The 1153433-nt window shown below is 46.7% G+C and overlaps 2 protein-coding genes and 1 pseudogene across 3 annotated transcripts in view; all 3 read left to right on the top strand.

The window, feature by feature from the left end:
* PODXL2 (podocalyxin like 2) overlaps positions 1-34913 on the top strand; it is a 586345-nt gene extending 551432 nt beyond the window's left edge. The window contains exon 8 of the mRNA XM_069643373.1: positions 33105-34913. Within this exon, the coding sequence (XP_069499474.1) occupies positions 33105-33311 (207 nt within the window). The 3' untranslated portion in view covers positions 33312-34913. The remainder of the gene's footprint in view (positions 1-33104) is intronic.
* Positions 34914-262497: 227584 nt separating this feature from the next.
* On the top strand, positions 262498-267094 carry LOC138566278 (nck-associated protein 1 pseudogene; annotated as a pseudogene).
* Positions 267095-267188: 94 nt separating this feature from the next.
* On the top strand, positions 267189-1137948 carry ABTB1 (ankyrin repeat and BTB domain containing 1). Of its 2 annotated transcripts, XM_069643370.1 has the most exons (12): positions 267189-267552; positions 300663-300725; positions 302355-302410; positions 386886-387030; positions 466769-466928; positions 524374-524419; positions 591868-591984; positions 644488-644603; positions 685817-685915; positions 836039-836206; positions 1019267-1019467; positions 1137285-1137948. In XM_069643370.1, exons 1-12 carry the CDS (start codon positions 267497-267499, stop codon positions 1137489-1137491), a joined length of 1434 nt encoding a protein of 477 aa, XP_069499471.1. In that variant the 5' UTR covers positions 267189-267496; the 3' UTR covers positions 1137492-1137948. The 2 variants fall into 2 exon arrangements, with proteins under 2 accessions (XP_069499471.1, XP_069499472.1); XM_069643371.1 differs by lacking the exon at positions 685817-685915 and having other exon boundaries at positions 267201-267552.
* Positions 1137949-1153433: the final 15485 nt, after the last annotated feature.

Raw genomic sequence — 1153433 nt, 5'->3', positions numbered from 1 at the left:
GGAGAAGGTGCTCAATGTCCTGCATTTCTTGGCCACTGGGTCATTTCAGCAGACTACTGCCATAGTGGGGGGGTCTCACAGGCCACGCAGTCATGCTGCCTACACCAGGTACTGGCAATCATGACAGCGCCCCTCAGTCCGCAGGCACATATACATGCCCAGAACACCCGCAGAAAGGCAGGCCGTTGTCCTGGATTTTTTCAGGGTTCAGGGTGGCACACTTCCCCAAAGTGCTCGGTGCCATAGATTGCACCCATATGGCCCTACGTCCACCTAGGGCCACTGAGCACATCTACCGAAACCGCAAGCACTGGCATTCCATCAATGTACAGGTGGTATGCGATGTAAAGGGAATCATCACCTCTGTCTGTGCAAACTACCCTGGCTCCACCCATGACAGTTTCATATACAGAATGTCCGCCCTGAGCCGGGCCCTGGAAGCTGGGCAGCATGGCGACACCTGGCTCCTAGGTGAGTAAAAATGCCCTTGCACATGCATGCATGTCACACACACACACACAAATACACAAACCCCAATAATCACAACCATTTACACCTCCCCAGGGGACAGTGCCTACCCTCTGAGCAACCACATGATGACGCCAATCCGGAACCCCACCACACCACCCCAGTAAGATACAACGCCACCCATATTGCAACCAGGGCCATAGTGGAGCACACATTCGGAGTGCTCAAGTCACGTTTCCGCTCCCTTGACCGCTCTGGCGGGCAGCTACTCTATGCACCCCCAGTAGTGTGCAGGATCATTGTGGCAGCATGTGTCCTGCATAATGTTGCAACAGGGCAGGGCGTACCGGTGGACATGGTGGTGCCCCCACATCCCCAACCACAGGCACAGGCGCTGCCCATGGGAGGGGACAGGGCACGTGGCGAGGAAGCCCGGACCCAGCTTGTGGCCACATTTTTCACCTAAACTCCCACCCCTGCGGAGTGCACACAGGCCTGGCACATACCAGGTGACAATCGATGATGACAAAGAGACAGTCAACTGTCACAACCCTACCACCCTGAGATAGTTGCCATGGAAGTGCCACATTGTCTGCATCCCTAGCTACTTAAACAAAAGCTATCCTGGGTGACCAAAAGGCACACATATGACATGACATGATATGGCATTTGTAACGTGCCAATACACAAGTGTTTCAAGGTGCGACGAGGCAGGAAGGGGGGAACAAGGGAAGACAAACAATGATACTACTAGGCCAGGTGTCATTTAGATTGCGCAAGTGCAGGGGTAGGGGGAAGGGGAGGGGGGGAGTGCAGTACAGGGTAAGTAGAATAAAAAACAAATAAATAGGCCAGCTGGTGGCAACTGCAAAGGTAAGTGCAGACAAGTGCTGGGAAGGGGGGACTGTAGGGATAGAGAGACAGTCCCGCAGTGCAGGGGTTGCCAGGGAGGCAGTGCAAGTGGAGAGTGGCTGGGCCATGGACCGAGGTCGTGAGAGTGGCCCAGTTGCAGATCCAGTGCAGTTCCAGTGAAGAAATTAGCAAGGGAGAGGGAGAGAGAAAGCAGAAGCAAAGAGGAAGGTCTTGAGGTGCTTTCGGAACCGGAGATGGTTCTCCTCAAGTTCCAGTGAGGCAGGAAGGCTGTTTCAGAGGGAGGCCCCTGCCGCGGAGAGAGATCTACCCCCAGCTAATTGCTTTGAGAAGCGGATGACCCTGACATGCAAGGTGTGAATCACACACACCTGCAAAACAGGCCATGACCATCACTGTTATGTCACTCAAACCCTCCCAAACCACAACATGACATGGCAAGCAATAGCCATACACCAACACAGTACCAATAAGGTACACATTGCCATGTCAAAAATGTACAGTGGCATCAGACAATGATGCCTGACATGGAATCAGATGAAATGACTGACCAACAACCTCCCACCCAAAATAAGTAATTCCCAAATGCATTACAAAAGTTGTAGACGTAACATAACAATGAATGTCTGTCTACATGCACATTGTGCATTGCAAAATCAACACTGCAGCTTCTGTGTGCTGTGTCCAACTCCTGCAACACACTGCTCAGCGCACAGCACAGTGAACAGCTATTGTGTGTGATGCACACCCTGAGCATCACATCTAAGCGACAAACCACATCAAAAAGCAAATTAGGCATGTACAGAATCCATAATTGGTCACAGAACATGTGCTGCAGGGACACAGTGGGCACCAGAAGGCAAACAGAGTGTACACATGGATATCCAAGGGTGGTTGTACATGTAGTGCATCATAGTGCAAGTGTGTGGGTCAGTAAGGACATGCACTCAACATATGCATGTGCAATCAAGTGACCATCAGTGTCCTCTACACATCACATTCACCATGTGTACACCCCAGCATGTCAAACCACAACTATCCCCTCACACCTGAAATGTAAACACAACACATGAACAGGCATTGATCAGCAGAACACAACATGTACATAGGATACCACAATTACAATGTCAGGGTTCCCATCACACTGCAGGGCAAGGCAACTATCAACAACAAAACAACCCCCCTCCCTCACAAATGACCATGACCCACTGAACAACTGCACCTGGGTCATGGAGCCTTCAACGCTCAATTTCACCTGGCCACAGGATCACCCTTCCCCTTTGTCACCATCTCCCACCTTGTGTGTAAAAAGGTGCTTGCACCCTCAGAGTCCACCCTTATTTGCAAAATCACAAAATCTAAGCCAGAAAAACGAACCAGAACACCCTCCAGTAGATGACTTGACGTAGCAGTACCTCACAAAGGCCAAGTACTACCACAATGATGTAACAACCAAGGTAGCACAGTAAAACAATGTCACAACAGGATGTGAACCATGTGTGGTACATAACATAGAATGATGCACCATGAACAGATGTGTACTGTCACAGGTCCCGTGTACAGGCGCAGGAGTGGCACGAAACAACCACCCCCACCGTGGCCCGGGTGCCTGCAAGGTCAAACTCACACAGGCCTCTGAGACCCTGGTGGGGAAGGAGGGAGAGGGATATGCAGTCGGGACAGGTGTTGGCACACTGGATAACTGGAATGAGTGGCAGGAGAGGGGAGGAGGAATGACACATGAAAGTAGGGAACGCACGAAAATGTACTACCTGCATGAACACATACACAATCCGAACAAACTTGGACATCATTGTCATGGCCTTCTGTAGTCCAGGCTTAGGAGTGGCATGAACCAACCACCCCCTCTAGGGTTTTGGCGCCTGCAAGTTTGGGGCTTACACAGGCATCCGCAACCCCAGCGGGGAAAGAGGGTTAGGGAACATTGCTTGGATAGGTACGGGAAGCAGAAACACTGGGTAGAGGGTACAGGGTTTAAAATTGGATAGGACTCCGGGTGATTATGGGAAAACAAACATACCAAATTGAATTACACATTCATCCATGCATTAGTGCACCCCCCAGCAAGCCTATGCAGAGCAGTGTGAAAGAAAAACAACAAGACACTTAGCTCTGGTTTTGAGTGCTGGCCTCCTGCCTGCGCACTCTCAGGTCCGGTTACAGGAGCACTTCAATGCTGCAAAGAGAGCCACAATTAATAATCTGTCCATGCCCATAACACAAAAACACACCACCAAATATGCCACATAGCAACAAACTACTCTACAGACAGACAATCTGGTGTAGATGCTTTGTACCCATATGTAACATTACGCCTGTGATGGGTCATACACAGTCAATGCAGTAAGTCAGCCGCCGGTGGGTGCGTGGCAAATGGAACTCCAATGTGTCACAATTCACACAACATGCAATGTTCCCTGGGTAAGCAGACAGACCCATATAGCAAGGCATGACTTCAGAACAAGTCGTGTTCCACCATGACCGAAACAAAGTAGGCAGTGCATGTTTCAAAATGTACATGGAAATGAAATGCACTGCACCCAAGTATGTCCCTTGCTGTATGTCCCTGTGAGCTGCCCCTTTCCATGTCTCGGAAGGCTACATGGTTGATACAAGTGCCTCGATGGACCTTGGTGTACCTGAGGGTATGTGCCACTGCCCCTGCAGGTGCCCCAGACAACCTTACAATCAACAGCCATCAGTCCACCAACACACCTGAGCTGTATTGTGTGCTTCAACACCAATATTCGTACAAGCTCACCCTCAGTGCTGTTACTAAGCCTGCATGTGCAACTCGCCTGGTGCAAGCTTTGCGGTGTTGTGGCCTCCTTGTGCTGCTCACATTGCCTGGAGTTCCTTGGAACACGTCAGCAGTTCTAGGATGTAGGTCTGCAATCCCTGTGCCTCTGCTTGTGCACACATGTGCATGTGGGCACCAACAAACGTGTCCAGAATTCAGACGTCCAATGGGCCATGTCTGCTGGCAAAGGTGTTCTGGAGGCTCATCCCCCTGCAGAAAGGGCATGAAACACATGATTAATGCTTTAAAGTCATCTGTGTGTGTCTCTTCAGGCATCTCATTACTGGACCATGTCAGAGACTTACATCAGAAATCACACCATCAGTCCGTCTTTCACATCCAAAGTGTGGAACACACTATCTACGGCATGAATTGCAACAAGCACGTGTACAGTAAAGATAAGAAACATACTACACAATGCATAGCAATGAATGTACACATTAATCATGAAACACCCCATCTAGCAAAAGCTGAACAGTGGACAATAACACCGCAATCATCCCCACTAGGGGTTTCAACACAAGTTACACAGCACCAGACATGCCACAGATATGACAGTCCAAAGCCCTTGTGTAATAGGCTGTCACACTGAACCATCCTTGCGAGCCCATGGATAAGGGAGACAGGAGTGGCATATGTGAGTCAAGGACCCCAAGCAGCAAACACATACACAAGACAAGCCTGAAGTGCCCAACTGGACAGACAGTGGATACCTTCAAAAGCCACAAAGCACTGCACCATCACATGAAAGCACAATAGACAAGCAATTTTAAACTATATTAACTAATTACACTAACTATGAAAAACCTACATTACCTAATTAAACTAACTATCAAACAGAAACTTAACTAACTAAACTAAAAGAAAAATCAAAAATGGCCACATATGACCCGGGGGGGAGGGGAGGCACCCAGGAGGGTGGAGGTACAGGGTGCTGCTCAACACCCACATGCGATGATGCTGAGCCAAAAAAAAAACCTCCATGGGCTCAACGCCTGCACAGCCCGACCTATGTGGGAGATAGATGGTCGTCCGAGTCTGGCTCATCCTGGAAAGGAGGACGTGGCACAGTAGCCTGGCCACGCCTAGCCGCAGCTTGCCCCTCGTCGACAGCAAGTCTGCCGGACGGGTGAGCCTGGTTCTGTGTGGCGATGTGACGTAGGTCTGCATGCAGAACCTCACGTGATACACGTGCTTCCTCTTGCAAGGTAGCACGTGTAACACGGAGTTCCTCCTGCAAGGCCTGGCTGGACAACCACTGCACCTCCCGGCAAGCCTGTAGCTCAGCCGAGATGGTACGCTCAAGCTGTGCAAACCTCTCCTCTGCCCGCTGCCTCTGGGACATCATAAGGACACCCAGAGTGGATTTGAGGGAAGCATACTCCTCCCTCAGGGCATCCATGTGCGCCTCTGCGTGAGCAGGAATTGCTTGATGCAGAGACGACATTTCAGCCTGGCGTGCCCTGTCTGAGGCCGCCATGCCCAGCCTGAGCGAGCGGGCCGTGGACCGTGCCGCCTGCTGCTGGAGAAGCACCTGCCTAGCAGGGGGGAGCACAGATCGGGCCACACGCTCCATGCTCTCAGCGATGTTCTCCATTGCTGCCCCCTGCCGTTCTGAATAGGCAGTCATGTCTTGCTCCCACTCAGTATACTGCGGTTGCGCGTGGCGACCGCGTTGCTGGGCTTGACCCCTGCGGGACCCAAGGACCGGGTGTCCTCGCTGTGTTGGCACAGCCTGCGGCTGCACGACTACATGCCCCCGTCGACGTGATGTCCCAGGCACATCAGTGACTGGTGTGGAGGGTGACCCTGCGTCCCGATCCACCACAGGCGCAGGAACCAAGACTGTCTGATCCCTCAGTGCAGGTGTCGTGGACAGAGGAGTGTTCACATCAGAATCACTCACCCCTGACACATGGACTTGATGCTCATCCAACTCGACATGGACGTCAGAGTCGTCATCAAGGCTGGACTCATAGGCAGCCAGAGACAAGATGGACTGTAGCACTTGGGGGTTTTCGTGGCCTACCACCCCACGACCCCCACTTGTGCCGGGTTGATGTAGTGGTAACAACCCTGTGTCTGGCATGACAACACCATCCTCTGCCTCCATTGCGTCATCACCTGAAAAATAGAGAGAAAAAAGGTCACTACACATGTCAGAAGCACACAACACACACACACACCGACAACAAACGCATCAGGCAGACATGTGACACACAACATATAACCTGGCATGCATGCTGGGTCAACTTTGAATTGCTTCTGTGATCAGACCTGTTGAAAGGTGGCAGTTTCCATGGAAGTGGGTCTATGCAGTGCAGAAAATGTGTACGCCACTCACTACCTACATGTACAAGGACTCCGAGGTGTGTGTCAGGAAATGTGAAGGCACTGCAAGGACAAATTCAGGCATCACGCGCATTGTGCATTCAATGTGTACCATATCTAGAAGCCAAGCACCCCTCCACCCAAGTACAAAAGCAGGGATGCCTACCATGGTATCAAAAGGCTGACCATAGACCTGTGTATTGACAGGCAGTGTTGACTGGCATCAACAGCTTAATGTGATTCAAGTGACAACACTGCAAATGATGACGGGACAGTAAGCAGGACACATGATGAAAACTCTGGAGGCCGCCCACATGTGAAGAAGACACTACAACAGTTGGACAGAGTCATTGGCCATTAAACAGGCTGAGGCCTGTGAGCCACACAGATTGTTAGACCCTAAACATGTGTGCAACGCAGTACTGACCCACAGTTGACATGGGAAAGCTGATGAGATGCCATGCAATGTATGTCACCCAGGACTTGTATTACAGTGATCATCCAGTCAAGGACACATAGGGGCATGCGTGCAATGCACATGGAGCATGAATGGGCACTCATGTCCCTGCGGGACATCTGACCTATGCACAGTACAAGTGAGATACCCTGCATCAAGTACTAAGGCTGTACCACACGGCATATGCCTGGCAGATTGTACGCTGGAAGTTAACATCTACACAGGACGCATGAACAGGAAAGTACACATTGGCAAGATTGAAGCAGACCAGTGCAAAGGTGGAACTGGGGTGCAGAGTGGCAGAGGAGGGGCAAGGGAGCATGCCTACATGGAGTCCCCGCATGCAGGCAGAGGAGACATGCACGTCAGTCATGCAATGACATTGTGCCTGGGCTGAGAAGAAGGTCACCCCACGCCACATGCAGAAGGGCCAGTGAGCGGGAACATGGACCGGAGGGGCATACTTGTAACCAGCATGCCACGCACCCACCGGCGGCTGACTTACTGCATTGACTGTGTATGACCCATCACAGGCTGATGGGTCATACACAGTCAATGTATGTATGGTTATGGTTACAGTATGGGTACAAAGCATCTACACCAGATTGTCTCTACACCAGCATGTCAGTAGGGTGCAATAGTGGTGATGCGGACAGTCCCCGTATGCTCCACATGTCCACCATCCAGCAGAGCAGACATGCATCACGGAAGCATTGCATTACTTACACATCAGAACCATGTACACGTCACATGTAGTGGCAATCATGCACAACACATCCCACAAGTGAAACACACACGTCCTCAACAAACACGCATCAACACTCACTGGACTGGGCATCAAAGTCCAGAATCTCTCCCACTCCTTCGACCAATTCAGGTGGTATGAACTCCGCAACGAGTGCCTCATGCAGAGTGAGCTCTTCCTCCTCTGGTGCAGGCCCACCGCCAGTCACCAGAGTCCAGTTGTAATTAGAGGCACGCTTAGCCTTAGTGCTGCGTTTGATGTCATTCCAACGCTTTTTGCACTCTTGCGCCGTGCGCACCTCATGGCCGAATGAACTGACTTGTTCCGCAACATGCTTCCAGTGGGTGTCAAGTTGGGCAGCCGTAGTCTGACTATTGGCACCCACTAGCATGTCAGGGCTGTGGCCCCGCACGTAGCCCACGAGGAAGTCCAGTTCCTGCTTGCAGAAAGGCTTCTTCCTCGACGTGCAGGAGGTCGTGGCTGTGTGTGGGGTCCCAGCCTGTGCTGCAGGTGCAACCTTCCTCCTCTTGGACTGTGGCGCAGACCCTGGCTGACTAATGCCGCCCTGACCAGTATGGCCAGTGGGTTCGGTGGATTGAGCCAAGGGAGTGGCAGGTGGAGGGACGACCAAAGGCCTGACTTGTGTCAGTGGCATCTGGGTGCCCTCTAATGGACCCTGCGCAGCAACATCAGCTGTGGCAGGGTCATTGACCGCAACGATCCTGGTTGGCAGACTCACAACCGGGGTGTTGTTGGGTGCATCTGCCCCTGCACTTGCCAACACCCGGCTGTTCGAGGCAGCAGATGACATAACTGCCACAGGGACACGTGTCTTGGTCTGAGCAGCCCTGCTTGCCCTTATGGTTTCCCTCCTGGCCTGTTGGAAATCTACCAAGGGCTCCTCAAGTGCCAACGCAGCCTGCGCTGGCAGGCCTTGAGCCTGGGTGGCGGTGTCCACAACTGCACCTGCAGCTACCACTACCCTTGGGCCTGTGGCAGTCGATGGAACGGACTGCCGGGTCACACGGGCGCCAGTGCCAGATGCAGAAGCTGCATCCCCCAGAACCACAGGGGGTGGTGGCATGACTGCACCGACACAGGGCACAACATTGTGCTCAAGTGGCGCACCCCTGCCTCTTCCCCCTCTGTGGCCGCCCTGGACATCCTGGAGTCCCCCTACTCCCTGGTCACCACGGCCACGTCTCCGACTACGCCCACCACGAGGAGTACGCCCAGCTGAGGCGCCCCTCACCTTTGGTGTCCTCCCAACCATGGCACAGATGTAGTAGTGCCGGCACAGATGGAGTAGTGCCAATGGGAGGTGTACACCACAATTGACCTGGGCAATTGGGGTGAAGGGGGTGGGAAGCAAGATCTTAACAGCCCCCCTGCACCTGCAAGGCTGTATGTGACCCCGGTGATGTAGTGACGGGTCACGCAACGCTCAGGCACCCCAAAACTGCAGTAAAACCGTGCACGCAACCCTGCAGCCTACATGCGTGGAATCAACCTCCCGCAGTACGCGGTGGCACCCAGTAACACGAATAACGCGTACGTGTGGGACACGCAGGCTACTATGACATCGAAAATGGGTGCAATACACAGGGGCACCCGCAGTGGGAAAAATAGCGTGTGCGACTCACCGCCTGACTAGCGCGATGCAGAAAAACGCGCGTAGCCAATACCCCCGCCAAAAGAAGTGATATGTCCTTAATAGCTGTGAAGTTGTGACGGCGCGCGAAACAACATGAAGCAGCAACACATGTCGGTCTCCACGAAAGGCACGTACAGCGAACTGCTGCCCCCGCTCACCTTTAACCCGTGCTGTGGGAAACGCCTGTGCGCGTCACATCACTTACGCGCATGGGCCCTTTCCTCGGATTACACGCATTCCCACGCGGACGTGCAGTTTTTCACTTGCGCTGAAACGCCCATGCACGCCTGCGCGTGTCACGTAATAGAGGCGCTTGCGCTTGAAGGACCTTCTGTCCAATGAAATTGCGTATGCGTGCAGACGCGCTTACGCGCTAAGGGCCTTTCCTCGAATTACACGCTGACGTGCAGAATTTTCATGTGCCAAATCACTCCGTATCAAGCTGGCCACGCGTAAGCACACGGAAGACCACGCTCCTGCCCAAAAGGCCGAATTACTGCCCCCCAGAGCCCCGAGCAGCCTCCCACGAGCCATCTGCTGCTGCCTGCCTGCCTGCTGCCACGTGCCCTGCCATTTGGTGCCTGCACATCAGCCATCTGCAGGGGTCCAGTTGCTGTGTCCACCCCTTCTGGAACAGAAGACTCCCGACTGGGATACCATCGCTCCACAGCCCAGCTCCAGGACCCAGTTGCCCACCCACGCCTGCCTCGGGGGTCGCCATGTCGGGGCAAAAACCATCCAAGACCACTGGCGACCCCCAGCCAGAGGGGCAGAGGGCCACCAGCTTCAGTCAGAATGAAGTTGGTGTCCTGGTGGAGCATGTCCTGGGGCATTATGATACCCTTTTTGGATCATCACGCGCCGACAAGGATGGACGGGACAGGATCTGGACGGACATTTTGACTGCCATCAACGCGGAGGGGGTGGCAGTCCGCGACTTCCAACATGTCAAGAAGCGCTGGGAGGACTTCAGGTCCGGGACCCTCAACAAGGCCCGGCGCCTCTTGAAGGCAGCGGAGGCTAAGGGGCGCCGGGGCCACTTGTCGGAAGATCAGATGAGAGTCCTGGAACGCATATCCCCAGCGCTCCACGTCCAGGTCCTTGAGAGGCAGACCCGTCTGGAGTCGAGCGGTAAGTGGCCAGGCATTGCTGTGTGAGACAGGGCTTGTTGTAGTGTGCTGGTTGTCTGATACTTGCCTGTATGTGTGACATAGGCCATGTACGCATTTGTGTTTGCAGGGACATCATGGTCATGCATGTGAGACCAGTAATGTGTGAAGCACACGGTTGGTGTATGTGTTTAAATGCTACATGGGGAGCCCTATGCAGAATGGACACATGAGAGCATGCCAGTCTCTGTTCCTGGACATGGGTGGGGGTGAGAGATGGGCGATGATGCCATGTACATGTATGGTTTCCATGTCTGTGTGTCTGACCTGCGTGTCTGTGACTTGTGAATGCCATGGATGCATGACACATGTCTGTGTCAATGTTCAGATCCACTGATGCAGCCTAGCGATCCTTGCATCCACTGTGTCTGGGGTGTACGAGTCCAGATGGATGAAAGCACGGTGAAGTGTGTGAATGTGATAGGCATGACCCATGATGCATGTGAGTTCAAAAACAACATTGTATGTTTCAAGAGTCCCTTGGACATGTTTGCTTATGTCCATAGCATGCGCCATGCCTGTTACTGCATGTGTTTTGCCTGCACTGACCCATGTGTTGTGGAGGGACATGATGGAAGTGATCTTTGACAGTGCCACTCATCTGCTATTGCTTCCTGTCTAGGGGACCATTGTACAGTACCCTGATGCTTGTGTTCTATGTCTCCCTCTACACAGCGCAAAGTGAAGAAGAGGGCGGAGACGGCGCTGTGGAGCAAAGCGGCGGGGATGCCCCCACGGCTGCACCGGAAGGGGTGGGTGAGCCCCCACAGGGGCTTGCAATGGTGGAAGACGGTGTGGAGCCATCCAGGTTGGTGGTTTCCACAGAGAAGGAGGAGGCCGCTACTGAGCCGCACATGGGGCCTGGTGGGGGCATCCCTGCTGGTGCAAGTGCTGCAGTCCAGGGGCAGGGGCAGGAGGCAGCACAAGTCGCCGTGGAGGTGCCTGTGCATGTCACTGTCCCTGACACCGTGACTGCACCACCATGCACCAGCAGGAATGCCCCATCCCAGGCCCGCCCGTAGGTAGGGGGATGTCCATGTCATCTGACTCCCCTCCACCTGCGGACGAGGGGACCCCTGGCCGTATGGAGAAGGTCCTGATTGGTGTCGCGTTGTGCACCCCGGGGGGAGCACGCACGTCATCACGAAGAGCACCGTGCCAACGTGGCCCAGTTGGGAGCGGTCGTGGTCGGGGGTCTCATACATGTGTCGGGCACTTTAGCGACCCTCTCCTCCTCTGTGGAGGCTATGCGCCAGTCGTTCTCCATGCCGTCTTCCGGCCCAGATGCCACCAGGGCCCCCTGTGGACCTGCCCCGACCAATGCAGCCAACTCGGTGGGGATCCCATCCCTGCCACAGTCGGGAGTCGGAGGTCCAGCAGGGGTGGACACACCAGCAACTGGACCCCAGCAGATGGAGGATGTGACGGCATCATCGGACAGGGCACGTGCACGATGGCGTCAGTGGATTCCATCACCCTGGATGCCGTCGTGCTGGCACAGGCAGTTGCGTCGGAGGCAGCAGCAGGCTCGACGTGGGAGGCATCATGGCTCGGGGCCATCAACATCAGGGGTGCAGGCATCGGCTGGAGGGCAGGAGAACCCTGGAATGGGAGTGGCTTCCGTGTGGGAGCGGTTGGGCCAGCAGATAGGTGCGGAGCGGCAGCAGGCAGAGGAGGAACGGCTCACAATGGTCAGGGCGGAGAACTCCATGCAGAGGGCGCTGAGGCGGGCTGAGTGCCTCGAAGGTCTTCGCAGGGAGTTGGAGCTGGACACTGCTTTATCCCTGCGAGACCTCGGGGCCAGGGAACATGCCCGCCTCCAAGCCATTGAACAGGAGTTCGATGATGCCCTGGCCCATGACAACATCCAGTGAACCGTTGGACTAGCCCGCTGCCCTTGTAAATAGTTATGTAGTTAGTGTTAGGTTTCCTTTGCTTTTTTCTTGATTTTGGACCTTTTGGACAATGGCCAACATTTTTGTATATAGTTTTTTTATTACGTAGTATTTTTAGATGGGTTTCATTTCTTCAGTTGGGATCATGGACCCTGGATTGTTTATCTGTATATAGTTGACTGTTGGATTATATATTTTTTTTTTGATTTACCCATGGAGCAATGGTTTTTGGTTTTGTTTTTCCCTTGGATGTACTTTTTTGAACTGTGACTTTGGACACCTTTCCTTTGGATTATGATTTGTGGTTTTCCATTATTTTACGGACATGCTGCTTTTTTTATTTTAATTCCCATTGTCATTTGTTTATTTTTAATCCCATTTATGTTGCTTTTAATACATTTTTTTTATCAAACTTCAATGTGTAGTATCATATCATTGGTTTCATGCATGTCATGATATGGGTTTTGACATTCAATTACACCCATTGTGTGTATGTGAGGGACATGTGTTCATTTACATACTTGCCATTGGGGTTGTATCATGTAATTGGCAATTCTGAGTGGGTGGATGCAATACTTGGGTGGGTGTTTGGCACGTGGAGGCTGCCCATAAGGGCCAGGGATCTAGATTGTGATGACATGTTGGCTGGGGGACATGTGTCAGGGCCTGCTGGCAGGTGCCTCGCAATGCTGGGGGGTGGGGGTGCAGGGGGACATGAGTGGGACATGAGTGGGGGCCTGCTGGCAGGTGCCTCGCAATTCTGGGGGGTGGGGGTGCAGGGGGACATGATTGGGACATGAGTGGGGGCCTGCTGGCAGGTGCCTCACAATGCTGGGGGGTGGAGGTGCAGGGAGACAGGAGTGGGGTCCTGGTGGAGGGTGCCCTGCACTGCTGGGGGGTGGGGGTGCTGGGAGACATGTGTGGGGGTCTGGTGGAGGGTGCCCCTGACTGGTGGGGGGTGGGGGTGCTGGGAGACATGTGTGGGGGCCTGGTGGAGGGTGCCCCACAGTGCTGGGGGGTGGGGGTGCAGGGGGACATGTGTGGGGGCCTGGTGGAGGGTGCCCCACAGTGCTGGGGGGTGGGGTGCAGGGGGACATGTGTGTGGGCCTGGTGGAGGGTGCACCTGACTGGAGGGGGGTGGGGGTGCAGGGAGACAGGAGTGGGGGCCTAGTGGAGGGTGCCCCACAGTGCTGGGGGTGGGGGTGCAGGGAGACATGTGTGGGGGCCTGGTGGAGGGTGCCCTGCACTGCTGAGGGGTGGGGGTGCTGGGAGACATGTGTGGGGGCCTGGTGGAGGGTGCCCCTGACTGGAACTTTCCGCGCACCCCTGAAATACACGTACCCTGATGGAATCGTGTGTGGAACTTCCCGCGCACCCCTGAAATACACGTACCCTGCTGAATTTGCACGTGTAACTTCCCGCGCACCCCGAAATACACGTACACAGGACATTCGCGTGTGTAACTTCCCGCGCACCCCGAAATACACGTACACAGGACATTCGCGTGTGGAACTTCCCGCGCACCCCTGAAATACACGTACCCAGCTGAAATTGCGTGTGAAACTTCCCGCGCACCCCAGTAATACACGTACCCCGCTCGCACGGGGCCAATCGCGTGTGGAACTTCCCGCGCACCCCTGAAATACACGTACCCTGATGGAATCGCGTGTGAAACTTCCCACGCACCCCAGTAATACACGTACCCCGTTCGCACGGGGCCAATCGCGTGTGGAACTTCCCGCGCACCCCTGAAATACACGTACCCTGATGGAATCGCGTGTGAAACTTCCCGCGCACCCCTGAAATACACGTACCCTGCTGAATTTGCGTGTGAAACTTCCCGCACACCCCTGAAATACACGTACCCTGCTGAATTCGCATGTGAAACTTCCCGCGCACCCCAGTAATACACGTACCCCGTTCGCACAGGGCCAATCGTATGTGAAACTTCCTGCGCACCCCAGTAATACACGTACCCAGCTGAAATCACGTGAGAAACTTCCCGCGCACCCCAGTGATACACGTACCCTGCTGAATTTGCGTGTGAAACTTCCCGCGCACCTCTGAAATACACGTACCCTGCTGAATTTGCGTGTGAAAATTCCTGTGCATCCCAGTAATACACGTACCCCACTCGCACAGGGCCATTCGCGTGTGAAACTTCCCGCGCACCCCAGTAATACACCTACCCAGCTGAAATCACGTGAGAAACTTCCCGCGCACCCCAGTGATACATGTACCCCGCTTGCCGTGCTGGTACAGGGTTAGCGCAGCCCTTTGCGCTGGATTGGGGATTTTGATGGATTTTCCCTGCGCAAGGGGCGTTCTTGGGGGCGTAACTGGCGCTGCTGCAGGGTCGCTGCGCCACTATGCGCCACAGCTAGTTTTGGTGGCGGGAATCCATGAATACGCTGTGCGCGGAAATGTATTTTATGTGCGCCACTTGTGCGCTGAATTCTATGAATTACCCCCATAGTTACATAGTCATTAGCAGTATATATACAGGTTACAATATAGTTATATTACATTTGTGTTATTTTACAATATACATGGCAGAAGTGGAGGACGCAGTCCTCCACTTGCTAGTTGAGGAGAGTGGCCTTGAGGTTGTTGCGGAAGACAGAGGTGGAAGTTTCAGCTCTAACAGTAGTAGTGGGAGTGAGTTCCAGAGTTTTGGTGCAATATAGGAGAAGCCTAGACCTCCCGCTGTGGCTCTCTTTATGCGTGGTATGTGTCGCTGGTTGGTGTACTGAGCTCTGGTGGGGCGAGTGGATGTGGTCCTTGATATTATTTCAGATAGGTATGCTGGAGCGGTTTTGTTGATGCATCTGTGAGTGATGGTGAGGATTTTCAGAGTAATACGGTCTTTGACCTGGAGCCACTGGGCTTCACGTCTGGCGTGGGATATATGGTCTCATCTACGGATGCTCATGGCGGCTCTGAGGACATTCTTTTGTGTGGTTTTCAGTCTGTGAATGTTTGTGGCTGAGGTGCCAGCTAGGAGGGCGTTGCAATAATCGAGTTGAGCTCCTATAGTTGCTCTAGCTATGGCCAAGCGATGATAACGATTCTACCGATTTCGCAAAGTACTTAGTTCTCATTTCCGTTAGACCCGGGCAAAGCGTGAAAAGGTGCTGCAAAGACTCCACTGAGGTTGAGGGTTCACAGAATCTACATATGGGTGAAATAGCTCTTTCCTTAGATCTCGTTGCTACGAGTTCCATAGTTGGCACCAGATTGAGCCTAATTCGCGTCAGGTTGGATCTGTAAACGGGGTCCGGGAATTTTAGTGTGTAGGATGGTGTTTGGCCATAGGCTCTTTTTTCGTTGGTCAGTTATTTGAACAGTTTATAGTTATTAGCCGTGTCACAGGTAGCAATCCAATCTCTCGCCCAGAGTTTTCTTTTTATTTTGTCCGGGTTTGTCATAAAGCACTTCGGAAGACACTCCCAGCTCTTCAAGCAGGTTTTTGCATAAGCAGTCCCATGCTTGACCTGCTACGTTATCTCCGGTGGTTATCTTTCTTTGATTGATTTGTAACTTGGTACTGCTTCTGGGTTCTCTTATTTCCTAAAGAGTGATAGAGCCTTCAATTCAACTCTGGCTTTAAGTAATACTAGGCCCAGTTCTCTTCTTATTATATGGATCTGTGTTGATTTCAGCAGACCGAGAACTCTTTTCCAGAATTTCCCTTCTTACGATAGGCACTACTTTTCGCTCGATAGAAATCCATCACTGGTAGAAGCGTGAAGTTGCCGAACCTTCTTTTTAACATTAGTGCCTGGTTAGACAGAATTTTGATTTTTCCTTTCAAGGCGAGACTATATTCCTTGCCCGTCTCATTTGATGAGATGTTAATCCCCAGGAATTTTATAGATGGAATGTAGTCCAGTTTCCTTGTGCCAATAGTCCAACAAAATATCCCTTTTTTTGTATTTTGCTTCTTGAATTGAATAATCTTAGTTTTCTCTATATTAATCGGTAAACTGTTCTGTTTGGTGTACTCTTCTAGTCTTTTTCATTGTCTTTAGGGACCAATTTGCATTTTATCAATTAGGACTAAGTCATCCGCGTATAGGAGATGTGTAATTTCAATCTTACCAATTTTTGGGTGGACACTCCTGCACGATTTCATAAATACAGGCAAGTCAGAGATATAGAGATTGAAGATGTATGGTGCAAGGGGACAACCTTGTTTTACCCCACGCTCAGTTTTAATTTTTTCAATGAGCAGGCCCGCTGCATTTAACCGTACTCTGAAAAAGGTGACCCAGTGCATTTTCCTTATCTGGACAATTCCAACTCACCAGTTTTTCCCACAGCTTGCATCTGCTAATGTTGTGAAAAGCCTTTGAGAAATCTACAAAAGCCATGTGGACAATTTGGGACCACCTTAACATCTTGCTTTTCAGTAGCGACAGTAGAAATAGAGGCATTGCAGTCCGTAGGCCTTTAGTGAGCCCGAACTGGAGATGGTCTAACAGGCCTTGTTATTTAATCCATTATTTCACTCTTTGCAAAAGCAATGTCGCATAGAGTTTTCCTAGCACCTCGAGTACAGCTGTCAGGCGATAATTGCTGGGGTTGTCTCTATCGCCCGTCTTAAAGATCGGGGCTACGATTGCTCCCTTCCAAGACACTGGAATGGTCCTGGTCGCCATACTCACTATGAGGATTGAGTCTAGTACACCCGCCCATTCCTCTGGATTGTCTTTCAGCATTTCATTTGAGAGGCCATCGGTCCCGGGGCTCGAGATGGTTTAGCCCTTTGGATTAAAGCAATCAGGTCGTTAAGAATATAGGTCAAGAGCCACGGGTGATGAAGTTCTTGTCGGGTTCCGGTTGTTTAGCGTCAGCGTATAAAGCTGCAAAAAAGGCAGTCCATTTCTCCTCCGTTACTCCATTAATCAATGATAGTTTCTGGGTACCTGTGGACGAGTTGATAATTGACCACATTTCTCTGGTGTTGTTTTTTTTTCTTCAAGATGTTCAACATTGTTGGGGCATCTCTCATAAACATTTCTTTGCCCAGTTTTTATATTTTCTTTTTAGGACAGCAATAGTCTCTGAGGTTGTATCTGCGCCCAATCTTTTCAGTAATTTCACTTCCCTTTTCAGCTATGTCTTTTTTTTGGCTACCTGGATGTCATAACAGTGTGTGTGTGATGGTTTTCAGTGTCATAGGTTCCTCGCCTAGGTTTTAAGGGCATCGCCAACAGTGTGGTATAGCTAATCAGGGATGCTGGCGTAGTTGTATCCAGGTTCTTTAGTTGGGCCTGCATAGTTAGTGCCAGTTTGGCCACGTCGTGTTTTTGTAGTCTGAGTCTGGATCCATTGTTTACAGACTCCACAGCTTCCGAATGGACCTGTTTCAGAGCAGTTTCTTCTGTAAACTATTTGATGTTCAACAGTTGTGGTCACTTTGGCTGTGTAACAGACCTCTAAAGATTCTATGGCTCCATGCAGATTTCTGGATGCAAAGATGAAATCTGTAACTGAGGTTTGTTGTCCTCTCTGCCATGTGGGGTTACATTTCTTTCCCATTTCAAAGACCCCGTTTAAGAGATGCAGGTCACGCGATTTCATCTGTCGGAACCAGTGAAGACCTCTGTGTTGCTTCGATGATGAAGAAGATCTGTTCTCTGCCTTGTCGTTATTTTCCCCATCGTTTGAAAACAGGTTTAGGTCCTGCACAAGAATTGAAGCGTTGTCCAAACGGTATGCCTCATCTATGGCCTTCATAGTGTTGGTTGTCATGGCTCCAACACCCTTTTTTTTCGGGTTCCACTATATATTGATCACTACTAAATGTGTCTTCACTGCGAAGGTTGCCGGTAGCTTTTTCGGTTGTCGATTCAGTACCGTAAGCTGAATGAAGGGACCATAGTTAGTTGAGATCAAAGGTTCAAAGTTCCTGCCCATCTTTATCAGTGTCAACAGGCCAGATGTCAGTCGCCTCCCACTGATGTGATTGCGGTGTTAAGAAAGGGCATAAAGCCCTCCTAGGCCGGTTTTCTGAATAGCCATGTCTCTTGTAAGCCGATAAAGTCTCAGAGAGCTGTGTGAAGTGGTCTTGGGTTGCTTTACCGATTGATTTCTTTGTGTTGTTGTTTTCGGTAATAGATCTGTTTTCTTTAATTGGCTTCTCCCCACACGTCCCCTTCTACTTTGCCACGTTAAGCAGTGTCAAGTTTTCACCCAAGGTTGCTATTCGCCCCTGCCCCAGACTCCGGGGTAAACCACTGTGGATCATTGTCAGTGGTGGCGTTCCTCTTTCGCCTTCGGTCCAGCCTTACATCTTCGTCCGCTGAGTGTTTCTCAAGGCCTTCTTTTTCTGAGTGCTAGGTTTGGGGTGAACGGATTTCATTGGCAAGTGTGTTAGGCAGATTGTTCCTAAGAATACAACTGTTGCCTTCATTGATCTTGTTCTGCATGTGAAGCGGAGACCAGCCTCGGCTTATGGGGTTTGCTTTCTCTGTTTGATAAGGGGAGGGCAGCGAGGAGCTTCCACGCGGTCTCTTACAGGTCGGGGCTCTTGTCACTTGATCTTGTGTTAGGTCTCGAGAACCTTCGCTGACCTTTATGAGCATATCGAAGACTGCTAGAACCTCCAGTATCTTTCCATCCGAGGGCTCCTTCTATCCAAAGTGGCGACCATTATGTAAGATTTTCTTTACCGTCTCCTCTGGATCCCCCGTCCCATTTTGAGGAAGGGGGCCAGCCCATTTCCATTTTTTGTCTAGAGTATTATTTGCTGGGTTGGTTCTCAGTTGGGCCCCTTTAGCAAGGAGATCATTATGATGGATATTTGGTTTCCAGGTTGGGGTCGCAATGAGGTCCAAGAAGGATGCTACTTCCAATGGATGACATAGACCATTCCCCCAAACTACGCCTAAATTAAAAGGTTCTTTAAGGCGAGAGCTTTCCTTCAGTTGGAATTTTGAAGCAGAAGAAGGCACTTGACTCTTTTGGCTACGCGTTTTGTCTTCATAGCCTCTTTCCTGTGGTTCTTGAATTTGATCACCTGCAGTCCCTACCTGCAACAAAGCTGGTTCAGTTAGTAAAAGTAATGGGGGAGAGGGCGTCAGAGGCATCGGAGACACAGTAGCTGTATCTGTGGTGTTTGTGGTCGAGTGGCAGTCCTACACTGCGCTATTCGCCTCTTCCATCCCCTCTAATACCTCAGCCAGCGTCTTTGTTGATTTATCGTTCTTAGTCTCAGTTAGTTTACCCATGTATCATTGTAAGGTGCCGTGCCCATGAGTGAGGCACCTCGCGTTCCGTCTGTGCCCCCAAGTAGTTGGAGGTTTTGTGTAGTTTCAGTTATCATGTCCCTGTCAGCTGACAACGATTTAGGCAGGTCTGCTCGATCTGTCTCAGTGTTGTCAAAGCCTGACGGCGCTAATTCTGTATCTTCCACCGCAGAAGGAAAAGCAAACGTTTGTGGGGATGAGTGCAATTGGGAAGCCGGAAAGATGTATTGAGGAAGGTTTTACTGGCTTCACAATGAGGGGCCTCGGAAGGTCTATGGAGATGGTGTAGGATCGGGAGGGGCGGGGCCATAGTCTGTGGTGTAGCACTTCTGAGCGACTTTGCCTGTTCAGTTTGCTCCATCCTCTTGCGCTGTTCTCTGTATCCTCCTTCACTGACATCCCATTCACGTAATCTGGCGGTAATACCGCTGGACCAAGTGGTGGTAACGGTTTTACAGTTGGGTGCTATCTCAACAGTTTTACCACTGAGAAACCACCAAACTCCTAATGAGCCCCAATGAAAGAGACAAAAGGTGTAATTTGGTAAAAAATGCAAATTTCATGCAGGGAACCACATGTGTTAGCACTTAAGTGCTGTTGGGACGCCTGCATGTAATTTTCAATTTTTACAATACAGAGTGGAAAAAAAGAGTAAAACTGGTAATCATCGTTGTTCCATAATTTTACTCTCCATTTTGTTAAATGTCGGCATCTACATAGGATTCCTATGGAATCTGCTGTATCTACCGGGTGCTAAAAGTAGCCAGATTCCATAGGAATCCATTCACTTTGTGTTTGCATTATAATCTCATGCAGGTGCACAACCAGGAGGCATTTCAAAGGGGAGCCGGAGAAATGAAGAGCAGAAATACTAAATCGGTTTAGTGCCCTTACTCCTCTTCAAATGTACTGAAAATCCCCTCAAGTGTAATAGTAAGGCATACAGACTTTACGCCTTATTTTTGCACTCCATCCTTTACAAAATGGTGTCTTAACTCAGCAAAGATCGATGGCGGTATTGTCGGGCTAAAGGCATCGCAATAGAATTGAACGGGAAAAGCAAGTGGGATCAGAGGTAGTATTCTAGCCCTGCTTAAGAACAACTACTCCATTCCAAGCTAATAAACATAGCTTTGGAATCGTTACAATTCATTGTGGAATAGCTCATTCAGTCTCATAAAATTGCCGCGTCTCATTGTTTCTCCATGTAAGCAGCATAACCCAGTTAACTTACATGCTAGCAAGGTATCAAAGTTGGTGTAGTGACAGCTTAAATGCAAAAGCAGGTCCACAGTCTTTGTTCAGAACATTGGAGCATACCAAGGTTCCTTTACACAGATGTGTCTTCCAAAGTTAATCAGAGATCTGCAGTGCATACAGAGCCGATGAAGCGGTTCTATTATCCTTAGTCAGTGACTTGCGGGCAGTGGTTCTATTATCCTGAGTCAGTGACCTGCGGGCAGTGGTCCTATTATCCTGAGTCAGTGACTTGCGGGCAGTGAAAAAGGCCACCAGAAACGCTCCCAATGTCTGCAATGTCAGCCAGCATTCCAGTGAGAAGAACCCTCTGATGGGAGTCCCCTTAAGAGCAGACTCATCCTTCTTATCTGATGCCTGCAAACTCCTTCTGATCATTCGAGGTGCCCCTGGACGTTTGACTGACTAGCAAGACCCATCAACTCCAGCAGCCTGACTCCGAGGGCCATGTGACCTAGTCACCACTGAACCACTGACCATGTTACCTGGGTTTCAACAAATGGAACAGCATTGAGCCTACTGTGCGGGCCCATAGTTTTATAACCACATTGCTAATGTGATGAACCAAAGGTCTTCATCCCTTCTCCCATAGTGGGAGCAACTCCCTTGGAGGCTAGGGAGGTGAACCCGCTCCGCAAGAACCTGTATAGGGGTCTGGACAAGTGTGACCTCACTAGGAGTGACTCCCCCTTAGGGTACAAGGACTCCTGTTACCCTGAGGAACTCCGTAGACCAAGCACCATATTAGCATATATGGGACTACCTGCTATAAAGAATTTCCTCCTTACATTTGGCTGCAGGCAATGCTGAAGCAAACCAGTCATCGAAAGGAAAAGATGTCTCTTTAAGAAGAGACATGGATTTAACGGGGACGAGTGGATTACGAAGAGAGAAAGAGTGCCTGGTGCGCAGGAGAAGCCCCCTGCCATAAGTGCGGTTAGATGAGGCAGGCAGAAGCAAGCCGTGGAGCCCACAACTTTTAGAAAGGTGAAGAATGCCAACGTGAGACGCTGGAGGGTCAGCGAGTCCAACAACGGGGAAGCCGCTGGCAGAAGGAGAAGAGGAATCCTGTTCATGGTGGTGGCGTTGCCACAACCGTATCATGGTGTGTGAGATGCCTGGCTATACATTCCGAGACCATCGAATAGGGAGCGTTAGCAGCTCCTACCGCTAGCATCTGTAGATGGCAGCAGCCTGCAGGGAAGTCGAGAATGAACGCCGGCGAAACCAAAGACAGAGAAGCCAGACAACGATTATCCAATTAATGATTTATGCCAATAATCAAGCGAGTGCCGAGCCCTGAAAGGTTCCCCTACATTCACAAAGGTACCAGTGAGAACGGGAGAAGAGGGAGGCCGTCGGGGCAATGGTATATGAATTGAGAATCGCGTTCCAGTCATAAGTACAATATATGAACACTACACCAACCTAACTGGATTCTGAGATGCTGATAAAGATGATAACGAATAACCCTGTATGGGAATTAAAGAGAGACTGGAAACAAGTACCCTGGGAAGAAGGGGAAAGGTCCCATGAATGCAGGGTGAAAGAGTGCAAAGGAATTGCCACAGAAATGCATAATACGTGTTGTGAGATAAGACTGTCAAGTGAACAGGATAAGAGAAGTAATACTCCAATACAGAGAACGCAGGAGAGGGGAGACTAAAATTGTATGAACTTATATAAAACCTAGTAGAGGGTGAATATAAAGACCTGGACTCCGGACCCTTTTACTCCTGGGTACGGAGCGCTATATAAATAAAATAAACAAACAAAACTGTGAGAGATATACGACGAAAGACAAGAATGTGAGAGTGTATCTCAAGAAAAGCGGTCATTTGCTTACCACTAAAGAGAGTACAGGAATGTTTTGGAAGAGCTACAAGAGCTCATGAAGGAGATATCAAGAGAATATCCAAGAAGATTGTCTAAAGAAACATATGTTTGAAAGAAAGACATTTCTATAAAGACAATACGAAGAGATGAGAAAAGACCAGGACATTCTTTTGGCCGACTTTAATTTCTTCATTCTAGTCGTAGGGTCAGGTATAGGTAGGTTTGGACCGAGGACATTTGTTTTGGGCTTCCTGATGACAGACGAGCACCTTTAGTTATTTAGATAGATTGGGTAATCCCTTTAGCGATAGGGAAAGTTAGACATGTTTCTTATAGTTTAAATAAAAGAACTGTGCTTAAAGTGTCTGAATCCTTCTTCCGACCTGCCAGCCGCCACACTACTGAAGGAAAACAGACAGCAGCAAATTGGGATTGACCACCATCCAACAACTAGGTACATACGAAGTGAGAAGCAATTCACCAGATCACATGACCTGCCCATGACACATGACCCACCAACAAGGCTGATCAAAACCAGCAACTCTAGCAACACAGGCTGTTCTGATGGACTGTCTGACTTATTCACCATAGATCATGTGACTAGGGATGCAGCCCACAGCACTGCATCAAACTGCCCACCTGGATCCCCACATCTGCAGTTTTCACCCCTCACATGCCTCCTTAACAGTGACCACCAGTAAAATCATTCCCATAGTGTTCAGCCAGCACCAATTAGGCAGTGACTCTGTTCACAGCTTTGTACACAGCAAGGACCCAACTCACTCGCCTCCGTTGCTGGCCTGAGATCCCTCAGATCACATGACTTGCCTCTGGTTATGTGACCCACCAGCCTACCCACGTGGATCATGTGGTATATTCCCCACTGAAAATGTAACTTGATGCGCTCTTTATCAAGGAAGCTTTGTCCACCTCCAAACACATCCACTACATTTACCCCTGCTTTTACCACATCTAGGACACCATGGCGGCTCATCTTCTATGCACCCTCCTGCACCATCCACTCAAGTCACAGAACTACTGTCCTGCCTTTTAATCATATCGTTCACACAATTAGCCACCGTCCATCAGAACTACCAACCAAACCAGACTTTCTAATAAAAAATCCCTAACCTGATGTTACTTTTCTATCAATCATCCTGTGAATATGTTCCTCTCTGAGCTGCCGAGCACTCAAGCAACCAAGAAAGGCAAAGACGCAGAACAGTCTCAAACTCGCCTTGACCACCTTTGCCAATACACACACAACACTTTGGGCCTCATTCCGAGTACGGCGCTAACCAATGGCGCTATTAACGCCTTGGTTGACGCCGTACCCGGACCGGCAGCGCCTTGGTGGATGGCGGAATTACCGCCCCATTCCAAGGTTGGCGGGGCGGTAATTCCCCAATCCCCATTTACCCTTCCCCATTCCCATTCTTGCCCCATAGGGCATAATGGGAGTGGGGAAGGCGTCAATTACGCCACCGTAAATTACGGTGGTGTAATTTACATCAAGGTCCCTTAGCGCCATGGTTTTTAACACCTGCTAAAAGCAGGTGTTAAAACCACCATGGCGCAAAGGGAACTCGGAGTATGGCGGTAAGGGATTACCGCCACCGCTCTCGTTAGCGGTGGCCGCTATCCCTTACCGCCATGCTCGGAATGAGGCCCTTTGTCTTAACTCAACAGACAAACCGTCTGCACTTTGGTACACTCAAGAACTCTCTGAAAGCAGATTTGCCATCCACAGACACTAACAATTCTGGAGGGAGCACCAGTGATATGATACCCTCATCAACAATATCATCACCTGTAAAACTCTCTTCACAACTCGCAGACAACTCTTCAACAAAGGAAAAGCCAACCACAGCAAAAGCTGCCAACTAGAGATGAGGCCTACCAATGATGTCTACAATACCTCAATCTGTGGGAAAATTCACTGTCATAAAAGATTCTTCATAAAATAGATAAGATTAGTGACCACATGGCAAATATCCCCCCAATCACCCTGTGAATAACACCTAGCTGATCGAAGTTAAAGTCTATAATATTACAAGACCTGACCTGCATTCTTGTGGCCTTCTATTCCACCACCAATGAATTACATGCTTCTTCCCTCCATCACAGGGCTGGACAGGGACCCAAAAGTGGGCCTGGAAATGTTTTTCAAAGTGGTCCTACGTTACCATACACAGGAAGCTTTGTAACACATTCTTTACTCCTTCCCACTCAAAAGAGTTCATGGTGCAGGGGCCAACTGCGTAATCTCTAGAACTCCCTGTAGGCCAGTCCACCACTACTCCATCATCAGGACCTTCAGGTTAGAAGCACTACTACTGCAGATCATGTATGTCTTTGCTACTAAGGGCAGCTTCTGACCCGATACTTCACGTATAAACCACATCTTGTTCAAATGGGCCCCAACAGATTTGAGTGTCGCAACATTGCCTGTGTAGAACCACACTCACCCTCAGGCTCTACAAAGAACAAATGGGGAACTTTCTAGGTAAACTCAACATCCGAATCAATCAATACCCAAAGAGTACCGAACTCTACCTCATAACTACCATCATCTATGGCATACACCAAATGAAAGTAGCCCTTTGCTAATCCTAGCTTGAGTGTTATCCACCTACCACAAATGATGACATCATGTTTTTATGTAGTGCTTCATGCCAGATTCATCCTGCTGTTAAGTGCTGTAAGAATAACTATACTTGTTAGCTGTTACTATAATCAAATGAACAGTACTCAATTTATCAAACTCGGAAGGGTGGCGGCTCTGCTGCGATTCAAACTTGTGACATGCAGACTAGACACATGAAAGATGCGTACACTTAATGCATGAATTCATCTTACTGGGTACCCCCTTCAAACATGGTCATGTCTCAACTTTGATGGATATTAACTTAGATGGTTTTACATCTTGATTCAACCCTCACACTTGATCCGTCAGATTGAGGATGTCATAGAAGACTCACATTAATAAGAATGTCTGGATAGACGGGTCCAAGCTTGTGCTACTCCGCAAAGTCAAGGCATTCATCCCTGCTGCAGATGTCAGAACACTGGTTATTTCATGGTCCTCCTTGCAGGTCTTCCTAACCCTCACTATCCAACACAGCACAGCCTCGAAGAACCACATCCTACATCTCCTTCAAGGCAGCCTTCATCAAGTACAAATCCATGAGCCTCACCACCCTGTTCTACATAGCAGAAATGCTCACCATATCCTTGGGCCAACACAGCACCAGGAGTGAAGCCCACATCACCAGATGGCAAACCAAGAACTTCAAAAAGTAAACAAGCACCCTTCTGCTGTGCCCACTGACAAAGGAACATCATACACACTCATACTAGACACAGCCTTTCCCTGTTGCTGATTGTGCACTGACCGTGCAAGACCATGTTCCGTTACTGTTCCTTCTCCCCACTGTGTTATCACTATATACTTTACTAACTTATTGTACGGAGCTTGATTTGCGCTATATAAATTCATATAATGTTCAACAATACACCATATTAGGTGTCAATGAAGGTGCAATGCAACCTGTGCACATACCTGTGCAGAGAAGGCCAAATTGGCTAACAAAGAGGCAATCTTCTTTTGAATTGGCTACTGTGAAGGGGCAGAAATGTGAGGCGGACAAGTTTGTAAAAAGTGTTCAACTTTAGCCATTTCATGAAATAAAAAGATTGGATGAATTCCTCACTATCCCCACCCTGACAAGGATTTCTCTGCCTAAAATAAACTAAAGGTAACACTCTAACAAAAGGATATCTGTCCCCCACACTTGTAAAACCAATAAAGTAATAAGAAAATATATGGCACTTCAATTCAACAATGGAATGTAACATATGAGTTGGTATTTATATAGCGCTTACACCTAAGCTATGTACATAGAACATATTTACAGACAATCACCCCAACCGAAGTAGATTAGATTCACAATACGATCAATGTCTCTTTATAACCTGGGTGACTTACCCTTCTACAGGTCTGAACCAGGGTTTTCTCCACAGTTCAAAAGTAACGAGGAAATCCGGTTTGACACAAAGTTCCAATACAGTTCAAACGTAATAGTTAGTTCCAACTCCTCCTGGAGTAAGAACTGTCTCACATTTGTCTTCTCCAATTAAACAATAGAAATAGTCTTGGCCAGGATAATTTGTCACAACTTTTGGTCTTAGAAAGAAATAGTCTATTCCAACTCCTCTTGTAGTAAGAACAGTGTTCACCTTGGTATTTGTTTAGATGAGCAACAACTGCCTTTGTCAGGATGGTTTAGCACAACTTTGGTTTCTGAAAGAATTGTAACCTTTCCTCAACAAGCTTTCACAAATCTTGTTTGAATGTTACAAATTAACATGAGATGTTTCCGTTAGAACCACAGTTAAGCCCTTGCATCAACTACTACCTGGTTTATTCCTTTGCTATGTTATTTTAGGCGACAACATCTTGCCATATGAGTATACTCGTCTGCCTGTCTACTTCTTCACCAAAAAGAAGAGAAAAGTGCTTCAGTTGTAACTTCCAACTTAGAATAACAACAGCTGCATCAGACTTCTTAAGCATCAAACCAAGTTACGGGGAAGCTAGAAACCACATTAGTGCTCTTCAAGACTCCCAGGCAAGAATCTATGTGATCACTGCGCCGCCCGTAACTGCACTGACGAAAATGTTGATGCCAATTATGGCGCAGCGCAGTGATCAAATAGATCAGTTTACCCACCTCCCCCACGCCACATACCCCTACCTGACCCCCTCAACCCACTTACCTTCACAGCAGCACACTTATGTGTGCACCGCTGACTCCCCGTTATCCCTGCAGTGTCGGTTCCTCCCACTTGCGTGGGTCGGTGCTGACGCCGCAGGTGCTTTTATTTATTTTATTTATTTTTTTACTTTGTTGTCCCCCACTTACCACAATGGTAAGCAGGGGTCACCGGAGCAACCCCTGACTCCCGTTACTGCCCCCAAGGAGAGCAGGGGACACCCCCGCAAACCCCACTCTGCTTGGGGACAGTAATGGGAGTCAGTATTTTGTGCGCCCCCAAAGTCGCAGTGACTGCAGGGGTGCACAAATGAGGGTGATATTTGGTATATTTTGGTATCTTTTTATTTATTTAACTATGCTCCTTTCCCTCTGAATAACCTTCTCCAGAAGGGAAGCCTGTTTGCCACCTTTCTTTACCCTCTGCACCATCAACCACTAGTTGCCAAAAGACAGTCACTTTTTTTCTGTATTGGCTTTGGCAATATAGGTTTCTATCACCTGATAATCTCTGTCTCACAGCACATAAGCAGTAAGTGTTACAACCATTAAGCCTCGCAGTATTCCCTCTCTTGCCTTGAGCACTGTTTGTTGTACTGGTATTTCTGGTTGTCAACACTCTCTTGGCTTGGGTATTGCTTGTAAGCTTTTGAACTGTTTTCAGTTTACCCACAGGGTTTTGGGCTTTCCACAATCTCATGCGCTTATTTACACCGTCAGTTTGCTTCAACAGTTATGATTTTTGGTGGTTTTGTATATTTCGGTATTCACAAATACAGTTACTGCTGCTTTCACTCACACGCAAGTGAAGCGGCCAGCTGTGATCATGCGAATAGTGTTGTAGCAGTCCGGAGTCCCTTGAAAGCTGTGAACTCACCATGTAAGTTACTCGATTATGCTCCCTCTGTGTTCGCAGGTCTTCAGTGCGGGTGGCTCCAGGGACGTCATTTAGGGGTCGCCAGAGGTCACAACTACGACCTCTGAGGTCTCCCTTGCGACTTTTTTTTTTGTAATGCAAGCTCCTGGGCTGTGGCCAAATACCAAATTATGTGTCTTTCTGCAATTCTATACAATACTTGCTTCGCTCATTAAAGGTTTCTTTCAGGCACACTGCACTGATTTAGTCTGTTCTTAAATGCCTCAACTCAGCCTTTCATCCTTCTGAGTCCGATAAATGAGTACCAACACAGGTTGGGTGATATTGGGTGTATATTTTTTCTATATAAAGCGCTTAAGCCTAAGTGCTATATAATAACACATCATTATCATTTGGTAATGGACGTCTGCTTGCATTCACAGTAATTTGGTAATATGGCCTATACACACTGATCTTAACGATACATATGGCGATTCATTCTTGTATGAAATGTACATCACTTTATAGTGATATTGTAACCATATTTTTCGCAGTGTACAATGCTATGTGGTGGCACTTCCTGTTTTGTCAACGGGTGAAAAGTTGTGTTCCATCACTACCCGCGATATCACTTCGGGGTGGGGTCAGATGACATCACTTCCTGTGATGTCATCAGGGGTAAAGGGTTGTGTGATGTCACTTCCTCTACCCCTGGCATTTTGGTAAAATTACATCTCTGGGTGGCTCCTCGCGGTTGGGTAGACAGCCTCCTCTTGTCCTCCTCCACTCACACCACTGAGAAATGGAGCCTCTTCTGCTCCGGAGAGGGCCAGGTGCAACCCTGCCACCTGGAACCTCCAAAGAGGGCACACCTCCCTCACTACTGCTGCTTCCCATTGTGCGAACTCTGCACAACAAATGTGTATCGGGCCAGCGTCTCTTTTTTACACTTCCCGCTGCGCAACCTCTGCAACAGGAAGAGTTCAAGGCAAAGACTCTCTCTCAGGACCCGCCACCACTTCAGGCGTTTCCGTGATCGCTGCGTCTCCTCTAACCTTATGCTTCCCTCTCAGCTGCAACCACGGCCAGTCTTGCTTCTTCCTCTTCTGCCTCTCTACTCGTCCTGCTTCCCCTTCTCCTTTTCTTGATTCCTGCACCTAAGGTGGCTTTTTAAGCCTCTCAGTCCCCTTCAGGTGTAGGTCATCTCCATTAATTAGGAGACCACTCCCACAGTAGTGTTCCTCTGCATCCCTCTTTCTCGTCCCAGTACTAAGGGAATTATGAGACCTGAAGTCCTTGGCAACAAAGTTAGTTATTCTAACTTTTTCTGTTTTACTGATTTGCCTTCTATTTTCTACAACCTTCATTAAAGGAATATCATACAAACCAATTACCAGTTTGTTTTGAAAAGAGGAATAAGGTTTTCTAGGTTTTCATGTTTTATTCTTTTTTCTTTAATCTTTTTATTATTAAGATGTTGAGCAGCATGCAAAAGAACCCAGCATAATACATTCAACATTGCAAATCATATCCTCAATGTGTCAGCCGACACTCTAGTATTTCTATCCTGTGGGCTCAACAGTAGCCATACCATGATCATCCTCAGCATCAACAACAACCCCCTCCCTCAATTCTCACCACCCACCACTTGTGTACCCATCGTGTACCGCCTGATCAGGGGTGATACATACATACATAGGGGTTGTCTAGGTTTTTGATGATTATTATTCACAGACCTCTTTCCATTTCCCCTTTTCGAGTTAGGGAAGCATTTAGCTCTATGGGCTTGAGACTATTTTGTCTTGGGAGGATAGCTCGGGGACAACGCGCTCGCCTTGGAAGCAAGACAACATGGAGCAACACAGGTTCGATCCCCAGGTCTGCTCTTAGAAACCTCTGGGTATTAAGCACGTTATAAATAACCAATCATAATCATTCACTTTTTTACCACCATATTGACTGATTTTACGCACATATAGGTGTTCAACGTGTGGAACAGTTACATTAGAGTGGCAACAAGCGATTATGTATTCTGGTAGTTGTAACATCCCTTCCTTAGAGGAAGGTAAAGACTGTGCCTCACCCCACAGATTCCTCTCACCTCCCTGAGCCTTTTCTCCTCCCAGGAGACCCTCCCGTAGAGCACCACCCCCAAGATCAGGATCATAAAGCATCTGCCTTTCCCTGACCACCTGGCAGGAGACTTTAGGCAGGGATTTGGTGAGTGGTCCATAGGATTCAACGCACTACTTGCAGGTGGTTATGCCCTACCATAGATCGGGTTGTAGGACATAACTACCTGAATGTTCCAAGACTACTAAGACCATGTTCTCCCCCACCCTTCCTCTTCACACCTGATGCCTTATGAATCACCAATAAACATATAACCGTATGCTGCCCCTGATTGTTGGAGTAAATGAGTGCAATGTTTCCTAAATATTTAAAATAGGGTTAACATGGGTCTGAGGGTAAAAGTGAGGGGTCAGGTAATCCAAGCACATAAAACAATGAGTTGGGCACAGCCAACAGAAACCAACTATTGCATCAGAATGAAATCTCTGGCCCACCCCCACCAATTAAATACATCTTCTGGGGAAAGTGCTGTCCATCCTGGGACCAAAGTATCAAACATTTGTATTTAATACTGCTTCTGAGACACAATGAAAGCCACACACAATTCTGAAAAACCTGCAAAAGTAGATGTTTAAAAAGCCTAACTGGGGGATTGCATGACTTGGGTTTTTAACAAATGTCTAAAATAGCACTTATGCAAATATGAAACTCATGGGAAATAATAACTGTATGTTTAAAGACCCTGGAATGCGACGAATTTATATCCATTGTAACGTGACTCTGAACTCCGCTCCTACCTCTGAAATGCTTAATAGCTTCATAAAATGTTGATGTGGTCAGAATATGTTTGGTACCGTCCATGTTTTCTGAGACTTGCCCAGGTTTATGGGCGCTGTTTTTCATATGGTGCAAACCTAGCTGTAGACCAACAGAGCCCTATACAAAAGGGATAAAGTAGAGTAGCAACACAGAGATACAGTTAGAAGACGCAAATCTTGCAAGGACACCTGGGAGGACACAGAGATTCTGAGGGCTCCTGGCAGGGCACCCAGGTTAGGAACTGAGGTGTGTGCCCAGTCTTAATTAATGTGTTGCTGGATCTGTAGCTGCGCTCCCACTGAAGCTACATTCTTGTGAGTTTTACACGATCTGACCTTCCTAACTGCGCTCTTGAGGCCCTGGGTCTGTATCCGCGATTCCCTCCCTCGTCTTATGTTATGTTACGTTAACATATATTTATACTGCGCCAGTCACCACCGTAGTGGTCTAATAACGCCGAGGCTTGTCCAGACAGTGGCATATTATGCCCCACTGGGCTATCTAGACATTGGGCCTCATTACACGGACGGCGGTAAGGGTTAACGGTCACCGTTAATGGCAACGGTGACCGTTAACCCTTACCGCCGTACTACGAGGTCCCTTTGCGGGTTGGAGGATTTAACGCCTGCTTCTTGCAGGCGTTAAAATCCAACCCGCTAAGGGACCTCGGAGCTAATTACGGCACCACAAAATTGCGGTGGCGTAATTAGCGCCTTCCCCATTTCCATAGAGCCCTATGGGGCAGAAATGGGAATGGGGAAGGGCAATGGCGGAAAGGGGATTTACCCCCCCTCCAACCTTGGAATGGGGCGGTAAATCCCCTTTCCGCCAAGGCGGTGCCGGTATTTTACCGGCATGAGCCATGGCGCTACTCACCGCCTACCGTGTAATGAGGCCCATTGGCCAGCGAGAGAATAGAATAACGCGGCAGGGAAGGAGAAAGGGCAAAGGGGGGGATTTAAATGCACATGAAACATTTGTGCAGGTAAGGAAAAGAGTGGAGTGTAGGGATGGAGTTTTTGTTAGTTTGGAGTCACTAGGCACGGGTAGCATAGCTTAGTGGCAACATGCTCGTCTTGAAAGCAAGAAGATGCAGAGCAACACAGGTTCGAAACCTGGGTCTGCCCTTAGAAACCTCTTTAGTATTAAGCACGTTATAAATAATCAATTATAGAATGACTAAAGCATAGTGCTGAAAAGGGCGAATGCACAATGTTCATACGAGCATGCATGGGCCAGTTTGTGAAGTTTCTGTACTTACAGGGAAGTACAGAAATAAATCAGTGGGCCTGATCAAGATCAATATTTGCATTAACCCTCACCCATTCGGCGGTATTACCATAAGATCACGGGTTGTGCGGTAAATGTAATTACCCGTTGGGTCCATCCATTTATTATTTTATTTAAACATGTATGCATTGCTGGCTTTGCCCACAGGGTCTTGAAACACCTTACAAAGTGCAAACGGGAGGAGGTGAAAAAAGAAGTTCCAGTGTTTTCAGGATAGGAAGATTAGGATAGACAAAGGACAGGAGGGGGTGGCTGGCTCGTTTAGGTGCATGGAAAGAGGTATGTTTAGATGCACTCCTGTGTTTGGGTATCCACTGCATAAATAAATAGGCGCCAGTTGTTATGCAAAAATGCTCCATGCCTTGACAGGACCAGACTTCCCTGAAGCCACCTGTGGCATGAGACTGGCAGCTGTCGAATGGACGTCAAATGATTATATGATTTCATGTGTCTTGTGGAAAAGAAGCAGTTCCTTGGTGTAAACATCCTCTTTTCTGTCTCCCTCTCCCATCTTTTGTCTGGCATCCACACGCAGTCGCGGGGCGAAGAGCTACATTTTGTCGAGAATGGCTGCCATGACAACCCAACGCTCGACGTGACGATGGACAGCCAATCAGAGATGCAGGAGAAGAAACCGAGCCTGAACGGAGGCACCCTGGACGGGGCCGACAGCTGGAACGTTCTGATAGACAAGAAGAACAAGGAAGAGGGGGACGTGGCCGAGGAGGACACGCACCTCTAGAGACCGGGCCTAAGGGGGCATGCAAAGAGGCTCTTTTGAGGAAGGCATCAAGCTGGACCCACCCCTTGTTGGTCAGAGAAACAGTATGAGTTCTTGATGCCCAAACGATGTTGGCGGAAGTAAGAGTCTCGGCCCGTCAGCGTGTGCGTCTTATTGTCAGTGCACTTTCATTTTAGGAAAGATTTTTGGTTCCTGATGGCGTTGCCAGTCGGCCTACTGTTTCTGTAACACACAGAGCTACGCGTTCTGCTTAAAATACCTTGTACTATAAAATGCACATATTGCAGTGTCAATCTGGGTTCGGGGTATGGCTGGAGGGTGGCTGGGGTCGGAAATGCTTTTTGCACGCTAGCTCTCTTTGGGTAGAGAAAGTAAGGCAAAGAAAGATACTGAAAGTGCTGGAAAAATTAAACGGTAAGAATTCCAGAAAGACCTGTGCCTCTAAAACAGGAGTCTGGAACCTGCAGCTCACTAGATGCTTTGGACTACGACTCCCATGATCCCTCACATTGACTACAATGGCTGGGGCTGTTTGGCACTCTAGTCCAAGGTTTGCAGAGCCAAAGGTTGCAGGCCCTTGCTGTAGAGAGCCATCTGCCTGTCTGAACGTCTTTTGATCTCTGTGTGGCAGTGATAATGTCAGAGCTTTAGGTCCACTGTGATTGGTGGAGGGGCATGTGTCGCATTCGAAGTAAAGGCTTTCCTGCTGAAATGTAAGGCTAGTCTAGGCCCCTTGCAGCATCATGTGTAGCTGAGGACGTAGGTTTGATCAGGTGGAGAGAGAGAACAACCCAGCAGGATAAAGGAAGCACTCATTGGTCCTCATCACAAGTTTGGTGGTATTTTAGCGGTAAATCTGCCAAGATACCACCGAAACGGATTTACCGTTACCACCACTTGGTCAGGCGGAATTACCACTAGATTATGAGTGGCGGGAGGTGGTGTTAGTACCCATTTATTGAGGACTCCAGGGGGATTTCGGCAGAATTACCACCAGCGGCAATTGTGCTAGAAGGTAATTCCCCCGATTTTGGCCTTTTTTTTCTGTAAAGCAGAGGAATTACCTCCAGCTGGAGATTTTTCCTCCGCCTTGCACCCAAACCCGTAGTTTGGTGGTGTGGTAATGCAGAGGTAATGCAGTGATAACTATGTTACCACTTCATTACCACTATTTTTGGCCATACTCATAATGAGGCCCATTGCCTTTTGAATGACGAAATACATGCTAATATGCCCCATTCCATTTGGGAGATGGTAGTCCGGTTCTGTTTTTTTCTTTGAATTCAGAGATGCCCCTATCATTCCCTTTCATAAATCCTGGACTGCAAGTCCCAGAATGCAAACCAAAAAAAAAAAACAGGGCACCATTACAAACTACCAAATGTAATGGGTCAAATGGGAGAGATCTTTGGTTTTCCATGTACCATTCAACGTTATACTTACCACATGAAGTTATGACGTCAAGAGCTCAACTTGAAAAAAGCCACTGCTTCGCAAAATGTTTTTCATCAAACATACTGCCTCACCGATGACCACGCAATCATCTCAGATGCATCGAATATTATGAAGCTGAAAAATAAACACGGATGTCATCTTTGCACAGCCTTACGTTTTGTTTCCTGGCTCAGAAGAGTGCTTACAATATGTTAAAGTACCCTAAGATTGCTACTTACAGAAGTGCTTGACTTCAGCATGTACAGGGCTTTAGATGGGCGGGGGCTAGACGGGACTGAGCCCTAGCAGTCTCCAAAACATGTCCCTGAGTCAGGGCTCTGTCAGTCCACCACAAAGAAGCATGCACGATTTTTCTGTCAATTAACACACTGTGCATAGAAGCCATCTGCTTGCCAAACATGACGGCGAACACCTGTCTCCCCAAAGCTCTCTAGAAATGAAGATATATGGCATGTACTTTGTCATCACTTTACTGATAGGGTGTTGTCATTAAGGAAATAAGGAGACAGACCAGCATGCATTATGTGCTCAGAAGGATTGCAGAAATGTTATGACAGGATCTCAGGAATTACGCTCAAAGGATACGCTGTCAATCTGCCATATTGATCAGGTTACTTTATTCAGATATTTCAGTCCATAAGGTCTTATCAGGTACATTAGGAGATTAGGAAGTGCAGACAGGAACCCACCGGCTCCCACCACCCAGGCTCACATCTTTCTACTGCCTTGGGTGGAACTCCATTCACACACCAGCATTCCAATTCCTCAGCTAACATTCCACACATGACATCACCCCTTGCATACACCTCAAGCAAGCAGGGTACAGGGCAAAGGAAGGAAAGTCTATCACAACACACCCTTCCGTTACCACAACAAGCACACCACACAGACAAAATACATCTCAGCACACATCCCCATCAAAGCCACCTCAACACCTCCTTCTGTTACCACAACAAGCACACCACACAAACAAAATACATCTTAGCACACATCGCCATCAAAGCCACCTCAACACCTCCTTCCGTTACCACAACAAGCACACCACACAGACAAAATACATCTCAGCACACATCGCCATCAAAGCCACCTCAACACCTCCTTCCATTACTGCAAAACATACACGCCTCACAATGACAGCACAACACTCAACGGCACAACTATGAAACCTCTTGCACCAAGAACAAGCAAGGGAATGGCTGACCAAACGGGCGTAACTAACTTCCCTGTAATGAAGCCACACCAACATTGCTACCGAACACTACCATCACAACATATGCTCAAATGCCTTCCACCCACCACTGCCACTTGCGGGTCACCAGCCTGCCACACTAGAGCACAACCCTGCCCCTCTGGGCTCCCAAAATACAAAACCTAAACCATCCTGGGAAACCAAACACCTCCCGTTCCCTACTGCCACAGCGAACCTCAGGATTGCCACACCTGAGCACAAACGGCCACCTATATGGGCTAGCACGTGGCCCGCTACAACACCTACAAGAAAACATTTCTAATCTACTAAGGCAGACCATGAAACCAAGGCTAAAATATCACGCGCATACTTCCATAACACCTCAAACATACATTCTCACAAAGCAACACCTGACCCATTCCCAACACACACCAGCAACCAACTTGCGCTGCGAGGATTACACACCGGTCAACCAACACACAACATACACAGCCTCAAATTGTTGGTCAGACCAGAGCCCTCAAAATGAAGCACTAAACTAGACCTGCTGGACACTACCACGTGGATGTTGTGGTTGCCCAGACTCCCAGAACCACCCAAAAACTGATCTGAGATGGTGCCAGAAGGAACACTAAAATTGAAACAATAACACAATAAAACCATAGGTGGGGTGCAGACAACCTCTGCACCAGAGTCACTCGACCAGCCAACACTGGTCACTTCACACTACAACTCCGCAGAGTCTCCTGGCCAGCCCACCACTGGTCCTTACACAACATGCACCTGTATACACCCCATGCATCACCACCGACTCTACACAGAACATTCATCACCAACAAATTCTGCACCAGGTCTCTTGACCAACCACAACTGGTCACTACACACACACACACAACTCCCATGGCTGCATGCACACCCTGCACACCACTGACTGCACCAGAGTCTCTCACCATTCAACCAGGCGTTACAGTAGCTTTAAATGGTCAACACATAAAACAAATACTTCACGGTGTGAGCAGGGCCCTACTCACAACTCAACCAAACATGTTCATGCTTAATCACCAACCAACAATATTTAAATGTTCTATTAGGTGTAACTCTCAACATAGCTGTAAATCTCAAAGCCTAAGAGCCATGTTGCTATTTCCAGGATGCAACCCTCAATCCTGCAAATCCTCAAATTCGTTAAAAACGAACATATTAGACAGCATTTTTGATAAACACTTTAAACATCATAACGTCAGTTATCACCACTCAGCCAATGCACCAACATGTATCAAACAACCAATTTAAATGCACAGAAAGTCCAGGCCTAAAAATCCTCAAAGAGTTAATATGATATGCAGTATTAAATGTCATCCCTGCATACATCCCTGCAAGCGTCAAACATCCACAAATGTCACTAAAAGCTCTCATCCGAAAACTCACTGCCTGTTGGACCAAACACAGCCGACACATCACAAAAAATATTACGTTTCTCAGACAGATGGTTCGCCTGCATAACCTCGCACAATTCATCATTAAAGATGCGATAAAATCATTACACACTGCCACAGTATAATAAAACATATTATCTTGCAAACTCGCAATGAGGAGTATTCTATGCTCAGATTACCTCACAGCCATCATTATCTGAAGAACACAGCAGTTTGCTGCTGACCTCAAACCAGCATGTTCGCACAGAGTACCTTCAAACTGTTTTTGCTTTTTTCCAATGTAAAACAGTGCAGCTATACCTAACTGCACCTTACACAATCGCCGAGAAGAATGCATGCCTCGTACATCCTGCGGTGTCCTGATGAACGACACTGCAGTTAACTGAATAACCTGTCTGCAATTAATAAATAGCTTCCCTCCGTACATGCCCCGCTCTGCACATGCGCCGCTCTGGACAACTCCGACACCGTACCTCAATAAATATGCGCAACATGTGTGAGCCCCATTATGCTCAGTACATGCCAACACTCCTGATTTAGGCGGGAGACTCCCGATTTTTTAGTAAATACTGCTATTTTTCACGTTCTCCCGCCTAAAATAATTATTTCCCCAAAGCATTCCTATGGGGAAATTGTTGTCTCCCGATTTCTCTGTAGAAATCTCCCTCCCAGGCATGTCAGACAGCTGAATATTGTCTCTCTTCCTTCTTCCGGGTTCCGAGTCCAATCTGGAGTCGTGCATGTCATCGCGCCATGAGAAGCGTAAGGGGTGCTTTTCTCTGAAGACAAACCTACATAATCATGATGTCAACGGTTCTCTGACCGTGCTGTCCCTCACAGATATCACTGATCCGGGGTGGTTCCAGAAGGAACTCTAAAATTGAAACAATAACACAATAAAACCATAGGTGGGGTGCAGACAAACTCCAGGGCAGCCTCCTTTAATCTTCCCTGGATGGTGGGACTCATCATGGGGGGCAGTGGGTTCCCTCTCCTTTAACCCAGTCTCTCAACATCCTCCTGCTCTGCACCCCCTGCAGCAGTCTCCTCTCCTCTCCCTGGGGCACAAACACAGCACAGGTACCTGTCCTTTCCAGGTTCCTTCTCCAAGGTCCTCATCAAGACCAGGCCTGGTCGCCAAAATGTTATTACAGGATCTCAGGAATTACGTTCAAAGGATACGCTGTCAATCTGCCATATAGATCAGGTTACTTTATTCAGGTATTTCAGTCCATTAGTTCTTATCAGTTACATTAGGAGATTAGGAAGTGCAGACAGGAACCCACCAGCTCCCACCACCCAGGCTCACATCTTTCTACTGCCTTGAGTGGAACTCTATTCACACACAAACATTCCAATTCCTCAGCTACATTCCACAAATGACATCACACCTTGCATACACCTCAAGCAAGCAGGGTACAGGGCAAAGGAAGGAAAGTCAATCACAACAAGGCCTGATTCACTGTCACAGATAAGTCAAATAGAAAAAAATTGTGTTTGTTCGCTTGTTCCCAAAATGCTGTTTGATTTTATGCAAAGCACCAAGTAGCTTACATTTATGATATTTGCCCTCCTCCCCTTTCTCACAGGTGCCTTCATTCGTGATTTGAAGGCAGCTTAAGGTGCATAGGGGCCCCTACGGCTCTCCTTCCTCATTCCTCTGGAGCACTTAGGGGGTAATTCATAGAAATTTGCGCACAAGTGGCGCACGCGGCTGGCGCACAGTGTGCGCGAGCGAATCTCTGCGCCAGCCGCGTGCGCTAAAATCCATTTCCGCGCATAGCGTATTCATGGATTTTAGCTACCAAAACCAGCCGTGGCACACAGTGGCTCAGCGACCCTGCAGCAGCGCCAGTTACGCCCCCAAGAACGCCCTTCACGCAGGGGAAAGCCATAAAAATCCCCAATCCAGCGCAAAGGGCTGTGCTAACCCTGTACCAGCATGGCAAGCGGGGAACGTGTATTACTGGGGTTCGCGGGAAGCTTCACACGCGATAGGCCCTGTGCGAGTGGGGTACGTGTATTACTGGGGTTCGCGGGAAGTTTCACACGTAATTGGAGCAGGGTACGTGTATTTCGGGGGTGCGCGGGAAGTTTCACACGCGATTGGCCCTGTGCAAGTGGGGTACGTGCATTACTGGGGTTCACGGGAAGTTTCACACACGATTGGAGCAGGGTACGTGTATTTCAGGGGTGTGCGGGAAGTCTCACACGCGATTGGCCCTGTGCGAGCGGGGTACGTGTATTACTGGGGTTCACGGGAAGTTTCACACGCGATTGGAGCAGGGTACGTGTATTTCGGGGGTGCGCGGGAAGTTTCACACGCGGTTGGCCCTGTGCGAGTGGGGTACGTGGATTGCTTGGGTTCGCGGGAAGTTTCACACGCGATTGGAGCAGTGTACATGTATTTCGGGGGTGCGCAGGAAGTTTCACGCGATTGGCCCTGTGCAAGTGGGGTACATGTATTACTGGGGTTCGTGGGAAGTTTCACACGCGATTGGAGCAGGGTACGTGTATTTCGGGGGTGCGCGGGAAGTTTCACACATGATTGGCCCTGTGCGAGTGGGGTACGTGTATTAGTGGGGTTCGTGGGAAGTTTCACACACGAAAGGGCCTGTGCGAGTGGGGTACGTGTATTTCGGGGGTTCGCGGGAAGTCTCACACGCGATTGGAGCCGGGTACGTGTATTCCTGGGGTGCGCGGGAAGTTTCACACGCGATTTTGCTGTCAGAGCGGGGTACGTGTATTTTGGGGGTGCGCAGGAAGTTTCACACGTGATTGGCCCTGTGCGAGTGTGGTACGTGTATAACTGGGGTTCGCGGGAAGTCTCACATGCGATTGGAGCCGGGTACGTGTATTCCTGGGGTGCGTGGGAAGATTCACACGTGATTTTGCTGTCAGAGCGGGGTACGTGAATTTCGGGGGTGCGCGGGGAGTCCTACACGTGAATTGGCAGTGTGGGTCCTCCCAGGTGTTCCCTCTATACCCTCCACAGCCCCTGCAGGCAGCCCACACCACAGGGGACTACCCTGCACCCCTGGTCATGTCCCGCAGGCAGCCCATCCACCATGGGCATGCCCCCCAGCCAAGCCACATGTCACCTTGCACTAGTGATCCCCAACTCATGTCCCCTTGCACCCCCACCCCCCAGCACTGAGGGGCACCTGCCAGGAGTCCCCCCCTCAAGTCCCACTCATGTCCCCCTGCACCCCCACCCCCCAGCACTGAGGGGCACCTGCCAGCAGGCCCCACTCATGTCCCACTCATATCCCCCTGCACCCCCACCCTCCAGCACTGAGGGGCACCTGCCAGCAGGCCCCCACTCATGTCCCACTCATGTCCCCCTGCACCCCCACCCCCCAGCACTGTGGGGCACCTGCCAGCAGGCCCCCACTCATGTCCCATTCATGTCCCCCTGCACTCCCACCCCCCAGCACTGAGGGGCACCTGCCAGCAGGCCCCCACTCATGTCCCACTCATGTCCCCCTGCACCCCCAAGCCCCAGCACTGAGGGGCACCTGCCAGCAGGCCCCCACTCATGTCCCACTCATGTCCCCCTGCACCCCCACCCCCCAGCACTGTGGGGCACCTGCCAGCAGGCCCCCACTCATGTCCCACTCATGTCCCCCTGCACTCCCACCCCCAGCACTGTGGGGCAACTGCCAGCAGGCCCCCACTCATGTCCCACTCATGTCCCCCTGCACTCCCAACCCCCAGCACTGAGGGGCACCTGCCAGCAGGCCCCCACTCATGTCCCACTCATGTCCCCCTGCACTCCCACCCCCCAGCACTGAGGGGCACCTGCCAGCAGGCCCCCACTCATGTCCCCTTGCAAACCCACCCACCAGCACTGAGAGGCACCTGCCAGTAGGCCCCCACTCATGTCCCCTTGCACCCCCACCCCCTAGCACTGAGGGGCACCTGCCAGCAGGCCCCCACTCATGTCCCACTCATGTCCCGCTGCACCCCCACCCCCAGCACTGTGGGGCACCTGCCAGCAGGCCCCCACTCATGTCCCACTCATGTCCCCCTGCACTCCCACCGCCCAGCACTGAGGGGCACCTGCCAGCAGGCCCCCACTCATGTCCCACTCATACCCCCCTGCACCCCCAACCCCCAGCACTGAGGGGCACCTGCCAGCAGGCCCCCACTCATGTCCCACTCATGTCCCCCTGCACACCCACCCCCCAGCACTGTGGGGCACCTGCCAGCAGGCCCCCACTCATGTCCCACTCATGTCCCCCTGCACTCCCACCCCCCAGCACTGTGGGGCACCTGCCAGCAGGCCCCCACTCATGTCCCACTCATGTCCCCCTGCACTCCCACCCCCGAGCACTGTGGGGCACCTGCCAGCAGGCCCCCACTCATGTCCCTTTGCACCCCCACCCACCAGCCCTGAGAGGCACCTGCCAGCAGGCCCCCACTCATGTCCCCTTGCACCCCCACCCCCCAGCACTGAGGGGCACCTGCCAGCAGGCCCCCACTCATGTCCCCCTGCACCCCCACACCCCAGCACTGAGGGGCACCTGCCAGCAGGCCCCCACTCATGTCCCCTTGCACCCCCACCCACCAGCAGTGAGAGGCACCTGCCAGCAGGCCCCCACTCATGTCCCCTTGCACCCCCACCCCGCAGCACTGAGGGGCACCTGCCAGCAGGCCCCCACTCATGTCCCCCTGCACCCCCACCCCCCAGCACTGAGGGGCACCTGCCAGCAGGCCCCCACTCATGTCCCCTTGTACCTCCACCCCTCAGCACTGAGGGGCACCTGCCAGCAGGCCCCCACTCATGTCCCCCTGCACCCACACCCCCCAGCATTGAGGGGCACCTGCCAGCAGGCCCCCACTCATGTCCCACTCATGTTCCCCTGTACATCCACCCCCCAGCACTGTGGGGCACCTGCCAGCAGGCCCCCACTCATGTCCCCTTGCACCCCCACCCCCCAGCACTGGGGGGCACCTGCCAGCAGGCCCCCACTCATGTCCCCCTGCACCCCCACCCCCAGCACTGAGGGGCACCTGCCAGCAGGCCCCCACTCATGTCCCACTCATGTCCCCCTGCACCCCACGCCCCAGCTCTGTGGGGCACCTGCCAGCAGGCCCCCACTCATGTCCCCTTGTACCTCCACCCCCAGCACTGAGGAGCACCTGCCAGTAGGCCCCCACTCATGTCCCCCTGCACCCCCACTCTCCAGCAGGCGTTAAAGTCTCCAACCCGCAAAGGGACCTCGTAATCAGGCGTTAAGGGGTTAACGGCGCCGTAAAAGGTGGCAGCGCCGTTAAACCCTTAACGCCTGATTACGAGGTCCCTTTGCGGGTTGGAGACTTTAACGCCTGCTTTTTGCAGGCGTTAAAAACCAACCCGCAAAGGGACTTTGGTGCTAAGTACGGTGCCGCAATTTGCGGCACCGTTCTTAGCGCCTTCCCCATTACCATTGAGCCCAATGGGGCAAAAATGGGAATGGGGAAGGGCCATGGCGGCATGGGGAATTACCGCCCCGCCAACCTCGGAATAGGGCGGTAATTCCCCATTCCGCCATGGCGGAGTCGGTAAGTTACCGGCATGGACCATGGTGCTATTAGCACCATGGTCCAACGGCAGGGTCGTAATGAGGGCCATACACTGGTTGGCATTGCTTGTGTAAACCCACATTTTCACATGCATCAACCCAATGAGCGAATCCCACACATGGAACTAAAAAATGAAAATGTATTATGTACATAAAATCAAAAATGAAATGAAAGCATACCAAAATATGAAACATGAAATGAAAAGCATGTGAAAAAGATGATTGAATGAAAATGATAACCAATCGAAAAAAAAAATGAAAGAAAAACAGTCCAAAGTCACCCTCCAACAACACAAATCCAAAGGAAATGTAAAAAAAAATCTCCATTGCTTCATGTTCATAATAAAAAAAAAAGAGAAATCAATCCATAGTCCAACTATTTACAATCCATTGTCCGGAAAAAATTAATCCATTGCTCTGTGTCCATAATGCAAAAAAAAAAAATGAATACATGATGAAACTATATGCAATCCATTGTCCAAGGATGTAAAGGGTTCATGATCCCAACCAAACACAAGAAACCTACCTAACAAACTACCTAAAAATATAACTATATACAAATTTGTGTGGCATTGTCCATTGACCACAAATAAAAGGAAAACGAAAAGGAAACCTAACTCTAAAAACTATTTACAAGGGCAGCGGGCTAGTCCGACGGCTCACTTTTGGATGTCCCGGGCCAGGGCATCATCGAACTCCTGCTCAATGTCCTGGAGGCAGTCCTCTTCCATGGCCCCGAGGGTTCGCAGGGACGACGCCATGTTCTCCTCCAACTCCCTGCGAATTGCCTCGAGGCACTCGGCCCACCTCAGGCCCCTCGCATGGAGTTCTCCTCCCTGACCATCGTGAGCCATGCCTCTTCTGCCCGCTGCCGCACCGCATCGATGTATGGCTCCCACCTTGTTGCTGCTGCTGCTGTGCCTCTACCTGTGCCCTGGCTCTTGCTGCCTGAACATCCTTCTCCGGCTGGGGTGCAGTTGTTCGCGTTGATGGCAGTCACGATGTCCATCCAGATCCTGGTCCGTCCTTCATTGTCGGTGCGCGAACTTCCATAGAGGGCATCATACTGCCCCAGGACTTGCTCCACCAGGACACCAACTTCGGTGGCAGTGAAGCTGGTGGCCCTCTGCCTCTCTGGCTGAGGGTTGCCAGTGCTGCCAGATGGCGTTGTGCTGGACATGGCAACCCCAGAGGCAGGAGTGGGTGGGCAACTGGGTCCTGGGGCTGGGCTGTGGAGCGATGGAATCCCAGTCGGGAGTCTTCAGTTCCAGCAGGGGTGGTCACAGCAACTACACCCCTGGCTGACGTGCAGGCAGCAAATGGCAGGGCACGTGGGCAGCAGGCAGTCAGGCAGCAGCAGATGGCACGTGGGAGCGTGCTCTGGGCTCTGGGGGGCAGGAAAATGGCCTTCAGGGCAGGAGCGTGGTCTTTCGTGTGTGTACGCGTGACCAGCTTGATACAGAGTGATTAGGCACGTGAAAAAATTGCACTTCAGCGTGTAATTCGAGGAAAGGCCCTTAGCGCGTAAGCGCGTCAGCACACGTACGCGATTTCATTGGACCAAAGGCTCCTAGCACGTAAGCGCGTCTGTGACGTATTGCGCATGGGCGTTGTCCTTTCGTGTGTAAAACTTCACGCGAACCCCAGGAATACACATACCCCACTCGCACAGGGCCCTTTCGCGTGTAAAACTTCCCGCGAACCCCAGGAATACACGTACCCCACTCGCACAGGGCCCTTTCGCATGTAAAACTTCACGCGAACCCCAGGAATACACGTACCCCACTCGCACAGGGCCCTTTCGCGTGTAAAACTTCCCGCGAACCCCAGCAATACACGTACCCCACTCACACAGAGCCCTTTCGTGTGTAAAACTTCATGCAATCCCCAGAATTAGACGTACCCCACTGTCACAGGGTCCTTTCGCGTGTAAAACATCCTGCGAACCCCAGGAATACACGTACCCCACTCGCACAGGGCCCTTTCGCGTGTAAAACTTCCCGCGAACCCCAGGAATACACGCACCCCACTCGCACAGGGCCCTTTCGCGTGTAAAACTTCCCGCGAACCCCAGGAATACACGTACCCCACTCGCACAGGGCCCTTTCGCGTGTAAAACTTCCCGCGACCCCAGGAATACAGGCCCCACTCGCACAGGGCACTTTCGCGTGTAAAACTTCACGCAAACCCCAGGGTTAGACGTACCCCACTGTCTCAGGGCCCTTTCGCATGTAAAACTTCCTGCGCACCCCAGTAATACACGTACCCCACTCGCACAGGGCCAATCGCGTATGAAACTACCCGCGAACCCCAGTAATACACGTACCCCACTCAGTATATACATGCTTTTTATTTGTGCACACTTTTGTAATCGGCTCCAGGATCGATTACTGCAATGCACTCTTTGTAGGGACCTCTCGCAAAAACCTGGCTAAACTCCAATTAGCTCAAAACAACGCTCTTAGAGCCGCCACATGCACCTCAAGACACGACCACATCTCGGAAATCAGGAGGATGGTTCACTGGCTCCCCGTCAGGGAGAGGATTGTGTTGAAAACACTGGCCTTGATGCACAAATGCCTCCATGGGCTGGCACCACCCTACCTAGCCCACAGAATCATCCCCCACACCACTTCCAGACAATCTAGAATGGCCTACGCCAACAGAATAATTGCACCCATCACACACAAAGTGCGCGCTGGCGGCTCAAGCTTCCCCAACATGGCTGCCACCCACTGGAACGCTCTCCCACCAGAACTGCGGCAGATTGACTCTCAAGCTGCCTTCAGGAAAGCCATCAAGACTAGGCTCTTTGTCTAAACAGATGCCTGAATAGCCTTAAGCAGATGCACTCACTGTTTGCCTCCCTGGAATGCCGATTGTAACTGTTCACCATGTATTCTATCATTCTGCACCAAGTATTTTTGTGGGGCCGCATTCTTTTAACCCTGAATCATGCCTTCTTACATGTCCTTCATAGCGCCTCAATGCCGGAGGGCTGCAGTGCGCTCTATAAATATAAAACTAAATTAATAAATAAAAAGTAATGCACAGGGACGCTACCGCCTGCCTTCGTGTGGCGGACGTGTTTAGGCCTGTGCGGGTCTTTGCCCGTGCGCGGGTTTGCCCTATTCGATTCCATGAATACGTGTGGTTCGCATGCGTGTGGGCGTTCTGTGTACTTCCCAGCAGTACCTCCCCGTTACGCCTTCTTTTTCACGTGTTATTCCCCATTACGCGTGTTACGCCCCCTGTTCTGCCTACTTTTGTTGTGTGCGCTGCGCTATGTGCACTTTCGCTGTGCGCTTAGCGCACGCTGCTTGGAGACGTGTGCGCCAGCGTGCGCCATGCACGGATTTGTCGCACAACCAGTGGGAAAGTAGCGCAGCGCCTTCCTTGAATCGCGCGCGTGCGCTTGCTTTCTCATGCTTGCGCCTCCTTGCGCCTGCTTGCGCTGGGATTTTCGGCGCACGTTTGTTTAATGAATCGGCCCCTTAGAGTCTCCAGAGCAAAGAAGGCCTAGAGCGCCTGAGGAGAGCTACCATCCTAACGCACTGTACGACGTTCTTTCATCACCGGTAATTTCAAAGCCTGGCATTTAAACGTGCATATTATAACGAAAATGTTCATCACATTTTTTAGAGGGGTGAGAAAGGGCAGAAAAGAGTTCGGGGATAAGGAATAGGTAAAACAGGTGGGGGAAAGGGGTTTTGGGGTAACCCCCCCTAAAAAATCTTTGAAAAATTTGTCGAACATTTTCGTTATAATGGATACATTTAAATGCCAGATGTTGAAATTACCGGCGATTAAATGACATAGAACCCTAACACACCAAAGCTTCAAAGTTATCAGGAGGGAAGTGAATGGGAGCGCAGGGCAGGAGGGTGAGGGACAGGGGATCTCCCACCTGTACTGCAGAAGAAATGTTTACAATCATTATTTACATACTGCGTCCCCCAACTTTCTCAAGCTTTCTTTTACCTCAGGATGAGAATAGGATTTTCAGAAAGAAAGCCTTTAAGCTTCAATGATTCAAGCGCAATGAAGTCATAATGTCAAGGCAGCGGCCATTGTACACGTCTCATCCAAAGGAAGATACCCCTTCAAAGACGCTCAACCATCACAGACATGACTCTGCGATAAGGGTCTGCCAGGTCCTTACTGTATACTTGGTCAATGGGGAAGGCTAGCTTGAACCTCATTAATGGTGGATGTTTTCTATTTCGAACCCAAAAACTCACCTACTTGATTTGGAGAGCAGGGGCCGTCTATGGACGAACGACACACAGAGCACCGCGAGGTACATTGGGGGGCATTAACCACCATCTGCTGGCTCTGTCACAGTGACCCACAAGGAGGCTGCACAGTAACAATGTACACTAAAGCCCGGCACAAGATCTCTTGCGGCCCCAAGCCAGGGACGTCATTTCACCAATATGCCAGGGGTAGCGGAGGTGACATCACACGACCCTTGACCCCCCGGATGACATCACAGGAAGTGGTCATTTGACCCCACCCCAAAGTGAAATCGCGAGAAGCGATGGAAAACAACCTTTCACCCGTTGACAAAACAAGAAGTGGCATCACATAGCATTGTACACTTCAAATAATATGGTTACGATATTACTATAATGTGATGTACATTGCATACAAGAATGGATCGCCATATGTATTGTTAAGATCAGTGTGTATAGACCCATATTACCAAATTACTGTGAATGCAAGCAGACGTCCATGACCAAATGATAATGATGTGTTATTACATAGCACTTACGCTTAAGCGCTTTATATAGAAAAAAAATACACCCAATATCACCCAAACTGTGTTGGTACTCATTTATCGACCGCAGAAGGATGAAAGGCTAAGTTGAGGTGTTTAAGAACAGACTAAATCAGTGACTCACCCCCTGAAGTGTGCCTGAAATAAACCTTTAATGAGTCTAGGAATTATGGTATAGAATTCCAGAAAGACACATTATTTGGTATCCCTATTCCTTCTTATTTAGGGTCAGTGCGGAAAGTGTTGGACTTGGGGCACTCCTGATCTTATTTTTCTTCTTTTTCTAAGGGGCCTGAACAAGAAAGCCAGCCACTCCAGAAGTAAAGAGCCACATGATGTTGGCCACAGCCCAGGAGCTTGCATTATTAAAAAAAAAAAGAAAAACTTTTTTTAAGAGGTCGCAAGGGAGACCTCAGAGGTCACAGTTGCGACCTTTGGCAACCCCAAACGATGTTCCTGCCCCAAGCCATGCTTCACGCTGTCTGCTCTTGGTTTTTTAGGGCCTGATTACGAATTTGTTGGTAATTGCAAAACATGCAGCATTTGCATGTTCTAACGCTCTAAACAAATTCAAACAATTCCCAGAATGCGCTCAAACAATGCCATTGGAAACCAAAATGCTTTCTCTCTCATTTATTTTTCATATAGGTCAATCATTTGACACATGAACCACATTCACCTTTTGCCCCTCCAAATTGTGAACATGATATGATATGGTAGGTTATTTATAACGTGCTTAATACCCAGAGGTGTCGAACCACATACCCGAGGATCAAACCTGTGGTGCTCTGTGTCGTATTGCTTCCAAGGCGAACGCGCTGCCCCTGAGCTATCTTCCCGAGACATCTTGCAAAGAAACTCTATCTATCCTTGCTTACAGAACTACAATCGAGATTTCACCTTTTATTATGACGCACAAATAAATGAATCTGTGTCAGCTAACAAGTACATAATGTATGCCAACATGTGTTTCGCTTAGTGTACCACATCATAGTTGTGCGGCTTCCAGTGAGCTTCTTATGGGTAATTTGAATTTCTCAAATAGGTACTTGAAGAAGGGAGGCCACACTGAATAAACAAGTAATTGTTTATTTTCACACGGAGCTCGCCAGTCGCCCCTCTTCCTTCAGGCCGCCTTTCATCTCTCCCCAACTGCCGTTCCATTCTTTACAGTACTCTATAAACAAATTCTCCATCACAATTTCAAACCACACTTATATGTACATACAAAAGCAAAAAAGAGACAAATAAAAAAGGAAAGAACATGCATGTATTAGTCCACAACCTCATTCATAAATCAAAAATAATCAGCAATATTAGCCACAAATATCAACTTATATTCTATAAACCCATTTAGGAACCCAAGTGCAAAACAAGTGGCAATCCACTTTCTAGTATGTACTTTGTCATATCCCTACTTAAAAGCAATTAAATAAGTACAAGAAAGATCTGATAGGTTCCTGTAGCGTGTGAGTGTGAAGAATTGTTCCACTGCTCTGTCATATTCCACGTTTGAAGCATACAACTCTTGACTTCCGCCAGATTTTGTGCAGAGGTGACCACGTCCACACAAAAGCATTAAAGGAGGCAATGTTGCTGCTTGCATTAATACCGTATATGGTGATGTGGCATTTTCCCATGAAGTGCAATAGGATTCTAATTGGAAGAATAACTGAAGGGTATGTATGACTTAGAATCATGTGGGCACTGCAAGCTACTGCATGCTTACCACATGTGGTAACAGTCATTCCGTCCAAAAGGAAATACCGCCAAATTCAGAAACAGGCTACACCCTGGCAGAGAGGTTGCAGCGATATTGAGAAGTGGATAAGAATGGAGATAGAGAGGGACGGAGTCTGACTAAAGTTATGAGATCTAGAAGGAACTGTGAGGTCAGAGCGTGTGTGTGTGTGTGTGTTGGAGGGATGGGTGAAAGAGCCGACAGCATAGACACAATGCAAGCAAGATAGACACAGACGAGAGTTTAAGTGTGAAATCAAAGTGTGTGAGACGAAAGGGAATGGGGGCATGAGGGAATAGGATTACAGAAGATGGAAGGAGGGGTGGAAAGTCATTGGGAAAATGACCTGCATGAGAGGAAGTGGGCAAGAGGGACAAATCCACCTTACCTATCAGATTAGCTACTACCTTGTTATTTCCATCATGTGAACTCCTTACTGCTAAACTTCAACTCTCTTGTAACCGCACCTTTACCATGTATGTCATCTACAGACCACCTGGACCACTAGGAACCTTTGAAGATAACTAACCAGTATCCTAACTAATAACACTAAAGACCACGCTCAAATTCTACTACTGGGAGACTTTAACCTGGGCTGTAATGACTATAATGACAAACACGCCCTATCTGTCGCCTCACTTTTGAATGACTATGCCCTAACACAAAAAGTCTCCTCCCCTACTCATGCCAAAAGTAGGACCCTAGACTGGGTTGCTGATCGGAATTGCAACATTAGCATTACCAACATAATGCCACAATCCTGCACTGACCACTACTTAATTGTATTCAATGCCTCACTTGACCTTATCCGACCCAAACCTATACTTATGGCCCTGCAACTTCCCACCAGAAGTAAAAAAGATATCACAGTAGAACAACTCTTACCCCACCTCCTCCCCACTCTCAACAATCTAGATAACATTACAGTACCCACATCGCTTGTGGAAGCCTACAACAGCACGATGATTAAGGCACTTGACTTGATTGCCCCTACCAAAATACGCAAAAGCAAACAACTTTGTCACCTAAACAACTGGTTCACACCACACTTGAAAGACCTCAGAATTCAAAAAAGAAAGCTGCAGTCAATTTGGCAACACTCACCCACTGAGGAGAACAAAATTAAATTAGCCACTCTCGCCAAACAGTATAAAAAGGAAATCATAAGCACTAAAAGAAACACCTTTAATGATAGAATATCTAAGGCTAAATCAGATACCAAGGAGCTATTCTCCATCCTCCGTGAAATGGAATCACCCATACCCCCGACTGATAACATTCCTAAAAATAAGCTTTGGTGCACTAATATACAAAATGCCCTGGCGGGTAAAATTAGCTTGCTCCAAACCAAAATTGCCAATAAAAAAGCTTCCCTGCTCCTGCCAACGGAGCCTACACCTCAGCCACAGCTTCCTCCAAACCAGCCTAACACCCCTCACCCATTTAGCTTTAGGCAAATATCTATAATAGAGACAGAAAAAATCATACTATCTCTAAAGCCATCCAACTGCAAAGGAGATAATTGCCCTGCCCAAATTATAAAAGATGCAGCTAGATACCTAGCCCTCTTCATCTCTAAACTCATCAATGCATCCTTTAAATCTAACCTAGTGCCCAATAACCTAAAACAATCTTGGGTGCTTCCCTTGCTAAAAAAACAAACACTTGACCCCGCAATACCGACAAATTACAGACCCAACACCACCGTCCCATTTCTGCTTAAAATTATTGACAGGGTAGCTTACCTGCAAATTCACGACTACTTAGAAACTAATAATTTACTAGGCTCACATCAATCTGGCTTCCGTCCCCTTCATGGTACTGAAACAGCCCTGATTGACCTTAAGACCCAAATTGACGAGTTGAAGGACAATGGCAAATCAGCTATGCTACTCCTCCCTGACCTATCGGCGGCCTTCGACTTGGTAGATCACGCAGTCTTATGCAATCACCTCAGTTCCGCCGCTCATTTTTCAAGTGATGCCATAACCTAGTTACAATCCTTCCTTGCTAACCGGACAATAAGAGTCTTCTCCCCCCTAGCAGCCGCTGATCCCACACAAGTTTCATGCGGTGTGCCTCAAGGATCATGTGTATCTCCGACGATGTATAACATCTTTACTAAGCCTTTGTTTGACAAGTTGGACAGACTGGGTGTCATCTACACTAATTACGCAGATGACACTCAGATCCTTATCCCCCTTTCGAGCAACTTCTTGGAAGACACGGCCTTAGTAAACAGGATATATCTCCTCATTCAGGCATGGATGGCATCTCACAGCCTCTGCCTGAATGACGACAAAACTGAGTTACTGATCCTCGGCTCAGAGTTGGCCATCAAAAAACTTGACCCAAACTATGCCTCATTCAACATCGACAATAATGTCATCAAAGTGATTCCTGCAGTCAAAACCCTTGGGGTCTATCTCGACTCAGCGCTCACATTCAAGAAACAAACTAACTCACTAGCATCCTCCACTGCATATACTTGTAAATTGATCCGAGCATGTAGACCATTTCTAACTGAGATTAGCTGCATTACACTAGCTAATGCACTCATCATATCCAAGTTGGAGTACTGCAATGCTCTATATGCAGGATCTAACAAGTATATCCTTGATAAACTCCAAACTCTCCAAAATAACGCTATTAGAGTAGCTTTAAATATTCCTAACAGAGCTCATATCTCCACCTCTAGGAAAAATATCCACTGGCTAAAAATCAAAGACAGAATTGCCCTCAAAACCCTCTCCCTTACCTCTAAATGTCTTAACAACATAGCTCCCCCCTACCTGGTAAACAGAGTCAACAGGAGAATCTCAAACCTTCCCACTAGATCAACTAATGCCTATACTTTAGTGGTGCCCAGATACAAAAAGAGCACAGCTGGCAGCTCCAGTTTTCCAGTCATAGCTGCGCAAACTTGGAACAGACTCCCTCTGGACCTCAGAATGGACCAACCCTACCCTAGCTTCAGGCGGAAAGTCCTCACCTGGTTACGTTCCAATGACACTTAGCTCAACCTCTCCCATTGCCACCTGCTCTAGAGACCCTTTGATGATTGTAACTAGATTAATTGGTTTCTGGTCAACTAGCCTTAACTGTATTTCCGCATTTGCTTGTACATGCACCTTTGGTATTAATGTTAACTGTATAACTATATTTTTCTGTAACCAAGTTCTCAAGTATTCTTGTATTGTCTGCGCCCAGCTACCCTTTGGGTTTGGTTTTGCGCTATACCAAATAAACAAACAAACAAACAAACAAACAAAACAAATGAGGGCCTCCGAGGGACACAGGGATTGAAAAAAGAAAAGAGGAGACTAAAGAAAGGAGGAGAAAGGGAAGAATAAGAGAAAAGAATATGAGAAAAACGAAGAAAAAGAGAAATGGTGAACATATGACCATCTATGTGACATATCTATTGCACTATGCAACTTGAAGCTGTATAGTGCACACTTAACACACTCACCTCCTGCTGTTCACAGTGAGGTCATGTGATTTGACCTTGAGGATGACCTTATATGGTGAAGTGGTCAAGGTGGGATTGGAGTCCCTCTTTACTAGCTGTACAGGCTGCACTTGGTAAGAAGATGACGTCACCAATGTTATTCTGCACAGGTTTCATTCAGTGTTGCCTGGGCCGCAGTAGTAGAGGTGCCCACAGTAATGAGTTCACCTGGACTGGGCCTTGCACCGTGTTAAAGCCCTGGAGACAGTTTATAGCAACACTTTACAAAACAGTGAAATAATACATGTATGACTAACCACAATCTCCCGAATTAATGGGGTTCTTCCCCACCCCCCAACAGAAGCATGATATCATAACCCATATCCACTTTGAGGGCTTGGGTAACATGGGGCCGAACAGCATTGTGTGCCAGGATCATGAATTAACACCATTTTATAATATCAGGTTTTGCCTAAGCGTTTCATGCCAGGGTCTTCCCGTTTCTAAGCACTGTAACAATAGCTGTTAATGTCAGCCAATGTCATGTTATCATCCATGAAAGGATTAAGGTTCAGATTAGGCTGCCAGTACTGAAGCCTGCCAAAGTCAGGCGGGCGGGTACTTGACCCAAGCGGTATACTGGTAGTGCTGCCTCCACAAGTGACAGGAAGAAGCGAGGCAACAACGGTATCCAGTCATTTTACCCAAAAGAATTCAGAGTGGTACGTTTTACCGAAGTCAAAAATACAGACAAAATACCGAAAATGTTAAATTAATATATATATATGGTAGTGGGGTAAGGGGTTAAAATGGGTGGGGATGGGGTTAAAAGGGTGGGAAAACGGTGGGTGTGGGCGGGGTGCCCGAAATGAAAAAGAAATTCGTATTTTTTAACTCGGTAAAATGTACCACTCTGAATCGTATTTACTTCGGTAAAATCACATATAACCGGCAACAGCACCACTCAATATAGAGGAATGACACATGTCCACGTGTTCAATGACTCCCCCCCACCCCACCCCCACTCTCTGTAGAAGAATGGTGCAGTCTTAAATAAGGCAGTGCAAGGGAGCCAGCTATATTAACACAACTACTTGTGTAATTCTGCCAAGAAAATACAGATCTAAATTATTCAAAATACATCATGCCATAGTAAACGTTGCATTTTATATTGATCGCACGCTTTTAAGTCTTTACTGGAAATAAATACCTTTCGAATGATGTTTTTGGGAAATGAACATTACCTTCTTCCCCAAAAAGTCATCCTGGCTGTTGCCTCCCTTATTTGATGGTTTCTTCCTTGGCAATATTATTTGGCTTCTCTGTTCTGGGGATCCCATAAAGTGCATATAATCCCATACTGTTCTGAGGTAGTGAGGTGTACTCTAAAGCTTTGGGCCTTTCCTGGGTCTGCCGTGGAATGCCGCCTCCTATCGACTCAGTGTGTTTTCTTAATCAGTGGACTTGGACATTTGCCATTAATTTCATTTTTGATCTCCATTTTGCCCAACCATTGGAAATACATGGTTTCCTTGTTCCCATACAAGCATTGGTGGAAGTGGAAAAAAGGAACTGGTGGTACTCTGGCTGCATCCAAAAAGGATGGAATGGGATGCAGGACAGTGTGGGCGGAGGGGTGCTGGGGAGGGACAGGGCAGGGTAAATTTGGACTTGACCGTTGGCTTGCAATGTTCGATTGCTCTTTTTGCATTGTGGCCAGACAATAAACAAATGGCACTAGATTTGTCCCAGATAGATGGGCCTCACTACGACCCAGGCGCTAAGTGGTTAACGGCGCCATAAAAGGCTGCGGTCTGGACCAGCCGTTAAAGTAGGGACCCGCAAAGGGACCAAGCAGGCAATTACGGTACCGCAATTTGCGGTACCGTAATTGCCACATTCCCCATTCCCATTGAGCCCTATGGGGCAAAAATGGGAATGGGGAAGGGCCATGGTGAAATGGGGAAATACTGCCCCGCCAACCTTGGAATGGGGTGGTATTTCCCCATTTCACCATGGCGGACTCGTTACAACACCGGCACCAACCATGGTGCTAATAGCGCCATGGTTTAGCGCTGGTGTTGTAATGAGGGCTGTATTCAAAAATAGAAATCTTTGATCCAACTTTTCAAGATGCTATTTGACACACATCTCATTAGAACATGTTTATCAGTGTTACCAGTGACTCATCATTTACACTAAAACACACAATTACAAAGACAGTTTAAAATATTTTGATTGGAAATAAAATGTGACCTGTGTATGGCCCTATACATTGTCAAGAGGCAAACATGTGATTTTTCCAAATTAATAGTTCAGGAAGTTAATCCATCTATGGCAGGTGACAGTGTAATATTAGTTTGTAAATACTGTACCTTTTCTCTTAATGAGTGCATTTATTTGTAAGTACCAGTAATTGAGCAAAACAGAAATTCAGTACTTTGAGCAAGTCCATACCTGTACCTTAATTTAAATGTACTTTGTAGTTGCCAGTACTCATCTGGCTCTGGTCACTTCAATTGAATCCAAACATTGGTAAAGACCACAGATTTGGATTTTGTGTAGGACACTGTCATAATGATGCTACCTAACCATTAGACTCAACAGCTGGAATATGTGTGTTTGGACATATGATATGATATGATGTAATAGGTTATTTATAATGCGCTTAATACCCAGAGGTTTCTAAGCGCGGACCGAGGGATCGTACCTGTGTTGCTCCGTCGCACGTTGCCCCTAAGCTATCCTCCCGAGACAATGAAGTGTCTGGCATTTTATCATGCCCGCGCCGCTGGCGCACGCATTGGCAACCATCATGGACTACTTGGTACTCATTGATCCTTCTAATACTCTTTGAACAACTCCTATTCATGCCTTGGTCTTTTATTTCCATTTGCTCAACTTTGGTTCTTTCGTATTTTATTCAATTAACTACATTTACCATAATGCACCTGGCTACAGTCCTCAATTCCTGGCTATTCTCATTCATTGTTATTGGGACCACAATCCCCAGAAGCCCTAGCGGCCAGTGCTGCTTCCCCCTGCTCAGGACCAGAGAGGGAGGAGGAAGATTGTCTTCAGGTGTGCTGCTCCAGGTGCTGCCAATTAGCCTGCCTCAGAACAGGGCAGGGCTGTATATAAGCAGCTGCCTGCAGGAGCACAGTGTCTTGCATCTTGAGATCTCCCCGCTCCTGTTTGCCTTGACCCTCTACTTTGTATGCTGTTCCTGTTGCTACTTTATCCTGTTTTGATCCAGTGCCCTTTCCGGGCTCCCTGCCTTGCAGCCTGCCTCACTCCGGCTGCCTACAGTCCTTGTCATCTGGGCTCCTTGCCTTGCAGCCTGCCTCACTCCAGCTGCCTACAGTCCTTGTCCTCTGGGCTCCCTGCTCTGCAGCCTGCCTCACTCCGGCTGCCTACAGTCCTTGTCCTCTGGGCTCCCAGCCCTGCAGCCTGCCTCACTCTGGCTGCCTACAGTCCTTGTCCTCTGGGCTCCCTCCCCTGCAGCCTGCCTCACTCCGGCTGCCTACAGTCCTTGTCCTCTGGGCTCCCTGCCTACAGCCGGCCTCACTCCGGCTGCCTACAGCCCTTGTCCTCTGGGCTCCCTACCTTGCAGCTTGCAACCCTCTGCTGTCTCCAAGCCCTTGTCCTCTCGGCTCCCTACCTTGCAGCCTGCACCTCTTGGCTGCCTACAGCCCTTGTCCTCTGGGCTCCCTGCTCTGCAGCCTGCCTCACTCCGGCAGCCTACAGTCCTTGTCCTCTGGGCTCCCAGCCCTGCATCCTGCCTCCCTCCGCTGCCTACAGCCCTTGTCCTCTGGGCTCCCTGCCTTGCGGCTTGCTACACTCCTCTGCCTTACAGCCTGTTTTACACTTAGCTGCCTACGGCCCTGCTCCTCTGGGCTCCCTACCTCGCTGCCCTATTCTTTTGGGCTCTCTGTCTGTCGCCTACTACTTATCTCTCTCTGTCCTGTTCTTCTGGACTCCCTGCCTTGCAGCCTACTACAGTCCTCCGCAGTCCACTACAGTTTGCCTGCACCTAGTGCCACTCTTGACTGCAGACTTTCTTCCTACTTTGCAGTCCTTCTGTTTTCCTGACTGCTGCTCCCTTGTTCTCTTCCTTGAGTCCTCTGTACTCCACCTTTGGTTATCTACTTCAGTCTAACTGTCTTTCCTTCTGCTAGATTGCTCATTGACTTCCTTTTCGCTGGATATATCTGTTCTTGTCTTCTCATGTGTCTTATGTAATCCCTTGTACAGAGCTTGCCTGTTGGTTTCCGGTAGGCAACCTCTGTCCCTTCCCTTGTCGCGTTTTCAGTGTTACAGACACCCACTGCTGTTGTTCCCAGCCATGAGCATACAGCGTGGGCCTCTGTTATAGCAATCTGTGCAGAAGGCTGGAGTTTCCTAAGGTTCGTGGAACACTCTTTCCCATTTCAGCATACACCCCAATAGGGAATCCAGTTTGTTTGTACCTTTGTATCTTTTGCCCCTTTTGGCTCACAGCTACAGTTTCCTACTCTTCTTTCTTGTTGAACTTCCTGCTGTGTGTGCTTATCTGCTACCTTACTTCAGCACAGTCACCCAAAACCTACCTGGGTACCCTGTGCCACTCTTTACAGAGTGCCATTCTTGACAGAATGCAAGACCAAAAGGATTCTTGTTCCATAGGCAGGAAAGGCACACACAGACCAAAGATGCTTTCTTTTCGGTTCAAGAAACCTCTACAAAAATCTAAAGTTTTCCTAAGGACAGCAAACAAAAACCCTAGTTTAAAAGACAGACTCGCCCTAGTAAACAAAGGTTTACAAACACAGTACTACACTCAATGGCTCTCTGACCCTTCTATGTATAACTACTATGACATTTGCAACTATGATCCACAGTCTCCATCTGTAGAAGAACTACAGCAAGATAACGAATTCTTGCAGATTTTGTTAGCCCAACCAGTGGATAACACTCATGCGCTTTCTGGCATTACTTTTGACACTGCTTCAACCAAAGATGTTGCACTCATTGTGGCAAACTCTCAACCAGAGTACGTTATTGCCAAAGTGACATCCTCAAGATCAGCTTGGCAAGCTACACAACGTCCCCAGACTACCGATACCACTCATTTAACAGGACAAGACATTCAGTATCCTGAAGTTAGAGCAGCTGGTCCTGGGTATAAAGGACCAATACTGACCATCGGTTGTCTTAATGCTTCCCCTGTAACTACTAACCACGATAACTCTAAGGTCAGTCTTCAGATTGGAACACCTGGCTTTTCTGCTACACCAGATTCCGAAGTTGTTGAACTGGCTAATGGAACATACCAGTTTCAAGAACAGCTCTTGCGCCTTAAAAGACAAACCGAAGACCTCTATGATGAATTTGTCTATCTGCATTATAAGAATCTAGCAAAGGGACACAATTTACCAGACCATCTGACACTATGTCCAACACCCGACATTCTGTCTTTAGAGTTTAACAGATTAAGGCCCGTACTGGTAACACAGAAGAGGATACAGACTTATACAGAGCAGTTGGAAGACCTGAACTTGGCATATACATACCAGTTAAAGCTTGACACCGCTCATTCACTTACTGGCCACAGTAACACAGGCTGTCGTTCAGATAGTGAAAAATTGACTCCTCCAGTGGGCCAGATCACTCACACGGCCATTACACCAAAGATCAAGTGTAATCATCTGACTGGAGATTCTGCTGAGTCAAAGGATTGTTCCATTCTTGCCCTTGATGTCGGTCCTTTACTCCCACTTACAGCCTCTACTGAAGTGAGCAGATCTGAGATGTACTCTGCTTCTATGAACATTGGTACTCCTGACCATGAGTCAGATCCCGAAACATACCCAGTACCTGTCTGGAATCCAACTTTGCCTATTGTCAATACCCCAGATCCATGTATCAACTTGGGCACACAAGACTTTGCAGGCCAGCCTTCGGAAAGCTTACCCTTTCCTGGTTCTACATCCACCATGCTACTTGTTACAAGATCTGCTAGCCCAATCTCTGCTGCTCCCCCTGCTAGTACTCCTGAATCTGCTACTGATGCTGCATCTCAAATCACTCTTACTGCAGTAGAAGCACCCCCTTCCTCTCTGCCTGCAAGGACAGTACCTGTTGCAAAGCCAGTTAAAAGTTCTTCTATTAAGGCTACAGCTCCGGTAGATCCTGTTGGCGCCAATGCTGCACTTAAACTACCAGTCATGACGCCATCAGTCTCAGTTGCGTCCCTGTCCACTGGTGCTCCTGTGACACCTATACTTCCAGCTGTTACATCATCTGAACTTCCTACTGTCATTCCTGATCTCTCTGCAACTTATGGAGTTCCTGCAACATTTGTTACTCCTGAAGTCTCTGTCGCAAATCTTCATGTTGCCATTGCTGCTTCTGACTTTTTGGACGACCGTCCTAGAGCAACCAATTCAGCTGAATCTCTGGTTCCACCTTTCAGCACTGTACCATTGCCAGTCCTAAGGAAGACCACTTCTTTCAAAGCAATATATGCCATGGAGTCTGCAGCACATCACCACAGTTCCTCAGTTCATGAACGCACTGTTGGGTTTTGGGTCCCTAAGAAGTTGTCTTTTCTTAATTCTACCTCAAAGGTTCGAAACATTGGTAATGTCTCCTCCCTTCAAGACTCTCACCTTGCAGCATTAAACAGTTTTTGGTGCTTCATGATGTGCCTTTTTGGTATAAGACTCTCTCGTGGTGTGACAGGCCTTGGACGTGCTCTTCTTGTTGGTCAGTCTTCAGGGGGCCTGGAGAGGGGCATGGAGAGGGGCATACTGCCATGCCCGCGCCGCTGGCGCACTCATTGGCAACCATCATGGACTACTTGGTACTCATTGATCCTTCTAATACTCTTTGAACAACTCCTATTCACGCCTTGGTCTTTTATTTCCATTTGCTCAACTTTGGTTCTTTCGTATTTTATTCAATTAACTACATTTACCATAATGCACCTGGCTACAGTCCTCAATTCCTGGCTAGTCTCATTCATCGTTATTGGGACCACAATCCCCAGAAGCCCTAGTTCCCAGTGATGCTTCCCCCTGCTCAGGACCAGAGAGGGAGGAGGAAGATTGTCTTCAGGTGTGCTGCTCCAGGTGCTGTCAATTAGCCTGCCTCAGAACAGGGCAGGGCTATATATAAGCAGCTGCCTGCAGGAGCACAGTGTTTTGCATCTTAAGATCTCCCCGCTCCTGTTTGCCTTGACCCTCTACTTTGTATGCTGTTCCTACTTTATCCTGTTTTGATCCAGTGCCCTTTCCGGGCTCCCTGCCTTGCAGCCTGCCTCACTCCGGCTGCCTACAGTCCTTGTCATCTGGGCTCCTTGCCTTGCAGCCTGCCTCACTCCAGCTGCCTACAGTCTTGTCCTCTGGGCTCCCTGCTCTGCAGCCTGCCTCACTCTGGCTGCCTACAGTCCTTGTCCTCTGGGCTCCCTCCCCTGCAGCCTGCTTCATTCTGGCTGCCTACAGTCCTTGTCCTCTGGGCTCCCTGCCTACAGCCTGCCTCACTCCGGCTGCCTACAGCCCTTGTCCTCTGGGCTCCCTACCTTGCAGCTTGCAACCCTCTGCTGTCTCCAAGCCCTTGTCCTCTAGGCTCCCTACCTTGCAACCTTCACCTCTTCGCTGCCTACAGCCCTTGTCCTCTGGGCTCCCTGCTCTGCAGCCTGCCTCCCTCCGCTGCCTACAGCCCTTGTCCTCTGGGCTCCCTGCCTTGCGGCTTGCTACACTCCTCTGCCTTACAGCCTGTTTTACACTTAGCTGCCTACGGCCCTGCTCCTCTGGGCTCCCTACTTCGCGGCCCTATTCTTTTGGGCTCTCTGTCTGTCGCCTACTACTTATCTCTCTCTGTCCTGTTCTTCTGGACTCCCTGCCTTGCAGCCTTCTACAGTCCTCCGCAGTCCACTACAGTTTGCCTGCACCTAGTGCCACTCTTGACTGCAGACTTGCTTCCTACTTTGCAGTCCTTCTGTTTTCCTGACTGCTGCTCGCTTGTTCTCTTCCTTGAGTCCTCTGTACTCCACCTTTGGTTAACTACTTCAGTCTAACTGTCTTTCCTTCTGCTAGATTGCTCATTGACTTCCTTTTCGCTAGATATATCTGTTCTTGTCTTCTCATGTGTCTTATGTTATCCCTTGTACAGAGCTTGCCTGTTGGTTTCCGGCAGGCAACCTCTGCCCCTTCCCTTGTCGCGTTTTCAGTGTTACAGACACCCACTGCTGTTGTTCCCAGCCATGAGCATACAGCGTGGGCCTCTGTTATAGCAATATGTGCAGAAGGCTGGAGTTTCCTAAGGTTCGTGGAACACTCTTTCCCATTCCAGCATACACCCCAAGAGGGAATCCAGTTTGTTTGTACCTTTGTATCTTTTGCCCCTTTTGGCTCACAGCTACAGTTTCCTACTCTTCTTTCTTGTTGAACTTCCTGCTGTGTGTGCTTATCTGCTACCTTACTTCAGCACAGCCACCCAAAACCTAGCTGGGTACCCTGTGCCACTCTTGACAGAGTGCCATTCTTGACACATTTGCCTATCTAATACCTAAGTGCTTGCCAAAACTGTTGGCCTTGTCAATGTCTGTTTAGACAGGACCTCAGTGCAAGGAACATAAATAAATCAAGTGGTTGCAGGCACACTTGTTTAAGACATTTTATTAAATCTGTAGCACTTTTGCAGCTGCAATTAAGCCATTAGCTCTTAACTCTCAGCGGACTATTTAGAAAAAACACTGACAAGCCAAAGTTTGATGCTGCTGCTTACTACAGCCAGCTCAGACATCCTAAGAGGTGTTTTGGGCAGGGAGGGAGGAGCCAGTACTCGGGAATGGCGAGGAGAACCACAATGGCCATGGGCAGTCAATGGGTTGGTAAATAACTAAACCGTGTCCTCAAATTGTGAGTCCTTCCTCACATGTCCCCTCCTTCCTAACTTTACTCCAGTGCAATATGTTCGGCTTTTAAGCACCACCAAATGGCCAAAACTAAAAAAAAGACTGAAATAAAAATATGGTACAAGCAAAGCTCTGTGCTTAGGTATCTCTGTGGTCGTCACCCCTCTGTTGCTTGGCTGTTCTGCTGAGGGACTCTTCTCTGGTCCTTGGCTTCCTTGGGAGCTGTTCCTCTGGTCCACCCCTTGTCTGGTCCTTGACTGCCTGATGAGCTGCTGTCAAAAACAAACTGCAACAAAAGGCTTTCATTTTCTGTGTGCGGTTTCCCTTTGAAGTGCACTTTGAAAGCCTGAAATTCCCACTCTTGCATGGTGTGTCAATGCAATGACGTTTGCCATTGATTTGAGTAAGATATGGTAACAATAGCTGCTTCAAAATCCCTCCACCTCCCACACTAACAAAAAATACATTGCAGCACACAACCAGTGCATCAAAAAATTACAGGTTACAGAATGGAACATGCACCCTCTGAATGCATCTCCCTAAACACTAAACTAAACCACCATGTTTGCACCAACACAACTCCTCTCACTCCTTCAGCACCACTCTGTCAGTCTCAAAGACAACCACACAAGTACCTTAGTAACCTGGAGTGCACATTAACTACTGCTCCAAACAGTTCACAAAATATCCACCACATAGACCCGCACCTTCACCTCTGGACACATCAACATTGTAACAATGCAAAAGTTCTCTAGTCTCCCACTACTGCATTAGTCTCCTACCAAATTGCTTGCAGATCCTGAAGATTCTAGAAAGTGAGAAAATGGCCGCATGTCGGCTATAAAAGATGCAATAAAATAGCATAACAGGACATAGCAGAGAGTGTGACTCATTCTCCTTTGGGATAGTACTCCGCATGGCCCAAACAAGTAGGTTGACAATTAATGTTGGCTCGCTACAGTTAGTGTACCCAAGATTCTAGTGTAGCAGACCAACTGGCTGCTGATACTATATATGTGCCTGTCATTTCAAGTGATATAGGATAGAGGAAGGCAATAATGAAATTCTAGGTGACGGCTTTGGTGTCCACTACAGAGGAGCACATGCGTACACTATTTTCTTCCTACTCATTAAATCTGTCCCATTGAAAGGATGTCATTTTTGAAAAGTATGATTAAGTTCAGACTATTTGAAATGAGGACTCCAATTCTTGCAGTGAAGTCAGATTGCGATTAAATAGTTGACCAGGATCACACACTTTGGTTAAACAGTGAAGCAGGGATGTTAACCCACTCTGAACATTTGACCACATACCTTCCAAGCTTTACTTGGCACAAGTATTTAAGTTTCGGAATTCAACTACAATAATATTGTTTCATAGAGATTACTTAGAAAATACATACATTGTATAATAAAGCCACATGACAACCTGTGCATCCTTATAGCAACATGTAAAACCAAAAGAATATAATTGTGCCTAATTTTCCACAATGAATGTTAAACTATAAGTCCCAGAATGCAAGATAATGCAAACCTGAAAAATCTATTTAATCTATTTAAATGCTCCACTGCCAAATATAGATATCAATGCTTCAAGTACCTTTGCCATTGCTTTAAGTGTGACGGGGCTAGCCGGGACAGAGACCTGGCAGGCTCGTAAAGTTGTGTCTGAGGCAGGGCCCTACCGGGACTCCCTAAAGTCCCCTGCTAACCCCAACCCTCTATAAGCCAAGGCCTGAAGCTCCCGCGTATAAGCAAGCGCTTCTGGCTTCAGAAAAACGCCTCATCTGCCTTTTCATTGTATCTCCGACTCTCCCGCTAGACACCCCTTTCATTTGAAATGCAGGGATCATCACCCTAGCGCCCCAGGTGCGAGGGTGATAATCGATGCAAAGTGGTGCCTGGCAGGGGATCGGTACCGCAATTAAGCGGCAACACTTATCTGACCCTAATGCCCCCTGTAGGTCATGGCCCTTTTGCAAAATCGAGGCGAGGCTCTTGCGGGGGTGTGGCTTAACAAGCGGCATTCAGGTGAGGCAAGTGTTGCCTCTTAATTGAAAAGCCAACCCCCTCCCAGACCACATGCCTTTTTGGCCACGCCCCCTAAGAGCCCAGACTCGATTTTACAGGCCACATAAAGCATTGGCCTTTGCCCTTTCTTCAAGCTGGTTTTGTTAAGTTTTGTCTCTTTTTTCGACCCATCCCCCCTGCTTTGCTCTCCACTGTTATCTATATTGTCTGCCTCTCCCATCTCTTCTCTCCATGCACCCTTCTCCCTGTCCCTTTTGGCCGGGGGGCGGATAATAGAGCACCAGCGGGAGGCTGGGGGTGCACAGGGCACGTACTGGCACCAGGGGGAATGATGAGGGGTGGCTGCCCGTCTGCCCTCCACCCCAGGCTCTCTGGCAAGCTTCTAAGCTGCCTCACAGTGCTCCTATGTGTCAGGATCCTTTTGTTTTTCTTTAGTTGCTCAGGAGCTCCCCTTCTAAAACCAGGGGTGCACGTGGAAAAATTGAACTAGTGGTACTCTGGCTGCATCCAAAAGGGAGGGAGTGGGATGGTCAGACAGATGGGGGAGGGGCCAGGATCACACACTTTGGCTCAAATCGTAGGATTTCAAGGTCTACAGTAATAATGCCTTATAGATATAATAAAGCCACATGACAACATGTAAATCTTATAGCAACATGTTAAGCCAAAAAAATAAGCCCCTCCCTCCCCCTCCCCCACTAACAAGGAGAAACAACCAGAAAATATCTAAAAAGCCGAATGCATTATACAGAAATTAATTACAGGTTGTATTTAAGCATTAATTCACCATATAACCCTGTCACAATCTCCCATGCACTCTGAACCACAATACAACCTTACAGCAACACGAGGCAATACTAGTAGCAGGTGAGTACTATACCAATACCTCGTCACCAAGCACAACATGACAGAGGAGAGACCGAGAATCCCCAGGGAGGTTCAGTGGCCATAAAAGGTCAAGCTCACTTCCTGGTTCTCCGCGGGTCACGTGTGCCGCCTGTTTGAGCGCACAACAGAGATGACCCACAGCATTTATTTATTTACTTTCAGCAGCGTACAAAGCCCGTGGGCATCCAGGCGCTAGTTGCAGTGAGGACGGATGACAGAGATATGCATTGAGATTAGTCGAACAGGTGAGTTTCTTCCTGAACAGGTGGAAGGAGGGTTCAGCGCGCAGGAGAAGAGGGAGGGTGTTCCAGAGATCGGCGGCGCAATCCAGGAAGCTGGATCCCCAGGCTCTTTTGCGGTTGAATCTTGGTACGATGAGGCATTGGCTGTGTGCGGATCGTAGGGCCCTTGCAGGAGCTTGTCTGTTGAGCCTCTGCCAAGGTATGAAGGTGCATTATTTGACAGACACCGATGGGTGATTGATATCATCTTAAATGTGATTCTTTCTCTGACAGCAGGAGTGAGCAGGAGACAAAGGCCCTGATTCATGGATTATTTGCGCCGAAAAAAATGGGATTTGTGTGCCATTCTGCCCGCAAATCCTTGTTTAACAAATGGGGATTTGCGGGCAGAATGGCGCACAAATCCCGGTTTTTTGTTGGCTCAAATCATCCATGAATCGGGTCCATTGTGCCACGTGCATGCATATCAAGCATGGAGGTCCCTGGAATACTGTCCACTGGAGACATTGTGCCACGTGCATGCATATCAAGCATGGCGGTCCCTGGAATACTGTCCACTGGAGACATTGTGCCACGTGCATGCATATCAAGCATGGCGGTCCCTGGAATACTGTCCACTGGAGACATTGTGCCACGTGCATGCATATCAAGCATGGCGGTCCATGGAATACTGTCCACTGGAGACATTGTGCCACGTGCATGCATATCAGGCAGGGCGGTCCCTGCGATACTGTCCCCAGGAGATATTGTGTCACGTGCATGCATATCTTGCATGGTGGTCTCTGCAATACTATCCTCTGCAGTGCTAGTAGTCAGGGGCTACCCGGTCGTTTTATTGCATATTTTTTATTTCCATTTCTTTTTCACCAATGTTTACTGGATTATTTTTGCTGCACAATGAGGTAGGGTGCTTAGGTAAGCCAATATTTGATGGCTGAGTGGAGTACTGGGTGTATGGGAAACAGGGCACAAAGGGTTGCTCCTTGAATTTTGTAGCATAAAAACCAGTAAAAGATCAGCAATTAAAAACATCTGCAGTGAAAAATTGTGCAGTAAAAACACATAGAGCCATAACAAGACGCGTGTTGCTCACTCAGGCTCAGCCACTGACTGTACTCGTCTTGCTCACACCAGTTCTATAATGTTCTCCTCCCTATGTCAATGACAAGAAATGTAACAGGCCAGTGTGTCCTGCAAGGTCTTTACATGAATTCTCTACAATCCGTAGTACTAGTGGCCACAAAAAGACAAGTAAAAAGCCAAAACAAGACACTAGAAGCTCCCACAGAGGTCGTGCTTGTCAGCCCACCTTCCTGGGCCAATATGCAGTGTGCATAGAGGAGGAGCTCTGGGTCCCCCACCACCTCACTGCCTGCCCTGTTCTAAAGAAGTGGATATTTGCAACGAAGGCAAGCACCTCATTGGCCCAGGCAGTTTCCTCCCACATAGCCCAAGTCTCAGGTGTCCCCATCAGATAAAGGCTCTCCATATAAAGGTGCTATCTGTTATCCCTGTTGGTCATAGGGCCCTTTTCCCCTAAGCTTTCCTCCATGATGTGCATCCCCCACTCTCTGCAGCATCATAACCTACAATGGGGACATTTACCAGCAACTATTGAGCATTCATAATTCTTGATCTTAATTTTTTGCTCAGTATTGTCATGTCATGAGAATCCATCTGAAGCCTACCTCCAAGTGCAACTCTTGGTATGTCTCTGATCTCGCCACCCAGATATGCAAGTGCAGGGTGGTTGAGAGGAAGGGGAGGGCTTTGGGCACATCCTCTGACAAACTAGCCTGCCGCCTGCTCCAAAGGCAATACATATTCTGTACTTTCCAAGAAAAGGGTCCATATTCAAGCCCACGTCTCTGCGGCCTCTAACAACACAGCCAAACTCTTTCAAATCTGCAAGAGGCTGGCCAATCCTACAGCAACCTCCACCTCTCCTGTTCCCTTCCAGGCCCTCTGTATGGCTCTGGGTTCTCATTTCACCACTAAAATTCAGGACATCTGGTCCTCGCTTTCCTCTTTCTCTACCTCTATCATGCCCGCCTCTCCCTCTTATCTTCCTTTTTCCTCCTCCTCTCCTACAACACCTAATGATGTTTCTAGACAAGTCTGATCTAAGAAAGTGTCATCCCCTGCTCTTCCAGAACCATCAAGGACCACATTGCCACCCCACTCCAGCCTTGGCCGACTTCTGCAATCACTCTTTCGCCACTGGATCCTTCCCACCTCTCCTCAAGCACACCCTTGTGCACCCCCCATGAAAAAGCCTCTGCCAATCCTACCTGTCGGGCAAACTTTTGCCCGATTTCTATCACTCCTTTCCAGTGCAAACTCCTGGAACAACTGTCATTCTCCCAGTTTACGCTCCACACTGAATCTGTTGGTTGTCTCTTTGACCATTGTAGAGGAGGTCCCAAATAAACCCTGCACTCCAGTTGCCCATTTTGAAGTACCAGGAACGTTCACACCGAGATATGTGACGTATGATGTGCAAATAAACCAGCAGAGAGCTGCAGTAGGGCTCTGCCCAGTGCCTATTAGAAGAACAGCAACTATTGACGTACCGATACCCAGAAAACCATGGACATTAAGGTATCCATTAAGAAAACCATATCAACAAATGAAACGAAATGAAGATTGCCTAAGTACAGTCCCGGAAGAAACCAAAAAGGTCTTAATGGATGACGAATGCTAACGTCACAAGGACCCAGACAGATTCACAGATAGAAGAAATGACGACCCGAGAATGACACAAAGAGACGAACGCCATGAGTAAGGATATCGTGAACTTAAAGTAAAAGAACGATGTCCAAATGTAACAAAATTAAGCTGTAAGCAAAATGAAGATAGTCGACCAGTTTACACCTGTAAATATGCTTGAACCGCAAGAAAGCCAAGAAAACAGTGCAGCTTGCTATGCTTAGTAGAAGAGTAGTCCGGCAAGCACCATTATACATAATCTACCTCAAACGAAGCACAGTATTATAAGTGTATTTCCACTTTGCACAAGAAGCAGAATCAACCAAGGTTACCAAAGGCCAAACGAGAAAAGATTCATATTTAGCAAAACGCAAAGAGACAGCTGAAACGAAACTCAGCAGAGGCAACTCGTGCCAGGAAAGCCAAGGTCATACCAATAGAAGAGGCGAACAATAGCTATATCTAACTGAACCTAATAACAGAATATCCTGCCTCTGAAAGGTCGAGATAAGAAGACAAAGGCAGGTGGCTGGGGAAATAAGAATCAAATACACAAATTGAGATAAAAGAGACAAATTCACGGTGTAGGAATCACGTGACCAGCCGAGCAAGAAGAAGCGAGGGCTCACACCTACGCTTGGCACCTGACCAGGCAGAGATATCAGAACTTTTCCAGACAGAAGATGCAGTCTCGAGGCCAACCATAATCGGAAGAAGGCCAGCTAACTAAGGGGTACCCCGCACCTGGCCGACCATTCTGCGTGCTGCTAAGCAAAGTGGAAAATTATGCATGGGGTTGGTGCCAACCCAATCACAATGGACCAAATAATCTAGGGTCCTATAGGTAGTAGAACCATTGAGATGTCGTAATTTTAGTGACGTCTACATTAGTCATTTATGAAGGGTGTGCTTAGACCCCCACCTGACAGTGATTATCCAATCCCCTCACTCCGTTACCATAGACAGATATAGTACCTACAGTAAAGTTACCTTTTCCTAACCAATAGAATTGCATGTTAACTTTTGAGTATAAATGTTACAACTTGTATGAAGTTCGTTGAAGGACGAACACATCACTGCTGATATCCATAACTCCCTGTTTTTTGTACTTGTCATTAAACTGACTCCCTTTGCCAAACCATTAAGTTGTCCTTATTGATTGGTGTTGGAGTAATAAATCTGCACCCCCATCCTTCTCACGGGTGCAGCTATCTTTTCTTAAAGTGCTTCTGAGCAAACCTCGGCTCTATGGGCCGGCGGGGGTCTCGCAGTACACCATCAGTCTGGCTTCAGATCAGCCAGAGGCACAGAAACTGCTCTCCTGAACTTTCGTGATGATCTGCTCACTAATCTTGACTCCGGCTCTCCCGCTGTCCTCATCCTCCTTGACCTTTCCTCTGCTTTTGACACAGTCAATCATGCCACCCGGATCAATGGACTCCGCGAGAACCAGGGCATCATGGATGAGGCCCTGGCGTGGGTGACTTCCTTCCTCCTGGAACGATAGTCCAAGGTCCAACTGGGGTCCATTCTCTCCACCACCTCCCTCTCCACATGTGGTGTCCCCTAGGGCTCGAACCTCTCGCCCTGGCTCTTCAATGTCTATCTGGCCCCTTTGCCCACTTAATCTCCACCTTCTCTTCTAACTTTCAGTGTTATGCGGATGCCACTCAGCTCTTTTTCAGGCATTCCTCAGTCTCCTCTCCTCCCTTACTCATTCTGGACTGTATATCTGCGATTCCGGATTGGTGCACCTCCAACAATTTCTGCCTTAATGCCAGTAAGATGAAGATCCTTCCCCGTGGTAGCCCTGATCCCGCTTTCCCCCTTTCACTCTGGCCACCCTCCTTGGGCCCTCTACCCTCACCATCCTGTGAGGCAAAAAACCTTGGTGTCATCTTCGACTCCACTCTCTCCTCACATTATGGACTTTTCCAAGAAGGCCCTCTTCCAGCTGCACCGCCTCAGAGGTCTTCTTTCTTTTCTCACTTTCCCCCAGAAGCTCACGGTCTCCAGAGCTCTGGTTCTCTCCAGGCTGAACTACTGCAACAGCCTCTTTCTCAATCTGCCTAACTGTACTCTTTGCCCCCTGCAACTAATCCAGAACAGGACTGCAAGACTTATCTTTGGCCTCAAGCCCAGGGACTGTACCTTTCCAGCCCTGAAATCTCTCGACTGGCTTCTAGTGGCTCCAGCACTGAAATCTCTCCACTGGCTTCTGGTGGCTGCAAGGACCAAGTTCAAAACGCTATGCATCATTCACAAGGCGTTCTGGGGTTGGGGCACTGACTACATCCAACTCTCTCTGCCGAAATACCTTCCTTCTAGAGCCCTTTACTCAGCTACCTCAAACTCTGAGGGTCAGGCACTTTCCTAAACAGAGAGTGTGGGGTAGATCTCTCTCCTCTGGAAAGACCTCCCTGCCCCTCTCAGACTTGAGCCGGATCACCTGAAGTTCCAGAAACTGTTCAAGACCTTCCTTTTCTCCTCTGCATTCTCTCTCTCCCTCTCCTGTTGACCTACCTGTCTGCTGCGCTGACTGGTTGCTTGGTGCCCTAAGAGTCTCACCGGGTACCAGGCTCCTCCAGGACCAGTCATTCTTGCACTGCCACCTGGCCTACCATGCAATTGGGGCTGTAACTGTAACCCCTATATCCCCCCTGCCTCCATGCATCTACACAGAGCCGCGCTGCCCTGGCTGCACTTACTCAGAGCCATGCTGCCCTGACTGCACTTCCCCCTTCCCTCCCACCTCCACTTCCCCCTTCCCTTCCCCCTGCACTTCTCGCTGTCGCACTTGCACAATCTGAATGACACGGCCTAGCAGGATTGTTTGTCTTGTCTTCCCTCTGTCTTCCCTCCCTTGTCTTGTGGCACCTAGAAACACTTTTGTACAGGCGGTTTGTAAATACCATATCATATCCTATCATGTATGTTTGACTTCCATGTGTCTGCATGCCACCGTAGCCTCTGACCCACATCTACTACCTGTACTCCCCCACTTCCAACCTGAAGCATTGCCATTTTGGTCTCCTCCTGACCTCAACTATTTAATGATTTGCATTTTTGGTTGGCTAAGACCCTCTACTAGGTAATCATCGCTATTTTGGTCGCTTAAGGCTCTTTAATCCTTACTATGTTGGTTACCTAAAGCACTGCACTGTTCTAATCACTTCCCTACACCTCACATCTATCTGACCTTCCCACCCTACACCCCATTCGCCTAATCCCAATACAATGCATTCCTCACTTTACCTAATGCTTATACTCACTCGCCCACTCCATCACTCCTGCTGTACCCTCTCCCCCTTTAATATACCTCACATTCCTTCCTCCCTGCTCTCTGCGACTTATCTTGGCCTGCCCTAAGCCCCACCCTGAAAAGATCACAACTGAAATAGACTACTTCTCCAAGTCAAAAACACCACCACCTCTATGCGAAGTTGACGTGATTTACTGAAAATTCAATGAAGAGATCTTAAAAAAATAAATAAAACAAAAAACAAATAAAAAACACCACCACCATCAACACCTTCAAATCTGCACTAAAACTCCACCACCGGAGTCTGGGAAGAGCACTCTTAATTAACAACCTCCACCCCCCTGCCTCTGTGATGACTCTGCCATTGGACCCCATTGCACTGGAGCCCTTGCACACCTCCATTCGCTCTGGATTATTGTCTGCCATGTGTCTTGGACTGTCTCTCATGTATGTATCTCCTTGGCCATCGTAACCTGGTTAATCTCGCATTACCTTTTGCTCCTTTGTAAGGCACCTTTACAGAGTTACAATGTCCACTGTTGACTCTTTCTTAGTACTTCTGGTCGAAACACGTAGCTTCTCTCAATAAATAAACACAAATACTCAGATGGATGGTCTGAATATAACATTGTGGAAAGGTGATGTTAGACTTTAAGGAGAAATTATCAATTGACATGTATAGTAGGCCATCATTGAGTAAATTCTGCACTCGCGTCCTCATTCTTAGAATAAGTTTCAAACATGCCTTAATTGGAACCAGTGTGCTTACATTCTGTGTATTGCACCATTCTATGACTAGCAGCTGCATGAACTATAATCAACCACTGCTGTTAGGGTATTAGGTATTTTGCCGGCGATCTATTGATCGCGGGCAAGAATATCTGAATACCCGAGCATGCAAACCGCCAGTCCATCTAACTATGCCCATGCACGAGTGCAGGCAGGGGCTGCCAGGCGTTGCCAGGCTGGAAGAGGTAAGTCGAAGATGTTGTGTCCAGCAGGTAAGTGTGTTCATGGGGGGTGGGGATGTTGAAGTGCATGCGCGTGCCTATGTGTGTCAGTGTTTGCTTAGGGGTCTACAGGGGGCAATGCTCGTCGCAAAGGAGGAGGCAGGGTAGTGAACTTGGTTCGGGGGTGAACCCCCCAATTGAAAAAGCTGCGTGTGTGTTCTGCGGTGGAACCCCCGTAATTGTCATGTTTCCAGCCGTTGAAGGCCGCACAAAATCGGGCTTAAAAAAGCGGCCTTTATCGGTGCAGCATTCAACAGTCGGGATTATGACATAGAAGCGTTGTAAGATGCATACTTTGCAAGCTAAGAAGAGATACCTTAGACTGAATGGGTAAGGATGTGATGGACACTGACAGTGCACTTGGGCGGGGCCTCCAAAACTGAGTGTTTCTGTCCAGGACAGGAGTAGCTTTCAAATGATGCTCACTTCAGCCATTGAGTAACAGCTCTCCAACACGTCTGTTTACATTCCATTACTCCCCATATGTTCAGGCTGAACAAGCTTCACTGACAGGCTCATGGGCAGGCAGGCCAAAATATATGTATACATATTTAAAAAACTTTGTTAAAGGGACATTATGGTTAAGTAGCACTAATAAAAACCTATGAAATTCATTGAAAAAACTCTGTTAACGGGATGTTATGGTTGCACGGTAAAATCGAAACATCAGATAAATTGGCCACTTATGGTAAGCTATGCAACCATAGTTTGGGCCGCCGCCGCCACCATGCGCTGCTAAGACTGACACCCAGGCCATCAAAGATGACATCACAAATGGCATCATCGATGACATCATTGATGGCATCACATATGCAGTTGTGTTAGTTCACTGACAGAACTTTTAGCAGAGGACTTGATCTGGTCAAACTACATTGAAAACATTATGCACATACTGTAAAGGTCCTGTACATGTAGACCATAACCTTGTGCTATGTTCTTAAGGTACTTTCCTTAGGGATTGGCCAGAGCTCATGGTGCATACACATGGAACAATAAGCAGGCCTCAGGCAGACAATACAATGTTTATACATGATGATGAACTCTAATCTTAGTGTCATTTTCTAGTCATAGTATTCGTTTCCTCCTCCCTAGAGTTTCCATGTATGTGCCTCAGATGTGCATGCATTGATGCTCTCATTGGATTTGATTTTGATTTTCAGACTTATAGCGTGCATATTCCAAAGGGAACCTGGCAGAGCCTGCATCGGGGCACAGATGAAAAAATAATATAGATTGAAAGATCACGCCAACTTTCATGACTTGCTTTAGACAAGCAGAAGAATTCACATAAACAAATATTTTCTGTTTTTTTCTAAAAATGGACAAAGATAAAATTTGCCGTATATTCAGTGGGAAGGCGTTACAAGACCAAGGGCCCATAAGGAAAAAACATGAGTCCCTCTATGGTCCTAGAAAAAGGGACCACCAAATGACCGTGACGCATGGATCGCAGAGAACGGTTGGGGTAGTGAATTGCAATCTTAGATATGATATAATATGATCGTTTATTCATATACACGGCCACCTCTCCTCGGGTATCAATGGCAGTTCGCACCTGTAGCCCAGTGCTCGCGAGGCAGCTGGGTGGATGGTGCGAGGAATCTGAGGGCATCCTCAATTCTTTTCCCCATATATCTTCTTCCAAGGGGGCCAAGGAGAGGCCATCCCTTTTGGATCCTTTCCCTGAGGGTGGATATGCGAGGGAGGTTCACCTGGGTGTAGTAGACTTCGGGAGTGGGGATTAGGCACCCTTGGTTGAGACACAGTATCCCCCATTTCCCTTAAAAGATGTTCCATCAATCCCCCAAACCTTTGCAGGGTATTGTAGGTCAGACCCCTGTTTTCCCATAGACATTCATACATAGACACACCACTCTGGTACTGAGAGAAGAAGAGGACTAAAGAGGTAATCAGGTGTTACAACCAGGCAAGTACACCTAAAAGCTTTGGCCAGAGTCAGGCAATTGGAATTACTGACCCACACCTGTGATCACTTAATACTTCTAACGGATATAAAAGGCTTCACCACCTAAAGCGGAAGAGAGGAAGGAGCTGGTGAGAAAATGGCTGGTGAGGAGGGAGCTGTGAGAAATCATTCTGTGACGAAGGTTGTGCTGAGACACTGACCACTGTGCTGGTTGGGTCAGGTCCTGTGAGTGGCGCTGGAGCGGGAGCTCCGTTATGCGGAGTCGGTACAGCGGTAAGCAGGGCTGAAGAGAGCCATCCCATTGATCCCCATGAAGAGTGCTCGTTAGATCTGGGAGTGTCCACGGGGCAGGCTGAAGACCCCCGAAGTTGGAAGAAGAGTGCAGGATGGTTCTTGCACGCAAACTCGAGTAAATGAGACATTGTTGAACCCGTTCGCAAGAGAAAGGGAACTCACAGACGAACAGCAACTTAGTGGTAGCACATAGTTAAATAGCTTTGTTGTAGAAAGACAGCTTGCAAGCGAACCACTTCTTTACAATATGACTGAATCTTTTATGCCAGCATTGTTGGGAAGTAAAAGGAAGGAAAGAGGGGTACACTTATTTCATAATAGCCAAGAGTACATAATGTGTTGTCTAAGGAGAGGTGGGGAGAGTGTAATGTGCAAGTTAACAACATGCAAGGAGTGAACCACCAATGCAGAAGCTATAAGAGTGTTAAAGTTATTCAACTGACATTGTTGACACTACACAAGTACTATTGAAAGCCCTGAAGATGATAAAACTAACCTGCATTGAGAGTGAAAGCAGGTACTTCTGAATACCGATTTGAATAAAAATAATTTTTGCTGGAAAGAGAGTTATTCTAAAACTGTGTGATTTGAGAAAATAAGTATTGGCAAGAGCCATTGGAAACTGTGTGGAACAAGCATTGGCAAGAGCCATTGGAAACTGTGTGGAACAAGCATTGGCAAGAGCCATTGGAAACTGTGTGCTTTGAAAAACCAAAGATTGGCAAGAGCCATAGAAGCTTATGAAGTGACAATAAATGAGAAGTGTCCAAGCAAGTATGGTAAAGATTCTTGTGTCATCAGCCTACTGGTGGCCCTGCAGGAAATGCCTGTGGGGATATCCCCCGACTGCCTGGTATCCCCATTGATCAACAACGAGGGCTGAAGTGAGTCTGCTGATTTCCTGTAAGCTACCCATCTGCAGGGCCCTACATAGGTCCGTAGACAGCCAATGACCTGCAATTGTTAATGGTATCAAATGTCGCTGACAAGCCCAACATGACAAGGGCTGCCAGTCTCACCATGTCTACGAAAAATAGAAATACAGAGCAATAAAAGTGACATCAGACAACCACTACACTTGGCTTGCAAGGAACATATGGTAAGACAAAATTTAAGAAGTAATAAAAATATGAACTCGGCAAATAACTTCAAATAATTTGAGGCCAGGAAACTCAAATGTGCAACAAAAAAAAGAAAATGGGATAAAATTAAAGTTAAATCAGGAGGTGCACAGCCACTCTTCCCATCAGCCGCCTGATTCATTCTGCATATATCCATGCTCTAAGCACATTCTAAAGACTCCTGCTTGGCGGGGTCTTGCCTCAGAGTGGATTGCGTAACATCTGGGCTGTGGGAGAAGGCGGTACCTGGGTCTTAGGGTGGGGAAACATCACACAAAATACTTGTACAGACATTATAAACCTCGAAAGACAGACATTGACTGAACAAAAAGTTTCCAGACGTGTAGTATCGTGTAGAATGCTGGAAGGAGATTCTGGAATGGAACAGGAGAAGAAGGAGAGCGAGAGAGACGGTTGGAGAGAGGACGGAGGAAGCGGAGCAGCGACATTCATTTTATTTATTTACATTTATAAAGCGCTCACACAGCCCGCAGGCATCGAGGCGCTGTTACAGGAATTGTTTGTTTTTCTTAGTTGCGAAATTGCGTTTTTTGTCTTAGTTACGTATTTATAACGCGCTTAAACACCCGGAGGTTTCTAAGCGCGGACCCGGGGATCGAACCTGTTGCTGCTTCGTGTCGTCTTGCTTCCAAGACGCGCACGCTGCCGCTGAGCTATCCTCCCGGGATCCCCTTCACTACTTGTTTAGTTACTTAATGTACCAAATAAAAAATAATTTATAAGCCCCAATCGTGTGTGTCAACGCTTTAAGTTTCAACGAGGAACTCACCATATGCAGTGCAGACAGGTGTCCCAGTCAGCTGCAACGTGTGCGGACGGCCACGTAAGGTGAGAGCGCCAACACAGCTAACGCAGCAAAGTTTAAGCAAGAGCAAACGCAGCTAACGCAGCAAAGTTTAAGCGAGAGTGGCCCATGCAGTAAAGTCACTGAGAGCTGCACCGCACTTAGGAAATCAAAGGGGCCGCAATAAACCTTAAGGAAATACAAGAATAAAGGACCTAAGAACGACAGCACCCATAACAGAACCGTCTGCCATTTTGAAGGGCCAGGCACTATAAACGGGACAAGCACAGTGAACGGGCCTCAACAGAGCCTCTCCCTTGTCCGATTTTAAAATAAAGAGGATTTTCTTTTTTCCCTGTTTTGCATTTGAACAAATGCACATGCAACCAACAATAAATCCATGGAATAAATGAATAAAATAACAGTTCAATATTATGACTAAGCACCAAAGTTGTGTAACTGCACTACTTACCCACATCATAAGGGCTACCCTAAGTGGCGCAGGAGATATGTCTATGCACAGTGTCCCAGCAATGTTTTTACCAAAAGTTGGAGAGCCAGTACTGCCATGGAAAAGATTGCTGAAAACATTTGAACACTCTGACAACGTAGTGTGTGGCACAAATGACAGCGTAGAAAGAAAAACATCTTTATTTCTTCATTGTTTAGGGCCAGCTGGTCAAGAGAAACTCGAAGACTTGCCTGAATTGATGGCTGATGAATGTGGGGATATGAATGAATATGAAAAGTCTATCGAAAAGATTATCAAACATTATGAGAAAAACTAAGCACTATTCTGGAACGATTTAAGTTTGGGAAACAAATACAGGAGGAGGAAGAAAGTGTTGAACAATACATTACGGCTCCTAGAAATCTGTCCAAAACGTCCAAATTCAATCAACAATTGCAAGAAAGATTGAGAGATCAATTTATGCGAGAATGCAACAGCAGTAAAGTGTGAGAAAAACTGTGTACTGAAGATGACCCGCCTCTAGAAACGGTTCTGCAAATGGCCAAAGAGGTTGAACACACCGAAAAGTGTGTAAAGACATCAGAAAGTAGAGTGAAAGAAATTACAGTTAAAACAACCACAGTTAATGCACTGCAGCCACCCAGTGGAGAAGTGATTGCAATTGTAAGTAATCAAAGCATGAGAAGGAAAGGTGGCAGCGACAATAGGGAGCCCAGATTCAGTACTGAGGACAGATATGACAGTGAGAACAAAGATATCAGAGAGGCAATGAATAGAGATAGAGGTCATATCACAGAATTTCGACAAGGTCGAAGCAGACAATGATGATGGGGACAGACTACATCAAGAACATGCTACAGGTGTGATAGTCCTTCCCAGAATTTCCCTGCTCTGAGAATTATTTGTAGAAACTGTAATTGAACAGGACATCTGGCTAGATGCTGTAGGAATAAAAAAAAAACTTCCACGGATTGGATTAGAAATGAAGATAGTGACGAAGATGAACAATGTGTATCAGTAGCAGGAGGTGAAGATGATAATCTTGACAGTCCGAAAACTACCATCCTGATCAATGATGCCCCAAATGTTATGATGGTTGATTCAGGAGCCAAATACACACTCATTCCAGAGGTGATATGGAAGAAATCCAGACTAAAGTATTTGCATGAAGTGGACATTAAACCAAGGGCTTATGGTGGCGCATAAATTGGCCGAATAGGATGGTTCAAAGCAACCTTGGTATTCAAAGACAGACAGGCTGAAGGGTGCATCTGTGTCTCAAAGAAAGGAGCATCTCCTCTTCTGAGCTGGACACATCAAAGGCTGTTAAAAGTCTGACTAGATCTGAATGCGGTGGATTCGGTTTTCCTGACAGAGTGTCCAGAAATAAACAAAAAATAGATGCAAACTGAAATATTTAAAGATTAAATTGGCTGTGTGAAAGGATTCACACATCGTATATTGCTGAAACAAGGCTGCAAAACAGTGGCACAGAAACTACGTGGTGTTCCGATATCCATGAGAGAGGAGGGGAAACTGGAATTAAAAAAGTTGGAAGAACAGGGAATTATTGAAAACATTGTTGCATCAGAATGGATGTCTCTTTTAGTCTTGGTAAGGAAAAGTTCAGGAAAGATCAGAGTGTGTATTGACTTAAGAAAACTCAATAGATGTGTAATTCCTGAAAGTCATCCTCTACCTAATATACAAGAGTTGATTTCGATAATGGGCTCCCCGAAAGTATTTTCAACACTTGATCTTACAGCTGCTTACCATCAAGTAAAGTTGCATAAGGAAATGAGGCATTTGACTGCATTCATTACCCCAGAGGGACTTCCAATATTGCAGGATGCCGTTTGGACTAATATCTGCGGCTTCTGTGTTTCAGAAGATCATATATCACATTTTTGATGGAGAATAAGGCGTCATCTTCTTTCAAGACGATAGTCGTAGTCTATGTCGAGAATGAAAAAGACCATAACAGAAGACTAGAGAGAGTGTTTAAGAAATTGCATGATGTAGGAATGACTCTTAGTAAAGAGAAATAAAAATTAATAGAAAAGAAATTGAATAGTTGGGACATTTGATCTCTAAGGAAGGGATTGCACCGAAGAAGGATCTAGCTGGTCCAATATAACACATGGGCACACCTAATTGCAAGGAACTGGTCAGAAAGTTTTTTTAGGGATGTCTGAATACTACTCAAAGGTTTTCAGAGGATTTGCTGATCACGCTGTTACTTTAAGGAGTATGATGAAGATGAACAAGAAATTCACATGGGATGGCGAATGTGAGAATGAAGTCCAATACATGAAAGAAAACATTGACAACAGAACCAGCCTTTCAGAGTTATGAGAGAGGGAGGCGCACAGTGATCATGATAGATGCAACTAATGTGGGACTAGGAGCGGTTTTGACACAAATATATGAAGGAAAAGAGCATATAATAGCATTTGCATCTCGCTTACTTAAAGGAGCAGAAAACCATAAGCGACCGTCGAAAAGGAAGCTCTAGCCATCAGATGGGCTGCAGACAGGTTCTGATGTTTTGTCTGGGGAATCAGATTTTAACTACATACAGATCACAAACTGTTAGTTGAGGTGTTTTCGACAAAGGGCATAGACAAAATATCTGGTCAAATAAGAAGATGGGTATCCAGATTACAAGAATTTGACTTTACAGTAACATACATTCATGGAGTGAGAAACTATGCATCAGATTGTCAATGTGGAAACCAAGGATGATGATCAAGATCAGGAGACGATTTGTGAAATATATGATTTTCCAATATCATAGCAAGAGTGGTGTGAAGAAATTACAAAAGATACTAGAAAGATGCTCGTTGTCAAGTGTTTAGAAGAAGGTGGATTACACAGAGAAACAATGCAAGAAACAGGAGTGGAAGATTTCTGGACATTAGGGATGAACTATGTGCTCAAGATGGCTGTCTTATGACAGGAGATAAATTGGTGCCACCTGAGGGAATCATGGAGAAGGTGATATATCTTGGACATGAGGGTCATCAAGGAATTGTGAAGACTAAACACAGAATAAGGAATAGCTATTGGTGGCCGGAATGTGACACTCAAATTGAAAGAAGCATCAGGAACTGTATCCTTTGTATCAACTGTGACCAAGTGTGTCTGAGTGAGAAGTATCTGATGGCTCTTACAGATATACCTGAGAGACCATGGAAGAAGATAGCAGTTGATGTTCTAGGGCCTGTATGGAGTGGGGGATGTCAGACCTATTGCATTGTTGTTATTGATGTGTTGACTAGATGGGCAGAGCAGACACTCTATATGTAACGACCAAAAGAGTGATTGGGTTTTTGGAGGAGTTGTGTGGTCATGAGGGTTACCCGGAGGAAATGTTGACCAATACACATTCTCAATTCAGGTCAAGGGAAGAGGAAGAGTACCTTAAGGAAAGACCCATTGCTCACAAAACCAGTGACATATACCATCCCCAAACAAATGGGATTGTGGAGAGGTACAATAGAGTGATTAAGGAAGCCATTAGGTGGGCGTGGTCCAATGGGAGAGATTGGAAGGAGGTTGTGAGGAAATTACAAAAGATACTAGAAAGATGCTTGTTGTCAAGTGTCATGGCCCATATATTCACACCGCACAGCACAATTGGAGTGTCCCCTTCCGCGCTTAGCAGGAGGAGGAAGGTCAGCACCAAATTGTTTCCAGGTTGGATGGGTGATGTGACTGGTATGGAAGTGGAGCTTGATGCTGCGAAGAGCAACATCTGAAGCAGTAATAAAGCAATAAATCACAGGAAAATAACAGACATTTCAAGAAATCCAAGATTGGTGGGATGTTGGATTAGGATCAAGTTACCGGTGGTGCTGAGGGAGAATGGGTGCCAGTGGTATAAACCAATTGAAGTAGTGGAAATGTTCAAGCATGCTGTGAGAACAAAGGATGTTAGAAAGTGGAACAGGGAATGAGTGATGATTCTGATGAGGGATGGTGAAGGAAGCAGTGGAAGGAAGGTTAGGAAGGTGAACAGAGAAGATAGGGGTGGATTTTCCTTGTCAGAAGATACAGATACTTCACCGACAACATTGAGGTTTGGGAGAGGCTATCGAAGACCAAAATACCTGGATGACTTTGCTGAGCTATGAGGTAACCGGACGAGACGTTCGTGTGAACGAAGGGGGATGTGTAGTATCGTGTCGATTGCTGGAAGGAGATTTTGGAATGGAATGGGAGAAGAAGCAGCACGAGATAGACGGTTGGAGAGAGGACGGAGGAAGCGGAGCAACATTAATATCCACTTTAGTACTTTTTTAGTTACTTAATGTACCAAATAGAACATAATTTATAAGCCCCAAACATGTGTGTGTCAATGCTTTAAGACTCAAATCCACAGGCATGCGTTCAGCGTTAGAGGGCTTTAGAGGCCACTGTTTTCTCCTTTCCAGAGCCCTCATGCCTGCTCCCTTTCACCCACTTATTCCATTGTGAGGCACACAGACTGCCAGTTCCCAGTCTCGCATCTTGGTAAGTCTCCATGGTGAGTAGAGCCTGCTATTTTTGGTTGTGATCCTCTTTTATTATTGGCCGTTGAATTATTTTTGGGAGGCTGTTTCCATTGAGGTCTATGGGGGAGCTTGGTCTTGCTAGAAGGTTAAATATGAGTCCAGTGGACAGGGTTGGATTGGCTCCTCGGCGTCTCGGCCTGTGGCCAGGCCTAAATCGTCCCTGGGGAGTGGGGACCAATTACTGGCCACTCCTGGGCTGGTTTGGGGAAAAAAAGAAATTTGAAAAAGAAAAAACACCTGCAACGGCATAATTCATCAAAGCAAGGTAACAAATGTTACCTTGCTTTGATGATTGATTTGCATGCATGATGTGTGCCTCATAAATAATGATGCATGCATCATGCACATGCTGCTACAGCATGCAAAGTTGAGGGGCCGAAGCCGCCACTGGGCCAGTGGCTGTCACTGTGCCGCCACTCGAGGGGGCACGGTGCCCCTGGAGTGGCTGTGCTGTTGTATTAGTGATAAATATGTATTAGTGATATTAGTGATAAACTACCAATTTTAGAGTAGAATAAGCATCCATTTCGGACTATGTATTTTGCCTTTCGCAAGTTGCAGTAATAGCATGATTTTTTTCTGCCGTTGTCTCTGTAACGATCATCACAAGACATTCCATTTCGGTGTCCTCTGTCACTTGACAAAATCATTGTGCCTAAAAGCTTCTGTACAGTGTAGAAATATTTGAGCATAGCACATCAAGTGGCCATTGACTTCATTGTGCCACAATGAATGCTTTGTTGTAATGTGTCTATCTTTCCCCTCTCCCTGGCATGCTGTAACGATTGCACAGAGTATGGGATGTCATGTGATTGCGCTGATTTCCCTATTTTGCCAACCTCTGAAGCCTGAAAGTAGATGCATGGAGGCTTGACATACGGCCAACTTTGCACCAGACCTGCAGATGAACTTAACTGGTCTGCTATTAAATCTCAGTTACCAGTTTAATGGTATCCACTACAGAATAATTGCTCATTTTACTATAGCCGATATGATAACTCAGTGGGTTGAGCGCTCGCTGCTGCAATGTGTGTGTGATCTGCATGTTTGAATCCCAGCAAGGCCATCTCAGCTTTTCATCCTTCTTAGGCCGATAAATGAGTACCAACACAGGTTGGGTGATATTGAATGCATATTTGTTCTATAAAAAAGAGCTTAAGCGTAAGTGCTATACAATAACATATTATCCTTTGGCCTTGGACGTCTGCTTGCATTCACAGTAATTTGACAGTTTGATCCATACACACAGATATTAATGGTACATATGGTTATCCATTCTTGTATGAAATGTATATCACATTAGTGAAATCATAACCATATTTTTCATAGTGTACTTAGGAACAATGCTATTTGATTCCACTTCCTGTTTTGTCAAGGGGTGAAAGGTCGTGTTTCATCGCTTCCCAGGATGTCACTTAGGGGTGTGTCATCAGAGGTCAAGGGTAGTGAGGGGAGGGGTGAGCCACTTTTATGAGGCGAGGGGTGGGCCGCTTTTATTTGGGTGTCCGGGCCTATTTGTTGTCCCAGTCCGACCATGCGACTGGAGAGTTCTTTACTTGGAGCAGCATAAATGTTTCCCACAAATCTTTTGACCCCCAAGTCCTTTGGTTGTAGCCTAGGGTGGAAGTTCAGGGGCTACAGCCAAAAGGCTAGCTAGCCCCAAATCTGGACAGTCCCGACATTAGCGTAGCCCCAAATCTTTTCCAGACCTAGCAACACCTCTGTGCGCACATCCAAAGAACAGACACCCATTCATTCACACGCACAAAAAGAGCCACCCTCACATGCACACACACACTCATGCATTTTTTTCCTGACTTCCAGCTCTGATCCAGACTCTGATCAACCTGAGAGTCCCACAAGTGCCCTTGGACGCCTTCCCAGCATGTAACAGGAAGCAGGGAGAAATTCCTGGTTCCTTTACAAGTGAGATGGAGCAGGAGCGGCTCCAGCTCTAAGCCCCTGGGAATCTGAATCTGCGGGGTGAAGCAGGAGCAGCCCCTACGTTCATTCAGACCTGCAGTATCCCAGCCTGCATCCCAGATGGGCTATGCAAGGATTGGGAAGCAAAGTGCCCCAGACATTCTAAGGCCCTTGCGCATTGTGCTGGTGTACTGAAAACCGTAATAGTTTCGCTTTGACACTTAAAGCCAGACCACGAACGCTCCCTCAGCTTGCTGCAACTGAAGGAGCACTCAGCGTTTCACTGGGCTGGCTTGGCTTGTCTATAATGGTTGGCTCGTCCGCGCACCTTCGCCAATTAGGAACGAGCTGCTCCTGAGCCGCTGGCCCCCTCCAAATTGGGGTGAATTCAGAAGTATGCAGTTTGGATAGGTTCACAATGTGATGGGTGGCTAAATACGTCTGCCTTCTAGTCCCTAGAAAGAGCGGCGGTGCAATGCTGCAAGGATGCACAATAAACATGACATTACAGTGCACTGGTCATCTTCATGCGCTCATGAAGTGGTCTTATGGCGGAAACTGCACTCCCAAATACTATAGAACATACGGTAGAGGAGAATATATAGGGAATGCCAATAGAAAACTGTGTTTGGTACTTAACACAGTCGTGCGTAAAACAGGGGTGTACTGGCCTATCGGGAACTTGGGATATTTGCCAGTGGGCCTCTGCACCCTGGGCCTCTTTTGTGTGGTGATCTATTTTATTTCCAAATGATGTCATAGGAAAAGGGTTGGGCCTGCTGAGAATGTGTAATATGGGGTCACTTTAAACAATTATTTCCAGGGCCTCTTTTGGTTCCCAGTCCACACCTGGCTTACAATATCTAGTTGTGTCTCAATTGTTCGATTTATATGAGCTAGAAATGTAATAGAGAAAGTATATGGAGAGGCTTACACAAAACATTAGACAACACTGACATCTAGTGGCTTCGAAGAAGGAAACACATAACTTTATCAGTACTACTAGTAATTTCAATGGTGGTTGGACCAAAGGCTTAGTAACATAATCTTGTAACATACAATTCTTGATGCTCTGTAGGTGTTGTAACTTTAAACTGGAGCTAATTAGAAAATTATATCTAAAAGATCTTCTTTAAGTGCTTGGCTGGAGCAGTTTGTAGCATCTCACAAGAACCCTAAAATATAAATAAATAAGAATCCAGCTATCATGCATTTACCCTTAAAGAGTTTATACTGTTGAAACGAACTGCTTGCATTTCCCCAGTCCCCGCCCCTCCCAGTTCCTCGCTTAACGCATAAAGTATCCAGGCAACGGAATCAGTCTTTTATTTTTTAAACACTATCCTCCTTTAATTGAGCAATCCTTGAACGGTGACATGTGGTGTGGGATTTCCTGTTTTAAAGTTAATCGCAGCTGTCTCTTTTTAACCTTTGGTATTCTTGTTTTTTTTATTGTTAGCATATGATGTTTTTTTCTTTTTTACCCTTTCTTCTCTTTTTTTGTGATATTTTTGGTCTTTTTATAATGGATTGTGAAAGGCTTGATGAACCAATACTAGGGTGACCAGACGTCCCGGTTTTCCTGGGACAGTCCCGGAAAATCACCCTCCGTCCAGGGGTCCCGGGAGTTTTTTTATTTTCTAAACCCCATCGCGGGATTTGAACGATGGGTGGCTACGGTCCCGGTTTTTGCTGTGACCCGGTTTTGAAATCCCAAAATCGTGCTGGCGCAACTCTTCCTGCACGTGAATGGGGGCATGAATGCTTTTCACGCCCCCATGTCCTTCCCCATCCCCTCCCCGGCCGCTCTACTCCAATGAGAGGAGTGTGTCTGTGAGCACATCTCCCGAACCTCCACAACAGGCCAGCAACATAGAAGTAGGACTACAGTTTTATGTGTGTTCACTGTAGTCCTACATCTATGTCTATGGCCTGTCCCTTTTTTTAATCTAATCACCCTAACCAATACACAAATAAATGAATAAATATGTTTGAAAGAAAGGTGTATCGCAGCTGTTACAGTTATGACACCTGGCCCCAGGTGCTGTCTCTGCTATTTCCTGTGTAACCACATCTTTCAAATCCTTTCCAGAGCGGATCCGCAGGATCAGATGGCAGTTTGACAGCCAGTTGCTCTTTCTCGAAAATGTTACAATTCCCTTCTGGCTTGCAGAAGGAGCTGGAGAAACACACTACTGGTGTATGGTTTGTCTATTCCTCACTTTTGCTGAATGGCATTACCTACACGTCCACTCTTCCTTGTCACAGTACTTACCTCATGAGGCCCCTGCCTCTGACACAGGGCCTTCTTCTATTTCTTTAAATACCTAAAACTCCTCCCCCACATCCACGTTAATTTTTCCTGCCTCTGGACTTTTTCTTCCCGGTGCAGGGCACTGGGGAGCACCGATTGCTGGCCCCTTGGAGGGGCTGTGTGGCAGGGCCTTCGGCTCCCTCGGGTGCGGTGCTGCTCCTGGGTCCCCTGCGGGGCTTGGAGTCCCAGTTGAGCGAGATTGCCTCCCTCGGTTCTTTGCTGGGCTCCGGACCGCAGCGTGGGCATTGTGTCCCGGGTCCTGCACGGCCCGGGGGAAGGTAGGGAGAGGGAGCTCTGTGCTTGCTATTTTCCCCCCTCCTGCTGGTATGGCCACTTTGGCGTCCCATTCATGCAGGCTCCTGGGTGTGCCTTACGGAGGCTGGTGCCTCGCCCGGTTGTGTTTTGTGAGGTTGTAGGCCAACGCGAGGACATCACGGCCTGGGTCCTGCAGGGCCCGGGATGCGGTAAGGAGTTGGGGGCTTTGTGAATGTTTGTGCCCTAATTCTCCTGCCGTTGGGGCCGTGCAATGGCATGCCTCATGTTTGATGCAGAGTTGCCTAGGGGATTGTTTGGTTTTTCCCTCTTGGTTGGTGCCTTCTGGAGGGGTACCCATTAGCTCGACAGGCTGTTTTTCTCATGCTCTGTGTACACATCTTTATTGGCTGCATCTTTGAAGACGCTCTGACTGAGAAGTGGGGACGTTAAGAAATGATGGCAAGCACTTGGCAGTATCGGCTGGCCTTCCCTTTGTTGTGAGGCCTCTCTGCTTCTTGTCGTGGGGTGACAGTGGCAGAGAGTCTTTGAAAATGCAGGGGCTCTGTTCTGTCGCAGGCATGTCACATACCACCCGCTCCTCAGACACACACAGCCCAGGATGCACCGGATGTTGGCTGCATTCTCTGCTTGCAGCCTGTGAAAATGGCGCAGATTTGGACACGTCTGCAAGCACTATCTTACGGTCGGAAGGGTAGCAGCCTGGCAAAGTCTACACTTCGGGGGTTTGAGTCTCAGCGGGGCTGACTCAGCCCTTCATCCTTCCAAGACTGACGCATTGAGGAGAACCATTTAAAGCATGGGGCTACCAGCTACTTGATGCAGGGCTCAAGCCACCTCTCAGTCATGTGCTGTGTATACAGGTGGCAAGTTAGTGGTGTGTTTGGGTCTGTGCTAGCCATGGATGCAGGCTCCTTGTCCTGTCCTCTTCCTCTGAACTGTGCGGGGGACGGACAAAGGATATGAATTTATTTTCCCTTGTCTGGCATGGAATTTTAGAAACTCCTAATGCTTCATGAAAGTAACGGCCATTCAGGGGGTTCCCAGTGTCTCTTCTTTTAGGGCCTAGGTCCTCCGGTGCCGACATGTTGCTTTCATGCCTCCTCTCAGACGCATGCAAGTAATATGGCAGATGGTGGCACATGTCTGTGCTTAAAGGGGTTCTCAGAGCCCCTGGTGCCGGTGGAGGTGGCTGTTCCTTCAGTGAGTTTTTCAGTATGGGCATGCCCCAGGTATGGGGTTGCCTTTGGTGTCTGCTATCCGGGATGGATTGTATTGCCCCGCTTTGTGACAGTACTCTGCCCATTGACGCCAGCCTGGTGGCTCCTCTGTCGGCTGAAGGGGCCATGGTCTGCTGGACTACTGGGCTGTCCTGTATCTTCCTTTTGATTGGTCGGATCTTTTTGTGGGCTGACAAGCATGCTGTTATATTGTGGTGCAGGCCTGCTTCAAAGTCCTGTGATTTTCCTCTGGTGCAAGTGCAGTGACTGGCGGTTTTCCCTGGCTCCTCGTCTCTATCTTCTCGGAGGTGTATGGGACCGGTGGGGTTCGGCTTCCTGGGTAATGGGCTCCTTTCGGAGGGGGGTATCAGTTGCCATTCCTGTCTCCTCCTGTCCAACCTGTCCAACCTACCTGGGCGATTGGTTGGTCAAGGAGTCCTGTCAGCAGGCTATCCTGCCTCGTCTCCCTTTAGTCTGCCGAGCATTGCAGGACTGGGGTTTGCTAGTGAACTGGCAGAAGTCTCAGCTGGAGCCTTCTCAGGATCTAGTTTTCATTGGAGCACTGGTTTGCACCGGGACGGAGAGGGTGTTCCTATCCCTAGGGAGGGTCCGTCACTTGCTGGCTGTTCTGGGCAGGGTTCTCAGAAGGCAGTATGTCTCGGCTCGCCTGTTGCTGAAGTTACGGGGCATGTGGCGTCTTGCGTGTTTTCTAGTTCCTTGGGCCCGTCTTCAGTTACGTCCTCTGGTGTCTCCCACTGGCTCCCGACCTCTCAGCTTTCGAAGCTTTGATTTCAGTGTCCCCAGCGCTGCGTGTCTCCTGCTATGGTGGTGGGGGGGTTCCAAATCTACAGGCTGAAGTGTCAGTCTTACTACTGACGCCAGCAAAATGGGTTGGAGGGGTCTACATTGGGGGTCCTCTCAGGTCAAGGGTTGTGAGATCTGGGAGAGCCGTTGATCATCCAATTGGCGAGAGTTGTGCCATTCTCCGAGCTCTGGTGTACTTCGAGGAGTTGCTGGACGGTCGGGCGGTTTTGGTCTGAACCGAAAATACAACGGCCTTGGCATATGTCATCTGCAAAAGGGTTTCTGGCCACTCCTTGAATGCTCTGGCAGTGCTGATAGGCACCTGGGGCCTCACGTACCAGGTGGGTGGACAATGTTCAAGCGGATCTTCTCGGACGCCAGTTTCACTCCTCTGCGGAACTGGTCCTGTTGGCCCAGGTCTTTGTGGTGACCTGTGTCAGATTAGGGTCCCCTGTTCTAGACCTGTTTGCATCCCGGCCTCAGCAGAAGTTCCCCACTTCTGCTCTCGGTTTTCAGGCCGAGGGGATTGGAGAGTGGACGCCCTCTCTGTACAGTGGCCTTGGGGTTCCCTTTATGCTTTTCCGCCTATTCACCATCTGCCCCCGGTGGTTCGGCGCATCAGTGTGTCCAGGGTGACTGTGTTGTTGTTAACTCCGTTCTGGTCCCGCCGGAGTTGGTTCCCCTCTCTGTTAGAGCTTCGGGCCTAGGAACCTTGGGTTCCGAGGTGGCCGTTTCCCCTTCAAGGGGATCTGCGGTTGGAAGTCTGCTGGATGCAATGGGCAGTGTGGCTATTGCTCAGTCTAGGCTGATATCTCCGGGGTTCTCAGGTCCTGTAGTTGAGTCCATAATGGATGCTCTTGGTCCCTCCACTCTGAAGGTATTTGGCAGGCATTGGGGCCATTTCCGAGACTGGTATGGGAGGTCTGGGATCCCTTCCTTGCGTTCTGGCCTCCCTGCTATCCTTCATTTCCTCCAGGAGGTGTTTTAACAAGGGCCTGGCGGTTTTTCCAGGCTTCGCTCTCAGAGGGCCTACATTAAATTCCTTTTGGGGGACTCTGATGGTCACTTGGATGGGGAGATGCTGGTGGGGAAGTTGCTCCGAGGTTTTTCTTCTTCCCATCCTTGTAGAGATAAAGGGCTTCCCCCTTGGGATCTCCCACTTGTTTTACGGTTCCTTCAAGGGCTTCCATTTGAGGCCATTTCCGAGATTAATATCAAACATCTTACACTGAAATCTGCTTTTCTCATTGCCATCACTTCTGCCCGTAGGCTTGGGGAGATTGGGGCTCTCTTATGTCACCCTCCTTTCCTGAGGGTGCTGCCGGACTCGATGGTGCTGAGGTGTGGTCCGAAGTTTCTCCCTAAAGTTGTCTCTCGGTTTTCACACCTCTCAGGATCTGTTTCTCCCTGACTTCTTTCATGATCTGAAAACGTCTTAGGAGGTGGCTTGGCATATTTGGCTAGGTTTGCTCTTTTCCGCCAATCTGATAGTCTTCTGATTGCTTGTGGTCCGGCTGGGGCTGGGCGTAAGACATCTGTGGTTTCCATTTTCCGTTGGTTCCGTGTTGTGATCTCCATGGCCTATGTGCCTTCTGGCCTGCCTTTGCCTGCGCACGATCAGGGGCGGTCCGCCAGGGGTTTGGCGGCTTCCTGGCCGATACAAGGATGGTTTTCTCTGCAAGAGAGTTGTATGGCTGCCGCTTGGGCTGGTCTAAGCACTTTCATCAACCGCTATGGGTTGAGTTTCTCCCGCTCGGCGGTTGGTTCCTTCGGGGTTGGAGTTTTTGTCTGTGGGGATGTGAATTAAGAGTTATTGTGGGGGTGTGTTTTGCTGCACTGTTTTTGGCTCTGTGTCTCATTGGGACCTTTTCCCCATTGCTGCTTTGGTATACCTCATGAGGTGAGTACTGGGACGTTTAAGAGTGGACGTGGAGGTAATGCTCTGATTACTTATCGGTAATCTTCATTACTCCTAATCCTACCCTTCCTCGTCACAGTATTGACGACCCTTCTCACCCTCCCTGCGGGGAAGGTCCCATGCTCCAGCTTGGTAATATGAAACTGAGTGACGTGGATGTGCGGGAGGAGTTATAGGGATTTAAAGAAATAGAAGAAGATCCTGTGTCGGAGGCAGGGGCCTCATGAGGTAAGTACTGTGATGAGGAAGAATAGGTCTAGGAGTAATGAAGATTACCGTTAAGTAATCAGAGCATTTTGCCAAATGTTTGTTTGCTGATTTGTTTACCACCCTTTTTACCACAAACCTTTATGTGGAAAGTTGTGGAAATCTATATAAAGGGGCAGGGCTGTTGGGGGAGCAAGGAGTGGCTGCACAGGGGGGGGTCTTTTGCGGTACAAAAAGGTGTACAAATCGGTGAAAAACAATCAGCAAAAGGATATTCGTCAAAAATAATCAAGGAAAGCTAGTAGATCCATAAGAGTGCCTGCTTTGACAGTGGGATGGTATGACTCCAGTGGCGGTACTCTAGAGAGAAATGTGGAAATAATTGTCGTTTATCTTGCTCAAAACTGTCCTTCATTAAGATATAGCAAAAACAAAGAGGTGATGGCTGGAAGGTTTAGAATTAATCTTAACCACTGGCATTGCTCTGGGCAACCCTCCAGACCATCGTTCTTCGCCTGCCAAGCCATTACAGAAGGGGAAAGACCATATGCCAATCAGACTTGGCCCCACCCCAAAAGGGGCAGTCCAGCCCGAACTGCTAGGTCACATCCCTTCTGCACGAGACCACAAGCATCCCCAAACATGTTTCAGCCTTGTTGGGCCTCATCAGTGAGGAGTAGCTTGGGTCTCTAAGCCCAGCAGGCACCCACTGTCTGGGCATACACGTCCCACTCGGGGTGACGTAGCAAAAACAAAGAGGTGGTGGCTGGAAGGTTTAGAATTAATCTTAACTACTGGCACTGCTCTGGGCAACCCTCCAGACCATCGTTCTTCGCCTACCAAGCCATTACAGAAGGGGAAAGACCATATGCCAATCAGACTTGGCCCCACCCCACATGGGGCAGTCCAGCCCGAACTGCTAGGTCACATCCCTCATGCACAAGACCACAAGCATCCCCAAACATGTTTCGGCCTTGCTGAGCTCATCAGTGCGGAGTAGCTTGGGTCTCTAGGCCCAGCAGGCACGGGACCCACGTCTGGGCATACCCGACCCACTCGGGGTGACGTAGCAAAAACAAAGATGTGATAGCTGGAAGGTTTAGAATTAATCTTAACCACTGGCACTGCTCTGGGCAACCCTCCAGACCATCGTTCTTCGGCCTGCCAAGCCATTACGGAAGGGGAAAGATCATATGCAAATCAGACTTGGCCCCACCCCAAAAGGGGCAGTCCAGCCCGAACTGCTAGGTCACATCCCTTCTGCACGAGACCACAAGCATCCCCAAACATGTTTCAGCCTTGTTGGGCCTCATCAGTGAGGAGTAGCTTGGGTCTCTAAGCCCAGCAGGCACCCACTGTCTGGGCATACCCGTCCCACTCGGGGTGACGTAGCAAAAACAAAGAGGTAGTGGCTGGAAGGTTTAGAATTAATCTTAACTACTGGCACTGCTCTGGGCAACCCTCCAGATCATCGTTCTTCGCCTACCAAGCCATTACAGAAGGGGAAAGACCATATGCCAATCAGACTTGTCCCCACCCCACATGGGGCAGTCCAGCCCGAACTGCTAGGTCACATCCCTTCTGCACGAGACCACAAGCATCCCCAAACATGTTTCGGCCTTGCTGGGCTCATCAGTGCGGAGTAGCTTGGGTCTCTACGCCCAGCAGGCACGGGAACCACGTCTGGGCATACCCGACCCACTCGGGGTGACGTAGCAAAAACAAAGAGGTGATGGCTGGAAGGTTTAGAATTAATCTTAACCACTGGCACTGCTCTGGGCAACCCTCCAGACCATCGTTCTTCGGCCTGCCAAGCCATTACGGAAGGGGAAATATCATATGCAAATCAGACTTGGCCCCACCCCAAAAGGGGCAGTCCAGCCCGAACTGCTAGGTCACATCCCTTCTGCACGAGACCGCCCCTTTTGGGGTTGGGCCAAGCATTATTTGCATATGATCTTTCCCCTTCTGTAATGGCTTGGCAGGCGAAGAACGGTGGTCTGGAGGGTTGCCCTGAGCAACGCCAGTGGTTAAGATTCATTCTAAACCTTCCAGTCATCACCTCTTTGTTTTTGCTTCATTAAGATATGTTGCCACTATTTTTGCACTAAAGTTTTCCCAAAGTGCGGTCTCTCGTTTAACAACTTGGTGCCTCTTTGTCATTGTACAATTACCCAGTGATATCATGCTTGCTCGTGGTTTTTCAGTAGGTTGCAGTTAATACTCAAGAGAGGATAAGTCAAGATCATCATTGCATTCAGGCGCACTATACTTTTTGCTGCTTGGCAAGAATCTCCCCAATATGAGAGGCCTGTATGTGACTGTTGTAAGTTGGTGTTAGGTCAATTCTACTGACTAGTGATGCCTGGCGGAAGTCTGTCCAGTGATATATAAAATTATAGAGAGGTTGCAAGAGCCATTGTTGCAGGCTTAAGTCTGACCAAAGTATTTGCCAGGACCAGATCTGTTGACGACACTGAGTTTTAAACGGAGGCCATGAAAGTATACACTGTAGAGACCATGTCAAGCAAACAGCTAAAGTTTGTCGCTAGACAAGGGTTGGAATGTGAGATGATTGAAAAGAAAAAGAACTGAGGAGTACACTGTCCCCACAAAGTTCAAGAAACTTACAATGCTTCTGAGAAAGAACTATGCTGTATTCACCATAGAGGGTACGTTACAACACTCTAGAATGTGTTCCTTAACTTACTATAAACTAGTTTGCAATTTACGGGCCTTGGGGGTTGTAGGTCTTCCTGTTCTTTGGATGGAAACTCAATTTGACAATCCCAAAAATATCCAGCACACTTTTTCCAACCTAAATAAGATGGAAATTACCTGAAGACACGTTTTGGTCAGATGACTCGGTGAGTCAGATGCTCTGCTGAACTCTTCAATAGAGGTTTGAACATCTGCTGGGCTCTCCCCCTGATCCTTGCTCAGAGAGTTCTCAGGATATCAATGTCTGAGCTTCCTTCAGGTGAGGTTATGTTTAATGTCTTCCTTGTCAATTGGTTGGCTGGCAATTGACAAACCCTCCCCAGGCCAGAATAAATAACCAGAAATTCCCTTCACGATGGATCTGGATTATTATATAGGGGGTGTAATCCCCGGGTTAGGTGGGGGGAGGGGTTCTGACCACATGGCATTCACTTAGGACTATCACAGTGTTGGCTGTTTCTGCCTAAACTTGTAGATCCCACTCTGAAACCATCTGTCATATAGCTGAGTAATCTGTCATTTAGCTGAGTAATCTGTCATGTAGCTGAGTAATCTGTCATATAGCCGAGTAACCTGTCATATAGCTGAGTAATCTGTCATATAGCTGAGTAACCTGTCATACTGCTGAGTAATCTGTCATATAGCTGAGTTGGGTGCACAAAGGTTCACAACACAAAAACCTAGGAAATATATTTTATAGAATACAAAAAATGCCTCCTCAGGCAAACACACGCGAAAAGGTGTGAGGACAGTCTTCCACAAAAGTAAGATCTCCTTAAATGCTCAAGAACCTGGGGCATTTCCACACTCTCTTTGATTCTTTCTCCATAAACGTTCCCCTGCTTGTCTGTTTTCCAATTTCTCCTCTAGATGTTGTAGTTGTTGCTGTGTCACTTTCATATAGCTATAAAACAGATAGACCTTTGCTTTTTGTGGCAGACAGAAACAGCTGGATTTGAAGGCTACCTCCTCTGTATTCCTCTTCTGTTCGTATACCTCCTTGATGCCACACCACCTGCGTGTTCCTCCCCTTACTGTGGGTTCATCCCCTTCTGATTGTGGTCTCTTCCCTACCCTCTATCCTGGGTGATGCTTGCCCTCTCATTCCTTCCAGCTCTCTCTATCTAGTAGTTGACAGAGGGTTGATTCCTCCTGCTGTTTCTTTCCCACCACCTCTTGATAATCTGCTCCTGCCACCTCCTGATATTCTCTTACTGCCAGCGTCAGATAATCTGCTCCTGCCACCTCCTGATATTTTCCTACTGCCACCTCCTGAGAATCTGCTATTGACACCTCCGATGTTTCTACTGTCTGTTCCAGATGTTCACCTCCTGATACTCTCACCATGCCACCACCTGATAATCTGCTCCTGCCACCTCCTGATATTCTCCTACTGCCACCACCTGATAATCTGCTCCTGCTACCTACTGATAGTCTGCTACTGCCACCTGCTGATAGTCTGCTACTGCCACCACCTGATAATCTGCTCCTGCCACCACCTGATATTCTCCTACTGCCATCTCCTGATAATCTGCTCCTGACACCTCCTGATAATCTGCTCCTGCCAGCTCCTGATATTCTCCTACTGCCACCTCCTGATTAACCTGCTCCTGCCACCTCCTAATATTCTCATATTGCAACCTCCTGATCATCTGCTCCTGCCACCTCCTGATATTTTTCTACTGCTTCTTCCAGGTGTTCGCCTCCTTATATTCTCCCCTGCCACCTTCTAAGATGTACCTATTGCCTCCTCAAGTTGTGCGCCTCCTTTCAGCTCCTAATACTCTCCTCCTGCCACCACCAGATGTTCCTTCTACCCCTCTTGTCTCCAGCCTCGTCCACCCTCTCGTACATTTACCTGCCACATGTTTCTGAATTGCCAATTTGCACAAACCTCCATTCCTGACTTCCCTTAAGCAGCCCTCTCCAATGAGCCAGGATTTAAATAGACTGAGGCTCCCCCCCCCTCGGGGTTGAACTTGGTTTGAGGGACTGTACCTGTGCAGACTGATTTTACGTGGATTGGGTATGGTTTATCTTGATTACGGCTAGAGATCCGGTGTGTTGCAGTTTCCTTGAAACAGCATTCATAGCTATATCCGCCATCTTGGAACGGGATAGTATATATTTTTGCACACATGCGAGCAAGTGTTCGTCTTTACATGGGCGAACACAAACACCTATTTTTTTTACTCTGAAATGCCTGTTTCCAACGTTTAATCTCATATATTCAAGAGGAGGCAGCACAGGCATATTTTCCATATTAAAGGTGGTAGGTAAAAATAGGTGGCATTAAAAATACTCGCATATTTATTATACATCTTCTTATGTTTGTTCTTCCACATCAGTTAAGGCGGGGCTCTCAAGTTCCCCAGGCCATTGTTCTCTGGCAGGCGGAGTACCAAACCCAGGGAGAAATTATAAAACTGAGTAAAAAACTTATGAGAAACACTGTATTGTGCGAGAGATCGTACAACCGCACAGATTGATCAAAGCAGAGACTTGGTTTGGATAATAGGATGTAAAGGAGACAGGGAGCTGTCCCAAAAGTAGGGATGAAGAGATTCAAAGACAATAACCGAATCCTATACATTTATACATATTTTAATACATCTTTGAAACTTGACTTGGTATGCAGAGATTTTTTTTTTGCACGTCACCTTTGGTATGAGTGTGGAATGCTACCTAGTGGCCCTGATGTCAAAGTCCAAGCAACCGACTTGTCCAAGGAATTGACATCCCTGGATGAACCATGTTAGAAAGAGTCACAGGTGGCCTCAAGAGTGCACCAACTCCCAGATGCCGTTCAAGGGTTTCCATTTTTTTAATCATAAACGGGACTAATGCTGTCCCTGTCTCTCTTGGAGGGTAAAGTAAACGAGGGTTATTACTGAAGTTAGAGAGTTTGTAATGGATTTAAATTGATGCTGTGGGTAGTTGTGTGGACCAGGATGGGCGCTCGGCTATACGTGCGGGCATAGTTGCACTACATTTTCTGTACTACTTCATCTACTGAGCGGGTGCCTATGCATACATGCCAAAATCCTGACAATCCTGGGAGGGAGATTTCTACAGAGAAATCGGGAGACACAATTTCCCCATAGGAATGCATAGGGGAAATAATTATTTTAGGCGGGAGAACGTGAAAAATAGCAGTATTTTTTTTTTTTTAAATCGAGAGTCTCGGCACTGTTGGCATGTATGCCTATGTGTTGTGAGAGAGCAGTTCATTTCAGCTTGCCCCCAGTCTATGTCATGCCAGGCGGCAGGCCCAAATCCTACTAACTCTTTGCTCCCTGCCAGCCATCTGCTCATACATTCAGGGCCTGCTATCTCAGACCCCTAGAGTCTTGCAGCTTGCAGAAATCAACGGGGCAGATTTGAGGTCTCGGTCCCAACACCTGGCAAACACCTAACACCATTCTTTGCCTTAGTGGGCAAAGTATCTGGGCAAATTAGTGTGAGTCATCAAACTGCTCCCTACTGCCTCTTGCACACCAAGAAGGAAGAAATGGAGGACATAGATTTTACACATCTCTGGGCATTCTTTCTCCCGCGTAAAGGATCATGCCTCCTGACAAGACACTTAGATAAATGAGAGGAGACTCCAGACCACTGTACACCCCTTTATATGCCAGTCCGTGTTGATTGTTGCACACTGTACAATGAGAAAGAGAGAGAGAGCGGGAAGCTAGAGAGACAGAGCGAGTACACAGGCACATGACGCTTCACAACAATGCTTTTGCTTCACCATTGTGTGCTCCGTTTTATTATGACATGCTGTGCTTTCAAATTCATGCAATATGTCTAAAGGCATGAGTTTTGTGACATCCTACTAGGTCTGTGACGTTTTGTGCTGTTCGCCATAACCCGTGCATTTGTCCATTGGTACCAATAAACCGTACCCTTGTTCATTCCTCAGTTCCTTTCATTTTCCCTTAGTAAGGTGCAGAATGAGACAGGTCTTCATTTGGCAAAAAAAGGCTGCTGATTTATTTTCACAACATCATAAAAAACACTGCAGACATTAGTGAAAATAGTTCTGAAGGTATAGTTTGGCATAGTGTCTGTGGCAGCAGTTTTCCAGAATGTGATGTACGAACTGTTTCATGACGAGAAGGGTATGCTATGCTTCCAGGATGATGTGCTGATATATGGGAGGGAAGTGAGTGAATATGACAAAAGGTTAAGTAGATTATTAGATATATTAAGGTCTGCTGGAATTAACCTGAGTAAGGAGAAATGTAAGTTTTACAGGAAAAGTATACAGTACCTGGGACAAGTGATTTAAAAAAAGGGGATACAACCTAAAGAGGAATTGGTGAACAGTATAGTGAGTTTCACCAGTCCTAGTAACAAGGAACACATAGCATAGTTGTTTGGGATGGCAGAGTATTACTCCAAATGTGTGATGGATTTTGCAAGGAAGACTCATAACATGAGGAGGTTGGTTAAGAAGGGAGTTCATTTTTACTGGAATTCTAAGTGTGAAGTGGAATTTCAATAGGTTAAGCAGGCTTTGTCCAGAGCACCTGCCTTAAGGAAATTTGATGTTACAAAGAAACGTTTTGTTACCACTGATGCCAGCAATAGTGGGTTATCAGCAGTGTTATTGCAGATTGATGGTAATGGGAAGGAATGCACCACAGCATTTACTTCTAGAGTCCGTAGGGTGACATAGAATAATTACTCCACCATAGAGGAAGAACTGCTAGCTTTGGGAAGGGTGAATGAGAAGTTCAGACCATTTGTGTGGGGGACGAACTTTCTACTCTGCTCTGCTCATAAACCACTTAAGGAGATACTTACAACTAAAGGATTAGATAAGGTATTTTTTAGAACAGGAAAATGAGTGACAGGATTGAAGATGTACACACATGATCTATAGTTTGTGCCTGGAGTCAGAAACAAAGCATCCAAGTGTCTCTCTCACATGACGAATTTAGTAGAGGAGGAAGAGGTTGAGTTTGAAGTTGATGAGCAAGTACTAAGCATCAGTCAAGAATAGTGTCCAAGCAGAAATGGGATTTAGCCATGATGTCAGATGTCATTTTTATGGGCAAGAAGGAGAGATTACAAAGTGGTAAGAGTAGTGCAGTTCTTAGGAGAGAGAACATATGTTAAGTATTCAAGTTTGTGTGTGGCAAGTTGCATGTAGAAAATGCACTAGTGTTGAGATGAGACAAGATTATTCCTCCAGAAGGTGTAATGAGTACAATATTGGAAGTAGCACATGAAGGACATCAAGCAATGTCCAAGGCAAAGCAGTTATTAAGACAGGATTATTGATGGCCAGACATGGATGTGCAAGTGAAGAGGAAAGTTAGAGAAAGGAACAGTATGTGAGGACTCAGGGAAGGCATGTAAAAGCATGACTCACCTGATGACTCTTATGACTATACCCACAATGCCCTGGGAATATGTGGGTTAGATATAATGGGTTCTGTGAGGAGTAAAGGAATGTTGAAATTGTGTTTGTTTTGGTCGACATACTATCCAGATGGGTAGAAATAGGTTGGGTTCAGAATGTATGTACTAAGGATATTATTAGGTTCTGTGACAATAACAGACAATGGGGTGCAATGAGTGTCAGAGGCAATAGAGCAATTCCTGAAAAGTAATGGCATTGAGCATCGTACCATTTCCATTTACCATCCAGAGACCAATGGTATAGTGGAAAGGTTCAAATGTGTGATCAAGAACAGTTTAACGTGGAGCGATATTGGAAGGTGGGAATTCAAAGAGAGCTTTTGAGGAGACTGTGGTGGTGCATATGTTTACTTCTCATACCAGCACTGGTGTGTCACCAAAGCTAGATTGGCCCACCGGGACACCAAGACTTTCCCCAGCAGGCTTCCGGGCATAGGGCCTCTTTTCTTGCTTTAGGGTTTTGGGTCAGAAGGATGCATGAAAAAATAGTGATTCGACACGATCCGAATAAATCATCCAGCCGGGCCAGCCTGGGTGGTTTGCTCGTAACTGCCTCCATGCTACTGCATTTCTTCTGCATGGCCAGGGCCGTGCCGGCCTGTCGCTCCCGCCTGTGCGTTTTTGAGGGGCACCACCTGGGGCTCGATATCATCAACCATCCGCACGTGCCCTAGCCCCTAGTGTGACATGTGCAGCGCAGGTACAGGCGGCCCGGGCCACCCATGCCGAGTCTGCTGACCCGCTGTGCTGAGACTGAGAGATGAGGGCGAGGCGAGCTCAGGTATCGCTTGCTGCTTAGGTACCCTCTGTTCTCTTTCTCCTGCTACTATATATGCACTTCAGGTGTGATTATATGGGTTTTTTTTTATTTTGGGATGGGAGCGGGACAGGCTAATCAATCTTTCAAATTCCCTCGCACATGCACACATCGTCTGGTGCCATGATTGGACACAGCCTCTTGTAACCGCCTTTCTGGCGGCCCAGAATGTAGCCTACAAAGTGTTAACTTACTCGGCTATGCAATTGCAAGTTGCAACACATGTGAGCCGCGGCCGGACCCCCAACCCAGCATGGTAAAAAGGAAAAAAACATGATATATAATGTCAATGAACGAGTTGTATTGAGAGCCCTAGGGTCTGCTGGCATGTTGAATGGAGTCTAAGTGCCTATATCCGCTGTATTATGAGCCACACAGTTAATTATTCTGTTTTATTGGGAGCCAGATAGGTGCTGTACTTGAAGCTAAACAAAACATGAATCAGCCTCTTGTAGTGTCATCTGGAATTTGCAGTAGTGTACTGGGTTGTGAACCACTGTGCTGTACGGTATTACACTGATGTCGAGGGAGTTCCTTTTCTTATTCTGGGATCCGCAGAGTGCAATAATTGTGTGTCTCATTGGGAGTCAGAGGTGCACTAGTGTGGTCTATTGGGAGCGAGAGAGTGCGCTTGCATGTTCTTAGTGGTACCATGCAGTGAATCACCCCAATCTATAGGAAACCCAGACTGCATCTGAATATTGAAAGACATCCTGTGGGTGAACGTATAAAGGAGATTCTTCTTAGCATGTTTTAGGACTAAGTACATTAATATGTCTGTTGGAAGCTGTGGCATTCCATTAGCATGTTTGCAAAGGGTGCATGTGCAAAGACATTCTGAGGGTGCGATAGCATACGTTTAGGGCGACTTTGATTTCAACAGAAGCTTCGAAAGCATGTTGCCATTTGCTTGCATGACATATTGCTGGGACTCTTGTGTTGATTGGCTTACTTTACGCCAGTCTGGAGACGTTTAAATATGCTTCTTTGAGACTGTTGATGGAAGCATTGGACTATGTTACGATAGTCTGGGGCTGTACGGGTGGCACTTGAGGGGACCCCTGGAGTGGAGAGTTTAGCAGCGGTCTGCCGCCTGTGGCTCTCCAGAGATTTTGGACTACAACTCCTTTGATCTGTCACCATTGACTACAATGGCTGGGGCCGATTGGAGTTGTAGATCAAAACGTTTGGAAAGTCAAAGATCCCCAACAGCTCTAAAAAAACTAAGCAGTCAATACACAGCCTTCCACATAGATAATATCCTGATCCCAGTCTCATCATTGGTAAAAACCCTAGGAGTTTACCTCGACGGCACTCTCTCCATGTCCCGGCAAGTGAATGCCATTGCATCCTCAGCAGCCTACGCCAACAAAGTCTTAAATGCCTCACGACCGTTCCTCTCCAAAGACAGTTGCCTAACAATCGCCTGAGTATTCATAGGTTCAAGGCTTGACTACTGCAATGTGTTCTTTCCAGGCACCTCCTCCAAAAACCTGCAGAAACTCTATGTGATACAGAATAATGCCCCATGATCAGCACTCAACATTCCAAAAAAGAACACATCTCAGCCACTAGAAAAGCCGCTCACTAGCTGCCTCTCTATGAACGTAACATGTTCAAGACCCTGTCTATCACCCATAAGTGCCTCTCCAACACTGCCACCCATACCTTGCCCAAACTATCACTTACGCGCAAACTACCAGACCATTTAGGACGCCATACGTTCACCGGCTTCTCCTACCGAAAATCAGAAGAGTAAGAGCGGGAGGCTCAAGCTCCCTCCACATTGCGGCCACATACTGGATTGCCCTCCGACCCTCACTCACAGCGGAACAATCATATTGGGTTTTCCGTAGAGCTCTAAAGACCCAGCTCTTTGAATAGTATGTCCTGCCTTTTCCTCTGGCACTGCCTCCATGCAATAGCACCTGCTATACCTGCACAAATGACCTGTTTTGTATGTATGAACATATGCCTGTAACCAGTGCCTCGATGTCCTTGGGTTGTTTGCACGCTTTATAAATGAAATAAATAAATAAATAAAATAAACAATGGTTGCAAACCCCTGGTTTAGGGGGAAAGAACGGGAGCAATGGCAAGAAATCCTTGGGTGCCAGGTGTGTTTTAGGGAGCGGTTCTGCGTGCGTTAATTTGAATTCATGTACTAGTGTTCACTGCACTTTGTCAGCCTTGAGGTGAATATTTGTGTATTTGGGTGCAATATTAGTGATAAGTGAATGCACGCCGATCACACTCTTATGGAGCCTCGTCCACAGCACACGACTATGTACCCAGACTCAGTTAAAGCGGTAACTGGCGTCTTGTTAATTAGAAGACGGATGTACGTGTTTTCAACAGGGGATACAACCTCCCTGTCCACCTTACTACTACTGACTTAGTAAATAGTTATGTGCTAGGCCTCACATCATCAAAGTATTCTTCTAGCTTCTTGAGATCACTGCCCTGTCGAGCTGTTTTTGCAGTTGGTGAAATCCTGGGTAAATATAGCAACGAGCAACAGGCAGAATAGAGTAGACTTGAAGCGAGGACCACAAGCCAGGAAGTCCTGTGTGACAGTCTGCCAAATTACCCCAGCTAACATTTTTTGTAAAGAAAAATGTACTTATTGTTTGAATGTGGGTTTTGTGGTAAGCACGCCGTCCACCTGCTAGGAGGCGAGTGCGACCTCGTACTGGTCCTTTTGACTCATCACCTTGCTTTGTGCATCTGACCTTAGTACAACCACTCGTTCCACCAGAGGTAATGACAAAATGACCACTTCCCCACAGAAAGTTCCACCAGAGGTAATGACAAAATGACCACTTCCCCACAGAAGTACAAAGCTGAATAGTGTCTAACCTGTCTACTCAGTCCTTTAACTTGTACAAAACAACAGTGATTTGAAAGGTGAAACGGGAACAGCTAAGAAATACACCCCCTTTGCCACATGTATGGTGCTGAATGAAGCCCCAAACTCTCAATACGCATTTCACCTTAACCAAAAGTGCAACATGCAAACACGTTGTCATTGGCGATGTGGAGCCACTGATAAGCGTACCACCATGATTGAATGCACAGGCGCTGAGCCACTTTGTGGGGACACTGCGGGTGCTTCATTGGCATGACTCACTGATTTCATAGCAAGTAAACCTTTTTGTCCGTTTTGGCTAAAGCACCACCTATCAGCTGAAACTATTCCATTAGAGAACAGCTATGGGGAAATAGCATATTAGGTGGAACACAGAGCTTGTACATGTTGTTTGGTTATTTACCCACCCATTGACTGTCCATGGCCATGCTAATCCCTATGGCCATTTCCACCGGCTTTCTGAACATCTCCACCCAAAACACGGCCTCCTGCGATGTATTTGAGCTAGCTTTTTCAAGCCTTAACATCAAATGTTGTGCTTAACATGCCTGCCATTTTTTTCTCAAAGCAGTCTTCTCAGTTAATGATTTAAGGGGAACTGTAAAATAAATATCTGGTGAAATATAAATGGCAACCAGGTCTGCCTTCAGCCACTCGATTTCTAAGCTCTATGCCTGTCCTTCACTGAAGTCCTGTTAAAAACAAGCATTGGCAAAGCCAACAGTTTAGGCTTGTGTATTAATATTAGGTATTCACCAGGCAGTGCCATTATATGCCCATGTACTCTCACCACTTTGCAGCTGCTATCATCAATGGTCAGTTATTACCACTATGGCATTGCCTGGCAAATTCCTTTCCCCTTCCTACACAATAGTCCAAACTGTTGGCATTCCAAATGCTCGTTTAAGAGGGGAATAGGATAAAATGGATTAGAGATGCTTGTTGTTTGAGCTCCTTTAATAGAGGATGAATTCGTTTTTCACATCTTCAAAATGTGTAACGTTCCAGGGCCCTATATCATTCAATATCTACTATGAGAGATCATGAACCTTTTTAAAACATAACTTTTGAATCCATATATGTTTAAAACATGCTTTAAATGCACTCATTTTGACAAACTTTATTCAACATTTTCAATCATTTACTCCCAATTCCGTCATCGAAGGGTTGGGTTCACGCGCGATGCTCTCTCGCTCAGGAGGAATATGGGGAAACTTAGAAAAAAAATTCCAGGGACAATTTTTTTTTTTGTAACTTGAAATGTGTTGGTTTTAAATACAGCCAAGCATTGAACAATGCAAACCAACATGAGGGACGGACCCTCTCCAAGCAATCCTGATGTCATAACTTGCCCCCACGTTGTCCCCCCACCACGCCCCTCCGCCCTTCACATCAGGTAAACTCTTCATTCTGCAACACATTTTTAAACTGCACATATAGTTCAATCGATATCCGAGTGGTCCCAAAAAGCTCAACTCCCATCGTATCATGTTCTATGATGCACCCCTAATGTGTATGTTCTGTCCGGGCCAGGCCAGGTCTCTCTTTGTAATCCATCTGCCCTCGTCCACCTCAACCCAATGCATTGCGAAATTGTAACCAGTCCATTTCTATGGATGCACTCCCTCCATGAATCGCTGCAGTGATCTTTTCCATTAAGTATATATCTTTTGCTGTGTTTGACCACTCTTTCAAAGTCGGAAGTGCCATCCTCTTCCAATATCTAGCGCGACAAGCTCGCGCTGCCAGGAGGAGAAAATGCATAAGTGGTGAGAGGACGAGCCATTGATCTCCCTGCGTTTCAAGGGTCCCCAGTGTTCCTTTAAGTTTGGAGCTGTGCTGTGAGATGTTGGCACGTCCAGCTTCTGCTCTGTGTTCTGGTGTGTAGTGATTTTTATCGCAGTCAAGTCCCATGCTGAGAGAAAGCATTATTGAAAGGGCAATCATGTGGGCCTGAGTCTGCTTCTTCTGCGCCCCCCGTGGTCCTGGGGCAGAAGAAGAGGAGGCATGGGAAGAGTTAGCGTGCCTCTGAGAAGAGGGTGCAGAAGATAGTCTTGCAGAAACTGAAGGAAGTATAAGGTCATCCGGAACAGCCCAACTGGGAAGCAGTGTTATCTTGGTCTTCGTCTCAGTCGTCTCCTTCTTCAGATATGTTGTTGTCCAGTGATCCTTAGGAGTCGGAGAAGAATGGTGACCCTAAAGACAAATATTTGATTCAGAGAGCAGATGTCCATGCCGCACTTTATATCCAGTTGATAAGAAGGCAGACACTTTTGAAAAGTCTTATTCTGTGGCACATCTGGCTATGAGAACTGTGATGATTCACCAGGTTTCGTCACTTCTCAACAGGGGGGAGCCTTTTCCTATGTGGCTGGGCAGTGAGGTCGCTACCCAATAGTCTCCCTATGGCTAGTAATATGTGGGAGGACCTCATAGGGAGGGACTCCCCTCCTGAGGATAAGGACATCCACCTGGGGAAAAGCCTCTCTAAATCCCTGTCACATAAGCCTCTACCCTCATGGTCACCCTTTTCTCCCACCATTGATAGTGGAACCATGTGTTATTGTAAAGCCATGACTGTGACGAATGTAAAACATACTGGGACAAAGAAGACCAGGAGAAGCATGTGGAATAATCAAATGCAAAGCCAGCCAAATATTGTAATGAGGTGGCTCACTGGAGGCATGAAGAGTGGCAAAGAGCCTTTCCAAGACGGTGTTGACTTTATGCCAAGGCAGAGTCATCAGTAGAAAGCAAGAAGGGACTAAGGGGAGCTCACAGCGGAAGGCAGGAGTACGTGAACCAAGCTCGGGAAGTTCAAACTTGGGACGATGCAGCAGAAGCAGTCATGTCTCCCCAGGTGGGGGACAAGAAGAACAGGAAGTTGCTGGAGCATCCTGGAAGCTGGCAGGGAGCCAACTCATTGACTGCAGAAAGGTGTATCGTCGGGTCCATAAATGACTCAGAGACCGCCATCCTACTGCGGAGCCACACAGGAATGAAGAATGAGGAGGAGAGGTTCTTGCCACCCTGTGAAGGACTGGAGCTGTGTCCCTCAGGTGCCGAGGGTAACGGGAACAGCGGGAAGACCAGCTGGGGTCCGGGAAGAGGCCCAACTCAAGCAGAGGGCATGGGGAGTTACCTCCCTCATCACAGTGGTTAACCCAAGCAGAGTACATCAGGAGTGATCTCCCTCGTCGCAGTGGCCAACCCAATACCACTGCCCAAGCAGAGTGCATCAGGAGTTATCTCCCTGGTCACAGTGGTCAGCCAAATACCACTGCCAAAGCGGAGTGCGTTGGGAATCATCTCCCTCATCACAGTGACCAATGCAATACCACTGCTCAAGCAGAGTGGATCTGGAGTCATCTCAATCATCGCAGTAGGCAGCCAAATACCACTGCCGAAGCAGAGAGCATCAGGAGTCATCTCCCTCATCGTAGTGGTCAGTCCGATACCACTGCCCAAGACGAGAATATGTGGGGAGCCAACTCCCTTGACATAGTGGTCCACTCAATACCCCTGTTCGAAAAGGAGGCATCGGGAGCCATCTTCCTCTGCATAGTAGCCCCACAAACACCATTGGAAAACCTGAGTGCTTTGGGAATCAAATCACTCATCATGATAAAGAAACCAATAGAGAGACGTACGAGAAAGACACAGAGAACCCTTAGAAAGATCTCCCTCATAGGAATGTTAAATGGAAGCCAAATGATATGAGCTTCTATACTTCCTGGAAGGAGTTATAGACTAATTCAAGTCATCTGCAAGAATGTTTGAAGAATGCTTTGTGGAACCCTGACAGAAGGCTCAGGAGAAGGGAGTCATTCCACTGGTCCCTTATGGTTGGACATTGAAGGAATTTCTTCTGCTTTAAGACTGGAGTGCTAAACCAGGAGTAGGGAGTAATTGTCCTGGTGAAGGAAACACAAACTTTACTTTAGTTAAAAGCGTGTGTTTCTAGTGTTGGGGTTAGATTAGATGGTTTCTTAAGGACAGGAAGAACATTTATTTTTATGGACATTCTGACAGGTCACAAAAGTGTCCCTAAGGTGAGGCATGGCAAGCCCCTTAGAAGTAGGGAGAGATAGGTTTCTTTATTTCTTTAATACAAGTTTATAGCCCATAACATGACCCCTCCTTGTCAGTTTCCTTCTTCTACACCATCACAGAACGCATTCGTATACTGCCTATACTGCTCAGACTGTCTTTGGGAGTTTTCAGAAACAGGATTCAGCAATTATGGCAGGGGCGGATTGTGTGTCTATTTTGGAGTACTATACATCCAGTTTCAAGTTCAATTCTTGTCGGACCTCGCCTTTGATAAGCAGAAGATGCTGCAATGACTATGGGGGCTGTTGCATGTGGCAGGAGACACCTACACTTCAGAGACTGGCACTCAAATGGTAACCAGAACGGGCCAGCTTTAAAATTTGCTTTTGCAGGTGTTAGTCTAGAAAATACCCTACCATAGTATAGATGGTATATTATGTTGCCCGAAAACCAACCGCATCATAAGCCCAGCATCGCCAGTACAGAATCGTCAGCATAACCATAGACATCCATTTTGTGCCCACAGAATCCGCCATTTTGCTTCCTCTTGCTTTTCTGTTCAAACGCTTTGCAAAAATGAATTTAATTTCGTTCCACTCTTGCACAGATGAAGGCCACAAGTTACATGTTGAGACACCAGCCCAGACAGAAATACACTGTTTTCCTCCCTCACAAGTCCTTGAAGGTGAGCAGAGAGGCATTTAATCATCAAGCCGGGTGCCAGCTGATCTCGCTGAAACTGCAGAAACTGCACTAATAGGCTGTTAAAGGCATGAATTATACTCTCAACACGGCCCCCCTTTCTGGGCCCTCTTAGATCAAGCTGAGCCCTAGCTCACGAATAGAAACTAGAAGATAGCATGCCTAGGAATGTGTCTCTCCTACGAACACAGTTTGCTCACAGAACAAGAGCATTATGTTCTCTGTGACAAAGAATCCTGTCTGCACCTTTGTAAACTGCAACTGTTGCTAAATCAAGTAATATAATTTAACAGAGAAACGTCTTAGAAGGTGTCATACTCGTCATAACTGTCAATCACCAAACCCTTGCTCAGGAAGATACATTATGGGCGGTTTTGATGTGTCACAAACTGATTGTATTATGGGCTTCTTGTATATATGTCACTGTTGTAGAATGCTTGCTCTCTTGCGTCTCACGAGGTCTGTGTGACACACGTTGCGAGACGTGAGATCCAGTCGGCCGACTGAGACTATTTGCTTTGCATTAAACCCTAGACTTTGGGAATTGAACCTCGTGTCTGGTGTATCAGTTTGTGTATGGTGATTGTGCTTTGTTTCCATGCGCAAGGGTTTTCAGGGCCTAGCACAGGGGCCAATTTGTTTGGTGATCTGCCGAAGAGCAGGCTCATGAGGTTTATAAGGCAGACAAGCACACCGATAAGCTTGGGCATAAGGTCAAGGTTTCTTCTTCCTGGCCTCGGATTGATGGGTATGGCAGGCCTGGGTTTTCTGGTACGATGTCCTTTCATCACAGGATGTTTTTTGCAGGTTTTTTTACCACTAATATTTTAACAAAAAAAAGCATCACATTTTTAGGGGTTTAGACAATTATATATATGGGGTGTGGGTGTTTGTGAATACATAAACAATTAAATGTAATAGGAGCTTAGGGGGGAACCCCCAAAAATAATTGTTAAAACATTTTATGGGTTTTTTCGTTAAAATAAATCACGATTAAAAAAAAACGTGAAAAATCATTCCGCAATGAAATGACATGCAACCATTTTTCCATCAATTCACGATAGTGGTGGAAGAGGAAAGAGAAGGTCAAGTGGCTGTCTTCCATGTTCCATCCTTAGCAAGAAAGACAGAAGTCCTGACAGTCAGCAGAGGCCTGTAGGGGGTTGGCTGCATTATTCTTGCAACATATAGGAAGTTTGGTTGTCTGGGCCTTTCGTGCGGTGAGACTGGATTACAAAATAGACTTTCTAAGCCCTAACCTGAATCCCTATCCTGAATCTGTTCTGATGCCGTAGACCTGGTAAGAACCCAAATGGCTGACATTGCAGGAAGGGATCTGGGAACTGTTGGATAAGAGCTACATCCGGAGGGTGCAAAGGTCCTGCATGGGTTGGCAAATCGATTCACTCATCTTTCTGGTCCCGAAGAGCCCCGACAACATCTGCTTGGTGATGGGTCTGTGAGGTTTGACAAATTTGTGTCCAAGCATCCTTTCACGATGGAGACCCTTCAAATGATTATACCTCAGGTGTGCAGAGGGGTCTTCTTGGCCTCTATAGATCTGCAGAATGCACACTTCCACATCCCGATCTGGAAGTCACATCTGCAGTTCTTGCGGTTTGGGGTGAAAGGGCATCACTTTTAGTTCCCGGCCTCTCCAGTTTAGTCTATGGTCTTCCTGGAAGGTGTTCTCCAACGTCGTGTCTCTGGTGGTGGCAACGCTGCATCTGGAGGGGATTCAGGTATTTCCCTACCTGCCAGGTTGATGAAGGCTCCCTCCAGGGCTCTATTGGAAGGAGGGAAACAGACTACATGCTCCCATATGACCGGTCTGAGCTTATGGATGAATAAGGGGACATCCCATCAGGGGCCATCACAGAATTTTACGTTCATTGGGGTACAACTTTCGGATGGATGTTAAGTGACTCTTGCTCCCTTTGGATTGAATAATTAATCTTTAAGAATTGTTGCTGAGAGATTTGCAGATTGGGGGTGGCATAAACGAGGAAGTTGCTCAGGGGACTGGCGCATATTGCGTCCTTTATCTTTGTGGTTCTGTGGGACAGGTTGCAACTGAAGGCCATGTGGATCATTTTCACCGACATTGGTGCCTACTGGTGCGCTATTGTGGACATGCTAACGGAGGGCTTTTCTCTGATGCGAACAGTACCGATCACTCTTAAAACAGACAGTATATGTGCATGGCATGTCAACAAGGAATGTTGACTCAGAAGGAGAAACTGGTGGTCTTTTCCAGCACTGTGCAGGGGCATTCAATACTGGTGCGGTCAGACAATATGTCACATGTGAATCGACAAGGGAGCACTCTGTCTCTGGTGAACCTGGCCAGAGGTCTGGGGATGTGGGTGGAGACAAACATGGAATCTCTGCGACTGGTGCATATCAGGGGATGGGGCAATGGTACTGAAGACTGGATCAGTTGGCTTTTACCCTCCTTGCAGGAGCTGTTACTGGAACTGGCACTGTTCCAGGAGACTGGAGTACAGATTTGGGTCGGAGCCTGGACATATTTCTCTCTTAGAGAATGCTCAGCTTATGTTGTTCTTGTCCAGTTTCCGAGCAAGTGGGTCTGGATGCAATGTCCTTTGGTGGCTGGTGGGTCTGCTTTATGCATTTCCTCCCATAGCTTTTATTCGTGGGCTAGGCTGTACTCTGCAAGTGTCTCACAAAGACTAAGAAGGCTCTGAAGTGCTACAATGGGCACTGGAAGAATTCTGTCTCCTGGTGTATTCAGAATGGGGTTCAGGCTATGTAATTCCTATCTGCTGGTTTTGAGAAGGGCATTGCTGTGTCTTCTTTGGGAGCTCAGTGAGCAGTAGTGAAGCCATTTTTTGAACCTTGATAGGAACATTTCTGAAAGGGATGCACTTGTGTGGCGCATATTGAAGAACAGTGTTGTTTTTCTGGGCCTGTGGATTACTCGGGGCTCTTCCATGGGATCTTCAACTGGTTTTTAAATTTCCCCAAGATCCACGTTTTGAGCCAGAAGAGGAAATGGACTTGAAACAGTTAACTCTCAAGTCTGTTTTCTAGGTGGCTGTTACATCAGCCTGAAGGTTGAGAGAAAACGGTGCACTGTTATATAAAGAGCAGCTTTTAAGAATTTTCCCTGAGGCATTGGTGCTTAGATGTGATCTGGGTTTTTTTGCCAAAATTGGCATTGAAATTCCACATATCTGAGGACATTGTGCTGCAGGCTTTTAATCCGAATCCCTCTCCGCCGGCGAAGGAGAGGTGGTATGTTGGGTTCTCTAGAGGGCGGTGCTCGCATACATAGTAAGAACTCGGGTTTGAAAAGTGGACAATTTGCTAGTCATGTATCAGTCTTTGAGGGCTGGGAGGACCTCTGTGATTTCCATTAGCCCATGGATTCGAAAACACGTTTGCATGGCGTACAAGGCAGCGGGGAAGCTGCTGCCTCTGTGGACCCAGAGTCGGTCAGAGGCATGTCAATGTCCTGGGCCGAATGGCGAGGCAAGACGTTTGTAGGCAGCTGTTGTGATGAGGGAGCTGCAGCTTACCGGGACCCTGGCTCGTGTGGGGAGGGCCCGCAGCCGGTATGTGAAGCACGGGCTGTACCGCACAAAGGCACATCCACCCAGGTGATGGTTTAGCCCACTCCTGCACTTTCATTGCCAGAGATGCCTTGTATTATTAATTAAACAAATACAAACATACACACCAACTTTACACAGTGTACCAATCATAGTCCTTGTTAGCGCACATTGGCCCTCATTACGACCCTGGCGGAAAGGGGTTTACGCCGGCGTAAACCATGGCGTACCTTTCCGCCCGACTACGAGTTCCCGTAGCGCCATGGTGATTTTTACGCCTGCTTTTTGCAGGCGGAAAAATCCATGGCGCTACGGGACTTGTCGTTAATTACGCCACCGTAATTTACGGTGGCGTAATTAACGCCTTCCCCACTCCCATTATACCCTATGGGGCAAAAATGGGAATGGGGAAGGGTAAATGGGGATTAGGGACTTACCGCCCCGCCAAGGTCGGAATGGGGCGGTAAGTCCGCCAACCCCCAATGCGGAGTTGGCAGCTTTGCGCCATGGACCATGGTGCAAATTGCACCATGGTTCTCCGCCAGGGTCGTAATGAGGCCCATTGTCACTTATCTTGACTGGAGGCCTTGGCGACACCCTCAGGTGGTATCGGCCATTCTGCCGGCCCGCTGGATCAGGGGAGGGCTGACTGGCTGTGTCTCCCCCTGTTGTTGGGTCAAACTGGGGGACTGATGCCACCCCTGCTCTTGGTCCAGTCTTTCTACATCGGTTGGGCTGGTTGACTGGTGCCATCCTCCTTCTTGGCTCGGGCCCATCACTGTCAACTCTCCTTTCTCTGTTTCCATACTGTTTACTTGATCTCGTTCCTCTCGTTCCTCTCTCCAGAGTGTCTGAGGTGACCAAGATGCGTTCCTGGTGACCAACTTCCCTTTTTGGCTGGCAGTGATCATGGTACTTTTCCGTCCAGTTACTGTCCAGGGCTCAGTCTCAAACAGACTTGCCAGCTTGGTCCTTGATGGGTTCCTGAGGACTAACACTTAGGAGGTCATTACAACCCCAGCGTTAAGGGTTAACGACGGCGTTAACCCTTAACGCCGGATTCCCACTTTAACGCCTGCTTTTGGCAGGCGTTAAAGTCCATGGCGCTAACCCGCCATGGTGCTAATTACGCCGCCGTAATTTACGGCGGCGTAATTAGCGCCTTCCCCACTCCCATTATGCCCTATGGGGCAAAAATGGGAATGGGGAAGGGAAAATGGGAAATGGGGATTTACCGCCCCACTCACCTTGGAATGGGGCGGTAAATCCTCCATCCACCATGGTGTAAACATAGTCCATGGTGGTAAAGTTGGTGCACTTAGCACCAAGGTTGTAATGACCTCCTTAATCTCTGACTTTGGTGTGTGACCGCCTAGCTCGCCGTTTGCTGCTCGTTGGCTCTGACTCTCTTATCGTGTGTCCTCTGTTTGTCTAAGGATTTTGCCTTGTTGTGGCAGTGGTGAGGTATGGAGGACTGTATCACAGTTCTGAACATGATGTCAGCTGGAGGGGTGTTGGTTGACTCGCGTGGTGCCAGCCAATAATTTCGGAGAAATCAGTATAGTTCGAATTCCCATCGGGCTGCTTGGGCCTTTACAATTCTGAGGACCTTGTTAATCGTTCCCATAAAATGTTCCGCATCACCATTTGCCTCAGGCCAATGCAGGGTGATGAGGTGATGTGTGATTTAGAGATCATCCATGTACTTTGCGAAATCGGCCCCTCGGAATGGCGGCCCGTTGTCACTTATCAGATGTTTGGGTAGCACATGTGTCACGAATATTTTTCTAGAGTTGGAATTACGGCTTCTTCTGCTATGGAATGGACAACATCTACCTCCGGGTAATGAGAATGTTGATCGATGGTGACCAGGAGGTAAGTTCCTTCTTGTACTGTGCAGAAAACAACATACACCAATTCCCAGCGTGAAGATCCTATGTGCGGTTATGGTTATTTTGAACAAAAAAGTTCCACATCCCTTCTAGGATGGCGTTCTTTGGCAGGGTACAGTATGAGTCGCTGTTCGTGGCTTCTAATAGTTCTGCTGTGCTCACCACTTACGGTTTGGTCGCCTCCACAATCAGGCATATGTGTTCTTCAGTTTTCGCAGATTCCAAAATTTCGGCTGCAGTAGCGGCTTGCGGGTGTCGGGATTGAATGTCTGCAGGGTTATCTGTTCCCGGTTTGTACATGAGGTCGAACTCATACTGTTGCAGTTAAAGCAACCATTTTCCAACTCGTGCTGGGGGGTGTGGTGCCGAGTCTGTAAAAATGGAGCTTAGCGGTCTATGGTTCGTGAAGATCTTGAATTTCCGTCCCTATAGGTATAGATGAAAATGCCTGCACCCCCACAGGATGGCAAAGGCTTAATTTTTTATGTGTGAGTACCATTGTTTTGTGGGAGTTAGGGCTCTGGGTGCATAGGCCACTGGTTGTGTGTCTCCTGTGTAATGCATGGAGGGCGGTATCTGTACTTCTGCCCTGTATATGGTATGGTAAAGGCACAACACAACCCAGCAAGGCTCAAATAATAACACTTTGTACTTGGAATACTTATTCAAAGAATGACAAATATATACATTCTATGTGGTACCACATATTACTAAAATCCAGTAATAGATGCACTAATTGCAGACAGTTTTAAATATGCAGGTGGATTCTTAAGTGAAGTGTAACAGCATAGAATAGGGAAGAAAGGCAGATTAGTGATGAACAGTGGCAGAATGCTTTCTTTAGACTAGATAGACAATTCTGTTTGAGGTTCCCCCACCTTGGCAAACTGTAATGGTAATGTTAGTGAGTAACGAATGTTGTCTTTTACAGCCCAGTCCAATAATGTTCCTTAACCTTGTGCTTTCTTTTAAAAGGTTCTACCACCCCAAAGGGACTGCAAGGCCTTGGGAAAACAGGGTCCATAATGAATCTGGGACCCCCTGGATGACTCCTGAGGCTAGAAGATGCTCTTCCTCGTCACAGTACCTTTGGTGCCTTGGCAGGAAAAGAGGCAGAGTTTATCGTTTTCGCTCGACAATTCCTTCCAAGGATGGAATTCCCCTCCTCCACCCCCATTGGATGAAGGAGCCACTGGGATGCTGAGTCCATGACAAAAATTGAACCAAAGTCTTTCTGAAGTGGAGCAGTTCTACTCTTTGCGGTGCTCGCCTTTGGTCGACGATTTCTCCAACCGTAGAAGTCCTGTGAAGATGGAACTTGCTGTGGGCTTCTTAAAGGCTTGGCAGATGTGAGTAAGACCCTTTGCACCCTTAGATGACTTCTGGCGGTGGCGGGTGCAGAGGTGACTTTTCGCGTGGGGTTTCGTAATATCGCTGTTTCCAACATTCGGTTCTTCGGTTCTGCAGCCGCAGCACAGACTTCTGGACGGCTTCTAGTGACCTGGACTTGGCCACTGGAATGGACCTCAGACACTCACCAAGTCTGGAACCTTGGGACATCTTCGTTAGCTTCTGGTGGTGGGAAACCCACTGGCAGACCTTCCTTGGCACTCAGCCACTCTGGACTCACTCTGGTGGGAAAAAGTGGTCAGTGATGATGGAGAGGATGTCCCTTGAAATGTTCTTAGGCAGTTTGGAACTTTCATAGCTCTGGATGTCCAGCAGCATTATGCCAGTGTACCCCCTCTTCTGGGCGGTAGGCTGAAGAGGATGAAGTAGAAAGTGCCCCTGGTCTCAGAAGACGACTAAGTAAAAAGAAGCACCTGAGACAGCATGGCCGCCACTCATATGAACTGACACCCATTCCTTCTGCTCCCGCAATGGAAAACTACCACGGAAAATACTCACCCAGCAGACCTTACAATCCCGCAGTGGTGCGAATCCTGCCCAGAGGGAATGAGGAAACACAAGACAGAGTTGGAGACAATTACCTGGGTCGAATTGACTAAATGCAGAAGAGCCATGTCCCTTGTCATTAGAGACTTCACTATGACTTTACAACTTTAGACATGAAGCACATGTGCTATCAGCACACCTCTGACACACACACACACACCCTCCTACACGAAGAATACGCATACGCAGCTTTATAGTTAGAGGACCGTGACATATACATACTGTCTGCATGATTATTATTTTGTCATTAGGACTGCACAGCATCGCAGTAATGCAAGACGCAAGAAGAGTTTGTGCTCAAGATTGCTGATGCCAACATGCAAATAACCTATGGCATGGCAGGAGCATACATGGGACCTGACAGCTATAACCGTACTAATGCATAGATGGATTAGAATGCATACACAACCTTAGACTATGGCTCACTATTTCTAGTAGGCCACGATCGGCCCAGTGACAGAACTAAAAGCCTTGTAGGAGCCTGAATAGCAAGACCGCAGTGACAGCAGCGAAGCCACAGCCAAGGTGGTAATGTTGCAAGCAGCACTCCTGCTTCTGTACTACAGTAACACTGCCTGCAGGAGCAGTGAGTTCTTCACAAAATACAGTATAAATTGCTCATCCTAGGCTTTCAACTGAGGTCTACAGATACGTGATCAGACCATGACAAAGACCTGCCAAGAGCGCGACCTGAGAAGAGCCACCTGTCCCACGGCCCAGACAAACAACTGCAACAAAATAGTTACAGCCACGATGAAGTGCTGCGCTGGGAACCAGAGCGCACATGGCATGGCTATGGGCTACACATCGTATACTGTTGACACATAGTCACACAACACCAATAAATTATTATACAAAGTATTGTTCACAGGTGTTTTCAGCCTGAGAACGGGATCAGTCCCAGACTGAGGGAGTTCAGGCTTGTCCAATCAGGGTGCAGAACCTCTGGGGTGGAGGGTGAGGGTTGCCAACCAATCATGAGGTCCTGTTACTGTAACTATTTTGCAGTAACAATTTTAGAGGAATGGGTGAGCATACCACCTGACATGGGCAGGGACAATTACTGACCCCTTCTATATGTCCGTATAGGAGGCCTACCACTCAACAGCCTATCCCAACTATTGATAGATTTTTGAGACAGTTCCCAGTGATGACGCCAATTACGACGTCACTCCATTACAAAATTGGTCTGCGAGCCAGAGTCTGAGGAGATCTGTGTGGGTGCCCATCCATGTATTTGATCCCTGTGGTGCATTTTGTATAATAAACCGCAGTTACCCATGCCTCTTGTGTGGACCTGGAGGTCTTGATCAGAACTAAGGGAAGGAGTTAGGCCTTCCACGGACTCGCTCCAGCGGGCCCCCAAAGCGGCTCAGCCGTACCTGGGGTTCCACCCCTAACAAGATAGAGGTTCCACCGAGATCGGGCGTGGTGCCTGCCAGGCCAGACACTGTCTTCTTAGTTGTCAGACCCAGAAGACTGCAGGGCCCTCATGGGAATTGCGAGATAACCGGACCGCACAACCGGAAGAATAGGCTGTCGGAAGCTGTTTTTATCTATCCCACCCGCAGTCAGCGAGGAGTCCATGCAGTCTGGAGGGTGAGACGAGCGTTTAACTGGGGGAAGCAGCGGCCGAGCAGTGTTCACGGACCCGGAAGAACGTAAGTGTGGTCCACATAACAGGCAATTTGTAAGGAGGGTGGGATTATGTATCTGAGGGAGGGGGAGGTAAAGGTATAAGGTGAATATTGGTGTAGGAATTATTTTCAAATGTGCTTGATGTTAGGGATTGGAGCAGAGGTAGAAGTTCCCTCATACAGTTGTTCGAGTAGCGTGTGAGAGGCTCCGGTGAGGAGTAAGTCTTGAGAAGTTAGTAGGCTCGGACTGTGAAACTTGTATATAGGAGGAATTCTTATATGTTGGACGTTTTAGTTCAGGGCATAGATGATGGATCCTTGCGACGGGTAGCTGTAACTATTTAGTGATGGAAGGTGTTTTGTCTGCTTAAGTCTTCCTGGAGCGAGGTGTTTCAACCATCAGGCGACACGTCGGTTGCAGCAAACACAAGAGATACAGAGGCGAATAAGTCACTTTCGGGTCGGTGGCAAGACAGCGGTGGGGTTATTATGGGGCTTGGGGGTTTATTGAGGGGAGAGGGGAAAGAGGGCATTTATCGCGTGTGCACAATTGTTTCTACATTTTGTTGTTGTTGGTTGTTGCTTTGAATATTCGTTGGTGACGTCACCTTTTAGGTTGTTGTATAGAAAACTGTGTGGATAGGAGGAGAGCAGAGGCTTTAAGGTTGAAAACGGAAGTCAGAGGAACAAGCGGCAGTGTGCGGAAGGTGCCTGTCGAGGATTGAGGATGTGCACTGGACAGCGACACGGTTGGTGAAGGCAGGGCTAGGGTTAAAGCCTGCTGTGTAAGGCACTGAGCGGCGGAGGCTCGTAGTGCAAGAAGTAATAAATGCTACATTGAATTCTGCATCATAACCCCTAAAGCATTTCCGCACAGCGGATATCGAAACGTCACCTAGAGGTCAGGTAAATGTTTGCAATGTACACATATGGTGGGACGGGGACCATGTATAGTGGGGCAGTCACTCCAATTCAGCACATGTGCAAGAGCCTTCCCCCATATAAGAACAGGATTGTTCAGTATGGCGTTCAATGGTCTAAAAGTACGGAAGGGAAACTAGCGAAGCCATGGCCGCCTACCGGCAGTTTCTCCAAATCCATGCTGCAATCACTCATGACACATTTGCACAGTACATACAAAGGGAACAAGCTAGCCAAACGTATGGAACTATTTGAGTTGTGGCGGATGTTCCAGGAGGATACGCCATGGATGATGAGCCTACGGGAAGCACATGAGGGGGGTCGGATCCATCCGTTCCACCTCCCGCACTGGCGAGTATAGCATCTGACGATGCAGATGAGGAACAGGGCTTATATCCCGTAATAGAATTAAAAGCAGCTGAAGGTTACTCAAACCCTACATACAAAAAACCCTCATACGTTCAAACAGAACAATTACAGGAGGCAGGGAAAGCTACTTACAATACAGACTATAGCGAGGAAGGGCTCGCATGTGGAAAAAATGAGCTTGCGGGGGTAGCGACTGATGAATGGATAGTGGCACAAATATTACTAAAGCTCAAACGGGCAACAACGGGGGAGGCGGAACCTGCTATGCAAGCGATAGAAAGTCTGGAGGTGGGACACGGGTGTATCGGAGGTGTGATGAGGGAAGAGGAGCGTAAGTAAGAGCAACCCCAGTGCAGTGTGTCTACGGGAGTGCAGCAGAGTATAACACTGGGATCTCAGCCGCAAGGACTGATTCAGAGCGATCATTTTATACTATTATGGGGAGGTCCAGATAGCATACAAGGAGAGAAGATGCGAGACAGGAACATCGAGATGGAGTAACAAGCAAAAAAGAGGAATTAGAAAGGCTATTGGAGGAGGAGAAGGAGTTAGAAATGGCTTTTTGGAGAAAGAAGATCTTGCTACAGGAATCGCATAAGTACGAGGAGAGATGATTGAAGCAATTAAGAATGGAGAGATGGGCAAGGGAGCAAGGCATGAAGTATGGCGAAGTACGAGAAATGTGAAACGCAAGTAATCAGAGTCTGGCAGAATTAGCGAGGGGAGAAGGGAGAGGAGGAGAACAACAGTGGGAAAGGGAGAATCCAGCTGAGTGCGAAGGGCAACAGAGCTACACAGTGCAGCGTGTGGGCTACATTGAACCACTGAAAAGAATGTCGCCAAACCAAGCTGCATTTGCGTAGAAAGAGTAAAATGGTTGTGCTGGCTCCTGTGAGCACCCTGGCCTTAAAACTGCGTTTTGCAGCAACAAAAAAATTGCAGCACCATCTTGCCAAGCATACATTGGGCAGTACGGAACAAGGGGACACACTGAAGGAGCATGCCAGTGTGTTCTGACACATACACATGGAATAAAGTGAAAAAGCAGCGCTGCCTTGTTGCTAATCCCAAAATCCCCATTAAAAAGGATACTTTTTCACCTTTAAAAAAAAATTCTTTTATGAGGCTATTTCCATTTGTTCTTCCTTAAACCACTGTGATTAATAAGGCCCTGCTATGCCAAGCATATCACATTGTGCTTCAGCAAAACCAGGCATGATTCCTGAATGACAGGCCCTGTCAAAGCAACTCTGAGAAAAATCAACAAGGAACTCCACTTTTACCCGCCCGGGAAAACACGTTAATTTTCTTTACAAAGTATCAACGCTCAGTAGTTCAAAGAAACTAAAGCTATCTGAGCCATTTCAGTTTCAATATATTTGTGCTTCAGACAAAACTCCTACATTCAAGAAAATAACTATGGCCGCAAGACAGTGTGGGAATCTGATGGAGATGCAAATCCGAATTTAAAATGAAATGCCTGCTTTTTACCACACGTGTATAATAATGTGCTCTGCAAACTAAAAAGGAGAAAAATGCCCATTTAAAAGTAAACTGTTGAATGAAAGCCTGCCTTATCTAGCAATGTCAAGGGTTTTTTTTGCTGGTGATAATACACACATGGGCTATTTTATTCCACAGGTTTGTTTTAATTCAGGACCCCAAAATAAGAAAATAAAGGTTTTAAACCAACTAGGTTGGAGTTTGCAAGCTCCAAAAAAACTGGTTATTCCAGTTGGCAGAGCCAAGGCTTCCCCCAGAGGAAGGCAACCACCATAGAAACTCTCAGCAGAGACTAACATCCCAATGATAATTACTAGGTTGGAAATAATGTAGTCTGGGCTGAAACCCTGATAATGGAACTCACAGTACAAGAAATTGTTAAGTGGGGAAGGGGCAATAAACCTTCAATTAAGCTGTAACCCCCACCATGCTCTGGAGGAAAGGACAGTTGGTGGCAGCTGAAGAGAAAATAAAATGGTCCAGTGACAGACAAAGTATTGCCATTTGCTTCCAGAGACCATTTGATAAATTAACTTTAAAGACTTTTATCTCTGCAGCAAGACTTTGAAAAAATTTGAAAATGTTAGAGTTTTAATTTAATTTTATGGGCTTTCATTGAAGACATGGTAGAATTCACTGACATCTTGGGAATAGAAATTGCAAAGTATTGCGGATTACAAGAAAAGCATCCATGTTGCCAATGCACATTTTTATACTTACATCCCTTATGTTAATCCACATTTATGTATAAAGGTATGGAATTTTAGACGGAATCGTTCAAACTCAAAATGACCAAACGGTATTAAAAGGGTGAAACAATGTCTCACGGATTGCAGAGTTGGAGTGCTATGCTCTACATAAAATATGTAACCTGTGTATATAATTTGCTAAGAGATTTCAATTGTATAAATGTACCGTTTGTGGCAAAATCGGAGGTTGGCTAAAATAACTCTGGGAGGTTTTTGAACATTGTAAACTCACATCATAAATCTGACATCATTCCCTTGAAATCCAACCAGCTTAGAGCGAGGTGGGAACTAGCACCCCTCACCAATCCAGTAGTTTAAAGGCGTGCTTAGTTAAACCTGCCCAGCCATAGACTTTGGTGATGTCACTATGCATTATAAATAAGAGTCCCTGACAAGTCTCTACACACACACTCTTCCAGAAGTTCCTGCGTTGCGTTTCTGACATGCTCCATCCAGATCCCACTGCAAAATCCAAGAATTGCTGATCCTATTCCCTGCAAGGCCTCAATTCTGAAAACCCAGTAATCTCCCATTAAAAAGGGGAAAGCTGTGGTATTCTTTTGGGAAGCATCCTGAAATCAGACTGGCTTGCTGCCCACTAACTGCATTTCCGCTGCAATCCTGCCATCCAGCTGACCTTTAGTATCCAGTGACCAGAATTGCCATTCCACTGTCCTTGCCATCCGGTGACCAGAACGGCCCAGCTGTTTTCTTTTGCCAGGCGAGCAGCCATGTAGTGACCAGAATCTGTCGACAGTCGAAAAATCCCCAAACTAAAAGTGGACTTTGAGTATAATCCCTACCCCATAGAAACCATTAACCTATCTTGTCTTGCCTTTGTCCTTATCCCACTCTCTAAGCCATCCTATCCTTAGACTGATAACTTGTTAAAAGCTATTAGAATTATTTGTGCACCCTGCCCGTGACTTTCTAAAGTGCTAGCGCCATCTCTTTTCAATTTTGTCTTGTGTAATCCTAAACCATGACTCCTATTTCGAGTGATTGGATTGGTTTCCGCCAGGGTTGGGCACTTGGGTGACAGGGTTGAATTTGCGAATCAACCTTGGATTTTACTGTGTCCATCTTTGGTGGTCTAGTCTGAATACTCAAGTTTAGAGTAAAACTGTTCTTGTCACAACTGATTCCCCTTCCTGCTTCACAGCTTCATTTTACCCAAAGCGCACCGTTGTGTATTGTTATTTAATAATATAATATGTTTGTATTATCTAATGTTCATAGAATGTGGAATGAGAATGGGGGAATGTTTTAGAGAATTCTGGAATGAGGAAAAGTCAGTTCAAGATTGATATAAAAGATATGGTTGTTATATATATCCGGCTCCGGTGTACTCATTAATAATTTAATACAAACATAACAATGGTGACGAGGGGAGACAAAAGGAAAAGATAGAAACACTGAAACGAGGAAAGAGAAATGAAAACAAGATGCAAACAAGGAAGAATGGACAAGAAGTAAACAATAAGAATACGAAAAGAGAAATGAATGAATAAACAGCTTTAGCCGGTAAGGAACAAACATAACTTTAAAGCGACTGTGTTTGGGTCGGATTGCAGAAGATAGAAAGCAAAATATCATAAGGAAAACGCGCATGCAGTTAAATAATAATAAAGCATCATTTGAAAGCAAAGCAAAATTATTCGAGTCAAGCGCGAGCGAGCGGTAGCCAGGCCGTGCGTAGGAAAGCAAACGTAATTGATTCAAGTGCAAGCACCACACGAAGGGTCTTGACGTGCATCAATAAACAAAGTAAATATTAGAATAAAGGACCGAAAGACATCAAAGCAACGTGTGGCCATCTTAAACAGGAAAAGGTCACCAAGGTAACGTCCTGACTAAAATAATATGAAGCGTAGTGTGAAAGAGTCGGGAAAACATTTTTTTGAATTACAACATGAGCACACGCTGGAGGAATGTAAAAATGTAAAACAAGGAAACGTTTGAACTATAACACGGGCACATGCGAGAGGAGTGTAAAAGTGTAAAACAATTGCAAGAAACATCAAGTAAATGTAATAAATAGAAGTGAATGCATTTATAAAAAAATACACGTTGTGAATTATATAAGGAAAGGAAAGAAATGAATATAAACAGAGAATAGCAAGACTGTCACAAGGCAAAATAAGTTGAAGAAGCAATTGAAAATATAAGGTAAACAAAACAGAGTGAAATACAAATAAAGACAAATATGTCATCTGACAATGCAAATGGAGACTCAGTTCAAATGGCAGCAGGAACATTATTAACCATGAATCCAGTGAGATAACTAAGACGCCCAAATCCTTTTAGTCTAGAGCCACAGGAGAATCAGGGTCAGAGATGGCAAGAATGGCTTGATGAATTTGAATGTTTGCTAAGAGCAGTTGGAAATCAAAATGCTGTAAACAAGTTGGACATATTTATAAATTAACAGGCCGATTCATGGAATTAATGTGCGCCGAAAATTCTGGCACAGAGGTGCCAAAACGTGTGATTCGCAGTATAAGTGCAAAAATCGCAGTGCAACTGCGAAAATCACAGGGAAACCAGCGCACATCGATTCATAGAAGTCCGTGCGTGAAAAAAATATTGGATGTGCGCTGAAAAAGTGCGCAGACTCACGCCGGCGCACAGGTCATCCAACAGAGTGCGCCACGGCCGCTGCGAAATCGCACATAGTGCGGCGCACATTACAAAAGTAGGCGGAACACGGGGCGTAACACTCGGAATGGGGAACAACGCGTGAAAATATGGGCATCACGGGGGAAGTACAGGAGGCAAGTACGCGGAATGCCCACACGCTCGCCTACAACTCGTATTCATGGAATCGAATAGGGCAAACCAGCGCACGGTCAAAGACGCGCACAGGGCCAAACAAGTACACCACAAGAAAGCAGGCGGTAGCGTCCCGGCGCCTGAAATAAATGTGCGCCAAAATGTGCACTAACAAAAAGCACCCATATACAGCTATGATGAATGATCCATACTGTGGCACTCTAGGACAAATGAGGTGCAAAGGGGTACCGACAAACACGGACACCCGCTGTGTGAAAAATAGCGTGTGCGTGTATTACGGGGTTCGCGTGAAGTTCCACACGCGATTGGCCTGGGCACGTGTATTCCGTGGTGCGTGTGAAGTGTCACACGCAAATTTGCAGGGTACGTGTATTTCGGTGTGTGCGTGAAGTTCCACACGCAATTTCAGCAGGGTACGTGTATTTCGGGGGTGGCTGTGTGGGTCGTCCCAGCTGTTCCCTCTACACCCTCCATGGCCCCTGCATGCAGCCCACACCACAGGGGACTATCCTGCACCCCTGCAAATGTCCCGCAGGCAGCCCATCCACCATGGCCATGCCCCCCAGCCAACCCACATGTCACCTTGCACTACTGCCCACCAACGCATGTCTCCCAGCACCCCCACCCCCCAGCAGTGCAGGGCACCCTCCACCAGGCCCCCACTCATGTCCCCCTGCACCCCCACCCACCAGCAGTCAGGGGCACCCTCCACCAGGCCCCCACTCATGTCCAACTCATGTCTCCCTGCACCCCCACCCCCAGCACTGTGGGGCACCCTCCACCAGGCCCCCACTCATGTCTCCCACCCCCCGACCCCCCAGCAGTGCGATTTGCCTGGGTACATGTATTTCAGGGGTGCGCGGGTAGTCTTACACACAATTTCATCAGGGTACGTGTATTATGGTGTTCGCGGGAAGTTCCACACGCGATTGCCCTGGGTACATGTATTTCGGGGTGTGCGGGAAGTTTCACACGCGAATTTGCAGGGTATGTGTATTTCGGTGTGCGCCTGAAGTTCCACACGCAATTTCAGCAGGGTACGTGTACTCCGGGTGCGCGGGAAATTCCACACGCGAATCCAGCAGCCTACGTGTATTTCGGGGGTGCCGGGGAGTCCCACACGTGAATTGGCCGTGTGGGTCCTCCCAGCTGTTCCCTCTACACCCTCCACGGCCCCTGCAGGCGGCCCACTCCACAGGGGACTACCCTGCACCCCTGCACATGTCCCGCAGGCACCCATCCACCATGGCCATGCCCCCCATCCAACCCACATGTCACCTTGCACTACTGCCCACCAACGCATGTCTCCCAGCACCCCCACCCCCCAGCATCCAGGGGCACCCCCCACCAGGCCCCCACTCATGTCCCCCTGCACCCCCACCCCCCAGCATCCAGGGGCACCCTCCACCAGACCCCCACTCCTGTCTCCCTGCACCCCCACCCCCCGGCACTGTACGGCACCCTCCACCAGGCTCCCACTCCTGTCTCCCAGCACCCACACCCCCCAGCATCCAGGGGCACCCTCCACCAGGCCCCCACTCCTGCCTCCCTGCACCCCCACCCCCCTGCATCCAGGGGCACCCTCCACCAGGCCCCCACTCATGTCCAACTCATGTCCCCCTGCACCCACACCCCCCAGCACTGTAGGGCACCCTCCACCAGGCCCCCACTCCTGTCTCCCTGCACCCCCACCCCCTGCATCCAGGGGCACCCTCCACCAGGCCCCCACACATGTCTCCCAGCACTGCCACCCCCCAGCAGTGCAGGGCACCCTCCACCAGGACCCAACTCCTATCTCCCTGAACCCCCACCCCCCAGCACTGTAGGGCACCCTCCACCAGGCCCCCACACATGTATCCCAGCACCCCCACCCCCCAGCATCCAGGGGCACCCTCCACCAGGACCCCACTCATGTCCAACTCCTGTCTCCCTGCACCCCCATCCCCCTGCATCCAGGAGCACCCTCCACCAGGCCCCCACCTATGTCAAACTCATGTCCCCCTGCACCCCCACCCCCAGCACTGTAGGGCACCCTCCACCAGGCCCCCACTCCTGTCTCCCTGCACCCCACCCCCCTGCATCCAGGGGCACCCTCCACCAGGACCCCACTCATGTCCAACTCCTGTCTCCCTGCACCCCCATCCCCCTGCATCCAGGAGCACCCTCCACCAGGCCCCCACCTATGTCAAACTCATGTCCCCCTGCACCCCCACCCCCAGCACTGCAGGGCACCCTCCACCAGGCCCCCACTCCTGTCTCCCTGCACCCCCACCCCCCAGCACTGTAGGGCATCCTCCACCAGGCCCCCACACATGTCTCCCAGCACCCCCACCCCCCAGCATCCAGGGGCACCCTCCAACAGGCCCCCACTCATGTCCCCCTGCACCCCCACCCACCAGCAGTGAGGGACACCCTCCACCAGGCCCCCACACATGTCTCCCAGCACCCCCACCCCCCAGCAGTGCAGGGCACCCTCCACCAGGCCCCCCCTCCTGTCCCCCTGCACCCCCACCCACCAGCAGTCAGGGGCACCCTCCACCAGGCCCCCACTCATGTCCAACTCATGTCCCCCAGCACCCCCACACCCCAGCATCCAGGGGCACCCTCCACCAGGCCCCCACACATGTCTCTCAGCACCACCACCCCCCAGCAGTGCATGGCACCCTCCACCATGCCCCCACACATGTCTCCCAGCACCCCCACCCCGCCCAGCAGTGCAGGGCACCCTCCACCAGGCCCCCACTCCTGTCCCCCTGCACCCCCACCCACCAGCAGTCAGGGGCACCCTCCACCAGGCCCCCACTCATGTCCAACTCATGTCCCCCTGCACCCCCACCCCCCTGCATCCAGGGGCACCCTCTACCAGGCCCCCACTGCTGTCTCCCTGCACCCTCACCCCGCAGCACTGTAGGACACCCTCCACCAGGCCCCCACTCCTGTCTCCCAGCACCCACACCCCACAGCATCCAGGGGCACCCTCCACCAGGCCCCCACTCCTGTCTCCCAGCACCCACACCCCCCAGCATCCAGGGGTACCCTCCACCAGGCCCCCACTCATGTCCCCCAGCACCCCCACCCCCCAGCAGTGCAGGGCACCCTCCACCAGGCCCCCACACATGTCTCCCAGCACCCCCACCCCCCAGCATCCAGGGGCACCCTCCACCAGGCCCCCACTCATGTCCCCCTGCACCCCCACCCACCAGCAGTCAGGGGCACCCTCCACCAGGCCCCCACTCATGTCCAACTCATGTCCCCCTGCACCCCCACCCCCCAGCACTGTAGGGCACCCTCCACCAGGCCCCCACACCTGTCTTCCTGCACCCCCACCCCCCTGCATCCAGTGGCACCCTCCACCAGGCCCCCACTCCTGTCTCCCTGCACCCCCACCCCCAGCACTGTAGCGCACCCTCCACCAGGCCCCCACTCCTGTCTCCCAGCACCCACACCCCCCAGCATCCAGGGGCACCCTCCACCAGGCCCCCACTCCTGTCTCCCTGCACCCCCACCCCCCAGCACTGTATGGCACCCTCCACTAGGCCCCCACTCCTGTCTCCCAGCACCCACACCCCCCAGCATCCAGGGGCACCCTCCAGCAGGCCCCCACTCATGGCCCCCAGCTCCCCCACCCCCCAGCAGTGCAGGGCACCCTCCACCAGGCCCCCACACATGTCTCCCAGCACCCCCACCCCCCAGCATCCAGGAGCACCCTCCACCAGGCCCCCACTCATGTCCCCCTGCACCCCCACCCACCAGCAGTCAGGGGCACCCTCCACCAGTCCCCCACTCATGACCAACTCATGTCCCCCTGCACCTCCACCCCCAGCACTGTAGGGCAACCTCCACCAGGCCCCCACTCATGTCTCCCTGCACCCCCACCCCCAGCACTGTGGGGCACCCTCCACCAGGCCCCTACTCATGTCTCCCAGCACCCACACCCCCCAGCAGTGCGATTTTCCTGGGTACGTGTATTTCTGGGGTGCGCGGGTAGTCTTACACGCAATTTCATCAGGGTACGTGTATTATGGGTCCGCGTGAACTTCCACACGCGATATCAGCAGGGTACGTGTATTACGGGGTTCGCGGGAAGTTCCACACGCGATTGCCCTGGGTACGTGTATTTCGGGGTGCGCGGGAAGTTTCACATGCGAATTTGCAGGGTACGTGTATTTCGGTGTGCGCGTGAAGTTCCACACGCGACTGGGCCTGTGAGAGTGGGGTATGTGTATTCCAGGGGTGGGCGGGAATATTTACTCACGACTGGGCCTGGGAGAGCGTGTTACGTGTATTCCTGGGGTGGGCGGGAAGATTTACACGGTCGCCTACAACGGGCCAAAAAAAAAGGTCCAATCCGGAAACACGTACGCCAGCATGAAGCAGGCGCACGTCCCACGCAGCATGAAAAAGTGCGCAAACAACAAACAAGCTCAGACGCCAGGATGAATATACCGTTCCTAGCAGCAGTGGCCGTGGGATACCCCAGGAGGAGGAGAAGTATAGTCAGGGCCAGAATCTTCACACCCAGAACCAGCCTATTTGGTATGCCTGATGACCAGGTGTATGGGAGGTACAGGTTTCCACCACACATAATACTCGACCTGGTCAGTGAGTGGGAGGATGACCTCACATCACCCACCCTGTGCTCCCAAGCACTCAGCCCCCTGGAGAAGGTCCTCAATGTACTGCACTTCTTGGCTACCGGATCATTTCAGCAGACAAGTGCCATAGTGGGGGGGGTGTCACAGGCCATGCAGGCACGGTGCCTACAACAGGTGTTGGCCATCATCACTGCACGCCCATCAGTCCGCAGGCACATATACCTGCCCAGAACACCTGCAGAAAGGCAGGCTGTCAGCCAGGATTTCTACAGGGTGGCACAATTCCCCAAAGTGCTAGGTGCCATTGATTGCACCCATGTGGCTCTACGTCCCCCCAGGGTATCTGAGCACATCTATAGAAACCGCAAGCACTGGCATTCCCTCAACGTCCAGGTAGTATGTGATGCCAAGGGAATCATCACCTCAGTATATGCCAACTATCCAGGGTCCACCCACGACAGCTTCATGTACAGGATGTCAACCCTAAACCGGGACATGGAAGCTGGGCGGCATGGCGATGCATGGCTGCTTGGTGAGTATAAATGCCACAGCACACGCATGCATGACAGATACAGAGTAATGTCAATACCCCACTAATGATCCCCATCACCACCTCCCCAGGGGACAGTGCCTACCCTCTGAGCACCCACATGATAACGCCAATTCGGAACCCCATCACGCCTCCCGAGGTAAGATACAACACAGCCCATATTGCAACATGGGGCATAGTGGAGCGCACATTCGGAGTGCTCAAGTCACGCTTTCGCTCCCTTGACCGTTCTGGTGGGCAGCTGTTATACGCTCCCCCAGTAGTGTGCAGGATCATAGTGGCAGCATGTGTCCTGCACAATGTTGCAACACGCCGGGGCCTGGGTGTGGACATGGTGGTGCCCCCACATCCCCAACCACATGCACGCCCGCTGCGCATGGGAGGGGAAAGGGCACGGGGTGAGGCAGCCCGTACGCAGCTGGTGGCTAATTACTTCACATAGAAATCACACCCCTGTGGAGTGCACACAGCCCTGGCACATACCATCTGACAATCAATGATGACTCAATCTGACAATTATGATGATTTAAGGGACAGTCAACTGTCAGAACCATAGCAGCCTGAGATTGTTCATCTGGAAGTGTCACAATGTGTGCATCCCTACCTACACAAACACCACCAATGCAGTGTCATCAAAAGACACACTTCCATGCAGCAAAAATGAATACCCACTTGCAAAATACAACATGAGAACAGTGCCATGTCACCCAACCCCTCCCCGGCACCGCCACACAACACACCATGGCATGTCATGCTATGTGAGAGCAAACAAATTAATCCCCACAACATGACCCAAGTGTCACAAACTACAGTGTCCCTAATGGAAACTGGACACACATGAAATGCTCACAGTAATGCAGGACCAACAACACACATTACCAAATATTTACCAATAATACTAATCACCTACACAACCTCCAACCTACCATAAACATGACAGTAGGGACTTAAACAATTGGTAGCCTCACTACCTGATAATGCCAGCACTTCGAACACTTCCAACTGTAGTGTTAGCGCCACACAAAAGTGTAGGTGCATGCTTACAACATGGACTCCATTTCCAAAGTAGACCGCCTTGTGAAGACATGGCAAATGGACCTGCAAATTAGGAGGATGAGATGGATGCAGAGGCACATATCAATACACCATGCAGTGTACAATACAACAACAATATGCACTAGGAATGTATACACAGTATTGACTACAGACTGCCCACACATCAAATGGGAGTCCAACGTCACCGTGTAAGTCAATGTCACTTGGGCACACCCTTTGCAAGCCCATGGAAACGGGAAGCAGGAGGGGTGTGTGTCACACAAACCCAAGCATCTGACCCAAATTCAGGAAAAGCCTGCATGTGCCCAGCCACAATACAGGGTATGCCCACAGGAGCCACACAAGGCAACACGCTGTCCAAAAAAATCAAAAATCAAAAATCAAAAATCAAAATTCAAAATTCAAAATTCAAAATTCAAAATTCAAAAATCAAAAAACAAAAATGCCCATGAATGGGCCAGGTGGGGTGGTGGAGGCCACCCAGGAGGTCCGAGGACAGGGTGCACACCAAAACCCACCTGTGTGGATCTTGCGAAAAAAAAACACCTTCATGGGCTCATGGCCTGCATGGCTACCCGATTGTGAGAGATTTGCTGCTGTCGCTCTCCTCACCCTCTGCAGCTGCATCAGGAGGTGGTGGCACTATGGGAGGCAGCCCACGCAAAGCCCTAGTCTGGTCCTCCATGGCAGCAAGCATGCGGGTGTGGAAGGTCTGGTTCTGGAGAATAATCGTGCGGAGGTCCCCATGCAACAACTCACGGGATGCCCGGACCTCCTCCCTAGTTGCCTGCATCTCAGCAGAGAGCGTACGTGTGAGCCGCTCCAGCTGCTGTTCTGTCCTTGTGTTAGTTGAAGCCTCAAGCTCAACAAGAGTTACCCTGAGCTGACAGAGTTCTACCCTCAGGGCTTCTCTGTGGCCCTGGGACTCAATGGAAATGGCTTCCCGCAGAGTCTCCAGTGCCGCCCACCTGTCCCTGTTGGACGCCAACATGTCCTCCCTGTGTGACTGACAAATTGAGTCTGTTGCCTGCTGTAGTTGTTCAATCAGCCTTTCTTGGGGGACAATGGAAGTGGCCACCCTATCCATGGCCTGAGCCATCATCTCAGATGATGCTGCCTGTTGGTTTGCCATACCATATATGGATTGCTCCCATGCGGTATTGCCAGGTGGTGTACGGCCACCGCGTCGGCGGGCACCACACCTGTCTGGGGCAAGGCTTACTGCGCCTTGCTGTGCCGGCACTGCCTGAGGCTGCAGGACTGCATTCCCCCTCTGATGTTCTGGCCCAGGAACAGGATCAGATGTTGCGGAGTGTGACCCTGCATCCGTAACCACCAAAGGCGGACCTACCAACACTGACATCCCCATTGAGGGTTCTACCCCTGGTGCAGGTGGGTTGGACAGTACAGAATCCCTCCCAGAAACACTTACCTGCGACGGAACATAGGTCTCATCATCCAAATCCACACCTGAATAGAGCTCGGGGGAGGTGCACCCAGAGACACCCCTTGAGATGATGGTCTGCAGAAAGTGTGGGTTCTCACCCACCACCACACCACGTCCCTCACTGGTGCCCGGTCGGGCCTGAGACCCCTCCTGGGTCTGCACCATCTCCACAACCCCAGCAGTATCAAGTGCGTCATCCCCTGCAAAGACATGAAAGAAAAGAAATGGGAACAGGCATTAGCACCATGGCACACAATTAGGGGTGAGAAGCAACAGAAACAGTACTTCATTGACACATATCCCACATGACTATAACCCTCCCATGCATGCACCGTCACTGCGTATGAAGGGGAGGCAAATGGCACACATTGATGACACCAAGATGGAAGACCAACACATTTGCTGCATGCTGGCTAGCAGTGCCATCACACATTGGCTTGTGATTGGCATTCCAATACACATACATGACACATGCCATCACACAGATGGCATGTACCATAGCCATGTCACACATGTGACAATAGGACTGGAAAATGCCTAGTGAAAGTGGTGGTATGCAGACAATCAGTCTGAATGAACACAGAATAATACGCAACTATGTTGTGGCAAGATGACACTTCAAGGGCAACTGGCGTGAGGTTGGGCTGAATGTCTACTGTTGCCAGAAGGGATACTGCAATACCCAAATCCTGGTGCGCAGAATGTATTGGATGAAGCACATGGGTGACCCAAACCACTCAGGCACACACACCCTCACCTGGCACTCAATCAGAAGCCCTCACACACACACCATGCACATGGATGACACACACATGCATGTGCACTCACCGGACAATGCCTCGTAATCTGGCAGGTCTCCCACGCCTTGGATCTGTTCCTCTGTGACGTAGGTCCCAGCAACATACTCATGTGGAGTGAGTTCTATGTCCTCTGCTGGAGACCCACCTCCAGTCACTAGAGTTGCGGCATGACTTGAGGCCAGCTTTTTCTTTGCCCTGCGCTTCAGGTCATTCCAGCGCTTGTAGCAATCATTAGCTGTGCGCCTCACGAATCCAAGGGCACTTATGAGGTCCGCAATGGTCTGCCAGTGTGCCTGACGTTGTGCAGGTGTGGTCTTGCATCCTGCAGTAATCACCATTTCGCTGTCATGTGCGGACACATACCTCACAAGTGCATCAAGTTCGGCCTGATTGAAGCTAGGCTTCCTTGGTGGGCCGGACTGTGTAGCCGTGTCTGGGGCATCAGCCTGTACTGGACGAGCACTCTTCCTCTTCCGCTTGGAAGGTGGTGGGGATCCTGAGTGTCCTACGCCGCTCTGGACACTAGTGGCAGGAGCCCCGGTGGACTGTGGACTAGGAGTGTGGGAATGACCACTCACCATGGGACTTGGTGCAGGCATTAGCTGAAGTGTGATGTAGTCAGGGGGAACGTCAGCAGGATGGACTGGGACCAACACTGTCCTGGCTGGGAGACTCAGAGCTGGGGTGGATGGAGCCGCAGCTGCCCCTGCAGCCTTCCCACCCTGCCTACTGGGGGCAGCAGATGACATAGCTGCCCCTGATCCACGTGGCCTGGTGACACCAACGTGCACCGCCACACATGGCCTAGACCTGCTGACCTGGAAGTCAGCCATGGAGTCACCCTGTGCCAGGTCTGGTGCCACAATGGGCTGGTCCAACAAGGGCTGAGCAGGGATGGTGTCAGCCACGTTACCCTCAACCAGGGGGGGGGGGCATGGGTGTCCCTGACTGGTCACCCACACATGGGGGGCTAGGGGCACCTGCAAGTCCTGGCCACGTCCCCTACCGTATCCACCACGGCCACCTCTTGTGGCTCGGCCACCTTTGCCACCCTTACCGCGTGCTCGCCTCCCAACCATGGCACTGATGTTGCTGTGCGTACGGGAGTTGCAGTAAACTATTGTCCCTGGCCAAACAGCTGTCAGAGGTAAAAGGGGTAGGGTATTAGATGGAATTCGTACCCTAGTGCTCTAGCAAGGCTGTATGTGACCCCTGGGGGAAGATGATGGGTCATGCAATGCACAGGCACCCCAAAAAAGGGAAATGATGTGCACTCATCCTCTCCTAGACCACGTGCGTGGAAAAATAAACCTGCACTACGCTGTGGCACCCAGAAACACAAAAATGAACGTATGCGTGTCATACGCAGCCTAGACTGACCTCTGAAGGGGTAGGCAACACACAGGGCAAGCACAGATGTTAAATACATGCGCGACTCACCGTCTGCCAGGAACAATCGTGTGAAAAATACACGCGTGTGCGCGTTGGCAACACCCCCGCCAAAAGAAGAATTGTACGCTGTCTGAGGAGACAGGACAACAGGAGAAGTGAATGCTGTTTGAGGAAACAGGCCCATGAAAAAGACAAAAAGAGAAACAGCTGTCAGAGGTAACAGGGAGTAGGAACTTGGAACGCCGTGAAGTAAATCGCGTGTGCACCGACATGAAGTACAGATTTCACCCACTCGCTCTCCACGAAAAGCACGTACAAGGAAATGGCATTCTACACGTACCTTTTAAATATGCCCACACGTCCAGCGTCACTTCTGCGTGTACGCGCTAAGGCCCTATCCTCCAATAACACGAGCTGACACTCTGACGTGCAGTCATAGGGAAACGCCTACGCACGCACGTCACAGATGCGCATATGCGCTGAGGCCCTTTCCACCAATTGCACGCTATGACACTCTGACGTGCTTATTTTTTCTACGCGCCATGGAAAACTCACGTGCGCGTAACGTTTGGGCCAATGAATTCGCTTACGTGTGCTGATGAGCTTACGCGCTAAGGCCCTTTCCTCGAATTACACGCAGACGTGCGTGATTTTCACGTGCCAAATCACTCCGCATCAAGCTGGCCACGCGTAAGCACACGTAAGACCACGCTCCTGCCCAGAAGGCCGAATTACTGCCCCCCAGAGCACCGAGCACGCTCCCACCTGCCATCTGCTGCTGCCTGATTGCCTACTGCCCACGTGCCCTGCCATTTGCTGCCTGCACATCAGCCAGGGGTGCTGTTGCTGTGACCACCCCTGCTGGAACCAAAGACTCCCGACTGGGATTCCATCGCTCCACAGATGTAACGATGCCCGCTCCCGGGGAGCCGGCTCAGGCCCTGCGTCCGCGAAAGCGGACATCAAGTCCCCGAGGAAGGTCCCACCAACCCCTTATAGGGGCCCTTTGGACAGCGTCCTGGCGCCTATGGTGCCAGGCTCATAGAAAACGTCAGTCCTGGCGCCATAGGCGCCAGGCTCATTATGAAAGTGTTTGGGTGCACTTACCTGATGCAGACCATGCTGCAGAACCCCGGCCTCCTTGAGACATGAAAGGAACTACTTTACCTGTGGGACTCATTTATCACCCGGGCGTGGTCGGGGAAGGATACATACCTGATTGGAGGAAGGACACATTCTAGGAACTTCTTCCAAGGCTATTTAAACCACACCCGATCAGCCACACGTGCTTCGCGTTGTTCTGCATCTAGCAGCTGGACGCTCACAGTGTCTGCTCCTGCATCTTGACTTCTGTCACACCTGCCAGCATCCTGAATCACCTTCAAAGGAAGGGAACAAGAGAACAGAAGAAGGAAAAGGCCTCACCTGCTAAATCTGCATCCCAGAGACATTTCGCCGACAATCCTGAAAAGGAAGACATTTATTTTTAAAAGCACATCGCATCGATCGCTGCAGCGCCGCATTCTACTCACCTTTACAGGGCGCCTCCATGTTCAGCAGCGGCCATCCGGATTCGCAGTCGCGCCCCCGCGTCTAGGGAGGAAAAGACAAGAACAAGGTGAGAGAAAGAAGGGAAAAAGGGAAGCTAAAACTCCATTTCAAGACTTACCTGTTGGGTCATTCCCTTTTCATTTCGGGTCCGCGCCGCATCCAGGCATTTTCGGACCCCGGCCCCTAAGAGGAAAAAGACATCAGCGTTAATGAGTGAATGAAAAGACATTACCAAAACACTCATTAAAGACTTACCTGATTTCCACAAGGATTTCACCGCTCACCTCGGGTCGGTGCCTGTTCCCCGGCATTCCGTACCCCGGCCCCTATGGGGAAAAAGACACTAGCATTAGAACATTAATGCATGGACACAAGGGGAACCACTTATAGAAAAACTTACCTGGAAGCCAAGCAAGTTTGGTTCTCACCCATCCAAAAATCCAGTGCCGTAACTGGATACCAACGCGCCCCTGCATCAGAAGCAGGATGGAGAGCTCGTCCTTCCAGACCCTAAGGTGAGACGCTATGGGGAAGCACAAAAGGGTTTTGAGGAGGGTGAGAGGGGTAAGTGGGAGGCCGATTGCATTACCCCGCAGACAGTTAACCCCCTATTCTCACCTACAGAAGGATACTTCAGCGAGTAAGACAAGCCAGATCTGGGGCCCGGTCCAGTCCGTCTTCCGAACCCTGCGCATCACCTTAGACGAGGTCACAGCAATGCGAACCAGGCCAGCGCCCCCGTGGGAGTCAGGTGAGCGTTACAGAACGCGAAGCCTTCCTACAAATTCCCACCCAGGCGCTATGGAAACTTCTGAGACTGATCAGTTGGCCCAATTACTGGGGGAATTACGTGCCGAAGTACATGTCGCTTGTCAAGAGACTAATGCCCTCAAGAGGGAATTAATAATATCAAAGGAATGAACTGATGACCTGGCCAGACAGCTTTTGCAAGGTCAAGCTGGACAAACTCCTCTACCCTGTTCCGGAGGGAACCCCGCTCATGTGGTTCCCAGTAACCCTGTGCAGATTAATTTACCTGGGAACATGCCGCTGGCCCCACCTGAACGCTTTGCTGGGGACCCCAAACGATTCGCCGTATTCATGAATCAGTGTTGTTTGCACTTCCTATGCAGACCTGGGGCCTTCCCTAATGATCAGAACAAAGTAGCCTTTGTATTGTCATATCTCAGCGGCTGCGCTGCCGATTGGTCAGTTCCACTGGTTACTCAAGATGACCCGATTCTCCGTGATTTTCAAGGATTTCAAGCAAGCATGGAAAGGTTATTTGCTCGACACTTCCAGGGGCAGGCTCTGGATGACGAACTTCTATCCCTGCGACAGGGCAATCAGGACCTCCTATCCTATATTGCAACCTTTAATAGACTAATTGTGGAAACGGGATGGCCAGAGGATAAAAGAGTCACGTTATTTTATCGAGGTCTACGCAGAGAACTTAAAGATGTCTTGGCCCAAGTTGTAAATCCGCCCCAAGAATGCACAGACTATATAGACTTAGTGGTCCAATTGGATCACAGACTTCAAAACAGAAAAACAGATCGGTCCAGGTTTGAGACCCGGGTGTTGGTCAAGACCCACGCTAACCCCAAGGGAGTTGATGTCTCTGAGCCTATGCAAATTGAAGGGGTTAAAGAACCCTTAACTCAAAAGGAACGTGAAAGGAGGCGGCAGTTAAAATTATGTCTTTATTGTGGGAACTCTAGACACTTTCTACGAGATTGCCCGGCAAAACCGCCACGAAAAGCGGTAGGAGCCGCTGATAAAAACCATGAAGACTCTGTTTCGGGAAACGACTCAGCCCGACAAGCATAGGGGTCCGCTTGCCGAGCTTGAAAACTAACTCTCAGACCTCGCATTTCATTGTGCCAATGGTTCTCGTAGATCCAGAAAAGCCTAAGCGGTTGCATGCAATAAAGGCATACATCGATAGTGGGGCTATTGGAAACTATGTGGATCGTGAATTGGCCTCTAGGATTAACCTCCCTCTCCGTCCTAAAACCAGCAAAGATGTCATCACCACAGTCGATGGAACTGAAATTGCCTCTGGACCGGTAACACATTCCACTACTGGGGTGACTCCTATTGGTCCTGACGGCCATCGGGAGGCAGTTGTGTTTGATGTAATCAAGGCTCCACAGTTTCAGGTTATTCTTGGAATTCCTTGGTTAGAGACACATAATCCTCGAATTGATTGGCGAGCTAAGAGAATAACCTTCCCGGATTGTGCACAAACATGCTACCCAGAAAACCTGAAGATTAATCTAGCATCTGTAACCTCTGCCTCCATGCAGTTACCTCCGGAATACCAGGACTTTCAGGACGTCTTCCAAAAGGAACAGGCCAACACGTTACCTCCTCACCGATCGTACGATTGCCAAATCGATCTGGTGCCCGGTGCACACCCCCTTGTAGCAGGATTTATGCCCTTACCGAACCTGAGAACCTGCATTTGAGACAATATTTGGATCAATACCTCGCCAATGGTTTTATTCGCCCGTCAAAGTCCCCGGCATCCTCGGCTTTGTTCTTCGTGCCTAAAAAAGAAGGCGACCTTAGAACTTGTATCGATTACCGCGCATTGAACCAGATAACGGTTAAAAACCGTTATCCTCTGCCTCTGATTCCTGAACTCCTTTACCAGGTGAAGGACGCTTGCATATACACCAAGTTAGATCTCCGGGGGGCATATCATCTGGTGCGAGTAAAAGAAGGCGACGAATGGAAAACAGCCTTCCGTACAAAATAGGGATTATTCGAATACCAGGTAATGCCTTTCGGGTTGTGCAATGCGCCTACTGCCTTCCAATTCTTCATGAATGATGTCCTTCGGGAACTCATCGATGTTTGTGTTGTCGTCTATATCAATGACATTCTAGTGTACTCCTCTTCGGAATCTGATCACAGAAAACACGTTAGGGCAGTTCTGGAAAAACTGCGCCAACACAAACTATTTGCTAAACTGGAGAAATGTGTTTCCATACCACAGAAGTTGAGTTTCTTGGTTTCATCCTGACACCCAAAGGAGTCCGAATGGACTCAAGAAAAGTGGATGCCATCCTCAAATGGCCATCACCTAGCTCTGTAAAAGGGGTTCAAAGCATGCTCGGCTTTGCCAATTTCTATCGCAGGTTTATCCCGGAATTTTCACGCATAGTACAACCCATTACTGCACTCTTGAGGAAAAATAAACGTTTTGAATGGTCTGAAGAAGCCGAGCAGGCCTTCCAGGATTTAAAAGCTAAGTTTACCTCCGCACCTATATTGAAACACCCACGTCCAGATCTCCCGTATGTCGTCGAAACTGACGCATCCAGCCTAGCCATGGGAGCAGTTCTGTCTCAAAGAGATCCTGAAACCAACCAATGGCATCCCGTAGCATTTTGGTCCAGAAATTTCTCGGCACCAGAGATTAATTACGCAATCTCTGACAAAGAACTATTAGCCATAAAGTCTGCTTTTAAAGCCTGGCGGCATTACCTGCTTGGCGCTCAACATACCATCACGGTGATCACTGATCACCGGAATTTACAGTATTTGAAAACCGCCAAGGCTCAGTCATCACGGCAGCTCCGATGGGCTTTGTTTTTCGCTGAATTTGATTTCGTGATTACCTATCGACCTGGCTGCAAGAACGGCAAAGCAGACGCCTTATCCCGAATTGGAATGGGAGAATCTGATACAAACTCAGAACCAGTACCAATAATTCCCGAACAGAGAATTCTAGGCATGACTTCGTTACAGACGCCTGAAGACCTTCAAGTCAGAGTGAAACAACTCCTGGACCCTACAGTCCTACAGGATTGGATACAAAAGGGATCAGACTTTACCATAGATAATGGTTTACCTTATTACCAAGGACGCTTATTCCTGCCGCACAAGGATTTACATTAATTAGTTATTTCAGGTTATCATGATACATTAATAGAGGGACAATGGAAAAGGTGAAACGACAATTCTGGTGGCCCTCTTGGCGAAAAGATGTTAAATCTTTTGTGATGTCCTGTGGTGTTTGCGCCCAAAATAAAGGTCAAAAGAAAAGACCAGCCGGCCTCCTTCAACCTCTAGACATACCGCCAGCACCCTGGCACACCCTATCAATGGATTTTATTACGGACTTGCCTCCTTGTTCGGGATACAATACCATTCTGGTAATTGTGGATTTGTTTTCCAAAATGGCCCACTTCATTCCTTTAAAAGGTTTACCTTCAGCTTCTGTCCTAGCCAAAGAATTCCTCGAAAATATTGTTCGGTTACATGGATTCCCATCTATACTAATCTCTGACCGGGGAAGCCAATTAATTTCCCACTTCTGGCGCAAATGTTGTCAAATGGCACAAATCGACGTAAGATTATCGACCAGTCACCACCCTCAGACCGATGGTCAGACCGAGAGGACAAATCAGACCCTTGAGCAGTACTTACGGTGTATGTTACAGCAATCTGAAAGCAACTGGAAAGACATTCATTGGATAGCCGAATACGCATATAATAATTCGGTACACTCTGGAACTGGCCATAGTCCTTTTTATACCTTGTTTGGACATCACCCTCGAACCTCAAACCTCGACTCGCCTCAGAACCTCGGAGTGCCCGCAGTAGAACATCTGCATTCTACCATTACCCGAGCCTTCAAAGAGGCAACCGCGCATTTACAACAAGCCAAGAGAAAATACAAGGAGAATGCTGACCTACATCGGAGTGAAGCACCTCCATATCAGATTGGGGATCAAGTGTGGTTAGCTACCAGACATTTACCGCTCAAAGGGCCTCGAACTTTTAACCCAAAATATCTGGGACCTTATTCTATTACGGCAATAATTAACCCAGTAGCGGTTAAACTTGATTTACCAGCTAATATGCGAATTCACCCTGTTTTTCATGTGTCACTTCTGAAACCAGTGGTCCCCGGAACCCGACTACGCAAACCTCCAGAACCTATTCAAATAGATGGGGAACCCGAATTCGAAGTGAAGAACATTTTAGATTCAAAAATGTTTAGTTCAAAGCTTTTCTACCTAATTGATTGGAAGGGGTACGGACCTCAGGAGAGGTTGTGGGAACCCAGTGACCATGTGCATGCACCTCGATTAGTCAGGAAATTCCACCAACTCTTCCCAAACAAACCAAAACCCCCGGAGGGAACAACCTTGGGAGGGGCCTTGGGGGGGAGTGCTGTCACGATGCCCGCTCCCGGGGAGCCGGCTCAGGCCCTGCGTCCCCGAAAGCGGACATCAAGTCCCCGGGGAAGGTCCCAGCAACCCCTTATAGGGGCCCTTTGGACAGCGTCCTGGCGCCTATGGCGCCAGGCTCATAGAAAACGTCAGTCCTGGCGCCATAGGCGCCAGGCTCATTATGAAAGTGTTTGGGTGCACTTACCTGATGCAGACCATGCTGCAGAACCCCGGCCTCCTTGAGGCCTGAAAGGAACTACTTTACCTGTGGGACTCATTTACCACCCGGGCGTGGTCGGGGAAGGATACATACCTGATTGGAGGAAGGACACATTCTAGGAACTTCTTCCAAGGCTATTTAAACCACACCCGATCAGCCACACGTGCTTCGCGTTGTTCTGCATCTAGCAGCTGGACGCTCACCGTGTCTGCTCCTGCATCTTGACTTCTGCCACACCTGCCAGCATCCTGAATCACCTGCAAAGGAAGGGAACAAGAGAACAGAAGAAGGAAAAGGCCTCACCTGCTAAATCTGCATCCCAGAGACATTTCGCCGACAATCCTGAAAAGGATGACATTTATTTTTAAAAGCACATTGCATCGATCGCTGCAGCGCCGCATTCTACTCGCCTTTACAGGGCGCCTCCATGTGCAGCAGCGACCATCCGGATTCGCAGTCGCGCCCCCGCGCCTAGGGAGGAAAAGACAAGAACAAAGGTGAGAGAAAGAAGGGAAAAAGAAGCTAAAACTCCATGTCAAGACTTACCTGTTGGGTCATTCCCTTTTCATTTCGGGTCCGCGCCGCATCCAGGCATTTTCAGACCCCGGCCCCTAAGGGGAAAAAGACATCAGCGTTAATGAGTGAATGAAAAGACATTACCAAAACACTCATTAAAGACTTACCTGATTTCCACAAGGATTTCACCGCTCACCTCGGGTCGGTGCCTGTTCCCCGGCATTCCGTACCCCGGCCCCTATGGGGAAAAAGATACTTGCATTAGAACATTAATGCATGGACACAAGGGGAACCACTTATAGAAAAACTTACCTGGAAGCCAAGCAAGTTTGGTTCTCACCCATCCGAAAATCCAGTGACGTAACTGGATACCAACGCGCCCCTGCATCAGAAGCAGGATGGAGAGCTCGTCCTTCCAGACCCTAAGGTGAGACGCTACAGGGAAGCACAAAAGGGTTTTGAGGAGGGTGAGAGTGGTAAGTGGGAGGCCGATTGCATTACCCCGCAGACAGTTAACCCCCTATTCTCACCTACAGAAGGATACTTCTGCGAGTCAGACAAGCCAGATCTGGGGCCCGGTCCAGTCCGTCTTCCGAACCCTGCGCATCACCTTAGACGAGGTCACAGCAGTGCGAACCAGGCCAGCGCCCCCGTGGGAGTCAGGTGAGCGTTACAACAGACCAGCCCCAGGACCCAGTTGCCCACCCACTCCTGCCTCTGGGGTTGTCATGTCGGGCACTGCAACATCTGACACCACTGGCAACCCCCAGCCAGAGAGGCAGAGGGCCACCAGCTTCACTGCCACCGAAGATGGTGTCCTGGTGGAGCAAGTCCTGGGGCAGTATGATGCCCTCTTCGGATGTTTGCGCGCCGACAAGGAAGGACGGACTCGGATCTGGACGGACATCGTGACTGCCATCAACCTGGAGGGGGTGACTGTCCGACTATTCCATCATGTCAAGAAGCGCTGGGAGGACTTCAGGTCCAGGACCCTCAACAAGGCCCGGCGCCTCTTGAAGGCAGCGGATGCTAAGGGGTGCCGGGGCCACTTGTCGGACGATCAGATGAGGGTCCTGGAACGCATATCCCCAGCGCTCCACGTCCAGGTCCTTGAGAGGCAGACCCGTCTGGAGTTGAGCGGTAAGTGTACATGCATCATGATTGTAAGCTGTGCGTGTGGTGGTGTGCCAGTAGTGTGCAGGTTGCACATGTGTATTTATGGGGCCAAGTATGGGGGGGGGCGTACAGGGCCGTGAGGCTAACACATGCAAGGGCTCTCATGTGTGAGACATGGATGGTGGTTGTGTGTGTAGGCTTGCATGCCAAATGCAGATGTGTGGGCACACATGTTTGGATGAATGTGTATGTAAGTAGGCATGTTCTTGATGTCACACCTGGATGTTGGTTTCAGCTGCATGTGTCAGCACTGTGTACATGTGCATGTGTGTGTATTTGACAAGGGGGCAACAGTGATGCAACATGGATGCATGTGACAACGGGATGTGGAAGCCTGATTGGCAGATGTGACATGGATGCCAATCTGAACACTGCAACAGTTGGCAGAGGCGTACACATGCATGCAAGTGTGGTGGTGTGTGTGGATGTGTAGTGCACTCCCTGTGTTGCATGTGATGTCTGGCTCACCTTTGCCTGCTCATGCTGTTGTATGTGTATGGCTGGTGCTGCCTGTTGCAATATGGCTGTGTATGGCTCATGTGTGCGAGTTGAAATGACATGTGTGTTGGCGAATGTGATGCCATGTCTGAGGTTTCCAAATGCCACTCATGTACAACTGTCATGTGTGTATGTGTCCATTGTACAGTGCCCTGATGCCTGTGTTTTATTTCTCCTTGTCTGCAGCGTCAACTGATGAAGAGGGCGGAGAAGGTGCTGTGGAGCACAGCCGCAGGGATTGCACCGCCAGCCGGAGACGCAAGGCCCGGCTCCCCTCCCAGGTTGTCATCTCGTCGGGGAGTGAGGAGTCCGGTGCCGCGTCCCAGGCCGCAGCTGCCGGGGAGAGGTCCAAGAGGCGGAGGTTGGAGTTGGACTCCTCGGCAGCAGAAGGGGCAGCTGGGACCCCACAGGGCCCAACGGGGGAAGATGGCACTGAGTCATCTAGGTTGGTGGGGTGTTTGGTGGAGGAGGAGGCCGTGCAAGCGACAGAGACGGTGGCCTGGAGGTGGGGATTCCACTGGTGCTAGTGGTGCAGTGCAGGACCAGGGACAGGAGGCAGCACAGGCCACTGCGGAGGTGCCTGGGTGCAATCCTGTCCCTGATCCTATCACTGCATCATCTTGCACCAGCAGGGATGCCTACATCCAGACCCGTTTTCAGGCAGGGGATGAGCTTACAACAACTGGCCTTCCTCTGCCTGCGGACGTGGCTATCCAGGTACGGGTTGAGCCTGTCCTGACTGGTGTGGCGTTGCGTCAACGGGTCATGCGAGGTGACCTGCAGTCTTTTCATGAGGAGACTGCACGTCATCTCGAATGGGTCGGCCTACTGGGACAGGTCACCCAGGCCAGATTCCTCCGTTTGCTGGAGCTTGTTCCGACCCCCTCCTCAACTGAACACCCTATGCGCCAGTCGTCCTCCGTGCCATCTTTCCACCCATTCGTCACCTGGGTGCCCTGTGGAGCTGCCTCTGACGGTGCGGCCAGGCTGGTGGAGGACACACCCCTGCCACAGTCGGGAGTCGGACGTCCAGCAGGGGTGGCCACATCAACGACTGCAGCCCGGCCGGTTGAGGATGTGCAGGCAGCAGGAGCCAGGGCACGGGCACAGGCACAGCAGCAGCAGCAACGAGGTGGGAGCCATGATGGCTCGAGGCCTTCGACATTGGAGGGGCATACATCGGCCGGAGGGCAGGAGGACCCAGGACGGGAAGTGTCTTCCGTGGGGCAGCGGTTGGGCAACGCCATAGATGCGGAGCGGCAGCGGGCGGTAGAGGCACGGCTCACGATGGTCAGGGCAGAGAACTCCATGCGGAGGGCCCTGAGGCGGGCCGAGTGCCTCGAGGCAATCCGCAGGGAGTTGGAGGAGAACAAGTCGTCAGCCCTGCAGACCCTCGGGCCAAGGAGGAGGACCGCCTCCGGGACATTGAGCAGGAGTTCGATGATGCCCTGGCCCGGAACATCCAGAAGTGAGCCGTCTGACTAGCCCGCTGCCCTTGTAAATAGTTCTTTAGTGTTAAGTTTCCTTTCAGGTTTGTTTTGTTTTGGGGCGCTTGGACAATGCCCCAACTTCTTGTATATAGTTCTTCATTAGGTAGTATTTTATTTTATAGGTTTCATTTAGAGGATTGGGCACATGGACCCTGGAAGTTCACCTTGTATATAGTTTGACAATGTATTTGGAATTTTCTTTTTTTTTCACATGGATCAATGTTTTTTTCTTATTTTGGAACATTGGATTTATTTTCTCACACTGACACTTTGGAGACTTGCTTTTGGATTGCCTTTCATTTGGATTTCATGCATCTTTTTCATTTATTGGACATGCTTGATTTCATTTATTATTTCCATTTTCCTCTGTTCCATTTCATTGCCTTGCTTTTCTGTTTAATACATTATAATTTTGTACTTCAATGTGTGGTATTCTCTCTTTGGTTTCATGCATGTCACAATGTGTGTTCTATCATTCACATGCTGTCATTGTGTGGGTTTGACGGATATGTGTTGATGTGCAGACTAGCCATTTGGGATGCTTCATGTGCCGGTGATTTCTTTGTCGGGTGGATGTCATACCTGGTGGTGTGTTCGGACTGGGGTAGCGTAGGCAGTGTATTGAGTGGGCATGGGGGCCATGATTATGGATCGTCATGAGGTGTTGGGGGGACATGTATGGGGGCCTGGTGGAGGCTGCCCCACAGTGCTGGGGGGTGGGGGTGCTGGGAGACATGAGTGGGGGCCTGCTGGCAGGTGCCCTGCACTGCTGGAGGGTGGGGGTGCTGGGAGACATGAGTGAGGGCATGGTGGAGGGTGCCCCTGGATGCTGGGGGGTGGGGGTGGTGCAGGGGGACATGAGTGCGGGCCTGCTGGCAGGTGTCCCACAGTGCTGGGGTGTGGGGGTGCTGGGAGACATACGTTGTTGATCAGTAGTGCAGGGTGACATGTGGCTTGGCTGGGGGGCATGCCCATGGTGGATGGGCTGCCTGCGGGACATGAGCAGGGGTGCAGGGTAGTCCCCTGTAGTGTGGGCTGCCTGCAGGGGCCATGGAGGGTATAGAGGGAACACCTGGGAGGACCCACACAGCCAAATCACGGGTATTACTCCCCGCGCACCCCTGAAATACACATACACTGCTCAAATCGCGTGTGAAACTTCCCGCGTACCCCTGAAATACATGTACCCTGCTGAATTCGCGTGTGGTACTTCCCACGCACCCCTGTAATACACGTACCCAGGACAATCGCGTGTGGAACTTCCCGCGCACCCCTGTAAGACACGTAACCTGCTGAATTCGCGTGTGGTACTTCCCGCGCACCCCTGTAATACACGTACCCAGGACAATCGCGTGTGGAACTTCCCGCACGCCCCTGTAAGACATGTACCCTGCTGAATTCGCGTGTGGTACTTCCCGCGCACCCATGTAATACACGTACCCAGGACAATCGCGTGTGGAACTTCCCGCGCACCCCTGTAAGACACGTACCCTGCTGAATGCGCGTGTAGTCCTTCCCGCGCACCCCTGTAATACACGTACCCAGGACAATCGCGTGTGGAACTTCCCGCGGACCCCTGAAAGACACGTACCCTCTGAATTCGCGTGTGAAACTTCACGCGCACCCCTGAAATACACATACCCTTCTGAATTCGCTTGTGAAACTTCCCGCGCACCCCTGAAAGACACGTGCCCTGATGGAATCGTGTGTGAAACTTCCCGCGCACCCCTGAAATACACGTACCCTGCTGAATTCACGTGTGGTACTTCCCGCGCACCCCTGTAATACACGTACCCAGGACAATCACGTGTGGAACTTCCCACGCACCCCTAGATGACGTGCAAAGGGGTACGCGACAAACACGGACACCCGCTGTGTGAATAATAGCGTGTGCGTGTATTTCGTGGGTGCGCGGGAAGTTTAACACGCGATCGGGCATGGGGAGCGTGGTATGTGTATTTCAGGGGCTTGCGAGTTGTTTAACATGCGATCGGGCCTGGGGGAGCAGGGTACCACTCACCGTCTGCCTTGCATGTAGAAGAACGTGTAGCCAACACCCACCCGCTGTAATGGCGTATGAACCCCAACGCCTGCATAACACACGCTCCGCACCCCACGAAAGGCACGTACTGAGCAATGGAAATCCACATGGGATCTTCAAGCCCTGCCAGGGCAACGCCCGTGGGCGATACATCACAGACGCGCTTACGCGCTAAGGGCCTTTGTTCCAATGGAATCGCGTATGCGTGCTGACGCGCTTACGCGATAAGGGCCTTTCCTCGAATTACACGCTGATGTGCAGAATTTTCACGTGCCAAATCACTCCGTATCAAGCTGGCCACGCATAAGCACACGGAAGACCACGCTCCTGCCCAAAAGGCCGAATTACTGCCCCCCAGACCCCCGAGCAGCCTCCCACGAGCCATCTGCTGCTGCCTGCCTGCCTGCCTGCCTGCTGCCACCATGCCCTGCCCTATGGTGCCTGCACATCAGCCATCTGCAGGGGTTCAGTTTCTGTGTCCACCCCTGCTGGAACCGAAGACTCCCGACTGGGATACCATCGTTCCACAGCCCAGCCCCAGGACCCAGTTGCCCACCCACGCCTGCCTCGGGGGTCGCCATGTCGGGGCAAACACCATCCGAGACCACTGGCGACCCCCAGCCAGAGAGGCAGAGGGGCACCAGCTTCAGTCAGAAGGAAGTTGGTGTCCTGGTGGAGCTTGTCCTGGGGCATTATGACGGCCTCTTCGGATCTTCACGCGCCGCCAAGGAAGGACGTGCTCGGATCTAAACGGACATCGTGACTGCAATCAACACGGAGGGGGTGGCAGTCCGACTATTCCATCATGTCAAGAAGCGCTGGGAGGACTTCAGGTCCAGGACCCTCAACAAGGCCCGGCGCCTCTTGAAGGCAGCGGATGCTAAGGGATGCCGGGGCCACTTGTCGGAAGATCAGATGAGGGTCCTGGAACACATATGCCCAGCGCTCCACGTCCAGGTCCTTGAGAAGCAGACCCGTCTGGAGTCGAGCGGTAAGTGGCCAAGTATTGCTGTGTGAGATAGGGCATGTTGCAGTGTGCTGGTTGTCTGATACATGCCTGTATGTCTGACATAGGCCATGTATGCGTGTGTGTGTGCAGGGACATCATGGTCATGCATTTGAGAACAGTAATGTGTGAAGCACACGGTTGGTGTATGTGTTTAAATGCAACATGGGGAGCCCTATGCGGAATGGACACACGAGAGCATGCCAGTCTCTGTTCCTGGACATGGGTGGGGGTGAGAGATGGGTGCTGATGCCATGTGCATGTATGGTGTCCATGTCTGTGTGTCTGACCTGCGTGTCTGTGACTTGTGAATGCCATGGATGCATGACACATGTCTGTGACAATGTTCAGAATCACTGATGCAGCCTAATTATCCTTGCATCCACTGTGCCTGGGGTGTACGAGTCCAGATCGATGAAAGTACGGTGAAGTGTGTGCATGTGATAGGCATGACCCATGATGCATGTGAGTTCATAAACAACATTGTGTGTTTCAAGAGTCCCTTGGACATGTTTGCTAATGTCCATAGCATGCGCCATGCCTGTTACTGCATGTGTTTTGCCTGCACTGACCCATGTGTTGTGGAGGGACATGATGGAAGGGATCTTTGACAGTGCCACTCATCTGCTATTGCTTCCTGTCTAGGGGACCATTGTACAGTACCCTGATGCTTGTGTTCTATGTCTCCCTCTACACAGCGCAAAGTGAAGAAGAGGGCGGAGACGGCGCTGTGGAGCAAAGCGGCGGGGATGCCCCCACGGCTGCAGCGGAAGGGGTGGGTGAGCCCCCACAGGGGCTTGCAATGGCGGAAGACGGGTTGGAGCCATCCAGGTTGGTGGTTTCCACAGAGGAGGAGGAGGCCGCTACTGAGCCGCACATGGGGCCTGGTGGGGGCATCCCTGCTGGTGCAAGTGGTGCAGTCCAGGGCCAGGGGCAGGAGGCAGCACAGGTCACCGTGGAGGTGCCTCTGCATGTCACTGTCCCTGACACTGTGACTGCACCACCATGCACCAGCAGGGATGCCCCGTCCTCAGGTAGGGGGGATGTCCATGTCATCTGACTCCCTTCCACCTGCGGACGAGGGGACCCCTGTCCGTATGGAGAAGGTCCTGATTGGTGTTGCGTTGCGCACGGGTGTCATTCGTGATGAGGTGCGTGCTTCCCGGGGGAGCACGCACGTCATCACGAAGAGCACCGTGCCAACGTGGCCCAGTTGGGAGTGGCCATGGTCGGGGGTTTCATACATGTGTCGGGCACTCTGGCGACCCTCTCCTCCTCTGTGGAGGCTATGCGCCAGTCGTTCTCCATGCCGTCTTCCGGCCCAGATGCCACCAGGGCCCCCTGTGGACCTGCCCCGACCAACGCAGCCAACTCGGTGGGGATCCCATCCCTGCCACAGTCGGGAGTCGGAGGGCCAGCAGGGGTGGACACACCAGCAACTGGACCCCAGCAGATGGAGGATGTGACGGCATCATCGGGCAAGGCATGTGCATGACGGCGTTGGTGGATTCCATCAGCCTGGATGCCGTCGTGCTGGCACAGGCAGTTGCGTCGGAGGCAGCGGCAGGCTCGACGTGGGAGGCATCATGGCTCTGGGCCATCAACATCAGGGATGCAGGCATCGGCCGGAGGGCAGGAGAACCCTGGAATGGGAGTGTCTTCCGTGTGGGAGCGGTTGGGCCAGCAGATAGGTACGGAGCGGCAGCGGGCAGAGGAGGAACGGCTCACAATGGTCATGGCAGAGAACTCCATGCGGAGGGCGCTGAGGCGGGCTGAGTGCCTCGAGGGTATTCGCAGGGAGTTGGAGCTGGACACTGCATTATCCCTGCAAGACCTCGGGCCAGGGAACATGCCCGCCTCCAAGCCATTGAACAGGAGTTCGATGATGCCCTGGCCCATGACAACAACCAGTGAGCGGTCGTACTAGCCCGTTGCCCTTGTAAATAGTTATGTAGTTGTTGTTAGGTTTCCTTTGCTTTTTATTTTTTTTTTGGACCTTTTGGACAAAGGACTGCATTTTTGTATATAGTTTTTTTATTAGGTAGTATTATTAGGTAGTTTTCATGTCTTCTGTTGGGATCATGGACCCTGGATTGTTTATCTGTATATAGTTAAGTGTGGAATTTTATTTTTTTATTTTGAATTTACCCATGGAGCAATGGTTTTCGGTTTAAATTTTCCATTGGATTTACTTTTTTGAACTGTGACTTTGGACACCTTTCCTTTGGATTATGATTTGTGCTGCGTTTGGTTTTTAATTCCCATTGTCGTTTGTATATTTTTGATTCCATTTATGTTGCTTTTAATACATTTTCTTCATCAAACTTCAATGTGTAGTATCATCTCATTGGTTTCATGCATATCATGATATGGGTTTTGACAGTCACTGACACCCATTGTGTGTATGTGAGAGACATGTGTTCATTTACATACTTGCCATTGGGGTTGTATCATGTAATTGCCATTTCTAAGTGGGTGGATGCAATACTTGGGTGGGTGTTTGGTTGGCATGTGGAGGCAGCCCATAAGGGCCAGGGATCTAGATTGGGATGACGTGTTGGCTGGGGCACATGAGTCGGGGCCTGGTGGAGGGTGCCCCTGGATGCTGGGGGGTGGGGGTGCAGGGGGACATGAGGTGGACATGAGTGGGGGCCTGCTGGCAGGTGCCCCACAGTGCTGGGGGTTGGGGGTGCTGGGAGACATGTGTGGGGGCATGGTGGAGGGTGCCCTGCACTGCTGGGGGGTGGGGGTGCTGGGAGACATGGGTGGGGGCCTGGTGGAGGGTGCCCCTGGATGCTGGGGGGTGGGGGTGCAGGGAAACATGTGTGGGGGCATGGTGGAGGGTGCCCTGCACTGCTGGGGGGTGGGGGTGCAGGGGGACATGAGTTGGACATGAGTGGGGCCTGGTGGATGGTGCCCCTGACTGCTGGGGAGTGGGGGTGCAGGGGGACATGAGTTGGACATGAGTGGGGGCCTGCTGGCAGGTGCCCCACAGTGCTGGGGGTGGGAGTGCTGGGAGACATGAGTTTGACATGAGTGGGGGCCTGGTGGAGGGTGCCCCTGGATGCTGGGGGGTGGGGGTGCTGGGAGACATGTGTGGGGGCATGGTTGAGGGTGCCCTTCACTGATGGGGGGTGGGAGACATGAGTGGGGGCCTGGTGGGGGGCGTCCCTGGATGCTGGGGGGTGGGGGTGCTGGGAGACATGTGTGGGGGCATGGTGGAGGGTGCCCTGCACTGCTGGGAGGTGGGGGTGCTGGGAGACATGAGTGGGGGCCTGGTGGAGGGTGCCCCTGGATGCTGGGGGGTGGGGGTGCAGGGAGACATGAGTGGGGGCCTGGTGGAGTGTGCCCCTGGATGCTGGGGGGTGGGGGTGCAGGGAGACATGAGTGGGGGCCTGGTGGAGTGTGCCCCTGCACTGCTGGTGGGTGGGGGTGCAGGGGGACATGAGTTGGACATGAGTGGGGCCTGGTGGAGGGTGGCCCTGACTGCTGGGGGGTGGGGGTGCAGGGGGACATGAGTTGGACATGAGTGGGGGCCTGCTGGCAGGTGCCCCACAGTGCTGGGGGGTGGGGGTGCTGGGAGACATGTGTGGGGGCATGGTGGAGGGTGCTCTGCACTGCTGGGGGTGGGGGTGCTGGGAGACATGAGTTTGACATGAGTGGGGGCCTGGTGGAGGGTGCCCCTAGATGCTGGGGGGTGGGGGTGCTGGGAGACATGTGTGGGGGCATGGTGGAGGGTGCCCTGCACTGCTGGGGGGTGGGAGACATGAGTGGGGGCCTGGTGGGGGGTGCCCCTGGATGCTGGGGGGTGGGGGTGCAGAGGGACATGAGTTGGACATGAGTGGGGGCCTGGTGGAGGGTGCCCTGCACTGCTGGGGGGTGGCGGTGCTGGGAGACATGTGTGGGGGCCTGGTGGAGGGTGCCCCTGGATGCTGGGGGGTGGGGGTGCTGGGAGACATGAGTGGGGGCCTGGTGGAGGGTGCCCCTGGATGCTGGGGGGTGGGGGTGCTGGGAGACATGTGTGGGGGCATGGTGGAGGGTGCCCTGCACTGCTGGGGGGTGGGGGTGCTGGGAGACATGAGTGGGGGCCTGGTGGAGGGTGCCCCTGGATGCTGGGGCGTGGGGGTACAGGGGGACATGAGTTGGACATGAGTGGGGCCTGGTGGATGGTGCCCCTGACTGCTGGGGGGTGGGAGTGCTGGGAGACATGCGTTGTTGATCAGTAGTGCAAGGTGACATGTGGCTTGGCTGGGGGGCATGCCCATGGTGGATGGGCTGCCTGCGGGACATGAGCAGGAGTGCAGGGTAGTCCCCTGTGGTATGGGCTGCCTGCAGGGGCCGTGGAGGGTGTAGAGGGATCACCTGGAAGGACCCACACGGCCAAATCACGTGTAGTACTCCCCGCGCATCCCTGAAATACACGTACCCTGCTGAATTCACGTGTGAGTCTTCCCGCGCACCCCTGGAACACACGTACCCAGGACAATCGCGTGTGGAACTTCCTGCGCACCTCTGAAAGACACGTACCCTGCTGGATTCGCGTGTGAAACTTCCTGCACACCCCAGAAATACACGTACCCCGCTCGCACAAGGGCCAATCGCGTGTGAAACTTCCCGCACACCCCAGTAATACACATGCCCCGCTCGCACAGGGCCAATCGCGCGTGAAACTTCCCGCGCACCCCAGTAATACACGTACCCCGCTCACACAAGGGCCAATCGTGTGTGAAACTTCCCGCGCACCCAAGTAATACACGTACCCCGCTCGCACAGGGCCAATCGCGTGTAAAACTTCCCTCGCACCACAGTAATACACGTACCCTGCTGGAATCGCGTGTGAAACTTCACGCGCACCCCAATAATACACGTACTCCGCTCGCACATGGGCCAATCGCGTGTGAAACTTCCCGCACACCCCAGCAATACACGTACCCCGCTCGCACAAGGGCCAATCGCGTGTGAAACTTCCTGCACACCCCAGTAATACACATGCCCCGCTCGCACAGGGCCAATCGCGTGTGAAACTTCCCGCGCACCCCAGTAATACACGTACCCCACTCGCACAAGGGCCAATCGTGTGTGAAACTTCCCGCGCACCCCAGTAATACACGTACCATGCTCGCACAGGGCCAATCGTGTGTAAAACTTCCCGCGTACCACAGTAATACATGTACCCTCTGGAATTGCATGTGAAACTTCACGCGCACCCCAGTAATACACGTGCCCCGCTCGTACAGGGCCAATCGCGTGTGAAACTTCCCACGCACCCCAGTAATACACGTACTCCGCTCGCACATGGGCCAATCGCGTGTGAAACTTCCTGCGCACCCCAGTAATACACGTACCCCGTTTGCACAGGGCCAATCGCGTGTAAAACTTCCCGCGCACCACAGTAATACACGTACCCTGCTGGAATCGCGTGTGAAACTTCACGCGCACCCCAGTAATACACGTGCCCCGCTCGCACAGGGCCAATCGCGTGTGAAACTTCCCACGCACCCCAGTAATACACGTACTCCGCTCGCACATGGGCCAATCGCGTGTGAAACTTCCCGCGCACCCCAGTAATACACGTACCCCATTCGCACAGGCCAATTGCGTGTAAAACTTCCTGCGCACCACAGTAATACACGTACCCTGCTGGAATCGCGTGTGAAACTTCCTGCGCACCCCAGTGATACACGTACCTTGCTGAAGTCGCGTGTGAAACTTCCCGCGCTCCCCAGTTATACACGTACCCCGCTAGCACAGGGCCAATCGCGTGTGAAACTTCCGGCGCAGCCCAGTAATACACGGACCCCGCTTGGCGTTTGCTGTTTGGCGCCCTGTAAACTGGTCCAAGGTTAGCGCAGACATTTGCGATGATTTGGTGGGGATTTTGATGGATTTTCCTTGCGCAAGGGGGCGTAACTGCCGCTGCTGCAGGGTCGCAGCGCCACTCTGCGCCACGGCTGGTTTTGGGGGCTGAAATCCATGAATACGCCGTGCGATGAAATGGATCTTATCGCACGCGGCTGGTGCAGTATATCGCACGGGGACACAGTGCGCCAGCCGCCTGCGCCACTTTTGTGCGAAATTCTATGAATTACCCTGTTAGTTGGTAATGAGCTAAACACAGTCATAAAAACAATACCTTCAGAAAAAAAAGCCACAAAACAACTTTTGGTAATAGCCATCAATAGTAGACTAATAATTCCAACAAACAAAGACTATGAGAGGTATATATTTAATCAATGTACACAAGGTCTGAATGAGTCCATTGCTCAATTTGCATTGAGATTGCAACGTAAAGCAGTGTATTGTAACTTTGCAAATTACAATGATAATGAGACCATACGATTGAGAATAATTGAAGGATGCTTGTCGTTACAGTTCAGAAAACATCTGTTAAAAAAGCCACTTCCAGTGAAAGAAGTTTTAGAGTTAGCAAGAGTATATGAGAGAGTGGAATCTCAGGCAGCAAATATTGAAAATCCAAAGAGGCTGGATACCGTTGCTGCAATAGGACAAAGTATACCACGGCAAAGGAAATATTCTACTGGATCAGGGGCAATGAGTCGTCAAGATGGATGGAATAGTTTTCATAGAAATCCAGTGGAAAGACAATGTTGCAGGTGTGGATTTGAGTTCCCGCACAAAGGTCAATGTCCTGCTATGGGTCAATTGTGCATACGATGTGGACAGAAAAATCATTTACGGACAATGTGCCGAGAAAGACGGGTGACACCTACATATAGACCTGGCGTACAAATGAGTTCAAATCGCAGATATGAGGGTCAAAGAGGTTTCAATGTAAGTCAATTCCCAGAAAAGGATGTGATGAGGTCAAGTGGATTGTCAGGAGTAGTTCAACCCATTCAACAACAAGGATTTGTAAGAGCGATGGAAAATCTACAAATAGAAATGCCTGAGCAAGGATGTTTGGAACAGGAATTGGCTATGAATTCCTATCAGGGTCAAATTCAGGATGGAAAACAAATAGAAGATCCATATGAGAATCCGCCGCTAAAAGAAGATGATGTGAGCAATGATCAATATCACTATCAAGAATATGATGGACATAGTAAAGAATATGTAAGGCTGATATATGACAATGGAGATGAGAAAACAGCCATAAAAGTTATGGTAAAGCTAGGAGGACATGAAATACCATTTCTGGTGGATACTGGTGCAACTGTGAATGTAATGAGTGAAAAGGTGTATTCTGCAATTTCAGCGTTATATCCTTTAAAACCATCAAGAGCACACATATTTCAGTGGGGTGCCACACAACTACTATTATCAAAGGGACAATTTCAATGTGATTTGATTCATAATGGGAAATGTGTAACAGTTAACATACATATTATAAGTATGTCTCATTAGCTGCAAAACTGCTACAGAGTTACAGCTCATTGCTGTTAAGTATGATCAGTTGGAAAAGATACAAGGGTTTCCTTTACACTGTCATAAATTGTGTGCTCTTGCAGAAAAACCATTGGATTTGGAAAAGGTGAAAGAAATGTTTCCGAAATTATTTGAGGGTGTGGGAAAACTAAAGGATAGTGTGATACACTTACATATTGATCTAACAGTTCACCCTGTTCCTCAGCAACCCAGGCATATTGGGTTTCATTTGCAAGCCAAAGTGTCCAAAGGACTACAACAATTAATTGACAATGATATTATTTAGAAAGTGGATGGTGGTCCTACTCCATGGGTGTCTCCGTTAGTAGTAGTACCTAAAGCAGATGGTCGTCTTCGGTTATGTGTGGATATGAGGATTCCTAATACAGTGATACAGAGGGAGAGACACCCAGGACCTAGTATTGAGGATATGATAATCAGATGGAATCAAGCTACCAGATTTACAAAGTTAGATCTAAACCAAGGATATCATCAGTTGGTAATAGATCCGGAGTCGAGACCTATAACCACTTTTACGACACATGATGCTTTGTTCGGGTACAAGAGACTAGGTTTTAGTATTTCCTCTGTGGCAGAGATATTCCAAGAGGCAATAAGAAAAGTTATTGCACCAGCAAAATGTGCATTTAATTATAGTGATGATATATTGGTATATGGAATAAATCAGAGTCAACATGATGAAACGTTGGAACAGATATGTCAGATCCTACAGGATAATGGATTAACACTAAATGGCCCAAAATGGGAATTGAACAAGAAGAGTTTAAGATTTTTCAGACATATATTTTCAGAGAAAGGAATTAAGGCAGATCCAGAGAAGATCAATACAATATTGGGGTTGGATCCTCCCAAAGATGTGGCTGAAGTGAGATCATTTTCAGGAATGGCTGGATATTGTGCGAGATATTTGGCCAGTTATGCAACGATGACTGATGCATTGAGACAATTGTTAAAGAGAGATGTGCCATTTTAATGGAATGAAGATTGCAAAGAAAGCTTTGAAATGATAAAAAAAGAATTGGCAAATGAAAGACAATTGGAATATTTCAATCCCAGTTGGGGGACTGAAATCACAGTGGATGCAAGTCCAGTGGGTCTGGGTGCTATACTTGCACAAATAGAGCCAAAAAAAGATAATGGGAGGCATGTCGTGGCTTATGCAAGTCATGCTTTAAATTCTGTTGAACAAGCATATTCACAGGCAGAAAGAGAGAGATTGGCAGCAGTATGGGCTTGTGAGAAGTTTCATCATTTTGTAGTTGGAAGGCCATTTACTTTAGTTACAGACCATCAAGCTCTTCTGTCTTTGTTTGGTAATCCTAGAGTTAAAATGCCACTAAGAATTGAAAGATGGGGAATTTGTCTACAAGAATATGATTATAACATCATTCATAAGCCGGGGAAGGAAGCCAACCCAGCAGACTACTTATCGAGACATCCAAAAGAGGTGGCTGAGAATACAATGCAAACAGAACCAGAAGAATATTTGTCATATTTGTCTCTTATTGCATTACCAGTGGCAGTCACTAAAGAGATAGTTATGGAGAAAAGTAAGGAGGACCCAACAATTCAACTGGCTGTCAAGATTACTAAAGAAGGTAAATGGAAATGCTGGAGCAAGATTCAAGTTGATGGTGGTGTGGATAAAAGAGATTTAGAGAGGATAGCCACAGTGAGCAGTGAACTGTCGTCAACTGAACAAGGTTTGCTTTTTGAGAGGAAACTGATTGGTAGCTCCCAAAAGTCTGCGGAAGATACTTGTAATGCTGGCACATGAAGGACATCGGGGAGTTGCAAATACAGAAAAAAAACTCAGGAATCAAGTGTGATTTCCTTATATGGATATCATTGTTGAGGATACTTTACAACATTTTGTGGCCTGTCAAGTGGCTATGTCTGTAAAACATCCTGAACCTCTGCAAGTAGTAACCTTGCCTGATGGTCCTTGGAATAGAGTAGCAGTTGATTTCTTGGGCCCAATTGTAGAAGGTGGATATTTACTAGTGGCTATAGATGAGTATTAACGTTTTCCATTGGTTAAGCATTTGGCGTCTACTGCTTTTCACCATGCCGCAATAGTTCTAGAAGAGTTGTTCAGTGAATGGGGTGTCCCGAATATTGTCAAGACTGATAATGGGCCACCTTTTCAAGGTCATGAGTTCAATAAATTTGCCATACATCTTGCTTTTAAACATCAAAAGATCACACAGTTATGGCCACACGCTAATGGAATGGCTGAGAGATTTATGGATACTATAAAAAGAACTCGTCAGAAGGCAATTGTGGACAATATGTCAATGCCACAGGTGATTTCTCAGATGTTGCGAAGTTATCGTAATACTCCTCATGAGATGACCGGATTTTCACCTTCTAGTTTGATGATTCGATATAAGCCTGGAACTAGGCTTCCTCAGATGGAAGACTATACACCTATGGAGGATGATGAGATTAGACAAAGGGACAGATTAAAAAGAAAAGAAATTAAGGAATGGACTGACATCAAGAGGAAGTCAAGTGAAAATAAATTGAAAGTGGGCGATTCGGTGTTAGTGCAACGAAGAGCCGGTAGAAAACTGGACTCCAGATATAGGCCTTTGCCATTAAAGATTGTGGTGACTGCTGAGGGAGAAGAATGTGAGATTACAAGGAATGCTTCTTTTTTTAGAATACTATTTTATGATGGTGATGATGAAAATATGGATAAAACTGTGACAGAGATGTCTGATGACCTGGATTTTCCTTTTTCTGATGATTTGTCTATGGATTCTGTTGATAATTATGATCATTTTGTGGTGGTGAAATCAGAGTGTCAGGACGTAGCTATAAGGAGTCGGCCTTGTAGAATGAGTCGAAGGCCGACACGTCTAATTGAGCAGATGTAACATGACCCCTGCTATATTGTAAGTACAAATGTACTTGTTATGTGATGGAGATGAACTATGATGATAAGTATGGGGGGGTTGTTGTGTATTGTTGTTATTTAATAAAATAATATTTTTTATTTATCTAATGTTCATAGAATGTGGAATGAGAATGGGGGAATGTTTTAGAGAATTCTGGAATGAGGAAAAGGCAGTTCAAGATTGATATAAAATATATGCTTGTTATATATATCCGGCTCCGGTGCACTCATTAATAATTTAATACAAACATAACACGCACCTTTTTATATCTTGCATAACTCATCCAGTTTCATAGCTAGAGACCTATTTCCAACTCTAGACTGTCCCTGTGATAGATATCTACCCTCCACCCCCACCTAAAATCAGAGTATTTCACCCGTTTTTATTAAAAACCGTTTTGGTAATTTAAAGCATGAATTGAAAAGAAATGCAACTTTTCACGTGTCATTTGGCGGCATGGCGGTGACCTGTTGTGTTATTTCTTGTAGGCAGACACTGCCCTGAAACTGGATACGTGGCAGTTCAGTGGCCTATTACACCAAGCTTTGAGTGAATTGTATATGAACCCAAAAATTAAAGAAGAGCAAATCAAAATTGTTAGAATTGCGGCCTACATGTATGTATCTCCACATGGGAGTGATGCGGGAAAAGCATGAGGAAAATGAAACTGTAGCGCAGAATCAATCTGAACTATTAAATGAAGTCCAGACAGAACTACAATTAACAGAACAAAAATTACAAAAGAGCAAAGATTTGGAGGTAGAATCTGGAAATTACATCATAAAATTAAAAGAGGATTTGGGTTTCCAACAGCGGAATAATGTAGACATAGAGGCCCAACTAGAAGCAGTAAAAATAGAGTGTCAGGAAAAGGTTGACTCTCTGGAAGAGAGTCAACAGAAGCTGACTCAACAATTAACCTATAACAAGGCCTGCTCAGGACAAATAACCATGCTGCAAGATCAGGTTGAAAGAGGAAAATAATAAATTAATTATGAGAGACCTCCACTCTCAAGCAGAATTTGATCAAGAGCGCCAGAAATTAAATACCAACAAGAAACAAAGGGATGACCTGGCTGAACAGAGACGCACCCTAAATCAGGAGAGAGACGCCCTAGGCCAGGAAGTAAGCAAATTAAAAACCAAATTACAGGGAAGTGAGTTAGCCCTCCAGAAACTAAATGAATGCAAAACAGAGTATGGGAATCTACTGGAGCACACCAGACGGGTAGAAGGTGCTTTGGAAGGGAACACCCAAACCAAAGATGCACAAACTCAGGAGGTGAGTCTCCTGCAACAGAAATGTTCTCATTATTCTCAAACCATACAGGAAGGGCAGAGAAACAATGAGGCCCTCTGTGAAAAGAATGATGGGCTCCACAAACAAGTGGCAGCGGAAGAGCGGGTGATAGAGGCCAGTAAAGCCTTGATAGCTGAGCAAAAGGCTAAGATCTTTGCTTATTATGAAGAAGTAGGGGCTGAGGAGGAGAAACTAGCAAGGTTGGAGAAAGAAGGTGCTAGATTTAATCCTAACTGGAGGGACCCTGAACAGGTACAGAGGGACAGAGCAACCCCTGATCATAGTATAAGGACCTCTGTACTAAGGGACTCAAACCCAGTTAACACTTTGTGCACTGCTGACTTCATGGCTGCTGGTTCACATGACCCAGAAGCCTTGAGGCCATCAGAATTTAATAGGCCAAGCATGATGGAACTGACAGGTCAGCCCCCCCAGAAAGTGATGGACGGGCGTCCCTCTATAAATACCCATTGATTAAAGCTGATGTCTCTGACAAGGAAGTCTCCTATGAGGGGAGATCCAGGGAATTAGAACCACAGAAATACTACTTTCCAAGGGACCAGTTGGTTTAATTTGATGAAAACCGAATGAAATGAGGCCCAAAAAGAGCATCCTGAAGACCTCTACCCAATTAGGGCAGTGGGGGGGATACCCTGCCAACCCTGGGAACATGGAAGAGTTAGAAGACTACTCTCCTGAGCACCATGGGAGTGGAAAAACTAGGCCCCACCATTCTTCGAGCCACTCTCAAGCTCACAGAATCAGGGAGTGCCTAGATGATCATGAGGGGACCTCAAGTAGTAGCACCTCTGAGTCTTAGGGCGAGTGGACTCGTGTGACTAAGCCAAAGAAGGCAAACAAACTAAAGAGAGTTATGACAAAGGACTCCATTAGGCAGATTAAGGCCATTTGGAGTTTCATAACCCCATACCATAAAAACGCAAAATATTCTGTTTGGGAACACTCGGAACTGTATGAGCAGATGATGGCCACTTTTCATCTGAAAGAGAACCCGAACTACATAGAGTATGTAAAATGGACATTCTCCCCCGATTACTCCGGCTTCTTTGCTGGACTGGAGGACCAGAACCATTGAAGATGGTCCACCTACAGGGCAGCCATCTTGAAACACTTTTCCGCCCACAGAACCCCCAAGAGTCTTGCAAAGCAGCCTACAATCTGCAGTAGGGGGAAGATCAGGCCCCACGAGAATTTGTGCAGGAGCCCAAACGTGCCTTTGCACAAACAACTAGGTGGGTGTGCATGGATAGCAGGGAGTTTGTAACCACCTTATTTCATGCACTCCCCAAGTATATCATGACCCAGCTAGTGAGGGATTTCTATGACAAAAGATATCTGGACTGGGTCATAGAGCAGGCGACCTGCATTTATGAGGTCCAAAACTCTGCAGAAAATAAAAATGTGGCCAAGAACCCCAAACCAGCCAACACCCCTGCTGCTGCTAAGGTGGCATAGGTGAAGGTTGCCCCCATTTTATACCTAGAGATGGGGGAGCCTAGAAATGTACCGACACAAAATTAGCAAAATCAGAGAACCAGAAGGCCCTCAGGCCAGACACAAACAGGTGGCAGTCAGGGAGGTAATCCCACTAATGGGACCCCTAACTCCCCTGATTATATCAGTCTCCGATACAAGGGCACCTGACCAATTTTGGGGTATGTATGGACTCCCGCAGCTCCGGGGGAGGTCCAATCAAGTAAGTACCGCCCCAGGAAACTTCCCTCCTAACTTCCCCCAGGAAGGCAGTAATCCCCCAAATGCTAGGTTAAGTTTCTTTCCCCTATACTCACAAAACCCCAACCTGCAGGACAACCATCCCTTCTTTTCCCGCTTTCAGGAAACCAGACAACCCAATCTGGAAGAGGGGAGACTAAGGGTGGAGGGCTACCAAAATTCACCATATCCAGGGTACTACGGGAGAAGGAATAGTTACCCTTCCCCTGATCTACCTAGAGTTGAACAGAGACCCCCGTACCAGCTGGAACGGGTGTCCCAACAGGAGAGCCAGGTCCAGAATCTAACCCAGGATCTGGGTCGCATGTTGAGGGCTCAACAAAACCCTCAGATGAACATGGCGGCTCAGAACCCCACAAACTAAGGGTCTGGTACCCCAGAACAATGACAGGGAAAAAACCCTGACAACTCACCGATTCCAGAGGAGGAGGCACAGGGGGGAGGTGGGTGTAAAGCCCTAGGGGAAGCTTCCTTCCTCACTCGTGAAAAGCCCCTGGACAACCAGGAACCGCAACAAAAATCTCCTGCCCCCGAGAATCTGCAACCCAAGGAACAGAGGGTGGGTAGGAGAAATAAACAACTCAAAAAGGCCCACTTTATGGAGGAAGTTAGTGTCCTCCAATTTGAAGGGGAAGAATCCTTAGAGCATTCTGGGGAAAGGATCTTCTCCTTCAGGGACGGGGGGACTCCTCCCAAAGAAAAATGGATCCCAAGAGATCTAAATGAAGACTGGGTAGATGTGGGGTTTGAGTCGGAATTGCCCATCCTTGAACCCCAGAATGAGCATCCAGGAAACCCAATCGTAACAGAGGGATCCCAAACCTCACAAACCAATTCTGTTGACTGCCTCCAAAAGGGGGGGAGCAGCCCAGAATCAGAAAAAGGGGAGCCTGAAACTCCCCAAATAGCAGAATGTAAAAGTTTTCTTCCAGATCCCCAAAGAGCAACACGGAATTATGTCAAAACTACCCCGGTGTTGGAGTCAAAAATAAGGAAATTGACCACCAGCTTGCCCAAAATGCAAATTACCTTTGCCCATTGGAGGAGAAAGAGGGTAGATTTTATGTCCCGGTCCAAGTGCAAGGGCAATGTACATTTTCAGCGCTGGTGGACACTGGATCCCAAGCCACTCTTCTGTCAAAAAGGACCTTTGAGCAGCTAAATTCAGAAAGAGGGGAGAGGTACCAGATCCCTCTCACTCCTCTTCCTGGACAACTCCAGAACTTTGATGGGAATGAAATTCCTGTCGAGTGGACTGCGGATTTGGAAATAGAAATTGGGCGACACAAAGTGAAACACCGGGTCATAGTCGTGACTCCAGAGGGCACACCCTGTCTACTGGGGAATGACATCCTGCGTAGTTTGACCCCCTCATAGACTGTGTGAACAAGGTCCTCTGGACTCAGACTAACAGGCCAATAAAATTGAAACAGAGTGTCAACCATGTTAGTTTAAATGGAACATGCCACATGGTTGAACAAAAACCTGATCATATTGAGTTTCATTTCCAGAACAATCAAATACCTGACGTGACAGTAATTGCTGTAGGACAACAAACTGGTGATGGGAACTCCTCTCAATTCCTGAAAATCAACCTTCCTTCCAGTTTCAAGTGGCATTCCACACTGGAAGGAAATACTTTGAAATTCTATACCAATTCACAATCTGAAAATCCCAATGCCACAGTCAAAAGTAATAAGAAACCAGCTCAAAGTTTAGCTGATATTCAGAAAATTAGAGAATAGTTGTTCATCCCTATTCAGTTAAATGAGGGAAAGGAGTCTGTTCTCGCTCGAGTGTGCGTGAACAACGGTAAGAGCTTCATCAGCGAAACCATGTTCCGAAAGCTCCCAAAAGATCCAGCCATTCCCACATTTAAATTGATTGATAAGTGGTAAATGATCCTGGAAACTCCCAATTCCAAACATCTCCTGCCTAGAAGGTGTATGCTTAAAATTGCTATTGAAAACAAAAACATAGTACATAATTGTTGGATCATGCGAGATGTCCCTGCTGCATTCTATTTAGGCAATGGCATTCTCAATCGTTTTGCCATTTACTTGGACCTGATAAAGGGGGGCGTGGCTATCCAGCCATGGAGTAGGACGTGCTTTCCTGGGAAGCTCCTGCAGATCCAGAATTGAACCTCAACAAAATATGGTAAATACTGCCTATGAACTCTGGAACTGAGGGCTCGGATGTCGGAAGGTGCGCTGCACATTATCTAAAGTGTGCGCAGGCATTGGAACGAGAGTTCATAAGAAACAAAGCCTTCCGAGATGTGCAGGTGCACAGACGAAGAAAACAAGATGGAGGACCCGGAGAACAAAGGGACCGAATAATATAACTGAAGACACGGAGGACGATTGGGTCCGCGCAACAGATGAGCCGGTGAGAAGAACTGCATACTATGCTCACATAAGAAGCATTGACTTTATATCCACCTCACCGGGATAGAGCAAAAGTCTGTTGCAGGTGACCGTAGAGGCAGCACCTGAGAAAAAAGGAGCGCACGTCGGAAGGGCAGCCAGGAGAGACCTGATAACAGATTGTGGAACCCGACGAGGAGGAAACAAGGATCCGCTGCCTTTCTGTGTCACTGCGGTACAGGAGCAGAGAGCGCACACCGGAGGGGGGCACACGGGGTGAGGGAGGCTCACATCAGAGGCAGCCGCAGGCAAAAGCAGACTGCACAGATGTAAAACACATCGCTGGCTGGCCTCCGAATTAAATGCACTGCAAGAGAAACACCAGTAAGATCGTATGCGGAGACCGAGTGAACGGGCTGCGCTCCATGGGCTTAATAAACACTGGCGGAGGCTGATAAAAGAAACAAAACTGATTAGACACTCCAGTAGATACAGTGTGGCAATCACACAAGCACGGCGAAGGAGCTGAAAGGAAAATAGACGTGCTCGAATAAGTGGCAATGTGAGCTGACAAGGCCAGTGTGATACCAAATGTGAGAGGGGGCCTGCTGTAAGAGAAGACACAGGCAAGGCCACTGGTAATATTGAGGAGGGCCCTATGCGTGATAGAGGTATATCGGAAGCAGGCCTAGCTGGTGATGTGGTGCATAAGCTACAGGCCTTAAAATAACCCAATGTCCTAGGAGAGACTCAGCAGGACTGCATAGAGGCGACACTGAACACTAACATTGGGACTCAAGTTACAACAGAATACTCACCAGCCTGACGCTACAAGCCGGGTCAGGTGGACACCTAAGTCTGTATGTGGCCCCCTAAGCGTGAAAAAAAAAACAGTGGCAAGAGAACACTAGTACAACCAAGAGGGGACACGCTGAGGTGGACGTTCCCCGAACCAGGAAGGAGTGCCCTTAATAGCAGGAAGTGCCAAGCTTAGGGCAATATCCGGCTTGTGGCCCATATACAAGCGAAAATGACAACCAAATTGCCCAAGGTCAAAGCGAAACAATCCACCATAGAAGAGTTGCCGAGTCACCGCAGGTGACTGAGGGGGCCAGCGGGAAAGGACAAGGCACTCGAGAAAGTGAGAAGATGGCGCTCAGCAACCAACAGATACTGGACGCTATAGCTGAACTAAAAATATTGTGGGAAAGCAAAATGGGCACAGCTATATCAGACTTGAGGCCCGCGCTGGAGGCTAAAATTGACGCAGTGAGTATAGACGTGAATTTACTGCGACAAGACGTATGATCATTGGCCGAGCGCACAGGAACCCTGTAAAAAGAAGTGAAAGACAACATGAGCACATGCACAACTAACGCAAGAGAAGTCCACGTGTTGCAACAACAGATGCGCATTTTGGAGAACAGAGCCAAAGAAGCAGAAGGGCAGGCTCGTAGAAACAACATGCGCATACTGGGGCTTCCGGAAGGCAAAGAGGGATCTGACCCGACGAACTATGTCGAAAACATGTTGCTGCCCAGTCAAGGAGTCCGCAACCGGGAGCCCCAGCGCGGCTTATCATAGCCAAGATTTTAAACTATAAAGACAGGGAGAAGGTCCTGGGGTAATGGGGAACGATAAGCAGATCGTCAGCAAACATCACCGCAATGCTTGAATTATGTGGCAGTGAAGAGGAGGTTGCGCTAGGCAGGCTACAGATACATGCTATTGTACCCGGGAAAAATAAAGGTTCTCCTAAAGAATAAAGCTATATTCTTCGAATCACCAGAGGATGTGACTGCATGGCTAGACTCAAAGAACTGCCCGACGAGAGCGGAAGATCAGAAGGAGAGTGCAACAGAGAAATGAACCAGAGCCTTGCACGTGCCGCACTGATGCACGAGATGTCTTTATAGGAGATAAGTACGGCACATGTAGTGACACTGGGACTGGAGTATAGTAGATTATAGAGGTGAGTGATAGGTTAGCATATATGGTCCTATATTATAACGTACTGGCAGTGTATAGCAGGAGGCGCAGTACCGGGAGACACGCTACCAACCCCGCGAGGTAGTTTAGTTGAAAAACTATTAGGGAGGTATCCCCCTGCTGAGTACCGAGTATCGGTTGTACCGAGAAAAGGGCTAGATGCGGGATAGCCTGAGATCCAGGGATGGAGCTGGGCAACAAGTTTGGGAAGTTAGTGGGGGGTGGGAGGAGGGCAACAGTTGGGGCTGGGTAGGGTGGGGGAGGGTAAAGGGAAAACAGGGAGTTTGTGGGGTTGTTAATGGAACGAGTTTACACCTATACACCATTACACATGGAGCAAAGGACTAGGGGGATAAAGGGGCAGACAGGATACGGATAGGATGGGAGACCTGAAGATAGCCACCTGGAATGTCAGGGGGCTTAACAGTTATTTGAAGAGAAATAGGGTCATGATGTATTTGAAATGACAGAGAATTGACATCGTCCTACTACAGGAGACTTACCTAATGAAAGAGAAGCAGGAAATAGTGGGAAGGAAGTGGAGATGCACCACCATAGGAGCGACATACTCATTGTGTGCCAGAGGAGTTATCACATGGATAGCATCACATGTTCCCTTTAAGCTGTTACAGACCACCATAGAACCTAATGGGAGGATGGTATTGATAAAAGCCCAGGTAGAAAATAGGGAGTTGAGTATTATCAACACATATACCCCCAACCAAGACACAGTGGGCTACTTCAAGACCTTGTATGGTAAGATTAGCCCTTACATGGGGGAAGTTATGTGGGAGGTGACTTCAACTGTACGCTGGATCCCAAAATGGACAGATCAGATAGTAAGATGGTGAAGCCCGCCCCCAGCAGCCAAGGCCCTAGGAGCCCTGCTGGGAGACTTTCATCTAGTGGATATATGGAGGATGCAACACCCACGAGACAGGCAATATTCCCACTACGCAGCACCACAGGACCTGCACACACAGCTAGACTACATGTTTGCCACATCGGAAATAACAGGAGAGTTAGTGCGCTCAGAATACAAAGCAAGAGTCCTGACGGACCGCTCGCCACTGATCGTGGAGTGGCAGTACTCTCCACCCAGAGCACGGATACCGACATGGAGACTTAGGGCAGAGGCCTTGAAAGATGCGATGTTTAGGGAGGACCTGAGAAACGAGATAGTAGAATATTTTTAACAAAATACTGGAAGTGTGGAATCAACCGCCACACTATGAGAGGCGTTTAAAGTGGTTGTGAGGGGAGCGGCAATATCTAAATCCAAAGGGCTACAGGACAAGATCACTAGAGAGTTACACGCAGCAGAGAAGAGACTGGAAGAAACTATGCTCAAGGGAGGGAACTCCACGGAAGAGTTAAGGACTGTTAGCAGGTTGCAACAAGAATGCGAGGAACTCTGGGGAAGATTGTGTAACTTAAATTACAAAAAGTACATAGTAAGACAGCATGCGGGGGGAGATAAGACAAGCAAGCTGTTGGCCTGGTTGTAGAAATGTGAGACGCCTAGGCAACCAATTAGAGCAATAAGAGGCGAAAAGGGACAAACCTTAGACACTCAAAGAGAAGTGAACGATGGCTTCGTAAAGTTTTACTGGCAACTGTACGCTAATACGGGCAGGGAGGCAGAGGTGGATATATTTGATACTCTGGAAGACATCGGCCTTCCCAAACTGTAGACACTGGAAAGGGAGAACCTGGAGGTCACGATTACCCTAGATGAACTGGAGGCGGTGATCAAGCTCATACCTACCAGTAAGGCCCCGGGGGCAGACGGACTCCCTAGCAAATTTTATAAGACATACAGGGCGGAACTGCTCCCCTCGATGCTAGCAATGTTTAATGAAGCACTAGAAAAGGGAGTGTTGCCAGAATCTCTGAGGGAGGCGATCATTATCCCGGTCCTTAAGCCCAACAAGGCCAGCATGGATTGCGGGTCGTACAGACCACTATCTCTTGCTGACCCAAGTCAGCAAAATATTAACTGCAGTGCTGGCAAACAGGTTGAGGCCAGTTATTACTAAACTCATGCATCCCGATCAGATGGGGTATGTCCCACATAGGAACATATCTAATAGCCTCAGGAGGCTCCATCATATCATACAATAAACAAAGGGGGACTCACAGGAGGTGGCAATAATATCGCTGGATGCGGCGAAGGCTTTTGACTCTGTTAAATGGCCATGGCTGATGGCGGCCCTAAAAGGCAACGGGATGGGGCCAGTATGCTTGAGGTGGGTGCATCTGTTATATAGTGCGCCACTGGCCCGAGTCAAGAAGGGCCCGATCATCTCTGATCGATGGCAAATTGGTAGGGGCACCAGACAAGGATGCCCGTGGTCCCCGCGGTTGTTTATACTGGCCCTAGATCCCCTAGCAATATATCTGAGACATCATGGAGAAGTGGGAATTTACGAAAGGGGGGGGGCTACATTTGATCTCAGTGTATGCTGATGATATGTTTCTGTATCTTCAGATACTTGGGGATTGATATATATCACACACCTGAGGTCGAACACAAACACAACACGGAGAAGTCGGTGGCTAATATTGGACGCAGTATGAAGCATGACCATGATGGGGAGAGTGGCATTACTAAAAATGGTGGTGTTGCATAGGTTGCTGCACTTCTTCAGAAACATACCTTACATAATATCCAAGCGATTCTTTGTCAGGCTCCACGGCCTGTGCAGGGACTGCATATAGCACAATACTAGAAACATGGTAGCACTGGGGAAATTGCAAAACACATATTAATTGTTTATTGATTTGATAATGCGCATCAAACCCTTAGGTAGACGGACGCAGCAGTACAAGAATTCTCGTAGCTTAGTTACAATGCCAGTCTCAGGCAGGTACATACAAGTGGGTACAATACAAAAATAATACAGTGCGATATAATACAGTATATAATACAAAGGTATGGCTGGTCAAGACACAATACAGGACCTGACTGGGCAATACTTATATTTAGGTGCGTATATACATGTAATACCCCATATAGTACAATGTATAATACAGGATCTAGCTGATCAAAGGTGCAGGTCGAGGGCCAGGGTTAAGCATAGTCTAAGTCGAGGGTGAGTGTGGGGTGGAAAAAGAGGGGCCGAGAAGGTTATAGGTCATTGGTGCGGAGCCAGTTAATATGATATGGGAGGCATTAGGTCGCCAAATTTTGAGATGTATTACCTGGTCAGTCATCTGCAGTACATAGCCAGGTGGCTGTCAGATGACCCGACACCGTACTCTAAACTACTAAAGGCTGAATGCGTCCCGTTCTTTCTGAAAGAATGGATTTGGTTGGCAAAGGCACAACAGAAGGGATGCACGAGGATGTTGGGATTGGGAAGGAAGAAATGGCAGAGAGCTTGTCAGGCTATGGAGAACCCAACCCCGTGTTCTCCCCAGATACCGTTAGTTACACTGGCAGGAATGGACGAACAACTGCGGGTGATAATCTGCAGAAATTGGGAATCGAATGACATTGAAACGATCTGGGATATGTTGCAGGATGGGAAGATGATGGAATTCGACATGCTGGTACAAAACACTGGTCTGCAACGGGGTCAATATATCACTTACACTAGGCTGGTGCGGATGGTAAAAAATACATGGGCAGATATAGTGCTAGATGGCAAGCCCGACACGGTCATAGAAACAATATATGACATGTCAGATGGAGGCCACAATGTCTCCCGTATTTATGAGCTGCTCATGTCCAGGGTTGGTAAAGAGGTGATCCAGTTAAGAAAGGAAGAAGCCGGGGAACCTATGGGTGACGGGTTGCGGGTAAGAGCCCAAAGACATCACAAAAAAGTGTCTAGAAATGCAAGATTGCAGCAAATCCAGTTGTACATCACCCACAGGGCGTATATGGCCCCACAGAGGATTGCGCGATTCAAGGATGCAGGGACACAAACATGTCCTAAATTTGGAGAAGTAAATGTAGGAATGATACTCATGTTTTGGGGATGCCCCGAAATAGAGAGATTTTGAGGTAGGTGGTGCGTTGCCTGAACGAGAAGGGGATTAACCTGGAAATAGAATCTCTGTGGCATGCATGGTAGGGGGGTTTCGCAGGCCGCGTAAGTTGAAACATGTATGCAAGCTCAAGAACGTGGTCTACATACTAGCCAAGCGCAGGATTGCCATGGGCTGGAAAGCTAATAGCAGACCGAGGGTGGAAGTATGGTGGCAAGACCTTCAGAAATGGGTGGAGGCTGAGACTTTGGTGTGGAGCGAAGGAGTTAGCAGGGGGGGGGAGGACCCAGGTGAGATGCTGATGGGTTGGAGGCATTTAGTGGCAACATTGTTTGAGCCGACTCAGACAGACGTCGGGGAAGATGTCCCCTCAACAGGCGAAGGGGAGGATACACCCTCAGTGGGGATTATGGAGAATGGCGGAAGGGAATAAGCTCGCAGGGGGTGGGTAAATGGGGAGGTGATGAAAATCATTCTATTGTTGCATTATGACGATTGTTTAATGCTTGGTTTATTTGGTTGTTTGTGTTGTAAAAATTAATAAAAACGATTTAAAAAAAAACTTGCTCCCATCTTGGGGGTAATCCCATGGACTTTGATGATTCAAAAAATCATTTTGGTCAGCCCAATTGCTTCCGTATGCAGTTGAAGTTCAAATTGGAGAGGAGGTCACATCCCAGGACGGACTCGACTATTCCCACTTGAATTAAAAAATTAAAAGACGACAGAAACTGCAGAATCCTGACGCATATGTACACCTCAATGCCCATCTCCAACAGCAGCGGTTAGAGTTAAACCCAACACTATTAGTTAATGTAGAACACAACACCATTCCAATATTGATGTTTAACAGCGACCTTTGGAGTATGACTCTGGGCGCAGGCACCATTATTGGAATGGCGGTTGATGACCAATATTTTTCCATGGATCTAGGTAATGAACTGATAGGACCAATCCCCAATGACTGTTTTGACAGTGATAGTGGCAATTACTTACCACCAGACAGGATCTTCACCCGGCAAGGGGGGAATTTCCTGGTGTACTCTTCCTGCCTTACAGTGAGGAAGAGGTGACCTCTGACATCAGACAGGATGAGGTGATATTTCAGGTCAACAATGACTGACTCTCCTACCTGAAACCCTATGTTCAGGTCCATACTCTAACCAGGGACCGCTGGAGGAGGCCACTGAGATAGCAAAACTGGAAGTATTTCCAGGCTTCAGGCAAATGGTTGAAGAGCGGGTCAACCTAGCTGATGCCTGTGAGACTCTGGAGCAAAAGCAAAAGTTAAAACAGGTGTTCGTAGATTTTCAAGATCTCTTTGCGGTGGACTTGTATGACTGTGGTCGCACCAAAATCCATACAACAACAATTCCCATGGACCCTGGAATGACTCCAGTGTTTTTGAAGCAATACCGCTTGCCTCTCGCATCCATGGAGTCCCTGACGGAAATCATCAAAAACCTTGAGTCCCGTGGGATAATTCATCCAGTTCACAGCACCTTTAATAATCCGGTGCTGGGGATCTCACCACTTATCATGTTTGAGTGACAGTTAGGACTGATGAATGGGGGTTTTCTGCATAAAAGCAGGGCTTTGGGGACTGGAACTTCAGAAGTCACCACAGGACCTAAAGAATCCGAAGAGGGAGAAGCTGAGCCGACCTGCAACGATGACACCACCGGTGGAGCCCTGCTGAACCGAACTCACCACTTCCCAACGACAGAGAAGATCTTCTTCCAGGAGTCTTCTTCCTTTGAGCTGGTGGGGTTAACCAGTTTGCCCTTTTTCACCTTCCTGGATCGTCTCGTGGTCGAATCGCCTGTGCCAAGCACCCCGGCGGCCGGATAGCCACGCTTCACCACTACCGTGAATAAAAGGGTAGTACCTTTTAACCGGGAAACTCTGCGGCTGGTTTCTTCCCTGGCAGTGCAACGACCTCCAGCTTTCCTCCACTTCGAGATCTTCTCTTCCCCTGGACGAAGCACTGACTTGCATCCGCTGCCAGGAACAACTGGCCCCGCAGGAACTTTCTCACCATTTCAGGTACTGTGTCCCGCCTGGTCTCCCTTGCAACAGACTGTTCAAGGTGTCCCGTAAATCCTTGACTCTCTATCCTGGGGTGACCTCAGACCTGTTAACTAACTTTTCTGAACTGATCTAACTGCTTTTTGAACTATCTGCAAAGAATTTTAAAGTGTACTTCAACTGTGTGATCTTGGGCACATTCCGCCTTGCTCTCACCAAGAGTGGGCCTGGCCTATGAACTTTTTGCTCTACAGTAGACCCTGCCTTTCTTGACTTGCTGTGGTTCTTCAAAAGTGTTGGTATTGTGTGTTTTCCTATTTCTGCCTTTTCTCTCCCTTTTTAAATCATTATTGGAGTGCCATCTATGGTTGTGCACTCACCTCTGCTTTTGCTAAATAAGTGGTGTCTTAACCTAGACTTCTCAAATAATTAATTAGGGAGCTGTATATATTTCTAGTGACTGTGTTTGAGCTTGCTTGACATTATAGTGCCAGTGTATTTTTACAAGTGTGTTTTTAAATAAATAATTATATACTTTTATACCAAAGCTCTGGTCAGTGTTTGCTTGTGCTACTGTATTTTTGTACCTAATATGTATACTCTATATACTGCCTAACTCTTCTTGAGAAAAGTCTGACTGCTCAGCCACAGCTACCAGGTAAATCTGGGTGGTACAGACTGCTACCAATTGGGTTTACTGCTAACACCTGTAGTCTTAAACTTTTTGCAGTGGTCAGTAAGGGAACTGCACAGGTTTCTGCCTAACACTCGGCCACAGCTGGTCATCGCGGGTTTCACACTACTTTAGAAATCTTGCGGGAGGTTGCATACTGGCCACACATGGGGCAGGACATTGACCAAAACTTGAAGGGGTGTCTTGTTTGTGCACAATTTCAGCCAGCATGACTCACACACCAAGCTCCCCTCCAGAAGAGGGGGATGGCACTTCCTTGGTCAGATTTACAAGCAGATTTTATTGGGCCCGTGATTCGCTCCTCTAGGTGGAACAAGTACATGTTAACCATAACATGCTTGTTTACCAAATGGGTGGAATGTCTCCCGGCCCCAAATTGCAAGGCAGAAACAGCAGCTGCCCTGATGATCCATCACATCTTCTCGCATTTTGGCCTACCCCAAAGGATTGAGTCAGACTGAGGTAGTCACTTCACCAGCGAAGTGATGAAAAAGATGTGGGAAATACTTGGGGTAAAAATGAAACTTCACATTGCATACCACTGGTCCTCTAGTGGTGGAGTTGAGAGGTACAATAAAACCATTGTGAGCATTCTAAAAAAGTTTGTGGCAGACTCTGGGCCAAGTTGGGACATCCGATTACTGCTTGTCCTGATGGCCATCAGATCTACACCTTCTTTTGCAACTAAGATGTCTCCATTTGAGCTGATGACTGGACGAAGGATGGTGTTACCTCAGCATCTGCTTTATGGAACATAGGAGCAGACACTGATAAACGCCTCCACAACTCATGAGTATGTTGAGAATCTAAGAAAACAGCTTCAATATGCTTTTGCATACGCTCAGCGGAATTTAGAAAGATCTGCAGAGGGTCTGAAGATCTAAAAACAACCTGAATGGAATACCAAGTAGGAGACAGGGTCTACTTGTACAATTTCCAAAGGAACCAGACCAAAGAGAATACATTTTTGCCAAGCTGGCAGGGACCTTTTGAAATTATAGATAGAATTTCACCTGTCGCCTACAGAATCCACCTCCCCAAAAGGCGAATTGACAGAAGAAATATTGGTCCATATTAATCAGTTAAAGAGTTGTCACCCTAGGCACACTTTGCAACAAATTGAGGAGCCCAGAGAAGATGATGTAAAGTAGACATCTGAAACATGAGAATAAGAAAAAGAAGAACCAGAAGGGAACAGATAGAGTCTTGGGTATAATTATGTAACAGGGAGTATTTTTCTTCATTATCCATTGTCATCATTGAATGCCTGCGTATTCCACTGCTGTCAACCCAATTGGAGGGCAGTTAGTGGGAAATTGTAGTAACCGGTTTGTGTTCTCTTTCAGAGATTTGTACTCGTTGTACCTTCACTACCAAGGAGGACGTCCCCGGCGACCTGCAAGGGAGAAATCAAAGACAATCTGGGAGTGTCGCTCAACACCATAAAGAAAGATCCAAGAGAAAGCTGGGGGTGATGTGCCATGCTCCAGCGAGAGACAGCGAGAGGATCGGGGCATTCTGCTCTCTGACGGAAGAAGGAACCCTAACTGATGAAGCCCTCGACAAGGATCTCAGAAGTGTGGGGGGGAATCTGTGGGCTACAATGACCCACTGAACAGAATGTCGCCAAAACCAAGCTGCATTTGTGCAGAAACAGCAAAATGGTTGTGTTGGCTCCTGTGAGCACCATGGCCTTAAGACTGCATTTTGCAGCAACAAAGAAATGGTGCACCATATTGCCAAACATACATTGGGCAGTATGGAACAAGGGGACACACTGAGGGAGCGTGCCAGTGTGTTCTAACACATACAAATGGAATAAAGTGAAAAAGCAGTGTTGCCTTGCTGCTAAGCCCAAAATCCCCAATAAAAAGGAAACTTTTTCACCTTTAAAAAAATGCTGCTATGACGCTATTCCGCATAACAAATGGAGACTAGAGGGTTGTTTAACGACCCTAACGGAATAATCCCCCTAATTAATTTTTAAAAAATATATACACAACCAAAATATTCCTTTCGGTCCTGTATTATGTGACCCTGTGCAGTTTGGTATTGTTCCAAATGTCAATCATTATAACATCTGATCGTGTCCAGCCGCTTTCCGTTAAGCATGCTAACACCCGTACTTAATAAATTTAAATCTCAGACAGCAAACCATTACTCATTTTGTATCAATAAAAAAGAGTTTACTCCGTCATTTCATTTGAACAGATCACAATTTCATAAGTCATTCATGATAATAAACAGCTGGTAGATATAGTAGTAGTAGTGTATGGGAAAACAGTAGTTTTCAATTTGCTTTCCATTTGGTCTTCTAATCAGAATTATTCACTTTCTCATTCAACCTCATATGTCCTTATTCACTAAATCACTTCCTATGTAGCCCGACATGTTTCACTCCTTATCATTCTCATTCAGAATTGTTATTATTGGAGTTTCATCAGGGGGACACTACATATATTAACTACATCGCTGTTACAGAACTGCAACAATTGCACCATTAAAACATCAATGTTCAGCTTTATCTTAATTCCTGCCATTTCAGTTGACATTTTCGAGTTCCAAATTACTCTTTCGTGGTCCTTTCTGTCTGTATTCACCGACTGCCACAGAGTCTACAATACATAAAAAAGGGGTTTTAAATACCCGGTTTATGGGCCTTCCTTTAATCAGGCTACTGACTGTGTTTTACTTCGCATGCAAGAGTATAAATCTCTTATTTTTCCATAGCATTGTTAATGATACCGACTGAGCTCACTCACCCATCAGGAACACCCTGTGTATGGTGTTCTGCCTCCTCTGGGTTCGATTGGAAGTGCTCTCTGCGTGACCTTCCATTCGTACATCTGGCTGCTACTGCTTTAATTCAGCCACGGTCAACGGGCTCTGTTTGCCGTTCCCATAGAGTTCACCGCCTCCCTGATAGTGACCGTCCTCGGATGCAAAGCTCGCAGTGTATCTTGGTACCGGTCTAAACAAATTGGGAAAAATATATACGCTAAATGACTGCGCGCTGGGCAATGTTTACAGATATGTTTGCTAACCCCTGTGCTTCCGAGTGGTGGCGTGGTTCATCTTACCTGCAGGCGTCATCATGTGGCACCCTATGTACGTCAATCCTTTGGTGTTTGTTGAGTTAGCAAGGTTGCCCAGGCGACCAGTTTAAAACAACCGCCCACTCACGGGTTCATTGCTCAAACAATTACAGCTCCACCCATCTCGTCGGAGCAGTGGAGTTTAGTTTACGTCCTCAGAGCGGTACTAATAACAGGGAGTGGCTAAGCTGCTAATGGGCCACATAAGGCCCATTAATGAGATCGCTCTATACAGCATAGGGCTCATTGCTCCAAAACCCCTTTCTGTGACCCTCTACACCTGCCGCCACTCTCGCGATGGTCAGTGATCCCCAGTCGTATCAAAAACTAATGCTGTGCGTCTCACGGTACAGCTGCTGTACAAGAAGTCTGCATAACAAATGGAGACTAGAGGGTTGTTTAACGACCCAAAAGGAGTAATCCCCTAATTAATTTTTTAAAAAAATATACACAACCAAAATATTCCTTTAGGTCCTGTTTTATGTGACCCTGTGCAGTTTTGTGTTGTTCCAAATGTCAATCATTATAACATCTGATTGTGTCCAGCCGCTTTCTGTTAAGCATGCTAACACACGTACTTAATACATTCAAATCTCAGACAGCAAACCATTACTCATTTTGTATCAATAAAAAAGAGGTTACTCCGTCATTTCATTTGAACAGATCACAATTTCATAAGTCATTCATGATAATAAACAGCTGGTAGATATAGTAGCAGTAGTGTATGGAAAAACAGTAGTTTTCAATTTGCTTTCCATTTGGTCTTCTAATCAGAATTATTCACTTTCTCATTCAACCTCATATGTCCTTATTCACTAAATCACTTCCTATGTAGCCCGACATGTTTCGCTCCTTATCATTCTCATTCAGAATTGTTATTATTGTAGTTTCATCAGGGGAACACTACATATAATAACTACAGCACTGTTACAGAACTGCAACAATTGCACCATTAAAACATCAATGTTCAGCTTTATCTTAATTCCTGCCATTTCAGTTGACATTTTCGAGTTCCAAATTACTCTTGCGTGGTCATTTCTGTCTGTATTCACTGACTGCCACAGGGTCTACAATACACAAAAAAGGGGTTTTAAATACCTGGTTTATGGGCCTTCCTTTAATCAGGCTACTGACTGCGTTTTACTTCGCATGCAAGAGTATAAATCTCTTATTTTTCCATAGCATTGTTAATGATAATGACCAAGCTCACTCACCCATCAGGAACACTCTGTGTATGGTGTTTTGCCGCCTCTGGGTTGGATTGGAAGTGCTCTCTGCCTGACCTTCCATTCGTACACCTGGCTGCTACCGCTTTAATTCAGCCACGGTCAACATACATTGGGCAGTTTGGAACAAGGGGACACACTGAGGGAGCGTGCCAGTGTGTTCTGACACATACAAATGGAATAAAGTGAAAAAGCAGTGTTGCCTTGCTGCTAAGCCCAAAATCCCCATTAAAAAGGAAACTTTTTTACCTTTAAAAAAAGTGCTGCAATGACGCAATTTCCATTTATTCTTCCTTAAACCACTGTGATTAATAAGGTCTTGCCATGCCCAGCATATCTCATTGTGCTTCAGCAAAACCAGGCATGATTCCTGAATGACAGGCCCTGTCAAAGCAACTCTGAATAAAATCAACAAGGAACTCCACTTTTACCCACATGGGAAAACACATTAATTTTCTTTACAAAGTATCAAAGCTCAGTAATTCAAAGAAACTCCAGCTATCTGAGCCATGTCAGTTTCAATGTATCTGTGCTTCAGACAAAACTCCTGCATTCAAGAAAATAACTATGGCTGCAACAGTGTGGGAATCTGATGGAGATGCAAAACCGAATTCAAAATGAAATGCCTGCTTTTCACCACACATGTATACAAATGTGCTTTGCAAGCTAAAAAGGAGAAAAATGCCTGTTTAAAAGTAAACTCTTGAATGAAAGCCTGCCTTATCTAGCAATGTGAAGGGGTTTTGTTGCTGGTGATAATACACACATGGGCTATTTTATTCCACAGGTTTGTTTTAATTAAGGACCACAAAATAAGATAATAAAGGTTTTAAACCACCTGGGATGAAGTTTGCCAGCTCTGTAAAAACTGGTTATTCCAGATGGCAGAGCCAAGACTTACCCCAGAAGAAGGGAACCACCATAAAAACTCTTAGCAGAGACTAACATCCCAATGATAATTGCTAGGTTGGAAATAATCTAGTCTGTGCTGAAACCCCTGACAATGGAACTCCCAGTACAAGAACGTGTGAAGTGGGGAAGGGGCAATAAACCTTCAATCAAGCTGTAACCCCCACCTTGCTCTGGAGGAAATGACAGTTGGTGGCAGCTGAAGAGAAAAATAAATGGTCCCGTGACAGACAAAGAATTGCCATTTGCTTCCAGAGAACATTTTATAAATACACTTTAAAGACTTTTATCTCTGCAGCAAATGTTACAGTTTAAATTTGATTTTATGGGCTTTCATTGAAAACATGGTAGAATTCACTGACATCTTGGGAATAGAAGTGGCAAAGTATTGCAGATAACAAGAAAAGCATCCATGTTGCCAGTGTGAATTCTTATGCTTACATCCCTTATGTTAATCCACACATGTGTATAAAGTTATGGAATTTTAGGCCAAATTGTTTATACTCAAAATTACCAAAAAGTATTAAAAGGGTGAAACAATGTCTCACAGATTGCAGGGTTGGAGTGCTATGCTCTACATAAAATATGTAACCTGTGTATATAATTTGCTAAGAGATTTCAATTGTATAAATGTACCGTTTGTGGCAAAATCGGATTTTGCCTAAAATAACTGTGGGAGGTTTTTGAACATTGTAAACTCACATCATAAATCTGACATCATTCCCTTTAAATCTAACCAGCTTAGAGCGAAGCGGGAACTAGCACCCCTGACCAATCCAGTAGTTTGGAGGCATGCTTAGTTAAACCTGCCCAGCCATATACTTTGGTGATGTCACTATATAAATAAGAGTCCCTGACAAGACTCTACACACACATTCTTGCTGAAGTTCCTGTGCTGCGTTCCTGAGCTGCTCCATCCAGACTCCAGACCCCACTGCAAAACCCAAGCATAGCTGATCCTATTTCCTGCAAGGACTCAATTCTGAAAACCCAGTAATCTCCCATTAAAAAGGGGAAAGTTGTGGTATTCTTTTGGGAAGCATCCTGAAATCAGACTGGCCTGCTGCCCACTAACTGCATGCCCGCTGCAATCCTGCTATCCAGTGACCAGAATTGCCATTCCGATGTACTTGCCATCCGGTGACCAGAACGGTCCAGCTGTTTTCTTTTGCTAGGCGCACAGCCGTTTAGTGACCAGAACCTGTTAACGGTCCACAAATCCCAAAACTAAAAGTGAACTCTGAGTATAATCCCTACCCCATAGAAACCCATAAGCCATCGTGTCTTGGCTTTGTCCTTATCCCACTCTCTAAGCAATCCTATCCTTATGCTGATAACTTGTTAAAAACGGTTAGAATTATCTGTGCACCCTGTCCATGACTTTCTAAAGTGCTAGCGCCATCTCTTTTCAATTTTGTCTTGTGTAATTCTAAGCCATTAGTCCTATTGTGAGTGATCGGACTGGTTTCCGCCAGGGTTGGGCGCTGGGGTGACAGGGTTGAATTCTCAAATCAACCTTGGATCTTACTGTGTCCATCTTTGGTGGTCTAGTCTGAATACTCTATTTATAGTAAAACTGTTCTTGTCACAACTGATTTCCTTTCCTATTTCACGGCTTCATTTTACCCAAAGCACACTGTTTTATATCTTGCATAACTCATCCGGTTTCATAGCTATAGACCTATTTTCAACTCTAGAGTGTCCATGTGATATATATCTATCCCCCCACCAAAAAACTCCAAATCAGAATATTTCACCCGTTTTTATTAAAAAAGTTTTGGGTAATTTAAAGCGGGAATTGAAAAGAAATGCAACTTTTACACGTGTCATTTGGCTGCAATCTGTTCTAAAATGTCCACTCATTTCAAATTGTATGCCTTTTGCTTAACCACTTCCTTGTGATTGCCATTGATATAACCTACATGCTATTGAGATAAAACATATGCATATTAGAATTTAACCACACATTAATTCATTATTTGCCATTTCAGGTTGCTATTTTAGGCCTTTGTCAAGGGTTTTTGCCTCTTATTCTGTGAGGGAAGATCAGATTTTCATTCTGTCTTCTGCCTTTTATTCCTGATTACCTGCTGCATCTCTCTATCCACTCACTGATTATTTGTGCGTTGAGGGAACATTGCAGGGGGAAACCTTAACTTGGGTGCTATCTTTCCTAAATCAAAAAGTGTTCCTATTCAATTGTTCCATATATATGTTCTAGGGGAAGGTTAACCAAGTACATTGCTCACAATTTCATTGTAATTATCACCCCATTGGTGATTGCTGCTCCATATTAAAAACGGTATGATTTCTTTTGAATTTTAAAATAAATAAATAAATGTTGCATATCACCAACCAGCCTGGTTCATGGTCCATTGCGACCCAGGTATTTGAAAAAGGTGGTGTGACATGAGTTGTGTACCATCTCAAATTGAATCTATATAAAATAAGGAAAAAAGCATCACAGTTGTGCGCTACATACTAGGCCGAGACCAACATGTGCGTCGCCTGATTGAAATACTTAACAAGCGCTTTAGGAGGGAGGGAAGAGGAAGATATATGTAAATTAACAGAGATCGATCTTAATGTACCTCACGACCCAGCTTTAGTTACGTGGAAATTGAACTTTTCAACTAGCTTCTGTAGTTACATGGATGGGGAGTGTAGTACAGATGACGAGCACAGTGACGAAAAGAGAGAGCCTAGTAAGCTCTACCTCACAAGGATGAATGGGGGTACTTCTTGGGAGTTTAAAACGTATGGGCAGTGGAGTAAATCACATTATAGGTCGGCACAAGACACGGCAGGGGAAGAGACCTCATGAACGCCATACAGCTATAGGCATAGGGACCTTCCCGGGTGCAAGAGGGATGGGGCAGCAATAGCGCAGGCACGGGGGCACTTGTATTCCTGAGGAGGAGGGGCAGGGTCACTTACAGCCCCACCACAGGTGAGTACCATACAGCCCATAGACATAAGGGATGAGGTGGAAGACGAACGTGGACCCATCCAGATAAGACAATACAGACGACCCCCAGAGGAGAGGGCTGCATACTCACTCATGCCATTACTAGAGAGAGGAGGGACGCGGCCACAGTATTTGCTGTGGAAGCACACAGACAAGGAACATATAAAGTGCAGGTTACCATCACTGAGTGGAGTGGCTGGGAAGTGGATATATGAGATGGAGAAGTTAACGGCGGGGCACGGGCTAGCAGTAGGGGATGTCAAGGGACTACTGGTCTCTATTCTGGGTGATGCTGCTGATGACATCTGGAAGAGGGTGAGGTTCCCTGGGGTGACCATTCAGAATACAGCTCATGACGGGCCCCATTTGCGAACTGCAGGGCAGCGCTATGGCAAGCATTGTGGACACAATTCCCAGACACGTCTGACATATGGGCAATAACGTCATGCAAAATGTGTGACGATGAGGATCCAGTTGAGTACATTCAGGAGATTCAACAGCTTTGGTGCCTCAAAACTCAAGAGCCGTGGGACAATACTGTAGCAATATGTTACCATATCTTAGTACAAGGGTTACCAGTGCCGGTGCAGATGAACTTAAAAAGGTTGGTGGGGTTGGAAGCAAAGGCCTGGCCAGAAATACAGCTCACTATAGTACACTATTGCAGATTGTGGCAACAAAAACAGAAGCAAAAGGTGGAAGAGAGAAAGGCAGATGAAGCGAAGTTAGTACAAAAGAAGTTGTCCAAGTATGCATTGGAAGGAGCATTAATAAACAGCCCTGGTCCACACACACAAACAATGACTTCACAACCCCAGCATCAAGTGCAACAAACTGACAGCACAGCACCAATGTTTGTGCCACCCATGGGAGGAGGGTACATGGGTAAAAGAGGATATGCTCCTTCTGAGCAGAGGGAGCTTTGTGGAATACAATGGTTGCCACTCTGACCTTTCAACATTTGGAGGATATGCACAGGGATTCAGGGGCAGGAGAGGCCCCCAGAGGGGCTGGGGATTTAGACCCATGGCACACCAATACAGAGGGGGGTTCAGAGGTTATACACAGCAAATGCAAAATGAAATGGGAAGAGGGGGAAGGGGAATTTCCCTGACAGGCAAGGGAGCCCCCACAATGTTGGATGTCCGGGCAATTAGGACACATCTCCGGGTGTATAGGCACAGTGGAGTCCACCAAGGATGGGGGGAACCAGGATACCAGGAGGGGCAGGGCAGTTACCACATCCCTGAAGCGCTGCAACAGGCACTATCACAGAACATACAGCAACAGATATCGGCACAATACCAACACGTAGTCCCGACAACAGCACCACTCCAGATGATGGTACCCCAAGGAACAGTACCAACACAACAACTAGTACAAGCACATGCACATTCACCAGAACCCATGGATATGACAACAACGATACCAGTCCAAAAGATGGGAGCAATTACCATAATAGGGAATAACCCTTACACCGCAGGTGAACTATCCTTATTTCCCCAATAGGACAGCCCACAGATGAACTTGTTTTGTCCCACCCTGTCGGTCACACCTAATCCTGCAGAAGAACCTCGCATAAGGGTGGCAATAGGTGACAAAACATTTTCTTTCCTTGTTGACACTTGGGCAACTAGGTCATGCATACCGGAAGGGAATTTTGCGATGTCAGTCAATGCCATGAACACACAAGGATTCTCTGAGGCTCGAGAGGTGGTTCCATTTACTGATAACATCTCCTTATCTATCGGGGAGCATGATCTGTCATTACCCTTGCTCTACTCCAGACATGCACCTGTTAACATAATAGGTCGAGACATAATGAGCAGATTGAATATGACCATTTCATTCACGGACAAGGGGATAATATGCTCGACACCAGGGATACATATGCTCACGGTAAAACAGCTTGTTCAGGCATATTGCAGCAAAAGGGTACAGAGAGGAGAGCCAGCAGACCCTGAGTTGTTTCACTACGGCACGAACATGGCCCTTGCATGGCTACCGGGAATTGCAGGGAACGTATGTAGGAGGTCAGGTGAGTACCTGCTTAGACCGTAAACACCAGCAGATGAAGAGGATTAGCTGTAAACATTGAAGGTATTGTAGTGAAGCAGGAGTGTATGGCATACATGCAGTGGATGATCAAGGAAGAGCATGAAGAGCAATAATCGCAGCGGCCGAGGGATGCTGATTGACTCAGGTCCCAGATGAAGAGCTATTCACAGAAGACATAAGCGAGAGAGAGACAATATTAGAAATGAGCATCAGGTTTTGGCTACACATCACATAAAGGGAAGTGGCTCAGAGGACGGCAATGGCATTGGAGGCACTGCCTTCATTTATGGAGAAGGATCTGGCCAGGGTGCCCAACGATTTGTGGACTACAAGTCCCTATGATGTGGGCTACATACGAAGCATAGGTGGAATCAAGCTGAAAACCTATGCAATCCTACCTAGAGCTAAACAATACCTGCTAACAAAGGAGGCAGATGAAAGCATCTATGAAACAATCAATGCACTAATTGAAAGAGGTATTTTAGTACCATCTGAGTCTTCGTGCAACACCACTGTGTACACTGTGCGCAATGCTGACAGGGGGGTCATGGCGTTTATTCAAGATCTCTGCCCACTTAATGAGATTGTAGAGGCAGAGTACCCTGTAGCAGCAAACCCTGCTACAATCCTGTGTAGGATACCAGCAGAGGCCACCTGCTTCAAGGTAATTGATCTTAAAATGCATTCTTCTCAATACCATTGCACCCAGATTCCCAAGATCTGACCAGTTTCATGTATCATGCTACTGTGAATCTCCTTCCATTTTTATTTTTGTAAATATGTTTTTATTGGCATTTGTCAACAACATACATCAATCCAACAGAAGAACACGGGGTGGTCACCCCTCATTAAACCAGTTGACTATCGTCAAGATTTTTATTAACTCCCCCCTCCCCCCATTCCCCTTTTTCATCTCATATAATGTCTTGGATTGAACAGATCTGGGCTTATGTTGCATGACTTCGTGGGAGGCCCCAATCTAGGGTACCAAGTGATTGTAATGTATAGTTTGTACAACCTGTAGACTATGTTATCTAGGGAGGTACAATGGTGGGCCGGGTCTGTATCCCTCTACCTATATTTAATGTTCTCCATTGTATCAAAATGTGTTGTGGAACTGCGGCCATTCTGTCTCCACAAGGGAGCTACTTCAGTGAATCGCTGCAGAGATCTTTTCCATAAGGTATATGTCCTTGGCTGTCGCAGCCCATTCTCGTACTGACGGGAGGAGCCCCCTTTTCCAGTGCCTGGCACGGCAGGCCCTCGCCGCCAACATGAGGAAGTGCACCCAGAGGTGGCAACGTTTCCCAGTGCAGTGCTCATCGCGTTTCTTTATCCCAAATAGAACCAGAAAAGGGTCCATCTCATACAGATGGCCCCTGCATCTCTAATCCAGCCCAGGACCTCGGACCAGTACACCTGCACCATGGGGCACGCCCACCACATATGCCGGAAGTTGGCTCTGGCTCCACATCCATGCCAACAGTGGGGATCCACTGTGTGAAACATCCTGGAGACCGATATGGGATCGGGGGGATACTTTGATTGCATGTAATTTGTACTGGCAGGAAATAGACATTTTAAAAGCCCTCTTGCACAGCCTACTCCAGGTGTCGTTTCCCAGTTCTGAGCCCAAGTCCCTCTGCCATCTTGCACAGAGACCTCTGATTGCCCCCTCCCTGAATTCCATTAAGGCTTTGTAGAGGAGAGAGATGAAGCCCCTCATGTCTGCGTGCCCATCCAGGACCCTCTCAACTGGGGTCAGGTCTCTTTGGACGCATGGCTTCCATCTTTCTGACATAAGTACCCCCTTCAGCCTCAGGTATTGGAGTACCGACAAAGTACCAATTCCCAGCACCTCTTCCAGGTTCTGAATGCGTATAAATGTATTTTTTTGTACCAGCTGGCCCATCCTACAAAGTCCGGCCTCGAACCAGAATTGGTATCGTTCCACTTCCGGTATTATGTCCCTAACCGGTGGTGCCCAAATGTGGCTCATCGGCGAGGGCCACTTGGTCATTCCCTCCTTCTTACCCCCCCTGGACAGGGCTTCCCACATGGTTCCCAGTATCGGGTGTTCCCTGATGTGTTTCGGGAGTCTTTTACTAGGGACCCAAAGCCACTCTCCGACCGTTGCTGGGAGCAGGTGTTCATTTTCTAGGTAGACCCACTGCTTGTCCTTGCCTTCCCTTAAGTGGGGAGCCAATGCCCTCAGCTGTGCTGCCCTGTAGTACAACCGCAAGTTGGGAAGGCCCACACCCCCTTCTCCTTTGGGAGGGTTAGTGTCTCATACCCCACCCTGGGTTTCGAAACCTGCCAGCTACATTTCATGATACGCCGCTTAGCTACTTTTAGGAGTTACTCTGGGGCCTTAATCGAGAGCATCTGGAACACATACAATACTCTTGGGAGGAAGTTGATTTTGATTGCGTTAAGCCTCCCCATCCATGATAGGTGACCCTTGTCCCAGACCTCCAACTCGGCAAATAAACAGTTGAGCAGGGGAGGGTAGTTGGCCTGGGCCAAGTCCATGTCGGGTCTCACTATATAGATTCCAAGGCATTTCACCCCCTCAGTCTGAATCCTGAGGCCCAGGGGTTCCAGTTCCCCCACATCTTTAATCTGGTCAGTGGCGAAGGAGAAAACGACAGACTTGGCAACGTTCACTCTAAATCCCGAGAACCTTCCAAACTCCTCAATCACCTTCATAGCTGCCGAGATGGACTGGGTGGGGTGCGTTAAGTGGAGCATGATGTCATCTGCATAGAGCCCTAGTTTAAATTCCCTGTCACCCGCCTTTATACCCTGCACTTGTGTGGCACCCCTCAGATATTGCGTGTGTATCTCCATCATTACGGCAAATAGCAGAGGTGATAGGGGGCACCCCTGTCTCATCCCCCGCTGCAATTGGAAAGTGCGGGACAGTCATCCGTTAACCGTGACCCTGGCCGAGGGGATATCATAGAGGGCCTGAATGGCACGGTGGACCCCTTCCCCAAAAGCAAATTTCTGGAGCACCCCCTATAGGAATTCTCAATCAACTCGATCAAACGCTTTCTCCGCGTCTATGGCCAACAGGGCCGGATTCCCTGTCTCTCCCGCTGCCTTCCTCATAGGGTTCAGAGTTTTATGCATGGCGTCTGCCCCTTGCCTGCCTTGAATAATTCCCATTTAGTCTGAGTCTATGAGTTTCGGCATAAAGCCCTCCATTCTCGTGGCCAGAATCCCAGTAAAGATTTTTGCGTCCATGTTTAGCAGGAAGATGGGTCGATAGGACTTACAATCCTTGGGGTCTTTATCGGGCTTGTGAATTACTGTGATCGGTGCACTCACAAAAGACGGGGTGGGGTCTTCCCATGGCCATAATATTTGAGAACAGACTAGCCAGAAAGCCAGAAAGCAGTCCCACGAAGGACTTGTAAAAGCCTGCCGTATATCCATCCTCCCCAGGCGATTTCCCGAATTTCAACCCTGCTATCGCTTTCAAGACCTCTTCCTGTGTGATGGGCGCGTCCAGGGCAGATGGATCCTTCCATTTTGAACAAAGTAATACAGATGGATCAAATGAACATCAAACAACCAGTACCGTTCTACAGTATGTAGATGACATCTTGATTTGCAGTGAAACAGAAAGAGAGTGTAGGGAAGATTCAGTACATGTCCTTACGGTGCTATCTAACAAAGATTACAAGGCATATAAGGCAAAGCTTCATTATAGTCAGAAGGAAGTCTTGTACATTGGCCATATAACCTCTAAAGACAGGAGACATATTGCACCAAAGAGAGCACAAGCAATCCAAAACCCTCCTCAGCCTAAAACAATAAGGGAACTACAGCGGTTTCTTGGATTATGTAACTATTGTCGAGAGTGGGTCTTCAACTATAGCTCCTATACCTGCCCACTCTTAACGGCCCTCAAAGAACCACAGGGAGAAGCTAAACCACTGGGTTGGACGAGAGAGATGACTGATGCTTTTAACAAACTCAAGGAGGCCATAAGCACAGCACCAGTATTAGCGACCCCAGACTATAAAAAAAATAACACTTCCTGTTTTCACACTCAGATAGGGTAGTAATGAAGGCAGTACTGACCCAAAAAACAAGCTTAGTTCACAAGCCAATCACATATTACAGTGCGCAATTGGACCCAGTCATGAAAGGACACTTCCCATGTGGACAACATTTAGCTGCTGCAGCATTTGCGGTAGAGAAAGCTTCATCGATTACCTTGGGGTGTGCAACAACACTTTGTGTGGAACATGCCCTTTTTGCAATAGTGCCCAAACCAAAAAGCACGTTAACAACCCAAAGAGCAACGGGGTATGAAATACTACTATCAAAACCAGAATTGAAAATAGTGAGATATAAAAATGTTAATCCGGTGCAATTCCTAGCAGAGGTCCAACAGCCAGGAGACTGGGCTCATGATTGCACGCAAAACATTGAAGCATTTAGGGAAACACGCAAGGTAAAGGAGGATGCACTTGAGGGGGCTTAGGTGCTTTATATTGATGGATCATCGACAATTGATCAGACAGATGGAGTAAGGAGAACTGGTGCAGCAGTAGTAAAGCTCCAAAAAGATTGGACAAGTGAGGCAGTATATAGTGTTCGCTTACCATCCCATTATTCAGCACAAGCAGCAGAACTAGTGCCATTAATACTAGCACTACAGAACAGCATGGGGAAGAGAATAACAATATATTCAGATAGTGCCTATCTCACTTCCACGGTACACTCTGGCCTCACGAGGTGGCTCAGGAGGGGGTTTCGAGGTGCAGATGGAACACCAGTACAGCATGCCCTACTTCTAGGAGAATTTAAATATGTCATCACATACCCAGAGGGAGTAGCATTGGTGAAATGCCAAGCACATACAAATGGAGACGAACCAGTGTGTAGGGGAAATGAAGCAGCAGATTATCAAACAAAACACGGCTCATATTTTGAGGAATGGTAGGATCTGAAGGAGGAGCAACAACGAAGAGGAAGGGTGAGACAGATGTTGTTAAAGGACGGATACGCCCATTTACCAGAAACACAAATAATGGAGCTGCAGCCAGCAACACCCAGAGATGAGAAGGAATTGTGGGTAAAAAGGGAATGTTCAATGTCCCCTACTGCCGCGCTGTGGCGGCAGAATAATACGGGGAAAGTAGTAATGCCACGCGCACTACATCATCTTGCACACATAGGAAAAGAAGTCATTGCAGCACGCATTGGGGAATCATGGTTTTGCCTTGATCTAGATAGCCATGTAGCAAATTTCATTAGTAATTGCTTGATATGCCGACAATTTATGGCAGGCCACACCCTAAGAGTAATAACAGGAATGATACCCAGGCCGACATGGCCGTTCTTGCAGCTCCACATTGATCACGTGGATATGATCCAGGTCTGCCAAGGGTACCGTTACATGATTGTGGTAGTCTGTCCCTTCTCTGGGTGGATAGAAGCAGGACCATGCTCCCATTCCAATGCCCTCCGAGCTGCAAAATTTCTAGTGAGAGAAGTCTTTCCCAGATGGGGCGTGTGTGAAGTACTGTGGTCCGATAACAGACCGCATTTCGCTAATGAGCTGTTTCAGCATATTACCACCCTACTATGGATAAAACATAAATGTGCATGTGCGTACCACCCACAAGCCAATGGGGTGTGGGAACACCTCAACAGCCTTCTAAAAGAGTGTATAGCAAAGACACAACAGAACACAAAAAGAAACTGGCTTTATTGCTTACCATTGGCCCCATTTGAACTGCGAAATATGCCAGGGTCCGGCTACCACTGAACGCCCCACAAGGTGGTGACAGGATGCAGAATGCAACCCCCACTGGTCCCCCCTGCCAGGGCTTTGAAGGGTTGTAACAGCACTGCAGAAATCATAGGACAGGAAATGCATGACTTATGTGACTTCACTTGTTTCTAGCATCTCTTTTATTTCTCAACTGCAGAAAAGAAAGAAGAAACAAGCAGACGATCTACGAGACAGCTCCTGCAAAACAGATGCACAGGGGGAGACACCAGTACAAGGGGTGACAGAGTCCTTCTAAGAAATGTTGTACGGCAGTGGAGCGTCCCCGGTTCATCGGCCCGTATCGGGTAGAAGCTGTCACAGACCGGACAGTGAAGCTTCACGGGAAAGCAACATGGAATCATGCCCAGGACATAAAACTTTATAGGCCAGTGACATTGTCCCAAGAAACTGATTAAAATAACGTTGCACCAGAAAACCTAAAGCCCATTGATACTGACGACCCCCATCCAACTGGGCATGCTATGCTCAGACGCTCCCAAGTGACTGAGCCCCCCATTACAGTCCTGGTGCAAATAGATCCATCGTGAATATTGTTCTGGTCCTAAGACACCTTATAAATACTGTATAACTGTTGTCCCTGCTTCCACCACCAAGCCGGCTGTTCATGGTTTACCCAGTTGCTTTATACCACACGAAATAGTAGGATAGTCTCATGTTTTAACTTGTCATACCGCACGCACAGTTAGTAAATACACCAAATACGAGTAACACTGTCTTAGTCTTCTTTTTTCTCTCACACATGTAGGGTTCTGCGACTGTTTATTGTTGATGTATAGAGATAGTATAGATGTTGCATTCTACTGAAAGCCCTGAAGCACTCTCCCATCAATGTGTTCATGCTATAAGAAGACATATACATTTCAGACCCCACCCATCCCTTATATACTATTACGCATTTCTTGAATATCTAGCGCAAACCTATCTACAACTTGAACAACAGGGATACCCTGTGGTGGCCATACTAAGACACTGTTCTATACGGAAAATATGGGAAGAGATGTTTGCATGGGCCATTAATGATTATTTACTGCGCGGGGCTTGAACTCTACTTAAAAGTACTAATACAAAATGCATTTTATGCGATTTTCGGGCAGGCAACTTTATCATCTCATCTGCTACAGCTATGGGGTAAGTATAAGGACCAAAGATGACTGTATCAATAATAATATTCATCATTGTGTCATTATTATTGTGTACTGGACTACTGATAACTGCCCTACGGCAGTTCCTTTCAGCTTTGCATGTTTCTGCTGTTCCCTCTACTAACTCCCCGACCCAAGTTGCACAGCCCACAGTGTCAGGTGGTACAAGCGAGGCAACTATAAAGGTAAGGAGAGGTAAGCGTAATGTTGCTGCATACATGAAAGGGGTAGAGACATACCTTACAGACACTGCACACATAACCAATAATATTTGGTACAAACATATGACAAATATTGTGAAGGACACAACTGATGAGAGCTGTTATGTCTGCTCATCAATCCCATATGCTATGAGCGCCTCTAGAACCTTCGTAGCAACAGAAATACCGGCGGCAGCAGCACAATGCCTCATGTACCTAGCCATGTTTCAAACATGGGGGAGATTTCAAGGGAAGCCAGCTGCCCTGGGATGGATGTCTAAGGCAACCTTCCTGTATGAAGATAACTACATCAAAACACTGCCCATGATGAACAATTATTGGCAATTAGCTGAAAGCCTGCAATATATTACAGAAGGACCTGAGAAAGGAGAAACGAAAACAATCACACTGAATTATTTACCATGCAAATGGAGAGCAAGAGAGAAAGGAGGAGAACCAGGGTGCTGGGAAAGACCATAAATATTGATCTATAGACAAGTATACACAACTGAAGGATGGGTGGATGGGGTGGTAGGAAGCAAAGCAGTGACCCTGACAAAAACAGCAGTAAATAAGGTACAGGAAGAAAATGACAAATGCCTCAAAGAATGGGATAAGAGTGCCAAATTAGTGACCTGGGTGGAGAACGAGGCAGGACCCATATCAATAATTCCGCTGACAACACCAGCACTCTGTTTCCAGAACAACAGCGGTGAAGAAGTAGGAGAAAATGCGAGATGCAAGTCAATACAGACAATACCAGCAATGGGGGTAGGGACAGGTAGTTCTAATGGATCATTACTGGGCTTGAGGAGCAAAGGCATATGACAAGTTGCCTCCAAACTGGGGAGGGATATGCTCACTGGCACACGTAAACATGCCCTCTCTAGTAGTGCCACAAAAGGATCTGCAACTGAGAGAGTTCCCAAAAATGAAATATGAGACGAGGAGAAAAAGATCAATAACACCCAGCTCTGAAAGCACAGAAGACAATAAAAATACTGAAAACCTCAAGAGAATGAAAAGAGAAGGGAACTACCTGTGGGGACGATCTGAAGAAGCACTAGATGAGGTACCGGCCTCTCACAGACTATTCAGCAGAGCCCAGATGTTTTTTGCAGCATTCGTTCCCGGAATAAAAGCATATACCAATGCTAAATGGTTGTAGATCACCAGGTGGGAACTAATGCTTACTATCAATTCAACTGTGAAGGGGTTCAATGCAATCAAGGAAGAGCTCAGAGCAATAAGGCTAGTGGCACTTCAGAACAGATATGTGGTAGCCCTCCTCACAGCTATGGAAGGAGGATCTGTGCAAAGATAGGAAGTTCCTGTTGCACATTCAAACCTGCCAATGATGAAGATAACGAGACACTATGGGACAAAGTAGCTCATTTAGCCCACCTGTATGAAAGTACTGGCTGGAGCACTGATACTAGGGGTATCATCACTGTTCGAGATAAAAAGGTGTGCAGCAAAATGCAAGAGCACGGCAGCAGAAGTAGTCGGGATACAACTACTGATGGAATTAGAAGACAGAGAGAAAACGGACGACCTCATTTGGGAAAGAGAGAGACTGCAGTATCAGATATCTTTCCGCCTGGAATGAAGATGGATAATGTCACAACCCGTGACCCAGAACCCCAGGACTCAGGGTTCATTTGGGGCCCCACGGGCCTTGCATTATCATCATAGACTCTCCTGGAGTCAGTCCTTTGGCGCCAGGCTCATGTTCAGATTGGGACTTTACATTGAAGGGACTTGAAGGGACTACTTTTCCTGTGAAGGCCTGCAGCCAACATGGAGGCACCCATACAGTCTAGTTCATAGGAACCAGGCTGTGCGGTGCAGTGTTTTAGGGTGTGGTAGCCGGACTACTGGGCTATATAAACCGCACCGAAGCTACAGAACGTGCTTCGCGTTATTCTGCAGCCAGCAGCGTGAAGCTCATTGTGTCAGAGACCAGCACCCGGCGATCCTTGAGTAGCGGACCTGCAGAGGAGACAAAAGAACACCATTAGCAGTCTCTGCTTACCTGCAACTTTCCATCCGTCCATTCCTGCTGCTCGCGGTCTTCCATCCAGTTGACAGCATCATCAGGACACCACGCTCGCACCGGAACGAAGCACCTGGAGGGAGAGAGAAAGAAGAACAACGTTAAACAGGTTATTCACGGCATTCATGGCAGTAATCACAAAATCCTCACCTGGCTGGGCATTTCTTGACTGGTTCCACTCCGGAAATCTTCACACGCCCAGAAAGACCATCGCAACCTGAAAAGGAATAAAGAATACAGGTTAGCAAGAAAAGACATTACCGCGCCGCACTTCACGCTTAACCTACCATCCATCATACGCTCCTGTGTCCATCATCCTGGCAAGAGCCTGATCCAAGTAACGCACCCACCGAACCTCCGTGCACCTAAGGGGAAACAAAAACGAAAAGACATTATTAGCAAGAAAGGAAAGCAAGGACATTTAAAGACTGCTATAACCAGACTTACCTCCTTAAAGACACTTGAATGGGTTAGCGCCAGTGAAGTTAACTCGGTCGCTTCAACCCGCAGAAGACTACGCGCCCCTGCACAGAAGGCAGGACGGAGAGCACGCCAGACATCCTAACAAGGTGAGGAGTGGGCCATCAGGTCGAGTCCAGGGGGCTGGTGGGAGCAAACGAAGTCTGTTCCCAAGTCCAGTCCTTCTGTGTTTTCAGGCCCGGCCGCCACAGAAGGCATCATCCAGAATTGGGAACGTCCAGGGTGAATCCGGCAACCAGGGCATAAGGGCGTCTCTGTGGATACCAGGTGAGCGTAACAGAACGCGAAGCCTCATAACATTATCCACCTGGGCGCCATGGAGACTTCAGAAATGGACCAACTGGCTCAGTTATTATGACAATTACGCGCCGAAGTGCATTCGGCTAGGCAAGAGACTAATACCCTGCAAAGGGACCTTGTCGTCACCAAGGATCGCACCGAAGAAATTAGTAGGCAATTACTACAATCACAGGTCGGACAAGCTCCATTACCTGGGACAAATCCACCGGCACAGGCAACCACGTCGTCTGCCGCTCCAGTGCAAATCACCTTACCCGGAACAATACCGTTAGCACCGCCAGAAAGGTTTTCAGGTGATCCACGGAAGTATGCTGCATTTATGAATCAATGTCGCCTTCACTTCCTCTGCAGACCGGGCGCATTCCCTAACGATCAGACACGAGTAGCATTTATTTTGTCATATCTGAGCGGTAGTGCAGCAGATTGGTCAGTGCCACTTGTGAGCTATGATGATCCATTACTACGTGACTTTGGGGGCTTCCAAAGAGAAATGGAAAAGCTCTTTGCTCGACACACCCATGAACAAGCTGTAGACAACAAACTCTTATCACTCCGGCTGGGGAATCAGGACTTACTAACATACATAGCAACCTTCAATAGGTTAGTGGCCGAAACCAGGTGGCCTGAAGACAAGAGAACCACATTGTTTCACTGAGGCCTTCGAGGGGAATTAAAGACCGTCTTGGCTCAGGTAGTTGATCCACCTAGAGAATGTAGTTAATTTATCAATCTGGTGGTGCAACTAGATCATCGACTACAAGATCGGAAGGCAGATCGGTCTAGATCAGACACACGGGCCGTGTATCTACGAACCAAGGTTGCTACTCCGCGCACGTCAGAGAATACCACAGAGCCAATGCAAATTGGGGGAATACGACCACCGTTAACAAAAGCTGAAAGAGACAAGAGAAGGCAACAGCAGTTATGTTTGTACTGCGGACAGTCGGGGCATTTCCTGAAAGACTGTCCAATAAAATCCCCCAAGCAAATTGTGGGATCTACAGAAAAGGATGAGAGTAAGGAGTCGGAAAACTGCCTAGCTCGACAAAAGTAGAGGTCAGTTTTTTCGAGTGAGAAGAATGAGCCACCAACCTCACATTTTGCAATACCAGTGATCCTAATCAATCACCAACAACCTTCAAGGATGCATTCCGTTGAAGCTTACATAGACAGCGGAGCAGTTGGGAATTATATTGATCGAGACCTGGCCGCACGCATGGGGCTTCCCTTAAATTTTAAGCCGAACACAGAAAAGGTAACCACAGTGGATGGGACTGAAATTGCTTCCGGACCAGTAACCCAATGTACAGCAGGAACAACCCTGCTGTGCCAGGATGGACACCGGGAATCAATTTCCTTTGATCTCATCAAGGAGCCTCAGTTTCAGCCAATATTAGGGATGTCATGGTTAGTTGCTCATAACCCTGGTATAGATTGGCGTGCAAGAAAATTGACTTTTCCTCGTGATTGCGCTTCCACTCCATTATTTCCAAGAAAACAAGTCCAGTTTCAAGGTTCCTACGAGTCCTAGAATTGGTATATCTACACTTGGCGCAACCAGTACACTCCCTGAAGAATATCAAGATTTCCAGGATGTGTTCCAGAAGGAACAAGCTAATATATACTACCACCGCATAGGTCCTATGACTGTCAGATTGACCTCATACCTGGTGCACAGATCCCTTGTGGCAGAATCTATGTGCTCACAGAACCAGAAAACCAGCATCTAAAGTCCTATCTGGACCAGTACTTGGCAAATGTGTTCATTCGCCCATCCAAATCACCGGCAGCCAGTCCCCTATTCTTCGTACCAAGAAAGTAAGGGGACTTGAGAATCTGTATTCACTATCGCGCCCTGAACCAGATCACTGTGAAAAACCGTTACCCCCTGCCCCTTATTCCCGAGATGCTGGATCAAGTCAAATATGCCCAGATTTATACTAAGTTAGACCTCAGAGGAGCGTACCACCTGGTCTGAGTTAAAAAGGGAGATGAATGGAAAACGGCCTTTCGTACTAAATATGGGTTGTTTGAGTACCAGGTAATGCCTTTCGGGCTTTGCAATGCCCTGGCGGCGTTCCAATATTTTATGAACAACGTCCTAAGGGAGTTGATCGATGTTTGCGCCCTGGTCTACATAGAAGACATCCTAGTGTATTCAACCTCAAAACAAGACCATGTCAAGCACGTCCGTGTTGTCCTTGCCAAACTTCGCCAAAATCGACTATATGCAAAACTTGAAAAATGTTTTTTCAAAGTAACCAAAGTAGAATTTCTTGGTTTCGTTCTTACTCTGTAAGGCATTCCAAAGGATGCACACAAGGTGGATGCCATTCTTAAATGGCCCTCTCCGACCTCGTTAAAAGGAGTCCAGATCATGCTGGGCTTTGCAAACTTCTACCGTCGATTCATTCCAGACTTCTCTCAGCACACACTTTCTCTCGACTTCATTACCGATTTACCTCCCAGCCAAGGGTTCAATACTATTTTAGTAGTAGTGGACTTATTTTCTAAAATGGCACACTTTATGTTACGCTCACCTGGCTCCCACAGGGTTGTCGAGCGGAACTGGACAGCCACGGTCTCCACCAACGTGATGCGTAGTGCAGAGATGACTGACTGGACTGGCCCACCTAGCTTTGTCTGCTTGACCCGTAGAAGTAGTCTCCCAAAAGACGGGCAAAGGGAATTAGCCACCTGTGGATTTGAGTATTAACACCTCACTGCGTCCCCACTTATCACTTCTGACATTCCCTTTCACAAAGCTCACCTTGTAGTTTTGTATGATGAGCTCTCCATCCTGCGAAGAATGCAGGGGCGCGTTGATGGCCAGTTACTTCACTGGCTTGAGGATATTGGAAGAGTTCTGGACAAATCTTGGCTCCAAACCTCTGGGCGAAAGGCCGTAAGTATATAGTTCTAATGAGTTAAAAATGTCTGATTAATCACTCTTGTCCAATTCCTTGTTTCTTTTGCAGCTTAGACCCAAAAGATGATCGTCTTCTGGCAGCTGAAAGCGTTCAGGTAAGAGTCTGTGTTTTGTAACACTGTCCGGTAAATGATGCCAAGTTTTAACTCGATGCTTTCTCTTTTCTTGCAGGTGCAGCGTAGGAAGATTTGGCGTGCTGGTGGATAAAACCTCCTGCGGTAAAATCAGGTAAGCATATAAGAGATTGTCCTTGTTTGTTCCCTTGGCTCACCTTGTTGTTTTCTTGTCCCCCTTAGGTGCTGGAATGCGGCAACCAGGTGATGGAGCCAGCACCGGATCGTAGAGATGTTGTGAGGAACGGTGAGTATGGCGCGGCGCTGCTGCTGGCGATGCGATGCGTTTAAAATGAAGTCTGTTTCTGGTTCGAAGATGCGCTGAATCCGAAATCAGGTAAGAAATCCAGTAAAGTTCTTGTTCTAACCTTTCTTCTTCTTTCCCTTCTTTCTAGGCGCTCTGGACTCGAGGCGGGCATGGCAGGATGCTGGATGCTGGATGCTGACTGCAGACACGGTGAGCGTTACGCTGCTGGATGCAGAATAACGCAAAGCATGTGCTGCTCTTCGGGCATGGTTTAAATAGCCTCCAAAGTAGTCCCAGGTAAGTATTCCTCCACAGCCACACCTGAGTAACAAAATAGTCCCTAAGATAAAATAGTCCCTTCAAGCCTCACATGGGCTTGGATGCTTGGATCCCTTGCAGCATGGTCTGCATCAGGTATGTTTTAGCATATGAGCCTGGCGCCTATGGCGCCAGGACTGATGTCCCATATGAGCCTGGTGCCATAGGCGCCAGGACTGTACCCAGATAGCCCCTAACAGGGGTTGCTGGGTTTGCTCCAGGTAACATGATGCCTACTTCCGGGGTTGATGGACTTGGTCTGGATGCCCGGGGGTAGGCATCATGACAGCACTCCCCCCCCCAAGGCCCCTCCTAAAGTCGTTCCTCCCCTTGGTTTGTCTGGGAAATTCCGGTGGAATCTTCTCACCAACCTAGGTGCATGAATGTGGTCACTAGGTTCCCATGACCGTTCTTGTGGTCCGTAACCTTTCCAGTCGATTAAATAAAAAAGTCTTAAGACTTAACCATTTTGGAGTCCAGGATACTTTTCACTTCAAATTCGGGTTCCCCGTCAATAAGGACGGGGTCAGGTGGCTTGGTTAGTCTTGTCCCAGGTTGTACTGGCTTCAGAAGTGACACATGGAAGACGGGGTGAATTCGCATACTAGCAGGTAATTCCAATTTGACGGCCACCGGGTTGATAATGGCCTTAATAAGGTAAGGTCCCAAATATCTAGGGTTAAAGGTCCGCCTTCCTTTTAGAGGTATGTGTTTTGTGGCCAACCAAACTTGATCCCCAATTTGGTATTGTGGAGCATCACTTCGATGCTGATCAGCGTTTTTCTTGTACTTTTCTTTCGCATGTTTCAAATGTTCAGTTGCCTCCTTAAAGGCTTATGTAATAGTAGCGTGCAGATGGTTCACTGCAGGCATTTCTAAGTGTTGAGGCGAGTCAAGTTCTGAGGTTCGAAGGTGGTGCCCGTATATGGTATAAAAGGGGCTTTGTCCAGTTCCAGCGCCACCCCCCCTCCACAGGGCCCCCACCAAGGTATAGGTAATTTGGACTTGCTACTCAGATTCAGACGTTCTTCTGAATCTTGGTTTGTTTTATGTGTATTTTAATTACATGGCATTGCCAGCAGCAGCGCAGTGCTGCAGTGTCAAAAAACACAATAAAAGATTAAATACCATTACCGTGAGCTCAGCTGTGGCCGTTTTATCAGTGCCAGCTGCCACAGCGGGGCGCGTCCCATTTTACGCAGCTTTTTCTATAGTAAAGTGCGTGGAGCTTATAGCTCCACGCACTTTACGTAAAGCCATTTAAACTAGGAGGCTGGCGGGGCGCTTGAGTGATGGCCCCGCCAGTAATAACATATACGGAAACAGCGCACCGAACAAGATTTATTACACTAATCTGCCTGATGACCCTTGTTGCATAGATACTGAAATGTCATTGGCTTAGTTTGGGGGTGGGGTGGTGGCGCAGGGTACGTGCCACCTACACTTTGGATCGTCTTCTCTCGAGTGAGCCAGCCATGTACAAACTTCTCAGTAAGTAAACTGTTGGCCCTTTACACTTGCACCACTGATTGCTATGTTGTACAGGCTGTGCGTGTGCACACACAATTTCCAAGACAATTTTAAGAGAAGGGAAATGTTTGCTAAAGCTCCGATTGGACAGGTTACATCAACTGCAGTTAGAATAGAAAGATTATCTTTTTTTTTTAACTCACGGGTATTACAAATGAGCTGCCGGAGAGCCAGGGAGTCTAATAGCAAGCCAGTCCATGCCTGACTTAACTCGAGACTGGAATGTCTGCAGGGCGTTGTGAAAAGGCTCATCGGTATAGCCGAGTTCTTTAGGAGCGAGTGGACCCGGAGACCGGATCTGCATTCTGCAGCAGTGTCTGGTGAAGGGAGGCATTCTACAACGTTGGTAAGCAGGCATGGCATGGCTGCCTCCCAAACCCAGGCCGGTTGAAGGGGGCTTTTTAAAGTGGGAAGTGGCACCAAACGGCCATCGTTCACCAGTAAGTCTGCACGACCTATCCAGGCGCCATACACCACCCATTTCTATTTGATGGCAGTGCGCAGCAGAGAAAGTCGCCTTTTTCTGCAGAATGGGCCCTTAAGATAGCCACAGCCTGTGACGTTATGGAGGGTCGAGGAAGCCTGGTGTATGCAGTGTCCTCATTTGCTAGGAGTCTAAGTGATGTTCTAGTTGGCGAAGCTGCCACACAGCAAAGGAGTTAACGGCTTGGCAGCTATGGTGGTAACAGTTGTTGAGGTACGGTGCTCCTGAATGTTTTACTTGTAGAATGGAGCACATACAGTGCCCAGGCATATTTCATTGCTACATCTGTATTGGAACATGTTTTGCCCAGGCATATTTCATTGCTACATGTTTTGATAGTGAACAGGGGTGGACTGGGAACCAAAAGAGGCCATGGAAATAATATTCATAGTGGCCCCATATTACACACGTTCAGTATTGCATCTGAAGTATTTTGCTATGAGCACAATAGGAAATAACCCACACAAAAGAGGCACAGGGTGCAGAGGCCGCCAACCAGGAAATCCCTATAGGCCAGTCCACCCGTGGTAGTGAATAGGAAAGGATCATCTATTATGGACTGTGGTGGGACTGTGAGTACTTTTGATAGCAAAGCCTGTCACGTGATAGAAGCGCTTGTGGAAAGTGAAACTTGACTCTAGGGTGTCCTGGTTGCATATTCCCATGCATGAAAGTACATGGCGTCTCATGGCAGTACCTGTCCATATGACACATAACTTGGCATGTTGAGGTACCACTTTGTGCATTTGAGGCTGTCCGCAGCCAGATGTCAGCTGTAGATGGTGAAGTGATTTAGTGGCTACTGCTGACTGAGGGGCTGTTGCTGTTTTTGCAAATGACTGCAGTGTGGTACTAACACTAGTTTGAGGGTCTCCCAACTTTTTTTGGAAAAGGGTATACACTGGTACACTGAAGTGTCTGAATTTAGCATGCTGCTTGTGTACAGTGCTTGCAGTTGGTTGGCAATGCCTGCACACTCTTCTGAAATGCAACACATAGCCTAAAATTCCCCTTCACTCTTTTCGTTCCTTCTGCCTACCGTAGATACCCCAGGCTGGGCAATATGCACCACTTTGCTCCAATTGAGTCATTCATTCTAAGAAGACTGCTTTGAAAAAACACTGGGAGGCCATTCGAGCACACAGTTTGTTGATTATGCTTAAGACAGCTAGGTTAAAGAGATCCCAGGAGGATGTGTTTTGCATGGGGAAGGATAGGAAGTGGTTGGGAATCGCCATAGGGATTAGCTTGGCCATGGGTAGTCAATGAGTGGGTAAATAACCATAACATTTAAGTTGTTCTGTTGTTTTTTTTATAAGTAAGGCAACACATTTCAGTGGGGTGGAGGGGCTAACCTTTCAAATGTAGGGAGGGTAACTTCAGAGACTTTGGGGAAAGGGCAATCTTACTAGTGTGGGGGCATCTAACTTCTTTACACATTGTAATGAGACTATTCTGGTGCCGCTTAAATGTTACAAGCAGTTAACTCTCTCATTAAACTATTTCTGTTGCATTTTTCTCCATGCAATTTGTATGTGCTATTTCTGTGACCTGTGCATTCCACATGTTTCAACTTTGAGCAACTGAAGCAATGGCGACTCAATGAGGCAGACAGCCATTAGAGATAGGACAAACACTGCATTAATTAAGTGGTTAACAATTAATATTTTAGCTTAGGTTCTCCCCTTTCAGAAAATGCCTAAAATCCCACCTTAGTAAGAGGATGAACGCATATGAATGCCAGTAACAGCACGACAAAATTATATTTTTCCATCATTACTGGTTATCTATGTAATTCATTTCTTTATGCATACACCATAGTACCAGCTGCTGTAAAATACACCATCACACTTGCGCACGTAAGAATGATGTACCACCATTAGTATGTAAAACCTAATGCTTTTTATGTCATATTTCAGTGGGTTTGGACAGTAAATTGCACATTTTGGAGGCCAGTTTTCCCAACATTTCCGGGGGGGAGAACCGCACGCTCACTCCAAAATTACCCTTGGGAAATTCACGCCCCACCAGCTTTCAAACTCACCAGCCGCCACTGGCTCCGGGTTTACATATGCTTCTTCCATTCCTATTCGGGATAAGGCATCTGCCTTGCCATTTTTACAGCCTGGTCGATAAGTGATCACGAAATCGAACTCGGCAAAGAACAATGCCCATCGAAGTTGGCGTGATGATTGGGCTTTGGCTGTCTTTAAATACTGCAAGTTCCGGTGATCAGTGATTGCAGTAATGGTATGCCTGGCACCGAGAAGATAATGCCGCCAAGCCTTGAAGGAGGATTTGATAGCTAATAGCTCCCTATCGGTAACCGCATAGTTTAACTCGGGTTCCGAGAACTTTCTGGACCAAAATGCTACTGGGTGAAGTTGACCGGTTTCAGGATCCTTCAGGGACAGGACAGCACCCATGGCTAAACTGGATGCGTCGGTTTCAACTATGTATAGGAGTTCAGGACGAGGAGGCTTTAATACAGGTGCAGACGTGAATTTCGCTTTCAGTTCTTGGAAGGCATTCTCAGCTTCTTCAGTCCACAGGAAGCGTTTGATTTTTTGCAAGAGCGCTGTGATAGGGTGTACAACGTGCGAGAAATCCGGAATGAATCTGTGATAGAAATTAGCAAATCAGAGCATGCTTTGTACTCCTTTAACTAAACTGGGTGATGGCCATTTGAGAATTGCGTCCACCTTTCGAGAGTCCATTGGAACTCCTTTTGGAGTCAGGATAAATCCAAGAAATTCAACTTCTGTAGTATGGAAAACGCATTTTTCCAATTTTGCATATAACTTGTGCTGGCGTAGTTTCTCAAGGACTGCACGAATGTGCTTCACATGGTCAGATTCTGAAGAGGAGTACACCAGAATATCGTCTATGTGTACGACAACACAGACGTCAATGAGTTCACGCAGGACATCATTCATAAAATACTGGAAGGCTGCTGGTGCATTGCACAACCCGAAGGGCATCACCTGGTATTCGAATAACTCGTACGTAGTGCGAAAATCAGTCTTCCATTCGTCGCCTTTCTTTACACCTACCAGATGGTATGCCCCTCGGAGATCTAATTTAGTGTAGATGCATGCGTCCCTTACTTGGTCTAGTAATTCTGGGATCAGAGGCAATGGGTATCGGTTCTTAACCGTGATCTGATTTAAGGCGCAGTAGTCTATGCATGTTCCGAGGTCACCTTCCTTTTTTGGCACGAAGAACAAAGCTGAAGATGCAGGGGCCTTGGATGGACGAATGAAGCCATTGGCAAGGTATTGGTCCAAGTATTGGCGTAGGTGAAGGCTCTCAGGTTCCGTAAGTGCGTAGATCCTACTACATGGAGGTTGTGCACCAGGTATGAGATCAATTTGACAATCGTATGATCTGTGAGGTGGTAAGGTGTTTGCCTGTTCTTTTTGGAAAACATCCTGGAATTCTTGATATTCGTGCGCTAACTGCACAACTGAAGTAGCGACTATGGCCAGGTCCTTGTTCAAGGTTTTTATTGGGTAACAAGTATGTGCACAATCCGGGAAGGTTATTCTCTTCTCTCACCAATCAATACAAGGATTATGTGTTTCCAACCAAGGTATCCCCAGTATTGGTTGGAACTGCGGGGCTTTGATTAAATCAAACACAATAATCTCTCGATGCCCATCCTGACCCAATAATGTCATCTCTGCGGTGGAATGAGTTACAGGCCCAGAGGCAATTTCAGTTCCATCGACTGTGGTGATGACATCCGAAGTGGTCTTTCTGCAGAGAGGTAGATTCATCCTAGAAGCCAATTTGTGGTCCACATAGTTTCCTATGGCCCCGCTATCAATGTATGCCCTAACTGCGTGCAAACATGATGGCGGCCTTGGATCTATAAGGACCATTGGTATGATTAAATGCGAGGTCGGAGTATCCTTTTTCAAGCTCGGCAAGTGGACCTCTATGCTTGTCGGGCGTGGTTGTTTCCCGAGTCAGGCTCCATATGGCTTTTAACAGCAGCTCCTACCACCTTCTTGGGTGGTTTTACAGGGCACTCCAGTAGAAAAAGTCCCGAAGTTCCACAGTATAGACATAATTGCATTTGCCACCTTTTTTCTCTTTCCTTCTGTGTCAAGGGTCCTTTAACTCCTCCTATTTGCATGGGTTCTGAGGCATCTGTTCCTTTGGGGTAGCGTTGGGTTTAACCAACACCTGGTTCTCGAACTTGGCTCGATCAGCCTTTCGATTCTGAAGTCTGTGATCTAACCGGACCACTAAGTCTATATATTCAGCACAGTCTTGAGGTGGGTTCACAACTTGAGCCAAAACATCTTTGAGTTCTCCTCGAAGTCCCCGATGAAACAATGTAATCCGTTTTTCCTCGGGCCATCCAGTTTCCACCAGCAACCAATTAAAGGTTGCTATGTAGGTTAGAAGGTCTTGGTTACCCTGTCGTAGGGACAAAGGTTCGTTATCCAGGGCCTGTCCTTGAGAGTGCCGGGCAAATAATCTTTCCATGCTCATTTGAAAACCCTGAAAATCCCGAAGAATAGTTTCATCCTGATTGACTAGTGGGATTGACCAATCCGCTGCACTGCCGCTGAGATATGATAATACGAAGGCTACTTTGGCTTGATCATTTGGAAAGGCTCCAGGTCTGCATAAAAGTGCAAACGGCATTGGTTCATGAACACGGCGAATCTTTTCGGGTCCCCCGCAAAGCGTTCTGGCAGGGCTAAAGGGATATTACCTGGTAAAATCACTTGCACAGGGTTGCTTGGTGAAACAGGGTTTGGAATCCACCCCGAGTCCCGGTAGGGGTGTTTGCCCCGCTTGGTTTTGCAGTAATTGTCTAGCAAGATCATCAGTGCGTTCCTTCGAAACAATCAACTCTCTCCTGAGTGTATTAGTTTCTTGGCGAGCGGCATGTACTTCAGCCCTAAGTTCCCCTAATAGTTGGGCCAGTTGGTCAGTTTCTGAGGTCTCCATGACACCCGGGTGAGAATTTGTAGGAAGCCTTCGCGTTCTGTTACGCTCACCTGGCTCCCACAGGGGTGTCGAGCGGAACTGGACAGCCACGGTCTCCACCAACGTGATGCGTAGTGCAGAGATGACTGACTGGTCTTGCCCACCTAGCTTCGTCTGCTTGACCCGTAGAAGTAGTCTCCTAAAGGCGGGGAAAGGGAATTAGCCACCCGTGGATTTGAGTATTAACACCTCACTGCGTCCCCACTTATCACTTCTGACATTCCCTTTCACAAAGCTCACCTTATAGTATTATATGATGAGCTCTCCATCCTGCGAAGAATGCAGGGGAGCATTGATGGCAAGTTACTTCACTGGCTTGAGGATATTGGAAGAGTTCTGGACAAATCTTGCCTCCAAACCTCCGGGCGAAAGGCCGTAAGTATATAGTTCTAATGAGTTCAAAATGTTCGATTAATCACTCTTGTCCAATTCCTTGATTCTTTTGCAGCTTAGACCCAAAAGATTATCGTCTTGTGGCAGCTGAAAGCGTTCAGGTAAGAGTCTGTGTTTTGTAACACTGTCCGGTAAATGATGCCAAGGTTTAACTCGCTGCTTTCTCTTTTCTTGCAGGTGCAGCGTAGGAAGATTTGGCGTGCTGGTGGATAATACCTCCTGCGGTAAAATCAGGTAAGCATATGGTGGCAAGAGATTGTCCTTGTTTGTTCCCTTGGCTCACCTTGTTGTTTTCTTGTCCCCCTTAGGTGTTGGAATGCGGCAACCAGGTGATGGAGACAGCACCGGATCGTAGAGATGTTGTGAGGAACGGTGAGTATGGCGCGGCGCTGCTGCTGGCGATGCGACGCGTTTAAAATGAAGTCTGTTTCTGGTTCGAAGATGCGCTGAATCCGAAATCAGGTAAGAAATGCAGTAAAGTTCTTGTTCTAACCTTTCTTCTTCTTTCCCTTCTTTTTAGGCGCTCTGGACTCGAGGTGGGCATGGCAGGATGCTGGATGCTGGATGCTGACTGCAGACACGGTGAGCGTTACGCTGCTGGTTGCAGAATAACGCAAAGCATGTGCTGCTCTTCGGGCATGGTTTAAATAGCCTTCAAAGTAGTCCCAGGTAAGTATTCCTCCACAGCCACACCCGAGTAACAAAATAGTCCCTAAGATAAAATAGTCCCTTCAAGCCTCACATGGGCTTGGATGCTTGGATCCCTTGCAGCATGGTCTGCATCAGGTATGTTTTAACATATGAGCCTGGCGCCTATGGTGCCAGGACTGATGTCCCATATGAGCCTGGTGCCATAGGCGCCAGGACTGTACCCAGAAAGCCCCTAACAGGGGTTGCTGGGTTTGCTCCAGGTAACATGATGCCTACTTCCGGGGTTGATGGACTTGGTCTGGATGCCCCGGGGTAGGCATCATGACACTTTATCCCTTTCAAATGCCTTCCGGATGCATCCCATCTAGCAAAGGTGTTTTTGGAAAACATTATCAAACTAGCATGGATTCCCTTCAGTCCTGGTCTATGATCGAGTCAGCCAATTCGTATCTAACTTCTGGAAAAAGTGCTGCGCACCGACATCCGGCTTTCCACCAGCCATCACCCCAAACGGATGGTCAAACAGAGAGGTCCAACCAGACTCTCGACCAATACCTACGATGCATGCTGCACCAAGTCGAAGGAACCTGGAGAGACCTATGATGGATGGCCGAATATGCTTGCAACAATTCATTGCATTCCAGTCAGACACCTTTCTACACCCTCTACGGCAGACATCTACGTACTTCCGAACTAGACAGCCCTCCCAGTCTAGAAATGCCGACTGTAAAGACTCTTCATGCAAACATCACTCAAGCCTTTAAAAAGGCAACAGAACAGTTAATCCAAGCCAAAAATAAGCAAAAAAGGTTTGCTGACCAACATCGGAAAAGGGCCCCTGACTATCAGGTAGGAGACAGAGTTCGGCTAGCCGCAAAGTACATACCACTAAAAGGAACCCAGACTTTTCGCCCTCGCTATTTGGGACCTTATCCTGTTCAAGCCATCATCAACCCAGCAGCAGTTAAACTAGCATTACCAGCCAACATGCAAATTCACCCAGTATTCCACGTCTCACTGCTAAAACCAGTACAACCCGGTACACAAGTTAAACCACCACCTGAATCTATAATGATCGATGGAGAACCCAAATTCGAAGTGAAAGAAATCCTGGATTCCAAATATACCAGATCCAAACTATACTATCTAGTCGATTGGAAGGATTACGGCCCTCAAGACAGATCTTGGGAACCTAGTGAAAACATTCATGCACCACGTTTAATTAGAACGTTTCATCGAAACCTTCCAGACAAGCCTAGACCAGGCAGGAGAATCACCTTAGGAGGGGCCTTGGGGGAGTGCTGTCACGACCCGTGACCCAGAATCCCACTGGCATGGTCACATACCAGGTAGGGTCAGGACTCTGGATTCATTTGGGGCCCCAAAGGCCTTGCATTGTCATCATAGACTTTGACGCCAGGTTCATGTTCAGGTTGGGACTTTACCTTGAAGGGACTTGAAGGGACTACTTTTCCTGTGAAGGCCTGCAGCCAACATGGAATCACCCATACAGTCCAGTTCATAGGAACCAGACTGTGCGGTGCAGTGTTTTAGGGAGTGGTAGCCGGACTACTTTATCTGGACTATTTTACAGACGGCTATATAAACCGCACCCAAGCTACAGAACGTGCTTCGCGTTATTCTGCAGCCAGCAGCGTGAAGCTCATCATGTTCAGAGACCAGCACCCGGCAATCCTCGAATAGCGGACCTGCAGAGGAGACAAAAGAACATCATTAGCAGTCTCTGCTTACCTGCAACTTCCCATCTGTCGATTCTTGCTGCTCGCGGTCTTCCATCCAGTTGGCAGCATCATCAGGACACCACGCTCGCACCGGAACGAAGCACCTGGAGTGAGAGAAAAAGAAGGACAACGTTAAACAGGTTACTCACGGCATTCACAGAAGTAATCACAAAATCCTCACCTGGCTGGGCATTTCTTGACTGGTTCCTGCCCAGAGTGAATGAAGAAAAACAAGACCGAGTTGGAAACAATTACATGGATCGAATTGACTAAATGCAGAAGAGCCATGTCCCTTGTCATTAGAGACTTCACAACGACTTAGCCACTTACACATTAAGCACACGTATTATCCGCACACCTCTGACACACACACAGACACACACACATACACCCTTCTACACGAAGTATATGGATACGCAGCTCTATAGTTAGAGGACCATGATATATACATACTGTCTGCATGATTATTATTTTGTCATTTGGACTGCTCAGCATCGCAGCAACGCAAGACGCAAGAAGAGTTTGTGCACAAGCTTGCTGATGCCCCCATGCAAATAACCTATGGCATGACAGGAGCATACATGGGACCTGACAGCTATAACCGTACTAATGCATAGATGAACTAGAGTGCATACACAACCTTAGCCAGACAATGCCTCACTGACACGAGTAGGCCACGATCGGCCCAGTGACAGAACTAAGAGACTCGTAGGAGCCTGCACAGCAGGACCACGGTGACAGCAGCAAAGCCACAGCCAAAGTTGTAATGTAGCAAGCAGCATTCCTGCTCCAGAACTACAGTAACACCAGCCGCAGGAGCAGTGAGTTGTTCACAGAATACAGTATAAATTGATCATCCTAGACCTTCAACTGCGGTCTACAGACACGTGATCAGACCAAGACGAAGAGGTGCCAAGAGTGCAACCTGAGAAGAGTCACCTGTTCCACGGCCCAGACAAACAACTGCAACAAATTAGTTACAGCCACGATGAAGCGCTGCGCTGGGAACCAGAGAGCTTATGGCATGGCTATGGGTTACACATCGTATACTGTTGGCACATAATTACACAACACTGATACATTATTATACAAAGTATTGTTCACAGGTGTTCGCAGCCTGAGAATGGGATCAGTCCCAGACTGAGGGGATTCGGGCTTGTCCAATCAGGGTGAAGAACCTCTGGGGTGGAAGGTGAGGGTTGTCAACCAACCATGGGGTCCTGTTACTGTAACTATTTTGCAGGAACAATATTAGAGGAATGGCCGAGCATACCACCTTACACAGGCAGGGCCAATTACTGACCCCTTCCATACGTCCATATAGGGGGCCTACCACTCAACAGCCTATCCCAACTATCAATAGGTTTTTGAGACAGTTCTCAGTGTTGATGCCAATTATGATGTCACTCCATCACAAAACTGGCCTGCAAGCCAGAGTCTGAGGAGATCTGTGTGGGAGCCCAGCCATGTATGTGGTACATTCTGTATAATAAACCACAGTTACCCTTGCCTCTTGTGTGGACCTGGAGTTCTTAATCAGGACTAAGGGAAGGAGTTAGGCCTTCCACGTACTGTCTCCAGCGGGCCCCCAAAGTGGCTCAGTCGGACCTGGGGCCCACCCCTAACAAGGCAACGACTTCCAGCGGTCACAAAATGCACCTCTGGACCCTGGGTGACACCAATGGACTTCTACAACTTGGGATGTCCAGGCATTCCTCTTCAGGACTCATGAAGACCCCTTCTCCGGCCTTCCGGCACAAAGGACTGATTTCAAGGGTACTTCTGATGAAGAGTAGCAGCTTGCACGGTCCCTCATAGCTCGGGGAGAGGTCTTCTACGCAGGTCCTCTCTGGATCAGTGCTCGGGGGGGGGGGGCAGATTACAGTGAAATAATGCAGCAGCAGACTTCATCTGGGATTCAAGGAACAGATTCTTCTTGCTTCAGCTTTGACTTCAGCTTCTGAACAAATTGCTAAGTGAGAGGCCTCCAGATATACACATTTCAGTCAGCCAATCACACAGACGGGCATTCATGCAGGCAGGCAGTCAATCAGGCTTACAGGCATTCAGGCCATTCACTCCACCCAGACACCCCTGTGGAGGAGGTCCCAAGCCCGACCCGCACTCAAATCGCCCATTTTGAAGTGCCACGAACTTTCACGCCGAAGTATGTGACGTATGATGAGCAAATAAACCAGCAGTGAGCTGCAGTGGGGCTCTGCCCGGTACCTAACCAACAGTCAGCACCTATTGAAGTACCTGTACTTAAGAAACTTTGGACAGTAAGGTACCCATTGAGAAAACCAAATCGACAAGTGAGACAAACTGATGATTGTCAAAAAGAAATGCCTGAAGAAGCCAATAAAGTCCTAAAGGAAGACGAATGGTGACATCACAAGAACCCCCGACTGACTCACATATAGAAGATATGACAACCTGCGAATGACGAAAAGAGATGAAACACCATAGATAAGGGACATCATGAATTTAAGGTGGAATAACAATGTCAAAGGTATGAAGCTTATGCCATAAGTCTGATGAAGATATGCAGCCAGTTTACATGTGTACATATGCTTGGAACTGCAATAAAGCTGAGAAAATCGTGCCGCTTGCTTTGCTTAGTAGTAAAATAGATTGCAACAAGTGCCACCTATACATATCTACCTCAAAAGGGAGCATTTTATATAAGTATACTTCCCCTGTGCACAAGAGAAGAATCAACCAAACAATACTAAAAGGCCACAGGAGAGGAGCCCCTCAACACGAGAATTGAAAGTTAAAAGACAAGAAACAAAACTCAGACGCATGCAACGTGTACAAAAAAGCCAAGGTCACATCGGCTGACATAGACGAACCATAGATACGATTTATGAAGCATAAAGCGGAGTATCCTGTACAAAGACGTCAAGATAAGCAGCAGAAGGCCGGTGGTGGACAGAAAGCTAAATCAAATACACAAATTGCAGGGAAAAGGAGAGGATTTCATGGTGTCTGAATCACGTGACATGCCAACTAAGAAGAGTTGGGGCCTTCACACCCACGTGTGGACTTGTGCCATGCAGAGATATCTGAACTCTTCCCAACAGAGATACAGTCTCAAAGCCAAACCAACAGGAAATAATTGACACATGGCCATTGGGGAGGTGTTTGATGATGGCCATGGTTGTGGGAAGGCTGGAAGAGTAGCCGAGCACCCTGCAACTGGCCGACCATTCTGCATGCTGCTAAGCCAGTGGAAAAGTACAAGGAGGCTTGGTGCCAACCCAATCACAATAAACCAAGTAATCTAGGATCCTATAGTTTGTAGAACCAATGGGACGTCGTACTTTTAGTGACGTCCACAATAGCTATTCTGAAGGAAGGGCTTAGATGCCCCATCTGACACTGATTACACAATCCTGTTACCCCGTTACCACATACAGACATAGTACCTATAGTAAAGTTACCTTCCTATAACCCATAGAATTGCATGCAACATTTTAAGTGTTACACGTCAGGGATGACAAGTTTTTAGTATAAAAGATGTTTTTTCTATGAAGTTCGTTGGAGTTGAAGCGAGAAGGAAGATCAAGCAACAGCTGATGTTCATGAACTCCCCGCTTTTTGTACTTGTCATTAAAGTTGGCAAACCATTGAGTTGTCATAATTGATTCGATGCTAGAATACAAATCTGCATCCCCATCCATCTCACGGGTGCTGCTACCTCATCTTAAAGTGCTATTGGGCAACCCCCAGCTTTATGGGCTGGTTGGGGTCCTGGTGCACACTTGGTAGCAGAGAGAGGATGGTTTATCGATTATCGATTAGACAAAGACACCTGTTGGCCGTCGACATAAAGTAACTCTAGGTCCTCAGCAATATCACGAGTCCTTTTGCCATCTGGCCAAGTAGACCGAGAAGCTCCCCGTAGATAGTGGTTAGTTAAGTAAAAATCCTGCAGGTCAAGGTTTGAAGGAACCTGTGTTTTGCCTACAAACCCCTTCCCACTTCTACGTGCAGCCGATTGAGTGAACAGCAGGAGAGGCGGTAACGAAGGCCGAGATCCCGAGGATTCAGAGAGGAAACATGCAAATGGTGAGTGAATAAGACTGAACGCTTGGGCAAAAAGTTGCATGCTTTAGAACAAGTAAGGGATGGTACCGGTGGGAGGTGGGACAAAAAATAAAGGTAGAGATAGAGTAGAATGTATATATATAAGGGGAAGGAAATAAAGACTCAAGGGTGACCAAGTAACAGATAGATGAGGATACCGGGAAGATACCTGAGCATAGAAGAGTATACCGGGAAGATACCCGAGCACAGAGGAGGATACCGGGAAGATACCCGAGCATAGAGGAGTATACCGGGAGGATACCTGAGCAGAGAGAGGATACGCCCAAGGACCTATGCTTAATATAGCAGCTATAAGAAGCCTGCATCCAAAGTCCTGATTTAATAGGACGAATTAGGCGACCAAAGCGGTTAAAGACGCTTTTGAAAGGGATGGGTTACACTCCATGTCGGAGTAACTCATAGGGGCAGAGATCTGTGTAGCCGGCTGAAGTCCGTCTTGTCTGTCTAGTCTGTCACATTTGTTTTGTGTTTTTCTCTTTCCTTTTCTTTTTCTCTCTGACGTCATGATAAATAAGGAAATTTTGAGGACTGAGCACGAAAATTGTGCGATTGTGTAGCCAAGACACTGTATATTATGAATCAATGATTATTGTTTGAAAAGGAAAAAATTCATTTTGGAGGAAAAGAAACGGGATTGGAGCTTGCGACGATTGTTGCTCGCTCATATTGTTGATATTGTTTAAGCAATGTCAAATTTGACTAAGTGTTGTGTGAGGAAGAAAAAAGAACATTTTAAGTATGGAAGATGTTACACCCTTTATATACTTATGCAAACAGTTGCCAAAACATGCACCTAAGCTGAAAATGTACAGTGCAGAATGGGTTAAGGGAACCGTTAACAAAATGTTTATGCCGTGGCCCTGGGACGGGTCACTATCCAAAATGGTCCTGGAACACATAACAACATATTTGTGTGCTATGTACACTGGCAAGAAGTTAGACAAACGCCTAGTGAGTTTAGGACTTTGGAAAATGTACCAAGCGGACAAGGAGGAAGAACCGCCTTTAGATTGGAAACTTAACGTATGCACAGAGGGGGGTGAGACGCCTTCCGCACCACCCGCCCTGCCTGAAACAAAAGGTGAAGTTAGGAAAGATGAAGGATTATACCCGCTAAGGGAACTTAAAGCAGCCACAGGATATAGCAACTCGGCATATGAGTCACCTACGCAAATTAGTGACGAAACCCAGACAAAGACAAAGATAGAGATATCACCTTCAAGGTCCTGAGGGACAAGGAGAGGCGCAAAAAGGAGAAAGGAGACCAGGCACAAGAAAGTACATCTCTAGATATCAAGCGAGAGGGCAAAAGATGGAAAGGAGATGAGGACAGAACTGATGAGATAGCATTCACACAGAACGAATGGATGGGAGGTCACATTCTATTAAAACTCGATGGTAAAGGAATTGAAGAAGGGAGACAAATGGGAGAGCTAGACGAGTTTCAAAGAAGTGAGAAGGAAAAGGGAAAAGGATTGAGAGATGAAAGGATCACGAGAAGAGACAGGCAGAGAAGAGAACAATTGTATCAAGAGGAGCAAGAAAGGAAACTCAGTCACAAGCAGAGAGTAGCCTACGAACAGAATAGGCAGGAACTACGGAAGATAGAAGAAGAACAAAAGATCATGGAAAGGAAACGGAAAGAAGATAGAGTCAGGGAGGAAAGGCGGATGACGAAATAGAACTCAAGCGAAGACAGAGAGCACAAGATCTTGAGTATCTGGAAAGAGAGGTTAAAAAACCTGATCCAGTGGTAAGCTGGAAGGACATAGAAGAATTATTTCGATTCAGTACCAGGCACGTCTAGAGCAAATATTGAGGATGACTTCGACACCCGAAGCATCGGAGAGAGACGATCGATATAATATATGATGAAATGGGGCTAGAACAAGTACCCCAAGGGACAGGAGAGGACGAGCGTCTCGAGAGCACTCAGTTGTATGACACTGATGATGCCTCCAGAAGTAGTAGAAACAGATTTCTGTCCCTAGATGGGTTGACACTAAATCGGAACGAGGGTGATGAGAGGAGTTGCATAATGTCAGATGCGGAAAGAGAGGAATATGAGGGACAGGAGGATGAGAGAAGGTGTGAAAAATGCTTCTCAAGGGGAAGGTCGGATTCTAGTGAATCTGCACCTAAGGCATCAGAGTCAGCCACGCAATCAGACCGACACGAAGGAGTATTTTACCGTCTGAGGGGGGTGTCTCCACCACCCTATGTGAGCTGACTAAGGACATTGCCAGGTAGACAGCGATGCAGGTCTATCACCCCTGAAGTGGATAGAAAAATTATGAGAGAGGAAAAGGAGTGTCACGTATCACAATTCCTGTTGCTCGAGAAAGGAGGAACGAGGCCACAGTATATTCCATGGCCACACATGGATTGAAAAAACCTGAAATATAAGCTTCCAATGTTAACACCGGGACCGGGAAATGGATACATGAGCTTGAAATAATGACAGGAGCTATTGGAGATATTAAAGGTCTTTTAATCGCCATATTTGGTGATCGAGCTGACGATGTGTGGACATGTACAGGTTACCCTGGCGTGACTACAGTTAACACTGCACATGATGGAGCTCCATTTAACAATTGCAGAGCCGCGGTATAGAAAGCATTACGATTGCTTTACCCGGATACTTCTGACATGGGAGCTATAATGACATGTAAAATGAAGGAGTCAGAGGATCCTTTGCTTTACATTCAGAATTTCCAAGATGCATGGGTGCTCAAAACTCGTAAATCTTGGGGGAAATCTATACCTGTGTTTTACCATATCTTGTGCCAAGGGCTGCCAGATCAGGTACAGAAGCAGCTCAAGAAATTGGTAGGAATTGAGACCAAACCATGATCTGAAATACAGTTGACCCTAGCTCACTATTGCAAATTACTGCAGGAGAAGAATCGCAAAAATGAGGCTGCACAAAAAACTGAAGAGGCCAAATTAATGCAGAAGAAATTGTCAAAATATGCCATTGAAGGCACAATGATAACTAGCCCAGATGGACCGAACGTGCAGCAGGTCAATAATCAACAGCAAATTAGTCAGGGCAGTAATGGGTTTTACCTCAGAGGGAGAAGGCTTTCGAGGAAGTGGTTTTCAGAGCAATCAGGGAGGTTTCCAAGGGAATCAGAGAGGTTTTCAAAACATGCAAAATGGCAACCAGGATGTTTCAAATGGGCAAATAATCAGACCACCGCCAATACGTTGGATGCTTGGAATGTCAGAACATCTAGCACGCACATGCAGAAGTCAAGGCATGGTGCAAAGTGACCAGGGGACAAGAGTAGGAATGGTGAATCCTCCTGTGTTCTTTCAGCAGGGTGGAAATGGAGTTGCACAGAATCACACAGTGCAACAGCAAGCGCCAGGAGCACAGCAAAGCTCGCAACCTCAGAACTTGATAAGTTATCCACAACGTCAGTCTCAACATTTGCCGATGCAACTGTCACAGCAACGAGTGCAGGACAGGCATCGAACTCTGGAATGAGAGCTAACACTGGTGATGGAGGAAGTCCATTCACGCAGCATGGGACAAAGTTATATATGAATTAGGACAGCTCACTGGGAAGCCTGATGTGTTCTATCCTATCAGTGACACCGAACCCTCACGAGGAACCAAGGGTAGATGTCCTTATCGGGGATAAAGAATATTCCATCTTAGTTGACACAGGTGCAACACGTACGTGTATACGTGAAGGCTATTAATACTCAGGGCTTTACAGGAGCAAAAAGTCATGTTCCTTTACAAAAGAACTTACGGTCTCTATAGGAGAATGTGACATGAATGTGCCACTGTTATACTCAAGACAAACCGCAGTAAACGTATTGGGACGAGACCTAATGTCAAAGTTAAACATGACAATCCCGTTCATGGAGAAGGGCATAGTATGTTCGACTCCAGGAAAGCATTATTTGAATGTATGCAAAATGATTAGAGCATACGCAGGACAATCAGCTATGAGAGCTGTCCCATTGGAAACAGAAATATTTGCGTATGGGATATGCATACTGATGGCAGGACTACCAGGCCTTGCAAATAAAACCATGAGAACCCCAGATGAATTTCTATTCAGGCCACGAATACCTATACATGAGGAAAAGGGATAAGTGTTTCCCTTGGCAATACACACAGCCATAGCACGGGGGAGAATGGCACTGATCAATGGGTGTGATGATGAAGGCAGACAATGGTGCACAGTAATCGCCATTGAAGAGAGGTACAGACTAACTGACGTCACTTCGATGATCTATTTGATGAACAAACAGATGTAGGTGAGACATCAGTTGAGGTAAATTTTGTTTTCTGGGTGAGAATGATCGCAAGAAAGGTGCCCCAGAGAATGATGTTGGCAGAAAAATGCCCTGAATAGTTTGATGACGACATGGCCCAGGTGCCTATCTTGGTGTGGACCACAGGCCCCTATGATGTAGGCCTATTGAAGGGAGTCAGAGAAGTAAGGATTAAACTGAAGCCAGGAGCACTTTTGCCAAGAGTACAGCAGTATCCCATGTCTAGGGAAGCAGATGAAGGAATTTTCAAGACAATTTCTGCTATGATGGAGCAGGGCATCTTAGTGACGTCAGAGTCGTCAAGCAATACCGTAGTTTACCCGGTCAATAAATCAAAGGGAAGGTCCTGGAGACTAATTCAAGATTTGCGCCCGATAAATGATATTGTTGAGGCCGAGTTACCTCTAGTCCCTAACCCGTCCACGATTCTATGTAACATACCTGTTGAGGCTCAATATTCCACGATGATTGACTTGAAAAATGTGTCTGAAGAGCACAAGGCTACCCCAGGGATACTGTGAGCCTCCTTCAATTTTCAACAGAGTCCTACAAATGGACTTAAGCAACATTGCATTCGATAGTGTTTTCTTGCAATATGTGATTGACATTTTAATCTGCAGCACAACAGATGAAAAATGCAGACACGATTCAATTCATCTATTGATTATAGTGGCTGAGAAAGGATATAAAGTTGACAAAGAAAAGTTACAATAATGTCAGCAAGAAGTGCTGGCTGTAGGCCAGCTGATCTCGCATGAGGGGAAACAGATTACCCCTGAAAGGGCTGAAGCCATACTGAACAAAGCCGAGCCACACACGATAAAACAGATGCAGAGTTTTCTAGGTCTTTGCAATTACGTCAGGGCATGGGTCTTTGACTACAGTTCATATACCAAGCCCTTGTTACAGGCCCTGAAGAAAGCACAGGTGATGAAAGAAAGAATTGAATGGTCTGAGACTATGGAAAAGGGGTTTACTGAACTCAAGAAAGCCATTTTTAGGGAATCCCAATTATGCAGAGGAATTCTACCTGTTGTCACACACAAATGGCAGCTTTATGACGGCAGTACTCAATCAGAGAACCATATTGGGGTACAAGCCCCTAGCATACTACAGTAGGAATTTGGACCCAGTGATGAGAGGCCACTTCCCTTGCAAACAAAGTTTAGCTGCCATAGCATTTGCCATAGAGAAAACTACAACCATTGTGATGGGATGCTCAATGACACTGTTCGTCGAGCATGCACTATTTGCCATTCTAGAGAAACCAAAGGGCACATTGACATCTCAGAGAGCTTCTGCTTATGAAGTGATCATATTGAATCCATCTATTAAGATAGTTTGATCTAAAATAGTGAACCTCGCTATGTTTATAGCAGAGCCAGCAACTGAAGGAGAACCGATCCATGACTGCACAAACTATGAGGAATTCTATGACGAAATTCCGATGGTGAATGAAAATGCATTGGCAGAAGGAGAAATTGTTTTCGTTGACGGTTCATCGAGAATCGATCAAAATGATGGGCAGAGGTACACAACCACTGCTGTTGTAAAGCACACAGCAAACGGAGAATTTTGGGTACTTATTAGTGCACGATTACCATCTCATTATTGATTGATTGATTGATTGATTTATTTATTGAGCGCCTTACACCAAGGCGCTGTACAATGGAACAACAAATACAGAGAAATAACAACAATTAAAATTGTGAGCAAGAATACAACTTGAATCATTCTACAAAACAGTGCAAGGAGCAATTAACTGAGAGGGGAAAGAGTAGTGGGGATAGGAGTATTGAGGGGGCAGGAGAAGGATAGAATAAGTGTAGAAGAAAGGGAGACAGAATGTAATGGGAGAGCACAGGCTGCGGAATTATTGGTGTTGATACTCGCCATCGAGAATAACGCAGACCAGGAAGTGACGGTGTACAGTGACTCTGCCTATGTGACATCAACAGTGCACACAGGCTTAGCGCGCTGGAAAAGGAGGGGCTACCTCCAAGTGGACGGCATGCCAGTGCAGCACGCAGCCCTATTGGATCGGCCCATTAAGGCACTGCAGCTGCCAGTGGGCATAGCGGTCATGAAATGCGCTGCCCACATGAAGGGGACCGATTTTATCTCACGAGGAAATCAAGCAGCAGACACAGAGGCCAAGTGTATGGAACCGAAGGGCGAAACCATGATGGGCGTGGAAATAACCGATTTAAATGAAAGAAATGATTGTTGCATGAAGTGAACCCAAGGGTTATAATAACATGGGACAAACCCAGTTAATGGAACTCCAAGGGGAAGCAGAACCTGTGGAAGCAGCGAGGTTGTTCTTTAAACCACTCCAAAATCTTGTGGCGATAAGACAGCACTGGTAAACCAGTAATGCCTATAGCCTTGTTAAAATTAGCATTGGAACAATTGCATTATCCGACACATATGTCGAAAGAGAATTTAGCAGCAACAGTCGCTGAAGACTGGTTTATACCGAATTTAGCAGAGCACGTTGCATGATCTGCCAACAGTTCACGGCTGGGCACACACTAAAAGTTATTAGAGGAGTCATCCCAAGGCCAAAGGGACCTTTTCAGCACTTGCATGTCGATCATGTCGATATGATTCAAGTATGAAACGGGTATAGGTATTTAATTGTTGTGGTGTGTCCATTCTCTAGATGGATAGAAGCCAAATTTCTAGTGAGAGAAGTATTTCCCAGGTGGGGAGTATGTGAGGTCATGAGGTCAGATAATGGACCTCACTTAGTTAATGCAGTCTTCGAAAAGATTAGCTTGCTGCTTGGTATAAAGCACAAGTTCTCGTCAGCGTATCACCCACAAGGTAATGGAATATGTGAGAAGCTCAACGGCTTATTAAAGGAAAGGATAGCCAAGATGAACCTTACTCTAAAGAAGGGATGGTTACACTGCCTTCCATTGACACTGTATGCACTCAGAAACCAGTCTGGTCCTGACCATCATCTTACGTCGCACGAGATAGCAACAGGCAGAAGGATGCATACTCCGCTGACACCCCGAGACAGAGCTAGATATGATGCCCAGCGAACAGGTGAAATCTTAGGGTCTGAAATGCAAAATTACTTGTATTGCATGACATCTTGTCTTATTGTCATTTCAGGACAGCTGCAGCGACGACAAAAAGGGTGTAGGGCAGCACAGAACACAGAAGGAGATTTCACTACACACTCAGTGCAGAGTTTACGTGTTCCATCAATTTTTCCTGGAGACACGGTCCTGGTGAGAAACCACATGAGAAAGAAGTAGGACGAGCCAAGGTTCAACGGACCCTTCACAGTGGAAGACGTTACCCCATCTGCAGTCAAACTACAAGGAAGAAGAGATTGGATTTTTCCGGGCAACATCAGACCGTACATCGGAGAAGACCCCTTGCCCGCACCCCAAAGCGTAGAGATTAGAGACGGGGAAGAACCACAGCATGTGCAGGTGTGATCCTTGACGAGGAAGAAGGATGCATGACCAGCAAAACGAAAATAAAGAACCTTTGTGCAAAATTGTGGCTTAAAATTGGACATTTCCTCTGAGCAGAAAAGGGGATAAGGACATAAAACACGAATACTCTGTGTATCCTAGTTGCAGGGTGAAGAAGAAAATTGTACGTATGAGCCACAACATACTCTGTTGACTTTGAAATTTGGACTGAGATACACTGAATCCTTGATATGAAAAGAATATGGCAAGATTTGATCGCGGACACACAAATTGGAAGAAAGTACAGTATCCAGACTCATTCAAAACAGGAGCTTTGTTCGGACTCACTTATGACGCCCTACAGCAGCAGCGTCACTAAAAACATTCTGAATTACTTTGACCTAGTCTTGAGGTCATACTCGTCACTAGTGGGAAGGCTCACTAGCATCACTGAATTCCTTCAAGACCCTGAAAATGAAAAGACAAGCAGTTCCTCCTGCTTCCGGAATACAGAGAAGAAAAAACAAATGTCTCAAACAGAAGAAGAAGCGAATAGGCTTGTCAACTTTCTATTCTTTCATTTAATTGAAGACTGCCCAAATCTTCTCGGAAGACACACTGACGTCCTGACATTTCTTCGAGATCCAGAAAACACTGAACGCTTGAGTATAATCCTGAACGGAATAAAAATTCAAGTTGCCCTCCACACACATTGAGTTCACAGAAGCCACTCACAGTGAATACCGAACGATTCCAGAATTCAGCAAGGACAAGACAAATGTCCCTGTCACCAAAAGATAGTAGATTGGAAGGATTGTATTCTTTTGCCTAATTGAGGAGTTTCCAGAACTTGTGGGGAGGCACACTGACGTCCTCACTTTCATCAGAGACCCAGCAAATTGCACACCAATAAGCATGCTCCTGCCGAGTATTGTAATGAAAATTGAACTTTCTAATCACCATCAGATTCCCAGGGGAGACTGTGAAGTGTTCCGCCAAGGGACAGATCAAGAAAGTATTGCCAGAGACTTCACTTTCATTCATACTATCAAGGACACAATATTTCTTCCAGAGTAAAACAGATAAGAGGAGTAGATTTAGGAACTTGTGTATTTCTGAGCAAGTACAGTAAAAGAGAACTTGCCGAACTTGTTGCATTAATTCAAATTTTTCGAATACTGAAAAGAGAACTGTATCCAGAGACAATAGACAATCCGTGATCCAGGCAAAGGAGGACAATTGTTTCAGTACCTGCAGCCGACAAGCAGAAACCGCAGAATCCAGAGCTATTGTTGCCTACAGTATATATGTTAACGTTAGTCTTTTTCATCCAATGATAGAGATGGGAAATCAAACCAGCAGCATCGTCGCCTCCCAGGAGGAGAGAAGTACTTATTTTCCCAGAAACTTGTCGGGAACACACTGACGTCCTGACATTTCTTCGAGATCCAGCAAACACAGAACGCTTGAGTATAATCCTGAACGGAATAAAAATTCAAGTTGCCCTCCACACACACCGAGTTCACAGAAGCCACTCACAGTGAATACCGAAAGATTCCAGAATTCAGCAAGGACAAGACAAATGTCCCTGTCACCAAAAGATAGTAGATTGGCAAGCATTGCATTATTTTGCCTAATTGAGGACTTTCCAGAACTTGTGGGGAGGCACACTGACATCCTCACTTCCATCAGAGATCCAGCAAATTGCACACCAATGAGCATGCTCGTGCAGAGTATTGTAATGAAAATTGAACTTTCTAATCACCATCAGATTCCCAGGGGAGACTGTGAAGTGTTCCGCCAAGGGGCAGATCAAGAAAGTATTGCCAGAGACTTCACTTTATTTCTTCCAGAGTAAACCAGATAAGAGGAGTAGACTTAGGAACTTGTGTATTTTTGAGCAGCTACAGTAAAAGAGAACTTGCCAAACTTGTTGCATTAATTGCCATTTTTCGAATACTCAAAAGATAACTGTATCCAGAGACAATAGACAATCCGTGATCCAGGCAAAGGAGGACAATTGTTTCAGTACCTGCAGCCGACAAGCAGAAACCACAGAATCCAGAGCTATTGTTGCCTACAGTATATATGTTAACATTACTCTTTTTCATCCAATGATAGAGATGGGAAATCAAACCAGCAGCATCGTCGCCTCCCAGGAGGAGAGAAGTACTTATTTTCCCAGAACTAAGTGCCATCGCCTAACCTATAGGGGCATAATGTATTTATGCATCATATTCATCATTGTTTTATTACTGACAATTCAAACTGCATTTTTTATAGGTGTAAAAAGTGTTCCAAATCCAGTGAACCACCTAATAACATATGCATGACACCCACAACAGCACCGAAACCCTTTATAATGATCCCAGTTCCTTGAAGGTCTGACACAGGAGTGAGTGAACTTGAAATGAATGTAATTAGCAATGACACACACACAGTGACAATCAAGTTGAATAGCCGGAGACAGGGTCAGCAGAGGAAGAATGAAAGAGGGTTAATTACAAACACACGCATGCAAGCGATAAGTGCACACACGAGGTCTAGTATCAATAAAAGCAGAACCTCAGGCCAAAGAAGGAGAAAAGTTTGGCCAGCCAACAATGAGAAGCTACCCTACAAGTGAAGTGATAAGACAAGTGGGAAAAGCTGAAACTTTAAAGAGACTAAAGGAGTTCGAGAATGAAACAAATGAGACAGCATTGATGAGCACACATGATCCAATGAAGGGGAGAAGTACGAGTTCCACAATACAGCCAGATACTGGACCAATGGCAGAGTGGATATGGACATTTATAACCAAAAGAACAAGAATGCAAGAGGAGAAGGAAAAGATTGCCAGACTTTTGCCTACTCCACTAGTACAGATAAAGAGGCCTGAAACTTCCAGTAAGAAGAAGCCATACAGAGGTCTTCAAGGACGTAGTTATAGCAAACTAAATGAAAACCCTGAGAATCGAGAGAGTCATATAAGGTGATGATAGCGAACTAAATGACTACTTGGACAGCACAGCACACTTGGGGAATAAGATATGGTACTAGCATATGAAAGAAGTTGGAAGACGGAATTCAGAGGAGGAATACTTTGTTTGTGCACTCCTACCCTACAGCATGGGGAAGTCAAAGATCTTTGTAGCTGTAGAAATCGATGTCCAGACAGCACACTGTCTGCCACACATGGCAATGTGCAAGATGGGAAATGATGCCTCACTGAAATGGGCAACTGAAGCAACTGATCCAAATGAAGATGACTATGTCCAGAACATAAAGACAATGAACAATGGAAAGACAAAGCACATTGTGATCAGATACGAGAAGCCTGGAGTTAAGGGAGTAGCGATCAGAAGAGAGGCAAATCAAACGTCCATGGAAGAACTCCAGAAGAAGCCAGAAAGTGGAAGAACAGAGGTCAAATGCAAATCTGGGGAACAGTACTTTCACCAGACAGATGGGAGAAAGGAGTAGTAATTTGCAGAACATAGACAGTCCTTGGAGCCTGCAAAGAAGCAATTGAAAATGTGCAGATGATATGCAGACCATTATGGGCAAAACTTGCAAAACTACTAACATGGGTCGAAGACAGAGGAGGACCCCTACAGATAGTGCCATTGGAAAATGCCAAACTGTGCTTAAGAAACAATGCTACAAGGAAAATGGGAGAAAATCAGAACTGTGAACGTATCTTTGATGCCACAGGAATGGCACATGATACCACAGTAATCATGGATCATTACTGGGCATGTGGATCCAGGGCATATATCAGGCTGCCGAAGAATTGGGGAGGTATATGCACAATAGTGAATGTCCATGTCCTAGCATTGGTGATTCCAAAAAGTGATCTGAATATTGACAGTTTCCCGAAAGCCGATGCTCACCTAAGAAAAAGGAGATCTGTGGTACTGATGTGTAGAAAGAAGAGAGAGAGTTACTTTTCTGCCAAACCAGAAGAAGCTGTCCATGCAATCCCGTATGAACACAGACTGTTCAGTCTGGCCTCATCAGTGTTCACAACAATCTTCATGACACAGATCCAAGTTGAAGCAAATACTAAATGGTTGCAGAAAACCAGATGGGAGTTACTGCAAACCATCAACACAACCATAAAGGGATTCAACATGATCAAGGAAGAGTTAAGGGTGATTCCACTAATGACTCTCCAGAGCAGATATGTCCTTGACATGATCACAGCCATGGATGGAGGTGTTTGTGCAAAAATCGGAGGATCATGTTGCACATTTAAACCATCTCACGACGAAGAAAATGGAACATTAACAGAGGACATAGATAGGCTGACAAAACTACAGAATCAAATGATTGATGAAACTGACGAAGTGGACGACGACAGTTGGTTTGGATCGCTAGTCTCATGGGTTCCACAATGGATGGCAGATGCATTCAAATTCCTAGGAGCCCTGCTAGTGATGATATTTGTCATGATGCCTACCCCCGGAGCACCAGGCCAGGCCCAGCACCCCCGGGAGCTGGCATCATGCCCCTGGGTAAAAGCCCAGCGGCCCCTTATAGGGGCTCTTTGGACTCTGTCCTGGCGCCTTTGGCGCCAGGCTCATGTTGGACATCAGTCCTGGCGCCATAGGCGCCAGGCTCATAAAAGAAGGTGTTTTGTGCACTTACCTGATGCAGACCATGCTGCAAGATTCAGGCCTCCCTGAGACCTGAAAGGGACTATTTTTTCATTGGGAGACTATTTTGCCACTCAGGCGTGGCCAGGGAAGGATACTTACCTGGAACTACTTTGGGGGCTTTTTAAGCCACGCCCAGACAGTAGCTCACGCTTCGTGTTGTTCTGCATCCAAGCAGCTGAACGCTCACCGTGTCTGCTCCTGCATCTGGTCTCCAGCCACGCCCGCCTCGATCCTGGAACACCTGTAAGGAAAGAAGAGAAGAGAAAGGTGAAAACCAAGAATTTGATCAAACTTCTTACCTGCATCCGGAACCTTCACGGCAGCGTTCCTGAGAAAAGACTTTCATTTAAAAGCACCGCGTTGCTCGCTGCAGCGCCGCACTTCACTCACCTATCCTCGGGAGTTCTTCTGGCTCCACCGCGACTGTCTGCACCCGTTGCCACATCTCTGCGCCTAGGGGAGAGAAGAAGAGACAAAAGGTGAGCAGAAGGAACATATGAGGAAAGCCTAATTTTCCGCCATAACACTTACCGGCCTTCTGTTGGTGGACCATTCCTCATTTCGGGTCGGCGCCGCTTCGTTGGCAGGTACCGCACCCCTGCCCCTATGGGGAAAGGACAAAAGACATTACTGGAGGAATATAAAGACATTAAGAGGGATCGCCCCCATCGCTAACTCACCTGAGTTTACCATCGGCAATTCAATCCCTCAACGCATCGCCTTCATTCTGCACCTGAAATAAAGGACAGATCACAGGTTAGGAAGGCAACAGAAAAGAAGGCTCAACACTTGAACTTTTGTAATCTTCATACTTACGGCGTTCCGCTCGGAAAAGTCAAGTGGATTTTGCCAGCGCCATTCTGAAAACCAGTGAAGTAACTGGACAAACACGCGCCCCTGCACCAGAAGCAGGATGGAGAGTTCATCCTTTCAAACCATAAGGTGAGCTTCAACCAGGGATTTCGGAGAAAGTCAGAGAAGAACGAAGGGGGGAAGAGGGAAGCAAGCACACTATTCTGCAGACTGTTAATCCCCTTTCTCATCTGCAGAAGGATATTCCTACGGGCCAGACAAGCAAGATTTGAGGGTCCTGTTCCGAGTTCTGCGCATCACGCTCGAAGAGGCCACAGCAACCCAGACAAGACCAGCGCCTCCGTGGGAGTCAGGTGAGCATTACAATATTGCTCGGATTCTGTATTATCAAAAAATTAATCTCCCAGTGCCAGAAAACTGCGAAAAAAGCCATAGGGATGAAGATCATGATTAATGTTGAACCCGGATGATAGCCCAAAGACCTAACTGATGAAGAAATAAGAGACTACATGGAAACTAGCATTTATGCACCAGAAGGAACAAAGTTTTGGTATCCAAGGAAACACAGACATTATGTGGGAAGATGGATCTACTGCAGCCCAAATGGACAATGTCAACTGATGACATCACATTCTCACGTGATGAACGCGTGAGAGCAGCAGAAAGCTTGAAAGCTTGAAGGGAGTCATAAAAATTGGACTCCAAAAAGACATTTCAACAGACTATTGTGTGTGAACCCAGAAGATGAAGGAGAAGTGAATGCAGAGGATGCAGAAAAGATGGACACCAAGGAAAAAATGAAAGTGGTCGATGAATCGCCCAGAGGAGTGTAGAGGAGGTCCCAAGCCTGACCCGTACTCAAATCGGCCATTTTGAAGTGCCAGGAACTTTCACGCCGAAGTATGTGGCGTATGATGAGCAAATAAACCAGCAGAGAGCCGCAGTGGGGCTCTGCCCGTTACCTATCAGACAGACAGCACCTATTGAAGTACCTGTACTTAAAATACTTTGGACAGTAAGGTACCCATGGAGAAAACCATATCGACAAGTGAGACAAACTGATGATTGTCATAAAACAATGCCTGAAGAAGCCAAGAAAGTCCTAAAGGAAGACAAATGGTGACACAAGAACCCGGACTGACTCACATATAGAAGATATGACAACCTGCGAATGACAAAAAGAGACGAAACACCATGGATAAGGGACATCATGAATTTAAGGTCAAATAATGATGTCAAAGGTATGAAGCTTATGCCATAAGCGTGGGGAAGATATGCAGCCAGTTTACACGTGTACATATGCTTGGAACCGCAAAAAAGCTGAGAAAATTGTGCAGCTAGCTATGTTAGTAGTAAAATAGATTGCGGCAAGCGCCACCTATACATATCTACCTCAAAAAGGAGCATTTTATATAAGTATACTTTCACTGTGCACAAGAGCAAAATCAACCAAACGTTACTAAAAGGCCACATGAGAGGAGCCCCTCAACACGAGAATCGAACGTTAAAAGACAAGAAACTAAACTCAAATGCATGCAACCCGTATCAAGAAGCCAAGGCTGTATCGGCTGACATAGACAAACCATAGATACGATTTATGAAGCAAAAAGTGGAGTATCCTGTTCAAAGAAGTCAGGATAAGCAGCAGAAGGCAGGTAGTGGGCAGAAAGTTAAATCAAATACACGAATTGCAGGGAAAAGGACACGATTTCACAGTGTCTGAATAACGTGACCTGCCAACTAAGAAGAGTTGTGGCCTTCACACCTACACGCGGACTTGTGCCATGCACAGATATCTGAAGTCTTCCCAACTGAGATACAGTCTCATGGCCAAACCAACAAGAAATAATTGACATGTGGCCATTGGGGAGGTGATTAATGATGGCAATGGTTGTGGGAAGGCTGGAAGAGTGGGCGAGCACCCTGCACCTGGCCGACCATTCCGCACGCTGCTAAGCCTGTGGAAAAGTACAAGGAGGCTTGGTGCCAACCCAATCACAATAGACCAAGTAATCTAGGATCCTATAGTTTGTAGAACCAATGGGACGTCGTACTTTTAGTGACGTCCACAATAGCTATTCTGAAGGAAGGGCTTAGATGCCCCATCTGACACTGATTACCCAATCCTGTTACCCTGTTACCACATACAGATATAGTACCTATAGTAAAGTTACCTTCCTATAACCCATAGAATTGCATGCAACATTTTAAGCGTTACATGTCAGTGATGATGAGTTTTTAGTATAAAAGATGTGTTTTCTATGAAGTTTGTTGGAGTTGAAGCAAGAAGGAAGATCCAGCAACAGCTGATGTTCATGAACTCCCCGCTTTCTGTACTTGTCATTAAACAGACTCCCTTTGCCAAACCATTGAGTTGTCATTATTGATTTGATGCTAGAGTACGAATCAGCATCCCCATCCATCTCACGGGTGCTGCTACCTCATCTTAAAGTGCTATTGGGCAACCCCCATCTTTATGGGCCGGTTGGGGTCCTGGTGAACATCCCTAACAAAGGAATGTGGATTGGGGTAAGTACCCAGCCTTTCAGCACAGTGCACTGCATTCATGTCAGTTTCAGTCAGGGCTGTCTCATTCATTGGGCCACATACACAGAAGCCAGACACCCACAACAGAGAATGTGAGTTCACTTCAGACTCCATTCATACAGGTCCCACCCCTGGGTTGTACCCACAACACACAATCCCTGGGAAGGTGTTAGGCAGAAACCTGTGCAGTTCCCTTAGGGACCACTGCAAAAGATTTAAGACTACAGGTGTTTGGCAGTAAACCCACTTGGTAGCAGTCTGTACCACACAGATTTACTTGGTAGCTGTGGCTGAGCAGTCAGACTTCCCTCAAGAAGAGTTAGGCAGTATGCAGAGTATACACAATAGGTACAAAGACACAGTAGCACAAACAAACACTGACCAGAGCTTTGGTGTAAAAGTATATAATTATTTATTTAAAAACACACTTGTGATTTACACTAGCAAAAACGAGGTAAGTAAATTCAACACACAGTCACTATCATGTATATACAACCCTATGCACTTATTAGACACGTCTTAGTGAGAAACACCACTTATTTTCAGACAGAGGTGAGCGCTTAACATAAGATGACACTCTAATAAGTTGTAAAGAAAGGGAGGGAAAACGGCAGAGTTAATGAAGCACACCAGTTTCAATACTTTTACAAAGAACCACAGTAAGGCAGGATAGGCAGAGTTCTGCTGGAGAGCAAGGAAGTCAATTGCAAGGCCCACTCTTGGAGAGAGCAAGCAGAAGGGGCCCAGGTTCACACAGTGGGGTTATGCCCAAAGAGTCTTGTAGATAGTTCACACAAAAAGGATGAAATTAAAGTCAGGAAAAGTTAGCTAGGTTGTCCCAGGCTAGCCCAGGTTAGAAAGTCGAGGCTTTACTGTCACCCCCGAACGATCTGTGGCGAGGGAAGCCAGGCGGAACACAGTACCTTAAGTGTGAAGGAATCTTCAGCGGGGGCAGTTGTTCCTGGCAGCAGGTGCAAGTCGGTGTTTCGTCCAGAGGAAGAAGAGGTTTCGCCGTGGAGGAAAGATGAATGTCCTTGCACTGCCAGGGAAGAAACCAGCCGCGGAGTTCTCCGGTTAAAAGGTACTACCCTTCTCTTCGTGGTAGTGGTAAACCGTGGTATTCCGGTTGCCGGGGTGCTTGGCACGGGCAAAGCGGCCATGAGATGCTCCAGGAAGGTGAAAAGAAGGTAAAACTGGTTATCCCCACCAGTCAAAGGAAGAAGACTCTCCGGACTGGAGATCTCCCCTGTCGTCGGGAAAAGTGGTGAGACGGTTCAGCAGGGCTCCACCGGTGGTGTCGTCATTGCAGGTCGGCTCAGCTTCTCCCTCCTCGGATTCTTAGGTCCTGTGGTGACTTCTGAAGATCCAGTCCCCAAAGCCCTGCTTTTATGCAGCACACCCCCATTCACTCAGCCTAGCTGTCAATCAAACATGCTAAGTGGTGAGCCGGCCGGCTCACAACTTGGGCCAATCACACAAGAGTGCGACTTGAGTTACCAAGGTAATTCAGTCCAGGGTGCCTAAACCCCCTCCCACATCCCCTGTGGTACCCAGACAGAGGGGCACCACTTTGGGAGGCTTCTGTGGAGAAGCCCACCAAAAAGTGGAACAAAGGGCTCGACTTGGGTTGGAGTCACAGAAGAGAACACAAACTCCATTTTAGAATCGAGTTCTGGCAAAAACTACCAACCGGTGAATTCATATTAATTAAATAAGCCGGCGGTATGTTCGAGGCTATAAGAATTAAATAATTAAAGTTGGTAGCCTCGAACAATGGGAAAATCCCATAGAGATATATTTGCGGTCGAATATAAAAAGTAGTATCCACTGCCACCAGCCAAAACTCGATCAGGGGGGATGGAGACTTGCCCCCTCGAACAACAGACCCCGGGGCAATCGAATTGCCCTGACCAGTACGTCCACAATATGATGGTTTGTACTAGTTTCTGTTCATAATTTGGGACTAGTAAAGCCAATGGTGACTTTACATGCCCTGGGAGACAGTAGTCAGTCCCAGGGTATGGAGTCTATGTTGGGGGGTCACTACGACACCCCTGGGTTACGGCACGGAGGGTGCTGTGTAACCCACATAAAAAACACATGAGACCCTATGGAGTAAAAGACCCCATAGCCCATAAAACACATGGAAATATAAAGGAACACCTCAAATCATGTCTAAGAGTGGGAGTAAAAGAGTCTCACTCTTAGCAGGAGAAAAAAATAAACCCCAAAAATCCAGCAAAGCTGCTGGGGGACTCACTAGGTTTGGGAAATTAGCCTTTGCAGAGAATTCTCCCTAACAGAAGGCTTCAGTCAATCTGACAGGAGGAAGCCCCAGAGCCATATATATGGTATTTCCACCCAACTGCCATTCAGGAGGAAAGGACAGAGATGGGGCTCTACAGGATTTTGGGAAACAAGGTAAAAGGCAATAGAAACCAAGAGGCCACAGTGGCAGCTTGTCTTTGTGTAGGAATCCAATGACTCTGTTACGCTCACCTGGTATCCACAGGGACGCCACCCAGCCGGGTTACTCGCTGGTATGCTCCTCAGCTTTGCCCAGATGTGGTCTGCGGGGAAGGTTCTGCCTGAAAATACAGGAGGACTGTGTTCAAGAATGACCGACCGGGGTAAGTATCCTCCCTCCACCCCCGTATGATTTCAGCCCCTCTGGGCCCTCTCCTCACCTGGTGGTAGAAATAGGCGTGCTCTCCATCCTGCCTTCTTTGCAGGGGCGCGTTGTCTTTCATGGGCGAGTGTGGTCTAGTTACTTCACTGACACCGGCCCGTTTGATATTGTTCAGGTAGGTCTTATTGCTGTTCTTTAGTTTTGTTGCTATCCTGCATGCCTTTCTTTGTTTAGAATGTCTCTTTTTCCTCCCTTAGGTATGAAAAGCTTCAGCGCGGCGAACTGGCTTGGTTGGGCCCTGCTGGTAAATGATGGCACCTTAAGAGCGCTATGATGCGGTAAGTAAGCGCAATGCGCAGCGCTGTGAAGTCTTGCCTTTGCTAACCTGTGTTTTCTTTCCTTGTAGGTTGCGGTGTTCTTCAGTGCGAGTAGAATGTCCGGAATGGTGCCAGCCGTGAGGGGACCAGCCAGGTAAACCTTTTGAGCAGTTCGTAATTTAAAAATGTCTCTACTGCTTTCTTTAATGTTGCCTCTATCTTCCTCTTTCAGGTCGTACTGTCCGGAAGGCGTGCTGAGTCAAGGAAGCTGTTCTCAGAAGCTGCGAGTGTTTAAAGATGAAGACTGCAGGTAAGATGCTGCTGCTAATGATGTTCCTTTTGTCTCCTTGCAGGTTCTGCTTCTCCGAGGTTCTAGGGAATAGCTGTACATGGTGAGCATCACGCTGCAAGCTGCAAAGTAACACAAAGCGTGTTGTCTTGCTCGGGTGTGGTTTAAATAGTCCCAACAAAATAGTCCAGGTAAAGTAGTCCCTAGGCTACCACACCCAAAACACTAGACTGCATAGCTTGGTTCTTGGGAATCAAGCTATGTGGATGCCTCCATGTTGGCTGGCAACACAATAAGTAGTTCCCAAGCACATGTTTCTCATGGTATATGAGCCTGGCACCATAGGCGTCAGGAGTGGCCCCAAGAGTGTTTTGAAAAAGGATGCCTGGCACTAGAGGCCCGAGTCCTGACTCCACCTGGCCAATGGGTTTGCCAGAGGGGGTTTTGGGCGAGGGTCGTGACAGTACTCCCCCTAAGGCCCCTCCCAAGGTGTTCCTTCTGTCTGGCCCAGGTTTGGTTGGGAAGTTCCGATGGAATTTCCTGATTAGCCGTGGTGCGTCGATATTCTCACTGGGCTCCCAGGATCTATCTTGTGGTCCAAATCCTTTCCAATCGACGAGAAAATATAGTTTGGTCCTAGAATATTTAGAGTCCAAGATATCTTTGACTTCGAATTCTGGTTCTCCGTCAACAAGTATGGGCTTAGGTGGTGTCCCAATTCGTGTGCCGGGTTGCATTGGTTTCAGGAGGGACACATGAAATACCAGGTGGATTTGTAGATTAGGTGGTAAATCCAGTTTCACGGCTACTGGGTTGATAATTGCCTTAATGGTATAGGGTCCTAAGAATCTGGGATGAAAGGTCCGGGTTCCCTTGATGGGTACGAATTTAGCGGCTAACCAAACTTTGTCTCCTACTTGATAATCAGGGGCCTTTTTCCGGTGTTGGTCGGCGAATCTCTTTTGTTTTTCTTTGGCATGAATTAGGTGTTCCTTTGCCCTTTTGAAAGCTTGGGTAATGGTTGTGTGTAGAGTCTTTTCCGCTGGCATTTCCAAGCTGGCTGCAAGGTCTAGTTCAGAGGTACGTGGATGTCTGCCATAAAGGGTATATAAGGGTGTTTGTCCCGTGCTTAAATGCAAAGAATTGTTATAAGCATATTCGGCTATCCATAGTAGGTCTTTCCAATTCCTTTGTTCGTGGTGCAGCATGCACCGTAAATATTGCTTGAGTGTCTGATTGGTTCTCTCGGTTTGGCCGTCCGTTTGAGGATGGTGACTGGTAGATATCCAAACGTCAATCTGCGCCATTGCACAACATTTTTTCCAGAAGTTTGAAACAAACTGGCTGCCTCGATCAGAGACCAGAACCGAAGGGAAGCCATGTAGCTTAATCACACCCTCCAGGAACACATTCGCTAAAGTGGCTGCGTCTGTGAGGCCCTTGAGAGGAATAAAATGGGCCATCTTCGAGAATAAGTCCACAACTACAAGGATGGTGTTGAACCCTTGGCTTGGAGGTAGATCAGTGATGAAGTCAAGGGAAAGAGTGTGCCATGGAACTGGAAGAATGTCCAATGGTTGTAGACCAGATGGTTTTTGTTCTTGTGATTTATTTTGTGCGCAGACACCGCAGGACTGAATATACTGAATGATGTCCTTCCGCCCGGTAGGCCACCAAATGTTCTCTTTCACCTTAGCCAAGGGTTTTGGCGATCCCAGGATGCCCTTCGATCAGTGAATCATGATAGTTTGAAATAATATGCTGTTGTAATTCCTTCTTGGGTACATATAGGCAATCCCTAAAAAAGGGTAGCTGGTCCTTGATAGTATATTGTTCTCCTTGAGATTGCCATGCAAGGAAGGCATCAGGATTCATTGTCTGTTGGATTTCTTTTCGTAGTTCTGCTTGTGTTAAGGCTGTTGTGATACCCAAGAGTTTGTCTTCAGGTATAATTGGTACTGGGTCTGGAGTTGTATATACCATTTCATCTATGCCCATGCGAGATAAGGCATCCGCCTTTCCGTTCCTGAATCCTGGTCGAAATGTGATTACATAATCATATTCGGCGAAGAAAAGGGCCCACCGTAACTGGCGCGAGGACTGAGCCTTGGATGTTTTGAGATATTGCAGTTTTCGGTGGTCTGTGATGACTGTAATGGTGTGTCTGGCCCCCAGAAGGTAGTGCCTCCAGGCTTTAAAGGCAGATTTGATAGCCAGGAGTTCCTTGTCCGTGATGGCATAATTAATCTCTGGAGGTGAGAACTTTTTCGACCAAAATGCCACAGGATGCAGCTGGCCGGTTTTCGGGTCTCTCTGTGAAAGGACAGCCCCCATTGCGAGACTGGACGTATCAGTTTCAACAACATGAGGGAGGTCTGGGCGAGGATGTCGCAGGATTGGAGCGGAGGTAAACCTTTGTTTAAGTTCCTGAAAGGCTTCTTCTGCTTCTTCGGTCCAAGCAAACTTTTTATTGTTTTTTCGTAATAGTACTGTGAATGGGTGCACAACCTGAGAGAAGTCTGGGATGAAATGGTGGTAGAAGTTTGCAAAGCCCAGCATGCATTGTACCCCTTTCAGAGACGTCGGTGAAGGCCATTTCAGAATGGCATCTACCTTGTGCACGTCCATTCTGATGTCTCGTGGAGTAAGGATAAAACCAAGAAACTCTACTTCGGTGACGTGAAAAAAGCATTTTTCAAGCTTTGCAAACAAGCGATGTTGAAGGAGCTTGGTGTGGACTGAACGAACGTGCTTGACATGATCTTGTTTCAAGGGGCGTGGAGTGAAGTTGGCAACCCGCCGTGCTCCTGCCCATGATCCTGAAGCTGCCGATACTACGGCGACAGATCTGAAATAGCAGCGGTATAAATGAAAGGGCACATAGTAGAACCTCTTTGCTCCACTCGACTGAAATTTCGGAGGAAATCGGCATTGGCAGAGTAGAAAACGGAGCATTCGTAGAAGCTCCCCTGCGGTACCCAAAATGGCGGCTCCCAGCGCGGAGGCTGTGAGGGTTGGACTGGATGGAATACCGGTGGGCTTGCAGGACGGGCCACGGACCGGCGCCCTCTGCGAGCCGATACAGAGATTTTGGACTTCCACCTCCCTGAGCGAGGCGCACGGCAGAACCACAGACCCCTGTGCTGGGACACCACGTTGAGTGGGAAGGGCGATCCCCACCAGCGGACAACACTGAAGGAAGCCTGGAGGCCTGACATGGTGCTGGCGCGGAGACGAGGTGGACCGCTGAAAGCCTACCCCTTTGGCGTTGTGAGGAGGAGACGATTGGATAACGAGGCGCCAGGAACGTTATCGGCGGAGGAGTGAAGACAGGAGCCGCATACCCGACGGGCGAGGATACAAGGAGACCCGGAGAAGGGGAACAATTTGGCACAACGTGATTGTTCCATATTATACATAGCTGGGCTGCTTCAGCGCCCACAACAAGTAAGACTTAAGGGCTACTATTTCACGCTTGTTAAGCAGCGGGAATTACCACGCAAACCCCTGGGCTCGGCGGCTACAACTGGCGCAAGAGCTGGGACCCGCCGCCTCACGCCACCCCGAACCATCTAAGCATCGACAGCATTGCAACACACGGCGGGTGATTGCTCAAGCATCAACTGCATGACGACCCTGGGCACCGATCATTGCGGCTCTCACCAGGGCCGGGGGAAAAAGAAAATATAAAAATAAAATAAACACCATCTGCCGGATAAGATCGCCTGAAGGGAGTAATGGCTGGGGTAAATGGATGGAATTTGCACATATATGCCTACAACTAAAACCTTTGCCCCGCCTGCCTGAGTCAGATTGCGGCGCATAAGAACAATACACCTGGAGGCCGGAGCCCACAGATAGACTGCAGAGCTTAGCGAGATACTGTTCAGATGAACACTGATCGCTGGTCCAATATACGTAACACCTAATCGAAGGCCTCCCGCAGTAGACAGTTGGACTGAGATTTGGATTACTGGGTTTAGGCTTATAGCCCGCCCCAAAAAATTGGAACTCCCCAACTGGGCCATGTCACCTCCTAAGAACAGGTCAAAAACCGCCACGATGGACGCTTTCACAACCGCTTTCCCGAGGCAGCAACAACCACAGGAAGCAATCCCCGCGGCAGACCCGCCACCCCCGGCGATGGACCCCCGAGACGCTCAAATTCTGCAGGCTATTGCGGCTTTACGCACATCTATGGAGGGCATGATAGGAGAAATCAGGTCAGGTATGCAACTAATGAGACAAGATGCCCGCAACCTGACGGAACGGGTAACTAGAACTGAAACGTCCCTACAAGAAACCGGCGAAGACACACGTGAGCTAAAGGCAAAAGTCCAACAATTGGAATTGACAGTGGCAAGGCTGGAATCCCGCTCTGAGGACGCAGAAGAACGGGCCCGCCGCAACAATGTTCGTATCCTCCGGGTCCCGGAGGACATGGAAGGCCCGGACCCCACCGAGTTCATTGAAACGCTGCTGCTTCAGGAAATTGGAGCTGGCTTACTTACCCAGGGGTTCTCGGTGGAGCGGGCCCATAGATCCCTCCAGAAAAGACCGCCGCCGGGCTCATACCCACGCCCGATAATCGCAACAATTCTAAACTTCCATGACAGAGAGGTGATATTGCGGTTCTCAAGAGAAGGGGACTTTATCACTAGAATCAACAGGGCACACACTGAGGCAGACAAACCTGGCCGATTATTAGCTTGGCTTTGCAAAAAAGAACACGCTAGACATATAACCACTGTATTGAAAGATGAACTCGATGAAACTCATAACACCCAACAGGGCGTCAATGACACTTTTAAGAGTTTTTACGCGCAATTATATTCCCATGCGGACCAGGTCCCCTGGGACCAAATACAGGACACTCTGGATGAGATAGGCTTACCCAAATTAACCTCAGCACAATCAGAAGCTTTAGATGGGGACATCACACCTGATGATATTTCGGAAGCAATTAGATCCCTAGCGACATGTAAGACCCCGGGCAGTGACGGGCTGCCTCCGGAGTTCTACAAGGCATTCGAACCCTCCTTGACCCCACTATTACTTGAAGTTTTCTTAGAATCCTATGAATGTGGGATCTTACCCGTTAGCATGAGAGAAACTTTGGTGGTCCCCATACTTAAACCCAACAAACCCGCAGATAGGTGCGACTCTTACCGCCCGATTGCTATGATTAACTATGATGTAAAAATACTCACGACAATCCTAGCCAATTGGCTAGCTAGAGTAATTGGAGACTTGGTACATGAGGACCAAAATGGTTTCGTACCTGGTCGTAATACGACCATGAATCTGCGTAGGCTCCAGCATATAATAACCCATACCGACACAAGCAAGGAATGTTAAGCACTATTGTCCTTAGATGCCATTAAAGCATTTGATTCTATATATTGGGAGTGGCTGGTGGCGGTCTTGGAGCGGTTTGGTTTTGGTCAGGGGTTCATTAGATGGATTAAAATACTGTACATTGGACCGAGTGCATGACTAAAATCTAGGAGGTACGTGTCAGAACCGTGGGACATCTGTAGGGGTACCAGGCAGGGGTGCCCACTCTCATCCATGCTGTATATACTGAGCCTGGAGCCCATCGCACTCTATTTTAGGCAGCAATTCTTTGACGCAGGCATTCAGGTCGGAGGGGTGGACCACATCATCTCCTTATATGCTGATGACGTGCTGATATATGTCAATAACCCCCTTCTCAATGTGCCAACAATGCTGGATGTCTTAGACAAATATGCCAAGGTCTCGGGCATACAATTCAGTAGAACCAAGTCCTGCTTGTTCCCGCTAGCGGGACTGAAGGGAAAGGCCACTACGGAACTTCCTCCGGTGGGCATAAACTGGCAAACCACTTCATTCCGATACCTTGGGATTCAGATAATGCACACCCCAGAACTAATGCATGAACATAACACAAGGGCGAAGATACCAGCGCTGCGTAAGTCCATAGGGTTCTGGTCTAAGTTGCCTTTATCCATGATGGGCAGGACCTCCATAGTTAAAATGATTGTCCTCCCCAGGTTCCTGTATGGGTTCCAAAATGTGCACTTCTATATTACTAAACCTTTTTTCCGTTTGCTTGATACAATAATCCGGGATTTCCTCTGAGGGGGGTGCAGACACCGGGTGGCCCTGTCCACATTGGTCTTACCATACAAACTGGGTGGAATCCAAGTGCCTAATTTAGAGAAATATTACTTGGCTGCCCAGTTGGGCTTTGTATCAAAATGGTTAGCAGACGAGGCCACTTCAGAAACCCCTCTGTTGCAGTCCATGATCTCTCCGTTACGACTAAAGGAACTGATTTGGGCCCCCTAATCCTGTTAAGCAACCCACCCTTTCTGGTGACCCTGGGTAGGAAAATATGGTATATGACCACTGTGGTTAAGCAACTAAAGCAAACATATTCTCCGGAAATGCCACTGCTCTCGGGGCTGAATAAGGCTGACACTGATCTAAATAGCATTAGGCTCTGGGAGAAAAAAGGAGTCTACACTTGGGGTGACCTGTATGATGGGGGTCCTTCCGGGAGTTCTCTGAGTTACAGTCGGAGTATGATATTCCCTCCAGTCAATATTTGTGGTATCGGAAGATTAGACTGTTTGCCCGAACGAATTGGGAAAACTGGCCAGAGGAACCAGACACAAACCCCTTTATAACGCTGCTATATAGTCTGGGAGAGGGCGGGAGAGCGGTTTCCCAAATATATGGCCATCTAAGTGACACCCCTAACCCATGAAGCGCAGAACTACGGACCACATGGGAAACTGACATAGGGCGGGAGTTAACAGACAGCGAGTGGGACAGGGCACTGTCATTCTCTGGAGAGGTCTCTAGAAATCACAGATTTCGATTGAGCCAGATAAATGTGTTATACCGCACCTACCTAACCCCGAGTAGATTGGCCAAATTCAACAGTAGTGTACAGCCAAACTGCACGTGGTGCGGTGCTGATAATGCAGAACTAATCCACATGCTATGGAACTGCACCAAGACCCAGATCTTCTGGTCCAAGATAAAACAAATGTGCGAGGAGGCGGGTCACACCAGGTATGAATGGACCCCGCAGGAATGTCTTTTGGGCACCTACCCTAGACTAGCTAAACTCAAACATTCAGTCAAACTGATGGATTTGGTGTGCATGATGCGAAAAGGACTATGGCCATGTCATGGAAAAAACCTACAGGTCCGCTTTTCACAGTGTGGTGTACAGAACTTGAGAAATGGGCGAACGCCGAAACAAAAGCCTGGGAGTAAAGTGTGACCAGGTCTACCGAAGACTCGAGCATGGCGCTGGTTGCATGGAAAGACACCATGGCAAAACTGTTTCACTCCTCTGATGATAAACCCCCTTGAATATCTACTGGAAGTATATCCGACCATTGCAGCAAATAGCGCCAGCTCCTACAGGTCCATCGTGAGATATAATGACCCCTGGGCTGGTTCTTGTCCCCCTCTTCCCACGATATGGGTATCCGCCTTATCGGTCACCTGTGGAACTAGACACGGATTGACTCCGGAGATAGTTACTGTCAATTGTTGTTTGAAGTTACTGTTTGTCATGTTGCTGCAAAAGTATGAAAACCTGTTTATTAATACTACAGTTAGCACCCGGAGGAGGTGCTGTGTTTGCAGTTATAACAAAATGCCAATAAACAAATTAAAAAAAATGAAATAAAAAAATAAAACAAATCTTGTTTCAAGGCCGAGTATACTAGGATGTCATCTATGTACACTAAGGCGCACACATCAATGAACTCCCTTAAGATGTCATTCATGAAATATTGGAATGCCGCAGGAGCGTTGCATAACCCAAAGGGCATGACTTGATATTCAAACAAGCCGTACGGAAGGCGGTTTTCCATTCATCTCCTTTTCTGACTCAGACCAGGTGGTACGCTCCTCGAAGGTCCAATTTGGTATAAATCTGGGCATCTTTAACTTGGTCTAGCATCTCAGGGATAAGTGGCAAGGGGTAGCGGTTCTTCACGGGGATCTGGTTCAATGCGCGGTAGTCAATACAGGTTCTCAAGTCTCCTTCCTTTTTCAGTACGAAGAACAAAGGACTGGCTGCGGGGGACTTTGAAGGACGGATAAATCCGTTTGCTCCCAGGGTTGATACTGTCGCTCCGGGAGTCATGGGGATACAGACGTCGGGTTTCTCCTCTTGGTAATAGCAGGCAGGGGAGCAGTCAATAGGGAAGGTTAATTTTCGTGCCCGCAAGTCTATCAAAGGGTTGTGAGCAACCAACCATGGCATCCCTAGTATTAGTCTGAACTGAGGTGCCCTGATGAAATCAAATGAAATAGACTCCCGATTTCCGTCCTGGCACAGCAAGGCTACCCTGGCTGTGCACTGGGTTACTGGTCCGGAAGCGATTTCTGTCCCATCCACGGTGGTTACCTTGTCCATAGTTGACTTAGAACACAAAGGAAACCCCATCTCTGCTGCCAGTTCTTGATCAATATAATTTCCAACTGCTCCGCTATCGATGTATGCTTCAACGGCATGCATTCTTGACGACTGTTGGTGATTAAGATCACTGGTATTGCAAAGTGTGAGGTCAGCAATTCTTTCTTCTCACTCGACAAACTGACCTCTATGTTTGTCCAGCTTGGTAGTTTTCTGATTCCTTAGATTCATCCTTCTCTGTGGCCCCGACTATTCTTCTTGGGGGTTTTACTGGACAGTCCTTCAGGAAATGTCCTGGTTTCCCACAATACAAACAAAGTTGTTGTTGTCTTCTTTTGTCCCGCTCTTGTTTTGTTAATGGAGGCCGTATCCCTCCAATCTGCATGGGGTCTACAGCATTTTCAGGTACACGGGGTGTGTTTTCCCTTTGTCGAACATACACGGTCCGAGGGTCCGTCTTGGACCGATCTGCTTTTCGGTCCTGCAACCGGTGGTCTAGCTGCATGACCAGATTTGTGAATTCGCCACAGTCTCTGGGTGGATCAACCACCTGGGCTAAGATGTCCTTTAATTCGCCTCGTAAGCCTCGATGGAATAACGTGGTTCTTTTGTTTTCTGGCCACCTAGCTTCGGCAACCAGTCTGTTGAAGGTAGCAATGTACGTTAACAAGTCCTGATTCCCCTCTCGGAGGGACAACAGTTAATTGTCTACTGCTTGTTCCTGGGTATGGCGAGAAAAACGTTTTTCCATTTCTCTCTGGAACCCCCCAAAGTCATGTAATAGAGGATCATCATGGTTACCAACGGCACCGACCAATCTGCTGCGCCACCACTCAGGTATGATAAGACAAATGCTACCCGAGCTTGGTCGTTTGGAAATGCTCCAGATCTACAAAGAAAATAAAGGCGACACTGATTGATGAATGCCGCATACTTCCGTGGGTCGCCTGCAAACCTTTCTGTTGGTGCCAAGGGAACTGTTCCAGGTAACGTGATCTTTACCGGAGTGGATGATATGGCGGGGTTTTGCATCGTTGGATTGCTTCCAGGTAGAGGTGTCTGTCCTGCCTGTGATTGCAAGTATTGCCTGCTAATCTCTTCAGTGCGTTCTTTGGTCACTATTAGGTCTCTCTGGAGGGCATTAGTCTCTTGTCGGGCAGAAGGAACCTCAGCACGAAGCTCTCCTAGTAATTGGGCCAATTGGTCCATTTCTGATGTCTCCATGGCACCCAGGTGGATTTGTTATGGTAGGTTTTGCGTTCTGTTACGCTCACCTGGTATCCACAGGGACGCCACCCAGCCGGGTTACTCGCTGGTATGCTCCTCAGCTTTGCCCAGATGTGGTCTGTGGGGAAGGTTCTGCCTGAAAATACAGGAGGACTGTGTTCAAGAATGACCGACCGGGGTAAGTATCCTCCCTCCACCCCCGTATGATTTCAGCCCCTCTGGGCCCTCTCCTCACCTGGTGGTAGAATTAGGCGTGCTCTCCGTCCTGCCTTCTTTGCAGGGGCGCCTTGTCTTTCATGGGCGTGTGTGGTCCAGTTACTTCACTGACGCCGGCCCGTTTGATATTGTTCAGGTAGGTCTTATTGCTGTTCTTTAGTTTTGTTGCTATCCTGCATGCCTTTCTTTGTTTAGAATGTCTCTTTTTCCTCCCTTAGGTATGCAGAGCTTCAGCGCGGCGAACTGGCTTGGTTGAGCCCTGCTGGTAAATGATGGCGCCTTAAGAGCTCTATGATGCGGTAAGTAAGTGCTATGCGCAGCGCTGCGAAGTCTTGCCTTTGCTAACCTGTGTTTTCTTTCCTTGTAGGTCGCTGTGTTCTTCAGCGTGAGTAGAATGTCCGGAATGGTGCCAGCCGTGAGGCGCCCAGCCAGGTAAGCCTTTTGAGCAGTTCGTAATTTACAAATGTCTCTACTGCTTTCTTTAATGTTGCCTCTATCTTCCTCTTTCAGGTCGTAATGTCCGGAAGGCATGCTGATTCAAGGAAGCTGTTCTCAGAAGCTGCGAGTGGTTTAAGATGAAGACTGCAGGTAAGATGCTGCTGCTAATGATGTTCCTTTTGTCTCCTTGCAGGTTCTGCTTCTCCGAGGTTCGAGGGAATAGCTGGACACTGTGAGCATCACGCTGCAAGCTGCAAAGTAACGCGAAGCGTGTTGTCTTGCTCGGGTGTGGTTTAAATAGCCCCAACAAAATAGTCCAGGTAAAGTATTCCCTAGGCTAACACACCCAAAACACTAGACCGCATAGCTTGGTTCTTGGCAACCAAGCTATGTGGATGCCTCCATGTTGGCTGGCAACACAATAAGTAGTTCCCAAGCACATGTTTCTCATGGTGTATGAGCCTGGTGCCATAGGTGCCAGGAGTGGCCCCAAGAGGGTTTTGAAAAAGGATAGCTGGCTCTAGAGGCCCGAGTCCTGACTCCACCTGGCCAATGGGTTTGCCAGAGTGGGTTTTGGGTGAGGGTCGTGACAGATTCCTATTGCAGGGCCTGGGTATCCCAAACATAGAGGACATTCAGACCCATTGCCAAGTCACGATGTAGCTGCCACCAGCACATACTCACTTCTGTAGGCAACACACACGTGCCCAAAAACACACATAAGGGGACACAATGGTGTACCCCCACACATGGTGCCATAAGGGTATCCCATGGGTGTTGTTCACCAAAAGATAAAATGAAGAGCTCTACTGTCAGAGATCCAGGCTGGACTTCAGTGTCAGAAAACATAAGGAAACCACACACAGAGAATTGGCAGGACAACGACTATGAGAACGTGTCCCTCCATAAGGCATTTCCAGCATCACATCCTGTCTTGGTGGTTTGGGCAAGCACTGCCCTAGACCCACCGGGCTCACATCTACCTACAGTTCTGTATCCAAATGGGTGTCATTATTGGCCATTGTACTGGCTGATAGTGAGTCTTTAATCTTGTGGAATTCTTCTTGGCATGATTTATCCCACTCCCATTTTGTGTCTGATTTGGTTAGAGCCAGCAGCGGCTCAGACAGTGTGGCCAGGTTGGTGATAAACCTCCCGCAGTACTTAGCCATCCCAAAGAAACTGCTGATTTCTGTGGGTGTCGTGGGTGGTCGCAGCTCCCTTGATGTCAGCTACTTTGAGTGGGTCTGCTGATACGCCCTTGCTGTTGAATATCTATCAGAAAAATGTTAACTCATCCTTAAGAAACTCACATTTGTTCTTGTGTATGGGCAAACCTGATTCTCCAACCTGTCGAGGACTACTGCCAGTCTAGCCACATGCTCCTCCTTAGCCTTGGCGTGTACCAGGATGTAATCACTGATATTGAGGACTCCGGGGAGATCTTGCAGGAACGTGTGTCTGGTTTGTTGGAATACCTCTGATGCAGACGAGATTCCAAAGTTGAGTCGCTTGTATCTCCTCAGCCCTTGGTGCATTGAAAACGTGGTTACATATCTAGAGTCCTTGTGTAGTTTGAGCTCTTGATAGCCTGCTTTTAGGTCTATTTTGGATAATATTTTGGAACCTATGAGGTCTATGATGATTTCATTAATTGTTGGAGTGATGTGTCTCTCCCGGATGATTGCTGCATTGGCAAGATGCCTGTCTATGCATATTCTGATTTTGTCCCGGCTGCTTCCTTTGACTACTAGGTTCCGCATGTGGAAAGGTGTTCTCTGGTGCCGTATTGCTTGTGGCTTAATGAGCGGGTCGATATGTAGCTTGATCGCCTTGCTTTTCAGGCACCCAATCCCCTCGAATAACTTTGGGTATTTTCCCAGTAGGTCCCGGATTACAATGTTGTCTGAGATTCCACAGATAAACCTGATCAGTCCCAGGTCCTATGCCGAGTCCCAACTGAGTAGGCATTCAATGGCTGCGTCTATGACGTAAATCTTTGACTGGATCATACGGTCACCCAACCCTGCTGAGTGTGGTTCAAAATAGCCCAACCTCTGGGAGGGGTTTCCTGCTGCCATATGCGTACAGCCATGTATTAGTGACATTCAGTTTTGGTTGGGGATCCATCGTGCATAGAGTAGTGAGGGGCAGCACGTTTACCGAGGTTCCTGTATCGATTGTCATTGTTACCTTATGTTCCCCAACTTGAATATAGCATCTGGGATGTTTTTCTTTTTCTTAGCTTTCTGGTCCCCTCGCACCAGTGCCAACATGAGGTGAATTTTCCCTTTTTTCGTCTTGGCGTGGTATGCCGCAATCGCCGCCATTGTCCTGCTGTCTTCATTTTCCGACTCCACCGATGAGGAGTTGTTTTCAGCCTCAACCTGCTGTGATTTTGCTTGCTTCTTGTCCCTGGGCGTTGTTTTCCCTGTCAGAGGGCATTAGCCTGTGGGGTTGCCTGAGGATCGGCAGATCTTTGCGTAGTTGTCATGGCGGCCACAGGCGCTGCACATGGTGCCCTGTGATGGGCAGTACCGCTTACTGTGTCCTTGCCTACAGCACCACCCACATTCGTTGGGGCCAGGAATTCTGGGTCGCCATCCGGATGTGCGGGTGGGTCCATGGTCATCTCCTTGTGGCGATGCTCGATCTGCGACAGCTGTAGTCATTTCAGGGTTGTGGCCATGTGAGCGGTTCATGCATGCAACAGTTCCCTCTGGTGGCCATATTCCAGGATGCAGGATAGAGGAATACCTTTTTGGCTCAGTATGATTCTCCTCAATTTCTCTAACTGCATCCCATTAATGATTTGGCATCTGATCTCCTAGTCAGCGTCAGCAAACTCACACGACTGTGCTAGTTGCTGCAGGCGGGTGTGGTAGGAATTCTGCTTCTCAGCCTCGTTCTGGACTGTCGTGCAATAGTTGAAGATTTCATAATCTGGGTTCAGTTGGGGCATGAAATGGTGCGTGAGAGCGTCTTTCGTTGATTTGTACTCATCAGTGTCCAGAGCTAGTTGGAGCGAGTTGAAGATGTGTAGTGTGTCATCTCCAACATTCAACAATGGGTGAGACCGAATTTTCTTTGGAGTGGTGATGTCTTTACAGTCCATGGCCATTTCAAATTTCTAGGACCATAATGCCTATCTGAGTACTACTAATGATGGTTCCAGGTAAGTGTTAAAGGGGGCCATGCGCCTGCCCAGATGTCCCTGTGTGCATGGTGTGGGATTGGGGCTGAATGATGGTACCAATCTGGCTGGAGTGGATGGGCTTGGGATGGCAGCCAACGTGACTTATGTGGGGTGTGCTAGATGGCCGCACCTTGTCGCTGGTAGCTTTGCCCTTATTTGCACCCACCTGATCGATGTAGTGTTCCCTGTGCATAATGTCTCTCCCACAAATTGTCCTCCTGTAGATACTGTGCCAGATGCCTGCTCTGTGTCTGCAGGATGAGGCTGTCTTGCTGGTGGAGTGTTCTCCCTTGCTTGGGAGAGCCAGTGTTGGCCTGTAGGCCGCGCGCTGCAATCCCACTCGTCGCCAGTGTTGTGAAGGGGCACTGCAGCTTACCGGCACTCCGGCTCGTTGTGTGGAGGGCCCGGAGCCAGTATGTGAAGGAAGCGCTGCACCGCATAAAGGCACGTCCACATGGGTGAGGGATTAGCCACTTCTTCACTTCTGTTGCCAGAGGTGTCTTGCAGCTTTTATTACAGTTACAGGCTCATCCTGCTCCCCACGATACCAGTGCTCATCCAGCTCTTCCACGCCACCTAAGGCATTCCAGACACTCAACCCTCGGACACAAATAATACACGAGAGACCAGAAGTAGAGAGTAAAGGGCTGTACTGAAAACACACACCAGTGCATAGGAGGGCTTAATTCTGCTTTGCTGCTCCCTGGCCTGGCTCATCCTTATGTACAATGGAGTAGCTAAATCTATCCTCCACCCATAAAACAGTATGCATAATGCACTTATGATAACAAACAGGTCATTTCGCCAAACATGGGAAAGAAAGTACATTTTGCAACTGCAGGCTGTTTCTGCGAGGCAGGCTCTGGTAGCCTTGGGATTTGAGCCAGCAGCATCATTACTGTGTACTTCTCGGTAGGGTCTATTCATGCCCGGCAGTCTGAGGCCTCACAGCATTCCACAGCTCAGCTGTGCTGTGCTCTGCAACATCGCTTGGCATGGGTGTTCAGCTGTTAGGCCAGTCTCTTAGGCAAGTCTTTAGGCCAGTCCGTTTGCATCCGATGAATCTCAAAGAAACCAAATGAAAGTGCAGAATCAGAAAGGTAACATGTGCCCAGTTTTTTTCCTCTCTTCTCATTTTATCTATGAACCGCTGACCAAAGCCTCGCTCTACTTCTACATAAAGCACACTGCAATAAAACTATTCTGCTACATACATACCCAATAAGGAAGCAAAAAATGAATAAACAACATTATCAAACTAAGAGAACTTATTTATGTCTTAACTGATCTAAAGCCATTCATTCACTGTACTGTATTGCATAAACACCCCCACTATCATCAGACATTATCCAGGGTGTATATAAAACAACAAAAACAGTCATAACTACATGTTCCTCCCTTTCTAGCTCTGAGCGTGCCTGTCACTCAAAAATGCGGCACCACCTCCTTCATGAGACTGTCATGTTTGTGTACACTGTCCAAGTCAAAGTCGATGTTTCTCTTACTTTCCAGAATACAGTCAGCCTCTAGTACCTCCCAGTCCCTAGGTGCACCGCAGTCAGTGTGAACAGAAACTTGTCAGTACTTATCATATTTCTCCCAAATAGTATCTTGCATGGTGAATACACGGTCACTGACCACTTTCTCAGTAGTCCATAGAGAACAAACAACAGTCAGTCTTCCCGCTGTGTGCCTTTCACGTCCATCTGTTTGTACTGCTTCTTCTTTGGCTCATCTTTCTGTTTTTTCTTCAAGTGAGCCACTCACATGTCCACATGCTCCTGCCATTCTTCTTTTGCCGTGGTGCACCAGGCCCTCACTGTCGGGCACCGATACTCATAGCTCTTTCTCCGTATTGATATATTGCATTATTTGTTCATCCTCCCCTTTCTGATCACTAGGAGCCGCTCACATTTCCTTTGACCCTCCTTCTTGCTTGTGTGTAGGATCATCTTCACCACTTCAAGCTGTGGGCCCTCCACCACATGCCACTCTTTATCTTCTATGGATGCCATTAGCTGTGGCTGTAGGTCATTGTCGGGTGTCATGGGCCACTCTTGCTCAGATGGAATTATCTTCTTTCTTCTTATAGCCAACACCACTGATTGTAATTCACCATAATGTGCTCTTTCTCCCACAAACACTGTTGAGTCATACTGACACTGACCACCTTCTTTATATGTGGGCCTGTCAATGTCCTTCTCTGGTGCACATGCCCTGAAAGCGTCCTGTTGTGTTTTGACAACCTGACACTACCCCTTCCACTGGCATTTTGTTCACTGCCCCGTCTAAAGTGCGCACTGCACAGTCACCCGTCCTTTTGAAATCCAGTTTGTTTCCCCCCCATGCTGTCAGGACCCCGTTTGTGTGTGTGTCAGAATGTGGGTGGTACTCCTAGTAGCTGCCGTCAACACAACCATTGAGACTACCGGTAACCTTCCTCACTCCCCCTGCAGTATCCTATTTGCCAAATCCGTTATTGCATCCCTTTTTTCCAAAATGTCCTCCCTCACCTCTGTTGCACACAGTTGCCTCCCCCAGTACCTAGCCAGCTAGTCTCTCCTCCCTCTTCCTCCACTTTCTCTGAAATACATAGTGCCACCCCCACAGCATTCTGCGTCATCCACGTCAATCCGCATAGGCACTGGTGCTAGCACCTCACAATCCTGCCCTTCTGTGTGTTCTCCCTCCTCCCACTCCTTCACTGTTACTGCTTTTTTCACTGTCAGCCATGGGTCTTCAGCTGCATTCAGAATGTATGCCCACCCTTGGGTGGACCTTAACTTTTCCTCCACATCCACATTCCCTTCCACTGCCCTCATTATCTCATCTGGCAACAGCCGCCATATTGTGGCCCTCGTGAAAGTTTGTGTAAGCATTACTGCAAAATCTGAGGGTCTCTAATCCCTCCCTATCTTCATCCCCTTTGTGATATCTTTGTGATTTGCATGTAGTTCAGCACTATCTCCCCTGTCCCTTTCCTGCAGTACCCTTTGTAACTGCTGTTCCTGGGCGACTCCCACCGCCTTATTCCTTTGTACCGCTTGGGGGACCACATCCTAATTGTTCATTATGCTCCTCAACCTCTCCAGCACTGCCCTCAACCCCGATTTAAATGACAGATCGGCCACTTCCTATCGCTTGGTCAGTGGACCATCATCTGCCATGAAACTAGAATCTGAAACTGTAATCTGTAACTGGTATCTGTCCTACTGCAGGTTAACTCAGGCTTCCGACCTCACACTCCTACCATGTACCCTTTACAGCATCGACCCAACACTGTCTCTCCAAGACAGGTGCTCTGACTGTATCACAGGTGCCTAAGAATGCTCTGACCTGATTGCAGTCCTGCAAATGCCCTTGCAACCCTGTACTTTATCACTCCAGCACTCTGCGGCACTGTCTCTGTATTATTCCTAGAGTCCCTGAAGACTCCAAATTGCACTAGTGAAATGTGCAACAGGTACAGCGAAAAACACTTTTTTCACTTACCCGTTGTATTGTTGTAATCCCCAGTCATGCACCTTAGGAAGGGTAGCTTGCGGGTTTCGGCACCAGCTGTTACAGGCTCGTCATGCTTCCCATGATACCAGTGCTCATTCAGCTCCCCCACGCCACCTCAGGCATTCCAAGCACTCGGACACAAATAATACACAAGAGGCCAGAAGTAGAGAGAAAAGGGCTGCAGTGGAAACACACGCCAGTGCATATGAGGGCTGCATTCTGCTCTGCCCCTCCAAGTCCTGGCTCATCCTTATGTACAATGGAGTAGCTAAATCTATTCTCCACCCATAAACAGCACGAATAATGCATGTATGATAACAAATAGGTAATTTTGCCGAACAGGGGGAAGAAAAAACATTTTGCAACTGCAAGCTGTTTCTGTGATGCAACTCTGGCAGCCTTGGGATTTGAGCCAGCAGCATCATTACTGTGTACTTCTCAGGAGGGGCTATTTATGCCCGGCAGTCAAGGCCTCAAATTCCACAGCTCAGCAATGCTATGCTTTGCACTGCGACATCGCTTGGCATGGGTGTTCAGCTGTTAAGCCAGTCTTTTAGGCAAGTCTTTAGGCCAGTCCGTTTGCGTTCAATGAATGTAAAAGAAACCAAAAGAAAGTACAGAATCAGAAATGTAACAATTGCACGTTAATATGTTCGCTTGGTGGCGTCTACATAACAGCAGCCACCTAGACAATCCTTATACTTTCATTGGCATTACCTGTTACACGTGGCCAGTCAAGAGGATTTTTGCGTGTTCTGAGGACTAGGGTGCACTGGAGGAAGTGGGTGTCAGTTGTTTTTCAACAAAGTAGTGTTGAGGTGTGTGATGCTGCCCCTTTAAGGCCTGCACGCATGCGGCGGAGTGATGTTGCACTCTGCCGCGTGCACTACAAATAAAGGGGGCGTTCCCAGCCACGCAGAGTGACCGGGGAGCCCGAACTGCTAAGACATGTCCGGGTGCAGTCTGTAGCGGGAGGGGCTCACAGGCTACGGTGTGCGTATACAGTGCACCACAAAAGTGGCGACGAGGCGCAGATGCATCCGGGGCAGTGCGGTGACAATTGACAGTGCATTTTGTTATTTCTGAACATCAGCACCGTTCGATCATGCCACAGGGCAGGAGGCAGACCACGTGGTCGGCAGCCATTAAGTGACCAGGCCTAGGAATGCCGCGGTAGTGATTTCTTTCATTTCTGAAGGCCATCCAAGGCCAATTTTTGGAAAGCTTGGCAGCGGAGAGCTGCTACTACCATATGCTGTGGTTTTTGGACAGAAATGTATTCATTTTTGTCTGTTTTCACCAAGTGAATGGTGGTCCCTGGAGAGGCTTGCTAAGCCAGTAGGATATCGCTAGGCCCCATCTTGCTCAATTTTTGGGACTCCCACCCACAAAAGGGGGATGACATTGGGTAACATCCACCCCTGGCAAAATCTTTGGCACTTCACAGAGTCAAGCTGGTGGAAAGACCATCTGCCTGACTGCAAGGAGAAGGAGCCTGCTGACCTACACTCTGCCTGCAAGGGGATACAACCATATCAAGGTCAGCCTCAAGCCTCTGTTCAACCTCCAGCGCAGCCTCCCACAATGGCGGCTCCACAGCTACCAGGTGCAAGACTCCCAGGTGCGTTACCACCAATGCCTGAGTTTTATATCTCAGGGGCACCTTCGAGCCTTGGGCCACGCTGGAAGATGTGGATGGACAGGCTGGATATGTCTTTCCATGCCAAAATGGAGACTAATGATGACAGCAAGTTAGCCACCTTCTCATCTCATGGGGGCAGCACACCAGAAAGACGGCGAGACACTTGACATGTTCTATGGAAGGCTCAGAAGGCTCGCAGTACCATGTGCATGGGTGGATCCTAACACAATTATCAGGAATCAGCTGACCCGGGGCTGCACGTCTGGCAAACTAAGAAGACAAGTCCTGAGGGAGCCCGGTATCACCTTGCCACGCATCTTGGAACTTGGTAGGTGCCAGGAGGTGTCTGACTTGCGTGCGTCCCGAATGGAGGCAGGGGTGCGCCCCAGTAAGACTGAAGAGATATGTGCAGTCGGACATGGCAGAGGAGCCAGGCGTGGAGGAGTGAGCCAGAGAGAGAGGGGGTCAGCCCCTGCCAATTTGTGCCTCAAGTGTGGATATGACATTCCCCATCCAGCAGAATGCCCTGCGATCGGAAAGACCTGTGGCAGGTGTGGTGGCCCCGATCACTACGCTAGGATGTGCAGGGCCACTGCCCAGTGTTGGTCTCCAGAGGCCCAGTGCGGGCTGGCTTTTTCCAGCAGCAGCGCCCCTCAAACGTTGCTCAGCTTGATCAGGCGGAGGACAATCTCAACGTCAAGTGGCACCCACTTCCTGGTGGTGGTCCATGAGTGGTCCCGCTACCCAGAGGTGGAGTTCATCGAGTCGGTGGCCTTCGACAAGGTGGCAGTGGCCATTGAAAAGATCTTTGCCACTCATGGACTGCCCACGGTGCTCTGCTCCGATAATGGCACGCCATTTTAAGGAGACAGTTTTGCAGGCCTGATAGAGGAGTATGGAATACATCATCGCAAGGTAACACCAATGTGGCCCCGGGCCAATTGGGGGGCTGAAAGAATGATGCGGACTCTCAATAAAGTATTTCGCATTGCCCAAGGGGAAGGGAAGTGTCTGGAAAGGGCACTGTATACATTCCTGAGAGGATACTGCAACACTCCCCATACCTCCACAGGGGTGGCCCAAGCAGAGGCCATGTTCCAGCGGTGCCCCCGAGACCTACTACGAGAGGCGAGCGAGAGCACGCCGTAATGAAGTGGGAGAATGGAAGACCAGGCTCCCGTCCTTCACCTCTCGCGCCTGGCCTAGAGGGTCACGGCCCAGACACCCGCCGCGAGAAGAGTTTGTCCATTTACCAGACGACCAGGTACCCTGGTACAGGAACATACGGATGTGTCCATCTGCCTGCCCAGCAGCCCGCACTGGCCATGCCGACACCTGCGGCTCGGATCAGCTAGACTAAAATCCACACGTCGTTAGAGATGCCATGACGACCTAGACAACGGGAAGCACATCTGTACAAATATACACACTGAACATTTCCACACCAATCTACACGAAGAACATACTCAGTGCTCTGACGTAGGCGACAGGCATATTCACGGACGTGCATCTTTATTATTTTTACATAGGCTTTCAGAATGCAGAAACGCAAGACGCATCATGAACTCATCTATAACGCTTGCTCACGCTTCTCTTGAAACCCGTTACCACCATGAGAGGTATAATGGAAACACGATACTGGTCATGGAAATATATGCCATTATAACCTAAAAGCACCTATGCACCAAACGGACTACTTAAGCACCAGGCCCGAGTAGGCCTCAAACAAGAGCTCCCGTGGACATTAACAAAGCAAGAGTCAGGTTGCTGATCCTGCAGAAAGAACCCGGTGGAGCAACCAGCCAAGGTCGCAATGTTGCAAACCCACATCCAAGAACAAATCATCAAAGGCACGATGTTGCAACCTCGCACTCCGCGCCCCAACGATAAAGGCACGCCGGCAAATTAAACCAGACGCGCAGTAGAAAAAACAATATTAATTGTGCAGAATTCTGCCTCTTTCACGGTCCCTCCCCACGTGACCAAGCCGAACCTGACGAGATGCCAAAACCCAGGAGAGAAAAGGCGTCTGGGTCCCTCGCTACGAGACACAGGCCGATACACTTGAAAGGCTCAATGGACATCTGCTACAGTGGGAGCGGTCAGCCTTCCACCTATGAATAAATCCTCACATTGTCTGCACGTACCCATATTGAAACATTGTTGCAATCACAGGTACACCGAGAGCTGGGAACAACGGTGGTCCCAGGCTGGGAAGCTCACGGGTGCACCAATCAGAACATGGGGCTCTTATCTCAGACGTCAGTAATATTAGCCAATCCTCAGGAGTCTTCATGTAACAATTCTTATGTATCTAATTGTAGGGACAACCCAGATATACCACCTGACTACACCTTGTCCACTAATATCATTCTCTATATGTGTACTATACTAACCCTACCACTCGAGCAACCAATTAAGAGTGGCGATAGGTTTTTTGTTAACTTTCTGAAGTGACGCAAGTAGCGCGTCATAATGCAGTAAAAAGGGCCTGCGAGCCCCACGATTGTGTGTGTGTCAGGACGAACGCGTACGCTCCTTGACCCATCCCTGCCGTTTTGTCTAAATAAACAGCAGAGTCACCTTGCTCCTTGTGTGTGTCTCATACTCTATCTCATCTGGGATATACGGGAGGAGTTGGGGCCTCCCTGCCCGGAGGTCTGCGGACGGCCCGGCCGACCCCGGCAGAATTTCCCCCCGACAAGTTGGAGGCACTGCTGAGATCTGTTTAAGATCGACTTTTATTTTTAATTTTTCCAGGCACTCCCGTTGCGAGGAGGCCCGGCGGCGCGGCCCCCTCTGCCGTTGCCCCCTTCTGAGGACTACAGGACCATCGCGGAGCTGCGAGAAGACCGGACAGCGCAATCCGGATATTGGCCCTCGGGAGCCGGTTGAGAAGTATCCCGCCCGCGGTCGGCGAGTGTCCAGACGTGGTCCAGACGAGGGGAGGTGGCGAGCCGTTTGGAGGGGTGCACGCAGTTGAGCGGCCCTGCATCGAGAGAACTTGGTGAGCATGACACGCACAACAAGCAATGCGAAATTGTGAGGGAGGGGGAGGAAGTAAATAAGGGAGGAGGGAGGTATTGTACAGATGTGCGGCTAAGGTTTAACTGAGTGTTGCCAATGGAATGAATGGTAGTGAAATGAGTGCGAGAGCAGTCGGCTACGTTACGCGAAAGAGGGGGGCGGGGCACGAAAACATCACGTGCAGCCGCTCGTAAGACAATGATGGCCTAAATTGCGACTACGTGTGAGGGTGGGTGTGTGTGGTTTCCTACGATTTGACATTTATTGATCAATGAGTAGATGAGGTTCCCTATTGTTCGAGCAAGAAACTCGATAGGTAGATGACGTTTCCCTGTGGGCGGTAGCTAGTTACATAGTTGCCCAAAACGGAAGATAATTGGCTGGTTAAGCCCTCCTGTTGAGGGGCGTATCACACGCGAGGCGACGCAGCGTGCGCAGTCCGGTTATATTATTGATGAGATTACCTTGTTCCAGGAGAGACAGGAAGACAGCTGTAGGGTTAACGGGGTAGATTGCAAGTGTATTTTGAACTTAAAGAACATAACAAGAATATACCAGTAGCTCGAAGAAATCGGTGACGTCACCAGTAGGGATTTAATAGGATATCGCGAGCACAAGGAACTTTGGGTTTGAGAGTGGTGGGGAAGAGAAACATGATAAAGGAGCGGATACGGAGATAAACGATAAACGAGTGGATCGAAAGAGGAGAAGGGGAAAGGGGCGTGGCTGCGCACGGAGAACGCCGGCCACGGCAAGTGTAAAAGGGGGAGGAGAACGGAGAAACAGGATGACTGTATAAGATCGTCGTAAGGGGTACGCAGCCGCAGGGGGCTGCGTGCGCTTCGGCCGCAGGGGGCCGTAGGGGAAGGAATATAATATAACATCATATTTATTATTATTGCATAATTTGTCAAAGGATTGTCGTAAGTCCCCACACTTGCGGGGCAAGGTAAGCAATACAAGGTTGTATATTGTAAACTGCTAGTAAAGGGAAGGGTAACAAGGGGAGTGCCACTATGTCATACGGGAGAGGGTCGGGAGGGTGGGGGAACACCCTCACTACCCCACTACAACACATATGCACCACACTGCCACCACATAGGGAGAAATTAATTAAGTACAGCATAGAGTGGACCCAGGGGACGGACAACAAAATGTTAACACCATGGCCGCCTAATGGTAGTTTCGATCCATATGCCCAACATTCACTACTAAACCATCTGCACAATACATACAAGGGGAAGAAGTTGGCAAACCATGTGGAGGTGTTTAACTTATGGAGGATGTTCCAGGGGTCCCGACCAGGACCAAATGGAATGTTCACTATGGGGGAAACACCGGAAGAAAAGGAGGTTAAGAAAGAAGGAACGGATGGGGAAAAGGGGTGTGAAAGCACAAAGAATACGGGGAACGGAGGACAGGGAGGAGAAAAGATTGATAAATCAGACGACATAAAAAAGGAACCGAGCAATGAGATACCCATAACACCGGGAGTGAAAACAGAGGGAGGAGGGTTGTACCCTTTAAGAGAATTAGGAGAAATAGAAGGACAGTTCAGGGCGGCTGAAGGATACTCGAACCCGGCATACAGCCCTCCACCATATGTGGCTCATAGGAAGACACTAATGGGGGAAGGGAGGATTGGAGAAGAGCAGACTGAAGAGATAGGAAACGATGAGTGGGTAGCTGCACAGATATTATTGAAATTACGAGGCTCACTAACTGGAGAAGAAAGGGAGGCGGTAAAGAGAACAAACGAGGATAGTGCAAGAGAGAGTGAAATGAGGGGAGAGGAGCTACTACGGCAGAAGGAAGAGATTTTGGAGGAAAGATTAGCAAAACTAAGGGATGAGCAGAATGAATTGATCAAACAACTTGAGAGGGAGGAAAGAGAGAGAGTGAGGAAAAGGAAAGAAGGTAAGAACGAATTGGAAAAATTAAGGGAACGAAATGAGGAGCAAAAGAGGGAAGATGAAAGGGTAAAAGCAGCAGCAGATAGGGTATCAAGAGTAGTGCTGAGAGAGAAGAAGAAGGAAGAAGAAGAAAAGGAAAAGGAAATGGAAATATGGAGGAGGGGGATAATATCAGAGACAGCTAAGAAATATGAAGAGGGGAAGGTAATAGAGAGTATAGTAGAAAGAGAAAGGGTGAAATGGGAAAGGAAGAAAGAGGATGAAAGAATATTGGAACAGATGAGCAACGAAGTAATGGAGGAATTGAAAAGGAAAAGGGAGGAAAATAGTAGGGAAATGGAGGAGAGAAGTGAAGGGGGAAGAGAAGGGAGGAGTAGGGAGAGTGAAAGATGGGGAGATGTATATAAAAGTAGAGAGGTAGCAACAACATCAGCACTAGGGGGAACAGTTGGTAACAACGGAAGGGGAGAAGGAGACCTAATAGACTTAAAAACAGTAACAATAAAAGGAAAAAAGGAAGAGTGGGGGGTGCCATTTATGAATGACTTTTGCAGTGAGGAGGAAGAAGGAGTGGAGAAGGATGGAAGAAAGAGTGAAAGGGAAAGCTTAGATAAACTATACCTCACTAGAACAAACATAGATTGGCCATGGATGAGTAGAAGATGGGAGGAGCTGGAGAGAAGTAAGGAGGGAGTGAAAGGAATAGGGGAAACACAAACCCATGAAACCACGCCACCCACATCCCCATCACGCCCTCCCACATCACACCCTACATGTTCAACCACCGCACGCTCACTGCACAGAATAAAGCTCGCGCCCTTCATGAACGAACTTACACCTTATGCATGTCGGCTTAGGGACCTCCCTAGTCGCAGGCAAGACAGACAAATAAACATACCCATATTGAACACAGGAAATGACGAAAAAAGGGGAAAGGAAGAAGAGGGAGGTAGGAGCAGAGGTAGTAAGGAAGAATTTGAAGTAGTAAAGGAAACGGGGGAAGAGGAGGGGTGTGAAGACTCAATATTATGGAGCGTAAAGGGTGACACAAGACAGAATTTAATGCCACTGTTGGAGAGAGGAGGGGTTAGACCACAGTATGTACCTTGGAAACATACGGATAAAGAAAACATAAAATGTAGGCTCCCATCACTAAGTGGAGGTGCGGGTAAGTGGATATATGAAATGGAAAAACACACCGCAGGACAGAAACTAGCAGTAGGAGATGTGAAGGGCCTGTTAATATCAATATTAGGGGATAGAGCGGATGACATTTGGAAGAGAGCGGGATTCCATGGGGTAACAATAACGAACACATCGCATGATGGGGCACCATTTGCAAACTGCAGACATGCGCTATGGCAAGCACTGAGAGTGCAGTACCCAGACACATCAGACATAGGAGCCATTACTTCCCGTAAGATGGGTGAGAATGAGGATCCTGTTGATTATATCCAGGATATTCAAGAGAAGTGCCGCATGGAAACCAGAGAACAATGGGACAAAACACCAGCTATATTTTATCATATACTAGTACAAGGGCTCCCAGAAGGAGTTCAGAAACAACTAAAGAAAGTAGTGGGGATGGAAGCAAAACCATGGCCAGAAATACAACTGACTATAGTACACCACTGCAGGACATGGCAGGGAAAAATGAAACAAAAGGAAGAGGACAGGAAAACAGAAGAGGCCAAACTAGTACAGAAAAAACTTACTAAATACACAATGGAAGGGGCACTAATAACTACGCCCACACCAATGGCCCAAAGCCCAACGCAAGTAGTGGCTGCACAAGATCCCGCTCAAATAGCGCCTCCACAAAGTGTAATACAGCAAGTGCCGCCTCTGCAATTACACGCACCAAACATGGGAGGAGGGTACCCAATGCAAGGAACTGGGTATTATAGTTATAACAGAGGGAGAGGAGGATTTATGAGAGGGAGAGGATACGGATATAATACCCAACAACAGGCTGGGGGACTTAGAAATTACTACCCCACAGGGCAACCCGTATACCAGGACAACACAGGGAGCTTCCCATGGCAAAGCAGGGAACCACCCGTGTGTTGGAGCTGCGGACTATTAGGTCACATGTCACGTACGTGTAGGGTCAGGCCAGGAACACCAGCATGGAATGAACAAGCACAACCTAGGACCTCACAAGAACAGCAGGGCATACAACAACAGCAGATGTCACAACAAGGGAGTGACCCACAACAACAAACAACACAACAGCCACAAACATATGCACTGCCACAACAACAAATAACACAGCAACTGCCACCGCCACAACAACAAGTAGCGTTAATACAACCACCACCCCAAACTGAACAAACGCAATTGGGTAGGGTGACGGTGTTGGGACACAAGCCTTACACAGGGAATGGCCAATCATTGTACCCCCAATAGGTCAGCCCACAGACGGCCTTGGTGTGTCCCATCCTGTCAGTAACACCTAATAGTGCGGAGGAACCACGCATAGAGGTAACGATAGGTGACAAAAAATTATCATTCCTTGTTGACACCGGGGCAACCCGGTCTTGCATAAGGGAAGGTAAATTTAAGATGTCAGGCGAAGCCATGAACACCCAAGGATTTTCTGGGGCTAAAGGGTTGGTTCCATTTACTGATAACGTTCCCTTATCTATTGGAGATTATGATCTGTCAGTCCCACTTTTGTATTATAGTGCCTCACCAGTAAATATACTGGGGAGGGACATAATGAACAGGTTGAATATGACGATCTCCTTTACAGAGGATGGCATAATTTGCTCTACTCCAGGGATTAACATGCTCGCAGCACGACAGATTTTGCAAGCATACTGTGGACAGACAGCGATTAGGGCGGAGCCAGTAGATGGCGAGCTATTCCAGTATGGCACAGACATGGCATTTGCATGGATGCCAGGGATAGAAGGGAAAATATGGAGGAGGCCAGCAGCCTATCTGTTCCGACCAGAAACACCAGTTAATGAACTGGAAGGAAAGGTGTTTGTAATGGACATTGAGAGCATTATTGCAACAGCTGATTATGTTGCTGTGCACGCCCAAGATAAAGAAGGGAGAGCATGGAGGGCAGTGATAGCACTAGCAGAAGGATGTAGGCTGACCCAGGTGTCAGATGAAGAGCTGTTCTCAGAAGAAAAGGAGGAAGGTGAAATGGTGTTCATGATGAGTGTAGAAATATGGCTAAGAGTGGCTCACAAACAAGTAGCACAGAAAATTGCAATGGCACTTGAGGCACCCGCAGGCACCCCAGTCCCATTTCTTTAAGGAAGATATGTCAAAGGTGCCCAAATCATTATGGACTATTAGCCCTTATGACGTGGGATGCATAAAAAGCATAGGGGGTGTAAGGATAAAATTGAAAAAAGGTGCCATACTACCAAGAGTGAAACAGTACCCATTGTCAAAAGAGGCAGATGAGGGCATATATGAAACCATAACGGCCCTTATAAACAATGGCATATTGGTCCCCTCAGAATCACCATGTAACACAGCTGTGTACCCGGTGCGCAAGGCTAAAGGGGGGTCTTGGCGCTTCATACAGGACCTCAGACCCTTGAACAACATAGTAGAAGCAGAGTATCCAGTAACAGCAAACCCGGCCACAATATTGTGTGGCATTCCAGCAGAAGCATCACGATTTACAGTGATTGACCTTAAAAATGCTTTTTTCTCAATACCATTACACCCAGACTCACAAGATTTGACAAGCTTCACTTACCGAAATACAAAGTGGAAACATACCAGATTACCACAGGGGTATTGTGAATCACCCTCAATTTTCAATAGAGTAATACAGATGGATTTGGGTAACGTTGAGGTGGAAAGCACAGTGTTACAGTATGTGGATGACATAATAATTTGCAGTACCAACGAAAGTAAATGTAGAGAGGACTCCTTAAAAATGTTGACAATATTGGCTGAAAAGGGGTACAAGGTAGACATGGAAAAGATACAATACTGTCAGGAACAGGTACTTTACATTGGCCAACTGATATCCCAACATGGAAGAAGGATTGCACCACAAAGAGCACAGGCCATCTCAAGCACTCCCGTGCCACAGACTGTGAGAGAACTGCAGCAATTTCTGGGGCTGTGCAACTACTGTAGAGCATGGGTATTTGATTACAGCTCATACATAGGACCCCTGCTTGAGGGTTTGAAGGAAGCAAATAAAGGGGAGAAAAAGTTGGGGTGGACTATGGAAATGAGGGAGGCATTTGACGAATTGAAAGACGCGATATCAACTGCTCCAGTACTGGCATCCCCAGACTATGAGCGACGCTTTTTTATATTTTCACATTGCGACTCAGCAGTGATGAAAGCAGTGTTGGCCCAAAAAACGAGCATGGGCTATAAACCAGTAGCATTTTACAGCGGTCACTTAGACCCTGTGATGTTAGGCCACTTCCCTTGTGAACAAGGTCTTGCTGCAGCTGCTTTTGCAGTAGAAAAAGCATCAGCAATAACTATGGGGTGTCCAACTACACTGTTTGTGGAACATGCACTATTTGCGATATTGAATAAACCTAAGTCCACACTAACGACACAAAGGGCATCAGGTTATGAGATTATTTTGTCTAAAGCTGAACTAGCAATTGTTAGATGTAGCACGGTTAACCCTGCAAGGTTCCTAGCAGAAGTAATTGAAGAGGGAGATTACGCCCACGACTGCACCCAAATAACTAAAATGTACTCATGTACTAGGAAAGTTGAAGAAAACGCACTAGAGGGAGGTGAGCTTTTGTTTATTGATGGGTCATCAACTATTGATCAAGGAGATGGGATACGAAGGACTGGGGCAGCAGTAGTAAAAATGATGGAGGCGCCGGTGTGTGTGGCTATGAAGTGTGTACAATTACCACAGCATTACTGAGCTCAAGCCGCGGAACTGGTTGCACTAATATTGGCATTAAAGGAAAGTTTTAATAAAAGAGTAACCATATATTCCGACAGTGCATATGTTACATCCACTGTCCACTCAGGGTTATCAAAATGGAGAAGAAGAGGGTTTAGGAGAGCTGATGGCACTCCAGTACAACATGCCCTCTTGTTGGCTGAACTAATTGAAGTAATAAACGACCCCCAAGAACTAGCCCTAGTCAAATGCACCGCACACACCAATGGAGAAGACTACGTCTCAAAAGGGAATGCAGCAGCAGACGCACATGCGAAATATGCTGCATACTTTGGTGAGATATGGAACCCCACAGACTCACAGAGAGGGAGAGGGAGGGGAATAGCTAGGGAGATGTTAATAAGAGAAGGGTACACCCATCTCCCAGCCACACAGATTATGGAGCTACAAGCGGCTGCACCAATGGCCGAAAAAGAAGTATGGGTAAAAAGAGGATGTACAATGTCACCAACCGACGCACTATGGCGCCAGGGTGGCACTGGGAAAGTTGTAATACCGTTGGCACTGTTAAATACCGCCCTGAGCCAATTACATCACCCTGCCCATACAGGCAAGGAAATAATCGCAGCACGAATTAGAGAAGATTGGTTTTGTCCTGAGTTAAACTCTCATGTGTCAAATTTTATCAGCAATTGCCTCACATGTCAACAGTTTACGGCCGGTCATACTCTAAAAGTGATAAGAGGTACCATACCCCGGCCAGAAGGACCTTTTCGGCACCTTCACATTGACTATGTTGATATGATCAACATATGTCAAGGTAATAGGTATATGATTGTAGTAGTATGCCCATTTTCTAGGTGGATTGAAGCAGGGCCCTGTTCACACCCTGATGCGTTTAGAGCAGCTAAATTCATAGTAAGGGAGGTCTTCCCCAGGTGGGGAGTGTGCGAGGTGTTAAGATCAGACAACGGCCCACATTTCGCAAACGAAATGTTCCAGCATATCACATCCCTGCTGAACATTAAACACAAATTTGCATGTGCATACCACCCACAGGCTAATGGTGTATGTGAACGCCTGAATGGCTTATTGAAGGAGGCAATTGCTAAAATACAACAAACAACAAAGAAAAGTTGGTTGTATTGCCTTCCGTTAGCTTTATTTGAACTTAGAAATAGGCCAGGGTCCGACCACCACCTCACCCCTCACGAAGTGGTTACTGGACGTCAAATGCGCCTTCCCCTAACCCCAACGTCAAGGGCATTCACCGACCACGAAAGTTCAGCGAGTGTGTTAGGTGATGAAATGTATCAATATGTGTCTTCTTTGATTACTAGTGTCGTGTTTGTGTCTCAACAGCTCGAGCGCACACGGGGCGGGTCTACCAGCAATCAAGAAAACGGCGCAAGTACAGAATTGGGAAAGGAGAACTTGTGCAAACTTGCCAAAGGTGACCACGTGCTACTTCGCAATTTCAATAGAAAGTGGAACGAGAAGAGGTTCACTGGCCCCCATCTGGTAGAGGACGTATCAACAAGAGCAGTAAAACTAAAGGATAAGCGTGCCTGGAACCACCTACATGACGTAAAGATCTACAAACTGCAGACCCGCCCCAGCGCCAACAACAGGTCCATTGGAAGAACAGCAACAACATCCCCGACAGCGGAAGAAAGTTCCACCACAGACAACGACCCAATTGTTCCCTCGGAGACGATAACTGACGAAGAGAGGGGTGATCCCCATACTGCCCACCCCATGGTCACACGCTCAAAGAGTAAAAATACTTCCGCCATCTGAGCGCAAATCCCCCCCCCCCCATTGACTCCTAAGTACAGTTGTAACTAAAACTGGAGGACATTGCTTGCACCAATACACATGTAAACACGTGAATGTTCTCTTTTTTCTCTCGCACATACAGGAACTGCGTAATATTGTATTGTTAAGAAAAAGCTAATTAACAAGTTCAGTGTACAGGCGTAGATGGTGCTGCTAGACGATAACTACCCAGAAGAATTGTCACACCAATTTGTATACGAAATAAAAAGGCCAACATACCTAAAAAGGAGAAGGGTACGTGTCTACTACACAGCCTTCCTCCTGGCCATAGAATATTACATGCCCCACCTCCGCCCATACTTGCCGGTCCTAAGAGACCGATCACTTAGAGTAGCGTGGGAGCAGCTCTTCACCTGGGCACTGAATGACTACTTGATAGGGAGAGCTTAAAGGAAACAAAACTAACATTTAATAACGAGCACTTTTGAGAATTTTTAGGCGGGCAACAATAACGTCGCAAGAATACGCTGCCAGGACTGCAGCAAGGTAAGAGCAAAATGCCGGTGAGATTAGCATATGTAATAAAAATAATAGGGATTTTTATGATCACCGGGTTCTTGGCTGCCTCTGTCTGGCAGTACAGCTATGCTATCAATTTTATTGCTGCACCCAAACCTAATATACCCCCGTTCCCTGCTGCAACAGGTGTTACGTCAGGTGGTAATAGTAACATTGCACCCAAGCAAAATAGAGTTAAACGCAGCACATACTCAGACAATAAAGGTATTGATAATTATGTACAAGATTCAGCACACGTCACAAACAACATATGGTACCAGCACATGACCCGCATTGGTAAGCAGACAACTGAGGATAGCTGTTACGTTTGCTCATTAATACCATACGCCATGAGCGCTTCACGAACATTTGTTGCCACAGAAATAGATGAAAAGACAGCACAGTGCATAATATATTTGGCCCTGTTCCAAACGAAAGGAAGATTTCAAGGAACAGTAGTGCACATGACATGGAAAACACGAGACTCATACCCATATGAAAACAACTTCCTCAAGACCTATCTGAGTTATCACAAGACCAGTTTACATGCTGAAGCATTCAAATACATAACAAGTGGCCCTACAAAAGGAGAAACAAAGAAGGTAACACTGCAGTATCTACCATGTGATTGGTACGCCACTGAAGTTCCGGGTAAACAAGGATGCTGGGAGAGGCCGCTACTGACGATAACAGGAAAGGTGTATCTGGACAACAGCTGGGAGATAGGAGTGATTGGCAGCAACATGGTAACAAAAGAAACTATCTCAACCATCGAGACACACAATCATCGATGCTGGACGACGTGGATCAAGTATGTACCAATGCTCACGTGGGTAGAAGAAGATGAAGACCCAATAACAATACTACCATTGACTGCGCCCAAAGTATGCTACCAGCATAAAGGAGAGGTGGACGTAGGATATAACACCAATTGTGCAAGCGTGATGGAGTTACCTGAGGGGGGAGCGGGAACAGCAGTAATAATGGACCATTATTGGGCCTGTGGAGAAAAGGCATATCATACACTGCCTCCCCTGTGGAATGGTGTGTGCACAATGGTACACGTCAATGCACCATCACTAGTGGTACCTAAGAAGCATGTCGATGTGGCGAAATTTCCTAAAATGGATGAAGGGGATAAGAGAAGAAAGAGATCTGCACCACTTCAGAAGGAGCAAGAGAACAGGACCAACAGCAATGATACTGTCCTAAATAGGAGAAAAAGACAAGGAGAGCCACTGACAGGAAATTACCTGTGGGGAAGGTCGGAAACGGAACTAACATCAATACCGCCAGAACACAGACTATTCAGCAGAGCAGCAATGTTCTTCTCCTCAATAATACATCCGGGACTGCAGGCATACGCAAACGCAAAATGGCTCCAAATAACCAGATGGGAACTAATGATGACCATCAATTCAACAGTAAATGGGTTCAACGCAATTAAAGAGGAGCTGCGAGCTGTAAGGATGGTAGCACTCCAGAACAGATATGTATTGGACCTTCTCACAGCAATGGAAGGAGGAGTTTGTGCAAAGATAGGACAATCTTGCTGCACGTTCATACCTGCCAACGATGCTGACAATGGTACACTGACAGAGGCAGTCTCACAATTGGCCCAGATGCACTCCAAAATGATGGATGAAAGTAACGGTGTAGACAAGGATAAGAGCTGGTTTTCACTATTATGGTCATGGATGCCATCTTGGCTGTCAGATGGACTGAAAATAATAGTGGGGTGTACTATTTTGGCTGGAGCTACTCTGATCATAATTAGGTTTTGGAAGGCCCGGAAGGCACGCACGACTGACGAGTTGCTGGAAATGGTGGGAATGCACCCCTTAATGCCAGCAGATGACGGCCAGCATACAGGTGTGATAATACAAGAGAGGGAGAAGTTGCGCACCCAAATCATCACCAACCATCTAGACCCACCATCAGTGAAGATCGAGAACCCGAGGAACCCCAGGAGCTACATAGGAAGATGGGTATACTGTACTCCTGGAGGAACATGTGAATATATGTATTGGTCATTTGAAGATCATGTAAACCATTATGGACATCTCGGAGGGATAACTAAGATATGGAGGGTAAGAGGAGATAACGAGAAGGATATGTTTGTGGTCGACAAGTCGACCAGAGGGGGGACTGAAGTGGGAGAATGGAAGACCAGGCTCCCGTCCTTCACCTCTCGCGCCTGGCCTAGAGGGTCACGGCCCAGACACCCGCCGCGAGAAGAGTTTGTCCATTTACCAGACGACCAGGTACCCTGGTACAGGAACATACGGATGTGTCCATCTGCCTGCCCAGCAGCCCGCACTGGCCATGCCGACACCTGCGGCTCGGATCAGCTAGACTAAAATCCACACGTCGTTAGAGATGCCATGACGACCTAGACAACGGGAAGCACATCTGTACAAATATACACACTGAACATTTCCACACCAATCTACACGAAGAACATACTCAGTGCTCTGACGTAGGCGACAGGCATATTCACGGACGTGCATCTTTATTATTTTTACATAGGCTTTCAGAATGCAGAAACGCAAGACGCATCATGAACTCATCTATAACGCTTGCTCACGCTTCTCTTGAAACCCGTTACCACCATGAGAGGTATAATGGAAACACGATACTGGTCATGGAAATATATGCCATTATAACCTAAAAGCACCTATGCACCAAACGGACTACTTAAGCACCAGGCCCGAGTAGGCCTCAAACAAGAGCTCCCGTGGACATTAACAAAGCAAGAGTCAGGTTGCTGATCCTGCAGAAAGAACCCGGTGGAGCAACCAGCCAAGGTCGCAATGTTGCAAACCCACATCCAAGAACAAATCATCAAAGGCACGATGTTGCAACCTCGCACTCCGCGCCCCAACGATAAAGGCACGCCGGCAAATTAAACCAGACGCGCAGTAGAAAAAACAATATTAATTGTGCAGAATTCTGCCTCTTTCACGGTCCCTCCCCACGTGACCAAGCCGAACCTGACGAGATGCCAAAACCCAGGAGAGAAAAGGCGTCTGGGTCCCTCGCTACGAGACACAGGCCGATACACTTGAAAGGCTCAATGGACATCTGCTACAGTGGGAGCGGTCAGCCTTCCACCTATGAATAAATCCTCACATTGTCTGCACGTACCCATATTGAAACATTGTTGCAATCACAGGTACACCGAGAGCTGGGAACAACGGTGGTCCCAGGCTGGGAAGCTCACGGGTGCACCAATCAGAACATGGGGCTCTTATCTCAGACGTCAGTAATATTAGCCAATCCTCAGGAGTCTTCATGTAACAATTCTTATGTATCTAATTGTAGGGACAACCCAGATATACCACCTGACTACACCTTGTCCACTAATATCATTCTCTATATGTGTACTATACTAACCCTACCACTCGAGCAACCAATTAAGAGTGGCGATAGGTTTTTTGTTAACTTTCTGAAGTGACGCAAGTAGCGCGTCATAATGCAGTAAAAAGGGCCTGCGAGCCCCACGATTGTGTGTGTGTCAGGACGAACGCGTACGCTCCTTGACCCATCCCTGCCGTTTTGTCTAAATAAACAGCAGAGTCACCTTGCTCCTTGTGTGTGTCTCATACTCTATCTCATCTGGGATATACGGGAGGAGTTGGGGCCTCCCTGCCCGGAGGTCTGCGGACGGCCCGGCCGACCCCGGCAGAATTTCCCCCCGACAGTAATCAACAACGAGGAGGTGGAGCGGGAGCGCCGTGAAAGGACAGCAACTGAGAACATTTGGAGAGGACTGAAGCCGCAGAGGCTGCTGCCCGGAGATGAGGTACTGTTACGGAACCGGCATCCCCAAGGAAAACTGTCGCTGGCTTATGAGCCGGAGCAGCTGGATGTTATCCTCACGACTCCTAGTCCTACTCTTCCTCTTCACAATCATTAAAACCAGACTCTTCCACGCTGTGAGTGATGGTAGGGCCCACGATGTTCAGTTGGAAATCGTTAAATGAGAGGAAATGGAGCATGAGAGTTTTATACCCCTTGGGGTGGTGAAACAATAATAACATACTTGCCAACCCTACCGATTTAGGCCGTACGATACCGCTTTTTAAGCAGTCCTACCGCCTACCGATTTATTGGCACCAAATACCGATTTTTTTTGTTAAAAAAAATGTTTATTTTAAAAAAAAAACATTTTCTCCCACGCCAGCTCGAGGGAGTCTTTCAAGGACTCCCCCGAGCTGGCGTAGCGGGAGAAGGCGCGGCATGCAGGCTTTTGATGTCAAAGGCACCCGCGGCGGTGGGCTAAATGCGCCCCTCCGCCTCGGGTGCCTTTGACAGAAGGAGCCATTAGCCCTCCACCACACCAGATTGGGCAGTCTTTCAAGTGCTTCCCCGAGCTGGCGTAGCGGGAGAAGGCGCAGCATGCAGGCTTTTGATGTAAAAGGCGCCCACGGCAGTGGGCTAAGGGCGCCCCTCCGCCGCGGGTGCCTTTCACAAAAGGCGCCATTAGCCCCCCACCACGCCAACTCAGGGGAGTCTTTCAAGGGCTCCCCCGAGCTGGCGTGGTGGCAGACGGCGTGGCAGGCGCCCCATTGTCATTGAATGCACCTGTGGCGGCTGGCTCATTCAATGACAATGGGCTGGTGACGCCTATTCCTATCCATAGCTCTCAACTCACACGCTTTTGGCGGGTGTCACCCGCCTTGTAAAGGGCTGCATCACCCGCCAAGCCTCCTGCACGCCCATTCATTCCAATGGCCGTCTCACCCGCCAAAAACAAAATCGGGTGATTTCACCCGCCTTTGCAGCACAAATAGTTGAGAGCTCTGCCTATCATTACCTCCTCGCCGGATTATTTTTGAAACTTTAAGATTCCTACAGATTTTTGGTCACAGAATGTTGCCATGTATGTATTAATTTGCGAAAGGATTCTGTCAGTGGAGGCTTGGTCTCAAAAATAAGTACTATTACGAGGAAGAGCAGGACTAGGAGGACGGAAACAGAGCTCTCCCTTTTATTCAGTGGCTCTAGCTGAGTCGACAGCACTATACAGTGCAGGTACTGCAGTGGCAGTTCCAGACATTCCCAAAACTCTATGGTCTGCGTTCCAGGCATTCCTCGCACTCTATGGTCGATGCTACAGAGTATAGACGCTTCGAGCGTTTCCTGGTTCCTTGTGAGAGGAGAAGGGGGAGTGTCCTCCCGGAGAAGGAAGGAAGGAAGGGAGGCAGCAAGCAAGCGGGGCGGCGAAAGGAGCCGAGCGGGGGCGGCTACTGACAGGTGCCTTCTGCCACGGGTCTCTGGGCGGCCGAGCGCGGCTTTGAGTTTCCCACTGCCGCTGGACTGCAGATTAGCTCGGCGAGCAGTAGGGTCGCACCAGCCCTCCCTCAGCCGGGCGCCGCTCCTTCCCTGCAGGCGGCACCCAAAGCTCCATCATGCAGCCCGCCCAGCTTCCCAACCAGCCCAAGCTGGCGGAGAAGCTGACTAGCCTGAACGAGCGCGGCCTGGGCATGCTGAGCCGCCTGTACAACATCAAGAAGCAGGGCCAGGTGTGGAAAGCCTGCGGCGCCCCGAAATCCAAGGCGCCGGCTCCGAGCGACAAGCTGCTGGAGGCCAACGTGAAGACCATCGTGCGCAGGTTCCCCGCCGTGGAGACCCGCAGCAGCAGCAACCAGCAGCAGCTGGCCCAGCTGCAGCAGGACTCGCCGGCCCTGCTCAAGAACCTGGCCCTCTACTACTTCACCTTCGTGGACGTGCTGGACTTCAAGCAGCACGCCTGCGAGCTGCTGCTCACCATCGACGCCTGCCAGGTCTACTTCGACATCACCGTCAATTTCGATCTGACCAAGAACTACCTGGACCTGGTGATCACCTACACTGCGCTCATGGTTATGCTCTCTCGCACCGACGAGCGCAAGGCCATCATCGGCCTCTACAACCATGCCCACGAGATGACCCACGGCTCCAACGACCCCGAATACCCCCGGCTCGCCCAGATGATTGTGGACTACGAGAACCCCTTGAAGAAGATGATGGAGGAGTTTATGCCTCACAGCAAGCTGCTCTCCGATGCACTGATCTCGCTACAGATGGTCTACCCCCGCAGGAACCTTTCGGCAGAGCAGTGGAGGAACGCCCAGTTGCTCAGCCTGATCAGTGCCCCCAGCACCATGCTGAACCCCGCCCAGTCAGACTCCATGCCCTGCGAGTACCTCTCCTTGGACGCTATGGAAAAGTGGATCATTCTAGGATTTATTTTGTGCCACGGGACTCTCAACACTGACCCCACCGCTTTGAATCTCTGGAAGCTTGCACTTCAAAGCACTTCCTGCCTCTCCCTCTTCAGAGATGAAGTGTTCCATATCCACAAGGCAGCAGAAGACCTGTTTGCAAACATCAAAGGTTATAACAAACGTGTCAGCGATATCCGGGAGTGCAAGGAAGCTGCTATGTCCCATGCTGGAGCCACGCACAGAGAAAGGCGTAGGTTTCTTAGGTCTGCTCTGAAGGAGCTGGCAACTGTTCTTTCTGATCAGCCTGGGCTGCTGGGACCCAAAGCACTCTTTGTCTTCATGGCATTATCCTTTGCTCGTGATGAAATCATATGGCTCCTTCGCCATGCAGACAACATCCCCAAAAAGATGGCGGGTGACTTCATAGACAAACACGTAGCAGAACTTATTTTCTACATGGAGGAGCTCAGAGCCCAGGTGAGAAAATATGGGCCAGTGATGCAGAGATATTACGTGCAGTACCTGTCGGGCTTTGATGCAGTGGTCTTAAACGAACTAGTGCAGAACCTCTCTGTGTGCCCTGAAGACGAGTCTATCATTATGTCCTCTTTTGTGAACACCATGACCTCTTTGCGTGTCAAGCAGGTGGAAGACGGGGAAGTGTTTGATTTCAGGGGAATGCGATTGGATTGGTTTCGACTACAGGCCTACACCAGTGTGTCAAAAGCTTCCCTCAGTCTGGCCGATCACCCGGAGCTTGGCAAGATGATGAACACCATCATTTTTCACACTAGAATGGTGGATTCGTTGGTCGAGATGTTGGTAGAGACATCCGATCTTTCGATATTTTGTTTTTATAGCCGAGCCTTCGAGAAAATGTTTCAGCAGTGTTTGGAACTGCCTTCTCAGTCGAGGCATTCCATCTCATTCCCGCTCATCTGTACTCACTTCATGAACTGCACCCATGAACTTTGTCCAGAAGAGCGGCATCACATTGGGGATCGCAGTCTTTCGCTGTGTAACATGTTCTTGGATGAAATGGCGAAACAAGCTAGAAACCTGATCACGGATATTTGCACAGAACAGTGCACGCTGAGTGACCAATTATTGCCAAAGCATTGTGCCAAAACCATCAGTCAGGCTGTGAACAAAAAGTCCAAGAAACAGACTGGCAAGAAAGGTGAACCCGAAAGGGAGAAACCAGGGGTAGAGAGCATGAGGAAAAATCGATTGTTGGTTACCAACCTGGACAAATTGCACACTGCACTTTCTGAGCTCTGCTTCTCAATCAGTTATGTACCAAACATGGTGGTTTGGGAACACACGTTTACACCGAGAGAGTACCTGACATCTCACCTAGAAATCCGCTTTACCAAGTCAATTGTTGGCATGACCATGTACAACCAAGCCACACAAGAGATTGCAAAACCTTCAGAGCTGCTGACAAGCGTTCGGGCATACATGACTGTGCTCCAATCAATAGAAAACCATGTTCCGATTGACATCACTAGGGTGTTTAATAACGTTCTTCTTCAACAAACTCAACATTTAGATAGCCATGGAGAGCCAACCATCACCAGCCTGTACACCAATTGGTATTTAGAGACTTTGTTGAGACAGGTCAGCAATGGCCATATAGCATATTTTCCTGCCATGAAAGCATTTGTTAATTTGCCCACAGAAAATGAACTCACCTTTAATGCGGAGGAGTATTCTGACATCTCTGAAATGAGGGCACTCTCAGAACTGTTGGGCCCATATGGCATGAAATTTCTGAGCGAGAGCATAATGTGGCATATTTCATCACAAGTGACTGAGCTGAAGAAACTCGTGGTGGAGAATGTTGATGTACTCACGCAGATGAGGACAAGTTTCGACAAACCTGAGCAGATGGCTGCTCTTTTTAAGAAATTGACATCTGTTGACAGTGTCTTGAAAAGAATGACTATCATTGGTGTTATACTGTCTTTCCGCTCTCTTGCTCAAGAAGCCCTCCGAGATGTCTTGTCCCACCACATTCCATTCCTTGTAAGTTCAGTGGAAGATTTTAAGGATCACATCCCAAGAGAGACTGATATGAAGGTTGCTATGAATGTCTACGAGCTATCGTCTGCTGCTGGATTACCTTGCGAGATTGATCCAGCCTTGGTCGTAGCACTGTCCTCTCAAAAGTCCGAAAATATCAGTCCAGAAGAAGATTATAAAATCGCTTGCTTGCTCACTGTGTTTGTGGCTGTTTCGTTGCCAACATTAGCCAGTAATGCAATGTCCCAGTACAGCCCTGCTATTGAAGGACACTGCAATAACATACACTGCCTGGCAAAAGCCATTAACCAGATTGCTGCAGCATTGTTCACTATTCACAAAGGTAGCATTGAGGACCGCCTTAAAGAATTCTTGGCTCTTGCGACTTCCAGTCTCCTGAAAATTGGCCAGGAAACGGATAAAACCACTACAAGAAACAGAGAATCTGTTTATTTACTCCTAGACATGATTGTGCAGGAGTCTCCTTTCCTGACAATGGATCTTTTGGAATCTTGTTTTCCGTATGTGTTGTTGAGAAATGCATATCATGCTGTTTACAAACAAAGTGTCCCATCTTCCGCGTGAATAGTCTGAGCCAATGGGAGCAAAAACCACGCTTACCACCGTCACTTGGAACATTTTGAGACAAGTTATTTTTTGGGCTGATCAATGTTGTGCGGTTTTCGGGTGGGGGGAAGGGGTACACTTTATTACAGCACTGTATTTTTGATCAGTGATTTCTTGATGTGTTTTTATGGTCTACATACCCTACATACACACATCGTTTTCAACGTTTACGTTTAAAGTACTTAAGTTTCGTGTTTGATATTAACTAATGAAAAACACTACTCTTCGTTTCCAGAAGTAAATGCCTTTTAGTGGTTATTTTGGATTGTGTACTACTTCCATCTGTTTGTAAATAATTTCGTTGAGTTATGCTGTTCTAACTCCTAGGTGGAAATGTAACTGGTGTTCTGTGCACTTTATAGGGCAGTTGCACGTCTATTTAGGTTTTTTTAAAGGCGAAACTCTGTAAGCACTAAACCCGGGGTAATAACAATGTCGCACCTACCAACTGCAGCCGTGTTAGGGCACAAAGGTAGGGCCCTTCCCCATTACCCTTCGTGAAAAGATGTCGAGCTGCCCATGTCCTGTGTTAAGCTTTCAGCTTTTTAGCCAACAACGTTTCCGATATCAAATCTGTAGTTTCGGTACCCGAATGTGTATTAGCCTTACACATACACGCATGCAAAACTTTGTGGGTTATTAAGAAACCAACTCTGGCTGATTGTACCTCAAGACACAGGACCTGAATGTATTGTATCTGCATTTTTTTTATTTTTACATCAGTCTGTGATTCCTGGTTATGACGCAACATTGTACTGTGCTATATGATGTATATCTCTCTACACATATGCATCATTTGATTTTAAAATGGTTATGCTTAAATACTTTATATTGTCCGATTTTTACATGCCATTGCTCTTTCCATAGTGTACTGTAAAAGGTGGACTGTAACAAAAAAAACATGAACACTAAATAAATATCGTAACCTGTGTGTGGCGCTGTGGTTTTTGTATGCGAGCCGCTGTGGACTCTATGATTCTAGGCCCATACCTGTTTGACGTGCGTCTTCGACTCTATGATCCATCAGCTAGCTGGACATTCTTCCTCTGGTAGTTTGCTTTACTGTAACTCTATGGTGTACGCATACGCCGTGGGCCGTTCTAGGGCGCCCCCTGCAGGAAACCTTGTTTCCAGTCGGAATTCTGGAGCCGTGCGGGCGCTGTCACTGTTTACCTTCTTCTCCTCCGGCGGCGAAGCGAGCTTCAGAAGAAGCTGTCGCTAAAGAGGGGCTGGCTCCTGCCTCTCGAGCTTCGTCGCCGCACTCGGCTAGCTTCGCCGCCCTGCTCACCTCCACTGGTTCGATGCCCCTCTGCGGAGCCCCGACCCCCGGGCCATGGACACCAGCGACCTCTTTACGAGCTGCAAGCGAGGCGACGTGTTCCGAGTGCGGTGAGTTGAGCAGGGTAGGAGCGGCGGGGTGGACACTCTTGTGTGTGGGTGGTTACTGGGACTGGACGGAGGTGCACGGGTTGTCGCCTGGCCTGCATATCGGATTCCCCCCACCTTGAGTTACAGCTTCAGTGCTGGTGTTATTGGGAGCTGTACTTTTGATGATCCTTGATTGATACACCCACATAACATTGTGTCAAACCCTATGTTACTCTTTCACAAAACAATGTGTCCTGGGGATAGTGGTCACCCCGCCCTCTGCCCTCCCGAGACTGATGGCACCTTGTGTGGGTTGTTTCATTGGGGACTTGAGGGTGAAGATCCCCTCCCCAGGATGTTAACCTGCATGGCATGAGTGAAGCGACGGACACCTAGCGATCTATGGAAAAGTCTTAACTATGTTTATGGGGAATCGGTTTTTCACTGTGTGGAAGCAGGAGCAATCCCTAACTAGCTACTTTCATCGATTCCATGCCCTCACTTTCGCAGGGGTACCACAGCGGTTGCAGCAGGTAAATATGCTAAGGGCAGGGGTTTACAGAATTTCACTGAAGGATCTGGGGCACCTCGTCTCACTGGCTGTTTTCCTGCATTTTTTTATGGGGTCTAACAACAAAGTAGAGTAGGTCACCCTGCCTTTTTAGATGTGCATTTACAACAATGTACAAGCAGTGTTCGAAACCATAAAAAAGTGCAAGTGCATCAAAGTGCCATATAAATAAATGGGGTGCAATCGCAACATAACTGAACCCACAATCTCGTACCCACACCCTTAAAGAAATGGCACGAACAACGCTGTTTTAAAGTCTGGTCGCCAAAAGCAGTTAAAAGGCGGTGACGAGGTGGATGGGTTTGTCCCTGAATTGGGCAGAGTGAGTGCAGTTTAAATAATATAGTAAGATTTTGCCCGGTGCTACTCCCTTAGATTTTGATTTAAATATGTGGGTGAAATCGTACATTTTTAGGCAAAATTAGAAAAATTGTTAATGTTGCATTTGCACCCTGTTCTGCAGAACAACACGAGTGCCACCAACAGTAGGCAGGAGCGTTTTGTAACTGTCCTGTGAACAATATGCTAGCATTGACCCGTTGTCAGTTTTGACCACATTCGATCATGAAAGAAAAAAACTGGTCCTAGCAATGAATGCATCACACAATCCTCAGCAGCCGGTCTTGACCCTGCCTATCAATACATCACAATTCACTATCCTGTATCTCGAGCTGTCAAAACCCTGGGTGTATAGCTCAAATACGCCGCACTCATCATTTCACTGCAAATCAACTCCCATCTCCTCGTCTGCTGCCCACTCCATCAAGTGTGTCAATGCCATCAAACCCTATCTCTCGGCACAAAACCGCTTCACCATCGCCCTTGCGATTATAGGCTCCAGGCTTGACTTTTGCAATGAATGCCCTTTTCGCAGGCACCAGTGATAGGAACCTCAACAAATTGCAGGTCATGCACAACAATACCCTCTGTGCCACCCTTGACCTGCCTAAACATGAGCAAATCACAGCATCCAGGAGAAAAGCGCACTGGCTACCTGTTCGAGAAAGCATCAACTTTAAAATCTTCTCCATCTCACACCGCTGTCACTCCAACTCGGGTACTGCTTACCTTTAACATAGAATTGCAAAAACCCACTATCCGTCCAACACGCGCAGCCTACAGCTGTTGCATCATCATCCCACGATTCAAGCGAAGCAGAGCTGCTGGATCCAGCTTCCCTACCACCACTGCCACACTTTGGAACTCATTGCCACTCGACCTTTGTTTTGAACCTGCTCATTAGCCTTTCAGGAAACAGCTAAAAACGTACAATCTCTATGCAATGTACCTACTCATCAGCTTTTACCATCTCTGCCTGCACCATTCTTCAGCTAGGGCCTAGATGCTTCTTGGTTTCACGCTCTGCTACAAATGTAAACATAGCCACTGTTAAACACAATACCCAGTGGTGGAAATGGACGCAATTTACTGGGGGAACTCCCTCCCCTTTCCCCTTTTGTGTGCTGGTGGGGGGGGGGGGTTATCAGATAGATGGATTGTCAGTGGTGTGGGTGGGACTGAGCAACGTGTCAATGTGATTGCCATGAATATAGGATGCTAGCTGTTTTGCATAAAACCAGCGAGTTTGGGAACAGAAGAATTGCCATCAATTTATCAAACATGACTGATGGTAATTCAAATTCTTTATGAGCATGCATTGCACACTTTGTATGATGCTCATTTCATCTGTCAGAATAGCGACCATGACAGTAAAATGTGTGCAACGCATAATGCACATATACGGTATTGGGCTTTTTTTCCATTTTTTAGTTTGGGGTGTACTGGTAAGCAACGTACGTAGCTGCATATCGTAGCTCGTATTGACTCCAGACGTGCACATCATTCAGGAGACACGCAGCAGTTCGGGGAAGGGAGCAGGGGGAATTTGGGCCTCAGGTCTACAGGGAACACCGCTCTGGCAAGAAAACCTGAGGCCTGTTTCAATACATGCCTGTGCTACCCACCTTTTAATTCTTTAAGTGCTTGAATGAAATCCTTCAGTATGTCTCGATAAATACCGACACTGCCCTCGGTTCTGTGTCATGTCTGCACCCACAAACTGCCTTTGCCCCACTTGTGTGCGCACATACTCTTGTACACATACATGAACCTCATGCACACAAACTTATTTATTTTCCAAAATCAAAGTTTATTGCCTTTTATCTTGTGAAAGATACAAACAGTACACTTTTCAGCATAAGAGCATATAACCGAATACGTCCACCAGATAACTATCAATAACATGCCCCTCTTTTAAATCCCACACCACGCATTTCTATTATAACATTTTTTATTACAACCTTAACAGATCGATTTATCACACTGTGACGTCACTCTAACCCAGCCTACCTTCCATATATGCATTTTTTAAAACCTTTATTTTTCACTTTTAACAACAAAACTTATTTACATAGTATTTACGTTATACATATCAATATGCATTTTCTAAACTTTGACAGCTACATCATGAATCAGGCATTTGGTACGTGTCGGAATGGGACTAAGCGTTTCCGCCATACTTGTTATGTCGTCTTCATTGTCTGATAGGTATCGGCGAAGCGGGCCCCACATATATTTGGGTCTGCATGTGGAGACTGTCCCTTTGACATAGGTCTCTTCACTCTCATGTACGGTTCTCAGGTTTTTCAGCAGGGCCTAGGTTGTGGGTGTCACTTTTGCCTTCCAGTTCTTTAGGATATTCCGTTTAGCCACAGCCCCCGCCACTGCGAAGAGTCTGTGTGTTTTTTCTGCCACCTTACCTATATCGCCCAATAAGTATTTGAGCGGGGTGGCTGGGATCTGTATGTCCAAAATGTCACTAAGTATGGTGACTTGTTCCTCCTAGAATTGTCTAACCAGGGGACATTCCCAGTATATATGCAACGAATCAGCATCCGGCGAATTGCATTTGGGTCATCGTGTCTGCTTGAGTCGATCGAATTTGCTTATCCTGCTGGGGGTTATGTGCAAGTGGTTCAGTATTTTGAATTGCATCAGTCTAAAGTTGGTATTTATGGAAATTGACAGAATTTCGCCCACTGCGTGTCTTCTATGGTTGTATTTAGGTCTGCCTCCCATTTGGACTTCATTTTGTTCTTTCAGGAGTTGTATTTCTGAACCGCCTTGTATAACGTGGAGGTGTTGCCTTTGACCCCATCTTGTGAGAAGGTGCTAGTCAAGAATGGATGCAGGGTTGGGGCTGCAGGGAATGACGATCTCTAGTTTCGGCATGTTGCCCTCAGGCGGTGATGCAGCGTCGCGTTCAGACCAGACCAGAGCTTCCACTGGACGACTTCTAGTAGGACAAACCTCTCATCAGGAAAGAGATCTCTTGGGTGCATTTCTTTACCCGGGGTCCCAGCTCTTCTGCAATGTCGTATCAAATGTGGGTGGCATGTCCGGGTAGTGCCAGAGGGGAGAGTGTGGCCAGTATGGGTCAGTGCAACCCACCCTACAAGAGTTGCCCAGGATCGTGTTGTACATTGTACTGGGTCTATCTCGTCTACTTTTACTTGCCTTTGCAAAAATCATGGATTGTAGGTACGCGGAGGCTGATGCAAACTTCTCAGCTTGTATGTGGGCGTATTGCTCAGTGTCTTGGGACCAATATTTCGCAAAATGGGCCTGTGCGGCATGGTAGTATAGCAGAAAGTCTGGACCAGCCAGACCGCCTGTGTCCTACTGTTCACATAGTTTGGGCCAGTTAATTATTACCGTTATGCCTCCCAATACGAAGTCGGAAGCCAGCTTTTGTAGCTTATCAAAAAAGTGGCGTCCCGGCCATATTGGGATATTGGTAAATAAGTAGAGTAGTTTGGGTACCACTAACTTTTTCAAAAGGGTGAAACGGCTGTATAATGAGAGGGGAAGTCTGTTGCAGACGTTTAACTTAGACTCGAGTGTCTGTATATATGGTTCGTGGTTTTTGGCGTATAGTTTTTTTTGTCCATGGCCATTATGATACCTAGGTATCGTGCTGTGTTTGGGGACCATCAAATTGTACTGTGGTTGCCGATCTTACTATGGCGTGCATTAGGGGATGACCTCTGTTTTAGCTTGGTTGATTTTGTGCCCCGAGAATTTAGCGAATTTGCAAATCGCTTGCATCACGGGGGGGAAGGTTGGTCTTGGGTTCTCTTATATGTAGCATGGTATCGTCAGTGTATAATGATATAAATTGAGGGGGGGCCTCTTGCACGTATTCCACGCCATGAGTGCCGCCATGTCCTCTATAGTGAGGGTGAATATGAGGGGTGACAAAGGGCATCCCTGTCTTGTGCCTCTGTGTAGTGTAAATTCAGGTGATATTGTTTTGTTTGTTCTGACTCTGGCCTTTGGGTTGTTAAATAGCACTTGGGTGCAGCGTATGAAGCTGGGCCTAAATCCCATCTTTCTCATTATGGCATACATGTAGCTCCAGTAGACAGTCGAATGCCTTCTCAGCAGCTAATGCAACTGCCACTGTTTTGGAATTCGGGTCCAGTTGTGATGTTATGGCAAAGAATCTGCGAAGATGCACGGCTGTTGAGTGTGTGGGGGACAAAGCCAGACTGGTCTGGTTGTAATAACTTGTTCATATATGGTAGGAGGCAATTGCTTTGCCGAATACTTTAGTGTTTACTTTCCCCCACCCACTATTCCCCAATAGAGCTTCTTCACCTGCTCACTGCACACTCGCCTGATGCGGCCACACACGTACCCCATACACGCCCCTCCTGCGCTTCCTTAAATGTTAAACTACACCAACAAAATAAACTAAAATAACAAGCTAAAACAACAACCACTACTTCTCCCAAGCTCTCTAGTTATACAGAGGGCCTATATTTCTCCTTATATTTTTCCCGCACTGGTCGGGACAGTGGACGTGGCGCCAGCTGCCCCCCTACTCCCCTCGCCCATACTCGGGGGTGGGCTCCCTTATTCAGTTTCCTCTTTCCCAATATCCTTAAAAAGTAAAATAATAATGGCCCGAAAAAATCAACACAAACCAAGCACAATTTCCTTTTCAGTCACTGCGTGTTCACACTGCTCTATATACAGAACCATACTTTGTTATCCCTTGCAGACAATACTCATGCGTCCGTGTTATTCCTGAAGACCTCCGTTCACAGGGTTCCACAACCGGCCTGCACCTCTCCTTGGGGCCGCACCCCCACTTCAAAGGGCAGGCGGGATTCTGCAAAGACTGCTCCCACAAGGCCACTCACCATACGCATTTTGGGACTGGTCACTAGTTGGGCACGGCCCTTCTGGAGCGGCTACCTGGATACCTCCGCAGGTAGGGGGGCGATGGGATCAAATCGGCAGGGTCACCAAATTAAGGCAAGTCTCTGTTAACGCACACTCCAGAGTGAATACAACCCTCTAGGGAAATAAGCCAGGAGATAGCTTGCAAGGATAATGAGGTTTAATTGTACAGAATTCAAAATATCAGCAATGGACTCTGCTGCTCAAGAACGTTCTGGTTCGTCATAAGACAAGCAGGAGCTTAAAAGGCAGAGTGGCGTCATCACATATAGTACAACCTTGTGCCACTGATTGGTGAGTCCATATACATAGGCCTGCTCCATAGGGGATGCTAGGCTACAATTGGTTAGTTCCTGCGCCATCGGTCAGGGTCCACATGGGTAAGCTGGGCTCAATGTTGTCTGGTGAAGGTCAGGTCGCTCATAAAATGGTGTTGCTTCTGAGCTAGCACACTAAGCCTAATACTATATCACTGTGGCATGTACCTGGGTGGATCGAGGATTGGTGCCAGGGGGAAGGGAGTTTGAAATGCATTCACACTGATGCACACATTCTGGGCTTCTTTGATACCTCTCCTCTCGCACCCAAGGTCTCCACTCTGGTTTTGATCTATAATTTCTCTCTCCCTGTACCTCGTGTTTCAAAGGATGTATTTTATTTTAGGGGGTGAAGCAGTCGCGCGAGTGCTTAGATCTTTTATGGTCACTTGATTTATGCTACGACGTGGGAGTCACTCGCTTATAATGGAATGCAGGCGTGTGGGGGTCAGTTCATTGGTGTGGGGATGGATTTGGGCTGGCTGTGTGAGGGTTAGAAACCTGCTGGCAGCTTAATGGAGATGGACGGGCACTGCGCGGGCCTGGTGTTGTCTCACGCTCTTGCAGGGCACATTCCTCTGAAAGATACTAAATGTTTGCAACAGTGAAGGGACATGGGGGAAGTGCACTTCTGTGAGAACTGGCGGTTCATTTTGCCTTAATGATGTTGGGCCTAGTGAAATCTTTCCAGGGTGCTCGGCTGGTTCTGCGCGGTGAAGCAAGCCTGTGATTTCATCATAACGATAAAATGCATTTCTATGTGTCTCCTAATGCCATGCATCTGTTGTTCGTGCTATATTACCTCTGCACCGAGTTTCCTAGTGTGGTTCTCTTCCCCCTTATACACTACTTCATAGGGGATTCACCTCACCTGAAAGCGCTTAGGGGGGTGGGATATACTAATTTCCATCCCAACACATGCTTTTAAATGCAACCAACTGTGAAGTTTCCATAAGTTACTGGATGGCGTGTTGGGCAAGGTATGGTGGTAATAAGCATCTCTTAATCTTTCTACTTCTCAACACACAACTCAGCAAGCGAAACACAAGTTACACAATGGAATGTTCACCACCCCAAGAAGCGTGTGTATGCTAAATGTCCCTAAACATCACAGTAACGTGCCACTGGCAGTGCAACACAAACTCTCACTGGTCCTTAAACACCACAGACAGCCACACCACTTATTTTTGCAACCTGGAGCGCACTGTAACCAAAGCTTAAGATAACACGCAATAGATCTAAAATGTACGCACCACAGAAAGCTCTGTCTTTTCACATCTGCACACAGCATTAGCAACCTTGTCCTTTCCCCCAAACCATGCTCCTCCGTTAATGTCCTACCGTATCTCAAAGAATGAGTGCTTTACAAGATTCAACCTACCAGAGCGTTTCAGAAGAGTTTCACTCATTTTCTTGTGGAGCAGTGCTCTGGACAGCCTAAGCAACTTGGGTTCATTGGCTGCAACAGGGAAGAACATTTATTTTGCTTCTGCTGGAGTGAGTCCGTTATAATAGAATCTCGGGTGCACTGAATGGCTGGTGGGAATATCTATATATCTGCCTGACCAATCAAATATCATAAAACAAGAATATTATTGCAGGTGACTGTCTCAGGGTTCACTAACAGAGGTGTACAGGGACACCATTTTGTTCATAAAACCACGGAATCTGTTTCATTGTTGGGGAGGCTTCCCCCCACAAATAGTGGGAACTTGATCTCTATTAAGTACTCGAATTTTTGTATCAGTCACAATGAGATTGAATTATTTGCCTTTGAGCACCCCCTTTGATAAAGCTATGAAGCCAGGATTTTAATGCCCACAGCAAGTTGGGCACTTAACCTCATACTTTCTGAGCTTTACTTGATACACACATTTACGTTTTGGAATTCAAGGACTGCAATAATACCAAATACAGTCTTTACGTGCAAAATACCCATTACATAGTAAAGCAAGCTGATAATGATACTCGTACAAAAATGCTAAGAGGAAAACAGGATAACATTGTCGAAGCCAAGTAATCCAGTGAGGGTTTATTTCCATCCAATTCTGCAAACGTGGGCAAGAAAGCTGGCAGAGTATCCTGTCCCACAATGTGGCCAATGAGTACATTACGGGTCTTTATGTGCTTGCCAACCAATCCGATCTCGTCTTGTGGCCCCGCCCTAAACATGGCTGTGGTCACTGTGCCATTTTCCAATTATGGCTGTGGTTTGCTCTGTCCATTTATAATAAAAAAATAAAATACTGCCAGCTTTGACAATTATAGCTTAGTTTTCCAAATGCTGAACGGAAGAAAAGTCGCAGAATGCAAAATAATGCAAACCTTGCAGCCCTTCAGTAACACAAGCTCCCTTTTAAAGATTAATTTATATCGATGTTGTCTACAAGGTTGACGTGTAAAAAATTGAATTTTGTATTTGAAAAGTCCAATGCTCTTGGCATTGTGCATATACACAAACTTCTAGCTTGTCAAGAGCATTGGACTAGCCACATGACAGCAATTCTTTTTTTTTTCTGCTGTTGAATCTAGTAGACAACATGGATATGTATCGTTACTTTACTTGTCTTGGAAACACAGAGATTTGGTAGGTGACTGGAGTTGTGTGTGGTCCGTCAGTTGAAAATGTATAGGGAAAGGTGCTGTTCATAATTAAAGAAAAATTACAAAAGTATTTGCGAGGCATTGTTGAGATGATGAGCCTCTAGTCCTCATGTGTATTTTGACCTGCTTAGGAAAGCTTTGAAGGTGAGTACGTCCCTTTAGCAACTTCGAGGGTGGAGGTAGGGAAATTCTGCACCCAATTAACTGCTGTCTGTTAGATTGTGGAATAACATGATGAACGTGAACATTTTTCTTCTCAGGAAGCCAGCAGGATGAGCGCCCGTGATGCTTTCTGCCAGCTGCAGGGCTCTCCTGACATCTCTCGCAGCTCTCGCAGATGCAGTGGCTGGGAAAGAGTGTCATGGACTTCTCCTTAATTTCCTGTTTTTCTGCCCCCGCGAAGCCTTTGCTGGGGCAAGTGGCTCTTGTGATCTCTACACCACTGCCTCTTCCCATTGGACAGTTTGCCACCCCAGTATATCTCAACGCAGATAAAAACAAACGAAGTGTGCAGTGCTGCAGATGAGCCTTTTAATGTCATGTTGCAAGAGCCCATTGAGAGTGGGCCAATCACCTACATCTCCCAAAGTGCAGTGCCTGCCACAGAGAAGTTACTAATATTGCTCACTTTTCTACAGATATTCGTCTGCTCTGGTGAACACCGACATAGCGGGGCTAACCCCTACCATGGCGCCAAACCGTGCGTCCAGCTGTAACAAGATGAAAACATTGTCATTAAACTTCATGCCCATTCCCTAACCTTCGTAACCCCCCTCATTACACTTCCCCCTTGAGCCTGCCCTACTCTTTCAATTGGCTTCCTGCATCCAGCCACCCCCCCCAAACCGCTTCCCAGGCGGATGTTCAGTTTATACCGGTATGATTGCCATCTACCGAGCCCCTGGATGGCTGGGCCCTGCATCCCTGCTTGGAAAGCTGTTGTTGCTGCCCCAATCCGAAGCCCATGTGTGGACCAGCCTTCGCCCAGACACCCTGCCCCCTTCAAAGCCTTGGACAGAAACCCGCAGAATTGAAACAGTCAGGGGAGACCCATCCCCATGAATAAAGAGATACCTACCCCCAGCTGGTCTATTTGCCACATACTGGGAAAGCAGCCAGGTGGGGCAGCTGGATTGTACCGCTGCCTTTTGAAACCCGATTACAGTGCCTTTCCCGGCCTGATTGGTTTGCCTCTTCTCACCCTTACCATGAACCCCCCCCCCCCTCATGGAATGTGACATCCCCCAGGGCCAGTGCTCTGCTCGACTCATCGCCCTTCCCTGTAGCGATTAGTTTGCTGACCCGAAGAGCCCCAAAGAATGCTACTGCAAATGCTGCCCTGAAGAGCCTGATCTCAAATAATGCCAGAAAACGAGAAAGAGAGCCAGCAGCCACATTCATAACCCCAGGTACATGTCTCGCCCTAAGCTCAATATTGTGGTACAAGCTTGCCTCCACCAATTTCCTCTGTAGGCCTAGCACCACCGGGCATGATGCTGATTGTAAGTTGATCGCCTGGACCACCGCTTTGTCAGACCAAAAGCGGACCCTCCTGTTGCACAACTCACCTGGCCACAGCAGGAGGGCAATCACAATAGGGAATAATGCCAGGGCCATGATGTTCCCTAGTCTCCCTTTTTTCCTGCATTGAGTCGGCCACTTTGTCGCTCTTGCCAGCCTCCTGGCAAATACCCTCCCAGCCGGTGGCCAGAGGGGCGGCCCACTATGTCAGCTGCACCTCTAGCGCCCCCTGCGTGGGCTTGTGCAGCTGCTTAGTATTACTCAAATGTCATACTAATGCTACAGTTTCCATTACTGTGCTTACCATCTGACACAGCCCACACCAACGAAAACCGTAATGCTCAGAGCTCGGCTGAACAGTGCCCAATTGTAATCTGATCAATTGTACTTCATCTTAATATTCCATCCGTAGCCACTAGCCAGTGCTGGAATTGGACCTCATTTCTTCAGATTTGGAATCCAATTTTCCTTCACTGGTTTTGTTTCCCAGGAAATGGAACACCCAGGCCCTTACTCGCCTGCTGGATTACACTGCACCTATTTGTTTGTTTGTTTGTTTGTTTATTTGTAATGCGCCAGAATACCCTAGGGTAACAGGGCGCAACAGTTACAAGAATTTGCGAAACTTCGTTAAAGCAATAACAATATATACATACACAAGATCAAAGTAATAAGGCAGGATTATATACATATATACAGGTTAACACAGGTGAATACAATATGTACAGAAGGCAAGAGTATGCAGGACTTAGGGACTCAGTATGTTAGAGAGTTTACGTCTTCAACCATAGGATAATCTTGGATCAGAAGTTTTGGTAAGGTAAGTCCATTCTGAGAGTTGGTGGTAGGGAGTTCCACAATTTAGCTGCTTTCACTGGGAAGCTGTTGCCCCCTATGGTGGAGCGTTTGTAGTTGGGGACAGAGAGGCAGTCTCTATATCCTGTTCTTGTAGGTCTCAGGGAGGTCTGTCTCTGAAATCTATCGATCAGGTAAATGGGAGCAGCGTTATTGAGGGCCTTGTAGGTAAGTGAAGCAGTTTTTAAGAGAATTTTGTCTTTAATAGGGAGCCAGTTTTTCTGTTGGCTGTATACTGAAATATGATCTCTTCTGGAGATGCCCAGGGCCGCTCTAAGAGCGTTATTCTGGAAAGTTTGTAATTTGTTAGTGGTGGCTTTGGAGGATCCAAGATAAAGAACGTTGCAGTCGTCCAGACTGGGACAATATAAGGGCTCTAGCAAGGGTCAAGCAACTAGTGTCCGATAGAAAGGGTTTGGCTGCGCGTATCAATTTGCACGTGTAGGCCATGGAAGAAGCTAGCGAGTTTACCTGTCTATTGAATGAGAAGTTGGAGTCCAAATAGAATCCCAATGTTTTGACTTCATGATCAACCCTGATACTGTTACCATCAATCATGAAAGATGAACAGGCAGGGCTTAATTTCTTTAAGCTGGCAGTAGTACCCAAGGTGATGAGTTCAGTTTTATCATCATTCAGGCATAGTCCACGTGTGGCCATCCATGCCTGGATGATGATGTACACTCTATTCACCAAGGCCAAATCCTTTACATAATCTCCAGAAAGTGGAAGGAGGATCTGGGTCTCATCTGCATAGTTAGTGTAGGTGATACCGAGATGATCCAGATCATCGAAAAGGGGCTTGGTAAATATATTGTACAGTGTGGGGGAGACACAGGATCCCTGTGGTACGCCACAGGTGATAGGTATGGGGTTTGCTGCATCTGTAGGCGAAAAGACCCTCATGGTTCTGCCGTTAAGGAATGATCTAATCCATGTAATGGCCTCGGCGTTAAAGTAAGCTGGTGTGTGCATAGGACAGAGTAGTCAACCAGGTTGAATGCTGCAGAGAGGTCGAGGAGGAGGAGTAAGGCGGCTTGGCCATTATCTCTGAGCATGTCAATCTGTGTTTTAAGGTCAATAAGAGCCGTCTCAATCCCATGTTGAGGACGGAAGCCTGACTGTCTGGCTCCTAGTAGGTGATGTTCTTCCAAGTGCTTCTGTATTTGTACATAAGCGACCTTGTCCAAAATTTTTAGAAGGAATGGTACAGTCGTTATGGGTCAGTTTGTGGGAATGGCTGGGTCAAGTGTGTTTTTTTAAAAAATGTTTTAGAAGAGGTGGTACCCAGGATTGTTTTAGATTAATGGGGATGGAGCCGGTAGAAAAGGAGGCATTGATTAACCTCGTGATGAAGGGGGGAGATGTTGCGTGCAGCATCTTTAATAAGTTGTGCCGGGCATTAGTCTCCCTGACAGTTAGATGGTTTCAAAGACAGGACGATTTTTTCCACTTCGAGTATGGTCACTTTGTAGAAATTGAAGCGGGTGGTTTCCCTTAAGGTCGGCTTTTCAGGTGGTTTGGACAGGTGGGGGTTGTTCAAGGAGGCTTTTTTGCAGGTGATTTTGTTTAGTAGTGTAGCTATCTTGTTAGCTTGGGCATTTTGGATTTCTGAACACCAAATCTTATCTTTAATGCAGGTATCTAGTGGTGCTGTAGGGGTTTCTACTTCTTTAAGGATGGAGAATAATTCCTTCATGTTTGATTTGGCCTGGGAAATACGGGAGTCGAAGGAAGTGCGTTTTGCTAGGAAGATTTCTTTTTTGTACAGGGTCGCTAGTTTGAGTTTGATTTTATTGGCTACTGATGGGGTTTTTTCCAAGTAGCCTCACAGTTTCTTTTGTGCTGTCTTAAGTTTTTAAGGAATGGTGTATACCATTTGTTCAGGTGCATTTTGGGCTTGCTTGGTCTGAGTTTGAGAGGGGCAATTAGATCCAGTGAGGTGGACATCATTTTATTGCATTCCTCGACCAAAGTCTCAATTCCAAGTTGTCAGGAAGTGTGTTGAGTGTGGGGAGTAAGTTCGGGATGAGTCGTTCCACAGTGATTCTCTTTTTTTTGTTTCTCGTGAGAGTGGGTGGTGCCCTACTGGTCGGCAAGGGCGGAGGTCTAGTGGTGAGGAGCGAGAACGATACCAGGTGGTCAGTCCAGGCAAGTGGAGAAATGTCAGTAATGTTAGCTTGACAGTTGTAGTCAGCTACCCAATCAAATATTCTACCTTTTGGCGTGGGTGGGTTCCATACTTCTTTGGGTAAACCCTAATTCTGTAAGAGTATTGAGCGTAGTGATGGCAAGTTGGTCTTCCGGGTCATTGAAACCCATGTTAAAGTCTCCAAGGGTGAGTACCTGAGTGGAGTTTTTAAGGTTGGTGGATAAGATGGTATTAATGTCTTCATCAAAAGTGCCTATTGGGCCTGGAGGGCGATAGATCACATGGATGTTGAGAGTTTGGGCATTATTGAGGGGAACTTTGACTGAGAGTAGTTCGAAGGAGGGGACATTAATGGTGGTAGCTAATCTCATAGTAAGACTACATTTGTGGATAATGGCCACACCTCCTCCTCTAGAGTTGGGTCGGTCTTGTCTCAGGATAGAATAATTTTCTGGGACTGCAAGCATGAGCATAGTGCCTGCTGCCGGATGAAGCCATGTCTCCGTGATAGCAAGGAGGTCAAGGTCTTCTTGAAGAATCAGGTCTGCAATTTCAGTTGCATGAGCTACTAACAATCTTGCTTTAATCAGGGCTCCCTTGATTTGGGGGCACACTGTGGTTGTGGCAGTTATAATGGGAGGGAATTCCTGTGTTATTTTGTTACTGCTCTGATTAGTGGGACTGTGTGGGGGTTTAGGGTGGGAGTTATTAGGTGAACTCGGTTTAGGGATATTTAAGTTGACAGTCATGGATCTTAGTCTTTGTGCAGTAGGCAAGGAACGGGCGAGTGGCTCATAGATTTTAGCTAGTCTAGCTCTGAGTCTTAAGTTCCTGTCTAAGGTGGGGCAGGGGGAACTCGTAGGTAGCACTAGGTGTGGGTCGTATATAACTAAAGGTGAGCTAGTAGTTGATTTAATGTTAGGTATGGTTGCATACATAGTGACCGGATGGTGAGGTGGCGTACTGAACAGTACTATATTATTTATAATGAGCAGGAAGCCGGCAGGCAGGCTGATGCACAGAGGAGACATGCTAAGTGGTTGTAGCAAATGTATTCATAAAGGATAGATAATCTGGTGTTTAGGAGAGATACTTGGACTAAGCAGATGCAATATTAAGGTCTCAGACTGTGCAGTGGCGAGGCAGAGGACATAGCGCAGGGAGAGATACTGGCCTCAGTCAGGTGAATGGGGGAGTATAATGCCCTTGTGGCGTGTAGCACGTGCACATATAATGGCAGAGCATCAGTGGGCACTATAAGGGAGCTAACCTTTATACATGGGTGGTACACGGAGATGGTCTAGGGACATGTGGCTAGCAAGCAATAGTGGACCTCTGGGGCAGAATAGGCATACATCATGAGCAACCAAAAATCAAGAAAGCAATAGGACAGCATGCCATGCACAATATCTAGAATCTGGACTGAGTTGAGATGGGATAATGGCAACTAGAATCGGGATGGGCACAGAGGGCGGAGAGGTAGTGCAAGTCAACACAGATAACGTGTGTAGTAACGCGAACAATTAAAGTGCGAGCAGTTAAGATAAATGGAGCAGGTCGTACAGGCACTAGACAGGTCAGACACAGGCAATGATGAGAGAATGGCAGTCTTAAATCAATGGGAGGGGAGCTGAGGAGGCATGCAGTAGTGGCAGATAGATTAGAAAGTAGACATCAGCGTGTAGCATACATTTGCAATTATAAGTGCATTAGTAATCATTACCATTGGAGGCGCGGGCAGTGCGCAGAGTACAAAGGTTGACTGATGGTGATGGTACAGTTCGGGTGCCGTGGGCGCACTGTAGTAGGCAGGGATGCCAGATTAGTAGCGAGGGTAGTGCAGGAGGCTGTGTGTACATGGGTTAACCACTAAAGTTATAGCAGTGAGTTTATGGGACGCGTTCAGAGCGTCATGGTTCGGGAATCTCACTGTCGTGTGCTTAGACAGGACAACGGGCGCACTCGAGCACGGCCAAGCTCGGTCAGCTCAGTCAGTGACCAGCCTTGTCAAGTGGCTTAGCGAGGGCCGGCGGTCGCCAGCCGGCTAATCCAATAGGAAGATGAAGGAGGAGGCAGCCAATCAGGGTGTCTCACAATGAAGCTGCCTACAGGCAGATGATGGTCGGAGGGAGCCCAATGGTGACAATGATGTGTTATTTATGTAGCGCTTTTCAGATAACCAGTGGCAGAGGCAGCTTTTGGTGCTGGTTGGGTGAGGGATGGCGCCTGAATAAGGAAGCCCTTGTTAGGGAGAATTCTCTGTTTAGGCTGAATTTCCTAACCTAACACCTTGCTGAACAACAACAGTAAATATAAACACAATAATGGACCGAGATCAAAGGGCGGTGAACCAAAACTGACAGACTCCTGACCTGGAATAATCAGGAAAAAATATATAAATGTTCATACAGTGTTCATAGTCCATAGTAATGTCCCGAATAATACATATTATATAAAATATCGAATACATCTTTAATGACTCCAACTCCATTTGATCTATTCAATCGGGCATACTCACTCATACATTCACTCAAAATACTCATTCGATACATATTCCCCATACCGGCCTTTTTACATACATGGCCTCTTCACAATAATGCAACAATTTTCATACACCCCATGTGTCTGTTGGTGTGTCTTTCTATTACGCAACAAAATGTTGTCAAGTGTTGTCGACATGTGTTTCACTTGGAATTGGCGGGTCTTTATAGCGTGGCCTTTAATTCTCTGCAACCTTCTTCAGGTCAGAAATGGGTGTCTTGCTGTACTCCACTCCTACGCCTTATGGTGTTGGTGTCTCATCTAAAAAAATCATACACAATCCAATTACCAGCAGTGTTATAACCACCCTTGTTTATTCTCCATGAGAGCATATTTACTTATGCGTGCAACCAATAAATAATTACATGTTTCGAATATATCCCCAGAGTTTTCTGGATGCAAGCTCTGGACCGTGGGATCACTCCAGGATGCTCCTTCACTTCTGGCAGAGCCTGTCAAAAGGACAGTATAGTGAGGAAGCGGCCATCCATGGATTTGCCCGACTGTGTTAGGGCCACAACTATCTCCCCACATTGTGGGACTCCGTGAAATACTATACTTACTCTAGTACTGTCAAGCAGATTACTCTGGACTGGCCGTGGTCCCCATCACTTCCTCTTTGCTATTCGTGGCTGCCTGTAACACAAGCCCAAAAGAGTGGGGGTCACAGGCAGTTTTTTCTTTTAGTATCATATACCATACTTATGAACTGCTTACCAATCCCAATGATTGTCTTAGATGTGCCGGTATCCATAGGTGTACTGTTCCCGGAACTGTAGGGATGCTTTTTCCATTGCCATGGCATCTGGCAAAACCCTTAGATTTAGGACCAAAGAGAATGGATGGCTAATGTTCTAATTACATATAATTAGATAGCATCGCGGCACATCATATGACCACTTATGTGTGTCAATAATTTGAAGTTGGGCGCTAACACCAGATCGTGACGTGTCATAAGTGCCAGCAGCGAACGTGTCCATGGGGGCACTGTGTAATCAATCGGAAACCCCTTCCCGGTCTCAAGACTGAAATGCATACTGTTGTCTCTCACGTCGCCTTGTTTCGCTTGTAATGAAAAAGTGGCGCTTTGTTTCGTTATGACGCATCTCAATTCCCCTCATAACTCCTAACGTCCACTGTGCGGTCTTCACCTTCAGAACTGTGTCCTTGTGTATTCCGGATTCTGTGGGCGTCTACTAGGCGAGCCCGTGGTTGCACATTAAAGTACCTGCCCCTGAGGTTCATGACCATAGAAACAGGACTACGTTCCTGATTGCGTTAACTAGAGATCACTCCTAAAGAGGCGCTATGTGTTGAACAGCCACATAGATGGTGTAACCCAGTAACATATATCAACCACTGGATAGTGTACACTCCTATGTTGAATTCACAGGGTAATACCAGTTTGTGGCACGTTGATCAGTAGAAAGTCCATTAATAACTCACTACCCTTAAGTTGGGTCAGAGATGACGGTCTCGCTGTAACCTTCCATGAGGGAGCATCCCTCTCATTTTCTGTCAGATTGGATAGGCAATGTGGCTTGTGCTCCAACCTGGTATCACTCGGAAAATCCTTGGGCGTTGTCAATCAATAGTTTGATGGTTATTGGTGCTGCTCATGGAGGCTCTGGATGAACGGTGAGAGGTTAGCACAGTTCCTAACAGGCTGGTAACTGCCCTCCATGGATGAAGACTTTATGTACATATAAGGTTATTCCACACCACAGAAATCTTTAACCCTTGATCTACTGTATCAAGTTGGTAGATGCATTTCTAAAGTCGTGTAGGCCATGAATCCAGCAGAAGCCACACCTTTCCAAGACGACAACATCTTCTCTATTCATGGAACTGTAATCTTGTTACCATAAATGAAGACCATAACCAATTAGTTGGGATGAACCCTGTATTTAGGGATCGCCAACGAAATACCGATCTCCAGATTTAGCTTTGCCCCCGCGAAGTAAAGAGACATCAATAGGCGCATTACATGGCTCCCGAAACTTTCAAAAGTCTTCTACATATCTGAAGCATGAACTCAACAATACTGTTGAATTTCAGTACGACAACGCACATACTTTTGATGTCAACAAGATGTCATTGTTGTCATGACCTACAGAACGCGCCCCTTTTGGACTTCCTGGTCCTTGTCTCAATGGGGCTTACACTCCCTGGTACTCCCAACATGGCCGTCGAGCGTGAAACACCTTCCTTGCTCTACACGTTGGACGTAGCGCGTTCTATTAATAGACGACGCCGCTCCGCGCATCTCAATGCTATTGCGAAGTAGGGACCAGACGTGTGCTCCGTACCTCGCGGTATTGTTTCCCTGATTCTGTCCCTACTAACTCCATTACTAGTCCCTCTCCTTTCTTTCTTACTTCCTGGACTCGTGTGCTGTGTAGTGCACTTTCTTAATTTCCCGGATTCCTGGATCATTGCATCCCGGAACTTTGAACGCACGCTGGAGTCGGAAGAGACTCGTGCAGCATTTTTCTAGACCCAATCCGTCAGCAAGAAGGCATCGACCAAGAAATCCAGCAAAGATCGGACTCAGGTGAGAAGGGGGGAACTCCTTGACAGTTTGAGACGCCACCCGACCGAACTCGATATGGACATGGAAGCGGCCGTTCAGGACCTGATGCGTGGCATGCAAGAACTATCAACCGGGGTACAGAAACTCAAGGCGGAAAACGCCGCTCTCAAACAATTGGTTCTATCCCGTGATTCTGCCACAAAAGAAAGTGTGTTGCTGGGCGGCATAGTTGACAAATACGATGGGTCGGCAAAAACCCTTCGTGGATTCCTGGATTCATGTTTGGTCCACTTTACTTTTAAGCCCTACTACTTTTCGACTCCCAGGGCTAAAGTGGGTTTCATAATTTCTCACCTTTCAGGAAATGCATTAACCTGGGCTACGCCCCTCGTTAATTCCGGCGATGCTCTCCTAGATGACTATGATGGGTTCATACAGGCTCTTAAAACCATGTTTGATCGCCCAGAGCAGGTCTATAGTGCCCAGGAACACCTGTTAGACTTTCAGCAGGGATCCCAGGATATGCTCACCTTTGTAACCCGATTCAAGCAATTAGCCAAGGAAGCTGATTGATCCCCTGAGGCGAGTTTTACCCTTTTCAGGAGAGGACTGAATGAGGAGATTAAGGATGAGTTGGCCAGAGTGGTTCGCCCAAACTCATTCCAGGCACTAATGGACCTTGCCATGCAAATAGACTTTCGAATACAGGAAAAGAAGGCAGAGAAGAAGAAATCCAGAGGAACTCCTCCGAAGTGTCCTTTGAAAGTACCACCAAGACGGACACAAACCCAGGCTCAGTCACTGAACCAGAACCCATGCAGATAGGAGCCTTCCGTGGACCTATATCCCCGCAAGAAAGGATGAGAAGGGTTCATACGGGGTTGTGTATGTATTGTGCCTCAGATAAACACTTGGTTAGGGAGTGTCCTCTAGCCCCTCCTCGGCGTTTGGGAAACGCCAGCTCCCGAACCTAGATGGAGCAGAGCTTCGGGAGAGAGATGTTTGCTCCAAATCAATTCCATCCTTGAACTCTCCTGGACAAAACAATTTGGTGATACTGCAGGCCTTCCTATCGCCCTCCAAGAATAAGACCTATTCCATTTTGGCCTTGGTAGACTGCGGAGCTATGGGAATTTTCATTGATCAAGATTGGGTTGTTAGTCATCATATTCCATACGAGACACGAAGCACCATGCAGCTGGTGGAAGCAATCGACGAATGACCCCTCACTTCATGGCCCATAAGCCTGCAGTCTAAAGAGATCCAGCTTTCTATAAACCATCACCAAGAGCGGATTAGATTTGACATCATTAAGTCAGCTCATTACCCCATGGTATTGGGTATGCCCTGGTTACAGAAGCACAATCCGTACATCAATTGGACAGCAGGATCACTATTCCTAGGCTCAGAGTTTTGTATGTCTCACTGTCTATTCCTGGATCCCTCCTTGACACCCCCTAAAGAACCACCAAGAGACCAGCAAACACCACTCACGGTTTCCAATATCATACAAGTCCCTGAGGCCTATCAGGGATATGCTGATGTATTTTCAACTGCCATAATCCAGGCCTTACCCCCCTCACAGACCTGAAAACTGCGCCATGGATACAGATCCCTCAGCAGTGATTCCCTTCGGCAGAATGTTCATCCTTTCCAAACCTGAGAAAAAGGCCCTCCGAGAATACCTGGATACCAACCTTGAAAATGGCACAAGAAGACCTTCAAAATCTCCAGCGGGTGCTTCGGACACCAAGGAACTCGGACCTTGCCTCAACTATTGTGGCTTAAATTAATGCACCCTCAAAGACCGGTACCCATTGCCCTTGATCTCGGATATCCTGGAAGCTGTGAGAGGCGCTGTAATATTCACGAAGTTGGATCTCCGGGGTGCCTACCAATTGATCCGTGTCCGGGAAGGAGACAAATGGAAAACAGCCTTTAGAACATCCCCTTGGTCACTATGAATATCTAGTCATGCCCTTTGGACTAGCTAATGCCCCCGCAGTTTTTCAACGTTTCATGGATAGGGTGTTCTCTGACATGTTATTCCTCTTCGTCATTGTCTATCTGGATGACATATTGATCTTTTCCAAGGACCTTCTAAAGCATGAAGAACATGCAGTATTATGAATCCGTGAACTAGGGATGTAACGGTATAACGGTATACCGTTAAAGATACCGTGAACCACTCAAATGAACAATAATAACTGTCACATTGTTTATACCGGTATACCGTTTATACCGTTAAGTATGCTTCTCAATCTGATTTGGAAAGGCTGCAGTAAGCAAGTGCTAGGCAGTCTGGTCTTGCACTGTTGGATGTGCCATCTGCCAAGTAGTTTCAGTTGGAGCAGTTTTTAATGCCATTCCATAAACCACACGTGCCTGACACAAAATCAATGTTAGCAAAAGGAAGAATAAATACAGTGCCAAGAAGGAAAAGGGTTTACTTGGGGTTGGCGGCTTTGGGGTCTATATAAAATGGATAATGTTTCCTAAACATATGACAATGGGGGATTGATTTCCCTGGTTCTATCATTGAATTTACATATAATAAGTCACACTGTGAAATTCATTCATCTACGTGGGCATTCTCTGCTGCCATACCAAAGGGTAACATGTCCATGATTACTGAACACCTTTTGGCCCACAAGTAAACTAAAGGCTGTAACGTAAAGAGCGTGCATGTGTGTATGCGCACAAGCGTATACTACCATCAGCCTCCATTGATCTGTGGCATGCAGGTTATAAAGATGACAATATGTTCATCTTCACCAGTAGCCAGTGAGGGAGCTAAAAGCCTAAATGACCACTTAAGAAAAGCTATTCAGTTTGCTTTGCCAGTCGCAGCAGGGCTCACCCCTCCACCTCTCCACGCGTGTGTTTGCGTTTGGTGGAAGCAAGGGGTGGCATTTCAGTGGAAAGTATGTTGAAAAAATTCTGGCCCTGGGTGCCTGGTTTTGTTTGTGATGATAAATCTGACAATTTATGACCTTTTAGAAAATATTTGTTAAGATTGGTTACCTCCACCTGCTATACCCCGATAACCATTATATACCGTCATTTGGCAAGAAGGTTATCGTACCGTCATAAAACTAATACCGTAACACCACTACCGTGAACACAAACTTTTAGCCAAACCCGAAAAATGCTTGTTTCACGTTACTTCTGTTCACTACCTAGGATTCATCCTTAGCCCAGAAGGAATTGTTATGGACCCTTCAAAGGTAAAGGCCATACTAGCATGGCCCGCTCCCACGTCCGTGAAACAAATTCAATCCTTCCTGGGGCTTGCCAATTTCTACCGGAAGTTCATATCCACCTTTTCTGAGATCGTTCAGCCGATCGTTGCTCTCTTGAAGAAAGACACCCCCTTTATCTGGTCTACACCGCAAGATAAGGCATTCCAACGTTTAAAGGCAGAGTTCACGCAAGCACCCATCTTAGCCCAACCCGACATAAATCGACCATTCCTCGTGGAAACGGATCCCTCCAACTACGCCATAGGAGCGGTGTTGAAGCAGGGATTTGAGGATAAACTGGAACACCCCATTGCTTACCTTTCACGAACCCTGACTCCCAGTGAGACACACTACGTCCTGGAAAAGGAACTGTTAGCCATCCGCCAAGCCTTCACTGAATGGCGACATCTACTTCTGGGTGCTAGACATCCAGTTCAGGTCCGCACGGACCATCGGAATCTTCAAATTCTACAGTCATTCGAGTGTAGGAACAGTCGTCAGGCGCGTTGGGCCTACTTCTTTGCCCAGTACCAGTACCACATCACTCATGTTCCCGGATCACAAAACCTGATTGCTGACGCCTTATCTCGACGTCCTGACTATGTAACTACTGAAGATAGGGCCTACCCTAAGATGTTTCACCACACGATCTTTGTAGCTCAAGCAGTCAATCTCCTGGAAGAAATTTGAGTGCAAACCCAATTCTCTGATCTGTGGAAGGATATTTCAAGGAAGAATCAATGGAATCTAAGAGTCAAGGAAGGATATTTATTCAAGGACAATGCACTGGTCATTCCCACACAGAAATTACAACAAAGAATAATAAACCGCTGTCATGATACCCTTCACTCCGGACATCGTGGCATAACCAACACCCTCTGCCTCATACAAAGACAGTTTTGGTGGCCTGGAATGAAGACCGACGTACAGCAGTACATCCAAGCTTGTGCTATCTGTAGTCAAAATAAACATGATAACAGTAGACCGGCGGGTCTTCTACTGCAACCCACACTGCCAACAAGGCCATGGGAATTCATTGCTTCAGACTTCATTGTGGAATTACCACCTTCCCGAGGATACACGACCATCATGGTTACCATTGACTTGTTCACTCATATGGCTCATTTTACACCCCTGTGTAAGCTACCATCCTCGTCCGAACTTGCTGGAATCTTTCTGGTACACATATTCCGTCTGCATGGATTCCTTCCAAGATCATATCTGATTGAGGACCTCAATCCGTCTCACAATTCTGGAAACATCTCTGTTGCATTTTGGGAATCCAACGCGCCCTCTCATCAGGTTATCATCCCCAAACCAACGGGGCCACAGAACGTGCTATTCAGACCCTGGAAGAGTATCTTCGATGTTTCGCCACCAAGGTTCAGGATGACTGGTCGCTCCTGATACCTGTGGCTGAATTCGCCTACAACAATTCCGATCATTCAGCACTAAGACCTGTCCCTTTTATTGTAGCCAAGGTGTACATCCATTGGTTCTACCCTCTGTTCTCCCTCGTCCCACACCGGTACCTACTGTTGACTCCTGGATCGAAACCCTCATCAACGTACACCAGGAGGCCAAAGAAAACTTAGAGAAGGCCAGAACACAGACTAAGAGGTATGCAGATTCCAAAAGAAGACCAGGGTCTTCTTATACAATTGCTGATCAAGTCTGGTTGTCCTCAAAATTACTACCCCGACATCTACGGCCAAACAAATTGGCCCCTCGGTACTATGGTCCATTTCCCATCAAGGAAATTATAAATCCAGTCTCATACCGGATCAAACTACCAGACTCCTGGAAGAAAATTCACCCAGTTTTTCACACATCCTTATTAAAACCCTATATCCAATCCTCCCGGAAATCCTGTAGACCCCCTCCTCTGCTGGTCGACAACCAACTGGAATATGAAGTGTCCCGAATATGCGACTCCAGGTATAAACGGGGTCCGCTTCAATACCTGGTTGAATGGAAGGGATTTCCTCCTAGTGAAAGAAACTGGGAACCGCTTTCTAATCTCAAGACCCCTCGACTGCTCAGAAAATGTCACCTCATACACCCGGGCAAACCTGGAGGAACGGGTCTTCGGAGGAGACATGCTGTCATGACCTACAGAACGCGCCCCTTTTTTTCGACTTCCTGGTCCTTGTCTCAACAGGGCTTACACTCCCTGGTACTCCCAACATGGCCGTCCAGCGTGAAACACCTTCCTCGCTCTACACGTTGGACGTAGCGTGTTCTATTAATAGACCACGCCCCCCGCGGCTCCGTGCGTCTCAATGCTATTGCGAAGTAGCGACCAGACGTGTGCTTCCTGATTCTGTCCCTACTAACTCCATTCCTAGTCCCTCTCCTTTCTTTCTTACTTCCTGGACTCTTGTGCTGTGTAGTGCACTTTCTTAATTTCCCGGATTCCTGGATCATTGCATCCCGGAACTTTGAACGCACGCTGGAGTCGGAAGAGACTCGTGCAGCCTTATTCAAGACCCGATCCGTCCGCAAGAAGGCATCGGCCAAGAAATCCAGCAAAGATCGGACTCAGGTGAGAAGGGGGGGAACTCCTTGACAATTGTTTTGAAATCCTCCTCCTAAATCAGACCTCTTATTGTCTTGAGTCCCAAGAAGAAGAAACTTGGTGGCATGATTTTCATCAACCCAGCTTGCCAGAGCCAAACCTCCACCCCAGAGGTAGTCAAAATGCCCACCAGGGGCCAAGGCAGGTTTTAGGGTAAAAAATAGTGCTATACCCAAGGCTTGGCTATAAAAAGAGTCTGATCTCTGTGCCTATTAAAGAGAAATTATTTCTCTTGTGCACCTGTCCAGTTTACTATTGGACAGCAATATTGTTGTGGGCCTACTCCCAGAACATCTCAAAAGCAAATCTTGCTTTAAATTATTATAATATAATATTCTTTATTTGTTTAGTTTTGTAAGAAACTTTACAAAATATTCATAAAACATAGCGAATACATCAAACTATCTAAATTTAAACATTTTAAAACATCAGATCTAGACATCTACTATCAGTATACAATATATCCAAGTTATTATACAAAAATGTGTTACAAGTTTTGCAGAATGCGCAATTATTTAACACAGTAATATTCTTTCTTAATTTCTTTGTAATTGCGTCATTTAGAAAACCTATAATTCTATTCGTCATCATTTGATATAAACACAGTATGAAATTCCTAAAATTACCTATAAATATATCCTCGGAATATTGTAAAAATATAATATCCACAATATTTAAAAATGTAAGCTCCTAAAAATCTTCAATTAAAACCTTAACAAAATGATTCGCCTATATATTTCCAACTTCTGTTTGGTACTGCTAAATTGCAATATCTTTATAATTTTCTCTAACAACCATCTCAAGTCTCTTTTTAGCAATTTCCCACACCTTGTTTAGGGCGATGTGTACTTTTTGGTTGTCTGTATTCAAGCAATACATCCAAAAGTCGTCACTCTTAATGTAATCTCATAAGTTGCATAAAGCCACACCGTGGGTAGGTTGAAACGGATTAATTTATTAAGCAAAACAGAGCGAGCAACAGGCACCCGGCCCAGCTCAAACTGATTAATGGTTCCAGAACTCTGCAGGTTCTGGAACCACATTAGAACATATACAGAAAAACATCAGATAACAAACACAACACATCTCCCTCCCTATAATAAACACACAACAACCTTAACCACAATAAAAGTCCTTAAACCTGGTAGGAATTTTCCTGATCCTTCCTTTTACTTGTCCACCTACTTCAGATTCACCATCAAACATATCACCATCACGCACATCCTTCTCTTCACCAACACTCTTGAATTTTTGCTCCACCCCCTCACTCATCCCCGCACTGCTCGAAACCAACCTTCTCTTAGACCAAACCTCAACACCCTCAACAATCACCACGCACAGCTGTAATTCTCTTGGGACTCACAAATTTACTTTCTAAGCATTTAAGTCCAAATCTGTTTATTTTAATCAGGACCACGTCCCCCACTGACCACTCCGGCGCTTTAGCTACAGCATCAAAGATAAGCTTATATTGACACTGAGCCTTCTCTATTAAATTCATAATCTCCTTGCGGTCCACATCCACGCGCCCAGACAACCCCATCCAACCTGGACACAACTTGGTGGCCGGTTGACATCCTTTTAGTGACACAAACGGCGACACAGTGACTGAGTGAGGCGTGGTGCAATAGCTCCATACCATCTTCTTCAAAACCTCTGTCCACGACAGTTCAGCCCTCATGGCCAACTGAATACCTTCCTTCAAGAATCTATTGTCTCGTTCCACCAGCCCATTTGTCCTGGGATGGTCCAGAGCCGTACGCGTGTGACCTATCCCAAAACGCGACAAAAAGACTTTCATATTCTCAGAGTAGAACTGGACACCATTATCTATAACTACCTCTGAAGGGAAACCTTTCCTGAAAAATACATCCTCAAAGAACGCCAACAGTTCCACCGTGGTAGCCTGTCTCAAGGCCCGCCATTCTAATCAATTTGAATGATAGTCGATCAACACTACCACAAATTTGAAACCATCGCTCCAACCCTTGGAGCCCATTAAATCCACTGCTACTTTTTTCCAGGGTTCGCTCGGTACCCGTATGGGCAAGAGAGACATTTCTCTTACCATCTTACTCTTATCACATGTTGCACACTCTCTGCGTGCCCTCACCTTCCAGTCCACCTCACTGTCCATAGCTGGCCACCAGAATGTTTGCCTCAACAACCTTTATGTCACACTCATTCCTGGATGGACCTGGTGAGCATGGAGAGATTTGGCTCTAATCATGGTTGTGCAATTTAATAAATAAACTTACACCATGGGGTGTATGTACCTTTTTAATCTCAAAATGTAACCTAAAGAGAAAATGACAAATAATGAAATACGATGCAACTTTTTGAAAAAAAGGACAAACGGACCCATGGTACACGAAGTCTACGGAATGACGTCACAGCGAATATTAAATCGCGCGAGTTCAAGCAAACGCCAAACGTGAGTTGGGACGGACGGACGCTACCAGCAATACGAGGGAAAGCCAGAAGGACGCCAATCCAAAGAGGACGACAGGGCCGCACAAAGTAGCATCCTCGCTTAGAATCAGCATAAGGAATAAGGAGAGCAAGGAGGCGGCACCTATGGACCAAGAAAAGGACCCCCCAGAACCTCTGGATTGACAGGTAGGAGCGGCAAAACTGTACATGAGATGCGACCCCTGGAAACCACAAGAGAAGCATTCTGCATGCGATAGACGATCCCGGGAAACTACAGGAACAACACGCTGTAGCCGTTTTTCGCCACCGCGGGAGACGGCGCGGATAGAGGAGATAACTAACTTGTGACAAGGACACAGGTAAGAAGAGATTAGATTTCCTCGAGGTTAAGAATGGCCCATTATTTTGGGAAACAAGTACTGGACTATAAGAGTCATAATATGCAACAATTTGTCCCAATGAACACCCTATTTGTCAATTCTATAGGTTACAGAAATCTGAAATCTATCTGAATCCGGCTGCACCACCTAAAAACTCACTAACTAAGGTTAAATAAAGAGGTTGTGACTAGTAAACCATAGAAGAGGAACAAATATCCTTCTTTTGCTCAAGCAGAGGTCGTGTCATCCACTAAGGAGGGCACACGTGGAATAAGGTAACATCTATCTCTGGAATCTTAAGATCCAATACCCCAATGTTGTTATAGGGTTGGGACATGAATTTAATAGAATGTCTCTCCTTCTGGTTTCTTGAATACAGAGAAAGGGAATACCCTAATACTAATTCGAATAAATATTTGAGTGAAGGAGAGCAACAAATACGGCTGCAAAAGAACCAACAGCCACCAATAATGGGAAGATTACTCGCTCCACAGGTAATTTGTGCCATTTATTTCGTGCTTAAACAACTACCGCCTAGGCAGGAGGAGATTTCATATGAAAACGGAAAAAGGACCCCAAAGGAGGGAGGGAAACAAATGTCATGAATGTGATTAAATGACAGCACGTACCTACAAGTGTAGGGGGTATGTTTTTAGGGAAAAGGATGAGTAATATAAAAAAAGATAGGACCAATTGTACCCATCTATAAATGTAACCAAAACATTAAAAATGTATGTATAACACTACATCATAAGAGTGGTGAATAACAGAGCCCTCTGTATTCCTTGTGTTTCCACAGAATATCATCCAGAATTTGACCTAGAGCTATAACCAAAAGAGATAATAAAGAAAACCTAGAAGTTTGGTGAAATCCAAGAATAAGGAACAATTCAAAAATTAAGATTTTTTTTCCATCTAGTGTGTTTTTTCTTCCCCTGAAGAATTTCCTGTTAGTATGATAGTTGGTAATGAGGAATGAAGCATTTCGGGTATGTTTGTCTGAGGAATGAAAGAATGGGTGATTGATGAACCATTAGTGTAAAATATTGGAGCTACTAATAGACAGTATACAACAACAACAAGAACCGTGTTTGTGTACCCCAATGTGTGACTAAAAGCAATAACATATTAGATCCTAAAATGAATTGCCTTTGTGAGATACATCATAGATTATGTTTGCCAGCCGAAGGGGTTAATAATTGTTGGTTTATGTAAATTTCATAGACTAATTGTTTTAAAAAAAGGGAAAAAAAACTTGTTGATTGTCTTCATATACAATGAAATATGTATTTTTTATAAATGAAATGAAGATACTAGATATATATTTTTTTATATGATGAAAATAAAATAGTGATATTTTTTGATACAAAATCTTTCTGTAGTATGTCGAAATTTAATTGAAAATAAGACATGCGTTTGTGGTCAAAAGCTGGTTGAATAGTGGAAAGCAAGGGACCTTGTGCACATTTAATACTACGTTGTGGGCAGTGTTTCAAAGAGGGCTGTTGCACTAAGGTCCAAGACAAAAACATAGGTCAAAATCATCTAGTCTCTTTAAGTTGTGTGTGTAAATAACGGTTGCTAGGCCGTGAGACAAATAGTGAAAAACTATCTCCTTCTCTCATGACATCCTCTAACACTTGGGAGGAAACGGTGTCACATGATACAGGTGACATCATGGCAGAAAGATGTAAAAGTTATGATGATGGATACATCACTGCACTTTTGAGTAACTCATCTCTCTTCGGTGGTGAATTTGGAGATACTTCCAATCTCACGAACTGGGATGAACTTACTCAAATCAAAAAAAGAATAATAAGATGAGAACTTCATGGAAGTATAATGTTGGAATACCTAAGAAATGGCATTTTGCCATAAGGGTTGGTGGTAAGAAATGAGCCCAGACTATTCATAGACAACAAAGAATTCCTTGTTCAATGGAGCTACATTGGAAACAAGTGTGAGAGGGATTGGGTGATCTTAATCGTCGACACGGCCAAACTAACTACAGAAAAAATTTCCATAGATCTACAAAAACTTGAAGAGGAGATTAAAAAAATAGTTCCTATTGATCTGTATAAGAAGAGAGTAGATGAATTACTGATGGACATGAAAACATTTAAAGATGATCTTACTAAAGAATGGGTCAGAAGACTGAAAAAGGATATCCAGCAGTTTGCCCATGAAAAAGCGTTCCCTTATGCACAGGAACATTTCTTCACAGAACAGGTGGACTCAAGAGCGTTACAGAAGGGAAACTACGGCAATAGGAGAGTAAGGTTCAGGGGTACGTCATATAGCTCCAGTGAAGATAGTATGGGAGAAGGAACAAATATGGCAAGACGTGGCCGGAATGCTGAATCCAATACAGGCCGGAGACAATATAGAGGCAGACAAGGAGGTAACAGAAGGAATGCAAACAGGGGAAACCTAAATGACCAACATTTTTTAGGACCGGACAGGAAGGAATGGGAACCAGACCAGAGAGTGACACAGAGCATGAAAGCACTTTGGTGAATCTGTCAGAATATACTCTCAGCCAAGTAGAAATCAGAATACTAGAGAAAGGCCTAGGATTTGTTACGACAAATAGACCCAATCGCTTTATTTTCAGAGAAGAGTTCGCTGAATTAATGAGAAAGATACATCTGCGGCAGTTTTTCGCCGATAAAGAGGAAACAAATCGAGAAGATGGTGGACTCCATAGAAAATCTGATTTTATTCCACCAACGAGTTTACACAGCGCAGAAGCTAAGGTTTTTGAAAGTAGGGTTCCACAAGACATTAGGAAACTAGAAGAGGAAAAAGAAAAAGGAAAATGCTTCCAAAACACGACCAAAGAAGAAAAACTGGCCCTGACACAATTGTTTGAGAATGAGTTAATAGTCCTCCGAAAGGCTGATAAAGGCAGAGCCATTGTAGTCCAAAATAGAAAGGACTACATAGATGAATGCATGAGACAGATCAATGATGCAAATAATTATCAACTCCTAGATACAAACCCGACAGAAAGACTGGAGAAATGAATTAGCCTTAAAGTCTCAAAAGCCTTAGAAAGAGAATGGATCACGAAAAAAAGGGAGGCAGATTTTCTTCGACAAGAGAAACCCAGGACTCCGCAATTTTATGTACTCCCAAAGATCCACAAATCCCTCATTAGACCACCAGGGAGACCAATTGTGTCAGGTTGCAAATCAGTTCTAGAACCCCTCTCTAAGTTCGCCGATGCATTCATGCAACCCATGGTAAAAAAGACCCTTTAACCCGGAAGAAGAAATCCTAATCTGCTTGGATGTGGTCGCATTATATACTAATATACCACAGCAAGCATCCTTAGAAGTCTTAGAAGAAAGACTCCTGAGTGAAATAAGAGACAGTAATACCCAAAGTTCCCTGATCCTGTGGTGTGCGGAAATAGCACTCACAGAGAATTACTTCCATTTCAACGGAAAATTCTATAAGCAAATACAAGGAACAGCAATGGGGGCCACGTTAGCCCCCAGCATAGCCAACCTATACATGGAGGCATTTGAGAAAACGTCATCTACAGTGAAAGTAATCCATATAAAAAGAACATCAAACTGTGGAAAAGGTACATAGATGATGTGCTTGTAATATGGGAAGGTGATGGACAAAGAATGGTGGACTTCTTTATAAATGAAATGAAGATGCTAGATATATATTTTGTATATGATGAAAATTGTGATATTTTTTGATACAAAATCTTTCTGTAGTATGTCGAAATTTAATTGAAAATAAGACATGCGCTTGTGGTCAAAAGCTGGTTGAATAGTGGAAAGCAAGGGACCTTGTACACATTTAATACTATGTTGTGGGCAGTGTTTCAAAGAGGGCTGTTGCACTAAGGTCCAGACAAAAACATAGGTCAAAATCCTGTAGTCTCTTTTAAGTTGTTTGAGCAATGTTTACAAGCCTGCTTCTGACCCCTTCTGGAGGAATTACTTTGGCACCTCTTCTAAGCCTACCCCCATCCTCTGACAAACACAATTCCTCCTTAACCTCATAAAAACCATCAAACTTTCTTTCAATCTACTCTTTCCTGGGATACCCCCTTACCGTCCATTCCTTCACCCTGTTCAACACCACATCTTCTTCCTCTGCCACCAGCCATTCTTCTCTTTCCACCGCTCTAGGTTCAATACTTGCAATAATCATTTCATCCTCCAGTACTGCCCCTATCGGCTCTCCCGTCTCCTCCACAGGTAGCCGTGACAAGCAGTCTGCCACAACATTCTCTCTGCCTGGAATGTAACACATTCAAAAATTGTATCCCTACAAGCCCAACATCCACCTTGATATCCTGGGAGAAACTTTCGCCAAACCTTCACTAGCCATCACCTGTACGAGAGGCCTATGATCCGTTCTATTCAGAAACATCTGACCCCACGAAAAATAGTATAACACCGCCCAAGATATGACCAGAGCCTCCCTCTCTATAACTGAGTAGTTGTTCTCAGCACCCCTCAATGGTCTGGAAGCAAAGGCAATAAAATGTACTTCCTTTCCCGCGACCACTTGCAAAAATGATGCTCCAAGACCTAACAGGCTAGCGTCCACGGACAACACAGTTTTTCTCCCATTCACAAATTCCCCCCAAGGGAGGCGCACCACCAATACCATCCTTCATTTTTTCAAAAGCATCCTGACATTCCTTCGACCACACAAAACCAGCGCCCTTCTTGAGTAACTCAAGGGAAATGAAATAGTGGCCAAATTATTCACAAACTTGTGATAAAACTCGGACATCCCTATAAAGAAACTTAGCTGATCCTTATCCTGTGGAGCAGGGGCTTTACAAATACTCTCCACAAGACTGCACTGATACCTTGCACCGATATCTTGTGACCTAGATACTCCACCTCACATACTCCTATTCTATACTTGTTCCTCTGCACTGTCAAACCAGCCCCTTTCAATCTTCTCAACACACACCTCAATATTTCATCATGCTGCACCTCACTCACAGCAAACACCAGTATATCACCTTGAAACATTATCCCATTCGCAATCCCTTCCAATACTTTCTCCCTTACACGTTGAAATACAGCAGCAGCTGATGCCAACCCAAAAGGCATTTGCAGATATTTAAATGTATAAATGCTGTAACATCCTGACTCTCCTTGGATAAAGGTGCTTGGCGATATGCCGCCGATAGGTCAATAATAATGAACCAACTGGATTCTCCCAATGCAGCTAAGACCTCCGATATGATTGGCAAGGGAGTCTTTCCACCGGAATCCTCTTGTTTAGGTCTCTGAGATCAACACAAAGTCTCATCCTGCCATTGCTCTTTGCCATCAAAACCACAGGAGACAACTATTCAGTTCCTTGGATCCACTCTATCACTCCACTTTGTAGGAGATTGCCTAACTCTTTGTGTAGTTGCTGCCTCATTTTATACGAGACTGGTCTTACTTTGTGAACTACGGGACAAACATTGGATTTCATCTTGATGGCATGTTCAAAGTCTCTCAATTTCTCAAGACTTCCTGAAAATACCTCTGGAAATTCCACAGCCCACTTATCGTTCACCTCAGCTATTGAAATGGTGTTGGTGCACTAGCTTGAATCCTCACACGCAGGCTCCTTTGCTCCTCCCATCCTAAATGAAGCTGCTGAATCACAATCAAATTAACTTAATGAATTTGATACTTGCACAGTGTGTGCTTGCAGCACAAATATATACAGCACAAGGTATGTGCAGCTTTTCGTGACTTTGCCTCATAGTGACATTAACTAAATGAAACTTGTACAACAATCGCAATCCTGTTTAAGGAAACCTACAGTCATATGGTGCAGAGATAATAGTTTTTTCTAGATGAATGCGATGTGTTTGAAATGGATAACGTGGACGCCTGTGTGACAGTACATTCTCATTCAGGGTACAAACTCACCGGGGCCAGTTTTAATCTTCTAAATGACTGCATGTGTTATTGATGTCTAGAGTGAATGAGATTCTTTTTCTTTTTAATTAGTGCTTAATATGCTCTTGGTGGCATTTTACCATGTCATGTGAAGTTGATCTAGTTCATCCACTGAATTGTATCTTTTAGCTCAGCACCTTCATTTATATTTGGCTATCCTCCTGAATGTTGGAAGTCCATTAATTGTCCTACAAATGAATTCTGTTTTGCAGATATCTTGTTGAGCAGAGAGACGTGGAACTGAACGTTCGGGATAAATGGGACAGTACTCCTTTGTAAGTTCCTATAACAAAATCATGTGCAAACTATAGAAGTAGCTCGGAGCAATTCGGGCTAAAATGATCTCAGTCGGGACAAACACCACTGTCATCAAATACTTTTATATTACAAAAGCCAAAATCATTTCTTTATTTGATCATGTTCTCATAAATATTATTTTTCAGAAGGTCACTTCGTGTGTTCACATTAAACCCTCACGTTGGCTTCTGGAAGTCGTTTCAAAGTTTTACCATTCTCGATTTGTGCAATTTGATGATTATCTTCCTGTTGCCTTTTAAGGACTTAAGAGATCATAGTTTAACCTCAGCCTTCAAGGCTTCCTCCTCCTTGTAATCTAACTCCTGCTGTTGCCCTGGCTGGAGCTTAAAATATCTATGTGCATTAATTGTCTTAGTGAGCGATTGTGAGAGAGGAAGTTGTTGACTCAGGTTATTTTTGCAGTTACGGAGAACTGTCTTAAATTATATGCTTATGTGAATTTAGTTTCTAACAGCATTTTTGGGTTAGAAGAATAGCATGGTGTGTCGTGGTCGCAGATGTGTGGCCTCTGCTCCACATTTTGTTTAATGCGAGTGGTCATAGAATTGATCTGATGCATTGATAGGTTTGAATTGCGCAATGTTTATAGCTCCAATGTGTGTTTAGGAGGAATAGAACATAACCAGCTTCCATAAGTGTTACAATGTTGAAAAGTAGTTGATTACGTTTTATCAAAGATTTACAAGGGTTCTAAGGTGTTGGAGCTATTTTCTTTTCCTAGAGCCACACTGCATGTCGAGAGCTCTTTTCCCAGAACATTAGATGAAATAGATGTTTTTTAGGAAAATATCTGCTTTTGATGCCTGCTAGATTTTTAGGGTGGCTTCTTTCATGTGTTGCTGTGAGGATATTACGGAGTACTAAGGTCATAACTTAGTAACAAGACTTGCATATTGTGAAGCTGTTGACGAAATGGTATCTACACTAACGATTAAGAGCTTTTGTCATGGATTATAACTGGTACCTTGTGGTTTTAAAATCAGATATTTGGAAGTAATTCTGTGTCTGTCTCTTTCAAAAGAGGAGGGAGAGTGGGAGTAGACAGCAGTAGGTTTCTGACTCTTAGCCCGAAAACTGGTGTAGAAGCTTCTTAAAAAGAGAAGTTCCGGCTATGGTATTGTAGGTCAGGACTCTGGAATGTGGCGGTATTTCCCTGTTTATTTTTTAAAAATCTCAATTCGGGGGAGATGCTATTTAATATTAAATATCTGGCTCTGAAGATTGCTATTTGTGAAACTTAGGTTAGGTACCACACTAAAAACTGACATTGTAGAACCCCTTTCATCAGCTCAGACTTTCAGAAGATGTGTTCTATTCTAAGGGAAATAATCTAAATGCCACTGCTGTTGCTTTCCATAGTTTTCCAGGATCTGTCATGTCAAATGCCTAACTGAATTAAACATCATCACAACAGCAGTGCTAACCGATGTCTCAGTCTGAAGGAATTTTTCATATTATCTTGTTTTAATGGTGTCAGTAAATAGAGTAGAGGTTATGGTAGAATTTCAAGGTCAAAGCAGAAACCTTTCAAGTGCTAGCGCGACATGATGCTCTGTTTTTCAATACAATTTTTATCTCACTTACAGGTACTATGCTTGTCTCTGTGGACATGATGAACTCGTCCGTTACCTTTTGGCCAATGGTAAGAAAAGTACACATTTAAATGGTGCAGCCTGAAGAAAGTAATCTAGAGAGATGCTAAAGGGGAGTGCCGAACTATGAGTGGGTTATTTACAATAGCAAGACTGACAATGTCCCATGTGGTGAAAAATAACAATAGTTTGGGCGTTTCAATTTTTATATCTCTTTTGGTATTTGGTCTCACTAAAGAGACTTCATCTTATTGAGGGTTGCATGTATGCCAGGCTTGTATACTTCACTGAGGTGAGTTTCTGCGTCACATTGAAGATAAGCTTTTGGTCCTCGTGGAGTGCAAGTTTGTGGCTCACACTAGTTCAAATGTGTGCATTTCACTGAAGATAGCTTGTGCATTTAGTTGAGGATGTCTTGTACATCAAACCTAATGGACCCTGTGCTTCTCATTGAGCGGATGCTTGTGCATCTCACTGAAAGCTTGTGCACTTTACTCGAAGGATGTTTGTGAGAGAGACATGTCTGGTGAGGACTTAGAAAAACAACCTCTAGTACTAGGCAGGGTTACCACCAAGTTGAATGTGATTCTCATCTTGATACTGTGACAGAGCAACCAGACTTCACTCTTAGGAGGGGAACAGGGTGGTCATAGAGATCATACTAATACGTCAGCAATACTAATTTGCTGTTTGAGACGCTCACATGTATGTGGTGTGTTCCTTATTATTTCGCACTAATCTTTATTTAAATAATTGCTTAATGTGTGCTCCAAAGTGTTTTGTATTTTTTAATTTTAGAGAATTTAACAAATGAGGCCACAATGATGTTATAGAAGCCATTACATGTACAGGTTTCAATCCCTTTTGGCTCGCCTCAGGTGGCTACAAAAATGTCAAAATAACATAACATCAGGTTCATTTACTGTGAATGTTTATTTCTCAACAGACAGAGTGCTTATTTTAAGCAAACAAACTAGACATCTGTGGAAGACTTATCTTCACTCTCTGACAAGTTTAAACTGACATTTAATGGTGCATAAATCAGCTTATTATAACTATATTGTTCCAACCGGACGTGCAAATAGTCAACAAATCCACAGTTCAAAGAGTGATCACCACGCATAACATGCTGGTATTTACCCAATGTTTTATCACCCATGTTGTTAACATGTGTACCACATCTGAATTAATTTATCCAAAAACCCCAAACATTTTTGATAACTTAAACGAAAACATACAGTCATGTACCAAACACTGTATTAAATAGTTTCCAATTATGCAATTTGTAAAGTCAAATATTAACCAACAAAGGTCTATACTCAACCACTAGTAATGTTGGTCCCATGTGTCACAAAAGAGTGTAAGGATATGAGTACAGTGAAGACAAAGCAAAGCAGGATCTTACCACTCATGTTCGTATGTTTCCTGGCTAATTTCAGCATGGTTACAACTCCCCGCTCACACGGTGTAGTGTGTGTGATCTGTCACAGAAATGCTATCATGTTAATTAACCCTTTAACTGCCATGGGTATTTCCCCCTAGTGCCAAGGCCTTTTTTGGTGATTTCGGTATGTGGCCATTCAAAGCCTCATAACTTTTTTGGTACATGAGATATCTCGGCCAAATTTGGCTCCTTTTTTCCCCACATGTAGGCGGTCGTAACGCCACCCAGGAATCCTAGGTTGCTGTAGGGGGGTGAGAGAAAATAAGCAAAAAGGGCGAAAATGGTGGGTTTTTTCAAGAAAATGCCTATAAAATGATGTACAAAGAAGCTTGTGGTTTTTTCCATGTAAGAGCTAGAAACACATGGTTTGCTGTGCTGAATTCCCCAATTTCCTGGCTTTCAAGAATAGGGTGAGTGGAAACGGAAGAAAATTATTTTGATGTGGTTATCAACTGTTATGTGAGAGGTAGGCGACTTTGGCCATTTTTGCTAATTGGACATGCATGGATGGAATGGAAGAAAAGGGTAGGAAAGCCGAATTGGAGGGCAGAAATTCCTGAAAAGTAGACAAAATTCCAAGTTTAGGAAGGGGTGATTTGCGTAGGTCAGGCAACAGCTAGGTAGGGGAAAAAGCCATAGATTAGTGGAAAAGCGGGAAAATGACCGAAAAAAAAGGTATGTGTTGGACATGGTTTGCTTGGTACGGCAATGGCTTCTATGAATTTTCAGAAAAGCAATGCTCCGCTACATTCCCCCGACTCTTGCAGTTAGGAAAGCACACATTTTTTGAAGTGTTTTACAAAACAAGCAGCACCACAAGCCAAACACTGAGCCATGGTACACAGGAGTTTTATGCTCACGGACTGAACAGATGCACTTAGCATGAGTAAATCGGGAAAACCAATGTGGTGAGGAACAGCAAGCATACATTTTTTGAAAGTGCACAGGCAGACCTTTTCAAGGGTAGGTGACTTGTGCAGGTTACAAAAGTGTATGGTGCCTAAAGCAGCAACTAAATGTAGGTCACATTTGGGAAATGAAAGAGTTTTGTGACAAAGGGCACCAGTAAATGGGTCAAAACGTTATGAAAACCACACAAACACAACAAATGTTATACCTTCCTGCATTCCCACAGGTGTCCCGATGAAAACAGTACCTCACATGTGTGGGTGCACCTACCTGGGCGCCAAGGGGAAAGCCTAAAACACTTCACACCTGAATTGCACACTCTCACATCATACAGATATGGGCCTTGGGTGTCCAAACCACCAAGGAAAACGGGGAACCCCATGCATTTCCGAAAAGAGGACACCCGTGGGAATCCGCAGAGGTATGATTTGCGCAAATCGGCCCAGAATTTATTACCCAGATACCCCTGCAAAGTCCAAAATGTGGGAAAAAAACGCATTATCCGCACATTTTACTCAGCGCACCCATCGAAATGAGCCGCCAACAACACATGGCCTACCGTTCCGCGTTCCCACAGGTGGCCCGATGAAAACGGTACCTCACATGTTTGGGTGCACCTACCTGGGCGCCAAGGGGAAAGCCTAAAACATAGGTAACCCCAAGTCTGTTTCGACACCTGAATTTGACACTTTCGCCAGACAAGCACAACATACAGATATGGGCCTCGGGTGTCCAAGGCACCAAGGAAAACAGGGAACCTCATGCATTTCCGAAAAGAGGACACCGGTGGGAACCCGCAGAGGTATGATTTGCGCAAATCGACCCAGAATTTATTACCCAGACACCCCCGCAAAGTCCGAAATGTGAGGGGAAAAACGCATTTCCTCACATTTCACTCGGCGCACCCATCGAAACACGCCATCAACAACACATGGCCTACTGTCTCGCGTTCCCACAGGTGGCCCAATGAAAACAGTACCTCACATGTTTGGATGCACCTACCTGGGCGCCAAGGGGAAAGCCTAAAACACAGGTAACCCCAAGTCTGTTTCGACACCTGAATTTGACACTTTCTCCAGACAAGCACAATATACAGATATGGGCCTCAGGTGTCCAGGCCACCAAGGAAAATAGGGAACCCCATGTATTTCCGAAAAGAGGACACCCGTGGGAATCCGCAGAGGTAGGATTTGCGCAAATCGGCCCAGAATTTATTACCCAGACAGCCCTGCAAAGTCCGAAATGTGGAAAAAAAACACATTTCCTCACATTTCACTCGGCGCACCCATCGAAACACGCCATCAACAACACATGGCCTACCGTCCTGCGTTCCCATAGGTGTCCCGATGAAAACGGTACCTCACATGTGTGGGTGCACCTACCTGGGCGCCAAGGGGAAAGCCTAAAACACAGGTAACCCCAAGTCTGTTTCGACACCTGAATTTGACACTTTCTCCAGACAAGCACAATATACAGATATGGGCCTCAGGTGTCCAAGCCACCAAGGAAAACAGGGAACCCCATGCATTTCCGAAAAGAGGACACCCATGGGGAATCCGCAGAGGTATGATTTGTGCAAATCGGCCCAGAATTTATTACCCAGAAGCTCCGGCAAAGTCCGAAATGTGCCGAAAAAAGCCCACATTTTTCACTTTGTCAGGGGTTCTGGGTAAAACATTCTGGTTCGCTTCGCGCAAGTTGGACCTCTGTGGAATCCTACTGGTGCCCTCTCTTCAGAAATGCATGGGGTTCCCAGTTTTCCTTGGTGGCTTGGACACCCTATGCCCAAATCTGTAGGTTATCACCCCAATCCCTCTTGTGGTTACCAGTGGGTTAGCCGTTTTCCTTTGCGGCTAGATTGGTGAACCCATGTGAGGTACCGTTTTCATTGGGACACCTCTGGGAACGCGGGAAGGTATGACATCTGTTGTTGACGGCGTGTTTCGGTGGTTCAGCAGAGTGAAATGTCTGGAAATTGTGTTTTTTACCCCCAAATTTGGAATTTGCCGGAGGTTCTGGGTAGTAGATTCTGGGCCGATCTGCGCAAGGCAGACCTCTGTGGATTCCCATGGGTGTCCTCTTTTGGGAAAAGCATGGTGTTTCCTGTTTTCCTTGCTGGCTTCGACACCCTAGGACCAAATCTGTAGGTTGCCCCTATGAACAAATTGTGCTGTGGTGAAAGGCTTGGGGTTACCAGCGGGTTACCCTTTTCCTTTTGCACCCCCGGTAGGTGCACCCACACATGTGAGGTCCCTTTTTGGTCGGGACACCTGTGGGAACGCGAGTAGGTATGACATCTGTTGTTGGCAATGTTTTTCGGTGAGTGGACACAGGGAAATGTCTCTGAAATTGCCTGGAAATGAAGACAATTCTCAGACATTTCGCTCTGGCCATCCCACAAGTGTCCCGATGAAAACGGTACCTCACATGTGTGGGTGCACCTACCGGGGTGCAAAAGGAAAAGGGTAACCCACTGGTAACCCCAAGCCTTTCGCCACTGAATATTTTGTTCATGTGGGCAACCTACAGATTTGGGCCTAGGGTGTCGAAGCCAGCAAGGAAAACAGGGAACCCCATGCATTTCCCAAAAGAGGACACCCGTGGGAATCTACACATGGCAAAATTGGAGGGGCGGCCCATCTCATGTAGCCCTCCCCAGGGGCAGATGAGGGGGGGCTGTCCTGCACTCCTCCCTGGGCTCAGGCGTCCGTTCCTAGGAGCAGATATCTGGTCCCAGGGAGGGCTGCATGACATGGCACCCACTCCATTGCAGCTGGAGGGTGGGGGGGGTCAACGCCCCATCCCATTAGAACATTCCCAGACCCTTTGGGGTGCCCCACAGACACCCTAAAAAGCGTTCCACCATTTTCACTTTTTTCCTTTGGTAAGCCAACTCCCCTTGGTGCAGAGAGGCACATTGATGTGCCATTCTGGCCCTGGGATGCCCAAACCTTACTGCCCCACCCACTGGGGGGCCTGTCCCACCATTTTTGGGGGCCCTCTCCCCCCTCACCCAAAATGGGTGGCGGGGGCACCTCATGCAGGCCTCCTACAAACGGCTGCGTGAGGTACACCCCTCTCCATTTGGGGTGGGCGGGGATATGGCCCCCCAAAATTGTGGGACAGGCCCCCCAGTGGGTGAAGCAGTAAGGTTTGGGCACCCCGGGGTCAGATTGGCACACCAATGTGCCCCTCTGCGCCAAGGCAAGAAAATAATTCAAAATGGCAGGCTGCCCTTTAGCGGGGGGCAGAGGGGCCCCATACACCGCCAGGTAATTTTCTATTGTGAAGGGGGGTGCACATCTCCACCCACACCCCAATTGGAGGGGTGGCGCATCTCATGTAGCCCTCTCCGGGGGCAGATAAGTGGGGGGGCTGTCCTTCACTCCTCCCTGGGCTCAGGCGTGCCTTCCTGGGAGCAGATATCTGGTCCCAGGGAGGGCTGCATGACATGGCACCCACTCCATTGCGGGTGGGGGAGACGGGGTCACCACCCCGTCCCTTTGGGGTGCCCCACAGACCCCCCTAAAATGCGTTGCACCATTTTCCATTTTTTTTCTTTGTTTACAAAACTTGCCTTGGCGCAGAGGGGCACATTGGTGTGCCAATCTGGCGCTGGGGTGCCCAAACCTTACTGCCCCACCCACTGGGGGGCCTGTCCCACCATTTTTGGGGGCCCTCTCCCCCCTCACCCCAAATGGGTGGCGAGGGCACCTCATGCAGGCCTCCCTGGGCCTCCTACAAACGGCTGTGTGAGGTACACCCCCCTCCATTTGGGGTGGGTGGGGATAGGGCCCCCCAAAATTGTGGGACAGGCCCCCCAGTGGGTGAAGCAGTAAGGTTTGGGCACCCCGGGGTCAGATTGGCACACCAATGTGCCCCTCTGCGCCAAGGCAAGAAAATAATTCAAAATGGCAGGCTGCCCTTTAGCGGGGGGCAGAGGGGCCCCATACACCGCCAGGTAATTTTCTATTGTGAAGGGGGGTGCACATCTCCATCCCCACCCCAATTGGAGGGGTGGCGCATCTCATGTAGCCCTCCCCGGGGGCAGATAAGTGGGGGGGCTGTCCTTCACTCCTCCCTGGACTCAGGCATCCCTTCCTGGGAGCAGATATCTGGTCCCAGGGAGGGCTGCATGACATGGCACCCACTCCATTGCGGGTGGGGGAGACGGGGTCACCACCCCGTCCCATTAGAAAATTCCCCGTTCCTTTGGGGTGCCCCACAGACCCCCCTAAAATGCGTTGCACCATTTTCCATTTTTTTTCTTTGTTTACAAAACTTGCCTTGGCGCAGAGGGGCACATTGGTGTGCCAATCTGGCGCTGGGGTGCCCAAACCTTACTGCCCCACCCACTGGGGGGCCTGTCCCACCATTTTTGGGGGCCCTCTCCCCCCTCACCCCAAATGGGTGGCGAGGGCACCTCATGCAGGCCTCCCTGGGCCTCCTACAAACGGCTGCGTGAGGTACACACCCCCTCATTTGGACTGGAGGGGGAGAGGGCCCCCACAAATGGTGGGTCAGGCCCCCCAGTGGGTGGGGCAGTAAGGTTTGGGCACCCTGGCGCCAGATTGGCACACCAATTTTCCCCTCTGCGCCAATGCAGGTATAGTAAACAAATAACACAATTCAAAATGGCAGGCTGCCCTTTAGCGGGGACGGAGGGCCCCCCTACACTGCTGTGGAATTTTCTAATGTGAAGTGGGGTGCACCTCTCCACCCCCACACCAATTGGAGGGGTGGCCCATCTCATGTATCCCTCCCCAGGGGCAGATAAGGGGGGGCGGCTGTCCTGCACTCCTCCCTGGGCTCAGGTGCCCGTTCCTAGGAGCAGATATCTGGTCCCAGGGAGGACGCATGACATGGCACCCACTCCATTGCAGGTTGGCGGCAGGGGGTCAACGCCCCATCCCTTTAGAAAATTCCCCGACCCTTTGGGGTACCCCACAGCCCCCCCTAAAAAGCGTTCCACCATTTTCCATTTTACAAGGGGTGCCCACCCCCCTTGTCTGTAAAATAAATCCCTGGTGGCTAGTGGCCACCCACTCCCACCCAAAAGTCCCTTATTTTATTTTTATTTTTGCCCCCTTCCCTGGGGGCAGATGATCAGCCAACTGCCCCCAGGGTTTATTAGATATGTGCCCCCATGCTTTGGGGACCGGGGGGGCTGCTTACTGTAAGCAGCCCTCCCCACATCACAAACATATCCCTGGTAGTCCAGTGGCCATTGCTGGTCACGGATCGAGCGCTATGCAAAATGGTGTCTTTGGAGAATCTCCTCTTTCCAAAGACACCATTCTACAATCCATGGTGGTCTAGTGGGCCCCAGGGCCCCAAACCCCTCCCACCTCCCTTCGAAAAAAAAAATCTTTTTTTTTATTTTCACCCCTGGGGGCAGATGATCTCTGCCCCAGGCGTCATTACAGCCGTGGCGCCATGCTTTGGGGGTTTGGGGGAGAGGGGGCTGCTTACCTAGTAAGCAGCCCTCCTACCCCCGCTTCCAAAACAGATCCCTGGTGGTCTAGTGCGCATTGCTGCCCGCGGATCGAGCTCTGCCCCCAATCCGCGGGCAGCAATGCTATCATACAAGGTATCGTTGGAAAGGGGAGGATCTCCCCTTTCCAACGATACCTGCCTCGATCTCCGGCTTGAAATACAGCCGGAGATCGAGGCAGAGGCCGCGGCAGCCGAAAATGGTTGCCGCAGTGAATTAACTTTCAATTTCATATCAGCGTGCGTCACGCACGCTGCTGTGAAATTGAAGGAAATCCAACCCCCGGGCCATGAATAGGAACCCCCCCTCACATTGCAGGGATCGCACAAAACAGAGTGCCTGAAAGGATGAGCTATCTCGTCCTTGGCAACAGGGAGGTAATCCCAAGGATGAGATAGCTTGTCCTTGGCACTAATGAGGTTAAAGAAAGTAAAGTCAACAAAACTGAAATAAGACCGAGTTGTTATCCCATGGTTTATAATGTTAAATACACCCGTGTAATTACACCCTTATGGCATTAATACATTCAAAGTATGTATTTTAGAAATGTGTTTAAGGAACTATTCAAATTGGTATCAAAACATATAACAACCTCAATCTATACATTTAACCAATACCTACGAAAATACTTGAGGTCAATTCTTCTTTGCAGAGAAAAAAGGAAGTGGGGAAATAAAGAACTTACATAAAGGCAGTCCTATCATACTTCATTGATACCTTACTACACTGGATTCTAAATTCAATGTATGTGGTACAACATTTTCTGTGTTGTTGAAACGGGTCCAAATGTTGATGGTCTGGTATGGTGTGACATTTAAACAAGTAACAACAGAGTGTCACAATATATTATGCAGCACCCGCAAGTCAAGGATCTCTCCCCTTGCATATGAAGGTGGTGCACAAGATAACGCTTTATTATTACAACCAAATTATTTTAAGGTGGCCTCCAACCAGTCTCACACCCAACCTCCACCAGCACCCATTGTCCCAGTAGTCCAGGAATCAGGCCATTGTTTATCGATAAGCCATATGTCCGTAGAACACATAGCCTGTCTGTAAAGTTGTGACGCACATTTAATTAGTTTGGGGACTTGAACACTGTCCGTAGAACACCCACACGCATGCGTATCACACCATCGGGTACTACGAACATCGCTCCTGTCTCTAACTGTCTGCTGCACATGTGTCGCACTTTTAATTAGTTCGGGGACCTGAACACTGCCCGTAGAATATCCGCACGCATGTGGACAACTGACCCTGCGCATTTGATGTCCTACGGACATCCGTCCCATTTGCGAACCTGTCCACGATGTCATCATGTGAACGCACCCACGCTAAGCGTGGGTCCTTGTTCGCGGACACAGTCGAGGCCCCTGGACACCAAAAAAGTGTTTTTTTCTGTTTTTAGCAATCCAAGGTATTTCCCTGTGAGACTCTACCCTTGCACATGTGCCAGACCATGTCCCTAGCGATCAGCATACTTTTTTGAACTTTTTGAGCCATTTTTTGTGTTCAAAGAGTTCGCAGACAGCGCGGGTGTCCGCGAAGGGCACACCAGGACCCCTATAAAAAGTCACACCCCAGATCTGCTCCTCATTCTACTTTTGGATTTCCAAGACAGAGCATTTACAACAGGACAATTGGTGCAGGTTTCTGTTCTGTTCCTGCTGTTGTTGGTTCCTGGTTCTTAATAACCTTCCAGATGGCATCCCAAGTTGCTTCTGCTGCTACTGCCTCGGCTTCAGCACTCCCCTCATCCCCTCCACCACAACCACCAAGGGCCTGGTGAGGGGAACAGGCGTGAGGATGAAGAGGATGAGGTAGTAGAAGTCCCTACTACTAGCACTCACCGTGAATCTTTGGTGTGGAGGTTGTTTGCCACTCTTGATGGAGTCCCGAAAGCTTGTGCAAACAAGGTGCGCTGCACTCAGTGCCAGTTGGTGCTGAGTCGTGGCAAATCAGGTTTGTACAGCTACGGCACTACCTCAATGAAGCGACACCTAAAGTCGTTCCACGGTGGGGCTATACGTAAGGTTGTACCTTGCGATAAACGTAGTGGGTTGAGTTCCTCTGTAGCATCCTCCGTTTCTGCTCCTGCCACCAAAAGAGGCACTCCTTTGGGGCAGCGCATCCCTACAGCTACTGCCTCGCAGGCTATACGTAATGCTGTAGACCCTTACCTTTCGAGGGTCACAGTATTGTGTATGTACTGCGACGCAGTACTCTGCAGAGGGAGACCCTTCGAAGTGCTTTCGAGGCTGCGGTCCGGGAGCATGAGTTCAAAAATAGAAGTGCCGATGAAATGCTGCAGGGCCCTGTGCATTATCGGAAGTCCGCGGACATTTAATATTTTCGGGGTGCTGCGCTCTCAAAACCATTGCACTCTTCTCCGGGAGGAAGTAGTGGCTCTGAAAAGAGCCTTTTTGTGGTGTCTTTTTGTGTTTCAAAAACTTCAAATGGTCAACACCTACTGGAAAAAGGATTTCTATGATTCCAAAAAGGGTTACAATGCATTTTCTATATTTCGCAGAAAACATTTTTGGGGTGCTGCGCTCTGAAAACCATTGCACTCTTCTCCGGGAGGAAGTAGTGGCTCTGAAAAGAGCCTTTTTGTGGTGTCTTTTTGTGTTTCAAAAACTTCAAATGGGCAACACCAACTGGAAAAAGGATTGCTATGATTCCAAAAAGGGTTGCAATGCATTTTCTATATTTCGCTGAAAAATCTGATTGCCAGCATAAGTAAGATGTTCTCCATCTCTGCGAAAAATGTGTGTACTACGAAACATAATATTTTCATTGTGAAAAAAGGACATGCCAACATCTCTCAAAAAGGCACAAACTGCCTTGTTGACATTGCAACTCGCTTTCTCCATTTGTGGACCAAATGAAGAAGAACGCAGCCACATTTATCTCTGCGCAATACGAGAAAGAATTACCACTAGCCAATTTAAATAACAATCTTCTACATGGTACAGCCAAACAACTTCTCGAAGAAATAGAGCATATCCAGAGACAATATTTTGGAAGTGAAAGCCACTTACAAAATGTAATAGCTTTACAACAGACTAGCAACAACTTTACAGATGTCAACCTTCTACTACACACATACAAAAAAGAAATACTAAAGTTTAAAAGCACATCTGCTGATTATCAAACCATGTTTGTGTGTGTTGCTGCAGGACTTTCTTTATAAGAATAGTACAAAAACTGTAGACATAATGTACAAAATAGAAGACAATGAAGATTCCAAGTTGTTCCAATTATCTCTCTATTTTATAGCAGAAAACAAATATGAAATTACTGACCCCTTAATACTTTGCAGTTAATGCACTGCAAAACTTGACAACAACCAAATACCTTCACGTGCTATCACAAGTAACTCGGAATTATTCCCACTACCAAAACCCCTGCAACAACTTAACTTGTATGAGAGCATCATAATTCAAACAGTGCACCCATTTCAAGCAATAATACGACTTCAAACAAAACAGCAAAATTAACTCCCTCTGAATTACTGAAAGGCATTCGTGGCAAAGTAGTTTATTTGCCATTAGATCTCAAAGAACATGTACACACTCAGGGAGTGCAACGTCCAATAGATCAATCTTTAATTATCTTAGTAAATGGCGTACCTACAAAAGACAAAACAATTTGGCAACAACTCGTGGACTTACATAAAGTTAGAGAAGCCCTGCAATATCTAAAAGACAACAATGAATACTACAAAGAAATAAGTATTGAAGAAAACCTGAGGGAAACTACCGAAATAATTCAAGACTCCTCAGGAACTGGTCAACTTCAACTTCTAGATCCTGCTACAGAATCCAATATTTTAGACCTTTATACAATTCACCCATTACACTCTAAAGACACCATAGATGATGCACTGGAAACTTACCAAATGCGACGAGCCAAAGGATCTCGAATCAGCATATGAGAAAAAAGTATAGAAGCACAAGCCTTTCCTCTCCTCTTTCCTACTGGAAAAGGAGGAAGGTACGATGACCCAAACAAATAACAGCATCAGAATACCACTCTTTACAAATGTATTCTGAAGACCCCAGATTCAGACAAAACGTGAAATACATATTCCACCTTCTCTTTGAAAGTGAACTAGCAGCTCTATGCTACGGAGCTGCACACACGTTAAAATCAGGCACCGGTTTTCTAAATATGTCAGCTACACAATTACTATAAAAAGTGCAAGAAAAAGATGAGGTTTTACAGTCAAGCATTACAAATCTTTTAGCAAACATGTATTGTACAAAAGAATACTGGATCCGACGTCACGCAGATGTATGCTGTATGATGAGAAACCTTGGCCCACCCACTTGGTTTGTGACAATACGTTGTGCAGAATGTGCATGGGAAGATTTACACGATTTCCTATGCATAGCAAACAAAAACAAAATAAATATAGATATAAAAACACCAGGGGAACTCTGCTCTCTAGATCCTGTAAATGTATCAAGACATTTCCATCATCGCTTCATTGCTATGCTACATTTCATTTGTAATAAAACTGTTACTCCCCTCGGAGAAGTGCATTACTTCTTTTGGAGAAAAGAATATCAAGCCAGAGGAGCACCACACATTCACATGCTTTTGTGGATTACAGATGCTCCTAAATTTGGTCAGGACAGTGATGCCACTGTTTGCAGTTCATCCAAAAATGTCACTCCACAAACGACACATAGTCATCTTCATGTACACATTTTACAATTTCAAAGACACAAATGTGGGAAGTATTGTCGTCGCAAATATCAAAACAAAGGGAAATACTACACCAAATGCTGCTTTGGTTTCCCTAGACCAGTTTCAACAACAGGTCAAGAAACAACTTCAGGTCTTCAGTTAGACATAGTGTCAAAGGTAAATCACCTAAGAACACATAGTACATAAAAAGAACAGAAGGATCAAAATACATCAATGATTACAATGCAATCATTGCCCTTTTATGGAATGCAAATATAGATGTGCAGTGCATTGCAGACAATTCCACTGCAGTTTCACGATGTGTCACAGCCTACTTAACCAAAGCAGAAAAAACAGAACTCGAAAACCTCTGGGATGACCTATCATCTGACAAAACACTAACACAGAAATTGTACAGCTTAGGCATAAAAATGCTCTTCCATAGAGAATGTGGCTGCTATGAAGCTGCAGACTCTTTAACCGGTACTGCCTGGTATGGAAAATCTGAAAATAAGCCTTGGTCCTGCTAAATCTAGAAAAAGAGTTCTCAAATCATATGTAGACATAGAAACAATAGCCAAAAATGATCCCATCAGCCAAGACATTTTGAAAAATAACTTACTTTACACATTTTACCCAAACAGAAGTACCACTTTGGAAACTATGTGTCTATACCACATAGCTCAAAACTTCACATACAAAAATAATATTAAACCAGATGAGAAGAAAGGTAGATATAGAGTGGAAAATCGTGAAGGCAGCTTGGTGAAACTTACCAAACGAAGCTTAATTAATCATATCAAATTGTCATTAAAAACTCCTCAACATTACAACATTTTAAACCATGGAGAAAAGAAGAAGATTCACTAAATACCTATGACTCCTATGAAGACGCTTTCAAAGCAAATGAAAGCACTATAACAGACGTAAAATTTACACAGTACAAAAAAGTGTTGCACAATGAACAGCAACAAGAAGAAGAACTCCAGGCGTAACTAGATTATGGACACTCCTGACAGTAGTCAACCTTCTGTAACAGAGCCAAGAGCCACTAATAGCAAATGAGGCAGAATTAGCCTTGACTGAAGTAGAAAACACCATGTGTCAGTATGAGCAATCTACAGAAGTCTTTTCTCTACTAAAATCACAACTAAACAATGAGCAGCGTAGCATTTTCCTAGAAATAACAAAACAAATCGAACTAGATGTGCAACATTAAACTAAAAATGGTACCTGCCAAGACTACAAACCTATACTGCTATACGTGAGTGGTCAAGCTGGTTCAGGCAAAACTTTCTTAATCAAAATCATCAGCTAGTTCCTCCAACAATTGACAAACACAACTGTCAGCTGTTGTAACTACCCCCACAGGTTTAGCTGCCTACAACATAGGCGGTGTCACTTTACACCAATTATTACTCCTTACAGTAGAACACCAAAACAAATTCGACTATTACAAACTTTCTCCAGAAGCTGCAATGGAACTATGCTGTAACGCTCACCTGACTCCCACGGGAGCGCTGGCCTGGTTCGCGCTGCTGGAGACCTCGTCTAAGGTGATGCGCAGGGTTCGGAAGACGGACTGGACCGGGCCCCAGATCTGGCTTGTCTGACTCGCAGAAGTATCCTTCTGTAGGTGAGAATAGGGGGTTAACTGTCTGCGGGGTAATGCAATTGGCCTCCCACTTACCCCTCTCACCCTCCTCAAAACCCTTCTGTGCTTCCCCGTAGCGTCTCACCTTAGGGTCTGGAAGGACGAGCTCTCCATCCTGCTTCTGATGCAGGGGCGCGTTGGTATCCAGTTACGTCACTGGATTTTCGGATGGGTGAGAACCAAACTTGCTTGGCTTCCAGGTGAGTTTTTCTATAAGTGGTTCCCTTTGTGTCCATGCATTAATGTTCTAATGCTAGTGTCTTTTTCCCCATAGGGGCCCGGGTACGGAATGCCGGGGAACAGGCACCGACCCGAGGCGAGCGGTGAAATCCTTGTGGAAATCAGGTAGGTCTTTAATGAGTGTTTTGGTAATGTCTTTTCATTCACTCATTAACGCTGATGTCTTTTTCCCCTTAGGGGCCGGAGTCCGAAAATGCCTGGATGCGGCGCGGACCCGAAATGAAAAGGGAATGACCCAACAGGTAAGTCTTGACATGGAGTTTTAGCTTCCCTTTTCCCTTCTTTCTCTCACCTTTGTTCTTGTCTTTTTCTCCCTAGGCGCGGGGGCGCGACTGCGTATCCGGATGGCGCTGCTGAACATGGAGGCGCCCTGTAAAGGTGAGTAGAATGCCGCGCTGCAGCGATCGATGCGATGTGCTTTTAAAAATAAATGTCTTACTTTTCAGGATTGTCGGCGAAATGTCTCTGGGATGCAGATTTAGCAGGTGAGGCCTTTTCCTTCTTCTGTTCTCTTGTTCCCTTCCTTTTCAGGTGATTCAGGATGCTGGCAGGTGTGGCAGAAGTCAAGATGAAGGAGCAGACACGGTGAGCGTCCAGCTGCTAGATGCAGAACAACGCGAAGCACGTGTGGCTGATCGGGTGTGGTTTAAATAGCCTTGGAAGAAGTTCCTAGAATGTGTCCTTCCTCCAATCAGGTTTGTATCCTTCCCCGACCACGCCCGGGTGGTAAATGAGTCCCACAGGTAAAGTAGTTCCTTTCAGGCCTCAAGGAGGCTGGGGTTCTGCAGCATGGTCTGCATCAGGTAAGTGCACCCAAACACTTTCATAATGAGCCTTGTGCCTATGGCGCCAGGACTGACGTTTTCTATGAGCCTGGCGCCATAGGCGCCAGGACACACCAAAGGGCCCCTATAAGGGGTTGCTGGGACCTTCCCCGGGGACTTGATGTCCGCTTTCGGGGACGCAGGGCCTGAGCCGGCTCCCCGGGAGCGGGCATCGTGACATACGCAGAGTTTTCAAACAAATGAAAATGCTGCAAATAGATGAGGTAAGCATGGTTTCCGATCTAATGCTAGCCTACATTCACCTCAGATCCTGAAAACAGACTATTAAGAACTCTTTGGAGGAAAACACATTATAGTTTTCGTAGATCTTCTTCAATTAACACCAGTTAAAGGTGAACCTATTTTTAAAACCTTAGGGCACAAACTATGCCGTAAAACTCTTGGCAGCATAGGAAATGTCAACATTTGGCAACAATTCCAATACAAAGAATTAACTGAAAACATGCGTCAGTCTGCAGACCTCACATACACCAACATTTTAACAAGTATTAGAGTTTGTGTACTATCTCAAGAAGCATAATCGATATTAAAAACCAGGCACATCCATGCACTCTATGGCCGTAAATCATGTGCTACTGATGTCATGGAACAATTAGCACACAAAAATATAAACTGTATGTCCTTGATGCCAACTCTTGCAAGCTGTTCAGAATTCAATGAAACAATGTTAAAAAAAGAAATGCAACCAATAGTTCAAATTTGCTCCACAGACAAACTGGAAGTACATGGTATGACACTACCTGTGTGTTAACAACCCACAACAAGGCTAAATACCCTAGAAAACTCTATCTCTCAATATTCTCTTTGACATACTATCAGAAATTAAAAGGATAGGATGCTCAACAGCCTGCTTCCTTCTTTTCAAAGACAAGTATGTACGCAAAGAACAATTTCCTCTAACTCTAGCATATGCAGTCACCGTTCACAAATCACAAGGTCTTACCCTAGATAAAGCATTTATAGATATCGGTAGCACTGTGTTTAAAGAAAGCATGAACTATATAGCAGCACTATCACGCTTACGTACACTTTATGGACTGTTTCTAATCAACTTTGATGCAAGTAAAGTAAATGCTGATATTCCTTGCATTCTAGAATACAATAGACTGCGTTCACTCCACGCCCCCATCTAAAAACCTATCCTGTTCTTCAAAAAGCAAAAGTTTGTAAAAGAATACTACTACAGACTCAAATTATGCAGGATCTTGCAGCAATCCCTCCAAAGAAATTAAAAGAAGTGAATACTTCATCCAGGACCACAACCAAAGAAGGATCTAGTGCACAAAGTGAACTACCTCTTCAAAGAAACAACACACCCTCAGAACAAATCACTTGGACACAATACTGTCAGGTCCATTCAAATTTTCAAATACAACTTGTTTAAATTGCTAGTTTTTAAAATCTTTTATTTATTTTCATTTGGCACAATGCAACTTTACAAATATTTAGAACAACACTTAATAAAAGAACATATGTGAAAAATACAAACTCATTCACATTTACATATCATGTTATTTGAGTAAAGCTAAAATATACAACCAGTTTAAAAACGAATAAAAACCAACTCAGACATGACTGCATCTAATTTCCATTTTCATAAGGTTCTCCCTTCAAGTGATTCATTACTTCATAAAGCTTTTTTTCCATAGCTGGAAATGTTACCAAATATTGGAGGCGTGGAAGTTGGTTATGAAAGAAACTTGATTGGTCTCTGTATGATTTATACTGGACATTTAGATCAATTATATTAGCCCAGTACTTTTTTTTTACCACACCTGGTTGTTCGTATAAATCATTTTACTCCATAGCTATTAGCTGTAATAACGTTTTCATCTTCTTAATATAACACTTGATCGACATCGGATATTCCTTCATCACCATTCTACAGAAATCCTCATACACCGAATTCGGCGGGGGGATGTAACATTTACCCATAATTCATCAACCTTCGCCACCAGAATTTAGCTGCTAGAGAATTCAGACCAAGTTCGTGGATAATCCGTGAGCTTGGTATTGATTTAGAGAAACCCAAAAGAGGTTTCCAGATTTTGCCTTGAAGCTTGTTAATTACCTTTGTTCGATCTAGTATACATAAGTCAAGTCCGAACAGTGGTTCAACCTTTAGCGTGTAAAACTCAATGGTAGGTAAGAGAAAATTTCGAGGTCTTGTGATAAATGATTTTCATTTGAGATACAAGAGGTGTTACTTTGCTGTTTAATGTACTGCTCCACATTGGTAAGGAATTGGAATCACATAGATTATAGCCCAAGCACCTAGTTGCCAGTACCCGGTGAATTACCACTTCATTCATGTTCCAGGTAAATCTGCAGACTTTTTTTCTATTTGCAAATACCATTATATTCAATTTGCCTGGAGTGTTGGCAAGGTTGTTAGTTTTCACATATTCAGAGAACACATTCAATTTGGTTTGAAGCCCATATGGTGTTCGATCAAACAGAATGATGTTGTTTGCGAATGCCAACCAATTTATTCTAGTGTCTCCTAACTTCACAGGAAATACCTCCAGGTTTTCCCATATTTGTCGATGTCACAGATATAGAGGTTAAACAGAATAGCTGCCAACTGACAGCCCTGCTTTACCCCTATCTCTGTGTCTATTGCCTCTGTGGTAGACCCGTCTTGATTAATCTGTACCATGTGTGACGTTTTGGTGTGAAGTAGCGCTATTAATCCTACAATGTGTTCTGGGATTCCATACCCAATCAACTTATTCCACAACTGGGCCCTTATAACGCTATCAAAGGCTGCAGAGAGATCTAATGATGCCATATAGATGGCGCCTGAAGAGGTGTGATGGGGGGTTTCCAACAGATGGGCAAGGATACTAGCGTTAAGTGTAGTCCCCATCGCCTTCCTGAATCCTACCTGGTATCTAGATAACAAACGCTTATCTGCTACACAGTTCTCTAGTTCCCTTCAAAGAAAAGTGGCAAATACTTTGGCAGGCACATCAATCAATGATATGGGGTGAAAATTACCTGGGTCGTCAACTGGCCCTTTTTTGTGGATGGGAAAAATTATTGCTGTAAGCCATGCCTGAGGAAGCGATCTAGTTTCAAATATCGACTCAAAAGTGAGTTTTATCAGTTTAGCCCAAGTATGGGTCATCCTTTAATAAACATGGCGGAATCCCGTCAGGCCCCGCAGCCTTTGAATATGTTAGCTTTTTAATAGCCCATCTCACATCATATAGATTACATGCGCATTCACTGGGGATCTTAGTAACTATAGCAGAGATGTTGGCAGATGGAAAACCTCTTGGTAGCGCATATCTGTCTAAGGTATACACGCTCCACTTCTCGCCCGTAATTGCCGAATCAAAGCTCGAATTATTCACTTTACCATGGGAGCTATTGACCTCTTCGCTCTTGTAATCTCCCCATTGCGTATGCGACTTATGTCTGCAATCTCAGCACTATATTTGCAAGGATGAGTGCTTACACACTCCGTTTGGGCATGCACAATATCGGCCAGGTGACGTTTTACCACGTTAATGTTAAATTTGTTAATTTTCTGTTTATTCCACAAAAAAGTGGGACAGGTCTCTACACCACTACATTCCATCTCATCTAATCGACTTGGGGTGTTTGCCCATTTCGATTAGAGCCAGGTGTGTACATTTCATAAACGTTTCCAATTGAACTTCTAGACTAAGCTTCAGCATCATGTGATTGCTGCAGCCCATGTTCTTTACCTCAATCAAAGACCGTGATTTCCCTCTGAACCATGTATATTCCAATTTCCAAGAAAAGTCAACCAACAATACTCTTTCATATGCCCCAACATTATGTACTTGACTGGCAGCTGTTGGTTTGTAAAGAGAGGAGTCTTTCAGGATAGAATTGAAATCTCCACCTAAAATTACTTCATGTTCTTCATTCCTGATAAACTCTTTCTGTAAAATAGCATCTAATTCTTAAATTGTCCTATGGTACGAATTTTGTTTCAGATTGCTGTACACATTGATGATTATTATGTTAGTGTGATTAAGTGTTACTTTAATAACAAGTAAATCGTCAGAAGAGGAGATTAGGCTGGCTGCCATTTTCACACTATTGTGGATGAGTAAAAGACTTAAAACCATCTACGTTGATGGGATTAACAGCCTATTAATGGTTTCTTGTATCAAAATGATACTAGGATTGATCAATACCAAATTACTCTTGAAACATTTCTGCAGGTTATTAAATCCACAACAATTCAAGCTTATTATGGAAATCAGTGACAGGTATGTGTGACTCTGCTTAGCATGTGTAGAACCAACATCTTTCAGTAGCGTTTCCAATTCTGCCACCGTTTTTATGGCATTAACCACCGATGTAAACTGGATTAGCACATTTTGAGTCATAGCTGTATCTGAGAACAAATACACGCCTGCAGTTGAAGTACTTAACCTCTGTTGAGGTTGAAATTCTATGAAGCTTATAGATTCGTTCATGTCTTCAAAACAATACAATTTGTAACCCAACATATGAAAATTGTCGCATTGATCCCATAACATTTTTGCGATTAGGGGAGACTGCCCCTTACATAACATCCTATTGTTATTAGAAATCGACAATTTAATCCATTCAATGTCTTGTGTGTTCAAAATCTGCAATGTAATTATTTTTTGGAACATGTTCAATAGATAAGTGTGATTAATTCTGTCATTACCATGCATTTGTGAGTCACTGCTCCACCCAATAATCGTGTGCATTTCCACCGGAATATCGTCACATGACTTTATGTGTGCGGTGTTAGAATGCTGCTGAATTCCATAGACTTCATTGGTATCTTTTTATACCTGATTGTATCCCTGTTGCTCTGTTTCAACCCCTGAACCATCTAGGTGCGTATGATTTTGACATTCATTTGAAGGCCCATGTTTCTCAACATTTGCAGTGAGACTTGACATGCCTGTTTGACACGTAATCTGTGTGTCTGAGATTTCAATGGTTCCATTACCAGGATTAGTGTGTTTCAGGCTTATGTATGGGGTTTTTACTTGTGGTTGCATTTGAGGGCATAGCAAAGTTATCGTTTGTGCTTGGTCACCATTACAACTGTCTCAAAGTTTTGTTTTTGTTACCTGGTAGAACCCAGCTAAATTAGATTGTTTCATATTGTTTTTTTGGTTCTTGATAGTGTTAACAGTACAAGTGCTGGGAACCCTTTTAAGAGGTACAGGGCCTTTCACTGCATTTTGCCCATTCTGCGATAAATGTAGATTAAGTTGTGTATTGACAGGCTCTTGTTGTATGTTAACCACTTCAGTTTGATGCTCCTGAATCTCCACTTCCAGATGGGCCAGAGATTCAGCGTCTAGCTAACTAAAGTCGAGACCATTTTCCTGTGTCAAGTCCATCAATCCCACTTTACTATTCTTTTTTGTTAGGTTCGCACCCTTTTTTTTTACTTTGCTGGTCATTCTTGGTTTCTGTTTTGTTTGGAGAAGTGCTAGCATTTTGATTTCTTATTTTCTCCTCACATTTTTTTTTGCTCTTAGCTGTAGTTTTGTTTAGCTTTTCTAGACATAAAAAATGTCCATCCCTGATTAGTCTCTGACTCATTTTCTGGAGTATCGACAATCACCTCCTCCTTTTCTCGTTCTTCTTGATCCAACAGTACAGTGAATGCTGTAGGACTATCGGGAGTGTTTAGGTCTACGATACCCAGGAACTCTTTTATTGGCTCACCTTTAGAGGGTCCACTAGTGACTTTGTTTCCCACCATTTCTTTTATAAATAGGTTCTCCAGTACCAAGAGTCTCTCATGAGCAATTTTGCTACCTTGATTAAGTCAATTTTTTCTATCTCTTCCTGTGACGGCTTATATGTGTCTCTTTTTCCTCGCATTATTTCGTGCTCATTGTGAGGGTTCTCAATTTATTATCTGTTTCAATGGTCTGTGTTGCTTGTGTTGTCCTGATGACAACGTGGTTAGTAACACCGGGGCGATTTGTGTTATTAGCATCCGTGTTGGTATTAAGATTAGCCTGGGAAGTTACTATAACGTCATGTGCCAACATGAAGCCTTCTAGCTTGTTTAGCTTCCCCAACATCTCACCCAGGGATCCTTTCATTTCCCTTACAGCAAAGTGTGTGAATTCGTGCCCTTTGTCCAAAAGGTTCAAGATCTGTGTTAATACTGGAAATGTGTGACAATTTTTCTCATTTAAGTCAAGCATTGTTTCATCAGTAAAGTCCCCCTTGCAGATCTTTGAGGAGGAATATCTGCATTACCATTTTTATTCCTGACCAGCGGATCAAACTCTTCATATGCATTAGATGGCCATTCTTTATGCCCATCAGAAAAGGAGGGGGGTGGACAACGTCTGCCAAGGCCGCCTTTCCCAAGACAAACTTGACAGAGGGCGTTGTGTTGCAACACATATCGCCTTCATTATTACTGTGCGAGTGTACAAAGTCCCTTTGTGTTCTTGGGGTGGACACTGGGGTAGAAGGGCCTGAAGATAAGCACACACGTCTATCCAGTTCTGCCATGGTCACAGGTGCTAACATAGAGACATCTGCAATCTCACCGTTTCCTATATTCTCAGGTGGATAAGACATCTTGTGTTGGTGATCCTCACTGGATATCGTTATATCATCCACAATGTCATGTAGTCCATTCAGTTCCCTTAGATATAATACCTTTTCTTCATTTTTTGTAGGTTGGGCTATTTGATGTGGCATACAACATGAGTTTTGTTCTTCAAAGTGGGTTACTGAAGCATTTTATGGTAATTTTGATAATTGAGGCATTATTGATGGTATTGTAAAGGAAAGTTCTCTTATCACAGGGTCTATACTGACAACATAACTCCTAACATCCGCTACTATTTCATCTCTAGGTTGCGGTTTCAAGAGCAAATTTTTTTTTTACCACCAGTGCCATCAATCGTTTGCCATTCCTGAGACTTGTTTCCATATTGGTCTCTGTCCAAATGCTTAGTGACATTCAATTTTACCCAAATACTCGAGTGTCTCCACACTGACACAATATTCTTCAGTCTTATATTTACCAACACAATCTTTACCGGATTAACTGTGGACGCGTAATCTCCCTAAGGTCAACTTCTCGTATACAACTGGGTTTCAATTTGGGCATGGGGCTCAAAGGCACTAAGGCCCACAGTCACCCTAAGCTCATATGACACCCAGGCCTTACAATACCGTTATTTAAGCGGTGTGCTCCCAATGTCATAACACCAAGAGGGTGCAAGGCTCTAAGGCCCGCAGTCACCCCAAGCTCCTGAAACAGCACAATCACAAAAATCACTTTTCGCGCAATGTGCTCTCTATACAGGGTCACCTGAAGGCTCTAAGGCCCACAGTCACCCCAAGCTCCTGAAACAGCACAATCACAAAAACCACTTTTAACGCAGTGCGCTCTCTATGCTGGATCACATTGAGGCTCCTAGGCTCAAAGGCCTGCAGTCACCCCTCAGTCACCCTGTAACCTACACACCTCAAATGTAGATGCTAGTGTAACGTTAAACCCTTTAGGCAGTTCAATAATAGGGGTCAGAGGCTGTCTGCCTGTCCTCCCACAGCTCACACACTGCTCTTATTACAGTACAGTGTTCTTTTGTGAAGAGGTTTCCAGCACAACGCCACTGAACAGGCTTCCTTTATGTTCGCAATAAGCACAGTGTTCGTGCGGTTAGTTTAGCGCAATGCTCCCAACAATCACAGTGTAGACAATAATTAGGATAGTTCCCCCGTGTCACAGTCAATTTATACCAGAAGACTCTGTAACCTCTCAGACACTCCACCAGGATCAGGTTGTGTCTTTCTACTATAACGTGAGGCCGTGTAGCGCTTACCATCCAAAATCAGTATGTGAATGTTAGTAGCAGTAGCAGCAGCATCTATGCTTGGCCGCTGCTCCGCAAACCCCCAAACACCAAAACACACTGCTGGCACACCGCGCATGTGCGGTGTGTTTGTAGTTGCTTGCAGAAAATCAGTGGAAATAGAAACAGGACAACAGGACTTCAGGACTCCTCTGTAACAGATGTATCAGATCTCACAGTTAAAAGCACGTATCCCAAAACGAACAGGACCTCCACCCAGCAACACCAAAACACACTGCTGGCACACCGCTGGTGTAACATTTTATGAAAATGTAGCAATCAATATTCTATTTCAATTGCCACCAATTATTGACAACATTTACTTACACAGGACAGAACAATTGTGTTTGCAAATGTTAGTCCTTTACAGAAATGCAACCAACAATCCTGACCACACTTGCAGTGTTTCTGGAATAAGGCAGGAATTGGTCTACTGTGCTGGAATGGTCAAATTCACTATAAACACACAAGAAGATCCACAAGAATTTCTAATGTACTTACTACAAGTACTGGAAAACAAAAACATACTATAAATTAAATCTTCTAGATTTCATACATGTGGAAACATACATGCACTCTTTGCAGCCATGTGGCACAAGAAGAAGTCCCTAATGAATGCTTCATGTGTATCCATACCTAACTGCGAATCCATTCCATTTCAGCAACTTGTACAAAATGCAAACCATGGCAGATTATGTACTACCTGCAATTCAGATAATCGCACCACCTTACAAATACAGACACATAGTAAATATGTAATAGTAATGCTTTTACGTTACAATGCAGATGTTACCAAAACAACTGCAAGCTGACTGGATTCACACATGAAGTATCACTTGGTAAGAAAACCTTCACAACAATAGGTATAATCTACCACGCAGGAGCCACAACCAATGCAGGTCACTACACTGCATATATAAAAAAGAATTGTGGATGGTTCGAATGTAATGATACTACCATTACTCTAAAACAGAGATTGCCAGCAAATCTTGTAAAGGCTTACTTAATATTCTTAAAACCAAAATGTAATAACTAATCTGTGTATGACAACAACAAAAATTCAACTTCAAAACTATGAACAGTTAGAATATGCCAACAGGTATCTAACTGCCCCAAGATTCTGCAACAAGCAAACATAAATGAATAGCACTAAAATGAAATAAGAAATAAACAGTTAGAATACGCCAACAGGTATGGAGCTGCCCCAGAATTCTGCAACAAGCAAACAGATAGATGAATACCACTAAAATGGAACAAGAAATAAACAATTAGAATACACCAACTGCTATCTAATTGCAACAATACTACACCACTTCCAAATCAAAAACTATACACCTATTCAATTTCTCCTATTGAAATCAACCAAAGATATATATATTATTTTAATCCCGCATGGATTTTTTCCCACAGTCCCAATTATTTAATGAACAAACACAGTAACTGAGAAAATTGCACAGTACACTGGTTTGAACTATAGTACTTCTAAAGTACTAACTATGAGGGTCGACAAAATACAGAAATGTCTACTATGCAATGCAATAACTCATTATAAACTACCTACAATAACATGTGATCTTTTCTTTTATCACAGAGATTGAAAAAGAATGTGTGCTCCAATTACCCATTTCATGAAAAAACTGCATACAGCCACAAAAAGTCAAACAGTAAGTATATAATGATTGGACTCACAAACACCACAGCATAACACAACCATTCAAGCAAACACCTGACCATAGACAACAATCCAAAATGTTTCCTTCGATGGGTATCGTATGCTGCAGTGCTTGTTGCCAAACCGTACAATCTTGACTGCATGGCCTGCCCAAAACTCTACATACAGCCTCAACAAAGGAAACAGTAAGTATATAATAATTAGACTCACAAACACTGTAACATAACACAGCCATGCAAACGAACACCTCACCAATAAATACAACCCAAAATGCCTAGAATCTTCAATACCAACATTCTGAACACAATCCAACAAACAAACTAACACATATCATCTCACTATCCTATAAACACTATTACACTACTGCCAATCAGTACACAAACCTTTGAAAACATATCCCCTAAGCAGCCCACATACCACAGTCAAAATGTTTGGTAGCATGAAGGCGTGCCTTCGGCCATGCACCCTTACTCTAGGCCCTGGCCACAACCAGCGCAGCATAACACACCCATAGAAGCAAACACATGCCAAATGACCACAACCCAAAAACATAACACATCCACCTCAAAACCTATCCACTTCAATTAACGTTCTAAAACAATAATTACAACCAACGCACAAATTCTTCAATACATACCCTCTTCACTCAATGCTCTACTAACGACCCAAAACCAACATCATAGTAAAGTAAAATAGCCAGTAGTGCGCCCTGTGTTTAGTATGTCTGCGGACAACCGCAGTGACCGCGGACAGCGCAAACACATTGCAGCCTTCTCCCACCTACAAAACTACAGAATTTGACCCATCTCACACTCCTCCACCCTCTCCAACCACTTCTACACACCAACACACTCCCCAAAATTAGATTTATGCACAGTTCCAGGCCGCGCTGTCCGTGGATCCAACATGGCGGGCGCATCGAAATAATGTTACGCACCTCACGCTTCACCCAACCAATCAACGAACACGTCGTATGTCCGCGGACATGACGTAAGCCGATTATCCAATCGGTGTCCTGTCCGCGGAGCGACCAGGGAAGTGTGTCTGCAGAGCGGACATAGATATCAGGAATGTTTTGTGACCTACTTTCCTTTTGGTCGTTTAAAAAAAAAGCGACTGGACGGATTTCCACCAAATTTACAAAAGCGCGCTTTCGGGACCAAGCCGCTGCTCCTGCCGCAAATTTGGTGAAAATCCGTGCAGCGGTTTGGGCTGTAGGCGTGAGCAAAGTTTTTCTCCATTCAGTCTATGGAGAAAAAAAGAAATTTTGGGACTCCCTCTTGCCCCCCTTAGACCAAAAAGTGGCCCATATACTTGCAAAGTTTGGTGAGGATTCGTCCAGAGAGAGCAAAGTTATAAGCCGCCCAAAAAGTGCTCTTCCTATGGAATTAGCAACTCAACCATAACTACATGGCCGCTACCGCAGGCCATGTGATATATATATATATATATATATATATATATATGTATATGTATATTCGCTCCCCCTGGATGAATTCTCACCAAACATTGCAGAAACAATATATGCCCCACTCTGAATTCTTTTGCAAAGTTTGGTGAGGTTTGATCCAGTGAGGGCTAAGTTATAGGGGGGGGGTCCCAAATGTTTTTTTTCTCATAGACCTAATGGGAAAAAACTTTGCTCACACCTACAGCCCAAACCGCTGGATGGATTTTCACCAAATTTGCGGCAGGTTTTTTTTTTAAAGACCAAAGCGTAAGGCAAACAAATTAGTGATATCTATTTCCGCTCCGCGGTCACACTTCCCGATTCGCTCCGCGGAAAGGACACCGATTGGGTAATAGACTTGCATCATGTCCGCGGACACACAATTGTTGGCTGATTGGTTGGCGTGAAGCGTGAGGTGCGTCAGATTTTTGGAAATGCCCACCATCTTGGATTCACGGGCATCGGCCGGTGTCCGTGGACATCGCGGTAAAAACATATTAAAAAACACAACATTGCACTTGTCAAACCTATCAAATAATCTCTGGGGAGGTGAGGGGTGATGAGGATGGGATGAAATATGGCTGCAAGAAGCAAAAAAACAGGTGTTTTTTGCCACGAAAGTCCGCAAACAGTTCGGATGTTCGCAAACAGTCCTGAGAAGTTCGGGGACACTTTTTGGATGGCATATAACTTTTGCACCACTCAATGAGACACATGACATTTTGCAATTATATTCCTGTCCTGATTACGAATGTGTTTGAAAAGTTTGGTGGGATTTTGTCAAGGGGGGGGGCAAAATTAGAGGGGGGTCCCAAAATATTGTAAAGGCTTATAAATGTGGTGCCCATTGACAAATCTGCTCAAAGGTTTGCAAAAAGATTATAGATCTAGATATAAATGTTTCATAAAGTCTGAATGGATTTTGTTTTTTGACAAGTGTCATAATGTAGGTACAAAAAAATTGTGATTTACTTTTGGTGACTGAGGTGTAGCCTGTGGCCATGAGCAGTGGCCAGTTTGTCCGGGTCCTAGAATAAGGTCATGATCCGAACAATCAAGCTACTGGCCATGACCACGAGGGACAACACATGGGGTTGAAGTGGCCATGTCCAACTGGTACTGGCTTTGTGGTAAAGTTATTCAAAATTGGGATGGGTTTGAAAGGGAAGATGTGCTTGTGGTAATATGGTCATGGGGTTCTCTTTTCGCCTTCTGCAGGCTGCCATGGAAAGCAAAGAGGAACCCTGCACGGAACCCTGCCTTCCCTTTCCATGGTGGCCATCTTGGAAAAGGATTTTCCTTCCTACACCAGGATGCCACAGGTTTCCCGGTGTAGGAAGAAAAATCCTTTTTTTTAGCACCCCGGGTTCCCACTTTGGGAACCTAGGGTGCTAATGGCCTTCCTCCCCCATTACAGGGGCTGGAATGGGGGGATAATGGTCCGGAGACCTCGTTATCCACCCTTGCTTCGCTGGGGCTGATAACTTGGGCTGCCAGGCCGGTATCCACCGCTGCATCCCTGGAACGGTGGATAAACACCACAATATCGCCATTAGCATAACACAAAATTCAAATGGAAATGTTGGAAAATGTTATTTAGTCTGTGTGCTTTACTGAGAAATACAAAGTCGATGGAGTCTATAAGTGTTTTTTTAGTTCTATTTTTTAACCGTGAAAGGTGGTTCCTAAAGGAACATTTCTTTTATTGTTTTTGGATGCATTTTTGGTTTTTTTTGGCAGGAGAGCTTAGAACGAAAGGGGGGGGAGGAAAATGAGGGAAGAGGCACCAAACATTAATATGGAGGGGCAGGTGGAGAGGGGAAAATGTTGCACATTTGTTATTTCTAAGGTAAGGGGCAGTGTTTCTCATGCTCCTTGATTACAGCAGTGGTGGTGTCTCTTGGGGAGGAGGGATGGCATTAGCTGATTTCATTTTAAGATAAATAGCAGTTTTGCTAAAAGTATGTACTGTGTACTAGATTGTTAATGGATTAGTAGGAATAGGTGTTGGAGCTGTGCAAGGGAAATTTTGAAGTTGCAAGTTCCATGGATCAGTAGAAAATGCAGTTCTGAACTGTCCGCGAAGCACGGATCTTATCGTGAAGTGCGGGCGGGTTCTCGGACACGTCATCATGCCGCGCGCCAGTTTATGGTCATGTCACTGTCTGGCACGTCCGCAATGAAGCCAGATGTTTGTAGACGTATGGCTACGTTAAGCTACAAAACCATTATATTAAAAAAAGACGGTCAAAAGGGGGCACGGATGGGGTGGTGTTCAAACACAGGATGCATGCACTAAGAAAAACCTATGAAATTCACTGAAAAACTTTGTTAAAGGGACGTTATGGTTAAGTTGGACTCATAAAAACCTATGAAATTCAATGAAAAAACTTGATAAGGGGACGTTATGGTTAAGTTGCGCTACTAAAAACCTATCACATTCAGTGAAAAAACTTTGTTAAAGTGACGCTATTGTTACAAGTAAAATCGAAACCCCCCAGTAATTCGCCAGTTGTGGTAAGCTAAGCAACCATAACTCGCGCCACCACAGTGCACTGCTAAGAATAACACCCATGACATCAAAGATGACATCACAAATGATTGATGACATCACTGATGGCATGACATGTCTAGCCCCTTCTTTTTTTGTTCACTGACATATCGAGGCTAGGTGAATTTATTCACCGACAGTCAAAAACTTAAAATTCAAAAGGTATTACATTTGAAGACTTTGCTATTCTCACATGTTCTTACAGTACTTTCCTTAGAATTCAATCACACCTTATGATGCACATACATAGGGGAAGAAGCAGGCCTGAAACACAGCAATCATTTCTATGCGTAAAGATAATCATGTTGGTTATACACAGTGGCTCATGATACAGCCTCTTGTTTACTTACTTTACTTTGCCTGTATAAGCCCCAAATTTGTATACATTGTGGTCGCTTAATGTTTTGTGTATAGTAGTACAAGTATGTTTTAAGTGATGCATTATTACCTACCTATGTTTCACAGTATGCAAAAGTGTGATACAGAAGCATTCACCGTTTTACTATCCAACATGGGAAAATTAGAAATATTACATCTTTATAGTGTATGCTGCAGCCAATGCCTGTGTTTCTGTATGAGTAGGTTCCTGTTCTAGAAACAACACTGCAATGGAATGTTCTTTGGAGCAATACATTGCATAATCAAGTATGTAGTTCATCACACATCTCCAGATGACCTCTGACACTTTTTTGCCAACATTACATTCACAACCCCTTGTAAGGACTTCCTATGAAAATTAAATGCACATATGATGTCATCAATCATATTTTTGATGTCATATTTGATGTAATGGGTGTGATTCTTAGTAGTGCACGGTGGTGGCGTGAGTTATGGTTGCTTAGCTTACCATAACTGGCGAATATCAGGGGTTTTCCGGTTTTACTTGCAACAATAACGTCCCTTTTAACAAAGTTTTTTCACTGAATTGATAGGTTTTTAGTAGCGCAACTTAACCATAACGTCCCTTTAACTAAGTTTTTTAATTGAAAAAAATATATATATATATTTCATCCCGGTTTTCCAATTCCTTACCTTTACGCCTCGGAGGCTTCATGGGCTCTACCCTCACTTCAATCAGTCGCAAGTCCCGCTCTCTTAATTTTTAAGGGGATGGTGAATTGCCAGACCAGTCCTGGGTGACCTCTTCTCCAGTCTGAACTTCAACTGCATAAGGCAGCAATTGAGCTGACCAAATTGCTTTTTTAGGATTGTCAAAGCCCAGGGGGTTGCCCCCCCCCCCCATCAGGCCCAGACTTGGCAATACATTGAGTCTGAATTAATTGCGAATCGATTGAGAATGTAACTGCATAAATAGAAGGCAGAGGGCACATCTCGCACAACCCCACAATTATGCTCTATGCTTTTATCACCAGTGGAAATGTTTAGCATGCACCTGCTAGGCAGGAGATGTTTGGAATTGAGGATTTCCAGGCCCATTTCCCACTTATCAATCAATTTAAATGTGGGAATGGTCTGATCTTTTGGGAGTCTCCTGAATGACGCTTCGCTGATGACTATAAACAGATGTTTCACCTTGTTTCGCCCAATTTTGTTCTTCAGATCCACAGTCCCCGCGATGGGAATGTCATTCCCGTTAAAGTTCTCGAGTTGTCCAGGAAGAGGTGTGAGGGGAATTTGGTGACCCCCCCCTCCCTTTTGGATGTTAGGGTGGCTTGATATCCTGTATCTACCAGCGGTGAAAATGCACACTGCCCTTGCACCCTGACAGGGGCATAAAACCTACCTTCTTTCTGCTCCAGGGGGCAAAGGAAATGGTCATTTTGGGCCAGCTGGGCGGTTAACTGCTTTATTTTGAACTTCAACACTGTGTGACCGTGGCCAATTTTCTGTGTCGTAGTTCCGGAATCTTTGAAGAAAATTTGGCATCCTGAGATTTGGGGAGTTTGTGAATCCCTTTTTTCCCTTGATTCTGTGCTGTCCCCCTTTTCCTGGAGACTGTCACTTGAACCGGTTTGGGGGGAGGATCCCTAATTTATTTCTGAGTTCTCGGGGTGACATTTCAGGTGATCAGGTATAGGCAGTTCTAAGTCAGTCCCCATACTTACCCTTCTTTGGGAGGAATGCCCCAATCCTTGAAAGAGAAGGCTTTCTTCCCAGAAACCGCCAGGGATTCTTCTCCTTCAAACTGGAGGACGCTTACTTCCTCCACAAAACGGATCTTCCTGATCACTTGGTTTCTCCTACTTACCCTATGTTCCCTAGTTTGGAGTTTTTCGGGGGTAGGAGATTTGGGTTCAGGTTTTGAGGTTTCTAGGAGTCTTTCACGGGTGAGAAAGGAAGCTTCCTCTAGGGCTTTGCATCCCCCTTGCTCCTGATCATCCTCCTCTGGAACCAGTTGGTTGTCAGGGTTTTCTCCCCGTAATTGTTTCAGGGTACCAGACCCCTGGTTCAAGCTGCTCTGGGCAGCCATGTTCATTTGAGGGCTCTGCTGAGCCCTCAACATACGACTCAGGTCTTGGGACAAGCTCTGGACCTGGCGCTTCAGTTGTGACACCCTCTCGGGCTGATACGGGGGTCTTGGGTCAAATCTTTGCTGCTCTATGGAAGGGTAACTGTCCCTTCTCCCAGAGTAGCTTGGGTATGGAGGGTTTCCCCGTTAGCCCTCCATCAGGGGTCTTGCTTCTCCTTGATCTGGGGGTCTAGACTCCAGAAAGCAGAGAGAGAGAAGGATTGTTCTGTATGTTGGGGTTTGGAGGGTACTTGGGGAAGAAACCTAAACTGGAGGGTGGAATAGTACTGCCCTCCTGAGGGAAGTTTGGTAGGAAATTTGGGGGAAAGTTGGGATGAATATTTCCTGGGGCCGTACTTAACTGGTTGGATCCCACCCTTGAGCCGGGGGAGTCCATACCTACCCCAAGATGGGTCTTTTTCCCTTGTAACTCGGGCTGATGTAGGTGGCAGAGTCAGGTGACACATTTGTGGGGTACCCTGCCTGGCTACCACCTGCTTGGGACTCGTCAGAGGGTCTTCTCTGCCTCTGGTTTGGTTGGTTAGCGGGAGGTGTAATTTTAGGCCCCCCATTTCTAGGTCCTAAATGAAGGTATTTTTCACCTCCACCCCCTTGGCAACGGCAGGGATGTTGGTCGGTTTGGGATTTTTGGGGGAATTCTTATTTTCCACAGGTTTTTGGACCTCCATAGATCCAGGGAACATGCTCTATTACCCAGTCCAGGGTCCATTCTTCGTGGAAGTCCCTTACCAGTTGTGTCATAATGTACTTAGGGAGGGCAATGAAATAGGTGTTAATTAACTCCCTACTGTTTGTGAACACCCGTCTAGCGGTTTGGGCAAATGCCCGCTTCAATTCTTGGACAAATTTCTCCCGGTGCCTGATCCTCTCCGCACTACAGGTTGTAGGCCGCCTTGCAAGCCTCCTGGGGTTTCCGGTGCACGGAGAAGTGCTTCAAGATTGCCACCTTGTAGGTATACCACCCTGAATGATTCTGATCCTCCAGCCCAGCAAAATATTTGGAGTATTCTGGGGAGAATGTCCACTTGGCAAACTCCATAGAATTCTGGTCATGTTTGATGCCAAATGATGTCGTCATCTAGTCATACAGTTCCAGATGCTGCCAGACTGAGTATTTTGCATTTTTATGGTAAAGCGTCATGAAGTTTCTAATGGCTTTTATTTGTTTAGTGGGGTCTTTTACCAGAGTTCTCTTTTGTTTGGCAGCCTTCTTTTTCTGCTGCACCTGAGTCCATTCGCCCTCAGACTCAGAGCTGCTGCTATTTGTGGTCCCATCCCTATCGTCTAGGCGCTCCATGATTCTTTGAGACTGGGAGTCTCTCCCAGAATGACGGGGCCTAGTCTCTTCTTCCCTGTTGTATTGTTGGCTCTCTAGGTCACTTCCCTTGGCCTCCCTCTTTCGTATAGGGGAGTACTTATCTGACTCCTCCCTCCTTCTGGTGTTGGTGGAGAACTCCCCCCACCACCCTGAATGGGTGGAGGTTTTCAGGATGTACTTTTGGGGCCTAAACTCAGACTCTTCTTTATCCGCAAAGTGGACTAGGTGGTCCCTTTGTAGTTGATGTCTCTGCCAGTCTAGCTCCCTGATCTTCTCTTCATAGGAGTCCACCTGAACAGTTAAATCTGCACAAACATTTTTGAACCTAAGCAGTGATGCACGTCCATCAATCTCTGATGGGGGTCGGCGTTCCGGCTCAGTTATGCTAGACCTACTTCAGTCCAGCTGCCTCATATTTCCTGGTTGTTGTTGTTTCATAGGTGAGAAGTTAGCCACGCCTGGCGCATGCAAGGTGGTGAGCTGGCTTGAGGTCCCTGTTACAGGGGGCATCACACCATATTCAGGGGACGCCCTTCCATTCCCTAACTGTTCGGGGTTCCTCAAGGCCTGATTAAATGTAGCCCTTTCTTTTTCTAATGTATCTAATTTATCTTTCTCGGACCCTATTTCTTGGTAGTATGCAGAGGCCTGAGCTTTGTACTCTGCTACCAGGACTTGACTGGCTTCTATGACCTTACCATGGGCCACTATTTGTCCCTGGAGCCCCTTGTTCTCCTCACACATGGCCACACTTTCTTTCTGCAACTCTTATAGGATCTGGGAATACTCAGACTCTTCTTTTGCAGGAGGCAAATCTCATTCTGTGCAGTTTTGGTCTGTGTTGTCTGCTCTAGGTCAAATTCTATTTGCCTCATATGTCCCATTAATTGTTCATACTCTACTTTTATCTCAGCCAGTTCCTGAAGACATGAGACTCCTTTCTCCAGGTCTGCCTTCAACTAGCAGGCTTCCTGGCACAGGGCATCTTATTCCTGACACAGCCTACTATTCTGTTCACTGAGGTGATCTCTCTGCTGTTTCACAGCGCCCAACTTCTGCCGTTCCAGGTCATAATCCGTTTGGGAATTGACCTCCTTTATAACCCACTGATTATTCTCCTCTTCCAACTGCTTAATCTGCTTTTGATATGCACACATGTCCTCTAAGTAGGCTCTATTGTATATCACTTGTTGGTTCAATTTTAGTTGACTCTCTTTCAGGGAATCAACCCTCTCTTGGCACTCTTCTTTCAGTGCAGATAATATGGACTCCCGCTCTGAATTAGTTTGTTGCTGTACTGCCAACTCCTCCTTTAACTGCTGAATGATGTTTCCTAATTCAAACTCAGAATTTTGGCTCTCTCGCACTTTCTCCTGTACCTGATTTAACTCCCCTTTTATTTGCTCTAATCACTGCCCAGAAGCTACACTCTTCTGGTACTTTTCTTCCATTATTACCACGTGGTAGTAAATGTATGCAGTGAGTTGGGCCATTTAAAAAAAAAATGGCTATTTTATTGTTTTAGTTGAAATTAATCAACCTTTCAACATTTATGTTTTACATATATCCAAAAACAAAATCATACAAAAAAAAGGAAAATTACTTTCCATTGACAGGACTACAACACAACATGTATAACATTCATTAAAACATGGCCAGTTTTACAACATATACTTTTTACAGATCATTACATTTGATCACAATACAAATTCTTTGGTAAAAATATCAAAAAAATAAAAAAAACTCACAGCACATAGTGCTCTTATAGCAAATTAGCGTTGTGAGTGTCAACTTCTTCATTGCACAAAACCTTCTTGCACCTAACAGTAGCCCTTTAACAGCATAGGCTATTCAATTAACACTCAATGTCTAAAAAGCCCTGGTGATAGATGTTAACTACTAAGTTGCATGCAAGTATCATTTAGTGGTGCCTTTATTTGAAGGCTATCTAGAAAGTTAATGATTGCAAGCAAAAGCACTAATTGTTCATTGCCCAAAATGATTGCCCAACAGGCACTATATTGCAAGTTACTCAAGAACCTGCAATGTTTGTCATAATGTATTTGTCTTAGATGACACAGTGCCAGACATTGAGTGATCAAATGTTCTAGAGTTTCTGGCATATTAACATCATTGCAAAACCGACACACATTTGCATGATCTTCCAGCATGCGACATTTCACACAAATTAAAGCGTAGATGTAAGATTGATTGTCTATAATGTGGTGATGGTACTCTGATTAAATAAGGTGGCAACATACACATTTTTTATGGAGGAAACCTACTAGCATTGCCGTCCTTGTAGGTTACACATCCATCACATGTATGAATCCAGTCCATATTATATAGCTTTCTTTTTGTTTTATCTGGATTCAAAACCAATAGCTCAATACTAATATCATTGTTCGCTAGGTTTTTCCACACATGATGCACCCATTTAACCATAAAAGAGTGTTTTGTTGTAAACATATAGGGAGTTGGCCATTTTAGTATGCTTATCTTTAGTGTTCTCCGTCATGTAAACATTGGTCAGGGCTTGGCCACTGTTCTGCCACACATCCATATTTGTAGAGGTTACCTTTTGCATCGAGAGGATAGCTCAGGGGCAACATGCTTGCCTTGGAATCAAGAAGACACAGAGCAACACAGGTTCGATCCCCAGGTTTGCGCTTAGAAACCTCTGGGTATTAAGCACGTTATAAACAAACTATCATATCATATCATATATCATACTAGATTGCCAGGCTTCATGTCCCTGTTCTGACCATTCCCCTTCAATGAACAATTTGGACAGAAGGTGCTTCCTAGCCATGTTAATTTCCACGGTGCTCATTGTGAAGAGTGTTCTGTACCTGGTGGGTTATCTATGCAAGGGCAAAACCTCCACCCTGCTCCTTCCTTCTTTATGCTTACGCTATTTTCTTTGGACACACAGCTCTGATACCTAGGGTACATGTTTTGCTGGCGCTTTCACAGTGTAACTCGGCTTACCATCCACTAAATGTAACAATATCTTCAATGGGCTAGTCTGTTGTGCTACACTGTCATGGGTGAAAACCTTTTGTTAATCCCGGCCTCGAGCCCCCAAGCTGTCACGATATATTATGCAGCACCCACAAGTCAAGGATCTACCCCCCTTTCAAGGGGATAGATCCTTGACTTGTGGGTGCTGCATAATATATCGTGGTGGTGCACACGATAACGCTTTTTATTATTACAACCAAATTCTTTCAAGGAGACCTCCAACCTGTCTCGCACCCAACCTCAACCAGCATCCTTTGTCCCAGTAGACCAGGAACCAGGCCGTTGTGTATCGATAAGATATTTATTAATGTAGTATTTAATGAAAAAGGAAAATCAACCAAGGACACAGCCACCAATGTTGTGGCAACACAAAATGCAATAATCTCTACAAAACAATCAAGTTAAACAGAAAAAGAACAACTTACCACAAAGTGATAGCACCTACAGTGTTACGCTCACCTGGCTCCCACAGGGGCGTCAGTCGGACCCGGACAGCGGCGGTCTCCACCCATGTGATGCGTAGTGCAGCGATGACTGACTGGATCTGCCCTCCTAATCTTGTCTGCTTAACCCGTAGAAATATTCTCCTGCAAGTGGAGAGATGGATTTAGCCACTTGTGGATTCAAGTGATGGCACCCCCACAGTCCTCCCCAACTAATCACCTCCGAAATGCCCTCACAGCAATCTCACCTTATATTCTTGAAAGATGAGCTCTCCATTCTGCGTGGATTTGCAGGGGCGCGTTGATTCCAGTTACTTCACTGGTTGGAAGGCTCGGGAGAGTACCGGAGAGTATTGACTCTGAGGTTCCTGGTGAGGACCAGTAGGTATTAAGTTCATAGAGTTCAATATGTCCGATGTTCACTCTTGTTCCCCCCTTCCTTTCTTGTCTTGCAGCTGGCTTGTGAAAAGATGCTCTTGTGGCAGCTGGTGGCGCTCAGGTAAGAGTCTGTATTACCCGGCGCTGTCCGGTAAATGTTGCACGAGGAAAACGTGTTGTTTTGTCTCTCTTTTCAGATGCGGCACGTGAAAATATGGAGAGTCACAAAAGGATGCCTCCGGTGGTAAATCAGGTAAGTCTATTGGGTAAGAATTATATTTGTTGGTTCCCTCGGCTCACCTTGTGGTTTTCTTTTGTCTCCTAGGTGCGGAAGTTCGGCGAAGAAATGATGGAGGCATCGCCGACCTGAAGGATTCTGTGAAGACTGGTGAGTATGGCGCGGCACTGCAGCTGGAGGTGTGGCGCGTGCAGAAATGATGTTCTTTACAGGTCCGGAGACAAGATGGATCCAGAATCAGGTGTGGTATAGAAATAAGTTCGTTTTCTAACCTTGTCCCTTTCTTTCCTTTTTGTTTTAGGAGCTCTGGATTCGAGGCGGGCGTGGCAGGAGACTGGATGCAGGCTGCAGGCACGGTGAGTGTTGCGCTGCTTGATGCAGAATAACACGAAGCGTGTGTTGGTGGTCGGGTGTGGTTTTAAATAGCCTCAAAAGTAGTCCCAGGTAAGAAGTCCCTAGAACCACACCCGAGTAAAAAATGGTCCCTGTAGAAAAATAGTCCCTTTCATGCTTCATGTTGGATTGGAGTCATTTGCAGCATGGTCTGCCTGAGGTAAGTAATGACTATGAGCCTGGCGCCTTAGGCGCCAGGACTGATTCCTACTATGAGTCTGGCGCCTAAGGTGCCAACGACTGAACCCAGATAGCCCCTAGCCGGGGCTGCTGAGGTTTTACTAAATGTCTAGATGCCTGCTCCCGGGGCTGATGGACTTGGTCCGGATGCCTGGGGGTAGGTATCATGACAGCACTCCCCCCCCCAAAGCCCCTCCTAAAGTTGTTCTTCCCCTGGGCCCTGGTTTGTCTGGGAAGTTCCAATGGAATCTTTTCACCAACCGAGGTGCATGGACGTGGTCACTAGGTTCCCATGACCTTTCTTGTGGTCCGTAGCCCTTCCAATCGATTAAATAAAAAAGTTTTGATTTAACCATCTTGAAGTCCAGGATATTTTTTACCTCGAATTCAGGTTCTCTCTCTATCAAGATGGGGTCGGGTGGTTTGGTTAATCTTGTTCCTGGTTGAACTGGTTTTAAAAGTGAAACATGAAAGACAGGATGAATGCGCATATTCGAGGGTAATTCCAATTTGACGGCTACTGGGTTGATAATGGCCTTAATAGTGTAAGGTCCCAAATATCTAGGGTTAAAAGTCCGAGTTTCCTTCAGAGGTATGTGCTTTGTAGCCAGCCAAACTTGATCCCCAATCTGGTATTGTGGAGTTTCACTTCTATGTTGATCAGCATTTTTCTTATATTTCACTTTTGCTTGTTTCAAATGTTCTGTTGCCTCTTTAAAGGCTTGTGTAATAGTAGAATGCAAATGACTAACTGCAGGCATTTCTAAATGCTGAGGCGAATCTAGTTCTGAGGTTCGAGGGTGATGTCCATATATGGTATAAAAGGGGCTTTGTCCGGTTCCTGAATGTACAGAGTTATTGTATGCATACTCGGAAATCCATAAAATATCTTTCCAATTACTTTCGGTCTGGTGTAGCATGCAACGTAGGTACTGTTCAAGGGTCTAGTTGGTCCTCTCTGTCTGACCATCGGTCTGGGGATGGTGACTGGTTGATAACCTCACGTCGATTTGTGCCAGTTGACAACATTTCTTCCAGAAATGTGAAATGAATTGACTACCTCGGTCAGAGACCAATACGGAAGGAAATCTGTGTATTCGAACAATGTTTTCGAGGAACTCCTTGGCCAGAATTGAAGCAGAAGGTAATCCCTTTAGAGGAATAAAGTGGGCCATCTTGGAAAAAAGATCCACAATAACTAGAATGGTGTTAAATCCATTACATGGAGGTAGATCTGTAATAAAGTCTAACGATAAGGTGTGCCATGGTGTAGGGGGAATATCCAAAGGTTGTAAGAGGCCAGCTGGTTTTTCTTCTGACTTTTGTTTTGGGCGCAAATGCCACAAGACATTACAAATGACTTTACGTCTTTTCGCCAGGGGGGCCACAAGAATTGTCTCTTAATTTTAGCTTCTGTTTTTGCGATACCTGGGTGTCCTTCCATCAGGGTGTCATGATAATTGGAGATGACTAGTTCTTGTAGTTCCTTGTGTGGTAGAAATAGTCGCCCTTGATAATAAGGTAGGTCATTGATGACTGAGTTGTCCGGGCCTTTCTTCACCCAGTCCTGCAGGGCTGTTGGATCGAAGAGTTGTTGGATCTTTACTTGAATATCCTCTAGTGTCTGTAGAGTGGTTATGCCAAGAATTCTTTGTTCTGAAATTATAGGCACCGTTTCCGGGTTCGCATATGCTTTTACCATCCCTATTCGGGATAAGGCCTTGCCATTTTTACAACCTGGTTGATAAGTGATCACGAAATCGAACTCGGCAAAGAACAATGCCCATCGAAGTTGATGCAACGATTGGGCCTTGGCTGTTTTTAAATACTGCAAGTTCCGGTGATCGGTGATTACCGTAATGGTATGCCTGGCACCGAGAAGATAATGCCGCCAACCCTTGAAGGCGGATTTGATGGCTAATAATTCTTTATCGGTAACCGCATAGTTTAGCTCGGGTACCGAGAACTTTCTGGACCAAAATGCTACTGGGTGAAGTTGACCGATTTCAGGATCCTTCTGGGACAGGACAGCTCCCATGGCTAAACTGGATGCATCAGTTTCAACTATGTATGGAAGTTCGGGGCGTGGATGCTTTAAGACAGGTGCAGATGTGAATTTCGCTTTCAGCTCTTGGAAGGCCTTTTCAGCTTCTTCGGTCCACAAGAAGCGTTTGTTTTTTCGCAAAAGTGCTGTGATAGGGTGTACAGCAGTCATGATGCCCGCTCCCGGGGAGCCGGTTCAAGCCCTGCGTCCCCGAAAGCGGACATCCAGTCCCCAAGGAAGGATCCAGCAACCCCATATAGGGGCCCTTTGGACAGTGTCCTGGCGCCTATGGCGCCAGCTCATAAAAGACATCAGTCCTGGCGCCTTAGGCGCCAGGCTCATTATGGGAGTGCTTGGGTGCACTTACCTGATGCAGACCATGCTGCAGGATCCCAGCCTCCTTGAGGCCTGAAAGGAACTACTTTACCTGTGGGACTAATTTACCATCCGGGCGTGGTCGGGGAAGGATGCATACCTGATTGGAGGAAGGATACATACCTGGAACTTCTTCCAAGGCTATTTAAACCCCACCCGAACAGCCACACGTGCTTCGCGTTGTTCTGCATCTAGCAGCTGGACGCTCACTGTGTCTTCTCCTGCATCCTGCCTTCTGCCACGCCTGCCAGCATCCTGGATCACCTGCAAAGGAAGAGAAGAAGAGAACAGAAGAAGGAAAAGTCCTTACCTGCTAAACCCGCATCCCGGAGACATCTCGCCGACAATCCTGAAAAGGAAGACTTTTATTTAAAAGCTCATCGCGTCGATCGCTGCAGCGCCGCATTCCACTCACCTTTACAGGGCGCCTCCATGTTCAGCAGCGATCATCCGGATTCGCAGTCACGCCTCAGCGCCTAGGGAGAAAAAGACCAGAACAAAAGGTGAGAGAGAGAAGGGAATAAGGAAAGCTAAATCTCCATGTTAAGACTTACCTGTTGATTCATTCCCTCTTCATTTCGGGTCCGCGCCGCATCCTGGCATTTCCGGACCCCGGTCCCTAAGGGGAAAAAGAGACATCAGCGTTAATGAGCGAATGAAAAGACATTACCAAAAAACGCTCATTAAAGACTTACCTGATTTCTACAAGGATTTCACCTCTCATCTCGGGTCGGTGCCTGTTCCCCAGCATTTCGTACCCCGGCCCCTATGGGGAAAAAGACACTAGCATTAGTACATTAATGCATGGACACAAGGGGAACCTCTTATCAAAAAACTTACCTGAAGCCAAGCAAGTTTGGTTCTCACCAATCCGAAAATCCAGTGAAGTAACTGGATACCAAGGCGCCCCTGCATCAGAAGCAGGATGGAGAGCTCGTCCTTCCAGACCCTAAGGTGAGACGCTACGAGGAATCACAGAAGGGTTTCAAGGAGGGTGAGAGGGGAAAGTGGGAGGCCGATTGCATTACCCCGCAGACAGTTAATCCCCTATTTTCGCCTACAGAAGGATACTTCTGCGAGCCAGACAAGCCAGATTTGGGGGCCCGGTCCAGTCCGTCTTCCGAACCCTGCGCATCACCTTAGAAGAGGTCACAGCAGCGCGAACCAGGCCAGCGCCTCCGTGGGAGTCAGGTGAGCGTAACAGAACGCGAAGCCTTCCTACAAATTCCCACACAGGCTCTATGGAAAGTTCTGAGACTGATCAGTTGGCCCAATTACTGGGGGAATTACGGGCCAAAGTACATGCCGCTCGCCAAGAGACTAATGCCCTCAGGAGGGAATTAATAATATCAAAGGAAAGAACTGATGACCTGGCCAGACAGCTTTTGCAAGGTCAAGCTGGGCAAACTCCTCTACCCGGTTCCGGAGGGAACCCCGCTCCTGTGGTTTCCAGTAACCCTGTGCAGATTAATCTACCTGGAAACATGCCGCTGGCCCCACCCGAACGCTTTGCTGGGGACCCCAAACGATTCGCCGTATTCATGAATCAGTGTCGTTTGCACTTCCTATGCAGACCTGGGGCCTTCCCTAATGATCAGACCAAGGTAGCCTTTGTATTGTCATTTCTCAGCGGCTGCGCTGCCGATTGGTCAGTTCCACTGGTTACTCAAGATGACCCGATTCTCCGTGATTTTCAAAGGTTTCAAGCAAGCATGGAAAGGTTATTTGCTCGACACTCTCAGGGGCAGGCTCTGGATGACGAACTTCTAGCCCTGAGACAGGGCAATCAGGACCTCCTTTCCTATATTGCAACCTTTAATAGACTAATTGTGGAAACGGGATGGCCAGAGGATAAAAGAGTCACGTTGTTTTATCGAGGCCTACGCAGAGAACTTAAAGATGTCTTGGCCCAAGTTGTAAATCCGCCCCAAGAATGCACAGAGTATATAGACTTAGTGGTCCAATTGGATCACAGACTTCAAAACAGAAAAGCAGATAGGTCCAGGTTTGAGACCCGGGTGTTGGTCAAGACCCATGCTAATCCCAAGGGAGTTGATGTCTCTGAGCCTATGCAAATTGGAGGGGTTAAAGGACCCTTAACTCAAAAGAAACGTGAAAGGAGGCAGCAGTTAAAATGATGTCTTTATTGTGGGAATTCTGGACACTTTCTACGAGATTGCCCGGCAAAACCGCCCCGAAAGGCGGTAGGAGCCGCTGATAAAAACCATGAAGACTCAGTTTCGGGAAACGACTCCGCCCAACAAGTGTAGGGGTCCGCTTGCCGAGCTTGAAAACTAACTCTCAGACCTCGCATTTCATTGTGCCAATGGTTCTCGTAGATCAAGAACAGCCTAAGTGGTTGCATGCAATAAAGGCATACATCGATACTGGGGCTATTGGAAACTATGTGGATCGTGAATTGGTCTCTAGGATTAACCTCCCTCTCCGTCCTAAAACCAGCAAAGATGTCATCACCACAGTCGATGGAACTGAAATTGCCTCTGGACCGGTAACACATTCCACTACTGAGGTGACTCTTATTGGTCCCGATGGCCATCAGGAGGGTGTTGTGTTTGATGTAATCAAGGCTCCACAGTTTCAGGTTATTCTTGGAATCCCTTGGTTAGAGACACATAATCCTCGAATTGATTGGCGAGCTAAGAGAATAACCTTCCCGGATTGTACACAAACCTGCTACCCAGAAAACCTGAGGATTAATCTAGCATCTGTAACCTCTGCCTCCATGCAACTACCTCCGGAATACCAAGACTTTCAGGACGTCTTCCAAAAGGAACAGGCCAACACGTTACCTCCTCACAGATCGTACGATTGCCAAATCGATCTGGTGCCCGGTGCACAACCCCCTTGTAGCAGGATTTATGCCCTTACCGAACCTGAGAACCTGCATTTGAGACAATATTTGGATCAATACCTAGCTAATGGTTTTATTCGCCCGTCAAAGTCCCCGGCATCCTCGGCTTTGTTCTTCGTGCCCAAAAAAGAAGGCGACCTTAGAACTTGTATCGATTACCGCGCATTGAACCAGATAACGGTTAAAAACCGTTATCCTCTGCCTCTGATCCCTGAACTCCTTGACCAGGTGAAGGACGCTTGCATATACACCAAGTTAGATCTCCGGGGGGCTTATCATCTGGTACGAGTTAAAGAAGGCGACGAATGGAAAACTGCCTTCCGTACTAAATACGGATTATTCGAGTACCAGGTGATGCCTTTCGGATTGTGTAACGCGCCGGCTGCCTTCCAATACTTCATGAATGATGTCCTTCGGGAACTCATCGATGTTTGTGTTGTCGTATATATCGATGACATTCTGGTGTACTCCTCTTCGGAATCTGATCACAGAAAACACGTCAGGGCAGTACTTGAAAAACTGCGCCAATACAAACTATTTGCTAAATTGGAGAAATGTGTTTTCCATACCACAGAAGTCGAGTTTCTAGGTTTCATCCTGACACCCAAAGGAGTCCGAATGGACTCAAGAAAAGTGGATGCCATCCTCAAATGGCCATCACCTAGCTCTGTAAAAGGGGTTCAAAGCATGCTCGGCTTTGCCAATTTCTATCGTAGGTTTATCCCGGAATTTTCACGCGTGGTACAACCCATTACTGCACTCTTGAGGAAAAATAAACGTTTTGAATGGTCTGAAGCAGCCGAGCAGGCCTTTCAAGATTTAAAAGCTAAGTTTACCTCTGCACCTATATTGGAACACCCACGTCCAGATCTCCCTTATGTCGTCGAGACTGACGCATACAGCCTAGCCATGGGAGCTGTCCTGTCCCAAAGAGTTCCCGAAACCAACCAACTGCATCCCGTAGCATTTTGGTCCAGAAAATTCTCGGCACCCGAAATTAATTATGCAATCACGGACAAAGAACTGTTAGCCATTAAGTCCGCTTTTAAAGCCTGGCGGCATTATCTGCTTGGCGCTCGACATACCATCACAGTGATCACTGATCACCGGAATTTACAGTATTTGAAAACCGCCAAGGCTCAGTCATCACGGCAGCTCCGATGGGCTTTGTTTTTCGCTGAATTTGATTTCGTGATTACCTATCGACCTGGCTGCAAGAATGGCAAAGCAGACGCCTTATCCAATTGGAATGGGAGAATCTGATACGAACTCAGAACCAGTACCAATAATTCCCGAACAGAGGATTTTAGGCATGACTTTGTTACAGACGCTTGAAGACATTCAAGCCAGGGTGAAACAACTCCTGGACCCTACAACCTTACAGGATTGGATTCAAAAGGGATCAGACTTTACCATAGATAATGGTTTACCTTATTTCCAAGGACGCTTATTCCTGCCACATAAGGAATTACACGAACTAGTTATTTCTGGTTATCATGATACATTAATAGAGGGACACCCCGGTATTGCCAAGACAGAGGAGAAGGTGAAACGACAATTTTGGTGGCCCTCTTGGCGAAAAGATGTTAAATCTTTTGTGATGTCCTGTGGTGTTTGCGCCCAAAATAAAAGTCAAAAGAAAAGACCAGCCGGTCTCCTTCAACCTTTAGACATACCGCCAGCACCCTGGCACACCCTATCAATGGATTTTATTACAGACCTGCCTCCTTGTTCGGGGTACAATACTATTCTGGTAATTGTGGATTTGTTTTCCAAAATGGCCCACTTTATTCCTTTGAAAGGTTTACCTTCAGCTTCTGTCCTAGCCAAAGAATTCCTCGAAAATATTGTTCGGCTACATGGATTCCCATCTATACTAATCTCTGACCGGGGAAGCCAATTCATTTCCCACTTCTGGCGCAAATGTTGTCAAATGGCGCAGATCGACGTAAGATTATCGACCAGTCACCACCCTCAGACCGATGGTCAGACCGAGAGGACAAATCAGACCCTTGAGCAGTACTTACGGTGTATGTTACAGCAATCTGAAAGCAACTGGAAAGACATTCTTTGGATAGCCAAATACGCATATAATAATTCGGTACAGTCCGGAACTGGCCACAGTCCTTTTTATACTTTGTTTGGGCATCACCCTCGAACCTCAAACCTTGACTCACCTCGGAATGCCTGCAGTAGAACATCTCCATTCTACAATTACCCAAGCCTTCAAAGAGGCAACTACGCATTTACAACAAGCCAAGAGAAAATACAAGAAGAATGCTGATCTACATCGGAGTGAAGCACCTCCGTATCAGATTGGGGATCAAGTGTGGTTAGCTACCAGACATTTACCACTCAAAGGGCCTCAAACTTTTAACCCAAAATATCTGGGACCTTATTCTATTACGGCAATAATTAACCCAGTGGCTGTTAACTTGATTTACCAGCTAGTATGCGAATTCACCCTGTTTTTCATGTGTCACTTCTGAAACCAGTGGTACCCGGAACCCGACTACTCAAACCTCCAGAATCTATTCTAATAGATGGGGAGCCCGAATTCGAAGTGAAGAACATTTTAGACTCAAAAATGTTTAGGTCAAAACTGTTCTACCTAATTGATTGAAAGGGGTACGGACCTCAGGAGAGGTCGTGGGAACCCAGCGACCATGTGCCTGCACCTCGATTAGTCAGGAAATTCCACCGACTCTTCCCAGACAAACCAAAACCCCCGGAGGGAACAACCTTGGGAGGGGCCTTGGGGGGGAGTGCTGTCATGATGCCCGCTCCCGGGGAGCCGGTTCAAGCCCTGCGTCCCCGAAAGCGGACATCCAGTCCCCAAGGAAGGATCCAGCAACTCCATATAGGGGCCCTTTGGACAGTGTCCTGGCGCCTATGGCGCCAGGCTCATAAAAAACATCAGTCCTGGCGCCATAGGCGCCAGGCTCATTATGGGAGTGCTTGGGTGCACTTACCTGATGCAGACCATGCTGCAGGATCCCGGCCTCCTTGAGGCCTGAAAGGAACTACTTTACCTGTGGGACTAATTTACCATCCGGGCGTGGTCGGGGAAGGATACATACCTGATTGGAGGAAGGATACATACCTGGAACTTCTTCCAAGGCTATTTAAACCCCACCCGAACAGCCACACGTGCTTCGCGTTGTTCTGCATCTAGCAGCTGGACGCTCACCGTGTCTGCTCCTGCATCCTGCCTTCTGCCACGCCTGCCAGCATCCTGGATCACCTGCAAAGGAAGCGAAGAAGAGAACAGAAGAAGGAAAAGTCCTTACCTGCTAAACCCGCATCCCGGAGACATCTCGCCGACAATCCTGAAAAGGAAGACTTTTATTTAAAAGCTCATCGCGTCGATCGCTGCAGCGCCGCATTCCACTCACCTTTACAGGGCGCCTCCATGTTCAGCAGCGATCATCCGGATTCCCAGTCACGCCTCAGCGCCTAGGGAGAAAAAGACCAGAACAAAAGGTGAGAGAGAGAAGGGAATAAGGAAAGCTAAATCTCCATGTTAAGACTTACCTGTTGATTCATTCCCTCTTCATTTCTGGTCCGCGCCGCATCCTGGCATTTCCGGAACCCGGCCCCTAATGGGAAAAAGAGACATCAGCGTTAATGAGCAAATGAAAAGACATTACCAAAAAACGCTCATTAAAGACTTACCTGATTTCTACAAGGATTTCACCTCTCATCTCGGGTCGGTGCCTGTTCCCCGGCATTCCGTACCCCGGCCCCTATGGGGAAAAAGACACTAGCATTAGTACATTAATGCATGGACACAAGGGGAACCTCTTATCAAAAAACTTACCTGAAGCCAAGCAAGTTTGGTTCTCACCAATTCGAAAATTCAGTGAAGTAACTGGATACCAACGCGCCCCTGCATCAGAAGCAGGAATGGAGAGCTCGTCCTTCCAGACCCTAAGGTGAGACGCTACGAGGAATCACAGAAGGGTTTCAAGGAGGGTGAGAGGGGAAAGTGGGAGGCCGATTGCATTACCCCGCAGACAGTTAATCCCCTATTTTCGCCTACAGAAGGATACTTCTGCGAGCCAGACAAGCCAGATTTGGGGGCCCGGTCCAGTCCGTCTTCCGAACCCTGCGCATCACCTTAGAAGAGGTCACAGCAGCGCGAACCAGGCCAGCACCTCCGTGGGAGTCAGGTGAGCGTAACACAACATGTGAAAAATCCGGAATTAATCTGCGGTAGAAATTAGCATTAGCAAATCCGAGCATGCTTTGTACCCCTTTAACTGAACTGGGTGATGGCCACTTGAGGATTGCGTCCACCTTTCGAGAGTGCAGTCGGACTCCTTTTGGAGTCAGGATAAATCCAAGGAATTCAACTTCCGTAGCATGAAAAACACATTTTTCCAATTTTGCATATAACTTGTGCTGGCGTAGTTTCTCAAGGACTGCACAAACGTGCTTCACGTGATCTGATTCTGAAGAGGAGTACACTAGAATATCATCTATGTATACAACAACACAGCCATCAATGAGTTCACGAAGGACATTGTTCATAAAATACTGGAAGGCTGCTGGTGCATTGCACAACCCGAAGGGCATCACCTGGTATTTGAATAACCCATACTTAGTGCGAAAAGCAGTCTTCCATTCGTCGCCTTTCTTTACACGTACCAGATGATATGCCCCTCGGAGATCTAATTTAGTGTAGATGCAAGCGTACTTTACTTTTTCTAGTAATTCGGGGATCAGAGGCAATGGGTATCGGTTCTTAACCGTGATCTGATTTAATGCACGGTAGTCTATGCACGTTCTGAGGTCACCTTCCTTTTTAGGCACGAAGAACAAAGTTGAAGATGCAGGGGACTTGGATGGACAATTGAAGCCATTAGCAAGGTATTGGTCCAAGTATTGTCGTAGGTGAATGTTTTCGGGTTCCGTAAGGGCGTAGATCCTACTACATGGAGGTTGTGCACCGGGTATGAGATCGATTTGACAATCGTATGATCTGTGAAGTGGTAGGGTGTTTGCCTGTTCCTTTTGGAAAACATCCTGGAATTCTTGATATTCCTGAGTTAACTGCACGACTGGAGTAGCGACTGTGGCCAGGCCTTGGTTCAAGGATTTTTTTGGGTAACAAGTATGTGCACAATCCGGGAAGGTTATTCTCTTCTCTCGCCAATCAATACAAGGATTATGTGTTTCCAACCAAGGTATCCCCAGTATTATTTGGAACTGCGGGGCTTTGATTAAATCAAACACAATAGTCTCTCGATGCCCATCCTGACCCAATAGTGTCATCTCTGCGTTGGAATGAGTTACAGGCACAGAGGCAATTTCAGTTCCATCGACTGTGGTGATGACTTCCGAAGTGGTCTTTTTGCAGAGAGATAGATTCATCCTAGAAGCCAACTCGTGGTCCACATAGTTTCCTATGGCCCCGCTATCAATGTATGCCCTCATTGCGTGCATACGTGATGGGCTACCTTGGATCTATAAGGACCATTGGTATGATGAAGTGCGAGGTCTGAGTATCCTTCTTCAAGCTCGGCAAGCGGACCTCTACGCTTGTCGGGCATGGTCGTTTCCCGAATCAGGCTCTGTTTGATTTTTATCAGCAACTCCGAAAACTTTTTTAGATGTTTTTATAGGGCAATCCCGTAGAAAATGTCCTGAGGCCCACAGTACAGACACAATTGCATCTGCCGTCTTCTTTCTCTTTCCTTTTGAGTTAAGGGTCCCTTGACCCCCCGATCTGCATCGGTTCTGATACATCTGTTCCTTTGAGGGTAACATTGGGTTTAACCAATAACCGATTCTCGAACTTAGCTCGATCAGCCTTTCTATTCTGAAGTCGGTGGTCTATCTGGACCACTAAGTCTATATATTCTGCACAATCCTGAGGTGGGTTCACAACTTGGGCCAAAACGACTTTGAGTTTACCCCGAAGTCCACGATGAAATAATGTAATCCGTTTTACCTCTGGCCATCCGGTTTCCACCACTAACCTATTGAAAGTGGCGATATAGGTTAGTAGATCCTGGTTACCTTGTCGTAATGATAAAAGTTCGTTATCCAGGGCCTGTCCCTGTGAATGTCTGGCAAATAGTCTTTCCATGCTCAATTGAAAACCTTGAAAATCCCGAAGAAGAGGGTCATCCTGGTTAACTAATGGAATTGACCAATCCGCTGCGCTGCCACTAAGATATGATAGTACAAAGGCTACTTTGGTTTGGTCGTTCTGAAAAGCTCCAGGTCTGCATAAAAAGTGCAAGCAGCATTGGTTGATAAACACGGCAAACTTTTTTGGGTCCCCAGCAAAACGTTCGGGTGGCGCTAAAGGAATGCTCCCTGGTAGAACCACTTGCACAGGATTGCTCGATGAAACAGGAGTTGGATTCTCCCCGAGTCCAGGTAATGGTGTTTTCCCAGCTTGGTTTTGTAATAATTGTCTAGCAAGATCATCAGTGCGCTCCTTTGACACAATCAGTTCTCTCCTGAGGGCATTAGTCTCTTGGCGCGCGGAGTGCACTTCTGCCCTAAGTTCCCCTAACAATAGGGCTAGTTGGTTGGTTTCTGAGGTTTCTATAACGCCCGGGGGGGGGGGGATTTGGAGATGGGCTTCGCGTTCTGTTACGCTCACCTGGCTCCCACAGGGGTGTCGGTCGGACCCGGACAGCTGCGGTCTCCACCCACGTGATGCGTAGTGCAGCGATGACTGACTGGATCTGCCCTCCTAATCTTGTCTGCTTAACCCGTAGAAATATTCTCCTGCAAGTGGAGAGATGGATTTAGCCACTTGTGGATTCAAGTGATGGCACCCCCACAGTCCTCCCCAACTAATCACCTCCGAAATGCCCTCACAGCAATCTCACCTTATATTCTTGAAAGATGAGCTCTCCATCCTGCGTGGATTTGCAGGGGCGCGTCGAATCCAGTTACTTCACTGGTTTGAAGGCTCGGGAGAGTTCCGGAGAGTATTGACTCTGAGGTTCCTGGTGAGGACCAGTTCATAGAGTTCAATATGTCCGATGTTCACTCTTGTTCCCCCCTTCCTTTCTTGTCTTGCAGCTGGCTCGTGAAAAGATGCTCTTGTGGCAGCTGGTGGCGCTCAGGTAAGAGTCTGTATTACCCGGCGCTGTCCAGTAAATGTTGCACGAGGAAAATGTGTTGTTTTGTCTCTCTTTACAGATGCGGCACGTGAAAATATGGAGAGTCACAAAAGGATGCCTCCGGTGGTAAATCAGCTAAGTCTATGGTGGTAAGAATTATATTTGTTGGTTCCCTCGGCTCACCTTGTAGTTTTCTTTTGTCTCCTAGGTGCCCAAGTTTGGCGAAGAAATGATGGAGGCAGCGCCGACCCGAAGGATGCTGTGAAGACTGGTGAGTATGGCGCGGCGCTGCAGCTGGAGGTGCAGCGCGTGCATAAATGATATTCTTTACAGGTCCGGAGACAAGATGGATCCAGAATCAGGTGTGGAATAGAAATAAGTTTGTTTTCTAACCTTGTCCCTTTCTTTCCTCTTTGTTTTAGGAGCTCTGGATTCGAGGCGGGTGTGGCAGAAGACTGGATGCAGGCTGCAGGCACGGTGAGTGTACGCTGCTGGATGCAGAATAACGCAAAGCGTGTGTTGCTGGTCGGGTGTGGTTTAAATAGCCTCAAAAGTAGTCCCAGGTAAGAAGTCCCTAGAACCACACCCGAGTAAAAAATAGTCCCTGTAGAGATATAGTCCCTTTCACGCTTCATGTTGGATTGGAGTCATTTGCAGCATGGTCTGCCTGAGGTAAGTAATGACTATGAGCCTGGCGCCTTAGGCGCCAGGACTGATTCCTACTATAAGCCTGGCGCCTAAGGCGTCAGGACTGAACCCAGATAGCCCCTAGCCGGGGCTGCTGAGGTTTTACTAAATGTCTAGATGCCTGCTCCCGGGGCTGATGGACTTGGTCCGGATGCCTGGGGGTAGGCATCATGACATACAGTTTACTGCTCCCTCTGCCACACTCACACCCAAACCTCAATTAAAACTTGATTCCTTTGAATGGAAGGCAGTGGCAAGGAGTAGGAATGTAGGGGGGAAAATCGGATTTGGGGTGAAATCCACTACCACAAGATGGGAAGCCAGCAAAGAAAGGCAAAACCCGTTTTTGGAGAAAAATGGAAGAATGGGTTTTTACTATTTCTCACAACTTCTAGGGGACAGAATAGAAGAAAATGTGTATTGCTGACACTTAGGCAGAGTTTTAGAGAATACTAATCAGCACACCTGGGCAAAATAGAAATTAAGTAGGAAAATCGGTTTTTGGGAGAAAGCAAATGCAAAGGGAAAATACAGTGGCAAATGGAAATTAGTTTACACTGAGGCTTACAACAACAGGCAGCTCAGGGAAGGGGTTTAGCTTACAATAGGAAAATCAGTTTTCAGTGACAAAGACAGAGGCACATAACAGGTAGACTTCTCTGCAAAAGGGATTGCTCACACTAATGGAACCAGTTGGGGTTTAAACTGACAGATGCAAATGGGGATTCGTTACACAGACAAATTCTGTTTTCAGCTCACAATGGGAATAATAGTTTGGAGGCAACACTTTACTGACTATAACAATTAAATGAAAACACTAGAAAAGGATGGTTGGTTTCGAATTTCAACAATCCCGATCCGTGAAATTCAATGGTGGAATTCATTGATTTACTTACAGAAATACTAAGGATTTACACAGGGCAAATGCTAACATACACAGCAAACAAGAGAATCTTCTATGGGGAGATGACTGAACTACACTGGCAGTTGGGGTTTTCAATGGGGAAATATTGGATGCACTGCTACAAAAATTAAGGGCTTATGCAATTTTGGACTGGGGTTTTTGCTACTTTCATAGCAAGCCTTTGTTTAAGGTTTCAGGACAGCCAGCTGGATCTCAGGACACTCTAGAAAGAAAGGGCAGGGGTCTGGTCACTGCACTCTCAAAGACGGTAAGGTTCAGCATCCTTCTCTACGTCCTCCTTTTCTGTCTCCCCTGTTTTTGTGTCTCTCCTGAGTCCTAGTACAGTCCCCCTTATATAGCAGAAATGACATCACTAATTTTACAATCTAGGCGGGAGTATCCTGTAATTATCCCTGCTGCTAGGATTGGACAGTTACCATCCCTCTCTCCGCCCACAGTCAGGATTGGTACAGGGGAGGAGAGCACCAATTGTCTTTTTCCATTTGTCGTCATCCTTACAACTTTTTTGGGCAAACACGAGTTATGTATCATAACTTCATAATTGTACTAGACACTGCCTTATAAAACATATATTCAGTTTTAGATGATCATGGGGAAATTAGATAAGCTGACCGCCAAATCTGTACGATGTAGCATGCCCATGTGTCACAATCACGTCATTTTCATAAAATATACAACAGTTATGAATATGTAAGTTATCAAGCATGTTCCTAATTTCACTTTTTCCTCTTTTCGCCCATTCTCATACTTGTGTAACGCTCACCTGATTCCCGTAGAGGCGCCGGTCTTGACTGGGCGTGTACCGTATCTTGAAAGGTGATGTGTAACACACGGCTGGCTCTTTGGGCTGGACCTCTGTGCACTGTATGTCTGGCTCGAAGGGTAAGATGTCTTAGGTAAGTGAACGCCGTGCTCTCCATCTGCCTCGAGGCAGGGTGCTGTAACCAGTTTCTTCACTGGATAAGGGGAGCAGGCCTCTTGACTTCAGAGGACTGCTGTCCGTCGTTTACTGCACGAACGGTAAGTTTCGAGTAATTCTAATGTCTTTAAAGTCTTTAGTAATGATGTCTCTTGTTTTGCAGGGTTCCGGCGATGGCGGATGGCGGGCTGAAGTGAGTTGAAGATGGAGCCCGTGTGATGAATAGAAGCGCCTGGAAGCACGTAAGTAAGCGCTTGTTGCCTGCTTCACGATGCGCTCTAACTGTCTTTTTATTTTGCAGGTACAAGTTCGGGGCAGCTGCAGGGTGCCGGAATACCCACTGGGTTAGATGTGGAAAGGAGTTATGGCACGTGAGTATTAAAGTTCCCCAATGTCTTTAAACGCACCTTGTTTTGTCTTTCAGATGCGGGATGCAGCGCCGAAGGCCTCCGGAGCGTGCGAAGAGTTGGTAAGCTTTTGTCTTTCAGATGCCGGAATGCAGTGTGAAGACCTCCGGAGCGCACGAAGAGTAGGTAAGCCTTTGCTTTCAGATGCCGGAATGCAGCGCGAGGCGTTGGTGACAGCCGATGGACCAGGTAAGTGAAGAGCTGTCACTGAAGACCGTAATGCTAACCTGTTCTTTCTTGTCTTTATAGGTGTTGCTGAAGACTGGATTCAGAATGGTAAGCCTTTTTCCTTAGGCCCAGGATCAGATGCAGAAGACACGATGAGCGTTCTGCTGCCGAGGATGCAGAATAACGCAAAGCAAGATTCATCCATCGGGTGTGGTTTAAATAGCCTCCTGTAGTGCTTAGGTGTCTCCTTCCACAGCCACGCCTAGGTAAGAAAAGAGTTCCTGCTTTCCAGAAGAGTTCCAGTGTTCTGAATCTAGGGAGTGGCTCCTGCCCCACCCAACAGGAAAAGTAGTTCCAAACAGAAGAGGATCAGAGACTCAACTGGCAGGCAAGTAAGCAGCATGGTCTGCTGCAGGTAAGTCCACCCAAGCATTATGAGCCCGGCGCTTCCAGCGCTGGGACTGGGCATATTTATGAGCCTGGTGCCACTGGCGCCAGGACTGGGTCCAAAAGGTCCCAATTGGGACTGGTTGGCACTCGGAACCTGGGTTATGGATCTGCTTCCAAGGGAGTTGGGAAAACCCTGACCTTTTGGAAGCAGAGATCATGACAGTACCCCCCCCCTCAAGGCCCCTCCCAAACCGGGCTTCTCCGGGGGTTTTGGCTTGTCAGGAAATGTTCGGTGAAATCTTTTGATTAGGCGAGGAGCGTGGACATATTCAGCAGGTTCCCAGGATCTCTCTTGGGGGCCGTAGCCTTTCCAGTCAATTAGGTAGAATAGTTTAGATTTGGAGATATTGGAGTCCAGAATGCTTTTGACTTCAAACTCGAGTTCTCCATCAACTAGGATAGGTTTTGGAGATTTGGTTAGTCGGGTTTGAGGTTGCACGGGTTTTAATAGAGAGACGTGGAAGACCGGATGTATCTTCATGTGCGGGGGCAAGTCCAACTTGACCGCTACTGGGTTTACTATGGTAGTGATGGAATAGGGACCAAGGTATCTTGGGTTGAATGTGCGTGGCCCTTTTAGAGGTAGATATTTGGTGGATAACCAGACTTGATCCCCTACTTGATATTGAGGGGCTTCCTTCCGATGTTGATCTGCTCCTTTCTTGTATTGTTCTTTAGCCCTTTGAAGGTGAGAAACAGCTTCCTTAAAGGCTTGGGTGATTGTAGAATGCAGGTAGTCTACTGCTGGTGTTTCAAGATCTTGGAGGGGATCCAACTCCGAGGTTCGAGGGTGACTGCCGTACAAAAGAAAAAACGGGGTTTTCCCAGTTCCCGAATGGACAGAGTTATTGTAGGCATATTCGGCTATCCAAAGGATGTCTTTCCAAGTTTTTTCAGTTTGTTGCAGCATGCAGCGTAAATACTGTTCCAGAGTTTGATTGGTCCTCTCGGTTTGTCCGTCGGTCTGAGGGTGGTGACTGGTCGATAGTCTCACATCAATTTGAGCCGACCGACAGCAACTTCGCCAAAAATGAGAAATAAATTGACTACCTCGATCCGAAATTAGAACCGAAGGAAAACCGTGCAGTCGGACGATGTTTTCGAGAAATTCTCGGGCCAGAGTTGCTGCTGTTGGCAAGCCTTTGAGCGGAATGAAATGCGCCATCTTGGAGAATAAGTCCACGATTACTAGAATCGTATTGTATCCGGAGCATGGAGGTAGATCGGTGATGAAGTCCATAGAAAGCGTATGCCAAGGGCGAGGTGGGATGTCAATAGGGCGTAAGAGGCCTGCTGGTCTTTCCTTTTGACTCTTGTTTTGGGCGCATACTCCACAGGACATTATAAAGTCTCTGATATCTTTTTTCCAAGACGGCCACCAGAAGTAGCGCTTGATCTTTTCTGAGGTCTTGGCCATACCGGGATGTCCTTCCATTAAAGAATCGTGATAACAAGAGATTACTTTTTTCTGTAAATCTGTACTGGGTAGGTATAATCGTTCTTGGAAATACAATAAGTTGTCCTTTACTGCAAAGTCCTTTCCCTGCAGATGCCAATTCTGTATGTCTGCTGGAGTTACAAGTTGCCTGGCTTTATCCTTAACTTCCTCTATGGATTCTGTGGCGATTACACCCAGAATTCTTTGTTCGGGAATGATTGGTACAGGTTTTGGGTTGATCAAGTGTTCTTTCACTCCCATCCGAGAAAGGGCATCAGCTTTACCGTTTTTTGTACCAGGTCGATAGGTAATTATGAAGTCAAACTCGGCAAAGAATAATGCCCAACGGAGTTGTCTAGAGGATTGGGCTTTTGCGGTTTTCAAATATTGCAGGTTTCGGTGATCCGTAATCACAGTAACGGTGTGTCGGGCCCCCAGCAGATAATGCCGCCAAGCCTTAAAGGCAGACTTGATAGCCAGAAGTTCCTTGTCAGTAATCGTGTAATTGATTTCAGGAGGCGAGAATTTGCGGGACCAAAATGCCACGGGATGCAACTGATTGGTTACCGGGTCCTTTTGTGATAGAACTGCCCCCATGGCAAGGCTTGAAGCATCAGTTTCCACGATGTAGGGGAGTTCGGGGCGAGGGTGTTTTAATATTGGTGCAGAGATAAATTTAGTCTTCAAATCCTGGAAAGCTTGTTCCGCCTCGGTAGACCATTCAAAACGTTTGTTTTTCTTTAACAAGGCAGTGATGGGCTGGACTATTTGAGAGAATTCGGGGATAAACCTGCGGTAAAAGTTAGCGAAGCCTAACATGCTTTGCACACCTTTTACGGAGGATGGTGATGGCCATTTGAGAACTGCATCGACCTTCTTTGAATCCATACGCACTCCGCCAGGTGATAATATGAATCCCAGGAATTCAACTTCAGTCACGTTGAAAACACATTTTTCCAACTTAGCGAAAAGTTTGTGTTGACGCAATCTTTCAAGGACCATTTTCATGTGTTTCCGATGTTCAGATTCCGATGAAGAATAAACGAGGATGTCGTCAATGTAAACAACAACATACACATCTATGAGCTCTCTGAGGACATCGTTCATAAAATATTGAAAGGCGGCCGGGGCATTACAAAGTCCGAAGGGCATGACCTGATATTCAAATAGCCCATACTTGGTGCGGAAGGCCGTCTTCCATTCATCGCCCTCTTTTACTCGTACCAAGTGGTAAGCTCCTCTAAGATCCAGCTTTGTATATATGCATGCTTTTCTGACTTGGTCCAGGAGTTCAGGGATCAAAGGTAACGGATATCTATTCTTAACGGTGATCTGGTTCAGGGAGCGATAATCTATACAAGTTCTAAGGTCTCCTTCCTTTTTTGGAACGAAGAACAAAGCTGAAGAAGCAGGGGACTTGGAAGGACGAATAAACCCATTTGCCAGGTATTGATCCAGGTATTGTCGAAGGTGAAGGTTCTCAGGCTCGGTGAGGGCATAAATTCTACTACATGGAGGAGTAGATCCAGGTATCAGGTCGATCTGGCAGTCATAAGACCTATGAGGAGGTAGAGAGTTAGCCTGATCCTTCCGGAAAACATCTTGGTATTCTAGGTATTCGGGAGGTAACTGGGGAGTCTCTGAAGAAATTGCTGCCAGTGCAACACCAGGTGGAGGGTGACAAGTAGAGACACATTCTGGAAACTGGACCGTTCTTGCTCGCCAATCGATCAGAGGATTGTGTTTCTCTAACCAAGGTATTCCTAGAATAATCTGAAACTGAGGGGCCTTGATCACATCGAACACGATCTTCTCATGGTGTCCATCTTGACTTACTAGCGTCACTTCTTGAGTGGTATGCGTTACTGGCCCGGAGGCTATCTCCGTACCATCCACCGTAGTAATGACGTCCTTTACAGCCTTGGGACAAAGAGTTAGATTCATCCTCAAAACCATTTCATGATCCACATAATTGCCGATGGCACCGCTGTCGACGTAAGCTTCAATTGCATGTAATCGATCCGGATTATCAGGGCTGATGAGGACCATAGGTATCACGAAATGCGAGGTCACGGAACTGGTTTTCACGCTCGGCAAGAGGACCTCTATTCTTGTCGGGCGAGGTCGTTTCCCTGCTCAGAGTTTGTAACTTTGGTAACTGCAGTTCCTACTGCCTTCTTGGCAGGTTTCACCGGACAGTCTCGAAGAAAGTGCCCTGAGTTTCCGCAATAGAGGCATAATTGCAACTGTTTTCTCCTTTCCCGCTCCTTTTGTGTTAGAGGACCTTTCAGACCCCCTATTTGCATGGGTTCCCCGGAGTCTACTCCTTTGGAAGGAGTTGGCGGTTTGGAAAATACTCGAGCATCAAACTTGGAACGATCGGCCTTCCTGTTCTGCATTCTGTGATCTATTTGAACGACTAAGTCTATATAGTCCGAACAATCTTGTGGGGGATTCACTACTTGGGCTAACACATCTTTGAGCTCTCCGCGTAGACCTCTATAAAACAGCGTAATCCTTTTGTCCTCAGGCCAATGAGTTTCCACTATCAGTTTGTTGAAAGACGCAATATAAGCCAAAAGGTCTTGATTACCTTGTCGCAACGAAAGAAGCTCATTGTCCAAGGCCTGCCCCTGTGAATGTCTTGCGAACAGTTTTTCCATACTGAGCTGAAAAGCTTGAAAATCATGGAGGACCGGATCATCTTGATTTACTAGAGGGATCGACCAGTCTGCCGCATTGCCACTAAGGTACGAAAGCACGAAAGCTACTTTAGCTTGATCAGTTGGAAAGACTGCCGGCCGGCATAAGAAATGCAACCGGCACTGATTGATAAATACTGCAAACCTCTTTGGGTCACCAGAAAATCGTTCGGGCGGAGCCAGAGGTACATTCCCAGGTAGGTTGATCTGCACTGGATTCATAGAGGATGTAGAAGGAAGATTTCCCCCAGATGCGGGTAACGGGGTCTGTCCGGCTTGTGACTGTAGCAATTGTCTAGCGAGATCATCTGTTCGCTCCTTGGAAATAATCAGTTCCCTTCTTAGACCGTTCATTTCCTGACGGGCTGCATGCACTTCTGCCCTTAGTTCCCCAAGTAACTGGGCCAGCTGGTCGGTATCCGAGGTTTCCATAGCGCCTGGACGGGAGTTTTGTGGTAGGCTTTGCATTCTGTAACTCTCACCTGATATCCGTAGAGGCGCCGGTCTTGACTGGGCGTGTACCGTATCTTGAAAGGTGATGTGTAACACACGGCTGGCTCTTTGGGCTGGACCTCTGTGCACTGTATGTCTGGCTCGAAGGGTAAGATGTCTTAGGTAAGTGAACGCCGTGCTCTCCATCTGCCTCAAGGCAGGGTGCTGTAACCAGTTTCTTCACTGGATAAGGGGAGCAGGCCTCTTGACTTCAGAGGACTGCTGTCTGTCGTTTACTGCACGAACGGTAAGTTTCCAGTAATTCTAATGTCTTTAAAGTCTTTAGTAATGATGTCTCTTGTTTTGCAGGGTTCCGGCGATGGCGGATGGCGGGCTGAAGTGAGTTGAAGATGGAGCCCGTGTGATGAATAGAAGCGCCTGGAAGCACATAAGTAAGCGCTTGTTGCCTGCTTCACGATGCGCTCTAACTGTCTTTTTATTTTGCAGGTACAAGTTCGGGGCAGCTGCAGGGTGCCGGAATACCCACTGGGTTAGATGTGGAAAGGAGTTATGGCACGTGAGTATTAAAGTTCCCCAATGTCTTTAAACGCACCTTGTTTTGTCTTTCAGATGCGGGATGCAGCGCCGAAGGCCTCCGGAGCGTGCGAAGAGTTGGTAAGCTTTTGTCTTTCAGATGCCGGAATGCAGTGTGAAGACCTCCGGAGCGCACGAAGAGTAGGTAAGCCTTTGCTTTCAGATGCCGGAATGCAGCGCGAGGCGTTGGTGACAGCCGATGGACCAGGTAAGTGAAGAGCTGTCACTGAAGACCGTAATGCTAACCTGTTCTTTCTTGTCTTTATAGGTGTTGCTGAAGACTGGATTCAGAATGGTAAGCCTTTTTCCTTAGGCCCAGGATCAGATGCAGAAGAGACGATGAGCGTTCTGCTGCCGAGGATGCAGAATAACGCAAAGCAAGATTCATCCATCGGGTGTGGTTTAAATAGCCTCCTGTAGTGCTTAGGTGTCTCCTTCCACAGCCACGCCTAGGTAAGAAAAGAGTTCCTGCTTTCCAGAAGAGTTCCAGTGTTCTGAATCTAGGGAGTGGCTCCTGCCCCACCCAACAGGAAAAGTAGTTCCAAACAGAAGAGGATCAGAGACTCAACTGGCAGGCAAGTAAGCAGCATGGTCTGCTGCAGGTAAGTCCACCCAAGCATTATGAGCCCGGCGCTTCCAGCGCTGGGACTGGGCATATTTATGAGCCTGGTGCCACTGGCGCCAGGACTGGGTCCAAAAGGTCCCAATTGGGACTGGTTGGCACTCGGAACCTGGGTTATGGATCTGCTTCCAAGGGAGTTGGGAAAACCCTGACCTTTTGGAAGCAGAGATCATGACAACTTGTCACATGTTCAGATCAGCCAGATACCTAGACTGACTGGCCATTACAGTTCCCAGAGTGTGGGGTATATACAATTTAGATCCCCAAAACAGCCTGGAAATTACATGAAAAATTGCATAAAATTTAAATCAATCCTCAGTCTTGATGGCTGCGCAAAATGCCTAAACGGAAATTGTCTTTTAATATTAATTGGGAGTGTCTGTTCACCATCTCGGAGGGCTGCGTCATCTCCCACAGCCATCTGTCTCCCTGTGCTCGTCTGTGACCAGAGTTTTTTTAATGAGTCCCTTTGAATTCAGTGTGGTTTCTTTTGAAGTGGGTGCAACAAGGGCTCACACCTTTTTGTCATGCTTTAGCCAAGGATTGACTACTTTGAAATCCCTGTTTTCCTGCCAGCCAGTCTGCAGAATAGGGAAGTTTGAAGCCTCCAACAACATCACATTTGATTGCAGGGTTGTTAGCTGGGCGGTGCGACATCCAGCTGGAGTGGGGCTTATCATTGTACAGTTTCTGCCCACAGTCAGAACAGATTTTTCCTGAAGTAAGTGGCTCTCCAACTGTCACTGCAGTTCTGTGGGTGAAACATCCTATATGTTGGCTTTGGTCACCCCCCAGCCCCCACATCAGGTTTTACTTTCCTGCCATTTTCCTGTGAGCAGTGATATCACTTTACCTTGTGGCATTTTAAAGCCGTTTTTATTTGCAAATACATGTGCAGGCCGTTTTTGCTTGTAATGTTTAAACATTATGTTTTCCATGTGACAGGATTCGATGATTCCTCCTTCTTGGGTGAATTACATTGCTGCTGGTCCATTGATAATGACAGGTAGGCCCCTTTCCCCATGGTTCTTTAATTTTACATGAACAAACGAAAAAGCCACGCCGTTTTTGTTGCATAGTTTAAATTCCTGCCATTCATGTGACAGGGAAAACAACGCAAGGCCGTTTTTGGTTGCAGTGTTTAAATGCTGCTGTTCAGGTAAAAGGGACTTCTGTTTGGGGCCTTTAAACGTACCCCACAGGAACTTAACAAATAATGATCATTTGCTCAATTTTACAAGATATATAGAACTGTAATTGTGTAATTACATCAAAGGTCCAATTGGCTGAGTAAACATTCAAGCATAAAAACAAATATGGACAAAAAAGAAAGAAATGAAAAAAACCTGGAAAGAAATGTATATGTGGGAATAAATAAAAGAAGTTTACGTTAATTTAAGCTGGTTCCCTGATTTCGGCACAACTGTCTGGGACCTTTGGAAGTTCCATTCGATACTGGAACGTCTTCACAAAAAACAACTTAGTTGCCATTCTTCATTCATCCTAAATGGAAACAAAGGACTGTGATGTATGAATCCAAAATGAATCTTTTTGGAAGAGTCTTCTTTCTCTGTCTCCACCTTGTGTATCTTTGGAAACAACTTCAATTATTTTAATTGAGTTTCTTGATGATTTTGTTCAATTAAATGTTTAGCATCTGTAGAGTTGAAGTTTGTTGTCTTAATAGCTCTCCTATGGTCGCCTATCCGTTCTTTGGTGGCCCTGGTAGTTTATCCGACAAAGATCTTACCACAGGGGCATTATGAACTGGGAACTTTGCCATGTAGGTGGCATATTATCTTAAATTGATATTTTCTGCAGTTTTTGGGTGATGCAGGGTGTTTCCCGGAATGACATTATTGCAATGTGTTCAATTAAGGCAGTGGAAAGTCCAAGCTTTTTGTGGTTGACGATACTTTTGGTAATCTGTCATTGGTTTTATGGCTGCCCGTATTAGCTGATCACCCACATTTCTTTGTCTTTTCAATGCTACTTTTGGAAATTCCTTACAGATTTTATGCAGGCATACATCAGTAGAATGGCCCAGTAAGTTTTTATGGGTTTAATAACTTGTTGATTAGTAGGTCCAAAGGTAATGGGAAACACTAACTGTGATGATCCTTGTTTGTCTTGTGGTTGATGTTGCAACAGGTAATCTCATGGTTTTTCAAATGCCTTTGTTTGGGCTTGTTCCAAAACATTGAATGGATATTCTCTAATAAGTAGTTTTGGTAGTAATGACTTCACCTCTTTTTCAGACTCATAGGGCTTCATTATGAGTGTGGCGGTCCGGAATCAAGGGTGCCAGTAAGCTTATCGGCACCCTTGTTTCCGGACCACCACACTCCAAGTCTGCCTGCCGGGGGCTCTGCGCTTGACGGGTCTGACCCTGCGGCAGCGGCCCCGGTAGGCAGACACACCACCGAAGCACCTGCACAGTTAGTGTGCAGTCCTATATGGGGACTAACATTTTCAGGCACCTTTCCCAGTCCGCCGGGACTTCTAATGTCCCGGTGGCACCGGGAAGTTAGGTGCTGGAAATTGTGTTACAGGTAGGCGGCAACCCACGGGTCACACCAGCGGGGTACCGCCGACCTCGTAATGAGACCCTTAGTCTTCAGAACAGACTCTTCCTGTGTCTCAAAAATGGAGAGTATGGCAAATGATGTACCAAGTTTCTTGGATGAAACAAATCTCAACGGAGTGAAGAGTTTGTGTCCATTAGTTTATGGCACACAGTCAATTCTATCTTGTTATCAAGAGTTAATGAAACATTAGTGTCGAATGTTGATGTGATAATGTATCATGAATGGTGTTCACGTTCTCAATAAGAGTCATAAGGTTGGATTCCTAACCTTCCCACACGATGAATATGTGGTCTATATACCTTAGCCACATTTTTTTCACAGTTCTGCCAATGTTCAGTTCACAATATCATATCTTCTTCAAGCTTTTGCATAAAAAGGTTAGCATATGCTTGTGCCTCTGATCTGCTGAAAAAATCGAACACCAAACCTGAAATTACTCTTATACAGAACAAAGAGGAGCAGGTCATAGAGATCAATTCATCTATCCAAGCATAGTAAACTTTGTGGACATGAAAGGAATGTCCACGCAGTATAAATACCCAAAAATATCCTCTTTAGTAGAAGTATAGAATTTAAGGGTAATTCACATTTTTGTGTACTTACTAAGGTTTAGGCATACATTTTTGGGTGCAGAATGTCAAGATCCAAGCTACTAGTCACTTTTTTTTTTTTTTTTAAAATGTATTTTATTTTATAACGACCACACAGTGCAACAGAACATAAATAGAACACATCAAGCCACAACAAAGGCCAAACAACAGATATGAAAAAGAAAAGAAAGAAAAAACAGAACAGAATTAACTTAACAATCCCCTTCCCTCCCCCCTATGAGCCTGTAGGGTGTCCACCATCATTGTCCGTTCCGTGTGGTGGGGTTCCGTCGCTCTCAGATCCAGCCGAGGTCGACCCCGTACTAAACAGTTCAGCCAATAGCACCTTCCATGCCGTGAGGGAGCTCACCTCTTCCTCCCCTCCCGCCCTGCTGGCCTCCCACCATGCTGTCGTCTCGGCGGCAGCCCATTTCTGGAGGTCACGCCACCATACCTCCACCAGTGGCCTCTGACAATTCTTCCATCCCATGGCTATTCTGCGTTTGGCGAGTACATAAGCCAAATCTTTAAGCTTCTCCACGTGCCGAAGCTTGCGCGCCCTGGGGTACCCTCCAAGCAAACAGGCCCAGGCCGAATCTATCTTAAGTACAATGCCCCTCCCTGCCAGCTTCTGCGCTACTTCACTCCAGTAGGTTGCAATCACAGGGCAGGCCCAGAACATGTGAATCATATCAGCGTTCTCTGTGTTACACTTGGGACACGCCTGGCGCCCAGTGTCTCGAAATCTGGAAATTCTCAGGGGGGTCATGTATGCCCTATGCGTGATATATAGTTGTATCTGTTTAAACCTGGCATTCCTCGATACTTTTTTGTGGTACCCCAGGGCGCGCTCCCACTGCCCATCCGCCATCGGGGCCCCCATCTCTGTTTCCCATTCCAACCTCAGGTACCCCAAATCCTTCCCAACCTTTGCCATCAGCATATCGTACAGCCTGGAGACCTCATGCCCGCCCTCGGATGCGTCATACATAATCTCCAGCGTCGCATCCGGCTCGTCTGCCAATACGGTCTCGGGCCAAGTGCTCCGGACCTCCCTGATCACTCTGTGGAACGTCATGTATTGCCCCGTGTGCAGCCCCGCCCCCGCCTCTAGATCTGCGAACTCCGCCAAGGCCCCATCCTGCCAAATGTCACCCAAAGTGACCAGCCCCACTGACTCCCAGTATGTTCGCAGGATGGCCCCAAGCTGTCCGTCTTCCCTTGCCAAGGCCACCAGCGGCAGCTGCGGCATGCACGGCAGGGGATCCCCCATCATCCGGCAGGCTCTTCGCCACATGTTCCTGCCCAACGCTAGCATCTTAGGACGCCCCCTCATCCATGTGCTGGATACCCAAATAATCTCTCGCAGGTAGAAGGGGGAGCAGTCCTTTCCCAACAGTCTGTGTTCCGGGGTTTCGTCGTCCGAAAGCCACTTGGCCACGTACTGCAGCTGCGCTGCCACGTAGTAGGCCTCAAAGTTCGGCAGCCTCACGCCGCCTTTCTCATAAGCATTCTGCAATTTCCACAATGCGACCCTGTTACGCGTGCCCTGCCATAAGAAATCTCTACATACCCTATGTAGTCTAGCAAAAAACCCCTTGGGTATCATGTATGGAATGTTATTGAAATAATGCAGCAGCCTAGGTAGCACGACCATCTTAAGCATAGCACCCCGGCCCATCATCGCTAAGGGTAGTTTCTCCCAAAACCTCATGCACTTCTCAATCCTCCCCACTGCCAATTCAGTATTGTGCCTGTGTTCCTCCCCGGTCGTGTGGTATACGTCTATGCCAAGGTACCGAAAGGTGCTTGTCGCCCATGGGATCCGCAATACTGGCAACCTCTCAGCCGGTATCCCCACATAGCCGCCCAGCGGGAACAGAGTGGATTTCCGAGGGTTGACCGCTATGCCAGAAAGCCAAGCAAACCTCTCCATCACCTCCAAGACATATTGCAAGTTCTCTTCAGGGTATTGGAGGTACAACAGCATATCGTCGGCATACAGGGATATCAGATGGCTCTCCCCCCCCACCTCTATGCCCACCGGGTCATACTGTTGCCGGAGGTAAATTGCCAAGGGCTCAAGGGCCAGGATGTACAACATTGGGGACCAAGGACATCCCTGCCTGGTGCCTCTACCTAACTGCCACCTGTCCGACACAACTGCCCCCGTACGAACTCTGGCTAGAGGCGCGCTGTATAATAATTCGGCCCACCTCCTGTACCCTGGCCCCATTCCGAAGTGATCCAGTGCCGCCAACAGCCACGGCCAACGAACAGAGTCGAACGCCTTGACCGCATCCAGCGCCACTATCGCCATTTCGCCGTCCTTGCTACATCCCCATTCGACCACTCTGTGTAGGCGTCTATGGTTGTGGGTAATGTTCCTGTCCGGGACATAGCCCGTCTGGTCAGGGTGAATCAGCTTGCCTATCACTCTCCTCATTCTAGCCGCCAAGACAGCTGTTAGGATCTTGCTGTCCTGGTTCAGCATCGACAAGGGTCGATAGGAGCCGCAACCGTGTCCCGGTGTATTGTGCTTGGGGAGTGGCACTATGACCGCTTCCCTGAGTGATTCTGGTAGCTGTCCCAGCTCAAACGCCTCATTAAACATGTCCAGCATGGGTGGGAGTACCTCCTCCCCATACGCCTTATAAAACTCACTGGGGAACCCGTCCGCCCCCGGGGCCTTGCAAGTGGGCAGCTGTCGCACTATCTCTCTGAGCTCTTCCAGAGTGATCGGAGCATCTATCTCCTCTCGCTCTTCATCGCTGATTCTGGGCAGGCCTATATCCCCGAGTACTTCATCTATCTCCTCTCGGCTCCCCCCTTCCCGATCTTCATACAATGTTTGGTAGTATTCTGCGAATGCCCCATTTACCCCTTCTTGCGTGTCGATCTCCGCACCCCCTTCGGTGATGACCGATCGGATCGGAGCCCTAGGGGTTTCGCTCTTATATAGCCAAGCGAGGAGCCTGCCTGTCTTGTCCCCACCCGCATGCAACCTCTCAATGTACTTCGTATAATTCAGGTTACAAAGTCTGTCCCAATGCCCAGAGCACCGCTGCTGCAGCTCAGTAACTACTTCCATATCCGTCCCACCCTTCTCCAATTCTTTTTCCAGCTCGATCTCGGCCTCTCGCAGGTCGGTCAGGATTCCGCCCATTAATCCCTTGGACTTCGCGATAGCAACTCCCCTCATCACCACCTTAAAAGCCTCCCACAAAGTACCAGCCGACTTGACACTCCCTGTGTTCGACTCAAAGTACGCGACTATCTCCTCCCTCATGTCCTCCTTGAATACCGGATCCCGTAGCGCTTCCGCCCGAAGGCGCCATGTTGGAATCCGTGCACGTGGGGGGCGCAGCCGCCATTGCATGATATGGGGCGAGTGGTCCGAGAGGACCCTCGCCCTGTAGTCAATCTGTTCACACTCTGTAAGAATGTCTGGAGTGGCAAAAAAGTAGTCGAGCCTCGTGTGCAGTTGGTGCGGAGCCGAATAGTGCGAATACTGCCTCCCACCCGGGTGTCTCGCTCTCCACAAGTCTACCAGGCCTAGATCCGTTAGCAGTGACTGCAATACCTTGGCCGCTGGGCTGGGCCTAACCATTTTGTCATCCGACCTGTCCTCCCTGGGGTTAAGCACACAATTAAAGTCTCCACCCCAGATTACTGTGCTCCCCATCCCTTCACCGAGTCTCGCGCACAGTGTCTTAAAGTAAGTCGCTGTGTCCTGGTTGGGCGCATAAGTGTTTATGATACAGACAACTCTACCTTCCACAATCCCCCGAACCATGGCCAGCCGCCCGTCCGACTCCACAACCTCCCCCAAGAGCTTGAACGGGACATGTGGTGCAACCCAAACCAGCACACCCCTGGCATACGCAGAGAATGTGGATCCAACCACTGTCCCCCTCCATTTTCTCCGCACCATTTCAAGTTTATCCCGTGTCAAATGCGTCTCCTGTAACAAGGCCACGTCTATCCTCTGCCTCTTCAAATACAACATGACCTTATTACGCTTCAGGTAGCTATTCAACCCTCTAACATTCCATGTCAATACCTTAAGGTCTCCCATGATTTATCCGTAGCTCCCACTTCCCCCTCTGGTCTGATCGCCTCCCCCCAGTCCCGACTACTTCCCTTCTCAGTTTCTTCCCCATAACAACTAACACCCCCCACCCCCCTAACCCAACCAACTGCCCAGCTCCATCCCTGGATCTCAGGCATCCCCGTGTCCGGTTCTCTCCGGAAGCCCGTGTAGAGAACCCGACACAGTGACTAATCTAAACACACACTGGGGTACGAATAAAACGGCCCTCGGATGCCCCCTACACATCTATATCCGCGCTCGCGGACCATGTTCGAAACAGTTAAAAAGTGCATCCCCATCACAAAGTGGCAAAGACTATATTCCAGTCCAAATGTTCAAAGTCAGCCGGGCCCACTGTTTCACTTAACTCTCCCTGCTCCGTCCGCCATCTGCTCATCGGGCTCCTGAGGGCAGTTCTGCGCATCGAGCCATTCCACGGCCTCCTCAGGGGTGTCGAAAAACAGCGTCTTAGCCTTGAAGAAGACCTTAAGTTTGGCTGGGTAGAGTAACATATACTTGAAACCGGCCGTCCGCAGGCGCCTTTTGACCGCCCCAAAGTTCATCCGACTGCGCTGCACTTGTAGAGTGTAGTCGGGGTAAGCAGTGATGGTTGCCTCCCCTCGCCGTATGGTGCCCCCTTTACGAAAATGTTCCAGAATCTTCTCCCGGTCTTTGTAGTTGAGGATCTTGGCGATCACGGGCCTGGGCGGATTACCCGGCGGTGGCCTTCTGATCAGGGCCCTATGTGCCCTCTCCACTGCAAATCCCTGCGTTAGGGCACCTCCGGTGATCTCCTGCAGCAGCAAGGTCTCAATAAAATCTGTGGGATTCTGGCCCTCAGCTCCCTCCGGTAGGCCCACAATCCGGATGTTGTTTCTGCGGGCCCGACCTTCTGCCTCTTCAGCCCTGCTTTCCAGGTTGCCTACCCTCTGCACCAGGGCATGGATCTCTCGTTTGTGCGCGGTGCATTCCGCCACAGTCGGGCCCATCTCCTTCTCCAGGGTCTCTGTGCGCTCGGCCAGGGTTCGCACATCTTGCCTCAGGAGGTTCACGTCCTCCTGTACCGCCCCGACCTGTAGTTCCATCGCAGTTTTCAGTTCGGCCACCGCAAGTTGGAGTTTGGTCTCCCATGTCGCCTTCAGACCTGCGATCGCTGCCAGGACCTCCTGGTTCGTTCCTCCTGTGGCCATCTCCTTGGGCTGGGCCTTCTCTTTGCTCCTGGTCCCCTCGGTGCCAGGCGACGTCTTGGCAAATTCGTCGAGCGTGGGCTGTTTATTCTTCGCCCTCAGGAGCTTGCTCGACATATCTTCGATCAGGAGCGTCCCTTCGATCTCGCTTAGGCCCCAGGCCTGGGGGCACTATGTCCCCCCGTCGCCACACAGTTTCGGCTACCTCCAGTCAGGCTTGCTCTCGCTGGATCGCGCTGAACGTGAACTGAGGGAATCGCCTCCAGAATCCCGGTCCCCGATCCTTTGTCCCAACATCAGGCGACGGCAGCCATTTTGTCTGCCGGCGAAGCTCCGGCACCAAAACTTCTCGCGGCTCCTGAGTACACAAGCGCTGCACAATCCCGTGTGAAAATGCATCCACATGTGCAGCCGAGCTTCGCATTTACAGTCATCACCGTCTATGCCACATCGTAGCGGCCGTTGCGCGGATTCAGCCGGATAATGTTCGGATCAGCGGGAGCTCCCGTTCAGGCACGTCCTTTCACATGGCGTCCAAGCCACGCCCCCCCAGCTACAAAGTCACTTACCACCACAATTCTGTACCATTTTTTTCTTGCCAAGAGTCCATTATCACTAGCCAATGGATGTGACGAGTGCACATTTTCAGCCCTGCACATATTATCAAATATTATTAAAACAGTAAAGGGATGTATGCACGTAGACCCACATCACATTCTTTAGAATAACTGAGAATATCAACAGTATACCACTATTTACTTCACAAGATTTATTGGATTGTAAAATAGTGCTTTTTAAACAGAAATGCTATATACATGGGGAGATAGTAATTGAAATCCCAAAGCTTACTTCAACGAAATATACAGGATCTATTACCAATCCAGATCACCTTTAAATCCTGCAACAAAGTGATTACACAGGTAAGTATCATTTTAGCTACTTTTATCAAGGCCTAAAAGAGTGAAAGACCGTGATGTTCGCATTAAAATGCACTGAAAATCAAAGTAGGTACTTAATATACTATGATTGCTCCAATATTTCAGGATCTTAAAGGGAATAAATGTACAATGCTAGTTTACAGTACGTAATTGTTATTGCCACTTCTAGAACATTTAGGATTGCTGTATGAAAGGCCCTGAGAGCCCGGGATCAGAAGTCTAGGCTGGTAAAATAGCTCACCGGGTTGAGTGCTCGCTGTTGTGAACTGTTTGTGCTCTGCAGACCGCAGGTCCAAATCCCAGTAAGGTCGAACCAGCCTTTTATCCTTCCGCGGTCGATATCATTTGTACCAATTACGACTGGTAATAACTGTATATACATTTTTTCTATGTAAGGCGCTTTGAATAAAAGCACTATATAAATGACAAGTTATTATTATAACTGTATATTGGGTTAGGGTAGAAGGTGATTGAGACTTTGGCTCAGTTTACAGTCTCATAAAGTGCCATGGCCAGAACTCCTGGTCTTTGGGTGAAGGAGAACCTCTTTGATGTGACTCATAATGAGGAGAGCATGACTGGAGCAACTACAGTGATGGAGGCCCATATGTTAGCCAGCAATCAGGGCAGAAGTGGCTCAGGAGAGGCAACACAGATGCAGCACAGCCATCAGCATGGCTCCAAGATGAGGAGAATATGTAGTGCAGGTGTGGACACCCTGTCCCAGTGGTTAAATAAGGAGGCAGTAGCTTTGATCTAGTCAAACAGGGCTGCAGAGAAGCATAATCCAGCTGTTCTCTCCGTAGCAAAGGCAGGAAGTACCTCAGACACAATTCTATTGGACAGGGGAGCCGAGTAGAACATTTTGAGGAAGCAGCACAGACCTACTGCAAGGATTTTTAAGGAAAGCAATTTCTATCTCTGGTACAAAGACATAAACTGAAGCAGTGGCCAGGGATTCGAAAATATTTATACACAGGTACAGTGCTTTTGCCTAATTCAGCCATCCAATTGTTGGCAACCATTCTGACAGGCCAGACAAACTCCTATTTTTCAGGGCATTAAAACTAGTACCAATTACGACTGGGTAATAACTGTATATAAACATTTTCTATGTAAGGCGTAATCCTAAATGTTCAATCAGAGATGTTGGTTGGGATGTTTGGTAGGTCAGGCACAGGAGAAGGACAACTAGACCTTTTTAAATACTCTCACTATTAAAGTAAAAGAACATGACTTATTTATCCGTACTTCTAAGGTGAATGCTCCCTACTCTACAAAATAACACAAGGGTGCTCGTCGGAACGTTTTAAAGTAAATCAACTTTGTCCTCCGTGCAACATGTGCTACCCTACTGGCTGTCTAAACCACTAACAAAGAAAACAAAAAGATTTATACTGGAGAATTGGTCTTCCTGCGCTTTCTTGGCTTGTGCTGATTGGTGCAATACCCCCTCCCCAACTGTCTCTCAAATCCTGGGCTTTTGGGTTTTTCCATGTCCTCAGCTTGCGCGTACAGTTCAAAAACAAAGTTCAAATGTCTCTTGGTTGCGCTCCTGGTTTCCAGATCTATGTCTACTTGTATAGTTCACAACAAAGTTCCTTGATTTTCTGTACCGAAGGGGGACTCCTGACACAAAGCAAAGCCTTCTTTAAGATAAGTTTGTTTTCTTAAGATTACAATTTAATTCAGGTTCACCCCCTTTAGGTATTTCCCATCCTTTCTACTCCCTGGTAACCCCTTGTGAATTATTGTGTTTAGTTTACCCCCTAAGGGTGCTTCTCATGCTTTCTGCTCTCCGGTAGCCCCTTGTGGGATATTGGGTCCAGGCTCACCACCTCAGGGTGTTTCTATTGCTCTCTGGGTTTCTATAGCCCACTAAAGGTCCTCAGATTCTCTATTCGCTTTCTCGTTACTCTTACTACTTTCCAGAGTATTGTGGAGTTTGACAGCCCTCATCCCTCTACTCGGCTTGACCTGCATACCTGCTTATTTACAGTGCTATTTTGTGGTGGGGGCAGTCACTCCAGCAGCGTAAGATCCGCCATTCTGGGGTTGTTGGTTCCCTGGTTGTGCTCCTTCTTCCAAGCGCCGTTATTTGGGCAAACCGGTATGCCCGCTTTGGTGCTGGTTCGGTCTCTCTGCATTGGAGACTTCAGTGTCTTGGACTCTGGGCCATCCTTGGGTCGGTGGTGTTCCACTGGCTCTCTGATCACCACATATGCAACATGGATGTCCTGGCTCCGATTGCTGTAGTGCATGCTACATGCAGTTTTGCTCGGGCTGGCTCCTTCCCCGTGGATGGTTCGCTGTGCATCTTCTCCTCTCCTCCAGGTGATGGTCTCGGCCCTTTTACCTCAATCTCTGTATCGAGAGACAAAACGCCATTATTTCTGAGTTTTGTTCATCATGGAAAGGTCAGCAAAAGGGCCCTGTAAATTAATACTGTGATTAGCCCCCATATATCCAATAAAGGCTTGTGAGTGATGTTAAGGGAGATGTTATTGTCAATTGGGGATTCCTTGTCCCCTAAGCGGGGTCACCCTCAGTGGGATACTGCTCCCCCCTTGTGGAGAAGGGATGAACTCCCTTACTGTCCATCGCTGTGCTCTCTGCCCCTTAGTTTGCCAACTGCCTCTCACTTTTCCCGTCTTAGCTTTCTGTGCCCTTTTAGAGAACAATACCATGGCGGAGTGAAAGTGTCTGGTCCCCAAGATGGGGTAGAAGAAATAAAACCCCAAGAAGGAGTGAAAGAAGCAATACCCCACAGTGAGGAGAGACGTATGACTCCAAAGGTGCTCTAGAGAAACCATACTCGGGGATGGCGTGATTGCAGCTCCATTGCAAGAGTCAAAGACTATTATACCAGAAGACGAGGAAAACTAAAAACACGTTCTTGTTTTGAACTTTGAACTGTACATTCAGGCACAGCGCCTGGAAACATCCAAAGCCACTTTTGGGTGGGGGTCAGAAGCAAGCCACCATTTCAGACATTAAGGGGGATACCCTTTTCTGGACAAATGTATGTTTGTCCTCTTTATTAGTGGTAGGGTCATGTGAGGTTTTGACAATAGAATAAGCCCACTTACATCTTGTCAGGATGCGAGTGAGAGTGGTAGAAGTTAAGGAAATCAGCGCTTTGTATTTGAAGCAGAGTATTGATGTGAACAGACCCTGCACCAAGAACTCGGCGCTGTACACTGAGAGGAAAGGCAATGCCAGAAAAACCCTTGCGAAGATGGAGTCGAAGTCACTGGAAATGAGAGCCTGCAGCAGGCAGTATCAATAGCCCTTATTTGGAGGACAGAAGAACTGTTAAGAAGGCAATTGAAGGAGGTAGAAGTCTGAAGTTCTTGCAAATCCACTGGGCAGATGAGGAAAGAATGCTGGAAGTCACTGGAAATGAGAAAGGCTCCAGCAGGCAGTATGAATAGCCCTTTGCTTATTTGGAGGACAGAAGAACTACAAGACAATCCAAGGAGGTAGAATTCTGAAGTTCTTGCACAACCAGAGGACAGATGAGAAAAGAATGCTGCGCCGGAAGAGGATTGCAGTAAAAGCGGGACACAGGAGCCAGAGGCAGATCGCGGAGTAAGCAGTAAGTGAGGTAGCAGCAGAAGAAGGTAAACAGAGCAGAAAGAAATAGCAGAGGGAATCAACCAGGAGAGGGAGCAGGAAGCGATATCCAACAAGGATTCAAACATGAAACGAGCAGAAACCAGCTTCTGTACTCCTGGGGTTGAGACGCCCGGCGTTCCGTTCTCCAGCTTTTACCCGGTGCGAACCGAGATGGGTGCAATGAATCGCTGAAGAGGGATGCGCCAGCTTTGCCATAGCGACCAGGGCTGTGGTCTTACAGGTCAGAACTTATGTTAGATTAGGCGTTGAGACAGAGGACTGTCAGGTTTGTAAGACTTACTGATGAGCACCATTTATTTTTTTCTTTTAGATAGTGCCAAGATCTATGTTATCGATGGGGAAAGAATAGGCCTACTTCTTTCTTTAATAAAACACAATCTTTTTGCCATGACCTCTTGTGCCCCTCCCGTGAATGAATTACCACTTTTTCTGTAACCATCTTGCCTATGTCTTTGCACAGCTACATTGATCCCTAGGGGAGAAGAGAATTCCGTTTTAGAACCAAGTATGATTTTGGGACCAACTTAGACCTACCTCTGAAAACCATGAGCCAAGAGGATTTTGTTGACCACATACTCTCCCGATGGCTCTAACTTTCCAGGTCACTAAGACTCTGTTCTTGTCGTTCTAGAAATAGTTGCAATACTACATAGCTTTTTCTTTTCAGAGTAAATCGGGTATAGTTTGAGTAATATACCAGCTTTTTTTGGCGTATCTTGTGCCAATCTACCACTCTTTGTGGGCGAGAGTCGCGTTGCATTTTCCACAGCCACGTGACCAGAGAAAAAGAACAGATATCTTGTGGGAAAGCGAGGGCTGTGTGTATTTTCTATTAAAAAGGAAATTATGTAATTGTATACTGTAAACGCTCACTTTTACAATGTTAATTTCCTTTGATCTCTTCCCGTAGGTTTATAGTGAATATGTCGAATGACATTTCTTTCAAGAAAAAAAAATGCCGAAAAAAATGATTTGGATTTTTTTTTTTTTTTTTTAATGGGGTGCTTCCCCTCAATCTCCTGTTTTTTTTTTAATTGACACTTTATAGCTAAACCAAAAAAAAACATAAAAATAAAAAAAAACATTCAAATTTTTTTTTTTTTGCCATCATTTTTTTCGACATAATGGCATTCGAAAAATGTTTTTGGATACCCTTCCAGTATATATCATAAATCATCTTTAAATGATAGTCTATCAGAAAATAATGTAAATGGTTATTCTAGGTTTTGATAATTTCCAAGAATATGTTGCATTCCACACTGAATTGGGCATCACAAGGAGATGGGAAGAAGCAGACACACTGGGAGCATAATTGAGAACAAGATGGTGCTGCCAAACATACAACTGTAATCTCACTGAACAGTAGGTTCTCAGTAACCCTTCCTCTTTCTCAACACAGTGGGATGAGCAAGGATTTGTTTAGTTCCCTGACAGACTTGTGATCATTTCCCGCAGCGGATAAATACCTTCATGTAATCTCCATATAGGCCACACACACACATATGAGACAGTCTGTGACTCTGGACTGCCCCTGCACATGTAGAGGGTAGCCTTTTCACAAGTTCTTGTGCATCTCCGATATTGTAAATCTTTATATTATCCATTTGTATGAGAGGCAGCCAGTTCTTCCCTCATAAAGATGGCCATATCTCTGACTGACCATGCATAATGCACATGGCCCTTTAATTTTGACGCAATTTGTACTATGGAGGTTTATTTTGAGACACTTCAATATTGCTTTATTCAGACTTTGAATACATCCATTCAACACAGAAGAAAATAAATTGGCATAACATATTGCATGATTATAAAATGAGTATGTAAAAAAAGAATGTGCATAATTTGTTAAATTATCAAGTCCTAAAAGCCAGAACGCACAATACTCCAAGGACCAAATATGTTTATCATAAGAAATAGCTATGGCAATATCTTATATAAGTCTTTACTGCCTTAGCAAACATTTCATAAATCAAATCAATAATATATTAGTGCATGGTTGTATCAATGTTTAACATTAGTATTAAATGCAATTGTACATGCTGATTATTCCCAGCAGAGCCCATCAACTGCGGTTGAGAGGCCCACTCCCCATAACGGCTCAGGAATCCGCAAAGGTTTGCAGACCTGGCCCAATGACCATTTGTTTCCACAGTAGGGAATCTTCATACTGAAAGCCCCCCTATTGTATTCACCCAGTGCTCCTTACTATGGAGCTGGCTGTTCAGGGCTGAGCAGCCCTTTAGTGCTGTTAATTAGGTCCTCCGTGCTGTGATTTGGCCTTACTGTGACATAAAGCTCTATTCAAGTTATAAGTGTGCTAAAGCTTTACATGGTACAGCCATGTAACATTCTCAGCCCGTGAGCTGTGCAGTGGCTGTACTCTCAAACAATATATTATCAGAGTATCACACTATTCACCCACCCTCTTTCAATGTGGCAGTCTATTTTGGACCTGACCACATCAGCCCTCCCGGTTTTGCAGCCCCCAAATTATTGTTCCGAGTTTGTCAAAAAGCCACCATAATTTAACAAGGCGGCTAAAGCATACCCCGATGCCAAACACCAAGTGTTATTAATTACCTATTGCGTACCTAAACTGCTTCACATTAACAATCTGTTTGATATCAAAATAGCTCCTTTCTAAACTACTGATCTATTGGTCACCTTAAAGGATCTACACACATCCCGGCCATGAAAGAACATTCCCTTTCCCCTTCTTTTTTTTTTATTATTATTTTTTTCCTTTATTGTTTTTGGTTTATTTAAACCTTTACAAAAAAAATTCTCAAATATATTTTTTTACAAAACATTAAGATACTGAGATAAAAACAGAACAATCATACATTCGCTACTTACGTATAAGGTACTTAAGTTACGAAGTTACCACTTAAAATAATACACTTTGTCATTACATACATAAAATACTTTGTAAGACCAATGCATCTTATACATAAGCATTTAAAAGGTTTTCTAACCTAAACATTAGATTATTCAAGGACATTAGTCTGATCACACTAGGTCACAAATAATTCTCATAAATTCATTGACTCTTATTTTCAAAGCCGTAGAGTTACCGTGAAGCATCTCGTACCATATGTTATCTCTATTCACTCTGGTAATGTCATTTACGAACATTGAAAAATATTCAATTCTCTGTTTCAACAATTTCGGACAAATCAGTAACAAGTGCAGTAGTGATTCATTAACCCCGATTACCTTACAGTGCCTACAATATTTAGTACCCTCAGCATTTTTGGCTCGTATATTTTGTTTCTCAAAAGTATTCAGTACACTAAACCGAAATCTCATTGTCAAATTTCGAAAATATCTAGAGGGATATTTTACAAGATATTTCTCTGTAATCGATTTCCACTTCCAGAATGAAATTACTTGCGAGTATAAAGGGGAATTTAGAATCTTTACATTATTTTCAAGCCAGTCAAATGCTTTTATCAATTCTTTGACCTTTCCAGCGTTCTTTATAAGAGTCTCCATTGATAATCCTAGATCAAATACATTTTTAGCACATACTCTTTTTAGGCCAGTCATGAATACATCCTCCAAATCTTTCCCCAAGTAATAATACAACGTGTTATTTTCAGATACAAGACATTTCCGCAATAATGATAACTTCTTCCAACACATGACACTTTTTAAGGATGACAAACCCAGCTCATAGCGTATCATTTCCATAGGTATGCATGTGCATGTCGGAATATGTTTTAAAACAGTTCCCCTTCTATTTCAACCCATCATTGTGTCACCCACTTTCCCATTGTCACAATCATTGTCACAATCCCTTAAGGTAGGTTACACAGTGTACTCACCAAGGAAGGTCCCCCCCTTCCAGAGTAATGAGTTCTCTTAGAGAGCGCAGGAGTCAGTTGTTGCTCTGGTCGGTATAGCGCCTGAGCTCCGAGGGACTCGATCCTTTCTTTATTAGAACAAACAACTTCCCGGTGATACACCTCACTAGCTGTTACGCAAGGATAGCTAGAGGAGTAAATCACCTGAAAGGGCGTGGGTCAAAAGACCACAAGAACGCCAGGCTGAAAACAAAGAAAGGAGGAACGAGTCAGTAACATTCTAGGATAGATACCCGTAACCCTTGTATGCGAGATTCACTGACCTGGATGTGGGTGTATCCAAGATTAAGGGTTCAGAGGGGCCTCTTTCTGGGAACGGTACATAAGAAATTACGTTAAGTATTAGAGGAGACCGTGAACTTAACCCTGTCCTCCCCCCACCCCGTGTCCCCAATCTCTGGAACCTAATAGGTATGATATCTCAAATAAACTGGGTAATAGTTTGGTTTTTAGGGTCCATGTGGAGAGGAAGGGAAGGGAAGATTAGTATAGGGACTATCCCGTACGAAACAAGGGACGCACTGGTTCGGGTTGGTGCACATGGCGTGATGCTGCAGGGCATACAAAATCAAGTGCAAAGGTACAGTATGAGGAAAAAGAGGGAGTATTCAGCAGAAGGCACGTAGATGCAGCAAAATCTAGCAGGAGGAGCGTAGAGGAGAGCAAAGGCAATGTAGAAGTAGAATGGGATAAGTTCGTAACAAGGAAGGCAGTTTAAAATCAGAGCAAAGCTACACGCACAGGTGAGCAACAGGGAACTCCCTGGATAGCACTAACAGGAGTTGACTTACCGCCGGGAAGAGCAGCTTGGAAGTCGAATGCGGGCCGTTGTATTCAACGTGCGGTCAGGATCCAAAACAAAACAGCAATCAGGAGGAATCCGGGGACAGGCAAAGGTTTGTAACAAGGAGGCTGACAAGGATGGGACCAGAGGCGGAGACACAGAAGTTCCAGATACAGACAAGGTCGGCAACGGTATATCAAACATGGATTTCACGGAAGCAGGACCAAGGAACACAGAGTAACTTCAATCAGAAGCACCCGTCCGCAGTGTAGGCAGAGGTTTATGTGTGCCTGTGAGGCCTTTAGTGATTTTAGGCCCAATTCAAATCTAATAAGGGCAATGGGAACACAATTTGGTAATTTTAGCGTTTGCCGCTATATCGACCCTTCCAGAATCAGGAGTTTATCCCAAGTCCAGGACTGTGTTGTTTCAATTGCATTCAATAGCTTTGTTATAACTTTCCTCTCATAATACTGCACAGCGGGACTGGAGGAGAATTTCCCGAATGTTTTATTTACCTTTACCAATTTCGATGAATGGGACTTTGCCCTACATGTAAAATAGTCCCATACCTGGTACTTGATGGGTTTACTGAGACCTGAATGCCCAAGTAGATCGAATTGTCGTCCTGTGTCAGTTTCACCTTATTTAGAAACCAGTTCCCTTTATTTCCCTTCTGATTCGTTGTAAACTCCATCTGCATCTGCAGAGTATCTCTGATTTTCAAGCTTTGGGGGAAACATAAGCCACTGGCCTTAATGATTAATCGAAATCTGCCATAAACAGATTAAAGAGGCAAGGTGCCAGTACGTACCCTTGCCTCAGCCCCAATTTGGTCTCTGTTTTCTATATAGTAATACATAGTGAAAGGTCAAATTAATAAAATAATATATAATGCCAGGAAAACATTACAACATTCAGAGTGTATGTCCAGGAGAGGTTTGTTCCAGTGCTTAGGTGCTACAGACTGACAGGGGGAAGCCCTTCATGTTTGTTTCGTGTTACCTTTGAAGAGCACGGAAGATGTAGGGAGGCAGATCTTACCTTCATGGAAGGAGTTCGTTTTGTAGAGCAGGAGGAGAGGTAAGAGGGACCATTGTTGGCACAATTTTCAGGATTCTTTGTTGGATGGGAAGTCATTTGAAGACATTAAATGTATTGATGATCGGATCCAACGATGTGAGAGCAAAGGTAGGCTTTGCAGTATTGTTTTTAGCAACTGTAATTGATGAGCAAGGCCTTTGTTGGGAGTTGCAGTAGTCAGAGAGATGCCAGGTTTGGTCGATAATCTTCAGTAGTTATTCAGGTGAGGGATGCTGTTCCTATTCATGTGAAGTTGGAGATGCGATTTTTGAGTGACCTTATTAGTCTGAGAAATACATTGAAACTCACTGTTTAACAAGAAACCCAGTTTTCTGGCTAAAATGATAAGGGAGGAAGGCGGAACCCACGAAGCAGACCATTTAAAATGGGAGGGTAGAGGGTTGGAGAATGCTGAAGAGGATGAATGTTTTGGTAGGATTTAGGCTGAGGGTATTTTCTGTTGTCCTGTTTTGAAGCCTTTGACGGAGAGGAGTGATGTTACTTTCAGATTCTGTACAGGGAATGGTTAGCACAATTTGAGAACTGTCAGCGTGCTATTGGAATGTGGCTGTAAAGGACTAAATCAGATAAGCTAGAGACTTGACAGACATTGACCAGCACTCAAATGATGACACCCTGGGGAATGCCCAGGTCAGCTGACAAATGGCTGAGACTGCAGGTCAACAATTTCACCTGCAGACTTTTAGTTATTCAGATGTCCATGAGAGGGCATCTCTATGACGGCCCATTCTTTCATGTAGTCTCATGACCAGCGAGCCCTGTGTAGATGACCGTGTCAGGGCAGCAGAGATGTCAACAAGTGTTAGAGCATCAGATATATTTATGACTAGAGAAGTGAGTGTCCTTCCCTCATGTAGAGCAGATTGGATTCAGTGCTGCTTCTGCAGGGTCAAAAAAGTGTTTTTTGTAAAGTAATTTATGGATCTTACAGAGTGCCATCAGTTGAGAAGCAGTGATCTTTTCTAGTATTTTGAAGCGGAACAGGATATTCGATATGGAGCTGTCGTACTGTACGGTCTGTTGTTGTTTTTTAGCAGCAACAAAGCCTTCCTACTTCTATAGGACAAGGTGGTGGACAGACCAGGAAGAGGAATGTGTCCGGTACATGATGGCAAAAGCGTGACCATTGCAGGGTTGGCCAACCAGGAAATGAAACCCAGAATACTAACTTTGTGGAAGAAGGAGGCATACAGTTTGTTAATAGGGTAGTAGAGCCAGGAGCCAATGTTACCAGTTATGAGCAATCTGTGGGGCTTAAGTTCGAGATAGGTGAGTGGCTTGCTTTTTTCAGAGAGAGAAAAAAAGAGGATAGGCTCTTTGAAGTGGTAAGCAACAACTTTAGTGAGGGAAGTGATATGGTTGATGAGTTTGAAAACATGCTTTTCAAAGGACCTGGTAGGGCTAACTTGCAGGAGTGAGATATTGCGGTAGAACGTAACATCAAAACAAGTACCTTAGATCCCAGACCAATGTTAGCAATAATCGTATGAGTGGGGGTACATCAACGTGCTCAGGGCAGCACTTAACATCCCCAAAAGAGACCACATTACACAAGCCAGACGAGAGGCCCACTGCCTCCCGGTTAAGGAAAGAATTACATTCAAGACTCTTACCTTAACACATAAATGCCTTAGCCTCTCAGCCCCCTCTTACCTATCCGAAACCATCCAGAAAGACACCTCCACAAGGCCCAGAAGAACGCACCACGCTAGCCAGCTGCACATCCCGCCTATCGAAAGAGCTAAAACAGGAGGTATAGGCTTCCCACACCTAGCGCCTAAACTCTGGAACGCCCTGCCACACGCCCTTAGAGCTGAAATCTCCCTCACCACCTTCCGCAAAAGCCTCAAAACCACACTTTTCAACTGACACATACAACTTCACATTAGCCCTTCTCACTGTGTCATGTTGACTGTAACTAAGCATGTATAACCTAACAGACTGTGCCGTACTCCAGCATGTCTATTGCATATCTCTGTAAATTGTTATACTCCCACTTACCAGATTTGCTCACTGTAACACCGCCACGATGGCCTAGGGCTGCTGTGCGCTTTATAAATGTTTTTCGCGCCTTGAAACACATGTGTATAGGCGCGTTACAAATACCATATCATATCATATCATGTTAATAAATAAATAAAGTAAATAAATTGTGGGAAAAGGTGTAGTGGTGGTGTTGGAAAATCAGGCAAAAGATGTCAATTTTGCAATCTTCGATAGATTCAGTATTGCAGATATCGACTGGTAGGCTGCAAGATAAGTAGTGTAAGATTTGCCATGGTGTTGCAGCACACATATGTTAAACCTGTGCCAATTCCACCTTTCAAATTGTCTTGTGTTACAGGTTTGTTTGTAATCCAGTAAGTGGAAATGCTCTCTGCCCCATGATTGCTCGTTATTTCCTGAACACAGGTCAAAACCATGAACCATCACAATGTTGGGACAGACGTTCTTGCAAATGGCACATTTTTACCTTTGAAACATGTACTTTCTGCTTACAGCTTTCATTTTAAACCCCTAAATCCCAAATGAATCACTGTTTTGAGACTTAACAGAGTTATCTTTTCTCTTGGCTACGGCTTCCATCACCCATTTACTCACTCAATCAGAGGGCTGATAACCCTCCTGGGTAAGCTTTTCTTTGTGTGTGTATTTTGTTTGGGCTACTCTTAAATTGTGATGGTTTCCTGTGCATAGGGGACTTGCTAGCCCAGGCCAGCCTCCCCCTTCCAATGCTGCTGCTGATTGGTCCTTGCCTAAAGCACATGCCCAGAAGCACCCAAAGACTCCAAAACCTTTTCTCTCAGCTACGGACTTCCATCGCTCATTTTCTTACTCAATCCGAGGGCTGATAACCCTCCGTGGTAAGCTTTTTTACGTGTGTTTTTGGGATTCCCTTTCATTATGGAAGTTTCCTGTGCATCGCACACTTGCTGGCCCATGTCAACCTGTCACCGCTCCCATGCTGCTGCTGATTGGTCCGTGGCCCAAGCACGTGAACGTAAATCCTCTTCTTCATTGGCTTTCCCTGGGCAGCCGGCTAAGGGCCACAGGCAAAGGGCACCTCCTTTATGCTCCTTCCATTGCCTGTTTGCCTGTTTGCCATGGGTCGCCCAAGCCCAGCCTCGATATTCGGTCTGTAGCATCTACAAGGTAAGAGACATCCATTTTGAACCCAATGTAAACACTCTTGCCACATAGTCAAGCAATGCCACTTCTATTTCACTACTCTAACTTAACTGCATTGGAACCTAGATTACTTATTATTTTATGCACATTAAACTATATAGGTTAATTTGCATTGGAGGCACACCACATATACTCACCTTTTGATGGTAGTAGCACAATTGCGCCCACCTCTGGGCAGTATCTAACGGCATATTAGAAATGTGCAATTGCACTGATCCTAGATGCACACCTACGAAAAGTCATCTGAATCTTGTTTTGAGTTTACTGAATTTGATTTCAAGTGCATTAGAGCGTAGCCAATATATTGAATCTAGGTGAGTCTTAGAATGTAGCCCACAAGTTGAATCTAGGTGAATTCTAGGGCGTAGCGATATCGAATCTAGGTGCATTTTAGAATGTAGCCAATATGTTGAATCTAGGTAAATTTTAGAGTGTAGCCAATATAATTCATATTTCATTTTGTGCATTTCCGTGTACTTTCCACATCTAATGCCCTCTCCCCTTCCATACTGTTTAGAACTGTGTTTGTCGTATTCCCCTTGGCTGTAGTGTCCTTCTCAGGACTTATGAACTCTTCCGTGGTCTTTCCCATAATCTTTTCATGTTGCGTCCTCCCCATCGGTTCCTCTACCCCTCCTCCCCCCCTTCTGTTTCTCTTCCTCCCTCCCAGTTTTGTCTTTCAGTTTCAGTTAGATAAGGTGATATTTCAACCATTTGAACCCCTTGTTGCTTTCAAACGCTGCCTTCATGTTTTTGATGTTAGAGGCTCCCCCCTTGTTTGAGCCCTTGGACGAGCTCGCCCTCATTGAGCTCTCTGTAGCTGTCAAAGTATCGAGAATGTCAGTGGGTAGGAGAGAAGGGGTTGCGCGTGACGGCTTAGGAGATGGTAATGTTGTGGGTGGCACAGAGTACGAGGAGGATGTGGGGGGAGATTCAAGCAAGGTGGTCCGGCTAAGCAGAGGGTGTAGGGGGGAGGGAAATTATAAGCGCGGGACCTTACCCGTAACCCACCGGGTTAGCGTAGATCCGCTCTGCTCATCTCTCTCCACAAATAATAAGAAAACTCTCCTCAGGCTTCTCGTGCTTGACACTTGTTCCTCTGTGTTTTCAGATAAATTTTCAGTGACATGCTTTGTCTTCTTAGACATCTCTATCCCCTTCCTCACGTCCCTCTCAGCAGTCAATAATCAATCAACATTTCAACAATTCAGTGACGCTTTATCTGCCAAAATGCCGGCCGCATGACACAGCACAAGTCGTGTTTAGCAGAGTCCTCCCGCTTCCCACCCTCCCAGTCGGCCGACTGGAGAGACAGACTGGACTCCCTGCCGCAATCCACGCCACATATCAGTGACTGAGTTTGTTAAAGTGGCAGTAACGTAATTCTCACTGCTAGCACGTTTCTTTACCTGAAACAAATATCTATGCATCTGGTAACAGTTGTCTAGACATAGATTTTTGGGAGAAATAGAATTTTCTTCCAGAGTGATTACAAATGGTTATGACTAGGACAAACATGAGGGCTGTGATGCCATAGCGGGGCTTTATGACCAACTCCCCTGCCTGACTCTGGGGTTTCTTAGTGGGGTGGTTAAACTGGCCAGATTCCTCAGTATGCTAGAGGATGATGGACCCAGTGGCGGAGTATAGAATACAGAGAATCCCCTAGTCACCCAACTTATCCACTCTCATATGACGTTGAATGGTCTCAAGGAAACATTCTGTTCAATGGCTCTTTAGGTGTGTCCCACATAAGTCAGGGCTTCCAGAAAGATGCACAATGAGAACATCCCACTGGCCTCGATGCCTGTGACAGCACCCAATTATGCCAGTTTTACTCCTCAAGTGGCTAGCTTTACTCCTTGAAGACAGGTTATCCCAAAGGTGTGAAGAAACCATTGTCTAGATGCTGGGTCCCAGTAACACGAGGCACAAAAGGGCTTCCGGGGTCACGGTATCCAGACATCTGGAAGGAGGGAGCCAAAGGCCAGAGCCCTCAGCAGGTATGCAGGATAGGGGGCTGTAGAGTCGTCTATAAAAGGCTGAACCTGCGTAATGTGGCCTTTTGATCTGGAATCCTGTGGTTCAGCCTTTTGTGAACTGCATTCGCACATAGATTTGAGAAACCCCATTGCAGAGAGTTCAATCAATTCCTTCACTATGGCACATTAGTACCAGATGAGACACCGCATGAATGACACAGGTAACATTTGAACAAGCCATTTTCTTCCTCTTGCGTTGGCAAGCGAACACCCGAGTAAACCCAATAAAGGTATCTCTGAAATATATGCCACCCATTCCCCATGCAAGGACAATATTGTAGCGATGGAAGGGTTAGGAACTATTTTCTTTTTGCAACTTTCAGTCCATAGTTTCGTATGATACCCCATTCTTTTTGCTCTGTGAAGTGGGAGGAGGAATGAGAATGTGGACAAGTGTTAGATAGTATAAAGATCAGCCAAGGAGAGAGTTGACAAAGAGGCAGCCGAACCATGTAGAGCCCCCTGAGATGGCTACATAAAAACCTGGACTGTGGCAATACTTGCAAAGAAGCTCTAGGTCTGCCAATAGCTGTTAGAAGAGACTCCTTGACATCTGGAGAGCCTACTGAATGCATTGTTCCGAGGCATAAGAACTGGACAAGAGCAATAAAAAAGGATTGAGAACACCTTAAACCCAAACGCGAGGAGCCCAAGAGGAAGGTGTGTGGCAGGTGTGAGGGTGGCCCTCAGTCAAAACAGTCCTGCATTCCTCACAGCCAAAAGTCTGTTTGGGATTGCACAACCCAAAATGGAATCAATGATTAATTCTTACAGAGCTCCTCCATCCAAATTCCATTAAATTCACCCTGTCTGACTAATTTTGACACAGGTTTTTAAATGCACAACATCGTTGTGCAAAGAAAGGTGGAAGTATATTTGTATCATACCCATGACAAGAATGCATTAATCTGCATCTTGACTGTTTTTACTAAAAAAAGAGAACCCTTGGTGGTTTTGTACATATTTTTCTTCCAACACCATGACGTGGTGCGTTGGCATTGCAGCTGTAAGTTTGCGCTAATTTCAACTATTTTAACTTTATTTTATGCTTCAAATACGTGTTGTACATTTTTGATACATCTAGGGTGAAAAAGGAGCAACAAAATTCATTCGTATGAAATGATGTGTAACACTTTCCTCAACCCCTCGGTTAATGATTTGGGTACCTTAGGCTTTGGAGTCCTTAAAATTTTAGCCCTGTTTTAGAAACTTTACAATATCCAGAATCCTCATGCAATTGACAGCCTCCCTGTCTCACAATTGAATCCAATGTTATTGTCATCCTTCTCCCTATTTCAGAGGTTTTGTTAATGTTGTTGATATTCTGGTGGATAGAACTTGCTGTGGTCGAATGAGAGAAGACGGCACATTGTTTTCTTCCCCTTTGTACAAATATTGCACGCAGCAAGCTGTATATCTTGCAGATCATGTGGCCGAAATGTGTGATGCATATTGAGACTCCCATGCCTTGATTCCATGTCTGCCTTCTTTTGTCTATCAGGTGCAAAGTGTGAGGTGAACACCTTTGATGGGGAGCGATGTCTATATGGGGCCCTCAGTGATACCATCCGGAGGCTACTTAAGGAATACAAACAAATCACGTCCAAGGGCATGCAGCGAGATTACTACGATGATTTTCTTCAGAGGTAATGGGATGGTGCAAGTACCCCATTGGTGCAGCATTGAGATTGCCATAAAGTAGAAGACGCCTTTGACGAGAGAGTGCATATTTTAATGGCATGAAATTCTTAGCTGCGTTCATTCGTTATTCTGGGGGGGGGTTGCAAAATACCTTTGTCACTATAATATTATGCAGACAAATATGCAAAACGTAAGAGTAGATTTGTGTACTGTTTTTCGATCCAGTTACTTCTTGACCCTTGTTCACACTCTGTGGGGCATAGTTTATTTATTGAATTTATTTATTATGCAATTGTAAGGCGCTTAAAAATCAAGTAAATTGGGTTTCAAAGTGCCCACAAATATACAATGAAAGATAGAGGCAGACCTACTAGACCTTGTGAGCATTCAGAGCGTGCAAGAGCAGAGGGAGAGACGGTAAGTGCTAGGTGTACCCAGAGGGAAGTGCTAGTGGCGTGAAGCAGCTGTAAGTGCTTAGGTAAGGCCAGTGGGTGCCAAGGCAAGTGCTGGGAGCGGCTGGAGGCGATTGGGTGTGGGACATCAGGACCCTAGAGGACACATAAGAGCCCTGGTCACCAATCTCAGCAACAGTGGGGTTTAACAGAGGAGGGAGGAAACAAAGGATGAGGTGAACAGGAAAGTCTTAAGGGCCTTTCGAAATTTGAGGAAATTCGGCTCAAGACGAAGAGGAAGGGGGAGGCTGTTCCATAGGAGGGAACCTGCTGAGGAAAGAGATTGGCCACCGTCACGCTGTTTAGCGAAGCGCATGTCACACAGGGAGTTGGTACCGGAGGAACGTAAAGATCTAGAGGGAGAGTACTTAGTGAGAGCAAGTTGTAGATAGTGTGGTCCCCGGCCCAAGACTGCTTTATGGATGATGCAGAGGGATTTGAACTTGATCTTTGCAGCAAGCAGGAGCCAGTGGAGGGTTTTTAGGGCTGGAGAGATGCGGTCCTTGGGCTTGAGGCCAAGGATAAGTCTTGCAGTACCATTCTGGTTTAGCTGCAGGGGTCGTAGTGAAGAATAGGGTACATTTAGGAAAAGGCTATTTCGGTAGTCAAGCCACGAAAGAACTAGCGCTCTAGAGACATTGAGCTTCTGGGGGAAAGTGAGGAAAGGAAGAATTCCTTTGAGAAGGTTGAGTTGAAAGTGGGCCTTCTTGGCAAGGTCCTGGATGTGAGGGAGGAAGGAAAGAGAGGAGTCGAAGATGACTCCAAGTTTTCTGGCTTCAGATGAGGGATAGGGGGGAGAGCCCCTACAAGATGGCCAGAGGGAGGGACAGAAGAGGGAGCGGGAGTCCCAATAGGAAGGGTCTCAGTCTTGCTGGCGTTAAGGCAGAGATCATTGGAGGTACACAAGGTGTTACGCTCACCTGGACCCCACAGGGGTGTCGATCGGACCCGGACAGCTGCGGTCTCCTTCAACGTGATGCGTAGTGCAGAGATGAATGTCTGGACTGGCCCGCCTAGTCTTGTCTGCTGGACCCGAAGAAGTATTTTCCTGCAAGTGGAGACAGGGATTAACCACCTGTGGGTTTTAGTGATGGCCTCCCAACTGTTCTCGCTCTCCCCCACTTATCACCTCTGATATCCCCTTAGTAATCTCAACTTATGTTCGTAAAAGATGAGCTCTCCCTCCTGCGTGTCTTGCAGGGGTGCGTAGATACCAGTTACTTCACTGGTTTGAAGGCGTTGGGAGAGTTCCGGTAAGTATTGACTCTGAAGTCCCTGGCGGGATTGGTAAGTATCAAGTTCAAAGAGTTCAATGTGCCCGATGTTCACTCTTGTCCCCTTCCTTCCTTAAGTTGCAACTGAGTTTGTGAGAAGAAGGTCTCGTAGCTGCTGCTGGCGTTCAGGTAAGAGTCTGTTTTACCCAAAGCTGTCCGGTAACGATTGCATGCGTTAACGTGTTGTTTTTCTCCCTCTTTACAGATGCGGCATATGAAAATGTGGAGAGTTATGGAATAATACTGCCGGTGGTAAGTCTATGGTGGTAAGAGGTTGTATTTGTTGATTCCCTTGGCTCACCTTGTTTTTTCTTGTGTCCCCTAGGTGCCGGATTACGGCGAAGAAATGATGGAGACAGTGCCGGATCAAAAGATGCTGTGAGAACTGGTGAGTATGGCGCCGTGCTGGAGCTGGCGAAGCGACGCGTGCAGGACTGATGTACTTTCCAGGTCCGGAGATGAAATGGTTCCGGAATTAGGTGAGGAATTTGAAATAAGTTAGTTTTCTAACCTTGTCCTTTTCTTCTTCTTTATTCTAGGAGCTCCGGATTCGAGGCGGGCGTGGCAGAAGACTGGATGCTGGCTGCAGGCACGGTGAGCGTCACGCTGCTGGATGCAGAATAACGCGAAGCATGTGCTGCTGTTCGGGTGTGGTTTAAATAGCCTCCAAAGTAGTTCCAGGTAAGAAGTTCCCTAGAGCCACGCCTGAGTAAAAAATAGTCCCTGTAACAAAATAGTCCCATCCAGGCCTCATGTAGGCTTGGACTCTTTTGCAGCATGGTCTGCATCAGGTAAGTAAAGTCTATGAGCCAGGCGCCTATGGTGCCCGGACTGATTTCTATGATGAGCCTGGCGCCTAAGGCGCCAGGACTGAACCCAGACAGCCCCTAGCCGGGGCTGCTGAGGTTTAAACAAATGTCTGGATGCCTGCTCCCGGATTTGAGGGCCTTGGTCCTGATGCCCGGGGGTAGGCATCATGACACAAGGACTGGATGCCAGATAGGTTATTGTGTGTCATCTGCATAATGCTGAGAAGTTTGGGGAGAAGGTGGAAATGAGGTGTGAAACAGGAGCAAGTTAGGTTTTAAAGAGCCTGGGAGAAAGGTTTGATTCCTGGGGGACACTGCAGGTGGAGATAGAGGTGGGGGAGCAGAAAGAACCCAGAATGACCTAGGAAGGTGGTCAGCCAGTCCAGTGCCTGCTCTGAGATACCTAAGATATCGTGGAGCTGTTTTATGAGAATGGTGTGGTTGACCGTGTCAAATGCAGAGGAGAGATTGAGAACAGTTGGAGATTTGGAACCAAGAGATGCAAGCAGTTCCTCACGGGTGTTCAGAAGAGCAGTTTCCGTGCCTCTGGATGCCTGGAAGCCAGATTGATGGTTGTGGAGGCAACCAATAAGTTCAGTGTGCTGGGTCAGTTGGGGGATGACCCGTTTCTCCAAGAGTTTTCCAAGGAAGGGGGTGATAGATATGGGGTGGCAATTGGCAGGGCAAGAGGGGTCTGCAGAAGGTTCTTCAGGATGGGGCACACAAGGGAGTGCTTGAGGGCGGAGGGGAAAGATTCCATAGCAAAAGAGTGGTTGCAGAAATCAACGAGTGCAGGGGCAAGAGAGCCAAAATTGTCCTTAATGGTTCTGGAGGAGCACGGGGAAACCTTCATGGAGCAGACCGCTCTGGTAACCTCATCAGGTGTGATAGGAGAGAAGGAGGAGAGAGAGGCAGAGGGAGGATGGGAGGTGATAGGAGGATGGTGGGGTAAGGGGAGGGGGAGCCAGACGCAAAAGTGCTCAGGATGTCCTGAAGTGTTTGTCCAGTGCGTTACAGAGGGCCTGGGAGGGAAGAGGTGAGGAGGAGACTGCAGAAGGGTTGGCTAGTTCCCTGCCGATTTTAAAGAGTTCAGCCGTGTTGTTGGATGCACCAGAGACGCAAGCCTGGATGTGGGCTCTTTCCTTGGCATGAATGGATAGTCTATTGTCTTTGGATCAGGCGACAATTGTAATGTGCTTTCTGGGCCTAGCACATAGAATGGTTCTCTAAGCTTGTTAAGGTATATCGTGCTCTGAAACACTTGTGTATGAGCGCGATACAAATAAAATATCGTATCATATATCATATAACGTTGAGTGAAATATGGCATACCAGGTAGGAAGTGTAAGGAAGGCATGGGGACAGACACAATTGACCACAGTTCAAGGGTGTTTATTGAACTTTGAAAAAGGTGTGATAAACGCCTACCTAAACCTAAAACTACAGATGGGAGCAAACTACGAACATCAAATAATAATAATGCTGTCCTAGCAGTCTCGTCAAAATAAAAAAGGCCTATACTAAAGAAAACTATTGCCAATCCTTACTGCTAGTTACAAATAGTGTTGGATAATGTTCATGAAAAAAATAAAGAAGTGTTTACAAAATGACAAGTCAGGATGTTTAGGCTGTTGGCCTCCCTTCCCCACGTTTTAAGCACGGGACAAGGCGGTTCACTCGAGCATAGCACACTCTTGAGCTTCTACGGCACAAGGACACAGTTCCATTACCAACATCAGGGCCTTCTGTGCCCAAGTCTCTTATGTTATCAAAGTCTCTTGATTTAGAGGCCCTGATGTATCAAAACAAACAAAAAGGTTTCTTTACAAAGACTCAATTCAGGTGAGGCACTCTTCACCCTGGATCCTCCTCAGCCGGGCTCAGATCCTCTTCCCCAATGATTGTAGAATATTTTCTCTCAGGTGACTCACGGTTCACCCCCGATTCCCCTGTTCCGGGCTCGGATCCCTTTTACACAATTAGTCTCCCTCAGCCCGGCTTGGACCAATTGCAATTTGTATTAGCTATCAAAGGCATTCGAATGTGCACAGGGTTTAGCTTGACCCCTTGCAGGACCACTTCAATTTCATATTTCAGCAATTTTACATTCTCAGTAGGATACCTAACAGAGAACTTCGAATGAGCACCCACGTGGAGCCAGACCACTCTGTATATGGTATCTATCTTAGTTTCAAAAGTTCAGTCACTCCTTGGATATTCAATTATCTTTGCGTCGTTCATCACATATGCCTCACACACGTCTTAGCAGATTTCTTCATACATTGTTGCCGCTCGCAACCTTGGTTCTAACATAGTCCGGTCTGCTTTCAGTCTCCCTGACTCATCGGCTGTGCTGACTTTACTGGCGTTGCTTTGTTGTAGGAGCCCAGGACAGTACCACAGCAGCATCGCTCCTTCCCGCCTTAGCTATCGATGCAGGAGGGCCCTGTGTACCTTCGACACACGCTGCACCTTTCTTTATGTTAATTCCCGGTCTTATTTTTCTTATTCTCGAGGACACTTGAAAGTCGTGGTTCTTCTCCAAAAAGGTCAAGGGCACTTCCCTCCTTGCAACCCTCTCTGGTCTTGTCTTCTTTCTCCTCATAAACTGCCATCTCAGAACTGCTGCTTCCTCGTGTGTTTTGCTTTGCTCCCAGTGTGCTTTCGTGCTCCACCTTTTATCCATGTAGGGAACTGTGATGGAAGACAGGTGTGTGTAATTTTCAGTAATTGCCTGACTCTGCCTGACCCTTGTTAGCGAAGAAGAGCGATGGCAACTCACAAAAGGTAAAGCGGCCATGGTCTGTCCTTCCTTTCTTTACCATAAGAGTGGGATTGTAAGGATTGTGGAAGTGGTAGTGTTTTCCTGGGATTTTAGAGAGATTATATAACATGCTATGAGAAAAAAAAGAATAGGTGTGTTGTTGTGAAAGGGGAGTACTCAGGTAGTCAACAGGAAAATAGGGATTCTGGGATGTAGTTTCCCAATGCAACTGGGTTTGGGTTTAAGTGGTGTGGATTGTTTTCAATACATGTGGAGAATGACAAAGGGGAAACGGAACAGGAATGATAGTGTCACAAAATAGCAGAGAGGGAGTATGGTGATGGATAATTGCTAAGAGGGGGCAGACGATATTGTGGAAAATACCTGATCTCTCCTTCAACATTTGGACAGTCAAATGGCATCTGTGTATTTTGAGAGAGGTAGTTTCATGTCTCAGGGTAAGAATTAAATCTGTTAAAGTGGATTTGATGATTGAACACTGGCTGATCTCTATAGTGAAGACAGGAAGTTGTAGTTTGGTATAGATGTCACAGGAAAGTCAGGCTAAAGGGGACAGTTATGTTGTGGTGAAGGAATGCATCTTAATTCCCCCACCTGTACTCCCAAGGTGTTCTTTTTATTTTCATCTGTGTTCTCCTTTTCCTAATAGGTTTAGCTGAGGTGGAGGGGTTGTTGGATCTTCCTTTTGATAAGGGAGATTCATAGGGTTGAAGGGAGGGTGATTGGGTATAGTCTATAAAAGCCTCAGGGGCTTCGTTCCTTGCCTTCCTCCCCAGTGTAAACCGCGCCTCACCTGGGGTATTCACCCAAGCATAACTCCGGTTTCCCCAAACCAGGTGATCCTCCCTCGCTCGCCCACCTCTAGGGTTGTGGTAGGAGAGTGTCAGCGCTTCCCTGGTCACCTGGATAAGGGATTTGTGGGATCCACCTTCCTATTTTGTTAGCTAGTTTTGCACAAAATATGTCCCAATATATTGGACCCTCTATCACATGTTCATGCTGCAGTTGTCTGCGGCATTACAAGTTGTCCAAACACACATTCATCTCTGCATTTCACAGGTGTCTCTTCTAACATGCTTTTGTGGGAATAGTGACCTTAATTTAAAATAAATGATTCGTTTTTAGGTCTTGCATGATTTTGTTACAGGGAGTAGCATATTGGTTCATGCACTGCAAACTAGTAGTGCCATCTGCAGAAACCTCACAGTTAGAATGTTGTTGAGCGATACATGTGCTCCTGAGCAAAAGGGAATCGCCATTGCATGGAGCTGAGCCTACTGCAAGTCAGTTGCAACAAGCAGACTGATGGGCAAAGGCTGTAATAGACTTTACTTTCCTTTTCCCTTGTGTTAAGATTCATTTGTTTATTAAAATTACATTCACATTTCTTTATTGATTTTTATGTTTGAAATTGTAAAACCCTGGTATACCAATAACGTCACTACTTATATCTTCTCCTTCCCCATATACCAACTTATCCTTTTTCAGATTCTGTTGCTTTAAAAATATAAGGATCTTTAATTTCTTGGTGTTTATGATAACTTTGTTCTTTTTGTCATTTTCTTCATCTACTTCCAATTTCCTTTTCAGTTCGACCGGGGTCTGGTAAAAAAAATATAAATAATCTGCATATTATAACCAGTTTAGGTGGAGATGACCGAATCTGATTGGAAAGGAATACATTTTATTAAGCGCTCTACCATATCTGCAATATACAGGGTGATGAGAACGGGTGTCAGACTTTAGGCCGAAGTCTGTATGTTATTTTGCATGTCATTGTGCATAAGCATTATCAACTTTAATAAACCTTTCGGGATCTGCCATTTTGTTCAATTTCCACCAAAGCAGATCTCTATTAACTCGGCTGAATGCATTAGAAAGGTCGGCACTCACCATAGGCGAGCCAACCACCCTAAGACCACTGCTCCACCGAACCCCTCCACCGATCAACCTACTATGATCATACCCGCTCCCCTCACTAGCCTCCCAGGCACACCATACCCAGCAATCATGCACCCCATGCTTTTCCCAACAACCCCCACAATCACCCCCTCCCTGACCACACTCCTTCCCCTCCCTTGAAAACTACACGCCTAACCCTAGCATGAACGGAAGCCTCATCCCTCTCTCCCTCTGAACCCCCCTACCCTCTCGCACACCAATCGCAACAAAGACACTAAAGAGGAAATGTACCTGGTCCCCCTCAATCTCTCAGCACTCATCGCCTCCCCTGTCTCGACCCACCACCTCATCCCCCCATTCACCACCCTCCCCCCATGTCTCACCCTGCCTGAAAACCCTCTCCCCCGATTTCTCACCGACCACAACTGAAACTCCTAACCCCCCCACATTCCTAACCCCCCAAATCCCCTGTGCCAAACCCAATCATCCCAACACACGCGTCCATCAACTCCCACCCGATACCCACCAACTTTTCTGCTCGCCCACTCTTCCCATCGACCATCAACCACAACCACCCCGCCCCTCTTGCTCGCCAGTTTCCACCCTCTCCCCCCCATCTCTGCAGCTCCGACATCAACCTCTTCTACCAAAGTGATTTGCATCCTATTTAATGCCCGATCCGTAGCAAAAAACAGACACAGCATCTTTGACCTCCTCGCCTCTGACAAACCAGACCTGGGCTTCATCACCGAAACCTCGTTCTCTGACGACTTCGCCCCTATCGCCAATGAAGCCCCCCCCCGACTACTCCCTCATCCCACTGAACCGTCCCTCTAGAGGAGGAGGAATAGCATTCGCCTTCAACTCTCACTTCCATGCCTCAATCATCGACAACCAACCTTCCATTCCTTCCTGTGAATCACTCCTCGTTAAACTATCCCTTTCCCCTTCATTCTCCCACAGCTTCCTAATAATCTACAGACCCCCTGGCTGCGATAGACAATTCTCAAACAACCTCTGCGACTCTATTGCCACCCTCCAACTAAACCATCCCAACCTCACCCTTCTAGGAGATTTCAACTTATGGCTCGACATTCCCACAAACCCTATGACACACTCTCTGGTTGACGGCCTAGACGCGATTGACCTGCAACCCCACATAAACGGCTCGACTCACTATAAAGGACACACTCTTGATGCCATCTTCAGCTCCCACAACCGGAAACAGCTAAAACCCCCGACCCCTATCATCTGGTCCGATCACTTCATTGTTTCTTTCGCCATTCGCTCACCCAACCTGCTTCCCATACCCAAAACTAAGCAATGCTGGAAGAAACTAATAATCCTTCCTGACCTAGCCGACGCACTCCTCCAGTCTCCCCCGCCTACCTGCCTACTCAATAATCAACTATCCCCCGACGCCTTTAACTCATGGCTCAACCCCTCACTAATGCGGCTCACACCCTCTTGCAAACCATCAGCCCGCCGTGGACTCTTTCCTAGATGGTTCACACAAGAATTGAAGACCAGTAAACAACAATATAAATACGTAGAACGCAAATGGCGGAAAGACAAAACTCCCATGAGCAGATCCACCTTTGCCCGGCACCTTCATCAGTACAAGGCCAAAATCCGAAAAGCAACAAAATCCCATTACAACTCCCGACCCCCTCACAATCGCTGTGCGACTCACTCTCTCTCCACTTTTACACCACAGCTCTCGAAAGAACAAACGCTGTAACCAACAAACTAGTTCTCTTACACCCACCAGACAACCCACCCTCCATACCAGCCATCCTACCGCCTGCGACCACTACCCAACCAACGTTCGACTCCTTTAGTCCAATATCAGCTGACCAATTTCTCAAACTTCTCTCTGCCCGCAAACCATCCGGCTCCCCGCTAGACCCTTCCCGGCCACAACCCTCAAAGAAATGTTCGCATCTACCTGCGTAGGAGAACATGCAAGAACCATCATAAATGACTCCCTTGACTCAGGAATGTTTCCCGACACATTCAAAACGGTTTACATCAAACCTCCACTAAAAAAACTTCCCTCGACCCTCTCGAGCCCAAAAACTACCGCCCCATCTCAAACACAAGGTTCCTTGCCAAACTCATCGACCGAACCGCCTACTCTCAACTAAATGCCTTTGTCGAAGCCAAAAATCTCCTAGACCCCGCTCAATCAGGTTTCAGAGCCCGACACAGAACTGAAACCACCCTAAACTCAATCTGGGATGACCTTAAAAACACTGCAGACTCTGCGGGATGCGCCGTATTAATCCTTCTTGACATATCCGCCGCCTTCGACACAATTAACCACTCAATCTTCCTTGACCGCCTCCACTCCCTAGGAATTCGTGGAACCGCTCTCAAATGGATAGCATCCTTCCTCAAAAATAGGAACCAAATAACCCTACTCTCCACCTATTCCTCCCAAGCCTGACCAGTCGACACAGGAGTGGCACAAGAAGCATGCCTATCAGCCCTCCTGTTCAATCTCTACATGGCCACCCTCCCACGAATAATTCCTTCACACAACATCCTGTGCTACAACTACGCTGATGACACTCAACTAACTCTAAAACTCCTGAACTCAAAACCCAACTACCGACTTGACCTTGCTTCCTACCTCCTCGACATAGAGCTCTGGATGACCACAAACCACCTCTTGCTAAACCCCTCCAAAACCGAAATCATGGTATGTGGCAACACTGAACTTCTTCCACACCCACTACCCTGGCCATCTGCCATGGGCAACTCACCGACTACCTCTAATTCAGTAAAAAACCTTGGTTGCACCCTAGACACTGACCTAACGCTATCGCGCCACGTCAACGTCTCAAAGTCCTGGCACTACCACATTAAAACTCTTAGACACATTTTCCCATACCTCTCCTTTCCCAACAGACTCTCCGCGGTCCAATCAATTGTTATATCAAGACTGGACTACGCTAACCCCCTTTACCTCGGAGTCCACGCATACCAACTGACTAAACTACAAAGAGCACAAAACGCTGCAGCCAAACTGCTACTAGCGCTTGGCCCTAGAGACCACATCTCCCCAGCCCTCAAAACTCAGCACTGGCTTCCGGTTGCCCGAAGGGTGACTTTCAAAACCTTATGCATTTCTCCCCGAGCACTGCATAAAACCGGACCTCAGTATCTTCAAGACAAACTAAATCCTATCACCCGGCACATACTCTAAGATCAAGCTCAGTCGGCCTCCTAGTCATACCAAAAACAAACTCAGTCAGGTTAGGCAGATCTTCATTCTCAGCCTTGGCCCCCACGCTGTGGAACACACTCCCACCCCACATCCGACTCACTGAAGACCACACGTCCTTCCGCAAATTACTGAAAACGTGGCTCTTTCCCTAAAACCGACCGCAAACTCAAACTAACTCAAACTGGATAACAGCATCGGAATGACTTTGCCAAATGCTTGATCATAAATTGCAATTCAGCATCATGATCCGAGCGAGAAATCGAAAACTAATAACCTCTATTGGTTAGCTAAAAAGGACAAACAAAATAGAATAAGTGTATAAAAATCAAAAAATAAAATAAAAATAAAAGGATCAAACCTGCGAAATAGATAAAAATAATAAGTTGTACGAGAGCAGTAAAGTAGATGAAATTAATGAAATGGATGAAATAAATGTTCTGGACAAGAGGATCAATGTAGAGATGAGGAATAAAGTCGATAACAACAATTCAACTAGCCCAAACTACTAGACCTTAAATAACAATAAAACAAATAACAATACAACATCAAGACCCAAGAGAGAAATCAAAAACTAATAACCTCTAATGTAAACTAAAAAGGACAAACAGAATAGAATGAATAAAGTAGATCAAAGCAGTGAAGTGGATAAAAGAATACGTTGTACGAAAGCAGTAATGAGGTTGAAATAAATTAAATGGATTGCAATGAGCGAAAGGAACAAAAATGGAACAAAGGAATAAAGTGAAGAGGATGGAAAGATGAATAGAGGTGATGGATGAGTGCACAGATAGATGGCATGGAATGTATGAGTGCATGGTATAAATGGAAAGTTCAGAATAGACGATTTGAGAACATGAGACAGCGGTAGTGCATGGGACAGATGGAGAGCACGGAACAGATCGAGTGCGTGCGACAAGTGACATAGGCTGAACCGATAATGCAGAATGAATGACCGAAGTGAGTGGAGCGGATGAAGTTGGTGGAGCGGATGAGGGCGTGGAGCTGATGAGGGCCTGGTGCGGATATAGGTTGTGGTGCGGATATAGGGTGTGAGTGGATAATAGAATAGAGCGGATATAGGGTATTGAGCAGATGTAAGGTGCAGTAGTGTTGAGCCGATGTAGTGTGTTGAGTGGATGTAGGGTATGGTGCGGGTGCGGAGCGGGTATAGAATGCGGAGCGAGGAGCGGGTGTAGCATGAGGAGCGAGGAGCGGGTGTAGAGAGCGGAGCGGGTGTCGAGTGCCGAGCGGGTGTCGAGTGTGGAGCAAAAGGGTGATGTATGAGGATGGAACAGGTGAAGTGGTTGGAAGGAACGGGTGAAGTGGTTGGAAGGAACGGGTGTAGAAAGGCGAAGAAACTGGTGAAGTGAATGGTAGGAACGGAGGATGGTTTTGGAAGAATGGTTGATGTATATGATATGATATGGCATTTGTAACGCGCCTATACACAAGTGTTTGGACGAGATGGGTAAAGTATGAGGAAGGAACGGATGTAGTATGTGGACAAAATGGGTCAAATATATTGAATAGAACGATTGAAGTATGTGGATGGAACAGGTGAATTGGATGGATCAAATGGAAAACGTGGTTGGAACCGAGGAAGTATGAGGTTGGAACAGGTGAGGTATGTGAGTGGAACGGATGAACTGGCCGGAACGGATGAACTGGCCGTAACGGATGAACAGGCCGGAACGGATGAACAGGCCGGAACGGATGGATGAAGCATGTGAACAGAACGGATGAAGCATGTGGACGGAACGGGCGAAGCATGTGGATGTAACGGGTGAAGTATGTGGATGGAACGGGTGAACTGATATAGAATGGGTGAAGTTGGTGGAAAGGGTGAAATGGTAGAACGGATGAAGTAGGTGGATGAACGGGTGATGTGTTCGGAACCAGGGGAAGTGGTGGAACCAGTGAAGTGGGTGTAACAGGTGAAGTGGATCGAACGTGTGAAATGGGTGTAACCAGTTAAGTGGATGGAACGTGTGAAGATGACGTATGTGGATGGATGATGCATGGAGAAAGGATAACATGGCTAGAACGAATGAAAGGAGCAGTGCATAAATTGGTTGGAGTGCATTAATGGTTGGAGTGCATGGAACGGGTGCGAGTGCATGAAACGGATTGGAGTGCATGGATCGGATTGGAGTGCATAGAATGGCGTGACTTACATGGAATGGTTTGGAGGGCGTGGAACGTTTGAAAGAGCACTGAAAGGAATCAGATTGGAGTGCTTGAAATGGACAGAGTACTTGGAACGGATGGAGTACATGGAACTATTGGAATGAAGCACCTAATGTAAACCACCATATTCACATATCTATGCTTACTCTCTTCTTTAAACCACCACTCAAATAGAACACAGCGATACTATGACACCATTTGGTATAGCTGTTCGAATACCATCATTTGCCACATACTCCCCATCACTCTAACTAAACACTGCTGGTTACACACCCTCCAGCCTAGGCGTTGCTCCTCAGGCTTAACACAGCCAAAATCGGTCTGGATAACAACCTGCCAGAATAAACACATACTCTTGATCTCTCAACCTCTACACCTACCGCTAAGAAGCAGCTATCACACAAATGCTACACCAGCTGCACCCATATCCGGTGCTCACACACACCTTTTGACTCTCTCTATTCTCTCTACTGACCTGAACTTCGGTTCCCGAGGGCGTTCAACCTACCAGCGCCTTGAGACCATACCAATGGTACATAAGGCGCTATATAAATGCAAAGTAACATAATATAACATAACATATAGATTGTTGTTCCATTTTTTTCTCCAGAGCACTTGGTTTCAGTAATTACAATATCTTTACATTAAGATGGGGGCCCAATTTCCTCCAAAACCCCACTTGAAATGTGGAAAGTATTACATTCTCAGTTTCCCTTCTACCTCTTTGAGGAGGATTGATGCAAACATTTTTCTTGAACTATCCAGCAGGGATATGGGTCTATAGTTGTTGGGTTGTTGGGAATAGTTCTATCTCCGTTAGATAAGTACCACCATTTCTGTAGGCCTGTCAGGAGCTACAGCCACTCCTGCCCTGCTTCGCTTGACTGGCGGTTGCAATGGAGATTCTTGCAGTGTTGGTTGAGCAAACGACGTGTCAGTGATGTGCGGCACAACTGGCAGAACACGTCATGTGCACAACCGGCGGAACACGTCACGTGCACAACCACGCTGGTGTGTGACATTACACGCTCACACAGCGTCCTTCGGTGGCTCCCGGGATAGAAAAGCTGCTTGAAGAGAGACCTAGTGCTTCCTATTGAAGTAAGTGACCTGTGTGTTTTTTTGTTCCTTTGTTGCTCCTGATATATTTATTAAACCCAAGGGCATCAAGGTGCTGGTTACAGAGTTACATAGTCCAAGCATGGTAGGCCAGGGACCCAACTTTCATATTTATATCGGCCACTGAGCAAAGAGCAGTGTCTTGAGGCGCTTCCTGAATGACCAATAGGATTGTTCTGCTCTTAGAGTAGGTGGCAATGAGTTCCAATATTTGGAGGTGATGACAGGGAAGGTTGAACCTCCCGATCTCTTTACGCTGAATCCGTGGTCAGCCGGAAGGTGTTGCAGATCTGGTGGGTTTTGAAGACTGCATTTTCTTAAATGTGTGCAACAGATAGGCAGGGGCGGTTTTAGAGAGACATTTATGTTTCATGGCTAGTGTTTTGAAAATGATGTGCTCGCTAACAGAGGGAGCCAGTGGACCTGTTTCCTGGCAGCAGATACATGCTCCCACTTGGAAATATTCAGTGCGGCTCTGAGGGCATTATTCTGTATGACTTGTCACTTGCTACTTGACTTTCCTTGACTTTCTGTGTACTGAAGCTTGTGCTCGTCTACTTTTGACTACTCTCCTGGATTACCCTCCTGCCTGGTATCTTACTCCGGATAGCTTTCTCGTGTATGAACTATTGTGTGACTTGCTTCCCGACTCGGTTTTGAATCTCTTTGATGTCTGACGTTTTGGTCCCTGCGGTGACTCCTTGTGAACCATGCCACTTCTGAACTGCTTCCTGGTAATCCCGTTGGATTTTCCCTTGGTTTCTTGCATTTGTACTTTGTCCGCTCAGCTGCTCACTGGATTATTTTCAACTATTGACAATTGAACTCTGGAGTTTCCTCTACACGGTATCTAGTATTTTCATCTAATGATTTTCCATCTAATGACTTTCCATCGAAAAATAATCATTGAAATATTTTTCCATTGAAAAAATCTTTCAATTAATATTTTTCCATCGAAAATGTATGTATGTGTATTTGGGTGGGTTAAAGGGTTAAAGGGTTAAATGGTTAAATCTGGACAACGGGGGTATGGGGGGACCCACAAATAATTTTAAAAAATGTATTTGGGAATGGGTGTTTTAAAGGGCGAAAAGGTTGGAGACCACCCATTTAAAAAAAAAAAAAAAATGTTATATGGGTTTTCGATGGAAAGTGGCATTAAACCACATTAGATGGAAAATAAATTTGATGGAAAAAATTTGATGGAAATACTATAAACCTCTCTACACTGTTGCTTGCCTGGATTATCGGACGGGCTCCATTACGGTTGTCACTCCTAGACTGCGCCCACTTTCCACACGGGTACAGGTCCTACTAACAATATTAACGCATACCCCTTCCCTTTTGTGCCAAATCCGTTGGACCTTGCTACATCTTTTCAGCGCCTGTAACTTTCCTGCTACGCTCTCTCTTCCATCCTATTATACGTAGCATTAAGAGTCCCAGATGGCTTATATCAGCCAGACGGTTTACCTGCAAGCGCTATCCTCTGTTCCGTAGCACTTAGGTGGGTGTCCGTTTTCTTTTATGGACTGTAAAAGAGTAATTACGGACCAATTCTTACTGTTTCGTTCCTTCTCTTTCAGCTTGGAGGAACTTGGGCCACATCTGTCCAGCTTTCCGCTGGAACGGGGTGTTCCCATTAATTTAATGAGTTTCAAAGAACATCCGTATCATGAGGACAGTTTGCCTCCTTATAGGAGACCCCTCTGGGGTTATTCGTATGATTCCGAGGAGCCCTGAGGTCTGAACAGAATAGGAATCCCATACATACTTCTCTGATTGCTCTTATACTGTCCTAACTATGATTAGAGCATCAGAGTCCCTAGCAGCTGTAGTCCAGTTGATATCTGAACTTTGAACAGAGATAACGGCTGCGCATCCTTCCGTCCGTCAGAGAATAGATGTCATACAGAGTGTTGCCCATCCACTACCTCCTGACGATGAGCCTGTTGAAGCTGCTACTGCAGCCCCTCTCCATCATGTATCTGCACCCAACCTCATACCTGTGTTGTTGCCATCTTAATTTTCCTTAGTGCCACCAGAACAGTTGCTTGGGGACTCCAAGACCTAGCACATTTTTATTAACCAATGTAAATTGCATTTTCTTTGTTGCCATTGATGCCACTACCAAAACAGTTTTTGTTCTCTTCCCCTTTGGGTGGCACTGTCGCTGCCTGGGCAAATCCATTATTAGAGACCAACAGTCCAGTATTGTACGATTTTGATACTCTTTAGGTTGCTATGAATCGTGTCTTTGATACACGGTACAAGACGCAGGCCACTGATTTATAATTCCTAGATTTGAAACAAGATACTACTTCCCTGTTAGCTTACTTAGCCCGTTTGAATCAATAGGACTCAGAAACGACTCCGCCTGAAGACAAGAAGCCAGCCATATTCTGTAGGGGCCTATCAAATGTGCTCAAGGATACTCTGGCCACTGTCCCTGTTTTTCCCTATGGGTTCAACAAATTACTCGACTAGGATCTTCAAATTGATACCAGGATTGCTGAGAGGAAGGAAGAGAAGAGATATCCACAGTTGGTACCACCTAAGACTGATGCACTTTCAGCTCATGCATGTACGGAAACGGAACCCATGCAGATAGGTTCAGTGAGGGCTCCGTTAACTGCTTCTGAACGAGAGCATAGACGTAAAACAAACTGTGTCAATATTGTGGCGGTTCTGGCCATTTCATACGTAATTGCCCCAAACACCCGGCACAAAAGAAAGCAGATGTCGACAGGGCGTGTTAGTAATACTTTCCCTAGTGTGACATGTACTGTACCCTTGGTCCTGCACGCGTCAAGGTCCCTCAGATTGTTTCTTTCCACCTTCGTGGTCGGTGCCAAGTTGCAGAGTTCCTTTTCAGGCTGATGCCTTTGACTAATTAAAGTTTATTCGAAGACTTCTCTTTCTTTCTTTACTGTCTGCTTTTGTCACAGTGTCATCCAACTGCTCGACGGCCTTTGACGGACAACTCCATCGTCGACGACTTCACTGAATCGAAGACCAGACTCGGCCTTCACGGGCCTCTTCGCGCTGCGGTCCTTACAGTAGGGAGAGTGGGCGGGAGGCTTTTATACTGACTCCTTTTAGAGAATGCATATTCTGCCCCCCTTTTCCCTTTTTCTCGTCTTACTGCCCTTTCCATTTATGATGAAAAAAACACCTTTTAAATTAAATTTTGCCCTACATGCCATAGAAAATTCCTGTGGAAGGACACGCACCGAGTGTGCCATAACTGCCTCCCTAGGGATCACCCTGAAACACTTTGCAAGTCCTGCACCTTTTTCCACTTGAAAACTCTCAAAGACCGTCGTACCAAGCGCTAGGCAGTCCATGCAATGCAGGTCGAAGACCACATCGACTTGACTGAGGATTCCAGCGAGGGCAGTAGCGGTGTTCTTAGTGACGCAGAAGGCGACACAGGTTCGTTGGAACCCCATGTGCAGGCCTCTGACACCACCAAGCAGGCTGACGGCTCTGTGTTGGAGACGACTCCCGGCGGCCATAGCACACACAAGTCCAAAAACATTAGGCACATAGCACGAAGCCTCTAGATCTTCCCTGTCCGGGCAGACAACGCGCACAAAAATTCCCTCCTTTTGTGTGCCAAAAAACAGGAGGCAAAAGGCGCATCACCGCCCCATAAACATATGCCGAAAATGTAAGAACTAATTAAAAAAGAGATAGTTCTTAACCCAGCCAAAGGACTTATGATAAACAGGACATCGCCTGCAAAGATTTCAAAAAAAGCATTAAAAAAATCTATAAATGGCAGAAGAAACCAGTCGAAGAAGGATTCAAGAAAGTATTTGAGAGATGTTACCCGGCAGTTAGAGAATAACGCTGAAGAAAACCTTCACAGAGACTGGAGTAAAAATGTTTCTGGTAGTGGTCAACTAAGAAAATCAACAGTGATTGAAGCTATATCAGAGATGGAGACTTTATCAGACAGGGGCCACTCTGAACATTTGATGGGTTTAAATGAAGCTGTTAAATATTTGCTTGGACAGCGATTGTTGTGCTCACTCACCTAATGCTAAAGCTGGACCAGGATGTTGACATTGGTCATGCCAAGTGTAGATATGGAGCACCCTGGCCCATCGACATCACACACTCCTGATAAGCAGGAAAAGGCAAAGGTTGTATCAGCACCGGATAAGGATAAAATGGGCTTCAATCTTCTCAGTTCGCATGGATAATATGGACCGCAAGCAACAATCAGTGCCCATAATAACGCAAGGACCCAATAGATCGACACCGAACGTTGAAAAAATTCAACTGCCTTTCAGAACGTGGACAAGGAAGTTCCGGTTGAAATAGAGGAGGTGAGAATGACATCTAAGCCCCAAGAAATGTTGGAGGGCCCAGTGGATCGCTTGATCAACCCGTTTGGTCCACCAAAAGAAACAAGAAAGGAAGAAACCAAAGCCAATCAACATTGGAATTTAGGAGTGAACCGAGAGCAGCCTAAAGAAAAGTGTGGGAACGGTGATTGGAGGGTGAAAAGCACCCAGGACCATAATACACTTTGAAATGTGTGCTAATATTAACCTCAACATTGTGCTTAATAGATCTACCATTCTGATATTGTTGAGGCTAACCGGTAGTCTGGCAAAAATATCCACCCGTGACACAATGTATGTAGGTTTTCCTTTCAAAGTCGGTGGGTTCTAGTGGAAGTGGGTTGGAGATCAGCATTTGTAAAACGTATGGTGCTAGAAGAAAGGGAGGAAATAATGAAATTCGGTTGTGTGATATATGAAGAAAGACAGGAAGCCGGAAATATGTTGATTACATCTACAGAGATTTCGGCACACTGTGAAACTAAGGTGGTAAAAAACGATGTGGTGAATTTGATGGATGTACGGAGTGGAAGTGTGAAAAAGGGGTCAAACAATGTTCCATCATTGGAATATCATGGATTGGTGGAGAGTGTTTTACAGTTGTTAAAAAATTAATTAACGGTAAACAGGGAGGGGACGTCTGACCTCTGCCAGAAGAGAACTTACAATGCTTAGACTGGAACACGAGAGGGTTTACCAGCTTCATGGGCTTTGAAGAGACGAATCACATCTTTGAGGGGTTTTATCTCGTCACTTTCCAGGAAACCTGGCTAACTACCAAACTCTGCCAAGATGGCTTTACCATAGTTCAGCAAGTGGTAAAGAAATCTAACAAGGGTAGACCAGTGGGTGGATTGCGATTGGCTGTGCAGAATTCCAAAATAGCAACAACACACATCATATCAAAAGGGATTCTAGCAGTAGAAATGGAAGTGGCATGCGCAGGAAAAAAAGTAGATTGCTGGTAGTGAACATTTATTGAAACACCCAGCTAGAAACACTGGATCTCTTCATAGACCATATTTCACATTTAGTTGGTGGATGGCTGATAGAAGTTGACTCATTGATTATGTTGGTGGGAGACCGGAATAACGAATCTGTTCATTATGGTTTGCTTCCCAAAATGGTGGATTAAAGTGAAGGAGACAAATCTGAGTGACCATGATATGCTAATTACCAATCTGGGTTTGAAGGTAATTTCTCGCATTTCCCAAGCAATTACTGATCCGACAGTTAATTCAGCAGGAAACAGGTTACGGAAATATAAGTGTATTTGTATTTAATTGTTTATATAGCGCTTTACTCCAAAGCTTTTTACAGTTTAACAACACAGGAACATTAAACATGGAACATAGAAGCAATAACAGTATATATAAAACAAACCAGAAAAACAGTATGTGGAACAATTTGCATTTGAGGAGGAAGAAGAAAGGAGGGGGAGGGGGAGGAGAAAAGGGAGAGAGCGTCGGGAGAGGAGGAGGGAGGATGGGGTTCATGGGGAGTCAGAGAAGATAAAGGAGTGAGGAAGAGGGTATTGGAAGGAGAGAGAGAGAAAAGGTGGAAGGGAGGGGCGAGGAAGGTGTCGGAGGGACTGGAGAAGGAGTGCTTTCAAGGAGGAACGGAAGGAGGAATAGGTGGGAGTGGAGCAGATAGTGAAAGGAAGCGAGTTCCAATGTATGGGGGCAAGGAGCTGAAAGGAGTGGAAACGAGAGGAGGCACAAGGTGGTGGGGGGTGGAAAGTAAGAAGAGATCAGCAGAACAAAGGCAGCAATAGGGGGTATAGAATGAGAGAAGAGAGGAGAGGTAAGGGGGGGCAGGGTCATGAAGAGATTTAAAGACAAGACAAAGGAAGTGAAATTTAAGTTGGGAATGGAAAGGAAGCCAGCCTAGGTTGGAAAGTGAGTTGGAGGAATCATGGGGAGAGATAAGATAGAGGGTACGGATGGCAGCGTGGTAGAGGATTTTAAGGGGGGCAAGATGGAGTCAGGGAGACCAAAAAAGAGAGAAGACCAGTAGAAAAGGAGAGAAAAGATGAGGGAGGAGATTAAGAGCTTTGTAGCATGGAAGGTGAGAGAAGAACAGACATTACGGATATTGAAGAGGTTGTAGCGACAAGAGCGAGAAGTAAGGGAAATATGGTGAGTAAAGGACATGGATGAGTCAAAGTAGATTCCTAGATTCCGGGCCTGGGAGGAAATAGGAAGATTAGAATGGGAAAATGAATAGAGGGAGGGGGAGAGGGAGGAAGAATTGTGTTAGAAGGGAAGAATGAGTGTAAGGGGAATTCACAGAATAGGAAGTTGAACAACTATGCAGGTCATGTGAGTGAGGAGGTTTTGACCTCCGTCTGTACAGTTAGAGATTTAATGATTTTCTCTTATATCAGGAGACACCCAAAATAATCCATATGCTTATGAAGTGGCATAAATATCATTTTGATAGGGAAGTCTGGGGGAAGAAGAAAAAATTGAAGTATCATTTGAGGCGGCTAAAATGTAATGACTATGGCTCACAATATTACCTAATGACAAAGAAAGAAATTCTTGCTCACTCTCATCCACCACTTAGTAGTTATTGGGATGAGAATGAGGGTTCCAGTAATGATTCTCACTCTTCTCCACCTCTTTGGTCTTACTGGGACGAGTATCAATGTTCCAGTAATGATTCTTAACTTTATCTGTTATTCTGTCTTTATTGGGACGAGTATGATTGTTCTCATAAAGATTCCTACTCTTCTCCCGTAACTTTAACATTCGGCCCCAGTATGATTCTTCCCTTCATTATTCTCAGTATCCCTCCCGGGTCTGACGCCTTCCCTGTTACCTTTAGCTCTCAGGGTTAGTGTCATTCAGGACGGGATCCTCTCCTTCATTTGTCAGGTTGGCTTCTCGACTCTCGGTTTCCTTCACTTATTCAATGTACACGCTTTGTGCTGTAATCGGGTAAGTGGCCTCAGCGTCATTATTGGACTTCCAAGTCCACTGACTATCGGTCACACCACCACTTTGAACTCGGTAGCTCGTTTGAGACTTCCGTCCTTCAATTCCTCTCGCTTCAGGTTTCCCCTGGGTAAGGTTCGCCTGCCAGCTTCCCTCCAGGCTTGGCAACTGCACGTCCCTGTCTCCTTAAGCTTTTCTCGCACAGCTTTTATTTGTTTGTTTATATAGTGCCAGCAGCTCGCAAGCATCAGGGCGCTGACATGTAAACGTAGGGACAAAACACATACAATAACAGGACAAGGCGCTCAGTGAGTCATTAGGGGTGTCAGTTTCTTAGGACCGGGTTATCATTTCAACAAATGTGTCTTGAGTTTTCTCTGGAAGGTGGGTTGTGTATTTTTGTTCTAGTCTTAACAAGATGGGCAGGTTGTTCCACATCGTGGCTGCTTTGATATGGAAGGCTTTCCCAAGTCTGTTAGCCTTTTTGAATTTGGCAATTTAGATTTGACCTTTTGAGTTCTCTCTCTCTCCCCCTTAGGTCTCCTCCCCTCTGATTTATGACGCTGCCGTGGCACTTCTCTGATGCAGCATCAAAGTCCTTCCTTTCTGTTAGATGAGTACTTTGCATGTCTTCTTCGTCTCAGTATTAGTCAAGTATTTCTACATGACAATAACAAACATCAGTTTGCTCATGTTTTCTTCAGGTAGGTGTTGCTAGTGGATTGTAGATGGGCTGGTTAGGGGGTTCCTCATCAGAACGGGAGTCCTTGTCCACACGGAGGGAGTGTCTCCCAGTGAGGTCTCTCCTGCCTCTACCTATAGGGGACGGCATTGCCTAGCAGGGCCACCTCCCTTGCCTCACAGGGAAAGGCTCCTCGCTGGGGAGGAATTATTGAATTCATCACAGATTCCTCTCTAGATGTGTATGCCAGAGTTGGCTGAGGCTGTTCCACCTCTTTCTCCATCCAAAGCCACATCTCCAGGACTTTTGCTGGACTTGTGCCTGACTTGTCGATTCCACCCCTAGCAGGTTGCTAAGGCTTGCAATATTCACCTTTACTTGTTCCTAGCCATTACACCCTGTATCCCTGTTGGAGACGTCTGTAATCTAGTTCAGACACATGTGATCAACCAGATAGATTTTAAGAAGGATTTTCAGACCAAGTCCTTAGATACCACTCTATTTTAGAGGACAGGGAAAGGACACTTGGGAGTAACCAAACACAATTGTTGTAATGTAGCTCAGCAGTAAGGCGTAGACCTCATGAGATATAGGGTGGTGTAGAGTCACAGTCCTTAAATTAGCCAGTAAGTATAAACAATCACTTTTTATTACGTCTGAGCACTCTGTAAGCATGAAAATCACAGGTGAGCAGTTACTACTACAACCACTACTTAAACAGGTGGAGCAGTCGTGAATGCTTCCGTGGAGTCATGGTGGCTATTTTGCATGGCTGTGAGCTGAATTTCCCCTCCCATGCATTCTCTCTTCTTTTTCACTGGAGGCATATGGACTTTGCCCACACAGGTTTGGCCCTGTCAGGGAGCAGCAGGGACCCCACCCAACCATGGTCAAAATGCATATTTGGGTTTATGAAAGATGCGATTAAAGGTGGGGTGAGGAGCTGGACCAGTCTAGGGCCCCCTTGAGTGTGCTTTTTCTGCTATTGTTGGTACAATTGTCTGTCACACAATATATTCCAGCTTTGATTCTGGCCAGAGTTCTCTTTTGCCCTTTTCAGGACCGCAAGTTCCAGAATCAAACAGTGCTGTTAATTGGATTTCTAAAATCAGGCCTGGTGGACATATGGTGAACAGGGAGCTCTGAGAGTTTAGCCAAAACCCAATTAATGTGGAGTAGAAAGCAGTCAAGGCTTAGACTCAGGGTGCGAGGTTGGTCAGGGGACCTCAGTGAGTCCACTCAGGATAATATACAATAATTCAGCTTCGACAGTCCGTTATTAAAAAAAGTTATTTATTCAGGCCTTTCGGACACACTGAGAAATGAAATTAGCATGTAGTATTATCACACAATACTCTATATTACAAATTTCTGATGCTTGTGGATCTGCTTAGAATCACATGCTGTGTGTATAGTCCAACATCTAGTTGTAAGCAGAGTTTTGCATCTTCTTTTCAAAGATCGAAAGCGACGTCGACATGGGCGTGACTGTAACACTATCCCTAATGTGACGTGTTGTGTACCCAAATTCCCTCACGTGTCGAGGTCCCACTAGATAGTTTTTTCCACCAACCCAGTTGGTTGCATATGCGGATCTTGTAAGAGTTTATGTTGCTATGTCTATTCCCACAGCCTACTTAGTCAACTTCGACAACCTTCTTGATGGTTTTATCGTGGGCTTCCTGCCGCCAACGACTACATCTACAACTGCTCGGCGACTGTTGACTGCGTGGTCTTCACCCTCAAGCCTGGCCTTTACAGTAGGGAGATTGGGGCCCTGTTTCTTTTTTCTCTCTGAGAGTGCATTTCTTTCACCCCTCTCTTTCTCTTCTCGGTCTGGCTAGCGCTAACCTCTGCTATGGAGAGAACTCCTTTTAAATTCTGTCCGTCTTGTAACAGCAAATTTCCTTGGAAAGACACCCATCACTGATGCAATAAGTGTCTTCCTTGTGACCACGATGAGCGCTCGTGTAAGGCCTGTAAACTCTTTCGGCCTAAGATGCTGAAAGCCTTTCCCCGCTGGCGCTTCTGACGAGGAATCCGTCGGCAGCCATGGCTCCAATTCGGAAGCCATTGACTTTTCTGTGGAGCCTACACGCTCCCAAGTGCCCGTCCCCGACCCCGATAGGCTGGCCGTCGGCACTGTTATGGGGAAGACACACCCCGGCAACAAGGGCACTCACGTGTACTTTTGCACACAACCCCTAAGGCCTCTTCGACTGGGTTGTTGAAGATGTCCTCGAAGCCTGTAGGGCCACCGAAGATTTTGATGGTACCTTCCGAACCTTGCAGTTCGGCGCCCTCCCTGCAACCGCGCCGCAGCATGCGAATGGGCATAAAACTCCTACTGCAACGGGCGGTCCTCTTAAAAAGTCATCTGTCGTCGTCCACAGCCTGCCGTCCAAAGGCGCTCCAACGCCAAAGAAATTGGTGGTGTCGCGGACCACGGCAGCACCTACAGACATGCTGAAACCCTCTGCGCCGTGAATACAGCTTCCGAAGCTTTGCAAGAAGCTTTCAGATACACTTTTGGCGGCTTGGGACTACAAAGGCACCCCCTTTCCTTGAGAGGACTATTCGGAGGCCCCCCCAGGCCTCTTTCTAAGGCCTAACATAAGGGTTCATCCCCTTCTAGGCAGCCCTTCCCATCTCCTGACCCTTCAGCTTCCTCGGAATGGTCTAGGGAGAGGTTTGAACAGTGTATGGCTAAGATAGCGGAGTTCATTGACTTTTCAGACCAGTATGACAGAGCCTTGAAAAGACCTTTGGAAGTGGACTCTTGCCCCATCCCCTCTACATTTCAGAAACTTCCCTCCCTGGAGCCCAGTTTTCCTCTTTCGAGGATCGACGGGGACACCACGATAGTATCTTTGGGGATAACCCAATGACCCGACCCAGGAGGTTTCTTTTGAAGGGTTTCACCTTTGTGATCAAAACCCAGTCTGGGATCAGGCGGAGGACCTGGGCTCGTGGCACACACCGCAACATACCACTGACACAGACGTCATCTGTCTGGATCCCCCTACTACTCCTCCGCAGAGAGATTTGTTGCCAGCTGACGACCAAATGCTCTTCAACTCCCGCTAAAAGAGAGCAGCTGACCATTTCAAAATTGCGAAGCACGAATCCGACTTCGTGGAGGACATCCTCAAGTAAAAGACTTTGGTTAGCCAAGCCATTCTCTTATTAAATTCTATTAAAATACATCTGGCTGCTTCTTTACTGTCCCTGTATCTTACACAGGCAGTTTATCCCTGGGTGGAAAAATTGTTTCGCCCAGCCCCCTCTGGCCCCCTCTACATTAGGGGTCACGCCACACCAGATTCCTTGGTAGTAACAACCACTCGCAAGAGGGCAGGGGTACCACTGTCCTTGGCAGAATCCCCCGACAGACAAGGACTGCAAAAAATGTTACGTCCTTGAGAAGCGCGTCACTGCTTCTGCAGCCTACTCCATGAGAATTGCCAACAACACGCTCCTTGCCAGCTACAGTGATGATCAGTGGGGCCTATTTAGAGGATGGTCGTCAGGAAGTTCCAGAGCCTACCTGATCACGCGGTTCCATGTCATTTCATTGCGGGATGTTTTTAACCGTGGATTTTATTTTGAAAAAACTGATCGAATTTTTTATTTTGGGGGGGGGTTACCCCCCAAATCCTCCATCCGCTTGAATTCTTTTTAATATTCCCATACACCCACACCCAATTTCTCTAATTTTTTAACCCCCCGAAAAACATCAATCCGTTTTTTCGAAAAAAAATCTGCGGTAAAAATCCCTGTGTAAAAACATCCTGCGATGAAATGACGTTGTACCAATCACGCCTGCTGGCAATCGTGGCTGAAGGCAGACAAGCGACACAGAATATCCTGAAAAACACACTGGACTTGGCCGAAACCGCTGGAGGCACCCTTGCCCAGGGAACACTACTTAAGCGGCATGCCTGGTTAAAATACTCTGGGTTCAAACCCGAAACATTAGCCTGCCTAATTAACAAGCCAGTGGAGCAATCAAACCTATTTGGGAAGGCAGATGACGACCCCCCAGGAAACGGCAAAAAAAGAGCACAAGACTTTAAAGTCACTTAGCCAGATTACGGATAAACCCTTTCACCAGCGTGGCGGCCCTAGCGCCCGCCAGTCCTTGTTAGGGAGGATTCTCAGAAATGTGCTAATTCACTCCACCTTAGAGAACCCCAGCAACTTTGCTGGATTTTGAGCACTTTTAACCTTGAGAGAGCGAGACCCTTTTTCCCACACTCTCATGTTTTTTAATGTGATTGTTTCTTTTGGTTGTGGAGTCTGACAAACTCCATAGGCATCATCTTTTAATTGTGTCACACAGCACCTTCAGTGCAGTGGCACAGGGAAGTCTTTCAGATTTCCCAAAGGTTTAAATACCTTCTCTTGGATAAACTACTGTTTCCAAGAGCAGTAAAGTGAAATTGACTTTACTTACATTTTTAACTTTCTAGACCCAGAACACACTATCTTACAATAGGGTGCTGGAGGGATTACCTTGTGTCCCCTTTGTCTAGCTTCTCATGTAACATTTTTATGTTACCCTTTCCTCACCGAATGGCTGTTGGCAGTGGTTTCCTTTTAACTACTGTGGTTTACATTTACCGCGGGCTGCGTTTGCAGCTGCACTAAAGCACCCAAGGGTGCCATGTTTGTCAAAATGGCCCGGTCTTCTTTTTTTGCCATTTCTTTGTGGAAAGGACCTTCTTGAGATTTACTCTGCGCGCCAAACCAGGTTTGGTACCATTGTGCGCTTTGCCTTTGGCGGGATTCACAAGTGAAGCCCGCCTCTTGCTCCAGGGTGTCTGGGGTAGACAGGAAGTGAGGGAGGTGCCCGAAACTCCCTGTGCTTAGTCTCCTAGGAGACCCAAAATCACTCTGTGGTTATTGGTCGGCTAACTGTCCGGCAAGGACAGCCACACTGCTGGGTGACTGACAGCTAGGCTGCAATGAATGGGAGAGAACTGAATAAAAGGCGAGGCTTTTGGCTTGGAAGGCAGAGTCGACCACTGGACGAAGGAACCAAAGATGAACTTGAAGAGGACGCATGCTGCAACTCCTGGACCGTTGGTTTGCCCGGTGAAGCCCTACTGCTATGCTGAAACTCCAAATTCGTATTGACAGAAAAGTCCCCTGCAAGGACGCCTTCTCCCCTTGAGTTGGTGGGACCAATCAACTCTAAAGTAAGCCCCCTGGACATCCTTCTCGAAGCTGGTTGAATTTCTACAGAGTTGCTGCTGGAAACTGTATAGCCAGGGAGAGGAATACCAGATTATGTGTGTTGCTTTTAAGCTGGCCTAGAGCTCCAGGAAGATCCTCCGGACTCCCAGGAAGCAGGATTGACCGAGCCTGACCCCCCTCAACAAAGTGCGGGACCCCAGAAGTAAGGAAAGCACATCTCGACAGCCAGGAACCGCTGTGTTGCTTTTTGTGGTAGACCCGAGGAGCTGAAACACTGAACAGCCACTGATTTGAAGATTGCCGGTTGCGATCGGTGACCGTCCCATTGCAGTGCAGGAGTCCCCAGAAGTCCTCCCTCTTGTCCCCTAGACTGAGATCTGCGGAGCTGCTCAGGAACAAAAGTCATCTGCTGCACTTTTTCTTCAATATAAAGGTACTGTAAAGTCTGAGAAAACGTACTTCTTAGTGTAGAGTTGCTTGCTTCTTCTACTACTCACAAGTCTAATCATCTTGTGGCCCTACATTTGATTCTTCTTTTCTTCAAAGACTTCTAAAACATTGTGCAAATACTTTTTTACTTAACTACCAGAAGTGCTTGTCAAGGTCATCGGTCCAAGAACGCAAACATTAAAGGGCCACATACACAGGGAGCCGGGATGGACACAGTCCTGGCAAATTTGGCGCCAGGCTCATGAGTAACAGTAAGCAAGAACATTTATTTGGTACAAGAGTGCTTTTATTATGGTCATAGCAATTCATTTTGGGTGCAAAGTGCATTTAACATGGGAACTTCCATTCACTAAAGCAGCCCACATGTACTCTTGGGTGTGGCTGGTGGTATTGGGTTGCCTTGCACGTGCTGACTCTCTAGGAGTGGCAGGTTGTGACAATCGTGGCTATATAAGCTGCTCCGATCTCCGAGGCAGACGCTTCGCGTTATTTTGCACTTCCATGCAGCGTAACGCTCACTGCCGCCTTGGATCAGACTTACCTTTGGCAATCCTGCTTTCTGCCATCATACATACCACCTGGGGAAACCTGCTCTCACCTCTACGCGTCTTCGTTGATTACTTAATATTCATGAACACCGTTAAGAGGACTTTTTGTATTACGATTACTCAATACAGATTTACAATTTTTCTCTTCCCCCCACTCCGAACCCACCTGACGCAACTTGTCTCGATGGTGTGACTCAAACATGGTATGTCTTTTCAAACCTTTTATATTATGTTCATGTAACTTTTGGACTCACATTTAATACATGTATTTATGAACAATTCACACATGTTTTTAAAATAATTGTATATTTTAATTTCTCTGTAAAATTTTATCAATATAATTGTGGTAATTGATTACAGCCTTGAAAACGACCAGGGGTCGAAACACGTGTCGGCTGTTCCACATATTAAAAGAATTTCTGGAACTTTTGAATTCTTATCTCTTTAATGATCTTGATCCGATACTAACACCAAAGCCCAGCACTCGGTGTATACCGAGCTGAAGCTGCCAACAGCACATCACTTCTCCAGCATGGGGTCTGGCATGGATTCACATGCTCATGAATATATTCCCCGTCGTCAGGCTGGGAATCCTCGGTAAAGAAAAAATCAGTATCTGTTTCGTTTCTGATCTGTCTTTCGTAGTAGCAACCAATCACTGATCTCTGCGTCATACTGACCACAGCCAATGACTGCCCTCTACCTAAGCCCCGCCTCTGGCAGCCATCTTCAGATTTTTACCGCACGTTCAAGTGTTGGGAGTCCCCGTGCTTAGCTCTCGAGCTTTTACTGCGTGTTTTGCGCTTTTTCAGGTGAATTTTCACATTTTTTCGGTTAATCGAGCCTCAAGCTCCACCGTTTCTACTCCCGTTAACGGCTACCCGTTGCGGGATTTTCCTACGCCCCTCAATGGTGAAGATTTCGTCGAATCAACTTCTTGGAGGATTCCAGGAGATTCGCGGCCTACTTCGAGATGGCCCAGGATGCGAGTTCGTCGCCCGGACCCAAGCTGTTTCGCAGCTGCCCTGGATGCGGGCTGCAGAATGTGTTTAAGGAAGACGAGCATTTGCGATGCCTCTACTGTCTTTTTGGGGACAAGACTCATGTAGAGAAGGACTGCCAGTTCTGCAAGAACTTGTCGGAGCGGACCATGAGGGACCGCCGATCCCGTCTCGCCAGCTGGTTGGAGAAGGGCTCAACGGGTGAGAAGAAGAAGAAAGGGTCCGAGCGGGCTTCTAAGTCCTGTGCGGGCGCCCCGGCGACGGGGGCCGAACACCAGGCCAAGCGCCGCAAGTCAGCTGGCTCCGGGAGCGCCGAAAGGTCGGGCTCTTCGGTCGCCAGGCAGGGCGCACCTTCCCCGGCACCGTCAACCACGAGCCAGCGCTCCGGTTCGGGGAAGAGGAAGTCCGAGACCCCGGGTAAGCTTCGGGAGAAGCCCCGTCTGATCTCGGAAGAGAGGGAGCGAGGCGTCGCCCCTCCCCCAAAGGAGAAGGTCCGGGACGCACCTAAGGTGGTGAAGGCCCCTACGCAGCAGGCAAAGGCCTCTATCGAGGCGATCGCGGCGACTCTGGCCAAGCCGGCAGAGACCCCGCCAGCTGAGACTGCCTCCGGGACTAGAGTTTCCCTGCCGCCAAGGAGGGAATCCTCTTTTCAGCCCATCGTCGTGGCCGCCATGATGGAAGAAGCGAGGGGGGGCACGGTAGCCTCCTCGAGCTCGGAGTCAGCCTCGGAAGAGGAACTGACCGAGGCCGTGAGGAACCTCGAAGTCCAATTCGAGAAGGTTCGATCCCGTAAGGAAGATCCTCGGGAGATAACCCAGGAGGACGACGATGGCGAGGAAGAGCAGCCTTCCCTTCCGGCGCAGCTGGAACCTAGGCCTCAGGATGGCTCGGCGGCCATTTCGTCTGCGATCCAGTCCTTATGCTCTGAGATAAGGACGAGATTCCCACGGCCCAGGCCGGAGTACCCGCAACCTGGCCCGTCGGGAAGTCCTCAGAACAAACGACGGAGGACCCAACCCTCTCCTCTGCTCGCCCCCGCAAGGCCTACAGTTCCCTCCTCATCCTCCCACGAGTCGGGAGACAACGGTGCGTTGGGCTCGACGACGGGTTCTGAGGGCGACGGCGATGACGACGGAACGGGTCTCCCGTCTCCTGTTCCACGGGCCTCGCCGCCCGACGAGATTGGCTCATTCCACGCCATGATCGCCAGGGCGTCCGAATTGTTACAGCTCTGCCCGGAGGAGCAGAAAAAGGAAGGTTTCCTCTATCAGCGCCGGGAGGCCAAGAGGAAGACTGTCATCGCGGTGCCTCTAATCGATGACATCTGGGAGGAGGGCCTGTCGGTTCTCAAAAACCCCTCCACGGCACCAGACAAACGGCACCGGTACGAGAAGAAGTACCGGGTCCCCGAAACCACTCCCCTGTGCCTCAGGGCCCAGCCAATGCCAGACTCGGTCGTCTCGGCGGCGGCGGCGAAGAAGAAAGCGGCAGGGTCAGGAGCGAGGGAAAGAAGTTGGACGCCATGGGGCGGCGGGTCATTTTGTCGGCGGCGACGACGATCAAAGCGGCCAACGCCCTGGCGATCGTGGCCCGTTACGACAGGGAGCTCTGGAAGTCCATCTCCACCGACCGTTGGGTGCTGGATACCCTGGCAAGAGAACACTCTATCGAATTCCTGAAGAAGTGCCCTCACTTTCCACCTGTGGCCAGGAAGGAAAATCACGTCCCGCAACTGCTGTTGGAAGTACGGGCGGTACTCAGGAAAGGCGCCATCGATCTTGTCCCGAAGAGACTCCGGGGTGTACTCAAGGTACTTCCTCGTCAGGAAGAAGACGGGCGGCTGGCGCCCCATCCTGGACCTTCGTCACTTGAACTAATACATCAGGTCACAAAAGTTCAGGATGGTCACCCTCCAGCACGTACTGGGACAGTTGGAGGAAGGCGACTTTCTATCGTTGTTGGACCTGGAGGATGCATACTTCCACGTTCCCATCCTCAAAAGTCACCGAAAGTTCCTCAGGTTCGTCGTCCAGGGACGCCACTACCAATTCAGAGCACTGCCATTCAGATTGAAGTCGGCCCCCAGGGTCTTTACCAAGTGCCTAGCACCAGTGGCGGCGCGGCTACGCCTGCAGGGGATTCACGTCTACCCCTACCTGGACGACTGGCTCATCCGCTGAAGGACGAGGGAACTCGCCGTCGAACACACTGCGAGGATCGTTCAGCTACTCACAGACCTGGGATTCGCCATAAACTACCCAAAGTCCCACCTGGTGCCGTCGCAGGTGGCCCTGTTTCTGGGAGCGAAGCTCGATACAGTGAGGCGCCAGGCGGCCCCGTCGGAAGAACGGACAAAGACCATTCTAGGCAAAGTGCACGTGGCCAGGGTGAGGTCCATCAAGTCCCTCCTGGGGATGATGTCCTCTTGCATCTACCTGGTGCGCCTCTGCAAACTACGGATGCGCCCTCTTCAAGAATTTCTCGACGCCCGTTGGATGCAGGCGACGGGCACCTTCGAAGACAGGGTCCCCCTCAACGGGGTGTTCCGGCGGGCGATTCAGTGGTGGGGCGTTCGAGAGCACCTCGCGGCGGGCAAGGACTTTCAGACGCGCCGGCGTACCAGGAGACGGTGACGACGGACGCCTCCCTGGAAGGTTGGGGCGCCCACACCAGTGATCTCCATGCAAGAGGCCTCTGGCTCCCGGAGGAGAGGCTCCTGCATATCAACATCCTGGAACTCCGAGCCGTGTTCTGGGCTCTCAAATCGTTCCTCCCGTCGCTCAAGGGCAAGGTGGTGCGGATCTTCACGGACAACACCATGACAATGTTTTACATACGGAAGCAGGGAGGCACCAGATCCCCAGCCCTATCCAAGGAGGCACAGGATCTGTGGCACTGGGCGGTCGCCCAGGGGATGTTCCTGGTTCCCTTCCACCTGGCAGGAGAAAGCAACACCATCGCCGACTCGCTCAGCAGGGAGCTGTGCGCGTGTCACGAGTGGGAACTGCGCCAGGATCAGGTGGACCAACTCTTCTGACGATGGGGCAAACCCCAAATCGACCTGTTCGCAACAGCGACGAACTCCAAGTGCAAGAGGTTCGCCAGCAGGTTTCCCCAGCCGAGAAGCATGGGCGATGTGTTCTCGTTCCCCTGGGACGGCCTATACTTGTATGCGTTCCCTCCGTTGCCGTTGCTGCTTTGACTCATCAGCCAGCTCAAGAGGTCCCGGTGCAGGATGATCCTCGTCGCACCGGCGTGGCCGAGGCAGATCTTATTCCTGGACCTTCTGGACTTGTCAACGTCCCCTCCCATCAAGCTGTCGGCGGACGCAGACCTTCTCTCCAGAGAAAGAGGCGCCATCTTCCACCACGACCCGGCGTCGCTGAACCTGCAGGCTTGGCTCCTGCAGCGCTAGAGTTTGGAGGGTTTATACCGGCCGATTGCAGAGAGCTTCTTGCAAAGGCCAGGGCGTCCTCGACTCTCAAATGCTACGGTCATAAGTGGAAGAGGTTCTCTATCTGGTGCCGAGCACAGAAGATCAACCCCCTACGGATTACGGCCCCTCAAGTGCTGCCGTACCTGCTATCACTGGCAAAGGCTGGGCTAGCCCATGCCTCCATTAAGATTCATCTGGCGGCGATCTCCAGATATACCAGAACCACAGGACGGACGTCCCTGTGGTCCCATCGACTGGTAAAAGAGTTTATGAAAGGACTATTCCGGTCGTTCCCGCCGGTGAAGGCCCCGGCCCCGGCGTGGGAATTTAACGTGGTGCTCACCAGGCTCATGGAGCCCCCATTCGAGCCGATGCACTCCGCACCGATGAAGTTTGTGTCGTGGAAGACTGCATTCCTGGTGGCCATTACCTCCGCACGACGAGTGGGAGAGATCCAGGCCCTATCCTGCAAAGCACCGTACTTGACCTTCCATGCCTCGAGGGTGGTGCTTAGGACGCACCCCTCCTTTATGCCCAAGGTGCCGTCGGACTTCCATCTTAACGAGCCCTTGGTGTTACCTGTTTTCTTCCCATCTCCTTCGTCGCCGGCCTAGAGGACTTTGCACTCGCTGGATGTGGCTAGAGCGCTGAAGTTCTACGTGGACCACACGAAGAGTTTCCGGAGGACATCACAGCTGTTCGTGAACTTTGGACCTGTGAATCAAGGGAAGGCTCTCTCGAAGTCTTCTATTTCCAGATGGCTCTCCGGCTGCATCATGCACTGCCACCGGTTGGCTAACCGACCGCTGCCAGGCCGTCCGAGAGCCCATTCGACCAGAGCGATCGCTGCTACTACGGCGTTCTTATCTGGTGTGCCCCTGCTGGACATCTGCAGGGCTGCTACGTGGAGGTGGACGCACACCTTCACGAGATTCTACTGCGTCGATCGGGATTCCAGGGAGGAGTCCAGGGTCGGCCAAGCAGTGCTGCGCAACCTGTTTGCTTAAGGTGAGCCTGGTGAGGAGGTAAGAGATGCTTAATGTTGAGTTTTTGTATTGCTTAATGTTGAGCCTTTTGCCACCCCCCGTGGTTGTGCATGTGTTTACTGCTATTTATTCTTATATTCATGAGCATGTGAATCCATGCCAGACACCATGCTGGAGAAGGAACAAGTTACTTACCTGTAACTGTTGTTCTCCAGCATGGGTCTGGCATGGATTCACATGCGAACCCTCCCGCCTACCCCTCTGCGGCTATTCACTTGGTCATACTGCCTCTTCACGTGCTACCAAATCTGAAGATGGCTGCCAGAGGCGGGGCTTAGGTAGAGGGCAGTCATTGGCTGTGGTCAGTATGACGCAGAGATCAGTGATTGGTTGCTACTACGAAAGACAGATCAGAAACGAAACTGATACTGATTTTTTTCTTTACCGAGGATTCCCAGCCTGACGACGGGGAATATATTCATGGGCATGTGAATCCATGCCAGACCCATGCTGGAGAACAACAGTTACAGGTAAGTAACTTGTTCCTTCTCCCACTCTCCTGCTCCCCTCCTCCAGACTAACCGTACCCGCCCTTCCTGTTTACAGATCCGCCAGAGCGCCTGGGGACCAATTCCATTGGTGACGGTGCGCTATATAAGTACCTTTAACATAACATAACATAACTGCCTAGAAGAAAATAACTATGGCTGCAAAACAGTGAGGAAATCCAGATGGAAAGTTAAAAACCGAACTTGAAAGGAAAATGCTAGCAGCTTGCACCACATGTGTAAAAATGGACTTGGCAAACTAAAGAAGAAAAATGCTTGTTGTAGAATAATATGTTGAACAAAAACTTCTTCTTGCCTAGCAATGTGAAAGGGGATTGTACTGTGAAAATACAATGTATGAAATGGTTCTATTCAGCAGGTTTTCTTCCAATTCAGAACAAAAATAAATACATTTAAATTAAACTTCAGTGGCTGCATGGGGGGAGGAATCAGCCCAAGACAGGTTTCTGCTGAGAGGATGACAGAAACAAAAGGGGGCCCTCTCAGTAGATACCAACACCCCAGTGATACTTACTAGGTTGGATAGAATCTGGTCTGGGCTGAACCCTCTACAATGGAATTTCCAGGACACGGAAGTGCGAAGTGGAAAAGGGGCAATAAACCTTCAATCAAGCTAGGAAAACCACCATATTACTCTGGAGGAAATAACAGTTGGTGGCAGCTGAATAAAAGAAAATGGTCCAGTGACAGACAAAGGACTGCCATTTGCTTCCAAAGACTATTTATTAATAAAAATGTAAAAACTTCTATCTCTGCAGCAGGACTTTGTAAAAATGCAAAAATTTCGCAGTTTAAATGTGATTCTGTGGTTTATAATTTGAGACATTGTAGAATTCACTGACCCCTTGGGAACAGAAATGGCAAAGAATTGGGGATTATAAGGAAAGTATCCATGATGCCATTGCAAATTTTAATACTCATCTCCCTTATGATAATCCACACATGTGTATAAAGTTACAGAATTTTAGGCCGAATCTTTCATACTCCAAATTACCAAAAAGTATTAGAAGGGCGAAACAATGTCTCACAGATTTCAGAGTTGGAGTGGAATGACCAGCATAACATATGTAAACTGTTTATGTAAGTTGCTAAGAGACTTCAACTGTATAAATATACTATTTGTGGCAAAATCGGATTTTAGCTGAAGTAACTGTGGAAGGTTTTTGGACATTCTAAAACTCACATCATAAATCCGACATCATTCTCTTGAAATTCAACCAGCTGAGAGCGAGGCAGGGACTATCACCCCTGACCAATCCAGTGGTTTAGAGGTGTGTTTCGCTAAGCCTGCCCAGCCATATACTTTGATGATGTCACTATGCATTATATATGAGTCCCTGACAAGTCCCTGACAAGACTCTAGACAGACACTCTTCCTGAAGTTCCTGCGCTGCGTTCCTGATCTGCTCCAGCCAACTTGCTGATTCCAACTACAAGGCCTAAGCATTGCTGATCCTATTCCCAGCAAGGCCATTGATCCAGAATCAACCCACTAATCTCCCATTAAAAAGGGGAAAGCTGTGGTACCTTTTGCATCCTGAAATCAGGCTGGCTTGCTGCCCACTACCTGCATGCCCACTGCAATCCAGCCATTCAGCTGTCCTTTGCCAGGCGAATTACCATCCAGTGACTTGAATTGCCCAGCTGTTCGCTACCTGGTGACTAGACCTTGCCCAGCTGGCTTTTTCCCAGCTGGCTGTTGCCAGGCGCGCTAGCAGTGTGGTGACCAGAACCTGTTGACTGTCCAAAAAATCCTAAACATAGAAAGTGGACTGAGTATAATCCCTACTCCTTATAAAAACACCTCCTATCTTGTCTTTGTCCTTATTACACTCTCTAAGCAATCCTATCTTACCCCGATAACTTGTTGAAACTGTTACAATTATCCTTGCATCCTGTCCTTAGTGCTAGCACCATCTCTTTTCAATTTTGTCTTGTGTAATCCTAAACCCGTAGTCATATTTCGAGTGATCGGACTGGTTTCCGCCAGGGTTGGGCGATGGGGTGACAGGGTTGAACTTGCGAATCAACCTTGGATCTTACTGTCTCCATCTTTGGTGGTCTAGTCTTAATACTCTAGTCTAAAGTAAAACTGTTCTTGTCACAACTGATTTCCTTTCCTATTTCACGTCTTTAATTTTACTCAAAGTGCACCTTTTTATATCTTGCATAACTCCTCCAGTTTCATAGCTAGAGACCTATTTTCAACTCTACAATATCCCTGTGATATATTTCTATACACCAGCCCAAATCAGAGTATTTCACCCGTGTTTGTTAAAAACCGTTTGGGTAATTTAAAGCAGGAATTGAGAAAATTGCAAGTTTTCCAACGTGTCATTTGGCTGCAGTATGCTCTAAACTTTCCACTCATTTTCGAATTGTATGCCTTTTGCTGATCTATTGCCTTGTGATTGCCAGTGATATAACATATATGCTATTGTGATCAAACACATGTATAGTATAATTTAACCACACATTAATTAATTAATTATTTGTAAAATCTGAGTGTTATTTTAGGCCTTTGAAAGGCATTTTAAATCCTTATTTGCCTCTTATTCTGTGAGAGAAGGTTGGATTTCTATTCTGTCTTCTCTTATTCCCGATTACCTGCTGCTTCTTTCTATCCACTCGGAATTCGATTATCTGTGGATTGAGGGAACATTGCTGGGGGAAACCTTAACTTGGGTGCTATCTTTCCTAAATCAAAAAGTGTTCCTATTCAATTGTTCTGTGTATATGTTCCAGGAGAAGGGTAACCAAGTGTCTTGATTCCATTTTCATTGTGATTATCACCCCATTGGTGATTGTTGCCCCAAATAAAAAATTGCATGATTTCTTTTGAATTTTAAAATAAATAAATAAATATAGCATTTCACAAACCAGCCTGGTTGATATTCCATTGTGACCCGTGGAATTTTAAAAAGGGGGTGTGATACGAGTGGTGTATCATCTCAACTTGAATCTGCATAAAATAAAGAGAAAGGCATATCAATTGAGCGCTACTTCCTAGGCTGAGACCAAGGTTTGTGTCGCCTGATTGAAATCCTTAACCAATTTGGGGGCTTGTTAGCCGGGATTTGTGTTTGCTTGCCACCCATGACAGTTAACACAGCAGACTCACCTGCAGAGTAGTGATACTTGGTGTTGTTGGAATACTGGGTTACACTGTACAATCGCCCCCCAACAACAAATACTCTAAGTACCAGGCCTGTGTCTAGAAAATTAAAGCTAAATCAACCCCAAAATAGACAGAAAGCAATAGAATACAGGTTACCCTTACATAAATAAATTAATTAATAAAGAAAGAACCTATCCAAAAGGACCACAGTAGAAATCAATATGGCTAAGGAGCACCTTCTGCACAAGCTATTTGTCAGAGGTGAATAGCCAGAACAAGATGAAAAAGTCTGGCTACAAGAAATAACACAACAGGTCATCGCCATGAAACAGGACACGTGGCAGGACGGTGGCCTATTACACCAAGCTTTGAGTGAGTTATATGTGACCACAAAAATTAAAGAAGAGCAAATCAAAATGGTTAGAATTGCGGCCTATATGTATCTCCAAATGGGAGTGATGCGGGAAAAGCATGAGGAAAATATAACTCTTGCACAAAATCAATCCGAACTGTCATCTACAGGCTGAACTAAAATTAGCGGAACAAAAATTACAAAAGAGCCAAGAGTTTGAGGCAGAATCTGGATATTACATTAAAAAATTAAGAGGATCTGGTCCTCCAACAACAGAATAATGTAGACATAGAGGCCCAGCTAGAAGTAGTAAAAATAGAGTGTCAGGAAAAGGTTGATTCTCTAGAAGTGATTCAACAGAAGCTGACTCAACAATTAACCTATAAAAGGGTCTGCGCAGAGCAGATAGGTACCCTACAAGATCAGAAAGAGAAATTAAGAGGAACATTTAATTTTATTTATTGTGCATTAGCCAATATTGTTTTGACTTTTCACACATTTTAACACAATAAGCAAAAGAAAAGAAAACAATTTAAAACAATATACAACATAAAAAATGAAGAAAAAAGAAAGAAGAAAAACAAGGAATAAACAACATAGTTACAACTATTAACAAATCTCTTAAAATTCTGACCACTTCTGTGGTAAAGAATATTTCATTGCCAGATGATAATCTGAGCCAAAATTCATCCATGTCTAACAACTGAACATCATGAACAAATCTTTTAAGTCTAGCGACTCTCACATCCCAGGTGCCTGCGCACCTAAATAACAAATGTTTTATCGTTTGATGTTCTTTAGCATCACATTTATCACAACAATCATCAGAAAGAACTTTATCTCTAACAGATCGAATTTCTAAAGTAGGGAGTATGTTCAATCTAAATCTTAGAAAGAGATCCCTTGATCTCAGGTCTGGGTATTTTGTCAAATAGGGGGGTAGAATCGCCCTCTTTTTACCCATAGTAGAAAATGATATTGACAACTTAGCCATCCTCATCTTTTCTCCAGTTTCTAACCAATCCCAACTTTTCAGCCGCTCTTTTACTTTTGTTGGATTTTGTATGAGGAGTTCTAATGTACAATCTGAGTTAATCAATAACTCTGAACATCAGAGCTTTAATTTTTCAAGGAACCATTTACTGTTAAAATGCATTAGGAGAGACAAGTCCTCGTATAGTGAAACCTTTGGAGGATCCAAGAGAGACCTGTACAAGGAAATCAATTTCCACTCCAACGCAATCTTAAGGAGGAGAGGCCCAATTCATATCTGAGGGACACAATAGGAACACAATTCGGGAGGGATAATATTTTTTTCCAAAGCTTTGACTCTATCATATCCCAATTCAAGTCCATTGAGAGCGAATTTGTATCCATGCCGAACAGAATGACAGGAACCACCTTTCCTAGATAAATGTTCACCAATGGCAGTATTGAGAATTTACAAAACCTTGTTCTTATCTTTTTGATCTGAGCCCTCAACTTAATAATTTTTAAACTAATAGTTTCAAGTAGATAGATTTTCGTTGGGTATGACTTAATTGTTGATCCCAGATAGATCAGCTCAGAGACAACCTCTATGGGAAGGTGGTCCAGTTCCCATGAATAATTATTCTTCCGTTCAGATGTTTGAATATCAAGATCTTGGATTTTTGGGGATTTATCATGAGATCGTTGTTTTGGGCGTAGGCCCCCAAGGTTGACAACAGACGTTTGAGTCCGACCTGAGAGTGATCCGGTACCACCACGTCATCCACATATGCCAACCAGCTGATTTTAGTTGAGCCGATGCGCAGCGATACTAGACCACTCTTGTTTAAATTTCGGTCGAGGTCAGCCATAAAGAGGATAAAAAGCAAAGGCGCTATTAAGCAGCCCTGACGAACCCCTCTATCCACCCATATTGGTCCTGATAGTAGGCCCGCCCTGGATAATCTAACTCTCATCTTTGTATTTTGATGTAATTCAATCAAGATGGAAAGTAGATTAGAGAGAACCCCCCCAGGCATGCAATTTCTTCCACAAGAGACACCTATTGACAGTGTCAAAGGCTTGGGAGAGGGCAATCCATGCCCCAAAGAGAGGCAAGCCACCCTTGTGACCGGAATCCGCATTCAAACAACTGAGAAGTAAACCATTAAGGGAGGTGGATAGTCCCTTCCTAAAACCAGTTTGCTGTTATGGTAGGATTCCATTTAATTTAGCCCATTCCTCCAACTCCCTTAGTATTAGTCCGACAAAAATTTTGCTGTCGGCATCTAGTAGCGAAATTGGTCGATAGTTAGAGGCCTAAAGTCTATCCCCTTTTTTATAAATCGGGATCATGATTGAATTTTTCCACGTTTCTGGGAGATCTTTTAGCGTGATTATTTGATCAAATAGTAATTTAAGTACCTGAGCCCACAACTCTCAGGTCCAGTTACTAAGGCCGTTAGGACCAGCCGCTCTAGAGGTGGAGGAATTCTTTATTAAGTTCTATGTCAGTGCTTGTATAGGTTAAAGACCACTGAGCATTTGCCATTATCTCTGGGGCTGGGGAACCTATAGACCCATAAACCTGAGAGAAGTAGTCAACCCAGATCTGTTCTTTTAAAATGGCTTTTTGATTGCACACAGCTGAATCATGTTTAGCCCCCACAATAGCCCAGCAATTTTTAGAGTTTCTCTGATTTAGTGACCTGAGCATTAGTTCTCCATCATGCTGCAGGATGGACGACCTAAATAACTGTATCCAATTTCTGTATTGGTTTTTAATAAGTCTGAGTGCTGTCTCATAGGTTTTTCTATCAAGTTTTGCTTTTTTTTAAAACTGCTTTTTGATGTCTTCTGTTTTTCTTTTATTCCACGATCTGGGCATTAAAGGCATGTTTATGCAACAACTGGGGTTTCTGAATTTTAGAATCCTGAGGATCCAGACCTAATAAAAATAAATGGAAACTACAGGGTTCACAATAATCAGAAATGGGTTGCACAGATAGGTTTGCAACCATGTCTTGTAGTCTGCTAGTCAGTATTCTACCCCCCCTATCATATTTCCTAATACAATTTCCTGCCATGTTAAAAGACAATTTACATGAGTAGAGAGGGACAATTGAGGTATGATTGACATCCAATGATAATTTGATCATTGCATGGTCATCAATATTCCTTTCTTCCACCTTAAACATCACACAATTTTCAAATATTTTTCAGAAGCAAAGAAATAGTCAATTGTTGAGAAGGATGTTCCCCTGCGCCAAGTAGGGATACTCGGGATATCACCCCTGACATTTCTATTAAACATCCATAGGTCCCAACCCTTCATGAAGTTAGCCCAAGCTGACCCATTGGGTGTTTGATGTCGAGTGTTTCCTGAGTCTTGATCTTTTGTCACTAGACATTGTGAGTTCAAGTCTCCTGCTACTATTAATTCATCCATAGGAAACTGAGATAATACATCACCTAGCAGATCAGATACATTTTGCAAGAAATCATGTAAAGACAGCCACCGACAATTCCAGTACAGATTTGCAATAATCCAACTCGAACCAGATTTGGGACCCTTATACTCTGCCCTTACTATCAAGATGCCTTGCATTTAATTTGATAACCACCTAGAAACATAAAAAGCATAATTTTTACAAACAATCATCAGACCCCCAGAAGGTCTGCCTCCTTCAGACGTAGAGGCCAATTGTTGGAACCTGGAAAATTCATCTACCCCAATTGGACAGGAAAGCCAAGTTTCCTGGAACAGAATCAAATCAAACGACCCAAAGATATCAGTTTTCCTCGGCTCCTGGGAGAAAGAGTTATAGCCTCTAGTGTTCCATGAGAGTACCCTGAGATGTTTTTTTTACTAGAGGCTCTGCTGTTGGATGCCCATTTTAAGGAGAACTTGAGAGACTATCTCTGGAACCATTTCCCATATGACCGTTGAAGGAGAACTAGTACCATTTTTGCTACTTGCAGTTTGATTACACAACTGGTTTCCTTGCAGCAGACATTGTACATTAAATGATGTGGGGCACAGTTTTGATACCTTAAACTCCCTTTTTTTCCCACGCCTCTGTTTCCTCCATGATTGATTCCAATTGATTCAGCTGCGTTGGTATCTGCTGAAAAAGGGAATTTAACCAACTCAATATCATCTGTGGAGAAATATTTTAGGCCCGGGATTAGTTTCATTTCAGAAAGAATCCTAAAGTGATTCAGGGGAATCCCAGTTTGAGTAGTGGGAAATATGCTTGACATGTATACTTTCAGCTCTTTGAATTGTTTAGTGGTATTAGGTTTTTTATTGAGAACCTCCAGGTTTCGATCCGGCAATGGTTGCACCGGAAGACGGTCCTTTGAGCCTATCCCATCTCCCAGTCGGGGAAGGATCTGATGCAATTCTTTGTTCACCCTAATTTGTGGGCTCAATAAGGCCAAGCCTTGTGGCTGTGTGGAAACCTCTACTGCTCGCAACCCCAATCTTGTAGCTGGGATAGGTCCATTTCCCCCTTGACCTATTTCTGAGTCTTGTTTAGCTTTTAAAAAGATAGGGGCTATTTTTATTGCATGTTAGGCAGAATCATGTGCAGTTCCCTTGGGGAACACTGCAAAAAGATTAAGACTACAGGAGTAAACAGTAAACCCAATTGGTAGCAGTCAGCACCACCCAGATTGTCCTGGTAGCTGTGGCTGAGCAGTCAGACTTCTCTCAAGAAGAGTAGGGCAGTATATAGAGTATACACAATAGGACTAAAACACAGTAGAGCAAAAAAACACTGATCAGAGCTTTGTATAAAAAGTATATAATTATTTATTTAAAACACACTTTAGGCAATATACTAGCAGTCCAAATCAAAAGCAAGTTAAAAACACAGCCAGGTAAAGTATGCACACCTCCCTTAATAACTATTAGACAAGTCAGAATTAGAGCACCACGATTTGTTAAACAGATGTGAGCGCATAACCTGATGGCACTCCAATAGTTCAGTTAAAGGGAGAGAAAAAGGCAGAGCATAGAAATAAAACAGGTCCCAACACTTTTAGAAGTTCTCAGCAAGGGAATAAAGGCAGTATAGACTGTAGAGCCAAAGTTCATAGGCCAAGCCCACTTAAAAGGGAGCAAAGCGAAATGTGCCCAGGATCACACGGTTTAAAAATGCACTAAAAGTCTTCGCAGAATGTTCAAAAGAGGTTGGGGCGATTCAAGAAGGTAAAGTTAGGAGATCTGGGGCCATCCCAGTTGGCAAGCGAAGGATTTAAGGGTCACCTTGGGCAAACCGAAGAAAGGGACGCCAGGCAGGACACAGTACCTTAAACAGAGAGGAAGCTCCAGCGGTGGCAGTTGTTCGTGGCAGTGGTTGCAGTTCGTTGTTTCGACCAGGGGAAGAGAGGATCTCGTCGAGGAGAAAAACGTGGAGTCGTTGCACTGAAAAACCCCATAGCCCATAAGCACACACATAGTCAAAGACACTCAAATCATGCCTGAGAGGGGGAGGAAACAAATCTCACTCTTAGCAGGAGAAAAAAACAAACCACAAAAATCCAGCAAAGCTGCTGGGGGACTCAAAATTAGCCTTATAAGAGAATTCTCCCTAACATTGCAGGTTCCAGGGGTTTGGTTTTTTGCTTTGCTAACAGGAAAATTGGGTTCAATTACTACCCACTGTAGTTTTCCTTATTTCAACCACTGGAATCTCATGTATTTTCTTCATATCCTTTGCCTTAGCGATCTTCTTTCCTTTTAGCTCTTTTTAGGGGCCTTTTCTTTTTCTTCTCTTTCCTCCTCTCCTACCTTAGCCTTTAAATTCTTCACAAAGCGATTTGTATCAGTTGTCAAGTGTTTCCTCTTACCTTAGGTCTGACTGCTCACCAGAACTTGTGAATTTTTAGGACCTTCCTTTACCATTTTTTTCTTTTTCTTTTTAGATTTTCCTGACGATTTCTTTTTGGCATCCTCTTCCAAATTCTCGCCATTTGTGGGGAGATTTCCTGGGAGCTCATGGTCCATATCCTTACAGGTAGCATCCAGGTCTATGACCTGAGCCATCAGCAAGAATTCCTCCATCATTGATATGATATGATATATGATAATTTATTTATATCGCGCTCGTACTGAAAGTGTTTCAGAGCGTGAAAAGGCTGATAAAGGGGAATCATCAAGTGGTGGCCCTGGGGCCATAGTTGAAGGCCTAGGATCATATCTTCCCTCATTACCATTGGGTAGAGGGTTTAATCTCTCCACCAGGGCCCCTAGTTCAATTTTCAGATTCCCACACTGAGATCCAGTAAGCAGATCCAATTTTACTGCTTGTTCATTGGAGGTTTTCCCGGGATTCCTTTTGAATTTCTCCCAGACCTTCGTTAACTGCTGATTTAATTGCCGTCATCATGATATCATTCAGTTCGAGTTCATTCGTTATTTCTAGCAATATCCCTCTGTTGCTGAACCTCTAGTTTAATGGTTTCAAAAACTTTCACCTATGAACTTAATACAAAATTCAGGGCGGTAATTGTTGGAGGAATCAAGGTTGTATTTGGTTCGGCCTGCACTTGCGGCTGCTTACATGGAGAAAGATCAGCCCCCTTGGCAGACCTTAAAGGAGGCTCCTCACTCCCCAAGTCTTGATCCTGTTCTTCTTGTATCTAATTCAATTCATATGATGAATTTGGGGGTATTAACATTTCTATCTCCAACAGATCTTCATTACATGGTTCTATCACGATTGTGGGCATTTGAGGGTTTCCATTTATCGACTCGTAATTTGAAGGTCGTACTAAGGAGCAGTCAGAGGCAGTTGCTGTACCTAAAGAGAAATTAGTCAAAATAGCATTTTTCATCGTAGTCGTCCTGAGTGTGTAGTCCAGATTAGAAGGAAGTAAGTCTCAAATAAGCTGGTTCACAGGAGTGGAGATTCCCACTCGTGGGTCCACAATTGAGTCCAAAAAGCCAGAGGTTGTTGGAACTTGATTATCAAAAGAAAAAACACTTGGCGGGGGGCGAAATACACCCCCGCCACCTGTTTTATAACGTTTAAGACATTTTTTACCTTCTGAGCTCAAGTTCCGTTCATTGAATGGACATTCCTCTGCTTTTTTTGAGCATGTTTCATTTGAAATCGATGTACTACGCAGATTGTACATTTTCAAGGTAGCTTCAAGATCTTAATAGACAATCGCACTCGGGTCAAAGGCTAAATGGCCCGCAGTCCCCGAAGTATAAGAGCAGTGGTAGGAAAAGTTTTAATAAAGCAGAGATTTTTCCTTTGATCTTTCACGTCGTTTAGCATGCGGGTCAAAGGCTTAAATGCCCGCAGTCCCCGGTGCTATATTTAGGAAGCTCCAAAGGTCTCTTTTTTTTGTCACCAGCCAATGAAAACTGAAGCTTATCGTCCAAGCTCCTAGCACTTCAGCTTTTGTTAAATATCCAAAGTCACTCACGCCTACAGAGAGAGAAATGCAAGGCCAAAAGTTGTATACAGTTTATGGCAGTCAGCAGTAGAGATAAGCACTACTTTACCTCCAAGTGCAGAGAAGTGCTCTCGCCTCTGCTCTGGAGATTCCCAAAAGGGCTGGTAAGTCGAGCGATCTCATTACATATCAGAAAAATTAACAATTTTCCTCCGGTCAGATGCAGTAAGGTGATTCATATACAATGAATCGTATGCAGGAGGGAAGGTTCAATGATTCATCTTTTACATCGGATAAGAAAGTTAGATGCATGCGTCACCATAGTTCCAAGTGCCAGGTGAAAAAAGCAGAAAACGGCCGCTCTAAGAATAGTTAAAGGAATGGTTCGGTCAAAAAATGTTATTGTCCCTACGGGTCGGCCATGTGTTTTTAAGCCTAAGTCGCATGATTTTAGAAAAATTTCCTATGGACCTTACCCGAGTTTTCGCCCATTAAACGCACGCGAAAACAGGCACCAGGGCGCTGCCATTTTGTGATAATCCTATCACTTGCCCCATCGCCCTGGCTGACCTGCTTTTACAGCACTAAATCATAACGCCAAAGCACGTCTCGTGTCAACAATCGCTGCGCTTGAGCTAATGACGTGTCGCCATGGAAACGGCAGAAAGCCTCTTTACTCAATAAGTATAAACAGACCGTTTCACAACACAAAGCAGCATATTTTAGATTCCATTCCTATCTCTGTGTTACTTTGAGTATTCTGTGACTCGTTTCTGTGCTCTGGTCAGCTACCTTTGCCGCTTGTAGCCCGTGTGAACACCTGTAGAATCGCTATAAATTATTTTAGTTTGTTTACCACACAATGGCTACAATAATGCCCTACATGTACGATCCGAGTATACCGAGGAGGAACTACTGGAAAGGGAAACACGCAAAAACGATGGGGCTTCGGACGGCAGTTGGCAGGACGAATCAACGGATGAAGACACTGGACCTAGTCGCATGGACGGTGTTTCCACCTGTTGCACATGCAATCGGTGCGAGCTAATGGCAACTGAGGAGGAGAACTGCTGCTGCTGTGAAAACTCGGGATGCGTGGCCTACATCTCAGAAGGCGAGCCACGACCGCAATGCATCACAATGCATGTATTCCCGAAAACTGTTGATCGAATAAGAGAATGGGTCAGACATTGCGGATATTCACTGCATGAGCTTGAAAGTAGAGTCCAAAAAGTCTTTGAGGACAAGAGCGGTGATCGATATCGCATCTGCAGCCAGCACTTTCCCTCGAACATGTACAGCACATCTTGGGTAACAAAGAAGAATAAACAGCGAACGACACGAAAATTGCTCGCAAACGCTATTCCCACTCTATTCGTCCACATTCCGCCACAGGTGAGTCAAGTGTCCATTTTTAGGCCTTGCGGTAGTGTGTAGGTAGCCAAATGGATTCATTGATATTTTAGGTGTTGTTTCCAATTTGTAATACTTTCGACATTGATATGAGTGTATAGCTTTTTGAATAATGACATTTATCAATATATTATTTTTAGATTTCATAACCCACAAACGAAATCTATATATGGGCACAGGGAACTGTGCTATATTGTGCATTTTCAAATGCATTACTCAAGTATTCTGTCTCCTTACATGGCAATTTTAAATATTGGCATTTCATTATCAAACAATAATTTACCTTTACAACTGCTTGACTATCCCTTGAATCTGAAGCAAGAACATTCTACTTCTGTGACGGGCTCGCAGTTATTAACCACATCTAGCCCATATCGGGTAATCTTACTTGGCTTTTCCGCTACGGACTTGTTTTATGCATGTCAAGTAATAGTTTTTATGTATCGTGTGATTATTTTACCAATTGTTTGGTTAGTGCTTTCCAATTGATATACACCTTAATTGTCTTCCCCTGGTGTTTGTTTTCAGTTATAATTAGTGTTATCCATACTAATGCAAGTACTGTCTTTCAGGGAGATGCTGAAGCCTCCACCACATCGACAACAGCCCTAGATGTTCTTCAGCAGCACGAGTTATGGATACTGACAGCTCCATCGACCGTGATCATCAGGACTGGAACACTTGTCGTTTGTTCTACACCATGTTTCATTCGTGGCCATTGATATGTACCTGTGCGGTCGACCCCAAGTGTGTGTTATGTTATCAATATTGTAATCCTCACTAATGCAAATACTATGTTTCAGGCAGTTGTTGAAGCGTCAACCCCGCACTTGATGCAGAGCCTGACATTCAAGTAATTCCAGGGGAAGTGGAAGCGGGACCATGCGGATACGAATCAGTGCAACAGCTTTCGAAAGTGTGCACTACATTTACAACATCCCTAGATATTCTTCAGCAGCACCAGGTATGGATACTGACAGCTCCATCGAGCGTGATCATATAACGTGATTCCATTTGCTATACTTTCTTCCCTATTAACGCAAGTACTGTGTTTCAGGGAGACGATGGAGCTTCCACTACAATCACAACATCCCATTTAGATGATGCAGATGTAAAGAAATCGGAGAAATAAGTCGATTAAATCTGATCATATTTAAATATTCCTTGATTCTTTTAGACGAAGCATCATTTGTGGTTATCTCTTTATATGTACCTGTGCCGTCGACCCCAAGTGTGTGTATGTTTACAATATTGAAATCCATACTAACGCAAGTACTGTGTTTCAGGGAGTTGCTGATGCATCCTCTCCAATACAATCATTCATGGCAGTCCATGCAGACCCAGGGGTATGGATACTGACAGTTCCATCGAACTAGGTCATCAGAGCTCGAATACTTGTGTTTGATTGTTCTAAACAATGTTTAAATTGTGTTTAGCTACTGAGATGTACCTGTTGGTTCGTCCTCACGTGTGTTTTATGCTAACAATATTGTGATACATAGTAATGAAAGTACTGTGTTTCAGGGAGTAGGTGGAGCCTCAATCCATGCTGTCTATGCGGATACAGAAAATATAGTCGTAGCAGCGCAACAGGAAGGGAAGAGATGCAGAAACGAATCGGAGCTACAGCGTGCAGATGTTGAAGGTCGAGTCAAAAGAGTTGCAAAGAAAAGAAACAAAAATAAGGTTAGTTACAATCAGTTCATAACTTTAGAAATGTTTTTGTGCTGGGGACTATTTTATGTTTTTTTCCAGTAAATTGTACTATACTTTATCTTGTGTTTAAACTGAACATCCCTTTTCCAATCTGTCCTCTAGTTACCCGTGGGTGTACGAACTATACATACACAGACAGTGAAGCGAATGAGAGATGTTGCTTGCCAGACCATTTACACTATGGAGGAACTATTAATTCAGACGCCGCGTGTTGAGACTAGAGATGCTCATGTCCAATGGCCAGAACATGAAATGAATGTGTCCGGAGAACCAGTAAAGTTGTAATGGACAGTTGCTACAGTGCGACTGCAACACCACAAGAAGATGATACTGAATGTATTGAAGATAGCTCTGAAGTAGTCGCAGATCAATTCCACAATCTACACCCGCCAAAAAAATGCCACCCAAAAAGCTGTCGACAATGTTGTGTTCTCCCATCAATGTTGAAGTAACAGATGTTGAAATGACAGAGAATGAACCAGCAGCGGTATTCCCTGACGCATCAGAACCTGATATCGGCGATATTTCTTTCAATGCTGCTGATATGTCCTCAACGATGCAGTCCATAACAAGTGTGATGCCGGATGACAGTCTAATGAAAGATGGCAAATACATAGTATTCGACAGTTGTTTGATGGATATTATAAGTATGCTGAAATGTGGGCATTCCATCAGAGGGAAAGTATGTTGGAAGCCATTGATTCATGTGACTCGTCAAAAACAAGGCAGTAACGTCACAATACATGCCGCTTGTAGATTAAATCATACGTTCTCATGGTCTGCACAAACGATGCTGGGGAAACTGCCAGCAGGGAATCTACTGTGTGCAGCTGCATCACTTTTTAGTGGCTCCAGTTTTAGAAAGTTAAAGTCTTTCTTTCAGTTTGTGGGACTCCATTTCATTTCTAAAACGCAGTACTACAGATACCAACGTGATTATCTATTTCCGGCCATTAGTGATGCTTGGAAAATTGAACAATTGTCTCTAGGAAGTACATTTGAAGGCAAACTATTCAGGCTAGCCAGCGATGGACAGTGTGACAGCCCTGGATTTTCTGCCAAGTACTGCACCTACCACTTTCAGGAAATGGATAGTAAGAAAATTGTGAGTTTGGTGGTCGTGCAGGTGTCCCAATGTAAATCCTCAGTGGCCATGGAGAAACTAGGATTTATAAAATCAGTGGAATATCTACAATCGAGGGGAATGCACATCGACCTCAGCCACGGACAGACACCTTTCAATTGCCAAGACAATGAGAGAGCAGTTCCCACATATTAAACATCAATTTGATGTATGGCATCTTGCTAAATCAATCAATAAGAAAATCTCGGCTGCAGGGAGAAAAAAAGGTTTGGAAAGTATTTCACAGTGGTCCCAGTCTATCAGCAACCATCTTTGGTGGAGCTCCAAAACTTGTGAAGGGTCAGTGGAAATCCTACTTGAAAAATGGCTGTCACTGATGCACCACTGTACCAACGTTCACCGCTGGACAGAAAACCTACATTTCCACCAATGTGAACATGGCCCTTTGTCCCCAGAGGAGGCACGGAAGAAAAAGTGGTTGGTTCCATCTTCACCCACACACAAAGCCATTGAGAAGATTGTTTTCGATAAAACTCTATCAAGAGATTTGAGGGGGCTGACAGAATTCTGTCACACAGGAGGTTTGGAAGTGTTCCACAATATGTGCCTAAAGTACAGGCCAAAGCAGTTGCATTTCAGCATGCAGGGCATGAAATATAGGACTCTACTTGCGGGTTTGGCCCATAGCGAGAGTGTGTGCCGTGAAAAATCTAGAACTACAGGTAATGTAGGGATGCTTCGCTACACTACGGCCTTTTCAAAAAGAAGTAAGCAATGGGTGATCAAACCAGTCTATGAGGAAATGGAGTTCGACTTTGTTAAAGGCCTTATTGTTGCTGTACTCGAGAAGCACAGATATGGAAGTTTGAGCGTTTCTGTGCAGAGCACTGATACATTGCCACCAAACATTGCCCCTGTACCATGTCCACCCAAAGAAGAACTCATTGAGAAGTAGAAATCCTGGTTTAAATCATTATAATCTGATTGTCTTTTTGTAAAAAAATGTTATTGTACAGTGTACATACAAAGTATGCAAACCCTAACCCCTACCTTCACCATCCCGGGTGGCGAACAACCTGGGTGTCATCTTTGACTTCTCTCTCTATTCACCTCATATAGCTGACCTTGTCAATATGTGTATGTATATATTTTTGTTGATGTAACTAAGTTTCGCAATCTCATGTAAATGCTGCACACTGTTAACCGAGGGGAGGCTTGCGTATTGCAAATAATGAAACAAACAAACAATAAATCTCACTTTCAACTCAACTCCTTGGGTACTTTATACTTTCCCTGACCTTCCCCCAAAAAGTCAATATCCCCATAGTTATGGTTCTGTAGGACTGCAAAGCTCGCGGACAATGAGGACAAAATTGGGGCCTTAAAACGCGCCAAGCGAGACGTTGCAGATGGGAGAGAAGCCAGTTCGCATTTGCACATTGAGGCCCAGTACATAGATGGATTCGAAAATTCAAGTTCTCACAGATGGCTTTACTACGGGATGTTGCAAAGTAAGAATGTATGCTCATTTCGAGTGAAGGTCAGCGGCTTTGATTTTCATCTCGTGGCCTGAAGAGGCCCACAACTCGCACTGGCAGTATAAGGGTCTATTGTTTTTTGACCTTGAGAGACAGGGACAATGCCGAAAGTACTTCATTTGAAGGAGGTGGGCAATAATGTAAGAGATGATAAGGCAGAAAATTCGGAAACTAGACCGAGTTTCATGTTAGTTCAGTATACGAAAAATCGTTGTCACGAGCACAGTGGGATTTACGGACTGCATTACGCAGAGACACAATGGAAATTGCAAATATAATGTAAGTAACTCTTTAGACGCTATTGTACCGGAATGAAGAATTAATGAATGGATGAACAAATGAATGAAGAGCAAGTAAAACGTTTGTGGGATCGTGGGCACATGGGCATGCAGGTCCACATTCCAAATGCATGTAACAAACAGTCGTTTCTCATTGTTTCTCATTGTGTGTTAACCTCGATTTATTTCGTTAGTTTTCACATTGATTTTGGAGCCGAACATTCTCCATTGCACTATCCTTGCAAGCAAATGGTTTCTGATCGGCCGTAATAAATAAAATGAATAATAGTAATAAAGATCGGCTGGCGAGACTATTTATAATTTTTATGTTTTCAAAACAGGTATATCCTACCCTACTGCTACTGCCACCAGTTTCAGACCCCGGCAGATGGTTTTTTCAACCGCCAGCTGCAGCTTCTCGTAAACAACTGCACCACTTTGACGATCTTATGGGACGATCGCCAAGGGTCCATATGCCCTTACACGGTACTAGCGGCTAGAAGCAACATTTCAACCTTTACGCTGGCCTAGTGCCTAGTTGATGGAACAGCCTTGCGGTTCACTGTGCGACCAAAGCGCTTCTTTTAACGAAAACCAACACCCTGTGTACCATAAAGGAACAGCGCGTGACTCAAGATAAACTTTTACGGATTTACGGATCAAGAGAAAAGAAAAAAAATCACATTCCGATTTAATATGCAAATTAATGAATATTCTATAAACATTTAATGTCAAATAAATGTACTTTACCAAATGTACCGTGTTGCTGTTTGATTTTAAAGTACAGTTTCATATTCCGAATTGTGGCGCGCTGTGTTGTGAGTTGATCTGCGTTGGTTTCTGGGTTCTGTGTGAAGTCGCATAGAAGACGACTGGGCGACCTCCACTCTGAAGCAGAATTTGATCAAGAGTGCCAGAAATTAAATACCATCAAGAAACAAAGGGATGACCTGGCTGAACAGAGAGGCACCCTAAATCAGAAGAGAGACGCCCTAGGCCAGGAAGTAAGCAAATTAAACACAGAATTACAGGGAAATGAGTTAGCCCTCCAGAAACTAAATGAACTCAAAACAGGGTATGGGAATCTACAGGAGCACGCCAGACGGATAGCGGGTGCTCTGGAAGAGAATACCCAGACCAAAGATGCACACACTCAGGAGGTGAGTCTCCTGCAACAGAAATTAGCTCCGGTTGCTCAAACTATACAGGCTGCACAAAGAGATAACAAGGTCCTCTGTGAAGAGGATGATGGACTCCACATACAAGTGGCAGCGCAAGAGCGTGTCATAGAGGCCATTAAAACCCTGATAGCCGAACAAAAGGCTCTGATCTTTACCTACTATCAAGAGATAGGGACTGAAAAAGAAAAACTAGAGAGGTTGGAGAAAGAGGGTGTTAGATTTAATACAAACTGGAGGTACCCTGAACAGGTAGAGAGGGACAGGGAAATCCCTGATCATAGTATAAGGACCTCTGTACTAAGGGACTCAAACCCATTTAACACTTTGTGCACTGCTGACTTCATGGCTACCGGTTCACATGAGCCGGAAACCATGAGGCCATCTGAATTTAATAGGCCAAGCAAGATGGAACTGACAGGTCAGCGCGCCCCAGAAATTGATAGAAGGGTGTCCCTATGCAGGTACATAAATATAAAGCCTGATGTCTCTGACCAGGAAACCTCCGATGAGGAGAGAGTCAGGGAATCAGACCCACAGAAATACTACCTTCCAAGGAACCAGTTGGTTCAATTTTATGAAAAACCAAATGAAATGAGGCCCAAAAAGAGCATCCTGAAGGCCACCCCATCAGGGCAGTGGGGGTATACTCTGCCAACCCTGGGAGCAGGGAGGAGTCAAAAGACTACTCTCCTGTGCACCACAGGAGTGAAGAAACTAGGCCCCACCATTCTGCGAGCCCCTCTCAAACTCACAGAATCAGGGAGAGCCTAGATGATCATGAGGTGACCTCAAGTAGCAGCGCCTCTGAGTCTGAGAGCGAGTGGACTCGGGTGACTAAGCCAAAGAAGGCAAATAAACTCAAGAGAGTCATGACAAAAGCCCCCATTAGGCAGAATAACACCATTAGGAGTTTCATAACCCCATACCACAAAAATGCAAAATATTCTGTCTGGGAACACTTGGAACTTATGAGCAGATGATGGACACTTTGCACCTGAAAAACAACCAGAACTGCATCAAGTATGTTAAATGGACCTTCTCCCCTGAGTACTCCAGCTTATTTGCTGGACTGGAGCATCAGAACCACTCGAGATGGTCCACCTACAGGGCGGCCATCTTGAAACACTTTTCTGCCCACAGAAACCCCCAAGATGCTCGCAAAGCGTCCTACAATCTGCAGTGCGGGGAAGATCAGGCCCCACGAGAACTTGTGCAGGAGCTCAAACGCGCCTTTGCCCAAACCACTAGGAGGGTGCGCACGGACAGCAGGGAGTTCATTAGTACCTTCTTTCATTATGACCCAGCTGGTGAGGGACTTCCACGATAAAAGATCTCTGGACTGGGTCATAGAGCAGGCGACCCGCATTTATGAAGTCCAAACGGCTGCCGAAAAAAAAAAATCTGTCCAAAAAACCCAAACCAGCCAACACCCCTGCTGCTGCTAAGGTGGTGGAGGTGAAGGTTGCCCCCATTTTAGACCTAGAGATGGGGAGCCTAAAAATATACCTATACAAAATCAGCAAAATCAGAGATCCAGAATGCCTTCAGGCCATTCACAAACAGGTGGCGGTCAGGAACGTAGTCCCGCCAATGGGACCCCTAACTCCCCAGATTATGTAAGTTATATATATATATATATATATATATATATTATATAAGGCCTATGTTGGGGTATGTATGGACTCCTCCAGCCCAAGCGGGGTCCCGCCAGATAAGTACTCCTCCAGGAAACGTCCCTCCTAACTGCCCTCAGGAGGGCAGTAAAACCCAAAATCCCGGGTTAAGTTTCTTTCCACAGTACCCTCAAAACCCCAACCCGCAGGACAACCCTCCTTTCTTTCCCCGCTTGCAGGAAACCAGACGTCCCAATCCGTGAGAGGGAAGGCCAAGGGTGGAGGGTAACCAAAATTCACAATATCCAGGTTACTACGGGATTATAGTTACCCTTCCCGTGACCCACCTAAATTTGAACAGAGACCCTCGTACTAGCCGGAACGGGTGTCCCAACTGGAGCGTCAGGTCCAAAACCTTACTCAGTATCCGGGTTGCATATTGAGGGCTCAACAGAACCCTCAGACGAACATGGCAGCTCAGAACCCCACAAACCAAGGGTCTGGCACCCCAGAACAATGACGGGGAGAGAACGCCGACAACTCACCGGTTCCAGAGGAGGAGGCACGGGGGAAGAGGGGTGTACAGCCCTAGAGGAAACTTCCTTCCTCACTCGTGAAAAGCCCCTGGACACCCAGGAACTGGAACAAAAATCTCTTGCCCCTGAAAATCTGCAACCCAGGGAACATAGGGAGGGTAGGAGAAATAAAGACCTAAAAAAGGGCCATTTTGTGGAGGAAGTTAGTGTCCTCCAGTTTGAAGGGGAAGAATCCTTAGAGGATTCTGGGGAAAATATCTTCTCATTCAGGGATGGGGGAACTCCTCCCAAAGAAAAATGGGTCCCAAGAGATCTAAATGAAGACTTGGTGGATGTGGGGACTGATTTAGAATTGCCCATCTTTGAAGCCCAGAATATGCATCAAGAAAATCGAATATTAAAAGAGGATTCCCAAACTTCCCAAATCAATTCTGGTGACTGCCTCCAAAAAGGGGGGGGGGGGCAGCCCAGAATCAGAAAAAGTGGAGCCCGAAACTCCCCGAATATCAGAATGTAATTTTTTTCTTTCAGATCCCCAAACTCTTAACACAGAATTATGCCCAAACTACCCCTATGTCGGAGTCAAAAATAAGGAAATTAACCACCCAGCTTGCCCAAAATATACATTACCTTTGTAGGAGAAAGAGGGTACATTTTATGCCCGGTCCAAGTGCAAGGGCAGCATACATAGGCCGCACTGGTGCACACTGGATCCCAAGCCACTCTTCTGTCAAGAAGGGCCTTTGAGCAGCTAAATTCAGGAAGGGGGAGAGATGCCAGATCCCTCTCACCCTCTTCCAGGACAACTCCAGAACTTCGACGGGAATGAAATTCCTGTCGAGGGGACTGCGGATTTGGAAATAAAAATTGGGCGTCACAAAGTGAAACACCCGGTCATAGTCGTAACTCCAGAGGGCACATCCTGTCTACTAGGGAATGGCATCCTGCGTAGGTTGTCCCCCCTGATAGACTGTGTGAACTCAGACTAACAGGCCAATTAAATTGAAACAGAGTGTCAACCATGTTAGTTTAAATGGCACATGCCACATGGTTGAACAAAAACCTGATCATATTGAGTTTTATTTCCAGAACAATCAAATACCTGACGTGACAGTAATTTCTGTAGGACAACAGACTGGTGATGGGAACTCCTCTCCATTCCTGAAAATCAACCTTCCTTCAGTTTCAAGTGGTATTCCACACTGGAAGGAAATACTTTGAAATTTTATACTGATTCACAATCTGAAAATCCCGATTCCCTAGTCATAAATAATGAGAGACCAGTTCAAAGTTTAGCTGATATTCATAAAATTAGAGAACAGTTGTTCATCCCTATTCAGTTAAATGAGGGGAAGGAGACTGTTCTCGCCCGAGTGTGCGTGAACAACGGTAAGAGCTTCATCAGCGAAGCCATGTTCCGAAAGCTCCCAAAAGATCCAGCCATTCCCATATTGAAATTGATCAATAAGTGGGAAATGGGCTGGAAACTCCCAATTCTAAACATCTCCTGCCTAGCAGGTGTATGCGCAAAATTTCTATAGGAAACAAAAGCATAGTACATAATTGTTGGGTCGTGCGAGATGTCCCAGCTGCATTTTATTTTAGGCTGTGACATTCTCAATCGTTTTGCCATTAATTTGGACCTGATAAATTACAAAGCCTGGTCCCGACTAGGGGGTAATCCCATGGACTTTGATGATTCAGAAAAAACATTTCGGTCAGCCCAATTGCTGCCGTATCTAGTTGAAGTTCAAATAGGAGAGGAGGTCTCCATCCCAGGACGGACACAACTATTCCCACTTGAATTAAAAATTAAAATAGGACAGAAATTGCAAAATCCTGACGCATATGTACACCTCAACGACCATCTCCAACCGCAGGGGTTGGGGTTAAACCCAACACCATTAGTCAATGTAGATCACAACACCATTACAATATTGATGGATAACAGCGACCCTAGGAGTATCACTCTGGGCGCAGGTACCAATATTGGAATGGCGGTTGATTACCGACATTTTTCCATGAATCTAGGAAATGAACTGATAGGACCAATCCCTAATGACTGTTTTGACAATGATAGTGACAATGATTTACCACCAGACTGGCTCTTCACCCGGCGAGGGTGGAATTTCCTGGTGTACTCTTCCTGCCCTTACGGTGAGGAAGAGGTGACCTGTGACATCAGGCAGGATGAGGTGATCGTCCATTTCCACAATGACAGTCTCTCCTATCTGAAACCCTCTGTCCAGGTCAATACTCTAACCAGGGACCTCTCCACCCAGCTGGAGGAGGCAGCTGAGATAGCAAAACCGGACGTCTTTCCAGGCTTCAGGCAAATGGTTGAAGAGCGAGTCAACCTAGCTGATTCTTATGAGACTCCGGAGCAAAAGCAAAAGTTGAAACAGGTGTTCTTAGATTTTCAAGATCGCTTTGCAGTGGACTTGTATGACTGTGGTCACACCGAAATCCGTACAACAACAATTCCCACGGACCCTGGAATGACTCCAGTGTTTGTGAAGCAATACCGTTTGCCTCTCACGTCCATGGAGTCATTGATGGGAATCATCAAAAACTTTCAGTCCCATGGGATCATTCATCCAGTCCACAGCACCTTTAATAATCTGGTACTGGGGATTTTAAAACTGAACGGCCAGTGGAGACTCTGTGCTGACCTGAGGGAGCTGAATAAATGGGTCCATATGTCCCGATGGCCTCTCCCATATATTGATATGATACATTATGATAGGTTATTCATAACATGCTTAATACCCAGAAGTTTCTAAGCGCGGACCCGGGGATCGAACCTGTGGTGTTTCTCGTCGTCTTGCTTCCAAGCCGAGAACGTTGCAACTGAGCTATCATCCCAAGACCAAGGACTGGCCCAGATCCAGGGGTCAAAGGTATACACTGCCATTTACCTGTCCAATGGGTACTGGACCATGCCTGTCAGTAGGGAGGACCAATACAAGCTGGCCTTTACCTTCGGGGGGCAGCAGTACACGTGGACCCAGACTCCCTTGGGATACATCAACTCCAGCAACTAATTCAACATCTTTCTACATAAGGCCATGCCCGACTTGGGTGAAAGGGGTAAACTGGCCTATGTGGATAATGTCCTGATCAAAAGCGCAACTTTGGAGGAACACATAGCGGAAATCCGTTATGTTCTGACACAATCGAGGGTTGCCGGAGCCATACAGTCCTTTGTAAAGGCACTGTGGTGCAGAACCCGTGTCAGCTTCTTGGGAATGAAATAACTCCTGAGGGTCTCTGTCCCCAGGAGAAGAAAGTGGAAGCACTCCTAAAACTGAAAGACCCCACAACTCTGCGTGAGCTAAGAAGCCTCATTGGACTGACTAATTACAGTAGGACATTCATTGAGGATTACACAGAGATCACAAGATCCCTGATCCATCTGTTGAAGGGGGGATCAAGTAGGAGTGGGGTCTAGAACAAGCTGAGGCAGTAAAGCAACTCAAAAGAAGCCTCTCACAAGAACCTTGTCTGGCTTACCCTGTCAGAAACAAGGAGTTCCTCTTGGAGACAAGGTTCTCGAATACATGCTTGACTGCAGAATTATATCAAAACCATGACAAGGTCAATAATGTCCTCTCCTATGCAAGCAAGACTTTATCTTCTATGCAGGAAAAATTCAACGATTGTGAGAAGGCACTCCTAGAAACGGTGTGGGCATTGAAAAACTACTGCCCATTCATCCAGTGGAACACATCATAGTGGAGACTCCACACCAGCCTTTGCAATACCTCCAAAGTGACAGAATCCGGACCGGAAATGTGAGTAATTCCAGAAATACTTCCTGGATTCTGTCAATGCAAGGCTTTCCTGTGGAGGTCATATATGGCCAAAACAAGAAGATTCCCCTAGCGCAAGCTCTGGCTGACCTGCCTGATTGTGCCAGAGATAACTGTCTCGAGGACGAAAGTCTTAAAACCCAGGACAACATGGAGGCATACCTGAATTCTCTGCACAAAGTCTATAAAGAAGACAAGTACGAGGGAATGCCCACAGTTTATGTGTACGGGTGCTCCTATCATGTTGACAACAACGGGGAAAAGGAACCCGGCGTGGGTAATGCCTGGGTGAATGATGCCCCGCAACCCTCTGCTGGGTACAGAAGCGGCCCCGCAGTAGTCAGGTGGCAGCGTTGATGGCAGTTCATCAGGCCATCCTTACTGCCGTCGAACACCATCTCCACGAACTGGTCATAATCACCGATTCAGATTATGCCCGGAACGGGTTCGTGGATCACCTGGTTAATTGGAAAACCAGAGGCATGCTGTGTGCTAATAACAAACCTCTGAAACATGGCAAGCTAATCCAAAATATGGACGATCTGGTCATCTCTAGTGGGATGACCATCTATTGGAAGAAGATCAAGGGTCATTACAGAATAGAGGGGCCAGACAAAACTGGAAACGACCTACCTGATCAGTTGGCCAAAACCGGAGCCATCCAAGAGGATCTCCTTGAAATCGAGTCCCTGTTGGGGGAAATCCAGGTCACTGCTATCACTAGGTCCCAGACAAATGCTCACAATGAACTCTCAACTGCCCAGTGGAGTAAGGAGACCCCAGATGCTGATTTAATCACGGCACAGAAAGAGGATCTGATTATTGGTAAATTTTATCAACACATTGAGGACCCTAAGAACTTTCCCCTGACGGATACCGATTAGATTGGGAAAGAGGACCTCAGGGTGTTGATGAAATGTCCAAAAATGTTCTGAATCCAAGACGGTTTGTTGGTAAGGAGATCCATATCTGGCTGTGACCAGTGGGTGTTCCCTACCTCATTCTGAAGCCTGGTGCTAAGTCACGCCCATGATGCGGCCACAGCCGGTCATCTGGGTTTTCTCACTACTTTAGAAATATTGCGAGAGGTTGCATACTGGCCACAAATGGGGCAGGACTTCGAACAATACTTGAAGGGGTGTCTTGTGTGTGCACAATTTCAGCCAACATCACTCGCACACCGAGCTCCCCTCCAGAAGAGGGGGATGACACTGCCTTGGTCAGATTTACAAGTAGATTTCCTCGGGCCTGTGATTCGCTCCTTTAGGGGGAACAAGGACATGTTAACTGTAACATGCTTGTTTACCAAGTGGGTGGAATGTCTCCCGGCCCCAATTTGCAAGGCAGAAACAGCAGCTGCCCTGATGATCAAACACATCTTCTCGCGTTTTGGCCTACCCCAAAGGATTGAGTCAGACAGGGGTAGTAACTTCACCAGCTAAGCGATGACGAAAATGTAGGAGATACTTGGGTTAAAAAGGAAACTTCACATTGCCTACTGGTGGAGTTGAGAGGTACAATAAAACCATTGTGAGCATTCTAAAAAAGTTTGTGGTAGACTCTGGGCCAAGTTGGGACATCCGATTACCGCTTGCCTTGATGCCCATCAGATCTCCACCTTCTTTTGCAACTAAGATGTCGCCATTTGAGCTGATGACTGGAAAAAGGATGGTGCTACCTCAGCATCTGCTCTATAGAATACAAGAGCAGACACTGGTAAACGCCTCCACTACTCATGAGTATGTTGAGAATCTAAGAAAACACCTTCAACATGCTTTTGCCTACGCTAAGCGGAACCTGGAAAGATCTGCAGAGGGTATGAAGACTCAATATGATCTAAAAACAACCAAAAAGGAATACCAAGTAGGAGACAGGGTCTACTTGTACAATTTCGAAAGGAACCAGACCAAAGCGCGAACATTTTTGCCAAGCTGGCGGGGTCCTTTTGAAATTGTAGATAAAATTTCACCTATCGCCTACAGAATCCGCATCCCCAAAGGAGAACTGATAGAAGAGAAATGGGTCCACATTAATCAGCTAAAGAGTTATCATCCCAGGCACACTTTGCAACAAATTGAGGGGTTAAGAGAGAATCAAATAGAGGAGACATCAGAAGCATGAGAATAAGTAAAAGAAGAATCAGAAGGGAACGATGGATTCCTTAGTAGAATTATGTAACAGGGAGTATTTTTCTTCTCTATCAATTGACATTATTGAAGGCATGCGTGTCCCACTGCTGTCAACCCTGTTGGAAGGCAGTTAGTGGGAAAATGAAGTAACCAGTTCTTATTTATTTAATAGATACGTACTGGCTGCGCCTACTAAAAGACCAAGGAGGACCTCCCGAGTGACCTGGAAGGGTGAAATCAAAGAAAATCTGGGGGTGTCGCTCAACGCCATAAAGAAAGATCCAAGAGAAAGCTGTGGGTGTCGTTCCATGCTCCAATGAGAGACAACGAGAGGATCGCGGCAAACCCCTCCCTGATGTGGAAGGTCTCATACCTGATACACCCTGTGTACCCAATCTGAGGAATCCCACTTTCCCCTACTCTCCCTCGACAAGGAATCTCAGAAGAGTCAGGGGGAGGAGGGAGATTTGTGGGATATATGGATATATTTACCCACTCAGCAGTACTTCCCCACATCACCAAACTACATTTCAGCAGAAACAACAAAATGTCTGCAAAGCTCCTGTGAGCACCGTGGCCTCAAAACTGCATTTTGCAGCTACAAAAATAGGGCTGTACCATCTTGCCAAGCACATATTGGGCAGGATGGAACAAGGAGGCACACTGAGGGAGCTTGCCAGTGTGTTTTTCCATATAAAAAAGAAATAGAGTGAAAAAGCAGCGCCGCTTTGCTGCCAGCCCAAAGTCCCCATTGAAAGGGGGTATTTTACCTTAAAAAGATGCTGCTCTGACGCTATTTTTGTCTGTTCGTCCTCAAACTACTGTTATTAACAAGGCCCTGCCATGTCCATTCATATCCCCATTGTGCTTCAGCAAAGCCAAGCATGACCCCTGAATTGACAGGTCCTGTCAAACCAAATCTGAAAAAAATGAACGAAGAAACTCAGTTTTCCGCCGCACGGGAGAGACTCCAGCCTAGAAGAAAATAACTGTAGTTGCAAAACAGTGTGGGTGTCCAGATGGAAAGTTAAAAACCAAACTTGAAAGCAAAATGCTAGCAGCTTGCACCACATGTGTAAAAATGGGCTTGGCAAACTAAAGAAGAAAAATGCTTGTTGGAGAATACTATGTTGAACAAAAACTTCTTCTTGCCTAGCAATGTGAAAGCGGATTGTACTGTGAAAATACAATGTATGAAATGGTCCTATTCAGCAGGTTTTCTTCCAATTCAGAACAAAAATAAATACATTTAAATTAAACTTCAGTGGCTGCATGGGGGGAGGAATCAGCCCAAGACTAGGTTTCTGCTGAGAGGTTGACAGAAACAAAAGGGGGTCCTCTCAGTAGATATTAACACCCCAGTGATAATGACTAGGTTGGACAGAATCTGGTCTTGGCTGAGCCCTCTACAATGGAATTTCCAGGACGCGGAAGTGCGAAGTGCAAAAGGGGCAATAAATCTTCAATCAAGCTGGGAAAACCCCCACTTTAATCTGGATGAAATGACAGTTGGTGGCAGCTGGAAAAAAAAAAGAAAATGGTCCAGTGACAGACAAAGGACTGCCATTTGCTTCCAAAGACTATTTATTAATAGAAATGTAAAAACTTCTATCTCTGCAGCAGGACATTGTAAAAATGCAAAAAGAATTCACAGTTTAAATGTGATTCTGTCTGTGGTTTATAATTTGAGACATTGTAGAATTCACTGACACCTTGGGAACAGAAATGGCAAAGAATTGGGGACTATAAGCAAAGTATCCATGATGCCATTGCGAATTTTAATACTTACCTCCCTTATCATAATCCACAGATGTGTATAAAGTTACAGAATTTTAGGCCGAATCTTTCATAACTAAAATGACAAAAAGTATTAGAAGGGTGAAACAATGTCTCACAGATTTCAGAGTTGGAGTGGAACGGTCTGCATAAAATATGTAACCTGTTTATGTAAGTTGCTAAGAGACTTCAACTGTATAAATTACTATTTGTGGCAAAATCGGATTTTAGCTAAAGTAACTGTGGGAGGTTTTTGGACATTGTAAAACTCACATCATAAATTTGACATCATTCTCTTGAAATTCAACCAGCTGAGAGCGAGGCAGCGACTATCACCCCTGACCAATCCAGTGGTTTAGAGGTGTGTTTAGCTAAGCCTGCCCAGCCATATACTTTGATGATGTCACTATGCATTATATATGAGTCCCTGACAAGACTCTAGACAGACACTCTTCCTGAAGTTCCTGCACTGTGTTCCTGATCTGCTCCAGCCATCTTGCTGATTCCAACTAGAAGACCTAAGCATTGCTGATCCTATTCCCAGCAAGGCCATTGATCCAGAATCAACCCACTAATCTCCCATTAAAAAGGGGAAAGCTGTGGTACCTTGTGCATCCTGAAATCAGGCTGGCTTGCTACCCACTACCTGCATGCTTACTGCAATCCGGCCATTCAGCTGTCCTTTGCCAGGAGAATTCTATGACAAGACTGGAGGCGAGCATTATGCTTCATCTTCCCTTTATTCTACTCTTCACAGCAGTTCAACAAACACAATAAAAACTCTTGAAAAGTGACAAAGGTGACCAACAACAGAACTTTTCTTCTAAAACTACAAAGTCCATGAACTCCTGTAGTCCAGGCTCCTTCCGACAGCCACAACCCACTTCCTGTACATGGGCTCCTCCTCTTCTTTTACTGCTCTTCAAGCAGATAAGTGCCTCATTTTTTCCTCCACGTGTGTTTATGGAGATTGACTGGAGAGAGTGATTATTGGGATAGCGAGGAGCTTTGCCATTGCAGGGCTGTGCTCTTATAAGCGAGCAGAGGTTGTTTCGGCCTTTACAGGCAGGGTTCGGAGTGCGAGCGAGCGTCGCGACGCGGCAGGCTCAGTAGGTGTTTTACGTTGGGCGGCGACCTCGTCGCTGGAGCCCACAGGTGAGTAGCGTTCCCGCGGGGACGCGGTGAAAGAGGCTCGCGAGGCGGCGACCCCGAGTCGCATTACCGGCTCGTTGGGGGTGCCGCCGGCCTCGCGAGCAGCGCAGAGCTCATCGCGGCTCGCGCTACGGCCCCCTCCTTTGGAGGGGTGGAGCCGGCATACGCAGGCGCGGGAAGCGCCGATCTCAGGGAGCCCCCACCCGCGAGTGGGCGGTCCTACGTTCGGAGGACGAGCGAATAGCGCTCCCGCGAGCGAGCCCCCACCCGCGGGTGGGAGGAGCCTATAGCGAGTTCGGCCGGGCGCAGAAGCCCAACTTCATTCGGCGACATTAAGGAACGAAAAAGCTCAGAGAGTAAGAGACTACAGCTTCAGCTGTAATTTATCACGCAATCCCTCGATCGCGACGCTGCAGAACGTCAGCTGAGAGAGATCAGCTGGAGGAAAGGGGCCGTGAGAAGCCCTCTACAGAGGAAGGCAGCGCAGGAAGCGAGGCGTCTCGCAGCTGGCCAGAAGGCAAGTAGGGTCGGTGCAGCCACGAACATAAAGTGTATTATCAGATAGCAGTGCATCTGAGGGAGCAGGGGCGTGCTAAGACACCTGTGGCAGGTATTTTAGGCACAGAGCACTACAGCATAATGTCGGAATTCGAGTGGAGCGAGGAGGAACAGAATGAGGACCTCGCTGCCAGCTTCAAGAAAGTGCTCGGTACCTCCCTAGTGGATGCAGTGGCGGAAGGGGTCAGACCCCTACAGATGAGACTGGAGTCATTGGAAGCGTGGCTATCCCAACCCAGTACAAGCACCAAGACCTGGAAAAGCACGCCCGCAGAACCCTCGGAAGAGGGGAGTAAGGGGAGTAAGACAGCCCTTAAGAGAAAATTCTCTGTCGACCCCCGGGGCTCTTTGGAAGGGGCAGAAGACAAGGCCCCAGAGGTGGTTGACGCGTTCGCAAAGTTGAAGGAAGCTTATTTGCAGCGTCAATCAGTGCCGCACCTCTTGACCCCATCTCCAGGGGATGAAAAAGCTGGAGAAGACCCTAGCTCGGAAGAAGAGCTGGTAGAGGATCAGACCTCGCAGGGAGGCGAGGAGGTCGCGGAAGACGACTGGGCCATCCCAAGTGGGGGAAAGAAGGCGCGAAAAGAGAAACATCTCCTGGACCCCCAGGACGATATGTTCGACCCAGACAGTATCCGCAATCCAAGGTCCTCGGAATGGCAGCCATGTCCCCGGGTGACACAATATATGGCAGCAAGGTTGCGCAAAGCGCTAGACAAGGAAGTAAGACAGCGCCTTCGGGCTGAGTGTCCACGCCCAGACCTTCCGGGAAAGGTAGCTGAGGCCCCCGAACTCGACCCTAAGATGTTAACCTTTGTGTCGAAATCAGTCAAGGACCCACGCAAGGGCATCGATAGATCCTGGAGAAGCTGCCAGGAAAATTTTTTGGACCTAGCCGGCCCGCTGGCGAAGATTATGGATCTCGCAGAGAGGGCAAAGGATACCGGGGAAGAAGTGGACCCTGAGGCCCTCGCCGGTTGGGCCCAGAGGGCAGTCTGCCTTCTTGGGAACGCTAACAGCGCCATTGCATCAGAGCGTCGAAGAGGTCTCCTTCTGAAGATTGACCCTAAGCTTAGTGATTTAGCTTCTTATGAAGCGGGAGAAGGAGCTCAAGGTCTCTTGTTTGGTGAGACATTTGGGAAGGAGATGGGACGCTTTGTCGGAAGGTATGCGTCCTTGGAGAAGGCCCAGGCATCGATCCGCAGGATCTTCCCGAGTAGAGTTTTTGGTGGGACCGGCCGTTTCAGGGGTCGAGCAGCCGGTCGCAGCCAAGGGGGAAGAAGATCCCATACATCCAGAGCCCAGTACTGGGAGAACAAGGGCCAGGACACCTTTTTCCCATCCAGAGGGAGGTTCCCGAGAGGACACAGATCTAGAGGATCAGGGCGAGGCCAAGGTTTTACACCAGGTGAGAGCGAAGGCGTACCCCCCCCGTAGGGGGGAGGACGCGAAGGTTTTTGGAAAATTGGCGCGCGCTTTCAAGCGATTCCTGGGTATTGCAGACCGTCAGAGGTTTGCTCCTAGATTTTGTAGAAGACCCAGTACAGGCCAGCAGGCTGCGGAGGCAGAAGCTAGCGCTAGCAGAGCAAGCATGCTTAGACAGCGAGTTAGCGCAACTAGTGCGCAAGCAAGCGATAGAGAAATGCGAGGCAGCGCCAAGGTTTGTGAGCAACATGTTCCTAGTACGCAGGAAGGAGAAAGTGCGGCCGGTTATAAACCTCAAAGAACTCAACGGATGGATTGTATACCGACATTTCAAGATGGAGGGTATCCATCAGTTAAGAGACTCCCTGAGAGAGGGAGACTGGTTGACGCGTCTCGACTTGAAGGACGCATACCTGACAATCCCAGTTCTCGAGGAGTACAGGCCATTCCTAGCTTTTCACTGGCAGGGGCAGTTCTGGCAATTCAAGACGATGCCATTCGGTCTTGCATCAGCGCCTTGGGCTTTCACGAAGCTGATGAAGCCGGTAGCGGCGGCAATCAGAGAGAAGGGAGTGAGGATGATCATTTATCTGGACGACCTTTTACTCTTAGCAGAGGATCGGGCGGTGCTGGTTTACCAGACACAGTGGGTGCAGGACCTTCTAGGGTCACTAGGATTTCTGGTGAATACAGAGAAGTCCGACACCACGCCAGCACAGAGGTTAGATTTCCTAGGGTTCGTGATAGATACCAGGAAAGCGACTCTAGAACTTCCTCCTCGGAAGATGAAAGATATCAAGAGAGAGATCAGAGCATGCTTGGAAAAGCAGCAAGTATCGCTCAGAACTTTGGCGCGGATAGTGGGGCTGCTAGCTGCATCTATCCAGGCCATATTTCCGGGCCCGTTGCATTACAGGGCGCTGCAGCGGTTGAAGATCAGACACCTTCAGCAAGGGTTGAAGTATCATCAGTTGGTACCCCTAGACTCGGAATCCATTATGGAACTAGAATGGTGGTTGAGGAATATGGACGCCTGGAATGGGCGTGCCATATTCGGAGACAGACCAGATCTGATCATAGAATCGGATGCCAGCCGGAAGTGCTGGGGAGCCAGATGCGGGTCTTTACAGACCGGAGGCAAGTGGAGCGAAGAGGAGCTACGCCTCCATATAAACTGCCTGGAGCTCCTGGCGGGGTCGTTTGCGATCAAGGCATTCACGAGAGACAGAGTGAAATCTTGTGTCCTATTGAAGATGGACAACATATCGGCCGTACGGTATATCAACCACCTAGGGGGGACAAGGTCCAAGATGTTAGCAGAGCTAGCAAAGGATTTGTGGCATTTCTGCCTAGAATCGAAGACGTCAGTGACGGCAGAATATCTACCAGGCGCCCTGAATGCAGTGGCGGACTGGAACTCGCGGTATCTGACAGACTCCAGCGACTGGAGACTAGATCCGATAGTCTTTCGAGAATTGAACGCGAGATGGGGCCCGGTGCACATAGACCTATTTGCCTCCCGGCTCAACACCCAGACAAGGAATTACTTCAGCTGGAGATTAGACCCAGAGGCACAAGGAACAGATGCTTTCCTGCAGGAGTGGTCAGGGGGCACACACTACGCTTTCCCTCCTTTTGTTATGCTGGACAGAGTTCTAGCGAAATGTCGGAGGGAGAAGGCGGAGCTAGTGATAGTTGTGCCCGGGTGGAAGTCCCAGGTATGGTTCCCGACGCTCATGGAGTTAGTGACGGACGTACCCAGGGTGCTACCAGACGGAGAACGACTACTCACGGACCCAGTTGGGTCATCTCATCCTCTGAGAGTGAGAGGGACTCTCCCGTTAGTCGCGTGCAGGATATCAGGAGACGCTGGGCGCTGCCAGGAATTTCGAAGCAAGCTGCAGAGCTTATCGCTGAATCCTGGGCGCCATCCACTAGGAGGAGCTATGACGCAGCTTGGACTAGGTGGTCCAGCTGGTGTAAGAACAGAGGTGTTCATCCCATTTCAGCGCCTGTAGTGGAAATTTTGAACTTCTTAGCGCATTTGTTACAAGACGGAAGAGCTTTCCGTACTATAGGAGTATACAGATCGGCCATCTCAGCAGGCCATTTGCCAATTGAAGGAGGGCCGGCAGGAGAACACCCCGCAGTAGTAAGGCTCATTAGAGGAGCGAAGTTTAAAGTGCCACCGGAGCCCAGATATAGCTCGACGTGGGACGTAGCGATAGTCTTACGATTACTAGCAGATTGGCCATCAGATAGGTACCTCTCACTCAAGCAGTTATCGGGCAAACTGGCTATGCTATTGTGCTTGGTATCCTGTAAACGGGTGTCGGACGTGAGAGCGTTGGAGGTGTCCAGGAGGTCGTTCGGGCCAGAGGGAGTGACTTTCTCGATAGGGAAGAGAACTAAGACAGGGACCACGTCGGTACATTATCCCTATTTTCCAAGTAATGGGAAATGGTGCGTTGCACGTTGCATTAAGGAATACGAGAGCAGGACGGCGGAATACAGAGCAGTAGGTACCACGCAGCTGCTGATAGCTCGTAGGAAGCCTTTTCACGCAGTAACTGCTGCAACTATCGCGAGATGGGTCAAAGAGATTATGCAGGCCGCGGGAGTGAATGTGAGCATGTATGGAGCGCATTCTGTGAGAGGAGCAATGGCCTCGAGAGCCTTAAGGGCTGGTGTATCCTTAAGAGAAATAATGTTGGCAGCCGACTGGTCGTGTGAACGCACGTTCAAAGAGTTTTATTTTAAACCAACAGAGAATGTAGCAGTTACGGTGTTGGGAGAGCTTTGAACAAGCATAATGCTCGCCTCCAGTCTTGTCATAGAATGTAGATTACCCCTGCTAGCTGGGCAGGGAGTATTAATTCTATTAAAGACTAGGAGGCGAGCATTAAATTCCCACTCGAGTATTGTGCTGTCGATTTACATTTGTATTGTTCTTATGTTAGTAAATACAGCACGTAGTCACCACCCTAAAGACTTCTATTTGTTTTGATTATTAGGGGAAGACCAGAAGAGTAACTGAAGACGAGGGAGTCTAGAAGGCCGAGATCGGCGGTTGAGTTGTCAAGTTGATGGAGGCTTCGCGCCGTTAGCGAGGAACAGTTATGAGTTATATGGACATTCAGAGCAAGTAAAAGCAGAGGAGGAGCCCATGTACAGGAAGTGGGTTGTGGCTGTCGGAAGGAGCCTGGACTACAGGAGTTCATGGACTTTGTAGTTTTAGAAGAAAAGTTCTGTTGTTGGTCACCTTTTTCACTTTTCAAGAGTTTTTATTGTGTTTGTTGAACTGCTGTGAAGAGTAGAATAAAGGGAAGATGACGCATAATGCTCGCCTCCTAGTCTTTAATAGAATTAATACTCCCTGCGCAGCTAGCAGGGGTAATCTACATTACCATCCAGTGACCCGAATTGCCCAGCTGTCCTCTACCCAGTGACCAGACCTTGCCCAGCTGTCTTTTGCGAGGCACGCCAGCCGTGTGGTGACCAGAACCTGTTGACTGTTCAAAAATCCCAAAAAATAGAAAGTGAACTGTGAGTATAATCCCTACCCCTTAGAGATACATTGCCTATCTTGTCTTGCCTTTGTCCTCATTACACTCTCTAAGCAATCCTATCTTACCCCGATAACTTGTTGAAACTGTTAGTATTATCCTTGCATCCTGTCCTTAATTATAAGTGCTAGTGCCATCTCTTTCAATTTATTCGTGTGTAATCCTAAACCCTTAGTCATATTTCGAGTGATCAGACTGGTTTCTGCCAGGGTTGGGCGCTGGGGTGACTGGGTTGAACTTGCGAATCAACCTTGATTCTTACTGTCTCCATCTTTGGTGTTCTAGTCTGAATACTCTAGTTTAAAGTAAAACTGTTCTTGTCGCAACTGATTTCCTTTCCTATTTCACGCACTCCAAATCAGTATTTCACCCATTTTTGTTAAAAACCATTTGGGTAATTTAAAGCGGGAATTGAGAAAATTGCAAGTTTTCCAACGTGTCATTTGGATGCGCATGCTCTAAACTTTCCACTCATTTTCGAATTTTATGCCTTTTGCTGATCTATTGCCTTGTGATTGCTAGTGATCTAACATACATGCTATTGTGATCAAACATATGTATAGTATAATTTAACCACACATTAATTAATTATTTGTAAATCTGAGTGTTATTTTAGGCCTTTGCAAGGCGTTTAGAATCCGTATTGACCTCTTATTCTGTGAGGGAAGGTTGTTGTTCTAATAACCTTTTACTTTTACCAACTTCTAAGAGTATTCTAAATGCCAACAGTGAGATAATAATGTCCCCAGATTTGCTTCTTTCTATCCACTCAGAATTCGTTTATCTGTGGGTTGAGGGAACATTGCAGGGGGAAACCTTAACTTGGGTGCTATCTTTCCTAAATCAAAAAGTGCTCCTATTCATTTGTTCTGTCTATATGTTCCAGGAGAAGGGTAACCAAGTGTCTTGGTTCCATTTTCATTGCGATTATCACCCCATCGGTGATTGCTGCCTCAAATTAAAAATTGCATGATTTCTTTTGAATTTTAAAAGAAATAAATAATGCATTTCACAAACCAGTCTGGTTCATGGTCCATTTTGACCCCGGTTATTTTAAAAAGGGGGTGTGATATGAGTGGTGTACCATCTCAAATTGAATCTGCATAAAATAAAGAGAAAGGCATATCAATTGAGTGCTACATCCTAGGCTGAGACCAAGGTGTGTGTCGCCTGATTGAAATCCTTAACATTGTGGGCTCTACATTTGATTCTTCTTTTCTTCAAAGACTTCTAAACCATTGTGCAAAGACCTTTTTATTTACCTACCAGAAGTGCTTCATTTTATATAAGACTTTTGCCCATTGGCTTTGGCTTAACCTGTGGTACTGAATTACTCTTCTTGTGGGATCCAAAAGTACTTGCCTGCTTAAGAATATTTGTGGTCTCTTGTTGTTCTAATAACCTTTTCCTTTTACCAACTTCTAAGAGTATTCTAAATGACAACAGTAAGATATTAATGTCCCTAGCACCCTAGCTATTGAAGTCACCTGAGGGTGTAGGTTGTGTCTGTGGGCCATCCTAAAAGGGTCTTTACTGATTTAGAAACTAAGAGTGTATAATATTGAAGTGTTATTTGTGTGTTACTTTTTATATTGCTCCCTTCTGAAGAAGGCTTATTCTAATTTACAAATAAATTAATAATAGTTTATTCAAGAAACCTTGGGTTTAAGAGTTTATTTGAATACTTGTCACTGTGAATCTCTGTGTAACTCTCCTACATCTCACATTGAACCCTCTTGAAATAAGCCTGGCTGCTCAACACGCTACCAAAACTGTGTATTACACGCTTATACCAAAGGTTGGGTTTCCTATACCTGTATTCAGAGTTGTGTGTAGTGCACCCAAAGGGTACTGCATACAAACTTTGCCTAGCAGTCTTTTTGTGGCCAATCTTTCACCTGCTCGCCGCAAGGTCAGTACAGTACTGGTCCTCCGGTCAGGATTCCTCTGGCAACTTCCAAAACCAGCAATGAGGCTTTCGTAGGGGCAAGGGCAGAGGTAGAAAATCTACTCCCAGAAGCTCCCTGGCCTCCACCTCCAATTGACTTGCCGGTACTGGTCCCCTCCCATGCTTCCCCGGTCAGGGTCGCCTCTCTTCATTTATCCACGCCTGGGAGGGGATCACTTCAGATCAGTGGGTACTAGAGACCGTTGTCCACAGGTATTGTGTCGAGTTTCTCCGACCACCTCGCTACCACCCACCAAGAAGAAGACACCTGTCTCCGGAACACCTACGTGCCCCGCTGGAAGAAGTTCAGGTCCTGCTGGAAGAAGTTCAGGTCCTGCGGGAAAAGGGCGCCATCAAAGTCGTCCCCCTTCTCCAGGTAAACAAGGGTATTTATTCAGTGTACTTCCTTGAACCCAAAAAGGATCTTGCCATACACCCTGTTTTATACCTGCGCCCTACAAACAAGTATGGCAACCCTCAAAAGTTCAGGATGACAACACCTCAGGAGGTAATCCCACTGCTGCAGCAGGGGATTACATGGCCACATTGGACATGGAAGATGCATACTTTCATATTTCAATGTTGCCAGTGCACAGAAAGTACCTTAGGTTCATGATAGATGACACCCACTATCAATTCAAAGTTCTCCCCTTCGGCATTGCCTCATCCCCAAGGGTGTTCACAAAAGTACTGGCGGTAATGGCGGCTCACCTGCGCCGGCAGTCTATCCCAGTCTATCCATACCTCGACGACTGGCTCATCACAGGGGATTTGTACGGAACATGCCAGACAAATACCCATAAGACGGTAGATCTCCTCTTCACCCTAGGTTTTCTATCAACGAAAAGAAATCCAGTCTAGCCCCCAGCCATGCTAAACAGTTTCTGGGGCTCTAATTCGGACAGAAGACGTGCTCGTCTTCCCCTCCAATGAGAGGGTCCAAAACATACTGTTCCAGATCCCTCACTATGTATCCAGTCACCAGGTGACCGTACGCAAAGCCATGGGACTGATTGGGATGATGGCTTCCTGCGTCTACTTAGTTCCTCACACTTGTCTGTGCATGTGCCCCATGCAAGAGTGGCTCTCAGGCCAATGGTGTCAGGCCATCGGCCAGTGGGACGATCTAGTGGTTGTCTCAGCAGCCCAGGGGAAGAGGGGTGGCTCACCTCCTTCAACAGACAGTGCACGGCATGTGGTCTCCAGGAGTAGAGTCAAATCACATCAACCTGTTGGAACTACTAGCAGTATTCAAGGCCCTGAAGGATTCCAGACTCACCTCCAGGGGAAGACATTCTAGTCCTCATGGACAGTACCACGGCCATGTACTACTTGAACAAACAAGGGGGCACTCACTCTCTAGGGCTATCCAGACTGTCCCAGAACATCTGGAAGTGGGCACTCAAACACAACATGTTCCTGCTCTCACAACATGTTCCAGGGGAACGCAATCTTCTGGCAGACGTATTCAGCAGAGACTTCTCCCTACCTGTAGAGCACAAGTGGCAGCTACAAGAGGACATTTTACTCAATGTCTTTGCAGAATGGGGCTGCCCAGAGATCGATTTATTCGCCACCCTGGAAAACGCTCAATGTACAGACTACGCCTCCAGATACCCACAGAACTGCTCCAAGGGGAACAGTCTCTGGATAACATCGTCCAGGAGATTTGCCTACGCTTTTCCCTCGATTCTCCTTCTCAACAAAATAGTGCACAAGATGCACCAGGTCAAACAGTTTCTGGGGGCTCTAATTCGGACAGAAGACGGGCTCGTCTTCCCCTCCAACGAGAGGGTCCAAAACATACTGTTCTAGAACCCTCACTATGTAGACAGTCACCAGGTGACCGTACGCACAGCCATGGGACTGATAGGGATGATGGCTTCCTGCGTCTACCTAGTTCCTCACGCTCGTCTGCGCTCTCAAGCCGAGGGTGTCAGGCCAGCGGCCAGTGGGACGATATAGCGTGTTCTCGGCAGCCCTCGTTCATTCTCTGTAGTGGTGGTCAAGGGAAAACCTTTTGCAGAAGAAAACCTTCGCCACCCCTGGTGTAGAGGCCACTCTCACCACAGACGCCTCTCTGTCGGGGTGGGGGTCTCACTTCCTTCAACAGACAGCGCGCATTGTGTGGTCTCCAGCCGTAGCATCAAATCACATCAATCTGCTGGAACTACTAGCAGTATTCAAGGCCCTGAGGCCTTTGCAGGCTCACCTCCTGGGGAAGACATTCTAATCCTCACGGACAGTACCACGGCCATGTAATGCTGGAACAAACATGCGGGCACTCACTCTCTCGGGCTAACCATACTGTCTGAGAACATCTGGAAGTGGGCACTCAAACACAACATGTTCCAGGGGAACTCAATCTTCTGGCAGACGTACTCAGCAGAAACTTCCCCTCTACCCGTAGAGCACGAGTGGCAGCTACAAGAGGACATTTTACTCAATGTCTTTGCAGAATGGGGGTTCCCACAGACCGATTGATTCGCCACCCTGGAAAACGCTCAATGCCCAGACCATGCCTCCAGATAGCCACAGAACCACGACAAAGGGAAGAGTCTCTGGATAACATGGTCCGGGAGATTTGCCTATGCTTATCCCCTGATTCATCTTCTCAACAGAATAGTGCCCAAGATGCACCAGCAACTAGTCACAATGATCCTGGTGGCCCGTATTTGGGCCTGCCAACTGTGGTTCTCCCATCTCATGGCAATGTCAGTCTCCCCTCCCAGGAAGCTGCCATGCCCATACAACATTCTGTTTCAAGATCAGATCAGGGAGGGACACTGCATCTATACCCCCAAACACTCAATTTAGCAGCCTGGCTCCTGAAGTCCTAGAGTTCGGACACCTTCAACTCCCTCAGAGAGGCATGGAGATACTCAGAGAGGCATGGACACCTACCACCAGATATTGCTACGCCAGTAAATGGAAGCGCTTTGTTACCTGGTATAATACCAAGGGCATCAATCCTATTGATTGCTCTCCTTGAGATATTGTCCTGTACCTAACTCGCCTGTTAGATTCAGGACTGGTTTTCAGTTGCCTATAGGTCCACTTAGCTGCTCTTTCGGCGTACACCACGTCCCAGAGCAGGGTTGCGTGGTGGAAGATTCCTGTGATTAAGGCCTTTATGGAGGGGCTAAATAGACTTCATCCCCCTATGTCCAACCCAGCCCCCGGATTGGACCTGAATGTTGTTCTTACCAGAGTAATGGGACCTCCCTTTGAACCATTGCGCCTTCCTAGAGGGGATCACCTCTATAAGGAGATTTGGTGAACTACAGGCCCTTTCAGTTCAGGACCCCTTCATCATGATTCACAAAGACAAGGTGGTTTTGGGCACACACCCACCCTTTGCACCCAACTTTATCTTGAAGTTCCATGTAGACCAGTCCATAGAACTACCCACCTTTTTCCAAAACCGTACTAACGTGGCAGAAAGGTGCCTCCACACACTAGATGTGAGGAGAGCGGTTATTTACTATCTGGAGAAGACAAGTCCACTAAGGAAAACAAACCAGTTCGTCGCTGCAGCTGGTAGTGAAGGGGACCCTGTCTCTGTGTCAGCTATTTCCAAGTGGATCGTAAACTGCATCACACTGTGTTACACTCTTGCCAAGAGAGACCTACCCTTCACGCCTAGAGCTCACTCGACTCGGGGCAAAAGGGCTACCATAGCATTCATTGCAAATGTTCCTCTAGATGCCATTTGCAAAGCAGCAACCTGGAGTTCTGTACACACCTTTACACAACGCTACTGCCGAGATGCACACTCTAGGTCTGATTCTCAGGTGGGACAAGCAGTGCTAAGACTTCACTTTGCTGCTGTTCCTTCACACATCCCACCACCATCTCTGGGCACTGCTTGCTATTCCATGCACAGCATGCAATTCTAAGCAGGTCCACAAGCATCAGAAGACATACATTACTCACCGTAATCGTATTTCTGATGATTGTATCGGCATACATTCAAATGCGCAAACCCTTCATCCCCTCTAGGAGTAGAAGGAACATAGACTTCTTACACCTTCTCTCTTCTGTACTCGCTCACACAGACTATAATGCTCCCGCACGGCAGAAAAAAACAACCGGTGTGACCTCGACGCGTGAGGGATTTTGGGTACACTACACGTCACGTTAGGGATAGTGTAACAGTCACACCCATGTCGAGGTCCCTTTCGATCTTCTGAAAAAGAATGCAATACTCTGCGATTGCAACTAGATGTTGGACTATATAACGCTGGTAAGATAGCTCAGCGGGTTGAGCGCTCTCTGCTGCGTTCTTAGTGTGATCTGCAAGTCGCAGGTCCGAATCCCGGCAAGGACATCTCAGCCTTTCATACTTCCGAGGTCGATAAATGAGTACCAATTTTGGTTGGGGGATATTGTATGTAAATATCTGCTCTGTAAAGCGCTTTGGATTAAGGCGCTATATAAATAAACCCATCATTGTCATTATTATTATATGCACAGCTTGTGAATCTAAGCAGATACAACGAATACGTTGAATAATGTATGTCATTCACAATTACCAGTATATTCATTCACTATGCATCATCAAATAACTATCCATTTAAAATACAGGCTGGATCCTCGAGAAGGCATTGTGAGAAACCAGAAGGTGTCTCACCCATTAGTTCCTGGTGATCTGTCATCCAGGTGGCCAGGACATGGCCATTGCTTTTAGATCCAGTTCCTGGGGGTTTGCCTGAGGATAACCCGATGGAGGAGTCTTCGGGGAGTGGGAGTGAGATACCAGATAGTGAGACGCGGTATCCCTCTCTTCCCTGTAACACCTTTACCCCATCCTACCCCATGGGATATTTAGAAGCTCAACCTCCCTCCCCCCTTTTCCTGCACCAACACTTTTACACGGACAGCCCGCTCTGGGAGAAAACAGACTTGCACCCGAGCCATGTATCTGACCTGTCCCAATACTATGGTCAGGCGAGGTCAGGCAATTATCGACAATCACTCACACCTGGCTTCCATTACACTTTCCCACACTGATAAAAGGCGGAGCACGAGAGCACACTCTGAGCGAAGCAAAGCACCCGAAGGTACAGTAGTTTTAAGTCGGCAGCTGAACGAGATGAGAAAGACGACCAGGCACGAGAGGTTCATGAGAGGTGCATTGCCCTTGACCTTTTTGGCAGGAATCAGTTTCTTTCAATAACCTTCAAGGCAGAAAGCGTAAGACCAGGAAACCAGGCTGAAGAATCCTGCATTATGTGTTGGAGATATCGAAGGCCCTCCCGCATTACTGAACAAAGAAGCGACAGAGAACAACACAGCCGGTGCTTTGGGGAGACCAATGCCATTCCGGTCTGTGCTGAAGTCAAGGTTGCAAGCGGAAACATTGTAAAATGAGCCCTGGAACAAACATGTTTAAACATGTGTGATGAAAGAAGCGATTAAAGCTAAATTGCTGTTGAATGAACTTAAGAAGGAAAGATACGATACTGTTGACAGAGTGGTCCGGGACCGTGAATGTACTCAATATAAGGTCTCTGTACGGTATCCTAAGAAGAGACTATTGTGAAATAGATGAAGGTGAAAGGAAAGTTGATAAACTACGAGTACCAAGAAAGAGGCCTAGGGAGAGGCCGTTAAGAAAAGTCAAAGTGGTCATACTGAGGTGAGTGTGAAAGCCTCATACAATTGAAAGTCTTTGACAACAAAGGATATAATTGGTGTGAGCCCTAACAAGGGGTGCCGAGAAACAAGGGAGCCCTGCTTTCATTGCGTGTCAGGCCGGCTGAGGGAAATGTGGTGAACTTGTATGCACAGAGTTTAAACCCGATTGAGAGGAAATGATGAGAATGAGAAATGTGAAATATAATTGTGTAAAGTGACTCGAATTGGTCCTGCAACAGTTTAAGCAAAATCCATCGCACATTAGAAAGTCTTCGATTCTGGTATTAAGAGGATCTGAGCCCAGAGGAGGGAGATCCACCGGGAGGATAGCTCAGCGGCAACGTGCTCACCTTTGAAGCAAGACTACATGGAGCAACACAGATTTGATCTGCGGGTCGGCGCTTAGAAACCTCTGGGTATTAAACGCGTTCTAAATAACCGATCATATATCGTATGAGGTAGACCAAGTTGTGAACATTGTGGAAAAGGGATCTGAGCCCGAGAAAGGTGATCCGTGGTCCAAACCCGGATAAGGGAGACCAAGTTGTGAACATTGTGGAAAATGTATCTGAGGCCGGAGGAGGGGGATCCATGGTCTGAGCTCGGATGATGGAAACTGAATTGTGAACATTGTAGAAAAGGGGTTGGAGACTGGACGAGGGGGACCTGTGGTCCGAACTCGAAGGAGAGAGACCAGTCTTGAATTTGTGAATGTGAAAACCCTGACAAAGGAAAGTAACTTTTGTGTTTTTGTTTGTTACATCAGGCCCTCAGCAATAAGAGACTGTCATTGTGAGAGAGACTTTGGTGGAAGACCCTGATGCCTATGTGTTGAACTGTTACCTTGTGGGCAAGAAGCCAGAGTGTGTGCAAAGCCCACCCGTGCCGCCTTTTCCCGTGCTGAAAACGCAGGGAAGGGAAACCAACTGCTCAACTATCCTGACATATAATTTCTTGAACATTTTATCTTTTGCATACATTGTTATCCTACACCATTTTGTATTTAGAAGTAAGGATTGGCAATAGGTTTATTAGTATAGGCCCTTTAATTTTGACAGACTCTACTAGGACTGCATTATTATTATTTGATGGTCATAGCTTGTTCCCTTCCTTAGATTTAGGTTTGGATGGGCATTTCTACCAACCCATTGAAGTTCAATAAACACCCTTGAACTGTGATCACTTGTGTCTGTCTTCACTGTTTGATACCATGCCTTCCCTACAGCATTGAGATTGGTTGGTTCCACAGGTCCTTTTGCGGAAAGGCCTAGAAGGTACTTTGGAGATCAGGCAGAGGATGCCAGTCCCTGGAAGGTTGGTGGGCTAAAGCAGAAGTGGTCCTTGGGTCATCAACGGACTGCTCTTCTTCGAAGGATCTTAGCTTCAGCGTAGATATGAAGACTGGCTGCAGGAGTCCTCCTCTTATCCAAAATCCGAGCTGAAAGCAAATCCAAACCCACCAATGGTAAAGATCTGCACCATTTAAACAGCCAGTGGCTGTCCATTCAGGGACAACTTCTGGTTTCACATCCACTCCATTAGCAGACTAGACAGTCCCAGTCCCATCCTGGGCCACATACACACACAAAAAATCACTAGCCTGCGAAAGCATAAGCTTTGCTGGGCAAGTGCATGACATTACAAGGATTATCCTGACCTGAGAAGGCAGGAAGAAGGCCAAACTACAATATGGCTAAAGAACAAGCTAACATCTTGTGGTCCAGCCATTTTTAGGCATGTTTACTAGCCATATGTGAATGTGCACACCAAAAATAATACAAACACTGTACAATTGTAACTGATGCCACCAGCCTGTCTCTATGCACCTATAAAAGTAACCATAAATCCCATGTGTAAAAAGCTAGAGGGATACAGAAGTATCCCCCATCGGGGGAAGGCGGAAAGTGGAGCGGAGTGCTAAGAAGTATGTGGAGTGCAGGTATTGGCTGTGTGAGAGTGTACCAACGGTGAACGGTTGAAGATGTGGTTGTTGGAGTGTATGATAAAGTGGTTAATCCAAAAGAGGGTTCTGAGAGCTAGGAGAGAGTGAGAGTCGAGGATGGAGACCGAGATTGGACGGCGCGATTGAGAGAGTGAAAGAAAGGGAAAGGGAGAGGAGTCTTTTGCAAAGGAGGAGGTTGGAGACGGGAAGGAGTAGTGGTAGTAGGAGGAGAGGAGGGCGTATGAAGAGAAGGAAGCAGTGGAAGAACACTGGGGGAACAGAGGGGGAGAGAGAGAGTGAAAGAGCGAGAGAGACAGGATGGGGTAGTGGAGATGAGGTTGAACAGAGATACAGGATAACGAGAGTACCTAGGAATAACATGAGTGGGAGCGATGCATGAAGGATAGGAGAGAGAGAAGGAGATGCAAGAGCAAGGAGGTACAAGATCAGGAAAAGGAGCGTGAGAAAGAGTGAGGGAAGGAGTGTGTGGGAGGGGACAGGCACCATCTGGAAAATCATTGATCACATTGGGACAGAGGGGTCCTATGTGAACTTTTTGTTGAAACATTATTTGGAAGAGAGACTTTAATGTGGAAGGCCAGGCGGGCCTTGATACACTTTTTGGAACTGTTTATTGTGTTGGAAACCCGAGCCAGAGTGTGCCATCCTGCCTACAGGGACCGCATTATGTGTGATCTAACGTGGGGAGGAGAGCTGGTTCAGCTACATTTATTCTTTTGAACACTGATTTTTCCTTTGCATACATTTATCCTTGATACACTTTTTATACAAGAGATAGGGCAGGCATTGGGTTTTGTTAGCATAGGCCATTTTGATTTGACGGACTCCACTAGGACTGTTTTGTTTATCGTTTGATGGTCGAGACTACTCCCATCCTGGTTATAGGGCAAAGTAGAGGTTTTTCCAACCCCAGAAATGTCAATAAAGGTTTTACAAATTGTACCTATTGTATCAGTGTCGTATTTGTGATACCATGCCTCCCCTACAGTAACTACATTTGCATTATGGAGAGAAAGAAAGATGCTTTCTCCATAATGCAAATTACTACTGTTGCGTCACTGAGTGACCCTAAGGCCCCCAAATGTGGTATACCTGGGTGCCCCTATAGATTAGCCAACCCTGCTTCATACATTATGAACACTTAGTGGGCTACACTCTGAAATATGCAACCCTATTCTGAGAGCACGCTTACTAAAGCATGCTTAGGGATTTTGCCTGGAAAAAGATAATTTTGGTGTAGGCCACTAACTTGCAGGGCTAGCTGTTCTCCCTTTCCATTGTTTACCTAGCTTGGGTGTTTTATACTATGTGCCATTGTTTTTGTATCTGATTGAATACACCTGTGTATGTTCTTTTTGTACCTTACATAAATTAACCAATATAAAATGTTTAAGCAATCATTGAAGTTTGTTTCTACCCCAGGTAATTTGTTGTAATGTAGCAGTGAAGGTTTGGTACTTACCTGCTTATTCCCTATCTACACTTATGTGCATAGCCGATTGTGCATGCCTTCTGCTTGTGGAAATAGTAATAATATTTCAGGGAGGATGGGTAATTTGTGGGACAAAAAGTTGAATTATTTTCCATTCTCTCAGGTCTTCTTTTATTAAAATGTAGTTTCTCCTTTGCATACTCAGATTGCTGGAACAGGGTTACCAGAGCGACATTGGCTTCATCGTCCATGATGAAACCTTCTGTGCTCATCGTTGCATCCTCAGTGCACGCAGTGCTTACTTTGCAGAAATGTTTGACACCAAGTGGAAAGGAAAGAAACTTGTGGCACTGAAACACCCTCTGGTAAGCAGCTTGTATGTGACTGGACCGTTTGGCCTTTTTTATGTTCATGCACAAGTGACAGGCCATTTACATATTCTTTTATGGTGTTAATGGGAAGCACAAATTGTCTTTCCTATTTCTTTGTCTACTCTTATATCTTTGATCATAAAAACATGGCAAAGCACATGATAAACTGTTAAAATTTGGCCTGAATCGACTGTGGAAATATAATTTGTAATTTAGTAATTGGGTATTTATAACGTGCTTAATACACAGAGGTTTCTAAGCGCAGACCTGGGGATTGAACCTGTGTTGCTCCATGTCGGTTTGCTTCCAAGGTGAGCATGTTGCCCCTGAGCTATCCTCCCGGCCCTCGTTTTGCCTTTTCTTTGATTCCTGAGTTTGGGATCTAGTTCTATAACATTTAGCAACACTTTTGTTAATTTTTATGGTTTTATTTATTTTAATAGCCTCCCTTTCCCCTTTACAGATTTCGACGTTTACATAAAAGCTCACATTTCTGTTGTTATTTACAATTGTAAGGATCTCTTTATTTACTTTTACATTCCATTCCCTTTCCTCTATATGTTTTGGAATATCGTCCCGGGAAGAGGACTGGAAAGGAGGACTTTATTTTGCAGCATATACTGAAGAAAGTTTCGGGTGTTTGTGCAACCCCCTTCTTTGTTTCTCTGGTGCACCTGTCACTTCAGTACACCAGGGTTGCGGCCTTAGTCAATTATCTATTTCCCCACTCCAGGTGGAAATTCCCCAGTCTGTGCTTTCTCACCTCAGTTTGAATCTATTACTTAAATACTGTGCACCCACATACTCATTTAAGGTCAATGAGACCTTGACCTTTATTTTAAAACAGGCTGTAACTCTCTGACGCCAAATCAATTAGAGCATAGGGGGTGTGCAGGGTGTCTTCCATTTTATAATTTGAATGTATTCATAAATGAATACGTTTACTGTAAAGCAGACAATTTATTTACATACAATACCTTAGTCCAAGAAATAATAGTGCAGTCCTAATTTGATGGCTAGGTACCTTATTAGGTGCAGCCTCCAACTTAATGAAATATACATTATTTCAATATTTAGCTGACCTTCCATCCTACAGAGGGTATATTCTTCACGATTTAGTTTGTGATTGCTGTGAGAAGTCAGTAATGCCAGGTGGACAACTGGTTGTGCAAAATTAAATATTTTATTAAAGAAAAAGGTTTCAAATAAATCTTTGCTACCGCTAGTCTATCAGGGAATTCCCTACCTTCTATGAAGGCTAAGGGAGTAACTCCTTACATAAAAAAACTGGCCCTCACACTAAACAACAAAACATTCAAAGGAAAGTATAAACTACATAAAAGAATGAACAACACATAACTAATATTTTGGATGGCATTCACCTGTCCTGGGTAAATCCCTTCCGCAGGATTGTCTAAAGTCAATTTCCCAAAGGAAAAGGAAAGTCTTGAATCAGTTCTTGTAAGTTCCATGTAAAACAAAAGTTCAAACAAAAATCTACTGGTAACCGTTCTTCAGCTTTCAGTTGAAAATATCCCCTTCCAATTCCAGCCAAGAAAATAGCACCAATGGTAATCCTGGATATCCTTCTTCCAAGATTGCTTTGCCACAGTTGAAAGAATAGATTAACAGCTTCTCCTTCTACAACTTTACAAGTGGTTACAACCGCTGCATTGTATTTGGTATTATTGTCAGGATGCTTCTTGTCTTGTTGCTAGCCTCTTGACAGCCACCCTTCTACTACTGTTACTATGGGAACAGACTTGTTTGTTCCACAGTATGCCACTACTTAACCGACTTCATTGTAACATCCACTGACAGCGTTATACACAACCACAATTCAGGGTTTTCTGCTTCAACTTTATATTTCAGGATTATTAGGCATATAAAGACAAGATACTTCGACCTCTACAGCTAGGCAAGGCACACTTTTTTCCTATGTTGAATGTTGAAGTATATGGCAGCCTCTTCGCCTTTTCTGTCTGCCTTACTGCCACAGGTATAACTTGCCCCTGCCTCAAGACTGACTTTCTCTCAACTTCAGCCGTCTTGGCATTACAGATTTGCTCAATCTTCTTTACAAGCACCCAGCTCCCTTCCCCGGCTTTATTCACACCTTGGTACCAGTAGCTACCCTGAAGTGTATTGCCACACTTCCAACTTTGGGTAACAATGTCACACTTGTGTCATAAGACACTGGACCTTTAACAACTTTGCAGATCAGGTGGATATATCTTAACCAGGTTTGCTTCACTATAGAAAGGGTTCACCCCTTGGCTTGGGTAATGCTTGATTTTCTCATTAGCACAACAACTTCTGGGTTTAAAGAACAATTGTTCTTAATACTACAAGGTTCAGTCGCCAAAGGAAAAACATAACGTAGATCTTCAACCTTAAATGACTGCAAGTAATTGTATTCCCACGTAATATCACAGAGATGCTTTCTAATTCCTGTCGGGAATCACAATTTGTGACACACAACCTGCCTTTGATGCCGCATATCTTTGTAACAATTGTGAAAGTCAACGTTAGGGTTTTCAGAATGTTTTAGCATGCGTTCCCGCTTTAATTAGGGACACGCAACCACTCCTTCAACAGTAACAATTCAACAATGGAAAATGGGATGCTTTCCTTCTTACACAAACACTACGGCTTTAATTATTAGTGTGCCTGATACATTTAATAATAATAATAATAATAATAATAATTTGGCATTTATATAGCGCTACGAACCCTCAGGTATCTGAGCGCTGCTTATTATTACCCACGGTGTGTGGTGCTCATTTATCGACCTCGGAAGGATGAAACGCTGAGTTTGGCGCTGCCGGGATTCGAACCTGCGTTCGCAGGCTCTGCACGGATGTCAAAGCGAGCGCTCTACTCGCTGTGCCACTTGACCGACATTTCTATTGTTATCAATACGTTTCACAATGACGTACAGTTTACACTCGCTTGTACTCTTACGCAAGCTACTTTAGAGATGATAACAGTTACCAGCAAGATTTTCTGAGTGAACCTGAACGCTGATCTTCACTCACCGGCTCCAGGAACACTGCGGTTGCAGGCTGCTTCACCTTCCCGACTAATTCTACTACGGCTTTGGGCACACTTGGAACCCACATCCTTCTGCAGAAAACGTCCGGCCATGCCAATTGGGAGTCTCCTTCATTCCTCGGTCCCTTGGGTTGCTTTCTGTTACGGGCCTCGGACTTCAGCACAGTCACAGCTGTGCAATTACAGCCACTAGCGCACCTGGGAAAGCCTCCACGCTCAGCACGGCTTTCTCAGTGCCACAGCAATGCAGGGTTCAGAACACAGGACCCTCTCAAAGCTTGCAGCTGAAATCTGCTGCCTCCACTCTCCGGCGTCCTTGCTGTGATCACACGTCCTCATGAATCGCTAGCCTCATGCTCTTCTACTACTGCTACTACTGCCGGCCATCCAGCTCCTGCTCCTTCCTTTTGTCCCTCTTCTGCTGCAGGCCTTTATGCCTCATAACTGGGGCAATTGGCTTCATGTGTAAGTTATTAATGTCAACTGCCTGACCCTTGCAAAGGGTGTTAGGCCACATTGCCTTTCTTCTACATCTACGTGCTTCTTAAGCCCTCTTCTTCATCTCAGTCCCTATAGGATTCTGGGACTTGTAGTTTACTTTCTCAAAGTTAGGTTTTTAAGGGTAGATTTAATTCCCTTAGTAATTTTAACAGAGGGGTTGTTAGTTTTAACTTTGTTAGAAGAGGATGATTTAGAGAAGACAACATTTTTGCCATTCCTTGTAGTGTACCCTTGGCATTGAGGAGGGGAATAAAAAAGATTCTTTCTTTTGGTATAATATGCTTTGGTGTTACGACCTTAGGGTTTATCACCCTAGATTTAATAAGATGTTGGGATACATTAAAATGACAAACAACAACTTTAACCTCTTCTGACATAGGGCCTGATCACGACTTGGCCATTACTGCCGGCGGTATTACCGCCGGCGGTAATAGCCCTACCGCCGAACTCCCCGGCGCTAATAGCGCCGGATCACGAGTTTGGCGGTAAAGTAATTCCCCATTGAGCCCATTCGGGAATGCCCCATTCCCCATTGGGGTCAATGGGGAATTTTCGTGCTCTTAGCGCCGGCAGATTTCCCGCCGGCGGTAATAGCGCAAATTTTCGGCGGATATTTCCCCAGCTCAGAGCTGGGGCGAAATCCGCCGAAGCCCTGATTCAGCGGACCCTTAAATCCGGCAGTATTAGCGCTACCGCCGGATTTAAGGGTTACCGCCGAAGTCGTGATCAGGTCCATAGTAGTAAGAATCTCCCTGTCAGAGGACAAATACTCCGTCTCATCCCACGGAATCTCCTCACTACCCTGGTGCCTGACTCCACCCAGGTGATTCTCGCGCAGTACACAACCCCCAGGGTTGGGATCAGGAAGCATCTGCCTTCCCCATGCACCTGGGAGGAGACTTTAGGCAGGGTTTCAGTGAAGGATCCACATGATTCTTCACATTGCTTATTACATTTTGAGAGAGGAAAACCTTGCACAACTCATCTCCTTTAATTTTAAGTGGAACCTGTCAAGATATCCAGTGTTCCTGTTCCCTATTCCTTCAACCAGTGCTCCAGATAAGATTTTGAGGTGGGAGAATTTTACTCCCTATTTTTAAACTTTGAGAGTAAATGTGATTTCAAGGGAGTAAAAATGCATTTTCTCCTGCGTAAGACAGTAAAAGTATTGACATCCGGACGACGTGTACAATAAGATATAACTGTAAGGAAATTATTACCAGCGGTCGGCATTGTGACAGAAAAGCACGTTTCCCTCATAATTAACAGATAAATGATCAATCCTATCAGTGCTCAGAAATGGGAAAGATTATTGTCAGAACGTAATATCGATATGGGAGAGAAAAGCAACTCCATAAGGATGATTATTCCACCTGATTCTCCATTCACGATTACGGTTGACCGACTTATTAATAAAATAAAATATTTAAAATCATCCCGAGCACCGGGGCCGAATGGGTTGGTAAATGTCACTCTGAAAAACAAGCCGAGATTCTGGGTGGAGCTCTTAGGGATTCTGTCCAAAAAAGTCTTCCGTGAAGGGAAAATCCCGGACTCATGGCAGAGGGCAATATTGATCCCTATACATAAAAAGGGAGACAAGTTAGAGCAAGCAAACTACAGGCTATTGTCCATGCTTGACTGCACTAGCAAACTTTTTGCCCGTTTTTTATTAAAAGAACTTCAAGTATGGATTGATCGGAGAGGTCTCCTTAATCGTTTCAAGAGTGCTTTCAGGCAGGGGTACTCCACTATGCATAATTTGTTTATTTTGGATACCTTGCGTATGAATGCTAGTAAAAAGGGGAACCCCCCCTATCTATGCCTTATTTGTAGACTTATAAAGCGGCTTTTGATCGAGTACGCAGAGAGCTACTTTGGGCTAAACTAGAAATGCTTGGCTGTCCACGAGGTCTTCTTTATTATCTAAGACTTCTTCATGATAATAATATGGTCTGCCTAAAGCTTGATTCACAAGGTAATATGACAGCACAAGTGGAACAGAATCGAGGGGTAAAACAGGGTTGCGCCACTGCACCAACGTTATTCAATCTATTTGTATATGACCTCCCCTTAGCGATTTTTGAGGTACATAACTGTGCGCCACGTATAGGAGCGGATAGATGCCCGGTACCTGCGTACGCTGATGATCTTGTCATTCTTGACCACACATTTAGCGGTCTGCGACGATCTGTGGAAGCACTTTGGTTACATAGTAAAAGGAACGAGCTGGCAATTAATTTGGAAAAGACCCAAGTGATGGTTTTTTCCAGTAAAATGATTGCCCATATAAGACTTGAAGTACTAGAATCTACTATATGTTATACACCTTCTTACAAATATCTGGGCAATTAGTTTGAGATGACCAATGATTATTTGCACTGTATTCAAGTCCGCAAAATTAGAGCAGCTCAAATCACGGCTATGGTTTATCGTTTTATTCTGACCCATGGGGGATTTAGCATTTGGGCAGCTCGACTATTGTTTCAGCAGGTCTTCACCCCTATAATGATCTCTTTTGTTTGTTTGTTTTATTAACATTTATATAACGCACATCAGCCCGAAGACATCGTGGCGCTTGTTACAGTACAGGCTTAGTTACATAGTCATGAGCAGTATATATATGGTCACAATAAGGTTATATTACATTTCTGATTGTATTCCAATTATTATATACAATACTACAATATACATGGCATGGGTAGAGGAGGTAGTCGTGGAGCTAGTTGAGGAATGTGGACTTGAGGTTGTTGTGGAAGGCAGAGATGGATGTTTCAGCTCTAAGGGTGGCAGGGAGAGAGTTCCAGAGTTGTGGTGCAATATATGAGAAGCCTAGGCCTCCAGCAGTAGCTCTCTTGATGCGTGGTATGTGCAGCTGGTTTGTGTACTGAGCTCTGGTAGGGCGGGTGGAGGTGGTCCTTGATATTGCTTCAGATAGGTATGTGGGAGCAGTGTTGTTGATGCATCTGTGTGTGATGGTAAGGATTTTCAGCGTAATTTGGTGTTTGACCTGAAGCCACTGTGCTGTGCGTCTGGCATGAGATATGTGGTCCCTTCTGGGGATGCTCATAGCGGCTCTAAGGGCGTTGGTTTCTGTGGTTTGCAGTCTGTGAATGTTTTTGGCGGAGGTGCCAGCTAGGAGAGCGTTACAGTAGTCCAGTTTAGCGCCTATAGTTGCTCTAGCTATGGCCACACAGTTGGGGGTGGATAAGTAGGGTTTGATGGCATTGATGAGTTTGGTGACCTGCTGATGCAGAGGCTATGGTGCTGACCTATTTGTTCATTGATAGGTTGGCGTCAATGTGAACACCTAGGGTCTTGACGGATGATGATACAGGTATGGTTGAGTCGTCTATGTTGAAGTTGGCGTATTGGGGGCCAAGTTTCGTTATAGTGTTATTTTGCCCAAGAATGAGGATTTCTGTCTTCTCTCCATTGAGACAGAGGCCATTGATTGCCATCCATGCTTGGATTGTAGCATAGATATTGTTGAGGTTATTAGCGTCTTGGTGGTAGAGTCCAGTTCGGGGTATGAGTACTTGAGTGTCGTCTGCATAGTTGGTATATGCCACACCGATGGAGTCAAGTAAGTCGAAAAGTCAATGGATGGAGTCAAGTAAGTTGAAAGGGGTTTAGTGAAGAGGTTATAGAGGGTAGGGGCTGTAAAGGAACCTTGGGGGACACCACAGTTTATAGTAGTGGGGTCTGCGTTTGCTGTGTCGGAGTTAGACCTTCATGGCTCTTCCTTCGAGGAAGGAAGTGATCCAGGATGCTGCTTGTTTGGAGAAATGGGCTGCATGAGTGAGGTGGTTGGTAAGTGTTTGGTGATCTACCAGGTCAAAAGCAGCTGATAGATCAAGAAGGAGGAGCAGGGCCGGTTTGCCATTGTCCATGATTTGTGTGATTTGATTTTTTAGGTCTAATAAGGCAGATTCAGTTCCATGGCCGACCCGGAAGCCCGATTGCCTTTTGCCTAGTATGGAGTTAGCTTCTATGCATGATTGGATCTGGTTGTGGGATGCTTTGTCCAGAATTTTCAGGAGGAAAGGGACTGTCGTTATTGGTCTGTAGTTGTTGGGTTGCGCTGGGTCAAGTGTGGCTTTTTTTTTAGAAGTGGCCACACCCAGGCTTCCTTGAGATTATTTGGGACAGTTCCTGTTTGAAATGAAGCGTTAATGAAAGCAGTAATCAGGTGGGCTAGGTCATTAGCACATTACTTGATGATTTTGGGAGGGCAGATATCTGCTTTGCACAGAGATGGTTTGAGGTTTTTGATGAGGTTAAGGACCTCATGTTCAGTGACGTCTCTGAAAGTGAATTGCGTGCGATTAAAATTGTTACATTTGTCCTGTGTAGGGCGGTTGGCCTTTAGGTTTGGGAGGGCCTTACAGTGGTTTTGTATTTTATTCTGGAGGAGTTGTATTTTGTTGAGCATGGCAGACTGAATGTTGGCGCACCAGGCTTTTGTCTTTAGTTATCTCGTCTGTGGTAGTCAGGGGTGTGACTAGTTCGTTGAAAATTGCAAATAATTCTTTGGCGTGAGAATTGGCCTTGGAGATCCTATCATTGAGGGCGTTGGATTTTGCTGTTAAGATGGCTTTTTTTGTATTGTAAGGCTAGCTGTTTGAAGATGCTCTTGTTTAGGTCACTGGGATCTGTTTGCCAGTTTTTTAGTGCCTGGCGCTTATGTGCTCAGAGGGTTTGGAATTCGTCCGAGAACCAGTAGTTGCAGTGAAATTATTTTTTTGCTTTTTTGCTTTCAAGTGGGGCTATAGCATCTATGGCATTTGTGAGGGTATCATTAAAGATGGCTGAGAGAATATTGGGTTCCTGGGAGAAGGGAGGTGCTAGGCAGGGTTTTTTGAGGTAGGGTCTCAGATTGTCTGCATTACGTTTCTTTGAACTTCTTGTTATGGCGGATGGTGCGTGGGTGGGTTAGGGTTTTAGGTATGGGGTCGGTGGGGATGAGGAATTCAATGCACGTGTGGTTCGTCCATGGCAGAGCGGAGTTCGAGATAATATTGGTGGCGCAGTTGTGATCCATGACCCAAACGAGGGTTCGGCCTTTAGAGTGAGTGGGGGTGAGGACTCTTTGGGAGAATCCTAGGTCTGCGAGTTCTTTAGCTAGAATTGTGGCGGGTTTATCCTTTGGATCATTGAATCCTAGGTTTAGGTCCTAGTAGAAGGATTTTGGAGGATTTTTTAATGTTGTTACTGATCTGGTGGGAGAGGTGTTCTTGGAAGTCTGCTGGTAGTCTGGGCAGTCTGTATAGGATGTGAATATTGATAAGATTATTAGGGGAGAGCGTGAGCTTGGCTGATAAGATATCCGCATTTCCACTCCATGTGCTGTGGTCTGCTAGTCTAATGGACAGTGCAACTTTGTGGATAAGGGCGACTCCCCCTCCCTCCTTATCAGATCTATCTTGCCTAAGGATGGTGTAGCCTGGGGGTAGGGCAAGTGTGTTGGCTAGGCAGGAGGCATCATTGAGCCAGGTTTCGGTGATGCAAAGTAGGTCCAGATTCTGAGTGGCTAGTAGGTCATTTATCTCTAGTGCGTGCGCTGTTAATGAGCGAACGTTCAGTAGTGCACATTTGAGAGGAGGGTGTTGTGTGCCTTTGATGGTTTTGTTTGTGCGAGTAAAGGGTGGTGTGTGCTTGTTGTGGTGTGTGGGAGTGAAGGCCTTAGGGGGAGATAGTGTAGAGGCAAGTAGGGGTGGTGGAGAGAGAGGGGCAGTATATTTGTGCACATTAAAGTGGTGTAGTGGTGTGGTGCGGGTGCCTAATCTGGTATTTCTGGTCGTGATAGGTGTGGGTGAGCAGTGAAAGTACCTCGGAAGTGAGCGATGTCTGATATTATAGAGTCTGGTGTCAAGGTTGGGTGGCTGAGACTGTGTGATGTTATAGTCTGGCACTATAGCATGTGAGTTGAATGCCTGGCATTGAGAGAGGAGTGATGGGTGTGTGTGGGTAGGCATAATGGCCATTATATTGAGAGCTAGGAGGAGGGCTGTGAGGCTGGCTGGGCGGAGTGTGGCAGGGAGAGTGTGGGGATGTTTGCCTGTGCTGTGATTGGGAGGTGTACTTGTGGGCATTATGATGGTAGGGAGTGTCTGTGTGTGTGGATAGGGAGCTTGTGCGACTAATGCTGGGCTGTGGCAGGTCACAAGTGGGTCACAATAAACAAAATGCAGTGCCAGGATAGGAAATTCAGTGCGGAGTAGGCATTGGCTACTGGTGGCAGGATACAGAAGGGCAGCAGTGCAGCACAACACAATGCCTAGATTTGAATATCTATGCAGCACAACACAATGCCTAGATTTGAATTTCTATGCAGCACAACACAATGCCTAGATTTGAATATCTATGCAGCACAACACAATGCCTAGATTAAAATTTTTATGCAGCACAACACAATGCCTAGATTCGAATATCTATGCAGCACAACACAATGCCTAGATTTGAATATCTATGCAGTACAACACAATGCCTAGATTTGGATATCTATGCAGCACAATACAATGCCTAGATTAGGATTTTTATGCAGCACAACACAATGCCTAGATTAGGATTTATATGCAGCACAACACAATGCCTAGATTAGATTGTTAGTGATGGGGCAGGCATGGACAGTGGTTGCCGGGTAAATTTCAATAAAGCAAGAACACAGTGCCTAGAATTGGACAGACATAGGCTGGTGGTGGAGGGGTATAGTGGCAAAAGTCGGTATAATGCTCCAGGTGGCATGGGAAAAAAACGGTGCAATGCTGAACTGTAGGTGGTATCCAAAGTGTTCACCATAAGGGTAAGCAATGATACGCAATAGTATCGTAGGAGCTGACAGGCAGGTGCCATAGGGAGTACAGGTACATATGCACGACTGTGGGTCTGGCGTTTGGCTTAGGAGCAGGTATTAAGCATTTGGCAGTCGCCTATCTTCTTGGATCGACGTCGGGAAGAGCAGCATAGCTGGGCCCTTGGCACCACAGGCAAAAGACAGGCTTGCAGCCTTAAGTGTGCGGCCTTACGTGTGAGGACCGGCTAGCGCCTTCCGGTGCTGAGGTTCGAAGGAACTAGGCTTCCTGAACCAATCTGGGCGCTGTAAAGGTTGCTTAGCAACGAGTAAACAATGCGTCGGAGGCGGCCATCTTAGGTAGCGCAGCCTCGAGGGAAAGGCCGGTGCGATGCAGCTTCGGGGCTCCTTAGCAGAACGAAGCTGTGCGGGGTGCTTTCATCTCATTAGGAGCGGGCGAGCGGGTTCAAGGTGGGGCACTGAACAAACAGATGCAGGGTCCCGTTTGGATGTCGGATGAAGCAGGGTGGGCTCCTGCCCTCCCGATGTCGATGCGGAAATCTATTGCCTCGAGGCCCTTCCAAAAATTGATCTTAAGTGGCTACAGGTGGTGGAGGGTAAATTTTGGAAAAAAGTGTTGGGCCTCCCCACCTGTATTCCGATGTCCATTATCAGACTTGAACTGGGTTTATTATCCCTGAAATCAATGGTGCTCAAGAAAAGGGCAGAATTCTTTCTGAAGCTCAACAGTACCTCTTGTAACCAATTGCTGGTCTCTCTATGGCAAGAACTGCGTATAGAATCTAAGAGATCACTTTTAAAGACCAGTGTTGAAAAGTTGTTGTACACTATAAATTGGAGCTGTCACCAGGATATACTTTAGCCAGCAGCTAAATCCGCTTTGTCAAGGAAAATTGACTTTGCTGACTGGATAGATAACTATGCTCATTTAGAACAACTAAAAAAAATATCATTTTGTGAAGCATATTCTTTATACACACAAAAAGCCTCAACAGTATTTAAATGTATGTCCAGGCATTAGACTCTGATGATTTAGTTTACTCACTAGGTTCAATTATCTACCAGTATTAGAAAACACCGGGGTAATAAATAAATTAACTGATGAGGAGCGATGCTGTAGATTATCTGAGGACAAAGAAATAATTGAATCAGGGCAACATATGTTGACGGGCTGTTCGAGAATGTTAAATACTTACAAAAGACATTATGGGAAATATGTACATGATATGGAGCATATAAAGGAGGAAATATTCTGGTGGAGGAACTAGAATTCCACAAATTTGAAATGCTTAATAGCAATGTATAACGTGTGGTTAGAGATTGAGAGATTATTGGGTATCTCTATTTGAGATATTGTAGTGTCTGGGAATTATTCTCGTGTATAGCAAGAGGTATAGGGAATGAAATGTAGACTAGATACTTATGGATGCACATATGATAATATCCTAGAGCAGATTTTACTGAATGTATTGAATTTTAGGTATTTGATATGGTTTAGTAAGTTTTATGAGTATTATGAATATTTAATTTGGCTTCATCTTTTTCTTGTTATCTGATTATGTGTACATAATATGTAATCATGTGTAAAGTTTATTTATAAGCTATAACGCATTAATACATTAAATTAACAGATAAAGCACAGGGTGTGGTAGCTCAAGCACCCTCTCACGAATGGGGACAGATGAGTATTTACACACTGACCTTCCCCTGTGTGCAAAGAATAGGTACTGTTATAGTATCGTTTACCACATTGACTCCAAGTTATTTATTTATTTTATTTGTTTTAGTTGCTCATGCAACTTAAAACAATATAATACATTATGCCATCATATTCCTAAATCTCTTCAGGTTATAATCCTTCCCTTCTAATCAATTCCTCAAGAATGATCAAGTATCTGTTGAATTTTTCTAATCTAAATCCTTTTTTGGTGTGTCTCAATCCCTAATTTCATTAGAAATCTGAATGTATTTAAATTCAGGGATATGTGTTCTGCATTAAAAATCATTATCCACATTTGGTGGGGTGTCAGAAGGCGGTAATCCTGAAAGAATTTATGAAAATGTTCTCGCCTTAACATATTCAGCTCTGAGCATTCTACTAGAAGATGTTTTAATGTGTCAGGGTGGCTCTTTGATTTACAAATCGACATTTGGTTTTAGTTCTGTCACGTGATCTTGATGCCAGCAGTGTGTCGGCCATAAGTCAAACCGTAGGCTCACAAGTTGATTCCGATAAGTTTGTTTAGGAAACTTAGAAAATACCTTGGGATCTGATTTGCTCTTTTTGTCAAGAAATTACCCCTGGTAAAGATCTTATATTTAATGCATTCTTGCCAAGTCATAGGCCAATCCGCTAGCCAACGTTTTTGTTTGGCCCTGTTCGGATTAGTATCGATCAAGGTCTGGTCAATGTCTGCTTTGATCATGTTTGCTAGACAGTATTGCTTCCATGTTGCTAGAGGAACCTGAGATGTCGGTTTTCTTTTGGGAAATTTGAGAGTACAATAGTTGCTTTATAAGGTTCATACATAGACATCAGTATCTAACAGTGGACTGTACACAATCCTAAATTACCTAGCATCCACATAACTGATTCTGATATACAGTTCAAATCATACTTGTCCTAATCTGTGAATGCATTGTTTGCTAAGTAGGAGCCGAATTCCATCCAGATATCGCAAGGTCTGGATGTTGAGGGTAGGGAGCGGGTGTATAGATCTTCGTTTTCTTAGTCCCAGGTCAATGCCCCTAACCATTCTTTTGTCCCTTGGGGGGTGCTTATCTTTCCATTTCAGGAGGATGGCTCTTTTAGCGATCGTGCAACCCATATTCACAAATGCAAGGTGGCTCACACTCTGGAGGGTCGGCCATAGACCAAACAGTTTTCCAAGCAGGTTTCTTTCTAGCGGGGTGCCCATCACTCCGGATAGGGTTTCAAGGATTTTATCCCAAAAATCATTAACTGGGAGCAGGCTCAAAACATGTGTAGGTGATTGGCTGGGTTATGTTGGCACCTGGGGCAGTGATGTTCCACAGGCTGAGACATTTTGGTCAGTCTGGCAGGAGTGTAATATAGTTTATTTAGTAGTTTAAATTGCATAAACTTGCATCTAAAGTTTAGTGACACTGTCCTAGAATGGGTGCACATGTGTCGCCATTGGTTGTCATTGAGGTCCATGCCCATTTTTTGGATCAACCGCGGCGTGGGCGTGAAGAGGGGGGATCCATTTTGTCCAATACCATTTTATAAAGAATAGAGAGAATGTGTCTGCAATCCCCTGAGTTGGTGATGTAGGCCAGGGTAGGCGTCTCGGGGGGTTCACAAGGATATTCGGGCCATCTAGATGACACTGCAGAGCGGATCCTATAATATTGGAGTCGCTCTCCTGCCATTCCCCCATTCCCAAGTTTCCACGAAGTCGGTGTAATAAACTTCCCGTCAGGAAACCGATCCGCCATTGTTCTGTAACTTAGTCCTTGCCACCTCTCCTGAACTGCTCTATCCCACGTTGGTCTTAGCTCAGGCAACCCTCCACATGGGGAGCCATCGATAGTATGGGTGGTCAGCCTATGTGAGAGTTAGTATTGACCGCCATGCTCTCAGAGTAGAGGTGACCAGATTGTATGTGCAGTAGTCTTTGTATTGTCGATCAAGTAGTAATGTCTTGAGGTCTGAGTTTCCTACCGCCAGCTTTTCCAGTTTGACTTGAGGCGGGGGTTGCTCCATGGGATACAAGAATGTGGCGAATTGCGCTTGGGCAGCTATGCAGTAAAGTTCTAAGTGTGGTGCTGTGAACCCCCCTTTCTCATATGGAAAAGCCATCTCCTCCCATTTCTTACGAACCGCCCCAGAGTGCCATAGCAATTGTGCAAGGAGCCCATACATTCTGGTGAATTAGGGTTTTCCTAGCCAGATCAGGACGTTAGGGAATGTGTATAGTATTTTGGATAGTAATTTTCATTATTCAGTATTTAATGTGGTTGGGGGACCAGCAGAGAGGGAAGGCGCCCCAGTATTCCAGTATTCCTGGGTATTATTTGTAAGCGGGAATATTTTGGATTTGGAGAAGTTAATTGTGAAACCCGAGAATTCACCAATACGTTTAATGTCCTGGAGAATTGGGTCCAGGTTAGTATGAGGGTCTCTGACATATAGCATTACATCGTCCGCATAAACAGATATGATCTCAGGAGTGCCAGCCAGGCGGATACCCGGCTGTCCTTGGTTCTCTCTTATATAATCCGCCATGGGTTCGATGGCAAGGGCAAAAAAGAAAGGAGAAAGGGGGCATTCCTGACGGGTGCCTCTTCCCAGTTGGAATTGTTCGGATATACATGAGTTAACTAACACTTTAGTCAATGGTCGTATATATACAATTTTTTGATATACCGAATGATGTTCAGGCCCACCCCCCTCCTTTCCAGTGTCAGTAGCAGGAATTCCCATGCTACCATATCAAAGGCTTTCTGCGCGTCAATAGTTACTGCCGCCACCTGGGCCCAGGGTCTATTCTGGCCATGATATCGAACAGCCGTCTGATATTTTGCGATGTGGATCTTCCAGGGATGAATCCGGCTTGATCAGGGTGGACTAGATGTGGCATCAAAGGAAGGAGGCGGTTGGCCAGGACCTTGGCAAACATTTTAGTGTCGCAGTTCATGAGACAGGGGTCTGTAAGAGCCACATTCATCGTTCGGCTTATCTGGTTTAAGGAGTACAGTAATCACAAGCTCTCGGAGTGTCTCAGGCCACAGGAACTCACGGAGGGTCTCTTCCCACACTAATAAAATGATGGGGCCATCACTGTCGCATATTATCGATAAAACTCTGGGTGTGAGGCCATCAGGACCAGGGGATTTTCCTTTAGGTAAATTGGAGATGACTGTCGTGATTTCCTCCAGTGTGATGGGGCCCTCAAGTTTTTCCCTGGCCTGTGTGCTGAGACATGACAGGGGAGCATTTTGTAATAATGAATGTATGGCTTGTTCCTTGTGCGGTTGACCAGCGGAATATACTTCCGGTAGAAGTCACGCAACACCCCAACCACCTCCATGTCTACCCATTTAGTATTTCCCTGTTCATCCAGGATACAGTCTACCTGGGGACGCCCCCTCTCCGATTGAACCACTCTTGCCAGCGTTCTCCCCAGTCTATCCCCTTCTCAGTATCTCTTGGCCACCTGTGGGCGGGAGAAGTAACAAACCTTCCTAAGAGCATGAGTTTAAAATCTTTCCAGCTCTGTTCCTATTTGTACTAGTACCTTGGGATCAGAGGAACGAGAATACTCTCCCTCAAGTCATTTCTGAGTTATCTTGGTCTCTTCTTATGTTTTTTAGAACTCCCGCCTCTAGCAATATCGCCATACCCCTGATATAGACCGTAAAGGCCTGCCACCTAAAGCCCTGAGATGTGGAGTCGGCAGAGTTGCAAAGAAGATCTCAATGTCTGCCTTGCTATCCGCTCGGAACACTATGTTTTCCAAGGCGGCTGACTTGAACCTCCATGAACTACCAGTGTGTTCGCTACCTATTGTCAGTGTTATTGTCACTAGGGAATGGTCTGACAGGGTGCGAGGTCTAATAGCCACCTCGAGGACTTTCCCTATTAGGAATCCAGATATGAGAAATAGATTGATCTGGGAGGACATATCATGAACCGAGGAGTAAAAAGTGTATTCCCTGGAGTGTGGGTGTGTTACATGCCATGTGTCACATAGGTCGGGGTTTGTATGAGGGACAGCAGTCCGCGGGCGGTTTTGGATTGGGGAAGGGGTGCTGCCTTTGTTCTGTCGGGTGAACGGTCTAGGATCAAATTCATGTCCCCTCCCCATAACAGGGGCAATCCCCAGTATCCACCCACAATACCTCCAATCTGATCAAAGAACTCTGGAGCATCAATATTAGGGCAATACATATATACAAGAACCAATTAAGTTCCCTCCAGAATGCGAATACCACGTACCTTCCCTCTGGGTCTATGTGTATGTTTTTCCCACACATTGCAGGGATTTGTGTATGAGTATCAGGACTCCTCTCGACTGCGAGGTAAAATACCTATTCTTCCCCCACAAGGGGGCTATGTTCCAGCATATATTTCCTTTAGCATGGGTTTCTTGCAGGAGCAGTATGTTAGCTCTTTGTCTTTGTACATAGGAAATTATATTGCAAGTTTTGTTCAAGTTCCCCAGTCGCCGGATGTTCCAACGTAGTATTTTTAGTTATTGTGCAATAACCTTTGTAGGAACTTGTGTTTTACATTGTCGTTACAACTAGTACTTTTTGCTATTTAATACCAAATCAAGACCACTGAGTACTCCATCGCCAATCTTTTAACATTTTAACATTGGCGCTGAAACATCTAACAGTTCCCGAAGCGGGTGTTCAGAACCTGTTCCCTTCTCCCCTCCCCCACTGTCTCCCCCAACCCAGAAGTGTGTCTACCCCCGCCACCCAGTTCCCCCCAACTGGTCCCACCTATCAACATGGAACACGGGGGAACATTTCCCACAATTCACACAGAGCAATTGCAAAGGGGTGCGCTGTTGCCGCACGGCCTATTACCATTATATATGGGATATCTCATCCATTATGTAAAGAGTAATGAGGCGGCTAGAACTTAGTGTACACTGCTATCGACACATGTTGCATTTAGGATCATTGATTTTGAATCTGGATTATAAAAGCGAACGAACAGTCATATTTTCATTCAGCAGGTTTAACAGGAGAATTTTAACGGGGATCTGTGCTTCAATGAACTGAAGAGCCTCACTCGGTACTGAGAAGAAATATAGTTTGCCCCGGAACGGAGCTTTAAGTGCGCCAGGAATAACATAGCATATTGGATACCCCGCTCCCGGAGCAGTTTCTTCACACCACTGAACTGGCGGCGCTCCTGTTGCACAGCTATGGAGAATTCACGGAATATACGGTTGATTTGTGAGCCCAGTCAAAGTTCCTTCTTCTCACGGGCCAGGCGTAGAAGATAGTCTCTGTCTCGATTGCACAGTATTTTCATGATAATAGGTCTGGGGAAGTCTCCTGGTTTGGGTCTGGGTTTTAGTGCACGGTGGGCCCACTCCACTGTGAAAAATGGGGAGAGTTCTCTATGCCCCAATAGGTCTTTGAGCAGGTTTTCCATGGCCAGTTCCATGTTTCCGGTTAGGGCGTCCTAGGGGACCCTGACTATGCAGATGTTGTTTCAACAAGATCGCGATTCGAGGTCCTCGCGTTTGTTTTTGACATACTTAATGTCCTTGGTAAGAGCTGTCACCGTATCCTGGAGTACATGCAGATTGTCTTTGTTTGTCCCTATTCTGGTTTCCACCTCCGTGAACGGACGCCACATTCGCTGTAACGTCGTCCTATTTCTCGTGCACTGCGGCGAAGCCCTTCACCATTGCTTCCCTCATGTTTGTTAGATCGGGCGTGAGCGATGGGCCGGGGGTCGGAAGGGAGGAGTCTATCTGGACTTGGCTAGGCTGCTCCTGCACTCCCCTGTGGTAGATTTTGCAAACTAATCCATTGCGCCGTATTTCTTTCCCCCGCCCGACCCCATGTCCTTGTGGGAGGCAGGGATCCTGTGTCGGGGCCCGGGCTTTGAGTACAATTTGAGATTAGGGCTGACCGCTGATTCTCCTGTTCACCCCTCATGCAAGGGGGGTGCAGCGCTGCGGCAGCAAGTGGTTGACTGGGGTGGTTGGGGGAACCCGTGACAGGTTAACCAGTGAGTCAGCAGACCACCCCTGGCATGTGCGCTGGTCATCCCCTTCACAGCAAAGGCATGTTCCAAATGGGGTAAGTGATGCACAGTGGGCTGCAGGCGTGATGTTTGCAAATGTTGACGGGCTGCCAGGGACTGACACTGCGAAGATGTTCCCTGTGCCCTTGTAATCGATGCAAGTGTTGGGGGCAGGGGTTGCCCCCAGCAGCGTGGGCACAGTCTCTCCGGGGTGGGTCCAACAATCCTAGTGGTCCAATTAGATCTGATCCAGATGGGGGTATGAGGCACCACTGTATGAAGGCGGGCGGTCGGTATGGCAAGATGGTGTGACTGGGTGGCCAGGCCAGGCCGGGCCTCAGTCATGAGGGGCCCTCCAGTATTAATAGGGACATATGAAGTGTCCACTGGCCAAGCATGGAGGATGCATCATGCACGAATCGCCAGGGGGCAGGGGGGCGGTGTTCCATACCTTGATCTGGTGGATTGGGGAGTAGTCTCACCCCCTGCGAGTTAATGGGACACGGAGTGTCCAGGTCCCGCACGCCAGGATGTTTAATTCTCCCTCCGGGAGGCAGCGAGGGACAGTGTTGGAGTGCCTGTCCCTCACTCTGGAACCTTTTGTGGACCGCAGCTCCAGCCCCACAGTGATGCGGTTTGGCCAGGGAGGGGCAATGCGGCTCGACTAGGGAGGGGGGCTGGCACCCCCGCCTCGATCCGCCGGCATGGGGGGGGGGTTCTTCTCCTCCAGCAAGTCACTGCCAATCAGTGTATACGGCACGGATCCACCGTAGAACGGTGCACAGCCACCCTCCGGCATGGCGGTACAGGATGACGATGCGCCGTCTTCCCCCCACTCAGGGATCCATAGTCGGGGCTCACAGTGGGGAGGGGCCGCAGTGCCGCTTCACCCCCGATCCAAGGCTTAGAGCCCAAGGGCAGAACGGATCAGGTCAGGGGTGTCCGGACCTCAACACGATGGCCCACAGCGAGGTTGCTGCTGCACTCACCCTGGGTCTCAGTCCAGCGCAGCCTCTGCAGGAGATCAGAGCGGACCGTGTATGATTCGCTGGACACCGGAGGTAATGTCAGTGCCTTCCGGCGGTCATATCTCAGGTTCTCGGGCCGACAGGGGCATGTACTTCGGTACAGATGTACCTCAATATCTCATCAGTTAATCTGTGCAGCCACATCCACCTTGTCAACGGATTTTGTCACCTCCTCTGCAGATATTTCGGCCGTCATGCGGAGCCCTCAGGCTAAGCAGCCATCACTCTTAGCTGCTCAACAGCGCCCGAGATGTAGTTTCTAACAAGTTAGCTAGTGTCGGTAGGAGAGTCACTAAATCTATCTTTGTTCATACATTTGTTGTATAACATCATGGAATTCCATGATACCATTACTTTCATTGATGTTAGTCCTAGTTCGTATTGGACTATTTGAATTGGAAAACCTCTTGGTATTGGTAGGATATTCTTCCAAAAGACTTCCTCTAAATAATCCCAGTCTGGATGGTTTTCTGGGAGATTAGTGTGGGCACCATAAGTTATAGTAGGAATCACCTTTTCTTTATAGAATTTTACTATCTGGAGATGGGAGAAGGTTTTGTATTTTTTGTGTAATAATTTGGCCTGGGAGGACAGGGAATGCGTTTTATATTCCAGCTCATTTTTGTATGGCTGTTCTGTTTTGTTATCATTCATACTTACACCTAAGTATTTGTACTATTTCTAATTTTTGTTTTCCTATTGCCCATTTAAATGATGAAGCTCTGTTTCGTATAGTGGTTGGGGCAAGTCTCAAAATATTTGATTTATTTATATTTACAGTAAGCATGTTTTCTGTTGCAAGTTCTATTAAGCCCTGCAATTGTCTCTGTAGCCCCACAGGCGTTTGATCGATTAAAACAAGATCATCCGTGTAAAATAAGTATGAGATTGGATAGGTGCCAAGTTTGGGCAGAAATATTCTTAGCATTTGTAGATGCTGACGCATATCTTTGATGTAAAAGTTAAAAAGGGTTGCAGCCAAAATGCAGCCTTGTTTCAGGCCCCTAAAGGTAGGGATGGGCTTGGAGAGAAGGTCTTCCTGCGTTCATTTGACTTGTACAAATGTAACGGTGTGTAGTTGCTGTAGTGCCCACAGGAGATATTTGGGGCATCTTGCGTCTAGTAATTTTTGCCATCATTTTTCTCTGGATATGGAATCAAAAGCCTGTTGGGAGTCGATGAAGGTATGGATTGCCTAGATCTCAATACTTGGTTTTTTAGGGCTGTCAAAGTTAGTAAATTGACAGCTGTTCCTAAACCGGGAACAAAGCCAGATTGATGGGGATCCATTAGGTTTTCTGTTTTAAGCCTGTTATTCAGATCTTTCAATATTAGTCTAGCAAAGATTTTTCCCGGTATATCTAGTAGGGAAATCGGTCGATCATTTGATGGTAAGCTCCGATCCCCTTTCTTAAATATAGGTATCAATATTGAATTTTTCCATGTTTCTGGGATGCAGCCTGTGCCTTTCACCTCTTCAAATATTTCCTAAACAATAATTGCCCATGCTTCTGGATAGGCTCTCATGATAGCATTTGAAAGCCCATCCGGACGTGGGTCTTTTGATAGGCTCAGTTTTTTTTATTGGGATTAGGATGTCTATATGATTAAACTGAACAGAGGAAAAGTCAGTGTCTTGTGTTATAGTTGCATTCGCCGATGGCTCAGAAAAAAGGTTTACAAAATGGGTTACCCATGTATTTTCAGTGATTGTGTTTAGAAGCAATGGCGTTGTGCCAGAATTATTTACTCCATTTAAGAGTTTCTATATCTTTGCACTAGATTTAGCTGCTAAAGCTGTTAGCATCTGCTCATTTCTTTCTTGCGTTTTAAGGGCTTTATGTTGTTTTATAAAATTGTTATACTTACTGCGGATTTTGGAAGTTTTCTCTTTGTATTCCTTGAAATGAACATCCCTTATGCTTTTTATTTCCGCCCACATTTTTACTCTGATGAACTTAGTCATTGGATTGAACGGATATTTATGTCTAAAGGCAGGCCGAAAGTGGGGATGAGAAATCTCTACAAAGAAAATGGGGGCTGTGTATAAACTAGCTGGATACCTAAACATGTAGTATAATTTTTTTATTGAAGGTTTATCAATAGCTGGTCTAATTTTGGCAGCGTCCATTTCATTCTATTACAAGCTTCTGATAGCTGACATTGCGAGGTATAATATTGTCTCCTAACTACCAAAGTGTGTGTCCAGGTGATTTCTAGGATATTGTGATCATTGTGGTTATGGTTGAACTCTTCCTTATCTCACTGTGTGAGCTGTGTGTATTGAGCCTTTCAGAACAGCAAAGAATAAATGTATTTTCAGACGCTGCTCCATGCAATGCAATTTTATCCATGCAGGTAACAATCAAATGATGTGATCTGGTTTCAGTCAAGCCATCTGTCCTATGCTCTCAACTGGTGTATAAATATAAAAGGTGTCATATTTACAAGATTTTAAGGCGTAAAAAGGACTTGTATAACACTTATCTGGAGGCTTGCCTGCAACCTCTTTGTCCAACAGGATAGACTCTCAACCTTCATCATATGTAATGGACTAATCACAAAGCTCAGTCTAGCTTCCTCTTATGATGCCTGTGGGGTAACAGAATCCCCCACCGTGCCCCCCACACACCCAACCACGCCAAGTACACATGTATAGATGTGAACTAAAAGTAAGTGACCAACTGCCACTAATCTCCTTCCCTTTGTTTCACAATAAATGCTCCTGTCATTATTTTACCCTTGGAGGCACTGAACGCCCCTGATTACAGGGTAACTGCCATCCCTCACTTCTTTTCTCCTCCCCTAGTTCAGATTTCATTTTATATATCACACCCTACTTGTTACTCTGTAATCCATACATAATGATGTTCAATACCTTTGCTGGGTCCCTCGCCCATGTTTTAGCACGTGGGCTAGCCTCTCTCATAGGAACTCTGTCATTATGTCTTGACCCACATAATGGCCATTTTCCTGTCATGTGTTCGGATGGGGGCGGGGGATTCTGGGGAGATCCTAAATGGGAGTCATCTCAGTCAGTGGCACTGATCACAGCATCACTCACTTGAAAACAGTCTGTTACCTTTTTCTGCCTCACATACTATCCTCAAAGAGGGCACCTGCTTCCTTGTCCAATCGTGAGACCACACAATCAGCTTTACTTACCTGCTAGACGAGCTTGGCATTGTAAAGCTGCTGCTACAGTTTTGAGACTAAGTTTGGCCATACTGTCTGAGCTTATATTTCTGTACTTTAGCTCTGGTGTCGATTTTCAGCCACTGAGTGTTCTTCCAGGGTTGTCCTTTTTGTCTCCCGGTTCTCCTCTTGGCCTTGGGTGGGAAATTTGTGCTATGATTGTCTCTGGGCCATTTTACAGCCATGTTCCCTTTTCGATGCCTTAGTCGTCTGCCTTGGTGCAGGAAGATATTGGGCCTCATTACGAATCCGGCGATAGCTGTGCTGGGAAAACTGGCAGGCTGCCGCCGGAGCGGTAGTACCATTCCGCCTCTGTGATTCATCGGGGCATTAAAACCCGGTGACCCAGTAATTCTGGAGGCGGAATTCTGTAAATCCCCATTCCCATGGAGTCCAATAGGACTCCATGGGGATGGGGACCATGGAAACACTGGTTCTGTCTATGACAGAGCTGGTGTTTCCATGTCCGCCTGCAGGCGGGTGGTGTTAATACCACCAGGTCAGAGCTGGCGGGAGTGACACCTCCCGCCTGCAGGACTCAGAATCAGCCGGTACAAAAACAACGGTGGCGGGGGATTTAACGCCACTGGTGTTTCCGCACCGGCTGACTTCTAATGAGCCCCATTATCTCTCAGAAGTGTGTTGGGACACAAATACCTTTCCTCTCCTGTTTGTTTGGACCATCCTGAGGGATGGGTATGTTGGAGATTGGTATGAAGTTTGATGAGTCATTTTGGTCGTCTCTGGGTATTTTGAGAAGCTTGACATCCTTTGGGATGGGTGTGTTGGAGATTGTGTCAAGGGGCAGATCCAGAGTTCCACAGGGTGGCGCAAGTACAAGGTACAAAACGTTTTTTAGCAAGGCCTAGGCCCGGGTAGTGATGCAGTGGTCACAAGGGTTGGTGACAGCACCTGTGGTCATGAGGGTTGGTGACGGCATCTGCTAATTAGAATATACATATAGCTGTTCCACACATCACATCAGGGAGCCAATAGGGAGGTGGGGAAGGGTACAGAAAACACACGTGCAGAGGGGAAGTGGTAGAATTAACTTGTGTCAGTGCACCTTCATTAGTAGGTTAAAGGGCAGTTAGGTGGGGCTTGGTTTTATTATATAAGTTGCACCATATAGCCTTGTTAGTTGCTGCAGGGAGCAAGAGGGCAGCCATATTGGGGCCTGTAGTGGTAGAGTACCAGGAATTAGCTAAAGGCTGCAGTATCCATTTAATTGAATTTTATTTTCTCTGTTGGGCAGAGCAGCTCATGGAGCGAAGGTCAGAATGGAAAGAGATGCCAATTAATTGTTGCAAGAGAATACCTTCTCTGGGGAATGAAGTTGCTCTCCAGACACAGGTGCCTTCCCAATCGATAAACTTATGAATACACAGTGATCGTGGAGGACACAGTATGATGCATGAGGGGGCTCAAATCACGGCAATGCCAAAATATAGCACCAGGAGGGGAACAACAGTGCGCCTTTTGACTAGCAGGGCATTTTGATTAGGAATAAAAGTATTTGGTCGAACAATAATTTCTAGGAACAGGGCAGCGCACATGTTCTTTCATGCAGCTTGAGCGTCAACAGTACCTGGATTCAGTTCTTGGTGGGCTGACGCAGTCAGACCTGTGGTCGAACATTGATTCAAGCTGATCAGGCTCAGTTCAGGAACGTAGGATTGCGAAGGACCCAGTAGTGAGCGGGCGTCGAGTATGGGTGGATGTGGTTGCTCTGTGCAGTAGAACAGCGTCTCTTCAAAGATGTTCATCGTGAGAAGATAACTAGAAGGTTGGTCCCAAAATTGACCACGTGTATCAACACGAGAGGTACAGAGCGAGCAGAGGTGGGGTCGATGGACGAAGGAATCCAATCAGGAGAAGGGGATGGTGTGTGTTCCAAGGGCTGCAACATAGTTTTGCCCTGGCTGACTATACGTAATATCATTGGTTGGTTTCGGTGGGATGCGCTGCCTCCGCTGTCTCCAACATAGTGGTCCAATTAGCATCAAGCATTTTATCATCTTGCGCTATGATTAAGGGTGGGTAAAGTGAAGCCTCCAGTTTTTTTTTAGAATAGTTTATTAGTTTCATAACAAACAAACAGTGCACCTTAACATGGTGCATGAACTACTCAAACCCCCACGTCTCACCCTTTTGTCCCCCTCGCCCCCATTAAAGTCTCTGTGAAAAGCCAACACGGTCCACTAGTCCTCAACTGCCTCTTCTTCACCATAGTCCAGGGAGCTATCCGTGTCTAATTTGTCGGGTCCCAAGCCCGTTAGTGAAGAAGCCTCCAGTTAGATCTTTTAATGTATAGGTTTCTTTAGGAGATTGATGACTAGCAGCCAACATGTGTGAATTATACTAATTGTTGAAACTGTAGAAATTGTTCATTCTGCTTTAAAAGGTGTAGCCTCAGAAGGGGCAATTTGAGAAATGGTTTATCAGTTACACAGAGTCTGTTTTTTCTCTCAGCTGTGCATAAAACGTTTCTTTCCTTGCTGCATTTACACTCCTTTTTTTACTACTTTTGGATTAATATAAACACTTTAATTGGAACATACCGTCTGCACGTAGAATGAATAGAACCACTATACAAAAAAACACTCCAAAGGAAAGACAGAAAAGATGCGACAGGCTGGAGAAAGTAGAACTCTGAGCGTAGTTCCAGGGGTGGTAGGTAAGGTACTACCATGGAAAGGATATCTTGTTACAAAACAGGAGCAATCATGACCTAACCAGTCTCTAGGGTCCAAGTGGACCGAGGGGGCAGTTGAGAGTCAACAGTACCTGGATTCAGTTCTTGGTGGGCTGACGCAGTCAGACCTGGGGTCGAATATTGATTCAAGCTGATCAGGCTCAGTTCAGGCACGTAAGATTGCAAAGGACCCAGTAGCGAGCGGGCATTGAGTATGGGTGGATGTGGTTGCTCTGTGCGGTAGAACAGCGGCTCTTCAAAGATGCAGGTCGGGACAGTCCCAGGAACGCTTAGCAGTTGGCCAGGCCGATTTGTGCTTTAGCCTCTGGGGCGGGTGGATGAGTGATGCTGCAGCGGTTCGAGACGGTTGATGAAGGTTGTTAAAGTGGTGATCTTGGATGCGTCGACGTGCGATCGATGAGGTGGAAGTTCAGCGCTAGGTGGGCTGAGCCGTGATTGTAACCACCTGTTAGAGTTGGCAAGTGGCAATCCAGTGATTCACTTCGGGTCCCGACACGAGCAGTTGCTTCGAACCTAGCTGGTGACAAGCTTTGCTTGGGATACAATGCTGCGTCGAGCTGGTCGAAGGTGCAAGCAAATGTTTGATTTGTGGAGGAGCACAGCAACCAGTGCTGGCAACTTCCCTATTGTTCCAGGTTCGGTGAATGCAGAGCGACCGGTTTGGCGCAGTGAATAGGGAGCTTCGGCTGGTCTGATCTTACGGTTGCTGTGAGGCCCTTTCAGGGAGACTCGAGGATAGAGTGATTTCTGTTCAGGGTCCCCATGCTCAGTTTAGGAGACTTTGATGCAGCGAGGTAAATCCTTATCCACTGCATAGGGTACCCCCAATGTGCCCTGGGAGTGATAGAGGACAGATCTTCCTTCTGTCTTGGATGATTCCTTCTTCACCTCAGGCTGAGGGCTTTGGAGAGTATAACTCCCCCAAATGAAGTTCAGTGAGATCTTCAGAACAAATCTGCAGCCTTAAAGGATCCGAGAGGAACTGAGTGAATCTGCTGAAGTTGAGGAATACCCCTTCTTTTAAAGGCAAAAGTCCTCAGGTGATTGGACCAAAGCTATCCTACCTTAATAGACCAGTCCCTGGTCCTGGACGGAGTGGACGTTGCCCTGTTGATGTCACACCCATAGTGCTTTGTTCCAGAGGAAGTGGAGGGGACAGGAAAGAGAGAGAGAGAGAGTGAGAGAGAGAGAGTGAGAGAGACAGTGAGAATCAAAATGGTGGAAACCTACTCCCATTGACCAGAGCCCTCGTGCCTATCAAAATCCCTCCCTTCTTACTGAGAACAAAGACCGTTCGAGATTTAACACCCTGGTGTAAGGCTACTCCTTTTCAATGGGCGTGCTCTCTTGATGTCCAGGCCAAGGACAGTTGCTGTTACCTGCCCTCACAAAGAGATCAAAGAGGAGGCCAGGCCTTCCACCTTCTCGTCCTGCCATTTGTCGGTCTACACTTGGCTGACCAGAATATACATCACCTTCCATAGGAGCTGACAGGTGCGGTATCAATTGGAATGTGGCAGTTGTGATCATAGGTAGCATCATTTACTATGCTCAAACATAGGCAAAGCTTTTATTTAGAGTTTACCCTGCCACCGGCATGGGCGACTCGTGATCATCATAGTTTTGGGTATAGTGGAGCGTATATTAAACGACACCCATGTGTCGTAGGGACTTGGCTGTCTATGCGACTGTCAAGTGGACTTCTCATGACCTTCAAACCTGATCTGTAACACAAATAGAGCGGATACCGCGGATCTGACTACTGATGCAGCAGGGCACGAGTGAGTGCACTATGCTTTTGGCATGGAGTTGATGGGAAAGGGGGAATCTGGTTGCCAGATTACCCCTTTTTTTTTAGACAGAATTAGTCTCATCATTCTATTTGCCAGGGATTTTTACCCTTGCCAGATGGCAATTCCTCACAGGTAGTGCCTGGCTCACTTCTTCCTGATCCCGGATTGTAGTGCCTCAGCACACTAGAAATGGATATGGTTTACTCATAACTATCAGTAAATGATATGGATTCCTTCTCTCTCTATTTAAGGGATATGATGCCCTTCCCATCCTGTGCCCCAGTTCATGACACAGTTGTTGGTTTTGCATTCCCAGATAACTGGGGTGAGGATGTCTAAGACACTTAGGTCGTAGGGCCAGTACTAGGACATTGAGTCTGCCTTCTGGTATTTGGCTTGGTTTTTCTGACCTCCGGGGATATTATTCTCTTTACACTCTTTGGCCTGTATTACTCTGTTATGCTGCTTCCTTTCTCCAGCCTGAAATGTACCAGATAGCACTTGGCTTTCCGCAGTAACCCAGCCTGCACCTGCTTTTCTACTCAATTTTCTAGTGTGGTACTGGCTTTCTCCATCCTCGATCTGGCCCTCTGCTTCAGTATCATATATACCCATCTCTTGTGTTACTGTCTGCTGCTTCGATCAGCTTTTCATTTGGCTTGCCTTTGATCCCTGTTTGCCGTCTTCTGTTGGATTGTTTGTCCTTTGTGGCAACTCTCTAGGCCCTCCGGCTTTGTTTAATCAAGCAAAATCCTTCTTTTCTTCTTCTACTGTTGTGCTCTGTGACTATACATTGTCCACCACCCCCAACTTTACATCCCAGAGGCAGCTCTCTGTGCACCTCTGCAGTGCTGCTATCTCTGCTTCTACAGGTTTTTCAGATTAGACATTTGGGCATATGGCACTCTGGGATCTCTACTAACGAATGGCAACCCACATTGTATTGTATTGTACTTGTCATTTATGTAGCGCCTGTTATCATTATTATACTCTCAAAGCGCTGGTAGTTGCAACGCCCTCAGTGGTCCAGTTGTAGGTCATGGAATAAGATTAGAATGCGTGTGTGCTTTTGGCCAAACAAGGCTTAGCAGGACTGGGCAGTTTTGGTGGCGATTTGTTGTTTGCGTGCCCGATCAGGTATTGCCTTCTTCTGACGATTCTTACGGCTGCTATAAAACGGTTAGCAACAACAGCAGTCAATGCTCCAACTATTGGCAACTAGGGGAGCACAGGTTGTACTTCGAGGTTCTTCTAGGCACATATCGTGGTGAGTCTACCCATATATCGAGTGCATACTGAACCTTCTCAATTGTTAACCGGTACGGCCTATTCTATAGTACATTCATGCGCAATACCTGCCCATCCCTCAAGTCCTTCCAGTGTGTTTCAGGTTCTAGTTCTTAATTGCCTTCCTGGAGTAATGCATGAGAAACCCCCACCTGGCCTTCTGGCGCAAGACATGGCCATGGCACAATTCTTCCCATGAGAATTCCCTGCAGTGCATCCCAATCTGTCCAATTGCGATAGTGGTGATTCTATCACAACGACTTTGAATGTGATTTGCCTGTTTTTCCGTACATGCCAGGTGCATTGACTTATCAATCCTGTTACATATCATAGTGTGAAAAAAGATATGAAGGGCTGTGTTTAAGCTGATGGTGCTTGTAGGAAACCAGGGTCATGATTGATGTATGATAGTGTTGTGGGTGTTCCGGCCCAGCGAGGCCAGGCCGCCACAAATAGGTCTGGTGCCCCCTGGTGGTAAGTGTTCCTCTGTTCGGAATGGGAATTGGAAAGGTTTAGGGAGGGGTTTCAGGATAATGTGGCAAATAGCCAGGACTTAAGGTCTCTTTTGAAGGAAAGGTTGTTCTTGGTGCGGCAGATGTGCAGACTTAGAGTGTTCCAGATGGTGGGAACTAGGATAGAGAGGCAGAGCCACCAACTCTGCTGGGGCGTAAGTGGGACTAGTAAGGAGGAGAGCTGAGCCCGATCAGATGTTTCTGGGGTGTTGGTAGTTAATGACTTTGCTATGAAGGAACTCTGGTCCTTTATTATGGAGTGCTCAGTGTGTGATGCACATTGCTTTGAAGGCTGTTCTTAGGCTAACAGGGAGCTAGGGTGGCACTCTGAGTGCAGGGGTGATATGTTCTCTGGGCGAGAGGGCAGGGAGCAGTCTGGCTGGAGCTTCCTGCGCTGGCGTGCTGGTACACTGAGATAGAGGGAGTTGGCATAGTCTAGGCTGGAGATGATGATGGCCAGTATTGCAGAGAGTCTTTGAGGATAGGAGAGGAAGAAAAAGATTTGTTTTAGGATGCGTAAGTGTAAGTGGCAGGTCCAGGATACAGAGTTGATATGTTTGGAGAGGGATAGGTCTGTGTCCATGGTGCAGCCAAGATTTATTACCGTGGTGCAGGCATCTGGTGAGGCTCCCAGGGCAATTGGCCATGGTAAAGGTTGGGGAATCAGAGCAGTTTTGATGCATATTTGGATTTCTGTTTTGCCTGGGTTGAGGATTAGGTGGTTGGTCGTCATCCATAGATTGATAACCGAGAGGCAAAAGGCGAGTTTGGGAAGTGGGGAGTCTGGAGTCTTGGAATTTGAAAATGATCTGGGTGTCGTCTGCGTAATTGTAGCAGGTAAGGTTGTGAGAGCGGAGATGAGAGCTGGCAGTGGGTTTAGGTAAAGGTTGAAGAGTAGGGGTCGAAAGGGAGGCTCCTTGTGGCACCCCTTTTCTGATGGGGCGAGGGGCAGTGGAGAAAGGTCGGGGGAGAAAGATTTGCGAGCGATTGGAAATAAAAGAGGTGATCCAATTATGGGCTGATTCTTTGATGCCTAGGGTGAGGAGCCTGTTCCTGAGTATTGTGTGGTCGGTGGTATTAAAGGCTGTGGATAGATCCAGGGGGATGAGTGCAGCGCACCCTTCTGAATCAGCAGTTGTTGGTCAGGTCGTCCCAGATAAAGACCAATGAGGAGTCCGTTCCACAGAGGGGGTCGAAACCCTGAGTGGGCTGCGTCAAGGAGTCTATTGGCTTCTGTGAAGAGGTCAAGTTGTTTATATGCGCATGGTCAATTAGTTTAGCAATGAAGCGGGTTTTGGAAATTGGGCGGTAGCTTGATGGGGAGAGTGGGATTATACTGGGTTTTTTGAGTAGCGGTTTGAAGGTGGCACTAGATGGGAAGTACTCCTTGCATACTTGTCATCCTCTAGATGTATCATTAATGTCTATCACAAATGCGCAATCATGGCCCAAGGTTCTCAACGGGGTGCTTGGCACGGGTGATTCGACCAAGAGACGTCCTTGGAAGGCGAAAAGGGCAAACTGGTTGGTCCCACCAGCTCAGAGGAAGAAGACTCGTCCAGCAGAAGATCTTCTCTTGTCGTTGGGAAAGTGGTGAGTTTGTTGCAGCAGGGCTCCACCGGTGGTGTCGTCATTGCAGATGGCTCAGCTTCTTCCCTCTTCGGATTCTTAGGTCCTGTGGCGACTTCTGAAGTTCCAGTCCCAAAGGCCCTGCTTTTATGCAGAAAAACCCCCATTCAACAGCCTAGGCTCACCACTGGCTCAATCAGAACAGAGTGTGACTTGAGTTGCTAAGGCAACGCAGTCCAGGGTGCCAATTCCACTCCCCACCTATCCTGTGGAACCCAGACAGAGTGGCACCATTTGGAGGGCTTCTGTGGAGAAGCCCGCCAAAAAGTGGAACAAAGGGCTCGACCTTGGTCAGAGTTTCAGAGACGGACACGAACGCCATTTTAGAAAAGAGTTCTGCCAAAAAGACCCAACCGTTGATTTAATATTAAATAAATAAACCGGCGGTATCTTTAACATTGCACCAAAAAAGTGGTGCCTTTAAAATCAATGGGAAAATCCCATAGGAAATATTCTGGTGGAATATTGTGTGTGGTAACCACTGCCACCAGCCAGAAACTCGACAAGGCGGACTGACCCTTGAAAACAGACCCAGGGGCAATCGAATTAACCCCTTCCAGTACTTCCACAATATGATGGTTTGTACTGGTTCTGTTCACAATTTTGGACTAGTAAAGTCAATGGTGACTTTACATGCCCTGGGAGACAGTAGTCAGTCCCAGGGTATGGAGGCTATGTTTGGGGGTCACTATGACACCCCTGTGTTACTGCACTGAGGGTGCTGTGGAACACATACACAGAAACAGATGATACCCTATGGAGAAAGAAAGCCCATAAGCACATACAAAGTCAAAGACATACCTCAAATCATGCCTAAGAGTGGGAGGAAAAGAGTCTCACTCTTAGCAGGAGAAAAAAACAAATCCCAAAAATCCAGCAAAGCTGCTGGGGGACTCACTAGGTTTGGGAAATTAGCCTTATAAGAGAATTCTCCCTAACAGCAACTCTGGGAATTGAATTCCCCTAGGATTTTGTGGAGTTCCCTGTATGGATTTTTGGAGTTGGAGATTCTGTTTCCATAATGATTTTTCTTTTTCTTGGCTTTCTTGATTTCGTACAGATATGCCCTGTTCAGTCGTGCACAGACCATTTTGTTTTGTGGGTTAGGGTTGCTCTTCCCCATTCGCTCTAGGCGATGCTTGAGGGTTTTGTGTGCTTTGAGGGAAGGGGTGTACCACTTTTGGTGTGGGCTTTGATCGTAGTGAGGGGGCGACGGGTTGGTGTGAGGGGGTCATAGCTTTGAAGAGCCATTGGTCAAAGAGGTCGATGGAGGGGTGTCCTTCCTTGCGAGAGATATCATGTGGTGTGTGAAGGAGGGAATTGGCTGTCTCTGGGTTGATGATGATTTGATTCCAGAGAGGGAGGGAGGCCAGGGTGGTTGAGGAGGAGTTTGCTGAAAGTGGAGGGGAGGGGGAGTGGTGTTGAAGTGAGAATGGTATACAATGGTAATCAGTCCAGATTAGGCGGCGAGGTAGGAGTGGGGAGACTAGACCAGATGTGTAGAATAGTGCATTGAGGGTGTGTCCTGCAATGTGGGTCATGTGGGAAATCAGTTGTGTTAGGCCGAGAGCTTCCAGATTGTCGGTGAGAGCCGATCATGGGGTTGGCAGGAACATCAAACCAGATGTTAAAGTCTCCTAGCAAAGTAAGCACAGAGTGCTGGATCAGTGTGGTGGAGAGGGATTCGCAGAGAGGCGGCCAAATTTCAGTCATAGCCGGGAGGCCTATATAGAAGGAAACTGGGTGATGGAAGGACTGAAGTCGAACTTGGCGAGAATAGATTCACATTTAGTGTTGCAAGGTAGTTTCTCTGTGGATATTACTGAAAGGTGTTGTTTGTGGTGGATGACTAGACCCGCTGCTCTGCTGGGCCTGTTATGTATGGACAGGGAGTAACCGGGTGGGAAGGCCTCATGTGCGATGGGGTTGCATCAGTGAACCAGGCTTAAGTGATGAATAGGATTTCTGGGTTTTCAGTGGCTATGAGGTCAAAGATGTAGTGTTTATTTAGGGTGACCGAACTGGCGTTGATGAGTATGCAGGAGAGTATGAGAGACTCCTGGTGTATGGTCGGCATCAGGAGTGGTAAGGGGTTGGGAGTGGTGGGTGGGAGCAGAGATGTCTGAGTGCATGGTGGGAAATTCAGGAGGAGGGAGGTTTCGATGGATATTGGTCTGGGAAGGGTATTTTGGAGGAGAGGTGAAAAGAGCTAGGACAGGGTTGGGAGTGGGTGGTGAAGGCTGGGGAAAGTAGGGAGGGGAAGAGGGGGTGCCCTGAGGAGAAGGGCAGAGCAATATGTCAGTGGCAGTCTGCAATGCGTATGGCCTGTGCGATTTGTGGGGCGATTGAGGGGTACAGGAGTGTGCGAGAGAGTAGGAGGGTTTGCTGATGGGGCTGTGTTGGCCAGGGCGGCCCGTGCTGTGACGAGGGAGGGGAGGCATGAGTTAGGTATCCGAGGGGGTGGGTGGAGGGCAGTGAGGTGGTAGACGAGGGGCGATGCAACATTGCCACTTGTGGGGGTGAGGGTGGGTTCAGCGGGGGTGGGTGGTTTATAGCGTGAGATGTACACTGGAGTATAAAGATGGAGTTGTAATCTTAAAAGATTTCATATAGGTTTCACTTTTGTATGTTAAAGCTTTAAATGACCCAACATAAAGGCTTATTGATTTTTTTTTTAATGATGTGCAGAAGAACCTTTGAATTGTACAAAAAAGCAAACCCTTTTGTGTCAAATAAGCAGACCTTAAATATGCTTGCCACAGGACTGTGATATCTGGTCCACTCACTTCTGATTAGAACTCCTTCTGAAAGATCAGTTAATGGGCTCAACAATGCCACCAGTATGTGAAAAGGCAAACCTTTTCACAGACGACAGCACAGTAATGCTAGTGATATAAGATGATTTGTCGAGGGTCATTGTATCATCTGCTGGTAAAACCAGGACACAAGCATGAATGCTTTGGTTCAACATTCTTGAATTAGGGTACCTAATCATCTCTCCGGACTAACACCTCATGCTCGTCATTGGTGGTGGCTGCCTGGGTTTTACTACCCCTTTCTAAAAGAGCCGATTCCTAGACCTCACCATACTGAGGCTATGTTAGTTTGCATAGCAACTGCTATCTGGTGGAGGTACATTGGTGGTAATAGCACCTATTGTGCTACAAAACAAGGTTTATCAACTTCAGACATAGGAAAGGCTAAGTTTGTTTTGCGGGAATTTGGTATTGTTATATTGCATATCAGCACAGATCCCTGCAATGAGTGCTGCTTAACACACTGAGCTATCTTCTGAACCATTATGGCACTCAAATGATCAATATGCATTTCAACTTTGGCTGTTGCACATGACTAATTAACCCTCACCGGAAGATGAGTATGCTACAGGAGTTGTGCCGTAGTGAACACCAAACTATACCTGTGACCACAGTGCGCAATACAGGAAGAATTGCTGCTCAGATAGCACGAGTTGAGCGCTCGTTCTGACATCTGTACGCAGCCTGCTGACACAGGTTCGAATCTCGGCAGGGCAAACTCAGCCTTTCATACTTACGACGTCGATAAATTGTGTACCACGCAGTGGAATAATAACTTTTATTGCAGTGCTTAAGATACCTATGGGTTTGTAGCACTATATAAAAACGATGTATTATTTTATTGATCACAGCAGAATGTACTTGTCAACAGGCAACAGATTTAGAGCCTCAGCAGCTCACCATAAAATATCCTGGCATGTGCTATTTAAGTTTTGTGAGCAATGGAAACTGAGTGGTGGGGGCCAGGCCCCTTCTGCCCTCCCATAAAGATGTCTCTGTTTCTGGTAGCTAAGTCCTCCTGCAAACCCAAGACTAGCTCTGTGATGTTTCAATGCCAAAGCATGGAGAAAGGGTTATGCTTTTAGTGCACAACCCTTTCTCTAGCCATGCCCCCAGATCGCCTTTAAGAAATTGAATATTCTGGTAGTAATGAAGATGCTCGCAAGCAGAGTGTGCTTGGTCAGCTATGGTGCTGCTGTCCAACAGCCCCCCTTCCTTGAAGAGGAACACTTGACCCCCTGATCAAGCACTATGCCTCTATTGAGGATTAACCTATTAGGCTATACCTGCTCCAGCCAAAAAAGAGTTATGGCTATGCTGGCCACAGACAGGGCGTTGTGGGGGGAGGGGTTCTGGGAACCCCCTGCAAAACAGGAACATGATACTTTGCAGACATGTAGCTAGTCAAGCTAGTTCGATTATAAAGGATTGAGCTTTGGTGCTTTTAAACTTCCTGTTGCCATGCAGGCTACTTACTCCCAAGTGGCGTGAATGTATTCTGGGGTACGCATACAGTAAACAATTGTGATTCTGTACTGGGTACTAGCTCACCAAGCTGCTCCTGTTCTGATGATAGGGCTTTGTCTCGGGAACCATTGATAGCTACTCTAGCCGCAGGCACCCTAAGTGGTATCATGTTGCTTTAGGTACCCTGGTGATACAGGACTGGTCTTCTGTGCTGAGAAGTTGCTAGCCCAGCTTTCTTTGGGATTCATAAATGTTTTACAGCCATTGCACCATTGGCATGGTGCAATGGCATCTTAGGGATCAAAGCAGGAACTGTATCAGTGAAGTTGCAGTTGGGCTGCTGCTTTTTACCGACTGGGGAAACCCTTGTTCTTTGGAGTTAGAGCTGCAGGAAAGTGCTTTATAGCTTGTAGACCACAATCACTGTGTGCGATGTGTTGATGTTAAAGCACCCAGTGGGGTCATGGACCTTTCTGTCATGAGATTGGACCTAACCCCTGGAGAAGAATGTGGGAAAATCCACAGGCACAATGAAATCCATCTGAGCTCAAGAGTCCTTGATAAAAGTGACTGAGTCAGGCTCCTAATCCTTCATGTAGAAGACTGGTGGATGCAATCCAGATATCTGTCGCTGTCAAAGTTGCCATCTTCTGAGCTCAATTGTCTTTGACCCGACAGCCTTGTTCCTTAGGGTTGGGACCAACACATTAAACCAAACCCATTGCAGATGTGTCTATGCAGGCAGTCTTCAATTTGAAACTGAGGACAGGGTGCAGCTCTGTGTAACAAAGGCTACATGTGGGATGGGAAAATACGTCCTTCGACATCTGTGAGCTCACTGGTAGCTTGCTTAAACAGATTTGTGGATCTTAAAGGGGGCATGTCACAGAGAGTGTGGCTGGAGCCACTCTAGTTCTTCATGGTTCTTCATGGTTTTTGTTCTTCCAAAGCAGGTACTTTGCTTATCTGCCACCCAGTAGTCTTATCCCCTGCTCTGTTGGAGATAATTTAGTGGTTGGCCATGGTGGCCCAAAATAATCAAAATGGTTTTCGAACCGACCAAAACCTGAGTCCGCCTTGCTTTGGAGAGTCCGCTGCCCAAGGCTGTGTGGAAAGCCTTATTGATCCTCCCACATTCCTTGCAGAGTTCTTTGAGTGCCTACAGACTTTACTGAGTCATACCCTGTGTTAAAACTGATTTGTTTATACTGAGGTTTGCTATTGTGAAGGTCAGAGATGGGGGACCTACTGTATTATGGCCAGTCAAATTCTGTTTTAGTAATTTGGGGCAACATGGACTATGCTGGAGCAAAATTACTTCTCAATAAGGGTTTGTAACATAAAGTGTGTAGAGTGGACATTCTCCACTATCATGTTTTTTCCAATGGAGGTCTTTGTTGCCATAAACCGCTTCAATACAATATTTTCATTGGATATTCATGGTGCTGTTTTATTCTTATGCATATTTCATATTTCATAATCACTCCAATATAACCATGCCTGCAACTGTTTTGTGCCACCAGAGTGTTGATCCAAATCCTGAATGCTGCAGCAACCTAAGACTGGAGATACCAGGACCTGCCATTAACATTTGTTCTTTGGTACTTGGATAAACAATCTTTCTGTACTTAGGGAGAATATTTTCTTTTTGGTGATTTCCTCCCATAGAGTTCCATGAGATGCCTCTTTGTTTTGCTTTGTTGCAGAACTGACATTTTGTAGGCAAGCCTTCTGCTTTAATTCCCATGTGTTTTTGCTTATTCGTAAGGGGAAACTGATCAGTCCATAAGACAATCAGTACTGCACACATCACCTTAAAATGGAGTGCAGTTAGCATACTTTGTATACTTATAACGTTTCTTTTTGTGACTTTTTTGCATCCTGGATGGGCTGGTGGCAGTGGATGTTTTTCTACTGTCTTTTGAACTTTTTACTCATGCACTTTTGCATTTACTTAATTTGGCTACTAAGAGTGGCCAGCACTCTAAAATGGCTGTGCCACGGGGGGCGCTGTTGCGCTCAATCAAGATGGCTGCCTGAGCGCGACGCTCTGTGACGGCGAAGATCCTTATTCACGACCCTGCCTCAATACTGCTGCGTTTCTCACCGAGAACTGGCAGAGCGTTTCCCTAAGATCTGCAGATGCTCCGGTTCAACTGACGTCTCCCGGGGGAGAGCCTACACGGAGATATCTGCATTGGATCAAGACCCCGCTTGGACCCTCCCCAGCATCCCGCCACACGCTTCCACAGGGAGTGGGCTCCCACACACGCGAGCACCGCAGATTCTGAGGCCGGCTGGGGGAGGGGAGACTGCCACTCGGCGCGGCGGTCCCATACCCCTTGACCCCTCCAACAACACAGACACCAATATAAAATCACCGGGGCGATTTCTTCTCTTATCCGGCTCCTGCTGAGCTCCCTCCCTCGACCCACCGCTCTGGGACGGCGGTCTTGGAGTCGCGGTCGGCGCGGCCGCACGCTCCTGCCATCCCAGGCTTCGACACCCACTGGGACCCTACGACCCAGGCAGAGCCCCTTGCGGTCGGCCCCGCTGCGAACCTGAGAACCGGAGCTGCAATTGCATTGATCCACGGCGAAGTGACGCGCAGAGGCTGGCACACCCCCTCCATCAAGACTCAAGGTATGGGGGCCCCTGCATATATCACCGCAGGCCGAGTTGCTGTACTTACGAATTTGAACCTGTTGCTGGGCTAATAACACTTGTAGAGCGCAGAAGGCAGCATTAGAATTCTGCATAACGTAACAGTGCCGAACTGGCCCGTGCTGCACTACTTGACATTCACGCAGCCCAGACATTACCACTGCCCTGTTCTCAGCGCCCCATGATCCTGTGGGCCCACGGCCTATGGTTCTTTTCATGCATCAAACGAACGACTGATGCCTCAGATACCACTGGCCTGCTGGAACTAAGAGCACCCTGCACACCATTCCGGCCTGAAATATTACGCTGCACAGCCTCTCCTCCGTAATAACGGCAACTATACCACCCTGCATCTCAGCACTCGCCTGAGGAGATCCCCCGACCCGGGCGGGGCCCCCCCTTCAGTTGGGCCGCTGCTACCCTGTGATCCACAACGGCGGTCCCGCCGATTTACGACGGGACAACACAGAGAGGAACTATGCCATCCATGCACTGAGACACTAGGTGCGGAGCACCACTACTTGCAATACCGAGAGCTGTGCAGGCGCATCTAATACACTAACCGCACTACTGTACTACCAGCATAAGGAGAGAACAGAAACTGGGATACGACTCCAACACCATAGTCGCACCGGGCTGAACCCACTGCATTGCGCATTGCTTAAAAGACTCACGCTTGGAGGGGTGCTGTTGGACCTGATGGAACTGGTAACCTGAGGGCTGAGCTCCAGACTAGGAGTTCCTATATCCAAAATAATCGGCTGGTAGTTATAAGCATCTCTCCATTTCCCTGTATCTGGATTGAACCTTACCCATCGACCCTACCCGGTATTAATCAATCCACAGACCTGCGCGCAATTGAGCGAGGCTTTCAACCCCAGCATCTGCCGTGACAGCCCCAGCAGATAGACATGAGACACGTCCGTTACTGCAGCATACTTACAACCCCCTGAGGGGGCTAGGAACATAACTACCCTTGGGGGCCCTAATTAAACTCTCTTCAAAGACTTGCAGAGGAGAGCCTGGATATCTTACTACACGCAGAGGGACAACAGTACTCAGGCATATCTAGCCACTAACACCAGCCCACACCCCCAGGACCTTCCTCCGCTGACACCATGACCAAAGGAGTGGGTGCAGGCAAGAAGCAGAGCTCCCTGAATATGTTTACGAAGACCCCAGCTACCTGATGAGGCCCCTGCAACATCAGCCACACTAGCCCCTGATGATTCGCAGAAAATGTTAAAATACATCCGCGAGGTGTTCACCACTCTACACACTAAGCTGGATGACATGAATGCCACCATCTCATCCATAAAGGCGCATATTGAGAAAACTGATGGCCGGGTGGCAGAAATTGAAGCAAGGGTAGGTGCCACTGAAGACGAACTTGGTTCCCTATGGGCCACGGTCTCCTCGCTCTCTACTCAGATGCTGGCAGTGGAGAAGAAGAACGATGACTTAGAGTCCAGCTCAAGACGCAATAATCTACGGATAGTCGGAGTACCCGAGGACAGTATTAACAAGCCCATGGAAGACTTTGTGGAGCACATACTGCTGTCAGTTCTAGATTCTCCGAAACTCTCCCCACAGTTCGTGGTGGAAAGAGCCCACCGTTCCTTAACTGAAAAACTCAAGTCTGGCGCATCTCCACGCCCCATCATAGCCAGAATTTTAAATTTCCGCGACCGGGATGCTCTTCGGAGAGCGCAAGACTCAAAGAGGAGTTGCGGATGTCGGCAACGAGGATCCATCTCTACCCTGACTTTTCTGTGGCGGTACAGCAGGAAACTAAAACCTTTATGGCAGTAAAAAGAAGACTCCGTGATCAGGGGGTTAAATAATCCATGTTATTTCCTGCAAAACTAAGAATAGAACACTCTAATCAGACATTCTTCTTCACGATCCCGGAGGAGGCCTCAAAGTTCATGGATGAACATTTCCCAGGCTGATTCTTCATCACCGACATGGCACCGATGTAGCCCGATCATTATGCGGCAACTCCCTGCCTGGAAACAGGCCCACCGATGCCTTCACGCACAGTTGAGGCTATGTTGCATGGAAATGCATTGACAATTTAATCTTGTTATTCCACCGAACTGTTGATCCTCCACTTAGGCAGACTATACTAATTACATTAAGTTAAGACAGCAGTATTGAAAATCTCCTTATATGTTCCCCAGTCCGGTGCGTCACCGCCAGGCCAGCTAACAGGCCCCCCAGGTGCTGATGCCGACGAGTTTGCTGTCATTATGGTTCTATTGGGTTATTATTCCTCTGTTTGGGGGAGGGATGTGGGTGGGTGGGATTGGGAGTTATATTAAAAAGGACTTGACGACCATAGAAGATGCACACATGCCACTGTATTATATCGTTGGCTGGACTGATGGCGCGATGTACCCGCCCCAGTTGGACAGGCATTGGCTACCACCACTTCGTAGCTCGGAAATCAACCAACGTCCCCGTGCAAATGGCTGATAGTAGTTTAGCGTTCATGAGCTGGAATGTAAGGGGACTGGGTAACTACAAAAAAATGAGGCAGATACAATCGTATGCAGAACGTCATGACATTAAAATCCTATGCTTACAAAAGACCTATGCCCGCTCAGAACAATGCGAAAAGTTTGCTAAACAATGGGGGCCTCAAAGATACTTCACCAATTATTCTACCCAAAGTCGAGGTGTCCTAAGTCTGATACACAAAAGCCTTAAATTCTCATGCAATCACTCACTGATAGACTTGCAGGGGAGGTATGTGCTAGTTCATGGTAAACTACAAAATCAAGAGGTAGCCATTTTAAATATCTATGGTCCGAACATCGACGACCCAGATTTCTACCTGCAACTAACTTCGATGTTGGAGAGTTACCCCCTGGTCCCGAATGTGGGGTGACGATTTTAATACAATACTTGACGTCAACCTAGACAGATCAGGCTCTAAGCCCCGCCAGCTATCCAGGGCAGCCCACACAATTTTGACAACGCTGCCTCGCTTGGCGGTCGTAGATGCCTGGCGACTCATGTACCCTGACTCCTGCACATACTCCTACTATTCCACAGTGCATGATTCACATTCCAGGATAGATAGGTGGCTTGTATCAGATATATTGGTCAGGTGTCTATCCCATCTAATGATCCTCCCTAGAACTTCACTCACCAGTGATTATCTCATTGAACTGGGGGCAAGACTACGATAGAACGAGACAGTGGAGAATGAGACCTCATGCCCTACTTGACCAAGTCTTCGCTTCTGAACTTGAATCCTCCATCGAGGAATTCTTTGAGGTTAACACTAACTCTGTCTCATTACAGGACACCTGTCATGATCTCTGCTTCCAAAAGGTCAGGGTTTTCCCAACTCCCTTGGAAGCAGATCCATAACCCAGGTTCCGAGTGCCAACCAGTCCCAATTGGGACCTTTTGGACCCAGTCCTGGCGCCAGTGGCACCAGGCTCATAAATATGCCCAGTCCCAGCGCTGGAAGCGCCGGGCTCATAATGCTTGGCTGGATTTACCTGCAGCAGACCATGCTGCTTACTTGCCTGCCAGTTGAGCCTCTGATCCTCTTCTGTTTGGAACTACTTTTCCTGTTGGGTGGGGCAGGAGCCACTCCCTAGATTCAGAACACTGGAACTCTTCTGGAAAGCAGGAACTCTTTTCTTACCTAGGCGTGGCTGTGGAAGGAGACATCTAAGCACTACAGGAGGCTATTTAAACCACACCTGATGGATGAATCTTGCTTTGCGTTATTCTGCATCCTCTGCAGCAGAGCGCTCATCGTGTCTTCTGCATCTGATCCTGGGCCTAAGGAAAAAGGCTTACCATCCTGAATCCAGTCTTCAGCAACACCTATAAAGACAAGAAAGAACAGGTTAGCATTACGGTCTTCAGTGACAGCTCTTCACTTACCTGGTCCATCGGCTGTCACCAACGCCTCGCGCTACATTCCGGCATCTGAAAGACAAAGGCTTACCTACTCCTCGTGCGCTCCAGAGGTCTTCACACTGCATTCCGGGATCTGAAAGACAAAAGCTTACCAACTCTTCGCACGCTCCGGAGGCCTTCGGCGCTGCATCCCGCATCTGAAAGACAAAACAAGGTGCGTTTAAAGACATTGGGGAACTTTAATACTCACGTGCCATTACTCCTTTCCACATCTAACCCAGTGGGTATTCCGGCACCCTGCAGCCGCTCCGAACTTGTACCTGCAAAATAAAAAGACAGTTAGAGCGCATCGTGAAGCAGGCAACAAGCGCTTACTTACGTGCTTCCAGGCGCTTCTATTCATCACACGGGCTCCATCTTCAACTCACTTCAGCCCGTCATCCGCCATCGCCGGAACCCTGCAAAACAAGAAACATCATTACTAAAGACTTTAAAGACATTAGAATTACTCGAAACTTACCGTTCGTGCAGTAAACGACGGACAGCAGTCCTCTGAAGTCAAGAGGCCTGCTCCCCTTATCCAGTGAAGAAACTGGTTACAGCACCCTGCCCCGAGGCAGATGGAGAGCACGGCGTTCACTTACCTAAGACATCTTACCCTTCGAGTCAGACATACAGTGCACAGAGGTCCAGCCCAAAGAGCCAGCCGTGTGTTACACATCACCTTTGAAGATACGGTATACGCCCAGTCAAGACCGGCGCCTCTACGGGAATCAGGTGAGCGTTACAACACCCTCTGGGAATCCTTTAAAGCATACATCAGAGGTATTGCCATCTCCAAAGGGTGTGGTATCCTGAAGGAAATCCGTGCAGACATCGCTAGTAGCGAGTCGACCCTGGCTACCCTCGAGACCCAATATGCCCTAGATCAGGCTTCCAAAACGTTGGCACGACTATGGTCGGAGTTAGACACATTTGGTACCCTGGCAGAACGGGAAGTCAAATTTTTAAACAGCCCTCACTCGGTCAGGAAATATGGCGAGGGAGAACGGCCAGGTCGACTGCTCGCCAGGTTGATACACCGAGAATTCGGAGCCCCCAATATACTGGTGATCGAGAGACCAGACGGAACACTAGCCACGTCACCACAAGACATCAACTCGGAATTTCTATCATTCTACACCTCCTTATACTCTAAAGTTGATGGCCCCCAGGTATCTGAAATTGACTCCTATTTAGAAAACCTCCCTCCCTCCCTCGGTCCTTTCCACCGATGCTAGCATTGCCCTGGAGAGGCCGTTCATGCCAGAAGAGCTCACGGAAGCCATTGAATCGTTGGCATTGGGTACGGCCCCTGGCCCAGATGGCCTCTCCATCGACTTTTATAAGCGATTCAAATTGCTCCTGGTCCCACACCTATTGACCCTATGGGAAGAAGCATGTGAGAGGGGCATACTCCCCCCCTCGCTCCGTGAGGCGATGATGCAGTCCTTCTTAAACCTGGCAAAAACTCCACCCAATGTGGCTCATACCGCCTGTTAGGGAGAATTCACTCTTTAGGCTTAATTTCCTAACCTAGTGAGTCCCCCAGCAGCTTTGCTGGATTTCTGGAGTTTTTTTTCTCCTGCCATGAGTGAGACTCTTTTTCTCCCACTCTTGGACATGATTTATGGTATTCCTTTGACTGTTAATGTGTTTTATGGGCTATGGGGTCGTTTACTCCATAGGGTCTCATGTGTTTTTACTATGTGGGTTACACAGCACCCTCCGTGCAGTAACACAGGGGTGTCATAGTGACACCCCACCATAGACTCCATACCCTGTGACTGACTACTGTCTCCCAGGGCATGTAAAGTCACCATTGGCTTTACTAGTCCCAAATTATTAACAGAAACCAGTACAAACCATCATATTGTGGACATACTGGTCAGGGCAATTCGATTGCCCCGGGGTCTGTTGGTCGAGGGGGCACGTCTCCGTCTCCCCTGATCGAGCTTTGGCTGGTGGCAGTGGAAACTACTTTTTATATTCGACCGCGAATATTTCCCTATGGGATTTTCCCATTGTTCGAGGCTACCAACTTTAATTATTTAATTCTCATAGCCTCGAACATACCGCCAGTTTATTTAATTAATATTAATTCGCTGGTTGGTATTTTTTGCCAGGACTCGATTCTAAAATGGCGTTTGTGTTCTCTTCTGTGACTCCAACCCAAGTCGAGCCCTTTGTTCCACTTTTTGGCAGGCTTCTCCACATAAAGCCTCCAAAAGTGGTGCCACTCTGTCTGGGTACCACAGGGGGTGTGGGAGGGGGTTTAGGCACCCTGGACTGAGTTACCTTGGTAACTCAAGTCGCACTCTTGTGTGATTGGCCCAAGTGGTGAGCCGGCCGGCTCACCACTTAGCATTTTTAATTGACAGCTATGCTGAGTGAATGGGGGTATGCTTCATAAAAGCAGGGCTTTGAGGACTGGAACTTCAGAAGTCGCCACAGGACCTGAGAATCCGACGAGGGAGAAGCTGAGCTGACCTACCACGACGACACCACCGGTGGAGCCCTGCGGAACCGACTCACCACTTCCCGACGACAGAGAAAATCTCCCGGCTGGAGAGGCTTCTTCCCCTGACTGGTGGGCACAACCAGTTTACCTTCTTTCTCCGCACTCCAGACCGGTTTGTGGTCGAACTGCCCGTGCCAAGCACCCCGGCGGCCGGATAGCCACTCACCACTGAACCGCGAATCAACTGACCGCTCCTTGTACCTGAGAAACTCCGTGGCTGGTTTCTTCCCTGGCAGTGCAACAGACTCCTGTCTTCCTCCACGACGAGATCCTCTCTTCCCCCGGACGAAGCACCGACTTGCATCCGCTGCCAGGAACAACTGCCCCCGCTGTAGTGTTCTCACCACTTTAAGGTACCGTGTCCGCCAGGCCTCCCTTTCTAAAGATTGCTACAAGGTAATAATAACCCCTTAACCTTCTGGACTGGGCTGGCCGCCTTGACCCTCCAACTGGTCCCTTTCTTTGGTCCAACTCCTTTTTGAACCGTTACAAGACTTTTGTGCACTGCAACCGTGTGACCTTGGACACATTTCGTTTTGATCCTCTTAAAGCGGATCCAGCCTACTGACTCTGAATTCACGGTGTTACTTTGCCTTCCTCTCTTGTGTGTTCATGAAAAAGTGTTGGGATCTGTTTCAATTTATTCACTGCTTTTCTCTCCCTTTTAAAAAACAAACTATTAGAGTGCCATCTACGTTAAGCGCTCACCGCTGTCTGAAAATAAGTGGGGCTTTATGTAAGACTTGTCTAATATTCTTTTAAGGGAGAGTATATCTTTTAGTGACCGTGTTTTTGAATTGCTTACTATTAGTGCCTGTGTGTTTTTCTAGATGTGGTTTTAAATAAATAATGATATCTCTTTTACACCAAGCCCTGGTCAGCGTTTACTCTGTATACTGCCTAACTCTTCTTGAGGGAAGTCTGACTGCTCAGCCACAGCTACCAAGTGAATCTGTGTGGTACAGACTGCTACCAAGTGGGTTTACTGCCAAACACCTGTAGTCTTAAATCTTTTGCAGTGGTCCCAGAGGGAACTGCACAGGTTTCTGCCTAACACCGCCCCCTTTCACTAATCAACAGCGACGTCAAAATATATGCCAAAGTGCTGGCCATTCGACTGGCCTCATTCATGCCCCACATCATCCACCCTGATCAGGCAGGATTTGTCCCGGGCAGATTCACCGCCCTAAACCTGAGAATACACTTTAATGTGATCAGTAGTATTGGTCCGGAGGTGCAGGCGGTGGCGGCCACCCTCGACATGCAGAAGGCATTTGACTCAGTGTCATGGGAATATCTGTGCCGAGTCCTCGAGAAGCGTAAATTTGGCCCCAACTTTCTCACTTGACCCGTTGGCCAGGGTCTGCACGGAAGATAGATGCTCCTCCCCCTTTCAGAGAGCCAGGGGAACATGGCAGGGCTGTCCATTTTCCCCGCTGATATTCGCCATAGCCATGAAACCCTTTGCTGACATGATGTGCCAGTCATACTTTCATAGGGGCCTACGTACTGCGGGTCAAGCCGTTATTGTCTCCCTCTATGCCGACGATGCCCTCTTTTATATTCGCTGACCAGAAACCAACCTTGCACCTATCCTGAAATATGTGGTCTGTTTTGGGCACATATCTGGACTGAGGGTAAATTGCTCTAAATCCATTCTATTCCCACTTACAGAATGCACACTACCCCCTCTGACCTAAGGGGATTCACGTGGTCCCAATCCAACATTACTTACCTGGGGGTGGTGGTTTCCCGGCATACGACAAAGATACGTGAAGACAGCTACCGGAATTACCTCACGCACCTGGCCACTAAAACTGATACTGGACTAGACTTCCTATTTCCTTAGCGGGTCGGATAGGCATACTAATGGTGGTGCTGACCCAACTCCTTTACCGATTTACTAATCTCCCCCTGTGGCCAGGCGATGACTTCTTCCGGTCGCTGCGCTGTATAACCAACACCTTCCTATGGCACTCCGGCACAGTCCGACTCAAATTAACGACACTGACCACCCCTAAGGAACTGGGCGGATTTGGCGCCCCCGACTTCGCCAGATATTGGTTCGTAGCCCAGGCCCAATTTGCTTCCTACTGGTTTAACACCACTGATCCCCCTCCACATGTCCGGCTAGAGAAACTAACGGTCAGTGATAAAGAAATTGGATCCCTTATTCTTAAACCTGTCCCGGCTGACCCAGACTCGGCTGACCCTGTTGATAGTACATCCTTGGCTCTCACTAAAATCTGGAATCTGGTTAAGACACCTCACCCCTTCCACAGGGACCTCCCGCTCTGGAACTTCTCCCCCGATGTCCCAAACATCCCACAATCCATTGCGTCCCGCTGGGCTGACGCAGGCTTCTTGGCACAACTGGATGTCTATGAACAGGGCAATTTCATTGAATGGGCAGACCTCCCAATTCCCTTCAAGCGAAAGCCTTCAGTATGGCTGCAATATTCTTCTCGCCGGAAAAATCTCAAGGCCAGATACCCCAACTTTCCTACAATACCACCGGATGAGCCCATAATTGAGGAGCTGTGCTCCTTTGACTCCTTTAGAGGGAAAGTATCAAGGCTTTACACCCTACTGCAGATTAGGGCGACCTGCTCCGTCACTAAACTGAGACATAGGTGGGAGGAGGACCTTAGAGTTGAGATCACTGATGAACGCTGGTCCCGAATGTGTGCTCGCACCCACAACGTATCATATAACTCTCGGTTCAAATTAATACAATTTAAAGTGCTGTATAGATGCCATCACACTCCAGGCAGATTACACCATATGTTCAGTGAGCTCCCTTCCAGCTGTCCTAGATGCGGTGCAGATCATGCCCCCTACATACATATGATCTGGTTTGCCCGCGGCTCACGCAATATTGAACTGAAATATGCACCACATTGTCTGCCATACTAGACTATACCATAGACCCCAATGCGATGTCTCTTCCACGACTTCCCCGAGCTGGGTCGCGACTCGAAAAAGCTGGCTGGCCTCTGCATGATACTTGCTGTACGCTGCATCTTGATGAACTGGCTTCGGCCCCGAGCACAGGGGCTCAGGACGGTCACATGGGCACACAACACCGAGGAGGCCTGGGGTGCACTGCAACATCCGCACCCGAGGACAAGGGATATTTGGCGGAGGTTTCGTAGCTATATGTCCGCCATGACCTCGAACTCTGACACCGAATCCTCCACCCCTCCCCTTTCTTCTCACAATTACCATCCCGTGAAAAGTGAATCTTAAGCTTTATACCCATGGCATCACCTAGCTCCCGAACCCTCTTAATGCACCCGAAGGCCAGCACTTTATTGTGAAGTATGCATTCAGTAATGATGTAACTTGTTGCTATGCTGTGAGCATCTCTGTCTGTTTGTGTGTTGTCAAGTCAAATAAATAAAGGTTTTTTTAAAAAAATGGCTGTGCCACATGATTTTGCCTGTCCTTTGGCCATATTGTTCTTTGGTTTCTTCCTGCCTTCTCGGGTTCATAATTGCCATATATCGGAAGCCCTTTCCGAGGGAAAACTACTGCTTTCTTGGGCAAAGAGGTGGTTTATGTATGAGCCCAGATGTGGTGGCTAGGACTCTGGTCCCAGTCCACATACGGGTGCCTGAATGTCTGTTGGTAATCAGATTTTGTGTCCAGTGGCTATCCATGAATGGATAGACACTACCAGTTTAAATGGTACAGATCCTTACCACTGGTGGACCTGGGCGAGCTTCCAGTCCAGATCTTGGATAATAGGATAGTAGCCTGCTGACAACTTGATGACGACCAGCATTACCTCCAGCCAAGATCCAGTGAAGCCCTGCTCCTCGCAAGCTATCAAGAAGACACTTGGTGCTTCAACCCCTGGACCTCTGGGAACAACCAGGCTCAACCCCTGATCCAGGATCCATGCCTTCTGAAATGCCCCTTGACTAAACAGGGGACTGACGTTCCCTCTCCTGGGCTACCTCGCTGCAGTCTTTGCTGTTCTGAGTGCATCCTTGATGCTTGGTGGATCTACAGTGCGTACTACAAGACGCCTTCTCCTGTATTTCAAGCCTTCTTGCATCAACGGAAGCTGTGCAGGGCCTGCTCCTTTCTTCTTCCATTGAAGTTCGCCTGTCCCTGCCGGACCATGGTGATCCCTGTTGCAAGCATTGTTCTTATCTCCCTGGAGGTGTCCTGAGGTCACCTACTTGGCAGTAGTCTTAATCTTTCCTTCCCAGGGGTGTTCAGCTGGAACCGAGATTCAAGCCCAACGATTGACCAAACTAAATCCTTTGTCGGACTAAGCACAAAAGACGGTGTCCTCAATGGAATCTGCAACCTCAACCGTGGACTCTAAATAAATCAGAGTCACAGCATAAGGTAACATACCTATTTCTTTTCCCCGCTGTCCTCCATAGGGTTACGGACGTCAAGTCCTGTCCCTTTCTCTCTGATTTTTGACTTTGGTCAGTGTTAGGCTGGTCAAGGATCCCTTTGTAGGCATATCATATTGTAGTGGGATTGAGTGAGCTACTTATTTGAACTTGACTGATCATTTTTGGAACTTTGAGTTGCAAACACTGGCATTGTCCAATCATTTTGCAAACCTTCCTAAAAAGGATAATTTTGGAACTGATAACCTTAGGGCACAAGGCCCCAAACCATTTTAGGCCTGGACTTGCTAAGTGCTAGGGCATTGTTTTTGTGTTTCTCTAAAGTACTCCTACCATATTTTAAATTTGCAGGCTCCACGTATACATCTTAAGTGATCTGTATGTTATCTCTGCTTACTTATGTACCGACTTTTATGTAACCTGTACTTCTAAGACCACTTATTAGGCGGCTTCTTGTAACCCTTAAATAAGCCTTCTTATGCTTCGCTTTACAGCGCCTCGATGCCCACGGGCTGTAGTGCGCTCTACAAATGTAAAAAAATTAAATAAATATTTTTAGCATTTGACTACTTACCTGTTTTAGACAGGTTTTAGATCATATGCTCTTTTTTTAATCTTCTCCTAAGAATGAATGTTTATATGTATTTTTAGTAAGTGAGGGAAAATATGTTAGAGATTCGAAAGCTATTGTGTATTTTAAAGGCCTAATAAATCATTGTATATTTTTGTTATTACCCATGTAACTGGAATTATTGTGTTGCTATGTGCGCACTCATTGTAGCCCTAGACCACGCTCACACACCCCTCCTGTGTCTAAGCCTTGTCTCACTGCTACCTGCTTTGATTGGGTTTGGCTAGACATCAGTGACTTTCCTGTTAACCATAATAGGTTGGTCTTTCAAATCCACCCCGGGTTGATTTTTTAAATCCATTTTAACTGCACTTTGTCAACATTGTTCTTGAGGAGTGATTATAAAATATATCTAACAAAAACAGCAGTATGATTATCAAGGGATGGCATTAGATTTAATCGGTTTATGTCAACATAGGACTCCATTACAGAAAACCTTGATGTGCTGACTGTCCACTCTCCAGACTCATTTTATCCCAGAGACTGTAATGGATTTTCATTGCAATCTACAGTGTGTAATGTTTTTGATAATGCTTGATTAATCCAATTCTGTTTTATATTTCAAATTCTGCAGTAGTAGGGGTGGTTGACAACTGTTTCTAAAACTATATACTGTGGGATCGTTGGTAGATGTATTCTCTCTTGTTTAAATACTGTTTAATATTTAATACGACATTAAGACTAACAGGAGGTCGTTTCGCTAGGTGCTCTCATGATATCTTGTCTTCCTGACTGATTACATTATCTAACTACTCCAAAATATAGAACTATATATATCGTTATAATATGTCTTAAGCTGTGTTGAAATGTCCAAATACTTGCAAGAGTATTCCTTTTAATTGAATGTGCTATTCAAATGTGGTTGACCCATCTCTTAAATGTCTGAAGCTTGCTACTAGTAAGGTGTGCACTTAATAAACTTGGTATGTACTTTATAAATAGTCTGACTTGACCTCATCTTTAGAATAATCTGTGATTTCCTGTGTGTGTGTGAAAAGTGCCACGCTCATTTCCATGCCTTTGGTGAGCCAGTGTAACAGTCGGGTGTCTCTGCATTTCCTATTGTTTGGAAGAGTATTTATGGCCCTATCAATGAACTGGAGAGAAAGCTACATAACTGGGCCACAGTCCCAGACACATTTCACAAACAGTTAAAACTGCAAATGGATTACCCTACATGAAACATATCTCCATATTTAAAACAAAGCTGCCATAGCTATATCGGGCAAATGTTTAGTACAAAGAAACTTGTAAAAGAATAATTTTATGAAATTACAATAGACAATATATAGTAAATGTATGCACTAACTCTTAAAAATAATTAACATGGATCAGAAATTTTTTGGGGAACGTCAATATACATGCTCTTCATTCCCAAACCATCAATGTCACCATTGACCTAACCAGCAAATACTTGCAACTTGATCTAACACATCATACCAATCATCCAATAGCAAGCAGGCAACAGCACAACATTTTCAAGATTGCCAAAAGGTCCATCAAAAAGGGGTTAAAAAATATAAGGCTTTTTAAAATTCTAAACGCTTTCAATTAGATCAGGGAGATGGTAAAAGCAAATACTTCCTCTTACGACCTTAAAATTTCAACCCACGCTTTTTTCAGGATCAGAATTTAAACATCAGAAATTCAATTTTCTACATTTTGGATCTTATATACTACAATTTTAATATAATTCTTTCAGGTATCAACATATTCCAATAAATTACCAATTTCAACACACAATGTACAAATCGTTTATTTAAATTAGAAAGTGGTTATAATCTGGTTCTTCACATATACCTTGTGTTTTTTGTTCTTCATCATTCACAAACAGGTTATATCTGGTTTTGGAATCTGTACCCCTCGCTCTCTGATGTAGGCAGTAACCATGCCCATATATGACAACATCCATATTCCACTCGCTGTCCCATAAGAACAATGTCTGGCTATTGGACTCTACTGGATTTAGACAAGGCACCTTGCTTTTCTCCAATCTTGAATTTGATATTTAAGGCTTGTGGAATCTGCTTAGATCACAGGCTGACATCTAGTGGAATCTGCGGAGTATTACAGTTTGTTTTTCGAAACTCGAAAATGGGAGTCGACCTAGGGCGTACCAGTAATACTATCCCTAGTGTGACGTCCTCTGTACCCATTATCCTTCATGCGTGTATGACCCTCATATTGTTTTTTTCCGCCATACTTGTCGGAAGCATAGTTGCGGAGTTCCCTGGCTTTCAGCCATTTTGTCATAGAACGAATAGCCGTCGAGACTGCACAACAGACTTTGGGCCTCGGAAGGCCTCTGGCCTCGGCCCGGGAGAGTGAGGGTGAACATACTCGCACTCGTTTATTTCCTACATACACTTACCCGCTGCCATAGAGTAACATATGGAGAGTACTCCATTTAAATTCTGCCCCAAGTGCAACCGTAGGTTCCCTTGGGTAGATAGGCATACCACTTGTAATCTCTGTCTGCTTAGGGATCACCCCAAAGCTAATTGCAGAGCGTGTAAGCTCTTTAAAGCTAAAACACTAAAGGACCGCTCCACTAAACGCTGGGCCCACTACGGCAGGCAGCTCGAGGCCATGGAGGCGGTGAGTTCCTTCAGTGATAGCAGCAATGCCGTCATATCGGACGGCGAGGGCACAGGGGCGTCAATAGACACCCAAGCGCGAGTCCCCGGCCTCAGAGGATTGTCCGGCGGGGCAGTTATGGGGACCACCCCCGGCGACATGAGCGATACCCACACTACTGAACCTAAGCACACTAACCCCAGCCGAGATCCGACACGCGTGTCGAGTGATCGGAAGAAAGAGGCTCAAAGAGAATGGTCCACAGAAACAGTGTCCTCTGGGCGTTCCAGGTCGAGATCGCCTCACGACACACGGCAACCGTCCACGATTGCCAAGGGTACCTTGCTCCCCAAAGTTCCAGATATGTGTGGTCGTTAGAAGACGAAACCGACCTCTATCCCCAAGCAGCACGCTTAAAGTCGGCTCCGGCAGCCTTTTCCATGTCTGCCTCTGAGTCTTGACACACGCCCTCTAAAGCTACAGGACCTTCCCAACCCCCTGAATTTCGGCACCAGGCGTCGAACGATCCAGAGAAGGCCAAACAATCAGGGAAACGTTCCTCTACTCATGGTAAAGGGGACAAACAGCAGAAAAAGTCATCAGAGAAAACATCTGTACCACAGGTCCAGAAGGACAAGCATTTATCTTCAAATAAAGATAAATCTAAGACCCCTGACCCTGTCACTAGACCTAAAGTTCTCCCTCCCACTCCACAGGATATGGGAATAGAAGAGGAACCTCAGCAAGAGTGTTCATCCCCAGTTCCAGGGACAGGGTGATGACAAGAATGTCTTCTTTGGCTAATTCCTATGAGAAAAACCATGATTATTTTCTGAGCTATCAGAATACCCCTGACACCTCTACTCCTTCAGGATCCAAAGACCCTCAGCCTCCTATTAAGAGACCTCGTAATGAGACTCCAGCTCAGGGCCTGATTTCAGACCCACTTTCTATTCTACCTTACCATCAGTATGCTGAAGATCCAGACATACAGATACTGGACGACCAAGCAGGGGTCGATTATTATGGAGACAACGAAGGACCAGGATGAGGAGGAGGAAGACGAGGCAGAGGACTATAGTTTAGACCCGCCTATTCCCAAAGATCCTCTGGTAAATGTCTCACCTGTGGATAGTCAGCCACTACTGAATGAGGTCTTAGCTAGAGCTGCAGAGCACTTTCAGTTAGACACTCAAGGGGCTCAAGAAGAGAGGGACTTTGCAGAGGAAATCATAGGGGACAAAAAGTCCATCGCCCAAGCCATACCAATTCTGAAGTCTATCCAACGCAGAATTGACCCCTCCCTCCTCACCCCTAATCTCACCCAGGCAGTCAACCCCAGAATTGAAAAACTATTCAGGGCCGACCCACTATACATAAGGGGTCAGCTTAAGCCTGACTCATTGGTAGTTACCACCACCAGGGAAAGAGCGGGGACACCTCTAGCATCATCTGAAGCTCCCCCAGACAAGGAGAACAAAAGGATATATGGTCTAGGAAGGAAAGTGGCCTCCACTTCATCTTACCAGGCAAGAATCGCGAATACCACCATTCTGCTGGTAAGTTATAATTGTCACCAATGGGAGCAAGTAGCTGCCCTCATTGCCTCCGCACCAGAACCTCTAAAGGGCCAGTTAGCCCAGATTGATTCGGAGGGTAGATCGGTGTCCGGGTGCATTCTAAAGGGGACTTTTGACACAGCAGATAATGCAGGCCGGCTCATTGCAGAGAGCACTGTCATCAAGAGACACGCTTGGCTCAGACAGTCAGGGTTCAAACCCGAGACCCAGGCTACTCTTATCGACATGCCGGTGGAACCGAATGTCTTGTTTGGCAAAGCGGTAGAGGAGGCACTCAAAACTGCTTAAGAGGAATACGATACCCTAAGTTCCCTGGGACAATTAACTAAGTAAACCCATGAACCAAAGAGGGAATAATAATTTTCGTCGCTCACGCAGCCAAAATTCCCAGAGGGGTTCGAATTACTCACAGGGGCAAGGTACATGGTGGGGTGGCAACCAACAAACTACTCAAAGATACCCCAGAGGTAACAAGAGGGGCCATGATAGAGGGAGAGGCAGCCCAGGTAGAGGCAGTACGCCTCCAGCAAACAGTAACGCTCCGCTCAGGGTCCCTTCCCATGCATCCCCAGTAGGGGGGCGCATTTCCACCTTCGCCCAAGCATGAGAATGGATCACCACGGACAGATGGGTGCTGTCCACAGTGTCCACGGGATACTGCATCGAACTGTTGGAGCGCCTCCGCAACCACCCTCCAAGACAAAAAATACACTCCCTGGACCACCAAAAGATCCTCCTTGAGGAGATCGTCAATTTTCTCGCAAAGGACGAGATAGAAATCGTCCCGGGCAACCAAGGAAAACAAGGGTATTTATTCATCTTACTTCCTTGTGCCAAAAAAAGATCTAACAATGCACCCAGTATTAGACTTACGCCCTGCAAACAAATATGTCAAGCCCCAAAAGTTTTGCATGCCTGCACTCCAAGAGGTAATCCTTCTCCTAAAAAGAGATTACATGGCAACATTGGACATGAAAGATGCCTATTTTCATACTTCCATGTTCACAGCGCACAGAAGATTCTTGCGCTTCAAGGTGGACAGTCAGCACTACCAGTTCAAAGTGCTGCCCTTCGGTATAGCCTCAGCTCCAAGAGTATTCACCAAGGTACTGGCGGTGGTGGCGGCGCACCTACGCAGGGAGGCAATCCCATGTACCCTTACCTGGACGACTGGCTCATCACGGGGTAATTTGCAGATCCAATATCAAAAGAACGATCGGCCTCCTCTTCGAATTGGGTTTCTCAATCAAAGAGAAAATATCAAGCCTGGTGCCAAACACCTCCAAACAGTTCCTAGGAGCTGTCCTAAACACTCAAGAGGGGTTGGCCTTTCCATCAGAGGAAAGAATTCGGAATCTACTACTGCAAATTCCTCAATATCAGTCCGGTCGTCAGGTAAGGGTCCGCAAATGCTAGGCATGATGACGTCATGTATTTACCTGGTTCCCCACGCGTGCCTGCGCATGCGACCCATGCAGGAATGGTTGGCGAAACAGTGGTACTCCTTTGTCGGTTTTTGTAAATTTGTAAATTCTTTAAACAGTGGTCTCATGCAAGTGGTCAGTGGGACGATCTAGTGGTCGTTTCGCCAACACTCGTACAGAGTCTTCGCTGGTGGACAAGGGAGAATCTTTCAAAGGGGAAACCCTTTTACGATCCAGAAATACAAGCTGTAGTCACTACAGACGGGTCCCTCTCAGGATGGGGAACACACGTCCTTCACCACACAGCGCAGGGCCTCTGGTCTCGCACAGTGGCCAAGAATCACATCAATCTGCTAGAGCTTCTGGCAGTCTTCAGAGCGCTTCGAGTGTTCGAACCCCACCTGTCGAACCTGTCAGTCCAGATCCTAACGGACAGCACGACAGCAATGTTGTTCCATCTCAACATGTTCCAGGGGATCTCAATTCACTAACAGACGCTTTGAGCAGAGAACCCCTCCTGGATGAGCACGAATGGTGTCTACACAAAGAAGTCGTAGAAGACCTCTTCTCACAGTGGGGTTTCCCCACTATAGACCTTTTCGCCACAAGCGAAAACAAACAATGTCCAGGATTCGCATCCAGGTTCCCACAGCCAGACTCCATGGGGAACGCACTATGGATGAATTGGTCAGGGATGTTTGCCTATACTTTTCCACCAACCCCTCTGATGAGGAAGGTGGTCAACAAGATGCACAGGGAATCAATGACACTCATCCTAGTTGCTCCCACGTGGGCGAGACAACCATGGTTCCTGCACTTGCGCAAACTGGCAGTGTGCGAACCCATCAGACTCCCGTGCTGGCACAACCTACTATCCCAGTACGAAGGACAAACAGTGCATCCTCAACCCAGCTCGATGAACTTGGCAGCATGGCTCCTGAAGTCATAGAGTTTGGCCATCTCAATCTACCACAGAGATGTATGGATATCCTAAAAGAATCAAGAAAACCAAACACAAGACACTATTACTTTGATAAATGGAAGAGATTTGTTATTTGGTGCCAGAATAAACAAATCAACCCGGTTGATTGCACTCCTTCCAATATTGTCACCTACATGCTCCACTTGCTGGACGCAGGGTTGGTATTTAATTCACTCAAGGTACACCTGGTGGCGCTGTCAGCCTACACCACCTCCCATAACAAGGTGCGTGGTGGAAAGTACTAGTGGTTAAAGCCTTTATGGAAGGGGTAAAGGGACTCCACCCTCCAATTTCGAACCCGCCACCAGGATGTGGTGCTTGCTAAACTCATGGATCCCCCTTTGAACCCATGCATAAAGCTAGTCTCAATCACCTGACCTATAAAACTGCCTTCTTAGTAGCCATTACATCCATAAGAAGGGTCAGTGAAATTCAGGCTCTGTCAGTGCAGGATTCTTTCTTTACTGTTCATAAGGATAAACTGGTTCTACGAACTCACCCTAGGTTCTCACCTAAGTTTATTTGAAAATTCCATGTTAACCAGTCCATTGAGCTACCGGCCTTCTTCCAAGAACCCAAAAGCTCTGCTGAGGTGAAACTACACACACTAGATGTGCGAAGAGCGGTCCTCTACTACGTAGACAAGACCAGACCGCTAACGAAGACAGAGCAACTGTTCGTCTCCGTAGCTACAGGCAGAGAAGGAGATTGCGTCTCTAAAGGTGCCATCTCGAAATGGATAGTCAAATGTATCCAGCTGTGTTACTCCCTTTCAGATAACACTCTGCCTTTTACGCCAAGGGCCCACTCTACAAGAGGTACTGGGGCCACTGTGGCTTTCATTGCAAATGTACCCCTTGACACCATTTGCAAAGCAGCTACATGGAGCTCTATTCACACCTTTACTCAGCACTACTGCATTGACACTCATTCCAAGACAGATACTCAAGTGGGACAAGTGGTTCTAAGACATTTATTTGCTCATGACCCTCTAAGCAGATTCCACAAGCCTCAGAAGGGATACATTACTCAACGTAATCGTATTTCTGATGCATTTATCTGCTTAGATTCACATGCGCCCGCCCTTCCTCCCCACTGAGAGAAGGCGCATGGATTCTTGTAGTCTTATCTGCTTGGATACTCTGTACTCACGCTACTCGTCATGCTACCTCATGTCAGAGAAAATACAATCTGAGGGTCTTACACGCGTGAGGGATCATGGGTACAGTGGACGCCACACTAGTGATAGTATTACTGGCACGCCCTAGGTCAACGCCCATTTTCGAGTTTCGAAAAACAAACTGTAATACTCTGCAGCTTCCACTAGATGTCGGCCTATGCACAGCATGTGAATCTAAGCAGGTACAAGCATCAGAAATATGATTACGGTGAGTAATGTATCCCATATGCAGAGAATGTCAATGGGCATGACATGTATTTTTGGGTTGCAATCTTATTCTTTCCTTAATTTTTTACTTAACGAACAGGTAGCCTTGTACAACAGCTCAGATGGTATGTAATGAGGCATAATTCCGGGAAAAGGGAGAATCAGCAATTTTATTAAGAAATACGTGAATTGGCCTTTTCCTAAGCCTTGTATTTCTGCCCCATTGCCATCTTTATCTAAATTTGGAGTTCTGCTGTGTTCCCTTTTATCTTAGTCTTAAAGTAACCGCTTGTAAGCAATTTCTTAGATTTTTTCTTCCTTCCTCAACTTCTTTATTATTCTTTCTCCACTAACATTGTATTGCCTGTACTTTCCCTGCTTCTCCTTTTGTTACTCCAGTTTTGTTCCAAGATTTTTATTTTTAAATGTAATGTTCAGATGATGTTTTTCGAAAGTTGGCATTGTTTTCGCTCAAGGCTAGCCAATATTGTCAGGCAACAGCCACTGTCGATGCTTGACAGACACACCACACATTGCTTATGTTTATTTAGTTTAGTTTTTGTTTTTTTATCAGTCAGGTAAAATAAAACAGCTTTACCAAAAGGGTGATGATTTTATTTTTTAAATGGTTTAGCTCTATTTTTTCAAAAATCTTCAAAATACGTTCATTTCAGATGTGTGAACCAACTAGTATCATTCTAGCCACAATATTTACAGTAGACATTAGAGATACAGTAGTTGTGCTTTATCAACCTGAATGATTCAAGTTATTCCCTGCCTAACAGTTTCATTGTACAATTCACCTCTTTATGGTTGATTGCAGATTAACCCTGCTGCCTTTGGATCAATTTTGCAGTATCTGTACACAGGTAAGCAAGTCCTTCTTTTGAGATAAAATACAAACAAACTATTGTATTTCTGGGCACTGATGTGGTGTCTGGGGGGCTGATAGGTCTGGGTGCTGGCTTAGCATTTTGCAGTGGAGGAATCGGCACCTGATAGCCCTGGAAATTAGGATGGTGTCACAGTGGGTGCAAATTCCACATAGTGAACTGCCAAATAGGAAGTGATGGTTTCGCTTTTGGATGGCAGCTGGAAAGGCAGTGAACAAGCTTCCATTTTCGGGTGCTGGTAAAAGGTAACTCCATCCTGACAATATTTTCGAATCACTGGTGTTGTAAGTCCTGAAGGTAGCGTACTAGAGCAGACTAGGTGCACAGGACCTTTTGGTCACTGTTAGGAATGTGTTCTCGTGGAAAAACATTTCCTCCATATTTTATGGACCACCAAACTTTTGGATTTTGTTTTTGCTCTTTGACCTGTCTTGTTGCAGTGAAAAGAAGCCTTCAGCTTCACTCCACTGGCCTTTTAATCATATGTTATGGGGAAACACACTAGTCCTTCAGATGGTCAGTAATGGGAAACTATGTATCTCTTCGTCTTTTATTTTTGTTATTGGTTTGGGTAGCTTTTTAACATTGTCCAATGCATCTTCCAATGCAGTGCAATGGGGTTTCTTTTGTATGATCCTAGACTACACTCAAAGGGATGTTTTGATTATCTCAAACGTGCCTAAAGAAGAGCTGGTGGCAGCAGTTACTTTTAACTATTATTTCTGTATTTTATTTTAGCGTTGCCACGTTTTACTGCGTTTGGCTACTAATTGTGGTGTGAGAAACCAGAAGGTCCCGGGGATCTGTCATCCAGGTGGCCAGGACACGGCCATCGCTTTTGGATCCAGTTCCTGGGAGTGGACCAGTGCAGAAGGATCACCTGGATGAGGGGTCTTCGGGGAGTGGGAGTGTGACACTGAATGGTGAGATGCGGTATCCCCTTCCCTGTAACGCCTTTTCCCCATCCTACCAGGTAGGATATTTAGGCACTCAGCCACCCCTTTCCCGACACTTTCGCACAGACAGCTCACTGTGAGCAAAAACAGATTAACACCAGAGCTGGATACCTGACATGTCCCAACACCATGGACAGGCAAGGTCAGGCAATTACGAATTATTACACACACCTGACTTCCATCACCCTTCCCCAAACGGATAAAAGGCGGAGGACGTAAGCACACTCTGAGCGAGGCAAACCACACAAGGAAACAGCAGTTCCAAGATGGCAGTTTAATACAAGGAGAAAGACGGCAAGCCCAGAGAGAGTCGCAAGGAGGAAAGTACCCGTGACCTCTAAAGAACGTTACTTTTGTGAGCCTTGGAAAGTAAGAAACCAAAGGCCAGGAACTAAGGCTGATCAAACACTGCGCAGTGTGTCGGAGGCAACCGGGGCTCTGCCGCATCGATAACCGTGGCGGGGTAGAGCGATTGCCGCCATGACAAGTCGAGAGGCGACTCTCCTCTGAGGAAGAAGGCCAAGCAATCCAGGTCGAGGAGTGGCTCACACCACTCTTCTTCGTCCTCCAAGAAATCGAAGAGAAGGCTCTGTCAGATGTTTCCCCCAATAGGATTGCTTGCCCTACTAAGAAGTTCACTCCGGCCGAGTGGGAAGCCTTGAGGGCTGAAATGCTAAAGATTTTTGAGAAACAAAAAAGCCATGCTCCTATCGAGCCTTTGAAAGAAGATGGAAAGGAAAGGTCTCGTCCGAAATCCAGCGTGCCCTCGAGTCCGGGTAAAAGGCATGATCCGCATCGTGAGCCATTGAGGCCTCGGTCCGGTGTTACATTGAAGGATCATACGAGACACAAGGAAAAGTCCAGGTCATCGACACCTTCGACTCCCACCAAGCCCTTGACGTCGACATCGACGCTGCAGACATTGACGCCAGCTGCGCCATATTTGGCAGCTGTGTCGTCGGTGCCGAGTGCCCCTCCTAGGTCAACACCGATTTGAAAAAAAACATCAAAAAATCAGCAGCGATTTCGATGATGTTGAAGCCAATTATTGCAAAACCAGTCAAAATATATGATCCACTACCTAAAAAGGATTTCTTTAAATCTCTTACTTCGATTTTTGAAGAAGAGGAGCGGTCTGAGGATGATGAAGCCCCATTTGGCTTACAGTACGGTACTCCCAATGTACCCGAGAGTTTTATTTCTGAAGAGTGCAGAATGAAGGACCTGTATGACAACTTGCAAACAGCAAGTGAGGTAGATACCTTGCCTAAACTTGAATTTGGAAAGCCAGATGCTGGGGTGCATGCAGATGCATCCGACATGCAGCTCATGTCGAAGTACATGGGTTGGAGTAGTCCTCCATTGCCTTATGAGCAGGACGACCTCACTGACATTTTGGACAAAGGTCCACAATCTGATCCTATTCTGCCTTTCCATATGGCATTCCCGAAAAGGGTGGCTAGGAACTGAGAGACTCCGGAATCCAATCCGGCAGTTGATAAGAACTTGACTAAGAAATACAGCCCTTCAGGTAGTGACCCTGAGTACCTGTCAAAACACCCCACTCTGGAGAGTCTGGTGGTGCAGGCAGATACTGCTGTTTCCAAAAAAGCAGCGTACCCTACCATCCCTCCTGATAGGAACGACAAACGCATAGATGGATGGGCGAGGAAGGTATTGTCTGCAGGGAGCATGGCCCTAAAATCTGCCAACTCCACTTGTGCCCTCGCAAAGTTTTCGTATACTCTAAGGGATTGTATTTCCATGGCACAGAGCACATTCCCGAAGGGGATGAAAGAGATGGCTTCTTGGCTATTATTAGAGACGGCAAAGAGGCCATGTGCGAGTCTCTTCAATCAGGTGTGGATTCTGTGGCTATCATCAGCAAAACTATGGCTTGCAGCACCGTTATGCACAGATTTGCGTGGTTGAGAAATTCATCTTTTGCACCTGATGTGCAATCTAGACTTCTCAACATGCCTTTTGACGGGTCTCTCCTTTTTGGCAACAAGGCTGACGAGAGCCTTGAGAAGTTGCAGACTGCAGGGGCGGCAGCCAAATCTTTAGGTGCCGCTATTAGACAACCTCAGCCTTTTCGTCCTAGTGGGCAACCTTGGAGGGCTAGATCTTTTGGCTACTACTCCTCAGTTGGAAGGGCAAGAGGAATGGCCAGTCAAAGAGGGCAGTGAAGATTTCCTCGTGGTGGATGAGGTAGAGGTGCAAAGCCAGCTCAAGCAGCAGCCTCCTTACCATCGGCCTCGGCATCAGCCACCACAAAACCACTCTGAGGTATTGAGTCACAGTTTACCAGTGGGGGGAAGACTGTCTCAGTGTCTGTAAGAATGGCGAGACATTACTTTGGATGTTTGGGCTCTAGAAACCATAGCCCACGGTGACTGCCTTCCTTTTATAAAGCGACCTCAGAACAATCCACAGGGGAACCACTCTTTGAGGATTGCGGATCCGCACCTTGTACAGGAAATTTGAACCCTGCTAGAGAAAGGTGCTTTAGATCCAGTGCCTGTAGCGGAGAGGAACAAGGGATGGTACTCCCCATATTTTTTGATACCCAAGAAGGATGGAGGACTGAGGCCCATCTTGGACATGAGATACTTCAACAAGTTCCTCAGGAAGGACAAGTTCAAGATGGTCACACTTACCTGAGGTTCGCAGTTTGCGGTTCTCATTTTCAATTTCGAGCTCTGCCATTCGAGCTGATCATCTGCCCGAGGGTTTTCACCAAATTGATGGCGGTAGTGGCTGCGAGTCTCAGGAGAGGGGGGATTCACGTCTACCCATTTCTGGATGATTGGCTGATCAGGGCGCATACTCCCGAACAAGTCTTGGATCATCTCAATGCCACCTGCCACTGTCTTCACAGACTGGGCTACTCCCTCAATTACAAGAAGACCCACATGACACCTTCCCAAAAGCTCCAGTACATCGGAGCTGTGCTAAATACATCCTTGGGAAAGAGTTTGCCACCCGAGGTGAGGGCTTAAGACCGTCTTTAGATGGTGACCACATTTCAGAATGCCCACAGTCTAATGGCCTTTGATTATCTCAGGTTGCTCGGCCTCATGGCATCCTGCATTTTTCTGGTGCCAGAGGCTCGCCTGAGAATGAGATCCCTTCAATGCGCTCTAGGAACGCAATGGTCCCAATTCTCAAGAAGGATGTCGGACCAACTTCAGATTCCAACCAAGGTCCCACAGGATCTTCTGTGGTGGGCCTGCAAGACCAATATTCTGAAGGGAGAAACCTTTTGGCAGCCATGGCGGCGGACGCTCTGAGCAGGCAGAGCACAGTCTTCCATGAGTGGGAACTAGCTCAGGAAGTCCTTCAAGAGATCTTCACCCTTTGGGGAACCCCTTATGTAGACCTGTTCGCAACTGAGGTCAACCGGAAGTGTGAAAGATATTGCGCCAGGGAATTTCCCCCAAGAGGAGCTCTAGGAAATGCGTTCGTCGTTGACTGGGAGTTTCCACTCCTGTACGCGTTTCTTCCAGTCACCGTCATTTCTCATGTAATCAGGAGGTTGAGAAAGTTTGTGAAACACATGATCCTAATTGCCCCAGATTGGGCCAGGGGGACATGGTACCCGGACCTTCTGGACGTGCCATTCTGTCCTCTGATGCTCTTCAACAAATAGAGGACCTTCTCTCACAAGGGGAGGGTCGGGTTCTCCATCCTGTGCTCAAGACTCTCATCCTTCACGCCTGGTTTCTGAAAGGCTGAGATCTAAGTATTGGGATGACGTAATGAAGGTGTTGCTTTCAGCCAGAATGCCAGCAACAAAGTCTTTGTACCGTTGACGTTGGAATAAATTCTGCAACTAGTGGAAGGAAAAGAATGTACATCCTTTTCTAGGTAAAACACCAGATGTTTTATCCTTTCTTCTGTCCTTAGCTAATCTGAGACTCCTGATTGGTACCATTAAAGGCTACTTGGTGGTGCTGTCCATTTTTAAGCGCTCGTCAAAGGAATGTTCCTATTTCAAAATACCACTGGTGACTCAATTTCTGAAAGGGCTCACTAATGTGTTCCCTCCATCTCCTTTTCAGGTTCCCGTTTGGGACCTTAATATGGTTTTAAAATTCCTAACGTGTGCACACTTTGAACCTCTGCACACATTTCCCTTAAGGTTATTAACCTTACAAATCCTCCTATTGGTAGCTCTGACATCAGCCCGTAGAGTGAACGAGTTTCAGGCACTTTCTTCCAAGCTACCCTTTACCATCTCCCACAAGGATATGGTTGTTTTAAGGGTCAAACCTTCTTTTTTTCCCAAAATCATTTCTGATTTTCATATAGGTCAGAAAATGGTTCTACCTTCTTTCTATCCCCCACCTCATCCTGGTAAGGAGGAGGAAAAACGACATAGGTTATACCCTCGGAGAGGTGCTAAGCTTTTACACTTCAAGAATGTCCAAGTTACAAATTGATGACCAACTCTTCATCGGATACACAGGACACAAGCTGGCTCAGGCTGTTACCAAACAGACCTCATCTAGATGGATAATTCTGGCAATGTCAGAATGTTACAGGCTAGCAGGAAAAGACCCTCCTAAATGTTTAACAGCTCATTCCACCAGGGTCATGGCTACATCTACAGCCCTTCAATGGGACGTTCCAATTAGAAACATTTGTGAAGCGGCAACGTGGTCTTCCATCCACACGTTCACTAACCATTATTGCCTGGATTCTTCCCTTGGTCAGGATGGTACTTTTGGCAAGGCAGTCCTTCACTCTGTCCATGAAAATGAATACATTATAATTATGCTCCCTCCTCCACACCAAATACTGCTTTGGGAGTCTGTCAAAGATGAGGACTACGTTTCAGGTCACAATCCATTCGAAGAACTTGTTATTTACCCATGGTAACGTTCTTTCGACTGGATGTTGCTCCCACGCATTCCTCATCACCCTCCTATCCTGCCCCTCAGTAGAATTTCCCGTGTTAGTACAGCTTCCGTTCCATCAAGGCTGATTACGGTCACTCGCGTGTTTACGGGTATCTCTGCTGCAAAAGGGGAAAAAACCCAGAACTGAGCCCAACAGACCCTGCACGTGCTATATATGCCTTCGATGACATTATCTTCGACTGAGGTCTTCGAGGGACATCGACTTGCCGCCATCAATGCACAGCGCCTTCTGTTGAACATTTTTTCTGAAGCAGATGAAGCTGATCAAGTGTGAAAGATGAGGAATACGTGGGAGGAACATACAGTCGAAAGAACGTTACCATGGGTAAGTAACTTGTTTTTCTGTTGTGTCACTCCTCCCGAGGGGAGAATCCCTTCCCATGAGGCTAGAGAAGTGAGGTCGCTAACCAATAGTCCACTTCATGGTGGTAACATGTGGGAGGATCGCATCGGAAGGGACTCTTTTTCTGGGGAAAAAGATGCAATTTCGAGGCACAACCCCAGTGAAATTCTGGCACGTAGGCAAATATCAACATAAGATCACCTCCAAAAACTAGGTGTTATTGTGAAATATTGAACCCATTTGATGACAAAAGTACTGAAATGAAGAAGCGCTCAAAAATGCTACATTTGAGCAGGAAAAAGGCTGGAGCAGCTGATGTCAACTGGAAGGATGTTATGCTGGGCCGTCCATGCTTTTTAAACTGAACAGCAAAGTCGGACTGTATTCTTCGTCATCCACTGACCCGTCCTGCAACGGCCTGTGTGGTTCTGGCAAGCTGAGGAAGCCACAATGAAGCCTGCAGAACTGGTACAGGGATTCGAAAGACAGCAGTGAGGCTTGTCTCCAAGGCTGAGAAGAGAAATAGCGGGACGCCTGAGAAGTGTCTTGCGAGTCGGTTGGGAACCGGCGTGATAGACTTGCACAGACTGAGAGGTGGTGGCACGACTTGTAGCGGGTAGACCGTTATCGCCTACCGTAGCCTACAGCACAGCCAGGAAGAGATCAAGAGACTGTGGAGGAGGCGTAACCTGTCATGGCAAGACTAACTGGTCTGACAGTTATGCTGAGGCGGTCCACAGTAACTCGACATGGATAGAGACGAGACGCAGAGAACTACTAAAGGGAGAAGTTGTACTAACGTGTGTGGACCCGCGAAACCGGTGAGGAGATTCTCACGAGAAGGTAACAGGAACACAAAAGGGGGCTGGGAAGTTTCAAGACTGAGAAGTAGAAGTATAGAAGTAGAGAAAACTGTAAACCATTTTGTGATGCAGTTCCCAGGTCAGTTTCACAAAAGTGTGGTTATGGAAAGTAGAGAGGACTCCAGGAACAGATTCATCGTCCCACTGTGTGCAGATCAATATTTGTACAAAACCTAGAGACTGTGAAACGCACACCCCTAAGGGAGCTACAAACCTTATTTAAAACTGTGAAAGACTTTGGGGAACCAGCTAGGAGAAGGGAGTCCTTCTCCTAGCCACACGAGAACTTAATGTGACTGTTTATTTTCTGTTGGGTTACAGAGAACCCAGAACTTTTGTTACAAACTACCTGAAAGCAGGGACGTCATTTGGGGGTCGCCAGAGGTCGCAACTGCGACCTCTGAGGTCTCCCTTGCGACCTCTAGACCAAAAAAAAGACAAAAAAAGATTGTTTTTTTAAAACTTTGTTTTTTTTAAACTTTTTTTTTTTTGTAATGCAAGCTCGTGGGCTGTGGCCAGCACCATGTGGCTCTTTAGTTTTGGAGTGGCTGGCTTTCTTGTTAAAGCCCCTTAAAAAAGAAGAAAAGGAGTGACACAAGTCTAACACTTTCAGCACTGACCCTAAATAAGAAAGATTAGGAATACCAAATAAAGTGTCTTTCTGGAATTCTATACAATAATTGATACTCATTAAAGGTTTATTTCAGGCACACTTCAGGGGGTGAGTCACTGATTTAGTCTGTTCTTAAACGCCTCAAATCAGCCTTTCATCCTTCTGAGGTCGATACATGAGTACCAACACAGGTTGGGTGATATTGAGTGTATATTTTTTCTATATAAAGCGCTTAAGCGTAAGTGCTATATAACAACACATCATCATTTGGTCATGGTGCTTGCATTCACAGTAATTTGGTAATATGGGCCTATACACACTGATCTTAACGATACATATGGCGATCCATTCTTGTATGAAATGTACATCACATTATAGTGATATCGTAACCATATTTTTTGTAGTGTACAATGCTATGCGATCGCACTTCCTGTTTTGTCAACGGGTGAAAGGTCGCGTTCCATCGCATCCTGCGATATCACTTCGGGGTGGGATCAAATGACATCACTTCCTGTGAAATGACGTCCCTGCCTGAATGGCGCTTTACATCCAGGAGATGGGAGTCGTTCTCGGTATTACAAACAGTAGCTGGACTTATGGTATTTTGTTGTAGTGACAGGGATACAGTAGGAGCCTTTGAGACCGGGACTTTTTTTTTTTGACTCACACAGACTTCCTGATGAGAACCACGTTTATTTAGTTTAGTTAGGGAAATCCCCTTAGAGTTAGGGATTGATAGGTTTGGTTTATCATTTAATAAAGATCTGTAGCAACCTCTATGGCACCACTTGGTCAGTCTCTTCATTCCTTGTCGACACACCACTATAAATGTCTTTCAGGCCCACTGGCCAGTGAGCACGGCCTTCATTTATATAAAGGTTTGATGGAGCAGGGGCACCGTTTTGTGTCCAAGTTGCTTCTTATTTGATCCAAATCTGCGCAGTGGTTTTCGTGTTACAGCTGATAAGAAACTGCACATCTTCTCTACGGGATAATGAATTGGCTGAAAACTGTGAAACGGTGGTGTTTTGTTTTCGAAATAAACTTCATTTTACAACATTTTGTTTCCAAACATTGCCGTTTTGGAGGAGGGCCCATGACAAACTCTTCGCGTTAAAGGTTTCATCAAAATCCATTCAGCAAGTCAAAAGTTATTATCAATAGTATTTTGGGAAAATAATTCATGCTTTTTCATTTCTTAAAAAGCTTGTCAGCCTCTTTGCTGCAAAGTACCATGGAAGATATAGCTAATATATTTGGGAGAAGGGGGCAACTGTGGAATAGATATCCCAAACTACTGGACGGAATAATGCCATACAACCTTGACTACTGTAACATTCTTCATACCTGATCAGTGACTGTTAAAATCATCCTATTGGTTTGGTAAGGAAATCTATGGGATTTGTAAACAATGTAGCATTGTATCCAGGAATGAAACCCGGGTAAATGACATAACATCTTCATACCAAGCTCTTTGTTAGACAGTGTTAGGAAACATTTTCTTTTTACTCCTTTCCCTCCATAGGTTCCTATTTGACCCCCAGTCTTTTTGCTTATTTTCCAACCCTATCCTGATTTGTGAAGATCAGTAAAGTTTTTGCTTTACTCCCCTTGCCTGTTTTGATCATTATTATGGGGAAACTGACTTGTTCCTAAGACTGTCAGTAGTGAGAGACTTTGGGGCTCATTATAAATTTGCCGGTAAATCTGCCAGGATTCCTGCAAACTGAATTACGATTACTGCCACTTGACCCGACATAGTTACCGCCAGATTACAAGGGCCGGAAGCCAGAGTAAATCCCCATTCCATGGAGTCCCATTGCTGGTATTACTGGCACTGGTAACACCAGTGCCGGTATTATTACCAGCGATTTATGCCAGTAAGGTGCTGGAATGACCTCCAGCTCTTGGCTGGAGGTCAGTTTGCCACTGCACCGGCAACGTGCCGGTATACGTTAATACCCCACGCTAATACCGCACCGGCCAGCTCATAATGAGACAATTCTTTTTCTCTCTTTTGGGAATCTTATATTTTTACAATTGCACACATCATTTTACAGTGAAGTGCAGTTAGGATACTTTGTATGCTTGTAACTTTTTACCTAATGGCTTTTTTGGTTACTGATGTTCCCAAGACAAACTGGTGGCTGGGGTGTGATTTTGACAGTTTTGTGATATTTTTCGCTAGCACTTTTGCATTTACTGCCAATGGCTACTAAAGATGGCCAGAACCTTAAAATGGGTGTGCCACGAGAATTTTGCTTGTTTTTTGGCCATCTTGTCCTTTGGCCTTCTTCCTGCCTTCCCAGGTCAGGAAATGCCATACATGGTAACCCCTTTCCCAGTGAAAGCTGGTGCATTGCCAGGCAAGTGAGTCTTGTGTGTGTGAGTCTCCGGAGGGGGCTGGGACTGTCTGGTCCCAGCCCACTTCCTCTGGTGCCTGTCGGATTTGATGACCAGTGATTGTCCAGGATTGGACAACTCTGGGCTATTTGAATGTTGCAGATCATTACCATTGGTGGGCTTGGATTAGCTTCAATCCTGAATCTTGGATGCAAGTGGCACACCTACAGCTATTCGAGAGATTATCGTTGGAACAAAGACTTCTACAAAAAAAGAGGAGCCCCTCTGATAACCTGAGGACGACTCCTGCAGGTGACCAGCATCGACTCCAGTGATTGACCTGGTAAAGTCGTGCTCCTCTGTCTGATCGCAAAAAACACTTGTCAGTGATGAAGTAATTCTGCTCACAGCTAGATAATTTCCGGGAGTAGAATGCTACCGGATGCCATACTCCTTCATCTTCCTTCTGCGATAAGATGGCCCCTATCGCCACGTTGCTAGCATCCGTCTCTACTTGGAATGCTCTTGCCGTGTCTGGATGTTTCAACACTGTGGCGGTAGTGAACGCCCCTTTTAATTCCTGAAAAGCTCGCTCTGCTTCTTGACTCCACGTAAATCTCACTGCTTTTCTGAGTAACTGGGTGATAGGTGTTACTATTTTCGAGAAATTGCTAATGAAACGCCTGTAGAAGTTAGCAAATCCTAAAAAGGATTGTATATCCTTTATGCACTGAGGCGAAGGCCACTCTGTAACTGCCTGTACCTTCCTTGGGTCCATTAAAATGCCTGCAGGAGTCAGTATAAATCCTACAAATTCAACCTGAACAGTGTGGAAAGCACACTTCTCCAATTTCACACACAATTGGTACTCCTGTAACCGTTTTGACACCACTCTTACATGTTTTACATGTTGCTCCTGAGATGCTGAATAAATCAAAATGTCGTCTATATATATAGACAATCACAAAAACACCAATGAATTCTCTCAAAACCTCTTGCATAAAAAACTGAAAAGCTGCTGGCACATTACATAATCCAAAAGGCATGACCAGATACTCAAACAAACCAAACTTAGTCCGAAAAGCAGTCTTCCACTCATCCCCCTCTTGTACTCTTATCAAATGATATGCTCCCCTTAGGTCCAACTTAGTATAGATCTGTGCTGATTTCACCTGATTTAACAGAACAGAAATTAATAGCAATGGAAATCTATTTTTTACAGTTACCTTGTTTAATGTCCTATAATCAATACATGTCCGTAAGGTCCCTTCCTTCTTAGGAACAAAAAATAAAAGTGAAGAGACAGGGGATGTGGAATGCCTAATAAATCCTTTTTCCAGCATGTCATCCAAATACTCCCTCAAATATTGATTTTCCTTTTCCGTGAGTGCGTAGATTCGACTGCAAGGCAACTTGGCCCCAGCCTCCAATTCAATTACACAATCATAGGGTCGGTGGGGAGGTAACCTTTCTGCCCCACCCTTTTCAAAGACTGTACCAAAATCCCTGTACTGTAGCGGAATCTCTGAACCTGTTGCTCCCACCACCTGCCCTACATGCCTCTGGTCCGCCAAAGAACCTGCGGGACCCAAATCCGGCACCATGTGTGACTGACACCTTTGCTCACAAACCAAACTGTTTGTTTTTTCAAATCAATCCTTGGATTATGTTGTACCAACCAAGACATACCCAAAATCAAACCAAACTGCGGTGCTGCTATCAAATCAAAGGTAATCTCCTCACTATGACCGAAGTCACATATCATGCGCAAAGCCGTAGTTTGTTTTCGAATAGGACCCGAAACTAAGGGAGACCCATCGACTGACTGAACTCCTTCCACTCGCTGTTTGTCCTGTAGCGGCAATCCCAACTGTTCTGCCATGGTAATATCAATGAAATTGCCCGTAGCTCCTGAATCCACCATAGCTAGAACCACCTGCCTAGTCATCGCGAAACATAGCGTAACCAAAATGTACAAATGCAAGGTCTTATTCCCCACCGTATTTGCCACCCATCTCGGGAACCTTGCAACTTTTGGACCTGTCACCTCTGTTCCCTCTGAGTCCGGCCCATGTCTTTTCCCACTTCCTTCTTACCCCCAACACTTTTTTGAGGAGTATTAGTGCATGTGCACATAAAATGACCTGACTGTCCACAATATAGACACAAGTTGTTACTCTTACGTTGTTCTTTTTCTGCCGCAGTCAATGGCCCTCTTATACTCTCAATCTGCATTTTTTCCACCTCACCGGCCCTGCCACCTCGACTCCTGTCTAATCTTACAAAAGGTACTGGGTCCGGTCTTTTCTTGTCTCCTTTCCTCTCACTCATTCGATGATCTGATGTTAAGGCAAGATCTATCGTGGCCGTACAGTTACCAGGTTTGCGGCTCTACCTGGGCAATGGCATCTTTCAATTCCTCCCGTAGCCCCTGGTAAAAGAGCACTGTTTGTTTTGCCACTGGCTAATCTGTCTCAATCACCAACCTATTGAACTGTGTCACGTATGTTACCAGATCACGTGATCCCTGTCTTAATCCTAATAATTCTTTATCTTGTGCTAGTGACACCTCCCGCCTATCAAACAGTCTGCCAAATTCCCATCAGAAAACCATCCCAATTATATAACAAGGGGTCATCTTTTTGAACCAGTGGCATAGTCCAGGCCGCCGAATCTCCAGTCAAATAAGAGATAACGAATGCTGTTCTTGCCTGAATCGTCTCAAACGCTGTACGTTTACATAGGAAATGGAGTCGACATTGAGTGAGAAACATCATATATTTCCTGGGATCCCCCCAGAACCGTTCGGGAGCTGCCAATGGTACACTACTGGGAGGTTGCACAATTACGGTGGAATTTCGACTCATAGAAGCTTCCATATCTGGATTTACACTAGTCCCCTCTAATGGAGTACTTTGAGCTACTAGACTCTGTGCTTTTAACGTGGTAAATTCTTGTCGAGCATGAGCCAATTCTACCTGAATCTCTTGAAGAGCCTTTAGCACATTGGTGTTAGGCAGAAACCTGTGCAGTTCCCTTAGGGACCACTGCAAAAGGCTTAGGACTACAGGTGTTGGCAGTAAACCCAATTGGTAGCAGTCTGTACCACCCAGATTTACCTGGTAGCTGTGGCTGAGCAGCCGGACTTCTCTCAAGAAGAGTTAGACAGTATATAGAGTATACAAGATAGGTACCAAAATACAGTAGCACAAGCAAACACTGACCAGAGCTTGGGTATAAAAGTATATAATTATTTATTTAAAAACACACTTTGTAATATTGTTACGCTCACCTGACTCCCACGGAGGCGCTGGCCTGGTTCGTGCTGCTGTGACCTCTTCTAAGGTGATGCGCAGGGTTCGGAAGACGGACTGGACCGGGCCCCCAAATCTGGCTTGTCTGGCTCGCAGAAGTATCCTTCTGTGGGCGAAAATAGGGGATTAACTGTTTGCGGGGTAATGCAATCGGCCTCCCACTTTCCCCTCTCACCCTCCTCGAAACCCTTCTGTGATTTCTTGCAGCGTCTCACCTTAGGGTCTGGAAGGACGAGCTCTCCATCCTGCTTCTAATGCAGGGGTACGTTGGTATCCAGTTACTTCACTGGATTTTCGGATTGGTGAGAACCAAACTTGCTTGGCTTCCAGGTAAGTTTTTTTTGATAAGAGGTTCCCCTTGTGTCCATGCATTAATATACTAATGCTAGTGTCTTTTTCCCCATAGGGGCCGGGGTACGGAATGCCGGGGAACAGGCACCGACCCGAGATGAGAGGTGAAATCCTTGTAGAAATCAGGTAAGTCTTTAATGAGCATTTTTTGGTAATGTCTTTTCATTCGCTCATTAACGCTGATGTCTTTTTCCCCATAGGGGCCGGGGTCCGGAAATGCCAGGATGCGGCGCGGACCCGAAATGAAGAGGGAATGAATCAACAGGTAAGTCTTAACATGGAGATTTAGCTTTCCTTATTCCCTTCTCTCTCTCACCTTTTGTTCTGGTCTTTTTCTCCCTAGGCGCTGGGGCGTGACTGCGAATCCGGATGATCGCTGCTGAACATGGAGGCGCCCTGTAAAGGTGAGTGGAATGCGGCGCTGCAGCGATCGACGCAATGAGCTTTTAAATTAAAGTCTTCCTTTTCAGGATTGTCGGCGAGATGTCTCCGGTATGCGGATTTATTAGGTAAGGACTTTTCCTTCTTCTGTTCTCTTCTTCTCTTCCTTTGCAGGTGATCCAGGATGCTGGCAGGCGTGGCAGAAGGCAGGATGCAGGAGAAGACACAGTGAGCGTCCAGCTGCTAGATGCAGAACAACGCAAAGCACGTGTGGCTGTTCGGGTGGGGTTTAAATAGCCTTGGAAGAAGTTCCAGGTATGTATCCTTCCTCCAATCAGGTATGTATCCTTCCCCGACCACGCCCGGATGGTAAATTAGTCCCACAGGTAAAGTAGTTCCTTTCAGGCCTCAAGGAGGCCGGGATCCTGCAGCATGGTCTGCATCAGGTAAGTGCACCCAAGCACTACCATAATGAGCCTGGCGCCTATGGCGCCAGGACTGATGTCTTTTATGAGCCTGGCGCCATAGGCGCCAGGACACTGTCCAAAGGGCCCTTATATGGGGTTGCTGGGTCCTTCCTTGGGGACTGGATGTCCGCTTTCGGGGACGCAGGGCTTGAAACGGCTCCCCGGGAGCGGGCATCGTGACAAATATACACTAACACTAATATGGCAAGCAAGTTCAAACACAGTCACTATTAAAATATATTTCTCCAGCATGGGGTCTGGCATGGATTCACATGCTCATGAATATTCCCTGTCGTCAGGCCGGGAATCCTCGGTAAAGAAAAAATCAGTATCAGTTTTGTTTCTGATCTGTCTTTCTTAGTAGTAACCAATCACTGATCTCTGGGTCATACTGCCCCCAGCCAATGACTGCCCTCTCCCTAAGCCCCTCCCCTGGCAGCCATCCTCAGATTTTTCCTCACGTTCAAGTGTTGGGAGTCCTCGTGCTTTAGCTCTCGAGCTTTTACTGTGTTTTTCACACTTTTTCAGGAGATTTTCTCATTTTTTTCGGTTTAATCGAGCCTCAAGCTCCACTGTTTCTACTTCCGATAACGGGGACCTGTTTTAGAATTCTTCTACGCCCCTCAAGGGTGAGGTTTTCGTCGAGTTACGCTTCTTGGAGGTTCCAGAAGACCTGAGGCCTACCTCAACGGACATGGCCCAGGACAATGGAAGCTCGACTCCCGGATCCAAGCTGTTCAGGAGATGCCGGGGATGTGGATTGCAAAATGTTTTCAAGGAGGACGAGCATTCGAGATGTCTCAACTGCCTTCATGAGGACAAGACGCATGTGGGAAAGGACTGTGCGTTCTGCAAGAACCTATCGGAACGGACCAAGCAAGATCGTCATTCCCGCCTCGCCGCCTGGTTGGAGAAGGGCACAGCAGGTGAGAAGGCGAAGAAAAAGTCTGAGCGGTCTTCTAAATCCTGTGAGGGCGCCGCGGCGACAGGGGCCAAACAAAAGGCCATGCACCGCGAGTCCGCGGGCACCTGGAGCCCGGAAAGGTCGGGCTCTTCGGCTGCCAAGCAGGGCGTGACATCCCGGTAAGCTTCTGGAGAGACCCCGGTCGATCTCAAATGGAGCCGAGGGGGAGCGGGGCGATGACCCTCCCCCCAAAGCGAAGGCCCAGGGCGCACCTAAGGTGGTGAGGGCCTTGATCCACCCGGCAAAGGCCTCTATCGAGGTTGTCGCAGCGGCCCTGGCGAAATGAAGACTACGCCAGTGGAGGCGGCCTCGGGGCCCAGAGTTTCCCTGCCACAGCGGAGGGAATCCTCTTTCCAGCCCATCGTTAAGATCCCTGTGAAGACCCCGGTGGAAAAAGAGGGGGGGTGGTGGCCATTACGGACTCGGATTCAGCCTCCGAGGAGGATCTGGTGGAAACCGTGAAAAGCCTTAAAGTGATGTTCGAAGGCCTCAAAGAGATGTTCGAGAAGGTTCGAACCCAGGGGAAGGATCCTGCTGATGTGATCGAAGATAGCGATGACAAGGGCCCAGTGGAGCAGCCATCCCACCCGTTGCAGCCATTGCCCGATCCCCAGTATAGCTCGGCGGCCATTTTGTTGGCGATCCAATCCTAATGTACTCAGATAAGGATGAGGTTACCACGGACCCCGACGGAGGATCCAGAACCTGGACTATCGGGAAGCCCTCCGAACAAGCAGAGGAGAGTCCACCCCGCACCGCCCTTCGTGCCCACAAGGCCTGTGGAGCCCTCATCCCCCTCGCCAGACCCTCGGGATGATACGGCAACGGATACAGCGACGGGGACGGACGAGAACGGTGGCGATGATACAATGGACATTCCTTCATCACCCCCCCTTGGGCCTCTCCGCCCGACGAAATTGGTTCTTTCCACGCCATGATAGCCAGGGCATCCGAGCTCTTCCTGCTCTGCCCTGAGGAACAGAAAAAAGAAGGCTTTCTTTACCAACGACGGGAGGCCAGGAGAAAGACGGTCCTCGCTGTACTGTTGCTCGACGACATCTGGGACGAAGGGCTGGCTATCCTGAAGAACCCTTCCACGACACCCGCCAAGAGGGACAGGTATGAGAAGAAGTACCGGGTCCCCGACGCCGCTCCCTTGTGCCTCAGGGCCCAGCCTACGCCGAATTTGGTCGTCTCGGCAGCAGCCAAGAAGAAAGCGGCGGGTGCGGCGGCTTCAACTTCCACCTCCCCGCCGGACAGCGAGGGCAAGAAGTTGGACTCTATGGGATGACAAGTCATCTCGTCGGCGGCGACAACGATTAAGGCGGCCAATGCCTTAGCGATTATGGCCCGTTACGACAGGGAGCTCTGGTTCAAAATAGCTTCCCTGCTAGACTTCCTACTGGACGACAAGAGGGCGGAGGCCCTACAGATTCTGCAGGAAGGTGAAGTGGCGTCGGATCACGCCATTACGGTGGCAATGGACATTGCCGATACCGGATTTCGCCTGCTGGGCAACGGGGTTTGCCTTCGACGACGACGATGGCTCAGGGCTACGGACTTTCGCCAGGACGTCCAGACCAGAGTGTTGGATATGCCGTTCGACTGTAACAACCTGTTTGGGAAGACAGTGGATGAGTCCCTCCAGGCCATCAAGACCGACACAGAGACAGCCCGAGCCCTAGGATTCCTTCTGCAACGGCACCCCTTCCGGAGCTCCGGAGGCAGACAGGGAGCCTCCAAGGGATCCAGCGGTGGCTCTTCTACGTACCGCCAGGCGGCCCGCTCCTCGTCCCAGGAGGCCTACAGAGGCCACGGCAAGCAAGGAGGGTCTCGCCGCCGTCGTCAAGGAGGCCAAGGTGGCAAGGCCTCTTCCAAGCAGGACTGAACCGGCCGTAGCGTCGGGCCCCCACCAAAGCACCCCGGTGGGAGGCCGGCTGACGACGTTCGTCAGCGTGTGGGAGTCCATCTCCACCGACCGTTGGGTGCTGGACATCCTGGCTCGCGGACACTCGCTAGAGTTTCAAAACAAGTGTCCTCGCATTCCTCCCGTGGCCAGGAAGGAGAATCACGTCCCTCAACTGCTGTTGGAGGTAAGGGCGATGCTCAAGAAAGGTGCCATCGAGCTCATCCTCAAGAGGCACCGGGGCTCCGGAGTATACTCAAGGTACTTCCTCGTCAGAAAGAAGACAGGCGGTTGGCGCCGCATCCTGGACCTGCCTCGGTTAAACAAGTACATCAAGGTACAGAAATTGCTTACTTCCACATCCCCATTCTAAAAGGACACAGAAAGTTCCTCAGATTCGTAGTCCAGGGGCGTCACTACCAATTCAGAGCCCTGCCGTTCGGATTAAAGTCGGCACCCAGGGTGTTCATCAAGTGCCTCGCTGCAGTGGCGACACGGCTGCGCCTGCAGGGGATCCACGTCTACCCCTACCTGGACGACTGGCTAATCCGTGCAAGGTCAAGAGAACTTGCCGTCGAACACACAGCGAGGACCGTCCACCTGCTCATGGAACTGGGATTCACTATCAACAACCCCAAATCCCACCTGGTTCCGTCGCAGGTAGCACTGTTTCTGGGAGCGAAGCTCGATAGAGTGGAGCGATTGGCATCTCCGTCGGAAGAAAGGACGAAGGCCATTTTGGGCAAGGTGCAGCACCTGTTAGCCACGGATGTGGCAGGGTGAGGTCCATCAAGTACCTCCTCGGGATTATGTCCTCATGCATGTCCCTTTGCAGACTTCGGATGCGTCCGCTACAAGAGTTCCTAGACGCCTGCTGGATTCAAGCGGCGGGCAGCTTCAAAGACAGGATCCCGCTCGACGAGGAGTTCCGTCGGGCGATTCTATGGTGGGATACCCGTGTGCACCTCACGGCAGGCACGGACTTTCAGACTCCGGCGTATCAGGAGACGGTGACGACGGATGCCTCCCTGGAGGAATGGGGGGCCCACACCTGAGATCTCCACGCAAGAGGCCTCTGGCTCCCGGAGGAGAGGTCTCTCCACATCAACATCCTGGAGCTACGAGCCGTGTTCTGGGCGCTCAAATCGTCCCTTCCGTTCCTCAAGGACAAGGTGGTGAGGATCTTCACCGACAACACCACCACGATGTTCTACATCCGGAAGCAGGGAGGCACCAGATCCCCAGCCCTATCCAAGGAGGCCCAGGATCTGTGGCACTGGGCCGTCGCCCAGGGGATGTTTCTGGTTCCCTTCCACTTGGCAGGGATAAAAAACACCATTGCCGACTCACTCAGCAGGGAGCTGCGCTCGTGCCACGAGTGGGAACTACGCCGGGACCAGGTGGATTGGCTCTTTCAACGATGGGGCAAACCCTAGATCGACCTGTTTGTGACGGCGACGAACTCCAAGTGCCAGAGGTTCGCCAGCAGGTTCACACAGCCGAGGAGCATGGCGATGCTTTCTCGTTCCCTTGGGACGGCCTGTTCCTGTACGCGTTCCCTCCGTTGCCGTTGCTGCTCCGTCTCATCAACCAGCTCAAGAGATCCAGGTGCAGGATGATCCTCGTCGCACCGGCGTGGCCGAGACAGATCTGGTTCCCGGACCTTCTGGACTTGTCAACGTCCCCACCTATCAAGCTGGCGACGGAAGCGGATCTTCTCTCCAGAGAAGGAGGCGCCATTCTTCATCACGACCCGGAGTCGCTGAGCTTGCAGGCTTGGCTCCTGCAGCACTTGAGTTTGGAGGATACGATATCCCGGCTGACTGCAGAGAGGTTCTTGCAAAAGCCAGGGCGTCCTCAACTCTCAAGTGCTATGGACATAAGTGGGAGAGGTTCTCTCTCTGATGCTGTGCACAGAAGATTAACCCTCTGCGGATTACGGCCCCTCAAGTATTGCCGTACTGTCGCTGGCCAAAGCTGGACTGGCTCACGCCTCCATCAAGATACATCTGGCTGCCATCTCCCGATACACCAGAACTACAGGACGGGCGTCCTTGTGGACTCATCGCCTGGTGAAGGAATTTATGAAGGGACTGTTCCGAGCGTTCCCGACGGTGAAGGCCCCTGCCCCGGTGTGGGAGCTCAACGTGGTACTGACCAGGCTCATGGGGGCCCCATTCGAGCTTATGCATTCAGCGCCGTTGAAGTTCCTGTCGTGGAAGACAGCATTTCTCGTGGCCATCACCTCCGCACAACGAGTGGGAGAGATCCAGGCCCTATCTTGCAAGCCTCCATACTTGACTTTTCACGACACAAGGGTGGTGCTGAGGATGCACCCCTCCTTTATGCCCAAGGTGCCGTCGGACTTCCACCTCAACGAGCCCTTGGTGTTGCCAGTTTTCTTCCCGTCGCCTTCGTCGCAGGCTGAGAGGACTCTGCACTCACTGGACGTAGCTAGAGCGCTGAAGTTCTACGTGGACCCCACGAAGAGTTTTCGGAAGACATCACAGCTGTTTGTGAACTTTGGACCTGTGAATCAAGGGAAGGCGCTCTCGAAGGCTTCCATTTCCAGATGGCTCTCCGGCTGCATCATGCACTGTCACCGGTTGGCAAACCGACCGCTGCCCGGCCTTCCGAGAGCCCATGCGAACAGAGCGATCGCTGCTACCACGGCGTTCCTATCTGGTGTGCCCCTGCTGGACATCTGCAGGGCTGCTACGTGGAGGTCGACGCACACCTTCACAAGATTCTACTGCGTCAATCGGGACTCCAGGGAGGAGTCCAGGGTCGGCCAAGCAGTGCTGCGCAACCTGTTCGCTTAAGGTGAGCCTGGTGAGGAGGTAAGAGATGCTTAATGTTGAGTTGTTGTATTGCTTAATGTTGAGCCTGTTGCCACCTCCCGTGGTTGTGCATGTGTATACTGCTATGTATTCTTATATTCAGGAGCATGTGAATCCATGCCAGACCCCATGCTGAAGAGGGAACAAGTTACTTACCTGTAACTGTTGTTCTCCAGCATGGGTCTGGCATGGATTCACATGCGAACCCTCCCTCCTTCCCCTCTGTGGCTCTTCACTTGGTCATACTGCCACTTTATGTGCTACCAAATCTGTGGATGGCTGCCAGGGGCGGGGCTTAGGGAGAGGGCAGTCATTGGCTGGGCGCAGTATGACCGCAGTATGACCCAGAGATCAGTGATTGGTTACTACTAAGAAAGACAGATCAGAAACAAAACTGATACTTTTTTCTTTACCGAGGATTCCCAGCCTGACGACGGGGAATATTCATGAGCATGTGAATCCATGCCAGACCCATGATGGAGAACAACAGTTACAGGTAAGTAACTTGTTCCATACGTGTCAACTAGGATGCATATTTTCTGAGCCCAGGATTTGCGCAACCTTTTCCATGCCAAGTTTATGCCTATTATCAAAGAAAGGTCAGTGTTCTCACCAAGGTTCAAAACGTTTTCCTCTTAGCACGTGTGTTCACAAATGCATTGGTAATTGCTTCCCAAACACACTTTAACTGGGAAAACTGATAAGCCCTAAATCACAGCATCATGCCCGCTCCCCATAGTACTTAGCTTTAGCCCGGGAGCCCATTGGGACTACCCGGACGAAGAAGACGCAGCATAAATAAACAGCCCGGCAGCGTTTTCTCTCTCCGACCTGCGTGCCCCTCCAGTCTGTAAATCATCAAGCCGTCACGCTGGAATCTTGCACAGCGAAACCTCCTCTGTCCTCCTCAAACAACAAAATAAGCCGCACCTGTCTTGCGCCGTTGCCGGCTGATAAGGCCCTCCTGATTGAGTTCAGATGGCAAAGCGCACGGAATAACAGGACTACAAAGCGCCCAGGGACTGCTGGGAATTGGAATCTCTGCCCCAGTAACTTCCATATCGAGTAACCGCACGAACTGCAGCACCCCACGCCTACCCCAACCTTTATTCCTGACATCAAGACACAGTGAAAAGACTACCACCAGTAACCACTTCTCCCTCCACTTCCTCTCTGCTAGCTTTTTGATACCAATAGCCTCTGGAGTGGCTACTGCCACAACCTTACTCAAACTAATAAGCAGAAAGAATTGTCAAAGTGGGTTGAGGTAGAAGTGAGCCCATCTCCCTATTTGGAGGAACAGGGACAAACACGATGTGCGTCGATGCCTGTCGACTCGATGTCCCTCGTAGGCCTCTGTCTAGATGTCGATGTCACCAAAGGCATATGTAGCACACGCAGCGCCCGTTGGCTTCAGTTCTTCTTTCCGCCCTTATGATTTGGATACGTTAGTAAAATCTTCGAGTAAAATCTTACAGTGAATTTGAGAGAATGGCTACGTCATCAGCGTCTTCCACTCCGAAGTCGGGTTTCAAGAAATGCCTTGACTGCGGTGCAAAGATGTCAGTTACGGACCCCCATGGGGTGCCACTCATCCGTAATCAGAGTGTGAGGACTGCCTGTTCATGACGTCGAAAGCCCTGAGAGACCGCAGAGGCATGCTTGCGGCAGGCAGGATCCATAAATCCTGTTCGACTCTGTCGAAAAAACAAAAAACTTCTGATGAGTCGAGAACCGTTTCTCTTCGCCAAAAAAAGAATAAACAATCCCGATTGCCAAGTGGTTCCCACCACTCGTCATAGTCAAGGCATGGAAAGAAACAGCGCCATATATCACCATGTTCCTCGTCTTCCAGTTCCTCTCTGGAACGGGTTGTTTGCCCCACTAAACCTGCCTCACCAGCCCAGTGGGAAGAGTTGAAGGTGTTCGGGAACGCGGCCTTGTCCTTCTCGACTACACCCAAAAGCCATGCTCCGGTCGAAAGACCTCGTAAGCGTAAAAGCCGCACATCTTTGGACCCGGCGGGCAAAACTCCTAGAGAGTGATCTAAGGAAGGATCCCTCAAATCGAGGAAAAGTCCCTTTGAGGACTGAGTCGTCGACGTCATGGACGCCGAAAGACACGACAACACCGGGGTGGAAAGGTACATCATCGATGCTATCAGCGCCAAAAAGTTATGAGAAAAAGTCAAAGTCTTTGAGCAGGACGACTTAACTGACATTTTGGACAGGGGATCCCAAGAGGACCCAATTAAGAGGACCGAATTGTGCCATTCCATGCGTCCTTACATAGGCACGTGGCTACCACGTGGCTACCAACTGGGAGGCACCTGAAGTTATTCCGGCTGTCAAAAAGAAGTGACTATAAAATATAGTGTTTCAAGTTCTGATCCATTTTACTTGTCAAAACACCCAACATCAGAGAGTCTGATGGTTCAAGCCGCCACCTCAACCATTTGAAAGAATGCCTATCCTACAATCCTGCCGGATAGGAATGATAAGTGTTACGATGCCCTAGCCAAAAATGTTTTTTCGACTGGAAGTATGGCCCTGAAATTGGCTAATGCCACGTGCACGTTGGCAAAGTTTACTCACACCCTTTGGAAGTGCTTATACATGACGGCTGACCATGTACCCGAAGGGGATGAGCGAGACCGGTTTTAAATATCATCAAGGATGGGAAAGACGCGATGTGCGAATCCCTCCAGACTGGTCTTGACTCTGCTGACAGTATCAGCAGAGCTATGGCGGCGAGTACAGTTGCGCGCAGGTTTGCCTGGTTGAGAAAGACAGAATTTGCCCAAGACGTACAATCCAGCCTCCTCACCATGCCCGTTGACGGCACTCATTTATTCGAAAGCAAGGCCGATGAGAGTTTGAAGAAACTACAAACTTCTAAGACCGCAGCCAAATCACTTGGTGCTGCAATCAGACAACCTCTAAACGGCCCCACGGGTACACACTAAAGGGGTAGGTCCTTTTGTCACTACTCCACATTTGGAAGGGGCAGAGGACAGCCAGTTCAAAGAGGCCAAAGAAGATTCCCCGCGGTGGAGGGGGATAAAGTATTAAGACCTCAGCAGCAGCAGCTTCCTTACCATCAGCCACTGCATCAGCCGCCCCAAAACCGCTCTGAGGACTTGGTTCACAAAACTGCAGTAAGAGGCAGGCTGTCTCAGCATCTGACAGAATGGCAGGCTATTACTTCAGATGCATGAGCATTGGAAACAGTTGCCCTGGGTTACTGCCTTCCCTTTCTAAAAAAGCGTCAGATTCATCCACAGGGGAGCAGCTCTTTCAAAGTTCCAGATCCTCCCCTTATGCAGGAGATACTAACCCTGCTAGAGAAAGGTGCTATAGCACCAGTACCTGTAGCGGAGAGCAACAAGGTTTGGTACTCCACACACTTTCTAATCCCCAAGAAGACTGAGGATTGAGACACATCTTGCACTTAACAGACTTGAACAAGTTCCTCAGGAAGGACAAGTTCAAGATGGTAACCCTTCACAGATCCTTCAGTCCCTCCAGCTTCAGGATTGGATGGTATCATTGAACCTTCAGGATGCTTACTTTAATGTATCGATCCATCGCAAGCACAGACAGTACCTGAGGTTCGCCATTGGTGGTTCTCATTATCAGTTTTGAGTTCTGCTATTTGCGCTGACCTCCGCCCGAAGGTGTTCACCAAACTGATGGCGGTTGTGGCAGCAAGTCTCAGGAAAGGGGGAATTCGTGTTTACCCCTACCGAGATGATTGGCTGATCAGGACCAGTTCCCCGAAACAGGCCTTGTAACATCTCAGCTATACCTATCACTCCCTTCACAGGCTGGGCTTCTCCCTCAACTTCAAGAAGTCCCACATGATACCATCATAAAGACTCCAATTCTTTGGGGCAGTCTGGATGCATCTGTGGGAAAAGCCTCGCCACCAGTGGTGTGGGCTCAAAACATTCTGCAGATGGTGACCAAATTCCAAAATGCCCAGCATCTACAGGGCCTTCGATTTTCTGAGGTTGCTCAGCCATGTGGCTTCCTGCATTTTTTTGGTGCCAGAGGCTCGCCTCAGAATGAGTTCTCTCCAATGGGCTCTCAGGTCTCAGTGGTCCCAATTCTCAGGAAGGATGTCAGACCTGCTACAAATCCTGAGAAGGGTCTCACAGGACCTTCGGTGGTAGGCCTGTCGGGAGAACATCTTGAAAGGAGAACGTTTTTTTCCAACCATGGCCGGAGATAACAGTGGTGAGGGACGCCTCACTCACGGGGTTGGGAGCCCACACCAACGATCTGACAATCAGCGGTCGTTGCTCTCCATCCGAGTCCAAACTACATATCAACCTTTTGGAGTTGAGGGCAATCAGACTAGCGTTGAAGGCCTTCCTGCCATCTGTACGGGGAAAGAATGTCCTGATAATGATGGACAACACAGTGGCCCTGTACTACCTTAACAAGAGAGGAGGTGTATGGTCACTACCATTGTGCAGAGAGGCAATGCAGCTCTGGTTCGGGGCAATACAAGAAAAAATCTCTCTGTCGGCAGTTCACCTAGCCGGAGAGCAAAACACGACAGCGGACGCTCTGAGCAGGCAGAGCACAGTCTTCCACGAGTGAGAACTCGCTCAGGAAGTCCTTCAAGAGATTTTCACCCTTTGGGGAACCCCTCAAGTGGATCTGTTCACGACCGGTGCCAACTGGAAGTGCAAGCTGTACTGCTCAAGGGAATTTCCCCCGAGAGGAGTTCTAGGAGATGCGTTCGTGGTGGTCCCAGTCATTCGTCATGTAATCAGGAGGTTGAGAAAGTTCAGGAAGTCCATGATCCTATTTGCCCTGGATTGGGCCAGGAGAATGTGGTACCCCGGACCTTCTAGACATGTCCATCTGTCCTCCGATTCGTCTTCCACAAAGAGAGGATCTTCTTTTGCGAGAGGAGGGTAAGGTTCTCCATCCGGATATCTGAACGTTCAGCCTTCACGGATGGTTTCTAGAGGCTGAGATACAAAGATTGGGGCCTCCCAGAAGACGTAGTGGAGGTGTTGCTTTCCGACAGAAGGCCAGAAAACAAATCACTATACCGCTGCTATTGGGATAAGTTCTGCAGCTGGTGTAGAGATAAGAATGTTGACCCTTTTTCATGCAATACACCGACAGTGTTATCTTTCCTTTATACACCTAGCAAATTTAGGACTCCAGATCGGCACAGTTAAGGGTTACCTAGCAGCGCTGTCCATTTTTAAACGCACTGCTGAGGAACCCTCATACTTCAAAATAACCTTGCTTATTAAATTTTTTAAAGGATTGTCCAATGTTTACCACCCAACTCATTTTCAAGTCTCCCTGTGAGACCTAAATTTAATCTTTTTCTAATGGGTACTCCTTTCGAACCCCTTCATTTGTGCCCGCTGAGATTCCTTACCTTCAAAACTGTTTTTCTAATGGCAACAACTTCTGCACGGCGGGTGAGCGAGTTACAAGCTTTATCCTGCAAACCCCCTCACACTGTCTTTCATAAGGATAAAGTTGTTCTACAGGTGAATCCAAATTTCCTACCAAAGGTTGTGTCGGAATTTCATATTACTCAAAAGATAACCTTGCCTTCATTTTACCCTCTTCCTCATCCGGGGAAAGAGGAAGAAAGGCTGCACAGACTTGACCCAAAGCGTGCTTTAAACTTCTATATTAGCAGACTGGCAAAGTTAAGATTTAACAGACCAATTATTTGTAGGATACACAAGTCACAAGATAGGTCTAGCCATCACCAAGCAGACATTTTCAAGGTGGATTATTCCAACTATTATAGAATGTTACAAATTGGCAGGCAGAGACCCTGCATAACATCTGAGGGCTCATTGTACCAGGGGTATCTCGGCTTCGTCAGCTCTTCAAAGTGGAGTTCCGGTAAAAGACATTTGTGCAGCTGGCACATGGTCGTCTGCGCACACCTTTACGAGATTCTATAGTTTGGATTCCTCCACCAGCCAGGAAACTAAATTTGGAAAGGCAGGATTGCATTCTGTGCATACGTAAAGGATAAAAATGTTACTCTCTCCTCCTTCATACTTTACTGCTTTGGGAGTCTATCAAAGATAAGGAATACATGGGAGGACACAATCCATTCGATGAACAAGTTTCTTACCCATGGTAATGTTCTTTCGACTGGATGTTCCTCCCACATATTCCTTATCGCCACTCCCATCCGTCCCCGCAGTACAACTTCCCTTGTAGTTACAGTCTGCGCTCCCTCAAGGGTAGTAGCTGTGTCATCCTACACAATACCTAACTCTTCAAAACGGAACTGAGCAACGGATGCTGCGCGCGACTATGTATACCACTGATGACGTCGACATTGAGACGGAGGCCTTCGAGGGACATCGACTCGACAGTCATCGATGCGCAGCGCCCTCTACTGAAATTCTTTGCCGCAGCAGCAAGCTGGATATGGAAATATCAAAGATAAGGAATATATGGGAGGAACAACCAGTCGAAAGAACGTTACCATGGGTAAGTAACTTGTTCAACTCTCTTACAACGTACTGGACATGTCCCATTAATCGGGTCAGATAAAGTCAGGCACTTTACACTAAGTGCATACAACTGATACCAGTTAGCTCTCCTCACACGAATAAAAGGCAACACCTAAAGACACACTCTAAGCTAGGCGGAACACGAGTATGAGCAGAACTTCCGGGATGAAGGCACACCTAATGGAGCAGAGCAACAGACCAAGGGACGAGAGCTGTGGGCCGAAAACCCCAAGGGTTTCCTACTGGATGTTGTTGCCTCCAACAGGGCGCGAAAAAAGACACATTGAGAAGGCCAGATCCCAAAAGGGAAGATTGCATTGTTTTTCAAGGATGCCAGCAACCCTGCCGGGTGAACTGCAGAGTTGGGGAGTCAAGGCCTGGCCTGTGGTACTGGCCTTGACTCGTGAATTGGAAATAGCAAAACAAGAAAGAAGCGCCCACAATCGGTGAGTTGGGAAGCAATCTGAGAGACTGGTGTGTGTTAAAGCGAATGAAGTAGAAACATTATATCACAAGTGAAGGATACGAAGAAAGGCAAACCTATGAATGAACTTTGAAGTAAAAGGCAGCTGTGAGATCAGCGAATATAAGTAACAGAGTGGTCTGGCGAAAGGGAGTAGCCCATTCGAAAGTCTCAGTGAAAGGTACATTGTTTGAAGCTAAAAGGCGAACAAACAGCAAAGATGAATTAAGCGAGAGAAAACATGAACTTTAAGTCGAAGTGGTCCTGCTGCGGTCTGTAAAAAGAGCCACACACATTCGAAAGTCTTCGATAGCTGAAGGGGGTCCGAACCCGATTGAGGGAGACCCGAAGTACAATAAGCTTTGGGGAAGGTAGCCCCCAGACAGGTTTGTGTTGAACTGGATCTTGAGCCCGACAGAGGGGGACCTACGTGAACTGTGTGCTGTATGGTCTGAGCCTGGCAGAGAGAAACCTTTGTGAACTTTACGTTGGAAACAATTTTGAAAGTCAAGAAAGAAACTTTGACATAGAAGTTCAGGTGGCCCGCAATCCACGATTTGTAACAGCTTAGAGTGAGTGTGTCTTCCTGCCTACAGGTACAGCCTTACTCCGTGAGGTTGAACGTGAGGAGGAGAGCTGGCTCAACTATCTTTATTCTTTTTAACACTTATTTTTCCTTTTTACACTTTTTGTACAAGAGATAGGGCAGGCATTAGGTTTTGTTAGTATAGGCCATTTTGATTTGACAGACTCCACTTGGACTATTTTGCTTATCGTTTGATGCTCGAGACTACTCCCATCTTAATTGTAGAGCAACATATAGGTGTTTCTCTGACCCCAACATTTTCAATAAAGGTTTTACAAATTGTATCCATTGTGGCAGTGTCATACTTGTGATACCATGCCTTCCCTACATGCCACAATGATTCCACACAGAGCAACACCAGTAACATGTGACTCAATGACTAGTGAAAGACAGTACTCTGATGCATTAGAAATAAAAAGGACGACTTCAGGATAATCAAAGAACAGGGTTCTTAAAAAGTCCACCCTATAATGGTTTGAGGACTTGTGCCTAAACGTCACCAGTTCCAAACTATATACTTCATAGGTAGGTTTATGAAGAGAGTGGTCTTGCCAGTGGTTATGATTATTAAGAGTCAGAAAGTTAGCTAAAGTTCAATTCACTCAATCCCAGTCCTAGGAAGGGATGCTCGACCAGGCCTTCACTGACTAAAGATGGGAAGTGTGAATTAGGGATAGGACTTTACAGCCATGTAACCATTTAGGGAGACGGGGGGAGGGGAGAGAGCATAAACATGTATGTAAACCTAAGCCCCCACCACAAATCATATTTCTCTAGAGACCACTGCTGGTGTTCTGGAATCCAATGGGGACATACACATCAGTGTTTGGTCCTGTCAAGAAAGGCTCAGAGGTCACTTTTAGATGCAGGATTTTGTTTCGGTTGGTCGTGGTGCTTAGGAATATGTACCTTCCAGTAGAACACCCAAACAAGGTATAAGATGAAGACGTCGGTGGGCATACCACCTCAGGACACCTTCCAGGGATCAAAGAAGGGTTGCAACAGGAGTCCCCATGGTCAGAAAATCTTCAGTGCATGAATAATGGATCAGGCGGGGCACAGCTTCCATTCTTGTAAGAAGGGAGAAAATGCAGGAGCGGACTTCTTGTTACACAAGTTGAAGATCCTCAAGTTCCAAGGATGCTCTTTCGATGGCGACTGCAAGGTAGCCCAGGAGAGAGCTAGTCAGTTCACCGGTTGGTCCAGGGACACTTCTGCCGGCTCAGTAGAGACAGATTCTCGAGCAGGGGTCAAGAATGCTTGCTCCCAGCTATCCAAGGGTTGAAGCACTGACAAGGGCCTTCTTGAGATCAGGACAGGGGGAGCAGGGCTTGACCAGGACAGCATTGAGGTTGATGCTGGTCAGGTTCCGGGGTAATCCTTGTGTCGTCATTGGGCTGCACTTCTGCATAGTGGTCTTGGCTCTAACGATGATCTGTTAAATATCTGCAGAAGCTCTCCTTTTAATCGAGATTTGGGCTGGAAGCACGTTCAAGCCCACCAACGGCAAGGATCTATACCAGGGGTCTCCAACCTTTACGTTAGCTAGAGCTACTTGTAGTGGAGGCCAACAGTGGAGAGCTACTAGCGGGCGATATCCGGGTGGGGATATTTATAAACCTCTGAATTTTTACCAATATTTTTTTGTCCCAATTATTTCCTCTCTATAAACAGATGGAATAACATATGCCTTCACGATTATATTAAGAACTTCAAAAACCTCTTTGTTGCATTATTATTTATTAGTAGCTGTCTCAAAAACAGATATTTGTTGGACTACCACAACAAATATCCTGTAATTTTTGTGCCCTTCCTTTGCGTTTTATGCAGGCTTTCTACATGCTAGGCACACTATTGTTTTCCAAATGCGCATTTCACACTTCCATAAAAAAAAATATAATAATTTCCAAATTGGAAAATGCTGCTTGCGTTCACTAGTTTTGGTTGAAATGTTTTTTTTTTCTCAGACACCACACATACTCTGTTATTTGTGTGCCCCTCTGTGTTTTAGCACAGGTTATATTTATAAAGATGTTATATGCTTGTCACACTGGTTAATCACAAATAAATGCTTCTGGTGTGCAGTTATTAGGAAATTAAACTGTGGGTTCATGGGTGCCAACCTTTGATTTTCACTGCAGGGGCAGAAATATCCCCACCTCCATCCTGAATATAAGAAAGCAACCAGCTCAACCCATACCCTGGCCAAACACATTTTATAGCACTTTTTCTATGATTCCAGTGCTATGCGGACGAAACTCAGCTCATTTTCAGGCTACCCTTAGCCACCTCTTCTCCCTCCCTCATCCCTGACTGCCTGTCCGCCAACCAGGAGTGGTGTGCTGCCAATGATCTCTGCCTTAATGCCAGTAAGACCGAGATTCTCCTCATTGGAACACCTACTCCCTTCTTTCCTGTCACTCTCTGGCCAGCCTCCCTTGGCCCTCCTCCTGCTCCCACCTCTGAGGCTAAAAACCTTGGGGTCATCTTCGACTCCACACTCTCATTCTCTCCTCACACTTCTGACATCTCTAAGAAGTCACATTACCAGCTGCACCTCCTCAGAGGCATTCTTCCTTTCCTCTCCTTCCCCCCAGGTGCTCAATGTCTCCAGGGCTCTGGTTCTCTCTAGGCTGGACTATTGCAACAGCCTCTTTCTAAATCTGCCTGCTTCTACTCTCCGCCCTCTGCATCTCATTCAGAACAGGACTGCGAGACTAGTCCTTGGCCTCAAGCCCACGGATCGTATCTCTCCAGGACTGAAATCTCTGCACTGGCTTCCAGTGGCTGCAAGGATTAAGTTCAAAACCCTCTGTATGGTCCACAAAGCCTTCTGGGGCCTGAGCCCTGGAGCCTCAATACCTTCAGCTCTCTCTTCCAAAATATCTTCCTTCTCGAGCTCTTCGCTCATCCACCTCCAACTCCCTCACGGTCAGTCGCTTCTCCGAGCAACGATTTGGTGGTAGATCTCTTTCCTCGGCTGGGGCCTACCTCTGGTACAGCCTCCCCGTCTCCCTGAAACTTGGAGAATCATCTCCGGTTCCGGAAGCACCTCAAAACCTTTCTCTTTTCTTCTACCTTGTCTCCTCCTCTCCCCTGCTGACTTCCTGGCCGATACTGAAACTGCACTGGTCACCTGCACTGGTCACCTGGCAACCCCCCTGCTCTCAAGACCAGCCCCCCCCCAGTCGCACACCTGCACTGCCTTCCTGCCAACCCCCCACACTTAGGGACTGTTATCTACCCCTACAGTTCCACCACTAGCACTTGACACCTGATGTCTGCATTACCCTTGCACTTCCCACCAGCTGGCCGGACACTACTGATTGTTATTTATTATGCCATGTACTGCACTGTCCCCTTCCCCTTGCCCCCGCACTTTCCTCCTTCCCCCTTCCAATGCACTTGCACAATCTGAATGACACCTGGCCTAGTAGGATCATTTTCTGTCTTCTCTCTGTTCCCCCTCTCTTGCCTCGTCGCGCCTTGAAACACTTATGACATGATATGATACGGCATTTTGTTTTGAATATATAACATCTCAGCATCGGTCTGTCAACCTGCTGAGCTACCCTGGTAGGCTCCTACGGTACAGCGTGTCTATGGATGGCTTAATGTACTAAAAGTGGGTGTACCTGTGTCATGGAAGTGATTTAAAGTGGAAATGGACAGTGTGGTGTTTGGAAAGATGCACATGAAAGAAATTGCACCATTTTTTAAATATTATTTTGAACATTTCCAGGCGAGCAGCAGTGCTACTGTGATATTTTCATTGCATGGTCACAATGATCCTGATCCTGCCCCAACCCCTCTGACATCTCTGGCAAAGAGCAACTTGCTTAAGCAAGACGGTGTCGGGGGCGCACAAGGCCAACTCTGGTACTACAGGCGGCCTGCAGAAGCAGAACGTGATATTGACATCTGCCAGGGAAATTGCAAGCAGCTCCATGTGGCACAGCAGCCAAGCTCCCTGCCCGCAATTGAGACGATTCTATACCATTCAAATAGGTAGCGGGTATGCAATCTTATTTATTTATTTATTTATTTGGCATTTGTTAGGTGCCTATACAACAAAATAGTGTTTTCAGGTGCCACAAGGCACAAATGCAGCGGAAGTAAGGGGAGTAAATAACAGTGGCAACAAGAGCATTTGGACGTGAAAGTGCATTGAAAAGAAGTGCATGAATGGATGGGGTGGGGTAGCGAAGAAAGGCCAAGTGCTGGTGGGAGCCTAGGATGGAAGTGGAGGCCACTGGCTAAGTGCTAGAGCGGAGGAATCCCAAGGGTGGGATGCACAGTTGCCAGGTAGTGGGCTCGCAAGGGCAGTGCTGAGAGGAGGGGGGCTGCTGGTGTCGACTAAGTAGAGGCCTGGTAACCTGTGAGGTACATGGGGGACCTGGCCACGGATCATGGAAATACACTGGATAGACACTGGCCACAGCATCTTCCCAGCAACACACATTCAGGCACCAGGGATGTGGATTGGAACAGGACAGTCCCAGCCCCTTGCCAATCTGGCCAAACATGCAAACCGCCCTCAGATTTTCCGGAAAAAAAGTGCATCCATAAAAGGCATTTCCTGAGCTTGTCTTAGGCACATTGTAAATGTAATCAAAATGGCATTATATAAAAAGTTATGATACAACGAACTGTAAGGTGATGTGTACAAATGTAAAGTACAAGAAATTCACTAAGAAAGAATGAGCAAAAGGACAAGCATACAGCTTTATTTAACTCCCAAAGGTCAGGACAGGGTTCAAAACAAAGCAAAAAGAAAGGGTGTCCCATTTATTTATTTATTTTTGTATTTTATTTTTTTACATTTGTAAAGTGCCTAAGGCCATGGGCATCAGGGCACTGTTGGAACCAATTACACTTAATTAGCAGAAACGGATGCAGTGAGATGCGGCAAACATCGTACATCCTTTCACCGATACTAGGGCACAACGATTTGTGCTTGTCTGTGGTTTAAGTCTTGTGAAAGATCCGGTCAGATTAGGTGAAAAGTCAGATTTTTAGGGCCTTCCGGAAGGGCCAATAGGCGGTTTCTGCTCTGAAATCTGGAGGGAGGGAGTTCCAGTGTTTGGCTGTGACCGACAGGAACTTGACCCTCCTCCTCTTATCCTTTTCACCTTTGGTATTGTTAGGCTGTTTGCATGAGTTGATTATACTGGTCTGGTTGACATGGATTTTTCAATTTTCCGGGATAGGTATTGGGGGGCATTGTTTGAGAGGCCTTTGAGAGTGATGGATAATGTTTTAAAGATGATTCTTTCCCGAATGGGTAGCCAGTGAACTTTTTTTCTCATAGCTGAAATATGGTGTCTTTTGTCGATGTTCAAGGCTTCGCGGAGAGCACTGTTTTTTAGATTACTTGTAATCTGTCCAGGTTTTGTTTTGACGTTCCAACCAGGAGGACATTACAATAATCAAGTCTTGCTCAGATGATTGCTCTGGCGATGGTCAGGCAACTTGAAGGGGAGAGGAAGTGTATGGCGGCTTTGATGAGTTTCGTTGTGTACGCCGCTGTGGCCTCCAGGTGGACCCCTAAGGGGGTCATGGAGGTCCCTGAGAGAAAAGCAGCAAAGAGAAAAGTTCCGGGACTGTTCTGAGAGCTTCCAACAGCTGGATCTTCAAGCAGAGATCGAGACTAGTTGTTCCCAGCGGTCCAGAGATCAAAGTGCCGGGAAAGTGATGAAAGGGCTGCTGGTATTTTTCCAACAATTAGTTCTGTATATTCAACGGGCTGATCTCCTTCGTAGGGGTCTTGGTTCCAACAATGATCTGTCGATGGCCGCAGGAGCCAATTTCTTATCCAGAATCCAGACCGGAGTTGCCCCCAGCCCACCAATGGCAAGGATTTGCACCATCCAATCAGGACAGTCTCTGTCCACTGCATCTGCCGAGCAAAAGATATTTTAAAATGCACAAGTCTATGAAAAAGAAAATACCAAAAAGGTATCTGCTGCCATCAGCCCATCCTGGACACATTATGAAAGTAACTACAAGTAGCTAAAACAGAGTTACTGGGACACAATTGTCCCTACTGGACTTCATAGAAGGTGATTGGCCAGGAAAAATAAACAAATAACTTTACTATGGAGAACAAAGGTCTTCTGCATTGATAGCCATAGGGATTGATCAGTGCCCCAAAACAGATGAGCCTAGGAAGGTACGTGGAGCACAAAGGCTTCCCTTTCCTCCAAAAGTCAATAAAGGTTCAAAGCAATAGCACAAGGAAGGTGTCCTATTGATGCCTATGGAGGGAAAGCAGCAAAAAGAAAAATGTTCACAACACTCGGTTATCATGCTTTCCTAGTCCTTCCCTACTAGGATTAGATGGAGCAAATTGCGCCACTCCATTTGCCAGGTTCTCTAAGGGCGCAAATGGTAGCTGTTCTCGGATGGGATACTATGGGCAGTCACCAGCTCTAGGAGGTTTCGCCTTTTCTTTCCTTCCCCCATTGACCCATGCCTTCTGTCACCTGTGCCACCTGTGATCTTACTTCATGTACCAAACATCTTTTCCCACTATGTTCCATCCCTTGTGCGCCTTCTTCCTGTGTTAGGTGCCATTGGTTTCCCGGTGCTCTTTGTGCCATCCATCCTTCTGTTCCCCTCTGACTTCCCCAGTGATACTTGTCTGATTCCCATTTTGCATGATGCATGTCCTGCACTGCATCACCCTGTACCTCTTCTGACCTGTGCTCACTACTTCTCGGATCCTCCTTACTGTATTTCAGTCTCCCCGTCCCTTCACTATTTTCAAGTTTTGAAGCTTGTCCTGGGGCCTCCCTCTGGAATAGCCTCCCTGCCACTCTGAAACTTGATGAGAACCATCTCTGATTCCGGAAGCACCTTAAGACCTTCCTCTTTGCGTCTGCCTTTTCTCTTCCTCTCCCCTGCTGATTGGTGTGCTTCGGCACCTTGCACCTGGTTATCCACTGGGTTTGGTCTGGGTCCCTGCCCACCCAGCCGCACACCCGCACTGCCTTCTGGCAACCCCTGCACTTGGGTCTGTTTCTGCATCCCTACAGTCCCTTTACTCGCATTTTTCAGACACCCCTTGTCTGCGCTTAAGCCATGCACTTGCCACCCTGCTGGCTGCACTACCAGTTGTTGTGTTTTTTCCTTTGCTCAGCACTTCCCACTTCTCCCCTCTCCCTTGGAGTTTCCCCCTTCCCTTTCCCCTGCGCATTCTCAATGTCACTGGGCCTAGTAAGATCGCTATTTTGTCCTCCCTTGATCCCATCCCTTGCCTCGTCGCGCTCTGAAACACTTGTGTATGAGCGCGATACAAATTAAATATCATACAATATCTCCTCCGCCCATTCACTCTGTAACCCCTGCTACTTGTGCCACTTCGCTTTGTCCTCTTCCATGTGCTCCTCTGTCTGTATTTTTCTGCTGTGTCACTTTCCTTTCCTGTTCCTTCTGTTGTTTCTTGTTCTACATCCCTTTGCCCTTTGTCTTTTATTTGTAAGCTCTCTACCCCAACACAGAAAAACATTTCAGTGAAAAAATAGTCAATAATGATTTCAGAACTGGCGGTTGGAGTGATGGTCAAATGAGAGCATAGCTCCTGCCCTGGAAATCCTGTTGTTAAGATAGACCCCAGTCCATGTACCTCAGAAGATCCAGGCTGGGGGATGATGATGAAGAAAAAGAACCAGATCATATTTTGGATGGAGATCCCAACCTTCCAAGAGAGTCAGAGAGGAATGTCTGGTGTGTTCCCCCAGAGGTTCAGTCGGCTGAAGATAATTTTTACTGAAATGATTGATGGTGTTGATTTGTCCATTGGAAAGATTAAGTAGACGGTACTGGAAATGAAGAGCGATCAATCTCTGGTTAAGAAGCATATAGAAGAGTTGGAAACTAGGGTCTCTGGATCTGAAGGCCATCTGCCTGGAAGAAAATGTTTCACAATGCTTCTTGATGCTTCAAACAAGTAAATCTCTGAGCAAGAAATTTATTCTAGGAGGTCCAACATAAGGGTTTCTTGTTTCCAAGAAGGTGTACAAAATGGTCGCCCTGTAGATGTTTTACAAACAACTTAACCTAAATGTATTTATTTATTTTTTCATTTATAGCAGCGCACCAAACCCTTGGGCATCTGGGTGCTAGTTACATGGTAAATTACAATAAGTGCAATCGCAAAGTCCACAAGGCCATGCAAAGGGTCACAACCAACAGGGAATATCTTGGAAAAACACACGCCAGTAAAGCCTCTCCTCGCCACAAGGTGCGGAGGGCTACTTCAGTTAAGTGAGCAAACATGACTGACAAAATAAGTATTAGTACCCGTCGCGTGTGTTTCTCAGTGTAACAAATGCACCGATTGGTGCATTTGGAAGCATTACCTGACGGTAAGCCTGCACACGCTCGTCCCTCGCAGGATGTATACTAATTGACCTTTTCACACTTAACCTTGGGAGAATTGACCTTGGGAGAATTGCCTTAATTTAAAAAGTCAATTAGGAATATATGCGGGGGGAAACCCCTTCGCAATCCCCCACCCAATCCAAAACCCCCCCTTATATTATTTATAATCCAAAACCAACCCAATACATATATAAAATAACAAAAATAATATAAAGGTCAATTGTGCAGATGGTCAATTAGGACCACTATAATTAGGACAAAGGGTGAATTGTAAAACGTCAATTTGGGTAATACCTCCTTGCGTCGTTGTTCGCTTGTTTTATTTGTTCAGGCCACTGGTGGCCATTTATTTGTTTTGTTTTTTTCAATTTACTTGAATGGCCGCCATGGAAGGGAAGAAGGGATTACGTGTAGTCCCTTCTACCATTCCATGGCAGCCATTTTCTTTGTTTACTATTGCTGCCACGGAAAGAGAAAACGGACTATGATTTCCTGGCCACGCAGCAATTTATTTTACTTGATTTTTTACGGCTGCAAAACGCAACGCGTCTCGCAGCCAAAAAAAACCCACCATTAGTACCCCCGTCTAACGGGCCGAGGTAGTAATGGCAATAAACCCCTCGCCCGCGGGCCATTAGCACATAAGGTAATGCCCCTGGGGCCTTCATCAAGTCTATGACTATGGGCCCCGGGGGCATTACCTTATGCAGTGATGGCCTGCAGGCAAAGAGCTTATTGCGTGCACATTCTGGCAAGGACTTGCCTCATGGTTCAGGGGGCAATTTCAGGAGAGCAAACACGAGTGACAAGATTAGCATGCATGCACGTTATGGCAAGCCTCGCCACAAGGGGCAATTTCAGGAGAGCAAATATGAGTGACAAAATAATTATGAGTGCACATTCTGGCAAGGACTTGCCTCATTGTACAGGGGGCAATTTCAGGAGAGCAAACATGAGTGACAAAATAAGTATGAGTGCACATTAGGGCAAGCCTTATCTCAGGGTACGAGGGGCAACGTCAGGAGAGCAAGCATGAGTGACAAGATAAGTATGCGTGCGCGTTCTGGCAAACCTCTCCTCATGGTACAGTCTTCCAAACTTTTCTGTCCAGAGATGCTAAAAGATAGGTGGACAAAATGGTGGGCGGCCAAGGTGATGCTGGCCGAGTGTGGTTCCCCTGTAGGTGCCATCGACGAGAGCGAGGATTCTAGCGGTAGTCATGGCTCCGATGTGGAGGCCATAGACCTTTCTGCGGAACCGTCCGGTTCTCAGTTGCCCGTACCTGGCCCCGACAGGCAGGCCGTGGGTACTGCTATGGGGAGATCACACCCCGGCGACAGGGGTACTCTCGCTCCATCAAAGGCTAAGCATTCAACTCCACAGGCTCCCTCAGCGGATACGTCGAGGAAGCATCAGACGCTAACGGGCCCACCGCAAGTTTCAACGGCGCCTACCGATCCTTACGATCGGCGGCCCTCCCCTCATCTGCCGTCTCGGCATGCGTCCGGGCATTCCACCCATAAGGGCGTCTCTTAAAAAAAACACATGCGCCGTCTAAGAACACATCAGCCCCAAAGGTTTCGGCAGAGCTGAAAACCACAACGACGTCTGCAGGTGCGTCGAATTCTCCCTCTCATCCAACAGAGCTACGCGAGAGTCTCGCAGCTGTTGTTTTGGATAGAGCAAGAAGCACACTCTCCCGTCGAGAGGAGTATTCAAAAGGGTCCCAGCCCCTCTCTAAGACTTTGTCTGATAGGTCCCTGGCTTCTAAGCACCCCTGTCCTCCTGGAGAGCCTTTGCCCCCTCCTGACCCTTCTGGTTCATCCCTGTGGACCAGAGTGAGGTTTGAGAGCTATATGGACAAACCTTCACAGTTTGTAGACTTCTCAGAAAGGTCTATAACCCCTAAAAGACCCAGGGGGCCCTATTTTACGAAAGGTGCAGAAGCTTTCAAGCCATACTCCACAGGAAGAATTATTTGAACTCTCAGAACCTGAAGAGGTCTATGACGATCCCTATGGCCAGGAAGACAATCCCTTTGGTAAGGACACACCTGACCAGTGCCCAGATTGGGGTCGAGATCAGCCTGTAGAGGAAGCACCTTGGCTTTCTCCCACTCATACTCCTGACCCAGACACCATTTGTCTGGATCCTCCCTCCTCTCCTCCACGTAGGCAGGCATTGCCTATTGACGATCAGATGGCGTTTAATGCAATCCTGAAAAGGGCTGCAGACCATTTCCAAATTGCCACAATGGAAGCTGTTCAAGACACTGACTTTGTTGAGGACATTCTGTCGGAGAAACCCCCACAAGTCAGGCAATCCCTTTGTTAAATTCCATCAAAAAACGCCTGTCACCTGCTTTGCTGTCCCCTTCCCTCATTTGGAGAAATTGTTTTCCCCCTCTCCTTCTGACCCATTGTATATCCGAGGACATATGCCTCTCAAGGCTCCCTGGTTGTCACTACCACCAGTAAGAGTGCTGGGCTGCCACTATCTCCCGCAGAAGCACCCCCCGACAAAGACTGCAAATAATCGTACGCCCTTGGCAAACGCATCACCACTTCGGCAGCATATTCACAAGAATTGCTAATAATTCAACCCTTCTTGCGAGTTACAGTGATGTGCAGTGGAACCTGCTTCAGGAACGCCTCCAAGAAGTCCCTGAACCGGTGCAATCACGCATACTGCCGATTGTCCCGGAAGGGAAACGGGTGACCCACAACATCCTAAAAAATACACTGGATGCAGCAGAGATGGCGGGGCGAACTCTGGCCCAAGGCACTCTTATCAAAAGGCACGCCTTGCTTAAGAACTCAGGGTTTAAGCCAGAGATGCAGGCCTCCTTAATAAACAAACCAGTGGAAGACACAAATTTGTTTGGCAAGGCTGTGGATGATGTCTTGGAGACAGCGAAGAAAGAGCACGAGACTCTTAAGTATCTTACCCAGATCACTGCTAAACCCTATCAACATCGGGGAGGGGTAACTCTCGCTGTTCCTTTTCGGGGCCAGTCTTTTGCCCGATCTCCACACAACCAGTATGGCACAGGGCTCAGCTGGCACCAGCCAATACCAGCAGAAGGGACAACGAAGAGGCAAAGGTAGGGGAAGAAACTCCACCCCAAGAGGCTCGCCAGTCTGGGTCCCCTCCCATTCCACCCCAGTCGGGGGACGTTTAACATCTTTTCTTCACTCATGGGAGGGGGACACTTCAGACCAGTGGGTGCTCCAGACCATTGCCCATGGTTATTGTATGGAGTTCCACCAGCCACTTCAATACCATCCACCAAGACACAGATGCCTATCGCCAGCACACCTGCAGCTTCTGCTGGAAGAGGTGCAGATCCTTCAAGAAAAAGGTGCCATAGAAGTCGTCCCCATTCATCAGGTAAACAAGGGTATTTATTCAGTGTACTTCCTTGTACCCAAAAAGGATCTCGCCATGGGCCCTGTGTTAGTCTTGTGCCCAGCGAACAAATTTGTCAAGCCCCAAAAGTTCAGAATGATAACATTGCAGGAAGTAATCCCTCTGTTGATGCAGGGGGATTACATGGCAACACTAGATATGAAAGATGCATACTTTCATATTTCAATGGTGTTAGTGCACCGAAAGTACCGAAGGTTCATGGTCGAGAACAAGCACTATCAGTTGAAGGTTCTCCCTTTCGGCATTGCCTCGGCCCCAAGGGTGTTTATGAAGTTACTGGCGGTAGTAGCGGCTCACCTGCGCAGGCAGTCAATTCCAGTCTATCCTTACCTCGACGACTGGCTAATAACAGGGGATTTGTACGGAACATGCCTATCTGTTAGGCAGAAACCTGTGCAGTTCCCTTTGGGAACACTGCAAAACATTTAGGACTGCAGGTGTTAGCAGTAAACCCACTTGGTAGCAGTCTTTACCACCCAGATTTACCTGGTAGCTGTGGCTGAGCAGTCAGACTTCCCTCAAGAAGAGTTAGGCAGTATGCAAAGTATACACAATAGGCACTCAGATACAACAATACAAGCAAACACTGACCAGAGCTTTGGTATCAAAGTATATAATTATTTATTTAAAAACACACTTTTTGAAACACTCCAGCACTCTTATGGTAAAACACTCTAAACACAATGGGCCTCATTACGACCCTGGCGCTAAGTGAAAAACGATGGCGGTAAATGGTTACCGCCATCGTTTTCCGCCAGGTCCGATCATGACCCGTGACCGTTAACTACGATGCCATTAGCGGCATCGTAGTTAACGCTGCCGCTAACTGCGCTAAGGGTGCGCGCACGCGACCGGCCACACCGTACTTAGCGCCATGGCGGAAAGGTACGAAAATGCCGACCCAAGCGGACATGCACCTAACGCCATCACCCAGCCCGTTAAGTACCTTACCGCCATGGTGCTAATTACGCCATCGCGAACCAACCGTAAAGGGCCATGTAAAGTGAATGCAGCTGCCACAGGTGCACAGAAACAGCACATGTGAAGGCAATACAGACTCAGGAAGTACAAAAAGAGCACACCCCACCCCTTCCCACACCCAGTCACACTCCACAATGATACCAATACGACTAGCAATGTTGGGTCTGGAGGACCTGATAGCAATGCATGTGCTACAACAGCAACAACAACAACAGGCAGCACAGAGGAGACGCAGGAGGAGAAGGAGGGCAAGGCAGGTCCAGCAAGCCCCACCAGCACAGCCAGTGCCACCACGCAGGCAGCCCCCAATCCCACGCATCAGAGCCAATCCATTCAACCTCACTGCTGAGCAGATCCACACCCTGTACCGTTTGGACCGGGACACCATCACCGCCATCGTAGACATGATACACAACAACATCGTCAGCATGATAGAAACTCCAACCGCCATCCCCCCCCCCACTGAAGGTAGTGTCTGTACTCCACTTCCTGGCCACAGGCACCTACCAGCACACAGTGGGGCACTTGCATGGCATTTCACAACCATTATTCTCACGAACACTCATCCAAGTGCTCGATGACCTCCTCAAGCACACAGACGACCACATCTCATTACCACGGACTGCCCAGGACATTGCAAACACCAAAGTGGGTTTCCATGCACTAGCCGGCATACCCGGTTGATTGGTGCCATCGACTGCACCCATGTGGAATTGGTGGTTCCACGTGCCATGGAGGTACCGTACCGCAACCGGAAACAGTTCCACTCAATCAACGTGCAAATGGTCTGTGACTCCAACAAGATCATCACACATTGTTGTGCCCGATTCCCCGGATCAACCCATGATTCTATGGTCCTGAGGAACTCCACAATACCACGCTTCATTTCGGGAAAGAAAAAAGTGTATTTAAACTATGAAACGTCGTGACACACCCCCTCCCCCCTCCCCCCTGCACACCCCAACACACCCCATCCCCCTCAACCCTGCACACCCCAACACACCCCATCCCCCCTCCCCCCTGCACACCCCAACACACCCCCTCCCCCCTCTCCCCTGCACACCCCAACACACCCCATGTAGGTGTCAACAGATGCCTGTGACAGTGGCCACAGGCTGTTACAAGCCCCCTCTCCCGGCCCCCGGGGCACCCCTGGCTGTGGAGCGCAGGTTACGTCCGGAACGTCGGACGGGGCTGCTCTGTGCAGAACTGGCAGTGGAGGATGTCCCTGCCTGCCCCCGTGCATGCACGTCCTGTAGGGTGTGGGTGAGCTCAGTGAGCGCACGACGCAAGCCGGCAAGTTCAGCACAGATGTCCCTGGACATGGCCTGCATGGCATCCCTCAGGGTGGCAGTGCTCTGCGCTACTTCGGCCCTTAGGGTCTCCGTGGCCTGTTCAATGGTTGCCCTAGCCCCCACACATTCCGCGGCATGCTCAGCCAGCATCGTGGACAGTTGTTGCTGCCGTTCTGTGATGTCCTCGAGGGACTGCTGCCCCTGCTGGCCCATGGCCAGTGCTGGTGGTGTGATGGAGGGGCTGCTCCCCTCCTGTGGGCTGAGGACTGGGCATGGGGTAGAAGGCCACTCCTCTACCTCTGTGTGCCCCTGTGTGTGATCCTCATGGGGGGCTGGCGTCTGACAAACAGGGGGAATGTAGTAGATCAGTGGGGCTTCTGACTTCGTGCTCCTCAATGTCTGAGTCTGAACATGCAGCTATTGCAGCTGTCTCACCCATGTTGCTGCTGGCCGCTGACCCGGTGCCTTCTGTGGCAGGCAATGTTGGTAGAGGTGGAGCAGCTGCTGCTGGCCTGCTGACTACAGGGGTGCTTGCCGGTGGGACGTCCGGTATGCTTGCAGTGGGTCCTGCTTGTTGTGGGATCTGCCTCACTGCAGCTGAGGTTGAGGGTGCGGGGACGGTATTATTGGCCTTCTTGGCTCTCTTCGTCGCAGGGGTGTCCTGGTCCTCGGGGTGTGAATCTGTGCCTGTGGTGGAGCAAAAGAGGGAGGGCGTTATTGATGGGTCTGCGGACTTTGGAATGAGAATGATAGACATTATTCTGGTCAGTAGATGAGGCAGATTTCAGGCAGGGCCATGCAGGTTGTCTCCTTTTAGTGTGGAATGTGGATGCAGGTATGCGGGTGCCAGCAGTGTATACAGGGTGGTGCTCGCATGTGGCTATGGGCAGTGTGGAAATGTGTTGCATTTACACTCTAGGGCAACCTTGTGCTACACATGAATGGACTGCAGTGACTATGGCATGTCTTGTTTGAGGCACCTACCTTCATCGCCTGATGTCGGAGCTCCCCTTTCCATCCCTCCGACGCCTTCAATGGCTTCCATGCCAATCGTGGTTGCACAAATCTCCTCCCACGGTTGGAGTTTTAGTGGGGATTCCGACCCTCCACCGGTACCCAGGGCAAGGTTGCGGTTCGCAGAGATGACGGCTCTGACCCGTATGCGAAGGTCGTCCCAGCGCTTCCTGCACTGCTGTGGGGTGCTGGGTACGGTCCCCACCGCGCTGACGCGCTCGGCCACCAGGGCCCAGATGGCCTTCTTTTTCCCTATCGCTGTCCTGGTCATTTCCGGGGAGAAAACGACAGCTGCGTTGTCTTGCAGGGTCTCCGCAAGCATGCAAAGTTCCTCCCGGCTGAATCTTTCCTGGCGCTGGCGGTCACATGCCTTCTTAACACTTTAGGCATTTTTGGGTAGTTGGATGGGTGGGTGATTGGTTGGGACAGGTGTCAGGGTTGGATCTGGTGTTGTTCGGTAGGATGGCAATGGATTGTGTTTTTAAAGATGGCCGACGTGCTGTTTCCCGTTCCGGCGCAATGACGCTATTTCCGGTTCTGCTTTTTACGGCCACCGCAAATTACGGTGGCCGCTAATTACGGTGGCCGCTACTTACGGTGGCGGAAGTGCACCTTGCTCGCTTTACGATGCCGGTAGAGGCCTTTTCCGCCATGGCGTTAATTGCATTACCGCCATGGCGTAATGCTTGTGCGCGATGGGTCGTAATGTGGCGCTCTTTACGCCATCGGCCCACGGCGTAAACGCTCATTACGCCATGGCGGTAATGACGGAAGATTACCGCCTGGGTCGTAATGAGGCCCAATTACTATTATAACATATACAACCCTTGTTCCTTATCAGAGAAGTCTTAGTTAACACCACTTATTTCCATTCAGAGGTGAGCGCTTAACTACAGTTGCCACTCTAATAAGTTTATGAAGAAGGGAGGGAAAAAGACAGAATATGGGAAGGTACACCACTCAAAGGCTTAAGAACACTATTAGCAAGGCAGTAGAGCAAAAGTCACTTGTGAGCCAAAGTCCATAGGCTGGGCCCACTCTTAGAGAGAGCAGAGCACAAATGCGCCCACTATCACACAGTTACACTAGGCTTAGAAAGTCTTGCAGAGAGTTCGAAAAGAGTTTAGAGAGACTCAGAAAAGTTTAGCCAGGGTGTCCCAGGCTAACCCAGGTTCGAAAGCCGGGGGCTAAATCTACCCCGTACAGTCGGTGGCAAGGGAAGCTGGGCGGGACACGGTCCCTAAAGTGGGAAGGATCCTCCAGCGGGGGAAATTGTTCCTGGCAGCGGGTGCAAGTCTCGTCGTCGTCAAGGGGAAGAGAAGATCTCGACTTGGAGGAAAGATGAAGGTCGTTGCACTGCCAGGGAAGAAACCAGCCGCAGAGTTTTCCGGTTAAAGGTATTACCCTTTAATTCGCGGTCGTGGTAAAACGTGGTATCCCGGTTGCCGGGGTGCTTGGCACAGGCAAGGCGGCCACGAGATACGTCGGGAAGGCGAAAAGACGGTGAAACTGGTTATCCTCACCAGTCAAAGGAAGAAGACTCTCCTCTATCGTTGGGAAAAGTGGTGAGACGGTCCAGCAGGGCTCCACCGGTGGTGTCGTCGTGGCAGGTCGGCTCAGCTTCTCCCTCGTCAGATTCTTAGGTCCTGTGGCGACTTCTGAAGTTCCAGTCGCAAAGCCCTGCTTTTATGCAGAAAACCCCCATTCACTCAGCCTAGCTGTCACTCAAACATGCTAAGTGGTGAGCCGGCCGGCTCACCACTTGGGCCAATCAGGACGGAGTGCGACTTGAGTTGCCTAGGCAACTCAGTCCAGGGTGCCTAAATCCCCCTCCACCACTCCTAAGTACCCCAGACAGAGTGGCACCACTTTGGAGGGCTTCTGTGGAGAAGCCCGCCAAAAAGTGGAACAAAGGGCTCGACTTGGGTTGGAGTCACAGAAGAGAAGACAAACGCCATTTTAGAACCGAGTATTTGGCAAAAAATACCAACCGGAGAATTAATATATAAGGTTGCCTTGCTTAATTTCCTTTTTTCTTTGCAAACTCAGACCTCTCTGTGTATTGCCCTTTCAGCCTGTGAGCGCTTCTCAGATTTTGACGTTTTACTCACCTAAGATGGCGTCCTATTTCTGACACTCAGACCTTTTTGCAACAAGCGGACTCACATCTATTAATGCAAGTAGGAGCTGCGCACGCCTGGCTCCTGTCCTCATACACAGCGGAGACGCTGGTAAGAATAGTACTTGCGCGTAGACCCCTAGCTCTTTAGAGGGTCTACGGGCCTTGTTAATGAGCGGCTAGACGCGGCTAGACGCGCACCTTTGACCACTCTCTAATTGCCTTTTATCCCCTTTTTTCGATCATCCTCATGCTGGGCCCGCACTCCTGTGCTTGTTTTCAATTTTGGTGGGTGTATCCCGTCTCAGTGCGAACTCGCTTTCAATTTGTTCTTGCAACAGCATCTTCAGGTATGTAGAATTTTGCTATCGCCGTATTATTGTCAATTACTTAAATGTCATCAACTTAATTTACCGCTTATTCTAAAAGTTATCATTGATTCACTGTATGTTATTTTTACAGTGGAGCCCGCAGTTCTATATATTTTTGCTTCTATACATACTCCTGGTAAGTTCAGTTCAAGGCTATTACACGCGACAATATGTCCCGCTCTGGGGAAAAATACCCCCCTTTTTTTCACAATCATTTATTTTTCTTTTCTCCTGCCTAGCTTCCAATTCAAAGGGTACCCCATTAACAGGTACCTAACTCAGTTTTCATTCATTGACTAACTAACCGTGTTACCAACCTTGATCAACATTGCTAACGCACTTCTCTGTTCTTTCTCACCCCTCTTCACCCCTACCCTTCTCTTTCCTCCTTTTATTTTTACGCTCCATCATGACATTGGGTGTTTGTATGAAATTGTTCCTCTCCCTACGAATTGTGATATTTTGTTTTACAAATGTATTACTTGACACCATGTATGTTTGTTGTATAATGTGGCTGATAACCCCTGCCTTCAATGTTTACATTGTTTTGGTGTGTTAACCATCCACTTGGTTTTTTGCTTCCTTGTTTGGGTCGTTTACATGTATATTAAATTTCTTGTACTGGTTTATCTCCCATGTACACAAACCTGTAGCCTCAGTAGAAGAGTAGAAGAGCATGTTGCTCGAAACACGTGTCAGGCTACCGTTTTTTGTGGATTAAATATAAACCAACTTTAATCTAATCTGTGTGTGTGCGCAGTGTGTTTGTAAAAACAATATTTCTCTGTCCCTATAGACTCACCTACTAGATTCCGGCCTGGTTTTCAACTCCTTACAGGTCCACTTAGCTGCACTTTCAGCTTAAACCACATTCCAGAATACAGTGTTGTGATCAAGGCTTTCATGGAAGCGGTTAAAATACTTCATCCCCCTATCTCCAACCCAGCTCCGAGATGGGACCTGAATGTTTTGCTGATTAGACTAATGGAACCTCCCTTTGAATCTATGCATAAGGCTATCCTTAAAGCACTCACTTACAAGACCGCCTTCCTGGTGGTAGTTACATCAATTAGGAGAGTTAGTGAACTGCAAGCCCTTTCTGTTCAAGACCCATTTGTCACGATTCACAAGGATAAGGTGGTCCTGCGCACTCACGGTTTGCGCCTAAATTTATTTCAAAGTTCCATGTGAACCAATTAGTAGAACTACCCACCTTTTTCCAGAACCCCACTAACGTGGCAGCAAGAAGCCTCCGCACACTTGATGTGAGGAGAGCGGTGATATATTATCTGGAGAAAACAAAACCACTAAGAAAGACAAGCTGGTAGAGAAGGGGATCCTGTCTCTAAATTAGCCATTTCAAAGTGGATCGTAAACTATATCACACTCTGCTAAACTCTTGCCAAGAAAGATCTGCCCTTCAAGCCTAGAGAACACTCTACTCAGGGCACTGGGCCTTCCATAGCATTCATTGCAAATGTTCCTCTTGAGTCCATTTAAAGCAGCAACCTGGAGCTCTGTACGCAGCTTTACACAACACTACTGCTTAGAAACACACTCTAGGTCTGACTCTCGGGTGGGAGAAGCGGTGCTATGACATCTCTTTGCCACTGTTCCTTCACACATCCCACCACCATCTTTGGGTACTGCTTGCTAGTCTATGCACAGCATGTGATTCTAAGCAGATTAAAAGAATAGTGTGCTCAAAAATGTTATTGTCCAGAGCATTCGGGCATGTTGTTTTACGAAAACTGTGATTGATCGTAAAGACATTTCCTATGCACCTTACCTTAGTTTTCCTCATTTTTACACATCCAAAATAAACTAGCGCTGCACGGCCATCTTGTGCTAATCTTATCCGTTGCCGCATCGCCCTAAGTTCAACTGCCGTCGCGGCACTAAATCATATCACCTCTACCCTGAAGCTGACATCAATAGACACGTACGGCCCATTTCACAAAGCAAATGCACCTCTCGTATCACTGTTCTCTGTGCGCCAGCTAATGATGTTACTTCATGGAAATGGCAGGACGCCTCTTTTCTCTATAAGTATAAACAGACTGTGTCTCATCAGACAACATCAGAGTTGCTTTTTCAATCGTTTCACTGCTTTTTTCATATAGCCTGTGACTCGTTTCTGCTCTGTTCAGCTATTTTCGTTGCTCAGAGGTCATGCGAACAGATACTTGTGCTAGCATTACTATATATTTTAATTTTGTCATATAACGGCAACAATACAGCCCTACCAGTACAAGCCACAGTATTCCGAGACAGAATTAGTTGATAGAGAAAGATGCGGAAACGATGGGGCATCGGACGACAGTTGAAAAGACGAATCACTGGATCCTGAGCCAGAGCCTAGTCGCATGGAATACGTTTCCACCTGGTGTACCTGCATTCGATGCAAGGTCATGCCATTCGAGGAGGAGAACTGCTGCTGCAGAGAAAACTCTGGATGCCTGGCCTACATTTAGGAAGAAGACACACCTTTGCTATGCGTTACCGAGATGCATGACTTCAGGGCAGCCTGCCTCACAAGGTCCATGTTGAGGATTATGATGGTGCTTTTGCATGAAGTTCGCGCAACAGTTTGCCCTCGCAATCCAAGTAACAAGTAAGTGTAGTCTAGATTTGCTGTCACTTTGACCACCGCGGCCACTAACATTTCTTGTTTGTCTCCTATATTGCCGTAACTTTGATCTATCACTGCCAAGTGAATGTAGTCTGGCAATTCAATACATCTCTCGCGCTTTGGAGAAATCATAGTGATGATCTTATGTGTCTTTCAATTTCCACTAAGAAACAATATTTCTCTGTGCCCCAAACGTTATGGATTGCATGGGGGTCCACTTTAAAGCCCAAGTTGATTGATCCATGAAGTAACATTTGTACGGGCAACTATGCCATAAGATAGAGGATGCATTTTCAAGTAAGGTTTGTACATTTATCAGGTTCATTTCAATACAGTATGTATGTTTCAAATGGATTGTGTCCTCCCACGTATTCCTCATCTTTGATATTTGTATCATCAGCTTTGCTGCTTCGGAAAGACAATGTCCACACCCGAGGGGCGCTGTGCTCGATGGCGTGGTGTCGATGTCCCTCGAAAGTTGCAGTAGAGCATCGACGTCATCCATAGTACAAATAGCTCGAGCAGCGGCCGTTGGCTTCAGTTCAGTTTTTCCGAAAGCTTTTGCTTCATGAGGTTGAAAACAGCGCTTCAGTCTTTCGTCAAGACGTATTCATCTCCGAATCCTTCTACACCAAGAACTGGCTTCAAAAAATGCCATGATTGCGGGAAGGTTGATGTCGATCACTGATCCCCATTGAGTTTTCCTATGGTGCCTGAGTCCCGACCATGGGATCGATGAATAAGGGTCCTGTCAGGCCATGACACCTAACGCTCTGAGGGAACGGCAAGGTAAATTGGCGGTGGGGAGTGAATCTTCGAAGACTTCTTCGAAGAGAATTAGAGACTCTGGGGAGTCTAAGGACTCCCAGCATAAATTGAAGAAGTCTCGATCGAGGAGTCAGTCGAGAAGACGTCACCGATCTCCCTCTTTTTCTTCTTCTTCTGACTCCACAGATTATTACTTGTCCAACTAAACATGATTCCCCTAAAAAATGGGAGGCCTTCAGAGCCTAAATGATGCAAATCTTGGAGAATGCGGCCCGACCTCCTCAAAGAAGTCGCGTGAAGACCATGCCCCAGCTCATCCCTCGGATGACAGAGGAAGGTCAGAGACTACTAAATGCTCAAAATCCGGAGAAAAATGTTCAAAGGTACTGTCTAGAGAGCCTTCTTCAGTACCTAAGAAAAAGAGTAAGTCGAGCCTATTGGTGCATAAATCGAGGCAGTGCCAGACAAAATGGCGCTGGGTTCCAAACCTTTGACACCTGTGTCAAAGGTTTTGTCGACACCATTCTCAATGCGGTTGTCAAAGGCACCTTCGAGTTTATCGAAGCCAGCGTCGACAATATCAACGGCATCGACGAATTTGTCGAGTAGAAAATCGATTCCTATAGCGTCATCGACGCCATTGGTGAAATGTGTGCCAACTCCTTCATGGCCTCAACCCTCGGGTAAGGTTTATACCCATTTACCAAGAAAATACTTTTTCAAGTCTATGGGCCTCATTTTGAGTCCGGCGGTAGCCATGGCGCTAAATACTGGCATGGCTGCCGCCAGAGTCATGAGTTTACCGGCAATGGTCATTCCACTGTCCATTGCCGGGTGCCGTTAATTGCACCTCATTCCCATTTGAGCCCCATAGGGCTCAATGGGAATGGGGAGGTCTGATGCACCGGCACCATTTGTGAATGGTCCCGGTGCATCCAACATGGTCTGCTTGCGGGTGACGTTAAGCCAGCCAGGTCAGACCTGGCGGGCGAAAAGGCTCCCGTGAGCAGACCTCGTAGTTTGCCGGTCCGGTCACAACGATACCGGCAAGCTTACTGGTATCGCTGTTACCGGACCGGCAAACTTAGATTGAGGCCCTATGGCTTCCATTTATGAAGAGAAGCAATCCTCTGAAGAGGATTCTTCCCCATTAGGATTGAAGTATGGAACAAAAGACGCTCCTGAGGAGCTAATTGATCCAGAATCTAAAATGTCTGATCTCTATGACTGTCTCCAATCAGCTAGTGGCATAGACACTTCGCCTGAATTGGAGTTCGAAAGACCTGACCCAACTGATCATGCTGATCCAGCATACAGGAACATTATGAATAGGGTTGTAGAGTTCATGGGCTGGAACAGAAATTCACCCATATACGAACAAGATGATATGACAGATATTCTCAGCCAGGGTCCTCAGAAAGATCCAATACTACCTTTTCACACAGCCCTTCAAAAGAAGGTCATAGCTAATTGGGAGACCCCAGAATCTGGACCTGCAGTAAACAAAAAATTTGCAAATAAATATAGACCATCATCATCTGATCCAGACTATTTAATTAAGCACCCAACACCTGAAAGCTTAGTGGTCCAAGCATCTACATCAACAAGGCAGTCTGCTTACCCATCAATTCCCCCCGATAGGGATGATGAAAGAATTGATACATGGTCTCGCAAGATTTTTTTTCTTCAAGCAGTATGGCTTTAAAGTCAACCAACGTTACTTGCACCCTTTCCAGATTCACCTACACCCTGTGGGACTGTATAAGTATAGCGGCTGAGCACATTCCAGAAGGTGAGGAAAGAGAGGGCTTCCTGGCTATTGTGAAAGACAGAAAGGAGTCAATGGGGGAATGTCTCCAGTCAGGATTGGACACTGCTGACAGCATCAGCCGGTCCATGGCTTCTAGCACAGTGCTACGAAGATTTGCGTGGCTGGGAAAGTCTGGCTTTGCACCGGATGTGCAGGCCAGACTACTCAATATGCCCTTTCTCGGCTTGAGGTTGTTCGGCTGCAAGGCGGATGAGAGTCTGGAGAAGCTGCAGACCTCTAAGGTGGTGGCTAAATCACTTAGCGCCTCCATACGTCAACCTCAACAACACTCCTACTCAGGCTCATCTTCCTGGAGGGGTCGTCCTTTTCATTTTTATTCCTCATTTGGAAGAGAAAGAGGACAAAAGAGATTTCCTCGTGGTGGACGAGGAAGGGGTGCTAGATCAGCCCCAGCAGCGGCAACTGTCCCTTCAGCTGCTACTGCAGCCGCCTCTAAGCCACTCTGAGGTCTTGAAGCACAAGACCCCGGTGGGAGGCAGAATCTCTCGGCATCCACCGGGATACAACTCTGTCAGAATTCCTCAGGAAGGACAAGTTCAAGATGGTCACCCTTTCTCAGATCCTTCAGGCTCTCCAACTCCAGGACTGGTTGGTATCATTGGACCGTCAGGATGCTTACTTTCATGTGCCAATCCATCTCAAGCACAGAAAGTACATCAGTTTTGAGTTCTGCCATTCGGGCTGACCTCCGCCCCGAGGGTTTTCACCAAACTGATGGCGGTTGTGACAGCGAGTCTCAGGACAAGGGGGATCGACGTCTACCCCTACCTGGACGATTGGTTGTTCAGGACTTGTTCACCCGAACAAGCCCAAGAACATCTCAGAATCACCTGCCACTCCCTACACAGACTTGGCTTCTCCCTCAATTAAAAGAAGTCCCATATGATACCATTCCAAAGCCTCCAATTTATCGGAGCGGTCTTGGACACTTCCTCTGGGAAAGCCTATCCTCCTGAGGTGAGAGCTCAACACATTCAGCAGATGATTACAAGATTCCAGAATGCCCAACATCTTCTGCCTTTCGTTTGCTTTGAGGTTGTTCGGCCTCATGGCATCCTGCATTTTTCTGGTGCCAGAAGCCTGATTGAGAATTAGATCCCTTCGATGGGCTCTCAGGACTCAATGGTCCCAATTTTCAGGGAATATGTTGGATGATCTGTAAGTTCTGATCAGAGTTGCTCAAGACCTAGTTTTGTGGGCTTGCAAAGACAATATTCTCAGGGGAGAGTCTTTTTGGCAACCATGGCCGGAGATAACAGTGGTGACAGATGCCTCACTCACGGGGTGGGGAGGCCACACCAATGATCTGACAATCAGCAGTCGTTGGTCTCCATCGGAGTCCAAACTAGACATCAAACATTTGGAGCTGAGGGCAATCAGACTAGCGCTGAAGGCCTTTCTGCCCTCTGTACGGAGAAAGAATGTCCTGATAATGACAGACAACACAGTGGCCATGTACTACCTCATCAAGAGAGGAGGCGTAGGGTCGCTATCACTGTGCAGAGAGGCAATGCAGCTCTGGTTCTAGGCAATACAAGAGGGAATCTCTCTGTCGGCAGGTTCACCTAGCCCGAGAGCAGAACACGGCACAGACCCTCTGAGCAGGCAGAGCACTGTATCCCACAAGTGGGAACTAGCTCAGGAAGTCCTTCAAGAGATTTTCACACTTTGGGGAACCCCTCAAGTGGATCTGTTAGCGACCGAGGTCAATCGGAAGTGCGATCAGAACTGCTCAAGGGAATTTCCTCCAAGAGGAGCTCTTATCAGGAATGCTAGGCTGATCACTCAATTCGTCGGAACCAGAACTGTCTTTATGCAGAACCCACTCCTCCTCACCTAATTCTTCTGTAGACTCCTCGCGTCTTTGCCCCTTTTTTCTTGTAGACTTCTTTTTTGAGAAGAGATATGGTCTTCCGCGGTTAGAAGCCACCCTGTTCCCCCTCGTAGTACCAGGGAAACAAGGGACTCCCTTTCCGTAGAAGCCATAAGAGAGGAAAAAAGCGTATGCTAAAAAAAAACTCTCTTTTGTGTTTCGATCTTGTTGCGGAGTAAGGATAACCAGACAAGGTTCTTTTCCAGGTATCCGAAGGAGAGGATGTTCCGGGTAGCAGAGGATCGCAGAGACCGCTGAGGATCACGTGAATGCTGAGCTGGGCAAGGGGAAAGCGGTAAGAGTGGAATGCCGGTTAAGCGGCGGCAGACCGGGAAAAGGAAGAGTGGAAGCAGAGACCGAAAAGAAAGAAAGAGGGAGAAAAAAAGCAGGAAGTAAGAAGAGAAAACGGAGGAAGGATAAATGGACCCGAAAAGAATGGGTAAAGAAACAGGTAAGCTCAGAAGAAGGTAAGCACAGAAGAAGGAGGGCCGAGACCCGGGAAAGGCAGGACAAGGAGAGAGGGAACGGGACTGGGAGGAGGAAAGAAGATAAGGCAAAGGGAAAAAAAATACCGGAACGCTAAGACGCGCGAAGATGAGAAATCAGCGAAGAACCAAAGAGGGAAAGGGCACCGGAAAGAGAAAGGCTAAGAAAAGGGCAAAAAGGGAAGAGTACCGGAATAAGACCGGCAAGGCAGCAAGCAGGAAACTGGAAGCGAGCACAAGCGACATGGAGCGTGAAAGCTTCAGTTGCAACGCGCCGAGCAAAACAAAGAGGCGTGGTTAAAAGCGAAACCAGGAAGAGGCCGGAAAAAGACTAGAGCGTAGCAACAGGAAATGGGAAAAAAAAGGTGGAACAATTAATGGCGGCGGAGTTGCAATTGGCTTCTCAGGCTCCAAGGGAATCTCCTTACAAACTGCATGACAGCTCTAGGGGACGTGTTCGTAGTGGACTGGGAGTTTCCACTCCTGTACGCGTTTCTTACAGTCCCTGTGATTCCTCCAGTAATCAGGAGGTTGAGAAAGTTCAGGAAAACCATGATCCTAATTGCCCCGGATTGGGCCAGGAGGATGTGGTACCCGGACCTTCTGGACATATCCATCTGCCCTCCAATATGTCTTCCACTAAGAAAGGATCTTCTCTCGCAAGCGGAAGGTCAGGTTCTCCATCCAGCGGTCAAGGCAACTCAGCCTTCACGCATGGTTCCTGAGAGGCTCAGATATGAGGATTGGGACCTCTTGGACGACGTAATGGATATTTTGCTTTCAGTCAGAAGGCCAGCAACAAAATCCTTGTACTGGTGTCATTGGAATAAGTTCAGTAACTGGTGCAAGGATAAGAATGTGGATTCATTCCTATGTGGCACAACTTTGGTGCTTTCTTTCCTGTTACATTTAGCAAATCTGGGGCTCCAGATTGGTACAATAGATTGGTACAATGAAAGGATACCTAGCGGTGCTTTCTATCTTTAAGCACTCGTCTGAAGAAGTGTCTTATTTCAAGATACCTCTAATTGTATATTTCTTGAAGGGTCTCGGTAACGTGTAGCTCCCAGTCCCATTTCATGTCCCTGTTTGGGATTTAAATATAGTATTAAAATTCCTTATATGCATTCCTGTTGAGCCTTTGCATTCTTGTCCTTTAAGGCTCCTCACACTGAAAACAGTCCTACTAGTGGCTATCACATCAACCCGAAGGGTGAGTGAGTTACAGGCTCTCTCTTGTAAGCCTCCTCACACTATTTTCCATCAAGTAATACTCAAGGTTAAGCCTTCATTTCTATCAAAGTAGTTTCTGATTTTCACTTGTCTCAAAAGGTCATTTTGCCATATTTCTATCCTCCCACTCATGCAAGTAAAGAGGTAGAAAGACTTCACAGGCTAGACCCAAAGAGGGCTCTCCGCTTTTATATTTCTAGATTGGCAAAGTTTAGGCAAAAAGACTAACTTTTTATTGGATATACCCGTCACAAATTGGGCCTACCAGAAACTAACCTTATCCAGGCGGATAATTTTGGCAATCGGAGAATGCTACAGGCTGGCGGGTAAAGAACCTCCAAATGGGCTAACGGCTCATTCCACCAGGGGCATGGCAACTTCGACAGCTCTTCAAAGGGGTGTGCCGGTGCAGGATTCTGTGCAGCGGCCACTTGGTCGTCTACGCATACATTTGTGAAACATTATTGTTTATATTTAACCTTGTCCCAATTAGGTCTCTTTGCCAAGGCCGTTCTTCATACGGTCCATGATTAGAGTTAATTGGTACTCCCTCCTCAAAATACTCACTGATTTGGGAGTCTATCAAAGATGAGGAATACGTGAGAGAACACAATCCATTCGAAGAACAAGTTACTTACCAACTAGTAACGTTCTTTCGACTGGATGTTCCTCCCACGTATTCCTCATCGACCCTTCCAGCCTACCCCACCATACAAATTACATGAATTACACTTTGTTTTCCTTGAGAGCTTATGGTCTAGTGGTATGCCTGGTCAACTCCTCAGTTGAGAATATCGAAAAAAGAGAACTGAAGCCAACGGGTGCAGCTGTCTCTCTCAGCTTTGACGTTATATAGGTTTATTATGCCCTGTGAGCTATGGCCTCCCAATATGGAAGGGGGAATTGGGATTCAGACTTAGGCTATAAGTTGACTGACATTGAGTGGAACGTTATATGTGCAGGTCTGTTTAGATTTAAGGTTCATTTGATCCTGCGTTATTCGGAACAGCAGATCACTAACTATATACATTGGTCTCCATGGAAACTGTGGCCCTGTAAATTGTATGGTGATAATGCCTGTTGGCACTGTGGAAGTGATGTGGGTTCCACCTTGCACAAGCATTTCTTTTTGTTCAATATCTTTTTATTGTGATCAATGATTGCACAGCAAGTACTTTACAACAAAATTTGCAGTATGAGGCAAATACATTACCAGGTATTTTCAGTTTTAACATCAAAACTTTCAACTGAAACTCCCCCACCCCACATTTACAATTGGTTTGTTTAGTTGAGTAGAGAGTCAGTGGTAAACTATTATGTGATGAAGCGATATTTGGTTGATATCCAGCAGTCTCGCATTGCCTTTCCTCTACTGCAGCTTCCTCATCCTGCCTGCGCTATAAAAAGACCCCTTATTGTGGCTTTCGCTGCTTCCCTTACTGTTAGGCCTGGTAATTTGCCAGTGTTGGTGCATTAAAAAAATCCCTGTACTTCTTTGTCTCGGGATTTCCTAACAAGTTTATCTTTAAATAGCATATCATTGCATATCCACTTCTTGTCTATAATTTTGCTGGGTCCCAGATCCAGACCTATCAATAGCATTTCGTGGTCTATCCACCTGACTCGCTCAATTGTAGAGTTTATTAGTTGGTATTCGAGCACCACTTCCAGGAAGATGTTGTCTATTCTAGAGAAGGTTTTGTGTGATGGGGAGTAAAATGTGTATGCCTTCTGTCGCGGGTGCTGGGCTCTCCAGGCATCTACCAAAAAGTGTTCCCTTATCAAACTCTGGAAGGAGTCTCTCTCCCGTGGGGGGACTGCTCCGCCTCTATATGATGAAAATCAGGCCCCCCCCACAAATCAGAGCTCTTATGCTCCTGCTGTTCAGTAGTTCAAAGAAGTCTCTGCAAAATGGTAGTTGCTGGGTATTTGGGGCATATACTGAACATAGGGTAACCTCCCTTGTTTTAATGATCCCATGCACAATTAAGGATCTTCCATTAGTGTCCCTGCGTGTTTGTGTGATCTGGAGCCCGAGTGAAGTGCTATATAGTACCCCACCCCTCTGTTTTTTTATGGCCCTGATGCCCATATGGCCACTTCTATGTGTCTACCCCTAGGAGTGTACTCCTCTTTGTCTTTGTATTTTGTTTTTTGTACAAATAAAAGGTCTAGTTTGGCCTTTTGGAAGGTTTTCACTAGCATTGACCTTTTCTGTGGTGAATTGAGGCCCTTGACATTTAAAGACCCTGTCTGTACTAAATCAGCCGTCATGATTTGTGTAGGGTGCATGCATTATGATTAGCTGGGGATTGGACATCTCCCGTTTGTGAGCCCTTTTTGGTTTTTGGGGTAGCCACATCTCAGTGTTAGGTGCGTTTGGTGCCAAGTCCATCCCCCAGCCGGACTCTTTGCTGTTTGGTGTTTTCTGGACGATTTCTCTGTTTCACTCTCTCAACTTTTCTCTAATTCCCATGTAATTTCCTCTGCAAACCCCATTCATCCCTTTCCCCTGTGTCAAAAAGAAAAAAGGAGAAAAAAAGCCTCCTCCTGACTGTGGAGATGCCCTTGGAAGGAACATTGGAACACACTCCCCAAGGATCTTTTTGAGCATGAAATCTAAACTCATCAACAGATAACAAGCATGAGAACGTTAGAACAATTCAATACATCTCCCAGCCCGGCGAACATTGTGTGGTCAGCCATGTAGAGGGGTCCTATAGTGTCACTCTTGCAGTAACACACTGTTGTCTGGTCCTTTTGTCAGGACCCTGCTCCCCGCCGCCTGGTGAGCGTGTCGTCTGCTCATTTATGACCCCCCCCTTCTTGTGATGTGTTCTTCCTGATCATGGGTTGTTTAGTCTCTTGAATTTTCTTGTGCCTTTTGATCGGCCTCTTTGTGGCAAGGGTCCGAGTGGCTTCCTTGTTGGTTCTGATGATGATGGCAATATCTCACTGTCGGCTATTCCTTCCTTCTCTCTCAGGGCTCGCAGCAGGCCTACCGCTTCCTCTCCTGAGACCGCCCTATATTCTTAATTGGCGTGCTCAAAGAGAAGCAGGAAAGGATAGCCCCATCTGTATCTTCTCAACCAGGCGGTTAGGGGTTGACAGCCTCTTATGTGGGCGGAAGAAAAATTGTGGTATATCTTCACTCTAGAGTCTTCGAAGTCTATGAACTCCCACTCTCTGGCTTGTTGCTCTGTTTCCACTTTGTGCCTGTAATGATGGGTTTTAGCTAGCAGTGAACATGGGCTACCGAGAGGGGGCACCAGCGCGGTGTACTGTATCAAATTCTAGATCCGGGGACAAGGGAGACGAGAACAGGGATCCGAACAGTGCTTTTACCCTTCTTTCCAAACTCACTGGTATCTCGTTGGGGGCTTCCTTGAGGCCTTGGATTCGTATATTTGCTCTCAATTCTCTGTTTTCTAAGTCATCGACCTTTGCCGCCAGGTCTAGGTTTTGTTGTTCCAGGTCATGAAAGTGGCTTTCCACCCTCATTTCATTGAGATCCGCTGATTGCTGGTAGTTTTCGAGGGCCTCGACTTTGTCCTCAACCTTATGCACCCTTTCTTGAAGGGCAATGACTGTCGTCGTCGGAATAGTAGGGAGCGGATTTCTTCTAATAAAAGCTGCACGTCTGTTTTTGTAGCGGTTTTCTGGTCTCCCACGGGTATGAGGGGAGCCTCATCGGGTGGGAGAGCTTCCATGTTTGTTTGCTTCCGGCGGAATTCTCACAGCTTCTGAACTGTGGCTGGGTTTATCCCACTCTGCATGTGCACCTGTCCTCGTTTGTTTCCCTCTCATGGGGGCTGTTGAGAGCCTGGCCGTTGGGCTCTGGGTGCCCTTCTCGTCGCCTTTATGCTCTGCTAGAAGCTGCTTTGCCAGCCATCAAGTGAGTTGTTGAGACACGAGAAAAAATGGGAGGTGGTGCATAGCGCTGTGTTTTTCTAGGGGGGGACCTGCCGCGCCGCTCTTTTGCTGCCACACACTTGTGAGGCCTTGTGCCGTCTTTTGCCAACAATGGCCGTCACCGCTCTTGTTGGTGTCTTTGGCTCACTCAGTTATATGCTCCCTTGGGGTTCTCCTGGGTATTAGCGGCTGCTCCGGGGTGTACGCCTTGGTAAGGGCGCTTCGTGCAGGTTGTTCACTCCTTGAGGTAGCCGTGGAGTGTTTGTCACTCTGCGCTTTTTGCAGTTGCGCCTGGGACCTTCTTATGATTGGAGAGAGAGGGGTGGGAACTGTACCCAGTGTATTTGGGGGTGCTTTCAGAATAGACTGTCTTGATCAGTGTTGCCCTTCCATTTGTATTGCTATGAAAAATTGTCCGCTCGGCTTTAGGGCAAATGCGTGGGCTCCTCACTGCCTCTCCTCTCTTCGTGTGTTTTCTGGTGCCTTTGTGTCTACCGCCCACTCCCTGTGCTTCGGAATTCCTCGTGGGGCGGACTGTGGCACTACCTTTTTTCCTTACTGCCTCTCACTCTCTGTGGGACCCCCCACTGCGGTCTTTACTTTCCGTTCTTATCAGGGCGGAGGCTTTCGTCCGCTTTCCTGCACCCCCTCCCTCCCTCCCTCCTTACCGGCTGTGCCCATAGACGGGTTGCCTGCTGGAGGGGGGTTGTCTGCGTACTATCTGCCGTTGCTGCGCGGTGAGCAGCCTTCATGCGCCGCTCGACCCATCTCTGCAGAAACTTCCACTCTCCAGTCTGGTCAACGTTGTGTGGCGCACAAGCAGCGGCTTGTGAGCTGTGTCCTGCAGTTTTTTTGCAACGTCCACGCTTTTGCTGTACAAGGGCATTCTCCCCTGCCCTCTCCTCTTCTCTGCTGGCACTTATTGTCAGCTCCGATGCCCCCGGGCTGTCTCTACGTTTTCCCGCTGCTGGCGTGCTCCTCCCCTTTACTTCTTCGAACTCAGCGTTCCCCAAACCGATTTTACTCGGGACTGGGGTTATATGCTGCAGAATGCTTTAAACACCGGAACGTGCTCTGAGCAAGGCTCGCAGGCTAGGCTAGCTATGTGTTCTCAGCCGTTAATCGCTGGTCCTCAAGGAGTCTGACGTTCAGGCAGCCATATTGCCTGCGCCCCTGGTGATTTCCCACCTTGCAGATGTTTTAATAGTTTTAGGCCAAAAGACCTTTTTTTTAAAAAAAAATAAACTGAAAAAGAACGATTTAGAAAGATTGTTCTGTGACCGCACAGAGCGGTCTTTATAAATCAAACTGTTTGCCCTTGCGCCGCGCACGTGTGCGTGCAGTCATTGACCGGCACGGCAAGATCAAGAGGACGAGCTGCGAGGGAGTCAGAGGTAAGTGTCTGTGTGTGTGTGTGTGTGTGTGTGTGTGTTCCTGTCTGTGTGTGCGCGAGAGTGTGACTAAACGTGTGGATCTAGAGGAGGATCTTTTCCCGTTTTCTGAGGGAGCACGAAATCGACAGAACTAAATCTGACTTTATGATATGCGACTTTCAGAAAAAAGGTAAGTGACATAGAACCGTTTTAGTTATGCAGTTCAACTATTTTAGGGATGGGGTTTTCAAACGTATGAACTTAATATTGGGTTTCTCTCTATTCCGGGTTCCGCTGGTTGTTGTGCTGGGTTTATTTGCCTCCAATACTGGGGTTTGTGCCGGTAAACTCTTATGCGGCTTACAGAGCTCTCTTGGTGACTAAGAAATAATTCTTGAAGTTCTGGAAAAGTGACGCTAGCCCCTCTGCTGATGATTGGTTGCTGGGTTTGTCGCACCTTTGCAGGAGAGAGTGTCTTTCCATGCGAAAGAACAACATCACAGATGCAATGAAATTTGGAGTGATCTTAATGATCTGTATATCTAAATTCGGTATTGCCCTCCCCCTTTGACTGTTCTCTTTCCTATGTAATTGATTGCTTTGTTGATCTAATGTATACACTGTACCTATTTGCTTGATATGTTTGTAATTTACTTCGTGGCTTCTTTTGTGTTCCTTTATCTTTAAAATAATAAACATTATTTTAAACAAAGAAAAGAAAAGTCAAAAATATTAGTTTTGCCAATATTTGTTTTCTTGGAGTCTAATGGAAGTTCCTAGATTAGGCAATTTACCAGTACTGTGTGTAGGGTCCCTTTTCGAATTTCTCATGATGTCTTTTAAGCATGTTAAAAGCGTCTTCATATTCTGGCTGAGCAATGAGCCACGGCTTTTCTGTGACCTTGCATTCAACAGTCATCCAGTAGGTCAGTAGCAGGCTCCTGCAAGATGGTTCCACAGAATGGTGCATCCAACTCATAATAACACTTTTGAATCTCTTCAGTTAACAAAGATTCCTTGTGTGGTTAGCAGGGGAGGAGGGTTTAGGGTGTAGGGAGCGGGGCAGATACTGCTGTGTATTTGTGATGCAGCGAGCTTGGCCTGGTGTGTCACTGCTGGTAGCCTCTGTGTATTCAGCATTAAATTGCAACCACCAGTTATTATTCATATGAATTAGTGACTTGACATATGGATGTTGCCATATGTGGTCATGGCTACTGATTACTGCTGAAAGAGCTGCAGCTAACAAAAACAGCTAGGTCTTTTTTGAGAAATTCTGGAAAATTGTATGTGGCAGACTTTCATTCCCACAACCTTGAAATTGTGAGCTGACCTAAACCCATCAGCTGCCTTTCTCCTATTTAATCTTATTGCCTGCATCCTTTCCTCATGGATCCTAGGGATGAGTCCCGAAGCACAAAGAAAATGCTGACTCAGAGAAATTGTGTTGAAGCTATACCGTTCCTAACACTCTGCCTAGAACTGTTATGTCACCAAGACTTTACCTGGTATCCTTAGACACTAGACTTCTACTGACTTGAGGGAGCTGGTTATCATTACCTTGAACCGTTTGTTACACAGCATCGAGTCACAAGCCCTCAAGCATCCTATGCTCCCAAAAAACATTGCTGTCAACTGACAGCCCACATGGCACTACCCATAAAAAAGAAAAAAGTTACAATCATCAAAACTTAGAGTTGATATTTTAAGGATTCCATCTCCTGTCTGAATTGCCAATGCTGGACCATTGCATGCATCATTGGAACCTGAGGCGTGCATTCTGCAAACTGGGATGTTGTACCTTTCCCTCTTCGAATGGATTGTGTCCTCCCACGTATTCCTCATCTTATGATTAATCGTTATCTCCAGCTTGGCTGCTTCGGAAAAAAAAATTCTCGGCAGAGGGCGCTGTGCTCGAGGTCGTGGCATCGATTGTCCCTCGACGTACTCCATACTCTGTCGATGTCACTGATGGTATAAATAGCTCGAGCCACGCCCGTTGCTTTAGTTCCGTTTTTCCGATCGCTTCGCTATCGAGAACGGCGCGCTTGAGATTTTCTGTGAAGAAAATGTCGTCTTCTTCGACTCCTTCGACACCCAAGACTGGGTTCAAGAAGTGTGTAGATTGTGGATCGAAAATGTCGATCACGGATCCCCACTGAGTTTGTCTCTGGTGTCTCGGTTCCAGTCACCGGACCGACGACTGTGGTTCCTGCCAATCCATGACTGAGAAAGCTCTTCGTGAGAGGAGAGATAAACTGTCGGTGGGGAGGGAATCCTCTAAGAAAGCTACGTCCAAAAAACTTAAGAAAGCGACTGATTCAAAGGAATCGGATCGCCATAGGCATTCAAAGAGATCTCGATCTAGGAGTAGATCGAGACACTCTTCTTCCTCGTCCAAAAAAATGAAGAGGAGACATAGATCTCCCTCATCATCATCTTCCGAGTCGACCGAAGAAATTCGATGTCCGACAAAATCGGATTCTCCCAGAAAATTGGAAGAATTTCGTAAAAAGATGATGGAGGTATTCGAGAATGTGGCACGACCCCCTCGAATGAACCTCGGAAGAGCCATACCCCTAAGGTCGCTCCATTGGACAACAAAGGGAAGTCTAAGACTACCTTAGTAAAAACCGGTAGTGTCGAGGATACTCGAAAAACTCGAGTTGACGACAAGTCGTCGAGGACTCTTCGAGAGTCGAGCATCTCTACGGTGCCATATAAAAAACATAAGTCCTTGAAGGCTTCAACGACTTCATCCACGCCATCGGCGTCGACCGTTTCGGCATAGAAACCAAAAATCACCTTGACGCCTGTATCGAAGTCATCTTCGAAGTCATCGAAGATTCCTTCGACAACTTCGAAGGATTTTTCTATTCCTTCGACGCGTATAGTAGAGGAAGAAAGAAGATTTACTCCGTTGCCCAGGTCAGACTTTTTAAAGTCCATGTCCTCAATTTATGAGGAATCTGGCCCGGCGGAAGAGGAAGTTACTCCCTTTGGAGTTTCATATGGCACGAAACAAGTTCCTGAGGAACTCATTGATCAAGAGTCCAAAATGAGATCCCTGAGTGACACTCTACATTCTGCCAGTGGAATTGACACCTCCCCAGAATTAGAGTTTGCCAGACCTGATCCTGCAGAGCATGTAGACTCAGGGTACAGGAGTCTTATGACCAGAGTAATTGAGTATATGGGTTGGGGTAACACTTCACCCGTTTTTGAACAAGATGACATGACGGATATAATTGTCAGAGGTCCTCAGAAAGATCCAGTTCTCCCCTTTCACAGGGCTCTTCAGAGGAGGGTGGAGAAAAACTGAGAAAAGCCTGATAGCATTGCTGCTGCAGATAGTAATTTCCCCAAGAAATGCAGACCAGCTGGTACGCATCCTGAATACTTAAACAGGCATCCGACTCCAGAAAGTCTAGTTATTCAGGCAGCATCCACATCAAAGAAAACTGCATATCCCACTATCCCTCCAGATAGAGAGGATAAAAAAGTTGATTCCTGGGCACGTAAAGTTTTCAATTCAGGCAGTATGGCCCTTAAATCGACAAATGTCAACTGTACCCTGGCCAGGTCTACCCATACCCTGTGGGACTGTATTTCAGCGGCAGCTGAGCATATTCCGGAAGGCGAGGAAAGGGAATGCTTCCTGAATATAGTCATAGACGGGAAGGAGGCAATGGGGGAATATCTCCAGTCTGGACTGGATACTGCTGATAATATTAGCAGATCCATGGCTGCAAGCATTGTGCTACGCAGATTTGCGTGGTTGAGGAAGTCGGGGTTTGCACCAGACATGCAAGCCAGACTCCTCAACATGCCCTTTGATGGCTCGAGGCTGTTTGGCAGTGAGGCTGATGGAAGCCTAGAAAAACTTCAGACCTCGAAAGCGGCAGCTAAATCGCTTAGTGCCTCCATGCGCTAGCCTCAAAAACCCTATTCCGGCTCATCTTCCTGGAGGGGTCTTTCTTTCCGTTACTACTCCTCATTTGGTAGAGGAAGAGGACAGGGGGCAAAAGAAACTTCCCTCGTGGAGCACGAGGAAGAGGTGCAAAATCAGCCCCAGGAGCGGTATCTGTACCCTCAGCCACTCCTACAGCCACCTCCAAATCCCTCTGAGACCTTGTTGCACAAAACACCAGTGGGAGGCAGGATCTCTCAGAATCTGTAGGAATGGCGAGGCATTACCTCAGATGCTTGGGCACTGGAAACAGTAGCTCAAGGTTACTGTCTCCCCTTTCAAAAAAGGCCTCAGAATCATCCACCAGGAGCCAACTCCGTAAAAACTCCAGACCCGCTCCTGTTGCAGGAAATGTTAACCCTGCTAGAGAAAGGTGCCATAGAACAGGTAACTGTAGCGGAGAGGAACAGGAGTTGGTACTCCCCATATTTTCTCATCACAAAAAAGGACGGAGGACTGAGACCCATCTTGGACTTAAGAAACTTGAACAAGTTTCTCAGGAAGGACAAATTCAAGATGGTCATTCTTTCTCAGATCCTTCAGGCTCTCCAACTCCAAAATTGGTTGGTATCATTGGACCTTCAGGATGCTTACTTTCATGTGCCAATCCATCCAAAGCACAGAAAGTACCTGAGGTTTGCGATTGGCAACTCTCATTATCAGTTTCGGGTTCTGCCATTCAGGTTGACCTCCGCCCGAGGGTTTTCACCAAACTGTTGGCAGTTGTGGCAGCGAGTCTCAGGAGAGGGGGTATTCACATCTACCCCTACCTGGACAACTGGTTGATCAGAGCAAGTTCTCCAAAACAAGCCCAGGAACATCTTTCGATCACTTGCCACTTCCTCCACAACTTGGGCTTCTCCCTCAATTTCAAGAAGTCTCATATGCTATCATCCCAAAAGTTCCAGTTTATCGGAGCAGTCTTGGATACTTCCTCGGTAAAAGCCTTGCCTCCCGAAGTGAGAGCTCTCCACATCCAGCAGATGGTAACGAAGTTCCAGAATGCCCAACGTCTACCGGCCTTCGATTTTCTCAGGTTGCTCGGCCTCATGGCATCCTGCATTTTCCTAGTACCAGAGGCCAGGTTGTGAATGAGATCCCTTCAATGGGCACTCAGAACTCAGTGGTCCCAGTTCTCAGGGAATATGTCGGATCTTCTGCAAGTCCCGAGCGCAGTTGCTCAGGATCTTCTATGGTGGGCTTGCAACGACAGCATTCTCAAGGGAGAATCTTTTTGGCAACCATGGCCGGAGATGACAGTAGTGACGGACGCCTCACTCACGGGGTGGGGAGCACACACCAACGATCTGACAATCAGCGGTCGTTGGTCTCCATCGGAGTCCAAACTACACATCAACCTGTTGGAGCTGAGGGCAATCAGACTAGCGCTGAAGGCTTTTCTGCCCTCTGTACAGGGAAAGAATGTCCTGATAATGACGGACAAAACAGTGGCCATGTACTACCTCAACTAAAGAGGAGGAGGAGGGTCACTATCACTGTGCAGAGAGGCAATGCAGCTATGGTTCTGGGCAATACGAGAAGGAATCTCTCTATCGGCAATTCACCTAGCCGGAGAGAAGAACACGGCGGCAGACGCTCTGAGCAGGCAGAGCACGGTCTCTCACGAGTGGGAGCTGGCTCAGGAAGCCCTTCTGGAGATCTTCGCCCTTTGGGGAACCCCTCAAGTGGATCTGTTCGCCACTGCGATCAACCGGAAGTGCGATCAGTAGTGCTCAAGGGAATTTCCTCAAAGAGGAGCTATGGGAGACGCATTCGTAGTGGAGTGGAAGTTTCCACTGCTGTACGCGTTTCCCCCAGTCTCCGTGATTCCTCAAGTAATCAGGAGGTTGAGAAAGTTCAGGAAAACCATCTTACACTTTCCTCTCACGAAGAATGTATCCGTCATGGGGCACGCCTGGATGTTCCTCCTATATTTTCATCGAAAAAACAGAACTGAAGCAACGGGCGCGGCTCGAGCTATTTATACCATCGGTGACGTCGAAAGAGTACGGAGTATGTCGAGGGACAATCAACGCCACGACCTCGAGCACAGCGCCCTTTGCCGAGAATTCTTTTTTCCGAAGCAGCGAAGCTGGAGATAACAATTTATCATAAGATGATTAATACGTGGAAGGAACATCCAGTCGAAAGAACGTTACAGTTGGTAACTGGTTCTTCTCCAGCGATTCCTCTTTTCTTTGGCACACAACTGAATCACCTACTGTTCCAAATCAGTCCTTTCTAGAATAGCTGAAAAAGGAGATGGGCCACTGGAAGATTGGAGCCACCACGATTCACTATCCATTTTACAGGGTCCCCAGGTATTGACTTCCAGCTGTTTGAAATAGGCAATAATAAGTGACTACTGTCTTCTCTGTATTCTTGTTGACTCAGAATCGCACTATAGGCAATGCCTGTCTTTAATATTTAGCCCTGTCTTTTAAGTTTGGTCTAATTATTGCTATTGGAGATCAAGCAGTATTGGTATACTGCTCGGCCCATCAGATGTCTCTCAGTCTCTTGCATCCATACCCTTCCCTCTACTATTTTCTCTCTGTATGACATCCCAAACCTCCTTCTTGGGCTCGCAATCTTGGGGTCCACGCTAATAGCGACCTATGGTTGCAACAATTAATCAATATTGCTGCCTCTGCTGCTCATATTAATCTCCTCAACATTCAGAAAATGTGCCTTTTTCTTACTAATCACTTGCAAAAACTCTAATCTCCTCTTGCTGTCCACAGACTGGACTACTGCTCAAGCCTACTCCTTGGCCTTCTTCTCTACTCCTTCTTCCTTCCAGACAAAGTCCTCACCTTTTCTATATTTACTCCACAATCTACCCAGATCCTCCCCCACTTCTATCTACCAGCAACATGCTGGTTGACTCTCCATGTTTAACCGCTCTTTTGTCAAGTTCCTAATCCAAGTATACAAAGTTATCAATGGCCTTGCTCTTCAATACCTGGCTGATTGTATATCAGTTTGTTCACCATCCTGTTCCATCAGATATTCCCCTGCACTCAACCTCACTGTCCCACACCCTCCTGTGCCTGGTCTCGCTTCTGCTTCTTCTCCCACTCACCACGCTACATTGGAACCGACGGCCAATAACAATCAAAGCTAGCCCATCTGTGGATCTCTTCAAAGTTCAGCTTGAACTTCACTTACTTGCTGAAGAGGTAGCTCCTCCTGGCCTCTTCCCCGATCCTCCTTAATCCTCCTTAACCGGATCCCAAAACTGCCTCCAGTGACACCTAATAATGTAATTTTGTACATTTGAATTAGTATTGAGCCCCCCAAGGTTAATCTTACCCATGCTATATAATATGCATTTTGTTCTGTTTTTTGTTGTTGTTGTTCCTGGTATATGTCCTAGTTTTTTAAACCCTCATAAATTAAAAAATACAATGATTCCTGTAAAGGACTGAATCCCATGTGAACCTATACACGTCGTATGATACCCTCAGGGTAGGCACTGTCAGGTTTGGTACTAATAGGTCTCAGTTAACTTCACACTCAAGCACTATGAAGCATCCAAGAGACTGTTTGACCCTGAAAGACTTATCTGTAACCTGTACCATATTTACGTATATTTATTAAAATGTAAATCATATATGTACGTTATCTCTTAGCTGACATTCCTTCAATCCTTTACTCTGTTACCATGTATGCTTGTCTACCAAGCTCTCCTACCTATAGTTGGCTCTGTATGCATGACCACAGTTACCTCTGTCGAGCTAATAACAGCTTAACAATTGCCTCTTTGCCTAGTTTTAGGAAGGGAACCTCATATCATGAACACAGGGTAGGCTAATTCATCCTAGCCCTTGTAGATTAATATTTGTTTTTTTAAGACTGTATAATTTGTTGGAAGCTGTGGTGTGGCATTAGATGTGATATGACATTTTCTTTACACAGGTCGTTTAGACATTGATGTTGAGTATGTGGAAGATTGTAAGAGGCTGGCCAAACAGTGCAGGCTCCAGGATCTCATTGATGCACTGGAAGATAAATGTAAAAAAGTCTATGAATTTGGTAAGATGCTCATCTTTGTCTTACTCCATATATGTATAAAGCTACTCATGTGATTAAGTCCTTTCTTTTTGTTTAAAATCTATTTATAATTGGTACTTTCCTCCGACAGATTTCTCATCTTAGAAATATGCTCCAAACGCAAGAAAATGTTTTCAGCTAACAGAGGTGCATGTTGACTACACCCATTACTTTATGTGACATCATGTATACTATGTATAGAACCTCATGTGCCTATGCCGTCAGATGTAAGAAAATCTCTGTGCAATTTTCTCTTGTGCTCCTTCCCCTCCCTCTCTGTCCCAAAATAGAACATCTTTTTACTGTAGAAATGGCCACGTTGTAGGACTTTTAGAATGCATTGGTAGTCGATTTGCCACTTTTGATTCTTTAACAAAGCACACTTTTGTTATTATCCTCTATAGCCCTTGTTGTTCTTCTCTGTAAGATGTGCTTCTCCTGAGTATTTGTCAGGCTCAAAAAATTCTGGTCTCCTAGTCAGGGATTGCGTCCTGGGCTTAAGCCTACTGCCGGCTCCAGTCAGATTCACTGGATCAGTGCCTCTCTGCACTGCTGGTGGTTTTGCAGCAGCTACCTCTTAGGCAATGGCTTCAGTAGGTGACTTTCGAGGGGATTGGGTCCTCCGACGTATTCCATATCTATGACATGTAATCACCACAGCTGTGCTGCTTCGGAAACTTTTTTCGGCGTCTGCGTCCTGCGTCGGTGACGTCGATGCGCCGTCGTCGAGGACCTGCTCCGACGTCCGACGTCATCCGATGTGATAAGTAGGACGCACGACGCCCGTAGCCTCAGTTCCGTTTTTTCCGCGAACGTGTTGCTTCGTGAATCTCGGTTAACGCCTCGACTCTTTGGAGTTCTGTTCTTCTCGGTTCTTCGAACCTGTTCATTTTTGTGAAAATCCTTCGTGTGAAGATGTCTTCTACTTCGTCTTCGACCCCGCGTCCGGGCTTCAAGAAGTGCGGGGAGTGTGGGTCCAAGATGTCGGTGACGGACTCGCACGATGCCTGCCTCTGGTGCCTCGGGGAGGCCCACGACACGGATGACTGTATCGACTGCCAGTCGCTCACGTCCAAAGCCTTACGCGAACGTAAGAAGAAGTTGTCGGTAGGTCGGGTGTCCAAGCCCCGGAAGTCGAAGTCTGCGGGGCTTTCGACGGATGATTCGAGGGGTGACTCTCCGCGTCATCGTCGGAACTCTCGTGGGTCTCCTTCTAGGAGTCGGTCTCGCCACTCCTCAGCCTCTTCGAGGCATTCTCGGAAGCGCCGACACCGGCCGTCTTCCAGGTCCTCTTCGGAGGACTCTGCCCGGCACGTCGCTTACCCCACCAGCCGTGCGACGCCGGAGGAATGGGCTTCCTTCGGGAAGAAAATGCTGGCGATTCTCGAGTCACAGGGTACTAAGCCGTCCGTGCCCCCGAGTGGGGTCGGTCGTGAGAGGTCGAGAGACACCGCTCGCAAGTGTGGTCGGCACGAGTCACGGGAGAGGTCCCGTTCGGACAAGGAGACTCGTTCTCGACGTACCCGTTCCAGGTCCCGGTCCTCGACGCGTTCAAGACCATGTGCACCTGTGAGGTCTTCGAGGAAGACATCGACGTCTGAGGCGTGAAGGGCATCGACAGGCTTTCTCGAGGCTCCGAGGAAGTCGTCGAAGCCGTCGACGCTCAGGTCGTCGAAGGACACGCTCGGGGCTCCGGCTTCGAGGGCAGTGTCGACGCCGCCGATGCTGGCGGCTCTGCATCTGACGTCGACGCCGATTTCCTCGACGCCGATCCTCTCGGCGCCGATGCCTGTCCTCTCGACGCCGGCGCCGATTCGCTCGACGCCATCAACGCCTTTCGTGTCGGAGGTACCCCGTGGCACAGGGGAACCCCCTAGGAAGGCTCTGGTTAAGAGCAAGCACTCTCGGGTGCCTTCTTTTCGCCACCTGGAATATATTTCAGAGGCGGATGAGGATTCTGATGGCCTGGTTCCTAGTCAGGTTCCAGATGAAATTGTCTCAGGCCATAGTCAGTTTGACGATTTGAGGCAGTCACTGCATGATGCCAGTGGACTGGACTCCTCTCCGGAGGTGGAGTTTTGTAGGCCTGAGCCTGGCTCTCATGCCGATTCCTCGTACCGGCGCCTTATGGCTAGGGTTTCTGAGTACTTGGGATGGTCTGCTCCCCCAGGGGAGTTTGTGCAGGATGATCTAACGGACATCCTTGATGTTGGTCCCCCAACTGACCCGGTACTGCCGTTCCATATGGCTTTACAGAGAAGGGTAGCGGCGGCTTGGACTGCTCCGGAGAGTCTCCCGGCGGTGGGCAGATCCTTGTTGCGAAAATACCGTCCAGCCAGTAGCGACCCCTGCTACTTGACCAGGCACCCCACTCCGGAGAGTTTGGTGGTGCAGGCGGCCACGGCCCCGGCAAAGCAGGCGTCGTACCCTACCATCCCTCCTGATAGGGACGACAAACGTTTTGATGGCTGGGCGAAGAAAGCGTTTTCTTCTGGTGGTATGGCGCTTCAGGCGGCCAACTCCATTTGTGCCTTGTCTCATTTCACACACACTCTGTGGAACTGTGTTGCGTTAGCGGCTGAACATATTCCCGAAGGGGACGAACGGGATGGTTTCCTTGCTATGGTCCAGGATGGTAAGGATGCCATGTGTGAGTCCGTTCAGTCGGGTTTGGACTTAGCTGAATGCGTCAGTAGGTCCATGGCGGCGAGCACCGTGATACGCAGGTTTGCGTGGTTGCGGAAGTCGGGGTTTGCTCCTGATGTGCAGTCCCAGCTCCTCAACATGCCCTTTGACGGTGAACACCTTTTTGGCAGCAAGGCTGACGAGAGCCATGAGAGGTTGCAGACCTCAAAAGCTGCAGCAAAGTCGTTGGGCGCTGCAGTTCGCCAACCTCCGCCTTTTCGTCCTAGGGGGCAGCAGTGGAGGGGTGGTTCCTTTCGCTATTACTCGTCCTTCAGTAAAGTGAGAGGAGCTGGCAGCCAAAGAGGCCAACGCAGGGGTACCAGAGGTGGACGACAGGGTACCCGTGGTGCCAAGGCCGCTCGGGCAGTTGCCTCTTTGCCCTCAGGTAACGCCGCAGCCGCTCCCACTCAGTCATGAGGCCATGTCCCATGGTTCACCAGTTGGGGGAAGGCTGGCGCAGCATCTTGTAGAGTGGCGAGCCATTACTTCAGATGTGTGGGTTCTGGAGATCATAACCCACGGCTACTGTCTTCCCTTTCGGCACAGGCCTCGCGACAATCCACCGGGGAACCTCTCTTTGCAGAGTCCGGATCTGCTCCTTGCGCAGGAAATTCAAGCCCTGCTGGAGAAAGGCGCCATAGAACTGGTGCCTGTAGCAGAGAGGAACAAGGGATGGTATTCCCCTTATTTTTTGATTTCGAAGAAAGACGGGGGCTTGAGACCCATCATGGACTTGCGCGGTTTGAACAAACTCCTCAGGAAAGACAAGTTCAAGATGGTTACTCTCTCTCAAGTCCTCCAGGCCCTTCAGCTTCAGGACTGGTTGGTGTCACTCGACCTCAAGGATGCTTACTTCCATGTGCCGATCCATCCCAAGCATAAGAAGTACCTGAGGTTCGCGGTTGGCGACTCGCACTTTCAGTTTCGGGTCCTGCCGTTCGGATTGACCTCCGCCCCGAGGGTTTTCACCAAGCTCATGGTGGGGGTGGCAGCGCATCTCAGGCAAGGGGGGATTCACGTCTACCCCTACCTGGACGATTGGTTGATCAGGGGGAGCTCTCACGAGCAAGCCCTGGATCATCTGTCCGTCACCTGCCACTCCCTTCACAGGCTGGGCTTCTCCCTCAATTTAAAGAAGTCCCATTTGACGCCAACACAGCGGCTCCAGTACATCGGAGCAGTGCTCGACACTTCCCTGGGGCAGTGTTTTCCTCCCCAGGTGAGGGCTCTTCACATTCAGCAGATGGTGCACAAGTTTCAGCATGACCAGACGCTCCCAGCGTTCGAGTTCTTGAGGATGCTCGGCCTCATGGCATCCTGCATTCTTCTGGTGCCAGAGGCTCGTCTGCGGATGAGATATTTGCAGTGGGCACTCAAGACGCAATGGTCGCAGTCCTCCGGCAGGATGTCGGACCCGGTTCAGGTGCCGCCCTCGGTCGCCCGGGACCTTCTGTGGTGGGCCGTCGAAGGCAACTTGATGAAGGGGGCTCCATTTTGGCTTCCCTGGCCGGAGGTGACGATTGTGACGGATGCATCCCTCACGGGATGGGGAGCTCATGCCAACGGGCTGACAGTCAGCGGTCGTTGATCTCCGTCGGAGTCCAGACTCCATATCAATCTGTTGGAGCTGAGGGCCGCCAGGCTAGCCCTGAAGGCTTTTCTGCCGACTGTGCGAGGAAAGAGTGTCCTGATCCTGACGGACAACACAGTGGCCATGCACTACCTCAACAAAAAGGGGCGGCAGGGTCACTTCCTCTGTGCAGGGAGGCGATGCAGCTCGAGTTCTGGGCCATCCAGCAGGAAGTTTCGATCTCGGCAGTTCATCTGGCCGGAGACGAAAACGTGACGGCGGACGCTCTGAGCAGGCAGAGCGCGATCTCTCACGAGTGGGAGTTGGCTCAGGAGATTCTCCTGGAGGTCTTCGCCCTTTGGGGGACCCCTCAAGTGGATCTCTTCGCCTCCAGTGTCAACCGGAAGTGCGAAAGGTTTTGCTCGCGGGAATTTCCTCCAAAAGGAGCCTTAGGAGACGCGTTTGTGGTGGAGTGGTCATTCCCGCTGCTGTACGCGTTTCCTCCAGTCCCCGTCATCCCGCAAGTGCTGCGGAGGTTACGGAAGTTCGGTTCCCGGATGATCCTCATTGCTCCGGCGTGGGCTCGGAGGACGTGGTACCCGGACCTTCTTGACTTGTCCATCTGCCCTCCACGTCGTCTTCCCTACCGAGACGATCTGCTTTCACGGGAGGGGGGTCTGGTTCTCCATCCAGAGGTCAGATCCCTCAACCTTCACGCTTGGCTTCTGAAAGGTTGAGGTATAAGGATTGGGACCTCCCTGAAGACGTGATGGAGGTGTTGCTTTCGGCCCGAAGGCCAGCAACAAAGTCTCTGTACCGTTGCCGTTGGCGTAAATTCTGCGACTGGTGCAGAGTTCAGAGTGTGGATCCTTTTGCATGTGACATCCCCATGGTTCTGTCCTTTTTACTTTCTTTGGCCCACAGGGGCTTGCAAGTGGGTACCATTAAAGGTTACCTGGCGGCGCTGTCCATCTTTAAGCGCTCGTCTGAAGAGTGTTCTTACTTTAAAATCCCTTTAATTTCACAGTTTCTGAAAGGGCTCACTAATGTGTTCCCTCCGTCACCTTTCCTGGTGCCCGGTTGGGATTTAAACCTTGTTCTTAAGTTTCTTATGGGTGCTCTGTTTGAGCCTTTACATTCTTGCCCTTTGAGGCTGTTAACTCTGAAAACTGTGTTTTTAGTTGCGGTTACTTCCGCTCGCAGAGTGAGTGAGTTACAGGCACTTTCAGTTAAGCCAACCTTCACTGTATTTCACAAGGACAGGATTGTCCTTAGAGTTCGTCCTTCTTTTCTTCCGAAGGTAGTGACGGAATTTCATTTGGCCCAGAAGGTTGTTCTTCCGGCATTCTATCCTCCTCCGCATCCTGGTAAGGAAGAGGAGAGGCTCCATAGGCTTGATCCTAGGAGAGCTTTAAGCTTTTATGTTTCACGCATGTCCCGGGTCAGAGTGGACGATCAACTCTTTATTGGTTACGTTGGAAAGCGTTTGGTGCAAGCTGTGACGAAACAGACTTTGTCTCGCTGGATTGTTTTGGCCATCTCAGAGTGTTACCGCTTGGCGGGTAAGGATCCACCGGCTGGCTTGCGGGCCCATTCTACCAGGGGTATGGCTGCATCTACTGCCCTGCAGAGGGGTGTTCCTATTCGCAACATCTGTGATGCAGCCACCTGGGCTTCAGTACATACATTTGTACGTCACTATTCCCTCGATTTCATCCGAGGACAGGATCTGGCCTTTGGCAAGGCGGTCCTTTGCTCTGCTATTTGATTGGCTATTCTAAATTTTGATTCTAAATTCTTTCCCTCCTCCTTGCTCTGGTACTGCTTTGGGAGTCTGTCATAGATATGGAATACGTCGGAGGACCCAATCCCCTTGAAGAACAAGTTACTTTCTTACCTGGTAACGTTCTTTCGATGGGATGGTCCGACGACGTATTCCATATCGCTCCCGCCCTGCCTTCCCCGCTGCAGAATTTCTTTTGCGATTGCAGCTTACGATCTGCAAGGCTTTGTGTCTGACTGGCAGTTGACTAATGTCACACGTTCTGGGGGAAAAAACTACAACTGAGGCTACGGGCGTCGTGCCTCCTACTTATCACATCGGATGACGTCGGACGTCGGAGGAGGTCCTCGACGACGGCGCATCGACGTCATCGACGCAGGACGCAGACGCCGAAAAAAGTTTCCGAAGCAGCACAGCTGTGGTGATTGCATGTCATAGATATGGAATACGTCGTCGGACCATCCCATCGAAAGAACGTTACCAGGTAAGAAAGTAACTTGTTCTTCTCTCTTGATCCTTATTCTCCTCTGGCTCCTTCTAGTTTCCTTCTAGGGTCAAGGCTTTCTGCTGGCCCTTTTTTCTCACTATCTAACTTGTGCTCTCTTACACTGTGGCCTATTTTGCTTGCCACCTCCGACTGCCTTCTTCTCCTCTCACTGAAATCACACCAATTCTCTGGAAGGCCATTATAACTCCCTCACCGTCAATAGCTTTCTTCCTTTTTTATATATTGGTTATGGACTTCGATTATTTAATGAGAGACTGAATTTAGGGGTTAGTTTCTCCATTTGTGCGTTTATAATTGGTCCATACCTAATGGGTTCACCTCCACTTCATGCGTGGACCCCTTGTTTTCACTTAGATTCAGGAAAGGGGTGGTTTCTACTTATCAAATTCAGCCAGTGCACTTGTGTCTAATACCTAAGGGCTCAAATTGCTTGTTTTCCATATGTACACCAGAAGAAAGCCACATTAGCTCACACACCACATAGCTGCCGTCACAAAACATGCAACCTACAACTACACGTCTTTGCAAGATTAGATACATCTTTCCCCCTGACGACTTCTGCACTGCAGCCCAAGCACAAGTTCTGTCCAAGCTGGACTACAGAAAAGCTTTCCTCACAGCACCCTCGCCTCAGATCTTGCCCAGCACCACTGGCTCCCGTACCCCAGAAAATTGTCTTCAAAGGACTCTGCATTATATACAAAGCAATCCACCTCAAAACCCTGTCAAACCTTGACAACAAGTTGAAACCCATCACCCACACAAACACCGGACAAGCAACCCAAAATTCGGCAAACTAACAAGTGCACACAAAAAAAAGCATTCAGCCAGTGGGCACCCAGAGCCTGGAAAATCCTACCACTTCACATCTGCATTGTATCCTCCTTTGACACTTTGTGACAGTGCCACAAGACCTAACTCTTTCCTCACACCTAATAATAATAATAATAACGATAATAATAATAATTTAGCATTTATATAGTGCTACGAATCCTCAGGCATCTGAGCGCTGCTTATGGTATGTGGTGCTCTTTTATCGACCTCGGAAGGATGAAAGGCTGAGTTTGGCCCTGCCGGCATTCGAACCTGCGTCAGCAGGCTCTGCACAGATGTTAGCGAGCGCTCTACGCGCTGTGATATCGGACCGGCACTCGCCATTTCCCCTGCCACTGCTTGTCTATCATAATATGTATAACGAAAGGGACAGTCCTCACTGGCGAATCCTACGGCTGGATCAAGAATTATAATATACAAAAAGGGGGTTGTCGCCAATGTTGATTTGATCATACTGCTAATTGTGTATGATTTCTTATTCGTAAAAGCTGTGGTGGCATTAAAATGATTGCCAAAGACCCTTACCCGTGGTCTGGGGTGCAAATTAAATGGCAAGAGTTGAAGTAAAGAAATGAAGCAGTCTGCAACAGTTGCAACAAACACAAAGCTAACCTTCTTCCATTGACTAGAACATGGAATTCATTTCAGGTTAATATCATCTTTTCTTCACTGTTATAGGTTAGACATTTCAAGAAGATACATACCAGTTAAAGATTTAGACATATGGTACAGAGCATGAGTCTCATGCTGAACCTAAACAGTGTTTGAAACAACAGTTTGATACTTTACATTTGAGTCAAAACATCAATACAAGCTGAGGCAGGTACATACCATAACTGAGTGCCATGCTCCACAAATACACATATAAAGTAAATAAAATTGTGGAAATACAAATTCACAAGAGTATCTAGTGTCAAGCAGCTAAAATTGTGTGTCTTCAAAGGAACAGACCCCAGCTCATGTGGGTCTAACTGCAGTAAGAAATGACCAATCCTCGGTCTACGTCTGGAATATAATTCCCTATGTTTAATATAGATGTGCTCCTCAAGAGCCAGGTCCTTGGACTCTTTGGCTCCCAGAACGGTGGTCCCTTCTTCCGGGCCTCAGGATTGTGTCTCCCTGAAAGTGAGAGCACACATTGAGAAAGCTTTAAAAAAACAGAAAAACCTTGAGTCTTGAATAAGGGTAAGAGGGATCTGTTATTGATCTATAATGCAGGTGACATCACTTGTATTGGTAGTAGTAGCAACTGACCTTGTGCTTGGGTCGGGTTGGCTGGTGTGGGCGAAATCAGTGTTGCCCTCAGATATGTTGCAGTGCCAGAGCCAGCAGAGTCTTCATTGGCGAAGTCACAGTCTGGTAGAGCGATCAGGACGGGGTCCTGAGTGTGTCTGTATGGACAGAGTGCAAGGGAACTGTTGAAGGTGGGCCCTGGGAATGGTTCTGAAGAAAGGCAGACCCACGTGGGCTAGCACTCTTACCTAGAGTGTTTGGTAGCTGTGCATGCGGCTGATAGCAATGAAAATGTGCAAACGCTTTAAATCCATTTCTGGAGTCTGCCCAGACACGCTGATGGGGGCGGCGAGGCAGTGAAAACCCCTTGTTCTGCCTGATTCAGAGAAGGAGAGAGCAAACGGAAAACGGGGTGTGGGTGACACTATAAATCTAAGTTGTGGTCATCACGCTGCCTGTGGGTAAGGCAAGGGATGAGAGCTTATCTAGGGTTCTGATTGTCCCGGCAGAAGGCAGCGTGAGTGGCGGGTGGAGTCGGATTAGCTCATTCCTGGATTCCTGAATTAGCCTTTTCAGTCCTGACAAATTTTGTAACTTTTCTTTCTCCTCCCACCTCTTTAACTTTTGAACCTTGTAAGGCACTCCCCAGTCCCTATGGTCCCTATGGTCCCTATGGTCCCCAGTTCCTATGGTTGCTTAAAATCAGGGCAGCGTAACACAGGTAGTGCTGAGATAACGTTCTTGAGCTGGTTAAATGCTGCCATGGCGTCTTCATCCTGGAGTAGGTCACTCTTGTAAGAGGTTCTTAGGGTGTTGGTGAATGGATTCGCGATTGTAGAAAATAGTGGTATAAAGCGACAGTAGTATCCCACGAATCCCAAAAAAGCACAGATCGGCTTTCTGTTGCTGGGAATGGGTAGTCTCAGTATTGCTTCTACCTTATCCTGTTGCGGTCTGATGACACCACCTCCAACCTGATATCCCAGATATCTGGTCGGTTGTGGTACCTGGACGGTCTTTTTGGGGTTGATGTTAAGTCCGGCCTTTCTCAAGGGCAGCTGCCACTAGTTTTAGATGTTGGAGATGTTCATCCCAGGTTTTTACTAAAAACGATGATGTCGTCCAGGTATGCCGAACTGTATTGTTCGTGTGGGGCTAAAACCTTGTTCATTAGAGACTGGAATGTTGCAGGGGCCCCATGAAGGCCGAAGGGAAGAACTGTAAACTGAGGGAGTCCAGAGGGTGTGGAGAAGGCTGTTTTCACTTTATCTTCTTGTCGAAGAGGGATTTGCCAATAACCTTTAGTGAGGTCTATTGTACTGAGGAATTGGGCTGCATGTAACCTCTCCAAAAGTTCATCAATGCGAGGCATTGGGTAAGCCTGGTACGTGGATATGGCATTCTACTTTCGGTAGTCCATACAGAATCGTGTGGACCCATCTGGTTTTGGAACCAGGACAATAGGTGAAGACCAGTGGCTGGTGGAGGATTCTATGATCACCAGCTTCAACATTTCATTCACCTGAGCCTGAATTACAGCTCTTCGGGAGTCTGAAAGTCTATAGGGACGTATTCGCACTGTTTGTGATGGTTCAGTGTTAATGGCATGCTCGTCATTCCTGGAAAAAATGAGAACACGTGTTTTAATGGGTTGAGGTGTTCTTCTAGCTCCTTCTTTTCTTCTTGACTGAGTTGAACTCCCCATTGTACTGAACGGAAGGCGGATTGAGGTGTGTCTACCATGAGAGTCTTAACCCTTGAAGGTGATAGGCTGGGGTCCTTCCAAACACTTGTGTATAGGCGTGTTAGAAATGCCATATCATATCATTCTTTAAGGAGGTTAACATGATAGTTCTGTGTTTTCTCCTTTCTATCCGGCTGTTCAACCAAATAGCTCACTGGTCCGAGGACCGCTATTAGTTTGTACGGTCCCTTATATTGTGCTAACATTTTGTTATGTGTGGTAGGGAGTAACACAAGCACTTTATCACCCACTTGTGAAGTGCAAACTCTAGTATGTCTTTTGTGCTAACTGAGACCTGCCCACGTTCTCATGTGCCAGTTCTCTCAGCTTAGTAAGGTGTGACCTTAAGTCCAAAACATAGTCGGTAAGGGGCTTCTCTTCTTCCTGTTCCTCCCATTCACGTTTTGCTATGTCCAATATAGTTCGGGGTCTGTGGCTAAATAACAGTTCGAACTGTGAAAAGCCGGTTGAGGACTGTGGGGTGTCCCTCAGCACCATGAGTACCCATGCAATCACCCGATCCTAGTCCTTTCCTGTGGGTGCTGTCACTCTACTTAGCATTTGTTTAATTGTTTTGTTGTAATGTTCTACAAGTCCATCCGTTTGAGGATGGTACACTGAAGTGTGTATTTGTTTTATGCGAAGTTTCTGAAAAACCCTCCGCATTACACCTGAGACAAAATTCCTTCCCTGGTCAGTCACAATTTCAGCAGGTAACCCTACCGTTGCAAAGAATGGCATCAGTTGATTCCACATGTGAGTAGCGCTGATCCCTCTTATTGGAAAGGCATCAGGATATCTGTGGTGTAATCCACTACGACCAGTAAATATTGGTGACCATGGCTGTTTGACTCTAGAGGCCCGACTATGTCCATTTTAATTCTATAGAACGGTTCCATAATGAGGGGCATGGGTTTCAAAGGAGCCCATAACGGCTTAGTGGGACACTCTTCACAGTATTTAGCTACTTCCCGGCCAGTAAAATCTCTTCAGAAGTTTTTCTTGTGTTTTTTCTCTTGTAGCTTCGTCGTGGGCCAGTTTAAGGATGGTTGATCTGAACCCGAGAGGAACCAGCAACTGTTCTATTTCTTTCTTTGCTTGGTCAGTTGTAACCCTATATATAAGACCCTGGTGCGTCTTAAACCATGGATATCTGGATTCGCTGGATGGGCTAGTGAGGGCTTGTTCTCTTGCACTCTTTAATTTAGGGTCCGTCAAAAGTTCACTCCGAAACGTTGTTTTTCGGTCATCTGGTAGCTAATCTATGAGAGCAATGACCTTGTGTTTTCCTTTCTCACCTCACTTCTACTCTTACTGTGTGTCTTAACCCCTTATGGCGTGATCTCAGTGAGGGAAAGCAGGGCATTCCTTAGCCACTATATGTCACCCACACATTCTTGAAACGTGGGTAGGTCGGTCCCTAAAAGAACAGGGGCTGGTAGGTGGGGCATTACGGCAACCTTCATTTTGTAACAGACCCCATTAACCTCTACTTTAAGCTGTTTTGCGGGGTAAGTCTTAGTGTCCCCATGTACACTTTTAATGGGTATTCTGGTTCCCCCAACAATCCCTGCCCCACCTACTCCTGGGCGGATTGCTGTCTCCTCGCTGCCGCTGTCCAGGAGTCCCTGGCTTGGTGTTCCATCGACCCGCACCTCCACCAGGTATGGTTCTCGTCTGCGTCGAAACTCCCAACCTTGGACATACCCTATTTCCATAGGTTGAGTCTTTGACTTCCTGGAGCAGAATCTGGTAATGTGCCCCTATTCGCCACAATGAAAGCACTGGGGCTGACGATTTACGATGGGCCAGCCTGTACCTCTTGGTTCTGGCCGGAGAGGCTTGTCTCAGTGTTAGCTGTCCCCCTTGCTGGGGCTGGTTTTACTGGTTTGTGTGTAGAGGGCCGAGTACCACTAGCCTTCTGGAAGGCTAATGCTATGTCGATTGCTTCAACCAATGATGGCTTGTGATGTTGGCGCACCAAACGCTGCATTGGCGCCGAAAGTGGCTCTATAAATTGTTTAAGCTCGACCTTCTCCGTCAATTCCGGCATAGTGCTTGTAGCAGGCTTGAGTTACTTGTCAGCTAGGTCGTGTATTCTGTAGTAGAGTTGTCGGCGTGTTTCGCCTGGACGCAGTCTTGTCTCTCTGTCTCACTCGGTGTGCTTCCTCGTCTATACCCATTCTTTCTAGGAAGGTTCTCTTTATGTCGCCATAGGAGGAGTCACCATCGGGGTTTGCAGCCTGGCATGCCCCTTGCATAGATCCTGTCAACAAGGGGGCTATGAAGTGGCCCTACTTGTCCACTGGCTATTGTGAGCTGCGGGCCACCCTCTCGAAGTTGGTAAAGAAATAGGCTGGATCTTCCCCTGCTTGAAATTTCTATAGGACATTTGTTGGAGCATGGGTCTGCCCTCCGGAGGAAACCACCGCTTCAGTAACGAGTTTCAGAACATCTTCATTGGCCACCTGTAGTTGCATGGCTTGTTGTAGCGCCTGTCTGTTGGTTTGGGCCTGGTGACTTTGTACCTGGATCAGCTGTTGCAGCTGCTGTTGTCCATCTGCCAAGGCCTTAATTATGCCCTCCATGGCGTGCTTCTTGATCCCACCACTGCCACCAAAATTATGTAAGGAGAGACTGGACCACCTTGGTGTCTGAACTGAATTCTTGTCTTTATTTACAAAAAAATATAATAAAGCATAAAAATCAAAATAATTCAGGAGAGTCTTTTCTTTTCTCAATATGGGAAAAAGAAAAAAAAAACAAACAAACAGCCGAAGATCCTTTAAAGTTTCTTCTGGTGGTTCCCAGTATAAGGATGAATTCTCTGGCTCTTATTACTCCTAATCCTCGTAAGCCCAGTAGTGTTCAGGTGCTTTCTCCTCCAAGTCCTGTCGATTCTGAAAAGGGTTGGAAAAGAATATATTAGTCTGTCGTTGTTCTCTGCCTTAAAAAGGGGCTGGTGGCTGATTAGCCAATCAGGGTCAAGCATACATTGAAGCTTATAAAAACCCCAAGCCCCGCCCCTTTTCTCTTGAAAGGCGATCCTCCGCACTGCCTCGCCCTGTGGCCTCAACGTTAGGAACCCTGCGTCCCTTCCCTCAGTTCAACCCCCGCCAGGTAGGCTTATTTGACACACTCTGGGTTCTTTTATTTTCGGTGGACTTAAGTTGTTTAACGCAGAATGGGTAATGTTGTCTAGTCCCGCTGGTGCGGTCTTCCACACCTCCCCTGATGCATCTTTGTAAAAGTTTTCCGTTGGTCTGAACTCTTCCTGGTCAGCTTCCTCAGGTTTTAGTGCGGCGGCCATCTTAGGCTACGGCTCTCCTGTTTCACTCATTCTTTCCCGGCCCACTTCCTCACGTGTCAGTGCAGCGGCCGTGTTTGGCTGCGGTGCTCCTGCTTCACTCATTCTTTCCCAGCCCGCTTTCCCACGTGTCGGAGTATCCACCGTTTTTGGCAGTGCTGCTCCTTCTGGTTTTTCCGCCACGGCTGTCAAGTTGATTATGGCGACCCCACCATTCACCCTCGTAGGTATCACGCTCTCCTTCCCCAGCGTCCTGTTCCACAACTTGTAGCCCTTACAAACATACAAAGCCCTTACAAATGTCAGAGTAAGGTGAACCACAATTGTCTTGAAAGCCAGAACTACAGAAGAAAGTGTACATTTTCAGGTTGTTCTGAATCCTCTAAAAATGGATCACAGAAAGTATAAAAGGTCAAAAAAAGATATTCTTCAGGAGTAGAGAAAAGCTAACAATCCCATGAAAGAGCTGTCTGAACTGATGCAGCTAGTAACTAGAGTATATCTAAAGATTTCCTATTAACAAGAAATCCAAAGACTGATACATGAACTATCCTCAAAAGAAGGGAGCCATTCTCCTGACCAATTTTATTTAGAATAGTGGTACGGCCAGTTAGATTAGTTTTGGACATTTAACTTATTGTTTTGCACATTTAGGACGACTGATCAGCACGCTAGTTACATATATAAGTAGTGAACATCCCATAGCGATAGGGAAAGTTAGGCCTTATTCTAATTTTTTAATAAAAACATTTGGAATATGTCCTCAGAGTGTCCGCGTCCATCATATGACTTTCCACACCACTTAGATAACAGCAGCATGCAACCTGCTCACAAGCATGGAGGCTTTTTAATATGCTCAGTTATTTCAAGAGGCGCCCACAAAAAAGTCATAGGGCCTCAATATAAGTTTGCCGGTCCGGTAACAACGGTACCGGTAAGCTACCTGTACCGTTGTTACCGGACCGGCAAACTACGAGTTCTGCTCGCAAGTGCCTTCCCGCCCGCCAGGTCTGACCTGGCGGGCGTACCGGAACCCGCGAGCAGAGCATGTCGGATGCACCGGCACCATTCTGAATGTTGCCGGTGCCTCCGACCTCCCCATTCCCATTGAGCCCTATGCGGCTCAAAGGGAATGGGGAGCATTTTTTTCTGGCGCCCTCAAATGGGCAATTACCGGGTCCGGCAAGGCCGCAATAACCCTGTAATTGCCCATTGACGGGTGCCTGAAAAATAATTATACTTGCGGCATCTCGAGTACACATATAAAGAATAACTAAATAAAGCACTTATTTGAATCACAAAAGTGAGTAGGTTTTGGTTTTATTTATCTTAACATTCAATTTGTATTGAAAGTTTTAATGAAAGAAATTACATTGCCTAGTGAGATGCACATTGGACTTCATTATACGATGTTGTGCGCTCTGATTTTCAGTGCACTGTAACTATACTGATATCATGTTAATTTTGTCTTGATGTTGTCTTTGTCCTCATCGTGGTGTGTTTGTATTGTGACGATGTGCCTGCTGACATAACATCAGCTCAGTATTATGCAAGCCATTTTGTCTATCCAGCATCCCTATCTGCACACTACATTACCACATCCCTATGTCCTCTGTTTGGTTGAAAGGACCTGAGCTATGGCTCTGGCTTAAATATTTTTGCCTGTCGTCCTGGATCACCAACCCTTTTAACTATAGCATGTCCTCCACCAACTCCTCACTAAGGGTTAAACTCTGTGTGATGCACTCTCTAGGAGATTTTCTCCTCTCATCGTGGGCTGTCCAAAACTTAGCCGTTATATTTTCTGAGCAATAATCTTGTCCAAATAGTTGTGTGAGCACCAGGCAACACTGGAAGCAATACTACATTGCAAGTCGCACATCCACTAAAAGGTCAATTCCAATTTGGCATCAGTATCTGTTCTTTTCCACCACTTGGTGGCCCTCATGCATTAGAAACATTGAAGGGGTTTCTCAGCTTCACCAGGGGTAACAGATACAGAAAAGTCCATAAAAGATCTTTAATACACTCAGCTCTGTAAACCTCCGGCAGAGTCAGCAATGTTTAGGCAAATCCGATATCTGGATTCAAGGCCAATTCAACATCATGCATGTTGACTGGGAAAGTTTGTAGCTCAGATGACCACCACATTTATTAAAGGTTCAAGATTGTAATTGGAGGTGGAGTACACACCCGCTTTCCAATATACCTCTGAGGTTTATTTCTGGGATGAGCCCCTTATCACAGAGAAGTGACCTAAAGCCAAAGGGCAACCGGTGGAAGCTGTGCGGCAGCCAAGTGGCCTGAGATCTGTTGCACAGTGTGGATCTGTGCCGTGGTGATTACCTTGAACTGTTTACCTTGACCTTTCCCAGAAGTGAACATGTTTTAAGCAGGAAACGAGGATCCTCTAAAGAACCCCCTCGTCCCCTGCTAGATTTTCCACTGCAAATAACCTGAAAAGATATCTTGGGACATCTCTCACCGAGGTACCTCATTGATGGACTGCAACTAGAGGAGATTAGTTATCTACTCCAGGAGCGATTCTGATATCCTCTGCTGTGGCGGGTAACAGGAAGTGGGCGAAGAAGTAGATACACACTACCAAATGTGAAAGAAATCTCTGCAACCGACCGGGGTTGTGAGAGACTGGACTGCAACTGTCATATCATAAAGCCTTTGATTTGTGGTTAGAAGTACTACGTAAGGACAATCTCAAATTTTGTTGCATCCTCCTGTTGACACTGGATGAGTGATCCTCACTTTCCTTGTATCCCTGTAAGGCGGCAATCCTGCAGATTCGGGTTTGGAACCACACCCAGAAGGCACCTGTTTGATGCATGCACGATGATCGAAACGTGGGGTTGCTCTTGAGCTTGGTCGACTGGTCATCGGTGAAAGACTGAAAAGTATCTCTACCCAAAGGGAAGGTCAATGTACTGCTGCGGTTTTGTAGCCCTTAAGTACACGTAGCGATACATGCATACCCTGATGCTGATGCAATTCATATCTATTTTGGAAGAGAGGAAGGAGCTAAAACCATCAATTTCACACCAGATTTGTCACCTTTTGCTAGGCAAAGTCTCCATTGGTTAGTCAGCCTGCCTTAACAGCACCCATCTGGCCTTCCCACCAAACCCATAACTGCATGTTCATCTTTCTTAGATGGCATCCCTCAAGGGTTCTGTAGACTTGGGTTGGCAATTCACACTCCAAGTCATCAGTAAAGGTATGAACTCAGGGGAGATAGACAGTTGGTCTTTGGAGTCTGGGATACCTTGCTGATTTGAAGGCCGCAGGGATGCTCTTAGGGTGATTTTTGCAGAAGACCTTGAGGACTGTGTATCCACTAATCGAAACCTCTCTAAAGATAGGTAACGTGACAGAGCCATCAGGCTTAACTCAAAGAAGGAGATGTCGGCAGACACAAAGTTACTTATAGAAAATAATTCTCCACACAGATATACCTAAAAATATATTCTTTATTGAATTTTACATACAAATACCTCTATTCGTTAAATAAGCATTATAAACATAGCACAATATAAATACTCTGTGTAATGATTAAAACAAATAATTGATCATAATAGACATAACATATTCCTATGCCATATAAGGTTCACTATCTGGTGATGGGTGTTTGGAAAGATTTTCTTTTTGCTGCTTTCCTTCCATAGACTTCCATGTGACACCATTTCTTTTTGCTTTGTTTTTATGCCTGATCTGACTTTTTGGCGGTAAGTGAAGCCTTTTGCTTTACTCCGCTTGTCTTTTTTCTCATCCTCATGGGGAAACTGATCAGTCTGTGTGTGAGCCATGATGTGGCGCCTCTGACGCTCCCGTCCCAGTACACATCCATGTGCCTGAATATCTGTTTGATGGACTGATGTTTTGGCCAGTGGCTATTGCCCAGTGGCTATCCTTGACTGGATTGTTCCTACCAGTTTGAGTGGCGTAGATCCTTCGCATTGGTGGACCTAGATCGAGCTTTCAGTCCAGATCTTGGATAAAAGCAAGACTCCTGCAGCAATTTGACAGATCCTTATTGGCACCAAGATCCCTCTGAAGAAATGCAATTGCTTACGACCTGAGGACTCCTGCAGCTGACCTGCATCAACTCCAGAAAAGTCCCAGTCAAGCCATGTTCCCGGCCTGTTCTGAAGAATTCCCTTGACGGTGCTTCGCCCCCTGGACCAGTTGGACAACCAGTCTTGACCCCAGCTTGAGGATCCGACCTTGGTGAGTCTTCAGAATTTGTTCCTGGACTAGCCAGTGGACTGTAGTGCTCGCTCTTGGGCTACCCCAATGCAGCCATTGCCGTTCCGAATGCTTCCTTGGAACTTGAAAGACCTTCAGCTTGTTCTACAAGTCGCCTCCTCCTGCTTTTTCAGCATCTTTGCATCAATGGGAGCCGTTCAGGTCCTGGTCCTTTGATCGTCCTTTGAAGATCGCCTGTTGTAGCCTGATTGTCCTGACTCTAGTTGCCTTACGCTGTCTTTGCACACGGGAGGTGTTCCACGGTGGTCTGCCCCTCACAAGTCTTCATCTTTAATTCACAAGGATGTTCAGCTGGAAGGTGCCTGGAACCGAGATGCAAGCACTGTCAACTGAAATGAAATCCTGTTGCTGACAGCAACCTCTGGACCAGCGATCCCTAGGCCTCATTCAATGGGACCAAACACAGCAGAATGTGTCCTCAACGGAATCTGGAACCTTAGCAGTAGTCTCTGGAGAAATTGGAGGTCAAGGGTCACGTCCTCCATAGGGTTACATGGGTGTAATGTCCTGTCCCTATCTCTCTTTCCTGACTTAAGTTGGTGGTGACCTTGTCAAGGATCCCTTCCTATGCCTATCCTAGAGTAGTGGGATTAAGTAAACCTGAACCTTCCTTATCTTTTTGAACTTTGAATCCCAACCACTGGCATCATACTGTCAAATAGTAAACCTTCCTGAAAAGTGTTACTTTGGAACTGATGATTTTAGGGCACAAGGTCCCAAACCATTTTAGGGCAGGACTTACTAAGTGGTGGGGAACTGTTTTATGGTTGCTCAAAAGTCTTTCTACTGAATTTTATGCATCTCACTACTTACATGTTTTACACTTAGTGCGGTTGACTACTGCAAATCGCTTTATATGGATCAACGACGGTATCTCATGAACAGACTCCAGCTTGTTTAGAATGCCGCCGCCAGATCTATTCTTCATCCTCCTTTGGGGGCCCATATGACCCCTTTGCTTCAACAGCTTCACTGGCTTCCGGTTGAGAAGCGTGTTCTTTTTAAATCCCTTCGCGTCCTTCATCATGCTTTCTATAAAGTTGGGGCTGATTATCTTCAGGAACAATTTCCTTTGTATGTTCCATCTCGTTCTCGCCGTTCTTAGTCTGCCTTTTTCATTTCTGTTCCTCGGTTTCGTCTGTCTCGTGTGGGTGGGCGTGCCTTCTCAGTTTTGGCTGCAAAGGCATGGAACACTCCATGCGAGCTACCTCTAATCACTTGGCTTTTCATAGTTCTATCAAAACCTGTCTGTTCTAGGTCCTGAGACAGTTTTGTTTGCTGGTCTAGCGCCAAGATACCCTTGGGCGTACGTGCACTGTATAAATACCAAAAACATAGCATAACATACACTGGTTATTGAATCAATTGCTTTCAATCTATCTTCTATGGGCTAGGCACTGGACGCATGGGAGCAATACTGAGCTAATCAATGTCTATATATTGTATAATTATCAATTTTACCTCACTTGGACATTTCCATGGATTGGATTAGGGATTTGACTGCTATTCGGTGTAGAAGGATTGGCACCAAATGAATTGGTATGTCAAGAGATGATGGCAATTTAGTGATCTATGATGCCAAAATAGTGGAACAAAAAGGATTGACGCATAGAGCGATTCCTCCATTGGCTGAAATTATACAGGCCAGGCATGACAGAGGTTAGAACTTTGGTACATAAGGCAAAATCTCACAGTATATAAATTGGGGTATTTAGTATAGGCTCATGGCTAATACTGTACGTTGGCGTTTTATGAAGGGCTGCTAATGGAGAGGCATGTCTCCTGGCAAAGTCTGGTAGATATATAAGACCCTAGACCATGTCTTGTTCCTTTGCCATGACCGCAGCACTTTGGGATCAGCCACTGTCCTTCCATAGGCATATAAAGCACCTCATGATCAAGAAATTTGATGGCAAGGTCTGTCATGAAGCCACTGCTCCTCAAGGGCAGTAGCGCCAGGGCTGACAGTACTTGGAAAAAGTCACACTAAAGGGGTGCTTTGGGGAATGAAGGACTTACCTGCTTTTTGGGTTTTTTCACAGCAACACACTGGAAACCAGTCTCTCCACCTAATGCAATGTGCTTGGAAGCAAAGTGCAGCACACAGGGTGCATAGTGTCCAGGAGACACTCCAGATAACACAAATGCACAAAGGTGGCTGATAAAAGCCAGTTACAAAACCTACATTTATGAAAACACTGATGGCATAGATGGGAAAAAGACACTGGCAACTTTGTGTGAAGGGATATATGAACAACCTAGAAATATGCATGGGCAAAGCAAAGGGCCTCATTACACGGTAGGCGGTAAGGGTTTACCGGTACCGGTATTTTACCGGTACCGGTAAATCCGTACCGCCTTACTACGAGGTCCCTTTGCGGGTTGGGGATTTTAACACCTGCTTTTTGCAGGCATTAAAAATCCAACCTGCAAAGGGACCAGGGTGCTAATTACGGTTCCGCAATTTGTGGTACCGCAATTAGCGCCTTCCCCATTCCCATTACGCCCTATGGGGCAAAAATGGGAATGGGGAAGGGCAATGGGGGAAGGGGGAATTACCGCCCCGCCAACCTTTGATTAGGGCGGTAATTCCCCTTTCCTTCAAAGCGGTACCGGTAAATTACCGGCATGAACCATGGCGCTAGTAGCGCCATGGTTTACCGCCTACCGTGTAATGAGGCCCATAATCTATATTGTATTCATGTGTATGCGTGTGCCTCTGATCCTTGAATGGTATTATATGCCCGAATACTTGGGTGTCATGCAATGCCATGATATGACAGAGCGTTTATCCGTGAACACCTGGTCAGTTGGCCACATGCCTCACACTGATAGGCTGACAAGGAGGCTTGGGCGTCATTGATCATCATTGATCATTACCTTAATTTTGCATGTGATGAACTTCTCCTCCTTTGCAAACCGTGGAAACTTGATCTGGCGCTCAGTCGCCATGCTTGCAGTGTTTCTACAATGCAACCTGTGGTGTCACCAGGGACCAGTGTACAATGAGTGAAGTCTGCTCCAACTGGCCATGGTGTGGGGAGCACATGTGTGAGTATATTTCTGAACAGCAAGAGTGGAAGCAGCCACATTCTGCCTGCCCGATGAGATCATATGACAAGAACGGAGTTAGAAGTGAGTGGCAGCAGGGAAACAGTGATTCAGTAAGAGCCTCTGCTGCAGCCCAAAAAGTCCACTGTTTTCTGTGCAAGAGGAACCCCAAGGGAAATATGCAGTAAGTGGGTGGGCAGTCCCTGCAGGCCCAACACAATGATCGGGGAGCACATCTTTGCCCTCTGACAGCATCAAATGTAAACATGTCACCATTTAACTAAGTATCCAGGGATCCAAACTCTTATGCACTGAACAGCCATATCCTCAGAAGAGCAGGCTTAAAGCCAGTCCCACATGGCGCTGCACACAACCCTGTGAATTGAAATCCCTGGCAAGGGTATTCACCATGGCTACCAGCAAAGGGCCACCAGTGCAATTGATGCTACACAGAGAGTCATGCAGTGACAACCTCTCGTCTCACAGTGAGGTAAAAACGAGATATATTCAACACATTCCTCTGTTGCGACCTTTTTGAGACATTTCTAAGTACCTTATGTGGGAAGGAAATCTCTTTGGAGGTACTTCTGGTAAACCATCAAGTGCAGTTGATAGTAGGTCAGAATACATATGGTACAGAGCAAGGTAGAACTTGAAAGCCATTCCATTGATGTGAATGCGTCAGGTGGTAATGGGGTGCACGTCATTACCGGAAAGAAGCAAAGAGAGAAGCCCTGTGACTCAAGATGCTAGAAGCACAAGCCACAGTAGTGATACTTGCAGTATTTTCCAGTTTTACCCTGTGTAGAAACATAATCAAGTTCTAAATAATATTTTTGTGGCCTATATTAACACCGCCACCAGACAAAATATAACCAAATTCTACCATTTACAAGAAAGAATGGCTATAGTAGCTGTAAGGCTCTAGCTCTTCCACACCCAAGTATGAGAAGGCATTGAGTAAACTTAAAAAGGAGAGTTGGGCTACAAGATCAAAATAGTTTTGGAGACCAGTAACATTTTCTCCTGCAAGTAATTCTGAGGGGAAGAGGGTGACCATTTACATTGAGGTTCTATGGAATGAAAGGAATCCTATCCTACAAGTCCAGCTATTGGCGTGTTTCAAGCTGGTCCATGGAAACGATAGAGACATAGAACAAAGAGTCATTTAGCAAAAAGGAACTGTAGATTAATTAGGCATAGCAGCCATAACAGTGAGTAAGAGCGACAAAAACCGAACCAACTGCAACAAATGCAGGGTGCGCCTAGAATTGGAGGCACATGATGGTAGACAAAAACTTAATTCCAAATCATTGTGAATGGGATGAACATAATAGTGGCAATGAAAAACTCCGACTTGACTTCAGGTTTAGGTGAGGTTAGCCCGGTAAAACTTTAGTAGTAGCATGGCAATCAAAATGACACAACAGCTTCAAACAAACGTACTGATCCCAAGAGTCCCCTCCCACTGTGTGTTCAGTTTATGTAGATTTCCTAATACTTTTTTATTTTTTAAATAATTTATATTGGTTTTATACACTTCAACATGACACCTCACAACTGTGGCTTCAATTCACACAATACACATTCAATTATATTACTTTCATATCCCTCCCCAAACACCCACCACCCTTCCCGGCCTACGTCACCCTCCTCCTCTCTTTTCGTTTCCCCCCTGTCCCCTCCTCCCCGCCACCATGTCCTTCATGTTGATGTCTGTTTGGAGTCCTTAGTACTCTGTTCCGAGGCGACCAGATCGGCTGTCAATTGCCTCCACACTTCCAATCCTCCCTTCTCCTGTTCTGGGTTTCTACCTTTCGCTTACCGCCACACCGCAGATTCTGCATTGGCCCTTTTCAGCAAGTCCCTCCACCACAATTTTGCTTCCGGTCTTGTTGGTGCTTTGCAACCCATCGCTATTCTGCGTTTCGCTAGTATGTATGCTAAATCCTTAAGTTTGCTCACCTGTTTGGTTCTCTTAGGTCTTGGGAAACCTCCTAACTGGCAAGCCTTAGGGGATCCCACATCTAGGGTAATCTCTGCCTTTGCCAGTGTTTGGGCTACTTCCCCCCAGAATTTTCCAATCGCTACACATGCCCAGATAATATGTACTAGGTCGGCGTTCATGCCTGGACATTTGCTCGATTAAATGTGGCTAATTTGTTCGGGGTCAAATATGTTTGGTGGGTAATGTATAACTGGATCTATTGTAATCTTGCATTTTTCAACACTTTTTTGTGGTACCCCAACACTGTTCCACATATCGTCTGACATTGGTTCCCCCAAATCCGCCTACCATTTCTGTCTCGTCTGTCCCATATCATCCCCAACCCTAGGCATCAACAGTTTGTATATTCGCTTGACTTCATGTTTTCCTTCAGAAACATCGTAAAATATCTCTGCCACCTACCCTGGCTGTAGGGGTGCATCAGTCCGTGGCCATCTCCGCCTGAGGCCTTAAGGAGTCAGGAATGCGTGATATATTGACCTTTGTGCACTCAAATTCCATGGGCCTCCACCACCTCCTCACACTCAGCCTGACGTGTTCATCTGCCCCCTCTAACGCTACTAATGGTACCTGTGGGACATAGTGTTGCGTTGCCCATCATTCGACATGCCCCGTGCCACATTGTGCGGTCACGTGCAGCAATAAGCTCTCGCAAGTCACGCTTGGGTCGGGTAACCAAAGCATTCATTTCGTGTGTAGCAACCTTGAATCTAGTGTCTGATCATCCGATAGCCACTTGGCCACAAATTGCAACTGACTGGCTAAATAATATACCTCAAAATATGGCAACCTTATGCCTCCTTGCTCATATGGGTTCTGCGGTTTCTGTAGTGCCACCCTACACCTTGTGTTATACCATATGAAGCTCCCGCATATACCATGCAATTTCTTAAAAAATGTCCTAGGTATCCCGGGCATTTGGAAAATAATGTAGGAGTCTCGGCAGAACCACCATTTTCAGCAAGGCAACGCGCCCCGTCATGGATAGTGGTAGTCTAGACCAGAATGCCATACTGTTCTCAATCTTTTTTTACCTCCTTCACTGTGTTATGTATGTATATGTTCTAACTTGGGGTCATGGTATATATCCACTCCCAGAAATCGGAACATCGTTACTTCTAATTTAATCGGTAGCACTGGCAGCTTATGCACAGGCTTGCCCACGTATCCTCCTAGGCGGAACAGACTCAACTTCTCGGGTTTGTAAATTCTCTTCTGGGTACTGCAGGCATAAAAGCATATTGTCTGCATACAGCTAGATTAGTTGCCTACCCCCGACGCGCTTATTCCCACCTCGCCATATTCCTGCCTTAAATAAACCGCTAGTGGTTCCAGTGCTAAAATGAATAGCATTGGCGACCATGGGTAGCCCTGTCTCGTGCCCTTACTTAACTGCCATTGCTGTGATGCCGTGACTCTTGCTATTGGCTTGTTGTATAACAGCCTCAACCATTCAATGTATGTCAGCCCGACCCCAAATGATAGATGCTAGCGACCCCCAGTCCCTCGTGAATCTGTTCTGCTCTCCTGCATACGGTCCAACGGCTCCTCCAAGCCCTGCAGTCATCTGGGCACACCACCGTTACTTTCCTTGTCACTTCCACCGTGCCCGTATCTGCGCTCCATGCGCATTAACTTTCCGGACTACTACTTTCACTGCGGCCCTCACGCCACGCAGCTGTCTCCTCCGCTCGCCCTACCCTGCTTCCCGGCACCTGGCGGTTTTGTCTGCAACCGCCGACTTTTCCCAATGTTCACTGTGTTCTGGATACTCCGCTTACGAGCGGGTTACAGTATTCAGCTTCCTACTAACTCTGCGCTTGGCTGTGCGGCTGTGTGCTGCTGCGTACTTAGTATATTCATGCTTCCGTAGGACTTCGTTGACACTTTACAGCTATCTCCAAATGCCTCTTATTCGAGGATCGTTCACGGATCTGCAGGAGCCCACAGGAATCGCAACCTACTCTGTGGCCATGTAGCCACGCCCCCAGATTTCCTAATACTTAGTGGTCTATGTACGAATTACGAAGATTAGGAATTTTTGACACTATTTAAGGAGTTTCCTCTTGCTCCCCTATTATTTTCCAAGTGTTTCTGCACACAAGCGATCAAATCAATGGAATGGCAACATTTCACCCTAATGATCAACTTTTTGTGGAATATACTGGCCCTAAATTGAGCCTGGCAGTAATTAAACCATATCCCGATGGATTACATTGGCTATTGGTGAATGCTATAGACGTGCGGGAAAGGACCCGCCGGAAGTGCTTTGAGCTCATTTCTCAAGGAACATGGCAACTTCTGTGGCTCTCCAAAGGGATGTCCCTATACTTGACATTATCAGCAATGACATGGTCGTTCATTCCTACATTTGTTAATCATTATTACTCCTCTTCCACTCAAGGAGGTCTTTTTGCTAAGGCAGACCTTCATTCCATTCACGATTAATTTAAATAGCACTCCCTCATCCAAATTGTCACTGCTTTGGGAGTCTATCATAAGATGAGGAATACGTGGGAGGACACAATCCATTCGAAGAACAAGTTGATTACCTCTGGAAACGTTCTTTTGTCTGGATGCTCCTTCCATATATTCCTCATCTCCCCTCCCAGCCTACCCCACCGTACAATTTAAATGAATTACACTCTGCATTTCCTGAGAGCTTGTGGTCTGGATTACGCCGGTGTAGTTCTTCGATTGATGGAACGAAAAAACAGAACTGAAGCCAACGGGCGCTGCACAGGCGATTTATACAACTGATGACATGAACGCACGGCGGCTGCCCTCGAGGGATCTTGACGCCACGACATTGTGCACAGCGCCCTCTGACGAGAAATCTTTTTTCTGAAGCAGCAAAGCTGGCGAGATACGAATATCAAAGATCAAAGATGAGGAATACATGGGAGGAACATCCAGTTGAAAGAACGTTACCAGGGGTAAGTAACTTGTTCTTCTCCTCTAAACCAATCACTGTCCTCTGGGTCATACTGCCCCCATCCAATGACAGTCCTCTCCCTAAACTCTGCCTTTAGCTGCCATCTTCAGATGTTTACAGCATGCTTCAGTGTTGGGAGTCCTCGAGTTTGCTCTCCGAGTTATTTGTACGTTTTTTTTTAGTTTTTCGACAAGAAAAGTTCAATTTTGGTTCCAAGAGCCTGTGTGCTCTTTTCCTCATTTGCTGGCAACAGGCATTCGTTGTCGGTGAAGTTCTGCACCCCTCAAGGGCAAAGATTCATTGTAAATTTTAGAAGGACACCTTGGGCCTACTTCGCGCCCTCTGACCATGATGGAGAAGAAGGAGGAGGGAAGGTCCATCTTCAGGCCCTACACCAAATACAGGGTTACGGAATGTTTTTGTGGAAGACAAGCCCCTACAATTCTTCTACTGCCTACACCCGGACCATAAGGAGGTAGAGTGTCAGATATGCCTTGATTTCTCTAAGAAGACGATGAAAGACAGGCATAGTAGGCTGGCGGCATGGTTCACCACTGATGCGGGTCCCAATTTTGATAGGGGGCGATCAGCATCACCTTCCGCCACCATAGCCAGCCTACTTTCCAGCTCTTCTTCAAAAAGGAAGTCATCCACCCTGGCTAAGCTACGGGAGAAATCTGATAAGCCAAGGACAGAGGAGAAGAAGGCTGCGCAGCCCAAGCAGGCTCAACCGGCACAGACATAGTCCTTGATGGCTGCTTCGTTGATGGCTACTACTACCAAAGCAGCTACGGGCGCTGATCCTATGAGGGTGGCTCCCACAGCTCAGAAAGCGTCCCTGAACCCACGGCGCGACACTACCGCAGAGGTCTTCGCAAAGACTGCAGGCTCTCAGGCCTTCGCAAAGACTGCAGGTTCTCCAGATGCGATAAAGGTGCCGGCTCAGGTCCTGGTTCAGAACCCTGAGGGAGGAGAAAAGGGGGGAGGAGGGTTATGAGGTGCCGAAACAGTCCCCGCAGGTCGCTGCCCAAACTATGGAGGTGACCTCCACGGACGACGAAGATCAAGAGTCCATGCATACAGTCCACAAGGACAATGAAGACGACGGCGGCGGCGCCAGGCCGGGTTTTCCTTCTTAGCCGAGGGACATTTGATTGGACATCCTGTCAACTCTCCACACCTTGGTGTGAGAAATCCAGCTGAGAGTGCCACCGGCACCAGAACCTATGGTCGCCAGGCCCCCGGTCAGCCTCTGTCTAAAAAGAGGAAGCATCACCTGACGCCCCCATATCAACCTCCTCTACTGCGTCAGGCCCCTACCCCCCCGGCAGACCCCGAACGGGGACGGAGACAGATATTGCCACGAGCACGAATGAAGAGGAAGACTTCGTCCCAGCGGACAATGAATCCCCACATTTGGATGCTCTTCACAGGGTTTCCCCTCCGGATGAGGTGGGATCGTTCTACTCCATGATCGCCAGGGCCTCCGAGCTATTTCAGCTGGTGCCTGAGAAAACCAAGATGGAGGGCTTCTTGTACCAAAGGAGAGAAGCCAAAAGGAAGACGATCATGGCTGTGCCTTTTCTGGATGATATTTGGGAGGAGGGCCTAATAATATGATATGGTATGGCATTTATAACGCATCTTTACACATGTGTTTCTAGGCGCAAAAGACTCTTGCACAGCTCCAGCTAAGCGGGATAGGCTGAATTAGAAATATAGGGTGCCGGGCTGTGCACTAAATTGCCCAAGGTTACAACCAGTCAGTAGTGTCGGCGGCTGCGAGAAAACAGTCGGCTAGCCCGTCGTCATCGTCGTCAGTCCCTCATGATAGTGAGGGAAAAAGGATGGGCTGCATGGGGAAGAAAGTGATTTTCACGGCAGCATTCACAATCAAGGCGGCCAAGGCCCTGCCAATTCTAGCCAGGTACAACAGGGAATGGTGGTACAAGCTAGGACCGATCCTGGAGTTCCTCCCAAAATACAAGAAGATGGAAGCCCTTACCCCCTTCCAGGAGGGGGAAGTGGCATCAGACCATGCCATCACGGTGACAGTGGATGTCGCCGACACAGGATTCCGGCAGATGGGGAACGGTGTCTGTCTTCGTCGGAAGAGATGGATGAAGGCCTCTAACTAACGTCAGGAGGTCCAAGCGAAGGTACTGGACATGTCCTTCGACAGGGAAAATCTGTTTGGGAAGTCCGTTGACGAGTCCCTCCGAGCCATCAAGACATATACGAAGATGGCCCGTTCCCTCGCCACTTTCCAGCAGCACTAGTCGTCTTCTTTTTGCTCCTCCAGGGGAAAATCGAGCAGGTCATCAAAAGGTTTCTCCACATCTTGCAGACAGCCTTCCCTGTCCTCAATGCAAGAAGCCAACAGAGGCCACTCCTCGGCCTACAGTAGCAGAAGACTGCATCACCGTCACCTGCAGGGCAGGAGGACGGCACCCATGCAAGCCTGAACCGGCCAAGACTTCTGGCCCGCATCCATGTACCCTGGTGGGAGACTGACTGACGAGGTTCATCAGTCAGTGGAGGAAGATCACCACCGACATATGGGTGCTGGATGCTCTCGCCCAGGGGAACACCTTGGAGTTCCAATGCAGGTGTCCTCGTATTCCGCTGGTGTCCTCGTATTCCGCTGGTTCCCCGTCAGGAGCAGCACATCCCTCAACTTCTGGAAGAGGTACGAGCCATACTACGAAAAGGGGCGATAGAGCTAGTCCCCTAGCGTTTGGGAGTGGGAGGCGCAATCCTTCATCACGACCCAAGATCGCTCAACCTGTAAGCTTGGCTCCTGCAGCCTTAGAGTTTGGAGGTTATGAGTTGCCAGTGGACTGCAATGAAGTCCTCGACTTTGAAATGCTATGGCTAGAAGTGGAAGCATTTGGCTACGTTGTGCCAATTTTAGAAGATTACCCCTGTGAGGGACATAGCTTCTTCCATACTTGTTGACCTTGGCAAAAGCTGGACTGGCTCACGCATCCATCAAGGTACATCTGGCCATCTCCCACGACACCAGATCCCCGGGGAGATCCTTGCTGTGGTTCCACAGACTCCTCAAGGAGTCTCTCAAAGGCCTTTTCCAATCCTTGCCGCTGGTTAAGGCTCCAGCCCCGGCGTGGGAACTCAACGTGGTTCTGACAAGGCTCTTGGGGGCCTCTTCGAGTCTATGCATCAGGCCCCACTCAACTTTCTCTCGTGGAAGACATCTTTCCTTGTGGCCATCACCTGCCAGTTGGAAAGGTTAGATCCAGGCCCTATACTGCAAGCACCATACCTGACTTTCCACGAATCAAGGGTGGTACTGCGTACTCACCCCTCTTTCATGTCGAAGGTTCCTTCGGAATTCCACCTCAACAAGCCTTTAATGTTTTCTTCCTGAAACCTTTGTCGCCGGTGGAGAGGGCCATGCACTCGCTGGACGTTGCTTGTGCCTTGAAGTTCTATGCAACGCGCACAAAGAGTTCTCGGAAATTGTTTGTGAACTTTGGTCCTGTGAACATTGGAAAGGCCTTGTCCAAGGCTTCCATTTCAAGATGGCTCTCCGGCTGCATCATGCACTGCCGACGGTTGGCGAACCAACCGCTGCGGCCCGTCCGAGAGCCCACTCCACGAGAGCGATGGCTGCAACGACAGCGTTCCTGTCTGGTGTGCCGCTGCTAGACATCTGCAGGGCTGCCACGTGGAGGTCCACGCACACCTTCACAAAGTTCTACTGCGTTGACAGGGATTCCACGGAGGAGTCCATAGTCGGTGAGTCTGTTCCAGAGGTAAGAGTTAACTGCTTCTGTTGAGCCTTGCCACCTCCCGTGCTTGTGTAATGTTATACTGCTTTGTATTCGTTATTCATGAGCATGTGATTCCATGCCAGACCCCAATGCTGGAGAAGGTTTTAGTTACTTACCTGTAACTATTGTTCTCTAGCATGAGTCGGGCCCCTCTGCGGCTCTTCTTGGTCATTCTGCCACTTTACGTGCTTACCATATCTGAAGATGGGGCTTAGGGAGAGGACTGTCATTGGATGGGGGCAGTATGACCCAGAGGGTAGCACAATAATCTCACTGTTTACTATTTTCTTCAGTTTACAAAATATTACATCCTCTCATTCTCTTGTTTCCTTATTTTGACTCACATTTTTCCACAACTATATTGAAGAAAGGGAATGCGCCGACCTTTCGGTGAAGTTTGTCTGGTGTGGAAACAAGGGCCACTTTTCCCACTTGTAGGAGGTGCTACACGAAAAGCATAAGAGCAATCCAAGGAGAATGGGAATTTGAGAGAGTGAAAACTTACTTCACTTTCACTATTAGAGCTGCATACATCATATGCATTGCCTATGTAAGTGCACTGCTAGCATGGTATGTTTATTCTATATGGGACTAAAGGTGTTGTCAAAAGAAGCATAGCTTTGCTGTTGTAAAAGAGGGTCAAATTGCCTCCATTATGATTAGAGTAGTCTGAATTGAGCAGTGAAAGTAGGGGGATGAGCTGGTAGAGGTTTGGAAGTCCAGAGATAAAAGGTTTCGGTCAGGGTTGCATGTTTCTGCTATGATATGCCATTTTGATATAGAAAAGGCAATGGAAAAATCCAGAAAAGAAAGTGAGACTACAGGGTCTTTCGGTGACCTGTCCTATAGACCATTCCACAAGAGGTGGACAATTGTTAAGAGAGGAAATGGATAAATCATCAACTGGATACTAGCTGTTTTCAGACCCTCGCACAAGCATGGAAACAACGCCCCCAGCAGTACACAAAGGAATAATACTGTTCAAGCAGCCTAAGTCCAAGGCAGAGGACATGGAGGCCCTTCTAAATGTGACCCCTCCCAAACACAGTTACTGCAACATAACACTGCTCTTTTGCACGTCCCCGTCAAGAGGTACAATTACAGCATACACCAAATAAATGGATTGAGATAATCTCAGACAAGAGGGTGTTCTGTTTAGTACGACCAGGTTACTGAATGGAGCTCCACAGTATACTGCATCATACAAGCAAGGTCAAACAGAAAAGCAGAGAACATCTCTCTGTTAATGGCATACATCATCATCATCTTGGACAAGGAAGGAACAGAGAAGGTGTCTAAAGAGGAAGAATGAAATGTGTATATATTCAATGCACTTCCTTATTACAAATATTAAGATGAATACTTTCCCTAGAGACCACTTACGGAGCTTCAGAATGTCTGAACCCTCACAATGACAACAGTACAAGAGGTCATCCTGTTGCTGCAGCAGAGAGAATGCATAGCCTCAATTGCCATGAAAGATTATGTGTTTCCATGCATGGTACTACCATTCATTAACAGCATCAAGAAATGTTACACAGTTGTAATTGGTGTTGGCATCATAGCCAAGCTGTGGATATATAACCATAATTGGATGACAGGGTTGAGTGCATACACAACTCCTACTCTAACTGGGTTTCACAATCAATGTGGGGAAGTCAAGTCTAATATCATTACAGGCCAAGTAAGCATTGACTTATCAGTGACTGGAAGTCTTAATCACCTTTCAGGCAATGGTTCTCATTGCCACACCTCACACTGTCTGACAGTCAGGGTTTTAATGAAACTTGGGCTTGATGACATCATGTATTCAGTTATTGCAAAATGCAATGCAAGATAAATTTTTTGTTCACATGCAAAGGGCGGTGCGGGGGTGGGGGCAGGATGATCTAATAGTTCTAACATGGGTCTTTCAGTCCAGGGTATCCAGTAGTAATCGGTCACCTGGAGCTACCACTAGGGAACAAGCAGCTAGTACATTTTATTATGCAGATCTAACTTCCACATAAAATGAAAACATACATTTGTTGTCGGTTCCTGGTGTGCTGTGTGACTGTCTGGGTGATTTTGTTTGTTTAAGGTCACTTTTGACATATAACCGCCTCCAGTTAACTTTCTATACATTACCTGGCTTTTCCTCTAAAATTGCCAGTACGTAAGAACTAAAGTGTTCAAATAATTACCATCTGCAAAGTGCAACTTTAGCACACCTTTCAGTGCACAAGGATTTCCTCCTTCACTTGCTGTCTACGGCGTTGATTGCAGTTGCTTATTTTTGTTGTAACCAATAGGCATCAACTTATAGTTCTGTTGAACTATACGTCCTAGGCTTAATTAGCATTCTCAAGCCACTCGGCAATGCGTCTGGTTTGTTGACGCATTTTGCAGTTGATCTTTCTCCAGTTCGTGTCACTAGTAGTCTTCCTTCTTATCAAGTACTCCCTTACAAGGGTATTTACTTTTCTTTTTTCCTGTCTGGTCCCGTTCTATACTTAAGATGTGTCCCAGGCCTAAAGCATACATGGCGATTCCGGAAAACATGGTTACCAATGATCTCACCGCCTTACCACATGCTAAAAAAGGGCTGCTTATGCAGTCTTTTGCTGCTGCCCTTCTCAATACTCGATCCCTGGTCTCCCATGGAGCCGAGGTCGAGGACTTGCTCTCACAATCAGGTTATTACCTCATGGCAATCACTGAGTCTTGGCTCAGTGATTGTATCTCCAATGCCAGGATGATCGCCAGTATGCCAAAGGGGGAGGGGTTTCCCTCCTTCTGAGAGACAGTTATCAACACCATCTTTGCTCTCATGAGCCCTTTGAGGACTGTGAATCTCTGAATGCCAAAAATCAAGACCACCAATAACATCACCCTAACAGTCATTCTCATCTATCGTCCCCCTCGCAACCTGCCCATGTTTGAGGAACAACTCTTACACCTGCTCAATAGTGTCACCAGCTACAAAGCCCCCGTTGTTCTCTTGGGAGATTTTAACTTATGGGCTAATGTCCCCCCTGATAAAAAAAATACCCAATCACTGCTTGCTGCCCTCTCTGCTGTTGGCTACTCTCAGCAGGTCACAGATTCTACCCACATAGGGGGGTCATACCCTGGACTGGGTTTTGTTGCATGAAGTTCACGCCTCTAGTCCTATTATCACTTCGTGCCCCTGGTCTGATCACTCCTTACTTAATTTCACTATCACATTACCACTGTATCCCCCAGAGTCGACATTACACCTAGGCTCTCTACGACTACTAGATCATTTAAAAAACGTACTCCTGAAAGACTTTCTCGGGAGCTTGTTGACAGATTAGGCAACATGTCAGACTTTGAAAATTCCACTGATATCTCAGAACACATCAGACTCAATCGTTGAGGATCTTGCCCCCATGAGTACCAGACTCATTAAACCCGAAACTTTATCAAAACGATTGCTTTAACGATGAAATTCTCTCTCTTAGGCACTGTAGACATGCAGCAGAATGCTCGTAGCGGAAACAACCTTCTGCAGATCTGCTGGCCGCCTACAAATGAGCAGTAAAAAAGTTTAAAACAGCGGTTATTAAGGTAAAAATCTGCCAATTATAACATTCGTATTCATCAAGCCAAATCTAAGTCTAAGAAGCCTTTTACTATTCTTCATGAATTCAGTTCTAGCATACAAACAACGGTTCAGGCACCCCATGATGGCACTTGGTGTAAAACTATTCACAATGCTTTTTCTGCAAAAACTGCCTCACACCTTGAGGCTAGGGCCTCGTCTCTTAATAACATCACTGTCACTTCGAATGTATTGTGTCCTCCCACGTATTCCACATATTAGATATATCCTTACCTTCAGCTTTGCTGCTTCGGACATTTTTTCTCTCTCCACCAGAGGGCGCTCCACTCGAGGCGACAGCGTCGATGTCCCTTGGCGGTATCCGTCGAGCACCGATGTCATCCGTTGTATAAATGCCTCAAGCGCGCCCGTTGGCTTCAGTTCCGTTTTTCTGTTAGCTTCGCTTCGGATCGAGTAAAACGGCGCTTCAGTCATAACGAATTATGTCGTCTTCTTCGAACCCGCCCACACCAAAAACTGGTTTTAAGAAATGCCAAAGGTGTGGGAGAAAAATGTCGCTGACCGACCCTCATCGAAATTGCCTCTGGTGCCTCGGTTCCGACCATCGAGTTGATGACTGCGGTTCCTGTCAGTCAATGACCCATAAGGCCTTAAAAGAAAGAAGAGGTAAACTGCTGGTGGAGGAGGAATCCTCAAAGTTTCTTCGAGGGGGAAAAAAGACTAGGCTGAGTCTTCTACAAAACACCATAAAAAATCCAGGTCGAGGAGTAGATCGAGAAAGTCGTCTCCTTCGTCCAAAGAAGCGAAGAAAAGACGACACAGGTCTCCCTCTTCCTCAACTACATCTGAGGAAGTTATTACATGTCCAAGAAAGCATGACTCCATGTCCAAGAAAGCATGACTCCCCCTAAAAAGTGGGAATCGTTTAAAGCATTGATGATGAAAATGTTTGAGAATGCGGGCCAGACCCCCTCAAAAATGTCTGATGAAGACCATGCCCCTACGCACAAAAAAAGTGACAAGGGAAGGTCTAAGACGCGGAAATCCGACAAGAAATTGTCGAGGGTGTCTTCCAGGGAATCTTCCCAAACGCCTAAAAAGAAAAGCCTTCCAGTGCATAAACAGGAGGCAGACCTTAAGAAAAGGACGTTAGATTTCGATACATCATCGAAGTCCTTGATGAAAACATGTCCGAAGCTCCATCGAAGGCTGTTGAGCATAAGGGGTCGACGGCCCAACCGAAAAAAGTTACATCAAGTACACTATCGACGGCTTCGAAGACTCGTTCGACAGCGTCGATGGTCTCGACAACTCCTTCGATGACATTCATAGCTCCTTCGAAGTTATCGAAGAATACCTCGACAAGATCGAGGGTAATAGCCACAACATCAACGCCATTGACGCTTTTGTCGACGTCGACACCAGTTACAGTGGTGAAATCAACACCAATGCTAAAACCTATACCTGAAAAGGTATTTCACCCAGAAAGTAGACATGATTTTTTCCAAACCATGTCATCTATATATGGGGGAATGTTGTCAGGAAATGAGGAAGATGAAGAAGAAGATGAACAAGAGGTTTCATCTTCAGGAGTAAAATATGGTACAAGATAAGTCCCTGAGGAATTAATTAATCCTCAATCTAAAATTCAAGACCTTTGAGTGTTAACAATCTGCAAGCGGACTAGATATGTCCCCAGAATACGAGTTTGAAAAACCTGACCCAGCAGAGCATGCTGATTTAGGTTGCATAAAACTAATGAATAGAGTTACAGAGTTTATGGGATGGGGTAGAAACTCACCTGTATACCAGGATGATGATATGACGGATATCCTGTCAGGAGGACCTCAACCAGTCCCCATACTTCCTTTTCATATTGCCTTACAAAGGAGAGTTAATACTGCTTGGGGAAGACCTGAAACCATCCCAGCTGTAAATAAGAAATATGTTGCAAAATACAGACCCTGTAATTCTGACCCAGAATATTTAAGTAAGCACCCATCTCCAGAAAGTCTGGTAGTTCAAGCAGCCACATCAACCAGAAATACTGCATACCCTACAATTCCCCCTGATAGGGATGATAAAAAGATGGATGCATGGTCTAAAAAGATATTTACATCAGGGAGCATGACTCTAAAATCCACAAATGTATCTTGCACATTGGCGAGATTTACATATACCCTGTGGGACTGCATGTCAGCGGCAGCTCAACACATCCCAGAAGGAGAGGAACGTGATGGGTTCCTATCCATAGTAAAGGATGGCAAGGAGGCTTCGGGGGAATGCTTTCAAGCAGGTTTGGACACAGCTGACAGTATCAGTAGGTCCACGGCATCTAGCGGCGTGCTAGGCAGATTTGCATGGCTAAGAAAGTCAGGTTTTGCACCAGATGTACAATCTAGACTTCTTAATATGCCATTTGACAGCTGGAGGTTGTTTGGCAGCACAGCAGATGAAAGTTTAGAAAAGCTGCAGACCTCCAAGGCAGCAGCAAAATCACTTAGTGCCGCTACAAGGCAACCTCAATATCGCCCCTACACAGACTCATCTTCCTGTAGGGGTCGTCCCTTTTCATTTTTACTCCTCATTTGTGAGAGGAAGGGGACAGGCCAGTCAAAGAGGACAAATGAGATTTCTTCTGGGCGAGGAAGAGGTGCTAGATCTGCCCCAGCAGCGGCATCTGTCCCTTCAGCCGCTGTTGCAGCTGCCGCAAAACAACTCTGAGGTTTTGATCCACGAGACCCCAGTGGGAGGCAGAATCTCACAGCATCTGCTGGAATGGCGGGGCATTACCTCAGATGCTTGGGCTCTGGAAACAGTATCCCAAGGTTACTGCCTTCCTTTTCAGAAGAAACTTCAGAATCACCCACCGGGATACAACTCTACCAAAAATCCAGACCCGCTCCTGTTGCAGGAAGTTTTAACCCTGCTACAGAAAGGTGCAATAGAACATGCACCTGTACCGGAGAGGAACAAGGGTTGGTATTCCCAATATTTCCTCATACCAAAGAAAGACGGGGGATTGAGACCCATCTTGAACTTGAGAGACTTGAACAAGTTCCTCAGGAAGGACAAGTTCAAGATGGTTACTCTTTCTCAGGACCTTCAGGATGCTTACTTTCATGTGCCAATCCATCTCAAGCACAGAAAGTACCTGAGGTTTGCGATTGGCAATTCTCACTATCAGTTTCGAGTTCTGCCTTTCGGGTTGACCTCTGCCCCAAGAGTTTTCACCAAGTTGATGGCAGTAGTGGCAGCGAGTCTCAGAAGAGGGGGGATTCACGTCTACCCCTATTTGGACGATTGGATGATCAGGGCACGTTCTCCAGAGTAAGCCCAGGATCATCTATCCAAGACTTGCCACTTCCTTCACAAACTAGGGTTTTCTCTGAATTTAAAAAAGTCACACATGATACCATCACAGAAGCTCCAGTTTATCGGAGCAGTCTTAGATACTTGTTCCGGCAAAGCCTCGCCTCCCGAAGAGAGAGCTCGCCACATTCTGCAGATGGTAATAAAATTCCAGAATGCCCAGTGTCTTCCAGCCTTCGATTTTCTCAGGTTTCTCGAACTCATGGCATCCTGCATTTTTCTGGTGCCAGAAGCCAGGTTGAGAATGAGATCCCTTCAGTGGGCCCTCATGACTCAATGGTCCCAATTTTCAGGGGAAATGACAGACCTTTTACAAGTTCCAACCAGGGAAGTACAGGATCTACAATGGTGGGCTTGCAAGGAACATATCCTCAAAGGAGAATCTATTTGGCAACCATGGCCGGAGATAACAGTAGTAACGGACGCCTCACTCATGGGGTGGGGAGCTCACACCAACGAGTTGACAATCGGCGGTCGTTGGTCTCCATCGGAGTCCAGACTACACATCAACCTATCAGATCTGACGGCGATCAGACTAGCACTGATGGCCTTCCTGCCATCTGTAAGGGGAAAGAATGTCCTGATAATGACGGACAACACAGTGGCCATGTACTACCACAACAAGAGAGGAGGAGTAGGGTCACTACCACTGTGCAGTGAGGCAATGCAGCTCTGGTTCTGGGCAATACAAGAAGGGATCTCTCTGTCTGCCATTCACCTAGCAGGAGAGCAAAACACAGCGGCAGATGTTCTGAGCAGGCAGAGCAGTCTCCCACGAGTGGGAACTAGCTCAGGAAGTCCTTCAAGAGATCTTCACCCTTTGGGGAACCCCTCAAGTGGGTCTGTTCGCGACCATTGTCAACAGGAAGTTCGAACTGTACTGCTCAAGGGAATTTCCCCGAGAGGAGCTCTAGGAGATGCATTCGTAGTGGAGTGGGAGTTTCCTCTTCTGTATGCGTTCCCTCCAGTCCCTGTGATCCCTCAGGTAATCAGGAGGTTGAGAAAGTTCAGGAAAACCGTGATCCTAGTTGCCCCGGATTGGGCCAGGAGAACGTGGTACCCGGACCTTCTCGACATGTCCATTTGCCCTCCAATACGTCTTCCAAAAAGAGAGGATCTTCTCTCGCAAGAGGGAGGTCACATTCTCCATTCATAGGTCAACATACTCAACCTTCACGCATGGCTTCTGAGAGGTTGAGATACAAGGATTGGGACCTTCCGGATGACGTTATGGAGATTTTGCTTTCGGCCTGAAGGCCTGCAACTAAATCTCTGTACCGGTGTCGCTGGAACAAGTTCAGTAACTGGTGCAGGGATGTGGACCCTTTTCAATGTAATATTCCAACAGTATTTTCTTTTCTGTTACATTTGGCTAATCTGGGGCTCCAGGTTAGTACGATAAAAGGATATTTAGCAGCGCTATCTATCTTCAAGCGCTCATCGGAAGATGAATCTTACTTTAAGATACCTTTAATAACCCAATTTTTAAAAGGTTTAAACAATGTATTTCCACCAATACCTTTTCAAGTTCCTGTGTGGGATTTAAACCTGGTACTAAGGTTTCTTACATGTGCACCTTTTGAGCCTTTATATTCCTCTCCATTAAGGCTTCTTACTCTGAAAACAATACTTCTAATTGCATTGACATCAGCCCGCAGGGTAAGTGAGTTGCAGGCACTTTCTAGTGGTCCTCCTCACACCACCTTTTATAAAGATAAAGTTGTCCTTGGGGTCAAGCCATCTTTCTTGCCAAAGATGGTCTCAGACTTTCACCTGTCACAGAAAATAATACTACCTACTTTCTACCTCCTCCTCAAACAAGTAAGGAAGAGGGAAGACTACATAGATTAGATGCTAGAAGGGCTATTAGCTTTTATATTTCAAGATTGTCAAAAATACATCAGTGTGACCAAATGTTTGTATGGTACACTGGCCGTAAACTAGGACTAGCTGTAACCAAACAAACATTATCAAAATGGATAATCCAACCATAACTGAGTGTTTGAGGCTAGCTGGAAAAGGTCCCCCTGTTGGATTGAGAGCTTATTCAACTAGGGGCATGGCAACTTCAACAGCACTTCAAAGGGGTATCCCTGTACAAGGTATTTGTGCAGCAGCCACATGGTCATCCATGCATACTTTCATAAAACATTATGCTGTGGACTCAACTACCTCTCAAGGAGGTCTATTTGCTAAATCAGTACTCCATTCGGTACATGACTAAAAACTGTACTCCCACCTCTAATACAAAACTTCTTTGGGAGTCTATCTAAGATGAGGAATGCGTGGGAGGACACAATCCATTTGAAGAACAAGTTACTTACCAACTGTAACGTTCTTTCGATTGGATGTTCCTCCCACGTATTCCTCATCGACCCTCCCATTCTACCCCGCAGTACAGTTTATGTGCTTTTCACTCTAATTTCTTTTAAGGCTTGGGTCAAAAGAGGCACGCCTTTAACTATAATACATGGGCTCTGATACACGAAACAACAGAACTGAAGCCAACGGGCGCGCTCGAGGCATTTATACAACGGATGACATCGGTGCTCAACGGATACCGCCAAGGGACTTTGACGCCGTCGCCTCGAGTGCCCTCTGGTGGAGAGAGAAAACATTTCCGAAGCAGCAAAGCTGAAGGTAAGGATATATCTAAGATGAGGAATACGTGGGAGGAACATCCAATCGAAAGAACGTTACAGTTGGTAAATAACTTGTTCTTCTTCTCCATCAGCCGGTGTCCTCATGCCCTTAGACACGTCCGAACAACTCCCTCTTTTGCTGTCATCCAGAAATGCACCAGACCAGCCCATTTCCAGTTCGTCTGCATGGTTATCCTCCCCTCCTCTGCAGGTGCCAATAATATTCACACCAAAAAGCCCTATTTTTCTTTCACCCCTTGCACTGTATCTGAGGTGATCAAGATCATCCTTAACATGAAGCCACCTCATGTAAAGGCGATGCGTGCCCTTCCAGGTTGTTGGTACAATGCCTTGAGACTATTAGTCCTTGGATCCCCAAACTGATTAATCAGTCCTTTATTGAGAGTCAAGCACTGCATAACCTTAAGGAAGCTTGGATTACACCTCTGCTTAAGAAAGCTAATCTTGACCGTCTTCTAGCCAAGCACTATCGGCCAATAACCAATGTTCCCTTTCTTCTGAAAGATATGGACCGTGTAGCTTACCTTTAGCTACAGAAATTCATTGACGATAACGCCACTCTTGGACCTCGTCAGTCAGACTATCGAACCTGTCATGGCTCAAAAACCGCCATGCTGGATTTAAAATCTAATCTGGGTTCCATCATCGATCGCGGTCATCCGGCACTCCTGATGTTGTTAGATCTTTCCGCCGCATTGGACATGTTAGCTGTACCAAACTTACCACACAATGGTTAGCCTCCTTTCTTGGTCCTCAGAATGCTTGCGTTCTTATTCAGAATTCGTCATCCATTCCTTCCCTGCTGACACGCGGTGTTCCCTAGGGCTCCTCTTTGCCCCCCACCTTTTTCAATATTTATATCCTACCTCTTCTGCTGCTTGATGACCTGGGTGTCCTGTATACCAACTATGCTGATGACACCCAGGTCATCCTTGCACTCTCAGGCTCCTGTTCCACTGATTCTAAAGCCATCTCTGCCATCTACTCTGAATTGTATGGCATTGTATGCCGAGAAAACTGCGATCCTTATTGCTGGACCCAGTCATATGTTAAAGAACCTCTCAGAGGAATATGATTCATTCACCATTGCCAATGGGCCTCATTACAACTCTGGCGGTAGCCGTGCCATTAAAAACGGCACGGCTGCAGCCGGAGTTATATTTTTTCCAGCACCCGCAAATGGGCAAGAACCGGGTCATGCCGAGCTCGGCGGACCCAGTAATTGCCCATTTGCAGGTGCCGGAATCAAGGGCCTCCCGATCCGCATTCTGCACCATAGGGCTCAATGGGAATGGGGATGTTGGATGCACCGGCATATTCAGAGTTGTGCCGGTGCATCCGTCGTGTTCTGCTCGCGGGTGCCTTTACACCCGCCAGGAAAAACCTGGCGAGTGAAACGGCACCCGCAAGCAGAGCTCACAGTATGCGGGTGTGGGAACTACGGTACCGACATGTTTACCGGTACCGTAGTTCCCGGACCGCCATGCTCGTAATGAGGCCCAATGTGTCAATTCAGTGGTTCAAAGCGTAAAGGCACTCAGCGTCACTATTGACGCTGAACTCTCAATGCGCTCACATGTGGCAAAAACTCGAGCTACATGTGGCTGGTTAAACAGGCCACTCTGCTCAATGTGTCACTTCTTATCCCTTAGCAACATGTCTCTTCTTGCCTCCGCCCTCCTAAATTCAAAGTTCGACTATTGTAATAGTCTCCTGGCAGGTACATCCACAGCTAATTTCGCCGCCCTTCGGATTACCCAAACTGCATTAGCTTCCCATCAGGCATAGGGTTTCTTTTAAGATACCCTCACATTCAAATGCCTGAATGATACTGCACCCAGATACCTGGCACAACGCATTCAACGTTATGTCCCAGGTCGATGACTAAGGTCCACTGTGCAGAACAGGCTTTGTCAGCCTCGCTTTTGCCTGGCCAAATTTGGAAAAACTATCTTTAGTGTCATTGCTCCAACTGTGGAATTCACTACCTCTTCACCTGAAGCTCTCCACTTCGTTGGTCTATTTTAAAAAGAATCTTAAGACTTACCTTTTTACTGCCCCCTAGATTGGCGCTCTATTAAGAATTGAAATAAATAAATAAAATTGTACCCATTATTTTTAACCCATTAAGCTTTAAATGTCGTATAGATGTGTCCTAATTTGTGTTTATAGATTGTCCAATCCTCTTCTGGGCTACAAGCCAAAGATAAATAGCTCCCACCTTCCCTCAATTTCGAACCCTGTAGTCGCTGACAGGGTGGAACAAAGTTAACCTATTGATGGGATGGGCGTTCACAGCTGGAAACCAGCACATGACCATAACAACAGATGCATCGCTATCAGGATGGAGAGCATGTCTCCAACCATGAAAGAACATGAGATTTGTTCTTAAGAACAACAGATGCAGCACGTTAACAATAACAATACCACTTCAAAGTTTGTTTGGGCGAAACATGTGATGGTCAAAACAGTCAATACAACGGGGGAAGCACATTTCCCAAATGGAAGCACGTACCATTAAAATTGAATTCTTGCTTGCAATTGCTTCCATGAGATGTAGGCTCCTACGACCATGACACGGCAGCCCTTCTCCAAATTTATTCCACATGTTATGTTATGTTATATGCATTTGTACAGCGCGCGGTGGCCCGAAGGCATCATGGCGCTAGAGAGGGAGGGCAAGCCATTACTGTTGAGGCCACAATATGAAGGCCTAAAAGAGGGTCTTTTTCAGGCTCTTCTAAAAGTTAAGTGATTAGATGTTTTTCTCAGAGAGGAAGGCAAGTCCGTTCCAAAGATTAGCCGCGACTGTGGAGAAAGCCTGACCGCCTATTCTGGTGCGCTGAAATCTCAGGACAACCAGGAGGTCGGCGTAGGAGGAGCGAAGGTCCCGTGCAGGATGGTAACTGAGGAATTTAACCTGCAGAAACACAGCTCCTTGGTTATGAATGGCCCTATGGACAATACACATAGCCTTAAAAAGGATGCACTGATTTACCGGCAGCCAGTGAAGCGAGCGCAATAACGGGGAAATATGAGCTCCATATGGAGTGCCCGTAGCCAGCCTAGCCGCTAGGTTCTGTATTCGTTGTAGCCGTTGTATCAGGCCGATTGGCTGGGCCAGGTACAATTATCAAGGCGGGACAGAACCAGTGCTGCAACAACCGTAGGACGAAGGGGTTCAGGTATTATAGGAAGGAGCCTCTTCAAGATCTTACGTTGATAGTGGCCGGCTTGGCATACAGCCGCCACCTGATTAGTCATGGATAGAGTATCAGACAGAATAACAACAAGATGTTTTACTTTACTGACTGGACGAGGAAGGGGACCTAAAGTGGAGGGCTAGAAGGCAGAGATCACAGTGAGGGATCAAGGGGGGGGCATCCCACCACCAGCACCTCGGTCTTATCCCCATTAAGCTTGAGCCAGTTGTGGTCCATCCAGTCGTCCACGGCCCTCAAACAGTCCCGAAGGCAAGCCGCCGCCTGATCCTGATCAAGCCGGATCAGGATTTGGGTATCGTCGGCATACGAGTAAGAGTTGAGGCCGTGGGCGCGGATGAGGCACGCTAAAGCCCAGATATAAATGTTAAACAAAATCGGGGACAAGGAAGAGCCTTGAGGGACACCACAAGTGAGGGAACAAGGTAAAGAGAGAAAAGGAGACATGGCAAGAGTTTGTGAGCGGCCTGACAGGAAAGAGGAGAACCAGGCGAGAACCTGGCCAGAGATTCCGATCTGGCCCAGGCGAGACAATAGGATGGGGTGGTTGACCGTGTTGAACGCCGCTGAGAGATCGAGCAATATCAGGGCTCCCACCTCCCCAGAGTCACCCAGTCTGGACATATCGTCCTGTACGGACACCAGCACACTCTCAGTGCCTCTGCCAGGTCTGAAAACCTGCCTGGGCAGGATTAAGAATACTAGTGGTTTCCAAAAAGGAAGATAATGGAGGAAAAATTAGTGATTCCAATAGTTTAGAAAGAAAAGGGAGCAGGGAGATAGGGCAAGAACCGTGGGATAAAGCGTAGGCTTCTTTTAAAGGGGTACAAACCTAGCTGATTTCAATTCAGGAGGGACAAAACCTGATTGGCAGGAATCATTTACAGCTGAAGTGAGGGCTACCAGAATGTCAGGAGCGATCTTCTTCATAATCTTCATAGGAATAGCATCCGCGGGAGAAGCGGATTTGATTAGTTGAATAGCTGATAAGACTTCAGCCTCCGAAAAAAGAGGAAAAGTCGACCAAAAGGCAGAATTGTCAGAGGACGAGGCAGGAGATATATTGTTACTACTAGAGACCGCCGTAGCTAGAGATTTAGCAAAGTTAGTGCAAATAACCTCTATTTTGTTGATTAAAAAAAGGGACAAATCTTCGCACAGTTATTGGGTAGGTTTGACCCTGGAGGTAAGAGCTTCAGAGGAGGTTAGAGATGTAACTACAGAGAAGGGGGTTTGGGGTTGTCAGAGTGCTGTTTCCATTTTATGGGAAACAATAGTGGCTTTGGCATTTTTTATGTCTGCCAGGTAGATGGACAGACAGGCTTTATAGGATTTTTTGAGATCGGGATCGAAGTTCTTTCGCCATTTACGTTCGGTCTGTCTTAACTCGAGACAAGCAATTTTTTAGTTGTTCTGAGAACCAAGATTCAGATGGTAGTCTACGACCTTGTACCATTTTCAGAGAAGCATAGTTGTCGGCGGATTCCTGAAATAACTGAGACAGTGAGCGCAGAGACAGAGGGCTCACAGAATCACATTTGTTCATTATATGGGCACTAAGCTAATTAGTATCGACTGAGCGCCATGAGCGCAACAGCATTTTAGGTGGGAGAATCTTAATCGGAGGGCTCAGAGACTGAAATACACAAGTTACCAGGTAATGGTCGGACCATACCACTGGTTCAATGGTATCAAGGCTCAACAGAGAATCTTTCAGAAAAATCAAATTAAGAGTATTGCCCAGACTATGGGTAGGGCCGTGGGTCAATTGGGGCAGTTCAAGGTCAAGTAAACTGTCAAAGAAAGAGCTAAGCTCATTAGATCTAGGGGTGTTATAATGGAGATTGAAATTGCCTAACACTATTAGATTAGTATAGTGTAGGCACATGTGAGCCAGTAGATCAGGGAATGATACCCCAAACCGACCTATAGGCCCGGTGGCCGATATATCAACAGCAAATGACAAACACAGGAAGGCGAGATGGCACATCTCAAGAACAGCGCTTCCATATTGAGCTCCTGTGGGCAAGATAATAGAGTAACATCATACTCGGCCCGGAATATAATAGCCACCCCACATCCACGCTGAGTGGGGGGGGGCCGTCGTGAAGGATAATACGATATTCTGAGGGAATAGCTTGAAGCGCTGCCGGGGAGGAGCTCAGGACAAGCCACGTTTCAGTGAGGCAAAGCATCGAAAGTTGCTTGCTCATTATGAGATCATAAATTTCCCCAGTGTGGGCTGGGAGAGAACGGTTATTTAGTAAAAGTAGGGAGGTTGATCTAATCAGATACTTCTCTGGGGGAGTTTTTTCAAGGGCAGGGCAGTTAGATATCGGACAGTGTCTCCAGCCAGCCGGTCATATCATGTCTACAGGTGCCAGGGATAGGAGAGAGACCCTACTGATGAAACCTTCCCGCCCCTTCCTGGCACGGACGGGCACAGACGGGCTTGCCTTAATATCCATTTGCATATCAGTCTTTGTCCGGCCCACATGGCCAGTCCAGCACTGAAATGCTATGGCAATTCCTCTCTGAACAATAGTACCAACAGCAACCCCATACACGTGTTTCCGCCTTATTGGGCCTCATCAGTGAGGTGAAGCTTTGCCTCTATTTCCCATCTTTGAAAGGTACAGTGAGCAAAAAGTGTGTGCTGCAAACTCTCATCTCAGAACAGGTTATCATGCCATGTTCTTTCTGGAGAGGAGCGCCTGCTACCTTTTTTAAAATACTTCAAGAGGGTTTTTGTCTGTTTCTGGGCTTCAGTTATTTTGTTACTGGAGGGCAACTGCAAATGGTTCTGGAGTGTCAGTCTTCAGTGACGGAAACTGTTATCCTGGAGGGAAGGGAGTCGAAGATCTTCCAGAGAAAGGCATGCATGAATGATGAAAATAAAAAGATGAAAAGAGAGTCTGCAGCTGCTGGAGCTCTTTGGTGCTAACCTGGTACAGAAGAAAAGCTTTTCCGATCTTTGGGTCAGTGCTGTGCAGATCACAGTGCAACAACAGATAGGCAGACGTGTAGCTTGAGGCACTCATTTTCCTTTCCTTTGTGTGTTTGGGCCCAGTGTATGTTTTCCAAACACTTGAAGACACTGCAGGCTCATCGAATGTCTGTGAGGGTAGGAAACAATCTAATGTGGTTGTCCCAGCTGGACAAGGAACAAGTCACTACTACTGGGTCCTCGTCAGGTTCTAGAGAGAGAGGGGAGTCGCAGCTTTCAGCATAGGACTGCATACTAGCAGGTTTTCACAAGATCATTGGGCCTTTAAGTCTTCTTCTTCCATCTTCCGGAAGTTCATCAAAGGCAATGAACCTTGTATTGGAGCAGACCCTCATTAGTTGTAGGGAATTTGAGTGTTAGAGGAAATCTCAGACTCCAATAGCAGTTGTATGTCCATTCAACTTCTGGCGGTCACCCATTCATTTGGGTGGGGCCTTTTTCAAACTTTGCAGATCGGTCCACAGCCCCAGACACCCATACATACCACTCTTATCCTAAAGGACCATGTAAGGCTCACATATGTTTCCTCCTTTTTGTTTGAGCGGGGCTTGTCGCCATAGCTACCTGTCAACAAACAAATGATCCAAGGGAGAGCAGCCTCTATTATACACCCTTTGCTCACATGAACATACACACTTGTCAAAGAACGAACATGCGCATGTGTATTAAACTGGATTTAAGTGAAATGCTCCGTAGTGACATACCGGGAATATAGCTTTTACCTTAAGCTATAATCAGGGTTTGAATCTGAGACCTCATTATAGCAGTTAAATGTTAAATTCCTTTTTTTTAACAATCTAATTTTTTGAACTCTCACTTTTTTTAAAACGTTATTATATTTGCAATGTACTACAAATAACCAAAGTTATCTGTAAACGCCTTCAAATAATCCTGGTTATTTTCATGTGATGCACTTTCATTCCTGATCCCATTTTCTTCTATAACCCCGGGTTATCCCCAGTATCAACCCGGTTATGCGAAAAAGTTCAAGCTCTGAACTTGGTCACCCCAACTCTCCAAATTCTCATGGTGTCCTCTTTTCCTACTCCTCACCTCTAGCCTGATGCCATTTCCTCATTTTTCCTCCTCCACAAGGGCATTTCTTCCACTTTACGTTTCTGGTTAGCCCTGTTATAAGCCTGGTTATTAATCGCATTGCACAACAAAAAAGGTGTCTTTTTCATTTCTGAAAAGTCTCGCTGATGATTTATGCATAAAGTATATAGCTAAAGTTTTGGGTGAATGGGACAGCCCCATCTCCATTAAATATTTCAGCAACTACTGGACGATATAACCCCAGGCACCTCCTGGAAATCGAGTCAACACTTTGTACCCAAATATGTGATTCAATTCTATCCAGTGTTTTTTACTGTGTGCGGCGCATCAATTTGGCCTTTTTCTCTATGGGGAAATTAATGGGAGTATGCCGTAAACAGCGTTTCTTTGCTTTCTTAACACTTTTTCATTTTTTAACAAATCCTTCCCAAAATGTCCAGTCTGTTGGGTGGGGGCTGACAAACGTTTTGTTTGCAAAATATCAGACAAATACGTCATGCATATCAAAAGTTATTAGCAATTGAATTTTCGGGTTTCCTATGGAACTTGTTACTAATATTAACTATAGTGTGACGACGGCCGCTCTAATATACATGCACTGATCCCTCACTATTGACGGGAATGGCGAGGGCGGGTGGGAGTTGTTGTCCAAATTATCTGGAGAGACAAAGTTTGCACACCCTTGTACCAGTAGAACACCTACACTTTACCTTAATAACAGTTACGTAGTAAAAGGCAATGTTATGAGATCAGTTGGAGAGGGTAAGAACATTGGTAGTAAATCGTTACAACACACACAAGAAAACCTTAGCTTATGTAAGTACATTTCTTACAGGTTTCTCTCCCAATCCCATCACACTAGGGGAAGTCCACGGGGAGGGATACTTGACCAGACCACCACCGATCTTAGTCAGGCAAGGCAGAGATAGGGTTAGGACTTTACACCCATACCATACTATGGTGGGAGTGGGGTTAGGAATAGACTTGCAAACTCACCCACCCCATTAGTCCGATTTATTCAGCAATCACTTCAGGGGTTCCTTAATCTGCTGGGCACACTTAGCCTAGGCCTTGTCTGGTCAATTGAGGTCCAGGTGCCGTGGGTGCACAGGGAACGTTTGCCATCTGGATTGGGTCCAGCTAGTCGACGTCTCCAGAATGTAACAAAAGGTTCTGGAGACTGGACAGCTGGACACCCTTGACACAGCAGGATGAAGACCTCCACAGAGCAGTCAGCCTTGTGAGACCTCCAGAACATGAAGAAAGCAGGTTGTAGCAGCGGTCACCACGATCAGGCAGCGACAGACTATCCTTGTGGCAAGAACAAAGCAACAGGCCCTGCGCGTCTTCTCATCTGTAAGGAAGGCTGAAACGCCAGGGGCAGCCATCTTGTTCCACAAGTTGAGATGAAGTCTATCTCCTCAAGGTAGGTTTGTGGAGTGGTTCATCAATCACATTCTATTGGAAACTAAAGCATTCTTTTTGGGCAGTGAGTGTACAGTATGATATGATAAGTCATTTATAACGCGCCTGTACACAAGTCTTTCTAGGAACGACAAGACATTGGAGGAAGACAGAGGGAGGACAAAACAAACTATTTTACTAGGCCTTGTGTCATTCAGATCTTGCAAGTGTGATACGCAAAAGTGCAGGGGGGGAGGGAAGTGCCAAGGGGAGGGGAAAGTGCAGTCAGGGCAGCAATGGTCTGAGTAAGTCGGCCCATAGAAGCCAGATTAAGGTAGCATGCCGGTGGTGATCAACACTTATTGTCTAGTAGACCAATAGGTATCAAATATAAATAAAAGGCCAGTAGCACTGAAATGGCCAGGTTGATAGTGAGAAGCCATAATAGCCGATAATCGTAGCAAAAGTGAGCCGTAGGGAAAGTTTATTTTCCATTGTCAATATCACATAGTCCGGGACAGAGTGAGAAACCCGTAGTCACTATGCCTACCATTGAAACACAGTGCTCAGACCAACATATTGACTAACATATTTGTTGAAAAGTAATGATGCAGCCCACCCATCCCAAATCATAATGCATAATCATAATCCTGTACTCCTCAAACTCTCCTCTGTCTACTCTTCAGCCTTCCGCTGCCCAAACGCATCCTAGCTTGGTGGAGGAAACTAGCTCTCAAACTTTATCGTTCTCCTAAGAACATATTATTTTATGCCCTTTACTTGGTCAACATTATTTCACTTTATTTTTTGATAGATTGGCAGATGAAAGGTTTGCAGCAGAATCGTACTAGTTGATGTGTCGTGTCTTAGCTGCAGTGTAGGTGAAGTGGCACATGTATGGTAATGTGCTGTAAAGTCGAGTTTGTATGTTTTGTGTCCACATGCACTTTTGACTATTTTTTCTTAGTATACATTTTTCTTTCATTTAAAAAAGTAGTTAAAGAAACATTGTCTAGACTAAGAACTTACCACTTCAAATGTTTGTGCTTTAAGCATTAAGATGCAGTTGAAAAATGTCAGCAGGCATAAATATAATAATCAGGGGCATTATCATGGCATGTACACCTTAGAGATCAGCCTGTTGCCATGACGTATTATTTCACTACGGGCCCCAGAGAAGATTTTGAAGTGAAAGTAAATTGTTTTTTTACAGAGAGCATGAGTAATTTATATTTCCAATAGGGTTATTTTGTAGGTGGTGTTAAAAACCTAGGGTGTTCGAACTATGAAACTCCAGGGATCCAATTCTCAGGTGGCCAGGACCATAACTGTTGGATTTCAACCCTGGGGAAGACCAAGCGAGGGAGGATCACCCTGGAGGAGGACCCTTGGGGACATTAGGGAGAACACTATTAGCCGATAAATGGTATTCCCCCTCCCCTACTCCAAAGTCCTTACCCGATATCCCCTTAGCTTTTGTAGGATGTTGTCTTTCTACCTCAACCTCATCCCAACCATGTCCTTCTCAAAAATGCAGAAACATTCCTAAATATAGTAATACGAAGTTCCCCAGTCGCTATTCCCAAGTCCCCCTTCCCAGTCCTAAATCTAAAAAAACATTATCTGAAAGGTCTATCCTATTTGAAACCATTTAAAACTTATTTTTTTGACCACATTTTGCTAAACACTACAACTCCCATAATCCTCACCTTTCCTATCCTACTGACATGACTGAGACGAGGAAGAGTAAACCCGGACCAATGAGGGATACCCATGGAAGCCCATGGGCCATTAGTTCCTATGGACAACCCCCATTTTGTCACATTAACAAGCCTGGCAGGATCAGGCACTCCAGCCCAATCATCTACACCTGCAATCAATTAACTCTCCCCACCTGGATAAAAGGCAGAGCTCAGAAGCACACCGTGAGCAAGGCTGGAGGTGAGGAAGGACAACTTCTGCAGAGCAGCAGCAGCAGCTAGAGCTGGAGAAATCCAGAGACCTAGAGGCTGAGCGAGTAAAGGCAGAACTCTGAGCCAAAGAGGGAGACCGCGGTTTGCAAAACGAGATGAAAAGTCAGCATTTTTCTGCATTGATGCCGTGGAGAGAAGCTTGGTCCCCTCCCTGTGAACGATTGAGTTTTGGAGGTGTGCTGAAAGGAGAAGACTGAATTCAGGAGGTGCGAAAACGCAGACAGACCATTGAGCAACGCAGCCGGTGAGTGAGAAAGGGAAAATACAAACCCTGTTGTGGTAAAGTGAAAGAAACTGTATCTGAGATGAAAGGTTGCGATACAACGATCGCCTATCCTGAAGTCTCTGTCCAATGTTCATGAACTTTAAGAATAAAGCACAAAGAATTGAAGTAGCAACAAGAATGCTTGGAGCTGTTTAAAAGGCTTATGCCTGAATGAGGTAAGGCTAGAAAGTGTACAGCGGCAGATCTGAGCACAGAGGAGGGCTATCTGAATCATAAAACAAGTGTCTCAAGTCCGAACACGGGAAGCCAGGAGAAGAGAGAATACTGGATCAGATCTTTATTTTTTGTTGTAAACTTTGTGAACTTTGCGAACTACAGGAATTTTGTGACTGCTGATGAGTGATTGAACTTTTAATACAAGATACAATACCTTTGACAGACTGTTCCGGCACCGCGTGGGTACTCAATTGAAGATCTCTGTAAGGTATTCAGCTGAGAAGTAGCAAAAGTGAGAAGGCGATTATATTGAGAAGAGAACGGGTAATTGTGAATTGAAGTGGTCCTGCGACGGGTTAATCAAAATCCTGCGCACAGACGAAAGTCTTTGGTTTTTGGAGTAAAGGAAGCTTGGTAAAGTAGATAAAGTTCGTCCGAGCATGGCAGAGGGAGATCCATTGAAAGCTTTGTGTTAAAGAGGGCCTCAGCCCGGCGGAGGGGGCCCGGGGTGAATCGAAAATCACCTGAGAAGGTTTTGTGTTAAAGTGGGTCTGAGACTGGCAGAGGGGGACCCGGAATGAACAGAAAATCACCTGAGAATTTGTACATGTGAAATCCTAAAGGAACTTTGATGTTTGTCGTATTGCATCAGGCCCTCTGAAATAAGAGACTTTGAATGGCAAAGAGACTTTGGCACAGAAGTCCATGATGTTGAAGTTTTGAACTGCATCCTTGTGCTAGAGAAGTCAGAGACTGTGCTAAGCTTGAGTGTGCCGCCTTGTCCCATTCTGAGAATGTGGGGAAGGGAAGCCAACGGCTTGAATATCCTGACATATCCATTTCTGAACACTTTTCTTTTGCAAAACATTGTTTCCCACACAATTTGTATTTAGAAGTAAGGATTGGCAATAGGTTTATTAGTATAGAGCCTTTTATTTTGACAAACCCAACTAGGACTGCGTTATTATTCTTTGATGGTTGTAGCTTGCTTCCATCTTTAGATTTAGGATTAGATAAGCGTTTTTCAAACCCGATTGAAGTTCAATAAACACCCTTGAACTGTGCACACCTACTTGGACATTGGAGGGAGGAGGGAAAGGGGTGGTGGGCTTGGCTGGGGAGTTGTTGAAATTGTTCTATTAAAGTTTTGAAAGGTGTTTAAGGGGGCGGGGATTGGGGGGGATTGGGGGGGATGGGGAGGAGGAAGGGCAGGGTAGGGTTTGTGGGTGTTTTGGGGTTGTTATGATAAAATGCCAATAAAGAGTGTTTAAAAAAAAAAAGTTCCTCTCCGGATCATTCAGTAATAATAGTAGACTGCGTTTCCTTGTCCTTGCTCTGCTTTTACAACTGATCCAAACATTTCCGTGGAGCTCTGTGGGTTGAAGCAGAGCCCAAGCAGTTGCCGGTCGTTGTTTACATTTTGGGGGGAGGGGAGTAGTGTTAGCCTTTATTTTTTGTTGGGAATATTTGCCTGTTTTTCTGGAAGTCCAAGTAACTAGTACGCCATTTATATGTAGAGCTGATTTCCCTCTATATATATTTAGCCACCGCTTTTAATGCGTTTTCTGGAATCTGTTAACAAAATTGAAATACAGTGCCACAGAGCAATGCACACCAAATGTAATTGATGGCGAATATTAGAATCAAGATTGTTTGTCTGTGGAGGCTATTGTCCATTCCAAATAGGTATCCATACAATATATACAAGCAATCAGTCTTTTTAAGGCGTGTACGCTTCCTTAACAGTGGTGCAAGATAGAATGACCTCTGTATGCATGTTCATTGCATCTCTGCACATTTTCTGTATCAAATTATTACTCCCTCTGTAGAATAGAACATTGCTACATTCCCAAATGTGTAGAAATTCAATGGTACCCGCACCATGAACAATTATCTTCTGTCTTCTCTAGAAATATGTGGTAGTGTGCATTTCAGATACATAAAATGATGTATTCATTCTCCTTTTTCTCTTAGTGTGATATTTACTAATGGTCTTTTAAAATTGTCAACTGAAGTGTATCTGAGCAGTGTATATTTATAATGCCTTTACAGTGTCTTCCAAACCTGGTACATGCGTTACAGTTCTAACAATTGAACCCTTGGATAATGGTAGGCTGCAGGAAGACCTGGCTATCCTAGCGGACTGCGCACTGCCGGCTGAACTCAGGGTAGGAGTTTTGCCTTCCCTCTTTACGGTGGCCCTTTTCATCAAGCTACAGTACTATTTGAAAGTCTGGAAGTAGTCTGTGTTCTAAGCTGGTGTGTTTGCAGTCATCTGATCCCTCATCTGTGCTTACTTTTTCACCATTTGCTGTCATCAAAGATTTGTCTGTATAACTAAATACTAAGTTGTCACGCCATTATGCCAAATGAGATCTTGTATGGTTGGCTTTCATATGTGTATTATGCCATTTCAGTAAAATTATACCCAATGAACTGCAGCAAGGCTAATTCCAGTTATCCATTTAAATGTGTAAAAAGTACCAACACCGTATAGTGGGGCAAGTTCTGGTCATTCCCCCACCATTTGCAAACATTACATCTGGATGATTTGTAGAAAATAATGATTTGTTTAGATTATTTTCTGGAAATTGAATACATGCAAACAAACTTTTGGAATGATATTTGATTTAATATCAACAATTTTAAATCCTTTCACTGTGTGTCCTGCCTATGCTGCAACACAATTATCAAAGCCATGAGGGTTGATTTGATAATACCATTTGTGTATCGAAGGATTGTGGGCAGTTGCACTTTTTTACTATTGTGCACTTTTCACATTTAACTTTAGGTATTAGAAAATGTCACTACAATCTTAATTTTGATAGTCCTCACTTTGGAAAGGAGGAAGACGACCCTAGCCCAGCTAGTGACTATGGTCATAGCCACTCCAGACACTTCCACCTCCACCTGCCCCAATTGGTGTGCCATATTGACTGCAGGTCTCCCCAGGTATGCCATCTGTGTTTGGAAAATAAGCCACTGAGTAAGATGGGGATGTTGGGGCATGTAAAAAGTCCTTGAGGGAGTGGGTTTTGTTTGGTCAATGGAGGGTAGGGGTCGGGCTATTGTTTGGGACAAGGGGCGGTAGGGATATTGTTAGGGTCTAGTGGGGACATAGATATTATGTAACATTTGGACCATAGGGGAGAGGCAGCATTTTGGTAAACTAAATATCACTTTGACATGACATGGTGTACTTGGTTGTTCTTCCAGTGAATGAGGGTGGTGGAATTGGCACCATGTGTACATATAGGCTTGACGTAATGTCTGCCCGTAAGTGGATTGTTGTCAAGTACAATTGTGCAAAGGTTTCCGGAGCATGATATACCTGTTACGTTCATCAGGCTAGCCAGAGGCACCTTCCTCTTCCTGGTTGCTGTCTGGATCCTGCTTCTCCAGGTCTAGTGTAGGCATCCATTGCTGGACTACTATATTGAGCAACATGCAGCACAGGATGACAGTCCTGCCAACTGTCTGTGGTCTGTACACCAATGCACCACCTCTATAATGCAAGCACTGGAACCAGGCCTGCATGAGCCCAAAGGTTTGCTCTCTGAGTACCTTTGTCTCCTCATTTTCGATTCTGAGGTCATGGATGGGAATTTGGCAGGGTTGTCTACCCAGCACCTCCTGTAGGAAAGAATTGACAATAGTCATGGTGAAGTCATACATATTCCAGATGTTGGCCAGGTGCATTGTTTTCTGACATCACTATGAATTGTTTATCCTTGATATAGCTGATACTGTTTCGGTCGAAAAAGCTGGAGGAAGTGAGAGGAAGGGGAGGTGTATAGGTATGTCATGGGGTGAGGGAGAGTGGGGGGGTCAAAGTATTTGTCAAAAAGATATACCCCTTTCACGCACCTAGCTGCTAAGCCAGTGTTTGGATGAGTGACTGCTTATTAACGTGGGCAGAATGCTGTCGCTCATCTTCATCAAGTCATTTTTAAATCAAGGTAATGTGATACACAGGTAGTATGTAGGTTGTGGGTATGCTGTTGATTCTAGTTCCTGAAGACCAGCTCTGTTTTAGACTGCGCAGAGAACATCTGGGAAGCAACTGATGGCAAAAAACTGGCTTTGGCAATGTTTATGCCAGAAACGACTCCTCCACTTTACAGTTCAGGAATAGACAACGGAGTACCAACATGCTCACCCCCTCTCCTACCGCTGCCACAAATAAGCCCACATAATGATGGTCTGATACCCAGTAATCATTTTACTCAAAAATGAGGCAGAGTGACCCTTTTCCAAGAGGTTGGGGTATGGATCCCTCAGGAACTGTTTGAGATTTTTGTAATCTCCAAAGGCTTACAACTCCTGCTCCCTTCCCACCCGCTTCTCAATGCTCCCATTAACAACTTTCATCAAACGCCTCCTCTGATGTTTCCAAGTTGCTTTAGATGGGGGCTATAGAGTGTTCCTCCCTCTGATGTTCTACTTTTTCGAAGACCCTAAGAAAAACTAGGCAGTTCTTCAAACAATCCTAGATGTTTAGAAGTTTCTCATCTTCCTGCCTAAAGAGATGCTCATGATGGTCACCCTGTGTCATGTCCCTGGTCATCCTACACAGACATCAGGGCATTACTCACAGCCCCTGGAGGCTGCCCTGGCGCCTTGCCCAGCGTCAGACAGGCCGTGGGTTCCCAATAGACCCGGTAGTATTCGGTCACGTGATGCACACACAACGTGCTCTATGCGTCTTCCAGCACAGTAACTATTTACACCATGAACAACCGCAATGCTGTGCTCCTTTAAAAGTTGCTGTTGTTTCCTCAGAGAGTTTTGTCTCGCATCTCCTGTGTCTTTTCTGGCTTCGGAACCTTAGATTGTGTCCCGGACTCTGCTTTGAATTACAGCTGGTTTTCGGTTACCCTTGGCCTGCCCCCCTTGGCTACTCGACCCGCGATTATTCTCCCGGCTACTCTTACATTTCCGACACCTTCTCCCGTTGCCTGTAACCCCGCCTAGTGTTCTGCTTCAGTGCCAATGCTGCATTTCCACGTTGGGCACTCCTGAGAAAACCCGCTGATTCCTCACATTCACAGGGGACCTTTATTTGCTTGCTTTCTTTCTTTCCTTCCCTTTTCCTCACAGCACTCGTTGGCTTCCAGGACGCTTTGCTGCACACATGCCCTGATTCCACCATCGGACCCTCTCCTAGCTTTCTAAAGACGCTTTGCTGCTTTTCTTTTCCACTTTCAGTAACCTGTTGGACGTTCTGCTGCTGTGACAAAACACAGGTTGCTATTGGGTTGTTGTTGGACTTTTCTTGGGACGCTCTGCTGCTTTCTTCTGGAGATCTGGACTCTTTTAGCTTGCGCCCTTGTGCCGTTCGGGTCAGGGTTTTCACTCAACAGACACTTTTCATGGGACTTGGCTTTCTACCTTCACTAACTACGGTGGATTATCTTCTGGCATCAAGTAGGTTTCCCGTCTATCCACATCACACAGCAGGTAAGAGTGGGGTTACTGAGGGTGGTGCAGCTGGGATCTTCTGTGTGTTCATTTACACTCATTAAAGCCATTGTGTTGTTTCTTTCCTTAGCTCTGTTGCTGCTCCTGCCTTTTCACTCAAGCCCCTAGCCAGACAGGTGTTCTAATATCCTGCAGGCTGCGTTCTTGGGGGGAAAGTCTTTTTTGTCATCTATTCCCCGGAGTGACCTGTCCCCCCTGGGGTTGTGGTTTTGTTCCACTTCCTTTTGGAACGCTACACCCTGGCTCAGGCTCTGTAGGCCTTTGCATCCAGGGGAACTGGATCTGTGCCCTAGGGCATGAGTATGCACACCTGTATGTACACATGTGGCTTACCCACCACAAGTTCACAGGCTTTGTCATCATGAACCCGCACATGAATTCAAGGTGCTTCCCTTCTGCCCCACAGGTCTTTACGAAGAGATTGGTGGCTCTGACCTTTAATCTCAGGCATGGGAATACACATTTGCCCATGGGTCAATTGGGTTCTCACCCCGGTAGTATTCGGTCACGTGATGTACACACAACGTGCTCTATGCGTCTTCCAGCACAGTAACCATTTACACCATGAACAACCGCAATGCTGTGCTCCTTTAAAAGTTGCTGTTGTTTCCTCAGAGAGTTTTGCCTCGCATCTCCTGTGTCTTTTCTGGCTTCGGAACCTTAGATTGTGTCCCGGACTCTGCTTTGAATTACGTCTGGTTTTCGGTTACCCTTGGCCTGCCCCCCTTGGCTACTCGACCCGCGATTATTCTACCGGCTACTCTTACATTTCCGACACCTTCTCCCGTTGCCTGTAATGCCGCCTAGTGTTCTGCTTCAGTGCCAATGCTGCATTTCCACGTTGGGCACTCCTGAGAAAACCCGCTGATTCCCCACATTCACAGGGGACCTTTATTTGCTTGCTTTCTTTCTTTCCTTCTCTTTTCCTCACAGCACTCGTTGGCTTCCAGGACGCTTTGCTGCACAGATGCCCTGATTCCACCATCGGACCCTCTCCTAGCTTTCTAAAGACGCTTTGCTGCTTTTCTTTTCCACTTTCAGTAACCTGTTGGACGCTCTGCTGCTGTGACAAAACACAGGTTGCTATTGGGTTGTTGTTGGACTTTTCTTGGGACGCTCTGCTGCTTTCTTCTGGAGATCTGGACTCTTTTAGCTTGCGCCCTTGTGCCGTTCGGGTCAGGGTTTTCACTCAAGAGACACTTTTCATGGGACTTGGCTTTCTACCTTCACTAACTACGGTGGATTATCTTCTGGCATCAAGTAGGTTTCCCGTCTACCCACATCACACAGCAGGTAAGAGTGGGGTTACTGAGGGTGGTGCAGCTGGGATCTTCTGTGTGTTCATTTACACTCATTAAAGCCATTGTGTTGTTTCTTTCCTTAGCTCTGTTGCTGCTCCTGCCTTTTCACTCAAGCCCCTAGCCGGACAGGTGTTCTAATATCCTGCAGGCTGCGTTCTTGGGGGGAAAGTCTTTTTTGTCATCTATTCCCCGGAGTGACCTGTCCCCCCTGTGGTTGTGGTTTTGTTCCACTTCCTTTTGGAACGCTACACCCTGGCTCAGACTCTGTAGGCCTTTACATCCAGGGGAACTGGATCTGTGCCCTAGGGCATGAGTATGCACACCTGCATGTACACATGTGGCTTACCCACCACAAGTTCACAGGCTTTGTCATCATGAACCCGCACATTAATTCAAGGTGCTTCCCTTCTGCCCCACAGGTCTTTACGAAGAGATTGGTGGCTCTGACCTTTAATCTCAGGCATGGCAATACACATGTGCCCATGGGTCAATTGGGTTCTCACCCCAGCCAGAGAGGTTTTATTCCTTCAGGTCCCTCTGGACCTGGTGCATTCTATTGACGTATCCACATCAGCAACAATCTTCAGAGGATATGCCATTCCATGAACCAAACCCCTCAGTGTCCATATTGATGGTCTCCTTCCGCCTCAAAAATTGTGCTACTGTTGGGTCCCTTTAGGTGCATGACAGGAATGCGTACGACTCGGGCTCAAAGTTATTTTCTTGACATTCAAAGCCTTTCTGCCCTTCCTTCAGGGCTCCAGGCTGCTGAGCTATAGGGATAACACTGCAGCCATGTTATTCCTCGGCAAACAGGGTATGACATCTCCCCAACTTTGCAACCTTGTCAGATTTGGCATTGGGCCATTCAGAATGAGCTTCACCATATAGCAACCTTTCTAGGGAGGTTTCTCAATCTGTAAGCTGTTTCACTGAACATGCCCTCTGGCGCCCTCTTGAATGGAAAGAGCAACATCATTAAAGCTGTCTTTTGGAGGTGGGCAATCCTCTTCTGAAGTTGTCACGCAAGAGAGCAAGAAGTTGCCTCTCTAAGCATCCTGAAAGGGATGCCCGTTTCCATTTTTTGTAATGACATATAGCATGTTTTTCCTCCACTTCCCTTGAGTCCAGAGCTGATCCACAAGTTGAGGTGCAGTCTGAGCTGTCGGATGATAGTGAACGCTCACCAGGTTTTGTTCCTAATTTAGTGCTACTCGGTCAAGAGCCTCCCTCTCTGATCAGACCGCAGAAGGAGTTTTACTCCCAGCTCGGAGATCCCTCTTCAACCCCAAGGATGAACATAGAAGCCTGGTCTGTGCTAAGAGGAGTTCTAGAATATGGCTTAGTCGACCGATTGTAGGAGGCCATCCTAGTTACAGTGAACAGGGAACTCCGAGAAGTAGCCAAAACCCAATCAAGGTTAACATGGAGAGCAGTCAAGGCTATTCTCAGAAGAGTTTGAGTGCGGTCAGGGTCCCTCAGTGAGTCCACACAATATAATACACAATAATTAAATTTAGACAGATATGTATAAACAAATACAAATATTAATTCTAAGCCTTCTGCCTACACTAAAAAATGAAACTAGGATCTTATATCACACAGTGCTCAATAAACATATATACATTCACCATAGGTAATTAAGATGCATTAAAATGACTTAATAGATTCCAAAATGGCCGCCGGCACTGAGTAGACGTGCCAACGGCTGCTCCCGGGCTCTGAGGCATCTCATCTGGAGATCCAACCACCCCCAGGTGCAGGTGCAGGAGGCCAGAGCTGGATTGCAGCGGTCCTGAGGGGCACAGCAGGGGTACGAGGGCGCCCTGTGGAAGCAGCGGGAGGTTGCCTGAGGGGGCCCACGAAATAGGAGGCGCGGCTTCCAGATCGGAGTATGTTCCCGGCAAGGAGAGGAGTGTGCGCTGGGCAACATTGACGGGCTCCTTGGGCTTAGACAGGGCCACCCCCCCCCCAGAAAGTGAACAGATCAGAGCAATTGCACGCCGGCACCGCTGCGGAGACGGGAAGACCGGAGGGGAGCCCCACTGCAGCGCCCCGGACCCCTGGACGGGGTGAGGTGAGGAGACTGCAGGCGCGGGGGACTGTCTGACCGGTGCGCGGCATGGGAGCCCAGGCACGAAGGGGAGAGCCGGCAGGAGCTGTGCCACATCAGCAGGGGAAGGAGAGCAGCAGGGCTTAGAAGGAGGACCAGCGACCCGGCGCAGGACCTTCACCTCAGTTGGACTCTGCGGGTGCCTGGCGCGGCAGACTAGGAGGAGCACCCGGGAGGTTTGGCGGCGAGCTCCGGTGGCTGGGGTGTACAGCGTGGCAAAGCTGTGCGCCAGGGTAAAGATTCCAACTGACAGAAGGCATGCATCGTCGCAGAAGGAGGCCAGGATCGGTGGGGCCCCCGAGGAAGCAGTACTATGATGCCGGGGAGCGGGTGTAAGAGGCGCTGAAACTCCGGGGATAGGAGTGGGCATTGGGTGGGGTGGGGAGGAGGAGGCCCCCATCAGGAGTTCATCGGGGCGCCCTCGGCGGCCCCCCCCTTACGGCGGCTGGGAAGCGGGTCCCGGCCGAGCTGCACACCGGGGCTAATACTCAGCGTGGGGCGCAGAGAGGGTCGGCCTCTGCGGGCCCCTGGGTGTGACACGGCCGCTCTGTTCTGAACATCCTTCGATGGCCGTTAGGAGTGTGGGGAGGTCCAACAGGGACCAGGACTCGCCAGTGGTAGGGAGGGAAGGACCATAGTGGCCGGGTAAGCAGGGCCTGCAGAGGGCATAATCCCACAACAGAGGGGGGTGGAGGGAGGAGGTAGGGGGGCAGTTCAGGGCGGGTCTCGCCTTGAAGAGACTCCCGGGAGAGGGACGAGGGGGCAAAAAGCAGGGCCTTGCCAGAATTTTCCTGCTGGGTTCAGATGGATAACGCATAATGTGACGGGGCTCAATACCCCCCTCAAACGGGCTAAATTAGAGAGGTTCACTAAGACGCACGCCCCAGATATTCTTGCTCTTCAAAAGACCCACCTACTGAGAAAGGACCAGGACCGCTTGCGTCTGAGGGGCTTAACGCAGATATACTTCGCCTCAGGGCCCACAAAAGGGGGGGAGGAGTGGCGCTGGCCTTCGGGAGGAGTATTGGTTTCAGAATGCAAGATGTCCTCAGGGATAGGAATGCAAGGTATGTTCTGGTAAGAGGGGCGCGTATGGGTATGCCCTATACTATAGGTTCAGTATATGCCCCGAACACGGGACAGGATCGCTTCTTGCGCGAGACCTTGGGAGTCCTGGAGAATTTCGCAAAGGGGCAAGTTATTATACAGGAAGACTTAAGCCTGGCATGGGACAGACGTCTGCACCGGACGGCGCATGAAGGCGCAGGGGGAGGAGCGGTGGCCTCATCCCAACTCCGGGTGTTGGGTGGAGGAGGCAGGGCTAAGGAATGTGTGGAGGCCTCTTCGTGGTGGGGAGGAGGGTCACACATTTCTCTCCGGGGTTCATGGAACCCAAACTCGAATTGATTACATATGGGTATCAGCGAGTCTGGTGGGAAGGGTAGAGATGGTGGAGAAGGGGCCCATGGGCATAGCAGATCATAAAATAGTGCATATGAGGATGGGCCTGGGGAGGCGAAGCCCAGGAGTGTGGAAGTGGAAATTTCCAGACAAACTACTGAGGGACCGGCTGGTCCGGGAAGAAATCGGGGATTAAATAAGGGCTTTCTTAGAGATGAACAACAGTACTGACACAAGTCTGGGTACAAGGTGGGATGCCTTCAAGGCAACATTGAGGGGTGAGCTTATCGCCCTGGAAGCGGAAAGGAATAAGCAAATGCGGCAGTTGGAGGCACAATTGGAAAGGGAGGTGAAGACGGCACGGCTAAGAATGGGGAAGCTCCTACCAGGAATGCATTCAGGGCATATAGGCTAGCTGAAGGCCAGCTGGGGCTTCTGAGGAGGACCAAAAAAGCAGAAAGGGCTATGCTCATGGTCAGGCAAAAGTACTAGGCGAAGGCCAATAAGGCTGATTCTTTGTTAGAGTGTCTCCTGAGGGGGCTAGGGAACAGAACATGATCATGGCCATGAAGGATGAGGGCGGGAACAGACTCACCCGCACGGAGGAAATAAAGGGTCGCTTTGCCAGATTTTACGGCACACTATACTCTTCTCAGGACCCCCCAACCCATCCCCAGAGGGACTTTCTTGAGGCTCTGCCCCTCTTCAGTCTGTCCCGAACGGCTAGGGAGTAGTTGGGTCGTGAACTCACGGACGATGAGGTGAGGACCACTATAGCGGTGTTGCTCCGCAATAAGGCCCCAGGGCCGGAGGGCTATCCAGCATCTTTCTACAGGACCTTTTCCCAAATTCTAACCCTGCATCTCACTCAGTTTTTTTATTCTTTTAAGGCATCTGGTAGAATCATTCCGATGATGGAGGAAGCTAAAATTACGCTCTTCCATAAGACCGGGAAGGACCCGGAAGAATGTACCTCTTACAGGCCCATCACGCTCATTAATACAGACGTGAAACTATACACCAAAATACTGCCGAAACGGCTTTAGGGGCACCTTCCGGCGTTGATCCACCCGGATCAAACAACGTTTGTACTGGGGAGACAGACGTCGGATAACATCAGGCGTGTAGCCCACCTTGTAGAAAAATCACAGAAAACGGCCACTCCGGCGGTCCTCCAAGCCTTTGAAGCGTAAAAGGCAGTTGACCGGGTGAAGTGGTAGTTTTTGTTCCAAGTTATGGAGAGGATGGGACTGGGCGAAGATTACATCAGTATGGTCTGGGCCAACTATCAAAGCCCTTCCGCACGTATCATGGTCAATGGGGCAACATCAAGCCCATTTAGCCTAAGGTGTGGTACCAAGCAGGCGTGCCCGCTCTCTCCCTTGCTCTACGCAATCTACCTGGAGCCTCTACTGTAGGTGATCCGGCAGGAGGAGCCCATCCGGGGTATACCATTTGGAGGTGGTCAGCACAAGGTGGCGGGTTTCGCCGATGACATGCTCCTTACCCTTACCGATCCGAGGGTCCAGTAAGGCGAGTATGGACCTTCTGTCCAAATTTGCGGAGGTGTCGGGTTTGCGTGTCAACTGGCAGAAGTCAGAGCTCATGAACTTGTCTTTAGAAGTCAAGGAGGCCGCGGAACTTAAGGAGGGATATCCCTTTAAGTGGAGCCCTGGGGGAATATATATCTGGGGGTGAAAATTACCCCTGCTCTGGAGGGGTACGCGGGTGAACTACATCCCCATGATGAAAGCAATTAAAAAGGACCTCCGTAAGTGGAGAACCCTCAGAATATCTTGGTTGGGGAGGGGGGTAGCGCTTAAAGGGATGGTCTAGTAAAGATTTTTATTTAAAAAATAGATAGGCCACATAAAAAAAAAAATACTAGCATCCTCCGTTTTAAAACTTCCTATGTAAAATTTTGAGCTATTCAAGCTCAAAATTCGAAAAAGCAAGCACAGGGGCGCCGCCATTTTGTGAAATGGAGGCCCTCCTGTGCTGGCTTTTGCTTTTGCGGCACTAATGAAGGAAAAGCCAGCCAGCTGTAGTAAACAAAGTCTACCGCTGGATGGCTTTCCCTTCATTAGTGCCGGGACTCGGAGGACGCGGACCGTAGACCAGAGCAGGAAAGCTGCAGCTGAATCTCGGTAAGTGCTATTTATTTTTTTTACAAAAAATAAGCACTAGCTGGAGGAGCCCAGAAAACTTAGAAATAAAACCGCAGCTTTAAAAACGTTGTATTTATGTTTGCGGTCGCTTTTGAAGCGACCGCAAACATAAATACAACGTTATTGCTCGGAGGAGCCTGAGAAACTTGGAAAGAAAAACCGCAGCGTTTTCCAACACAACCGCATGTGTTTCTGCCTGCTGTGGCTATCACTTTGGGTCTCCGGTGCTCCACCGGAGACCCAAAGTGAAAGCCACAGCAGGCAGAAACACACGCGGTTATGTTTACATGCCGCGTAGTGTTTCTACCTGCAGCTGATTTCCCATTTGGGGCTCTCGGGCTCCCCGTGGGGAGCCCGAGAGCCCCAAATGGGAAATGCTAAATGCTGCGTTGTCTGCCTAAATCTGCTTTCCCATTTGGGGCTCTCGGGCTCCCCGTGGGGAGCCCGAGAGCCCCAAATGGTAAAGCAGATTCAGGCAGACACAACGCGGTTGTTTTCCGCAATGCCGCGTTGTGTCTGCCTGAATCTGCTTTTCCAAATGGTAAAGCAGATTCAGGCAGACACAACGCGGTTGTGTTGGAAAACGCTGCGGGTTTAAAACCAAGGATGCCTGCCGTCGTCTGTGTGCAGTGGCTGTCACTGGAACTCGCCTAACCTCCGATCTGTGAAGTGTCCTGAAGAGGCCTGCATTGGTGAATCTTGCATTTCTCCCTCGCCACGGGTTGCATTCCACATCTGGACCTGAAAGAAACCTTGCACCCGCAGCTCCTGGGCACCTCTAACTGGAACCAACAGCGGGATATCCAACCTCCAGCAACACCCACCCCCGCAGTCGACCCATTACGTTTTCTGAGAAAATTAGAGTCAGGGTTGTAAGTAAACGCAAAGCATTTGTCTTTCCCTGCCCTCCATTGTGATAACATTGGGAACCAGTCCCTATGAATCCTAACCTTCCATTCCACTGCCTTTTTGTCATTGTTAGGAAAGATGTCCCTTTTAGGCAACTTTCCCTCCATATTCTATGGACCCCCAAACATTTTGTTTTGCTTTTGAACCTGTCCTGACTGTTTACAGGGAAGTGAAGCCTTCAGCTTCACTCCCGTAGCCTTTTCATTTGTCATGGGGAAACTGATCAGTCCTAAAGACTATCAGTACTGGGAAACTGTTTCCATTTGTCATTTTACTTTTTACCTGTTTGGATAACTTTTTACCAGTGTACACAACGGCCCTCATTACAACACTGGCGGTAACCAATGGCGCTATTAGCACCATGGTTGCTGCCGGTATTGTAACGAGTCCGCCAATGTTAAATGGGGAAATACCGCCCCATTCCAAGGTTGGTGGGACGGTAATTCCCCATTTAACATTGGCCCTTCCCATTCCCATTTTTGCCCCATAGGGCTCAATGGGACTGGGGAAATTGCGGTACCGTAATTACCTCGTAAATCCCTTTGCGGGTCCCTACTTTAACGGCTGGTCCAGACCAGCCGTTAAGGTCGGGACCCGCAAAGGGACCTCTTAATTAGGCGCTAAGGGGTTAACGGCACCGCAGCCTTTTACGGCGCCGTTAACCCCTTAGCGCCAGGGTCGTAATGACCCCCAACATCTTACAATACAGTTGTATCACCTTAGCCTTCTACACTGGGTATTTTTTGTTATTTTTATATGTGCCTACAGACAAGCTGGTGACAGCAGATACATTGTTAACATGTTTGCAGTATTTTCAGTGTGCCCATTCCCATTTACTGCATCTGGCTTATAAACGTGGCTAGTGCCCTAAAATGGGCGTGCCATAAGATTGTTCACTTTTCTTTGGCCATATTGTTTCTTGGCCTTCTTTCTTCCTTCTCAGGAAATCCCTAACATGGTCATGCAATTTCCCAGGAATGCTGCTGTTTTCGCAGGCTTGTACATGCCATTTGTGTGTGGACCCAGGAAGTGAGTGGGACTGGCTAGTCCCATTCCACATCTGTGATGCCAGAGAATCTTCAGTGCATGCATGAGGGAACCCCCAGTTGTCCCTGATTGGAACACTGCTGGCTGTTTGAATGGTGCAGTCCTTATCATTGGTGGGCCTGGACTTGCTGCCAGCCAGGAATTGTGATAAGAGGACTCATGCAGCCATTTCTTCAGATCAGCATTGGAGACAAGTATGCTGTGTAGAAGAGCAGACAACTGAAGATCTTTGTTACGACTCCCGAATATCTATGGATGACTCCCGAAGAGACCTGGCATCGCTTTCTGCTTTTGGCCTGAAGAAGCCATGCTGGACTACCTGATCTACGAAGGCCCTCTGTGGTGCTTCAACCCTTGGACTGGTGGGACCAACCAGTCTCAACATTTTCCCAAGATCCAGCTGTCCTGAGCCCTCAGAATCGTGCCTGGACCACAGATGGACCGACTAGCTCTCCATTGGGATACCTAGTCAGAAGCGTGGCTGTTCTGTGTTTTCGTCCAGAAATTCGCTGGTCGCCAATTCGGGCTTCAAGTTTCAGATTCCCTGCATCAAGGGATCCTGTCCTTGAAGGTTTGCAATGACAGTGACTTGAGAGACACCTGCTGTCGCCCGTGGGCAGTGAATGTCGCTGGCACCAGCTTTCCTCCATGTGGTAGAGTGACCTGAAGAGGTCTGCATTGATGCCTGCTGCATTTCTTCGTTAACAAGGGTTGCACACAGCCCTAGGACCCTACCGTAATCACCTCTGCACCTGCAGCTCCTCTGCAACTTCTACTGGATCCAACGGCGGGAAGCCTTCCTCCAGCGACTCCCAGTTGATATGCCTAGTCACTTTAGAAAATCGGAGTCAGGGGGGGTGAGTACTCGCAATACAATCAGCCGCCTCTGTCTGCCCTATAATAAACCTTAGAATAATGTGACAAATCACTGGATGCCGTCACTTCTCCTTCGGCTAACCGATAAATGCCACATCATATCATAACCTCTTTGTAGACAGTAGACCTATGTACTGTTATAAGGCAGACTACCTTCAGGTTCTGGAAGTACTATGATGAGTTGTCCCTGCAGAGCAATAGAGATAAAACCTGTGAAAGAGATGAAGGACTTATACAAGGGGCCCAGACACTGCTGGCTACATTGTATACAAATTGGCAATGGACTAAGAACTGGGTCTCGGAGAGCCATGGAGGATGGCAGGTGTGCTGTGCACTGAACGCGGGAGATATGAACCTGCGTCGCTAATCCGGAGAGGGAGAACTCCAAGGATGCTGGCAGTCTGCCACATCTGATGATCGGAAGGTCTGTAGAAGCAGAACGGTGCCCAGCAGCATCGAGTAGAGGACTGGAAGGCAAGTCACAGGAGATGACAAACAGAACGCCCGCCGTCCCAGGAAACCCCAGTGACGTGTCGAAGCCCTCAGCAAGGTAAAGGGTTGCAGGGGAGAACCGGGGGGAGAGGGATGCGGGTGGCTTTCCAAAAGGCCACATGCAGTTGTCCCTAGGTCCCTTCGCAACTATAACGCTTGGGTGGCACGGCGGGGGCACAAAGCCTACAAACCTCCTAATTTCAGTAGTGAAACCAAGCCGGTTGATAACCAGGGAAGAATCGCGGACCCCAGTTACCATAATGAGAGCTTGATGGGAGAGTCTCTCACAACAGTGGTGGGGATAAACCCACTAAGAGAGAAATCGGGGTCAGGAACCTAGACCAGGAGAGAGATACAAGTCATCTTCCTGTGGCAGCACTTGCCAGGGAAGTGAACCAAGTGGGCTAAATCAAAGAAGGAGAGAAACTTGGGACGGGGACTCTCATAACACTCAAAAATTGGGTTTTGAAGGTGTGAAACCTAGTGAAAAAAAGACCGGGGGAAGGGAGTGATTCCCCCCGGTTGTAAGAGACTGTTTCATTCTCCTGGTAACTCGGACCGATAGGAAAGTCCAACAGGATTACCAGATATAGTGCATGTACTGCCTCAGCCATTTCCCACAAGCAATCCTCTGGTCCATACCACAGGCGACATTGACGTCTGTTTGAGTCCAGAATTTGCCTCACTTCATACTGCGCCTTCTCATCCTTGATGATGAGTGGTGGTTTTGTTTATTGGACATTTGTATGGCATCTATGCACAAGTGTTTCCAGGCGCCAAGATTTCTTGGTATGGGCACCGGAAGCTGTGGTTTTAAGCAAAGATGCATGGAAAACTGGATGGATCTTTGGATTATTGTGGAACCTTAATCGCATTGCCTTCTGAGACACCCATTTATCAATTGTATAGGGGCCAATAAACCAAGGCATTCATTTCCGTGGCCCCATTAACTGCAAGTTTTGTGTAGACAACCATACCTTATTCCCCACCTCATAAGTAGGTGTTGTTCAACGTTTCTTATCTGCCTGTGTCTTGTATGCTGCTTTAGACTTCTCCATATTTTGTCAAGACCTCTGCCTAATGTCAGGAAGCAACTCTTTGCGCTCTGTTAGTTCTGGAATCGTATCCAATTTGAGTAATGCCTCTGGCACCATAGTTTGTTTGTGTACATAAAGACACTCATTTGGGCCCATACCTGAAGAAACTTGTTCCATGTTGTTATAGGTGAATTTTGCCAACCACAGGGCGTGCACCCAAGAAGACATTCAATCAGCTAAGAAGCATCTGATATATTGCTCCATGGTCTGGTTAACTCTTTCGGTCTGACCGTCCATTTATGGATGTTAGCTGGTTGAGAGCGCACAGCTGATTCCTAGCATCTTGCAGAAAGCAAGCCAAAACCGAGAGGTAAACTATGAACCCCGGTCAGACACTATAGTTTTAGGAAAACCATGCAATGTCACTATGTGCTGCAAAAACAGTTCAGCCAACCAACTAGTACTGGTTATTCCACTGCATGGTGTCATGCTTTCGATCCTTTGGTAAATCGGTCACAAAATCCATAGAAACATGTGACCATGGAACATCCGATGTAGGCAGATGTTGTAACAATCTCATTCGAATGGATTGTGTCCTCCAATGTATTCCTCATCTTTGACATGTAATGTCCAGCTTCAACTGCTTCAGAAAACCTTTTCGGCAGAGGGTGCTGTGCATCGATGGCGTGGAGTCGATGTCCCTCGAAGGCTTCCGTCGAGTGTGATGTCATCGGAGATCATATATAGCACACGCGGCGCACGTTGGCCTCAGTTCTGTCTTTCTGCGACAGCTTTTGCTTCGTCTAACGAGAGTCGGCACGCCTCATCGTCTAGCGACTTGTTTTCGAGAAATTCTTCGAAAAGTTCTTCGAGATGTCTTCATCCTTAACGCCAACAACACTGAAAACCGGTTTTAAAAAATGCCGGGACTGCGGGTCCAAGATGACCCTTACACGACCCGCACTGTGTCTGCTTGTGGTGCCTTGGCGAGGACCATGACACGGCCAATTGTTCAAAATGTCAATTCATGACAGGAAAGGCCTTGAGGGAGCGGAAGGGGAAACTCCAGGTAGGAAGATTAACCAAATCTCCTGAGCCTCGACCTGCTAAGCCTTCGGGCCAATGAGTCGGGAGCAGGCTCTCCACAAAGGAAGAAGGCGAAGCGCTCTAGGTCTAGGAGTGGGTCGCACCACTCGTCGTCTGTGAAAAAGTCAAAGAGGAGGCACCTTCGTCAATGTCTTCCTCCGACGATTCACCCAAAAGGGTTGCATGTCCCACAAAAAAATCTACCCCAGCAGAATGGGAAGTTTTCCAAAAGGAAATGTTTAAATTTTTCCAAAAACAGGTCATGCTCCTACGAAGCCTTCCAAGCAAGCCGGTAAGGATGGGTCTCGGTCAAAATCCGGCTTGCCCTATGGCCCGGTAAAACAGCCTGACAAACATCGAGAGCCCTCAAGGCCTTCTGATGATGAAAAGCACACAGAAAAATCTAGACCGAGGTCCTTGACACCATCGAGCCCCTCAAAGCCATCAAAACCGTCGACGCCAACGGTGTCATCAACGGCTGCTAGACCTTCGACGACGACAGTGTCATCGACACTCTTCAGGATCTCGACATCGACGTCGACAACTTCGAAGCCAGCTATGCCGCATAAGCTGGCTGTTCCATCGAAGCCAAGCGCCTCTCCTCAATCGGCGCCAATAAAGCCTTCGACGCCATTGAAGCCTACACTGACTCCATCTGGAAAAGTTTATACTCCTTTATCCAGAAAGGAGTTTTTCAAATCACTCTCTTCAATCTATGAAGATGAACACACTGATGGGGAGGATGCTCCTTTTGCACTGCAATATGGAATGCCCAATGCTCCAGAGTGTCTCATTTCAGAGGAGTCCAGGATTAAAGATCTATATGACAATCTACAGTCAACGAGTGGAGTTGATACTTAACCCGAGGTAGAGTTCGGTATACCTGAGCCTTGTGAACATGCCAACGCTCCATGCAGACAACTCATGTCCAGAGTTGTAGAGTACCTAGGATGGAGCAGACCACCACTACCTTATGAACAGGACGATTTAACCGATATTTTGGCTAAAGCTCCCCAAACTGACCAGGTATTGCCATTCCATATGTCTTTACAAAAAAGGGTGGCTGGAAATTGGGAAACTCTGGATACCAATCCGGAAGTTAATAAAAATCTGACACGAAAATACTGCCACTCCAGTAGTGAACATGACTGTCTGTCGAAACACCACACTCCGGAAAGTCTGGTGGTGCAGGCAGCTACAGCAACGTCGAAGCAGGCAGCATACCCTACCATCCCTCCTGAAAGGGATGACAAGCGTGTAGATGAATGGGCAAGAAACGTATTTTCAGCGGGGAGCATGAAATCAGCCAACTCCACCTGTGCCCTGGCAACACTTTCATACACTCTGCGGGATTGCATATCTATTGCAGCAGAGTATATTCCCGAGGGGGAAGAAAGGGATGGCTTCTTAGCTACAGTTAGGGAGAATTCTCTGTTTAGGCTGAATTTCCTAACCTAGTGAGCCCCCCAGCAGCTTTGCTGGATTTTTGGGGTTTATTTTTTTCTCCTGCCAAGAGTGAGACTCTTTTACCCTCACTCTTGGACATGGTTTGAGTGTGTCCCTTTGACTCTAGATGTGTTTAATGGGTTATGGGGTCCTTTACTCCATAGGGCTTCATGTGTTATTGAGATGTGTGTTACACAGCACCCTCAGTGCAGTAACACAGGGGTGTCATAGTGACCCCCCAGTATAGACTCCATACCCTGGGACTGACTACTGTCTCCCAGGGCATGTAAAGTCACCATTGACTTTACTCGTCTTGAATTCTGAACAGAACCAGTACAAACCATCATATTGTGGACGTACTGGCCGGGGCAATTCAATTGCCCCGGGGTCTGTTAGTCGAGGGGGCACGTCTCCGTCCCCCCTGATCGAGTTTTGGCTGGTGGCAGTGGATACTACTTTTTATATTCAACCGCAAATATTTCTCTATGGGATTTTCCCATTGTTCGAGGCTACTATCTTTATTTATTTAATTACGATAGCCTCGAACATCCCGCCGGTTTATTTAATTATTATTAATTCTCCGGTTGGCATTTTATGCCAAAACTCGGTTCTAAAATGGCGTTTGTGTTCTCTTCTGTGACTCCAACCCAAGTCGAGCCCTTTGTTCCACTTTTTGGCGGGCTCCTCCACAGAAGCCCTCCAAAGTGGTGCCACTCTGTCTGGGGTACTTAGGAGGGGTGGAGGGGGATTTAGGCACCCAGTACTGAGTTGCCTAGGCAACTCAAGTCGCACTCCGTCCTGATTGGCCCAAGTGGTGAGCCGGCCGGCCACGACACCACCACCGGTGGAGCCCTGCTGGACTGCCTCACCACTTTTCCCAACGACAGAGGAGATCTCCCGCCGGAGAGTCTTCTTCCTTTGACTGGTGGGGATAACCAGTTTCACCGTCTTTTCGCCTTCCCGACGCATCTCGTGGCCGCCTTGCCTTTGCCAAGCACCCCGGCAACCGGAATACCACGTTTTACCACGACCGCTAAATAAAGGGTAATACCTTTAATCGTAAAACTCCGTGGCTGGTTTCTTCCCTGGCAGTGCAACGACCTTCATCTTTCCTCCAAGTCGAGATCTTCTCTTCCCCTGGACGACGCCGAGACTTGCACCCGCTGTCAGGAACAACTGCCACCGCTGAGGATCCTTCCCACTTAAGGTACCGTGTTCTGCCTGGCTTCCCTTGCCACCGACTGTACGGGGTAGATTTAGCCCCCGGCTTTCGAACCTGGGTTAGCCTGGGACACCCTGGCTAAACTTTTCTGAGCCCCTCTAAACTCTTTTCGAACTCTCAGCAAGACTTTCAAAGCCTAGTGTAACCGTGTGATCTTGGGCGCATTTGTGCTCTGCTCTCTCTAAGAGTGGGCCCAGCCTATGGACTTTGGCTCACAAGTGACTTTTGCTCTTCTGCCTTGCTAAAAGTGTTCCTAAATCTTAGAGTGGTGTATCTTCAAATATTCTGCTTTCTTTCCCTCCCTTTTTCATGAATTTATTGGAGTGCCATCTATAGTTAAGCGCTCACCTCTGTCTGGAAATAAGTGGTGTTAACTAAGACTTGTCCGATAAGGAATAAGGGTTGTATATATTATAATAGTAACTGTGTTTAGAGTGTTTTACAATAAGAGTGCTGGAGTGTTTCAAACAGTGTGTGTTTAAATAAATAATTATATACTTTGATACCAAAGCTCTGGTCCGTGTTTGCTTGTGCTATTGTGTCTGAGTGCCTATTGTGTATACTTTGCATACTGCCTATCTCTTCTTGAGGGAAGTCTGACTGCTCAGCCACAGCTACCAGGTAAATCTGGGTGGTACAGACTGCTACCAAGTGGGTTTACTGCTAACACCTGTAGTCCTAAATCTTTTTCAGTGTTCCCAAAGGGAACTGCACAGGTTTCTGCCTAACAGCTACTATTAAAGATGGCAAAGAAGCTAGTTGTGATTCCCTTCAATCAGGTTTTGATTCTGCAGATAGGGTCAGCCGATCCATGGTGATCAGAACTGTAATACGCAGACATGTGTGGTTCAGGAAGTCAGGGTTTGCACCAGATGTGCAGTCAAGACTTCTCAAAATGCCTTTTGACGCGTCTCCTCTTTTTGGCAGCAAGGCTGATGAGATTCTTGAAAAGTTGCACACCTCTAAGGCGGCAGCCAAGTCTTTAGGTGCTGCTGTTAGGCAACCTCAGCCTTTTCGTACTAATGGACAACCTTGGAGGGGTAGATCTTTTCACTACTACTCCTCAGTTGGAAGGGCGAGAGGAATGGCCAGTCAAAGAGGCCAGAGAAAAAGTCCTTGTGGTGGACGAGGTAGAGGTGCCAAGCCAGCTCAAGCAGCAGCCTCTTTACCATCGGCCTCTGCAACAGCCGCAGCAAAACCGCTTTGAGGTCTAGAATGACAGTTCACTAGTGGGGGGCAGACTGTCTCAGCATTTAGAAGAATGGCGAGCCATTACTTCGGATACTTGGGATCTGGAAAACGTAGCCCATGGTTACTGCTTTCCTTTTATAAGAAGACCTCAAAACAATCCACCGAGGAGCCGCTCTTTGATGGTTCCGGACCCGCTCCTTGTGCAGGAAGCTTTAACCCTGCTAGAGAAATGTGCTATAGAACCAGTACCTGTAGTGGAGAGGAACAAGGGATGGTACTCCCTATATAAAAGGATGGAGGACTGAGACCCATCTTGGACTTGAGATACTTGAACAAGTTCCTCAGGAAGGACAAATTCAAGATGATCACACTTTCTCAGATCCTCCAGGCCCTCCAACTCCACGATTGGTCGGTGTCATTAGACCTTCTGAATGCTTATTTTCATGTGCCAATCCATGTCAAGCACAGAAAATACCTAAGGTTTGCAGTTGACAGTTCTCATGATCAGTTTCGAGTTCTGCCTTTCAGGCTAACCTCAGCCCGAGGGTTTTCACCAAACTGTCCCCCCAACCCCTTCACAGATTGGGCTTCTCTCTCAATTACAAGAAGTCCCATATGACACCTTACCAACAGCTCCAATACATCAAGGCTTTGTTAGACATGTCCTTGGGAAAGATCTCGCCTCCCAAGGTGAGGGCTCAAGACATTATTCAGATGGTATAAAAATTTCAGAATGCCCAGAATCTTCCGGCCTTTGATTTCTTGAGGTTGCTCGGCCTCATGGCATCCTGCATTTTTCTGGTGCCAGAAGCCTGCCTGAGAATGAGATCCCTTCAATGGGCTCTAAGAACACAATGGTCCCAATTTTCAGGAAAGATGTCGGACCGACTTCAGATTTCAGCCAAGGTCTCACTGGATCTTCTGTGGTGGGCCTGCAAGGAAATTATTCTGAAGGGAGAACAGTTTTGGCAGACATGGCCAGAGATTACAGTAGTGATGGACAGTCAGCAGTCGTTCGTCTCTACCGGAGTTCAAACTACTTATCAATCTTCTGGAGCTGAGGGCAATCAGACTAGCTCTGAAGGCCCTTCCTGCTCTCTGTACGGGTGGAAGAATGTCCTGATAATGACGGACAACATGGTGGCTATGTATTCCCTCAACAAGTAAGCAGGTGTGGGGTCACTACCACTATGCAAAGAGGCAATGCAGCTTTGGTACTGGGCAACTGGGCAAATAAAGAAGGAATATCTCTATTGGCTGTTCACCTGGCCGGAGAGAACACTACAGCGGACGCTCTGAGCGGGCATAGCACAGTCTCCCACAAGTGGGAACTAGCTCAGGAATTCCTTTAAGAGATCTTCACCCTTTGGGGAACCCTTCAAGTGGATCTGTTCGCAACTGGGGTGAACCGGAAGTGCGAACTGTATTGCTCAAGGGAATTTCCCCCAAGAGTAGCTCTAGGGGACTGGGAATTCCACTCCTTTACGCGTTTGTTGCAGCCCCCATCATTCCTCATGTCATCTGGAGGTTGAGAACGTTTGGGAAGTCCATGATCCTAATTGCCCCGGATTGTGCCAGGCGGATGTGGTACCCGGACCTTCTGGACATGTCCACCTGCCCTCCAATACGTCTTCCACAAAGAGAGGATCTTCTCTCGCAAGAGGAAGGTCAGGTTCTCCATCCAGAGGTCAAGGAGAAGAATGTGGATCCATTCCAATGTGGCACTCCCATAGTGCTCTCTTTTCTGTTGCATTTGGCTAATCTGGAGCTCCAGATTGGGACCATAAAAGGATATCTAGCTGCGCTTTCTATTTTTAAGCGCTGCTCGGAAGAGCTTTCCTATTTCAAAATACCCTTAATTGTTCATTTTCTGAAATGGCGTACTTATGTGTATCCCCCAGTCCCATTCAATGTCTCTGTTTGGAATTTAAATCTTGTTTTAAAGTTTCTATCATGTATCCCCTTTGAGCCTTTACATTTGTGTCTGTCAAGGCTCCTAAATTTGAAAACAACCCTACTAATTCCATTAACATGAGCCCGCAGGGTGAGTTGCAGGCTCCTTCTTGCAAGCCTCCCAAAGTAGTCTCTGACTTCCATCCGTTGCAGAAGATAACGCTACCAACCTTCTACCCTGCTCCTCCTCATTCAGGCAAAGAGGAAGAGAGGCTGCATAGACTAGACCCAAAAATGGCTCTAAGCTTTTAAATTGCAAGAATGGTTAAATTTCACCACAATTATCAACTCTTTATTGGGTATAAAGTCCTCAAATTGTGCCTGGCAGTCACTAAACAAACCATATCCAGGTGGATCACTCTAGCTATTGGAGAATGCTATAGACTTGCAGGGAACGACCCGCCGGAAGGGCATCAAGCTCATTCCACAAGGGGCATGACAACCTCTGTGGTTCTCCAAAGTGGTGTCTTAATAAATTACATCTGTTCAGCGGCTACTGGGTCGCCCATTCACACATTTGTCAAGCATTATTGCTTGGCCTCCTCCTCCTCTCAAGGAGGTCTCTTTGCAAAGGCACTTCTCCATTCAATCCATTTTTAAAAAAATATATATATATTTTATTACCAACACACCAAACATTACAACTTTGAGGACATTTGCATACTTGTCTGCTACATTATGTTTGTACATCAGACATTGCGGTCCTACCCCCCAACCCATTAACTAGAGCCCCTATTTCCGTGCCGACTGCCAACGTATCTCATGTTCTCGCTCGTCTCCTTCGTATCATACTCACTGAGGCCCGCCTGGGGAATACCTGCTATTGTGGTCACCAGTTGGGGGTCCCACTTCTTCCTCCCCTCCTCTGCTGATTGCTTCATACCAGACTGTTGTTTCTGCGTTTGCTCATTTCAGGAGGTCCGGCCACCACGCCTCTATTCTGGGGCGCCGGGCAGCCTTCCAGCACATTGCGATTCTACGCTTGGCCAAGATGTAGGCCAGGTCTTTAATTTTACTAATGTGCTTCATGTTGCGCGGCCTAGCGAACACCCCCAGCATTCATACCCATACCGACTCCACCTCCAATACAATCCCCTTCTCTGCTAAGCGTAGCTTAATCTCCGTCCAAAATCTACCCACCTCCGGGCAAGCCCAGAACATATGTATCATCCCAGCTTCCACCTCCCCACACCCTGGGCACTTTTGACCAGCTGTGTTCCCAAACCTGGCAGTCCTACTGGGGGTCATATATGCCCTCTGGGTGACGTATAGCTGTATCTGCTGGAGCCTTGCGTTGCGGGACACCTTCTTGTGGTACCTTTGGACTCTGACCCATTGTCCGTCCAGCAGGGGTTCACCCACCTCCTCCTCCCAATCACCCCTTAGTTGCAGCACCTCCTTCTCCAGCATGGGGTCTGGCATGGATTCACATGCTCATGAATATTCCCCGTCGTCAGGCCGGGAATCCTCGGTATAGAAAAAAATCAGTATCAGTTTCGTTTCTGATCTGTCTTTCTTAGTAGTAACCAATCACTGGTCTCTGGGTCATACTGCCCCAGCCAATGACTGCCCTCTCGCTAAGCCCCGCCTCTGGTAGCCATCCTCAGATTTATACCGCACGTTCAAGTGTTGGGAGTCCTCGTGCTGTAGCTCTCGAGCTTTTGCTGCGTTTTCACGCTTTTTCAGGAGATTTTCCTCTTTTTTCGGTTAAATAGAGCCTCAAGCTCCACCGTTTCTACATCCGATCAACGGGGATCCGTTTCCGAGTTTTCTACGCCCCTCAAGGGTGAAGATTTCATCGAGTTACGCTTTTGGAGGATTCCAGAAGTTCCGAGGCCTACCCAGGACATGGCCCAGGAGAAAGGAAGCTCGACGCCCGGGAAGCTGTTCAGGACCTGCCCTGGATGCCAGCTTCAGAATGTTTTCAAGGAGGACGAGCATTCGTTATGCCTCTACTGTCTCCATGAGGACAAGACGCACACGGAGAAGGACTGTACGTTTTGTGGGAACATGTCGACCATGAAGGATCGCCACCTCCGTCTCGCCAACTGGCTGGAAGGGAAGAGCCCGTCAGGTGAGAAGAAGAAAAAGAAGTCCGAGCGGTCTTCTAAGTCCTCTGAGGGCGCCCCGGCGACGGGGGCCCAACAAAAGGCTAAGCACCGTGAGTCCGCGGGCACCGGGAGCACCGAACGGTCAGGCTCCTTGGCTGCCAGGCAGGGCGCATCCTCCCCGGTGCCATCAACCACGTGCCAACGCTCTGGCTCGGGTAAGAGGAAGTCCGAGAACCCGGCAAAGCTTCTGGAGAGGCCCCGGTCAATCTCGAAGATTCCGGCAGAGGGGGAGCGAGGCTCGGACCCTCCCCCCAAGGTGAAGGCCCCAGGCGTACAGAGGTGACGATGGCCTCAATTCACCCTGCTAAGACCTCGATTGAGGATGTCGCCGCGGCCCTGGCTCAGCCTGTGGAGGCTACACCAGTGGAGGCGACCTCAGGACCCAGAGTCTCCCTGCCACTGCGGAGGGAGTCGTCTTTCAGGCCCATTGAGAAGACCCCCACGAAGTCCTCGTTGGAAAAGGTGGGGGAGGGGCTGGTGGCCTTCGTGGATACGGACACGACCTCTGAAGAAGAGCTCATCGAAGTCGTGGAAGAGGCCCAGCCTGTCGGGAGGGATCCCGACGAGGGCGGCGATGAGAGCGACGGTGTCGCCGACGAGGCTCCTCAAGAGCCCTCGCGCCCGTCGTTTCCGGCGCCGCAGGACACTTCGGCAGCCGTTTTGTCAGCGATTCAGTCCTTATGCTCGGAGATAAGGACAAGGTTGCCCCTCCCCCTGACGGAGGTACCTGAGCCAGACCCGACGGGGGAACCGGAGCCAGGACCTTCGGAAAGTCCACCGCATAAGAGGAGGAGGACGCATCCTACGCCACCTCTCCCACCTCTGCGGCCTGCTCTGCCTTCCCCCGGTGTACTACCCACGGGGATGATACAGGCACGGACACGGCTACGACAGGTACAGATGACGACGGAGGCGACGACGGGACGTGTCCCCCGTCGCCCCCTGCTCGGGCATCCCTGCCCGACGAGATTGGGTCCTTTCATGCCATTATTTCCAGGGCATCCGAACTCTTCCAGCTCTGCCCAGAAGAGAAGAAGAAGGAAGGGATCCTTTACCAACGGCGCGAGGCTAAAAGGAAGACAGTCCTCTCCGTACCGCTTCTTGATGACATCTGGGATGAGGGGCTCGCCCTCCTCAAGAACCCTGCCACGACGCCGGCAAAGAGGGACCGGTACGAGAAGAAGTACCGGGTCCCCGACGCTGCCCCCTTGTGCCTTCTGGCGCAACCTACCCCGGATTTGGTCGTCTCGGCGGCGGCAAAGAAGAAAGCTGGGGGGGCATCAACCTCGACATCATCTTCCCCGCCGGACGGCGAGGGCAGGAAGCTGGACACGATGGGACGACGAATCATCTCATCCGCAGCGACGACTATCAAGGCGGCCAACGCCCTGGCTATCGTAGCCCGCTACGACAGGGAGTTGTGGTTCAAAATGGCCCCTCTGTTGGACTTCCTTCCGGACGCCAAAAGGGCTGAGGCCCTTGAAATCCTACAGGAAGGTGAGATTGCTTCGGACCACGCCATCACGGTGGCAACGGACATCGCCGACACCGGTTTCCGTCAGTTGGGCAACGGCGTTTGCTTGAGACGACGAGGATGGCTCAAGGCCACGGATTTCCGCCAGGACGTACAAACCAAGGTTTTGGACATGCCCTTCGACGGGAACAACCTGTTTGGGAAGGCGGTTGATGAGTCCCTTCAGGCCGTCAAGACAGACACAGAGACTGCCCGGGCACTGGGAGTGCTCCAACAACGACGGCCGTCCTTTCGGAGCTCCGGAGGCAGACAAGGTGCCTCCAAGGGATCCGGCAGTGGCTCCTCCACGTACCGCCAAGCGGCAAGATCTTCGTCCAAGGAATCCTACAGGGGACGCGGCAAGTCAGGTGGTGCCCGTCATCGTCGACAGGGAGGTCAAGGAGGCAAGGCGGCCTCCAAACAAGATTGAACCGACCGTGGGGTCGGGCCCCCGCCGAACCACCCCGTGTGGGAGTCCATCTCCACCGACCGTTGGGTGCTGGACGCCCTGGCCCAAGGGCACGCCCTCGAGTTTCAGAAGAAGTGCCCTCGCGTTCCACCCGTGGCCAGGAAGGAAAATCACGTCCCTCAACTACTGTTGGAAGTAAGGGCGATGCTCAAGAAGGGTGCCATCGAGCTCCTCCCAAAGAGGCTTCGGGGCTCCGGAGTTTACTCAAGGTACTTCCTCGTAAAAAAGAAGACAGGAGGATGGCGCCCCATCCTGGACATGCGACGACTGAACAGGTACATCAAGGCACAGAAGTTCCGTATGGTCACCCTCCAGCACGTGCTGGGACAGCTGGAAGAGGGCGATTTCCTGTCGTCGTTGGACTTGGAGGATGCGTACTTCCACATCCCCAGTCTAAAGAGACACCGAAAGTTCCTCAGGTTCGTGGTCCAAGGGCGGCACTACCAGTTCAAGGCCCTCCCGTTCGGATTGAAGTCGGCACCCACGGTGTCCACCAAGTGCCTCGCACCGGTGGCGGCGCGGCTGCGCCTACAGGGGATCCACGTCTACCCCTACCTGGACGACTGGCTCATCCGGGCTAGGACAAGGGAGCTCGCCGTGGAGCACACTGCGAAGACCGTCCAGCTGCTCACGGACCTGGGATTCTCCATCAACTTTCCAAAATCCCACCTGGTTCCGTCGCAAGTCGCCCTGTTTCTGGGAGCCAAGCTCGACACAGTGGCGCAGCTGGCCTCTCCGTCGGAGGAAAGGACCAGGACCATTCTGGGCAAGGTGCAGCGTCTGCTGGCCACGGACATGGCCAGGGTAAGATCTATCAAGTCCCTCCTCGGGATGATGTCCTCCTGCATTTATCTGGTGCGCCTTTGCAGGCTTCAGATGCGCCCCTTACAAGAGTTCCTCGATGCCCGCTGGGTCCAGTCGACGGGCAGCTTCGAGGACAGGATCCCTCTCAATGAGACGTTCAGTCAGGCGATCCGGTGGTGGGGTACCCGCTCCCATCTGTCGGCGGGCACGGACTTTCAGACCCCAACTCACCAGGTGACGGTGACGACGGACGCCTCCCTGGAAGGTTGGGAAGCGCACTCCGGAGATCTTCACGCGAGCGGCCTTTGGCTCCTGGAGGAGAAGTCACTCCACATCAACATTTTGGAGCTCTGCGCAGTGTTCTGGGCCCTCAGGTCCTTTCTTCCGTCCCTCAAGGGCAAGGTGGTGAGGATCTTCACCGACAACACCACCACGATGTTCTACATCCGGAAGCAGGGCGGAACCAGGTCCCCGGCCCTATCCATGGAAGCCCAGGATCTGTGGCATTGGGCCGTCGCCCAACGGATGTTTCTGGTGCCTCTTCATCTGGCAGGAATAAAAAACACGATCACCGACTCACTCAGCAGGAAGCTGCGCTCGTGCCACAAGTGGGAACTACGCCAGGATCAAGTGGATTGACTCTTCCAACGATGGGGCGGTCCCCAAATCGATCTCTTCGCGACGGCGACGAATTCCAAGTGCCGGAGGTTCGCCCGCAGGTTCCCCCAGCCGAGGAGCATGGGCGATGCTTTCTCGTTCCCCTGGGACGGCCTATTTCTTTATGCTTTCCCTCCGCTGCCATTGCTGCTCCGGCTCATCAACCAGCTCAAGAGGTCCCGGTGCAGGATGATCCTAGTCGCACCGGCATGGCCGAGACAGATCTGGTTCCCGGACCTTCTGGACTTGTCAACGTCCACACCAGTCAAGCTGCCGACGGACGCAGACCTTCTCTCCAGAGAAGGAGGCGCCATTCTTCACCACAACCCGGAGTCGCTGAACTTGCAGGCCTGGCGCCTGCAGCACTAGAGTTTGGAGGGTACGACATCCCGGCCGACTGCAGAGAGGTTCTTGCAAAGGCCAGGGCGTCCTCAACTCTCAAGTGCTACAGACATAAATGGAAGAGGTTCTCTGTCTGGTGCCGTGCACAGAAGATTACCCTCTGCGGATTACGCCCCTCAAGTACTGCCGTACCTACTGTCGCTGGCCAAAGCTCACGCCTCCATCAAAATACATCTGGCTGCAATCTCCCGATATACCAGGACTACGGGACGGGCGTCCTTGTGGTCTCATCGCCTGGTGAAAGAATTCATGAAGAGGCTATTCCGATCATTCCCGCCGGTGAAGGCTCCTGCCCCGGCGTGGGAGCTTAATGTGGTGCTGACCAGGCTCATGGGGGCCCCATTCGAGCCTATGCATTCGGCGCCTTTGAAGTTCCTGTCATGGAAGACAGCTTTCCTCGTGGCCATCACCTCCGCACGATGAGTGGGAGAGATCCAGGCCCTATCTTGCAAGCCTCCATACTTGACTTTTCATGACACGAGGGTGGTGCTGAGGACGCACCCCTCCTTTATGCCCAAGGTGCCGTCGGACTTCCACCTCAATGAGCCCTTGGTGTTGCCAGTTTTCTTCCCGTCGCCTTCGTCGCCGGCCGAGAGGACTTTGCCCTCGCTGGATGTAGCTAGAGCACTGAAGTTCTACGTGGACCGCACAAAGAGTTTTCGGAAGACGTCACAGCTGTTTGTGAACTTTGGGACTGTGAATCAAGGGAAGGCTCTCTCGAAGACTTCTATTTCCAGATGGCTCTCCGGCTGCATCATGCACTGTCACCGGTTGGCAAACCGACCGCTGCCCGGCCATCCGAGAGCCCATTCGACCAGAGCGATCGCTGCTACCACGGCGTTCCTGTCTGGTGTGCCCCTGCTGGACATCTGCAGGGCTGCGACGTGGAGGTCGACGCACACCTTCACAAGATTCTACTGCGTCGATCGGGACTCCAGGGAGGAGTCCAGGGTCGGCCAAGCAGTGCTGCGCAACCTGTTCGCCTAAGGTGAGCCTGGTGAGGAGGTAAGAGATGCTTAATGTTGAGTTGTTGTATTGCTTAATGTTGAGCCTGTTGCCACCTCCCGTGGTTGTGCATGTGTGTACTGCTATGTATTCTCTTATTCATGAGCATGTGAATCCATGCCAGACCCCATGCTGGAGAAGGAACAAGTTACTTACCTGTAACTGTTGTTCTCCAGCATGGGTCTGGCATGGATTCACATGCGAACCCTCCCGCCTATCCCTCTGCGGCTCTTCACTTGGTCATACTGCCACTTTACGTGCTACCAAATCTGAGGATGGCTGCCAGAGGCGGGGCTTAGGGAGAGGGCAGTCACTGATACTGATTTTTTTCTATACCGAGGATTCCCGGCCTGACGACGGGGAATATTCATGAGCATGTGAATCCATGCCAGACCCATGCTGGAGAACAACAGTTACAGGTAAGTAACTTGTTCATTACCCACTCTAGTCATCAGTATCTCGTATATACAAGATATTTCATGCCCACCCTCCGAAATATCGTACATTGTCTCAATAGTCGTATCTGGTTGCTCGGTGAGCACTTCCGCAGGCCATCTGTCCTGCACCCGTTTAACTCTTGTATGAGTAATGTGTTGGCTTATGTGCACCCTGGTATCTTCCATCAACTTTCTGAAGTCTAGTGCTTCACCCTCTTGCCATACATCCCCGAGCGTTACCAGCCCCATGGGTTCCCAATATTTACGGATCGCTATTGTCAATTGCGGGTCCTCCCCGCATACCGCTATCAACGGCACCTGCGGGGAGCATGGGGTTGGGATTCCCACCACCTGCCACGTTCTGTTCCAGATTTCCCGGCCCAGTGTCAAGAGTCTTGCTCTCCCCTGCACCTTAGATTTTGGCAACCACACCACCTCCCTCAAGTAGTAAGGGGCGGAGTCCTTGTACAAAAGCTTGGTTTCAGCGGTCTTCTCCTCGGACAACCATCTAGCCACATACTGAAGCTGCCCTGCCAGATAGGATAGCTCAAAGTTCGGTAGGTTTATGCCCCCTTTGTCACTCGGGTTTTGTAGCTTCCATATGGCCACCCTATCTCTGGAGTTGTGACAGATAAAGCCCCTGCAATAGCTGGGGAGTTTCCCGAAAAACCGTTTCGGGAGCATATATGGAAAGTTCGTAAAGAAATGCAGTAGTCTCGGCAGGACCACCATCTTGATCAGCGCCGCCATACCCATCATGGCTAGGGGCAGCCAAGACCAGAACCCGATGCTGTTCTTAATGCCTGCCACTGCCCGCTCCGTGTTGTATTTGTGTTCGTCCCGGCCGAGTGGTAAATATCGATACCCAGGTATCGAAAGGTCCTAGTCTGCTAGGGTATCGGCAGGACCGTTAGCTGTTTCGGTAGGACCTTTCTGTACCTCCCCAAGGGGAACATGCTCGATTTCCTGGGGTTCACCGCTATACCCGAGAGGGTGGCATAATGTTCCATCACCTCCAAGATATATTGCAAGTCTTCCTCCGGGAAGCGCAGGTATAGCAGGATATCGTCCGCATATAGTGATGTAAGGTGCGTCCCTCCCTTTGTGGGGATACCGATCTCCCCATACTGTTGTCTGAGGCAGATAGCCAGCGGCTCTAGAGCGAGAATATACAACATAGGCGTCCAGGGGCAGCCCTGTCTCGTGCCTCTACTGAGCTGCCATTTGTCTGAGATTATGGCACCGGTTTTAACCCTAGCGATTGGGGAGCTATAAAACATTCTAACCCACCTCAGGTACCCCGGCCCCATGCCATATTCCTTCAGCGCCGCCAGCAACCACGGCCACCTCACCGAGTCGAACACCTTAATGGCATCCAACGAAACAATCGCCATTTTGCCCGGGTCCCTTTATGTCTGCTCAATTATGTGGTAGAGTCGCCTGTGATTATCGGTTATATTCCTGCCTGGGACATACCCTGTTTGATCCGGATGGATCAGTTTCCCTATGACACGTTTAAGCCTATTTGCCAACACAGCCGTAAGGATCTTGCTGTCCTGGTTAAGCATGGACAGTGGTCGGTAGGATCTGCAGTCCAAGCTTGGCTTACCTGGTTTTAAAAGCGGGATTATCACCGCCTCCCTGAGAGACTCCGGCAGCCTCCCTTGTTCAAAGGCCTTGTTTAACATGGGGAGCAGCGGGGGGAGCACCTCCTGCTTATACGTCTTATAGAATTTGCTCGGGAGCCCATCTGACCCTGGGGCCTTGCACGTTGGTAGGTGATGTACCACCATCTCTAGTTCTTAGAGAGTGATCGGGGTATCTAGATCCTCCCGCTCCTGGTCACTAAGCTTAGGCAATCCTATGTCCTCCAGAGTTTCCTGGGTCTCCTGCTCCATCTCCTCCCCCGTATCCTTGTATAGGCGCTTATAGAATCTGAGAAACCCCTTATTGACTCCCTCTTGGGTATCCAAGGTCTGGCCGTCTTCATCCTTTATCTCCCTGATCACTGAACGCGGTGTTTCATTCTTGTATAGCCACGCCAGCAACCTGCCGGTTTATCTCCCCCCGCATGTTGCCTATCAATGTATCTTTTATAGTTTAGCTTGCAAAGCCTGTCCCAGTGCCCACTACTAGCCTGCTGGAGTAGGCCTGCCCTTGCCTTATCTTCTGTGAGGTACTACCCTTCTGTATTATTTCTTCCAGCTCCCTCTCTGTCTCCTGTAGCTCCCGCTCTATGCCCCCTTGGAGCCCCTTGGACTTAGATATGGCCACGCCCCGTACTACCACTTTAAACGTTTCCCATAGGGTTCCCTCCGACTGCACACTATCGGTGTTAATGTCAAAGTACTAGGTAATAGCCTCCCTTAGATCCTCCCGGAACCCCAAGTCCTGCAAAGCCTCGGCTCTGAGTTTCCACGTCAGTATTCTAGCCCTGGGGGGCTGATGCCTCCACTCCACCACCAAGGGGGAGTGGTCCGAAAGCACTCTGGCCTTGTATTCCGAACCTGTCATTTCCCCAACCATCCCGGAGGACACAAACATATAGTCCAGTCTAGTGTATAGAGTGCCCCAGTGTCTCTTGGTCTGGGTAGTTCGATGTCATAAGCACCAAAGTTGATCGATTACCTTTACTCTGGGTTAATTTTTATCACTTCGCTTTTACAGTTCATTCACTTTATCGCTACAAACATTTCACCTTTCACAGAGACTTTCGAGTGGGCTACTTCCTTTCGCCGGACCACTCCGTTACTCTGTATCATTGGTTTCACAGCTATCTGTACTTCAAAGTTCATTCACAGGTCTGCCTTTCTTTGCGTCTCATCCACTCGCGCGTGCAGCAATTTGTACGATATATTTTTGCCACTTCAATCCTTCCTTAACACACACCAGTCTTTCATTTTGCTTGCCACCTCACTGGCTGTGTGTGTTTCTTTCTTGTCTTCGCAGTTTTTCATGAGTCAAGGTTAATACCACAGGCTTGGCCTCGCCACCCCAACTCTGCCGTTCACCCAGGAGGGTCGCTGGCGTCCTTGAAACACAATGCAGTCTTCTTGTCTGGGATTTGGCCTTCTCCATGTGTCTTTCGCAGCGTTTTGGAGGCACCAACCTCCTGCATGGAACTCTTGGAGTTCTCTACCCATTTCTCTCGTCCCTCGGTCCGTTGCTCTGCTCCAGTAGGTTTGTCTTCGCCACAGAGGTTCTACTCTTACTCTACTCCTGTTCCATCTTGCTCAGAGTGTGTCTCTATGTTCTGCCTTTTATCCGTGTGAGGAGAGCTAATTGGTATCAGATGTATGCACTTAAAATCAAGTGCCTGACCCGATTAGTGGGACATGTCCAGTGTGATAGTAAGGGTTAGCCTTTTTACTCTGTCGCTCTCTTCCACAGCCCAGTGTTTGTGTAGAAAGGGGGGGGGACATCGGAGAATCCTATGGTTCTTGGATACAAGGAAGGGGGGAATACCGCATCTCATCATCGTTCGCTTAATCCCCGCTCCCTGAAGACCCCTCACCCAGGTGATCCTCCCGCACTGATCAACCCCTAGGGTCTGGATCCAAAGGCGATGGCCACGCCCTGGCCACCTGAGAGAGAGAGGTCCCTGGGGACTAGTAGGTGACACACCCTTTGGTTTCTAACATATCTAAAGCGCTTTAGATTAAAGTGCTATATATAAAACTAATTCTTTTTATGTGTGTGTTGGTTTGGTGAATACCCCATGATTCATTGCATGTCTACGCGTGCGGGTGATGATGCGTTGCATCTGGTAATAGTGTTCCATTTGTACATGTGTATGTGCGTCAAACAGTTGTTGGGGGTTTTGTTGCACGTGCACATGTGGCACATGTTGCTTGGCCTGTGTGCCTACATGTTGTGTTGCCTTTCAGCCTGTTTGCATGGAATGTGCACATCTTGCGTGTGAGCATAGGCGATGTGCTTACCACGGAAACCTGTGCCTGTCCCTGTGCCTCACAGGCCAGTGCACACCTTCTCCAGGATCAGACTCATAGTCTTCTCCTCCCTTGACATCACACGCAACCCGGCCTGGTGGTTCTCATCCAGAAGCATAGGACAGGTGGAACTGGGTGTACTTCAGTTTGACCCGTTGATTCTTTTCCAACCACTTCATTATTTCCTCCCAATTATGTTGCTCGATGACCTGCTCCGTGAATCTGAACCAGTGCCCGTTGTAAGGAAAGCATGGTACCAAAGTAAGACAGACACAAGTGACCACAGCTCCAGGGTGTTTATTAGATCTTATCAAAGGTGTGATAAACGCCTATCGAAATCTGAATCTATGATGGGAGCAAGCTACGACCATCAAATAATAATAATGCAGTCCTAGTGGAGTCTCGTCAAAATAAAAAAGGGCCTATACTAAAAAACCTTTTGCCAATCCTTACTGCTAAATTACAAATAGGGTCGGGTAATGTTCATGAAAAAGAAAAGTAAGAAGTGTTCACAAAATGATAAGTCGGGATGTTCAGGCTGTCGGCCTCCTTTCCCCACGTTTTTAGCACGGGACAAGGCGGTTCACTCGAGCATAGCACAATCTTGTGCTTCTTCAGCACGAGGACACATTTCCTTTTACCAACATCAGGGCCTTATGTGCCCAAGTCTCTTACGTTCAATGTCTTGATTCAGAGGGCCTGATGTTCCAAAAACAACAAAAAAGTTCCTTTCCAAATATTCAAGTCGGGCAATTTGCTCTTCACCCTGGATCCCCCTCAGCTGGGCTCAGATCCCTTTTCTTACCACAATCTTTTGTTTGGATCCCCCTCTTCCGTGCTCAGATCCCCTTTCATACAATTAGTCTCCAAGACCAATCTCAGTTTGTTTTAGCTATCGAAGACTTTTGAATGTGCACCGGATTTAGCTTCACCCATTGCAGGACCACTTTGATTTCACAGTTCAATAATTATCACACGCTGAGTTGGATACCAAACAGAGACCTACGATCAATCACATACGCCTCATTTTTCTTCATACAATGTTGCTGCTTGCAACCTTGCTTGTAAGACAGTCTGGTCTGCTATCAGTCTCCCCGACTCACCAGCTGTGTTCATTGGCGCTGTTTTGTTGTCGGAGCCAAGGACTGTACCACGGCGGATTTAGCTTCTCCCCGCCTTGGCTATCAGTGTGGGAAGTCATGGTTCTTCTCGGAAAAGGTCATGGGTAGGCCCCTCCTTGCACCCTTCTCTGGTCTTGTCGCCTTCCTCCTCGTTTTAAACTGCCATCTCGGAATTGCTGCTTCCTTGTGCGTTTTGCCTTGCTCAGCGTGTGCTTTCGTGCTCCGCCTTTTAAGCCGTGTGGGGTAGTGTAATGGAAGTCAGGTTTGTGTAATTATCAGAAACTGCCTGACTCTTGTGTTGGGACATGTCAGGTATACAGCTCTGGTGTTAGTCCTTTGTCGCTCACAGTTAACTGTCTGCGAGAAAGTGTTTGTATCGGAAAAGGCGGGGGGGAGGGGTTGAGTTTCCAAGTATCAGTGTCCCACTTCCACTCCTGGGGGACCCTCATCCAGGTGTTCCTCCCGCACTGGTCCACCTCCAGGAACTGGTTCCAATAGCGATGGCCGCATCCTGGCCCCCTGGATGACAGATCCCTGATGACTAGCGGGTGAGACACCTTCAGGTTTCTCACAATGTGTGGCTGGCCTCCACATAGTACGGAGTCCCGGCCTCCGGAGCATGGAAGTCTGTTGGCTGTGGATGAACTCCACCATCAGGTCCACCTCACCTTCGGTCACGTTTATCTTGCAGCAGACCTCCTTGGCAGCTTCCATCTTGCTGGACACCATGAGCTTTGCAGCGAATGGGGTCACTTATGTGTTGCTTTATATTGTTTGTGTATATTGGTGGAGGAATTTAGCTGTGATTGGGATGTGCGCATCATCTACTTGTGTGGTACTGGCCATGTTTACTTCATCGCTTGGGTGTGTGCGCAGGTGTTGGGCCTTAATTTGAGCAGGGGTGGGTTTATTCCTATTGTGCAGCTTGTTTTCTGATTGTGGGAGACACGTTTTATTGATGTGTCACATGTGTGGTGTGGTTGGTGCATGCGTTCTGTATTTGTCTTGTGGGTGCTGTGTCTGTCTTGCAGTGTGTTGTCTATGTTTTTATGGTCAGTGTGGTTAAGGTTTATTGGTGACGTCTGGCGTATGCTACCATGGCGTCATGTCTGTTACGGGATGCCCTGTTCTGAGCCTGACAGATGGAGACCCAGTAGCGAACCTATAAGACACAAATCAAACCTTGAAGACCAGCTGCAGAGTGTTTTCCATCACAACATGGGTGCTCGTGTGAAAGACCCTGGCTGACTCGCCCCAGCCCCCCTTTGTTTTGCATTGAAACTGCAGATACCAGAAGACTGTAGGAGGGCCAGCGAAATAGCTCAAAGTATTCATGCAGAGGGTCAAGCAAATTCCCTGTACAATCGAAAGACTTTGATCTACAAGCAGTGTGAAAGAAATGGAGGTGAATAATGCAACCAATTGTGAAATGTGAAGTTGGCTAGAGTGAACCCCAACAAGGGATGCTGACTGAAGGGGTGAAGTCATCACCCAAGTACTGAAAGTCAAAAGTGGTCAGAGTCCTACCGAGGGAGATCCAGGGGTGAAGCCATCACCCTAAGTGAACTGTGGAATACAATTGAGAAGTGTCAGCGCCCAGAAGGTGGGGACCCAGGTGTGAGACCATCACCCTGCGTGAACTGTGGAGTACAGTGGGAGAAGGGTCAGCGCCCAGAAGAGAGGGACCCAGGTGTGAATCATTATCACCCTTACAAACTTTCATTTGGTTAAAAGAACTTTTGTTTTTGTTTATTTTAACACGTCCAGCCCTGAAGGCAAGAGACTTTCAAAGGAAATGAGACTTGGCCATCGACGGTCCTGAAAACTGCCATTGGAACTGTTGTGTCTTGCTGGAGAAGCCCGAGACTGTGCTGCGCTCCAAGCTCCCATTTTATCCTGTGTTCAAAACGTGGGTAAGGAAGACCCAGACTAGTGCATTCTGTCCTATTATTTGAGAACACTTCTTTCTTTTCTTGAAAATTATCCCACACCCTTGGTTTGTATTAGTTGTGAGGTTTAGCAATAGGTTTCTTAGTATAGGCCCCTTGTATTTTGACACAACGCCACTAGGACTGCTTTATTTTTCATTTGATGGTTGACACTCCCATCTTAGATTTAGGTTTAGATTAGGCATTTTTCCAACCAGCATACATCATTCATTGTTCAAAAAATATTGGCAGGTGTTTGTGCACATGCTTGTAATTTTTTACTAAAGTATTCCTTGGCACGTTCACTTATGCTGGCATGTGGTCCACTAGCAGAAGTTATTTGGTGCATTTCTGGTCGTATGTGCTTTTTCCTAGTGAATCAGACTTACATCCAATTTTCTGTACGGTGTGAGGTACACTGAATTTCTGTGTTTGACTTTAGCAATGGACGTAAATTACACTGCATGTACGTCTCATTGGCTTTCATCATAACGTACGCACAAAGACGTACTTAGTAAATCAGGCCCAAGTATGTTTTGTACATGCTTGCATTTGCTACACATAAAACATTCAATTATAGTAAACAAATAATGCGTCTTAAACAAAATTATATATTATAAAAATTTAAATCCAACATATTTACCTATTTAATATAATTAGTTATAATATATAGGTAAAATCCTTTTTATACATGAAATTAAAATGTAATACGTAATTATTCATATTGTTATTGGTACGATATTTATTCAGTATGGACCTAGCTTTGAGAAGCAACAGAGCACTTTACAGAGGTATACAACAGTACATATGCATAATGATGCGCTTTTCAAAGGTGAAAACAGAACAGATATACAGTGGGGGTAGGATACACAGGGGCACAGAGGAGGGGTACAACTGTACAGGGTGGCAGGGACGAGTGGGGCGGACGGTGTCTAGTGAGTCAGGGGGCGCAGGGGCACATGATGACCTAGCTGTTGATAAGACTCCTTGAAGAGGTGGGTCTTGAGTTATTTTCTGATTTGTAGAGTAGGATCGAGCCTGATGCTGAAGGGGAGAAGGTTCCATAGTCTTGGGGCGTAGGCAGAGAAGGCTTTTTTTCAAGTCCTTTCCCTTTTGCAGCTGCAGATTTATAGTCTGCACATGTCCTGGCTTTTGGTGGTGTTCTGTCCACCGCAGATGCTCCACGAGGTAGCTGGGTGACTTGCGGGCGACAGTTACATTTACTGCAACAAATAACATCAACATATAGACAACATTTATAATTTACAAAGTTAGTAACATTTAAAGTATAATAGTCATCATACTATGAATAAAAATACAAGCATGTAATATGTGCTAAATTATACTTGGTAAATAAGACAAAATGTAAATAATAGCAAAATCAACGCAAATATAATATACGTTAAAAACATAAATTTATAAAAACACTAACATTTTTATTAAACGCAAATATTCACACAACACATTACATCACTTTCCCTATAAAATATTTTATAGCAAAATCCAAATATTGCAAAACAAAAACAGGCTGTGTTATGGTTACCATGAGCATATATTTTAATATAATGGTTTTAATATATATTGATAAAGTTTATTTGGTTGCTACGTTATCGTTGTTTGTAGACTACGTTTGTTTTGGTTTAACTTAAAGTTTTTGTAAACAAAAGGTTTTCAAACTATATATTGTGACGATTCACAGGAACTCGTCACTTCCCCGCAGAGGGGGGCTAGGGAGATGAAACTACTACCCAATAGTCCCCTAGGGATGGTAAAAAGCAGGGGGACCTAAAAGACCTCTCTAAACCCTTGTTCCCAGGAGCCATGGCCCAACTGTCTCCTTCTCCCTCCCAAACTGAAACTACTACTGTGTATTATTGTGAAGTCTCTACTATATCACCTGTAAGACCAGCTAGGACTGAGACGAGGAGGAACCATAGAAACATACAGAATAACAATAGAAGGGGCTACCAAAGAACTGTGATGAGGTGGCCACTAGGAGTCATGAAGATAACGTCAAAGACATTGACGACAAACATTGACGTTATGGTGGGGCTAGGCCCAGCAATATGAAGGGAAGACCGAAGAAGGACTGGAGGTATTCGGGAGCAGGATGAGCATTGAGTGAAGCTGGCATCCTTCCTGCAGGGCCCGTGAAATTTAAAACTGCACTGCCCGAGCATCGAGAGACTGTCTGTCTTGGAAGGAGAAGCTGAAGGGAACTACATGAACCGTAGTAAATTCGACTTGTTGCAGAACCAGGAAGAATCCAGTAGTGGCGTGGTCTCTCTTCGCTAGACCGGATGGACCATAAAACATGCAGAGATTGCCATAGCAACGGCTCTGTGGAGCCACACACACCAAAGAGGAGGAAAACAAGAACAAGAGCTAAACGTGTGCAGAACGAACATCAACCGCGGTAAGAACCCGGAACACTCCCCAGTGTCGATACAGGTAACAGGAGTTGCGCAAAGGCTGGGTGTGTCAGGAAGCCGGAAGAGTCACGTTTTTCTTGTGAGTGATCTCCTTCATCACAGTAGTGACACCCAGAGAACCAAGAGTCAAGTATTCCTTGTGAGTGATCTTCCTTGTCACAGTGGGAAACCCAACATATATGAAAGATTCCAAAAGGCCCAAGAACTGTCAGAGAGCAAGCTCCCCAATAGTCAAGATATAAAAAGTCCTGACAAAGTGCCCGCAATAAGAAAAGTTGTTAGTCTTAAATCTGTTGTTCTCAAATGATTGGGAGGAAGTAAACAGACTTTTAAAGACTTGTGCAAAGGACTATAAAGGAATAGTCTCCAAAACTCTTCCAGATGGAACAGGAGAAGGGAATCATTCTCCTGGTCTAGGTGTATTTGTAAATCAGACCCTGATGCAAGAGACTGCTGTTATGCCAACAACAGCCTAAGACTGGATTGTTTCACCAGGAGAAGGGAGCCATTCTCCTGATTTTTTAACACTTTTCTTTCTTGGTTTATTTGTTAGTCCTAGGGATAGAGCAGTTGGTTTGGACAGAGGACGGTATATTGGTTTTGACTTACATCCTGATAAGCACTGAGTTAGTCTGTGTTGGGGTAGGGAAAACCCCTCTCAAAATAGGGAGAGGCAGGTTCTTTTCTTTATTTGAATACAAGCCTATAGCCAAAATGTAACCACCCTGACAGCCTCCTTACTCCATCACGCCACAATATATATGCTGTAAACAAATCCAAAATGGAATTATACAACATTTTACCCTCTAACACATTTAAAAGCAGTTCAACAAAGTCATGTACAACTTTAATAGTAAGATGCAAGAGAACACAGTAAAAATCCAGTATATTATGCCCTGGCTTATAATTATAAGGTAGGCACCTCTCTTACGAGGTCCTGCTGTAGCAGGTAAGTTACTATGCAGTGTTCCAAAAGAGTCTGTGTTCAAATAAGTACTTGGTTGGGATCCGGATAGGAAGTCCAGATTTCCCTGCACAAGTGTTGCTAATGCCAAAAGGTATGTAATAGAAATGTCTTGTTAAAGCATCTCTTAAGAAAACAAGTATGTATGCACAATTAGAGGTACACTCCCTATCCTGCCACTCTAAGGGATACCTGAGAAGGGGGAGAAGGGAGGTGGCCTTGGTTAGTACTCCAATGATTATATACAGCAAAGGGTAGTGCTAGGGAGTGATTGCGCCCATTCAGTCCCTGTAGGGAGGAGGGCTCTGAAACAGCAATGTACACTCAAGCCACATAATCTGATTCCCTTGGTTACCTCCCCTGGGTACCCAAAATCGCTGGGCACACTTACTTCAATCATTCAGTCCAGTGATGGAGGGCAAGGGGTTACATTTACAGTGGCTGAACATAGTGTTGGGATTAGGTCTGGCTTTGCAGTGGTTCCAATCTCTGCTTTTGAAATAGCACCGTCAGACTTGCACTGGGCAAACCAGGCTCCTCAGGACAGAAGCCACGACGACTCCCAAGATGAGGATGCACCAGCAAGACTAAACAAATGAAGAAGTGCATTAAAGAAACCTGGTTAAGGGGCAGCAGGCATGTCTTGTGGTGGCAGTAAGAGACAGGCCTCGGAAAGTGCCTTTTCACAGTTGAAACCAGCAACAAAAGTAGCGATGTTCCTAAGTCCCAAGTCGAGAATCTGTAGAGTGCAGAGTTCCATATTGGGGAAGCAACTACAGCACCAGATACAGGATGGGGATACCTCTGACGTCCACCAATGGCAGTCTTCCAGTGCAGGACTAATTGATTCCAACAGTTTGGGGAGGAAGGCACCTGTAAGAGTCTGGTTGCAGGAAAAGCAGCAGGGCTTCACCGGAGGTTGGCTTGGGCAGTGCTGGTTGTCAGTCACAGCAGTCGTCTGGGTTTTCAGTGCAGGCTTTTCACCTTCAAACTATTGGTTCACGTGATCAACCTCCAGAATAGCTCAAACTGCTGTTATTCCAAATCTGGGCTGAGGATTTCCCCAATATTATGCACCGTTTAAACGGGTAAGCCCTCTTATGGAAAGTCATAAACCCTACATCTGCCCAGCAACAAACACTTCTTGGTAGGGATGATGTCCTGGGATCCGCCAGCCTCAACCCAGCCCTGACAAGTTCAGTCAAACAAACACATTACCGTGGGAATTCAAGCTGGATTGTGGGAAGTGCATGCCCTTCTATGGAGTTCCCTGACCTGAGAGGGGCGACAGCCAACAATCTACACGGATAAAGAACAGGACTTAAACCACATGGGGTAAAAAACAATAGTGCATCGGAGTTCACCAACAAAGATGAAAGCACAACCATCTTTTCCTAAGCATATCAAAAAGGCATAAAATATGTTAAAAATTGATTCAAAATACCCCTGAGGCACTTCACTTTAATGTAAGTGGATTGTGCTACATTGAAATAAAAGAGCAAACTGGACTGAGGCAAACAGTCACTTGCACTGGTTGCTTTTAGGCTTCATCAGTGCCCACAAAATAAACAAACTAAGCAGGTAAGTAAAGTTAACATGGCCTTACCTACCTCAAAGTTCAGGCAAGGATGCATGACATAGAGTAAGCTGCCGGGGTCCCATTGATATCTATTGTGGCAAAATGGAAAAAGAAAGTTCTTCCTTAACAGTATTTTAAATTATTTACAGCAAATACCATTCATGTAAAATTGGTCTGGCTGTGTGTCTTTTCAATTTCTCGTTCTTCCAGCTGTTGAATTGAATGTTTTACTTTACGTCACCAGAAGATGAATCTTGCTTACACCTTTTGTACTCTGTCTCTGCAGGTAGGATTTGGAGAGCTTCCGTTCGACAGCATTGACAACTTTGTTAGTTTCCCAGATGTTTGCTTCAGTGTAACAGATAACAATTTCCTGTGTCATAAGGTAATGTTGTGTACCACTAATGCAAAATGTATAGACACACACTCACAGCACTCGCTCATACCCTTACTCAGTCACTCATTCTTTTATTCTCTTTTTGTCTTTCTCACTTTATTGTTAGGTTTGTTCTTTTTTTGTAGAGGGGAGTCCTTACCACTGATCTGCTTTGCTACCATCTCTTCCTACCAATTTGCCTTGTCCTCCATCACACCTTTGCAAACCTTTTGTAACCGGACTCTACATTCTTTTTCTGCAGCTCTCTATGCCCCAAGTCCTGTGTTTCTCTGAATGTATCCCATCTGCAATGGACCTTAAGTGTGCACTTCACAGGCTTGGGGTTGATGTCCCCTCAGTCTAATGAAGGTAGAACCAGGAACCCTTGCGCTTTAGAACCTGTTTACCCTTTTCTTCGAAAATCGACATTCCATTAAATGTCTACCATTTAATATTGTAGGCGCATTTTTTTTTTATTTGATTTTATTAGATTTTAACAGAAAAAGTTCACATTATATAACACACCACTGTTAGCCCATGGTTACATAACAGAAGTAGAACATGTGATATTATTATACTTTCAAAAATTAACATACATTCCATATCTCTGGGTGTATCTTACTACCAAGAAAACTTTGCCCACACCCACCCCCTTGGTTTAGCACACATCATATGAACGTTGTATTAGTGTGGGAAATACAAAGACATAATGAACATAGTTCTACTGTTTGGTCGCTTTTTCATTACTAAATCTGAGTTTTCTTCCATGATCATCTATTGTGCCTTGCATCTTGCATCAGGTCCCTGGGGGCTCCTCAGATTGGGAATCGGAGGTTGTTGCGAGATATTTATTTTTGAAGTCCATCCATAAAGTTTCTCATTGTGCGGCTTTGTCGTGTAGGGAGGCTGTAATTGTTTCCATTGTGTAGATGTTTGAGGCTATATTGATTAATTAGTTCTTTCCCGGAACAGTTGTGGGTTTCCATTTGATCACCAGGAAGGCCCAAGCCGCCAGTAATAGTTGGGGGGGTCAGTCCTTTAACTCTGATCCAATCATCTTCATCTCTTTCTAGCCCAAATAGGATTAAATAGGGGTCGGCGTCCCTTTGTATACCATCTATTTCTTTGATCCAACCCAGGACCTCGTCCCAGAACACTTTAATGCGCGGGCAACCCCACCACATATGCCAGTAATTTGCTATTTCTCCACATTTTCTCCAGCATCTTGGGCTCATTGTTTGGGACATTTTGGAGAGTCTGAGTCAGTCATATTGCCACCTATGTAACAGTTAGAAGGCGTGAAGTTTGTATTGACTGGATATGGACGTTTTGGATGCAGCTCTACACATGATTTCCCACTGGTCGGGGTGTATCTCTTCCCCAATGTCTTTTTCACATTGATTTCTCAGGGGGTCCGTGGATCCATCTCGTGCCGCTATTAATTCTTGGTACATTGCAGATATGAGGCCTTTCATTTCGGATTTAGAGTCTAAGAGTTTCTCGAATTGTGTAAGGTCTCTTTTAAGTTTGTCCTTCCATTCAGGTCTCGTTAGAACGCCTTTGAATATACTGGAATGTGGATAGTGTGCCTATTGAGGGATGAACAAGTCTTTTCTCTGCAACTGCCCCACCCTTTCCAGGCCCGCCTCGTACCATGATTGGAACCTTCCTACGTTGGGAATGTGATCGTTTATGCCAGGAGACCATAAATGGCTGAGCTGGGACGGCCAGGTAGTATTTCTACGCATTTCTTTGCCTGTTCGCCATATACTCCATATGGTGCTCAATATTGGGTGGCCTTTGATTCTCCGTTGTAACCTTTTATGTGGGGTCCATAGCCACTCTGATACTGTAGCTGGGGATAGATAGTGGTTGTCAATTTGCACCCATTGGAGGTTTTTACGATCTCAGAGATGTGGGATTAGAATGCGTAGCTGGGCGGCTTTGTAGTAAATTCTTAGATCGGGGATCCCCCACTCCTCCTTTGTCCTTGAGAAGTGTTAATGTGTTGTATGGGATTCTTGCTTTCTTCCCCGCCATAGGAATCTTACCATGATCTTTTTGCCCTCAATAAAGAACCCTTTTGGTATCTTCACTGGTAACATGTGGAAGGGGTACAGGAATCGGGGGAGGCATACCATTTTAACGGCATTAATTCGCCCTAACCAGGAAATCGTGAGTTTGTTCCATTTGTTGAGATCAGCTGCGACTCGCTGGAGAAGGGGGGGGGGGGGAATTGGCTTTGTATAGGTCATTCAGAGTTTTAGTGATCTGTATGCCCAAGTATTGCAATGTGGAGTGTTCAATCTTAAGGCCTAGTGGGAGGAATCTGGCGTCATTTTCTTCTGCGGATCCCTGGAGGGGGAACAGTATGGATTTGGTCCTATTCACTTTGAACCCAAAGAATTGTCCGTATTCTTCTAATAGCTTAAGGGCGTGAGGGATGGATTCTGAAGGGTTAGTTATGTGTAGGAGGATATCGTCTGCATAGAGTGCTACCTTATATTCCGTTGCCCCTACTCGCATTCCCTCTACCTTAGGGTCAGCTCTCATTTTTTGTGCTAGGGGTTCTAAGGAAAGCGCAAAACGAATTGCAGAGAGGGTGCATCCCTGTCTAGTCCCTTGTTTCAATTCGAACCATCTGGAGTATTCTCCATTTACGAATATCAACGCCTTGGGGGATGTGTATATTGCCTGTATTCCATTTCTAATTCTCGGACCTATTCCGACCTTCTGCAGGACTGCTCCTAGGAATTCCCACTCAACTATATCAAAGGCCTTCTCTGCGTCTATTGATAAAAGAGCAGGGTCGCCGAGGAGGTTATGCGCTGCATGGACGAGGTGTAGTGCTTTGCGCATGGTATCCGCCCCTTGCCTCGCCAGTATAAACCCAACTTGGTCAGGGTGTATTAAGTGGGGCATTAGTGATACCAGTCTTGCTGCTAACACCCTAGCGTAGATTTTGGCATCAAGATTAAGAAGGGAAATAGGGCGGTATGATCCACAGTGTTTAGGGTTTCTCCCATCCTTGGGGATCACTGTTATCAATGCTCTTTTGAAGGAGTCTGGTGCCACCCCTGTCTCTTATCTTGTTGAATAATTCTGCTAGGAAAGGTGTGTTACGCCCACCTGGTATCCACGGGGACGCCACCCAGCTGTGGGGACTCTGGTATCCTTCTCAGCCGCTCCCAGGTATGATCAGCGGGAGAAGTTCTGCCTGGAATACAGGTGGGCAATGTTCAAGACTGGGCAACTGGGGTAAGAGCCTCCCAACACCCTGTATGCCCGCAGCTCCTCCCCGGATCTTTACTCACCTTGTTATGGGTTTTTGCGTGCTCTCTGTCCTGCCTTCTTGGCAGGGGCGCATTGTCCTTTGTGGGCGAGTGCGATCTAGTTACTTCACTGATGCAGGCCCTTTAGAGTCTTTCAGGTAGGTCTTATTACTGTTATACCTGTATGCCTTTCTTGGGTTTAAGTAATGTCTTTTCTCTCTCCTTAGGAGCGTGGAAGTTTGCTGTGGAACGTTGGCTGAGTTGGGACTCGCCGGTAGGTGATGGTGCTTCGAGAGCGCCTTGATGCGGTAAGTAGGCGCTATGCGCAGCGCTATGATGCCTTGCCTTTGCTAACCAGTTGTCTTTTGTTCCCATAGGTTGCGGTGCTTACCCGGAGCAAGAAGTCTCAAGGCGATGCTGGTCGATGGGCGACTCGTGAGGTAAGCTGCCGGCACAATTGTAAAATGTCTAATGTCCTGTTTCTCTCGTTTTTGCAGATCCGTCGGTCTGGGAGGTTCGCTGTTCCTTGGATGCTGTTTGCAGGAGCGGAGGGCAGCTAGCAGTGAAATCACAGGTAAGCTGCTGCTATTAACAATGTCCTTTTGTTTTTCAGATGCTGTTCTTCCGAGGTTCGCAGGTGCTGCTGAACACGCTGAGCGTCACGTTGCAGGATTGCAAAGTAACGCAAAGCGTGTCCTTCAAGTCGGGTGTGGTTTAAAGAGCTTCAGAAAAGTAGTCCAGATAAAGTAGTTCCTAGGCTACCACAACCAAAACACTATACAGCATAGCTTGGTTCCAAGGGAACCAAGCTATGTGGGTGCCTCCATGTTGGCTGGCACTGGAAATAAAGTAGTCCCAAAACACAAGTCCTCACGAAGTATGAGCCTGGCGCCAACGGCGCCAGGACTGGCCTCAAGAGGGCTTCAGCAAAGGATGCCTGAGTTTGTTTTGAGACCCGATCCAAGGCCCCTCTTGGCCCATGGGGTGGCCAGGTTTTTTTTTTATATGGGTCGTGACAGCACTCCCCCTCCCCCATCCCCCCCCAAGGCCCCTCTCAAGGTGTTCCTTGTGTCCGGCCAGGCTTAGTTGGGAAGTTTTGATGGTATTTTTTGATCAGACGTGGTGCATGAATGTTCCCACAAGGTTCCCAGGACCTATCTTGGGGTTCGGATCCTTTCCAATCCACTAGATAGTAAAGCTTGCCCCTTGAGTACTTGGAGTCCAAGATGCTTCTGACTTCGAATTCTGGTTCCCCGTCAATGAGTATGGGTTTTGGTGGTGTCCCAATCGGTGTACCAGGCTGCATCGGTTTTAGAAGGGACACGTGAAATACCGGATGGATTTGTAGGTTAGCTGGTAAATCCAATTTGACGGCCGCCGGATTAATAATTGCTTTGATGGAGTAAGGCCCTAAGTACCTGGGTTGAAAGGTCCGGGTTCCTTTAATAGGTACAAATTTGGCGGCCAGCCAGACCTTGTCTCTTACCTGATAGTCAGGGGCCTTTTTCCGGTGTTGGTCGGCAAATTGCTTTTGTTTTTCTCTGGCATGTGTAAGATGTCCGCAGTAGTTTGTTTGTGCCTACACCTCTTTGCGCCAAATTTCTGATGTAAATGAATAAAAGTACGTAGTCAAGTTTCTTCAAGTATATTTTCTTAATTTATTTGATATATGTTCTGCCCATATGGATGACACGTGTTTCGGCGTTTCATTGGCGCCTTTTTCAAATCCGGGCTGAATGCAAGCGTAACATGTAATAAAACAAAACACAAAATATAACACATGAAATAGCATTTTAGCATATTTTGTAACACATTTAGTAGTTAGAATAGTGACTTAGGCTGTGTAGTATATCCTTTTAGCATTCTCAAATTGCATGAACACCTAAAAGTGCAGCACCTCTTAGTTACCTCAAATGGTTAAAAATAAATCCATTACAGTGACTATGTTAGTTTTTTCAAATTAAATTTGTGCAATCCGAATAAGAAGTAAGTATGGGATGGCATGGACCTAACAATTTTTGGCTGTCAGAAAAGCATGTAAATTTGTTTTCTTACCCTTATTGAATGTAATGCGAATCTCCCTTTCCTTATTTCCGGGAATTAGTTTTTAGTTGAAGTGTATCACGGTAGTTCCAGGGTTAAATCCCACCTAGAACAAATTTGGTTGTTCTATTATGCTAACATTAGCCTTTTAACCTTCTATCGGATTGATTCTTTATGCATGATTCCCTGGCATATATTTAGACACATTTTAAACTCTAGTAAGCATGACTAGTAACATCTTTCTCATTGCATTTATGTAAAAAGTGCTATTCATATTTGCAATCCTCCAATCGCATTACATATCCTTGGTCTCATGCATTCTGTTACTCTAGCGGTCACTAGGAATGACTTTTTCAGTTACAATGACTGGTAACCGATTTGCTCCCCATTTGTGTTTACCAAAACACCCTTTCGCGTGAGTTTGAAATCCCAACCAAAATATATTTTGTTTATGCCACTCGGCATCAAGCGTGCTGAATTCTACATTGAGCATGCTTGTAGCGGTGGTCTTTCCACCCCTTAAAAGCGCTTACCTACAAAATTCTCTTGCTCATGCCTCAAGCATCGGGGGTCCTGTTTTGGTTCTGGCAAATCCTTGTTCATAAAGAGTTACAGATTGCTAGTCCCTCTTTCCTTTTGTTCATTTACAAAATTCGGCGGCCATACTTTGGGCTGAGTTTTAGTACGTAAGTCCTTTTTTCCTTTTTGATGTTTAAAATGATCTGTTGCATTTATGTTTAGTGTAACATTGATTTGAATTTAAACTTCCGTATTTATCTTGCGCAGCTGATCTGTTACTTATTATTATGTCCAAATTTACAAAAATTAAAGTTAAAGGAGTAACTAATTTTTCACTATGTTTATTAGTATTTCCCCCCCCCCCCGCAATCTCTTTATATTATGTATACCTAAGACAGTTTCCTGTTGGGAATGGTGCATTATGGTAACTTTAGTTTTCTTCATTGACCATTATTTTCTCACTATATTTTATTAGCATTCTTTTCACAATTTCAGAATGGTGCATTGTGGTACCTGTGGTTTGATGTAAATTTCGCCTCTCTCATCTGTTTAACTTTCATCTGATTAGCGGTTTCGCCCATATAGGATCTCCCCATGTGTATATCTAAAACATATGATTTAACAGTGCACATTCTTTTCACAATTTCAGAATAGTGCATTGTGGTACCTGTGGTTGATGTTAATTTCGCCTCTCTCATCTGTTTAACTTTCATCTGATTAGCGGTTTCGCCCATATATAGGATCTCCCCATGTGTATATCTGAAGCATATGTTTTAACATTGCAGTATTCAATAATATTTTTCTATGCAACAAATTATAATTGAACAAAATAGAAAACAGGAAAAAACATTTTTGTAATTAATGAAAACATTTGCAATATTCATAACAAGAGTCCTGTATATTATCATTTTTTTTGTTTTGTTTCTGCTATTTCTCTGCTACTTCTCCAGCATCACAAAAAGTGAATCATTTCATTGTCTGAATTTAATCCATGTTCCAATGTTTGAAAATGACAGATTAATCTGGCTTCTTCTTGCCTTAAGCAAAGTTCTTGATTTCCTCCTCGTTTGCCCATTTTGATTCTTTTCAGTCCAATAAATCTAATGTCTTTTTTATTTTGCATTTGGTGTTGGTTTTGCCAATGAACAGATAACGGGAGGTTTTTGTCTTGACTTCCTATGGCTGAAATATGTTCTCTAATTCTAGTTCTTAACTCCCGAATGGTGCTCCCAATGTAGAGCAGATTACAGACACATATCACTGCGTAGACCACATGTTTGGATCTACAATTAATTTGTTCCCTAATCTTTGTTTTGACACCTTCTTGGTTCGTAAAAGTAACTGTTTCTTGTAGTGCATAGTGGCACATCGAACAGAAGCCACATTTCCTGAAACCTGACTGTGGTTGTCGTAACCATGTTTGTGATCTTGTTTCTTCTTCCTCCTCTTCGGACATCATAGAAGGACTCAACATGTTTTTCAGAGTTCTGGCTTTCCTATAAATTATTGTTGGATAATCTTGTATGTGTTTCTCGATATGTGGGTCTAGTTTTAATAGATACCAGTTCTTTTTTAGGACTTTTTTAATTTCTTTGTTGTTTGCACAATATGCCGTAATAAAATGAATAGTATCATCTGGTTGTGTACTTTTGCTGCTTTGAGATAATGTTGATTGTCTGGTCTTGTTTTTGGCTTTCATTTTTGCAGTTTTAATTGATTTTTGTGAGTATCCTCTGGCCTTAAATCTGTCTGATAACAGATGACATTCACTCTCAAAATCTGATAATTCTGTGCAATTACGTCGTGCTCTAATGAACTCTCCTTTCGGAATGTTGTAGATAACCGGTTTATGGTGGCAGCTAGTCCCATACAATGTTGAATTGACTTCCGTCTCTTTTCTGAATGTTTTTGTGTGTAATTGTCCTGTGGATACAAAGATGGTTAGATCCAAAAAGTTAATTTCCGTTTTGCTGCTTTGCCCGATAAATTCTAGGCCAAATTCATTGTTATTTGCTTGGTTTAGTAAAGACTCCAGTTCTTCCGGTGTACCGTTCCAAATAATTAGTACATCATCGATGTACCTTAGCCATTTGATTATTTTGTTCTTGAACTTAGGTTTTTGGTATATGTGTAGATCTTCAAACATTCCCATTACAATGTTGGCAAGGGCTGGGGCATATTTAACGCCCATTGCGACTCCACGTATTTGTCGAAAAAACTGATTATTGAAAATGAAAACATTATTCTCTAAAGTTGTCATGAGCATTTCTTTAAGCATGCATGCAGAGTTGAAAAATGACGCAGATCTATTTTTGAAAGTATAGTCCATTGCCTCCAGGGCCAATTCATATTTAATAGAAGTATATAGAGCCTTGACGTCCCATGTTGCTAATAAGTATGTATCTTGCCACTGAATTTCTTCTACAATTTTAATGGCATCTGTTGTGTCTTTCAGATATGCCTGTATTTTAGGTACTTCAGGTCTTATTATATTGTCAATATATTCCGCTATAGGTTCTGTCGCCCAACCTATGCCACTTACAATAGGCCTTCCTTCTGGGATAGTATCATATTTCTTGTGAACTTTCGGAAGATTTGACAAGCCTTATTAATGCCTGGCACCAGCAAGGACTAATAACTGATGAAGAGCAGACACACCTACGGGTAAATAAACCTACAATTCCAACCATATACTTTATTCCGAAAGTTCACAAGAAATATGACACTATCCCAGAAGGAAGGCCTATTGTAAGTGGCATAGGTTGGGCGACAGAACCTATAGCGGAATATATTGACAATATAATATAATATAATATTATCAACTCTGCATGCATGCTTAAAGAAATGACGAAGGTCGATGTCTTCGACGCCGTTGTCGAAGGGACCTTCGACACACGGGTCTGTCGACTCGACACCGGCGTCGACGCCAAGAAAAGTCACGGTGACCACACATCCAGTGACTATCCCCAGGCCCTCGACGTCGATGGCGTCGATATTGTAGAGTAGAATTCCAATTCTGTCGAGGTCCTCGAGGCCTCCACCTCTGTTTTCGACGCCACGCTCGAAGCCTTCGACGTCGGCGTCGACGACATCGACGTTTTCGAGGCCAATAATGACAAGTTCGGCACCCTCTGCCTTGGAAATGAGATTTACTCCCTTTATGAGTTCAGAACAATTGAGAACTGTATCCTCAATTTTAGAAGAGGGTGATTTGTCTGAACAAGACACATTTGAGTTACAGGGACCTGTAACCCCAGTTAGAGAGGAATTTTCCTCTGAAGAGCGCAGATTAAAGGATCTTCATGATTCTTTACATGAGGCAAGTGGGTTAGACACTTCCCCTGAGGTGGATTTTGCTAAGCCAGACCCGGGGGAGCATGCTGAAACCCCCTACAGAGCCTTAATGGCCAGGATTACAGAGTTCATGGGGTGGTCTGCACCTTCACAATCTTTCCAGCAAGATGACCTCACGGATATTCTCGACAAAGGCCCACAAGAGGATCCTGCGGTGCCCTTTCATAAAGCTCTTCAGAGAAAGATCATGACAAACTGGGAAACCCCAGATGTAATACTAGCAGTAAATAAAAAACTGTCTGCAAAGTACAGGGTATCTTCCACAGACCCAGAGTTTTTGTCTAAACATCCATCCCCAGAAAGTCTGGTGGTACAAGCAGCATCCTCTACCGATGTCAAGACGGCTTATCCTACAGTCCCACAGGACAGGGATTTTTGGGGTTTATTTTTTTCTCCTGCCAAGAGTGAGACTCTTTTACCCTCACTCTTGGACATGACTTGAGAGTGTTCTCTGTGACTTGCTATGTGCTTATGGGCTAGGGGGTAATTTTCCCCATAGGCCATCATTAGTTTTTGAATGTGTGTTACACAGCACCCTCAGTGCAGTAGCACAGGGGTGTCTTAGAGACCCCCAAACATAGACTCCACACCCTGGGACTGACTACTGTCTCCCTGGGTCAGTAAAGTTACCATTGACTTTACTAGTCTTAACTTAGGAACTTAACCAGTACAAACCATCTTACTGCGGAAGTACTGGTAGGGGCAATTAGATTGCCCCTGGGTCTGTTGTCGAGGGGGTATTGTCCCGTCCCCCCTCGCCGAGTTCTGGCTGGTGGCAGTGGATACCACGGAAATATTCCACCGGAATATTTCCCAATGGGATTTCCCATTGGTTTTTGATGCACCACTTTTTGGTGCAATGTTAAAGATACCGCCGGTTTATTTAATTAATATAAATTCACCGGTTGGGATTTTTTGCCGGAACTCGCCGCCAAAATGGCGTCTAGGTTCACTTCAGTAACCCTGAACCCGAGTCGAGCCTTTGTTCCACTTTTGGCGGGCTTCTGCACAGAAGCCCTCCAAAGTGGTGCCATTCTGTCTGGGTACCACAGGGGTTGTGGGAGGGGGTTTAGGCACCCTGGACCGAGTTGCCTTGCCAACTCAGGTCGCACTCTAGTGTGATTGGCCCAAGTGGTGAGCCACCCCGCTCACCACTTAGCATGTTTGAGTGACAGCTAGGCTGTATGAATGGGGGTTTGCTGCATAAAAGCAGGGTTTTTGGGACTGGTTCTTCAGAAGTCGCCACAGGACCTAAGAAGCCGAAGAGGGAGAAGCCGAGCCGACCTGCCAAGACGACTCCACCGGTGAAGCCCTGCAGAATCGTCTCACCACTTTTCCCGACGACAGAGGAGATCTCCCGCCGGAGAGTCTTCTTCCCTTAACTGGTGGGGACAACCAGTTGCTGCCTTGTTTTCGCCGTCCCGAAGCATCTCGTGGCCGCCTTGCCTGTGCCAAGCACCCCGGCCAGCGGGCTACCACTTTTTACCTCAACCGCGAAAGAGGGGTAAAAATCCTTTGTGACCGGAGAACTCCACGGCTGGCCTCATCCCTGGTAGTGCAACGACCTGCAGCCTTCCTCCCCGTCGAGATCACCTCTTCCTCGGGACGACGCCGCGACTTGCACCCACTACCAGGAACGACTACCACCGCTGGAGGAATCTTTCCACTTTTAAAGGTACTGTGTTCCGCCCGGCCTCCCTTGCCACCGATTGTACGGGGTAGATTTAGCCCTCGGCTCTCGAACCTGGGTAGGTCTGGGACACCCTAACTAAAACTTTTCAGAACCATAGTAAAACCGTTTTCTACTGAGCTGCAAAGACTTGTGACGTTGTGTGATCTTGGGCACATTTTCGCCTGGCTTCCTCTAATGCGGGCCCCGAACTAATTCTCCTTGTTCCACTATCGACTGTCTTTGCTAACCTTATGTGAAAAGTGTTTTACCTTACTGCTCTTTATTTTTGCCTTTTTCCCTCCCTTTTGGTAATACTTGTTGGAGTACCATCTAACGTTAAGCGCTCACCTCTGGTTGGAAATAAGTGGTGTTAATTGTGCTAGTGTAATTTATGAGTGTACCTTTAATAAATAAGTTTATACTTTTACACCTAGCTCTGGTCAGTGTTTGCTTGTGCTATTGTACCTCTGTACCTATTATGTATCCTCTGTATACTGCCTAACTCTTCTTGAGGGAAGTCTGACTGCTCAGCCACAGCTACCACAGTGAATCTGTGTGGTACAGACTGCTACCAAGTGGGTTTACTGCCAACACCTGTAGACTTAAATCTTTTGCAGTGGTCCCAGAGGGAACTGCACAGGTTTCTGCCTAACACAGAGACTCCAGTTCATAGGAGCGATCCTGGACACTTCCCTGGGAAAAGCCTCGCCACCAGAGGTGAGGGCTCAAGATATTCTACAGATGGTTACCAAGTTCCAACATGCCCAACGTCTCCCAGCCTTCGACTTTTTGAGGTTGCTAGGCCTCATGGCATCCTGCATTTTCCTTGTGCCAGAGGCTCGCCTGAGAATGAGATCCCTCCAGTGGGCACTGAGGACTCAGTGGTCACAATTCTCAGGGAGAATGACAGATCTTCTTCAGGTTCCCGGCAGGGTGGCTCGAGACCTTCAGTGGTGGGCCTGTCAGGAGAACATTCTGAAAGGAGAACAGTTTTGGCAACCCTGGCCGGAGATAACAGTAGTCACGGATGCCTCACTCACGGGGTGGGGAGCCCACGCCAACGACTTGACCATCAGCGGTCGTTGGTCTCCATCGGAGTCCAGACTACACATCAACCTGTTAGAGCTGAGAGCCATCAGACTTGCGTTGAAGGCTTTCCTGCCTGCTGTACAAGGGAAGAACGTCCTGATAATGACGGACAACACGGTGGCCATGCATTACCTCAACAAAAGAGGAGGCGTAGGATCACTACCCCTGTGCAGAGAGGCGATGCAGCTCTGGTTTTGGGCAATCCAAGAAGGAATCTCTCTATCGGCAGTTCACCTAGCCGGAGAGAAGAACTTGACAGCGGACGCTCTGAGCAGGCAGAACACAGTCTCCCACGAGTGGGAGCTAGCTCAGGAAGTCCTTCAAGAGATCTTGGCCCTTTGGGGAACCACTCAGGTAGATCTGTTCGCCACCAGCCTAAACAGGAAATGCGACCTGTTCTGCTCAAGGGAATTTCCTCCGAGAGGAGCTCTGGGAGACGCGTTCATAGTGGACTGGGAGTTTCCGCTTCTGTACGCGTTCCCACCGGTCCCTGTCATTCCTCAAATGATCAGGAGGTTGAGAAGATTCCGGCGAACCATGATCCTAATTGCCCCGGATTGGGCCAGGAGAACGTGGTACCCGGACCTTCTAGACTTGTCCATCTGCCCTCCAATTCGACTTCCTCTCAGAGAGAACCTACTCTCACAGAAGGGAGGTCAGGTTCTCCATCCAGACATCAAAACCCTCAACCTTCACGCTTGGCTTCTGAACGGCTGAGGTACAAGGATTGGGACCTCCCTGATGATGTTATGGAGGTGTTGCTTTCGGCAAGGAGGCCAGCAACAAAGTCTTTATACCGCTGCCGTTGGAACAGATTTTGCAGCTGGTGTAGAGAACAGAATATCGACCCATTTTCATGTGGTACACCAATGGTTTTGTCCTTCCTATTATATTTGGCAAATTCAGGCCTTCAAGTTGGCACCATTAAGGGCTATCTCGCAGCGCTATCTATCTTTAAGCGTACTGCGGAAGAACCATCCTATTTCAAATTACCCTTTGTAATAAAGTTTCTAAAGGGGTTAACCAATGTTTATCCCCCAAGACCATTCCAAGTTCCCCTATGCGATTTAAACTTAGTACTAACTTTCCTGATGGGTACACCTTTCGAACCTCTCCATTCTTGTTCGTTAAGATTCCTTACCCTTAAAACTGTTTTATTAATAGCACTTACATCTTTAATGGAATATTGTTCTCCTTGCGCTTGCCATGCGAGGAAGGCATCTGGGTTCATGGTTTGTTGAATCTTATTTCTCAGTTCAACTTGGGTTAAGGCCGTAGTGAGGCCCAAGAGTTTGTCTTCCGGTATGATGGGGACTGGGTCTGGGGGCGTATATACCAAGTCATCAGTGCCTGTACGAGAGAGTGCATCAGCTTTTCCATTCTTGACTCCTGGTCGAAAAGTGATGACATAGTTGTATTCGGCGAAGAAAAGGGCCCACCGAAATAGGCGTGAAGCCTGGGCTTTAGCTGTTTTAAGGTATTGCAGGTTTCGGTGGTCCGTGATAACTGTAATGGTATGTCTGGCCCGCAGAAGGTAGTGCCGCCAGGCCTTAAAGGCGGATTTGATCGCCAAGAGTTCTTTGTCCGTGATGGCATAATTCATCTCTGGGGGAGAGAATTTTTTCGACCAAAAGGCCACTGGATGTAGCTGGCCTGTTTCCGGATCTCTTTGTGAGAGGACAGCTCCCATCGCTTTACTGAAAGCATCTGTTTCCACGATATAAGAAAGATCTGGGCGAGGATGTCACAGGATTGGCGCGGAGGTGAACCTTTTCTTGAGTTCCTGAAAAGCTTTCTCTGCTTCTTCGGTTCAGGCACATTTTTTGTTATTTTTTCGTAGCAATATGGTGATCGGGTGTACGACCTGTGAGAAGTCTTGTATGAACCAGCAATAGAAGTTCGCAAAGCCCAACATGCTCTGTACCCCTTTTACTGACGTTGGTGATGGCCATTTCAAAACGGTGTCCACTTTATGCAGGTCCATTCTGATGCCTCCTGGAGTAAGAATAAAACCCAGAAACTCAACTTCGGTGACGTGAAAAAAGCACTTCTCCAGCTTTGCATATAAACAATGTTCCCGGAGCTTGGAGAGGACTGAACGGACGTGCTTGATATGATCCTGTTTTGAAGTTGAGTACACTAAGATATCATCTATGTACACTAGGGCACAGACATCAATTAACTCTCTCAAAACGTCATTCATGAAATACTGAAATGCTGCAGGAGCATTGCATAACCCAAAGGGCATGACTTGATATTCGTACAAACCATATTTGGTTGCGGAAAGCAGTTTTCCATTTGTCACCGCTTCTGACCCGCAAAAGGTGGTATGCTCCTCGAAGGTACAGCTTGGTGTAAATTTTGGCATCTTTGACCTGGTCCAGTATTTCAGGGATGAGCGGCAATGGATAACGGTTCTTCACAGTGATCTGGTTTAATGCGCGGTAGTCAATACAGGTTCTTAAATCCCCTTCTTTTTTTCGGTATGATGAACAAAGGACTAGCTGCAAGGGACTTGGATGGAAGGATGAATCCATTTGCGAGGTACTGGTCTAAATAAGCCTTCAGATGAAGGTTTTCGGGTTCCGTGAGAGCATAGATTCTGCCGCAAGGAACTTGAGCACCGGGAACAAGGTCGATCTGGCAGTCATAGGGCCTGTGCGGCAGCAGCGTGTTTGCTTGGTCCTTCTGGAATTCATCCTGGAAATCGTGGTATTCCTCAGGCAAGGTATAAGTCACTCCCAGAGTTGCCACTTCAGGAGTCGTAGAGATACTGAAAGCAGGTTTCTGTTCTTGGTAATAACAGGCTGGGGAGCAGTTGCTGGGAAAGGTTAATTTTCTTGCCCGCCAGTCAATCAAAGGGTTGTGAGCGACTATCCATAGCATCCCTAGTATGAGCCGGAATTGAGGTGCCTTGATGAGATCGAACAAAATAAGTTCCCGATGTCCGTCCTGGCACAGCAAGGTTATCTCGGCTGTGCGGTGGGTTACGGGTCCGGAAGCGATTATTGTCCCATTCACCGTGGTTACCTTGTCTGTAGTCGGCTTGGAACACAGTGGAAGCCCCATCTCTTCATCCAGGTCCTGATCTATATAATTCCAAACTGCTCCGCTGTCGATGTATGCTTCAATGGCATGAATTCTTGACGACTGTTGGTTATTAATTAAGATCACCGGTATTGCAAAGTGTGAGGTCGGTGGCTCTTTTCCCTCACTCGACAAACTGACCTCTACGTTTGCCGAGCTGGGTAGTTTCCCGACTGACACTCCTCTTCATCTTTTTCCATGGCTCCAACGATCTTCCTCGGAGGTTTCACTGGGCAGTCCTTCAGGAAATGCCCTGACTTTCCGCAGTACAGACATAGTTGTTGTTGTCTCCTTTTATCTCGCTCTTGTTTTGTTATCGGGGGTCGTACCCCTCCGATTTGCATGGGCTCCACAGTATTTTCTTGCACTCGAGTTACATTGTCTCTAGGTCGAAGGTACACTGGCCGAGGGTCCTTTTTAGAAAGGTCTTCTTTTCGGTCTTGCAACCGGTGGTCCAGTTGCACAACCAAATCTATGAATTCAGAACAATCTCTGGGAGGATTAACCACTTGAGCTAGAATGTCTTTTAATTCGCCGTAAGCCCTGATGAAACAACGTGGTTCTTTTGTTTTCAGGCCACCTAGCTTCAGCAACCAATCGGTTGAAAGTAGCGATGTACGTTAACAAATCCTGATTCCCCTGTCGGAGGGAAAGGAGTTCATTGTCCACAGCTTGTTCTCGGGAATGGCGAGCAAAAAGTTTTTCCATTTCCCTCTGAAATTCCCCAAAGTCATGTAATAAAGGATCACCAGGGGACACCAATGGTACCGACCAATCTGCGGCGCTGCCACTTAAGTATGATAAAACAAAGGCTACCCGGGCTTGGTCATTTGGGAATGCTCCCGGCTTGCAAAGAAAATGAAGGCGACACTGATTCATGAAAGCTGCATATTTTCGTGGATCACCAGCAAACCTCTCCGGTGGTGCCAAAGGAACTGCACCTGTTAACACAACTTGTTACGGAGTAGAGACAGTGGATGACATGGTAGGATTTTACATCAGTGGGTTGTTCCCAGGTAGAGGCGTCTGACCCGCTTGTAATTGTAAGACTTGCCTGCTGATATCTTCAGTATGCTCTTTAGTCACCAATAAGTCACTGCGGAGAGCGTTAGTCTCCTGTCTGGTAGAGTGAACCTCGGCACGAAGTTCTCCTAACAATTGGGCCAATTGGTCTAATTCTGATTCTTCCATGGCGCCCAGGTGGATTGGTTTGGCAGGCTTCACGTTCTGTTATGCTCACCTAGGTCCACGGGGACGCCACCCAGCTGTGGGGACTTTGGTATCCTTCTCAGCCGCTCCCAGGTATGATCAGCGGAGAAGTTCTGCCTGGAATACAGGTGGGCAATGTTCAAGACTGGGCAACTGGGGTAAGAGCCTCCCAACACCCTGTATGCCCGCAGCCCCTTCCCGGACCTTTCCTCACCTTGTTATGGGTTTTGGCGTGCTCTCCGTCCTGCCTTCTTGGCTGGGGCGCGTTGTCCTTCGTGGGCGAGTGCGATCTAGTTACTTCACTGATGCAGGCCCTTTAGAGTCTTTCAGGTAGGCCTTATTACTGTTATACTTGCATGCCTTTCTTGGGTTTAAGCAATGTCTTTTCTCTCTCCTTAGGTGCGCGGAGGTTCGCTGTGGAACGTTGGCTGAGTTGGGACTCGCCGGTAGGTGATGGTGCTTTGAGAGCGCCTTGATGCGGTAAGTAGGCGCTATGCGCAGGGCTATGATGCCTTGCCTTTGCTGACCTGTTGTCTTTTGTTCCCGTAGATTGCGGTACTCACCCGGAGCAAGAAGTCCCAAGGCGATGCTGGTCGATGGGCGACTCGTGAGGTAAGCTGCCGGCACAATTGTAAAATGTCTAATTTCCTGTTTCTCTCCTTTTTGCAGATCCGTCGGTCCGGGAGGTTCGCTGTTCCTTGGATGCTATTTGCAGGAGCAGAGGGCAGCTAGCGGTGAAATCACAGGTAAGCTGCTGCTATTAACAATGTCCTTTTGTTTTTCAGATGCTGTTCTTCCAAGGTTCGCAGGTGCAGCTGAACACGATGAGCGTCACAATGCAGGATTGCAGAGTAACGCGAAGCGTGTCCTTCAAGTCGGGTGTGGTTTAAATAGCTTCAGAAAAGTAGTCCAGGTAAAGTAGTTCCTAGGCTACCACCCCCAAAACACTATACCGCATAGCTTGGTTCCAAGGGAACCAAGCTATGTGGGTGCCTCCATGTTGGCTGGCACTGGAAATAAAGTAGTCCCAAAACACAAGTCCTCACGAAGTACGAGCCTGGTGCCAACGGCGCCGGGACTGGCCCCAAGAGGGCTTCAGCAAAGGATGCCTGAGTTTGTTTGAGACCCGATCCAAGGCCCCTCCTGGCCCATGGGGTGGCCAGGTTTTTTTTTATATGGGTCGTGACAGCTGTTAGTTGCTTATTAAACGTTTTATAAAAGCCAGCAGTATAGCCATCTTCCCCTTGAGATTTGCCCAGGGTTAACCTTTTCATTGCGTCTTGGATATCCTGTTCAACAATTGGAGAGTCAAAGAGCTCGGCTTTTGCGTACGTTATCGTGGGCATGTTAATTGGGAATAGATAGGAGTTTGTGTCTAATTGGCCGGGAGTTATTTCAGAGGTATATAAATTCTCATAGAAATTGGCAAAGCACTCTGGGATGGTGTGGGGAGTGTGAGTTGAAGAGGAGTCGTCCTCTATTATTTCCTGTACCTTGCACTCTGCTCTTTGCTCTGTAAGCCTGGCGGTTAATAGTGCGTCGGCCTTGTCTCCCTTTTCGTAAAATTTCTGTTTAAGGAATCGTAATTTACGTACTACTTGTTCATGCTCCAACAACCGTAGGTCCTCCCTTTTTCTTTGGGCTGCTTTCATTTTGTCAGGATCTACCTCGGGGTCCTTTCTTATCTCTCCCTCTGATTGGCATATTTCAGTTCTATGACCTTTCGCTCCCTTCTCGTATTAGAATGCCTCTCCTTGTGGCCTTCACGGCTTCCCAGATCGTTTGTTTAGATACTTCCCCATTATCGTTAATTTTAAAGTACGTTAATTTCATTCTCCATTACAGTTTTGAAAATTGCATCCTTCCAGAGGCTCTCATTGCACCGCCATTTCCCTCCCATAACAGGTAAATCTGCCCAGTTAATATCTGCTAGGACCATGTCCTGATCTGACCATGTTATCGGGATGATATCTGAGTATTGTGCAGTGTTTGTGAGATCGCTTGTGAGAAATACATAATCAATACGTGTGAGTGTGTTGTGGGGGTTTGAATAAAAAGTGTATCCACTATCGTTTGGGTGTAAAATTCTCCACACGTCTTTCATTTCATACAATTCCATTATATCCGACAGTTCAGTGCGGTCACCCTTATGCTAGCTTCTCGTTTCGGGTTTACCTGGTTTCCAGTCTTTAGTCGGGTCTGCCCACTGGTTAAAGTCACCTCCCAGGATAATATGACCTGCGGCTTCCAACATTATTTTAGGGATCGTTTTCTCGAGGAATTTGGCCTGTCCAGTGTTGGGTGAGTATACAGTGGCAATTGTTACCTTTACTTTCGCAATTTTCCCCATTATAAGGAGAGCACGACCTCCCACATCAGAACATGTCTTACCCACTTCAAATTTAATTCCTTTCTTGAGTAAGATTCCGACACCTCCCTTCCTGAGTGGACCAGAGCCCCAGAATTCTAGCCCTCCCCGCTTCCCAAGGATGCTTCGTTCCTCTCCCTTTGCAAACTTTGTCTCCTGCAGCAGAAGGATGTCGATATTGGATCTTCAAAATTCTCTAGACACCAGTGACCTCTTGGTTAGTGAGTTCAAGCCCTTCACATTTCTGGTCCCTACTCTGAGAGAGTCCCTCACTTTCAGTTCATCGGGTGATGTCATCATTGGTTTTTATTGGGAGGTTGCTCACTTTCAGCGACTAGACAATTATGCGGTCTCCAAGTCCCATGTTACTTTTGATATTTCAGATTAATTCAGATGTTGATACAACCTTTTCCACGTTTCTATTCCCCCTTCCCTCCTCCTCCCCTCCCCTCCTGAGTTGATGGCGTTCGTTCGATTGAACCCAGGTGGTAATTGTGGTCCAACATCGAACCACCTATGGAGACCGTTACATCACGTCCCCATGCTTAATATATCATCTCAATTTCAATTGAGCCCCCTATGCCCGTCCCCCATGTTCATTTCCTGACTTTATTATCAGGCAAGAAGGAAGTTTTCCTTTTTCTTTTCCCTTTCTTCCTTTTTTCCCCCCTTTTTCCCTCCCTCCCTATTTTTGTCTACTGAAGTCTCTATTTTTAACATTGAAACAGATGTCATTTTACCAAAGTTTCGTGGGTGATCAGGTGGCTGCCTCCGGGGAGGCGTTACCTCTTCAAAATTTCCCCGAACCCTTCACACGTTTTCTCCTGGGACCATGGAGGCGCCATCCTCTATCCTCTCGTTGCGGCCCTTCCCGCTTGTTGTCTTCTGAGCGGGGGCCAAGCAGGTAGGATATGTACGTCTTGATTTCCCTTTCCGAGCTCAGCTTTATTTTGTTTCCCTTGTATTCGAAGGAGAGGGAGAAGGAGTACCCCCATCTGTACCTGATATTCTTTTCTTTCAGGTGCTTCGCTAAGGGTCCGCACATTCTCCGGAGCGCGAGAGTCATCGATGATAAGTCTTGATATATTGAAATCTGGGCACCTCCGAGCGTGATTCCATCGCTGTTTCTAGATCTCTCAAGGACTCTAGTCTTATCTTGGAAGCAGTGGAATCGTGCTAGTACTGATCTCGGTCCACCCGGGGGGACTCCGGCCCTGTGAATTCTTTCAGTTTGGGGTTCGTCAATGGCGTCATCAGCGACAAGGAGTTTGATGATGTTGTGTAGAGTATTTCTCAGGTCACCCTCCGTCTCCCCTTCTCGTTCCGGGATCCCAAAAATGCGTATATTGTTTCGTCTTTCACGGTTTTCCAAGTCAAGGAGCTTTAGTTTAAAGTCCTCTTCCCGCCTTTCTAGGCCGTCATTCTCAGGTCAAGCTGTGCCTCGAGTGTGTCTATGGAGGCTTGGTTGCGTCCCACTCCTTCCAGCCTTTCTTCCATGCTGTCCAGGCGATTCGTAATTTTGTCTATTTTACATCCGATGTTGGCCCCCAAGTTCTTTATTTCTCCCAGCAAGGCTGCGATGTCCCCCTTGGTGGCCGCTAATTCACTCCCTGTCATATCTGTATTTGCCATATTGAGTTTGCTGGTTCCAGGGGGTAAAGATACATAGGCGAATGAGGCCAATTTCTCTTTTACGCTCATGTGGTCCAGAAGGCCTTGAAGATGGTAACAGTTCAATGCCGCGGCAATAGCAGCTCTTATATGGGGGACGTCTTACCCGGGAGATTTCGGAATGTTGTCTTTCTATGTGGTCTTCGGCAATTAATTGGAGGGTGCGCAGTTATATGCTTGGGTCCCTGCAATTGAGTTTTCACCTTTTGTCGTTTCTGTTTGGCAGAGACTGTGGACTGAGCTTCTGGTGAGCTGGGTTGGGACTCCGGAGGGAGTTGTCTCCTTTCTTTTGGCACTGCAGCTCCGGGGATTGTTTGTCGTGTGAGGCACTGTTCGTGGTCTCTTGTTCTGATGCGTGATTAGAACTTAAAGGGTCCGTGGTCTGCCACTTTGTCTTCGTGGCTCTGCACCTCTTACTTGGTGTTGCTTTCCGTAGCTTGGGGCTAGTGGGTGCGTGTCAAGATGTGTTTGGGGTCAGTCCTCACTCTATATGTGGGTAGCCGTTGTCCGTATCTCAAGGGCTCCTCCGTGTGGCGTGCACAGGGAGACCAGATTAATGAAAAATGTTCGTGGCCAAAGCGGACACGGGGCCCGCGTTTGTTGAATGCGCCGGGAGATTCTTTGCAGGGGTTCCGTGAGGAAACTGAGGTCTGCTGGGTGGAGGGAGCCCAGTACACTAACTCGTTCCTCAGGAGGCTGGAACTTCCTCTCTGTGTCCCTTCAGGGGAAGCCCCAGTTGGCAGATGCAGCAGTGCGGGGGGGCAGGGATGGCTTGGGACGTCGCGGGCAATGTCTAGGTTCAATTGAGGGTATTTCCTTTATGTGGGGCTTTAGGCTGCTGCTTGCACCCCTCTCCGATCGGGGGCCCGGCGCACGCCTCCCCCGAGCGGCGGCAATGCGACGAGCGGGGGGGGTGGTGCATGGCAACTTGCACCCACCTCTTCTGATCGTCGGGGGGCTGGGAATTCGGCTGCAGGTCCCTCCTTCACTGCGGTCGTGGGCAGTGCACCGTTGCGCCCGAGGAGTGCCCGTAAATGTTCTCTGGGGGGGGGTGGCGATCTTCAGCGGCCGCGTATCAAGGAGGTTTCACTTTCCATTTTGTCCGCCTGGCGAGGCCGTTCTGCGTCTCGTCGCGTTTCGGAGGATTCCTCCTCCGATTTCAATCGGGATTTCGTCCACTTGAGGGGAGGGTGTTCCGACAGCTGGGGTTTTTGCCTATGGGAGGTCCAGAAAGTGGGGCTCAGATCACTTTTCGGGGCTCTAGGAACAGAACTTACGCGCAAAGCATGGAAGCCTCTGCGCCCTCTGGTGGCCACAAGGCGCCTTTTTAAGTATGTTTGAGTAATTAATCAAATCATTTTCACATTACAATTATCGTCCTCTTCCCACTGCTGCGTCCACTTTTTGTTCCTACCTGCTACTACGAGTTTCTTCCACTTGGAGCCTTATCCTCACTCCTTTGCCACTCTGCTGCACTTACCTACCGCGCTCCTTATTGGCTCCAAGTTTATCTGGAAAACAAACTCCCCTGAACAACCCATTTTGCACCTGGAGGTATGGAAAGAAGATCTATATCTTTGTCAACCAATAGCAGTATAATTTTGAACATTCTCATTTCTGCTAATCGCTAGTCGTACTGGGTTCCATAACTAATGGTTCGTCCATTTCCATCAATGCACAATCAAAACGAAAAAATTATAAAAAATTGATTTCTACCCAAAGGAAAGCCCATAGTAGCACAGCGCTCTTTCAAACATTTTCCAATGGAGGTGCTGGGTGAGAGTATCTCCAACTTCCCCACCTTTTTCGAATGTCTTTCTGTTTGAAACCAATAGCCATTCTTCAAAGGAGATTACAGATACGTTTGCTCCGTAAAATTGGGCCATGCCAGAACCAAAGTGTCCACCCGTCGTAAACTCAAGAGCTATTTTTCAGAAAATGGTGTAGTAGAGCTATTGAGAAATGCTGGTGCAAAGACCCAAAACCAGATGACGTTCTAAAGCCAAGACTTCTTATTACACAACAACAGTTATGGCAGCCCCTAGCAGAAGCAAAGCCCTTCACGAGGCTGTCAAACGCACCTTGGAACCGCTCACCAGAACCAGAGGTACCAGAATCCTGGGAGAAGTGTGAGGCTATAAATAAGTTCTTTATCAACTAGATCGGTAGCATAAAGCTCCACATCGAGTGCTCCAAATCCTCTTTTCTTTTCTCCCCGCTTGCTCGAGGACTACTTGTACGCTCTCTCATCCTTAAAACGAAACTCTTACACCGACATCATCAGCTTGGCCACCATCCTTACTTAAGAAACATACTAGGCCTGAACATAATGCACTTCTAGGGAAAGACAGCATCTCTGCAGCGAGGGTACCTTCCCAAACACTCTTGAAAAACTCACCCCAACCGAGAAGAACTAGCAAACTACTAACCTATCATGAGCCTCCTGTTTGAGAACAAAGTAACTATGAAGACAGTTGCTAACCAACTACTTAGAAAAATTGAGCAACTTGGTCTGCTCTGGGATTATCATTCCGGGTTGTTCCCTATGTTCTTCACTGAAACAGTCACCATCTAAGTAGTCAATGACGCCCTTCAGACTTTCAACAAAGGGTACTTGTTAGTCCTCCTGGAACTCTCGATTGTGCTCAACATGGTCAACCAACACACTATTCACCCTTTTAGCACACAGGATGGACTTCTCTAGCGCCATCCTAAATTGGTTCACATCATACCTATCTGTCAGACATCAGGCAGTTCAGATGGGCTCCCTGAGATCTGAACACCTCTGCCTCACCTGTGCAATTCCTTAAGGTTCCATTCACTGCCTGTTCATCTTTAACCTCTGTGGAACTGATTGGTTCACTCTTAAGTGAACCCAATGCAGTGATATACCAATATACACTGTGATACACTACTATGTGAGATGATACACACTTGTACCTAGAGGTCAAGGGCCCTCGAGATAGCGTTTGCCTTCGCTCATGCTTTACAACCATTCAAATGTGGATGACAAGTGCATGCTTAAAGTGTAACCCAGCGAAGTCCAAATTCATATTTCTACCTACTACTCCGAGCAGGAACCCACTCAAAGAGGAAATGTGCTTGGACAGTTCAGGTTTCACTTCACCCTATCACCAAAATCAGTAGGATTCATTGTGGATAACAATCTATCCTTCCAACAACGTATTGGGAAAATGCTCTCTACTTCCGCTTGCCCGAACAGTTGTGCAGGCCCTGCAGATCTTGCATATCCTGACTCCTATTCACTACCTCTCAACTCCTGCTCTCGTCCAGCTTATCCTCAGCACCATACTATGTGATTGCTCCTCCATCCAACGTGGGTTCAAAACCTTCTGATCAGGCTCTCACCCTTTCCCCATGCATTGGGACAAGCATGCCCCTCATATTACTGATCTTCATAGCTCTGATATTCCTAGCACCCTGATGTTTACCCACAACTCCTTCAGGATATCAAATTTCAACCTCCTCCTGATGTTTACAATATACTTCCTCCTGAACTCTTAAACCACCCTTCTACCGAAGCCTCTGACCAAACTCCCTAAGTCTCCCACCAACCTCATGATTTTGCCAATTAGCCCCCTGATATGTTAATTCTACCTACTCCTTATCTCTCAATTGACCTCCTTCTCCTGATGATTCAACTTACCATCCTCATTTATCAAAACAGCCTACTCCATATATATTGGTATATCTCAAATCAACCTCCTACCTATGTCTCTAACCATCCTCCTCCTTATATGTTATGTTACTTGATATTTGTATAGCTCCTTATTGCCATGGTTATTGATGCGAAGTGCTGTGAGATGAGTGGCTCTTCGGCAGACCTTAGACTGAACATACATGAAATAAAAGAACATTACATTGCATGTGAATAGAATTTTAATATTGAACGACCTTTAAAGAATTAGCAGAGATGACTAGTGAATGTATTGACATAGGAAATAGTGTACATTCTATATCAATGACTGAACATTGGACCGAACATTTCACGCAACTCTTCCATATTATATGGGATGCAGTGCTGATGAGTGAGCAGACTAATTACCTCAGTCTTATCTACCCCATGTGCAACTGTTTACAGTTGATGGCTCTGCTGTACTTTATATTTAGACCACCTGCACAATGAATAACATGCAAAATTCTATGCACATTTGTCAGAATTGTCAAAAATACATTCAGTTCTCAGGTCGATACATAGTCTTAACGTAATATGATGTTAACGGGTTACTCAGAGATGTTTAACATTTTCAAACTAAGTAGTTAGAGTAAGTTGCCCGAAGATGGGAAACATCTGACACTGTATTGTCTGCAACCCCAATTTTGCACTAGATGTATATTAGAGTTTCATAGTGTTGCAATACAAAGTATTATGTTTTCTTGCAGAATATGTTTCTTGTGTTTCTATTACTTAAATTAATTGGGGGAAAACCAAGCAAGCAAAATAATAAGACCGGAATTTGAATACTCTTCACTTGTGGATCAAAGGTTCCCCATATAAAATAATAGGACAATGTCTGCATGCAGGGCAGTGGTCAACTAAATCTTGAGTTCTACCCCAGAGGCGTAGAAAAGGCAGCAACCAAGTCCTGAAGACTAACCTATCATCCCAGGGCCAAAGCATATTTTCCTACAGTGCTGGTTTTCAGAACATAACTCCGGAATGGCGAAACTACCTGGTGATCTTACTCGATCCAGTCACCCAGTGATTTGAACCATTGACCAATCATGACACACACCCACAAAACGAAACATCATTCGATCCTTCAGCCTGGAGCAAAAGCATCAGGAGGAAATCCACCATGAAGACTGAGTAACCCAACCAAGTATATCTGGACGGCTTTGGAGCAGAACAGAGCTACCAGCCAAAAAGGGTCCCATAATGGGGACAACAGGGATAGCCACGCCCATATGAAGAGCAATGGCGGGTTATTGAACAAACGGCACTAAGTGAAAATATTGTTCAAAAAGACAAACGGTTTATAAAAAGACTGATTCAGAAAGACAGCTCGCAGACCGACCAGAGCGTTCTTTATAAATCGAACTGTAACGTCCCTGCCGAACACAAGTGCACGCAGGGACTGACAGGCAGTGAGCTACCAGGAAGAGGGGAGATGCAGGTCCCCGAAGTATGTCTTTTCGAGATTTTGATGTGTGTGGGTGTGGAAGGGGAATGTTTGTTGCGTGTGGATTGGAAGGGGAGGTGTGGGTAAACTTGAGTGTTGGAGCTTTTCCATGTTTGTGTGTCTGGATCAGTGTGTCTGTAGTGGGCGTTGAGTGAGAATGCTTTGGGGGGAAGGGAGGCTGTGGACATAAGGGTTCTTGCGCAGTGAAATACCCCCAATTTCTGAGTCAGCCTGCCAACTCCGGAGACGTTTGGAGTGGACAGGGGAACGCCTTCCCAGGGGTGGTTGGGGGGTGGTGAAATCCCCCCTCAGTAGTGTGATATTTCCACCTTTGAAGGCCACACAAAAAACAGCCGAAATGACTTTGTCTTTTTGATGTGCATCCTTTATAAAGAAGAAATATCACAAGGAAACGAAAACACTTTTCCCTATCTCGTAAAACCAGAAGGATACAATGGGAAGACAGCAGATAATCTGACCTAAAACAGGACATCATTGCAATCAGTGAGGAGGAACATGGCAGGACATTTCATGTCCTGCCATGTGACTTCTAGGAGATCCTGGAAGTAACACGGTAGGACAAAGGGCACCCATAGAAGGACGTCCAGCAGCCAATAATGATAACCGTAGCTAAGGGAAAGGACAGAGAACCCAGACCTTGTCCTTATACGCAGCAGCATCTTGGTGGACAATTTTCAGTTCATCAGGTAAGCAAGCCTACTGAAATTCCAGCAGATTTTAGGAAGTGTCGCGTTCTCCCCATCTATGTCCATTGTAAGGGATCAGACGAATGAGGCGGACACAAAGGTGGCATTTTGATTGCTACAAACTTTTATTGGAAGTAAAAAGGGGCTGGGTTAAATCCTATCTTGCCCTAAAGCTAATAGTCGTTTCGCAACCTCAACCAAAACTACTAGTGTCTTTATCAGGATGTCCAAAATCAAAATGCCTCCACTGTTCCATGTTCAAACCTATTTCCCCAAAAAAATATTTTCGGAATGCCCGTGGTGAGAAGTAGCAGACTCAGGCATAAACAGTAAAGAAAACAAAAAGGAGTTAGTACTGCTACTAGTAGGCTCAACCCAATTGCTTCCTCAAGGGATGCAAAACATTTTGGTTTTATTGGGTAACCTTCCTACTCATACTCAAGGAATATATCCCAAAGTTAGTTGCCCATGAAATTGTCAAGGAAGAAAAAACACACAAACACAGAAGGGGCTGTATCATAAATATACTTAATTGTATTGAGACAAAAAAAATGATTTTTTTTTATAAACAATTACATGTACAACACATTGCTGGACTGAAACAGAAAACATATATTGGTGTCATAAACAGAGGAACAGCATGAATCATATACCAGTCATAGGACTAGTGTAGTTAAAAGGAACAACACATTTACAACATAAACCAAAAGAATAGCAAATATAGTGGATACACCTCTAGGTTTTGCACCTAAGGTTATTATTTTTTGTATCCAGATTCAAAATCTCTGGTGCATAAATTGTAGTTAAATTGCATAACGCATCATGAATTATTCAAGTGCCTAGAAAGTTCTAGTAGTCATACATCTGACTGATTAATTTTGCAAAGGAAAAAGGGAATAATTCTGATAACCATGTGCCAACGTTGAAGGGGGAAAAAAAGATGTGGTCAAACCACCACGTGAAAAAGTCAATCAGAAGTGCCTATAACACTGGGCTTGTTGTTCCCCCTCGCATAAACTGGACGTTTCTGCGGCAATATCATCCATCTTGAAACAAAGTCAGAGGGATGCTTTATTTTTCCATGGTAGCCGCCTTCATCAGGGCGATTAAACAGCCCCTATAACAAAAACCAAAACGAGGAAAAAATAATAAATATAATATCCTCTTGGTAAAATGTGTTTCCTTTCTTGACATTGCTGGGCAAATTGGTAAGAGGAAAAGCACTTAATGCAAAACATAAAGGTGGGTAAAAAAGCATTGACAATGCTTCATGAAAACTGGGCTAATAGACGGTCAGGGTAAATAAAACATAGGAGGACTTGTATCCCTGACAGACTGGGGTGGACGTAAGTAATAAGTGTCTCACCACAGATAGCTAGTAGGAAATCTCTTCGAGTGGCATGCTTCCGGGCCGGAAAGTTGCAGATAGCGGGACCGCTTTTAAAGTCTGGTGTGAGAGGGATGCGCAGAGGTAAGTTGCATCCGGGGTCACTTGTCACTGAGTGGAAAGCGAAAAAAGAAGAGAGAGGGGGGGAAAAATATGAGTCCAAGCTATCGGTGCCCCCTCTCAAGCAAGGCAGGCGTGAGGAAAAGCCTCTGCCTGAGTATCCTACAGTGCTGGGCTCCAAGGTTTGAATTGGAGCCAGGTTGAAGGAGAGTGCAAATTAGAAGTGAAGGTATAGTTGAAGTGGGGTACCTGGTGCAGGCTGGTGTGCGCGTGGTATCAAAAACAGTATCCCCACAGTGGAGAACGGTGGAATAGGACGCAATTTGTGTCTACTTGTTTGTGAAAGCCACAACTCTCATGTCACAGAGACGACATGTGCTGCCTGGCAAAAAAAGAAGGGAAAGGAAATTAAATTTAAAAAGCAGCTCAGCTATGGGTAGAGCATGCTTGGAGTTACGGGCTCAAATATCTGATGTGGTGTCCGCTATTCCAATTACCTTTGAAGATATGGATCTGTGCTTGGGCGGGCAAGGCGATTCTGCATGCGTGAACTGCCACGTGGGGCGGCTCGGCTGTGCAGTAGTTTGGCAGCTCAGCACCACCACGGCCGTGCAGCGTCCACCTGGTGTACTGTAGCCTGGTGCCGAAAGCTTGGTCTGGGCGGGGTTAAGGGGTGTGTTATTACTAACCAATCAAGATCCTGAGGCCCAGTGTCCTTATTGGTGGTGACGTGTTGGATGCGGAAGCAGTCGTTTCCGCAACGGACGGGCCCCAGGAGTGGCGCGTCATCTGTAGTCCAATCACGGTGCAGCAGCCATGCGACCGCGGTTGGCTGTCTTACTCTCTACCAGGAAGTATACTTGCATAACCAGGGCAATGGCCCTCGGTATTGCGAAGACACTGACTGTGCTAGTAGTGAGCTATTGTGCACTCTCCTCGATGTGCGGGTGAGTAGCCATGTGTAGCGACGTGCGGCATGGAACAAATGAGTATATGCAGACGCTGGGCTGAGTCTGTGTATCCTCATCTGCATGATGGTGTTGGAATGAAAACGGCGGTCTGTTGTATGCAAAAAATAGTCTGCGTCCAACATTGCCTGATCTGAAAAGGCCCTGAACCTGGTGTGCAAATGCCCATGGGTTTGGGATATGTATACATTGAAACGAGAAGAGGGGGTTGTATGTCCACTGAGTATTTAGTGTGCCTAGTTGAAGCTTGTAGGGCAAGTCAAAGAGGTTTTTTTCTTTTTGCGAGTATGGCATAGATGGTACGAATGGCTTTAGGGTGTACATGGAATGCACATAAGGTAATGCCTACCCATGGCTGCGAAGCCTCCCTGTGTGTGGCCAGGCTAGCCACATAATACATTAATGTGGAAAAAGTTGTTGTTCATTCAGCCCATGGGCTACAGAATCCATTCTGTGTATCCACCTGCATTCCAGGTCTTAAAGTCTTCCTTGGATATTGGGGCCCCTCCGGACCCGTTCAATGACCCACCATTTGATACCATTGGGCTGTGTTTATGCTTTATGTAGTGTTGTACTAGAGGGGATGTAAGATTCTTACATCGGATCCGTGACCTGTGTTCAGAGATCCGTACGCCCACATTGCGTATCGTTTGCGCCACATATCGCAGCTGGCAGGGGCACTCGATACAGTATACAACTTGGCTGGTTTTGCAATTAGAGACATCACTCAAGGTCCAAGTTTTTGCTCCAAAATAAAATTGTTGTATTTTTGAAGTAAATTGGCAGACCAAGCATGACCCACGGGGGTAATGTCCTTTTTCCTATTTCCGTCCCTTACACTCGTAACTCAGGATATTACAAAAAAGGGGATTTCTCTGTAGAAAACAAAGTTCCAAAAACAGGGTGCCAATACAAGATCCTTAACTAAAGTTCATGAGTACCTCCCTCCTCCTGAGAGTTCTCCATGTCTTAAAGTTCCAGTTAAACGAGGTGGGACACTTTCCTTCCCCTGGTGATTTGTTGCCACACAAAGGTTCTCAAAAACAGTCTTACTCCCAGACTTTTGTACCCTCCGTATGTTCAACGAGGGGATTTTAATTCTCACAAATAATCACCAGTCTAGAGGATGCCACCCTCCTCTCCACTTATTTCCTGAAGGTTTCAACACTAGGGGAGTGACTCCCCTCCCCTAGACAATCTATTGCTGCTGATATCACAGCCATCCTGGTACCTTGTGCACTTACCCCAAGCCAGGTACTGTGACTATGAAGATTCGGCGTGATGCACTCTTCATTTGGATGCAAGTCCCAGACTCGCCTTCTACGTGTTTCACAAATGTCTTCTACTGCTTCTGCTTCTACTTCTTCAGCACTACTTTGGGGCTCCAGCGCCTCCCTGACCACCAGCGTACCTGTTTGGTCAACAGTGGTTTCGGGTCTTCCTAGGTGCCTGGGCCTGCTGTGGGGCTCCACTAGTCCACGTGGTCATTCAGTTGCTTGTAGCAGCTCACCCACCTTCCTGGGGCCCGAGGACTTTTCTATCAGCGTCCCACACATGTTTGGGAACAACCAGGATCTTCTTCTGCACTGAATAAGTGGTCCTTCTACTCTGGGTCCCTCTCGTGCTTTCTCAGACCTGGTCCGCCAGCTTCCTTCTGTTCACCTTCCAGTTGCAATGTGCATTTTGTCCAGGCAGGGCTTGACAACACTTTCTGGTTTCCCTCCTCTATTTCTACTCCCTTTAGACCAATGAACAGCCGACAACAGGTAGACCGCTCAAAATTGTTCTCATCGCACTCTCTATGCCTCCACTACTCCTCCTTGGTATGTTAGGTATTGTTTATTTATATAGCGCTTATACAGAGGCAAGTGTTTCCAAGCGCTCAATGAGGGTGGAAGCATGTGGAAAAAACAAACAGTTGCTCAGAGCCCTTGAAATTCTGAGAAGATAATCGTCTGCACAGGCAGAGTAATTGCGTAAAAAATACATTTAACTATTTGGGAGACAGCAAATAGGCCTGACGGCGATTCTGCAGTTTAAACAGTACAAGAGGTGAAGACAAAAGAGAACAGACAGGCGATCTTCGGGTGCGGTGCGTACGAATCGAGCAAGTGCACATAGGGTCACTGGGAGAGGGAGCATCAAGTGCGCCCGGTCGGTTGTGACTGGGGTAATTGCAGAGAGAACCACTCTCCTAGATTAATTACTCAAGTGCATTGAGTGTGGGTGGGGTGTAAGGCCCAGAGACAAGTGCGAGAGAGGACTGGTGGGGGTGCCGGGGACCAGTGAGACTCTGAGGTACCACCTGCGGCCAGTCAGCATGCTGTAAGGAAGAGGAGGGAGAGAGGGAGAAAACAGAGAACTAGGTTAGCAGGGTAAAGGGAGAGAGAAGGAAGAGAAGAGGAAAGTTTTGAGGAGTTTCCAGAATTTAAGGGGTTCTGGCTCAAGACGGAGGGTGGCAGAGATGCTATTCCAGAGGGAGGCACCTGCTGAGGATAAGGATCTCCCTCCAAATCTCTGCTTGGAGAACCGGCTCGCAGAAGGTTGCAGGTAGATGAGCAAAGGGCTTGTGAGGGACAGTATTTAGGTAGGCAGCGTTGCAGGTAGGTAGGTCCCAGGCCCCAGAAAGTCTTGTGAACAATGCAAAGGGTCTTGAATTTGATTCTTGCAGCCACAGGGGGCCAGTGAATGGATTTCAATGCCGGAGAGATGCAGTCCCTGGGCTTGAGGCCAAGGATTAGTCTAGCGGTTCTGTTCTGGATGAGTTGCAGAGGGCACAGCGCAGAAGAAGGGAGGTTGAGGAAGAGGCTGGTGCAATAGTCCAGCCTGGAGAGAACCAGGGCTCTGGAGACAGTGAGCCTTTGTGGGAAAGTGAGACATGGTAGAGTACCTCTGAGGAGGTGAAGCTGATAGTTACATTTTTTAGAGATGTCTGAAATGTGAGAAGAGAAGGAGAGAGTGGAATCACAGATGACCCCAAGGTTTCTTGCTTCTGAGGTGGGTGCAGGCGCATGGCCAGCGGAGGCCAGCCAGAGCGAAAGAGGGAGAGCAGGAGCAGGGGTCCCAATGCAAACAATCTCAGTCTTGTGCGGCACACCAAGACTGAATAGCAGACAGACAGTCAGATATGAGCGAGGAGGAGGCAGAGAGTAGCCTGAAAGATAGTTGCGTGTCATCCGCGTAGCACCGGAAGTTAGAGGTGAAAGTGGCAATCAAACGTGCTAGGGCAGCCATATAGCCGTTGAAGAACCAGGGGGATAGGTTAAATCCCCGGGGAATGCCACAGGTTGAGAAAGTGATAGTCCAGTGAAAGGCTCCGAGTGCCACCTGGGATGGGCGGTCGGACAGGAAGGAGGTTAACCACACCAGAACCTGCCCTGTGATTCCCAGGGTGTCACAGAGACATGCGATCAGGAGGTTGTGGTTAACCATGTCAAAGGCAGAAGAGAGGTCAAGGAGAATGAGGATAGAGGGGGTGCTAGTGTCAAGATTTGAGAGAAGTTCTTCATGGTTGTTCAGAAGAGCAGTTTCTGTGCTTCTGGATGCTCTAAAGCCAGATTGATGGTTGTGGAAGGAACCAATAGATTCAGTGTGGAGGGTCAGCTGGGAGATAGCCAGTTTATCCAGGAGTTTGCACAAGAAGGGAGTGATGGACATATGGCAGTAGTTTGCCAGAAGGGAGGGGTCGGCAAGGCTGGGGCAAGGGAGTCGATATTGTTAGTGTTAAAGGATATTTGTACTGCGTACTTTCACCACCGGAGTGGTCCTCTGGCGCTTTGGCAGATCTGAAAGACAAGGGGGGTAGGTGAGGGCGTTTTAGTTGGATGAAGTTTGGAGAAGAGTAAGGGAGCTTTGATGTACTGTTGGCAGCTTCAGTTCGGTTAACACCGTTCGCTGAGCTTTTTGGTGTGGTATTCGGTCCGAGTCTGTCGTGTGCTGTTGTGTGAGGGTATGTGTGGTCTGTTTGTTGTTGCGGTGTGGTGTGGTGAAGTGCCTGCGGATTTCTGTGGTTTAAGAGGTGTGGTTGTGTTTAGTTATAGTATGAGAGGTGTGTGAAGAGGGGTGAGTTTATTTTTTCTTTTTCAAGGGTTGGTTAGTAGCATTGTTGTCCCGACATATGTACACTCCTATTGTGTGTCTTTCGGGATTTGTACAAGGTTGTCTACCTTTCAGTGATCTAGTTTCAGCCTGGTAAGGCTGTCTCTCATCTCTCTGTCATTATGTTAAGTTACCTAGTATTTGCATTTCTCTCTTTGTTTTGGGCTGCCCCTACATCTCACTTTATGGTTGATGCAAGCTATTCCTCTTGGAACAATCTACTTTCAACCTACGCCTGTACCCAATGCCCTGTCTGAGTGAGTAGGTTGGTAGTTTTGCCTTTTGTGTTAGGGTAGTTTGATATTGTTCTCTCCTGATAGGGTTGTCGCTTGTGGTTGGTTCTACCTAGCATTGTTTTATTTTTTTTAATTTTTTATTTGTCTATGGTTCAATTACAGATGTAGAACCTTTACAAAAGATAAACTATTAAAACAAGAATACAACAATTACATTCACATTTGTTTTCATATTACAGTTAAAATTCCTTTTTTGCAATTCTTAAAAATTAAACATCTATATCGCATAATTAAGAAGTTCTTTTTGTATATGCTTGCACAAGCTGACCAATTAAAAAACAAGAGGTTTATGCACACCCTGCATCTTCCGTGCCCAAAGAAATTGCAAGCAATCCTCAAAGTCGATGTTAACAAATTTCATCGAGCGGTTGGTACGCATAGATTTAAAATGAGGACATTCAAGAATTAAATGTTTCAGAGTTTCCAAGGGCTCATTACATTCAGGGAAGCAACAATTAGTTTGTATGGTGCCATTACTACTCCAATTAGCAGTTATTTCTCTGGTATGATACAAATTCATTCTAAACCATATATAAGCCTTCCTGATGTAATTACATGGGAATAGCGTAACGTGGTCAAATCTCGGCAAGCGAGGTTTAGTAAACGTACAATATTCTCTATTTATTTTATATAGCGATATCTTTTCTATTGTCAGCCTCCAGTCTTGTTGAAAGAGATTTTTTTTGGGTTTTTGGCGTAAACCAGACGCTGATGGACATCTTCAATGGAGATATTCAGTGAATTTTAGTAAATGTTCCATAGTAGATTGATATTGAGAAAAGGACACCGAATTAGTAGAGTTCATCAATTCATGCAAGTCTTCATATAAGCAATTTTTTTGGAGGAAAATAGATTTTTTCATATCTACATAGTTGGCGCCTTTCCAGTGTCCGGATAGAGCCACAAGTCCAAACTCATGTGTAATAATTGCGTTTGGGACTGACATTGGTAATTGCATCGCACTTTTGATCATTGAACCCTGAATACAATCTATTATATCATTCATGTCACAAAGACAAATGTCAAGGCAGTAAAGGATAACACTTTCAATTTTCAGCATCAGAAAATCCAACATTGGCATAAGTGAAAATGTACTAAATTTTCGATAGATCATTTTTAACTGAGATGATAATGAGCGGATCTTGTTTTTTATTAGTTTCGTCCAAGCGTTTTTAGAATTCTGAGCTTGGAGATTGTATCCTAAATAAATCGTGCTAGTAACGCACAAAGTTTTAGTTTTCATGATCTCCCATTCGTATCCTTTACTGTTTTGTTTGATACCAAATTTTAAGATCGCAGTTTTTACAGGGTTCGGAGACAAATTGTGGGCCGTAGCAAATTCCTCAAACAATACGAGTTTCTTTTGCAATCCCGCAGGTGTAGGATCGAGAATGACAATATCGTCTGCAAATGCCATCCATTTAACGCGCAAAGATCCGACATTTACTGCAAACAAATTATGACATTCCCATTCCTTATCTAGATCTGCAAGTTAAAGATTAAAGAATGTTGCCGCAAGATTGCAACCTTGCTTGAGCCCAATCAAGGTTTTAATTGGATCAGTAGTTTGTCCCTCAACTGAGATCTTAATCCTATATGAAGTATTAGTATGTAGTTTGATGAACCAAAAGAGTAAGACAGATGGAATTCCCATGGTTCGCATCTTATTCCACAGAAGATTACGAATAACGTTATCAAACGCTGACGTCATGTCTATCATAGCTACATAGACAGATTGTGAATTCCTTCCTCTTGTGCCATCTATCATGTGAGCCATGATAGCAGCATTCAAGGAAGAGCTCATTCCTCTCCTAAAGCCTGTTTGGTATCTTGAATACAGGTCGTTATCCGCTATGAATTTTTCTAATTCATGTAGGAGTAAAATAGAGAACAACTTTGCGTCAGTGTCAATCAACGAGATAGGTCTGTAGTTCTGTGGAAGCGCCGGGTCGCCCTTTTTAAAAATAGGTACAATATTCACAGTAGATCAAGACGCTGGAATGGATCCGGAGTTAATAATTGATTCAAATTTGATTTTTCAAGAATCCAGCCCAGAATTCCGTGTCGGCCTTGTAAAGGCAGGGGGGAGGCCATCTGGATCAGCAGATTTAGAAAAGGAAAGTTTCGAGAGCCCATTTAATATCTGTCAAAGACTATTCCAAACAAAGACCATTCTATAACAAAGCTCAAAGTCTGGAGCAGCTTTGAATTTAGTTGGCATCTGATATTTAATTATTATGTAAGTTTCCCATTCTTGATTGGAAATGCAATTATGCATTATCAGTGTCGAGGACTTGTCACCGCTCCTCAGTGCTCGCCAAATCGCTCTAGTATCATGGGATGCTAATGCTTTTATAAGATTGCAGTTCTCCCTGTTATAGTTTAGAATGTGGACATGCCTGAGATCCTGCTTATAAGATTTCAATATTTGAAGACGCTTCTTTTGATAATATAACGCTCCCAAAGAGGCCATTTTGAGTTGTCTTAGAGCCTTATTTTTCTTTCTTTTTAAAGATTTACATGTACTATCAAACGGATGGGAATGTTTCTTCTAGTAAATTATTTGCTAAAGTGAGTAAGTGCTTTCTTAAACAGTTCCGTGAGGGACTGGATGGTTAGCATTATATCAGTGATATTCGAATAAATGATAGCTTGTGCCTCAGACGAAACATATTTAACAAATTGCAAGCATAGGTCATGATTCCATCTAACAGATATCAATGGGCGATCACTCTCTACCAGAGCCAGAGCTGGTTCAATGGCTAGAAGTTCTCATTCTATATTGGGCATGCACGAGATTCGGGCGTGATCACTACCTGAAATTTGGCTGGTCTGTAAAGGTAAAGTAAGGACTGTGAGCATCCTCGTGGTAAATATAAAAGCAATAATTGAGTTCTTGCTTCCACGTAACCAAGTAATTTGCGAGTTACCATCTCCATTTATTATCATGTCAATAGCCCAGTCACTGAGGAGCTCTGAAATGCAAACCCCTTCCAGATGATAGGGAAGAGGATTTAATATTTCCATGCCCACTGGGGTCTCTACAATCACAATTGAAATCCCCGCCAAGGATAATTTCTAGGGACTGATGGTTATTAGATATATTTGATAGACAATCATCGAGTTCTTCTAATATTACATCGATTACCACCGCAGCAGGATTCCAATATAGAGATAATATTAGGATGAGTGGAATAATCTTCGAGTGGGTTTCCACTAATACACTCAATACACTCGGAGATTCCCATATCCGTTTTGATTTTATATTAACGGAATTATTGATTGCAATTGCAAGACCCCCACTCGGGCGACCTTGTTGCGACCTCTTTGCAGGCATGCAATGTGTGGTATAGCCTGGGATAGTAAGGATATTCATCTGCATTGTTTCCTGTAAAATCAAAATGGTTGGTTCATCCCCGGGCGATAGCAATGAGCACCAAGACATAAGATTAGAAAAACCACATGTATTTCATGAGAGAACTTTAAAGGGGGTTTTATCAAGGAGCTATGGCTTTGTATGCTGTTTGGTCGACCCCACAATAGTGTTGAACAATGGTTCCAGTCATGGCATGGCTGTTGACCTTGCTACCTGCGAGAATAATGCTTGCAAATCAGGTTCAACACTAGGATTGGGTAGCTGAAAAGTCTCATCAGATAGCAATGCCTTCGAAAACATGGGATCGACATATGCTAGAAAATCGTCTGCAGTAGATTCCAATTCAAAAGTAAATAGCCTGAGCCCATGATTTTTCATCTCTTCACGATTAAACCAGAGGAATTTTAAGATAGACTCTGAACTAAGATAACAAACAGCTCTATAATTGTTAGTCTGAGCTATCGATACTCTCAGAATATCCTCTGACTGAATCATTCTCAATTGGGGGATGCGAGCAAAAAGAGCCAAAATCAAAGAGCGATTAATATGCCTCCCATCCATGATGGTCGTATCCCCTTCAAAGCCAACCAGGTAAGTCCTTTCATTCGCTTTGTTTACCGATATCTGACTGTTTTCACCAGTTCGAGGTAAAGGGGAATTTACAACTCGGACTTGTGGCACATGTGTAGGTGAAGCAGAAAAAGTAGGCATTTTAATATTTGGGAAGCCCCCACTGTGGGCATATCTCTGAGTTTTCCAGGGACCATTATCAGTATTCTCAACAATGTTCCCTACCAAACTGGAATGTGATATGCATTCGGTCCTTTCCACCTCCACTGGAATAAAAGTGGATAGCTGCTTCAATGTTTCAGCATTGAATGTGCGCTCTTGGAGAGCTTTGTCCAGAATATTGAGTGGATCACAAAGAGTCTTATCAGCGTCCACATTACTTTTTTCTGGCAGGGCTCTGCTTAGTGCAGGGCCATGTATAGAAATGCGATTAGTAGCAAAAATCGTTTTAGAATCCTTCTCAGTAGAGATTTTCATTTTGGAGGAAGTGGCGGATATCTTCATCACATCCAAGTTTGGCAGGATTAACTTTTCTCTAGCACTAATAGTTATGACATGATTAGATTTGTCTTTTACAGATGGAACTTCTACTAGTGCAGTTTTGCCCATACCATTAAACATATTTAGTACATTGCCATTGCTGCACGTCTTTATTTTCCGTGGGAGCTCTAAGCTCCGTGATGGCAGAGAGCAAGCAGCGCTATATGATTTTACCAGAGGCAGATTTGTGACCATAGCAGAGGTGCCAAGGGATTGTTCAGATATAGATACATTCCTAGTCGTACAGCTTCTTCCCAGAATCGGAAAGTAACTGTTTAAATTAGATTTAGTTTTAGTGATCGTAGACGTTTTAGTCCCTTTACTCCCTGCTTCGTTAGTTCTTGTCAGTATTAGCCGTAGAGGCATTCCTTGCTCTATCACTAGGCTTGGGGTCAAGGTTTGTCAACTTCGTTATTTTATGTATTAGGAGGGAGCTCAGCTCTTTCAATTTATACTAAAAGTTTTTCTTTAAGGTTTGGCATCGGTGTAAGTGCTTCCTGGCTCTCCCTAGTTTGTTGCTGGACATATATGCCTTCTTCATCAGAGATGACAATCATCTTTTCATGGCCTATGGTATGTGCAAGATCAGGTAATGATGATAGTGCGTTGTTATCTATCTTGGCACCTGACTTCTTGGCCATGGCTTCTTTTCGCCTCTTCAGAAATCTTTTTGTTGCTCTCAGGTGTGCTTTTTTTACGCGGCGTGACATAAAAGACAAATTCTCTTCCACATGAGACGCACCCTGATCCCTCTGCTGTTGCTCATTAATTACTTTCACAAGTGTTGAGGGACTGTCCGGAGAGTCCTCCTGTTGAGGCATCAAGGCAAAATATGTTGAAATCATCTGGGTCACTGCATCAACAGATGCTTTCAGTTCGTTAATTTCTTGAGAGCAATTGCAGCTTCGATTAGGGATTATAGTTGGCTGCAAAAGAGACGTATCTTCTGTTTCATTGCTAGGCAGATTGTGTTTTTGTAAGCGTACCGGAAGATAAGGCATTGCATGCCTTTTAATAGATCTTATTGTGTCAGCAGCAATAATAAATCCCTCAATCTTATCCATTTGAGAGCACAGGTGTTGTAGTGTTACTTTAACATTTTTTAACTCTAGATGAGTCAAATCGTGACCTTTGTCCAGTAGATCAAGTATTTTAATGATCAGTGGAAAGGTACACAGAGATTGAGTATCTTTCTCAATAGGACGAGAATGCACTTCTGATAGATCTAGTTGGGTTGGCCTAATAAATACATCAGTTGCTTCAAGAGAATAAGATAGGCGAGGTGGCAATACTTCATGGTTAATATCCCGGTACCTGTCCTTATCATGTTCATTAGTAAAACTTAAATCGCCTATCGAACGTGAATTAGACCCATGCTGCTTATTCCGAGGGGTACAGACTAGCGGTGTTAGCGTGCATATAGCTCGAGATATTTGTTCGTCAAGAGTGGTCATATTTTTCATGGTGCATTCATGGAGTTCGTTAGGGGATTGGTGAGTCAGTAAAGATTGTGTAGAGGTTTCATGCACTATGCCTGATTGCTGTCTAGCTGGACTATGAATCTTCTTATGTCTAGGAAAAATTGCAATGGGGATAGTGGAGAATGAACTCATTTCAGTAGCATGTATCATCACAGCATGAGATGCTGGGTTCGATTGAAAATTGATTTCCTCCATTTCGCTTGAAGTTTCCGCTTCTAACGTAGGAGGTTCAATATCGGAAGTTCGACCTTTACAAACCATTGCATCAATACCAGTAGATGTCAAGGGGGATGCGATGGAAAGCACGGCCAACTCATTGCATTTGCTGCGCAAGCCCCCAGCCATATCTCTACTAATCTGATTTAGATAATCTAATAATCTACTGTGATTTTTTTTTTCTTTTTTTTCCCAATACTCCACACCCTCTGTAATTATTTGGCGTCAATAAAAAGAGTATATAAATAGTCACTGGTTTAATTCAAATATCACACATAGATTAGCCAGGGCCTCAAACAAGAACTATTTACGCTTTCTGCTGAACATTACACCTTTATATAACCAGCCCCCTGTTTACCGCGCATCGCACAGCAAACCGCCAACAATACTTCCGTACTTCTCGGGTGCGCACGCAGGGTGCTGGATATTTGACTCTTCCCAGAGGCGGGATGCAAGCGTCACGTGAGCGCGGGCTCAGGCTTCTAGGATAGAAACAAAGGGCGGGTCTTAGTGGTCACGGTGAAGAAAGAGTGTCTCAAGTAAGCGACTTACACAACTTACAAAATACACACAGTGACCAACATTAACGGGCTCCGATATTTAACACAACAAAGTTCTAAGTGTTCATGAGCAATTACTTTTCTTAAAGGTCCAGTGCACTTCACTCTCGAAAGCAGTGCAGCCTCCGGTTCCAATTTCAGTCGAAAAGAACAGAGTTCATCAACAGCCAACAGTACTTCGGTACTACCTAGCATTGTCTCTCTTGTTCTTGTCTAAGTTTCCCTTAGTCGGTTATAGGTGTTGTCTGTACCGTCTGTACCGTCATGGATTCTGGAAGCCTGTTCTTTTGTATTTCCTGTTTGATTGTTTCAGTTGTTTCCATCTGGTTCCGAGGTGTTGAAGAGCCAGGTTTTTAGTAGTTTTCTAAATTTTAGCTGGTCTTTGGTATTTCTTATTCCTTTTGGGAGGTTGTTCCAGGTTTTTGCCGCCAGTTGGGAGAAAGAGTAGCCCCATAGTTTTTTTCTGGCATATGGTGTTGGTTCCAGGTGGATTTCATTGCTTGATCTGAGGAGTCTCGTTGGCTTGTAGATTAGTTTCTTTTGTAGGAATACTGCTCCCTTCCGTTGATTGCTATCACGAACTTGGGAGACTGGCGAGTATGGAGGAAATGGAAGCTCAACCGCCATTAGAGTGTGCCATCACGCTGTTTTGAAACATTCCGCAGCGGTCTAGTCTTTTTCAACATGGCCACCGCCGACGAGTTCTATTTCCGATTCAGTTCTCGGCGGCTCGGCGCGTTACAAGTTACTGGATTCCTCCTTGTTGCCTACGCTCCTTGTAACTTTCCTTGGCGGTGATCCGCCCACTCTATTGCTGACAGTTTGTATTCTTCTCTGCTTCCTTTCAGGCTCTCTGCATCGCTATTTTCCTGTCGCCCTTCTCCCTCTTGGTTTCCTTCCTCTTTTTCTGTTTCCCCTGTTCTGTCATTATTTGTCTATTTTTTGTGTGATTACCTCCTGTCGGTAAATCCTCTTGTGCCGTTTTCATACCATTTTGTTTTTGGCTGTTTGTTTATTCAGGATTCCTCTCGATCTCCTGCAGGGAGATTTCCTTCCCGACCACCATTTGTCCTGGATTCTACGTTCATTTGGTACATACCATCCTGACCGGCGGTGGTACTTTACTCGTGAAGATCTGGGGGGTTTTCACACCTGTGGCTTTTTCCCTCCACCACTCCGGCTGTTGCGGAGAGGAGTCACCGGAGATTCACAGGACTAGAATCAGAGTGGCTTCCTTCGGAGGCAGACCATATCTGCACAAAAAAGTAGGCTGAAGCCCTGCAACCTTGAAGGAAAAAGTTGGATTATTCTTCTACAACATCAGGTGAGGAGGAAGGGGGAGAGGGAGAGCACCATTTCCTGAGTGAAGAAGAAGATATTACCAACCTACCAGATAATATTACCATCAAACCTGATAGCTTGCAACGCCAGATTGGAGAGATGGCCACACCACAGCAGATTCAAGAACTTGTGGCTGCGGTTCAAAACCTTGATCTCGAAGTACAGACACTCAAAGCCGACAATACCGCCTTACAGCAAAGGGTGGCTGCTAGAGAACAGCAAACTGCTGATCTCCCTCCTCTACCCCTGGTTTCAGGGAAATTTGACGGCTCAGAAAGGAAAGTAAAAGAATTCCTCGAGGCTTGTAACATTCACTTTGCCTTTAGGAAAGGCGCCTTCGCTACCGATCAAGCCAAGGTGGGATTCATGATTACTCATATGTCGGGTAATGCCTTGGCATGGGCACCTCCATTAGTATCCCAGTCTGTCCCGGTTCTGCAAGATTTCACAGCCTTTAAAGCTCTGCTACAACAGACATTCCTCCGGACAGAGTGTGCCTTTGTAGCCAGTGAGGATCTGCTGGATGTTTGTCAAGGAAATTCTGACCTGCTTACCTACATCTCAATCTTCAAAAAATTGGCGGCCGAGGCGGGTCGGCAAGAACAAGCCCAATATACCATTTCTCGCAGAGGATTGCGAGAAGAACTGAAAGACGAGCTCGCTCGTATCCCTCGCCCTGTGACTTTTTCTGACCTCCTCACGGCAGTTCTAAGAATCGATTTCCGCTTGACTGAACGCAAGAATGAGAAGAAGAGCCGCAGTTCGGGATCCTATCCTGAAGCAAACCCCTTTCCCTCCTCTCCTGCCACGCGTCCCATCCGAGATGAACCTATGCAGATTGGGACTACTTGGGCGCCATTAACTCCCGAAGAGAGAAAAAAAAGAAGAGAGGGAAGCCTCTGTATGTACTGTGGTGCTTCCTCCCACCTGCTGCGGGACTGCCCAGATGTTCCTCCTAGGAGACCGGGAAACAAACGCCCTCGGTAGTTAATAGGACGGACTATCGAGGGGCGAACCCCAGTCCCTACACAACCCTTTCTGTCACCACCGCCAAGTCATCCGAGGATTCACGTCTGATGGTTATAGCAGTAAAGATACAGTTCAGAGGGAAAGAAGTTGACACACAAGCCCTGTTGGATTGTGGAGCTGCCGGTAACTTCTTGGACACCATATGGGCGGACAAGGTGGGTCTAAAAAGACTCGTAAAGACGGAAGATCAAAAGGTAGAAGTAGTGGATGGAACACCCCTGTGTTCCGGTCTTATTACTCGTACCACCGAGGAAGTAAAAGTCTTCATGCAACAACATTCAGAAATAATGAGCTTTGACATCATTCGTGCAGCCCACTTCCCGGTTATACTGGTATAGGATGGCTCAGAAAACACAATCCTACTATCAACTGGACCAACAATCTGTTGAACTTTCATTCCAAGCACTGTAAAGAGGAGTGTCTCCCCAAGCCACTGTTTGAGCATGTTAAAACAGTATGTTCTACCGAGACCAATGCAATCCATTGCATACCCAGTTACCTAACCGAATTTTCGGATGTCTTCAAGGGACAGTCTCCCCGTAAACTACCTCCACATCGACCAGAGGATTGTAGAATCGACCTAGTTCCTCATTCATTGGTTCCCTTTAGCCGGATGTACCCACTCTTGGTATCCGAAAAGAAGGTAATCAAGCAATATCTGGATGACAATCTCGCTGATGGGCTCATCAAACCTTCTCGGTCCCCCGCTGGGGCATCCTTGTTTTTCATCCCAAAAAGAAACACAAAAGAACAAAGACCTTGTATCGGCTATATGGGTTTAAACAAGCTAACCATTAAGGACCGTTACCCTATGCCCATCATTACAGAAGTATTAGTCTGTCCAAGGCTCAGTGGTGTTCACAAAGCTCGATCTTAGGAATGCATACCACCTGCTCCGCATTAGAACAGGTGATGAATGGAAAACGGCCTTCCGCACTCCATACGGTCTGAGTACCAGGTGATACCGTTTGGACTAGTCAATGCTCCTTCTGTTTTCCAACGATTTATGGACCGTTTATTCTCAGATTTGTTGGCTCAAACCACAGTGGTATACCTAGACGATATACTGGTTTTCTCTCGCAATCTAGAGGACCATCAGTGTCACGTTAAGGTGGTATTACGCCGGCTCTAGTTGCATCACCTTTTGGCTAAACCTGAAAAGAGTGCTTTCTCTCAGTCCTCAATATCTTATTTGGGATTCATCCTATCCGACCAAGGGATCACCATGGATCCAAAGAAAATAGAGGCAATTTTGACCTGGCCACCTCCTTCTTCGGTTAAAGAGATCCAACGATTTCTTGGACTAGCTAACTTTTACTGAAAATTCATCCCTGAATTCTCCCAGCTCACTCTTCCTATTACCTCTCTCTTGAAGAAGACTTCTGAACCTTTTGTCTGGTCTAAGGAAGCTGATGACAGTTTATCCAGCTTAAAACAAAGATTTTGCACCGCTCCTGTCCTAAAACAGCCTGACCAACTACAACCTTTTATTTTGGAAACCGATGCCTCTGCAGCAGTGGTGGGAGCTGTTCTCCTTCAATCCAATCAAGGATTAGAACATCCCATTGCTTACTTTTCCAAGACCTTGAGCCCGAACCAACGTAATTATTCCGTTATCGAACGGGAGCTGTTGGCCAAGAAACTAGCCTGTCTGGGTGGAGATACCTACTTCAAGGAAGTCTGCATCCCTTTCAAATACGAATGGATCACAAAAACCTGCAAGTTCTTAAACAACAAGAATGCTACAATACACGTCAAGCCAAATGGGCTCACTTTTTTTACCCAATTCCATTTTTCTATCGCTTACATACCCGGCTCTCAAAACCTGATTGCTGGCGCTTTATCACGCAAAGAAGATATCGAAAAGTACCCCACACAATGCAAGGAACTGATGTTCCCTCATACTCGGATTATTTCCACCATGACATCCTTTTTGCAACAAGTTCAAGAGGCCTCCCTCAGCCTGGAACAGCCTGCTTCTGTCCTTCTGAAGCAGCCAGTGGTAAGAAGAGATGGGTTATTCTTTGTCCATGGAAAACTGTTCATTCCATCCCCCGATCTCTGACAAAAAGTTCTCAAATGGAGCCATAATTCCAAGTGGCCGGCCATAGAGGTATATGCAGTACTCTGGAATTGCTCCAAAGATCTTTCTATTTGCCCAACATGAGAGCTGATACTCAGGAGTATGTGCAAACCTGTCTCGTTTGTATACAAAGCAAACACCTCACGCAGAAGCCTTAGGAACTACTTCATCAAGAACCAATTCCCCCTGGACCTTGGAAACACATCTCACACATTTCCCCCCTAATCGGATTACCCTCTGCTTCAGTGATGGCAGATGTCTTCCTGAAGGACATTTTCAGGTTACACAGTCTTCCTTTGAAAATTATATAAGATCGGGGAAGCCAATACACCTCCAAAGTTTGGACAGCATTGTGTAAGAAGTTGGGGATCGAAAGGGCTCTCTCCTCGGGGTTCCATCCCCAAACCAACAGACAGACAGAGAGGCTAAATGGTACTCTGGAACAGTATCTTCAAGAGGCTAGCAGTGGTTATAAAGAACAAGCTGATAGACATCGCAGACAGGTACCTGAATGGAGGAAAGGCACTAAGGTTATGCTTTCTACAAAATTCTTGCCTCGCTGGGTACGTCCTTCCAAATTGTCTCCCCGTTACATCGGTCCCTATGAGATACTCTCCCAAATCAATCCTGTAGCCTACCGCCTCATGTTACCTAGTACCCTGAGGCGGGTACATCCAGTTTTTCATTCCTCTCTTCTACGAACTTACTTGCCTGGTACCCGAACACAGTCTGCTCCCAAGCTACGGGTCATTCCTAGTTCCACTTCAGAAGAGTACGAGATCTCGCAGATTCGGGACTCCAGATATCGCAGAGGACGCCTGGAATATTTAATTCACTGGTAAGGGTACCCCTCTTCTGAGGATACCTGGGAACCTTGTTCAAATATTCAGGCCCCTCGTTTGATGTGCAAATACCATCGTCTTTACCCGGGTCGGCCGGGAGGGCGAGGTCTTCGAAGGGGGCATACTATCACGAACTCAGGAGACTGGCGAGTATGGAGGAAATGGAACCTCAACCGCCATTAGAGTGTGCCATCACGCTGTTTTGCAACGTTCCGCAGCGGTCTAGTCTTTTTCAACATGACCGCCGCCGAGTTCTATTTCCGATTCAGTACTCGGCGGCTCGGCACGTTGCAACTTACTGGATTTCTCATTGTTGCCTACGCTCCTTGTAACTTCCCTTGGCGGTGATCCGCCCACTCTATTGCTGACAGTTTGTATTCCTCTCTGCTGCCTTTCAGGCTCTCCGCATCGCTGTTTGCCTGTCCGCCTTCTCCCTCTTGGTTTCCTTCCTCTTTTTCTGTTTCCCCTGTTCTGTCATTATTTGTCTAATTTTTGTGTGATTCCTTCCTGTCGGTAGATCCTCTAGTTCCGTTTTCTTACCATTTCGTTTTTGGCTGTTTGTTTATTCAGGATTCCTCTCGATCTCCTGCAGGGAGATTTCCTTCCCAACCACCATTTGTCCTGGATTCTACGTTCATTTGTTACATACCATCCTGACCGGCGGCGGTACTTTACTCGTGAAGATCTGTTTTTTTTTTTACGCCTGTGGCTTTTTCCCTCCACCGCTCCGGCTGTTGCGGAGAGGAGTCACCGGAGATTCACAGGACTGGAATCACGGTGGCTTCCTTCCGAGGCAGACCATATCTGCACCAAAAAAAGAAGGCTGAAGCCCCGCGACCTCGAAGGAAAAAGTTGGATTATTCTTCTACAACATCAGGTGAGGAGGAAGGGGGAGAGGGAGAGCTCCATTTCCTGAGTGAAGAAGATATTACCGACCTACCAGATAATATTACCATCAAACCGGATAATTGCCCTGTGTGTCATGCACATTATTTTGAACATAATACGTTGTTTGATTGGAAGCCAGTGTAACATTTTTATTGCTGGAGTTATGTGATCTCTTCTAGATAGTTTGAGGAGGAGTCTAGCTGCTGCATTTTGGATGCGTTTTAATTTCTTCAGGAGGTGTTCCGGCATCCCGAGGTAGAAGCTGTTTGCGTAGTCGATTCTTGACATGATTGTTAGTGTTTTGTGGGTGAAGGACTTTTTTGTTGAGTGAAGGAGGAAGAAGCATTTCTCAATTATCGCATTTACTTTTGTTCTAAGGTTAGTGTGTTATCCATGAGGACTCCCAAGTTTTTGACTACCTTTGATGGTGTTGGCACGGTTCCCAATTCTATCGGCCACGTTATGTAGGTGTTGTTCTCTTGGTTTTTGTATATAATCATGATTTCTGTCTTTCCTGGGTTGATTTTTAGGTTGTTGGTGTTCATCCAGTGATGATCTGTTTGTGTATCTTTGAATTTGTAGATGATTAGAGTGTCGTCTTTTTAGTTGTAGCACGTAAGGTTGCATTTTTTAAAAATCTTGATTAGCGGAGTCTGGTAAATGTTGAAGTGCAGTGGTGATAATGAGGATCCTTGTGGTACTCCACAGTCGTTAACTCGTGGAGTAGATTTGAATGGTTTTATCCAAACTGTTTCTGTTCTGTTTGCTACGTATTGTTTAATCCAGAATAGTGCCATGTTCGTTATACCTACATCTTTTAATCTTTTGTTCAGCGTCTCATGGCTTACTTTGTCAAAAGCTGCTGAGAGGTCAAGCAGAATCATGGCCAGGTTGTGTTGGAGTCGGCGGTTTGTTTTTAGGTCGTCCCAGATGGATAGGGGTGCTGATTCAGTTCCTCCTGCGGGTCTGAAACAGCCTTGTGCTTGGTCTATCAGCTGGTGTTTTTCAACGTGTTCTTGGGTTAGTATACGTATGTTTCTAAGAGTTTTGCCAGGTAGGAGAGGTCTTCCAAGTCGCCACTTGTGTTCTTAAGAAGTGGTTTAATATATGCTGATTTGAAGGATCGTGGTATGGTCCCTGTTGCGAGCGACATATTCAGGAGATTTCTGTAGTATTCAGATGGCGTTCCTTGAGTGAGGATTAATTTTTAGATGTCAGGGGGCAGGGATCCGTGGGCGATCCTGCTTTCTTGCTATGTTTTACCAACTTGACGAATGTCTCTACTGATATTTTCGGGAAGAATTTTTGGAGTATGTGCTCTAGCTCCCTGTTGGATTCGGTTGGTAGTGTGTTAGGATTGGTTGGTCTGTTTTATATGATTTGTGGGATGTCTTTGAATTTGTTTTTGAAATGGTCTGCCAAGTTGTTGCATAGTCTCTGTGAATGTATTGGAGTGTTGTCGCAACATGGTGGGTTTCTCATTTGGTTCATGATGTTGAACATTTCTTTTTGTATGTTGGTGGCTTTGGTGTTTCTGTCATCATAATGCCTTTTCTTTGCCTTTTGAATTTCCTTCTTAAGCGATCGGATTTGTCTCTGGAACTGAGATTTTTTTCTTGGTCATATTCTTTCCTCCATTCTAGTTCCAGCTTCTTGTTGTTCTTTTCCATGATGCTTAGTAGTGGGGTGAAACATTTTGCCAAAGCTCTTTTTCTTGAGGGGGTAAAAAAAGTTTTTCTGCAGAGGTTTTCCATTGTATCAGCAATCCATTTATGGAGTAGCTCCAATTTCCGGTCTAGGTCTGCCTTCTCCAGTTCTGTCGTGGGAGGTTTGGTCAGGTCCAGTTCTATAAGGTTGCTTGCAGGTTTTCCAGTTTCTTTTGGTGGTGGTTGGGAGTTTGATGGGCTGCATGGTAGGTTTGGTTGGTTAGAGTGATCATAAATGGAATGATGAGATGGTCGCTCCAAAGTATTTGTAACAGCGGTGCAGTTGTGATATGTTTTTTCCTGGCAAAGATTGCGTCAAGGGTGTGCCCTGCCGAGTGTGTTGCCCCTTTGACCAGCTGTTGTAGTTTCATGGTTGTTAGTTGCCTGATTAGTGAGTTTTGTGAGTTTTTCTTGGAACCATATGTTGAAGTCCCCCAGGATTATCAGATGTTCATGTTGTATGGCTATGTTGATGATGGCTTCTATGAAGTTGTCGACAAAGGTTGCATCATATGTCGGTGGTCTGTAAACCAGTATGAATTTAATGTTTGTTTTTGGATTCGCTGATAGGTGTATGACCATGGATTTGCAGTTCATGATGTTTAGAGGTTCGTCTGTTTTTCTTTGCAGGTTTTCTTTGCATGCTATTGCGAAGCCTCCTCCTCCTTTTTTTTCTTCCTGTTTAACTGAAGGCATTTGAAGTTGGTGGGGAGGCATCTTTGGAGTGTGATTTTGTAGTTGTCGTCCAGCCATGTTTCTTTGATGTGTATAGGATGTTGATACCATTGTCGCAGAGCAAGTCGAAGATCTCCGTTGAATGTTTGATCTTGCATTGATTAGGTTGCAGTGGATTTTTATGGTTTAATTTGGTTTGTGCTTTATCGGCGTTGTCTTGTGACTGGTGTTTTGGTTTCATTCCAAGTCGATCTCTGGTTGTGGTGTTGATACAGTTGTGTCTGTGTCATCTTCGAATAGCTCTTCTAGGTTAAGTCTTGGTTTTAGTTTTCATCAGGTTCCTCTTCTAAATGTTGTGGCTGTTGAAGGGAAGGTACTCTTGTTTTGATGATGTATCAGGTTAGGGTTTCGATCGTGTTCTTGTTACCTCTAGTTTTGTCTGTTGTGCCTGGTTGTGTTTGGTTGTCGGTCTTTCTTGATTCGTTCGTTGGGTCGGTTTATTCCGGTGAGTGGTTATTTGCGAGGTATGGTGTTACGTATAGGGATTCCTCTCTTTTTTAGGCGATGGTTCTGTTTTTGTTCTTGTCGATGGGGGTATGTTCTGCTGTTGTGGATCTTTGGTGGCATTCAATTGGGTTTGTTCTCTCTGCCATTTGTCTTTCTATTGGTTCAATTTTTTTTCGTGGCATTTTTGTGTTTGGCAGTATGCTGTGGAGTTGATTGTCGTTGCATAAAGTCAGTCTTTTGTGCTTAGTTCGGCTGTCTCGTGGGGTTAGTTTGGTTGAGGTGGGTTTGTCCGATACAAGCTAGGGCTCTGTCTGGTGGTGCTATTGCTAGATGACTAGTGGCTGGTTCAATAGGTGGCTAATGTGAGACAGACTACGTGTACTTGATGGCTGTGGGGAAGATCTAGTCGTGGTTATATAGCTAGAGCAATTCAGGTGCTGTCCCAATGTGGGACTCTCTGGGCATAACTCAATGCAACACCTACAATTCTGTAGGGTGCGAGGCCGGCCATGGTTCACAGCATCATCTCAGTATGGCACAGGCCAATAATCACAGTACTATCTCTGTGTGGCGGGCCAATATTTGCAGCACTATCTCAATGTGGCACTTTCTAGATGTGATTCAAGGTTACTATCAACAATACTCCCAGAGTGTGATGTAGGCTAATATTCACAGTGCTGCCCCAGAGAGGTGCATGCTAATAATCCCAGTACTATTCCAGAGAGGCACAGGCTAAAAATCACAGTACTATTCTATTGTGCTGCTTTCTAGATGTGATTCAAATCAGTTTGAACAGATCTCTAAGGGTGCGACGCAGGCTAATAATCGCAGTACTATCCCAGAGAGGCACAGGCTAATAATCACAGTACAGTCTCAGGGAGGCACATGCCAATAATCACAGTAGTATCCTGGTGTGTTGGTTTGTAGATGTGATTCAAATCAATATGGACACATTTCTAAGGGTGTGATGCAGGCTAATAATCACAGTACTATCCCAGAGAGGCACAGGTTATAATCACAGTACTATCCTGGTGTGGTGCTTTCTAGATGTGATTCAAATCAATATGGACACATTTCTAAGGGTGTGACGCAGGCTAATAATCACAGTACTATCACAGAGAGGCACAGGCTAATAATCACAGTACTATCCTGGTGTGGTGCTTTCTAGATGTGTTTCAAATCAATATGAACACATTTCTAAGGGTGCGACACAGGCTAATAATCATAGTACTATCCCAGAGAGGCACAGGCTCAGAATCACAGTACTATCACAGAGAGGCACAGGCTAATAATCACAGTATTATCCCAGAGAGGCACATGCTAATAATCACAATACTATCCTGGTGTGGTGCTTTCTAGATGTGATTCAAATCAATATGAACACATTTCTAAGGGTGCGACACAGGCTAATAATCACAGTACTATCACAGAGTGCACAGGCTCATAATCACAGTACTATCCCAGAGAGGCACAGGCTAATAATCACAATACTATCCGGGGGTGGTGCTTTCTAGATGTGATTCAAATCAATATGAACACATTTCTAAAGGGTGCAATGCAGGCTAATAATCATAGTACTATCCCAGAGAGGCACAGGCTAATAATCACAATACTATCCTGGTGTGGTGCTTTCTAGATGCGATTCAAATCAATATGGACACATTTCTAAGGGTGTGACGCAGGCTAATAATCACAGTACTATCCAAGAGAGGCACAGGCTAATAATCACAATACTATCCTGGTGTGGTGCTTTCTAGATGTGAAAAAAGGAAAAGAAACAATACCTAAAACACATTGAGCCTCATTATGAATCTGCCGGTCTGGAAATAAGGGTGCCAGTAGCAACGTACCTGCACCCATTCCCGACTTTGCAGACACAACGGCTCTGGAAATCAGAGTTTTCACAGAAGCACCGGCAGCGTTGCTTCTGTGCACCCCTTTCCATGGAATCCTATGAAACTCCACAGGAATGCGGATTCAGTGTTACGCGTACGGCTGGCGGGTTACCGCCGTCCTCGTAATGAAGCCCATTGATAAGTTATTTCAAGTAATGCATAATCTCACATAAAAAGCAGCACAGAGTAATAATCAGCGAAAAATTCTCCCACCGCATGAGCCTGGACCAGAATAAGTTCTTCGAAGAATCCATATGAAAACAATCTCCAAATTTACAGAGGATCATTTGCCTTTTTTTCAAACTTTCATTTTATTATTTTATAGGGGTAAGCAGAAAAACAAAATAAACATTGGAAACATATAGCTTTCGGAAAGGTATCTGGCTTCGGATGACATTAGTGCTTCGTTTCAACAACTTTAACAGAACAGTCGAACTGAGGTCTGAAAAAGGAACAGTGGGGGGAGGGAGGATGGGAGACATAGGGAGCATAGGTTTACATAATAAGCTGTGTTGGGAACTAGTCTTTCTTGCTGCTTTGCCTTGGGCTAGGTGGGGAGAGCCATATTATAGAGCCGGGAGTGTTTGCTGATCGGGAGGCAAGAGGAGGTTGGTGCTGGCTCCGGTCCGGTCAACGGAAGTGTCTCTGCTTTGTCGGCGTCAAGTGATCAGGTCATTCCCTCTAACCAGCGCAGAGTTGGGGGCTGTCTTGCCACACCCGGGAATTGCTGCGTGTAGTCCAGGAAAGGGGCCCATGTTTGGTAGAATTTGCTTCTGTTGTCGAAGCGTATGGCTGTGATTTTTTCGGCTGCCACTATCTCCCAACATTTGGTCCACCACATTGGGATAGATGGGCCCTCAGGGTGTTTCCAGAGTCTGGCGATCAATATTTTTGCCGCCGTTAGCAGATGCAGGCAGAGGTCGGCTATGCGGCCGGACAAGGGGAATCGACCCTCGCCTGTAGATCCCAACAGGACTACCCCTGGGTCCCACGGAATCGAAAGGCCTGTAATTAATTTGATTTGGTCGAGGACGCTCCTCCAGAATTGGGCTGCTTTGGGACAGGTCCATAACAGATGGTATAATGTGCCTTTGTTTGCGCATCCTCTCCAGCAGTTCGGTGGGACGGAGGGGTTGCACTTGTTGAGGATTTCTGGGGTATGGTACCATCTATAACACACCTTGAAGGCCCCTTCTTTATTGGTTACGCATTTGGAGCTTTTGTGGATGCGGGACCAGATATGGCCCCCACTCTGCTGGGTCGATCTCTCTTCCCATGTCCTTCTCCCAATTTATCATATAAGGCTCGTTCTTGTTCGGGTCCGTTCTCTCCAGTAGTTTGTATAGGGTAGCCACTTTCCCTTTGGGGGGAGTTGTCGTGAGAGTGCTCTCCAGGGCTGATAGCTCTCTGCTTCCGCTTTGCCTAACCCCGTCACTTGATAGCCAGTGCCTGAGCTGGGCGTACCTGAACCTTTCCGTTTCCGGGACCTGGAATTTTGTCTTGCAGGCTTCAAAGGTCAGTGGAGCGCCATTTTCAAAGAAGTCCGCAATGACACACAATCCGCCCGCTTTCCACTTCTCGAAGCTGTTTGGGGAGACGCTCAGAGAGAAATCCGGGTTGTCCCAGATGGGGGTGAGAGGGCCTATCGTGGTTCTGCGGTTCCATTGGCGGGCTGCTTTCTTCCAGCTTGATACTGTATTTGTGGTCTACGTCAGCGGTTCTACGCCGTTTGTGTTCGGGGCTTCTCCTGTGTGGTAAGCTTTCTATTGGCGACTGGCACCAGTTGTCTTGTAGGGTTAGCCAGCGGGGCCGGGGGTCCTGCAGTTTCCATGCAAAGGTGTGAGAGAGCTCGGCTGCGAGGCAGTATCTACTGATGTCCGGGACCCCTAGACCACCCGCTGCGGTGCTTCGAAGCATGATGCGCCTTGGTATTCGCTGCTTTTTTCCCTTCCCAAACATACTTTAGAAGGTCTGCCTGTAGCTTTTGGATGGCATTTTTTGGAATCGTGACTGGAAGGGGCAGACAATGGTATAGTAGTCTTGGGATTAAGTTCATTTTCACCGCGGTAATCCTTCCAAACCACAAGATTTCCTGCTTTTGCCATCTGGTTAAGTCTTTTCGGAATTCTGCAAGAAGTGGGTGGAAGTTTATTCTGTAGATCCTTTCGGTTTTAGCTGGCATTAGGACTCCCAGGTAGGCGAGATGTTGCTTAACCCATGGGATCGGGTATTTGGCTGCTAAGTGGGCCTTGCGTTTCTCTTGCATGTTGAGGCCCATTACTGCGGATTTTAGGAAATTAACCTGGAAACTCACTGCTTCTTCGAACTTTTGTAACTCTTGCCATATTGCTGGCCTGGACTCCTCCGGATGAGAGGCTGTTAAGAGTACGTCGTCTGCGTAGAGGGCAACTTTGTAGGATTCTCCGCCGACCGAGAGACCGTGGATCGCTAGGTTAGCTCTTATTCTATCTGCGAAGGGCTCCATAGAGAGCGCAAATACGAGGGGAAATAGGGGGCAGCCTTGCCTGGTGCCTCTTGTGATAGTGATCCTCTCAGACTTGATCCCGTTCACTCTGAGATGTGTGGAGGGGTGCTGGTAGTTGGCCAGGACCCATTTGGTGAAGTTTGGGCCGAACTTGTAGTGTCTTAATGTTTCCTTGATGTAGCCCCAGTCCAGCCTATCAAAGGCTTTGTGTGCGTCGAGTGACATGATGATCAGCTCCGACCCCATCCGGTTGGCCGACTCAATTGTATTGATTGTGCGCCTGATGTTATCGTGTGTGCTGCGGCCAGGGATAAAGCCGGTTTGGTCTGGTGGATTATACTTGGGAGAGTCGGTGCCAGCCTGTTCGCCAGGATCTTCGCAAACAGTTTTGCATCGTTGTTTAGCAGAGTGATAGGTCTGTATGAGGTGAATTGGGTCCGGTCTTTCCCTGGCTTTGGAATGAGGACTGTCACCGACTCCTCCATCGGCGGGGTTGTGGTGCCTGTTTCGAGGAAGGAGTTGAATAGGACTGCCAGCTGAGGTGATAAGATATTGGTATATTTCTTGTAGAACTGGGCGGTAAAGCTGTCCGGGGCCGTATTCTTCGATCATTTGCCTTTTGAGTGATCGACAGGGGCATTCGGTATTCCAGTGGCGTACCGCCTCCAACAGGTCCTTAAAACTGCAGAAAAGTTATGTCACTATTTTGTCCACTGAATCGGATAAGTTCCAATGCATAGACCTTTCCGTTGTACGATATTGGTTCAGTCTAAATCGCATCTATACAGTGGGCAACTTATTGCAAGGAAAACGGACTAAGTATGTCGAAATATTAGCTTTTATGTAGGAATTTCGCATATTCTGAATACACAGAGTAGGAATGCATTGATTGAAGTTACAGCATCCAATCATATCCGAACAACTTCAGTTTAGTCTTACCCGAACGATATATAAGATCCTCTTCAGCTAACCCTCAAACACACCAGTAGATCATGCATCTTATATTTAAAACGTTATATGGAATATACACACAAATCATTCATCATTTTGTGTAGATCAATGTTTAAGTAGTTGTCTGGTGGCTGCAGCATTTTAGTATAATTCAGCAGCTATGTCCATAAATTGTGAGCTTTCAATGAGACCAGATCCAATTTGTGACGGACGATGGTATTAGACATCGAAGGGGGCAGACCTAAACCTTTTTCCAAAGCAAACTCTGCAAAACATTCATATATTCCCTTAGATCCACCAAGGACAACCCAACTATAAATAATAATACTGGTTCCACTTTCCCAAGATAGTTTTTCAAGGCTGTTAGGATCAGAAAATGTACACAGTTTGGACAGTATGCGTTTCATCTGACCAATATATGGCAAAAGCTTTTTTTTAGAGAGTCCCTCCACATTGTAATGGATGAGGAGTTCACAAGATTGTAACCTTACTGCAGGTACCCATTCAACTCTCTCATTGCCAATTGACCATCACATGGTTTTAGGTTTCACAAATATGACCACCTTCGATTTTGACCCATTCACCTGTAGGTTGTTGCCTACGGCATCATGATGGAACGGTATGCAGTGATTATATCGAATAGAAAACAACAAATGAAATTTTAACTAATGAAAAAACATCGAAAAGAAAAATAACTAATTTTGGAAAAAAATAAAAATGGCGGTTGGGAGTTGGAATAGTGGTTTTGGGGTGTGGGGGAAAAGTATTACAAAAAAAGGGGAGGGGGACAACGTAAAAGAAATGTTATTTTGGTTTTAGTTGTTTTTTATTTGTTAAAATAACATTAGTTGTTTTTTTCATTTGATGAAAACACATGTAACCTGATGGAACAAGTTCAACTTGCGCTGTAAACCCATAGGAGTCCTGTCGAATAATAATAAGTCATCCGCAAATGCAAGCCAATCTATCCTCAGATGACCTAACCTGACCAGGATCATATTATTTGCCTTTCATATATCCTCAATGTCACTTGCATAGATGTTGAAAAGAGTGGGAGCTCAAATACATTCCTGTTGGAGTCCAAGATGTGAAGGGATTGAGTTGGTCATAAAACCTTCCCGGGTAATTTGAATCTTAAGGAAGGAATTGGAATGAAGAAGAGCAATTAATTGTACCAATTTTAGGGGAACCTTAAATTGAAGCATCTTTGACCATAAGATGGAACGCACCATGCGGTCAAAAGCGCAGTACATCTCCATTAGAGCCATATATATGGGCCTTGCCCACCCCACTTAGACATCTGAAGTAGTTGTGCCAGAATCGTTGCATTAAGAGGGATTCCCATATACTGCCGAAACCCTATCAGAAAACGAGACAAGATGTCAAATTGTTGCATGACCTGATTAAGATCCCTTAGGATAAGGATCGCAATCGCCTTGCTGATGGCATCGATAAGAACAATGGGTCGATAGTTGGATGGGTTATCTTTGGCCCCTTTTTTGTATATTGGGATGACTATCTCTGGGACCAAGTGTGAGGAATCCTGTACGTTTTAAAAATATAATCGAAGCAAGGTTTTAACTGCTGTACTCACAGGATGGATGCCTGCTTCAACAGTGGTGGTAGACTATCCGGGCCAGGAGCCCCCGACGGCTTCAATTTAGCAATAGCCTGTGCATTTTAAAGGCCCTGACCCTGTTCATAGACCTGGCTCTATCGGGCCCACCATGTGATCACCCAGCCCACAGAATTCATTGGGTAGGTGACATTTTCGTTTTATAAACTTCACCCATTCGGGCTCTGAGAAAGGGCAATCCATATGTGGTTTAGCACCTCCCAACCCTTGATTTAAACAGGCCCAGAATTGCTGAGAATTCTTATCCAAAAGATGTTTTGATTCCTCGTATTTTACTGATATAAAAAAGTTCTTATGGAGTTTATAGATGAGTCTCATGCTTATCAGGTACTCATTGGGCGATAGCCCCTCAATTTTAGATATTTAATATTCCTGCTTTTTTCTCTCTTTGAGATAGCAATTCTTACATCATACTGATGTATCGGGAGGATAGCTCTGGTGCAAACTGCTCGCCTTAGAAGCAAGACGAAACGGAGCAACACAGGTTTCATCCCCGGGTCCGCGCATACAAACCTCTGGGTATAAACCGCGGTATAAATAACCAAATATATAATTATAATTATTTGCTATAGTCACTTTTTTCTAACCCTTGTCCTTCCAAGACAAACATTTGATACATGCCACAACAATCACGTACAGGTCTGCCAATGAACCACGAGGAGGGGATCGCCTCGTCCCACTTGCTTCTGCCACTGCAATTCGCAGAAGATGAGTGCATTTCTGCTCAGTCTTTCACTCCATCTTGCCGAAAGACCTCCCCTGTCTTATGACAGCCAAGCGGTGGACGAGTTAAAACCATGTGCAGAGTTTCGAAAGATGACATCAAAATATATCATCAAATGATCCCCTAAATGAGGATCATGAATGGTAAGATTCCCACATTTTGGATTTAGTTGCCGAGATACAAAGAAATGTTCTATCCAAGAGGAAGTCATTCCCCTGTGCTATGTAATTATGTGGAACATACCCTCGGGCTGGACCTCTACTTGAGTAAATTCCAAGTTAACCATAAAGGAGCCCCCTATTGGAACTGATCCGTGAAGCATGAGGAATGGCAGCAACTGAATCCATTCTAGTCCCCTCTGCACAATTAGAATTGAAGTCTCCCCCTACTAGTATGGCAGGATCTCGTCCCCTTGGTAACAAAGATTTGAATATTAGAGACACAGAGCCTGCTGAAAAGCTATCATATTTTGCCTTGCGCGATTCCAGTATACATTGACCAATAACAGTTTAGACCTTGTGAGGCTATCAATAAAGATATTGCCAAAGCTCCCTCGAAAGATTGTAACAGCTTGACTTGCAGGTTCAAGGCACTATCAATGGCTATCGCCAAACCTCCACTCTGTCGAGCCTGGTCAGTTCGGGTGGCCGGAGATGTAAAGGTCCTGTAAACCCTAAGATCAAAGTACAAGATTGCCATTGTTTCCTGCAAGAAGAAAATGTTCACCTTTCTCATCAAACCCAAAGTATCGACCATCTCTGTAAGGGTTGTGAGTCCACATACATTCCATAACAGTATCTTAATAGATGCAAGGTTAGGGTTGGGTCAGTCTCTGTGTTATCCCAAAGAAGGACTTAAGTGCTGCTTCTATCCAGGACCAGTCCTGCCCCTTTTTATAAAATGTTAGAAAGTTGGGCTATAGCAATAGAGGAGGAAGCAGAATCTAAGTTCTTGTTTCGGGGAGTTTCAGGAACCCCCAACTTTCCCTGCAGTTGGATGGGTCCAAAGATCTTTGCTTCTTCCACATATTTCAACTGATGGAGTTCAAAGCCCAACATTTTTAAGTTGAAGCGCTGCCCCATACCATGTTAGAGATAATTATTGAGTGGAAATACTACACCATTCTGTTGTTGGGTGCTGTTGAAAGAGTACAAAATCAATATCTTCAGACTGTAGGCACCTCAGTGTCTGGATCTGTTTGAAAATTCCCAAGAGTTTAATTCTATTCAGATGTATTATTTCCTCATTTTGTGTGATGCATTCCCAACCCATAATCTTAGAAGAGTTTAGTTTGATTGGAGTGGGCGCCAGTCCCGTAAGTACTGTGACCTTATTAGTTATGGGAACTGCTTCAACAATTATTGTTTGGCCAAGGACCCTACTGATGGACCTTCCATAGTTGCCCTCTGGTTGCTTGTACCAGTGCTTGTGTTATTGGAAGGACACTCTGATTATGGAGTCACAAGAAGGAAGTCATTTTGGTTTGATGACCCTTCATATGACTAAGAGTGATCCTTGAAGTAGAGGGCAAGGAATTCAATGTACAGTGAGCAGAATTATTCGCCCTCTCCCTCTGTACTACCCCAAAGGGTTATCATTCAAATTGGTTGTTGCAACCTTCGTTATTTAAGTGGCGGTACAGTTATAAAGCGCATCATTGGAATTGGTGGTCGTCTGAGGCGCTTCCCGATCTGTTGTCATTAAAAGTATTGCCTGGCAACCCATAGAACAGGTCTAAAAAGGGGTTTGCTCAATAGTGTTCAAATCAATGATGTCATCCGTTATGGGGAGTTGGCGTAAGTACTTTAGAATTTTGGTGATATCATTTTAGTGCAGGCTGATTTTTGGACAGGGATCTGCTGTTGTTGGTCTTTTTACGTTTTACATTATTAATGAGCGGGGCCATAGGGCACACCGATACCTCTTCACCAACACTCTTATTTATTAAGGGATCGGGAGACTCAAAAAGGAGTGGTGACACACTAAGTCTGGAGACGCATTCCAACAAGGGAGTGGGAGAATTAGGAGTTAGACTAATAGCCAAAAGATTGATGGTTATACCATCCCCATTCTCAGAGGTTACGTTTTTACATTGACGTACATTGGACTCCTGTCAATCAACACAGATGTGGTCCCTTGCCCCAAATTATCAATCACATTTGTTCTTGCAATAGATTTCTCCAAATTAGAAAGTTTCACTGAGTTATTACTAACGATGTCCTTCATATTATCGTATAGTCTGAGAAGTAACTCCAGAACCAAATGTAGGGCAGAGAATGACGCCGCACCCAGGGCATCAACCCTAGCGTTTTTGATTGTCTCCTTAGCTGAATATTTCTTAGTGTGAAAAAATCCATGTTGTTCAGGTTCTGTTAGTTTGCAGTGGCAAACACCTTTCTTGTGTACTGATGGGTGGGTGAAAAGGCAAGACCCCCATTCAAATCCTTAGGATGCACTGGGAATTCCTTGTTAAGCTGCGAGAACTCCATATCCCTGCATAGTCTGAGGAAAGATGCATCTAAATTACTGAATTATCCCAGAAGGGAGCTTTTTACTGGACTGCCCTGCCATCCCCTCCCTCTGATGAATCTTCATTCACACCCCACAACCGGCTTGGTTGATATAGATTGAGGCACTGTAGAGATCAGCTCCTCTGAGCGTAGCACCTACGCACATGTAACCCCTCTATTGGAAAAATCTGACCCCGCATCCAAGGGCGGTGCTGGGCACATATCTCTAAACGTGGGCTGTATTAACAATGAGTTAATGACCATAGCCTTAAGTGCATTAAAACCTGATCCCTTGAGAGCCATGTTCGAAACCTCAGTTTGCTGATTCTGTAGCCCACCCTCCCATCTCCGAGTAACACATTAAGTATTAGCAAGGGCTCAAGCCCACAATTCCTACTACGTAGGGCGGCTGCCATAGGAGAAAGCAGAGGGCTTATGTTAGTAGTGTCATTTTTTGAATTAGAGCTGTAAAACGGGGGCAATGAGTTTCACTCCTGGCCCAAACTCCCCGACTTCGAGGAAGCAAACCTTTTGATCTATTCCACATAATCAACCTTTCACAAAAAGACAATCCAGCAGATCTTTTCATCCAAAGTCAAATGTCATTTTTTTACCGCTTATAAAGCCACAACAGGAGCCGCTGCTTCACAGAACCCTTTGACCCTCTACAAAACACACTGCAGCACACTGCTGCACGCCACAGTGTACAGGGTTTATGAGGTATAGACAGCACCTCTGAGTGCCGAGTACAATGGAGAGCAAAATAACAGTCCGTGCTTGCTTCTCAGCTCAGCTCTATGAAACACACTACTGCACACACTCCGCTGGTGTTGAGAGTGTGTGTGCAAAAGATGAGTGTGAAGAATAGAGAGGGAGGCAGAGAAAATGCAAATGGATTTAGAGTGAGAGTGATAGAGTGTACGTTACAAGGGGCAGAGAGAGTGCAAGGCCGTAGTGGGAGTAGACTGGTGGCGTAGTAAAGCAAAAGGGTGGAGCGAAGTTAGTTGCAAGAGATAACCATACAGAATGTGGTATGGTGTTGGCACTGAGCCTGGAGCATTGAGTGTATTAGATAGGGGAGTGAGAGAGCGGTTAGTATATATGGGTGGTCAGGGCACCATATCCCTGGGAGAGTGAGTGGTGCTCTATATACCTGGAAAGGTGAGCAGGGCATTATATCCCTGGAAGTGTGAGCAGCGAACATATCCCTGAGTAGGTGAGGTGAATTTTGTTGTGAAAGGTAACGGGGCAGGAGAGTGTGTGTAAAGAACAGAGCAACAGAAGTTGAGAAGGAGAAAGAAAGGTGGGGAAAGGGCATATTGGAGTAGATTGTGAGGGGGGGGGGAGTAGTAGCAATATTGGGGCAAGGAGTGGAAGAGTGCGAGAGGTTAGAGAGAATGGACCAGGACATATTTTATTGGCACAATCCAGGCAACATAATTTTACAAATATGCAAAAAAGTTAGGGAACCCTTAGGAACTCCCAAATTGAGACAGATAGATACGGCTCATGCTGTTAGGATTCAGCACCAAGCCATGTCCCCATTCCCAACCCTGTGGCTCCTCAAGCATCTAACTCTCCTTCCCCCACCACCCTGTTCATGCTTGTACACCCGTCCACAAAAAAGACGTTCAGGGAGGATGGGAAGGGCAGGGCCTGGTGTTTTGCCTGGTGAGTGTCAGGCAAGCATCTCCGAATCCAACCCCGATGTACTTGGAACATCTTCCGCCTCAGCCTGCATTTTAGCAACAAGGAGGTGCAGCATCATGTCTTTGCAACCAAAACAGTACAGGAGACCCAGAACATTAGAATAAAAGTATTTCTTAGTGTTTCAGACAGTTAGGAAGACATTTGTCTTCATATTTAGGTTTTGTCATTGTGTCAAACTTTATTTTATTCTTCCTCTAAGACCTCTGAGAAAGGGGCCGCAGTCACAAATGTTACAACCCAGCTGACCTCTACGCAGGCAGACAGACTGTGGAAAGCCTGTCACCCCTACCATTTGTATTTGTTCAGGGCAGTGGTCCTAGGTGTTCTAGGTTGTTTTGCTATCCTCATCCTGCATAACCTATGCTTCTTCCGCCTTATGATGCTACAGTTCTTGACATGGGTACTAACACCTGCCTTTAGGCCCTCACCGCTAGCTAGCAGGTTTTTAGATAGGAGGTGCTAGCTGACCACACTGGAATTCAGGTATTCCAGGGCTAGGGAGGTAGAAGCCCTTGTGAGACATGAGAGAGACGCCCAATAGTGCACCCCCTTAATCTATTCCGGTGCATTACATTGAACAATCTGCCTATCATAATATTGAACAACTTGCACATTGTCACATGAACAGTCGATTTATCTTAAGTTTAAAAAAAATATAAACCCTTGTATACCTCTCTTGAGATTCCACAAACCATTAAGCCCATCAGTGACAGTACCTAACATAAAAGTATGCACAGCCAGAAATGGGCACAGGTGTCCTTGGATGGGAAGTGAAAGCTCCATCTTTGGTGTTCAACAGTGGTGGGAATATGCTGCTACGCTGACTGCGATTAATGGAGTTCTGCATCACGTGACCAACAATTATACTGGCTAAATTGTTTTTCATCTTTCAAGGGTGGCCGGCATACCAGAGAAGGCGACAAAACAGAAACCTGATGTGGTCCCTGCTGCATTCACCCTGCAGGAGTTGGTGGACATCTTCACGGTAAACAGTCTGGGCCTCACTCCGAGTAAGGCGGTAAGGGATACCGGGCACCGGTAAGGAGACTGGTGCCAGTAATCCCTTACCGCCCTACTACGAGGTCCCTTAGCGGGTCCCCCCTTTAACGTCTGGTCTGACAAGGCATTATGGACGGGATCCGTTAAGGGAGTTCAGAGTTAATAACGGTACCGCAATTTGCGGTACCGTTTTTACCGCCTTCCCCATTCCCATTGAGCCCTATGGGGGCTCAAATGGGAATGAGGAAGGGCTTTTTCAATGGGGACTTACCGGTCCCGCAAAGGTCGGACTACAACGGTAAGACCCAATTGAACCATTCTGGTGCCGGTACCATTATTGGGGGCAGTTATGGCGCAAATAGCGCCATGACTACCTCCAATCTCGGAATGAAGCCCTCTGTCTTACAAACGGATGGTCCATATCCAGAAGCTGCTATTGGAGAACTGTGGTTGAGGGACTACCATGGTGGACAATAGAAACAAAAGGGAAGGTGGACATTGCTTTAGCTGTGCACCCAAATGTCAAGAGAGGTGAAGCTGCGGAATGTGCACCCATGCCTTGTGACACAGATATGGATGGAGTCTTTCATGCAGAGAAAGTGATCTCCTTTTTAGCATCTTGCTTTGAAGCTATGGAGAAGTGTGTTATGGAGACTGAAAAGGAGGTGCGTGCGATCAGGTTGGATATTGCGCCCTGAACTGAACATGTGACACAGGTGGATACCCAAATACAAGATACTGAGAACGTTAAACTCAAAATTTGCTCATTGGATATCTTTGATTAAAAATCTTGAGGAAAGTGGAAAACTTTAGACAGGGCGCTAATGTAGAACCTTTGTTCTAGATGAAAGGATTTGTTTTCTTCATCATTGGGTCTCTGTGATAATTGTGATTCCTTCCAACTCAGGAAAGCCTATTGACTTATGCACTGGAAATAGTTGTCACTGATGCCAATGTTTGGTTCCATGCTGATAGTGTTTCTGGAAGTCCCATATTCTTGAGATGGACTGCTACAGCCAAGGCCAAATTGCCAGAATAGAAGAGGAATAGGATTCTCCTTTAGCCACATTTCATTGTCTTCAGTGGCCTGGAGGAGTAGACTGTTGGACATTAAAAAGAACTTGAGATGTTGGGGGTGCCTGTTTAGTATAATCTTGCAAAACTGAAGGTGCTTTACACACATGGCACCCAATGATTGTGTATCCTGAATTGGCTGATATTTTGTTCCGGACTGTTCAAGCTTGTGTGAATGCTGTATGGGGCATTTTCTGTTGCTTCAATGTTACTCTTTTTGTCCTGGGATTCTTCCTCTTTTTTTATATTATTATCTTTTCATCAATTTCCGAAAGAAGCTAGGAAAAACACTGGTAAATTATTCCTAAGAATATAAAGGATATATAACCCAAACACCCAGAGTTTGTTTTAGAGTACTGTATTATTTGAATCGAGTCACTACTATAGGAAGACCGAACAGGCAAGGAAGTGACAACGCCCTCAGGAAAATGTAATGAGTCGTAAAATAATAGTCAATAAGAAAATAAGTACTATTTATAGGCCTGACGGACATGTGAGGAAATATGGTCAGAGTAGAGATATCCAACTATGGTACCCCAGCAAGTAAAATAAACTAGACCTTCTAGAAGCTAAAGAGGGCAAAATAGACTTTAGCACCATCAATTCCTGTAACTTTTGAATCCACAATAAAGAGAGGGGTTTTCTTCACCAGGCTGTGATATCCTGACAAGCTGTTTTGGTTAAGTTGGCAACTAGTTTCTGTTCTTTAGAGGACATATTCTTTAATTTCTCGTCTCAAGCTTTATGATTGTGATATCTGGGTCTGGAAACCCAATATCCTAACTGTACTAAGAATTTCTTTCCAAAAGCCAGCCAATTTTGGGCAAGGGCGCTATATGTGTAAAAGTCAGTTCGTCCAGCAGTGATCAGAAATGTTTCGGTAATTTTTTAAAAGCCAACGATACACAACTTTCAACCAGGAACCTGTAAGGAAGGCATGGTATCAATAGTAAGCCAGACACAAGTGACCACAGGGCAAGGTTGTTTATTGAACTTCAACAAGGGTATGCTAAACACCTATCTAACCCTAATTCTATAGATGGGAGCAAGCTACGACCATCAAATAATAGAAAAGCAGTCCTAGTTGTGTCAAAATAAAGATGGCCTATACTAAAAATAAACTATTACCAAGCCTTACTCTATGTAACCAAAGGGTTGTGAGATATTGCCATGCATAAATAAGTGTTCAAGAAATAATAAGTCAGAATGATTGAGTAAATGAGTTCCTCTTCCCCGCCTCTCATTGGAGCTCGGAACACACTTTTGAGCCTCTGGATACAGTTCAAATCAATGGTGCTATTTCTCAATTTATTTATTTATTTTTATGTGTATATTGATATAGCGCCAGAGCCCACAGGCATCAGGGCGCATCAAGAGACAAGGCATAGTCAGAACCAGAACCAGGGGATTTTCATTCAAACAAGGTGGTTTTCAGTCGTTTCCTAAATTTCATATTTCAGGGGATCGTTTATGGTACGTAAAGCAACCAGAAGTTTATTCCATTCCTGGGTAGCGTGCACCAGGAATGAACAGCCACTCCCTTTGACCCGCTTGCTCTTAGGGCAGATCAGCATCATGGTATCGGCAGACCGAGTTACTCTGCCGGACTTTTGTACAGTAACACATTCTTTAATATACTGAGGTGCTTGACCATAAAGTCATTTGTGAACGCTTGTAAGGGCTTTAAAATGGGTTCTGGCTTTCACAGGGGGCCAATGTACTTCCCTCCTGTGTGCCGGGAAGGATTTGTGCCGGGGTACATTTTTCACTATCCCGACTGTATAATTTTGCTGCACTTGAAATTTTCTTAAGCAGCTCTTATTTGCCCCGACCTATAAGGCACTACAATATTCGATTCTGTGCATTATAATGGTGCGAACTAGCGTGAAACATTGTCAGAAACATAGGGCTTCAGTAGGGCCGTTGAGTGTCCTCCAACTCTGTATTACACCATAAACTGTGGAGATTCTTTCTGCGTCTTTTTCGTAATTTCCACTCCGCTCCATAAGGAGCTGAATGTCGTCTGCATAGTTGGTAAAACGGACTCCCAAGGGTTTCCAGGAGGTTCCAGGAGTGGCAGCAAAATACATTGAACAAGGCAGGAGAAATACAAGCCCGCTCCGGAACGCCATGCTCAAGTATTTCTAACCCGGAAAGTGCATCTCCCCAAACAATCCTGGACCTCCGATTGTTGAGGAAAGATATAAGCCAACATTTCAATCCTTTGAGCAGTTACTCACACTACTCAGTCTTTCTAAAAGGTTTTTGTGGTCCACGAGATCGAAGGCTTCTGATAGATCCAATAGAATCAGCAGCCCAAAATTACTTTTATCCAATTTCGTTAGCATTTCAGTTTGAAGATCTAAAAGAGCACTTTCTGTACCATAAAATGATCTAAACCCTAACTGCCTAAAGTGTAAATATTAGTTTTTTCCAAATGTTGCTGCAGCTGCAAGGTGGCTAGCATGTCTACAATCTTTAATAGGAAAGGAACATTAGTTATGGGCCTATGGTTAGCGTATGATTTAGAATCTAGACCAGGTTTTTTTAATGAGGGGTGTTACTGACACATTCTTTTTTTTTAAATGTCTGGTACTTCATTCCTTTCAAAAGAGGCATTTACAAAGTGATTCACAAAAGGTACAAATAGTTCACTATTATCCAGGATAGTCTTAGATTGAAGTATGTCACCATAGCAGGTGGTTGGCCTCATGTTCTTCAGAGTTGCTATCATGATAGCATGAGAAACGGATTCAAAGGAAAACATGTTTTTCCTGATGAGTTGTTGCTTCGGTTCTCTCTGCTGTTACCACGTGGATAGATTTACTTAAATTACTTCTGACATTATCCTGCGCTGCTTTAAGTTTTTGGGAAAAGGCCTGTTGAATGGCCTCACAATCCTTTTTCTGCAGAGAAAAGGTGTCTAGTAATGCCTTAGGAGTCTCATCAATTTTGGCTTTGGCACAAGTCTCTTTGTCTCAGAATGCTGCTTACAACGGGTCTCTCGTTGTTGGGCTCGAATCTTCTTCAATTATTCACTTGTGTTAAAGACTTTCGAGTGTGCGAGGGAGGTTTGACTCGGACCCTCACATGACCACTTCGACTTTAGTCCTGACATTGTAATGGTTTCTGTAGTTCTCATACAAAGTTCACTTTCACTTTGGTTCCTCTCAACCGGGGGTTACAGTATTCATCTTTCACAATTTCTCTGGCTTCTCTCAGTCGGGCGGAAAGCTTTTAACATTACTTTTCTCTCTCTTCAATCGCATCAGAGTTTGAAACACATCTTTTCCGAGACTTCTGACTGGGTGGTTTCCCTTTGCCTGACCCCTCGGTTGTTTTGTACCCTTCTTCTTTCTCTTTGGTGCTTGGCCTTGCTCAGTCTTTCAAGGTCTCCTGGCACCGGGTTCAGACACTCTCGCAAAGTTCACAAGGGGCTCCCTCTGGCGGGCTCGGACCCCCCTCAGGATTCACAAAGGGCCTCCCTCTTTCAGGTTCGGACCCTTCTTCAAAAGTTCACAAGGAGGTCACAAGGGGTCTCCTTCTGCCGGGCTCGGACCCCTCTCAGGATTCACAAATGGCCTTCATCTGTCAGGCTCTGACGCTTCTTCAAATGTTCAAAAGGAGGTCACAAGGGGTCTCCTCCTGCCGGGCTCGGACTTCTCTCAAGGTTCACAAAGGGCCTCCCTCTGCTGGGCTTGGCCCTTCTTCCTTTTATCCAAACAAAAACAAAAAAAGTGTCTTTGGACTTCCAGTCCTATAATGCAGTGCTTAGTATTTTGCTCACACTTCCTCAGCTCCCCATAACTGCATTCCCACGTTTTAGGAGCCGCCGGAGCACTTGGGGAATTTTCCCTTGGGTCAGGGTCTCGCCACCTGCCCCCCAGAGGCCTGGGCTCTCATGTTTAGCCCAGGGCGGGAGCTTTATTGTGGGTGCCACCAGGTCAAACTAGCTGCCCGTGGTTTAGTCTCCCTGGAGGCACAGCTTCCACACCACACTGCAGCCTCCCCTGCGCATTCATGCTCAGGATCTGGGTAGTTTTCTCCTCCAGGCCTTCCAGGTTCCTCTCAGCTCCACAGGTCTCTCTCTGGCGTCCTTGCACCCTACAGCATCCCCAGCTCACTCTAAGTGTGCTCTCCTGTCTGCATTTTTATACTTCCTGGGTGTCTTAAGTGGAGTCAGGTGTGAGTAGTTAGAAAGGGAGGCCTGACCTTGCCTGGCCTCATTAACAGGACAATCCCATCTTAATATGGCATAGTCTTTCTTCTGTCCCTCAGTGGTGTTTTGAGAGATCTTCATTATTTCTGCTCCCCTCCTCCTCATTTCAGTGTTTGTAGAAAAAGCCAGTGTGGAGGGATTGTGGGAATTGTAGTTTTTCTGATTAAGTAGAGACAAACTGTGATGGTAAATAAATGCTTTGGTGTGGTTTCACAGAAAGGTAGTGGGGCATAATGGAACTGGTTTGATAATATTCTATTTCAATTGAAGGAATGTCAGCTAGGGGCATATCTGAGATAAGGAGATGGTCCTGCTGTTGTAATACACGGGGTGATATATGTAATTTCTTTCTCCCGGTTCTCCTTTGCCTCCTTTCTGAATTGGTGTTTGTTGGAATTAGAGAGGGGGCTAACGGTACAGGATTTAGAATAACCTATAAAGGTGGAGGAAGTGTCAGAAAGGGGGGAATACTGCATCTCCCATCGGTTGTCTCACCCCCATTCCCTGAGGAACCCTCACTCAGGTGATCCTCCTGCACTTGTCTACCGCGTGGTCTGGATCCAAGGGTGTAGGCAGTGCCCTGGCCACCTGAGAAAGAGATCGCCAGGGTTCAGACAGTCAGACACCTTCAGGTTTCTCACATACCCTTCCCCTAAAGTACTGGCCTTCCACCCAAGGAACATTAGTTATGGCTTTCCCATGAATTATATTTAAAGGGCAATCCCTAGTAAGGTGGTCTACATTTCTACAAGAGAAACACGGATGGTTTCAGGAGGAAGTAGTTTGTTTCTCTTGGATTTCATGAATTGGATTTAACTCTTGAAACTGGGTGAATAATATATCTTCCTCCAGGAGGTAGGTGTTGGTCCTTTCACTTTGCCTCGCTACAGACTTGAAAGAGGGGTTTAAATCTTCCCCTAAGGATTTTACCCTTTCCTTGTCCTGAGCCTCTATGAATTCTTCCTCATGATTCTCTGACCAGATCTTTAAATCGAGGCCCCAATCACCCCAAAAACAAACTGTTCTAAGGGGAGAGGTTCACCCTCCTCTAAGAAGGTAGTAGAGGATATCTTTTTCAGAAGGCTAAAAAACAATTCTGAGGAGTTATCATTCTCATCCTTGCTAATCTCCAAAATGTTTGAGATGAATTTCTTACTCCTACGTTCAATTTTAATTTTAGGCAAGCCCCTGTAAGATGGCTCTATAAGCAAGGGGTGGTGTTCCCTAGCCTCAGGATAATCAGTTTGGGGATAACCAAGGCTGCCAGGGGTTTCAGTGGTTCTCTTGGAAGAGATCCCCACACTTTTGTATGCATGGTTTCCCAGAAGCTCACTCTGTTGATCTTCAAGGGATTACTCGAAAGATTTAACGGAACTAATAGTAAGTCTTCTCCACTAGCAAGCAGAGGCATTATATTTAAATCCTTTTTGCTGTAGGGAATCATATAGACCACCATACAACTGGGAGAACTGATCTGTCAGTCTAATAATACCAGGATTTTATCTTTCCCTGGTACTAAGTGGTCCTGGGGACATATGAGTTGATACACATTGCCTTCCACCACTCTTCTTTCAGGAAGGATTGCTTGAGGCGTCAAGGGATGGAAGGTGACTCCCATTTTAAAGGTGGAGTCTCTGTGAGGTTCCTCCCGGTTTGTCATGATTAAGGGAAAAGCCTGGGTTCCCACTTTTTGGCTTGGGTTGGTTTTAGGCGTTCCCATGAATTTTCCATAGATTCTTCCCTGTTGATGGAAAAAGGGGTCTGAGTATGGTGTCTTTCTTCAAGGGAAGAAGACATAGTTTTTCTTGAGAGAGCGGTGACTGCTCTGCTCTTCTCCTAACATTCCTGGTAAGGTATTGGGGGATACCTGTCTCTAATTTTGCAGTATCCCCAACCATTATCCATTGAGTCTAATCCCATTCCTGAAACCACAAGTCAGGAAGGCATGGTATCTATAGTGAGACAAACACAAGTGACCACAGGTCAAGGGTGTTTATTGAACTTCAAAATGGGATGATAAATTCCTATCTAACCCTAAATCTATAGATGGGAGCAAGCTACGATCATCAAATAATAGAAAACGCTGTCCTAGTCGTGTTGTGTCAAAATAAAGATGGCCTATACTAAAAAAAATCTATTGCCAAACCTTACTCTATATAATAAAAGCCTGTGGGATATTGCTATGTATAAATGATAAGTGTTCAAGAAATAATAAGTCAGAATGACTGAGTAAATGTGTTCTCCCTTCCCCATGTTTTCAGGCACGGGACAAGGCGTCTCATTGGAGCTCGGAACACACATTAGAGCCTCTGGATACAATTCAAATCGATGGTGCTAGTTCTCAATGTTAGCACAAGTCTCTTTGTCTCACAATGCTGATTACAATGGCTCTCCCTTTGTTGGGTTCAGACCTTCTTCAGTTATTCACTTGCGTCAAAGACTTTAGAGTGTGCGATGGAGGTGTGACTCTGACCCTCACATGACCACTTCCCATTACAAAGGTCACTTTCACTTTGGTTCCTCTCAACTGGGGTTTCAGTATTCAACTCTCACAATTTCTCTGGCTTCCCTCAGTCAGGCGCAAGCCTTTTAACATTACTTCTCTCTCTCTTCAATCACATCAGAGTTCGAAATGCATCTTACCGAGACATTCAAGTGGGCGGTTTCCCTTTGCTTGACCACTCAGTAGTGTTGTACCCTTCTTCTTTCTCTTTGCTGCTTGGCCTTTCTCAGTATTTCAGGGTCTCCCTCCAATAGGTTTGGACCCTCTCCCAAAGTTCACAAGGGTCTCCCTCTGCCGGGCTCGTACCCTTCTCAGGATTCACAAAGGGCCCCCCTTTGCCAGGCTCAGACCCTTCTTCAAAACTTCACAAGGGGTCTCCCTCTGCCGGACTCGGACCCCTTTCAAGGTTCACAAAGGGCCTCCCTCTGCCGGGCTCGGACCCTTCTTCCAAAGTTCACAAGGGTCTCCCTCTGCCAGGCTCGGACCCCTCTCAGGATTCACAAAGGGTCTCCCTCTGCCGGGCTCAGACCCCTCTCAAAGTTCAGAAAGGGCCTCCCTTAGCCAGGCTTGGACCCTTCTTTGAGAGATCTTCATTCTTTCAGCTCCCCTCTTTCTCATCTCAGTGTTTGTAGAAAAAGCCAGTGTGGAGGGAAGTTTTTCTGATTAATGAGGGAAAAACTGTGTAGGTTTTTTTCCAAATAAACAGGGTGAGTGTATCATGGTAAATAAATGTGTTGGTGTGGTTTCACATAAAGGTACTGGGGCATAATGTAACTGGTTTCATAGTATTCTATTTCAACTGTAGGAATGTCGGGTAGTGGCATATCTGAGATAAGAGGATAGTCCTGCTGTTGTAATACACGGGTTGATGTATGTAATTTCTTTCTCCCTGGATCTCCCACACCTTCTTTCTGAGTTGGTACTTGTTGGAATTAGAAAGGGGGGGTAACGGGACAGGATTTAGAATAACCTATAAAGGTGGAGGAAGTGTCGGAAAGGCGGGGAATACTGTGTCTCGCCATCGGATGTCTCACCCCCATTCCCCTCGCACTTGTCCAACTCCAGGGTCTGGATCCAAGGGCGATGGCCGTGTCCTGACCACCTGAGAAAGAAATCCCCAGGGTTCAGACAGTGAGACGCCTTCAGGTTTCTCACAATTCCCACTGGCAAACTGAGTGAAAAAACTGTAAATATCCTGCCAGAGCTGCAACCATGTATCATCGGATACCAGACATCGCAATTCAGTATTCTATTTATTCAACAAGTGTTGTTTTTCAATATGTTGTAAAGCGTTGTGATAACATGGGAAGTACTTGAGTGGGACTTCAAATGTTTATCACTGATTTATAAGGTGATTGCATGACTCAGCATCTGATTTGGGAAAATGGAGGTGATCAAAAACCCAGACATTGAATCTGTCTTTGCATTTTTAAAAGCTTTTAATTTGATCTCCTGAAATAGTGACAATTCTGCGACAGCCTCCCTCCAACGTTCAAAGCCAAATCCCTCAGCGCTTGTGTAAAATTGGGATCGAAGTCGATCAGAGTCAAATGAGAGCGGAAGGTAGTTTAATTCAGTTTCAATGAAAGTCCTACACTTGTAGCAGTTACCCAACTAATATACAAGCTGTCAGGTCTTCTATCTAGTTAGCAAACTTCCAAAATGGTTGAGCCAATTGCTGCATGGGCCATTCAGGCTCATATTTTTACAGAGAAGCCCTTAACCCACTTGAAAGCTCTGCACAGCTGTATAAATTTCAAAGTATCTCCTGAAATTACGTAAGGAAGCAGGACCAGCCTTCTACTCGGGTGACTTTAGGAGTTTACTGGAAATCCTCAGGTTATGCATCCTCAAATAAAGCTGGTGGCCATTTTGTTTTTCTGAGCGAAAAAGCAATGGGATCGGGAGAAGGGGTTCCTGGAATGGGTTTTCTTTGAAATTAATCCCTTTCTCTAACTTAGAGAACCCCAAGGCGCCCCATTTGGTCAAATCCCTTTTGACTGCTTCTCAATCGGCAGTAATTAGTTTGGTACTGCAAGGATATTTCTGATATCCTAAGTATGTTATGCTGACCCTCCCTTTACCTAGCGGAAGTGGGTTAACTTTTTTGCAGTAGTCGAGACAGGGTTAAATCCAGAATTTCAGACTTCTTGAGGTTATTTTAAATCCTGCTACATAATGTAAATTGTACTGCTACTCCAGTAAATTAGGAAGGGGAGGGTAGATGATTTATCATTGACAGCAAGAATGCTGCAAAAATATTAAGTTTGTGATCTATGTCCCAAAGTTTTCGTAGTCATGTATAACTCGCTCAAAGTATGATGTAATAGGCCACCATTCTACCACGTGTCCATGCCCATGGCGGTGACCTGTTGCATCATTTCTTCTAGCCAGACTTTTTCCTCTTGCTCTGCCCATTCCGCCCTGACAAATAATTTCTGCAGAAGGTGCTCCCTAGCCATCTTGATCTCTACTGTGGTCATTTTGGAAAGTGTTCTTTCTTTATTAATTTATTTATGTAAGGATAATCTGTATTCTGTTGCCTTTTGTCTAGTTTTTGGGCTTTATTTAGCTTTAGTTTTATACACAGGCCTGGTACTTAGGATTTTTGTTTTGGGGTGGCGCTTCTACAGCGTAACACAGTGTTCCAACCATGCAACGTATCGCTACCTTTGAGGTTAGCCTGTTGTGTTAAGCTGTCACAGGTGAAAACCAATCCCAATTCCCGACCCGAGCCCCCAATTTGTGAAGGATTCCAATCGGGCGTCACACACCGGACCAGGACCTTCACCCTTAGCCTCAGATGAAGCGCGCAATGAGAATGCTTTTTGTTTATTTTCTATGAATTCGAATTGAGCCGATACCCGACTTGTCTCAGACCCCTTTTTACAAATACCCCGGGTCACAATGGACCATGAACCAGGCCGGTGGGTGGTAACACAATATTTATTTATTTTAAATTCAATTAAAATCATACAATTTTTATATTGTGCAGCAATCTCCAATGCGGTGATAATTACAATGGAAATACACTTGGGTAACCTTCTACAAGAACATATCCAAAGCACAAATAAATAGGAGCACTTTTTCAATTAGGATAGATAGCACCCGAGTTAAGGTTTTCCCCTGCAATGTTCCCTCAACCCACAATTAATCTGACTTGATAAAAAGAAGCAGCAAGGAGTCAGTAATATGAGTCAGCAAACATAATCAAAATCCAACCTTCCCTCACAAAATAAGAGGCAAAAAATTGGATTTCAAAACCCTTTGCAATTGCTTAAAATGACACTCGGATTTTGACAAATAATTAATTATATGTGTGTTTAAATAATGAGATACATATGTTTGATCACAGTCTCAGGGATGTTATATCACCAGCAACTATAAGGTAAGGTATCACAAAAGGCATACAGTTCAAAAAGCAACTTGAAATGAAAACACAGTGCAGCCCATTCACACGTTGAAAAGTTGCAATTTTCTTTTTTCAGTTTTAAATGTCAAAAACGATTTTTAAGAAAAACGGGTGAAATACACAGGCCCTCATTCCGAGTTTGGAGGTAGCCATGGTGCTATTAGCGCCATAGTTGCCTCCAAAATCAGTCCAGGTTCCTTGAATGGGGACAAAATACCCATCCCCATTCGAGCCCCCATAGGGCTCAATGGGAATGGGAATGGGGAGGGAGCTAATAACGGGCCCGTTATTAGCTCCCTTGTCCCCTAGCGGGACCCGCTAAGGACGTCTGGTCTGACCGGACGTTCTGAGCAGGTCCTGCTAGGGAACTTCGTAATAGGGCAGTAAGGGGTTAACGGCACCGGCGTCCTTATCGGCGCTGTTAATCCCTTACGCCAGGGTCGGAATGAGCTCACAGAATCGGAATGCAATTTTTAGGCTGGGTGATAGATGCACATCATAAGGACACTATGGAAGTGAAAGAGTGACTATAGCTGAAGAATCGGATGAGATTTTCAAGGTGGAATGAGGTTCAGTTTAGGTAAAATAAAGCAGTTAAGAAGAGAAAATCGGTTTTAAAAAGGAAAGGCAAGTTTTACTTAAATTAAATTATCTAGACTATATGATTAAAGAAAGACACGGTACATTCCAAGATCAATTCACAAAGTCAACCTTTTCACCCCGCGTTCAACTTTATGTGGGAATTCATTTGATTATTCCAAATGTGACTAAGGATTTACTTCAAGGCCGGCCTGACGGACACCCAGGCAATTAGCAGGACCTCATGGAGTCTTCGGTCTCCCACATCGACACAGCCAGCAGAGGGCAGCATGGGGGTCGAGATAAGACGGACGGCTTGGATGCATGCCACTAGGTTTTCATCAGATGTGCAAGAGCGAATCCTGGATCTTCACTTCGAGGGCTCGAACCTTTATCATTTGTCCACCGATGACGAGTTGAAGAAGAAGAGCTCCACACAAACCGCCAAGTCTTTGGCCATCCTCACTAAGCCAGGGCAGAAGACTTCAAACCCTGTGCTTTCACCGGCTTCAAGGGGTTTCGGGTCCGCGGTGCTTAGAGGCCTGACAGGTCTCCCAGTGACCACAGGAGGAAGCGGCAGAGAACTTTGCATGTTTTGTTTTCCAATGCCACTCCTTCGCTCCTGCCTCAGACGTCAAGAAGCAGTGACGTCACGGTTGGGAAACACAGCTCGCCTGTAGGGGGCTGGCTTGCTCTCTTCCAAGACAGCTGTTAGCGTTATTACGAGAGTCCTTGGATGCTCTCTACAGTCTCCACAGGCTTCAGTCTTCCTTTTCCTTTACAATCCTCTACTCCTCTGCATCAGATAGGTTCCCCGGCCCTCTTATGGGAGATCCTTTCTCTTTTGGAGATGCAGGCTATGGAACCGGTTCCTCCGTCAGACAGGAGCTCCGGCTTCTACTCCAGGATTTTTGCAGTACCCAAGAACAACCAGGCTGGCGTGAGGGTAGTCCTGGACCTGTCATTTCTCAACTTGTCTTTACGGCTCTAACGCTTCAAGGTGATTACTCCCGCGCACATAGCAGAAATTTCTGTGTGCAGGTGACTGGATATGATCCCTAGACCTTAAGAATGCGACCCTCCATGTCCCCATCTACCAGTTGCATCAATGTTTTCTGCGGTTCATGATTATGTCGTACCACTTCCAATACAAGGTACTGCCTTTTAGCCTCAAATCGGCTCTGCATGTGTTCACAAAGCTGATGAATGCAGTGGCTCGTCTCCGCCTGGAGGGCCATCACTTATACCCTTACCTGGACGACTGGCTGGTCAGGATCAGCTCTCCCGAGTGTGAGGTGCACTCCTGCCAATGGCTGGCAGACAGTCTTCTCCAGCTGGGCTTTTCCCTCAACCTGCGGAAGTTGCAGCTGACTCCTGCCCAGGATCTGGTGTTCCTTGGAGTGCGCTGGGCTGTGCAGTGGGTGTTCCCCCACGCCCTAGAGGCTCCTCTCCCTACGCAGGGCGATAATGCACTTTCTGGCCAGCTCGACCACCTCGGATGGCATCTTGCATTCTCACGGTCCAGCACTCCCGCCTCAAGATGGGGTGCCTGGCGGCCAATTGTGACTAGGAGACAGAGTCTCAGTCGGACAGGATCCCAATCCCCCCGCTCCTTCTCCCAGATATTCGCTGGTGGCTGATACACTGCATTATGGCAGCGGGAGCCACCATTACCTGGTTGGAGCCCGCTTTGGTGGTGATAACGGATTCCTCGCTGTCGGACTGGGGGGCTACTTTGGAGGGCTACTCCACGTGGTTCAGGACAGAGGCCCTTCTGCATATCAATCTGCTTGAACTCGGTGGTGGGCCAGGCGCTCAGGGGTTATCTGCCTCATCAGGATCACTGCGGTTCTGGTCAGGACTGAATCCACTCCAATACTTTACCTGGACAAGCAGAGTAGCATCCGCCCCCCCCCCCCCAATCCCCTCCTGTGCATGGAGGCGGTGGCGATCATGAAATGGGCCCTTACGGATGGGATCTGGATTTCAGTTGTCCCCCCCTTCCTGGGGACAGTAACGCGGAAGTGGATCATCTCAGCCGCTTGAGGTTCAACACATACGATGGGGATTGCACATCAGCTCCTTGTTGCCCCTGTTCCAGATATGGGGTTTCTGGTTCTGGACTCGTTCGCATCTCTGAATTCCAAGTGCCTCGGTTTGCCTCGTGGGTGGGCCCGGTTCAGGGGCCTCTGGGGGGATACCTTCCACCTCTATTGGCTCGGCCGCAGCGGACCCTACACAAGTTGCAGACATCGGTGGACTGCAGCCTCATCTTGATCATTCTTCACTGGTCTTTGAGGGCTTGGTTCTTGGATCTACTGCAGTTGTTCACTCAGGGACTGGCCCACCTTCTGATCTCCAGCAGGGGCAGGGCTTCCTGACGCAGCAGGGGGTGCTGTGGAGCACCCTGACTCGGCCAGACTGGCACTAGCGGCCTGGTTCCTGACCAGCTGAAAGTCTACCTTGCTCAATTCTCTGAGGACATACGGGACATTATTCAAAAGGCCAGGAGGCCCTCTCCGCAGGCTCAGTACAAGAGCAAGTTTATGGGAATCTGCCATTCGGCTAGCGGCAAGGGTCTTGTTCCCTCTCCACTGTTCCCTGGACTACGTGCTGGCCTTTTCCGCACATCTGGCTCGCTCCAGCGTCCAGGTTGACACCTTCCGCACCTATCTAGAAGCCATTGGGGCCTGCAAGAATTCCCCAGAGACCCATCTGTTCTGTTAGAACTCCTGGTTTGAGTTAGTGTAATCAATCTCAAATGATTAAGTGAATTAAGGCACAGTCTAACAGGAATGTATACATCTGCGCCTAATTACGATTGAATTCGTCCTGGTGCGCGTTATTAATATACAAATCAAATTATGTTTTCTCAGCATCCAACCCGGTGGTTAAGGCCCACCTCAAGGAGTTGTCCAGGCTTTTTCCTCCAGTGCACAGGCCTCATCCGATCTGGGACCTCAACATGGTTCTTGCCGCCTTGCAGCGCAAACCGTTTGCCCGATGGCCTCGGTGAACATCAGGCTGGTGACACTAAAGACAGTGTTGCTGGTGGCGCTCACTTCAGAATGCAGGGTCAGTGAGCTGCAGGCTATCTTCATGCAAGCACTTCACTACGTTTCACAGTGACAGGGTCATCTTGTGCGCTTATCCTAATTTGTTCACGGCACTCACACCAATTTCGTACACTTGGCGTTCCCAGGTCTGAGGTAAAGTGAGTGCGCCCGAACCGAAGCATACGCGGTTACTGTGTCGCCCAGCCGTGGTGACGAACTTTGCAAGTGCACTGCAGTTGTGCCCCACTTTCCCCTCGAGCCTGCTGCAGTGAAACTGCCCTGATCCATCCACCAGGAGCGGAGCAATCACCACTGTCCCGTTTGGGAATCAATGCTGTATCTTCGTCGCTGAAAGCTGCAGAGCCGCCAAATTGCAGCACTTGAACCTGCAACCGAAGTGGACTCGACTGCTGAAGTTTGGTCCGGAGTGCACCAGGGGTCAGTGAGTAATTACAACTCCACCAGTGTCCCTAAGCACCTCCATCAATTTTTACGCACTTACCACTGCTGGTGCGAACTGGCGAACTATTCACAAACTCTGCAACCTGTTATGCCCTGTTGGGGAGACCCTTCACGAATAGTGGGAACTTATTCTTCATCACCTCACCCACCTTCCTGAGCTGCTACAGACCCCTGAAGAGACCCCGTTTTGCCCATCTGCATTACCGCGTGCGCCAACATTGCAAGTACATTTGAGCAATAGGCTCCACTCTTCTTAGGGATTGGACTGCCTCTCAGTTAGGATTGTGTTTGATGCAGAATGGACTAAAGAAAAGACTATTTGTACTGCCTGTTTCCTTCCCCTTTTAGGTTGTGGACCCATTTCGTGCATTAACCCTTTAAACCCCATTGGTCTTGTATATATGTATATTGATAGGATTGTGTTGGTTTAGATGTATTACTGCGATTGTATTTGTGTGTTGAAACTCAAAGAAATAAATGTATTTGTATTTTTAATATATATACACCTGACTGGGAGTGATTTGTAAGTGTCCTTTACTCTGTGTGCTCATTGAGGTCTTTCAGTCACCCTAACCCCTCCTGAGACCTAGTCTTGACCGCCGCCAATGCTACCTTGATTGGTCTGGCTTGTCCAGAAGGTTACCCTGTTCTAGAAACTAGGCTGGCCTTCTGAACCTCTGCCCACCAGGTCAGAGTTCAGAAATCCGTCTTAACAACGGGAAAACCTGTTCCTGAGGGGATTCACACCCATTCGGTCATAGCTAAGTCACATTTCGGAGACATGCTTCTTGGGATGCCATCAGCAGGGCAGTTACTTGGGCCACTCCGTTGGTGTTCTGTAAGCACTATTATATAAATACCATCTCCAGGCGAGATGCAGAGTTCGGTCAGGTGGTTCTGAAGATCCTTTTTGCTTCGTTCGAGACATGAGGCAGGTTGTCACAGCTCCACCCTATGGTCTTGATCGGTGGAATCACCCACAAAGATGGAGGAAAGGGGACGGGACGTATGAGTAAGTAAAGTTACTCACCCTAGTGACTAGAGTACTCATAGTCCTTAGTCCCCGTTCCTCCATACGTCCACCCAACCTAGTTGTGTCAAAATAAAGATGGCCTATACTAAAAATAAACTATTACCAAGCCTTACTCTATGTAACCAAAGGGTTGTGAGATATTGCCATGCATAAATAAGTGTTCAAGAAATAATAAGTCAGAATGATTGAGTAAATGAGTTCCTCTTCCCCGCGTCTCATTGGAGCTCGGAACACACTTTTGAGCCTCTGGATACAGTTCAAATCAATGGTGCTATTTCTCAATTTATTTATTTATTTTTATGTGTATATTGATATAGCGCCAGAGCCCACAGGCATCAGGGCGCATCAAGAGACAAGGCATAGTCAGAACCAGAACCAGGGGATTTTCATTCAAACAAGGTGGTTTTCAGTCGTTTCCTAAATTTCATATTTCAGGGGATCGTTTATGGTACGTAAAGCAACCAGAAGTTTATTCCATTCCTGGGTAGCTTGCACCAGGAATGAACAGCCACTCCCTTTGACCCGCTTGCTCTTAGGGCAGATCAGCATCATGGTATCGGCAGACCGAGTTACTCTGCCGGACTTTTGTACAGTAACACATTCTTTAATATACTGAGGTGCTTGACCATAAAGTCATTTGTGAACGCTTGTAAGGGCTTTAAAATGGGTTCTGGCTTTCACAGGGGGCCAATGTACTTCCCTCCTGTGTGCCGGGAAGGATTTGTGCCGGGGTACATTTTTCACTATCCCGACTGCATAATTTTGCTGCACTTGAAATTTTCTTAAGCAGCCCTTATTTGCCCCGACCTATAAGGCACTACAATATTCGATTCTGTGCATTATAATGGTGCGAACTAGCGTGAAACATTGTCAGAAACATAGGGCTTCAGTAGGGCCGTTGAGTGTCCTCCAACTCTGTATTACACCATAAACTGTGGAGATTCTTTCTGCGTCTTTTTCGTAATTTCCACTCCGCTCCATAAGGAGCTGAATGTCGTCTGCATAGTTGGTAAAACGGACTCCCAAGGGTTTCCAGGAGGTTCCAGGAGTGGCAGCAAAATACATTGAACAAGGCAGGAGAAATACAAGCCCGCTCCGGAACTCCATGCTCAAGTATTTCTAACCCGGAAAGTGCATCTCCCCAAACAATCCTGGACCTCCGATTGTTGAGGAAAGATATAAGCCAACATTTCAATCCTTTGAGCAGTTACTCACACTACTCAGTCTTTCTAAAAGGTTTTTGTGGTCCACGAGATCGAAGGCTTCTGATAGATCCAATAGAATCAGCAGCCCAAAATTACTTTTATCCAATTTCGTTAGCATTTCAGTTTGAAGATCTAAAAGAGCACTTTCTGTACCATAAAATGATCTAAACCCTAACTGCCTAAAGTGTAAATATTAGTTTTTTCCAAATGTTGCTGCAGCTGCAAGGTGGCTAGCATGTCTACAATCTTTAATAGGAAAGGAACATTAGTTATGGGCCTATGGTTAGCGTATGATTTAGAATCTAGACCAGGTTTTTTTAATGAGGGGTGTTACTGACACATTCTTTTTTTTTAAATGTCTGGTACTTCATTCCTTTCAAAAGAGGCATTTACAAAGTGATTCACAAAAGGTACAAATAGTTCACTATTATCCAGGATAATCTTAGATTGAAGTATGTCACCATAGCAGGTGGTTGGCCTCATGTTCTTCAGAGTTGCTATCATGATAGCATGAGAAACGGATTCAAAGGAAAACATGTTTTTCCTGATGAGTTGTTGCTTCGGTTCTCTCTGCTGTTACCACGTGGATAGATTTACTTAAATTACTTCTGACATTATCCTGCGCTGCTTTAAGTTTTTGGGAAAAAGCCTGTTGAATGGCCTCACAATCCTTTTTCTGCAGAGAAAAGGTGTCTAGTAATGCCTTAGGAGTCTCATCAATTTTGACTTTGGCACAAGTCTCTTTGTCTCAGAATGCTGCTTACAACGGGTCTCTCGTTGTTGGGCTCGAATCTTCTTCAATTATTCACTTGTGTTAAAGACTTTCGAGTGTTCGAGGGAGGTTTGACTCGGACCCTCACATGACCACTTCGACTTTAGTCCTGACATTGTAATGGTTTCTGTAGTTCTCATACAAAGTTCACTTTCACTTTGGTTCCTCTCAACCGGGGGTTACAGTATTCATCTTTCACAATTTCTCTGGCTTCTCTCAGTCGGGCGGAAAGCTTTTAACATTACTTTTCTCTCTCTTCAATCGCATCAGAGTTTGAAACACATCTTTTCCGAGACTTCTGACTGGGTGGTTTCCCTTTGCCTGACCCCTCGGTTGTTTTGTACCCTTCTTCTTTCTCTTTGCTGCTTGGCCTTGCTCAGTCTTTCAAGGTCTCCTGGCACCGGGTTCAGACACTCTCGCAAAGTTCACAAGGGGCTCCCTCTGGCGGGCTCGGACCCCCCTCAGGATTCACAAAGGGCCTCCCTCTTTCAGGTTCGGACCCTTCTTCAAAAGTTCACAAGGAGGTCACAAGGGGTCTCCTTCTGCCGGGCTCGGACCCCTCTCAGGATTCACAAATGGCCTTCATCTGTCAGACTCTGACGCTTCTTCAAATGTTCAAAAGGAGGTCACAAGGGGTCTCCTCCTGCCGGGCTCGGACTTCTCTCAAGGTTCACAAAGGGCCTCCCTCTGCCGGGCTTGGCCCTTCTTCCTTTTATCCAAACAAAAACAAAAAAAGTGTCTTTGGACTTCCAGTCCTATAATGCAGTGCTTAGTATTTTGCTCACACTTCCTCAGCTCCCCATAACTGCATTCCCACGTTTTAGGAGCCGCCGGAGCACTTGGGGAATTTTCCCTTGGGTCAGGGTCTCGCCACCTGCCCCCCAGAGGCCTGGGCTCTCATGTTTAGCCCAGGGCGGGAGCTTTATTGTGGGTGCCACCAGGTTAAACTAGCTGCCCGTGGTTTAGTCTCCCTGGAGGCACAGCTTCCACACCACACTGCAGCCTCCCCTGCGCATTCATGCTCAGGATCTGGGTAGTTTTCTCCTCCAGGCCTTCCAGGTTCCTCTCAGCTCCACAGGTCTCTCTCTGGCGTCCTTGCACCCTACAGCATCCCCAGCTCACTCTAAGTGTGCTCTCCTGTCTGCATTTTTATACTTCCTGGGTGTCTTAAGTGGAGTCAGGTGTGAGTAGTTAGAAAGGGAGGCCTGACCTTGCCTGGCCTCATTAACAGGACAATCCCATCTTAATATGGCATAGTCTTTCTTCTGTCCCTCAATGGTGTTTTGAGAGATCTTCATTATTTCTGCTCCCCTCCTCCTCATTTCAGTGTTTGTAGAAAAAGCCAGTGTGGAGGGATTGTGGGAATTGTAGTTTTTCTGATTAAGTAGAGAAAAACTGTGATGGTAAATAAATGCTTTGGTGTGGTTTCACAGAAAGGTAGTGGGGCATAATGGAACTGGTTTGATAATATTCTATTTCAATTGAAGGAATGTCAGGTAGGGGCATATCTGAGATAAGGAGATGGTCCTGCTGTTGTAATACACGGGTTGATATATGTAATTTCTTTCTCCCGGTTCTCCTTTGCCTCCTTTCTGAATTGGTGTTTGTTGGAATTAGAGAGGGGGCTAACGGTACAGGATTTAGAATAACCTATAAAGGTGGAGGAAGTGTCAGAAAGGGGGGAATACTGCATCTCCCATCGGTTGTCTCACCCCCATTCCCTGAGAAACCCTCACTCAAGTGATCCTCCTGCACTTGTCTACCGCGTGGTCTGGATCCAAGGGTGTAGGCAGTGCCCTGGCCACCTGAGAAAGAGATCGCCAGGGTTCAGACAGTCAGACACCTTCAGGTTTCTCACATACCCTTCCCCTAAAGTACTGGCCTTCCACCCAAGGAACATTAGTTATGGCTTTCCCATGAATTATATTTAAAGGGCAATCCCTAGTAAGGTGGTCTACATTTCTACAAGAGAAACACGGATGGTTTCAGGAGGAAGTAGTTTGTTTCTCTTGGATTTCATGAATTGGATTTAACTCTTGAAACTGGGTGAATAATATATCTTCCTCCAGGAGGTAGGTGTTGGTCCTTTCACTTTGCCTCGCTACAGACTTGAAAGAGGGGTTTAAATCTTCCCCTAAGGATTTTACCCTTTCCTTGTCCTGAGCCTCTATGAATTCTTCCTCATGATTCTCTGACCAGATCTTTAAATCGAGGCCCCAATCACCCCAAAAACAAACTGTTCTAAGCGGAGAGGTTCACCCTCCTCTAAGAAGGTAGTAGAGGATATCTTTTTCAGAAGGCTAAAAAACAATTCTGAGGAGTTATCATTCTCATCCTTGCTAATCTCCAAAATGTTTGAGATGAATTTCTTACTCCTACGTTCAATTTTAATTTTAGGCAAGCCCCTGTAAGATGGCTCTATAAGCAAGGGGTGGTGTTCCCTAGCCTCAGGATAATCAGTTTGGGGATAACCAAGGCTGCCAGGGGTTTCAGTGGTTCTCTTGGAAGAGATCCCCACACTTTTGTATGCATGGTTTCCCAGAAGCTCACTCTGTTGATCTTCAAGGGATTACTCGAAAGATTTAACGGAACTAATAGTAAGTCTTCTCCACTAGCAAGCAGAGGCATTATATTTAAATCCTTTTTGCTGTAGGGAATCATATAGACCACCATACAACTGGGAGAACTGATCTGTCAGTCTAATAATACCAGGATTTTATCTTTCCCTGGTACTAAGTGGTCCTGGGGACATATGAGTTGATACACATTGCCTTCCACCACTCTTCTTTCAGGAAGGATTGCTTGAGGCGTCAAGGGATGGAAGGTGACTCCCATTTTAAAGGTGGAGTCTCTGTGAGGTTCCTCCCGGTTTGTCATGATTAAGGGAAAAGCCTGGGTTCCCACTTTTTGGCTTGGGTTGGTTTTAGGCGTTCCCATGAATTTTCCATAGATTCTTCCCTGTTGATGGAAAAAGGGGTCTGAGTATGGTGTCTTTCTTCAAGGGAAGAAGACATAGTTTTTCTTGAGAGAGCGGTGACTGCTCTGCTCTTCTCCTAACATTCCTGGTAAGGTATTGGGGGATACCTGTCTCTAATTTTGCAGTATCCCCAACCATTATCCATTGAGTCTAATCCCATTCCTGAAACCACAAGTCAGGAAGGCATGGTATCTATAGTGAGACAAACACAAGTGACCACAGGTCAAGGGTGTTTATTGAACTTCAAAATGGGATGATAAATTCCTATCTAACCCTAAATCTATAGATGGGAGCAAGCTACGATCATCAAATAATAGAAAACGCTGTCCTAGTCGTGTTGTGTCAAAATAAAGATGGCCTATACTAAAAAAAATCTATTGCCAAACCTTACTCTATATAATAAAAGCATGTGGGATATTGCTATGTATAAATGATAAGTGTTCAAGAAATAATAAGTCAGAATGACTGAGTAAATGTGTTCTCCCTTCCCCATGTTTTCAGGCACGGGACAAGGCGTCTCATTGGAGCTCGGAACACACATTAGAGCCTCTGGATACAATTCAAATCGATGGTGCTAGTTCTCAATGCTAGCACAAGTCTCTTTGTCTCACAATGCTGATTACAATGGCTCTCCCTTTGTTGGGTTCAGACCTTCTTCAGTTATTCACTTGCGTCAAAGACTTTAGAGTGTGCGATGGAGGTGTGACTCTGACCCTCACATGACCACTTCCCATTACAAAGGTCACTTTCACTTTGGTTCCTCTCAACTGGGGTTTCAGTATTCAACTCTCACAATTTCTCTGGCTTCCCTCAGTCAGGCGCAAGCCTTTTAACATTACTTCTCTCTCTCTTCAATCACATCAGAGTTCGAAATGCATCTTACCGAGACATTCAAGTGGGCGGTTTCCCTTTGCTTGACCACTCAGTAGTGTTGTACCCTTCTTCTTTCTCTTTGCTGCTTGGCCTTTCTCAGTATTTCAGGGTCTCCCTCCAATAGGTTTGGACCCTCTCCCAAAGTTCACAAGGGTCTCCCTCTGCCGGGCTCGTACCCTTCTCAGGATTCACAAAGGGCCCCCCTTTGCCAGGCTCAGACCCTTCTTCAAAACTTCACAAGGGGTCTCCCTCTGCCGGACTCGGACCCCTTTCAAGGTTCACAAAGGGCCTCCCTCTGCCGGGCTCGGACCCTTCTTCCAAAGTTCACAAGGGTCTCCCTCTGCCAGGCTCGGACCCCTCTCAGGATTCACAAAGGGTCTCCCTCTGCCGGGCTCAGACCCCTCTCAAAGTTCAGAAAGGGCCTCCCTTAGCCAGGCTTGGACCCTTCTTTGAGAGATCTTCATTCTTTCAGCTCCCCTCTTTCTCATCTCAGTGTTTGTAGAAAAAGCCAGTGTGGAGGGAAGTTTTTCTGATTAATGAGGGAAAAACTGTGTAGGTTTTTTCCAAATAAACAGGGTGAGTGTATCATGGTAAATAAATGTGTTGGTGTGGTTTCACATAAAGGTACTGGGGCATAATGTAACTGGTTTCATAGTATTCTATTTCAACTGTAGGAATGTCGGGTAGTGGCATATCTGAGATAAGAGGATAGTCCTGCTGTTGTAATACACGGGTTGATGTATGTAATTTCTTTCTCCCTGGATCTCCCACACCTTCTTTCTGAGTTGGTACTTGTTGGAATTAGAAAGGGGGGGTAACGGGACAGGATTTAGAATAACCTATAAAGGTGGAGGAAGTGTCGGAAAGGCGGGGAATACTGTGTCTCGCCATCGGATGTCTCACCCCCATTCCCCTCGCACTTGTCCAACCCCAGGGTCTGGATCCAAGGGCGATGGCCGTGTCCTGACCACCTGAGAAAGAAATCCCCAGGGTTCAGACAGTGAGACGCCTTCAGGTTTCTCACAATTCCCACTGGCAAACTGAGTGAAAAAACTGTAAATATCCTGCCAGAGCTGCAACCATGTATCATCGGATACCAGACATCGCAATTCAGTATTCTATTTATTCAACAAGTGTTGTTTTTCAATATGTTGTAAAGCGTTGTGATAACATGGGAAGTACTTGAGTGGGACTTCAAATGTTTATCACTGATTTATAAGGTGATTGCATGACTCAGCATCTGATTTGGGAAAATGGAGGTGATCAAAAACCCAGACATTGAATCTGTCTTTGCATTTTTAAAAGCTTTTAATTTGATCTCCTGAAATAGTGACAATTCTGCGACAGCCTCCCTCCAACGTTCAAAGCCAAATCCCTCAGCGCTTGTGTAAAATTGGGATCGAAGTCGATCAGAGTCAAATGAGAGCGGAAGGTAGTTTAATTCAGTTTCAATGAAAGTCCTACACTTGTAGCAGTTACCCAACTAATATACAAGCTGTCAGGTCTTCTATCTAGTTAGCAAACTTCCAAAATGGTTGAGCCAATTGCTGCATGGGCCATTCAGGCTCATATTTTTACAGAGAAGCCCTTAACCCACTTGAAAGCTCTGCACAGCTGTATAAATTTCAAAGTATCTCCTGAAATTACGTAAGGAAGCAGGACCAGCCTTCTACTCGGGTGACTTTAGGAGTTTACTGGAAATCCTCAGGTTATGCATCCTCAAATAAAGCTGGTGGCCATTTTGTTTTTCTGAGAGAAAAAGCAATGGGATCGGGAGAAGGGGTTCCTGGAATGGGTTTTCTTTGAAATTAATCCCTTTCTCTAACTTAGAGAACCCCAAGGCGCCCCATTTGGTCAAATCCCTTTTGACTGCTTCTCAATCGGCAGTAATTAGTTTGGTACTGCAAGGATATTTCTGATATCCTAAGTATGTTATGCTGACCCTCCCTTTACCTAGCGGAAGTGGGTTAACTTTTTTGCAGTAGTCGAGACAGGGTTAAATCCAGAATTTCAGACTTCTTGAGGTTATTTTAAATCCTGCTACATAATGTAAATTGTACTGCTACTCCAGTAAATTAGGAAGGGGAGGGTAGATGATTTATCATTGACAGCAAGAATGCTGCAAAAATATTAAGTTTGTGATCTATGTCCCAAAGTTTTCGTAGTCATGTATAACTCGCTCAAAGTATGATGTAATAGGCCACCATTCTACCACGTGTCCATGCCCATGGCGGTGACCTGTTGCATCATTTCTTCTAGCCAGACTTTTTCCTCTTGCTCTGCCCATTCCGCCCTGACAAATAATTTCTGCAGAAGGTGCTCCCTAGCCATCTTGATCTCTACTGTGGTCATTTTGGAAAGTGTTCTTTCTTTATTAATTTATTTATGTAAGGATAATCTGTATTCTGTTGCCTTTTGTCTAGTTTTTGGGCTTTATTTAGCTTTAGGTTTATACACAGGCCTGGTACTTAGGATTTTTGTTTTGGGGTGGCGCTTCTACAGCGTAACACAGTGTTCCAACCATGCAACGTATCGCTACCTTCGAGGTTAGCCTGTTGTGTTAAGCTGTCACAGGTGAAAACCAATCCCAATTCCCGACCCGAGCCCCCAATTTGTGAAGGATTCCAATCGGGCGTCACACAGGACCTTCACCCTTAGCCTCAGATGAAGCGCGCGATGAGAATGCTTTTTGTTTATTTTCTATGAATTCGAATTGAGCCGATACCCGACTTGTCTCAGACCCCTTTTTACAAATACCCCGGGTCACAATGGACCATGAACCAGGCCGGTGGGTGGTAACACAATATTTATTTATTTTAAATTCAATTAAAATCATACAATTTTTATATTGTGCAGCAATCTCCAATGCGGTGATAATTACAATGGAAATACACTTGGGTAACCTTCTACAAGAACATATCCAAAGCACAAATAAATAGGAGCACTTTTTCAATTAGGATAGATAGCACCCGAGTTAAGGTTTTCCCCTGCAATGTTCCCTCAACCCACAATTAATCTGACTTGATAAAAAGAAGCAGCAAGGAGTCAGTAATATGAGTCAGCAAACATAATCAAAATCCAACCTTCCCTCACAAAATAAGAGGCAAAAAATTGGATTTCAAAACCCTTTGCAATTGCTTAAAATGACACTCGGATTTTGACAAATAATTAATTATATGTGTGTTTAAATAATGAGATACATATGTTTGATCACAGTCTCAGGGATGTTATATCACCAGCAACTATAAGGTAAGGTATCACAAAAGGCATACAGTTCAAAAAGCAACTTGAAATGAAAACACAGTGCAGCCCATTCACACGTTGAAAAGTTGCAATTTTCTTTTTTCAGTTTTAAATGTCAAAAACGATTTTTAAGAAAAACGGGTGAAATACACAGGCCCTCATTCCGAGTTTGGAGGTAGCCATGGTGCTATTAGCGCCATAGTTGCCTCCAAAATCAGTCCAGGTTCCTTGAATGGGGAGAAAATACCCATCCCCATTCGAGCCCCCATAGGGCTCAATGGGAATGGGAATGGGGAGGGAGCTAATAACGGGCCCGTTATTAGCTCCCTTGTCCCCTAGCGGGACCCGCTAAGGACGTCTGGTCTGACCGGACGTTCTGAGCAGGTCCTGCTAGGGAACTTCGTGATAGGGCAGTAAGGGGTTAACGGCACCGGCGTCCTTATCGGCGCTGTTAATCCCTTACGCCAGGGTCGGAATGAGCTCACAGAATCGGAATGCAATTTTTAGGCTGGGTGATAGATGCACATCATAAGGACACTATGGAAGTGAAAGAGTGACTATAGCTGAAGAATCGGATGAGATTTTCAAGTTTAGGTAAAATAAAGCAGTTAAGAAGAGAAAATCGGTTTTAAAAAGGAAAGGCAAGTTTTACTTAAATTAAATTATCTAGACTATATGATTAAAGAAAGACACGGTACATTCCAAGATCAATTCACAAAGTCAACCTTTTCACCCCGCGTTCAACTTTATGTGGGAATTCATTTGATTATTCCAAATGTGACTAAGGATTTACTTCAAGGCCGGCCGACGGACACCCAGGCAATTAGCAGGACCTCATGGAGTCTTCGGTCTCCCACATCGACACAGCCAGCAGAGGGCAGCATGGGGGTCGAGATAAGACGGACGGCTTGGATGCATGCCACTAGGTTTTCATCAGATGTGCAAGAGCGAATCCTGGATCTTCACTTCGAGGGCTCGAACCTTTTTCATTTGTCCACCGATGACGAGTTGAAGAAGAAGAGCTCCACACAAACCGCCAAGTCTTTGGCCATCCTCACTAAGCCAGGGCAGAAGTCCTTCGTTCAGTCTCAGGGCAGCACTGACTTCAAACCCTGTGCTTTCACCGGCTTCAAGGGGTTTCGGGTCCGCGGTGCTTAGAGGCCTGACAGGTCTCCCAGTGACCACAGGAGGAAGCGGCAGAGAACTTTGCATGTTTTGTTTTCCAATGCCACTCCTTCGCTCCTGCCTCAGACGTCAAGAAGCAGTGACGTCACGGTTGGGAAACACAGCTCGCCTGTAGGGGGCTGGCTTGCTCTCTTCCAAGACAGCTGTTAGCGTTATTACGAGAGTCCTTGGATGCTCTCTACAGTCTCCACAGGCTTCAGTCTTCCTTTTCCTTTACAATCCTCTACTCCTCTGCATCAGATAGGTTCCCCGGCCCTCTTATGGGAGATCCTTTCTCTTTTGGAGATGCAGGCTATGGAACCGGTTCCTCCGTCAGACAGGAGCTCCGGCTTCTACTCCAGGATTTTTGCAGTACCCAAGAACAACCAGGCTGGCGTGAGGGTAGTCCTGGACCTGTCATTTCTCAACTTGTCTTTACGGCTCTAACGCTTCAAGGTGATTACTCCCGCGCACATAGCAGAGTTTCTGTGTGCAGGTGACTGGATATGATCCCTAGACCTTAAGAATGCGACCCTCCATGTCCCCATCTACCAGTTGCATCAATGTTTTCTGCGGTTCATGATTATGTCGTACCACTTCCAATACAAGGTACTGCCTTTTAGCCTCAAATCGGCTCTGCATGTGTTCACAAAGCTGATGAATGCAGTGGCTCGTCTCCGCCTGGAGGGCCATCACTTATACCCTTACCTGGACGACTGGCTGGTCAGGATCAGCTCTCCCGAGTGTGAGGTGCACTCCTGCCAATGGCTGGCAGACAGTCTTCTCCAGCTGGGCTTTTCCCTCAACCTGCGGAAGTTGCAGCTGACTCCTGCCCAGGATCTGGTGTTCCTTGGAGTGCGCTGGGCTGTGCAGTGGGTGTTCCCCCACGCCCTAGAGGCTCCTCTCCCTACGCAGGGCGATAATGCACTTTCTGGCCAGCTCGACCACCTGGGATGGCATCTTGCATTCTCACGGTCCAGCACTCCCGCCTCAAGATGGGGTGCCTGGCGGCAAATTGTGACTAGGAGACAGAGTCTCAGTCGGACAGGATCCCAATCCCCCCGCTCCTTCTCCCAGATATTCGCTGGTGGCTGATACACTGCATTATGGCAGCGGGAGCCACCATTACCTGGTTGGAGCCCGCTTTGGTGGTGATAAAGGATTCCTCGCTGTCGGACTGGGGGGCTACTTTGGAGGGCTACTCCACGTGGTTCAGGACAGAGGCCCTTCTGCATATCAATCTGCTTGAACTCGGTGGTGGGCCAGGCGCTCAGGGGTTATCTGCCTCATCAGGATCACTGCGGTTCTGGTCAGGACTGACTCCACTCCAATACTTTACCTGGACAAGCAGAGTAGCATCCGCCCCCCCCCCCAATCCCCTCCTGTGCATGGAGGCGGTGGCGATCATGAAATGGGCCCTTACGGATGGGATCTGGATTTCAGTTGTCCCCCCCTTCCTGGGGACAGTAACGCGGAAGTGGATCATCTCAGCCGCTTGAGGTTCAACACATACGATGGGGATTGCACATCAGCTCCTTGTTGCCCCTGTTCCAGATATGGGGTTTCTGGTTCTGGACTCGTTCGCATCTCCTCTGAATTCCAAGTGCCTCGGTTTGCCTCGTGGGTGGGCCCGGTTCAGGGGCCTCTGGGGGGATACGTTCCACCTCTATTGGCTCGGCCGCAGCGGACCCTACACAAGTTGCAGACATCGGTGGACTGCAGCCTCATCTTGATCATTCTGCACTGGTCTTTGAGGGCTTGGTTCTTGGATCTACTGCAGTTGTTCACTCAGGGACTGGCCCACCTTCTGATCTCCAGCAGGGGCAGGGCTTCCTGACGCAGCAGGGGGTGCTGTGGAGCACCCTGACTCGGCCAGACTGGCACTAGCGGCCTGGTTCCTGACCAGCTGAAAGTCTACCTTGCTCAATTCTCTGAGGACATACGGGACATTATTCAAAAGGCCAGGAGGCCCTCTCCGCAGGCTCAGTACAAGAGCAAGTTTATGGGAATCTGCCATTCGGCTAGCGGCAAGGGTCTTGTTCCCTCTCCACTGTTCCCTGGACTACGTGCTGGCCTTTTCCGCACATCTGGCTCGCTCCAGCGTCCAGGTTGACACCTTCCGCACCTATCTAGAAGCCATTGGGGCCTGCAAGAATTCCCCAGAGACCCATCTGTTCTGTTAGAACTCCTGGTTTGAGTTAGTGTAATCAATCTCAAATGATTAAGTGAATTAAGGCACAGTCTAACAGGAATGTATACATCTGCGCCTAATTACGATTGAATTCGTCCTGGTGCGCGTTATTAATATACAAATCAAATTATGTTTTCTCAGCATCCAACCCGGTGGTTAAGGCCCACCTCAAGGAGTTGTCCAGGCTTTTTCCTCCAGTGCACAGGCCTCATCCGATCTGGGACCTCAACATGGTTCTTGCCGCCTTGCAGCGCAAACCGTTTGCCCGATGGCCTCGGTGAACATCAGGCTGGTGACACTAAAGACAGTGTTGCTGGTGGCGCTCACTTCAGAATGCAGGGTCAGTGAGCTGCAGGCTATCTTCATGCAAGCACTTCACTACGTTTCACAGTGACAGGGTCATCTTGTGCGCTTATCCTAATTTGTTCACGGCACTCACACCAATTTCGTACACTTGGCGTTCCCAGGTCTGAGGTAAAGTGAGTGCGCCCGAACCGAAGCATACGCGGTTACTGTGTCGCCCAGCCGTGGTGACGAACTTTGCAAGTGCACTGCAGTTGTGCCCCACTTTCCCCTCGAGCCTGCTGCAGTGAAACTGCCCTGATCCATCCACCAGGAGCGGAGCAATCACCACTGTCCCGTTTGGGAATCAATGCTGTATCTTCGTCGCTGAAAGCTGCAGAGCCGCCAAATTGCAGCACTTGAACCTGCAACCGAAGTGGACTTGACTGCTGAAGTTTGGTCCGGAGTGCACCAGGGGTCAGTGAGTAATTACAACTCCACCAGTGTCCCTAAGCACCTCCATCAATTTTTACGCACTTACCACTGCTGGTGCGAACTGGCGAACTATTCACAAACTCTGCAACCTGTTATGCCCTGTTGGGGAGACCCTTCACGAATAGTGGGAACTTATTCTTCATCACCTCACCCACCTTCCTGAGCTGCTACAGACCCCTGAAGAGACCCCGTTTTGCCCATCTGCATTACCGCGTGCGCCAACATTGCAAGTACATTTGAGCAATAGGCTCCACTCTTCTTAGGGATTGGACTGCCTCTCAGTTAGGATTGTGTTTGATGCAGAATGGACTAAAGAAAAGACTATTTGTACTGCCTGTTTCCTTCCCCTTTTAGGTTGTGGACCCATTTCGTGCATTAACCCTTTAAACCCCATTGGTCTTGTATATATGTATATTGATAGGATTGTGTTGGTTTAGATGTATTACTGCGATTGTATTTGTGTGTTGAAACTCAAAGAAATAAATGTATTTGTATTTTTAATATATATACACCTGACTGGGAGTGATTTGTAAGTGTCCTTTACTCTGTGTGCTCATTGAGGTCTTTCAGTCACCCTAACCCCTCCTGAGACCTAGTCTTGACCGCCGCCAATGCTACCTTGATTGGTCTGGCTTGTCCAGAAGGTTACCCTGTTCTAGAAACTAGGCTGGCCTTCTGAACCTCTGCCCACCAGGTCAGAGTTCAGAAATCCGTCTTAACAACGGGAAAACCTGTTCCTGAGGGGATTCACACCCTTTCGGTCATAGCTAAGTCACATTTCGGAGACATGCTTCTTGGGATGCCATCAGCAGGGCAGTTACTTGGGCCACTCCGTTGGTGTTCTGTAAGCACTATTATATAAATACCATCTCCAGGCGAGATGCAGAGTTCGGTCAGGTGGTTCTGAAGATCCTTTTTGCTTCGTTCGAGACATGAGGCAGGTTGTCACAGCTCCACCCTATGGTCTTGATCGGTGGAATCACCCACAAAGATGGAGGAAAGGGGACGGGACGTATGAGTAAGTAAAGTTACTCACCCTAGTGACTAGAGTACTCATAGTCCTTAGTCCCCGTTCCTCCATACGTCCACCCAACTTCCCCCGGTTGTATGCCAGGGGCTTATGTACTCAATATAGCATGGTATTAAAGCATCCGATGTGTTAAAAAAGTGGCCGGGGTGGGGTGCCGGAGGGTGGGGCCTTGAGTGGCGTTCCTACGGCTATAGCCGCGCCCCTGCACGCTGATCTAAATTTAAAGGGGAAGCTACATTTTTTGCTACCAAAGGTTCTGGTACCGTCCCCATGTTGGGGGACGCCCACAAGGATGGAAGAAAGGGGACAAAGGACTATGAGTACTCTAGTCACTACGGTGAGTAACTTTAATTGACGCATTAAGATCAGACGAGAATGAGGGAGCTTTGTCTCATCCTCTTACACAGAGGGGTTTCAAGAACCTGACAGCCAACAAGAGTAAGAGCAGGGATGAATGACAAATACGTTGAGCTTGAAGTATGCCAAGTATTAGGGAGAATTCAGAGAAATGTGATAATTCCTCTCTACCTTAAAGACCCCAGCTCTTTTGCTGGACTCTAGGACTTACATTTTTTGCCTAGAGAGAGTGAGACCCTTTTTCCCACTCTCATGTATTTTAATGTGATTTTGAACTCGGTGTTTCTTTTGGTTGTGGAGTCTGACAAACTCCATAGGCATCATCTTTTACATTGTGTCACACAGCACCTTCAGTGCAGTGGCACAGGGAAGTCTTTCAGATTTCCCCAAGGTTTAAATACCTTCTCTTGGATAAACTACTGTTTCCAAGAGCAGTAAAGTGAAATTGACTTTGATTACATTTGTAACTTTCTTACAATAGGGTGCTGGAGGAGTTACTTAGTATCCCTTTTGTCTAGCTTCTCATGTAACATTTTTATGTCAATCTTTCCTCACTGAATGGCTGGTGGCAGGGGTTTACTTTTAACTACTGTGGTATGCATTTACCGCGGGCTGCGTTCGCAGCTGCAGTAAAGCACCCAAGGGTGCAATTTTTGTCAAAATGGCCCCGGTCTTCTTTTTTTGCGATTTCTTTGTGGAAAGGTCCTTCTTAAGATTTACTCCGCGCGCCAAACCAGGTTTGGTCCTTTTGTTCGCTTTGCCTTTGGCGGGATTCACAAGTGAAGCCTGCCTCTGGCTCCAGGGTGTCTGGTGGGGACAGGAAGTGACCGAAACCTCCTGTGCTTAGTGTCCAAGGAGACCCAAATGCACTCTGTGGTGATTGGCCGGCTGACTTGTCCGGTAAGGACATCCACCCTGCTGGGTGACTGACAGCTGGGCTGGAATGAATGGGAGAAACCTACATAAAAGGTGAGGCTTTGTGGCTTGGAAGGCAGATTCGACCACTGGACGAAGGAACCGAAGAAGAACTTGAAGAGGACGTCTGCTGCAACTCCTGGAACGTTGATTTGCCCGGTGAAGCCATGCTGCTGTGCTGAAATTCCAAATTCGTATCGACAGAGAAGCCCCTGCAAGGACGACTTCTCCCTTTAAGTTGGTGGGACCAATCAACTCCAAAGTAAGCCACCTGGACATCCTCTCGGAGCTGGTTGAATTTCCACAGAGTTGCTGCTGGAAACCGAAACACCAGGGAGAGGAACACCAGATTGTGTACGTTGCTTTTAAGCTGGCCAAGAGCTCCAGGAAGATCCTCTGGACTCCCAGGAAGCAGGACTGACCGAGCCTGAGCCACCTCAACAGAGTGCTGGACCCCAGATGCAAGGAAAGTCCGTTTCAACAGCCAGAAACCACTGTGTTGCTATTTGCGGTGGACGCGAGGAGCTGAAACACTGAAGTGCCACTTGTTTGTAGACTCCTCCATTGCAGTGGAGGAGTCCCCAGACGTCCTCCCTCTTGTCCCCACAACTGAGGCCCAGGAACACCAGGATCTGCAGAGCTGCACACGAACAGAAGTCATCTGCTGCACTTTTCTTCAAACCTAAAGGTACTGTACAGTCTTTGAGAACTTACCACTTGTCGTGTAACTGCACTTGTTCTTTGTTGGTGAGACTTGTTGTGGTTGCTCTGTAAATTTGCTGACAGCTTCTTTACCTCACAAGCCTGAATAGCTTTTGGCCCTACTTTGAATTCCTCTCTTCTACAAAGACTTCTAAAACATTGTGCAAGACTTTATCCTACCTCTGAGAAGTGCTTCAGTTTCACCTAGACTTTTGCTCAATTTACTTTGGCTTAGCCTGGCTCCCTGAATGATTCTTCTTCTTGAATGTGTTTGGTCTTCCTTCCAGGAAAGTGTTAACTAATTTTACTTTCGGGGGTGTTACAAAAAGTACTTAACTGCTTAGAGAATATTTGTGAGATCTCTTCTTATGTCATAATAACCTTTCTCTTTGACAAACTCTTAAGTCTGTTACTCAAGAAACCTTGTGTGTAAGAGTTTATTTCAATACTTGTCACTGTGAATCTCTATGTAACTCCCCTACAGCTCACATTGACCCCTCTTGAGATAAGCCTGGCTGCTCAACACGCTACCAACCTCTATAGTACAGACTTATAACAAAGGTTAGGTTCCTATTGCCAGGATGCCAGGGTTGTTGTAGTGCACCCAAAGGTTACTGCATACAATCTTGCCTAACATCATCTATAGAACCCATTACGTATTGCGTCGATAATAGCTGAAAGCAAAATAACATGTCTTGCACAGTGTTTGTCTGGACATTTTTCAATGCAATGCTAGATGCATTGATTCTTGGAAAAATGTGTATATTCTTCAGTTTTTGCAATGCAATACAATAACCTGTAACATGTCGCCACCTAAACTAAATTAATAGCAGCAACAACCAATTCACCAAAACACACATTTGTATACTGTTTTAAGAGCTAATGAATATGTTTCTTACCACAGTGAGCTTATATGGTCATTGAAGAAGCTATTAATCCTGTGAAGATGCAATCTTTCACTTAAGGAAGCAAACTCCAGCTTGCCCGTTTTGCTGTCCAGTGCACCTACTGTTTCCTCTGGTCGCCTCCCGCCTCTGAGTTAACCTTGAAGGTGACCTGCCGCTTTTGCCAACGTTTGGCGTTTTGTGATTTTCCATTAGTTAGCAGTCAGGCCTTCATCTGATACAACACAGCCATTGTCAGCCGTGGATCGCGAACTGGTGCCAAGACTTTCCTAGGAAAGTCCTCACTTTTCATAGTGCCAGAAGCACTAATGATTGAGGTCTCATAATAAGGTTAATAATTATTGTCCAGACGAAAGACAAAACATAAAACACAAGATGATTTTATAATCCCACACCTTTAAACCCATTAAATGGAAAGGGCTAAATCAAAAGGGCATGGTTTCGAAGGGCAATTACCTAAACGCAATCAAAAGCCATGGATTGAAATGCAGGTTAACCAGTCTAAACTCCCCTGCTGAATTTCTCTCTTACATACATTGGTGCATATGTGGGTCCATATGTGGGTCCACATTTCCTGGCCAGGGACCTGCAATTTGTAACAGAGGTTTCTATATGCAATTTGCCCACTGCACATGCACACATTATGTTCAATCATGTACCAAAGAAATAGGTGGAAGCTAATCTAATAAAAATACATTATGATCTCTAGTTGCTAACCAAGACAATGTAAAGAATATTATAGGGCCTAATTACAAGTTTGGCAGTTTTCGGGTGTTAAATCATCCAGAATACTGCCAAATGGAATTGCCATTACCACCAATTGGTCTGGCGGAATTACCACTGTATTGCAAGTGGTGGTATGACAGTGTTAGTCCCCATTTATGGAGTACATAGTATTCCATGGGGATTTCGGTGAAATTACCACCAGCAGTAATTCTGACAATTTTGCCAATTTCTGGCAGTAAGGTGGCAAAATTATCTCCAGCATTTTGCAGAAGGTTCTTTCTCCACCTCACCACCAAAGTTATAGTACGGCAGTGTGGTAATGCAGAGGTAGTGCAGTGGTAACTTTGTTACTTTGTTACCGCTGCATTACCACCATCCCCCCCCCCACCCCCACATTGCTGTATTTGTAATGAGGCTCATAGTCTTTTAAAGGGGTAAACAAGGCATTCCTAATTTAGCCTCAAAATGTAAAACCACTAAAAATAAATTAAATGACGCATTTAGACATAGAAAGCAGATTTGCACTGCTCTGATGAATTCGCTAGAGTAGCTACTTCTTCGTAACAAAGTTAGAATCCGATCTATCGCTGAGGTGCAGCTCTGTCTGTAACCTCTGCCACCTGCAAAAGATCTGGTCACTTGGAAATTCTTTGGAGCTTTCTTTTTTTGGCTGAAGTCAAGGCTTCTCTAAACCCCACGAAGTTCCCAGCACCCAATGCTTAGGTGTCCATGGCATCATCTCAGTTTTCTTTTAAGATAACGAGAAAGTCTATTTTCCATTGACTTCTTTTTGCTTTCAAAACATTGATAGTCAACATCTTCGGCTTTCCTCCAAAAATGGAATGGAACACTGACATACTTGCTGGCTCAACTACACATATCTGGAGGTTTTCAAACCTCACCTAGCAAAACAATCAAAAGGTTGGAGCCTAAGCTAGCCCATAAAGGTAAGACTCATAAGCAGTCCTTCTCCTGACATGCCCCGGCCAACTGGAACTCCAGCCCGGGAGAGGCTTGAAACGCCCCCACCATCCTCCAGTTTTCCAGAATACTCAAAACTTGTCAGACATGGACCTTGACGATGTAAATCTCTCAGGAACTAGGATGAGGTACACTCTTTACCCTTTAGAATCTCCCCCCCCCCCCCCAGGTATGGAACACTCAGGTGAGAGTTCCCAAAATGCAGGAACGCTACTGGACACACCCCCAGGCCCAGGATGGCAGTGGCAGAGAGTCCTCAATCTGGAGGGGAAAGAGAGAACAGTGGTTAACAATGATATTTTCTATGGAGTTTGAGAAGTTACCTTAAAGGATCAAATGACCCTCCTTGATTCCAGAGAAGTAACAAGGCAGGCAAGATGTATACACAGCATAATATGTAATATAAACCCAAGGAACATGGAATTGCCACAAGAGAAAATAAAACAAACAAATAATGATTATCTACAAAAAGAATGGCAAACAGACCAGGTTTTTTATATGAAATGCAGATCTCCGGATGAAGACTGTTGTGAGAACGCCAATGTCTGTGTTTTGCCGGCATTTATGATTTTCCTTGCTGCCGCAATAGAGCGTCCGCACGCTGGGGGTTGATGGAGTTGCTTAGAGGAAAAGACCCTCCAGTGCATCGGAACGTCCGCGTCAACGCAAGGAAAGTACCTTCTTCGCTGCGCGTCACAGGCTCCATTGTAGGCGATGGGCCGTGGTGTAAAACGCCAGGAAGTGTTGCAGTGACTGCTGCTGTTTCCTAACAAAACGTGACTCATATAACCATGCCTGCCAGACGAATAAAACTACATTCCTTTAACAAGCAACAATACTGCACCACTGTATAAAAATGTCAAGCCCAATGCTTATGATATGGCATTTATAGCGCGCCTATACACAAGTGTTTTCAAGGCGCAAAACACTTGTGTATCGGCTTGCCCCCTCCTGTTGTAACGTGCTACTGTTGAGCTAGTTTCTCGCTGTAAGTGATAAGGTAAAAATAGTTTAAAAAAATGCCCATTGGCTGAAAATAAAGTTTAAGCTTAACGTTCTTTTATAATGAAGAAATCTAGCTAACTAATCTGTTCTGTTCACTGTTCAAGGGCACGAAATGGGGACCTCATAATATGTAAACAATGATTTTATATTTACTATTGAATGTCATCAGTATGCAGCTGAATTCTTTCTATTTACAAATACTTTCTGTTATATTAAAACTAATGAATTTGCTTTGTGAAAGTGACTGCTAACAATTAAAATGTATGGCATTTGCAAAATGATTTGTCTGTCTGCTAATGTACTGCTGACCATTAAAATGGAACACTTCTCTGAGAAAGTTTCCAAACGATCAATTTCTATAAATATTTAGGACTCAAACGATTTTTGCCAGTCTTCACAGGGCTTTCAGATGCCCACTTTCAACCCGTTGCACATTTGTGCATAGCCAGGGATGTTTCTGAGCATTTAAAAGTGCATGCCGAATTCACAAACAGGATGCGCTCAGAAATGAGGGCCATCTCCCTTTGCTGTGAGATTAGATGTAGGGGGAGGTCCAGATCATGACATCGTCATTTCCAACCGTGACTATATCTGACCTGGTCATGATTTTTAAAAGGTTAAACGCAGCTATCACGCTTAAAAAATATCTTGCATTTTCATTCCCCAAAAATTAAAGGAACTGTCTCGGTGAAGTCTGCTCCCAGCAACATCTGGACGCTGTAAGCCTTGTCCTGCATAAGTACCGGGTGTTTCAAAGAGAGAGTGAGACTTCAAGGAACTGCACAAAATAAGCACAATAAAAAAACAAAATGCCATACAGTACAATGTGAAATAGACACAGAAGTGCTCTACATAATGACCGCACAAGCTCTCTTACTCTCTGTTATTTTGGCCTTTTGCTGTTGCTTCCTCTATCAACCAAGCACAACCCAAGGAGAACCTTGAGGTCTGCTGGGCCTTTTTCCTAACCGCCGCGCTGCACTGGAGATTATAGAGCTCTTACTATCCTGATTGATCTCTGAGAGGTTCTGTGCTTCCAATTGGTCTGCTCAGCTCACACACGAGTTTGGGTGAAACTTTGCTTGCCCCCAAATCTCAAGGGATTTCTTGATGCCGCCGAATTCAAAGACGTGGGATTTGGTTCAACTCATGAGTTTGAGTGTGAAGGCATGCCCCTAAACGCTCACACCAGAAAAAGCACACCCTGCTAGGGAAAAAGGGCCAAGAAACTCTTGCAAGGATAACAAGTGTTTAATTCTACAAAAATACGTGCATCAGCAAAGAACTCTGCTCCCATGGAACGTCCTGCCAAAAAGTGTGCAAGCAGAAGCTTAAAAGGAGACATAGCATCATATATCACATCGTTGTATAAAGTGGAAACCCGCATGACTGGTTGGTGCGACCCGATACATTGTCGGCCTGCTCCATAGGAGATGCCATGTCATTGGGCCCAGCCCAGTCCATCCGTCCTCCATCACGTGAGGTCTGCTGGGCTCATCGTCTCCAGGGAACCAAGGTCAAAGAAGCTATTAGCTATACTTGTCAACAGTGCTACTCTATCATTATACAATGCACCTGGCATGCTCAAAGACTGGCACGGGAGAGACTCGAGGTTAAACCGACCCACACATACTTCACTCACACCCAATCGCGTCATCAGCTTCCAAGGCTTTCACCCTCACTTTTGAACTATAATGTATCCCTCCCTGTACCTCGCATTACAAATCATGTCATTTTGAAATAAAGGTGGAATGACCATACTCTCAGATTTGTATGGTTGATTGGTTTATGGTCTGTGGTCTTGGGCCAACTGTGTCTTAGACCCCAGGGGTCTCGAGACTAGGACAGTTGTAGGGGCTATAACTCGTAGTTAGCTGGGTTGGGTCAGAGGCCTTATTCGGCCTGTTTGTGATAACACGCACACCAACGCGCCTTGTATTGTCTAATTGCATTGCAGGGCACATTCTTTTCAAAGCAAAAATATTGGCAACAATCTTAGAACAAAGAAGGGTTTCTGTGGAAGTTAGCGGCGTGGGCTTCTCTAAACAGTGCTTGGGTCTAATAGATTTTGTAGAACGGTAGCTTCTGTACAATTTAGTAGGTTCAACACATACGTTTTATTATCAGTCTCTTATGATATGATATGATATGGTATTTATAACGCGCCTATACGCAAGTGTTTCAAGGCGCGAAAAAATCAGTTACATTAGAGGCCCTCACTGGGTCCCATCACCCAGGCTAGCTTGGCTTCAACTGCCACTGGGCGGACCCTTAACAAACACTCACACACCAATATTCCACATCAGCACTCCAACATTCTCTCAGCCCATGCCTACACTGACAAGCACTATACAACATATCTCCATCCCTTACATCAGACACACACACAACCGCACATTACACTATACAACACATCTCCCTTCCATATGAATACACAACATACACATTCTCACACCAACATTGCACCTTTGTAGAGGGTGTGCGACTCTGTAAAACATGCAGGGATTGACCTCTTTCATTAACTGGGAAATTACTATTCCCCATTCTCTTAAATGGTTGCAGGCAAGACCTCACCCTTACCATTTGCAGGAGGCGGAACAAACCCACAGGGAGGCATGACCGTCCATATGCATCTATAGGTTCCACCAATTCCCATCTACCTATAGTGGAAAATATTATTCCCACTACTCATAAATGGTGGCAGGCACTATTGCCTTTATGGGAAAATACTATTCCCACTGGAAAATACGATTCCTGCTCTCCTTATTAGCGGCGGCAGGCATGACCTCCCTTTCGCCTAGAGACATTTCCATCCTTTTACACATATTGCCTCTATGGGAAAATACTATTCCCTCAGGAAATTACTATTCCCTCTTCTAATGGTGGCAGGCATGACCTCCCCATTTCCACTTACGGAAGGGGTGACCACCCCCATATTCTCCTGTGGGGTCCCATTTATCACTATGGGAACTAACAACACCCATCCTCTCATTTCTTGTGGAAGGCTTATCCTTCCTCTACCACTGGCATAAGACATGATCTCTTCTCAACATACCAGGGTCTCCACACTAATTGATCACTGAATTGACACTTTCATCACACTTCTAACATTGTAACTTCAAGCTCTATTTAACGTCAGCAATATTCTGTTACTCTTCAAATCTTTTATGTGCTTAACATCTCATAGCACATCCCACATAACACAGAATAAACGCTATAAATAATCAACTTGCTTAAAGTCCATGTTGCTTCTTGCAACTTAACCCTAAAAATCCTCAATAAGTTATCTCTAGCCCACTCACACAGGCTCTCACTTCTTCCCATTCCAGGCACACATCATGTCTTAAGACAATAACTGTATTCCTATAAAGTCCATAAGAGTCCATAGGTACCTGCAAATCCTCAAAACAAATTATATGCTTCATTGCAGTTCTACTTCTTCACCAATATGCCGCTCTAACACTCATACATGACTATTCTAGCCAGCACAGAGGCATTTCACAAACCATGTCGTACATTGTTAAAAATGAATCGCCAAACAACAGGATACACCTCTGACGGTATACTTCTCGTGTTCTTCACAGCTCATTCTCCCATCCAAACATCCCTTTGAGACGTTGAATGAATCACCATGTGGCGTAATTCATACATAGACATTGACGTCTTCAATCTCCTTGGTGCTGCTGCTACTTCTCTAAATTCCATGTTTCTAAATCTTCACAGCCATCGATACGCTTAATAATGTGAACTTCGGATTCACATACTTTAAATCCATATACTTGCTGGGAACTGTCCCTCCAAGATCCTGAAACTCTTTTATCTAAGCAATGTTTTCATTTTGCTCCTTTCTGCATCTGCGGACCGCTTGCCCTTTACTCCGTCCGTCCGTCTCCCATTTTCTTCCTGATTCTGACGCTAGGTACACGATGAAGATGAGGGTCCTTTCCTCAGGTACTGCGTTAAGCATCAGATCGTTCTGTATTACGGCGCACTTTGCTTCCTTATCACACGTTCTGCAATGTACAGAAACTCGATCCTGGCAACATTGGGCATTCCTCTGGAGCGTACAATGGCGTTTCAACTCTCGCCATCACCTGATGCTCCCAGTGTGACATCATCAGGCTTCAGACCATTTCTGAGCATAACACATCTCCTTCTCCCAACCGTCACCCAGCTGAAAAATCGTTTGCCCTTCACGCCATCTGTATCAATCACAATCAGCTTACCAGGAGACTTATATTTTCATCTGGCAGACCTACCGTACTTAATAACGCCTCATCCTTTAGTATGTACACATCATGTGAATCTAAGTTCTTGATTACCCTCTGTCAACACCTTATTCCTCATGCGCATATTATTTCAGTATGCTCGAGATAACATCTGAATTTCATCCAAAAGCTTTACTTCAGCACTCGACATTGGACACTTCTCCTCTTCGTCATACCTGTGCCCCTTCTCTCTGTACCTTCCCTTCAAGTAGATATACAGTCCATATGGGTAGCTATTACAGAGCTAAACCTCCTTTCCTTTTGTCTCGGGCACTGGGCTTGGGCTTATTTCTCTTGCCTGCTCTGGGGCTCTTCTTCCATTTACCCCTTGGACATTTACACCGGCTTATGCTTCTCTTCTGTCTCTCTAACACTTGGAGGCTGCGCTGGGGCTATCCTTTCTTCTCCCCTGGGACTGCGCTGGGACTGCACTGGGATTTAATCTCTCCTATCCTTGGGTTAAACATGGGGCTCCTGCTTCCTTTCTGCCCTGGGTGCTTCTTCCACCCCTTTCTCTGTGTTCTCTTGTTACATTTGGGTCTTACGTCTCTTTGGGGGGCAGTGGTTCCTCTTCCTTTCTGCTGCTCCCCCCTCAGCAGACTGCTTCTTCTTATTTAGCTTTGCAGGCAGGTTCTTGCTTTTTTTCCCATCCTTGTTGCCAATGTAGAAAGGTAGCTTCTGTACACTTTTGTAGGTTCAAAACATAAGCTTTGTCGTCAGTCTCTTAAAGCTGTTACAAAAGAGGAACTCACTGAGTCCCATCACCCAGGCTGGCTTGGCTTCAACTGGCACTGGGTGGAACCTTAACATACACTCACACACCAACATTCCACATTAGCGCTCCAACATTCTCTCAGCTCATGCTTAGACTGACGAGCACTATACAACAGATTTCCCCTTCATGCTTGCGGCCTGTGTTTAACACACTAACTACTGCATGCCTATACAGGCCCTGTGCTTTAACTATAAGCACTAATATCTACAAAAATGCTGTTCGCTTATCTACATGCACAATGTCTAAGTGGCTAAATCAAATACAATATTATGCTTGTGTGGGGACTTTCAGTACGCCCCCCCTCCCATCTGGTTAATTCACCCAATGGGGCTCACCTTAGAGCGCCTAAGGGGGTGGGATGGGGTTGCCCCTTTCCACCCTTTCGTTACTTCTATAGTAAGAACGCCCCCCCACCCCTACGCATGGGCTCATTCTCTTTTCTCACTGCCTCCTCATATGGTGGGGTTCCCTTTTCTGGTATCCTGGACCTACACTCGGACCATAGGCTTTTCGCTGATCGTGCATACTCCTCGGGCGTGCATATCATATGAATACATCTCCCCCCATCTCCTGCCAAATCCACCCATACATATTTATAATTCTCAGGGTTTGAGGGTGGAACAATAATGGTTTGATATAAACTGTCAACTTCGTTTCCATAGGGGATGGGAATCATGTGAGGGATAGTGTGGTCAGTCTGTATTTCACTTACTCTTACATCCCGTCTCCTTTCCTCCATACTGTAAGGGCGTCCCTTCCAAGGGACGGGAGACGGAACCTTTTTCACCAGAAAAACCTTCTTCCCCTTTAAATTTAGAGGCGCGCAGGGCGCGGCCCACAGAGCATACGCTGCCCTGACTCTGTCCTCCGGTGCCACACCCCAGTCCCCTTTTCAGCGTCGACGGGAACGGTCCGAATTCACCAGCGCTCCTGGGTTTGGCTTCGGCCATGTAATTCCACGCATGGCTACTTCTTCTCTTTGTCTTTTTTGTCTTTTTTGTCTTTTCTTTGTCATTCAGGTACTCGGTCCTCAGGCGTCACGCTTCTCCCCGGCGCATGTCGACTTCTACAGGGTTCAGCAGGTGTCCACCCTGCAACGGTCTCTTCCCAACTTCAGACCCCCACGCCCTCTGCCTATGTTGCCTTGGCCCAGACCACGGTTGGCAATCATGTTTGGCGTGTGACTCGCTGTCCTCGAAGGCGCTGAAGAACAGACTAGCCAGGTGGAAGGAGCTATTCCAGAAGTCGCCTCCAGAGGATCTCAAGAACTTTGTGAGACATCGTCCCAGGTCCAAGGTAGGGCTGATATTTTCTAGTGCACCCCGCAAGCGAGACTCCTTCCCAGGGACTCTCCCGTACGGGAGGGACCGGTCAGGTCCTTCCACCGGCACGTGCACCGAGTCTGCATCAGCTACCGGCCTTTGGGTCGAGGGGTCCTCAGATCCTCCCGGACGGAGTGTCTAGGGACCAGAAGGTTCTGGTACCGGGTCTACTCCCGAGGGGCTATGCCCGTTTAACAGCGGAATGGCCGAGGGGCTACGCCCTGACACCGGCAAGCCGTCCGAGGGGCTACACCCTAATACCAGCAATACGTCCGAGGGGGTCAAGGGTGTCACACCTAACGGGCCAAGACCCAAGTAGCAGGGCAGGTCTCGTGATCCACACTCGAGAGTCTTGGATGAGGCCGGACCCAGCGAGCTGGGCAACACATCGAAGGCACGTGGCAGGCAGCTCGACAAAAAGGCCGCCGCGCCAGACAACAACACCCATCCGACGCCATTCCACGAATTCGGCGAAGAACAAGTGTCAAGGTGGGACTGGTCGCAACCAGGTACGTGGCCTAGAGTCTACCCTTCATATGCGCAGGACAACTTTCCCATGCGTCCATACGAACTGGGTATGCAGCAGCTCCAGCAGTGCCCCGCTTCCCCATCGGTACCCCCCTGCCACCTCTTCGGCCAGCGAGGAGAGGCTCTTGGATAAATTCCTCAGCCTCATGAGGTCTCCTCAGATGGGGGTTATCATCAACGACACAGTCAGGGAAGTCCTCCCCGCCGTGCTAGCGGCACCACAGACGCCTCCATTGGGCTCCCTGACCGCGGTGCATCCGCCTCCTCCGGCTCGACTGCCAACTCTGCAACCTCTGCCGCCTCTTCAGCCTCCCGCTGCGGTCTCTGTACCCCAGCCTCTGACGCCATCTACCCCTCCTCCTCCACAAGATCCTCTGGATCCACAGGACACGGACGAGGAGGAGGATCCGGACACGCCATCCTCAGCCAGGGCTTTCCACTAACGTCTTGCTGGCCTGGCGGAGTGTTAGGCAGAATCCTGTGCAGTCCCCTTAGGGACCACTACACACGATTAAGACCACAGGTGGTAATACAAGTTTTACCTTTGGTACAAGCCTGTACTACTAAGTTATAGTGGTAGCAGTAGCAGAGCAGCCAGGCTTATCTCAAGAGTATATGAGCAGTAGCAGAGAATACACAAAGGGACCACAATTACTGTGACTCAAGCAAACACTGACTCAAGGTTTCGGGTAAAAAATATAAGTACATTTATTTTTAAACCATCAGTTATAAACACAACACTTCTATTAATCTTTAAACAAAACCACATGTTAAATATACTACAACTAACCAATTCACTTTGTACAATATGTCTCAAGGTAAGTACCCTGTGTTTGAATGAACCAGTGTTATGAACAAAACACGATACCGCGGATATGGTTGCGATCATTTTTTGACAGTTCGGTCTACTAAATAAAAGCGTATCCGTGACATGAAATGCTATCGGGGCAAAAACACACTTAGCACCTGAGATACCCAGAGGGAGTTGGAGCCAAAAATCACCGGCAATATTTAGGTTAGGCAGACATTATCGAGAAACACTTAGAAACAGGAGTTCAAAAGTCAAAGGGCTGGAGCCAGGGTTAAGGGACACCGGAGACCTGTTGCCGAAGATCACACCGTTGGACAGTTCACGATTCAGCATAGCCCAAAAGTACTTTGATATTGTCAATGTTCGGAAGCAAAAGTTATAAGAAGGAGGGAAGACAAGGACGAGCCTTGAGGATGAAGAAAAGGGATTCACCCAGTTTCCTCGAGCAGAACACAGTACTTTATTCCAGAGGTGCAGCTGGTGCCCTGGCAGTTGTTCCTGTTGGTTTCCCGCAGACCCACGATTCCTGGAGCTTCGTTGTGAAGGAGGACGTCTGAAGGGGGTCTGCACCACACAGGCATGAAGCCGGCAGCAGCGACAACGAATAAAAGGTGCGCTCCTTAAAAACAGGAGAGGCTCGGCAGGTGGCTATCCGGACCACTACAGCAGTGTGCAGCGATTTCGACCACGACAGAGACCTCTGTCTGAAGAAGATGAGCTGTTTATCCCCACCAGGCTCAAGGGAAGAAAACTCCGGACTGGATCTTCTCTTAGTCGTTGAAGGGTAGATAGCTCAGGAATTCAGCAGGGCTTCACCGGGACAGGGTAGTTGCAGCAGCTGTCATTCTTTCCGCTTCTCTTCGGTTCCTTTTAGTTCCAGAGGCGACTCTGACTTCTAGCCCAAGAGACCTTCCTTTTATGCGCAAAACCCCCATTCACACAGCCTGGCTGACAATCATGCAGCAGGGGGGTTGTACAGCCGGGACAACCACCTCAGCCAATCATGGCAAAGTGCGACTTGGGTTTCCTAGGATATCCTGTGCAGGGGGTGACTACACCCCTTCTCCACATTCAGTCTACCTAGACACCCAGGCGCCAAGAGGAGGGCTTCTCTGCAGAAGCCCGCCAAAAAACCGTGAACAAAGAAGGCGAACCTAGTTTGCCGCGCAAAGTATAACACAAGAAGGACTTTAACAAAAAGAAATGGCGAATAAACCCAAGCGGAGCCAAAAGAAAGACGGTTTGGTCACGCGGGTTTATGCTTAAGGCTGTTAAAATAGCCAAAAGTATTACCACATTTATCTAATATAATCGCGGTAGAAAGTTAGGGTAGATACCACTGCTACCAGCCAAGTCTAAATGTTAAAAGAGCGAAACAATGCTCAGGGAGGTACAGACAGAAAAGGGGTACAGATTAGCCCTTTCCCAGTACTCCATGTAAGATGGGGTGTACTGGGTCTGTGGTAAAAGTGACTATGTAAAGTAAATGGCAACTTTACCTTTCTCTGGGGGACAGTAGTCATCCCCAACGAAATGGAGTCAGAGGGCAGTCTAAAAGACAACCCTGGGTTACTACACTGAGGGTGCTGTGTAACCCATACAAGAACAGGGGCATCTGGAGTGGTGTGCTCCAGTGCCCAAGATCACACAATGAGTAAAAACACATAGGCCAAAACACATGTAAGAGTGAAAAAGGATGTACACTCTTACCAGGTGGAAAACATAAACTCCAGAAGACTCACTAGGTGAGGGAAATTAGCCCTAGAAGGAGAATTCTCCCTAACACGGAGTACCTAGGCCTCCCTCAGCCCGAGGTTAAACAGCCGGAAGAGGGGTTCTTGGCTGAAGTCCTCACAAAGCGCCCCTCTGCCAACACGGTGATTCCACTGCAAACTGATGTAGTCTGCCTGGCCAAGAAGGGTTGGCTCAAGCCCCACTCGGTCCAGCCGGTCAACCGACGCCTGGACGCCAAGTACAGGCAAATGGAGGGGGACACACTCTTGCTCTCAAACCATCCTCAGTGATTGCTGCGGCATCCCTATACTGCAAGCCTCAGTCGTCCTCAGCCTCCTCCTCTGCGGCGCTGCTAAGCAAGGAGGAGAAGATATTGTTGCGTACGGCAAGAAGATCTACTCAAACTCCTCCCTGAACCTGTGTCAGGCCAACGCAGACGCCATGCTGGCTGCCACCAACTAACGGTTATGGCAGGAAATTGTGGACTTCCTCCCAGAACTCCCCTCCCAATGCTAAGCACCCTTCAAGGCGGGGCTAGCGGAGGCCAAGCTCGTGACTCATGACGTCATGGAATCCACAGTGGCGCATATTGATACCTCGGGCCGGGCCAGCTGCATTGCCATGGACATGAGGTGCACAGCCTGTATCCGGGCTACGAAGTTCAACCCGGACGTCCAAGAGCGCATTCTGGATCTACCGTTCGAGGGTGGGGACCTCTTCCACTCCTCCACAGCAAACTATTTGTCCATTCTTACAAAGTCCATGCCAAAAGCTTACACCCAATCTGAGCAACGCTCAGAGAAGGGTTGTACATATGGAGGGTTCCGCGACTTCCAGGTACGCAGATCCAGGCAGCAGGACCGCTCGCCGTCTCAGAGCCGGCGCAAACATCAAAAAGGGGGTCAGGGGGAGTAAGGGCTTTTTTCAGTCCCCCTCATCAGCCTCAGCCTCTGAGGGAAAGAAGGCATGACACGCCCCTTCGGGTCCACGTGTCTCCTGTGCGGGGCAGGCTTGCTCTCCATGCACATTTCTGGCGCCAGAATTTTGTGGACCCCTTGTTTGTTTGTTTGTTTTATTATTTATAATGCGCAACATACCCTCGGGTAACAGGGCGCAACAGTTACAGGTATATGCAAAGCTTAGTTACAACAGAGTAAGTATTTACATGCAGGTAGTACATACAAATTTACATATTCACATACAGGAATTAAGTACAAAGTATATACAGAAACAACCTATTTGCAGGTGGCTGGTGTAAAGGCAAGAGTGGTTGATGTATGCAACCCCTGGATCCTATCCGTAGTATCCACGGGATACCGCCTACCCATCCCAGCCTCTCCTCCCTCCTCCCCTCCACTCCCACAGGTTGGGACAGCAACTCGTTTGGTGGAGATCCGGTCGCTCGTAGAGAGCCAGGCAGTCTAGGAAGTTTCAGCCTCCCAGCGAGGTTTTGGCTTCTACTCCAGGAATTTCGCTATTCAGAAGAACTAGGTGGGCCTGAGAGTTGTGCTGGACCTTTCCACCCACAACCTCTCCTTACCCCTGCAAAAATTCAAGATGGTTACGCCAGCTTTTATAGCGGAGACATTGGACAAGGAAGACTGGATCATGGGCTACCATTTCCAATACAAAGTCCTTCCGTTTGGCCTCAACTCGGCCCCCAGGGTCTTCACCAGACTCATGAACGCAGTAGCGGGCCTCCTCAGGGCGCAGGGCCTCCACATCTACCCATACCTCGATGACTGGCTCGTCAGGGCTACTTCTCCGGAAGCGGTTGACCACGCTTCCCAGGCCCTCATGAACACTCTGCACGACCTGGGCTTTTCTCTCAACCTCAAGAAGTCACAGCTGCTCCCTCCACAGTCTCTGACATTCCTGGGTCTCATCTGGGACACATGCTCCGAGAGGGTTTTCCCGTCGGAGAACAAGATCTTGGCCATCAAGAGGGCCACTGCCCACCTCCTCAGCAGAAAAGTGACCTGGGCATGATGGTACCACATCTCCTGGGTCTACTAGCGGCGGTTCTGCTAGCCATGCCGCACACAAGACTAAGGATGAGAAGGATTCAGCTGCACTTCGCTACCTCATGGAATCAGGAGCGGGGCTCTCAATCCGAGATGATCAACGTTCCTCCATCGCTCCACCCGGACCTATCTTGGTGGTCCATGGACTGCAACCTATGGACGGGCAAGCCCTTTCAGCCATCCTCTGTGCACGGCTGGGGAGCCACCCTGGACGATCTCTCGGTCCACGGCACCTGGACTCGGCAGGAGCAGGAATACCACATCAATTAGCTAGAGCTGAACGCCATCTGGCTAGCCCTCAGAGCATTCCTACCACTTTTCAAGGGCAAGGTTGTCCTCACCCAGACAGACAACTCAACCAGCATGTACTGCGTCAACAAGCAGGGAGGCACTAGATCCCCTCTTCTGTGCAGACTGGCGCTCAACATGTAGGAGTGGGCCCTGGAAAACGACATCTACCTCATGGCTGTCCACCTCCCGGGCGAATGCAACCTGGAAGCGGACAGGCTCAGCAGGCTGGCAGCTGACAATTACAAGTGGCAGCTAAACGACCTTGGTATTTAGGAGATCTTCGACAGGTGGGGTCACCCCCACGTGTATCTCTTTGCCACCTGGTACAACAAGAAGTGTCCCCAGTTTGCATCCTGGCAAGGTCAGGGCCCCGGCTCTTTGGGTGACGCATTTTACCTCCAGTGGACTGGCATGAAAGCCTACGCCTTTCCGCCCACTCCCCTGATCCACAGGGTAATTTGCAAGATCAAGGCGTCTCCCAACTCCTCATCATCCTGATAGCTCGATGGTGGCTGGCCAGGCCATGGTTTTCGGAGCTACTCAGCCTCTCGGAGGTGCCCCCTATACACCTCCCGACGGGCTCCTCACATCTTCTGACGCAGCAGGGGGGCAGAATCATCCACCCTGCGCCAGGGAAGTTAGCCCTCACAGCGTGGTACCTGAGCAGGTAACGCTTCGCAACCTTAGCGTCTCGCAGGCCAATCTGGAGATCATACAGGGCGCTAGGAGCAAAGCCACCAGGGCCCAGTACAAAAGCAAATGGACCAGATTCTGCCACTGGGCAGACTCCAGGGGAATTGACCCCTTGGCTTGCACCTTGGATGACGTGCTCTCTTTTTCGGCGCACCTCGCTCATTCAGGCGTGCAGGTCAATACCTGCCACACATACCTTGCAGCCATCAGGGCTTACAGGAATTCAGAGGAGGGCATTTTTTCCTCCTGCAACCCTATAGTCAAAAAACATCTGACGGGTCTCGCTAGGATCTACCCGCCTGTTAAGAGATCGCACCCGGTGTGGGACCTCAACATAGTCATGGGCGCACTGGCACACAAACCATTCGAGCCAATGGCGTCCGTGGACATCATGATGGTCACCATCAAGATGGCCATACTAGTCGGCCTTACCTCGGCTTGTAGATTCAGCGAGATCCAGGTGCTTGTCGCCTCTGAACCATATACCACCTTTCACAAGGACAAGTAGTCATGCAGAGGCACCCAGCTTTTCTGCCCAAGGTTCCGTCTGCTTTCCACCTTAACGAGGAAATAGTCCTTCCTATGTTCTTTCCCGATCCTAAGGACGAAGCACAAAGGGTGCTGCACTGCCTGGATGTCGGCGTGCTCTGAAATTCTACTTAGACAAGACCAAGGGCTTCTGCAAGTCGGACGCCCTGTTTGTCACGTTTGGAGGTTCAAGACCAGGCTATCAGGCTTCTAAGGCCTCCATATCCCGCTGGATGGTCTCTGCCATCGAAGAAGCGTACAAGGGCCAGCACAAGCCACTTCCGGCCAACATGCATGCCCACGCAGTCAGGGCCAAGGCAACGGCCATCGCATTCCAACGCCATGTGCCTTGGCAAGTCATAAGCAGGGCGGCCACTTGGGCCTCTCCCTCGGCTTTTTGCAAGCATTACTGTTTGGATGCCGGATCTAGATCTGATGCGGCTTTCAGACAGGTGGTCCTCAGGAACCTATTTGCTTAAGGAGGGTCTCCTCTCCACCCTGGGGCTACAATCAGTTGTAATCGCCCATACAGTATGGAGGAAAGGGGACGGGACGTAATTATAAGTTACTCACCATAGTGACTAACGTACTCTTAGTCCATAGTCCCCTTTCCTCCATATGTCCCACCATCCTCCCGCCTAATAATACTGGTGTCATTAGGCAATGGTAAATCTATTGTCAACGCTTCAATGGGGACTGAGGTGTGGCGCCGTAGGGTGGAGTCAGGGCAGCGCATGCTTCCTGGGCCACGCCCCCACACACATCTAAATTTAAAAGGGAAGAAGGTTTTTTTGGTGAAAAAGGTTCCGTCTCCCGTCCCTTTGAAGGGACGCCTTACAGTATGGAGGAAAGGGGACTATGGACTAAGAGTACGTTAGTCACTATGGTGAGTAACTTATAATGGCCCTCATTACGACCCTGGCGGAAAGTAACTGACCTGACCGCCATAGCGTAAATAGCGTTTCCGCCATTGCACGATGGAGTAAAGTGCGGCTAATTCTGACCCATCGGGCACGAGCATTACGCCATGGCGGAAGTGCAAAGTCCGCGATGGCGGAAATGTCCCCAAAACGCCCCTCACCGCCGTCGTACGGCGCCCTAGGTGCAATTCCGCCACCCATCATAGTGGTCACCGTAATGAGCGGTAATCGCAAAATACGGTGACCGTAAATATACGGAAACGGAAGTAAAAACATGGGGCCGGAACGGGAAACAGCACGCCGTACACCTATAAAATCAGAATCCCAACACAACCATTAAAAATCCTACCCTGAGACACATCCCAACCCGTTAGCCACCCTAGTGAAAACAATCAAAATGGGAAAAGTTGCGAAAAAAGCGTGCGACTGCAAGCGGCAGGTCCACTTCTCCCATGAGGAACTCACCGTGCTCACAGAGACCCTCCAGGAGAATGCTGCCGTCGTCTTCTCGACGGAAATGACCAGGACGGCACTTGCGAACAAGAAGGCCATATGGGCCCTGGTGGCACAGCGGGTAAGTGCGGTGGGGACCGCACCCCGCAACCCACAGCAATGCAGAAAGCGATGGGACGACTTGCGCGTACGGAGCATACTATCAGCCAACCTTAACATTGCCACAGCTACCGGGGGAGGATCGGAATCACCCATCAAGTTGACCCCCTGGGAAGAAATCTGTGCCTCCACCATTGGAATGGAGAGTATAGAGGGAGTCGGAGGGATGGAGAAAGGAGTGCAGACATCCGAAGAATCAGGTAGGTGGGCCAAATAAAACAATGCTAAATCCACAATGTCCAATCATGTGAAGTACCATGTGTCCACATAGTGCAACAGAAACACATGTCCAGGAGAACGTCCACATACATTGGCCTGATAGCGCACTTTAAAAGTCACATTAAATACATAAATTATAAAAAATCCTAAAAACACCCTCTACACGTGCAGCATGCACACCCTAACTGCAGGCTGCAAAACAACTGCATCCTCAATCCACACAAAAATGAAACCACCTCCAAGGCCCTGACCCAAATCACCCTCAGGTACCACCCCAATGCATGTGATACATTGCCATTCCAATTTCCACAGACCCATAAATAACGCTCGCCCTCCTTTACTCCACCACAGGGTCCGATTCAAACGACGAGCTTCAGGACACCCCTACCAGCACACCTGCAAAGAGGGCCAAGACCAACGGCCAAAGACCCTCCACCTCAGCTGCACGGATCAAGACACGGCAGCAGCACAAATCAAGTGGCAGCACACAGGAGGGGACTTCAACAGGCACCCCAGCAGCCAGCATGCCCACAACAGCAGCACCACAGGTCCCCCCAATGGATGCCACAGAAGGCACTGCTTCTGGTGGCAGCAGCACCATAGGTGACACTGCATTAATGGCAGCATGCTCCGACACAGAAAACGGTGCTGTCGATGTAGGATCCATCCATGACCTGTCTCAATCCCCCTGTTTGTTTCATCCCGTACACCATGAGGATACCACGCAGGGGCACCCACAAGACGACGACTGGCCATCCCCCACAAGCCCTGTGGCAAGGCAACATGAGGTGATCAGCCCCTCTGTGACACCACCGCAAATGGGCATGGCAGCAACTGGCCACGCTCCTCAAGGAGCATGCTGATGAATGTGGGGGTACTAAGGCAGCCATAGAAACATCTACTGAGACACTTAGGGCAGAAATGGAGAGAAGTACAGAGACACTAAGGGCACAAATGGAGAGAAGCACCGAGAGCCTGAGGGTACAAATGGAGAGAAGCACCGAGAGCCTGAGGGGGGAACTGCATGCGACGTCCGAAGACGTATGTGCTGAACTTGCCGCTGTGCGCCGTGTGCTCACTGAGCTCTCACAAACCCTTAGGGACATGCATGGACGTGAGCAGGCAGAGACATCATCCGTTGCAAGTTCCGTCCAGGCAGCCCCCAACGTAGATCTGGGAGGAACCTGCGCTCCACAGGCAGGGGTGCCCCTGATACCCGGAGAGGGGGCTTGCAATAGCGTCTGCCCACTGACAATGAGCATCTTTGGACACTGGTGTTCGGGGGGGAGGTAGGAGGGTGGAGGGGGTGTGTTGGGCTTTCTTGGGTGGCGGGTCGATGGGGTGTGTAACATAATTTCACATATGCTATAAACATTTCACAATCATCCAATGAGATGTGTGGACATTGATCTTTGTGTACGAGGCCTTTATAGGCGTACAGTCCACATTGTGCATGTTCCAGACACACACAGTGCCACAAGTCCCGTGTCCATGTATCAGCCACCAGGCGTGAGTGCTAGAAGCATGAATCTATGATATTCTGATGAATTTCACGGGCCTCCTGTGCCTCGCGGACTCCTTGAGGTGCTGCCACATCCCCACCCTCATCATGACCATCTTCAGGTGCTTGCAGTTCTGCGTCAGGGAGCATGGGCACATTTCTACGTACGCACATGTTGTGTAGCATGACACATGCCATGACCATCTTTGCAACCTTCTCATGGCGGTACAGGAGTGCCCCGCCAGACCTGCTGAGGCAGCGGAAACGAGCGTTCAGTAGGCCGAATGCCTGTTCTATGACTACACGGGTACGTGAGTGGGCATGGTTGTAGTCCTCCTCATGCTGGTTCTGTGGGTTCCGGAGTGGTGTAAGGAGCCATCTCTTCAGTGGATACCCGGCATCACCTGTATGTGGACAATAAAGGATGTTTGTGGAATGACATTGCTATGTACGCATCCCCCCCCCCTTCCTGCCAGGTCATTGCCGCATCACATACCCCACATTATCATGCATGAAATGAGACTCACCGAGTAGCCAGGATCTGTTCCCTGCGTGTCGCTCCATGTAGCGTGGTATTGTAGAGTTCCTCAAGACCATAGAATCATGGGTTGATCCAGGAAATCGGGCACAACAATGTGTAATGATCCTGTTGGAGTCACACACCATTTGTACATTAAGAGAATGATATGGTTTCCGGTTGCGGTACTGGACCTCCATGGCATGTGGGACAACCAATTCCACCTGGGTGCAGTCGATGGCACCAATGCAACCCGGTATGCCGGCAAGTGCATGGAATCCCACTTTTGTGTTTGTAATCTCCTGCTCCGAGCGTGGTAAAGAGATGTAGTCGTCTGCGTGCTTCAGGAGGGCATCGAGCACTTGCAATAGTGTCCGTGACAACAGTGGCTGTGAAATGCCATGCAACTGTCCGACTGTGTGCTGGTAGGTGCCTGTGGCCAGGAAGTGGAGTACAGACACCACCTTCAGTAGGGGTGGGATGGCGGTTGGGCTATCTATCATGCTGACAAGGTCAGCGTGTGTCATGTCCACAATGGCGGTTATGGTGTCCCGGTCCAAACGGTAGAGGGTGTGGATCTGCTCATCAGTGAGGTTGAACGGATGAGCTCGGAGGCGTGGGATTGCGGGCTGCCTGCGTGGTGGTAGTGGCTGTGCTGGTGGGCCTTGCTGGCCCTGCCTTGCCCTCCTCCTCCTCCTGCGTCTCCTCTGTGCGGCCGGTTGTTGTAGTAGTTGGTGTTCGTCTTCTTCTTGAAGTTGGAGTACTTGCAGTGCTATCAGGTCCCCCAGGGCCAATATCGCTAGTCCTGCCGGTAGCATTTTGGAGTGGGTGTGGTTGTGGGAGGGGGTTGGGTGTGCAATTTATGTGTTTTCAGGCTGTATAGCCTCCACCTGTGGTGATTCATTCCACCTGTGCCAGCTGCAATCCCCTTTGGGCGAGCACGTCCCGCACACAACGCTGCAATTTGACGCATGGCATCTTGCTATTACAATCATGTATTTAATCCCGATGGCAGTGAAATATTGGTTTATATGTTCATTCTGCTATGGTCCCATTGTTTCACATACTATCTTTGCAGTCGCGAACAAACTTGTGAAGGGTCAGTGGAATGTAGTACTCGATTAACGGTGGACCCTCATGCAGCACTGTACCGAGGTTCACCGACGGGCGGGGCGACCCATTTGTGAGTGAAGCCAGTTGCCATTTTCACACACTGCCGCACTACATGGATGAATTTGTGATTTCAAGCGGTCACAGATGCCTTTTCGACGTGATGTTGCAAATGAGGAATTCGAAGGACAGCGCTTTCGGTTTTCAGCTAGCGGCGAGGAGACGCCCACAGGTCTGACTGCAAATATAACGTTCTATTGTTTAATGTCCTTCGGACAGGGGCCATGGCGAGAATGCAATGATTGATATGAATAGTATGGGATGCGCAATAGCGTAGTGGACGATAAGGCAGGACGTTCCCAAATACATGTTACTTCACAACACTAGAATTCCGGGCTGGAGCACAGTGGATTTTGCAGACTGCATTACGCACAGACTCAATGGAAATTTCAAATGTTTTGTGAGTAAATAATCAGGCGTTTTTATACCGGGATGAGGGAATGATGTATGGATGCATGGACAGATTATTTAATTGAGAGTTTGCCATGTACATGGCTTTTTGGAATCTATCCACTTCCCCTGCGCTATGTGATGCAGAGCTGCCATAGTGGGACCATCGTCTATCTGCCCTTGTTGAACCCTCCCTGTCTCGACGCGCCTTCAAACACTTGTGTCTATGCACGTTACTAATCCCATCTAATGGATTCTGTTTTAACAGACGCATGCACACAAACACTCGTTTGTAATAGTGTTTTCACCTCGATTTATATAGTTATGATTCGCAAGTGATTTTTGGGTGGAAATAATCCTTTTGAGTGGGCTAGCATGCATATGGCTGTAGATTTAGTGTGATCATTGAAGTGAGTAATTCAAATGAAGTTCTGATGCCCATACTATTCTTTTTCATTTCATTTGGGTGACAGGTATCTCCTCCCCTTTTGCCGCTGCCATCTGTATGCCACTCCTGCAGATGGCTTTTACTCCCGACACCTGCTGCTTCGAGTTAATCAGTGGAGCACCATTACGATCTTATGGGACGATCGCCAATGGGCCACATGCCCTTACGCAGTACTAGTGGCTAGGAGCAACATATCGACCTTTCAGCTGGACTAGTGCCTACCTAATGGGACGGCCCTGCGGTTCTAGGCGCTTCCATGTTGCCTTTTTGAACGTGAATGTAGCCCCTGTGTACCATGAAGGAACAGGGCGTCACACAAGAAGAAGCTGGTCATTTATTGCAGATGCAGCCCACATTAATGAAAAATATTTTGGAGTTTATGACCTAATAGCTGTATGGGCTTGGTGAATTTGATGTGCATTAAAATTTTATTCTGATATTAACCGTGTAGCGTTATTCTTTGCAAGTAATGTAGCATATTCCTATTTGTGGAGCGATGTATTGTGAGAAGATCTGCATTGGGTTCCGGCTTCTGAGTATAGTTGCGTGGTACTGTACTGGCCGCGTTTGCCTACGAAGCCCAGTAAGGTCAGGGATAGGGGCTGCCATTATGACTGTTTTAATGATGTCATGCTCAGGGGCGGGGGATTAGCTTTTGTGTAACAGATGCCGGTCAGCCAGGTGGATTGGTGGAATGATGTGATTATCAGAATATGGCTGGTCACAGGTGCCTGTGTTTGCGTGCGTTTCTTGGAGGGAGACTGAGGTCATGTCCATTGGAATAGCTTCTGTATTCGTGCCATCTGTGCCCTGCAGCTCCCATTGGCCCCTCTTGAGATGAGCCTGGCTGCTCAGTCACTCTGCCAAATTGTGTGGTACATGCTTATGCTGATGGTTGGTTTGTTTACTGGCAAGAGTACAGGGCTGGTGCAGTCTCCCTCAGGATACTGCTTTGAATGTTGCCTTACACTGGTGTCAAGCGATGGGGGCCTGTTGTTGTTTTGTCTCATATTTCAGTTCATATTGCTGTACTTGAACCTTCACATGCCTGTGCTGCATCAGTACGGCAATGGTGACATGCCAAATATGGATGGCCACTCACAAGGCACTTGGAGCCCCTACATTCATTTGTTCGTTGGCATGCATGGGTGACTTGTACATTTCACTGGTTGCATTGTGTAACTTCATTGCACCTACGAGGAGTTGTGCAATGTAGGCAGGGAGTGGTGTACAGGCACTCAGTAGGGCCATTTACGGTTGGTTCACGATGCCGTAATTCTCACCATGGCGGAATGGTACTTTCCCCATGCTTGATGGCGTTAAGTAAATGTCCGCTAGGGTCAGAATTCGCGTACCGTTGCGCCATGGTGGTAATTACGGTTTTGCATGGCGCGCGTGCGCGTACTTGGTGCAGTTAGCGTTGGCGTTCACTACGGTGTCACTAATGGCATCGTACTTTACGGTGACGGGTCATAATCGCACCGAGCGGTATTCGATGGCGGTATTGCATTTCCGCCATCGTTTTTCGATTTCCGCCAGGGTCGTAATGAGGGCCAATATCTTTTGTATTCCAAGGTACCTTTGAAACCCCAATTGACACCATCATCATTACACTGCTAGGCACTGCTCTAAACTCTGCAAGGAGCTGGCTACCCCTACTGCAGCCGCATCCTCTACTGTACCTACCCAGGCCCTTTGCTGCATTTTTCACCACCAAAACACAGGACATCCTGTCCTCTCGCTCATTTGCTCCTCCTCATGCACCAACATCTCTTGGACCCCCTTTGGCCTCCCGCACCCCTCCCCCTTTTCTCTCCTCCCTCTACCTGTCACACCTGATGAGGTCTCTTAGACTAGTCCGGTCTATGAAAGCCTCCTTCAAACAGGTGAACTCCTCCCCCATCCAAATCCATCAAGGACAACATTGACACTCTGGCTCCAGCCTTGGCCGACGTGTGCAAACTCTCTTTCGCCACTGCAGTTTCCCCTCTCCCCTCAAGCACTCTCTTGTGCAACCTCTGCTAAAAAAGAATCTCTCTCGACCTGTCTATTCCGGCAAACTATCGTCTGCTCTCTATCACCCCTTTCTTGGGAAAACTCCTGGAGAAGCTGGCTATCACCCACCTTACCCTCCACACTGATTCTGTTGGTTGTCTCCATGACCATCAGTCTGGCTTTAGAACATCCAGAGGCACGTAAACTGCTATTTTGAACACCTGTGAAGACCTGCTCTCAAATCTTGACTCTAACTCTCCCTCTGTCCTCATTCTCCTTGACCTCTCTTCTGCTTTCGATAAGGTCAACCTCAACATCCTGATCACCCATCTCTGTAATACACTGGGCATCACAGATCAAGCCCTGGCGTGGCTGGCCTCCTTTCTCTCTGACCAGCCCTCCTGGGTGGAACTTGGATCCTTTCTCTCCTCTATCACTCTCTCTACTTGTGGTGTTCCCCAGGGATCTAACCTGCCCCCTGGTTCTTCAATACCTACATGGCCCCCTTGGCCCACAGGATCTCTACTTTTACCTCTAACTTTCAGTGTTATGCGGATGACGGGCAGCTCTCTTTCAGGCTACTCTTCAGTTCTGGTGTGCTGCTAACGATCTTTGTCTGAATGCCAGTAAGACAGAGATAGTCCTCATTGGGACCCTTGCTCCCACTTTTCCACTTTCACACTGGCCGCCTCCCTTGGCCCTGCACCCTCACCTACCAATGAGGCAAAAAATCTTGGGATCATCTTCGACTCTACTCTCTCCTTCTCTTCTCACACTCAGACATCTCCAAAAAGTCCTACTACCAACTGCACATCCTCAGAGGTAGTCTACCTTTTCTTACTTTCCCTCGGAGGCTCACCACCTCGTGAGCCCTGGTTCGCTCTAGGCTGGACTATTGCAACAGCTTCTTTCGCAATCTTTCTACTTCTACTCTCCATCCTCTACAGCTTATCCAGAACAGAATCACAAGACTTATCATTGGCATCTCTCTGGCGCGGAAATCCCTCCACTGGCTCCCCGTGGCTACAAGGATCAAATTCAAGACCCTCTGCATAATCCACAAGACATTCTGGGGCTGGGTCCCACACTATCTACAATGCTCTCTCCCTAAATACTCTCCCTCTAGAGTCCTGTGCTCGTCCTCCTCCAACTCTCTGCGGGTGAGGCGCTTTCACAAACAGAGATTTTGGGGGTAGATCCTTATCCTCTGCAGGTGCCACCCTCTGGAACAGCGTCCCTGCCTCTCTCGGTCTTGAGCCAGAGCACCTTAAGTTCCAGAAGCTCCCCAAGACCGTCCTCTTCTCTTCCTCCTTCTCTCTCCGTCTCCACTGCTAACCTCTATTTCATTTTTCTCTCCACCCTCCTTCCTTCTTCTTCTCCCTAACTCTGTTCAGTTTTGCTGACTGGTTGCCTGGTTCACCTCAGAGCCTTACAGGTCCCAGCCCCCCGCGCTCCGCCAGTCTTAGCACTTGCCTCCGGGCCACTGCACTATTTTCATCATTTCTGCACATTCAGTTTACGCTCCACGAGCGAGGCAACCTCTCTGCACTTAACTCAGGGCCTGTTGGACTGGATGCGTTTTCCCCCCAACCCCGTCTTCCTGGCACCTCTGTCTGTACGAATGCATGACCAATGTACTAGGACTAGTAATGTTCGTCGGTCCTCTCAACCCCCTGCCCCCCAACTGAAACACTTCACGCACTTGCACTAGGAGAAATGCTGTCAGTCCTAGTATGCTAGTTTCTGTTTATATTCATTCGGAAACTTCAAGGGCTAAGAACGACTACTGTATTCTCTTGTTCCCCTACCGCCTTGTAACGCTTTGAAGCACTCCTCCTGTGTATAAGTGCTATGTAAATAAACAATTACAATTTACAATTTCAACACGCCAGAGCCATTTGGCAGGTGCAGAAGATGACCAGATGAACCCAATGACGGGCACCAGCATCTTCACAATGGTGCCCAACCAGGACGGGGCCCAATCAAATGCAAAGTCAAACCAGTCATTTCCTTGTATTCCTCCTTCTTTCTTCATGCAAACTCCTAGACCATGTACGTCTGCCATGATGTGAGATAGTGACCTGTTCTCCGCGTCTTTGGGAGGTACGAATGTGCAGCAGGAATCTCCAATTTTTTTTCGGGCACACACCTCCTTCCATCACCGTCATCATATCGAGGACGTAGCTGTTCTGGATTGTCATCAGTCACAGGACGCGCAGCTCGACCTTTATGACGTTGAACCCATGCCCGGTGTCATTTGCCAACTGGACCAGCTACCAGCGTACAATTTGCAGCCATTTTGCATTGGCCATTGCCTGCACGCCAGGTAGCAAGAGTGAGCTGAAGAACGTTTTCGCTGAGCCGAAAAGTCTGTATTCATCTGGGATTTCAGCGAGCAACGCGGATGTGTCTCTAGGTAGTTTGACCTCTTCTTCCTCTGCAGCTTCTCATATTGCCCTCTTCCCGATAGAATGCAAAACTCTGGCTGTGGTAACAGGTTCTGTTCTTCAAACCCGGGAGAAACAGTTGGGGCTGTATCAGGTATTGGCCCCCCTTGCAAGTGTTCTTCTGGGATTACTAATAGTGCTGAGTGCAGCGTTGTCAGCGAACAGTAGCCCCTCAATGATGGTGGGAGGTGCAAGTACGCTTATTGGCCGCAGACCCAGTAGTAATCCATCACTGCCGCATGCCTCTCTTCAGGTCTGGAATTTATTTATTCACATTTGTTGAGTGCACAACAACCCTTAAGCATCGTGGCGCTCTTACAGGAGATTCAAACTTAGTTACAAAGTACATGACAAAGGAAATGCATACAGTACATACTTAGTTGCAGAGAGGAGGGGAAAGGAGAGACAAACTGGGAGGGTGGAACGGGCAGGAGGTTAATTGAATAGGCAGTTTTTAGCCCTTTCCTGACTACTGAGAGGGATGGTTCGGCTCTAAGTGAGTTGGGAAGTACATTCCAGAGTTTGGGTGCAATATGGGGGAAGCCAATGCCTCCTGCTTTCAAATCTGGGAATCAAAGGGTCTTATTGCAGCGTTCGTTACAGCTGATATAAATAGTTCTTTCTCTGTGGAAGCAAAGTTCATGTTTCTTCTAAATGTACTTTCACTGGTTTTTCCATTGCTGCAATCAATGTCAACTTTGTAATGTGTTCTGCCCATATTTGTGCGCAGGTTGCTTCCACTCGAGCCAGGAGCTCTTCTTTGTATCCTAGCAGACCATCCGCCATGCAGCTCAGTGTGGTCTCTTGCTATCTGTTGTTTTTGTTTATACATTTAAGTCCTTGGATCACCAGATATGGCTGCTGCAAGCATTTTGATGTCTCTCGGATTATCATTACATTGCATGGCGTCTGTATCCACACGCTCTAGTTGCATGCTGTGTGCCTGGAAGGTGCCCTTAATCCTACATAGCGCAAAATGAACCAGGCACTATGCCTCTATGATTGGTACTTCCTGTGGCACTAATATCTTGGGTCTTGCCGACGCATGTGGGATTAGTGAACATTATATACAAATTAACAATCAAATGACAACTACTTACATATTTACACCAGAGTTATGGCATGGGGAAGAATGGACGATCAGAATCAGGGCAAATCTTGGGCAGACAGCCAGGCTTTGGCTTTGCACTTGAAGGCTGAGAAGGAGGGTTTCACTCTAAGAGGATTAGGTAGCGATGGGTGCCCTTGATGGGTTCAATAGCATTAATGCCTAGCCCATTGTAGGCATCATTCTTTGCCCTTCGTGCTTGACTTTTAATTCTCTTATGTGGCCCTCCGTGTTTGGTCTCCGCACTTGTAATGCTAATATCATCATTCATGCTTATGTTATGAAAAACACTCTTAAAAATAAATGGAAATAAATGTTCTAATATACTCATACGTATAGGTGTGCTTGTCGGTCTGCTATAACTTAATTATGCTCATCACTATGGTTATACTCATTTACAGTAATGTTGGTGATGTTTGTGAATGCACCCCCAACAACCCCCTGTTTTATATGACTTCCCAATATAAACATGAGAACTATCTGGCTATATACTTGCTGGGGTAAATGGGCAGTGTTAGGGGCCCTTAAGGTGGTTGTGTAATGTTTGGGGGTACCCTGCGGATGTCAGAAAGGTGGATCCAATAGCAAAGCCCCCTTGCTTTCACAGCGAGAAGAGTGGAAAACACCACTTCGTAGGGACCATGAATTCTAGGGTTATTCCATTTTTGACACAATTCCTCACATAGATAAGTTCTCCAGGCAGCAGCGGTTGAACGGGCAGGGAGCATGTTGTTGTTGTGTTTTCAGTTTCCGGTTCGGGGCAGTGCAATCTGTCGGGAGACACATTTAATTGCACGTATTAGGGTTGTCAAATACTCTTTAAATTCTTCACCTAGCACCTCTGCCGCCCTATGGGCATCTGATGCCCTTCTGACAGAGGATATGGGCTGATTCATGCGCCGACCAGTAACCATCTCATGGGGTGATAAATGGTGGTCCTTGATGGGTTGTGTGCATAAACTGAAGAGGGCCAAGGGTAAGAAATGCACCCAGTTATTTTTCAACGTGGTGCAAAGCTTAGTTTGCTCTTGAGAAGGCCATTGATCCTCTCCACAACGCTGTTGGCCTGGGGGTGATAAATTGAACACATTTGGTGCTTAATGCCAAGTAGTGCTGTGATCTCTTTAAAGAGCTCATTGAAAAATGTCATTATCGGACCTTAGCACATTGCACACCCGATCGGGGGAAGACCTCACAGACAAGAAATTTGCTGCACATTTGGCATACGGGTGTGCACATGGTCCTGCCTCAACCCACCTTGAAAAAGGGCAGACCACAACAATCAAATACCGGGACCCATTGCATCTCTTTCCCATGTCTGTGTAATCTATGTGGAGCTCACGGAACCGCCCACTAGTGCTGCGCAGAGTTCCCTGTAAAGTTCGGAGCGTCATGCCTGTGCTGAAACCTTGACAAGTGGTTCAGTGTATGATCTTGTTAGTGAGGTGCTCCTGAATATTGGGCACAAACCAATCTTCTTGTATGTCAGCTGCAATATGTTGATTTGAGCTGTGGGAGGGGTGGTGTAGTTGGTCGAAAGCTATTGTTAACAGTTCCTGAAGCATAACTGCTTTACCAGTACACTCCTGTCTCCACAACAAATCAATCGGGGGGGATGGTGTGCACCCTCTTTGTACCCATTGTTATTTTTCTTCATTTGGTGCTTTGCCTTGCAATTCAATAAGATGTGCAATAGGCACTGCTGTATATGGAGTGTTTTGCTGATTATTTGGAGGCATGGTCACAACGTATTTGGCGGGTGTAGGTACTGGGAGACAAGCCGCCATTTTGTCCGGGGCATCCGCGGCAGCATTTCTCAGTGACATTTCATCTGTTTTATTGGTGTGGGCGGCTCACTTAACGACTGCCATTACAGAAGGTTGGGATAATGCAGAGATCAATAAGTCTAGCAGTGCAGCATGTTGTACTGGGTAACCGTTCTCTCTCCGGAAGACCCTCCAAGTGCCACTGCGACAGACCGGCATGCGCTGTTATAATGATGTATGCCGAATCCGAATAATTTGTCATGTGACATAACTGTGATGCCTGCTTTGCTTCAATGAGCGCTCTGAGCTCTGCCTCTTAGGGCCAACTAATGTATTGACAATCTTCTCATAGATGCGCACCAATGCGGCTCCCTTATGTCTATGGTCCTTCTCTTGGTCAATTGTTGCTGACCCGTCAACAAAGAGAAACCTCCCCCTCATCTTCCTCCTCGTCATACTTGCATTGCTAAGTCTTCTTTGGTGCACATTTCTGTCAAGAAAGTGGCAGGGTTCACTGTTTTGCATTGTACGATATGAATGTTTGGGCTTGAGAGGATCATGTCATACGCTGAGACTCTCTGTGTGGTCAGGGTAGATTTTGATCCCTCTAGAATGGCAAACACTGAATGCTCCACATACAATGTGACCTAACATCCCATCACGATTTTGGAACTTTTCTCGATCGTAAACGTAGCTGCTGCAAATGCTTTCTCGCACGCGCATGTCCTAGCATCACTAAGTCTAGTGTCCCACTGTAGTAGGTCAGTGGCATGTGGCCCACTGTTCTTTTCTGGGTCAGTACTGCAGTCATATGTTGGCGGTTATTGTTTGAAAATTGGTAAGGCAGGCGCTCTGTTACCAGTCAAGTTAAGCTTCTCCTCCAAACGCACGTTTCCATGACTCCATCAATCTTCAGGGAGGCTCTGTTTCTTGGCTGTTTCAGGCGTGTCTTCATTTCCTTTTCAGGTGTGGCAAGTTAATTGACTCGAAGGATTCTGGTACTTGTATTTTTCGCACTTAATTTTTCTTGCAGGTGGCTGGAAACAACTCCCTCCATAGCACAAATCTTCCCCTTGATGGGGGAAGGGGTAAAGCCATGGTTGTGGCTCTCCATTGTAAGGCATGATGGCCCTGCTGCTGCAGCCTTTTGAGCCCGGGCTCCTGGAACAATGTTTAAAAATTGGTAAGGCAGGCGCTCTGTTACCAGTCAAGTTGGCGGTTAGAATGTGAGAATATGTAGAATTCCTGTGTGTAGTCTATGGTGGTGAGCACCGGGCTGTGGTTTTCACTTCCTTTAAATCATTGAACTTTTTTATCATGTCTCCTGTCCACTCTAGTTTATTTTTACTTTTTGTGCTCCCTTGAGGGCCTGCAGAAGTGGCCTGGTGTACACTGCATAGTCTAAGATCCATGCTCTGCAGTAGTTACACAACCCTAACATACGCTCAAACGCCGCTCGATCTCGTATGACCCTTTTGCCATTTGCTGATATTAACTGACCTTGGTACATCTCTTCATGCTGGCAGTACTGTAGTTTCGCCTTGTCAACATTGTACCCCTTCCGGGCCAGTAGTTGCTGGAGTATGAGAGTCTCTCCGGCAGTGCTGCTCACTGTCACTACATACAAGCAAATTATCCACGTACTGAATGATCGTGCTGGACGCTTGAATATTTCTTAAATCAGCCTGCACTATTCTGTTAAACATGCTTGGGCTCACGCAGTACCCCTGAGGCAAACGAGTATGTGCGAAGCGTATTCCGCCAATGTGTAAATGCTGTAAGATAATGTGAATTGGGGTGGAAGGGTATCGGAATGAAGGTGTTTTTCAGATCCACAACGGTGAAGTGGGTCGCCTCTTTGGGAATACTTCATAAAATGGTGGCAGGGGTAGGGACGACAGGAATTTCTTTCTGCAGCACATCGTTTAGGGGGTGTACATTTTGGATTATCCTCCAATTGCCCCCTTTTGATTTCTTCACAGGGTAGATAGCCATTTTGCACGGGGATGTGGATGTTAATATTATAACTTGATCGCCAGGGCCTGTAATGTATGTCTAACTCCCTCCTCTGTTTCTCTTGATAGTGGGTACCGTTTCACCTGGGTAGCACTGCCCCTGCTTTTAATGTTATGTGTACTGGGGCTGCTTTCGTGTCCAACATCGTGTGGATTGGTGGTCCACAACCTCTCAGGTACATGCATTAAGTCTGCTTCATTGAAAGGGGCAGGGCCACGTCTGCTATTAAGGGGACATTGCACTCTTCGATACTGCACCATAATTTCGCAAGAAATACAAATCTCCAGTATTATCTCTCCATCACTATCATTATTTTTAACCAATTCTGCGCCTTCACTTCCTTCAGAGGTACAGTGGGGTCAATGCAAAGCTCTATGCGCCATTCGCACCCATCCTGGTCTGTCCCTAGTGCAACCACTCTCTTCGCTGACACCAGCAACCCTTGCAAGTCTAGGGACAATATTGTGTTCGCCGCCAGTGATCTGTGGTTTGAACCACCTGCATTTGGAACAGGGGACCAGCTTACGGGCTCCGTACTGTAGCCTAACCTTGCACACGAAACCAACAGGACACTCCTTTCCCCAACCAGTCTCACCGTCCTGATGAAGACCAACCGCAAGCTTCATTAAACAGCTTCCCCGTTTTGGCCGAAACACAGTAGTGTCGACGACCCTCTCTTTGTATCAGTGTCCATCACTAACACTGTTAATTGTTCACCGTGAACCTGTGTTGTGCTCACATGAAACATACCAAGTGGTCATCATCTCCAGTCAATTTGACTGAACTGTACTTGTGTGTATTTTGTACAAAACTGTAAAACCGTGTCCTTGTTGTTGTATTGTGACAAACAAGTGTGCATTAAAAGCTTGGGGAAAAACCTCTTTTGACCCTCACAACATTTAAGAACAATGCCTTCTTGCACGTAGGGGTATAACTATGAAAGTGTGTTTTCTTACTCTCCCTGATTATTGTGTGCTTATATAATTTTCCACCCATCTAATCCTTGCTCTGCCGGTTTGTCGATCTTCACTTCACTCTGTGCTGTTCGCACTCTGTCCATTTCGGTTGGTGCCGATGTCAATGCCACTTCTAGGTCTCTTTTATTGATATCAGAATGTGCTGGGGCATCCAGAGGGGATGCATATGGAGGTAGTGGGGCTGTCACCGTGGTGGACACATCGTATTAGGAGAAGTCGTATTAGTATAACCTGCTGCGGGGTGGGCTGTCAATGGGTATATTCCCCCACGTTGCGCTGGTGCCCTGCCCTTCTTTCACGGACAGTCGCCCCTGCTATCATTTTGCACTCCTCATCATTCAAGGTCTTCCGTATCTTTGAACATTTTCCAATGATCTAATATTTCTCTCCTCTTTTGCAACTGTTTCCCCTTATGTTTGACTGCCAGAAATATGGACATATGTTCCAGACTAGCCTTATTAGGGGAGCCCTGCTCTGGCCATGAGCGGGGCATCCCCGCCTCTTGTTTCCAACACCCATTGCTTGTAGTATTTCTCGATTCTGTCGATATAGTGGCAGGGCCTTATACATGTACTTTATTGGTGTTTCTCCTCCCATTATAATGGCCCTTGCGCCTCACTGCCTGTATGCCTTTGCTAGCGCACCGCACGCGCTGGCACTGCCAGTCTGAAAAGTCGGCCTGTCAAAAAGTCAAAACCATCTTTCCCCCACCCTTCTCCCCACAGCCCCACTCTCACACTCCACACACTCTACACACACTACTACTTATACTACGCCCCTCCTCGGGCCTTCCACCTACGTAATAAAAAAACAAACACAGCAAGCTAAAATAACAAGCTAAAATAAAAACAACTACTATTTCCGCATCCACTAATTATGCAGGGCTTCTGCTTATTTCCTTTTTTCCTCCATTACACAATATACGTGGTACCACCTTCTCCCTTCACTCGGGAAGGCTCCCTACCATTCTGTTTTCCTTTCCTTAATATTCTTCTTAAAAAATGAAAAATACTAAAAAATAAAACAAAACGCTTCCACACAACACCAACAATCTCACTTTCTGCATGCTCACACCCTTCACAATTTCCCATATACCCGTCCCCTACTTGTTATCACTTGCAAGGGTATACTCACGTGTGCGTGTTCACCCAAACTCCTTCGTCACAGGGTTCTCAATAACACCAGTGCACTCTCCTCGGAGCTGCACCCCACTCCAAAGAGCAGACAATAATTCTGCAAAGACGTCTCCTGTAAAACCACTCGGGAATACGTGTTTGACTGGACTGGTTGCTGCAGGTGGGCGCGGCCCCTCTGTAGAAGCAGCCTGGAAGCCTCTGCAGGCACGGGGAGCACTGGGATCACATCGGGGTCACCAATTGAAGGCACGCCCCTAAACGCTCACACCTGAATAAATACAACCTGCTTGTGAAAAAGGCCCAAGAAACTCTTGCAAGGATAACAAGTCATCATCATAGATTACGTCATTGTATACAGTGGAAACCCATGTTACTGGTTGGTGCGACCTTATACATGGTCGGCTTGCTCCATAGGGGATGCCAGGTCATTGGTCCCAGCCCAGTCCGTCCGTCCCCCATCAGGTGGGTCTGCTGGGCTCATCGTCTCCAGGGAACCAAGACCAAAGGAGCAATTAGCTACATTTGTGGACAGTGCTACTCTATCATTATACAGTGCACATTGCATGTTCAAAGACTGGCACAGGAGGAGACTTGAGGTTAAACCGACCCACATATACTTCACTAATGCTTCCACCCTTGCTTTTGAACTATAATTTATCCCTTCCTGCACCTCGCATTACAAATCATGTCATTATGAAATAAAGGTGGGACGACCATACTCTCATATCTTTTATGGTTGAATGGTTTATGGTTGGTGGTTAACCGGTATCTTGGAATTCAGGGGTCCTGGGACTCGGACAGTTGTAGGGGCTATAACTCGTAGTTAGCTGGGTGGGGGTCGGAGGCCAGCTTCGGCCTGTTTGTGATAACATGCACACCAAGGCTCCTAGTACTGTCTTGTGGCTTTGCAGGGCACATTCTTTACAAAGCAAGCATATTTGCAACAATCGTAGAACAAAGAAAGGTTTCTGTGGATGTTGGCGGCCTGGGCTGCTCTCATCAACGCTGGGCCTAACCAGATTCACTACAAACTGAAAAGAATGCGTGTAAACCTTGGTCCACTTGGACATCTGTTTCATTATTTGCACTTCATTGTGAAAACAATACAAATTACATGGAGGGGAGTACACATATAATTGCAAACGTTGATTGTCCCCTCCATGCGATCTGCACAATTTACAACACAATCTCCACATTCTTTGTTCTCTTCCTTACATTTGACATTCTGCAATGGTGTGGAACATGGATGCCTTTTTAATCCGTGTAGCTTGCTCAATTGCCTTTTGCAGTTATGCATTCTCGTTTCAGCTCATTTCTCATTTCACAGTGAATTATACTTTTGTATAGCTTATCTTTCTAATGATCACCTATATTTTGTTAAGTTTATTTATTGTGTGGTGCTTTGTAGGATATGCTTTGGTGAACTGAGTACTATTTTAGTTTGTGAAAGTTAAGTTTGCATAAAACACTCTATACTGGTGTAACAGTAAGATTGGGCTATGCAGAAGCATAGTCTCCAGTAAAATTGTAAAGTGTTAGGTAGCCTGTGCTCAAATCCCAAAATCCCTTGTTGACCAACTTTTGTGGTGCTAGGTACATCTCTTTGCCTCAGTGTTCCTAGTTTTCATCAGCTGCTAAAATCAGTATTACCTTGAAGGTATTATGTTTAGTGTACTCTAAAAAGAAATGCCTCACTCATAGTATTGCATTGTATTGTATTTGGTTATTTATATAGCGCTCTTTACCAACTTGTGTGGCCTCAATGTGCTTTTTCCTTGGTTAGAATGCCCTTGGTGACCGTAGTCAATGTGGTTGGAGATTCTAGGGAGATTAGCTTAGATGTGTGTGTGCATGTTGCCGTTCTAAGGCTTGGGTGGCTGGCAAGGCTTGGCTAAGCGGCCCAGTAGCGGTCAGACACTTGGGTGGGTGCTCTTGAAGGTTAGAGATAGATTGCTATTGTTGAGAGAGTCTATGTGAGGCCCGCTATACCGGGTTCCTTTCGAGTGGTGGTCGCTGTATACTAGTGCGAGAGGTGTTGGGGTACGTCAGGTGTTTCAGTCTCGACGGCTATGTATGAAACTAGGACCGATGTGCTTAGTCGTAGACATGTTCTATCGTGCATGGATGTTTGGCCGTGCCTGCGGCCTGTGTCCACACTAGTGGTGTGAGATATACGTACCGTAGGCTGCGAGATTGCTTATTTGTCCGGGTCTAAAATTGAGAGTCCTGTAGCGATGGGCCTAGGTTTCATATAGTAGCCATTATCAGCGTATAATAAACAGAGATGGAGTCAAAACCTAGATTAGGGGATCCTGTACAGTGTGAGAAAGGCCTGTGTTTTACAGTGCAGAAGGTATAGGCATATGTTAAATATAGATCGAGGCTACACCTCGATTAGAGGATTCTGTATAGTGGGAGAGAGGCCTAGTTATCACCCTGCAGTATGATTCGTCATATAGTAAGCCAAGGGGGGGGGGCTGCACCTATAATTGAAAATCCTATATGGTGGGCAGGCGGCAAAGGTTTCACAGTGCAGGAGGTCTCAACATGTAATGAACGAGCGGAGGGGGGCTACACCTAGATTACTGTATGTAACAGGTATCAATGGTTTGTTGTACCTAGCTAGGGGAATAGGTTTTTGGTGGGTGATTGCTAGTGTTGGGAGCAAGGTGCAAATTAGGAGAAGGATTCACTTTCCAGCAATAATATTGCTTAAGCGTTGTTAGGGAGAATTCTCTGTTTAGGCTGAATTTCCTAACCTAGTGAGTCCCCCAGCAGCTTTGCTGGATTTTTGGGGTTTATTTTTTCTCCTGCCAAGAGTGAGACTCTTTTACCCTCACTCTTGGACATGACTTGAGAGTGTTTCTGTGACTTGCTCTGTGCTTATGGGCTATGGGGTATTTTTTCCCCATAGGCTATCATTGGTTTTTGAATGTGTGTTACACAGCACCCTCAGTGCAGTAACACAGGGGTGTCATAGTGACCCCCAAACATAGACTCCACACCCTGGGACTGACTACTGTCTCCCTGGGTCTGTAAAGTCACCATTGACTCCAGCAGCTTTGCTGGATTTTTGGGGTTTATTTTTTCTCCTGCCAAGAGTGAGACTCTTTTACCCTCACTCTTGGACATGACTTGAGAGTGTTTCTGTGACTTGCTCTGTGCTTATGGGCTATGGGGTATTTTTTCCCCATAGGCTATCATTGGTTTTTGAATGTGTGTTACACAGCACCCTCAGTGCAGTAACACAGGGGTGTCATAGTGACCCCCAACCATAGACTCCACACCCCGGGACTGACTACTGTCTCCCTGGGTCTGTAAAGTCACCATTGACTTTACTAGTCTTAACTTAGGAACTTGACCAGTACAAACCATCATACTGTGGAAGTACTGGTAGGGGCAATTAGATTGCCCCTGGGTCTGTTGTCGAGGGGGTACTGTCCCGTCCCCCCTCGCCGAGTTTCTGGCTGGTGGCAGTGGATACCACGGAAATATTCCACCGGAATATTTCCCAATGGGATTTCCCATTGATTTTAATGCACCACTTGTTGGTGCAATGTTAAAGATACCGCTGGTTTATTTATTTAATATAAATTCACCGGTTGGGATTTTTTGCCAGAACTCGCCGCCAAAATGGCGTCTAGGTTCACTTCAGTAACCCTGAACCCGAGTCGAGCCTTTGTTCCACTTTTGGCAGGCTTCGGCACAGAAGCCCTCGGAAGTGGTGCCATTCTGTCTGGGTACCACAGGGGGTGTGGGAGGGGGTTTAGGCACCCTGGACTGAGTTGCCTTGCCAACTCATGTCGCACTCTGGTGTGATTGGCCCAAGTGGTGAGCCGCCCCGCTCACCACTTAGCATGTTTGAGTGACAGCTAGGCTGTATGTATGGGGGTTTGCTGCATAAAAGCAGGGTTTTTGGGACTGGTTCTTCAGAAGTCGCCACAGGACCTAAGAAGCCGAAGAGGGAGAAGCCGAGACGACCTGCCAAGACGACACCACCGGTGGAGCCCTGCGGAACCGTCTCACCACTTTTCCCAACGACAGAGGAGATCTCCAGCCGGGAGAGTCTTCTTCCCTTGACTGGTGGGGACAACCAGTTTCTGCCTTCTTTTCGCCTCCCTGAAGCATCTCGTGGCCGCCTTGCCTGTGCCAAGCACCCCGGCAACCGGGATACCACTTTTTACCTCAACCGCGAAAGAGGGGTAACATCCTTTTAACCGGAAAAATCCACGGCTGGTTTCTTCCCTGGTAGTGCAACGACCTTCAGCTTTCCTCCACGTCGAGATCTTCTCTTCCTCTGGACGACGCTGCGACTTGCACCCACTACTAGGAACAACTGCCACCGCTGGAGGACTGTTGAGTTCAGGGTTTGGCCACAAATGACTCTGACACTCCAGTGAACTGTTAACTTATTTACTTAAGTTTAGGTACACCAAATACAGTTCTTAGAGTCAGGTAAGTAAAAGGGGACATAGGACACCCACCGGCATCCTCTCTCAGGGCTTACATCCTTGCAACTAACAAACCTGGAACTCACTCATAGATAAACATTCTAAGCCCTGCATTCCATCTCAAGATTCTAGTCACTTGCACCAGATGAATGCAAAGTTAATCACAACACATCTTTCCCCTATAGGGACAACAACAAGAACAGTAAAGTATCGGTGGCAAGATCAATATTTCATCAAAAGATTTGTCCAGTAAAGTCCCACCTGAAAAACAAAAGATTATTCAAAGCATTTCATATATAACCACAACCAACTCCAAAAGGTTTAGACCCTGTCACCACTTCAAAATCTATTAACATTAACATCAATGTCCATCTGTGGATTAAAATTAAAAGTCCACCTGTGGAGAGAACATATTAATATGCCTACATAGAACAGCTAATGATGAACACTGTTATCAACTTAATAACTCTAATGAAGATTTAATAAAAACTCAAAACCTTAATATCTTATTTCACTCACACATCACCGCATACATGTCTACCAACATATGCCAAAACAATGGCACCAAAGTCTAGGAACAACATTTCCCTTTTTATACAGACAGTGTAATGGACAGTAGTCCGCTCAATGGTTCACCACAACCATTGCACCTTTTTACACATGCAACACATGTAATGGACAGTAGTCCGCTCAATGGTTCACCACAACCATTGCACCTTTTTACACATGCAACACATGTAATGGACAGTAGTCCGCTCAACGGTTCACCTCAACCATTGCACCTTTTTACACATGCAACACATGTAATGGACAGTAGTCCGCCTGTGGAGAGAAATATGTTAAACTACATAACTCAATTAAAGAGAGAGACATGTACCTACAACATCACTCTAATAAACTAATATATATCAGCTCTAGTGTCTCAACTCTAATCGCCTGCACCTCTGCATTCTCTCCTACTTCACCATTGCATAGAGAGTAGCGGAGGAACACAGAGCTCCCATCCCCATCAAACTTCATAACTGAGTCAGGCCTCCCGCTGCAGCACTCATGCCGAACTCCAGGACTCCACTCAAGCCAACCGCAGCAACCTTCGGTTCCAGTCAAAGGTAAGCGCTGACATCGGATAACTGTCAGTGATCTCAGCTGCCTTCACTATGACCAATAGCTTGTAGCCTTGGCGCAACAGATGTTTGCACAGTCCATGGGCCCCAGGCCCCTCCTAGATCCATTAACAACTTCCAACTCTTCTGAATGTCTGTACAGTCTCAATTCTCTTAAATGCTTTATGAGAGACCGCCACCTTGAACTTCACCATGTCAATGAATGAATGAACCTTGCTGCTCCAATGAACTTCACAGCTCCTTCTAATAACCATAAGTCTCACAGAGCCCACTGCACTTTACAGCAGACCGTTGTACCTTTCAACACTAGAACTTCTTGTCCCCACTGCACACCCTTGTCACTGAAGTGCCTCTTCACTCCCTATGCAGTGCCTCTTCACTGCCCCGTGCAGCACTTCACTGCCCTCGCAGCGCCTCACCTCTTCACTGCACCATGCAGCACTTCACAGCCTCTGCAGCGACCACTCACTGCCTCTTGCAGCGCCTCTTGACTGCCTCTTGCAGCACCTCTTAACTGCATCTTGCAGTGCCTCACTGCCCTTGCAGAATCTCTTCACTGCCTAACGCAGCACCTCACTGCCCCTGCAGCGCATCTTCACTGCCTGTTGCAGCACCTCACTGCCTTTGCAGCACTTCTTCATGCAGCGCCTCACTGCCTCTGTAGCATCTCACTGCCCCTAGCGGTGCTTCACTGTCTCTGCAGCGCCTCTTCACTGCCTGTTGCAGCGCCTAACTGCCCTCGCAGCACCTCTTCATGCAGCGCCTCACTGCCTCTGCAACATCTCATTGCCCATTGTAGCGCCTCACTGCCCTGGCAGAACCTCTCCACTGCCTCATGCAGCACCTTTACATCCATAGCTGCTCTGTTATTCCAGTGCCTTCGTAGCACCTCTGTCTGGGCCTTTCTTGCCCCCTCTGCCTCTGTAGCACCTCTGTCTGGACCTCAATTGCCCTCACTGCACTTGCAGTGCCTCACAGCCATCCAGCGCTCTTACCTGAGAGAGGATCACTTCTCAGAGGGGGGGGGGGGCGGTGGGTGTCTCCCTTTGGTGCTGTCCCCCCAGCACAGCCAGATCCCATCCTCATCGCCAGTGTTGAGTTCAGGGTTTGGCCACAAATGACTCTGACACTCCAGTGAACTGTTAACTTATTTACTTAAGTTTAGGTACACCAAATACAGTTCTTAGAGTCAGGTAAGTAAAAGGGGACATAGGACACCCACCGGCATCCTCTCTCAGGGCTTACATCCTTGCAACTAACAAACCTGGAACTCACTCATAGATAAACATTCTAAGCCCTGCATTCCATCTCAAGATTCTAGTCACTTGCACCAGATGAATGCAAAGTTAATCACAACAAGGACCCTTTCCATTTTAAAGGTACCGTGTTCCGCCCGGCTTCCCTTGCCACCGATTGTAGGGGGTAGATTTAGCCCTCGGCTCTCGAACCTGGGTAAGCCTGGGACACCCTAACTAAACTTTTCTAAACTTGGTAAAACCTTTCCTACTCACCTGTAAAGACTTGTGACATTGTGTGATCTTGGACATCTTTTCCCCTGGCGTTCCCTAGAGTGGGCCTGGCAATCGAACTTCCTTGCTCCGCAGTAGACTGCCTTTCTAAACTTACTGTGAATCTCTGAAAAGTGTTTTACCTTGCTGTTTTCATTACTTCTGCCTTTTCCCTCCCTTTTTAACTAACTGGTTGGAGTGCCATCTAACGTTAAGCGCTCACCTCTGTTTGGAAATAAGTGGTGTTAACTTAGACTTGTCCAACAAATAACTAGGGATGTACATATAAGTAATAGTGACTGTGTTTTGACTTATTTACCTTTTCTGTGCTAGTGTAATTTATGAGTGTGTCTTTTAAATAAATAATTATATACTTTTACACCTAGCTCTGGTCAGTGTTTGCTTGTACTACTGTGCCTCTGTACCTATTATGTATGCTCTATATACTGCCTAACTCTTCTTGAGGGAAGTCTGACTGCTCAGCCACAGCTACCAGGTAAATCTGGGTGGTACAGACTGCTACCAAGTGGGTTTACTGCCAAACACCTGTAGTCTTAAATCTTTTGCAGTGGTCCCAGAGGGAACTGCACAGGTTTCTGCTTAACAAGCGTAAAGGCTTTAAGCTTGCGTAAAGCAGGGGTAAACCATGACTTATTTAAAGATGCAGATTTGTGCTTCCTCAGTTTCTCCGGGGCTAGACAATTTGTGATGTCCATAAAAGAGTCTGTGAGAACTTTGGACATACACTGCACTGAGTCAGTAGGCATGAAGTCGTTCAAGTGGTTAACCAGAGGAATGATTTTTTCTAAAACCAATAATTTGGGATTTCTGCCCTTACTTGGTGGCAATATTTAACTTCTATTCTTTACCGGAAAGGCTGAGCAAATAACGAAATTGACAAAATAATGGTTCAACCATGGGCAGGGGGAAACAGTCAGATCTTTTATGGACACTTTGGTTGCTGCTACCCAGTCAAGGATGTGTCCTAGACAATGGGTGGGGTGGCGATTAATTTGGGTAAATCCCAGCATAGCCAGGGCAGACTCCAGATCTGATCCTCTGGGGTCATCCTTGTGCCTAAGCGAATAGTTAAAATTCCCATGACGATAAAACTGGACAAAGGTTTGAGGCATGCCACCAGATGGTTAGATAAAGCTGAGATCAAATCTCAGAGTGAGATGGTGGCCTATATATTGGTAGCAGGTTAAGCGTGGCCTCAGAATTAATACCAATCTTAATCTTTATTGATTCGATGCCTTCCAGAATAGTAACAGTATTTCCCCATATAGTGAGATATGATTTAAAAATCATGGCCACTCCGCCCCCTCTCCCTTCAGGCCTGTTTGCTCTCAGCATAGAGTACCCTTCTGGGATTGCCAGGTTGAGGGAGGGGCCAGCGGCATTATGTGCCCAGGTTTCGGTGATGCACAAAGGTCTATATCAAGTTCTTCAATGTATGCTGCGATCTCGACAGCGTGCTTTAACAATGAGCGAGTGTTAAGCAGAAGGCATGACAGGTTATGTATGGTTACAACAGTGCGTGAATTTATTTGTGTTTTTACTGACGCCTCCATGCCCATAGGTAAGCACGTTTTTTTCTGCGATGCAAGGGCAGAGATAATTTTCACTAATGAGGATGCTCCTCCCACACTATATGTTGGGGGAGATATAGTGTGCAGCGTAATTGGTGATGCCTGAACAGTCAGTTCCCCATCTGCTAAAGGTGCGCAGGACATGCCTCTGCAAGCACGGATATTACAACTGCATGGTGTGGCCATGGGGGGGAGAGGTGACACGACATTAGGTGAGGCCACAATGCCCTTACCGTAATTTGTCCAGTGCTGCCACATTTTGGATTCTTTGGCGTTTCCGTAGTTGGGATGCGGGGGCTCCTAGGTAGAGGCAGTTTGCATAGTCAAGGCGGGAGAGGATGATGGAGTTGATAGCCGAGAAACGGTGGGGATAGGTGAGGTAGGGGAAAATCCGCCTGAGGATACGTAAGTGAAAGAAACAGGTTTTGGATACGCTGGTGGTATGTTGTGTGAGGGATAAATCTGAGTCGAATTTGCATCAAGGTTTTTAACCACGTTTGAAGGTGCCAGTGCTTGTCCTAGTGATTCAGGCCATACATAGATCAGTAGTCTAAATGGTTGCTGTATATATAATATTAATGTCCATTTGTAGAGTGTACAAAACAGGCTGAATTGTCTATTAGGAACATCATATGTGTTCCATGATTCTTGACGACCTCGTAAAAATTAAGGAAATTATAAGTTTTAATGTTTGGAGGGTAGGAAAGATTCCCTGGGGTCTCTCTCCAACAGAGGATTGAAGTATCTGAAAGGCATGATCCATCCTGATCTCAGATTAATCAAGGAAAGTAAAATCAACCATTTCTATACAGTGTGTGGGATAATGGGTATCCTGCACATGTAGAGTAGGGATATTGGATCGAGTTGCTTATATTCAAATTGCGCAACACTTAAATGCCCACCCCATTCTCAACCCTTTTCAGTCAGGATTCAGACAAGGGTTTGGTACGGAAACCTCGCTTCTTGATCTGAAGTCTCAGTTACTACAAAGAATGGACTCTCAAAAGACCTCTCTCTTAATCTCCCTAGATCAATCGGCAGCATTCGATCTCGTCGATCATGCCATTCTAGCAGATAGGCTCATGTCAGTAGCTAACTGTTCACAGGCCGCTACCAACTGGATACTTTCATTCTTATCCAACAGGTCTAGCAGGGTATGTGCCAACAATGCCAAAGCTCCTGCAATTCAGACATTGTTTGGAGTGCCACAAGGCGCCAGTCTGTCTCCTTGTATCTATAACATCTTTATGTCCCCTTTCTTTGCTCATCTGGCCCATGAGGGCATCCTCTTTTCCAACTATGCAGATGACACTCAATGTGTCATCCCTCTTACAGGCCAGCATTCGGAGGATGAAAAGGAACTTAACCGCATCTTCGCCTTGATTGAACAATGGATGATGTGGAATAATCTTGCACTTAACCGCAGCAAGACAGAACTTATGATTGTAGGATCGGACAGCATCATAGCCAAATTGGACTCAATGTATAAACATTTCCAGCTGGGAGATGTTCTGATCTCCACTCTTCCCAAGGTTAAAATCTTGGGTGTGGTATTGGATCAATCACTCAAGATGAACTCCTATGTAGCCAGTACCGTCTCTTCCGCTAACTACTACATTAAATTGTTATCCCATCTGCGTCCCTACATTTCCCAATCCAATGCTGAGACCATCGCCCGAGCCATTATAGGCTCCAAACTTGACTACTGTTGTAGCCTATTAGCGGGCGCCAGTAAAAAAATCGTCAAACGACTTCAGGTGGTTCAGAACGGAGCAGTCAGAGTGGTATCCGGTCTTTCTCACAGGGTACATGTCTCGGAAGCACGTCGAGCACTACACTGGCTGCCCGTAGAATCAAGAATCTCCTTTAGACTCATGGTCATCACCTTTAAATGTCTTCAGGGCAAGATGCCCCCATACCTGCAAAGGTACATAGGAAAAAAATCCTCTGCTAGAAACCTTCGGTCTAACAACCGGAACTTGCTTCAGCAGCCCAGAGTCAAAAGCAAAAAGGCACAATGTGGTGCTTTTTCCTCAGTGGCACCGGCACTTTGGAATGCTCTGCCAGACCAACTGAGAAACTCATCTTCTCTGAATTCATTCAAGAAGGGCCTTAAAACCTTCCTCTTCAAATAGCTGCCCCTGGTTTATTAATTCTGCTACCCCTTAGATCGTTTTTAGCCTTTCTTTCTTCCTTCTCTGCTTTGTTTTTGTTTGTCTGCGCCCTCACACCTATGGGTTTATGGTGCGCCATATAAATGCAATGTAATGTAATGTAATAGTATGACAGGAACGCCCCTGCCTATGTTCTTTGCAAAGAAAACATGTACTATATTCCCAACCGCTAGATGGCTGCCTATGCAAAGCATGTAACTCTCATCAGAAACAAGACTCTGAAAAATGATGACTGGCTAAGTAAGGCTTGCCATACTCATACTTAAGGGAATCCGTCTATTAGGATTTAGAACCATCAGAATTCTGCATTAGTTCTTTTGGACATTCAACAGGACTGGCCCGTAATTCAGCGCAGCCATTTGTATAGGCTGTTTTTCACTTCCCTGTTAATTATCAACTGAACAGGTGTGCACGCCCTCCACTAGCACACCTTCCTTGCATATGTCTGTGATAACAGGCTTTTTTCCTGCATCTGGAGCTATCCATCAGCAGACACCCACATGCTCTTTTTCGAGTGCTTCAGCCCTGAGCAGAAGTGTGATGTATGCATCTCGTATAACTCATCAGGTCTCTGCACACTAGCGATGTAGGATTCAGAGGTAGAAGGAGCTATTTAGTTCTTCTTCCCCACCTCTTGTTCAAGACCTTGTCTTGGGACGTCTCAAGAACTCATGCAAAAAAGGAAAGTCCCCTTGCTAAGTATGGAGCAAAGGGGACGGGCCATAGGAGTAATTGCTTTATTCATCAGTTGAAAAAAGCATTTAAATAATGGGCATAGCGTTAGGTACCAGTTTCCCACATACATATGCTAATCTACGTGATGCAGTGGTTTGGAACATGAACTGGTCTGCACAGACATTAACAAATGTACTGAAAGGGTCATTTTATGGTTGAAATAGATATCAAAAACCTGTTTGTGAATGGGAATGAAGATGAAAAACAATGGATGAAGCTTGTCTTTTAGCTAAATTGATTGGTAGTACCATTTACAATATAAAGATTAGGATTCTACACAATAAAAACAAACACTTTGATCTGACATGTCTTCAATGGGCAATCATTCTGAGATGGTTCATATGAGAAATCTGAAGGATTGTATTCTTCTTTGGTATTGATCACATTCCTGCACAACAAAAGGCAGCAGCAAATTGATCCTGAGACAACAACTAGGAGAATTGTGAGTCTGAACAGAAGGGTATCGTACAAACACAATATGGATGAGGAATTCACACTGATTAAGAACTGAGTCACATGGTTCTAACACTTAATAGATTATAAACTGTTTATCTGGGGATTTCGAAGCTGGGGCTTCATCACATTTAATCATGAGATGCCTTCCAAGCTTTTGCCTCACCCTGCCTTTTAATTAGGATACGCAGAGCACTTCACCTCATTGGCAGATTACACAAAGTGTTTGCATTCCAATTAGTGAAGTGTATGTGTGTGTTTCATGCATTAAAAGATAAAGCAAAGTTAAACTCCAAAATTAAAGAAAATACAGACAACTAAGTAACAAACTAAGAGATGCCGTGTGCATCAGACTCCAATGGTCTTTCCTTTACCAGGAGCAAAAACCATACTCACTCTTTGTCCCAGATTCTTTTTGATTGACCAATTGTTGCAGTTCTGAGTGCTGCGCTCCCCAAGAAAATCTAGGATTAGTGAAAACCCAGAAAGATGGTGGCAGTGATGCTAGGTTGCAGGATGCCTAAGCACACAGTAAATAACAAATCAGGGAAACATCATATGTTCCCCGGCACAGAACCTATATGTGGCTCTCTTACAATAGAAACTCTGAAGGAGTTCTGCTGCTAATATTGACATCCTTATTGTGATCGGATACAAACATGCCTTTGTGCCCAGGATGCCAATCACAGGGCCAGCCTGGACCAAATCTAGTGAGTATTTGAATAAGATTTCTGTCTTCCTAGCTGAATGCACATCCTCTGTTTTCTCAAGAAGAAGCTCTCGGAAGCTTAAATGTGTCAACCACCAATGATTGTGAGGCCAGCAAGTGGTTCAAATGTCACACTATTGTGATTGGAGCCTGAGTACAAATAGCTTACAGTATTCCTATAAGATAGGAGAATCTACACACAAACATTTGTCATTTGCTAGGATGAGTCCAGAAGCACCAACAGGCAACCTTCAATTGAAGAGGTCTGCTTTGGCATGCTGGCCAAGATCACACTCTGAGGTTCAACTTTGCTTGGACCTGCTGATACCAGAACAAAACAAACGTGGGTGGCCTTCCCTTTGACCTGGTGGCACCAGTTGAGTTACAAGCCACCAAAGATATCTCTGTTCCTAGTGTCCTAAAAGAAGCTGTGCTGTTTGCCCTGCACTTCCTGACACGAAGAGGCAAGAGCAACGGCTAACTGAGAGCTTGTACAGCTAGAGTCCTTCTATTACAAATCACACCAAAATCGACCTGACATGCCACTTCTTGAAAGCTGCACCCTAACCCAGGTCATCTTTGTCTCTAGCCCACCATCACGTCTGTCAAGACTTCTTATCAGGTTAATGACCCCTTTCTGTGTATATGCTTTCTTTCACTTCAGCAGAATCATTACAGACTAATCGGAGACTGTCTCTGCGGCTGGTGAACTATGACTTCTAATACTAGGTCAGAACTTGTCGTCTTGCGGTTGCTGTGCCTATAACTTCAAGAATGCCCTCATTATACTTGCATCACAAACATTAATTCTTGTGGGAGGCATTTATTACTTTCCGAAAATCATTGACTTAAGGACATATTGTACTAACCCTACTTGGTCAACATGGGTACCCAGTTTAATCTGTGACCGTAACCTTCCAGGGTCGCACCCCAACCCACTGAGCTAAACCCATTTTATTTAATATCTTGTGAGCCTATTCCCTTACTGAATGCAATATGCTCTCCTTCTGTGAGTGCTGCCTTGGCTTCTCTATCACACTTACAAATGGGAGAGACAGATTGGCTTGAGGGTAGCCCTGTTGCCTAAATATAGTAAGAATCCTCTCGCCCACTAAACAGTAGAACTTAAAATAGTATGTTGCAAATTGATTTACTAGAAAAAAGTTTATTTTCTGGTTATTTTAGTAATTGTCTCCTTTCTCTTATAATGCGATCCAGTCGAAGGTTTCTGCGTGGCCTGGATGACAGCCATATTTTTGACCGAGATGTCCATGTGGCCCACTGTTAACTATTCAGGAAGCAGACTGCTAAGCACTTTGATTGGGGATAGGCGTGAAGTGCCACATGCTGCTGTTGGAGGAGGAGAATGTGGCAATCTGCCAATTCCAAATGTCTGCCCACCTGAAGCTTCATGCCTGGCAAGAATGGGCCTACCAGGTTCATTCGGAAAACCTAATTCCATCACAAATCTGAGGAGAGGAGCCAGAGGAAAATAAAAAAAAAAACACCACATCCTCATGCTAAAAAAAAAGCAAACAGTGGGCAATTGGGGTTGCTTCTGGTAGCAAACAAATCCATGGATGGGATCCCCAAAACTACAAGGTCTGTTCCAGTATATCCTGCCCAATCTCCTAATCGAGGCCTGAGCAGAGAAGCCTGCTCAGCTGATCCCTCCACCCCATCTGTATGTAGGTCTCCCCACGAGACAAAATGGTTTGAAGGAAAAACCATTGTAGCTGGCCTAGTTCCAGAGCAACATCGCCAGCCTGCACAGAAGCAGGCTCTTCGCGCTGCATTGTTGATGTAAAAAAAATGAAGGCCAAACTGTCCATCCTAATCTTAACCGCTTTCTCCGAAATTACTGTAAAAAGGGCTCTCATTGCATTGAAAATCACCTGCATTTCCAATAGACTGATGTATAATGCATTGTCCTGCTTGAACTGGAGTGTTTTCAGTCTTCTCAGGGGAGCGCAACCCCCAATGACAGAGAAGTGTGTCATAAGGACTTCAGGGCAGGTAGAGCCTCTCAATATTCTCCAGATTAGTCTACCACTCCATTTCCTCTGACAGAGAATTGGCATAGCAATGCTGTCAAATTATCTCTCTATCCTCTGGCTCCAACAATAAAGCGGGATCATTCTCATTCCTAGGAGAGCAAATAGCACTCATAACACACACCTGCCCATGAGGCCCAGATGCCTCTGTAACTAACAGACCATTATAGACCGTCTGCTGTGAAAGTGATCCACTGACAGTTTGATATCTGAAGTGCATTCTGTCATTGAAATCCCATAGTAATCGTATGACGGTCATCTTCTCAGTATCAATGAGGACTACTTGAACAGGCTGTCAATCAGGATCCTGATCAAAGACTAGGAATTAGGTGCCTCTAGGAAATGTGTCATCAGTTACTTGGGAAAATTCTCAAGGTATCTGAAAAACACAATAATGGGACCATTTCCTGTTTGATTAGTAGGACATACTGAATCCTAACAAAAGATAAATATTCCACAAAACAAGAGGAACTGAAATAGAGGCCGGCCAACTGGAAAATAACAAAGATGTCTATACCTTGGTGGAAGAATGTTGAGAACGATATCGTGCCGATCCGGGAAGAAGTAGCATTTGGGGGAACATACAACAGAGAATTGTGAAAATGACAATGGGAAGCGACAAAAATGAAGGTAAGCAAGGGAGAAATGTCCTTAAGAGTGCAAATGGAATAAAGACGTTGAAAGCAAACCGCAGGGCAAAAGTCCAGGTCCAAAATCCATAGCACAAAGATAGAATCTGGAAACATAAGCCATCCACAAAGAAGAAACGTTGCTGGAACCTGATCTAATTACTTTCTTGCCTATAAAGGGGTGGTTCTTTTCAGATGTAGGTGGCCTGCTACTGCTTTCATCAACTTTGTAAAAACCCTGGAGGCTGCGCTGAGTCCAAAGTGCACAGTACCCTGTATTGAAAATGCTTATGTTTAAATGAAGTATCTGAAGAAACCCAGTTGTTCTGACAGAGGGACCACCAAAATCTTGGCTGGCATGATCTGAACTTTTCATAGGTATAAAACGTTTGTTCCAATGTCCTCCATCCCCTCTACGATCAGCTCCACTCCCCTTTTTGAGGTGGTGGACAAGCTCCAACTGATGGGGAGCACAGTTCAATCCTCCCAAAACTACAGAGGCCATGGAGTTGAATCCATTCATTTTCTTGGTGTGTAAGAAAAAACAGGCAGGACCGAGGGCTTTGGGACCTGAGAACTTTTTTGTATAGCACCAAAAGAGCCCTGACTTTGTATACTTCGCCTGGAGCCTTATCCTTCAATCCTTTTCTCTGCAGAGTCTGAATCAGACAGCCGGTACCACCTGTGTTTTTCCTGCCTTTCTTTTGTCCTGTCATAATTCTGTTATTTTCCTGCTAGGCATCCATGGTCTGCCTTTTTTCCATCTGCCTATGACACAAAATAAAGGGTTTGCGTTGTGCGTTTTTACCTACGGTCATCACTACGCGGTGGCTGATCCACCACAATCTTTGCCTCAAAAGTCTAGGTCCTCACCATCAGTCTATCTCGGGTTTCTTCTGTGACTCCCATTCGGTACGTGCTTGAGAGAAGATTTAAAGAATTAATTGAAGCGAAACGTTGACGCCCAGTAAGTAAATTTCTTTTCAGAACACCACAGCTAGGCAAAATCTTACCTTGGGCCTCTCTTTCAGACAAGGGCCTTGTGGACTTATGCGCTACCAGGACTTATCCCGAGGTACCTCATAGGGGAGCTTCCTCCTAGGTCCCCCGTAAAGTGGCTAAAGGTACTGCGCGGAATCCTGAGGTTCTCCCATCAGGGGCTAAGAAAGTTACTGGCAAGGGTAACTGAAGTAGTTTTAGTCACCTGGGGGCTAGAACTACTTCAGATTTCTCTCAGGATCCCCAATCATGGCCATGATGAGCATCTGCTATTAGGGGCTAACAAGTTAGCAGCTCACCCTCAGACTTTCGCAACGGGCATTGCCTAGGATCCCACCAAGAAGCATGATTCATGTTTCATAAAAACAGTAATCATCAAAGGAATCAATTAGTTCTTCGAATACTCCTGATAAGCTACAATTGAACACCTGTATGCAAACGCAGGACCTAATGGAACAAAGCTTCTGAGAACGCTGCACCTCACTGGTTCTCTAAATGGCGACCCTCACAAGATTCCGGTGATGGTCATTTCCTCAACAGCGTCAGTGCAAAACTTGACTGAATGTAGACCAAGATCGGTGCCTAGAGCTTCTTTCGGCAGAGATCCCATTGTACCTTGTGGTGATTGGACAACACATACTAGATTGTCTTTGCAATCTACTGCCTCTCCGCCAAGGTCTTCTCCTCTCCACTACATGGACCCTTGGCTAGATGGCCCTTCAGGGCATCCCATTTTGGTTGTTTCATGTAGTCACTACCCACTCTCTAGACTAATTCCCATACCTCAGCTACAGCCAGACTTCGGAAGAAGCATTTATTTGCAAAAATCCTGGCATTAATGCACTCTGAACCAATCAAAGCTTACTTTAATGAACTCTTCAGGGGGCTTATCCCGCAGCCTCAGGGGAACCCTAAACATCCTGAGACCCCTCCTACATCAAAGCCGGAGGAATGTCCCCCAGAACCCAAAGAGCTTGAACCAAACCGCAGTGTCCTCCGCCTGCAGAGTTGATGCACACCCACTCTGAGAAGGACAATAGTAACAACCAGGAAGACCAGGAAGAAGAAGAGGAGCCTTGTTTGACTGTTTGTGCATTCCACGATAGCCATAGACCTCATGGGATATTTAGATATCCCTATGCCAGAGCCTCCCCTGGCTGAAGTAGGAGTTGTAGCATGAGCTTTATCACTGAAGGCATCTGAACGTTCAGATCCTACCTGACAAAAGGATGCAAAGAAACTGGGGGAAAAGTCCCAAGCCACATTCAGCATCACATATCCATAGAAAAAGATGTATTCACGGTAAAGACTGCTTTAGTGTGGAGAGATATCATTAGCTACCTGCCCTTCTGCGGTAGTAGCAGCATCTTCTCTTTACTTCAGGCCATCATCTTCTGCTTTCTCTGCATCACAACTTCTAAGTGAAGCTGGTAAATTCCTAGAGGTTGTCGTGGGGCTGGGAGGGTAGTTGAGATATTTTTTTCGAGTTCGGCACTACAATTGAAATTGGTTTGACAGAAGAACTGTCGGCAGGTATGATTACATTCCACAAAGTGCACTAAAGACATACTGGAAAAGGTCTTCGATCTCCCCCTTGATGTTTAGGACATTTTCTACCATTCAACAGACGAGGAACTGACAAATTAAAACTTGTAACGCAGCTGCTGAGTCCCTGTCCGTTAAAGGTAAACCTGTGACTCAACAATCAGCTTTTTCAGAGGTCTGATTTTCGTTCCTGCTCATAACGTGCACCTAGCAGGCAGGAAAGAAAACCTTTTTTTTTAAAGCAGGTGGGGGCTTCTCCCCTTCCACTTTCTGAACAGGATCATCCTCTTCCACCAGTGGTAAAACCTCTGAGTGATAGTGGGTGTATTTCCTATTATCTGGAATCATGGAGGACCATAACATCTGGTGGATGGGTCCTTTCAGTCGCCTAGAAAGGCTCCCTCCCTCCCCCATTCCACTTTCCTCTCTACTGTTAATCAGAATAGATCCCCAGTTCTACAAAAAGAGATTGGGAAACTTCTCGCTAGGAGGACAATAGAAGATGTATCACTGACTGGTAGAGGCAAGGGATTTTTGTCTCACCTCTTACCAGTGCCCAAACCCAACCAGGCTGGCCTGCGCACGATTTTAGATCTGTCTAATTTCAACCAACACCTACCCCAAGAAAAATTCAAGATGATCACCCATGCACAGATTTAATCTACTCTATACAGGGAGATTGGATCTCTCTGGATTGGAACTGAAAGATCCATATGTCCATATTCCCATTTGGCCTCATCAAAAATACTATGATTCTCAATGGATAGGCTCACTTCTAATATGGAGTTCTTCGTTTTGGATTGAGCTAGCTCTGAGAGTCTTTACAAAGATGTTGTTGGTTGCAGCCCACCTCAGACGTCAAGGAGTTAATGTGAATCCATATTCGGACGCTTGGATCCTGCAGTCTCATTGTCCACGTCTCGAAGTACTGCATCTTGAAATGTTGCTCCATCTGCTTTATCGCTTAGGCCTTTCCGGAAACTGGTCTAAATCTTCCATGACAGCCTCCAAAGACCTGATTTTCATAGGGTTTTGTTAGGATACATTGCTAGCCAGTGTATTGGTCACACCATAGATAGAATTGGACGTACAACAGGCTTGTTAGAGTTTTATACAAGCAGCACACATGAGCTCCTGGTGGTAAGAGTCTAATGTCCTCCTGCGATCTAGTTGTTTCATTAGCGAGGCTGAATATGAAGAGTGCACAGATAACCTTGAGATAGGCATGGTCTCAAGCTTCAGACCCTCAGACTTGTTTAGTCCTTGTGACAGCGGATGAGGCATGGCGAGATATGGCGGTCAAACTTCAACAATTAGAGGGAGTACCTTTCTCAGATGCTACTCCTCATATTACATTTACAGGATTCAAAATTAAGATTTGATAAGCAGGATGTAAAACCAACTTCTTGATGACAGGCATCACCCAGTAGCAGGGACTACTGCTGGGGAACCAGGAGCGAGTACACAGCATACTGCAAATCTAGCTTCTACATGAGATGCACACTTTATTTTTTGACCAATATGTAAAGTCCATTATATTTAAATGTCTCCTAGATGTGTTGTAAATTTTCTTTATTTTTACATTCTGAAACTCTCTAAAGTTATTATCACATATGCATGTTTTTTAAGGCAGCAGATGGCCTCGGGAGCCAAAATTAGCTCCTGGTAATTGTTTGTTTTAAGTTAACCAGGCTCTCCTAAGGTAGAAGCAGTGGCTAAATAGGTCCCAGCTAACAGTAATTTCAAACCTGCAATTACGGCCATATAGAGGTTTTCGATCTATTGACTCTACTAGAGAACAAGGATCATATAAATATACTGAAATTGACCGTAATTGTCCTGGCACAGTATGCATTCTAACCGACAATGGGCTATCAATGATTTATGTAAACGAACAGGGCGGAACCAATTCTTGTCTTCTGATCTTGATCACAATTCAGATTTGGGAATGGGTAATCCAGAGAGGAATTAATTTGATGTCCTGAGTCTTCAACGAGTGAGAACTTATCTAAGTCGATCTGTTTGCAATGCTTGGGTAAAAGACATTTCAATGCATTGCCTCAATAGAGGGTCTTGGGGAAGATTCTTTGAGTGATGCTCTGGAGATCTCCTGAGACAGTATGCGTTAACATTCCCACCTTTCCCATGAATCTATTAAGAATTGCTGAAACTCCCGAAACAGACTAACTGCATACCCTTATTCATAGCTCCCTATGGCAAGTGAGGTTCTGGTTTCTGACCTTATGAGCCTCTAGATTCACCAGCTCATTCGTCTACAGGATCTCCTGGACCTGCATCATTAGGACAATGGTCTGGCATTTCTTCCCTTCCTGAATTTAGCGCGTGTTTCCTGAGATCAGTTCACTAAGTCACCTTTGTCTTTTCTTTCATAGAAAACCTTTGCATAATACAGGCGGCACACAAGCCTTTTATAAGAGCTCAGTATAAAAAGAAGTGGCTTCACATCTGTCACTGTAGTTTATAAAAACAGATCAAGCCCTTGTCAGCTTCTTTAATGAGGTTCTATCCTTCATATCGAAACTCACAGCCCAGAGATCCAGATAGACTTCTGCAGAACTTGTCTGTTAGCGCATTGAACATGTCTAAACACGAAAAATAATAATTTTTCCTTGTCAAACCAAGTAGTGAACCACCACTATTATGGTCTTTGTCACCTTTATCCTCCAGGTAAATCCCCTCATGCTAAATGGGATATTAATGTTGTTCTCAATGCAATTTGTTACAAACCATTTGGGCCTATGGCCACAACTGATATTAAATTTGTCTCATTGAAGGTCGCTTTCCTTGTGGCAATCACATCAGAAAAAAGGGTCAGTGAGTGGCAGGCTCTTGGTGCTGAGGATAAAGTTGTCCTTCGGACGCATCCATCCTTTTTACCGAAGATAGTTACGGAATTTCATAACAACAAAGAAATGCCCTTACCGGTATTCTTTCCTGAACCATCCTTTCACACGGAAATGATCCTGCATAACTTGGATGTTAGGAGAGCCTTTAAATTCTACCTTGACAGAACATAGGACTTCAGAGTGTCTTCAGCATTGTTTTGTATCTTTGGCAATTATAAGAGAGGTGCTTGGACCTTTAAGGCCAACACGTCCCAGTGGATGGTTTCCAGCATCATGAAAGCCTGCTCTATTCAGGTTCCTCCACCACCAAGAGGGCTTCAAGCACATCTAGAAAGAGCTAAGGTGGCTTTTCAGATATGTCTCCTGAGAGACCATTGCAAAAGTAGCTACATCGGCTACTCCGTTTGCCTTTCTGCAAACATTACTGCATTCATTTGAGTACCAGAGCTAATGCTGAGTTTGGGCAGGCGGTTCTCAAAAACCTCTTTAAATAAAATGGATCCAAGCGCATCCATTACATGTGTCAGTACTTGGGAGTCTTCCATTAAGTATGTCGAAAAGGGGAAGGGACATGGTAGTAATGAAAAAGTTAACCACTGTATTGACTAGCGTACCCATATTTACCGCCATACGCCTGCCCGCATTCCTCTCTTAATATCCTTAGGTGCTTTGGAAGGCGCTGCTGAAGCTGCAAATGTGCTGGCCCTCAGGTTAAAAAATTAAAAAATCACCACTTTTTTGGTGCTTCTCAAAAACGTGCCCTAATCCTGTCCCAAAGGATGAAATGTTCTAAAAGTATGGAGGAAAGAGAAGACTTTGCACTAGGAGTATGGTGAGTAACTTTTCCTATTATTTTCACATACAATCGTAATCTGCAATTGTTTTGAACCAATGTATTCTAATAAATGTAACCATACGAGACTCTAAATTTCAGCAATATCTGTTTTACGCTCATGATGAAAAGATCCTACAGAAATGAAGACGGTTATGTACATGTGTGCATGGCCACAAACCTATATAATTTGTCATCTTTTATATTTTATATGACTCTTAGAAATAAAATTGCTACGGCATGCACTTGACGTAATGCTTCTGCTTGTACTGTATTGGGATCCCTTGCTATGCTTAGTTTTTACTTCAGGTAGTTGGCAGACAGTCTTAAAGGTATTGGTCATACGAAGATGATTTTGTGATGTTTTCTCTGCTCACACGTTAATGAAAAAGAATAAATCAGTGCTTGTTTTGCTGTTTTTTTACTCCCTTATAGTCCTTTTTCTGTGGCCGCAGTGATTATTTCAAGGCACTTCTAGAGGACCATTTTTGTGAAAGTAGTGAGTTGCAGGCGCAACCCAGTATCCCTGTTGTGACCCTGCACAATATCTCTGAAGAGATTTTCATCCGGGTCCTCTACTATATATACAGTGATGACACTGAGGTAAGATGAGCTCATGTTTACTGTTGTCCTTCCATGTACAGATTTACACTTAAATGGTAGGCCATTTTATTAAGTCAACATCTATACCCATTGCTCATAGACCATATGTAGGAACAGGAAAATGAAATTTCAAATGGACTGATGTCTAAAAGGAATCGCACAACATGATAAAATCTTGTATTTTACTGAAAAGATAGTTGAGTGGTCCTGGTGGTGTGTATCACCTGGTGACAAATGTGAAATCTCAACTACTGCATCAACTAAGTGTTCTGCAGGATGCACGAAACTGCATATGTCTCTCTTGTTGCTTTATAGCTTGCCAGTTTTTGTTTATATGTAAAATACATTTTAGCAGTGTTACATTATGTTAAACTTTATACAATGCGCGTCCCCACTGAAGGGGTCCTGATTTCTGGGGCTGGCCTGAATAATCGGTTATAGATGCACAGTGGCCATTTAGCAGTTGGGTCTAGCCTTGCGTAATTCATGAAATCGGTACATGAACCCACACTACCCCATCTGTGAAGCCCATTCCTCATATTTTCGGCTGTCGAACAAGGTGGCCATTTAGCAGTTGGGTCTAGCCTTGCGTAATTCATGAAATCGGTACATGAACCCACACTACCCCATCTGTGAAGCCCATTCCTCATATTTTCGGCTGTCGAACAAGGTCACCCACTGTGGAACTACACATGACAGTACGAAAAGCAAGAAGAAACTATGAGTCAAGCAAAGCCAAACTATTGTTTTATATTTTTCATTGTCAAAAGCAAAAAACCAGTGAGCTTAATGTCCCGCTCGATTTCTGGGCACAAACAAAACCTGCGCAAAAAAACTATTTTCAAATGATATTTCCTTAGGAATGAAGATCATGTCTTTTTCTACAAGCAAACAAGGTCTGTAAGGAGATTATATCTACTGCATATTAAAAATAGTGCATCGAAAAGGAATTTACAATATGTAAAGTCTGATATATTTATTTTTCTTGCCTTTACACAAGAATCTACCAATGCAATAAGCATTTTCTTTGAAACATTTCAAACCATGATGATGCACACAAAATTATTTTGTTTGCTTGTTCCGTTTGCTCTCTCCCAGTAAAATCTAGAAAAAAAAGTAAGTACTGAAGTGGTGAAAGCAGTCTGCAGTCCTTGAGCATTGTCAGAGCATTTGTATTTCCATTGCTGTCTCCTTTGGTGTGGGCACTCAACTGTCTTACCTGTTGAAGGAGGTTTTACAATGCATCCCGTAGTGCAGAGTAAGCGCTGGAAGTGGTGGAAGCAGTCTGCAGCTGGTTGGCGTTATTGGGTCGTGTTATAATTCTGACCTGATGATCCTACGTTTTGGATCATCTAAGAGTTTAAAGATTGGGATGAGTGTCGCATGACGAGTTGCTCCAGACTTCATACAGATCGTAACTTTTTGTACCGGATCCGGTTTGGAAAACAGTTTGGTGAGTATTGTCAAGATTATCTGGAAGAGTATGTATCCGTTAAGTTTGTCAAAATCAACTGATATGCATATCATGGACCAGATGTTAGAAATGGCAAGGGAACAGCCACTGCCCCTATACTCAGGAGACAGGGGGAAGGGACAAAGGTGTTCATTCCTTCCAGCAGCCACATTGAAAAACAATAAAATGGAAAAAATGTCATCCTTTTTCAAAATTGCATCTAAAGAGGGGGGTTCCGGTATGACGCGGGATAACATAGATGGAAACGCAACTGCGTCGCACATGGTAACGAATGCAGAAATGCTGGAAAACCACTGAAGCACTTGAACCGAGTAACGGTTTAGCTGATTTGTGTCTGAATACCAACAACCCACTCCCTCCTCCCCAGCTTTACTAAAGTGGATATTGAAGCTAGTGACCTAACAATATCCTCCCATGTTTCAACACCAAAACTGGGTCAATCCAGAGTTAATCCCTCACATGTCAATCAGACAATTCTAGATATTGCGGTAATCACACAGAAAGCGCTTGTGGCATTCAACTATGTCGTATGAACCTTTGCCTCCTTATATGAAAACAGTAAGTCAGAGGTAGAAATGCATACTGTGATATTGAGTTCTATTCAAAACAAACTGAATCATGCTGAAAAGGAGGCAGAATTGAAGTCTTTACTGAATTTCGATACAACATTGGCTAAATCTGATTTATCACAGGCGGTCGAGTTACTACAAAACTTTGGGGTATAGTCAGCAGAACCAAACAGAATAGCCTAACCTCCTTTGTGCACCTCAGTAGTTCAGAGAAATTCATCATATACCTAACCCCACTCCTGTGCAGTTGGTGAATGACCATGTTGCCACACCATTATCTCCATTAACGGTGACCCCAAAGCCTAAAGGTAAGGCAGTAACTACTCAGGAGCCTCTGGGGAGGAAGAAGGTACAAAAGTGTAAGCATTTTTCATCAGGTCCTGGGAATAAAATCTAAAAATGCAAGGCAAAAACATCTCACAATATTTAATCTAGGAAGTTCTTACATAGCCTTACTATCCAGGAATCTCTATCCAAGACTAAAAAGCCTATACGGTATGAAGACGCTACAGTGCTACCTTCTATGCACAAATACATGGATAGTTTGGTGGAAGATGGCTCTGAATCAGACCGTAGTATAGTGGAGCAACACTATAGTGGAGCATAGACCCCTGGACTAATGATGCTCCTGCAGCAAATGTGGCGAATCAGCAAAGCATAGTATGCAAGACAGTATTCCAGCCTAATAAAGAGAAAAGAATGTCATCTGTTGCTGTAGAAACTAAGGACAATCATGCAACCTTTAATGTTGTGGTTCCCTTGGGTCTTGTGTCGAATACCAGCGGTCTCTGGGCAGTCGCGGCTGTAAATCACCCTATGAGTAAGTCCCAGAGGACTACAGTAACATACAAAGAAATAACAGCAAAAGGTGGTGAAGTCAATAAGGAATCTAGTTTGCAGGAGGCAGTGGAGAATGGAAAACAGGCTCCTATGCAGAGAGCCCCAGTATTTAGTGTGCTTCGGGGCACAGGAATTGAAGTCATGGATGCTGAAAGTTTGTGAAGGGTTCCTCTTTGATAAAAAGGGTGGGAGTCCTCAGACCAGTAATTAACCCTTTAGGTAAATCATTAATGAACAAGCTCCTTGTGGAATGCTAATTTAGGGAGGATAATCAATTGGTACTAAATCATTCCAACGTACTGGCTCACTTCTCTAAAGTCCCCAACCTGCGTGCCACCTCTACAAAGGACATTGAGAGAGTTGACTTAATTAATGAGAAACTAATAAACATGGTGGTCCTAGACATTGGCCCTCATTACAACACTGGCGGTAACCAATGGCGCTATTAGCACCATGGTTGCTGCCGGTATTGTTACGAGTCCGCCATGGTGAAATGAGGAATTACCACCCCATTCCAAGGTTGGCGGGGCGCTAATTCCCCATTGCACCATTGGCCCTTCCCCATTCCCAAATTGCGGTACCGTAATTACCTTCAAGGTCCCTTTGCGGGTCCATACTTTAACGGCTGGTCCAGACCAGCCGTTAAGGTCGGGAGCCGCAAAGGGACCTCGTAATTAGGCGCTAAGGGGTTAACGGCGCCGCAGCCTTTTACGGCGCCGTTAACCCCTTAGCCCCAGGGTCGTAATGACCCCCCCTTTGCTCGAAAATTGTCTTTGACTCAGTCTTAAGGGAATCTTTGGCCCTTAGACAGATGGCCTTTGATATTACTGTTTTTAACCCTACGAACAGACTCTTTGCAGTGGATAGACCATTAATTTCTGAGGTCTCAGTAAAGACCTACAGATTTATGTAGTTCAGGGGGGTAGTGGTGGGTCCAGGGAAGTTAAGTTTGCTTGTGCTGATGGCTCAAGTCAGGACAAAGAACAAGACTGGTCCTGGTTGGCGGGTCCTCTGCAAAAAGACTCTGCAATCGGAGCCTTTAAGGCACCAATTACCCAATTTACTCCAGCTTTGTGAGGGAATGGGTGGGGTGTCTAGGAGCTGGGTTTTCATCAGGAGAAAAAGAGAGAGCGAGAATAACTTAGGAGCAAAGGAGGAGAAAAGTTTGAGAAGTAGAGGGAGCACTTGCAGCTGGTGGAAAGAATGAGAAGGAAAAATTGTTTCCCTTAGACAGTTTCATTTCCCCAGTGCTATAGGCCATGCATAGCAAGGGGTGTTTCGCTTCCACATTGAGGATGTTGGGTGGGGAACTGCAGGCGTAAATGTACGTAAGGGTGCCCATGCGCCTCCCTGCACATTGGGGTCTCCCTTAATTGTCTGATGGTAGTGCTCCGGCTCAATCGTGCATGCGCTGCCATCAGGAAGCTCTCACTTGTTCTTACTAAGTGCTGCATAAGAACCAGAAGGCCTTCAATGCAGGAAGCTTCTTAAGTCCAGACCAGAGCTGCAGGTAAGAAAAAAAAGTATCTATATATATTTGCATGTAAGCGTGCATGCAAGGATTTGTGTATGTTAGAGCATGTGTAAATGAAAGAATGTATCATTGTGTGCACGTGTGAATGAGAAAGTGTAGGTTGTATGGGTGCGCAAGTGAATGAGAGATTGAGAGTATATCAATGCTGTATGAGTGCGTGGGTGAATGAGAGAAAGAGTGTATACATGCAATTCTGTATGAATGAGTGTGTGCCGGGAAGCAGGCCTCTGATTCTGGGTGTGGAGGTATGGGCTCTATTTGTGCAGCAGCATCCAAAATATGTTCTTCCTGTGGCATAACATTTTTTACTTGGCATCAATGGTAAAGTCAGTGTGATGAGTGTTAAGTGGCCAAACTAGCCTACATCGGTGGCACCAGTCTGAATATATTTTCTTCCTTGGCGTGCCATTTTCTTTTGCGCATCATGGGTAAAGGAAACATACGTGTTATTACATGGCTAGACTAGCCGACATTGATGCAGCCAGACTAGAAATGTTTTCTTATTACAGCATGGCATTTTTTACTGCCATCAACGATAAAGCCATCACGATTTGCCTCAATGGCTGTTCTTCCCACCTGCAATGGCCTGGGTTGGACTTTCCTGCTGGTCTTGAGATATCTACTTGTTGATGAGCTGAGTTACATGCTGAGATTTTAATTTTTTTTCCCACTTTTAACAATATCGCCTCGTGTGTGTACTATACTATGTATTATGTTGCTGGCATTTGACATTGGTTGCCCTGACTGCTTTGCAGAAGGGGCACCCAAGTTGGCGCTGTGACATTCTTTTTTTAGTGCCAAATTCTGAGGACTTTTGCCAGCTCTATTATTATACATGAGGTACTTTAATAATACCCTTTTTGGGCACATACCATTTTTGACGTAGCCAGACAATTTTTCATTCCTATGTTGGCATCTTTGGTTACTGCTTAATATATTAAGTAGGGCTAATAGCGACATTATGCAATTGTGGTGCAGTTATTCTTAGTGTGTTGACATATACACTGCTCTCATGGTATACTTATACTATAGTATCGGCCCTATTCAATATTCCTTTATACAAGAGATGATATACGGGTCTCTATATTGTGGTGCGAGATGGCTTTTAGATTCTTGCATGCAATTATTTTGGAATTATTCTCCCTAAGAGAGGAGTAGTTTGAGCCGCACCCATCCAAGATTGCAGACACTTTTCATACATTAGCACCAGCCACAGTACACTTACACATTTACATCACGTGACGTGGGTTGGTGCCATTATATGGAACTTTCACATTAAGGAAAAGTTTACTCGTGTCTTCGTGGCGATTTTCAGACTAGCACTTTGAGGCACTGTTCAGATGAGGATGAGTGGATAGATTATCATGAAATGTCTATGGCATTATCGTTATTTATGCGAGTAAGCAGCTACTTATGCCCTTTCCTTATCCTTAGAGTGGATTTTTACAGCAGATGTGGGCTAGACGAAACAGTGAGGTAGGATCTCCAATCTGGTTGAGGACTTCGGTTATCCATGCATGCAAGCTTGTATTCTAAGAGGTATGTTTATTCTGGCAGATGAAGACTATTCCCACAGACTTGTGCACTAGGAATATTAAGCAACGCTTTCTGTGTTACAGTTAACACATCATGCAAACTGACCAAATTGCTTAGGCTTCCACTTATCAGTCAAGCAGCTGGGAGCCACAGGTTGCATCAGCAGGTCAGTGTCTCCCAAATGTTATTCTGATTGTTTTGCTTTTTAAAGTGGATCAAAAAGAACAGTGGTGTGTTAACAGTTCAGTAAGGTCTTGATATCTTTATTAAATTGTAGGAACTGAATAAGGATGTACCCCTGAAGATGGTATTTGATCCCAAAACGCATTGGGTTCATAGCTTGGATCCTTTATTCTAGGTGTTCAATAGGCGAATTGAGCATTTGTTAAATAATTTGGCATGATGGTAGCCTCTCTCTTAAATAAATATATATTTCTGAGGCTTGTGGATCTGTTTAGAATCACATGCTTTGCATAGGCCAACATCTACTGTAAGTCACAGAGTATTGCACATTAATTTTTTGAAGTTCGAAAAAAAAGGGACGTCAACAGGGCATGACTTGTAATACTATCCCTAGTGTGACGTACCCCGTAACCATCATCCCTCACGCGTCGAGGCCCCTCAGATCATTTGTTTCCGCCATTGTGGAAAGTTGTTTCTTAGCAGAGTTTGGAGCTGTGCGCTACTTGACAGTTAAATTTTTACAAAAATTCTCCTGTCTGCGTGCAATGCAGTCATTCGATGGCTGATACCCGGAGCTTCTCGACGACTGATCCCGGCTTCCGCACCAGACGTCTGCTCCGCCAACGGACTTCGGCCTACACCTGCTTAGGGCAAAAACTAGTAAGGAGTGTGGGGGGACTGATACTTTCCCTTTGGACAATGCATACCCCCATTTCCTGCCCCTGATTTTTTCGTCTGGCTGCCTCTCTGTCCACCCTCCATTATGGAGTGTACTCCCTTTAAGTTTTGCCCTAAGCGCAACAGGAAATTCCCATGGGTAGACAAACATAGAGTTAGTAACCACTGCCTTCCTCGTGAGCATCTCGAGTCCCGTTGTGCTGCGTGTATGCTCTTTAGGCCGAAGACCCTAAAGTAGCGCAGAACCAAAATCTTGGCGGCATACGCCATGTCGGCGGAATGGTAGACCGCCGCCAGGATTTGTGAGTCAGACCCAGAAGGCCTAGGCAGCCGAGACTCCGACTTGGAGCTCGAAGACACTACTGTGAAACCCTCCAGTTCCCTCACGCCTGTTCCCACACTCAATAGGCAGTTGCAGCATGCTGCTAGGAGGAAGATCTCAGGTGATGCCGGCGTGTACACACACGCACACGCACACGTACACGCACACACACACACACACACACACACACACACACACACACACACACACACACCTTCCCATAAGCACACACCTCCAAGCAGTCCCACGACGACCCCAACGACAGAGAGCCACAAACCGTAGGTTGACGCTTACCGACATCACGCCGACCACACCCGCTGTGGTTCTGCTGAAGCATTTACCACATGCCGATCAAACACTCAATCTGGCGAAGGGCACACATAAACACTGCTCGACGGCTGAAGCAGAAACCCTGAAACAGCCGTCGAAAAAGAGCTAAAATCACATTCTCATTCAGTAAAATATCAGGAGCACTCTGCTCACCATAAACAAGCCTCTCAGACCACTGAAGAACATGTAGAAGAATCCCTATCTCTAGATTCTACCCTCAAGGACATACCCAGTGCCCCTTGTCAGAGAGAAGCTGCTTCTGTGCCAGAGGTCACCCCTGTAGCACCATCCTCCATTCTGTCTACCATACCCTGGACTCAGTCACAGTCTGAAGAGACTATGGGAAAGATCTCATTCTTCGTGGACTTTATGAGCAAGCTGCCCAATCCAACAAAGCCTATTGAGCAGCCACAGTTCCAGTGGCACCTCCCCTTCCTGTCCCAGCCCTGCCAACCGGGGAGCCCTCACAAGGTTCTCTCTATGAGGACATTCAGTCCACACAAGCGGACTAGGACATCTGGATAGATGATCAAAACAACCCCTGGCAGGATGGTGATGATACCTACTTACAGGACCAGGATGACCCAGACCTCGTCTTTGTCGACCCTGTTGACATTCCGGGAATGGAGGGCGGTCACTCTTCTCAGATTGCAGACCAGCCCCTCTATAACAAGCAGCTAAAGAAGGCTGTCCACCAATTTGGCATACACATGGACGAATCCAGCCCCGTGGGGACTGACTTAGTTGAGGATATTCTCAAAGAAAGAAAACCTGTTAGCCAATCCATTCCTCTTCTGGAATCCATGACAAAGAGGGTTTCTCCATCTATGTCTTCCCGACCCTTACTAGGAGGGGTACCACAAGTAGAAAAATCCTTCAGAGTTTCTTCTTCAGATTCCCTTTAGATCAGGGGCCACGTCAGGCCGGACTCCCAGGTGGTGACCACTACATGGGAGAGAGCTGGTCTCCCACTCTCAACCTCCAAACAACCCCCCCCAAGAATGAGTGCAAAAGATTGTACACACTGGGAAAAGTACACAACCTCTGCTGCATACCTTACCAGGATAGCAAACAATACTACCTTGCTTGCCAGCTACAGCAGCACCCAATGGGATAAGGTCTCACGGCATCTGGGCGGTCCTATCTCCTTAAGATCACCTACATGGGAAATTGAGTCTCCAAAAACATCCTGAAGAACATACTGGACTCTGCAGACACCTCAGGATGAGTCATTGCAGAGGGTACCCTTCTTAAAAGACATTCCTGGCTCAGAGACTCAGGATTTAAGCCAGAGACACAGGTGGCCCTGATAAATATGCCCATCGAGGAGAGTCTCCTCTTCGGCAAAGGTGTCGACGACCAGCTGGAAACGTCAAAAAAGGAGCATGAGATCATTAAGGTCAAATTTCCAATAAGCCTTTCGTCCCCAGGGAAGCATTTAACACATGCCGAAACCTTCGGGCGCAAGGCTTGGGAGAACAAGCCCAGGCCAGAGTAAGCATGTCTGGTGCTTCTTTCTATAGCCCACACGCTCAGTCGTCCTACCAATACCGGGAGCAGGGGTTTCGCTGCGAAAAAGCACAAGCCACGGCTGCAGCTTAAAGAGGCGCAGCAGTGCGTGCCGCCAAATGACGTGCTGGCCCACTTTCCCTCCCATGCGCCTCCAGTCAGGGGTCACAAAACATTCTTTGCCCAGCAATGGGAGGGAATAACGTCAGACTGCTGGGTTCCGGATACAGTGGCCAGGGGATGCTTGGTGGAGTTCCTCTTTACCACCATCCACCACGCATAGGACGTGTATCCTCCGCTCACCTGTCACATCCTCAAGGAGGAGCTCCAAATTCTGTTACAAAAAGGAGCCATTGAGCGGGTGCCCCTCACAGATTAAAATCAAAGTATTTATTCAATGTACTTCCTTGTTTCAAAGAAAGATCTGAAAGTGCACCCAGTGCTGGACATGTGCCCTGCAAACACGTATGTGAAGCCTCAAAAAATCAGGATGACAACTTTAAAAACAGGGGATTACATGGCGACATTATAGATGAAAGATGCATACTTTCTTATTTCAGTTTTGCCAGCGCACACAAAATACCTGAGATTCAAATTGGGAGACAAGCACTACCAATTCAAAGTGCTACCATTCAGCTTTTCATCAGCTCCCAGGGTATTCACAAAGGTCCTAGCAGGGGTGGCCGCACATGAGTGGACCAAATACAAAGCACGGACAATTGGTTACCCCTTTCTATGCTGACAGAATATACGATAGGTGATGTTTTTACACAATCTTACATTTGCATAAACAAAGTTGCTGAATCACAGCCTCTGCTTAAGCATCTCATCATTAGACCACATGCTGTCGTTAAAAACTAATTTATTTATTGATCACAAAATAATTTTTTAATAGTCACCAGACATTTTTTCATAAAAATATATATGCATATTGTCAAAAAATCAATACACACATTCTCTTTGGTATTAAAAAACAAACAATTCAAAAACCTATAAATGACATGTTGTGCCGGAGCAAAGGATGTCATGTATATATCTATATTCAGTAAAAGAAATTTTGGTAACGGGACGTTATGGTTAAGTTGCTCTACTAAAAACCTGTGAAATTCAGTAAAAAAAACTTTAACGCAACATTATGGTTCCAAGTAAAACCGAAAAACCCTAGAAATTTGCCAGTTATGGTAAGCTAAGCAACCATAACTCACGCCACCACTGTGCACTGCTAACACTAACACCCAGGACATCAAAGATGACATCAAAAATGTCATTGATGACATCACATGTCTGGCTCCCCCTTTTTTTCCTTTATTAACATATCTAGGCCACATGGTTTTCTTCAGTAGCAGTCAGGAATTAAAAATATAACGGGTACTATAATTGTAGACTTATCCTTCAAGTATGTTCTTATAGTAATTGCCTTAGGATCCAGTCAAATCACATGATACATATGCATTGGGTAAGTATCACCTTTGAAACAGACCAATCATTTCTCTGCATAAAGATTATCAGTTAGGTTATGAACACTTACTGCTAGTACCACTGTTTTATTCCTTATTTCAATTTTTGCGTATATACTCATATTTGTATGTGATGATGTCTCTTTGTGTTGTGTCTATAATAATGCCATTATGTAGTAAGTGGATTTCATTCCCTACTTATCACATGTTTCACAGTAGCCAAAACTCTAATAAGAAAACAGTTATCAATTCACTGTTCAACATGGCAAGCGTATGAATATTGCACCTCCATCATGTATGCTGCGCACAATGCCTATATTGCTACATGAGTACCTTAGTATACTGCATAGAACTTCATTATAGAATGCTACGTATATCAACGCATTGCTTAATGCACTAATTAGCACTTGATATGTATTGCAATCATCCTTGACACTTTTTGGTGAACATTATAATAAGAATACCTTCTACAGAGATTTCATTCAAAGTAAATGTACGTGTGATGTCATGTCATCAATGACATTTTTTATGTCATCTTTGATGTCCTGGGTGTTAGTGTTAGCAGTGCACAATGGTGGCGCGAGTTATGGTTGCTTAGCTTATTATAACTGGCGAATTTCTAGGTTTTATTTTTGTTTTACTTGGAACCTTATGGTAACGTCCTGTTAACAAAGTTTTTTTTACTGAATTTCACAGGTTTTTAGTAGGTCAACTTAACCATATCCCGTTATCAAAGTTTTTTTACTGAACTTCATAGGTTTTTAGTAGTGGCACGTAACCAAAATGTAAACGAACATCTGACCTCATTCCACACCTTGCGGAGAATGCCACATGACCAGAACCGGCCTTGGGGGGGAGGGCGAGCCGGCCGGGGCGCCGCGCTCCCATTAGCGTCAAGCCAGCTCGGGGGACTCTTTCAATGGCTCGGTGATGCTGGCGTAGCTGCAGAAGGCGCAGCATGCAGGCGCATTCAATGTCAATCGGGTGATTAGCACCCGATTGACACCAAATGCACCCCTCTGCCGCAGGCGCCTTAACCAAGAAAACAGACCGGCACGGAGCACATTTAGGAACACACCCTATTAATAGAATTATCTCCTTGCCGGAGCGAGGAGATTTACAAAAAAATAAATACACTCCGTAGCCACGGCCCCTGTTGACCAGGGGCGCATGGAGAGGGGGGGGCGCCAATTCACCCAGGACGCTGCTGCCCCTAAGGCCGGCCCAGCACATGACCATAAATCGGCGCAGAGCACGGTGACGTGTCCGAGAATCCGTACACACTTAACAATAAGATATATCCCACATGGACAGTGTGGAAGTAAATTTTTTACTGATGTAGGAACTGCCACCTTCAACATTTCTCTTGCACAGCTCCAACACCTATTCGTAGTGAGCCATTAACGATGTAGCACACAGTACATACTTTTAGCAAAAATACTATTTATCTGAAAACGATATGAGCTAAGGCCATCGCTCCTCCCCAAGAAACTGCAGCACTGCTGTAATGAAGGAGCATGAGAAACACTGCCCCTACCCTAGAAAGAACACACACCCCGACCGCCTAGCCCCCCATATTACTGTTTGGTGCCTCTTTCCTCATTTCCGGCCACAACTTTCTGTCTTAGCTGTCCTTCCAAAATAAAAGCCATCCGTAAACAAATTAAATGTTTCTGTAAGAACCACCTTTCACAGTTTAAGAATAGTAAAAAAAAAAACGCATACAAAACAAAATCCTTTTCCAACATGGCCACCATAGAAAGGAAAGGCGGTTGTTCCATACATGGCCCCTCTTCGCTTTCCATGGCAGCCTGCAAATAGCACAAAGTAGACGCTGTTAACATATTACCACCAACTTTTTTTTCCTCTCTTGTAAATGTATTGTAATGGCGAACAAGTTTACCACAAAGCCAGTCCAAGGTGGACACTGTAATCCTATCTTTTCTCCCTTCTGGTGATGACCAGTAGCCACATTGTGCAGATCATGACCTTATACCATGACCCTGACATTCTGCCCAGTCCCCATGGCTGCAGCCTACCCCTCAATCAATAAACGTATAACTGGTTGTTTTTTAACTAAATTACGAAACCTGTGTAATACGAAAACACTCCCACATCCCGTCACATAATCAACCCTAGTGATATTCAACACCTTTCTGGATGACGTTCCTCTCCGGCGTAGCCAAATGCGCCTATAAGCACCTACGTGCTGTGACGCAGAACCTGCAAATGAACACACAGCGACGTAGAACGCAGTACGTTACATTTTGAAATAATAAACTGTTTTTTAAAGGCAAACATTAACAATTTTACAATTTGTAAAGTACTTTAATTTCACAATAAACTGTCCGAGACCAACGGACTATTCCCATTTTCAAGGGAGTAGTAACTTTGTTTGTTCCGTCGTCATCGAAAATGTTAATCATGAGCCACACGTTGATCTTTTCGCATACACAAAGTATTCGCTTTCGATAAAGCAAACGCTTCGGTCGCACAGTGATTTCCAAGACGTCGGCATGAACTTTGGACTACACCACCATAAAAGAAGTTATGTTACTCCTAATGGCCACTCCAGCGTATGGACAAATGGGGCCGGCCCGGTCGTCCCAGAATACAGTCACGGTTAGGCAGCCGGTCACGAGTATGTGCATTTGGCGTCAAAAAACCCATCACTTGGCATTTGGAATCCATGGCAATCACAGTACGGCAGAATGTAGCTGTTCGGAAAACGTAACAGAAAATACGTATCAATACCCAACCTTTAGCAACCAATTGCAAAAAAGACAAAAAGAACGTGGAAAGTGATACACAAATCGATGTGGTCATACATGACATTTAAAAAAAAAAAAAAGCGTTGCACATGGGTGAACCTAATAATAGCCTACAAACGGTGAGAATCTGCATTCTCCATAACGTAAAAAAAAATTCACAGCTACATAGAAAAATAGTACCTCAGTCATAATGCCAAAATTACTGTTGTGGTAATAACAAATTAAAACTCGTTCCGGTGCGGAGTCATCAAAAGTAAATTTACACAATATTTACCGTCTCCATTGTCTTCGTTATAACCCATAAAGCGAGGTAATTGCAGCAAAGAATCTTCTTCAACTAATATTACATGTGTTTTACAAACGTTTTGAATACATAACCTTATCAAATGGTATTTTTCCAAAACTTGCACTCCCTGCATTCTTACGGAATTTTTCCCATTCGCTCAAGGTCAAAAAACAATTGACGCTTATGGGTTTCAGTTGGATGCGTGAGCCTACTAAGCTCGCAACCACAAAAGCAAAGGAAGTGACATTTGCTCAAAATGCAAATACATTCTGACTTTTCAACAACATGTCTCACCGCATTCATGAGAAGTGGTACTCCCATACACTTGCAAACCCGCTCTTTCCATCAAACACTGCAGGTGGCTCCTTCAGATTTCAAACTCTACGACACTATTTACCGTATGACTTAGATGACAAGAAAACACCACTTTTTGTCTTCCTGCTCCACATCCCATCCCAGCTTCATTAACCCTCACCTTCCGATACAATCTTTCATAGGTTTAACAAGTGCATTGTTGTGTTGTTTTATATGTTTTACCGGCGATGTTCACAAATAAAACATGGCGGGCGGAGCGACAGATTCTGACACACTTCACGCCATTCAACACCCAATCAGTGAATGCGCCACATGTCTGCGAACATGACGCTACGGATTAGACAATCAGTATCTTGTCCGCGGAGTGAACAGGGAAGTGTGTCCGCGGAGCGGACATAGATCTCACTAATTTTTTTAGACATACTTTTTGGTCGTTTTAAAGAAAACTACTGGACGGATTGACACCAAATTTAAAAATGCACGCTTTTTTTAATGACGGCATGTGGTCTAATGATGAGATGCTTAAGCAGAGGCTGTGATTCAGCAACTTAGTTTATGCAAATGTAAGATTGTGTAAAAACATCACCTATCGTATATTCTGTCAGCATAGAAAGGGGTAACTAATTTTCCGTGCTTTGTATTTGGCTTAATTGAAATCTCCCGTTTGAGAATTGGTCCCCCGACAACAAAAAATAGGGAGAATACCTAATTTAGGTTTAACGCACACGTATGAACACAGTCCATTCCAATGTACCCTAATTACCGGGGAATCTCCCAGATGTGCCTCAAAATATGCAGCGAACAGTGAATCTGCTGTTCCAATTGGGCTTCTCATTAACAGAAAAGTCCAGCCGAGTGCCCAGACAAGTAAAGCAATTTCTAGGGGCACTAATCGAAACAGACATCGTACTTTTCTACCCCTCTAAGGAGAGGGTCCAAAACATGCTATTTCAAACACCTCAGTATGTAGCTGGACATCAGGTGACGATACAGAAGGCAACCTGCTGGGAATGATGGCTTCCTCACTCTACCTAGTGCCTCATGCCAGGCTGGGCATGTGTCCAATGCAAGAGTGGCTAGTGAAACAATGGTCACAGGCAAGCAGGTTGTGGGACGATCCAGTGGTGGTTTCGCAACATCTGGTTCAGTCGCTACAGTGGTGGAACAGAGTACATCTGCTAAAGGGACAATTTTTCCACACACCGCGGATCCAAACCACTCTCACAACAGACGCCTCCATGACAGGGCGGGGCTTTCACTTCCTCCACCATACTTCTCACGCCCTGTGAACACAAGTACTGACCAGGAACGTGCACTCAAAATCCATCTCTTCAAGGAGTCTCTCCTTCTCAACACCTAGGCCATCATGTTGCACCTTGCCCCAACTGACTCGCTAGATGCCTCCCACCTCTCTCCTCCCCGCCACCCTGTACAGCTATAGCCCTCCACCGTCCCCCTCTGTATCCTACCCACCGCTGTAAATCCGTTCTGTTGTTACCACTGAAAAGCGCTCTGTTTTGCATCTGTAATGTTGTACACGCTGTAAATGCTCCGTTATGTATCTGTACTGGTGTCTACCTCTGTAAAGCGCTCCATTACTCTTTGAAGCTAGGTCTGTGCTCAATAAATACCATAATAATATATATTTCTTAATGGATATATTTGTTACTCCTTCTGTGTTGCTATGTGTGGGTATCTGTTATGTGTCAAAACTAACTACAATTGATACATGCGCCGCCTGCTGTGCAGCAATGTGGTAAATGCTAGTAGGTTTTTGTCAGCCTGAACCTTGTTTCCTGGCTGAGATGCTGTAAGTGCATCCCAACACAGCGATGAAAGCCAGCTGTTGTAAGCATGCACATTTTTGTTTTTCCAGTTCATTTGTGAAATTCTAAATGCCATCTAGCGGATGTAATTTTTTCCCCCTCCCAAAAATATTCTAGCCATTCCACTGGCAGTTCACCATTTCAGGAGCCTGTTCAACATCTGACTGCTATTCCAGAGGCTTATGGATCGTATAGCTTCTTGCATTTACATAATGCCATTTCGATATTAAGAATGAGGCCTCTCCCAGTGCACTTGGCACAGTACTGGAATCAACTGCTCATATCTTAGTCCAAGGAAATAACCCATAACACTCTCAGTTCAAGATTCTCTTTGGTGCTGGACTTGAAGGGGTTCTTCTGAAAGTGTTACCTTTACACTCTATAACAGTTTAACACTTCTTGTAAGGGTCGAAAGTGCATTGCCTGTTCACCTTAGTCACTATTTATGGTCTTGCAAGGTGCACAGTTCCACATGAACCATCTGTAACTTAACACCATTTATCTGACCCTCAAATTCTTTCTTCGCTTATCCAGTGAAAACATGTCCAGAGCCTCACAGATATCTTACACATTCTACACGTTACTGACTTCAACGTGTCTATTCTGTTCACATGTTCTTTATTAGCTGCCGAACCACAAAGAGGTTGCATCACTTGTTAGGCCAATCTCCTTCCAATGCAATGTACTGCTTTCTGTGTACGAATTTCACCTTACAGTCCCTTAGAAGTCCACTTGAACATATGCAAGCAAAAGGAAGTGGTACTGGAGAAGACTCTGGAATTCAATCCCAAACCTGGTGCCTTGGTTCTTGGTAAGGAGCTACCATATCTGGTTCAGTGTGAGTGGCTGGTGGTTCTTTTGATATGGGTTAGAAAGTGATGTCCTCAGTTAGTGGGCTTTCGGGGCCTGCTTGTTACCGCATTTCCGATAACACGGGTATCTGGTAGGCTGCACTACTTCCTTATTATCCTTGTACTTCGGTTCTGGAGGCTTTGTTGTAATACAAAAATCCTCATTTGCAGCCTGAGATATCTGCTTCTGGAGCTCATGGTACAGCTTTGCTGGGTGAAGGCAAGAAGAGAAAGAGCCACGCTAAGCAGATTGCTCAGTAAAGGATAGGGTTTTTCTTGATAAAATAAGTCACCACAAGGACAAGCAGAGGTTCAAAAAGCTCTTTCCCATTTCTTTCTTTGGGCCGAATTCCACCTCATTTCTGGGCTTAGTGCTTCACTGATGAAGAATTTGTTGCGCATTCATGTATTGTGATACTTGATAAGGGGTTCACCTATCAGTCTCCCTATAATGTAATGCCTGTAATGGACACTACCTCCTCTGAGGAGGGGGACAATGTTCTACCAAACGCAAAATACTAGGGTAAGATGTAAAGTAAAAATCAAATTGAAAAAACCTTCTATCTTTTTGTGTATGATGCCATCCCTTTTGGAATGTGCTCCTCTTTCATGTTTTCCTGGTTCACATCTTGTTTTTTCTCAGAACCATGATAGTCCTTTATAGTGTTGTGCTTGTCCAGGGAAACCATGCAATTGAATCCTATCTATTCTCTGCAGCTTGTGGTAAGGATACGTATCCTGGCTAAATAAGGCAGAGCTTGAGATGTACCTGGCAAAAACACTGTCAGAAATTCTAATATGGAATTGAGGAAGCCTAATTTAGCCTGTATTATGTATTACCCCACTCAGGTTCTGGATGGAATGGACAAATTATCTTGCTGATACCAGCAGCAGCAGTTCCCCTTCCTGTTAAGTTTGTCAAAAGAATTTTTATTACGAATTGCTTGCTTACAGACACTGTGGCTCATTCAATTTCACGTGCTTTTATAATCAGGCACAATGCTTACCTAACGCTATCGAAGTTAGAAATTGGATATGCAGGAAATATTTTGTATCTCTGTTTTGATGTAAAACACTTTGCATGCTGAAAGCAGATGCTATTCTTCAGCAGAGCAAGACTAGACTCCTGGTCCGGTCCATTTTGGCTAAGTGCCTGCTGCCCAGGAATCCTGCCAGGCCAAATACTAACTTGGCCTCTAAAAGAAAAACGTCTGCTATAAAGTGAAACCTGCAGCTCAGACAGACTCTTCTAGGACCCCTATCTGACATGTTTCAGTTACTGGTATCCATGCCCTTCACTTTATAGACATTTTCTCACTGGTAGGAGGTAAGAAAAGGCAGTTTTGTTTACGTAATTGCCAAGATGTGGCCAAAAGTAGGTGGGTCTTAAACATAAAGAAGTGTTAAAAATTGAGATTTCCGTGAGTCTTACCTCTGCCCCCTCCTTATCCGAGAGTGACCTTCAAGCTACTCTTGGAGGTGGAAACATTTTTCTTGATAGAAACCGATACTACAAAGTCCTCTAATAATCAGAGAGCATAAGACCGATTTTGGACTGGCATTTCTAAATCTTTTTTCATCTTTCAAGATCTTCAAATGGTGAAGGTTCTGGATATCGTGAGGTCTCTACAAGAAAGGGAATGGTCAATCAATCAATCACATTTATTCAATGTAGAATCAATTAAGTAGCAATGCAATCAGTAAAAGAATGCCAAAACATAAAACAATTAGTATACTGAGTAAAAGAAGCAAATGTACAGGTTTATGTACAAAAGTAAATACCTTGACCAACCCAATAAAAGACATAAAAAGAAAACTATTTATTTAAAATAGGAAAGCTCTAAAATACTGTTAGTCTTTAACACTTGAATAGGATATAGAACTACAGAGATCAGTGTTTGAGTTGGAATAGTAGAATCTCATTCGGCTGTTGCTGCGCATCTCATTCTTGCATGCCATGCTCTATGGATGCATTATGCTACTTTGTCCAATATAATTGTATCCTGGATTTCTTCACAAAATCTCACTGCCTCTTCACTAATCGTTTGTTGCAATCCTGCAGACATGTCAGAATATATAACTTCCTAAATCTGACATACAATGGGAATCACATCAAAAAGTGGCAAAGTGTTCCGCGGATATTCCCACAATGAGGGCATTGATCTTACTTAGAGGTAGCCCATGTATTGATCAAACTAGCAAGGGGCAAAGTACCAAATCTACATTTGCTGGAGTGATCTTGCAAAAGCTGGTGTCACCAAGTCAAGGTATTACTTATAAGAAAAAGCAAGTTTGGCCTCCCTATTAATTCATTAGTAAAGTTGAATAAATAATCATAAGACATGATCTTCCTCTCTAGCTGTGTAAGCTGATTTTACCATTGCTTTAGAGGCCATTTTTAGAGAATGTGGCAGTAACAATACTTAGCTGTGGCCAATATAGGCTGTCAATTTTCTAATTTGCTTACACCAAGATGTAGAGGTAGCTTCTTAATGCTCCATAGGATCCTGCATAGTATCTCTGTAATTATGCAAGGAAAGGGTTGTCCAGAGTCGACTCCATACAAAAGTGGTCTTAATGCAATATAACCGTCAATGCATTCAATATTGGTCACTAGTTGCATCAGTAAAATGGGCGTGCTCTTAGGAAGCAACAGTATTTTTGAAGTAAAGGTCTAAAGTCCCATAGTTCCACTCAATAGGTTGTGGTTTGTTTTGCCTCCATTCCGTTTAGCTTAAGTGGTGGACACAGGACATCTTTCACATACAATCTGCCTGGCTAATACCATATTTGCTTATTGTATGTGGTCAGTCCAACTTCCATTGGAGGAAAACCTGACACCCATATAATGAAACCTTTTTACTTGTTCAATCTGGATGTCCTCAATTAGAAGGTTTAGTTTTAGTGGGTTTTATTTATAACTGGGTAGGTGGGCTAAGGTTTGTGTCTTGGCTTTATTGATTGTTAAGCCTCTTTCCCAACAGAACACCTGGAAAGCTGCAAGCTGTTTCTTTAGTACTGCAGGTGTGCGTGACATAAAACATTGCATTGTCAGCAAATCGAAGTATTCCTTCACCACAGTTAGTTAATCTGTTGGCACTGATAGGAGTTTCGCGATGACTGCATTGATATGAGTAAAAAATAGCAGGGGCACCAAAACGCATCCCTGCCAAACATCATTCTGAAACGCGAAGGGTGAAGTGACTTACCTTGCAAGTCCGATCTGATCACTGCCTCGTTACCAGTGTATAGTGAACGTATTGCGGTCAGAATAGGAAAAAGGAGTCTGAGGGTTTGTAAGGTCTCCCATAATTTGATTTGCGATACTGTGTCAAAAGCAGTTTGGAAATCGACAAACTTACAGTGTACATTTTCTCAAAAAGACATACTTCTGGAAAAGTACAAAGAATCTGAATCACTGTTCGTCAGTACTATTCCTGATTCCCCATGATCAGTAGCTGAACGAGGACGTAGTTTTGATAAATCTTTTGCGGTGTGGATTCCCTTACATAGATTTGTTTTCTTCAAGATAAAACAGTCAGTGTGGCCCACCTTCCATGTAGCAAGTGTGCAGAATATATGCCAAACAGGGAATCAGATTTGTGGGATACATTGCTTTCTTGTCAACTCTTAGATTACAATTTGCCAACGCATGAAGACCTAGTGTGAGTCAAATCAGTGTTCTTATGAGTTTAATCAAATGCAAATGACAGGCAGCCTAGCTTGCATCTGTTTTAATTATTGATCCCACCCTGCCTGTGTCCAGAAGTGATAGATGAGAAACCTCCATCTACACTTTAAATGTGGAGCTAAGGAAACTGAAGCAAGGGAAAACGTTGCTGTCCAAATAATCAAATGACTTGGATTATTAAGTAGGAAAGCTCAGACTGAGGTACAGATCTTCTATTTCAGTGGTCAGAAACTTGACGCTTCACCACCATTGCCTCTCCTTGTTCCTTGTCTTTCTTTTTGTAATATACTACTTCATACTGGCTTACAGTTCATTTCTAAGCATTCTCACTGTTAGGGGAGTATTCCATTTTTGTAGGTACTGCAGTCACTTTTTGGTGTATCCTAAAGCTTTTGCTTTGTTCCCGGTCAGTTTTTTTGACTTTTTGTGAGGGGGTGGGGGCGACTTCTACTGGAGCCCTCATGCCATCGCAACCCTTTTTTAGTGCATAGCACTATTGAAGCTCATTTTACTCCAAGAATAGGGGTACTTTTTAAAGGAATGGTTCAGTCAGAAATATTATTGTTTGGCCATGTTTTTTTAACCATAAGTCGATCGATCGTACACACATTTCCTATGCACCTTACCAGAGTTTTCGTCCCTTGAACACAAGCTAAATCAGGAAGCAGGGCGCGGCCATCTCGTCATAATCTTATCACTTGCCACATCGCCCTGGGTGACCTGCCTTTGCGTCACTAAATCATATCCCCCGCCCCTGAGCCTGACATCACCAAATCATTGATATTCTCCGCCTCTCTCCGTGACGTTACTGGGCAGCGTAGCCAAACGCGCCCAGTCATTACCTACGCGACTTGACGCAGAACCCGGAAAACAACACACATCGTCTCACAGCACAGTGCGTCACTATTAGGAATATGAAACTGTACTTTAGGAGGAAACAGCAAGACTGTACAATTGGTAAAGTACATTTATTTCACATGAAATGTTTCGATAACTTTCAGCGGTTGATATACTCAATCAAAATGGGACTTTTTTCTTTGCTCTCGATCCGCAAATCCGCAAATGTTTATCATGAGTCACCCGCTGTTCCTTTTTGATACACAGGGTGTTCTTTTTGGCTAAATGAAGCACTTCGGTTGCACAGTGAATTGCAAGGCTGGTGCATCAACTTGGCACTAGACCACCGTAAACGTTGTCATGTTGCTCCTAATCACTGGTACCGCGTAGGGGCATATTGGCCTTTGTCTTATCGTCCCAAAAAATGGTCAACTAAATCCAGTGATTGACATGTAGCTGCAGATGGCGATTGAAGAATCCATCGGTTGGGGTCTGGAATAGATGACAATCGCAGAATGGCTCGATGTACCTATTTGCAAAACATAAAAATAGAAATGTGTCTCAGTAGCCGATCTTTATTACAATTAATCATTTTCTTTATTAGCGCGGAGGTGACACAATGTGAACCGAGAGAATACAACGTGGAATATCAAAGTACTCCGCTATTTGCTTCCGAGGATAGTGCAATGGAGTATGTTGAGCTCTAAACGTAATGCGTAAACTGAGACAACAATTCGAGGTGCACACACAATGTAATGATTTTTCTGAGGTTTGTTAATCTGCTTAGAATCACATGCTGTGCATAGGTCCGACATCCAGTGGTCACTGCGGAGTATTGCATTTTGTTTTTCGTATTCGAAAAGGGACGTCGACAAGGCGTGTCTGAAACACTATCCCTATAGTGACGTGCGTTGTACCCACAATCCCTCACGCGTCGAGGTCCCTCAGATTGTTTTTTTCCGCCCAGCTACTGGTCGCCTTTACGCGGAGCTCCTCGAGAGACATTGCAGATTTCATCTCCTCGACCTTTGGTCATTTTCCTATTAATATATAACACATAGATCCCTCCCTCAACGCAGTTGTGAAGCTGTTTCTCTGCCGAGCAAGATCTTCGACGGAGGGGACGAGCAGAGGAGATCCTTCGGCGTTGCCGAACACGTGGCCTGGCCTCGCAGGCCAAATACAGTAGGGAGAGTGGGGTCGTGGGACATCTCTGTTTCCTTTCTGAGAATGCCTTTCCCTTTCCCCTTCTTTTCCCTTGGGGTCGTTATCACGATTTACTGCCTCGGCTATGGAGAGGACACCCTTTAGGTTTTGCCCGCGTTGCAAGGGCAAGTTCACTTGGAAGGACAAGCATTCACGGTGTAACCGCTGCTTGCCCCTCGATCACAAAGAGGAGGGTTGCACGGCTTGTCGGCTTCTTAAGCCAAAGACTCTAATAGACCGTAGGGTCAAGAGGTGGGCGGCCTACGCTATGTCAAAGGCCGATTCCTCACCCGCCGCTGCTACCACCGACAGTGACGAGGAACGTGATAACACGACCTCCGCTACGGAAGTCGTAGACCCCTCTAAAGAGCGCTCGCGCTCTTCATCGTCTGTCCCTGGCCCCGACGGGCCCGGCTCACGCCCTGCTTATGGGGATGAACACCCCGGCGACACTGACGCACACGATACCACACATAAGCACACAACCCACGGCTCTTCTTCGTCGAAGACGAAGAAAGCATCGGCGCCCAAGGAGGCGCAGGTTCCACCGGCGGCCTCCTCGGACCGTTCAGGTTCGAAGCCCCTCTCGCAACCGCAGCTGCGACCAGCGACTGGGCTTTCGGCAAATAAGGGCGCCGCCCCCAAACCATCGGCCGGCGCGCACCAGCGGAGAGCGCACGCCGCCGTAGAACGATCGACACCCGTAACGTCGAAACCACAGCCCTCCTCTGACAAACGAGTCGCAGAGAGCTTGGCGAGGATCGTTGTAGCCGACGCCCAGAAGCGTACACCGAAAGACACGTCGAGCGCTACGCAAAGGTCGAAGGACACGCCGAAAAAGGCCGAAGAAAGACAGGGACTACCCCCTTCAGTTGGGGGGACCCCCAGCACACCGGAAGGCTTTTTGGAAGGCGACGGGACACTTTCCTCGACGTTATGGGAGCGGTCGAGCCGTTTTCAGCTAGAAGACACTAATTTTCCCCCGCTAGACCGCTCAGGGGTACCCCATGAGACCATGGAAAGGCTCCATCTCTGCATGGAGAGAATGGAGAGGTTTATGAAGACCCAGAACCCTCCCACTCCCAAGAGAACAAGAGAAGGGCCTCAGGAGGACCCCAGGGCTAAATATCCGAGACTATTCAATCCCCAGCAGGACACAGCCTCAGATTTCCATAATGTGTATGACCTCACTGGTGAGGAACAATACTTGGAGGAGGAGGATGAATTTGTGGACGATGAAGAGGGACAGAACCAGGAGGAAGGTCTGGAAGACAGCCCAGACATGGTAGGAGAAGGCTTCGGAGAAAATCCAGAAGAAGGGCCTTCTCATCCCTGGCAATCCCCATCAGTATATTCGGACACTGATGTCCTGAACCTAAATCCTCCTGACAATTCACCTGTTAGGAACACGTCTCCCATAGACGATCAGCCCACATTCAATGCCCTGTTGCGCAGAGCAGCAGCACATTTCGAACTGGACACTGGGGAGATCTCTCCTGAATTAGACTTTGTGGAAAGAGTAATTAAGGAGAAACCCCTGGTCAGCCAGACCATTCCCCTCCTCGCTTCAGTGAAGAGAAGAATCATCCCTTCGCTTTCCACGCCCGCTCTAATCAGAGGAGTTAATCCTAGAATTGAAAAAATGTTCACCCCTTCACCCTCAGACCCACTGTACATCAGGGGACATTCTATTCCTGACTCCCTTTTAGTAACTAACACAAGGAAGAGGGCAGGGGTGCCGCTGTCCACCAGCGAGGCACCACCTGACAAGGAGGGCAAGAGATTATATGCCCTTGGAAAGAGAGTCACATCCTCGGCTGCCTTTTCGGCAAAAATTGCGAACAACAATTCTTTGCTAGCTAGCTACGCGGATGCGCAGTGGGCCAAGCTGCGCAAAGACGCCGAAGGAGACCGGAACCACTACGGACACGCCTGCTATCAACTATTGGCGAAGGAACCCAGGTCAACCAGAGCATTGTGAAGAACTCTCTGGATGCTGCAGAGACAGCGGGACGTTCCCTGGTTCAGGGAATACTCCTAAAACGCCATGTATGGCTGCGTAACTCAGGGTTCAAACCGGAGACACAGGCGTCTTTAATAAATAAACCTATTGAAGACTCAAACCTCTTCGGGAAAGCGGTGGATGAGGCTCTGGAGATGGCTAAAAAAGAGTTCGATACTATCAAAACTCTTGACCAGATCTCTAAGCCCACTACCAGACGCGGCTATGGCAACAAACGCTTTTTTCGTGGCCAACGCCAACAGCAGAATCAGCAGCAACAGTACCCTGCCACCAATTACCAGACCAATAGTGGGCAGTACAAAGAGGCCAGCGCCGTGGCAAAGGGAGAGGTCGGGGGTCCACCCCCAGAGGCTCCCAAGCCCCCAACAACACCAAGTGACGCGAAGATTCGCGTCCCCTCCCATGCAACACCGGTCGGGGCCGGCTAACATCCTTTCTTCCAGCATGGGAGGGAATAACGTCAGACCGCTGGGTACTTTCCACCGTAGCCCACGGATACTGCATCGAATTCAACGGTTCCCCAACATACAGACCCCCGACGGGACGACGCATGACACCAGAACACCTTGCCATCCTTCTCCAAGAAGTAGAACAACTGCTGGAAAAAGGAGCCATAGAGGTCGTGCCTCTATCTCAGGTAACGGAAGGTATTTATTCAGTGTACTTCCTTGTACCCAAAAAGGATCTAAGCATGCGCCCTGTATTAGATCTGCGCCCAGCGAACAAGTTTGTCAAACCCCAGAAGTTTCGTATGGTGACCTTACAGGAAGTGATCCCACTGCTATCACAGGGAGATTACATGACAACACTAGACATGAAAGATGCATACTTTCATATTTTAATGTTGCCAGCGCACAGAAAATACCTCAGGTTCATGATAGAGGGCAAACACTACCAGTTCAGAGTGCTACCCTTCGGCATAGCATCTGCACCAAGTGTATTCACGAAGGTACTGGCAGTGGCAGCGGCCCACCTGCACAGGTTGTCCATCCCAGTTTACCCTTACCTCGACGACTGGCTCATAACAGGGGATTCTTACGAAACATGCTTCTCCAATACCCAAAAAACTGTAGACCTTTTGTTCCAGCTGGGCTTCTCCATCAACGAAAAGAAGTCCAGCCTAGACCCCAGCCAGATCAAACAATTCCTAGGGGCTCTAATTCAAACAAAGGACGGCCTCGTCTTCCCCTACAACGAGAGGGTCCAAAACATGCTGTTTCAGATCCCTCAATATGTGGCCGGTCGAGAGGTGACGGTACGCAAAGCAATGCGCTTGCTAGGCATGATGGCGTCGTGTATTTATTTGGTACCTCACGCGCGCCTGCGCATGCGCCCAATGCAAGAGTGGCTCAACAGCCAGTGGTGTCAGGCCAGCGGACTATGGGACGATCTAGTGGTGGTCTCGCAGGCCTTGGTTCTCTCGCTACGGTGGTGGACAAAGGAAAACCTGGAAAGAGGGAAACCCTTTGCCACACCCGCGGCGGAAGCCACTCTAACCACAGACGCATCCCTCACAGGATGGGGGGCTCACCTATCCCATCAGACTGCTCACGGAGTGTGGACTCCGAACGTAGCATCCAAACACATAAATCTACTGGAGCTACTAGCTGTGTTCAAGGCGCTAAAAGCCTTCCAGGAACACCTACAAGGCAAAACAGTGATGGTCCTTACAGACAGCACCACAGCCATGTACTACATCAACAAGCAGGGGGGCACCCACTCTCCAGGACTGTCCAAACTGGCCCAAAATATATGGAAGTGGGCTCTCAAACAAAACATGTTCCTACTGTCACAACATGTACCAGGGGAACTCAATCTGCTGGCAGACAAACTCAGCAGAGATTTCCCCCTGCCCGAAGAGTACGAATGGCGACTGCACGAAGACATCGTCTTCGACGTCTTCACATAATGGGGATTCCCAGAAATAGACCTGTTCGCAACCCTGGAGAACTCACAATGCCAAAGTTACGCCTCCAGGTACCCCCAGAACCAATCCAAGGGGAGCGGTCTGTCGATGCAATGGTCAGGGAAATTTGTTTACGCTTTTCCCCCGACTCCCCTTCTCAACAAGGTGGTGCACAAGATGCACCAGGAACAAGTGACCATGATACTGGTGGCCCCAATGTGGGCCCGACAGCCATGGTTCGCTCACTTGATGGAGATGTCTCTATCTCCCCCAGTGAAACTCCCCTGCCCGTACAACATGCTGTCACAAGACAAGGGCAGGACTCTGCATCCATGCCCCCAGAACATGAACTTAGCAGCCTGGCTCCTGAGATCATAGAATTTGGACATCTACAGCTCCCGCAGAGATGCATGGACATCCTCAGGGAAGCCAGAAAACCTAACACTCGACACTGCTATTCTAGCAAGTGGAAGAGATTTGTCATCTGGTGCAGAGGAAAGAGCATCAACCGGATTGACTGCTCTCCCACACATATTGTTCTATACCTGACCCATTTATTGGATTCAGGTCTAGTGTTCAATTCCATTAAAGTCCACCTAGCGGCACTTTCTGCATACACCACTTCCCAACTCAAAGTGTCGTGGTGGAAGATCCCTGTTATAAAGGCCTTCATGGAGGGAGTAAAGAGAATACACCCCCCGATAGCTGACCCAGCTCCCGGATGGGACCTTAACGTGGTACTTACCAGACTCATGGGCTCACCATTTGAACCCATGCACAAAGCATCTCTTAAAGACCTCACTCTTAAGACTGCTTTTCTAATAGCTATCACCTCCATCAGGAGAGTAAGTGAACTACAGGCTCTTTCTGTTCTAGACCCCTTCGTTACAGTTCACAGAGATAAGGTGGTTCTACGCACGCACCCAAGGTTTGCTCCGAAATTCATCTCGAAATTCCACGTAAACCAGTCTATAGAACTACCAACGTTCTTTCAAAATCCTTCCAACTTGGGAGAAAAAAGTCTGCACACACTAGATGTGCGCAGAGTGGTCATGTTCTACATGGAAAGAACCAGACCACTGAGGAAGTTCTTCGTCTCGGTGGCAGCAGGAAGAGAAGGGGTTGCAGTTTCAAACTCCACTATTTCTAGATGGATTGTACAATGCATCACTCTCTGCTATACTCTTGCTAAGAGAGAAGTGCCCTTTAAGCCAAGAGCACACTCTACTCGAGGCACGGAGGCGTCCATAGCATTCATTGCAAATGTTCCCCTTGAGTCCATCTGCAAAGCGGCTACCTGGAGTTCTGTGCACACCTTTACAAAACACTACTGTCTAGATGCACACTCGAGATCTGACTCCCAGGTGGGACAGGCAGTATTAAGACATCTTTTCTCTACTGTTCCCTCTCATAACCCACCGCCAACTCCGGGTACTGCTCGCTAGTCTATGCACAGCGTGTGATTCTAAGTAGATTAACAAACATCAGAAGACTATGCATTACTTACCGTAAAAGCATTTCTGATGGTTGTATCTGCTTAGATTCACATGCGCCCACCCTTCCTCCCCGCTCGGATGGAAGGAACATAGACTTCCTTCTATATCTCTCTTTTCTGTACTCACTCACGTCTAAAAGGCTCCCTCAGGGCAGAAAAATACAAACAGAGGGACCTCGACGCGTGAGGGATTGTGGGTACAACGCACGTCACTATAGGGATAGTGTTTTAGACACGCTTTGTCGACGTCCCTTTTCGACTACGAAAAACAAAATGCAATACTCCGCAGTGACCACTGGATGTCGGACCTATGCACAGCATGTGAATCTAAGCAGATACAACCATCAGAAATGCTTTTACGGTAAGTAATGCATTGTCATTTAGCGTAGAACCAGGGGGAAACCAGTGGTGGTCTACATGCGTCTCGATGCTGGCCTGCCCATGTGCCTGGTAGATAGCCCAGCACACAAAGGTTGTATTAGCATTTCATTGCAATATGCCACACAGAACGAACAAGTACAATGTAACCCAGCAATAACGGTCAGCTATTCGTATTTCGACTAGTTCTGGTATAAAATCGTCTAAAGAGAAACTTACATTATATTCGGCATTTCCATTCTCTTGGCGTAATGCAGACTCCTCCGTTCGTGTCAACGATTTTTCAGAAACTGAACTTACATGTAACTAGGTCCAGTTTCGGAATGGACAACCTTATCACAGCATACGTTATTACACCCCTCCTTCAATTCAATCCCTTTCGGAATGGTCCCTGTCTCTCAAGGTCAAAAAACAATAGAATCTTATACTGTGTCCAAGACGTGTGTGCCTCCCAGCTCCCAAGCAAAAATTCAAAGCTGGTGACCTTCACTCACAAGAACATACATTCTTACTTTGTAACATCCTGTGTCAACGCATCCATGAGAAGATGAATTTTGAACTGTTCAGCAAGCTCTGCTGTGAGTGGACATAGCACGTTGGCAATGATTTGTGGCAATGTATGTGAGCTCTGAACAGATTTGTGCGCACTTCCATGAGTATGCATCTCTACGACATTAATAATAAACCCAAAGATTCTTACACACTGTTATCCATTGGTCATTAACACGAAAAATGAAGGTCCCACAGTAGCTCGACTAAACTGTGAAATTTGAAAGCAATCGTAATAATTGTACTATTTTTTTTTAAAAACGGACTAAGAGAATAGATTTCAAAAAACAAATTCCATACTTTATTTGGACACTTTATAAAAACATTTTTGGCAAAAATAAAAACAGATGGTAATCATTTGTACCGGGATTTGAACTGTTCAGCAAGCTCTGCTGTGAGTGGACATAGCACGTTGGCAATGATTTGTGGCAATGTATGTGAGCTCTGAACAGATTTGTGCGCACTTCCATGAGTATGCATCTCTACGACATTAATAATAAGATCTTTCACAAAATCGAATTCCATTTCCTCATATACTGGTTTGACCACCCATTTTTTGCTTATTTTCCTAAAGGCCATAGTTAGTTTCCTGCAGTCCTATATTTTTCACGGCCTACATTCTCGTTATGCGCTAATACCGCTAGTAAAGTCCTAGATTTCATCCCTTGTATGCCGAAATGCAATCTCTTTGGCCTGTACTTTAGGCACATATTGTGGAACACCTCCAAATCTCCTGTGTGACAGAATTCTGTGAGTCCCTTCAGATCGCCTGATCGTTTTATCAAACACAATCTTCTCAAGGGCTTTGTGTGGAGGTGAAGATGGGATCAACCACTTCTTCTTCTGTGCCTGCTCTGGGGACGAAGGGCCATGTTCACATTGGTGGGAATGTTGGTTTTCTGTCCAGTGGTGAAGGTTAGAACAGTGGTGCATTAGTGACCGCCATTTTTCCAGTAGAATTTCCACAGACCCATCACATGTTTTGGAGCTCCACCAAAGATGGTTGCTGAAAGACTGGGACCATTGTGAAATACTTTCCAAACCTTTTTTTTTCCCTGCAGCCGAGATTTTTTTTATTGATTGATTTGGCAACATGCCATACATCAAATTGATGTTTAATATTTGGATACTGCTCTCTCATTGTCTTGGCTATTGAAACATGTCTGTCAGTGGCTATGAGGTCGATTTGCATTCCCCTCGATTGTAGATATTCCAGTGATTTTATAAATCCAAGTTTCTCCGTGGCCACTGAGGATTTATATTGGGACACCTGCACGACTACCAAACTCACAATTTTCTTACTTTCCATTTTCCTGAAAATGGTATGTGCAGTACTTAGCAGAAAATCCGGGGTTGTCACACTGTATATTGCCGGCTAGCATGAACCGTTTGTCGGAGAATGTACTTTGAATAGTCAATTGTTCAATTTTCCAAGCTTCACTAATGGCAGGGAATAGATAATCACGTTGGTATTTGTAGTATTGCGTTTTAGAAATGAAATGGAGTCCCACAAACTGAAAGAAACTGGATAACTTTGTGAAACTAGAGCCACTGCAAAGTAAAGCTGCTGCACAGAGTAGATTGCCAGCTGGCAGTTTCCCCAGCATCGGTTGAGCAGACCATGAAAATGTTTTGTGTAACTTTTCACAGGTGGCATGTATTTTGAGGTTACTGCCTTGTGTTAGATGAGTCACGTTCACCAATGGCTTCCCACATACTTCCCCTCCCACTGAATACACACATTTCAGCATCTTTATAATCTCCATCAAGCTGCTGTCGAATACTATGTATTTGGCCTCTTTTATTAGACTGTCATCCGGCAACACTGTTGTTTCGGATGAACCGTTGTGGACATATCAGCCAAACTGGACATACTATAGTTGATATCTTTGCCTGGTTCGTCGGTCAATAGTGTTGATGCTTCAGTCTCTGTCATTTCAACATCTGTTACTTGACCATGGATAGGAGAAAACATCCATGTCGACTGTTTTCTGGGGGGCATTTTTTTGGCGGGTGTCGATTGTGTCAAGTGCTCTGCGAGTAATGTAAAACTATCTTCTATAAATAAAATTTCATCTTCATCTGGCGGAGCAGTCGCATTGTAGCAATGGTCCAAAAACACTTTGCTGGATTCGCCGGTCACATTAAATTCATTTTCTGGCCATTGGACAAAAGCATCTCGAGTGTGAACACGCTGCGCCTCAGTTAACAGTTCCTCCATGGTGAAAACAGTTTGGCAAGTAGCATCTGTCATTTGTATCCCTGTCTTTGTCTGCATAGTCCGTACTCCATCTGGCAACTACAGGACAGATAGGAAAAGGGATGTTCAGTGTAAATCCAACATACAGTATTGTACAATTTACATTAAAAAAGCATATAATGAAGGCCTCAGCACAAAACAATTGCCAAAAATATAAACTTTTTATAACTAACCTTATTTTTCTTTCTTTTCTTTGAAACCTTCTTTACTCTAACATCACCATCAGAAAGCTGGCGCACGGACTCAGATCCACGTGCCTCCCGTTCAATACATGGATCTTGTATACATCCCTACAAAAAAGAGTATCCATTTAAAATAAGTCATTTGCATTACACATAAAATTAGACCATCTTTCTTTCATTAGAGGGTACTGTCAGTACGCCTACCTCTGGCTCCGGATCAACTACAAGGTCTGACTCCGGATCAACTACAAGGGATAATGTAATTGTAGAGGACGCTCCAGCATCTCCTTGAAACACAGTACTTGCATATTTGAAACTGGGCACACAATTTGAAAAGACGACAAAGGTACATATCAATAGCAAAGTACGAATGAAACATTGTTTAAAACAATTACACAATATGTAAATATGATCAGATTATCTCGTTCAATTGAACTGTCAAGACCCATACATCTGAATCAACTACGAAGGCTGTTGCAATTGTAGAGGACGCTCCAGCATCTCCCTGAAACACAGTACTTGCATTAGTATGGATTAAAATATTGGAAACTGGACACACAATTTGAAAAGACGACAGAGGTACATATCAATAGCAAAGTACGAATGAAACATTGTGTAAAACAATTACATGATATGTAAATATGATCAGATTAGCTCGTTCGATTGAACTGTCAAGACCCATACCTCTGGCTTCGGATCTACTACGAGGGATGTTGTAATTGTAGTGGACGCTTCAGCATCTCCCTGAAACACAGTACTTTCATTAGTAAGGATGAAAATATTGGAAATTGAACACCCACATTGGGATGTGGACAAAGGTACATATCAATATCAAACCACAAAAAACATTGTGTAAAGCAATGATACGTTGCGAAAATATCATCACATTATCTCAAATTCCATGCATAAAACAAGTCTGGGACAAGTAAGATTACCTTACCTGGTGCCTTCCTGTTTGCTGCTCTGTTTCCCTACTTAAGGAGCCCTCCAGCTTCTTTTCCTTTGCAGATGGGGAGCAGGTGCAAATGGATCTAGGTCACCTGGCCTTCCTGCCTGCCGCTCTTTTTCACCATTAAGCAAGCCCCGCCCACCTGGTGCCTTCCTGCTTCCCGCTCTTTTTCACCACTTAGCAAACCCCGCCCACCTGGTGCCTTCCTGCTTGCCGCTCTTTTTCACCACTTAGCAAGCCCCGCCCACCTGGTGCCTTCCTGCTTTCTGCTCTTTGTCACCACTTATCAAGCCACGCCCACCTGGTGCCTTCCTGCCTGCCGCTCTTTCACCACTTAGCAAGCCCCGCCCAACTGGTGCCTTCCTGCTTGCCGCTCTTTTTCACCACTTAGCAAGCCCTGCCCACCTATAGAACCTACAGAAGTACTCTGAGCACCAGTAGGGCTGACGCTGGACACAGGGGTCCACCTGCGAGACCCAGGGAGACGGAGGCAACAACTCCAGCCAACCCTTACCATCCCCCACCGCCCGTACAGCCACAACTAGATAGGGTTGTGGAACGGACGAGATAGCACCAATCACCACACAATCGGAAGTATAGACACTAGCAGGTGCGCTAGTCATGTGGGTGGGGGTGAGGAGCATGCAAAGTTATTAAGGGAGCGGGCGGAGGGGACAGCTAAATCCTCAAACAGCCTCGAATGCAAAAGCGGGCATGCACCTCCTGAGGCACAGGGTGCACAAGCATCCCGTCTTGTAAGATTACACGAGCCCAACCGATTCAATCCAGGATAGAGATACCAACTAACCAATACCACTAACAATTTCCTTCTCTGCATACACCTCTCAAACTCCAAACCAAACACAACCACAAACCTCCAGCACAGCAAACCGCACGAACTTCACTACACTGCAACAACAAAACAAAAAACACACATAGACTCGCACATCAGCACACGATGACTACCGGCCGCATACACCCTAGCCCCAGCCGACGGAACCACCGGGCTGAAGCTGCCAACAGCACATCACTACAATCTTGCACTTTTCCAGCCTCCACCCACTAACCCACCTCTCCCTCCCTCTTTCAGAGCCGCCAGAGCGCCAGGGGACCACTCCAGTGGTGATAGTGCGCGGTACAAATGACCATTAACATTAACACCTGGTGGCTTCCTGCTTCCCGCTCTTTTTCACCACTTAGCAAGCCACGCCCACCTGGTGCCTTCCTGCTTGCCGCTCTGTTTCCCTACTTAAGGAGCCATGCAGCTTCTTTTCCTTTGCAGATGGGGAGCAGATGCAAGTGGATCTAGGTCAACTGGCCTAAGCCTCGCCCACCTGGTACCTTCCTACCTGCTGCTCTTTTTCACCACTTAGCAAGCCCCGCCCACCTGGCATCTTGTACTCATGGTGGCCCTGAATCATGCTGTTCCCATCTTCATCTTGTATCCTGGCTTGCAACATTATGTGTTACTACTGACTTCTGCAATTGTATTCGCTCTCCACTCTTGCTTCTCCACTCTTTTTGACTGCTTAATCTCTTTTCTCTCCTCCTTTCCCTTCTCCATTTTCCTATCTCCTCCACTTACTTTCTTCTATGCACTTACTCTATCAGAATTGTCCCTGGACCTAATATGATAGCAACCTCGTCTGTTTCCTCCACCCTCCCATTACTGTTTTTTTCCTCCCCACCACCCCCCCAGCACTATCTGAAATGTCGTCGGGCCTTGTATGATAGTCGCTTGTTTTGTTCCTCCCCTCCCTTTCTGCACCCCTCTCTCTCACCTTTTGTTTTTCTCCGGCTCTACCAGAAATGTTGTCAGGCCTAGTACGGTAGTCGCCTGTCTGTTTCCATTTCCTTCCCACTCTCCCCCTCCCTTCCTTATCTATGTCTTAGCTCTTGCACTATCTGAAATGTCGTGAGGCCGAGTACGATAGTTAATTTCACATGCTTACTGTTCATGGCCTGTAAGAATGTGGTTGTATTTTCCCTTGTTCCCTCCCTTGCCTTGAAGCGCTTTGAAACACATTGTGTATAGGCGCTATATAAATAAACGATCATATCATATCATACCTGATACGCGCTTGAAGTGATTGATAACTCCAGGCAAGACATGGATGTTGAATCTTGTTGCTTCATATTCAGTGGATAGTCATGGAGTTGTAAAGGGAAAGTATTATTAGATTTAGAAATGCCAACATTAAAAAGTGGCATGTAAGGAGACTGAACACAAGAAAATTATGCTTATGTAAATGCAAAATATAGCATAGTGATCTTTGCCCATACATCAATTTTCTATGAGGGTTCTCAAAAAAAGGACTGATGTTTAGCAAAATGGTCATTATTTAAACAGCTATTCAATCCTATAAATATCGAAAGTATTATAAGTGACATTTACACTGAAAATACAGGCCTAAAGCTAAATCCGGAAGCGTGACTCACCTGCGACGGCATGTTCACGAATAAAGTCGGAATAGCATTTCTGAGCAATTTTCGAGTTGTTCTCAGTTGATTCTTCTTTATGTACAAGGATGTGTCGTACATATTCGGGGTAAAGTGCAGGCTGCAGATGCGGTATCGATGACCCTCTTGTCCTCCAAGACTTGTTTGACTCTACTTTCAAGCTCTTCCAGTGGATATTCGTAATATCTGACCCATTCTCTTATTCGATCAACAGTCTTAGGGAATACATGCATTGTAATGCCTTCAGATTTGTCATGGGTCTTCGAAGGGCAACCGAAAATAGAACATGCAGGCATAAATTCTGCAAAATAAAGGTCAACATTATTCGAAAATTATTTTGCATAAAAATGTGAGAAAGAAGGAATTGGACCATACATTGTTCAATGCACACTTTCTTTTGGGCACCACAGCAAATCCAGTGCAGCGTGGCGGCTGTATTATAGGATAACTTTCACAAACAATTCATTGATGTATTTAAAATCAGAACATGTTACTCGTCCCTTGAATGTATTATTATGCATGAAAAGGAAAAATGCTTATAGTATAGACACGGTCCGCGAAGGATGCAATTCGATGCCAATCGACACTGAGAAAAATTGATATATCGATAACATAACAAAAGAAACTCAAGTCAATAGCAATGAGACAAATTAACATAGCACTACTGAGTATGTTGCTCCGAAATAGATATAAATTTACAAATGAAGGAGATATGATTAGGATACATGCCCTTACCTTGACCAACAAACAGTTAGATTCAGCAAGCAGAGTAGTTAGTGGCAGGAGAACAGGGAGATGTTCACAGGTAGCACACTGACGAGTTCACTCGAAGCGGTCACAGATGTTCACAGATAACACGACGAAGAGCAGATTAGCATCGGTCACCGGGCATCTCAAGTAGCACGTTCACGAGTTGACTTGCAGTGCTCAAAGATGTTCTCATGATAAATATCAAGTGGTTTATAAAGAATTACAAAAAGGGTTGTGTTTGTGAATGAATGACGTGTATATGTGTTGGTATTATGTGGATTGCAGGGGCGCGGCCTGCTTGAAGGAGAGCCTGCCTGGAGACACGGGGTCTGAGGAGGCCTTGTGAACAATGACCCATGCGCGAAAGATAGCTTTGAAGTATACATGGTGTTTGGCACCTTTGGCGCTTCGCACCCCTGACAGCACCCCTTGGCAGCACACATCCACTGGTGTGAACTGCCTTCGATAGTGGAGGGGGGATGGATTGGCCTGGGGCGTGCAGACAAGGCACCGGAAAACTGCTGAATGGAGACTCACTTATGTGGATTGCACGGGCGCGGCCTGCTTGAAGGGGAGCCTGCCTGGAGACACGGGGTCTGAGGAGGCCTTGTGAACAATGACTCCTGCACTTTTAAGTGTACATGGTGTTTGGCACCTTGGCCATTCGCGTCCCTGACAGCCCCCCTTGGCAGCGCACATCCACTGGTGTGAACTGCCTTTGATAGTGAAGGATGAATTGGCGTGGGGCGTGCAGACAAGGCACCGGAACACTGCTGAATGAAAACACACTTGATTTACATAAAATCTGAAACAACCATTGATAAAAAAATATGTTGTGTTTTATTTTGTTTCTTATTTTGATGGCATTAAACTACTACACATTGTAAAGGTCTGGTTGCAGCACAGCAGGGGAAAATCCCCTGTACTGACCGCTGTCACTGGGGAAAGTTTCTCTAATGGCACCAACGACACAGGCGGGTATTAGTTGTCGAACGCGGTGTCCAAGCCTCCCATGAAGCCACCATGTAAACAAACGATAGGCCACCAGCCTGTACCACCTGTGAAAAAGAAAGATAGAAACTGTTTTTAAATGACCAATATAAGTGTATTAAACCTTAGTTGTCAATGACAATTCTTGTATCCAATGCTTTTTTGCCAGATGCTAACTAGACACTGCACAATATTGAGCGACTTTTATGCGACTATTACTAGAGAATTGCAAGACTAAACTGATATGACAATGATATATTGAAGTTATGAGAATATAGGAGACAACCATGAAATAGTAGTGGCCTAACTGACATCACAACCAGAGTATACTTACTTGTTACTTGGATTACGAGGGCGAACTGTTGCGCGAAGTTCGTGCATGAGCACCATCAAAATCCTCAACACGAACCGTGTGAGGCAGGCTGCCCTGAAGTCTGGCAGCTCGGTAACGCATTGCGGCTGTGGATCGCCTTGCGATATGTAGGACAAGCATCCAGAGTTTTCTCGGCAGCAGCAGTTCTCCTCCTCGGTTGGCATTAGCGCGCACCGATTGCAGGTACACCAGGTGGAAACACTGTCCCTGCGACTAGGCCCAGGCTCTTCATCTGTTGAATCGTGCTCCCAACTGTTGTCCGAAGCCTCATCGGTTCCGCACATTTCTATTTCCAGTAATTCCTCCTCTGAATACTCGGGCTCGTACAGGTAGGGCATTATTGTTGCCATTGTGGGGTAAACAAACGAAAATAATTTATAGCGGTGGTACTGGTACCAGTTCACATGGGCTACAAGCAACGAAGGTAGCTGACCAGAGCACAGAAACGAGTCACAGAATGCTCAAAGAAATACAGTGAGAGGAATGGAAAAGATAATCTGCTGTTGTGTGTTGTGAAAGGGTCTGTTTATACTTATCGAGGAAAGAGGCTTCCTGCCATTTCCATGGAAACACGTCATTAGCTGAAGCGCAGAGAATGTTGACACGGTACGTGCTTTGGCGTTGTGAAATGGGCGGTACGTGTCTAGTGATGTCAGGCTCGGGGGCGGAGGCTATGATTTAGTGCCGCAAAGGCAGATAACCCAGGGCGATGCAGCAAGTGATAAGATTATCACAAAATGGCCGCGCCCTGTTGCCTGATTTCGCTTGTGTTCAAGAGACGAAAACTCAGGTAAGGTGCATAGGAAATGTTTGTACGATCGATCGACTTACGGTTAAAAACACATGGCCGAACCAAAGGGACAATAATATTTCTGACCGCACCATTTCTTTAAGCCTCCATTTTGCCCGTACAGTGATTATTTTGTCCTACGGACGCTTTAGAGTAGTCTAGTGCAAGCTGTTGCCTTCACAGTGGGTGCAAACAGATATGATGAATTAGTAGCCCAATGTACCTTATTTGTAGCCATTGGGCAACAAAAGTATTTTTTTGTAATGTCTTTTTATTGGTTTAAAAAAAAAAAACAGTTATTGAGGCAGTTGAAAATTCATCATAACATACAATTGATAACAAAACAAACAATGGGAAGGGGACGGCTGGTGGAATCTTATATCATCAGGACAAGTTAATCTGTGTAGAGTGTTATATCTGAGGAGCTAGAGATAAAGTGCTTACAGTTTGGGGCGTCATAACAGTTTTATTTTTTTTATTGGGGTTTGAGGGTACCGTAGTCCTAACATTCTTCATTTTATATATATAATCACGATCAATGCCACATATACTTCAAAGCAACAAAGAAGACTTGCATTGATTCAGGACCAATGGCCAGTAATCCTCTGTATTAATGTATGTTATAAAGGGGTCCCAAATGATCTATGTTTGGTAAACGTATTGGTGAGCGCGGTGGTGATATTTTCCATTGCATATACATGCCAGAACTTTGCCCGCCACATATGCATTAAGGGGACATCCAATGTTTTCGAATTGTGGGCAATGGTGAACTGTGCGGCCGTCAACAAATGTTTGGCCAATTTTGAGCCAACCATGCGTTGGCCAACATACAATTTTTCTAATTAGGTTAATAATATCAACCCAGAAAGGTTTAATTTTCGGATATTGGCACCATATGTCGGCCATGGAGCCAACACACTCTCTTCAGAAAAGCGAGGCAATCTTGGGATGCATTTTATGTAGCCTGTCTGGTGTGTAATCCAAGTGTTAGATTACCTTGTGTGGGTTTTCCAGGATTGTGGTGCATACAGATATTTTGGATGCCCTTTTCCATATAGTCTTCCAGGATGTAAGTGGAATGGAGCATTCCAACTCTTCCATTATCTCATATATTTTTGTGCATCATCCAAGCCTACGTCTGACAATATTTTGTGTATGTTAGAATCTTTGTAGTGTTAGGTTAAAGGATATTAATTTTTCTCGAAGGATGTTAAATCCCTACCGCCACCTCTCCTAACATGTGCTTGAGAAATTCAATGACGCAGTTGTATATATTGTCGTTCTGTTTCAGGGAAGGTAAATGATGCTTTGCTTTGCTCATATGTTAACGGAGTGCCTTCTTCAAATAGCTGGCCTAGGTCTTAAAAGGTCTACCTCCTTCCACTTCACAAAGCTGTGGCCCGTCAGACCAGACGTGAAATTGGGATTCAGTGGAACTGGTGTCAGAGGGGAGGGATGTGTGGAAAGTTTGAATGTACGGACAGCCATGTCCCAAAAAGAAAGACTTACTATGTGGAAGATCTCATGGATAGCCTTGATTGTCGGCTGTTGGGCAGTAACCATGGAAGGGAGCTCATGGGGACGGAGAGATGCAGTTGCTCAAACTCCTTGCATCTTTTGGCTAGGTTTGTGTATGTAAAGTCGAGTAATTGAGATTTGTGCTGCTATTAGTTTGTTGTGCATGTTTAGTATACCTATTCCGCCTTTCTGTTTGCAGCTGGTTAGGACTTTCCTTGACAGGTGGGGGGATTTACCCTCCCTGAAAAGTCCCATATTTTAGATTGCGATTTCCTTAGCGATTTTAATGGTATCTTGATTTGGAGGGCCTGGGAGACGTAAAGTAAAAGTGGGAGCAAGCACATTTTAACAGCCATGCACCTGCCAAATCAGGAAGTTTCCAACAATGAAGGTCTAGGGACAATTCTCAGAGGAGACTGGAGAAAGTGTGTCCGAAGGGATTATCATGGGAGTGTGTAAGGTATACCCCAATGTATTTTATTTTCCCAGTTTCCCATTTAACTGGGAGCTGTTCGGTAAGTGACTGTATCTCTTTGATAAGCGCTGTTGTTCCGAGTGCATCATTTCATGTAATTAATAGCATAACATGAAAAGTCTCTGAAGCGGCCAGTTCCTCTACTAGTGCTGGTATAGTACATCTAGGGTTTGTCATCATAAAGATCACATTATCCACGAATAAGGCTAGTTTGTGTATAGTTTAGCCAGTTCTGAGACCAGTAATCTGTGAATTGTGACTGATCCTGCTGGCAAAGAGTGCTAGTGCTAGTGATTGGGCAAAATAATGGAGGCAGGGGGCCGCCCTGTTGTGTGCCTCGGTACACTGGAATTAGGTTGGAGGAGCTTTTATTCATTTTAACAGATGTGCAGGATTGGCTGGAATTTGCCAAGATCACTAATAAAGTTAGTTCCGAACCTGGAGGCAGCTAAGACTTTCGATAGGTACTTCCAGTTTATGCTTTCGAACGCTTCAATTGCATCTAGTGCACGCAGAGCTTAAGGTTTTTTTCGTTTTATTACAGAGTCAATCGCATCGATCACTCTGCAGATATTATTGTGGGTCTGCCAATTATTAATAAAACCTGATTGGACAGAGTCAGTCAGTTTAGGGAAGGGGAAGAGTGGGGCCAGGGGATTAGAGTTTAAACGAACGCCATAGTTAAGTATGGCTATGGGGCCGAATAGTTCATCAGATCTTTGCCAAGTTTAAGTAGGAGAGTAAGTGTTGGGTGCGCCATAGGTGTTAGGGAGAATTCTCTGTAAAGGCTAATTTCCCAAACCTAGTGAGTCCCCCAGCAGCTTTGCTGGATTTTTGGGGTTTATTTTTTTCTCCTGCTAAGAGTGAGACTCTTTTACTCCCACTCTTAGACATGATTTGAGGTGTTCCTTTGTCTTTCCATGTGTTTAATGGGCTATGGTGTCCTTTACTCCATAGGGTCTCATGTGTTTTTGATGTGGGTTACACAGCACCCTCTGTGCCGTAACCCAGGGGTGTCGTAGCAACCCCCAAACATAGACTCCATACCCTGGGACTGACTACTGTCTCCCAGGGCATGTAAAGTCACCATTGGCTTTACTAGTCCCAAATTATGAACAGAAACCAGTACAAACCATCATATTGCGGACGTACTGGTCAGGGCAATTCGATTGCCCCCGGGTCTGTTGTTCGAGGGGGCACATCTCCGTCCCCCCTAATAGAGTTTTGGGTGGTTGAAGTGGATAATACTTTTTATATTCGACCGCGAATATAGCTCTATAGGATTTTCCCATTGTTCGAGGCTACCAACTTTAATTATTTAATTCCTACAGCCTCGAACATACCGCCGGTTTATTTATTTAATATTAATTCACTGGTTGGTATTTTGTGCCAGAACTCGATTCTAAAATGGCGTTTGTGTTCTCTTCTGTGACTCCAACCCAAGTCGAGCCCTTTGTTCCACTTTTTGGCGGGCTTCTCCACAGAAGCCTCCAAAAGTGGTGCCACTCTGTCTGGGTACCAGAGGGGGTTTGGGAGGGGGTTTAGGCACCCTGGACTGAGTTGCCTTGGCAACTCAAGTCGCACTCTTGTGTGATTGGCCCAAGTGGTGAGCCGGCCGGCTCACCACTTAGCGTGTTTGATTGACTGCTAGGCTGAATGAATGAGGGTTCGTGCATAAAAGCAGGGCTTTGGGGACTGGAACTTCAGAAGTTGCCACAGGACCTAAGAATCCGAGGAGGGAGAAGCTGAGCCGACCTGCAACAACGACACCACCGGTGGGGCCCTGCTGAACCGTCTCACCACTTTTCCCGACGACAGAGGAGATCTCCAGTCCGGAGAGTCTTCTTCCTTTGACTGGTGGGGATAATCAGTTTTGCCTACTTTTCACCTTCCTGGAGCACCTCGTGGCCTCCTTGCCCGTGCCAAGCACCCCGGCAACCGGAATACCATGGTTTACCACTACCGCGAATAGAAGGGTAGTACCTTTTAACCGAAGAACTCCGCGGCTGGTTTCTTCCCTGGCAGTGCAACGACCTACATCTTTCCTCCACGTCGAGACCTCCTCTTCCTCTGGACGAAACACCGAATTGCACCTGCTGCCAGGAACAACTGTCCCCGCTGGAGCGTCCTTCCCACTTAAGGTACTGTGTCCCGCCTGGCTTCCCTTGCGACAGATCGTTCGGGGTGACAGTAAAGCCTCGACTTTCTAGCTAACTTTTCCTGACTTTAATTTCATTCTTTGTGTGCGAACTATCTACAAGACTCTTTGGGCATACCCCATTGTGTGAACCTGGACCCCTTCTCCTTGCTCTCTCCAAGAGTGGGCCTTGCAATTGATTTCCTTGCTCTCGAGTAGAACTCTGCCTATCCTGCCTTACTGTGGTTCTTTCGAAAGTATTGAAATTTGTGTGCTCCCATAACTCTGCCCCCCCCCTTTTTAATAACTTATTAGAGTGCCATCTTATGTTAAGCGCTCACCTCTGTCTGAAAATAAGTGGTGTTTCTCATTAAGACTTGTCTAATAAGTAATTAGGGTTGTTTATATATAATAGTGACTGTGTGCTGAATTTACTTACCTCTTTGTGCTAGTGTAATTTACAAGTGTGTCTTTAAATAAATAACTATATACTTTTACACCAAAGCTCTGGTCAGTGTTTGCTTGTGCTACTGTATCTCTGTACCTATTGTGTATACTCTATATACTGCCTAACTCTTCTTGAGGGAGGTCTGACTGCTCAGCCACAGCTACCAAGTAAATCTGTGTGGTACAGACTGCTACCAAGTGGGTTTACTGCCAAACACCTGTAGTCGTAAATCTTTTGCAGTGGTCCCTAAGGGAACTGCATAGGTTTCTGCCTAACAATAGGCTGTGTAACACTACTTGTTAACAGAATGTTAGCGGATCTAGCAGTTGTGAGGAAAATGTTTTGTAAACTGTTATGAGGGCAGTGACCTGATAGCTTGTAAAATCTCCTCTGTCTTAATAGGGCGTTCCAGGTGCAACCTGTCTGCTTCTGCAAGAGTGGGAAGCGGTATCTGATTAAGGTAGAGCTGCTTTTGCTCATGGTCTAGATCTTCAGCTCTGAATAGGGAAGTATAGTACAAGAAGTATAGATTTGTAATTTTGGGAGCTCATCGAATTTCAGACCCCCACAGGGTCTCTGTTTCGCAGTATGTGATTCCTCGTTGGTAGTCTGCTTAATTTGTAGACTAGTTTCTATTTGCTTTATTGCTACAGGGTGTGAGACAGGCATGGTATCAGGAGAGAGACAGACTCAAAGGTAACAGTTTCAAAACTATTATTTAATAAAGTTCCGGGGTTGGTGTAGTACCTAACTGGCCCTAACTCTAAAGGGATTGTTCCGTCAACTGATGTTTCTAAGGGCCTTCGATGTCTGAAAGCCCAAAACCAAAATCCGTCTGTGTCTACACCTATGATTGCCATCACTCTTTGACGAAATGTGATTGGAAGTCTTCTTAAAGAAAAAATCGTGGTTCAAGAAAAAGGACATGTAAACTACAGCTGGTTTCAGGTAGTCTTACCAATAGGTGTAGTTCTGCCGGATCAAAATAGTACAACTCAGAAGGATTTGTCTTGTAACCTTTCTTGTAGAGCTCTTGCAGTAAGTCAATAGAGTTCACAATGTCTCTGGGTCTCTTGGGGTTACCTTTCCCAAACTTCCATCTTTCCAGTTCTAAACCAAAAAGACACAGTTCGTGTTAGGCCTCTCAGCGTTCCCTTCCCCAAGTTCAGGCCTCTCTTCACAAAGTTCAACAATGTCTTTAGTGGGCCTCGTAGGGTTCCCTTCCCCAAGCCTAGGCCCCTCTTTACGAAGTACAACAAAGTTTCTTGCATGCCTCTAAGGTATCTCTTCCCCATGCCTAGGCCCCTCTTTACGAAGTTCAACATACAACAGGTCTTCTTGTGAGCCTCTTAGGGTTTCCTTCCCCAAGCCTAGGCCCCTCTTCACAAAGTTCAACAATGTCTCTTGTGGGCCTATTAGGATTCCGTTCCCCAAGCCTAGGTCCTTCTGGTCTCAAACAAAAAAATATATATATATAACACAGTTCTTCTTCGGCTTCTCAGGGTTCCTTTCCCCAAGCTTATACCTCTCTCTTTCAAAATCGGTATTCAGCTTTGTTAGGCCCCGCAGGGTTCCCTTACCCAAGCTGAGGACCCTCTAGTTTCAAACACAAGTACAGCTTGTCAGGATGTACCTTTTTCTTATATACAGTTTCTTTCACATACAATCCTTTCATGGGGTAGAATCAGAAAATGAAGTGGGACCACTCCGATCTGTCCCTCTCTTTATTCTCTGGCACCCTTTCCTCTTCTGTGCCTCTTTCATTCTGTCCTTTTTCACTTTATTGTGCTTCCTACTCACCTTCTTTTTCTGTTGTGCACACTTGCACCTTCTTTCCACCTTTCTGTGCGTCCTGCACACTTCTCCTTATTTCTCACCGTGCTCTCTTACACCTTTAGTTTCTCACCGTGCTCTCATGCTCCTTCATTTGCCCTTTGGCGTTCCATTTGCACTCTTTATTTCCTTCGGGTCGCTTGCACCCTCTTTCTCACTTTCGGGTTGCTTGCTTCCTCTGTTGACTGTTTTCCTTCTCACTGTCTCTTTGCTGTCTCTCTTGGTTTTGGGTTGCTTGCACCCCTCTCCTTACTCCGGGTCTCTCTCGAACCCACTCTTGGTTGTTTCCACGCTGCCAGTGCACTTTGCTGTCTTTCATTACTTCTCCAGCATGGGGTCTGGCATGGATTCACATGCCCATGAATATTCCCTGTCGTCAGGCTGGGAATCCTCGTTAAAAGAAAAAATCAGTTTCAGTTTCATTTCTGAACTGTCTTTCTTCTAAGAACCAATCACTGAGCTCTGGGTCATACTGCCCCCAGCCAATAACTGTCCTCCACCTTAGCCCCTCCTCTGGCAGCCATCTTTAGATTTTTACGCACATTCAAGTGTTGGGAGTCCTTGTGCTTTGCTCTTCGAGCTTTTGCTGCGTTTTTCATTTTCTTGATAGTTAAACTCTCTTTGTCGGTCAATCAAGCCCATGCGCTCCATCGATCATCCTTCCGACTAACGGGGACCAGTTTTTTTGATTTTTCAACCTCTCAAGGGCTGTTTCCGTAAAGTGTTCTTTTTGGAGGCTTCCAGAACATTTTTCAGGCCTACACCGCGTGGATCATGTCGGACGAAAAAAAGGACAACCCTTCCCTCTTCAAGCTGTGCTCCGACTGAGGTTTGTGGAATATATACATGAACGACAAGCATTCCTAGTGTCTGTATTGCCTGCACCCGACACACAAGGAGGAAGATTGTGTGTTTTGGCGTGGCTTCTCGAAGCGCACGTTGAGGGACCGACATCAACGGTTGGAAGCGTGGCGCAGGCCAAGGCCTCTTCAACGGGTGCTACCCAGGGGCATGCCTCTGCCGGATCCAGGAAAGCTGAGCGGGCTTCTAAGTCCTTTGATGGCGCCCCATCCATGGGAGCCCAACACAAGGCCAAGCACTGCGAGTCCGCTTCCTTTGGGGTTGCAGCTGCTGCGTGTCCCGCGACGGTCGGGGCGCAGCCGTCATCCCGTCTGTGTCGATCTCCAGTCAATGCTCTGGTTCCTCATCCAAGAGAAAGTCAGATAACCCGGGTAAACTGAGGGAGAACCCGGAGAAGACCAGGCAGGAGAAGGCCAAGCAGTGTGCAGTGACCGACCCACCTGCGACGGAGAAGGCCAAAGGGGCCCAAAGCCTCTCCTCCAGATGAGATAGGATCGTTCTATGCAATGATCGCCGAGCATCAGAGCTTTTCCAGCTCACGCCGGATGAAAAGAAGAAGGCTTCTTGTATCGGCGCCGGGAGGCGAAGAGGAAGACAATCCTCTCTATCCATCTACTGGACGATGTTTGGGACAAAGGCCTGGCTCTGATGAAGAACCCCTCTACAACCCCAGCGAAGAGAGACCGGCTGGAAAAGAAGTACAGGGTGCCGGACTCTGCATCCATGTGCTTGCGGTCTTAACCATCACCAAACTCAGTGGTCTCGGTGGCCACCAGGAAGAAATCATCTGGCTCGACATCTTCTGCTTCTTTCACCCCTCCGGACAGCGAGGGTAAGAAATTCGACTCGATGGGTAGGAAGGTTAATCTACTCTGCGGCGACTAGGGTCAAGGCTGCCAACGCCCACGCCATCGTGGACAGATAAGACGACAAGTGGGTTGAGGCTTTGGAAATCCTTCAAGAAGGCGAGGTGGCATCGGATCATACCATCACGGTGGCCATGGACATTGCGGGCATGGGATTCCACCAAATGGGAAACAGCGTCTGCCTTAGCCATCGTGGCTGGCTCAAGGCCTCCAACTTTAGACAGAGGTCCAGACAAGGGTTTTGGACATGCCCTTTGACAAGGACAACCTGTTCGGAAAAGCTTTGGATGAAACCCTCCAGGCCATCAAGGCGGACACTAGACGGCACGTGCCCTAGGCAGGCTACAACGACGACAACCGTCCTTTCGTTCCTCAGGAGGGAAGTCTAGCCGGTCTTCGAGGGGTTTCGGCGGGTGCTCCTCCTCTTACCGCCAGCCCTCTCACTCCTCCTCCCAGGAAGCCAACAGGGGCTGCTCCAAGGCCTTCGGGGATCTTCGTCATCATGGCCCACAGGGCGGCCCGTCGACCTCCAAGAAAGATAGAACTGGCCAGGATGTCGGACTCCCACCCGTGCACCCCGATGGGAGGCTGGCTGGCAAACTTCGTCAGCACGTGGAAACCTTCTTCACCGACCGTTGGATGCTGGACGCTCTCGCCCACGGACACACACTAGAGTTCCGACGAAAGTGTCCCCAAATACCACTGGTGGCCCGGCAGGCAAACCACATCCCTCAGCTGCTGCTGGAGGTGCAGGCCATGTTAAAGAAAGGGGCGATAGAGCTATTTCCAAAGCGGCTCCGAGGCTCCAGAGTTTACTCGAGGTACTTCCTCGTACAAAAGTAGACCGGGGGCTGGAGGCCCATTCTCGACCTATGACGACTGAACAAATACATAAAGTCCCAGAAGTTCAGAATGGTCACTCTTCAACACATGCTCAGACAGCTGGAAGAGGGGGACTTTCTGTCGTCGTTGGACCTTGAGGATGCGTACTTCTCCAGCATGGGGTCTGGCATGGATTCACATGCTCATGAATATTCCCCGTCGTCAGGCCGGGAATCCTCGGTATAGAAAAAAATCAGTATCAGTTTCGTTTCTGATCTGTCTTTCTTAGTAGTAACCAATCACTGGTCGCTGGGTCATACTGCCCCCAGCCAATGACTGCCCTCTCCCCAAGCCCCGCCTCTGGCAGCCATCCTCAGATTTTACCGCACGTTCAAGTGTTGGGAGTCCTCGTGCTGTAGCTCTCGAGCTTTTGCTGCGTTTTTCATTTTCTTGATAGTTAAACTCTTTGTCGGTCAATCAAGCCCATGCGCTCCATCGATCATCCTTCCGACTAACAGGGACCAGTTTTTTTGATTTTTCAACCTCTCAAGGGCTGTTTCCGTAGAGTGTTCTTTTTGGAGGCTTCCAGAACATTTTTCAGGCCTACACCGCGTGGATCATGTCGGACGAAAAAAAGGACAACCCTTCCCTCTTCAAGCTGTGCTCCGACTGAGGTTTGTGGAATATATACATGAACGACAAGCATTCCTAGTGTCTGTATTGCCTGCACCCGACACACAAGGAGGAAGATTGTGTGTTTTGGCGTGGCTTCTCGAAGCGCACGTTGAGGGACCGACATCAACGGTTGGAAGCGTGGCGCAGGCCAAGGCCTCTTCAACGGGTGCTACCCAGGGGCATGCCTCTGCCGGATCCAGGAAAGCTGAGCGGGCTTCTAAGTCCTTTGATGGAGCCCCATCCGTGGGAGCCCAACACAAGGCCAAGCACTGCGAGTCCGCTTCCTTTGGGGTTGCAGCTGCTGCGAGTCCCGCGACGGTCGGGGCGCAGCCGTCATCCCGTCTGTGTCGATCTCCAGTCAATGCTCTGATTCCTCATCCAAGAGAAAGTCAGATAACCCGGGTAAACTGAGGGAGAACCCGGAGAAGACCAGGCAGGAGAAGGCCTTTTTTCAGGAGATTTTCTCATTTTTCAGTTAAATAGAGCCTCAAGCTCCACCATTTCTACATCTGATCAACGGGGATCCGTTTCGGAGTTTTCTATGCCCCTCAAGGGTGAAGATTTCGTCGAGTTACGCTTTTGGAGGATTCCAGAAGTTCCGAGGCCTACCCCGGACATGGCCCAGGAGAAAGGAAGCTCGACGCCCGGGAAGCTGTTCAGGACCTGCCCTGGATGCCAGCTTCAGAATGTTTTCAAGGAGGACGAGCATTCGTTATGCCTCTACTGTCTCCATGAGGACAAGACGCACACGGAGAAGGACTGCGCGTTTTGTGGGAACATGTCGGAGCGGACCATGAAGGATCGCCACCTCCGTCTCGCCAACTGGCTGGAAGGGAAGAGCCGTCAGGCGAGAAGAAGAAAAAGAAGTCAGAACGGTCTTCTAAGTCCTGTGAGGGCGCCCCGGCGACGGGGGCCCAACAAAAGGCTAAGCACCGCGAGTCCGCGGGCACCGGGAGCACCGAACGGTCAGGATCCTTGGCTGCCAGGCAGGGCGCATCCTCCCCGGTGCCATCAACCACGTGCCAACGCTCTGGCTCGGGTAAGAGGAAGTCCGAGAACCCGGCAAAGCTTCTGGAGAGGCCCTGGTCGTTCTCGAAGATTCCGGCAGAGGGGGAGCGAGGCTCGGACCCTCCCCCAAGGTGAAGGTCCCAGGCGTCCAGAAGGTGACAATGGCCTTAATTCACCCTGCTAAGACCTCGATTGAGGATGTCGCCGCGGCCCTGGCTCAGCCTGTGGAGGCTACACCAGTGGAGGCGCCCTCAGGACCCAGAGTCTCCCTGCCACCGCAGGGGGAGTCGTCTTTCAGGCCCATTGAGAAACCCCCACGAAGTCCTCGTTGGAAAAGGTGGGGGAGGGGCTGGTGGCCATCGTGGATACGGACACGACCTCTGAAGAAGAGCTCATCGAAGTCGTGGAAGAGGGCCAGCCTATCGGGAGGGATCCTGACGAGGGCGACGACGAGAGCGACGGGGTCGCTGACAAGGCTCCTCAAGAGCCCTTGCGCCCGTCGTTTCCGGCGCCGCAGGACACTTCAGCGGCCATTTTGTCAGCGATTCAGTCCTTATGTTCGGAGATAAGGACAAGGTTGCCCCTCCCCCCGACGGAGGTACCTGAGCCAGACCCGACGGGGGAACCGGAGCCAGGACCTTCGGAAAGTCCACCGCATAAGAGGAGGAGGACGCATCCTACGCCACCTCTCCCACCTCTGCGGCCTGCTCTGCCTTCCCCCCGGTCTACTACCCACGGGGATGATACAGACACTGACACGGCTACGACAGGTACAGATGACGACGGAGGCGATGACGGGACGTGTCCCCCGTCGCCCCCTGCTCGGGCGTCCCCGCCCGACGAGATTGGATCCTTTCATGCCATGATTTCCAGGGCATCCGAGCTCTTCCAGCTCTGCCCAGAAGAGAAGAGGAAGGAATGGTTCCTTTACCAACGGCGCGAGGCTAAAAGGAAGACGGTCCTCGCCGTACCGCTTCTTGATGACATCTGGGATGAGGGGCTCGCCCTCCTCAAGAACCCTGCCACAGCGCCGGTAGAGGGACCGGTACGAGAAGAAGAACCGGGTCCCCAACGCTGTCCCCTTGTGCCTTCGGGCGCAACCTACCCCGGATTCGATCGTCTCGGCGGCGGCAAAGAAGAAAGCTGGTGGGGCATCGACCTCGACATCAACCTCCCCTCCGAGCGGCGAGGGAGGAAGTTGGACACGATGAGATGGTGGATCATCTCATCCGCAGCGACGACTATCAAGCCGGCCAACGCCCTGGCTATCCCTGCTACGACAGGGAGTTGTGGTTCAAAATCGCCCCTCTGTTGGACTTCCTTCTGGACGCCAAAAGGGCTGAGGCCCTTGAAATCCTACAGGAGGGTGAGATTGCTTCGGACCACGCCATCACGGTGGCAACGGACATCGCCGACACCGGTTTCCGTCAGCTGGGCAACAGCGTTTGCTTGAGACGACGAGGATGGCTCAAGGCCACGGATTTCCGCCAGGACGTACAAGCGAAGGTTCCCTTCGACGGGAACAACCTGTTTGGGAAGGCGGTTGATGAGTCCCTTCAGGCCATCAAGACAGACACAGAGACTGCCCGGGCACTGGGAGTGCTCCAACAACGACGGCCGTCCTTTCGGAGCTCCGGAGGCAGACAAGGTGTCTCCAAGGGATCCGGCAGTGGCTCCTCCACATACCGCCAAGCTGCAAGATCTTCGGCCCAGGAAGCCTACAGGGGACGCGGCAAGTCAGGTGGTGACCGTCGTCGTCGACAGGGAGGTCAAGGAGGCAAGGCGGCCTCCAAACAAGATTGAACCGACCGTGGGGCCGGGCCCCCGCCGAAGCACCCCAGTGGGAGGCCGGCTGGCGAGGTTCGTCAGCATGTGGGAGTCCATCTCCATCGACCGTTGGGTGCTGGACGCCCTGGCCCAAGGCCACGCCCTCGAGTTTCAGAAGTGCCCTCGTGTTCCACCCGTGTCCAGGAAGGAAAATCACGTCCCTCAACTACTGTTGGAAGTAAGGGCGATGCTCAAGAAGGGTGCCATCGAGCTCGTCCAAAAGAGGCTTCAGGGCTCTGGAGTTTACTCAAGGTACTTCCACGTAAAAAAGAAGACAGGAGGATGGCGCCCCATCCTGGACCTACGACGACTGAACAAGTACATCAAGGCACAGAAGTTCTGTATGGTCACCCTCCAGCACGTGCTGGGACAGCTGGAGGAGGGCGATTTCCTGTCGTCGTTGGACTTGGAGGATGCGTACTTCCACATCCCCATTCTAAAAAGACACCGAAAGTTCCTCAGGTTTGTGGTCCAAGGGCGGCACTACCAGTTCCAAGCCCTCCTGTTCGGATTGAAGTTGGCACCCAGGGTGTTCACCAAGTGCCTCGCACCGGTGGCGGCGCGGCTGCGCCTACAGGGGATCCACGTCTACCCCTAACTGGACGACTGGCTCATCCGGGAAAGGACAAGGGAGCTCGCCGTGGAGCACACTGCGAAGACCGTCCAGCTGCTCATGGACCTGGGATTCTCCATCAACTTTCCAAAATCCCACCTGGTTCCATCGCAAGTCGCCCTGTTTCTGGGAGCCAGGCTCGACACAGTGGCGCGGCTGGCCTCGCCGTCGGAGGAAAGGACCAGGACCATTCTGGGCAAGGTGCAGTGTCTGCTGGCCACGGACATGGCCAGGGTAAGATCTATCAAATCCCTCTTCGGGACGATGTCCTCCTGCATTTATCTGGTGCGCCTTTGCAGGCTTCGGATGCGCCCCTTACAAGAGTTCCTTGACGCCCGCTGGGTCCAGTCGACGGGCAGCTTTGAGGACAGGATCCCTCTCAACAAGACGTTCCGTCAGGCGATCCGGTGGTGGGGTACCCGCTCCCATCTGTCGGCGGGTACGGACTTTCAGACCCCAGCTCACCAGGTGACGGTGACGACGGACGCCTCCCTGGAAGGTTGGGGAGCGCACTCCGGAGATCTTCACGTGAGAGGCCTTTGGCTCCCGGAGGTGAAGTCTCTCCACATCAACATCTTGGAGCCCCGCGCAGTGTTCTGGGCCCTCAGGTCCTTTCTTCCGTCCCTCAAGGGCAAGGTGGTGCGGATCTTCACCGACAACACCACCGCGATGTTCTACATCCGGAAGCAGGGCGGAACCAGGTCCCCTGCCCTATCCAAGGAAGCCCAGGATCTGTGGTATTGGGCCGTCGCCCAGGGGATGTTTCTGGTGCCTCTTCATCTGGCAGGAATAAAAAACACGATCGCCGACTAGTGCCACTAGTGGGAACTACGCCAGGATCAAGTGGATCGACTCTTCCGACGATGGGACGAACCCCAAATCGATCTCTTCGCGACGGCGACGAATTCCAAGTGGCGGAGGTTCGCCAGCAGGTTCCCCCAGCCGAGGAGCATGGGCAATGCTTTCTCGTTCCCCTGGGACGGCCTATTTCTTTATGCGTTCCCTCCGCTGCTCCGGCTCATCAACCAGCTCAAGAGGTCCCGGTGCAGGATGATCCTCGTCGCACTGGCGTGGCCGAGACAGATGTGGTTCTCGGACCTTCTGGGCTTGTCAACGTCCCCACCAGTCAAGCTGCCAACAGACGCAGACCTTCTCTCCAGAGAAGGAGGCGCCATTCTTCACCACAACACAGAGTCGCTGAACTTGCAGGCCTGGCTCCTGCAGCACTAGAGTTTGGAGGGTACGACATCCCGGCCAACTGCAGAGAGGTTCTCGCAAAGGCCAGGGCGTCCTCAACTCTCAAGTGCTACGGACATAAATGGAAGAGGTTCTCTGTCTGGTGCCGTGCACAGAAGATTAACCCTCTGCGGATTACGGCCCCTCAAGTACTGCCGTACCTACTGTCGCTGGCCAAAGCTGGACTGGCTCACGCCTCCATCAAAATACATCTGGCTGCAATATCCCGATATACCAGGACTACGGGACGGGCGTCCTTGTGGTCTCATCGCCTGGTGAAAGAATTCATGAAGGGACTATGCCGATCATTCCCGCCGGTGAAGGCCCCTGCCCCGGCGTGGAAGCTTAATGTGGTGCTGACCAGGCTCATGGGGGCCCCATTCGAGCCTATGCATTCGGCGCCTAGGAAGTTCCTGTCATGGAAGACCGCTTTCCTCGTGGCCATCACCTCGGCACGACGAGTGGGAGAGATCCAGGCCCTGTCTTGCAAGCCTCGATACTTGACTTTTCATGACACGAGGGTGGTGCTGAGGACACACCCCTCCTTTATGCCCAAGGTGCCGTCGGACTTCCACCTCAACGAGCCCTTGGTGTTGCCAGATTTCTTCCCGTCGCCTTCGTCGCCGGCTGAGAGGACTATGCACTCGCTGGATGTAGCTAGAGCGCTGAAGTTAGTACGTGGACCGCACAAAGAGTTTTCGGAAGACGTCACAGCTGTTTGTGAACTTTGGGACTGTGAATCAAGGGAAGGCTCTCTCGAAGACTTCCATTTCCAGATGGCTCTCCGGCTGCATCATGCACTGTCACCGGTTGGCAAACCGACCGCTGCCCGGCCGTCCGAGAGCCCATTCGACCAGAGCGATCGCTGCTACCACGGCGTTCCTGTCTGGTGTGCCCCTGCTGGACATCTGCAGGGCTGCGACGTGGAGGTCGACGCACACCTTCACAAGATTCTACTGCGTTGATCGGGACTCCAGGGAGGAGTCCAGGGTCGGCCAAGCAGTGCAGCGCAACCTGTTCGCCTAAGGTGAGCCTGGTGGGGAGGTACGAGTTGCTTAATGTTGAGTTGTTGGATTGCTTAATGTTGAGCCTGTTGCCACCTCCCGTGGTTGTGCATGTGTGTACTGCTATGTATTCTCTTATTCATGAGCATGTGAATCCATGCCAGACCCCATGCTGGAGAAGGAACAAGTTACTTACCTGTAACTGTTGTTCTTCAGCACGGGTCTGGCATGGATTCACATGCGAACTCTCCCGCCTACCCCTCTGCAGCTCTTCACTTGGTCATACTGCCACTTTACGTGCTACCAAATCTGAGGATGGATGCCAGAGGCAGGGCTTGGGGAGATGGCAGTCATTGGCTGAGGGCAGTATGACCCAGAGACCAGTGATTGGTTACTAACTAAGAAAGACAGATCAGAAACGAAACTGATACTGATTTTTTTCTATACAGAGGATTCCCGGCCTGACGACGGGGAATATTCATGAGCATGTGAATCCATGCCAGACCCATGCTGGAGAACAACAGTTACAGGTAAGTAACTTGTTCCTTCCACACCCCCAATCACAAAGGACACCGCAAGTTTCTGTGCTTCGTCATTCAGGGGAAGCATTACCAATTCAAGGCCCTTCCTTTCGGACTGAAGTCAGTGCCCATAGTCTTCACCAAGTGCCTGGCACCGGTGGTGGCCCATGTACGACTGCAAGGGATCCACGTCTACCATTATTTGGACGGCTGGCTCATCCGGGCCAGATCAGAGACATCGCCGTCGACCACACGGCGAGGACCGTCCGCCTACTGACGGATCTGGGGTTCTCAGTGAATTATGCCAAATCCTGCTTGACTCCATTGCAGGACGCTCAGTTCTGGGGATTCCGGCTCAAGACGGTGTCATGCCTAGCGTCACTGTTGGGGGAGAGGATAGCGGCCATCTTGGGCAAGGTTCAACGGCTGTTAGCACTGAAGTTCGCTACAATGAGGACCATCAAGTCTCTTTTCGTCATAATATCGTCGTGCATATACCTCATTGGACTCTGCAGGTTGCGGATGCGCCCGCTACAGGAGTTCCTCGATGCCCGTTGGGTCCAGGTGTCCTGAAGCTTCCATGACAGGATCCCACTCGACGAGGAGTTCCATTGAGCGATAAGTTGGTGGGGCGAGTGCTCCAAACTAGCCGGAAGCACGGATTTCCAGATCCCCCGTACCAGGAGATGGTCACGGCGGACCCTTCCTTGGAAGGATGGGGAGCCCATACCTTCTTCACGCCAGAGGCCTATGGTTATCGGAGAAGACGTTGCTCATCAATGTCGTGGAACTACGGGTGGTATTTTGGACCCTCAAGTCGTTTCTGCTATCCCTCAAGGGCAAAGTGGTGAGGGTCTTCATGTACAATACCACCACGTTGTTTTACATCCAGAAACAGGGGGGCTCCAGATCCCCGGCACTATCCAGTGAGATGCAGGACAGGGGATGTTCCTCATTCCTTTTCACCTGACAGGAGTAATGAACACTGTCGCTGACTCCCTCAGCAGGGAGCTACGCTCTTGCCACAAGTGGGAGCTTTGGCAGGATCAAGTGGATTATCTTTTCCTTAAATGGGGCAATCCCCAGATCGATCTGTTTGCGACTGCGACAAACACCAAGTGCCGGAGGTTCGTCAGCAGGTTCCCCCAGCCAGTGACCATGTGGGACGCATTCTTATTCCCTTGGGAAGGACTGTTTCTGTGTGCGTTCCCTCTGGTGCCGTTGCTTCTTCGAGTCATCAATCAACTCATACAGTACCGGTGCAGGATGATCCTCATCGTTCCAGCGTGGCCGAGGCAGATCTGGTACCCGGACCTTCTCAGCATGTTGGCGTCACCTCCAGTCAAGCTGCCAGTGGTCGCAGATCTACTCGCCAGGGAAGGAAGCGCCATTCTTCACCACGATCCGGGGTCTCTGAACCTGAAGGCCTGGCTCCTGCAGCATTAGAGTTTGGTGGCTACGATCTTCCGGCGGACTGAAAAGAGATTCTCGCCACAGCGTCATCTACCTTAAAATGCTATGGACACAAATGGAAGCGCTTTGCAATTTGGTGCCGTTCTCAGAAGATCAACCCTCTGCGGGTCATGGCCCCTCAAGTACTTTCGTATTTACTGTCATTGGCTGAATCGGGTCTGGTTTATGCCTCCATTAAGTTACATCTGGCGGCTATCTCCCGCTACACCAGATCTCCGGGACAGTCTTCTCTCTGGTTGCACCTCTAGTTAAGGAGTTCATCAAGTGTCATGGGCACTAGCTTAGCAAGCACCACCAAGTCACCTTCATATTCAATTTATGATGGCAAGAAGGGAAAATAGGCAGGAGCACTGTGGGTGAGAGCATGACGAGCTAGGATAGGGTTCATATCCATTTCATCCATTGGTACTCCCAACTCCCATAGAGTAACATGAGACTTCCTGTTTCCACTAGTATGGATCCATTTGTGCCAACCCAGAACTAAGTTGAACACTCTAGTCTTCGGGCGTGGCTCTCTATAAAAGCCATGCCCAATGAGCAACCCATGGTTCGTGTGCTTTCTGTAGCTTTGAGCACACGCTTACCTGGTTCCTGAGATTTCTACACCATTCTTCAGCCCTTGTGACCGGCAGATCAGTCTTCTTCACAGCGACCACCGCTCCTGAAAGAGAAGAACAGAGGCGTAAGCTGATAATCGGTCTTCTGCTCACCTTTTCAGCGCTCGTCCAGAGGTTTCACGACTTCTTTTCCACTCGTGGACTGACAAGTCACTCCCGCTCGTCTTCTCTGCAAGCGTTTCCGGATTTCCCATCCTCGAGAGACTTTTTGGCAACCTGCAAAGAGAAAAGAACAAGGAAAGACAGGTTAGAACTTGTAGACACATTGTTGGCAAAAACATTCATGGACAATACGAACCTGAACCTTTTTACGTGCTTTAACCCAGTGAAGCAACTGGGATTCCAAGGACATATAGCACTTACCTGATCCGAAAAGGGATCCATTTCTGCACATCTGCAATTCCCGCAGTACGAATGGTCCAGTGAGGTAACTGGCCTTGGGACACTCTTTAAGAGTACAAGACTCCACTATCCAAAATAAACGGTGGTGTTTGCATCGCAGTACCAGCGAAGCAACCAGCAAAACCAGCACCAAAGTCAGCGCGACAGCCAGCTGGCCCACACCATAGCGCCCCTGCAGAGGCAGGACGGAGCGCTCGCCATTCCAAACTAAGAGGTGAGCCCCCAGACACTATATTTCAGCTCACAGAGGGAGGGGGAAAGGTTCCCTGGGTTAGGGTAGCACCACTCACTAACCTGTCATTCTCCTTACAGGTAGAACTCCCAGTATTCCGGGTGAGGAGAGGGCAGGGCAGAGGTCGGCAAACCCCATCGCTCCTGCATAGACTCAGGTGAGTGTCACAGAACACGAAACCTACCCTAAAACACCTCCGCCTGAGCGATGGAGACCTCAGAGGTAGATCAGCTGTCACAGTTATTGGGGGAGCTGCGGGCCGAGGTGCATGCAGCCCGTTCTGAGACAAGCGCCTTGAGGCGTGAACTGATAGTGAACAGAGACAAAACAGACGAGATTGCTCGCCAACTACTACAGACTCGAGCGGGATTAGCTCCATTGCCAGGGGGTGCCACGGCTACGCCAACATCACAACCTCAATCCATAGCAGCACCAGTACAAGTAGTTCTTCCAGGCAACATATCACTGGTGCCTCCGGAGAGGTTCTTAGGAGAACCCAAAAGGTTTGGAACTTTTATGAAAGAGTGCCGTCTACATTTCCTGTGCAAACCAGGGTTGTTCCCCACAGACCAATCAAAAGTGGCCTTTGTGTTGTCATACTTGGGAGGACACGCCGCAGTCTGGTCCGTGCCGTTAGTCAACAGGGACGACCCTTTGCTCCGGAATTTCGCCGGTTTCCAGCACGAGTTGGAAAAGCTCTTTGCTTGTAGCATACAAGGACAGGCCTTGGATGACGAGTTGTTATCTCTTCGGCAATGAAATCAGGATCTTTTGGCTTATGTAGCAACTTTTAATCGTCTGGTAGCCGAAACAAACTGGCCCGAAGAAAAACGTACAACTCTATTTTACCGGGGTCTACGAGGGGAACTCAAAGACGTCCTGGCACAAGTAGTCAATCCGCCTGCTGGGTGCGCCGAATACATTGACCTAGCAATTCAGCTAGATCACAGTTTACAAACCCGGAGGGTCGACCGCACACGCTCTGAGAGCAGGACGTTCTACATGTGGCCCAAAAAGACGCCGGTTCGCCAGCCCATGGAAGCACATCCTGAACCCATGCAATTGGGTGGAGTTCGAGGTCCACTCACCAAGGCAGAACGCGACAGAAAGCGGCAACAGCAGTAATGCTTGTTCTGTCAACAATCTGGCCATTTTCTCCATAATTGCCCGGCAAAACCCCCTCGAAAGACAGTTGGAGCTATAGATGGAGCAAAGGAAACAACTGAGGCAGAAAACTCCAACGGCCGACAAACATAGAGGTCGGTTTGTCGAGCGCAACTAAGAATCCCTTGACCTCCCACTTCACCATCCCGGTGACCATCGTGGACCAACGCCAACCTTCCAGGTTCCACGCACTTGAAGCATTTGTAGATAGCGGAGCCATTGGGAATTATTTGGACTTGGAGACGGCAGACAAAATCGGTTTACCAGTCTGTGCAAAGGAAGTTGTAGACAATGTAACAGCTGTCGACAGAATTTAGCTACTATCAGGCCCAGTTACCCGTTGTATGGCAAAGGTCATTATGCTCTGTCAAGACGGACATAAGGAAGAAATTTCATTTGATCTGATTTCGGCGCCACAATTTCAGATGATCCTTGGTATACCTTGGCTCGAGAAACACAACCCGCTCATAGATTGGCGTAGTAGGTCGTTAACCTTTCCCAGGGACTGTAAAAACTGTTATGAGACAGGTCAAGCACCAAAACATCCGATAACTGCATCTCAGAAGACGCTCCAAGTATTGGGAATACTAGGGGCCTTACCCAAAGAATACCAGGACTTTCAAGACGTATTCGCCAAAGAACAAGCCAATACACTGCCCCTGCATCATTCCTATGACTGCCAGATAGACCTGGTACTGGGGGCAAAGGTCCCATGCAGTCGCATATATGCCCTGACAGAAGGGGAAAACGCCCATCTAAAGACCTACTTGGACCAGTATCTTGCAAATGGTTTTATTCACCCTTCCAAATTCTGCGCGGCTTTTCTCCTCTTCTTCATCCCAAAGAAGGAGGGGGACCTAAGAACGTGCATCGATTATCGCGCATTAAACCAGATCACGGTAAAGAACCGGTACCTGTTACAGCTAACACCTGTGTTGCTCGACCAAGTACGACAAGCGCAAGTGTTTACGAAACTGGATCTTCGAGGGGCCTATAACCTGGTGAGCGTAAAGAAGGGTGATGAATGGAAGACCGCGTTCTGCACCAGGTATGGCCTCTACGAGTATCAGGTAATGCCATTTGCACTATGTAATGCGCCGGCGGCATTCCAACACTTCATGAATGATGTCCTGCGAGAACTGTTACATGTATGTGCCGTAGTGTACATAGATGACGTCCTCATTTACTCGGCTACCGTACAAGAACATGTAGCACACGTGCAAGCAGTTCTCCACAAGTTACGCGAAAACCACCTATATGCCAAGGTTGAAAAATGCTACTTCCATGTCACCGAAGTTGAGTTTCTAGGATTTGTGTTGTCACCACAAGGGATCCGAATGGACAACAGGAAAGTAGAGGTGATCCTCACTTGGCCATCACCCGCGTCTCTAAATGGAGTGCAGAGCTTTCTTGGTTTTGCGAACTTCTACCGACGTTTTATACCAGGATTTTCGCACATGGTGCATCCTATCACTAGTCTCCTACGCAAGCACCGAAAATTTGAATGGACTCCCTTAGCAGAAGAGGCATTCTGTGCTCTAAAGAGCAGATTTACATCAGCCCCTGTATTACAACATCCACAAGCAGACCTCCCTTACATCATTGAGACTGACGCTTCAAGTGTAGCTATAGGAGCGGTCTTATCCCAACGAAATACCGACACAGGTCATCTTCACCCCGTGGCTTTCTGGTCGAAGAAATGTTCTCCAGACGAACTGAATTACGCAGTCACGGATAAGGAACTGCTTGCGATTAAGGTGGCCCTCAAGTAATGGAGGCATTATTTACTCGGAGATAAGCATACCATCACCATAATAACTGATCATCGAAATCTCCAGTACTTGCGTTCGGCTAAAGCACAATCATCCCGACAGCTTCGCTGGGATCTGTTCCTATCAGAATTTGATTTTGTGATCACTTACCGGCCCAGAGTAAAAAATGGGAAGGCAGACGCTTTATCACGCATTGGCAAAGGGGAACAAGCTTACAGCATTCTTGTTCCGGTGGACATCATCCCTGGTGACAAGATCCAGGGTCTGTGTGGAGATGATTCTTCATGGGAGGCATTCAAGCAGAAGGTAAAGGACAGCCTGTCCGTAAGTGAATTACGAACATGGAGAAACAAGGGAGTTAACTTTTCCATCAAGGACGGCTTTCCGTATTACTGAGATTGTCTTTACCTTCCAACGCGCACCTTGCAGGAAGAAATACTCACTAACTACCACAATTCACTAATTGAAGGGCACCCAAGAGTGGCAAAGACTGCTGAAAAAATTGAAAGATCCTACTGGTGGCCAACTTGGCGACAAGACACCCACGACTTTGTCAACTCATGTGGAACATGTGCTCAGAACAAGGCCTCAAGACAAAGAACCGCCGGTTTATTACAACCACTGGCGATACCACCCACACCCTGGCACACCGTCTCCATGGACTTTGTCACAGACCTACCACCCAGTTCCGGATTTAACACCATCTTTGTGGTGGTAGATTTATTCACCAAGATGGGCCATTTCATCGCCTTAAAAGGCATTCCATCTGCTTAGGCCTTGGCTTGGGTATTTCTCAATAATATAGTGAAGTTACATGGGTTTCCGTCCATATTAGTCTCCGATAGAGGAAGCCAATTTGTGTCACGATTCTGGAAGCATTGTTGCTCGTTGGCTGGAATTGAAATCCGATTGTCCACCAGTCCCCATCCGCAAACAGACGGGCAAACAGAGCGCACAAACCAGACTCTGGAGCAATACCTCTGTTGTTTATTACATCAGACAGAATGCTCTAAATTCAGTACATGCCTCCACACGCATGCCTCAAATCCTGCGAACTCCTAGTAGCCAAACTACCCATTTCCAACTGTCGCACCTTAACCATCCTTCTAATATATAGGCCACCCGGCCCCATTGGCTCATTCGAAGCAGACCTATCCAGCCTCCTAGCCAACAACACAAAAGACACCACCCAAATATTACTACTAGGCGACTTGAATCTAGGACTAAACGACCCTGACGACAAATCAGCACAAGCCATAGCTAACATGCTAGATGAACACGGCCTAATCCAAAGAGTGCTCACCCCCACCCATAATAAAGGTAGGACCTTGGACTGGATCGCCACTCTAAACTGCGACACCATCATTACCAAAACCACTCCCCAGCACTGGACAGACCATTACCTCATTGACTTCACCTTATCTCTTAATAGAGAAGTCAACAAAGGAAAAATCATGGCACCACCACTACCCACTAGAGCAAAAAAAAACATAACCCCAGACAACCTCCTACCACTACTACTGCCAACCCTCAATGCTCTCCCCGACAATCTAAAACCAGAACTCCTAGTAGAAAACTATAACAATACCATAAAAAAAGGACTAGACATCATTGCCCCTCTAAAACTGCAAAAAAGCAAACAACAAGCCCACCTGAAAACCTGGTTCACCCCACATCTGAAAGAACTTAGACTGCACAAAAGGAAACTTGAAAGCCAATGGCACAACTCACCTACTGAAGAGAACAAATCACAACTCAAACTTTGTGCAAACAACTACAAAAAAGAAATTCTACTCACAAAAAAGAAACTATTCAATGAAAGAATCGAAAAATCGAGCTCCAACACCAGAGAACTATTTGCTATACTAAGGGAATTAGAATCCCCTATACCCCCACCAGACAATATAATTAAGGATAAAGCATGGTGCACCAGCGTCCAAAACGCCCTAACTAATAAAATCAAAAGTCTCCAAACCAAAATCGCTCTGAAAAAAGACTCTCTCACCACCAATGAAGCATCTCCCAGCAACCACGACAAAACAGCCAACCGCCCAGGCCATAATCTCTTCAGATTTACCAAAATATCTATCCCAGAAACAGAAAAAATTATAGCCTCACTTAAACCATCTAACTGCAAAGGCGACAACTGCCCTCCCCAAATAATCAAGGATGCTGCTAGGGATCTAGCCCCCTTCATAACCAAGCTGATCAACGCATCCTTCTCCTCCAACACCATACCAAGCAACCTCAAAGAATCTTGGGTCCTGCCTCTCCTCAAGAAGCAAACCCTAGACCCCGCCATTCCCACCAATTACAGGCCCATCACCACGGTGCCATTCCTGTTAAAGATAATAGATAGAGTAGCATACCTGCAGATTCAGCAATATCTTGAAACTCACAAACTACTAGGCACCCACCAATCAGGCTTCAGACCGAAGCACGGCACCGAGACAGCCTTAATCGATCTTAAAACCCAGATCAATGAGATTAACGACAAAGGGAACACTGCCATGTTACTACTCCTCGATCTGTCGGCAGCATTTGACCTGGTGGATCACGCAGTCCTGTGCGAACACCTGGCCTCAGCAGCCCACTTCTCGAAAGAGGCCATAGCCTGGATCCAATCATTCCTGGACAACCGAACTATGAGGGTCTTCTCCACCCTAGCCTCAGCAGACCCCATTAAAATAACCTGTGGGGTGCCCCAAGGCTCCTGCGTCTCTCCCACCCTCTACAACATCTTTACCAAGCCCCTATTTGACAAGTTGGACAGACTGGGTGTCTCATATACCAATTATGCAGATGACACCCAGATCCTCATACCCCTCTCAGGCAACTACGCTTCAGATACGGCCTTGGTAAACAAAATATATCTCATCATTCAGGCATGGATGGCCACACACGGTCTATGTCTAAATGATGAGAAAACCGAAATCCTGCTCCTCGGATCCAATACCAATCTCAAAAAACTCAGCTCCAACTATAAGGCCTTCAACATTGATGGCAATACCATCACAGTGGCCAAAACAGTGAAAACACTAGGCTTTCACCTTGATGCAACCATGTCACTAAAAAAACAAGTCAACTCACTAGCATCCTCCACCGCCTACACATGCAAGCTAATTAGGGCATGAAGAGCCTTCCTCACCCAAACTAGCTGCATCATCATAGCCAACGCCCTAATACTATCCAGACTGGACTATTGCAACGCCATGTACCTAGGAGCCAACAAATGCATAACCAACAAACTACAGACACTACAAAACAACGCTCTCAGAACAGCCCTCAACCTACCCTCTAAGGAACACATCTCCAACAAAAGAAGAGAACACAAATGGCTTAAAATCCATGACCGCATCTCCCTCAAAACGGCATCACTCACCCACAAATGCTTAAACAACGCAGCCCCCCCCTATCTCGCATCCAGAATAAAGAAAAAAACGTCCACCCGCCCCACCAGATCGATCAATTCCTACTGCCTGCAGGTACCCAATTTCAGACAAAAGAAAACCGGCGGCAGCAGCTTCCCTGTCCTGGCAGCCCAACACTGGAACGCCCTCCCACTCCACATTAGGACAGACCAATCCTACTATAGCTTCAGGCGAAACACCCTCACTTGGCTGCGGGCCAATGATCCTCACGACTAACCCTGCCATCTAATCTGATCATGCCAATGCTATAACCTGACTACCATGCACAGCCTTAAATTTGTAAATATGTAAATGCAACCGAACTGCTCCTACGCACAGTATTAATATGTAAATTTGTAAACCTTCGCTCAATTATATGTATATATGCACATCCCACACAATGTAACTGTAAATGCAATGCACTTTTTCTCATGCCTATCTTATTCTGTAACCAAGTTTTTAAGTAATCCTATCTTCCTGACCTCTGTTGCGCCCTGTTACCTCTGGGTTTTGCGCGCTATACTAAATAAATAAACAAACAAACAAGCATGACGCCATTTTATACTCTTTATGGCCGCAACCCAAGAACTTCGACATACGACCCGCCAGAGGCCATCGAAATGCCAGCCATTAAGACCTTATACGAAAACATCTCACAAGCAACCAAAGATGCAGTAGAACATCTTGAGGCAGCCAAGGCTTCACAAAAGGGGTGTGCTGACATTCACCGACGAGAGGCCCCAAACTACCAAGCAGGAGATTCGGTATGGATTGCATCTAAATACATAGCATTAAAAGGGGCCAGGAAATTCCAACCCAAGTTCTTAGACCCGTTCACAATTGAAAGCGTAGTTACTCCTGTTGCCATGAGGTTGACTCTACCACCACAAATGCGCATACACCCAGTTTTTCATGTTTCATTGTTGAAACCTGTACACCCTGGGACTAGAACACTAGCTCCACCTGCCCCCATAAAAATCAAAGGGGAGGAACTAGAGTACGAGCTCAAACAAATACTGGATTCCAAGATAGTACGAAACACCCTGTATTACTTAGTGGATTAGAAGGTATATGGGCCCCAAGATAGGTCATGGGAGCCAAGCGAGAACATTCATGACCCTCGGTTACTAATCAAATACCATCAGAACAATCCCACCAAGCCTGGTCCAGGAAGCACACCTTTGAGAGGGGCCTTGAGGGGGAGGACTGTCATGGGCACTAGCTTAGCAAGCACCACCAAGTCACCTTCATATTCAATTCATGTTGGCAAGAAGGGAAAACAGGCAGGAGCACTGTGGGTGTGAGCATGGCGAGCTAGGATAGGGTTTATATCCATTTCATCCATTGGTACTCCCAACTCCCATAGATTAACATGAGACTTCCTGTTTCCACTAGTATGGATCCATTTGTGCCAACCCAGAACTAAGTTGAACACTCTTGAACACTAAAAGCCACGCCCAATGAGCAACCCATGCTTCATGTGCTTTCTGTAGCTTCGAGCACATGCTTACCTGGTTCCTGAGATTTCTACAGCATTCTTCAGCTCTTGTGACCGGCAGATCAGTCTTCTTCACAGTGACCACCGCTCCTGAAAGAGAAGAACAGAAGCGTAAGCTGATAATCGGTTTTCTACTCACCTTTTCAGTGCTCGTCCGGAGGTTTCTCAACTTCTTTTCCACTCGCGGACCGACAAGTCACTCCCGATCGTCTTCTCTGCAAGCGTTTCCGGATTTCCCGTCCTCAAGAGACTTTTTGGCAACCTGCAAAGAGAAAAGAACAAAGAAAGACAGGTTAGAACTTGTTGGCAAAAACATTCATGGACAATATGAACCTGAACCTATTTACATGCTTTAACCCAGTGAAGCAACTGGGATTTCAAGGACATATAGCACTTACCTGATCCGAAAAGGGATCCATTTCTGCAGATCTCCAATTCCCGCAGTACGAAGGGTCCAGTGAGGTAACTGGCCTTGGGACACTCTTTAGGAATTCAAGACTCCACTATCCAAAATAAAGGGTGGTGTTTGCATCGCAGTACAAGCGCAGCAACCAGCAAAACCAGCACCAAAGTCAGCGCGACAGCCAGCTGGCCCACACCATAGCCCCCCTGCAGAGGCAGGACAGAGAGCTTGCCATTCCAAACTAAGAGGTGAGCCCCCAGACAATATATTTCAGCACACAAAGGGATGGAGATAGGTTCCCTGGGTTAGGGTAGCACCACCCACTAACTCGTCATTCTCCTTACAGGTAGAACTCCCAGTATTCCGGGTGAGGAGAGGGCAGGGCAGAGGTCGGCAAACCCCATCGCTCCTGCAGAGACTCAGGTGAGCTTGACATCAAGGGACTGTTCTGCTCGTCCCCGCCGATGAAGGCCCCGGCATGGGAACTCAATGTGTTGCTAACTAGGCTCATGGGGACCCCATTTGAACCTATGCATTCAGCACCGCTCAAGTTCTGTTGTGGAAGACAGCTTTCCTCGCGGCCATCACTTCTGCAAGACGAGTAGGTGAGATCCAGGCCCTGTCATGCAAGCAACCTTACGTGATTTTTCACGAGACGAGGGTGGTGCATGCGGACGCACCCTTCCTTCATGCCCAAGGTTCCGTCGGAATTCCACCTCAACGAACCCTTGGTGTTACATGTGTTTTTTCTGACGCCTTCGTCGCCGGCTCAAAGGACTTTGCACTCGCTGGATGTGGCTCGAGCGCTGAAGTTTTACATGGCTTGCACGAAGAGTTTCTGGAAAACTTCTCAACTTTTTGTGAACTTTGGTCCTGTGAACCATGGGAAGGCCCTGTCCAAGGCTTCCATTTCCAGATTGCTCTCCGGCTGTATCACTCACTGTCACCAGTTGGCCAACTGACCAAGGCCTGGCCATCCCATAGCCCATTCCACCAGAGCAATAGCTGCTACAACGGCATTCCTGTCTGGTGTGCCCCTGCTGGACATCTGCAGGGTTGCTACGTGGAGGTCGACGGCCACCTTCACAAAATTCTACTGCGTCGACCGGGATTGCAGGGAGGAAGCCAGAGTTGGCCAAGCAGTGCTGCGCAACCTGTTCGCTTCAAGGTGAGGAGGGAAGAGATTGCTTCTGTTGAGCCTTGCCACCTCCCGTGGTTGTGCATGTGTGTTATGCTATGTATTCTTTATTCATAAACACGTGAATCCATGCCAGACCCCATGCAGGAGAAGGATCAAGTTATTCACCTGTAACTGTTGTTCTCCAGCATGGGTCTGGCATGGATTAACATGCGAACCCTCCCGCCTACCCCTCTGCAGCTCTTCTCTTGGTCCTACTGCCACTTTATATGCTATCGGATCTGAAGATGGGTGCCAGAGGAGGGGTTTAGGAAGAGGGCAGTCATTGATGGGGGCAGTATGACCCAGAGCTCAGTGATTGTTTGTTAGGAGAAAGACAGTTCAGAAATGAAACTGAAACAGATTTTTTTCTTTTACCGTGGATTCCTGTCACGACTCGCTCCCTTCGCTCCCGTTCCCACCACTTGGGGGCATGATTTGGGGTTTATTCCCTACTGGACCTTTCCTCCAAACCTTATGCTACAGTGCTGTGATGAATTGGGAGCGCTAAATCCCTATTTTCCAAGCTACTTCCCTTCCGGATCCATTCCAGGTTTTTGGCAGCCAGCATGCTTCTTTAACCAAATGACTATGCTTCCCAGAATGCCTGGCCCACTGCTCCACCTCCACCCTTGCAGGACAAGGTTGGGTGGAGGATAGGTAACAGCTGTGGCTGCAGGTGCAGCAATCAGCACACCTGAGGCGTGTGCTCGTTAAGCAGCTATAAAAGCCTCAGTCTTACTTCAGTCCAGCGCTGGTCATCGTTGCAGTGTTTCCTGTTGTGACTAGTCCCTTTTTTCCTTGATCTTAGCTTTTGTACCTAGTTCCTAGTTCCTGTTTTCTTGTTCCTCCGCCCTGAATTTCGGATTCATGCGCTAATTGATTTCTGCTCCCTTGATTCCCTTTTTGTCTTCCTCTGTTTGCAGGCAGCATTTCTCAGTGCTTTCCCCTTTTAGATGCAGCCCAGTTTGTCTGTGTTCTATATTTCTTTGACTCTGTCCTTTGCTGCTGTAAACCCGTATGCCTTAGCCTTCCTCTTAGATTAGCTTCCTGTCTTTTCCTTGGAGAGGTAGGGAGAAGTTTGCACTGGTTATTTCGTTTTTCCCTGCTCCTGATCCTTACTTTCTATTGGGATCCATTCCATGTTTTCCATTGCACTTAGGCATTTATTTCCCATTTGATTAGGTGTGGTGTGCGGTTGTAGCTAGCTCCTGTGTGAATACTTATGATTTCCTCACTAATTTGTAATCACTATTCCAACTTAGGTATTTAGTTTTCCTCCCATTGCTGTTCTAGCCTTTCTGGGTCCCAGTTTCATCAACAGGATTCGTGGGCTAGCTGACATTCAAGAGGTTTATCTCGTCCTCGTGAGTACAGTTCTTTAGTTCCCTTATTTAATACCATCAAGAGTGTTAGTTCACAGATCCTGTCATTGCTTGCCCTCCACGTGGGTTTAGCGCTGTCAGTACCTGTAACAGCAATTGGGGGTAAGGCGCTTGCCGACTTTCCTCGCGGTCAGGTGCTTACCCCACATCCCTTTTCATATATTGGTTTTGTTGTCACACTCTATTTGCACTCCTGGGTTCTAGCATACATGAGTCGTTGTTCCTGTGTGCACGTAGTTTAATTTGAAGCTATTCACTGTGTGATTTAGTGCACATTTCCCTTGCCATATTCGCTGCCTTTGTACTCGCCTGACTAATCCTGACAATTCCCATCATGATGACGGGGAATATTCATGAGCTTGTGAATCCATGCAGACCCATGCTGGAGAACAACAGTTACAGCTAAGTAACTTGTTCCTTCTGCGCCTCTAGCACACTTTTTCGGTCATTCCACTTTGCTTTCTTTCACCGCTTTCCAGCTTTCGCTTCCTTCGCTTTGCTTTTACCTTTCTCTTACTTCGCTTTGCTTTCTTTCACTGCTTTCCAGCTTTCACTTGCTTTCATCCCACTTTTGCTCAACAGGCTCTTCTTTCAACAACGTTCCTACTCCCACTCCACCCACATGTTACTCAGTTTCTCTCTGTCTCATTAAACTCACCAACAGTATAGCGGCACCCGCAAGCAGGTTCAAGTGGGTTTGGTTCGAAGTCAGGGTCTCAACCCTATGCCCCTTAGACACCTTTGGGACCGGCACACTTTCCCAGGAAACAAGCATTGCCCTGAACACTGCCGGCACTATACAGACTGCCTCGCTAAGGCTCCCTGGAGACACGGCTCCCTAGCCACACTGCTGCCCCTCACGAACAGCGGCCAGGCATCTTGGCATGCTGTTCTCCTCTAGATCCTACAGACTTCTCTTCCTGCAGCTCCCTGCTCCTTGACTCCTCTGGTCCAGTTAGACTCCCCAGCTCGTTCAATGCCTCTGGCAGAACCATCCTTTTTATAATGCAGGTGAGAGTGAATTGGATTCAGGTGTGCATAGTAGGAGTAAAGTGCCTGACCTTGCCTGACTATTAGTGGGACAATCTAGTGTAGGTGGAAGCAGTCTTCTCTCTGTTTCTCAAAGGGTTCTCATAGGTATTCCTCACTACTCTCGGTCGCTTCTTCTTCTTCCCAGTATTAGTTGGAAATGGGGAGGGGAGTTGAATTTGGATTGGAGGTTAGATGGATTTACTGGAATATTATGAGAGGATCGACAGGGGAGATAGGGGAATCCTCTAGACTTGTTCTTATTTAATGGGATGACTTCCCCTTTAATTTTTAAGACGCAGGCAAACCTGGCCAATTACTCAGTAAAGCAAACAGGACTTGTATTTTGTGTTTTGAGGATTGATGGGAGCATTGTCTGATGATTAAAGTCAGCATTTACTGGAGCTAGTTTTACATAATGCTATGTCAGTGTTGTGATACAATAGTGCAGAGAGGCAACTGCTCAATGCTAAAATATATATCTAATCCCATGGCTAAATGTTGGCTGGCCCAAGTTAACCCTTCGATCCTTCAGAGGTCACTAAATTATCAAGTGAGGTAATAATAATAATCACACTGCTTAGAAGTTAGAGGAAACCTGCATGCATCGCTACTCAAAACAGTTAAATACCTCTCTAGATTACCACTAAAGTAAGTAAGTTTCCATTTCATTACCAATGTAACTGTTTCATTTTTGTTTTGTAACAGTGTTTACGCTGACTCGTAAGTCAGGTTTTGAATGGTTTAAGTGTAGTGTGAGGAATCTAGCAAGATCATCGCTAAAAACCTGACATGGACCTCCTGCCATGTGTACAGGGAAAGGCAGCCGCTACCTGATCCTGACCCCGAGGGGTGGTAATATGCGGGAGGATCACATGAGAAGGGACTAATGTCAGGGGGAATGGGAGACCTCTCTAAATGATTCCCCTAATGTTCCTATAACATTAATGGCTTATTGTGAAATTGACAATTTTGTAACAAATAAGAGCATTTCCAATAATGCTCTTAGTACTGAGACGAGGAAGAGGGCTCAGATTTAGTAAAGTATTGTGAGGGGTCGAGGTGTTTTAATGACAAACACCTGAGCAGGACCTTTACACATTTAAAGGACTTTCAGGTGCAAGTACGAAAAAAGCGGCAGGGAGAAGCAGCAGCTGATGTTGGCGGTGTGGCGGCAGCAGAATGCTGTGTAAGAGATGTAGCAGAAGTCGGGAAACTGTGGCCATGCAGAGGACGCGCAGCGGGAAGCAGTGCTGAAGCACAGCGGCAGACCAACAGGAGCTGTCAGAAGCAGAAGAGGTCTGAAGTGACCCGCAGCAACACCAGCGAGTGAGAAGGAGACACCAAGGCATACCGGTGAGTTAACCTGAAGCATGTGACCCCAGGGCGCTCCGAAGGATGCCGCTAGGTGAAAAAAACATTTTAAATACCAAACCATTGAATTAAGGCAAATTGGGCGCAACTCTCCTAATGAGGGACTCCACATAAGGGGACTTGATAACCCTCATTGCCAAAGCCAGAGAAGATTGAGAAAGAGTCAGATTTGGTACAATTCTCGCAGAAAGCGATACCAAGTAGGAGAAAATGTTAACCAGCATTGCCAGCAGTCAAGTGGCCACACAACCAGACGACAAAGGCTATTGGCACAAAGCCCTCCTTGTATAAGAGACCAAGGGGGAGAGAATTGTAACTTGCATTGCCTACAGCCAAAAGACTTTGTCAATCATTCTTTTGAGGAAAATCAGTTTGGGATGAAATGTAACACATTGGCCCTAATTCACAGAGTGTTTACCAATGGGGTTTTGCCATTATGAAACGTGTCTGTGAATTAGTCCCATTGTGTTAAGAGTGAAAAGACCATCGAGAGAAGCAGATGAGTTTGGAACAAACATTACCACAGACAAATTGCAGTAGTAGAGTAGGAGTTTTATTCCGGCAGGCGAGTAAACCAGGAAAGGGAACAATTGTAGTTAGTCCTGGCAGGCGAGTATACTAGGGGGTATATCGGTCACTTTTACTCACTAATAATAGAAAATACTCCCAGAAAATAAAAATGGGGAGTACACATACTCCCAACAAAAAATAGGAAACAGACAAAGAACCGTGTGCTCCTGCTTTCACTCACAAAGCTCCATGGATATGTTTGGACCAGCAGTGCAGGTAATAAGTACCACAAGAAGCAACTACTACTATAACTGCCCGATCGGAAGAAGTAAACACCTTTTAAGGTGCAAGAAATAATTATTCATTAAACTTTTCTGTTTTCTAGTTAAAAACCTATTTTACTCACTTATAAAATACTGTCATTGGGAATTCGACTTACATTTTTACTTCCTAAAAAATCCTTTTGCTCCCAACTTAAAAAAATAGTGAGTGAAATACTCCCACTTCCAAATCATATGTGGAGCACCGACTACATCACCTTATTTTTATGAACTGTTGCATTTCAGAAAAGTAATTGTTGAACCATCCTGACCAAAGTGTTTCTTGTGAAAGAAGAAGTATGATATGATAACAAATGTTTGGTGTATGGAAATAGTAACACTTGTATTTCATTCATAAATGTATGTTTGGAAGAAAAAAACTAAAATAAAAGGTAGGAGGTGTTTGGAAGGAAAGACTTTTGTTTTACCAAGCAGGAGGTTGTGGAAAAAATAGCAATTGCTTTGAATTGTGAATCATCCTTTAAAAGAGAGACATTCTCTATACCAGGGAAACAACTATATTGAATGCAAAAGACTTGGTATGCTACATTGGATGGAACTTTAGTGTATAAAACTTTCTTGAAAATGAACTTTGCACCAGATATTCCTGAATTGATCCAAATGAAGGGGATCCAACCCTGGTCACAAGGATTATTGTTTACAACGTTTGAGTTTGTATTGATATATTGTTTGTGGTCTTTAAGACAAACAAATTAACCTTGTATTAGTTTGTTGTGTATGGTAGTGTGAGGGTCAGATACGTTTTTTTTTTACCTCACATTTTTAGGCAGGGATATCCTTGTCAGGTTAGGGAAAGATGGGCGTTTGTCTCACCCCTTTTTATTTAATAAAATGACTTTATGTGAGAAAACAATACCTTTGTGTCCATCTCATATTTCGGACCCCTCGACCACTATGATTGCTGCAATGACAACCATTCACCCTTGAACAAAGGCCTTGAAGCCGCTTACCATTTATGGTACCATTTACAACATTGATTGCATTTTAAGATTTAATGGACTTTTAAACTAGACATTGCATACTCATCTGTGCCCTAGATAAGGTTTTGAGGTAGCAGTAATGTACACACTGTTTTAATAATTAGAGTGTAAATTCAATTGTAGGAGTACAAATAATTTTCCTTAGCAAAAGTGTAAATAGTTTGTGAAAGCAACCAGAACATTATTAAACTTGATAATGAATAGAACACAACTAAAACAGTTGTGAAGCAAAGATGTCTGGCTTCAAACAAGTAATTACATTTGTGAAAAAGCTTTCTCGCACACATTAATATGTATGAACGCACCACATAGATGCATCATGCACCGGAAAGATATCTCAGCAGGTTAAGCACTCGCTGCGATGTCAGAGATCTTTAGGCCCTTTCATCAGTCTGCAATCAATAAATGAGTATCAACTTCGGTTTGGTGATAATTGTATGTAAATATGTTCTTTGTACAGCATTTTGGCTAAAGCCAATCACAAATAACACATTGTCATCATTGATGATAAATGCACACAACACAGGAAGTCTGAACAATTCTTTGGTGCAATGCAAGCAAACATTCACGGTCCAATGCAAGCAAACATTCACTAAAAAGCATAATTTGTTTATTACTGCTATGATCCTAAAATGCTAGGATAACAAATATGCATGCATTATTTCCACGAGCATCTACAGACTCAAAACAAAGCAGAAGTTGAACAGAAAGGAACCTTTCCTCCTCTCACTGTTTGCTATTTGAGAAGGAGGAGGAGACGCTATGCAAGCCGAGCACCCATACCCTGGGTCAGGCCCCACCCTGGACCTCAACTGACAACCAGCTGAACACCCTGTTTTGTTGGCATGAATGGAGAGGCACAGAGGGCAACGCACATGGGTACTGGGTGAGTACAAGTGCCATCACACAAACTGATCTCGCAGCACCAGTGAAATGCAATGTGAAGGTGGGGACATCACCACAACTGAACAATGCATGCCCTGTCAAGGCTCTGTACATGCAGGACCTGGCCTCTCACCCCACACATGACAGCCACCAACCCACTGGATTAGGACATGCTGGACAATGTAGTAGTATGTCTGCGATGCATGTTGCCCCAACAGGCAAACAATACACACAGGACTGCAGGACCCACAATGCAAACGAACACATGCCTTCACATTGAATTTCCCATTTTAACACTGCACGAAAGCAACACTGTCAGAAAGTCTTGCCATGTACTCTGGCAATCATGTATGTGAAGCCGTAATGGAAGGAACACCTACCCCACAAACCTCCACAATTACAACCAATCACCCATCAGGGCACATGCATGATAGCAATGCACAGGCCTAACACAGCCAACATGCATTCTGCCATGCCAATCACAGACCAGGAAAGTGAACAGTGCTGCCTGTGAGCATTTGGCATGGTGTGACATGACAGTGCACATGTTCTCCCATAGTAAATGACTTCACAGTCAAGTACTGAGATAGAAAATCATGTGGTACGAAAAATCTGGAAAAATTAATTCACAGAGGGTCCATTAGACTAGCCAACACTTACACAATCCACTGTGCCTAACATCTGTGACCTTTGCCCTTGCCGTTGTCTCTGGATACCCCCAGCTACCATGGCTAACGACACCTGTGCAAAATCTACGTACGTCATAGGAGGTGTCCTACAATGAGGCACACATCAGAACCAGGCTGAGCATAGAGCGGACCTTTGGCCTTATGAAGGATCGTTTTCGGTGTCTACACCATACTGGAGGGGCCTTGATGCAAAGGCCAGAGGAGGTCGGACAAATATTTCTCGTCTGTGCCATGGTGCACAACATGTTGTACAACATCTTGCTCAGGAGAAATGTCCCCCTGACCCCGATGAGGATATGCCACCCCCAGAAGACACAGACCCACTACCTCCGGGTGCAGTGCTGACACAGTGAGAGGCAGGAGGGCAAGGATGGATGTCTAGTGATATGCAATTATGACTGATCACATCGATATTCCCATGCTGCTCAACTTTGTGCATTGGCACGTATAGAAGCAATCACATTCATACAAGAAGGGATGCCCCAGCATAGCTTCACCTTAACTTGAATTTAATGCGCAAGTGTTAAAATCCCCAACACAATACCCTCCCTAAACCCTCATCCCCAACATAATACCCTCCCTGCACCCTCACCCCCAACATGATAGTCTTGCAGTTTGTGTGACACTTGTGCCCATTACCTCCTCCTCCTCTTGGCACCCTTTGTTGTGGGAGTAGCAGCACGAGAGGTGCAGCGCTGGGAGCGCCTTGGTGGTGTGCTCGCCACAGATCCCTCAGATGGGGTGGGTGAAACAGAACTGCCCGGTTCACTGACCGGACATGCTGAAGGGTGAGGGTGATGACCCTGGAGATGTTCTCATTGGTGGCCGACATTTGTGCACACAACTTCCGTACCCTTCGGCTCATGAGGGTGGTGCTTGCAGTTCCCATAGCAGCACAATGAAATAGTCGGTCCATGGCACTGGACACCCTTTTGGAGACATGGAGCATCACGCCACAGAGTGCCTGTGTGCCAGACTGTTGCTACGTTGCTACTCAGCTATGCACTCCATTGCATTCTGCCGTCATCCATTGTGTGTTATCGCACTGGCCTTGGTGATGGATGATAGTGCGTTCCCTGTCTGCCAGACGTCTGCTCACCAGGCACCTTGACGTTGTCTGCCTGTGATTCTTTGTCCTCCATAATGGCCCAATGGAGGGCACAGCGAGAAGACAAGGGGAAGGGAGAAGACCACATGGGCAGCTGGGGAGGAGAGCCAGAGGCGCTAGTGTCAGGTGCGGCTGTGACAGCGGGTGTGGTGCCGGTTTCCACAGTAGAATGCTGTTCCACTGCCATGACCGTAGCTGGTGTGCCCAGAGGTTCCAGCAGCAGGGCCCTTGGACTGGGGTGTCCTGGAGGTCTCCTTCTGGAGAATGTCCTCCATGGGTGTGGCATGGCTTGCTCCATTCCCTGCACCTGGTGGTCTAGATATGCCGGACCCACGAGTGGCCTCCATGGAGACCTGGGTGTCTTGTGTGCCTGTTGGGAGACAATAAGTGCATCATTTCCCTTGTTCGTATGTTGTAGGGTGTGCACTCCTGCAGTGTAGGAAATCTGCAATGGGGTCATAGTAACATGCCACTTACTGCTACTTGATCTCTCGGCGTCCTTCGATTTGGTCGACCATAAGATTCTCTATAACCATTTGGACTCTGCCGCTCACTTCTCACAAGAAGCTATAGGATGGATTCAATCCTTCCTTGACAATAGAACAATGCGGGTCTTCTCACCCTTAGCAGCCGCTGACCCCATACCCATCACCTGCGGTGTGCCTCAGGGTTCCTGCATTTCTCCTACTCTGTACAACATCTTTACGAAGCCCCTTTTTGATGATCTAGATGGCGTGGGTATCACCTACTGTAAATATGCGGATGATACACAGATCCTCATCCCGTTGACTGGAGATTATAACAAGGATTTGGCCTTCGTGAACAGAGCGTACCTCATCATCCAGGCATGGATGACCTCTCATGGTCTATGCCTGAATGATGACGAAACGGAACTCCTCATTCTCGGCACCCCTGCTAACCTCCACAAACTGGGCCATCTCTACTCGAATTTTAAAATAGACAACAATGACATCATAGTAGCCAAGGAATTCAAAACCCTTGGATTCTATCTTAACTCCACTTTAAACTTCAAAAAACAAGGGAACTCCATGGCCTCAGCTACAGCTTACACTTGCAAGCTAATTAAAGCAGCTAAGCCCTTTCTTTCACCTAATAACTGCATCACCTTAGCTAGAGCCCTTGTCTTATCCAAATTGGATTATTGTAATGCTTTATATGTGGGGAGCAATAAATACATCACCAACAAGATCCAGATTCTTCAAAATAATGCCCTGCGAGCATCCATAAGCATCCCCAAGAAAGCCCACATATCTGACTTCAGAAGATCCAACAACTGGCTCTCTACAAAAGATAAAATTTGTCTTAAAACAGCAACCCTGACACATAAATGCCTACACCATGCTGCCCCACAATACCTCATTGCCAGATTCTCCAGACAATCTTCCAATGGCCCTTCAAGAACAGTCAACGCCAACCTCCTACTAGTGCCGAGATTTAATCGCATAAAGACCGGTGGAAACAGTTTTGTGGTCAAAGCTGCCCAATGCAGGAACTCTCTCCCACCGACACTAAGAGAAGACCTACCATATCTTCGCTTTAGATCTAACCTTATTCACTGGATCAAGGAAAATGACATTTAACACATGACTACATCCAGTCAACACTCCTTGCCCTGTCTGTATACACTGTATATATTTGTTTTCTTGATGTAGCCTGCCATAACTATGTATTTGATGTATGCTACTCTACAGCAATGGAACCGAAGCTGATCAACCTTTAATGCCTTGATGTGTATATAATGTATTTTACTCTACAGCAATGTAACCGAAGCTGAACAACCCTCTTTTGCCTTCTGCGCCCTGATACCCCCGGGTCTGGCGCGCATTATAAATATTAAAACAAACAAACAAACAAACATGGTGGCCTTAGGCTGTATGATGGTATAAGTGGCATCATGTTTAAGATTGTTAATGTTACATTTTTTTTTTTTATTGTGTTTGGTTAACATAACCTTTTACAAAATGTAAAACAACATCAAGAAGATCCATATGAAACCTAGATGAAAGACGAATTTAATATCTCATTTTACCAATAACATTTGAGATCCAGTCCAAATAATAACATATAAAAATGCAACCCCCTACCAGGCCTTCTAATTCTCTTTTATCCTCACAGCTTCATATTTGAGTATTGAGAAGTCAACAGATTTCTACCCTTTCCATCCAAAGGATCTTGCCCCTAACCATTCAGAATACTATGTTGCATCTTTCTAGCATCTGGATCACTGCTATTGTCATACCTTGTGAGTGACCGGCAATCAACCTCTCCCAAAACATGTCTGGAATATAGTGTGATGACTCAGAAACACATTTTCCAAAAAGGAGAGATCTTGCTTGCCATGTGCCTTCACACTCCATTAATAAATGTCTGATAGATTGGGTTTCTGGATTTTTACAGACCTGGCACAGTTGGATAGCAGTCACCCAGACTGCTTTTCGACAGAACCTCCCCTGTATGTATAACATTCAGCCGCAATCTCAGGAATTTCTTCCTGATCCTCCAGTCTGGGAATTTCACCAGATATTTATTTAAATATCCCAGTTTATTGTCCACTTTCTGCAGTGGATTTGGGTTGGCCGCAGAGCGCACTTCCTCGATCCTTTTGATCCAATCCATCTCATCCCATCTTTTTTTTGCTTTCACCGGGCTCTCCATTGGAGTTTGTATATAAATATTGGCCTTAAACAGCCAATCTTCTACTTGCGTGCGCAATTGTGAAAGCATTATTTATTGTTTTCCATGTGGACCTTTATATCTGCATATAGTGTTCCGTCTTTGGCTGTGATTATGAGATGGAGAAGAGAGGCTAATTTACATCCTGCTTGCGCGTTTAATGATCTTATACCTAATTTAAACCTAATATTAGACATCGGGAGACACATTGGCAATCAAGAACATTTTCCAGAGGAATCCTTCCCGTTTTTGCCATGTTCCATTCCATACCTGTGGCTTTGCTTCCACCCCGTACAGTATAACTGGGATTACCTTAGCCTGATAGAATTTTATTAATGGTAGGATAGAGAATATGCAGTATCTCATCAGTATTTTTCATCTGTGCAGACAGTTGTTTCATTTTCATCAGAATGTCATGCTCTACTTTACACTGAGCCATAGATTTTATACCCCAGCTTTAGCAATTCTTCTACCCTTGGGATCTGCTGGCCCCCCATTAACCATTGTTGATAAACCACTTTTTTGTTCTTCTGTCTGAAAACTATTATCTTTGATTTGTTGGGATTCCGGGCTATCCCATTTTCCTCTGCATAGAGATGCAGATTGTTCGGGAGGCGTTGCAACCCAATCGCTGTCCTATCTAGTAAGACAACATCGTCGGCATAGGCAAGCCAGTGAATCTTTATCCCGTTCAACACTGGACTTGCCAATGCCGACGGAGCCAAGTGCTAACCCATATCGGCCACGTCTAAGTTGAAAAAAAGTGGTGCCCCCAGACATCCCTGGCGGACTTACCATTCCATCCCCACTGGCTCTGACAAGTGACCCTCTTCATCTATAAGCACTCTATTATTTTTGTGGAAATCTATTAGCATCCCTAATATTCCTTCTGGGATCCCCCATGCCCTAAGTTTTAACCAGAGCCTCCCTCTGTCCACCTGGTCAAAGGCTTTGGCGAAGTCTACCGACGCCCCAAATAGCTGTTTCCCACTTCTACTTCATGAGTTTTCACTCATTAGGTTCAGCACCACACCATTTAGAGCTGTGGACAGGCCCCTCCTAAAGCCTGTTTGACATTTCGAAAGAATCCTCCTTTCCCTTAACCCACCCGATAGAATCCTCATGAAGATTTTACTTTCTATGTCCAGGAGGGCGATAGGACGGTAGTTAATGGCTGCCGCCCCCCCCTTGAACAGAGGTATGACAATTGCGGATTTCCATGATGGGGGTAATTCCTGTCTTGCCAGAATCTTCCTAAAAAGCCAGTTCAACAATTTGGCCCATATGGAGGGATTATTTTTCAGAACCTGATACGTCAGGCCATTGGGGCCTGTTGCTTTTGAGGACGAGCCTTTCCAAATTATTTCAACAATATATTGTTCATCAAAAGATAAGTTCCAGACCACTGGCTTGTTGTTCTGTACAATGGTTTTTCTGTGGTTTCCCCAAATACCAACACCAGGTGCTTGATCCAGTCTTTTTCGGAGACCAGATTACACTGCCTGGTTTCTGAATTTCCCTTTAATTGATGTAACACTGACCAAAACTCTCGTTTATTCCTTTTCCCAATTAATTCCAACATGTGTTCCCCATCCTGTTGAAGCCTCCATAGCTTTCTGGACACTAACCAGGCTGTATATTTCTGCTGGAGAGATCTAGATTCTTTTTTGCTAGCCTCACTGCTCAAATTACCTTTTTTAAAAAATATTTCTTAACCTTTTATTCATTTATTTTTTTCTCCATATGGTTTCTTCATCAAATGAATGATGATGGATCTGTTTTGTCCCACCCCCAGTTCCCAAGGGTGGGCAGATGGACCACACAAACTTTACGAACCATTCCGGATGATAATTCTCAAATTGTATGTTTTCTGGAATCCCCATTAAACAATCATTGAGCTCTTTCCCTTCATATTTGTATTTGCAGAGGCGTGCTCTCCCTTTCCTGCAGTCAATAGCTTGCTTATATCTCTCTTGGGGCTCTATCAGAAACATTGGGAATAATAATTCCAACCGTAAATGGTCACTACCTCCCCCTTCTCTGATGTTTAAAGCGGCCTTTTGCTCAAACAAGTCAGCTGACAGAAATAGGTAATGTAATGTTGATATGGATACTCCCTGACATCTAGTTGGTTTAGCTGAGATTTCCCCCGCTAGTTTCCCATTTGCCATTGTTAACCCCCAATCTTTTAAGAACAGCACCCACAATCAGCCATTCTCAGATATTCTACACAATGTTTGTTTTGTTTGTTCTTTTGAGAGTAGAGTACATTGCAAGTTCAAGTCACCTCCCAATATTATTAGGGCCCCATCAAACATAACTCTGATTTTCCCTAGCAACATTACTAATTCATCGAGAAACAGCAGCGAAGCTGAACACGCGGGTTTCCAATAGATGTTACAAAATATCACCTCTTTGTTGTCTCAAATTTGCTTTCGAACCCCGTGATGTTATTAGCAATTGGAATAATATCTTTAAATTTGCAATTTTTGAATGCTTTAAGCAGGCCTCCACTGGGTCTGCCCTTTGCTTTTTGTGTGATTATTGAAAACCCTTCCACTGCAATTGGGTTCACTAACCAGGTTTCTTGCAACACTTGCAATGTTAATGGTTTTTATACCGCACACAGGTGCCACTTGCGTGGCCTCTTGGCTCTCTGGCGGTTCTTTGAAATAAAGAGGGAGGGTAGGTTAGTGGGAGGAGTAAGAGAAAGAGCAAGGGAGCTGTGATGTGCTGTTGGCAGGTTCAGTACGGATGTAGCATTCACTGAGCTTGGGTACGAGATTCAGGAGGCGGGCGTCATGTAGTGGTGTGCCAGGTTGTATGTGCTATGTCTTGTTGCGGTGTTGTGAAGTGTGTGCGGTTTGCTGTGCTGAGGAGTTCTGGTTGTTTTAGTGCAGTATGTGAGAAGTATACGCGGAGGGTTGATTGTTAGTCACAGTTTGGGTTGTTAGTGGCCATGGCTGATCTTCTTCAGCTTTTCCGGTTTAGTAGTTGTATTTTCCCTTCTTCTTTGTGCCCTTTCTAGTTATGTCGGTAAAGTCGCCTCTGGGTGAAGGGTTCTTGCACAACTTTGCTACTCTGTCCCTATTTCTGATTAGATGCCCGCGCCTAGCCCAGAGAGTGATCAGTGTGCGGGGAGTTCTTTAACTGATTCCCTTGGAGGGTTCAGTTCTAGTCGGGGCGTAGTTCGTGTTTGGTCCAGTTTCCTCTTGTTTCCCTTTTCCATCCCTGGGTTTTCCTTGGCCTACTCCCCTGGAACTAGCGTTTCTGGCTTATCACCCACTCTTTGCTGGGGCTCTATGTTGTCCGGGCAGGTGAGTTGGGGGGTGGGAGGAGGACTGCGGTGCTTCTCTTTCCGGTCCTATCCCTCAATCCTGTTTATCCTGGTTACTTCTCTTTTTTTCCTGTGCTAGGTTGCTCGGGAGGTGTGCGGATGTTGTTAAGTCAGCTTTGTTGTGTTTGGAGTTGAATAGACAGGTTTTCAGCAGTTTCCCGAATTTTGTATGGTCCTCCACGGTTTGAATTTCCCTCGGAATGGAGTTCCGTAGATTTGCAGCTAAGCAGGAGTGTCAGGATTCCATCTTCGGGACGGGTGGTACCTCCTAGGCATTCCACCCCTGCCTCTATTCGGCCCCGCCGGGACACGTCTATACGAGGTAACAGATGCCAGATCCCCAGTCTTTGTAGCCCACACCCAATGAGCTCTATCACACTGTCCCCTGGTTCAAAATGCCATACACGTTCCCGGGCAACTCCGCCCCCTCGCTCCCATTACTCTCCTCAAACAACTAGGTTACCATGGCGACTCTGGCACCCGATACGTTCAAACATACGCTCTAAGCGGCGGGGCCATTGTTTCCCGGCAACAAGTATTTAGCTTCCGGGTTTCCGAGACCCGGCGCTTCTGATTTTCCTGAAACCTTGTTGTCTTGACTTCTCTCATTCCTTTGCCTTCTCTCTTGATTCTTGATTCTACGTTGACTGCCTTCCAAAACGAACCTGGAATGCTAACAACCTGCCTCTGCCTGCCGATTCAGTATATTCTGCTGCCTGCTCATCAAACGTACCCAGACCGCTACTGACTTGCTTCTGCCTGCCCATCCAGTCTACCCTGCTGTCTGCACCAGGACGAATAAGGATTGTTAAACAAGGGTAACTCAGTGTCCGGTTACCGAAACACCAACTCTTTGGGACGGATCTGGACTTCGGGAAAGCCTCCTATTCCACCTGATCTCACCGCGCACCTGTATTGCCCTAAGTCTAGCGCAGGAACCTTTTGGACTTCCACCCCTGGCGCTTTGGTCTCGTTAGACTTTCGCGTGCCATCGGTGTAGTTGACCCCTGGGACTTGAGACTGTTGGTCACTGTCGCTCAAACGTCCTCGTTTCGTCGGGTACTACCTCTTGGGGCAATACACTGTGTTGTGGTGAGAAAAGGAGAACTCCTCACTTGACGACCGGTAAGTGGTTGTCTTTTTCCATACCTCCTTTCATTTACTCTCACCGGGGGTTTTCTTGTTTAAGTCCTGTTCTCTTGTTTTCATAAGGTGGGAGTCACATTGTGCCAACTATTCCCAGTCCAACATGCCAATTACCAGAAGGGCACTTTTCATCCTATTCTTGCCCAGGTCAGCCCACTGACTGTTCGCTTGTTTAGTCCTGGTTTCCTATATATATCTCTCATCTAAAACGTTCTTGTTTATGTTACAGACTTCTGGTTCCTCTGCTACCATCCTATTGTAACAGACGATTCCCGATCCCAGTTGGTGCCCATCTCTCCCAATCAATTGATCCCTCTGTGTGTTTATTTCACCAGTGGGTTACATTGGCAGGGAGAATTCCTCGCCTACACGACGTGGGCAAGTACTCTCGTCCATCACCTGCCCTACCAGGTATTCTGATAGCTTGCCATACTTGACAAGGAGAATGCTAAGCCGCCCAGTATTTTCTTTCGATACGATTTGGGTTCAAGACGCATGTCGTTGCAGGATCTCAGGGTTCTAGCTGGTTGTAGATGGAGAATTTCTTTTGGATAAAGTCTGCTCCCTGGCCGTCTATTGCTCTGTGCATTATGCACAGGGCTTTGAAGGAGATTCTCTTTTTGACCGGGAGCCAATCTAGCATCCTGAGTGCTGGTATGATGTGATCTCTCCTGCTGAGATTGAGGAGGTGTCTGGCTGCCGCATTTTGTTTTCGTTGTAGTTTCCTCAGCAGGTATTCTGGCATTCTGTTGTCATTCCATTGTAGTGGTTGTGCTTGTGGGCTATGTTCCACTCATGCACTCACCAGGGTCTTCCTGGCAGCTGGCTCCCACCTCCACCCTACCCATGCCCTCCTGGCCCACTATGTGGAGGATGCTTTTGACCCTCTCCTCCCACGGTGTGAGCTGCAGTTGGTCCACAGTTCCTCCACCTGTGGCCACTGGGTCCCATGCAATCGGTGTTGACAAGCATTTGCACCCTGCCTATAAGGTCGTTCCACTGCTTCCTTATGTCATTGCAGTCCCGTAGGGGGTTTCCCATGGCTGCCACCTTGTCCCTTATTTCGTACCATATGGCATTATTGCACCGGGGGGACATATTTGATTGGTGTCGCCCATATAACTCCTCTGCATTGGCCACCACCTCCTCAGCCAGAACATTGAGCTCCTGCTCAATGAATTTTGGCTTTCTTTGGTGCATTTCTGGCACCTTCTCTTTGCCTAATGACATGTTTGGAGGGTGTTTTAGGCTTGGATGGCAATACCTTAATGGTGATTATTTTGAGTGGATTGCATTTTTCAAAATGGCAGTGTTCTGGCGATGGCGCTATTTTTGCCGGCAGAAATTGTGCCAGCGGATTTAGCGCTGAAAGACCAGGGGTAACGTTAATTCTGCCAATATTTGGCAGAATTGGTCTTTTACTTGGTTTTCAGCAGTAATTCCACTAATCAGAATTTCCGTTGCTGCCAATGACTGGTGTGCGCTCTCCCCATGTTGTGATATGGTGGTAATGGTAATTCCGTGGTGGCAGATTTAACGCCGTTTTGCACACATACTCGTAATGCGCCCCATTGTCACACCACAGAAAGAATTTGACATGTCACTACCAAGGGTCTGATGCTTTGCTGAAAGAGTGTTCTTATCTTGTACCTGCTCACACCTTTAGGTCGTTGGACTTGGATATTTACACCTCACAGCTCTGCCATAGCTACCTTCTGTAGAGCGGTTTAGTTAACTTTTTCGGTTGCCTCACCTTTATGTCAGATTGGTTACAAAGCCCTCACCAGATGTTTGTGCAAAATCTTGACACTCATGTTTTGACTCTTTCATAGCCAGTTTGTTCCACAGTCCTCCACATCTGATGACTGCACCTGATCTGTTGTGTCATGACTCTGCCAATCCAGGAGAGCTGCAAACACTGCATCATGATCCATTCTGAAGGTCTTTCTGTACGGTTCCAGCTGCACCTGTGGGCTGCTACCAGAATCCGCAGCTGGCCATGTTGGGGTGCAGTCCAGGGGCTCAAATCCCAAGCTATTTTGCCAGGTGTACTCTGCTTGCCGGCCCTCAACCTGCAATACATTTACTACAGAGACATTGATTACCACCCTACAATTGCCATGGTCGCTGTCTTGAGTCCAAGTGGCCTGTTGAATCTGCCCATTAGCAGTAGAGTATTTCTGGATCCAAATTAATGAATGTTTTTTCAACAGGGTTCCCCATTTCATCTGTGCAAACTTATGGTGCTAATGCGCGTATTGCTCTCTTTCACCTGATTTCCGTATGATCGTTGACAGTCTGAAGTTCAGGAAAGCTTTGAAGGCTTTTTTTATGGAACACTGCTTTTTAATCACTTCTTATGTCTGATGTTTTGAATATTATTCTGTCTATCTTGTTTTGTATATTTGATTGGATATTGTGTATGTTTACTGTACAGCCCTCTAATAAATGTGTGCCTTGATCGTGCTTTATGAAACCTGTAACAAATAAATAAGTGTGGCCAAGATGAGCACCAAAAGTAGGATCAGGCTAATGTAATGGAGCTCTGCAGGCTCACATCCAACCAGTTTGGCCGCTTAGCCATGCCTCGCTCAGTTTGAGAGCTACTCTACACTCATGAGGGAATGTTGAGGCCCAGCATTCAAATTATGTTTGAGGCCAAGATGGATTCAACCAGTTCCTTGGTGCACTTGGGCTGTGTATATTATATGATATGATATGGCATTTATAACGCGCCTGTACACAAGTTTTTCTAGGCGCGACAAGACAAGGAAGGGGAAATAGAGGGAGGACAAAACCGCAATCTTATTAGGCCTTGTGTCATTCAGATCGTGTAAGGAAGTGGAAGCAGAAGGGGAGAAATGTGGAGGGGGGAGAAGTGCAGCAACTCAAAGTGCAGCCAGTGGGTGGCTAGTGTAGGTAACTCAGAAAGTGCAGCCAACGGGTGGCTCATAAGTGCAGAGAGAAGGGACTGTAGGGTTGCAGATACAGAACACAAGTGCTGGGGGAGCCGGGAGGCAGTGCGAAGTGCGACTGGACATGCAGGAGTCTTGACCCAAGTTCAAAGAGTAGCCAGGTGACAAGTGCGTGGAGCAGTCGGGATCAGCAGGGGAGAGGAAGAGAGAAAGCAGAAGCGAAGAGAGTTTCTTCCAGAACCGGAGGTGGTTCTGTCAAGTATGAGAGAGGCAGGGAGGCTGTTCCAGGGGGAGGCCCCAGCCGAGGAAAAGGATCTGCCCCCAACTCTGCTTGGAAAAGCGACTGACCCTCAGAGAGTGGAGGTGGATGAGCAGAGAGCTCGAGAAAGGAGATGTTTTGGAAGAGAGCATTGGAGGTAGTGCGGTCCCAGGCCCCAGAAAGCCTTGTGGACGATGTAGAGGGTCTTAAACTTGATCCTTGCCGCCACTGGGAGCCAATGAAGAGATTTCAGAGCTGGAGAGATACGATCCCTGGGCTTGAGGCCAAGGATACGTCTCGCAGTTCTGTTCTGGATAAGTTGTAGAGGTCGGAGAGTAGAGGTCAGAACACCTCTGAGGAGATGCAGCTGATAATTTGACTTCTTAGAGACATCAGAGATGTGAGGAGAGAAGGTGAGGGTGGCGTGGAAGATGACCCCAAGGTGCCTAGTCTCACAGGTAGGAGCAGAAAGAAGGCCCAGAGTGGGCGGCCAGAGAGGTAGAGGAAAGGAGGGAGCTGGAGTTCCGATGAGGAGGATCTTAGTCGTACTGGCATTAAGGCATAGATCATTAGTGGCACACCATTCCTGAATTGCGGCCAGACAATCTGGAATGAGAGGAGAAGAGGTGAGCCTGAAAGAGAGCTGTGTGTCATCCACATAACACTGAAATTTGGAGCAGAAAGTAGCGATGTGATGGGAAGAGGTGCTAGGTATTGGTTGAAAAGCCAGGGAGAACGGTTAGACCCCTGGGGAGCACCACAAGTAGAGAGAGAAATAGAAGAGAGGAAATACCCAAGTTGGACCCGAGAGGGTTGGTCAGTGAGAAAGGAGGTCAGCCAGGCCAATGCCTGTTCAGTGATACCCAGGTTATCAAGGATGCGATTGAGCAGGATGCCATGGTTGACCGTATCAAAAGCAGAAGAAAGATCAAGTAGAAATGAGGGCAGAAGTAAAGTTAGGATCAGGGTTAGAGAGCAGGTCTTCAGGAGAGAAGTTTCCGTGCTTCTGGGAGCTCTGAAGACAGAATGGTGGTCGTGGAGACAACCAACAGATTCTTTGTGCAGATTAAGCTGGGAAATGGACAGTTTTTCCAAGAGTCTGCCCAGGAAAGCAGCGTTGCAGATGGGGCGATAGTTAGCCGGAGAGGAAGTATCACAGTGTTAACCTTTTTTGACTGTCTGTAAAGATTGCCCCGTCATATTTGGCCAGCACTGTCATCAAGATTGATAAATGTAAGCACTGTTGGTTAGCTACTGCTGCCGATTTCAACAGGTGTGGGAATGTTTTCTACTTCAAAAATGAAGCCATTGCTTGCCACTTTGACGGCTTGCCTCATCTTTATCCCCCTGTTAGAAATCCTTGACCTCGGTGGAACTTAAATTGGTCTCTTGATTACCTCATGAGGAAGCATTTCAAGCCAATTGCGTCCTGCAAAGTAACTTAGCCTCCACTCCTGCAAGACGACTTTTTTTTAGTTGCAGTCACTTCTGCCATACGGATGAGTTGCTACATGTGCTCTCCTTTTCGGACACTTGCTCAGTTTTCCATGGTGATACAGTGTTTTTAAGGACAGCTCCTTCTTTCATTCCTACAATATCTGCTTTCTATTTGAATCAAGGCATGTATTTACCAGGGTTTTAGCCTGACCGCGTAAATCTCCAGCAGAAGAGAATCTGCAAGATTAGGATTTATTTATGACATATATATATATATAACGTCCAAATCTAGGGGTATCATAACATGTATCACATTCAGACAGCAAGGAAGGTACATTGTACAAAAAATCATTAGCAAGGAAGGTACATTATATATACAGTCATTATTCATACTTCTCAAAGAGCCATGTTTTTACACGTTTTTTGAAAGCCATGTACGACTGTTCGTTTCTGATGGCTGCAGGGAGATTGTTTCAGAGTGTTGGAGCGGTAACCGCAAAGCTAATGCCTCCTGCTCTTTTGCTTTTATAGCGAGAGATAACCAAGGGACTGGAGCAGGATCTTAACGCGTGCCCAGGAGTTTTCTGGGTGAGACTGGCATTGAGATAAGTGGGTGCCTCTTTGTAAATTCACTTGTGGGCAAGAGTTAGGGTATTAAAATCAATCCGCACTTTGATAGGCAACACATCCTCTTTGATTTCTGAGATGTGGTTGCAATGTTTTAGTCCAAGGGTGGCTTGCAAGGGCTTTGTTCTGCAGTAATTGAAGCTTGGCCAGATTGGAAGTTGATGTACCCATGAGAAGCACAGCACATTACAATAATCCATTTTGGAGAGGATCAATGCTCGAGCGAGTGTGAGGCAGTTGCTTGGGGACAGGAATTGTCTGCTCAGGAAGATGAGCCTGGACGTGTAGGCTGTGGTAGAAGATAACGCATTGATGTGCCTGGTCATTGTGACCTCTGCTTCCAGGTGGACCCCCGAGGCTTTCACCTGTTTAAGCACTGGGATGGCAGTACCATCGATGCAGAGGGAGGTGTAGCTGGGATAAAGGTTTTTTAGTCGGAAGGGGGAGACCACAATCAGGAGCTCCATTTTTTCATCGTTTAGACAAAGGTTGTGTGTGGCCATCCAGTTTTGAACTGTACAATCCACCTTGTTGATTGTGATGGTGTCCTGTGAATAGTTTCCAGAGATGGGAATGAGTATTTGGGTGTCATCTGCAATTTTTGTTTAAATAATCCCAGTGTATCTAGGAAATCGAAAAGGGGTTTGGTGTAGGTGTTGTAAAGTGTGGGTGATAGGCAAGAGCCTTGTGGGACCCCTAGTGGCTCTGGGATTGGATAGTCTGCTGCTTCACCAATAAAATCTCTTGGGGTGCGTTCGTTGAGGAATTAATGGATCAATAAGGTGGCTTCAGGAGAGAAATTGAAGTGCTGGCAGAGGTGATGACAGAGCGTGTCGTGGTCGACTAGGTCGAATGCGCTGATAGGTCTGAGAGAAGGAAAATGGCAAAGTTGCCAGAGTCACGGATACTATCCATCTAGATTTGTAGGTCCACAAGGGACGTTTCTGTACTATGTTCAGGGCGGAAGCCCGATTGTCTTGTTCCAAGTAGGCGATTAAGCTCAAGGAATTGTTGGACTTGAGTATAGGATAATTGTCGGGTATCTTTAGCAAGGAAGGTGCTGTGGTATGGGGCGGTAGTTAGTGGCAATGGTAGGATCATGGTAGGGTTTTATAAGGAGAGTGGTAATACATCCTGACTTGATATTTGAAGGTACAACGTTGGATGAGAAGGAAGAGTTGACAAAATAAGTGATGATGGGTGCCAAGGTGGTAGTGCAGAGTTTCAATTTGTGATTAGGGCATGTGTCACCTTTGCAGTTTGAGAGTTTTCGGGAGAGAATGGTAGCTAGCACCTGATCTTATGTGACTTGGCTAAACTTGAATGGCAGTACGGAAGAGTACTGGTTCACATTAGGATGGTCAAGTACGATAAGTGTGGAGGCTTTGGCAGCAAGACAGGCTTTGTTAGCCCTCATTTTATCACAAGTGATCCATCTAAATAAGTGTGTCTTGCATGATAGTGCACCAGGCTTTGTCAGCCTGGGTTGAAGGGATAATAGGAATGGGGGTCTCAAGTTCTCTCAGGATGGAGAAAAGTTATTCATATTTGGAGCCTGCATTGGAGATGCGCACATTGTTGGAGTTAGTTTTGTGGGTCACAACGTCAGTCTTGTCCTTTTGGGAGGTAGTGGCGAGGGCTTTGCAGTTGCTAGGGGATGGTTTCTTTTTACATAAGTGTTGAGGGCTCTTTTATTTCTGCATAAGATAACGATATCCTCTGTAAATTAGGTGTTATTCGGTTTGTGAGATTTCGATGTCTTAGCAGTAAGGGGTCCACTCAAGTCTATGGTTTGACGTAGACAGGCATGGTAGATGTTGGCTATGTCCTGAGGATTTGTGTTAGATGGGTTGCTGGACTTGAGTATTGTCAAATGTTTTGTGTTAGTTTACGGGTGTTCCTGACCAATATTGGTTTTGGCTTGGATGAATGGACAATAAGAGGAGTGGCAATACAGAGTTTGAAATTAATGAGGAAGTAGTCGTACCAAGGTATTTCACTAATAGTAGTGATGTCATTGGTGACATCGACTGTGATAATCCATCTAATATTCGACGTTTGGTGTGTGTGTGTAGGAGAGTCAATAAATTGGGTGAAATTCATCTCTTCTAAAGCTGATGCAAGGGCTGAAGCTTTAGGGTCAGCTGCATCATTGAATCCGAGGTTGATGTCACCCACGATAATGAATGTGGTCATAGGCTTCATGAGTGGTGTGATCAGGAGTGGGATGTCCAGGTCAGGGCAATTTGCACCATTAGGTTGGCGGTAAAGCAGGGGGGGTTGTAGGTAGTTTGGGGATTAGTGGTAAGCGTGAGTAGCAGCATTTAGGACCCCGGGGTGATAGGAATGGGGGAGGATCTGATCTGAAGGGAGGCTTTGGCTATAAAGGCAACCCCTCCTCCTATGGCATTGAGGCGGTCGCCCTAAAGATAGTATAGTCAGGGGGAATGGCTAGGGAGAGAAGCTGGCCTGAGGCATTAAATAATCAGGATTCTGTAATGGCTGGGATGTCTAGCTGGTGTTCCAGTAGTAGGTCATGCTAAAGACTGTACATTGATGAGTGCACATTTTAGGGCATCTGGTTGCAGGGGTATAACTGAAGTACTTCACTAGTTGTCTTCGGGGCAGTGGGCTGGTTGAGTCTAGCAAGTCTTGAGGCCCCAAGTGAAGGGAGCGTGAGTTTGGGAGTGTGAGAGAATGTTCTGAGTCTGGAATGTCAGAAGAATTGTTCTTTGTTGTTTGGAGAGCGTTTTAGGGTGGTTGAGTGGCTCAGGTCACATGAAGGTGGAGATCCTGCAGCTGAATTAGCCTGGCCAGGACAAGATGTTTTAATTGGGTAGAAAATCTTTTTGTTAACCGTGGTGTGCCATCTGAGCTCAAGATGGCGAACGCCACCGTTGCCACATAGATTATATCTTGCAAATCAAAAGTATATACTTTGCATTGTCTTACTGTTCCTGAGAGACTACATACAAATTCCACCAGATCTACGGCAGCAGCTGTAGCTTGTCCGAGGCATGTGCCCATTACTGAGATCTGGAGGGCGGTCATGAAGGCTACTCCCCATGTATATAGGTAAGCCTATTCCCTGGACGTTCCTTCCAGATGGAGGCTTCTTTTGGGAAGGAGGTACCGAGTACCCTTTTTACTTGAAGCCTGTCAACTCCTGCCATGTATTTTTTGTTCGTGTGCTAAAGTGTGTATGGTTGCCCGCCCCGGTGGTGCTTCGTATGCTGGCATGATGCTGTGAACAGTTAAGACCTAAGTCGTAATGTCAGGCTTTTGTCGATGGATGTTGCTAAGCGGATTTAAGATTGATCCTGGTTACTGCTAATGCTATAAAAACTGGATGCACTCATCCCCAATTACAATCGGCAAGTTAGCATGTAATGTGTTATTATTTTGTATATTTGTAGGACGCAATTTTGCACCACCTTTTGTTTCTGAAAAACAGACAAAGCCTAGATACTCCATGTGTTATATTTGTGTCCATTAGATGTCAGTACCCGCTCATAAAACGTTGGGTACCGCTGCATTCATTCAAACAAATCGTTCAATAGCATGCTGTGATTCTTTGGGAGTGTATAAGCGGAGCAACTGGTGATCCCATTCTCACTTTAATATGCTTTGGGCCGTTGACTATAGTTTCGACGTGAAAACCAAAATATTTTTTGACAGGTCTGTACTGAAGGATTTTTTTTTATTTTATCTTGTAAAAACTGTTATTCAGTTGAACCAAGTAAATAAAAAAATGCTTTTCTCAATATCTGTACTCTGTCAATCGATATCTTGGACTAGAGGCATATAAATGCAGGCCTGCCAAATATGATGGTTTAAACCAATCCTGGTGCATCACCTTTTCCTTGGCTTTATTGCTGCACCATTCCCCTGATAAATATTCGCTGTACAAAGATGGTTGTAATATGTCTATGTACTATATCTGAATTTGTAACATGTCAAAATATAAAAGGTTTAGCGATTCTGTCAGAATGCATGGTAATAGATTGCTTGTGCTAGAGTAAACCCGTAAACTAGAATGTGCGACAATATGACCCTTTTATTACAAGATAACTTACGGTTTCATGTCTCTTAGGTGAGGGTGGCAGAAACATGCGACCTTGGAGCCAAGAGGGCACTCTGTCCTTGCTGTCCTTGCTGGGCGGCATTACATGGCCACCTTGCAAGGTTATGTGGTTCTGGTCGCCTGATGGGAATATACAACCTGTACATGCCTCTGCACAGGATAAGGCCCCAGATGTGTCGGTAATTGACAAGGGGGGTCCTGGGAGTCTCTCTGCCAGACATTAGTCCTGGGTACGAGAGACTTACCCAGAGTCTTTAGCTCACTATCTTTCACAGAGAAGGAATATCCCAAACATATCAGTCTTTGTCCTGCCCTGGGGCAGTCCAGCACCGAAATGCTAGGCAATTCTTCTCTGAACAAGAGTACCAACAGCATCCCCAGACACGTGTTTCGGTCTGGTTGGACCTCATCAGTAGGGAGGAGCTGTGCCTCTCTAAGAATAGTGAGCAAGGGGTCCACGTCTGGATTCCCCTAGTAACTTAGGGTGAGACCCAAAGTTACTTAAATATGCTAATTGACAAGGGGGGTCCTGGGAGTCTCTCTGCCAGACATTAGTCCTGGGTACGAGAGACTTACCCAGAGTCTTTAGCTCACTATCTTTCACAGAGAAGGAATATCCCAAACATATCAGTCTTTGTCCTGCCCTGGGGCAGTCCAGCACCGAAATGCTAGGCAATTCTTCTCTGAACAAGAGTACCAACAGCATCCCCAGACACGTGTTTCGGTCTGGTTGGACCTCATCAGTAGGGAGGAGCTGTGCCTCTCTAAGAATAGTGAGCAAGGGGTCCACGTCTGGATTCCCCTAGTAACTTAGGGTGAGACCCAAAGTTACTTAAATATGCTAATTGACAAGGGGGGTCCTGGGAGTCTCTCTGCCAGACATTAGTCCTGGGTACGAGAGACTTACCCAGAGTCTTTAGCTCACTATCTTTCACAGAGAAGGAATATCCCAAACATATCAGTCTTTGTCCTGCCCTGGGGCAGTCCAGCACCGAAATGCTAGGCAATTCTTCTCTGAACAAGAGTACCAACAGCATCCCCAGACACGTGTTTCGGTCTGGTTGGACCTCATCAGTAGGGAGGAGCTGTGCCTCTCTAAGAATAGTGAGCAAGGGGTCCACGTCTGGATTCCCCTAGTAACTTAGGGTGAGACCCAAAGTTACTTAAATATGCTAATTGACAAGGGGGGTCCTGGGAGTCTCTCTGCCAGACATTAGTCCTGGGTACGAGAGACTTACCCAGAGTCTTTAGCTCACTATCTTTCACAGAGAAGGAATATCCCAAACATATCAGTCTTTGTCCTGCCCTGGGGCAGTCCAGCACCGAAATGCTAGGCAATTCTTCTCTGAACAAGAGTACCAACAGCATCCCCAGACACGTGTTTCGGTCTGGTTGGACCTCATCAGTAGGGAGGAGCTGTGCCTCTCTAAGAATAGTGAGCAAGGGGTCCACGTCTGGATTCCCCTAGTAACTTAGGGTGAGACCCAAAGTTACTTAAATATGCTAATTGACAAGGGGGGTCCTGGGAGTCTCTCTGCCAGACATTAGTCCTGGGTACGAGAGACTTACCCAGAGTCTTTAGCTCACTATCTTTCACAGAGAAGGAATATCCCAAACATATCAGTCTTTGTCCTGCCCTGGGGCAGTCCAGCACCGAAATGCTAGGCAATTCTTCTCTGAACAAGAGTACCAACAGCATCCCCAGACACGTGTTTCGGTCTGGTTGGACCTCATCAGTAGGGAGGAGCTGTGCCTCTCTAAGAATAGTGAGCAAGGGGTCCACGTCTGGATTCCCCTAGTAACTTAGGGTGAGACCCAAAGTTACTTAAATATGCTAATTGACAAGGGGGGTCCTGGGAGTCTCTCTGCCAGACATTAGTCCTGGGTACGAGAGACTTACCCAGAGTCTTTAGCTCACTATCTTTCACAGAGAAGGAATATCCCAAACATATCAGTCTTTGTCCTGCCCTGGGGCAGTCCAGCACCGAAATGCTAGGCAATTCTTCTCTGAACAAGAGTACCAACAGCATCCCCAGACACGTGTTTCGGTCTGGTTGGACCTCATCAGTAGGGAGGAGCTGTGCCTCTCTAAGAATAGTGAGCAAGGGGTCCACGTCTGGATTCCCCTAGTAACTTAGGGTGAGACCCAAAGTTACTTAAATATGCTAATTGACAAGGGGGGTCCTGGGAGTCTCTCTGCCAGACATTAGTCCTGGGTACGAGAGACTTACCCAGAGTCTTTAGCTCACTATCTTTCACAGAGAAGGAATATCCCAAACATATCAGTCTTTGTCCTGCCCTGGGGCAGTCCAGCACCGAAATGCTAGGCAATTCTTCTCTGAACAAGAGTACCAACAGCATCCCCAGACACGTGTTTCGGTCTGGTTGGACCTCATCAGTAGGGAGGAGCTGTGCCTCTCTAAGAATAGTGAGCAAGGGGTCCACGTCTGGATTCCCCTAGTAACTTAGGGTGAGACCCAAAGTTACTTAAATATGCTAATTGACAAGGGGGGTCCTGGGAGTCTCTCTGCCAGACATTAGTCCTGGGTACGAGAGACTTACCCAGAGTCTTTAGCTCACTATCTTTCACAGAGAAGGAATATCCCAAACATATCAGTCTTTGTCCTGCCCTGGGGCAGTCCAGCACCGAAATGCTAGGCAATTCTTCTCTGAACAAGAGTACCAACAGCATCCCCAGACACGTGTTTCGGTCTGGTTGGACCTCATCAGTAGGGAGGAGCTGTGCCTCTCTAAGAATAGTGAGCAAGGGGTCCACGTCTGGATTCCCCTAGTAACTTAGGGTGAGACCCAAAGTTACTTAAATATGCTAATTGACAAGGGGGGTCCTGGGAGTCTCTCTGCCAGACATTAGTCCTGGGTACGAGAGACTTACCCAGAGTCTTTAGCTCACTATCTTTCACAGAGAAGGAATATCCCAAACATATCAGTCTTTGTCCTGCCCTGGGGCAGTCCAGCACCGAAATGCTAGGCAATTCTTCTCTGAACAAGAGTACCAACAGCATCCCCAGACACGTGTTTCGGTCTGGTTGGACCTCATCAGTAGGGAGGAGCTGTGCCTCTCTAAGAATAGTGAGCAAGGGGTCCACGTCTGGATTCCCCTAGTAACTTAGGGTGAGACCCAAAGTTACTTAAATATGCTAATTGACAAGGGGGGTCCTGGGAGTCTCTCTGCCAGACATTAGTCCTGGGTACGAGAGACTTACCCAGAGTCTTTAGCTCACTATCTTTCACAGAGAAGGAATATCCCAAACATATCAGTCTTTGTCCTGCCCTGGGGCAGTCCAGCACCGAAATGCTAGGCAATTCTTCTCTGAACAAGAGTACCAACAGCATCCCCAGACACGTGTTTCGGTCTGGTTGGACCTCATCAGTAGGGAGGAGCTGTGCCTCTCTAAGAATAGTGAGCAAGGGGTCCACGTCTGGATTCCCCTAGTAACTTAGGGTGAGACCCAAAGTTACTTAAATATGCTAATTGACAAGGGGGGTCCTGGGAGTCTCTCTGCCAGACATTAGTCCTGGGTACGAGAGACTTACCCAGAGTCTTTAGCTCACTATCTTTCACAGAGAAGGAATATCCCAAACATATCAGTCTTTGTCCTGCCCTGGGGCAGTCCAGCACCGAAATGCTAGGCAATTCTTCTCTGAACAAGAGTACCAACAGCATCCCCAGACACGTGTTTCGGTCTGGTTGGACCTCATCAGTAGGGAGGAGCTGTGCCTCTCTAAGAATAGTGAGCAAGGGGTCCACGTCTGGATTCCCCTAGTAACTTAGGGTGAGACCCAAAGTTACTTAAATATGCTAATTGACAAGGGGGGTCCTGGGAGTCTCTCTGCCAGACATTAGTCCTGGGTACGAGAGACTTACCCAGAGTCTTTAGCTCACTATCTTTCACAGAGAAGGAATATCCCAAACATATCAGTCTTTGTCCTGCCCTGGGGCAGTCCAGCACCGAAATGCTAGGCAATTCTTCTCTGAACAAGAGTACCAACAGCATCCCCAGACACGTGTTTCGGTCTGGTTGGACCTCATCAGTAGGGAGGAGCTGTGCCTCTCTAAGAATAGTGAGCAAGGGGTCCACGTCTGGATTCCCCTAGTAACTTAGGGTGAGACCCAAAGTTACTTAAATATGCTAATTGACAAGGGGGGTCCTGGGAGTCTCTCTGCCAGACATTAGTCCTGGGTACGAGAGACTTACCCAGAGTCTTTAGCTCACTATCTTTCACAGAGAAGGAATATCCCAAACATATCAGTCTTTGTCCTGCCCTGGGGCAGTCCAGCACCGAAATGCTAGGCAATTCTTCTCTGAACAAGAGTACCAACAGCATCCCCAGACACGTGTTTCGGTCTGGTTGGACCTCATCAGTAGGGAGGAGCTGTGCCTCTCTAAGAATAGTGAGCAAGGGGTCCACGTCTGGATTCCCCTAGTAACTTAGGGTGAGACCCAAAGTTACTTAAATATGCTAATTGACAAGGGGGGTCCTGGGAGTCTCTCTGCCAGACATTAGTCCTGGGTACGAGAGACTTACCCAGAGTCTTTAGCTCACTATCTTTCACAGAGAAGGAATATCCCAAACATATCAGTCTTTGTCCTGCCCTGGGGCAGTCCAGCACCGAAATGCTAGGCAATTCTTCTCTGAACAAGAGTACCAACAGCATCCCCAGACACGTGTTTCGGTCTGGTTGGACCTCATCAGTAGGGAGGAGCTGTGCCTCTCTAAGAATAGTGAGCAAGGGGTCCACGTCTGGATTCCCCTAGTAACTTAGGGTGAGACCCAAAGTTACTTAAATATGCTAATTGACAAGGGGGGTCCTGGGAGTCTCTCTGCCAGACATTAGTCCTGGGTACGAGAGACTTACCCAGAGTCTTTAGCTCACTATCTTTCACAGAGAAGGAATATCCCAAACATATCAGTCTTTGTCCTGCCCTGGGGCAGTCCAGCACCGAAATGCTAGGCAATTCTTCTCTGAACAAGAGTACCAACAGCATCCCCAGACACGTGTTTCGGTCTGGTTGGACCTCATCAGTAGGGAGGAGCTGTGCCTCTCTAAGAATAGTGAGCAAGGGGTCCACGTCTGGATTCCCCTAGTAACTTAGGGTGAGACCCAAAGTTACTTAAATATGCTAATTGACAAGGGGGGTCCTGGGAGTCTCTCTGCCAGACATTAGTCCTGGGTACGAGAGACTTACCCAGAGTCTTTAGCTCACTATCTTTCACAGAGAAGGAATATCCCAAACATATCAGTCTTTGTCCTGCCCTGGGGCAGTCCAGCACCGAAATGCTAGGCAATTCTTCTCTGAACAAGAGTACCAACAGCATCCCCAGACACGTGTTTCGGTCTGGTTGGACCTCATCAGTAGGGAGGAGCTGTGCCTCTCTAAGAATAGTGAGCAAGGGGTCCACGTCTGGATTCCCCTAGTAACTTAGGGTGAGACCCAAAGTTACTTAAATATGCTAATTGACAAGGGGGGTCCTGGGAGTCTCTCTGCCAGACATTAGTCCTGGGTACGAGAGACTTACCCAGAGTCTTTAGCTCACTATCTTTCACAGAGAAGGAATATCCCAAACATATCAGTCTTTGTCCTGCCCTGGGGCAGTCCAGCACCGAAATGCTAGGCAATTCTTCTCTGAACAAGAGTACCAACAGCATCCCCAGACACGTGTTTCGGTCTGGTTGGACCTCATCAGTAGGGAGGAGCTGTGCCTCTCTAAGAATAGTGAGCAAGGGGTCCACGTCTGGATTCCCCTAGTAACTTAGGGTGAGACCCAAAGTTACTTAAATATGCTAATTGACAAGGGGGGTCCTGGGAGTCTCTCTGCCAGACATTAGTCCTGGGTACGAGAGACTTACCCAGAGTCTTTAGCTCACTATCTTTCACAGAGAAGGAATATCCCAAACATATCAGTCTTTGTCCTGCCCTGGGGCAGTCCAGCACCGAAATGCTAGGCAATTCTTCTCTGAACAAGAGTACCAACAGCATCCCCAGACACGTGTTTCGGTCTGGTTGGACCTCATCAGTAGGGAGGAGCTGTGCCTCTCTAAGAATAGTGAGCAAGGGGTCCACGTCTGGATTCCCCTAGTAACTTAGGGTGAGACCCAAAGTTACTTAAATATGCTAATTGACAAGGGGGGTCCTGGGAGTCTCTCTGCCAGACATTAGTCCTGGGTACGAGAGACTTACCCATAGTCTTTAGCTCACTATCTTTCACAGAGAAGGAATATCCCAAACATATCAGTCTTTGTCCTGCCCTGGGGCAGTCCAGCACCGAAATGCTAGGCAATTCTTCTCTGAACAAGAGTACCAACAGCATCCCCAGACACGTGTTTCGGTCTGGTTGGACCTCATCAGTAGGGAGGAGCTGTGCCTCTCTAAGAATAGTGAGCAAGGGGTCCACGTCTGGATTCCCCTAGTAACTTAGGGTGAGACCCAAAGTTACTTAAATATGCTAATTGACAAGGGGGGTCCTGGGAGTCTCTCTGCCAGACATTAGTCCTGGGTACGAGAGACTTACCCAGAGTCTTTAGCTCACTATCTTTCACAGAGAAGGAATATCCCAAACATATCAGTCTTTGTCCTGCCCTGGGGCAGTCCAGCACCGAAATGCTAGGCAATTCTTCTCTGAACAAGAGTACCAACAGCATCCCCAGACACGTGTTTCGGTCTGGTTGGACCTCATCAGTAGGGAGGAGCTGTGCCTCTCTAAGAATAGTGAGCAAGGGGTCCACGTCTGGATTCCCCTAGTAACTTAGGGTGAGACCCAAAGTTACTTAAATATGCTAATTGACAAGGGGGGTCCTGGGAGTCTCTCTGCCAGACATTAGTCCTGGGTACGAGAGACTTACCCAGAGTCTTTAGCTCACTATCTTTCACAGAGAAGGAATATCCCAAACATATCAGTCTTTGTCCTGCCCTGGGGCAGTCCAGCACCGAAATGCTAGGCAATTCTTCTCTGAACAAGAGTACCAACAGCATCCCCAGACACGTGTTTCGGTCTGGTTGGACCTCATCAGTAGGGAGGAGCTGTGCCTCTCTAAGAATAGTGAGCAAGGGGTCCACGTCTGGATTCCCCTAGTAACTTAGGGTGAGACGGTTTAATCAAAACAAAATGTTAAGTTCTGTGCCTCTATGAGATCCTTATCCCCACACTGGTTGCAGCCCGTGTGTTTGTGTGGCTTACAACTACTTTAAAGAAAACAGCTCTGAGGACTTCAACGCCAAAGTTAATGCTTCAAATGAAGGGATTTAGTGCCATTTCACCCCCGAATAACTAAGATGCCCAGGAGGTTTCTAACCGTCCGTTTCCAGTGATTCATATTACCTGTAGGGGGCACTGTGGAGGTATTTAAGTTGCAGTAACTGACGTTTGACAACTATGACAGGCTCTCCCCAAACATCATCTTCCACTGTACACTGGTCTTTTTCACAATGTTGCTCGAGCTTTAATGAACGTATCTGGTAAAGTTCTTAGCAGTACGCTTAAAAAAATTAAAATGTATTATTCCCCACAGATTTACACTGTATTGGCAGTCGGAAGATTCACTTGCCACCTACCTACTTCTCCAGCAATTCTCTGATTGGTACACACATGAGCTGTTACTGCAAATTGCTCCTCTGCTCTGTGACATAGCATCTGAAGGACTGGAAATGTCACGTGTTCACTTCCTGAGCTACCTACCTGTAAATTCTATGGATGCGTTTTAAATCAGTTTCACTAAGCATCGATATAGAACATGCAGCATTTCACGCCACTTTTTTTAAAAAAAGTATGGGCATGGTAACCGCTTCTAAACCATGGGGTACAATATTTAGACCCTACCCCCTTGCTAATTGGATTTTCAAATGTAGGCATCTCTGTAGACAGGTCCAAGTAGACTGATCATTGCCTTGCCACTCATAAGGGCAGCCCTCCTCCTGAATTAAGATGCACTAGGGTAGCTGCCAGAAGCCCCGGGGGCATACCGAGCGGGGAGGGGGGGGCGATCAGCTTGTCCCCACAGTGGCTCCACATTAAAGGGAAATTGAACATGTTGGGCCACTCTATCGGACTTTTATTGCCAGCTGCTCCCACAGACAGATCCATCAGAATAGCCGTGTAGGTGGTCGAAAGTGTTATGGCCGCTCGCGTATCCTCTACCAGGCATCCCTGGCAGCAATTTCCTATTTGTTCCACACTTTGTTATCAGTAAGGCCCTTCTAAAGGTCAGCAGTATAATTCATGACTGCAGCAGTTACTGCAAACAGCGTGGCTTGGCCATGAAAAGTCCCAGCTCCAGTTAAGGCTGATGTTTTGATGAGCACATTAAGCATGACAAAAAAAGGCATGCCTTTGTCAAACGGTAACAGCAGTCAGATGGGTGGATCTGAAAGGCTCTTCTAGGATGAGTGTTGAATTTAGCAAGACTTGGAAGACAATTTACGGAAGTCTCAATTCGTCTAGTTAAGTTTGAAATTACCTCCCATTTCCGACTGTGGTGTCATAGTATGTTGCATCTTGCTACTTGCAGTACAGCATATTGAATGTGTTCAGGAATACGACATGATTTGGAGTACAGTAACTAGGAGTAAAAGGGAATTGTTTTGGAGCTTGGTGTTCACACATTTATGAGCTTTTAGTGAATGAAGTAGGGATGTTAGGTGAGAAAATGGGGTGGTGGTTTGTCTGCATTACTAGCTTTGGCAAGCTTTTGAAGTTTCATATTGAGCAGTTGTCGTATCTTATCTTATCAGTACTTGCAAAGCGCATCATTCGCCCAAAGGGATCATGGTGCTACAACTGTAGAGGATGGAGGCACTCGGGGGAATCAAGAATACTTAAAAAATAAAGGTTTTGAGAACCTGCCGAAAAGGGTGTTGGGCCTCAATATCATGCAGACAAAAAGGGAGAGAATTCCATGGTTTTGCTGCAGCCACAGAAAAGGCTTAGCCGTCAACCCGAGAGAGTCTAACCCTAAGGGGCTGAACGGTTTTCAGAGATTGGGAGCGAAGGGACCTGCAGGGTTTGTATGGACAAAACATAATTTGAAGGTATTCAGCTCCTGTTTTATAGAAGGCTTTATGGTCCAGACACAGTGACTTAAATGTAATGTGCTGTTCAACTGGAAGCCAGCGGAGCTGGTGCAGGAGTGGCGTCATATGAGCGCCGAAAGGCGGGTGAAGTACCGATCTAGCTGCCATATTCTGCAGCAGCTACAGGCGATGGAGCAAGTGTCGCAGAAGAGCCAAATACAAAGCGTTACAGTAATCGATGTTACTAATTACCAAGGATGATACCACCGGTGCATGGAATTTAGAAGGAATACAAGGAAGGACTTTCCGCAGGGTTCGCATCTTAAAATGAGCCTTCTGACAGGAAAAAGAGACCTGTTCAGCCTTGGGTAGTGAGGCGGGAATTTTTACACCCAGGTCCTTCTCTGATGAGACGGGAGAGGGAAAAGGATCATGGCTCACGGTCCAGAACAGGCAGGGAGAGGGTAGCTGTGCCAATCACCAGCACCTCTGTTTTCTCACCATTCAATTTAAGCCAATCAGGGCCATCCAGTCGCCAAATCCTTCTCCGACCAGCTGTCTCAGGACAGGTTAAGTCGAGATGCACAATAATCTGCATAACGTTGGCGTAGGAGTAACACATAAAACCATGTGCATGGATTATAGTGAAAAGAGGCTAAATGTACATATTAAACAGAGTAGGAGACGGCGAGGAGCCCTAAGGGACTCCCCACAGCAGTGGGACAGGGGGGAGTGAAAGGGAGGTCAAGAAACAGATTATGAATGCTCCGACAAAAAGGAGGAAAACCAGGCCAAAACTTGACCAAAGAGGCCGGCCGATGAGAGGCGGGTGACCAGGGTAGGATGGTCAACGGTGTCAAACGCCGCCGACAGATCTAACAGAATCAAGTCCCCACCCTGCCCTGGCCGACCAAACACACCAGTTCATCCACAACTGATAACTGTACTGGCTCAGTACCTCAACCGGGGCGAAAGCCTGATTGAAAAGGATCAAAGAAGCCAGATGATTCCAAGAAGGCATTAAGGAGTGGGGAGACCAGGGACTCAAGCAGTTTCATTAGGAAAGGAAGCAGAGAGATATGGTGAAAGTTAGACAGAACTAAAGGGTCCAGGTTGGGCTTTTTCAGCAGCAGAATAACAAGAGCGTGCTTAAGATTGTCAGGGATCGTCCGTGTCAAAAAAGAGTCATTAACAGCTATAGTAAGCCACGAAACAATGTCGTCAGAGACATTTTTCAGAATCGAAAGCGGGATAGGGTAGCTAGGCGATGCTGACTTTAGACTTTTTATAGCGGTCAAAACCTCCTTGTCTGAGAAGATCAGAAAGGAAGACCAGAGCCCAACCGCTGTATCCAGAGTGGTGGGTAGGCCAAGCAGTGGACCTGACTGCATCACTTGAGAGCAACTCAGGTCAATGGCCATACAAGTAGTGATTAATCATCAAATAGGATGAAAGAGAGTCACAGAGTTCCTGTGAAGAAGGAGTAGTAGCCTGAGATTTGACTTGCACAGTTAAAGATTGAACAGCCCCAAGTAAGGCTTTAGGCTGATTAATGGCCTGTTTTGGTATTTTACAGTGGCAAGACAATAACGGGCTCTGTCAGATGGCAAATAAGCCATTCTCCATTTTCTTTCCGCCTGTCTGCGGTGCAGTTTAAGGATGTTCAGCTCTGCTGTGAACCAAGGCTCAGAGCAATGTAACTTCACAAGACAGCATTTACTGGGTGCAAGAGTATCCTCCACTGACTTAAATATCTGGGAGGCTGTCACCAGTGTGCAGTGGGGGACATTAGTACAATCCTTCAAAATCAGAGAACTACGGTTCTGAGTACTAACAGAGTGCCAGCAGCGCTTTGCAATAAACAGCCGAGCGCGGGGAGAAAGAGAAACCACAGCTACTTTAGAAAAAGGAGTCACCATGTGATCAGACCAAATAATGGGAAACGCAGGAAAAACAGACAGAACTACTGGAGGGGCAAAGATTAGATCAAGGGCATTTTAGTCAGCTGATGCGTGGGGTAGGTAATCAGCTGGGAAAGACCCAAGTCTGACATCGTGTCCAGCAATTGACTGGCTAGATTGCTGTTGGATTTGTTTATTGGAAGATTAAAATCTCCCACAACAATCAAGTTAATATATTTCTGACGCAACATGGCCACAAGAACCGGAAATTAATCACAAATCTCACGGTCGTAGTCCGGAGGGCGATATATCAGGAGAGCAAATAAGGTGCTAGTAGCAGAGAGCGGAATACCAATAAGAATCCCATCCATATTTAGTGAGTGATTGAATTGGATAGGGACAACCTTAAAATCAGACTTCAAAATTATAGCCAATTACTTGGCATGTAGACTATTATTGTGCAGCATAAGTAAAAATGTTGATTGTCAGTTGAAGGGCTTCCTCCAGTGGGACAAGTTACCCATAGATGTAGATCTCCAGAGAACTTTGTGATACCTGTATTTGTAGGTTAGAATTCTAGGAGGGACGTCCCTGCTTACGCAGTATAGAATGAGTGGTTTTTAGTTCGGTAATATTATTATCTGTGATTCAAGATGCAGGAAAGCGAATGGCACTCACTGTGACTGAGTGAAGTTTACTCCTTGTGCCGGATATCCTTGAGACTTCCTGGGGCCCTTGTATCCATGTCCCTCTGACCCTGTATGCACAGATGGTGTTTAGGAGCCCACCTGAATTGAACCATCAGCTCGTCAGAAGAACAGACGCCCGAGGATCATAAATGGATCCCTCATAACCTTTTATGGGAACTTCAGAGACGGGACATCAAGTTTTAGCATAGGTTTAAGCTTTTCCAAGCGACCATTCACAACAATATAGGTATGAAAAGGGACTGGTCAGGAAAAAGGCTACATTAAAAAATATATTGTTTGCAAGAATGTGTATGTGGGTGAAACGTGCATCTTATGCCAATTTGTAGGCACAGAGGGGCATAAAGGAGAACTGGGGGCAGCACAAATTGTGGAGACCGACTGCATGATTTACTTTGGGCCCTAGCTGCATCAAGGAGAGCACTGCAAGAGGAGGTAGAATGCATGATTTAGTGTGGGCACAGCAGCATGGGTATATATTGTTGAGACAAACGACATGCTTTGCCTCTGGCACAACGAGCACGGGTATATATTGTGGAAACGGGCCTAATTGTTTGGGCACTAGTAGTATGGAAATGTTTTACACCAGCATTGATGGCATGTATTGTTGGTCATCAGCATCATAAAAATGTGATTTACAGGGACAATGCTGTCAATATTGTTGAGAAAGTCTTCATGATTTTCTGTAGGCAAAAGCAGCATTAAAGGGGTTAGCACTGGCAAATCTTGTTGACAAGACTTAGGATCTTCTTTGTGTACAATGAACATAAAAGTGTGGTAATGCGTAGTCTGTTGCATTCAGGTCCAAATAGCTCAACTCAAGAGCGACTCGGAAACAGTTAACAATAATGTCCACATCAGAGATCCACGGCATTGTACGTTTCATGGGATCCCCCTTTTCCACTATGCAATGATCTCTACGCTGCCCTGGCCCATGCAGGCAGCAGACGACTCATTTTTGATGAAAGTGACAGCTCAGGGCCTGCGCCTTCTACTGTGCGGAGCCAGACATGTGTTTCATGTTGCTGCAGCGTATACATATGCCAGTGGCAAAGGGTCGATCTGTATTCTACCTACTGAGCAGGGCAACATGCAGCCTTTGCAGTGTTACGCGGGTTGCCATTATGAATGACAGCTGGATATATGGGCGGTTTGTCAATGCACTTTTATACAATAAAACACTGTGTTGGGAGACCTTATGATCTCCTTTTTGAGACCAGTCTCGTGACTTTCTTTGAGCCAAGGATATGTCTGGCTAGGTCTCACTCCTTCATATACCACATATTGGGAAACCTACGCTCCCACCACCAAAAAATGACACATTTAGCAGTTGCCCCTCCCTCAAACTCTCCTGCCTCACACCTATCATTCTAGAACTTTCCCGAGCCGTACAAATTCATTTTAAAGCTCAGTATTTTCAGCAGACTGCCTACAAGCCAGATTAAGGTGGAAATGGGTTTTTAATTCTGAAGCAGATATTTATTTATTCATTTATTTTTATACAGTTTGAACAATTCTCTTTTGATCACAAAAGAACGTACAATATATACAAAATTAGATTTGACAGGAAGCAGTGGGATTTTTGCAGTGGGCTGCGTTTGAGGGGCATTCTGACCGGGTTGTGGGGGGTTAATGGAACAGTCACCTGGGACAATACATAAGTGGGTCACTGGACATAAATAGATTAAGGGCAACCAACATAGGACATTTCTAAGTGTAGGTAGTCGCCGGTAGGGCCAGCTGTGCTCGGGAAGTGACCATGATGGGTGAAGTGCTAGAGTGGAGGCAGAGGAAGTCGGGGACAGAGGCAGGTTAGAGGCAATGAAAAATGTTAGCTAGCAGGCAAGGAGAGGAGAGGTAGGTTAAGAGGGTAACTCAGAAGTGATGAGATATCTTTGAGATTTCACTACTTCTCTGTACACACGGTATGCCCCTAGTTCTGCGTTAGTCTGCCTCCTTCACCTGAGGTCAGAGTCATCTGTGGGGTACCCAGAACCCTACATTGGCGACGAGGATGCAGGCTGTGCTGGGGGGACAGCATTGAAGTTGGTACAAACATCTCCCCCCCAACCCAAGAAGAAGACCCTCGTAGGTAGGACGAGTGCTTAATGCTGTAGGCGCAGAAGGGCCCAGCGCAAGGGGCACAGGCGCAGAAAGTACGGGGCTGTGCCAGAGCCAGGGGCCAGCTGGCCTGTCACTAGTAAGACAGGTCAAGCACAGAGGAAATCAAGAGACTGAGAAAGGGCTGAGGGCCCAGAAACTGGTATAAGGGGTATAGTAACCCAGGCTGCAGCATGGAGGGCTTGGTGCCCAAGGCAGTAGCAATTCGAAGAGGCCTGGGGTCTAGTTACGCCTGGAAAATGAGGAAGCCATGCTGTGCAGCTGGGGCTTGGAGCCCAGGGCAGTAGCATCAGAAGAGGTTGGAACCTATGCTGCACCTAGATGTTAAATGGAAGATTGGTGGCTAATGTGTAAAGCGCCTGTAGCAGAGGAGGGTTCTGGGGGCCATTCCAGCATTTGAGGGGGTTTGGAGCCCCTACCTGCACCTAAGAGACTTGTAGCCCGTGAATACACTTGGGGCCTTGGAGCCCATGGCATTGCTGGAGGGGCATAGTGCCCAAGACAGCACTTGCAGTGTTTGGATGGGCTGGAAGCCCATGGTACAACATTGGAGTGGCTTGGAGGCAGTCCAAATGAGATTTTGCTGACAATTAGAAAAAGCTGTGCCGGAAGGGTTTACAGGATCCATGAGCTAAATGATGCTGTGTAGCTGTGAGCGTTTTTTTGGGAGCGGCCCCTGGAGGCGTTGTGGTGCTTATTTGCTGCCGTGTCTCCGCCCAGTGTTGCCTTTTATTTCAAGGAGTTGAAGAAGCAACAGATGCAAATTGCCGAAATGGATATTTCAGAGGTACTTTGAGTTAAAGGGGTGGACACCTGAGTGGGGCCGTGTCCCCGAAGGTATTGTCATTAAAAGACGTGGATGGCAGGAGCAAGAAACGGAATGTTTTGTTTTCTTTGCCTTTGAGATTTTGTATATTATGGTATAACAAAGAAAGTTTACTGGTGATAGATGTCATGTGAGGCTTGTTTTTGATTTAGACATCCCTGTGTGTAGCTGAGAGAGAGAGTGAATGCAAGAAGTGGGAATGTTGTAGCCTCTGTTAACACAATACAGGTTGAAATGCAATTTTATGTGAATTGCATGGTAGATTGGAAATGAGTATAGCAATGTTGTTTAATGGATAATATATGTGTTTGCTGTACTAACACATTTTTTTTCTGGTTGGCCATTTTTTAAGAATAGGAAACGTTGTAGTAATGCATTTGACTAATATTTGTTTCCACAGATGGACTTTAAATTGAAGTGAAGTTAAGTGGTTTGGTCAGAATTTCAAAATAGGTTGTGGAAGAGTTTGTCTGCACTTATATTTTTCCACAGGTGGGACTGTTCAAAGGACTTTTATGCATAATTTTTGGGGAAGGATTTTTTTGTGCCTAGTTTTATAGAGCATATGTACCATTGTAGGAGAACCAAATAACTTAGAATTTTTAAAAATGTTAAGAATTTTAAAGTGTAGAAATAATTTGGCAGTGATGTTAATATTTGGTAACACTGTTTTGAGAGGGCAGTGTGGGGATATGCATGTGTGAGTAATTGTGGTGTGCTAGGTATTTAACATTTTGGCAATTTTGTAGTTGTGTGCTTGTATGAATTAGAGTGTGTGGTGTAAATGATTACTCGCAGCAGTGGTGTTAGTTAGGTTGTTTTGAGGAACACAGGTAACGAATAAGGAGTAGCAATATCACACTGGTTGTGTTCAATGGGTGTTGTTTTACCCGGACGTTTGGAACGTCCAGACTGTTTTTTTTAGTGTGAGGTGCACATCTTAGTGTTGGTTTTAGTGGCTGCGGGGATTTGAATAGATGTGGTTGTTTCGGTGACTGATGCTTCTAGTTGTGTGGGATGTGTTTTCATGCTTACTCATTCAGTGGTTGAGGTTTGTTAGGTGGACCTTTTGAATACAGGCGACAAATTGGGGGTGGCAGCATAGGCATTTGTTGTGCATTTGTTGTTTTGTCGTTTACTCAGGTGTTTGGAATACCCAGCCAGCCTTGTTCATTGGTGCGTAATTTAGTGATTTAGCTTGGAGCTATGTAGTGATGTGGTGTGTTAGCATGGGTTGTGTGTTGTTGTGTGGTAGAGGAGGGGAGATTATTGATTTTCCTGAGGTATAGATTGTAAGCGGTGCAATTTTCTATGGTAGTGTCTTTCCCTTATTTGGTAGAAAAGCGGAGGGGCATTGTAGTGGGTGTCATGGTACCATTTTTATTGGGGATGCTTTCAGGTTCTGGATGTAGTCTTAGTTCTAGCGGTAGGGATGTACGCGCATGGAATTGGAGTATGTGGATGCATTATGTTTTGTGTATGTCATGTTTGGCCGTTGTGTCTGTTGGGTGTTAGGAAGGGAGATATGTAGTGATTAGGTTTCTTTGTTGCTTGTGGAGAAGGTGACACAGAATCTGGGTTGTGAGAATGTTGATGTATGATTCAACAGTTTTATGTTGGTGAGTTGAGAGATTTAAGCCTACCTGGGAGGATGCAGGTGTATGTTGCCCTGAACCCAGATGTACTTGACCTTATATGATTATCACAATGTACTGAAACTTAATTAAAGAAGTTGCTGGAACTTCACCTGAGGCCAGAGTCATCTGTGGGGAACCCAGAACCCTACACACAACTATTGAAAGTTGGTGCCACCCGAAATGCACTGCTGCATAAATATAACATGACATGACGTAACAGCGCATGTATGCACTACACTCGCTGTAGCTGAGCACCTGTTGACTGTTAAGTCCACATCAGCATCTATTTGATAGAGGCGATATACTGAGTGCATAGCAACACACATCCCTTCATCACCTAGATTTCCTCTTATTTAAACTATGGTATGAATGTCCATAAAGCCTCTTTTGGTTTCCCACATTTTGCCCCCCACTGCTGGTTGGCAGAAAGTATCATATGGTTTCACTATAGAAACCAGAACAATCTTCTTTTTGAATGCTTGTGAAACCTCGTATGGCATCTCTCGGGGTGCAGTTTTCCCTTGCTACCATAGGGTGTCAGCGGTTACCATCTTTAGTGATAGAGTACGCCAATTCTAAAAATACCAGTCACCATAGACCCGATTCACAATGATATTGAAAATACACTGACAAGTGTGCTATGCACCGTTCTGCATTCGTGTGCACAAAATACACACTGATCATTCGCAAACCTTTCACTCTACATCATGCGCAAGATGCACTTAGCGCAAGATCTCCATGAAAATGTGATTGAATTAGGAAAAAAATGCATTTCAGGCACTGTCACAACGCGCTCATGGGAAAGATGGTTTAAGGAAAAGAATGGCTGTATCCATGGAAATCGGTGGCGCGAAATGTTCATGCCTTTGTTGTAGAATAATATTAAAATTAACCTATTGCACTTTGGACGTATTTTCAACCAGGACCTGGTTGCGATGCCTCTCCTTGGGAACTCCAATTTTGGAAATGCATATTGAGTGATTTGACTGTTCTGTCTCTTTTTCACACACCTTTTTGTTATCACTCACATCCGGCAAATGTCATGGCCATTTTCCGAAAGCATTTCTTATACTTAGCAATTTTTGCGAATCATTTTCCTTTTGCACGTATAGGAGTTACATTGCTTTAACCAAATGTTAATTTGTGAGCAGAATAACCATCTATAATCCAGCCCCATGTATGCAATTTTGCAATTTAGGATAGTTATGTTCCAATATAGAAGATGTGGTGGATGGAGATCTCAGAGAACTAACATTTGTATTCAACGAGCATTCTAATCAAACAAAGATGTATATCCTCGCAGACTCTCCACATACCTAGTTATAGGGGAGGCATAGGATTTTCAGGCAGATGAGCCTCTCCCTACAATTACACCCCCAGCATTTTACTGGACATGACCGACCTATGGCACGTCGCAAATGTAGATCTGTGCTCAATAAATACCTTAATAATAAAAATCACTTCTGTCAGTTTCATTGAATCACCAAACACCAAAGCATTGCCGTAATTTTCTTTTAACATAATACCCACTCGTGCCAGTTGCTTTGCAGCTTTACCTACAAATAATTCTCAAATAAAAGGAAGATTGAAATTGATCAGGGGAACTCTGATGGCATACATTGACACAGGTGTAAAGATGTCTTGCATCCAACCTGAACAGCATCAACTTCAGCCATCCAACTGCTTGGCATCGCTGGCCTACAGGAGTACTTTGTTGCATGTTGATGTAAACCCCAATATTCAGGGGTTACGGTCCATTGAACACCCTTAGCAGGCCTGCTCAGAATCTCCCAAATTGCAGTAATTCAATATTTAGCAGTAGAATTTCAACAACTGTTCTGTCTTGTGCAAAAGCCTAAAATGTCTGGTTCTCTAATTGCAAGTTAGATCCGTGAAAGTATTGACTATATTGAGCATTTGAGGCTGAGCTTGAAATGTTTGAAGTTAAAATGTATATGATTAAGACCACTCCTCTGTTATCTTGCACCGACGTGTTATCTTTGCTGTAAGATAGTACTACAAAAACAGCACAGCGATTTTAGTTTTCGCTATTAGGTGGTGCGTTTGTGTCACAAAACGATTGCATTAGAGGCCACGTTAGAGGGAGGTGGGGTGTGAGGAGAGGTACACATAATGTGTGCTTTTGTTTGGTTATTTACCCACAAATTGACATCCATGGCCATGTCAAGCCCTTTGGATATTCCCACCCACTACCTGCCCGGATCAGACCACATGCCACTGAGATTTTCTACTTACTGAAATGTAATGTCTTAATTGCAGCTGTAAACACCATTTTGGTGTAATAAGAATGTCTCAACCAAGTTCGCCTTGAACTTGGCCCACAAAGGTGGGGTTTTGGAAAGCAATGAAAATCCAGTTATTAAATTCTACATCCTGATGAAGTGGTGATCAGATGGAAATGTAGTTTTGGTCAGACATATTTCCTATTAGGGGCCGAAACACAATGGACCTCATTACGTGTTTGGCGGTAACCGTGCACCGCCACCCGCGATTGGGCAATAACCAGCCCATTACGAGTTGAATGGGCCGGTAATTGCCCATTCGCGGGTGGCGGTATTGCCGGGCTCCTGATCCCCATCCTGGCCCTTAGGGCAGAATGGGGGTCGGGAGCATGGTTGCCCCAGCACCGTTGATGACGGTGCCGGTGCAATTATAAGATATGCTCGCGGGTGCCGCACATCTCGCCAGGTCAGACCTGGTGGGCTGTCAGGCACCCGCAAGCAGAACTCGTAATTCGGCGGCACGGTATGAATGATGCCGGTGCCTTACCGGCACCGTTCATATAGTGTCCGCCAACATTATAATGAGGCCCAATGTGTCGACCTACAGTCTGATTAGAGATTACACTAATCAGTTGTCCTATCTGGTTGTGTTACCTCTCTGTCCAAGATATCCAATAATATAACATTGCATATAAGTTTTTAAAATTTAGATACAGTGATATGTACAAACTCAGACATTATCTGAGAGGAGAAACATGTGGTTGTTCTAGTTTGTAAATTCATCAGAACTATTCTGTGTCTTATGGTACAAATAAAATAAGAAAAATGTGTTTACACTGTTGTATACTAACCACACAGTGATCCATTTTCAAATATGAGGTGGGGCATCCATGGAAATTGATAACCATGATGTTTGTTGTAGTTTGAATTGTGTCATAAAAAATGATGAATCATTGTGATTTCTGTTAAGAGTCCAGAGGATGTATTCCATTATAGCACAGAGCATAGCTCTTAAGTCAGTAAGAGCATGGAAAAGGGAGGGGTAGCCTGTTCTCCTTGTTTTTGTCTCTGAATGGACACAAATAAATAGATATGATAATAAGGCTCTGGAAAGAGTTTGGCCAGCTCTCTCCTGCAGGTGCCAATATATAATGTAATCATACTTTTGGAGCAAAGCAAGCTCGGGAGGCTAACTACAGTGTATAGTAGTGCAGTCGATCTGTCGATTTTAAAAACTCGATGGAACTATTGATCACTACTTTGCATAAACATCTAGTTAGCTTTGTGTATTCCTTATGTAAGAGGAAAGAAAATAATCCACTAAGCAGAGTGGTGGCATAGTAGGCGGAGAACTGGGGAGAACTAGGAATAATATTTTTGTTTGCAGCCATCTCACTTTCATGGTCACTGGTATGAAGCAACAGGGTGATAGGATAGAATGCCAAAGAGTATGGGATCAGCTCATGGGTTGAGCACCAGTTGCACAGATGTATGCAACCAGCAAGTTATAGAACTAGGTTTGCCATCAAAAGCATGTGTGATCATGTACATTTTCAAAAGTGTTCACTTGTCAATATTTAGATACACCAACCTAAAGTTTACTGTAAAGCATGGAGATGATGCAGTGTTTTACAGTATAAGTACTGTAATTATGCATTATGTAACAATAAAAATGTTTAGGAATGTAATTGCATAACTTGTCTTTAAAAATAAAAAAAAGATAACACATACCGGTCTTTGCCAGACAGAATATAGTTAGCTTAATAAAAGTATCATGCCAGTTACTTCTGGTTTGCAATTGTTTGAAAAATAATTTTTTGCCTAGCACTCCCACACAGGCCTTTGGTACTTAAGAGTGGATGAGATGATTACTGTTTCACTCTTTCTCCATTAGTTCCTTTGAAATGTGTACAGAGAAAAGAGGGCGAAGAGAGCCCATGGGGCAAGAGAGGATTGCTGGGTGAGCTGTTCTTTCATTGAATAGGGTAACTTAAATAGCTAGCTTCGCTACACACGTGTCAATTTGATTAGCAAATCTACAGAATTGAATAGCAAATTGCTATGTGACACTGCTTATCTTATGCCTTGCACTTGTCTTAAGGACATAGATTGAACCCCCTTAAAAGCAGGCTTGATTTAGCCCAATCGCCTGTTCGCTTCTGCCTATAAAAGAGGAGGTACCAACTCCTTCTTTGATTCACTTCAAGACTTAAGGAATAATTGATTTGAGCTTCTTTTGCGAGAGTTGATCTTTTCAAAGCACTCAGCCATTGAGATAAAGGAGGAGGGTTCCTAGGCAGAGGCAAGCTCCCTCGCTTCCCCACCCCAGGTCGCATTGGGGTTAACTCTTGCTGAGGTCCAGGACCAGCCACTCTGCACCAAACCACTCTAGGCTGCGATAGCGGAACCTGAAAGGACTCAGACTGTCCTAGAGCCCCTGCAGTGGGTTTCACAGTATGTGACTGACCAGATCAGCCATAGCTCCCTTTCTGCCACATCAAACCAGTCGAAATGCATTTGAATCGTCTTTGCTGCACTTGAACAAGAGGGATTCGCCAGTGCTGCTTTTGGCACTCCATGGAACTTCACAGTACAGCTTGAAGCCTGGTTCAATGCTGGCAATCTGCCTAAGAACAGCTTATTTCCTTTTCAGGCCTGTTCAATTACCCAGAGTGCTGCATTTTCTGTCTATTGCCTATTCTGTGTTCTCTTTTACATGGGTGGGGTTTAGAACTTTGCTCATCCCTATTATTTTTTACTTTTTTTGGGGGGTGTGGTCTCTGGATCACATGCACACCCCTTTTGGGCGTATAGTCTTCCCTCGGCCCACAATACCACAATAGTCGAAATAAGTATGTCTCTTAGCTGGGCCCGTTTTATCTTTATTTTTGGGAAGACTGATGGTTTGTATAAGTGTGGGCTGAATAGGCGGTGTATGCGTTTTGTCAAAACCACAATTTTCCACTTGTTGCTATTTTATAGCCAGGTAATCCCATTTGTCTGTGACTGGAAGATGCCTTTCCCCTGCCTATACAAAAGAAAAAACTGTTGACTTTGCCACTGCTTTTTCTCTTTTTTTAGCAGGTGCTCCCTAGTTGATATTGGATATTGTTGCGTTTCAGTAATTTCCCATTTTTGCTTTTCAATTAAAAAATACTTTTTTTGAAAGGGTACATCATTGTGATATTATGATGGCATTATAGAACATGTCGAGGCGAGGTATGAACATCATTTGAACGAAGATGACCCTTTGGAACTCAGCAGGAAAGTGGCAATACGCTCTTTTTCATCAGTCTTCATCACTCACCACAGATTCTAGATTATAATAGCCAGAATTTTGTTCAACCAAGAAGCCGCAACTACAATATCCTTGGAGAAAATATGCCCTTGATTGGGGATAAAAGACGTGATTGGCGACGGCAAGAGCGGCCCATCGTTGTTGTAGTGGGTTTGGTGGCGCACAGCAGTTGCTTTGCGAACTCGATAAGATAACAACATCGAGCCTGAGGGCAGATAGTGCCACGGGCTCGCGAGCAACCATGGTGGGAGGTCTAATTGATTAAGAAATAGCTGTATGACAGAGTGAAAAAAAACATCACCGCCTTTCGTCAACCCCTGCCAGGTTTCTTCCGCATAAACAAGGGAAAATATATTCACACTGGATTATTGCCAAACCTAATTAAGTTTGAGGGATTGAGACACAGGGCTGTGTGTTGTAACCAGCGGGAAATAGGAAAATGAAGATACAAGCGCCCACAACTGCTGGCCTTTTTCCTGTATAATCTCTCTTGGCATTCCAACACACTACATCAATGTGATTTCAATATTGTTCACTGTGCGTAATGCCTGATGCAGGGAGAGCCCTACTTCGCCCGAGTACGAGTGCGAAATAACGTAAAACCCGCAGTAAAGCGTGGAATTCATGAAGCTTGGATTACTCTCGCTTCGCTGTGTTCTGTCATTTTAACTTACCAGCAGGCTTTTTCCGACCGGCCAAGCTGCGCAATCATGCTGTACAAAAGAAAGTGCGAGTGACTCGCTGCCAGGTAAAGCGTGAGATTCCCGCTGCCCTGCACATAATGCTTCTCTGTTGGCAAGAATAAACCAGACGGAGTGCCTCTTCAAGCCCAGCTACAGCCATGTCCCTCCCAGGCCACTGCTTCTAAGAGGCTTGGACTCAATGTCCTTTTGCAAAGAACTGGAGCTAGGAGGCCAGAGGCGAACAGCAGTGATTTCTTATGTTATTGTGATTTCTACCACGCAACGCTGCCATTTTCATGGTCTCCAGGCGCCCAGGCGGATCTGAAAAGGAACGGGGTTGGGATGGGTTAGTTAGCAGGATTGAGAGGGAACAGCGCAAGAGAGCTTTGACGTGCTGTTGCTAGCTTCAGTTCGGAAAAACGGTCACTGTGTGCTAGTTTGTTTTAGTTAATCAAGGTTGTGTGGTGTTTGGCGGGTGGTTGTGTATTGGTGCTTTATGCACGTCTTGGGTGTTACAAGAGTAAGTAGAGTGCTTGTAGTTTGCAGTGTTTTTGTGGCAAAAGTATGTGTCGGATTTCTTCAGTGTTTGAGGGTGGGTGCAGGGTATTAGAGAGGGTTAGTTAGCGGTTGTTTGAGTCTTTTTCTCTGCTTTGGGTTGATCTGTTGTGTTAATCTTATTCTATGGTGTTTGGGGTTGAGTGTTTTATTTCTCTGGGTGATCCAGTTTCAGAGTTTCTTATTGTGTTGCGTTTGCGGTTCCCTATTTCACTTCTTGAGTTAAAGAGCCATGGTTTTAACAGTATCAGAATTGTAGGTGATCTTCTGTTGTTCATATTTCCTTTGGGAGTGAGCTCCAAAGTCTCACTGCTATGAAGGAGAACGCTGATCCCCTGAATTTTTTTGTTTTGCGTATTGTTTCGGTTCGAGCCGAATGTTGTTGCTGGACCTTAGTGTTTGTGTTGGTTTGCAGATGGAGATTTTTCCCTGTATGAATTTTGCTCCTTGGCCGTGGATGGCTGTGTGTTTAGTTTAGTTTATTTATTTATAGAGCGTACCAAGCTCGTAGGCATCTGGGCGCTATGTTTGCAAGTTACAGGAGAATACAGCATTATATTACATTATAATACAAGTTACAGGAAGATACTGCATTATATTACATAAGGAACAGGTACCGTTATACATTGAGAATTATGGACAATATATTACATATGTACATGTACATAGCACATGATAGGATTAATAAGACAAACTTAACAGTTATGCAAAGTACAAATGGATGTTTGCAATGGTTCAGACACCGTAAGACAAAGGTAGACATGCGTGAGCAGAATAGCAGGACAAATAGGTATGTTGTATAACTATTATGTTGGATGGCCTATTTGTGCCTTAGGCATGAGGGCATGGTTATACAATAGGGTTGTGATCTTTCTCATGCAGCCATACCGTGACATTTTATCTGAATAGGAGGTAGGACGGTTCATTTCTTAGGGCAATGGGGAGGGCATTCCAATTTTTAGCTGCCAAGACCGGGAAGCTAATTCTCCCTGCTCTTTGTATCTTGAACGGTGGGATTTTGAAGCAGATGGTCTGGTCTATTCTGGTTGGACATGTTGAGGTGTGGCGAGTGATGCTGTCTGCCAAGTATTTGGGAGCCTGTTTATAAAGGCAGTTATGTGTGAGTGACAGTGTTTTAAGTGGAATTTCTTGCTTGATGTTTAGCCAGTTTAAGGTATGTCTGGTTTCAGAGATATGTTGTTTCCTTGGGATATTCAAAACTGCCCTAATGGTGTTATTTTGAATAATTTGCATCTTATTAATGTTCTGTTGTGTCATGCCTAAATAGAGAGCATTACAATAGTCCAATTTGGAGAGGACAAGGGCTCTTCCAAATGTGATACAATTAGCCGGGGTCAAGAAAGGTCTACATGCAGTGATGAGTTTGCATGTAAAGGTCGAGGAAAATGCCATGGCATTTGTCTGTTAAGTTAGGGATAAGGCAGAGTCAATATATATGCCTAAGGTTTTAACAACCTTAGAGGCTTTGATTATGTTGCCGTCAATATTAAAGGAGGTAAATAGTTCATCAAGTTTATCAGGTTAGCCGGTGACCCTAAAAGGAGCAACTCTGTCTTCTCATCATTAAGACAGAGGCCATGCTTAGCCATCTATGCTTGTATGGTGAGGTATATATCATTTAGTGTTTTACTGTCTGTAGTGTAGTCACCAGTGATGGGGATGAGTATCTGGGTGTCATTTGCGTAATTCGTGTCGGTGACACCCATTTAGTCAAGGTCATCTAATAGAGACTTGGTGAATACATTATAGATAGTGGGGGACATGCAGGGCCCTTGGGGAACTCCGCAAGTGACCGGAGTAGGTTCTGCAAAGACTGTGGGTGTAAAGACCCTTATGGATCTGTTGTTGAGGAAAGACTGGATCCAGGCGTTTGCCTGATCTGATATATGTGCAGCAGATGTTAGATGTTGGCATAGGATTTTATGGTTCACTAAATCGAAAGCTGCTGATAAATCGCGAAGGAGAAGCAATGCCAATTTACCTTTGTCTTTGAGGAATTGGATTTGTGCCTTGAGGCCGATCAGCGCTGTTTTAGTCCCATGTCTGGGTCTAAAACCCGACTGTCTAAGAGCGCTGTTTCAGTCCCATGTCTGGGTCTAAAACCCGACTGTCTAAGACCCAGCAAGTTGTTAGGCAAGGTAATGCTGAATCTGCAGATAAGCTGCTCTGTCAAGTATTTTTAGAAAAAGGGCACTATCTGTCCCAAATTTCAAACTCGCCACCATAGGAGGTAACAGTTTCCCGGTTCAAGCAGCCAAACTATAGAACTCCTTGCCCCCTAACCTGAGAGTAGACATGCCCTATTTGAACTTCCGCTCAAAGGTAGTCTCATGGCTGAAACTGAAGGACCACTAAGATAGCCAAGTGCCAAGGCTACCCTCTTGCTATCTGCACACGGTGTCACCACGTGGGCCCACCTTTGTACTTTGTATATACTGTATATTTTGCCTGCTCTCCTACTCTGCCTTGTATATACTCCCTTTTGTCATTATGTACATTCTTCACTTTGTAACTAAGCTTTGCATATTCTTGTAAATGCTGCGCCCTGATACCCCTGGGTATATCTGCGCATTATAAATAATAAAACAAACAAACTGTCGTAATAGCTCTGTAGTTGGATGGGTTGTTAGGTTCCAAGGAGGTTTTTTTTTAGAAGCTGAAGTACTCATGCGTCTTTAAGATTATTAAGTACTGTGCGTGATTTAAATGAGGCATTAATGAAGGAAGTAATGAATCGGGCCAGTACCTTCACAGCCACCTTGATAATAGGAGTTTGACAAGTATCTCCCTGGCAGTTTGATGGTTTTAGTTTCATGATGATAGTTTCAACTTCTTTGATGGAAAGAGGAGTGATGTTCAATGAGTAAGTGTGTTACCTGTAGGAGCTGGTGGGATGAGATTAGGATCAGACTTGGTGATGTGGAGTTTTTTGGTTTCTATTTTATTTTGGAGCATAGTAATTTTGTCCTGCAGTGCGTTCTGGATGTAAGTGCATCACAAAGTATCTTGTTTGCAAATATCAGGTGGTTGGACAGGCGATTCTAATTCTTCCAAGATGTTAAAGAGTTCCTTAGTGCTGGACTTAGCTTTGGTTATGCAGTCATTATAGTTGCCTTTTTTAGCTTGGGTAATAGCTTCTTTATAGTTAAAGGGGTAGTCCGGCTAAAAATGTTATTTAAAAAATAGATAGGCAACATTAAAAAAAAAAAAATACTAGCACTTTGTTTTTTAAACTTCCTATGTCAAATTTTGAGCTATTCAAGCTCAAAATTCGCAAAAGCAAGCACATGGGCGCATCCATTTTGTGAAATGGATGCCCGCCTGTGCTGGCTTTTGCGGCACTAATGAAGGAAAAGCCAGCCAGCTGTAGTAAACAAAAGCTACCGCTGGGTGGCTTTTCCTTCATTGGTGCTGTACGCGGAGGAAGGGGACCGGAGACCAGTGCAGGAAAGCTGCAGCTGAATCTCGGTAAGTGCTATTTATTTTAAAAATGGAGGCTGGAGGAGCCCGGAAAACTTAGAAATAAAACCGCACCTTTAAAAACGTTGTATTTATGTTTGCGGTCGCTTTTGATGCGACCGCAAACATAAATACAACGTTATTGTGTTTGAAAACGCTGCGTTTTTTCTTTCGAAGTTTCTCAGGCTCCTCCGGCTCGGAGGAGCCTGAGAAACTCGAAAAGAAAAACCGCAGCGTTTTCAAACACAACCGCGTTGTGTTTCTGCCTGCTGTGGCTATCACTTTGGGTCTCCGCTGCTGCCCAGGGGAGCACCGGAGACCCAGGGGAGCAACGGAGACCCAAAGTGAAAGCCAAGGCAGGCAGAAACACAACACGGTTGTGTTTACATGCCGCAGTGTTTCTGCCTACAGCTGATTTCCCATTTGGGGTTCTCGGGCTCCCCTTGGGGGGCCCGAGAGCCCCAAATGGGAAATGCTAAATGCTGCAGTGTTTATGCCTAAATCTGCTATCCCATTTGGGGCTCTCGGGCTCCAGCCCGAGAGCCCCAAATGGGATAGCAGATTTAGGCAGAAACACTACGCAGTTGTTTTCTGCAACGCTAAATGCTGCAGTGTTTCTGCCTAAATCTGCTTTCCCATTTCGGGCTTTCGGGCACCCCGTGGGGAGCCTGAGAGCCCCAAATGGGAAAGCAGATTTAGGCAGAAAGCCAACGCGTTGTGTTTGAAAACACTGCAGTTTGTCTTTCCAAGTTTCTCAGGCTCCTCCGAGAAGGAGGAGCCTGAGAAACTTGGAAAGAAAAACCGCCGCGTTTTGAAACACAAGAACGTTGTATTTGTTTGCGGTCGCTTCAAAAGCGACCGCAAACATAAATGCAATGTTCTTAAAGCTGTGGTTTTATTTCTAAGTTTTCCGGGCTCCTCCAGCCCGGAAAACTTAGAAAAAAAAACTCAGCTAGTGCATATTTTAAAAAAATAAAATAAATAGCACTTACCGAGATTCAGCTGCAGCTTTCCTGCTCTGGTCTCCAGTCCCCATCCTCCGCGTACAGCACCAATGAAGGAAAAGCCACCCAGCGGTAGCTTTTGTTTACTACAGCTGGCTGGCTTTTCCTTCATTAGTGCCGCAAAAGCAAAAGCCAGCACAGGCGGGCATCCATTTCACAAAATGGATGCGCCCATGTGCTTGCTTTTGCGAATTTTGAGCTTGAATAGCTCACAATTTTACATAGGAAGTTTAAAAAAAAAAGTGCTAGTATTTTTTTTTTAATGTTGCCTATCTATTTTTTAAATAACATTTTTTGCCGGACTACCCCTTTAAGATCTCCCAGGAGGATAATTTGCGAATTAGATTTAGATTTGTCTAGAACTAGGGATGTGATCTCATCCACAAAGGAGGTGGCAGGGCCCGGTGGTCTATAAATAAGGTGTAATGTAGCAGTTTGATTCAGTGATAAAGGTATCTTTACCGAGAGGAGCTCAGCTGACTTGATGTTTAGGTTGGGAATAGCTCTCAGACCAAGAGAGTTTTTGTGTATGAAGGCAATGCCGCCCCCTCTAGATTGTGATATGTTACGGTCGCATCTCGTGATAGGGTAATCAGGAGGAATGGCAAGTGAGAGTAGGGGACCGGAAGCTACATGTAGCCATGTTTCTGATATTGCAATGAAGTAAAGCTTATGTGACTTAATGAGGTCAGCAATGTTTAGTGCGTGGGCAGTGAGAGATCTGGCATTGACCAGGGCGCCCTTAATCAGGGTCTCTTTACTAGCGGATGCTTGGCAATAATCATTAAGCTTAAGCGGAGAGTGATGGCTAGGAACGGGCGATGGGGGTTTGGCAATGGGGATAGGGTTTTTCGGGTGAGCCCTCGAGTGGGAGAATCTAGATCCTAATCTCTTATTTCTCAGGTGTAGTGCACAAGGTTGGTTAGGTGTCAGTTTTTTAGCGAAGTGTATCAACCATAAGGCAGGATCGTTGAGGGACTTGTTGGTGGATAAGTTGTTAACACCAATCTGGGACTGTCCCGTAGTGTATCTAACGCGGTGAGAAGCCAGTAGGGGTAGTTGATGCAGTGTTGCATAGTGTGTGAGGTTTGGCATCATGGCAAGGTGGAGAGAAGTAGATTGTAGGCTGGCACATGGTGGTTGGGCAAGCAAGCTTAGTGCTCGCGATTTTTGATGATTAGCTGTATGCTTAGCAATAGACAAGGCTGTAGTACGTTACCTAAGAGCATGATAAATTGTTGAAGGCCCAGTATGGGGAAAAATGACTATGGCCACTATTGAAACAGTCTATTGACAGTAGGATCATACATGCAGTAGTAGTAAAAAAGCAGGGGATGCAGCAGGTGTTAGTGACCAAAGATGTACGCTATCAAATTAAGGTAGTGGCATTTCCTATGTAAGTAAGCAGGCAATAACGGCCACTGAGCAATAGGGAGTGGCTAAGTGATAGCGACTTAGATTACGGAAACTGCTTTGGATATACTTATGAAGCCACACTGATCAAGTTAGTCAAATTTCGGAGCTGCCGCTGAGCTAACACTAGACATACAGGCAGGTGAAAACCAAAGGTAGTCTCGCCACATTTGTGAGTTTGCAACGATAAGGAGAGCTACCCCTCGGCTTCTAAGTGAGCGTTCAATAGGACTGGCCTCGAGATAGGCTAAGGGCTATGCTATGTAAGCAACATCACCATAATCACACTATACACAGTCACATGGATATAGGCAACCAAATATAACAGTGGTCGAGGCACAGATATGCAATGGCTACCGTGACAGCGGGGGAGCCGTAGCAGATAGCGAGCGCATGTACAAAATCAAACACAGAGTAACAAAAACAAATGGCACGTTAGACTTTTGTTATAAGTAGAAATAGGCGATAGCAGGCCGTGAGCATGTAGAAGGAACACAATGACAATAGACAGATATGCCAAATGCAGGGGTTTTGATGGGGCAGCGTATTGAGTCCGGGTGCTGGAAGCAGGTAGGTAGGACTGAAAAGTACTTACAAGCGCAAAGTTTCCGGCCTGACCGGCCTAGACAGGCACAGACAGTCCTGTGCCTTATGGGGGCGCCTTCGTGGGAGGGCTGGCGCTGCAGCCTTCCGGCAGTGCAATGAGTAGGAAGTAGCAGCGTTGGGCCAATGGGCAGCAGGCTCGTCTGCTGCTTGTTGCTGGGCAACTCAATCAACAACTAGTGCAGCTGCCATTTTAGACCGATCCTCATGTCTAAGGCGCTCTAGTTGAAACGAACAAATGAATGGCAACAATCTGAGCGTCGGAGAAGCTAGATGAGCTTACAAGGCTGAGGGGCACATGTGAAAAGTGGCAAATGAACAATCTCAGCACCTTACCCCTGAAGCACGCTCGGTGCCGATGTCTGCATTGCTTTCCTAATGCTCTAGTGATGATGTGGGCTGGGCTCCTGCCCACCCAAGCGACGCTGATGAAATGGGGAAAGAGCACAGACAGGCCTGTGCCTTATTGGGGTGCCTTTGTGGGAGGGCCGGCTTCCGGCGGTGCGGTGAGTAGGAAGTAGCAGCGTTGGGCCAATGGGCAGCAGGCTTGTCTGCTGCTTGTTGCTGGGCAACTCAATCAACAACTAGTGCAGTCACCATTTTAGACCGATCCTCGTGTCTACGGCGCTCTAGTTGAAACAAACAAATGAATGGCAACAATCTGCGTGCACGGGAAGATAGATGAGCTTACAAGGCTGAGGGGCACAGGTGAAAAGTGGCAAATGCACGATCTCAGCACCTTACCCCCGAAGCACGCTCGGTGCCGAAGTCTGCATTGCTTTCCTAATGCTTCGGTGATGATGTGGGCTGGGCTCCTTCCCACCCAAGCGATGCTGATGAAATGGGTATGGTATCCCTAGACATACATGCAATACAAGTGTCATCTCAAAGAATAACAGTAACAGCAATGGACATGCAGGGATGCCAGTGGAGAAGAGTGCTGTGCATCAATGCCAATACGGCCCTGCGAGAGCTGACCGCAGCAGAGGAACTTTTTTATGACACAGAGGATGAAGGGGAAGTGGTGATAGAAATCGCTATCCCTTGTGATGTTATGATTCAAAGAAGAGAAGTACCGCTACCCCTTGTAGCAGTGATTAAAGCCCCACCAGAATACTTTGAGAAAGATATGTCCCAAGTGCCACAGCATTCGTGGACCACAGGCCCACATGACGTAGGGCTACTACACGAAGATACCCCAGTGAAAATCAAGCTTAAACACGGGGCCATTTTACCTCGGTAAAGCAATATCCCCTGTCTAGAGAAGCTGAGGAAGGGATAACAGACACAATCTATGCACTAATGACACAAGGAACAATAGTGCCATCTAATTCGCCCTGTAACACTTGCATTCACCCAATCAAAAAGGCTAAGGGAGGGGCATGGAGGATGATTCACCACCTATGCCCCCTCAATGACATAGTACAAAAGGAGTTCCCTCTTGTCCCGAATCCTGCTTCAATCTAATGTAGTATCCCAACAGAGGCCGCTCACTTCACGGTAGTGGACCTAAAAAACGCCTTCTTCTCAATTCCACCTGACCAAGGTTCAAGGTATTTGACGGCATTCACCCTAGGGGGGAAGAGATATGAGCACTGCAGACTGCCACAAGGTTACTGCGAAAGCCCTAGTATTTTCAACAGAATATTGCATGAAGACCTTGGAAACATACACACAACCAGTCCCATAATTCAATACGTAAACTATTTGTTAGTCTGAGGTAGGGATGAAAACGAGTGCAGAAAGGATTCTATCACTCTGCTAACACATCTTGCACAGATAGGTTACAAGGTGGACAGACATAAACTGTAATATTGCTTGACTGAGGTGCTATACCTAGGTCAGTTAATATCCAAAGATGGTAAAAGAATCATACCTGACAGAGCAGCGGCAATAAAAGCAGTAAAAGAGCCCAACACAGTAAAAGAGATGCAAAAGTTTCTCTGAATGTGTAATTACTGCCGTGCATGGATATTGGATTATGCAGCATACACAAAGCCCCTTTTGCAGGCGCTCAAGGAAGCACAAAGGGAAAACACAAATTTACAACGGACACAGGAAATGTACACATTCTCACATTGTAATGGCACACTCAATGACAGCTGTACTGACACAAAAGACATCTTTGGGTCACAAGCCCCTAGCATTCTACAGTGGAACGCTAGATGCAGTAATGCAGGGACACTTTGCATGCGAACAGGCTCTCGCAGCTGCCATGTTCGCGATAGAAAAAAGCTCTACTATCGTGATGGGATGCTCTGTCACATTGTACGTAGAACACTCCCTGTTTGCCATCCTTGAAAGATCTATACAGACTCTGCTTATATGGCAACAACAGTACATGGAGGGTTAGCAAGATGGGGGAGAAGAGGGTTGCGAAGGGCAGATGGGTCCCCAGTTCAGCACGCAACACTACTAGGGGAATTAAGCGATGCATTAAAAGAACCTGCACTTGTAGCAGTTGTGAAGTGTCAGGCCCATACGCGAGTTAATGATGTCATCTCATTAGGAAACGCGGCAGCGGACGCAGCCGCAAAGGATGCCTCCTATTTGCCAAAACCTTCGACAGGCGGGTACATATTACAGAAGGTAGTGGAAGACGTACAACCAGATGGGTTTAATTAATTACCAGTCTCTCAAATCATTGAGCTCTAACAAGATGCATCAAGCGAAGAGAAGGAGATGTGGGTAAAAAGAGGGTGCAGTCAGTCATCCACAGATCTTCTATGGAGATGGAATAACACTGGCAAGGTAGTCATGCCAGCAAAATTATTAGAGGTTGCATTTAAACAGTTATACTTCCCAGCTCACAATGCAAAGCAGCACATCATCGCAGACATACAGGAAAATTGGTTTGCCCCCGGAATACAGGAACAGGTAACCAAGCTGATAATAGAATGCATCACCTGCCAAACGTACAACTCCGGCATGACATTACGGACCCTTAGGGGAACATTGCCAAAACCCGAAGAGCCCCTCAGAGAACTACATATAGACTATGCAGATATGGGAGGGCGTTGTAATGGGGCTCGATATTTGATTGTTGTTGTATGCCCCTTTTCCCGGTGGGTGGAAGCCGGTCCTGTGCTCACCCATACGCACGGTAAGTGGCGCCAAATTTTTAGTGAGAGAGGTGTTTCCCCGCTGGGGCATCTGTGACATCATACGTTCCGACAACAGAACGCACTTTGTGAATGACATGTTTAAGCATATTACTGCAATGCTAGGGATAACCCACAAGCTCTGTACGATTTATCATCCGCAATCAAATGGGATTGTGGAAAAAATTAACGGATTGCTCAAGAGTAGACTGTCAAAACTGTGCCACACCCTCAAGAAGAACTGGGTGTACTGTTTACTTACCCCTGGTGCTTTTTGAGATGAGTAACCAACCCAGCAAGGACCACCACCTATCACTCCATGAGATTGTGACAGAAAGGAGAATGCACATGGCCCATTCTCCCTTGCGCAGGCAATCAGACGCACACCAAAGCGCAACAGTTCTAGGAGAAGAATTTCACAAGTACCTCAGAAATTTAACAAAAGCAGCTCGAGCCATAGCAAAACAACTAGCACCTCCATTCACACAGGAAAGCGCTACTGACACAGTAACACTAGCCACAGACAGCCTGGACTGCCAGTTGATGACAGGTGCCATGGTATACGTGAGGAGTTTTGTGCGAAGATGGAACAGGCCAAGGGTCCACGGTCCATACAAGGTAATATACTGCACGCCTACTGCAGTTAAGGTTCAGGGCTTGAAGTACTGAGTGCATTTGACAGATATTCGTAGGGCCCATGGGAGCATGGATTGAACTGATCACAAAGATAATAGGGACGAGCATAGCACCCAAATGTAAAAACTGGGAACTGTGGGAATCTAAGGAGATGTGTCAGGAAGGAGAGAAGAGTATAGAAGACATAATAAAGAAAAAATGTAAATGTATAGTTTCTCCAAGCATCGGTGGTATGTGCAACAAGATGAAATACAAAATGAAATGGTTCCTCTCTTTCTCTTTCTCTCTCTCTCTCTCTCTCTCTCTCCCTGTCTCTCTTTCTCTCTCTGTCTCTCTCTCTCTCTCTCTCTCTCTGTCTCTCTCTCTCTCTCTCTTTTCATCCTTTTCCTTCCTGATCTAATGGTTGAAAATGTCTATAATAATGAATTTTCCTTCCTCAGCAATAAAGTTAGTCAATGGGGACTTGCCTCCCTCAGTTCCCCTCCCCCAGACTTGAAGTGTGGGAGAGGAAAATAGAAGGACGTAAAATAGTGAAATAATGATGTCCCTGAAGTTCACCTATGAAAGCAAAAAAAAGAGGGAACAATGAGAATAGAAGGAGCCCAGTTTAAGCGGCAAAATGTATGATGTGTAAATTACAAAACGGTGATATGCATGATTAATATTGTAGATAGAAATCGAAGAAGGAGATATGTTTATCCCAGTTATTCATTTGAGTCCATGTTGTTTGTGTGTGCAGTATTATTATTTTCCACACTGTTTGTTTTGTTTGTTTTATTATTTTTAATGCGCGTCATACCCTCAGGCCCCAGGGCACAGCAGTTACACGTATATGCAAAGCTTAGGTACAACATCGTAAATATTTACAGACAGGTATTAAATACAGGTATATACAGATAAGACATATTACAGGTGAATGGTGCAAAAACAGGAGTGCAAATGATACATACAAGTTACTTGCATCGACAGTATATGTAGGTGTAAGTAATGATTAGGTAAAAATGAACAGGCACACAACTGGTGATGGTATGAGTAGTTCCAGGTAAAGAATCCTAACTACATACTATGTTAATGAGCATTCGCTTTCAGCCACAAGATAGAATTAGTCCTGAAGTTTTGGTAGGGTAGGTCAGTTCTCAATGTGGGAGGTAGGGAGTTCCACAGTTTAGCTGCTTTCACCGGGAAACTATTACCACCAATTGTAGAACGGTTAAACTTAGGAATAGAGAGGCAATCTTTATAGGCAGTTCTCGATGGTCCCAAGGATATCTCTCAGTGGAATCTGTCGACCAAGTAGGTGGGCATAGCATTATTAAGGGATTTGTGTGTGTGTGACAGAGTTTTTAGGAGGATTTTATCTTTTATCATTTGTTGGAAGCCAGTTGTTCTGTTGGCTAATCTCGGAGATGTGGTCTCTTCTGGAGATGCCTAGTGCCCCTCTAAGAGCGTTATTTTGAAGAGTTTGGATTTTTCTGATAGTAGCTTTGGTTAACCCCAGATAAAGAGCATTGCAATAGTCCAAGCGAGATAAGATGAGGGCTCTGGCTAGGGTAGTGCAGCTAGTGTCAGAGAGAAATGGCTTAGCTCTACGGATAAGTTTACACGTGTAGGCCGTGGAGGACACTAGCGAGTTCACTTGTTTGCTGAATGTGAGGTTAGAGTCAAGATAAAAACCTAGTGATACTGTTGCCATCAATTGTGAATGAGGAGTAGACGGGTCCTAGTTTTTTTAGACTGGATGTAGTGCCCAGGATGATATGTTCAGTTTTATCATCATTCAGGCATAGACCATGCGTGGCCATCTATGCCTGGATGATGATGTACACTCTATTCCCCAAGGCCAAATCCATTTCATAATCCCCAGAAAGCGGGAGGAGGATCTGGGTATCATCTGCATAGTTAGTGTAGGTGATACCGAGATGATCCAGATCATCGAAAAGGGGCTTGGTAAAAAATGTTGTACAATGTGGGCGAGACACAAGAACCCTGAGGCACACCACAGGTGATTGGTATAGGGTCGGCAGCTGCTGTAAGAGAGAAAACCCTCATGGTTCTATCAATTAGGAAGGATCTAATCCATGTAATTTCATTGTCAGAAAAGTGTGCCGCTGTGTTGAGGTGGCAGAGTATAGCATGATCGACTAAATCAAATGCGGCCGAAAGGTCCAAGAGGAGGAGTAGGGCAGCTTTGCCATTGTCTCTAAGCTCGTCAACTTGGGTCTTAAGGTCGATAAGAGCTGTTTCTGTGAGGGCGGAAGCCTGATTGTCTGGCTCCCAGTAGGTGGTGTACTTTCAGGTGTTTTTGGATTTGTACATAGGCGACCTTATCCAAGATTTTTAGAAGAAAGGGTACTGTCGTAATTGGCCTGTAATTGGTTGGTGTGGATGTGTCAAGAGTAGGTTTTTTTAGGAGTGGGAGTACCCAGGATTGTTTAAGGTTGGTGGGGATAGTTCCAGTGGAGAAGGACGCATTAATTAGCTTTGTAATGAAGGGAGAGGGGTCTCGGGCTGCATCCTTGATGAGCTGTGCGGGGCAGAGATCGCCCTGGCAATTAGACGGCTTCAAGGACAAGATAATGAGAATAGAGACTTTGATGAAGTTGAATCGGGTGGATTCAGTGGCGGTGCTGCTCTCAGATGTTTTGGATTGGGTGGAATCGTTTAAAGAAGCTCTTTTGCTGGAAATGTTATTTTGTAGAGTGGATATTTTGTTGGCTTGTGCGTTTTGGATCTCAGAACACCATTTTTTATCTTTAATACAAGTGTTGGGGGGAGCTATGGGAGTCTCTAATTCTTTGAGAATAGAGAATAGTTCTTTCATATTAGATTTGGCTTGGGATATACGCGTATCGAAGGATATGCGTTTTGCTAGACATATTTCTTTTTTATAGAGGGATGAAAGTTTAGTGAGTTTAAAAAAAGCAGATGGCTGCGAACTCTCAATGTGGTTAACAACCACTGAACAGGTTATCATGCCTTGTTCTTCCGAGAGAGGGGCGCCTGCTACCTTTGTTGAATTCTTTGAAGGAACTTGGGGTTGGTCACCCTAGGTTACCTGGGGGCAACCAGACGTGGACTCCCTGCTCACTGTGCTTAGAGAGGCTCAGCTTCACCTCACTGATGATGCCCAACAAGGCTGAAACACGTGTATGGGGTTGCTGGTGGTACTCTTGTTCAGAAAGGAATTGCCATAGCATTTCGGTGCTGGACTGCCCATGTGGGCGGGACAAAGACTGATATGCAAATGGATATTTCCCATCTGTGAAAGGTACAGTGAGCAAAAAGCAGATGGCTGCGAACTCTCAATGTGGTTAACAACCACTGAACAGGTTATCATGCCTTGTTCTTCCGAGAGAGGGGCGCCTGCTACCTTTGTTGAATTCTTTGAAGGAACTTGGGGTTGGTCACCCTAGGTTACCTGGGGGCAACCAGACGTGGACTCCCTGCTCACTGTGCTTAGAGAGGCTCAGCTTCACCTCACTGATGATGCCCAACAAGGCTGAAACACGTGTATGGGGTTGCTGGTGGTACTCTTGTTCAGAAAGGAATTGCCATAGCATTTCGGTGCTGGACTGCCCATGTGGGCGGGACAAAGACTGATATGCAAATGGGTATTTCCCATCTGTGAAAGGTACAGTGAGCAAAAAGCAGATGGCTGCGAACTCTCAATGTGGTTAACAACCACTGAACAGGTTATCATGCCTTGTTCTTCCGAGAGAGGGGCGCCTGCTACCTTTGTTGAATTCTTTGAAGGAACTTGGGGTTGGTCACCCTAGGTTACCTGGGGGCAACCAGACGTGGACTCCCTGCTCTCTGTGCTTAGAGAGGCTCAGCTTCACCTCACTGATGATGCCCAACAAGGCTGAAACACGTGTATGGGGTTGCTGGTGGTACTCTTGTTCAGAAAGGAATTGCCATAGCATTTCGGTGCTGGACTGCCCATGTGGGCGGGACAAAGACTGATATGCAAATGGATATTTCCCATCTGTGAAAGGTACAGTGAGCAAAAAGCAGATGGCTGCGAACTCTCAATGTGGTTAACAACCACTGAACAGGTTATCATGCCTTGTTCTTCCGAGAGAGGGGCGTCTGCTACCTTTGTTGAATTCTTTGAAGGAACTTGGGGTTGGTCACCCTAGGTTACCTGGGGGCAACCAGACGTGGACTCCCTGCTCACTGTGCTTAGAGAGGCTCAGCTTCACCTCACTGATGATGCCCAACAAGGCTGAAACACGTGTATGGGGTTGCTGGTGGTACTCTTGTTCAGAAAGGAATTGCCATAGCATTTCGGTGCTGGACTGCCCATGTGGGCGGGACAAAGACTGATATGCAAATGGATATTTCCCATCTGTGAAAGGTACAGTGAGCAAAAAGCAGATGGCTGCGAACTCTCAATGTGGTTAACAACCACTGAACAGGTTATCATGCCTTGTTCTTCCGAGAGAGGGGCGCCTGCTACCTTTGTTGAATTCTTTGAAGGAACTTGGGGTTGGTCACCCTAGGTTACCTGGGGGCAACCAGACGTGGACTCCCTGCTCACTGTGCTTAGAGAGGCTCAGTTTCACCTCACTGATGATGCCCAACAAGGCTGAAACACGTGTATGGGGTTGCTGGTGGTACTCTTGTTCAGAAAGGAATTGCCATAGCATTTCGGTGCTGGACTGCCCATGTGGGCGGGACAAAGACTGATATGCAAATGGATATTTCCCATCTGTGAAAGGTACAGTGAGCAAAAAGCAGATGGCTGCGAACTCTCAATGTGGTTAACAACCACTGAACAGGTTATCATGCCTTGTTCTTCCGAGAGAGGGGCGCCTGCTACCATTGTTGAATTTAGTGAGTTTAAGTTTGTTAGCTGCTGAATGTAATTTTCTCCAGGCAGCCTTGCAGCTTCTTTTTTGTTGCCTTAAGTTTTTTAAGAAAGGGGTGGACCATTTATTCAAATGGGGTTTAGGCTTGCTTGGTCTGAGTTTGAGGGGAGTGATCGAGTCCAAGGAGGTGGTCATGATTTTATTATTTTCTTCGACCAGGATCTCAGGATCTGTGTTGTCTGGGATCGAGTTGAGGGTAGGGAGTAAAGTCAGGATAAGCCTATCCACAGTGATACTCTTTTTATTTCTGGTTAGCGTAGGTGAAGCCCTGATGGCTGGTGGTGGTGGGGGTCTATTGGTAGAAAGCATAAAAGACACAAAGTGGTGGTCGGTCCAAGCTAGGGGTGATATAGCGAGGATATTGGCATGGCAGTTATAATCTGCCACCCAATCAAGTATTCTGCCTTTATTGTGGGTGGGTGCGTTACTTCTTTAGGTAAAGCCTAATTCTGAGAGGGTATTGAATGTCGTAAGGGCAAGCTGGTCTGATGGGTCATTAAAGCCCATATTGAAGTCTCCAAGTACCAGTACCTGAGTAGAACTTTCGAGGTTGCTAGACAAAATAGTGTTAATGTCATCCTCGAAGATTCCAGGAGGGCCCGGGGGGCGGTAGATCAGGTGAATATTAAGGGTATGGGCATTTTGGTGAGAGGGACTTTAACAGATAGTATTTCACATGAAAGGACTTTAATAGAAGTGATTATTCTCATAGGGAGGCTGCATTTGTGGATGATGGCGATACCACCTCCTCTAGATTTTAATCTGTCTTGTCTCAATATGGCGTAGCTGTCCGGGACTGCTAACATGAGCATGGGGCCTGCTGCATGGTGTAGTCAGGTCTCGGTGATAGCAAGGTAGTCTAAGTCTTCACTAATAATTAAGTCAGCATTTTCTGTAGCATGTGCTACTAGAGATCTTTAGTTAATTAGAGCTCCCTTGATCAGAGAATTCAAAGTGGTAGTTATGATTGAATGTTTAACTTGTGATGATTTAAGTTTACTGTGCTTAGCTGATCTCTTTATTGGCATAAGGTCAGAATTAGGAGCTGGGTTCAACTTTATATTAGTTTGGCAGGGCCAGGTTGACTTAGTCCTTGTTCCTATTGTAGTAGGAATAGAACTGATGGGGGGCTCATCGATTTTGGCTAATCTAGCTCTGAGACGTAGGTTCCTATCTATAGTTGGGCAGGGATTGCTAGGTAGTAGGGATTTAGGGTCATTCATGTCTGACAATAGTCTAGTGTCTGTAGTATTATGTAAGTAGGAGGTATGTGTCGGGGTAGGTAAGTGTTGTAACATGGTGTATAGCATAATGTTTTGTAAGAACACAATGATGTGGGCAGTCTGGCTGGCGGCTATCAGGAGCATGCTAGCATGTGGTGGCGGAGCACTTTCTAGGTGTTAATATGGTTAGGTGGCTGTAGGTTGTAGCAGCGAATGTGGGGTCAGATAATCAAGTGAGGCTAGGGCTGGGAGTCAGTCATAGGCTAGGTATTACAGATGGTGTCAGTGGTAGGCAGCAACCAATAGGAGGCACTAGCCATACTTGTTCCGAGCAACTTGGCAGAATTGGCAGACAATGAATATGGGCAAAAGGTAGGCAATCAAACAATAAGCAATCAATGCGGATCAATGAGAGGCACTAGCCATACTTCTTCAAAGCACCTTGGCAGAGTTGGCAGACAGTGAATATTGGCAAATGGTATGCAAGCAAACAATACATATAAAGGCAATCAGTAAGGGGCGCAAGCCACCACAATCAAATTAGGCAAGTGAGTATTAAGGCACTGGCATTATTTGAGCAAGTTTCCAAAAGAGTTAGACGAACAGTCATTTGCAGACAGAACAAATTAGGACAAGCAAACCTTGAGGGGGGGCACTGGCCTCGTTCTAGATAGGCTCACGAGCAGTCAATCGGACAAATCGTTCCGGGCATAGGCATTGCGGAGCCAGAATGGCAGGCAAACATACAGACACCGGGCTCAAACAAACTAATTTCCAGAATGTGTAAGGCAGGCAGTCGCTATGGACACAGGCAATTGCAACCAGGAAGGAACATGAGGAGGTGCAGGCCGCAAGCTGGGACAGAATAACTGAGGAATAGGCAAACAGTCCATACGGTGTGGTTCGCCACAGGTCAAGATTATATGGGGAAGTATAAAGGGCACTATCAAAGGCAATGGGAGGGAAAAGTTCTTGTATTGGATCATCGCGTATAGTTCAGCTAATACTGGCCAGGGGGGTGTGGGCATAGAGACTATCAAAAAGGGGACCCACCTAATTTGGGATGGTACCAGGTTGATATGGGCCTACGGGGAATATGAAAATGAGTCCAATAGCACCCCAAGCATTACACCTAGTACGGTGATGCAAGCCACTCCACAGTCCCCATATGCGAATAAATCAGAGTTCAGTGTATACACAATGAATGATCGAACACCTTCAGAACTCACATGGGTGCAGGATCACCCAGACCCAACAACCACATCAGGTTCTGAAACAGCTGCGGCAAACGACGGAACCACTGGAGAAGGGGGTAGCGAGGACAAACAAATGGCCACCACTTATTATAACCTATACACACAATGGGGGAAGGAGGGTGGCGCGCAGGCCCAAGGAAATGAGAGGGGTGGGCCTAGAAGAAATAAGAGGGAACCACAACAGGGAAGATGGGAAGAGCATTATAAATATGGCTTAGACACAGTTGATGACCCCCAACACCCTCACCAGTCGAACAAATGGTATGCAGATATGAGCAACACAGCCAAGCAAACAACTAACGAATGTTATGTGTGCTCACTAATACCCCATGCCTCAGGCACACCTAAGGTATTATTGCCACAAGAAATTCCATTTGCCGAGGCCCAATGTCTCCTACACTTTGTGCTGTGCTGTGCCGTATAAAAAATACTTTTCAAGCACACACAGTTTCATTTGAACTTTTGCAGAACGAGCAAACATGGCATACCTGCAACTTCCGCAGTCATGGAGAGGCACGTGTTCCCTGGCAACGCTACATTCTGAATTAATGGTGATCCCAGCAAGCCATATCCATGACAAAAACACACGTGCGGCAGCCCCAAAAGAACCATCCCCAAAGTCGACTGAAGCGAGTCCCGTGTACACCATAGACGAGGAAGATGTACAAAACCCGCTCCAAAGGAAGAAACAATCCTTGAACTACATTTCGGCAAAATCATCAGAGCTCCTGGCCCGTATACCGGATCGATTCTGGTTGTTCAGCTCCGTAGAGACATTCTTTGCATCCCTCGTTCCCAGCATCCAGGCGAGAGCAAATGCCAAATGGTTCCAAATTACAAGGTAGCAGCTCATCCAGTTGGCCAACGACACAGAAGAAGGGTTTAATGCTATCAAAGTGGAGCTCAGAGCCCTGCGATTAATGATAATGCAAAACAGATATGTGCTTGACTTGTTAACAGCAATCGATGCAGGTGTTTGCTGAAGAATCGGGAGCGCATGTTGTACATTTGTACCTTCTGCAGATGCTGAGAACGGTTCCCTCTCACACATGATAGTGGCGGTGCACGACCTCGGAGAGCGGATGAAGGGCGAAGGAGGGGCACAGCCCAGCACTTGGTTTGACAATCTTTTTTCCTGGGTACCTTCTTGGCTAGGAATAACCGTAAAACTCCTCGTACCACTCATCATCTTTTTACTTCTAATTTTTTGTGTGTGCCAATTGGGACTTCGATGCTGCGCAAATGCGGTGCAAATAGTGTGATGATGATGGTGACAATGGGTCGTGAAAATGGTGTGGCAAAAATCAAACACGAGGCGGAGGTGCAAACAGGAGATAGTTCAGAGCCAAAATATAGAATGATTGCTATATATAACACAGGGCATATAGTAGACAGTCTATATCCCACGACCATAAAGGAACCCAGAGAATTACAATGGTACAAGGAAGTATGGGTGGACCTGGAAGGTGAGGGAGGGTGTATTTATATGAGCTGCACCCCGGATGAATATGCTAGAAGGGGGTATAGCCTCAGAGCGATACGTAGGGCATAGATGCCAATAAAGGGGACACCTGCATGGGACGAAGCTTTAGTGGAAGAGGAGGAACGTAAGAGATTGGGACGGTTACAGCATTCGTTACTTAAGTAACGAAAGGGGGGAATGAGTGGAAGGAGGGGATATTTTGAACCCCCCCATCGCCTATTCCTGCACTTCCGAGGTAGGCCCAGTCACGGCTGCTTTGGGTTCAGGGCCCCGGCCCCAGAGCACTGGTGCGGGAATACCCCTGGAACGGTGCCCCTCTTGTGACGCCCCTCATAATAGTATAAAACCAGAGGTGGATAAGACTCCATTTTATAAAGCACCGACTCCATTTTGTAATGTTAAAACAACTGAGATTCCAACGCTAGCCTGCCGCTCTCCCAGTCAGGCACGCACAGCAAGCAAGTTCCTCCTCCCACCTCCTCCCACTTTTGTCGTCTCTTCAGTTGTTCGGTTCCCATGAGAAGACTGTCTGCGAGAATGCAACAAAATCCACACTATATCTTTTGCCTTCCGTCTTACTTCACTAACCCAGACACAGCCCTGAGCAGGGGCCAGGGCAAAAGCTATTTGTCTCTATAAACCTGCCAAACACCCCCACAGACCCTGGCCATAAAACACATGATGCCCCCAGGATAGAGTCAACAGCTAGAAATGACCCTTGAGTTGTTGTTTTTGATCATTTATGCTCTAACATAGACAGAGCTAATATATCTCTTGCAAACAGGAGCATGTAAACCCAATGTGGGCCAACGTGTAAATCAGTAAACAATATAGTATGTATGTGTAACCAGAAATCCTTATGTTAAACCTTAACGATGAACGTTTGATGTATATTAACGTGGGACATAAGAATGGTCATGGAAATAACTTGTGACAATGCAATGCATAATCAGTATAACCTTGTACACCCCAGCACGGAACTACCACATGCCCATTGGTCTATAATTTTAGATGTAGATATATGTGTAACATTGTGTAAGAATAATATAGCGGCAGGACCCTCCCAGTAAGCCATCCATAATCCCTGTTAAAGGTGCGCATACAGGCCGCAAGCCATGAACCGCCTCTATCCCTTACATATGTAAAAGATGAACAGTGATTCAAGTATGCGTTTTATTTCTTGAATGAACTCTGTTGCTCCTCTTCGTTGGAATAAGAATATCGAATTAAATGGGAAATATAGTACGTTTTAAACCAGTCTGACTTAAGTGTAACTCAGCAAGTCACATGTAAAAAGCCTATATGTACAATGGTGTTCTAAAAAGCCCAGTTTCATTGTGCAACAAGGAACTATACCGTAAAGAAGTCTTGAGTCTCCCATGCCATCAGGGTGCCAAAATAGATCAGCAAAGAGTTAATGATGTTTGGACACTTGATCATTGAGCCCCCACAATGAAATGTATACCCATAATGATATGTGCTTTCTGTGACCCAGTCATTTCAGCCATATATTTAGAATCTTCTTTGTTGTTACCAGGTGGACACCCCAGACCATATAATGACTCCATGAGCTCTACCCCCATAGCAGTATATCCTGAACTGTTTAAACAGACCAAGCATAGTATCTAGCAGATGAAGCCCGATTTGTGACCGGTAATAAATAACATACCTTTGAACTATGCTTTTGCAGGGATTAAGATACAGGTCTCTGAGGTTACCGGACAAACAAACCATGGTAGTGAATGAATGGGAATGTGTGGCCACAAGGGCAAATGTTACATGGCTTCAATGATACAAGAAACATAAGTCTCAATACGGCATACCAACATGATGAGCCCAGTTGACTGATTGACCCGGGACACGACGTCATCTCGCCACGTGCCTCCAAGCCAATCGAGCGCCTCCAACCCTATGGCACCTATAGGTGACCACTCTTAGTGTCCAATCCCGATTATTTCTGTGCCCCCTAGGCCTTCCCACAGCTGATGATGATTTTTTTGTATATAACTAAACTGTAACATGTTTTCTGCAGAGCGCTCTCGGCGTGAGCAGAGTAGATTCTGATTGCCCTATTTTAGATAAAGCTTTCGTTACCTCCAGCACTTGGTCTTCGTCTCATTCCTTCTCGGGATGCGTCATTATTGACTCCATTGTGAGGTTTAACTGTATTTTTGGGGGTCTCTCACTTTCAGTGGCCAGCAAGGCCATGGTTCTCGGAACTACTCAGCCTGTCGGATCAGGCCCCGGTACACCTTCTGCTGCGCCTAGCACACCTACTCCCTCAGCAGGAGGGCGCTTTCAAACCCCCCTCACCCTCAGAAGTTAGCCCTTGCAGCGTGGTTCCTGATCAAGTCACACTGAGGCATCTGCATCTGTCGCATTCTAACCTAGACATTATACAGGGGCCTAGGAGCGATGCTACCAGAAGCCAGTACAAAAGCAAGTGGATCAGGTTTTGTCACTGGGCAAAATCAAAGGAGGTCGAACCATTGACCTGCATTTTTGACGACGTGCTATCCTTCTCTGCGCACCTCGCACTCGGGGGTGCAGGTAGACACATGCCGCACCTATCTGGTGGCCATTGGAACCTGCAGGAACTCGGACAAGGAGGTGTTCTCATCCTCTAACCCAGTGGTTAAAAGACACTTGGCGTGCCTGAGCAGGCTTTATCCGCCTATCAAGAAACCAAACCGTTGTGGGACCTCCATGTAGTGTTGGGCGCTCTAGCGCATAAACCATTCCAACCTTTGGAGTCTGACTAGTCACCATTAAGACGGCCCTCCTTGTGGGCCTTACCTCGGTACGCCGGATCAGTGACATCCAGGCGCTGGTGACCTCAGAGTCTTATACTACTTTTCATTAAGAACAAGATGGTTCTTAGAACGCACCCCACATTCTTACCCAAGGTTGTCTCCTCTTTTCACCTAAATGTGGAAATAGGGCTACCAACATTCTTAGCGGATCCTAAGGATGACGCTCAGGGTATTGCACTGTCTGGATGTCAGGCATGCGCTGAGATACTACCTGGACAGGACCAATAGCTTCCGTAAATCAGACGCCCTCTTTGTCTCCTTTGGTAGGTCAAGGCCTGGCTGTCAAGCCTCCAAGGCTTCCATATCAAGGTGGATGGTTACGGCCATCAAGGAGGCTTACGGGGAGCATCACAAACCTCTTCCGGCAAATATGCATGCCCACGCAATCAGAGCTAAAGCCACGGTGGTTGCTTTCCAGAGGCACGTCCCGTGGCAGGTTATCAGCAAGGCGGCTACATGGGCTATGCCGTCGGCCTTCTGCAAGCACTACTGTTTGAATGCCAGTTCCAGGGCGGACGTGGCGTTTGGTTAGGCTGTGTTAAGGAACTTGTTTTCTTAAGACAACACCCCTCCACCCTGGGGCTACATTCAGTTGTACGCGCCCATGCAATATGGAGGAAAGGGGACGGCACGTAGGAGTAATTATAAGTTACTCACCATATTAACTAACGTACTCTTAGTCCATAGTCCTCTTTCCTCCATACGTCCCACCATCCTCCCCCTAATAAAACTGGTGTCATTAGGCAATGGTAATATGGCCGACACGTCAAAGGGGACTGAGGAATGGCGCCGGTGGGCAGAATCAGGGGAGCGCATGTTGCCAGGACCGTGCCCCCGCGCGCATCTAAATTTTAAAGGGGAAGACGATTTTTTTCTGTTGAAAAAGGTTCCGTCTCCCGTCCCTAGCGAGGGACGCCTATACAGTATGGTGGAAGGGGACTATGGACTAGGAGTACGTTAGTCACTACAGTGAGTAATTTATTATTTGGTATGCATTTTGTTTCTGTTGGACTTAGTTTTTCCTCCATTCCTACTCCAGTTTTCTGTTAGTTTTTTTCTGTGCTTTGAGGTGAGTTGTGAACCATTTTATCATTGTTTCCTTTAGAGAGGGGTGAATGGTTTTTCTGCTGCAATGTCATCCAATGTTTTTGCGATCTTCATTGTGTCTGTTCTTCTATGCTGGCTGAGTCTAGAACGGTGATTGGAGGTTTTGTGGCTTTCAGTCTCCCGTTTAGGTGTACACTGTTTATGGATTTCCAGTTTTGTTTCAGAAATGGAGTATTCTTTGGGAGGCTAGTAAGTATCCATGTTGGCACATGGATCACAAAGGGTATCATGAGTTGGTTGCTCCAGAAGATTTGCATTGGCTGTGGAGTTGTGACCAGGTTTTTGTTGCAGAAGCCTGCATCTAGTGTGTGGCTTGTGGTGTTTGTCGCTCCTTTCACCAGTTGTTGCATTGTTGCTAGTTAAGTAGTTAGAGTTTTGATTGAGTTTATGTTTTCTTCTTCGAAATTAGATGTTGAAGTCTCCTAGCGTGATTAAGTGATCATGTTTGATGGCAATGTTGTTGATGGCGTCAACAAAGGTGTCTGTGACGGTAGGGTTGTATGTCAATGGCCTGTAGACAAGTAGAAACGTTAGGTTGGTTTGGTGATCTAAGGCTAGGTGCAGGAGGGGTGATTTGCAATTTGAGATGTTTGGTGGTGGTGCTGTTGTTATTTTTAGCTAGTCCTTGGATGCTACATTGAGACCTCCTCCTCTTTTTCCTTGTCTGTTGGTTTGTTTAGGTTTGAAGTTGTTGGGTAGGTACACGTGCCCTATTGCCTGTAGTTTTGAGTTAGCCAGGTTTCAGTGAGGAATAGGACGTGTGTCTCTCTATCGCTTAGTAGTTCGTATACTGTTCTATAATCTGGCGTTGACTAGGTAGCAATGTATATTTTAGTTTTCCTCGGTTTGTCTTTGGCTCTGTATTTGGGAGATTGCGTTGATATTGGTCCATTATTCCACCAGCTTGTGTATTAAGATCTGTTGTTTCTGTTTTTTGTTGAGTAGTTCAGCAAGGTTTTGTCTTTGATTGATGTTTTCTTCAGTGTCGTCTGCCTGCTCACATTGATGATTCAGTGTGTGTTGCCAATTTATTGTGATGAATGGCGTGTTGATGTTGTTTCTTTTGGTTTTGTTTCTGTGTATTCCCATATTTCCCAGGGGTTTCTGGTTATCCACCTTGCATGGTTTTTGAGGATAGATGGTTGCCTGTGTGGGTGGTAAGTTGACAGGTAGGGGGATAAGTAGAGTGAATTTAGTCTTGTGCTAGCGAAGAAGCTTGTTTGCTTGGATGCATAGGTGTGCCATCTCTTGGTATAGGTTGGTTCCTGGGTTTGGTTTTATGAGATTGTTCCAATTCAATTTTGGTCATTCCTTATGCGTCAGTCTTTCCTGGTGTGGAGCATTTCTGGTTGGGTCTATCCCGACAGGGGGGGGTATATCCTAGGGACGGGGACTATCGCAGAGGTTGAGGGTAAATCCCAAAGATTGGGAACTAACCCACGGGTCGGGGGTTATCCCTGGCATTCAGGGACTAATCATGGCAGTAAGGGCTAACCTTGGGGGTAGGAGGAAAACCTGGGTGGTCACAGTCTATTCCTGTGGTTGAGCCTAACTCCGGGGGGGTAGGGTCTATCCCAGGGGTTGGGCTCTATCCGTGGGTAGGGGTCTATTCCAGGGGCGTGAGCTTGCCCAGGGTCTGAACAGTCCCAAGGTCTGAGCTCCCTGTGAGCTTAACTGTTTCAGGCCGTTATCTCAGAAATAAGCTGTTCCTGGGCACAGCTATTCCAGGGTGGAATTGTTCCCTGACTGGAATTTTTGCCAGAGCTGGATTACTGAGTTATAGGTTCTTACTGTGTTATGGTTCCTGATCCCTTAAATTGATGAGTGACTTTGATTGATTTTATTCTCCCGATGGTTTCATCTTCCCTTGTGCTGTCCTGTATATTTATCTGCTTTACACTGTGGTGGTTGTATCTCTATCTCAGAGTCTCGTGGGGCTTTGGAGCCTCAGGTCGCTTGAGCTTTGTAGTTTCATGGGGTTCACAGTGGTGAAAGGCCTCTTTGTGGTGGTGTATCTCTATCTCAGAGTCTTATGGGGCTTTTGAGCTTAGGGTCGCTGGAGTTTTGTAGTTGCATGGAGTTCACAGTGGTGAAAGCCTCACAGTGGTGGTTGTATTTCCATCTCAGAGTTTGATGTGTTATGGTTCCTGCTCCCTTGTATTGAGGAGTGACTTGGATTGGTTTTATTCTCCCAACGATTTGGCCTTCCCTTGTGGAGTCCTGTATATTTATCTGCTTCACAGTGGCGAAGGTCTCTCTGTAGTGGTTGTATTCCAGTCTCAGAGTCTTATGGGAGCCTCAGGTTTCTGGGGTTTTGTAGTTGTATTGCGTTCACAGCGGCCAAAACCTCCTTTTGGCATTGCAACTTATTTTCCGGACTCCATAGTGCTTGTAAGCTCTAGTATTCTAATAGTTGTATTAGAGGCCAGGTTGAGGTTTCCAGAATTGGTACTATAGGTTCTGAGTGTTGGAATACAAAAGGTAATAGTTTGATAATCGCGATATCAGATTGGATCCTTAGGCACAATGGAATGCATGTGTGGAAAACTACAGACATTGGTCAGGCTTACCATGGAGGTAAGGAAATGCAGTGTGTGGAGCACAACACTTGCAAGGTTGAGAAGTATGACTCCAACCCAGAGAGCACTGTTGAAGGAAAGTGAAATGTAGCAGAACACAACACTATCACAGTGGCACATACAATTGCAAACCCAGGGCACAGGAAGATTTAAAGCAGTGGTAAACTTAAGAGGGCACTGGATTCAGCACAACGGCTATCTTTAAAGCGCAGCAATATTTAAAGCAGTTACAAACACAATTGCAAACCTCAGGGCGCAGCACAAGTTAATGCAGTGGAACACTTCAGATGGTGCCTGGGTTCAACACAATGGCTAGCTTTAGACTGGAGCAATATTTAAAGCAATGGCAAAGTTCAGAGATCTCCTCGATTCAAGACAATGCCTAACATCGGAGCGATGAAGGACTTAGAGTAGTAGCTAACTTCAGAGGGCACCTGGATTGAACACAGTGGCTAGCTTCAGTGAGCAACACGTTTTAAAGCAGTGGCAAACTTCAGACATTTCCTGGATTCAAAACAATGTAGTTATTTATTTATTACAAATTCTTAAAAACTGTGCTACATGCCCAGAAGCCTAAGGGCGTGCACACACTTTAGAGCCCAGCAACATTTAAAGCAGTGGCAAGCTTCAGAGATCACCTGGATTTAACACAATGGCTTACTGTTTGGAAGAATTTTCATTTCTGTGATAATTCCCTCCCACCTTAGAGACACTCAGCTCTTTTACTAGAATTAGGGCTTTCATGATTTCATTGGACAAACTCCATAGGCATCTGCTTTTTGCATAGTGACACACAACACCCTCAGTGCAGTGCCACTGAGAAGTCCCTTGGATTTCTCTTAAGGTTTAAATACCTTTTCTTGGGTGAACTACTGTTGCCAAGAATAGTAAGGTGAAATTGATCTTACTTACCTTTTTACTTCCAGCACACACCATCTAATGTGGCGTGCTCGGGGGTTGCCTAGTAGCCCCTTATTCTACTTTCTCATGTAACATTTATTGTTACCCTCGCTACTTTAAATGGCTGGTGGCAGTAGTTTACTTTTTACTACCAGGCTGAACCCAGTACAGCACCAGTGCAGCACCCATGGGTGTCCATTTTGTCAAAATGGCCCCTGGCTTCTTTTTTCGCCATTTTCTATTTGTGAGGTCTTTCTTGGCTTTTACTCTGTATGTTGAGACCGGTTTAAGTCCTTTGTGTGTTTTGCCTTTGGCTTCAGTCCTGTCCCTGGCTCAAGTGTGTCTGGAAGGACAGGAAGTGAGGGAGGGTCCCAAAACTCCCCTGTCCGCTGTCTCTAGTTGTACCTGAATGAAACCAGTCCTGATTGGCTAGCTGGCTGTCCGGGAAGGACAGCCACCCTGCTGTGTGATTGTCAGCCTAGGGCTGTGAATGAATGAGAATGAGCTTGAAAGGCAAGATTTTTGGACTACATGCAGAGTCGACCACTGGAAGAAACATCTGATGAAGAAATTGTGAATAGAAGCCCACAGCAACCTCCTGGATCTCGAAGTGACTGGTGAAGCCCTGCTGCTGTGCTTACCACCTTTTTCGCATCGACAGAGAAGCTCCGGACGGAACGACTTCTCCCCTTGGACTGGTGGGACTTACTAGCCTGTGACGAACTCCACTTTGGCGCAATCCCCAACTTGCTGTGCCTCTCCAGTCTTGTAGAAGCCCAATGCCAGCGGTCGAGTGTCCATAACCTAGTGCAACATCTTCCGTGGAATGAATCCGGTCAAAAGCTCCAGGAGGCTCCTAAGGACACTCTAGAAGCAGGAAATTCCTCATCAGATTCCAGGACCTAGGGAGCAACGAAAGACCAACCAGGGACATTCGTTCTACAGTAGGTGCTGTTTGCGAGGCTCTGAAACAGTGAAAAACTGATGAAACAAGGAAGATTCGTAGCTGCCAAAGTCCTTTCCTGTGTACTGCCTGTCTAACCTTTCTATTTCCCTAACCCTTCCTTCCTGAATTCAAGAGTCTAAAATGTAAATTGGTGTTTAAGATAAATGCAATACCATCATTGTTATTGAAGTCACTTCAGGCCGTAGGAGAAATTTATTAGCATATCCAAAGATTACCAACTGTATTGACTTTTGCCAGACGTCCTCCCTCTTGTCCCCAAGACTGAGGCCCAGGATCAAGGGACTGCGTGGCTGTAGAAAGACGGAATCCAGCTGAACCACCTTCTTCAAGCCAGGGGTACTTTGGGGGTTTGAGGTACTTACCTTATTGCCCAAAGTCATGTTTTCTCACTTGAGAATTTCATTGGCTTACCTTTTCTGAGTTGATTTCAACTCCCCTTGAACAGGCCTAACAGCTTGTTTTCCTTAAGTGATCTTTTTTGAACATCTGACTTTGTGAAAGACTTCATCCAAGAAGTGCATCAGAACTATAGACTTTATCCAATTGACTTTGGCTGTCCTGGCTCCTTAAAGGCACCCTTCTAATCTATTGACTTTGGCAGTGCTTGTCCATTCATAGGTTGTAATTTGTTGAACACTTTTACTGATGGAAAAGGCTTGCCTAGATTTCATTAGATGATTCAAACAGTCTTTCTGTTATAAGAAAGTATGTTCTAACCTTTCTATTTCCCTAACCCTTCCTTCCTGAATCCAAGAGTCTAAAATGTAAATTGGTGTTTATGATAAATGCAATACTATCATTGTTATTGAAGTTTGCTTCACTGTCACAAACAATTGCCTTTTTAAAGAAAGCCCAACTAAAACCTAACTAAAACTTGATGTGTAAATAAATACATTTCTGAGGCTTGTGGGATCTGCTTAGATCACATGCTGCGCATAGGCCGACATCTAGTGGAAGCTGCGGAGTATTACAGTTTGTTTTTCGAAATTCGAAAATGGGCGTCGACACAGGGCGTGCCAGTAATACTATCCCTAGTGTGACGTCCACTGTACCCAAGATCCCTCACGCGTCTAGGATCCTCAGATTGTTTTTTTCCGCCATACTGGTCGGAAGCATCTTGCGGAGTCCCCTGGCCTTAGCCATACTTTTGCTAAAATTATAAAATAATAATCTATTGACATCCTTCCCCACTCCAACGTCGAACTTCGACACTCGACGCCGGCTGGAGAAGAAATCGACCGTCGGCTGCTGCACGACGGATTTGGGCCCTCGGAAGGCCGCTGGCCTCGGCCCGGGCCTGGTAGGCCGCTGGCCTCGGCCCTGCAAGTAGGGAGAGTGGGGGGTGGTACATACTCTACACTCTTGGCATATAGGTACACCTTATATCTTTCCTACACTTAACAGCCCGCTGCCTCAAGGTGCGTATGGAGGGTACCCCTTTTCAATTCTGCCCCAAGTGCAACCGCAAATACCCTTGGGTCGGCAGGCACGCCACGTGCAATCTCTGCTTGCCGAGGGACCACCCCGAAGCGAACTGCAGAGCGTGTAGTAGGTTTAAACCTAAGACACTTAAGGACCGTTCGACGAAGCGTTGGGCCCACCACGCCAGGCAGGCGGCCATGGCAGCGGAGGGCGCCTTCAGCGATGGCAGCGACGCCGTACTTTCGGACGGTGAGGGCATTACGGCGTCGAAAGACAGCCGAGCGCAGGTCCCCGACCTCGGAAGGTCGTCCGGCAGGACGGTGTCACGCTCACCTGATTCCCACGGAGGCGCAAGTCTGGCTTCGAGTGCTGATGCTTCTTCAGTGGTGAAGCGCAGGACTCTGAAAATGGACTGGAAGGGCCCCTCTACTCTGGCTTTTCTGGCTCGCAGGAATATTCCCCTGTGCGTGAAAAGGGAGTATTACCTACTGACGGAATAATGCTCAAGCCTCCCACTCCCTTCCAGCCCTCCACGATACCCTTCCACGATTCCCCGTGAAGTCTCACCTTAGGGTCTGGAAGGATGAGTTCTCCATCCTGCTTCTGATGCAGGGGCGCGTTGAAACCCAGTTACTTCACTGGATTGAGGTTTGATGGGAGTTCAAAATAAGCTTGACTATTCAGGTGAGGCGCTGTAAGAGTTCTGTTGCAAGTTCAAAAGTTCAAGCTTAAAAATAATGTTCATAGTCTTATTGCAGCAAGCGCTAATGCTTATGTCTTTTTCCCCTTAGGGGCCGGGGTTCGGAATGCCGGAGATATGGCGCCGACCCGAAGTGAAACGTGCAGTTCCAGTAAATGACAGGTAAGTTCTGGATGAGCGTTCAGGTAATGTCTTTGCATTCGCTCATTCAATGTCTTTGTCTTTTTTCCCCATAGGGGCCGGGGTCCGGAATGCCAGGAAGCGGCAGGACCCGAAATTAAATGGGAATGACCCAACAGGTAAGTCTTAGAAGGAAACTGAGCCTTTCCTATTCCCTTCCTTCTCTCACCTTGTTTTCTTGTCTTTTTCTCTCTAGGCTCTAGGAAGTGGGTGCGGATCCGGATGATCGCTGCTGAAGATGGAGGCGCCCAGGAAAGGTGAGTGAAATGCAGCGCTGCAGCGATCGAAGCAAAATGCTTTTGAAATGATGTCTTCCCTTTCAGGATCGTCGGAGTGATGTCTCCGTGATGCAGCTTTAGCAGGTAAGGTCTTCTTTCTCGCCAATTCTCTCTTATCTCCCTTTGCAGGCGACCCAGGATGCTGACAGGCGTGGCTGAAGTCCAGATGCAGGAGCTGACACGGTGAGAGTCCAGCTGCGAGGAGCAGAACAACGCGAAGCGTGAGTTGCTGATCGGGCGTGGTTTAAATAGCTTTGGAAGAAGTTCCAGGTATGTATCCTTCCACCGATCAGGTATGTATCCTTCCCCGACCACACCCAGGTGGAAAGTAGTCCCACAGGTAAAGTAGTTCCATTCAGGCCTCAAGAGGGCCTGGATGTAGCAGCATGGTCTGCCCCAGGTAAGTGCACATTAAAACACTTGAACACATGTCTAGCTTTATGAGCCTGGCGCCTAAGGCGCCAGGACAGGGGTCCAACATGAGCCTGGCGCCTAAGGCGCCAGGACTGTGTCCAAAGGGCCCCAGCTTGGGCCCGCTGGCACTTCCCTGGGGGGAATGATGCCTGCCTCTGGGGTTGCTGGGTTGGACCTGGCTCCTTGGAGGTAGGCATCATGACAGTACCCCCCCTCAAGGCCCCTCCCAAGGTTGTTCCCTCCGGGGGTTTTGGCTTGTTCGGAAATCTCCGGTGGAACCTTTGTATTAATCGAGGTGCGTGAACATGCTTACTAGGCTCCCACGATCTCTCCTGAGGTCCATATCCCTTCCAGTCAACAAGATAGAAGAGTTTCGACCTTAACACCTTGGAGTCTAAAATGTCTTTAACTTCGAATTCCAATTCTCCTTCAATTTGAACTGGGTCTGGAGGCTTGGACAGTCGGGTCCCTGGTTGTACTGGCTTCAAAAGTGATGCATGAAAAACTGGAAGAATATGCATGTTGGACGGTAAATCCAGTTTAAAGGCCACAGGATTGATTAAAGCCTTGATAGGATAAGGTCCTATGAATCTGGGATTGAAGGTTCGCGGGCCCTTGAGGGGTAAATGTTTCGTTGCTAGCCATACCTGGTCTCCTACTTGGTAAGGAGGAGTTTTACTTCGGTGCAAATCAGCGTTTTCTTTATACTTTTTCTTGGCTTGCTGTAAATGAGTTGCAGCTTCTTTGAAGGCTCGGGTTATTGTGGAATGCAGATGATTTACTGCGGGCATTTCCAGGGTCAGAGGTGGATCTAGGTCAGAGGTCCGAGGATGGTGACCATACAAAGTATAAAAAGGAGTTTGTCCGGTTCCAGAATGCACTGAATTGTTGTATGCATATTCTGCGATCCAAAGGATGTTTTTCCAATTTAACTCGGATTGGTGTAACATGCACCGAAGATATTGCTTGAGAGTCTGATTGGTTCTCTCGGTTTGTCCGTCGGTCTGGGGGTGGTGGCTGGTGGATAACCGCACATCTATTTGTGCTAGTTGGCAACACTTCTTCCAAAAATGGGAGATAAATTGACTTCCACGATCCGAGACTAATATGGAAGGGAAACCATGTATGCGAACTATATTCTCCAGAAATTCCTTGGCCAAGGTGGAAGCTGAAGGCAAATCTTTTAAAGGGATAAAGTGGGCCATTTTGGAGAATAGATCCACAATTACAAGGATAGTGTTGTAACCAGGTAGTTTTACAAAGGTAGCGGGCGCCCCTCTCTCGCAAGAACAGACATGATAACCTGTTCAGTGGTTATTAACCACTTGAGAGTTCGCAGCCACTGCTTTTACTCACTGTGCCTTTCACAGATGGGAAATATCCATTTGCATATCAGTCTTTGTCCTGCCCAGGGGCAGTCCAGCACCGAAATACAATGGCAATTCCAATCTGAACGAGAGTACCACCAGCAACCCCATACACGTGTTTCACCCTTGTTGGGGATCATCAGTGAGGTGAAGCTGATGCCTCTCTAAGCACAGTGAGAGGGAGACCACGTCTGGTTGCCCCCAGGAGACCTAGGGTTACCAATCCCAGGTTCCTTAACAAATAGTTTTACAAAGGTAGCGGGCGCCCCTCTCTCGCAAGAACAGACATGATAACCTGTTCAGTGGTTATTAACCACTTGAGAGTTCGCAGCCACTGCTTTTACTCACTGTGCCTTTCACAGATGGGAAATATCCATTTGCATATCAGTCTTTGTCCTGCCCAGGGGCAGTCCAGCACCGAAATACAATGGCAATTCCAATCTGAACGAGAGTACCACCAGCAACCCCATACACGTGTTTCACCCTTGTTGGGGATCATCAGTGAGGTGAAGCTGATGCCTCTCTAAGCACAGTGAGAGGGAGACCACGTCTGGTTGCCCCCAGGAGACCTAGGGTTACCAATCCCAGGTTCCTTAACAAATAGTTTTACAAAGGTAGCGGGCGCCCCTCTCTCGCAAGAACAGACATGATAACCTGTTCAGTGGTTATTAACCACTTGAGAGTTCGCAGCCACTGCTTTTACTCACTGTGCCTTTCACAGATGGGAAATATCCATTTGCATATCAGTCTTTGTCCTGCCCAGGGGCAGTCCAGCACCGAAATACAATGGCAATTCCAATCTGAACGAGAGTACCACCAGCAACCCCATACACGTGTTTCACCCTTGTTGGGGATCATCAGTGAGGTGAAGCTGATGCCTCTCTAAGCACAGTGAGAGGGAGACCACGTCTGGTTGCCCCCAGGAGACCTAGGGTTACCAATCCCAGGTTCCTTAACAAATAGTTTTACAAAGGTAGCGGGCGCCCCTCTCTCGCAAGAACAGACATGATAACCTGTTCAGTGGTTATTAACCACTTGAGAGTTCGCAGCCACTGCTTTTACTCACTGTGCCTTTCACAGATGGGAAATATCCATTTGCATATCAGTCTTTGTCCTGCCCAGGGGCAGTCCAGCACCGAAATACAATGGCAATTCCAATCTGAACGAGAGTACCACCAGCAACCCCATACACGTGTTTCACCCTTGTTGGGGATCATCAGTGAGGTGAAGCTGATGCCTCTCTAAGCACAGTGAGAGGGAGACCACGTCTGGTTGCCCCCAGGAGACCTAGGGTTACCAATCCCAGGTTCCTTAACAAATAGTTTTACAAAGGTAGCGGGCGCCCCTCTCTCGCAAGAACAGACATGATAACCTGTTCAGTGGTTATTAACCACTTGAGAGTTCGCAGCCACTGCTTTTACTCACTGTGCCTTTCACAGATGGGAAATATCCATTTGCATATCAGTCTTTGTCCTGCCCAGGGGCAGTCCCTGCAAATGGATATTTCCCATCTGTGAAAGGCACAGTGAGTAAAAGCAGTGGCTGCGAACTCTCAAGTGGTTAATAACCACTGAACAGGTTATCATGTCTGTTCTTGCGAGAGAGGGGCGCCCGCTACCTTTGTAAAACTATTTGTTAAGGAACCTGGGATTGGTAACCCTAGGTCTCCTGGGGGCAACCAGACGTGGTCTCCCTCTCACTGTGCTTAGAGAGGCATCAGCTTCACCTCACTGATGATCCCCAACAAGGGTGAAACACGTGTATGGGGTTGCTGGTGGTACTCTCGTTCAGATTGGAATTGCCATTGTATTTCGGTGCTGGACTGCCCCTGGGCAGGACAAAGACTGATATGCAAATGGATATTTCCCATCTGTGAAAGGCACAGTGAGTAAAAGCAGTGGCTGCGAACTCTCAAGTGGTTAATAACCACTGAACAGGTTATCATGTCTGTTCTTGCGAGAGAGGGGCGCCCGCTACCTTTGTAAAACTATTTGTTAAGGAACCTGGGATTGGTAACCCTAGGTCTCCTGGGGGCAACCAGACGTGGTCTCCCTCTCACTGTGCTTAGAGAGGCATCAGCTTCACCTCACTGATGATCCCCAACAAGGGTGAAACACGTGTATGGGGTTGCTGGTGGTACTCTCGTTCAGATTGGAATTGCCATTGTATTTCGGTGCTGGACTGCCCCTGGGCAGGACAAAGACTGATATGCAAATGGATATTTCCCATCTGTGAAAGGCACAGTGAGTAAAAGCAGTGGCTGCGAACTCTCAAGTGGTTAATAACCACTGAACAGGTTATCATGTCTGTTCTTGCGAGAGAGGGGCGCCCGCTACCTTTGTAAAACTATTTGTTAAGGAACCTGGGATTGGTAACCCTAGGTCTCCTGGGGGCAACCAGACGTGGTCTCCCTCTCACTGTGCTTAGAGAGGCATCAGCTTCACCTCACTGATGATCCCCAACAAGGGTGAAACACGTGTATGGGGTTGCTGGTGGTACTCTCGTTCAGATTGGAATTGCCATTGTATTTCGGTGCTGGACTGCCCCTGGGCAGGACAAAGACTGATATGCAAATGGATATTTCCCATCTGTGAAAGGCACAGTGAGTAAAAGCAGTGGCTGCGAACTCTCAAGTGGTTAATAACCACTGAACAGGTTATCATGTCTGTTCTTGCGAGAGAGGGGCGCCCGCTACCTTTGTAAAACTATTTGTTAAGGAACCTGGGATTGGTAACCCTAGGTCTCCTGGGGGCAACCAGACGTGGTCTCCCTCTCACTGTGCTTAGAGAGGCATCAGCTTCACCTCACTGATGATCCCCAACAAGGGTGAAACACGTGTATGGGGTTGCTGGTGGTACTCTCGTTCAGATTGGAATTGCCATTGTATTTCGGTGCTGGACTGCCCCTGGGCAGGACAAAGACTGATATGCAAATGGATATTTCCCATCTGTGAAAGGCACAGTGAGTAAAAGCAGTGGCTGCGAACTCTCAAGTGGTTAATAACCACTGAACAGGTTATCATGTCTGTTCTTGCGAGAGAGGGGCGCCCGCTACCTTTGTAAAACTATTTGTTAAGGAACCTGGGATTGGTAACCCTAGGTCTCCTGGGGGCAACCAGACGTGGTCTCCCTCTCACTGTGCTTAGAGAGGCATCAGCTTCACCTCACTGATGATCCCCAACAAGGGTGAAACACGTGTATGGGGTTGCTGGTGGTACTCTCGTTCAGATTGGAATTGCCATTGTATTTCGGTGCTGGACTGCCCCTGGGCAGGACAAAGACTGATATGCAAATGGATATTTCCCATCTGTGAAAGGCACAGTGAGTAAAAGCAGTGGCTGCGAACTCTCAAGTGGTTAATAACCACTGAACAGGTTATCATGTCTGTTCTTGCGAGAGAGGGGCGCCCGCTACCTTTGTAAAACTATTTGTTAAGGAACCTGGGATTGGTAACCCTAGGTCTCCTGGGGGCAACCAGACGTGGTCTCCCTCTCACTGTGCTTAGAGAGGCATCAGCTTCACCTCACTGATGATCCCCAACAAGGGTGAAACACGTGTATGGGGTTGCTGGTGGTACTCTCGTTCAGATTGGAATTGCCATTGTATTTCGGTGCTGGACTGCCCCTGGGCAGGACAAAGACTGATATGCAAATGGATATTTCCCATCTGTGAAAGGCACAGTGAGTAAAAGCAGTGGCTGCGAACTCTCAAGTGGTTAATAACCACTGAACAGGTTATCATGTCTGTTCTTGCGAGAGAGGGGCGCCCGCTACCTTTGTAAAACTAGTGTTGTAACCAGCACTAGGAGGCAGATCATTTATAAAGTCCATTGACAAGGTGTGCCATGGTGCCGGTGGAATATCCAAGGGTTGAAGTAGGCCGGCTGGCCTTTTCTTTTGACCCTTGTTTTGGGCGCAAATTCCGCAAGACAAAACAAAAGACTTTGTCTTTTCTCCAAGAAGGCCACCAGAAGTGGCGTTTGATTTTTTCCTCCGTCTTAGCGATACCAGGGTGTCCTTCCATTAATGATTCATGATGATGGGCAATAACAAGTTCTTGCAATTCTTTACTTGGCAGAAACAACCGCTCCTGGAAGTAGGGTAAATCATCCTTAACGGTGTAATGAGGACCCTTTTGACTCCATTCCAGTAAGGCCGAAGAGTCTAGAAGTTGTTTTACTTGCGTTTGGATGTCCTCAATAGTTTTCAATGAAGTTAGGCCTAAGATTCTTTGTTCAGGTATGATTGGCACAGGTTCTAAACTCGAATTGGGTTCTTCCATGCCAATCCGTATAAGGCGTCCGCTTTACCATTCTTGCAGCCAGGGCGATAGGTAATTACAAAATCAAATTCCGCAAAGAATAGAGCCCATCGGAGTTGTCGTGAAGATTGAGCTTTAGCCGTCTTTAAATACTGTAAATTTCTGTGGTCCGTAAGTACGGTGATGGTGTGTCTTGCCCCGAGAAGGTAGTGACGCCAAGCCTTGAAAGCAGATTTAATAGCCAGTAACTCTTTGTCGGTAATTGCGTAGTTGATTTCAGGAGGAGAAAATTTCCTGGACCAAAAGGCCACAGGGTGTAGCTGGTTAGTTTCTGGGTCTCTTTGCGACAGGACAGCTCCCATGGTCGAACTGGATGCGTCGGTTTCCACAATGTAAGGGAGATCTGGGTGTGGGTGCTTCAATACAGGTGCAGAGGTGAATTTGGTTTTCAGGTCCTGAAAGGCTTGTTCGGCTTCAAGAGTCCATTCAAAGCGTTTGTTTTTCTTTAGGAGAGCTGTGATGGGTTGGACTGTTCGGGAAAATTCCGGGATGAATCTTCGATAAAAATTGGCGAAGCCGAGCATGCTCTGAACTCCCTTCACCGAGCTAGGAGATGGCCATTTGAGGATGGCATCCACCTTTCGCGAGTCCATTCGGACTCCTTGAGGTGTCAGGATGAATCCGAGAAACTCAACTTCTGTGGTATGAAAAATGCATTTTTCGAGCTTTGCAAATAGTCTGTGCTGACGCAATTTCTCAAGAACTGCCCTAACATGTTTTCTGTGATCGGATTCTGAAGAAGAGTACACCAGGATGTCGTCAATATAAACCAATGACAGAGACATCGATAAGTTCCCGAAGAACATCATTCATAAAGTACTGAAAGGCGGCAGGTGCATTGCACAACCCGAAGGGCATCACCTGATATTCGAAGAGCCCAAATTTGGTGCGAAATGCAGTGTTCCATTCGTCGCCTTCTTTTATACGCACCAGGTGATAAGCTCCTCGGAGATCTAACTTGGTGTACACACAAGCGTCTTTCACCTGGTCGATAAGCTCAGGGATCAGGGGCAGAGGATAACGATTCTTAATCGTTATTTGATTTAGGGCGCGATAGTCTATACATGTTCTAAGGTCGCCCTCTTTTTTCGGCACGAAGAACAGAGCTGAGGAGACAGGAGACTTAGACGGGCAAATAAAACCATTGGCTAGGTACTGATCTATATACTGACGCAAATGCAGGTTCTCAGGTTCCGTAAAAGCATAAATCCTACTACAAGGTAGTTGAGCATTGGGTACCAGATCGATTTGGCAATCATAAGACCGATGGGGAGGTAACGTGTTAGCCTGTTCCTTCTGAAAAACGTCTTGGAATTCTTGGTATTCTGACGGTAGCTGTACAGGGGTGGAAGTTGCTGAGGCTAGACCCATAGCTGGATTTCTTGGATAACAAGTTGATTCACAATCAGGAAAACTTATCTTCTTTGCTCGCCAGTCAATTCTGGGATTATGTGTTTCTAACCAAGGAATTCCAAGAATTACTTGAAATTATGGGGCCTTGATCACATCAAACACGATTGCTTCCCGATGTCCATCCTGACCCACCAGTGTCACTTCAGCAGTAGAATGCGTTACAGGCCCTGAGGCTATTTCGGTTCCATCTACTGTAGTAATGACATCTTGGGTTCCTTTCGGGCGGAGAGGGAGCTTAATCCTGGAAGCCAATTCACGGTCTATGTAATTTCCAATAGCTCCGCTTTCGATGTACGATTTTATCGCATGCAACTGCTGAGGCTGTTTTTGGTCCACGAGCACCATTGGCATGACAAAATGCGAGGTCAAAGAGTTTGTTTTCAAGCTCAGCAAGCGACCCCTACGCTTGTCGGGCTAGGTCGTTTCCCGAATCAGGTGTCAATAAATCGTTATCAGTGGCTCCAACCACCTTCTTAGGTGGTTTGACTGGACAATTTCGAAGAAAGTGACCGGAAGTCCCGCAATACAGACAAAGTTGCATTTGCCGCCTTCTCTCTCGTTCTTTCTGCGTTAATGGTCCTTTAACACCGCCGATTTGCATAGGTTCGGATATGTCGGTACTCTTGGAGTTAGCGTGGGTTTTGATCGGTACTCGGGTTTCGTACTTGAACCGATCTGCTTTTCTATTTTGAAGTCTGTGATCAAGTTGAACCACCAAGTCTATGTAGTCTGCGCAGACCTGGGGTAGATTTACAATCTGAGCTAGAACATCCTTAAGCTCTCCGCGCAGGCCTCGATGAAACAATGTGATCCTTTTGTTTTCTGGCCATCCAGTTTCCACAACCAGTCTATTAAAGGTGGCAACGTAGGACAGGAGATCCTGATTACCTTGTCGTAAGGATAGCAGTTTGTTATCAAGGGCCTGTCCTTGAGAGTGTCGAGCAAACAATCTTTCCATGCTGGCCTGGAAGCCCTGAAAATCCTGGAGAATGGGATCATCCTGATTTACCAATGGAATAGACCAATCGGCAGCACTGCCACTGAGGTAAGATAGTATAAAGGCTACCTTGGTCTGGTCGTTAGGGAAGGCCCCGGGTCTGCATAGAAAGTGTAAACGACATTTGTTCATAAAGACGGCATATTTCTTGGGATCCCCCGCAAAACGTTCAGGCGGGGCCAAAGGCATGTGTCCAGGTAGATTGATTTGTACCGGGTTATTCAGACCCATTGATGTGGAAGTACCTCCGGAATTAGGTAAAGGAGTGTGCCCTGCCTGGGCCTGCAATAACCTTTTGGCCAGGTCATCTGTTCTTTCCTTTGATAGGATCAGTTCTCTTTTGAGAGCGTTAGTCTCCTGGCGGGCTGAGTGCACTTCTGCCCGTAATTCCCCAAAAAGCTGGGCCAGCTGATCTGTCTCGGAAGTCTCCATAGCGCCCGGGTGGGAAATTGTGGGTAGGCTTCGCGTTCTGTCACGCTCACCTGATTCCCACGGAGGCGCAGGTCTGGCTTCGAGTGCTGATGCTTCTTCAGTGGTGAAGCGCAGGACTCTGAAGATGGACTGGAAGGGCCCCTCTACTCTGGCTTTTCTGGCTCGCAGGAATATTCCCCTGTGCGTGAAAAGGGAGTATTACCTACTGACGGAATAATGTTCAAGCCTCCCACTCCCTTCCAGCCCTCCACGATACCCTTCCACGATTCCCCGTGAAGTCTCACCTTAGGGTCTGGAAGGATGAGTTCTCCATCCTGCTTCTGATGCAGGGGCGCGTTGAAACCCAGTTACTTCACTGGATTGAGGTTTGATGGGAGTTCAAAATAAGCTTGACTATTCAGGTGAGGCGCTGTAAGAGTTCTGTTGCAAGTTCAAAAGTTCAAGCTTAATAATAATGTTCATAGTCTTATTGCAGCAAGCGCTAATGCTTATGTCTTTTTCCCCTTAGGGTTCGGAATGCCGGAGATATGGCGCCGACCCGAAGTGAAACGTGCAGTTCCAGTAAATGACAGGTAAGTTCTGGATGAGCGTTCAGGTAATGTCTTTGCATTCGCTCATTCAATGTCTTTGTCTTTTTTCCCCATAGGGGCCGGGGTCCGGAATGCCAGGAAGCGGCAGGACCCGAAATAAAATGGGAATGACCCAACAGGTAAGTCTTAGAAGGAAACTGAGCCTTTCCTATTCCCTTCCTTCTCTCACCTTGTTTTCTTGTCTTTTTCTCTCTAGGCTCTGGGAAGTGGGTGCGGATCCGGATGATCGCTGCTGAAGATGGAGGCGCCCAGGAAAGGTGAGTGAAATGCAGCGCTGCAGCGATCGAAGCGAAATGCTTTTAAAATGATGTCTTGCCTTTCAGGATCGTCGGAGTGATGTCTCCGTGATGCAGCTTTAGCAGGTAAGGTCTTCTTTCTCGCCAATTCTCTCTTATCTCCCTTTGCAGGCGACCCAGGATGCTGACAGGCGTGGCTGAAGTCCAGATGCCGGAGCTGACACGGTGAGCGTCCAGCTGCGAGGAGCAGAACACCGCGAAGCGTGAGTTGCTGATCGGGCGTGGTTTAAATAGCTTTGGAAGAAGTTCCAGGTATGTATCCTTCCACCGATCAGGTATGTATCCTTCCCCGACCACACCCAGGTGGAAAGTAGTCCCACAGGTAAAGTAGTTCCATTCAGGCCTCAAGAGGGCCTGGATGTAGCAGCATGGTCTGCCCCAGGTAAGTGCACATTAAAACACTTGAACACATGTCTAGCTTTATGAGCCTGGCGTCTAAGGCGCCAGGACAGGGGTCCAACATGAGCCTGGCGCCTAAGGCACCAGGACTGTGTCCAAAGGGCCCCAGCTTGGGCCCGCTGGCACTTCCCTGGGGGGAATGATGCCTGCCTCTGGGGTTGCTGGGTTGGACCTGGCTCCTTGGAGGTAGGCATCATGACAGGCGGCTATGGGGAAGACCCCCGGCGACGCAAGCGCTTCACAGACTACACACACTAAACACACTAAGTCCAACCGAGACTCGACGACGTCGAGTTCTCGGAAAGAGGCACAGACAGAACGGTCCGATTCGGTGTCCTCTGGGCGCTCTCGATCAAGATCGCCGCATGACGCCAGGCAATCATCCACTCTTGCCAAGAGTGCCTCGCTCCCTAGGCTAACAGAAGTTCGATCGTTGGAAGACGAAGACGACTTCCACCCCCAGGCCGCGCTCCAGGAGGCGGAGCCCGCAATTAAAGCCAGCGAGGCCCCACGCTCAAAGGACAGGGATACCCCTCCCGATCCTCGACGCCAGGCGTCGAAAAACTCCGGAGCCACTAAGCGACAGGGAAAACATTTTTCTACGCACGGGGAGGGGGGAAAACAGCAGAAGAAACTACCTGTACATTCCTCCACACCTGTGAGACACTCCAACCCCCCTAAACAGACAGACAAGTCCAGGTCTGCTGATAGGTCCACAACCAGCAAAGCTACTCAGGATAAATCCCATAGACTTGCTGAGAGAGTCATTCCCAGTTCCAAAAAATGGTCCAGTGAAGACTTAGATAGGGTCATGTCAAGAATGTCTTCGTTGGCTGATTTTTATGATAAAAATCCAGAACATTTCCTCTCGTATGATCGACAAGGGGCCACACCCTCAGGCTCTACTCATCCTATCCCCCCGAGTAAGAGGGCCCGGTTTGAAACCCCGATGAGGTCGGAACCCTTCGAGGTACAACCTTACGCAACTCCATACTCTCAGTATCAAGGAGAGGCTTCCTTTTGTGGAGACCAAGATTTTGGTATGATAGAAGAGCAAACCGGGACGGGCTACTATGGGGATGATGAGGACCAGGAAGAAGAAGAGGATGACCCGGAAACATACAGAGTAGATTCCCCGGTAGAGAACGAAGCCCCGGTTACCGACTCCCCGGTCGATAACCAGCCCCTCATAAATGAGGTTCTCGCTCGCGCAGCAGAACATTTCCACATTGACACCCACGGTGTACAGGAGGAAAGGGACTTCGCAGAAGAGCTAGTGGGAGAAAGGAGGCCGGTTGCCCAGACCATCCCTATCCTTAAATCCATTCAGCGGAGAATAGATCCGTCTCTGGTGAACCCAAACCTCACGAGAGCAGTCAATCCCAGGGTTGAAAAACTTTTCAGGGCAGCTCAGTCTGACCCTCTCTATATAAGAGGACATCTGAAGCCAGACTCCCTAGTTGTTACCAACACTCGTAAGAGGGCTGGAACACCCTTGTCTTCGTCAGAAGCTCCTCCCGACAAGGAGAGCAAAAAACTATACGGTTTCAGCAGGAAGGTATCCTCAATGTCCACTTATCAAGCAAGGATTGCTAACTCCACCACCCTGTTGGCCAGCTACAACTGCCATCAGTGGGAAGAAGTCACGGCTCTCATAGCCTCTGCTCCTGAACCATTAAAGGGCCAATTAGCTCGGATTTCCGGAGAGGGTAGAGCCGTGTCTGGTTGCATTTTGAAAGCAACCTTCGACGCTGCGGACAACGCAGGCAGATTGATAGCAGAAGGTACTGTTATCAAGAGACATGCGTGGTTACGGCAGTCTGGTTTTAATTCAGAAACTCAGGCATCATTGTTAGACAAACCGGTGGAAGCCGATCTGTTGTTTGGTAAGGCGGTCGAAGACGCACTGAAAAATGCCAAGGACGAATACGAGACACTCAAATCCCTTGACCAATAAACCCCCTAACCAGAGAGGGAATAGTAATTTTCGTCGCCCACGCGGCCAAAATTCCCAGAGAGGATCTAACTATTCCCAGGGGCAGGGTACACAGTGGAACAACAACCAACAGTCTACCCAGGGTTACGGCAGAGGTAATAGGAGAGGTCGTGGTAAAGGCAGAGGCAGCCCCAGCAAGGGAGGCGGCATGCCTCCACCAAAGCAGTGACGCTCAGTTCAGGGTCCCTTCTCACGCAACCCCAGTAGGGGGACGCATTTCAAACTTCACCCAGGCTTGGGAAGGGATCACATCAGACAGATGGGTGCTGTCAACAGTATCCACAGGGTACTGTATAGAACTACTGCAGCGTCCCCGGAACCATCCTCCACGACAAAGAGTACACTCCTTAGAACATCAGAAGATTCTCCTCGAGGAGATCGCCATTCTTCTACAAAAGGACGCGATAGAACTCGTCCCGGGACACCAGGTAAACAAGGGTATTTATTCAACTTACTTCCTTGTGCCAAAGAAAGACTTGACAATGCGCCCAGTATTGGACTTACGGCCTGCCAACAAGTATGTTAAGCCCCAAAAATTTCGTATGACCACGCTACAAGAGGTAATCCCCCTCCTAAAAAAGGGGGATTACATGGCAACCTTGGATATGAAAGATGCTTATTTTCATATTTCCATGTTCCCAGCGCACAGAAAGTACTTGCGCTTCAAGGTGGACAGTCGCCACTACCAATTCAAGGTACTGCCCTTCGGGATAGCTTCAGCACCAAGGGTATTCACCAAGGTACTGGCGGTGGTGGCTGCACACCTACGCAGGGAGGCAATCCCAGTGTACCCTTATCTGGACTACTGGCTCATAACGGGGGAAACCCCAGGAATTTGCAGGACAAACATTCAAAGGACTATCGACCTCCTCCACGAATTAGGCTTCTCAATCAACGAGAAGAAGTCAAGCCTGGTGCCAAGCACCTCAAAACAATTCATAGGAGCAATCCTGGATACCCAGGAGGGGTTGACCTTTCCTTCAGAAGAAAGAATTCGGAATATACTACTGCAAATTCCGCATTATCAGTCTGGTCAACAAATAACGGTACGCAAAGCAATGCGTTTACTGGGCATGATGGCGTCATGCATTTACCTGCTCCCCCACGCGCGCCTGCGCATGCGCCCCATGCAGGAATGGTTGGCGAAACAGTGGTCTCAGGCAAGTGGTCAGTGGGACGATCTAGTGGTCGTTTCGCCAACACTGGTACAAAGCCTCCACTGGTGGACAAGAGAGAATCTCGCAAAGGGGAAACCCTTTTACGATCCCGAAGTACAGGCAGTAGTCACTACAGATGCATGTCTGACGGGGTGGGGAGCTCACCATCTCCACCACACAGCTCAGGGTCTCTGGTCTCACTCAGTGGCCAAGAACCACATCAACCTGCTAGAGCTTCTGGCAGTATTCAGAGCGCTTCAGGCGTTCGAGCCCCATCTACTAAACCTGTCAGTGCAAATCCGGACGGACAGCACTACAGCCATGTTCTACCTGAACAAGCAAGGAGGGACTCGCTCGCCAAATCTGTCCAAGCTTGCCCAGAAAATCTGGATATGGGTACTCAGACGGAACATCTTCCTGTCATCACAACATGTTCCAGGGGAGCTCAATTCCCTAGCGGATGCTCTGAGCAGAGACTCCGTCCCAGAGGAACACGAATGGGTTCTTCACAGAGAGGTCGTAGAAGATCTCTTCTCTCAGTGGGGTTTCCCCACTATAGACTTATTCGCCACAAGCGAAAACAGACAATGCCCAGGATTTGCATCCAGGTTCCCCCAACCAGACTCCCAGGGGAACGCCCTTTGGATGAACTGGTCAGGGATGTTTGCGTATGTTTTTCCACCAACTCCTCTCATCAGGAAAGTGGTGAACAAGATGAACAAGGAATCGATGACGCTCGTCCTAGTTGCTCCCATGTGGGCAAGACAACCGTGGTTCCCACACCTACGCAGGATGGCGGTGTGCGAGCCCATCAAACTTCGAGCCTGGTACAACCTACTGTCCCAGCACCAAGGTCAAACAGTGCACCAGCAACCCAACTCAATGAACCTGGCAGCATGGCTCCTGAGGTCATAGAGTTTGGACATCTGAATTTGCCACAGAGGTGTATGGACATCCTAAAGGAATCTAGGAAACCAAACACAAGGCACTGTTACTTTGACAAGTGGAAGAGGTTCGTTATCTGGTGCCAGAGTAGACAAATCAACCCGGTTGATTGCACTCCTTCCACTATTGTTACATACATGCTCCACCTGCTAGATGCAGGTTTGGTTTTTAACTCACTGAAAGTACACCTGGCAGCCCTCTCGGCTTACACCACTTCCCATAGCAAGGTGTCGTGGTGGAAAGTACCAGTAGTTAAAGCCTTCATGGAAGGAGTAAAGAGACTTCACCCTCCTATTTCAAACCCACCACCAGGGTGGGACCTTAATGTGGTGCTAGCCAAGCTCATGGGCCCCCCTTTCAAACCCATGCATAAAAGCAGTCTCAAACACCTGACTTATAAAACGGCCTTCTTAGTAGCTATTACTTCTATAAGAAGGGTCAGTGAAATTCAGGCTCTGTCAGTGCAGGATCCCTTCTTTACTATCCATAAAGACAAACTGGTTTTACGCACACACCCTAGGTTCTCACCTAAATTTATATCAAAATTCCATGTAAACCAGTCCATCGAGCTTCCGGCTTTCTTCCAGAACCCGCAAAGCTCGGCTGAGGTGAAACTACACACCCTAGATGCGCGTAGGGCGGTCCTCTACTATGTAAATAAAACAAGACCGCTAAGGAAAACAGATCAACTGTTTGTCTCCGTAGCTACAGGCAGAGAGGGGGATCGCGTCTCTAAAGGTGCCATCTCGAAGTGGATTATTAACTGTATCCAGCTGTGTTACTCACTCTCTGAAAAGACTCTGCCTTTTACGCCAAGGGCCCACTCTACTAGAGGCATTGGGGCCACTCTGGCTTTCATTGCAAATGTTCCCCTTGACACCATTTGCAAAGCAGCTACTTGGAGCTCTATTCACACTTTTACTCAGCATTACTACATTGACACCCATTCCAAGGCAGATACACAAGTGGGACAAGCGGTTCTAAGACACTTATTTGCTCATGACCCTTCTCACATCCCACCTCCTTCTTCTGGTACTGCTCGCTAATCTATGCACAGCAGATCCCACAAGCCTCAGAAGGGATACATTACTCACCGTAATCGTATTTCTGATGCTTGTATCTGCTTAGATTCACATGCGACCCGCCCTTCCTCCCCTCCGAGAGAAGGCGCATGATTGCTTGTAGTCTTACCTTTCTGTCTATCTGCTTGGATTATCTGTACTCACGCTACTCCTCATGCTACCTCATGACAGAAAAAATACAATCTGAGGATCCTAGACTCGTGAGGGATCTTGGGTACAGTGGACGTCACACTAGGGATAGTATTACTGGCACGCCCTGTGTCGACGCCCATTTTTGAATTTCGAAAAACAAACTGTAATACTCTGCAGCTTCCACTAGATGTCGGCCTATGCACAGCATGTGAATCTAAGTAGATACAAGCATCAGAAATACGATTACGGTGAGTAATGTATCCCATATATTTATAATTGAAACCATGAAAGTGTAAGTGTTACTTGGTTACTTGCATTGACTGATTTCATCTGCACAGCTCTACAGCTCACATTGACTCCTCTTGGGATGGGCCTGGCTGCTCAGTCACAATACCAATTTGTGTAGTACAGACCTATACCAAAAGGTGGGTTACCTAATACCAAGTCTTGTGTAGTCTCACAGTGCGACTTCACCAATTCTTACCTAACACTGGTGGCAGGCGGTGGGATTTGTGTAGAGTGGTTACAGTGACTATTGGTTGTACTTGTGCCCAATTGAACCAGCCACAAGGCTAAGGTCCACCAAAAAGAAAAGCGACTTGTAACAATGTCTAGTATGAATAACTTTAATGAGCCAGCCCTAATTAAATTGACTATGTCAATTGAAAGATGTATGTAAAGCAAGGGGTCTGCCTCTGAAAGGAAGAAAAAGTGAAGTTCTTACAAGGTTAAGTCACCAAAGTATGGGAAGTACGCCTGTATCGCCTACTAACCAAAATGATATAGAATAGAATGATGAGGATGCCAGTTTAGAGTTAAACTCCAATCTGCAAGAAGAGTAAGAAGGAGGAGAGGAATCTCAGGAAGTGAGAAACCCTGTTCCACAACCCGCCCTTATGCCTCATTGTGATGCTGGAAATGCATCAGAGGGACAGGGCCTCCGTAGTCTTGTCCTTTACTGCTTTTTATCGTGTGTTCTGTTGTGTTTTCCATGGAGGAGTTCATGTGGGACTCCTGGCGGTGCAGCTCTCTTTTGGTTTGGTGTACAGACCCATGGGATACCCTTATGGCACCCATGGGTGGGGGTACAACCCTGTGCCCCTAGTGTATGTTTTTGGGCACCTGTGTGTGGCCCACAGAGCAGGGTACGGGCTGGTGGCAGCTCCGTGCTGAAATTACTGGTGCCCTGAGCGTCCTCTATTTTGGGATGCCCAGGCCCTGTCATTGGAACTGGTAGATTCCTGATGGAAACAAGATCGCTCCTGTGGCCTTTTTCCTTCCATTGCCTGTTACATTGGTTTTACCGAAGTCCCGGGAAGCCCTGACTCTGTCCCTTGCCCCTGATTGGCTGTTGGGTGGAAGTTCCATAAATGGTAGTGTGGGGGAAGTGCCGAACAAATTGGCTGGAGCCTTCCCAACGACAGTATGTAGTGGGTACACCTGTGGGTGGGACCTGGGTGAATGGAGTGTGTGACAAATATACACTTTTGTTGTGGATGTCTGGTATCTGGTGTTTGACACAATGACTGAGACAGCCCTGCCCGAAACCGGTATCTATGCAGTGTGTAGTGTTGAATGGCGTGGTACTTGTCCGAATCCACATTGTGTGTTGTGAGTGTCTGGATGGAGAAGAATGTCCTGACTGTACCGTGCGCCTGATTGGTTGACTGACTACTGAATGCACTTCTGAGTGATTGGTTGCCTGAGTGTGACCCAGCAGAATGAATGGGAGATCGACAGTATATGTGGGGACCTCTCACTGCTAGAAATTGTTCAGAAACTGAAGAGAAACTGGAGTTGAAACTGAAGCTTGACCTTGAAGCCCTGCTGCAAGAGAAGAATTGCTGTTGCTCTCCTTTGCCGATCTGAAAGCGGTTGTGTCTCCAAGAACTGATCCAAGAGAGGACTTGGTAAGGAGACCTCTCCACGAGCTACGAGGGACCATCGTGCACCAGTTGATCTTTGCCAAAGCTCCCTGATAGACAGACCTACGAAAGGCTGCCGACGGGAGGACGGGGACTGCAGCGGAATCCCAAGGAGAAACGCCCGGACTGTTGTCCGTCATCGTCGCCAACCGCCGTCGGCGACTGGTGCCGCATTGCTCCTGTTGCCTGATTCAAGAGCGCTCTTGTCTGCATCGTCGACCACTTTCGTCCCGCCAGAGAGAGTCGAGGCCGTCGATGCGCCGAGGAGCATCCGCCGGTGGGTTTCCCGCCAACTAAAGACCACATAGACGCCGGACGACTCAATGCCTTTGCTGGGCTACAGTTCTTCAAACTCTTTGCGGTCCTGAACTAGCGACATTGAGGTGCTCCACACGCCTCTTCCTTGCAGGACATGTACGCTATGTCGTCGACAAGCACCGCTAGGAACAAAGCTGCAACTTCACCGCCGTAGTTCACCCTGTTCATCGCCGGACGTTCGACGACCCGCCGCTCCTGCCTTAAAGGGAGTGCACTCAAGAAGGGCCGTTGATTTCCCGACGAGGAACTCTACACCACCAGGTACTTTGGGTTTGTGGAACTATTGGAAAGACTTTTGTGAACAATATATGAACTGGGCTTGTGATATATCTTTATTCTACAGGTTGCCCAAATGGGGGGGGATCGCCACATAGAACTGTGTCTAGATAACGTGGCCAGTATTCTGCCAATTGTTCTAACCAACGGCTTTCCTCTGATATCTATTATTGGTTTCCTTTCCGAACTGATTTGTGTGACATTTAACCATACAGTTCATGCACTTTAAAGAGATCCAATAGTTTTTGTGGTACCACATAGAACTGTATAGATTTGCCATTGTAGGTAACAAAGTGAGTTATCGTGATTTTGTACATAAATGTGAACATTAATTATATAAAGACTTTTTTTAATGAATACAGTGTGTGGACATTCCTTTGTGGGTGCTTGGGGACAACACTGTACTTAATAACCAGCCTGCATCACCTCCTGAGAAGCTAGGCCCTGATTGCTTGTCCATTGCTACCAACAATAGAGAATCTTGGCTAAGGTCCTCTGTGCGTCTCCTCTACCATATAGAGAGAAGTACAGACCCCCCTCCCCTCCAGTCTTTACACTCCTATCCTAACCACACAAGGTCCAAATCTAATCCCGGAATACTTAGCACTTGAAAGACTAAGATTAGAGCTTGAATTCAAATGTGAAGTACATTCTGAAAGCAAACATCAGGCGGTGAAACTCAGAGAAAGAGAAATGCAGGATTAAATGGAAATGAAAAAAGATGTCCCTTGAGTCTGCTTCCTTTTCAGGGTCTTCTAGGTCTAGTAGTCCCAAGAAGCCTCACATGCCTAAAGAAGCTGTAAGTATGTATGATCCTAACATGATCCTAACTTGATATGTTGGATCGGTTGAATATGTTTGAATATACCTATAGTTTACTAGAGATAAGAGGGGGAATGATTTGATTTCATGGCTCATGTCTAGGCTCCCCGCTGAATGGTTGTGATGCTGTTATGGAGTTGAGTGCCAATGACAGAAAAGACTATGAGTTAGTTAAGCTTGCATTAATAGCCAGTTTTGGGAAGACTCCTTCCCAGTACATTAAGAGATTTAGTCCCCTCAATAAGACTGATGGTACCCATTGGGCTACCTGGGTATGTGAATGTTTGAAAAACGTAGATGGTTGGGTTAAGGGTTACAGAGTGAACTCCTTTGAAGGAATGAGAAACCTTTTTTTACTTGAGGATATTTTTGATGCCTGCCCTCCTGAGCTGAGACCGAACTTGGCTAACTCTATGGAAATTGATCCTAAGAAACTAGCACAAGCTGCTGACTCATAGGTAGCAAACAGGGCCCCTCATAAGCATTTTAGAGCTACTCTCAAGTAGAAGGAGGGAAGACTGCATAAGAATGAGGGTAAAGAAATGTTTAATTCCAACCACCCAGAAGAGGGCCACAAATATCAGAAGGGTAGATCCCATGGGAAACCTGCTAGGTCTGGTGAACCATCTGGTACCCAACCAGACGGAGGTCAACAGAAACCCCCATTCTCAAGAGCATTTGGTAAATGTTTTGGATGTGGGTCTGTAGACCATGTGAAAGTTGATCCCAGATGTAAGAGTAAACCTTCAGGGGTCCACACTGCCTCAACCTTCATCCCTGAGGGAGAAGCACAAATGGCTAGTGCATACTTTCACCTACTGGCTGAAGAACCCATTAGAGTTCAAGCCAGTGTATCTTTAGTGTCCCTGGGTCTGTGGGAACCACAGAATGTGGATTGTTATAACACCATTTTAGATAACACCAAAGAGTATTAAAAAGACTTTGACATTGTAGATGGTCCGGAGACTCCTGCCATGAGAGACACTGGGGCAAGTAGAACAGTGGTTTATGAAATTTCTTCAAACCTGAGGATGTAGCTAAGGCACCCAAAGATCCCACTAAACTTACTGGAGGCCCTATCCAAATGGTTCCTATTTTGCCAGCTCTCATACAGTGCAATAACATGACTGATAAGATCCCTGTTGGTGTACAGAATGAAGTTCTTGGGAGGGTCCTGTTGGGGGATGAATTAAAAACTCTTGAAGTAGTGTCCAGTACCCACAGGCCTCCCAGCAAAAAGAAACAGAGCAAACCAGACTGGCCAGAGAGGCAGCCTTAACAGACAACTCTAAGCCTGTAAGGCCCTCTACCGAGGACCCTGCTGTAAGTCCTTATGTTAGTAGGGCAACCTCTAACAAAGGGAAATCTAAAACTAGAATGTTATGGACATGGGAGTCTAAACCATTCTCCCCCATTTCAATTCCAATTGTAAAGTCTTTGACCCACACTGCTTCTGAGGAAGGGCTGGATAGACAAGTTGAGGACTGGTAACCATCAAAGCTGCTGGAAACCTAGAAAAGATAAGTCAAAGGCACTTGACACTGTAGGATCTTCTGCTGAAGGCCCCCTTGTAAATCCTAGTATTAGAAGGGAAACCCCTAACCAAGATAAAACCAGATCGAAGAGGATGTGGAAGCATATACAATGCTTCGCCTCCACCCCTCCAACTGAGATACCCAAGACCCAACCTGCTTCTGTGAGAGAGGTGGTGAGTAATCATGGAGACCCCTCTAGGTCGGAGGGATTTCTTTATTTTAAAAAACCTTGAAAAAGCCTATTGTAGGTTCAGAAGTTGTCACAACTTCTGAGGGACTGTTAAACCGGATCCCCTATACATTAGACAGAAGAAATGTGGTAGCAATACTTTTAGGTCATATAGTTTGCAAATGATAACTAATATTAACAACTATCACAGCCAAGGTTACAAAAAGATTGCTAGTGGACTTAGCAAACAGTTTAACCGACTTGAAACATGAGATTCACCCAGGTGTGGATTAAATCCTCCTGTGGCTTAGTCTGGGGGGGTACGAGTGTTAGGGAGAATTTTCATTTCCGTGCTAATTTCCTCCCACTTAGAGACCGCCAGCTCTTTTGCTTGACTTAGACCTTTTTCATTTTAATTCCTGTGTCAGTGGGACCTTTTACTCCCTCCCTCTTGCGTTTTCCCTGACTAGAATTTCATGTTTTCACTGTATTTTGGAGTGTGACAAACTCTATAGGCATCTGCTTTTTGTATAGTGACACACAGCACTGTCACTGAGAAGGTATTGGTCGTTTTGACCGAATCTAATGGTTTGCATGAACCATTAGGTCTAAATATGCTACCACCAAAGGTTCGAACACCAAAGGTTCGATCCTTTGGTGGTAGCATTCTAGTATAGTGAGCAGGGGTTGCCGGGGACACCCCCACAGCCTTCTGTTAAAAAAAATGAAAAGGACCCTGCTGCGCTGGTTCCCGATCACGGAAGTGAAAGGGAATTGGCGCAGCATTGGACCTAGCGTTAAGAAGAAGGTAAGTGGGGTTTGTTTATGTTGGGGGTGTGGGTGTGAGTGTGTTGAGGGTGTAGGTGGGGGGTGTGTTGTGGGTGTGTTGTGTGTGTGGGTTTGAGTATTTATGTGTGTTCGCATGAGAAGGGTGCACACTTTTGGTAGTTCGCATCTTTCTCATGCGAACGTTTCGGCCACGGCAAATTCAGCCGTGGTCGGATCACTTAGAACTACTGAGAAGTCCCTTGCATTTCCCTTGAGGTTTAAATACCTTTTCTTGGGTGAACTACTGTTCCCAAGAATAGTAAGGTGAAATTGATCTTACTTACCTTTTTACTTTGTAGGTCCAGCACACACCATTTTAGGTGGAATGCTGGGGGGTTCCCTAGTAGCCGCTTATACTACTTTCTCATGTAACATTTTTTGTTACCCTCACTACTTTAAATGGCTGGTGGCAGTGGTTTACTTTTTACTACCTGTGTGTTTTTTTTACCGCAGGCTGAACCCTCAGCTGCAGTACAGCACCCATGTGTGTCCATTTGCCAAAATGGCCACAGTCCTCTTTTTTCCCCATTTTCTGTTTGTGCAGTCTTTCTTGACTTGTACTCTTAAATTGAGACAGATTTGTGCCCTCTGTTTGTTTAGCCTTTGGTGGGCTTTAGCCCTGAAGCCCGTCCCTGGCTCCAGTGTGTCTGGAAGGACAGGAAGTGAGGGAGTGTCCCAAAACTCCCCTATCCTTTGTCTCTAGGTGTGCCTGAAAGAAACCAGTCCTGATTGGCTGGCTGGATGTCCAGGACAGACAGCCACCCTGCATTGTGATTGACAGCCTAGGGCTGTGAATGAATGAGAACAAGCTTAAAAGGCAAGGTTCTTTGGACTACAGGCAGAGTCGACCACTGGAAAAAACACCCAAAGAAGAAATCGTGAAAAGAAGTCCGCTGCAACCTCCTGGACCTCGAAGTGCCCGGTGAAGCCCTGCTTCTGTGCTTACCCCTTTTTTGCATCGACAGTGAAGCTCCGGATGGAACGACTTCTCCCCTTGGGCTGGTGGGACAAACTAGCCCCGTGACAAACTCCACTTTGGCGCAGTCCCCGACTTACTGTGCCTCTCCAGTCTTGCAGAAGCCCAACGGCAGCTGTTGAGTGTCCATACCAGAGTGCAACGTCTTCCGCGGGAACGAATCTGGCAAAAAACTCCAGGTGCCTCCTAAAGACAATCCCGATCCAGAGTCCAGACTGAGGGAGCAAGGAAAGTCCAACCAGGGATATTCGTTCTTCATCAGCACTGTTTGCGAGGCGCTGAAACTGCAAAGTATTGCTGAATCAAAGAAGATCCTTAGCTGCCAAAGTCCTTTGCTGCGTACTGCCGCAGGAGCCCACCAGACGTCCTCCCTCTTGTCCCCACGACTGAGCCCCAGGAAAAAGGGTCTGCTTGGCTGTAGCAAGACAGAATGCAGCTGGACCACCTTTCTTCAAACCAGAGCTACTTTGGGGTACTTACCGTATTGCCCTAAATCATGTTTTCTCACTTGAGAATTGCACTGGCTTACCTTTTATGAGTTGAGTTCAACTCCCCTTGCACATGCCTAACAGCTTGTGTTTCTTCAGTGATCTTTTTTGAACTATCTGACTTTGTGAAAGACTTTTTCCAAGAAGTGCATCAGAACTATAGACTTTGTTCAATTGAGTTTGGCTATCCTGGCTCCTTAAATGCACTCTTCTAATCTGCTAATCTGCTTGCCCCTTCATAGGTTGTAATTTGTTGAAGACCTTTGCTGGTGGGAAAGGCTAACATAGGTTTCATTAGAGGATTCAAAATGTCTTCCTGTTATAAGAAAGTATGTTCTAACCTTTCTATTTCCCTAATCCTTCCTTCCTGAAACCAAGGTATATTGGTGTTTATGATAAATGCAATACTATCCTTGTTATTGAGGTCACTTCAGGGTGCAGGAGAAATGTATTAGCATTTCTAAAGAGTATTCTCCAACTTTGACTTTTGCAAAGTGATTCCAACGTGTGCTCGACTGTTACAAACAATTGCCTTTTTAAAGCATGCTTAATATATATATATATATATATATATATATCTTTGGGGCACTGATTAACATCAGGCAAAATATATATTTATATATATCTTTGGGGCACTGATTAACATCAGGCAAAATGAGTGGCATTCTTCACAGTCATTTTGGTAAATGAAACATCCGGATACCAAAATGTCAATTTGTAGAAAAAAAGTTTTCTTTATTTAGGTCCTTACAACTCAGCAAGCAAAATTTACAAATTAAAATTGCGGGCCATCAAAATATGGCACTCCCATAGTGCAAAAATAATGTGCGTTCAGGGCGTTGACGCGTTTTGCGGTAAATCTCGCCGCTTGTTCACAACTGTAAGCCCCCAACCACCAGTGAGGTTTAAAACATTAGTGCAGAGCATACGGGAAACACTGTAGACTAATTTAACCGAAATGGAGAAAGGACTCCCTTTTCAAATGCACATCTTGTCTAGCAGAAGCATGGTGGCCATCTTACAGTGTGACAACGGTAGTACTTTTAACTCTTGCATGCTGCTTTTATACACAAGACATGACATATGAACAGTACCCCTCATGCATTGAACATTTTGTATTGTACTCAAATATCATCTGTTTAGGGGGCTCCATGCATTGCCAACACGCAGTGTCTGACTTTTCGAATCTAATGTCATATGGATGCCCGACTTGCAGCAATATCGTAAACAGTCACATAGACATTTTCAAGTTTTTGACACAGTGTTCTGCTAAACAGGTGCGCAGTGCACTAACAGGATTATGGGCCACACAAACCCAATGTGCGATTGACGCCGAATAGCTTAATTTATCAACATGGCATTACCTTTTTCAAAGACCTTTATATTTGATTAAATGCATACTAAACCAATGGCAATGTTGGTTAGAGGTACAATTATCCCATCATTGGTTTACAATCGGCAGCACAATTCTTATTGTACACAATAAATTGGAATCCTGTGGTATGTCGGTAGCAAAATAATAATATGTGCTGCAATGGCAGTCACTCGGATATTGTGACTGTCTTCAGTACTCCAAAATACATAAGGTGCATAATGCAAATGGCGACAAGCGCCAAACCTTTTCTAATTCCGCAGCATGATATTATATAATGCTTCCATAAAGTACATAGTGCGAATAGCGCCAAAGCGCCAAGCCTTTTTTGATTTAGCAGTATGGTATTATTCTTAAAGATGCCTTACAATCCTTAAGTGCAAACATATCTATCAACCACATCATACAGAAGCAACAATTGTGATCGTGTTCCTGTCCCTGATGCTCTAAACTGTATAAAGTGCACAATGCAATAGCAGCGATATCAGTCAGCATTAAAAATGTATCACAACTGAAACTTTCAGTTAGCAGCATAGTTGGTTTGTGCAAAATTGCATTAAACTCATAAAGTGCATACGTGTTCATAAAGTTCATAGTGCAATAGCAGCAATTGTTATCAGTTGCATACTTATTCCATCAAATCATTTTTGCATTTGCCCACTGCAGAGTGCATTAAACTACTACATCCAGTCTGTTTTCCACGACAGGAACCTAATCATACAATTCTGTACCAAATTGCACCTTTACCCATTTTTGTCCACTACATTCCTTTGGGATCCTTAAAATCCACCAGTTCCCAAAATATCTGCACCACATGTTAAAAATATCAAGTATCACACGTGTAAATATAAAACTGAAAAAACAATCGCCAAAGAATCAGGAAAAAAACGTGAAAATATTAAAATAGTAATGTCCAAATTTGACTCCTAACACAAAACACATTTAGTAGTATTACAAAGTGACATATTATAGCGGAAGTTATAACATTCTATCTTAATTCATATGTTTGTTGACTGAAAAGAGGGGAGAAGATTCAGGCAGTATAGACTTTATTGTCCTAGAAATGTGTACAGTTCTTCGTCTATATTGTGCCCATTCGGAAATCTGCTTTCAAAATCCAAAAAGTACCTAGTCTTTTTTTGTCGTAGAAGTTTTTCTTTGTTTCCACCTCTGGGACCTGTGTCAATTTTGTGAATCTCAAAAAAACCAAAGCTCTGCATGTTTTTCTTGTGGCAATCTGCAAAATGCTTGGCCATTTGGTAGTTAACATCACTGTTGATGGCTCGTACGTGCTGTTGAATGCGAATCTTAAATTTGCATTTCGTACTGCCTATATACCATTTTTGACAGGAACATGTGAGAATATAAACAACATATTCAGTTTCACATGTGATTTTGTCCAATATCGAAACAGTTTGGCCTGTAATGGGATGTTTGAAGGAACCACAGTTCTTAGCATATTTGCAGATGCTACATCGAGTGCATTTGAAGAAACCCTTCTTTTGATAACCAGATTTTCTTGTTGGTGTCTTCTTCTTTAATCATATAACTTTGAACCAAAGAGTCTTTTATAGATCGATTCCTTCTGAAAGTTATCTGAGAGCTGGTTTTTAAGTTACTGCGAAGATCTTGGTCCACCATGAGGATTTTCCAGTATTTATTGAGAATTTGCCTAATCGCAGGTGCTTGAGTATTAAAAGTTCGAAGCGAGTACTGTCCTTTTCAGTCTATATAGAGTCCTTCCTCTCAGATCCTGCTATGAGACTTAGTCGTTCTTTCGATCTGGCTTTGAGATACGCTCTCTCGATCACTTTCTTGGGATACAGTTGTTTTATAACTGAAACCTTGAGAGTGTAAGTGTTACTTAGTTACTTATATTGACTTATTTCATCTGTACAGCTTTACAGCTCACATTTACCCATCTTGAGATGGGCCTGGCTGCTCAGTCACACTACCATCTTGTGTAGTACAGACCTATACCAAAAGGTGGGTTACCTTACCTAATACCAAGCAGATAAGTCTTGTGCACTCTCACACATTGTGACTGCACCAATTCTTACCTAATGCTTACTTTGGAGCGCAGTGGCAAACATCAGAGATCACCTAGACTCAACACAATGGCTAACTTCACAGCACAAGAAATAACAACAGGGTTTATTGGGCTGAAAAAGCCGGAAGTACTACTGCCTTCCCTAACCGTAAAGAACAGTACTGATACCCAAAAGGACGGTTCCTTGGTAGAACAAAGATATATCTGTGGAATAAGTCAAAGTGAGTGATTGTGGCAACTTGGGGTAGTCCCAAATAAAAACATAAGATAATGAGCTGTTTTGGCCCTCAGGAAGAACACCCTGCCCCTACGGGGGGTGCCTGTCCCTAGACAGCGGATGGTGCAGTGCCTATCTAAGAGGGAATGGTCAAGAAACTGTCCCAGACTCGATACAAAAAGTACAGTTAATTGTAAATCAAACACACTCAATGTTGAAAAAACAGCCTAACAAAAGGGGAAATCTTCGGTAGTGAAGGTGCCTACGAGAGGGTGATTAAATCTCGTAGTCTAAAACCAAACTGCATCGGTTAGCATGTGGTAACTGGGGTCATCGGGATTTTTTTATATATTTTAACTACCCTGATGGCCCTTCATTCTCTGCATGCTGGTGGTGGTGCTGACACCAAATGGACCATTTTGTAAAAGTTCAAGCAACCAAAACGCGGAAGGAACTACCATGATTTACTCTTCACACAAGAACAAAAATTGATTTTTCGTTTATATACCTGCAAAAAAGGCCTCAACGAGGCTATACAATGGCAGGAGCTGGCGGTACTGCAACACTAAGGAGCCGCCACCAGGCATCCTTCCGCCCTTTTTCCCACCTTTTCACATGACTTTGTTTAGGTTGTTGAGGCCTGCCGGCCTCCGACATCGCCGCAACTACTCTGCCACCAACCACTGGCCAAACAAACATGTGGCACCAGCAGGGACTGCTGGCATCTGATTGCCAGCCCCAATCTAGGATGACACATCCCATATGTTTGCACCTGCTCATCAAACTCCATGTGCTGACTTTGTTGCCCCATCTCTGGGCCATTCCTTGGTATTAACATTCACCTCGCAGGCCAGAGACACATGTTTGCCCTTTCCCCCTCCCCCCAAACCTTCCTCTCCCCTCCCGCGGCCACCAAGTGTGATACTAGTCACCTCCACCACCACCGATTTGTCCCACATTATGTGTTTTTTTTCCCTTCCCCCCATGCTTTCGCATACAGCCAGTCACCCTGGCTCAGCAGCGTTACTCACGGCTGCTCTCCCTGACACCCGCGGCGACCGGGCCTGACCACGCCCCCACACCCACATGTTAGATATACTTTTTTGTTTTATTTTCCTATTTTGGCAACCACCAGCATGAAAAGAATGAGGAGCCATTAGGGTAATTAAAATATATAAAAAATACCAATGACCCCAGTTACCACATGCTAACCGATGCAAATCGGTCTTAGACTATGAGATCTAATCACCCTCTCGTAGGCACCTTCTCTACCGATGGTTGCCCCTTTTGTTAGGCTGTTTTTTCAACATTGAGTGTGTTTGATTTACAATTAACTGTACTTTTTGTATAGAGTCAGAGACAGTTTCTTGACCTATCTCTCTTAGATAGGTGTTGCACCATCTGCTGTCTAGGGACAGGCACCCCCCCCCCACCTAGTGCCAAAATCCAAGAAATCCCTTTTTAAACCCTGTTCCACCTGTGGGTTTAAAAACGTATGTGATGGGGACAAGCACTTGAGTGCATTTACTGTCTTTACCCCAACCATATAAAGGAGGAGTGTGATATTTGTAACACTTTTAGGGCCAAACGTTAAGGGACCGCAATAGGCATCTGAATGAAGGGACATATCCTCCATCTAAATCTGAACCAACTACCAAGGGCCCAGACAGACACCCACTCCACAAAAGGGCTAAATCAGAGGAGAAGGTGCTTTCTGGATCGAGAGGCCTAAAAATGCATAAGCTGGATTTGGCAGGCAAATCCCACCGCCGGTCGGCATTGGTGAAAGGGGAAGAAGGTATTGCTTTAAAAAAGATGCCTAAGCCTTCCTCACAAGTCACTGATGCACCAACAGCAAAAGAAAGACTTCCGTCCACAGGGACGACTACGTCGACGACAACCTTTTCAAATATGGGACTGTCAATGACGACAACCCCCCTGGCAAAAATCCTGTCGATGGCTGCTCCGTCAACGGCACCGCCGATGAAAACACTGGTGTCGTCGACGAAAGGTCAGTTGATGAAAATGTCATCATCGAAGACGTGGAAACAGTCTATACCTCCTTCGACAATTGGTGATATAGTCGCCTACAGACAAGCCAAAGGCACCTTCCATGGAGGCCAAATATGCATAAAAACCGCTGGTGAAGTTAAAGGATATTCTGCGAATGGAGGATAAACCTGCAGTAAGTTCTACTAGCTCACTGTCTACCAGCATATCACTGAAGCAGGAAAAGGTTGCTTGCCTACTTGAGCAGGCCCACCAAGTGGTGCCAAAATGTACGGATCAGCCAATAGTAATTAAAATACTGTTGACAACAGAACATCCATGGAAAAGAAGTCCATCCCTGTCTCCAGTACCATCTATTTTGCCCGAGCAAATATTGGAACACCACATTGATTCTGAATTCGAGGAAAGGTTTGCCCCAATGTTTTCTGATGACGAGTGCTCAGACCTGCCGCCACCAAGGTCACCTCCACCTAAACGATCACCACTCCCAAGTGCGCGTCCTGGGCTTTCGCCACCTACAGAGGCAAACACGCAGATGTTACCATCTATGCAAGTATTGGTGTTGATCCACTCATTAGTGAGCCAGCTGGACAGGAGGCTGTCGAAAGCTCTGCAGGCATTGAATGAAACGCTGCATCTATCGTATAAAGGACAGCACACATTAAATCAGGGCATAAACACAACTGGTTAAGATCCCCCCGCAGGGTAGCAGTTCACACTCCCCTTCCAAACAGGCTACTTCAGGAGCAACGTTGCAATCTCTGTGGGAGATGCTAAGGCAACACTCAAGGTCAACCAGAAGGCAACAGTCAAAATCACCCCGAAGGAAGTGCTCTCCGATGTCTTCACAGTCCACTTTGCATCCACCGGAATGGCGTTCACAATCACAACGGGAAAGAAGCTCCTTGGATCTGCCTTTAGAGTCGCAACCCTTGATTATACCATGTTCTCACACACCACAACAATCACTGACTCACTCCCCAGTGAGGGAGCAGGAGGATGGAGATCTACACACCACGGATATGGATGGTGATGTGGACACACATTCCACTACTGCCACTTGTTCCCTGCCTCAGGATGATTGGGCGGGGGATGCTAATGATCCACAGGATCAGCATCTCAGTAAGCCATCCAGAACTTTACTGCCAGATGAGGTGGGTTAATTACACACCAAGATGTTTTAAGCGTGAAAAGTGTTTAGGCTGGTGTCGAGAGAACAGAAAAAAGATTGTTTTCATTTCGATTTAGTGCAGAAGATTTGCATGTCGGTGGTATCAATAACCATCCTAAGCCACATCTGGGAGGAGGGTCAGCTTCTGCTCAAGAAGCTCTTTTCTGAGCTGGCTCTCAAAGGGAGATTAGAAAAAAAGTATAGAGCGCCAGATAATTCTCCAAAATGCCTGACGTCACAACTGGAAGAAACTCATGGTGGCAACAGTAAAGACAGACACAAGTGATCACAGTTCAAGCATGTTTATTAAACTATATAATGGGTGAGAAAAACACCTATTCTAAACCTAAATCTAAGCTGGGAGCAAGCTACGACCATCAAATCATAATTAGGCAGTCCTAATGGTGTCTTATCAAATAGAAAGGGCCTATACAAAAAATAACATAAAAAAACATAAACAACACAAAAAACAATTATCTTCAATAAACCTTCACTTTGGGCGATTTCTTTTTACCCTTGGGTCCCCCTCAACCGCGCTCCGATCCTCGTTGCAACGTGGACCTCCCTCAGTTGGTTTCACTAGGGTCAACCCCTCATTGTGGACATCCCTCAGTCAGGTTTATATATTTGTATTTTGTATTTGTTTTATTTGTAACGCGCACCTTCAGGCCCGGAGGCATCAGGGCGCAAAATTTAGACAAGGTTGCATAAGCAGACAGTTACATATATTCAAAACAATAAACATTAGACAGTGCACACTATTCAGGGCATACAACAATATATATATTTACAGAATGGGGCAGGCTCCTAGGAATATAAGAGGTCCAGAGCTCAAGGCTGGTTGAAGAGCCAGGATTTGATTTTGGATTTGAAGGCACTAAAGCATTCTTCAGATCTGATGGTGAGGGGGAGGGCGTTCCAAAGCTTGGATAATAGGACGGGGAAGCTAGATCCACCCGCTTTTTGTAGTTTGAACCTAGGAATGGTTAGACAGTGGGTTTGGGCCGTTCACTGCGGGCGGGTGGGTGCGTGGCGAGAGAACCGGCTGCAGATGTACGGTGGGGCTTGTTTGGCTAGGCATTTGTGGGTAAGGCCTAAAACTTTCAGTGAAATTCTCTGTTTGACCGGTAGCCAGTGTAGGTTGGACCTCGATTCAGAGATGTGGTGGTTTCGCGGGATGTTTAGGGCTGCTCTAATGGTGTTATTCTGGGTGATTTGCAGTTTGTTCAGATCCTCTTGGCTAGTTCCAAGGTAGAGGGTGCTCCCATAGTCAATTCTGGCCATGATGAGAGTTCTGGCCAGTGTGACTGTGTTAGGGGTGGTCAGAAATGGTCTGCAAGCTGCAATAGGTTTGCAGGTGTATGCTGAGGAGGATCTGACTGCATTTGTTTGTCGAGATAGGGATAGGGTGGCGTCAAGATAGACGCCTAGAGTTTGTTGTCTTTCAAAACTTGGATGCTGTTGCCATCGATGATAAACGATTGGTAAGATGGCTCAAGTTTACTGAGGCGTTGCGTAGTGCCCAAGATGAGGAGCTCAGTCTTGTCATCGTTAAGGCATAACTGGTGTTGTGCCATCCAAGCTTGGATGACCAGGTAGACATCGTTCAGGGCTATAGTGTCAGCCAGGTAGTCATCAGTGATGGGAATGAGTATCTGGGTGTCGTCAGCGTAATTTGTATAGGAGACACCCAGATAGTCAAGTACATCAAAGAGTAGCTTTGTAACGACATTATAGAGCGTTGGCTACACACAAGAGCCCTGGGGGACGCCACAGTGAATAGGGGAAGGATCTGTAGCTGCAGATTGAGAGAGGACCCGCATAGATCTATTGCTCAAGAATGATTTGATCCAGGCCATGGCTGATGGTGAGAAATGGGCGGCCAAGTGAAGATGCTTGCATAAGATTTGGTGATTGACCAAATCGATGGCCGCAGAAAGGTCGAGTAGTAGTAGCAAGGCAAGTTTGCCGTTGTCCTTTAGCACTTCAATTTGGGTTTTTAAGTCTAGTAGAGCTGTCTCTGTTCCGTGTCTAGGGCGGAAACCAGATTGTCTAAGACCTAGAAGATTATTACCTTCCAATTTTTCTTGGATTTGCAGGTATGCTGCACGGGCTAGGATTTTTAACAGGAACGGGACAGTAGTAATGGGTCGGTAGTGAGTAGGTATGCTAGGGTCGAGGGAGGTTTTTTTGAGCAAGGGGATCACCCATGCATCCTTAAGGTTGTCGGGGACGGTTCCTGTTTTAAAGGAGGCGTTAATGAAGGATGTGATAAATGGGGCCAGATCGTGGGCAGATTCCTTAATAATTAGGGCAGGACAGGGATCACCCTGGCAGTTGGATGGTTTGATCCTCAGAATAATGTTTTCTACCTCCGCAGTGGTGAGCAGTGAGAAGGCAAATCGTTTGCAGTTGGGCAAGTCAGGGGAGAGGGCCATGGTAGGAGGGCGATTGTCCAGATTTCTTGTTTGGCTGTGATTTTAGATTGAAGCATGGAGATTTTATTCAGTAACGCTGCCTGAATGTTAGCACACCATTTGCTATCTTTAATGCAGGTGTCAGGGGGATAACGGGGGTTTCAAGCTCTTTTAAGATCTTAAATAGTTCCTTAGAGTTGGAGTCAGCATGTAGGATGCGATTATTAAGGGATTCTTTTTTCGCCTCTATAATGACTGCTTTATAGGTGAGCGAGGCCAGGAAAAAGCCATCTTTATGCGCATCAGAAGGGTGGCTTTTCCAACGGTTTTCGGCACAGCGTTTGGTTTTGCAGAGTACTCTTAGCTGTGGGGTGAACCAAGAGTTCAAGTGTGCTCGTGGTTTGGCCTTCCTCAATTTGATGGGGGCTATAGAATCTATGGCTGTCAGCATGCTGCAGTTCTAGATGTCAGCTAAGGCGGTAGGGTCGTTACAAGAGTCAGTGGCCGCTTTAAGTGTAGGGAGTAGTAAAGGGAGGAGTTTCTCTTTGGTTATGTCCTTTTTGTTTCTGGTCGGGAGAGCGGGCGCTATCACGGTTGGGATACGGGGGGGCGGCTTCAATATTAAAGGTGATAATGTGGTGGTCAGACCAGAGGCAGGGGGTAATGGCCAGGACATTGATATTGCAATTAGAGCTGGCCAGCCAGTCCAGGGTCCTGCCTTTAGAATGTGTGGGCTCTTGGATGTGCAAGGTGAAGCCAGAGTTAGAAATGGCGTTTTCCAGATCGAGTGCAATAGGATCTTTAGGGTCGCCGAGCCGAGTTTGGTGTTGGTCATTACTCTTATGTCCAGAGTGATTTTATAGATGATGGCTAGGCCGCCACCTCTAGAGTGGGAAGCAGAGGTGCGGTCACATCTCATTATGCTAAAGCCAGGTGGTATGGCAAGGGACAGTGAAGGGCCGGATGCGGCGTGTAGCCAGGTTTCGGCTATGGCAATGAAATCAAGATCTGACGATGTTATAAGGTCAGCTATGTCTAAGGCGTGCGCTGGGAGGGATCTAGCGTTGATAAGGGCGCCTTTGATGACAGGCAGTATCACCTCTGTAGAGGGGGGTTTGCTGTTGTTAAGTGCAGTGGGTGGGCGAAGGAGTGAGTGTCGTGTTTGCTTAGGGAGGTTACTGCGGGAAGGGCGTATGCAGAATCTGATGCCTAATCTTTTATTTCTAAGAGATAAGGGGCACGGTTGGTTCGGAGTAGGCTTCCTAGCGAAGTGTTCCAACCAGAGGGCTGGGTCGTTAAGGTAGGGGTTGATGTCGGTATTGAGGTGTTGGAGGCCTATGGTGGGTGTCATAGGGTCCATTGTGGAGGTCGCCATACGCAATGTTTGTGGGAACGGACTAGGGAGTGACAAAGTGTCAGATGGCTGAGAGTGAGTCGGCCGTATCCGATGCGTGTGTGGCTGAATGAAGATTGTTGCTTCAAGGGCAGAGAATGGAGCAGTATAAGGAAGATCGCCCTAAGGAGCATGGTGGATGGACACCTAGGGGATATGCTTCGTAGCTATGGGCAGGTTCAAATTTTAGCTAGGGCAATGCAAAACCAACAATAGGCAGGTTCGATTTTAGCTAGGGCAATGCAAAATCAACAATAGGCAGGTTCGATTTTAGCTAGGGCAATGCAAAATCAACAAATCAACAATTGGCAGGTTCGCTTTTAGCTAGGGCAATGCACAATCAACAGTAGGGTATATGTGGACTAAGGTGTGTGGATTTGGTGCATGCGGCAGTAAACAGTGGCAGATGGCGAACAGAGGGAGAGTCTAATCCGTATTAAGAGTCTAAAAGTTATTGCGTCCTATGGCATGGATTACAGATAGACATGCGGGTCGCAGTGTGGTCATAACATTATAAGCTCGATATGTGACCAAATAATCAGATCGTTAATCAGATCATCAACTCTTCGTGCCCAAGATTGATGTAGCCTTAAATGTCATAAAGATGGATACAGATACAGCAAAATCTCTCACATTGTTGCAGACAAGATGCTCTTTTAGGCCCTTTCGGGGTGCAGCGGGACGTTCATCTTCCGAATCCAGAGGCGGATGACATTACCAACGAGGGTCTTACTGTACCCAAGGGTATAAGCAAACATACCAATACAAGAGCAAAGAATACAAACCGCAGGCAAGGCAACGCACTGCTGATCCTTCACAAAGGAGCAGACAGCAAAAGCTCTCCGCTGGCCTCCATACACCCGCAACAGCAAGTAGGATGCAATCTAAGACACTATCGTCATCAATGGAACACAATAACATCAGACAAATGGGTTTTGGACAGCATTCAAAAAGGGCATACACTAGACTTCAAATACATTCCGCCACCCTCCCCTCCGGGGCAGTCACCACAGATGCATCTCAGTGTCCTCAGACAGGAAGTTATCGAAATGCTGAGAAAGCAGGCAATTCAGAAGGTGCCTCTAAAACAAGAAGGGAAAGGAACGTATTCCCGGTTCTTCGTAGTGAGAAAGCCTAACAAAACATGGCGGCCCATTTTGGACCTTCCAGTCTCACATAATTCATGAAAACACAAAAGTTCAAAATGATATCCCTGGCAGACGTCATCAAAGCAGTGCAAAAAGGCGACTTCCTAGCCTTGCTAGAACACAAACATGCCTACCTTCATGTACCAATCCACAAGACACACAGAATGTTTCTGAGGTTCAAGGTAAGACAAAGGCATTATCAGTGCAAAGTCCTCCCCTTCGGACTTAGAGCGGCGCTGAGGATGTTCTCAAAGTGTCTGGCCCCAGTGGCAGTATACCTGAGAAGAAAAGGATTACATGTTTATTCATATTTAGACGATTGACTAGTGAGAGCAAAGACAAAGCAGGAAGCGATTTGGATGATTCAGCAAACCAGAAATACACTTCTCCATAAACTACAAAAAGTCATGCTTACAGTCCTCCAACAGCTTGGTCTTCCGCGGTGCGTTTTTCAATACCAAATCTGCCCGGATTAGTGTGTCTCTCTGATCTGAGAAGGGAGTAGCCATTGCGAATGGCGAGAGGTATAGTGGGACCTGTTGCCTCATGCAACCAGGTTTCGGTCATGGCGAGCAGTTCTAGGTCCTTATCCAATATGAGGTCATGTATATATAGGGCATGGGCACAGAGTGAGTGTGCGTTGGTAAGGGTGAAAGTGAGGTGATCAGGTTTAGTGGCTGTAGGGAATGAGAGGGGGGTGTAGGTGGATGCACCTGGGTAGTTCGTGTCTCCATTGGAAGGTGGGTTGGTGCTTAACTCACCTGGGTAGTTTGGGAGTGTAGTCGTTTGTTTCTTTGAGTGATGGAATATGGTAGGTTATTAATGGTGTGGGTGCGGGAACGGAATCACTGTAGTCTAGCTGTGCCAGTGCAAGCTAGGAAGCTTGTTATTTTGTTTGTGGCTGTTAGGAATCGCTGTTCTACGCAATTCGGGGTTAAAGTACCTATGGAAAGAAACTTACCGGCACGTTTTACACCCAAAAAGAAATCCTTGGATGTTCGTTTTGCACGTTGCAGACGTCACCATAAATTACAACATCGAGCTCCGTTTCTCGCTCGTTACCGGTTGCCCTGGCAACGAGGAGGATGCTTCAGGCGCAGACACGCTGCCGTCAGCCGGTCACGTGACTAGGGGCACGTGACACGCATAGGATAAAGCCGGCCCCCAGACTGCTGCACAGCGCTTCTGATTGAAGTGTTTGGAACCGCTTCGTAATTCTTAGATTCCTCGTATCTTTGACCTGTATTTTGCCTTTTGGATATACCTGGTCCCTTGCCCCTTGTCTTCCTGTTTTGTTTCCCCATTTCTGCATACCAGATTGCCTTTGCCTTGTGATTCTGCTTTCCATTGCCTGCACATTGCCAACCCATTTCTGCATACCGGATTGCCTCTGCCTTGTGATTCTGCTTTCCATTGCCTGCACGTTGCCAACCCATTTCTGCATACCGGACTGCCCCTACCTGGTGAGTCTGACCATCTTGTCTGCACAGAGACCTACCTTCTTTGGACTCTTGAAACAGTTCGTAGGAAAACGCCTCAACCTCCACCGCATCGGATATTAGAGACTAGAGACTCTTTTTCTTCTAGGCGTCCTCGTGCCGTCAGGGTAGTCCTTGGGCATTTGGATTGTTGGAACTCTCAGGCGTCCTCGTTTCGTCGGGGTAGAATCTTGGACCTTGGACTTTGGGAACTTAGAACTGGGATGACAGACAGACTACGAAAACACCTAATGGTAAGAACCATTACCCCTTCCATGTATATTGTACACTAAAGAATTCTTACGCATAGATTTCTCAATAGACTCTTGTTTTGTTCTTGTGCTTACTTGCTTAGAAATTCCCAGGCTCTACTGAGAAAACCTCCGCTACCCGTCTGTATATCTGCGCTGACTACCACCGTTCAGGTTGGTGTAGTTGGTATTCTGTTACTTTTTGTCGTACGAGATTTCACAGTACTGACCTTGGTTTTTTCTCTATTATTCCCAGTTAGTGTCCACGGGTGTGTGTCTCCTCTTCCAACTATTTGATCCTTCTGTCTGTAAACATTGCACAGCAGAGGGTTACAATTATGGGAAGAATTCTACAGCGACTTCCAGAGTTTTCTGCTGTTCGTGCTCCTACCGTCCTTGCAATCCGGTGGCGAGTTCTAACAGTGGCGAGGGGTTCCATGCTGATGGACATAGGATCCGTGGTAGAGGAAAAGGGCTTGAGGTTTGTAGGGGTGTGGCCAGATGGGATCGGCAGGCAGTAGCTCCGGCCCAGGTGGCAACCAGACACAACAGGAGTTGTGGTAGTAGAGGCTTTCAGGTGGAGGCGGGGTAGAAAAAGCGTGAGAGGGGGAGTGGTGATGTGGGGAGAGCCGTAAAGATTAATACTTTTTTGTTATGAGTCAGGGGGTGAGCATAGGAATGTCAGAGTCGCATGCCGGTAGTTGGGCAGTGTTTTAGTGGAGGGCAGATACTCGGGTCCTCTTTTGGCTGGCAGAATGTCTGGTCGCTGAGTGTTAGGTAAGGGCTTAGGCGGCTGACATCTGGTGAGCTGGGTAGGTGGCTCGCAAGCAGCCAGTGCTTTAGTTGCAAGTGAGCATCTTTGTATGTCAGATGCTGACCGCGTCAGGAAGGAGTGCCGAAGTACAGGGCACTGGGTCCGGGCGGACGGTGCCCAGGTGGGCAATGCTTAAGTGCCAGATTTGTGTTTGCTCATATCCATAGGTGTAAATGTGGGTACACTGAAGGGCAAGGCACTGGGTAAGGGTCCATGCAAGGAAATCAGTGTCGAGGATTCCATTCTTCTTGGCAAGGCACAGAGGATGGGTATACTGGTCTTGAGCTTGGCAAGTGTTGTAGGTGTTCACAAGTCATTGTTAACAGCATTAAATACATGTGTGTTAGGTGAGAGATAGAGGGGCATAGGCGGTGCATAGGGGTGCATGTCATTACTGGCAGTATGACCATTGAGGCATTTCTGGTAACATGAACAACATCAATTTCAGGTGCAATGTAGGTAGTTGGGCAGTGTTTTAGTGGAGGGCAGATACTCGGGTCCTCTTTTGGCTGGCAGAATGTCTGGTCGCTGAGTGTTAGGTAAGGGCTTAGGCGGCTGACATCTGGTGAGCTGGGTAGGTGGCTCGCAAGCAGCCAGTGCTTTAGTTGCAAGTGAGCATCTTTGTATGTCAGATGCTGACCGCGTCAGGAAGGAGTGCCGAAGTCCAGGTCACTGGGTCCGGGCGGACGGTGCCCAGGTGGGCAATGCTTAAGTACCAGATTTGTTTTTTTGATCATATCCATAGGTGTAAATGTGGGTACACTGAAGGGCAAGGCACTGGGTAAGGGTCCATGCAAGGAAATCCATGTCGAGGATTCCATTCTTCTTGGCAAGGCACAGAGGATGGGTATACTGGTCTTGAGCTTGGCAAGTGTTGTAGGTGTTCACAAGTCATTGTTAACAGCATTAAATACATGTGTGTTAGGTGAGAGATAGAGGGGCATAGGCAGTGCATAGGGGTGCATGTCATTACTGGCAGTATGACCATTGAGGCATTTCTGGTAACATGAACAACATCAATTTCAGGTGCAATGTAGGCAGATATTTGCAGCGCAAAGGGCTGCAATCCATTTTTAGCAACATCATGTGAAAAACAGGGAGGAATTTGTGGCGCATAAGGGCGCACATCATTTTTGGCAGCATCAGGTGCAATACAGGTGGGCATTTTCAGCGCATGGGGGCAAACATCATTTTTTGCAGCATTAAATAAGAGCATATTTGGTTCAGTACATGTGGTCAATACAGGCAGGCATTGGTGGCGCATAAGGGCGTACGTCATTTTTGGCAGCATCAGGTGCAAACAGGTGAGCATTTGCAGCACAATGGGGCGCAAGTCATTTTTGGCATTATCGGGTGCAATACAGGAAGGCATTTGCAGCGCAAAGGGGCACAAGTCATTTTTGGCATTATCGGGTGCAATACAGGAAGGCATATGCAGTGCAAACTGGGAACTGGTGGAGACACCGACAAGCTGGGGCTTATGTAGCCCCAGGTAAAACTGATTCTCCCACTACCCCCATGCATACAGACATACATTTTATACAAGATACTAACCATTCTGGAGAGACAATTGGTTAACTTGTCGGGCCCAAGCTATTATTTCAGCAAGTTCTTTAGTACTAAGATATCAGCTGATGATTCAAACTATTAACACAACCATGTAGGGGAGCTTCTGATTAAGCGTGAATTGCAATTTAGAATAAGCTGTAATCCTAACCTGATAGCAGATCATGTCAATAACTCTACCTAATCGTTTCAGATCTGCATAGACAACATCCAACTAATATCTGTGTCCAAATCCACCACCACGAATAACACGATTGCATTCTGTCCATCTAATATCTGTAGTTGAATGGCAGACCAAGGTTGCTTCATCTAAGGGAAAACCATTATTGTTAACATTTGGTGTTGTCACAGAAGGTCCCAGGAACACACCAATTTACATATGATGTTCAAGGGTCGTTATTTTGATTTCAAACAGGCCTTATGCCCATCCCGCTGTAATGTAGGGATGGTCAAACCCACAAAAACCCAGATTTTCCCTTTACTCCGGATTGGTGCTATTGGTCGGTAAGCCCTACAATCTAAACTGTTTCTAGCTTTCGTTGGTGGCCTAGACAGATGGCATTTGCCTTATCAATCTAGACTTCCTTAGGGGCCAATATAGGGTTCCTAACTAAGCAACTGTCCCTAAGGTATTATTTTAACCCTATCTCTCTCTCTCTCTCTTCCCTCTTATTCTCCTCCCTCCTACTCTGCCACCTGTCTCTCCTCTCTCCTAATTCTTTCTCTTCAGTCCCTCCAATGTTCCTTTCCCTAGGGTCTACCTCCACCCTTCGATTTATTTCCTACTACTTGACTTGTATTACTCACCCTCTACAAACAAATTGTTCCCATTAAATCCCTCAGCAGTACTATTGACACCTCACCAAACCTTTAGAAATTGTCAACTTTACATTTCTTCAATAAATACTTCTCAGATTGTCTCCTTTTATCTGTTAAATATATTTTATAATGTGGATTTTAAACAAAAAATTCATTTTTGCATTTACGTTTCTGTGTTATTGGTGCATTTGAAACTACAGTGTGGAAGAGGCAAAGCATATAACTGCAAAATACTGGGCTTGCGGGACTCCTGATATTAGTTGCAAAAGGGTTGTCTGCTTTTAAGAATCAAGACTGCCTTGTTGTTCTGCTTGAATCATATTCTTTCTCGTCTTTGGCTTTGTTCACAGCTTTCCCCTGAGAACGCATATGATGTGCTATGTGTAGCAGACATGTACCTGTTGCCCGGACTGAAGCGACTGTGTGGAAGATCCCTGGCTCAAATGCTTGATGAAGACACTGTCATCCACATCTGGAAAGTAGCAAAGCTGTTCCAGCTGACGAGACTGGAGGACCAGTGTACAGAGTACATGGCAAAAATAATTGAGAAGGTACTGAAATGTTACGGAAGCTGAAGTTGAGGATGAGGCAGATAGCTCACCTGCACTAGAATTGGTATATCATGTCTTAGTCTTTCACACTCCTGGGATATCCACACCTCGGATACAAAGAATTGAGAATGTATTGTGATGTATAGGTAGATGAATTCATATAAATTGGCAATGCTTCTGTTCAGTTCCCCTGCTCCACCCATGTACACACTGGCTTCAATATGTCACTCCCTTATCTCCGCTTGGATGATTAAACACTTCTTTTAGATGCATCTCAATTCAGCTTATTTTTGGGATTGGCATTTAGTTTAACTTGGTTTCTCGTAGCTCCTTATGCCTCATTAGTTTGGATTCAAACAATGCTGGGGCTGTCTTGTGCTGTTATCTTTAGGCAGATCCCCAGAATGTAGTACATATGGACAGCATTGTGCTACTTTTTTCAGTTCAGGCATTTATTAACAGAATTTACGGTTATGTGGATATATTTTACTCCAGGGCTCTGCAGACTCTCAATGACTTTGTATTGAGGAGGTAAAGGAGAGTAAACTCTTTTATCTAATCCACCAGCCCCATGTTATTAGTGGCAGAGCCAGGGGGTAGTCGCCACCCTCTGTGACCCAGACCATGCCCAGTGTGTGTCCCTGCTACCTCCTGCAGGACCGCGCAGGACCCCCTTGATTGTGCACCAAGCAGTTCATTGTTCTAAAACTATACTTGCAGGAGTCAGTGACACATGCAAGCACTGAATATTGGAGGAGCACAGTTTGCAGGCAACCCATGTATTTCTTCTAGGTTGCTTCAGCTCACCTAAATGTGTGCCTGCAGGGTTACATGTCAGGCTCTCTGTCAGTCTATTCCTTCCTGCTGTCACTTTCGAGAGACAATTCCCACACACGAAGATACGTTTGAAAGAAAGTCTTTATACATACGTGTTTGAATATAATGTACTGCAATGCATTTGTGTGTTTGTGCGCATGTAAGAGTTTGAATGCATGTGTTTGTGAGAGTGTGTGTATATATATATATGCATTGTACATAGTCAGATTTTCACAACATAACTATTCCCCTAAATTGCATACGCTGCCTTTACATGGTCAGGCTTTTGACAGTAAAACTAGCCCCCTCTAAATTGCACATACTTTTATGAGCATGTTCAGGCTTAAAAGAACAGGGCTATTTCCTTAAATCAACATGTTGCACCAAATGTGGTCAGGATTTTGACCCCTAAATTCTCTAGCACATGGTCTTACATGGGTTCACATGCTATGAATATTCCCCGCCGTCAGGCTAGGAAACCTCTGTGATATAAAACAGTTAGCTTTAAGCTAAAAAAAACTGCTTGTTTGATCAACACACTCAAACTGTCCCGCTTGCTCTCTTTAATAGCCTATTGTTGTCGCTTTTGGCCATACTTCCCCAGTCAATGACATTGGTCCTCCCTAGCTCCACCCCTGGTGGCCATCTTCAGATTTTTACCGCACATTTTGTGTTGAGAGTCCTCGAGTTTAGCTTCTCATTTTGCCTATTTTAGGTAACTTTTTCATCCAATTTCTTCAAAGCCGTCACCATTGTGTCTTGTTGGCAGTGGGGATCCATTGCCGGTCTCGATCCCACCGTCTGTCAGATCGATACGTCATATGAGGCCACAAACAGAGTTTTGGGCCTAGTCCATGTGCCATGTCGGAGACCTAGAAGAAAAGCCTCTTCAAGGCCTGTTCCAGATGTGGTCAGAAGAATGCCTTCATCGAGGACCACCATCAAAATTGCATTTACTGCCTGAACCCAGACCATGTGGTGGAGGGATGCCCCATTTGCCAGTCTTTCTCCTTCCTCTAGGATGAGGAAGGTTCACCATCGGAGACTGGTCTTATAGCTGGAAAAATGAAGTCCACTGACTCGATTTCTGTGCGTAGTCATGCCTCAACCAGAGCTAGTAGGCCCGAAGATCGTACTCCCTTTGGCAAGAGATTGAGATCCTTTGAAGAGGCTTCCAACGGGAAGGTACCTAAAACGGTGAAGTTGTTGCACTCTCCGACTTCCTAGTCAACGAGCACTGCGGCAGCTGCATCTGTCGTCTGGATTGGCGACGGGCACAAAGGCCGGAAATCATCCACTCCATCACTGTCAACCCCGTTGATGAAACATCGATCAATGACATCAAGACGGTTATTGAAATCTTCACCATCGCCGACATTGTTGACCGCCAGGCATGCGGTACCGGTTGTTGTCACGTCTACAGGTTTGTTGACGACAGCAAACACCATCTCAATGGTCACAACGTCTATGTCAAGGGTTGCATTGCCTCTTAAGGCCTCCATCAGCCCCGCCTGGGTCTGTGCTGTCTGTACAACTTTTTCCAGGTGCGCCTTCCCGAGATGTTCCAGCAGAACCAGGGAACCACCTCCACATCCCCAGTTAGTCCCGCCAGGGTGTTGACACCAGCACCTGTCTCCGCTCCTGCCATCCTGTCGGAGGAGGAAGAAGAAGAAGAGGTCTTTGGCTCACACCCTATGGATGCTGGTGTTGGCCTGCTTCCAAAGCCAGCCCCACGGCCTGCACAACCCCTTCTGCCAGCCCACCTTAGGAGCCTGTGGCCTCATGCTCCAATCTTGATGCCACAGGCTCTGAGAGATGCATTGCCAAGAGAGGTTTCTGTGGACATTTTGTCGACTCTCCACACTCTGGTCTCAGAGATTCAGCAGCAGCTACTGCTTGAGGCGCCTAGTCCTCCTGGTGCTCTTGTAGTTTCCGGCACCAGCCCCTGTGGCCAGTCCACCAAGACCATCTCCGCCCACCTGGCTCCGCCCCCTTCAGTGCCTGCAGTCACGCCGCCACCTTCTGTTCCACGGCCCTCTATTGTAGAGGATTTGGTCCTGACAGGAACGGACACTAATACAGACACCAAACCGAATACAGATGGTACCCAGGCTACAGATGAATTTGACGACTATGTCCCTACAGACAGTGAGCCTCCAGATGTTGACCTATCATCTAGGGACTCTCCCCCGGCGATGACCTTCTGGGCTACCAAACCTTTCAACCTGGTTCCAGAATATAAGGAGGAGGGATGAATTCCTTTTCCAGCACTGTTAATCCTTCAAAAATACTGTGATCTCAGTTCCGCTTCTGGATAACGTCTGGGAGGACGGTCTGCTGTTGATGCAAAAGCCCTTTTCTGCTCAAAAGGAGAGGCTGGACAAGAAATATAGGGTCCCAGATATAGATCCTAAATGCCTCAGAGGCCATCCAACCTAACCACTCCTTGCAACCTCTACAGTTGAGGCCTATCCATTCTTGCACGCTACAACAGAGAACTGTGGTACACAATGGGAGCCATCCTCGATTTCCGACAAGAAAGCGGAGGCCATGGCCATCTTTCAGGAGGGGGAAGTTGCATTTGATCATACAATCACGGTCACCCTTGACATTGCATCTCTGGTTTCTGGCAAATGGGCAACAGGGTAGCCCTACGCCGTCAAGGTTGGCTAAAGCCCACGAATTGCAGGCAGGACGTCCAAGGCAAGGTTGTCAACATGCTTTTCGATGGGGATAACCTTTTCGTCAAGTCAGTGGATTAGTCCCTTCTTGCCATCAAGACAGAAAGCAGACAGCCCGCTCGCTGTGCACGCTGCAACAGAGGAAGCAGACCTTTTGCTCCCAGAAAGGAAAGGTCTCCCGAGTTGCTCAGCCCCTTCTACTGTCACCCCTCCACTACTCTGGAGGCATATTGAGGCCGTTCCCAGACCTATAGGGGACATTGTTGTCCGCAAGCCACCAGGACATAGACCCAGAAGGAAGCCTGACCAGGCCCAGCCCGAGCTCCCACTTCAGCACCCCAGTGGGAGGCCGACTATCTCAGTTTGTCAACATGTGGCGCAACATCTCAACGGACAAATGGGTGCTCAACGTCATTTAGCAGGGTCACTCTCCGTAGCTCCAAGATAAGTGCCCACGCATTCCGCCCGTGATGAGACCAGAACAGCACAGTGCCAAACTCCTCAAGGAAGTTAAGGCCATGCTGCCGAAAACGGCTATAGAACAGGTCCCTGTGCATCTCGGTGACTCCAGAAGTATACTCCCGATACTTTAAGGTTCGCAAGAAGTCAGGCGGGTGGAGGCCCATCCTGGACTTGTGTTGTCTAAACTAATTCCTAAAGTCCTAAAAATTCAGGTTGATCACATTTCAGCACGTGCTCAGCCAACTGTAAGAGGGGAAGTTGCTCGCAAGGCTGCACCTGAAAGATGCATATTTCCACATCCTCATTCACCCGAAGCATCAGGAGTTTCTATGGTTCGTTGTCCAATGAAAACATTACCAATTCAAGGCGTTACCCTTCAGCCTCAAATCAGCCCAGAGAATGCTTAGCCCCTGTGGCGGTGTTCCTTCATCAGAAGGGAGGGTACATCTACCCATACCTGAATGACTGGCTGCTCCAGTCTCGTTCTCACGCCCAGGCGGCGCAACATAGAGACAGTCCACAATCTTAACCTCTCGGCAGGGAGCTGTGGTTCTGCCAAGAGGGGGAGCTCCAGCAAGCTCAAGCCTCCTGGATCTTCAGTAAGTGGATCCGGCCTCAGATCGACCAGTTTGCAACAGCAGCTAATACCAATTGTCAGCGGTTTGAGAGCAGGTATCCTCAGGCAAAGAGTCTGGGACACGTCTTCTCGTTCCTGTGGGAGGGCCTATTTCTTTACGCATTCCCACCAATTCTGCTGCTCCTACGTGTGATCAACACACTCAAACTGTCCCGCTGCAAGATGATCCTCATTGCACTAGCGTGGCCCAGATAGATCTGGTGCACGGACCTTCTTCACCTGTCTGGTTCCGGCCATCAAGCTGACTCCTCTTCTGGACCTGCTATCCAGAAAAGGAGGGGCAATCTTGCACCACAGCCCACCGTCCATGAACCTGTCGGCATGACTACAGCAGCCTTAGAATTTGGGCATTTGTCACTGCTGTTGGAATGCAAGAAGATTCTAGCCAAGGCCAGGGCTCTGTCTATACTTGCATGCAACAAACACAAGTGGAGCCGTTTTACAGTGTGGTACCAGTTGCAGAAGATCTCTCCACAGTGGGCCTCTGTGCTGCAACTTCTGCCTTACCTGCTCTTGCTGGCTAAGGCTGGCATTGCCCATGCATCCATCTAAGTACAATTTGCTGCATACCCTGTTATACTCCTTGCAGGCTCTACCTGTGGTTTCACAGGCTTGTGAAGGAGTTCCTCAAGGGCCGCTTCAGGACATTCCCTCCGGTGAAGTCTCCTGCCCCGGCTTTGGAGTTTAATGTGTGCCTGTCTAAACTGATGGGTGCTCCATTTGAGCCAATGCATCGGGCATCTTTGAAGTTCCTCTTGTGGAAGACAGCCTTTCTGGTGGTGATCACTTCAGCCAGGTGTATTGGAGACCTCCAGGCTTTATCCTGCAAGCCTCCATACTTATCTTTACATCCAGCCAAGGTGGTTCTACAAACTGATCCGTCATTTATGCCAAAGGTCCCGTCTGACTTTTATTCAAACAAACCTTTAGTCTTTCCAGTTTTCTCCACAAACCCTTTAGCGCCTGATGAAAGGTCCTTGCTTTTGATGGACGTGTGGCATGCCTTAAAATTCTACGTGGCACACAATAGAGATTTTGGAAAGAGTTCTCAACTTTTCATCAACTTTGGACCTGTGGGGCATAGAAAGGCCCTGTCGAAGGCTTCCATCTCCAGATTGTTTTCCCGCTTTATCATGCACTGCCATCAGTTGGCCAACAGACCATTGCCAGGCCGACGAGAGCCCATTCCACCAGAGCCATTCCTTCGACTACGGCGTTCTTCTTTGGTATTCCCCTGCTGGATATCTGTAGGGCTACTATGTGGAAGTCTACTCACACCTTCATGAGATTCTACTGTGTCGACAGGGATTCCAGAGAGGTGTCTTGTGTCGGACAAGCGGTGCTTCACAACCTATTTTCTTGAGGTAAGGGTGTTCCAGGGGTACATCTAATTGCTTCTGTTGACCCTTGCCACCACCTATGGTTGTGTATATGCACTGCTATATAATCGTATACATAGCATGTGAATCCACGTAAGACCCCATTCCGGAGAAGGAACTAGTTACTGCCCTGTAACTCTTGTTCTCCAGCATGGGTCTTACAAGGATTGACATGCGAACCCTCCCTCCTGTCCCCTCTATGGCTCTTCTTGGCCTACTGCCACTTTACATGCACAACCAAATCTGCAGATGGCCACCAGGGGTGGTGCTAAGCAGGGCCAATGTCATTGGCTGGGGCAGTATGAATCAAAAGGGACAGCAATAGGCTATTAAAGAGACAATCGTTTTTTTAGCTTAAAGCTATACTGCTTTATATTCCTGAGGATTTGCTGCGTGATGACGGTGAATATTCATAGCATGTGAATCCATGTAAGACCCATGCTGGAGAATAAGAGTTATAGGTAAGTAACTTGTTCCTTGCTTCTGCTGCACCCTGCAGGGTCAGGATTTGGACAGCAAAGCTCTCCGATAAATTGTATACACTGTATTTTATATGCCCAATCTTTGGACAGCAGAGCTCTTCCCCTAAATGAAGAGGCCTCACGTCAAAGGAAAGTAGCACATGACCAGGCAACCAAAGGGAGCCCACATGACTAAACCTTGTATTTTTAGAGGTTTTGGATCCAGTTTCAGAACAACTCTGACATGTATCCCAGGAATCAAACTAAATTGTGTAAACATTGTAAATACTAGAGCACAAATCAGTCAACCCCTGAAAGGTAGACTCTTTCTTCCTTCCTTTATTTTGTAGAGTATGCAGCTGCTAATGGGTGCTATATCACCTTCCTGACTCAAGGAGATCCCTCTGGGGAAATCTCACATCTTGTGCATATGCTAATACTTGACAACCTCTCCCCATCCCTTGAAGGAAATTGCTTACAATTTGGATGAATACTGCAATTCTGTTTTTGCCCTTGTTTCACCATAGATCTTTACTTAACAAGGGGAAAGAAAGACTTAAAACATGAGATTGTAGTGTTATTGGACTGTTCATTCTCTCCCCACCACACAAATGCTATTTCTTTCACTGCCAACATGCTTCTTGTCTCCTCCCTGCAGCCACTGTACACCATATAGTTCAAGGGATGGTGCACTTCCAGGATTGGAGAGCTTTGTGGTGCAGTTTGAGGAATCCACCCACACTCCACTTTCTGTTTTGGTCCTTGTTTCATTGTGAAGACCTCCCTGCATGGTTACATTGCTATAGAAGCCAAGTTCTGAGGCAGCCTCAACACCTGGTGATTTGCTGCCTTTGAGGTTGTGGGGGAATTTAGGGATTATAGCCCCCGCCCCAACTTCCTAACACACATCATTAGCTACTCTGTCGGTGCTTATCTGGCCATCAAACGTCACAGCAGGTCAGCATATTAGTGTTGAGACATTACTCATCCTGCCAACCAACATATTAAGGAAGGTGAAATGGGTTCCTTTGGTCCTCAACATAAAAGCAGAACTTTCTCTGAGCCAAACGTGCTTGCCTCCCATAACTCTTAAGCATATATTTTATGAGTGGAGTTTCTAGACGCCCCATTTCTCTCATCTAACAACTTGCAGATGCTTGTTTTGTTGCACATGGGGTACAACATATCTGAGAGAGAAAGAGAGAAGATGGGGATTGACAGTGACAACGTGAGGTAGTGAAATGGCTCTGCCTCCAAGAGGCCACTGGAAGGCGTGTAGGATTGCAGGTTGTTTTTTCTTTGTAAGGCATACTCTCTTCTTCCGCAGACTGACTTCCCTATAAGATCTCCTACCATTTTACACTTCACATACACAAATTCCCCTAATAGGACCAGAAGGATGTAGCCCATCACATCTTGGGCTCTTCCCTGTGGATAACTCTCTGACAAACCCAAAGAAAGCAGATTGGAACGCATGAACTAAGTTCTTCAGACCCACACCCCCCAGCATCACAGATTTCGCATCTGCATTTGCCTCTCTCACTTTTTTCCCACTAGTGACACCACGGTTTTTATTAGTCACACACAGCCAAAAGCTGCAGAAGGACTCTTTACAAGAACAATTTACATGTTTGTGTATGCGTGATGGAGACTGATTTTGTGTGTCTGTGCGTGCAAGTGCAAAATAAGCATGTGTCTGCCGGTATAGAGTGCAGCATCATAAAAAGTGATTTTTGGTGGAAAGGTTTTATTTATTTTTGTTTTATTGTTAATTTGTAAGATGCACATCAAGTAAATTGTGTTTCAAAGCGCTCCTAGGGAAACAGGGAGGGAACATGGTAATGAAAATGAAATATAACGATTAAGAAAGAGGTGGACAAACTAGGCCTTGTGAGCATTCTGAATCTGCAAGTGCAGAGAGAGAGAGAAGGGATGAGGAGTGGGGGGGGGTTCTTGGTGTATCAAGATGGATGTGTTAGAGACTGAGCAGCTGTAAGTACCTAGGTGGAGTGGCCCCAATAAATTAAGTTTAGGCCTATGGTGGCATAGGCTAGTGGGTGCCAAAGCCAAGTGCTAGGTGTAGGCTGTAGGCAATTGGGTGTGGGAGGCCAGGACCCAGGAGGACACATAAGATCCCTGGTCACCAATCTCAACAACTGTGGGATTTAGCAGAGGAGGGAGGAAGGGAAGGGGGAGGTGAAAAGGAAAGTCTTGAGGAGCTTCCAGAATTTGACGTAGTCTGGCTCAAAACAAAGAGGAAGATTGTGTTACGCTCACCTGGTCTCTGTGGAGGCGTTGGGGCACGATTGCAGCCCTCCCTGAACTTGAATCACCCCTTTCATGCCTCTCCCTCAGTATAAAAGCTGTGAGCGGTGGTATATGGTGATACTGCTCGTGCGTGGAGATAAGAGTGCGTCAGTCCTCCAATCTGTGATTGTTGTACCTCTCAAACCCTTCATCCCAAAGTACGGTTTCTGTTAGCATACGCCAGCCCATAAAGCTGTGAATTATGGAACATGAACTCTCCGTCCTGCTACTTCTAGCAGGGGCACGTCGAATGGGATCTAGTTCCTTCACTGATCCCTGATAAGGATTATTCCAGTCCAGCTGTGACTATGCTTCTCCTTATTAATGGTAAGTCTTTCTTGAGCTCTTGTGATGCTGTTCGTTCTGTTTAATGTCTTTATATGTTGCTCCTATTTATGCCCGCAATAATGTCTCTCTTCTGTTTTCTTCCCTTAGATGGAAATGTGGCCTCAATGCAGCTGTGAGACACGGCCGGATGGAAGATGGATGCTACCGCAATGTTGGACAGCAGGTTAAGTGATGGTTTAAGGAAAAGCGCGAAGTATGGCGAAGCGCAATCTTAAACTGACTGTTTTTTTCGATGTCTAACCTTGTCTTCTGTTTTTCCTTGCAGGCACCGCTGTCGACGATGGAGTGTGTCATGCTGCGGTGCCAAGATGAAGATTTCGGCGTTCCGGAAAGTGTAAATATGAATACTTGGTTCGCCGAAGAGATGTACAGATAAGAACAGCTTCCCCCAGTTTGTAAGTATGCTGGCAGGAAGCAGGATGTCCAGGAAGCAGGATCTTCAAAGGTAAGTCTGACCTCAGGCGACGGTGAGCTTTACGCTGCTTGCAAGTGCAGAGTAACGCAAAGTGTCTGTCTTGAGGATCGAGGCAGCTTATATAGCTAAGATCGTGGGCACGCCCATTAGGGCCGGCTTACCAGCCACACCCTGCCACTCCTAGAGATTGAGCACGTGTGAAGGCAATCCATTAGCAGCCACACCCAAGAATACACTTGGAGCTGCTTAATGGATGGAATGTTCAAGGTTAATGCATCCTGCTTAATGGATGGAATGTTCATGGTTAATGCATCTGAAGTGCTATGTCTATAATGAAAGCTTTTCTGTGTTAAATGGATGTTCTTGTTTACTTTTGTTCATGAGCCTGGTGCCAAAGGTGCCCGGACAGTGTCCACCCAGGTCTCCTGTGCATGCGACCCCTGCATGCCTGTGCCCCTGACTTAATGGCCATGACAGGGGGAGGCTATGCCCTAGGAGGGAGCCTGTTGAGGAACTAGATCGGCCACCAGCTTGCTGTTTAAGAAAGCGATTGACACACAGAAAGCTGGTGGCGGCGAAACGTAAGGATCTAGAGGGAGAGTATTTAGTGACAGCAAGTTATAGAGTTATAGATATTGTAGTCCCTGGCCCCAGACAGCTTTGTGGGTGATGCAGAGTGATTTGAATTTGATCCTTGCAGCAACCGGGAGCCAGCGGAGAGTTTTTAGGGCTGGAGAGATGTGGTCCCTGGGCTTGAGGCCAAAAACAAGTCTTTCAGACCTTTTTTGGATTAGCTAGAGGGGGCACCGTAGAGAAGAAGAGGGTAGATTAAGAAAGAGGTTATTGCAGTAGTCTAGCCTAGAGAGAACCAGAGCTCTAGAGACATTGAACTTCTGGGGAAATTGAGGAAAGGAAGAATTCCTTTAAGGAGGTGGAGTTGAAAGTGGGACTTCTTGGCAAGGTCCTGATTTTGAGGGATGAAGGAAAGAGAGGAGTCAAAGATGACTCCAATATTTCTGGCTTCAGATGAAGGAGAAGGGGGAGAGCACATAGTGGGAGTAGGAGTCCCAATAGGAAGGATCCCAGTTTTTCTGGCGTTGAGGCAGAGATCATTGGAATTAAACCAGGACTGGATGGCAGATAGGCAGTCAGGAATGATGGAGGAAGTAAGAAGAGGATCAGAGCGAAGTTTGAAGAAGAGTTGTGTGTCGTCTGAATCATCCTGAAGGTTTTGGGAGAAGGTGGAAATGAGGTGTGCAAGCGGAGCAAGGTAGTTGTTAAAGAGACAGGGAGAAAGGTTGGAGCCCTGGGGGACGCCGCAGGTGGCGATAGAGGTGGGTGGGGAGAAAGAGCGCAGAAAAACCTGGGACGGACAGTCGCTGGGGAAGGAGGTCAGCCAGTCCAGTGCCTGCTCCAAGATACCTAGGCTATCGTGGAGCCGTTTTATGAGGATGGAGTGGTTAACCATATCGAATGCAGAGGAGAGATTAAGTAGAATGAGTACAGCTGGAGGGCTGGAATCAAGAGATGCGAGCAGTTCCTTGCCACGGTTCAGAAGAGCAGTTTCCGTGCCTTTGGATACTCGAAATCCTGATTGATGGTCATGGAGGCAACCAACAAGTTCAGTGTGCTGGGTTAGTTGGGGGAAGCCCAGCCTCTCCAAGAGTTTCCCAAGGAAGGGAGTGATGGGTCTGCAGAAGGTTTTTTTCAGGAGAGGGTGCAAAAAGGAGCGCTTGAGGGAGGAGGGGAAAGATCCAGTAGCAAAAGAGTGGTTGCAGAAATCAGCGAGTGCAGAGGCAAGGGTGCCAATATTGTTCTTAATGGTTCTGGAGGAGAAGGGGGAAACCTGTTTGGAGGAGACTTTCATGGAGCAGACAACTCTGGTGACCTCATTAGGTGTGGTAGGAGAGGAGGCACAGGGAGGATGGGGGGGTCATAGGAGGCAAGGGCCTGGGTGAAGGGGAGCGGGGTAGAAGGATGCTAGGTTGCACAGGATATTCCTGGGTTTTATTGCCTTTGGAGTAGGCGACATGGCAGTTAGTCAGAGGGTGAGCCTGAGGTCTGCCACTTCCGTTCCGTAGCTCTGCACTTGCATTTCAGGGCTGCAAGTTCGGGGTGTACCAGTTGTTACGCTTAGAGGCAGGTTTCTGGCGGTTCCTCATGACTGGGGCAAGAATGTCCAGAGTGTTAGTAATGGCAAGATGGAGGTTGCTGAGAGCCGAGTCTGTGGTAGAGTCTGCGTGGTGGGTGGGGGAGGGATGAAGGTGGATGCAAAAACAGCAACTGACACACTCGTTTCATCGGACGGATGTTTGTGAACGAGGTTGGCAGGGCTGCAGGAGGTGCGGTCAGAGGGACGAGAGTATCCAAGTAAGAGTAGAGGAGAGAGTGGTCTGACCAGGAGTGCAGAGTTATCAGTGGGGAGGATAGTGAGAGATCAGAGTGGATGAAGGCATCAAGAGTGTGTCCAGCAGAGTGGGTCAGACCCGAAGGGAGAATGGAGAGGGAGAGCAAGGTGCAAAGGTCACAGAAGAGAGTGGATGCTGTGATTGAGGAGTTCAGATGGATGTTGAAATCTCACATGAGAAAGAGTTTAGGGGAGGTTGTGAGGAGAGAGGAGGAGAGAGGAGGAGAAATCGGCCCATTCCGAGAGGAACAAAGTGACGGGGCCTGGTGGTCAATAGATAGTGGCAATGGTCAGAGAGGAGGAGGGAGCGATGACCAGCTTGCTAACCAGCCTCTCAAAGGAAGAGTAAGACTGGGTGGGTATGAGGGAGGAAGGGACCAAACTCGGGGAAAATCGGAGCAATCCCACTGGCAGCACAGTTAGGGCGAGGCTTGGAGATAATCTTGTAGCGATCAAGGAGAAGGGAGTCAAAAGCAGTGACTGAGCTGGCATTGAACCACGTCTCGGTAAGAGTGAGGATATCAAGGTCAATGTGTTCAAGAAGGAGGCAGATGTCAGCAGAGTGTTTGGTGACTGAGCAAGCATTAAATGCGGCTAGGTGCAGGAGGTCTACATCTTTGAAGGTTTTCCAAGGAGGGGTACATGGGCGTGGTACACCAGTTGGCCGGGGGGCAGAGAGAGAGAGTGGAAGGGAGAGTAGCAGGTGTGGGAAGGAAGTTAATGAGGGACGGCAGGCACCGGTCAAAGAGTAGGAGGATGGGCAGAGTGCCCTGAACCAGGATAGTGCCAGTGTGATAAACATTAATGATACACCTGGATGATGTGAAGCCCACCAAGAGGATTTGGTGCCACCATTAATGGAAGAGGATGTTTGACGGGGGAGAGTAGAGATGAGGAGTGTATAGACCTGGGGCTGGAACTGACATGGGGGGTTTCAGCAAGTCACAGATAATCTCTATCAATGGTAACTTCACTAACCTTTATCGGTTGGCAGCTGCTGTGGAGTGGAAACCCCCCAGGAGACTCTGTCTCCCTCTGCCTATGTGTCAAGGATCAGAGAGGTACAGAAGCCCCAGGGAAACCCTGTGGGGTAGAAAGCCCAGATGTCAGGAGTTAGGAGCGATGACACTGCGGGTATTCTTCTAAACGATGATGACGCGGGCTAGAGACCCTTCAGGGATGCACTGCATCAGAGCGTCTGATAGACAAAGATAAAAGTCTGAAGAGATCAGGAGCGAGAGACAGCAGGAGACTGATGTACCTTATAGTGGAAACGAGAGTAGAGAAGCTCTGGGAAGTTCTGAGATGACTGTGTGTCTTCTGCTGTAAGGAGGGAGTCCATTAGAATTCTATGTAGTCGTTAGGGGGAGAATGACAAATAAGGATTGACAATAGAGTGCCCACCTGAGTGTGGCCTGAGTGGAGAGCTCGAGAGTTGTAGGCACTCGAGGGCTCGCACTAGGGACCTGCTTCAGACTGCAAGCATACCCGCATAATTAACTTACCTGGCTGATAGATAGAAAAGGGTAAGGGCGGATAATCACAGAAGAGGGTGAATGCGAAAGCAGGTTGCAGGAGATTCCTACTGTGTCTCCGGCGTAGGAGGAGATGAAGGAGATACTTGGATCCGGCGAGTCTCTGACAAGAGTAAAGGAGGAATGATGCCAGGGAGAATCTGAGGTAGAGCGGGGTGAATCGGGAAGCGGGAGAAGCCGTGACAGTCCGACGACTGGTCTAGGAGGGAGGATCTGTGGAAATAGCTGTTTTAGGACAGAACAAGGCAAGGAACAGAAACACATGAATTTCCCTATGAATCACACTTACAAAGCGCCAATTGCTGGAGTAGCGACGCACTGTTCCTCAGTCGCGTTCTGTTGGTATTCTGCTCCGGAAAGGCGGCAGGGGCTAGCACGCACAGTAGAGTCCAGGGAGAATGGATACCTCTGGGTAACGGGTTCTTCCCCGGCACAATCAGGACCAACGCCTTTAGGGAGATATGACAGGGACAGAGAAGAGGATATCAATGAAGACCTGTCTGAAAATTGCACTGAAATAGGTGTCCGCGATGGGCAGGCCAGGGTTAGTGATCAGGATATTGTTTTTATGCTTTTTCCTTCTAGACTTCATGAGAGAGTGAGGATAGGTGATAGCGTAGCAGTTAGAGAAGATATGGGAGATGTTTAGTGCCATAAGGGTGGCAGAGGATAGTTGAAGGAAAGAGGAGTGGCTGCACAGCACCGTCCTAGCACAAATTCACAAGGCGGCCTAGTAGTTGCAAAAGGACACAAAATGTAATCAAAAGGCGTGCATAGATGTTAAAAAACACACACCAGGATTCAAATTTCCAAAGAGGGACACAGAATGCAATGCAAAAAGGGGTACAAAGATGTGAAAAAACACACACGAGGATTTGAATATCCAAAAAGGGACACAATATGCAATGCAAAAAGGGTGCAAAGATATTAAAGAACTCACACCAGGATTCGAATTTCCAAAAAAGAGAGACAAAATGCAAAGCAAAAAGGGGTGCAAAGATGTTAAAAAATACTCACCAGGATTCGAATTTCCAAAAAGGAACAAAAAATTCAATGCAAAAAGGTGTGCAAAGATGTTAAAAACACACACTAGGATTCGAATTTCCAAAAAGGGACAGTAAAACGGAGAAGCAGATGATGTCAGGCAAGCAAGGAAGGCAGAGTGAAATAGGAACAGTTTGGTTGAGAGTTAGTGAAGGAGGCAGTGGCAATGTGCAGCCATCACTCACTGGTAGGTCTGTAGAGAGCGTAGAGGTGGAGGGGTACACATACATTTTCCATACACCATCAATACAATGATGGATTTAAAAAAGGAGGAAATTCCTTATGCCTATAATGTGAGAGTAGTGCAGGCCATTGTAGCTAAAAATATACAACACAATCCAAGTAGCCATCATTGCAAGTTCACCCTCCAATTAAAGGCACACAGCAATGCATTGTTAAAAAGCTTGTTTTGTTTGCTCCATGTAGAAAACTGTCATATTTACTACCAGCAAGGATTTCCCCTCTTCCTTAGAGTTATTATCAGGCTTAGATATTCTCACCCTCTAGCTGAGGATTGCCCTCCTGTGGCAATAGTAAAATACATTTTAACACATTTGTTTTCATTTAGCAACTTTTCCGCCAAAGTTTCCTATGGAACCCCATTCTTTTTGCTCAGTTCTTTTATTCTGTGCTGACTTTTTGAAGGGAAACAAAGCCTTCACCTCCCTTGCCTTTTGCTCATTTGTTATGGGGTAAATTACTAGACCTTCAAATATCAATACTGGGAATCGGTTTCCCTTGTGAATTCTTGTATTTTTTATATTGCACACCGCAATTTACAGTGCAGTGCAATGGGGATACTTTGTATCACCCTATTGTTTTACATGTGGGATTTATGGTTACTTTTATATGTGCTGTGAGGGAGTAAGACCCAGACACAGTGGCATTTTCAGTGTTTACGTTGACCGTTGGCTCAGCTACTTTCCCAAATTAGGCCCACCTCTAGAATTAGTAAGTGCGCCTTTTTTCAATAAAGCAAGTTTATTGTACAGACTGCCATGAAGGGGCTTAGATGACATCTTACAGTTACACTAACCCTGGTCTCCCTGAACCACACATAGAACACACATTACATACAGCTTGCAACAGTTAATACACTCCTCCAGATAATGTTACAAAGGCATCCCCCAAACATGATTGGTTGCCCTGTACAAGACATCTAAAACCCACACACTGGATAGACATTATAACACAATCCCTTAAAAACCTATAATTATAAGATTTACATTTCCAACACACGCCTTCCCCAAAACCTCTGCATATTGTCTGGCAGCCTTTCCTCTTAGTTAAACAATAACAGAATTCCTATTAATGACGGGCACGGACCTGCCCCAAAAATACCTAAGGTCATGAAGACGAGAGAAAGACATGATTCCCATTTCACCTATTCGTGTTTGCTAATCCTATTGCCAAATCTGTCCGGTGTCTGATTTTTTTATGACTTCTAACTGACTGAACTTACATATTCACATGAGTTCCGTCCACTCTCTGACAACACAATTGCTTTCCTGAAATATATTACTACTGACCTCCGCAAGTGCCTTGGGAGAGGCCACCTGTTCCAAACAACCCTGCGGGTTCACAGAATGCCTATCCTTGACAACAATGAGCTTGCCTGTTTACCAGACATCATATCTTCCCTTTGCCATCCAGCACTTGAGCCATCTGCAAACTGACTGCAGCCACTCTGTTGACCAACTTCCAAAACCTGTTCCCTGACTGCTGACGGGGCCTTACCAAGCCTTTGCCACGATTGCGAAAACATCCTTCTAATTAATCCACAATACGAAGACCCATGATACCCAGAGCAACCACACCTCATATATTGCATATCTTTTACTAAATTCAAAAAATACTTCCCATACATGTAACATTAAGTGTGCATGTTTATACCTATTATGATCTCCTCTCATAACACCCATCCATACAGCTAAACTCCACATGCACATATTTATCGCCTGCTTTACTTGAGTGGGGGATGGGGGGTCCTCCGTGTGGCAATGTTTCATCATTATCTTTCTGTGCGCATGTTAATCCGCAAATGTATCACCTCTACACAAAATAACACAAAGCAATCTAAATGTAACACATCCCATTTACCATTAATATTGTAATATTTTTAGCAATTTGTGAAAGTGACAGAAATGACGATGATGTGTCCACCCCCCAGTCAGTGGTATAGCGTGCACAGTTTGAACTTTTCCAATTTCCCAACATTCCCCCCCTTTACTTATTCCATTAACTAACCTCCCAATTTCCAAATGAACAATCTCTCTATCTTTATGAAACAAATCTTTACAACCATTTCCCCATACTCCTCCGCTAGACAACCCCAATTTGACTACACATTCACTCCAACCTGAGGAAGGACGGAACCCTCCTTCAATCATTCCAAAATCAGTAGTGTCCATGTGAAGAGAATTGGTCCTATACCTAGCCTTAGATGGGGTTACAAGAAACATGGCAGTACTCCTAGGCATCTGAGTCAAGCAATATAGAAGGCATAACTGAAAAGAACAAAAAAGTACTAGAGAAAAAAAATCAAAACAGATGAAAGTACTTTTAAGATTATGTTCATCCACAACAGCATCCAAGAGAAAAGAGAGTCCAAAAAAGTATTGTCAGTAGTTCCCGCCTCCCTCTCCATGGCCCCCTTCAGATTTTGCAATTCAGTAATGGTTTGAGCCAAAGTTTTGTTGTCTGAGTCATTAGGAGGCACATATGTGCAGCAGGTTTTGCCCAATTTATGGCACACCCCATCCCCCATTGCTTTTAGGAGGTCCAACATATAATGATTCTGCTGGGCTACAAGACGCAAAGCCCGAAGTTCTTCTTTGATGGCACTGAAAGCTAATGCAGAAAAATAGAAAAATAATAGCAATTCGTAACGTGTTATCTAAAACCATTTTGCATTGGAGGATTCCACGCACTGGGCCAATAGAGTGGAAAAAAAGTTTCAGTACAGCTAAACAGTCGGAAATGATCAGGAATGTTTCTTAGAATTCAGAAGATGCTACTGGCAAATAGTTGGATTTTTTTTGATCTCAGAAAGTTCGTTTCTGCAGAGTCCTGCAAAGGTCATAGATTGTCCATGTCCAATGGCACAAGGGATGCAAGGGGCTCAGACAGTGTCAGGTGGTTCTGCGGAACCACGAGGACGGGCACGTGCAGAGTGGTAATGCTGCATACTCCTCTGCAGGCCTGAGGTAATTGTTTGAAAAGGGCTCACATGACCAGAATAAACCGAGAATCGCAGCTGTACCTCCAGCTAAATCAGGAATAGACAGAGAGGTACTGCAGTTTTGATTTGTGCCCACAAGCACTGTACCATCGCTGTTAAAACACAGAAAGAAACGTGTAAGTAACCAAATCTTAACAGGTTTCTCAAGCTCCTTTAGCTATGTCAAGAAATTCACATATTTTTTCCACACTTTTCCACATACCAAATCAGTTTGTGCCACCACTGCTTCAGAGAGTCCCACCATCCCTCTAACCTTGGAACTCATAACCCCTTGCTCCCATTTGTTGTTAATGGTAATCAGACTAACAAGGTTAAACTACACTCTTTGGGGCTCATCACGAGTTGGGCGGTATCCCTGGCGGTATTACCGCCGGGGCTATTAGCGTTACCACCAAACCCCCTGGTGCTATTAGCGCTGGATCACGGATTTGGCGGAATGGTAAGTTCCGATTCCCCATTGGGCTCATTCGGGAATTCCCCATTCCCCATTGGGCTCAATGGGGAATTTTCGGTGCTACTACCGCCGGCGGTATTAGCGCGGTGGTAATGGCACTGAAAATCAGCAAAATCGCAGCAGATTTGCACCCACCTCAGAGCTGGGGGTAAATCCTGGCGAAACCCTGATTTGACAAACCCTTAAATGCAGCGGTAATAGCGTTACTGCTACATTTAAGGTTTATCATCAAACTCGTGATGAGGCAGTTTGTGTACAACAAACATCTTTGCGATCTTCCTCATTTGAAATTGAACATTCTTCATCGATCGAAAAGACAGAAGCTGCTACAGATTGCCCCTGAAACTGCCCTCGAACCCTGCATAGGGCTAGGTGCACCAGACAATGTGCATCTACCACTTCTACCTCATTAGAAATAAATATTCTAGGGACACCAGAGGCATGGGGAATGAGGGAGCAAATGTAACATGACTATGACTCATTTACTCTCTCTCTCTCCCCCCCACTCTCTTCATGTGCTGGTACCATACGTTATCAGCTGCAAAACTGTGTGTGTCATTTACAATTTCTAAAGTCCCATCAGAATTCTGAGATGCAAAATCAATTTCGAAACTTTGTTGCGTTTCTGATAGTGCATCCATTGTATCCAAATAACTCATTGTTCTCTCCCCTGTACACATCTTTTGTCCAACACATATGACCCAAAACAAAAAACAAAAAGAACTCTATATATTGCTAAACACATTGTCAATGTAATTCCTTATGTTTGACGTGAAAAACAAAAAAGTCCTAAATAATCCTTATACAACCAATTCCCACTTAAACAATTCTACATTTTAAGACAATCTTTTAAAACAATTCTCAGGTTGTGTACGCTCCCCTATCAGCTGGAAGAACCGTGAGTCCTTATATTCCACTTAACTTAATTGTTAGACTGCTGTTCCACAGACATCAGTGGGGGCGTACCAGTGTCCCTCCGAACTTCATGGAAATGCACCCATGCTTTAATGCCCTCCACTTTTACTGGCGTAGGAGTAGAGAAGGTGACCCTAGGGAGTCCGTGGAATCAACAGTCGTTCCAGTGACAGACAAAAGAGCAGACAAAGACCCTCTCCCCGGGGAGTGACAATGGATGCTGATCCTTGTTTGGTCCCACGCCGCCTTCGATCTTGTTTTGCTGATGAGATGCAGTAACCTGTGAAGACACAACTCTAACGCTCTAGGTTAAAGCCTTAAGATAGTTCCCAAATTCATTTCCCAGAATTTCTGCTGACTTATGTGCATCAGTACCTATGCGTGCGAGTGAGAGAGGTGTAAACATTCTATGACCCGTCACCACCTCATTGGGACTAAAGTGGTGATCCTTTCCAGGCTTATTCCGCAGACAAAGCAGCGCCAATGGAAGGCAATAAAGCCATGACTTATGCAAATCAGAACACATTTTTGAAAATTGGGTTATGAAGCCATTGAGACATTCCGCAATCCTGTTGGCCTGATGGTGAGACACCAAGCACAACCTGTGCCGTATCCCCAAAAGTGAAGTAATTTCAGTGAATAAAGCATTAAAGCAGTGAGTCCCATTATCAGACCTTAACACGTCACAAATTCCCCATTGTGGAAATATCTCCCTCACCAAGCATCTGGACGATGATTTGCCATCAGGGTGTCCACAGGGACAAGCCTCAAGCCATCGGGAAAATGGACACACAACCACAATTAAATAACGATAGGTGCCGCACCTCTGTATCATGTCCACACAGTCAAAATGCAATTCCTTAAAAGGACCTGAAGGTCGCAGTATTACCCCTCTTACTGCCCTCATAGTAGTTCCTGTATTGAAATCCTTCCAGCTTGAGAAACTACCATTAAACCTACTCACCTGCTCAGAGAGGTTGGGCATAAACCATTCCTCCTGAAATTCCACTGCAATTTGTTGCTCAGGCTAATGTGCTGGGAAATGCAGTTGCTCCAAAGCCACAAGAAGCAACTCCACGGGCATCACTACCGTCCCTGTCAGGTCCTGCGTCCACAACAAATCTGTGGGTGAGAGCGTAAACCCCCTCTTTGACCAAAGCTTGTTTTCCTTCTGTAGTGCTTTCCCCTGTAGTTCAACAATTTGTAACAAGGGGACTTCAGTATACTGGACTGGCAACTGCGCCTGTTGGGACTTCATTTAATTTTTGGGATATCTGGGAGGGACAAATATGCTGCTGCCTTCGCCGATTGGTCGACGGCATCGTTACCAAGTGATACAAAGTCTTTTATTTGTATGCGCATCGCATTTAACAAACCCAACCTCCACAGCCAATGTTAACGCGTTGATTAATCGTGAAAGAAGCGCAGCATGCTGGACAAGGGTCCCATCAGGTCTTCTAAACCCTCTTCTCTGCCATCTCGATAACCCAGAATGTATTGTTGTGGTGACATATGCAGAGTCAGAGTAGGTAGTGACTGCCTTCCTCTTACTCATTTCCAGCGCCTCAATATGCGCCACCAATTTGGCTGCTTGCGCAGAGTAATGTGACAGCAATCGCTTCTCCACCTCTACCCGCTACTTACCATCCGCAAGACTTACAACAGCATCTGTTTTACCGTAGTTGGTTGAAGCGTGTTCTGAACTGTGGTTACTCTCTCAGGCATTACTATTCTCCCTGCAGATGATAGTACCTGTCCCAAATACACTACTTCTATTTGACAATATTGCAGTTTTTCTTTGTCCACTTTGTACTCCTTCTCCGCGAGCAGGGTAAGGAGCCTGACTGACTCTCCTCAACACTGCTCCTCTGAAGCACTACAAACAAGTAAATCGTCCACGTACTGGATTACAGTGCAGGACATTTGTAAGTTCCCCAAATCCATCTGAATGACTCTGTTAAAAACATTTGGAGATTCACAGTACCCCTGAGGTAGCCTTGTGTGTTCAGATCTCTGTCCATGATATGTAAACGCTGTGAGGCACTGGGAATTGGCGTGCAAAGCAACCGAGAAAAGGCATTTTTCAAATCAATAACTGTGAATGGGTCGACCCAGTAGGAATGTTACAGAGAATGGTAGCAGGATTTGATACCACCAGGAATTCTTCAACAATGTTGTTCAGACGCCACAAATCCTGAACCATCCTCCAACTAGACCTCTTTGCCTTCTTCAAAGGGTAAATGGCCATGTTACATAGAGACACAGAACGTTGTATAATGCCTTGCTTCAACAATGCCATAATGGTCACAAAAATCCCTTCATCTGCCTCCTTAGACATGGGGTATTTCCCAACCCTTGGTAAAATTGCTCCTGGTTTTATTTGCACTGCCCCTACACTTTTCAATAACCCAAAATCATGGGGATTACTATTCCATAAGTCTTCTTATAGCGCCTCGATGCCCATGGGCTGTAATGCGCTCTACAAATACAAAAATATATTTTTTTTAAAAGTGGTCAGGCACTTTCTCCAAATCCTCCTTCCAATATGGAAATGTTTTTCTCACGAGGAGCATATAGTCTGTGGTACCTCCCTTTGCTCCACCATTACCTGACAAGGCACCCCAATCTAAAAGACCATTTCTCCTGCGTCTTCTCCTCGAAAATATTGCTCATCGGACACGACTGATCAGGTCCAATCAATAAACAGCACTGTGCACCATTCGCCTGATATAGGCACCCTGTCCTTCTTCACAACAACGGCTTCTAGAAGAATGGTAACGATAGTCCCTGGCGCTATCTCCTGTGAATCAGCAGGCCTGAAATAAAATTCTTGGGGTATCCGCCATATCCAATCTCTTATTCCAGGTGCCCAACTTAACCCTATCATTACCCCATACAAGAATAATGCAGACTGCATTGACACCCCCATAATCGTGCTGTTGCTGCAATACATGGGAAAAGGCGCTGCTTGTCTTAGTGGGTACAATCCTGGGATTGAGCACAGTATGCCGTCCTTTGAAAAAGTGATTGGCATGTTAAGCTTGCTCAGGTTCACCAGAGTATCTTTGCAGTATAACAAGGGAGCAGATAAATTTTGATTACCTACCTTGATACGTAAATCTTCAGTGCATGGGACAGATAGGACAGCCCCAGAAAATACCTGCATGTCCATTGCTTTACCTGAGGTGGGAAATCCACCTTCTTTAATACAGGATTTTGTGGCCGCAGTGTAGACAATGAAAGAGAATGTCTGTTTACCTACCTTTACACCTATCCGGGGTTCCTCTTCCAGATCTGTAGTAACCGATATAATTGGACACGTCAGAGATACCTCTGGGCTGGCCTATTCCCGATACATTTGAGCACCAGAATGCGAATATGGGTTTCCTGTGAGTATACTTGCTCCAGTGTAATGGGTAACTGTCCTATTCGGTAGAGGATTCTTCTGCCAACCATATACTGGTGCCTGGGTTGGCATGGCCGGGGCATGAGTCTGTGTCATTCCAGCTTCCAGGTTCTGATCTTGCTTCAATGGCACAGAGTTCGAGGCATAGGGCGACATGCCCTGGCCGACTTCTGCAACCACTCCTTCGCTGGAGTCTTCCCATCCCTCCTGAAGCACTCCCTTGTGCACCCTTTTCTTAAGAAATCCTCTGCTGACCCCTCTTGCCCGGCTAACTATTGCCCAATCTCCATCACTCCCTTCCTGGGCAAACTCCCAGAAAAACTGGCCATCTCCCAGCTCATTCTCCACACTGAATCTGTTGGCTGCCTTCATGACCATCAGTCTGGCTTCAGAGTAGCCAGAAGCACAGAAAGTGCTCTCCTGAACATCCGTGAAGACCTGCTCTCCAATCTTGATTCTAACACTCCCTATGTCCTCATCTTGCTTGATCTCTCTTCCGCCTTTGACACGGTCAACCATGCCATCCTGCTCAAATGTCTCTGTGATAACCTGGGTATCACCGGTCAGGCTCTGGCATGGCTGCCTTCTTTCCTCTCTGACCGACCCTCCCAGGTCCAACTTGGGTCCTTCCTCTCTGCAATCTTTTTCTCTACCTGTGGTGTGCCCCAGGGGTCTAACGTCTCTCCCTGGCTGTTGAACCAATACCTGGCACTTCGTGCCCACTGCATTACCGCTTTATACCCCAACTTTCAGTGCTATGCGGATGACACTCAGCTCATTTGCAGGCTAACCTTGGCCACCTCTTCTCCGTCTCTCATCACTGGCTGTCTTTCTGCCATCCAGGAGTGGTGTGCACCGCCAATGACCTTTGCCTTAATGCCAGTAAGACTGAGATTCTCCTCATCAGCACCCCCACTCCTTCCTTTCCTGTCCTTTCCTGTGTCTCTCTGGCCAGCCTCTCTTGGCCCTCTTCCTGCTCCCACCTGCGAGGCTAAAAACTTCTCTGATGTCTCTAAGAAGTCACACTACCAGCAGCACCTCCTCAGAGGTATTCTCCCTTTCCTCACCTTCCCCAAGAAGCTCACTGTCTCCAGAGCTCTGGTTCTCTCTAGGCTGGACTATTGCAACAGCCTCTTTCTAAATCTGCCTGCCTCTACGCTCCGCCCTCTGCAACTCATCCAGAACACGACTGCAAGGCTTGTCCTTGGCCTCAAGCCCAGGGATCGTAGCTCTCCAGGACTGAAATCTCTGCACTGGCTCTCAGTGGCTGCAAGGATTAAGTTCAAAACCCTCTGCATTGTCCACAAGGCCTTCTGGGGCCCGGGGCCTCAATACCTTCAACTCTCTCTTCCTAAATATCTTCCTTCTCGAGCCCTGCACTCATCCGCCTCCAACTCCCTCAGGGTCAGTCGCTTCCCGAATCAACAAGTTGGTGGTAGATCTCTTTCCTCGGCTGGGGCCTCCCTCTGGAACGGCCTCCCTGCCTCCCTGAAACATGAGAAGAATCATCTCCGGTTCCGGGGGCACCTCAAGACCTTCCTCTTCGCTTCTGCTTTTTCTCCTCCTCTCCCCTGCTGACCTCCTGGCTGTAACTGTACTGGCTACCTGGCTCACCTCTGATGATCTCGGGCCCAGGTCCATTCACCGCCAGTAACACACACCTGCACTGCCTGCATGGCCACCCCCGCGCTTGAGATTGTTCCGGTATCCCTACAGTCCCACCACCGGCACTTGACACCTGATTCCTGCACTTGCCAGCTGCTGGCCGTTACTTACTTGGGATTACTTTTCCCTGATTACTGCACTGTCCCTTCCCCCTGCACTTTCCCTTCCCACATCCCATGCACTTGCGCCGTCTGAATGACACCTGGCCTAGTAGGATCGTTGTCTGTCCTTCCTTTGTTCACCCTCCCTTGACTCGTCGCACCTTGAAACGCTTGTGTATAGGTGCGTTATAAATGCCATATCATATCATATTTGGGTATTCATCTAGAAGCGACCTGTGTTAAAATACTGTGGTCGACTTCAACAACCCCGTGACACATGTCTCATTCTTCCAAACACCCAACACTGCACGCCATACATTCCTCCATACCCCCCTCCCATAGACCCAATGAACCGCGGCCCCATTCCTCCAAATCAGCCGAATTACCCTACACCTCGCGAAAATCGCCTACCCCATGGAAATCCTCTCATTGGTCTTGGTTTAGGTACATACTCATCCGTCCATGCTTGTCCCATTCCAGAGTCTATTTGTCCTTGTTGGCCCAACTGTCACTGATGTCACTCTATGGGGATGGTTATCATTGTGCCCTCGAAACAAATCTTCACTAGTTTTTTCTGGACCAGCTTGGCCTCAGACTTTTGTGCCTAGTCAGTACTCTCCTTTTCCTGTCGCTTCTTACAAAATTGCACAATGTGCGCCTGTATCTCCTGCCAACTCTTCACCTCTATCCCTGCGTCCTTGTCTAGGTCATGATGTACTTCTTTTTTTTTAAACTTTCTTTATTGGTTTCATATAACAGTTATAATAACACACCCAGCAGAGCAACACCTCCCCCCCCCTTTATGATTGAGTGCAGTACAGTACGTTTGACCATTACAAGTACAACCATTAGGCATGATGGGATGTCACATGGTTCTCTCCTGTACAGTACGAATATTAACAGCAATACCTCCGTCCCCTCCATATTCTTATAACTGTTTGGCATACCACTCGTCGACCCTTAGCATACTAGGCCCCAGCTGTTGTCCATGTTAAGTTTCCCGCTATACAGAGTTCCGTGCATTCTCATGGGGAGTGGGGCACCGGGGCTCCCTCCCGGTGCGGGCGAATTCTGCATCCTTTCCGACATGTAATTTTTGAAAAGGCCCCAGTAGTCCGATGGCCTGCTGCCAGTGTTGCATATTGTTATTCTTTTTTCTCACACATGTTCATGGAATTCAGCCATCTCTGAAAACATGGTGCTCTGTGCTTTCCCCAAGACCTAGAAATTAGAGATCCAGCAGTTACTGATGCCATCCCCAACATTTTCTTTTCCGCTCGAAAGCCGCCCTCAATCATTGCAAACAACCACGATTCGGGGGAGTCGTGCCTTTGAGTCATTAACATTTGAGTTATGGCACCTTCAACCCTTTCCCGGAATGGTCTAATATGTGGATAAGTCCATGCCATTTGATAGAAATCAGCCAAATCTTAACCACATCTTTTACAGAGAGGGGATCTGTTAGGAAAGAACCGGCACAGAGTGAGTAATAAACCTGATATAGGAATTTAAAGTGGATTAATCGAAACCGGTTATTCAGGGACAGGTGCGGGTTTGCATGCATATGGCCGTCCATTGTTCTTCGGCTATCAACTTCCCCAGTGCCAGTTCCTTCTTAACTCTCTAGTTGTTCCCTTTAATTTATTTCTGTGCTCTAATCATCTTGTAGATGGAGGAGACCAGTTTCTTGGCGGACAGCAGAGCAATAACATATTGAAGTATTGTGGAGGGTATAGGGGCTCGCAGGAATTCAGGCCATTTATATGTGTATACCTCCCTTAAACAGAACTACAGCAGCATAGTCACCGCCGTCCACTCCCCCCTAGCTTTCAAGGCGTCCCATGCAATGAACCGTTTTGCACAAGATTCCCCAGAGTTAGGACCCCCAGTATGTCAAAATGGGTCTGGAATATTTTTTCATGGGTAATAGGGACATCACAGACTTTAAATATGGGCAGGGTCAGGGAATAACAGGCACCTACATAAGCGGGCGTACATTTTGCCCAGGATGTTTCACATATAACAGTATGTCGTCCGCGTATAGGGAGATGATGGAGAGATGCAAATGAATCATGACTCCCGTATGCAGCAGGCCAGCGGCTCGACAGCGAGTGCGAATAGAATTAGCGACAGGGGGCAACCCTGTCTTGTCCCCCGCCTTGGGTGAATATATTCAGAGGACATTCTGTTAGTGTACACTGCCGCTCTGGTTGCCGTGTACAACAAGCAGGGCCCATTGTAGAAATGTTAGCCCGAGTCCTAAGCGACGGAGGACCTCAAATAGAAATGTCGAATCCACAGAGTAGAAGGCCTTCTCTACGTCCATAGCGCCCACCGAGATCGGAATTTCAGGATTTACATTCTGCATAAGCATGAACAATCCCCTCGGGTTGTTCTGGGTGGACCTCCCCTGGATGAAGCCTTCTTGGTCTGAAAGGACCAGTGCCTGCATATACAGCAGGAGTCAGGTCAGTGAGTATTTTGGCAAGAATTTTATTATCCGTATTAATTAGGGATAAAAGTCTGCACAAGGCGCATTTTAGGGGTCTTTGTCCGGTTTCAGCAATACCGTCACAAGGGCAGTTCAAGTGCATTCAGGGAGAGCACCAGAGGATCTAGCAGCTTCATACATGTCCCACAGGTGTGTCAGCAGGAGGTCCACATATGCCTTATATATCTCAGCAGTTATCCCATCCAGGCCAGGAACCTTCCCGTTAGGAAGGGAGAGGACCACACTGCAGTGTTCCTCATCCATAGGATGAGCATTCAGACTCTCGCCCTAAGTCGGGTCCAACCAACCCACAGCTATTCTATCTAGATATTGCGCTATGGAGTCGTGTTCAGTATCCCTTTGGGACATATACAAGCGTTCATAGAAATTGCGGAAGATACTATTGATCCTCTCAAGATTTCTACTAGGCGTCACCCCAAGTCCTCGACTTCTATGATACTGTCTAGTTGCTGCTCACATTTAATGGCCAGAATAGAGTTCTGCCGGGACGGTCACCCTCGCCATATGCCACTGCCACTATGAGGTCTCCAATAAACCTGTCCACTCTGATCGCCAATAGACTAATCTCTTCCCTTTTTACTCTTACGTACAGCTGGAGAATCCTGCGATCCCTTTCTGTCTCCAAGTCTTTGATTTCAGTCTCTATTGCAGATATCGACCTACATAGAGCATCCATGACTCCTCCCTCTTTGGAAATAGAGCATCCCCTAATGTACACCTTGAAGGCTTCCCATACCAGCCCAGGGTCAGGAACCCAGCCCACGTTATCCTGGAAATGGGTTTGCATATCTTGTGTAATTTCTTCCCGAACACTGCACCTAAAGCGCCAGCGCAGTTGTTTCGGGGGTCTGATCGGCTCTATGATATGAATTAACACTGGAGAATCGTCTGAAAGGGTCCGGGGCAGTATATTAGCCCTAATAATATTCATAGCCAGGGCTGCTGTTGTCATGATGTAGTCTATTCTAGAGGAGCTACCGTGTACACTAGAATAAAGGAGTATTCCCTACTAGTGGGGTGCATTATACGCCATGCATCATATAGTCCATGGTACTCTGCTATCTAGACCCAAGGTAATAGCCATGTTAAAATCTCCTGCTCACACAACCTCTTAGTCTGCGAATCTATGGAGGTGGTTAGCACAGTGTTGAAAGAATTCTGGGGAGTCGGGATTTGGGGCATATATATTTACCAAAAGAACCTTCGGACCCACCATCTCACCTACCAGTAGGATATAGCGACCTTACTCATTCCCTATTTGCTCATGGAGCTTAAATTCTAGTGATCAGTGAATATACGTAGCCACCCCCATGAGTGTGAAGTGTAGGGGGAGCAGTGTCTATGTATACCCCATCTCGCGATGCTGGGAAGGGCCACATCTCATGTCAAGTGTGTTTCCTGCAGACATAGATTGTTTACACCATGGTTCATAACATAGTTCGTAATTAGACTGACATTTTTCCGATTGGTAAAACCAGGTATATTTCATGTCATTAGTAAGATCACATTGTCCGACCTATCCCCTGCTTTAGGCTAACCCATGATGTGAACAATTGCAGAAGTCTCTCAAAAACTACATAACGACATTTAAGACCAATTCCCACTGATAGCCACCACCCCCACGCACGCCAGAAACAGAAAACCTACCGGCACCCAAGTACCCTCCCCACCCTAACATCCCTCATCAAGTAACACCAAACAGTATCCGCAGTGGCTGCGGGAAACGGGGAGCCATCGGCGGCTAGGTTGCTCTTTGCGGCTGAAGGCAGTACTCACCATATTTGCCTCACTATCAGTTCCGTCTGAGGCCTACCACAAGGATAACAGCACAGTGATAATAAAATCCCTCAAGGTGGAGCAATAGGATCAGCTGGGTGGACGTCCAGGTGATCCATCAGGGTTGGGGAGACCCAGTGCAAAGTGCTCAGCATCTGGAGAGGTGAAAAAGATCGCTTTACCACCATGCACCACCCTAAACTTGGACGGCTGTAACATTGAGTAGCGCATTTCTTTCCTCCGCAGGATATTTTTCAGTTTGAAAGGTCTTTCTTTGGTCTTAGATTCGTGGGCCAAAGCCCGGGAAAAGGCGAATGATCGCAGCCCCCCCATCGTAGTTTTTTCTGGTCTCTGGCGGCACGAAGTAGGATGTCTCTGTCGCAGTAATTAAATATTCTGGTGATAATGGGCTGCTCCGGTGCTCCAGGAGTAGTTTTGGTCGCTAGGGTCGTGTGCGCCCGCTCTATTATAAACGTACTCTTGACTTGGAGGTTCTCCAACCCCTCCATAACAATTTTTCCACACATTGTTCTATATTGTCCACAGGCGTGGACTTGGGCACTCCTAAAATGCCAATATTATTCCTTCTGGATCTGCCCTCGAGATCTTAATTTTTTGCTGCCACCTTCTTGCCTGTATGTTGGAGTACCACAACCTCTCGCTGTTGGACGGCTACTTTATCCTGACCTTCACATATCCGTTGCTCAGCCTCAGTCATGCGGCCACAGAGTTTGTCAATTTGGATAGCCGAGACCTTGACTTTGCAGGTTAGTGTGTCTATTTTGGCACTGAGGATGTCAGCAATGTTTGATTTAGGGCTGATACGTCCAACTGGGTCGGACTGTGGCTCACTGCAGGAGGTGCCTGTGCCTGATCAGTTCGAGCAAACTGGTCCATTTTGGCCTGCTTTTTTGGGTTTCCCATTTCACGAAATCCAGTGAGGCTATGCCCACTGTTCTGCTCACTGTTGTATGGGGTATGAACCTAATATGTTCCGCAAATGGGACAGGCTTCACGGACTCAGGCTGCACTGTTGTTAAGAATTTCTCACAGAATTCAGGTAGTTCAACTTCCCAAGTGAGGGGACAGGCAAGCAGCAGTCCATGAGGAGAAGCATGGAGAATCAGTGTACAGCAGCCCCAAGCCCCAAGCACCAGGGTGCGCCAGGCAGGTTCATGTACAGATCAGCCCCAAGGAATGTGAGCCTTGGGGGACGTGCCACAGGGCTAAGCTTACACCAGACCCGGGAAGTGTAGCAAAACACGGGCGCAAGGCAGGACAGGGCCTCACCCGCTATGTCAAAAGGAACGCTGGGGGGGGGGGGCGATCATCAGTAAGGCCCAATGAACACCTCTCCCTCTAGATCTGCTCCAGTGCTGTGGACTGAACCGCACCGCCGATCTAGCACAGAGACCTCCCCACCAGCAGATTGCCGGCCCATGATGGCCGGACCATGCACACCAACTGGCCCGGGATCTGCACAAGCCACCCACCAGCGCTTCAGCTGCAAGGCTGGGGGCACAACTGCCAGGCGGCTCTCTGTCCCGCCCCCCCTAGCAAGGCAGGGAATGTGCGACAGGTCCGGGACTGCCGGAGCCACGATCCCATGGCACAGATGTAGTGGCCGCTGCGTCCGGCGTGTGTCACATACCTGCTACTAACGTCCCACCAGCAGGCTCTGTCACAGCTAGAGTTCTCTCTACCCGGGGACCAGGCAGGCTCGTCCCTTAGTGTGCACAGCGGCGTCTCCCTCACAAGTGCCGGCGGAACGATGTCTTCAGCTGTGGGCAGGTTTCATGAGGCCGCCACAGGCAGATGCTCCCTGCGGGTACGCTCTGTTGCCACACAAGGAAGGTGCTACACAGTCCAAGACCTCAGTTCTCCTCTGTCTCATACGTCGATTTTGAGGACAGGATTTAGAGCCTTCGTCGGAGCTCTCAGGCAGCAGCATTTTCTAGCCATGCAACAGCATCCCCCTTTTTCAACATATGATAAAAAATAGCGCACTGTGGAAGTACACGAGGTACTGTTAACTGTTGGGAAGGACTCTACGAGTATCACCCAGTGCTTCCTGCTGATCATTGACAGAGCCACACTGCTGGCGTTTCGCTTGGAGGACCGTAATCACGACAACACCGGAGTGCAACTGGCCGTTTAAGAGAAGTAAATAACTGTGTGGACTGAACAATTTGTTTGTTACGAAATGCGCTGGTTGCTGTAGAAACTCTTAAGTCCCTTTTTTCTGTTTGATGTTCCCTCCAGAAAGGTGACTCCGCCCATTTACATCGTCGCACTCTTACATATACCCACAAGGCAGCGCACCTGCGCGCACACTGTGGAAGTACGCGAAGTACTGTTAACTGTGTACTGTGCATGGTGCTGGGTGCACTAGCGAATTTCCTTTGATGGGTGTTTGAATAACAGACAAAATATTCTCTTTAAAGTGTGCATACAAAAGGTAAGAGCTTAAGACATGGGGGAGCTCCAGCTCTCGACATTCCCTTTCTGCTCGGCTGAGGGACTGCCAATATAGCAGTCTGTTTAATCGGGCACCAGGCTGTGTTAGTTGCAATAAACAGCGAGATCCTGTTGACTTACAGAAATCCATAAATTATGTAATGGCTACAGGTGTATATACTCTAAAAACAGGTATTCCAGGAGAACCAGATCTAACTGATGGCAATCAAGTGCTTGGCATTGCTGCTAGAAAAAAAACGCAACTCCCGACAAATGTTAAAATAGGAGCCTTAAAAAAAAGAATTCAACGCTCTGTATCCTTAGCATCTGATATTCGCCAATTTTGCACCAGCGATTTAAAAGCTACAGATCCGAAAGTTTTGGATCCACGAGATTCCATCATACAGACGCCCGTGCAAAAATTAGATTCATTGGCATTAGTCGACAGCATAGATATATCTTTAAATCGACCAGAACAAATTGGTAATGTAACGATTGAATCAGAGAGATTACAAGCGAAGATGATAAGCTCTACCTTGGAGTCTTCACTGGAAATGATGGGTGGGACACCTATGAATACAGCTGCCACCCTACCTACCAATCTTTTAAAGCAAACTGACAGTGACATGAATGATCTGAATGGTGCCAACTTAATACAGGCCCCAGAAACATCTGATTCTACAATGCTCATTGCATATAACAGCGGTGAATTGACGTCCACGCAACTTACCATTATTCCAGACACTTTGTGCCCTTTACAAAATACCTTATTGTCTGCCTTACCACCGTACAGTTCTAGCACAACAGAACCTACGCGCAGCACACGAGGCATTGGTAATTGTGGGTGAGATTGATGAAGATATGATAAGCTTCATGAATACATCTAACAATACTTGTATTGACACTGCTGATGTGATGTACATATGTTCAAACACAGGCGACATGAGTCAATCTAGTCGTAGGAGCACATCATCAGAAACACACAAAACATCTTTCAAGCAAATAACCCCTTCTAGGCAATCCGCAGGGGGAACAGGAGACAAAGATTCCATGTCATGAACTGTTCATGAACTGTCTAAATCACCGGTCATGTTTGATAAATCACCAGACCATTCACTAAATAATTCGGTTTCATTCATAGCACTGATACCACGAGGCACCAGATTTGAGGAGCTGACCTTAGAGCACAACGTCTTTATTAATGGACAACAATCTGGCCGACCTTCTTTTCCTGAGGCACCAGCGCTAAATAACACTTTTAGCGCTATGAACACTGCCCTGATGTCCATAGCAAGACTGTATGAAGTCCTTGAAATCAAAATGAACACCCAAACAAAAATGTTAGAGCAATTAGTAAGAGAGAGTGCCAAGATTACTGATAAATCCAAACTGCTTTTGGGTGCACCACCGATAGTCGTTGTTAAGCTCCAGTGGAACTCCAGTTGTCACCCCTTAGAGTTCCCCTTGAAACTCAAATCAAATCATCAGAGACTGCCAAAAATGTATCTACTAAAACTTCAGAAGTTGAAATAATTCAGAATGAAAAACATCAGACGGCTTCTAATGGTAGAGAAATATCTAGTGAAAGTTGTGTAGACAACAGCAGAACACAAGCAAAGGCATGTTCAAATCCAGTTATTTTGGAAAGTGATAGGGTCGCTAACAATAAGACACCGTCCCAGTCACCACTTACAAACATGAAAGGAGTTAGGGAAATCCATGGTCTAAACCTGTTGAATAAGGTGATTGGCTCTGATAGTGGGAAATCACAAGGAATTGGAAATTGCAATAGTCCAAAACTGGACAATCCATTTTCCTTTTTGGGTAAAACACTGATGTGTCATCAGTCCCAAAGACACACGCTGGTCATGACAACCAAGAGAAGAGCCCCTAAAAGCTCACAAACAAAGAACGCAGCCATTAAAAAAACGTACCTAAACATTGCTAAAATGAAAGAGTTAAATTCACTACAAATTAACCAATCTAGTAAGGAGACCAAAGGGAGCAGACCCAAAATGAATTTTCCCCTCAAGAGCATGAACCTAGTCTGGTAGCTTTGATTTCCAACCCAAACATCTAGAGGTTGGGTCAGAAAAAGACAATCAGATCCAACAGCCTGTCCAACAAGAAGTAAGTAATCAAACTTACCCTACAATTGAGGAATTGCGAAATGAAATTAGGGGCTCCATAGCTCAATATATTACAGAATTAAAAACATCTACTGTAACGCAAGATAAAGAAGTACGACCACAACATACAGATGATAAACAACAAGAGATGAGCGGACAAATGCTCCCCTCCATACAAGAACTACAAGATGAGATTAGAGAGTCCATAGTCCAATACATAACACAATCCAAAGATGCACTGGGAAATGTAGTAACATCTCAGAAATCCCCAAAGCCAATACCAAAATTGTCCCTTTTGTTAAATGGTCCTACTATGGATCATAGTAATTCTATACCTTTGTCGGTAAGATGAAATAACACAATGGGGCATGGTAGACAAGGTAATGATCGGGACGAAAACACACATTGCCATCCATTACTAATATCATGCCTAGATCACCCATTCCAAAAATATGACTAAATCGTATGAGCATTCCCAACATATGCACCGAGATCTCAACCTTGCAGGAACTAGCGAGCTCAGTCATTGACTTAGTTGAGTTCATTGATCACAGTGACATGCCTAGAGCAAGAATATTTATGAGATCCGGCATCACGTTGAATGCTCTTTGGCAAGCAAGATCAGAATTTTTCAATTTGGGCTTTCTTATTGCACAAGACATAGCAACAGGGATGGTCCTTGTTACAACTGCAGTGCCTCCTAGAGTATATTCAAACATGATGGACGCAGATCAGAGAAATCGGTTGAACAAGGATTCACATGGCGCCTGGAGATCCTATATCATCGTGCTCCTGGAGACATGGCTTACTAATGAACCCATATGGGATCCATATTACATCTACATGATACAGCAATCAAAAATGTATTTGGTCGGTCTATTGGCAGGCCTCCTGATAGCTGTTAAAAAATCTATGAACTTTAAAGTAACAACATGCTTTTCTCCTTCCCCATACATCCAAGTGATAAAGATGCACATAATTAACTTATATTGGGGAAGACAACAATTGGCATCTGATAAATTCTTTTCGTTTATGAATGAGGTGCTCAATTCACTGTTAATGGATAAAACCATAAATCATACGATAATACTGGGTGATCTCAATCTGCATTTACTCTCACATGAACCCAAGGGATACTCATATGATGAATTGCGATGAATTGCACTGGATTGAGATGATGAAGGAAAGAAATTGTCATGTTAAATGGTTCCATTGAAGGGGATAATCCCGCCAAGGCAACCTGGCATAGGGAATCTTCCGTTGCACATCTAGATTACATATTCTCTGATGAAACATTCTTGAATACGATCACACCACTGGTTGTGCAAGAAACCAAATTGAGTGACCACAATCAATTATGTTTATCATGGAAGTGGCCGTGCATCTCTGACTCCAATGCTTTGAGTATTCAGCATGAATTAAAACATATTGAAGTCAGTCAAGCTGGAAATTGCATGAGGTGGACGAGTCATAAGATGTTGATGCTCGATTCTGCACTAGAACGTGAATTAGGAGGCTCGAACCCCAAAGAGGGAGGCTGCTATATAGAATCTTTGCAGATGTTTACTGAAAGGAGGACCCCCAGTCATCAGCATAAAATCAGACACACCCATGCATTTGATCTGAACTGAAGACAAGGAAAACGCAGTTGAGAAAAGACATATAAAATTACCTAAAAACTTGACCCAAAAAAAAGTCGAAGGGATAAAACATCTGAAGCTGATATATAAAAACTGGCAACGAATGCGAAAGTCAACTCAATATCAGCTTGACGGCGCGAGAATGATAACCCAGATTATAGCAAAGTCATCGGGTGATATTTGGTCATTACTTAATGAGACCACCTCCCTGATGCAAATAGTGTTACAAACTAACCCAGTACAAGAGGAAAGGTGGACTGAATTGCTGATGTCTGCCGTTCCCCTTTCTCCTAATTTGTATTTGATTGGTTAGCTTTAAAAATTATTCATTGTTTTGATTTTGATAAGGATGACATAATTCATTGCATATCTAAGCTTAGTCGATCCAGAGCACCTGGCCCAGATGGCCTGCACAATCCTATGATGAAGCAGAACCCATTAGTATGAGCTTCTATTCTTCATAACATTTTCACACATGTGCAGCAGATAGGTTTGATTCCGCGGTCTTGGAAGAAATCCATAATAGTACCGATTTATAAGAAAGGAATCAGGACTGACCCAAGATCATATCGACCAATTGCATTGCTAGATTGCCCAGGTAAGATTTTTGCGCAACTTCTATTGACTGCATTTAACACCTGGCTTTCAGAAAGAAACTTAAGAGGTGAATTTCAAACTGGATTCATAGCGGGACTAGGGACAACAGTTAATTTGATCACTCTCAAAACAGTTATCGAAGTAAGCAAACAACGCAAACAGCCAATCTTTGCAGCATTCATTGACTTTCATACTGCATTTGATGCTGTTCCGCGTGAACTACTATATAAATACTACTGAACTGTTCTGAAGTGGATAGTGCAATTTCACACTGACACAAGCATTCAAATTCGCTTGAGGAGAGACGACCTGCTATCTAAAGATATAAAAACAGAGCGTGGCTTGAAACAAGGGTGCTTGCTAGCCTCTGCAATATTCAATTTCTTTATCTCAGATATAGGTCGTGGCTTTAAGGGGATGATTACTGATGCACCGTGACTCATGCAAACTCCTGTAAATTGGTTGTTGTATGCCGATGACGTGGTCCTTCTCTCAAAAACACTGCAAGGTCTCAAAACAATGCTGAGGGCACTTGATGATTATGCAAAAATAAATTGCATATCGATCAATGTGACCAAGACCCAGATCATGCAATTCGGCAACCAAAAACAGAGATGTTGTACATACTCATGGGTATTAAAGAATAGTAACTTGAGTGTGGTTACAAGCTACCTCTATTTCGGACTTATAATAAGCAATCAACCGTCTGACATACCACACAAAGAAAGCAAACAGATTAAGCTACACACAGCTATATCTCAAGCAAGGATTATTAGAAACAAAGCTTTCTATTCAGTCTCTAATAGTTTACTATGAACAAAAGATGACACCAATCCTATTATATGGCATGGAGACCAAAAGATGGCACTCCTACGCCTATTGGGCTAAAATAGAGGGTGCCTATTGGAACAAAAATCTTACATTTACACGTGTCTGAGCCTCTTCCGTTAATTCGGTATGAGTTAGGCCTAATTTCATTACATGCCATGTATAAACGGAAATGGTGTATGTTGTACCGGAAACTGTTGATGGGTGATCACAAAAACGGTTTAATACATTTAATAGCAACACACGTGTCACAAGAAGTGCATGATGAGTTTATTAAAACATGGAGGCTGAGGGCGCTGAAATTGCTGCATGATGCAAGTATAACGATGGAATTTCTACTTGACAATCCAAACAAAGCAAAACAGAAATTGTGGGAGCACAACTGGAATGTAACACAGTGCTTACAATATAAGAAATTTAGAGAAAACCCCTTTGAACTAAAAAAATATCGACAACCTGCACGTTATTTACTAATATCACCTAGCCCACAGCATCAGTCTGCATTTCTGCGCTTCAGGCTCCATCTATGTTTAACTGCTGATTTATTATATAAACACAATTTACTGGCTCAAGACAAAACATATTGTTGATTCTGTTTTATGGAAAAAGAGACACTGAGATATTTGTTAGTTGACTGTGTTAAGTTGCTACCACTGATATGTAAATATTTCAAACCTTTTTTTGAAGGATATATAAATGTCACACATGATCAGCTATGGTTTACTATATTTCACACGAATAAGAAATTTATTCAGTATGTAACAATTAATTATTTGAATGTATTGAAACTGCAGAACCTTAATCAGACGGGCATGACAAAACTTGCAGATATGATGTAATTCAATATATATGGTTATTATTTTGTCTCTAGGAACTGAAGGTGATTTAATATTTATAACTATTAAATTTACAATTTTAGTGTGGAACTGCTTATCAACTCCTTTTTCTTTCCTTTAAATAAGTTAAATTGATGATAAAGAAGGATATGTGTTGCTTTTTTATTATTTTAACTTTGTTGTAAATAAGAAATAAGAAATTGTTTTATGTTTGTATACCATGGAAAATGTTGAAAGGTTGGGAAATGTATTTTTCTCCAGCCAAAACAACTATAAAAAAAAAGCCATATTATTGTCCCATGCTTCTCCTGTCTCTGCTTTCCACATCTCCTGGATCAACTGAATGTGGGCAGTGGTATCCTCGTATAACTTCATTGTTTTTGCCCAAATGGAATTTATTCCTGGAGTATCAGAATACGTTATCCTCAGTACTCCCCAAACTTGTGCTCTATAGATATTGCCAGCCACTCCGTTGTGGGTGTTTGTGTCTAATTGAATTCCCGGATATCCTGCTTTCTTCCACAGTTAGTCTGCCTGTTCCCCCATCAAGGCAAACGATTTTTCACTTACCGAATTTCAAACATGACACCAGCAGTTTGTTTTTCTAGAGCATAAATCCACTTCCCCCACCCCTGCAGTGAGTGAAGGCAGCGTCTTCATTACGTTATTCTGGTCCATGTGTGGCCATGGGACATAATACGCCCTCCCCTGACCCTTCTGGAGTAGTGGGTATTCAGTCACTTTTGCCTTTACTAGGGCTTCCCCCATCTGTCCTCGCCCTCTCCTTACAGCCATGCAGGCTCCATGGTGCGTCCAAATGACCCCATGGTTTACTTTGCAGAGACCTTACTAGAGCGGGAGGTGTAGCCTCTGCATCCTGTTCTCCTTGCTCGTTGTTTGTCTCCCAGTCACCCTACTCTTCCTCATCTGTCCCTTCTATCACACCCTTTGATCCTTCTGTGGGGAGGAACATACCCTTGGGCTGCTGTAGCAGGCTGCCTCTCTTTCCCTTCCTTCTAATTCTGCATCTGTATAAGTGCTTTCTTTTTCCATGTCCACTCGCTTCATGACAGATTTATCTAGCCATATGAGAATCTGACCATGTCTCCATCTTCATTCCTGCGATTCCTGTGTTTCCTTGTTCTCGGACTCCTGCTTTTTACTCCTATCCTGTGTACCCCTGCCACTTCGCTCTCAAATAACCTGCCGCTTCTTCCCGATTTGTTCTGGTCTTTCCACTACTCTCCGTAATCTATCCTCTATCCTGGAGCCGGGGGTCATTTCTCCCCTCGCTGACTCTCCTTCACGCCTACTCCTTAAAAACCTTCTCTCGCTCTGGCTCTTCTAGTCCCAAAGGTAACGCTGATTTAGCCTTAGGATGGACTTAGAGGTGCTATCCCCAACCGTCTTGTAACCACCGGAGTACTCACTGGAGAATATGGAGGTTCAAACTCTGGATTTGTATACCCTTTTGCAGACGACAAAGGATAGCACCCATAAGGGGGCGGTGCGGAAAGAATTCCTATACTGTCCTTCCTCGTCACTTCTTCTATAGCCATGATTTTCTGGGCCTTCCCGCATTTCTCATATAAATTCCATAGCTCCAAGATATTCAGTTTATTGTCCAATTTTGCGCCCTTATATTTGATTGCTAAATTACGCAGATTTTCCAATACATGCTTATCATAGGACCCCTCACTAGGCCACGGTTTAGACATCTTGCCCTCCATTTTCCAATGATATTTTAAATGTTTTATTTTATGTCTGGGGAGCACTTGACATAAATGGTTTGATGGAGTTTCCATGTTTAAAACAAAAATCCCCAAAAATCTCGAAACCCAACTCGTCAACACAAAAATTACTACCCAAAAATTAATTTTCTGTCCCTTAAAAGATTTTCCCCACACTCATTCTCCGCACGCTCTTCTTTATTATAACCGCCTCAATAACTATGTATTCCTCAACGGCGCTCAAAAGACAACATCTTATTAAAACACGCCAGCCCAAATCTTTTCCATTCATTGAGATTTCACCTTCCCTCGAGCTTAGATGAAGGGCAATGTTTTCCACTACAACACTGCTGTATCTCTTCCTCTTTTCACTAGTATGGCCCTTTTTACTACAGAGCCATCTTCCCCAAATCTACCAAAGGAGACCCACACTACGTTAGACTAATCAAGAAACTAGTACTGGATCTGCCCAGTACAAGTAAGGCCATACCAAGATATGCCTCCGAAGGGTGTCTATGGGTGGTCTTACCATAAGATGCAACCTCACTCTAAAAGGAGGGCTCCAACCAACCAGACAAGCAACCTGAAGGGTATCAAGACTATCCCAACGAGTAACACACTGCGCTGAAAGACTACACTTCTAAAATAACAAACTAGATAATAAAAAACATAAATGATAAATGATTCATGCACTTCCTCAGCACATTCACTCTTCAACCTGCATAGTCCCATCTAATCCCACAAACACATCTCTTGCCCTACCTAAAAATAAAAAAACCTGTTTCTTTTTTCTCCTACTGTACCCCACTTGGTTTACCTGACAAGATGCACTTACGTGGACGTCGAAACCTCGAAGTGCTCCGAACTGGTGTTCCGGTTCTGCTTCACAGCTGGGCTGCAGAACGTCCGCCTCAGGCTTCTTGGTGCTTGCCAACCACTTCTTTTTCATGCACAAGCTCGTCCCTGCAGAGAAGGTCCACGGTCGAGCTGGATGAGCAGGAGACCCCCAATATTTCCGGAGAGCCCTAAGACTCCTACCTGGTTAGCTAAATTGTAGGAGTGGACCTTTAGCTACGCCCCTTTACCCAAATTAGGCCCACCTCTAGAATTAGTAAGGGCGCCTTTTCTCCATAAAGCAAGTTTATTGTACAGATCGCCTGGAGGGACTTAGATGACATCTAACCGTCACTAAGTGTGACTGTTAGATGTCATCTAAGCCCCTCCCGGCTGTCTGTACAATAGACTTGCTTTATGGACAAAAGGCGCACTTACTAAACCACACAAAGTGCACACATTATATACAGTTTGCAATAGTTAATATACTCCCCCCATAAACCGTTACAAAGGCATCCCGCCAAACCTGATTGGTTGCCTTGTACAGAGAAATCTAAAACTCACACAGTTCATGGAACAGAATCCCCAAAAAATGTATAATTACAAGGTTTACATTTCCACACACCCCTTCCCAAAAACCTCTCCATATTTGGTGGCAGCCTTGCCTCTTAGTTACACAATAACAGAATTCCTATTAATGTGGCACCCAGACCTGGCCCAAAAATACCTAAGCACATGAAGATGAGAGGAAGACACATAGATTCCATTTTGACCTATTCGTGTTTGCTTATGGCATTGCCCAAATCTATCCGGTGTCTGATTTTTTTTTTATTTTTTATGACTTCTACCTGCCTGACCTTTCCAAATTCACATGAGTTCCACCCGCTCTCTGACAACACAATCGCTCTCCTAAAACATATTACTACTGATCTCCGAAAGTGCCCTGGGACAGGCCACCTGTTCCAAACAACCCTGCAAGTTCACAAAATGCCTTTCCCTTACAACAATGAGCTCTCCTGTTTACCATAGATCATATCTTCCCTTTGCCCTCCAGCTCTTGAGCCATCTGCAAGAAGACCCATGATACACAGAGCTACCACACCTCATATATTCCATATCTCTTACTAAATTTGAAAAATACTTCCCATACATGTATACCATTGTGTGCATTTTTATACCTATTATGATCTCTAGGGGTGTCACGGTATTAGTTTTATGACGATACGATAACCTTCTTGCCAATTGACGGTATATCATGGTTATCGCGGTATAGCAGGTGGAGTTAAGCAATCTTAACAAATATTTTCTAAAAGGTCATAAATTGTCAGATTTATCATCACAAACAAAACCAGGCATCCAGGGCCAGAATTGGGCTTTTCAACATACTTTCCACTGAAATGCCACCCCTTGCTTCCACCAAACACAAAGACACGTGTGGAGAGGAGGAGGGGTGGGAGGAGTCCTGCTGCGACTGGCAAAGCAAACTGAATAGCTTTTCTTAAGTGGTCATTTAGGCTTTTAGCTCCCTCACTGGCTACTGGTGAAGATGAACATGTTGCCATCTTGATAACCTGCATGCCACAGATCAATGGAGGCTGATGGTAGTATACGCTTGTGCGCATACACACAGGCACACACACGCTCTCTTTACGTTACAGCCTTTATTTTACTTGTGAACCAAAAGGTGTTCATTAAATTTCGCATTGTGACTTATTATATGTAAATTCAATGATAGAACCAGGGAAATCCCCCATTGTCATATGTTTAGGAAACATCCATTATAAATATATAGACCCCAAAGCAGCCAACCCAAAGTAAACCCTTTTCCTTCTTAGCACTGTATTTATTCTTCCTTTATTCTTCCTTTTGCTAACATATTGATTTTGTGTCAGGCACGTGTGGTTTATGGAATGGCACTAAAAACCGCTCCAACTGAAACTACCTAGCAGATGGCACATCCAACAGTGCAAGACGAAGACTGCGCAGCACTTGCTTACTGCAGCCTTCACAAATCAGATTGAGAAGCACACTTATAAACAATGTGACGGTTATTATTGTTCAATTGAGTGGTTCACGGTATCTTTAACGGTATACCGTTATACCCCTAATGATCTCCTCTCATAACTTCCATTCATACAGCTAAAGTCCACGTGCACATATTGATCGCCTGCTTCACCTGAGTGGGGAGGGGCCCTCCGTGTGACAATGTTTCATTGTTATGTTTCATGCGCGCATGCAAATCCACAAATGTATCGCCTCTACACAAAATAACCTAAATGTAACACTTATCCCATTTACCATAAATATTGTAATATTTGTAGCAATTTGTGAAAGTGACAGAAATGATGATGATGAGGTGTCCACCCCCCGGTCAGCTTCCTATCTTCAAGGGAACCAATCAAGAGCAGCTTCCAATACTGCAACTGGAAGTTTGACTGTTGTCGCGTCGAGCATATGGTGATCATCGCTGGACCTCGCATTTCTCCATTCTGTGAAGTGTCTTGAAGATGTCTGCTTCATTGAAAACTGCATTTCTTCACAGGGATTACATCTTGCAGTTGCACCTGACCTGACGAATACTCGAACAAGCAACCCCTGATAATTCTCACTGGAACAAATGACGGAAGACTGCGCTCTGAGGGTATTCTCCCAAGTAGATCCCAGGAACCCCTTATTCAGGTGGCCACGGAAGACCGGGCCCTCTCCTACCCCAACCTAAAGGTGAACGAACAAGGGAGGATCACCTGGGCAAGGGAACCCGGTGTTATGCTCACGGGAATTCCCGTAGTGAGACACACTACTATGCCAATGAAGAGGGAGCGTAGGATGAAGTCCCTGAGGCCATTGTAGGCTACAATACACCCGCCTTGCCTCTTCCCATTAAATCTCTCCTACCCAAACCCAATAACCCCTCCGTACAGAACCAATCCCCTAGGATCTCAAACCCTGTCGCAGTCAGAGACTGTCTCTCCCAAAACCTCTGTCATCATATTCTCTCTCCAAATACTCCCAATCATTGCTGTTCCCGTCCCTCTGATTATTGTTTCACACACTCCCAATCAGCTCAGGTAAAATACTACAGTTCCCACAATCCCTCTTGTTTATTTCACGGTCCCAGCTACTGCAGTTTGCCCCACAAACCCTACCAACCCGGTCCCTCTGATTGTCTTTTTCCAAACATCCAATCTACTATGACCGAACACTACCGTTCCCTCCATGCCCTATGTGCTTTTCACAATCCTGGTCAGTCTTATCCAATTTAAAAAACCTTCCCTATCCCGTAGGATACTCTGACACTCCAACCCCCTCCCTTTTCCGACACCAAGACTTTTCCCCAATGTAGAAAATAACTGACTTGTAATAAAACTGTTTACCTGACATGCCCGACACGAGGGTCAGGCAAAATCGGACAATAGACTTAAATCACACACACCTGACACACCTTTCACTTAGCCACAGGGATAAAAGGTGGAGCAAGAGAGCACAGTACGAGCAAGGCAGACCACACAACGGCTATCCAGGTCCGGCAGTTCAAGAGTAGGAGAAAGGCAGCGAATATCGTGATGCTGACGAGGAGAGACACAACCTTGCAGTTTCTGACGCAGAACGACAAAACCTCTGCAGAGGGAATCGTAAGTCTAAGGACAATAGCCCAAGTGTGCTGCAACATATGTCAATGGTACACAGAGCGTATCGACGCTGATGAGTGTGAGCGAGGGAAACTCCCCAGCCAAGATTCTCTGTTGTTGGTAGCAATGGAAGAGCAATCAAGGCTTAGCTCTCAGGAGGTGATAAAGGCTGGTTCTTAAGTACAGTGTAGTCCCCAATTGCCCACAAAAGAATGTCCACACACTATGTTAGTGATAAAACAGTTCTTTATTTAAATAAGGCTCAAGTTATGTACACAATCACAATAACACACTTTGTACTCTGGCAATACTATAAAGGCAAATATATACAAGTCTACGTGGTACCAATCTTATATACTGACTCATTTGAAATGCATCATCTGCTAACAGTTCAAATGACATACGAATTAGATTGTAAGATGAATCAACGATAGACCACAGAAAGAATGCAAGGTAAATCAAGCAATGACAGAACACTGACTCCCGTCTACCTAGCGACAGTTCTGTGTGAGGATCCCCCCACCTGGACAACCTGTAAATAAAGCACATTGACAGGCCCAATCCAGCTATGCTTAATATAGTCTTGATTCCTTCTAAAGATTCCACAGCCCCAATGTACCTGGTTTTGTAGAGTTCTTCGACAAACCCTTCTTGAGTGAACCCCCTTGAAGGCAGGAGCCACGGGTCGTCGATATTCCTTGATGAAGTAAAAGGTGAACGCTGTTGTCGGGGAAGCAGCTTGTGACTGTCTTGTGAAGATCAGGCGTGTTGTATACCTCGACGACAAGAGTTTGTTGCTGCAAAGAGTCTATGAAGAACTTTGGCCCAGCAAAGGCGTCGGGTCGGCGGTGTCTGGCGTCGGCGATCGGGGCTCAACCACAGCTGACTTTCTGATCTTTGTCGGCGTCTTTGAGGATTTCGGGTGGCGGGACACCCACCAGTGGATTCTCCTCGATCGTCGACGACCATGACTTTTGCCGGCAGGACGAAAGCAGTCGACGGTGATGAGCAAGGGAGTCCTTGGATCAAATGTCTTTGACAATGGAGCAACTATGGCTCCCGTCGGCGACGGCGGATGTTGACGGGATGGACTTCATTGTCCAGGCGCTTCACTTCGGATTCCGCGGCAGTCCCCATCTCTGGTCGGCAGCCTTTCGAGGCTCTGACTTCCAGGGAGCTTTGACAAAGATCACCTTTGTAGCTCGTTACGAGGTCTCCTAGCCAGGTCCTCTCTTGGATCAGTTCTTGAAGACACAACATCTTTCAGTTGACGGAGTGCGGCAGCAGATCTTCTCGTCCGGCTGGGCTTCAAGGTTAAGCATCAAGTTTCGACATCAGCTTCTGAACCATTTCCATCAGTGAGAGGTCCCCATATATACTGTACTCAGCACTCTACACTGCATTCATACCAGTTTCGGGCAGGGCTGTCTTAGTCTTTGTGTCACATACCAGAAACCGGGCATCATTAACATGTAGTGCATATTGGTCACACACTCCATTCACCCAGGTCCCACCCCAAGGGCTTACCCACAACATACAGTCATTGGGGAGGCTCCAGCCAGTCTGACCGGGAATTCCCCCACAATACCATATATTGAACTTCCACCCAACAGCCAGTCAGGGGAAGGGACAGTGTCAGAGCTTCCCAGGACTTTGGGAAAACAAATTAAGAGGCAAGAGGCCACAGGGGCCATCTTGTCTTCTATCAGGAATCAACTGATTTCAATGGCAGGGCCTGGGTATCCCTAAATGGAGGATACTCAGAGCACCTGTCAAATTCAGCATGGAGCTGCCACCAGTCCATACCTTTCTCTGTAGGCCACACGCAGGTGCCCAAAAACATACACTAGGGGTACAGGGTTGTACCCATACCCATGGGTGCCATAAGGGTATCCCAAAGGTCTGTTTACCACAACCAAAAAGAGGAAGAGCTGCTCTGCCAGGAGTCCCAGAGGGACTCCTGTGCAGAAAATAACACAGACCACAAATGATAAAAGGACTACAGGACAAGGACATGGAGGTCCTGTTCCTCCAATGCATTTCCAGCATCACACAGCCTTGACTCAAGTTACGGAGAAAGCCAAGCGGTTCATCACAGCCGGTGAGTCGACGGGAGAGCTGATAAGAGCTGGGCTGTGGTGGATGAAAGTCGCAAAGTGGCAAATTAACTAAAGTTCAAAAGAACTATAAAAGTGTTGAGGGGAGATCAGCTACAGAAGAAACAGGCACCACGTGGGTGCTAACTTGATCCCCGTGTGAATGAAAACTACAGAAACCAGAAGGTCGTAGGAGAGCCGCAAAGTTAGTTCAAAGTGGTCGTACAGGAGGCCTAGCAAAACCCCTGTACAGTTGAAAGACTTTGATCTATGAACATGAGAAAGCAGGGGAAGTGAATCCCGCAAACAAATGTGAATGTGATGTTGGCAAGTGCAAACCCAGAAGAGGGGTGCTGACGAGAATGGGGCAAGTCTAGAAACAGTGTTTTCGACAAATGTGAACCCGACGAGGGATGTCCACTGGAACTGTTTAAAAAGACATTAAAAGACAAGTAGAGGTGCACTGTCCTGCTAGTCAATTGGGGTCAGACCCCGACCAAGGGAGAAACCAAGATACCATATAAGGCAAAGAGAAGTAGTATCCCGCTTGTCATTTTAGAGGTCGAGACCGGCCGAGGGAGACCCAAGGGTGGAAAGTTACCACCCATAATTCATGGAGAAAAGAACTGTTATATAATTTGTGGAATATAATTTGTGATGGGGTCAGCGCCCAGCATTGAGGGACCCAAGGGGTGAATTGATCACCCGATAACTACGTAGAGCAGAACTTCACGTTTGTTTGTTGTTTTTCTTGAGAATCCTATCAGGCCCACAGGATCAGGAAATCACAACCCCAAAGGCCTTGATATTGATAAGAACTGTTATACGATCTAAAACCGGAAGAAAGAGATCCAAGGGGTGAAAACCGATCGAGACCCCAAAGAACAAGGGTCAGCACTAGAAGAGGGTGGGACCCAGGGGTGACGAACCCTCAGCCAAAGAAAAACATGGAAAACATACTTTCATTTTGTTGAAGGAGCTGTTTGTTTTGTTGTTTGAACACTTCAGGCCCTCGAAGGCAAGAGACTTTCAAGGAAACGAGACATGGTCATCAACGGTCCTGCGAGGGATACTGTCGACTCGAGCTGGGAAATCTTGAGTGTGTGCTGTGCTCCAAGATTCCCAGCTTACCCTGTGCGCAAAACGTGGGTAAGGGAGATCCAAGCTACCGCTTCCTGACATATTATTTTTGAACACTTCTTTCTTTTCTAGAAAACCATCCCACTTCCTTTTTGTATTAGTTTTGAGGTTTGGCAATAGGTTTCTTAATATAGGCCCTTTTTATTTGGCACAATGCCACTAGGATTGCTGCCTTATTTTCATTTGATGGTCGATGTTTTTCCCATCTTAGATTTGGGTTTAGATTAGGCATTTTTCCAACCTGCAAACAGCACTCATCGTTCAATAAACACCCTTGAACTGTGATCACTTGTGTCTGTTTTGTTGCCACTGTGAGTTCCTCACAGCTCCCAGTAACAACAGTCAGCCCATTGTGATTCCTGGGAAAATGTGAGTATGCATAACTATGTCTTTCCTCCATAGGATGACATTGGCCCTCATTACGAGTCCGGCAGTAGCCGTGGCGGTAATACCGGCAGGATGCTCCCCGACCTGTAGTGAATTACCGGCGCCGGACTTGCCGGATTTACCAGGGCATTACAACCCCAGTAGCCGGTAAATCTGGCGCTGGCAATTCTGTTAATCCCCATGCCCGTGGAGTCAGGACTCCACGGGAATGGGGACAGCGGAAACAAAGGCACCATGTCGTAATGATGCCGGTGTTTCCATGTATCTCTGCGGTTGTGTGTCGTTCCGCTCACCAGGTTAGACCTACGACACAAGCTCGCAGAACTCGTAGTTTGCCGGTACGGTTTTACCGGCACCGTTAATTCCGGACCGGCAAACATGTAAGGAGGCCATTGAGACCAAATCCCTTTGTCTCCTATCTCCCGCTTGTTTACATCTGGTTGTTAAACCTGGGTCAAGTGTCCTGCCCTTTGGTTAGCCTTGTGTCTGGAAGTGTCTTACCTGTCTTCTGGTAAATTGTTGTTGGACCTTTAAATAGTTTAAAACTATTCTGAATCACCACCACAAGTCCATTGCATGTCTAGAGAGAATGCATACGTGTAAGAAGTCTTGTGTTGAAACATGAGACTTTTGGGCACTAGGCCCCATACATCTTGGGGTTTGGACTTCTAAAGTATAGGGAATTGAACTTGTGACTGGTCCTCCTCATTTGAACTGCATCTGCATTACTTACCTGTTTTACGTTATTTGATGATCTGTGAATGAACATACTGGTGATTGCAAATATTTGTTTTATAGATTATAGTGTGACAATACTACCTGTTAGTTTCATTTTCCAATGTGTGTTAAGCTTAAATAATTAACTGTATTTTTTATAACTGGCTATTTTAGCAGAATTATTTTGTATTTTCCTGTACAAACTTACTGAGGCCCCCTGACCCCATTCACACTTTCCTGAGACTAAGCACCACTCTTCCTTGATTGGATTTTGGGTAAACTCTCAGAGCTCCCAGTTTACCATAGCTAGGGTGGCCTCCTAAAATCTGCCCAACAGGGCTAATTTTAGAAATCCATCTTAACAACACACACCTAATAATAAGTATTTTGAATGGGTTGTGTCCTCCCACGTATTCCTCATCTTTTACATGTAATGTCCAGCTACAGCTGCTTCGGAAAAGAATTTCGGCAGAGGGCGCTGTGTGTCTATGGCATCAAGTCGATGTCCCTCGAAGGCCTCAGTCGGGGGTGATGTCATCGAAGGGTATATAAAGCTAGCGCAGTGCCGGTTGGCCTCGGTTGTTTTTCTGCAATAGCGTTTGCTTTGAGTGAAATTCAACGCACCTCTTTTGTGTTACAAAAATCATCGATAATATATCTTCTTCTTCGACTCCGTCGACGCTGAAGGTCTGGCTTTAAGAAATGCAGCGAATGTGGCTCGAAAATGTCACTTACTGACCTGCATCGCATCTGCCTGTGGTTCCTCGGGGAGAGCCACGATACCACTGAGTGTACTAAGTGCCAGTCCATGACAGGAAAAGCCTTGAGGGAATGGAAAGGCACACTTAAGGAAGGAAAAATCCCCAAAAAGCCACCTACCCGAACTTCTAGTCCTTCGACCGACGAGTCGAGGGAAGACTGGCCTTGGAGGAAGAAGGCCAAGCGTACTAGGTCGAGGAGTGGTTCCCACCACCCTTCCTCGTCTTTGAAAAAGTCGGAGAGGAGGCACCGACGGTCGCCTTGGTCGACTTCTTCATCTGACGATTCCCCTGAAAGGGTCGCAGGCCTTTCTAAAAAATCAACACCGGCTGATTGGGAAGCCTTCAGGGTTGAATTGTTGAAAATATTTGACTAACAAAACCACGCTCCGACCATGCATTCGGATGAAGCCGGAAAGGAGAGGGCTCAGTCGAGAGCTTGCACGCCCTCAAGCCCGGGTAAAAGACCTGATCCGCATCTGGAGCACTCGAGGCCCCGGTCTGAAAAACCAAGAAACATGGTGAAAAGTCGAGGTCGTTGACGCCATCGACACCGTCGACGCCGGCGGTGCCTTCGACGCTTGCCAGGCCCTTGACGCCTCTTAAGACCTTGATGTCAATGTCGACATCAGCAATGAAGTCTTCGACACCGGCTGCTCCACATTTGCCAGCCATGCCGTCAGCGCCTAGCGCTCCTCAAACATCGACGTTGACAAAGAAAATGACAACTTCGACAACGTCGAAGCCTGTGGTTACAAAACCAGACAAAGTAAATGCTCCGCTCCCGAAGAAGTATTCACTTACTTCTATTTTTGAAGAAGAGAAACATTCAGAAAATGAGGAAGCACCATTTGGGTTACAATACAATACGGTACACCCAATGTACCAGAGAGCTTTATATCTGAGGAAAGCAGAATCCAAGATTTGTTTGAAAACTTGAAAACAGCAAGTGGGGTTGATACCTCCACAGAACTGGAGTTCGGAAAGCCTGACCAGGGGAACATGCAGACTCTTCCTATCGTCATCTTATGTCAAAGGTGGTTGAGTATTTGAGTTGGAGTAGGCCCTCATTACCCTATGACCAAGACAACCTTTCAGACATTCTGGACAAGGGTCGTCAGACTGATCCCATTTTGCCCATTTTAATGTGGCACTACAAAAAAAGGTTGGCTACGCACTGGGAGACACCTGAGTCTAATCCGGCAGTCGACAAGAATCTGACAAAAAAAATCGCCTCTCCAGTAGCGACCCTGACACCCCACTCCTGAGAGTCTGGTGATACCATCCCTCCTGATAGGGCCGACAAGCGCGTAGATGGATGGGCGAGGAAGGTATTTTCTGCAGGGAGCATGGCACTGAAATCTGCCAATTCCCCTTGTGCATTTGCAAAATGTGTGTACACTCTGTGGGACTGTATCTCCATGGCAGCAGAGCACATTCCCAAAGGGGATGAAAGGGACGGCTTCTTAGCTATTGTTAAGGATGGCAAAGAGGTCATGTGTGAGTCCCTTCAATCAAGATTGGATTCTGCAGATAGCATGAGCAGATCCAAGGCTACCAGCACTGTCATGCGCAGATGTGCGTGGTTGAAGAACTTGGGTTTTGCATCGGATGTGCAATCTAGGCTTCTCAACATGCCTTTTGATGGGTCTCATCTTTTTGGCAACAAGGCTGACGAGAGCCTTGAGAAGTTGCAGACCTCAAAGGCGGCAGTCAAATCTTGAGGTGCCGCTATTAGACAACCTCAGCCTTTTCGTCCTAGTGGGCAACCTTGGAGGGGTAGATCTTTTCACTACTCCTTCTCAGTTCGAAGGGCGGGAGGAATGGCCAGTCAAAGAGGCCAAAGAAGATTTCCTCGTGGTGGACGAGGTATAGGTGCAAAGTGAGCTGAAGCAGCAGCCTCCTTACCATCGGCCTCTGCAGCAGCTGCCACAAAACCACTCTGAGGTCTTGAGCCACAGTTCACCAGTGGGGGGCAGACTGTCTCAGCCTCTGCAAGAATGGCGAGACATTACTTTGGATGTTTGAGCTTTGGAAACCATAGCCCATGGTTATAGCCTTCCTTTTATAAGAAGACCTCAGAACAATCCACCAGGAAACCACTCTTTGAGGATTCCGGATCTGCTCCCTGTGCAGGAAATTTTAACCCTGCTAAAGAAAGGTGCTATAGAACCAGTACCTGTAGCGGAGAGAAACAAGGGATGGTACTCCCCATATTTTTAGATTCCAAAAATGAATGGAGGACTGAGGCACATCTTGGATTGAAAATACTTGAACAAGTTCTTCAGGGAGGACAAGTTCAAGATGGTCACACTTTCTCAGATCCTTCATGCCCTCCAATTCCAGGATTGGTTGGAGTCATTGGACCTTCAGGATGCTTATTTTCATGTGCCAATCCATCTCAAGCACAGAAAATACCTGAGGTTGGCGGTTGGCGGTTCTCATTTTCAGTTTCGAGTTCTGCCATTCGTGCTGACCTCCGCCACAAGGGTCTTCACTGAACTGATGGGGGTAGTGGCAGCGAATCTCAGGAGAGGAGGTATTCACGTCTACCCCTACCTGGATGATTGGCTGATAAGGGCACGTTCTCCCAAACAAGCTCTGGATCATCTGAAAGTCACCTGCCACTCCCTTCACAGACTGGGCTTCTCCTTTAATTACAAGAAGTCCCATATGACACATCACAAAAGCTCCAGTACATCGGAGTTGTACTAGTCACATCATTGGGAAAGAGGTGAGGGCTCAAGACATTCTTCAGATGGTTACCAAGTTTCAGTGTGCCCAGAATCTGCCGGCCTTCGATTTTTTGAGGTTTGCTCGGCCTCATGGCATTGTGCATTTTTCTGGTGCCGTAGGCCCGTTTGAGAATGAGGTCCCTTCAATGGGCTCGAAGGACGCAGTGGTCCCAGTTTTCAGGATAAATGTGAGACCGACTTCAGATTCCATCCAGCGTCTCACAGGATGTTCTGTGGTGGGCTTGCAAGGACAATATTCTGAAGGGAGAACCCTTTTGACAACCATGTCCGGAGATAACATTAGTGACAGAACGCCTCACTCACGGGTTGGGGAGCCCATGCCAACAATCTGACAGTCAGTGGTGGCTAGTCTCCATCGGAGTCCAAACTACACAGCAATCTTTTGGAGCTGATGGCAATCGGACTAGCGCTGAAGACCTTCCTGTCTTCTGTTCCGGGAACGAATGTCTTGATTATGATGGACAACACAGTAGCCATGCACTACCTCAACAAGAGAGGAGGCGTACGGTCACTACCACTGTGCAGAGAGGCAATGCAGCTTTGGTACTGGGCAATTCAAGAAGGAATCTCCCTTTCGGCAGTTCACCTACCCGGAGAGGAGAACACAGCAGCAAACGCTCTGAGCAGGTAGAGCACAGTCTCTCACGAGTGGGAACTATCTCAGGAAGTCCTTCAAGAGATCTTCATCCGTTGGGGAACCCCTCAAGTCGATCTGTTCGCGACCTGTGTCAACTGAAAGTGCGAACTGTACTGCTACAGGGAATTTCCTCCAAGAGGAGCTCTAGGAGACGCATTTGTGGTGAACTGGGAGTTTCCACTCCTGTACGTGTTTCTTCCAGTCCCCGTCATTCCTCATGTACTCAGGAGGTCGAGAAGGTTTGGGAAACACATGGTCCTAATTGCTCCGGATTGGGCCAGGAGGATGTGGTACCTGGACCTTCTGGACATGCCCATCTGTCCTCCGATGCTTCTTCCTAAAAGGACCTTCTCTCACGAGAGGACTGTCAGGTTCTCCTTCCAGAGGTCAAAACTTTCAACCTTCATGCTTGGTTTCTGAAAGGCTGAGATGCAAGGATTGGGACCTTTCCGTATGATGTGATGGAGGTTTTGCTTTTGGCCAGAAGACCAGAAACAGAATATTTGTATGGTTGCCATTGGACTACGTTTTGCAACTGGTGCAAGGAATAGAATGTTGATCCTTTTTCTGTCCAGAGAGACCAGACCCTTGTAAACGGCACAACATCTGTTATTAAGATGGTCTACTATTAGAGAGAATGATAACAACTTCAGATGGTCTGATCTTAAATATAGCTAATGTCCTAAGGCTATTCCATCAGGTGCCATCCCTAAGACGTTTGGTTTTGGACGATCTGGCAATAATTGAATTCTCTGATGATACTCGCACAGATAGGATGACCATCTATCCCACCACACCACTGATTGCGCAACTTTTGAAAGAGGAAGATAGTCGCCTGAGGCAATTAGGATTTCCCTTGTCTGGGCAAAAGGTCCTAATAAGATCACCAAGAAGAACTCCTCCTAAACAACGAGAAAACCACAGCTATGCTAACAGTCGAAAACCTGATAACTACAACAAGAGAGTGAATTCGAGGGAACGTAGGCAAGAACGGAAGCACTGTATAGAAGAAAAAAACATATTTAGCCTGAGGAAAGAAGCTCCAAGAGCAGAGGTCAAAGGAACGGAAGACAACTGGAAGTGGCTGTTGGGTCTAGTGGCAGAAATAATCAAAATTTCGTAGACTGTTCAGCTGACAGAAACCACACCCCTTAGTGTGACAAGATGGAACACCAGGGGCCACTCTCACTTGTTCATCAAAGGGGGAACTTAAATCAAAGAACATAATTTTATTTCTCCCCAAGAGACCTGGCTAAGGACCGTCCCACGGATTGACGGACACTCTGTTTATCTGAATCCTGTAGTAAAAGGACCAAAGGGACGATCAATGTCTGGTCTTATGATACTCATTAGGACCAACTTCAATTCACAGTGGAGGAAGAAATAATGACAAACCCTCTCATCCAAATACTGGTGGGAAAAATGACTTTGAATCATAACAAGAAGGACAAAATATTGGTTCTGATGAACCTATACTGTAATCCTGCTAGAATGGCTAGCCACTATTTTCCGATGCAGGTGGCGGAGCTGATAGACCGATGTCGAACTAATTGGAGAGATCCCTGGTTCATATTATGCAGGGACTTAAATTGCACATGTTTAGACAAAAACGGTGAAGATTCGGGTATTGAGCATAGGAACTCGATGCCATTGGAAAGAAGAGGAACATTGTGGAGGCAGACTATGGGCTTGAAAGATCTGTTAATTCTTAATGGCAATATCCCTGGTGTTAATCCAGGGAATATCACTAGTAAGGGAAAGAACAGTGGGCAGACTCTTGATTATATCTGTATCTCGAAAACTATGGCATCTTTCGTGGACACTATGGCCAGGGATCATAATTTACTAACTCTGTCTCTTTCTTTGGTTCCCCAACAAAACGATCAACCTTATCCATCAGATCTGAAAGTTACACAGGGATGCAACAGACTGAGACTTGCAGCTCACCATCCAAGAGATTTAACTAAACATCTTAAACATCTAATTACTCAGTCTGAACACATTGATGAGCCCGAAAGAATTGACTATTTAGGACTCTGCACTGAGTTTGAAGTAAAGATGGGGACAGTCAAACAGACCAAGAATTATACACTGCCACATTTACGATCGAGTGGTGGCCTTGAAAAAAAACACCCTGAAATGGGAAATTGCTGATATCACCAAATAAAATCCCCCTCAAGTGGGTTTACTAAAGCAAAAAAGTATGTCAACAAAATCTAAATTGGCAGAGGCTGTACAAAAAAAGTCAGTTGAGAAAAAGATGTGGAAGAAATGTTAAGCAAATTAAAAGAAAGAAATACATCGGGGATGAGGGCCCTAATCAATCAATCAGATACACCAAAGGAGGCCCTAAAATTGACCTCTATACCAAAGTCAACTTGGGTACGTATTTTGAAAAACATAGAGAGAAAGTTGGACTCTTTTGAAACCCATACTGATGCTATTTTCGATATTCTAAAAAAATCACCTAACTCTCAGGCTCCAGGGCCAGATGGCCTGAGTAATTCCATTCTTAAACAAGACAAAGCACAAACAAGTTTCGAAGGATCCCGATTTCCTGCAAGTCTTAAATCATCATCCCCATTTACAAAAAAGGTGTGAGAACAGATCCACCCAACTATTATCCCATTGCCCTGCTGGACGTCCCAGGAAAAATTTCTGCCTTTCTGATCGTGAGGTCTTTGGTCAAATGGACAATAATTTCAGGTCATCGTGATATCTGGCAAGTAGGTTTTGTTAAAGGAGTAGCAACGACACTGAACTCCTTTATTTAAAACCTATTGAAAGCCCAGACAGAGAGAGATAAATACAAGAAGATCTACCTGGCATTTGTAGATCTAACGCAGGCTTTCGACCGGATAACGCGCCCAAAACCATGAAAGAAACTAGATCAATGGGGGTGCCCTAGCAACCTGCTGGAGCCAATAAAAAATCTTTACACAAGTACCAACTCGAAAATGAGATTAAATACGATGGGTCTCCTGACCAAAGCCCTCGAGACCAGCAAAGGCTTGAAGCAAAGCTACCCGCTGGCTCCTGCGCTTTTTAACCTGTTTATTTCGGACATTGACTAAACTTTCTCAGACATCAGGAGCTTTCCTCCTAGTCCATCCTCTCATTTATTTGGGAGTCTGTATGAATACAAGTGCCACGGATGCCCCTAGACTGGATTCCCTCAAGACAAAAACACAGAATCTGGCTGCCCATGGGAGAATTCTCCTAAAAAGATATGGTGGTTTCTCAATGCTGCCTGTAATTCCCTTTTATCGCCTGAAAGTAGGGGTTGACATCACCCAAGGCAATAGTCATTTGGAAAACCCTCTCGGTTTTTAGGAAGTGCGTAGATGAAAACCCAAAGGGGGGTGTTTGTGGTCCTGAAAAAGGCATTACTAGAAAAAAAGGAACCAACTTTGAGTGAATGGAAGTCTAACTGTAGAGCCATAATAATGGACCTGGGAGAATCTGTACAAACCCTAGTTGGAAACCCAGACAAAATCAAAAGGAAACTGTTTATCCAGGACTGGATTCTCACCCAGGAAGAAAGATCCAAGTATACATTTTATGGGAAACCGATCGAGGAATCACGAAAATTAAATATCATACCTAGATATTTACAACTTTTTCTGAATTAGTTCTTCAGGAAACAATTTAGGTATTTTGGACTAAATCAATTCCCAACCAGAGATGTACTATGGTGGAAGAAAGGGGAAGAAAACTTAGTAACATGCAGACTATGCCAAGAACCTGACTCAGTTGAGACTATGAAGCACCATGTGATGAGCTGACCGGCCTTAAACATGCAGCGAACAAAATTAATAACTGAGGTCGCAGACCACAAGAGGAATGGTGGAAGATTATCTTGGCTAGCGAAAAAGTACCTATAACAGTGGCCCTAGTTAAATTACTAATAGCTATCTTTGGCATTATTAAAGTGACTTTTGGAGAGATGGAGCAGAAAAGGAACTAAAAAGGTGTTGCAAGTGGACCTGCTTCTGTTGCATCTATTTTTGATTATTTTGCTTATTAATGTTTATGTATGTTGTTATTTGTTAGTTTGGATTTTAATGTGGCTAAAGGTTGTCTGTTTTGTATAACCATTTATAAGTCACTAAAATAAAACAAGTAAAAAAAGGTGGCAGGTTGTACAGTTTACTACAAACCTATCCACATGTTCCTGAAGATTGGAGAAAAACCAGTCCTCCTGAGTATCTGCTGCAATGTATTGCTTAGATATATGTGTAGGATAGTGCAATTGCTCTTTACATGTTATATTGTGTCTCCAAACTAGGTCTGTCGGTGAAAGGGAACATCCTCTTCTGACCCACAAAATCTTCTCTCGTTGTAGAGATTGTCCCTGTAGTTCAATATTCTGTGTTAGGGGAACTGCATTGTAAGGAATTGGCAGCTGCACCTTTTGGAATGCTTTCCCACGGGATACTGTGAGATCTGATTGTTATAAGTACGCTGCTTCTTTTGCTACTTTGTCCACTGCATCATTACCATAAGCAATTGGGTCTGTATTATTTGTATGGGCCATGCATTCTACCACAGTAAGTACTGACAAAGTTACTCACCATAGTTACTAATTACTTCTAGTCCATAGTCCCCTTTCCTCCATACTTGTGGAACATTCCTTTCATCGGGACGGGACAGGACCGGAGTACTTTTTAAGAATTACAAATAAAATGTTTGTCCTTCTTTTATTTTTACACAGGAACACCACACACGACTGTAGCTCTGCACTCCTGAGCTCCACCCCACGCATCGCCCTTCAGTCCTTTTCTATCGACAAGTCCATAACCTTTTATCAATAATAGAGGATAGTTATTAGAGGGGATGGCGGGCGGGCGGACGTATGGAAGGAAGGGGACTATGGACTAGGTGTAAGGTAGTCACTACAGTGAGTAACTTTGTCATACTCCTGCGTCCCGTCCCCTTTCCTCCATACTTGTGGGAGATTCCAAAGGACTCACCATAGGTACTACGGGTGGATGGAAACAGACCTTATTGGAACACGTTCTTAAGAACTGCCTGGCCAAATTGGGCATCAGTCTGGGAGCTAAAGTCAAGACAGTAATGTCTACAAAAAGCCGATGGGGAGGCCCACGTAGCCACCTTGGCGATGGACTCCTAAGGGACGTATTTTTGGAAGGCAACAGCAACCGCTTTGCCACAGACCAGATGTGCATGAATGCCCTTTGGTGGTTGAAGGCCTTGAACCTTGTAGGCCTCGGAAATACAGGAAGCAATCCAACGGGAGATGGATGCCTTTGAGGCTGGTTTCCTCTTGGGTACACCAAACGTAACAAAGAATGTTGAGTGTTGAGGCACTTCAGAGTTCACTAGTCCTATTGAGGTAACACTTCAGAGCTTGTCTGGCGTCTAGGTTGTGCAGAACCCGCTCGACCTCAGAGGCCGGGTTCCGGAAGAAAACCGGTCAAGATATTGACTGGTTCATATGGAATTCAGAAACCACTTCAGGATGGCAGGAAGGGTGAGTGCGAAGCATAATCTTATCCTTATGGAAAGTTAGGAACAGATGTTCCACAGAAAGAGCTTGCAGCTCACTTATGCGTCTTGCATATGTAACCGCAATCAGAAAAGCCACCTTCCACAAAAGGTACTTGAGTTCGGTAGTGGCCATGGGCTTAAAAGGCTTGTGACATAAAGCGGGGAGGACCACATTCAGATCGCATTTGGGAAAAGATGAGGAAGACCTGCAAAATGTCTCTTGATGACTGGATTAGCCAGTGAAAAAGAGCAACTGTCTGTGGTCAGATAAGCCGCAATAGCAAACAAATAAGTCCTGCATGATAGGACATGTATGCCGGATGCTGCAAGATCAAATACAAAAGACAAAACAATGTCAATGGAAACATGCCTGCAATCGAGCTCCTTGGCTAGACACCAATAACAAAAATGGAGTCACTTGCTCCTGTATTGTGATTTCGGGCTGGTTGAATTATACGCACGTTGTCCTCAGAGAGGTTGAACTGAACTAATGATCAGAACTCAGGCCGCCAAGCTGAGCGATTGTGGGGCGGGGTGCCACAACTGGTGATTGTTCTGGTGAAGAAGGTCAGGAATCTGCGGCAACCTGTTTGGGGAGGACCCGACAGGTGCTGCAGTTCTGAAACTTTCAGAAAACCAGAATCTGGCTGGCCACCACGGTGCTATGAAGAGGAGAGTGCAGTTCGACGCACTCCTGACCCTCCAAAGCGAGCATCAGTGGTAAAGGAGGGAAAGCGTAAGCTATCATGTTGTCCCACAGGATCTCAAGGGCGTCCCCCAAGGAAGACACTCTGAGCCCATCCCTGGAAGCATAAAGATGAAGGTTCCTGTTTGATGACATCTCAAAGAGGTCCACCTCTGGAGTGTCCCATTGCTGGAAGATCCTAGTGTGAACCTTGGTGTTCATCTCCCACTTGTAACATGCCACAGATTGGCAGCTGAGGGAGTCTGCAGCTACATTGATGTGGCCCGGAATGTGTACAGCTTGAAGCCAGATATTGTCTTCCATAGCCCAGTTACAAATCTGGATAGCAAGGTCCACCAGGAGGGGAGACTTGGTGCCCCCCTGTTTGTTGATGTAGAACATCGCTATGGAATTGTCAGTGCGAATTCGAACCACACTGGTTGGTGATAGAGGGTTGAAAAGCCTTGTGTCATGATGCCCGCTCCCGGGGAGCCGGCTCAGGCCCTGCGTCCCCAAAAGTGGACATCTAGTCCCCGGGGAAGGTCCCAGCAACCCCTTATAGGGGCCCTTTGGACAGCGTCCTGGCGCCTATGGCGCCAGGCTCATAGAAAATGTCAGTCCTGGCGCCATAGGGGCCAGGCTCATTATGAAAGTGTTTGGGTGCACTTACCTGATGCAGACCATGCTGCAGAACCCCGGCCTCCTTGAGGCCTGAAAGGAACTACTTTACCTGTGGGACTCATTTACCACCCGGGCGTGGTCGGGGAAGGATACATACCTGATTGGAGGAAGGACACATTCTAGGAACTTCTTCCAAGGCTATTTAAACCACACCCGATCAGCCACACGTGCTTCGCGTTGTTCTGCATCTAGCAGCTGAACGCTCACCGTGTCTGCTCCTGCATCTTGACTTCTGCCACACCTGCCAGCATCCTGAATCACCTGCAAAGGAAGGGAACAAGAGAACAGAGAAGGAAAAGGCCTCACCTGCTAAATCTGTCTCCCAGAGACATTTCGCCGACAATCCTGAAAAGGAAGACATTTATTTTTAAAAGCACATCGCATCGATTGCTGCAGTGCCGCATTCTACTCACCTTTACAGGGCGCCTCCATGTTCAGCAGCGACCATCTGGATTCGCAGTCGCGCCCCCGCGCCTAGGGAGAAAAAGACAAGAACAAAGGTGAGAGAAAGAAGGGAAAAGAGAAGCTAAAACTGCATGTCAAGACTTACCTGTTGGGTCATTCCCTTTTCATTTCGGGTCTGCACCGCATCCAGGCATTTTCGGACCCTGGCCCCTAAGGGGAAAAAGACATCAGTGTTAAAGAGTGAATGAAAAGACATTACCAAAACACTCATTAAAGACTTACCTGATTTCCACAAGGATTTCACCGCTCACCTCGGGTCGGTGCCTGTTCACCGGCATTCCGTACCCCGGCCCCTATGGGGAAAAAGACACTAGCATTAGAACATTAATGCATGGACACAAGGGGAACCACTTATAGAAAAACGTACCTGGAAGCCAAGCAAGTTTGGTTCTCACCCATCCGAAAATTCAGTGACGTAACTGGATACCAACGCGCCCCTGCATCAGAAGCAGGATGGAGAGCTCGTCCTTCCAGACCCTAAGGTGAGACGCTACGGGGAAGCACAGAAGGGTTTTGAGGAGGGTGAGAGGGGTAAGTTAACCCCCTATTCTCACCTACAGAAGGATACTTCTGCGAGTCAGACAAGCCAGATCTGGGGCCCGGTCCAGTCCGTCTTCCGAACCCTGCGCATCACCTTAGACGAGGTCACAGCAGCGGAACCAGGCCAGCGCCCCCCTGGGAGTCAGGTGAGCGTTACACCTTGAGCGCCAGAAAAACTGCCAGGAGCTCCAGGTGATTGATGAGTGAAGCCCGCGCGAGGAAAGGGTGTGCTTCTAACGCTGTTTGGCTGTGTTGTGCTTTGATCTTGTTTGAAATCCTCAATTGTTCTGCAGCTACACCCTATTTGCCTGTTATCTACCACGTACATGTCTCCCTGCATCAAAGGACACAAGCGGTGCTTTTGAAAGCTTTTCTCAGGTACTTGTCAATTTCAGAGGAGAAAGTCAAGAAAGGCACTGTTGCCTTAAGAAGTGAGGAGCCTCGTTATTGGTAGCTCTGCCCATGCAGGAAGTGGGGGTATTTATTGACATTTAAGCCGCCCTTGCGGTGTGAAGCCTGCGTGAGGAAAGGGCGTGCTTCTAACACTGTTTGGCTGTTTGCCGTGCGCTGGACGTCTGGCGGAGGGCCATTACCGTCCATTCAGGATCTCGCACGACTAGACTACGTAACTCAGCTGAAGGAGCAATGGAGGCTCGGATTGAACATGGCGACCCCCATCAAAGTGGTAAGTTCTTGTTCTACCTTTTGGTGACCCTATCTCTACTGCCACTACACTTTGTGTGGGTCTGCTCCTTAGAACCTGGAATTTCAAGGGACATACCAGTCTCGGAAGCGGTCTGCTCCCCAGACTGTGCTTCAGTGTTTATGAACGCAGCAAACTATGACTCTGTGGTGGACCCTATAATTAACAAACTTCCTCCTATCTGAAAGGAGCTATGGGGAGTGGTGGGTTATAGGGTGAATTTAAGGGTGTGGTGACTGTGGGACATGTGTCCTTTGAGCCACGCTTTGAGGTTTGTAATTGTTACTGCTATTTGATATTGGAGCAGTGCACTGATACCTATCTACCTACCACAAGTCTGGATTCTGCCATCTATTGGACAAATACTTTGCCATCAGTTTTAGGTTTTAAACCTTGGACCTCGTAATTAGCACCGTATCTAGGATTCTGTGGAAATAGGGGTCACAATGTATGATTTACGCAGCTTAGCCCAAGGACCCCAACCCAATCGGGATATCCACTCCAAGACTACGGTAGTCCCAAAGAGGTCACAGTGCCCTGATAAGGGGGGTTCAAGTTTTTTCAAATCCTATAAGACAGGAGGAGGTATCTTTGTCTCTCCCCCCATCCCCGGTATCTACCCAGCTGACAACCAATCGCCTACAGGATCAGGTTTCAATCAAGTTTTAAAGAAAAGAAATCAACCCCGGTAAGTCATCCTATTCGGGCCCTTTTCCAAGGCAACCTGGATTACACTTTAAGAGCAACGACAATGAAAAAGGTGACCTCCAATCATCTGGCAAAAACAACAGAAATATCTATGAATTCTATGATGAATACCCCATCGAATTCTATGATGAATACCCCATCTAATGAAGAAGTAGCCCGAGCTCAGTCTGGGGACCCTCAACTGCAGCCAATCAACGACCTCAGTGAACTAAGAGATGAAGATCTCTTGGAGTTAGAAGTGGCAGAATCACTGAATGGGCCTCTAGAGCTAAATGCAGTTGGCGATGGTCAAGAGCAAGCGTGCAGCAAGGATCCTGGTGTATGTAAGTTTACTAATCCTTTAAGAAGTTCACAAGCAACTTCTGTCGTGGACCAAGTTAATAAATCCCAGGAGCCGGCTCAGCCGACTACAATGGCCTTAAATTCCGTTCTAACATCGCTGGTAAAAGTTTTTGAAAATCTTAAAATGGAGGTTCAGCAGCATACAGGCATTCTATTGGAGGTTACAAAAGAATTGGAGATAAACAAATCAACTATGACTGTTTTGAAATCTGAAGTTAATGAGTCAATGGGGCTAGCTGTGAAGCAGATCCAAAAAGAATTCAGGTGCAATCATTAAAAATGGATCTTGACCTCATTGATAGAAGATCTGAGAACCAAGAAAAAGGCACTCTCCCTAAAATAAGTACAAAATCCTTTCCAGTACTCCACTATCAGCATCGGTAATGGAAGAGTTCTTGAGGTTGGCATTAGTGCTGGACAATGACCTCTTGCAAGCTGACCAGGAGCAGCCGATTAATATATCCTCAGGAGATTCTGATCGTGCTGCGCCCAAGAGAAAGAGAGTGAATGGAAGAACGAAAAGGAAAAGAAAAAGGCAGGCAAGAGTTGCATCTGAAGTCCCAGCGCCGGCAGCTATTCAAGGAAAGATTAAAAAGAAGCGCAAGGCAGTAGAGGCTAACCAATTCTTGAAGAAGTTAAAAGATGGTTTGAAAAAAGATGAAATTAAACAGAATGAAACTCTGACCAAAAGGGGCCAAGGAAAAAAGTAGAATAATACTATTAAATTAAAGAGCCAAGAAAATCAGGGCTCGATGGAAAAAACTACACCTGTGGAAAAATTAATGGCGAGGAGTCAAACAGATAAAATTGAGCCACCAAAGAAAATTCCCCCTATATTCTTCTTGGCAAAATGCAAAAATAAGCCCATCAATTGGTCGGTAAAAATTGCTCCTATTTTTTTGAAAAAGGCAAAAAGTGATGCCTCTGCAAACCCAGCTGGGACCAAGGGTTTGAATAATGAAGAGGGGGCTGGAATCAAAGGGGCAGCTATAAGCTTAGATGGCAGAGGGCCGCTGAATAAAGATTTTGAAACAACCCCCAATGTTAGTCAGGGGACGGTGAAGTCAGCAAGGGATAATGGAACCAATCCCCTGGAAGGCACGTCTGAGATCAGTAAGGAGGCAAGAGGATCTCTGAGTCTCTCCAATGTGGGCAGTCAAGTAAAAGATCGCAGTGTCTTTCTCTCGAGAAAATCTCCCATCTCTCAAAACACCATGCCGCTAAATCGATCTACAATCCTGCAGGAAATGAAGATGATTCCCGTCCTTAAATATTTTACAACTGCTTACATTGATGTGGTGAGTTTTCCTTTTGGGCCCGACACAAACACTGCAGAGGTTACTCTGAAATCAAGATTGGGGATCGATTTAATCTTGGGTGAGTCATTGGCATGGGACCAGAGAGGTCTCAGGATCTCCCAGATATGTCCAACTTTAATAAACACGAATCAGAGGTTTTCAGAGATCCGAAAGCAGAAGACAGAAATTAATAATAAAGAGAGAATTCCTTCTAATCCATCAAATATGTGGGAAATGGTCCCAGAGATAATCTCTCAGGTCTTGCGTAAAATGTGCGTTCCCCAGCAGAGAGACTCTAGGGAAGAATCAAATAAACGTACTATCATGGAACACCAGAGGGTATGCATCTTTCTCCCAGGAACCAAGGAAATCACAAATATTTAAGTCATCTGATCTAATACTATTTCAGGAGACTTGGTTAACTGATTTAGTTGGGTTTGATGGTTTCTCCATTTTTCAGCAATTGGCTCGAGGGTTAGAAGGGGGCAGGCCAATAGGGGGTTTGCTTGTGGCATGTAGCAATGAGACTTTTGAGACCTCAAAGAGTGTATGGAATGTTAGAGAAGGTATCCTTATGGTAAGAGTGACAAGGAGAAGGATTACCGAGGGGAAAACCTGGCTCATTGTAAATGTTTATTGGAACCCCAATGTTATCTCTCTCCCAGATTTTTTGCTTAATCTTTCGGATGGCCTGGTAGAATGTTTTCAGCAATATCCATCACATGATCTTATCATCGCGGGTGATCTGAACTCCCAATGCATCCCCAAAATGGACCCTATTTCGGGAAAATCCCATCAGAAGACCTCTAACGGGAACATTTCGGTAGACTTCATGCAAGAATGGGGCCTTCTAATGTTTAATGGTAACTTGAGGGGGGACATTCCAAACGCCCCATCGTGGCGTAGAGGTTCTGCATTTTCAACCATCGACTATCTCTTTGCCTTGAAATGTATTTTTGAATCTTGCTCAAGTTTTCAAGTGGGGGAAGGGATCACTGATGACCATCTAATCCTTAGAGCACTCTTGTTGTTTGGAGGGGTTCAGGATGTATTGTTGTTTGATCAGGACCTCACAACGAATAGTGCTGGAAATTTAAGTAGATTTCACAAGAGCGGGATGATTTAAATTGCGAATTGAGGGGCTTGGTGCATCAATTATCAGATCAACAACTTTTGAATTTTTGTAATCCAGGTGATTTGTCTCTTTTTCTTTCTAACTTGGCACCCGCTGATTCCAACTCGCAGAGACCCCATAGAATCCACAAACATACTCTTAATGTTGAAATAACGGAAAGGAAGAAGCAACTCAGACAGCAAAGAGGGAAGCTGAAGAGCTCTTGTATAGATTTGGACCAGCTCAAGGAAGGCTTGAGAATCCTTAGAAACAACTAAAGAAATTGGTATAGGGCACACAGATACCTCATATGGCAAGAAGACGGAGAGAGAATGTTATCTGCTCTCTCTAGTGGAAACACAAGACATTTTTGGGCAAGGGTAGAGCGAAATGAGGTAAGCCGGAATCAAAAACAGGATGCGGTTATGCAAGAACAGGTCTGGTGTGAGCACTTTGCCAGACTTTATGACTCGCCAAATGCCATAGTCGGGGATAGAAATACACTGATTAAGTGGTCCCTGGACTTTTCAGCCATGGATCTGGAAATACTGATAAGGAAATCATCAGTTTCCAGAGCGGGGGGACTGAATGGGTTGAGCAATTCAATCCTAAAAAAGGATCCTTACCTTTGGGCATGGACTTTAAAAAAACTGTTTGATAACATAATCCATCAGAAATGCTTCCCTGACTCATGGAAACATTCCTTAGTGATACCAATCTACAAAAAGGGGGATAGACTGTTAGCTGCTAACTACCGTCCAATTCCCCTTTTAGATGCAGACAGCAAAATCTTTACAGGGCTCATTTTAGGGGAATTGGAAGTATGGGCAAAAAAGAAGGGTGTCATCCCAGGGCAGCAATCAGGCTTTAGGAAGGGTTTATCTACTTCCCTAAATGGGCTGGTTTTGAGCTGCCTGTTTTCACCATCTGTCCCAGGAGGGGGTCCTCCCCTCTTTGGGGCCTGGTTAGACCTCTCCCAAGCCTTCGACACTATAGACAGGAATATCCTATGGAAAAAACTAGATGATTGGGGTTTCTCTCCTAGTCTTTTGTCAATCTTGAGAGAATTACATCACAACAATTCCATGCAGGTGAGACTATGTATATCAGGCCTTTTGACTAATCCGATCAGGGTAGAGGGAGGGGTCCGTCAAGGATGTCTCCTAGCTCCTCTATTGTTCATGGCAGATCTGGCTGAGTGGCTGAAGGGAATAGGTTTAATATCTCCAGTACTAGGAATAAACAAAAATCAATTGGTTGGCATACGCGGATGAAGTGGTAGTCCATGATCATTCCCAGGTAGGGCTGCAGCGTCTTTTGTCCGCCTTAGAAAATTACGCCCGAAATAATAACCTAACCATCAATCCAGCAAAGTCCAAGATAATAAGATTTAAACATCCAAAAAAGATAATTAAGCAATATGTCTGGACTCTGGACCAATTGCCGATTAAGGTTGTCTTGGAATTGACCTATTTGGGAGCATCGATCAGCTCTTTCCCAACGAAAGGCAGCCTGGTGCGCTCATTGGAGTTAAAAGTTGTAAAATTGGGAGCATGAATGAAAAAGATCAGTTCCCAGTTTTGAAAATTTTCTATTCTCCCTTTGGTGAAATTTTATATAGGGAAAGTAATTCTGATTCTGTTTGGTTTGGATTACAACTGCTTAGCAATGGACCTCGAGTGGGATTCTTGGGAAGCTAAGTTGTGGAAACGCACCTTAGGACTCCCGGATTGTGTGCCAATAGTATCTCTTCGCTATGAATTGGGTCTGTTGTCCCTTAGATCATGGCTACAATGGAAGTGGCTAATTTTTTTATAGATCAGTATTAGATGCTTCCAAGAACTCACTATTTGAGGAAATTGCTGGAGAGCTGCATCTTGGTAAAAACCTGTCCTTGTTAAGTTCCAGCAAAGATGCCTGGAAATTCTAGAGAGACCGGACTGTGATTTGACCCTACTCTTTCAAAATCCAGATAGGGTAAAACAAAAGTTGAAGCAAAGGGACTGGATTGATGCAATTGACAGTATGAGGAGGACGAAAAGATCTGCCTCTTTTACTGTGGTTGATAAGCCTCTTTCTCTGGTCCCTGCTTATCTGAACTGAGTTTTGGATTATCTCTTCTCAGATTTCGTTTAAATCTACTTCCTACTGTAGAGATTTTGGCCTCTAGAGATAGAGAAGGGAAAGCGGATCCATACTGCGACAAGTGTCGCACTAAGGTTTTGCAATCTTCTAAACATTTACTATCTAATTGCCCGGGCACGTGGAGTATGAGGGCCAGAAGATTCAGTAGGGTTGTTCATCAGGTATCCTGGCTTGATTCTGTTGGATTCTGGGGGAGAGTATCCTCTTGTCAAGAGTCGGCTCTCACAATGGAACTTGTCAGAGCACTGAGGGAAATTAACTTGATTGGTGACTCTGTCTTGATTTCGATTGAATGAAGTCCTTAGTAACTAGAGTCATCAAGGTCTGACCCAGTGTTTGAATGTCTCTAATGGATTTTGTATAATGAAATAGTTTTTCTGTACAGGTGATTTTTTGGAAGCCGGAGCACCTGACTATCTTGATGTATGTTCTGTATTGCTTATTGTGTTCATATTATCTATGCTCCCTATAATTAATGTTAGTGTTTGTGAGAAAAGTTTCTCTTTTTCTTTTTGACTTTTCCTTTTTGAAGATTTTAGTGAAGTGAGTTTTGTAAATTGACTGAAGCATTCTAGTTTTATTATTCTGCTGAATAATTGTAAAAGTGTTAAAAGTCAAATATTGGCTATTGCACAATAAATAAATAAAAAAATAAAACATTTAAAAAAAATATAGAACTGCCTGTCTTGAGGCGTCCTCACGTCGTACCTCTTGAGGTGATGCAGTGTCGCACCCCACCCCAGAAGGGAGGAGTCTGTAGTAACCGTTACTTGTGGGCAAGGCTCCTGGAAGGTGGTTTCCACTGAAAGGTTACTGGCGGATGACGAACATTGAAGATCCGCCGTCATGCAGGATGGAACTGGAATCATCTTGGAATCTGGATTCGTAGCCTGGGACCAGCAACTCCGAAGAGCAAGCTGAGTGCATGTCATTTTCAGGCGTGCAAGAGGAAGAGCTAACACGAAAGAGGCAATGAGGCCTAGAAGTCTCTGGAACCACCAGGCCAACATATGGGAGGACTGCAGGAAAAGCTGGCCTATGGTCAAGAGGTCTGCAATCCTGTCCTCCATCAGGAGCACTCTGGTGTTGACAGTATCCCAACAGAAACCCAGAAAGATCAGGTTTTGAGAGACAGTCATCAACGTTTTCCGCCAGTTCACCGACAGCCCGAGATGGATCAGGAGGTGAAGCAGTGACTGAAGATTGGCCGCAGCGGCCTGAGGGCAAGGACTGGCAGCAGCCAATCGTCCGATACACATGAACTCCCTGCAGTTTGATGAATGCTGCAATGACTGACATCTTCATAAAGACACGCTGTGCCGAGCTGAGACCAAACAGAAGCACATGATACTGGAAATGCTTGGTTCCTACGGAGAACCGCAGATGTTTCCGATGCGGACTCCAGATCAGAAAGTGCATGTATGCATCCTGAAGGTCTACTACACTGAGCCAATCACGCTTCACCTTTCAGTTGCTGCTTACAGGGGTCGCCAGATGGGGCTTCAGCACAGCATGCACGGCGGTCTTGAAAGCCTCTGAAACCAGAGAAGGACCTTGTTTGAGACACAGACCTCTGAGTATAAGGTGCCTTTGCTGGTGTTTTCACAAGGACTGACAATGACTTGACAGTTTGAGTGCTTGCCTTGGTCTTCGTGTGTTCCTCATCCGTGGATGGGTGGAACAGCTCTTTACCCTCGAAGGGGAGATCAAACACCTTGTCCTGAACTTCCTTTTGAAAACTTCGTAGCATGCAGCCATGCTTGGCGGAAGAGGTCGACACTGACCATAAGGCCCAAGCCAAAGTGTCTACGTGATGGGCAGCATCCTCAAGTAGATCCTGCACCAGAACCCTGGCATCAGATAAGCCACGCTTGAAGGCTTCGAGTCCATCAGGAAGAATACCATCCTGAAACTCGGCGCACTCCTTCCACAGCTTGACATTAGCAGCCGCCAGGATAAGCTTGTTATTAGCAAAAACAAAGAGGTGATGGCTGGAAGGTTTAGACTGAATCTTAACCACTGGCGTTGCTCTGGGCAACCTTCCAGACCATCGTTCTTCGCCTGCCAAGCCATTACAGAAGGGGAAAAACCATATGCAAATCAGGCTTGGTCCCACCCCTAAAGGGGCAGTCCAGCCCACACTGTTAGGTCACATCTCTTCTGCACGAGACCACAAGCATCCCCAAACATGTTTCGGCCTTGTTGGGCCTCATCAGTGAGGAGTAGCTTGGGTCTCTAGGCCCAGCAGGCACAGGACCCACGTCTGGGCATACCCGTCCCACTCAGGGTGACAAAGCAAAAACAAAGAGGTGATGGCTGGGAGGTTTAGACTGAATCTTAACCACTGGCATTGCTCTGGGCAACCTTCCAGGCCATGGCTTCCAGAGCAATGCCCGTGGTTCAGATTCATTCAAAACCTTCCACCCATCACTTTTGTGCTTACTGTTTGTCTCACTATGTGAGAGAGGGTATGCCCAGACGTGGGTTTCTTGCTCGCTGCGCCATAGGGAACCAAGCTTCACCTCACTTAGGAGGCCCAACAAGGCTGAAACATGTCTGGGGTTGCTTATGTTTCTGTGCAGAGGGGACCTGGCCTAGGAGTTCAGGCTGGGCTGCTACCATTGGTGCCAGTACCTGACTGATTTGCATGTGGCTGGACCCCATTTGCAATGGCGCAGACGGGCTAAAAAACGGTGGTGTGGAAGGTTGCCCAGAGCAATGCCAGTGGTTCAGATTCATTCGAAACCTTCCACACATCACTCGATGAACCATCAACGAAGAACACTTCCCCCTCCCTAACCTGGGATGTGTCATCTTCAGGACCATTGTATGCTACGCAATCGTGCACTAACTCACCTGGCTGTATAGGTACTTCAGTGGCTGGGTTCACTGTGCGAATGGGAGAGTTGGACAATATAACCTTGTAGCCAGACGCTCTGTGTGGTGAGGGTTGATTTGACTCTCTAAAATAGCAAACACTGCGTCTTCCACATGTTCCGCATATGTCAATGGGCATCCCATTGTGAATGCATAGGATTTTTGTATTGCGAAAGCTGCTGCTATTAGCTACTGTTCGCACGGGAAGTGACCCTGCATTACTGGATCCAAAAGTCCACTGTAGTACGCCGGGTGGATGTGTCCCAGGGATGTCTGCTGTGTGAGAATGGCTTCATTACTTGGCCGTCTGAATGTGAGAACAGGAAAAATTGTTTTGCATAATCTGGTGTTGCTTATACTGGGTCATTGCCGATTGCATTTGTGAGTTCCTGAAAGCATGTGATCTGTCCAAGTAATCATTCTCTTAACTTTCTGCGCTTCTTTTAGCCCTTGCAACCAGGACTTGTGTAACTGGAATAATCAAAAATCCATGGAAAGGGAACCAGTATGGAAAAGGACTGTATTGAAGAAATCGGGAATTTTCAGGCAACTACATACCGGCGTGATGCAGCCAGGAGCGCTGGATGAGGCTCTGCAGCGTGAGCGAGGCTATCCCGGAAAGAAGGCTTTGTCACAGCAACATGCCATGGGTCAGGCATGCTGCAAGACACTTGTGAGTCTGCCCAGAACTATTGGGGACCCTCAGGCATTCCAACAGCATATAAGCAAATAAGAATATTTGAATACCGACCAAGTAATGTACAAAGACAGAACTTGAACAATTCTACCTATATGTGATGTCAATGTAGGTAAATTGGAGCAACTGTTACCAGAAGCAAATAAATACTAATGAACATTTTAAAAGGCAGAACTTGAACAAGTCCCCAGGCACGAGATGCGAATGTGTGGAAAGTTGGAACAAGTAGTACCTCAGCCGAAGAAGTGAAAGCACAGTGAAGTAATAAGGCTGTGCTATATTGAAGGGCATTGAAACCAAGAAGAAAGACCGGGTGAAACAAATAGATCATCAGGCAGTGGGTATTTGGGGAGATATACCTGGCAGAGAAGTATACCAGGGGATCCACTCAAAGAATATGCAAGTGGGAGATATTGTAGCTAGATACCCGGCAAGGGAGTATACCAGGGGATCGAAGAAGTGGATGAAAGGAAGCCCTAGCAACCAGAACACCAGGCACTTTGAAGATGATAAAGAACTTTAAAATTGTAGGAACATACCTGGCAGGAGAGTACACCAGGGGGTCTAAAGAACCTACTAAGGTTTCTGCCAGAGGGGTGTACCAGGAAGTCCATTAAAGTCACAGAAAGAAACGTAATTACTTTGTAGAACACATGGTAGAAAAGTATACTAATACGCTAGGAAAACAAACATTTGAAGTTGTGAAGTTGAACAAAGAACTTCTTTGCATATTGAAACCAACATACCTGGCAGAGGGATATACCCAGTGACCTGGAGAGCTCACAAGTGGATTCCTGATAGACAAGTTATATGTCACGATCCATGCCCCTGACCCCCTCAGGTATAAGAGCCCCCTGGCAGCAGTGGGTCTAAAGCCTTCACACTGGCCCCAAGGGCCTTAACACTCCATCAGAAACATACATGGAGTCATTCCTGGCGCCTTTGGCGCCAAGCTCATTATCAGGAATAGAGCAATACCAGTTTTGGACCTTAATCCAACATGGAGGCCTATTGCACAGCTCAGTTCTTTAGAACCAAGCCTTGCAGTCTAGTGCTTTGGGTGTGGCTGGGCCTGGAACTACTTTACCTGGGCTATTTAAACCACACCCAAACAGCAGAACACGCTTTGCGTTATTCTGCACTCCTGCAGCGTAATGCTCGCCATGTCCAGCTCCTGCTCATCTGCTTCTCCGGCGGCCCGATATTGAAGCCCTAGATCAGGATTCCATTAATAATCTGGAAGAACAAGAACAGCATTAGCGAGCCAGAACCTGTGAAGTAACCGGTCTTGAATCCATTCTGTGCTTCGCTTACCTCGCCCATCTCTGGGTTTCACTGCAACCTGCAAGGGAGAAGGAACAAGGACAGCATTGACAAAGCACTTACCTGGGCAAGCAGCGCTTCGATTGCTCACTACTCCGGAACATCACCACAACCTGTACAAAGAAGGGAAGAGAACACAGGTTAGCAATTAACACCAATAAACAGCACAGCACTCCGCGCATCAATAACTCACTGTGGTCTTCGCCATCGGCGTGGCAACTCCGAGATCACACCCATTCCTGTGAAAACAAAAAAAAAGACATTGTTAGGGAACAGCGTAGTGGAGCAAGACGCCGAAAAGACAGAGAAAACTGAGGGAAAGAAAGGGACAGAATAAAGACGGAAAAGACATTATAACTCACCTGGAAGACAGCAAGCAGAGTCAGAGTCACAGCCGGTCTGGACCCAACATAAGGGCACATGGACCAGTGAAGCAACTAGGTCCACGGAATGCCCGCACCAACCACGCGCCCCTGCACAGAGACGCAGGACAGAGAGTTCAGCGCACAAAAACCCAAGGCGCTACCCAAAGTCTGGCACATAACCAAGCAGAGATGGGCCCGGGATAGCGCTTAGACCTCCATCCAGTATCGTGTGGCGCCCCCGTGGACACCAGGTGAGCGTAACATTATAATTGTTCTTTTATAACACGCTTAATACCTGGGACTGTTTCTAAGCACAAGACCGGAATTAGAACCTGTGTGTTGCTATGTGTTGTCATGCTTTCAAGACAAACACTAGACAGAGTGGTCCGGTACCACATGGATGCTCATTCGAAAGTCTTTGTTAGGTATCCATCTGAAAGGTGGCAATTGTAAAAGTGATTGTGAAATCAAAGTGATCCTGCAATGGATTAAGCAAAACCCTGTGCACATTTGAAAGTCTTTGATTATTGATGAAAAGTATATGAAGTTGGCCCGAGCCCAGCAGAGGAAGATCAGCTAAAAGCTTTTGGTTAGAGCAAGTTTGTGTTATGAGTTACTTTTGAAATTGGAATTGGTCCGAGCCCGGCGGAGGGAGACTAATTGTGTTAAAAAAGATTGGAGCCCGGCTAAGGAGGATCTGGGATGAACCGTGCGTCACCCGAGAAAGAATATCCTACTAGAAATTGGATGCATAAATAATTTAAGAACATTGTGTTGAGAGGATTTGAGCCGGCCTGAGGGGGATCTGAGGCGAATAGTGAATCTCCTGAGAAATTGAGTACTTTTGAACATCTGAAAGAAGAAAGTAACTTATTGTTTGTTTGTTGCATCGGACCCTCAGAGTCAAGATGCTTTGAAAGGCAAAGAGTCTTGGGCACAGAAGGCCCAGATTCTAATGTTTGAACTGTATCCTCGTGCTAAAGAAGCCAGAGACTGTGCTAAGCTTGAGTGCACCGCCTTATCCCGTGCTGAAAACGTGGGGAAAGGAGGCCAACGGCCTGAACACCCAGACATATCATTTTGTGAAACACTTCTTTCTTTTTCGCAACATTGTTTCCCACACTATTTGTATTTAGAGGTAAGGATTGGCAATAGGTTTATTAGTATAGGCCCTTTTATTTTAAGACACCACTAGCACTGCTTTATTATTATTTGATGGTCGTAGCTTGCTCACATCTGTAGTTTTGGGATTAGATTGGCATTTTTCAAAAGTATACTAGATACTCTAGGAAAACAAACATTTGAAGTTGTGAAGTTGAACAAAGTTGCATATTGGACGAGCATACCTGGCAAGGGGGGTATGTATACCCAGCGACCTGAAGAGCACACAAGAGGATTCCTGATAGACAAGTAATAATTGTTCTTTTAAAACGCGCTTCGTACCTGGGACGGTTTCTAAGTGTAAGACCAGGATTTGCACCTGTGTGTTGCTATGTGTTGTCTTGCTTCCAAGACAAACGAGTAGTTTTGGTATTAGTTAGGTGTTATTCAAACCTTAAGTTCAATAAAATCCCTTGAACTGTGGTCACTTGTGTCTGTCTTACTGTTGATACCATGCCTTCTTTACACTTGACACAGACTGATCTTTAGTTTTCATTTCCTAGGCAGGGAAACTCTTGTTAGGAAAGGGACAGAGAGGCCTTTATCGAACCACTTTTATTGTAATAAAGATGTCTGATAATGAATATATTACAACTTTGTGTCTGCTTCTCATTTTCGACCCCTCACAGTATGTTGCAAAGAATCATGGCAGGATTGGGGACCACCGGAAATTCTGCCTCAGCAATGTTATTCAACAGGACACAGAGGTCCGGTATCATCCTCCACCTTGAACCCTTTGCTTTTTTCACAGGGTATATGGCTGTGTTGCATGGGGACTCTGATAGCTGTATTATGCCTTGTTGCCATAATGCTACAATGGTGTTCTAAAGCCCTTCATCAGCCTCTTGTGACAGGGGATAATGTCAAACTCTTGAGTAACACTGTGCCTTGCTTCAGCTTGATGCAAATGGCCCATATACTCTTGAATAATCCTACACTGTGGGGGTTACTAGTCTATAAGTTACTGGGTACCTTTTCCATATTGTGCTGTAAAGTTGATGGCAATGTTAATGTGAGGTCCAACTTTGTGTTGAATCATGATTTTGCAGGGAAGGCACATTTAAACAATAATTTCTCGTGTGTCTTCGGCACCCGTGAACAACTGTTTGTCAGATACGTTGCTCAGTGCCTGTGTTGGGTCAATGCATAAAACTTTATCATTTGTCCCCTCCTTGTCTGTACCTAACAGAATAACTTCATCCTGTTTTGGGATCACTACTTCCAAGTCTAATGTTATGATCGTGCCTGTGGAATTTTCCTGGAGCACAGCTGGTCTGAACAGTCTTCCTCAGTAAATGCAACTGTAATATTTAGTTTACTTAGGAGGTCCCTGCCCAAAAGGTTGACTGGGGTACCTTTTGAATACAATAAGGGTGCTGACACCTCCTGTGTGTCTACTTTGATGGGTAAATCTTCAGTGAAACTAACCAACATAATTGCCCGGACGGGATCCCTGCATGGCCATTATCTTACCTGACAAGGGACACCTTCCCTCCCTAATACAGAACTTTGTAGCTCCTGTGTCAACCAGAAAGGTGAATGTTTTATTACATTTCCTCATACCTACGTGGGGTTCCTCTTTCAGGTCGGCAAAGTGGGAAGGGGTTTCCCCATAAAACGCTTGAATTTTGAATTATTTAATAGTGCACACAACGACCTAAGTCGAATCCTGGTGCAGATGGTATCGGAGGCTGAGAAAAAACAGAGCAGCCAGTTTGGTGGATTAATGCCGCAGAAATGTACCAAAAAGGCAGGAGAGAACCATATTTATTTGAACAGCGGTTCTTTAGACCCGCTCTGAACATTGATAAAGAATTTGCCCTTCTTAAGTTAACTGGGAGACTATTCCATAGTCTTGGTCCAGCAACTGAGTAGCTGCGGTCAACGCTTGAGACACAGTTGGTCCTAGGAATAATGAGTACACCATGGTCTGCCGATCTAAGTGCCTGGGTAGGCTGATAGCGCTTCAATTTATTTATTAAATAGGTTGGTGCCAGCCCGTGCATACATTTATACACCAGACACCCTATTTTGAATTTTATCTGTTCTTGCTCCTGAGTACTGCGTCATTGTACCTGGTGGCAAGGGATTTTATCCCATGGCTGTGTAGGGATCTGTGGGGTTGGTTGGCGCATGTATCAGTGTGTGACGTTCTGTGCTGGCTACTGAATTGACTGAGTGGGCGGTTGGTACTGAAATGGAATTTCGACCCATCGCTTAGACTCAATACCAATCACCTTATCTAAATCATTTTTCACTTCCTTGGGGAGACCCTACATAACATGTGATAAAATATATCTATATTTTTGTACCACTCTTCCCCTGTCACTGCTTGACACATCTCCTGAATCTGATTGATATACAGTGCAGGGTCCTCATCTGCCTTCATGGTACGGACCATGATCACATTTATGTCAGGTGTATCTGGATATGCTACCCTCAAAGCTTTCCAGCTCGACAGTTGTTAAATGGCACTCCATTGTGATGTCACCATTCATCTGTACCCACGGACACCCATTCTTCCTCCATATTTTGTCCACCTGTTCCCCCAACAGTGCAGCAAACAAACTCTTCATGTCCCCTACCGCTAAGGTGATCCTTGATGTTGGCTTTTCTAGTGCATATATCCATTTGTCCGCCCCCACTGTGAGGGAGGGTAGAGCCTTAAGTTGTTCCAATCCATATACAGATCCTTGTGCAACTTCGGGAACTGTGACCCTGCCTTCTAAGTCTGTGGCATTCTCCCCCCTCTCTTGCCTTTTGCTATGGCCATTCGGCCCTGACACGTGCTAAACTTCGGGCCCCGTGGTGTCCTGACCTCTGTCCGCCCCTGGATCCTCCCCCCTGTTCCTCATCTATCACCCACCCCTCTTCTGTGAGCTCGACTTCCCTGTTGCTGCCTACCAAATCATAATCTACACTATTGGCGCATGCGCCCCCCTGCATTGGACCATCTGCGTCTCTCCCTGAATTGGGGTGTTCCTCACTTGTTGCTTCCTGGATATCCCTGATGACCCTGCTATCTATTTTGAAAAGAATCTCTCCCACCCACCACTGCCTATTACCGTGCTCTGCACATTTCGTTGTCCCTGTGTTGCTCGTGCTAGCTCCTCCTTTCTTTTCTTCAGTGCCACTTTTAATCATCTCTGCACCCTCTGCTCTACTTCCATAATCAATGGGTCTCGTATTGTATTGTTCACGTCTCACTGGGGTTCCTTGCCTGGGCTTGGTGGGGCGCATTCTGGGGGTTGGTTTATTCCATGGCTGGGGGTGGGGTCCGTTCTGCCCTTGTTATCATCCGGCGCTTTATATAAATCTCCAAACATTTTCCACAATTCGAGTATACCCTGCCTGCTTATTTCCTTTATATTTTGATGCCAAATACATGTATATGTGTTCGGGGAGCTCTTTATCGTTCATGTCCTTCTTGGGCCGAGAGTTAAACATCCTTCAGTCCACTGAACCCACTCGCGATTATACTTCATGATTTTCTCCATATACCACGACAGCGCTGCATACATATGTTCTAACATAGTACCCACTCCTTCTCAAATGCAATCTTATTTAAAACCCTAGGTTTACTGATCACAGGTCCAGCGATGTCTTACTCCGAAACCTCCCAATGCCTCAACAAAACGACTCCTCCCTTTCCACACTCCAAACCCCATCCCTCAAAAAATTTCAACTTGCGCACTCATCACAACACAACCCCTATTCAAACAAATGGGCAACCACTGCCCCACACTACCCCACTCTTCTATGCATAATTATCAACAACACCAAATAAAACACAGTTATTCACACTGTCTTTCTTTCTCTGGAGACGAGGGAACTCAACCCTCCTCCCGTCCCTTTCACTCTAGGGCAGAGGCTATACCAGGTCCTCTGTATACGGAGATGTTACTTCAATTACAGCACAGTCTTTCCTGATTTAAGAGGAGATATCATACGTTAATTTTTCTCTTTTACCAGTACTACACTACTATGACGTCATATTTCCCCACGGCAGGGGAGATTCAACTCTCTATTAATCAAAAACGTATATAATGTCACCACGTGGTCTTTGCTCTTCTTCGAGGAGATTCTACTTCTCTTTCTTCACATTCTCATACCCACCCAGACTAAAACTGTCAACCCCCTTAGATTTTCACTCAACAGTGCACTCACTTTCTAAGCATTCTTCCAAGCTGCTCCGATGTGGTGACCCCTCCAATTACCTGCACAGCTGGTCACAGTGCCCCGCTACAAGGACCAGGTAGAACCTCTGGCAACACAGCGCCTGCGGACATCCTCAGAGTGTGCACATGGACTGGTCACTACAGATGGGCGCCTCAACCGGAGCGGCGTGGCGGGGAAGCCCCCAGCCTCACGAATGGGTCTGGAATCATGGAAGGTTTACCAAATTTGTACGGTAGGCCCAGAAACCGATCGATTAAAAACAACTCCACGGGGAAGAATAAGATGTGTACCGTTTGTAAGAAAAGCAACGTTTTCTTACATGCAAATATAGCCAGAAGCGTCTTGTCAGTCCTGTAAAATTGAGAACTGAAACCACCCTCAACACCCCCATTTTGAGTTACATCTTTTACAGTGGAAAATCACAAATTACCATAAGCAAAACATATCAGATACAACATAATTCCACATTCCCCATTGGCTAACACCTGTGTTGAAATCTAAACATTCCCTATAGTTCATTACCCCATTGGTCATACATATCTAAATACAATCCCTTACAAGATGGCCTAATTATACAGTCAGCAGAAAACACTGTGATGTGATTGGCCCACTATATTTAACTACTTTATTGCAACAGTGGACTCTCCTTATTGGTCAAGGTGACTTTGGTCAACTTGTGGTGTACATAATATTAATAATAATAATAATAATACCCCTCAGGGAGAGGTCATTATAACTCATACCCCTCAGGGAGATAATTGGTCTGAGGCCAACCCCACCTAGGACTAAAATGGCTTCCTCATGAGACCAGACAATTTGGCACTCCCAGGTGGCTCCTTCGACCTTGCACCTATACCCTTTGCCATCACCTCTTGCTAATCCCGTCTTACAACACGTAACTTCCATAGCACACCTGTAGTTCACATGGACCAGCCACTTCTTAATGGCGGCAGTGTTACTCAACCCCTAGCTCAATACCTTGGCCATACCAGGCTCTGTTCACAGCGGCAACACTAATGTAATCCTCTAACACCAACATTCCGTTCTCAGCTCCTGTGAGCTACTCGGCACTGCACAATTAACTGATATCAGCATTGCACCTCTCCCTTCCTCCTTAACCTTGGCTGTCTGCATACTTGTGGGGAGGCGGATGCATAAACTCTAATTAAATGGACTGAACAAAAACTCCAAAAAGCGGCCTAGTTATCTAACTACCGAAGCTGCTATATCTAATGAGGCATAATCCAAATTGGCGGATCTCTTGCTCAAGCGGCACATAGTCCTCATGTTACTACAGCACGACTCTAACCCTATCTCACTGCTGGACGCTTCAGCTACCTTTTCACCTTGTACCAAAAGCTTTCCTGAATATAAAAAAAACAGCACATTCTAATATCTCCTTAATGCAACCAAAGCGCCACTTCAATAACTACTTCTAGATATTAAACTATTAAACGCACCCTGGCTCTTACCTCTAAATATAATAAGCAACTTTATTACATTGTTGCTCCTTCTTTCATCATGTAAGGCTCTGTGATGCTCTCTGAAATGTGTCAACCCTAACTACAAATAACACAGCGCAGAACTGCCAAACCAAACAGAAAAATACTGACACTAAATTACCAGCTCTTCTTGCTTGCTAAGGCAATTTACACAGCCTAAACATCTTCCCACGGTTGGGCTGTTGCACTTGCATCCCAACATCCTTTAAGCTTTTGTAGTGCAGGAATTTTGTGGTCAGGAATACCCTTTACCAAATGAGGGGCCTTCCGTGTGGCCTCACATAGATTTCAAGGGTCTTCACCAAGATGTTGACAGTTCTGGTCATACATCTCAGCGGGGAAGAGATTAATGATTATTTTCTACCTGGATAACTGCCACATCTAAGCACGTAATGCAGTGCTGGGGTCAGCCAATCTCCATTGTATTTGCCCACTTATGCACAGGACAGGCTTCTCAATCAACATAAGTAGTTTGACACCACACCCACTGAGGCACATTGGAGAAGTTCTGAACACCCATTTGGTGGCAGTGTACCACATGTATAGACCTAGTACCAAATGCTGGTCTCAACATTTTGTGTCTAAAGTGTCTCATGGCTTCCTGTATTTGCTGGGTGCTTGACACCGAGTTGTGCATGAGGTCACTCCAGTGGCTGCTGTCTTACCAGACCTGCTTCAGGACTCGGAACAGGTCCATGCTGAGGGGTGTGCCTCTATGGCAACCTTGTCCTTAGATGGCAGTAGTCATGGATGCCATGAAGATGGGGTGCTCACCTGAACGCCCATACAGTGAGCAGGTCATTGTCCTGTTGGAGTAAAAGCTTCATATCTATCTGCTAATGCTAATGCTGCAAGTAATCAGGCTAGCCTTGGTTGCCTTCCTTCCTGGAGTTCAGGGGAATTCCTGACAACTCAGTGGCTCTGCACTGTTACAACAGACATGAAGATGGTGGTCTTGGGTCACTCCCTCTATGCTTGAAAGATATGCAGTTATGTTTCTAGGCCACAGAAAACAATGTATCTCTGTCAGAAGCCTATCTGGCTTTGGGCCAGGAACATGGTGGCAATGCCCTGAGCAGGCATGAGGTCCTGGACTAGATCTTCAGCCTTTGGTGGTCCCCTTAAGTCGATCTCTTTGCTTCCAATGTCAACAGTAAGTGCCAGATGTTATGCTCCAGGGAATTACCTTTACGACAGGACTGTAGGCTTTGGACTGATTCTTCAATATTCTCTATGCGTTCCCACTGAATACAACATTCCTTTGGTTCTCAGGAGGTTGAGGTTCCCCTGAATTGGGCTCGGATTCTGTTGTACTCAGAACCGCTGGACATGGCCATTTGTCTTCCTTTGCCTTTCCATGGATGGTGATCCTCTTCTACCAGACAGGGAGTCGCATACTCCATCTGAGTCACAGCACCTGAATCTTCATGCTTAACCTCTTAGAGGCCCCTTTATAAGAAGGGGTACCTGACGGATGTCATACCTGGACTCATTTCTGTTAGGAGTCCCACCACCAAGTTTGCTCACAAATGTTAGGTTTGCTACTTGGTAAGAAACATTGACCCTTTGGTCTTCTCCACTGCTAATGCTGTGGATATCCTCCTCTCCTCGGCTCAGCAATGCCTTCCAATTGGAACTGTGAAGGGGTATTAGGCCGCCATTTTAGTCTTCACAGAATTCTTTTGTTTCCAATACTACTGCTTTGATGGTTCTAACTAACACACATGTTAACAAACAGTATGCTAATAAACACTAGTTTTATTTTCCCACATTGGATTTAAATGTAATGTATACTTTCCTCATGGCATCCTCTTTTGACCCTTTTATGTTCTTGTTCTTTGCGACTGCTAAAACTCAGTGATTTTCCCAGTAGTGATCACTGTTGTGAGAAGAGTAAGTGACCTCCAGGATTTGTTGAGCAAACCTCGTCATCTGATCTTTCCCAAAGAGAAAGTGACCCTGAATGTGAGACAATCTTTATTTCTTATTTATTTTATTCGATACAAATAGTAATTGCTGATTTAGAAAAATCATAATGACTAACTGGACTTATGTCTCTAATTTAAATAAGCAAGTTGTTGTTGTTGCAGCAATAGTGATGGTTCATGTGAGACATTGAATAGGCGGGTTGGCGGATCAATCTGAAAGTAAATCAAAACTAGGGGATAGGCATGCACCTTGTCGAAACCATAGCGTACATGGGTTAGCTCAGAAGTGTCATTACCCTAACAGATCCTGGATTTTCTGCAACTAAATAAATGAGTTGATCCACTTGATTACATTATTGGAACAATTTCCTGTGTCCGCTAATGTTTGTAGCATGCGCTTGTGATCCAGTAAATAGAAAGCTGCCGATAAATCTAATAGGATCAGTATCCCTGTTTTACTGTCATCCAGGGTTCATGGCATCTGTGTTTGCACATCTAAGCTTCTACGAAAGCCTGATTGTTTCACGTGAAAGGACTCTGATGTTTCTAGGTGTTCCTGCAACTGTGAGGCTGCGATTTTGTCAATTATCTTAAGGAGGAAAGGATTATTTTTGATGGGCCTTAAATTAGATGCCCCCTTGGGGTTCAGTCCTGGTTGTTTGTTAATGGGGTCACCACCACTTCCTAAATTGTAGCAGGGACAGATTTATGAGAGAAGGAGGCATTAACCAATCGCCTGAGAAAAGGGGAGAAGTTCCGATAGCACAGCGAGTAGAGTGCTCGCTTTGACATCTGTGCAGAGCCTGCTGATGCATGTTCGAATCCCGGCAGGGCCAAACTCAGCCTTTCATCCTTCCGAGGTCGATAAATGAGCACCACACACCGTTGGTAATAATAAGCAGCGCTCAGATACCTGAGGGTTCGTAGCGCTATATAAATGCTAAATTATTATTATTGTTATTATTATTTTATGTTGCCCAGGATGATTTGGGATGGAATAAGATCACCTGAACAGGAGGTTGGCGCATATTTTTGTGTGTCTTCTCCATCTCTGGTTTTTTGCTAAATCATCCTCAGTAGGAATCCCTTCTGTATTTCACCTATTTTTTTATTGTATTACTTGCTGAAATTATCTTGTCTGTGAAGGCTTGTTGTATTCTAGCACAGTCATCATTATCTTGTAAAAAGGTTGAACCAGGGAAATTGTTTTTTCCAACTTTCTGAAGATTTTGAAAGGTTTTCTTGTGTTACTGTCAGTGTTTTCTATGTTTTTGTTGTAAACACTCTTTTTTATCTAATAGATTTCTTGTTTGTATTCTCTTTCAAGCTGTTTCCAGGCTCTTATTTTCATTGGTCCTATTTTTATCTCAAAATCGTTTGGCCTGTCTCTGACTATTTGAGGTTGGTCAGGGCCTTGGTGAACCAGTTCTTATAGTCTGGTCTGTCTCATATGATCTTCAATTTAATAGGGGTAACTCCAGCTAAGAATTTTTTTATGTGTAATCTGTAGACTTCCTTCAGTTTACTTGGAGAGTCCTGTTCTGAGGAAGAGTCCATGATCGTTTCAAGGCAGCTGTTTAAGTCCTCTGCTATTATTTTGTTCAAATTTATGCTAGACACTCTCTTAGGGAGGATACGAATGTGACGTGATTTCTCAGGTAGTTGTAGAATACATTATGTGATAGAGTACCATTACTCTTTTGGATTCGGCTGTGGGCTAACGAACACGCAACGCTGTGCCATTTTATCTTACGCACTGTGTTGGGCAGATCAGGATGGAAAAAAATCCCATGGTTAGCCTATGTTTCTGCTAAATTGGGGGAAGTTAACCTAAGTGCTCTGTTCCCGCCTGAATTTTTAATCACTAAGCCAGAGGGGGCAGCATACAAGGTTAAACTGGGAGAAATTGTAGCTAGAAGGAAAATTTACCTGGGATATACTCAGAAATTTGACTCTTTTCACTCCAGTATTAGTAACCTCTCCGGAATCCAACCATATTTGATAAGGAGCACTTTTAAAACAGAAAGGTGGTTGATCACGAGGGCCCGCTTTGATTGCCTCCGGCTACAGGGAAATACATGCAATTGGAAAAGTTTTCCCAGTGACGCCGGCTGTCCAGTCTGTGGTCACAAGCGCGAGGACCTTTCGCACCTGTTGTTCTTTTGTATAGGATATGCGGGTATCCGCAGAATGACCTTGGTCCCCGCTCTTAAGAAAACGGAGATTCGTTTACATAAGGCTGCACTTGAGTTTCTTCTGAGTGCTGAGTCAGTTTTTACATCCTGGGCCTTGTTGACTTTTTTAAAAAGAGCGATGTATTTTAGAATGAATCTATTGAATCTGCAAGGCGGGGGTAGTTAGTGCCACCAACTTTAATAATGAATTATGTTTGGGGATAAGTGGTTGAGTCCTGTTTTATGCTTGATTATAATGTATAATTTTAAAATATGCCCTCCTGACTGGCAAGCAAGTGCAAGTTATTTTTATCACTGTTGATCGTGTCTTGTAATTTTTGGCATCTATTTTTATCTGTCTTTTATATAATTGGCGCTTTTGTATTGTTGGAATTGTGTAATCTATATTTTGTCTCTTGTCGTTTAATGGAAATATTTATATTTCCGAATAAACTTGTTTGATTGATTGATAGAGTAATTAGGCCAAATGCAGGGTTTTGTGTTTATCCTCACAATACTGATATTCCTTAATGTCACTGTATCCTTTCACATGTGTGGGTTCATGGTTTTGCATATATATGCCCATATTGTTACGGTGTTGTTCGGTATTACCCAAACAAAACGGAAAAAAAAGCTGAACATGCGTGCTGTGCCCATTCGGCATGGTTAACAAAACCGGACCCCATGATATCTAACAAGGGAACGAGGTTGCGGGGTGTCCCCGCTGCCCTAGTTCGTTATTATGGGCTGCAGCGGTGTCCCCTGCATACATTAAATGTATAGCGGGGGACAAACTACCAAATTCCCAAAAGCACAAATTACAACATGCGAGCAAGTGGACATCGCTATTAAATTTTGTAATACAGCTTTTGGGGTTTGGTATTACAACGCAGATCTATGTTTTCCTAGGCTTAGAGCTTCCTTATTAGCCGTATCCCTCTTCCACTTGTTCAGGTCCCCCAACATGTTTATGGCAGTTGGGTCTGTTTAGAGCACTAGGAGGTGAACTAAGTCCTTAAAGGAGGGCATATCTGTAGGTGGCTGGTATATTAATACAAGGTTGACGCAGTTGTTTTTGTTGGGAGTACATTTTGTGTGGATGATTTCTTATCCTTCACACACTGTTAGATTTGAAAAGGCCAGTCTCTTTTTTGCTCAATATTGCTATGCCACCCCGCCCCCTGATGCCCTTTTGGCTGTTTTTACAGAAAAAGTCATAGCCGGGGGCGTTGCCAGATCTATTTAGGGCCATTAGATGTTTGTACCATGTCTCCAGTATGCACATAATATCAATATTGTTATCAATTATATAATCAGGTTTCCTAGGCTTGTGGAATCTGCTTAGATCACGTGCTGTGCATAGGCTGACATCTAGTGGAAGCTGCGGAGTATTACAGTTTGTTTTTCGAAACTCGAAAATGGGCGTCGACACAGGGCGTGCCAGTAATACTATCCCTAGTGTGACGTCTACTGTACCCAAGATCCCTCACGCGTCTAGGATCCTCAGATTGTTTTTTTCCGCCATACTGGTCGGAAGCATTTTGCGGAGTCCCCTGGCCTTAGCCATACTTTTGCTGGAATTTAAAATAATAATAATCTATTGACATCCTTCCCCACCCCAACGTCGAACTTCGACACTCGACGAAGGCTGGAGAAGAAATCGACCGTCGGCTGCTGCACGACGGATTTGGGCCTCGGAGGCCGCTGGCCTCGGCCCGGGCCTGGTAGGCCGCTGGCCTCGGCCCTGCAAGTAGGGAGAGTGGGGGGTGGTACATACTCTACACTCTTGGTATATAGGTACACCTTATACATTTCCTACACCTAACAGCCCACTGCCTCAAGGTGCGTATGGAGGGTACCCCTTTTCAATTCTGCCCCAAGTGCAATCGCAAATACCCTTGGGTCGACAGGCACGCCACGTGCAATCTCTGCTTGCCGAGGGACCACCCCGAAGCGAACTGCAGAGCGTGTAGTAGGTTTAAACCTAAGACACTTAAGGACCGTTCGACGAAGCGTTGGGCCCACCACGCCAGGCAGGCGGCCATGGCAGTGGAGGGCGCCTTCAGCGATGGCAGCGACGCCGTACTTTCAGACGGCGAGGGCATTACGGTGTCGAAAGACAGCCGATCGCAGGTCCCCGACCTCGGAAGGTCGTCCGGCAGGGCGGCTATGGGGAAGACCCCCGGCGACACAAGCGCTTCACATACTACACACACTAAACACACCAAGTCCAACCGAGACTCGACAACTTCGAGTTCTCGGAAAGAGGCAAAGACAGAACGGTCCGATTCGGTGGCCTCTGGGCGCTCTCGATCAAGATCGCCGCATGACTCCAGGCAATCATCCACTCTTGCCAAGAGTGCCTCGCTCCCTAGGCTAACAGAAGTTCAATCGTCGGAAGACGAAGACGACTTCCACCCCCAGGCCGCGCTCCAGGAGTCGGAGCCCGCAATTAAAGCCAGCGAGGCCCCACGCTCGAAGGACAGGGACACCTCTCCCGATCCTCGACGCCAGGCGTAGAAAAACTCCGGAGCCACTAAGGGACAGGGAAAACATTTTTGTACGCACGGGGAGGCGGGAAAACAGCAGAAGAAAATACCTGTACATTCTTCCACACCTGTGAAACACTCGACCCGCCCTAACAGACAGACAAGCCCAGGTCTGCTGATAGGTCCACAACCAGCAAAGCTACTCAAGATAAATCCCATAGTCTTGCTGAGAGAGTCATTCCCAGTTCCGAAAAATGGTCCAGTGAAGACATGGATAGGGTCATATCAAGAATGTCTTCTTTGGCTGATTTTTATGATAAAAATCCAGAACATTTCCTCTCGTATGATCCACAAGGGGCCACACCCTCAGGCTCTACTGATCCTATCCCCCCGAAAGGGACTTCGCAGAAGAGTTAGTGGGAGAAAGGAGGCCTGTTGCCCAGACCATCCCTATCCTTAAATCCATTCAGCGGAGAATAGATCCATCCCTGGTGAACCCAAACCTCACCAGAGCAGTCAATCCCAGGGTTGAAAAACTTTTCAGGGCAGCACAGTCTGACCCTCTCTATATAAGAGGAAATCTGAAACCAGACTCCCTAGTTGTCACCAACACTCGTAAGAGGGCTGGCACACCCTTGTCTTCGTCAGAAGCTCCTCCCGACAAGGAGAGCAAAAAACTATACGGTTTCGGCAGGAAGGTAGCCTCAACGTCCGCCTATCAAGCAAGGATTGCTAACTCCACCACCCTGTTGGCCAGCTACAACTGCCATCAGTGGGAAGAAGTCGCGGCTCTCATAGCCTCTGCTCCTGAAACATTAAAGGGCCACTTAGCTCGGATTTCCGCAGAGGGTAGAGCCGTGTCTGGTTGCATTTCGAAAGCAACCTTCGACGCCGCCGACAACGCAGGCAGATTGATAGCAGAAGGTACTGTTATCAAGAGACATGCGTGGTTACGGCAGTCTGGTTTTAAGGCAGAAACTCAGGCATCATTGTTAGACAAACCGGTGGAAGCCGATCTGTTGTTTGGTAAGGCGGTCGAAGACGCACTGAAAAATTCCAAGGACGAATACGAGACACTCAAATCCCTTGGCCATTTAACCAATAAACCCCCTAACCAGAGAGGGAATAGTCATTTTCGTCGCCCACACGGCCAAAATTCCCAGAGAGGATCTAACTATTCCCAGGGGCAGGGTACACAGTGGAACAACAACCAACAGTCTACCCAGGGTTACGGCAGAGGTAATAAGAGAGGCCTTGGTAAAGGCAGAGGCAGCCCCAGCAAGGGAGGCGGCACGCCTCCACCAAAGCAGTGACGCTCAGTTCAGGGTCCCTTCTCACGCAACCCCAGTAGGGGGACGCATTTCAAACTTCACCCAGGCTTGGGAAGGTATCACATCAGACAGATGGGTGCTGTCAACAGTATCCACGGGATATTGTATAGAGCTACTGCAGCGTCCCCAGAACCATCCTCCACGACAAAGAGTACACTCCTTAGAACACCAGAAGATTCTCCTCGAGGAGATCGCCATTCTTCTACAAAAGGACGCGATAGAACTCGTCCCGGGACACCAGGTAAACAAGGGTATTTATTCAACTTACTTCCTTGTGCCAAAGAAAGACTTGACAATGCGCCCAGTATTGGACTTACGGCCTGCCAACAAGTATGTCAAGCCCCAAAAATTTCGTATGACCACGCTACAAGAGGTAATCCCCCTCCTAAAAAAGGGGGATTACATGGCAACCTTGGATATGAAAGATGCTTATTTTCATATTTCCATGTTCCCAGCGCACAGAAAGTACTTGCGCTTCAAGGTGGACAGTCGCCACTACCAATTCAAGGTACTGCCCTTCGGGATAGCTTCAGCACCAAGGGTATTCACCAAGGTACTGGCGGTGGCGGCTGCACACCTACGCAGGGAGGCAATCCCAGTGTACCCTTATCTGGACGACTGGCTCGTAACGGGGGAAACCCCAGGAATTTGCAGGACAAACATTCAAAGGACTATCGACCTCCTCCACGAGTTAGGCTTCTCAATCAATGAGAAGAAGTCAAGCCTGGTGCCAAGCACCTCAAAACAATTCCTAGGAGCAATCCTGGATACCCAGGAGGGGTTGACCTTTCCTTCAGAAGAAAGAATTCGGAATATACTACTGCAAATTCTGCATTATCAGTCCGGTCAACAAATAACGGTATGCAAAGCAATGCGTTTACTGGGCATGATGGCGTCATGCATTTACCTGGTCCCTTATGCGCGCCTGCGCATGCGTCCCATGCACGAATGGTTGGCGAAACAGTGGTCTCAGGCAAGTGGTCAGTGGGACGATCTAGTGGTCGTTTCGCCAACACTGGTACAAAGCCTTCACTGGTGGACAAGAGAAAATCTCGCACAGGGGAAACCCTTTTACGATCCCGTAGCACAGGCAGTAGTCACTACAGATGCATGTCTGACGGGGTGGGGAGCTACCATCTCCACCACACAGCTCAGGGTCTCTGGTCTCACTCTGTGGCCAAGAACCACATCAACCTGCTAGAGCTTCTGGCAGTATTCAGAGCGCTTCATGCGTTCGAGCCCCACCTACTAAACCTGTCAGTGCAAATCCGGACGGACAGCACTACAGCCATGTTCTACCTGAACAAGCAAGGAGGGACTTGCTCGCCAAATCTGTCCAAGCTTGCCCAGAAAATCTGGATATGGGCACTCAGACGGAACATCTTCCTGTCATCTCAACATGTTCCAGGGGAGCTCAATTCCCTAGCGGATGCTCTGAGCAGAGACTCCCTCCCAGAGGAACACGCATGGGTTCTTCACAGAGAGTTCGTAGAAGATCTCTTCTCTCAGTGGGGTTTCCCCACTATAGACTTATTCGCCACAAGCGAAAACAGACAATGCCCAGGATTTGCATCCAGGTTCCCCCAACCAGACTCCCAGGGGAACGCCCTGTGGATGAACTGGTCAGGGATGTTTGCGTACGCTTTTCCACCAACTCCTCTCATCAGGAAAGTGGTGAACAAGATGAACAGGGAGTCGATGACGCTCGTCCTAGTTGCTCCCATGTGGGCAAGACAACCGTGGTTCCCACACCTACGCAGGATGGCGGTGTGCGAGCCCATCAAGCTTCCAGCCTGGTACAACCTACTGTCCCAGTACCAAGGTCAAACAGTGCACCAGCAACCCAACTCAATGAACCTGGCAGCATGGCTCCTGAGGTCATAGAGTTTGGACACCTCAATTTACCACAGAGGTGTATGGACATCCTAAAGGAATCTAGGAAACCAAACACAAGGCACTGTTACTTTGACAAGTGGAAGAGGTTCGTTATCTGGTGCCAGAGTAGACAAATCAACCCAGTTGATTGCACTCCTTCCACTATTGTTACATACATGCTCCACCTGCTAGATGCAGGATTGGTTTTTAACTCACTGAAAGTACACCTGGCAGCCCTCTCGGCTTACACCACTTCCCATAGTAAGGTTTTGTGGTGGAAAGTACCAGTAGTTAAAGCCTTCATGGAAGGAGTAAAGAGACTTCACCCTCCTATTTCAAACCCACCACCAGGGTGGGACCTTAATGTGGTGCTAGCCAAGCTCATGGGCCCCCCTTTCGAACCCATGCATAAAAGCAGTCTCAAACACCTGACTTATAAAACGGCCTTCTTAGTAGCTATTACTTCGATAAGAAGGGTCAGTGAAATTCAGGCTCTGTCAGTGCAGGATCCCTTCTTTACTATCCATAAAGACAAACTGGTTTTACGCACACACCCTAGGTTCTCACCTAAATTTATGTCAAAATTCCATGTAAACCAGTCCATCGAGCTTCCGGCTTTCTTCCAGAACCCACAAAGCTCGGCTGAGGTGAAACTACACACCTTAGATGTGCGTAGGGCGGTCCTCTACTATGTAAATAAAACCAGACCGCTAAGGAAAACAGATCAACTGTTTGTCTCCGTAGCTACAGGCAGAGAGGGGGATCGCGCCTCTAAAGGTGCCATCTCGAAGTGGATTATTAACTGTATCCAGCTGTGTTACTCACTCTCTGAAAAGACTCTGCCTTTTACGCCAAGGGCCCACTCTACTAGAGGCATTGGGGCCACTCTGGCTTTCATTGCAAATGTACCCCTTGACACCATTTGCAAAGCAGCTACTTGGTGCTCTATTCACACTTTTACTCAGCATTACTGCATTGACACCCATTCCAAGGCAGATACACAAGTGGGACAAGCGGTTCTAAGACACTTATTTGCTCATGACCCTTCTCACAACCCACCTCCTTCTTCTGGTACTGCTCGCTAATCTATGCACAGCATGTGATCTAAGCAGATTCCACAAGCCTCAGAAGGGATACATTACTCACCGTAATCGTATTTCTGATGCTTGTATCTGCTTAGATTCACATGCGACCCACCCTTCCTCCCCTCCGAGAGAAGGCGCATGATTGCTTGTAGTCTTACCTTTCTGTCTATCTGCTTGGATTATCTGTACTCACGCTACTCCTCATGCTACCTCATGTCAGAAAAAATACAATCGGAGGATCCTAGACGCGTGAGGGATCTTGGGTACAGTGGACGTCACACTAGGGATAGTATTACTGGCACGCCCTGTGTCGACGCCCATTTTCGAGTTTCGAAAAACAAACTGTAATACTCCGCAGCTTCCACTAGATGTCGGCCTATGCACAGCATGTGAATCTAAGCAGATACAAGCATCAGAAATATGATTACGGTGAGTAATGTATCCCATATCCACAGCATGTCTAGGAAGTGAGAGCATGATCAGTTAAAGCTAGTTTCATAGTCTGGAAATTCGTAAGCGGATTTCCTATCCTAGTACTAGTGAGGTTCTCCATAATCTGTCAGTCATATCGACTCAAGGGATAAGTTGTCATGTCGTTATTGGTTATCTTACCTTTGCACGATTTGGTGCATTGGGAATTCGACTCTAGATCTTTCCCTTGATTTGGAGTACTTTTGGTTACTTGTGGGAGTATTCTCTGTTTATCTTCGGTCCCCAACTCCATGCCTCGAACCGTGATTCTGGCTTGGGAGCTGGCCATTCTAGCGGAGGCCAGACATTCCTTGGCTGAGGTATATATCTACCCAAGATATTAGCTGTGGTGAGGGGGACTTGATCATCATTGACACTGCCTCTTAGATTATTTAATGGAGTTGTTGTGCTCTCTACTTGCAACTTAACAATAGAGCTATGAGCATTTGCTTCCGCGCACAATTTCTGAGCTGCTAGGAGTAGAACTAGTTTGGGATGAAGCCCCATAATGAGCAAGCACTTCGTTGATGTATATCAGTAAAGGATAGGAAAAACTGGCTTACCCAATTCAAGTGTATACTGTACAAGCTGCTTGGATGCCCACACGTCCAGACACGGACCAGCACAGACCGGCCCTAATGCGGCGTCAACGATAATAAGTACCCTGTGCTTGCTGGGAGATGTAGTTAACAGAACTTCTGTAGACACATCGATCAAGTGTTTGTTGCAAAAATATAGGTCTTGGCCAGATTTCAATTTAGGTGTTTCAGGAAGGTTGAGCAATGCTATAGTTAAATTTCAATTTCGATTTTTGCAAAAAGGGGAAATTGTGCTATAATGAAACACAAAGTTTGTTAGTGAGAAGCAATATAATTCGTATTCGCCCTAACTCGGCCACAGAGCGTCTAAAGACAAAGACACGCAATTTCTCAATATTTTCTCAAACACGCTCACACAACATGCACACCTACCAATAGGGAGTCCTTTGGAGACTGCCTGGTAGTGTTAAATGGGCGCAGACCAGCCCAAACACTCCAGCGCTAATGCATAGATAACGATAGTAAGTAGGGTCTGGGTTGGCTCTAGAATTGGAACCTGCCCGTGCTGAGCGCCACTTCTATTATGGGTTGGAGGACTATTCTGGCGTCGCAAGATCACAGGAGTGGTTTGGGGTTTAGCCTGGACCCCAATTTGGTGCGTAAGATAATTGGGTTTGCTCCTGGTTATCTTGCTTCAAATTTCGGGATAAATAATCCTTCTAACACGGTAGTTAGTGCAATACAGGTTCGCTTTTATTAATGGTATTTGGAGTGGTTCTTCTCAATACAATGGTGAGTGTCTAGAACTCTGTTCTGGCATTTGTGCACTAGCTCGGTCAGCCGACACGTGTTTCGACCCAGAGGGTCTTTCTCAAGGCTGAACAATATTCAAGAGTGCAAGGTGATGTGTGATAAATGACATTTTGTGACAAGCATGTTTAATTACATTGATTTAACGTGGTGGGTGATGAGAAGTGGTGGTTACAGATTAAAAGCATTACATGATTGTACATTCCATTCATGGTTGGTTTATTATAACAGTTGGAAAAAGAAAATGAAAAAGGGGGAGAGAGAAAGAAAGAGGTTAGCAAGAGGGGCAGGAAGGGGCGAATGGTAGGAAAAGATGGTGGAGAGGAGGGTGGTCCTCTTACCATGTAAGTAATGCTGCGATCCCCAAGTGGTGTCCTTGTCGTGTTTGTAGTGGCTGTCCTTAGGGCAGTCTGGCTCTTGTTGGGCTCTGAAAATAATTCATAGTGAAATTAGCGGTTTGAAGACGAACGGTGGATGGCTGTAACAATTGCAGTTTGGAGAGCCTAGTGAGAGCCCTTAGCAGACTCCCGTGCCGTTGTGGCTGATAAGTAGCTGGGAGTAATAATCGGATGTGCCCAATAACGCCGTTCCCTGTAGGAATGGGCGTGTGGTCCGTGCGTTTGAGGCAGGCAAACCCCCCCCCTTTTGGGGGGGATGGGGGAAGTAGTGCTTACCTGAGTACGAGTGAATCTCGTGCTGGGTTGCTCCCTGCGGCTTCAGTGGGGAATGGAGTGCCGCCATGATTAAGGGACTACTGTGCCTCCTGATGGCGGAAAGATTTCCAAAGACCTGCAGTCGCTGGAAATATATCACAGATCAGGCATATTTGGTTGGATAATACACCAGAAAGAACACTACTAAAGGCAAGTAATTCTAATAGATTCCTTCCTCCAACGAATTCCTCATCTATGATATCTAGCTACCAGCACAGCTGCTCTTCGGAAACATTTCTACCTCCAGGAGTCACAGTCCGGCGCTGCCCATGCCTCTATGCTACCTGCGCTGGACATGACGTCCAGGGCAGTAAACATTGGGGTACCTCGCTCTGTGACCTTAGTTCCTTTTTCTGTGCAATATGCTTGTTTTAGGACTACCATTTTCTTGAATGAATCGCTTCTTGTTCTTCGGTATTCACCGTGATACTGAATCCACAATAGTCCTCTGGTTTCAAATCCACGATTTGAAGAGTAAAATGTCTGTTTCGGATCTGCACCGCATTCACCTTTCCTGCCTTGGTGAGGACCACGACATGTAGGATTGCGTGTCATGTCAGTGGTTGCACCCGAAGGCGCTTCGTGAACGAGAGGCAAAACTCTTTACTTTCCTCCACAAGGGGATAGGTTATACACAGACCTGTTTGAGGTCGCTGGGCGCAAACCATGGCACTAGACACAGTCCCTAGTCCAAAAGGACAAGAAAAAGAAGCAACACTGCAAGAGGCCGAGCTCTCTTGGCGGTTCGTCAAAGAAGAATAGGAACCACCACTCCTGGGACGCCCCAGAGGAAGGGACTCCACAGATACCTTTTCCCACTCCTTCCTCTGCCCCTGAGGAATGGGAGGCATTCAGAATGAAGATGCTTGACATCTTTGCCAAGGCCTTTGTGCTGGAGGCCCCATTGGCGACGGCATTGGCACCGTTGGTTGCGTCCTGTGTGCCGACTGATCCTGCTGCGTTCAGACATGCCTGCAGGGACTCCGTAAACAGACTCGACAAAATCACATCAAAAGGACACACTGTTCCATCTACAGGCATCGGCCCTCTAACCTCTGCCCCTCCTCACATGGTGCTGGCCAGCGCTAATGTCACCAGAGTTGCGATGAAATATGTCCCAATCTCAAAAACTGCATACACATTTAGCAATTGGTAGACATTTGCAGGGGATCCGTTGCCATTTAGTCTTGGACCCTTCCTTCCAGGGGAGATGAGAGACTTCCCGGAGATGTTTTACGGGGAGCAGGGTGATCTAGTGGACCTTGCACGTGACATACAAGCGGTGAATGGACTAGGCACCTCACCCGGAGGCAGACATGCTCACGGCTGATACCCCGTGCAAGCGCCAGGCCACTTTTCACCATGGTGCTGAAGATGGTCAAAGCGTTGGGGTCCAAAACTCACAGACATACTGGATGAGGGTCCTAAGCAGACACCATTGCCCTTCAGTCAGGCAGGAGGACTAGTGGTTGCGCTCTAAGCGAAGCAGGCCTCAGTCCTCACGATTGGTGGTTCCATGTCTTTATATTGAAAATGTTATAGTGAAACACATATATCGAGTATTTTATAACGAAAACCTGTATACTGACTGCATTTGTTTTTTTTTGTTTTTGTTGGAGGATACCCCTGTCTACCACCCTTAAAAACCCACCCCAAACATTTCCCCCAAAAATGTAATCCTTTACCGCACCCATAAATACATCTGGTATACTGGCTAAGAAGCACAGGCCGTCTCTGTCTGACCCCCATGTTTTTTTTTCCAAACATGCCTCTCCAGAAAGCTTAGTTGTCCAGACTGCTATGGCAAACCTTAAGAGCACTTCCTTTCCCTCTTTGCCCCAGATAGGGAGAGCAGGAGACTGGACGCCTGGGAAGAAAGATTAATGGCTCTTCAAGACTGGGGCACTGATGCATGATCGCATTCTGTGCACTGGCAAAGTTCTCTTTCAGGTTATGATCCATCATCGCAGAGGCTGAGCATATCCCTGAGAGGGAGATGGGTGACTACTTTGAGGTTGTGAGCAGGGAAGTCAAGGAAGCCTCCCGGCCGCTACTTTCTCTCCTCCTCCTGCACCTTTGGCTGACTCACACCCTGAAACAGACCTCTCTAACCTCCATCTCTCTATCTCCAACATTCTAGATGTCTTTGCCCCTGTAATGAGGATCCACTTGAAACCCAAATCCAAGTACAACTCTTGGTACGATTCCGACCTCGGCACCCTTAAAGACAAGTGTAGGGCAGCGGAGAGGAAGTGAAGGGCCTCGGGCGCACCCCCGGACAAACTGGCCTGTCGCCTGCTCCAAAGGCAGTACAGACTCTCTGTCCTCTCTAAGAAGAGAGCATACATCCAAGCCTGCATCTGTGCGGCATCTAACAACTCGGCCGCGTTTTTCAAAATCTGCAAGGAACCGGCCAATCCTGCTGCAGTCTCTACCTCTCCTGTTCCCTCCCAGGCCCTCTGCAAGGCCTTGGCTGCTTATTTCACAACTTAAACTTAGGACATCCTGGCGACCCGCACTTCCTCTACCACCACCTCCTCCTCCTCTTCTACCACTCCTGGCCCGTCTGAGGCTGTCTCTCCTCCTCCTTTCTCCTGTTCACCCCTGACGATGTTTCTAGACAAGTCTGATCTATGAAAGTCTCATCAAAGCAGGTTCTCCCCTGCTCATCTAGAACAATCAAGGACCACATTGATACCCTTGCTCCAGTCTTGGCCGATTTCTGCAATCACTCCTTTACCACTGTAACTTTCCCTTCCCCCCCTTAAGCACTCTCTTGTGCAACCCCTTCTAAAGAAGCCCTCTGCTGATTTTTCTCTACGGCTAACTATGGTCCAATCTCCATCACCCCTTTCCTGGGCAAACTCTTGGAAAAGCTGACCATCTCCCAGATTAATCTACATACTGAATCTGTTTGTTGCCTCCATGACCACCAGTCTGGCTTCAGAGATGCCAGAAGCACGTAAACTGCTCTCTTGAACACCTGTGAAGACTTGCTCTCCAATCCTGCTCAATCGTCTCCGTGACAACCTTGGTATTACTGATCAGGCCCTGGCATGGTTCACCTCCTTTCTCACCGACCGACCCTCTCAGGTCCAACTGGGGTATTTCCTCTCTTCTGTCTGTCTGTCTGTCTCTCTCTCTCTCTCTACCTGTGTTGTTCCCCAGGGGTCTAACCTCTCTCCCTGGCTCTTCAACCACTACCTGGCACCTCTTGCCCACTGCATTGATACTTTCTCTTCCAATTTTCAATCTTATGCGAATGACAATTTGCTCTCTTTCAGGCTCCTCTAAGCCACCACTGCTTCTTCTCTCATACCAGACTGTCTGTCCGCAATTCAGGAATGGTGTGCTGCCAGTGACATCTGCCTTAATGCTGATAAGACTGAGATCCTCCTCATTGGGACACCAGCTCCCTCCTTTCCTCTCTCTCTCTGGCTGCCCTCTCTGGGCCCTCTTCCTGCTCCTTCCTGTGAGGCTAAGAACCTTGGTGTCATCTTCAACTCCACCCTCTCCTTCTCTCCTCACATCTCTGACGTCTCTAAGAAGTCAAACAATCAGCTGCACCTCCTCAGAGGTATTCTTCCTTTTCTCACTTTCCACCAGATGCTCACGGTCTCCAGAGCTCTGGTCCTCTGTATCCTGGACTATTGCAATAGCCTCTTTCGAAAACTTCCTGCGTCTACTCTTGGACCTTTACAACTTAGCCAGAACAGGACTGCAAGACTTGTCCTTGCCTCAAGCCCAGGGATCATATCTCACCAGCTCTGACATCTCTTCACTGGCTGCAAGGATCAGAGCTTTTTTCCCCTTTGCTACTAAGGTACAAAGGGGTTGAGGCCAGGCCCCCTTTGCTAAGGCAAAGTCAGCGTAGCCCTTACAGGGAAAGGGGCCGGGGAGCCCCCGAAGGAGGTGCTTCTAATGGATTGTATCGTCCCATGAATTCCTCATCTTAAATCTTAGATATTTATTCCCCTGCTTTGCAGCTCTCTGGAAAAGTTTTCCTAGCATTGTGTGTCGTGTGCACTGATGTTGAAGGTCATTGCCTTTGTGACCGGATGTGACATTGATGCGGGTAGAAATAGTGTGCCCCATGACCATAACGTAACATAACGGTAGAGTTATAATTGATGAACTGGGCCCATTGACCATACACTGCACATTGCACACAGTCTTAACCTTTATCCAACTCTCCACCGGCAACCAGTGAAGTACTCGCAAAATTGGCAAGCTATGTTCTCTTCGACCAGCTTTCACCAATACCCTAGCAGCTGCATTTTGTATTTTTTGGAGAGGACCGATAGCCACTTTTGGCAGGCCAAGATAAAATGCATTGCAATAATCAAGCCGGCTAGAGATGAACAGGGCTGTCAGAAGATGTAGTGAGGCCCGGGGCAAAACATTTGGTGAGGCCCCCTTACAATTTTTTGCACTCGGCCAGCGGCGGCACATCTGCAAACAGGAGTCTCGAGAAATCTAACCTTGAGTTTGTGTGCAGGATCCCAAATATGGTTTATTACTACAACTCCAAATCAACTGCAGCAAATTTAGATTTCTCTACTGATGAAAGATTCATGCCAGACTAACTTTTTTATCATATGAATAAATATATATAAGATGGCATCAGCTCTCCACTGCGCCACCTCCAAATCTCTGAGGGTCAGTCACTTTTCCAAGAAAAAAGAGTTGAGGGCAGATCTTTCTTCGGCTGGGGCCTCCCTCTGGAAACAGCCTCCCTGCCTCGCAGAAACTTGAGGAGTACCATCTCCTGTTCCGGAAGCACCTCAAGACCTGTCTCTTTGCTTCTGCTTTCTCTCTTCCCCTCCCTTGCTGATCACCTGCCTGATCCATACACTGGTCACCTGGTCAAGCTCTGAATTCTGGGCCCAGGTCCCTGCCTGTCCTGTTGCAATCCTGCACTGCCGCTTGGCTCCCCTGCACTTGTGGTCTGTATCTGTATCCCTACAGTCCCTCTCTTGCTCTTATTCTCCACCAGTTTGGCTGCACTTATGAGTACCCACACTTGCCACCCGTTGGCTGCACTCTTGTTTCTCCTTTGTTACTGCACTTCTGCATCCTATCCCACCCTCGGCACTTCTCCCCTCCCCCCCCCCCGCTCTTGCGCGATCTGAATGACACAGGGCCTAGTAAGGTCTGTGTTTGTCCTACTCCTTTGTTTCCCCCTCCTTGCCTTGTTGCGCCTAGAAACACTTGTGTACAGACATGTTATAAATGCCATATCATATCATTAAGGAGCACCCTGCCCCAGTGTGCGCATTAAAACACACATCATACATAGTGACAATTGATGTACAGTGGAGGCTGGTACATTTCTGAACTTAAGAGGCTTAAATGTTTGTGCCAATTAGGCAGGATCAACAGAGCACAGTGAGGGAGCCCAAACCAAACAAGGGTTGCTTGAGGGGGGTTCTCACTCCCAAGAAAATGTTTGAAACATTGGGTTAAAAATTATGCATTTTACAGCACTTTCTTTGCAAAATTGGGTAGAAATCCATACAGTTTGCAATTGGTTTTGTATTGAAGCACATGGAAATTCCCAATAGTTGCAAATCACAAATTGTGCATAGGAACATTTTCCAATACATTTCATGCCGCCTTTCCATGCGAGATATGCTAGTATAAAAATATATTCATGCTGGTTGTTCTAATTATGTCGATGCAGGCTGCATCAATATATGCCATTATTACCATGTACGGACTCCCAGCCAGTAAAAATGCCATGCCACAGAAAGTATATCCAGGCTGACTGTGTACCATAAGTGTTATTACTGGCTAGATTGGCCTACATTCAATGTGGGCCAATTTAGCCAAGTAGTATGTTTGCTTTACCCTTGATGCATAGTCCTGTGCATCAAGGGTAAAGCATAAAGAGCACTGGCAATGCTAACAGTTTGGGCATTCGTGTAGGCATGGGAAAGGCACTTCTGTATTGGTATTAGCTGGTCATTGATAGTGCCAGTGCAAAATAGTTTGAGTACCTGAGCAGCTAATAGCAGTGCCTGGTAAATGCCTAATACTTATACACAAGCCAAAACTGTTGGCTTTGCCAATGCTTTTTAAAAAAAGAACTTCAGTGAAAGGCACACAGGGTGTTTTCAAATTGAGTGGCCAAAGGCAGACCTGACATTTTTATTACACCAGTTACGTGTTTACAACTCCGGTGAAGTCATGAATTCTCAGAAGACTCAGTTGAGGAAACACTTGCAGGCGCATTGAGAGCAACGTTTGATGGCAAGGCATGTTTAAAGCTAGCTCAAAGAGTTCCAGTGAGAAGGTGTTTTGGGTGGGCAGGAACTGGGTGAGAATTGCCATAGGGATTAGCATGGCCATGAGGAGTCATTTCACTGTTAGCAACTGCATTCATATGCATACATATTTAGGTAATTGAAATCGTGATGTGGGGTTAGCACTTGCCTGCTAGGCGAGTGATTAGAAGGGAAGTGGTGACATGAGATATCTCATTCTCACAGCAGTCCTTAAGTGTGACGTTTCAGAAATGAAGGCAAGAGGCTTGTAACATTGAAACTTTACCAGAATAGTCGCATTCGAAATGTGGAAAGATGTTAGGTGCCCCCACACAAGGAAGTTTGCCCCTTTCTCACAGCCTCGGACGTTAGTTAGCGCCTCTCCCAACATTTGAAGTGTTAGTCCCCTTTCCCCCCTGACATTTTAGCCTAGGTGCACCTCTGATGCCATGAACCCACCCCTTAATGAAGTGGCCCCCAGGGCGGCTACATTTAGGGGTGGTGCTGAACACACACTCACAAAAAAAAGACTTTCACCCATGCATTCATCCACCAGTTACACAACTCCATACATGCATGTATACATAAAACCAAACACAGCATTGACACAAACACCAACATGGGCACATCCATTCATACATATATACATACTGATTTAATTGAAATACACATACACTTTTAATTTAAAATAAAAAACTCTTACCTTACCTCCATGCACCCTTAAAAAGCATCCACACAGCCGACACGTAGACATGCTGCCTGACAAAAGAGAACTCCTCTCCCATCAGTCAGCATAATCACGCTGAGCAACGTGAACACACTGACCGACAAGAGAGAACTCCTCTCCCATCAGTCAGCGTGATCACGCTGAGCAACGTGAACACACTGACAGGAGAGGAGCCCTCTCCTGTCAGTCAGCGTGGTCATGCTGAGCAACGTGAACACACTGACTGACAAGAGAGAACTCCTCTCCCATCAGTCACTGACTGACGAGAGAGAACTCCTCTCCCATCAGTCAGTGTGGTCACGCTAAGCAACGTGAACACACTGACTGACAAGAGAGAACTCCTCTCCCATCAGTCAGCGTGATCACGGTGACAGCGTGAACACACTGACTGACAAGAGAGTACTCCTCCCCTGTCAGTCAGCGTGGTCATGCTGAGCAACGTGAACACACTGACTGACAAGAGAGAACTCCTCTCCCATCAGTCAGCATGATCACGCTGACAACATGAACACACTGACTGACAGGAGAGGCGACCTCTCCTGTCAGTCAGTGTGGTCATGCTGAGCAATGTGAACACACTGACTGACAAGAGAGAACTCCTCTCCCATCAGTCAGTGTGATCACGCTGACAACATGAACACACTGATTGACAAGAGAGAACTCCTCTCCTGTCAGTCACCGTGATCACGCTGACAACATGAACACACTGACTGACAGGAGAGGAGTCCGTGTGGTCATGCTGAGCAATGTGAACACACTGACTGACGAGAGAACTCTCCCATCAGTCAGCGTGGTCACACTGAGCAACGTGAACACATGACTGACGAGAGAACTCTACTATCAGTCAGCGTGATCACGCTGACAACATGAACACACTGACTGACAGGAGATGAGTCCTCTCCTGTCAGTCAGCTTGGTCATGCTGAGCAACGTGAACACACTGACTGACAAGAGAGAACTCCTCTCCTGTCAGTCAGCGTGATCACGCTGACAACATGAACACACTGACTGACAGGAGAGGAGTCCTCTCCTGTCAGTCAGCGTGGTCATGCTGAGCAACGTGAACACACTGACTGACAAGAGAGAATTCCTCTCCCATCAGTCACTGACTGACAAGAGAGAACTCCTCTCCCATCAGTCAGTGTGGTCATGCTGAGCAACGTGAACACACTGACTGACAAGAGAGAACTCCTCTCCTGTCAGTCAGTATGCTCACTTCTGAGCCCTGTCGTCTCCCATTATTTTGCTGTTTGTTGCGGAGCCAAACGGCTTCACAACAAACAGCAAAATCATTGCAGGCAGCACAGTCCCCGTGTGAATAAAGGACACGGGAGACGGTGCTGCCTTCCACTTAGGAGAGGGGGCCGCGAGGCCCCCAGCATGCGCGAGGCCCGGGGCACTTTGCCCCCCCCCTGAACCCCCCTTGTGACGGCCCTGGAGATGAATGCATTTACAATTTAAATTTGATGTGTAAAACTGAAAAACTCCAGAAGATACTTAAGGGATCGCAAATAGGAAAAACATACACTAGAAGCTTGATATATCTGGCTCTCCAACGATATTGATGAGTCAAGCCAGAAACCCAAGTTCCTGATTTAAGCAGAGGCAATGGAAATGTCCTAACGAAGAAAGCCAAAACTGAGCTACTCATCTAGACGCTTCAGTTTGCCTGTAAATGCCCGTTATCGGGATGATTGAATGAGCAGAACAAGTCAGCAGCTCAGTCTTCTGAACATTAAATTTCAGTCTATTTTGACTCATCCAGATACTAACCAGCTCGAAACACAATTTCAACCTATTTCTGGCGGGCGCATCATCATCATCCTCTTCAAGCTGAAAAATTAAGAGAATCAAGTATGCATTCCACCGATTTCCGTCATTCCTCAAGTGATCAGGAGGTTGAAGAGGTACGGAGCAGCCATGATTCTGATTGCCCCGGACTGGGCCAGAAGGACCTGGTACTCGTACCTTTTGAACATGGCCATCTATCTTCCTCAGCGCTTCAACAGTTACTATTATCTCTAATCCCTAACCCTGCTGTGCATGGGGATGAAATGACAACTGGGGTCAAGGTTTGCCGGGCGCGGTTTTGTACCTGCATCAACGTCTCATCTGGTTACGAATACGACTGGATGACCATCAGTGCTGTGTGCATAACAGCCCCTGCTGGAAAAAGGTTTTCCGAGAGCTGCAAAACTGGAGAATAAATAAATAAGATTAGGAATCTGTGGGAGGAACATCCAGTGGAAAGAACAATACCAGGGGTAAGTCATTTGTTCTCCTACTTCAGATGTGCCCTCTGTGACCCCTTGCGCAAAGTCTTTGAAGAAGACTTCAGCCACCCATCCTGCGTGGGATACAGGATATTCCAGTTCAACAAAGAATATAAGCTTGCTGCTTCCAATGCCTGCACCTTACAGGTCATCCAACAGATTTACTGCCTCCTCTTTGCCCTTTGCCCTCTGCACACCTGCTGTTGCCAACCATGGCCTCGTGAACCTCTCCTAGGAGATCCCTCAGTTTCTGGCAAAAGGGGCCTTAGAACTGGTACCCTTCTCACCATCAAGGCATGCCATAAATGCCGATTTTAAAAGAGCCATAGACTTATGTGAGGTCTCCTTCCTCCTCATTGGAGTCATGGTGACATTGCCTTCTTTGACTTCCTCTTGAGTCACAGCATTTAAATCAAAACGTGAAAAACCAAGGAACCTGTTTGTGGGAAAATGATATCTTCGTAATCTCTGCAACGCTCTTGGGAGCAGTAGAACAGTGATTCTATACCCCTTGCATCAACAGCATGCGCACCTTTCCTATCATTCTGTTTGCATAACTAGTGCACCTTTGAATCTTTGGGACTCTCCCGATCTGCTCTAGTCAGACTCATACTTAAAAATATTTCCTACAGTCTGAAGAAAATAATCTCTTTCAACACTAGCAGGTGAATTCAGAATGTTGCAACTCTGTTCCTTTGAAGTGAAACATATGAATTACTTTGCTGGGGTTGGATGTGGAATTTGAAAGACTCTCTAATAGAACCAGTTCTAAAATTAGTGCTAACCTCAAGGGGATCTTACCTGACAATACTTCTATGGTGATCATTGAAATATGTGCATGTTCTTCTGTGGCTGCCTTTTGTCTTAGTGTGGCGATCCAGTGGGGGTTGTCTGGAGATCACCTGTATATGTCCCCTGGGTTCAGAATCCAAGTACCTCGGGACAGCCCCTTGGACATTTTTTGGGCAAGCTGTTCTGCCTGTGCTTTTACTCCCTCCTATGGTTGTATATTTTGGTTCACAAGCAGTTGGGAATGAGGGAGCTTCCAGTACTTTCAGTTCTTTTCCCTCTTTCCCATTTCCCTCTCTTCTACCCTCATAAGTATGTGCCAAGTATGTGCCATACTCTAACCTTGGTATATTGGGATAAGTCTGACTTTACAAGGAGGTGTGGTTGGGAACATCCTATTTTTATGGGGTTTTATTTCGTGAATGGAGACACTGAGCAGAGTACTCTGTAATGGTCTTACAATTACAGTCGCACGTTTACTGAGATGATTTTTCGTAGCTGCCTGTATTACCAGAGGCAACTCTCAACCAGTTTTGAAGGATTGAGAGCAAGAACTATTAGTGCCGCAATAAACATTAAGGTTATTTTTCCTCTCTACATCTCACTGATTGGAGTTTAGAATAAAGCTCCATACTGCATGGAGTGGAACAAATGGCAGGGGGAGGTGAGGGGACGAGTGTTGAACTAAGATATGTTAGTGTTATTTGGTCAGACTGGCGGATGCATAACGCATGGTTTTCAACATACCTGTAAAATGTGCAGCTGTTAACAAATTCTATTCCTCTCTCAAGCCTTCTTTTGAGACCAAAGTCTATGAAATATGTTTTCATATTGGTTTTAGTGTCTACTTTTATGGATCAGACCCACATTGTTATTCTAAATACAAAGGTCTCCTATTTCAGAGCAAAATGACGACAGCCACTAATCTGAGGTCTTTTCTAGCATGCAAACCTCCTCATTATTTCTATCGAAGGTTCACAATAGTTCACAATGCAGTGCAAGTATTGCACATTTCATTCTTAATAGGATTCTAAAGTGCTTTCTGAGTAAGTTAAAATAAAATATTAGCCAATTATATTTGACCCACTTTCACCCAGCAGTACATTTGAGTCTCTGTGCACACCTATGGTTCTCACAGCATCTGGTGTGATATGAATCTTAGATTAGTATTTTGATTCTATTTTTGCTGCTATCATAACTGTCGGCGGTGTGAGTTTTACAGTTTGCGACTACTGCCGGTATAAGCCATACTTATTGTCACATAGCCAAGTGGACTGCACAAAAGGCACATCTCATGGATTTGTTTATAAGGTGTATTCAGGATTCTGTACAATGATGTACAGCATAAAAAAGGGTCAGAATGGCAAAGCAAAAGGCCTTCTTAATTCTAAACCGCCCTTTAAAATTCTCTTGAGGTCTCTCCCCTGTGTCACTCAGTCTCTTGTACAGAGTCACTTGATTGAAAGATGTCTTGGTGTACTGGCCAAATTATCTCTTGCTTTAGATAACATTTGGCTTCAGACCATAATCTTAACCAAAATAGCAGGGGCTTTAGGCCTATGTGGTCATCTATTCAATCCAACCTAAGTTCTTGGTGGAGCAAATGGATTGAGGTGCTCTCTACAGCCACTAAAATGTCTATTTTGGCCCCAAACACACACAACGCAATAGGCCTAGCCTGATCAATGTCAAGTGTGATGTTGATGATTAACTCACCCATCTCTAAGAAAAACCTATGTAACGCACCACAGGCCTGGGTACATTTCAGAGCCATCTCAGTAATATGGTCCGCGTAATGTGCCTTGCTGTTTAATGTCACCCTTTTTGGCCAGAGGTACTAATGTCAGGCATATTTTTACTGGGCCTGCCAACACACAACTTTTAACTTCTTTATGTTTATTGACTGGTCCATGCATCCCATATACCCGGCATAGCCAGTGACCAATTTCTGCTGTGCTCTCGGAGTACGTACCAGGTGAATAACATCGTCTGCATGAGACAGCACAGAGATGTTTCTCCCTGTGACTTTTGGCATGTCGCTGGTTACTTTGTTTAATTCTGCTGCCAGAGTACTAACATAAAGGTCAGGCCTCAAAGATCTTCTGGAACCCTCCAAGAATAACAGGAAACCTAGTGCATGAGACCTTGTGGAATCCTCTCTTCTCCTGTGACATTTGGAAGTGAAATAGTGAGAATCACGGCAAACAATTTATTGAAAATGGCAACCCAGAATTTATTTTGCATGATCTAAAGGTAGAGGCAGAGGATAAAATGCTTCAAACCCAAAAAGACTCAATTTCAACTTTGGATAATATTACCATTTCATCTGAAAGAGATAGCTTCATCTGTGAGAATATCCTATCCTCCATACCATCAAATCCCACAGGAGATAGGTTAAACTCCTTATGGGAAGGTTCTCCCAGGCATTGTCCTTTGACCAGAAGGTACAGGGACTATTCGCCTCAGAGGTCCCAGTCACTAATTCACTGGAAGCGAGAGTTGACTTTAGGGGCGAAATCTCTGTCGTGTTGAGAAACCCTTGCGGTGCTCAGGCCCTAAAGAACCTCAATATTCACCATCTAATCAACTACCTTCTTCATCAAAATCGGTCGCCATTCCCCTTGCCCAAATAGTACCAACATTAGGACAGGGCAGCTTAACATCTGATTTCCTACTGGAGCTGACAAAGGGAAGATTGCTTCTAGGGTTTTCTCCCATTTCCTGAGTCCAATCCCTCTTGCTTAGAACATTGCTTATGCTGTGGGAAGTGGCAACATACCATGTAGTTTTGTCCCAAGGCTTTATAGGAGGAGTTAATGGATGCACGAAAAAAGCAAAAGGGAGAAACAGGAGATCATCCACCTGTGATAACCCCATCTCTTAATCATCACCAAAAGTGCTACTCCTGTAAAGGCTGTGGACACCCCACAAAATGTTTCCCCTTAAATCAGATCGATCCCCCTTCCATTAAATCAGTACCAACATTCAGTGATAATGAACAAAATAAAAAAGAAAGAGTTGAACCCTCTTATTCCAGTATTCTTTACATCCAACCTAGCCCAATAAAAACTTATGAAGGAAGCCCAAAAGAAGGTCACCATAAAAAGAAAAGAAACAAGAACAAGAAACAACTCAATACATTCCTATACACCGGAAATAAAACCTCTTATCAAGTTCCTGTTACTTTAAAAGGGAAAACGCTTTAGGCCCAACCAGACACCGGGAGTACGGAGTATGCTATCAGAACAGATTTACTTCCCCAAGTTTGGAAGAAAATTAGAGAAGAGAAAGTAGGTTGTGTCCATGGCCATGCTTGCTGAGAGATACCAACAGGCACAAATACCCATTAACATCTTGGGAAGACAACTGAACCTGACTATCGTGGTGGTTCCCAACCTGCCAGCCCAACTAGTCCTGGGAAGTAACCTACCCCCAATTCAATCAGAGGATCTCACACATAGCACAAATAACAAGGAGAACATGCAGGGATTGACCTCCCTGTTTAGAAGAACTATCTGATCCACAAATGAAAAGGGAAAAACACCAACCTTCCGGGGGTACCAAAGGCATGCCAACAAGAATGAACCTCTAAGACAGACAGTCAAGTAGTACCAAGCAGAAAGCTTGGACAGGGCCTCAAGCCAAAAGTATAACATCCTCTATAACAACACAATAAAGACAGGTAAAGTGTGTTAGTATCTGGGGCTAGGTTGTGGAGATTACATTGACAAAGAAACGTAAATAGAAATGTAACACACTCTGTGATAGCGTCTGTTGCATAGACTCAGTCAATTTAAAACACCTTGATCTGTGGTTCTGTATAGAAAACCAAAACAAGTCAACCAGAGCAGCCATTGGGAGAACGGATGAAAGGGTGAAGATGGCCAGATCCTACTTGGGTAATATTCGTAAATTATTTCAGTCTTTTTACGATAGTATTCCTTACTGGCCATACAATACTTCTAAGTTGAAAAAATATACCACACTTTTTTTGCCACCGTTCATGAGCCCTTTCCACTTTACTCATACAAGATTTATGGACAGGTAATGCAGGAACTGGACGCACAATATTTTGTCACAAATGTATGGCTGTACATGCCCCATTCAGACAAAATCCTGAAGTCCTACTTTTCGAATTTCAGGTAACCCCTTAGAAGACAACACCAGTGGACTCCGTGCCTTCAGAGATAAACAGTGCACCAACTTAGCTTGCACACTTCTGTGTGTTCCATTATTCATTGCTTGTTGGGGGAATGATTCCTCCACACAGAATAACATGTTCTGAGCCCGCTACTAAAGACTACAACTCATAATTCAGGATAGCAACAAAACATACTGAAAGGTTAGTGGTTGTTTTCGATATTGTGAAAAATGTCCAATGTCTGACTTTACTGTTGGATGGTTGGATTACCAACGGGGCCTGGGGCCACCACGTGCCAAAAAAATTATGGTGGGCCCAGGGATGGCTTGGGGAGTATCCTTTTGCTACCCCGACGATGACACCAACAGGAGGCAGGAGATTGTCATATAGACGTACCTAGGAACACCGTCTCTTTAAGGAAATTGCGTAGGTCTATCTCAAAGAGCTGGAAGTGCCTGCATGCTTTGCTCCTCTCATGCAGATACAGAAATCATATCCATACCGAGAAGGAAGAGGACCTGAATGAAGAGTGAAAACTCAAGGGGTTAACCATTCACCTCACATGACGCTAAGACTAGTTAAGCTAAGGGAGTGCTTCCCTAGAGCGTGGCCAAGGTGTGATAAACAGATAGAGGACCACACATGGGAAGGGGACTGTCCAAAACCCAAGTTGTATGTCAAATCTGCCAGCTATCCCCAGGGGCACGGTCCATCGGCCAATCCTTATACCAGCTCCATGTGGAGACACATCTGAATTCCCTTATGCCAAAGATGAGTTGGAAGGAAGTGTCAAAGCCCTATAACAGGAATGGCCTGTGGCAGAAGGCAGTGACATTGATAATCAGTCGAAGGTGCTCATTTGGAGATAGCTGGTAAAGAGAGCTGAAGGAGCTTGAGTTAGGTGACAAGAGACCAGAGGAGAGACCAAGGAGGCTGGGAAAGGAAGGACTCAGGAGGCTAGGGTAGGGAGGAGATCGGGGGCTAAAGAAGAGTCTCAGTGGTCTGCAGAAGGAAGGGTCCAGGAGACTGAGTAAATAAAGAGGCATGGCTTGGGGGAGAGAGAGGGAGACCAAGGGGACTATGAAGTGAAGAAGACTGTGAAGCTGGCATTGGACGTAGAGGTTACCTAAGGATCGGATGGGGACAGGAGTTAAACAGGAGTTGTTGAGAGAAGCTTAAAAGGAGGAACCAAGAAAGAGATGGCAAAGAAGTATGTACTACACTGGAGAATCTAAGAAAGAGGTATTTGAGCGGGAGAGTTGAGGACGTGACAAGAAGAGTTAAAGAGGAGGTGGAAAGAAAATTTGAGAAGGAGTGTGAGAGCCATTTAGCCCACATTTACAGAGCGTTAAATCACAGTGCATGGAGGAACGAGCATGTGGCAGGTCAATCTGTAGCCAGAATCTAGAGAGGTCCCGTAGAGAGACGATAGGAAATGGCTCCCCATGAATGAGCTTGTGGCAAGACAAGGATGGCAGGCATCTTGGGTTGGGCAGCTACACACCTAGGACCATGAAAGAGACAGAGGAAGCTGGATAACCTACAGTCTGCCTGTGGCTCCAAGCCTTGTTCGCAGGCCAGCTATTACAGAGGTAGAACTGTAGAGCCATACAACATAGTCTGGTGACAGCTTGAGACCTGGGTGGAGGTATTCCCCACTGTACACTAGCTACATAAGATCAACACCAAGGAACAGATACTGAGATTGTGTTTAAAGGCTGGCAACAAGCAGTAACACCGAGTATGGCGAAGCATATATTTTACTTGGAATTCTTTGTTTTGCTTGAATCAAACTGCACATACCTCCCCATTTGTTCTGCTGTGTTAAACCGCCGGTAGGGATTAGAAGTTGGGCTTAATGAGAACTCAGAGAATGTTTGCTTTAGTCCCTTTGGAAGCCTCACGAGAGACACTGACCTTTGAATGATTCTTGGGACTTGAACACATACTGGTGAATGCCCACTGTGGTGAGTGGTAAGAAGAAGCCAGACACGAGGAGGACATGTTATTTAGGCCTTTACCATTTAATTTAATAAAAAACAAATCTCTCCCTATTACTAGAGGGTTCACCGTACCTATCTAAATTAACTGAGGGTGCTTGTCTACTGCCAGGTAGTCAAAAGTAATAATCTGCAGTCCCAAACATAACGGTAACTGACCATTCCAGTAATAAGAATAACTAAAATATAGTACAAAAGAATGTCTCTCTTGTCCTGGTCGTTCTTCAAAGAGGCCTCCTCTTTCTATTAGTCTTATTTCTTTGTTCGGTTAATGTACAAATGTCATTGTTTTTAGATTATAGGTTTTCCAAAGTTATTTGTTCTGCTAGTCTCTTGATATTTGCTTCATGAGTTTGTGTGATTTTTCCCATATGCTTTTTATTACATTTTTGAAGTATGATACCAGTATAGTGTACAGTCATATGCATATTAATTATACAATTACATTTTGGTATTGATGAAATGACAGTCTACCTATTCATATTCCCCAACATGCACACCCTCTATTTTCCTCGCCCCTTTGTTGCCTTGTTATTAGTTGTTTTCAGACTTCGTCGTTAACCGTTTACAGTGGTTGAACTGGTAGTAGTGTCTGTAGGAGTTTGTATTTCTTTTTCGTCACCTATTTGGGTGGTGCAAAACAGAGTCTGTGGGCCTCATTATAACATTGGCAGAATGGGTTAACGGGTGCCGCTAATGGATGCGGACCCGTTAAACCCATTCCCCCTCATTACGAGGTCCCCTCGCGGGACCCAATGTGGACGTCTGGTTTTACCAGACGTCCTTACCGGGTCCCACGAGGGGACCAGGGAGCTAACAACGGGCGGTTTGTAATTGGCCCGGTGTTAGCTCCCTGCACCCATTCCCATTGAGCCCTATGGGGGGCTCGGGTTCCCTGAAGGAGGAACTACCGGGCCTTCCAAACTCGGAATGGCCCGGTAATGGCCCGGTAATTCCCCATTCAGGGAACCTGGTCCCGGTTTTGGTGTCAGCCATGCCCTTATTAAGGCTACCGCCAAAGTCGTAATGAGGCCCTGTGTCATTGTTTTCCATGCTGTTATTTCTATGCTCGTGTCAGAGAGGCTTAAGCGCGCTGCACGTCTCCAGATAGTCGTTTCAGCCAGCACCCATTTTTTGAGATCGGTCCTCAATATTGGGGCCTTTTGGGGACTTCCACGTCATCGCTATTCTGCACTTAGCTAGTATAAACACTAGATCTTTCATTTTGGACATGTAGCCTGTGTGTTGGGGGCGCGTAAAGCAGCCAGGCATGCAGGCTGAGGGCGTCAGTGGGTTCATGTTAAGGCCTCCTTTTTTCATTTTATCTGCCACTTCTTCCCAATATTTCTGTATGGTGGGCCTTGACCAGAACATATGTAGCATACCTGCTTACGTATCTGTACATCTAGGGCAGTGCTGTTGGGTGGATCCAGGGACTCTAGATATTCTAAGAGGAGACAGGTACGCTCTGTGTGTCAGTTGAATCAATTGTAGTCTAGCGTTAGGACACTTTCTTATGGTATCGAAATATCTCGGACCAATCTTTGTCCTGGAACGGTTTCCCTAGTTCTATTTCCCATTTGGTCCCTGGCCACCTCTGTGGGGGGGTTGGCTGTTTAGGCGAAAACTATATAACCTAGAGATCATTTGAGCACTGTCGGCGATGTCTTATAGGGTGTTGATTACAGATTGACTCTCTATTATCTCACTATACGTCAGCCATCTACGTACAGTCGCTTTCATAATGGTACTGTACAACAGGTATTGGCTGTGGTGAAGGCCTGTGATATCCACTAGTTCTTGAAAGCGTATAAAAGTAGTGTCTCGGAGCAAGTCCCCAATTGTGACAGTTGGGCCTGGGCTGCTGTTGGGACTAGTGATGCTAAGGGTGATTGGCATAGATAGGGGGTCTTTTAGTGCACACTCGGTCCCATAATTGTATTCCCAACAATATTAGGTATGAGCGCTGCCCAGGATGAGTCTTTTATACCTTAATAATTCTTTCAGGAATATGTGTGGTTCTGTAGGCTGGAGTAGCATAATGTCTGAATTGGGTTCATCTGCCAGCCAGCTCACTACGTATTATAGTTGCCCCGCCAAGTAGTAACGTTCGAAACCAGGCACTCTAATTCTGCCCTCTTCATATGGTCTTTGCAATTAAGCTAATGCTAACCTGCATCTTTCCACAAGAATTATCTGCATAGTCAATAGTCTGGAAGAAGGTTTTAAGTATGTTATATGATACGTTTGCAAAATAGTGCAGAAGCCTTGGAAGGGCGACTATTTTTAGTAACGCTGCTCTGCCCCTTAGTTTGGTCCACAACTTCGAGTGTTGTATGCCGTCTAGGGCTTTTTGGGTGTTGTTGTTATGTTCATGAATGGGGTCATGGTATATATTAATCCCTAGATAATGGAATGTAGAAGTGGGCCATTTTAAGGTGAGCATCGAGAGTTTGCTTTATTGTGTCGTAGTCCTTCCCGCTAATGGGAACAAGGATGCATTTTCCAAACTGATTGTAATGCCGAGAGTTGGGAGAAATGCGTGTAGGATTCCAATATATGTTCTAAGTTGTCTTCTGTATTTTGCGCATATCATGAGCATGCATGGATATTAGGTGGTGCGTTCCATGGACTACTATGCCTGCTTCCTTGTATTCCATCCTGAAATATGTTGGCACTGGTTACATAGCCAGAATGTATAGTAGCTGAGATAAAAGGCAACCCTGTCTGGTGCCCTTTTCTAGTACCCAGGGCCTTGAAAAGTGATTACCTGTTTTAACTCTTGCTACGGGTTTAGTATAAATTAGTTTCACCAATCTTAAGTAATTTGGGCCAAAACCAAGCCTGCATAGCGTGGCATATAACCAATCCAATTTAATAGAATCAAATGCAATGGCTCATGGTGTATCCCAGGAAGTGGTGCTATAAATGATATGATGTAAGCGCCTTAGTTCAAGGACATGTTCCTGCCTGCCATGTTACCGATTTGGTCTGGATGCACAAGTATGTATGACTTTTTTCAACCTATTAGCCAAAGTTGACGTAAGGATTTTGATGTCTTGGTTAAGCATGGACAGGGGCCTGTAGGAAGTACATTCTTGTGGAGGTTTATTGGATTTCAGACGGGGTATGATTATTGATTCCCTTAGGCTTAGTGGGAGTAGGCCAGAGTCATATGCTTTGTTCAGTGTGTTCAGAAGGTGTGTGGTTAGCTCTGTAGCAAATTCTTTATAAAATTTGCTAGGCAGGATGTCTGGACCTGGGGTTTTCCTATAAGAATGGTCTTATTGTGTTCACCAGTTCTTCTACAGTGATAGGGGAGTCTAGATCGCTTTTTGTCTCCTCGTCTAGTCTAGGGAGGTGTATTTCACTTAACACTTCTTCTATTTCCACCCGGTTGGTTATGGGTTTTTCTTGATATAGGTTGCAGTAGAAGTTTTGAAATATTTTGTTGATGCCCTCTTGTGTGTTCCATGAGGTGCCCTGTTGTGTAAGTATTGAGTAGATAGGTGTTCATTGTTCTTCTCTCTTATATAGCCAGGCTAGTAATCTGCCTGGTTTATCGCCCTCTGCGTGCTATCTCTCTATGTATTTGTTATAATTATGCTTACACAGTCTGTCGCAGTTATCAAGGCATTGTTGGCGTAGAGTTATTTTGTTCGTATTTTTGTTTTCTTGGTCTAGGTGGGAGTGTGTAAGCTTTTGTAGTGCCTCTTCCGCAGATATACGTTCTCTACAAATTGTGGCTTGGATACACCCTGAACGGGCAATTGCCGCACCCCTAATGACCACTTTTAAAGCTTTCCAAAGTGTGCCTGCACTGGAAACGCTTCCCGTAGTCTATAATACTATTCTTAATATGTTCACGGAAAGGACTGTCCTGCAGGGTTTCTCTCCTCAATTTCCACATTGGAATCAGGGGTGTTGGGGGTGCATATTGCCATTTCAGTAACAAGGGGGCATGATCTGATAAAACCGTACTTTTGTATTCCACCATTGTAAGCTCATTTAGCAGTTTGTTACGCCGAAGAAAGTAGTCAAGTCTAGTTTGGACATTGTGCAGAGCAGAGATAAGCAAGTGGTGTCTGTTGTATGGGTCTACAGTTCTCCAAATATCTACTAGTTCAAATTTGTCAGGAGTGTCTGTAGAGCTCTGGCTGGTGGGGTGAGTTTTTGGAATTTCGCGTCTGATCTGTCTACCTTGGGGTTCTTGACACAATTGAAGTCCCCGCCCCATATAATATTTCAGTTTTCAGTATGGGCCTAGTCTTGGGTATAGCGTTTGGAAGAAGGCTGCAGTCACTTGATTAGGAGCGTATGTATTTATTAAGCAGGTTTCCACATTTTCTAAGAACCCCCTGTATGAGTACCATTCTGCCCATATGATCAGTTTTAAACCTGGTCACTTTAAAAGGTACTGTGGATGCAATCCAAGTTATTACTCCTCGTGCATACGAGGAGTATGCAGAGCCTATGATTCGCCCTTTCCATTTTGTAGCAAGTAACTCTTGTCTCTCCTTAGTGAGATGGGTCTCTTGTAACATCGCTATGTCAATATTATGTCTGCGTAGGTACATGGAGACTCTGTTTCTCTTAACATAATTGTTCAAGTCCCGGACATTGCAGGTAAGTAACCTTATGTCATTAGCCATTATTATCTATATCTAGTAAATGGGCTTTGTGTACGGTAACGATTGACAGCCCCTTTTTACCTTCCAAGGAGTGGACAAACAATGTCACAGCAGGTAAATGCGAAAACAAGCGTTCCGTGAACAAAAACTTTGTAGGTGGGTCGGCAGCAGCTTTGGGACAGGACTCTGTCTGCCGGAATGTGGTCAGACCATAAGGTGGGTCCTGCACCCTAAGCAAACTTGGATAGAAGTTGTGGCCAGTTAAGGCAGACCATTGCATAAGCAACCCGCTTGTCCTAGGGTCTACAGCTGTTTCCTATCAGTTTATTCATTGTTTGGAATGTGGTATTCTTTGATCTGTTGCTATTTTGTGCCTTCTCCGGTGTCGAGGGAGACCTAGTGTTTGAGTGTTGTGTTCTTCCGTAGGGGGGTCGATCTGCTCCTTGCCCATCCACGTCTGTGCCTCTTCTGGGAGGTCATAGAATAAGGCTTGTTTCTTGTAGAGGATCTTTAGACACGCTGAATACATTAACATGTATTTCAAGCCTGCTTTGCAGAGTCTGGCTTTAACCATTGAGAAATGTGCTTTATCCTTTTGAACTTGGAACGTGTAGTCCGAGTACACTGCCAGGTTTGTTGATGCTCACTGTGTCATGCCTCCTTGTCTTGAGTAAAATAGTATCTTTTCCCTGTCTATATAGTTCAGGACTTTTGCAATTATAGGGCGTGGGGTGGTCTCATAGTGAGGGCTCTAAGTGGCCTTTCTATTGTGAATCCTTGCGAAAGGCTCCTTGGCCCAATTTCCTGTAAGAACATATTCTCGATGTACGTTGTGGGGTCGGTCCCCTCTTCTCCTTCAGCTAGGCCGACAATGCAAACGTTATTCGTTCGGGCTCTGCCCTCTGCGTATTCTGCCCTGTTTTCCAGAAGGTTGACCTTTTGCTGCAAGATGCAGACTTGGGCGTGATTTTCCTGGGTCATTGCATTGTTTTCTGTTAGTTCCTTTCCCAATTCAGTGGTCCTTTCGGGCAGTTTTTTAATGTCTCGGTGTAATAGTCCAACATAAACTATAACGGCATCTATCTTAGAGCCTAATGAGGCTTTCGATTCCATGATGGCCAGCAGGATTTGGATGTCCACGTTATCGGCTCTGTTTTTCTTGCCCTGCGTCGACGCTATGTTGTTCACAGATTCTTGTGGCGTAGCTTTTGTGTAACTATCCATTGTAGTTTGATTTCCCTTTGATTTAGCCAATTTGGGAGGCATTTGCCTTGATTTGTCCCTTGTAGTGGTGTGCCTAGTTTGAAAATGCTCCGGTCGATAGTTAGTGGCACATGGCACATGTGACGCAGCCGTATTGCGCCCCAGGGCTTTTTGTCTTTGCTGTCTTCTTCGTAGTAGGACAGTTTTAAGTTTTAAGTGGTGCTGGATTACGCAGGAGTACTTCCTATTGTGTCCTACAGGCACTAGATGCAATTTTGAGCCCTCAGTGAGCAAGTGGTGTATCCGTTTGAGTGTATCCTAAGGACTTCTACCCGTGGATATTGATCGCTGTTTAAAAGGGCTCCTTGTCGATCCGGGCAATGGAAATTAACTTAGGTTTGTGTGCAGCTTAAATCTGGTGTAATATGCTGGCTCACATGCTTTTTGTTTAGATGTCCCTTTACCACGAGTGCGCAGACTTGGTATTGTACAATCTTTCTCTGACCCTTTCCCGTCTTAGCCGAAGTACTACGGCGCCCGAAAAGCTCAAAAAGAGCCCATGTTTGTGTTACGAGCTGCAGCTCTGTCAGAAACTACGCATGCGGCGCGCCTCAGATCTAGCGCAGACTGCTCACCGGCAGCCTTTCTTCGTACATTCCTTACTCTAGGGCGCTCGAGTACTAAGCCGGTTTTCTTTCTCACGAAGGTCGCGATCAATGTGCCTCGGTCGCCATCTTAAATTCTCCCCGGCAGTCCGTCTCTGACAATCGCAGGGCTTTTCCGTAATGTTCTAATGCAGCAAGCTGTCACTCGGTGGAGGAAATCGTTCCGCTTGTATTTTATTTAGCTTTGCATACTCTTGAAGATCGTTCCGACGCAGTGGAACTGCTGTTTATGCCGAATTGGGCAGGAGCTCACGATAAAGCAGTCTTACTCCATGGCTGCTGGCAACTCCCCGCTAATTCTTCCCATATGCTTATGGGTTTTGTACTCTCCATTTTACCAGCTTTACAATAGTATTTCTTGGGATATTTCTCGGCTCTCTTACTTTAAATTGGCTATTGCTTGTATTCTTGGGGTTCAATCTTTCCACTATTCAGTTTGGTATTGTGCAATCACTAATTCCCCTTTACGGGGCTTCTTGACACTATATTGTCTCTTTTATTGCCCTGTTCCCTTGACAGTCTTAGTTCTTTCGGTCTCTTTCTTTGGTGATTTCCCCCTTCTTTCCAGGGTATTTCTATCCACTTTTTATCTATTTCCCAACCTTTGTTGTTTATTACACTCGGTACGGCTTTGTCACTTCTCCAACGTTCATTTACTGTTTGAATTTCCAAGTTACGATTTCGAGAGTACATTGCCTTCCCACTACTTTGCTTCCGGGGTCTCCCGCCTCTCCTGGCTACCTTTTTCCTTGTAAGAGAATGTTACGGGGCTCGGCACGCCTTCATGTACTCTGCTTCTCCCTTCCGCAGCTCTGTCTTGCGCTTTGTTGTATCAGGGCCTCCCAGGGCTTAGCACACTCTCTGGTAGTTGGGTTCTCTGTGGCACTTCTCGGTGCCTGCAGCGGAATCTCTCTTGTTCCGGCACACTTTGGTACTTGGATTCCTTTTCTCGGAGGCTGTCTGCATACATGGCCGGTAGGACACGGACAGCGCTCTCTTCACCTGGGGTTTCCACATTGTTGGCCTGGACTTTCCCCCACCATGCTGTCGATGTGATCATGCCACCACCTTAAATGGGTTGCAGCTTCCTGTATTGACAAAGGTTCTCCAGTTGCTGTACTCGTCAGGTTACCGGTAACTCTCTCTGAGGCTTCTCACTTATCCTCAAGTCACTGATGCCGCGGCTTCGTTCTGCACTGTCTCTGCAATGTGTTATTGCGGTTTTGTTTCCAGTATGCCACTAGTCCAACATAAGGATGACAGATTAGTCTACAGCAGGCAGCCCCATGTAGTCAGATACAGTATTGGGTTTAGGGAGATCCTCATCAGAAAGGGAGTCCTCATTTCCTAAGGGGTAATCACTCCCATTGAGGTTCCACTTTCCCATACCCCTAGGGAGAGTCTTGCAGAGTGGGTTCACCTCTGTAGCCTTTAATGGGGTGGCTGCCCCCTGGGGAGCAAGGACGAATACCCTTGATTTGTCACACCATCCTGACCACAATCTAGTTATTTTTATCCACATGCCTGACCTAAGGAAATTGATTTGGATTGCATTTGTAAAAACATCAATAAGGAGCTGTTGGAGCCACATTTTCTGTGCGGCCTGTGTTTGATCTTTGTTTTCAGCTAGCCCACCCTAATTAGATTCTAGATTCCCTGGAGGTATCACACTTTCTTATTGCCTTGCTAGGATCCAGCTATAAATTACAATAATAGATATATTTTATTTAAATCACTCTCGTACACAAGTGTTTCAGAGCTCAACAAGGCAAGAGAGGAGAACAGAGGAGAACAAAACAACAATCTTACTCGCCCCAGTGACATTGAGAACGTGCAAGTGCATGGGAAAGGGAAAAAGTGCATGGAAAGGGGGAGAGGTGGAAAGTGCGGGACAGATGAGAGACAGATAGATAATAATAAATAAATAAGGCGAATAAACGGTGTAAGTGCAGCCAGCCAGTGGCAAGTGCTGGGTTTAGTCGACAGGGAATATCTGATAAGTGCAGGAGAAAAGGGGGGTAGGGGACTGTATGGTTACAGATACAGACCCCAATGCAATGGGTGGCCCGAAGGCAGGGCAGGAGGGTGGCAGGGTGAGCAGGTAACTGGGCCCAGGGGACAGAGGCTGGCCAGGTGCACAGTGCCAAGAGAGAAAACAGATCAGCAGGGGAGAAGGGGGGCAAAGGCAGAAGCAAAGAGGAAGGTCTTGAGGTACTTCCTGAACCGGAGATGGTTCTCAAGTTTCAGAGTGGCAGGGAGGCTATTCCAAAGGGAGGCCGAAGACGGGGATCTACCCCCAACTTGTTTCTTTGAAAAACGACTGACCATGAGGGAGTTAGAGGTAGAGGAGCAGAGAGCTGGAGAGGGGAGGTATTTATGAAGGGATAGCTGAAGGTAATTTGGAACCAGGCCCCAGAAAGCCTTGTGTACAATGCAGAGGGTTTTAAATGTAATGCCTGCATCCACTGGCAGCCAATGAAGAGATTTCAGAGCTGGAGAAATATGATCCCAGGGCTTGAGGCCAAGGACAAGTCTTGCAGTCCTGTTCTGGATTAGTGTTAAGGGGCGGAGAGTGGAGGCAGGAAGATTTAGAAAGAGGCTGTTGCAGAAGTCCAACCCGGAGAGAACCAGAGCTTGGGAGACAGTGAGCTTCCAGGGGAAGGAGAGGAAGGGCAGAGTGCCTTTCAGGAGGTGCAGTAGGAAGTTTGCCTTTTTAGAGAGGTCAGAAATATGGGAGGAGAAGAAAAGTGTGGAGTCAAAGATGACCCCAAGGTTCTTAGCCTCGCATGTAGGGGTAGGAAGAGGATTAAGGGAGGCTGGCCAGAGAGTGAGGGGAAATGATGGTGGAGGTGTACCGATGAGGAGGATCTCAGTCTTCTTGGCATTTAGACAAAGATCTTTGGAGGCACACCAAGCTTGAATGGCAGTAAGGCAATCAGAGATGAGAGAAGGAGTGGAGGTGGCTGAGGGAAGCCTGAAAATGAGTTGAACGTCGTCAGCATAGCACCGGAAATTTGAGCAGAAAATGGCAATGCAGCAGGCAAGAGTTTCTGGGTATTGGTGGAAGAGCCAGGACGAGAGGTTAGACCCCTGGGGAACACCACAGGTGGAGAGGGAGATAATCCTGGAGAGAGGAAAGAGGTCAGCCAGGCCAGCGCCTGATCAGTGATACCCAGGTTCTCATGGAGACGGTTGAGCAGGGTGGTATGGTTGACTGTGTCGAAGGCAGAAGAGAGATCAAGTAAGATGAGGACTGAGGGAATGTTAGAGTCAAGGTTGGAGAGCAGGTCTTCACGGATGTTCAGGAGACCAGTTTCCCTGCTTCTGGCAGCTCTGAAGCCAGATTTGTGGTCATGGAGAGAGCCAACAGAATCAGATGCAATTAAATGCAGGCAAAGCATATATAGCAATCCTATTTTGCACCCGGGGACATTAGTCTTTTCTGAACTGAATTATTGTCCAATATCGTTCGATTATTGATGGGTTTTGTTTAACACACATATGTATCATTGATTTGATTTAATTGCATTGTGGTAGAAGACTTGATACGTTCCTTTCTGTTTTATAGATTTTAGATATTTTTATTTTGAAACCTTAAAAACAGATTTCACTAGGTGGCATACTTTCCCTCTCTCTCAAAATGGCTAAAATGCATCTATCACTTTTCTGTCTTTGCAGCTTGTGGATTCAGAGGAGTTTGCTGGAGCAGTCAAGGAAGATGCAGAGGCTGTTGAGGAGCGCCAGGAGACTGACTCCATCCCCCTCATCGATGACATCCGCTTCCACATCACTAGCAATGTGCAGACCTACAGTGCCATTGAAGAGGCCAACCAGAAGCTAGATTCCCTGGAGCATCTTCTAGCTAAGATAGGGCTGGATTGCTAGAGTATGCAAGCACTGCAATGACTATTCAGTGCAGCCTCTTGGTTTTTAGAATAGTGCTGTTACAAAACACAAATATTGTATTTTGTATTTCTACTACTTCTCCGTTTTCTCTTCACCTGCTTTTTTTTGTTCCTCCCAACTCAGATGTGAATTCTTCCAGTGTTTGAGCAAATGTGTTTCCCATTTCTAGGATCTGAGCGCTCCTTATCATGACACCCTTTTTAATAAACACATATTACATTAACATCATGCTTTAAGAGGAGAGAGTTCCGTAGCACTGCGATATAGAATATGTGGAACAGTTGTTAAGCATTAACATGTCCCCTTTTTTGTCAGTTACTACAATTTGGTACTGTATCTGATGCAAGCGATGAAATGTACTTTGTAACCCTGCTGGTTGCTCACCAAACCTTGCAAAATGAAAATTAAAAGAAAGCATTTTTATGATATGTACTAATACTGAAGTGATCTGTGTGCACAATCTGTATAAGAGGGCGTAGAATTAGCAACATGCCTTCCACCAAGCCACAGTGCAGTATTTCAAAATGTCTTTGCATGGAGGAAGTGATCTAAATTACCTTTTGTGTGTTCTTGTTCAATTGAAGAGTTTGTCTCCCCTTTTAATACGCATCTTCAATGTTCTCAATGTCAAGCAGATAGTTGGCAAGATCACATTAAGAAATTATAATATGTGTTCCTTTTTTAAATTGAAGATAACAAAGCATTCTATTTCATTTGCCCAGCAGGTGTGTGACAATTTCTTTAGAGGGTTGCTTTTCCAAAAACTAAACAGAAATACTAATCTGAATCATAAGCCAACACACGGACGGTTTTTTTATTTTTTTATTTGTTTAATCAAAGATAAGATTTTTACAAAACCAAAGTGAATTGTTCACAACAACTGTCTCTAGAACATCGTTGTGAGGACAGTCTATAATGTGAGACTCTTGTTCTTTTCTACTTTTCAGTTTTGTTTTTCATTCTAATCACTCACTAGTTGTAATTGAGTACTATTTCTCAGAGAACTGTCACAACCTTATCCCCTCCGTATGGTAACGGGTCCCTACGGACCCTATTTGGCTCCCCTCGGATCCCTTGGAGACAGTACTGACGCTGTGGGCATCGGAGGCACACGCTAGGACGGAGCTTCCATGGGCAAAGGACAAGCATGGCTGCCCCCATGAGGACTAATGGGGAACTGCAACTAGCAGTCTAGCATCCGGGGGGGGCCCGCCCCGAAGGCACCTGGGATACCTGCTGGCTATTTAAACCACGCCCGATTAGAGGCACGTGCTTCACGTTATTCTGCTCTTGCAGCGTGACGTTCACCGGGTCCTGCTCAGCATCCCGGCCTGCACGGGCGAGAGAAGACAAGAACCATTGTCATCCTTACCTGCCCAGCAGCATCCTCCATCAACTGAAGTCATCCAGCATCCAGGGTCTTCCTCCGGCATCATCTCTGGAGAGTAGAGCGTGAACAAGACATCTAGTAAGCTACTTACCAGTCCGCCTGAAAGGCCATCGTCTTCTATACATCCTCCCTCGGCTTCGGTTCCGGTGGTCCCATTCCTCTGAGAATTTCTTCACGAGCTGCAAGACAAACAATAGCACAGGATAGCCAATTGCAAGGACGCACGCAACGCTGCTTGGTGCATCCATCTTACCTCCTCGAACACAGCTCCAGCATCCATCCTTTGCCTTCGACATCTGCAAGAAAAAGGGAGAAGGTTATTTTGGTGCCTTAACCAATAAAGACATTGCTCTTATTGACATTGCTCTCATTTTAAAGACTTACCTGAAAAATGAGTCCCAGCCGGTCTGGACTCCAGCCAGCGCCAGTGAAGAAACTCGGCGGAACGGTGCCATTGACAACGCGCCACTGCCCAGCGCGGCGGGATGGAGAGCGCATCCTTATAGAAAGCAAGGTGAGAGATGTCCCCAGGGGAACCGTAAGGGGAAGCTGGGAGGTGAGTCGCAAGGGAAGGAATTGCAGTTAAGCTTTACCTCCTGTCTTCCAGAGCTGATCCTCGACAGTGCGAACTTCAGTGAAGGTGTGGAGTCCCGGAGAGCGTTCCGGCCAGTCGAGGGGCGTCCCTGTGGATACAAGGTGAGCGTTACAGAACGCGAAGCCCTAAAATTATAATCCACCCGGGCGCCTAGTATGGAAACTTCGGAAACAGACCAGTTGGCCCAGTTGTTGGGGCAGTTGCGCGCAGAGGTCCACTCTGCGCGGCAAGAAACTAACGCTTTGTGGAGGGAACTAATTGTGGCCAAGGAAAGAACTGATGACCTCGGGAGGCAGCTCCTTCAGTTACAAGCGGGACAAGCCCCGTTGCCTGGAATGGGTCAGTCTACATCTGCTCCAGCAAGCAATCCGGTCCAGATCAATCTCCCTGGAGCGGTACCTCTGGCTCCTCCGGAGAGATTCTCGGGAGACCCCCGACGACATACTACCTTTATGAACCAGTGTCGCCTCCATTTTTTGTGCAGGCCTGGGGCATTCCCCACCGACCAATCACATGTGGCCTTCGTGCTATCCTACCTGAGCTGGAGTGCGGCAGATTGGTCAGTACCGTTTATCAGTTGGAATGATACTCTGTTACAGGACTTCGACGGGTTTCAGCAGGAGATGGAAAAACTCTTTGCTCAACGCCACCATGGACAGGCTTTAGATAATGAACTCTTGTCCCTCCATCAAGGGAGCCAAGATCTGCTGACGCATATCGCCACTTTCAATAGACTGGTGGTCGAGGCAGATTGGCCAGAGGACAAATGGACCACCTTGTTTCACCGTGGTCTTCGAGGGGAACTAAAGGATGTTTTGGCCCAAGTAGTGGACCCACCCCGGGATTGCGCCGAGTTCATCAGTTTGGTGGTACAGTTGATTCGCCGTCTGCAAGATAGAAAGAACGACTGTAGTAAGTTGGACTCACGCCCTTTATTCCTGCGACCCAAAGATCAAACCGAAGGGGACCCTGACGGAGCCAGTGAACCCATGCAGATAGGGGGAGTCAGGCCTCCGCTGACCAAAGCCGAACAAGAAAAAAGGAGGGAACTGCAGTTGTGTCGGTATTGTGGAAGAGCTGGTCATTTCCTGAAGGAGTGTCCGGTCAAGCCACCCAGAAGGACAGTGGGAGCCACAGATAAGTAAAGCCCTGATGAGGAGTCGGGAAACGACCAAGCCCGGCAATTGTAGGGGTCCAATTGTCGAGCGAAGAAATCCAGCTACAGACCTCCCATTTTGCACTACCTGTGATCTTAATCAACCATCAGCATCCGTCTAACATGCACTCCTTGGAAGCCTATATCGACAGCGGAGCGGTGAGATATTACATAGATTAAGACCTTGCAGCAAAGATGGGGCTAGTTCTTTGCCCTAAACCAACCGCTGAGACTGTAACCACTGTTGATGGTACTGAGATTGCATCGGACCCTGTATCTAAATGCACCGAACCACCCTTCTGTGGGAAGATGGACACCGCGAAATCATCGCCTTCGATCTGATAAAAGCGCCACAGTTTCGGCTGATCTTGGGGATGCCATGGCTGGTCGCACATAACCCACGGATCAATTGGCAAGCTTGCAAATTGGTTTTCGCCCACAGCTGCACGCACACCTGTTACCCAAGAGGTTGGAAAGCAAAACACGCAAGTTCTCCTGTTCGGGAGGGAATGGCCAATGTCCTCGGAGTGGTCGCTACTCTGCCGATTCAATGCCAAGACTTCCAAGATGTTTTCCAAAAGGAGCAAGCAAATACGTTGCCACCCCACAGACCCTACCATTGCCAAATCGACCTGTTACCTGGAGCCTGGATCCCATGTGGGCGCATTTACGCACTCACTGAGCCTGAAAACCAACACCTGAAGACGGTTTCATCCGCCCGTCCAAGTCATCGGCCGCGGCGCCGTTAAGAAGAAAGAAAGTGATTTGAGAACGTGCATTGACTATCGTGCATTGAACCAAGTGACCATCAAAAATCGCTATCCTCTGCCTTTGATCCCCGAGTTATTGGACCAGGTCAAGGAAGCTCAGATTTATACCAAGCTGGATCTGAGAGGTGCCTACCATCTAGTGCGCATTAAAGAAGGGGACGAGTGGAAGACGGCATTCTGTACCAAGTATGGCCTGTTTGAATATCGAGTAATGCCGTTCGGCCTATGCAATGCCCCCGCTGCGTTCCAGTATTTCATGAACAATGTCCCTCGAGAACTCATTGATGTCTGCGCTCTAGTATACATCGATGACATACTGGTGTATTCAACATCTGAGCAAGATCACATTAGGCATGTACGGGCGGTCCTGACCAAACTCCGAGAAGACCACCTTTACGCCAAGCTGGAAAAGTGCTCGTTCCATGTTACAGAGAATTCCTGGGTTTTGTCCTCTCACCCAAGGGCATACGAATGGATGCTCACAAGGTGGACGCCGTCCTTAATTGGCCAGCGCCAATTTCAGTCAAAGGGGTCCAGAGTATGTTGGGTTTTGCGAATTTCTACCGCCGGTTTATTCCCGGATTCTCCCAAATAATACACCCAATTACTTCATTGCTAAGGAAATGAAACAAGACATTTAATTGGACTGCAGAAGCTGAGAAACCCTTCCAGGAACTCAAGATGAGGTTTACCACCGCTCCTATCCTGCGACACCCGCGCCCAGATATCCCTTACGTTGTAGAAACAGATGTGTCCAGTCAAGCAATGGGAGTAGGTTCTGTCCCAAAGGGACCCACAAACAGGCCAACTACATCCAGTGGCCTTTTGGTCGTGGAAGTTCACGCCAGCGGAACTCAATTACGCCATCACGGACAAAGAGTTGTTGGCCATTAAAGCTGCTTTCAAGGCCTGACTACACTACCTGCTGGGGGCCAGGCACATCGTCACCCTGATAACGGACCACCAAAACCTCCAGTATCTAAAGGGTGCAAAGGCTCAATCATCGCGGCAGCTGCGCTGGGCCCTTTTCTTTGCGGAGTATGACTTTGTGATTACGTACCGACCTGGTGTTAAAAATGGCAAGGCGGACGCACTCACCCACATGGGCACACATCTCCGGATCCTGTGGCCATCATTCCAGAGAACAGAATCCTAGGAATCACAACCACCATGACCCAGGACAAACTCTTATACGAAATCTGGCAGGTTTTGACCCAGGAGCAACTACAACAGTGGGGTTCCAGAGGGGAGTATTACTGTATTAAGAACCGACTGCCGTATTACAGAAACCAGCTGTTCGTGCCGGTGAAGGAATTGCAAGAACAGGTTATCTCTGAATATCATGACCCCCTCATTGAAGGCCACCCGGGAATTGCTAAAACCTTGGCTAAGGTAAAAAGAAGCTACTGGTGGCCAACATGGCGTAAGGATATAATTGAGTTCATTTCTTCTTGTGGTATCTGTGCCCAAAATAAGTCCTTCAAACAAAGACCAGCTGGGCTTCTACAGCCTTTGGACATTCCACCGGCTCCATGACACACATTATCTTTAGACTTTATTACCGATCTTCCTACATGTCAGGGATACAACACCATCCTAGTAATCGTGGACCTATTTTCTAAAATGGCTCATTTCTTCCCGTTAAAGGGTCTGCCGACTGCATCCGGCCTCGCCAAAACCTTCCTAGAACACGTAGTGTGCCTGCATGGATTCCCTTCAGTCCTAATATCAGACCGAGGAACCCAATTTGTATCCAGTTTCTGGAGGAAATGCTGCTCATTGGCCCAGATAGACATCCGCCTTTCCACTAGTCATCACCCGCAGACCGACGGTTAAACGGAGAGGACGAATCAGACTCTCGAGCAGTACTTGTGCTGCATGCTTCACCAGGTAGAAGGGGATTGGAGAGAACTTCTATGGATCGCCGAGTACACCTACAATAACTCCCTGCATAGCAGTACTGGGCAAACGCCATTCTTTACAGTGTATGGAAGACATCCACGCACTTCTGAATTAGATGCCCCCATGACCCTGGAAATGCCGGCCGTCAAGACTTTGCACACGACCAGCGCTCAGGCTTTCACAAAAGCTCAAGAACACTTGCAACAAGCTAAGGCGCGCCAGAAAAAGTGTGCAGCCCAGCTTCGCACCAAGGCCCCCGTCTACCAGGTGGGAGATATGGTGTGGCTAGCCTCCAAGCATATACCAGTAAAAGGAACACAAACGTTTCAACCGCGGTTCTTAGGACCATACCCAGTGGAAGCCATAATTAACCCAGCAGCAGTAAAACTAACACTACCAGCCCACATGCGAATACACCCGGTATTCCATGTATCTCTCTTGAAATCAGTCAAACCGGGTACCCGAATAACTATTCCACCTGAGCCTGTCGTTGTTCGGGGGGAACACGAGTACGAAGTAAAGGACATTCTGGACTCCAAGTATGTGAGGACTAAACTCTACTACCTAGTGGATTGGAAAGGGTATGGACCACAGGACCGTTAGGATTCCTGAGGAGGGACGTCCTAATTGCCCTTTGGAAGCAGGTGCATTGGCTATTTCATAACCTTGTAGGGCGCAGTCTGGGACAGCAATGTCTCCTGTAGACATATGATGTCATATGTACCCAAATTTATGTCACCTGGAACCGTTAGGTGTAATGTAATGTGCGCTTATATATAGCGCCGGTAGCCCGGAGGCATGTGTTGCAGATGTCCTCTCATGTTCCAGGAACACAGTTTTAGGTTATGATGAAGTTCTTCCTTTTGACGTGCTGCGAGATGGTTGCAGTCAGTCTTCTCGAGTTGCTATTTGTTGATGTGTGAGGTTAGTGCTTTCGGTAACCACGACCAGAGACCCTGTCTGTGCTTGAGTTTGTTTGTTGGCAATATTTGAGCCTGATTAATCTGAACTGTTTGCGTGATGGTTCTTGTATTCAACCGGTCGTTTTCATTTAATCTCGTCGAAATGTTTTTACTATGAGCTTGCTTGTTTTCGTGTGTCCCTAAATTTTGCTTATTTGATTGCGAGTCTTTTCTGGAGATGCTGGTTTTTCTTGTTAATTTAGATTCCTCAGTTGTCCTACATCTGACTTTTTCGTTTCTATCCCATTCCTCACAATGTATTTTATTTACTGTGTTTGTAGAGTTTTTCCGCCTTTGCTTATGACTCCTATCATCATGATCCTGTACAGCTCTGTGAGGGTTCTCTGTTGTGTCGACTGAGATGTCTTGATCTGTGTGAGATCGGATTTTGCAGAGTAGTCTCCCACATGTCATAATCCATTTTTTGGATTTCACTTGTTTTGTTACTTAAGAGCTTTTATACTGTTGAGGAATCAATGTAAAGGTGTGCTGAAGGTCTTTGATGGTAGTGACTTGGTTCAACGATGAAGAGATCGTCTGATTTTATCAAGCAGGGCTTTGGAATGTGATGAAACACCGCCAACACTATTCTTCTGTTCAGGGTTATATCATCCTTATTGCCAGGTGTTTTCTCCATTTGGAATATCCATCTTCCCTCTTTTGCTCTTGTGGTCTTTGAGTTGTAGGTCTCAGTTCTGGATCTATAATGCGACTTTGTTATTTCTTTGGGCCTGTGGTCTTTCGGGGAACCTGCTGTAATTTTCGTGTGTCCGAATGGGGATTCCTTCGGAGTCACATTTTTGTCAGATGTAGAGCTCTGAGCACCAAGTGTTTTGTTGTTCGTTGTATGCTTGTTTCCATTTCTTATTTCATTCTTACCAGTGTTATTCTTTTGTTGGTTTCAATTAGCTGTATTTGCTAGGCTTTTGCATTTCTCTTCTAAAGTTAGAAACTGACTTTCAGAACTGTCTTCCTGGACTCTCTGACTGTGGTTTGGCTGTTCACCACGCATCTCTGGCTGAATTGTCCTAGTGTGTGAGGGGACGTAATTTGAAGTTGTTTCTTCTATTCCATGCAGTGAAGATGAAGGATTCGAAGATAATTCTTATGTTGAATGTTTGCTTATATTTATCAGCAGTTCATTTTGAGGAAATCTTCCACTGTTTTTGGTGAATCTGGCATTTTGGTTTCGTCTGGTGCAGAATTTATTTGATGCTGAAGCTCAAAGTCTCAGATTCACCTTTTTTGTGGGGGACCATTTTCCAGAGGTTTGGTTTACTTCTTCTGATTGTTGAGAACAGACACCGACTTTTGTGGATGGGGTGCCAAAGATTGTGTTTCTGACCTGACTTTTCCAAAGGAGATGACTGGTCTTGACTTGGGTTTGTCAAAGATTGAGTATGCCAAGTCTGACTCTTCATTCAGTGCTGGTTTCGGCCGCGTTCCTGTTTGTCTGTTTTTCATCCACCATCAGCACGCCTGATGTTTTTACTGAAACCTCTTGCCCAGCTGCAGTCTTGATGTGGGATATACTATCTTTGCACTTTGTTACCTTTTCTTGACAGAGTTTATTGTTTGATGTTAAATCAATGATTGTTGTTGTTTGTGAGCCTACACCTTTCAATGATTTCACCTTATGAACATCAATGTAGGGTGGCTCTTGAACTGATAAGGCAGATGTTATTTTTGTCATCAAAGGGCTTGTTACGGTATCTATACTTTTGATGTTCTTTTCATTTTCTTCGCGTGCTGCGATGTAGACCTCAAGCAAGGTCATTTTGGAGAGGACTCGTAGAGCTTGCAGAATGGTGCCAGCGCTATTGTGACTGCTGACATGATGGTTAACATATCAGGTTTTTTTTTTGAAGTCTCTGTAGAAGCAGACACGGCTTGATTGAAGGGTCTTATTATGGGTTTCGACAACGTTGAGCTTGTGGAATGAACTTTATGTGATGTTGCATTTGAGAAGGATTCTAGAGAGCTTTTGTGATGCAGACGTGATTCCGGACAGTGTGTAGAATTTCACATGGGAATTGCTACAGGTTTAATGCCTGCGTGGAAATGTCTACTATCTGGTGGTGAATTAAATCTGGATGGAGCTATAGATCTCAATTCTTCCAGGAATGTATTTATTTATTTATTTTTATTTATTCGCATTTTTAAAGCGCACAACAGCCCTGAGGCATCGTCATGCTGTTACAGAAATTCTTACTGGTTACATAGGAAAGATTTTGTGGTTACATGTAAGAACATTAGAAATATTACATGGTATCACTTTGTGGTTACATAGTGATTGGAATTTCCTCCGTACCTTCCCTAAGGTGGTTACACAGTAGAGATGCCATTGGAAAGATAGTAGCAAGAGGAACAAAGTCAGCGGTGAGGATGGTGCAATTGTGACTGAGCGAATGTTCAGCGGTCAATGGTGGCTATTTTAACAGAGTGGTCTTGAGGGATTTGCGAAAGATGGATAATGAGGGTTCAGCTCTGAGAGCATTAGGAAGGGCGTTCCAGAGTTTGGGAGCAATGTAGGGGAAGCCAATGCCGCCGGCATTAGCTCTTTTGACAGTGGGGACAAGTTGGTTTGCATGGTGGCTTCTTTTTGGTCATGTCGAGGTGTTCTTGAGAATGGTTTCTGTTAAGTAGGAGGGGCCAGAGAGATTAATGCATTTGTGGGTAAGGGTGAGGATCTTGAAGTTCATCCTCTCCTTTACTGGGAGCCAGTGTGTGTCTCTTCTGATTTGGGAGATGTGATCTCTTTTTGGGATGGAGAGGGCTGCGCGAAGCGCATTGTTTTGAACTGTTTGGAGTTTTTTTAGGTTTTTTTCAGATGTGCCTGCCAGAGGGGCATTACAATAATCCAATGTTGCTCCTATTGTGGCTCTGGCGATAGAGAGTCTGTTGTGGGTAGTGAGAAAGGTTTTTATAACATTTATTAGTTTGGTGGTGTGAGCCGAGGCAGAGGCAATGGCGTAGACCTGGTGTGTCATTGAGAGGGTTGAGTCAATGTGGATTCGAAGTGTCTTGACTGTTGTGGAGACTGGGATGATAGTGTTGTCAATGGTGATGTGGTTGTATTTTAGGTTGAGTTTTGGCAGTATTTCTCTAGGGCCTAGGAGGATGAGCTCTGTTTTGTCCCTGTTTAGGCACAGGCCATTGTCATCCATCCAGGTTTGACTAGTGGAGTAGATTTGATGGATGGTAGCTGCATCTTGGTCATAAAACCCGGTGAGTGGGACTTGGGTATCGTCGGCATAGTTGGTTTAGGCTATGCCGAGCGAATCCAACATGTCAAAAGTGGTTTCGTGAAAAGATTGTAGAGGGTTGGTGCAGTGCAAGAGCCCTGTGGCACACCACAGTGGAAGGTGGTGGGAGCTGCATTGGCTTGATCTGAGTAGACTTTCATGACCCTTCCTTTAAAGAAGGAAGTGAACCAGGATGTGGCATTATTGGAAAAGTGAGCTTCGTTGGAGGGATGTGAAGTAAGAATGTCATGATCAACAAGATCAAACGCTGCGAAGAGATCTAAGAGGAGCAGTAAAGCAGGTTTTGCCTTGTCAATTATTTTGTTAATTTGGTTTTTTAAGTCTAAGAGGGCAGTTTCTGTGCCATGCCCTTTGCGAAAGCCTGATTTTCTCTTACCTAGGATGGTGTTAGATTCAATGTAGTGTTGAATTTGGTTGTGGGCCCCTTTGTCAAGAATTTTGAGGAGGAAGGGGATGGTGGTGATGGGGCAGTAGTTGTTTGGGCATGTTGGGTCTAGGGATGGTTTTTTGATTTTGATGAGCGAGCATACCCAGGCTTCTTTAAGGCTAGGAGGGACCATTCCTGTCGAAAATGGCGCATTGATAAATGCTGTGATGATAGGGGTGAGTGCATTCAAGCATTCCCTGATGACAGAAGGTGGGTAGATGTCTCCTTTGCATGTAGATGGTTTGATGTGATGGAGGAGGTCGGCCACTTCCTTTTCTGTGATGTCTCAGAATGAGAAGAGCAGGGTGTCTCGTAAGTGACTGGGTTAGGGGAGATGATGCGTGTTGCTCTGTTTAGTGAGTGCCTTGCACTGTGATAAAATCTTTTCTTGAAGGACCTTGACTTTGTTTAAGAGGGCAGCTTGGATGCTTGAGAACCAGGCTTCGTCTTTGACTATTTCATCAGGATTGGTAGAGGGGGTGATAAGCTCTTTGAAAATCGAGAATATTTCTTTGAATTTGGTGGTGGCTGTGGAGACTCTCAAGTTGAATGATTCCGATTTGGCGGTGAATATCGCTTTTTTGTAAGTAGAGGAGATGCTTTTGAAGTTTGCTAGTGTGGATTGATTCGGCCAGGATTGGCATTTGGCTAGTGCCTGACGTTTGGCTATGCGTAGGATTGCTAGTTCTTCGGTAAACCCCTAATTGGTGTGCAGGGATTTCTTTTCTTTTTTTTTTCTCCATCGGAGCTATGGTTTCAATGGCTATGGAGAGGGTGTGGGCGTATGTTAGCCAGGACAGCGGGGTTGTTGACAAATGGTGCGTGAGCTCAGGGATGTCAAGAAAGGGAAGGAGATTATTAGAGATGGGTTTTTTGGAGCTTCTAGCTGTGGTAGGTGGGGCATGCAAGAGGGTTTTGGTAGCAGGATTGTTAGGGATGGTAAACAGTACACAATGGTGATCTGTCCATGGGAGAGTTGAGATATTTGTGATGGATGAGGAGCAGTTGTGGTCGTCAAACCAGTCAATGGTGTGTCCTTTATTGTGGGTGGTCTCAGAGACTCTGTGTACGAAAGCTAGGTTAGTGAGTTCTTTAGCAAGGGCTGAGGCTGCTTTGTCATTGGCGTTGTGCAAGCCGAGGTTCAGGTCTCTGAGTAAAATGGTTTTGGTTGTGTTCTTTAGGTTGTTACCTAAGATTTGTAGTAGGTGCTTTTCATAGTCTGGGGCTGTGCCGGGAGGTCTGTATGTAATCACAATATTGATGGTGCAGTTGGGGGATACTGTTAATTTGGCTGAGAGGAGGTCAGCAGTATTTTCCCATGCTAAGTTGCAGTGTCTGATTGCCAAAGACTCTTTGGAGATGAGGGCCACGCCACCTCCTTTGGATGTTTTACGGTCTTGTCTGATGATGGTGTAACCTTGAGGGAGGGCAAGAGCGATGGCCGGGCCAGATGCTTCATGGAGCCATGTTTCTGAGATTGCCAATAGATCTAGGTCTTGGGATAAAATTAGGTCATTAATCTCTAGTGCATGTATGGGCAGAGAGCGTGCATTAATGAGGCGCATTTGAGAGTGGAATTGGGGGTTGGCTTTTTGATGGTATGAATGGGGTTGGTTTTGGTAAAGGGGGGATCATCAATGGCATGTCTTAATTGTGAGGTGAGTTTGTTGTTGATAGATGTGCGTATGGGAGGTGAATTGGGTGTGTGGGGTTGGATTTGCCTCTGGGAGGAGTGAGGCAGTTGTGTATAATGTGTCATGAGGGGGGTACGAGAGCTAAGTTTCTTGTTTCTGAGGTGTGTGGAGAGAGGAATTCTGGGGAGGGTGCAAGGTTTAGTGCGTTCTCTGAGCCTGGTGAGTGTGTTGTGAGGGAGGGTGTGGACATTAAGATTGGCAAGGTGAAGGTTCTGGTCTGCGGTCTGTGTAGGGGTTGTGGTGGTGAGCTGATGTGAAGGTGTTCATGGTATGTGTGTGAGTGAGGAGGGCATGATCCGAGAGGAGGAGAGCATGACAGCCATAGAGATGAGGAGCAGGTGTTGGGTGGTGAGAGTGGATGTTTGTTGGTGCAGAGGTTGGGGAGCTGATTTACTGATTGAGAAGGCAAACATCTGTGAGCGCGTTGGGGCATGGGGAGGGTGAGTCGATGTGCGGTGGAGGAGGCTGGTAAGGATTAGGTAAACATTGGCTAGGCATCATAGTATTCAAGGTAACACTGGCATAAGTAGTATAGTAGTCCTAGTACTAGGGCAATGCAATCAAGAAGCCGTATGCACTTTTTGTTGTTAGCGTACATTAGTTGGAAAGATCATACCAAAATGCGGCAATAGGTTTTGTATAAGCGTTACAGGTACAAAATGTTATAGGCATGAAATACGGTTACAGAAATAATTTTCATAGGTATTTCATACAGGCTGAGGATCTTAGTCTTATAGGACCAAAGAATGTGCAGTAAAGTCTCAACTGCTTTGCTTACTCATAGTGAGTGCGGGAACTGTATAGTACCTTTTGCGGATAGAGTTATAGGGGAAGTGTTTATCAAGAGGGATCGCCTACGGACAGGAGCTTTTTGTTTGTCTGGCGATTAGGTCGTGGTCAGGGGATCGACCGATCCGCAGGTGCGCTCATGAACAGGGGGGGTAATCGGGGTGCTTGTGGGAGTTGTCAGGGGTGGGGGCTGCCTTTGAGAAGGTGGGGGGTAGGACTCACCGTGGTTGATTTGGTCTGAGACTGGTACAGCTGGAGAGCGCTGCAGCGTCGCCTGTGCTCGGTCAGCTCTGTCAGCAGCCTTTTTGTGTGCCTTCTCGTGGGCCGGCGCTCACCTGCTGGCGAATTCCTATTGGCTGAAATGCCACGAAGCAGCCAATCAGGGCAAATTCAGGAGGCAGGTGCCTATTCACACTGGTCAGGTGAGGGCATCAATCGCAGAGCGGCCATCTTTGGACAGAGTAGGCCTCGTGGAGAACAATGGTGGATGCAGGCAAATAGACTTGAGAGGGGCTGAATCTGAGATAGTCGGTGTTGCTATCGTGGGATGGAGCATATGTAAAGTTATAAATTACAGTAGATTGTAATTGTGTGGCCGAGATCAGTGCAGCCTGATGGTGCTGTAGGGCACTCAGTAAAAATGGCCAAGCCTTACCTATGTACCTATGTCTCCAGGCAAGGTAGGGAGGGGAGGTGCTACTTCAGCAGAGCGGCGACGTGCCCCCCGAGCTCCTGCTCGGGTGCTGGTAATCTGAGGTACTGAGAGCTCTGTCAGGAAGATAAGTTCAGGATCTTTTAATGAGCTATTCAGGTCTTTTTCCACTTGTGCCTTAGTGAATTCTTTCTGCACCGGTTTGCTGTCGTTGCCCATTGAAGTCACTTGCTTCCCTCCGGCTTTGTCCACATGCGTCGCAGCTTGCGGTGACATTTGGTCTTCGATTATTTGTATTGATCTGTTGTGCCTGTCCTTCTCCTTTTGTTTTGGTGGACACCTTTCAGAGTAGGCGTGATTTGTCAAAAAAAGGATTGATTTTCCGTGGAAGGCGTGGGTTCTGGCCTTGTCGGTGACGTGACAGTATCTTTCATGTCTCTCGTAAGTGTGAGTATATTACCTTTTTCAGGAGGACCTGTGGTCTTGTTCTGACAAATAGGTTTTCCATCAGCATTTTCAGGACGTATTTGGGCTTTTCCTGCTGGGGCGTCCAACCTTCTTTGTTTGGCACGTGGGAAGTTATCTTTGACCGCCGGCAACACATCTGCATCGGATAGTTCTTCAAATTATTTCTGCATAGTAGAAATGTGAGAGTGGAAAAACTCTGTCAAAATACGAAGTGTGGTTGGTTTTGTGGGTCCTGTTTTTCTGGCACGGTCAACTGCACCTCGTTTGCCTTTTGAGACAGTCACTGCTTTTCCAGCAGGTCCCTTCAAATGTCCATTAGTGTTTGCTGCTTTTTGATTTTTTTCATTTTCCTTTTGTCTGAGATGTCATTTTCATTGAATTGCCTCCCAAGTTTTTTTAGATTTGGAATTAGTTCTGTAGAGTCTGGAGTGACTGTTATATCTGGATGATCTGGCTCCTGTTGAGACCGTCCTCCTGGGTCTGCATGGAGCTGGGCTTTCATTTGTAGGTAAGCCGTCTGTAGTGAAGGCTGTAGATTCACTCCTTCATCAGACGGAGGCATGATATGACCGTCACCCGTATAATCAAAAATAGGCGTCCCTAACACCATGAACCCAGGGGAGAACCAAAGTAAGACAGACCCACCGGAGGGGAAAAAGGAAGTTCATGGGAATAGAACCATAGAATCAATCAATGGAATAAGCTGCGCACTGTGAGGGAGCTAAATATGGGGACAGATCAGGTCAAGGAATCATAGAGATATATTCAATCAATCTTTAATAAACACTTATACAATTGCCATACCATTAAAAACAGCTTAAAAACATATAATTGATACTAAACATATCTAGTTAAAGTGCATATTATTTTACTAAACATCCTAGGATGTAAGCAAAAGTGCAATGTGCCTAACTTAGTTCAAAAGTGCATAAATTCCGTAGACAGTAAAGAGCCTCAATTGAACCCCAAATTGTATTTAGCCAGGGGGATATATTATAACTAATCTCTGTATATATGTAAGAGGTAGTTAGTGAGGCTTAAAGAGTTATGTAGGACACCAAAGTCACGCAGATCAACAATAAACAATATTTTCTGCGAGATAAAAAGGGTTGTACCTTAGTCCAGCCCAACATTTCTTTATGGAGAACAAACAGCAACCTGTGCTTGTCTCCAATCTGACCAAAATAGTCTGTGACCGTCACCCGTGGCAGCACGATCGCGACAGCTCGCTGTGTCCTGGAGGTGCTCCGCAGACAGACCGCCCAGTGTCCCTGCCACTGCTATATTTCTGTGTGGCTCTGATCCACAGTGAGCCGAACTATCGCCGTGCGCCATGCCACTCTCACTTGGCCCCATATCGCGCACGGAGGCCTCCGTCATCCTCCCTTCGGAGGACAGTGGAAGACCGACCGCTGCGGCAAGGATCGGGGAGATGCACCTTTCCTCTCTAGGCTGCCGCGAGACATCTGAAGTCAGTGATGCCTGCACTTCTCCGGTGAATGCAGGTAGGTTGTAATTACATGTACTTGAAGCATTTGGCCACGTATTTGGAGTATTAGGAGTAGTGCTTATCAGCAACATGTTCTGTGATACGTCCATCTTGTGTGTAATTCACTTTGGATTTGGTTTTTACCATGGGTTTCTATTATGAGTTGTGCATCCGAAGACAGTGTTTTCTCACACTCTGGGCGCAGGCGTGAACTTCGAAGTATACGCCCTTCATCCTCTTCTGGGGTTCCACTGGCAGCGGCAGCCCTTCCAGCCATGACTGTCAGACTGCCACTTGCCACCACTCTGCATCCGCTCCGTGGTGGCTTGTGGTTTATATGTGGTGCTCCGCCTCTCAGCAC

This window comes from Ambystoma mexicanum, chromosome 2p (genome assembly GCF_040938575.1).
Source record: "Ambystoma mexicanum isolate Mex_15411 chromosome 2p, UKY_AmexF1_1, whole genome shotgun sequence".
In the NCBI taxonomy this organism is placed as follows: Eukaryota; Metazoa; Chordata; class Amphibia; order Caudata; family Ambystomatidae; genus Ambystoma; species Ambystoma mexicanum.
Note: the sequence above shows the minus strand (reverse complement) of the source record. Positions and strands in the feature narration are given on the sequence as shown.

Coding starts and splice junctions, on each gene's coding strand:
- ABTB1 (XM_069643370.1), top strand. CDS start 267,497: ATGGACACCAGCGACCTCTTTACGAGCTGCAAGCGAGGCGACGTGTTC. Junction 302,411..386,885: donor CCGTTACCTTTTGGCCAATG/GTAAGAAAAGTA, acceptor TTTGTCTATCAG/GTGCAAAGTGTGAGGTGAAC. Junction 644,604..685,816: donor CACTGCCGGCTGAACTCAGG/GTAGGAGTTTTG, acceptor CTGTCTCTGCAG/GTAGGATTTGGAGAGCTTCC.